This window comes from Typopeltis vanoorti, chromosome 25, assembly GCF_054136105.1.
Source record: "Typopeltis vanoorti isolate ZY-2024b chromosome 25, IOZ_Tvanoo_1.0, whole genome shotgun sequence".
NCBI classification, from domain to species: Eukaryota; Metazoa; Arthropoda; class Arachnida; order Uropygi; family Thelyphonidae; genus Typopeltis; species Typopeltis vanoorti.
In genome coordinates, this window is record NC_143573.1 from 3,900,457 (window position 1) to 4,742,162 (window position 841,706).

At 36.0% G+C, this 841,706-nt stretch overlaps 4 protein-coding genes across 10 annotated transcripts; 1 reads left to right on the forward strand and 3 right to left on the reverse strand.

Moving 5' to 3' along the window:
- Positions 1-71,749: 71,749 nt before the first annotated feature.
- LOC150092487 (leucine-rich repeat-containing protein 42-like) lies at positions 71,750-212,830 on the reverse strand. Of its 2 annotated transcripts, none has more exons than XM_090414440.1 (7): positions 212,800-212,830; positions 193,343-193,512; positions 150,942-151,670; positions 123,791-123,909; positions 104,640-104,728; positions 93,138-93,303; positions 71,750-72,118 (listed from the first exon to the last, which is right to left on the reverse strand). In XM_090414440.1, exons 3-7 carry the CDS (start codon positions 151,526-151,528, stop codon positions 71,892-71,894), a joined length of 1,188 nt encoding a protein of 395 aa, XP_090270566.1. In that variant the 5' UTR covers positions 151,529-151,670; positions 193,343-193,512; positions 212,800-212,830; the 3' UTR covers positions 71,750-71,891. The 2 variants fall into 2 exon arrangements, with proteins under 2 accessions (XP_090270566.1, XP_090270565.1); XM_090414439.1 differs by having other exon boundaries at positions 193,395-193,512; positions 212,800-212,816.
- A 3-nt stretch (positions 212,831-212,833) lies between these two features.
- Positions 212,834-213,151, reverse strand: EMC5 (ER membrane protein complex subunit 5). The gene has a single exon (XM_090414216.1). It carries the CDS (start codon positions 213,149-213,151, stop codon positions 212,834-212,836), a length of 318 nt encoding a protein of 105 aa, XP_090270342.1.
- Positions 213,152-261,674: 48,523 nt separating this feature from the next.
- On the forward strand, positions 261,675-433,126 carry LOC150092489 (uncharacterized). Of its 4 annotated transcripts, none has more exons than XM_090414775.1 (4): positions 261,675-261,839; positions 305,720-305,826; positions 314,361-314,429; positions 432,483-433,126. In XM_090414775.1, the coding sequence occupies exons 1-4, from the start codon at positions 261,748-261,750 to the stop codon at positions 432,560-432,562; spliced, it is 348 nt and encodes a 115-aa protein (XP_090270901.1). In that variant the 5' UTR covers positions 261,675-261,747; the 3' UTR covers positions 432,563-433,126. The 4 variants fall into 4 exon arrangements, with proteins under 4 accessions (XP_090270901.1, XP_090270900.1, XP_090270903.1 ...); XM_090414774.1 differs by lacking the exon at positions 432,483-433,126 and adding an exon at positions 362,617-363,224; XM_090414777.1 differs by lacking the exon at positions 432,483-433,126 and adding an exon at positions 354,710-354,845.
- LOC150092490 (uncharacterized) lies at positions 419,278-796,250 on the reverse strand. 3 transcript variants are annotated; one of them, XM_090414771.1, is made up of 13 exons: positions 796,140-796,250; positions 738,414-738,515; positions 694,025-694,498; positions 646,540-646,712; positions 613,038-613,121; positions 606,707-606,929; positions 593,653-593,810; positions 557,703-557,884; positions 548,428-548,571; positions 526,998-532,470; positions 492,067-492,123; positions 455,626-455,754; positions 419,278-420,363 (listed from the first exon to the last, which is right to left on the reverse strand). In XM_090414771.1, exons 3-13 carry the CDS (start codon positions 694,437-694,439, stop codon positions 420,235-420,237), a joined length of 7,167 nt encoding a protein of 2,388 aa, XP_090270897.1. In that variant the 5' UTR covers positions 694,440-694,498; positions 738,414-738,515; positions 796,140-796,250; the 3' UTR covers positions 419,278-420,234. The 3 variants fall into 3 exon arrangements, with proteins under 3 accessions (XP_090270897.1, XP_090270898.1, XP_090270899.1); XM_090414772.1 differs by having other exon boundaries at positions 795,934-796,222; XM_090414773.1 differs by lacking the exon at positions 492,067-492,123.
- Between the last annotated feature and the right edge of the window lie 45,456 nt (positions 796,251-841,706).

An 841,706-nucleotide genomic window follows, 5' to 3' on the forward strand; every position in this document is an offset into this window, starting at 1 on the left:
CCCAGAACGACCAACTAGCTATGATATTTAGGTATGTTGCCGCAAATTCTGACATTACAGAAACATTTATCGGGTTCATCAGAATTACACAACATAATTCCTTATATTTAGAAGAGGTAGTATTAAAAAAATTAGAAGAATTATCTTTGGATATAAAAATGTGCAGACGGCAAAGCTATGATAACGCTGCCAATATGAAAGGTATCTATACAGGTTTACAAGCTAGGCTGAAAAAACGTGGTCCCTCTGCACATTATATACCGTGATCTGGTCATTCCTTAAATTTAATTGGCAACTATGACGCGGAATCTTGTCTGGAAGCAGTGCAATATTTTGTTTTATTCAAAATGTATAAAACTACTTTTTATCTTCAACAAGAAGATGGGGAATACTCCTTAAACATTTAGAAAAAAAAATCTTTAACAGATAAAGGACTAAGTGAAACGAGGTGGTCCGCAAGAGCTGACGCTATATTGGCTTTGAAACGTGGATATAAACAAATTAAAGACGTATTACTTGAACTGTCCATTTCTCCTCATGAAAAACCTATTTCTAAATTAGAGATCTCATCATTGGCTGAACAAACCAGAAACAGCAATTTTAACAGTTGTGTGGGACAAATTTTCCAACGAATAAATGCTACTAGTAAATCTCTACAAGATATGGATTTGTTTTTTGCTAATAATTTGTTACACTCTTTAGTTGGTTTTATTTTAGATATAAGAAATAGTTTTGCTGCTGTAAATGAAGAAGCGACTTTATTAACAGATGAGACAAAATTTAAAGATGAAAAGGAAAGAGTTACAAAACGAAAAAAAAATGTGTGACGAAGTTTCACAATCTAACAGTGAGATTATATTACATGGAAAGAAAATTTCGCTGTGAACACTTTTAATGTCATTTGCGATAAGATAATTTTGGAAATTAATGAAAGAACAAAAAGCTATTTTGACATATCTAATATGTTTGACATTTTTGGAAGGAAGATATAGATCAAGACAAGTACAAGGTTAGTATTGATAAAATTTTACAAACTTATGGGACTGATATTGATCCAGAAAAATTTACTGATGAAGTTAAGCAATTTTTAATAATGATAAAGGAAGAAAATTCTTCAATTAAAAATATGTACAAATTTATAAACGATAGCTTAAGGTCTACTTTTCCGAACGTAGAAACAATTTAAAAAATATTTTTGACTATGCCTATTTCAAATGCAAGTGCTGAACGATCATTTTCAGTGTTGAAACGAATAAAAAAATTATTTTAGAAGCAACTTGCACCAAAATAAAACAAGTGACCTGTCGTTATTATGCATTGAATCATATATAATGGACTCGATCAATTATGATGACATTATAGATATATTTACTAAAACCAACGCCAGAAAAAAAAACGTTTTAGTTATCAGCTAAAAAAAAATCAGCTAACGCCTTTTTATTTCCGTATACGAGGAGTAGGCGAGGCCATTTAGCCCTATCTAACTTTTGGAGACTGAGTGGGCAGTTCAATCTCCACTGGTACCAATCAGAGATAGATGGCCCAAGGCTATCACTAATTAAGCGGTGCTCAGTGAAGAGAGACGGCTCAAATGTGCCGCCATCTCGTGGTCCCTAACACTAACATAATATATTTAATGTCTGAAAATAATGTGGGTTCTACGGTCGATATTCTTGAGTTTACAGGACGAAAAACCCAAGTTTCCGGGAGGAAAAACCTGCTTGCCCGTGCCAGAGATCGACTAACTCGGGATACGGTCGAAAAAAAGGCTTAGAAAAATTTCCTCTAGTCGCCGACTAGACTCGAAACCAAGTCTTCCTTCGTGCGATTAAGCGCCGTGGTTGGCAAACGCCACATCCACTGAGCAGGACCACGAGACGGCACATTTGAGCCGTCTCTCTTCACTGGGTACCGCTTAATTAGTGATAGCCTTGGGCCATCTATCTCTGATTGGTACCAGTGGAGATTGAACTGCCCACTCAGTCTCTAAAAGTTAGATAGGGCTAAATGGCCTCGCCTACTCCCCGTTTTAGTTATTAATTTTTTTATTTAAATTGAACTGATTTATTTTTATACTTGTTTTAAATGCAAATATATGTATACCAAAGTAGTATTGTGTTACTAAAATGAGTTATTATGGAAATGATGACTTTTATTTTCAATAAACTAAAAAAAATGCTTATATTTGAAGGCCTGATATTGATGTTGCGCCTCAGGTCTCCAAAAGTATAAATGCGGCCCTGCGTCAGCAAAGCTGTGATTAGCCAAAGTTCAGAGTTAATTTATATACAATGGCCTGTGTAGCTCAGTGGAAGTAGCGTTTGCCGGTAGCCAGTAAGCTATTATTGATTGGATACCAGAGGAGACTGAACTTCCCACTGAGTCTTTGAAAGCTACATAGTTTTAAAAAACATCGGCTACTCACTTATAAAGGAATAAAAGGCTTTAGCTGATTATTTATTTAAATTTATGTACAGAAAGGAGAAGTGATAGAACAAATCCCACAGGCATTATAATATTGAAGGTAAGCCTTAAAAAAAGAGCCTTCCAGTATGATATGCTGTGAACGAGCACAGATAAAAGCTTGCTATCCAATGACAGAGGATGTGGGTGGACCAAAGGATGATAGATTATTAAGCAACCCTCGATGACAGGTGTAGTGTCAAGATCAACAGCACATCTGGCAGTCGGCTTCTGATACGACAATTTTGATTTATGTAAATACAAACTGAAGGAAATTTTAGGTCTAGTTATATTTGGTTTCGATTAAAGGGTATTGCTCACACTCGATGTAGAAATGATGCTATATAAGTCTGAACACCTGCCTTGTATACAGACCACTTCAGTCTTTGAATAGGCTAGGTGGCAGTATTTCACTTGGAGGAAATCTAACATCTGATGAATTTAGTTGGCATTTTTTTCCAACCGAGATGGTACCAGAAAAAGGAGCACTTGCTAGGGTTGCTCCTTTTTCTGAAGACAGGCACGTATAGGTGAGCTTGATTAGACAGAGGGAGATAGAACATTGCACTTCGCTTGTTCCAGTTGAGGTCCAGTAGTTTAGTTAGATAGATTTCGTTATTAAAGTGTCACAACATACCTAAGCTGCGACAAACAAACAAACAAACAAAAAAAAAAAAAAAAAAGAGGCTCACAATTGGTTTCATTCTAATCAACAAATATAGGAACTTTCTCTAGGCATTTTCAGTTTTTTCTTTTCTTTTTTTTTTTCCCCGAGTTAAATGCTTTGGTTTATGCAACAGAGTTTCTTTCTCATGGGAACTTGGTTTTAATTTCAACAAATCAGCAAAATCGGTTAAGCACTGATAATATTTTGGACTAATACCATTTATGATTACAAAAAAAAGAGATGAGGACAATCTACTGTACTCTCAACTTCTTTGAGTCAAAATACGGTATTGCATCCACCATTTCACAGGCAACCAAGTGTTGGTACTGATTATCCACTGGTTTCTAAAAAAGTTTAATATAATAATAATAACAATAATAATTTTTTTTTATTGATCTGTTAAAATATTTACACGGACAATAAGCATCTTGAATGACATTGCAACTTTTAGTTTTACAGAATTCAGCACTAAGTGCTGCATTTTCTACATTGGATTTCAATTAAAATTTTAAAAAATACTTTTTGCCTCTGTATTATGTATTTACAACACATGTTCTTCTAATATTTACAATTCAAAAATTCTGAATAACAGAATTTTTGAATTTAGAATATAAATAATAATAATAATAAAAATGATAATAATTTATTTATTTATTTTATTTATTTATTGTTTTTTATGTGTCAGATAAATTGCATACATAGATGCTTTAATAATTATATATATATATATATATATGTGTATAATATTTATAACACATTAGAATTGTGTATAACGGATACTTGCAAGTTAATAATTTTCTTCCTTGAAGCTTAGCAGAGCTTATCTGAGGAAGATAATAGATGATAGATGGGTGGTGGTTTCATGGTTATGTTCCTATACTGGTCACAAGCCAGGTGTTGATTTGTTGGTACGTGCTTGGAAGACTTCAACTGCTATTACAGTTTAACTTTTTTTTTTTTTTTTGTGCAGGTAGGGTTGGATTTAGACATGGCATGTTTGTTTCTTTGTGTTCTTGTAGTGATGGTTTTTTGAGAGGGGCTTTGTCATAAGTTTGTGGGGGGGAGAAAAACAGGAATTGCTCTAATTTTCTTTCTCGCTATAATATTTATATAGCGCCTGTTTCAGCTCTCTATATGTTCCTAGGTTTCTGTTGTCGAACGGCAGTTTGTTTATCATGTCAGGCACGTAGAAGTTTCGGGTGGCTTTGCCGTAATGATTGTTGTACTTATATGTTATGTAGTTTGTTGACTGTGGTCTTGTTATTTGATACGTTGTTCTGGTTACTCTATATGTTGGGCTGTAGTAATGTTTTAACATGACTGTGTAGTGACATAAGTGTTTCACCTTAAATATTTTGTGTTTTGTCCGTGCTTTCTGCATAAGAGTGGGTTGTTCCCAGAATATCAGTTTTATCAATTTATCTTGCAACCATTGTAGCCTGTGAAGTCTGTAGTCTGCGCAGAATGCGTATGATGTGATTGCATATCTTAAAATGTTTTCACATAATGCTTTATAGATTAATATTTTTATGTGGGTTGGGGCAGTGTCTTTTAATCTGTATAGTTTGCTTGCTATTATCCTAAGCTTGGTATGTAGGTAATTTGTATGGCTATTCCAACTTTGATCAGCATCGAAGTGAAGACAGAGATAGCGTGTTGTTTTCACCTGCGTGATGATTGTGGTTTTAGGTTCTGCACTTTGTGTATAGGAGGATGAATGTCGGATAGTGAGATATTTAGTTTCTATGGGCAGGGTTTGGGGGTTTTTGAATATCATTAGCTTTGTTTTTCCAGGGTTTATATATATGCCGTTTTCGGTTAACCAGTTAGTGATTTGATTGATGTCGTGTTGCATATTTGTGTAAGCGATATTTGCATTGTTGTGAATGGATACTATGGCCGTGTCGTCTGCGTACTGAAAGATTTTACTTTTTAGGGGGAGTTGGCTTATGTCGTGTGTGTGTATGTTAAATAGAATGGGAGATAGGACAGCTCCTTGCGGTACTCCACAGGTTACATGTACCTCTTTGCTGTATGCTGATCCTATACGTGTGATGTGCTTTCTGTTTTTCGTGTATGCTTTAAACCACTGGCATAGACGACCTCCAATTCCGATATGGGTTAGTTTCGTTAACAAGGTTTTGTGTGTTAGTGTGTCAAATGCTTTTGTTAGGTCAATGAATACCACTAATGTTATTCTGTTTTTATCCAATGCAGCATTTATTAGGTCTGTGAAATCTTCCAGGAGTGTTGCTGTTCCTTTATTTTTTTGAAAGCCATACTGTATTTTGGGTATGATTTGAAATTTTTCAACGTATGTGGAGAGTTTCTGATGCACGATGCACTCCATGATTTGGTTGATTACAGACAGCGTGGCGATGGGTCTGTAATTACTTATAATGTTTCTTTTTCCCTGTTTGTGTATGGGTGTAATTAATGCAGTCTTCAGTGTTTCAGGTATGTGTCCCGTTTCTAAGATTTTATTTAACAGTTTTTGTATAACTCGAAGTAGGTTGGTTGAGTGTTTCTCGATGTCTTTTGGTCTGATTCCGTCTATCCCCGGTCCTTTGTTAGGGTTAATTTGTTGAATTGCCAGTGTTAGTTCTTCTTTTGTTACTGTGGGGAACCATATCGACTGGGTTGCTCGTGGACCTAGTGGAGAATGTTCGTTTGTGTGAGGAAAGGTTGTTTCTTGTAGCTTTTGGACAGAGTTCACAAAATGGTGATTAAAGTTGTTTGCCAACTGTTTGAGGGATTTGAGGTCGCAGGCAAAGCTGTGTTTTATTGTTTCTGAGGCAGTGGTTCTGTGTATATTGTCCAGCATTTCATTAATCAGGTGCCAGGTTTCCTTTATGTCATTCTGAGCTGTTGTTAATTTGTTGCTGTAATAGTTTCTTTTTGCATTCTAATCTGTGTTGTTAGGAGATTCTGTTTTCTTTTGTATTCAGCTTTTAAAACGATATTGTTGGGCGATTTCTTAAGTTGTTTCCATAGGCATATTTTCTTTGTATGTCTGTTAGTATGTTGTCTGTTATCCATGGATTTTGATTCGTTTGGGAGCGTATTTTTATTTTTGTTAATGCTTTGTTATATACAGGGTGTTTGGGATAAATTTGACATATTTATAATTAATTATATTTTTCCGTAAGTTACATGTATTAACACACACTTCTCTTCATTTAAAAGTTTGGACCCTTCTTCATTCATATACAAGATGTCAGAAAGGATGGATAGCTGGAACCCACCTGAATCATGGAAGAGAATAACTTGTATCATGATGATTCGTGCCCGCCATCAAAATAAGGATATTACGACTGCTGCCCAATGCTCCCTGAATACAGTAAAAACAATCAGGCATGAACTAGAGACTTGCAATGGTGACTACGAGGATGTAGCAAGAAGAAAGATCCCTAGCAGACGATTTGATTGCGTTCGTACAGCAGAATTCCTCGCAAATCTGCAGGAACAGGTGTTGAAGAACCCTGGCATTGGAATTCAGGCTTTGTTCGTGGAGTTGCTAACTGTAGTCAAGCCCTGGATAACAAGGGTAGCCAATGGTAGGCCGTATGTATGGCAGCAGGATTCGGCCCCTTGCCACACCTCTGGGAAAAGTCAAAAATGGTTGTCTGAAAATTTCTACGACTTCACCAGTCCAAATGTTTGGCCTCCAAACTCCCCAGACTTTAACCCCATGGATTATTTTGTATGGGGCGCAGTTGAAAAAGACACCAATCGCACTTCCAGTAATACAAAAGCCCAGTTAATGGATAAAATTAAAACAGTTTTTGCGGCCCTTCCCAGGGAGACTGTAGCATCAGCTTGTTCGAGGTTCCGAAGCAGAATTGAAGCTGTGATCGATGCTAATGGTGGTTATTTTGAGTAAATCTTGTTGATAGTATTGTAATTAACTCTGCGTGTAATGTTTTTTTGTCAATTCATTAAATTTAATAGATACAAAGAAGATTTTCTTTTTCCTTACGAAACTGTCAAATTTATCCCGAACACCCTGTATTTTGTTAAATGCAAGTTTAAGATTATTATATACAGCTTTAGCAGAGTCTAAAGATGCTATCTGCATCCAATCTGTTTTTCTGATTTCATTGTTTACTATTGTTTCGTTTAGTTAATAATAATAATAATAATAATAATAATAATAATAATAATAATAATAATAATAATAATAATAATAATAATAATAATAATAATAATAATAATAATAATAATAATAATAATAATGCCTTTTATTCCCTCATAGGTAGTAGGCAAGGCCTTTTAACCGTATCTAGCATTTGGAGATTGAGTGGGCAGTGTAATCTCCGCTGGTACCCAATCAGAGAGCTGGCCCATGGCTATCACTAATTATAAGCAACAACTGATGAAGAGACAGGTAAACAAGTGGTTCTATCACTTATCATCTAAACCCAACAGGATATGTTTTCTGACCTAAATATTGTGAGTTCTATGGTAAATTTTCTTGAGTTTATGGGACGAAGAACCCGAGTTTCTGGGAACAAACTCCACTTGCCCATGCCAGAGATCGACTAACTCGGGATCTAGTCGAATACTAGACGTCCAGTCGACCACTAGACATCCGTCGTCCGATGATGACGTTAAGTCCATCATCGGACGACTTAGCGCAGAGGATGCAAGCGCCACTTCCACTGAGCTACATAGGACTTTATAGATATATTTCGAACTCTCAATCAGAAATGAGCCACTGCTTTGCTGTTGATAGTACTTTCCATTCGACCTTCGCATTTGCCAAACCATGCATTGTCATGTATTGCAAGCGCTACTTCTACTGAACTACACAGGCCTTTATTATTATATTCGCAAGTATCTCCCTGGAATAAAAGATTTATTGTGGAAGGTCCCAACCAACTATTATCCAAGCAATAACTATAATCATTTCATAACCAAGCAGGGTGGTCCATGCTGTGTCTTTTCATGGCCTTGTAAAATTGAGAATAACTCCTATCTCTCTCTAAATTAGTGTTGTCTTAACCACCTCTCCCTCTAAACTTGAAAACTTGTCCACCATTATTTCCAAGTCTCCAGATTCATGAAGCCATTGTAGCAAACACTGACTTGTAGCAAAGGTCCATTAATATAATACACAGTTTGCAATAACTTGATCTAAAAATCCATAACCTTGAATTTACAACATTTAATTGGCCCTCATTAATATTTGCCCATACCTCAATCTGTTCAAGCCAGACTGCAACGATTCTGTACCTGAAACGTCCCTTATTACCTTACGTAGCTTAGCATTGTCTGCATGTAACTGAATGTTTCCTTCAATAATAACCCCAATGTCATTACAATGTTAATTATTAACCAAGTAACCAATGTTAATACAAATTGAACAGTAGTGATCCAAGCACAAAACCCTGTTTTACTCACTGCATGTTATCTTTAGCTCCTCCATACATCACTATTTAATACCTGTATATTAGCTGATATTATCTCCATAAGACCGGAACAGGCCATGCTAGACCTAAATCCTTGAAACACATGTTGATGATGATGATGATATTATCTCATTCATCCCTGTCGTTCTCTCAAATGCCTTGGCAAATTCCAAATGAATCAACGTATATCCTTTCCCATTATCTTACTCTTCTGCATCTTTATTGTTAAATATGAAGAGTCGTGTAACAAGAACTACATTCACAAATCAATGCGGTCTTCAATTAATTCTTTATTTTAGAGAAACTTGTGCCATATTAGGTGAGGCCGTTTTAGCCTTATCTAAATTTGTGGACACTCAGGGATAATTTCATTCATCACCGACAGCTGGCCCAAGACCAGCATAATTATAAATGGCATCCAGTGAACAGACCGTTGACAAGTGTCAACATTGTGTGGTTCCTAATCCTAACACTATATTATTTCCTCTGAAATTTTGTGGGTCCCATGATCAATTTTCTTGAATTTACGGGACGAATAATCCGAGGTTCTGTGAGTAAAACCCAGTTTATCCAAGCCAGAAATCGAATAACTAGGGAACAGGTCGAAGAAAGAAACGTTCCTCCCATGGACAACTAGAATTGAACTAATGTCTTTCTTCTCGAGGCGTAGTACTTTTGGTACAAATACCTTTTCCAATGAGCTATAAGGTCCTTTCTGTAAAGTTCAAAGTATTATTTCCTCTCCTCCTGTGGATGAAATTCGTCAGGAACTTTTGTAATTCCTTCAATATTCCAAAGAGACATATTGCTCTATAATTATCTGCATCAGTTCTAATGCAACCCTTCTATATGGCATTATTTTACCCTCTTTCCAATAATCAGGTAGCGTGCTTGTGTTGACACTCAAATTAATCTGGTTAGGCTCATAGTTAATTCTCTAGAATATTTCATCAGCACACGTTCGGATATCGCATCCCACACCACTGCAGTTTTAGCATGAAGGACTTGCAATATTTTTAACACCCATACCTCTCCCACCTTTATAACTTCATGCAGATCCATTCTATCTTTTGCAGAATTTATGGGTCTATAAGGATTGTATCGCTTTAATGATGATTACTTAATAAGATGTATTGCAAGTGCATTCGAAAATTTCTCATTTGTATGTATCAAGATTACCTCACTATGATCATTCTTCCTTATAATCGTGACATACTGAACGAAATCCCATGAAATACATTTAACATGATCAGCTAGCTTTTTTTAACAGCCTGCCGCACTTCCCTCCCATTGCATGTGACTCACCTGGCAATCTCTTTCAATCATCATATTTCAAACGATATAGTTTCCATAATACTTACTTTAATCTAGCTAATTCTTCAAAGTTTTAGAAATTAAAATTTTAAAAAAATACCAAATTTCCTGGCATTTTTAGATTAGTTAGAGTTTCTTTCAAACACACCTCGGCAAATGTCCATGTAGCCAATTCTTCTATAGTTTACCACATTATAGCGTATCTACAAAAAATCCTCTAGTTCAGGCGTCTCAAACTCAATTGGACCGCGGGCCATTTGCTATAAACGTGTATCTCAAGTGGGCCGGAAAACAGTTTGGACTACCTGCACTAATTAGAATCGAAGGGAAGTGAAAACTTGAGTATAAATAAATTGGAAAATTAATAACAAAAATTTTATTTATTCTAAGTCATTACAAAACATCTAAAATAATGGTATAATGATTATGACAACTCAAAAAAAATAAAAATAAAAAGAATATTTTTATTATATTAATATTTACAACAGATAGCATTTAATCCAAATTAAACCGAAATTAAATTTTATTTGAATAAATCAAATATTTATATATTTATGCATTCTAAAAAAAGTATAACTCTCATTAATAACATCACAAAAATTTACAGAGCCTCCTGTCAGTCTGAAATTTTTTCTGTTTGTTGTGTTGAAATAAAATAGTTCTATGTTTTTTTTTTTGTTTTTTTTTGGGGGGGGTCTATATTTTGGGGATTTTTTTAAATGTTACTGAAAATATTTTGGGGAAAAATAATATGTTCGGGTTAATATATATATATATATATATATAGAAAGTATTTTACCTTGGGTATAATAAATATTAAGAATACCAAGCAATTTTTAAACCTGGTTTTACTCCATTTCCCAAGTAAGCAAACAGACAAATAAGTCAAGTTTGTGCCTGCAAGTGATGCAAGTCTAGCTGATCCTACAGGTAGTGCAAGAGCAAGGCAACTCGTGGTAAAGGGGGCATGAGCTCTGATCACTAATCTTTATATTTACCCTTCTTGGAGATGTGTTTTGGCATTAAGGGTAAATATAAAGATTAGTGATCAGAGCTCATACCACCTTTACCACGAGTTGCCTTGGTCTTGCACTACCTGTAGGATCAGCTAGACTTGCATCACTTGCAGGCGCAAACTTGACTTATTTGTCTGTTTGCTTACTTGGGAAATGGAGTAAAACCAGGTTTAAAAATTGCTTGGTATTCTTAACATTTATTATACCCAAGGTAAAATACTTTCTACATTTATATCTCCTCCAGAGATTTTTATTTAATAAGGTTAAAATAGCTTATGGCAACTGGTAAAATACTTATGAGCTCTGTATTACTAAATCTTGGTATTTCTAGCCTAGCTCCCACTGATGAGACCTTTTTCAGCGGCCCTGAGAGAAAGCTCCATGTTCCAGTCCTTCTTCAAACCTGTTCCAGCGGATTCCAGCAACAGTTTAGGAGAACCGAAAAGAGAGTTCCGATTGAAGTCCTGCCTTGGTAAGATTCCTTTGTTCTTTTTGTGGTTTTTTTTTTTTTAGGCCTATACACGGCATTCCGCTATTTTATAGGAATAGACTATCCTTGGAAAGTCTTCTTCCTTTCTTTCGTTAAATAATGTCTTCGGTTTTACCGAGGGTAAGAACCCTCGGGTTCGAAATAGATACAGAGATCGAGAAGAGGACGTTTGCTAGAACCATTATTGATAAAGTAGGGGCAGACAAAATTTCCGGTTTCACACCTTATGGGGGTGGAAGATTTCAGGTTGTATGCACGGACGTTGCAACACGGGAAAAACTGCTGAATGGAGTAGAATGCAAAGGGAAACTTTATCATTCTTTTGTGGTGGGAAGCGTTTCCAAAACAGTTAAAATTGATCGATTGCCGCTCGAATATTTATGTGCTGCTATAGACCAGGTGATGGAAAAGATGGTGGTGACAGTATGCACAAGCAAATAGAAGAAATGGGTGGAAGGAGGGTGATTATTATGGGAGATTTCAACTATGGTCGCATTGATTGGAGTGAGGAGAGGACACACGGGAGGAAGGAACTGAATTTTATCCGGTTATTAAGGGATAACTATCTGCGACAGCATGTAATGGAAAATACTAGGGGTCAGAGAGTGCTTGACCTAGTAATTACATCTGAGGATTTGGCTGTAACAAATATGACCACATTGCCACCAATCGGTGAGAGTGATCATAGGGTCTTAACTTGGGAGGTGGCTAAAGGTGTAGAATTTTCAATTAAGACAGGGTACATGTGGAATTATCGGGCTGGAAAGTATGACAAGCTTAGGAGTTTGATTGGTTCAGTGACATGGCATGTACAACTGCAAGGACTAGAAGTTGATAGTGCATGGGAGGTAGTTAAGAAGTGCTTGCATGAAGCAATGGCTGACTGTATACCTAGAGTCCGAATAATAAATCAAGTAGGGGTTAAATGGATGAATAACACCATTAAGTTTGAGTTGCAAAAAAAGAAACAACTATGGAGGGAATTTAAGGAGAAGGGTGACCGGCAGGCACATGAACGGTATAAAGCGCAGGCCAGAAGGGTGACGAGTGTGGTAAGAAAAGCAAAAAAGGATTACGAAAGAACATTGGCCATGCAGGCTAAAGAGAATTCTAAACAGTTTTTTAGATATGTAGCAAGTAAAAGGAAAAATGTACATGGCAGATTGATTTTAAAGAATGCCGATGGTAGGGAGGTAACTGAATCAGTTGAGATAGTTGAGTTACTGAGTGAGCACTTTGCAAAAGTATATCATCCAGGTGGTGACATTGCAGAAACGAATAAACCAGTAGATTATACGGGAATTGTGGTTAATGAAGTGGAGGTGAGTAGTCTATTGCATAACCTCAATGTCAATACATCTGTGGGATTGGATGGTATACCAGCTAGTGTTGTACGAGAAGCAGCTAAAGAATTGTCAGTACCCTTTACCATTTTGTTTAATTTGAGTCTCGGGTCTGGGTTAGTCCCGAGCGGGTGGAAAGAGGGGAAAATAGTTCCACTGCATAAAGGTGGTTCCAAGACTGCTGTTGTAAATTACCGACCGATTAGCATATCAGGAATCATTGTCAAGGTCTTAGAGAAATTAGTCAAGAGGAAAATACAAGATTGGATAGAAGATAATGGGATACTGTATCGGGGACAGCATGGTTTTGTGAAGGGTAGGTCATGCATCAGTAACTTGCTCACGTATTATAACACAGTGACGGCTGAACTGGATAAGGGTAATGGGTTTACGGTGATTCTACTGGACCTTGCCAAGGCCTTCGACAGGATTCCACATGGAATTCTAATCAGTAAATTGCAGCATATGGGAATGGACATAGGGTTGGTGAGATGGATAGGAGGGTGGTTGACGGAGAGATATCAGAGAGTGGTTTACTCGGGAGTAGAGTCCACAAGACGGCCTGTGACTAGTGGTGTGCCACAAGGATCTGTTCTTGGACCACTGCTGTTTAATTTGTTCATAAATGATATAGGAAAGGATCTGAGAGGAACAGTTCATTTGTTTGCGGATGATGTGAAGTTGGGTAGGGCAATAGTGAATGCAGATGACGTCAAAATTTTGCATAATGATTTGGATAGATTGGAGGTCTGGGCTAAGGAGAATGGATGTCAGTTTAATGTGGCAAAATGTAAGGTTATGCATTTTGGGGTGAAAAGATTGGCGGCAGTTTACTGCATTGGTGGAACCCTGCTCCAGGAAATTGATGAGGCACGAGATTTGGGAGTGTTGGTAGATAAGGAATTGAAATTTAGGGGACACATTGCAAAAGTGACCAAAACAGCTCATCAAATCACTTGGTTGCTGAAGAATACGTTGACAAGCAGAGACAAGCAGGTTATTGTTCCTCTCTATCGAGCCTTGATGAGACCCCATCTAGACTACTGTGCTCAGATTTGGTCACCTAGGTTTCTTCTTGATGGGGAGGAGGTGGGGAGGATCCAGAGGCGAGTGACCAAGATGATAGCAGGTCTGTGGAATGAACCGTATGAGAACAGGTTGAGGATTTGTGGGTTGCAAAAATTGGTTGATAGGCGGAGGAGGGGAGATATGATTGAGACATTCAAATTACTGAAGGGTTTCTATAAAATTAATTCAGAAGATATTTTTGAGAACAGGGCTGGTTGTGGGAGGACTAAGGGACATCCATGGAAACTGGGCAAAAGTGTGGTTAGTAAAGGTGTTAGAGCTGGGTTCTTTACTTTTAGAGTAGTGAATGAGTGGAATGCGCTCCCTGAGTCTGTGGTGAATGCTGTGACAGTGAATGAGTTTAAGGCGAGGTATGATAGATACTGTATGAATGTCAAATAGTTGTGATGAATATGATTTGGGGCCTCCCTCGATGAGTCTAATGACTCCCTGGAGTTGCCCGTAATAATAATAATAATAATACTAATAATAAAATAATAATAATATTTAGAAGACAGGGATGTAATAGTAAAAGTCTTCTCGAAATGAGGAGCCGTCCGGGATATAAAAATTGGCACGGACGCTGATTTTCCTCAGTGGAAGTCAGGAGAAGTTTCGTTCTCGATCATGATGAAGGTAGAAATCCCAAACTTTGTCATGATCGGGTCAGCCAGGGTAATGGTCAGTTACCCGGGCGTAAAAAGACAGTGCTTTCGGTGCGGATCACTGGAACATTTAGGCGCGGACTGTCCCAAGAACAAGTGCAGGAACTGCATGGGGGCAGGACATGCGCTAGCTCAGTGTGAAGCACCCTGTCTGAAATGCAAGGATACTACCCACAAAGTCAACGTTTGTCCTAGCAGGACACACGCCGAGAGAATAGGAGGCGCCATTTCGCCAATTCCAGCAAATATTTCAACCAAGAGCTCAGAGCCTACAAGTCATGACTACCTGACTGCAGATAAGACAGTGACAGAAATTACCACTATAGATCCTGACGTTTTCCCAGCACTTACAACCCCAGTTATGGTGATAACAAATGACAAAATTCAACCACCTACTGGCAACAAGACAGAAAGAAAAACAGAGAATAAAGAAAAACGAAATGCTAGAAAAATCATCGAAACCGAGGATGAAATGGAAACGAAGAATAACATCAATGCCACCAAACGACCTATCACACCAGAAGAAGAAGAAAATAAAAGAACCAAACCAAATTATGACAGCCCAGTAGAAACGTCAAGTTTAGAGGAGGAGGAAGAAAAAGGAAATAAAACAGACACCCATTTAGAAACAGATGAACAGGAACAAAGAGACGATCTAAGACCCATAGGAGAATCCCACAATCCTGGAAAAAAATCTCATAGAGGAATTCCAGGCAAAGCTGAAACAAAGGCAATATCAGAACCGACAAAGTTCCCTCACGCAAAGGCCAATGCACCTATATTGCATCTCTTAAAAGATTTCCCCGAGGAGGAGGCGAGACTACGAAAAGCAATAGAAGCATTCGGAGACATTCAACTGATACTCACAGGACAAAACGGGCCAAGAGTCGTCAGTGCAGAATGGAACGACGTGTTTGTCGATAATATAGATGAAATCACTCCTGAAAAGATCATTGGTCTTATCGATGCAGAGGACGACGTGGGACCAGCACTGCACAGAGGCCTCTACATGCTAAACCACGTCCGTGAAGACAAATTAGCAGATCTCATCATCAAAACCCGCAACAATAGACAGCAGGAGAATTTAAACCTCTCCTAACAAGTCAGTCGACTCCTAGTATCGATCTGCCAGAGGGAAAAAAAAAAAAAAAAATTATGGTTTGTTTTTTCTTCTTTTTGTCCTCTTTCAGATTAGAATTTTTGTTGTAAAAAAGGTCTATGTCTATTCCACACAGGAGGGGGTATCCTGAGAACCTGGGCTGCGAAGGCTTACACCGAGGCGGTGCAGCTCTTGTGGGCTGCATCACCCAGGCCAGGCTCTGCTCCCGCTCTTCTCTTCTCAGTATTAAACTGGTCATTCAGGTTGAAATTTCAGAATTTACCTAGTTTCTTACAAATTGTTATATGTAATGTTTAATGTTATTTACTAGTTGCTCTTTTTCATGTGGTGCTTCTTCCATTTGTTTTTCCCCACTTTCCTCGGGCAGACACCTGAAGAGGTGACTGACCGGGAAAAGCTGAAAAGAACGGATGGAGGGAGATAATTTCGGAGATCTGCTTGGTGCTGACATTTAAGTCAGGCGAAGTAGATCGACTGAGGCCTCTTTTAACTATCTACTACTATCCACTCTATCTTTTCTCCTCCTCTCTCACTATCAAGCTGACTCTCAGCACAACTTTTTTTTAAATCTAAAGAGGCCAGTGATGAAAGGCATGAACTCCCATTCGACCTCAATAAAGGTCGAAACCGGTCTGGGTAGTGGCCTCTTGCTTTTAATACAAAAAACATCATGCATCTCCTTCTTGGAGATATGTTTTGGCATTAAGGGTAAATATAAAGATTAGTGATCAGAGCTCATGCCACCTTTACCACGAGTTGCTTGGTCTTGCACTACCTGTAGGATCAGCTAGACTTGCATCACTTGCAGGCGCAAACTTGATTTATTTGTCTGTTTGCTTACTTGGGAAATGGAGTAAAACCAGGTTTAAAAATTGCTTGGTATTCTTAACATATATATATATATATTATATATACATTTTTTCAAAATAATTCATTTTTACTCGGTTGGAATATTATTAAAAAAAAAAAAAAGGTTTAATGACTATTACTCGGTAATAGTCATTAAACCTTTATATATATAAAGGTGCTTCTTCTATATATATATATATATATATATATATTAACTGTTAACATACATATTTTTAAAAAAAACAGTTGAATGACTAGAACTGAGATTTAAGTAAAAAGGTTTTAATATAAAAACACGACTAGTTTCGGCTTGTAACAGCCTTCATGAGGTGACATTATAAAAGAAAGAAAAAAGAAAAAACACTAAAACACTGAAGCTTAAATAAACTATGAACATCATAGAGAGTATCTATACATAATTGACACTAAATCGTTGTGGCTGTATTTAAAGCTGTTCTTTCGTTCTGTTCTGAATGACTATCCGGGAGGTTGAACCTCAAGTTATTATTTAGATGAACAGGATTGAAGATGATTTCCCTAGATTCCACGGTTTTTCCCTCTAGTTCATCATTGCAGCGGAAGATGTTAGTAGATTTTGCCCAGCAGACTTTGTGACTTTGGCTTTCATCATTAGGATTAGCTCAGAAAAGGATATGACTCGATAATGCACTGGTTCGCTGTCTCTTGTAAGTGATGTCATGTCCCTCATGTGTTTTTCCATACGCAATTCAACAGATTTGTCTGTCTGACCAAAATAAGGAATATCACAATAACACAATATTTTATATACACCAGGGTATTTGAGATGATGATGACAAGGTTTTGGGAGGCTTATTAAAAAACTGATCTTTGGAAGTAGAGTGAACAAGGTTCTGATATTGTATTTTCTTAGAACTTTTCCTAATTTATGTGAGGCTGTACTTATGTAAGGAATAGATATATTGCCTTTGAATCTATTTGTTTCTTCTGAAAGATGTCTAGGAGGATTAAGAAGGAATCTTTCAATGATTCTCTTGGAATATCCATTAACTGAAAGAGGTTTATTTCTGTAAGAAGTTCATTTAGGTCATCCAGAAGAGAACGGGATCTATGTCCCAATGTGGAAATTATTCCAAGCTTATGAGGAAGGAAGTGATGGGACTAACTATGCAGATATCTATTGGCATGTGTGGGCTTTCTATATATCGATATTTTGAGTTTACTAGAAGAGCGGGTCAGTTTGACCCGCTCTTCTAGTAAATAGATTATCTGTTTCAAGCTCGGCAGTAAACTTAATACTGTGATGTCGGCTATTGAGATGTTCGAGGAAAACCACAAGGGAATCGTGTCCATGGCTCCAAATAATGAAGACATCATCAACATAGCGTTTCCAAACTTTAGGTGTTAAAATAAAGGAAGAGATAGCCTTGGTTTCAAAATCCTCTAAGTAAATATTTGCGAGTTATTTTGGGCAGACAGACAAATCGGTTGAATTGTGTATGGAAGAACACATGTGGGACATTACTTACAAGAGACAGCGAGACAGTGCATTATCAAGTCATATCCTTTTCTTGGCTAATCGTAGTGATGAAAGCCAAAGTCACAAAGTCTGCTGGAAAAATCTACTAACATCTTTCGTTGCAATGATGAACTACAGAGAAAAAGCGTGGAATCTAGAGAAATCATCTTCAATCCTGTTCATCTAAATAATAACTTGAGCTTCAACCTCCCAGATTGTCATTCAGCTGTAATCATGTACTGGCTTTCACGAGATGCTACTAGCACGTACTTTCCCAACAATACAACAAACGAAAGAACAGCTTTAAATACAACCACAACGATTTAATGTCAATTATGTATAGAGACCCCTCTATGATGTTCATAGTTTATTTAAGCTTCAGTGTTTTAGTGTTTTTTTTCTTTCTTTTATAATCTCACCTGATGAAGGCTGTTACAAGCCGAAAGTAGTCGTGTTTTTATATTAAAACATTTTGCTTAAATCTCGGTTCTAGTCATTCAATTCTTTTTAATATATATATATATATATATATATATACTTGCATAATATAATTATATTAATTTAGCCTGCCAAAATTTGGACTCAAAGATTGTGAACATACCACCTTCTTTATGGCAGAAAGGTTGACGTCGGTTAATATTGATCTGTGGGCTGTTTTGTGACCTTTCATACATGAGAATAATTGTTCACATAAATAGGTGCTTCCGAAATGACATAGAATATTTGCTGCAAACTTTTTTTATTTCCAGATATTTTTGAAGTAAATAACTGTATATTTTTGCTACACCAACTTCTTGGTATTTCGCTTTTAGAATGGAATCATCATTTTGGAAATCAATTAGTGCCATTTGAATACAAATAGGAGCTTTTCATAAATTAAAGGAAATAGGATTTGTATAAAGCGAAAAAACTTCTTGCTCCTTAAAATCGCCTATCAAATTCTACTTTTATCTTTTCTAGTTTGGGCAATTTTGAAAAAAAGTAAAACTTTGATTCTTATTGTTTAACTGTTCACACATAGGAAAGTAATTTAGAATATTATCTTTTAAATGATTTTGAAACAAAACTAACTTACATCTAAAACTTGCCAGTGCATCATACATGTGTGTTATTAACTGATCTTTCCCCTGAAGTTTGACATTCAAATCATTCAAATGTCCTGTAATATCAACTAAGAATGCTAGATCTTGTACCCATGTCTCATCATTAAGAAATGCAATATCATGATTTTTCATTTCTAGGAACAATTTGATCTTCTCTAAAAGTAAAAAAAAAAAAAAAGATTTTTAGAACCTTATGACAAGATAACCAACGAATCTCTGTGTAATAAGGTAGCCCTTCAAATTCACTCTCCAAGTATTTTAGAAATTGTGCAAACTGGCGGTGATTGAGGCCTCTGGATCGGATGAAGTTCACGGTATTTGTCACAGGCTTGAATACGCTGCTCATTTCCAACACTTTGGAGCACAGGACCTGCTGATGATTGATGCAGTTGAAAGATTGCAATTTTGGAATGTCTGGATACATTTCCTTTAACTTTGCTGCAAGTCTTGACACAAAATCTTTATTTTTGCCTGTCTTTGCTGGAGCACCATCGGTTGTTACTACTATGAGCCTGTTCAGAGGAAGTTGGTATTTTTCAAAAATGCTCCACCTGGTCAAAAATGTCTTCGTCTGTAGTGGTTCCATGGATGGGAATCATTTCCAAGAACTCTTCAGTAATATTCATATTGTCGTCGCAAGCCCGAAGGAACAAAGCAATTTGAGCCACGTCGTGAATATCGAAACTTTCGTCAAGTGCAATTGAAAAGCACTGCACGTTTGCTGATATTTCGTGCAACTGGTCATGCAGATTATCTGCCATTTCGGTTATTCTTTCCATCACAGTATTTCAGGACAAAGAAATATCGCGAAATACTTGCACATTTTTGGGACATACGTATTCGACTGCTTTTATCATACACTCCTTAACCAAGGAACTGTTACTAAAAGGTTTGGAATGTTTTGCCAATAAATAGCTGATTTCATAACTGGCTCTCACTGCTGATTCATTATCTTTCATAATTTTTGAAAATACTGTTGTTGACTTTGAAGTGAATTCTTCATACTTCTTAATTTTTCTCCTCTCAGTTTATCCTCAAAGCGTGAATATTGTTCTTTGTGAATTTTAACGTAGTGCCTTTTTATATTATATTGTTTGGCGACACTAATTGTTTCGTTACAAATAATGCACACAATTTTGTCGTTTGTTTCAGTGCAGAAGTAATTTAATTCCCATTTTTCTTGAAATTTTCTCCTCTCATCAGCAATTTTTCTTTTTCTTGTTGGCTTGGAAAGCGACATTGCCTCGGTGAATAAATATATTGTTAATATTATTAACAATTTTTATAAAAATGTTTGAATAAAAACGCACTAAACTGTAGACCAGTGCACGATACTATTGCAAATAAAAATAAAAAATAATAATAAAAGGGATTGTCTCACTGCTAGGTTGTCGTTGAATTGTGCACACTGAACTACAAATATCACTGATACAACTTATAACTTTTGTGGCTTGATGGACCCCAATCCCTTGGATTATAATCCCTTCATCTCTATGAAAAATGACTTAAATTAATGAGAATTTATCGAGCACCTGGCTCACCCATTTTAGGGCAGTGTGGGAGCGTCTGTACCGATGAGCAGAGCCGCTTTCGGACGCTTGTGTTTCCACCTATTGTTTTCCTCGTAGTTAGATGACTCTCGAATGAGTTGATTGGGATCACTAGCTGCTTTGATGAAATATGTAATGGCAGTATCACGGAGAAACATGTGAATATCAGGAATGTCAGCGTCTCGGTGGAGGACAGTATTCCTGACAAACCACGGAGCATTGAATATCATACGGAGACATTTGTTCTGGATGACCTGTAGCTTTTTGATTTTGCCAGTGGAGGTCTTACCCCAAGTCGGTGATCCATAAGTCAATGTGGGTCTAATGATTGCTTTGTAGATTCGTAGTTTGTTTTCGGTGCTGACACAGCTTCTTCGGTTAAGAAGAGAGTAAATTTGCATAATTGCGGAGTTTGACTTGTTGCAGGCATAATCGATGTGAGAGTTAAAGTTGAGGCGGTTGTTCAGTTGAATACCTAAATATTTGGTGCTGGATTTCCATGGGATAGCTGTGTTGAAAACTTTGACTTCTCCGTAGTGGGATGCCTTTCGTCTTGTGAAGAGAATGACAATACTTTTGTCGGCAATCACAGCTATTCTCCATTTCCTGAGCCATTTTTCTAGGTTTGTTGCTGCAGTTTGTAAGCGCTTGTGTAGCTAAGTTCGGCCTGAGAGCTCTACTCAGAATTTCCATGTCGTCCGCATAGCAAGCTGTGGTGTTTGATGTCGTGCTAGGGACGTCAGCAACGACGATGTTAAAAATCAGCGAGCCTTGAGGAACACCTGCAGTGATTCTTTTCGAAGAGGATATGAGTCCTCTCAACTTGACCTGAAATTTCCGGTTTTTTAGAAAGGAATCAATAAGTTTGGTAAGATAAAGTGGAACGTTGGCTGTAAACTATTTATAGATGAGGCCTTTGTGCCAAACCTTATCAAAGGATTTTGCAACATCTTGAAAAATAGTTCCTGTGTGTTGTTGCCAATTGAATCTAGTTGTGATCGATTCTATTGACCTGTGAACTTGTTGTGTAGTACTGTACCTGGTTCGAAACCCAAACTGCTCTTTCGGAATTGTGATGTTTTTGTTCACCACATCTTGAAGTCGATTGACGATGATTTTTTCTGAAATTTTCCCCACGCATGAAAGGAAACTGATGGGTCTGTAACTTTGCGGTAACTGAGGCACTTTTCCTGGCTTATGAATGAGGATTGCCTTCTTGTTTCCATCGTATTGGAAAATAATTTTATCTGAGTATTGCATTTATAATGGCTACCAAATTTATGACTGCTTTGTGCGGAAGGGCCTTGATTGTTTTGTTGTTAATTTCATCTGGGCCAGGGAGTTTTTTTGTTAAGCTTTCTAATGATTGAGTAGACCTCATTAGGCGAGATGGGACAGATATTTTCACGGTTACAAGGCTGCCGTAGCACAGTACGGACTCGACGGTAAATTTTCTCTATGAAGACAAATTCCGCATGCGCATAATTAGGACTGCACTGAAGTTGAAGAGCGTCAGCGAGAGCTTCTGCCTTTTCATCGTCCCTATAAACTATACCTCTTTCTCCATGAATGGGCTGGATATTGGAACGATCAGTACGGAGAGCTTTTGCCAATTTCCATAAAGAGTTATCATCAGCTTTGGGGAGAACTAAGTTTTCTTTCCCATTGCTGATTTCTGTAGTCTTTTAGTACATAACGAAGTAAGTTTGATGCTCTGTTCAGCTCTTGGCGGTCTTGAGGAGATAGCATGTTATGAAAGCGGCATCTGATTTTGTTTTTCTTTCTGATTAGAGCAAGGATTTCTTCTGGAAGTTTACTTGAGCTGGGGTGGAAACAGAAGAGGCTGTGGCTAAGCCAGTTTGAATTTTGCTTTCTAGGTTGTTGACTGCTGCGTCAATTTCTTCACAGGAGGAGATATTTGGACCTGAATCTATGATAGTGTTGAATTTTGTGAAATTAGTAAAGGATTGACTGGGAATAAGTTCCGGATTCTTTCCCAGTTTTAAAAGTGCTGGGTTGTGGACTGAACTGAGGTCGTTAACCACTTTCAGCTGGAATTGATGAGATATGTTTTTGAATATGGCTATATCTAATACATCGGGCCTGCCATGTGTTTCATAGTGTGTTGGTTCAATCGGGTCTGCGATGATAATATTTCTCAGCCTAGAAAAATTATGAAGGGGTTTTCCGTTGTAATTGTAACACCTGCTATTTCATAAGGGATGCTTTGAATTTAGATCTCCTGCCACTATTGTTGCTTCCGTAGTGTCAAGCAGCTGAGAAAGACCAGAGGATAGCAGAGTTCTGCTTAGAGTGTTATAAACAGAAAATATTTTCAAAATGCCTGCATTATTGGTGTAAATTTATATGCCAGTTTTTTTCCAGATTAATTGTAGGGATCTCTTTTATTTCACTGTAACGGATATTTTTCTTGAGAAAGATTGCAGTACCTCCACCACTGGCATTGGGCCTGTCATTTCTGATTAAAGAGTAATTCTTCAGCCTGGGATTATCACAGGGCCGTAGAATGGTCTCACTGATTAATAGGATATCAATTTTGAAATGATTAGCAAATTCTTGAAGTTCTATAATGTTGTTACTGAGCCCATTAGCATTCCAAAATGCGACCTGTATGGAATTTATTGTGATGGCTGGATTATCCATTAACACGTTCATTGCCAATCACGCGATATCGCGCGATGCGAGTTCTCACCAAACGGCCGATCACGCGTTATCGCGTGGACATCGCTAACTAAATGAAAAAGTAAAAAAAAAATTGGACCACCACACGAAATTCCAATTTTCAGCTTGGCAATGAAAGTGTTAATGATTGAGAATATGACTTGGGTATTTCTAAGAAATCTGTTTGTCAGCCTGGTTGGGTTATGATTTGCTAAAATCTGTTAGCATTTCTCCTAAAATGGCGGCAAGCATCGCAGCGGAGTTTTGACTGCTTGGTATAGTTTCTGTGATTTAGTGTGTAACGAAACCACTTAGGCGTACGATCTGTTACTTGTAGATGCTCCCAAAGGGTTTTCTGGTGTAAGAGGTGTAGCATGCTTCTGAGTTGATGGGACTCCTGTTTCTCTAGCTTTAGATATATTAAATGGATGGGATGAGCAATCTTTGTAAACCGCTGGTGCGACCCACCGCAATTTATGCATTTGGCGGGAGTAGTGCATTGTTTAGAACTTATATGAGAGGGGTGATTGCCTCCACATTTAAGGCACTTGTACTCTACTCTACAGAGCCTCTGCGCATGCCCATACTTCTGGCAGCGGTGGCATTGACCTGCAGATGTCTTCCTTCTCAGAGGCTCTGTCGTAATTATTATTATTATTATTCGTGACTCCTCCAAGGAGCAGGGCCGCATTTATACTTCGGGAGGTCCGAGGCGCAACATCAATATCAGTTGCTCAAAAATAAGCATTTTTTTTTTAGTTTGTTGAAAATTAAAATCATCATTTCCATAATAACTCATTTTAATAACGCAATACAACTTTGGTATACATATATTTGCATTTTAAAAAAAAGTATAAAAATAAATCAATTCAATTTAAATAAAAAAATTAATAACTAAAACGTTTATTTTCTGGCGTTAGTTTTAGTAAATATATCTGTAATGTCATCATAATTGATCGAGTCCATTATATCTGATTCAATGCATAATAACGACAGGTCACTTGCTTTATTTTGGCGCAAGTTGCTTCTTAAATAATTTTTTTATTCGTTTCAACTGAAAATGATCGTTCAGCACTTGCATTTGAAATAGGCATCGTCAAAAATATTTTTTAAATTGTTTCTACGTTCGGAAAAGTAGACCTTAACCCATCGTTTATAAATTTGTACATATTTTTAATTGAAGAATTTTCTTCCTTTATCATTATTAAAAATTGCTTAACTTCATCAGTAAATTTTTCTGGATCAATATCAGTCCCAGATTAAAGGTAAAATTTTATCAATACTAACCTTGTACTTGTCTTCCTTCAAAAAATGTCAAACTTATCTAATATGTCAAAATAGCTTTTTGTTCTTTCATTAATTTCGAAATTAGCTTATCGCAAATGACATTAAAAGTGTTCACAGCGAAATTTTCTTTCCATGTAATATAATCTCACTGTTAGATTGTGAAACTTCGTCACATATTTTTTTTCGTTTTTTAACTCTTTCCTTTTCATCTTCAAATTTTGTCTCATCTGTTAATAAAGTCGCTTCTTCATTTACAGCAGCAAAACCATTTCTTATATCTAAAATAAAACCAACTAAAGAGTGTAAAAATTATTAGCAAAAAACAACTGAAACCAGGGGCATGGGATGTTTGTCTGCACGGTACATGCGCGAAACTTTTATAGGTTTTATGCCTTGTGACTTGAGGTCAGCGGCTATCTCCTCTGATGATATTGTTTCCACTAGACCACTTATGACTACTTTTAAATTTTTTTCGCTTTTTAGCTGGAGTGTATGATATGGAATTTTCAGCTCGTCCATAAATTTAGTAAGCCGACGGTCGTCCGATGCTCCTTCTGGTTGAATGAGGACACCTTCATCTGAATTTTTAGCAGAGATGAACTTGATTTCAGTGGTCTTCATCATCTGCGCTACTGTCAACCATTTGTCTTTAGATCTTAGAATCTCTGGTGAAATTCTTTCTTTGGGCTGAGCCGCTGTGTTCCCTGGAGCTGCTCCGTCAACAGGCTGTACCGATGTGTCGATCGGTACTATGCTATCTTTGGGCTGAACCTCTTTTTCCACTGTTGTTTCAGGTTTTGTAGCTGGAGACTCCTTACACTTCTTTCTACTGACCACTTGATAGTCTGTAGAGTCATCTGAGTCCACTAGGGGATAGTCGATAGCTGGCGACATAATCTCCCTGGTGTTATCTTGAGAAGTGCTGGAAAGTGGATAAGGGGGTTGGTAGTCCTCTGATTCGACTTCAGTAATCTGGTGGATCTCTATCCTACTGGGCCATTTGGAGTTAAGGAGGTATCCAACATGCTTGAAAACTGCAAGGAGTTCCTTAAAGTTTAAGTCATCATATGGGGTATTCATGATTATGCCTAATCTGTAGTTTGAAGGGCATTTCACATGGAACTGGACCTGCCTTGTCCCTTCCTACCACCCAGTGTAGACTGACAGTGGAAATCTCAATTATAAAGGCAGGAGACTCTGTCGGGCACTGGGCAGAGAACAGGAGAGGCCCTGAGAAATTTTTAGTGAGATAAAATCTTATCTTGCGCAAAATATTACTGCAAGAACGCTGTATTCAAGATCACTCATCTGCCTGACATCTTGAAAAGCTCACTATCAATGCCGGTAATCTAATCAATATCACTGATTGACTGTAGCAGACAATTATAAATTCATAGCTGTATTTCAATGAGTGCATATGATGCGCGTCAAGTGAACAGTGGGTAGCCAATAGAATTCAACTTTTTCAGAACGCTACCAGCAGCGTGCTATAAATTAACAATGAAAGCATAAATACAGTTTACGATTGAATAGGATTGGATCTAACATTGAAATTGTGATATAAATTTTTATTACTGCAATTAGATTTTAGCAGGTCGTTGCATCCATATTGTAACTATAAATGTCGTATGAAAACGAATAAATCGATACCGTATTTATTCGAATATAACTCGCACTTTTCCCCCCAAAATTAAAGCTAAAAAATCACGGTGCGAGATATATGTGGGGATTTTTAGAAACTAAAGTTTTCAGAGAAAAAAAACTGAAAATGTGGATGACTTACCAAGAATCTCCGCTTCGTTATAACTACTTCCGGCCTCGAGTGCGGTTTCCTTGTGTGCATTATCATCTTCTTCCCCATTAATCCAAGTAAAATTTACAAGTAATTTACAAGATTTCAGATACGTAATGAACACCCTTCACGAATGTCTGAGAAGTGAAAGCAGAACGTAAAATAGACAGCAATGGTAGGCCAATAGAGATAGAACAGTTATGAAGATGTGGTTATGACTGCTGCGGTAATAACAAAACATCGCGTTACCAAAACACAAAGTCAAGCCGACATTTTTGAGCTGAAACGTTAATTCTCTTCAACCAAATTCCATATTATCTGAAACTGTCATAACAACATTTACTCTATATGTCTTAGTTTTAACACGTTTACGAATTTTATTGCAGCTTTGTGTTTGAGTTAGTGGGGCACTCACACACATCTAACTAAAAACAACAGATCTTAGTTAGATTCTATGTTTGCCGGTGAAACATATGGCTTAAGTCAAAACAGCATGGTTAGTGTGCCGTTTTTATACCAGTTGTCTCTAATCGCACGAAAGAAATATATCACACATGTTGAGAAATATATTACACAGACAGCAAATGTGGCTGTACTTTATTCAGTGGTACAATAAAACTACTCGTTTTTCTTGCATCTGCAGTATAATGGCAGTTGGGGAAGGTGTATTGTTTATTACCGCGGGGAGCGAGTTATTGTCCCGAAGTGAAAGTGGTTAAACATTATTTTCTTGTGCGATGTACAGTACATGCAAAACGTTTTAATTTCTTTTTTCATAAAGTAAAATCAGGGTACAGGGCTGTGAGTCATATGCGAGGGCAAGTTATATTCGAGTAAATACCATATTTCTATTTTATTATAAAAAGCAACCATCCTTTTTTTTCCCCTTGAGGCGTCAGGGGAAGCACGAACTTGCTTTAGGGGCGGTCCACGGGCCACCAGTTCGACACCCCTGCTCTAGTTTATCGTAATCACTTTCTTCATATTCCACATGTAAAATCAATAAAAAAATCAGCTAATGCCTTTTATTCCCTTATAGCAGTGTTTCTCAACCTGTGCTCTGTGCCAATAGGACAGGTGGTCTGCAGGGAGACTTAAATTAATTAAATAAATATATATTTTTAATTATCCAAACAAAACAAATTAAAATTGAATAAGTAAGTAAAAATTATTGAAATCAAATATAGACAAGAAAACAAGAAATATCATCAGAATGTTCAAAGGCGGAAGCAATAAAATTATATTGTTGTTCAATCACCCCTCTTTTATTATTCGTCATTCTGCCGCTAAATGACGAATAATAAAAGAGGGATGAAGTGAACAACAATATAGTTTTATTGCTTCCGCCTTCCCTTGCTGTTTTGTCAGATTTGAAGTGAACATGGGTTATCCACATTCCAACCAATTTCTTGTTGTTTATTGATTTTTATTACTGAAGGCTTCCCTCCTTCAACCAAGGCTCAGTATATCTTCAGAAGTGCTAAGTGATACTTGGACGAAGTACGTCGGGAGTTAACCCCAGTATTTATATATTTTTCGGAAACGTTTTTTAATAATGGAAAAGTGGCTTAGAACTAAGACTTTGGAAAGAAGGGCAAATGAAACAGGTGATGCTAACTCTAATTTCGATACATGTGTTGTAACGGCGAGTAAATCTGATACTATTAAAGTAGAGGGAGCAAGCAGTTCAAAGAAAAAATACAGTGGGAAATATAACACTTGATATTTGAAATTCGGGTTTACTTGGTGTGGAGATGAAAGTTAACACAAACCTCAATGTGTTTTGTATTATGAAGTGTTGTCGAACGAGTGCATGAAACCTGCGAAACTCCGACGACATTTAGAAACTAAACATTGTGATGTGAAAAATAAGCCAATTGAATTTTTTCAGCGACGCTTAGAGACATTAAATCATGGGAAAGATATAGTTTCGGCCATGGGTTCCATTAATAGCAAGGCACTGGAAGCATTCTATATCTTAAGTTTGTCCAAAGCAAAAACAGGGAAACCTTTCTATCGGGGAAAAGTTGCTACATCCAGCAAGTTATTAAAGAGTGGTAAAAACTATGTTTGGCAACAAGTTACTAAAAGATGTTTTTATCTGATTCCTCTTTGAAATGACACTGTCGGTCGCAGAATTAATGATATGGCAGGTGACGTAGAATTTCATTTAATCGAAAGAGTTAAGAAGAGCTCTTATTATGCGTTACAAATAGACGAACAACTGGAGAAGAAATATTTCACTCTCTCAATAATTACATAATACACAAAGGGATACAGTGGGAAAAATGTATGGGCTTCTGTTCTGGTGGAGCTCGCGCCCTTACAGGCAGGCATAGTGGGTGCTATGGTCAAGGAAGTAGCTCCGGATATGAATTGGGTACATTGTTTAATAGATAGGGAAGCGTCAGCCTCCAAAGGAATGCCTCCAGAACTTAAAACTGTGCTATACAACTGTAAAGCTAGTTAATTTTATTAAAGCTCGATCGTTAAATAACAGGTTACTTTCAGCACTCTGCGATGAAATGGGCAGTGAATATATACAACTCTTGCTTCATTTAGAAATTCGCTGGCTTTCCAGGGGAAAAGTACTAACAAGGCTATTTAAATTAAGGCACGAAATTGTATTATTTTTAAATTAACGTAATTCTGATTTTGCATGACTCCTTTTTGACGAAGCATGGTTATCAACATTATCCTATCTTTCAGACATTTTTTCAAAATTAAATGAACTAAACTCCCTTCAGGGAAATTCTTTAACTGTCCTTGATACCTACGACAAAAGGCATTCGAAAAAAATGGTCTTTTTTTTTAAAGACAGACAATTTGCACCTTCTCCAACATTGGAATCCGTTTTAGTAGAAAATTATATTTTTGTTAATTCTGAGTTTCTGGAAAAAGTTTGTGACCACCTCAAAAATCTAAAACGGAATTTTGAAACATATTTTCCGAATAACTTTTATAAGAAATTTCTGTGGGTTCGCGATCCATTTCAGGCTTACAGTCGCGAGGGAACGACCTTTCGTTACCGAAAAAAGAACAGTTAATTGAGCTTTCAAGTGACAGCGGACTTAAATGCAATTCTGTGATCTTGGTTTGGCTTCTTGCATTCTGGATCTTGCATTTAGTGAGAAGTGAATTTCCCGAATTATTTGAAGCATTGAAAATCGTCATGCAGTTTTCTACAACCTATCTTTGTGATAAAGGATTTTCATCGCTCCTTCAAATAAAAACAAAATACAAAATTCGACTTAGTGTGTGTGCCGATCTTCGACTGAAGTTGACCAATATTGGGCCAGATATCCAGAAACTCTGCAAGGGCCGAGAAGCTTAACCATCTCATTAAAAGTAAGTAGTAACATAATTATATCATATTATTTTTTCGTTTAATAAAAATTAAAACTTTGTTCAATGATGATACACTTTTAATCGTTTACTTCCAATTTAATTAATTATGTTTCCCTATGTATTCAAAACATACTTTTAGATTTATTATGTTATGAATGGCACAGTTTTTCTGAAATGTTGGTAATCCCTACATACGTTTTTAAAAATATTACAAAAATTCAAAACGACGTATAGGGAAATAAATAAAAAATAGAAGTAAAACTTTAATTCCGACATTCTAAAATGTTATTTTTCTTGCTTTTCTGTTCGCAAAATCGTCGATGACATTGTCGAAGTCTATTTCATCACTCTGGCAAGATTTCTTAAACGCCAAAAAAGTGTCGCCCTGGGCGGATACCCCCCTCCCCACCTCCACACGCCTCTCTAACTTAGTGGTCCGTAGAATTGTTTAGGCATTTTACTGGTCCTTAGGCTTAGAACGCTGCCTTATAGGGAGTAGGCAAGGCCTTTATACCCTATCCAGCTTTTGGAGACTGAGTGGGCAGTTCAATCTCTACCAGTAGCCAATCAGAGGTAGCTGGCCCATGTCTATCACTAATTATAGTAGTCACTGTTGAAAAGGTTGGCAAACAAGTGTTGCCATCTCTTGATACCTAACCCTAACAAGATATGTTACTGTTTGAAATAATGTGGGTACTACGGTCGATTATTTTGAGTTTATGGGATGAAAAACCGGAGTTTCCGGAAGGGAAAACCTGCTTGCCTGTGCCAGAGATCGACTAACTCAGGCACCGGTCGAAGAGAAGCTTAGAAAAAGTTCCTCCAGTCGGTGACTAGACTTGAACTTCAGTCTAACTTCGAGCGACCAAGCGCCACTTCCACTGAGCTTCGCAGGCCTCATATCCCACATGTATAACTTCCTATTTAATGGTTTTAAGTTGAGTTAACACTTTCCAACATTGAATTCTGTGATGATATTCGCCAATTGGTGGCAAAGAAATTATTTTATTGAAGGAAGATTGTCAGATGTTATTATCTAATCTAACATTCTTGAACCATGAGTCCCTTTCAGAATGTGTGCCTAAGGAACTTGACCTAGGCAATTCCATAAATCCTCTTTTCCTTCCTTTGCTTGCTTGCTTGCTTTCTCCACATCCAGTCTACATAACCATGTAGACTGGATGTAGAAATTACCCATAATGATAGATTTTATGCATCCACAAGATTAATTACTTGTGCCATTCCATCTCCTATTTACTTGACTGTGGTCTATAGCAGCATCCAACTGTGTCTTTTATCCCAATAGCTTCTACTTTTCAACATTTACATAAATAGCTTCTACTTTACAAACAGCTTTTAAAGCCTTTGGTTGAATTATTCATGTTATCAGAGGCAAACCCTATAATTAGCCGGATGCAATTCATCTACGGTGTGATCAAAATTAAAGTATTCCTGTTAAACCCTGCCTTTGAGAAATCCCCAGGGCCAGAAATCACAGACAGTGAGATTAGATGAACGAGATAGTGCTGTAGTGGCTAAACCACAGTCCAAAGCTGGCTTCCGTCAATTATTGACGTAAAACCTCCTGTACGGTTCGACTGATATGTGGAAGGATGACATCATGCATGAAAATGACTCATTCCATGCACACAGGCGCTGCTGTAGCTGTGGGACAATAAAATCGTTTATCATATCGCGATTCTTCTTAGCAGTAACTGAGCAGGTCAAACAACCCGACTGGCAAATGTCCTAAAAGGATGGTCTAATGATAAACGAAACTGTAAACCTGCATCTGATAGTAACTTTGGGTGAATGCAAAGGGATTCGTTGGATTACATGCGAGTTTCGCATCCGTTCCTGGAAATTGTGGGTATTCACAATTTGAAGCTCACTTTGAAGTGAAATTAAGCTTAATAATTCCACATAATCATTAATGGCCAAGCAACATCCATTTCTACTCGAGAAAGGAATGTTAAAGCAAATGCCATTCGACTTTCAAAGTCCTGTGGGTGCAAACCTTGTGTGAGGTAACGTTATCTCGGGTAGAAATACAGAATCGTCCATAGAATTTTTCAAATAGTTGTGTAAGGCATGTCCACATGTCTTGATGCAGCATGTGCACTATGGGAGTCAATAATGTTATTCCCGGCCTGCTACACAACGGCAGTAGCAACTTCATTTACTTGTGAGCTGATTGGTTTGCAGCCTCTACCAGTTATAACTCCCAACGATCCCATTTCTTCAAAAGGAGCAGCGCTTTTTTTATGGCGGTACGCAACGGTACGCAGTACTGGCACGTTTTTAAAAATTTGCGATATATTGACAGCAAAATGTATTATAAATATTCCGGTAGATGGTACTGTGTTCACGAATGAATTTTCAGTTTTGATTACTCATAAGTTGGTACCCTGCTTTCCTGTTTTATAGGTTGGTACGCAACTGGAAAGAGGAAGTTGTGTTCACTTCCGATTGCTTCCAATATCAGTTTATCAGTTCTATATTCACTCAGCAACAGGCAGGTTCACTTGAGTTTTGAATTAATCTAAGTTAAATCAGTGCAATCTTTGTTCAAAATGAGTAAAATAAGGAGTTACTTTATGCCAATGAAAAAAAAAAAAGAAGGCTGAAGAAGCAGAAATTGTTGAATCTACTTGTGATCTTGTAAAACAGAAAACTAGCACCGAAAATACACTCGGTGAAGAGGATCACAAAACTAAGACCGAAGATCCACGTGGTCAAAAGGAAGCAGCTCTGATAATGATTGGCCCGAATGTTGGAAACTTTTGCAGAAAAATGACTTCCGCGAGAAAAACGAGTGGCTGTATGTCAATAATAAAATGTTGGGCTGTAAAGTGTGTCGTGATGTCGGAAGTCTTGCCGTCGATAAACACGTGGGAACTAAAATTTCAGCGGAGTGGACAAATGGTAAAATCAGTCATTTTGGAGAACTCGCAAACAACAGTAAAGTCATTAAGAAAAATGATTTAAGATCATAAGGAGAGTGCAGCGCACAAAGCGTGCCAAAAAAAAAAAAATTCTGAAGCAAAAAACGAAACATTAGCGAAAGTTTTCCTAAATACTTTGTCTCATAATAAAGACATAACAGGAAAACTGCTTCGAACCGCTTAGAATGTTGCGAGGAGAAATCAATCATTTAACAACTTTGAAGAAGAAATAAATTTACAGGAACTTAATGGCCTAGACATGGGATATGTCTAGGCCATTAAGATTCTGCAAATGCTTGTTAAGGCAAGATTCATAAGATTAAGATTCATATCCCAAGATTCTGCAAATGCTTGTTAAGGCAAGCATTTGCAGAATCTTCATTCTGCAAATGCTTGCCTTAACATTGTGAACAATATCGCAAATGAAATGAAAAAACATAAATAAACAATATAGTGAACTACAAGAACAAAATATCGTTACTTATCGACAACTGTGATTAACACAACATTGATTGTTATTGTTCGTGTAGTTCTTCCTGAACTTTCGGCTCCTGTGAGTCTTTTCCTGGATTTGATCGAATTATCAGATATAACTGCTAGAGGAATTCTAAACTCTTTAATTAGTTATAGTGAGTGTTTAGGATTATCTGAAGATTACTTAAAGGAGTAAATAAATAAATAAGTAAATAAATAAACAAACTTAAAGGAGTATTTATTGTCTGTAACTTGTGATGGTGCAGCCATGTTGTTTGGTGTGCGTAATGATGTAAGGAGGCTAATGCAAGAGAAGTTTCCTAATGTTATTTTCTGGCATTGTGGTAGCCATATCTTTGAATTGTCTGTTAGTGACACAGTTGAACAATGTGCCAGGAATGAAATGCTTTAAGAGTTTCATGGAGAAACTTTATGTGCCTTATCATGCTTCACCTAAGAATGCTAGGGAACTACAGGATTGTGCAGCGACTCAAGAACTTCAACTTCTTAAAATTGGCAGAATTTTAAGCACTCGCTGGGTTGCATGTAGCTTTTGCACTGTTTCTGCAGTGTGGCAAGACTTTGTCCATCACTTTCTGGAGGTAAAAGAAGACAGCAGAAGAGGTAAAACAGATCGCTTTCTTTATGAGTTCCTTTTATGAAAAATAAAGTCATGCGAGTTTGTTCTTGATTTGGGCCTTATGTGTGATGCTCACAGAACTTAGTGAACTAAGACTAGATTTACAAGAGAGAAATATAGACTTGTACAAAGTAGACAGGAAGATAAAGAATACAGTTCAATTCTTTGAAGAAAGAATTGAAAATCTTGGTCCGTGCGCATTTCTCTTCAAAGTCAGAAGAACATGAAGTTCAAAGGGATTGAGCTCCACATAAATGATAGATGCAGTCCTCTAATAAGTTCATCTACTTTCTATAAAAGTCTGAAAGCTGCTGGAAAGCATCTACTTGAAGATGATGCTGATTTACCTGAATGTGCTAAGATTTTAGATTCGAAGTATTGTCCAGAAAATTACGGGAAGCATCGGACATTTGGTGAAGATGAAATTAAAAGGTTAGCACGCAAATTTCGCTTAAACGAAAGAGAAAATGTTCGTGGTTTCAGTGAATATCTTCAAGAAAATAAAGTCCCGGACATAGTACTTCCTCTAAAGCACACTTTGGGCACAATTGCAATATCTTCCAATGAATGTGAAAGGGGGTTTCTCTCAGATGAATATTATAGTAACTTCATGTAGGTCATCTAATAGTTGGAAGGGGACCGATCGTTCGATGCTGTTGGCACACTCTCCTTCGATGAGTCTTTGGACTCCCTAGAGGTGTCTAATAATAATAATAATAATCTCGGCCTGTACGGAACAGCTTCTGCACTGATGTTCATCAGGATATTAGGACCTCCTCTCAGTCAGTTCAACACTAGCAAATACGTGGACTCATCACTGCTCCGTGGTCGTCTGCAGTTGATACCAAAAGCAAGAAGCGATCTAGAGTCGACGAGGGTATATTAGAGGATATGATAAAAGTGTGCAAGTTGCTGTAATAACATCTTCATGGTGAGTACCGGAACCTTTTTTTCAGGGAAAAAAGCACTGAAAAGGAGTAATCATTTGTTGCAGAGCACATGGAGATAGTGGACATCGTTGACATTTGTTCAAGCCACGAACTTCGGGGAGTGCAGCATCAGGATTGCAATTGTCTAGGTAGTACAGCTTCATGAGCAAAAGCACACTGGGACAAGGTCAGTGCTATTGCTGTGAATGGCATTAACAACTAATATGAAGACAAATGCATAAATGCATTTTTTTTAAAACCCAAAATTTTGCCACGTGCTGAGTTACATGAGATTTAAATTCCATGCATTGTGTTTAGCTCTGCCTGATGGCAAATTTCGCAACTAATATTTTTTCAGATATCATTTCCACATGGTGCACAATGGATTCCTGCAGTTTTACAACAACAGTTCTCATTCTGTTCATCTTCATTTGAAATGAGATATCCGTCACATTCTATCTTCTAAGGATATTCTTTTCCGTTCACAAGTTGTCACTAATGCAAATAATTTTGGTACCTTTGCGTTTATTAGCAAAAACAATTCCTATCATTTATATCTGATATTTCTGGCATTGGAGAACAGGTATTATAACCAGTTACCAGTTTGATGAAAATTGAAACAATTCCTACAACTGACCTTACTACCCATCTTAATGAGCATACTCAAATCCTCATTAATACTTCTTCTCGTCACTGAATATCTGACATAGTCGTAAGCTTCATCCCCTAACAGATCCTTCGAGAACATCTCTAAAGTCCATTATCCATCTTGCCATCCTACATCACACATATAGTGAGAGCCCAAACTTTTTTTCTTGTTCTGATTTCCTTGCCTAGACACTCTTATTCATCCAACAGCAACCTATAAAACTTCTCACTACCAATCGCGCTCATATTATTATTATTATTATTCATGCCTCAATGGAGCCAAGAGACTCATCGCTGGAGGTCCTTCTTAGGAAACACAAAGTCTATCATACCACTCCTTGAACTCATTACCATTCTTGCTCTAACCACTCTCTCAGGCAATGCTTTCCATGGTTCAACTATCCTCCATGCAAAGAAACCACACCTCACCCTCTTGCTCACAGCTTCCTTTTGTAACTTCCAGGGATGGCCCCTTTTATGAAAAGCATCTTCAACACATAGCTCTCTCTCTCTTACCTTTATATATATATATATATATATAAAATAGATCAGCAGACACAAGATTTCTCTCCATACATATCCTTGCTTTCATAGCATTTTAAATCGTCATCCTTTTTCTCAACTTGGCCAATATACTAAGAACTCTAACCAAACAGCATTTACGTTTTAGTCTCTCATGACACTCTTTGAAATTTTGTGTTATCTCATTTAGACTACCCTGAAAATCATTCGATTCAATTTGCACAGTCAATTCATCTGCACTTCCTTCTCTGTTCAGGGAGTCTGCCACCTTATTAACTCTGCCTATCATTCAAATTTTCAGCTCTCGTTTTCACATATAGATCCTTGAATATTGAATTCCACACAACACTATTTTCTCTCCCCACTGTTCCATATTCTGGTAGAAATTATCACGTATAACTACTCATTTGGTGGAATCTTTCCATTTTTGAGAAATCTCTGTCGTCCAATCTCAGTCCACCAAGCTGCATGGAAGGCAACGGAGAACCACCATGCATACTTTTTCTTTTTCTACAAGTAATGATGAACAAATCAATACGGAAGAATGAATTATTCACAAGAACAGATGGGACCCCTCGGTCTGATCTTGTGCAGTATGTTACCAGGGAGGGGATTTGTAGATCTATGTTGGAGACCCAGGAGGATAAGACCTCAAATGATGCTGCAGGATCAAAGCCTCCGGGAAGTTCTGGAGCTAATGTAAGGACACAACATAAGAAAATGAACCTCAAATAAAATACAAATATGGGTACCTGGAATGTTAATTCAATGTATCAAGCAGGAAAGATAGCCAATATGATCAGAGAAATGAAAATAATGAAGATATCATTTCTTGGACTTTCAGAGGTTAGATGGAAAGGGAAAGGAGATATAAGAACAGACGATGGATTTAGATTTATTTACTCGGGAGGAGAACATCAAAGGGGTGTTGGAATAATGTTGGAAAAAAGGGTAGTCAATATGGTGGAAGGATATTGGCAGAGATATGAAAGAGTGATTGCTTTGAAAATAAAGGCCAAGAAATATACCTAGAAATATATTCTCATAATTCAAGTATACTTACCAACAACAGATCATACAGATGAAGAAGTTGAAGAAATCTATCAATAAATAGATGAATGTTTACATTTGAAAAATATCAGATATACTGATAGTAATGGGAGATATGAATGTGAAGATAAGGAAAGGAAGAGAGGATAGTCTGATGGGCCCTTGGGAAAAAGAAATGAAAGAGGAGACAGACTGGTGGAGTTTTGCAGAAAACACAAATTGATAGTGACTAACACCTGGTTTCAACAACATAAGAGTTGTATATTTGGAGAGCACCTGGACAGAGAGGTGAAGAAATCAGAAATCACATTGATTATATATTATCGTATTTTCCGGTGTATAAGACGCTCCTATGTATAAGATGCACCCAAGAAATTTAATACAATTTTCTGGAAAAAACCTAAAAAAAACTTTTTCTGTAGGCGGAGGTCCAAAATGTCTTTCAGCTTCCCTATTCCAGTGTTCTTCCGCATATTTTACAACCTGCAATTTGTAACTTGAAGAATATGAATGTAGCCTATTTTTTTCCATCACTAAAATCTACGGGGAAATATCAAACTGAACACAAAATATCTCAACACATCAACTCAATACTGATAAACATCGGTAACTGATTACTCGGATAAGATATTATGAAACTTGAATAGGGACTCCCCGTTCTTAGCCAATGACACGCTAGAAGTCACGTGAAGGTCACGCATCAATTTGATTGCACCATTAACCGCATACAAAGATAAAAAAGGGGTTTTACTGTAATTTTAAATGGTCAGTAATTCATTATTCCGCTAATCAGACTTCAATCACACCTCTCACTCCCTGAATGATAACAAGAGCAAGCGTGAATTTCAAGACAACCATTCGCCCCTGATGATTGGTACAATGGATGGTGTAAACAGAGGAAGATAGCCAAAGTGAGAGTAAGCAGATCATGTGAAGAAGCAGTGTATGGAAAGAGTATGCAGAATTTGAGTCAAATAGCAGCAGACAGAGAGAAATGCCAAAGATGGTGAAACAAGCCCAATGTAATGGGTTTGTCAAGTTAAAATGCCCCAAACTGTGACCTCATCACTGTATTTCAATGAAGTGAGGATAACCTCAATGCTAAAGCAGTTCTGTCTAATTTCTCACAAGGAAGATCTCATGTCACCTCCCTTAACTTTCATAATACCCAGATATAAAAACTTTATCAAATCTCTCTTCTTGGCTTGCCCCACACCTCCAGTCTTTCCTGGCACAAACATCTTAATTAGAGCTTTTGAGGCCAGCAAAAAATTGCACACTCTGATTTTAGACTCGAGGCAGGGCATCACAATGTTGTGAGACTTCATATCTTTAGCTACTTTCAGAGATCCTTTAATATAAGGAAGAGGAGTTCAATAGATTTTGAGACTGGGAGCCTAAAGCTATTAAATGCTTTGTTGAGAAAGGACTCATTTAAGCCATTTCTTAGAAAGGTAGATTTGTGAGGAAGACCAAAGCTGATACGCTAACCACTCGGCCAACCTGGCTGGCCGAGTGGTTAAAATGGTCAAGCTATAATACAAACCCTGTGGTTAGCAGATACGGTAACCACAGGGTTGTATTATAAAAAGCTTCAAAGAGGGGACCGCGCGGTTAGCCTAGTGGCTTTGCGCTTCGCAACCATATGCCTGGGGAAGGAGTGTCCCAGGTTCGATTCCCGTTGTAGACGTGAGGAATTTGAGGATCTTCCTCAGGCATAGCCAAGTTAGCCGGTCTTGGGCGCGGTCAGTAGGGTTTTTTCCGCCAGTTTATCTGGCGTTTTTCATCCCGCAAACAGGCAAACCGGCCCCGTGAACATACGCCTCTACAGTCAAAAATATATCCCCCCCCCCAGCGGCAGACCAGGCGACGGGTCGGTTGGGAGTAGTACTAACAAGAAGTCGCATCTAAGTAACACGCGGACCCTGCATAGGAAGCGGGAATAACGCGTAGAAGAAGATTAACCGCATACAAAGATCTTGGCACATAAAAGGGAGTGCATATGACTTTGTAAAGAGGAAACAATCTTTACCTTCATTATATAAGACGCACCTCATTTTAAGATGAATTGTTAAGGTAAAAAAGTGCGTCTTATACACCGGAAAATACGGTAATTAACTCAAGATATAGAAATGTAATAAAAAATGCAAAAACTTATCCTGGAGCAGACTGCAATAGTGACCATAACCTGCTCATAATTAAAATAAAAATCAGACTAAAACGCATAAATAAAGAAAATGCAACTAGAAAAATAAGAACTGATGGACTAAAAAGAAGAGATATCAGAGAGAAATATCAAGCTGAACTAGAAATTAAGATCAGCAGTATTGATACTGATAGACCCCTAGAAGTAATCTGGACTGATCTTAGAGAGAAAAATCAAGGAATGTGCTAAAGGTCTTCTGGGTGAGGCAGACAGGAGAGGAAGGAAACCCTGGATTTCTGAGGAGGTGATAGAAAAAATGGACGAAAGAAGAAAATGTAAGAATAAGAACAAAGATGAAGCCCAAGTCAGGTATAAAGAGATCAAAAAACAAGTAAAAATCCTGGCTAAAAAGGCAAAGGAAGACTGGCCTGAATCAGGTCTGCAAGGAAATAGAGGAAAATGATAGAGCAAAGGATACGAGAAAGGTCTATGAAGGCTTGAACTTGATTTCAGGGAAGAAGAGAAGGATAAAAAAACAGTGATTTGAAGGATGAAAGAGGAAAGATTTTGTTGGAAAAAAATGATAAGATGGAAAGAGTATGTTACAGAACTTTATGGAGATGCAGATAATCTGGAATGTGATCAGATAGAAAATGGTGATGCCCCAGAAATTAAGGAATGGGAAACCGAAGCAGCCATTAAAAGAATAAAGAATAGGAAAGTTCCAGGAGTGGATGATATTCAAGGAGAGTTACTGAAGGCATTGGGAAAGGAAGGAATAAAACTTCTATCCATCATCTTTAATAGAAGTCTGGAGGAGGATATAATACCTAGACTTCGTCAGATTTATTTTTATTCCTATTCCGAAGACTACAGGAACAATGGATTGCAACAAGCACAGAACTATCAGCTTGATTAGCCATGTTGCAAAAGTCCTAATCAACATAATGTATAGAAGAATGGAACAGACGATAGAGAGTGAATCAAATGAAGCACAGTTTAGTTTCAGGAGAAACAGGGTAACAAAGGAAGCTATCACAACACTATGGATATTGGGAGAAATAATGGTCGAGTGCAATAAAGATTTATATTTATGCTTTGTGGACTATGCATAGATATAACGTTGCATAGATATTCTAACTAACGTTATCGAAAAAGCTTTCGATAACGTTAATCACTCTGTTTTATTTGATATTTTGCATAAAATAGGAATAGATAAAAATATTCAGAATTTTGTTCAGAATATACGAAACTCAAGAAGCCAGGTTCAGATTTGAAGGAGGGGATATTGAATGGATCCCCATAAGAAAGGGTGTGGGTTGTCCCCACTCCTTTTTAATGTCTATAGTGAATGGATGATGAGGGAGGCCTTGGAAAATCTGAAGGATGGAATAAGGATAAACAGACACCTGATAAATAATATAAGCTATTCAGATGACATTGTACTTATGAGAAAACAGAAGATGGCTTGCAAAGAATTTTGAACAGACTGAACAGGGTTGGAAATGAGAGATATAAAATGAAAATAAACATTCAGAAGATAAAAGTGATGAAGATTTCAAGGAAAGGAAATGATGGGATGGAAATTACTTCCCATCATTCGTATGGACAAAGAATAGAAAATGTAAAAAGTTTTGAATACCTTGGCAGTTGGATAGCAGAAGACAGTAGATCTAATTATGAAATTAAGAACAGAATTAAAAAAGCAAAAGCAGCATTTTTCCAAATATACCACATATTAGGAAACATAAATCTGAACAAACAGCTAAAAGTAAGAATCCTCAAGGCAATGATCTGGAGCGTGGGGATGTATGGATGTGAGTCCTGGACGATCAATAAGGAGATGAGTGACCGATTGAATGCATTTGAAATGTGGTGCTTTAAAAAAAATGGATCGTATCAGCTGGACTGAAAACGTGAGCAATAAAGAGGTTCTTAAAAGATTCAAAATGAAAAGAGAGTATATGGCTAGTATTCAAAAAAGAAAAATAGCATTTGCAGGACATTTGATGAGGGCGGTTGTTCTGGAGAGCTTCCCAGAATAGTATTGCAGGGAATGGTTGATGGAAAGAGGAAGAGGAATACCCCCACTTCAATGGAAAGACAACATCAAAGATTGGACGGGCAAGAATCTTACAGAAGCAGGAGATAGAGAGGCATGGAAGAGGACTGTTCATCTGCTGCAACCTCTTAAAGAGGAGGCCACAGGATTAGCTTAGAATCTCTGTCCTAATTAGCTTAACTTATTGGCCATTTATTCATTGGAGCTTATTCTCCATGTTTTATCTACTGATGAAGTTTTTAACTTTACATTACAATCATTTGATTATTTTCAAAGAACACTGGAAGAGACCTGGATATATGTTCTACCAATTTTGCCTCTTGATTAGAATCTGAATGTGGAGGCAAATAAAACGATTTCAATCCTGAAAGTGATTTTAAGTGCAAATTGTTAAAGTCTCAACCAGAAAGATGCACTTCTTCAATTCCCTATCTGATACATGCTTATCTTTATGGTGGTTCAGGTAGGCTTTGGTGGTACAGCACCTACCAGACCCCATGATGAAATTATAAGGATCTCCAAAGATGAAGAAAGTACCATTGCAATGGCTCCTGAGCAACATTCACACTGTGCAGTTGAGTTACTGGTAATGTAATTCACCATTACTTGGCCTAAAAAACACTATGTACTGCAGATGTTTGTGGTGTGGTAATATTATTACATTGATTTGATAGTTCAGCAAAATGTGAAAGAGGAGTTGATTCTAATAGACTGGGAGGCAAAGTCATGAATAATACTATTAGCAATTTGAGTGGACGCGAAAGACTTCTGAACCATTCCATCATTGGTTTGATATTACTGTTATTTTATCATGTCAAAAACCTCAATTTTTATAACAATTAATAAAAATTTATGATTGTAGCATTTCATATGCACCCTTTGTTGAGCATGAGAAAGCCCTTAAACCCAAAATATCAATATATTTAGGTCTCATAAAAGTTATAGCTACCACTTTCAGTTGGCTCATCCTATATTATCTGATGTAAAAATTAAATAACATTGGCCTAAACACATAACCCTAGAATCAATTCACCAACCCTATTTGACCTAATCACCTGAGAGTGAATGTGTACATGCAGATGGAATATATATTGCGATGTGGTTGGAGAAGTTGAGACTGAGCAGATGTATGTGGTAAGCGGTGCTAAAGGTAATTTAGCAGGTGTAGTGTAGGGTTCCCATTCGTCCCGTTTTTTATAAAAAATGTCTCGAGTTAATTCCAAAAGTCCCGCTTTTTTAAGTATCCTTCGGGAAAAAATGGATAAACGGATTTTATCTCGTTTTTAGTACCAATTTCTATTACAATGTTGATAATAATAAATTTTATTTATTTATAATAATAATAATTAGTATTATAAATAATATAACTAACAGTAACTAATGGCGATGTTCTTTTTCCCCATGCTTCTGTTATAATAGTATCTTATTTGGTCAATACTTTGCATGTTATAATTTTTATCGTTTTCTCCCCTATAATAATGCCGGAACGTAAGTGCAGTATTAATGATGATATTGGAAGAGAATTTCCTTTCATCAAAGGTGTAGATGAAAATGTGGAATGTACTTTATGTAACTGTATATTTTGCATTTCGCATTGTGGTCGGTCAGACGCACTCAACCACGTGAAAACGAAAAAACATAAAGCTGCTGTTCGAAGTAAGGCTTCCAACTGCAGTATAAGTAATTTTTTAAGTGTGAATACCAAGAGTGAAAGAGAAAAAGAGTTATCACTGGCAGCGCAGGAAGCAATCTTCGCGTATCACACAGCAGTGCATAACCACAGCATTAACTCCATGGACTGCACAACCATCGTGAAAAAACATTTTCAACGATAAATTCAGGTGTTCGCAAACAAAGTGCTAGGCAGTAATAACCAATGTTATCGCAGATTGAAGAAGAGCTAAAAGAAGTTCATTTTATATCAGTACTAATCGATTCATCAAATCACTTTGACATGAAATTAGTGCCTCTGGTCATTAGATACTATCATCCAGAAAAAGGCGTGAAGGTTAATGTGTTGGAGTTAGTTAATTTAGGTGGTGAAACTTCAGAACTTTTTTCTTATGTGTTGGAAGTGTTACAGAAGTTATATCTCCTGAAAAAGGTTATTGCTATATTATCAGATAATACAAATACAAACTTGGATGGAAAGAAGAGAAATGGAAAGGATAATCTGTACTTCAAAATGCAAGAAAACACTGTGAACAATTTAAATGGAATTGGTTGCCCTGCACATATGATACATAATGCTACGCAGACTGCTTCAGATTTCTTACCTATCAATCTTCAGTTAATAATTAACAAGATTTACTAACATTTCCACATATATTGTGTACGAGTTGAGGAACTTAAATTTTGTGAATTCACAAACACAGAGGAGTATAAATCTGCTTTGGGTAGCAGCAAGACAAGATGGCTGTCTCTTTTGCTTGGGTGGAAATCCAGAGGGTTATTGACATGTTTTCCTTCATTGAAGTCATATCCAGTTAAAAACCTTTTATGATACCATTAAATCTATTGAAAAGCAAGATATAACAGTAATTGAAGTGAAGGATGAAACAAACTGATGGAAAGATTAAATCGTAGGAAGGCAGAAAAGTTTCTTACAACTACTGTGAGAAAACAGTTGAAAGAATTAGAAAAAGAAGGATACATAATAGTTAAAAAGTTTCAAAGCTATGCAGTATATTTCTACTGCACCTGTATTAAATATATTCGGGAGTGGTGTACACCATCTCTCACACCTCTTCAGTCTATGGATTGGATTAATTTGAAGGGAAAGGATTCTGTGACTTGGAAGAACGGCCAGGGGAGACAGACCGAGTGACCGGCAAGTGATATTTGTTGTAAATGTGTCCTGAATATCACACCATTATATATCAGTGCTCTTACCCAAAAAATGCAGTCCTGCATAAGTGCCGGTAAGTTTTTTTTTTTCCCAACTTTAGATACTTCACATTGATAGTCATGGAAAAACATCTAAATGAGACAATATTCGAAGAGGTATATAGAGAATTCATAAGACTAGGTGAACTACTTAACAACTGGCCGGGAAAAGTGAAACTTTATAACATGTTTCCCCTGGGAAGAGTCACAGACGTTGTCGCAGATCAGTTAGAATCGGTGCCTTCTTCACCTTCAGACTTTGTAGAAGTGCACGCACGCAAAAAGCGAAGAACAACAGAAGAACCGCACAAAGACAACGAAATGGAACAGGATGCTCAGGGTTCGGACGCCGGTATTTCTCCCAAAGAAAAGGTGCCTCCAATCATCATTAGAGAAAAGCAGAGATGGGTAGCTTTAAGATCCACAATGTCCAATCTGCACATTGGCTTCTTTAAGGCCAAAAATATGGATGAAGGCATAAAGATACAGCCAGCAACAGTGACAGACTACAGAAGGTTGACCAAAGAACTGGACGACAGAGGCATCCAGTATCATACCTTTGCGCTCAGCTCCGAAAAATACTTAAAAGTAGTCCTTCGTGGTGTCTGTGAAGACATTGACACAGCAGAAATAGCTGCTGACCTTAATTCTCAGGATCTGCCTCCAGTCAAGGTCAGCAGAATGTACAAAGCAGACAAGACTCCCATGCCATTAGTCCTAGTAGAGATTCATAAAATTTACAAAAATATTTACAACTTAAAAACAGTCTGTGGACTCATTGTCACACCAGAACCACTCTGGAAAAGATCATCTTCTGAGCAGTGCCACAGGTGCCAGAAGTTTGGCCATGCCCAGAATCTATGTAGAGAGGAATATAGATGTTTCAAATGTGGGGACAGCCACCCAACCAATACCGAGGACTACCTTGGCCAAATGTGCCAACTGCGGTGGCCTCATCTTGCGAACTACAAAGGATGTACTCAGCACCCAAAGAACAGACGGATGGAAGCAGTCAATCAGCCCTCCTCCTACAGTATAAGAACAGCAGAGGCCCAGGCATCAAAACCGGAGACTCAGTGGCCACAGTCGGAGACCTCCAAAAATAGAGACACCCAAAAGCAAACAAGAAGTTATGTCGATGTGACCTGTACAGATAGACCAATACCAGAAAAAAATCAACCAATAGCACCTAAAAATCTAACAGCTGTTAAGGTCTCAATAGCAAACATGCTACAAGAGCATGTTTGCTATTTCAACCTGTCAAACCCTACTGCAACCTCCACTAAAAGATTTCTCTGTGAAACACAGGTCATCCTCACAGCTCTCATAAATAAATAGTAACAAACTCATTCCAGCATCTCTTCAAATCGTTGCATGGAACACAAATGGCCTCAAAAACAAAATTCTGGAAATCCGAGATTTCACATATAGGTATCAACCAGATGTTATATTAATCACTGAAACTCATTTAAGATCCTCAGACAATCCTAAAATAAGGGGTTATCGCCTATACAAAAACGATAGATTACTCTACAGAGGCGGCTGCACTGCCATCTTCATTGAAAATTATATTAAGCACCACTCTGTGAGCAACCCTTCAACTACTAACCTTGAGATCACAGGCGTGGAAGTAGTCACCAGCTCCACTGGCAAACTGAAAATCTACTCAGCTTACAACCCTTCCCAAAATCTCTACTTCACTCTGACCTAAATGCCATCTTATGTGTCAGAGAGCCCACCATTATAGACAGGAATCTGCATTCCAAGTACTCTGCATGGAATTGCACAACCATCAACAAGAATGGTTGCATCCTTTCCAATTACTTAGGATCAAGCAATGCTTTTGTGGCAGGCACCACCGAACCAACTCATCTCAGTATGTTTGGCACTGCTGACATCCTGGAGGATATCAAACTTCAGTACAGCATCATATCTATAGATGAACTATCATCCAATCCAATTCTACTACAGCTGGGAAAACAAGAATACCTGTCTCCTCCTTCTCACTCCTACACAGCATGGGGAAAGACTGTCAACAGCACTCAAGGATTATATTGGACCTGTTCCTCACATATGCACAAAAGAAGAAGTAGAAACTGCAGTTACTAATCTCACACAAATTAATTCTGTTATAATGGTAGCTACCTCCTACAAATTTGCCCACAAGCCAGATTATTTGCTTGAAGATATCATGAACTTGATCAGAGACAAAAACAGTTAGGAAAAGATTCCGTAACACGTGTGCACCACAAGATAACAACAGCTCTAAACAGGCTAAATGGGGCAGTAAGAGATGCACTCAAAGCTCATAGAGACTAAGTATGGGAAGAAAAGTTAGCCTCTATTTTACTTACTGATCACTCCATCTGGGAAGACTACTGAAAAATATCAGAAACAAAGACAGATCCCTTCCTCCAATATTCTCTGACCAGGGCCTTGCTCACACAGATGTAGACAAAGCAGAAGTTATAGCAAACAATTTGGAGGAGCAATGCAGGCCTTCATGTGAAAACCTTGACTTTGATCACATATATAAGATTCACAGCAAGGTCAGACACTCACTCAAACTTCCTGACACCAACACGGACCATATTGCACCAACATCACCTGCTGAGATATATGACATTATTATAAAATTAAAGAAAAAAAAAGCTCCTGGGACAGACGGCATTACGAATCGGGTGATCAAACTTCTGCTCCGAAAAGCAGTAGTGTACCTGACCATAATTATAAATGCAATCCTAAGTCTTCACTATTTTCCTTCCACCTGGAAACTGGCTGATGTAATTCCTATACATAAGCCAGGCAAGGATCCTCACCTGCCTCAAAATTATCGTCCAATCAGTCTCATCTCCAACCTAGGCAAGATTGCGGAGGTCATCCTCGCACGTCTTCAAGGCTCAATAAATGAACTAGACATCCTTCCTAAAGAGCAGTTCGGTTTTCGGCAATACCACAGTACTACTCACCAAATCCACAGAATAGTGGAATACGTTACTACCAGCTACAACCGGCATCAATACACAGGAGCTGTTTTCCTTGGCCTACCCAAAGCATTTGACAAAATATGGCATCTTGGATTGTTACATAAATTGATCTCAGCTGGTATCTTAATGAAATTGACACATTTATGTTAAAGATACCAAGCAATTTTAAACTTGGTTTTACTCCATTTTTCCCAAGTGAGCAAACAGACAAATTGTCAAGTTTGCGCCTGCAATTGATGCAAGACTTGACAATTTGTCTGTTTGCTCACTTTGGAAAAATGGAGTAAAACCAAGTTTAAAATTGCTTGGTATCTTTAACATAATTATACCCAAGTTAAAAATACTTATTGACACATTTAGTTAGTTCATATCTGCAAAACAGGACCATGCAAGTCAAGATTAACGGCACTACCTCATCTCAGCGACCCATCTTGGCCGGAGTGCCACAGGGATCGCTACTGGCTCCATTGCTGTTCTCTGTATACATGTCTGATATCCTGCACAACCCAATGTCATCCATCATGGCCCTGTATGCAGATGACACAGCATTATTAGTCAGATCTCTCCGACCACATTTCGTTATTACTAGAAAACCTTCTAAAATTAGAAAGATGGTTCTCCAAATGGAGATTGCAAGTAAATCCCCTAAAAAGTTCAACAATTCTCTTCACAAAAAGATCGATATCTCCTGTAGGAGACATTTTATTATTCAATGCCAAAATTCCCTGGCAGACGGAAACAAAATACTTAGGTGTAGTCCTCAACAAAAAATTAACTTTTAACCAACACATCAAGGCTACATGTACAAAGGCATCTAAAGCCATCGCTCAGATCTACCCCCTAATAAACAGAAGCAGCAAGCTAAATATCAGAATCAAACTGCTTTTATACCAGCTGACAATTCGTCCTATAGTTACTTATGCTTCTCCAGCCTGGAGCCACACCTCTACTACAAATATTATCAAATTGCAACATGTTCAGAACAAATGCTTGAGAATGATCCTAAACGCCCCATGATTCATCAGAAATCATCAACTTCACCAAGATACAAATATTCCTTATGCTATTTTAAGGATACTTGTGACATAAGACTGAATGATATATGCACGTAAACACAAGAAAGATATTTAATTAACCAAATATTTCCAGACCAAAATATTTGGTTAATTAAATATCTTTCTTGTGTTTACGTGCATATATCATTCAAATATTCCTTATATCTTCTCCTTCCTACAAACTTTAGCTGCAAAGTTCTTCCTAAAGACATCCACTCATCCCAATGATCTAGTTGAGCAAGCTGTTGCCTATGAGCCTACGGATACATTCAAACAAAAAAGACCAAAAGCCATTTCAACTTCCTTCAGTGATGTATAATCTCCATGCCCATTCTAGGCAAGCAAACTGCTCATAATATTTTCCCTCACTGTGACCATAACAGACAACAGGGAATATGAAAAGCTTTTCGCTTCACCCCTTAAGTCATAAATGTCAATTGTCCTGGAAGAACATACAAGAAAGCTACATATTTGTGCAGACTGTGTCACCAAGTTTTACTGTGAATGAAGAGGACTTATTTGATGAGTTTGTATGTGAAAAAATATTGTGAAAGCAAATTTGAAGTGTGGAGTGAACAGAAGGATCAAAGTGTCGGTAATAAATGGTGTGAAATGTTTGCTCATTTTACAAAGCAGGGTATAAATTCTGGGAGTATTAAATGCCTAGTTAGTTTTTGTTCAGCACTGCCAGGAACTAATGCCGCTGTTGAATGTTTTTTTTTTTTTTTTTTCATTAATAAATACACTCTGGACAGATGAAAAAAACAAACTTAAAATTGAGACAGTAAAAGCTTTAATCACTGTAGACATTTTAAGAATTTCTCCTGTGCTGAGCTCTATGATCAAAATTCAAAAGAAAAAAAAAAAAATTCTTGAACAGGTCCATAAATCTGATAAATATTTTTCTAATGCGCTTCGCAACCATATGCCTGGGGAAGGAGTGTCCTAGGTTCGATTCCCGTCAGTGACGTGAGGAGCTTGAAGGATCTTCCTCAGCCATAGCCAAGTTAGCCAGTCTTGGGCGTGGACAGCAGAATTTTTTCCCCAGTTTATTCTGGGGTTTTTCATCCCGCAAAGCAGGCAAAACTGGCCTTGAAAACTCAACACTACAGGCCATAGGATACACCGGGGCATAAGGCTGACCACCTTATCCTGTAAACGGAGTGAGGTCCGATGATCAATGGACCCTCGACACCGCAAGGTAAAAGAGGGTATAAGGAAGATGATGAATATGTTTGCGATTAATAATCCTTTTTTAAAGTGGATTTAATGTTAATGTATGTTTATAGCAGTATTTAATTTACAGTGCAACATATATAATAGTTTTATTTTTAGTTTTCTTAATTTTTAACATATCCCATTTTTTTACAAAATGTCCCGGGTTTTTTTAAGTAAAAATTTCAGAATGCCCCAGATTTTAATAAAACATCATGGGAACCCTAGTGTAGTGGGGAAATCACAACCAACACTTCGGTAGGACTGGCTATATACCTAAGAACAAACTGCTGTCTCTGTTTACAAATGCCAGAAGTATCAGAAATAAAGGGGATGAAATGGTTTTAGTGATAGAGTTTATTCGCCCCCAAATCATTGGAATAAGTGAAACATGGTTGAATAAAGATAATATCGTAATGGGAATAGAAAGGGAAGGGTACAGTATTTTTTTGCGAGGATAGAAAGGGGAAGGAAGGGGGAATGCTGCTGATGATAGCAAGGGGATAAAGTCCACATAAGGTAGATATGAAAGGGGGAAATATTGGCAATGGTTATAAGGCAGTGTGGTGTAATGTGGAGGTTGAGAAGAAGTATTTAGTTGGATGTTGCTATAGGCCTGGGGATGTGGAAGGTGGTGATGAAGAAATGTATAAACAACTTGGATTAGTGAACAAAGGAAGTAATTATTATGGGTGATTTTAATTATGGTGGTATAGATTGGAATGAAGAGATTACATTTAGGAATAAGGAAAATGAAAATCTGGAGTTTTTGAGAGATAACTATCTCAGGCAGCATATAAAGAAGGGCATGCAAGGATCAAGAGTTCTAGATCTCATTTCATCAGAGGATGTGATTGTTAGAGGGGTTTCACATTTTCCTCCAGTTGGTGGGAGTGATCATGAAATAATCACCTGTGCCGTGGCTAGTCATATGCAGACTTTTGTGAGGAAAGGATATATGTGGAATTATAAGGCTAGTTATTATGACAAGCTTAGGAGACAGCTTGGAGCTATAATGTGGAATGAGGAGTTGAGTGGTAAGGCAATAAATGCTGCATGGGAACTGACAAAGAAATACATAACAGCATCAATGTATGAATGTATTCCGAAGGCCAAAAAATTGAATAAGGTAATGTAAAAATGGATGAATGTGGAGCTTAAACATGAAATCTGGAAAAAGAAGGTACATTGGAGGAAGTACAAGATGACTAACAGTGATAATGTCACGTGAAGAGTATAAAGAACAAGCCAGGAGAGTGACTCAGTTAGTTAGGAAAACAAAAGAAGAGTATGAGCAGAAATTGGCAAATCAGGCAAAGAAAAACCCTAGATAGTTTTTTTAGATATGTGGCAAGTAGAAGGAAGAATGATCATGGTAAAATGAAGTCAAAGGATAAAAGTGGTACAATGGTAACTGCAGAAGGCATTGTTGAGGTATTCAGTAATCAATTTATAAGGGTATTTCATCCTGATCAGGGTGGAATCATGAGGAACTTAAGTGTAGAGGACATAGGAGAGGATGACTTACTTGTGAGTGAGCAAGAGGTATTTGAGAAAATAAACTTGATGTTAATAAGGCAATAGGATTTGATGACATATCACCATGTATCTTAAGGGAATGGCAATTGGCAGCAGCATTGGCATGCCTGTTTAATAAGAGTCTTATAACAGCACAAGTTCCAAGGGAGTGGAAGGAGGGTAAAATTGTTCCACTGCATAAAGGTCGTGATAAGGCTGTAGCTTCAAATTACAGACCGGTTTGATATATCTGGAGTTGTGGTGAAGGTTCTGGAGAGAAGCAGGATACAGAAATAGGTTGATAACAGCAGTATTCTCTGTGGTTATCAGCATGGGTTTGTTAAGGGGGGGGAGATCATGTTTCACTCTAACTTGCTTATGTACTATAACAGGGTGACAAATACCTTGGACAGGGGAGATGCATATACAGTGGTGTACTTAGATTTTGCAAAGCTGTTTGATAGACTGCCACACGATTAGCTCTTAAATAAATTGAAACAGATGGGATTGGATAACAGACTTCTGAGTTGGATCAGTGACTGGCTGTCAGATAGCTACCAGAAAGTTGTATATGGGGGTGCAGTATCCCGTAAAAGAAAGTTAACTAGTGTTGTGCCACAGGGGTCAGTTTTGGGGACATTGTTGTTCAATTTGTATGTTAATGATATTGGGTTGGGCTTAACTAGTGATATCCAGCTGTTTGCAGAAGATGCAAAACTGGGGAGAGCAATGCAGAGTCAAGCAGATGTTATTGCCTTACAAGAGAACTTGAATAGTTTGCATGATTGGGCATGTAAGTGGAACTATCAGTTCAATGTTGCAAAGTGTAAGGTTTTGAAATTTGGTAAGCAACGATGGGATGGAAAGTATACACTTGGTGGGGAAACTTTAACGGAAGTAGAGGAGATGAGAGATCTAGGAGTGATGGTGGACGAGTACCTTAAATTCATGGGCCACATTGCACAAATTGTGAAGACATCACATCGGATAATGGCAATAATGCAGAGGACCCTGACATGCAGAAATAGAGCTTATGAGTCAGTCATACCTTAGCTGCATTGGATAAAGGGAATGACACTGCTGGATTTTGCAAAGTCGTTTGACAGGATACCATATAGAACTCTGTTATGCAAACTGCATAACAAATTGGGATGGACATGTATCTAGTGATATGGATAAAAGGTTGGCTGATGGAGATATACCAAAAAGTAGTATACAGAGGATGAGAATCCAGAAGGTAGATGACAAGTGGTGTGGTGCAAGGCTCTATGATTGGACCACTGCTGTTTAATTGGAACATAAATGATATAGGAAATAATCTGAGGGGAGAGATTCAGTTGTTTGTGGATGATGCAAAGTTGGGTAGGATAATAGTTAATCAAGGTGATGTACACAGCTTGCAGGAAATGATTGAAATAGGATGACAATATGAACAGAACATAATGGATGTCAACTTAATGTTGAAAAACATGGAAATGTGATAAATTTATGCATTTTGGGATACAAATATTATAAGCTGTGAACCACATTGAGAGAACTGTACTCCAGAAAACTGATGAAGTCAGAGATTTGCAGGTAGTAGTAGATAGAAAGTTTAGAGGACATATTGCAAAAGTAGGAGGGGGGGGATAGCTCACAGTTTCAATAACAATTACTTGGTTATTGAAAAAAGGGGTGCTTAAGGGTCAAAGCTGTATAACTGAGAGGAGACCTCCACATAGCCTTTAAAGGAATGCGAAGAACCGACCAGGGCTTCTGACCTAATGTCCAATCCTCACCTTCTCGTGGTGCACCCTGTTGGGTATCTACTTTGATACTGAACGAACGAGGATGGGCTGGCAATTTGGGATTTAGCCGACCAAATTGTATTCTTATTGGTTAAACCAAAATAAAAAATGATGGTACAATATGACAAAATTTCATGCCGGCTGGGGCGTCGCCCGGTTAAACAAGGCCCCCGTTGTTTTCGCCAGAGAACCAGGGCGAACAGCGAAAAGTCAGCTACTGGAACAAATCTGAAAACAAACACCAACTCAACATCACCAGAGTTAAAGATCGGTACTATCAACGTAAGAAGCCTGAATGGCAAAGAAATGGAGCTAGCTGAGGAATTAGATAAGTACCGACATAATAGGGGTGACTGAAACAAAAAAGACCAAAACTGGTGAGATCTTTCTGAGCAATAAATACAAAATGTTATATTCAGGCAATAACAATCAAGGAAAAGAAGGAGTAGCCATAGTATTCAACACAAAATACGAGGCTAATCTTCTTGAATGGCAGTCAGTCTCAAGTAGAGTAATGTGGGCAAATATGAGAATGGGGAACTGGACAATGAGACTTATTTGTGCCTATGGTCCCACAGAAGGTTCTACTAAGGTAGAAGTGGAGGAATTTTTTGAGGCTTTAGAAAAAGCAACTGACACAATGAAAAAGTAAAAGTTGGTCCTTGTTGGGGATCTAAATAGTAGAGTAGGAAATGATTGTGAGACATACAAAAATATTTTGGGAAAATTTGGAGAAAAGAGCAAAGCTAATAATAATGGCAAATATCTGTTGGATTTCTGCTCAGGACATGGACTGGTTATTACTAACACCATGTTCCAACATAAAAATGTGCACAAATTCACATGGAGAGAAGAGGCTAGGAATAAGAAAAGTCTCATTGACTATGTTATTGTTGATAGTGATGTTTTCTCCCTGGTGCAGGACACCAGAGTGTACAGAGGATTTGAAATTGGAAGTGATCACTATTTAGTCTTGAGCAGGATAAAATTGAATTTCATATTGAAAAGAATAACATGTAAGAAAGTTTTAAAGTGAATAAAAGTTGAGCAGCTCTCAGATGTAAACTGTAGACTAAAATACAGAAATATTATTGAAAAGAAAATGAAAGAGTTTGAGAACAGGAATCAAACCTTGGAGATTCAGTGGCAAACTCTGAAGGAAACATTGATTGATTCTGCCAGAGAGGCATGTGGTGAGGTTGTGTGCAAAGATAAAAAAATCAGAACTCCCTGGTGGACACAGGAAGTTAAAGAGGCAGTGAAGGAAAAGAAGAAAGCATATCAAAAGTTCCTGGCAAATAAGTCAGCTTTTACTCTTACAGAATATAGAGACAAATGTAAGAAAGCTAAACAGTGTGTAAAACTAGCTAAACAAGTCATGGGAGGACTTTGGCAAGAATATAGAAAATAAATATCAAGAAGGTGGCAAAATATTCTGGAGGTTGTTGAAGAAGCTTAGGAATGGAGGAAAGAGTGCTGTAAAAGGAATTAGAGATGATAATAAAGGTGAAATGAAAACAGGAGAAAAAGATATCCTTGAAGTATGGAGTAATTACTTTGAAAAACTGCTAAATGAAACAAGCAGTGATGACAGCACAGTGATAAAAAACACTGACCAGGCATGCAGTCAGGAATACATATCCATACTTGAAGTAGAAAAAGCCATCAAAGGCTTGAAATGTGGAAAGGCAGCAGGAGTAGATGATATTCGACCAGAAATGCTGAAGTATGGTGATATAAGAGTCTTACAGTGGCTGCACTGCATAGTTCAGAAAGCCTGGACAGAGGGACGAATTCCCGATGATTGGAGTAGAGCTCTCATAGTACCCATATATAAAAAGGGAAATAAAACTGAATGTGAGAATTACAGAGGTATTTCCCTACTGAGTGTTCCTGGCAAGATCTATGCAAGTATACTTGAGAAATGGTTGAGAAGAATTGTGGAAGAAAAGCTTGGTGAAGAACAAACTGGATTCAGGCCAAATAGAGGCTGTCAGGATCAGATCTTCATTTTACGACAAATAGTCGAGAAAGCATGGGAATATAACAAAGATCTGTATTTAAGTTTTGTCGATTTGGAAAAGGCATATGACAAGGTGCCAAGAGAGAAGCTATTCAATACGCTGCAGTTATATGGTGTCAATGGGGCATTATATCAAGCAATACTTAGTCTTTATTTGAGTTGTGAGTCAGCAGTTAGAATTGAAGGAAGTACAGGAAGATGGTTTAATGTTAAATCTGGTGTGAGACAAGGATGTACATTATCCCCTCTGTTATTCATTATCTATATGGATCACATTATGAAGGAATGTGGTATTAAACCTGATATCAAAATTGGAGATGTTAATGTCAGCTCTTTGCTTTATGCGGATGATGTTATACTTCTAAATAAATCTGCTGCAAGTCTGCAAGATTCTCTGACTAAATTGAATAGCTGTTGTAATAGATATGGTATGAAGGTCAGCAATAAAAAGACAAAGACAATGAAAATAGGCAGAATCATTGAAAATGTCAACTGTGTTGTGAATGGAGAACCTGTGGAACAAGTAAAACATTTCAGCTACTTAGGCACAATTTTTACTGAAGATGGTAAACTAAATATAGAAATAGACAACAGAATCAGCAAAGCTGGTATCGTGGGAAGTCAATTGAATAAATTCATATGGAATAAGAAAGAAATTAGTCGGAACACTAAATTAGCTGTATACAAGACTGTGTTCAAACCAATTTTAACTTATGGATCTGAGAGCTGGGTCAGAAGTAAAACACTTGACCAAAGACTAGAGACCGCAGATATGAGAGTCCTAAGAAAGATTAGAGGCGTGAACAGATGGCATCAATGGCAATATCATATTAAAAATGAGGATATTAGGAAAGAACTTGACATTGTCAGCATCCAGGAATGCGTTAGCAGAGCTAATCTCAGATGGTATGGTCACTTAAATAGAATGGGAGAGGAAAGATTAGCAAAACAAGTGTTCTCTGCCAGGTTGGCAGGAAAACGACCCAGAGGAAGACCAAGATATAGGTGGATTGATACGGTACAAAGTGCCTTAGACGATAGAAATATAAGATCTGATAATGTTGGAGTCTTGACAAGTAACAGACTTATTTGGAGGAAAATTGTAGATAGGAAGTTAGTAATGACATAATTTTTTCATGTAGTACTGTCATATCCTGTACACCCCTTGAGGGTACATGGCAGGAATTTGATGATGATGATGATGGTTATTGAAAAATACACACTAAGAAATAGAGAGAAAGGGAGTTTTCATTCCTCTTTATAAAGCTTTGATATGATTCATCTGGATTACTGTGTTATGTCTGGTCACCTGGAGTTCTTATACTGAAAAAGTGGTGGAGAGGATCCAGAGGAGAGTGATGAAGATGGTGAATGGTTTGTGGAATGCTCCCTATTAGAGAGAGATTGAGGGTTGTAAAAGTTGGTTGGTAAGCAAAAAAAAAAAAAGTATACACTTAAATGTTTCTATCATATAATTGATATGATAAAAACATTAAAGTTACTTAAGGGATTTTATATGATTAATACAAAGGAAATATTTCAGCACTTGGGTAGAGAGGACAGGTCAACAGTCAACCCTGGAAGTTGGGTAAGAGTGTGGTTAAAAAGGGTGTGAGGACTAGATTTTTTTTTGCTTGGAGATTGGTGAATGAATGGAATAGTTAGTCTGAGTCAGTTGTGAGTGAATTGTTAATGGTTTCAGGGAGAGGTAAGATAGTGTCGATTTGGTTCTCTCATGACAAGTGTTAGGGACGCCACAGAGATGACTGTGGAATAATAATAACAGTTATCCTCAAACCTCCATGAAGTTAAAGATTAATTGTGGGAGTCATACATTCAGATTCTATGCAGATATCACCTTCTCTTCAGTCATTACTTTCCTATCATTCATCACTCTCCATACAATATACTCTCACTCTTCATCTTCCAGGAATGACCTTGTTCCCCCCCCCCCCATCCCAAACTATTCTATGAAAAATTTTAAAATTAACCTAAGAACCTCAAACCATATGTCTCTAACATATTGCTCCTCCTCATCCTATATGCTAGACTATGTAATTCAAACTTCTCAACCTTTCTTCATACGTAATATTGCAGACCAGAAACGAATTTAGTCAACTGCCTCTGAACCCTTTCCAATACCTCCTAATCCTTTTGAAAACCAGGTTATGAAATCTGTTTACAGTCATCCAAATGCAGCATAATCAGTATGCCACATTTGGATGACTGTAAGGTTTATATAACCTTATAGAACCAGTCTCCATACTTCAACAAGCCTGTGTCCTGCACATCACTGCTAGAATTCATTCCTTTGTCCTCACAATTTTACAAATGTCCCTAAATTTTATCTCCCCATCCACATCTATTTCCTCCACCTCCTCCAATATATTCCCACCAAGTGATACTCCATATCCCTTCTTTGTTTACCAAAACTTTAAACCTTATACTTTGCATCATTCAGCTGGTAACCACATGCCCTTTCGCTCAGTCTATTCAACTCCTCTTTTAAAGTGATATCGGCTGTACTTCTCATAGCTCTTCCAAACTTTGCACCACCTGCAAACAACTGAACATCCCCATTCAAACCTACCCCAATATCGATAACATACAGGTTAAACTGTAATGGTCAAAAAACAAACCCTAAGGCACAAAAGTGACTATCCTCTTCTAGGATATGGTTCCCCTATACACATAAACATGCAGATATCATAGCCAATTTTCAATCTATTGCACTAATCTAATATTCAATAAATCAATTCTAGTTTACATAGCAATTTATCATTTGGCAACCTATCAAAAACCTGTTGATAGATTGCCTAAATCAATCAAAAGATTTAGTAAACATCTTTTGATAGATGTAAAATCTAAGTACACTACTGCATATCCATTTTCCTTGTCCAATGCACTTGTCAGCTTATTGTAATGAGTAAGCAAATTACTAAAACAACTTTTCTTGAGCAAATCCATGCTGTCCACTAAATAGAATACAACTGTTGCCAACCAAATTTTAGATCGTGGTTCTCACTAGTCTCTCCAACACTTTAACCATGACATACAGATTAGTCCATAATTTGAAGCTCGAGTTCTTTCACCCCTTGCTTATATGGCCAAGTAGTTAGCATCTGCTTTCCACCCAACAGGCTGCAGGTTTGAATCCCCAATGGTCATGGATGTTTGTGACTATCTTTAGATGCAAGATGAATTTCATCATCTGTGTGAGACCACTTCTCTGCTTATTGGAGGCCTAAGTGGCTTGAAAAGTTCCATATTTGGTCTCTACAGCAGAATTTCCAGAATACATAAATAAAAATTAATTATAAGTACAATATATGATATGTGTGTGTGTGTAAAATTGATAAAAATAAAAAAAAAAGAAAGAAATCCTCAGACCATCCAGGGTACAAAATGTACTATAGGTTTGCAAATAACTTTTCTTGGGTGGAAAGCAACATAAAAAAACTCCTCTGGTACTCGACTCAATGTAAAACTCATTAAGTATGCAAAGGCAGATGTCAATTACTAGTACATTCTCTCAAAACATGTGGTGATATATCATCAAGTCACACAGCCTTATTAACAAGTTTACTCAATTCTCCATATAGCTCTTGATCACTCACAGCCAATCTGATCTCCCTTTTTCATTGTTCTCAAGCTCTGCATGTTGTCATATTCACAATGAATGTGACATTATCTTTATGAACTGCTCATTTAATATCTTAACTATAGCCATGGCAGCACTCACCTTTTTATTATTTTCTTCGATGTCGTCCTTCCATCACATTCTTTTTTCTGCTAGCTACATGTAGAATTTTTTTTTTTTTTGCCAGCCTGGTTGGCCGAGTGGTTAGCGTATCCGCTCTCCAGCGGAAAGGCTGCGGGTTTGAATCCCGCCGTGGGCATGGATGTTTGCGATTGTCTTTGAAAGTACTAGTGGTGGCGGGCAATATGAGTCTTTGGACTCCTTGGAGGTGTCATGCAATAACAATAATTAGCTAACTGCTACTTACACTACTCGAAAGAAGTCAATGAATACCATAGTGTGAGGAAAAAACAGCCATGGCACCCACCTTAATAATATGTAATACCTCCTTTCACTGCAACGACTGCAACAATCCTATGAGACATACTTTTCCCAAGCATACGATAGCAATCAATGGAAATTTTGGATCATTCTTCCTGTAGACATGTAATGAGGTCCTGGACTCTTGCACGGTGGACATCCCTTGACCTTACCCATTTCTCCAAATGGCTTTTTCCTTGAATATAGTGACTTTTTTTCCCCCATAAAAGTAGTAGCTATTTATAATCTATACAGTCACTGAGCAGTTTGCTATTTTGTATCACTCATTTAGAAAATCACAAAGCACATTAAAGAGACCAATCTGCAGTCATGGGTAGCAAACTTATATGTCCACTTTTCACCTACTACCCTGTGGGTTCGAATCTAGCCAAAACAACGTGCATATTTTTTGTGAATGCTTTTAGGTATTGATAACTCTCACCACTCCGTGAAACACCACCGCCATCACTATTCTTTATTGAAGGTCTGAAATGGCTTAAAAATGTACCATGTTTAGTCTTTTGAGCATTCTCTTATTGGTTTATGATCTTTCATTGGTGAATTGCAATAAAGAATAATAAAAATTGAAAAAATTTAAATCACATTTACACAAAAGGACTGCTAGCTATAATGGCAACACTTAATAACTTAACTCAGAATGAAGTAATACAACAATTACTAGTAAAAGTAAGTTATACTGGTAGCTAAAGGCACTCCTCTGCAGACAGTACAGAAACCTTTAGATAGCAACTCTTATGTTGACATCAGATTACTCATGTTTCAGAAACAAGAATCCAAGAGAATGAACATTTATTCTGAGTTATTTACACGGTTTAGTGATTATTTATTCACTTACTAAATAATTATAATATATGTAAAAATCCCATCCACATTGTGTATACATATATTGGTGGGCTAAGTGTAAAATAATCCTGAAACCATGCCATAGAGATCAGACTTGGAACTTTTTCTAAGATCCTTCAGTCTTTCTTATAAACAGAGTAATAGAATGATGGTTTTAAACTGGGGAATAAGATTCATCTACCACCTAAAAACAATCACAAACATTTATGTCCACAGAGGGATTTTAACCAAACACCACTGCCAATTGGTTGGAGAATGGATATGCTAACCACTTAGCCAATCAGCCTGGGTAATTCTTTTAAACTTATACACTGGTTACACATGACTAAATTTTTCAGGAAATGACAATGTATACTAAAATATTAATTAAAAAAAGACTGGGTAATATATATATATATATATTTGTAGATTAACACACTGATTGTCACTGGCATATAGTGCAAGCTTGCTGCAGGTGCCAATATGTTATGTTGCCAGTACGATACGAAATGACTCATAGTTGGCATCCTAATACAGACTGCCAACTATGATTTATCACATCAGCAGTCAATGTGGTAATTAATTGTATTAATAATTATAGAAAAATAATTATGTAGAAATAATTGTGGTGAAAGAAATACATGGCTGTGTTTCCCCACCTGGAAACACTTTTTTTTTTTTTTAATTCACCTTTCATGGGTAAGAATTATAATCAAATTATAAATACATACACATCAGGGTGTGCAGTGCACATCCACAGAATAACAATATCACTGATATCATATTTTTGCATTTATTTTTTATTCCTGTTAAAGACTCGTTTGTTTCCTGGCTTTGCACGATTCCTAAAATGAAATACAATATACTAATGCTTCACGAAGAGGACACTTTGATGTGTAAACATTGCATCGCTTTCGTGTTAATAGCCAGGTGTGCAGTCACAATTACATATACCTTTGAGCTGTTTGAAGAGACATAGAGATGGCACAATGAGTCAAATTTGCCTTCTGGTTTTAAACTGCCCAGAAGGCGAGGCAAGGTGAGCACTGAGACAATAGCACCTAGAAATCAGTGGCCATGGTTGGTTATTGTGTCAACCAATCCAATTGAATGTTGTCATTTGTCACAAGTTGCTGTTTTTGTTTTCTGAGTTTCATCTGTTTTACCTGTGTGAAGTGTGAACTGACGTGTTTAGGACACCAACATAGACAAGTAATTTTCTATAAATAATTTATAACTTTTTTACTCATATTTACAATGGGAAACAGTGTTGACAATCTACTGAATGTCCTATTTTCTGCCAGAGCTTTTGCAGATTTGTATGATTGATTATATTCGAAGGAGGTTGGAACTTGTGTAAAAACAAGTAAAATTTTTAGCTTTTCTTTGGTTCAATCTGGAAAAATAATTTCTCAAGTGATTACTTTTTCCTGATTTCTGTGAGTATTATACGGATATATTTAAAAATCGTATCAAAATTCATATTATCCTTATCTCACTCTAGTATTTGGCAATGTATGGCAATGGAATATATCCACAAAGTGTAAACCCTTTGTTGTGCTTCTCAAATAAATGGTGGGTGTGAAGAATAGCTATTGTTCATTTGACCTTTATGCTTTCCATATTTAAAATTATATTAATTGATAAATTAAAGTATTCCAAGTTATACTACAGTTAAATGCATTGGACCAATTCAGATGAACACTGATGTGTATGCACTCTTAAAGCTTTCGTAAATCAATAAAATGCAATCATACGGCCAAATCGACATGAATTTTGTAGTGCGAGTTGCATAAGCCACCAGACAGTACACCCAACCTAAATGGACACAGGATGCCACTGATATATATATATATATATCATGCATTTCAAGGGAAGGATCTTCATTAAAAAGTAAAATAAAATTATATTTTCATTCAAGTGATATAGCTCAGTTGATAAGGATGATGCCCTTCATTGAAAGAGAGTTTTTAACAATAAACAGAAAAAGCAGAGTGAAGAGACCAGAGAATCAATGCACTTTCAAAGAATTACTACAGTGTGGAATGACCACACAAGGTAGTGCAATTAGGAGCAGCCTCCTTCTGTAAGTATAAGATAGTTTAATTTTAAGAAATACAAAATGTTCTAGTTGCATTTGAAAAAAACTTTTCATATTAATTACTATACATTTTACTGTAAATTTAGAATAAATATAGATTGAGTTAATGACTAAGCAGAGAATTGCATTCTGAAGCTTTTTGTTCAGAAGTTGAACTTTTGTTCAACAATGGTATCAGAAAAATACTTCAGCAAAAGCATTTTTTATTTTGTTATTTTTTATATAGCATGTCTTGTACCATTTCCATTTATGGTTGGTGGCCATCACACCTCCATTTACTAATGTGTTGTCAGCCAACTATCATTTAAATTACATTTTCTACAATATCAAACAATGTAGCATTGTGCACCTGCAGATTGTAGGCTTCTCATAAAAGTTGAAAATGTGGCAGGAGATGGGAGGTGTGTATGTCTGTATGAAATGCACCCAGTAGGAAGAGCAGGGTGATTTCGAAATGAGTATCTGGTTTTAGTAATGACAGAAGTGGTAACGGAAACAAGCACGTACCAACAGAGAGAAATGAACAGTATGATCAAGGCTAAGGAAGGCAAGCATGAGATAGTGATGGATTTGACATTAAATGATCTATGTTCGTGAATGCTGAGTGAGGGCAAGATGCTTAGTAAGGAGAGAGAGAAAATAGAAGACATGACAGGTTAACTGATGTATGAGACAAACAAGAGCAGTGGTGAGAAAAAGATATGAAAGGGGAGAGGAGAGTGGAAGAATCAGAGAGAGAATACTGAAGCAAGGGATAGAGATGAGAGGAAGGCAAGTAAGTAAGAAAATAAAGAGGCAAAGTGTTTGAGGAGAAAGAGAGAGGTATGCAGGGGAGCAAGGAATAAATGGATCTGTGAGTGGCATGATGTATGGAGATTCAATGATTCGTGGTGTGCAAAACAGAATGTTAGAGAAGTGAATGAATGGAGGAAAAACAAAGTGTGACTATGGCAATGAAGTGAGATGAGGATATGAATGAAATGATAATCAGTACAAATAATCCAAAGGAAAGCATAAACTGGCTGGTGTGAAAGAGAGAGAAACCTGAAGTTAATGTTTGAGATTGTGCAGCAGAAAAGTGTGAAAGGAAAAATTGGGAGCATACTGCCCAGATATTATTATTATTATTATTATTATTATTGTTGTTCCGGGAAACTCCAAGGAGTCGACAGACTCATCGAGGGAGGCCCTAACATCATGTCAAGAACTATTCAACATTCACACAGTATCTATCATACCTTGCCTTGAACTCATTCACGGTCGTAGCACCCACAACAGACTCTGGAAGCTTATTCCACTCATTTACCACTCTCCAAGTAAAGAACCTAGCTCTAACACTCTTGTCAACCACGCTCTTGCCCAGCTTCCATGCATGGCCCCTAGTCCTCCCACCACCAGTCATATTTTCAAAAATATCTTCTGGATCAATCTTATAAAAACCCTTCAGTAATTTGAATGTCTCAATCATATCACCCCTCCTTCGCCTATCGTCCAATTTCTGCAACCCACAAATCTTCAACCTATTCTCATAAGGTTCATTCCACAGACCTGCTATCATCTTGGTCACTCGACTCTGGACCCTCTCCACTTCCTCCCCATCACGAAGAAACCCTGGTGCCCATAGCTGGGCACAGAAGTCCAGATGGGGTCTTATCAAGGCTCGATACAGAGGAACAACAACTTGTTCGTCTCTGCATGTTAAAGTATTTTTCAGAAGCCAAGTGATTTGGTGAGCTGTTTTAGTTACTTTTGCAATGTGCCCCCTAAACTTCAATTCCCTATCCACCAACACTCCCAAATCCCTGGCCTCATCAATCTCCTGGAGTATGATTCCACCAATGCGATATACTGCTGCTATTCTTTTCACCCCAAAGTGCATAACCTCACACTTTGCCACATTAAATTGACATCCATTTTTCCTAGCCCAGTCCTCCAAACTATCCAAATCATCCTGTAAAATTTTGACATCTTGTGCACTCACAATTGCTCTACCCAACTTTGCATCATCAGCAAACAAGTGAACACTTCCTCTCAGATCCTTTCCAATATCATTGATGAACAAATTGAAAAGCAGTGGTCCAAGAACAGAGCCCTGTGGCACTCCACTAGTCACAAGACATCTTTTAGACTCCACTCCTGAATAAACCACTCTTTGATATCTCTCATTCAACCACCCTCTTATCCATCTCACCAACCCTATATCTATACCCATCTGCTCCAGTTTACTGATTAGGGTTCCATGTGGTATCCTATCAAAGGCCTTGGCAAGGTCCAGTAGTATCACTGTAAACCCATTACCCCTATCCAGTTCAGCCATCACTGTGTTATAAAACATGAGCAAGTTACTGAGGCATGATCTACCCTTCACAAAACCATGTTGTCCCCCATACAATATCCCATTTTCATCTATCCGATCCTGTATTCTTTTCTTGACTAATTTCTCTAAGACCTTGACAATGATTCCTGATATGCTAATCGGTCGGTAATTTACAACAGCAGTCTTGGAACCACCTTTATGCAGTGGAACTATTTTCCCCTCTTTCCACCCGCTCGGGACTAACCCAGACCCGAGACTCAAATTAAACAAAATGGTCAAGGGTACTGACAATTCATTAGCTGTTTCTCGTACAACACGAGCTGGTATACCATCCAATCCCACAGATGTATTGACATTGAGGTTATGCAATAGACTACTCACCTCCACTTCATTAACCACAATTCCCGTATAATCTACTGGTTTATTCGTTTCTGCAATGTCACCACCTGGATGATATACTTTTGCAAAGTGCTCACTCAGTAACTCAACTATCTCAACTGATTCAGTTACCTCCCTACCATCGGCATTCTTTAAAATCAATCTGCCATGTACATTTTTCCTTTTACTTGCTACATATCTAAAAAACTGTTTAGGATTCTCTTTAGCCTGCATGGCCAATGTTCTTTCGTAATCCTTTTTTGCTTTTCTTACCACACTCGTCACCCTTCTGGCCTGCGCTTTATACCGTTCATGTGCCTGCCGGTCACCCTTCTCCTTAAATTCCCTCCATAGTTGTTTCTTTTTTTGCAACTCAAGCTTAATGGTGTTATTCATCCATTTAACCCCTACCTGATTTATTATTCGGACTCTAGGTATACAGTCAGCCATTGCTTCATGCAAGCACTTCTTAACTACCTCCCATGCACTATCAACTTCTAGTCCTTGCAGTTGTACATGCCATGGCACTGAACCAATCAAACTCCTAAGCTTGTCATACTTTCCAGCCCGATAATTCCACATGTACCCTGTCTTAATTGAAAATTCTACACCTTTAGCCACCTCCCAAGTTAAGACCCTATGATCACTCTCACCGATTGGTGGCAATGTGGTCATATTTGTTACAGCCAAATCCTCAGATGTAATTACTAGGTCAAGCACTCTCTGACCCCTAGTATTTTCCATTACATGCTGTCGCATATAGTTATCCCTTAATAACCGCATAAAATCCAGTTCCTTCCTCCCGTGTGTCCTCCTATCACTCCAATCAATGCGACCATTGTTGAAATCTCCCATAATAATCACCCTCCTTCCACCCATTTCTTCTATTTGCTTGTGCATACTGTCACCACCATCTTTTCCATCACCTGGTCTATAGCAGCACCCAATTGTATATTTAGTTCTGCTAGCCACAATCTCACACCAAATGGCCTCAAATGTGCTCTTTTCTCTATCCTGCAATTCAACTTCTATTCTCCTTGGCTGGAGTTCATCAGCTATCATCAACAATACTCCTCCCCCTATTTTATTCTCTCTGTCATTCCTGAACACACTATACCCATCACATTCAATCCCACTAGTTATATCCTCTACAGTCAGCCATGTTTCACTAATACCTATAACCTGTGGTCTGGAAGTGCCAACCATAGCCAAAAACTCTTCCTTCTTGTTCCTAATACTCCTAGTATTAGTGTACATGAATTTAAGACCCCCATTAGCCCCAACCCTAACTTGATGCCTTATATTAACTATCCCCTCAGATTTGTTGTCCTTATTTGCTCTGGCATATTATATTCATTCTTACATTCAACTGCCTCCATAAGGACTGTATCTCTACTCCCCCCCCCTAACAAATCTAGTTTCCCTGAATTTGCACATCCACTACATTCAGCAACACTTTCTCAAGTCTTCTTACACCGTAACCATTCAAATGCAAGCCATCCATCTTATATAGATCCTTTCGCCCATCAAACTCACTCCACACATCCACAAATTCCACACCACTCGTCATACATAACCCACGCATAAAGTCATTCGCAATTATAGCCCTCCTTTTAAACATTTCACTGTCATACCGTGGCAAAAGACTAATCATTCTAACTCTCTCACTCTTTTCTTTTGCTACCTCAAACAATTCATTCAGGTCTTCTATCATTTCCATTTTATCTCCTTTCAAATCATTCGTACCTGCCACAATAATCATTTCTTTCACCCTTTCCTTTTGCTCTCTAATAGACGCAGTTACGTCCTTTATGGTCGCACCAGGTTGGTACGATTTTGTCAAATCCTCTACTAACACACCTCGTACTAACGAGTCTCCATACAGCACTCTATCCTTCATTTTGTTCATGTTCACATTCATACGTCTATTTTTCCTGTCATACCTTTTATTATTGGTTGGTTCATTCAGTCTACTTTTGTTCATGCACTCCAACTGCTGTTTTGCTCTTTCTATCGCACTATTCAACAACGCGATCTCACTCAATGCATCTATCTCATCTTTTTTGTTCTCTGAGAAACCATTTATACTATCATTCACACTCTCACAATTTTCATGTACAACCTTGCCGTTTCTTGTCATATCCCTATTTCCTTCATTCTGAAGGTTGACAAAAATATCACACTCACGATCCGAAATACACTTCAATTCCTCATTCTCCCTACACTTTCTACACACATTCAATCCTTTATTATCATCTAACCATACTCCGATCGCACTCCGTAAAGCGTACATTTCACAGCTAGTACACTGACTCATTTCTTTTATGCTACCGTTCTTTGATAACGATGGCGAACCTTCATTACTGGCCGCCATTTTCCTTCGCACAGATGCCATATTTATTTGCAACGTGTTTTGTCAAATTATACGTTATAACACACCAAAAATAGATGCACTAAAATACGCAAGGCAAACAAAACAAAACTACACAATATTAAGTAATTTGTATCGATAACTGAAAATGATACTTATCTTATCTGGAGCTTGCACGAACACTACACATTACGAATTCATCTAGCGGCGACTTCCCGACATAATTATGTTATAAAACACTTTAGTACACTAACTACGCTAATAAAGCTCCAATAATATACCAAAATTACACACTTAAGTCCATTAAATTGAATCCAAAACACCAATAAATCAACAAAAAACACAAATCTCTCAGGAGCTCTCCGGTAGCACATCCGTTCACCAGCTAGCCTCGACACCTCGATATGATAATGCAGAGTTGAGAAGAAGAGCAGTAGTAATGAATGATAAAGTGAGAATGTATTGAAAGAAAGGTCTGAAAAATGCAAATGCCTGGAGTGCATTTGATGATAGAAAAGAACTGTATATGAGATATGAGCTGCAATTGAACACAAGGATCAGTCATCTGGAGAGATTGTTGTTTATTGGGAAAGTGAAAGGCTTAAGGACAGGGAATTAGAGTTAGCCAGGTGGATGGTAACAAGGATAACCTCTTATGGGGAGAATGTATGGCATATTGCAAAGTCATAATGAAGTCTAGGAAGGAATAACTAAGTACAGGAAAAGTGATAATGAAATTACGTATCTCTATACAAATGCCAGGAGTATCAGGAATAAAGAGAATTAACTGGTGGCATTAATACTCTCAGGCTGACCAAAGACTTCTGGATTTAGTGAAACAGGGTTGACAGCAGATGTCTCAAGAAGAAACAGTTTCTGCACTCACTACATTCTTAGGTAATGCATTCCACTCAACTCTCCATGCAAAGAACACACTTCTCACTCCCTGATTGTGTCAGCCTGGTGGGCCAAAGGTCAGCATATCTGTTATCCAGCCAAGAGGTTGTGGGTTCGAATCCCACCAAGGGCATGGATGCTTAAGATTGTCTTACTGATTGTCTTATCCTATGTACTGCTGTGACCTGTAATATGATGATGTCTTTGCACTATTAAAAAAAAAAAACTCCCTGCTTGCACTCTCCTTATACAACTTCCAGGGATAGCCTCTTATTCTACTGTTGTCTGTCTACTATGAAACATCTCCACATTAATCTGGTAACAAACTAACTTATACAGGCATATCCCTGTCATATACCTGTATAAGTTAGTGAGATAAAACTCATATAGGCATATCCCAGTCATAGGACAAAGTAGGTTCCAGACAACTGTTATACAGTGAATTTAGTTGTATAGCAAATCCCTACTTTTTTTTATTATTTTATTTTATTTAGTTTCTCTTCATTTACAGATGTGCATGTAATGGTTTGTTTTAAAACAGTTATACATATGATTAACTGATATAAAACATTTTATGTCAGACACAAATGAAATTTTTAGAATAATTTTCATAAAGGAAAAAGTTACTCTGAAAAGTTCAGCTTAAGGAAACATGCCAACCAATTTGTTCATCAATCTACACAATTAAAAGTTTTTCCATTTCAAACAATAAGATTGTCATATTTATGAAGAACTGTATTGTAGCACTTTTCATTCAGAACTTTAACTTTGTTTTTAATAACTAAAACAAAGTAGTGAAAGGTAAGTTTAGTCTGCACCCACTCTCATTGTACGATATACCTTCATCACTAAATTTAATAATTTTACTCCTTAGCATGTAACATATTAGGTTCATACATCTTCTTTTCACTAGAAGCAACAACAACTTTACTTAGAATTTTATCTGCATTATTAACAACAATAAAATAATAGTTATAAACAGTTTATAATACACACCAAAACACAGATGTGTCAATAAACTGAGTCCAAGAATAAATTAAAGATGCCAAGAAATTTGATTCTTGGTTTCATCCAACAGATGGCAGGTATCTTAAAAAACCTTTATCCAAGTGTAAGCAAACAAAGCCTTGCACACTTCACGACTGGGCTATTTGTAGATAAAGGCTAATGACTTCACATATACTTATGGACATGTAAAATGATATCCATTTATGGGAAGGGCCACCACCCAGACCAATTTGAACCTTGATTGACATCCCATCAGTGAGAGCCAGATCCATAAGTGATACCAAGGTTGAAATAATGAAGAAGTCATATTTCCATATACAAGTAGTCAAAAGGTGGCACACCTTGTTATTAAAATACTCTGAATTAGAGATAGATGTTGTCAGTCTTTTCACTTGGATAACTTCCCATAATGTATGGCATCTTATAGTATTTTAAGATGTACACCCACACTTTGTAGAGCTCCGCTTGGCTTTCTGCCAAGAATAGTCGATACATGCTGAAGGGAAGAAAGAAAGGATGAACAAATTGGTCGCCAACATGCAAAATCAATTGCTTTCTTGTCTGTCGCTGTACTAGTTTAAAAACTACAATGTTCATAAAAGAAAAGCTAACTTTTCTGACCTCTAATAATAAACAGATCCCATAAGATGGATTGATTACCCTATTACTGGAATGGATTCTCTTTTTTGTGACATGCGCAGAAGTCTCAAGGGTCTCGAATCTGTGGGCATACTATACATGTTTGTAAGGATATGTGCATTGCATTATGGGATACTAAGGCAACTGATGTGAAGTCATTAGCCTCCATATACAAGTAGTCATGGTGTGAAGTGACTTCACATGCAAACTTTGTTTGCTTACACTTGGATAAAGGATGAAACCAAGAACATAATTTCCTGGAATCTTTAATTTATAGTATAACCAAGTGAAAAAAAATGCAACATCTGTGACTGAAACAAAAAAGCCAAAAACTGGTGAGATCTTTCCGAGCAATAAATACAAAATGTTATATTCAGGCAATGACAATCAAGGAAAAGAAGGAGTAACCATAGTATTCAACACAAAATATGAGGCTAATCATCTTGAATGGCAGGCAGTTTAAAGTAGAGTAATGTGGGCAAATATGAGAATGGGGAACTGGACAATGAGACTTATTTGTGCCTATGGTCCCACAGAAGGTTCTACTAAGGTAGAAGTGGAGGAATTTTTTGAGGCTTTAGAAAAAGCAACTGACACAATGAAAAAGGAAAAGTTGGTCCTTGTTGGGGATCTAAATAGCAGAGTAGACATACAAAAATATTTTGGGAAAATTTGGAGAAAAGAGCAAAGCTAATAATAATGGCAAATATCTGTTGGATTTCTGCTCAGGACATGGACTGGTTATTACTAACATGTTCCAACATAAAAATGTGCACAAATTCACATGGAGAGAAGAGGCAAGGAATAAGAAAAGTCTCATTGACTATGTTATTGTTGATAGTGATGTTTTCTCCCTGGTGCAGGACACCAGAGTGTACAGAGGATTTGAAATTGGAAGTGATCACTATTCAGTCTTGAGCAGGATAAAATTGAATTTCATATTGAAAAGATTGACATGTAAGAAAGTTTTAAAGCAAATAAAAGTTGAGCAGCTTTCAGATGTGAACTAAAATACACAATGATTATCGAAGAAAAATGAAGGAGTTTGAGAACCTTGGAGATTCAGTGGCAAGCCTTGAAGAAAACCCTGATTGATTCAGCTAGAGAGGCATTTGGTGAAGTTGTCTGCAAGGATAGAAAAATTAGAACTCCATCAGTGAGTAGCTACTCACTAATGAAGCCTCAAAAAAGGCTGAAACCAGTCTGGGTAGTGAAGTCCCACCATAATGTAATAACAGCATACATTTCCTAGTAAATGTGTTTTTACATTATGGAAAATACTAAGATTAGCGATCAGAACTTCCCCCACCTTTGCAACGAGTTGCCTGAGATTGTACTACGTACTAGGACTACTTGTATTAGCTCACGCTAGTGGCCACTGATACTTTTATAGTTTACTATATTCGGCATGAAACTCTCTGATTCCTATCTTTGAGTTTCTTATTTGGTTTTAAAGCAATGTGGGATTTAATATCCCCTTAATTTGAATAATGTTTATATCGCGAAATGAAGCCTATTGGCTCTTTATATTTAAATAAGTCTTTATACATATTAATTAACAAGTATTAGAGACATAAATTGAATAATAAACAAATATTGACAATAAAAATGCTTTATTTATCTTGGGCTTGTAGATGCTAAGTGAGGCGAGAAGGAAAAGGATTAGTATAGGGAAGCCTAATGAGAGTGACGTGTGACAATAAATTGAGTAGGTGATAAAGAATGAATGCATATAGGCCAATGAAAGCTTTGACACCAAACGAAAAGATGTAAACTGAGGTTCGACTGTACTTAATAAATACATTCTGATACTTGAATTCGAATTAATACTTTTGAAATTAAAAAAAAAAAAAAAAACCTCTAATGATTTTTCATTTTCTAAAGACAATGGAAGAGCTTGTTTATTATTATTATTAAGGCCTCCATGGAGTCAAAAGATTCATCGTGGGAGGTCCTTCCTAAGAAACAAAGTCTATCAAGACTCATCGAGGGGACCTCCCCTCGATGAAATGGGAAGTACATTTTATTTTATTTTATTCTAAATCAATTGCTCTACTGAATGGCAACCATCATTCATCCACTTTCTGTTGGTCCTGTTTAAACCCGTTTTTCTTCTTCTTTTATTTCGCTTACCTCTGTCCTCTGGAAGAGACTTCCACATGAAGTATTCCTGAACAACTATAACTTGCAACTCTTCAAGAAAAATGTCAATGAACATCTCAATCCTCACCTTCACCCCACACATGGCACTGATGTGCTTACAGATTCTTCAACTTCTCATGTATGCAATATTTTACCGACACACACACAAAGAATCAAATTTTAAAGGTGAATTACTGATTCAGAGAAACAATTTCGTACTGAGTAATCAAACAAAAGATAATTTTAAAAAATAACACTAAATAAGAGATACATAAAAGAACAGTTAATGACTCAGTACATTTTTCACAATGATATTCTAATATGTACACTTAAATCTGCTGAGTGTAAGTAAATGCAAAATCCTTAGATAAGCAAGGAGCCATGTGTCTGTATTATTAGTTGCTGTGATAACTGTCAGCAGTATGAAAACAGTATTTTTTTTTTTAATCTAAAAATTTTATTCACACTACAGATAAAGAAAAATTATACTGATATATCACTGAGGTATGTATGTGTATAATTTATCTTGTCAGTATAATTTTTTTGGAAGTAGTATAAAAGAATCCAATGACAAAGCAATTTTCATAAATACTGAAAGAACAATTCATCTTCCATCAGTTTTAATTTTTTACCATTAGTCTCTTTATATAATGATATCGTTGATGGTGTATGCTTTCCATCATTTACACTTTTAATATACCCACTCTTTTTAAATGGCTTCTTCTTAAGAATTAATGAAGAAATATCATTTTCTTTGCTTAAGGAATTAAAGTGGTAGCTTCTTTTTTGCTGTGAATTCTTGAAGAAAACTATAAAGTAAAATAATTAAAAAAAAACTTAATTCTGTAAAATAAATGAGTGTAGAAGATAAAAAATATTATATCATAATAAAATTTTTATCCATTGTTTAACTTAGATATTGGATATATCATTTCTCATATATAATATATATATATATATATATATATATATATATATTTTTGTCCAAGTATTCACTTAAAATTCTGAACTCAAAATGGAGATAAGGGGTGCTTAAGGGTCAAAGCTGTATAACTGAGAAGAGACCTCCACATAGCCTTTTAGGAATGCGGAGAACCAACCAGGGCTTCTGACCTAATGTCCAATCCTCACCTTCTCGTGGTGCACCCTGTTTGGTATCTGCTTGGATACTGAACGGACGAGGATGGGCTAGCTATTTGGGATTTAGCCGACCAAATTGTATTCTTATTGGTTAAACCAAAATAAAAAATGATGGTACAACATGACAAAATTTCATTCCGGCTGGGGCGTCGCCCGGTTAAACAAGGCCCCGTTATTTTCGCCAGGGACCCAGGGCGAACAGCGAAAAGTTAGCTACTGGAACAAATCTGAAAACAAACCCCAACTCAACATTACCAGAGTTAAAGATTGGTACTATCAACGTAAGAAGCATGAATGGCAAAGAAATGGAGCTAGCTGAGGAATTAGATAAGTACCAGATCGACATAATAGGGGTGACTGAAACAAAAAAGACCAAAACTGGTGAGATCTTTCTGAGCAATAAATACAAAATGTTATATTCAGGCAATGACAATCAAGGAAAAGAAGGAGTAGCCATAGTATTCAACACAAAATACGAGGCTAATCTTCTTGAATGACAGTCAGTCTCAAGTAGAGTAATGACTTCTTGAATGACAGTCAGTCTCAAGTAGAGTAATGTGGGCAAATATGAGAATGGCGAACTGGACAATGAGACTTATTTGTGCCTATGGTTCCACAGAAGGTTCTACTAAGATAGAAGTGGACGAATTTTTTGAGGCTTTAGAAAAAGCAACTGACACAATGAAAAAGGAAAAGTTGGTCCTTGTTGGGGATCTAAATAGCAGAGTAGACATACAAAAATATTTTGGGAAAATTTGGAGAAAAGAGCAAAGCTAATAATAATGGCAAATATCTGTTGGATTTCTGCTCAGGATATGGACTGGTTATTACTAACACCATGTTCCAACATAAAAATGTGCACAAATTCACATGGAGAGAAGAGGCTAGGAATAAGAAAAGTCTCATTGACTATGTTATTGTTGATAGCAATGTTTTCTCCCTGGTGCAGGACACCAGAGTGTACAGAGGATTTGAAATTGGAAGTGATCACTATTTAGTCTTGAGCAGGATAAAATCGAATTTCATATTGAAAATAATAACGTGTAAGAAAGTTTTCAAGTGAATAAAAGTTGAGCAGCTCTCAGATGTGAACTGTAGACTAAAATACAAAAAGATTATTGAAGAAAAAATGAAAGAGTTTGAGAACAGGAACCAAACCTTGGAGATTCAGTGGCAAGCCTTCAAGAAAACATTGATTGATTCAGCAAGAGAGGCGTGTGGTGAGGTTGTCTGCAAGGATAGAAAAATCAGAACTCCCTGGTGGACACAGGAAGTTAAAGAGGCAGTGAAGGAAAAGAAGAAAGCATATCAAAAGTTCCTGGCAAATAAGTCAGCTTGTGCTCTTAGAGACAAATGCAGAAATACTAAACACTGTGTAAAACTAGCTAAACAAACGTCATGGGAGGACTTTGGCAAGAATATAGAAAATAAATATCAAGAAGGTGGCAAAATATTTTGGCGGTTGTTGAAGAAGCTTAGGAATGGAGGAAAGAGTGCTGTAAAAGGAGTTAGAGATGATAAAGGTGACATGAAAACTGGAATAAAAGATATCCTTGAAGTATGGAGTAATTACTTTGAAAAACTGCTAAATGAAACAAGCAGTGATGATAGCACAGTGGTAAAAAACACTGACCAGGCATGCAGGCAGGAATACATATCCATACTTGAGGTAAAAAAAGCCATCAAAGGCTTGAAATGTAGAAAGGCAGCAGGAGTAGATGATATTCGACCAGAAATGCTGAAGTATGGTGGTATAAGAGTCTTACAGTGGCTGCACTGCATAGTTCAGAAAGCCTGGACAGAGGGACGAATTCCCGATGATTGGAGTAGAGCTCTCATAGTACCCATATATAAAAAGGGAAATAAAACTGAATGTGAGAATTACAGAGGTATTTCCCTACAGAGTGTTCCTGGCAAAATCTATGCAAGTATACTTGAGAAACGGTTGAGAAGAATTGTGGAAGAAAAGCTTGGTGAAGAACAAGCTGGATTCAGGCCAAACAGAGGCTGTCAGGATCAGATCTTCACTTTACGACAAATAGTCGAGAAAGCATGGGAATATAACAAAGATCTGTATTTAAGCTTTGTTGATTTGGAAAAGGCATATGATAAGGTGCCAAGAGAGAAGCTATTCAATACGCTGCAGTTATATGGTGTCAATGGGGCATTATATCAAGCAATACTTAGTCTTTATTTGAGTTGTAATTCAGCAGTTAGAATTGAAGGAAGTACAGGAAGATGGTTTAATGTTAAATCTGGTGTGAGACAAGGATGTACATTATCCCCTCTGTTATTCATTATCTATATGGATCACATTATGAAGGAAAGTGGTATTACACATGATATCAAAATTGGAGATGTTAATGTCAGCTCTTTGCTTTATGCGGATGATGTTATACTTCTAAATAAATCCGCTACAAGTCTGCAAGATTCTCTGACTAAATTGAATAGCTGTTGTAATAGATATGGTATGAAGGTCAGCAATAAAAAGACAAAGACAATGAAAATAGGCAGAATCATTGAAAATGTCAACTGTGTTGTGAATGGAGAACCTGTGGAACAAGTAAAATATTTCAGCTACTTAGGCACGATTTTTACTGAAGATGGTAAATTAAATATAGAAATAGACAAAAGAATCAGTAAAGCTGGTATGGTGGGAAGTCAATTGAATAAATTCATATGGAATAAGAGAGAAATTAGCTGTATACAAGACAGTGTTCAAACCAGTTTTAACTTATGGATCTGAGAGCTGGGTCAGAAGTAAAACACTTGACCAAAGACTAGAGACCGCAGATATGAGAGTCTTGAGAAAGATTATAGGCGTGAACAGATGGCATCAATGGCAATATCATGTTAAAAATGAAGATATTAGGAAAGAACTTGACATTGTCTGCATCCAGGAATGCGTTAGCAGAGCTAATCTCAGGTAGTATGGTCACCTAAACAGAATGGGCAAGGAAAGATTAGCAAAACAAGTGTTCTCTGCCAGGTTGGCAGCAAAACGACCCATAGGAAGACCAAGGTATAGGTGGATTGATAGGGTACAAAGTGCCTTAGACGATAGAAATATAAGATCTGATAATGTTGGAGTCTTGACAAGTAACAGACTGATTTGGAAGAAAATTGTAGATAGGAAGTTAGTAAAGATATAATTTTTTCATGTAGTACTATCATATCCTGTACACCCCTTGTGGGTACATGGCAGGAATTTGATGATGATGATGAAATGGAGATAATTACTATTCAAATATGAAGAAATATCATTTGCTTTGCTTAAGGAATTAAGGTGGTAGCTTCTTTTCTGCTGTAAATTCTTGAAGAAAACTATAAAGTAAATTAATTAAAAAAAACTTAATTCTGTAAAATAAATGGGTGTAGAAGATAAAAAATATTGTATCATAATAAAATTTTTATCCATTGTTTAACTTAGATTTCTCATATATAGTATATGTATATATATATATTTTTGTCCAAGTATTCACTTAAAATTCTGAACTCAAAATGGAGATAATTACTATTCATACATTGGGAACTCTATTGCTTTAGACATCTAATAAGTACTTTAGTTGATAAAGGAAATAAACTGACATTTATAGTGGCCAGGTTTTGTAAACTACTCTATTGATAAATGGGATTATTCTCATTCCACAAGATGTTGGAGGCTTAATGGATTTTTTACAACACTCAAAAAGAATTAAAACAGAATTTAATACTTCTTATATTTTGTCCTAGTTACTAGGACATCTACGGGGATTACAAAAACAATTAATGTAACATGCACACAAATATCATACAATACTAAGTCCAACCACGTGGGTGACACTAAAGTCCTATCTAGGTGGAGCGCCCTCTAAGGGTGGTAGTAGGTGGCCTGGAATGTAAGGTGGGACCTCTGGTGATAAGTGTTTCCCAAATCTTCGGAAGCTTAATTTTGCATTAAGGTTGCATAAGGTTGCATTAAGCTTCCGAAGATTTGGGAAACACTCATCACCAGAGGTCCCACCTTACATTCCAGGCCACCTACTACCGCCCTTAGAGGGTGCTCGACCTAGATAGGACTTTAGTGTCACCCACGTGGTTGGGCTTAGTATTGTATGATATTTGTGTGCATGTTACATTAATTGTTTTTGTAATCCCCGTAGATGTCCTAGTAACTAGGACAAAATATAAGAAGTATTAAATTCTATTTTAATTCTTTTTGAGTGTTGTAAAAAATCCATTAAGCCTCCAACATGATGTCCTCACAGCACTTAAGCCTCTACACACGAAGTCATTCCACAAGAGTTAAAGTGTACAGCAATTGCAGTGGTAAACTTATGAGTAAATTCTTTATCTTCTTGACCTGCAAGAAGTCACAACACAGCCTACCACTCTCCAAGCACAAAAAAAAAAAAAAAAAAAAAAAAAAAAAAAAAAAAAAAAAAAAAAAAGAGAGCAAGATATTTTTATTAATTTTATATATATATTTATTTATATTTTTATTTTATTTTTACATAGTCCAGAAACCCTGCTCTAAAGACCAACTTTTTCAGGCCTCCAACAAGTGGGGTGGTGGTTTCACAACAGGGGATTAAATTCATCTCCCATTTAAAGACAATAACAAATATTCATGCCTGTGGTGGGATTCAAACCTACAGCCAGTTGGTTCGAGAGTGGGTACATTAACCACCAGGCCTTTTACTCACTACTTCCTTTTATAACTTCCAGGGATGGCACCTTGTCGATGTTCCTTCTCCTCATTTTACCATTAGAAAAATCTCCTCAGTGTTAATAAAATAATAACTTCTCAACAGCTTATATGTCTGAATCATAGTCTTCTAATCACCAAACTCTGCAGTCTTCATGACTTCAGACTATCCTCATAATCAACATTGTAGAGTACTGATATCATTTTTGCTATTTATCTATCTCTGTATCTTCTCCAAGGTTGCTTAACCACCTAACCAGCCAAGATGTATATATACATCCAGGTTACCATGAATGCAAAGTGCATATTAAAATTGTAATACCACTGATATTACATTGAAATATTTGATGGATACGAAGTGTAGAGGAGTGATGTATTTTATCCATATTGACAGTGACGTGGTTAATCCCCTTCAAATTCTAGTTACTAGATCTGAGCACAGAATTCCAGAGTCTGATCAAAGTTTTATACAATGGGACCACCACACTTATCTCTCGTGGTCAATGTTCTCAAGATTGCAGCAATTCTCAGAATTTGTCTATACAATCTTTGCAATATGCCGTCTGAACTTCATGACTTATTTTTCACGGTATTAATAACACCACACAATTTTATCAAAGAAATGTTTTATTAACGCTTATATTTCACTGATTTTCAACTCAGCATCATCAGAGCACAACACACTTGTACACGCGACAGTGAGTGAGTGAAACAATATAATTGCAAAAGACAAAAGATCTAAAGTCCTATTTTTGGCACCCTCTAAGTAGGAGTTTTTCTTAGGATAACAGTCTCCCAAATTTTTGGCAAATTAATGCAACCATATTTGTTAAGGTTGGGAGAATTCTTCAAGGCCATTGCTGACTCAAAAATAATCTTTCAGATCTAACGACTTCAAAATGGACTGTCTTACATCTCCGAAGTTGCAGCAAAAAAAAAAAAAAAAAAAAAAAAAAGAATTCACAAAAGTAAAAAGCAGACACCTAAAGAAATATGAACTCCTACAACAGCGCCAACATATGAAGGCCCGACCGCAACTTCGACGAGACCATGTGGTTGTAAACCTATCGTCGGAAACACTCACTGAAGAAGCCAATAATGCTCTCAGTCTAGGGCATAACTTTGCCGTCACACCCAAACAAATTCCTTAACTAGAAATTATGATGAAAGTAGAACGGGGTATCCATGATCTTCTGCCGGCAATGGCCAATAACGTGCGACTAGATATAGCAAGCATTCTAAACAACACTAAGCCTCCAAAAAGCAATATGCTATGTAAGCAAATAACTGCCCTAAAATGGTTATATAATAATAAAAATATTATTATTACAAAAGCCGATAAAGGAAATGCAAAGGTTATCACAAATCAAGAAGAAAAATGCAAGATCTCCTAATTGGCAGTTCCACGTATCAAATTATACGTTGAGACCCTACAATGTCTCAAAAGAAAAAAGTCCGAAAATTACTGAAAAAAGTAACACCATGGCCCAAAGAAATCATCAGGAAAATAAAACCAATTCATGTTAAACCACCCCGTATTTATGGATTACCCCTATGCCCCATAGTCGATAGCATAGATGGTCCCACTTATAAACTGGCCCGGCATTTAGCCAAGTCTCTGGTAATTATCCCTTAGTAACAGCATAAATTCCATTCCCTTCCTTCGTGTCCTCCTCTTCTTCTTCTTCCAATCTATGTTCCCATAGTTGAAATCTCCCATAATATTTACCTGCCCTCTACTCATTGAGTTTATTTGCTAATGCATACTATCCTCATCATCCTTTCCATCCCCTGGTCTACAGAAGCATCCAACTGTATATTTTGTTCTACTGGCATCTATCTCACACCAGATGGTCTTTCTCAAATATACTATTTTCACTGCTTGCAGTTAAAATTCTGCTATCTTTGGTTGCAGTTTATTAGCTATTGACAATAACACTCCTCTCCCCATTTCTTTGCTCTCCATCTGAACATACTATACCCTTCACATTCTATCCCACAAACTATATCACCTTCTGTCAGCCATGTCTCACTAATGCCAATAACCTTTGGCCAGGATGAAAAACCAATGCTAAAACCCCCCAACGTACACTAATGCTCCTGGCATTAGTGTACATAAAGTGCAAAAGTCCCTTAGGTTCATGCTATCTTGACACTTCATACTAACTATCCCATTCTGGTTTGTTAGCATTGGTACAAACTTAAACATTTTATGTGCATTCTTACACTGAATTGACATTGCATACTCACTCAACAGCTTCCTTCCTAAAAGCTCTAATTTGCCTGATTTTGCCTATCCCCTTTCACTTTATTCAGCAACACTTTTTCTAGACTCTGAACACCAAATCTATTCAAATACAAAAACCATACTCACTCTTTTCTTTTGCTACTTCCAGTAATTCTTTCATGTCCTTCCTCAGGCTGCTTTTCTCCTTTCAAATCATTTGTTCCAGCCAAAACAATGAATTCTTTCACTTTACCCTTTTGCACTCTAATAACCTAGCTAACATCATTAATTTCAGGTAGTTAACCCAGTTTTACTGATACTAACAATCTCCAGAGAGACTGAGTCAATCAATGCCACAAACTCGTTTTCTTTATTTCTAAGGCTCCTAGCATTTGTACACAGAAAACCCAGTGCACTGGCAGTATTGTTATAGTTACTCCCCTCATACTTCACCAGGCTCTGTAATATAGCATACAGACTCTCATTTCTTAAGCTAATATCCTCACACGAGGCCATCTCTGCTATATTCCACTCTTGCAATTCTAGTTTCCTTGCCATGACATACCTTCCCAGAAAACAACAGTCTTTCCAAATGCTTGCACCCTTCTGCATTCAAATGTAATCCATCTCTTGCATACAGTTGTCTTCTATCTTCAAATGTACTTCTCACATCCACATATTCTAGAACTCTCTTCCTACACATCCTCACTATCATCTCATTCCTCTACATTTTCACCCGCCTTCATTGCCACTCTTTACTGTTCCACTAGGCAAACACTCCTCTGGCAGCACTTTACTCTGCACACTCCAAATCATCGAATCTCTATACATGACACTCCGAACAGATTCTCACACATCTTTTTTCACTAGCATTCCTGACTCATCCTGATTCCAATCTCTCTCTCTGTTTTCTTCCCCTTTCCCTTCTCCTCCTCTGTCTGTCCATCCCTTGCTTCCATCCTCTCTTGACTTTTTACAATTTCCTCTCTTGCAATCTCTCCCATCCTCTCACTCTCTGACCTTTCTTTCCAAGCCACCTCTCCAGCCTCCTAATATCACCATTCACCCTCCTCAATTCAGTCTTCATTCATTTCATCCATCCCCTTTCTCAGAAGTTTTGTTTCTCTCTCTACACATCCTACTTTCAACTGACATCTGCATGCACGCACACACACACACACGCGCACTTATGGCCATCAGATAAACCATTTCCCTCTGCCCAACTTTCACATTCTCTCCATCCTTCAACACACTACTGGTATACACAAACTGAATTTCACCCATTTTTGAAGCACTATCTCAACTGCTGCTAAATCCCGAAATTGAGATACTTGACTCCTAATGCCTCCCGCTGCCTATATTTCATGTGCACATACACGTTCCCATCATGCCACATTTTTAAACAATGGGATACATAAATGCTGCATGTGTAACAAGCTACAAAATTTGATAGGGATTTTAATGCAACTAAATATAGGGTTTTAAAATTTGGGATCCATATACATACATGCTGCATGTGTAACAAGCTACAAAATCAATTATGCTATGAATAACACAGTCTTTAAATGGCATCAGGTCAGGTGATGTGTTAGAGGTGGAGGCTGCCATGTTGAATACTGATTGATAGAATTGGATACAATACTGAGACAATAAAATCCCAACAAAAGACTGTACAATCATACAAAAATTATCAATTTCAATAGCCCAACTTTAAAAGTCAGTATTGGTAATGAAATAAACACAATAATATCCTTCCTTACTACTAATACTTATCTTTTTTTTTTTTTTTTTTTTAACGGTTCACATCACCAAATGGTTTCAATATGTAAAATGAGTGAAAACGATAACACAAGATATGCTAAGACTGAAGAGCTAACGAAGAGAAGAATAGCTTGGTTTCAAATTAGAAGATTGCATGTTTGAGTTAAATTCTACTTGCAGTTTAATTTTCTTCAGTAATAAGTTGGTCAAGTATCTCTCCCTTCCCCCATTTTTTTAAGGTTTTCCCTTGAGTCTTTGGGCTCCCTGGATTAGCCTGCACAAGAATAATAAGTAAAGCAGACCTAGTTCTCTGTATAATTATTATTAACACTAGATCCCCATGGACTCAAAAAGTCACTGCAGGAGATCCCCTTGTCATGTACACAGCTCTAACCATGCCTTAAATGCATTCAAATTCCCTGGACACAACACACTCTCAAGTAATATATTCCATTTATTCCCAACTCTCCATGCAAAAAATCTGCTTCACTTTTGATACAGCTTCCAGGGATGACCTCTTGTTCAAACCCATCTCCCACCATTTTATGAAAAAACTCTTCAATGTTAATCTTATAACAACCCCTTACCAATAAATAATTATAAATAATAAATTACATGATGACCACAGTAATTAACTTTAATGAAATGAAAGTATAGATGTTTCATACTGAAAATAACAGTACATCATCAGTGTGCAGAAACAAACAATCAAAGGAATCGGATTACAAAGTACATGCAGCAGTCGGGTGGTTTGCCAAATAAAATTATTGCCACGTGCTAGAAATAAGACTTAATAAATAATATTATTAAACAACCATTTTTTGATGGCGACATAAGATAAGAAATTTAATAAGTTAAGAAAAGTTAATTACTGTGGTCATCATGTAATTTATTATTTATAATCATGCCACAGTACCTTTAAAGATTAGACTAAACCCCTTACCAAATTGTAAGAACTAGAAACAACATCATCCAGAAATTATGTGGCACTTCTTGGGGGTGCAGCAGCAACCACATTAAAAACATCCTCACTCGGATTGGTTTTTTCGGTGACAGAGTACTGCGCTCCTGTTTGGCTCACCAGCTGCCACACCAAACTAACTGACTGCCAGCTTAACACCACAATGCGACTTATCACTGGAACCATAAAAACAACTCCTATTTATTGGCTCCCAATGCTGAGTAACATAATACCACCAAACCTATGAAGAGATGATGCTCTGCTACGTGAATATGATAAAATACTCAGAAATACTGAATTGCCTATACACAATGACACAATAACAGACTGAAATCAAAAAATCCCCCTCTCTGTGAAGCTAAACACCTGAGAACGACCAACTACAATACCAAAGAACAATGGAAACGAACGTGGAGCATAAATACCAATGCTCAACTCCACACTTGGTTTGATAGGCATTGTCTCAACATCCCGGATGCCTAAGACCAACACCAGTCAACAAGCTATATCCCTTAGCAGGCATAGTGCCACCAGGCATAAGACGTTAAGTGGCCAGTGAGATGGAGAAAAAAAAGCAGATGACGGACGAAAGACATCCAATGTATGGCCATATCATCACGGCTTCTCGACTCAAATCGAGGCATAGTTTTATGCAAAGAACTAAACCATTGATCCATAAACCTGAGGAGCGACACCTTGTTCTATGGAGGGAATCGGTTCAACTTCAAGAAGCCCCCATAATTAAGGAAGAGTTAACCAAGGGATATCACCTATCCTGTAGCACCTGGAGGACTCTGAACTGTCTTAGAGTGGGAGTGTCCAGATGCAAAAGTAACCTGATGAATTGGGGTTATGCAGATGATGACAGCGGTGACTGCGAAGACATCCAAACTGACTAACATCTTTTATGTTGCCCAGATCTAATTGATGTGTGCTCCATGGATGACATTCCAACGAGGCGATACAAGCCACTGTTCTTGCATGGAGAGGATATGATCGGTGTTCCGGACTCGGAAAGTAAAGTAAGTAACATCCAGGGTATGGAACTGAGCCGAAAGACATGGATAACACTGAACAGGATTCGCACCGGACATGGAAGATGTGCAAGCTCTCTGTACAACTGGGGCAAAATTCCCTCACCGGAATGTGACTGCGGGCACCTCAAACCACCACATCTCTACTGAGTGCAGTCTTCGTGCATACACAGGCCAGAGAAACGACTTTCTGGAGGTGACACCGCCTGTTATAGACTGGATCAGATAACTTGATCTTAACCTATAAGTGTTTTGTTTGTTGAAAATATAAGTGTCTTTGTTTTATTCTAATTGTTTTGTCACTTACTTTCTATATATTTATTTTGACTTATGTACCTTTATAACTGCATGTAGATTGCCATATGCTAAATAAATAAAATAACCAAATTGTACATCTCTATCATATCACTCCTGTTCCTCCTATCCACTAGACTCTGCAAATTGCATCTTCTCAACTTTTCTTCATATTCAATCTTCCAGAGATCAGAAACTACCTTAGTCACTCACCTCTGGACCATCTCTAATATCTCTTCTTTTGAAAACCAGGTGACCAAATCTGTGCACAGTAGTCCATATGTAGCCTAATCAAGGTCACATATAATGGAACCAGAATCTCCCTACTTTTGTTTGTTCTGTTTTTAATTCTACTTGCACTTTTTTCCAACACTTTCTTATTTTACAGAAGACCTATCCACATGGGTAGATATATACACAAACATTATCATTATACCTCTCTCCTACCAAAAATACAGTACCATAAAAATCATTAACTGAGTCTCCAGCTTCTGTTCCTACCAGGCTTCCCCCACAACTGAACTCTCCTTTATTTGCAATACACTGAATGCATTTGGAGTATAACATCCAAAAAGACAGCTGAGATGGGTATCCAGGACTGGAATGAAAGAGCTCAAGACAGAATGGAAGAAGCTGGTGCATGCAGCAGAGAATCTTAGATGGTCAAAAGTTTGAAAAGTTGTATATTTACTTCTGCTTTATTTATATTTTGCTTTGTTTTTTAAGAATTTTTTTCTATTCACTGATGAGTATGCACTTTTTATATAGTAAATATGTAAATAAATAATTTCCTATCATTATCAGAATTATCTGCTCTTTTTGTGAATTCTACATTTATTACCTAAACTTTTCATTATAAGTTTCTTTCTTTTTGTCAGTGGCTTTTCTGTCTTATCAAAAATAGACATCTTGTATGCTAGTATTTTGTTGGCAATCCACTTCTTACAATACAAAGGATTCATTTTTATTCAAGAATAGATGAATTTTTACTCACTATGTCTATTCTTTCTGAAGACTAGAATGAAAATGTTACTATGGTGTTAAAAACATCCCATCTTCAACAGACACTATAATGCAGAAGTCAGAAAAACAAGTAATTTTTATTGTATCAATAAATACAGTGGAGAGACATCTCCAGTCTGTGTACTGCATTTAGCAACAGAACGTGTAATTAGAAACAACTAGATTAAAATGATCTTACATAATGAAAAACACCCCCCCCCTCCCACATATACAATGCTGCATACACACAAGCAAAAGTTGTAGCAGCAAACAACTAAGTATATTTGTCCTAATGTCCATGATATTATTATGGAATTAAAGGGAGATATTCAGTTCTTTGCAGATGATGTGAAGCTTGGAAAGACTGTGCTCATGTTTTGGCTCTTTAAGAGGATTTCAATAAGCTTGAAAGATGGACAAATGGATGGGGATTTTAATGCAACTTAATGTAAGGTTTTAAAATTTGGGATCCATCCCACAGAAGTGATGCTTCATACTCACTTGGAGTTATACTGGAAGAAGCAAAAGAAGCAAGGGATCTTAGAGTAACTGTAGATAGAAAGTTGAAGTTCAGAAGATATATTGCAAAGGTTGTGAAGATATCTGAGAATTGATGCAATACTGAGAAGTACAATGACCACAACAGATAAGAGGGTGGTTGTCCCATTGTATAAAGCTTTAATCAGATCACATCTGGATTTCTATGATCAGATCTGGTCATCGGGGTTTGAAGTGGATGGTGAAATTTAATAAATAATTATTTTTTTAAATTTTTTATAAGAAACCAGAATTATAAAATGGCACTAATAACAAAAATGATATTAGTACTGTACAATTTTGATTGTGAGGATAGACTGATGAGATTTTTTAAACTGTAGAATGAGGGGAAGGACCATCCATGGAAGATGCAAAAGGAAATAGTGAGAAAAAGGGTAAGAAGTAAGTTTTCTGCATAGGAGCACAAAACTGATTACTTGAGAGGGTGGTGAAAGTGTAAATGGTGGATGAGTTTAAGGTGTGGTGTGATAGACTTTGTATTGACTAGTGTTGACTTCCCATAATCAGCATTGTGACTTCTTGGTGGTCAAGAAAATAAATGTGTTCTTTTAGAGAAACTTGTCATAGTCATATTACTTGTATACATGACAAAACAAGGCATAGGAATAAGTATTTATTTGATTAGAAGGTTAAATATTTTGGTCTGAAACTTACAGACCATTTCCAGTGGCAGTAACAATTGATTACAAGGTAGAATGCAAACAATGGATTGATTTGAAACAGAAAGAGCCGCACAATGTTATACTTACAACAGTGTAATGTTATTATAACTGAGGAAAAGATTAATCATAACTAAAAATAAAAAAATAAAATAAATAAATACATAATAATAATGTGTTACTCTAATCGAACTTTCCCATATTTTTGATAAAGATAAGCAGTCATTTCGATTCAAGTTCAGGCAGTGAAGGAAGGCTTCAGCACTCTCTTTAAATGCTCAAATTTGTACTGACAACAATGTGATGTTTTTCAGACCAAAGAAATTTGGTCTGAATCAAACAAATAGTATTACCTATACCTTGTGTTTTCATGTAAATAAGTAAAGAAAATAAATAATTTTCAGTTGCCCAAAATACCTGTTTATAATGCAGTTCATTGGCAAATGAACTATGTGAAGCAAATTTTCTAAAACAAATAAAGATGTACACACACACTTGAAATCAGTTTGAACTACATTTGTGATTTTCAATATATGATTAAAATAGTTCACAAATGCTGTTTGCAAATGAAATGGCACTAAAGCAAAGAAAGGAAATGGTGTCCCAAATAGCAGTATTTGTTTCAAGAATTTAACCAAAGGGAATTCGTCCAGTGTAAAGTCTGTGGAATGTATGCTTTGCCGAGAGTGGCTGGAATTTGGTTTGAGAGCAATAGTAGTGGGAAAGTGTGCCGAAAGTGTCATGAAAGCAAGGATGTGAAGTGAGTTTCAGGTTGTGAGATTGTTGTGGTGGATGAAAGTCAGAATGCAATAGAAAATTGTGAATGTGTGATAGAAAATTGTGATGTAACACCAGATAGCATAGAGAGCAAGTTTAACAGTGATACAGTTGATGGTGAAAGTAAAAGTACAGGGCGAGAGAATAGTTTGACTGATAAAATAAATGAAGAGTTAGCTGCAATGAGGGAGATAGCTCGGTTGCACGGAGTGATACATTGGGCGAAGCTGCAGCTGGAGCAATTCCAAAAATGTCCACCAAGTGAATAAGCCAAAAAAAAGATGCAAGTGCGTGATAAGATAAATGAGAACATGATCGGCAGTGAAAGAAAAATTAAGGAGTGAGTGTTATATGGTGATTTAGTAGTAAAAGGTGTAATAGTTGAGAGTTTGACAAAATCTTGCTTTCTGGGAGTGAAAATTAATAATGTGAGGCTATTAGAGCACAGAAGCATAAGGCATAAGGTGAAAGAAATTATAGCAGTGGCTGGAACAAATGATTTAAAAGGTGAAAAACTTGCTATGAGAGAGGACTTGAAAGAATTACTAGCGGTAGCAAAAGAAAAGAGTGAGAGAGTTAAGATAGTTAGTCTGTTGCAGCGGTATGACAGAGTAGAGTTGAGAAAGAGAGCCATAATTGCGAATGACTATGCGTAGGTTATGCAGGAGGAGCGGTGTGGAGTTTGTGGAGGGAGTTTGATGGGCAAAAGGACTTATACAAGAAGGATGGTTTGCATCTGAATAGATTTGGTGTTTGGTGACTAGAAAAATTGTTGCTGAATGAAGTGAAAGTGGATGTGCAGAATCAGGGAAACTAGAGCTTTTAGGGAAGGTGGAGATTCTGTTAAGTGGACATGCAGACATCAGTGAAGCAATTGAGTGTAAGAATATAATATATGTATAATATGCGTATAATATGTATAATATGCCTGAGTTAAGACAAAAGATAACAAACAAAAATGGGATAGTTAGTATAGGTGTCAAAATAGGGTTGGCGGTAGGAGACTTCTGCACTTTATGTACACTAATGCCAGGAGTATTCGGAATAAGGAGGAATTTTTGGCCTTGGTTAGTTTTTCCTGGCCACAGGTTATGGGCATTAGCGAGACACGCTAACAGAAGATGATATAGTTAGTGGGATAGAATGTGAGTTGTATAGTGTATTCAGGAAAGACAGAGAGAAAAGAATGGGGGGAGGAGTGTTATTGATGATGGCTGATGAACTGCAGCCAAAGAGAATAGAAGTTCAATTTCAGGATAGTGAAAATAACACATTTGAAGCTATCTGGTGTGAAATTGTAGTCAGCAGAACAAAATTTACAGTTGGGTGCTACTATAGACCAGGCGATATAATAGATGATGGAGACAATATGCATAGACTCAATGATTGGAGGACAGGTAATTATCATGGAGGATTTCAACTATAATAACATTGATTGGAGGGAGGAGAGGACAAATGGGAGGAAGGAAATGAATTTTATGCAGTTACTAAGGGATAATAAGGTCTTTCGATTAAGACAGGGTATATGTGGAATTACCATGCTGGAAAGTATGACAAGCTTAGGAGATTGCTTGGATCAGTGCCATGGCATGTAAAACTGCAAGGGCTGGATGTCGATAGAGCATGGGAAGTGGTCAAGGAGCATGCTGATTGTATACCTAGGATCTGAATCGTAAAACAAGTAGGGGTTAAATGGATGAATAACACCATTAAGCTTGAGCTGCAAAAAAAGAAACAACTGTGGAGGGAATTTAAAGAGAAAGGTGATCTGCAGACACAAGAAAGGTATAAAGCGCAGGCCAGAAGAGTAACGAGTGTGATAAAAAAAGCAAAAGTGGATTATGAAAGCTAAAGAGAATCCCAAACAGTTCTTTCAATATGCTGCAAGCAAAAAAAACTGTACACAGCAGAATGATTTTAAGGAATGACGATGGTAAGGAGGTCACTGAATCAGTCGTTATAGTGGAATTACTGAGTGAGCACTTTGCAAGAGTATATCATCCAGGTGGTGACATTGAAAAAATGAAGGAACCATTAGTTTATACGGGAATTGTGATGAATGAAGTGGAGGTGAATAGTCTATTACAGAACCTTAATGTGAATACATCTGTGGGATTGGATGGTATACCAGCACTGGTCTTACGTGAAGCGGCTAAAGAATTATCATTGCCCTTGACCATGTTGTTTAATCTGAGTCTCGGGTCTGGTTTAGTCCCGAAGGTGTGGAAAGAGGGGAAAATAGTTCCATTGCATAAAGGAGGATCCAGGACTACTGTTGCAAATTACAGACCGATCAGCATATCAGGAGTCGTTGTCAAGGTCTTAGAGAAAGTAGTCAAGGGAAAAATACAGGAATGGATTGTTGATAATGAGATACTGTACGGAGGACAGCATGGCTTTGTGAAGGGTAGATCATGCCTCAGTAACTTGCTGAAGTTTTATAACACAGTGAGGGCTGAACTGGATAAGGGTAATGGGTTTACAGTGATACTGCTGGACCTGGCTAAGGCATTTGACAGGATACCATATGGAATTCCAATCCGTAAACTACAACATATGGGAATGGATATAGGGTTGGTGAAATGGATAGGTGGGTGGTTGATGGAGAGATATCAGAGAGTAGTTTATTCAGGAGTAGAGTCCAAAAGAGGGCCTGTGACTAGTAGCGTGCCACAGGGCTCTGTTCTTGGACCACTGCTGTTTAATTTGTTCATTAACGATATAGGAAAGGATCTAAGAGGAACAGTTCATTTGTTCGCTGATGATTCAAAGTTGGGTAGGGCAATAGTGAATGCAGAAGATGTCAAAATCTTGCAGGACGACTTGGATAGATTGGAGTTCTGGGATAAGGAAAATGGATGTCAATTTAATGTGACAAAATGTAAGGTTATGCACTTTGGGGTGAAAAGATTAGCAGCAATACACCACAGTGGAACTGTACTCCAGGAGATTGATGAGGCCAGGGACTTGGGAGTGTTGGTGGATAGGAAGATGAAGTTTAGGGGGACCATTGCAAAAGTGGCTAAATCAGCTCATCAACTCACTTGGTTGTTGAAAAATACTTTGACGAGCAGAGACAAACAAGTTATTGTACCTCTGTACTGAGCCTTGATAAGACCTCATCTCGACTACCGTGCCCAGATTTGGTCACCTAGGTTTCTTCTTGATGGGGAGGAGGTGGAGAGGATCCAGAGGCGAGTGACCAAGATGATAGCAGGTCTATGGAATGAACCTTATGAGAACAGGTTGAAGATTTGTGGGTTGCAGAAATTAGTCAATAGGTGGAAAAGGCTAGATATGATTGAGACATTCAAATTGCTAAAGGGTTTCTAAAGGATTAATTCAGAGGATATTTCTGAGGTCAGGACTGGTGGTGGGAGAACTAGGGGTCACCTATGGAAGCTGGGCAAGAGCGTGGTTAGCAAGGGTGTTAGAGCTGGGTTCTTTACTTTTAGAGTGGTAAATGAGTGGGATAAGCTGCTGGAGTCTGTTGTGGGTGCTATGACGGTGAGTGAGTTCAAGGCAAGGTATGATAGATACTGTAAGAATGTCATATAGTTGTGTGGACATGATGTTTAGGGCCTTCCTCGATAAGTCTAAGGACTCACTGGAATCGCCCATAATAATAATAACTATCTGAGACAGCATGTAATGCAATATACTAGGGGTTCGAGAGGGCTTGACGTAGTAATTGCATCTGAGAAATTAACTATTATGAATATGACCATATTGCCACCAATTGGTGAGAGTGATCATAAGGTCTTGACCTGGGAAGTGGCAAAATGTGTGGAATTTTCAATTAAGACAGGGTACATGTAGAATTACCAGGCTGGTAAGTATGACGAGCTTAGGAGATTGCTTTGATCAGTGCATTGGCATGTTAAACTGCAAGAGCTGGATGTTGATAGTGCATGGGAAGTGGTTAAGGAGTGTTTGAGGGAAGTAATGGCTGACTGTATACCTAGAGTCCGGAGAGTAAATCAAGTGGGAGTTAAATGGATGAATAACGCCATTAAGCTTGAGCTGCAAAAATAAGAAACAATTATGGATAAAATTTAAGGAGAAAGGTGACTTGCAGGCACACGAACAGCACGAAGCACAGGCCAGAAGGGTAACTAGTGTGGTAAGAAAAGCTAAAGCAGATTATGAAAGTAAATTAGCAATGCAAGCTAAAGTGAATCCCAAACAGTTCTTTCGATATGCTGCAAGTAAAAGAAAAAATGTATACGGCAAAATGATTCTAAGGAATGCCAATGGCAGGGAGGTAACTGAATCAGGTGAAATAGTAGAATTACTAAGCGAACACTCTGCAAGAGTATATGATCCAGGCTGTGATATTATAGGAATGAGAGAATGAATGGCTGATACAGGAATTGAAGTGAATGAAATGGAGGTGAATAGCATATTACAGAACCTTAATGTAAATAACATCTGTGGGATTGGATGGTATACCAGCTCGAGTCTTATGTGAAGCGACAAAGGAATTGTCAGTTCCTTTGACCATATTGTTTAATTTAAGTCTAAGTTCTGGGTTAGTCCTGAGGGGGTGGAAAAAGTGGAAAACAATTCCATTGCATAAAGGAGGTTCCAAGACTGCTGTTGCAAATTACCGACCGATCAGCATATCAGGAATCATTGTCAAGTTTTGGAGATATTAGTCAAGAGAAAAATACAGGAATGGATAGGTGAAAATGGAATACTGTATGGAGGACAGCATGGTTTTGTGAAGGATAGATCATGCCTCAGTAACTTGCTCACTTTTTATAATACAGTGATGGCTGAACTGGATAAGGGTAATGGATTTACAGTGATACTGCTGGACTTTGCTAAGGCCTTTGACAGGATACCACATGGAATTCTAATCAGTAAACTGCAGCACATGGGGATGGATATAGGTTTGGTGAGATGGATAGGAGGGTGGTTGATGGAGAGATATCAGAGAGTAGTTTATTCAGGAGCAGAGTCCTAAAGAAGGCCTGTTACTAGTGGTGTGCCACAGGGTTCTGTTCTTGGACCACTGCTATTTAATTTGTTCATTAATGATATGGGAAAGGATCTGAGAGGAACTGTTCATTTATTTGCTGATGATGCAAAGTTGGGTAGAGCAATAGTGAATGCACATGATGTCAACATTTTGCAGGATGATTTGGATTGATTGGTAGTCTGGGCTAATGAGAATGGATGTCAGTTTAATGTAGCAAAGTGTAAGGTTATGCATTTTGGGGTGAAAAAATCGTATTGGTGGAACTGTACTCCAGGAGGTTGACGAAGCCAGAGATTTGGTTGTGTTGGTGGATAGGGAGTTGAAGTTTAGGGAGCACATAGCAAAAGTGGCTAAATCGGCTCATCAGATCACTTGGTTACTGAAAAATACTTTGACGAGCAGAGGATGAGTAAGTTATTGTTCCTTCTTTATTGTGCCTTGATAAGACCCCATCTTGACTACTGTGCACAGATCTGGGACTCCTAGGCACAGTAGTCAAGATGGGTAAGAAATTGGTTGATATACGGAAAAGGGGTGATATGATTGAGACATTCAAATTAATGAAGGGTTTTTAGAAGATTAATTCAGAGGAAATTTTTCAGAATAGGTCTGGTGATGGGAGAGCTAGGGGCCATCCATGGAAACAAGAGTGTAGTTAGCAAGGGTTAGTTAGAACTAGGTTTTTTACTCGGAGAGTGGTGAATGAGTGGAATAAGCTGCCAGAGTTTGTTGTGGGTGCCATGACTGTAAATGAGTTCCAAGCAAAGTATGATAGATACTGTGCGAATGCGGAATAGTTGTTCTTGATATGATGTTCAGGGCATCCCTCAATGAGTCTAAAGACTCCTTGAAGTTGCCCGTAATAATAATAATAATAAAATTATACCAAAAAAAAAAAATTGCAACTAACATGCAGTATGATTGTTGCAACAATGCACCTGCCCAACATGGAAGGAATACACATACAGAAAATGAGTTCCCACAGTGAGAGCAACATGTGCAGAATGCTTGGGCATGAACATGTTAAAGTGAAAATTGATCATGACAACCTCTATTTGGCAGGAGCCCAGCTTGTAGTTCCCCAAGTTTCTCTTCAACAATTTTTCTTCGCCTCTTCTCAAGTATACTTCTCTTGACCAACCTTCAAAATGATGCCGTGTGGCAAACTGTGAAATTTACCTACTTAGAACTAGTGGCTGCCATGTTGGATACAATACTGATACAAGAATATTCTAACAAAATACCACACAAATCATACAATTTTAATAGTGCAAACTTAACCAGTTGGTAATGAGATAAACACAATAAAATCCTGCTTTACTACTATTAATTCTCTTTTTAACAGTTAACATTGAACAACTACATGTCTTTGCATGCTAGCACTAGAATTAGAAACAATCTGATTTGTTTCAACAACATTCTGATTGTTCTCAAAAAATAGCCTTTTGCTGGCAAAATATTAATTTCACTATATTTTTTTTTCTTTGTGTTGTTCATAATCATGAAGCATTACAATGAATTTGTTCATCTTCATTTGTTATGAATCCAGTAAATACCTTTTAATGCACCACATCACAAAAAGGTGAAGACTAGACATCAGGTTAGAAGTTCATGTTCTCCACATTTCTTAAAAGGATATGTGAAAGTCTCCTAGTTATCTAGATTAAAATCTTAAGTCACTGGCATGTGGAGGAGAACTGTGCGAAAAATAAATAAAAAAATAGATCAGAAAACCATTACTCACATAATCGAGACGGCCTCTTTTCCTTTTTGTCTTTTCTATGTTCACAAAAGTTTATCCACTGTTGAATTACATATGCAGCCCATCCGAGAGTTTTCACGGTAAAAATCTCACAGTCTCGAGACATTATTAAATCATGTGTTGTTTGAAAAACATGGAGAGATTCTTCCTAAATTATCAAAGAATAAAAGTTCATTTTTTGAAAAATGAAGCATTTACTGAAACAAAACTTTTCAAATGATTATATAAGCACACAGAAAACTTCACAATAAGACAGAAATGATATTTCTGGTATAATTATTGGCTATGACATGAAAATGAATAAAGTGAAATGAGTATATATTGAACTCGTTTACTATAACAAACTACTAAACCACTGAAAAGTTCCATCAATGCTATAGTGAATTTCATTTATGATACTATTTTAAAGAACATACACTACAATAACTTATAGTGGAGACTAAGTTACTGTAATGGAAAACTATAATGAGAGTTTACTGCACAATAATTTTTTTTTCTTTTTTATGGCTTCTGCAACTGGAACAGGTCATAATTTGCCTAAATCCTTGAAGCGCATGATGAACCTTTGCAATCAATATTGTACTGTATCACTCTAACACACAATGTATCTTTTGAAATTCACTGCAGTTATTTTACCTGAACTATCTGATCACTGATGATCAATTACAGTGCTCTCCCAAGTTATCTGTAGTTTCCTTGTTGCCTGTTTATTCTTTAGATGGAAAATGTAGACTTGGGTTTTTAGGGGATTAGGTTGTTTCAACTGGTTTTCACTATAGTAATGGCTAAGTTCTACACTCTCCAAATGATCTGCCTGAGTGGCAATGGCACGATCATCAGCATAGATAAAACTTTTTGTATCTTTGGAGAGGGGCTGATCATTTCTATAGATGTTAAAAAGCATCAGTGCGAGGACAATGCCTTGAGGGAGGCCATTCTTTTGATTCCTCCGACTAGTCCTTGAAATTCAACAAAATATCTTCAATTCTGAAGGAGGCATCTAACTAGTTGACCTTATAATCTTTCATCATTTTGTACATTTTACTCAAGATGCAGTGGTTTACTGCATCTTGTTAAGTAATTGCTGCTTACTGTGTCGTAAGCAGCAAGTAAGTCCATGAAAACTACTCCTGTTATTTTCCAGTTCTCAAAACCATCCTCAACCATATTGTGTTAGGTGAATATAATTACTGCATTCCAGTGAAATCTGGCTGCATACAATGTCATAATGAAAAAAACAACAGCATAATCAATGGAGGTCTCAAATCTCAAACCCCAGAATAAACGGGTAAGGAAGTAAATGGCTGTGCTCTGTAAGCATTAAACAGTTGCAGGCAGACTTATAATGGAGTATTTGATTTTCTTAGCTGGCACAGCGACAGACTGCATAATGTAGTGCAAACCTGCAATGAAGGGATACTGTTAATTTTATTCTTTTTATATATATTCCCTCTTTTTTTATATATATATATATAATATATTAACTATTTAGTATACCGGCTGTGCCTTTGTTAATAATTATACTATATACTTATGAGGTGATTTATTATATAAATCTCTTTTACTAACAATTATTTTTATTTTGACTCCGAGTGTCCCTATATGTTATTGTATTGCACAAAAGTTCACTCCAATTGGTGCAATGACTTTAACTCTCTCTTTCAGAATCCAACTAATCATTGACTCAAAACCAAGTACAAAATAAACACATTTAATAAAACTAAAACAATATATATATATACACTTCTAGCAATAATACATAACTATAACTACATATAATATGGATCCAAGGCCTTATTTAAAAATATAAACTTACTCTTAAGACTAAACACTTTCTTTCACAATCACAAAAAAATGTTTATAGTCTTTTTCTCTTTCTGTTAAGGTTCTTTTCCAGAAGTTATACAGCTCTGTACTTCATTTTCAGGATCCTTTTCATCAATCAATGTAACACAAATAAAAGTCTTCTTGGCTATCTTGTTTCCTTTTAGTAGCAATACTCATCAGATCAGGTATCCTTAATACCTATAAATCTTCTTAATCAATATATTTTCTAAACATTCACTTTCAGGCATCCTTAATACTTATAGAACTTCCTTATCAATATTTTCTCTAAGAAAAACATTCACTTTAGAATGTAAGCAACAAGTTCTTCTTTCATTCACAATACTAAATGACAGTCTTAACTTTTTCCACTTTAAAAAAACTTACAGTTTCAAGATTCCCTTTTATTCATTACTTATTCCTCCTTGAAACCTATTATTTTCACTATTCCCTTTTCGGAATACACTATGAAATTTCTTCCGACTGACACACACAAAAAAATTCAAGTTCCTTCCAACTTGAATATTTACCGGCCAGTGTTCTAAAAACTTCCGAACGCTCTCTTGTTTACAACCGTTACTTGGATACACAAAGCTTTCCTTGTCAGCTGTCAATCACACATCAAATCCTCTCCGGGAGCATGCGCACTCCACAAATGTCAGAAACTACGCACTGCAATAAAATGGCTGACTCGCTGTATCCATTAGCGCTAAGAGAAAGTCTTTCACAAAACACAAAATTCAACATTTTTAAACCACAATAAACTTTTTTTATAAGTAACACAAATATTCAGTTTAGTAAGTATATCAATTTTTTTACTTCTTTACATGTTACTTCTAATATAACATTTTCATAACGAGCACAACACAATTGCAAACACTGCGTGTATGAAAACAAAACTAACAAGCATAATTAATACGTAAAAATATTCAGAATTTTTAATATGATTATTTTTACAATACTATTATTGCAGTGCATGTCGTCAACATTCATGCAAATAGATTGTATAATTTCTTTCACATACATACCAAACAGGAAATGGTGGTCTGATGATTGTAATATTGAACTTTCCGAAGTATGGAAAAAAATATTAGTCAACATACAAATGTGTAGGAAGTGACTATATTTAGAGTGTAGTTTCCAAAGTGGCAGAGAAGATTCATTTGCTTTGGCATAAAAACTTTGACAAGGCAATGAGCAAAATGCACCAAAATCTATTCATATACCCTAATGATGGATAGGATCCAACAATAGCTGGGTACTCTCTCTCTCTCTCTCTCTCTCTCTCACAGAACTGTAGACAAACGAGTGCATGATGAAGTCGAAGTAAGGAAAATCAATTTGTGTCCCATCCCACAGAAGACAGAGTGTGAAGGATAGTGAAGGATATTCAATTTTCTTCTGTACTTTTCTCCTAGTTGATGAGCATGTGCAAGAAATACATGTCAAAAATGACAAAATTTCCCAGCGACTATCCCAGTAGCAACAGAAACAACGTCTTAAACGTCATTTCTGTTGCTACTGGGATAATAATTTGCCGACCTTGTTGGCTGAGTAGTTACCATATTCACTCTCCAGCCAAAAGGCTGCAGGTTCAAATCCCACCATGGGCATGTTTGTTTGTCATTGTCTGTGAAAATACTGGTGGTGGTCGGCGATCGATGCCGTTGGTGTAGATGAAGAAAGTAGTTGCGGTTTGTTGTAGTTGGTCAATTGAGTGGTGGAGATGGAGAGCTGTGGAGCGATGAGTCATGTAATAATAATAATAATTTGTTTCGTTCTTAACTCTGGGTCTGGATGAACAGCATTTCTGGAAAAGGGAGAAAAAAGTGTACACTTTTTCCTGCTGAAAACCTGAACTCATTACCAAGAACCTATGATCAGATAGGATTGAGTGCTTGTTAAACTTGCGTTTCAGTGACCCTCATATTACAAGAATGACAGTAAATTTTGAAGAACATACTGAGCATTAATTACTACAGGAAAAGTTGTGCAGTGACTGAGTTTACTTTGATGGCAAAGAGTGTCAACATCATGCTTAAGAAAGAGACCTAAGGAAGACCCTCTTCTTGGTGGTATGAGAAGGATAATGTGCTTCTCACTCAGATTTGGAAGATTCAGCTGGAGAGAAAGTTTTTAATAAAAACTGGAAGATGCCTCCTGTGAGATGAGAACTAGATTATAGAGGCCTTTTAACATGCCATATCTAGGTTGTGGCATAAGCTTTGTTCATGTCAAAGAAAATTGAAACCAGGTGTTCTTGTTTTAGGGATACGTCTATACATGTTTCTAAATGAACCAAATCGTCCAATGTCGAATGATTGTATGTTGGAGAGAATATTACTTTCTAAATACCAGTATAGCCTGATATTTACCATTTTATCCAATAACAAAGACAACTGTTATTACTATGTTTTACCGGCTACATAAGTTAATTGAAAGGGAGATGGTAAATCCCATTTTATTTTACAGCCGGGTACGAAACTTGGATCGAAATCTTAGAGTTTCATGCCGAAAAAACTATCAGCGAGCCCAAGAGTAAGTAATCCCTTGGGTAGTACAACACCAGGGCAACTCCATGCAAAGGCGGAGCAAGCTCCGTCACTAACCTTAATATTCTCTCAATGTAAAACACAGCTCCTAAGATATGTATACTGTTTTACATTATGAGAAGAAGTCACTACCCAGACCAGTTTCAACCTTTTTTTAAGGTCTCATCAGTGAGTAGGTAGACCTGGAATATCAAGGTTTTAAGTGAACTGAACTTACATACCTCTACTATCGAATTGCCAAAATGGTGTACTTATATATTGTTATTACTATGTTTTAGCGGCTACTTAAATTAATTGAAAGGGAGATGGTAAATCCCGTTTTATTTTATAGCCGGGTACGAAACTCAGATCGAAATCCTAGAGTTTCATGCCAAAAAAACTATCAGCGTTTTTTCACATACCCAAGGGATTACTTACTCTTGGGCTCGCCGATAGTTTTTTCAGCATGAAATTCTAGGACTTCGATGGATTTCGATCCGAGTTTCGTAACCGGCTATAAAATAAAACAGGATTTACCATCTCCCTTTCAATTAACTTAAGTAGCCGCTAAAACATAGTAATAACAATATATAAGTACACCATTTTGGCAATTCGATAGTAGAGGTATGTAAGTTCAGTTCACTTAAAACCTTGATATTCCAGGTCTACCTACTCACTGATGAGACCTTAAAAAAAGGTTGAAACTGGTCTGGGTAGTGACCTCTTCTCATAATGTAAAACAGTATACATATCTTAGGAGCTGTGTTTTACATTATGAGAGAATATTAAGGTTAGTGACGGAGTTTGCTCTGCCTTTGCATGGAGTTGCCCTGGTGTTGTACTACCCAAGGGATTACTTACTCTTGGGCTCGCCGATAGTTTTTTTCGGCATGAAACTCTAGGACTTCAATGGATTTCGATCCGAGTTTCGTACCCGGCTATAAAATAAAATGGGATTTACCATCTCCCTTTCAATTAACAAAGACAACTGTTCAGAGTGACAGTTCAATAATTGTTTGGTTGTGTTGGATCTTTTCCTGGTTTTGGAATGGCAATGACAATTGACTTATTTCATGAATCTGGAAGATCTTCCTCAGTAAGTAGTTTCCACAGTCTGCTGTGTAGCAAGAGAAGGAAATCCACAGAAGATGTTTTATCATCTTACAATGGACATCATAAGGCTCTACTCCACTTGCACGAGAGAATAAAAGTGCTCTTTTCAGTTCCTCCTTAACAATTGAATGACTGTGTGGCTCTAGCCCATTTGTAAAAAAAAAAAAAAAGAAAAAAAGTTGCTGTTACTCTTATTGTTCTTTCAATATCAAAAATTCAAGAAGATGGGAAGCTACTGCTGACATTTTAGCAAAGCTTTCTCCTAAAGTTTCTGTAATTGATTTAGGTTAAGAACACATCCATAATGTTCCACAGTAGATAAATTCACAGTGTTCTCTACTTACTCTTTCCCAGATTTTATCCCATACAATTTTTGCACTGATCGTATGATTGATAGATCACGTAAATTGGATCCAAGATTATTTTTAGCTCTAACATAATGTGCTTTGGTCTAAGCAAGTTTAAAATATAAGATATAGGGCAGTAGGCTATTTATGAAATATACTCCATGCTATGTCTTGATCTTTTTTGGTTGCTTAGCACTCAAGATTTGACCATTGCTTTGGATATTACGGAAACTTTTTTTTGAAATTGCAGTTGTTGCTGCTGCCTGGACAATACAATCTGCTAAATACATCACTGCTTCAATAATAGTGTTTGGCTGACTGTTTCAGCATTAAATAATGTAAGATGGGACAATGTATTTCAGTTAGTCATCTTTTTTTCACCTGGGAGTCTGTATTAGAAAACATGGTTCATATGAAGACATTCTGTTGTTGTCTCTCACTATAGAAAATACTTCTATAACAAACTACTGAAGAGTCCCTACCAAAGCTCTAACAAGTACAATGTTCTGCTAAAAGAAATTCACTATATCAAACCTGCACTACTCCATGAACAGGCCCATCTCTAGTTCTGTAGTTATGAATAATAGTGAAATATCTCTACATATTGTGAAATATAACAAACCATTTTTCAAGTCCCAACAGTTTGCTATAGTGAGGGTTGGACATAGTGCTAAACATAGGAAGAATGGAAGTACATATTGTGCCCATTATTAAGAAGAGAGGTCATTACTGTCAAGCATATACTCAATCTTGTCTGCACACACATGTTGGCACTACTCAACAAAGTGTTGTCCATTAAAGTTATCCAAAAGAAATATGGGCTGAGACAGTTGCAATATGATATTATCAAAGCAGTCAATTAGTGTTAAAAGAGAATCTGGTGAAAGAACATATTGTAATAAGAAATCCCACTGAGAGGCACACTGCTACTATTTCCAAAGCAATGTTAGGCTGGATACACTAAAAAAGAATATGACAACTTGCTAGGATAGTAATTCTCCATGAACAGGCCTATCTCTAGTTTTGCAGTTATAAATACATTATCTGATCAAAAGTATCCAGACAACCCTCTGTAATTCGTAATCTGATGTCTAGATGTAACTATGACCTCACTTACCAGTATAAAAGGAGTTATGGAGCTGTGTGTTGTTCAGTGATAAGAAATATGAGCAGAATGGGTAGATCAAGGGAGCTCAATGACTTTGAACATGAACTAGTGATTGGACATTTCAACCCTCCTCAAGTTTTCCAAGTCAATAGTCTGTGACATGATTGCCACAACAAAGCCACAGTGGGGTAGGCCATGTTTAATGACAGACGGGGACCGTTGAGCATTGAAGAAGGTGGTTTGTAGAAATTGCAAGAGATCGAATGAAACAATCACCCAGGAGTTCTGCAGTGCTACTAACTGCCCATAAACCAAACATTTCTCCTGTAAATGCTAAGTGCCACCTGCAGTGATGTAAAGAGTGATGACAGTGGACAACTGGAAATGTATAATTTGGAATGATGAATCGTACTTTACCATGTGGCAGTCCAATGTGAGGCTCTGGGTGTAGCAAATGAGTGGAGGCGTGTGTAGTGCCAACAGTGATATTTGGAGGTGGCAGCATTACAGTCTGGGGGTGTTTCTCATGGAATGAACTTGGCCCTCTTGTAACACTACACAGAAATCTCAATGCAGAAGGGTACAAGGACATTTTGACCAGTTGCGTATAGTCTACGGTAGAAGATCAATTGTGATGACATATCAGTATGACAATGCTACCTGCCATAAAGCAAGGTCTGTGAAGCAATGGTTTGTGGACAATAATGTTCCAGAAATGGACTGACCCAGAGCCCTGACCTGAAACCCACAGATCATCTTTGGGATGAATTAGAATGCCAACTTTGCTCCAGATCCCAATGACCCACATCACGAACTGCTCTGGCTACAGCTCTTCGGGAAGAATGGGCTGCCATTCCTCCAGACATTCTGACATCTGGTAGAAAGTCTCCCTGGCAGAGTTAGAGCAGTCATAGAAGCAAAGGGTGGACCCACCCCATATTAATGTCCACAACTGGAAAGTGCGTCACAGGGAAAATCTGATTACAGCTTCGAGTACGTGTCTGGATATTTTTGGTCAGATAGTGTAATTGTGAAATGCCTTAAGATGGGAGTCCTCACTTTGTTGTTTTAAATGTTTACATACAGAAACAGATAGGTATCTGTATCTACAAAAGACCCTTGATATCATTATTTTGGTGGAATCCACAAATAATCAGATGCATTAAATCTTAAATGTATGTGTGTTGGGGAGGTCACTCTTACCACTGTCTTGACAAGTGGGTTCTCAATGAGGAGGATTATTTCAGGAGTGAGAGCATAACAGAATGCAACTCAGTTATACAGTAGACACTCGACTATCTGGCCTAATGTGGCTGAAGGGCAGGCCGGATAGGGCAGAGTTCTAGGCCTACCTTCTCCAACTGTACTTTTCTTGACTCCTACCTTCGAAGCAATAGTTTTTGCGTTACCCCCAGAGTCTAGTTGCTTTATAGCACGTAGTTTCTCCTTCATAGTCACTACAACCTTTTTTCATTTATCACCTATTTCATAATCTTTAATAAAAAAACAACGAAGCACACCAAACAACAATTTACTAACGTAACTAGGAACAGTGGCAAATGTATTCCGTACTTGTGGACATCCAATACACAGCTGACGAAGCGGGGAAATCTGCACTTTGCATGTCTCAACTTGTGTTATGTACACAGCACGTAGGAGGATTGTAGCAGACGCCTGCTTGCAATGCCTTGGCAAAGTAAATTACAGTACGTATTCCTCATTTTATCACGGAGAATTACTGTATTATTATAATTCTCCGTGATAAAATCCGAGCTCCGGATAGTCAAGAGTCTACTGTACTCATCACAGGAGGTCCCACCCTAACATGCACAGCTCATCATGTCTTGATTTAAATGCATTCACTGTCTCTGAGGTCACCACACTCTCAGGCAATGCATTTCAATCACTCATCACTCTCCATGCAAAAAATTTATTCTCCCACAGCTTATGCAGCTTCAAGAGATGGCCTCTCATTCTTCCTGTCTCCAGATATTTTATGAAAAATCTCCTCCACATTAATCTGGTAATTACTTCCATGAGGACATCCTATACCAACTTATACATCTCAATCATGTCTCCCCTCTTCCTTCTATCCACTACGCTGTGTAATTTTCATTCTCAATCTGTCCTCATCTTTCACATTCCAGAGACTGGAAACCGACTTAGTCAATTGTCTCTGAACCAGCTCCAACAACTCATCCTTTTGATGAGTCAACCAAATCTGTGCACAGTAATCTATATGTGGCCTGATCAAAATCTTGTACAATGGAATCATAACATCCTTACTTCTATATGTCACTGTTCTCTGCATCATTCCCATAATTTGCTGTGATGTCCTCACAATTTTAGCAAAATTGTCCACAAAATTTCAAGTCCCTATCCACCATCACCTCCAGATCTTTCATCTCTCCACTTCCCTTAAAATATCCCCCAATCCTATACTCTGCATTCAATCTTTGCTTGCCAAATTTTAAAACCTTCTACTTTGCTACATTAAACTGACATCCCCCATACACTAGTCCATTCAGACAGTCTAATTAGGTCCTCTTGCAGAGCTACAAAATGTTCTACTTCTCATAACTCTCCTCAACTTTGCATCATCTGCAAACAATTATATAGGGCTCACCACTTAAGCCCTTTCCACTGTAATTTGCATACAAATTAAACAACAATGACCCCAAAACAGATCCATGGGGCACCAATAGTGATAATTATTTCCAAACTTGATAAAATTTAATGAAATTTATATTTAGAGATAGTAATAAAATTTTTTTCTTTTAAGGTTACACGGTGATCAGCATTCATATTTATGAATTTAGGGACACAAAATACACATGTTGAAAAGATTATTTTACTGATTAATAATAAAATAATAACTTGACGTTTCGATCCCTGTCTTGAGGTCATCATCGGAAGGATACATGTGTATAAGAACCAAGCTACATGCTGTTGCACTCTATACAGGTAAATTATATCTATGTTGTTAACTAATCTTTTTTCGCAGCCTGCCCTCTAGTGATTAAAAAAAAAAAAAAAAACTACAATAAACTCTGCTAAAGTCCTTGCGTACTAGGATTCTTCTGGAATTATACAGTTCATATTGTTATATTACAATTATCTTCTGGAAGGAAGACGTGTGACAAGAGCCACCTGAACAAACAACACAAACGCATCCAATTCACCATTGAAATAGAAAAAAAACAACTCTTCCGTTCCTAGACACACTTGTCACACGTCTTCCTTCAGGCTGTCTCTCATTCTCAGTTTACCGCAAACCTACACATACAGGTCAGTACATACACAAAACTTCTTATCACCACCCAACACAAAAACTAGGAGTCATAAGCACCCTTAAACACAGAGCTCAAACTATTTGTTCAAATGAACAAGCTCTTAACCATGAATATGAGGCCATCAAACATACCTTTATAAAAAATGGATACAGTAAAAAAACCATTCACAAGATCCTCCACAAAGATACCAATAATAACAAAAAAGATTTCAAGAATGCTATTGTTATATCGTATGTTAGAGGTATATCCGAAAAAATAGACAGAACACTACATAAATACAATATCAAAACCACCTTTAAACCCCCGACAAAATTAAGACACTTACTCAGTTCTTCCAAGGATCCTCTGCCACACCTAGCCCACCCAAAGGGGTTTACAAAATACAATGCACATGTAACATACCATACATAGTGGAAACAGGGCGAACCATCCCAATCAGGAAGGATGAACACAAACGACACATAAAATACCTCCATTTTGGAAAAACCAGCCTTTCTGACTCCAAACATACCACAGAATTGACTGGAAAGGTACCAAGTCCCTACACTGCACCAAAACCTGGTTCTAGCAGAAATTCAAGGATGCATGTGAAATGCTCAAACATGATTCTGAATCTGAATAAAAATGATAGTCTAACCATTCCAAGAATGTGGAGGACCCATCTACAACATTCATAGCAACCACAAAGAAAAATCTCAATACAAGAAGACTTGTGAAGTGTTTTTTTTTCCCCCCAGAACATTCAATAGCTACCTTACTGTACAAATCCAGAAGATAATCATAATATAACAATATGAACTGTATAATTCCAGAAGAATCCTAATACGTGAGGACTTTAGCAGAGTTTATTGTAGGTTTTTTTTTTTTTTTTTTTTTTTTTTTTAAATCACTAGAGGGGCTAAGAAAAAAGATTAGTTAACAATGTAGATGTAATTTACCTGTATAGAGTGCAACAGATTGTAGCTTGGTTATTATACACATGCATCCTTCTGATGATGACCTCAATACAGGGGTCGAAACGTCAAGTTATTATTTTATTATTAATCAGTAAAATAATCTTTTCAACACGTGTGTTTTGTGTCCCTAAATTCATAAATATGAGTAGTAAAATTTGTCTTCTAAAATCTAAAGTTGGCTCTAGAGTCAAATATGGCTCTAGGGCCAACTGTTTTGACAAAAGTTCTAACTATGCAATTACAGGACACCATTTTATGATCTGCTATCACTTTCTTAGGTGTTCTTAATGATTAAGTTTTGTTTTCACTTACTGTGATTTGGGTACCAGTCAGATTAAGGAATGCTAATTTGTTGAACTTTGAAATCCATGGAACAACTGCATCAGACAGTTTAGGATTATCTGGGTGAGAACAAATAAATAAATAATAAAATTAAAATAAATAAATAAAATATATATAACGGAAATATAATTTTTTTTAAATCAAGTGAAAGAAATATATATATTGAAGAAATTAATACAAATTATAAATTTTAAGATTATCATACTGTGAATGCATATTCAGCAACTGGATGGATCAGTCACCTACAGAAGATATATAAAAGCCAGATCTTACTGAATGCCAAGCATGGACAATAGCGATGCTGGATGATTATAATTTTTCCAATTAAAATAACAGTATAAAACTCTTGAAGCAAATGGATCCAAAAGACCTGTCGAATTTTCCTTATAAGCCAAATAACTTATTTCAGCACCAAGTGGGGGAGCATCAGGTGAGTCAGATGCGTTAACATGGTGTTGGAGAAAAATAGGTTTCAATATATTATTACAGTATGTGTTCTAAATTTACAAGGAGCTTTCCCTATTATATCGTAATTGATTGCAGATGCTTTTCATTTTGAAGTTTTTTGTAATTTAGAGTATATTTTTAGCATATCATGTCTTTGTACTGTGCTACAATAATGGTGGTCATTGTAAGTCCTTTTGCCAATACGTTGTTGCGCAACATATCACCATTCAGTGACTAAATTTTACAATGCATATCAAAGAATTTTGTGGCATGTGGTGCTTTTCAGCATGTTTGCGTCTTGACAGTTAGAAATGTGTCAGGTACATACATGTAGGAATTGGGAAGAGCTTGGTGACCTTGATATTAGCTTAGATTTAAATAGATGCAGTAGCAGTGTGTTAGAAATGAGTGAATTCCAACACACAGAGAGAGACAAGTAGTGTGAAGTGAGGGTGAGGAAGATGAGCATCATGTGGAAATGAATGTAGTAGATTTAGATGATGACAACAATTGAGTGGGTGAATGTTGAGTGAGAGTAGGTTGTTTGGAGAGAGAGCGAGAGAGAGAGAGAGAGAGGGGGGGGGTGAACGAGTTCAGAAGAATGAGTTCAACAGCATGAAAGAGGATATTAGGGCACTGAAAAGACTGACTGACATGAGACAAACAAGAGAAAGAGTGAGAGAGGGTTATGGGAATGATAGAGAGAGAGAGAACAGAGTACCAGAGAATATGAGAAATTGAGAAGAAGGCAAGATAGTGCAAGAGCTAGGGATGGAGATATGATGAAAAGACAGGTAAGCAGAAATGGAAGGAGAGAAAGAGAGGGATGCAGGTGAACAAGACATGAAAAGAGAAGTGGGAGGTGGGAGGTCTTGAGATTTAATGATTTTTAAAGTGCAAGACAGAATTCTAGAGGAGTGCTTGCCTGGAGAAAGATAGGGTTATGGCAATTAAGAAAGGTGAAAGAGTGAATGATATGATTGTGATGATGGGTATAAATGGCCTGAGAGGTAATGTAAATTGAGTAGCGAGAGATTTGAGGTTTATGATTGAGGATGTACAATACAAGTGTTACCTAGATATGATAACGCAGAGATGAGGAGAGAAGCATCAATAATGAATGGAAAGACAGCGAGAAGGTGTCAAAAGAAAGGATTGGGCTTATCTCGATGCTTGGGGAGCATTTGAGGATAGAAGAGAGCTGTGTGCAAGGGATAGACTGTATTTGAATGAGGAAAGATGTAGGCATCTGGAGATGAATGTTATTCTCAGGGTAAGTGAGAGAATCATAGTACAGAGAAACTAGAGTTGTCAAGGTGGATGGAAGCAGGGGTAGCCTCTTGTCATTATTTATAGCACTTGGATATGAAGGAATGTATGGTGTTATGCAGAGTCAAATGGAGTCTGAAGGGAATAATAATAGGTACAGAAATAGTGACAATTCATTGATACTTCTTTATACAAATGCCAGGAGTATCAGGCATAAAGGAGATGAATTTGTGGCATTAATAGCCTCAGCCAATCCAAAGATCAGGATTAGTGAAACATGGTGACAGGAATAGAAATACCAAGGTATTTCTATTCCTGTATATAGTGTATTTCAGCAGGATATGGAGAGCAAACATGGTGGAGAGTATTGCTTATCATAAGTGACGAGTTGTCCTCTCAGAGCGGAGGAGTTGAAAGGGAATGGTACAAACGGTTTGAAAGTATATAGTGTGAGGTAGGGGTGGACAGGATAGGATATTTAGTGGGATGTAGGCTAGGGAATACAGAGTGTGAGTAATGAGGAATGTTTAGAGAGCTGAGTTTAGAAAGTGCAAAATGAGTGATCATTATGGGAAATTTTAACTACAGCAGTATAAATTGGGAAGGGGAAACAGCATGTAGTAGTAAGGAAATGGAATTTCTGGAATTCTTGAGGGACAAATGCAACATGCAGTACAAAAAAAAAACAATTGGCTCAAGGTTTTTAGATCTGATCCTGGCATCAGGGGACATGATTGTAACCAAGGAGAGAGTGACCATGTGGTCGTGACTTGAGGGATGAGTAGACATGCAGAGGTGTCGAGAAGAAAAGAATTTATGTGGAATTATAAGGCAAGTGATTATAATCATGTTAGAAATCAGCTTGGGGCAGTTAAGTGGATGGAAGAATTGGGAGAGATGTCACAGTGTACAGGAACTAGTGAAGAAATATGTATTAGCAACAATGGCAAATGGTATACTGTTAGTGAAAAAACAGAACAAGATTTAGTGTAAAGTGGATGACTAACAATATCAAAGAGGAACTGCAGATGAAAAGGAAGCTATGGAAAAGATATAAAGGAGGGTTGGAAAGCAGTTGCATCAGGGATTTATGACTCAGGCTGGGAAAGTGACAAGAGTAGTAAGGAAAGCAAAATTTGAATATGAGGAGAGATTACATTAGCCCTGAGATCCAAGGAAAATCTGAAAGAATTCTCTCTCGTTATGTGTTAGTAGAAGGTGAAATGATTGTGAAAGAATGAAAATGGAAGTATAGTGACTGATGCAGAAGACAGTTGAGTTTAGTGATCACTTTATTGGGGTATTTCATCTTTGAAAAATGGTTTTTATTGTAAGAGAGATGGAAAGGCTTCGAGGTTTGGAAGGTGCAAGAAGAGAGTGTGTGTTACAAATACTAAGTTCTCTGGAAGCCAATAAGGCAATGGGACTGGATGGTATTTCACCATATGATTTAAGAGAATGTACTAAGGAACTAACAGCTCTAATGACTTGGTTTTTTGATGAGGGTCTGGGTATGGGAAGGTGCCCAAGGAATGGAAGGAGGGTAAGATTTTCCCATTTCATAAGGTTGGTGGTAGAATGGAAGTGTCAAACTATAGATCAGTTTGTATTTCTTCTATAGTTAAGATTTTGGAGACATTATTGGGCCGATATGGGTAATATTATCTGTGAGAGTTGACATGGATTTGTTAAGGTGTGCTCTTGTTATCGCCTTTTATTAATAAAGTAAAGAGCAGTTGAGGAGGGAAGGCATATACTGCCATTTATTTGGATTTTATTATTATTATGGGCAACTCCAGGGAGTCCTTAGACTCATCGAGGGAGGCTCCAAATCATGTTCATCACAACTATTCGACATTCATACAGTATCTATCATACCTTGCCTTAAACTCATTCACTGTCACAGCACCCACCACAGACTCTGGCAGCCCATTCCACTCATTCACCACTCTAAAAGTAAAGAACCCAGCTCTAACACCCTTACTAACCACACTCTTGCCCAGCTTCCATGGATGTCCCCTAGTCCTTCACAACCAGCCCTGTTCTCAAAATTATCTTCTGAATTAATTTTATAGAAAATCCTATCTCCCCTGCTCCACCTATCAACCAATTTTTGCAACCCACAAATCCTCAACCTGTTCTCATTAGGTTCATTCCACAGACCTACTATCATCTTGGTCACTTGCCTCTGGATCCTCTCAACCTCCTCCCCATCAAGAAGAAACCTAGGTGACCAAATCTGGGCACAGTAGTCGAGATGAGGTCTTATCAAGGTTCGATACAGAGGAAAAATAACATGCTTGTCAACATATTCTTCAGCGACCAAGTGATTTGATGAGCTGATTTGGCCACTTCTTTTGCAATGTGCCCCCTAAAACTTCAACTCCTTATCCACCAACACTCCTAAATCTCATATCTCATCAATTTCCTGGAGTACAGTTCCACCAATGTAGTAACTGCTGCTAATCTTTCCACCCCAAAATGTATAACCTTACATTTTGCCACATTAAATTGACATCTATTCTCCTTAGCCCAGACCTCCAATCTATCCAAATCATCCTGCAAAATTCTGACATCATCGGCATTCACTATTGCCCTACCCAACTTTGCATCATCTGCAAACAAATGAACTGTTCCTCTCAGATCCTTTCCTATATCATTAATGAACAAATTAAACAACAGTGGTCCAAGAACAGATCCTTGTGGCACACCACTAGTCACAGGCCATCTTATGGACTCTACTCCTGAATAAACAACTCTCTGATATCTCTCTGTCAACCACTCTCCTATCCATCTCACCAGCCCTATATCCATTCCCATATGTTGTAGTTTACTGATTAGAATTCCATCCTGTCAAAGGCCTTAGCAAGGTCCAGTAGAATCACTGTAAACCCATTACCCTTATCCAGTTCAGCCGTCACTGTGTTATAATACGTGAGCAAGTTACTGAGGCATGACCTACCCTTCACAAAACCATGCTGTCCCCGATACAGTATCCCATTTTCATCTATCCAATCTTGTATTTTCCTCTTGACTATTTTCTCCAAGACCTTGATAACGATTCCTGTTATGTTGATTGGCTGGTAATTTTCAACAGCAGCCTTGGAAGCACCTTTATGCAGCGGAACTATTTTCCCCCCTCTTTCCACCCCCTAGGGACTGACCCAGACCCGAGGCTCAAATTAAACAAAATGGTCAAGGGCACTGACAATTCTTTAGTCGCTTCACATATGACACGAGCTGGTATACCATCCAATCCCACAGATGTATTGACATTGAGGTTCTGTAATAGACTATTTACTTCTACTTTATTCATCACAATTCAGTATAAGCTGTTGGTTCTTCCGTTTCTGCAATGCCACCACCTGGATGATATACTCTTGCAAAGTGCTCACTCAGTAATTCCACTATATCGACTGATTCGGTTACCTCCCTACCCTCAGCATTTTTTAAAATCATTCTGCCATGAACATTTTTCCTTTTACTTGCAATATATTGAAAAAACTGTTTGGGATTCTCTTTAGCCTGCATGGCAAATTTTCTTTCATAATCTGCTTTTGCTTTTCTTACCACCCTTGTTACCTTCCTGGCCTGAGCTTTACACTGTTCCTGCACCTGCTGGTCACCTTTCTCCATAAATTCCCTCCACAATTGTTTCTTTTTTTGCAGCTCAAGCTTAATAGTGTTATTCATCCATTTAACCCCTACTTGATTTATTATTCAAACTCTTGGTATACAGTCAACCATTGCCTCCTGCAAACACTTATTAACCACCTCCCATGCACTATCAACATCCAGCCCTTGCAGTTTTACGTGCCATGGCACTGAGCCAAGCACACTCCTAAGCTTGTCATACTTACCAGCCTGGTAATTCCACATGTACCCTAAACGTGTGGACAGACATGTGTTCATTGAACATGTTGTTTATTTTTTTAACGGTATATATATTAGTACACAGAAACTAAGTAAATAATTCATTTATTAACTTATTGCTGATATTTCGCTGGTGTTATAACCAGCATCTTCAGAGCACAAAAACACAGTTTGTCACAATACGCAAGACTATAACAACATGGTGTAATCAACGGACTAGTTAAAATTGTAGCAGCAACACAAAGACTAGAGTCCTGATTTTTGGCCCTCTATCTGAAAAAAAAAAAAAAAAACCTGTAGCTATCACATAAGACTAGAGTCCTAAAAAACATTAGTTTTTTCTTAAGATGACTGTCTCCCAGATCTTAGGCAGCTTAATACAGCCATATTTGTTGAGATTTGGAGTATGTTTCAGGGCTTCTGTCGCCTCTAAGAACAATCTCTCTGACTTGTAAGAGCTTCTGTGTAGTACTTTTGTGTTTTTCCAGTTGATCCTGTGTGCAGGGGGTATCGAGAGCATGGTCTGCTAGGCCCGACTTGCCATAGTGATAATTCCAGATGTATCTTTTGTGTTTGCTGATGCGGATGTTCACAGTTCTTCCTGTTTGACCTTAGTAGGCTTGATTATAAGAGCAGGGTACTTGGTAGCCTCCTGGATGTGATCAAGGGGGAATGCTGTCCTTGGGTGAGCGGATAAAGGTTGCTAATTTGCTACATGGTCTGAATGTAGTGCGTAGTTTATATTCATTAAGAATGCTTGAAATCTTATCGGATGTGCCTTTAATGTATGGGATGGTGACTGCTTTGTTGTAGTTCTCTGTGGTGGATGATGGGAGGGGTTTCTTAGGAGCGTTTAGTATTTTGTTTATCTTATGTGGATTATAGCCATTGGCCAAGAAGGTGTGGCATAAGTGAGCTAGTTCAGCAGCAAGAGCATTGTCACTGGAACAGATTGCTCTCGCTCTATGGGTTAGCATTTTTAAAATGCCATATTGTTGAGAAGGATGATGGTGTGATTGTTTGTGTAAGTATCTCCCTGTATGTGTGGTTTTCTAAAAACTGAAAATGATAAGGAACCATCTGGAAGACGTGTGATAAGTGTATCCAGGAAGGGCAGACAGTTATTAGCTTCCAGTTCCATTGTAAAGTGGTTTGGATGTTGGTTTTTAAATGCGCTAAGAATGTTTCCAATGTCTCTGGGCCATGTGGTCAAATAGCAAGCACATCGTCAACATAGCGTAGCCAAAGTGTTGGTTTGAGAGTGGCTGTATTGATTGCTAGTTTTTCCAGGTGTTCCATGTGAAAGTTGGCTAGAGGGGGGAAAAGTGGGGAGCCCATGGCTGTCCCATCTGTTTGTTTGTATATTTTCCCTTTCCATGTGAACTATCCTGCATGTATTGTGAATTTGAATAGTTCAAATATATCAGGGGGAAGTGTGACTTCAGTAGATTGAGGGTTTCTATTAGTGGTACATTTGTGAATAGTGAGGTGATATCAAAGCTTACTATTAAGTCTGAGCTTTTTAGGGTAAGGTGTTGTAAGATGCTTTTTAGGTGGGCTGAATTTTTGACAGAGGAGGGAGAATTGTTTGTGAGAGTGGCTAGTAGCTTTGCTAAATGTCTAGCCAGTTTGTATGTGGGACTATTTATACTGTCCACAATTGGGCGTAAGGGTGTATCTTGTTTGTGAATTTTTGGTGCTCCATAGATCCTAGGTGTTTTAACATGGAAGGGCTCGAGTTTGTTAACTGTGTCTTTGGACCAGGAAGTGACTTTTTTTTAATAATTTTCGTGCCTTATTCTTTTGTGTGTTGGTGGGATTGCGATCTATAATTTTGTATGTTGAGTGATCTTGTAACAGTGTGTGCATTTTGTTTTCATATGCTGTTGTGTCCATCACCACGGTAGCATTTCTTTTGTCTGCTTTTGTTATGATAATCTGGCTGTTGTTCTGTAGCTCTTTTATAGCAATGATTTCCTTATGTGGGATATTAATTTTGGGAGGCTTGGACTTGATTAGGATGTTGGCCACATCTAAACGCATGTTGTTGGCTATTGTTGGAGGCAGGTCGTATATTCCTCGTTCGATGGACGCCATTATTTCGGCTTTTGGAACTTGTTTGGGAGTCACGGCAAAATTGTGCCCTCGACTTAAAGCACTAGTGGCTTCTTTGCTTAAGGTGAACAATGATAAATTCATGACAACGAGGTCTTGTTGTAATTGTGGTTGTTGTATAGCGTTGTTGGAGATTTTCAAACTTATTTTGGTGCCGGTTTTTGACTCACGGCTAAAAAAAGAATTCAACAGAGTCAAAAACCGGCACCAAAATAAGTTTGAAAATCTCCAACAACGCAATGCTATACAACGACTGCAATTACAACAAGATCTCATTGTCGTGAATTTATCGTTGCTCACCTTAAGCAAAGAAGCCACTAGTGCTTTAAGTCGAGGGCACAATTTTGCCGTGACTCCCAAACAAGTTCCAAAAGCCAAAATAATGGCGTCAATCAAACGAGGAATATACAACCTACCTCCAACAATAGCCAACAACATACGTTTAGATGTGGCCAACATCCTAATCAAGTCCAAGCCTCCCAAAAATAATATTCCACATAAGGAAATCATTGCTATAAAAGAGCTACAAAACAACAGCCAGATTATCATTACAAAAGCAGACAAAGGAAATGCTACCATGGTGATGGACACAACAGCATATGAAAACAAAATGCACACGCTGTTACAAGATCACTCAACATACAAAATTATAGATCGCAATCCCACCAACACACAAAAGAATAAGGCACGAAAATTATTAAAAAAAGTCACTTCCTGGTCCAAAGACACAGTTAACAAACTCAAGCCCTTCCATGTTAAAACACCTAGGATCTATGGAGCACCAAAAATTCACAAACAAGATACACCCTTACGCCCAATTGTGGACAGTATAAATAGTCCCACATACAAACTGGCTAGACATTTAGCAAAGCTACTAGCCACTCTCACAAACAATTCTCCCTCCTCTGTCAAAAATTCAGCCCACCTAAAAAGCATCTTACAACACCTTACCCTAAAAAGCTCAGACTTAATAGTAAGCTTGATATCACCTCACTATTCACAAATGTACCACTAATAGAAACCCTCAATTTACTGAAGTCACACTTCCCCCTGATATATTTGAACTATTCAAATTCACAATACATGCAGGATAGTTCACATGGAAAGGGAAAATATACAAACAAACAGATGGGACAGCCATGGGCTCCCCACTTTTCTCCCCTCTAGCCAACTTTTACATGGAACACCTGGAAAAAGTAGCAATCAATACAGCCACTCTCAAACCAACACTTTGGCTACGCTATGTTGACGATGTGCTTGCTATTTGGCCACATGGCCCAGAGACATTGGAAACATTCTTAGCGCATTTAAATAGCCAACATCCAAACCACTTTACAATGGAACTGGAAGCTAATAACTGTCTGCCCTTCCTGGATACACTTATCACACGTCTTCCAGATGGTTCCTTATCATTTTCAGTTTTTAGAAAACCACACATACAGGGAGATACTTACACAAACAATCACACCATCATCCTTCTCAACAATATGGCATTTTAAAAATGCTAACCCATAGAGCGAGAGCAATCTGTTCCAATGACAATGCTCTTGCTGCTGAACTGGCTCACTTATGCCACACCTTCTTGGCCAATGGCTATAATCCACATCCCTTATCCGCTCACCCAAGGACAGCATTCCCCCCTTTATCACATCCAGGAGGCTACCAAGTACCCTGCTCTTATAATCAAGCCTACTAAGGTCAAACAGGAAGAACTGTGAACATCCGCATCAGCAAACACAAAAGATACGTCCGGAATTATCACTATGGCAAGTCGGGCCTAGCAGACCATGCTCTCGATACCCCCTGCACACAGGATCAACTGGAAAAACACAAAAGTACTACACAGAAGCTCTTACAAGTCAGAGAGATTGTTCTTAGAGGCGACAGAACCCTGAAACACACTCCAAATCTCAACAAATATGGTTGTATTAAGTTGCCTAAGATTTGGGAGACAGTCATCTTAAGAAAAAACTAAGTGTTTTATTTTTTTTTAGGACTCTAGTCTTATGTGATAGCTACAGTTTTGTTTTTTTTTCAGATAGAGGGCGCCAAAAATCAGGACTCTAGTCTTTGTGTTGCTGCTACAATTTTGTTTAACTAGTCCGTTGATTACACCATGTTGTTATAGTCTTGCATATTGTGACAAACCACATGTACCCTGTCTTAATTGTAAATTCCACTCCTTGAGCCACCTCCCAAGTCATGACCTAATGATCACTCTCACCAATTGGTGGCAACATGGTCATGTTCATTACAGCCACATTCTCAGATGCTATTACCAGGTCAAGCACTGTCAAACCCCCTAGTATTTTTTATTACATGCTGTCTCAGATAGTTATCCCTTAATAACTGCATAAAATCCAATTCCTTCCTCCCATGTGCCCTCTCCTCCTTCAAGTCAATGTTACCATAATTGAAATCACCCATAATAATTACCCTCCTTCCACTCATTTCTTATATTTGTCTATGCATACTATCCCCACCATCTATTCCATCACCTGGTCTATAGCAGCACCCAATTGTATATTTTGTTCTGCTAGCCTCTATCTCACACCAAATAGCCTCCAATGTGCTCTTTTCTCTATCCTGCAGTTCAACTTCTATACTCCTTGGCTGCAACTCATCAGCTATCATCAATAACACTCCTCCCCCTTTTTATTCTCCCTGTCACTCCTGAACATGCTATACCCATCACATTCAATCCCACTAGCTTTATCATCTTCTGTCAGCCATGTTTCACTAATACCAACAACCTGTGGCCTGGAAGTGCCAACCAAGGCCAAAAACTCCTCCTTCGTTCCTAATACTTCTGGCATTAGTGTACATGAATTGCAGAAGCCCGTTAGTCCCATCCCTACTTTGATGCCTTATACTAACTATCCCATTCTGATTTGTTGTCCTTCGTACTCGCTCGGGCATATTATACTCATTCATACACTCAACTGCCTCCCTAAAGTCTGCATATCTACTCCCCCCACCTTAATAAATCTAGTTTCCCTGAGTCTGTACATCCACTTCATTCATCAACACTTTTTCAAGCCTCCGTACACCAAATCCATTCAAATGTAACCCATCCATCTTATATAAATCCTTTCGCCCATCGTACTCACTGCACACATCCACAAATTCCACACCACTCTCCATGCATAACCCACGCATAAAGTCATTGGCAATTATGGCCCTCCTAAACACTTCACTGTCATACCACGGCAAAATACTCACCATCCTAACCTCTCACTCTTCTCTTTTGCTACCTCAAGTAATTCCCTCACATCCTCTATCATTTCCATTTTGTCTTCTTTCAAATCATTTGTGCCTGCCACGATTATCATTTCTTTCACCTTCTGTTTTTGCACTCGAATAGACTTGCTGACGTCCTTTATGTTCGCACCCGGTTGGTACGATTTCATCAAACTCTCAACTATCACACCTATTAATAACGAATCTCCGTACAGCACTCACTCCTTCATTTTATTTACGTTTACGAACATTCTCTTATTTTTCGTATCAGACTTTCGCCGTTTATTAGTTGGTACGTTCGGTACACATTTTTGCATACGCTCCAGTTGCTGCTTTGCTCTGTGTATCGCTCCGCTCAACCATGCGATTTCACTACTTGCCTCTATCTCACCATTTTCATTATCATTTAAATCATCCATTCGTTCTGTATTTCTACCTTCATTTACACTTTCAACAATGCTCTCACACCTATCTGGTACTACCTCGCAATTCCTTATCACATCACTATTTTCTAACTTTCTTTAACGATATCACTCTCGCCACCCGAAACACGCTTTAGATCCTCATTCTCCTTACACTTTCTGCACATATTAACTCCACTATCACCATCTAACCAGACTCCAACCACTCTTCGCAAAGCATACATCTCACAGACAGCACATTGCATAAACTCTTTTATATCAAAACTCTTAAACATGGTGACCTGGCCGCCATTTGTTTTTTTATCGGTGCCATATGGATGCCATCTTATCTTAAAAATAATAATTAAAATAACACAGAAAACACAAAAATCGCACAGACACACTAAGAAACGAAAAGCAAACAATACTATGTAAAAGTCTAGTAAAATTGCCAATGATAACATAAAATACTATTGATCTTTTCAGGAGCTCTTGACAAGCCGACGATCACATCAGTGCGACACCTACCGACCCAATTATGAAAGCATTTGACATGGTGCAACATAAGCTGATAATTAAGTTATAGCATATGGGTTTGGATATCATCTAAATGATATACCCATCAGGTTAATGATTTATATTAGGGATTGGCTGCCTGATAGATATGCCAGAAAGTTGTGTATGAAAGGTACAGAACTGAGATCCATATTGTTTAACCTTTATTTAAAGATTTTGTCAATAGAGTGCAAGGAGATATTCAGTTATTTGCAGATGATATGAAGCTAGTAAGGATTATTAGGAATAGTACTGATGTAGTAGCCCCTCAGGAATAAGCTAAACAGATGGGAAAATGAATGAGCTATCAGTTTAATGCAACTAAAGGTAAGGTCTTGAAGTTTGGCATAGATGGGGAAGCTGCATATTTTGCTGGAAGAACTATAACAGAGGAAGGGAAGGAAGCAGAACATGAGGTGATGATTGATATGAACCTGAAGTTTAGAGGATATACCTTTGTGGTATGTCCTCTAAACTTCAGGTGGTGAATGTGGTAACGCAGAGGACTGCTGCAATACTGAGAAGGACATTGACCATCAGAGATAGAAGAGATGTGGCTCCATTGTATAAGGTCCTAATCACACTACAGATGGATTATTGTTCTCAGATTTGGTTTCCAAGATTTGAAGGGGATAAGTTAACCTTGGAGTACTTGAAACTTGAACAAGGGTAATTTATCCCCTTCAAATCTTGGGTGCAAAGACATCATCATCAAATTCCTGCCATGTACCCTCAAGGGGTGTACAGGATATGATAGTACTACATGAAAAATTTATATCTTTACTAACTTCCTATCTACAATTTTCTTCCAAATCAGTCTGTTACTTGTCAAGACTCCAACATTATCAGATCTTATATTTCTATCGTCTAAGGCACTTTGTACCGTATCAATCCACCTATATCTTGGTCTTCCTCTGGGTCGTTTTGCTGCCAACCTGGCAGAGAACACTTGCTTTGCTAATATTTCCTCGCTCATTCTGTTTAAGTGACCATACCACCTGAGATTAGCTCTGCTAACGCATTCCTGGATGCTGACAATGTCAAGTTCTTTCCTAATATCCTCGTTTTTAATATGATATTGCCATTGATGCCATTTGTTCACGCCTCTAATCTTTCTCAGGACTCTGATATCTGCGGTCTCTAGTCTTTGGTCGAGTGTTTTACTTCCGACCCAGCTCTCAGATTCATAAGTTAAAACTAGTTTGAACACTGTCTTGTGTACAGCTAATTTAGTGTTCCGACTAATTTCTCTCTTATTCCATATGAATTTATTCAATTGACTTCCCACCATACCAGCTTTGCTGATTCTGTTGTCTATTTCTATATTTAATTTACCATCTTCAGTAAAAATCGTGCCTAAGTAGCTGAAATGTTTTACTTGTTCCACAGGTTCTCCATTCACAACACAGTGGACATTTTCAATGAGTCTGCCTATTTTCATTGTCTTTGTCTATTTATTGCTGACCTTCATACCATATCTATTACAACAACTATTCAATTTAGTCAGAGAATCTTGCAGACTTGTAGCGGATTTATTTAGAAGTATAACATCATCCGCATAAAGCAAAGAGCTGACATTAACATCTCCAATTTTGATATCATGTTTAATACCACTTTCCTTCGTAATGTGATCCATATAGATAATGAATAACAGAGGGGATAATGTACATCCTTGTCTCACACCAGATTTAACATTAAACCATCTTCCTGTACTTCCTTCAATTCTAACTGCTGATTTACAACTCAAATAAAGACTAAGTATTGCTTGATACAATGCCCCATTGACATCATATAACTGCAGCGTATTGAATAGCTTCTCTCTTGGCACCTTGTCATATGCCTTTTCCAAATCGACAAAACTTAAATACAGATCTTTGTTATATTCCCATGCTTTCTCGACTATTTGTCGTAAAGTGAAGATCTGATCCTGACAGCCTCTATTTGGCCTGAATCCAGCTTGTTCTTCACCAAGCTTTTCTTCCACAATTCTTCACCAAGCTTTTCTTCCACAATTCTTCTCAACTATTTCTCAAGTATACTTGCATAGATCTTACCAGGAACACTCAGTAGGGAAATACCTCTGTAATTCTCACATTCATTTTATTTCCCTTTTTATATATGGGTACCATAAGAGCTCTACTGCAATCATCGGGAATTCGTCCCTCTGTCCAGGCTTTCTGAACTATGCAGTGCAGCCACTGTAAGACTTTTATACCACCATACTTCAGCATTTCTGGTCGAATATCATCTACTCCTGCTGCCTTTCCACATTTCAAGCCTTTGATGGCTTTTTCTACTTCAAGTATGAATATGTATTCCTGACTGCATGCCTGGTCAGTGGTTTTTATCACTATGCTGTCATCACTGCTTGTTTCATTTAGCAGTTTTTCAAAGTAATTACTCCATACTTCGAGGATATCTTTTTCTCTTGTTTTCATGTCACCTTTATCATCTCTAACTCCTTTTACAGCACTCTTTCCTCCATTCCTAAGCTTCTTCAACAACCTCCAGAATATTTTGCCACCTTCTTGATATTTATTTTCTATATTCTTGCCAAAGTCCTCCCATGACTTTTGTTTAGCTAGTTTTACACAGTGTTTCGCTTTCTTACATTTGTCTCTGTATTCTCTAAGAGCCAAAGCTGACTTATTTGCCAGGAACTTTTGATATGATTTCTTCTTTTCCTTCACTGCCTCTTTAACTTCCTGTGTCCATCATGTTGTTCTGATTTTTCTATCCTTGCAGACCACCTCACTACATGCCTCTCTGGCTGAATCAATCAGGGTTTTCTTCAAAGCTGGCCACTGAATCTCCAAGGTTTGGTTCCTGTTCTCAAACTCTTTCATTGTTTCTTCAATAATCTTTGTATATGTTAGTCTACAGTTCACATCTGAGAGATATTTATCCACAATCGAGTAATAAAAGATGGTTGTTATACATATCGTTTTTAGTAGATTTCTGTATGAAATTAAGCAATTTAAATTTAATTGATATTTTAAGTTCAATAAAAACTTTCCAACAATACTTACTTTTATTAAAGAAATAAAATGACTGCGAATTTAGACATCTCCCATATTTATTAAAATTTTTTGAACAAAATCAAGAAATGCTTCGCTATGATTTAAAAGAATTTATTCGTGAAATAGAATTAGTTGAAGAAATAAATTCAAGATTTAAAGATTTTAATAAAACTGAAATGATTGTATCTTTTATAAATAATCCAATTCAAGAAAACTTGAATATCACAGAAATTTTAAATAAAATTAGTGGACTGTTTGATATAAACCAAGCTGAAGTAGAACTTGAGATATAAACATTCAGAATAGTTTACATTTAAAGTCAATAAACAGTGAAGTCATTTGGAAGTATGCACATGAAAAATTCCTAATATTAACTGATATTGCGTGAAAAATTCTGTCGTGTTTCGGATCGACATACTTGTTAGAATCCGGTTTTTCAAATATGACGTCATAAAAAATCAATTAAGAAACCAAATTACAAATGATCATTTGGATGATTGTCTGCGATTGGCCACTTCTTCATATCAACTTGACTATGAAAATATTGCAAGTCCATCCTATGCCAAATTTCACATTAACTTTTTTTTTTTTTTTTTTTTTTTTTTTTTTTTTTTTTTTAATCAACCAGCATTTCCTGTAACTTTGTGAATTTGTATTCAATCGTTGTTTTTCCTAACTTTGGTTTTCCAAAATAGAGAAATAAATATTTTATTCCAATATATATATATATATATATTTTTTTTTTTTGTTGTATTAAAATAATTAAAAGTGATAAATAAATTTTTAAATACAATTAAAGTTAAAGTTAAAATTAAAGCAATAAAGTTTTTAGTTGTGTATTTTTTTTAGTTGTTTATTTGTGCGTAATCAAATACCAGGTTGGGGGAACGTAATCTATATAAGAGAATAGATCACCGAATAACTTATAAGAGAGTAGATCGCCGAATAACTTTTTATAGAAAAGTAGCTCGCATAGTAAAAAAGGTTGAACACCCCTGCACTATGGTATAATCATAAAAGGAAACTATCATTAGATAGATACAGTAAAACCCCTTTTTTACACTTTTCAGGGGACTGATGGAAAAAAGTGTAAATAGCAGGAAATGTAAAAAAACATTAAAAAAAAAGGCTAAAAGATGACTTACTGCTAGTATGCGAGTCTATATACCCAATTACAAAATTTAATAACTGAAAATAAATGAATTTACAATTACTTACATTTATCTATTTAAAAAAAATCTTTAATTGTTGATTGGTTTTGCTTTTCGTTTTTTTTTTTTGACATAGAGCCAGATTGCTTTGCATTGAGTTCAATGCTTGACCTGTTTTTTACTATCGTGTTCAAAGTGGACACGGAGAGTCCAAGATCCTTTGCTAAATGCACACGTGTTCTGGCATGGCAATCTACACGTCGCAGAATTGCCATCTTTTCTTCTATAGAAATACATTTTCTGTCTTTTTTCTCCATGTTACTAACATGGATAATCCCCTACCGCAACTTGAAAGCAACTTTCACATGCTAAATTACATAGTATGAATTGATATTGCAGAATTTCTGCTATGATTGAAAAATCACGGTATTGCTCATCACTACATTACTGCTGCAAGCATGCAGGTCACTGTGATGGCGGAAACGAAACTACAGCTGAAAGCAACAGTATCTGGGAACAGAAATGCGCAGATTTCTGCAGAAATCGATTCGAAAATCAGTATTGCCACCTGAAAAAAAAAACGCAAATCACGTCTACATCAAGTTGTTAATGGTGGGAAAACAATATATCACAGGAAAATGTAAATTGCGGGAACGTACAAAACGAGGCTTTACTGTATATACTTGAAAGTTCAAAGATACTTGGCACAGAAACCAACCTGTTTATGTAATGTATAATATTTTTAAGGAAAAATGTTACATATATACAAATAAGCAGTCCTTGACTTATGTAAATTCGGACGTGTGCATATTATCCTGAAAGAACTAGAAAAAAAAAAAAAATCGAGTTATAAATTTTACCATGCATATATACCTCACACACCACCCAATAGATACTATGTGTTGCACGTGTGCACCTTCCTTACTGTTGAAAGCAAATGTACTGTGATAAGTACCCTACCTCAACATATATCTGATAATTATTTTTACCTACACAGAAGTATAATTTTTGAAAAATTGTACTAGGTATATAATGTGTCCTGTTGTATATTTAGAAGTTTTCAAAGGTAAATTGTATGCAGGCAGGTGTTAAAAGGGCCTTTACCATAAATTCCATTAGCTATGTGCTCACATAGCTAAAGGAATTTAGCTATGTGAGAACACTCTTAAATGTGACACTTTGATAACTTAATGCTTTTTCATAATAAAAATTTCTGGATAACATCAATAGAAAGACGGACAAAACAACTGCATGATGGATCCTAATGCCTTGTGGTTGTTGCAAAAATAAAAAGAGAAATATATGACACTTTCAGCCTGCTATCGAACTTTATGAAGAGAAGAAAGCAGTTACTGTTCAGTCCTCTCTTGACAATTTCATAAGGAAGGTTGAATAGTAAAATTAAACAATTTATTTTCTATTTTCTCATACTATTCATACTTTATTATTTTGCATTAATAATTACATACTGAATACTAACTTGTGCATACAGTCTGTGAATGAAACTAACAGAAATAACCCTTAAAACATGTTAATGCACTACTGCATACACATACTGTAAGCAATAGCGTGTGAGTGAGGAATTTAAATCTGACTTACGTAAAATTCGAGCTATGTAAAGTTTGCAGAATGTAACTCTTATGTAAGTCAGTAACTGGCTGTATTTATAAACTCGAAAACCCCAAATAAGAAAACATTATTTATGATATTTTCTATACCATGAAGAGAAGAAAGCATTTAGAAAGCATGAAGAGAAGAAAGCATTTCTAAACCAAGAAATTTATATAAAAGACACAAATCTATGCCAGTTGCTTACATGAAAGATCTAACATCTCCAAATATTTTGGTCCTTTATCAAACATTCTTCCGGGAAGAGTCAATCTGCGAATCCCCCAACAAGAAGACAATTCATAAATGTCAAATGAAAATTCTACCAAAAAAAATTGCCATGCCAAATATACACGAGGGCGGTATGAAAAGTTCTTGGCCTCGACCATAGATGGCAACCCAATCGGCACAATTTTTTTTTTCCTAAGTTGGTACATCTATCATAAGTATCCATGTGAAATTGCAAGTCATTCTATCAAGTAGTTTGTTTTATACAGCTGTCTGAAGCAAAGGTGTTGTCTGTAACCCTTGAAATGGATAAAATTAAGTATTGTGCGGTTATAAAATTCTTTGTAAAAGATTTGAAGAATGGCAAAAGAAATTCATTCGAAGTTCATAAAAGTTTATGAGCACTCTTCTCCTTCATTTTCAACAATTAAGAAATGGGCTGCTGAGTTTAAATGTGGCAGTACCAGCCTTGAAGATGATTCACATAAAGGATGTCCAAAAAGTGTAACCATACCAGAAATCATTGATCAAGTGCACGATATAGTATTGGATGACCGGCGAGTCAAAGTGCATGAAATTGCTGAGACTATTTCTTCTAATCAAGAGGTGATTGCAGCTGTAGAAGGATATTTTGCAGATCTTACTGAGAACCACTACAGGGATGGGATAATGGCACTGGAACATCACTGGAATAAACGTATTAGTCTTAAGGGAGATTAGGTTGAAAAATATAAATTATTTTGAAATTATAAATTTGTTTTTTCATTGTAAGGCCGAGAACTTTTCAGACCACCTTCGTTTATTGATGAATGTGTAACAATGTGCATGGTCGACCATGTAAAGTCCTTCAAGTGAGTACATAACAGACTTGACGCATACGCGAAAAGTCCAGTGTGAATGCATTAAAGAACTGGCGGCAACAGTGCTTGGAGAACACTACACGAGGAAAAGGATGTTACACAGAGCAGAAGTACAGGGAGTAAAAGGTGGAAGAAAAGAAGGCAGTTCAGGAGGTCTAAATAGGACTGTGAATTCTGACTAGCAATTGTTTGTGTAGCATCCACTCATAAGTTAAAAATAAAGATTTTTTTATTGTGATAGTTTGACTCTCACAAATATCAACCCTTCATTTCAATCACATTGAGCTTATATTTTAAACTGATCAAGTTATACAAAATTTATATAAAAGACACAAATCTATGCCAGTTGCTTACATGAAAGATCTAACATCTCCAAATATTTTGGTCCTTTATCAAACATTCTTCTGGGAAGAGTCAATCTGCGAATCCCCCAATTAGAAAGTGAATTTCTCCTTAGACTTAGTTGCTTTAGGCTATAATAAAAGAATTGCAATAAACATGAGACTTGACATCAATACAAATTTATCAACTGTGAAACAAAGATGACTGCCTCCTAGGAAAGGTTGTCAACTTATTATCCATTAAGGCTGAAGTAATGAAGAAGGGATTTTTGATTATTTTTTACTTATTATAATAGATGAGAACTCGAGGTGGTCAGGGACTCATCATGAGAGACCACATATTACTGATTGACACCTGTCATACCCTTATAAAATTCGATGTAGCTTAGAATTAATTAAAATGAAAAGCCAAACAGCTAGTTTTCTGGCAACTTAATAGCTATTAAAGGGAAAATCCTATGTTTTTATATAGCCAGTAAGTGAAACTCAAGATCGAGAACTACGATCTATGAGTTTCAATGCCGAAACCTATCGGCGAAGGCAATTCGAAGCAAAGGTGGAGCAAGCTCCCTCATTATTCTTGATATTCTCTCATAATGTAAAACACAGCTCCTAGGAGATGTAATACTGTCATTACATTATGAGGAGAGGTCACTACCCAGACCAGTTTCAACCTTTTTTGAGATCTCATCAGTGAGTAGGTAGACCTGGAAAATATCAAAGCTTAGTGAAAAGAACTTACATACCTTCACTATACGAATGCCATAAAGGTGTGCTTATATTTTGTAATTAAAATGAAAAGCCAAACGGCTAGTTTTCTGGCAACTTAATAGTTATTAAAGGGATAAAAATCCTATGTTTTTATATAGCCAGTAAGTGAACTCAAGATTGAGAACTACGATCTATGAGTTTCAATGCCGAAAAACTATTGGCGAAGGCAATTCAAAGCAAAGGTGGAGCAAGATCCCTCATTATTCTTGATAATGTAATGACAGTATTACATCTCCTAGGAGCTGTGTTTTACATTATGAGAGAATATCAAGAATAGTGATGGAGCTTGCTCCACTTTTGCTTCGAATCGCCTTCACCGATAATTTTTCGGCATTGAAACTCATAGATCGTATGACCATGGCTGACCATAAGCACCCCACATCTTGCTCTGACCAAGTCGTCCGGCCATCACAATTTGGCATTTGTCAAACTCACTTAAATCAACCGTCTTTCCCATCTGAAGAACAAGAATAACACTGATTAAAAGAGCGCAGCATCAGGTGTTATTTTATTTATAGTGTGTGTGTATGTATATATATATAAATGTTTTTTTTTGCATAATCTGGAAACTTGATTTTGATACCAAATGTGGAACTTTTGGTATCAAAACAGTGCTTTATTTTAAATTAAATTTAAAAAAAAAAAAATATGTAGAAAATATAGTATAACACCATTACATGAAAATACGAATATACATTCCTGGAGATGGAGAAACTACTCGTTGCAATGTTTCCTTTTAATGTTGATAATTCACTATGGCAGGAGTGTTCAACCTGTCGATCGAGCAATTTTTGGTCGATCTCTTGTGTATTCCTCCTTACTTACAAATTTAATTAAAATTGAAAACATAATATATTTAGTTATCATTATTTTGTACTATTTTTAAATCGCTTTAAGTGTATTGCTATTGTTTATTTATTTTTCATTAAAATTGTCAAGTCGGTAATTTTCTTATAAGTCCGGGTAAACGAATTAATTTGGATCACTGGAAATCAAACAGCGAGCCGAGTGAATACGATTATAAGCAAAGTGGAAAAACTTAATTGTAGCTTAAATATTAAATATTCCAAAGCACATTACACTGATTTTTTACTTAGGTTAAGTCCCATGTGAATATTGTAAAAAAATAAACTTTGTTTATCTTTTTAAAACAACTTTCTGATAGACTTCAGAGAGTTGTATATTGGGGAGAAGCATCAGGGAATAGGTTGCAAGTGGAGTCCTACAGGGTTCAGTACCTGGGAAGTTGCTGTTCAATCTTGGTCAGTTATACTGTCTACAGGAATATCTTCCTGACTACAGGAAGATATTCTGTTATTTACAGACGATATAAAGTTTGGGAGGATTGTTAGTAATAGTGCTATGTTTTGGCTCTTCAAGAGGATTTAAATAATTTTCAAAGGGTGGGAAAATGAATTTGGATGTTAGTTTAATGCAACTAAATGTAAAGTTTTGAAATTTAGCACTCACAGATTAGATGCATCATACTCAGTTGGATGATTACAGATAGAAATTTGAAGTTCAGGGGACATATTTCCAAGGTTGTGAAGACATCTCAGAGGATTGCTGCAATATTAGTGAGGACATTGACCCTTAGAGATAAAAGGGTGGTGGTCTCATTGTCTAAAGCTTTGAGCAGACCACATCTGGATTTCTCCGCTGAGATCTGGTCAGTAGGGATTGAAGGGGATAAAGTAATTTTGGAGAGAATACAGAGAAAGATAACAAAAATGATATCAGGATTATACAGTGTTGGTTATGAAGAGACTAAAGGCATGCAAACTATATTGTTTGTATACCTTTTAGATGGATTTGAATGAGCCATTCAAACTGTTGAAAGGCTATTATTGGATTAACACTTCAGAGATTTTTCATGTAGCAAACTTAGAGGAAGGAACAAAACAAGGGTCATCCCTGAAAGTTGCAAAGGAAGTAGTGAGTAAAAAGATAAGAAGTAAATTTTCTGCATGGAGTGTTAAGAACATGGAATGCATTGCTGAAAAGTTTAAGGAATGGTACGATAGACTAACTGGCATTGGCCTTCCACAATGAGTCTTGTGACCCCCATAGATTTGTAGATGATGATAATAAAATTTTTGAATATCAGTATATACTGAACTGAAAGACAAGCACAAACAAATACAACTGAAAATTAAAGATTGTTAAAGAGAAATCATGAGTTTGACTAAAATGATTTCTCTTTAACAATCTTGATTATATGAATATTTAAAAATTTGAACTCCAAGAATTTATTGCCGAGATTAATTAGAAAAATTTTATAATACAGTTTACATTATAAACAAAAGAAAATGGCAATACTCTTTATCTTCTCATTCTTTGACAACCAAGTGCATGGATGTTTGTGATTGTCCTACTAACCAATTACCATATCTACTTCTGTGTCCTGGTACAGTATGACCCTTGATGATTTTGTGCCATAAAAAAAATAATAAAAATAAAATCTCTGAATTGGATGAGAGTTGATGAATGAGAAGAAAATAATTTTTATTGACTATACTCTTGTCTATTACAACTTAATTACATTATCAGTAAAAGAAGAGCATTCTTTTAACGATGCTTTAGGAATGTAAAGTATCCCTAATTCACATTATTTCATTTTTCTGAGTGATAAGTTATTTTTAAGAGCCACAAAACCCAACACATTTATCCATAAAATATAATTTCCTATTAGTGTTCTGGCTTTGTATGGCTTAGTTGTTAACATACCTGCTCTCCAATCAGCAGGCTATAGTTTTAAATCCAATCATAGGCATGAGATGTTTGTGCTTGTGAATTTCAACATCCAGTGTGAGACCACTAACCCAATTACTGAAAGTTAGGCTAAAGTGATTCTTCTAGAGACCAAAAGTTCCACATTTGGTATCAAAATCAAGTTTCCAGATTATGCAAAACACACACACACACACACACACACATACTATAAATAACACCTGATGCTGCGCTCTTTTAATCAGTGTTATTCTTGTTCTTCAGATGGGAAAGACAGTGGATTTAAGCGAGTTTGACAAATGCCAAATTGTGATGGCCGGACAACTTGGTCAGAGTATTTCCAAGACAGCAAGATGTGGGGTGCTTATGGTCAGCCATGGTGAGTTCCTTTAAAAAAGTTGTCCAAGGAGGGGAAAAACCATGAACTGCCAGCAAGGTGTGGGCCAACTATGGCTCATCTCATCAATGCTCTAGGTGAACAAAGGCTCTCCCAGATGGTACGAGCCAACAGGATGGTTCATCTCATCATTTGGGTTTAGTTTAGTTCATGTGATTATTATATTTTAATAATAAAAAAATTATAGTCATACATACTAAAATGAAACATTTTAGAATCCACTTATTAGATCAGTGTTTCTACAAAGTGTGGTACGCATATCCCCAGTGGTACATGAAAGGTCTTCAGTGAGTATGTGGCAATTTTAGGCTATGCATCATTAACGTATGGAATCATTAAGAAAAATTAATTTAAACTCCTACTCAAATTGCGAGTTACTATCACCCTCTGCAACAATTACTACACTGCAGATGCACGAAAAACAAATAGTTTTTTGTGCTTTTCGCGTTTTTCTAAAACAAATAGTTTTATTATGTCACTGAATAAGGTACAAAGATATTTGCAAGCTCTGTAATATATTTCTCAACAAATAGTGCAATTAGAGACAACTGGGATAAAAACAGCACTAACTAATGAATCACATGTGACATATGCCCTCCCACAGAAACTACTGTATAGACTCAAGCAAAACCATATTTTGCACTGGCAACATATCATTTTGTTGGACACCACCGTATCGTGAATGTGTTAAAACTAAAAAATATATAGTGAATTTGTTTCAGATTCTTCTTACATTTTTTTCAGCGTCATTTCAATTTTGAATGTGAAACATATTGAGTGTATTGTGTATTCTGTGTTTAAGTGAATTTGGATAATTTTTGACTTTGATTTTAATTGTGTACTTATTTTTGGATTTTTGATAGACAAATAAAATTTTAAAAGTAAGTACTTTGTAATATTTGGATTTTTATATAATATAAATAATTTACATAACTGGAGTTCGGACGAAATATTAAACATTGTAAAGACTTTGAAATTGCTTAGAGCAGCGGCAAAACATCTGATGTAAATGCAATAGATTTTATTTGTAGAATTAAAAATTCTATCAAAAATAATATACAAGAGAAAAGTGGTCCTGAGTATATGATATATACATATATAAAGTATATGATATATACTTTATCATACAGGGTGTTCGGGATAAATTTGACATATTTATAATTAATTATATTTTTCCGTAAGTTACATGTATTAACACACACTTCTCTTCATTTAAAAGTTTGGACCCTTCTTCATTCTTATACAAGATGTCAGAAAGGATGGATAGCTGGAACCCACCTGAATCATGGAAGAGAATAACTTGTATCATGATGATTCGTGCCCGCCATCAAAATAAGGATATTACGACTGCTGCCCAATGCTCCCTGAATACAGTAAAAACAATCAGGCATGAACTAGAGACTTGCAATGGTGATTACGAGGATGTAGCAAGAAGAAAGATCCCTAGCAGACGATCTGATTGCGTTCGTACAGCAGAATTCCTCGCGAATCTGCAGGAACAGGTGTTGAAGAACCCTGGCATTGGAATTCGGGCTTTGTTCGTGGAGTTGCTAACTGTAGTCAAGCCCTGGATAACAAGGGTAGCCAATGGTAGGCCGTATGTATGGCAGCAGGATTCGGCCCCTTGCCACACCTCTGGGAAAAGTCAAAAATGGTTGTCTGAAAATTTCTACGACTTCACCAGTCCAAATGTTTGGCCTCCAAACTCCCCAGACCTTAACCCCATGGATTATTTTGTATGGGGCGCAGTTGAAAAAGACACCAATCGCACTTCCAGTAATACAAAAGCCCAGTTAATGGATAAAATTAAAACAGTTTTTGCGGCCCTTCCCAGGGAGACTGTAGCATCAGCTTGTTCGAGGTTCCGAAGCAGAATTGAAGCTGTGATCGATGCTAATGGTGGTTATTTTGAGTAAATCTTGTTGATAGTATTGTAATTAACTCTGCCTGTAATGTTTTTTTGTCAATTCATTAAATTTAATAGATACAAAGAAGATTTTCTTTTTCCTTACGAAACTGTCAAATTTATCCCGAACACCCTGTATATATATAATTATATATATATATATATTCCTGTTAGTGTAGCAGTGAGGAAAGAAGTTTTTCCAAGCTTAAACTGATTAAAAATTATTTGCGAACAGCAATGACCCAAGAAAGATTGGTTGGTCTAGCAAGTATATCAATAGAGGCAGACATAGCATATAATTTAAATTTAGAAGAGCTTACTGTTCTAAATTTTTATTGTAATATCCCCATAGAGCAAATATTTAATTATTATTATTATTATGTAATTGTTTTGCATTCATGTTTCTCTTGTAATAAACCCAAAATAGAAATTGGAGATTTTCTTATATTTTTGTCTTGGATGATATTTAATTGTTTGCCTCAGGGCATGATCTAATCTGGCAATGGCCCTGTTTAAATTAGTTATCATTTCCAATAAATAAATTTTATAATAAAATCAATGCATTCATTTAGTACTATTAGTTTTATATGTATATGTGCACACTATATGTAATACATATTCTATTATTAAAATAATTGTGTTTTTCTGAAAATATAATTTCATTAACAAAATAAACTGATAATTATAAACACAAACTATAATTAGCATAATCTAATCAAATACTGTAGTAGATTTATACATCTTATTCTTCCAACACCTTTAACCCATAAGTAGATGCACAATTGAAATATGGTATTATCCCAAACTTGTTTTCACAGCTCATAGCATCAATTAGCTACTTGTAAATAAATACTTAAACATTTTACATAATGAAAATGATTTTTATTACTGTTATTGGCATTCACCCATTTCTAAAGAATTTTAGAAATAATTTTTCCTGCTAAATGCTATGCATTATTTTTTAACCATATTTTTATTCTCATCTTTCTTAACAGGTATCAAAATATTTCTTTTGCATCAATCTTATCAAATACATTTAGCAATTTACATTTTTTTTTCCAATGCCATCTTTTTCATACTTTGTAACTTACAAAAGTCTACTCTCAGTAAACATTCCACAGATCTCAAACCTATTTTAATTACCTGCCTCTGAACTATCTTCTTCATTCCTGCACAACTCAGTGAACAAATGCAAGGCAGTACAAATGTGGCTGAACCAAAGCCAGTTACTGAGGCACAATAACTTCTATATCAACATTTGGCAGTGCATTTGTCAACAGTTAAATCTCTTTGTCTCAAACTATGAAGTTTGTTACCACTCTCCTAATGCTGTCCAACATTCTGAATTGTTGGATTTTCTTTAAAATGCTGATTTCCTCTGGTCTAATTTTCCTATTAGCAAAGTCATCTTCCTCACATATATTAGCATTTGCAATTCCAACTGACTTTCCTTTTTCAACTGTATTGATCCAACAGGTATAGAGGCTAATACATTTGTTATCATCAACTATTTCATACAAAGTGTTCATATGCTTACTAGAATACTAGGTAATACTCATTGGGATTCTAATCCCCATATTGTGAGGAATTTCTTTTTTTTTCTTTTTTTTTGAAGAATTTTATATGTTTTGGTTCTCAGGAAAAATTATGGAAAATTGAAACTGAATGGTTTGCGTAGGAAGACTGTTCTAAAGTAGAGAGGTAAATGGAACGAAAGAGGAGGAAGAGAAGTTGCTGGAGCTGGACAGTGAATGGATACTGATTTACTGCTGGTATATTCAGACTTGAGGGAATGGTGCTTGCCAATTCAGCATTCATGAAAATACCAGTAGAAGCACAAGGCAGAAATTTACTTGAAAAAGTACTTGCTGTCTCATAGCAAGTACAGCAAGTCTGTGAGCAAGGGATTACCAATTAATCAGAATGCCCTCTTCTAAATGGCATCAAGCATTATTAGAGAAATTATACAGGCAAAGTGGATACTAGATTCAACATTATTTCAAAGCCCAATGTTTGTAAAAACTATGAAAGTTTGGTAAGTTGACCTGAGATCCTACTGGAATACAACCATTGGCATCTCAGAGTTGCCTTGGCTTGCACTACTTAAAAGAAATGAGTTAAAATGCTTGGGCAGCACTGATGTCTTTTAAGTAGTGCAAGCTAAGGCAACTCAGGGATGCTGAGGATTGTATTCTCAAAAGCTCACAGGTCAACTTACCAAACTTTCATAGTTTCTACAAACATTCGGCTTTGAAATAATTTTGGATTTAGTATGCCTTTTGCCTATATAATTCACTCAATGTAATTTAACATTGCCAAAATGAAGCCTTATGGCTCTTTCTTTTAGTAATTATTATTAGAGAAATATTTGATGCACCATCCAATAAGTGAGAACAATAACCTAATGCACTGTGGATTTGGGATTTGCATAGGGAGAAACAATGACTGATGGAAAAGGGCCATTGTTTTTGGAGGAAGAGAAAGTCTAGTAGAAAGAAGTGTGCTCCTTCTTGAGTGAAATAAAGAGGATTGTATTTGATGAAGTCCACATGATTCCCTCTCTCCCACTGAAATACAGCATGGTGGTGAGTATGTAAGGTAATGATTATGGAAGATTTTGTAGTTTGGGATATGCGAGCATTACTATTATTAACATCAGACCACAGAGAAAAATACTAAGGAAAGTGATCAGAGCTTAATCCACCTTTACCACGAGTTGCACTACCATGAGTTGCCTCAGACTTACGCTACGTGCAAGCGCAAACTTGACGTACTTGTCTGTTTGCTCACTTGGGAAATAGGATTAAAAACCAAGTTCATATAAAATTACTTGGTATCTTGAATACACACACATAGCTCATCAAACTGTGCTTTAAATTCAAAGTCTCTGCACTCACCACACTGTCAGGCAATGCATTCTCACTCACTCCTTACGCCTTCCTTATACAGCTCTCAGGGATGACCACTTGTTCTCCCCCTCCTTCCATTCTATGAAAATATTTTGTGCATTGCCCAGGTAACAACCCTTACAAATTTAACATCCCCTCTTCTCTTCAAGAGGTTTTGCAAATTGCATTCACTCAATGTCTTCATACCCATATTGTACACTACTTATAACCTTAGTCAATCTTCGCTGATCCTTTCTAATATAAAATCCCCATTGTCATGTCATACTGAAATAAAAAGAATTGCAATGAGAAGGAATGCCATGACATTTAAAAATGATACTAAAAGATAGAAATATTTCTAGCTACCAAATATAAACTAGTGAATACCCTTGTTTTCTCAATTGTTCTCTATGGTGCAGAATCATGGATAGTTGGTAAGAAAGACAAAGAGTCACTTGACAGTTTTGAAATGTAGTGCTGGAGAAGGATGTCGAATGTCTCATGGATGGATAAAAGAACCAATGTCAGTATTCTCAATCAATTAACTATCAAAAAGAGATTGAGTGGCATAGTCATCAAGAAGATACTTTAATATTTTAGTCATATAACATGACGAGATGGTGATAACATTGAGAAGAAAATCATGCAAAAAAAAAAAAAAAAGTAGGAGGTAAATGCAGGAAAGGAAGACCAAGATAGATAGATCAAAATCCAAAGGATCTCGAGACTTTCCTTGGAAGAAGCAACTGCTATGGCAAGAGATAGAAGTATGGAGAAACATTGTTGCCAAGGTCACGAGTCCTCAGGCATGAGGAAATCAATGAAGAAGAAATCATATAAACCAGGTGGCCAAATCTGTGCACAATAATCCATTTTAAGCCTGATCAAAGCCTTATACAATGGAATCATGACCTCTTTATTTTTGCACATTAAGGTCCTCCACATCATTCCCATAACCTTATGTGATGCACAAGTTGTGAACTTTTGCAACATAACCCCTGAACTTCAGGTCATCATCCTGTAAAATTCGATGCGGTGAAATTTAAAATAAATAATTTCCGACATCGATTTTACAGAGATCATAAATCATACGGAAAGAACAAAATTGTACATTACTGTATTTTAACGGACAAATACTGATTGTAAACTTGTAAAGGTAACTGACTAAAAGAATGACATAGAATTGTTCATAAGTTATAAAATATTGTGAAGGTTAAAATTGTACATTACTTTGATTTAATATTAAGTTCTGAAGTAAAATTGTAAGAGTAACAGAATGTTAAAAGTATTTCTGCCTCAAGTTAAGAGGATTAGACAAGATTATGTTGGAGACTTGATAGTGAACAAAAGTATTGATTGTCATTCAGATGTGGAGATTTTGCCTTCAAAACTGAAGGTCAAGACAATGGTGACGTCAGTTATTTATAGAAGATTTGGGGGTCTCCGACCCTAAAAGGAACTTCGGAATCATATAAAAGAGGTATTGAGAACCTGTAAAGGGAGAGACCTGGAGTTTTTTTTGTCTTGCTGCAGTTCGTTGACCCTCTCGGACTTCTGAGATTTCGTAGGAACATGACCCCCCCTAGGCACGGAAAAACCAGGAGAGGCAGATCATTCTACAGAGATGTATTTTCAGTAATGGAATGTGCCATGTGCGACCAGATACGTGGCACCTACAGTAGATCCAGAACCAACAGTGAGCTATGCCACAATTCCCAGAAGAGGACTACATCAGGACGACCGCAAAAAGCCATTCAGTGAAGGATAGTATATAGGAGAGGACAGCAGTCAGCAGGACCGCCACAAATCTTCAAAGCTGGTAGGACTGAATATGTTTCTACGAATTTGTGAGTAGATTCTATTGTATTAACGCTGAGGTAGTGATTAAGAATTGTATGTCCACTGAACGTAGCTTTGTTAAAATAGTTAAAATAGAAATAACTGAGGCTGAGAATTAGCTAGTATATATTTTGAGAAGAATGTTAGCCAAAGATGTAGATTGTAACAGCCAGTAATTGGCTAGATTTTGTAAAGCAAGTCATTTAAGAATTGTGAATAGCAGGTGTAAATTGCAAGGTTACGATTTGAGTTCAAGATAGGCATCAGAAAGAAATTGTTCAATTGTATAGTTGCTTAAGGCAAAATAAACATGCCTTGTTTAAAACTATCGCCTGATCTTTGAGCAATGCACTGTCTCATAAAAATAAGTGAACCTATGTGCTTAAATTAGAGAAATTGCCATGATTGATTAATTAGGAATTATTTTAGCAAGTAATCTATTCTATAAATGTTATAACAAATCTTCTCATGCTATAAAATTAATTCAGGGTGGCGCAGTCGAAAAATAAAAATTTCTCTCAATTACATAGTGTGGGAGATTGTTAACTGTAACCATGAATTGCCTATTTCAGAGGCCTCTTCACTAACAGTGCTCACACTTGTAGGACATATAAAGGATTACAAACAGGGACTAAATTAATCGGCTTCAATTAGAATAAGGTAAAGAGTACTTAACAGAGAGTTTGAAGTTAAAGTAGACATAGGAAGGATAAAGACAAAAAAGTAAAAATAATACAAAGGCGCAGCCGACATAGATATTGAAGAAAATAATTAACATAACAACATAAATAACACAAAGGACATATTTTACAGTCCACCACACATTTTACAGTGTTTAAAACTATCGCCTGATCTTTGAGCAATGCACTGTCTCATAAAAATAAGTGAACCTATGTGCTTAAATTAGAGAAATTGCCATGATTGATTAATTAGGAATTATTTTAGCAAGTAATCTATTCTATAAATGTTATAACAAATCTTCTCATGCTATAAAATTAATTCAGGGTGGCGCAGTCGAAAAATAAAAATTTCTCTCAATTACATAGTGTGGGAGATTGTTAACTGTAACCATGAATTGCCTATTTCAGAGGCCTCTTCACTAACAGTGCTCACACTTGTAGGACATATAAAGGATTACAAACAGGGACTAAATTAATCGGCTTCAATTAGAATAAGGTAAAGAGTACTTAACAGAGAGTTTGAAGTTAAAGTAGACATAGGAAGGATAAAGACAAAAAAGTAAAAATAATACAAAGGCGCAGCCGACATAGATATTGAAGAAAATAATTAACATAACAACATAAATAACACAAAGGACATATTTTACAGTCCACCACACATTTTACAGTGTTTAAAACTATCGCCTGATCTTTGAGCAATGCACTGTCTCATAAAAATAAGTGAACCTATGTGCTTAAATTAGAGAAATTGCCATGATTGATTAATTAGGAATTATTTTAGCAAGTAATCTATTCTATAAATGTTATAACAAATCTTCTCATGCTATAAAATTAATTCAGGGTGGCGCAGTCGAAAAATAAAAATTTCTCTCAATTACATAGTGTGGGAGATTGTTAACTGTAACCATGAATTGCCTATTTCAGAGGCCTCTTCACTAACAGTGCTCACACTTGTAGGACATATAAAGGATTACAAACAGGGACTAAATTAATCGGCTTCAATTAGAATAAGGTAAAGAGTACTTAACAGAGAGTTTGAAGTTAAAGTAGACATAGGAAGGATAAAGACAAAAAAGTAAAAATAATACAAAGGCGCAGCCGACATAGATATTGAAGAAAATAATTAACATAACAACATAAATAACACAAAGGACATATTTTACAGTCCACCACACATTTTACAGTGTTTAAAACTATCGCCTGATCTTTGAGCAATGCACTGTCTCATAAAAATAAGTGAACCTATGTGCTTAAATTAGAGAAATTGCCATGATTGATTAATTAGGAATTATTTTAGCAAGTAATCTATTCTATAAATGTTATAACAAATCTTCTCATGCTATAAAATTAATTCAGGGTGGCGCAGTCGAAAAATAAAAATTTCTCTCAATTACATAGTGTGGGAGATTGTTAACTGTAACCATGAATTGCCTATTTCAGAGGCCTCTTCACTAACAGTGCTCACACTTGTAGGACATATAAAGGATTACAAACAGGGACTAAATTAATCGGCTTCAATTAGAATAAGGTAAAGAGTACTTAACAGAGAGTTTGAAGTTAAAGTAGACATAGGAAGGATAAAGACAAAAAAGTAAAAATAATACAAAGGCGCAGCCGACATAGATATTGAAGAAAATAATTAACATAACAACATAAATAACACAAAGGACATATTTTACAGTCCACCGCAACTCCTAGATCTCATCTCAACTCCCTAAGGTTGAAGGAATGCAGAAATCATATTTTCATATATGAGTTGCCAAAAGGTGTCACATATTATTAAAATACTCTGGATTAGAGATAGTTGTTGGAAGTTTCTTCACTTGGTTATACTATAAATTAAACATACCAAAGAATTATATACTTGGCTTAATCCTTCATCCAAGTGTAAGCAAACAAGTTTTCACCTGAACTATTTTCAGCACTTATATGAAAATACGACTTCTGCATTACTTCAACCTTGGTATCACCTCTGGGTCTGGCTCCCACTGATGAGACCTCAATAAAGGTCAAAACCAGTCTGGGTAGTGACCCTTCCCATAATGCATGCCATCATACATACCGGGAAGGATACATGCTTTGCATTATGGGATACTAAGGCAAGTGATGTGTAGTCATAAGCCTCTATATACGAGTTGTCCCAGTCCAGAAAATAGTTCAGATGTCGGATTAAACCAAGTATATAATTTCTTGGTATGTTTATTTTATAGTACAACCAAGTGAAAAAACTTCCAACAACTATCTCTAATCCAGAGTATTTTAATAATATGTGACACCTTTTGGCAACTTCTATATGAAAATATGACTTCTGCATTACTTCAAACTTGGTATCACCTCTGGGTCTGGCTTCCACTGATGAGACTTCAATAAAGGTCAAAACCGGTCTGGGTAGTGACCCTTCCCCTAATGCATAGCATCATACATACCCGTAAGGATATGTGCTCTACATTATGGGATACTAAGGCAAGTGATGTGAAGTCATAAGCTTCTATATACAAGTTGCCCCAGTCCTGAAAATAGTTCAGGCAAAAGCAGTGAAGGATAGACTGCCTGTCTATCCTTCATTGTTTACTGCCATATACACATGCTAACTCAATATCGCCACCTTTCGCAAAACTTTGAAGTCATTAACACATTCAAAAACAGAGCTATAACAATTTGCTCTAATGAACAAGCTCTTAAACAAGAATTAAAAATTATTAGCAATAAATTTATAAATAATGATTACATAAAGAAATCTGTGGAGAATTCATGACTAAATAAACACATGTAAAACCACAGTAATAGATCACTCAAAAAGACAGCTCAAGAAACTGAACAAGTTACTTGATGAAACAACTTCTTTAGATGAAGAAACTGTAAAAAAAAAACTCAAGACATACCATGGTAGACCTCCTAGAATATACGGTTTACCCAAACTTCACAAGAACAACGTCCCACTCAGACCCGTCATTGATTCTATTAACAGCCTGACTTACAAGTCAGCAAAATTCTTATCTAACCTCCTCCATCCCCACATTGGCCACTCAGCTTCATCAATTAAAAATTAAACAGAGTTTCATGCTAAAATAAAAGACACACTGTCGGAAACTGACATGCTAATTAGCTTCAACATTGTTTCCCTCTTCACTAATATCCCCCATAAGGAAACAGTGGACCTGTTAACTCAAAAATTTCCATCTGATATTGTTGAACTATTCAAATTTACAATTACTTCCAGTTACTTATCTTGGAAAGAAAAAATCTACAAGCAAGAGGAGGGAACAGCTATGGGGGTCCCCCTTATCACCTAACTTAGCAGACCTGTTTATAAAAGATCTCGAGGAAAATATTTTTGCGTTTCAACCCAAACCAAAAATCTGGTTATGTTATGTCGATGATGTCTTTGCAGTCTGGGGTCATTCCGAACAAGAGCTACATCTGTTTCTAGATAAAATAAACCTTCACCTCCGCATCAAATTTACGTTAGAAAAAAATCTCCACGGGGTCTCTTTCTCCTGGATTTACACATCCAAAGAAAAGAAGACTGTTCTATCTCCCCTTCTGTCTATCGAAAGCCGACCTTTTCAGGTCGCTATATCCACAACTCTTCTGCTCATCATCCTTCTCAAAAATTTGGCATCATCAAATCACTGGTAACCAGAGCACACAGATTTTGCTCCTCTGAGGAATCTCTAAAACAAGAATTGGAAATAATCAAAAACACAGCCATTCTAAATGAATACAATCCTAAAACTACTCAAAAAATCATCAGCCACTTCTCCACACATCAATAGACAAGAACAAGCCCATAGGATTCCCATACCTTATGTCAAAGGAATCTCAGAGCGACTTTCAAAAATTATGAAAAAATACAATCTTGCTGACCTACAAACCCATCAACCAGATCTACAACTTGTTACCTTTACCTAAAGACAAACTCCCACCTCCGTTACTACCTGGCGTGTAAGAGGTACCATGCCCCTGTAAAGTGTCGTACTTTGGGCAGACAGGCACATCTGTCTCATCAAGCTGCAGAAATCCGGCCTCTCCCAAAATGGAGTTGAAAACCCAAACCATAGGATCCACTGGGAAAAGACCAAACTTCTACACAGATCTTCATACAAACATGAACGTTTATATAAAGAAAGTGCTGAAGCCCTATTTCACAGGCCCAATCTAAACTGCAATGATGTTCTTGCCATTCCTAAAGCATGGGAAATTGTCATAAAATTGTGTAAAATAATTCAATTTTAATTTAATCTAAATAATCTAATGTTTTTTTTTTTTTTTTTTTAAACAGTAGAAAGCACTGCTGCACGCATTTGGATTCCATTGTATTCATGCACCCTATCTGTATGTTATTCCTAGTATTGTTCTCAACTGTACTGATAATGTCCTAAGACACTTAGGACGAAATATTTATGTATTAAAAAAACCTATTACTGTGGTTTTACGTGTGTTTATTTAGTCATTTATAAATAATGGTTGTAGCAAAAATACTATTAATAAAGTTATTCATAAAACTTCATAAAAAAAAATATAGATTACAGTAAAACCATAGCTATCCCATACATTAAAGAGTTATCAGAAAAAAATCAATAGAATCCTACACTATTAAAATCTTAATGCTACTTTTAAACCATCTTTAAAATTAAAAAAACATATTCGACTCTTCTAAGGATCCTCTCCCCCAAATGGCACATCCTGGAGTTTATTTTGCATCTATTGCACCTGTAACTTACCTTATATTGGGGAAACTGAATGTACAATCCCTATCTGTAAAAAGAACACAAATGACAGATTAAATTTAACAATTTTGGTGAAGCAGGCCTCTCAGATCATGCTCTTAACACCCTACACCAAATTAATTGGAAAAGTACTTGTTCTTTACATCGTAAAAACCTGGTATGAACGGAAATTTAAAGAAGCCTGTGAAATTTTGAGTAACCACTATAATCTTAACAGTAATGGTGACATAAAAATCCCAAGATGGCATACATTCAGCCCACTTAATTTTCCAGCAAACCCTGACTCTAGGACTAAGCAATTTTTCAGCTTTTATTGGCCACTTATTATCCGTAACAGTTTGTTGTAATTTATATGTATACTTATATAAGTAATTACTTTATTTTATTTTATTTGTGAATGTGCTTGCTCTCTAGCTTAATTTAATTTTGTAACCTAATAGATAATAATAATAATGGGACTCTAGCTTTGATGTAGTAACGTTTTTTTTTTTTCCCCACCAGGTCAGGCCAATAATTGTTGTAATGGTTGGTCGGTAACTTTAGCAAACCATGTAGATTGTAGTGCAGCTTGTTCCTTTGTATATATGTGTATACTCCATATGATGACCTTAATGTGAAGGTCGAAACGTCGAGTGTTTATTTTGGTTTATATTTGGGAGTCAACTGCAAGCTACCTGTAGTGAACAACCTACTACACTCACTGCATGTGATCATAGGGTGATACAAAGGATAATACATAAAAACCATTGTCAGACAACACGTTGAATGTGGAGTTCCAGGTATTGACTGGAACACAAATCAGCACAAAAACATTCAGAACCGAGGCTCACAACATGGATTTCCATGGTAGGAAGGACTGCAATATGCAACTCCCACATTACCTGGACTCACATGCAGTATCATCTTCAGTGGTGCAAAGAGTGTGCATAGAAGGACATGGAATTTTGGAAAACTGTTATGGAGTGGTAAATCATGTTACACCTTCTACTGAACAGATGGACAGGTGTGGATGTGGTGGATGCCTGGTGAATTTTTTTTTTTTATCATCACCATGGTATTATTACACCAGATCATAGAGGTCAAGTTCATGTATTTTATACAGCACCTTTTCTGAGTTGTTATAGAGTTCACATTTGGAAATATTCGTACAGTTTAGCAAATGCATTGGTGATGCTTCCTCGATGTTACAGATTTTGCAGGTGGGGAAGACTTATGCCATTGCTAAACTTGATTGGTCTTGTGTGGCCGGTCTTGAGGCGAGAGATCATGGTAGTGGCACTGCGATTAAACTTGGAGTTGATGGTAGCTCCTGGATTTTCTGCTGAGTACCAGTGGTAAGTCATGTCCTGAAGAATTGTTCTTTTTATGTTTTCTTTTTGGGTGGTTTTAAAAAGATCGAAATCTGTGGTATCACTTGATGTTGTGGCCATTTTTGCTACTTCATCTGCAGTTTCGTTTCCCTTTAATCCCACATGGGATAGGATCCATTGGAAGATTATTTTGGAATCCTTATGTAGTTTGTTTATGTTTTTTGCTATCTGTGAATATTTTTATAAGGAATATTTTAATAAGAATATAAGGAATCTGTGAAAAATATAAACTCCTTCAGGTTTTGTTTGTCCAAATATTGCAGTGCTGTGCTAATAGCTATTAATTCTGCATGGTATGAGTTGCATCCAATACTGTTAGTTGTTTTAAGTTCTATATTACGAGAGCTATAGATCAGTACGCCACTCCCAGAATTGCCATTTGGATTTCTGGAGCCATCTGTGTAGATCTTTATTGAGTCAGGTCCATATTCCATTATGTCTCTTACCAGAGTGCACTGCCCCAACTATGAAATTTGGAAGTGGCAGAGTGATGGTATGGTCCCGATCTCAACACTACCAAACATCTGTGGAATGAAATGGAGCAGTGGGTGAGATCAAGGAATGTCCACCCCAAGAGTCCAGGACATCACTATATACCTACAGGAAGAATGGTCCAAGATTACCATTGATTACTATCATAGACTTGTGGAAAGTATGTCCCATAAGATTGTTCCAGTTATCACAGCAAATGGAGGTCCAACATCTTATTAAGGTGATCACCATAGGTGTTTGATCCTCACACTATGATATCCTTTGATTTCTTTCCAAGCAGTGTAATTCCTATGCTCTCATCAACTGAACTCACTTCTTGTGTTTTCTATCCTCACAAAAAGTGTCATACCCTTTCATTTCTATTCCCATCAGGATATCATTCTCATTCAACCATGTTTTACTTATTCCAATTTTTGGGTGTATAAACTCAGTGAAATAATTTCATGTCCCATTGTGACACTTCTGGTATTTATAAATAAACTCAGTAATTTGCTTTTAGATCAATAACTAGTCCAACCCATGCACCCCCTTTAGTCATGATTTCCTCACCCCTACCTATGTTCAAGTGCCTTTATCACCACTTACCCCCATATATCTATTCTGACCCAACTACCCCTATTATATTCAAGGCCATCTCATTCCTGTGCTGATCATTCTCATACAGTTACTATATTACTGTTCTCCTTATGTCCTGTCTCCCTGTTCACCTCAACTTCTCCCATTTCCTTGTCCCTCTTGCATTTCCATTATCATATCGCACACTACTAGTACTTCTATTAACAAGCCCTTCAGTCTCATTCCCTTCTGATGTTTCACTTCATCTTTTACTTCCTTTGTTCTCCCACTGACATCACTAACTAAGTTTTTCCTGGCAACTGGGCATTAAATCCTTTTATTTCCATTCTGTTTAAACAATCACATCATTCAAGATTAGCTCTGTTTCAACATTCCAAAACGCTGAACAGTAACAAGTTTATTCCTAATACCATAGCCCCCACCCCACCCCTATCCGTGGGTTTACTTTCCCCAGTTCAGCTATCCACGGTCAACCCCGGTTCGAAAATATTAAATGAAAAATTCCAGAAATAAAGAAGTTTTAAATTTCACACCATTCTGAGTAATGTGATGAAATCTCACGCCATCCCTCCAGGGACGTGAATCACCCCTTTGTCTAGCATATCCATGCTGTAATGTATATGCTACTCATCTATTAGTCACTTAGTAGCCGGCTGAAAATATTAAATAGAAAATTCCAGAAATCAACATTTCATAAGTTTTAAATTGCGTGCCATTCCAAGTAGTTCTCAGTTATCAGATCAACTGCCACGATATTGCAGTGCTTGTGTTCAAGAGACCCTTATTTTATTTAATAATGGCCTCCAAGCACAAGAATAGTGATGTTGGCAATTTGGATACCAAAGAGAAGCCGTAAATTGCTTCCTTTTAAGTGAAAAGGTGAATGTTCTCAACTTCATAAAATAATAAAAAAAAATGTATTCTGAGGTTTCTAAGATTCCATATAACTTTTATTGCAGTATATTGTGATAACTTCTCTATTTTTATTATTTGTCACCTCCAGGGAGTCCAAAGACTCATCGAGGGAGGGAATCCACTCTACAACTCTGCTTCCACCACTCACAATTCACCAACAAATTTTATTATTAGTTATTGTTGTTAATCTCCTACGGTTCGTAAGTTATAAATTAAACTTTATTAAACTTAGATATACTGTGTTATTCTAGGAAAAACACAGTATCTAAGGTTTGGTACTATCCACCGGGGGGGAGGGTCTTGGAACATATCCCCCCACAGATAAAGGGGGGACTTACTGTATCTTCATTTCTAACATGGTTATACAATTGTAGACAGTTTTTTCACTTGGATACAAAACTTGTCAAGAAATTATATTCTTGTTTAAGTCATTAGCCTCTCTATACAAGTAGCCTAGTCGTGAATATACTTCACATGCAAACTTTGTTTGCTTACCACTTAGATAAAATATTAAAGACGAACATAATTTTTTTTGGCAAGCTTAATTTAATTTAATTGTTTAGGAGAGACTCATGGTCTGCATTGCCTACATAGGTATTGTTCGGCAACACTGTATTTTAATCTCCTGATTGCAACATATTGTCTCATATTGCATCAGCCAATCATACACAGCATCACCAGGAGCTATTGCATCATTGGCTGGTACAATGCAGTCGAGTCATGCAATCACTGTCATAAGATGATACAATTATTAATATAAAGTGAAGTCTTGTGGGATGAGCAAGTGTTTGTGCGACTTCCTGGGCTATACTCCCATTTACACCTGCATCAAAAGCGATACACAAATGATCCCTGCAGTGTAAATCCAGTAGTAGTAATACCTTGTACTGGTGTTAATAGTGCAAATAACTTTTGTTATATTTGCGGGGAAGTGACGTTTGCAAGCCAGAAAAAGTCGTATCAACTTTATTTCAGATGTAAGATCGGGGACCAGGACAAGGCCTGGGCCCCCATACATATACTGCAGAACGTATGCTAGAAATCTTCCCAAGTGGCTGAAAGGCAGTAAAGTGTCGATGCTGTTCCTATGGTTTTGAGGAAGCCAAGCAATCATGCAAATGACTGCTACTTTTGCATGGTACCACCTGTTTTGGGAGGCATCACAAGGAAAAGAAGTGGACAATAGCATACCTGAATATACCATCTGCTCTCCAACCAGTTCCACACAGCAAAGGACTTCCTGTCCCTGAACCTCTGAAAAACTTTTCCATCGATTCAGAGAATGAAGGCGAACCGACGTCAGGTTCTCCTGAGCCTTCAGCATCTAATGATGATCCATATGTCAGCCATGGTGCATCATCTGCAGCACACATTCTCGCACAAGAAGAACTAACGATCTTGTTCAAGATCCAGTTGTCCAAGGCCAAAGCGAAGTTACTGGAATCAAGACTTCTACAATGGAATCTTAAGGAAAATGATCAAGTGACTTCCTTTTGCACACGTCACAAGCAGTTTGTGCCTTACTTCCTAAAGGAAAATGATCTTGTGTTCTGCTATGATGTAGATGGCCTGATGAATGCCCTTCGAATCAAACATGACTTGCACGAATAGCGACTATTCATAGTCGTTGAAATTGAATCTTAAGGCAGTGTTGCTGCATAATGGAAACCAGCTTCCATCCATTCAAGTTGGACATGCTGTCTACATGAAAGAGACTTACGACAATCTAAAACAGCTGTTGGACTGTCTTCAATACAGCAAGTATGGCTGGCATCTGTGTGGTGACTTGATGGTAGTGTCGGTGTTGATGGGTCTGCAGCTGGGATATATGAAGTACTGCTGTTTTTTGTGTGAATGGGACAGTCGAGCAAGGACTTTGCAATATGTGAAGAGAGACTGGCCTGTGAGGAAATCTCTGGAGATTGGAGAGAAGAATGTGCAACACCCAGCACCAACAAAAAAGCACAAAAGAATATAATCTATCATATAAGAAACTATTGCGGATCTCTCACAAATCATAGCCAATTTTACATTTTCATATTTGTTTTCATCACCTCAAAATCTATAAGAAATGACTAAATTAATCTGTGGGCATGACTTTCGTAAAATTTTGTTGTCCAGTGTTATTTATCATTATAAGATTCATTCGGTTGCTTGTTATTCCATCTCTGGGGGGAGACCCAAGCTTGTTTGTGGATACTTCTGGACAAGTGAGTACTATTAACTGTAAAGCCCTCTAGAGGGATGCAAAATTAATAGCTCCTAATCCCATTGTTATTACTAATGTTGTGCAGACTATCTGAACCAATTGCTGGTCTGTATCTTGTTTTCTATTTTAGCATTAAAATCACCCATGATTAATTTTATACCAGGTAAAGAATCATATCTTCTCTAGTTCCTCATAAAATTTATCTTTGACATCATTATCCTTATATCCTGTTGGTGCATAAATGTTGATGATTGCAACATCAAACAGATGATCAGAAACAGATATAACAGCCGATCATCTACTGGTGTGAAAGTTTTTACACAAGGCAAGATGTTATTGGGCACCATAAAATCTACAATATTTCATGTCCATCATTAGATAGTCCATGTCATGGCCATTTGGTTTCTTGTATAGCTAAGATCTGAATATTATAATTTTCTATTGCATCAATAGCACATTGAAGAGATCCTAATTTAAAAAAAAAAAAAAATTATATTCTATGTTCCAACTCTAAATCTGTTAGTCAGTTTCATTCAGTTGCCATTTTGAACAATCTGGTTTGTAAACCTAGCGCCTGATTTTGTGACTCATGGATTTTTTACATTAGAAGAGTAGTGAGCCTGTTATGATAGGCCGACTACCCACCTAAGGCATCTCTCATAGTCAGGTCCCTATACTTTGTCATGTTCAGCATGGGAGAGATCATACTACTCTAGGTCAATGAGGCACATAAGCAGTCAGTGATGTAAAGAGGGTATGAAGCGCCTGTGGCAAGTAACTTGTGCCCCCCCCCCCAACCTAACCCAAAAATGTTATGTTTTGTGCCCCAAACCTAGTTGCACTAGTGCCGGGTACCTCTTTTGCCATGCTCTTGTTACGGCACTGTAAGCAGTCCACTATGACAAAGTGGAGACACTACTGGAGAGGACGTGCCTTTAGTCTGCATGGACAATTTCTTTTCATACAACACTACTAACTTTTCTGGTTTTGTGCTTTATATATTTTACAACTCCTCTCACTCTTTCAGAGCTTCCCATGCATTGTTAATATCCTTCTCATTCAGTAATAGATAGCATGGAACAATGATAATTTCCAACTTTATAGTTCAGCATGTAACCTGTCTTAATTGGAACATTATAGCTAGCTACTTCCAAGGACAGCAATCACAATCACTCTCACCAACTGATAGTAAAACAGACACATTCTTAACTGAGTTCCCTTCTGATACTAGGATGAAATCTAATACTCAGCTATGTTAGAAACAACAGACAAGATATTTCTGGCCTTTCTTCCCACTTCTCTACAACCAACCACATTATTGAATGGAATAAAAGTCTTATGCCATATATAGAAGAAAACTACCATTCCAGAATCTTTAAAGAAGCTGCTACAGTTGCCTGTTCCACAAATAACCTCAACAGGAACCAAGGTTTAATCCTACCAGACATACGGAAGACTTTAATTAGAACAATAAACACACAAGAAATGAACTTCAGTGCAAACTACAAAATGCATCTCAACAAGTAACTCATCATTACTTTGAATCTGCACTCTGATTTTTAATTTTATGAATAGTCAGATGGCCACAACTGTTTAGTGTGAACTATTACTAATAATTTCTCTTCTCTTTGTGTTTTAACTTTAAGTTACCTCTTTCCCCGGAAGATGTAAGTCAAACGACTTACGAAACTTGTCGGGTCTTTTATCAATTCATTGTGTTTGATATAGCTTATTATATAAAAAAATACAATCCAATTTCTGGAATACACCATGTGAAGTAAATCATATATACGTGACATGCGTATTGTTTCACGCGAACTATTTTGTTATTGAAATAGAATTGCCAGTTAACATTTAGCTTGTAATTTTCGTTTTCTTTGCTTTCCTGATTGTACCCTGATGAAGCCGACAGCATAAGCCGGCGAAACTAGTTGGTAATTAAAATAGTTATTCACCTACACTTGACCAATATCTAAATAATAGTTTATTCTCATTAATCCTTGTGGTCAAGAATCAACAATTTTGAAATCTAATACTCTTTGACCTTGAGTTCCTTCTACCACATACTGCTTGAGAAAGTCTTGCAACAGCTCAATAAATTCCCCTTCATTCTTATCATGAGATTTCTCTACTACCCAATTTCTGTTAGGATAATTTAAGTCACCCACAATTATTCATTAAACACCCATTAGGGTAATTTGGCCATGTATTTATTCATCCCGGCAACTATCAGATCAGTTGCAACACTCCACCACATGTTTCATCATATTAGCTTAACTTCAGACTAGATAGCTTCAATCCCACTGCTACAAGAGACATTGCTATTACTGCTTTCATGAGTTTCTACCCTGCTAACCAGATTCAAATCAATAAATATCATTAATAGTATCCCTTCCTATCTCTTTAGTCTTTCCTAAAAAAATTGTGGAATTACTGCAATTTGCCTTCTCTTTACACTATCATTCGAGTTACGAAATCTCTAACAGCCAGGTTTCACTAATGATCTTAGGCCAAAGTGTATTCACCAAAGCAAGAAACTCACCTTTGTTCATGATATAGCTGCCATTTGTGTGTAGACATCAGAAGTACAAGTTACCTCCTGCATTTTTTGTATGCTTACATCTATAGTCTGCTTGGCTTGGTTGAGCAACTTCCTCTTTTCCATCCTCAGACACACTCAAAACATTTGTATTAAAAACATACCTTTTCACAGGTATTACTTCTGGGAAAATTTCCATTCTGTCATCTTCGGGACTCATGGGGTAAGTGGATGTCATGTCGGTTACGTGTTTCTGTCTTTGGTGTACTTGTGTTGTCTTGTATCGATCGAAGTCATGACCTAATTTTTTGTTATGGAGCTTCCAACTCTCGGAGATTATGTTGGGTCGGTGGACATTTGAGTTTGTCACATTTTATGGCTATCGTTTCCGATATTCTAAGCACTGTTTCATTGTCTTTTATGTCTAATATTATGGCTTTGTCGATTTGTGGCGTATGTTTTTTTGTTCAAGGGCATGGACTGCTATTTCAGTTTTTCCTGTACTTTGTATCCTGTTTTTCCTTTTGTTGTTGCATTTTTTATTGTTTAAATGTTTTGGAATAGGGATGGACGCAACTTCGTTATACACCAACGTGGACGTCCCCAGAACACTAGACATCGTACACACACACTACTCACAGAAGACCACACACTGCATTCACGAACAAAATTAACACCCAGTGATATCATAAACCTAATCAAAATAGTAATCTCAAACTTTTTCAACTCTAACAACAACATGTACATCAAAATTTTCGGACTCCCACTGGGATAAAACATCAGCAGACATTTAGCTGAATTGTTCCTAACACACACACACACACACACACACACACACACACACACACAGAATCACTCCTACTCAAACCCCCCCCCCCGGCATCACGTTTTATGGTCGATACATGGACGATATTCTATGCATTAGAGAACCAACATGCATCACCACCTTACAGGCATCCCTTAACGATTACAACAGACTAAAATTCACCATAGAAACCAAAATATCAGTCATCTTAACACAATCCTATATAATGCTTACAAGATTTCAACAAATCATAATTATCTCAACACAGAAATAAAGAAGTTAACAAAAATTTTTCAAAATCGGAATTACCCAACACAACTTATAAATTATGCCAACAAAACAGCAAAAACCAGGCAAAAACAACCCGACAACCAACACAAAAAATTATCAAACTGCCATACATCCAGAACACATACAAAGCCTATATACATTTTCAAACACACTGGTATTCACCTAATATACACACCTAATATTTTGGTATTCACCAAAAACCAAAAATCAGCAACACTTCTAAAACCTACAAAATCGTACACACAAAGAAATATCAGAACACCATGTTGTTTACAAATTTTCCTGTCAAAAAGACTGATGTCACTTACACAGGTTCTACCATCAGGTCTTTATGAACAAGATTACAAGAACACTTCCGTGACTGTAACATCCCTATTACAGAACATTTAAACAATAAAAAACAAACCAACAAAAAGAAAAACAGGATACAAAGTACAAGAAAAACTGAAATAGCAGTCCACGCCCTTGAACAAAAACATACTCTGCAATCGACAAGGCCATATTAGACATACAAGACAACGAAACAATGCTTAGAATATCGGAAACGATAGCCATAAAATGTGACGAAACTCAATAAACATCTACTGATCCTACATAATCTCTGAGTTGAAAGCTCCCTAACATAAAAATTAGGGCACGACTCCAGCCAATAGGAGACAACACAAGAACACCAAAGATAGAAATACCTACTGACATGACATAGCATCCATGGCCCCCATAAGTCCCGAAGACGATGCTTGTCGAAACGGCTCACGTCCCGTTACTCCCACCCGACTTTTTCCCTTAAATCTCTCCTTCCCCCCAAATATAATTTCTATCTCCCAAACGCTCTCTATCCACCCTTAATAATATTATACATATATTAAAAAACCCAGGTTTTTTTAAACAATTCCCCACATTCCCCCACAATAACCACTTGGCAGGCCTTGCTGGCCGAGTGGTTAGCATATCCGCTCTCCAGCCAAAAGGCTGTAGGTTCGAATTCTGCTGTGGGCATGGATGTTTGTGATTGTCTGTGGAAAAACTAGTGGTGATGGTCAGTGGTAGATGGCGTTGATGTAGCTGTGATCAGTTGGTGGAGACAGTTGTAGAGCAGGTGCCCCCTCTCGATAAATCTTCGGACTCCCTGGAGGTGTCAAATAATAATAATTACTTTACCCCCACTTTCTCCTTCCTTTAACAGCTTAACAATATATGAAGGCACATCACCGGGATAAGGAGACAGAAAACAACATCCACAAAGGTATGTTCAAATTTTCCTCCTATTCTATTTTATTCTTGATATATTAGTTTTATATACTTTGGTAATGCCCCAGAATTTGGGTAAAGAGCCAATGACATTGTATAAAAAAAGGGCCACTCCTAAACAAAAGTAGGCTATATTAACCATTAAAATAATACCTTTTCACCCCTTCAGATTCATAACCATGCTCAATGACATTCATATCAACATTGTTTGCATACCACAGCTGAATTTACACACACACACACACACATTCTCACTGTTCCTCCCATGATGATCTAGTTTCTCTGACTCTGTACTGAATCTCTTCTCAGTAAATAATTTCTCCATGCTCCAGATGCCACCATTCAAGTGCAGGCCAACCCTCTTAGACAAATATCTTTTCTACTATCAAATTTCACTTCACACCTCTAAAAACTCACACCCATTTCTACAACATAGCTTGCACATTGAATTATTTGCTATTATAGCTCAGTTTTCTCAAATTATATAATAAGTCAATAATTTTCACTCTCACTTTTCTTTCTCGAAGCAATTCTATCATATTCTCTCTCAAGCACTATGTTCTTGTTTACTTCTCTTTTCTGTTTTTCCATTAAATTTTGCAATATTTTGTTAAGTTATTTTCAACCAATTTCCAAATTTATGTTATGCAATTCTGCTAACTTGTAAGAGATTTCATAATTTCAAAAAATAACTATTTTTTGGCATATAAACTATTTTTTTAAATTAACGAATAAAATCAAACTTCAAATTAATAAAGTAACATAATTCATAACTTACAGTTTTAATTCACTAATACAAGTTATCATGTCATGGTCATCTCCAAGATAACAATTACTCAAATCAAGAGCAGAAATATAGCAACAGAGTTTCATTAGTGGATCACAGAACTCATTAATCAACAACAAATGATTATTAAGACAAAGTGAGGATAAAATTGCACTCTTATAAGCTTCAACAAATATACCTAATATCTGGACAACAATATCATGGTGGGACAGAAGAAAAGTACCATTTTGCACTGCTGCATCAAATATCTGTTTCCCAACTATGCCTGGAAAATCAATCAAGGATACTATTTTATGAGTATTTTTTGCTAAAAACTGTAGGGTAAGATTAAACAGAGTGGCTGGTGTTCTGCAATCAATGATAGACTGATCATGATGAAGTACATCACAGGACAAAATGGAATTGCTGGAATTTGCCTTAATGGTCTCCGAATTACTGCATGATTCTGCAAAATGCTTTAAATCGAATGCACAGTTTGATGTGTAGTTCCTTTTAGTGTCATAAATCTTTTTACTATGAATGTCCTCTTTATCTATATATGATGAGTTATTCCAACTTTCCTTTAGCATTTCAAACATTAACAATGATTTTCTTATCCTCAAGATTAGAAAGCACTTCTTTAATGTTGTGTAGAAAATTTTAATAAAATTAAACTTCTCCAGAAGTCTTTTTTCATTTTTTTAAAATTTTCACTGATTATAGACAGATAATCCCAAGTTTCTGTAAAGAAAAATAAATACAACTATAAGCAAAGGAGCATCACATATAATATCAAAAAGCAAACTAGATTATATAAATATTTTTTATTTATAAATGATATAATCATAATAATAGCAATTATAGTGCCTCCAGCTGGGAGGAGTGATCATGAAGTCTTGACTTGGAAGGTTGTCAAATGTAGAATTCTTGGTGAAGAATTATTATTATTATTATTCCTGATACCTCCAAGGAGTCCAAAGACTCATCGCGGGAGGACACTTACAACTGTCTCAAGAATGAGTGCATGTGGATTACAAAAGCAGGTGATTACGACAAACAAGTGACTAGCTTAAATCAGTGCAATGAGTATCGATCTTGAGTAAGATTATAGAAGATAAGAAATGTGGCAACTATTCTTGAAGCTATTGAAAAAAACTATAGAAATGGAGGAAAAAGAGTACTTTAAAAATATTCGTAGATGATAAAGGTGATGTGAAAATTGAAGATATTCTAGATTTAGATATCCGAGATGTCTATTTTGAAAGACAAAGGAAACAAAAACTGACAGATGGTGGCATGAAGTATTCAAGAGGAATGCAATCAGAAGTATATATCACAGTACTAGAAGTAGAAAAAGTAAAAAAACTTGAAATGTAAAAGGAATAGATGACATCTGACAAAAAATGCTCAAGTATAGAGGTATAAAAGTTTTACACTAGCTGTACTGCAATAATTCAAAAGATTGAATTTCAAATGACTGGGGTAGAGCAATCATAGTACTATATAATAAATACAAACTGTATTAACTGTAGTATTTTTCGTGTGAGTTCTCGTCAGTTTGCCTGTATTGCAGAATAAAAAGGCAAAGTTCCTCGGGGGGGGGCTTTCATATTAGCCAGAAAAATCAGGTCTTTTCAAGGGTGCACATCTCATCATTTTTTAACCATGTTATGGAAATAACATTACTAGGCAAGACCTGATATGAACTCTTGGTATTGCATGTAATTCCATATTCTTCCAAGCAAAGACTAACTTGTTTTCTTGACTGTCCACAGTGTAAAATCACAACTGTACATAACAGACTACCTGTGTCAGGAAGCTGCCTCTTTGTAGTACACAGGTCACTAATAATTAGAAGGAGGCTTACAAATTTATAGTCTTGGTTTCTGTTGATTGAAGACAGTAAGCTACCATATGGCTAATGTAATCTTTCATAGAAAAAGTAGAAGGAAGACAAAAGGAAATTAATATATGTATTTTAACCCTTTCTGCCCTAGTGATTCCAATTGGAATCACTAACTTTCTTGGCCTTCATAGCCCATATTACGTGGCGAATGATTCCAATTCTGAAATGATTCATTGAAAATGAAATTTCCATGAATCACTGAAAAAAAATACATTTTCATTTTCTGAAAAATGAAAATGTATTTTTCAGAAAAATACTTGATATCCTTGCTTTTTTAGACCTAAAGACAAAATAAATAGAAAGAAAAATTTTTTTCACTTGTAAAAAAAAAAATTCAGATCAGAAATGGTTAAACATGCACAAACATTAAATTATAACCACTATTACTAGACAGACTAGCATACAATCAAACGAAGTCACTTCGTTAAAAATTAATGCTCCATGTAAACAACATATTAACAATGTATTACTATACAAATGAAATTACAAAACTGTGCTTTTCTCACAATTTAAATACTGTAGAACTTCAAAAAAGCCTTAGACTCCATTAATAGAGAAGCAATGTTTAAAATACTCAGCTTCTATGGCCTACCCTCAAAACTCATACAAGCAATCTCAGCGCCTTATAAAGATTACAGTGTTCCAGTAATCTTTACAACAGAAACATCTGAATCTTTTCCGGTGACAACAGTTGTTTTTAGTATGCTTGGACTACATCTTCTGAACCATCAACACAGAAGATCTTGGTTTTAACATTAAAACATCCACCCGCACCATGCAAATAACTGATCTTAGCTTTGCCGACGATGTTGTACTTATTGATACAGAACCAACAAATGCACAAAAACATCTCACTCTACTAGAGGCACAGGCTAAACTTATTGGTTTGCAGATCAACATCCAAAAATCCAAAGTATTCTCAATAGGTTGTGAAAACTTTATACTTCATATCAACAATAAATCCTTAGAAAGAGTAAAGGACTTTCAATACTACCTTGGATCGTACATCAGCAATAGAGAAAATATTAGAAAACTTAAACAGTTGGCTTTAGTCATCCATAACAAACTCCGCCCAATCTGGAAATCATCATTAAAGACAAAAGTAAGACTATACCATGCAACCAGTGTATGGATCTCAAACCTGGACAATAAGCACAAAAAAAAAAAAACTACAGATCTAATTAACTCCTTTGGAACCATATGTCTCACACTGATCCTTGGATGGACTGTGTCACTATCTCTCTGTTGTGCTAAATCTGGCTAAGCAAGAACCGCTTGTCAATATAGTCAAAAAACTACAACTCAGACATCATGAAGTATCACCTTTTTTGGAATCCCTCATCCTGTACAAACCAGAAGATGGCAATCGCAGTAGAGCAGAGTTTCTCAACGTGGGGCATATGCCCCACAGGAGGCAATTTGAATATTTTGGGGGGAATTTGAAAATGTACATGTACATATTTACATTATACTTTTTCAGAACTTGGCCAACTATTATGCTAGGGGGGGGGGCATCAAAATCTTTGAGATGTTGAGGTGGGACATGATCCAAAAAACATTGAGAAACACTGCAGTAGCAGAAGACCATGCAAACAATTTTGGCAATACATATGTGAAACCATCAGTAGGCTGAACTGTAAAACTCCATCTGACATCTGCCAGTTAGCTCAAGATAGAGAGACTTGGAAGACCATAATTTGCAATATTTAATTTTTAATATAAATCTCTCTTCTCTTTTCACATTGTATCATATTGTGAATAAACTATGATGACTATAGAACATCTGTATACATATACTGATGGTCTACAACTCCAAAAGTAAGAGCAATATTCTAAGGCAGGTAGATTTGGGATTTATATGGTTTGGAGTTGTACAGGTGAGAAATCATGTCTTGAATGGAAACACACACCTAATTTTTTGGATGCAGAGGTGGCTATGGATGTGATGTGTTTGGACCATGAGATGTGCACGTTAGTCCAAGATATGGTATCATTAAAGGTTAGGTAAGCCGAAGATTAGTCTTTCTTGCATGTAATAAGGCAAGATTGTGTTTTGGTTGCAAAGTTGACAGGGTTGTCCTCAGCCCACATGGAAATACAGCAAGGTGATTTGTGTTTAAGGCAATAATTATAGAAGATCTACAAGCATGCAAGAAATGTTGAAAAAAAAAAGACGGATGGAAAATATAGTTATCAAAGCAATCGACAGGATTTGAGGTTAGTGACAGGTCATTTATGAATAGGAGAAGGAACGTGGGGAAAAGGACAGAGTTATGCACTCTTGCATTAGGAAGGAAATCTGAAGAAAGGAAGCCCTCCTAGTAAAGGAACTAAATATAAAAATGTAAGCAGATGACATAATAAAAATCAGAAACCAGATTGATACATAAGGAAAAACTAGTATTTATTGCTTGCAGAATTTTCTTCAATGCATACAGATGACATGAGATAAACAAAAGAGAGCTACACAATGTAAGCAGCACATGTGAAAATGTTATTAACAAGATGCACAGCTCCATCCACGACTATTAGAATTCAAAGAATAAATAATTATTAATACATGAAACACAGGAATGAGGAGTGTTATTCAGAATAACTTCCCAAAATTGTGAAAGTTGTAGGCAGCCTGTTGTAATTAGCATATATTGCCATATGTGCAAACAATAAATGACCAGACAGAAAATTGGCAATTCAATAACAAAGGATGGATGGTAGACTATACAATGATAATTAGGAAAGTTGGTCTCTATGCCAGCCTTGGAAACATCTAGAGTGACCACATTTGTCCCCAAACTTTTCCAAAGCTTGAATCTACAGGTGAATGATGTTGGCAAGGAAATCTTCTATGGACCAAGAATGGCAAAATCCATATTGGTGGTCAAATGCTCAACTGGTGGTGAAGGGTTGACTGTTGATGACTTTCTCCATTATTTTTGATACAACTGAGGTGAGTGCAATGGGATGATAGTTGTTGTTGCCTAGCTTTTATTTCCTTTCATTGGAAGTGGTTGAATATAGGATTAATTTCAAAAGTGAACAAATGCCAAATAAGTATGAAAATATGTAAAGATGACACAGAATGGGTATTAGTTTGGGAGTAGAAGTTTTAAGTACAACTGTGGATATCATCAGAACCAGAAGACTTGCTGCTGTGTACAGTTCTTGGACATGAGTACTTTGCTTTGATTATCAAATAGAAAAGAAGAATGATGTTCATTATTATTTTATTAAATGAAACCTCCAAGGACTTATAGGATTCTACTACGCTACTACAATTCACTGTCTTCTTTACTTTATTCTCCAACTACATGATACAGTTCGCCCACCGTTTGTAGATTTCTGCTTGGCGTCTTGCCAAGAATAGTCGATTCATGCTGAAAGGGAGAAAGAAATGAAGGACGTACGAATTGATCGTCAACACGCGAAATCACGTGCTTTATAGGTAAAATTTTTTCAACTGTTATACAAGCAACATAGTTAACTACAATGATCATAAAAGAGAAGTTAATTTTCCATTGTAATAATAAACAACTCATCCCACAATATGGACTGATTACCCTATTATCAGAATGGATTCTCCTTTTTTCTGACGTGCGCAGAAGTGTTGAAGGATCTCTGATCGGTGGGCGAACTATATTATGTAAAATTACGTGCAAGACAAAAGGTGCTGGCCATCACCTGTGGCATCCACTGCACACAGATCTGGCAGCTTGTTGTGGGAGGAGGATCCAGAGGTGAATGACCAAGATTGTGGATGATCTATGGAAGGTTCCATAGATCATCCACAATAAGTATAGACCTTCCATATGAACATGATAGAAACATATACATTACTAAAGGGGTTTTATAAGAATGACTCCAAAGGTTTCTTTTTTTTTTCTCTTCAAAATGTGGCAAGAAGGGAAAGAACAAGGGGGGGATACCCCTGGAATTTATATGTGAGGACTAGATTTTTTCCCTTGGAGAGCAGTGAACAACTGGAACAGATTGCAATAAGTTGTAAGTGCTCTGATTAAATGAATTTAAGAAGCATTATTGTTATTATATAACACCTCAAAGGACTCAATGCAAAAAGCCACTCTACTCCACTATACACAACTCACCATCAACTACTGCTACTACCACAACACCAACTGCTTACCACCACCACAAACAGTGCTTTTTTGTCTGTAAATTGTGTGTTCTCATGGCAGATTTGTCTGTGTGTAGGATGAAAAACCCTTCTACATCTGTATGCTAACTATGATAAGCATTGCATAAATAATGGTTATTCCAGGCCTCTCATGATGACTGACTTCAGAGATGCTAGAAAAAAATATATATATACTGAAATGCAATTATGAAGAACAGGTCTAGCATCAGTAATTTACTGTTTTTAATAACATGATTAAATTACTCATTTATCTTCTCCTAAGTCAATAATGACAATGGAGCCATTTCCTTTATCAAAATGGCTAGCTGATCATACAGATGGATTTTACAAAGACAGAATAATACAACTTGGAACTGAGTTACATTAGCTGGACCAAATGGTAAGTGGATATAAAGGTGGTTGTTAGACAGTGCCAGAGCAACACATCGAGAAGTGCCAGGAGCATGTAGATCTTAGCAGTATGCCACAGCACATCAATTACTGCTATTTAATTGGCACATCAATGATACAGGATCATTCACAGTAGTTGCATTTTGATTTTGATAAAAGCAAGTTATGTTGTCACTATCCTTCAGATTTTCCGTCTGAAGGATAGTGACAATGTAACTTGCTTTTTTTGAAATTTTTTTTTTAAGATTTTTCCTGGCATCCTATTAATTATGGAGGTTGGTTTTTTTTTTTTTTTTTTGGATGCTTTTAATATTAAATTACAGATTATTATTAACCCGGCATTAGTAAGGTGGGTGTCACAGACCCCAGATTTTAAATTGACTAACTTTTTAACAATGTGTGGCAGTGAGTCATGCCTCAGTGTATAGCTTCCCCTCCCATAACCCACTACTCGACAGGCTGTTGCACGCAAGCAAGTTTAGTGTGGGACCCCACCTTACCACTTTTGTTACATTTTCCCGCCTTACTAACACTGAGTTAACATCTGACCTACATGGAGTCAGAGACTGATCACACACAAAGCTCATCCACTGTACCTTAATTTAGTTCAATGTGTATGCATTAAAAACTTGCTCAGGGAATGCATTCTGCTCACCAACTACTCTTCACACAAAGAACCTACTCTTCAATCCTTTGCTCATACCCTTCTTATACATTTTCCAAGGATGGCCTCTTGTTCTACTCATGATCCCATTCCATAAAATATTTCTTCCATGTCAACCTGGTAACAACTGACCAACTTATATTTCAAATCATATTACCCGCCTCTTCCTATTCATAAGGCTTTGTAAATTATATTCTTTCAATCTGTCTTCATATGCCACATTCCCAAGACCAGTTACCACCTATGTGAATCTTCTCTAGATCCTATCTAACATATCCTCGTCACTATGAAAACCCAGTGACCTAATCTGTGCACAATAATCCATATCAGGCCTGATCAAGGTCGTATAATGGAATCATGACCTCTTTATTTCTGCACATAAATGTCCTCTGCATCATTGCCAATATCCAATGTCAAGGTCCTTATCCACCATCTCATTTCTTCTACCTCCTCCAAAGTTTCACCTTTAAGTGCATACTTTGCATGCCATTGTTGTTAACCAAATTTCAAAACTTTACACTTTGTAAAATTGAACTGACAGTTCCACTTACTTGCCCGTTCAAGCTATCTATTCAAATCCTACTGTAAGGCCATATCATCTGCTTGACTGCATTGTTCTCTCTAATTATGCATTATCTGCAAACAAACAGCTGCATATCACCAGTTAACCTCATCCCAATATCATTCATATACAAAGTGAACAACAATGGACCCATTGCCCCCACCACCAGCGATTTTCCTATTTTGAGATACTGCACTCCCATATACAACTTTCTGATACCTATATGATAGCCAGTCATCAATCCTTTTATGTAGCTGCTTGTGTGGTATTGATCAAAAGCTTTTGCAAAATCTAAGTATGCCAGATGCATCTCCTTTATCCAATACGTTTGTCAACTTGTTACAGTACATAAGTTGGTAAAATGCGATCTTCCTTTAGGAAGATCCCAACTTTCTGATACCTATCTGACAGCCAGTCATCAATACTTTTATGTAGCAGCTTGTGTGACAGCGATCAAAAGTTTTTGCAAAATCTAAGTTATCCAATACGTTTGTCAACTTGTTACAGTACATAAGTTGGTAAAATGTGATCTTCCTTTAGGAAGATCACATTTTACCAAACCCATACAGACAATCACAAAGAATGCTGCTGTTATCAACCCATTTTTTTATCCTAGTTCTTATTAATCTCTCTAATACCTTAACTGCAATTCCAGATATACAAATTGGTCTATAATTTGTAGCCACAGCTTTATCACTACCTTTATGCAGTGGAACAATTTTACCTTCTTTTCACTCCCTTGGGACCCATGCTATTGTAATATTCCTATTAAACAGACATGCCAGTACTGCCAACTGCCTGAAACATTCTCTTAGGACAGGTGGTGGTATGTCATGAAATTCAATTGTGTAACTGACATAAAAATTCTTTATTTCCTCTTATACGTACTCACAATTTAGCCACCCTCTCCAATTTTCTCCACACCTGAGCTTCTTATGATTTTACACTGATGAAGAGGAAAGACTGAAATTGTTCAATAAATACCTCAACTATGTCCTCTGCAGCAGCTACTATTATCACCATCTTACCATAATCATTCGTCCTTTTACTTGCATATATCTGAAAAACTGGGGTTTTACTTGGCCTGATTTGCTAATTTCTGCTCATACTGCACTTAGCAACTGAGTCACATTCCTGGCCTGCTCGTTATATTCCTATGCAAATGAGTGCTACTACTATTCATCTTGTGCTACCTTTACAAGGACTTCATTCATCCATTTAACACATACTTCAGTCTTTTGCCTTTCGGAATACATTCACCCACTGATGTCGTTAAATATACGACAAATGGCATGCAAGGATTGAGTTTTGAATCTGATCATTTCATAAGTAGGGTTTTGGCACTTTCCTCCAATACAGTTTCAATGTATGTGAAACTGAAGACTGGTGATTATGACAAGCTTAGGAGACAGCTTGCAGCTATAGCATGGAATGAGGAGCTGAGCAGTAAGGAAATAAATGCTGCTTGAGAACTGACAAAGCAATACATAAGCATCGATCTGTGAATGTATTCCAAAAGTCAAAAGGATGAATGTGTAAAATGGATGAATGACGAGATTAAGCATGAAATCTTGAAGAAAGCACTTTGGAGGCAGTAGAAGTTGAATAATAGTAATAATCAATAACACAAAGAATATAAAGAGCAAGCCAGGAGCGTGACTCAGTAAGGACAACAAAAGAACAGTATAAGCAGAAATTAGCAAATCAGGCAAAGAAATACCCTACAGTTTTTTTGTTTTTTTTTTAGATATGTGGCAAATAGAAAGAAGAATATGGTAAGATGATGTTAATGGATGAAAAATGGCAGAATGGTAACTGCAGCAGAAGACATTGTTGAGGTATTCAGTGATCGGTTTAGGGTGAAATCATGTGAAACTTAAGTGTATACGACATAGGAGAGGACGGCTTAATTGTGAATGAGCAGAAGGTATTTGAGAAAATAACCTTAAGTCAATAAGGTGATAAGATTTGATGACATATCATCACCACGAATCTCAAGGAACGTTCAGGGAGTTGGCAGTAGCATTAGTATATATATCTCTGTTTAATAAGTCTTACAACTGAACAGGTCCAAAGAGAGTGGAAAGAAGGTAAAATTGTTCCACTGCATAAAGATAATGATAAGGCTGTGACTACAAATTACTGGCTAACCTGTACATCCAGAGTTGTGGCTGAAGTACTGGAGAGATTGGTGAAAACTAGGATTCAGATCAATCCATTTCTAGGATACAGAAATGGATTAATAGCAGAATTCTCTGTAGTTATCAACATGGGTTTGTTAAAGGAAGATCATGTTTTACTTATGTACTATAACAAGATGACAAATGTCTTGGACAAGGGAGATGCATTATATAGTGGTATATTTAGATTTTGCAAAAGCTTTTGATGCACTGCCACACAAGCTGTTAAATTGAAACAGATGGGACTGAATAACAGACTTCTGAGTTGGATCAATGACTGGCTGTCAGATAGGTACCTAATAGTTGTATATGGAGGTGCAGTATCCCAAAAGAGAAAGGTCACTAGTGGTGTGCTGCAGGGGTCAGTTTTGGGATCATTGTTATTTGATTTGTATATTAATGCTATTGAGATGGGTTTAAGTGGTGATATGCAGCTGTTAGCAGATGATGCAAAACTGGGGGAAAGCAATACACAGTCAAGCAACGTTATGGCCTTATAGGAAGACTTGATGGGCAGTTAAGTGACCTTTGCAACAATGAACTATCAGTTCAATGTTGCAAAGTGTGTTTTAAAATTTGGTAGGCAATAATGGGATGCAAAGTATACCTATGGTGGGGAAACTTTAAAAGAGATGAGAGATGTGTGAGTGGTGGACAATGACCTTAAATTCAGGGACTACACTGCACAAGTTGTGAAGAGTCACACCGGATAATGGCAATGATGTGGAGGACCCTGACAAGCAGAAATAGAGGTTATGCCATTGCATAAGGCCTTGATAAGTTCTGATATGGATTATTGTGCACAAATTTGGTTACTGGTTTTCATGGTGATGAGGATGTGTTAGGAAGGATCCAGAGAAGCACAAAAGTGGTCAGTGATCTTTGGAATGTGAAATATGAAGACAAATTGAGAGAATGTAAATAGCAAAGACTCGTGAATAGGAGGAGATATGATTAAGACATATGTTAGTCAGTTCTTTACATGGAGAGTGTTGGTGAGTGGAATACATTTACTAAGTGTGTTGTGAATGTAGATGCGTTGAATCAGTTTAAGGAACTTTGTGTGTGTGATGGTGTGGACCTCCCACAATGAGTAACTCCATGGAGGTCAGGTATTAATATCTTTTAGTCAGTTCACATGTAGCCTCCTGCTTAACACCTCATTCCATGCTATAATCACCAGCCTTGTAATTCCACACACACACACACACATATATATATATATATATATATATATATGAGTGGCTAGCAGCAACACACGTGATCTTCATGATCACTTGCACCAACTGGAGGGAAGTGTGAAACTCCACTCACAATCGCATCCTCTGATGAAATTATCAGACCTAAAACTCTTGATCCTTGTGTGCTCTCCTTTACATACTGCTTAAAATAGTTGACTCTCAAGAAATGCATTTTCCTTATTCCCAAATATTACATCTTCATTCCAATCTATACTGCCATTATTAAATTCACCCATAATAAGCACCCTTCTCTTGTTAACTGATCCAAGTTGCTTATACTTTTTCTTCATCGAAACTCTCCACCCTGGCTATAGCATTATCTGACTAAATATCTCTTCCTGTCAAACTCCAACTCACAGCATACTGACTTAGAACCATTGCCACTATTTACATCGTCCATCATTTTGTACAGACATAATTTGCCTGCTATCAACTGCACTTATCGTCCTTTCTATCCTCATGAAAAACATCATACCCTTCCATTTCTATTCTTGTTCAGATATCATTTTTATCCAACCATGTTTCACTTACTCCAACAATATTTGGGTGAATAAACTCAATTCATCTTCCTTGTTTCTAATGCTCCTAGTTAAAAAAAAGAAAAAACAATTCATTTTAGGTGTATAACCAGTCCTGCACATGCCACTTAATTGCGATTTCTCCACACCTAACCATTCGCAATTACCTTTATCACCACTCAACCTATCTATAATAAATAAGTTTAATCCTTTATCCAAGTGTAAGCAAACAAAGTTTGCACCTGAAAATATCTTCGGGACTGAGGTAAGGTGGTGCAACACCAGGCAACTCCGAGCAAAGGTGGACCAATCTCTAATCACTCCTTGTCTCAGTATCTCCCATAATGCAAAGCACATTTCCTTGCGGACATGTATACTGCTATGCATTAAGGGAAGGGCCACTACCCAGACTAGTTTCGACCTTTACTGAGGTCTCGTTAGTGTGAGCCAGACCCAAACGTGGAGATACTAAAGCAGAAGCAATAGGAGAGATCATATTTACCCATACGAGTTGCCAACAGGTGTACCATCTTATTATTGAATTACTCTGGATTTACAGAAAGATGTTGGAAGTTTATTTTGCACTTGGTTAGACTATAATAAATTTAGTTTAATCCTTTATCCAAGTGTAAGCAAACAAAGTTTGCACCTATCTATCTTTTCAGAGTCAACTACATCCAGTACATCATAGGCCATCTCATTTCCATACTGGCCATCCTCATACACAAGTTCATCACTACTTTCAACATCCACTCTCCTTATACTTCTCCCTATGCACTGTCTTACTTCCTCCCATTTCCCTATACATCTTGTATTTTTTTCTCTCATTATCTTTCAAGCTACTGCTATTCTCTATAAATTATATATTTAGTTTAATCCTTTATCCATGTGTAAGCAAACAAGTTTGCACCTGGAGTATCTTCAGGACTGGGGCAACTCGTAGCAAAGGTGGACTGAGTTCTCATTACTTTCCTTAGTATTCCACAATGCAAAGCACATCTCACTGCGGGTATGCATAATGCTATGCATTATGGAGAGGGCCAACACCCAGACTGGTCTCGACCTCTATTGAGGTCTCTTCAGTGGGAGCCAGACCCAGAGGTGATACCAAGGTTGAAGCATTGCAGACGTCATATTTCCATATGCCAGTTGCATAAAGGATTAAACTAAATATATAATTTATAGTCTAACCAAGTGAAAAAAAACTTCCAACATCTTTCTCTAATCCAGAGTAATTTAATAATAAGGTGTGACACCTTTTTCGGCAAGTACCGCCAGTAGTGCAAGCTAAGACAACTCCATTGACGAGGATTGTATTCTCATAAGCTCACTAGTCATACCTATATTCAGCTTTGAAATAATGTTGGATCTTTAATATCCACTATTTATATAATAATATATTTATTTAATAATGTATTACACCTAATATCAAAATTGGAAATGTGAAACAACTTTATGCATATGATGCTAAACTTCTAAATAAATGCAGTGCAAATTTTCAGAACTCTAAATTGAATTACTAACCTAAAATTTTCTATGAAAAGTGAAAATAAAAAGATGGACACTATGAAAATAGGCATGAACATGGAAAACCCCAACTGCATTTTGAATGGTTAAATTACAGCAGAAGCAAATTATTTCAACTATTTAGACAAAATCTTTACAAATGGAATGGAGTGAAAAAGCTTAGGTAAGAATTGATGAAATTGAAAAGTGAAATGAAGCAACTGAAAGATGAGATTAAGCAGCTGCAGGAGAGGTTGGCTGATGTGAATGAAAATGAGGGAATTAGTAGTATGAAGAAAGAATCAAAGGAAAATCATACAGCATAGTATGCAAACTAATCATTAGAGGTGTGGTGAATAACAAAGTACACAAAAAACATTTTTATGGTGGACATTTTTCTGGAAACAAATAATGGCGGGGGGGAAAAAAGGAATGTTGATAGGGACTTGCAGTGGTACACTTAGGATTTAATCTTGGGATGGGGGAGCACTCAAGATTTAATCTTGGGGGGGGGGGGGGGGGGGGGCAGTTGAGTAGACAATTTGAGAATAGACACTATGCATTCCATAAGACCTATGACTGAGCATCTGCAGTGATTGCCAATACATGAAACCCATGATCTCCTCTGGCACGGCTCAGGCAAATGAAGTAGCTCTCAGTCTGCCTGAGCACTACCTCGTTCACCTTGCGTTCACAGTGGCCACGATTCCTGAGCGGTATTGGGTATTCCCACTTTATGTGATCACATCACTAATTCATAAGTAGTATAGAAATAGAAGACACATCACAACATAAGCAAAAATAATTAAATAATTAATTTTAATTAGAAAAAGATTTTTGGAAAATTTTCTAGTGTTTTTTCCCTTGGGGGGGAGGAAGGCCCCTGGTCCCTCCCTGGGTGCACCACTGGGAACTTGAAGCTGTTGCAGGAGGTAAAGGATAACAGCGTAGGAAAGTCATCAGCATATTGTCCAGATATAATAGTGAGTTGAGGAGGAGAGCTGAGATAATGAATAGGAAGATGGCTGAGTCGTGCAAGGCAAAGAGCATTCACAGTTGGAGTGAATTTGAAGGGAAAATGGAATAATTAGGTTGATAGATTACATTTAAATGGGTCTGGTGCTAGATACTGAGAAAAGCTAATGTTTGCTGAGAAGGCACAGAATCAGAAGTTGGTGTAGCTAATGATCAAAGGGTGATTGTGAAGCAGGACAGCACACCCAAATGGGTTGCAAGGCAGGAGGAAGATGGATATAAGGTTTAAAATGTGATTGTGGTAGGACAAGGAGGATAGAATGCATAAAGGTGGGGATGAGACAGTTAAAAATGCTAATCAGAGTCAAGATTAGGGAAATGGGAGTGGTCATACTGAAAAGTAATGGTACAGCAGCGAGAGTAAAGAATGTTGGTGTTGGTGGGATGACCTCAATGACAGGAGGAGTGTTATGTTTGTATACAAATGTAAGAAGTATTCGAAGTAAAGGAGCTGAGTTGGTTGCACTGATTGAGTCAGTACACTCAAAGATAATTGCTGTATGTGAAACATTGGGAATAGAAATGGAAAAATATACAATTTTCTGGAAGGGTAGGATGGCGAAAAGAGGAAGGGAAATAAGTTAATGATTGCAGAGGAATTGTTGACAAAGAGTAGAGGTTGAAAATGTTAGTACATGTGAAGATTCTGAATGTGTGATGTGAAGTTCAAATTAACAGACTAATAATAAAATGTTACAGTACGGGGAATGAAGAGAATACTGACTGAAATGTTTAGGCAATCTGGTTGGGCATGTAAAAAAAGTGATTCTAATGGGGGACTTAATTACATTAATATGACTAAGGAGATAGCGTATGGGAACAAGTAGTGTGAATTTTTGTTGGATCTCTGAGATTTGAATATCTTAAACAGCAAGTGACAGAAGTGACTAGCAGTTTTAGAAAAGTTGGATTTGATGATATCTTCACAAGATGTGGTTAATGAGAAATTAACACTGTTGCTGGTTGGTGAAAGTGATCTTTAAATAGTTTTTGTAAATGTGGTGAAACAAGAAAAGGTTACTGAGGTTAACTGCAGGAATGTGACTAGAAGGAGATAGTATATGGGAACAAGTAATGTGAAATTTAGTGTGCATAAGGAAACTGATGTAATCACAAGAAAGAACATATTAGAAGCAGAGTTATGAAGGTAACTTATATTGTTATATCCTCGTATAGTCTTTCATTTGCTTTAATATTATTTTTGTTGTAAGTGTTTATCAAAACCTTTCAGTTCCCCCACCCCTTGTATATGTGGAATTATAAGGTGAGTGATTATGGGAAGCTTGGTAGTCAAATGGCATCAATATGTAGATGAGCTGTGCAGAAAAGAGATTGAAAGTGCAATGGAATTGTAAGGCAGTGTCTGATACTAGCAATGTATAACTGCATAAAATGAGTTAGGTATAGAGGTATGGATGTACAGTGAAATCAAGCAAGCAGTAATGGAAAAGAAGATGTTATGGAGGAAGTACAAGATGGTCAGTGGCAACAGACATGAGTATAAAGTGCAGGCTAGGAAGATGAAAAGCATGGTAAAGAAAGAAAAGGTGATATATGAGAAGAGATTAGCTAGTCTGGCCAAGGATAATTCAAGAGAATTCTTCTGCTATATGGCAAGCAAGAGGAAGAATAATTACAGCATGACTATCCACTGGTGTCAACCTGTGGAATAGTCATGGTAGCAGAGTGACTATTGCAAAGGATATATTGGAATTATTAAACGAGAACTTCATCAACATATATCATACTGGTGTAGATGATATGATACTGTGTAATATGTAGATTGGAGGCAAGTATTAGAATTGAAAGTGAAAGAATCAGGTGAATTAGGTATGTGTTGATTGGATTAGATGTTAATAAGGCTGAGAGATTGGATGATATATCATCATTTATTTTTAAGTAATGTGCAAAACAGTTCTTTGACCTGGTTATTTGATGACCCTAAGTGGGTGGGTGTGAGGAAATAGTACCACTCCACAGCACTGTTCTAGGCCTTATGAATAGAATACAGGATTGGGGTAACAGACAGAATTCTTTATGATGTCAGGTCAGCATGAATTTGTAAAAGGAAGGTCTTGTTTCAGCATGTTATGACAAGGCAACAAGCATGTTGGATAAGAGAATATACAGTGATATTCTTAGAAGTTAAAAAATATTTGATGGATTACCTCATACGTTTTGTGTACAAGCTACAGAGGATGGGAATGGATAGTACATTGGTTTGATGGATTGAAGATTGGCACTCCGAATGATACTAGCAAGTTGTACACGATGCAGAGTCTCAAAGAAAAAAAGGGTAACCAGTGGTGACCTAGGGTTCTGTTCTTGGGGCCCTGCTGTTTAACTTGTTCTTAATGATATTTCATGTGGATTAACCTGTGATCTTCAGTTGTTGACCGATGCAAATTTGGGGAGAATTACCTGGTATACTGCAGGTTGGTCTAGGGAAAGTGGCTCCACCTTATCCACTCCAAAGACCAGCCACTTTCCCTATTAATTCAGTTCCTAAAGAAAACAAACTCCTTACTCCTGTATCAAGTTCATTATTGAACACAAGTCCAATAATCAACTATCCTTTTTAAATACTTTAATTATTCATAATTCCACAGGTCATGTTGAATTTTCATTTTATACCTGGAGTATATCAGGTCCCTTGTAGCTGTAAACTGTCCTACTTTGGTCAAACAGGTAGGACAGCAAATGTCAGGATATCAGAACACAAAGACTACATCTGGTTTCACCATTACAGCCACTCTGGGATTGCAGACCATGCTCTGGATACCTGCCACAGAATACAATGGAAGAAAGCCACATTATTACACTGCAGCAAGTTTAAATATGAAAGATTGTTCATGAAATTAGCCTCAGTGCTAAAAACCTTTCCAAATCTCAACAAAGTTAGATGCATGAGACCTCCCCAAATTTAGAAGGTGTGCATCTTGAGAACTTCAGCCAAACAGCCAAGACAACCCAATATAGCCCGCTAGAAGGCACCTTTAGGCCTCTAGGAACATCAGTTTTCTCTCTTCTGCCTCATTTGCAATTTGCAGTGTCTGTGTGCACATGTCACAGTTGTATGTTCCCATGAAGATGGCGATGTGACACTGCCGAAATATAGGAAATATTTATTAAAGTTTCTTTTAATTAATATTCCAGTATACGTTGTAAATTCCTTAAATAATTTAATAGTCGTAAGCTATAGTAGTACGCCATTTAAACAGAATGACATAGGAAAGCTAGCAAAAGAGATGTTGGGGCCAGGACAGGAAAAGACCCAAAGGCAACCTTATCTAATTGTATTGACATGATTAGTGCTTTAGAAGATCAAAATGTCTGATGTAAATATAACCAATATTGGAGACCTGACAAGTAACAGTTCAATTTAGAAGAAAACAGTTGGTAGACAGTTAGTAGTAATGCAAACTAATCATCTAGTACTATTATTGTATCCTATGATACTCTGCAATATACACATAATTTAATAATGAAGCAGTGTAGATTAATTTCTGAATTAGATGTATCTCTTGCTTACACTGATGATCTTTTATTGTTAGTTCACACTGTAAATGTGCCTCTGAAAAACAAATGATTTCTGGCCTGGTGAACTGTGATTTTTTTGCCACCAGTTTTGAAGTCGATGGTTGATATATTTGTCAATAAATTGATGGGTTTCTTATAAACTATATGTAACCAATGAACAGGTGTCATATATAGGATAGAACAGTTTATCTTCTGGCTGTTGAATTAATGGTTAAAGAAATAGTAGCTCAATTTTTTTTTTTTTTTTTTTTGAGTGAATTTGTGTCTCTGATGCTGACTATTGATATAAAACAAAAAAGTAGCCAAGTTCTTAAATGTCCCACACAAGAGGTCAGAAAACTTAAGTGCTGCATTATATCCAAAAGATGGAATCTGGTGGTGTTCTTAACTGTCAGAGGTAAAAAAACTGCATATGAAAGAGTGTTTCAAAGAACAGATTCATAAAATGAAAAAGTTGGTTTGATATATTCAATGGAGAACTATGTGGTAGCTATTGACTAACAGCTACTGTTTTTACATGCTAACAGGAAAGCGGAGTAGTGGACATTTCAGCAGAATATCATCTATGAAAATATCTATAGAACAGAAAAAAAGCAGAAACATTATCTATGAAAAATTGATTGCCATAAGTCTGTGAGAAGAGAGGAACTGTTCATTGACAAGCTCTCTTCTGGATAATATCAAGCATTTTTGGGAGCTATTTAGCATACCACTTCAAATGTTAAAGCAATATTGTAAGATTGGATGGAAATGGGATTCATATAGTGTTATCTGTCACACTTCTAAAAAAACTTATATATGGAGTATAGCACTTTATGGCAGCGAAACATGGATAATGGGAACAGGAGATATTAGAAGACTGGAGGCATTTGAAATGTGGTGTTGGAGATGAATGCAAAAGATGAAATGGACAGACAAAAAACTAATGAAGAAGTGCTTAAGTAAATGAACCCACTGATATAGGAGGAGATGCAGTGTCTCAAAGAGAAGAGAAGACCAAGAGTTTGAGGAATCAGGAGACTATGGGATGTGTTTGCAGCAGGAAATGATACAAGTTTAAGTCAGCCCAAGAAATGTGATCTTGGAAACCCTAAATATTATTAAAGGTAAGGGGAGGGGAGGTGAAGCGAGATCATACCCAACCTCCTACCAAAAATAAGACAGAACTACACTTTGGTAACAATGAAGTTCACCAGTCTGATATTGCCCACTGGAGAATGCAAAGGAGATCTAATACATGTTACGGAAGGTCCTGAATCTTCAAGAAGTTTCATAACAAAAGTCAGAGACAAAGGCATACAATGGATTGTTTGATATAATGTGAAGTGATTTGTCTTGGTTGTCTATTCAAAAGTTAGAGAAGAATGATACCGAAAGGTCAGCCTTTTAGCACCATCAGAATATGAGAGATGAAAATATGTTAGAGCAAAAGTTGAACTCTAGATTTAAAAGTACTGTTCAAAACAGAAAATATAATTATGTTAGTGAGAATGAATGACTTGAAAGGAGATAAATATTGATATGAGAGAGAGAGAGAGAGAGAGAGAGAGAGTAAATGGTGGAAAAACAGGGGAATACAAAATTGTCAAAACTGTTAGTTTGTTGCCAAGCATGATGTTCATGAGCTGAGATGGAGAGCTTTAACTGCAAATAATTCATTGCCTACACAGCATATGCACTGCAAGTGATTCAGTGCATACTCTGCAAGAGAAATAGTGTAGTATGTTGATATATGGGATGATTCTGATGACCAAAAGGATTTGTACTTACATTTCACTTAAATGGATAATTTATTTACACTAAAAAGAATTTGGCATTAAGAGAAATCATTGATCAGTGAAAAATATAGTTCAAAGAAAGTGGATATTTCAGTGGTTTCATGAAAGATTGGATATACACATTAAGGCAAGAGGTCAAAATTATAACTGTAATGATCGAGGGTGAAAGTGACGACTATGGTAGCAAGGAGTTTCTGGCATTGGAAAGTGGAGACCAAAAATAGATAGCAAAATCCTAATTAACAGAAGAGAATATCCATCACAGGTACAGTGTATTAAGGGAGGATAAAATAAGGACATGGGGATGATGCTAATGATTGTAGAGGAATTGAATCTAATCAGAATAGAAATCTCGAATGGCAGCAGAAGTACAATACAGATAATGTGTCTGAGGGTATTTGGTGTGAAATACATAACTGGGCACTGCTATTAGGTTTAGCTTTCTATGTGAATGGATACAAAGAAACCATATGGATATAAGAACCATCATTATTGGTGGCTGGTGACTATATTGACTGAGAGGAAAAAGCATGCAAGACAACATAAAGACAGGTCATAGTTACTGTAGAATAGTTATATTAAAGAGCATGGCTCATATGTACAAGAATATCAAGCATCTAGCAATAGCATTTTGATAAGAACACATCTATAAAGACAGTGACTTATGCATTAACTTTTGTGCTTTAATTAAGAACTTGAATTTGAAGCACAAGCTAATGCATAACAGAAGAGCAACATAAATGAAACTATAAGGTGGGCGAGGTGGGCGATTATAATAAATTGAGATGGCAGCATCATGAACTTGAAATGCAAAGGAATCAACAGCACATCTGACATAGTCAGTGTCAGAAAGAAACTATATCTCACTACATCTCCAGCACTAGGAGAATATATTGCATGGTAATTAAATGGAAAAATAAATTTTTAAAGTAAAAGTGACAAAAAAAAAAAAAATCTTGTGCATCTAGTATTGGAAGATGAACAATATGCAGCAGTATAAAAAAGCAGGCCAACTAATGAAAGAATCTGATTACAAAAATTTAGCCAAATAATGTATCCATATCTTTTTTACATTATTCAAGATGTAATCTGTGTACAATACGGGACTTCCTACAATGGAAGTCCCACATTCTTCCTTCCTTTTACTAGCCTTCTTCCATCTTCCATCACCAATGCCATAATGTGATAAAAGGATCTCCCAGATGAGTATTCGACTCCATGAGGTCTTGGGGTAATAATAATAATAAACTGTAATCTTCTTGCTCTCCTTTGATGATGTGGTAATCACCTTATGAACTTCAAATGCTACCGAAACACAGTCCAGTCTTTTTTTTTTTTTTTTTTTTTTCGGAGACAAAAATCTCACATTTTTCCTTACTCTTCATGATACCTAGATCTCTAAACCTGATCAGATTTATCTTCTTGAGAGCTGACTAGCTTCTTAGCCATAGCTTCTTCATTCTCAAAAAATCTGGTGTACTTTTCCACTCAAAACACTACTTCTCAACTGCTGATATTGTATAAATCACTGTACAGCTGCTTTACATGGGGATTTTTCAAAGGACAGAAAGTATAGCACAACATCCACCTTGGAAACTAAGTAGAGGAATGAGAAATAAGCATTTTGCATGGAGTGGCAGGCAAATGGAAAGCAGTGTCTACCAATTTCTTTGCATCTATGGGTGTCTGTCAAGAGCATGAGAACTGCGAATGATATCTTAAGCATTGTGGCATTTCGAGAGTGAACACTCTTGAAATGAAGTCCTATCACAACGGATATATTATATATCAATGGAAACGTGATTAATATAACATACATATTGTCAGCCAGATATAAATAATATGGATGCATAACAATCATAACATATATATTCTCAGGTATCGTCTGTGATGTCCAATTTGTAAATCACACCCATTCCTCCTAATAAAAACTATTAGTTTCTTCACTTGCTACTAATTTTCACTTTTTTCAATTACATCACTCACTTCTAGTCAAACATGTTCATAAACATGAACATGTGCACAAAGGCAGCTTTTGTGCATAGATTCACTGTGGTATCATATAACAAAGTCCTTTTTTTCCCTGATTGCCATCCCCTTTTTAATTGTCTTGGAATAAAAATCTTTTTACCACATACTATCAAATGTTGTCTATTGCTTACCTAATTTTTTCCCTTTGAAGATTGAACTTTCCTCAACTTGCCAAATCATCTAAAACAAATTGTTCACATATCTCTCAGAATACCAACAACCCTAACCACTCTTTAAAGTCCTGATCTCTTCCTCACCAACAAAATTTATCTAAATATACCACATATGCTAGATAACCTCACAAAAACATCTTCATAACTTCTGTTCATATACATCTTTGAGTGAGGAAGAGAAATTCTGTAAACAGTGTTTGGTTGTACTACTTTGAATTATAGTCAAAGCAACTAAAGATTATTAGGCCATGTAAGTAGTGATGGGAGAATTTATCTAAGGACCGTTTTTAGTTTTCTGATTCACATTTGCACAGAACATAGCCACTGAAGCAAATCTTATATGTATGGAGACTCTACATTCCACTTTAAATTCTCATCTAAGCCTTGGTTCTCAAGAAATGTGTCAAGGCACAATAATTAAACATATTGCAAATGATTTTAATAGAAAGCACCAGCTTACTTTTCTGCCTATGCTAACATTTGCAATAGTTGTAAACAAATTATTACTGCATGAAAAACTAATTTTAAAATGACAAATGCCTAAATCTTTCATTACACTCAATGGTGGCCATGAAGGATCTTAGTCCTTTTCCAAAGTACTCTATGTTCAGTGGAGATGAGTATATAATTGCAGTATATATTACATATTCAAGTATATAATTACACTAAGCTAATTCTTGCTGTGAATTGTGAAATAAGCTTATACCAATATTACTTTATAACTGCATAACTATTTAAGAATTAAAGATGGTACAGGAAAAATTACAGTTGGCAGAAAAACAGGTAAAAATCAGTCTTGTTAAAGTGATTTGTTTGTTGGTATCTCTGATTTTTAAAAGAATGGTGATGACTTGCAAAGTATGCAAAATGAAATGATTCAGAATAGTTGTCTATTTGTTTTAAAATTAATCTGCAGACACAGGGTAGGCTTTAGTTTATAAGAGGGTGAAAGACAAATAGTGCCACCTCTTGTCAGATAGGAATTACTTCACATTAAGGACACAGCAGAAAGTTATCTTTGAGAGTATCTCTGTGCAAGCTAACTTTTGGAAGGGACAAACCGATTATAAAAGAATTAACTTAGTATGTACCTTATGTAATTAATTTAATATCTCCTGGTTGAAAATGGAGAGTGCACGTGATCAAATAACTGGATAATGAATGAGGCTCTTTCCCCCCATCCCCCCATTTTAAAATGTCTAAATTATATGAAAAAAATATGCCAATCTGATATTGCATTATTTAAGTATTTTTTTAAATGCTTCTCAAGCACTGTCAATTCCATTGAACTCAGTACACCTCAGTTGGTCATAATTTCCAGCTTTGTAGTTAACTAACCTTTTCTGAATGGAACTTCATAAACTTAGTCACTTCGCAAGTGAGTATCGCATGACCACTGTCACTAACCATATGCCGAATAGTTACATCTTTAACTGAAACATCCTCTGAACCTATAATCAAATCTAACACTCTTTGACCTCGAGTTCTTTCTGTCACATGCTGCTTGAGGTCTCGCAGCACCTGAAATTCATTTTCATTCTTCTCATGAGATTTTACTGCTACCCAATCAATATTTAGATAAAGTCTCCATTATGATTACTCCTTTTGCACCTATCTTTTCTATTTGGCGATGCATTTCTTCATCACTAGCAACTGATCCACCAGGTCTGTAATAATACCCCACTATGTAATCGATCTTATATTCTGCCTCACACCAGATGGATTCAAACTCACTGCTACATGAAATACTGTTAGTAATGTACACCCACAGATGTGAGACCCTTTGACACTAATGCGCATGTCAAAAGAAGGAGAATCCATTCTGATATTAGGGTAATCAATGAGTTTTGTGGGATGAGTGTTTATTATATGTTGGAATATTGGCTTTTCTTTTATGAAAATTCTAGTTCTTAAAGTAGTAACTATTTTGCTTGTACAACACTTGGAAAATTTATATATAAAGCACGTGATTTTGCATGTTGCTGACCAGTTCGTACATCCTTCTTTCTCCCCCTTCAGCATGAATCAACTTTTCTTGGCACAAAGCTAAGATCTGTTCTAAGAAGTTTGGACATACTATAATCATAGGTCTCAACTCTAACTGGATTCAAGTCACCCAATATCATTAGCAGCAGCACCTCCCCCCCCCCTTCCTCCTCTCCTATGCTGTCCATCCTTCCTAAAAATATGGTTGGTCCCTTTACACACGTGATACTAGTTAGTATGGATGATTCTGATAGCCAGGTCTCACTAAAACTTACAATCTGAGGTCCCAACATATTGACTATGCCAACAAACTCTACCCCTTTGTTTCTGATACTCCTAGCATTTGTGTATAGACATAATAATCTACCTGCATGTTCTTTTGTATACTCTTGTCTGCAGTCTGTGTTGCACAGTTGGACAACTTGCAGATCTCTATTCTACTCTAGTGCCTTATACACGTACACATCTTTGCACACGTTTAATGGTCCGAACCTGACGAACACAAAGTCTAAATCGTTGTCTCCTCAGTCATTTCCATGATAATGCCCATTCCCATCATTAACAGTCATATAACACTGTCACTCTTACACTCACATTCTCACCATTCCTTCCTTTATAATTTAGTTTCTCTAACTCTCTGCATTAGGTCTCATACCAGTTATTACTTTTTTTAGACTCCTGATACCAAACAGATTCAGATGTAGGCCATCCCTCTTATACAAATCCAATCCTCCCTCAAACTCACTCCACACATCCAAAAACTCACATCCATTCCTTCTACACAGCCTACACATTGATTGGTTTGTCATCGTAGCCCTTCTTAATTCATTTTTGTCATATCAAGGTAAAATACTGACTATTTTCACTTTCTCACTCTTGCCTCTTTCAACAACCCTTTCATGTCCTCTCTCATACTGAACTTATCGCTAGTTAAGTCATTAGTACCTACTACAATTATCATTGTTTAATTTTCTGTTTCTGAATTGCTTCCTTTATATTCTTAATTTTCAATAGCATGTTTCATTATAGCGTCACCATACCAAATAACACCTTTCTTTTTACAAAAAATCACTTACCTGATTTCCATTACTTCCTGACTTACCTCTTTCCTGCTTTGTTTCTTATTTTGCTGCTAAATTTTCTTTTTCTTCCTATGTTCATTTAAAAGCCTCTTGACTTTTTGTAATTCCCATGTCGTCTCTCTGACGATCTGCTTTAATTTTGCAATTTTAGAGGTTAATTTATTTTCATTAATCTCTTCCATATCTCCAATAATCTTGTTAGGACTAGCCTTCTTGTTCTCGCCTGCAATGCTTTTCTTAGCATTATGCTTCTTGTGTGCTTTTGGTACCATTTTAAACTTATACTTATTATTGAAATATCTTAATAAAAATGTTATAAAATTTTAAATATACTAAAATCTACTCTAATATACTATAAAACACTAATTTTTTTAATGGAAAAACACAATAAAACAAACAAAAATCACTAATTTTACCCAAGCACTAAATTTACCTACCAACTACAATGTATCCTCGAACCAATCCATCGCCATCCCAAGATCTATTTACTCCACCTCCAACATTAACATATCTTACCAAACATAAATTCTATATTCCATCTTTGTTTTCGAAATTTTAAAACCTTACATTTCTCAACATTGATCTGAAATCCCAACTCCAATGCGCATTCACTAGCCAAGTCTTCTTGTAAGGCCACAACATCTGCTCTACTCCTAATAGTTCTTCCCAACTTTGCATCATTTGCAAACTCCTGAATATTCCCATTCAAATATTTCCCATTATTAGCATACAGGTTAAACGGGAATAGCTCTACAATGGACTGCTGGGACACACCACTATTGACTTTACTTTTTTGCAATATTGCTCCCACATACACAACTTACTGATATCATACATCCAATCTCCAATCGAATGCACTAGTCTAATATCCAGCCACTACTATTCATTCTAGTTTGACTATCAACTTATCATTTGATAATCTATCAAATTTTTGCAAAATCTAAGTATACTACTGTATATCCATCTCCCTCGCTCAATGCAGCTATCTGTCTTATCAAACCACAGAAATCTGGCCTCGCACAACATGGAGTTAAAAACCATAGGATCCACTGGGAAAAGACCAAACTTCTACATAGATCTTTATATAAACATGAACATTTATATAAAGAAAGTGCTGAAGCCCTACTTCACAGACCAAATCTAAACTGTAATGATGTTCTTGCTATTCCTAAAGTATGGGAATTGTCATAACAAGTTGTGTAAAATAATTTTTATATGTTATCTTATTTTAATGTAATTTTTTTCCCCTCCAGATATATTTTAATTTAGTTCTATAACATGCTACTGCATGCATATTGGGATTCCACTGTAATCATGAGCCCTAACTGTATGTTATTTCTAATATTGTTTGAATTAATTGTACTGACGATGTCCTAAGATACTTAGGATGAAATATTTACTTATTACTGTGATTATTACATGTGTTTGTTTAGTTATGAATTCTCCACAGGTTTCATTGTACAATAAACACCGACAATTATGTGTGTGTGTAGTTATGGAGTAAGATCATGATAGTCTTACTGCCTTATTAACATCAAGTGTACTTCAACCATCTCCGGCTCATTTTATATACAGGGTGTTCGGGATAAATTTGACAGTTTCGTAAGGAAAAAGAAAATCTTCTTTGTATCTATTAAATTTAATGAATTGACAAAAAAACATTACAGGCAGAGTTAATTACAATACTATCAACAAGATTTACTCAAAATAACCACCATTAGCATCGATCACAGCTTCAATTCTGCTTCGGAACCTCGAACAAGCTGATGCTACAGTCTCCCTGGGAAGGGCCGCAAAAACTGTTTTAATTTTATCCATTAACTGGGCTTTTGTATTACTGGAAGTGCGATTGGTGTCTTTTTCAACTGCGCCCCATACAAAATAATCCATGGGGTTAAGGTCTGGGGAGTTTGGAGGCCAAACATTTGGACTGGTGAAGTCGTAGAAATTTTCAGACAACCATTTTTGACTTTTCCCAGAGGTGTGGCAAGGGGCCGAATCCTGCTGCCATACATACGGCCTACCATTGGCTACCCTTGTTATCCAGGGCTTGACTACAGTTAGCAACTCCACGAACAAAGCCCGAATTCCAATGCCAGGGTTCTTCAACACCTGTTCCTGCAGATTCGCGAGGAATTCTGCTGTACGAACGCAATCAGATCGTCTGCTAGGGATCTTTCTTCTTACTACATCCTCGTAGTCACCATTGCAAGTCTCTAGTTCATGCCTGATTGTTTTTACTGTATTCAGGGAGCATTGGGCAGCAGTCGTAATATCCTTATTTTGATGGCGGGCACGAATCATCATGATACAAGTTATTCTCTTCCATGATTCAGGTGGGTTCCAGCTATCCATCCTTTCTGACATCTTGTATATGAATGAAGAAGGGTCCAAACTTTTAAATGAAGAGAAGTGTGTTAATACATGTAACTTACGGAAAAATATAATTAATTATAAATATGTCAAATTTATCCCGAACACCCTGTATATATATATAACTTAAATAAAAATAAATAATAACTAATTCATAAGGCTTCCGAAGCCACTTAATTATTCTTTAATGTTAATTTAAATTCTGAAGTTTATTTGAAGCGGCTGAAGCATTATTTTTACCGTGTTAAATCTAATATGCAGCATTTATTTGTCCTTAGGTACTTATGCTACTATCTATGGAACAATCACTTGAAACACAAACCACCCCTGAAGAATATTGACTGCTTGAAGTGCAATACTTACTAATGACAATGGCTTCATGTCTAAAGAGTGACAGATCAATCATGCGGATGGATATAACCAGTGACAAAGTTTTGAAAACTCACTGACACTAATATGTTTTGGCAGTGGATTCCACTCACTTCATCACTTTTCATGTAAAAAAAAAAATCCTCACTGTCTTGCTCAGCAAACCTGATGCTTCTTGCAGTGATGGTCTCCCATTGTTTCACTCGCTCCTTCCGCTATGTGGAAAAGTTCAAATTAAAACATTTGTATCATGTAATCTCACCTCACCTATCCAAACTTGGGGGAATTTACGTTCCTTGGCTTCTCTAAGAAGTAACAATCCAGTCCTGGTGCATTTATCCCCCTTTTCATCTCTCAAAATTCTAGTTTTCTCCTCACCACAATAACTTAGTGACTAAATTCGTGCAGTGCTTCAGACATGTGTTCCTTTCACCCAGGAACAACTTGTCAGTATTCTTCCTAGCAATGAAAGGATTTGGGGAAACTTGTATCAAGTATTTCAAGCTGGCATAGAAGCTTCCTTGCTATGTTGCTATCTTATGGTCTATCCTCCCCAGTTTTCTGAATACATCAGTTTTCTTTCTGGTCTTCAATATTTGCTATTGAATAGTTTTTTTTCTCTTCAAATTTCTCTATCAAACTACAAGTATTGAACAGCTCTCTGTACTGTCCACATGTTCTCCCTAATTATAATATATTCTCATCATCAAATTCCTGACATGAACCCTCAAGGGGTGTACAGGATAAGATAGTATTACATGAAAATTTACATCATTATTAACTTCCTATCTACAATTTTCCTCCAAATCAGTCTGTTACTTGTCAAGACTCCAACATTATCAGATCTTATATTTCTATTGTCTAAGGACTTTATACCGTATCAATCCACCTATATCTTGGTCTTCCTCTGGGTCGATTTCCTGCCAACCTAGCAGAGAACACTTGTTTTGCTAATTTTTCTTCGCCCATTCTGTTTAAGTGACCATACTACCTGAGATTAGCTCTGCTAACGCATTCCTAGATGCTGACAATGTCAAGGTCTTTCCTAATATCCTCGTTTTTAATATGATATTGCCATCGATGCCATCTGTTCATGTCTCTAATCTTTCTCAGGACTCTCATATCTGTGGTCTCTAGTCTTTGGTCAAGTGTTTTATTTCTAACCCAGCTCTCAGATCCATAAGTTAAAATTGGTTTGAACACTGTCTTGTATACAGCTCATTTAGTATTTTGGCTAATTTCTCTTTTATTCCATATAAATTTATTCAGTTGACTTCCTACCATACCAGCTTTGTTGATTCTGTTGTCTATTTCCATATTTAACTTACCATCTTCACTAAAAAATCGTGCCTAAGTTGCTGAAATATTTTATTTGTTTTATAAGTTCTCATTTCACAATGCAGTTCATATTTACAATGTTTCTGCCTATTTTCATTGTCTTTGTTTTTTTAATGCTGACCTTCATACCAAATCTCTTACAACAGTTATTCAATTTAGTCAGGAAATCTTGCAGACTTGTAGCGGATTTATTTAGAAGTATAACATCATCTGCATAAAGCAAAGAGCTGATATTAACATCTCCAATTTTGATATCAGGTTTAATACCACTTTCCTTCATAATGTGATCCATATAGATAATGAACAACAGGGATAACGTACATCCTTGTCTGACACCAGATTTAACATTTAACCACCTCTCTATACTTCAATTCTAACTGCTGACTTACAGCTCAAATAAAGACTAAGTATTGTTTGATATAATGCTCCATTTACACCATATAACTGTAGCATTTTGAATAGCTTCTCTCTTGGCACCTTGTCATATGCCTTTTACAGATCGACAAAACTTAAATACAGATCTCTGTTATATTCCCATGCTTTCTCAACTATTTGTCGTAAAGTGAAGAACTGATCCTGACAGCCTCTATTTGGTCTGAATCCAGCTTGTTTTTCACCAAGCTTTTCTTCCACAATTCTTCTCAACCGTTTCTAAAGTATATACTTACATAGATCTTGCCAGGAACACTAAGTAGGGAGATACCTCTATAATTCTCACATTCAGTTTTATTTCCCATTTTATATATGGGTATTATGAGAGCTCTACTCCAATCATCTGGAATTCGTCCCTCTGTCCACGGCTTCTGAACTATGCAGCCACTGTAAGAGTTTTATACCTCCACATGTGAGCATTTCTGGTCGAATATCATTTATTCCTGCTGCCTTTCCACATTTCAAGCTCAGGCTTTTGATGGCTTTTTCTACTTCAAGTATTGATATGTATTCCTGACTGCATGTCTGGTTAGGGTTTTTTACCACTGTGCTGTCATCACTGCTTGTTTCATTTAGCAATTTTTCAAAGTAATTACTCCATACCTCAAGGATATCTTTTTCTCCTGTTTTCATGTCACTTTTATCATCTCTAATTCCTTTTAACAGCATACTTTCCTCCATTTCTGAGCTTCTTCAACAACCTTCAGAATATCTTGCCACCTTCTTGATATTTATTTTCTGTTCTTACCAAAGTCCTCCCATGACTTTTGCTTAGCCAGTTTTACACAGTGTTTCGCTTTCTTACATTTGTCTCCGTATTCTCTAAGAGCAAAAGCTGACTTATTTGCCATGAACTTTTGATATGCTTTCTTCTTTTCCTTCACTGCCTCTTTAACTTTCTGTGTCCACCATGGAGTTCTGATTTTTCTATCCTTGCAGACAACCTCACCACATGCCTCTCTGGCTGAATCAATCAGTGTTTTCTTCAGGGCTTGCCACTGAATCTCCAAGGTTTGGTTCCTGTTCTCAAACTCTTTTATTTTTTCTTGAACAACATTTGTGTATTTTAGTCTACAGTTCGCATCTGACAGCTGCTCAAATTTTATTTGCTTTAAAACTTTCGTACATGTTCTTCTTTTCAATATGGAATTCAGTGTTATCTGACTCAAGACTGAATGGTGATCACTTCCAATTTCAAATCTTCTGTACCCTCTGGTATCCTGCACCAGGGAGAAAACATCACTATCAACAATAACATAGTCAATGAGACTCTTCTCTCCATGTGGATTTGTGCACATTTTTATGTTGGAACATGGTGTTAGTAATAATCAGTCCATGTCCTGAGCAGAAATCCAACAGGTATTTGCCATTATTATTAGCTTTGCTCTTTTATCCAAATTTTCCCAAAACATTTTTGTATGTCTGACAATCATTTCCTACTCTGCTATTTAGATCCCCAAAAAGGACCAACTTTTCCTTTTTCATTGTGTCAGTTGCTTTTTCTAAAGCCTCAAAAAATTCGTCCACCTCTACCTTAGTAGAACCTTCTGTGGGACCATATGCACAAATAAGTCTCATTGTCCAGTTCCTCATTCTCATATTTGCCCACATTACTCTACTTTAAACTGCCTGCCATTCAAGATGATTAGCCTCGTATTTTGTGTTGAATACTATGGCTACTCCTCTTCCTTGATTGTCATTGCCTGAATATAACATTTTTTATTTATCGCTCAGAAAGATCTCACCAGTTTTTGTCTTTTTTGTTTCAGTCACCCCTATTATGTAGATCTGGTACTTATCTAATTCTTCAGCTAGCTCCATTTCTTTGCCATTCAGGCTTGTTATGTTGATAGTACCAATCTTGAACTCTGGTGATGTTGAGTTGGGGTGTGCTTTCAGTTTGTTCCAGTAGCTGACTTTTCGCTGTTCGTCCTGGTTCCCCTGACGAAAACAACGGGGGTGTTGTTTAACCGGGTGACTCTCCAGCCAGCATGAAATTTTGTAATGTTGTACAATCATTTTCTACATTGGTTTAAGCCAATAATAATACAATTTCGTGAGCTAAATCCCAAATTGCCAGCCCATCCTCGTTCATTCAGTATCCAGGTAGATACCCAACAGGGTGCACCACGAGAAGGTAAGGATTGGACATTAGGTCAGAAGCCCTGGTTGGTTCTACGCATTCCTTTAAAGGCTATGTGGAGGTCTCCTCTCAGCTATACAGCTTTGACCCTTATGCAATTCTAACCATAGTTTCATGGATGACAGTGCATCCTGTTGCTCTTCATTCAATAGACTATACAATACTCAAATAATTCAAGCTCTCAGATCTTCGATAATAGAACAATGTTTTAAACAGTCTTCTTACCATTCTTAAATGGAGTGAGAATAAGGAAGGGTGATAGGAAATGAAATGCAAATTTCCAATGTTAGTAGGTTTGTGGTATGCGATGATGAGATCTAATGAAAAATTTTAATGTGTGGCTAAACATGTTGAAAGAAGAACAAGCCTACCAACACTGAGAATTATTTTCATTTCAAATCTTTCAAAGTCCTGTTATTTAGTGTGTTAATGACACCTAGTTTTGTATTGTTGGGTAGGAGTTTGTGTATATTGAAAAAGTTTTTTTCCACTTGGTTAGACTATAATAAATTTAGTTTAATCCTTTATCCAAGTGTAACCTGAAGTATCTTCTGGATTGAGGCAACTCTTATCCAAGTGTAAGCAAACAAAGTTTGCTTACACTTGGATAAAGTATTAAACTAAATTCATTATAGTCTAACCAAGTGAAAAAAAACTTCCAACATCTTTCTCTAAATCCAGAGTAATTTAATAATAAGGTGAGAAAAATTTTGGCAACTCTTATAGGTAAATATGACTTCTCCATTTCTTCTGCCTTGGTATCACCACCTCTGGGTCTGGCTCCCACTGATGAGACCTCAATAAAGGTCGAAACCGGTCAAGGTAGTGGCCCCTCCCTTAATGCATAGCATTATGCATGTCCACAAGGAGATGTGCTTTGCATTATGGGAGATACTAATACAAGGAGTGAGGAGAGCTTGGTCCACCTTTACTACAAGTTGCCTCAGTCCTGAAGATACTTCAGTCGCAAACTTTGTTTGCTTACACTTAGATAAAGGATTGAACTAAATTTATTCAAGTTTGTGTATATGTTGGACATGTCAAGAAATGCACGTGTTTTGATTGTCAATTTCAATTGTGAATTGTATTTGTTTAGGTGGCTGAGCAGCAAAGTGTCTAACGCCTGTTGACAATGGGGCCAGATAACACTGTCAACATATGTAAACCAGACCTAGGGTCTTAAAGTAAAGGAATCTAAAGCACATTGCACAAAAATTGCCATATAAAATTTAGCAATGGGAGGGGGGGGGAATAATGGCAATTCCATGGTTGTGCCTTCTTTTGCAGGTAAAAAAAAAAAAGTATTTTGCCACACAAAATTAACCAGAACACAGTACATGGGCAAAGAGAACTATGATATTAGGCTGTTTTTGTCTTGTAAAAGAAGAATTAACATTAATCAGGACATTTGTGAAAAGGGCAGAGACATCGAAACGGAGTAATAAATCATTTTTATCATGTGAGATTCATAATTTTGATTACAAAATGATGTCTTTTTTATATAGGAGGGAATGACCTACGCCTGGATTAATAGTGCTAATTATAATTTAAAATGAACTCTTTAAAACATTTAACGATTTGCTGAAATGAGCACTTAAGCATGAATTAAATGCATGAATTAAAGGGGTGCTTAAGGGTCAAAGCTATATAACTGAGAGGAGACCTCCACATAGCTTTAAAGGAATGCAAAAAACCGACCAGGGTTTCTGACCTAATACCCAATCCTCACCTTCTCGTGGTGCACCCTATTAGGTATCTACCTGGATACTGAACAGACGAGGATGGTCTGGCAATTTGGGATTTAGTTGACCAAATTGTATTCTTATTGGCTTAAACCAAAATACCAAAATTTCAAATGATGGTACAACATGATAGAATTTCATGCTAGCTGGGGCGTTGCCCGGTTAAACAAGGCCCCCCGTTGTTTTCACCAGTGGAACTAGGGCAAACAGCGAAAAGTCAGGTACTGGAACAAATCCTAACACCCTCCCAAACTCAACATCACCAGAGTTCAAGATCGGTACTATCAACATAAGAAGCCTGAATGGCAAAGAAATGGAGCTAGCCGAGGAACTGGATAAGTACCAGATCGGCATAATAGGTGTGACTGAAACAAAAAAGGTATACACTGGTGAGATCTTTCTGAGCAATAAATACAAAATGTTATATTCAGGCAATGACAATCAAGGAAAAGAAGGAGTAGCCATAGTATACATAATACTAAATAGGAGGCTAAGCTTCTTGAATGGCAGGCAGTCTCAAGTAGAGTGATGTGGGGCAAATATGAGAATGGTGAACTGGACAATGCGACTTATTTGTAATAAGTCTCATTGTCCAGTACTAAAATTTTAGTCTACGAACTGTAGACTAAAATACATGGTCCCACATAAGGTAGAAGTGGAGGAATTTTTTGAGGCTTTAGAGAAAGCAACAGACAGAATTAAAAGGAAAAGTAGGTCCTTGTTGGGGATATAAATAACAAAGTAGGAAATGACTGTCAGACATACAAAAATATTTTGGGAAAATTTGGAGAAAAGAGCAAAGCTAATAATAATGACAAATACCTGTTGGATTTCTGCTCAGGACATGGACTGGTTATTACTAACACCATGTTCCAACATAAAAATGTGCACAAATTCACATGGAGAGAAGAGTCAAGGAATAAGAAAAGTCTCATTCACTATGTTATTGTTGATAGTGATGTTTTCTCCCTGGTGCAGGACACCAGAGGGTACAGAAGATTTGAAATTGGAAGTGATCACCATTCAGTCTTGAGTCAGATAACACTGAATTCCATATTGAAAAGAAGAACATGTACGAAAGTTTTAAAGCAAATAAAATTTAAGCAGCTGTCAGATGCGAACTGTAGACTAAAATACACAAATGTTGTTCAAGAAAAAATGAAAGAGTTTGAGAACAGGAACCAAACCTTGGAGATTCAGTCGCAAGCCCTGAAGAAAACACTGATTGATTCAGCCAGAGAGGCATGTGGTGAGGCTGTCTGCAAGGATAGAAAAATCAGAACTCCATGGTGGACACAGGAAGTTAAAGAGGCAATGAAGGAAAAGAAGAAAGCATATCAAAAGTTCATGGCAAATAAGTCAGCTTTTGCTCTTAGAGAATACGGAGACAAATGTAAGAAAGCGAAACACTGTGTAAAACTGGCTAAGCAAACGTCATGGGAGGACTTTGGTAAGAACAGAAAATAAATATCAAGAAGGTGGCAAGATATTCTGAAGGTTGTTGAAGAAGCTCAGAAATGGAGGAAAGTATGCTGTTAAAAGGAATTAGAGATGATAAAAGTGACATGAAAACAGGAGAAAAAGATATCCTTGAGGTATGGAGTAATTACTTTGAAAAATTGCTAAATGAAACAAGCAGTGATGACAGCACAGTGGTAAAAAACCCTAACCAGACATGCAGTCAGGAATACATATCAATACTTGAAGTAGAAAAAGCCATCAAAAGCCTGAGCTTGAAATGTGGAAAGGCAGCAGGAATAAATGATATTCGACCAGAAATGCTCACATGTGGAGGTATAAAACTCTTACAGTGGCTGCATAGTTCAGAAGCCGTGGACAGAGGGACGAATTCCAGATGATTGGAGTAGAGCTCTCATAATACCCATATATAAAATGGGAAATAAAACTGAACGTGAGAATTACAGAGGTATCTCCCTACTAAGTGTTCCTGGCAAGATCTATGCAAGTATACTTGAGAAACGGTTGAGAATTGTGGAAGAAAAGCTTGGTGGAGAACAAGCTGGATTCAGGCCAAATAGAGGCTGTCGGGATCAGATCTTCACTTTACAACAAATAGTTAAGAAAGCATGGGAATATAACAGAGATCTGTAAATAATATTTTTTGGTTTACCGATCAAGTGTTGATCAATATTATTAACTGAACCAACTAGTTTTGCCACACTTATCTGTTGGCATCTTCAGGGATTACATATAGGTTTAAACAATCTCACAATTATGCATAACTGCAAACTGACTAGAATAATTGCAAATAAAATAGTATCGAACGTGAGTGAAACACGTATCGCGTGTACAAGATCAGCTAGCTGTTGCTGAGGAACTTTCTGTAGTTTGTATTAAAGTTCATTTCTTCCGTTTTTAAGGTTCTGATTAGGGTTTTCCATATCTCTGGGAGTATTAGGCCTCGATTTCTGTTAGGGTTGACAGTAGAACGGGTGACTGTGGCTGCCTCTTTGAAAATTCTTGAATGGTAATCTTCCTCTATGTAAGGGGAACAGCTTTTGTCCCACTCGATGACATGGTTAGTTGTAGAGAAATGAGACGATAGGCCAGAAATGTCCTGTCTGTTGTTTTTGACATAGCCAATGTGCTCCTTTTTCCTGATTTCGAGGCTTCTCGAAGTCTGTCCGATGTAACTAGAGCCACATGAGCATGGAATATTATAAACTCCAGCATATTTGTAGAAAGGATGGTTGTCTTTTGGAGATCTTAGTAGTTTACTAATAGATTCTATTGGTTTGAATGTTACTCTTATTTTATGTTGTTTGAGGAGATTGGCGAGCTTGTTGGAGATGTGCCACTTACAAACGGAATTGCAATCGTTTTTATATATTGAATATCTTCTTGTTCTCTTTGTGGTGGTTCAGAGAAAAGGATTTTATTGACTAATCTTCTTGGATATCCGTTCAAGTACAAATTGTTGGAAATAAATTTTAACTCATCTTGAAGGGTCTTGTTGTCCGTTGTGATGCGAATCGCTCTTTTCTTTAACATGTGTACAATGCTAAGTTTACGTGAGATGTGGTGGGAGGAGTTGAAATGTAGGTAGCGACCTGTATTGGTCGGTTTTCTGTACATGATAGATTTATACTATTTTATTTGTAATTATTCTAGTCAGTTTTTTACAGTTATTCTTGTCGGTTTGCAGTTACGCATAATTGTTAGATTGTTTAAACCTCTATGTAAGCCCTGAAGATGCCAACAGATAAGTGTGGCGAAACTAGTTGGTTCAGTTAATAAAATCGATCAACACTTGATCGGTAAACCAAAAAATATTATTATTTACTAATTTATGATCAAGAAAATAACCTTCATGATAACAGAGATCTGTATTTAAGTTTTGTCGATCTGTAAAAGGCATATGACAAGGTGCCAAGAGAGAAGCTATTCAAAATGCTACAGTTATATGGTGTTAATGGAGCATTATATCAAGCAATAATTAGTCTTTATTTGAGCTGTAAGTCAGCAGTTAGAATTGAAGTACAGAGAGGTGGTTAAATGTTAAATCTGGTGTCAGACAAGGATGTACATTATCCCTGTTATTCATTATCTATATGGATCACATTATGAAGGAAAGTGGTATTAAACCTGATATCAAAATTGGAGATGTTAATATCAGCTCTTTGCTTTATGCAGATGTTATACGTCTAAATAAATCCGCTACAAGTCTGCAAGATTTCCTGACTAAATTGAACAACTGTTTAAGAGATTTGGTATGAAAGTCAGCATTAAAAAAACAAAGACAATGAAAATAGGCAGAAACATTGAAAATATCAATATCAACTGCATTGTGAATGGAGAACTTATAAAACAAGTAAAATATTTCAGGTACTTAGGCATGATTTTTTAGTGAAGATGGCAAGTTAAATATGGAAATAGACAACAGAATCAACAAAGCTGGTATGGTAGGAAGTCAACTGAATAAATTTATATGGAATAAAAGAGAAATTAGCCAAAATACTAAATGAGCTGTATACAAGACAGTGTTCAAACCAATTTTAACTTATGGATCTGAGAGCTGGGTTAGAAATAAAACACTTGACCAAAGACTAGAGACTGCAGATATGAGAGTCCTGAGAAAGATTAGAGACATGAACAGATGGCATCAATGGCAATATCATATTAAAAACGAGGATATTAGGAAAGAACTTGACATTGTCAGCTCCAGGAATGCATTAGCAGAGCTAATCTCCAGTGGCATGGTCACTTAAACAGAATGAGAGAGGAAAGATTAGCAAAACAAGTGTTCTCTGCCAAGTTGGCAGGAAAAAGACCCAGGGGAAGACAAAGATATAGGTGGATTGATACAGTAAAATGTACCTTAGAAGACAGAAATATAAGACCTGATAATATTGGAATCTTGACAGGTAACAGACTGATTTAAAGGAAAATTATAGACTGGAAGTTAGTAATGATGTAAATTTTTCATGTAGCACTATCATATCCTGTGCATACACATCCCTTGAGGGTATATATCAGGAATTTGATGCTGATGAGCATGAATTGAAAATTATCAGCAATCTTCTTCTTATTGTGCTATCTTCTATCGAAGGTCAGCGACCATCTTGGCGAACAAACTGCGCTCTTGTGCTAATCTGAGCAGTTGTGCACTGCTCTTTCCTGTCCACGTCTTGATGTTGTCAAACCATGATATTCTTTTTCTTCCTCTAGTTCCTTTGCCACCAATTCTTCCTATCAAAATAGTTTGTAGAAGTTGGTATTTGCTGTTTCTCATGATGTGGCCAAGAAATGATGTTTTTTGTTTCTTGATTATATGTACAAGATGTTTAGCTTTGCCAATGGATTTTAAGACATCTTCATTGGTAATTTTTTCTGTCCATGATATCTTTAGCATTCTTCTGTATAGCCACATCTCAAAGGCTTCGATTTTCTTGATGGTTGTCGCCTTCAATGTCCATGTTTCAACTCCATAGAGCAGAATAGACCACACGTAACATTTCAGCATTCGGCATCTGACTTCCATGTTTAGGTCTTTATTGCAGAATAGTGTTCTCATTTTCATGAAGGGCTGCCGTGCAACTTCAATCCTTGTCTTTATATCTATTTCTGGATCCCACCGTTCATTAAGCCAGCAACCAAGATATTTATATCTTGACACTTGATCAATATTTTTCCCATCGAGTGTCAGTTTCATTGATGAGGCCGGATGTTTGCTGATGAGCATGTATTTTGTCTTGTTGATGTTTATATTTATTCCCATTCTTTGGCTTTCTATGTATACTCTGTCAATGAGTTTTTGGAGATCCATAATATTATCTGCAATTAGCACGGTGTCATCTGCATATCGAAGGTTGTTAACAATCTTTCCATTTATTGCGATTCCCTCTGAACATTCTTCCAATGCTTTTTTAAAGATTACCTCTGCATACATGTTGAACAGGAGTGGTGAGAGCACACATCCTTGTCTCACTCCTCTTTTGATGTTAATATCACTGGTGGTAATGTTGTCTAATTGAACGGTAGCTGACTGATTCCAATACAGATTTGTTATTAGTCTTATGTCTTGTTCGTCTAGCCTTATTTGTTGAAGGACTTCTATTAAGTTAGTGTGTCTGACTTTGTCGAATGCTTTTTCAAAATCTATGAAACACATAAAGACAGATTTCTGTTTTTCTATGCATTTTTGTATCAATATTTGGGTACAGAAAAGGGCCTCTCTAGTACCAAAACTATTCCGAAAGCCGAATTGTGTTTCACTTAGAGTTTCTTCACGTTTTCTATAAATACAATTCTGAATTACTTTCAAAAATATTTTTAATGTTTGGCTCATTAGACTAATAAGTCGGAAGTCACCACAGGAATTTGCTTTGGGACAGTGATAAATGTAGATTGGAGCCAATCTGATGGAAATTCATCACTTTCATATATTTTATTAAATAGTTTTTCAAGAAGTTTGATGTTATCTGGTTCTATTAATTTTAAAAATTCTGTTTGCACACCATCTGGTCCACTGGCTTTTCCTGTTTTACTTGTTCGTATAGCATTCTCTATTTCGCATTTCATGATTGCTGGTCCTTGAATGTTATCTTTTATATTTATAGGCTTCTGTCTAGTATCATTGAAAAGTTCTGTTACATATTTTATCCAAATCTGTGCTTTATTCTCTTCTTCTAGAACTATTTTTCCATTTTCGTCTCTTAGAGACACTATTTGCTTTTTCCTCAGTTTTCCAGAAATTTCGTTGATTTTCTTATACAGATTGAAATTATCATGTTTCTTCTGAAGCAGTTCAATTTCAGTACATAAATTTTTCATCCAATTTTCCTTGGCTTCTTTTATTTTTTTCTTGATGTTATGTGTTTCTGTATACCTGGTAAGGTCTTTGTTTTTGTACATTCTTCTTGTATCAATAAGAGAAAGAATCTCATCTGTCATCCATTCCCATTGTTTTATATTATTCACATAACCTACTTCTTCAATACTTGTTGTTACGATGGCATTCTTTAAGCTATTCCAAAGAGATTCTACACTTTTATTTTCTTCTATGTTAATCTGTTGTAATCGCAGGTTAAGCTGTGTCTTGGCACTTTTATTTATGTTCGGGTCTTTCAGTTTTTCTACATCAATTTTCTTTTTTTCTTTTGTGATTTTTTAGCTGATTTTAATCTAAGACGTACTTCTGCAACTATGGGATTGTGGTCTGATGAGATATCTGCTCCAGGATAAGTCTTTGCACTCTTTATACTACTGTGGAATCTTTTATTTATCGGTATATAATCAATTTGATTTCTGACAATGTTATGTTGGTTATCTTGAGGCGATTTCCAAGTGTACAGTCTTCTGGGTGGAAGTTTAAACCAGGTATTTGCTATTGTTAGATCTTCTTCCTGACAGAACTGGACTAGGCGATCTCGTCTGTCGTTTCTGGTGCCTAAGCCATGTTCGCCAACAATTTCTCCATCACTCCCTCTCCCCACTTTTGCATTGAAGTCACCCATCACTATGTTTATATCATGTTTCTTTGTTAGGTTTTTAATCTCTTTTAGGTGTTCATAAAACTCTTCAACATCTTCACTTTTGTCAGATGTGGGTGCATAAGCTTGGATGATATTTATGTTAACAGGGTTTCCCTTAAGTTCCCATTTAGAAAATGGAATCCAATTTATTACTGATTTATTGATATCTTCATCTACTATTACAGCTACACCATGTCGATGTTTGTTCTCATCATTCCCAGAGTAATACATTGTCGTATTATCTTGTTGACACTTCCCAGATCCTGGCCATCTTGTCTCGCACATTCCCATAATCCGGATGCCCAGCCTCTTCATTTCTCTTGTGGCATTTCTTAATTTGCCAGCTTCATACAGAGTTCTGACATTCCAAGTTGCAATTTTAAAAGTGGACACCATTTTGAGCCCGGAGATTCTTCGCACCCGTCCCATTTAAGGGACGCCAGGAACTTGGGGCCAACTGTAAGGGTTTGCTCGCCATGGTGGTTGTTCTGGAGATAAGGAAGAGCAGTAGTTTCTCCGTTTGCTTTCTGCTCTGCAGTATTACAGACGTACACAATATAATCATATTGCCATCTGCAAATCTCTGATCACAAGCTTTTCCGTCATCATTTGGCTTCAACCTTGTGTCAGTACTGACAATGCTGCTTCCCAATGTCAGGGGCAGTGACCCCAGCAGGTGCTTATTTAATGGCGGCACTACTCGCCATGTCACCGAGTTGTCATTGGGCTTTGTGAGGTTTTAAGTGAAAGAGTTGCCACTTCTGCTCCCCCACGCCCTGATAGCTTAGTCGCTGTTGGTCCACGGCTGCTTATTCGCCAGATTGCTCTGCTTATATCACAGCTAGCCTCCATATCTGAAGGCTGTTCCCCGATCCGCCACCTGGGGACGCACCCGGTAGTAGTCAGCTCTGCCCCAGTTATCAGCAATAACTTCCTAAAAAATGACTACAGCAAAAATATCAAAGTTCTTCACAAGAATCCCTAATAAAAATAGACTAGATCACAATAAATCTGTAGACCATATATTGAAAGGATATCAGATAAAATATAACAGAATTGTACAGAAATACAACCTTAATGCCATCTTCAAAACTTCCTGCCAAATTAAAGAACTTATTCAGCTACTCTAAAGATCTACTTCCTTTACAGGCTCACCCTGGAACATACTGTATTCAGCATACCTGTATCGTGCTTTATACACGTGAAACTGGAGGCACTATTCCTATCAGTAAAAATGGACATGAACGACACATTAAATTTAGTAACTAGTGGAAATCTGGCCTTTCTGATCACTCTGAATACTCTACACAGATCCAACTGGAAGCCACCTGTCCTTTATATCACACCTAAATATGTTAGAGATGCAAATTTAAAGAGGTCTGTGAAATTCTTATCAACCACCCTAATCTTAACAAAAATGATGGCTTAAAAATTCCAAGAATATATAGATGGCCCATATTCTCAACACAACTTTTTGTTTCAATTAGGACTATTAATCCAGGATCTTAGCCTTAACACTGATGTTAAATTACCGATTATGACACAGCTAATGCTGTATTAAAAGTATCAATATAAATTTGGGTGTCTGAAGATGTTATAAATAGGATATAGCTTTGATGTAGTTTTTTTTTCTGCTAGAGGGGTAAGACCAGTAGAATAACGGTTGATCAAATTGTCACTGTATATATATATGTATACTCCAGATGACCTTAATATGAAGATCAAAACATTGGGAAATTAAAGTAATTATTCTTAACACAGTTGTAGTCTCCATAATTTTATAGAAATGAATATTGATCACTAACATTAAAGGAAAAATAACATGTTGCGAATATGTTCATTCTTAAAAAAATAATAATAGCAAAGATCACATTTTGTAAAATAATGTAACATTAACATAAGCAAACTGACCAAGCTGATTAACTTTTGCACTGATTTTCCTTTAGTGTTTCCTGCTCCTTCTCCTTTCTCTTAGTATCCAAATAGTCAGTTTCATCTGTTTTGCTTGATATATATCAGGAATATATGGTAAGAACTGACAAGAAGAAGGCTATGTACATATCTGTACAGAAACAATTGCAAGTTTTGAACATAATCAGCTAACATTTATGGTTACAACCCCCCCCCCCCAATTACTTTCTTCTGTTCTGCAGTGATGGATTATAGATGTGTTGGCATGCTGCTGTGTTATGAAATTAAGGATCTTATGAGGGCAACGTGTCTTTTTTTTTTTTTTTAAACTGTAAAATATAATAAATACAAAGAACTACCTTTACCCGAAAATTTGTGATTATATTTTATTTATCAGCAGAATTAATAAGCAATTACATTAGGATTTCCATCTCTGGTAGCTGAAGATAAGTACTGGTTACTCTTTTCCTTCTTTTATAGTGTTACTTAAAATTATCTGCTTTCGAATGACTGGCAAGTAAACCAATTTCCAAACCTGGATAAATGAGAGATTATTGTATATTAATTATTTCATAGTGCAGCATTTACTTGCATTTCTATAATAAAATTGAATTATGCAACAGGGTATTAAATAAGAGTAAGTTACTGATTCACAAACTAGTTCAATTAACAGGCTCCAGAATCAGTTTTTAAGCCAAACTTGCAGAAGTTACTATCATTTTTTAAAGAAGAAATAATGTAATTAGAATTAGGTAAGTACCTAATTTATGAACATAGCCTTAATGAACCTATAAAGTATATTTTAGTTTGTAGACAAAAATTGTATTCAATGAGTGACAGACATACGTTTTGATTTGAAGAGGAGCAGACAGATGCCATCTCAGACCTCATGCTAGTCACATTGCCATTAGAACATGATAATCATGAGATTAATGGTTAATTAACACATGGTTATCAGCTGTAATGGAAGCTTCAGAAGTGACAGCAGAAGCAAATTGCATTGCTTCCTCTTCTTAAGTTCAATAAAAATACAAAGTTTGCTCAGCTGCCTTTTTTTTTTGTCTGATAAATTTTGTTGCATATTACATGTGATGTGTCCCTAGAGAACTGATATAGTACAAGTAATTCCTGCCTTTACGATTTAATTGGTTCCTGGTGACCATTCGTAAATTACGAATTCATACAGCAGGAGTTTATTTGCCTTAGAAATAATGCTATAAGTGAGAGTTACATTCGTAAGAAGAAATATATCAAATATTAAATGATAAGAAAAGATTTAACTGACCAAAGATTTACATATTTAAAAAATAAGAAAAATTTTAAATAAAAAAAATCTTTGAAAAAAAATTAGCTCATTTCTATATCACTGGTTGAATTGGCAATCGTCGAGATATATTAGGAAGATATATACGTAGGAGATATATTAGGAAGCTTTGGTGCATCCTTTTTTTTTTTTTTTTCAAAGAAGGCCTCGATTGTCATCTGCTTCGTTGACTTTTGCTTCTTTTCATTTAAAATAGCTCAATAGCAAGCAGAAGCATTATTCATTTCGAGGGAAAATTTACTAAATTGTTCCAAGTCTGAATCTTGTGATTCAAAGATTGCTTAAGCTTTTTCGAGAAGTCTAAATACTTCTTTTAGGTCTTCTAAAGTGAAAACTGAGTTGGAGCTTCACATTCGTTATCTTCTGTCTTTTTCTTCCTTTCTTTCCTGTTCCTCTAATTCAAGGAGATTGGGTGAGAGTTCCATAGTGTGAGACTGAAACAGCTCATTAACATCACTTTCCGAAACTTCCATCTGCAACTGGTTAGCTATACTGAAGATCGAATTCACAATCTTTGTTGGGTCTTCAAAGCCTTCAAAATTATCACTAAACTGAGGATAAAGTTTATTCCATACTCCTTCCATAGTTTTTTCAGAAACTTTATGCCAGGCACTCTGCATTACTTGAACTGCATCTAAAATGTTGAATCTCTTTTGAAACTCTGATAGACAAGTTTCCATCTTTATCAGTTGCTTCTATTAACATTCTTTAATAGCATTTTTTATATTTTTAATTATTATTTATTATTATTTAATAGTATATTTTTAATAGTATTTGGAGGTAAAAAGACTATTTTTACATTAGAGTAAATGTAAGCTACTGATGAGGGATGGCTAGATGCACTGTCAATTATCAAAAGCACTTTAAATGGAATTTGTTTTTTCTCACAATAAAGTTTCACTTCAAGAACAAAGTAATGCATAAGCCAATCTTCGAATTGGGAAACTGTAAGCCAAGCCCTATTTGCCTTCCATATTACTGGGGAGAGTATCTTTATTAATTCCTTTTAAGCTTCTTGGATTTTCTGATCTATGCACAAATAAGAGTTTTAACTTGCAATCGCCAGCAGCAGCATTTCCTCCTAATAGTAGAGTGATGTGATCTTTTGATACTTTAAAACCTGGCATTGAGGATTCTTCTTTTGCAATGTAAGTTCTTGCAGGCATCCATTTCCAAGAAAGGCCCATCTCATCAATATTAAAAACCTGCAATGGCAAGTAATTTCCTTCTTTAATTATTTCTTCTAATTTTTCTGGAAAAGATTTTGCAGCCTCATTATCGGCTCTTGCAGTTTCACCTTGTACATTAATGTCATGCTAACCAGTTCACTATTTATAGCAATCAAATCACCCATTACTTGCAGCAAAAGCTTCTTTGCAGTCATCCCCTTTTTTGGTTTTTCAGCATTTTAAAAATGGCTAATGCTTTAGTACAAATTGTTGCATTGTTTAATTGTTGAGTTTGGTTGCTTATCCCAGCAGTTAATTTTTCCATATGAGGAATTATACTGCCTGTCTTTATTACGCAACCATGTAGACTGCATAGATTGTGCATTTTTTACTTTCAAATATTTTTCTTTATCCTTTAAAATGATGCAAATTTTAAAAGCGGCAAGAGAAAATTTCTCAGAAAGTTTTAACAGTGCTACCCGCTTGATGGCTGGTAATAATTTTGTTTCTTTTGCTCATTTTCTGGTTTTGCACTGTTGCTTCTTTTTGACATTGTTGGAAATGTGAAAGGGTTATAGTTAAAAATAAAAAAAATAAAAAAAAATCAGGTGTAACTGAAGAAAACTACGAATAACACACTTGCATCACCAAGACTCATTCTAACTGATCCTTATGTCATTATATACTGTGTAATTCCCCATACACACCCCTAATTGCCTTTGCGGCTCACAATTTGAAATAAAAATTCCGATCCAAAAAATTTATAAAGTAGGAATTTGTAATGTGAGAACTACCTGTACTAAGATCCTGCCTTTCAAACAGCTAAAACTCTTGATAAATTTCCTGAAATGTATGCAATTAATTTGGTGAATTCTTCTGTGTAGGCTCAGGCAGTTCCTCTAAAATTTCTTTCACTATTAAAATCGCAATCCACATTCATTATGGCAAAATTATGGAACTACCGTGTTGAAGTAATAACTAATTTAAAAGACAAAATTTATAAGGAATATTCTGGATAATGAAATTAGATTTACTACTAAGAAACCCAAAGTTTGGTTTAGATATGTTGGCAATATATTCAACCATTTGGTCTCACCAACTTTGAACACTTTCCTAAGCCACTTAAATAACATGAACACATACCATTTACCAATGAAACTGAAAAAGATAATGTACTCAAGATTTCTGATTTTCTATATCTTTCACTGTTTACCCTAAAACCTATGCAACACCAGCCAATACACAGATTCCTAATTGTCATTAGCAACCTCAAAAACAGAACATTCACCATTTGTACTGATGAGCAAGCATTAAAGATAAATTTCAAATAAGTGAAACATTTATAAGGTGGACAGCAGGAAAATAATTAACAGAATTCAAAAAATTAAGGACATAGCCATTGCACATTAAAGATATATCTTAAAAACTACATGAACAGAACATCTGTTACACCATCCACAAAATTATAGTTCACTTGGTGTCTCCAAGAATCCTTCCTACCAAGGCATATACCAAGGATTTGGATCCAGTGATCATGTAACATAATAACATACATATGTTACGTTATACATATATTAAAACAGGATGCAAAATTCCAGTAAAAAATGACATCAAATTCACTAATTATGGGAAACTGAAACATTCTGCTGAACTGACATAAGGCACCCATACCTTATATCACACTAAAACTTGGTTTATGAACAGAAACTGAAAGAAGCTTGAGATGTTAAGCAATTACCAAAATCTCAACAAGAATGATTTGAAACCTCCAGGGTGTGAATGGCTTATCTGGGTGAAAGAACAAACACCTCTTAAATCAAACAGATCCTTACCACATGTGCATTTCCTTCATGTGTGGATCCACAACAATTCTAATTTCAATGCTGAGCTTCAAAGAGGTGCTAGTAAATAAGAGTAGAAAATTTTTATAGAATACTAAAAGAAAAAGGTACATGCTGGAATGTATGACTATCACAGTGGAAGTGTGTTTGGTGGTGTCCAAGCTATGTTGTCTGCTGGAATCTCCAGAGCTTGTAGCAGACAACATAGCTTGGACAACTGATAGTGATGTTCTAGTTGGAGCAGTGGTCAAGATGAAGACCACACATGGGGGGAAAAAGTAAACACACACACTGTTTTCTGCTGTGGAAATCTGAACCCATTTGCAAGTGTCCATTTTGGGAGGTCAACTTGCTGCAGCTGTCTTTCTATAACTCTCATATTACATGAATGACAGAGGATGGTGAAGTCATTACATATTTGAATTAAATTTGACTGCAAAACACAGCACTTAAAAATGAGCCTTATGGGACTCCTCCTGTTGGTTACACTCAGGAGCGAAACCAGTTCCCACTTAAACTTGGAAGATTCAGTTAAATAAGTTTTTAATAAAAAAAAATAAAAAATAAAAAAATGGGGAGATTTTTTCAGACATCAAAATTATATAGGTCTTTCAGTATTCCAGGTCTCCTCCTGTTGGTTACACTCAGGAGCGAAACCAGTTCCCACTTAAACTTGGAAGATTCAGTTAAATAAGTTTTTAATAAAAAAAAATAAAAAATAAAAAAATGGGGAGATTTTTTCAGACATCAAAATTATATAGGTCTTTCAGTATTCCAGGTCTCCAAGTGTCATATGCTTTTTCCCATATTAAAATATTAGATGCTCAAATTTTAAGAAGGCATCTCTAAGAGATGCCACCAGCCAGACTAGATGTTCACTAGTAGAATGAAATTTTCAGAAGTCAGATTGTGTTCTGGAAAAAAGGTTTTTCTCTAGAAACCATAAAGGAATTTTTCTGGAATCTTACACAAGAAGCTGGTCAGAGCAATTGGACAGTAGTTATTTGGTGATTTGATCCTTCTCTGGCTTATGAAAGACAATAACTGCCTTCTGCCAAATATTCAGAAATATGCTCTCATAGAAATTTGTTATAAAAGTGCAAAAGTTGATCATAGGCAATGCTTACAGATGTTTTACCATCTCATGATGGATATTGTCTGGCCCAACAGCTTGGATGACACTTAAAAGTTGCTTTTTCTTATTTAGTAAATCACTTTGTATTTTTCTGTGCTGTTTGAAGAAAACTGGATTTGTTTTTCTTCTGCTTTGCTTTTTGGCAGCAAGGTCTTGGGTCTAAACATCGACGGCATAAGATGCCGCCGATATTTTTGCAAAACTCTCACCAAGTGTGTTGGCCGAATGCAACCATTATATTCTAGAATGGAGATCTGGCGAGTGATATAGCTATCCTTCATTTTCCAGATTTTTTTCTCCCATATTTCTTTGCTGTTGGTGGATCTTGATATATTGAATGTAGAATTTCTTCTGGGTCTGACAATGGATGTATCTTGCTCAGGCTCGAGAACATTTGAAAGCAATCAGTCCTTTTGTTGTGGAGTATCTGCAGAAACTACCCCCAAGCTTTCTTCAGAGCTTCTTAGGCTGCTCATGCAATTGCCCTTTCCCCAAGGCTTAGGGAAATGTGGAAACCAACTATAAAGTTGGTTTCCACATTTCCCAGAAACCAACATGGCTGCAATTCCTAAGAGGAATTGCAGCCATGGCAGCATGTGCAATAATACAGTGTTATATGATTCACTGCATCACATGAAAAAAGAGCTGATCATTGCAGAATCAAATGTTCTCGAGCACCACCACAGCGTATTGTGTCCATTTAAATTCCTCATTAAAAGTAAGGTCAGATGGTAACTGTAATATGACATCAAGGTCATCGAGGGATATCTGCAGGAGCAGGGATGTGGATGCAGCATACTGTAGAGTTCAGATAGCAACTGCTTTTACGTTCATATTGAGTGAGACTTGCTGGAAGTGGGGGTGGGATGTGGTTGCTCACAAGGACGCCAACACCTCATTGAGCAGGTACATCCCTATTTTGTCCTTACAGATGTAGCATTCTGTAGTGTAGGCTCATCTCTTGGCTTTAGGTATGTTTCCTGCAGGCAGAAACACTGATTTATACTTCTGCAAAAGGATTTTGATGTCAACAATAATGGAATCCACAATTCCATTGTAGGAATATTTTCATTATTCCTTTTTGGTAATATCAGGCATCCTGTGATGAGTTGTTTCGTTTTCAATAGCCTTGGAGTTTTTCTTTTATGAAGAATTGAGATGGCCATAATTTCTTCATCAGCAGAAATATTCATGACATTGTCATATTGTATACCTTCTAGGACACTAGGTACATCAATTATTTCATCTTCTTTGAGGGCACAGATGTATTCATGCTATCTGAAAAGGTTCTCAATGCATGTCTTTGATCCTCTATGGTGCACATTCCAATATCTTAATTAGTGAATTTTCGTGTAGCAGGAGACCATCTTTGGCATGTCCTCAGGAGTGAGTCGATACTGATTGGTGTCCTTCACACTCAAAGGAGATGGAAAGCAGGTCACATTCTGGATGTTATAATTGTTTGAAGGTGGGACTGACATATGGGTTTGGAACCCTATTGACATTTTTTTTACAGCTACCTTCTTGGCATAAGAGGATGCTGTTGCTGCTTTTGTGGCATATTGTCTCTTTGCTTTCTGAAAAGTGATACATTGCACTGTTCTAATTTTTTGGATCTTCTCATCCTTCCACCACCATTAGCATGTTCAGAAGTATGCTAGATGGCTCCCTCACAAAATATTTTGCTCTTACAGTCCCTATCATGATCTTTATTACCACATCACACACACATGCCAGAGCCACAACAGGCAATTGGGAATGACAATATTTCTGGCATTTAAAGCAATGTAAGGACTTGGGGATATAGAGCATTATTAAACAGTTCAGATATCCTTCTTTGATGGTTTGGATTTATTTAAGGTAAGGATGAGGTTTCTGGTTAGAAGAACCAAAAACCATCCTTATGCATCAGGATTCTTCTTATGGCTGGCACTCCTTGGTCCATGGGTTTGGAGCATATCTTTTCATCAGAAATATGGAGAAGGTTCCACACTAAACTTTTCTGGAGATGTAATATCAAACTTTTGTGAGAGAAATAACTGTAATCTTTAACTAATATTCTCCTGATAGATGTTGCATGTGGTAATTTTTCTGTGTTGTTGTAGCTACTTCAATAAGGATATCTCCTAAATGCAGCTTCTTTAGATTTGAGATCCTGCCAACTCTAAAACCCTTTTGGATGAAGAAGGGTGGCATTTTTCAAAATGGGCATTCACCTGCTGAGTGTAAGATTAAGAACATTAGTATATTTATTGCAGCTTTTGATGGTTTTTTTTGTTTCTTTCTTTGGTTTTCTGTTGATGATAATATGGTTTCTGAACCTGTTTGGGGAGTGTTGCAGGGCCCTGACAAGAGAAGTATTCATTCTCAGGAGGAGTTTAGTTTGGCAGCAGAGTTCTCCACCCACCACAGGGCTACACATGGATGCCCACTTTCTGGCAAGCAATGACTGCACTCAAGGGTGGAATGCCTCAGCTAATAACATCCAGGTGCTATATGGACACCCCAGCAAGCCTTGTACTCTGTACCCAGACCATGGAGAAGAAGACCCACTGCATTACCACTGATCTTTACAGGTAAGCCCACTGGCCAATTGATCCTGAACTGGAGATATGGTTATTTGCAGATGATGCAAACCTGGAGTAAACTACAACTAAAAAAAAAACAGAATGTTGTGGCTTACAAGAAAATTTGAAGTAAATTGAAGTGCATAATTGGTGGGAAAATTTTGAAAAAAGTGGAGAAAAAGGATCTGGGAGTGACAGTGGATGGGGAACTGAATTTAGGGATTACATTGCTAAAACTGTGAGGGCATCACAATGGATTACAATAGTGAGGAGAATTTTACATGTAAGAAAAAAAAAGTTATGTATTGTATAAGGCCTTTTTCAGACCCCAATGTGTGGATAAATAAGTGACCAGATCTGTGCACAGATTGGTCATTTATCAGTATTCAAGGGTTAGACATGAAGAAAGACTGAGGAAATGTAATTGCAAAGGCCTAAGAATAGGAGGATATGAGAGAGGCATACAATTTGGTAAGGGATTTGTTACTAGGAAATGTAGAAAAGATTTTTCAGAGAATTCAGGGAGATATGGACAAAATGAAACCATCCCTGATAACAATGTAATGAAGGTGAAAGGAAGTTCTTTGAACGAAGAGCAACTGACAAGTGGAATACAATGTATGAGATAGTGGTGAGTGCAGAAATGGCAAATGAGTATATGACATGATTTGATGAGATTTGTTTGACAATGTGGACCTCCTGCAAAGTTCTGATTCCATGGATGTGTAATGTTAATAATAAACTAGTTAACATATTTTGCTGAAAGTATCATTGAACAGTGTTTTTTTAAACACCACTAATGTTCTGTGGTATATATTAAAGATATTAATTAAACTGTTATATTCTATGGTATATATTAAATATATTAATTAAACCCACAGTTTAATATATATATTAAACTGTGGGTCACGATTTCACTGGGTTGTGCAATAAGCCTAGTGTTTATAGTGTATCTTGCAAACCTGGAGTAAACTATGACTAAAAAAAACAGAATGTTGTGCCTTACAAGAAAATTTGAAGTAAATTGAAGTGCATAATTGGTGGGAAAATTTTGAAGAAAGTGAAGGAGAAAAAGGATCTGGGAGTGATAGTGGATGGGGAACTGAATTTAGGATTACATTGCTAAAACTGTGAGGGCAATCATAATGGATTACAGTAGTGAGGAGAATTTTACACGTAAGAAAATTTTACAGATTTCGTAGTTTTAATATATTCATGCAGAGAAGCGATATTCCACATATTTCACTTCAGCTGGAGGAACTCACTTGACAGCATAAAACAGTGGCCAAATCCAAGCTTGCAAGGCAATTTTGTTTTTTTATTGTTTTCATGATTATATTAAATATTATTAAATATACATGTATATTTAATATATTATTTTATATAGTTTTATATTTAAATATAATCTCATCATCAATTCAATGATATGAGTCCTCAAGTAGAGTTCAGGCTACTATGATAGCACCATATGATTAAACTTACATTATTAATAATCTATCACCAATTTTCCTCTAAATTAGTCTGACAGATGTTGTCACTTGTCAGCACTCCAATAATGTGGTATAGTTCGCCCACCGATTTGAGGTCCCTCGAAACTACTGCGCATGTCAGAAAAAGGAGAATCCATTCCGATAATAGGGTAATCAGTCTGTCTTCTGGGAGGTAATAATAAACAAACTGAGTTTGTTTATTATTACAGGTCGGAAAATTTAGCTTTTCTTTTACGAACATTGTTGTTTTTAAAGTGTAACTATTTTGCTTGTATAACAGTTGGAAAAATGTACGTAGAGTGTTAATACGTGCAAATACTACGTTCTACATAAAACAATGTCACTTCGCTCTATGATAAGTTTCCTTTTATTCTGGGACTTTTTAAAACAAAATCCGATTTCATGAAGTATTTTCCTTAAAGTTTCTCTTTTCCAAGGAAAATTAATTTTTTCTTTAAGCACAGGAATCAATTTCGGAACAGTTGGCACTCTTTTCTCGAATACGTAAAATTCATGAATAGCTCTTCTTATAACGTCTACATCAAAATCATTCAAAGCTACGGTTTCGATGGTTTTACTCTGGCGCTTTTTTTTTTTTTTTTAGGAGATTTAAATTTTGGCTTACCTTCACCTTTTGATTCCCTACGAATTCTTTTAACAGTCGACCCCGATATGCCCGCAATTGCACTTGCACGTTTTATGACTTGAGAAAGGGGAACAAGAAGACGGCCTTCTGACGATTCTTTTTCGCAGAATGTCAGCACATTATTCAATATTCTTTTGCAAGAGCTACTGAAACGTGTAACAATAGAACTTGTTGACTGTACTGGATCCATCATACAAATTAATAATAAAAAAATAATGCAAAAAGAGAACAACAAAAATCAAGCTAGTACTAGTACAGCGACAGACAAGAAAGCACGTGATTTCGCATGTTTGCGACCAATTCGTATATCCTTCATTTCTTTCTCCCCTTCAGCATGAATCGACTATTCTTGGCACAAATCCAACAAGGGATCTAGAAATGGTGGGCGAACTATATCTAACATCATCTAAAGCACTTCTGACTGAATCAATTAATCTTGATCGCTCTTTGGATCTTTTTCCTGCCATCTTAGAATTAAACACTTGTTTTGAAACCTTTCTTCTCCAATTCTACTTAAGTGACCATGCCACCTTAGTTAACCTTGCTCACACATTCTTGAAGGAAAACAATGTCAAGTTCTTTCCTAATGCCTTTATTTTTAACGTGATTGTGCCATTCATGCCATATGTTCAGGTCCCTCATTTTTCTAAGAACTCATATCTGTGACCTATAATATTTTATCAGTTTATTTCTAACCCAGCCTTAAAATCCATAACTAGTTTGAACACTGCAAGTTTAATGTTTTGGCTAATTTATCTCTAATTCCATCTGTCTGGCTCCCCACCACACATACTAGTTTTGCTTATTCTTTGTCTATTTCCAGATTTAACTTGCCATCCTCACTAAAAACTGTGTCTAAAGAAGCTCAGAAAACAAAAAGCTGAAGTTTATGTTCCTGCCTATTTTCATAATTTTGGTCTTTTTATTGCAGATTTTCTGCCAAATCTGTTAGATGTTTTTCAATTTAGTTATCTTAGAGACTTGCACTGGATGTGTTTAGAAGTACATCATCTGCATAAAACAAAGTGCTAAGTTTGATATCTCCAATTCTAATATCAGGTTTAATGCCACTTTCTTTCATAATGCGATCCATATAGATGATGAATAAGAGTGGAGATAATATGCATCCTTGTCTTATCCCAGATTTTACATCAAGCCATCTTACTGTATTCTCTTCAATTCCAAATGCTGACCTACAACTTAAATATAGACTAGGAATTGCCCTATATAATGTTCCATTCACCCTATATAATTATAGGTCTTGTTTTGAAAGGTTTTTCCCTGATCAACAAAACTTAAATACAAATCCTTGTCATATAAGGATTTGTCATTTCTCAACTATTTGTTGAAAAGCGAAAACTGATTCTAACAACTCTGAATCTTCTTCTAGTTCTTCTCCAAGTTCCCTTCAACAATTTTTCTTACCATTTCTCAAGTATACTTCCATAAATATTACCAGGAACACTCCGAAAATGATGAAAAATGGTGGCACACCGTTTGGCAACTCCTATAAGTAGAGATGACCTTTGCTAATGCTTCTGCCTGGTTCCCACTGAAGAGACCTCAATAAAGGTCAAAACTAGTCTGGGTAGTGGCCCTTCCCTTAATGCATAACATTAGACATATCCGCAAGGAGATGGGTTTTGCATTATGAGATACTGAGATAGGAGTGATGTTAGCTTGATCCACCTTTGCAACGAGTTTCCCGGTGTTGTACCACCTTACCCCAGTCCTGAAGATACTTTCAGGCGCAAACTTTGTTTGCTCACACTTGGATAAAGGATTAAACTAAATTTATTATAACACTCAGAAAAATTATGTAATTCTCATGATGAAGGATGAACAGCCTATTTTTCTACCCACTGCAGGGCGAAGGCCTCTCCCATTGAGGGAGGCTTGGGTCTACTACTCCCATGGTGACCCAGGCCATATTTGGAGAGTGTATCTATACTTGGGTGAATGAATGTATGAAGGTGGAAGACGATTATAAACATCCATGCCTACGCAGGATTCAAACCCACAGCCTCTTGGTTGGAGAGTGGAAATGCTAATCACTCGGCCAACCAGGCTGGTTTAATTCTCATATTAAACTTTATTCCCTTTTTCACTGATGGGAACTATGAGAACTCTAGTCTAATCATTAGGAATTCAACCCCATATGACCTGAATTATGCAGTGTAGTCACTGCAACTTTTATATCTCCATATTTAAGCATTTCTGGTCAAATATCATCTACTTCAGTTGCCTTTCCACATTTGCAGTTTTTCACAGGAGTGCATATCAAATCTCAATTTGATATGCACTCCTGTTTGCTTGTCTCTTGAAAATTTACTACTATGGTTCTGTCACTGCTTTTTTCATTAACAGCCTTTCAAAGTAATTTTTTTTTTTATGTTGGGTCCATATAAGAGAGGTTGGCTGTTCAACCTATAGTACTTTAGTACCGTATATGGGTAGCAGGATGGGAGAGGAGGAACTTGTTAACATTCAATTTAAAAGCCTGTATATTGTATTCCTGGGGAAATACAATTCAGGGGGAAGATTGTTCCACAGTAGAGCAGTAGCAGGGATGAAGGAGGAGGAAAAGAAACTTGTTCTGTGGGTTTCGAGGTGTACTGTGAAGGAGTGTTGGGAGGTGGCTGTACGTGTTCCAATGGGTTTAGTAGAGTGGGGGAATTATTGATGTTGTTTCAGATGAGCATTTTCCATGAAAATATTTGTAGAATATACAAATTGCAGAGACTAAATGTCTATGTGAAAGTGGGAAGAGTGAGTCAGTAAGAGATGGATCATTTATCAGTCTAATTGCTCTCCTCTGTATTGGGTCAAGCATTTTGAGGGAGCTTTTAGGAGCCCCACTCCAAATGTGAGAACAATATTCGATTGCTAGGAGGATTTGCGATTTGTATAGGGTTAACAGTTGTTTTGAAGTGAAGTAGCATCTTGAGCGAAATAGAAAGCCTAGTTTTTTGGAAGCTGAGGATGCAATGGTTTGATGTGTTTATACCAGGAGAGGCCTGATGTCAAGGTAATTCCGAGAAGAGAGATTTCATCTTGTCTGAGAATTTGAGCGTTATCGAAAATAATACTGGGGGGAAAAAGGTTCTTTTTTGTGTGAAATAAGACAGAACTGGGTTTTACTAGCGTTGAAGTTGACAAGGTTATCTGAGCCCCATCGGAGGATGTTTTGGAGGTCTGCGTTAAGGGAAGTTGTGGTTGATATTCTGTGGGTTGAAGCGAGTTGTACAGGGTGAGGGTTATCAAATGTAAGGGAGGAGTGCAATGTGCTGTCATCTGCAAAACTGTGTATTGGGTTGGAGGTCAACTGAAGTAGGTCATTGATATATAGAAGGAAGAGGGTCGGTGAGAGAACTGAACCTTGTGGGACTCCTGCATTTGTTGGATAGTGGGAGGATAGGGAGCCATCTACCATCACACATAGTGTGCATCCAGACAGGAAGTTGACAATCCATCTGCAGAAGTCCTGAGACAGTCCAAATGATGGGAGTTTGCTTAATAAGCCTTTCTGCAATAACCGGGTCAAAGGAGATGTCAAGTGCGACTACTTGGGATTTGCCAAATTTTTTGCATGGCATATGTCCAGAGATGGGTGACAGCAGGTCACCAGTTGATCGGCATCGGTGGAATCCATACTGGTGGTATGGATTCCACCGATAGGATTGAGGTGAGTGAGATAGGGTGGTAGTTAGATGGCAGCGATTTGTCACCCTTTTTGGGAATGGGTTGAATACAGGCCAATTTCCAGGCTTTGGGATATATACCGGTGGAGTAGGAGAGTGTGCATAGATGGCATAGAATAGGAGTCAGTTCTGCTGCATAGACTTTCAGGACAAAATTACAAAATTACTCCAAGCATCTAGGATATACTTACGTTAAGTTTTCATGTCACCTTTATCGTCTATGATTCCATTTCTCAATAGCCTCCAGAACATTTTGCCACCTTCCCAATATTCTTAGTGAAGTAATCCCATGACTTCTGTTTAATTAGTTTCATACAGATGAGCTCACTTATATTTTCTCTGTGTTCTTTTAGAGCATCTGCTAAGAACTTTTGTTATGTTTTCTTCTTTTCCAGGACTGCTTCTTTAACTTCTTGTTTTTCCACCATGGTGTTCTTATTTTCCTATTCTTGCAGACAACTTCACTACATTCCTCCCTTTTTTATTGAATCAATGTCTTTTTAAGGTTTGCCACAGAGACTCCAAAGTCTGATTCTTGTTTTTGAATTGTTTCATTTTTTCTTCAATAATGTTTGTATACTTGAATCTACAGTTTACCTGTAATAGCTGTTCAACTCTTTCTTTTTAAAACTTTTTTATATATCATCCTTTTCAATGGGATATTCAGTTTTATCCTACTTAAAACTAAGTGATGATCACTTCCAATTTTAATTCCTCCTCTGTACACTTTGTATCCTGGATGAGGATGAAAATATCACTATTATCAATAACATAGTCAATGAGGGCTTTTCATATTTCTTGTGTCTTTTCTCCATGTGAACTTGCAGATATGTTTGTTGGAACATGGTGTTAATAATGATTAGAATATCCTGAGCAGAAATCCAGCAGATATCATTATTAGCCTTGCTGTTTTCTACAAATCCTGAGCAGAAATCCAGTAGACACTTACAATTAGATTAGCTTTTATTCCATTAAACCTTATAATGAATTCTAGCCAGTAGGTAAATAGTTGATTATTCGCCTTGCTGTTTTCTCCAAATTTTCCCAAAATATTTCTATATGCCTGGTGGGATTCACTTCCTACTCTGCTGTTTAGATCCCCAACAAATGCCACTACTTTTCTTTTTTTTTTTTTTTTTTTTCTTCTTGATGTAACTGCTTGATCTAGTGACTCAAAAAATTCTTCCACTTCTTCCTTAGGAGAACCTTCTGTGGGACCATAGGCACAAATAAGTTCATTGTCCATTTCCAAGTTTGCCCACATAAGTATATGAAATTCCCTTCCAATCAAGAAGTTCATCCTCATTGTTTGGTATTGAATGCTATCACTACTCTTTCTTTTCCCTGATCATTGTGTGTGTGCGTGCGCACAAGTGCACACACATTTTTTTTTATTGTGGGTCACATTCAGAGGAATTTAAAAAAACACTGCATTAATGTATAAAACTAAGACAACTGAAAGTTTAAATCTGAGAAATGTTACATCAAATGAGTTATATTTGTAATACAGCAGTCTGTGTGTGTACTACGTTAATCTACCATTTATCTATCCTTCAAAACAATGACCCTTACATGTGAACTGACTTCTAGTAGAGTGCCATGTAATTTTACTTCAATTATCCAATCCTTCCATTATCAGGACTTGCTGTTCTGATAATGGAAGTGTCAGATAAACGGTAGATTACAGAATATTATTATTATAATACAGATATTCCCAAGGAGCCAAAGATTCACTGTAGGAGACCTATTATTCATGCAATGCCTGTCATTCCTCCCCTTACTCATTCGCTCATTAAGCATCAACCACATCTGGCAATCTATTCACAACCTAAGCAAAAAATCTAGTTCTAATATCCTTGTTAACCACTCATATGAAATTTCAATAGGTGATCCCTTGTTCTCTTCCTTCATGCAGCATAGTGAGAAAAGTCTTCATTATCAATCTGAAGAATTCCTTTAATAACTTAAATGCTTCTTCCATCATATTTCCAGATTTCTGTCTATCAGCTTGTTTTTGAACCCTACAAACCCATCAATCTATTATCATAAGGAGCATTCAACAGAACTGTCACAATCTTTGTTACTTGCCTCTGGATCCTCTCCACGGAATCTGGGACTCCAGATCTGTACATAGTAATCCAGATGTGGCGTTAATAAAGCCACATCTGGATTACTATGTACAGATCTGGATGTACAAATGTATGTACAAATCCTGTTTCACCTATATAGGGCAAATTACAGGTACAATGAATACGGTATACTCCAGGGTGGGCAGTCCTCAAAATCGTCCGTGTTGATTAATTTTTAACCGTATAGATGACAACACAGACAGATAAGAAAATAACTATTTATTAACTTATTGCTGAATAGCAAAATATCAGCAATAAGTTAATAAATAGTTATTTTCTTCTTATTTATTATTATTATTCAGGCCTCCATGGAGTCAAGAGACTCATCATGAGAGGTCCTTCCTGGGAAACACAGTCTCTATCATACCACTCCTTGAACTCATTGACTGTTCTTGCTCTCACTACTCTATCAAGCAATGCATTCCACGTTTCAACCACCCTCCACGTAAAGAAACCACTCCTTATCTTCTTGCTCACAGCCTCCAAGGATGGCCATTTGTCATCGCTCCTTCCCTCCCACTGTTCCACCAAACAAAAGAACTGCCCAATGTCCACCCTGTAACTGCCCCTCAACAGTTTAAAAGTCTCGATCATATCACGTCTCCTATCCACCAAACTCTGCAGTCTGCATTCTCATAGCTGATCCTCATAACTAACAGTGTACAGTCCTGAAACCATCCATCTGTTATCTGTCTCTGTACCCTTTCCACAGTTAATTTATCCCCTTCAAATCCCGGAGACCAAAAAGGGACCAAATTTGAGAAAAATAGTCTACGTGTGGTCTGATCAGGGTCTTATACAATGGAATGATAACTTATCTCTGCAGGTCAGCATCCTTCTCATTATTGCAGCAATCCTCTGGGTTACCTTCACCACCTTTGCTCCCTGAATTTCACTTTTCTATCAATCATCACCCCAGATCTCTTGTCTCCCCTACTCCCTCCAGTACAGCTGCCCCAATTGAGTATGCAGCCTCTCCTCGATATATCCCAAACTTAAAGACTTAACATTTTGCTGCATTAAACTGGCACCCCCATTCATTTTCCCATCTGTCTAGTTTATTCAAATCCTCTTGCAGGGCCGCCACATCTGCATTATTACTAATAACTCTTCCCAGCTACACATCATCTGCAAACAACTGAATATCCCCTTGCAATTCATTAACAATGTCATTGATATACAGGTTAAATAATATAGGTCCCAATACTGAGTCCTGTGGAATCCCACTTGTAACCTTCTATCTCCTTGATATTTCCCTACCATATACAACTCTCTGATAGCTATCAGACAGTCAATCCTGAATCCAGTTGACTAACTCAACATCTAAACCCATGTGCTGCAACTTAAATATCAGCTTATCGTGTGACACCCTGGCAAATGCCTTTGCAAAAAAAAAAAAAAAAGGCAGTACAGTATATGTCTTTTCCTCATCAACTGCTCTTGCTACTTTATTATAAAAGGCAATCATATTACTATCTTAGGATTTTTCATTTTTTTTTTTTTTTTTTTTATGAAAAGGCATACATCCCTAAGTCTTGCAAGATTTTATCATTAAAGTCAGTCCCTGATTCATAACAGGGTTCCATTCCAATGATCTTATTTCAAGTTAGAAATCACTATGTGAGCCATAACAATATGTCAACAATTAACATGCCTGAATAATAAATTTGCAAGTCTGTTTTTGTTCGTTTTTTAAATAATTTCATTCTTTATAACAATGAAATAATATGATTTAAAAATTCTAACAAAATTACTGTATATAGTACAATAAATATACTGGTAAGCACACAGAAGCTCTGTGTGCTTACCAGTAAAATAAATCTTAGGAATGCATGGAACAAAAGTAATTCTTCAAAGCTGCTGCTTTACTAATTGGATGATTCATCAGAGTTGGAGGAAAGGTCATCAATAACAAATTCTTCAAATTAAAGGAATTGCAATAAAAGATCCTGATGGTGGTTTGCCATATACATAACTTCTGGAAGGTTCGGACTCATCTTCACAGGGTGATCGAGCAGTGGTGAGCAGTTTGAATTTTTTTTTTTTCAAACAGAAATTTCTCTATTGTAAGCAACTGCAGCTTGCATCATTCTAACTACTACTATTCTTCATGTTGCATCCACTGCCTCAATCAAAATAGACTTAACAGAGGCATTTTTGCTGTAAACATTTCTCCACTTCTTCATCAACTTTTTGCACACTCAGCCACATGAGATGTTCATTTGAGACCTTTCATAGCTTCCAACAAATGCTCTACATCTTTGTCAAACTTCTCCTTTATGCACCACTATCAGTAAAACTTGAAAGGAAACAAATACACCTATATATAATGTAACTTACGTTTCATTCCTACCTTCTGGTGATGTCACATCCGGTTGCAAATGGAGATGAGGTGCCCGCTCACATAGTGATGTATGAGCAGGCACATCACTGTGTGTGGGCTCCCATAGACTATGATATTAACAAAATGATCACTAGCAAGGAAAGAGTCTGATTTTCGAAATGTAATGAATTAGTGAAAAGTTTCACTATTCTTATAATGTAAATTTTTAAAATACTCGTGGATAGCATAAAGGGAATACTATGAAACAGCATGTTGAAAGTGGGTAAAGAATACAGTCAATTCCTTGATTTATGACTCCACTGAATTAACATATTCACCAAATAATGCCTCATTACTACAATCTATGGACCAGGTGCTATTGCTATCTTTACGGCAAATTATTTAGGAAATACTTTTGCTCAGACTACTGCTACTACAAAATACCTGTCGGATGCTTAGAAGGAATATAATATTTTGCATGTAGCATAAAGTGAGACAATAGTGAATGGCCTTCGAAAGAAGCTGCTGAAAGTATGTTCATACATTCCAAAGATTTGACCATGCCTTAAGAGATAGTGACAAGATATAGTACTGCATAAAGGTTTAACACGTTCGGTTCTTCAAAGAAGCCTGAAGTTGGGTTCTCATATCTGCATTTATGTAGAGAAGAATATAAATCTATTTGAAACATTAAATCCAAAAACTAGATATGAAAGTGATTATCAAGCATCCTTGCCATTTCAGAAGGCTTTTTGCATCAGAAAATTCTAGTTGGACAGATACAAAATACAGCCAGACTGTTAAAATAAATACTTTATGATTAAACTAATCAGCACTTGTTTGTTTGGTATACAAAATGTAAAAGATTCTGAAGCTGCTAATGTAATATTTGTCCACTAACAGTTCTCTATAATGAATTACTTAACAAACTTAACAATAATGAATAAATTAACAAACTCTCTATAATGAATAACCTCACTCTGTAATGAATTAGTTCAGAGAAAAAATCTTTGCAATCCTAATTGGACTGAAAAAAGATACAGAAAATGTTGACGCGAAGCCAAAATTTAAGAAATTGGTAGTTATCTGCATGAATTCAAGATGCCACAAGCTAATAAAGAACACAAATAAAGTACTTGAGGTAAAAAGAAGTATATTCCTTACTGAGACTAGTGACCAAGTGAATTTCGGACTGAGTGATACAGCTAAAGTACTCAAAAAGTTGGGCTGCAGAAAGAGAAGTCGTAACAATTTTCTTGTAAGCTATATTGTACAGGATTGTTTGAGGCAAGCTATTTTGTTTCTAATTACATTTTAATTAGAATCCTTTATCTTGTTCTGCAGCAATTTATATACAAAGCAACAATTTGGCCAATTCTTGGGCTATTTTACCTATTAATTTGGCCATAAACATCTCCAGCTATCCAGCAACTCTACCATTATGACCTGACGAACGCACAGAACTATCTACTCTACGAAATATATTTTTGGTCTTACCTTATCACAAATTTATTCCCATTATGGTAATATATTACATATAATCTTCTGAAAACACCTGCCCACGATGGTTAAACATATAAAAACATGGTCTATTTCCTAACGTTTCAAATGACATGTTTTCCAACTCAACCGTAGCTCGAATTTCTTTAAAATCACCGGCTACATACATTACGCCATAAATAGTACCCAAGAGGCTAAAAAGGGCTTGAACCACAATATCAAATGGCAGATGAGTAAACTGTTGTTCTGTTAGTCTTAGATATGAACGATGTTGAGCAGCCGAATACGCAGCATGAATAAGAGAAATCAAACTAACACTAACAAGAAATTTGTACACACTACCAGCCATTATCCCTAACTACATTTCATGTACAGAAATCGAATGCGAGGCCACCTGATGATAATTTCTGACACGAAAACATATAGTGAGAAAGAGAAAAACATACATACATATAAAGAGATACATATAGATACTGAAATGATTTTTCTCTTTATAATAAAGAGAAAACATATAAAGAAAAAAATCTTTTTTTTTTCTTTATATGTAGATACATATAAAGAGAAATGATTTATCTCTTTATGCCGGCAAAGGTCGGTCGATTGATAGAGCCTCTGCTACTAATGGCTCAGTTAAGTAAGTTTCAGCGCGGTTAGTAGTTGGAAGGCACGCCAGTCGTTCGATGCTGTTGGCGCTCTCCCTAGATGAGTCTTTTGACTCCCTGGAGGTGTCAAATCATAATAATATGTTCATTTCTTTGAAATGATTTTTCTCTTAAAAATAATTTTTACCATAATCATTTCTTCTGATCAGTCGAGAAAACCTCCACCTGCCTGTATTGGCTAACTCGGATGGTTGAAAAATGGCCAAAAAAAAAGGGCCTGTAGTAGGCAGCTAGAATATAACCTAAAATAGGCCTTCTACTCACGTTTAGAACAATAAACGTCAAGGGCTCACTTTAGTGAGCCCTTGACGTTTATTGTTCTAAAGGTTTATTGTTCTCACTTTAGTGAGTATCGGCATGGCAAACCCGATGCTGGACCATGCCTTACTTCATATAATATATATCTGTTATATTATTCTGTAGACTGGTCCATTTGCTTCTTTCTCCTCTCCTTGCTCTTTCCCCCTGATGCTATTAGAGTATTCGAGTGCTAGGGATGAGTCTTTCCTATCTTGCTAAGTCATTTCGTCTTATGCAGCCACCGAAGGAGGCAAGCTAGCCTCAATAGGTGCCGGTCCCAAGCCCGGATAAATGCGAGGGTTGATGTCAGGAAGGGCATCTAGTCGGAAAACTTCAATGCCAGCTCAAACTATGATATGAGTCAAAGAGAAAATGATATAAGGGCTAGGGCGTACCCCTCAAGCGATGCACAGCCACATCGCCATACAGCTGCGAGAAGTGGACAAGGACTACCGCATCAAGGACGGGTGTGGTTAAAGAAGCGAGCCCAGCAGGTAGAGAGGATGTTGCGAGGGGAAACACTGAATGTTGGAAGCATGACTGGAAGGGAAAGAGAGGTGGCAGACATGATGAGGAAGAGGAAGTTGGACATTTTATATGTGCAGGAGACAAGGTGGAAGGGGGAAAGGCAAAGGAACAGGGAGATGGATATAAATTGTTCTACTCTGGAGCGAATAACGAGGGAAGAAATGGTGTAGGAATTGTGGTGTGTGGCAGAATGAAGGGCGAAGTACTGGAAGTGGGCAGAAGGAACGACAGGATCATGCGAATGAAATTGGGTCTAGGAGAAGAGCAGGGGGTCGTATTATGTGTATGTGCCCCGCAAGTTGGTTGTACAGCAGAGGAGAAGAGTTCTGGAACGTGATAGATGAAGAAATGAGGAATTGGAAGAAAATGAGATGGTGATTGTCGGAGGAGACTTGAACGGACACATAGGAAGACAGAATAGAGACTGTGAAAGGGTGCATGGTGGACACGGAGTGGGAATGATGAACCAGAAAGGAGAGAGAGAGAGAGAGAGAGGGTTGTGGACTTTGCAGAAGCGTTTGATCTGGCAATTGTGAACTCGTTTTTCTACAAGAGGGAAGAACATTTGATAACATTTAGGAGTGGTAACAACAGTTCACAAATTGACTACGTTTTGACTAGAAGAAAACATCTTAAGGTTGTGACAAATTGTAAAGTAATTCCAACAGATCAAGTAGCACAGCAACACCGACTGCTGTGCGCAGACTTTAAAATAAGATCGAAGATAAGAACCTCTGGATGCCATGGGATGAAGACAGTTAAGTGGTTTCACTTAAAAGAGGAGAGTGTGAGGAATCGTTTTAGGGAGAGGGTATTAGAGAGGATTTCGGATGGACCGGAAAGTGTACAAGATTGGTGGAAACATAATTCAAAAGTAATCCTGAGCTGTGCAATCGAGGTGTTTGGGGAGACATCTGGAAAGATTAGAGAGCAGAAGGAGGATTGGTGGTGGAATAATAATGTTCAAGTGGCAGTGACAGCTAAGAGGAAGGCAAAGCAGAAGTGGGATGAGTCAAGAGTGGAAGAGGACAGAGAGGTGTACAGAGAGAGAAAGCAAGAAGCCAAGAGAGTTGTGGCACAGGCGAAGGCCATGGCATATCAAGATCTGTATGATCAATTAGAAACAAAGGAAGGATAGAGAAAAATTTACCAACTAGCGAAATGTTGAAATAAAGCAGCAAAGGACATCTTACATCTGAGGCAGATCAAAGCCGCTGAAGGAAGAGTATTATGGAGGGATGTGGACATAAGAAACAGATGGAAAATATACTTTGAGGGATTTTTGAATGAGGAAAATGCAAGGACTCACAGAGGAGATGGGAAGCCTTCTGAGGGGATGGTGCAGAACATCAGTAGAGTGGAAGTGACGGAGGCCATGAAGAGGATGAGGAATGGAAAATCGGTGGACCCCGACAGAATTCCAGTGGAGGCATGGAAGGCACTGGGGAAAGAGGGAAGTGACCTGCTGTGGGACCTGTTCATGAAAGTTTTCCAACAGGAAAATATACCCGAGGAATGGAGGGAGAGTACTCTTGTCCCCATCAACAAGGGTAAAGGGGATGCACAAGACTGTAAAAATTACAGAGGAATAAAGTTGATGTCCCACACAATGAAAATCCTAGAAAGGGTTCTTGATTGCAAAGGAACAATTTGGCTTCATGCCTAGTAGATCAACAACAGATGCTATCTTTGGATTATGGCAGATGAGAGAAACAAAGGGAGCTACATCTGGCATTTATTGATCTGGAGAAAACATACGATAGAGTGCCAAGGCAAGAAGTCTGGCGGTGTCTGAGGGAGAAGAAGGTGCCAGAGAAATATGTCAGGTTGGTGCGGGAGATGTACAGAAATGTGAAGACAGGTGTTCGGACCTGTCCCAGAAAGTTTTTAAGTAACAATTGGCTTGCATCAAGGGTCAGCATTAAGTCTTTCTGTTTAATATTATGATGGAGGTGGTAACAGAGGAGGTGAGAGAAGATGCGCCTTGGACAATGTTGTATGCAGATGACATCTTGCTGTGTGCAGATTCAAGAGAAGAAGCGGGAACTAAACTGGAAAAATGGAGAAAAGTACTGGAAGAGACAGGTATGAGACTGAGCAGAAGTAAGACAGAGTATACGTGTTGCACAGTGTAAGGCGGCCAGGATACAGATCTGCAGCTGGAAGGAAATGTCATTAGGAAGGTGAGAGACTTTAGATACTTAGGTTCAACAGTGGAAGAAGATGGAGGAGCTGAGAAGGAAGTGAGATGCAGGATACAAGAGGGTTGGAGGAACTGGAGGGAGATGACTGGAGTGTTATGCGATAAGAGGGTGCCGATCAATCTGAAAGGCAAAATCTATAGGACAGTAGTGAGGCCAGCTATGACGTAGGCTATAGATACGAACTGTGGCCCTGAGGGAAAATAACATCAGCAGGATGGGAGTAGCAGAGATGAGAATGCTTAGGTGGACGTGCGGTGTGACCAGAAAGGATCGTCTGAGAAACGACTATGTGAGGGGAACAGTGAAAGTTACGAACTTAGGAGTGAAAATACAGGAGGCAAGGTTGAGATGGTTTGGTCATGTGATGAGGAGGTAAAACGAATATGTGGGAAGAAGGGTCATACAGATGGATGTGCAAGGAAGGCGGAAGCGTGGGCTGCCAAAAAAGAGATGGAGGGAGCTGGTAGAAGAGGACTTGAGGATGAAGAACTTGGATGTGGTGACAGCCCAAGACAGGAAGGTGTGGAAGAGACTCATTATCACCAGTGACCCCACTTAAGTGGGAGAAGCTGCAGAAGAAGACTCACGTTTAGAACAATGTATCAGAGACATTTATGCAAAGTATACATAGTCACGTTATTATCATCTTCATTGTAATCTGAAACCTTGCTCGGTAACAGTTCCAAATTACTGCATGCTGTTGGCGGTTACATGATGAACACTCATGTAAAACCGTTAAATTAACACATGTACAACAAATATGAAAAGAAAAAAGGTCAAACTCACCTCACTATAGTCATCTATGAGTCCAAGAGCTGTATTCCTCAATCATCATAACAGAAGTCCCAATTGTAACTCTAGCACTTAACGTGTGTATTAATTTACCATATAATTATTCTTATTATTATTAATTCATGACACCTCCAGGGAATCCAAAGACTCACCGAGGGTTGGCACATACTCTGCAACTCTTTTAGTGTTTAAAATAACGTAACATTAAATTTTCTGTTATTTAATATGCTATTTAGATATATACAGGGGTTTCCACTCACAAGAAAAACACAGGAAGTATTTATTCATTATTTTTAGCAGAGTTTGCTAAATTAATTACCTCTTCAGAAATAATAAAATCTGTAGCTGATGAATGTTTCAATTTTCTTTTGTCAAAAGGAGTCCATTCATCAAGGGAGTTTGTAGTTGATTTCTTATTTTATTCTTTTTTATTATCACTGCCGAAAATTCCGTTGCTACTGATGAATGAGGAAGGCACAGTACACCTTTAACTAATGTTGCTAAATTAGAAATCATTTGTTTTCCTACAGCATTTTTCATTTCAAAACTTTATTACAAACCACCATGAATTTTTCTCAATGCTTCTACAGTCTTCAATAGTTGTCATTCTCTATCAAGCTCAAGCTCTTCATAACGCTCTAGATATACATTTTCTACGTCTAAAAACTGATCATTGTCGGCTGTATTTATCTTTTCAATGGGCTCCAAATTATGCAGTGCATCAAGAAAAAGTGTTTACTCATATTAAAATATTTAATTTTTTCACTTGTTTTAATTGTTGTCATGATCTTGTATCGCACGAGAAGTGTTTGAATAGCGAAGAATATATTTTCATTGGCTAATTCCAGTCGGATTGTGTGAGATCAGGGGGAAGAGAAAGTTAGCGAACAGTGAGAGGGGTAGAGAAAAAAGAGAAATCATGCTTGTGTCACTGAATGTGACACATAGGGAAGTGGGAGAAAAGAAAAATATTAAATTCAAATGTCTAACTCTCATGTTGTTATTATTATTATTCGGAAGGAAGGAAGTACTAGATCTATCGGTGAACGTACTAGAACACTAAAAATTTATAAAAAGTAAAAGATCTAGTAGTGGGCGGATATTAGTATGTATAGAGCAAGGTAATAGCTACGGTAGTTTTATTCTAATGCGTGATAACAATGAATTAACAGATTAGCTACATTGAACTTTGAATAGGCTGACAATATTTCGTTAAGACAAAAACGGGACAGGGATTATGTAATAATAATTTTTTTTTCTTTTTCAACTGAATAATTTATTGATCTCTCAAATATTTACATATATACAATGATCGTCTTGAGTAACATTCAGTATATTATTCTCCAAGGTTCAGCACTAAGTGCTACATCGATACAAAATTAATAACAGAAAAAACTCATACAAAGATTATTTAATAGTATAATTTTCGCCTGTGTGTCAAAGGCATCTTCAGTACATATTAAGCTCAAATTAAATAATAACTGACATTGACAATTACAATTGACATTTATGACTTAAGGGGTGAAGCAAGATGCTTTTCATATTTCCAGCTATCTGTTGTGGTTACAGTGAAGGTAAAATTTATGAGCAGATTGCTCGCCCTGAAAGGGCATGGAGATTATGCATCACTAAAGGAGGCTAAAATAGCTTTTGGTCTTCTGTATTTGAATATGTCCGTTGGATCGTATGCTGCAGCTTGCTGAACCAAATCGTTGGGATGTGTGGACGTCTTTAGGGAAAACTTGGATGCTAAGGATTGCAGAAAAGAGAAAAAATAGGGAATATTTGTGTCTCTGTGGAGTTGGTTGTTTCTAACATACCACGGGGCATTCAGAATCATTCTCAAGCACTTGTTCTGCACTCGCTGTATTTTGATAATGTTAGCATTAGAGGTGTGGCTCCAGGCCAGAGAGGCATAGGTGGTTATAGGACGAATTGTCATCTGGTATAGTTGCAATTTGATTCTGTTGCTGAGCTTGCTATTTCTATTAATTAGCGGATAGATCTGAGCTATGGCTTTAGATGCCTTTGTGCATGCAGACTTAGTGTGCTGATAGAAAGATAGCTTTTTGTCGAGAATCACACCAGGTAATTTGTTTCTGTCTGCCAGGGAATTTTAGTATTGAATAGTAACACATCTCCTACAGGAGACATTGGCCTTTTTCAGAAAAGAACGGCTGAGCTTTTCTGGGGGTTGACTTCCAATCTCCACTTAGAAAACCAACCCTCCAGCTTTAGAATGTTTTCTTGAAGCTTTCTGGTAATGAAATGGGGTTTGAGAGATCTGATTAGTATTGCCGTATCGTCCGCATACAGGGCCAAAATGGAAATCATCGGATTGTGTGGGATGTCTGACATGTATATAGATAACAGCAATGGAGCCAGTAGAGATCCCTGCGGCACTCCAGCAAAGATGTGGCGCTGGGAGGATGTAGAACCGTTGATTTTTACTTGCATTGATCTATTCTGAAGATATGAATGGATTAAGTGAACCATTTTTAGTGAGGTACCGGCTGAGATAAGTTTTTGCAGGAGTCCAAAATGCCAGATTTTGTCAAATGCTTTGGATAAGTCTAGGAAAACAGCACCTCTGCACTGGTGCCAGTTGTAGCTAGTGGTGATGTATTCCACAAATTCTGTGGATTTGCTGTGGTGTTGCCTAAAACCAAACTGTTCTTTAGGGAGGATGTTTAGGTCATTTGCTGAGGTTTGGAGTCGTGACAGGATGACCTTCTCTGCAACCTTACGCAGATTTGAGATAAGACTGATTGGACGATAATTTTGCGGTAGGTGTGGGTCTTTGCCTGGCTTATGTATAAGAATTACGTCAGCCAGTTTCCAGGTGGAAGGAAAATAGTGAAATCTTTAAATTGCATTTATTATACGGGTCAGGTGCACTACTGCTTTTCGGGGCAGAAGTTTAATCACCCGATTAGTAATGCCGTCTGGCTCAGGAGCTTTTTTCTTCTTTAATTTTTTAATAATGTCATATAACTCAGCAGGTGATGTTGGTGCAATATGGTCAGTGCTGGAGATAGGAAGTTCCAGTGAGTGTCTGACCTTGCTGTGAATCTTATATATGTGGTCAAAGTCAAGGTTTCCATACGAAGGCCTGCATTGCTCCTCTAAGTTGTGTGCTATAACTTCTGCTTTATCTACATCTGTGTGAGCAAGGCCCTGGTCAGAGAATATTGGGGGAAGGGATCTGTCTTTGTTTTTGATATTTTTCAGTAGTCCCCAGATGGAGTGATCAGTAGGTGATATGGAGGATACCTTTTCATCCCATACTTGGTCTCTATGGGGTTTGAGTGCATCTCTTACTGCCCCATATAATCTGTTTAGATTTATTTTATCTTGTGGTGCACACGTGTTACGATATCTTTTCCTAGCTCTGTTTTTGTCTCTGATCAAGTTCATGATGTCTTCAGACAAACGATCTGACTTGCGGGCAGATTTGTAGGAGGAAGCTACCTTTATAGCAGAATTAATTTGTTTTGTGAGATTTGTAACTGCAGTTTCTACTTCTTCTTTTGTGCGTATGTGAGGAACAGGTCCAATATAATCCTTGAGTGCTGTTGACAGTCTTTCCCCATGCTGTGTAGGAGTGAGAAGGAGGAGACAGGTATTCTTGTTTTCCCAGCTGTAGTAGAATTGGATTGGATGATAGTTCATCCATAGATATGATGCTGAATTGAAGTTTAATATCCTGAAGGATAGCTATATCCAGGATGTCAGCAGTGCCAAACATACTGAGATGAGTTGGTTCGGTGGGGCCTGCCACAACAGCGTTGCTTGATCCTAAGTAATTGTAAAGGATGCAACCATTCTTGTTTGTGGATGTACAATTCCACGCAGGATGTTGGAATTCAGATCCCCGGCAATAATGGTGGGCTCTCTGGTGCATAAGATGGCATTTAGATCAGAGTGAAGTAGAGATTTTTGGGGAGGGTTGAAAGCTGAGTAGATTTTCAGTTTGCCAGTGGAGCTGGTGACTACTTCCACTCCTGTGATCTCAAGGTTAGTGGTTGAAGGAATGCTCACAGAGTGGTGCTTAATGTAGTTTTTAATGAAGATGGCAGTGCCGCCGCCTCTGTAGAGTAGTCTGTCATTTCTGTATAGGTGATAGCCCCTTATTGTAGGATTGTCTGAGGGTTTTAAATGAGTTTCACTTATTAAAATTACATCTGGTTGATACCTAGATGTGAAGTATTAGAGTTCCAGAATTTTGTTTTTAAGGCCATTTGCGTTCCAAGCAACTATCTGAAGAGATGCATGCTGGAATGAGTTTGTTGCTATTCATTTATGAGAGCTGTGAGGATGACCTGTGTTTCACGAAGAAATCTTATAGTGGTGGTTTCAGTATAGGCTGAAATTTTTTAGCATGTTTGCTAGTGAGGCCGTAATAACAGCTGTTAGGTGCTGTTGGTTGATTTTGTTCTGGAATTGGTCTAGTCGTACGGGTCACATCGGCATAGCTTCTTGTTTGCTTTCGGGTGTCTCTATTATTGGAGGTCTCCGACTGTGGTCGCTGAGTCTCCGGTTTTGATGTCTGGGCCTCTGGTGTTCTTGTACTGAAGGAGGAGGACTGATCGACTGCCTCCATCCGTCTGTTCTTTGGGTGCTGAGTACATCCTTTGTAGTTCGCAGGATGAGGGCCATTGCAGTTGGCACATTTGGCCGAGGTAGTCCTCGGCTTTGTGCAGGTATTGGTTGGGTGGCTGTCTCCACATTTTAAACATCTATATTCCGCTCTGCATAGATTCTGGGCATGGGCAAACTTCTGGCACCTGTGGCACTGCCCAGAAGATGATCTTTTAAGGAGTGGTTCCGGTGTGACGATGAGACCACAGACTGTTTTTAAATTGTAAATATTCTTGTATATTTTATGAATCTCAACAAGCACTAATGGCATGAAAGTCTTCTCTGCTTTGTACATTCTGCTGACTTTGACTGGAGGCAGATCCTGAGAATTTAGGTCAGCAGCTATTTCTGCTGTGTCAATGTCTTCACAGACACCACGAAGGACTACTTTTAAGTATTTTTCGGAGCTGAGCGCAAAGGTATGATACTGGATGCCTCTGTCGTCCAGTTCTTTGGTCAACCTTCTATAATCTGTCACTGTTGGTGGCTGGATTTTTATGCCTTCATCCATGTTATTGGCCTTAATGAAGCCAATATGCAAATTGGACATTGTGGATCTTAAAGCTGCCCACTTATGCTTTTCTCTAAGGATGATCGGAGGCACCTTTTCTTTGGGAGAAATAGCGGCGTCCGAACCCTGAGAATCATGTTCCATTTCAGTATTGTCAATGTGCGGTTCATCTGTTGTTCTTTGCTTTTTGCTTGTAACTGATATTTCCAAAAAGCGCCACCTAAGTAGCTGGTGTATTGATTTTTTTTTTAATAAATTTATTGACCTAAAAAGGTCAATAAATTTATTATTATTATTATTATTATTATTATTCCTGATACCTCCAAGGAGTCCGAAGACTCATCGCGGGAGGACATCTTCAACTGTCTCTACACCTTACCTCTACTACGAATCAACGCCATCTACCGCCCACCTCCAACACCACCACAACTTAGTAATTTTTGTCTGTAAATTGCGTGTGTTCTGAAGGGCCGATTTGTATGTATGCGGGATGAAAAACCCGAGTTTCCGGGAGAAAAAACCCTGCTACCTCCGTATGAGATCGGCTAACTCACCATCGATTGAAATCGACCAGATAAAGATTCCTCCCGTCGCGACGAGAATCGAACTTAGGCCTATTCCAATCGAAGGGCGCAATGTACCGTCGTTCTTCCAATTGCGCTACGGAGGCGCTACTAAATTACTAAATTTACTAAATTTAGTAATTAAATTTACTAAATTTACTAAAAAAAATCAATACAATGAAAAGTTAGGAAAGATTAACTGATTTGTAAAGTACTATCTCCCATAAACGGGATACGTAAGCCGTCGGATCTGTTTAAGTTATGAGAATGAAGTAGAGTTTCACATGTTTCTTTATAAAGGCGTTCCATGAGGAACTGACTTTTGTGAAGAACACTTGTCTTTCTTCAGTGATATGTCTAGTGAAGATAGCATGTTGTGCAAGTCCTGGCTTTTCAGGTTTAGATTCAATATAAGATTGGTGTTCTTCTTGCCGAATAGAGGCAGATCTTCCCGTTTGTCCGAAATAAGATAATCCACAAGGGCAGGGAATCTGGTACACACCTGGATTATTAAGATGTGGAAGCTTGTCCTTAGGAGAAGTGAGAAAGGTGGAGATTTTTCTAAACGGCCGAAAGACAACAAAAATATTCAGTGGCTTTAAAACTTTTGCTATATGTTCACTGATGCCGTGTACATAAGGGATAGGAATGTGCGTTATTTCTTCTGTGTTTGAAGAGAAAGACATATTAAAACTACTCAAAGTTCTTTTAATGAAGCAATTCTTATAACCATTAGATAGAAAGGAAGAAGTTATATATTGTAGTTCTTTCTGTGAAACATCGTCGGAAGAACAAAAGGAGTGGGCCTGATGAACCAGTGTTTTAATAGGAAGGAATATGAAAGAAAAATGTTACTTTTACTTCGCGACTGTTCAACGTATAGGCCTCTTACATCGGATCCTACCAGGAGTCAATTGAAGAGACTTAATTCTCTTATAGATAATGTATCTACATGGAATGAAGATCAAAAGAAAAAACTTAAAACCTTCTTCTGTCGTCCACCTAGATTCTAAGGTCTTCCAAAATTTCATAAACCAGGCATTCCGTTAAGACCAGTCGTATATTGTATAGGTTGCCCCACTTAAAAAAATCTCAAAATTTTTATCAAATTTACTCTCCTCTTTAACTAGAAGAACTGATACTTATATAAAAAAATACTTTGGATTTCAAAAATAAAATTTCAGATCTTTATTTGGACGTTTCTGATATCATGATCAGTTTAGATGTTGTTTTAGCCTTTGTTGATCTTCTAATTCTTCGCCAATCAGATGGTAACCTACATTTCTCAGTTAATAGAAAGAAGACATCATATCCATGCGGAATCTCATCACCATCCCAGCCAAAAGACAGGAACTATTAAAACACCGGTTCATAGGGCAAACTCGTTTTGTTCTTCAGACGATGTTTTACAGAAAGAACTACAATATATAACTTCTTCCTTTCTATCTAATGGTTATAAGAATTGCTTCATTAAAAGAAATTTGAGTAGTTTTAATATGTCTTCCTCTTCAAACACAGAAGAAATAATGCGCATTTCTATCTCATATGTACAAGGCATCAGTGAGCATATAGCAAAAGTTTTAAAACCACTGAATATTTTTGTTGTCTTTTGACGATTTAGAAAAATCTCTACCTTTCTCACTTCTCCTAAGGACAAGCTTCCAAATCGTAATCATCCAGGTGTGTACCAGATTCCGTGCCTTTGTGGATTATCTTATTTCAGACAAACGGGAAGATCTGCCTCTATTCCGCTAGAAGAACACCAATCTTATATTGAATACTGTAAACCTGAAAAGTCTGGACTTGCAGAACATGCCATCTTCACTAGACATAGAGTTCATTGGAGAAAGACAAGAGTTCTTCACAAAAGTCAGTTCCTCGTGGAACGCCTTTATCCGACGGCTTACGTCTATCCCCTTTATGGGGGTATCTATGGGAAAAAAAATGTCTCGATTGGAAAATTTGTAAAATGCATGACACATAATCCCTTACCTGCGGATTGTCACAGTGCAACCAACCGGAAATACGGATAATCATTAGTTTTTGAATTGGTCCATTTTAGAAGGGACTCAACGGTCTATTTTTTAACATTGAATTCTATGGGAGACCGCTATTATTCAGACTCTAGGTATACAGTCAGCCATTACTTCATGCAAACACTTCTTAACTGCCTCCCATGCACTATCAACATCCAGCCCTTGCAGTTTTACATGCCATGGCAATCAGCCAAGGACACTCCTAAGCTTGTCATACTTACCAGCCCGGTAATTTCACATGTACCGTGTCTTAATTATAAATTCCACACCTTTAGCCAACCCCCAAGTCATGACCTTATGATCACTCTCCCCAATTGGTGGAAACATGGTCATGTTTGTTACAGCCACATTCTCAGATGCAATTACTAGATCAAGCACTCTACTACTACTACTACTACTACTACTACTACTACTACTACTACTACTACTACTACTACTACCACTACTGTAAATCAGCAACTATGTTGTTGCTGATTTAAACGTTCGTATTGTAGTTTTAGAGAATGAAGTTCTTGACGGAGTTCGGATGTCTCTTTCATCAAATTGTGTTGCCTGTCTTTAAGTGCTTTAATGCCCATTTTAATGTCTTTTACCGTTTGCAACACTTCTATAACTGCTAAATTATTACGTTTTACCAAATCTTCATATTCGCTAGATTTTTTTGTTATTTGTTCGTTCTGTTTCTTAAAGAGTTCTTGCACAAGATCTACTAAGCTGGCTTTTATAGTCACTAGACCGTTTTCTATTAGTATACTTAAAGAATTTAAATGATAGGACTCACCCGCATTTTTTTGTCTGTTCAGTTCGTCATCTGATTTTGCCTCCAGTATAATCGGCTGCATCGTAGGTGGCTGCCTTACGTGCGTTTCTTTGTTCCTCATGCAGATTACACACTTCCATTCCTCACGTGTTACATCGGGTTCATATTTATGTTGCCCGGTTGTTTCTGAAAAGCTGGCACATTTTAAGTGTAGAATCCTACTGCATTTCGTACAAGTTATATTATTTCCGTTGGACGATAACTCCTCCAGGCATTTGATACACTTCATGACTCACCTTTCTTCCCTTAGGCAGTGAGGCATGATTATAAAGATGGCGACGTCCTTTGTTCTTCGCTGGTTGTTGACCACGGTCCTCTCTGTTCCCTTTTCAACACTTCAAAATTTGGTTTCTTCTTAGCCGATCTCGTTGAATTTTATATCACTGTCTGCGGCGTGATAAGTAGGGTTACATGGGAGCACTTTCAACTTAAAACAGGAGTTGGAACCACTTTAAAACTATAAAAAACTGGAGCAGCGATATCACCGTGCGACCGTTCGTATGCCTACACAGCGCCCTCAATTAATAATAATAATAATAATAATAATAATAAATTTTTTTTATTGTTCTGTCAAATATTTACATATGTACAATGATCATCTATTCAGTATATTATTTTACAAGGTTCAGCACTTTGTGCTATATATAATGAGATATAAATAGTAATGATGATAACAGTTTTTTTTTTATATAACAATCATAATAATAATTTACAATTATATTGTTCAGAGTTACATAAGTTGTATAATATTACATGTTGTGGTTTACTTTTTTTTTTTTCAAGTTTGAAAAGGTGTGAACAGTATTTACACATATGCAATCTGAATATTATGTGTCCTTATTTTCACAAACATACAGTGTAAACTCATGATTTACTTTTAAAATAATTTTTTTTTTACATTACATACATTTGTTACAATTATTATATACATTACATTCATTTGTTTACATATGATACATTACTTATATTTGGTTACATGTGATATTTACATTACGTACATTGGTTTACATATAATACATACATTGATTTTCTTGTGATACGTACATTACATGCATTTGGTTACATATGATACATCTTGGATGAGAACTAATTTTTTTTCCTTTCATCCGCGAAGCTTAAATGTAAGCTTATCTGAGGATGACACCAGTTGGTTATTATGTATTTTTTTTTTTTTTTTTGCTGTGTTAGGATGGTACGGAATCTATGATTGAGAAATTCACGCGTGCGTACTCACACGCGCGCACCCCCCACCCCCACAATAAATTGGAATGTACTGAGGCGTCGCTGAACTGGAAGCCTCAGCGAATATATTGTGTTTCATTAAGTTTGTATGGTATTTTGGGTGCGTGTTTCTTGTTCGTAGTATGTCCTTAGAACTCTTTTCAGGCTATTGTAGTTTGTAAGGTTTCTGTATTCAAAAGGTAATTTGTTTATCATGTCTGGGATGTAGAAGTTTCGTGTGGCCTTTCCGTAGTGATTATTGTATTTATATGTGATATAATTAGTAGTCTGAGGTCTTGTTATATGGTATGTATTTCTAACTGTCCTGAGTTGGCATCGAAATAATGTTTTAGCAAGGCTGCATAGTGACATAAATGTTTTGCTGTCAGTATTTTATGTTCTGCCATTGCAATGTTTATAAGGTCGTGATTTTCTCTTTGTTCCCAAAAGATCAGTTTTGTCATTCTGTACTGTAGCGACATTAATCTATTTAATTTGTAGGGCCCACAGAAAGCATATGTTGTTATAGCGTATCTTAGTATATTTTGGCATAGTGCTTTGTATATTAGTGTTTTTAGGCGTATGGGAACTGTCTTTTAATCTGTAGAGTTTGCCATTTATTGTTTGGAGTTTGTTATGTATATGTTTTATATGGCTATTCCAGTTCATATCTGCATCGAGGTAAATTCCAAGGTATCGTATTGTTTCAACCGGAGTGATTGTAGTGGTTTTGCTGTTCTTCGTCTATTATTGTTTTCTGTCGTTTTTCTTCTGTGGGACATTGCATGGATATTGTCTTGGTGTGCAGATTTAGAGCGGTGAAGTAATGGTGTGCTACTTTGCACTTTATGACTGATGCAGTGTAACTATTTGGTGATGTTCGGACGTTTATATGGTCTAGACAGGAGGCAGTGATAGTATTTCCGAATATTTCTTCTCTAGTACATGATGTTATTGTTGCTATTAGATTGTACATGGATGGTGTGTCTAGGTATTGTACAGTGTTGTTCTGGTTTTAATTTGCAATATTTATGTTTATGTCGCCAATTATCATTAGATGTTCGGTTGAGCACATTTCTTGGCTTGAAAGCCAGCAATTGAGTTCTTGTAAGAATTTTATCATGCTTAGGTTTAGTGACCTGTAAATAGCATTTAGTATTATGGGATGCTGTGTATTCGTGGTATTAATGATTTCGAGGCAGAGGGTTTCAGCATGCTCAAACTGATAGGCCATTTCTTTTGCTATTAATTTTTGTTTCATAAATATTAGTATTCCACCCCCTCTTCTTGTTTGGCGGCATGATCTATGTTGTTGGAAGCCTGGAATTTGGAAAGCAGTCGCTTCGTCATTAGTCATGGATACTTCTGTAAGAATCATATATCAATAATATCAGTGTAGTTCCTCAGATAAGCCTGAAATAATAACCAATGTTTTCGGATGCTTCTGATGTTAATATGCAAGATTGAGAGACCTCTCGCTTGTACTGTGTTTTGTTTCCATGCAATAAGAGATTCGAAAGTAGAATTACTGATGTATTCTGGTGTGATTACATCTATCTGATGGTTCACATTCATTTTTGTTGTGTTGAGATCTTATTGAACTAAGTTAGAGTTTTTGTTTCACTCTGGCAACCTGTCTATATCTTCCGAGCTTTTTATTTGTATAGACTTTGAAGTCTGTGACTTTCTCAAGAATATTTTGCCGTCTTTGATCCATAAAAATTGATACTTTTTTTCTGTTTTTTCCTTTCTTGCTTGGTACAAAAGATTCTAATTGAAAGGTGTTAAATACTCAGATAGAAAGAGTGGCGTATTGTCTTGCGATGCATTTAAATCCTTGACTACTGGTTTTTTCAGTCTGCTGGCTTTTATGAGATTGTCTCTTGTAGTCTTGCTTGTCAGACGAACTATGACTAGTGCCAGTCGTGGCGAACCTTGTTTTCTGTTCTTCCTGGGAAACCGATTTATGATCTGAATATCATTATGCTGTAGGGGGATGTCAATTGCATGGCCTAACTTTAGAACGTCTCTGAGATTTTCTGTGGATTCAGTTTCTGGAAGACCGTTTATGACAAGGTCTTCTTTATGTTGTTGTTGGTTTAAAATTTCGTATTGTTGTTTCAGGGAATTAAATTCTTGACGGAGTTCCGATGTGTCTTTTATCAATTTGTTCTGCCTCTCAGTTAATGCATTAATGCTGGTTTTAATGTCTTTTACCGTTTGTAAACGACTTCTTCGACTTTTGAATTATTAAATTTAACAAACTCTTCATATTCGCTAATTGTTTTTGTTATTTCTTTATTCTGTTTATCAAATAGTTCTTGGACAAGATCTACCAAGCTGGCTTTTATATTTTCTAAACCTTTTTCTAGTAATAAATTAACGGAACTCAAATTATAAGACTCACCGGTGTTTTGTTGTCTGTTCAGTTCATCGTCCGATTCTGCCTCCGGCGTAATCAGTTGCGTCGTGGGTGGTGGCGTTTCTTTGTTCTCTCTCTCTACAGTTTAGGCACTTCCGTTCTTCTCGTTTGGCATTGGATTTGCGTTGCCAGGTTGTTTCAGAAAGTCCGGAACATGTAAAGTGAAGATTCCTATGGCATTTCCTGCAGGTTATGTAACATCCGTCGGACGGCAATTCCTTCTGACACTTGTTGCACTTCATGACTCTTGTTTCTTCCTCTGGACAGCTGCAAAGATGGCGACGTCCTTTGTTCTGTACTCGTTAGCAATTTTTCGGTATACGCTTCAATTTTTTTAGCACACTCAGATTTTGGATTCCATTTGGCCGATTTCGATGAATTATATGTCACTGTCTTCAGCGTGACAAGTAGAGTTTCTTTATGGCACTTTTAAATTAAAAAAAGGAGTTGGAACCACATTAAAACTATAAAAACAGGACGAGTGATACGACTATGCAACCGTTCGTATGCCTACACAGCGCCCTCTCTATAATAATAATAATAATAATAATAATAATAATAATAATAATAATAATAATATTATTATTATTATTATTATTATTATTATTATTATTATTATTTAAGGAAAAGTGTGATAGGTATTGTGTAAATAATGGTTAGTCTGTCAATGTGGGGTCTCCCGCGATGAGTCTTTTGACTAAGCTGACCATATTTCCTTGAGACTAAAACGGGACGGGGTTATGTAATATTCTGTATACATGAAAAGGTAAGACGGTAAAAAAAAAAAAAAAAAAAAACAGTTTTATTACATATTTTATTACAACAAAAACATGTTGAGTTCAACATTATTCTTCGGTGGCAGAACCCATACAAACCTTTCGGTAGACATAGAGTGGGGGTGGGGGGTAGTATTTCACCAGGACTATGAATATTCTTTCATTTGGTCTTTCAACGCCTTATTATAAAACTTCCCACACTCCATCACACAATTTTTCTCTTACAACTAACATACCCTCATTGTCCTAACACTTATTCCTTTGACTTTAGAAATCATTAGTTTTTCCCTTGCCCACATACTGTTCATAACAGAAAATATTCTCTCAAAAGGTGCTGTACTTCCTGGGAGATAAAGAATAAATTCTACAATATTACAAAAGTAAATTTAGTTTAATCCTTTATCTAAGTGTAAGCAAACAAAGTTTGCGCCTGAAGTATCTTCAGGACTGAGGCAACTCGTGGGAAAGGTGGACCAAGCTCTCATCACTCCTTGTCTCAGTATCTCTCATAATGCAAAGCACATCTCCTTGCAGACATGTGTAATGCTATGCATTAATGGAAGGGCCACTATCCAGACCGGTTTCGACGTTTATTGAGGTCTCGTCAGGGGGTGCCAGACCCAGAAGTGGTGATACTAGGGCAGAAGCAATGGAAAAGTCATATTAACCTGTACGAGTTGCCAAAAGGTGTACGACCTTATTATTAAATTACTCTGGATTTAGTGAAAAATGGAAGTTTTTTTCACTTGGTTAGACTATAACAAATTTAGTTTAATCCTTTATCCAAGTGTAAGCAAACAAACTTTGCACCTGAAGTATCTTCAGGACTGAGGCAACTCGTGGTAAAGGTGGACCAAGCTCTCATCACTCCTTGTCTCAGTATCTCCCATAATGCAAAGCACATTTCCTTGCGGACATGTATAATGCAACTACCCAGACCAGTTTCGACCTCTATTGAGGTCTCGTCGGTGGGAGTCATACCCAGAAGTGGTGATACTAAGGCAGAAGCAGTGGAGAAGTCATATTTACCTATACGCGTTGCAAGGAAATGTGCTTTGCAGTATGGGAGATACTGAGACAAGGAGTGATGAGAGTTTGGTCCACTTTTACTAGTTACCTCAGTCCTGAGATACTTCAGGTGCAAACTTTGTTTGCTTACACTTGGATAAAGGATTAAACTAAATTTATTATAGTCTAACCAAGTGAAAAAAACTTCCAAAATAGTCAAGGCGTTTTTCGCTCATTTCAAAAAAAATCTGTACCCATCTATCTCATGCAGGAATGTTTTCTTTATTCCATGTATACTACTGCTTCACAATTATAGTTTTTATGAGGGTACACTGACCCACGAACGATTATAGGTTATGAATAATAATTTATGATTAACCAATATTAAAGTATATTTATAATTTTCATTGAAAACGGGACAAAATTTACATTTTTATTAAAACGACGGGACGGCCGGGAAATGTGAAAAAAACGGTATGCATGGTCAGCGTACTTTTGGCTCCATTCAGACACCGTATAACAATAATATTATTATTATATAATTATTATTATTATTTGTGACATTTCCAAGGAATCCGAAGACTCATCTCGGGAGGTCACCTACTATACAACTGTCTCCATCACCACACCGAACCTCTACTACCAATCATCTCCATCCAACGCCCACCACAACAACTAGTATTTTTGTCTGTAAATGCGTGTATTCTGAAGGCCCGATTTGTCTGTATGCGGTATGAAAAACCCGAGTTTTCGGGAGAAAAATCCTGCTACCTCTGCAGGAGATCACTAACTCACCTTCGATTAAAAAAGTCCACATAAAGATTCCTCCCATCACAACGAGAATAGAACTTAGGCCTGTTCCAATCGAAGGTCGCAATTTACCATAATAATAATAATAATAATAATAATATTATTATTATTATTAGTAGTAGTAGTAGTAGTAGTAGTTTTTTTTTTTTCAATAATAATAATAATAATAATTTATTTTTATTTTTATTTTTATTTTTTTTTACATTTTATTATGTCTCAGTATAAGTTACATACAATAATAATATTTACAGAATTACAATAAGGATTGTAAAGAATTTTTTTTTTTTTTTTTTTTTTTATGTCTCAGATGAATTGCATACATAGTTGCTGTAGTAATTATATGTATATAATATTTATAATGCATTACAAGTGTGTATAGCAGATACTTGCAAGTTAGTAATTTTCTTCCTCGAAGCTTAGCAGAGCTTATCTGAGGAAGATAATAGATGATAGAGGGTGGTGGTTTCATGGTTGTGTTCCTATAGTGGTCACAAGCCAGGTGTTGATTTTACTGTTTGTTGGTACGTGCTTGAAAGACTTCGACTGCTATTACAGTTTAACTTTTTTTTTTTTTTTTGTGCAAATAGGGTTGGATTTAGACATGGTGTGTTTGTTTCTTTGTGTTCTTGTAGTGATAGTTTTTGAGAGGGGGGTTGTCATAGGTTTGTGTGTATGTGTATGTGTGGTTGGGGAGAGAGAAATAGGAATTGCTCTAATTTTCATTCTCGCTATAATATTTATATAGTGCCTGTTTCAGCTCTCTGAATGTTCCTAGGTTTCTGTTGTCGAACGGCAGTTTGTTTATCATGTCAGGTATGTAGAAGTTTCGTGTGGCTTTGCCGTGCTGATTGTTGTACTTATATGTTATGTAGTTTGTTGACTGTGGTCTTGTTATTTGATATGTTGTTCTGGTTACTCTATATGTTGGGCTGTAGTAGTGTTTTAACATGACTGTGTAGTGGCGTAAGTGTTTCACCTTAAAAGAGTGGGTTGTTCCCAGAATATCAGTTTTATCATTTTATCTTGCAACCATTGTAGCCTGTTAAGTCTGTAGTCTGCGCAGAATGCATATGATGTGATTGCATATCTTAAGATGTTTTCACATAATGCTTTATAGATTAATATTTTTATGTGGGTTGGGGCAATGTCTTTTAATCTGTATAGTTTGCTTGCTATTATCCCAAGCTTGGTATGCAGGTAGTTTGTATGGCTATTCCAACTTTGATCTGCATCGAAGTGAAGTCCAAGGTAGCGTGTTGTTTTCACCTGTGTGATGGTTGTGATTTTAGGTTCTGCACTTTGTGTATAGGAGGATGAGTGTTTGATAGTGAGATATTTAGTTTCTATGGGCAGGGTTTGGGGGTTTTTGAATATCATTAGCTTTGTTTTTCCCAGGGTTTATATATATGCCGTTTTCGGTTAACCAGTTAGTGATTTGAGTGATGTCGTGTTGCATATTTTTGTAAGCGATTTTTGCAGTGTTGTGAATGGATACTATGGCAGTGTCGTCTGCATACCGGAAGATTTTACTTTTTAGTGGGAGTTGGCTTATGTCGTGTGTGTATATGTTAAATAGAATGGGAGATAGGACAGCTCCTTGCGGTACTCCACAGGTTACATGTACCTCTTTGCTGTGTGCTGATCCTATACGTGTGATGTGCTTTCTGTTTATCGTGTATGCTTTAAACCACTGGAGGAGGCGACCTCCAATTCAGATATGGGTAAGTTTCGTTAACAAGGTTTTATGTGTTAGTGTGTCAAATGCTTTTATTAGGTCAATGAATACCACTAATGTTATTCTGTTTTTGTCCAATGCAGAGTTTATTAGATCTGTGAAATCTTCCAGGAGTGTTACTGTTCCTTTATTTTTTTGAAAGCCACATTGTGTTTTGGGTATGATTTGAAATTTTTCAACGTATGTGGAGAGTTTCTGATGTACAATGCGCTCCATGATTTGGTTGATTACAGGCAGCGTGGAGATAGGTCTGTAATTACTTATTATGTTTCTTTTTCCCTGTTTGTGTATGGGTGTGATTAATGCAGTCTTCAGTGTTTCAGGTATGTGTCCCGTTTCGAAGATTTTATTTAACAGTTTTTGTATAACTGGAAGTAGGTCGGTTGAGTGTTTCTTGATGTCTTTTGGTCTGATTCCGTCTATCCCCGGTCCTTTGTTAGGATTAATTTGTTGAAATGCCAGTGATAGTTCTTCTTTTGTTACTGTGGGGAACCACATCGACTGGGTTGCTCCTGGGCCTAGTGGAGAATGTTCGTATGTGTGAGGAAAGGTTGTTTCTTGTAGCTTTTGGACAGAGTTCACGAAGTGCTGATTAAAGTTGTTTGCCAACTGTTTGAGGGATTTGTGGTCGCAGGCAAAGCTGTGTGTTTTATTGTTTCTGTGGCAGTGGTTCTGTGTATATTGTCCAGCATTTCATTAATCAGGTGCCAGGTTTCCTTTATGTCGTTCTGTGCTGTTGTTAATTTGTTGCTGTAATAGTTTCTTTTTGCCGTTCGAATCTGGGTTGTTAGGAGATTCCGTTTTCTTTTGTATTCAGCTTTTAAAGCGATATTGTTCGGTGACTTCTTAAGTTGTTTCCATAGGGCATCTTTTCTTTGTATGTCTGTTAGTATGGTGTCTGTTATCCATGGATTTTGTTTCGTTTGGGGGCGTATTTTTATTTTTGTTAATGCTTTGTTGTATATTTTGTTAAATGCAAGTTTAAGATTATTATATACAGCTTCAGCAGAGTCTAAAGATGCTATCTGCATCCAGTCTGTTTTTCTGATTTCATCGTTCACTATTGCTTCGTTTACAATGCTATGATACTGTTTTGTAGTCTCAGTGATTTTTATGGGTTCTGGTTCAGTGTGTAACTGCAATGCTGTGAAATAATGGTCTGCTAGTTTGCATGTTATGACGGCTGCTGTGTGGCTGTTTGGAGGGGCCCTTATATTTATATGATCAATGCAGGTTGAGGTTGTTGTGTTTTCCGACTATCTCTTCTCGTGTATACGACTGTATGGATGGGGTTATGTTATATGCCGATAATAGGTCTAGGTATTGTTCTGTGTTGTTATTTATGTTCCTAATGTTTATATTAATGTCTCCTATTATTATCAAGTATTTTGAAGTGCCTACTTCCGTGGCTGAAAGCCATCTGTTTAGTTCTTCTAGGAATTTTGTGGTGCTTAAGTTGGGTGGTCTGTATGTTGCGTTTAATATCATTTTCTTTTTTGATGTTTTTAATTTTGATGCATATGTTTTCTGCGTATTCTAATTTATAGTTTATTTCTGTTACTTCTAGTTTATGTTTGGTAAATATTATTATACCACCGCCTCGTTTTGTTTGTCTGCAGTGTTTGTGTTGTTGGAAGTGTGGCATTTGGTAGGAGGATGCCTCTTCGTTTGTGGTAGATACTTCAGTCAGTATTAAAATGTCTATTTCATCTATATCTTCCTTCAGATAAACTTGCAGGGTCAGCCAGTATTTTTGAATGCTTCTGATGTTGATGTGGAGAATAGATAGTCCTCTTTTGGGGGTTGTCAGTTGTTTCCATTCTGATATTGATTTCAGAATATGGCAATTATCATGTTCCGGGGTGATTACGTCTGCTTGATGGTGTGCATTCATGTTGGTTGGGGTGCTGGTCCTTCTTTACGAGTTGTCAATATTCCTTTCAATGTGACAGCCTGTTGAGGTCATCTACGGATTTTATTTCGATTGGTTGTGAGTCTTGTGTCTTTCTAAGGAATATTTTGCTGTCTCTTATCCATATAAACTGGTAATTGTTTTCTGTTTTTACTTTCCTTGCTTGGTAGAATATTTTCTGATAGTGTGGAGTAAGGTATTCAGACAAGTATATTGGGGTGTTGTCGTGGTCTCCTTTCAGATCCTTTACTACTGGATTTTGAATCCTGCTAGCTTTTATGAGTGTAGTTTTTGTTAGGCTGTTGGCGAGTCGCACTACGACGGGAGAAGGACGGGTATTATTTTCTCTTTTCCTTTTTTGTGTTAACCGATGCACTGACTGGATGTCTCTTGGTTCAATGGGGGAGCCGATTTTTTGGCTTAGTTGTATTACAGTGTCTCTTAGAGGTTCCGTAGCTATTTCTGGGAGACCATTTATGAGGAGGTCATTTTTGTGCTGCTGTTGGTTTGAGAGCTCGTACTGTTGCTTTAGAGAGTTTAGTTCTTGCCGTAGGTCCGTTGTCTCTTTAATTAAATTATGCTGTCTTTCAGTTAGCTCTTTGACGCAGTTTTTAATTTCTCTAACGGTCTGTAACATATCTTCTATCGAGTTATTATTAAATTTAATAAATGCCTCGTATTGGTTAAATTTTTCTGTAATTTGTGCGGTATGTTTTTTAAATAGTTCTCCAACAAAATCGATTAAACAGTCTTTTAGGTTTTGTAATCTATTTTCAAGTAATGCATTTAAAGATGGCTCACCTGGGTTTCCGTTGTTGTTTTCTTTGTTTTAATTCCCTCTGTTGTTGATAGCTGTTTACTGCCTGCGGTTGTTTTCTGCGTTGGCTGTTTTCCGCCTGCGGTCGAAGGCGACGTTCCTTTGTTATCTCTGCAATGGGGACACTTCCACTCGTCACGATTCTTGTTTGATTTTCACTGCCAGGTAGTCTCGGACAATCCTGAACATAAAAAATGCGTTTCTTTGGCAGTTCCTACATGTTACGTGGTTTTCTTCCCCCGTTAGGTCTTCTTGGCATTTGTAGCACTTCATACTTCTTGTTTGACGATCTTGCTGTATTTTCTAATATGGCGTCTTCCTTTGTTCTCTTCTTGCGTAGTTGACCAACGTATACTTCGAACTTTGAATACTTATATTTTACTTATTACTTAACAGATACTTACAGTTTTTACATCTATATGTTCGTCTTGATGAACGGAGTTCACTGATGTACTTTAAATTTTAATTCACAAGAAAAGATCTACTTTGCAACTTAAAATATGGGAGCATCGAAATAGCGTGCTTGCGACTGCTTGCTGGAGATTTCCTAAATAATAATAATTATAATTATTATTATTATTTCGTGACACCTACAGGGAGTCCATAGATTCATCAAGAGAGGGCACTTGCTCTACAACTTTCTGTTTTCACCACTCAATCCACCGACTACAACGAACCGCAAGTACACCAATGCCATCTGCCACCCATCTCCACCACCACTAGTATTTTCACAGATAATCACACACATCCATGCCCACAGCAGGATTCGAACCCGCAACCTTTTGGCTGGAGAGCGGATACGCTGACCAATCGGTCAGACAGGTACGGGAGTTATGTAATATTCTATATTCATGAAAAAGTATGGAAAAAGTTTTATTACACAAAGATATTAAGAGCCTGTGTAGCTCAGTGGATGTGGCGTTTGCACACCACTGCGCTAGGCCGCACGAAGGAAGTCTTGGTTTCGAGTCTAGTCGGCGACTAGAGGAAATTTTTCTAAGCCTTTTTTTGACCGGTTCCCGAGTTAGTCGATCTCTGGCACGGGCAAGCAGGTTTTTCCTCCCGGAAACTCGGGTTTTTCGTCCTGTAAACTCAAGAAAATCGACCGTAGAACCCACATTATTTCAGACATTAAATATATTGTGTTAGGGTTAGAGACCACGAGATGGCGGCACATTTGAGCCGTCTCTCTTCACTGCGTACCGCTTAATTAGTGATAGCCTTGGGCCATCTGTCTCTGATTGGGTAACAGTGGAGATTGAACTGCCCACTCAGTCTCCAAAAGTTAGATAGGGCTAAATGGCCTCGCCTACTCCTGTATATACGGGAATAAAAAGGCGTTAGCTGATTTTTTTTTTTTTTTAAAGATATTAAGCTTACCATTATTCTTTAGTGAACAGAACCCATACAAAAATTTATGTAGACGTAGAGGGCGACTATATTTCACCATGATCGCACCATAAATATTTCTCTGATGAAGTGATCTTACACAGCAAATTTCGGTCTTTCAACACCTTCTCATAAAACTTCTCATACTGCATGACACAATTTTGTCTTACAACTAACATACCCCTTATTGCCTCAACACTAAATCTAGATTTCTCACTTGACCGCACACTGTTCATAACAAAATAGTTTCTCAACAGGTGCGGTTGAGATAATCTTCCTGGAAGACAAAGAATAAACTACAATATTGCAAAAACCTTAAAAATCAAGGCGTTTTTCGCTCATTGCAGAAAAAAATCTGTACCCATCTATTAGATACAGGAATGCTTTCTTTATTCCATGTATCTAACTGCCTCACAATTATAGATTGCATGAGGATCCAATGATCGACTATACGAGTTTCTTCTGTTTCTGTGCATGTGATGAGTTCCTCGTTTAAGCTGTTCTATATTTCTTTCCATCAGGTGCCTTCCTTACTAGTATCCACTTGAAATTCTCAATGTTTACTAAACTGCACTTCCACTTGTTAATATATTCTAAGCTGGTTTCATACAAATTCTCAACTACCTCAAAAAACTTAGCGTCATTAATTTCTTCTTAATCTACTAACATTTGCAGTTGTTTTTTGACATTAGTATTTAGAAACACTTCACTTTTTCTGAACTTTAAATTGTTTACAAGATTTTCAATCTTCAATACTACTTCTGTAGATGAAATATTATCTTTATCAATTAAGCTAATGAGCTATTTTGTGTCTACGTTCTAAAGCTAATTTAGAACGTAGACACTTGATCTCGTGCAAATAACAACCATAATTTCAAACAGGGATCTTCAAACAATTTTCGCACAGGGTATTTTTCTTCAGAAAGAAAATAAGAACGAAGCCCATGAAACATGCTTAAAAATGGTGGACCCAAGGACAAAAATGTTGTATTTCCACGATATAATAGTTTAACGGAACTGTTTCCTGCAAAGTCACAAACGTTTTTCAGTTTTTCAACTCTGACTGTCTATATATTGAAGTATTTGTACACTTTCACTGCAGAACATTCATTATCAATTGGTGAACACTCGACAGCACAACAGAAACAGCTGTGTGTAAAATTGTGCCTTACAACCAATACCGAAAATCTGTCTCTTCAGTTCAGTTTCAAGTTTTTGCCACTCATTATTTTTGCCAAGTCTTTTGCAACCACCAAATTTGGTATTCGAGTTATTTGCACACAAAGGTAAAATTTTGTTTTGTAAGGAAAATTTGTCCCTTACTTCCTTCAACATAACACACTCTAGGTCAGATATTTCACCAGGTAAAGAAATAAAGTCTATAATTTTGTGTTGAACACCACAATTTGACAAAACGTACCGCAAAACGATTTGAAAAAGATTTTATTTGAATTGAACAAAATAACATTACAGTCAGTTTAGATACATTAAACAAAAAAGACTGTAATGTTTTTTGTTTTATTCAAATCCTCTATTACGTCGCCCAATATGTATGGTGATAAAACATGGGTATTTATTGCTTCTGGTTTGGTACGTGCAGAAGAAAAGTTTGGTTCATGAATTTTATATATAAACGTCGAGATGTCATTTGGTCCTAAAGCACAGTATGATAAGCAACAAGAGCTTCATTTGTTGCAATTTTATCCCTTTCACTCTCACCATCACGTCTCACCATAAACCAGCTGATGTTTTTAACTAAAACCAGTGTCTTTTCAGCATCCTTCTGTTTCTGGCTACGTAGATGTTGGTTGATGTTGCTTCTGTCCCCATGAGCAACAGAAAAATGGACATTACAACATTACAATTTGGCATACCACATCCAGTTTAATAAATTTGAATTCTTTCTAGAGATCGTCAATAAAATTGCAGTTTCGCCTCTTTGACATTGCAAGGATAGACTTAATGCATTAAAAAATAAGACGTAAAACTTAGAAAATAACGAAGCCACCGGCTAGCATACACGCAAAGGAAAAACTAGCGCTACAGCAGAACAGACGTCGGGTCTGAGAATTGTTATTTTTATTAAAACGACGGGATGGACGGGATATATGAAAAAAACGGTACTGTCTCATTCAAAACGGTACGTATGGTCAGCCTAACATTGAACCATTTAATTTTGACAAATTTCATTTGATACATATTCAGAAAATAAAAACGGAAAGAATAAATGCTCTCATCTCTGATCTCACACAAAAAACACAGACTACTCAAGACTTAGTTCTTTAAACTTTGACAAACCAATTCCAAATAACTCAAGTGCACGAAGTAAAAAACAAAACAACAACAACAAAAAAAAAAAACTACATGCTTAATCTACGCTGCTGTAATCAATATCTGAAAAAACACTCATAAACGGCATATCAGATTTTGAATAGAATAAATACAAACCACTCACTCGATTAAGCGGATACAAACGTCAAAGTATTCTGATTCATTATTAAGGCTACTGAGTCCAACATTTGTCATTCTTTACTACAACACCTCTCACATCCAGATATCACCATAGTAAAGTCACTGAAACGTAAGCAGAAACTCTTAATATCAACTTTCTACTACAATTCACCTAATGATTCCACTACACCAAAAAGATTTCATAGCAGGCTTTTCTCACTCACCATAAAAAACAAACTGAAAATTCAGAAACTCCAAACATGACCCCCAAATTGCAATCTCATCCATAGTTTTACTTGTATAATACAGTCATCATGTGACAGTTCTTGCAGAACATGCGTAAATCACACATTATCATATTCTGTTATCCATTTACAGAAGTACTGTTTTTGGTGATGATGGGTAGTAGATTGCATTTATGGTAGTAGTGTCGTAGTTGGAGAATTAACTAGAAGTGGAAAGGGTGAGGTGTATTTAGTAAAGTAGAGTAGATTGCCCTCCAACGATCACTCCTTGGATTCTTTGCAGGTGTCACATAATAATAATAATAAAGAAATGTTTTAAACACTGATCTCTTTGCCGTTCTCGAAAGATAAGAATAACCAAGTGAATATCAGTGTTACGAAAAACATAATCCTGTTTTTCCTCTTGTTGATAAAATGCAATCTCAATTCAAGATTAGGATTCTCTTCTTAGACCGAATTACAACTTATACTTTCCTACCACAAAAAAGAGAACAAATTTATTAACTCCTCAGTCCGCGGAAAACTCCTTGTCTTCTTTATTCAAAATACTTTTTCTCATCTTAACAACTCCTGATCTGAAATAAAGCCCAACCACTATATAAATCTCAACTGTAGAAAACTCTAGTGACATTTCAGATGGTGCATCAAAAACTTCTCTTACAATGTTTGCCTTGACTCTATCCAAAAAAAGAATAAATTGTATAACGATTAGCAGATAACCCTTCTCAGAAAAATTACATTCAGTTCTGCACTGTGCATAAGTATAAGCAATTTAATACGAGCATCTGCAATGAAATGGTCACATCACCATTCTTTCTGTTTTCTTGGAGAATGTAAAAATTAATATTATTATTGTTATTATCATTATTTGACACCTTGAGGGAGTCCAAAGACTCATCGAGGGAGCGTGTGCCAACAGCATCGAACGATTGGTTCCCCTTCCAACTACTAACCGCGTTCAAACTTACTTAACTGAGCCATTAGTAGCAGAGGCTCTACAAATCGACCAACCTTTGCCGGAAAATGCATTGGTTTCCATAAATTGAGAAAGAAAGTAAATCGATAACTCGAAAATTATATGATTAATTTTTATGCAATTCAGTGAAATGCAATGAGATGTGATATGGGATCGAATCGGAACACATAAAAATTGAAAGTAAATAATTTAATTTAGTAATAAATGGGTATACAAACACAAAGGTCAAAAACGAGATGTCAAAACCAGATTGTCAATGTGCATCAATAAGGGAAGTGGTCAACGCACACCACGAACGGCGCTTATAACGATGTTTGATGCTATTTACAATAATTTGGTTATAAAATTTATCGCTCATGTAAATCTCTCCAAAGTCGATGACGGTTTTGAATTTTAGCTATTATTTTACTAGAACATCCTGGACATCCTAGAGAACAGTTCATATATAGCCACTGTGGCATTATAGAGCAGTTGGAAGAACAGCAGAACATTGAGCTCTTCGATTTGAAAAGACCTGGATTCAATTTTCGTCGTCACAAGGGGAATCTTTATATGGCCTTTTACAATTGAAGGTGAGTTAGCCGATTTTACACGGGGCTAACAGGGTTTTTTCTCCTGGACGCGGGATTTTCATCACACGTACAGAGAAATCTGCCTTCAGAACACACGCAATTTACTGAAAAAATGCTATTGTTGGTGGTGATGATGGGTGGTAGATAGCAAGGATGTAGTACTGTCATAGGAGGAGAATTAAGCAGTACTGGAGAGGGTGAGATGTATTTACTGAAGTAGAGTGCACACCCAGGATGAGTCCTTGGACTTCCTGAAGGTGTCACGTAACAACAGCAACATTGAGGTGACTTATCTATTCTTTATCTTAGCACTTACTCCTCTAACATTAATTGTAAAGTAAACTAACATTGGTTATAAAACATCAAAGCAAGCAGTAGGAAAAATATCTCATTTGTTGTACATGAGTGACCTTAAACAATACTGAAAATCATCCAGAGAAATCGAGTACCTGCTCAGAATAGTCCAAATCTTCTGTGATAGCATTTTTATGCACTTTATACTCCAGAAATGTGCAACATTCTCTGTAATTCTTGCGGAAATAATAGGATACAAAGCAATCATATTTGCAGATGGAAAAAAATTAAAAGCTTGCCACAACACGAATCATATAAATATCAAGAAATTCTTGCGAAGTTATCGATAACATGTTTGATATAGCCAATGGACCAAGGAGTCATTTCTGCATTCAAGGCTTACTATATTAGAACTTTCGCCCAGACAATTCAAGTTACAACTGGAGATGATCCAATTACTCTACAGGAATTTTGGAAAAAACACGATATTAAACAAGCGGTTATAAACCACTTCTTTCTTGCTTCACTCACGAGTCTTGGGAAGAAGTGACAGCCAACTGCATGAGAGCAGTCTGGAAAATTCTTTTGGCTGAATCTGCAAATAATTTTGGTAGTTCTATTAATCCCGTCAACGAAGTTATCGATAATTAGAAATATATACAGGTTAATACAAGAATAATGATTAATTTGCCAAATATTTCGGTCTGAATATTACAGACCATTTTCAATGGCTACATAGGAATAGTTTTAAAAAACAAAGTGGAATACGAACAATTGATCAGTCACACATAGAACGAGCCGCGTGATATCATATCGCTAAGTATTAGAAGGGTAAACATTTTTAAAGTCATAATTAAATATATTAATTCAGAAATGCATATAGCAATCTTAAGTAACATTAGACTAATATAGGGGAAAAAAATTAATGTGTTATCCTGATTAAACTTTCCCAAATTTTTGATATAGATATACAGTCATTATGATTAAACTTAAGCCGTTGAAGTAAGGCCTGCACACTTTCTTTAAATAAACGTTCAAATTTGTAGCGACATCTGTATAGGAGGAGAGTCTTGGACCAAAGGATGTTGTGGCTTGTTTCTAATCCATGCTGAGCTAATCCAGATGTCTCAGGTTTGTTGTGTTGAATTGATGACTGATGCTCTTGAATTCGATTTTCTATAGAACGTGCAGTTTGTCCAAAGTAGGAAAGATTACAATTACAAGGAACTTGATACACATCAGGTAAAGACAAGGTTGAGCGTTTATCTTTAGATGAAGGAAAATAGATGGATAATTTGTTAATAGGAGTATAAGTGGCTGATAAATCATATTTCTTCAGAATTCTTGAAATTGGTTCTCAAATCCCTGAAATGTAAGGAATTGGAATTCTGCGTATTGACTCTTTGCTGTTCTGTGTTGGATTGTAAGAGTCGAAAAGAAGTTGTGTACTCTTTTCGGAGAAGCCATTTAGCTTCATGTGATGTTTGATAGTCGAGAGTTCTTCCTGTAATAAATGAGAAGTAAACAGTTAGTTTTGGCTCGTCAGATGAAACATTTTATGATTCCTGTTTTTTGACAAGGACGATCAGCAGATTGAGAATATAACGACCTGTGAAAGCTGGTTTTCTGTAAACTGTTGTTTTAACAATACCCGAAGGTGAACGGATGAGAAGGACGTCTAAAAAGATAACTATTTTCTTTTTCAATCTCTATGGTAAACATTATACGACGATGTAAGGAATTGATACTGCTTAAAAAGGAAGGTAATTAGTCTCTGTTGTGAGGCCACACAGCAAAGATCTCGTAATATATCTAACCCAAAAGGATGGGTGAAGGAATACAGATGAGAACAGGACTTCTTCTAGATGTTCTAAATAAAGGTTGGCAAGAGCAGGAGAAAGTGGACTTCCCATGGCTGTTCCTTCCACTTGGTTGTAAAATTTGGATTGACATAAGAAATATCCAGAATGCATTAGGAAACCAAATAACTTTATAATATCTTGTGGGAAGATGTGAGCAAGTAATTCTAAAGTCTCTTTGAGAGGTAGTATATAAAGATTCTATATTAACCATAAGATCTGTAGGTTGTAAAGTGATGTTTTTCAATTTATTTAAGAAATCAGACGAGTTTTTCAAAAACGAGCGTGAGTTGCCAATGTGTGATTTCAATAATTTAGCTAGATATTTGGCTATGCGGAAAGTAGGAGAAGAATACAATCCACTATAGGGCGAAGAGGAATAACTGTACTGTGTATTTTTCGTAGACCATAAAACCTTGGAGGCTTTGCAAAATGAGTTTTTTGTCTTTCAGTAGTGTCTGCATCCAAACTTATGACCTCATCTAGTAGGGAATTTAATTTTTTCAGCTGTCTGTTGGTTGGATTGCAATTGAGTTCTTGGTATGTTGAGCGATCTCGAAGTAAAAGGGAAAGTTTCCTTCTATAGTTTGAAGAGTCCCTAATTACTGTCATTTTTCCCCTTATCAGCTTTGGCAATGATGAGGTGACTGTTGTTTCTTAAGGGATGTATAGCTTTCTTTTCAGAAGGAGATATGTTCGAAGGAGGAAGCTTGGCTTTAAGTAGCGAAGAAGCAACTTCTAGACGGAGAGCATTAGCTTTTTCACTTGACAGATGAGAGAGGTTCCGTTTAATATTAACTAGAAAATCTAGATATGGAATCTTTTTACGGACTATAGAGAAATCATGTTCTCTTGAGAGGATGACTGTTTCATTATTAGTTAAAGGCCGACCGGATACGTTGACGATCCAGTTATCTGGAACTCGGAACGGCTTGGTTTGTTTAAAACAAGAACATCACATTTGTGGTTGAATTTTGATTCTGGTTTTTATACGAACGTTGTAAAGAGCGTTTTGCTACATTCAGGACTATGTTTGAAAGATGTTGTTCTACGTTTGGGAGATATAGGTGCGGAGATCAGAAACTTGATGAATGTTAATAGCCAGATCATGTTTAGCTGCTCTGAGTTGATTAAGGATTAAAGATAAACTGGTATTCCTCTAAATATTATGAGCTCCAGGAGATTTAATGGTTTCTATAATCTTAGCAAAATTAGGAATTATCATGTTGTCGCAGCATTTTTTTAAAAAGATGATCCTCGCTCATAACTTACCTTGAGTTACCGATAGTTTGCCTAATTTACCGGGTTTTTTTGGTGATATTTTCCCCACGAAGGAATAAAATTTGATTTTTTTAACGATACTTGTGACATAATGATTAGAAATATATACACTTAACACAAGAATAATGTTTAATTTGCCAAATATTTCGGTCTGAATATTACAGACCATCTTCAGTGGCTACATAGGAATAGTTTTAAAAAACAAAGTGGAATACGAACAATTGATCAGTCACACATAGAACGAGCCGCGTAATATCATATCGCTAAGTATTAGAAGAGTAAACATTTTTAAAGTCATAATTAAATATATTAATTCAGAAATGCATATAGCAATCTTAAGTAACATTAGACTAATATAGGGGAAAAAAAAATTAATGTGTTATCCTGATTAAACTTTCCCAAATTTTTGATATAGATATACAGTCATTATGATTAAAGTTAAGCCGTTGAAGTAAGGCCTGCACACTTTCTTTAAATGAACGTTCAAATTTGTAGCGACATCTGTATAGGAGGAGAGTCTTGGACCAAAGGATGTTGTGGCTTGTTTCTAATCCATGCTGAGCTAATCCAGATGTCTCAGGTTTATTGTGTTGAATTGATGACTGATGCTCTTGAATTGGATTTTCTATAGAACGTGCAGTTTGTCCAAAGTAGGAAAGATTACAATTACAAGGAACTTGATACACACCAGGTAAAGACAAGGTTAGAACGTTTATCTTTAAATGAAGGAAAATATGTGGATAATTTGTTAATAGGAGTATAAGTGGCTGATAAATCATATTTCTTCAGAATTCTTGAAACTGGTTCTCAAATCCCTGAAATGTAAGGAATTGGAATTCTGCGTATTGAATCTTTGCTGTTCTGTGTTGGATTGTTAGAGTCGAAAAGATGTTGTGTATTCTTTACAGAGAAGCGATTTAGTTTCATGTGATGTTTGATAGTCGAGAGTTCTTCCTGTAATAAGTGAGAAGTTGAACAGTTAGTTTTGGCTCGTCGGATTAAACATTTTATGATTCCTGTTTTTTGACAAGGATGATGAGCAGATTGTGAATATAACGACCTGTGAAAGTTGGTTTTCTGTGAACTGTTGTTTTAACAATACCCGAAGGTGAAAGAAAATGAGAAGGACGTCAAAAAAAGATAACTTGTTTTCTTTTTCAATCTGCATGGTAAATTTTATACGATGATGTAAGGAATTGATACTGCTTAAAAAGGAAGATAAGGAGTCCTTGTTGTGAGGCCATACAGCAAAGATGTCGTCAATATATCTTCAACGTATCCGATCGGCCTTTAACTAATAATGAAACACTCATCCTCTGAAAAGGGCATGGTTTCTTCATAGTCCCTAAATTGATTCCATATCTAGATTTTCTAGTAAATATCAAACGGAATCTCTCTCATCTGTCAAGTGAAAAAGCTAATGCTCTCCGTCTAGAAGTTGCTTCTTCGCTACTTAAAGCCAAGCTTCCTCCTTCGAACATATCTCCTTCTGAAAAGAAAGCTATACATTCCTTAAGAAACAACAGCCACCTCATCATTGCCAAAGCTGATAAGGAGAAAACGACAGTGATTAGGGACTCTTCAAACTATGGAAGAAAACTTTCCCTTTTACTTCGAGATCGCTCAACATACCAAGAACTCAATAACAATCCAACCAACAGGCATCTGAAGAAATTAAATTCCGTACTAGATGAGGTCATAGGTTTGGATGTAGACACTACTGAAAGACAAAAAACTAATTTTGCAAGGCCTCCAAGGTTTTATGGTCTACGAAAAATACACAGTACAGTTATTCCTCTTCGCCCTGTAGTGGATTGTATTGATTCTCCCACTTCTATTTAAATTATTGAAATCACACATTGGCAACTCACGCTCGGTTTTGAAAACCTCGTCTGATTTCTTAAATAAATTGAAAAACATCACTTTACAACCTACTGATCTTATGGATATCTAATATAGAATCTTTATACAGGAATGTACCTCTCATAGAGACTTTACTTGCTGACATCTTCCCACAAGATATTATAAAGTTATTTGATTTCCTAATGCATTCTGGATATTTCTTATGTCAAAACAAATTTTACAACCAAGTGGAAGGAACAGCCATGGGAAGTCCACTTTCTCCTGCTCTTGCCAACTTTTATTTAGGACATCTAGAAGAAGTCCTGTTCTCATCTATTCCCTTACCCATCCTTTTGGGTTAGATATATTACGACATCTTTGCTGTATGTCCTCACAACACAGACTCCTTACCTTCCTTTTTAAGCAGTATCAATTTCTTACATCATCGTATAAAGTTTACCATGGAGATTGAAAAAGACAACAACAAGTTATCTTTCTTAGACGTCTTTCTCCTCCGTTCACCTTCTGGTATTGTTACATCAACAGTTTATAGAAAACCAACCTGCACAGGTCGTTATATTCTCAAAGAATCTGCTCGTCATCCTTGTCAAAAAACAGGAATCATAAAATGTTAATCCTACGAGCCAAAACTAACTGTTCAACCTCTCATTTATTACAGGAAGAACTCTCGACTATAAAACATCACATGAAACTAAATGGCTTCTCCGAAAAGAGTACACAACTTCTTTTCGACTCTTACAATCCAACACAGAACAGCAAAGATTCAATACGCCGAATTGCAATTCCTTATATTTCAGGGATTTGAGAACCAATTTCAAGAATTCTGAAGTAATATGATTTATCAGGCACTTATTCTCCTATTAACGAATTATCCATCTATTTTCCTTCATCTAAAGATAAACGTTCAACCTTGTCTTTACCTGGTGTGTATCAAGTTCCTTGTAATTGTAATCTTTCCTACTTTGGACAAACTGGACGTTCTATAGAAAAAAAGAATTCAAGAGCATCAGCCATCAATTATTCACAGCAAACCTGAGAAATCTGGATTAGCTCAGCATGGATTAGAAACAAGCCACAACATCCTTTGGTCCAAGACTCTCCTCCTACACAGATGTCGCTACAAATTCTCTATGTTCACTGGGTATCTACAGATGCTGTATGGTCATTCCGATTATCGATGATGTTCCACACCAGGCCTCGCCATGTAGTCCTGTTGTTTGCTTTTCTGGCAGTCTCAACTCTCTGAAGATCAGTCATTCCACACTCGCCATGCATCAATCTCATTGATGGTCTATCCCTGCCTCGTTTTCCAGGAACTTTACCTTCTATTACTGTTCTGAGAAGTCCTCCTTCAATCCATGTGTCCAAAATATTTTAACTTTCTTCTGTCTATATCCTTAAGGAGCCTTAAAGTTCTACTAATCTTTTCAAACACTCATTCATTTGTACGCCTTTCAGTATATGATATCCTCAACAGCCTTCTGTGACACCACATATCTGAACGTTTATATAAAGAAAGTGTGGAGGCGTTACTTCAACGTCCTAACTTGAATCGTAATGACTGTATATCTATATAAAAAATTTGGGAAAGTTTAATCAGGATAACACATTCAATTTTTTTTCCCTATATTAGTCTAATGTTACTTAAGATTATTATATGCATTTCTGAATTAATATCTTTAATTATGACTTTAAAAATGTTTACTCTTCTAATACTTAGCGATATGACATCACGCAGCTCGTTCTATGTGTGAATGATCAATTGTTCGTATTCCACTTTGTTTTTTAAAACTATTCCTATGTTGCTATTGAAAATGGTCTGTAACATTCAGACCGAAATATTTGCCAAAATAAACATTATTCTTGTGTTAACGTGTATATATTTCTAATTATTATTATTATTATTATTATTATTATTATTATTATTATTATTATTATTATTATTATTATTATTATTATTATTATTATTATTATTGTTGTTGTTGTTGTTGTTGTAACATTATACGAGAATTTTCAACTAAAGTTCACAGAAATATACAAAAAAGCAACAAAACCTACACAAACAAACGAGGTGACAAACAGACAACACTCCATGGATAAATGACGACATACTAAATACTATTACTGAAAAAGAAAATCTGTGGAAAATACTTAAAACGTCACCCAGTAACACACATTTACAAAACCTTATACAAAAACACAAGAAATAAACTAACAACAAAAATTCGTAGGGCAAAAAGACGCTACTACTTCCAAAAATTCATAGAATATAACGACAACATTAAGCAAACATGGGCTGCACGCAACGAATTAGTAACCCGAAAAAAGAAAACTTCAGCACAAGATTGTATTGCAAAAAGCTTCGGTCAGGACACAAACCAAGAGGAACTTGCAGACTCATTCAACCATGCTTTCACAAACAACATCACACAACTCAAAAAAGACAAACTACCAACGATCAACAAAAAACTACCAACACAAAGTCAACAACAAACGATGTATTTTCCACCCATAACAAAACAGGAACTGAAAGAAGCACTCCTAAAACTAAAACCAATGACCACTCCAGGAATAGACAAAATAAGACTCACAGACCTTATAACACACTTTGAACAAATAAATCCAATACTTTTGAAACTCGTGAACATAATATTCGACACAGGCATTATTCCACAACAACTAAATACTGCAGTAATTACGCCAATATACAAAAACGGCAAAATAAACGATACTCAGAACTACAGACCAATAGCTACACTACCAGTCATCTCAAAAATCCTAGAAAAAATAACATACACACCAGACTACAGAACTATTTAGAGAAGTACAACATCATGTCACAAAACCAATACGGCTTTCAGAAATCAAAAAGCACCATTACTTTATTAGAAGACATCGCCGACACAATAAACAAAGCTCTCGACAAAAACAGGTACGCCGTCCTTATACTGCTGGACCTAACCAAAGCATTTGCCATACTTGAACATGACATAGTACTCACCAAACTATACTCAATAGGTATAAGAGGAACACTGCATACATGGTTCAAGAACTACCTCTCAAACAGAACACAAGTAACAAAAATAGCTACATGTCACAGTAGGAGTACACAAGTTAAACACGGTGTACCTCAAGGTGCCATATTATCACCCACTCTATTCAACATATACATTAGCGATGTTCATAACATATCCATAAGAAGTCAAATATTTCAATACGAAGATGACACTGCACTACTAGCAATCCACACAGACATTAACACAGCACTCTGCAAAGCACAACAAGACCTAAACGAAATCACAACATATTTCCACCAAAATGCAATTCTAATCAACGGCACGAAAACACAGATGCTGATAATATACAACCCAAGAATCATACGCCCCGCATCACTATCGATATATTGTCACACATACCGCTGCATTAACATCAAAAATACCAGCCAATGTTCCGAAACGAAACCTGTAACACACGCAAAATACCTCGGTCTGGATATAGATTCCCACCTTAAATGGACAAAACATATAGAATACCTACACACCAAACTCCGGATTATCGCAGCAAAACTCTTCCAAGTTAAAGACATTATTCCACCCAACATAAAACACTTCTATATCACGGTATCTGCGAATCCTTATTCAGATACGGAATAACAGTCTATGCAAATACATCAACCAGACACCTAACAAAATTAGAAACACTACACAGGAAAATCGTGTCAACAGTGATCTGGACGCCTTACACGCAACAACCAATATCCGACAAGCACATGGCGATACACAGAATTCTGAGCATTAAAAACCTGAAACACTACATGATATTAACAAGGAATTACTTCAACGTCATCTATCGAAACAACAGAGACACATATCGTATAATACGACCTACAACAACTCTCTACATTCCCACACCCTTCAACAACTCATACGGTTCTTTTGTGAGATCATATCAGATACCCACGGAACTCAACACCCTACCAAGAAAGTTAAAACACGTAGATGACTACAGAACATTAAAAAACGAACTCTGGAAAATATACCAACAAAGTTAAGAAACCATTAACACTAATATACACATCACAAATCACTAGCATCCAATGCCTACATCCCATACATAAACAGTAGCAACAACACAAATAGTGAAGGCTAAATCCCACCCTCTTCATAAAAGCTAACCCAAGCTTCGAAGTAGGAGGGATTAACTTGCCTGACTCATCTACAAGTAATCCTTATAAGCAAATGAAGAAATTTGTATGTATAATCATTCTCTTTCAAACTTAAAAAAAAAATTATTATTACCACTCCAAGACCTCATGGTTTCAAAGACACATCTGGGAGGTTCTTTTATCACACACACAGCTCATCGTACCGTGTTTTAAACACATTCAAACTCTTTGTAGACACCACATTCTCAGGCAAGGCATTCCCAACATTCACAACTCTGCACGAAAAAACCTGCCTCTCACTCCCCAATTCACACCCTCTTTATACAGTTTCCAGGGATGACCCCTTGTTCTCACCTGATCTCCCACTATTCTCTGTAAAACCTCTCCAGCATTGATCCTATAACAACCCCTTACCAATTTGTTGGTCTCTATCATATCTCTGCTCTTTCTTCTGTCCACCAGACTCTGCAAATTACATCTTCTCAATCTTTCCTCATACTCGACATTCCAGAGGTCAGAAACTACCTTAGTCAGTCTCCTTTGGACCCTTTTCAACATCTCTTCATCCTTCTGAAAACCCGGTGACCAAATCTGGGCACAATAGTCCATGTATTGTTATTATCACAAGTATCGTTAAAAATCAGTTATCGATAATATTGTTTTGATTGTAAGTGCTGTTGGCTTTGAGAATGTCGATTCAGAAAATATTTGGGAATGATTGGTATCCCATTCGAAAGACCTAAGTAACGAAGATATTCTTGGAATCGAACAACAGGCATGCGAAGAGGAAGAAGAAAAGGAAACTGACTAAGGTAGTATCTGACCTCTTACAATTGTACAATTGAGAAGGCAAAATAACTTATACTAGAGATAGATCCAAATGTAGAGAGAGGCATGAACGTTAGTCACGGTTTAGATAAACAAATTGATTGTTATTGCAAAATCATGGAGGAGAAAAAAAAAGGCTACCACTGTTCAATTTATGTTAGATAAGTTTTTTAATAAAAAAAATAAATATTTAGATAAGTTTTTATGTAACAAATATGTATAAATAAAATGTATGAATAGATGTCACCTTAAAAAGTAAATGATGTGGAAATTTTTATATTTTGCAGGATTCGTTATAATTATTCCCATTAATTATTAACACTGAATAATGCGGTTTTGATATATGCGGTGTCCATCGAGGATTAATTAACTGCATATATCAAGGGATCTTTGTATCTGGAAATTTGAGCCTCCCGTATATAACACCATCTCATCTTCAGAAACCTGCAATTTTAGGGATATGTCATATTTTCGGATTATATCTAATCGATTCTTAGGCCTTTGGATAAGGTTGAATTGGAGTCATATGCCGGTCAAAATTTCATTATTCTATTTTTTGTTTCTTTTCACTTATTGATTCTGAACTCTGCTAATTGAATAATGTTGAAAACATTCTGATAACATCAACATCAACAAAGAACTGAAAAAAATCGTCAAATTTTGAGATCTGACAATCGAAGTTAGTTTGAACACACTTAAGTCATCACTACTGAATGCTCCATACGGGATTAGATTGAAGGTGTATGGATTGCAGATGAGGGGATGTAATAGAAACATTTAAGTTGCTTAAAGGGTTTTATAGGATATATGTAGACGAAATGTTTCAGCACTTGACTAGAGGGACCAGAACAACAGATCCCTGGAAGTTGAATAAAGGTGTGGTTACTAGATGTGTGAGGACAAGAGTTTTTGCTTGGAGAGTTGTGAATAAGTGGAATGGGTTGCCAGAGTCATTTGTGAGTGCTTTGACTGTTAATGAATTTAAGGAGAGGCATAATAGATTATGTGAATAGATTGGGACTCTTGCAATGAGTCTTCGAACTCCATGGAAGTGTCCGTATAATAATAATAATAATGATTAGTCTTTGGACTCCCTGGAGGTGGCACATAATAATAATAATAATAATAATAATAATAATAATAATAATAATAATAATAATAATAATAATAATAATAATTTTTTTTAAACATTTTATTATGTCTCAGTATAAATTACATACAATAATAATATTTACAATATTTACAATAAGGTTTATACAGAATTTTTGAATTTAGAATATAATAATAATAATAATAATAATAATTTTTTTTTTTATAAACGACTTATTTGTTTTTACAATGAAAATGATAAGGTTTACTATCACACAGAGTATCTGCACACACACAATGAAAAACATATTATCTTTTCTGTACAGTACGAAAATTCGATATACGAAATGCAGAGTACATTTTATAAATATGAATATACATTTTTTTAAACTAGCTAAATATGGATTGGCACCAATGTGCACACAATTCACGATACAATGCAGTAATGCAGCATACACACACAGTTCAATAATAATAATAATAATTTTTTTTTTTTACATTTTATTATGTCTCAGTAAAAAATAAAAAAATAAAATAAATAAAAATTCTGTATAATCCTCATTGTAAATACTGTAAATATTATTATTATTATTATTATTATTATTATTATTATTATTCCTGATACCTCCAATTGTACATTGTACAATTAATTATTATTATTATTGTACATACAATAATAATAATAATATTTACAGTATTTACAATAAGGATTATACAGAATTTTTTATTTTTTTATTTTTTACTGAGACATAATAAAATGTAAAAAAAAAAAATTATTATTATTATTATTGAACTGTGTGTGTATGCTGCATTACTGCATTGTATCGTGAATTGTGTGCACATTGGTGCCAATCCATATTTAGCTAGTTTAAAAAAATGTATATTCATATTTTACTGTAAATATTATTATTGTATGTACAATAACAATATTTACAGTATTTACAATAAGGATTATACAGAATTTTTTTTTTTTTTTTTTTTTTTTTTTTATGTCTCAGATGAATTGCATACATAGTTGCTGTAGTAATTATATGTATATAATATTTATAACGCATTACAAGTGTGTATAGCAGATACTTGCAAGTTAGTAATTTTCTTCCTCGAAGCTTAGCAGAGCTTATCTGAGGAAGATAATAGATGACAGAGGGTGGTGGTTTCATGGTTGTGTTCCTATAGTGGTCACAAGCCAGGTGTTGATTTTACTGTTTGTTGGTACATGCTTGAAAGACTTCGACTGCTATTACAGTTTAACTTTTTTTTTTTTTTGTGCAAATAGGGTTGGATTTAGACATGATGTGTTTGTTTCTTTGTGTTCTTGTAGTGGTGGTTTTTTGAGAGGGGGGGGGATTGTCGTGGTTTGTGTGTGTGTGTGTGTATGTGTGGTGGGGGAGAGAGAAACAGGAATTGCTCTAATTTTCATTCTCGCTATAATATTTATATAGTGCCTGTTTCAGCTCTCTGTATGTTCCTAGGTTTCTGTTGTGGAACGGCAGTTTGTTTATCATGTCAGGTACGTAGAAGTTTCGGGTGGCTTTGCCGTATTGATTGTTGTACTTATATGTTATGTAGTTTGTTGACTGTGGTCTTGTTATTTGATATGTTGTTCTGGTTACTCTATATGTTGGGCTGTAGTAGTGTTTTAACATGACTGTGTAGTGGCGTAAGTGTTACACCTTAAATATTTTGTGTTTTGTCCATGCTTCCTGCATAAGAGTGGGTTGTTCCCAGAATATCAGTTTTATCATTTTATCTTGCAACCATTGTAGCCTGTTAAGTCTGTAGTCTGCACAGAATGCGTATGATGTGATTGCATATCTTAAAATGTTTTCACATAATGCTTTATAGATTAGTATTTTTATGTGGGTTGGGGCAATGTCTTTTAATCTGTATAGTTTGCTTGCTATTATCCTAAGCTTGGTATGTAGGTAGTTTGTATGGCTATTCCAACTTTGATCTGCATCGAAGTGAAGTCCAAGGTAGCGTGTTGTTTTCACCTGTGTGATGGTTGTGATTTTAGGTTCTGCACTTTGTGTATAGGAGGATGAATGTTTGATAGTGAGATATTTAGTTTCTATGGGCAGGGTTTGGGGGTTTTTGAATATCATTAGCTTTGTTTTTCCCAGGGTTTATATATATGCCGTTTTCGGTTAACCAGTTAGTGATTTGATTGATATCGTGTTGCATATTTTTGTAAGCGATTTTTGCAGTGTTGTGAATGGATACTATGGCAGTGTCGTCTGCATACTGGAAGATTTTACTTTTTAGTGGGAGTTGGCTTATGTCGTGTGTGTATATGTTAAATAGAATGGGAGATAGGACAGCTCCTTGCGGTACTCCACAGGTTACATGTACCTCTTTGCTGTGTGCTGATCCTATACGTGTGATGTGCTTTCTGTTTTTCGTGTATGCTTTAAACCACTGGAGTAGACGACCTCCAATTCCGATATGGGTAAGTTTCGTTAACAAGGTTTTATGTGTTAGTGTGTCAAATGCTTTTGTTAGGTCAATGAATACCACTAATGTTATTCTGTTTTTATCCAATGCAGCGTTTATTAGATAATAACAATAATAATAATGTTTTTTTTTTTTTTGTTTTTGTTTGTTTTTTTGTGAGCCTGTGTAGCTCAGTGGATGTGGCGTTTGCCAACCACGGCACTTGGCCGCACGAAGGAAGACTTGGTTTCGAGTCTAGTCGGCGACTAGAGGAAATTTTTCTAAGCCTTTTTTTCGACCGGTTCCCGAGTTAGTCGATCTCTGGCACGGGCAAGCAGGTTTTTCCTCCCGGAAACTAGGGTTTTTCGTCCTGTAAACTGAAGAAAATCGACCGTAGACCCCACATTATTTCAGACATTAAATATATTGTGTTAGGGTTAGGGACCACGAGATGGCGGCACATTTGAGCCGTCTCTCTTCACTGAGTACCGCTTAATTAGTGATAGCCTTGGGCCATTATCTCTGATTGGTACCAGTGGAGATTGAACTGCCCACTCAGTCTCCAAAAGTTAGATAGGGCTAAATGGCCTCGCCTACTCCCCGTATACGGGAATAAAAAGGCGTTAGCTGATTTTATGATTGTTTTGTTCAAGGTTCAGTTCGTGCAATATCAAAGAAGCTATAAAACAACTATTTACAAGAATTGAATATCAACGAAATGGCCACACATGACTTACAAATAGCGGCATTACTCGAAACAATAAGACTCTTCAAAGCACAAGACAACAACAACAACTGATAACAGTCTACGCTACCTGATAGACTACAGTATTCTTAGTCTTGGGTAGAATTTCTATAATGAATTAACAATAGAGTTGGATAAAGGAAATCATTTTTCAGTGATCTTCTTGGACTTTGCAAAGGCATTTAACAAGATTCCACATGGAACTCTGTTGTATAAATTGGATCAAATGAGTATGGATCCGAGAATAGTGATTTGGATTAGAGGGTGGCTAATGGATAGATATCAAAGAGTGGTTTATGGTGGAGCAGAGGCCAGTAGAAGGCAGGTGACTAGTGGTGTCCTCAGGGCTCAGTGCTTGGTCCTCTGTTATTTAATTTGTACATCAATGATATTGGGAATAGTTTGAAAGGAGATATCCACTTGTTTGCTGATGATGCAAAACTGGGAAGTGCGATAGTTAATTCAGATGATGTGGATATCTTACAGGATGAATTAAATAGGCTGATGGTTTGGGCTAAACTAAATGGTTGCCAGTTTAATGTGGCCAAGTGTAAGGTGATGCACTTCGAAAGGATGAGATCACATGCTGTTTACTATACTGATGGAACTGAACTGCAGGAGGTTGATGAGGTTAGGGACTTGGTAGTTATTGTGGACAGAGAAGTAAGTTTCGAGGGCATATTGCAAAGGTTGCCAAAACTTCACATCAGATTACATGGTTAATGAGGAACACACTGACAAGCAGGGATAAGGGAGTGATTATCTCACTTTACAAAGCATTAATAAGACCTCATTTGATTTGTGCACAGATATGGTCACCTGGATTTCTTGGTGATGTGGAATGGTGGAAAGGATTCAGAGTTGGGTTACAAAACTTGTTGCAAGCCTGTGAGATATCTCATACGAGGATAGATTGAAGGTCTGTGGGCTTCAAAAACAAGGGTTTTATAGCAGTGATACTGATAACCTTTTTAAGACCAGTGAAGGAAGGAAGAGAGGGAGGGGTCATCCCTGGAGATTGTGTAAGAGTGTGGTTAATCTAGTCCAACAAGGGTGTTAGGACTAGATTTTTTGCTTGGAGGGTTGTAAATGGGTGAAATGGTTTGCCAGAGGTGGTTGTGAATGCTTCATCTGTGAATGAGTTTAAGGGCAAGTATGACAGGTATTGTGTGAATAACAGTTAGTATGTCACTGTTGGGTTTGACTTTTGACTCCGTGGAGGCACCTTACATAATAATAATAATAATAATAATAATAATAATAATAATAATAATAATAATAATAATAATAATAATAATAATAATAATAATAATAATAATAATAATAATTGCTCTGTGGTCAAATTATTGTTAGAATAATATATTTTGTTTTGACGTGTTTTAACTTTGTGAATATAGTAACAACAACAACAACAATAATAAGTTAAGGGGATAATAAATCCCTCGTTATTTTAAAGCCGGATACGAAACTCGGAGATAGAAATCTATCGAAATCTAAGAGTTTCATGCTGAAGAACTATTGGCGAGTCCAAGCGTAAGTCATCACTTGGGTAGTACAACACTATAGAAACTCGTGTCAAAGGTGGAGCAAGATCTGTCAGTATCCTTACTATTTTCTCATAATTATTATTATTATTATTATTTCGGGCGACTCCAGGAGTCCTTAGACTCATCGAAGGAGGCGCTAAACATTATGTCCACACAACTGTGCGATTACATTCTCACAGTATCTATCATACCTTGCCTTGAACTCGTTCACCGTCATAGCACCCACAACAGACTCTGGCAGCTTATTCCACTCATTTACCACTCTAAAAGTAAAGAACCCAGCTCTAAAACCCCTGCTAACCACACTCTTGCCCAGTTTCCATAAGTATTCCCTAGTTCTCCCACCACCAGTCCTGATCTCAAAAATATCCTCTGAATTAATCCTATAGAATCCCTTTAGCAGTTTGAATGTCTCAATCATATCTCCCCTCCTCCGCCTATCAACTAGTTTCTGCAACCCACAAATCTTCAACCTGTTCTCATATGGTTCATTCCATAGACCTGTTATCATCTTAGTCACTCGCCTCTGGATCCTCTCCACCTCCTCCCCATCAAGAAGGAACAGAGGTGACCAAATCTGGGCACAGTAGTCGAGATGAGGTCTTATCAAGGCTCGGTACAGAGGTACAATAACTTGCTTGTCTCTGCTCGTCAAGGTATTTTTCAACAACCAAGTGAGTTGATGAGCTGATTTAGCTACTTTTGCAATGTGCCCCTAAACTTCATCTCCCTATCCACCAACACTCCCAAGTTCCTGGCCTCATCAATCTCTAGGAGTACAGTTCCACCAATGTGGTATACTGCTGCTAATCTTTTCACCCCAAAATGCATAACCTTACATTTTGTTACATTAAATTGACATCCATTCTCCTTAGCCCAGAACTCCAATCTATCTAAGTCATCCTGCAAGACTTTGACATCTTCTGCATTCACTATTGCCCTATGCAACTTTGCATCATCAGCGAACAAATGAATTGTTCCACTTAGATCCTTCCCTATATCATTAATGAACAGTGGTCCAAGAACAGAACCCTGTGGCACACCACTAGTCACAGGCCGTCTTTTGGACTCTACTCCTGAATAAACTACCCTTTGATATCTCTCCATCAACGAACGACCTATCCATCTCACCAACCCTATATCCATTCCCATATGTTGTAGTTTACGGATTAGTATTCCATGTGGTATCCTGTCAAACGCCTTTGCCAAGTCCAGCAGTATCACTGTAAACCCATTTCCCTTATCCAGTTCAGCTGTCACCTTGTTATAAAACTTGAGCAAGTTACTGAAGCATGATCTACCTTTCACAAAGCCATGCTGTCCCCTGTACAGTATCTCGTTTTCATCAATCCATTCCTGTATTTTCCCCTTGACTACTTTCTCCAAGACCTTGACAACGACTCCTGATATGCTGATCGGTCGGTAAGTTGCAACCATAGTCTTGGATCCTCCTTTATGCAGTGAAACTATTTTCCCCTCTTTCCACACCTTCGGGACTAAACCAGACCTGAGACTCAGATTAAACAACATGGTCAAGGGCACTGATAATTCTTTAGCCACTTCACGCAAGACCCATGCGGTATACCATCCAATCCCACAGATGTGTTCACATTAAGGTTCTGTAATAGACTAGTCACCTCCACTTCATTCATCACTATTCCCGTATAAACTAATGGTTCCTTCATTTTTTCAATGTCACCACCTGGATGATAAGCTTTTGCAGTGCATGCTCAGTAACTCCACTATATCGACTGATTCAGTGACCTCCTTACCATCGTCATTCCTTAAAATCATTTTGCCATGTACAGTTTTTTTCTTGCTTGCAGCATATTGAAAGAACTGTTTGGGATTCTCTTTTGCTTGCAAGGCTAGTTTCCTTTCATAATCCGATTTTGCTTTTTTTTACCACACTCGTTACCTTTCTGGCCTGCACTTTATACCATTCATGTGCCTGCAGGTCACCCCTTTCTTTAAATTCCCTCCACAGTTGTTTCTTTTTTTGCAGCTCAAGCTTAATAGTGTTATTCATCCATTTAACCCCTACTTGTTTTACTATTCGGACCCTAGGTATAATGTAAAACGCAGCTCCTAGGTGCAGTGGCGGATTAAGGATAGTTTAGTTCCCTAGGCAAATTATATTTGGGGCTCCCAAAAAATAATAATAAAAAAATTTTTTTAAAAAAAATAACAGTTAGGTGGCAAATAAATGAAATTTTGTACTTTTGAATTTTTTAAACTTCTGGATTTTCTGCCTGTTAAAGAGTAAAGGATGATAAGTAATAAAACTTTTTATTTATTTTTTATTTTAAAAAAAATTTATCAGTTTTTTTACAATTTTACAAAGTTTATTTTTACTTGCACTACACTCAAATAATGAAAACACGAAAAGTCACACTAAAAAGTTATTTTTGAAACAAACACCTCACTCTTACATGATTCAATAACCAATGAAGTTAAGGAGCAACCAGGCGAAACTTCCTATCTCGGCAATGCAATCAGTTTTCGTGACCTCTAAGCTGTCAACAGCGCCGTGCGCCGACATTGGTAATGCGGTTTAATTTAAAGCGTAGATAGCGCGCGCTGTTCAAAATACAAAATACGAAGCTTGTCAACTAGCGCCGACATTGGTATTGCGGCATTATTTAAAGTGTAGATAGTGCGCGCTGTTCAAAATACGTATTAAAACTTAATACTGTAATTGTTTTGAATAAAAATTTTCGCTTAAAATAATCAAGATTTTTGTGATGTTTACTGAAAACATTAATCTATTTTAAAACACTATAGGAAAATGTCTTGGCATGCCCCCCCCCCCCCCACAAGCCTGAGACCCCTAGGCACGTGTCTCATTGCCTTAATGGGTAATCCGCCATTGCCTAGGAGATGTGTTACTGTTTTACATTATGAGGAGAGGTCACTACCCAAACTGGCTTCGACCTTTTATTGAGGTCTCATCAGTGAGTAGGTAGACCTGGAATACCAAGGTTTAAGTGAAACGAATTTACATATATCCCCACTAACGAATTGCCAGACCGGTGTATCCATATATTATTATTACTACGATAATGAGGGATTAATTATCCCCATAACTTAATTTACGCCGCCGGAAAAATAGCCTCTTGGCTCTTTATCGAACAACAACAATAATAATGTTTTTTTCGTTTGGTTGTTGAGAAGATATTATAATTATTAAATGGATCAAATTGGTTTGCAAGCTGTAGTTTTTGCATCCCTAATTATTTTTTTTTCGCTAAATATTTTTTTGTGTGACGTTACTGTTTGTAGCCATGGTGATATAGCCATGGTGATATATATATATATATATATATATATATATTTTTTTTTTTTGGTACTGTGCTTTTCATATTGCGCAGGAGTACGAAGTATGTGTGATTCTCTTATCTGTGTATGTTTTTACTGTTCGTGCATTAACATCCAAACGCGTTGCTTTAAATGGATAATCTTAACACAATCAAAAGCGGAATGCAGATTGCTGTAGCCACATCTTACGATGAGAGATATCCTCCAGAAAATATGTTAGATGGGTAAGAAAGCGCTGTTTCGTGGCGATTAGGGGATTGTAGATTGCATTACTTTCTTGGGATATTGGTTGTCATAAAAGAAAAAGTGAAGTTTTTCTGTTACGTAATAGAAAGTTATTCTCATTTTCCTCAAAATTTCTCTAATTTGTTATTCATGGGACAATATATGAATCTGCATGGAAGCAATATATAATACAAGTAAATATTACAGGTCTGTAATCCAGGAATTCAAGAATGAAAGAACCCAAAAGTTGGGGAGAGCCGAAGTATTGTATAAATGCCACTGTAATAAATTTGGCTCCATTAGTATGTTTCACTCCGAAAATTCCTCTACTTTTTACCCTTTATTCATGCCTATGGCCCCACAGAGGTTCTAGTTTACTATTTTGAAATGTCCTGACATCACTTTACTTGAAATGCCTGCTGAATTATAAATGTAGTATTGAATACCATAGCTTCTCTCTTTTTCTCTGATCGTTGCTCTTGAATATAGCATCGGCCTGGTTGGACGAGTGGTTAGCATATCTGCTCTCCAGCCAAAAGGCTGCTAGTTCGAATCCTGCCATGGGCATGGATGTTCGTGATTGTCTGTGAAAATACTAGTGGTGGGTGGTAGATAGCATTGGTGTAGATGATGATGGTAGTTGCGGTTCATTGTATAGTTGGTGGATTGAGTGGAAACAGAGAGTTGTAGAGTAGGTGCCCTCCCTCGATGAGTCTTTGGACTACCCGAAGGTGTCATGTAATAATAATAACATCTTGTATTTATTATTTGGCTGTATGTTTCTTGTTTTAATCTTCTTTGTGTTAGTAATACCCAATTTCCTTTCTCTTATTACTTCTCTAATTGATTTCTGCTGTTTGAATTTGTTCCATTAGTGTTCCACTAGTAGTGCATGTCTTCATTTTATTGAGTTTGAATTTGTTTCATTCACTGACTTCATGTTCTGTTTGATTCACTGATGAAAATTGGTGTCTTGTTTAACCAATCAATGTCCCATCAAGTATGGTATTTTCATCATGTTGAGCCATCATTTTTGTTTGTGATTTAAGCCAGCACTAAATATTTTGGTCAACTAACTCTCCTCAGATTGCCATCCCATCCTTGTTTGCCCAGGTGGATTCCCACAAGAAGGTGAAATTGGCTGTCCACATTCCTTCCAGGTTATTATTATTATTGTAATAATAATAATTGTAATAATAATAATAGCCTGTAAGGAACAGGTTGGACAGCCAACAAGGACTCCTTGACCAGTACCATTGTACTGGCTTACAGGTTATTTGAAGGATTCCACTAAGATATCCTGTGTTGACACTTATTCACCCTTTTAAACAGTAAATTTATTAAATTTCGAAATAGTCAGTATCTGGAGTACTTCTGAAAATGCAGCTTAGATAGCATATAAATGTGGTCTCGATCACTATACATCACACAAGCAACTGGCAACCTTTATGTGTTAACCTAAGGATAAACTTTGCCATTTGACAATATACCTGTTATCTGTACAAGGTGGTGGTGAACTGGAATGTTCTGATAAACACCTAGAACAAAAATGATATTAAAGCAACTGATATAACCACAAGAAAGAACATACTAGTAGCAAAATTATGAAGGTAACTTATGTTCTTATATCCTCATATGTTCTTTCTTGTGGGTATATCAGTTACCTTAATATCATTATCTATTTATCTGACTATATATATAAACCGGGCCATCGCCAGATTAGATCGTGCCCTGAGGCAAACAAATATCGCCCCTGATGGATTATGACAAAAATATAAGAAAATCTCCAATTGCTATTTTGTTTTTATTACAAGGGAAACGTTAATGCAAAATGATTACATAATAATATTAATTAAATGTTTGCTCTATGGGGATATTGCACAATAAAATTGTTTATGAGCTCGTCTAAATTTAAATTATAAGCTATGTTTGCCTCTATCAATATAGTTGCTAGACCAACCAATCTTTCTTGGGTTATTGCTGTTTGCAAGCAATTTTTAATCAGTTTAAGCTTGGAAAAACTTCTTTCCACACTTGCTACGCTAACAGGAATAGTTAGCGGAGTGACGCCGCCTACTGCAATATGGCTGAACGAGCGTCCTTATTAAGCCACGCCGTGAAGCAGGCTGCCTCTATGCTACACCCTATCGATGGTACTATATATATATATATATATATATATACACACACACTAAAACTTTATGCTAAAAATCACAAATTGAAGTTTAAATTGTATCTGATCCATTGGATTGCGTCTGGGGTAGCCTGGAGGTCCATCAGTGTGCCCTGAAAACTCCATGGTGGACAGTCCTGAATAAAATGATTGACGGTCTGTTGATCAGCACCACAGTCACATGTTGGAGATTGACACAGGCTCCACTTATACATCATAGTAGCACATCTGCCATGGCATGTCCACAGGCAGTCGAGTGTGCTCCATTGTCATCTGGGCAGGTCAAAACGAAGGGGCTCTATTATGGGATCTGTAATGAGGTGTCCATTTTTTATTGTTGAAGTAAGCCGGCGATTCTTTCATTCAGTTTCAGGAGAATATGTATATGGTTGCTGATTTTTACAGATTGTGTCGTGGGATTTTAAGTGAATAGGTGGTAGATTTTAGAGGTCCTCATGAATGGGTAAGTTGTTATTTCCCATACATTTTATCCCCTCTTTGTTAGTGGCATCTTTCCTCCTCATATGTCTGGTGGTATGATGTTAGAGTGTTGGTAGCCACTCAACAGGTGTAGTAGATTTTATGCAATCTGTGATGATTCTCATGTTATAGTTAAGTTGCATGTCGACCTTGCTGAAATGATGACTCAGATAGTACACTGGAGCACAGTATTTTGCACAAGAGTACACTGAGGCATGGGTGGCAGTTTTCAAAGTGTTAAAGTTTCAAAGAATAAGTAAGTGAGTAACTTTATTGGGTCAGATGGCACATTACAGAAGGTCCACATTGATCTTTATACATACCATATATCTGTCATACCTCCTTAAACTCTTTCACTAATTCTGGCAATCCATTCCACTCACTCACCACCCTCAAAGCAAAAAAATCTAGTCTGTACACCTTCCATTGGTGACCAGATACTTCTCCGTCTCTATTCATCATCTATAGAAAAAATTTCTTGTGTTGATCTTATAGAAAACTTTTAATGACTTACGTTTCTGCCTATGAACTATGGGTTGCAAAGCTTGCAACCCATATGCCTGCAACCTGCCCTTGTAGGGAGCATTCTGTAGACCTGCCACCAGCTCTAAATTCTTTCCACCACTTCCTGATCTTCTAGAAACCCAGATGACCAAATCTGTGCACAATAGTTAAGATTCAGCTGAATCATAGCCTTATAAAGAGAGATAAAAACCTCCGGTCTTTACTTATTAATGTGTTTTTCAACATACAAGTAAACCTTTAAGCTATTTTACCAACTTTTGCCATATGCCCTTTGAACTTCAACTCTCTGTTTACTCCCAAGATCCATCGATGTAATGTACAGTATGTAAGCTTTAATCATTGTCCTTTGCTCAGAGAGTGGCAATTTATTTAAACCATCCCGCATGACCTTTATCAACAATTGCCCTCCCCAATTTTGAATTATCAGCAAATAACTGAATATTCTATGGGCTCTTCCATGGAGTCCAAAGACTTGCCACAGGAAAAACAATCTATCATACCTCCCCTTGAGCCCATTAACAAATAAAGCACTCACAGCTGACTCTGTCAACCCATTCCACTCATTCACAACTCTCCGAGCAAAGAATCTAGTCCCCACGCCCCTACTAACCACACCTTTAATCAACTTCCACAGTTAACTCCTTGTTCTGACCCCTCCAGCCAAGTGCTGAAACATTTTCTCTATATCAATCCTATAAAATCCTCTAAACAATTGAAATGTTTCTATCATATCCCCTCTCTTTCTCCTATCAACCAACTTCTGCAAACCACACATCCCCAATCTATCTTCATTTCACAGACCACTCATGATCTTCATCGCTTGCCTCTGAATTTTCTCCACCACTTCCTCATCCTCAAGAAACCCAGGATACCAGACTTGAGCACAGTAATCCAGATGTGGAAGTATCAAGGCCTTATAAAGAGGAATAACAACTTCTTTATCTCTACTTGTTAATGTGCAAATAAGAAAAGGGTGATCATTATGGGTGATTTTTATTATGGCAATATAGACTGGAATGATGAGATAGCAACTGGAAGTAAAGAAAATGAGTTTCTTGAGTTTTTGAGGGATAACTACCTCAGACAGTATGTAACAGAGGGCACACGAGGATTAAGGGTCTTGGATTTGGTCATCTCATCAGAGGATGTAATTATAAATGAGGTGTCAAATCATCCACCAATTGGTGAGAGTGATCATGAGGTGATTACCTGGGTGATTGCCAGGAGTGCGAGGACCCCTGTGAGAAAAGGGTATATGTGGAACTATAAGGGGGGGGGGTGATTACGAAGAGTTCAGGAGAGAGCTTGCGGGTGTAGCGTGGAATAAGGAGTTAGCTGGAAAAGAGATCAATGCAGCTTGGGGGATTTTCAAAACTATCTAGTAGATGCAATGTCTAAATGTATTCCAAGGGTGAGAAGGTTAAATAAGTTAGGTGTGAGATGGAAATAAAGAGATTAAGCATGCAATACAGAGAAAAAGGGCATTGTGGAGGAAGCATAAGAGAAGTGGAAGTAACCAATTTCATGAGGTCTACAAAGACCAGACAAGGAGTGTGACTTGGTTGGTGAGAGAGTAGCTAAAGAGAAGTATGAACAGCAGTTAGCTAAAGCCAAAAAGAATCCTAGGGAGTTCTTTCGATATGTAGCCAGCAAAAGAAAGAATGATTATGGAAGGATGACATTGATTGGAGAAAATGGTATAAAGACAGCTTTTGCAGAATGTGTAGTGAAGATACTTAATGAGCAGTTCATAAAGATCTTTCAATCTTGTGAATGTGACTTCATGGAGAGATTGAGAGCAGTTGATGATGGGGAGGAGAGACTGACTGTAAGTGAGCAAGAGGTGTTTGGGGAGTTGAGTAAACTAGATGTAAATAAGTCTGTGGGATTTGATAATGTATCACCACGTATTCTGAAGGAATGTGCCAGGGAGTTGACACCTGACATATTTTTTAATACGAGTCTTGCACTTGGTCAAGTTCCTAAGGAGTGGAAGTAGGGCAAGATTGTGCCACTTCATAAAGGAGGTGATCAAACTCAAGCATCAAACTATAGGTGAGTCAGGTGTTGTGGTTAAGTTGTTTGAGAAGCTTGTGAGAACTAGGATCCAGAGTTGGGTTGACAACAATGGTATTATCTTTGATGGACAGCATGGATTTACTAAAAGGGATGTCATGTTTTAGTAATCTACTTATTACAATAAAGTGACTGCTTCCTTGGACAGAGCAGAAGGATACACAGTAATATACTTGGATTTCGCAAAGGCTTTTGATAGAGTACCTCATGATAAGTTGACAGTCAAACTAGAGCAGATGGGGTTGGCTATCTGATAGGTATCAACAAGTTGTGTATGGGAGTGCGATATCCAGGAAAAGGAAAGTCACTAGTGGAGTGCCTCAGGGATCTGTTTTAGGGCCATTACTGTTTAACTTGTATATTAATGATATTGGCAAAGATTTGGATGGAGATATTCAGTTGTTTGCAGATGATGCAAAGTTGGGACGAACCATAAAGAGTAGTGAAGATGTTGTGGCCTTAGAAGAAGACTTGAATAAATTGAGTGATTGGGCATGGAAATGGGGACGTGAGTTCAATGTTACAAAATGTAAGGTTTTAAAATTTGGAAAACAAAGATGGGATGCAGAATTTATGCTTGCTGAGAATATATCGTTGGAGGTAGAGGAAATAAGAGATCTGGGGGTGATAGTGGATAAGGATCTAAAATTTAGGAGACACATTGCCAAAATTGTGAAGACAACACAAAGGCTTCTGGGAATGATGCGGAGGGCACTGACGTGTAGAAGTAGGGAGATTCTTGTTCCGTTGTATAAGGCTTTGATTAGGCATACATGGACTATTGTGCCCAGATTTGGTCACCGGGTTTTCAGAAGGGATGAAGAGATGTTGGAAAGGGTCCAAAGGCAACTGACTAAGGTTGTTTCTGACCTCTGGAATGTCGAGTATGAGGAAAGATTGAGAAGATGTAATTTGCAGTGTCTGGTGCACAGGAGGAAGAGGGGGAGATATGATAGAGACCTACAAGTTGGTAAGGGGCTGTTATAGGATCAATGGTGGAGAAGTTCTACAGAGAATAGTGAGAGATCAGGGGAGAACCAGAGGTCATCCCTGGAAACTGTATAAAGAGAGTGTGAATTGGGGAGTGAGAGGCAGGTTTTTTTCGTGCAGAGTTGTGAATGATTTGAATGCCTTGCCTCAGAGTGTGGTGTCTGCAAGGAGTTTGAGTGTGTTTGAGACACGGTATGATGAGATGTGTGTGTGATAAAAGGACCTTCCAGATGAGTCTTTGACTCCATGAGATCTTGGGGTAATAATAATAATAATGTGTTCTTCAATAGCCAAGTAATCTTATGGGCTACCTTAGCAATATGTCCTCTAAACTTTAACTCTCTATCTATTACCATTCCTAAATCTCTAACTTCATCTATTTTCTAGAGTACAGTGCTATCAATGTGATATACAGCTTGTAATCTATTTATCCCAAAATGCATAACTTTACATTTCTCCATTAAACTGACACACATTATCTTTTGTCCATACTGACAGCCTAATTAAATCGTCCTGCAAATGCTCCACATTACCTTGATTAACTATTACTTTCTCTAATTTCACATCATCGGAAAACACTGAATATTTTTGTTTGAGTTATTTCCTATATATCATTTATGAAAAAATTAAATGGTTGTGGTTCCTGCTCTGAACCTTGCAGCACACCACTAGTTACCTGTGTTTGCCTTGATTCAGTCCCTCCATATACCATGTTTTGATATCTCTGCAGCCACTCACTTATCCACACATCATATCCATCCTCATTTGTTCTTATTTGCATAACAGAGTTCCATATGGTATTCTGTCAGATTCCTTTGCAAGATCTAGCAGAATCATCTTGTAGTTATTTCCTTTATCCAACTCTGCTGTTACTCTATTATAAAAGATAGTAAATTACTTAAGGCATGACTGACCCTTCAGAAAGCCATGTTGCCCCTCATACAGTATCATATTTTTATCCACCCATTCTCGAATTCTCTTTTTGACCAATTTTTCCAGTTCTTTTACCACCACACCTGAGATACTTATTGGTCTGTAATTTGCTATTGCATTCTTTAAACCTCCCTTATTCAAGGGAATTAGTTTGCTCTCTTTCCACTCTCTTAGAACTCTACCAGATTTGTAACTTAAAGAGCCTAGTCAGAGGCTTTGCCAGTTCCCTTTCACGTTCTCGCAAAACCCGAGCTGATGTCCCATCTAATCCCACAGCTGTACTTACATTAATTTCATTTTAGACAAATTATGGACTATGTAACTGTGTTAGAAATAATTATTTTAATTTCCTGACATTTCAATCTTCATATTAAGGTCATCATCTGGAGTACACACACACACATGTATATATGTGGTATAAAAACAGCTGTTTTTATACCTCATGGTATAAAAACAGATGTTGCAGAATGTGTGGTGGAGATACTTAATGAGCAGTTCATAAAGATCTTTCAATCTTGTGATTGTGACTTCATGGAGAGATTAAGAGCAGTTGATGATGGGGAGGAGAGACTGACTGTAAGTGAGCAAGAGGTGTTTGGGGAGTTGAGTAAACTAGATGTAAATAAGGCTGTGGGACTTGATAATATATCACCGCGTATTCTGAAGGAATGTGCCAGAGAGTTGACACCTGCCTTGACATATTTTTTTAATACGAGTCTTGCACTTGGTCAAATCCCTAAAGAGTAGAAGGAGGGCAAGATTGTGCCACTTCATAAAGGAGGTGATCGAACTCAAGCATCAAACTATAGGCCTATCTGTGTGTCAGGTGTTGTGGTTAAGTTGTTGGAGAAGCTTGTGAGAACTAGGATCCAGAGTTGGGTTGACAACAATGGTATAATCTTTGATGGACAGCATGGATTTGCTAAAGGGAGGTCGTGTTTTAGTAATCTACTTACTTATTACAATAAAGTGACTGCTTCCTTGGACAGAGGAGAAGCATACACAGTAATATATTTGGATTTTGCAAAAGCTTTTGATAGAGTACCTCATGATAAGTTGACAGTCAAACTAGAGCAGATGGGGTTGGATATTAGATTAGTGCATTGGATTGGAGACTGGCTATCTGATAGGTATCAACAAGTTGTGTATGGGGGTGCAATATCCAGGAAAAGGAAAGTCACTAGTGGAGTGCCTCAGGGATCTGTTTTAGGGCCATTACTATTTAACTTGTATATTAATGATATTGGCGAAGATTTGGATGGAGATATTCAGTTGTTTGCAGATGATGCAAAGTTGGGACGAACCATAAAGAGTAGTGAAGATGTTGTGGCCTTGCAAGAAGACTTGAATAAATTGAGTGATTGGGCAAGCAAATGGGGATGTGAGTTCAATGTTGCAAAATGTACGGTTTTAAAATTTGGAAAACAAAGATGGGATGCAGAATTTATGCTTGGTGAGAATATATTGTTGGAAGTAGAGGAAATAAGAGATCTGGGAGTGATAGTGGATAAGGATCTAAAATTTAGGGGACACATCGCCAAAATTGTGAAGACAACACAAAGACTTCTGGTAATGATGAGGAGGACACTGACGTGTAGAAGTAGGGAGATTCTTGTTCCATTGTATAAGGCTTTGATTAGGCCACACATGGACTATTGTGCCCAGATTTGGTCACCTGGTTTTCAGAAGGATGAAGAGATGTTGGAAAGGGTCCAAAGGCGACTGACTAAGGTAGTTTATGACCGCTGGAATGTCGAGTATGAGGAAAGATTGAAAAGATGTAATTTGCAGAGTCTAGTGGAGAGAAGGAAGAGGGGAGATATGATAGAGACCTACAAGTTGGTAAGGGGTTGTTATAGGATCAATGGTGGAGAGGTTCTACAGAGAATAGTGGGAGATCAGGGGAGAACCAGAGGTCATCCCTGGAAACTGTATAAAGAGGGTGTGAGTAGGGGAGTGAGAGGCAGGTTTTTTTCGTGCAGAGTTGTGAATGATTGGAATGCCTTGCCTGAGAGTGTGGTGTCTGCAGGGAGTTTGAATGTGTTTAAGACCCGGTATGATGAGATGTGGGTGAGATAAAAGGACCTCCTAGATGAGTCTTTGACTCCATGAGGTCTTGTTTAATAATAATAATAATATATATATATGTGTGTGTGTGTGTGTGTGTGTACACACACATATATGTGTGTGTGTGTGTGTGTGTGTGTGTGTGTGTGTGTGTGTACACACACATATATGTGTGTGTACACACACATATATGTGTGTATACACACACACTTAGTATTGTTTGTTATTTGTGCATATGTTACATTAATTGTTTTTGTAATCCCCGTAGATGTCCTAGTGACTAGGACGAAATATAGGAAGTATTAAATTCTATTTTAATTCTTTTTCAGTGTTGTAAAAAATCCATTAAGCCTCCAACATGATGTCCTCACAGCACTTAAGCCTCTACACACGTAGTGTAATATAGCTTGTCTCTGTGTGTGTGTGCACACACACACACACACACACACACACACACACACACACACACACACACACACACACACACACACACACACACACACACACATATATGTGTGTATACACACACACACACACACACACACACGTGTGTGTGTGTGTGTGTGTGTGTGTGTATGTGTGTATACACACATGTGTGTGTGTGTGTGTGTGTGTGCGTGCACACACACACACGATCGCGCTACCTACATCCCGCTAGAACACGACCCCACAAAAACACAAGTTAAGAAACTTAAAATTTTACTCAAAAAAGTATCTTCCTGGCCCCCTGATGTCACGAAAAAACTTAAACCTTTCCGCTCCCGTCCCCCCCGAATATACGGTTTACCAAAAATCCACAAACCCAATTCCCCACTCAGGCCTATAGTAGATGCTACCAATGCACCTTGCTATAGACTATCTAAACAGCTGGCCAACTCTCTGATCCCCCTCACCGGAAGGTCCCCTTCCTATATAAAACACTCTACAAACTTTAAAGCCCTCACAGAAAAGTTAACCTTGAAGAAGACAGACATATTGGTAAGCTTTGATATCTCCTCTTTGTTTATCAATATTCCCTTAATTGACACCTTATCTCTCTTAGAAAACGTTTTTCCCTCTGACATCTTAGATCTCTTTTCCTTTGCCATTAACTCTGGGTATTTCTCTTGGAACAACAAAATCTACAAGCAGATAGAGGGAACTGCCATGGGTTCCCCCCCTCTCACCTCCCCTTGCCAATTTCTATATGGAAGATTTTGAAAAACGAGCCATAGACTCAGCCCCACTCAAACCTTCTATCTGGCTAAGATATGTAGATGATGTGTTCCCTATTTGGCCTCATGGCCCAGACACGTTAGACTCCTTCCTCAGTCATCTCAATAGTCTACATCCAAGAATCCAGTTCACTATGGAAAAGGAAAAGAACAATTGTTTACCCTTCCTAGACACCTTAGTCACACGCCTACCCACACACACAGGCAGATACATTCACAAACTCTCCCACCACCACCCCTCTCAACAATATGGCATTATTAAAACTCTTACCAAGAGAGCCGACAATCTTTGTTCCAGTGGAACCGCCCTCACTAATGAGCTTAACCACATACACAGCACTTTCCTCTCCAATGGCTACAGCGATCACAGTATCAAAAAAATAATCAACTCCTCCCCCCATTCCCCTTCCTTCTCATCAACAAGATTTTAAAAATGCCATCACCATACCCTACATCCGTGGCACATCTGAAAAAATAGCCAAGATACTAAAACAGTACAATCTACACACAGCACATAAGCCCCACCGCAAACTGGCTACCCTTATCCGTTCTACGAAAGATCAGCTCCCTCCTCTCTCTCTGCCTGGAGTTTACAAAGTATCCTGTTCCTGTAAGCTGGCGTACTTTGGACAGACAGGCAGATCAGCATCCATCCGTCTAGAGGAACACAAGTCTTACATCTTCAAACACAACTATGGCCATTCAGGCTTGGCTGACCATGTTTTGGACACCACCCACAGAGTATCATGGAAGAAAACCACCATGCTCCACCACAGCAAATTCAAGAAAGAGAGACTTTTCTTAGAAGCAGCAGCAGCTCTCAAAAACCAACCAAATCTCAATAAATATGGTTGCATTAAGCTTCCGAAGATTTGGGAAACACTCATCACCAGAGTTCCCACCTTACATTCCAGGACACCTACTACTGCCCTTAGAGGGCACTCTACCTAGATAGGACTTTAGTGTCACCCACGTGGTTGGGCTTAGTATTGTTTGTTATTTGTGCATATGTTACATTAATTGTTTTTGTAATCCCCGTAGATGTCCTAGTGACTAGGACGAAATATAGGAAGTATTAAATTCTATTTTAATTCTTTTTGAGTGTTGTAAAAAATCCATTAAGCCTCCAACATGAAGCTATATTACATTTCACACAGTATGCTAAAGAGATAATGATTTGATCAACAGTTATTCTACTGGCCTGACCACTAGTGAAAATAAAATTAAAATAAATAAATGAAATAAAATTACTGCATCAAAGCTATATTCTATTTAAGACAACATTGGGGAAAATTTTTTTTTTTTTCCCATACAGATAGTTTTATTACAGCAAAAGTGATGTCCTAATTTAATATGAGAATTGTTATACAGTACTAGATTTAAAATCCTGGATTACCTATAGTCCTATTTATAATTAAATCTTTGGGAGAACGGTTATGTGGGTAGAATATGTGCCTTCCATATTCTTGGGATTTTTAGACCATCATCATTATTGTTAAGATTAGGGTGGTTGATAGGAATTTCACAGTCCCCCTTAAATTTACATTCATACCATGTTTTGGTATGATGTAATTAGGCAGGTGCTTTTCCAGTCAGTTCTATGTAAAGTGTTCAGGGCATGATCAGAAAGGCCAGCTTTACCATAGTTATTAAATTTAATGTGTTGTTTATGTTCCTTTTTTGATAGGAATTGTGCGTCCTGTTTCTCTTATATATGGCAAATTACAGGTGCAGTGAATACTGAATACTCCAGGGTGGGCCAGCAGAGGGAGTAGATCCTTGGATGAGTTGAGTAAGTTCTTTAATTTTGCTGGAGGTTTAAAGGTGGCTTTAAGATTGTATTTCTGTAGTATTCTGTTTATTTTATCTGATATCCCTTTAATGTATGGAAGGGTTACAGTTTTATTGTAGTCTAGTTTATTTTTGTTTTTAAGTGTAGTCTTGTGAAGAATTTTGTTGATAGTCTTTTGGCTGTAGCCATTTTTCAGGAAGGTATTGCTGATAATTTTTAATTCATCTTTAAGTACTTGTTCATTGGAGGAAATCTTCAAAGCCCTCTTTCTTAGTGTGTTAATGACACCTAATTTTTGTGTTGGATGGTGGTGGGAGTTTGTGTATATATTTGCCAGTATGTGTAGGTTTCTGGTAAACAGTGAAGGGAAGACTGCTAGAAGGAAGATGTGTGATGCATCTAGAAACTGAAGTGTGTTCTGCTTTTCAATCTCAATCGTGAATTGTATGTGTTTGGAAGGGATGTATTTACATTGAGATTCTGCAATAGCCTAAGAACCTCCAATTCATCCACCTCTGTTCCCACATTAGTGTCTGTCACATATGTTAAAGCAGTTACCTCACTTAGATGATATATCCTTGCAAAGTGGTCACTCAGTAACTCGGATATTTTATCTGCTTCTGTCAGTTCGTGACCATCATAACTCATTAAGGTTAATCTTCTGTAGTCATTCTTCCTCTTACTACCAATATTCTCACCCTGCCATATTTTATGCCATGGCAGAGATTTAAGCTTCTTCCTAAGCTTGTCATAATCACCTGTCATGTAGTTCCACATATATCCCTTCTTGACAGAATATTCCTGGTGTCATACAATCTCCCAAGTCAAGACTACGTGGTCACTTTCAGTAATCAGAGGCAGTTTGGTCATCTTGGTTATGGATAGCTCTTCTGCTCCTATAACCAGATCCAGTATTCTCATACCCCTAGTCTCCCTTCATCATATGCTGCTTCAAGTAATTATCTCTTAGTACATGTATAAATTCCATTTCCTTCCTGCATGTGATCTTTCTTCCTTCTAGTCTATATCTCCATAGTTGAAGTCCCCCATAATAATCACTCGATGTCGTACTTTTGAATTTCCCTTTCCATCTCTGACACCCATAGTCACAGTAGAGTTATGTTGCAAAAGACTTAGGTGTCATTGATGATTCATAATAATATTTTATGGTATAAGCAACAACAAGAGAGTATAAAAAATATATTTATTAAACTCAGTAATATTTTGATGGTTTTCTATTTAGCATCAGAACACACTTATAACTGTGACAGCTACTCAGTACTGTGTTATTGAGAAAAGCAGTTTAAATTTTTTTTTTATATGTTTGAATTTTTGTTTAAATGTCTCAGTGACTGAGATGGATTGGAAAATATTTTAATCCTTTCTCAATGCTCCATTAAGCTTCTAACATGAGTTTCTCTCAGCACTTCAGTTTTAACACATAGAACATAAGTTTAAATTCTAATTACCATCTATGTAAATGTTGCTAGTAAAGAATTTGAAAAAGTTAATAATTGCTATCTGAAAAACTTTGTAGCTCGTCAACAGCAAAGCTATTCCTGACTGCAGGTATGACAAGAATGCATAGTGGTGAACTCTGTCATTGCAAATACTCTCAGGGCAGTGGTCACCAAAGTGGTCGATATCGACCCCCAGGGGTCGATATAACATTGTTAGGGGTTGATAGAAAAATATAAGACATCATTGTACGGGTAATATTTAATTTGGTTAACTTGGATTACCTCCATCCTGAATGGCAACGCAATTAAGAGTGATTCGTGGGAACAGTGACATGAATAGGACCTGTAAGATGAAGCTGAAGCAAGGTCATGAAAATAGTTACGGAGATCAATCAAGTAGGCCAAAATGACATATTTACCAATAAATGGATGTCGGTGGTTCCCACCCGGCCGGCACGGCGGGAGCGAGATTTCAACACGTGCACGGTTGCTTATTTACTTATACTTACATGTATTCGATCTGTCTCATTTTTGCACATCGACATACAAGTGAGCGTTAATGTTCTAAAATTCATCAACATATTATAATTCAATCGTTATTCATTCACGAACTAAACTTCTCTATGTTGAAGAGTTGAGCAAGGCTGGTAGTTTTGTACATCCTATAGAAATACGTGAGTAGGTATATTATTTAGACTTATTACTTTTGCTTACTGACTTCAGTTTTAATTATTTTGTTACAACCTCAGTAGCCACAGTGGCAGCTTCAGATTCTAAAAAGACAATATTCGTTAGAATATTTGAAACTTGGGTTTATTGCTTCATTAAGAAACGAAACGAGGCCTATGTGTCTTCTTTGTGAAAAAACTTTTAGTAACGGTGCAATGAAACCAGCAAAAATGAAAGATCATCTTCAAAGACTCCATTCTGATAAGAAAGATAAAGATCTTGACTTTTTAAAGAACTGAAAGAGAAATACACACATCAACCAACTGTAAAGTCATGTATGAAAGCACCTGCCAAAGCTGACAATAAACAAGGATTAACAGCCTCCTACAATATTTCTTTTAATATATCAAAAAAAGGAAAACCATATACAATTGCAGAGGACATTGTTATACCCGCAATCAAAGAGGTAATTGAAACCATAATGAAAAATATTCTTTTTCATTAGGGTTATATTTAATTTTAAATTGCTCTTTGCAGATTTTGAAAACATGCACATTCCAGATTGGGTTATCACGCCATTTTCTGCAGATATTGAAAATATCAAATGTAACTTACAAGATGAACTTATTGAATTGTCAGTTGATCTTGAAGCTAAGATGCTTTTTAAAAATAGGACTTTAAGTTACTTTTGGATGAATATAAATGTTGTAGAAAAATATCCAAAACTTCCTGCAGTGGTACTCCCCTATTTGCTTGCATTTCCAAGCTCGTACATGGTTGAAGCTGGTTTCAGTCATGTTAATTCCATTTTAACAAAACAAAGAAAGCTAGATATAGAATTCCATGGCGATTTAAGGCTGAAACTTACTAATTTTGAACCCAACATTGCTAATCTTGTCAAGAGTCATGAAGCACACTGTTAGGTCGTGAATGAGGCCTGCCTCTGCTAGACAGACCCTCATTCAGGATCTAACAAGAACGGAGCCTAAATAAAGAAAATACCTGTACTGCTGGTGAAAACTGTACTAGAACGAAATAAAGGGGGTGAAGTGTATCATATAATTGTCTATTAAGTGTATATCTATTCACCCAATGGAGAGGAAACATTGTAAAATATTAATATGTGTGAATTAAAAGGAAAATATATGTGTGTAAATTGGAAGTGGAAAATAATATATGTAAACAGAAACAGAAGAATAATATGTGTAAGTTGCAACAAACAAAAAAAAAAAGGGAAATGTTGACAATCAACCCAAGGACAGATGCTATGAAACTGTGCATGCTACAGTGATGACTAAGAGCTATAAGGTCTCGATAAACCCATTGTTGAACCTTACAAACAAGATTTCGCAAATTCTCTGGGAGGAGCTCTCCTCACAGGTTCGAGATGAAAGTCTTCGATCCGACCGTGACTGTAAGCTGCAGGAGAAAAAGGGAGTTGATGGTCAGAAAATCGAGAGAGTTGGGAAGAGGGTGAAAGAGGTATGAAGTGAGAAGGAGGTCCAACAAAAAAAGACCTCCAAGTGCAGACCGATGGGGTAAAAGGCTCGGATCCAAAATGAAACCCGAACCGTGATGTCCCTCCTGTAGGGTACAGAAGTTCCAGACAAGCACCTCAGATGTTTCCCAACGACGGTGAAAATCCAGTGCACGTCAATCCATGAGATGGGAAAGCAATCTGCAGAGTGAACAAAGGTCCAACCAGGATATGCACGTGACTCGCACATGGTGATTGAGTGAGACTGTATGCTGCAAGAAATGGTAAGGTAATTTTGACCTATCTAAAGTTCAAGAGGGAGCGTTGAATGAAAAATTCGGTTTAAGCACATTTGCAGAAAGGAAGACTGAGACTATATGGAACTTTTAAGGACATTGGACTGGTAGTCCGAAGAGCCATGTTATGTGATCCTTGCAAAAGAATTTGTATGTGTATGTTACCTTAGCTGTCTCTCTAAAGATACATGTCTAGACAATTCTTAGTATATACCTATGTGCATGCCCTCTTTTAGATGATAATAGATATGTCATATTCTGAAATTGTCATGTAATGCTACGTAAAGTGTTTAATCTAATTTAAGGGAATTAACGAATTGATTGATTTATGTTTCATGTATACTGATAGTATAAAATAAAACTTTATGTTTATAGTTGAATCCTGGTCATCGAATTGTGTTTGAGAACGACATTACCACTCACCAGAATACGGACCGTGACAAAAAGGGGAAAGAGTGATTAAGTAATACTAAGGCTAGAAAAGGGCACGACTGCAATCTCCAAAAAAATCCGGACACCATCCTGCCTGATTAGAGTCAAGCAGGATAGTTTTCTAGATCAGGGTAAGGGCCCACAGTTTATTAAGATAGACAACTCTAACTGGCGCAGAACAAATAAATTTTTTAGAGTCCATGACCCAGGTAGAAATTTAGGATCCCTGGCCTCAAGGAAGCAATTGATAAGTCATATTCAAAAGAAGCACCAGTCTAACAATGGCGTAGCTGACAGGATGTTACTAGGTCCAAAGAAAAATGCACAATAATTTTGATCTATCACAGTGAGTAGATCTCGATCTCAAACACAAAAACCAGGCAGTGCAAAAATAATAGATAGAGTAAGCCAAGAGTACAGGTAGTACTACACCATCGAGTTCAGAACTGAGTTACCCCGATTTCTTAAAAAGCATAAACCCAAACAGATCATTCTCCAGGGATGATACTGATGATATTAGCGCATTTTTTTGACTATGTAGAGAAAAATAGGACGTTGGAGTGACTTTCAGCTACTCGTTCTCCTTCGCAGCAAACTAGTTGATAGGGCAAAATCCCTTTTCTACTCATTGCCCATACTAAAGCAAACACTAGAATACCAAAGATTTAAAGAAGCCCTAATCTCCCAGTTTTCAAAAACAAAAAATGTTGGACCCAACCGGTAGTCCAGAAAGAAAAAGAAGGAGTTAATGAATTTTACAACAGGCTAATCACTCTGGCGAACACCTTAAGTGTACCCGACGAGGAAAGATGTCACCTCGATTGGGCCGTTTTTCAACACTTCCGAATCGGGCTAAAGCAAGATCTGAAAGAAATAGCATTTGGGAAAAAGAAAAAGTAATCTGAAAAGCTGCTATGATGTAGTATTAGAGAGAGAACAGTTGCTTGGAGATATTCGCCTGCAACTGCCATAGGCTCTGTCAACGTGATCAGAGACAACAGGGATACTAATAAGGACCACGCACCAAACAAAACAGAGATAGATAGGAAGGAGAGACAAAGATGCCAAAGAAATGAAGAGAAACTCGAGACAGAATCAATCTGTAGCATTAACCTTAAACCCCGTGATGCCAACGAGGTTCGTTCTATTGTCAAACAGGAGATCGAGAAAATGCAACAACCTCTTATTGAGCAGCTTGACACTGCACTCAATAAGTTAAAGATGATCCCTACTGAGAATCAGGAGAACATCCCAGGCCAAGAGGAGACGATCATAAGTATGGTGAAAAGGGAAGCTGAAAGGCTGCAAACACCTTTGTTTGTAAAAATACTTATATTTAGTTAGTGTTTAGTTGTAATAGTTCCTCGATACTATTTTGAATAATGGCGGCAACGGCAATTAAAATTACAAATGGCATATCACCAAGTCCTCCCCCATTTAAGGATTTTATTTTGCATGATATAATGCGAGATTTTGTAGCATGCGGGACTTGTGGAATGTATGCGTCTTGGCGGTTGTATATGTGGCAGGTGAGAGAAGGGGAAATATGTATATGTGCAAAATGCAGGCAATGGGAGGAACTTGGTGAGTTAGAGATGAATATAACTGACCTTATTGAGTCAGAGATGGGAGATTCTCCATGTAGAGAGATGAGTGGTATGACAGGGCGAGAATAGCAAGAGAAATATGAATAAAATAATGAGAGCGAGGAGTATGGAAAGGTTAGGTTAGGGTTAGAGTTATGGGAATTCGACATCAGAAGAGAAATTATTGAGGGACCGTATCCAGCATTGGGCTGATGAGGGTAATGTTATCTGTGAGAGTCAACATGGATTTGTTAAGGGGTGCTTTGTTTTAGTAATATGCTAATTTGGAAGAGAGAATGAGAGAGAGTTATGGGAATAATAGAAGAGAAGAGAGGGAATGAGAAGAATGCAAGGGAGGCAGGTAAGTAGGGGAACACAGAGAGAAAGTGTTAGAGGAGAGAGAGTGAGAGATGCATGTGAGCAATCAAGGAACACAGTGGTAAGAGGTGTAATGTATGGGTACTCAATGTTCTGTGGTATGCAAAATAGGATGTGTGAGGAGTGTTTGCCTGGAGGAACGATAGAAACTGTGGCTATGGCAATTAAGAGGGGTGAAAGGGTGGATGAGATGATTGTGATGGTAGGAACAAATGACTTGAGAGGTAATGTAAATTGGGCAGCTAGAGATATGAGATTGTTGCTTGTGGTTGTACGAAAGAAGATGCAGAGAGGAAAGATAGTGTGCGTGTTGCCTAAGTATGATTGTGACGAGCTGAGTAGAAGAGCAGAAATATTGAATAACATAATAGCTAGAATGTGTCAGAAGAGAGGATTGGAATATGTGGATGCTTAGAGGGTGTTTGAGGACAGAAAGGAATTGTATGTGAGAGACCGCTTGCATTTGAATGAGGAAGGATGTATGTGAGAGATTGCTGTTCTGAACGAGTCAGTGTGTCAATGCAGGGAAACTAGAATGCCCAGGGTGAATGGTAGCAGGGGTGGCCTCTTGTGGAAATGGTACTTGGGAGAAGGGGGACGACATCAGGTAACACTGAGCCCAGTGGAGTCTAGAGGGGATAATGTTGGATATAGAAACAAAGGCATTTTTATGCTTTACACTAATGCCAGGAGTATCCAGAATAAAGGAGAGGAATTGGTGGTGCTGATTACATCAGCCTGGCCAAAGATTATTGGGATCACAGAGATGTGGTTGATAGAAGAGGATATAATAACAGGAATAGAAGTAGCAGGGTACAGCATTTTTTGGCAGGATAGGAAGGGAAAGCGTGGTGGTGGTGGAGTACTGCTTATGTTAAATGACGACATGTCTTCTAAGAGTGGAGGCTTTGGAAGGCAGTGACAATAATGATTTTGAAAGTATATGGTGTGAGGTAGAGGTGGGCAAGACAGGATATTTAATGGAGTGTTGCTACAAACCAAGGAGCACAGAGGGTGGGGATCAGGAGATGTTTAGACAGTTGAGCTTGGCAAGTGCAAGAAGAATGATTGTTATGGGAGATTTTAACTACAGCAGTATAAATTGGAGAGAGAGGAAGATGCATGTAGCAATAAGGGAATGGAATTTCTAGAATTCTTGAGGGACAAATGTCTTAGACAAAATGAAATAGAGGGAACAAGAGGTTCAAGAGTTTTGAATTTGTTCATAGTATCAGAAGAGTTGTAATAACTGAGATGACATCTCTCCCACCAGTTGGAGAGAGTGATCATGTGGTTTTGACCTGGAAGATGAATAGAAATGCAGGAGTATCAAAGAGATGGGAACTTATGTGGAATTATAAGGCAGGTGAGTATAATAGTCTTAGACATCAACTTTGGGAAGTTTCGGGGAGGGAGGAATTGGAAGGAATCGGGATATCATTAGTGCTTGGGAAATTGTGAAGGAATATTTGTTAGCAGCAACAGTAAACTGTATTCCACAAGTGAAGAAGAGGACACAATTTGGAGTAAAGTGGATGACAAACAATATTAAACAGGAACTGCATGTGAAGAAGAAGCTATGGAAGAGATATAAGGTGACAGGTGAAGAGCAGATGTATGAAGAATATAACACACAGGTCAGAAGAGTGACTAGTATGATAAGGAAGGTGAAACTGGAATATGAGAACAGATTGGCCCTAAGATCCAAAGAAAATCCCAGCGAATATTTTATCTATGTGGCCAGCAGGAGGAGAAATGATTATGGAAAAATGACATTGTGGGATAAAAATGGGAATGGAGTGACTGATGCAGAGGACATAGTGGAGTTGCTCAGTGAACACTTTAGTGGAGTATTTCATCCTGGAGGATTAAATTTTAATACCAGAGGGATAGGGCAGGTTTGAGGTTTAGAGTTGCAGGAGGAGAGTGTGTTCCAAATACTGAGTACTCTGAATGTCAGTAAATGTGCTAAAGAACTGACAGCTCCTTTGACCTGGCTTTTCAATGAGTCTGGCTATAGGAAGAGTACCCAGGGAATGGAAGGAAGGTAAGATAGTGCCATTGCATAAGGATGGTAGCAGACTGGAAGTGTCTAATTATAGGCCAGTTTGTGTGTCATCAGTAGTTGTTAAGATCTTGGAGAAATCAGTGAGGGACCATATACAGCATTGGGCAGATGAGGGTAATGTTATCTGTGAGAGTCAACATGGATTTGTGAAGGACGCTCTTGTTTTAGTAATATACTAGCCTTTTATAATAAAGTTACAAGAGCAGTAGATGAGGAAAAGCATAACTGCCATTTTCTTGGACTTAACAAAGGCATTTGACAGGGTGCCACATGATAAGCTGATAGTTAAGTTGCAGCATATGGGTTTGGATGTCAGGTTGGTTAACTGGATAGGATTGACTGTTGATAGGTATCAGAGAGTTGTGTATGGTGGGGCAGTTTCAAGGAGGCAGAGGGTTACAAGTGGGGTCCCACAGGGCTCAGTACTGGTGTAAAGTGATGTGGTTTTGAGCCATTTGTATCTTACACTTTTACTTACTCTTCCTTTTACTTTAATTTCTCTATATATCTTTACCTTCTCCTTGTTTTACGTTATGCTCTACCTTTATGCTCTATACTCAAATTTCTCTCTATATTCTATGTTTATATTTTACTTCATCTTTATATTCTATTCCTTACTTTCCTTTCTCTTTATTACTCTATACTCCTATTTATTTCTTACGCATTACACTTTTACTTAAGTTACCACAGGTTATCTGATACCTCGAGAATCTTCCAAAATTTATTTAATGTTACGACTGCGCCACCAAGATTCTCCTTTATGGGTATTAAATATAATTAAGATCACCTGCATTATCTCTCTAAATCTATCTCAGGCTTTGTCAGTCATGGCTACACTTATTTAACTTTGCACACAGGTTTGCATTTTACTTAGGAGCAGTGCATTGGATTAAGGATCAGTAAATACACATTCTTTAGCATAACAAACATATTTATTAAACTAGGATACATAAATACAGTTTCTTAAATGAATTGGCTCTTCCGAAAATTAAAAGCTAAGAATTATAATCGCTTGCAATATACACACATTAAAATGCACAGCAATACTATCAAATGCCAATCTATAACCTCATTCATTCTGCTGCTAAGAATTATAATCTCATTTAATATACACATTAAAATGTATAGCAATGCTATCAAATACCAATCTATAATCTCACTCACTCTGCTGCTAAGAATTATAATCTTATACATTGTACATACATAATGAACATGCAGCAATACATTCCAATCTATAATTTCATTCATTCTGCCGCTAAGAATTATTATCTCATACATTGTACATACATAATAAACATGCAGCAATGCTATCATATAAGAATCTATGTTCGCATTCTAGAACTAATCTGTTCAAGCAATATGCACATATCTCAAACAACAAGTTAACCTATCTAAAATATCTCAACTATTCTTTAGCCTCTTAGGCGGAGACAAATCATCACAATTTAACTTTTATATATATGTCCCGCCGAATATATATATTTCAAACAACAAGTAAGCAATATCTAAATCACTACTACCAGTATTTCTTTAACCTCATAGTCTGGGACAAATTATCACAATTTAACTTTTTATATGTCCTGCTGAATATATAAATACTTCAAGGTTGTACTCACAGTTCTTCTCATGACACAATTATCTGAACTGGCTCTTTCGTCTCTTATCTGGTTCTACTGGCTTCTTTTCCAGCCTAGGCCTCATCATTCATGCAGGTTTCCTTTTTGTTAGCTCCATCGCATCGTAGAAGATTTTTTGAGAATTGGATCATGTCTTACCGTTACTGCTTTTCCGTCCTGGGCTTTTAACATTCGTGCAGGCTTCTTTCCTTTAGCGCCGTCGCATCTCGAAGAATTCTCAGAGCTTGATGCATATTATTACGGTTCTGCTTCTCCTTCGACATTTCCCTACTTCTCTCCAGACATCCAACGGATCTGCACTGCTGGATTCCGAGACACTACACGAGAAGACTGCTTTTCCTTCTGCGTTTCTGCATACTTGCTTCTTTCTCCGTTTCTACCTATGCGTACTGGCATACAGCCGCCGCACCTCTGCATACTGCCTCCACTTGCTACATTGTCATTCTCTTGCGTCTGGATACCTTGATAAAGAGCCCCACTGGATACTTCTGGGTCCTTTCTTATACTCCCTCTTGTGGTCCCTGGAATAAGGGTTGAGAACTCCAAGCATTCCTGCGCAAAAAGGGGGGGGGGAATGTGACCTTCGAGTTGTTGTTTACTTTTTGTTTCCCCAGAATACACACACAAGCAATGTTATTCACTATATGTGGGAGATCCTTTGGTTGTTCACTGCCTGTTGTTGCACTGTCCTTGGGACATGCATTAAGTTAAGCTTTGAACAATTGAAGGCACTTTACAATTTCCAAATAAGGCTTCTAAGCTCTTTCTTTCAAATTGGAACCACTAAAATGACAGGCCGCTTTCTAAGGCATTGGACTTGAAATACACAGTTTAACATTCCTATCATTTCAATACATGTATGGTTTTTCAAATCACAAAAAAAATTAACTACAGTTAATATAACCCTTATATACAAAATTCATAATTACAAAATTCCACAATCAGCATTAAAATTACAATCTCCTTCTATATACAATGTTTGTGACCTCTGTAAAAGTCGATGCAAAGTTAATAAAAAAATTCTTACTACATCGAATTTTACACTGGGACCTATATTGTTTAACCTTTATATCAATGACATTGTCAGTGGATTGCAGGGGGATATTCAGTTGTTTGCAGATGATGTGAAGCTGGGAAGGGTTATTATTAGTAATAGTGCAGATGTGGTAGCCCTGCAAGAGGATTTGAATAAGCTAGACAGATGGGCAGTTTTCAAGTAACACTTGGCTTGCATCAAGGGTCAGCATTAAGTCCGTTTCTGTTTAATATTGTGATGGAGGTGGTAACAGAGAAGGTGAGAGAAGATGCGCCTTGGACAATGTTGTATGCAGATGACATCTTGCTATGTGCAGATTCAAGAGAAGAAGCGGGAACTAAACTGGAAAGATGGAAAAAAGTACTAGAAGAGAGAGATATGAGAGTAGGCAGAAGTAAGACAGAGTATAAGTGTTGCACAGTGGGCGGCAGACAGGAGACAGATCTGGAGCTGGAAGGAAATGTCATCAGGAAGGTGAGAGACTTTAGATACTTAGGTTCAACAGTGGAAGAAGATGGAGGAGCTGAGAAGGAAGTGGGTTGGAGGAACTGGAGGAAGATGGATGGAGTGTTATGCGATAAGAGGGTGCCGATCAATCTGAAAGGCAAAATCTATAAGACAGTAGTGAGGCCAGCTATGGCGTATGCTATAGATAGGAACTGCGGCTCTGAGGAAAAATAACATCAGCAGGATGGAAGCAGCAGAGATGAGAATGCTTAGGTGGATGTGCGGTGTGACCAGAAAGGATCGTCTGAGAAACGACTATGTGAGGAGAACAGTGAAAGTTACGAACTTCGGAGCGAAAATACAGGAGGCAAGGTTGAGATGGTTTGGTCATGTGATGAGGAGGGAGGACAAATATGTGGGAAGAAGGGTCATGCAGATGGATGTGAAAGGAAGGAGGAAGTGTGGGTGGCCAAAGAAGAGATGGAGAGAGCTGGTAGAAGAGGATTTGAGAATGAAGAACTTGGGTGTGGTGACAGCCCAAGACAGGAAGGTGTGGAGGAGACTCATTATCAACAGTGACCCCACTTAAGTGGGAGAAGCTGCAGAAGAAGAAAATGGGCAAATGACTGGGGGTGTCGGTTTAATGCAGCAAAATGCAAACTTGCTACCCTTCAGGGACACATCGATGGGATGCTGCATACTCTATTGGAGGAGCTATACTGGAGGAAGTAGAGGAGATAAGAGATCTTGGGTTGATGATTGATAGAAACCTGAGAGAATGTGGATTGCAGAGTTTGGTGGATAGAAGAAGGAGAAGTGATATGATTGAGACTTTTAAACTGTTCAGAGGTGGTTACAGGGTGGACACTGGGAAGTTCTTTCGCTTGGTTGAACAGCAGGAAGGAGTGATGACAAGGAGCCATTCCTGGAAGTTACATAAGGAAACTGTGAGTAAGAGGGTGAGGAGTGGTTTCTTTGCATGGAGGGTGGTTGAACCATGGAATGCATTGCCTGATAGAGTGGTGAGAGCGAGAACAGTCAATGAGTTTAAGGAGTGTTATGATAGACTTTGTGTTTCCTAGAAGGGACCTCCTGCGATGAGTCTTCTTAAGGGGGACCTCCCCTCGATATGTCTTGATAGACTTGTGTTTCTTAGGAAGGACCTCCCACGATGAGTTTTGACTCCATGGAGGCCTGAATAATAATAATAATAATTATGGTATTCTCAAGACACTTACTCACCAAGCCTATTTGGTCAAATGACACAGTTTAAAAATGATATCAGGGATCTTTGCAACACCTTTTTAGTCAGTGGTTACAGTCCATATAAAATAGATAAAATATTGTATACATCTCTCCCATACCTCCTACACTGAACACACAAGATCACAGCCAAGCCATTCCCATACCATATGTTAAGGGTACATCAGAAATTATGGCTAGTTCTCTGAAGATATGATCTCCATGCCACTTTTAAACCTTTCATTCATCTAGCTACCTTCATACATTCTTCTAAAGATCAGCTGCATCTTCTTGAACATCCTAGAGTGTATAAAGTTCCATGTGCCTACAGTTTGTCCTAGTTTAGACAGACTGGTAGATTAATTAACATCAGTCTTGAAGAGCACAAAAATTACATCCACGATAATCTGTATGGCTTGATTGGTAGACCATGTTCTGGATTCTCCTTCACCTAAGATTAGTTGGAGGAAAACATCTTTATTACGTAGAAGCCATTATAGGTCTTAGAGAACTATTTTAGAATCAACATCAGTTATGAAGCGCTCTATCTATCTATATGCATATCAATTCCAAAGAAAATTAATGCACAAAATTGTGAGGATTACAGAACTGTGAGCCTAATATCCCATGCATCTAAAATTATTTTAAACATTGTTAACAAAGAAATTAAAGAGCCCTTAATCACTGAATTGAGTGAACAACAGAAAGACTTCAGAAGTGGAATGGGAACCATTAATGCTATCCTGGAACTAAAAATACTAATAGAAAGATCATTTGAAAGAAATAGGAACATATACATATGCTTTATAGACTTTCAGAAGACTGAAAGTCTATAAAGGGTAAAACATTTTCTGGGTAAAACATAAAATGTTCACTATATTAGACATAGAAGATCATGTTCTTAAGATTATAAAAATGATTTACATCAAACATTAAATGTAGCTGTTTAACTCTGAGACTTCTGAAGTGAAAATATAAAGAGGAGCTAGATAAGGTTGTAGCCTTTCACCAAATTTATTTAATATCTATAGTGAGACAGTGATGAAAAATATTGAAAAACAAAAAATAGGAATTAGTATCAATTGTATAAAATACAACAATTTAAGATATGCTGATGATACCATTCTAATAGCAGAAACAAATTAATCAAATTACTGTAGCTACTAACTGAAGATGGTAAAGAGTGCAGAAAAGACTAAATTTATGAAAATCTCAAAAGAAAACAGATCTGAGCCAGAAATATTGATTAACAATATGAAAACTGAACATACAACAGAATACAAATATTTAAGCACCTACTTTACTGCAAAAAAATAAGAACAGCCATAGCTAAAGATGTCTTCTGGAATAATAGAGATCTCAGAAGTTCTGTGGGTATCAAAACAAAGAAAAGAATAAGAATATTAGTGTGACCAGTTTTTACATATGGAAGTGAGACCTGGGTATTCAAGAAAAGAGTAAGACAACAGATAATGGCCTTTGAAATGTGGTGCTATAGGAGAGCTCTGCAAATCTCATGGACAGATTATGCGACAAATACAGATGTCCTACAGAGAATGAGAACACATAGATCCTTATTACAGGAAATGACCCAGAGAAAGATGAGATTGGCAGGACATGTACTGAGAAGTTCAGCAGGACAAAGGATACTAACAGTTTTAGAATGAAAAATTATGGAAAATGGATCATGAGATAAAAAATGAAGGACATGGTTTGAAGATATAAGATCATGGATGAGATCACATGGCTATGCAGAAACAAAAAGGAAAGCCACCAACAGAGAGAACTGGACTGACATGGTGCTTCACCCTCTCACTGAGGAAGCTACATGATGATGATGATATGAAGCACTCTGCTAACCTCAACAAGTATGGTTTGATTTATTTACCAAAGATCTGGGAGACTGTCATTTTAAGACTTGATAGCCTGCCTTCTCTAAATTAACTTTATGGGTATCCGATCCATGGAGGGCATCATGTAAGGACATTAGATCTCTTGTCATTACAGTTGAAACTGTAATGACAAGAGACCTCAATTACATTCTTTTTTGCTGCGTGATTGTCATATCATAGTTATAATTGTGTACTGATGCTGGTTTGAAAACCAGTGAAATATAAATGAGTTTAATAGATATATTTTTTCCTCTCTTGGTATAGGGTACCTTCCCTAGATGAGTCCTAGGACTCCATGGACTTGTCACTTATTATTATTAACACCAGACCTCCATGGGGTCAAAAGACTCATCATAGGATGTACACACTGTTATGCACAACGCTCATCAAACCATGCTTTAAACTCATTCAATGTATCCACATTCACCACAATGTCAGGCAATTCATTCCACTTACCAACCACTCTCCATGCAAAGAACCTGCTCCTTTGCTGCTATTCACACCCTCCTTATATAGTTTCTAGGGATGTCCCCTTATTCTGGCCCTTCTCCCATTCTATGAAAAATTTCTTCCACATTAACCTGTTAAACTACATTAAACATCTCAATGACATCCCCTCTCCTCTTTCTCTTATTCTCAAAGCTTTTCCAATTGCATATTCCATGTTCTAACTACAGTGGTAAAGACCATTTACCACTTTACTCAGCCTTCTCTGAATCCTTTCTAATATATCTTCATTGCTATGAAAACCTGGCAACAAAAGCTGTGCAGTAATCCATATGAGGCTTAATCAAGGCCTTATACAATGGAATCATAATATCTGTATTTTTGCATGTTAAGGTCCTCTGCATCTTTTACATAATCAGATTTGATGACTTCATAACTTCTGCAATGTGATCCCTCAACTTCAGATCCTTGTCCACTGCCATTCCAATGTCTCTTGTCTTCTTATCTTTCTCCAGAATTTCTCCACCAAGTGTATATTTTGCATCCTATCAGATTTCAGAGCCTTACTCTTTGCAACATTGAACTGACAGTTCCATACTGTTGCTCACTCATACAATCTATTCAAGTCCTCCTGTAAGGCTGCAACATCTACTTGATTCCTCATCAGTCTTTCCAGTTTTGCATCATCACCAGCTAAACCCATCCCAATATCATTAATACACAAATTAAATAACAGTGGTCCAAACAGATTACTGTCCCACACCACTAGTCACTTTCCTCTTCCTTGATACTGCACCTCATACATAACTTGCTGATACCTATCTGAGAGCCAGTTGCTTATCCAACTCATAATTTATCATCCAATCCCATTTGCTTCAGTTTAGTGACCAACTTATGATGCAATCTATCAAAAGCCTATATGCATCTCCCTTGTCCAGTACGTTTGTCTACTTGTTATAATACTCAAGCAAGTTGGTAAAACATGACCTTCCTTTAAGAAACCCATGCAGAGAATACTGCTGTTATCAACCCATCATGTTGGAGGCTTAATGGATTTTTTACAACACTCAAAAAGAATTAAAATAGAATTTAATACTTCCTATATTTTGTCCTAGTCACTAGGACATCTACGGGGATTACAAAAACAATTAATGTAACATGCACACACAAATCTTACAATACTAAGCCCAACCACGTGGGTGACACTAAAGTCCTATCTAGGTGGAGTGCCTTCTAAGGGCGGTAGTAAGTGGCCTGGAATATAAGGTGGGATCTCTGGTGATGAGTGTTTCCCAAATCTTCGGAAGCTTAATACAACCGTATTTATTAAGATTTGGTTGGTTTCTGAGAGCTGCTGCTTCTAAGAAAAGTCTCTCTTTCTTGAATTTGCTGTTGTGGAGCATGGTGGTTTTCTTCCATGATACTCTGTGGGTGGTGTCCAAAACATGGTCAGCCAAGCCTGAATGGCCATAGTTGTGCTTACAGATGTAAGACTTGTGTTCCTCCAGGTGGATGGATGCTGATCTGCCTGTCTGTTCAAAGTACGCCAGCTTACAGGAACAGGATACTTTGTAAACTCCAGGCAGCGAGAGAGGAGGGAGCTGATCTTTCGTAGAACGGATAAGGGTAGCAAGTTTGCGGTAGGGCTTATATGCTGTGTGTAGGTTGTACTTTTTTAGTATCTTGGCTATTTTTTCAGATGTGCTATGGATGTAGGGTATGTTGATGGCATTTTTAAAATCTTGTTGATGAGAAGGATGGGGAATGGGGGAGGAACTGATTATTTTTTTGATACTGCGTTCGCTGTAGCCATTGGAGAGGAAAGTGTTGTGTATGTAGTTAAGCTCAGTAGTAAGGGCGGTTCCACTGGAACAAAGATTGTGGGCTCTCTTAGTAAGAGTTTTGATGATGCCATATTGTTGTGAGGGTGGCGGTGGGAGAGTTTGTGAATGTATCTGCCTGTGTGTGTGGGTTTTCTGTATACAGTGAAGGCAAGTGTATCGTTAGGCAGGTGTGTGACTAAGGTGTCTAGGAAGGGTAAACAGTTGTTCTTTTCCTTTTCCATAGTAAACTGTTATCAACCCAATTTTGAATCTTAGCTCTCACCAACCTTTCCAATACCTTAACCACAATTACAGATATATTGATCAACCTACAATTTGTAGCCTTATCCTTATCACTGCCTTTTGAAGTGAATCAATTTTACCTTCCTTCCACTTCTTTGATACTCGTGCTGTTGCAAGACTTGTTAAACTGATAGGCCAAGGCTGATTCCAACTTCTTGGAACATTTCCTTAAGATGCATAGTGATATGTCATCAAGGCCTGTTGCTTGCCTTATTGACATCTAGCTTACTTAATTCTTCATGAATGTACTTGTTGCTCACTTATCAGTAAGTCTTCTCTCATTTCATTCTCTGCAGTTTGCTTGAGCTTTTGATTTGACACTGAGTATGAGATACCATAATGAATGGTTCACTAAATACCTCAACTATGTTCTTTGCAGCAGTTACCAATCCACCACTCCCATCCATTGACATCATCCTGCCATAATCATTCTTCTCTTATGTTTAATCTAAACTGGACGTTTACCTACGATTAATGCACATAAATATTAGGGAAACTGATGACATCTATGTACAATATTTAGCCAGCAAAGTTTGGTCAATTGATAGAGTCTCTGCTACTAATGGCTCACAAAAAAAGATAAGCAAATTCAAGCGTGGTTAGTAGTTGGAAGGGGTTCAATCATTCGATGCTGTTGGTACACCCTCCCTCAATGAGTCTTTGAACTCCCTGGAAGTGTCACAATAATAATCTTTTTTTTTTTTTTTTTTTTTAATAAATAATATTTTTATTCATTGCTAAAATATGTACACATATGTATACAATAGTTATCTTGAGTATAATTTTACAAAATTTTTCTACATTGGATTTCAGTTAATAATTTTAATAATACTCTTTGCCTCTGTATTATGCATTTACAACACATGTTCTAATATTAACAGTGATGGTTATACAGGATTTTTTTTTTTTTTTTAGTGAATAACTAATATAATAATAATAATAATTTTGGAGGCATTTCTGATTTCTTCCTCGAAGCTTTGCAGAGTTTATCTGAGGAAGATAATAGATGGCAGTGATTTCATGGTTATGTTTCTATACTGGTCGCAAGCCAGGTGTTGGTTTTACTGTTTGTTGGTGCGTGCTTGGAAGAATTCAACTGCTATTACACAGTTTAACTTTATTTTTTTTTTTGCAAGTAGGATTTGATTTGGACATGGTGTGTTTGTTTGTGACCTTGTAGTGGTGATTTTTGAGAGGGGTTTGTCATAGGTTTGTGTGTGTGTGTGAGGGAGAGAGAAACAGGAATTTCTCTAATTTTCATTCTCGCCATAATATTTATATAGTGCCTGTTTCAGCTCTCTGTATGTCCCAAGGTTTCTATTGTCGAATAGCAGTTTGTTTATCATGTCAGGTACGTAGAAGTTTCAGGTGGCTTTGCCATAGTGATTGTTGTACTTATATGTTATGTAGTTTGTTGACTGTGGTCTTGTTATCTAATATGTTGTTCTGGTTACTCTATAGGTTGGGCTGTAGTAATGTTTTAACATGACTGTGTAGTGGCATAAGTGTCTCACCTTACATATTTTGTTCTGTCCGTGCTGCCTGCATAAGTGTGGGTTGTTCCCAGAAAATCAGTTTTACCATTTTATCTTGCAACTGTTGTAACCTGTTAAGTCTGTAGTCTGTGCAGGCATATGATGTGATTGTGTATCTTAAAATGTTTTCACATAATGCTTTATAGATTAGTATTTTTATGTGTCGGGGTAGTGTCTTTTAATTGGTATAGTTTGCTTGCTATTATCCTAAGCTTGGTGTGTAGGTAGTTTATATGGCTATTTCAACTTTGATCAGCATCAAAGTGAAGTCTGAGATAACGTGTTGTTTTCACCTGTGTGATGGTTGTGGTTTTAGGTTCAGCGCTTTGTGTATAGGAGGGTGAATGTCGGATAGTGAGATATTTAGTTTCTATGGGCAGGGTTTGGGGATTTTTGAATATCATTAGCTTTGTTTTCCCAGGGTTTATATATATATGCTGTTTTATTATTATTATATAATAATAATAATATCAAAAAAAAAAAAAAAAAAACTTCGTAGAGTTTTTCTTGGCCTCATTTGCTAATTTCTGCTTGTACTGCACTTTTGCTGTTCTTACAAACTCAGTAACTCTCCTGGCCTGCTCTTTATACTTTTCATACAAGTGATTATTACCATTATTCTTGTGCTGCATCCAAAGTGACTTTTTGTTGTTGAAAGTTTTTTCTCTTTGTTATACTCAAAGATGCCAGAAAATCTATTGTTGTTTAATACTTTATATAAGTGTGTTTGTGTGTGAAGTATCTTCATAACTAGGCTTCTTGTATATAGCAGCTAATGATTTTACATTGATTGCCTTAGTATCCTATAATGCAGACACATCCTTTCAGGTGTGTATAATGCTATGCATTATTGTAAGGGCCACTTCCCAGACTGGTTTTGATCTTTGTATAAGGTAAAGGGTCTTCTCCAAAAACTAGGCAATCCCTCAAATCATTTGAATCGCAGTGAGCAACCTGAAGGTTAATTTTAACTCATAACTCCTGATCACTCAAAGATACTCGGCAATGGTTCTACTCAGTGACAGACACCTCCTACTACTGAGCAGAACCACTCATTTCCCAGGGAAAGGCACTCGCTGACATGGCCCCTAAAGAGGCTGTACCAGTAGACCCGTCACCATTGGTAAGCATACAGTGGAATGCAGTGATTGCAACCGCTTCAGCATTCCTATAAATGTGGTACCATGTCGGTGGGAGCCAGATCCAAAAGGTATACCAAGGTTGAAGTATATACTAGTATTTGCATATACTAGTAGTGAAAAGGTTTAACACCTTACTCTTAAAATACTCTGGATTAGAGCCAGTAGTTGAAAGTTTTTTCGCATGGGTATAACTTAAAGAATGCAAGAAATTATATTGTTTAATCCTTTATCCAAGTGTAAGCAAACAATGTTGGAAGTTTTTTCCACTTGGTTAGACTATAATAAATTTAGTTTAATCCTTTATCCAAGTGTAAGCAAACAAAGTTTGCACCTGAAGTATCTTCAGGACTGAGGCAACTCGTGTTTGGGTGGACCAAGTTAAGGTGGACCGAGTTCTCATCACTTCTTGTCTTAATATCTCCCAGAATGCAAAGCACATCTCCTTCAAGATATGTATAATGCTATGCATTAAGGGAAGGGCCACTACCCAGACCGGTTTCGACCTTTATTGAGGTCTCATCAGTGGGAGCCAGACGCAGAGGTGGTGATACCAAGGCAGAAGCAATGGAGAAGTCGTATTTACCTATACGAGTTGCCAAAAGGTGTCTCACCTTATTATTAAATTACTCTGGATTTAGAGAAAGATGTTGGAAGTTTTTTCTTGGTTAGACTATAATAAATTTAATTTAATCCTTTATCCAAGTGTAAGCAAACAAAGTTTGCTTACACTTCTTAAGCTATTTGTATAACCTACTTGTGTAGCTACTTATTATAGCCTTGAAATCACATTAATTGCCTTAGTATCTGGCTTCCACCGATGAGACCTTAATAAAGATCAAATAGTGGTATTCTCATAATGCAATGCATTATAGGATAATGTGCACACTTAGAGATATGGGCCTGTACATGCTTCATTAGTATATTACAGTTATTTGAACAGGAAAGAAATAGGGAATACTTTGTGCAGGTTATGGTGATGGGGTATAATGATTTATCATTATCATCATTATTATAATTAACTGTATTTTTTAAGAAAATTACAACATAGACTAATATTAACTAAAATACATTTAATTAATACTTCCAATATAAGTTAAATTGGCATTGTCAAGGAAAAAATATAAGATACATGCACGCAGGCAGTACACTATGTAATGAAGATGAATCATGGCAACTAAGAGCAGGCCTAAAGTTCTAAATAGTGTCTTCCTAGTGAGTTAAATTGTGCATTCTTGGCTGTTGAGCTGAAGTACAGAGGATGACAGTTTCAAAAATTTGGGGCATTTTCATGCAACCAAATTTGTTAAGGTTAGGATATTTTCTTAAGGCAGGGAAAAGTCTTTTGCATTTATATTTGCTGTGATGGAGTAAAGTTGTTTTCTTCCAGTGTATTCTATGACAGGTGTCCAAAGCATGGTCAGTAAATCCTGAGCGGTTGCTGTGATTGAAACAGATATAGTCCTTATACTCAACAATTCTGATGTTTGCTGTTTAGCCATAGTAGTATAGCTTATGACTACAAAGGACCTAATAAACACCCAGCATGTCTAGATGCTCTGGCTGGTCTTTGGTGGAATGGATAAGGGGGCTAATTTTTTATATGGTCTGTAAGTGGTTGAAAGGTTTTATTTTTTTTAAATTGTTGTGTTAGTTTTTCAGATGTGCCTTGGATACATGGAATAGTGATAGCTTTGGTGTAGTGTCTGTTCTGGGAGAAGTGGGGGGGGGATGAGGGTGTGGCAGTTTGGGGTTTTAATATTATTTGGATATGGTAGGAATTGTAACCATTGACTAAGAAGGTTTCATGAAGGTGGTCAAGTTCAGCAGAGATGACTCTGTTATCTGAAGTAATTAATTTAGCCTTGTTATATAAAGTTTTAATAATTCCATAGTGTTGAGATGGGGGGGGGGATGATGTGACTGTTTGTAAATGTATTTATCGCTGTGTGTGTGTGTGTGGGTTTTCTGTAAACAGAGAATGCCAGGGATCCCTCAGGCAATGTTCAGGGAAGGGGTGACTGTTGTCATTTTCTTTTTATAATGTGATCTGGATCCTTGAATGTTGACTGTTTAGGTGGGTTAAAAAATGTTGAGAACATCCAGGCCATGTGACCAAATGGAGAATACATCAACAAAGCATACCCAAACAATGGGTTTATATGGGGCAGAGTTTAGAGCTTTCTCTTCAAATGTTTCCATGAAGAAATTTGCCAGGGGAGATAAAACAGAGCCCATGGCTGTCCCTTCTATTTGTTTGAATTTTTTTTGTCAAACAAAATAGCCAGAGTTAGCCTTTAAACAAAGCTGAAATATTGGGAGGAAATTCAGTTTGAATAACATCTAAAGTGTCTTTAATTATTATTATTATTATTATGTGACACCTCCAGGGAGTCCACTGACTCATCAAGGGGAAGGCACCTACTCTTCAACTCTATGTCTCCACACTCAATCCACCATCTACCACCCACCACCACTAGTATTTCGCAGACAATCACAAACATCCATGCCCATGGCGGGATTTGAACTCGCAGCCTTTTGGGTGGAGAGCGGATATGCTAACCACTCGGCCAACCAGGTTGGCAGTGGGACATTGGTGAACAAAGAGGAGACGTTGAAACTGACCTTAATGGCAGTGTGTTGGTGTGAAGTTTTCTATACTGGCTTTAAAATGGGCTGAGTTTTGTGTGTGTGAAGGAGTGTTGCCAGTTATATTGTGAGAGCAATTTGGTTAGATGTTTGGCTAATTTAGTATATGGGTGAATCAGTGGCATCTATAATTGGGCCTAATGGCACATTCTGTTTATGAATTTTAGGTAGTCCATATATACAGCTGTGACGTCTTCACAACTTGTGCAATGTGGCCCTTGAATTTCAGGTCCTTGTTCACCACCACTCCCAGATCTATCATCTCCTCTACCTCGTTTAAAGTTTTCCCACAAACTGTATACTTTGTATTCCATTGTTGCTTACCAAATTTCAAAACCTTACACTTTGCAACATTGAACTGATCATTTCAGTCACCTGTCCATTTATGCAAGAGCAATATATTAAAATCCTCTTGTAAGGCCATAACATCTGCTTGACTCTGCATTGCTTTCCCCAATTTTGCATCATCTGCAACCAGCCACATATCACTAGTTAAACCCATCAGAATATCATTAATATACAAATTGAGCAACAATGGTCCCAAAACTTAACTCCTGCAGTACACACTACTAGTGATCTTCCTCTTTTGGGATACTGCATCCTCATATACAACTTTCTGATACCTATCTGACAGCCAGTCACTGATCCAACTCCGAAGTCTGTTATCTATTCCCATCCATTTCAGTTTATTTAACAGCTTGCCATGTGGCAGTCTATGTACGAGAGTGGCGAGATGAGGTGGAGAGCAAGGATTATGAATGATATGTTAGCGGAAATGTGCGAGGAGAAAGGAGTGCAGTTTGTTAATGTGTGTAATGAGTTTGAAGGATGAAGTGAACTGTATGACTGCATTTGAATGGTTTTGGTGTGAGTCGCTTGGAGGGACTGCTGCTGGAAGGTAGAGAATGAATCTGATCAAGTGGGAAGTGATGTGGGAGAGCAGGAGAATAAGGCAGGAGAGATTGAAGAGGTGGTTATGAATGAAGAAGTGAGCAGCATGAGAATAGAGAATGAGAGAACAGTTGTTCAAGATGGACAGGAAATGGGAAGGCTCTGAGTGGACAGGAGAACACAGCGTGAGAAAGGTGGATGCTCCAAGAGGATGTGAATGCATGTGTAGACAGGAAAGGAAGTGGATGACCTGGGATAAAGAGAAAACAGTTGGATTTGAAGAGGGTTCTAAGATGAATAAGGAGAAATGACTTGAGTTGAGCATGGAGAGAAATCACATCGAATGAGTGGCATCAGTGGAACTAGCTATATATTCAGGAATGAGCTGCTGTATTTCTATACAAATGCTAGAAGTGTAAGAAAAGGCAAATGAAATGGTTGCATCAATTGAGTGTTCATCCAAAAATTGTTGGAATAAGTGAGATATGGTTGGATGAGGATGACATCCTGACAGGGATAGAGATGGAAGGGTATGATGTGTTTTGTGAGGATAGAAAGGGTAAAAAGGGAGGGGGGGGAGTGCTATTGATGATAGAGAAAGAGTTATGTCCATACAAAGTAGAGATGCAAAAGGGAAATAGTGCCTGTGGTTTTGAGGCAGTATGGTGTGAGATAGAGGTGAATAGAATGAAATACTTGGATGTTGTTATAGACCTGGTAATGTTGGTAGTGATTATGAAATGTATAATCAAATTAGCCAAGCAAATAAGAAAAGGGTGATTGTTATGAGTTACTTTAATTATGACAATATAGACTAGGAAGATGAGATAGCAACTGGAGCTAAAGAAAACGAGTTTTTTGAGGTTTTGAGGGACAACTACCTCAGACAGTATGCAACAGAGGGCACATGAGGATTGGGGGTCTTGGATTGATTATCTCATCAGAGGATGTAATTATAAATGAGGTGTCAAATCAACCTCCAATTGGTGAGAGTGACCATGAAATGATTACCTGGGTGATTTCCAGCAGTGCGAGGACCTCTGTGAGAAAAAGGTATATGTGCAACTACAAGGGTGATGATTATGAAGAGTTCAGGAGACAGTTTATAGGTGTAGCATGGAATGAGGAGTTAGCTGGAAAAGAGATCAATGCAGCTTGGGGGATATTTAAGAACTATGTAGTAGAAGCAATGTCTAAATGTATTCCAAGGGTCAGAAGGTTAAATTATATTGGTATGAAATGGATGAATGAAGGGATTAAGCATGCGATACAGGGAAAAAGGGCATTATGGAGGCAGCATAAGAGAAGTAGTAATAATCAATTCCATGAGGATTACAAAGACCAGCAAGGCAGGTGACTTGGTTGTTATGGGTAGCAAAAGTGAGGTATGATCAGCAGTTAGCTAATGAAGCCAAAAAGAATCCTAGGGAGTTGTTCTTTCGATATGTAGCCAGTAAAAAAAAAAAAAATAATAATAATAATTATGAAAGGATGACACTGATTAGAAAAAATGGTATAAGGACAACTGTTGTGAAAGATATTGGGGAGATACTTAATGAGCAGTTCATAAAGGTCTTTCATTCTTGTGAATGTGACTTCATGGGGAGACAGACTGAGAGCAGTTGATGATGGGAAGGAGAGACTGACTGTAAGTGAGCAAGATGTGTATGGGGAGTTGAGCAAACTTGATGTTGATAAGGCTGTGGGACTTGATAATATATCACCACATATTCTGAAGGAATGTGTCAGGGAGTTGACATCTGACATATTTTTTTAATATGAGTCTTGCACTGGGTTAAGTTCAGAAGGAGGACAAGATTGTGCTGCTTCACAAGGGAAGTGATAGAACTCAAGCATCAAATTATAGGCCTATCTGTGTGTCAGATGTTGTGGTTAAGTTGTTGGAGAAGCTGATGAGAACCTAGGATCCAGAAGTGGGTTGACAGCAGTGGAATTATCTTTGATTGATGGACAGCATGGATTTGCTAAGGGGAGGTCACGTTTTAGTAATCTACTTACTTATTATATTACAATAAAGTGACTGCTTCCTTGGACAGAGGAGAAGGATACATAGTAATATACTTGGATTTCGCAAAGGCTTTTGATGAAGTATCTTATGATAAGTTGACAGTCAAACTAGAGCAGATGGGGTTGGATATTAGATTAGTGCATTGGATTGGAGACAGCTATCTGATAGGTATCAACAAGTTGTGTATGGGGGTGCGATATCCAGGAAAAGGAAAGTCACTAGTGGAGTGCCTCAGGGGTCTGTTTTAGGGCCATTACTGTTTAACTTGTGTGTTAATGATATTGGCAAAGATTTGGATGGAGATATTCAGTTGTTTGCAGATGACGCAAAGTTGAGACAAACTATGAAGAGCAGAGAAGATGTTGTGGCCTTACAAGAAGACTTGAATAAATTGAGTGAATGGGCACAGGAATTGGGATGCAAGTTCAATGTTGCAAAATGTAAGGTTTTAAAATTTAGGAAACAAAGATGGGATGTATTCTTGCTGGGGGATATATTGTTGGAAGTGGAGTACATAAGAGATCTTGGAGTGATGGTGGATAGTTATTTGAAATTTAGGGGACACATTTCCAAAATTGTGACGAGAATTCTGGGAATGATGCAGAGGATACTAACTTGTAGAAGTAGGGAGATTCTTGTTCCATTGTATAAGGCTTTGATTAGGCCACACATGGACTACTGTGCACAGATATTCACCTGGTTTTCAAAAGGACAAAGAAATGTTGAAAAGGGTCCAGAGGTGACTGACTAAGGTAGTTTCTGACCTCTGGAATGTCGAATATGAGGAAAGGTTGAGAAGATGCAGTTTACAGCATCTGGGAGATCAGGGGAGAACCAGAGGTCATCCCTGGAAGCTGTATAAAGAGGGTGTGAGCAGGGAGTGAGAAGCAGGTTTTTTGCATGCAGAGTTGTGAATGATTGGAATGCCTTGTCTGAGAGTGTGGTGTGTGCAGAGAATTTGAGTGTGTTTATGGTGCAGTATGATGAGCTGTGTGTATGATAAAAGGACCTTCTAGATGAGTCTTTGACTCCATGGGGTCTTGGGGTAATAATAAAATGCATCTCCCTTGTCCAAGACATTTGTCACCTTGTTATAGTACATAAGTAAGTTAGTAAAATATGATCTCCCTTTACTTCTCACCAATCTCTAGTACCTTCACCACAACATTTATATAAAGTGTTAAGAGTTGTGCAAGAGAGCAGTAGTGTTTTGAACAATAAAGGATCCTAACTTATTTTGGAGGCTGAGAAGGTGATGTGTTTGTGCTGGGTTAGGCTAGATGTGAATGTCTCCTGCATATTAGAATACAGTATTATCAAAAATAAGGGAAGTGAAGCATGAGCTCTCATATATCTCTTCTGATATATATGTATATATCTACATATTACTATAGAGATTTTATAGGATAGACTCAGGAGAAATTTTTTTAGTATATGCCAGGAAGGAAACAGATCAAGTTATCCCTGAAATAGTGTGTGTGGTAAATGAGGTTGTGAGTATTAGATTTTTCACTTGCCAAGTGAATGAATAGTAGGTTTGACCTGAAGGATCAATTAATTCATGAGTAAATTAATTACAAGCAATAGTAATAATTTATTCTTGTTTTAGGGCAAAAGTTTCACACCAAAATAGACAGCATAATTTGGGAAGTATTTATTTATTTTTAATGTTTATTTGGCAGGTACAAATGATTTAGTACATGACAAGTGTGGTATGTGAGATATGAAAGCATTGCTAGTGCATGCCAAAAAGAAGAATCTAATCTTTAAAGGTACCTGTGGCATGACTGTAAATAATAAATCACATGATAACCACAGTAATTAACTTTAATGAAATCAATCTTCTCTTTTTAAAAGCAAATTACCACCATGTAACTTATCGAGTGCTGAAACCCAGGTGCTAGTTTCATTAAGAAAAAATAGCAAAATATCTATTTCAAAAGCAGATAAAAGAAAAGCGGTAATCGTAATGGAAAAGGCTGACTATGAGAGAAAAATAAATTGCCTTTTACAGGATACCTCAACCTATCAAGAAACACTCTCCTCCTGTACCTCTAAACCTTGAACCTGCCCAATCCCTCTAGCATTAAAACTGACTCTTCCAGGATGAAATACTCCAATAAAGTGTTAAATGAACAATTCCACTATATCCTCTGCATTAGTCACTCTATTCCCATTTTTATCCCACAATATCATTCTTCCACAGTCATTTCTTCTCCTGCTGACCACATATCTAAAAAATTCCCTAGGATTTTAGGATCTTTGGATCTTAGGGCCAATCTCCTCTCATATTCCAGTTTCATCTTCTTTACCATACTAGTCACTCTTCTGGCCTGTGTCTTATACGCTTCATGCATCTTCTCTTCACCTGTCTCCTTATGTCTCTTCCATAGCCTCTTTTTCGCATACAATTCCTGTTTAATATTGTTTGTCATCCACTTTACTCCAAATTGTGTCCTCTTCTTCACTCGTGGTACACAACTTACCATTGCTGCTGACAAATATTCTTTCATAATTTCCCATGCATTAATGATATCCCGGCCTTGCAATTCCTCCCTCCATGAAACTTCTCCAAGTTGACGTCTTAGACTATTATAATCACCTGCCTTATAATTCCACATACGTTCCCGTCTCTTTGATACTCCTGCATGTCTGTTCATTTTCCAAGTCAAAACCATATGGTCACTCTCTCTAACTGGTGGGAGAGATGTCATCTCAGTTATTATCAAGTCTTCTGATGCTAAAACTAAATCCAAAACTCTTGAATCTCTTGTTCCCTCTATTACATGTTGCCTAAGACATTTGTCCCTCAAGAATTCTAGAAATTCCATTCCCTTATTGCTACATGCATCTTCCTCTCTCCAATTTATACTACTGTAGTTAAAATCTCCCATAACAATCGTTCTTCTTGCACTTGCCAAACTCAACTGTCTAAACATTTCCTGGTCCCCACCCTCCGTGCTCCTGGGTCTGTAGCAACAGCCCACTAAATATCCTGTCTTGCCTACCTCTACCTCACACCATATGCTTTCAAAATCATTAGTGCCACTGCCTTCTAAAGTCTCCACTCTTAGAGGACATAGGTCGTCACTTATCATAAGCAGTACTCCACCACCACCTTTCCCTTCCTATCCTGCCGAAAAATGCTGTACCGAGCGACTTCTATTCCTGTTATTATATCCTCTTCTGTCAACCACGTCTCAGTGATCCCAATAATTTTTGGCATTCTACAATTGGTATGCCTCAAAATTAGCTGATAGGCAAAAAAGAGGAAACATGATAGAATCATTTAAGTTATTAAAGGGTTTTTATAGAACTTATACTGAAAACCTTTTTTGGTACATGGCTAGAAGGAAGAGAACAAGGGGTCACTATTGGAAGTTCTGTAAGAGGTGGTTAGCAAAGGTGTTAGAGCTAGATTTTTTTGCTTGGAGGGTGGAATGGGTTGCCAGAGGTGGTTGTGGGTGCTTCATCAGTGAGTAAGTTTAAGTAGGGGTGTGATAGGTAGAGTGTGAATGATGGTAGTGTATGAATAATGGATCTCCCACAATGAGTCTTCTGACTCCATAGAGATGATAACCTGTATAATAATAATATTCATCACAGAAACATCTTTGAATATATTCTTAGGCAGACAAGTGTAGGATCTTGAGTGAAGTAAGATAATTTAGCAGAGACAATCTATGTATGTTGTTATGAAAATAATGCACTTAATATAAAATTATGTGGCAGTAAAAATATTTTTAAATTATTTTCAAATAATGCAATATAAGTAACACTTCTAAAGACTTGCATACATTTTCAGAAACTTTAAGAAAGAAACTGTGTGTGAACAGAAAAAAAGAAATTTACCTGACACTATGAAGATTTAATGGTATAGCTAATAACTCTGAAAAGGAACAGAATAAAATCATCATCTTCAAATTCCTGCCATGTACCCTCAAGGAGTGTACAGGATATGATAGTACTACATGAAAAATTTACATCATGACTAACTCCCTATATACAATTTTCCTACAAATCAGTCTGTTACTTGTCGACTCCCAACATTATCAGATCTTATATTTCTATCGTCTAAGGCACTTTGTACCGTATCAATCCACCTATATCTTGGTCTTCCTCTGGGTCATTTTGCTGCTGACCAGGCAGAGAACACTTATTTTGCTAATCTTTCATTGCCCATTCTGTTTAAGTGACCATACCACCTGAGATTAGCTCTGCTAACGCATTCCTGGATGCTGACAATGTCAAGTTCTTTCCTAATATTCTCGTTTTTAATATGATATTGCCATTGATTCCATCTGTTCACTCCTCTAATCTTTCTCAGGGCTCTCATATCTGTGGTCTCTAGTCTTTGGTCAAGTGTTTTACTTCTGACCCAGCTCTCAGATCCATAAGTTAAAACTGGTTTGAACACTGTCTTCTATACAGCTAATTTAGTGTTCTGACTAATTTCTCTCTTATTCCATATGAATTTATTCAATTGACTTCCTACCCTACCAGCTCTATTGATTCTGTTGTCTATTTCTGTATTTAATTTCCCATCTTCATTAAAAATCGTGCCTAAGTAGCTGAAATGTTTTACTTGTTCCACAAGTTCACCATTCACAATGCAGTTCACATTTTCAACGATTCTGCCTATTTTCATTGTCTTTGTGTTTTTATTGCTGACCTTCATACCATATCTATTACAACAGTTATTCAATTTAGTCAGGGAATCTTGCAGACTTGTAGCAGATTTATTTAGAAGTATAACATCGTCTGCATAAAGCAAAGAGCTGACATTAACATCTCCAATTTTCACTTTCCTTCATAATATGATTCATATAGATAATGAATAAAAGAGGGGATAATGTACATCCTTATCTCACACCGGATTTAACATTAAACCATCTTCCTGTACTTCCTTCAATCCTAACTGCTTATTTACAACTCAAATAAAGACTAAGTATTGCTTGATATAATGCCCCATTGACACCATATAAGTGTAGCATATTGAATAGCTTCTCTCTTGGCACCTTGTCATATGCCTTTTCCAGATCGAAAAAACTTAAATACAGATCTTTGTTATATTCCCATTTTCTTCCACAATTCTTCTCATCTGTTTCTCAAGTATATAAATATCTTACCAGGAACACTCGGTAAGGAAATACCTCTGTAATTCTCACATTCAGTTTTATTTCCCTTTTTATATATGGGTACTATGAGAGCTCTTCTCCAATCATCGGGAATTCGTCCCTTTCTTCACGCCTTCTGAAATATGCAGTGCAGCAAAGCATTTCTGGTCGAATATCATCTACTCCTGCTGCATTTCCACATTTCAAGCCTTTGATGGCTTTTTCTACTTCAAGTATGGATATGTATTCCTGACTGTATGCCTGTTGAGGGTTTTTTACCACTGTGCTATCACTGCTTGTTTCATTTAGCAATTTTTCGAAGTAATTACTCCATACTTCAAGGATATCTCTTTCTCCTATTTTCATGTCACATTTATTATCTCTAATTCCTTTTACAGCACTCTTTCCTCCATTTCTGAGCCTCTTCAACAACCTCCAGAATATTTTAAATAAAAACATATTTTAATTATATCCCAGATTTTGTTCAAGTTAAAGTGACATCGTATCTGCAGAAAATATATCGATGACACCATTCTGCATTATGGTAAAGTGGTATCTTGCAGATGTTCCTTTCCAAGCACAAGATTCGGTGGAAGAAAACCACCATTCACTAATGAGCAGATTTGTAGCTGGATGGTGTTTTAATGAATCTACTGCCTACTCTAACCATTACACTGCCCAAATTTGTTAAAGATTAGGAATTGTTCTGTTTTGACCTACAAAGATAAAGATAGAGCATCCATAATGTGCTCCAAATGGAGCATCAGGACATCATATCCAGTTTGATTTGCACTGTCCATATCACATACTGTTGCTCTTATGTTCATCTGTAATCAAAGCAGATGATCTGTGATCATGAATGAGTACTGATATACTTTAACTTTTGTTTTAATTCTGTTATTGGTAATACCATTTAATCACAGAAAATAGGACATCAACATATATTTACATATCTGCTTGTTTTAAATATATATATATATATATATATATATATATACATACATATATATATATACATATATCCATGTGAGCTACCATTGTCTTTGATTAATCCATTATATTCTGCATTTTTTCAGGAAACCAAATACTTATTGGACAACAACAGGCATGTATCCACAGAGTTTTATCTTGTCTCTACCTTCGCTGTCAGAAGTAGAAAGCATCACACTTCTCAGCTATAATGGTATATTTATAAACTAAATATATCTAAAGCTAAAAATCATTAAAATCATAAATAAGTTTTAAAAACTAAAATTAAAAATATAAAAAATCTGGGAGTTCAATATGAGATGCACCATGTATGTGGTGTATTTGCTATCAAAAATAAGTGGTGATAAGTGAAAATGGATTGAGTGCATCAGAAATGTTACGAAAGGAAATGTCAGAATTGTATGTGTCAAAAGTGACATGGTGATGTGATGAATGCTTACGGGGGGGGGGCACTAAATGGGGAGGGAGCAATTGCAGCGAACAAAGAGAATAAAGGTGAATGAAGCACAAATGATGAAATGGGTCAGAAAAAAAAAGATAACGTGGAGGAAGTGGGTGAAAAATAGGGCAAAGTATGAGCAAGTGATAGAACAGAGAAGAGTAAGACAGATTGGGGGCAGGTAGAGGAAGAGTGAGGAGAGTATTAATAAGCAAAAGAGAGAGAGTAATGAGGGTAGAAAGGTTTGTGTTGGCAACTCATGTTTAGTTTATTAAACAGTTTTTGATTCACAACACAAAATAAGAAAATAATTAAGATTACCTTGGACCTGTGATTTCAGTCAGGATTTCTCCATGACTGCAGGTCGTAAAGAGTCCAGCTATTCCTGTTTTGGGCCTTTCTTCTCCATTTTCTTCCGACTTTCTTAATCATTGGGTCTTCCCACCTTAAGGCTGGTCTTCCAGGTTTGGTTTTCTTTTGGTATCTCTCGGATACCGGTTTGTAACTCTGACTGTCCATCTGTTGTCTCTCATTCTGGCGAGATGTCCTGCCCATCTTCTTTTACTGTTGTAGATTGCTTTTATTATGCCCGTGAGTCCAGACTTCTTCCTGATTTCTGTGTGTCTTACGTGGTCTATTTTGTTTATATTGCACGTTGAGTTGTTATTAAACTTTGTTCTTCTTTTAAAGTTGTGTTCCATGTTTCACTGCCATAAGTTAATACTGGTAAGATGTGACTATGAAAAGATGGGCTCTTATTTCTATATCTATGTTTTGGTTGGTAATTGTTGATTTTATTTTGTTGAAGGCTATCCAAGCAGCTCTTTTTCTCCTCGCTATTTCATTTGATATATCATTATTCATTTTTATGGACTGGCCGAGGTAGATGTATTCTTGAACTTTTTCAATGGTGTGATTCTAGAGTGATTGTATGATCTTTACAGTATTTGTTTTTCATCCATCTTGTTTTGTTCGGGTTTATTTCCAATCCAATTTTTTTGGCAGTTTTGGCTTATGTTATTCAGCATTGATTCTAAAAGTTTGGGTGAGTGAGATATTAATACCACATCATCGGTGAATAATAGGATATTTAACATTTCACCATTAGTTTTTAATAATTTTAAGTTTAGAAAAGGACCGTTCCGCAGATACTACAGATACCGGTAATGACAAAAGAATCTGAAGAGCAATTGTAAAGTTTGGATAAACTGTGATTAAGTCGTTTGAATAAATATACTGAATTATCTGATTTATATTGTTTTTAAAATTAGAAATAAATGGTTGACAGTGTAAAATTTCTTTGCATAAATCGTCTGCGTCAATGTCTGAATGATTCTCGTGTGTTAATTTTTATCGTAACTTTTTACAAGATAATAAATATTCTTTATTTTGTGAAGTACTTAACAAATAAAAAACTGAAATGAATTCATATGTTCTTTTAATAAAGTAAATCTTTCCTGCAAAGTTTGTAATGGTTGATCTATTATGCAGAGAAAAAAAATTACTTTAAATGAAAAGGATCTACTATATTTTCATGTTCGTAATCAAATTGTGTTGTCTTTTTTATGTTGCCTTAGTGGTCTACTACTACAAAATATAGATTCTGTGTCAAATTTTGCTGCAATTAATTTTGAGCTTTCTACAATTTCTTGGAAAGTTTCATCAGACCTATAATCATTTAAAAATTGATTTAGATCATTCAATGCATCTAAAGCAATTTGGAGATTCATAGATGAAGACTGAAGTATTTTGCTGACAAAATTTATTTAAAATATCATACCAAATCTTTGGCGCCTTTACTATCCTGGCACCTGTGTGCATCGCACACATTGCACATATGGCCGCCGCGCCCCTGCTGAGAGAGTGGTTAGAGCAGGAACGGTCAGTGGGTTCAAGGAGTGGTATGATAAACTTCGTATTTCTTAAAAACGACCTCCCACCATGGAGCCCTGAATAATAATAATAATTGGCATTCCATGATGTTGATCACATGTCTTCCGCCTATGGTCTATTCTACTTTGCACAGTCTGGATGAACTGCTGTCATGAGAAATGTAAAAATTACTGAAACAGTCTAATGTGCTATCACTTACAAGAACAAGGTTTTTTGCTGAAAATGTAAATATAAAATTCAAGATTTTATATTTACATTTTCATTACTAATTTTTATAATAGTTATATATATGTGTGTGTTTTGCCAGCCTTCCTCCCTTTTTTTTTTTTTTTTTAAATAAGTATCTGTCATTATCCATCACAAGAGGAGTCTGACAAGGATGTGCATTATCTCTGTCCTTCTCAGAAAGGATCATGTAAGAAATAGAAAAACACAAAATGACATCTCATTTGGTAGGATAAACATAAATAACCTAAGATATTTAGACAATACAGTACTAATCACTGAGAATGAAGAGAATCTATGAAGGTTATTTAATAAACTAACAGAGAGCAGGGATAAATTTGGTCTAAAAATAAATATTAAAAAAAAAAAAACTGATAATCACAGATGGATGAAACCCCATAGAATAAGTAGAAAGATTTATATATGTGGGAGATCTAATCGCTTGTGACTGAAATGTGAACAAGAAATTAAAAATAGCTTCCTTTGGTATCTCCACTTTGATGCGGTAAGGAGGCTTGCATGCACCAATGGCCACAAGAGCTATGTCAGCAGTAGCTAAGCTACTGGTAAGGCCTTCCTAGCTGAATGAGTCAAGAGGTTGCCAGCCTAAGAGAGAGATAACCTCAGCCTCCAGGTTGGGAGTTTTGCATAAGGCTGGTTACCTTACCATGTAAAAAATTTCTACAACTCGGGTGCTTCAACTGGAAAATTCATCGGACAGAAACAATGGGTTACAACCATGAAAGGATAAAAGGTAAAAGATTAGAAATCTTGGACATTTTAAAAGTAGCCATGTGGAAAGAAAGAAGTATAGCAACAAAGAAATTGGACTTAGTAAAACAACTAAAAGCTAAAAATATTAATTTATCATGGCTATATTAATATTTTTATTATGGCTATATTAATATTTTATAATATTATTAGAACTTCTAGTGGAATGGCCATTTGGATCAATAATAAATGGAAAACAAAAGTACAACTTTGTAAATTATCATGTTATAACAGTTAAGTTAAAAACAAATAGAGGTTACTTAAATATCATAGAAGTATATGAAAGAAAGAATGCAAAAAATGCAAAGTGAACGAACCAAAGAAAAAATGAATATGGAAGAATAACTTTATTGAATACAGATGGTACTCTAGTATCAGAAGCTAAAGACATTGTTCAATTAACGAGTCCACACTTTGCTAAGATATATCAACCAGGTGTATGTAACATAATGCACAGTGCTACTGCTACATTGGGTGAAGAGTTAGAGGTCCATGAAAATGAGGTTGAAGAGCTGATGCAGAAGAATTGTTCAGCAGAATTGGCTAGGTCCTTCACATGTTTGTATAACTTGAGTCTCAGCTCAGGAATGATACCGTAAGAATGGAAGGAATGTATGATATTTCCATTATACAAGAGTGGTGCAAAAACCGATGTATGTAACTACTGACCTATCAGTATCTCTGATGTGATAGTGAAGATTTTGGAGAAGTTGGTAAGAACTCACATACAGAAATGGCTAGACAAACAATCTATACTCTGCAAGGAGCAGCGTGGGTTTACTAAAGGAAGGTCATGCTTTAGCAATTTGCTCACATTTTATAACAACATTATGACTGAGATGGATAAAGTGAATCGATACACTATGATAATGTTGGATTTTGCTAAGGCACACTGCATAAACTGGAGAATATGGGATTGGAATATAAACTCTTCACTTGGATCAGTGGATGGTTGACAGACAGATATCAGAAAGGAGTATAAGGTGGATGTGAATCTGACCGATTTAAGGTGACCAGTAGTGTACCTCAGGGTTCATTCCTTGGGCCATTGTTGTTGTTCATTCTATACATAAATGACATTACGAAGAGTCTAACTGGAGATGTGCAATTGTTGCCAATGATGTGAAGTTGGTCAGGGCATTCAGGGATTCTACTGATATCCAACACTTACAAAATGATTGGAATAGGCTGGAAATTTGGGCAAATGAAAATGGCTGTCAGTTTAATGTTATTAAGTGTAAAGTTATGCGCTTTGGCATGATGAGATTTCCAGCAGCATATTATATTAGTGGGGTTATACTACATAAATCTAATGAGGCTAGGGATCTTCTTGGCTTAATGGTGGATAGGAATTTGAAGTTCGTAGGTCACATAGCAAAAGTTGCAAATACAACTTAGAGGATAATTGCAATGTTGAAGCGAACCTTGACATGTAGGGATAAGGAAGTCATTTTGCTTCTTTATAAGACTGCACCTGGATTGTTGTGTGCAGATTTGGTTTCCCAGGTTCCAAGGGGATAAAGAAGCTGTGGGAGGAAGCAAAGAAGATTATAAAAATTATATTGCGATTATGGGATTTAGATTATGCGGAAAGATTGCAAATATGTGGATTACAGAATCTGGTTAGCAGGAGAAAGAGGGGTGATATGACAGAGGTCTATAAACTTCTGAATGAGTGTTATAAGATATTGTCTGATAAAATTTTTTATTATATGGAAGGTGGGGAGAGAACATGGGATCATCCATGGAAATTGAGTTTGTTCACAATCAAAAAGGGATAAGACCTAGGTTTTTCTCTCACAGAGCAGTGAGTGGAATAGTTTGCCTTTAGGGATAGTGAGTGCATCTAATATGAATGAATTTAAGAGAAGGTATGATTATGAAGTATGTTTTATAGCCTCCCTCGATGAGTCCTTGACTCCCTTGAGGTCTCAGATAATATGCCTCTGAAGAAAGTAGAAAAGAAGACTGAACAATTTTATGAACTACAAAAACAGTTAAATAAATGTAATAAAAATGACTATGTATTAATAGCAGAAGATCTTAATGCTAGAATTGGAAATGATAGTACTACATGAAAAATTTAGATCATTACTAACTTTCAATCTACAATTTTCCTCCAAATCAATCTGTTATCTGCCAAGACTTCAACATTATCAGATCTTGTATTTATATCTTCTAAGGCACTTTTTACCGTATCAATCCACTTATATCTTGGTCTCCCTCTGGGTCTTTTTTCCTGCCAACCTGACAGAGAACACTTATTTTGCTATTCTTTCCTCTTCCATTTTATTTAAGTGACCATACCACTTGAGATTAGCTTTGCTAACACATTCCTTGATGCTGATAATGTCAAGTTCTTTCCTAATATCCTCGTTTTTAATATGATATTGCCATTGATGCTATTTGTTCACTCACCTACTATTTCTCAGGACTCTCATATCTGCAGTCTGTAGTCTTTGGTCAAGTGTTTTACTTCTAACCCAGCTCTCAGATCTATAAGTTAAAATTGGTTTAAACACTGTCTTGTATACAGCTAATTTAGTGTTTTGACTAATTTCTCTCTTACTACACATAAATTTATTCAGTTGACTTCCTACCATATCCAGCTTTGTTGATTCTGTTGTCTATTTCCATATTTAATGTACCATCTTCACTAAAAATCGTGCTTAAGTAGCTGAAATGTTTTTCTTGTTAGGTTCTCCATTCACGGTGAAGTTGATATTTTCAATGTTGAAAGTTTATTTTTCACTTGGTTAGAGTATAATAAATTTAGTTTAATCCTTTATCCAAGTGTTAGCAAACAAAGTTTGCTCCTGAAAGTATCTTCAGGACTGGGGTAAGGTGGTACAACGCCAGGGCACTCCTTGCAAAGGTGGAGCAAGGTTATAACATCATTAAGGGAAGGGCCACAACCCAGACTAGTTTCGACCTTTATTGAGGTCTCTTCAGTGGGAGCCAGGCCCAAGTGGAGATACCAGGCAAAAGCATTAGCAGGTCATCTCTACCTATAGGAGTTGCCAAATGGTGTGCCACCCTTTTTTAATAAATTACTCTGGATTTAGAGAAAGATGTTGAAAGTTTATTTTTCACTTGGTTAGAGTATAATAAATTTAGTTTAATCCTTTATCCAAGTGTGAGCAAACAAAGTTTGCACCTGAAAGTATCTTCAGGACTGGGGTAAGGTGGTACAACAGGGCTTCAGGACTGGGGTAAGGTGGCCCTTGCCTCAATGCATAACATTAGACATATCCACAAAAGGAGATGTGTTTTGCATTATGGGAGATACTGAGATAGGAGTGTTGGTAGCTTGCTCCACCTTTGCAAGGAGTGCCCTGGTGTTGTACTACCTTACCCCAGTCCTGAAGATACTTTCAGACGCAAACTTTGTTTGCTCACACTTGGATAAAGGATTAAATTAAATTTATTATTGATATTTTCAATGCTTCTGCCTATTTTCATTGTCTTTGTCTTGTTGTTGCTGACCTTCATACCAAATCTTTTATAACAGTTATTCAATCTAGTCAGAGAATCTTGCAGACTTGTAGCGGATTTAATTAGGAAGTATAACATCATTCTCGTAAAGCAAAGAGCTGACATTAACATCATTGCCAGTTTTGATATCAGGTTCAATACCACTTTCCTTCATAATGTAATCCATATAGATAATGAATGATGAATTCATATAGATAATGAATGTATTGTACCACAATACACAATGATGGTACAACATGAAAGAACTGGAAATAATCCAATCCTAAATGTTTTAGGCAAATATGGAAAAAAGTTGCATGAATAATAATGGTCAAGAACTATCAGTTTTGTATTTTGAATAATTTTAAAATTACTCATACTTTTTTTTTTTTCCAAAAAAAAAATAATAATAATACTTGGAATGGCATGAAAATCACGATGTCCTTGAAACTGAGATCGGAGATCTTTGCAACACCTTTTTAGCCAGTGGTTCATATAAAATAGATAAAATACTACATGTACCTCCATTCCTCCTACATACAGGATATCACAGAAAAACTATTCCCATTCCATATATTAAGGGTACTAAGGATATATTAAGGATCTCTCATTCCATATGAGAGATCATAAAAAAAATAGGCAAAGCTCTCTGCAAATATGAACTCCATGCCACTTTCAAACCTTTCATTCAGCTTAGGTATTTTCATATGTTCTTCTAATCAACTGCATCTTCTTGAACATCCTGGAGTATATAAAGTTTCTTGTGCCTGCAGTTCAGCCTACTTTGGACAGACTGGTAGGTCAGTTAACATCTGTCTTAAGGAACACAGAATATCTGCTATCATCTGTATGGCAAGTTGGGATTGGCAGACCATACTCTGGATACTCCTTCACATTGGATCAGATGGAGTTTCCTCCATCGAAACAACTATATTACATTATATGCTGTTATAGGTCTGAGAGACTATTTTTAGAATCAGCATCGGTTATGAAGTATTTTCCTAGCCAAGTATGGTTGCATTAATTTACCAAAGATGTGGGAGACTATTATTTTAAGATCTGATAGCCTGACTTCTCTAAATTAGCTTTATGGTTATCTGACTCATAGAGGGCAGAGCCATGTAAGAATGTTCCATTTGTAGTCATAATTTTCACTTCCACAATTACTTAGTTAGAGCCTCCATATAAACGAATAACCTGGGTTCGATTCCCATCCAAGACATTTTCATGTCTTGGATGGGAATCGAAAGTTAGTTAGCTGGTCTCATATGGAGGTAGGAGATTTTTTAACCCAGAAACTCGGGTTTTTCATCGCCTAGAACAGGCAAATCAGCCCCATGAACACACGTATCTACTGACATAGGACATACTGGGAGGCATAGGGCCAACCACCTTATCCTCAAGATGGTTGCAGTTGTGAATTCCACAGCTAAAGAACCTCAATGGTTTGTGACAAGCTTAAGACAAGACAATTACTTAGTTGAACTCTGTGCCTGTCAGAGTAATAATTGTTCTCTGGTGATGCTGGGTAGGAAACCAGCAAAATACTAGTGAGTTTAATAAATGTGTTTTTCTTGGTATTGTTTATACTGTGAAGCATTATTATAAATAATCAACCACACCTAAACTTTTCTGTATGTATTAAAAAATTCTCATAGTCGCTAGAAGGCATATCAAGAGCTTGTTACTGGTGGAAGTGAATTGTAATTATGACATTATATTTGAAACCCTTACTGTCACAAATTAAAAACCTAATTTCAGTATGAAGATGCACAGGTGATGTGGTTATTTAAAAATGACACTATATATATATGTGTGTGTGTGCATGTGTGTATATTATATAAATTGAAGATGAAAAGATTTCAGGATGAGGAAATCCCATTTTATTACGAAGTTTGTTATTTGGTGTTTGATTTTTATTCTAGTGAAGAAACTTTGTCTTCAAAAAAGTATTAATCCTGAACCTGTAGAATTTTTAAATATACTTGAGATAGGTAAGTAAATTTGCTGCTTTTATATAAATGTAATGAAGTTTTATTCAAGTATTAACTTTGAAAGTAACCAATCATGGTTATTTCTTTTAATCTTGTTATTATTATTATCATTAAAGAAATGAATGTTCGTAATACAGATGGTGATTGTTTTTTTGTTTTCAGCCTGTTATAGTACAGATAGCATTCCAAAAATAAAATGGGTAATAAGACATAATTTCATCTGCTTGTCTGTTAAGTCTGCCATTTATTATGATTAAAATGCTGTCTTTCCTGTAATTGAACTTAATTTCATTTCTTATTGTTTTTCATTAGTAATTAAATACTTGGGATGAGTAGATGCTTGCTATGAGGAATTTATGGCAAAAAGAAGACTACCCCCCCTCATGTGCTGACAGAATAAATTTATAGTAAAGACATTGAAATAAATATTATTCGTAATAAAGTAGATATATTCAAAATCAAAGTCATGCTATTTAAAGGCTGAGACCCAATTAGAAACAAAATTTGCATCAATAATGATATTATAGAACAGGTTAATACATTCAAATATCTAGGCTACTACTTATCTTATGAAAGACACAAAGATATGCAACATAAAATAAGCACTTATATAGGAATAGCAAAATCTATTAATCAGATATTCAATCAAAATTTAATAAGCAAGAAAACAAGAATAAGAATCCGTAATTCAATAGCAAAACCCATTAAACCCATTCTAATATATGGTGTTAATTATCTTAAAGGAACTTGAGGTGATACCTGCCTTAGATTACATTGATCTTTATAGAAAGAGATGGAGACAACATACAGAAAGAATAAGTGAAGGAAGATTTCTCAAAGAGATAGAGATATCGGCCTCAAGGAAAGAATAGATAATGGCTTTTGAAAAATGGAAGAGACCATAACAGGCCACTAGGCCTATTACTGGAAAGGAAGAAGTAGATACTTACTAATGAAAATAATAAGGAATGAAAGTAAGTTAAATGACATCCAGCCACCTTGTGCTATGGCAAAATCTAACTTTATTATTTGGGTATTTCCATAAAGTTATGAGACTCATCATGGAAGGCCTACAACAATTGTTTGCACAATTATTATACTACCTCTTTAAACTCAGTCACTGACAGTATACATTCACAGCAACCCATTCCAGTTGGCCACCACTCTCCAACCACAAAATCTAGTTCTTGCATCCTTACTAACCATATTCTTGCTCAACTTTCAGGAGTAATCCCTGGATTCTTCCTTTGTACTGTGTAGTGAAAAATTTCTTCTGCATCTATTCTACAACCCCCCCCCCCCCTCTCTCTCTTAGTAACTTGCATGTTTCTATCATATCTAGTTTATTTCTACTTGCATCACAGAAAACAGGACTATGATAGAAGTATATTAGCAAACAGCAGCTAAATTTTGCAATCCACAAACTAACCTTCAATCTGTTCTCATATTGAGCATCCCACAGAACTCTCACTATCTTAGTTCACCCACCAGAACTTTTCATTTTCATCTCTTCCTCATTCCCTTCCCATCCATTCTGTTCATTCTCTCTGTAACCCATCCATCCCCCAGTGAATTTCCTGTAGTGAAATCTCATTGGTATAATACATAACTTCGGCCCATAGTAATTTTGTACCAAGTAGTTTTTGCCTAGCTTGAATCTTTTTACCTTATGCTGCATTGAATTGGCAATACGATTATCTTTACAGTGTTAATCTATTCACTTCTTCTGCATGCTCTCCATATTACCTTTATTGCTTTCTCTAATTTAATGCCATCAGCAAACAATTTTCCCTCTCCCCATAGAAAAAATTCATAATATCATTAGCCAGAAATTAAACAGCAGACTTGCACTACTGTCACATGTCATCATTTTGATTCTGTTCCACTTACACTACTCCATTATCTGTCTATCAGGTATCTGGAGAGTTCACTGAAAATGTTTTAATGAACAACCATTTACGTAAAGATAATTTATCAAAAAAAAACAATCAGAAAGCAGTTAATCAAAAAAGCAATTCACTGATCTGCAGTTAATCAAAAACACAATTTATCGAAACGCAGTTGATTGAAAAACAATAATTCGGCAAAAATGCAAATCATCAATTGAACATTTCGCCGAAAAATTAATTATAAGGCATGCGGAGTGAAGATGTGTGGGGCAATTTTTTTGTTTTGTTTTGAGAGGGATATTCCTTTCAGGTCACTTATATACAGTATCTACTTTATCTGATCTCATTCAGAAAGTGATTTTTTTGTGGTTTTTTGAGCATAACCACTGAGGCAGATATAATAGAGATGTTAAATGAACATTTCATAATTCTAGTGGAAAGGCTTAGACGTTGGTTATGCATTATTACTAAATAGCTTAGGGAAATAACAACGTAGACTAGGATATACATTAAAATACATTTTTAATACAAATCCAATATTTCGGCAACGTCATGTTGCCATTTTCAGCAGGAACTTGTGAGCAAGACACGTGCACGCAGGCACAGCAAATAGTAAATGAGGACGAAGCAGGAAGCTATTCTTTCTCCTAAAGTCCTACTGGTGCCCCCTAGCAGGCAATGTTGGTATTCTTGGGCGATTGGACTGAGGTCTTCTGATGTAGGTTTCCCAAATTTGAGGCAGTCTCATGCAGCCGAAATACATTGCTGAAATATTGGATTTGTATTAAAAATTTATTTTAATGTATATCCTAGTCTACGTTGTTATTTCCCTAAGCTATTTAGTAATAGAACATTTCATAAAGGTATTTCATCCTCGTGCAAATAACATCCTGCAGAACTTGAGGTCAGTGGGAAGGGAGGAGGAACACTGATCGTGAGGGAGTTGGAGGTATACATGAGGAATTGAGTAAACTCGATGTCAATCAGGTTGTAGGACTTGCCAGCAAAGGTTGGTCAATTGGTAGAGCCTCTGCTACTAATGGCTCACGCAAAAAGTCAAGGAAGTTTGAGCACGGTTAGTAGTTGGAAGGGGAACTAATTGTTCGATGCTGTTGGCACACTCTCCCTCGATGAGTCTTTGGACTCCCTGGAGGTATGACATAATTTTTTTATTTTATTTATTTTTTAATAAAAAATATATTTTATTGATTGCTAAAATATTTATACATACAATAAACATCTTGTGTGAGATTGCACCTTATAATTTTACAGAGTTCAGCGCTAAGTGCTGCAATTCCTACATTGGATTTTAATTAAAATTTTTAATAATACTTTTTTGCCTTTATATTATGTATTTACAACACATGTTCTTCTAATATTAACAATGAAGATTATACAGAATTTTTTATATAATTTATTTTATTTTATTTTATATTTATTTTATTTTTTTAAAGTTTGAGAAAGAGTGATTATACGTACAAATTTCTGCATTTGCTTATAAGAATTACTTGTAGATGAGTGAAGCAAGTTAATCCCACCTACTTCGAAGCTTGGGTTAGCTTTTGTGAAGAGAGTGGGATTTAGCCTTCACATATTAGTGTTAATGGTTTCTTAACTTTGTTGGTATATTTTCCAGAGTTCGTTTTATAATGTTCTGTAGTTATCTACATGTTTTAACTTTCTTGGTAGGTTGTTGAGTTGCGTGGGTATCTGATGTGATCTCAAAAAAGAACCGTATGAGTTGTTGAAGGGGTGTGGGGATGTAGAGAGTTGTTGTAAGTCGTGTTATACGATATGTGTCTCTGTTGTTTCGATAGGTGATGTTGAAGTAATTCCTTGTTAATGTCATGTAGTGTTTCAGGTTTTTAATGCTCAGAATTCTGTGTATCGCCATGTGCTTGTCAGATATTGGTTGTTGTGTGTAAGGTGTCCAGATCACTGTTGACACGATTTTCCTGTGTAGTGTTTCTAATTTTGTTAGGTGGCTGTTTGATGTATTTGCATAGACTGTTATTCCGTATCTGAGTAGGGATTCGCAGATACTGTGATATAGGAGTTTTTTTATGTTGGGTGGAATAATAATAATAATAATAATATATCACCATGCATCTTGAGGGAATGTTTCAAGGAGTTCACAACAGCTTTAATTTACCTCTTTAACATGAGTCTTAGATTTTCCCAAGTTCCAAAGGAGTGGAAAAAAGAGAAAATTGCTTTTCATAAAGTGGGCAATAAGACTATGGCTTTGAATTACAGGCTCATCTGTTTTTCTGTGGTTGTGGTTAATTTATTAGAGAGGCTAGTGAGGGCCAGAGTGATGATAACAATATTCTCTTTGATGAACAGCATGGGTTTACTATAAGAAAATCATGTTTTAGCAATCTGCTTATAACAGGGAGACAGGTTAATTTGGAAAATGAGATGTGTACACAGTGGCATATTTAGATTTTGCTAAATCCTTTGATAGAGTACCACATAACAAGCTGGTAATTAAAATGGAACAGATGGGATTGGATAATACATTAGTCCACTCCATTGGAGATTGGCTGATTGATACATATCAGCAAGTTGGGTATTGGAGCACGATATCCCAGAAGAGGAAGTCACTAGTGGTGTGCCCCAAGGGTCTGTTTTGGGCCATTTCTGTTTAAGGAAAAACTATTAGAAGTAGAATGGATGTGTAGTCTTGCAAGTGGATTTCAATATTTGAGAATGCATTGTGGGGGGGGGGCTACCAGTTGAACATAAGGTGTTGAGGGGGGGGGGGGACCTGAAAAGTTCTGATAAACACCCAGAACAAAAATGATATTAAAGCACCTGATATAAACCACAAGGAAGACCATATCTTAAAACCCTCTAACACCCATGTTTCTTCAAATGGTAATAATTTGTTCTTTTTCATTTAGGATATATAAGAAGACATGTCAGTGGTTTTGAAGAAATTCAAAGACACAGAGATGCAGGTCATCATCAAGTTTTTCATTCTGCAAGAAAAGTCCACAACTGAGATTCACAAACTTTGTGTGAGACTTTAGAAGACTGTCCCCCAGCATAACCAACAGTTGCTAGATGGGTGGCCAAGTTTAAAACTGAGCATCCTGAGACAACAGATGCTCCTAGGTCAGGAAGACCTTCCACAGTGATTACACCTGAAAACCTCAATGCAGTGCATGCCATGATCCTTGATGATAGATGAATACCAGCTAAAAAACATTATATCCAGGGAACGAGTTGGGTCATTATCCACCAAACATCTGGACATACAGAAGCTCTCAGCAAAGTGGGTCCTCCAAATGTTTGAATACCAACCAAAAGAGAGAGAATGTGTGCTGTCATCTCAAAGGATTTTGGGTCATTTTAAAAAATGAGGTACAAATTTTTTGGCTTGTATTGTGACTGTTGATAAAAACATGGCTTCATCACTATGACCTAGAGAACATACAACAGTGAATAGAGTGGAGATACAAAGGTTCTCCACAGCCAAAGAAGTTCTGAACCCAAAAGTCATCAGGGAAGGTTCTTGCCATTGTCTTTTAATATATGGATGGTGTAATCCTTACCAAGTACCTCAAAAAAGGTGAAACTCTTACAGCATCAGTTTATACAACAGCTCTGAAGGAACTGAAGGAGGTACCGAGGAAAAACTCTGCAGGAAACTGAGCAGAGGATTGTTGTTTTAGCAGGACAACACACCTGCTCACACTATTCATTGAAACCCAACAGACAATACACAACTTGGGCTTTCAATGTCTGCCTCACCTACCCTGTTTGCCAGACCTGGTCCCATCTGACTATTTCCTATTTTCAAATTTAAAGAAACACTTGAAAGGAATAAACTTTACCACAGATGTTTAAGTCATATCTGCAACTGAGGATTGGATGTGCAACAAGGGAATGACTTTTTCAAGAGGATCGCAAATGATTCAGCAGTGTTGTAACAAGTATATAATTGTGGAAGTATACACTTGTTATATAACATTATATATAACTTGTTATGTAATTGTGGAATTATATACTTGTTATGTAACAAGTGTATAATTGTGTATAATATCTTTGTGGAGAATATGTAGAATAATGTGTGAAGTTATGTGGTTCTACTCCCTGGTGATTATCACATGGTGGAGTGATATCTTAGAGGAAGTAGAGGAGATGAGGGATCTGTGATGTTGGTGGATAAGGACCTGAAATTTCAAAGATATTTTGCTAAAACTCTGAGAACAGCACAGTGCATTATGGGAATGATGCCGAGAACACTGGTATGTAAGTGTAAAGACGTAATTGCTCCATTGTATAAGGCTTTATTCAGACTGCATATGAGTTACCGGGTTTTCAAAAGGATGAAGATATGTTGTAAAGGATTCAGTGACGTTTGACTAAGGTGATTTCTAGTCTCTGGATTGTTGAGCATTCCAGAGGTAATGCCATTATAGAGTCTAGTGGATAGAAGGACGAGGGATGTGATCGCGACATGTTATTAAGGATTAATTATCGGATTAATGAGTATCACATTTTTCATAGAATGGTTGGAGACGGGAGAACAAAAGCAATGGATGCTGTATAAAAAGGTCGTGAGCAAATAGTAAAGGCTGTTTTTTTTCTGTGGTGAGTTGAGGGTGGTTGGAATGCAATGCCTGAAAGTGTAGTGGGTGTGGAGATAGTGAATGCATTCAAGCCATGGTGTGTAATGGAGGGCTTCCTGATATGAGTTATTGACTCCAGGGTGGTCTAATAATAATAATAATAATACATGCATACCGTTCGTATGATACGTTAGATTCCAGACCACTACCTTATAGCGAATTTCATCATCATATAGTAAATCATTGCCTTTTTTATCATTTGCAGAATGCATGTAATGCATAAACGTTTTAAGTAGTCATATATGTGTGTAAGAATAATAGAATAATTTTCGGAAACGTAAAAATTATTAAAGATTATCATTATAATATCATCATCATCGAATTCCTGCCATGTACCTTCAAGGGGTGTACACGATATGATAGTACTACATGAAAAAAACTACATTATTACTAACTTCCTATCTACAATTTTCCTCCAAATCAGTCTGCTACTTGTCAAGACTTCAACATTACCAGATCTTATATTTCTATCGTCTAAGGCACTTTGTACCATATCAATCCACCTATATCTTGGTCTTCCTCTGGGTTGTTTTGCTGCCAACCTGGCAGAGAACACTTGTTTTGCTAATCTTTCCTCGCCCATTCTGTTTAAGTGACCATACTACCTGAGATTAGCTCTGCTAACACATTCCTGGATGCTGACAATGTCAAGTTCTTTCCTAATACCCTCGTTTTTAATATGATTTAATTTTAATTTAATTTTAATTTAATATGACAATATTATAACGTAATATTGTCTAAATTTGGTAACTTGTTGTGTCTGTGTGATTTTGGTGTAAATTCCATTAATTAATTTAGTATTTAACGATACGTTTCAAAGATTTGAATATGGCGCCAATGCGACATAAGATAATGGCGTCCAAAAATACGACGGCATTGTTCAAAAACTATAATGTGAGAGAATTTGTCCAATGTGATGTGTGTGGAATGTATGCATTCCCGAATGAGGCTGGAGTTTGGATTGAAAGTGATAGTGGTGGGAGAATGTGTAGAAAGTGTATGCAAAGTGAGGAGTCGAAGTATGTGTCAGGTTGTGAGACAGTTATGGTTGAAGAAAGCCAGAATGCGAGTAAAAATAGTGGCTCGATAGGGAATTGCGGTGTACAAGATGGCAATGTGAGTGGTGATCTAAGAAAGAGTGAGAGCAATTATACAGAAAGAGAAAATGGTTTGAATGATAAAAAAAATGAGGAATTATTTGTAGGAAGTGAGATCGCTAGGCTGCGCACAGTGATACAAAATGCACAGCGGCAATTAGAGCACCTGCAAAACTCTTTCCAGAGTGATTCGGCTAACGTAAATAAACAGCGTGGGAGAGTTTCCGAAATGAAGGAAAGAGTGTTGTATGGTGACTCGTTATTAAGAGGAGTAATAGATGGGAGTGTAACTAAATCGTACTTACCGGGTGCGAAATTTAAGGATGTAAGTGAGAGTATTAGAGTGCAAAAACAGAGGGTGAAAGAATTAACAATTGTGGCGGGTACGAATGAATTGAAAGGTGATAAATTTTTTATGAGAGAGGACTTGAAAGTATTGTTAAAGGTAGCGAAAGAAAAGAGTGACAGAGTTAGAATGGTGAGTCTGTTACCGCGGTATGACAGAGAGGAGTTTAGAAGGAGGGCCATAATCGCAAATGACATTATGCGCAGGTTATGCGGACGGTGTGGTGTGGAATTTGTGGACGTGTGGAATGAGTTTGATGGGCGAAAGGACTTATACAAGATGGATGGCCTGCATTTGAATGGACTTGGTGTGCGGAGACATGGAAAAAGTGTTGCTGAATGAAGTGAAAATGGATGTGCAGAACCAGGGAAACTAGAACTACCAAGGAGGGGGGGGGGGAGTGGATATCCAGACATCAGTGAGACAGTTGAGTGTAAAAATGTATATAATGTACCTGAGCCAGCACTAAGGACAAAAAATGGGAATGGGACATTTAGAATAACGCATCAAGATAGGGGTGGGACAAAGAGATCACTGCAATTCATGTATACTAATGCCAGGAGTATTAGGAACAAGAAGGAAGAATTTTTGGCCTTGATTGGCTCTTCCTGGCCACAGGTTATTGGCATTAGTGAAACATGGCTGACGGAAGATGATATAGTTAGTGGGATAGAATGTGTAGGTTATAGTATGTTTAGGAGGGACAGAGAGAATAAAATTGGGGGAGGGGTGTTATTGATGATAGTTGATGAACTGCAGCCAAGGAGAATTGAAGTATTGCAGGATAGTGAAAGGAGCTCATTTGAGGCTATTTGGTGTGAGATTGACACTGGCAGAATAAAATATACAGTTGGGTGCTGCTATAGACCAGGTGATGGAATAGATGGTGGAGATGGTATGCATAAACAAATTGATGAAATGAGTGGAAGGAAGGTAATTATTATGGGGGATTTCAACTATGGTAACAGTGATTGGAAGGAGGAGAGGACACATGTGAGGAAGGAAATGGATTTATTCAATTATTAAGGGATAACTATCTGAAACAGCATGTAATTGAAAATACTAGGGGTGTGAGAGTGCTTGACCTGGTAATAGTATCTGAGAATTTGACTGTAATGAATATGAGCATGTTGCCACCTATTGGTGAGAGTGATCATAAGGTCTTGACCTGGGAGGTGGCTAAAAGTGTGCAATTTGTGATTAAGACAGGGTATATGTGGAATTACCGTGCTGGCAAGTATGACAAGCTTAGGAGATTGCTTGGATCAGTGCCATGGCATGTACAACTGCAAAGGGCTGGACGTCGATAGAGCATGGGAAGTGGTCAAAGAGCATTTACAGGAGGTTATGGCTGATTGTATACCTAAGGTCCGAATAGTGAAACAAGGAGGGGTTAAATGGATGAATAACACCATTAAGCTTGAGCTGCAAAAAAAGAAACAACTATGGAGGGTATTTAAAGAAAGGGGTGACCTGCAGGCACACGAATGGTATAAAGTGCAGGCCAGAAGGGTAACGAGTGTGGTAAAAACAGCAAAAGCCGGTTATGAAAGGAAACTAGCTATGCAAGCAAAAGAGAATCCCAAACAGTTCTTTCAATATGCTGCAAGCAAGAAAAAAACTGTACATGGCAAAATGATTTTAAGGAATGACGATGGTAAAGAGTTCACTGAACCAGTCGATATAGTGGAGTTACTGAGCACGCACTTTGCAAAAGTATATCGTCCAGGTGGTGACGTTGAAAAAATGAAGGAACCATTAGTTTATACAGGAATTGTGATGAATGAAGTGGAGGTGAATAGTCTATTACAGAACCTTAATGTGAATACATCTGTGGGATTGGATGGTATACCGGCACGGGTCTTGCATGAAGCGGCTAATGAATTATCAGTGCCCTTGACCATGTTGTTTAATCTGAGTCTTGGGTCTGGCTTAATCCCGAAGGCATGGAAAGAGGGGAAAATAGTTTCACTGCATAAAGGAGGATCCAAGACTATGGTTGCAAATCAGGAGTCGTTGTGAAGGTCTTGGAGAAAGTAGTCAAGGGAAAAATACAGGAATGGATTGATGAAAATGAGATACTGTACAGGGGACAGCATGGCTTTGTGAAGGGTACATCATGCTTCAGTAACTTGCTCAAGTTTTATAACAAGGTGACGGCTGAACTGGAAAAGGGAAGTGGGTTTACAGTGATACTGCTGGACCTGGCAAAGGCGTTTGACAGGATACCACATGGAATACTAATCCGTAAACTACAACATATGGGAATGGATATAGGGTTGGTGAGATGGATAGCTGGGTGGTTGATGGAGAGATATCAAAGAGTAGTTTATTCAGGAGTAGAGTCCAAAAGACGGCCTGTGACTAGTGGTGTGCCACAGGGTTCTGTTCTTGGACCACTGCTGTTTAATCTGTTCATTAACGATATAGGGAAGGGTCTAAGTGGGACAGTTCATTTGTTCGCTGATGATGCAAAGTTGGGTAGGGCGATAGTGAACGCAGAAGATGTCAAAGTCTTGCAAGATGACTTAGATAGATTGGAGTTCTGGAGTAAGGAGAATGGATGTCAATTTAATGTGACAAAATGTAAGGTTATGCATTTCGGAGTGAAAAGATTAGCAGCAGTATACCACATTGGTGGAACTGTACTCCAAGAGATTGATGAGGCCAGGAACTTGGGAGTGTTGGTGGATAGGGAGATGAAGTTTAGGGGGCACATTGCAAAAGTAGCTAAATCAGCTCATCAACTCACTTGGTTGTTGAAAAATACCTTGACGAGCAGAGACAAGCAAGTTATTGTACCTCTGTACCGAGCCCTGATAAGACCTCATCTCGACTACTGTGCCCAGATTTGGTCACCTCGGTTCCTTCTTGATGGGGAGGAGGTGGAGAGGATCCAGAGGTGAGTGACTAAGATGATAGCAGGTCTATGGAATGAACCATATGAGAACAGGTTGAAGATTTGTGGGTTGCAGAAACTAGTTGATAGGCGGAAAAGGGGAGATATGATTGAGACATTCAAATTGCTAAAAGGATTCTATAGGACTAATTCAGATGATATTTTTGAGTTCAGGACTGGTGGTGGGAGAACTAGGGTCACCCATGGAAGCTGGGCAAGAGCGTGGTTAGCAGGGGTGTTAGAGCTGGGTTCTTTACTTTTAGAGTGGTAAATGAGTGGAATAAGCTGCCAGAGTCTGTTGTGGGTGCTATGACGGTGAACGAGTTCAAGGCAAGGTATGATAGATACTGTGAGAATGTTGAACAGTTGTGTGAACATGATGTTTAGGGCCTCCCTCGATGAGTCTAAGGACTCCTGGAGTAGCCCGTAGTAATAATAATAATAATGATATTGCCATTGATGCCATCTGTTCATGCCTATAATCTTTCTCAGGACTCTCATATCTGCGGTCTCTAGTCTTTGGTCAAGTGTTTTACTTCTGACCCAGCTCTCAGATCCATAAGTTAAAACTGGTTTGAACACTGTCTTGTATACAGCTAATTTAGTGTTCCGACTAATTTTTCTCTTATTCCATATGAATTTATTCAATTGACTTCCCATACCGGCTTTGCTGATTCTGTTGTCTATTTCTATATTTAATTTACCATCTTCAGTAAAAATCGTGCCTAAGTAGCTGAAATGTGTTACTTGTTCCACAGGTTCTCCATTCACAAACAGTTGACATTTTCAATGATTCTGCCTATTTTCATTGTCTTTGTGTTTTTATTGCTGACCTTCATACCATATCTATTACAACAGCTATTCAATTTAGTCAGAGAATCTTGCAGACTTGTAGCGGATTTATTTAGAAGTATAACATTAGAAGTATAGCATAAAGCAAAGAGCTGACATTAACATCTCCAATTTTGATATCATGTTTAATACCACTTTCCTTCATAATGTGATCTATATAGATAATGAATAGATGCGATAATGTACATCCTTGTCTCATACCAGATTTAACATTAAACCATCTTCCTGTACTTCCTTCAATTCTAACTGCTGACTTACAACTCAAATGAAGACTAAGTATTGCTTGATATAATGCCCCATTGACACCATATAACTGCAGCGTATTGAATAGCTTCTCTCTCTTGGCACCTTGTCATATGCCTTTTCCAAATCGACAAAACTTAAATACAGATCTTTGTTATATTCCCATGCTTTCTCGACTATTTGTCGTAAAGTGAAGATCTGATCCTGACAGCCTCTATTTGGCTTGAATCCAGCTTGTTCTTCACCGAGCTTTTCTTCCACAATTCTTCTCAACCGTTTCTCAAGTATACTTGCATAGATCTTGCCAGGAACAATCAGTAGGGAAATACCTCTGTAATTATATAATATTATTATTACGATTATTATTAAACTTAAAGATTGTTACATTTTGCGAATCACTGTAGTATTAACTAGTGTACAGGAGCACTTTTCACTTGACCAAGAACTTTATCTTTGTTTTTAACACATGTAACAACAATAGTGTGAGGTAAGTTTAGCCTGCAGCATCTCTGCGATGCACCTTTGTGATGAAATTTAATAATTTTATTCTTAGTAGGTAATCTAATAGGTTATGTGTCTTCTTTTTGCTGGAAGCAACAGCAATCTTACTTGGAATTTTATCAAAGCTATGACATTATTAGCAACTATAAAAGAAAATAATAGGTATAAACAGTTTACAATTCACAGCCAAAGAAACACAAAGAGATGTAACGAGCAGCTAACGTTGTAACTAAACAGCCACGGAAACGCGATGCGATTAATTCACGGGAGCCACTAGTTGCTAAAACCTTTGTATGAGTTGACTCATACAATTGTTGACTGCTCCATTGTACAATAAGGAGGCCAGACTGTTCTGATAAACATCTAGAACAAAAATGATATTAAAGCAATTGATATAACCACAAGAAAGAATATATCTTAAAACCCTTTAACTCCCTTGTTTCATCAAATTATAATAATTTGTTCGTTTAGGATATATAAGAAGACATAAAATTAATTTTTGTTCTGGATGTTAATCAGAACTTTCCATTCCCCACCCTTGTATAAATGGGTGCTGGTTATAATTGAAAAGCGTCATATAAGTGGATCGTTGTAAAGCGAAGCGTTATAAGACTGGTATTGATATAATGACTTGAAGGATTATTGACCTAAAGCACTAGTCTCGGGGCCTATAAATGTTTCTTGCATTATTGTTAAATTAAAATGTAATCACTAAAGCATTTTGGTTACATCAGTTTAAAAATAAATAAATAAAAATAATAACATTTTCATCATAATGTCTTTCTCACAAGCAGACAAAAGAAGTTAGCTGTTAGAAGATTCCCAAAGCATAAAGAAATATTTATCAGAACAGTAAACAAAAACAGTAGTTTGACTTGCTGTATTTAGTCTGCTTCTAAAAAAATATAAAACAAAAAATAATTTTTAGCACTGTTTCAGAATAAAAAGAAATAAATTTTAAAAGGTAATGCAATTCAAAATGGTTATAATTAAAATACGTGTATATACTGTGTGTGTGTGTGTGTGTAGTAAGCAAATGATAATGCCCACTCTGCAATGAAAATTTCACTAAAATTTTCTCTGACTCTTTAGAACCTAGCAGATAAGTTAGAGGAAAAAGTCACAGATATTCTGATAATTTTAAAGGTAACTAAAATGATAAATTATGGTAAACAAATCACAGCAGTATCGGCAGTTGTTACATTAGAGCTACCTAACTTCGTGCTCACTTTATTTTTGTGATGTTTTCTTTTTTCTGGTTATCACATCAAGCAATTACTTGGTGATCTTTTTGCTCTCAATCTTTCTCTCTCCCTCTCAGTGTAAACTAATATGCTTATTTATTTATTATTTTTTTTAGCATTCCACTTTTATAAAAGCACCATGTCACTTTAAATTATAAAACCAAACTTCCTTCACATTGGTTATTCATTTTGCTGCAGTGTATTATTATATATATAAGGTGCCTCCATGGAGTCAAAAGACTCATCGCAGAAAAATTCACTACAGGTAGCTATTAGCTACCTTCCTGAAACGACTTAAGTCCACTAGATTTTTTCCCAGTATTCACTATGCTGACTTAGCAGAGTTCCTTACCGATTTCTTTTTATAAACGAAGTGCTAGTTTAACAATAAATAAACCATGTTTGTTATTAATATCTCGTGCACAGTTTAACTATGTATAAACTTTTTTAAGTCAAGTTATTGCAAACGAAAGTTGCTTGGCAAATAAATCAATGTTCATCCTTCCTGATCAAATTATTTTGTTAACTTGTGTTATATTATTATTATTATTATTATTATCAAACAAGACCTCATGGAGTCAAAGACTCATCTAGGAGGTCCTTTTATCTTACACACACATCTCATCATACCGTGTCTTAAACACATTCAAACTACTTGCAGACACCACGCTCTCAGGCAAGGCATTCCAATCACTCACAACTCTGCACGAAAAAAAACCTACCTCTCAATCCCTTACTCACACCCTCCTTATACAGTTTCCAGGGATGACCTCTGGTTCTCCCCTGATCTCCCACTATTCTCTGTAGAACTTCTCCACCATTGATCCTATAAAACCCCTTACCAACTTGTAGGTCTCTATCATATCTCCCCTCTTCCTTCTCTCCACGAGACTCTGCAAATTACATCTTTTCAATCTTTCCTCATACTCAACATTCCAGAGGTCAGAAACTACCTTAGTCAGTCGCCTTTGGACCCTTTCCAACATCTCTTCATCCTTCTGAAAACCCGGTGACCAAATCTGGGCACAATAGTCCAAGTGTGGCCTAATCAAAGCCTTATACATTGGAACAAGTATCTCCCTACTTCTACATGTCAGTGTCCTCCGCATCATTCCCAGAAGTCTTTGTGTTGTCTTCACAATTTTGGCGATGTGTCCCCTAAATTTTAGATCCTTATCCACTATCACCCCCAGATCTCTTATTTCCTCTACTTCCAACAATATATTCTCACCAAGCATAAATTCTGCATCCCATCTTTGTTTTCCAAATTTTAAAACTTTACATTTTGCAACATTGAACTCACATCCCCATTTGCTTGCCCAATCACTCAATTTATTCAAGTCTTCTTGCAAGGCCACAACATCTCCACTACTCTTTATGGTTCGTCCCAACTTTGCATCATCTGCAAACAACTGAATATCTCCATCCAAATCTTCACCAATATCATTAATATATAAGTTAAATAGTAATGGCCCTAAAACAGACCCCTGAGGCACTCCACTAGTGACTTTCCTTTTCCTGGATATTGCACCCCCATACACAACTTGTTGATACCTATCAGATAGCTAGTCTCCAATCCAATGCACTAATCTAACATCCAACCCCATCTGCTCTAGTTTGACTGTCAACTTATCATGAGGTACTCTATCAAAAGCCTTTGCGAAATCCAAGTATATTACTGTGTATCCTTCTCCTCTGTCCAAGGAAGCAGTCACTTTATTGTAATAAGTAAGTAGATTACTAAAACATGACCTCCCTTTAGCAAATCCATGCTGTCCATCAAAGATTATACCATTGTTGTCAACCCAACTCTGGATCCTAGTTCTCACAAGCTTCTCCAACAACTTAACCACAACACCTGACACACAGATAGGCCTATAGTTTGATGCTTGAGTTCGATCACCTCCTTTATGAAGTGGCACAATCTTGCCCTCCTTCCACTCTTTAGGAACTTGACCAAGTGCAAGACTCGTATTAAAAAAATATGTCAAGGCAGGTGTCAACTCTCTGGCACACTCCTTCAGAATACGTGGTGATATATTGTCAAGTCCCACAGCCTTATTTACATCTAGTTTACTCAACTCCCCAAACACCTCTTGCTCACTTACAGTCAGTCTCTCCTCCCCATCATCAACTGCTCTTAATCTCTCCATGAAGTCACATTCACAAGATTGAAAGATCTTTATGAATTGCTCATTAAGTATCTCCACAACACATTCTGCAACAGCTGTCTTTATACCATTTCCTCCAATCAGTGTCATCCTTCCATAATCATTCTTTCTTTTGCTGGCTACATATCGAAAGAACTCCCTAGGATTCAATTATATCACACATAATATCATGAAAAACTTCAACTGTTATAATAAAAATGTTTTCCCATCAAGGCTAAGATATATCATTATGCAGAGGCAGGAACGCTATGGTTGGGCCATCGTAAGAAGGGTGCAAGTAACATTTTATTGAAAATGGAGCACTAAAAGAAAGCGCGTAGCTATGAATTTGTCAAGAGTGCCAATAACCAAGTTATGCTACCGGCCACCAATGTACTTCGTTTCTAAAATATCTTAATTTTTATAATCCCTATATATCATAACAAATGAAAAAATGGCTCATCAAAAAGTGCTTATTTTTAAGGTGTACTGCTTAAATTAAGCATGCCGATGTCACAAGCCAAGAAATTATATAATAAATTACGTAGAAATAGCTGATATTAAAGATCCAACATTATTTCAAGCCGAATGTTCGTAGAAACTATGATTGAAAGTTTCCTAAATTTGACCTGAGAGCTTTTGAGAATACAAATCCTCATAAGCTTTCAGGTTATTTTAACCCTGCGGAGGTCGTGGTTGAAAAATTGCAGCGTAGGTCGCGTGTATCTGAGAGATACATTCATTACTAGTATGTGCTAAAATGCAATAAAACTTAAAAAAAAAAAACACTGAAAATATAACGCATGGTTTATTTATTTTCCGTTACAATCTAGAAATTATTGAACAAAGAAACAAAGAAAAAAAAATAAACCAATACTATACTGACATCAGAGTTCGCAGTATCTCTCAGATACAATTTACTATCAAATATCACTTTCAACTCTATCATTCTTATCATCGGGCTAACAAAATCGCTGAATCCCTTCAACTTCTGATGGATTATCCGATCGATATAGTTTTCCGGCCATTTTCAACAGTAAATATAAAAAAACAACAACAAAACCAATACTATACTGACATCGGAGGTCGCGGTATCTCTCAGATACAAATTTACTATGAAATATCACACACCTTTACATAACGTGTGTTAAACCAAAACCGACCACATAAACAGTGTGGAATATCACTCATAATACATGCATGTGTAGCTACTCATGACCTCCAAGCTATACACTGGATATGTGTAAGAATATTTATATTAAACAATTTGTTTGTATGTCTCAAATCAGCTCCGACCTCTGCAGGGTTAAGTAGTGCAAGCTAAGGCATCGGAGTTGACTTAGCTTCCACTGCTTAAAATAACGTGTTTATATATTCGCCTTTTATTAGAGCATCTGATAAAGGTTTCACTGGCCTGACAGTTGTTTCAAACTGATTGATGGATTGGCTGATTCTTTGTCTCCTCAGAGACAAAGCAATTCAGTTTGTTCAAAAAAAAAACACATGTCTAAACTGAGACCTCAGTTATGAAGTATAAGTCATAGGTTCATTCCAACTTCTTGATATCTGAATTGCCATGATCTGCATAGTGCTCCTGAAAACCTGAAGGAAAGAGGGAAGGACGTGGGTGAAGTCCATATCTGGGTGGGAGCCCCCTCAAGGCTGACCAGCTTTGTGTTGACCTTCTCAGGATTTTATGACTCCCTGCCCCCCTCTAGGGACATTACTCATTCGATCTGAATTTACACGACTAAAGGTAAATGGAAGAGTCAGATAAATTTGAATTTTGGCATTTTTTAACCTGCATAGTATTGATGGCATGTACTAATGCTTTATGAACCGAGAGTTCCCCAAAATTTACTGTCTTAAAGACAGAAATTTCAAGATAGAGCTGTAGAAAGCTTCAGTTATTGTAGAGTATAACTTGCTTGCTGGATTTTTGTGCATCCCTCTTCTGGATTCTCCATAAATTATTATTATGTGACACCTCCACGAAGTCCAAAGGCTCATCGAGGGAGGGCACCTACTCTACAACTCTCCATCACCATCACTCATTGCACCAACTACAACGAACCTCAACTACTATCATCATCAACACCAATGCCATTTACCGCCAACCACCAGTAGTATTTTTGCAGACAATCACAAACATCCATGCCTACAGCAGGATTCAAATCTGCAGCCTTTTGGCTGGAAAGCAGATACACTAACCATTTGGCCAACTAGGCTAGTGATGGTACTTGAATTCAGCAATTAGAAAGATGATTTTGCTAGTGATTGGTGGTTGGGGAAACTGAAGAAATGCCACTTCCTTTACTGTCAACATGGGAACACGCAGGCCATACTAATACAAAACCAAATACATTTTATTAGAGGGCAATAACAAAACGAGTGATTAACTGTTCTAAGCTTCCATATATACAAGTTGTGCTGTCAGTGTGAAATTTCCAGAACAGGTCTTTCCTGGAAGGATGGCTACTTGAAAAAATTCCTATATCCATATTCAAATTCCATGCTAGGTGATTGAAATTGGAAGATTTTTTGAGTACAACTGTTTGGATTTTAGAGATAACAGATTTATTCCTTTGACTAATGTTTGTCTAATAAGATGACTTGTAGTCTGATACTATCTGGGAATCATTTACTAATGGTATTAATAAAGAAGCGATATAAGAAACTGGGAGGTTAAATCTGCCTTGTAAAGTGATGGAGAAGATGATGCTGAAGCTCCACCCTCTTGCTTGCGATGATTCCAAAAGAAATGGAGTAAGGGTTTATACAGATCAACTTCTGTATTTTCCCTGATATCTGTAAGATGGATTACGTGTCATAGTGCAGAGATGACCAAGTTTTGATGATAGTGGCTCTTGCTGAAAAGGAGAGAAGATCGATGTGTCTTGCTGGTCAAGTCTTCTGTTGTCAGTGTTTGAGCTTCTGGGAATGGAACTTCTAGGATATTTTTAGGAGCTGTTGTTCGGATTAATAACTTGATTTTATTAGGGTTGTCCTCAAGTCCACATTTTCTCCTAACGGATGGAGTATGTTAAAGAATGTGCTCATAGAACTATTATCTTTGAAGGTACAGATTAAATCATCCGCATAGTCGATGGTTTTCCACTCTTGGGATGGCTGATGGTAGTGGTATTCCTCATATCATGGTGGTATTGTTCACCCCATCTCAGAAACAGTTCTAATACCAGAGAGAAAAGTAATGGACTCGAAGGACAACCCTAACGTACTACTTTGCAAAGGGACATGGGATCTGATATGTAGCCATTTACTATCAAACTGGTTTTGGCTTCAAAATAAATTCCTCTGATTGCCCAGCATAAACTTTTGCCAAACCCTCCAAGATATAAAATGTGGAAGAGAAATTCGCGTTGGACTTCATCAAACGCTTTTATAAGTCTATGCTGAGTACCGCCAAGAAATACTGTTTATTCTTGGAAAGCTGTATAATATCTCGTAGCAGGAAGAGATTTAGTCCCATCTCCCGGCTTTGGACTAAGTCTGCACTGCTTTAGCCACTTTTTTGATTTCACCTGCTGTTATAGGGCTGTTGTGGATCATCTGAAGATCAGTCAGCAACCTTAGTATATGCCACATACCTGGAGCTACCGCTGCTTGCTTATCCGAGGAGGCTTCTTAGTGGTCAGTAAAAGCTTCCATAATTCTCTGAGTGTTGCTTACTGTGTTTCCTTGTAATGTGATTTCCTTGATGGTTTGTTTTCTTCTCTTTGTCTAAAAGAGAAGAAAACCACTTGATTCGCATCCTTACTTTAAAGTTTTCTTCTTCTGGAGAAGAATTCTCTGAGACCACTGTATAAGTAAAGGATCTAATCCAAAAACTAGGCGATCCCTGAGATCACTCTAACCTCAGCGGTGGTTCTATTCAGTTACAGGTTCACCATACCACTGAGAAGAACTGCTCATATCCTAGAGAATGGCATTCACCAAAGAGACCACCCTGGAGAAAATATCCCCAAAAGCTCTGTTATGTGCATGGTTGCCTCTCCAAAAAATCGGGCGATCCTTCGGATCACTCAACAGTGAGTGACACGAAGAATTATTTAACTCAGCAGTAGTTGTGCTCAGTGGTAGGATGAGCCTGTCATTGAGTAGAACCACCACTGAGTAGTGAGTTAAATGATCTTTCAGGTTACTCGTTGAGTTTAGAGTATCTGGAAAAGGGGGGGGGAAATCGCCTAGTATTTGGATAAGACTCTTTATTTATACAGCAGTCTCTGAGGAGAACCAACTGGTTCGTAACAGCTGTCAGGCCAGTGAAACCTTTTCAAATGCACTAATAAATGGGAAAATATATCGATGCTTGAGTAGCTGTCGTGTTCTTTTAAGTAGTGCAAGCTAAGGCAACTCCGATGCCACAGATCGTATTCTCGTAAGCTCTCTGTATAAAAAATGTTTATTACTATTAGTCACTTTTGCATATAGCAGAGTCAACTTGTGAAACCTATTATACTGTCCTAAAACAACTGTGTTTTGTAGTTGAATTTAGCAAACTGTTAACCACTACCCCCCACCTCCCATTCTCTTCAACTATTAATAACAATACCTAGCACAGCTGAGATTACTGCTCATTCTGAATGAATCATTCCAATAGTTGTGATATTAGATGGTCTGAGTGTGTGGAATACTCAGCAGTTTAGCTAGACTTTTACCTCTCTAGACAAATTCGTAACAAAGCGCCTTTTATAGTTTGACAGTTGCAAAACTTGGTAACACATATTGCAAGCGGCGTACGAACACTTGCATTGGGGCAGTTGCCAAGGGCATCGTCAGTGGTGAGACTTAATCGGTCACGGATGACATAGACCAAGTTTTAAAAGATTAAAAAAGTCTTTTACTGCAAAATATTTTATTTTTATTTTTAATTCAGTGCATTGGGAAAAATCTCATTCTTGATTTCTGTTAAACAAAGAAATTCTCAAAAAAGTTTTCTTTTTTTATATTTACATTTATTAATTTATGAAATGTATAAATACATTTATACATTTCATTTGTTTACTACAAAATTCTATTGTAAATATATATTTTTTCTTTTTTTTTATATTTAAATTTAGGTATATTTATTTACATATTCATTTTATTTTTTACTACAAAATTCTGTTGTAAATATATATACATAGATCACATCGACTACATCTGTTGGACTCAACCTGGCTGCAGTAGCTAAGCTTCCAGGAAATTAATAGTTTAAAAAGGACAATGCGAAATGTGCTCAGCAAACAGAATTTTGATGTAAATGTGCCAACTCATCGAAAAAATATTTCCAGACATTTTGAGGCAAACAACAAAAGGAGAAGAATATTTTAGTTTGACTGTGGACCTGCATCCAATCGCATTGTTATTTTTAGCACCTAAAGAAATCTGCAGCTTCTAGCACGATCTGAGCACTAGTACGCTACAAATACTACTAGTACATACAAATATTCTGAACAGTGTTGCCAAACATACAATATAAACAGGAATGCTAGATTAAATACGGAGAATTTTTTTGCTTTAATTATATTAGCAGTAGTATAATAATACTTACTGCCCCCCCCCCCACCTCTTAGCATTCACAGCACTCCAAGGGGGTAGCTACCGCCCAGGTTAAGAACCACAGAGCCTTTGAATAGCAAATTTCTGCCAGTCATCCTACTATATGGAAATTTGTGGAGGCAATAAGGAGAGGGCAAAATCTTAGTGAACTGCGCATCGAATAATACTTAAGTGACCAAGAAGTTCCTGTTGGACGGAAATTATTGAGTATGTACAGACAAAATAAGACTAGTTAGCAATTTTGCACCAACTAACAGCATTTATGATTGTTTATGTGGTATTGCATACAATTTCATGTTTTACTCGAGCATGCAACTTTTTATGGTTTATCCAAAGGTGTGTTTATTATTATTATTCTCTTACACCACTGTTATAACATTTATTATACTATCAAATTGATAACATTATGCATATATAACAACGATCTTTGTCAAAACTTTTCAATTTTAAGGTTACAAAAACCAAAACAAAGACCTTATGTTATAATCTCTTTGTTAATAAAAAGTTCTAATATCATAATGAAGTTGTTGTCACATTATTTAATTACTCCAGTTATGGAATCTTTGTGCATATGAAACCATTCTAAAATTTATAAGGGCATAATTTGGATTTATTGCATGTCATTCCAAATTTCTCTCTTTCTCTTTTCCCCCATTTTTACACCTCTTTTTTCGGTCACTGAGTATGTGAAGCTTTATTTATGAACAAGCAAAAATACCACTGATGTTTTTAAAATGTTAGAATTTTATGGTCACCATAGTGCTAAGCATTACAACGATAATGTAAACAGGAATATGGACGTCAATAATTATTCATGTTGCAGAAAAGTAGATCATAAATTTATATAAAGTTATAAATTCATGGACTCTGATTTGTGTTTCTTTTCTGGTTTGCCTTCTAAAGTTCTTATAGTATCGTACATGTTTTTGAAATCTGTTTTTTCCACCCATATCAGTTTCATTATTGAATGTAAACTTGCATCTTAAACAAAATTGTAGCTTTTGTGTTGTGTGTGTGTGTGTATTCGATAATGAAGGGGCACTTCGCTTATGACATAACCAAATGCTTTCAGTAACTGCAGAGAAAACACATGCACATAGTATTTTGAAATTGCCTTATTTCAAACGTCGAGAGTAGCAGTGGGAAACCATGAGCATGATGCTTTTCCACAATTAAGAAAGAAATGTAATCAGAAATCATGAAATTAGCTGCAGATTTTTAATGAAATATATGTACATGTCCTATTCCCTGTGGTTAAAAGAAATTGTAACGAGAAACCTGAAGTTACCACAGAGATATTTAATTTTATTTTCACCTCATAATGGAGTATCAGTGTTGAAGTTATTTCCATTGTCGAAGCTGCTTCAGAATTTTTGTAGAACACACTTAGAGCTTCCACTAGAAAGCTAGAAGCACCACAACTGCAAATTCTCGAGATTCCCTAGTGCGTTAAAATAATACATTACTTGGAATCGCCTATATATCGATGATCACAGAAAGCCTATATGAACGTGCCATTTTTTTTACTCCCGAAAAATCTTATTTCTTCTATCAAAAGCAAGCAGGCCAGAAGAACATATTCAATTAGACATATTACACTGGCCTCGAAGCCTTAGTCCATTCAGCCGAAGCATATTTACGCGGCAGATATTTACATATGGAAAGACATTAGTGTGAGACCTATAAAATTCAAATGAGCAAATTATACATATGGCATTCCCCAAAATACATTTAGGTATATGTTCTAAGACAACAGGGTTTTTCAAAACTTTTTTTTTGCCAGTGACAAACAAACAAAACATTTCACATTGCGACGCCACACACACACACATACACGCGTATACTAAACAGAAACACAAAATAATGCGTGTACTTACTACATATAATAAATTAAAGAAACACGCAACAAAATATCAAATATGATTTTATTAATATTTAAATACAATACAGACAAAAATAAACTCAATATAATCACACAAAAACAGAAATCGTGACTATTATGTTTAATGTGACAGATGTCATTGGTTTGTATCTTCTTATAGCTTGATTTCATTTTGTAAAAGTATTCAAATCTAAGTGTCTTAAAACTAGGAATCGGTGAGATCCACTCTGATAATAAAAAAAAAAAATGCTGGTCGTGACTCATTATTTCACAACCTGCCATTGGATCGTGCCCTGAACGCTGCTCTATAATATTCTCAGCTTAATCCATTCCTTGTCAACTCCACTTTCCACTTGTTATGGAGGATATTCAACAGCTGTTTGAATTAATTGGAATTATAAAGGAAGCAGCTAAGGCTCTGATGCCACTATATTATATCTGGAAATTGTGTATCCTGATCAAACGGTTAACAGCTAAATAAAGCGCCACTGTCCCTTGATGCATTGCTTCCTCTGATCTTTAAATTCATCAGCTTTATTAACAGTTTAGGTGTAAAACCGAACTTAATGGCTTCAGTAAATCGCCCAGTTATATTTGACTGTAACAAAATGATACAATTATTAATCTTTTTTTTTTTCCACTCAATGCCCGCAGAGATGTCATTTGACTGTTCTGTTACCGACACGATTTCATATTACCATACACATCAGTTTTCTTTTATTTTATTGAAATCAAGGTTAATATAAAATACGGCAATCAAATACGTAGAACAAATGAAATTTTCATCCAATCACAGGGCAATGTACACATTGAAAATCCAGCTATAATTATAATGAATAATTATAATTATTCAGCTGATCTATTATTTTGAAGTGCTTTTGAAGGAATGCAGTGAAATATACTGTGTATATCAGTGGCATCGCGTGCCTATTTTGGTTGGGTGTGCTGTCGCTTATGCAATGGCTTAATGGCTTATGCAACCCGTGATATAAAATTCAATTTCACTTCATTTTTATTGATGTATGAATGTTAAGAGTACATAGCGCATCTTAATTGGTCCAGTGCAATTAATTGTAGGATAACTTTGAATAATTTAATTTATCAGTTAATTGTAACCAAATCTGCATAGAGTGGGGCGAATACAGTGTATTTGCTTTAAGATAGATTATGAGTTATGTTATAGATAAGTTATGTGCACTCGGGTTTTTCATCCCGCATACAGACAAATCGGCTCTTCAGCACACACGCAATTTACAGACAAAAAATACTAGCTGTGGTGGTGATTGTGGGCAGTAGATGGTGTTGATGTAGGTGATTGATAGTAGAAGTTCTGTGTAGTAGTGGAGATGGAGAGCTGTGCAGTAGGTGTCCTCCCACGATGAGTCTTCAGACTCCTTGGAGATGTCATGAATAATAATAGTATTTCGCTTCGTTTTCTAAGATTTTTTTTTTTACTATTAATAAAATTCTATCGAAATAGTTGCAACTAACATGCCCTATAAGCATTTGTGAAAATGCAGCTGCTCAACGCGGAAGCCGCATACATATGCTTAAAGCTAGTACCTGCCAATTTGCAAATATTATTTATTATTACATAACACCTCCAGAGAGTCCGAAGACTCATTGAGGGAGGGCACCGACTCTACAACTCTGTGTCCGCTAAGACTATTTAGAGCCTTACTCTCCACTAATCACAACTACCTTCATCATCTACACCAATGCCACCGACCACCACCACTAATATTTTCACAGACAATCACAAACATCCATGCCCACAGTGGGATTCAAACCCGCAGCCTTTTGGGTAGAGAGCAGATACACTAACCACTTGGCCAAACAGGCGTGTTAATATGATTTTAAACATGGAAAGCATAAAGTGTCAAACGAACAATAGCTATGCTTCACATGTGCCATTTATGTGAGAAACACAAAGGGTTTACGCTTCATGGTGAGATTAGATTAGATTACTTATCATTGGCAAATAGTAGAGTGAGACACGGACAATTTGAATTTTGATATGATTTTTAAATATGCACAGAAATCAGAAAAAGCAGTCACTGGGGAAATTATCATTTTTCCAGAATGAATCAAAGAAAGGCTGAAATAACTTGTTTTACTTACTTTCAATAGCGATTAAGCTTAGGCTGCACAGCTTTTCCTGTATTCGTGTTCCTCTTTAACACGTATGTATTCTCTTCATAGCCGAAAAAGAACGCTTGACTGTAGCAATAGAACTGGGAATCGACATGTTGACAAGTTCTGCTAACTTATAAATTTCCTTGAATCCAACCTGAAGTTGATTTTCTTGCAAGAATTTTAATAGATGATGCACTGGTTTCCTGGCAAATTCATCAGAAGAAAAGAACATTTTCAGATCATTTTTCAGTTCTATTTCCTTGACATCCTTTAAATTACTGTTTTAAAAGAGGATCATCCTCACGGAGTAAATTTCAAAATTCTATATAATTTCCTTGATTAGCTGAATCTACAGACTCATCATGACCTCTCAAAGGAAGCTCTTGCTTAGCCAAATAACATTCAGCATCAATTAATCTTTTTAAAATGTCTATATTTTTCTGTACCTGTTCATTATAGGTTAAAAAAAAAAACAAATTTTTCTTTGTTTTTCAATGAGAGTGTCAATTCTTTGTTTTGTAAACAACTTGAAATTTAAAAATGACTAAACACGTGATTGAGCGCTCATGTTTTTGCATTGCTGCTGCTGTTAAATGATTCAGGTCGAAATATCCATGCTTATTCCAAACGCCTTTCTTTCTAGAGAATAATAAACAAGGCCAACAAAAGTCTTGACCGTACTTCACATCCAGTAATTCCATTCTACTGCATTGTATTGTGAAATAGAGAAATGTCTCATGTACTCAATTTTTGCATCTTTGTGCTTGTTCAGTAAATTTGGAAGAGGATAATGAGGCTTGCCTCCTTCGACTACAGTCATACAAGCCTCAAATGTTCTGGCAGAAAATGGGACATTCAATAGAATGTCAACACTGTTTCCCATTGTGAATATGGGCAAAAAAGTTATAAATTACAGTAAAACCTCCTTATAAGAACAAAGCGTCTTACGAATGCACCGACGCTCGTGAGCTGGCGATATCTCCGCAGTTGTTGATCGGTTTGCGTCATTGTGTTTGGTGCTATTCAGGTGCTGTGAATTTGCTCTTTAGTGTGATCGTAATTTTTATAAATTTACTCTCTAATTGAAATTTTTTTTTTTTTAAGTTGTGTTGGAGTGTTTATTTAATAATTAGTTAATATGGCTCCTAAAAAGTGCAGTGATGAAAATAAACAGAAAAAGAGAGCACGGAGACCATCTGTTGAACTCAAGAAAGAACTTATAGCTAAATGGAACTCGTATTTCTGAACTTTCTAAAGATAACATGGCAAAATCGACAATCTGTGCTATTATTAAAAATAGAGATGCGATTAAAAAAAAAGGCTGATGTGGCGAAAGGTGAAAACTTTGTATCCTAAAAGAGATCAGGATGTTGAGGAAATGGAAAATGTTAGTGTGGATTAATGATACACAAATGGCCGGTGACCAGTACAGTTGACAGGGTGTAGCATAGAGGCAGCCTGCCTCACGGCGCGGCTTAATAAGGGTGCTTGTTCAGCCATATTGCGGTAGGCAGCGTCGCTACATTAGCATAGCAAGTGCAGAAAGAAGTTTTTCCAAGCTTAAACTGATTAAAAATTATTTGCAATCAGCAATGACCCAAGAAAGATTGGTTGGTCTAGCAACTATATTGATAGTCGGATAGCTTATAATTTAAATTTAGAAGAGCTTATAAAGAGTTTTATTGTGCAATATCCCCATAGAGCAATCATTTCATTAATATTATGTAATTGTTTTGCACTAATGTTTCTCTTGTAATGAAAACAAAACAGCAATTGGAGATTTTCTTATATTTTTGTCTTATAATCCATCAGGGGCAATATTTAATCGTTTGCCTCAGGACGTGATCTAATCTGGCGATGGCCCTGCCGGTGACTGTATTTCAGAGGCAATAAATTGCAAAAAAAGCTAAGCAACTACATAGTTGTCCCTGGGATCTAGAGTGCTGACAGTGATGATTTGAACAATAGTAGGGGGATGATTTGAGCATTTTAAAAAGAGAACTGGGACCCATGGTGTAATAAGGAATGGAGAGGCTGCTAATCAATTTGTGGATGAATTTAAAACTTATGTAGGAAAGGAGGAATTTATTCCTCAGCAAATGTTTAATTGTGACGAGATGAGACGTTATTATCCCTCTTTAATAAAGCTATGATTCAGCTATGGTCACCTGGTTTCTTTGGGATTATGAGGTGGTCAAGAAGATTCAGTGATGAGCAGTGGTGGCTTGTACATAAGCACTGCGACACTGCAGCACCCAAGGAAAAAATGAAAAAATTAAATTTTGTGTGTGTTTATAAATAACAACAATGCTTACATTATATAAATGGAATACAACATGTTAAAAACTACAGCTTATGTTTTGACATAGCTTGAATAGTTAATAATTGGAATTGTTCAATCAACACTTTAGATTAAGAAACAAATGTTTCATAATCTAAAGTGTCACGTTCGGTCACTTCCGGCTAGACTCGCCAATATTCGTTTGCACTTGTCACTGCACGTAAGAAGTGAATCTGACACTGTGCATTGAGCAGTGTCACTACAGATAAATTGTATGATTGCACGCACTATTTCTGTGAGATATGAAACTTTTATTATTGGTGTGTGTTCGTGGTGATGGTGAAATATTTTTGGTAAATCTTATTTTATGCTGTTAAAATAACATAATTATTTATTTATTTATTATAAATACAAGGCTGAATTATGAGAGTGTCACTGTTAAAATATGAAAAGAATTATATTTTCTCAGTTATCGTTACATGAAACAAATGCATTACGATCTAATGTAGTTGGAATGTCAAAACCAACACTGATCGTTGAGCAGTATTGCTACAGGTATATTGTATGCTTGTGCACGTTATTTCTGTGTATGAAACTTTTATTATTGGTATGTGTTCGTAGTGAGGGTGAAATATTTTCAATAAAGCAATTTTTGTAATATGTAAATTTAATTATTAATAAATTGGTTACTGATTAAGAAATAAGAAAAAATGAATTATTTTTTCTTATTTTGTATATGCAGAACCCCAACTTAAAATTTTCACTGGCTGCCACTGGTGATGAGTGATGAAGATGGGTCTGTGGGATATTCCCTACGAGGATAGGATGAGGGTTTGTGGGTTACAAAGTTTAATTGATAGGTGGAAAAGATGGGACATGATAGAAACTTTTAAGATATTAAAGGGGTTTTGTAAAATTGATGCAAGTGAAATTTTTTAATATATGACAAACAGAGAACTAGGAGCCATCTGTGGAAGTCGTATAAGAGTATGGTTAGTAGGGGTATGTGGACCAGATTTTTTGTATGGAGAGTGGTGAATGTGTGGAATGGATTGCCAGAATTGGTTGCGAGTTCCCTGACAGTGAATGGATTCAAGGAGAGGTATGATAGAATTTTTGCATATAATGGTTAATTTTGGTTTCCCATGATGAGTCGGAGAACTTCATGGAGATGCCATAAAATCAGATCGATGCATGTAAGAACTGTAATGCACGAGTTGAAGAATGAAATAATTAAGATGAGTAATGTAATAAAATAAATATTCTACAAGTCTGCAAGATTCCCTGACTAAAGTGAATAACTGTTGTAATAGATATGTATGAAGGTCAGCATTAAAAAGACAAAGACAATGAAAATAGGCAGAAACATTGAACATATCAAATGCATTGTGAATGGAGACCCTATAAAACAAGTAAAACATTTCAGCTACTTAGGCATGAATTTTAGTAAAGATGGTAAATTAAATATAGAAATAGACAATGCAATCAACAAAGCTGGTATGATAGGAAGTCAATTGAATAAATTTATATAGAATAAGAGAGAAATTAGCCAAAACACTAAATTAGCTCTATACAAGACAGTATTCAAGCCAATTTTAACTTATGGATCTGATAGCTGGATCAGAAGTAAAAGAAGAAAAAAAAAAAAAGAAAAAAAAAAAAAGATAGCTGGATCACGACCAAAGACTAGAGACTGCAGATATAGGAGTCCTGAGAAAGATTAGGGGCATTAGCAGATGGCATCAATGGCAATATCATATTAAAAATGAGGATATTAGGAAAGACATTGTCAGCATCCAGGAATGCACTAGCAGAGCTAATTTCAGGTGGTATGGTCACTTAAGCAGAATAGGAGAGGAAAGATTAGCAAAACAAGTGTTCTCTGTCAAGTTGGCAGGAAAAAAGACCCAGAGGAAGACCAAGACATAGGTGGATTGATACAGTAAAAAGTGCATTAGAAGATAGAAATATGAGATCTGATAACATTGGAGTCTTGACAGGTAACAGACTGATTTGGAGGAAAATTGTAGATAGGAAATTAGTAATGATGTAATTTTTCAGATAGTACTATCATATCCTGTACACCAATTGAGGGTATATATCAGGAATTTGATGATGATGAGGTGTGAAAAGAATGAAATTAGATGTATGGTCGATATGAATAGAAGAGTGCGAAAGAATAAAAAGAAAGATAGTGGAGGGAAAGTAGTAACGAATGACTCAAGAATAGCACTATATGGAGATTCTATCATAAAAGGTGTAATGGATAAGAGGGTGCACAAGGTATGGTTTCTAGGAGGAAGAATGAACAGAGTGATTGAGGTACTAGATAAGAGAAGTAAGTGTGCCAGGTAGTTAGAGATTGTGGTTGGTACCAGTGATTTGGTTGGGCATAGGAAGAGTGAAATTGGAGTAGATTATTAAGGAGAGTGAAGGATAACAGTATGGAAGGAAGGATAGTTTGTGTGCTGCCAGGTATGATAATGATGAGTTGCAGTGGAGAACAAAAATCTTGAGTGGAATGCAAGTAGAAATGCGCAAAGAGAAAGTTTGTGAACATGTGGGACGAGTTTGAGGGAACAAATGGAGCTGCACAAGAGTGATGGACTGCATCTGAATAGTTTTAGAGTGTCATTTGAGAAGGTTGCTGCTGGAGGGGAGTGTAATGAGTGATGCAAGCAAGGTATGAGAGGAAGTCAAAGATGATGTGAATGAACAGGAGAATGGACTATGTGAGACTGATGTGGTTGTGAATGTATAAAAGAATGTGAGAACAGGAAAGCAAGTTGGATAGGGAAATAGGGTGGGCCAGGGAAGTCAGTGAGACAAGGTGTAAAGAGACATGGAATGGCCAGGAATACATGGGATTTACTAGTATGTTTCAACATAGCCTCAATTTTTACTAATGTTCCTCTATCTGACAGCTTAAAATTTTTATCCTCAAAATTTTCATCAGATATTTTAAACTGTTTTAAGTTTGTCATAAATTCTGGTTATTTTAGCTAGAATAGAAAGCTTTATCGACTAGTTTAAAGAATATCTATGGGCTCACCAGTTTTCACTTGGAACAACTGAAAGAAAGACTATTTACTTTTGATCCAAAACCTCTGTATAGCTTTGGCATATAAATAATATTTTTGCTACTTGGAATAGTTTACATCAACAAGATGCTTTCTAAAACAATTAACCTTCATCACAGAATCAAATTCAGTATGGAACTTGAATGAAATGGAATTATATCCATCTTATGTGCTTATAAAAAGGAATAAACAACACCAAGAGAGGAAAATATTAAACTTACTAATATTTCACTAGTTTTCTACCCAACATCATAACTAGGAAGACAGACACACAGTACTGAACTAAGGAATGGTATAAAATAATAAAACTGTAACAGAACTAAAGTGCCCTCTATAGGCAAGATATCCATAAAGTTAATTTAGAGAAGGCTATCAGGTCTCAAAATGATAGTTTTCCTGATCTTTGGTGAATAAATGCATACAATGATTGTTGAGGTTGTGAGAGTTCTTCATACCTGATGATGATTCTAAAAATAGTCTTTTGAACCTATACTAACTGTGTGTAAAACTGATTCCTTCTTCCATTTAATCCGATGTGAAATAGTATCCAGTGCATGGTCTGCCAATCTTGACTTGCCATACAGATGATTGCAGATGTAATTACTGTGTTCTTCAAGGCAGATGATAACTCATCTGATCTGTCCAAAGTAGACTAAACTGGGCACAAGGTATTTTATACACTACATTATGTTCAAGATGCAGTTGATCTTTAGGAGAACATATGAAAGTGGCATGAAGATCATATTTGCAGAGAACACTGCTATTTTTTCTGATGTACTCTTAAAATATGGAATGGGAATGGTTTTGGTGCTGTTGTAGGATATCAAATTTCTTCAAGTGCCTACTTTCCACTTTTGTGAATATTTATTTTTTTTTTGTTGAAACTTGAAGATGTGATATAGGACAGTTACACAGTTCAAGATAAGATTTAAAATTAAATAGTTTTTCATGAAGAGCCGTTATAGTGCTGTGCCAATATACCATGCTCTGGCTGCAACTTTGATGAGATCATGTGGTCATAAATTTGTCACAAGTACTTACAGAAGAAGCTAAGAATGCTCTCAGTTGTGGTCATAACTTCACCATTACACCTAAACAAGTTCCAAAACTAGAAATTATGATGAATATAGAACATATACAATCTTCAATAGCACCACCCAAAAGCATTATACCACAGAATGAAATAGCTGCTTTAAAAAGGTTATATAAAAATAAAAATATTGTGATTACTATAAAGAACAAAAATTACATGATAACTATTGTAATAAACTTTAATCAAAGTATAAGTATGGATTAAAGATTGTGATTACTAAAGTTGATAAGGGTAATGCCATAATTATCATGAATGAAGACAACAACAAAAAGCAAGAACTTGTAATGACAGTTCTACTTACCAAATTGTTGATTGAGACTCCACTATGTCTCAAAAGAATAAAACCCATAAATTGTTGAAAAAAGTGACTTCTTGGCCCAAAGAAATCATCAACAAAATCTTTTCATGTTAAGCCACCCTGTATTTATGGGGTACCTAATATTCTCCTATGCCCTATGATTGATAGCACAGACACACCTACTTATAACTTTACTCGTTGTTAAAAGTTTTTCCACTTGGTTATACTATAAATTAAAGATACCAAGAAATTATATACTGTATTTGGTTTAATCCTTTATCCAAGTGTAAGCAAACAAAGTTTGCGACTGAAGTATTTTCAGGACTGAGGCAACTCGTGGTAAAGGTGGTATGACTTTACATCACTTGCCTTAGTATCCCATAATGCAAAGTCGACCTTTATTGAGGTCTCATCAGTGGGAGCCAGACCCAGAGGTGATACCGAAGTTGAAGTAATGCTGAAGTCATATTTTTATATAAAATTACCAAAAGGTATCACACCTTATTAATAAAATACTCTGGATTAGAGATAGTTAGTTGTTGAAAGTTTTTCCACTTGGTTATACTATAAATTAAAGATACCAAGAAATTATATACTTGGTTTAATCCTTTGTCCAAGTGTAAGCAAACAAAGTTTGCATCTGAACCAGTTAGCGCATGCAGGTAAAACTCGTGGTAAAGATGGTATGAGTTCACATCACTTGCCTTAGTATCCCATGAGCTTTCCCAGTCCTGAAAGTACTCCAGGTGCAAACTTTATTTGCATACACTTGGATAAAGGATTAAACCAAGTATATAATTTCTTGGTATCTTTAATTGAAACGTGCTCAACAGTTAGCTAAGTAGCTTGCCTCCCTTATTGGTAATTCCTTTACTTTTGTAAAAAAATTCTGTCCATTTGAAATTACTAGTTCAAAATTCTATCCTTAAAAATACAGACATAATGGTTGACGTCACATATTTATTTACTAATGTACCACTAACAGACACTCTAGAATTAAGAAAGTCTAATTTCCCCCTTGATATCTGCAAATTTTTCAAATTTAGTATGCATTCAGATTACGTGGCAAAGAAATATCTACAAACAGACTAATGGTATTGCTATGGGTCCCCCCCCCCCCCAGCTAACTTTTACATGGAACACTTTGAAAATAAAATACTTACCACAGCTACATATAAATCCTTAGTGTAGTTACTTTATTGATGATGTGTTTGCCCTTTGGCCCTATGGACAAGATACTTTTGAATTATTTTGTTACCTATTAGAAATATATACACGTTAGCACAAGAATAATGTTTAATTTGCCAAATATGACATCATGCGGCGCGTTCTATGTATGAATGATCAATTGTTCGTATTCCACTTTTGTTTTTTAAAACTATTCCTATATAGCCACTGAAGATGGTCTGTAATATTCAGACCGAAATATTTGGCAAATTAAACATTATTCTTGTGCTAACGTGTATATATTTCTAATCATTATGTCACAAGTATCATTAAAAAATCTTTTGTTTAAACAGCGAACATTCCAAAATTCACTTCACAATTGAAAAAGAATCTAATAACTGTTTGCTTTTTCTTGATCTTTGTACACTTTTGGCCGCTTGAGCCTTGTTTCCTGCATAGCCTTTGCTAACGGTTGTTTCTTTTTTTTTGGTCATGGGCAGTCCTCTGTGCTTCCAACAATCTTTGACAGACTGTCATGTCAGAAACATTAATCCTACTAGCTAGTAAATGATCTTGACTAAGTGTTTCCTTTTTTGCCTGCATTTTCCTTTTCCCTAAACCTTTTTAAAATCGCATTAGCAAAATCCAAACCAACACCACACTCATTGGCAATCTGTCTTTGAGTAATGGATGTGTGCTGAGAAGGAGTACATATTTTTTAACTCTTTCTTGGAGATGTGTCCATTTTAAATCTACACAAAACGAATAAAACACTATGAATGTCAACTTGTTTACACAATTAAAAATGCACAACAGTTTTTTCTTTTTTGCCAACAGTTGTTTCTATCAATAAACATTGTTAAAACAGTTAAACATGTAACTAAATCTAAAATCAAAAATAGTAAACTGTAAAAAAACCCAAAAACTTAATGAAAATTCGGCTTCTTCAGATTAAAATTGTTTGCTACTGTAGAATTCCTTTAGTAACTTATAAGTTTCTGTCATATCCCCTCTCTTCCACCTGTCAGCTAAACTCTGCAACCCACAAAACCCGAATCTGTCATAGAGAACATTTTACAGACCTGTCAGCAGCTTGGTCACTTGTCTCTTAATCCTCTCCACCACCTCCCACTCCTCAAGAAACACAGGTGACCAAATCTGTTAACAGTAGCCAACATGTGGCGCCAAATCATAGCCTTATAAAGAGGTTTAATAATCTCCCTATATTTATTTACTTGTCAATGTGTTTTTCAGCATCCAAGTAATGCTGTGAGCTATTTTGCCAACTCTTGCAATATGTTCACTGAATTTCAATTTTCTATCCACTATCACACCCAGATTCTAGCCTTATTACCGTATTTTTTGATAGATAACGCACGTGTTATCTATACAAAAAAGACTAAATTTGTTAAAAATGAACATGTGCAGTATACATTTGAAAAGTATGAGAGGTAAATCAAATGTAATAACAAAACTAAGGTAGAAGTATTACTTAATATTTATTGAACATTACACTATTCAAATCCAAAAAATTCTTCATCAGACTCAATATTGAAAGAATCAATTCCATTAAAAATTTCGTTTGGTATTTCTTCAGCTTCCACTGCATTCCCTTGTATGTTAATGAAACCATTTCTAACACAGTTTTCACTTACAGCAGTCCAACTTTCTACAATATCCACGTAACTATATCTTTATATGACGTTCTTTTCATCTGCCTAGTTTTGTTATATTCATGGATGCCATTCATCATCCAATCTTCCCACTTAGCCTGCAAATTGCCTTTGAATGGTTTATATTTACTGCAAGATCAAGGGGTTGGAGTTGTTTTGTTAAACCACCTGGAATGATGGCAATTTGGAATACTTATCCTTTCTTTTAAGCTTGCACGGTGATCCGAATACATTTTTGAAAATTATGGAGACAACTACCGTGTTTGAATAAAAACTTTAGTTTAATATAACTAAATCTACATTCAACGTTTCGACCTTTATGTCAAGGTCATCTTCTGGAGCTTACACATTATATACAGAGAACAATCTACACTAAAATCAAAATGGTTCGTTAAAGTTACTGACCAACCGCTACAACAATTGTTGGCCTGACCTCTGGCGAAAAAAAAAAGAGAAAGATTTTTACATCAACACTAGAGTCCTATTATATTATTAGTATTATCTGTTGGCTGTAGAATTACAATGGGTGCAACAACAAGTCTATGTATCTATCTATCTATATACATATATTAACATCATGAATATATGTGTACATTTCAGCCAGTTGGTATGGAATGGTTTCTAATACTAGCTGAAGGTTGGCTAGGGTCCTGACTTATGCTGGATCTTATATATTAGGTAGGCTGAATGTGTGCCATTCAGATTCTTGGAATTTTCATGCCATCTTTGTTGTTGATATTTGGGTGGTTTATCAGAATTTCACAGGCTTCCTTAAATTTCCTTTCATACCAGGTTTTTGTATGGTGTAAAGAGCGGGTGCTTTTCCAGTTGATTTGGTGTCAGGTGTTGAGTGCATGATCTGAGAGGCCTGCTTTACCATAATGGTTATATTTAATGTGTCTTATGTGTTCTTTCTTACGTATAGGGATTGTACGTCCTGTTTCACAATGTACGGTAGGTTACAGGTGCAGCGAATGCAATAGACTCCAGGATGTGTCAATGGGAGGAGAGGATCCTTAGAGGAGTTAATATGGTTTTAAGTTTAGTGGGTGGTTTAAAGATGGCATTGAGGTTATAATGTTGTAGGATTCTGTTGATTTTTTCTGATAACCCTTTAATATATGGGATGGCTATGGTTTTACTGTAATCTAGATTCGTTTTTGTTGTTGTTTTATGGAGTATTTTATTAATAGTATTTTTGTTATAGCCATTATTTATGAATGCGTCGCTGATGGTTTTTAGTTCTTGTTTCAGGGCTTGCTGGTTAGAGCAAATTGTTGTAGCTCTGTTTTTAAGGGTGTTAATGACTCCATATTTTTGTGATGGGTGGTGGTATGAATTAGCATGTATGCATTGGCCCGTGTGTGTGTGTGTCAGTTCAAGCAGCTCTTCAAGCAAAATGTGAACAGACTCCACCTCTCCTCTATTCCTCTTGCCCACTCACGGCACTAGCGTGCTATAGGTCTTTTGGCCTTTCATGAATGGATCAGATATATATCTATAAAAAGATTGATCTTCTGATGCTATTACCAGATCCAACACTCAAACCCCTGGTCCCTTCCATCACATGCTGTTTCAGGTAATTATCCCTTAGTAACAGTATAAATTTTGGCAGGTGCCCTTTCCTCTTTCCAGTCTATATCACCATAGATGAAGTCTCCCATGATAATTGCTTGGTCTGCACTCATTGTGCTAATCTTCTGATGCATGTCGTCCACATCATCTTCTGGACCCCGAAGTCTGTAGCAGTAACAACCAACAATATATTTTGTCCTATTGGCCTCTATCTCACTAGTCAGCCTCAAATGAACCATTTCCATCAGATCTACAATCTTCCTTAACTTCTCTTTTTGTTGGTTGAAGTTTTTCAGCTATCATTAATAATACCCCTCCTGTCCTATTTCTTCTATCTTTTCTGAAAACACAATATCCATTATATTCTATCCCTGTAACTGCATCAATCTCTGACAACCAAGTCTTGCTGATGTCAATAATTTTTGGCCAAGTTGAACTGACCATCTCTTCTCCTTTATTTCTGATACTTCAGGCATTCGTGTACTTGCATTTCAACATCCCCTTGGTCCCATAGTTTCCCTTACATAATATCATTACCAGCCCATTCAGATTCAAAACCTGGGAAACTGCATCCAGCTCTTCACAATCATTCTTGCACTCATACTTATCTATTGCATGCTAGACACATGCTTGATTGCTTCTCCCCCCCCCCATATCTAGTTTCTCTGGTTTTGCATGTCCAAACTCTCACTAAATAACACTTTCTCCAAGCACCTAACTCCAAAACCATTTAAGTGGAGCCCATCAGCCATATATAGGTCCTTACTTCCATCAAATTCACTCCACACATCTATAACCTGCACATTCCTCCTGCACATTATCATTGACAACCATGGCCCGTCTCAATTCTGTCCTATCACACTGAGGCAGTAGATTCATAATCTTTACTTTCTTACTTTTCATTTTTTATTCTTCTAACAACTCTTTCATATCTTCTCTAATAACGATATTTCCTATGTCTGCCTATGCTGTGGTTTAATTTCAGATTCTTCAAGACGGCTTTCTCTCTCTATTGTTTATTTGGAAGGCTTGCATTAATGAGCAGGACAGAGGTTTCCAGCCTAATGACATCTGCTTTGTCTTGTGTTAGTCTTATGATGTAGAATTCAATATTTGCAATGATCTGAGTGCATGAGATTTTTTTACCATAGTTGCAGAATTTAAACCTTTACTTATAATTTTGGTTTCATTGTCTGAAAGTTAAAATCTGACAAGTTGTGGAGCACTTTGTCTGCTATGATTTGCTTTATATTTTTCTTTTTTGCAAGGTTGTTTGACTTCCTGATTAAGCTTCCTAATTTGAAAACTTGAGTTTCCAGGACAGAGTGAATTTTCTACTCAGGACCAGCAATGCATCTGAAACAACAGGCTCTTCCTACATCACTTTGTTCCAATGTTCTAACAGGCTCTTCTGCCATCAAACAAAATGGACACACCAGAAAACCACAGCAGTAATGCACTATGAAGTCTTTGCAGCACTTGCAGTATGTGCTTTGAATTTCAGGCATTGTCAAACATCACCCCAGATCACGAATCTCATTCCTCGTCCTGAACATTTCCACCAATAGAGTACATAGTACCTCTGCATTCAGAAGTGAAACACCTCACACTTCTTATCATGCCAAATGTACCCTATTCATTCATTCAAACTAAAAGTTTACTTAAATATTCCTGAAGGAAGACAACATCAGCATCATTGCTTATAAGTCTCTCCAATTTTGCTTATCAGTAGACAACTGACATCATATATATTAATCATTCTGCACAAAATATCAGTAGGGACCCAAGAACCAAATCCAATGGCACACAATTACTACCTTTCTTTTGGGACACTGCCCTTTCCCTGCCATATACAACTTTCTGCATGATTCAGAGAGTCAAACTTTAATCTATCTAACCAATATGTTACTCATGTGGCAATCTATCAAATGCTTTTGCAAAGTCCAAGGATGCTAAACCATTTGATAGATTGCCATGTTGATCCATCATCACTATGCAGATCTACTTTATGTTGAGTCATGGTAGTAGTAGTGTCGTCAACTTTCTTAACAGAAATCCAGGAAGTACTCTAGTTATTATTAGTTTTCCTGTTTTCTCCAAATAGTTTTTATATGGCCAGATTTCACATGCTATTATGCTATTTAGATGTTTCACTGAAATCGGTTTATTTTTTTTCTTTATTCCAGTTTCCTTTACCAGTGGCTTTTTTTTTTTCTTTAACATCTTCCATCTCCAATGAAAACATTCCTCCACTTCTTCCTTTCTAAAATCTTTTGGATAATAGGCATGAATAAGTTTCGTTGTCCAGGTTCTCATTTTAAATTTGCCCACATTACTATGTACTGAAGAAGCCATCTTGAATGTGTTTGGCATTGAATACCAATAGTTCTGTCTTCTTTTCCCTGATCTTTACTGCTCAGATATAAACATCTTATAGTTATTATTGAAAAGAATCATGCTGTTTCATTCAGTTTTTTTATATTTTTTTTTATCAAAGTATCGGTCATGTTGACATGGTACTTCTCTTCTAGCTTTATCTCTCTTCTGTTGATGCTTCTTGTCATTAGTTATGGTAAGTTAGAAGCTGTTCTGGTTGCTGACTTTTTGCTGTTCTTTCTGGTTATGCTGTACTATCATATTTGATTTATAATACAGAATACAGTTTGGTTAGCTAAGTCCAAGATTTTTATCCTAACCCTCTTTGTTTAATATACACCTCGATATACCTGGATTTCAAAGTGTATCAGTCATGCTGTGTAATCAGAATATCAAATAATATGCATCCCAAGAATGTGAGAATTGGACTTTTGGTCAGAAGCCCTGAGTGTATCTCTTCCCAGTGATGTAGCTAAAATCCTTAAGCAACTTGCATGAAGAAAATTTAAAACTAGATTTACAAATTATTATATTTGGGAATTTATATATAACTAATCATGTAGAATCATGAAGTATATGCCATGATGATATCACCTGTCTGCTTGCTCAGTAGGTAAGTTGAGAGAGGCTGTATATTTATTATTATTATTTGACACCTCCAGGGAGTCCAAAGACTCATTGAGAGAGGGCACCCACTCTACAACTCTGTCTCCACCAACCACAACAAACTGCAACTACACCAATGCCATCTACGGCCCACCACCACTAGTATTTTCACAGACAATCACAAACATCCATGCCCACGGTAGGATTCGAACCCACAGCCTTTTGGCTGAAGAGGGGATACGCTAACTACTTGGTGTTAGCGTATCCCCTCTTCAGCTAAGAGGGGATACGCTAACACCACATTGCATCTAGAATATGTTAATGCCAACCAGGCTGGCATTAACATATTCTAGATGCAATGTGCGAGAAAGTCTACAACAAAAGGCATTTGCTGTCATGATGAATGAAAAATATGGTTTACACTTACATTACCGATAGCAATTTTTTATAAAAAAGTGTTTCCTAGTGAATATCTACATCCTTCCAGGAGTGTTCAACCTGTCGATCGCGGAGCAATTTTTGATTGATGTCTTGTGTATTCCTCCTTACTTACAAATTTAATTAAAACTGAAAACATAATCTTTTATTTATCATTATTTTGTATTATTTTTAATTCGCTTTAAGTGAATTGCTATTGTTTATTTATTTTTTGTTAAAACTGTCAAATCAGTAATTTTCTTATATGTCCAGGTAAATGAATTAATTTGGATCAGTGGAAGTCAAACAGCAAGCCCAGTGAATACGATTATAAGCAAAGTGTAAAATCTCGCAAAGTGTAAAATCTTGATTGTTGCTTAAATATTCCAAAGCACATTACATCGATTTTTTACTTAGGTTAAGTCCCATGTGAATATTGTAAAAAAATAAACTTTGTTTGTCTTGGTATAGCTTGTATTAGATGTTTTTGTAAATAACTCTTTCGAAGCTAACTGTATATACTGCTTTAATAAGAATATGTTAGAGTGTTAAAAACAAAGGCAATGTTTTTGTCTCTGAAGCTGTACATGGTGCATTAGAAAGATTGTTATTGAAACTTGTATGTATGAGAAAGGCTTGCAGGCGCTAAGTGTAAACATCTCCAAAGTCAGTCAGGAAAGAATTCAAACAACTTTCGGATGGCTGGCAACTTACAATCAAAAGAAAGCGGAGGAGAACAAAAGGCATGCCGAACTTGAAACTTAAGATGAAAGACTCATACTGATTCTTTGGGGTTGCCAAACTTCATGCGAGGTCTCAGAGGAGGCCTAATAAAAAAGGGACTGAAGCAAGCAGAAGGGGTCTTGGTTTCAGAATTGCTGTCAGAGAGGAGGCCGCCCAGTCCAGAGTCGCCGTCAGAGAGACTGCCCGGATCCACGTTGCTTGAGAGAAGAGTTTCCCGCTTCCAGAAAGGAGCTTCTTGGTTCGAGGCGTTGCTAGAGAGAGACTACTTCTAGGCCGCAGACACGGTTTCAAATTGCCGAAAGGAAAAGTTCCAATTGCCGGAGAAAAGTTTCCAGGCCAGGTTAATGTCAGACATTCACCAGTGTGTTGCATTTTCATTACATTTTGATGAATAAAATGACTTCACTGATATTGTTCAGTTAATGTTATTTCAAGATTATTCAAGTAAAGAAGAACTTTTGAAAATTATACCATTATTGGGAAGGACTAGGGGAGAAGACATTTTTTCGGTATTTGATGAATTTGTGAAACAACACAAACTTCCGCGTTTTAAACTTGTGTCTATTACTTCTGATGGTGCTCCTGCAATGATAGGTAATAAATCAGGCTTCATTTCGTTTATGTAAAAACAATGTCAAATATCCAGATTTTTTAACGTACCACCGTATTATTCACCAACAAGTACTGTGTAGTAAAAGATTAAACACAAAAGATGTTTTCGATATTACATTTAAAATTGTAAATTCTGTTCGAGGGAAAAGCTCTGCAATGGCGGTTATTTAAATTACAGGCAGATGATGATAGGAAACTTCTGTTGTACAATAATGTTTGCTGGCTCAGCAGAAGTCAATTTTTAGAAAGATTTCTTGTATTAATTAACGATATAAAAAATTTTCTTGATGAAAAAGGAGATATTTATCCACAATTGAGTGATAAAAGATGGTTGGTTGTTACACTTATCATTTTTAGTAAATTTCTGTACGAAATTAAGCAATTTAAATTTAGATTTACAAGGTAGAGATAAAAATTTAAGTGACATGTTAAGTTCAATAAAAACTTTCAAACAATACTTTTATTAGGAAGAGGAGGAGCACGGACTGTGATGAGAACGGACGTGTTACTTTAGACTGAGCCTTATTACATTGCATACAAGTTTCTCAGTAATCTCACATTGCACTGGTGCCAACACAGTATGATTCCTACTGTCTTCCCCTCTGCACGAAATGTGCAAGAGGTCAAATGGCCAGCAGGCCCCACCTGCAAAGAGGACCAGTGGTGGTATTAAGGTTTTATAGGGAGGTAGGTTTCTAAACTGTGGCCAAGTGAGATATTGATACTCCTTTTCCCCAATTTGTAGGTTCTAAGAAGACGTTGCTAGTAGACCAACTCAGTCTACAGGACATTTGCTGGCAGGCTTCAAGCCCTGTGGGATTATACACTGCTAGTAGTCCATCAAGGTCTACAGGATACTTTGCTGGCAGGCCCCTGGCCCTGCGGGATTATTATACTGCTATTAACCAATTTCTGCTGGCAGGAAATCGCCAATTTGACATGGACAACATCAAAGATCAGATCCTTAACAAGGAGCAGTCTCTAGAGGTATTCAAATTAATAATAAGCAAGTTAGAATCTGACTAGCCAGGATTTATAAAAGAATATATTCACTCTAATGATCAGGATGGAGAGGAGGAGGAGGAGAATGAGATCTCACAAGAGGAACTCATTGCTGCTCTGTCACCAAAATCCCACTGTCAAAACATCTCTCAAGGGGGCAGTACTCTAACAAAAGAAGAAGAACCATAGAAGACCAGATGGATGAAGACATACCAACATTAGAAGTCTCAAGGAACACCAAAAAGGTTCCACCAGTAATACTAAGGGACAAGGACAAATGGACCACTATCACAACAGTCCTTAGGGAACACAAAATTGCATATTCCTGGGCTAAAAATCAAGATTAAGGAGTCAAAATCCAGCCAGCCTCAGTCACTGAATACAGACAGCTGACAAGATTAATGGATAACAAGAGTCTTCCATATCACACTTTTGCTTTACCCAGTGAGAAGAATCTCAAGGTGGTGCTTCGAGGAGTGACCGAGGGTATCACCGGTGAAGAAATCACCACTGATCTTATGAGTCGGAGCCTAACACCAGTGAAAGTGAGCAGGATGCTCAGGGCAGATAAACGGCCAATGCCACTGGTACTCGTAGAAATTGATAAGACACAGAAAGAGATTTACGAACTGACAACGATATGTGGCCTCAGAATTTCTACTGAACCACTAAGGAAGAAGTCGACAGCTGGGCAGTGCCATAAGTGCCAAAGGTTTGGCCATGCCCAAAAACTTTGTAAGGCAAATTACAGGTGTTTAAAATGTGGCGAGGGCCACCAGACAGTTTTGTACACATGACTGTCTGGTGGCCCAAGATCCACTCCAGCTAAATGCGGCAATTGTGGAGGACCTCATGCCACAAACTACAAGGGATGCATTACACACCCAAATAGCCGAGGATTAGGAAAAACTACCCTTCCAACACATTTCAGCGATGCTCAAGTCAACCGTGCTAGTCACACCCCAGTCCAAACTATCTCTAGCTCGACAACTCAAGAAAGGAAACAAATGCCTAAAACTTATGCAGAGGCAGCACGAACAAAGGCTACTCCATCTCATGACCATATAGGCTCAAATCTAACATCAGTACTAACTGCCTCACTAGCTACCATGTTACAAGAATTCAGTATGACGAATCCTTCGCCGTCCTCCACGAAAAGATTCCTACAAGGCACCCGCTCAATTCTGACAGCCCTCAACAATGAATAAAAGAAAATTCCATCCTAACTCTCTCATGATCACTGCATGGAATGCCAATGGACTCAATAACAAAATTCTAGAACTACAAGAGTTCTCTCACAGGCATAATCCTGACATAATACTGGTAAATGAAACACATATCAGGCCAGCTAATAATCCCAAATTACGGAACTATACTATGTACAAAACAGATAGACTCACCAGCAGCGGAGGAGGAACAGCTACATACATTAAAAACTACCTAAGCCACAAAGTTCTGACCAATCTCCAAACCAAGAACCTAGAGATAACAGGCATCGAAGTTCATACAAACAATGCTGGCAATATCAAAATCTATGCTGTATATAACTCACCCAGCATTCCATTGCTGGTATCTGACTTGGACTCCATTCTCGGCTTCACAGACTCCATCATCATGGCTGGTGACTTTAATGCCAAACATACAGCCTGGCATAGCTCCACAATCAACGACAAAAGTCGAACTCTAAACCATTACTCAATGCAACATTCTATTGTTGTAACTGGACCCACAGAGCCCACCCATCACTGCTCAACTGGAAGTTCAGATGTACTGGACATAGTCGTCCTCAAAAACATCAGATACTAATATCTGGAAACAATAAATGAACTTTCGTCTGATAACAACCCTATTCTGCTTCAACTTGGTACACAAGAACAATTCTCCCCTCCCCACTCTTTTATATCTTGGGACAAACTCTCCAGAATCCTACCTGATCGCATTGGCCCAGTCCCTACTATTCACACTAAAGAGGAGATAGAAATGGCTGCAAACAACTTTACCAGTCAAATCAAAAATGCAATCAAGTCAATTACCCAAACTACAGTCTTTCACCCTAGTGGTCAGATCCCTGAGGAAATCATGGATTTAATTAGACTGAAAAACAAAACCAGAAAGAGGTATCATAACACAAGAGCCCCTCAAGATAAAGCAAATTTGAATAAATTAAACAGACAAGTCCGTGAAGCCCTCCAAAAACATCAAAACCAAGAATGGGAATCTAAGCTAATGAAATTAAACCCAGAAGACAACTCCATATGGAAGTTTCTGAGAACCTTCTGCACTAAAAGACAACTTTTACCCCCAATTCAAACCACGAAAGGAATAGCTCATACTACTGACAAGTAAAAGGCAGAGGCTCTGGCCGACAGCTTGGAAACTCAATGCAACCCCTCATATGAAAATTTGAACATCAATCTCATCTACTATATTCACCGCCGAGTTAGGCAGGCCATAACACAACAAAAAGATGATCTAGAACCTCTCACACCCACTTCTCCAACAGAAGTTATAAACATTATAACCCACCATTAAACTACTCCCCAGAAAAGCCATTGTACATCTAAGTCAACATAATTAATGCCATCCGAAGACTCAAGTATTTCCCTTTAACATGGAAAATAGCAGATGTCACACCAATCAAAAAGATGGGAAAAACGCTCAACTCCCTGAAAGCTACAGACCTATCAGTCTTCTGTCTAACTTTGGAAAGATCGCGGAGAAAGTAGTCCTTACTAGGCTTCAATCACAAACGGACCAATTACGTATAATCCCAAATAAGCAATTTGGATTCAGGAAAAAACCACCGTTCAGCAGATCCACAGGCTGATTGAATACATCTCCGAAGGCTTCAACCGGAACCTTCATACAGCTGCAGTCTTTTTCGATGCTGCAAAGGCTTTTGATAAGGTGTGGCATCAGGGTCTCCTCTACAAGCTCATCACATTCAATATGCCTACTAATCTAATTCACTAAATAATTCACTCTTACCTCAGAGACAGATACATGCAAGTCAAAATAAATGAAACTGTATCAGCCAGATGCAAGGTTCTGGTGGGAGTGCCGCAAGGCTCACTCTTGGCCCCCTTGCTGTTTTCTATCTATATTGCTGATATCCCTCAAAACCCAAGCTCAACAATCACTGCATTATATGCTGATGACGCTGCATTATTAGCAAGATCTCTCAGCCCCAAACTAGTTATCAAGAGACTCCAAAACAGTATTCACACATTACAAAAATGGTTGATGGACTGGAGAATTCAATCCAATCCACAGAAGAGCTCAGCCATACTGTTCACTAGAAAAAAGCCTCAAATCAAGGAAGATATACATTTACTAGGTGTTAACCTGGCAGAATACAGTCAAATATCTCGGAGTAATTCTGGATAAAAAACTCCAATTCACCAATCATATAGAACACATAAGTTCAAAGACATCCAAAGTAATAGCGCAGCTCTACCCCATGATCAACAGAAAAAGTAAATTCGATACTCAGAACAAACTGCTCATATACAAGATGGTAATACGCCCAGTCATAACTTATGCATCTCCCTCGTGGAGTCATACTTCGAAAACAAATATTCAAAAGCTGCAGAGAATACAAAACAAATGTCTGAGAATGAGTTTGGATGCTTCGTGGTTTATCAGAAACTCCCAAATTCACAGAAACGTCAACATTCCCTACATCACATCTCTCCTTCATGACCTAGCTGAAAAGTTCTTCATCAAGACAATTAATCATCCGAACCCACTGATCAAGCAAGCTTCAGACTATAATGAAGCAGATTTCTGCAAATACAAGAGACCCAAATCAATTCTATGCTCAGCTGAATACAGTTAATCTCACTGCCCTTTCAGGGCAAGCTTAAAGCTCAATAATTCTCCACCCAAAGACCTTTCCTTTTCAGATGGAGGGGAATATGAAAAGCATTTATGCTTCACCCATCAAAACAGTATCGTTCTGCGTTACTTTTATTAAAGAAAAATATAAATGACCGCGAATTTAGACATCTCCCATATTTATTAAAATTTTTTGAACAAAATCAAGAAATGCTTCACTATGATTTAAAAGAATTTATTCGTGAAATAGAATTAGTTGAGGAAGAAATAAATTCAAGATTTAAAGATTTTAATGAAACTGAAATGATTGTATCTTTTATCAATAATCCATTTCAAGAAAACTTGAACATCACAGAAATTTCAAATAAAATTAGTGGGCTGTTTGATATAAACCAAGCTGAAGTAGAACTTGAGATAATAAACATTCAGAATAGTTTACATTTAAAATCAATAAACAATGAAGTCATTTGGAAGTATGCACATGAAAAATTCCCAATATTAACTGATATTGCGTGAAAAATTCTGTCGTGTTTCGGATCGACATACTTGTCAGTATCCGCTTTTTCAAATATGACCGTCATAAAAAATCAATTAAGAAACCAAATTACAAATGATCATTTGGATGATTGTCTGCAATTGGCCACTTCTTCATATCAACTTGACTATGAAAATGTTGCGAGGTCCAAACAATGCCAAATTTCACATAACGTTTTTTTTTTTTTTAATCAACCAGCATTTCCTGTAACTTGTGAGTTTGTAATCAATCTGTTGTTTTTTCTAACTTTGGTTTACCAAAATAGAGAAATATTTTATTCCAATATATATATATATATATATATTTTTTTTTTTTTTTTGTTGTTGTATGAAAATAATTAAAAGTGATAAATTTTTAAATACACAAATAAAATTTTTAGTTGTTTATTTGTGCGTAATCAGATATCAATTTGGGGGAACCTGATCTATATAAGAGAGTAGATCGGCGAATAACATATATAAGAGTAGATCGCCGAATAACTTTTTATAGAAAAGTAGCTCGCGTAGTAAAAAAGTTGAACACCACTCTTCTACATGATGGTTCTAGGTCAGCATATTTTTTGAAGTTGCTCCTCTGTAAGGAATGATAAAAGAATGGATTTGCTAACTTGCAGTGATGTCTCAAGTATTAATAAATAAAACTTGGCATGAAGGGTAAAAAGAAAAATCTGGAACCTATCTCACTCGTAATTATTTATAAAGTCGATGACTATGATGCTTTGTAATACACTAAACTCATGTTGTTTTGAAGCAAATGAAAGATTTAAGTAAAAGAATTATTTGCACAATAACAGAGTAGTAATGAAAAGCTAGTATTAGGGTAAGGAATGCACAGTGAGTTATGCTGCTGCATTCCTCATTGTTTACCTGGAAGTCCCTCCCCTCCTGGTTATCTTAGTTTGTCCTTAAGTGACTATGTTTATAAACCTAAATAGTTGAATATTTTATATTCAACCCATTAAATGCACTCTGTATTCCTCTTTACTTAAGACGATGGTGAATTGCATGCTAATGAGACTTCTGAATCAGCATACTTTGAGGCATGCCATTCGTAACCTACTTACCAACTGATAACAATGACATACACTAATAGGACTGATAATCTCTGTGGAAAGGATTAAAGGAAAAATTGAAAACCTACCTTGCTGTAATATTCATCTATTTGATGACTGTGCAAGAGGCTAGAAAACAAAAAAATACTTGAGCACATTAGCTAGATACTATCTGAAAGTACTAGGAGTCTCAACTAACAGACTTAAACAACTTCCAAAAAAAGTGTTCTTTTTTAAACTTTCATTTTTTTATTAATGAAAATTAATATGAAAATACAAGGAGTTAATTTATTCCTTGTATTTTCACATATTTTAATTCAAGGATAATTCATGTAAAAAGTGATTTATTCTTTTGTGTGCATTGTAATTGTGATTCAGTAATAAAATTACTTTTCTTAGATCTAGAAGCAACGGAAGGAACAGTCCAACAGAAAACAATTTCAGTTGCTCCGTGCGAAGCAAAATATCTACGGTTTCATATAAAAAGTGGTTATGATCATTTTTGTGCGATTTATAAAGTGCAAGTCAATGCCTGACTGGGTGCTTAATTATGTCAGAAAGCATTAACTTTCATTGTATTATTTTGATGTAGAAATACTGAGGTTATTACCGCTTACAAAACTCAGCATATGGATCAACTAACTAAGGAAAGCTTAATAATATATTAATAAAAAGATCGGCATATAATTGTTTCTTTCTTTCTTTCATGTCTAGCTAAATAGTTGAATTAAATATTCAGTTAAACGAAATTTCATGGTAGTTTGATTTTGCTGGTGGACTGTTTGAAGAGATGTGAAGTGTTAATGAATTTTGGAGTACATGATGTTTTCATCTCTTGGTTTTGAAAATATACATAATACAAAATTAGCTGAGCATAGTAAGTAGTTTTCCTTTACAAAAGTTATAGTGCATTTGATTAATCGTTTTCCTTGTTAAATTTATGTATCATGTAAAATCTCACATAAATGTTTTGCTTAGTAGGTTCGTTTTTTTTTTTTTTTTTTGTATAATCTGAGTGAAAAATTTCATTAATAAAGAATGTTTTTTATATAATAAAGTATTCTAAAATTATATATGCAATCTGTTTGTATTTAGTAATGCAATTATATATCATTTGTGAAGAAGAGGACATTATAATTTGTGACACCTCCAAGGAGTCCGAAGACTCATCGCGGGAGGACACCCATTGTACAACTCCCCGTCTCCACTACTATACCAAACTTCTACTGCCAAGCATCTACACCAACGCCATCTACCACCCACAACCACCACCACAGCTAGTATTTTTTGTCTGTAAATTGCGTGTTCTGAAGGACAATTTTGTCTGTATGCGGGATGAAAAACCAGAGTTTCCAGGAGAAAAAACTCTATATGAGATCAGCTAACTCACCTTCAATTGAAAAAGTCCATATAAAGATTCCTCCCATCACGACGGGAATCGAACTTAGGCCTTTTCTAATTGAAGGGCGCAACATATCGTCGTTCTGTATCACCTCTCCGTCTAATACCTCTAATAAACTTCTCATTGTTGGCCTTCTTCCATCATCTAACAGAAAATGCTACTCTTCTAAGTCTCCCATATTCCCTTCCTTTGTTTTCCTTCTGGAAATGTTTATTGAGGCGTTTCTTTGTGGTGTGAAATTCGACTTCTGTTCTGTGTTCTAGACGTAATTGGCATCATTTTTTTGGCGATGGATGGTAGATGGCAGTTGTGTGTAGTAAGAGAATTAAGTAGTAGGGGAAACGGTTAGATTATGTGTAGCGGAGAGGAATAGTGCCCTCCCGCTATGAGTCCTTGAAGGCGTCATGTAATAATAATAATACTGTTGTGCCCCCTATCCACGGTCAACCCCTGTTCGAAAATATTAAATGGCAAATTCCAGAAATAAACAATTTATAATTACGTAGTCAAAGTGGATATTAGATTCAACGTTATTTCAAAGCCGAATGTTTGTAGAAACTCTGAAAGTTTTGTAAGTTGACCTGAGAGCGTACGAGAATACAATCCTTGGCATCCCCGAGGATTGTATTCAAGTAGTGCAAGCTAAGGCAATTTGGATTGGAGGTATCAGGAATAATAATAATAATCTAATATCCACCTTGCCTACGTAATTTTACATCGCAGAAATGGAGCCATGTGACTCTTTTCTTTTAGTAATAGACAATTCATAAGTTTTAAATTGTGCGCTGTTCTGAGTAGTGTTCGGTTATCAGATTGACTATCGCAGTGCTTGTGTTCAAGTAACCCTTATTTTACTTAATAATGCCCCAAAGCGTAAGAGTAGTGATGCTGGCAATTCGGATATGCCCAAGAGAAGCCGTTAAATGCTTCCTTTTAAGTGAAAAAGGTGAAAGTTCTTGACTTCATAAAATAATAAATAAAAAAAAAAAATCGTATGCTGAGGTTGCTAAGATTCCACTCACATAACTTTTATTACAGTATGGTGTTATAATTGTGCTATTTTTTTTAAATCTCATACCATGCCTAATTTATAAATTAAAATTTATCATAGGTATGTATGTATAGGAAAAAACATAGTATATACTGTATAGTGTTCGGTACTAACCGCAGATGTCTTGGAACATATCCCTCACAGATAAGGTGGGACTACTGTACATAATATAATATGCTTAAGTAGTAAACTTGCTTACCGTATGTTGCAATTCTTGAGGAGTTACATGAAAATAACGCTGTATTATCGTATATTTGTTTACAGTAGTGTTCGTATGTCACTATTATTAGCATGCGACAGTGCAGTGACAGCAACTTGTCACTTGAGTTTCACTTTGAATCTCATTAACAGACATGCGCGTTAGTTGTTGCTTTTAGAACAACTGTCTCTTGGATATCAGGAGCTCTAGGAAGCAAGGAAGAAGAGCTGAAAAGATCTAATAAACCACCGAGCTAAGTTCTCTAATCTCGGTGTTTTTATATGCATCTTTATAATTACTAAAAATGAAATTAATGAAAGCAGGTTATGTTGCAAAGAGCAATATGGAAGCTGTGCTTTTTATTGTATTTGGAACTGCTTAATTAAATGTATTCCTATCATCTAAGCAATTATTTGTCATGCCTACTTCAGAAAAGCGAGGGAAAGATGTACTAGTTAAGTGAGGCCTTTAGCTTTATATTCTAAGTAATTTTAGAGATAAAGCAGAGTGAATGAATGAACAAAAAAGAAGTGCTACTGAGGAAGTTCTCATATGGCCAAGTGAAACTACAGAATTTTCAACTGAATGCTGTGTTCAGTTTATTGTGTAAAGCCTTTCTTTTAGTGTTACACGGTGATGATCAGCATTCATATTTGAAGTTATGGATTCTACAACCATGTTAAAATAACTCTTTTTATTATCCCGACATTTCGATCTTCATATCATTAGATCTTCATTTGATCTTGATATGAAGATCGAAACGTCGGGATAATAAAAAGAGTTATTTTAACAGGTTGTAGAATCCATAATTTCAAATATGATTGTTGTGTAAAATGTTTAATATTATCTCTCAGTATTGAACTGTGAGAGTCAGAGTAAGAGAAATTATTAATGAACTCATATTGAGTGATTCTTAGAATAACCACGTAATTATTTGCATGTCTGAAGAAGTTAGAAATTAATTTTATAAGGAATGTCAGATCTCCTTTAGAGAGATAGAGTGAAGTACTAAGAATTTGTATCTGTGTATATATATATATATATATATACAGGGTGTTCGGGATAAATTTGACAGTTTCGTAAGGAAAAAGAAAATCTTCTTTGTATCTATTAAATTTAATGAATTGACAAAAAAACATTACAGGCAGAGTTAATTACAATACTATCAACAAGATTTACTCAAAATAACCACCATTAGCATCGATCACAGCTTCAATTCTGCTTCGGAACCTCGAACAAGCTGATGCTACAGTCTCCCTGGGAAGGGCCGCAAAAACTGTTTTAATTTTATCCATTAACTGGGCTTTTGTATTACTGGAAGTGCGATTGGTGTCTTTTTCAACTGCGCCCCATACAAAATAATCCACGGGGTTAAGGTCTGGGGAGTTTGGAGGCCAAACATTTGGACTGGTGAAGTCGTAGAAATTTTCAGACAACCATTTTTGACTTTTCCCAGAGGTGTGGCAAGGGGCCGAATCCTGCTGCCATACATACGGCCTACCATTGGCTACCCTTGTTATCCAGGGCTTGACTACAGTTAGCAACTCCACGAACAAAGCCCGAATTCCAATGCCAGGGTTCTTCAACACCTGTTCCTGCAGATTTGCGAGGAATTCTGCTGTACGAACGCAATCAGATCGTCTGCTAGGGATCTTTCTTCTTGCTACATCCTCGTAGTCACAATTGCAAGTCTCTAGTTCATGCCTGATTGTTTTTACTGTATTCAGGGAGCATTGGGCAGCAGTCGTAATATCCTTATTTTGATGGCGGGCACGAATCATCATGATACAAGTTATTCTCCTCCATGATTCAGGTGGGTTCCAGCTATCCATCCTTTCTGACATCTTGTATATGAATGAAGAAGGGTCCAAACTTTTAAATGAAGAGAAGTGTGTGTTAATACATGTAACTTACGGAAAAATATAATCAATTATAAATATGTCAAATTTATCCCGAACACCCTGTATATATATATATATATATATATATATATATATATATATATATATATGTTTACAGTAAATAGTTTAATTGTTTTTATATATCAGAGCTTCATTCGTTAGAATACACAACATGTTGATCATTGAAGTCAATGCACCATCAGAGATGTGAATCTGAAACAGTCTAGCCAACTAAGATAAAAATATATATTATAATGTTTCAGATTTGTATACTGTTATTATATTACTCCACACCTGACTATTAATATATAGGTGTATAGGTGGGAATAACATAGTCGGACCAATCAACCTCTCTCTCTTTTGAATATAACAAATTAGCATAGTCAACAGGATTGGTTTTAACTTCAATATGTAATGTGGTATTAAAGTTTATATTTATCCTTTCTGGTAAATCAAATAATGGATTCTAAAAATGGAAATGAAGCCGTTGATTTAAATGTCATTAAAGGTAGTGAGATTTTTGAAACATTTAATCCTAATCTTGTTATTCCCGCTTTTCAATAGATGATAATGCAAGTATTGAGTCATACACTCACTGGACAAAATAAGAGAAAGGGATGATGGGAAGTTGACATTGGCATTCCTCACACAGAGTGAAACATACCCAAACTGAATGCAAAAGGTAAATAGGCAGACATCGGGGATTCCCAATAGTATACTGCAATCAACAAACATGGGTAAATGTGGCAATCTTAGCGATTTTGATCATCAATTTATTAATCGGTGCAGGGCAGATGGGTCAGTCTATCACCCAAGTGTTAAGAACCTTAGTGTTCTTGAGGGCTACCGTATCAAGGATCTATCGTGAGTATACATCAACGGACATACCAAATTTTCTTTAGTCTGTGCCTGTAGATTATCCAGGCTCATACAGATCAACTGCAGGGCAACAGCAGCACAAATCACATCGTTTCAATATCAGAGTTCCAAACAGCACCAGTGAGTGAAGGTATACATACTCTGCATACTATGGGAGCCGATGCCCTAATCATGTCACACTCTTAACAGCTCATCATCAGGCATTACGCCTCACTTGGTGTTGGGACCATCAAAACTGGACCTCTGCAGAGTGGACCAGAGTCGTGTGGTCTGATGAATCCCATTATTAGTTGTACCAAGCTGACAGGAGGTGTGGGTGTGCTGTTGACAGCATGAGGCCATGTCCAGGTTGGCTGTTCTATGAGGTTGTGACTCTGTGATGGTTTGGGGAGCCTTCTCATGTGACACAATAGGTCCCTTGGTGTGTCTGGATAGGTTCTTAAATGATGCGAAGTACTAGCATGTGCTGGCTCATCACGTACACACTTTCATGGCCTTTGCATCCTGCAGCCAATGGTCTCTTTCAGCAGGACAATGCACCATGTCACAACCACCCAGGCATGGCTTGAGGAACACTCACCTGAGTTTGGGACCATCCAGTGGCCCTCAAGGTCCATAGATTTAAATCTGATTGAATTACACTACAGTGCTGTAGAGTGAGACACCTGATCAATGTATGTGGGACCAATGCTAAGGCACAGTTGTGGACAATGCTGCAACAGGCATGGGTGGAATTACCTCTGGCATCTGGTAGAGTCAATGCCTTGGAAAGTACAGGCTGTTATTCGCGATAGAGGCAACCAACACGCATTAGGTAGGTATCACTAATGTTTTTCCACTGAGTTAACAAATTTCATTTGTTAATTATTCTTAGAAATATGTTAGTAGCAAAAAAAAAACATTTCTGAACAAGCTTCTGTGTTAAGAGTTACAACAGATTATAGTACATTTAAGAATTTATTAATCTCGGAGAATTTTCATGTTAGAAATGCAAGTCCAAATCTGTGGAAATTACAGCAGTGCATCCAGGGTACTAAAGAAACAGTTTCAGAGTATTATAATAGATTGTTGTCTATAACTCATAAGTAGTGTCTCAGCTGAAGAAAGATCACATTTAAAATCATCTATGTTTCCTTAGTTTAGAGTGGGACTTAGATGAATTAAAGGAAGTAGCTTATAAGAAAAAAATTAAAAATTTACAAAAATGTTATAAAGAGAAAGAGAGAAAAGATTTAGAGACATATACCAATCCTCTAATTCTCTGGAACAAAAAGGTAACATTACAAATAATGTGGCATGTAATATTCAAAAGGAAAGTCAGAAACCTAGTTTAATTAAAAATGAGAGAAATGTTAGATTAAGTTCTTCCAATTGCGCTACAGAGGCGCAATTGGAAGAACAACAGTGCATTGCACCCTTCGATTAGAAAAGGCCAAAGTTTGATTCTCTTCGTGACGGGAGGAATCTTTATATGGACTTTTTCAATTGAAGGTGAGTTAGCCGATCTCATATGGAGGTAGCAGGGTTTTTTCCTCCGGAAACCCGGGTTTTTCATCCTGCATACAGACAAATTGGCACTTCAGAACATACGCAATTTACAGACAAAAACTACTAGTGGGAAGTAGATGGCGTTGATGTAGGTGATTGGTAGTAGAGGTTCTGTGTAATAGTGGAGACGGAGAGTTGTACAATAGGTGTCCTCCTGCGATGAGTCTTCAGACTCCTTGGAGGTGTCATGAATAATAATAATAATTTCAAGGATATAAATCAAACTGTGTGTGACAATTCAGAAAATAGCTCTAAAACAAATCCATAGAGTCAAATTAATTAGAAACCCTTAAAGCTTTTAAAGAAAAAAATAGAAAGACAGCAAAAAAAATCTACGTTTGAAAGTCAAGAAAAGTTATTTAAAATGATAGCTGATAATAAGATAAGATAGAAGTGTAAGCAAACAAAGTTTGCACCTGAAGTGTTTTCAGGATTGGGGCAAAGGTTGGTCGATTGGTAGAGCCTCTGCTACTAATGGCTCACGCAAAAATTAAGGAAGTTTGAGTGCGGTTAGTAGTTGGAAGTCAAGAAAAGTTATTTAAAATGATAGCTGATAATAAGATAAGATAGAAGTGTAAGCAAACAAAGTTTGCACCTGAAGTGTTTTCAGGACTGGGGCAAAGGTTGGTCGATTGGTAGAGCCTCTGCTACTAATGGCTCACGCAAAAATTAAGGAAGTTTGAGTGCGGTTAGTAGTTGGAAGGGGGTCAATCGTTCTATGCTGTTGACACGCTCTCCCTTGATGAGTTGGAAGTTTTTTCCTACTTGGTTAGACTATAATAAATTTAGTTTAATCCTTTATCCAAGTGTAAGCAAACAAAGTTTGTACCTGAAGTATCTTCAAGACAGGCAACTCATGGTAAAGGTGGACCAAGCTCTAATCACTCCTTGTCTTAGTATTTCCCATATGATGAGAGCTTGGTTCACCTTAGTTGCCTCAGTCCTGAAGATACTTCAGGCACAAACTTTGTTTGCTTACACTTGGATAAAGGATTAAACTAAATTTATTATAGTCTAACCAAGTGGGAAAAAACTTCCAACATCTTTCTCTAAATCCAGAGTAATTTAACAATAAGGTGGTACACCTTTTGGCAACTCGTATAGGTAAATATGACTTCTCCATTGCTTCTGCCTTAGTATCACCACTTCTGTGTCTGGCTTCCACTGACGAGACCTCAATAAAAGTTGAAACTGATCTGGGTAGTGGCCCTTCCCTTAATGCATAGCAACATGCATGTCTGCAAGGAGATGTGCTTTGCATTACGGGAGATACTAAGACAAAGAGTGATGAGAGCTTGGTCCACCTTTACAAGTTGCCTCAGTCCTGACGATACTTCAGGTGTAAACTTTGTTTACTTACACTTGGATAAAGGATTAAACTAAATTTATTATACTCCCTCGATGTGTCTTTGGATTCTCTGGAGGTGTCAAATAATAATAATAGAAGCTAAAGACTTCACATCACTTGTCTTAGTATCCCATAATGCTATGCATTATGGGAAGGGTCACTAGCCAGACCACTTTCGACCATTATTGAGGTCTCTTCACTGGGAGCCAGACACAAAAGTGATACTTTTGTGTCTGGTCATGAAAATCTGGTCGTAAAATCGACCAAAGTGAAACTTTGGTCGATTTTACATGACGTCTCATGTACCGCTGCCGAAAAAGAATTTAAAAAAATACGAGGCCGACAGATAAAAAAGTTCGAAAAATTAAAAAAGAACTCTACCGTCTTTCCAAAACCTGCTACCAACACGGTAATCAACCTTTCTTCAGTCACCCTGAAGCCTGAAGCACTCAACGCGCTGTCACGTGGACACAACTTTGCCATTGCTCCCAATAAAATACCTAGTGAGGATATTATGATCCAGATCGAGCGCGGAATCCGCCACCTTCCACATCAAGTCGCCAACAGTGTAAGACTGGATGTAGCCTGTGTCCTTTCCAAAGCAAGACCACCAAAAACCAACATATCAAACAAGGAATATAAAGCTCTACAGGAAATGAAGAATAACAAAGAATTAGTTATCACCAAAGCAGATAAGGGAAATGCAACTGTGGTACTTAACCAAAAGGACTACACAGGTAAGCTGAATGCTCTTCTATTAGATCGGGCCACTTACCTCCCTATCAATTACAATCCCACCAACTCTCAAATTAGAAAACTTCACAGGCTCCTTAAGAGAGTCACCTCTTGGCCTGTAGAAGTTACCAATAGATTAAAGCCGTTTAACTCTATACCCCCCCCCCCCCGTGTTTACGGACTCCCAAAAATACACAAAGAAAATGTGCCATTACGTCCCATAGTGGATGGCATTGATTCCCCCACATACAAATTAGCTAAACATTTGGCCAAAGAGCTCACACACTATACTGGCAACACACCATCACACATAAAAAAACTCAGCCCACTTCAAAGCCAGCATAGAAAACCTTACACTCCAACATACTGACATAATGGTCAGCTTTGATGTGTCCTCTTTATTTACAAATGTCCCACTCAAGGAAACTTTAGAGCTAATCCAAGCTAAATTTTCTCCCGATATCTCAGCCTTATTTCAGTCAGTTCACAATGAACTCAGGCTATTTCGTTTGGCAGGGAAAATTCTACAAACAAATAGAGGGGACAGCCATGGGTTCACCACTCTCCCCACCCTTGGCCAATTTCTTTATGGAGACCTTTGAAGAAAAAGCCTTAGCCTCTGCCCCACAAAAACCAACCATATGGCTTCGCTACGTTGATGATGTGTTCGCTATTTGGCCACATGGCTCTGAAACACTTCTCTCCTTCTTAACACACTTAAACAACCAACACCCCAGAATCAAATTCACTCTGGAAAAAGAGGAAAACAACAGCCTCCCTTTCCTAGACACACTAGTCACCCGCCAGCCTAATGGATCCTTGGTTTTCTCAGTTTACAGAAAACCCACCCATACAGCCAGATACATTCACCAACAATCCCCCCCCCCCCCCCCACAACAATATGGAGTAGTGAAAACACTATACAACAGGGCTAAACTAATCTGTTCAAACGACTTGGCCCTAAACACTGAACTAAATCACATCCTCAACACTTTCTCAGCCAATGGCTACCCCCCCCCCCCCCCAAAAAAAAATCCCAAAAATATTAGAACCTACAAACCACAGATCCCCCCCCCCCACCCACAACAAGGATTACTCTAAATCCATCACCATTCCCTACATCCAAGGCACCTCGGAAAAGATTACCAAAATCTTAAAAAAACATGACCTGACCTCCTGTTACAAACCTTACAGAAAACTGGCATCCCTTATCCGCTCCACTAAAGACCAACCACTTCCCCTAGACCTACCTGGTGTTTACCAGGTCCCTTGCAGTACTGTCTTACTTTGGCCAAACAGGCAGGACAGCGAATATCAGAATTTCGGAACACAAGGACTACATCCATTTTCACAAATACAGTCATTCTGGGCTTGCGGACCATGCTCTGGATACACGCCACAGAATACGGTGGAAGAAAGCTACAGTGATACACCGTAGCAAATCCAAATTTGAAAGACTCTTTATGGAATCAGCCTCAGCACTAAGAAATTCTCCAAACCTCAACAAATTTGGTTGTATGCGACTGCCCCAAATTTGGGAGGCCTGCATCTGCAGACCTTCAGCCCAACGGCCAAGAACACCTACTTAGCCCGCTAGAGGGCACCATCAGGACTGTTAGGAGAACAATAGCTTCATCTCTTCATTCCCAGTTTCTGTGTTGTAGTGCCTACATGCACGTAACATTTTTGTAAGTTCCTTTAGAAAATGGCAATGTGACATTGCCGAAATATCGGAAAATATTTATTAAAGTTTAACTTAATTTATATCCTTAACTACGTTGTTCTATTCCTTAAGTGTTTTAATAATAACAAAAGTGATGCTAAGGTTGAAGTAATGCAGAAGTCATATTTTCATATATGATTTGCCAAAAGATGTCACACCTTATTATTAAATTATTCTGGATTAAAGAAAGTTGTTGGAAGTTTTTTCACTTGGTTATACTATAAATTAAAGATACCAAGAAATTATATACTTGGTTTAATCCTTTATCAAAGTGTAAGCCAACAAAGTTTGCACCTGAAGTATTTTTCAGGACTGGGGCAACTCGTATATAGAAGCTAAGGACTTCACATCACTTACCTTCATCATCAGTTGCATCAGTCTTGGGACTGGTAGCTCAGCAGGAATTTCCTCCATTTCATCCTGCCATTGGCTTTCTTCTTAATCTCCTGGTAGTTCCTCAGGTCCATGCTTTCTTTCAATTGGTCAACAGAGCTTTTCTTTGGTCTACCTCTTCTTCTTCTCCCTGCCATTTTGCCTTCAGTTATTCTTTTCACAAGTCCATCATGCTGAAATATATGTCCATACCACCTATTCCTTCTAATTTTGATTGATCTAATTAGACTTCTTGTTTCACTTATGTCTCTCAGGACTTATTTGATTTTTTTTCTGTCCATATGATTTTTATTCTGTTCATGCGATGCCAGCACCACATTTCAAGAGCCTCCAATCTTCTTATGTCTTCTCTGCCTAGAATCTAGGTTTCACATCCATACAGTGCGATGCATCATATCAGTGTCTTTATTAATTTTTTTTTTTTTCAATTATAGGTTGATGTTTCCTGTTAAAATGTTTTTCATCTTAGAGAATTGGGCTTTTGCGTTGTTTATTCATGATCTTATGTATTTTCTTGTTCTGCCATCTTCTGTTATTAGGCTTCCTAAGTATTTAAAGTTTTTTACTTGTTTTGTTTCCCATTTGTATTTATATGCTCTATATTGATAAGGATTTTGCCTGTAACAAGGATTTTAGTCTTATTTGAGTTGATTTTCATTTTATATTTTTCGAGGTTATTATTTAGTAATTCTAGTATTGTTTTTAACGTTCTTCTGTTTTCTGCTAAAAGGGCTATGTCATCAGCAAATCTCATACATATGACTTGCTCACCATTTTTGTTTATGCCACTATTTATTTTATCTTTAGTTTCCTGAATAGCATTTTCAATATATAAATTAAATAAAAATGGTGAAAGTATACATCCTCGTCTTACTCCACTCCTTATATTTATTATTTTCTCCTTATCATTGATTTTAATCAGTCCATTTTAATTTTTATAAATTTGATAAATTATTTTCCTGTCCATCAAGTCTATGTCGATATTATTTAAACAATTTAAGAGTATTTGCTGGTTTACTTTATCAAATGCTCTCTCTAAATGAAGCAAATGTAAGTGTTTTTACTAAGATCCATTCTTCTCTCTATTACTGTTCATAAACAGAGTATTGCCTCTCTTGTTCCTTTATTCTTTCTGAATCCAAATTGGTCTTCATCCAGTAGACAGTCTATTTTTGAATCAATTCTAATTTGAATAATTTTTAGTAGAATTTTGCTAACACGGGGGATTAAAGCTATTGTTCTGAATTGGCTGCATTTATTAGAATTATTTTTTTTGGTATTATAGTTGATTTCACGAACTTCTTTGGTATTTCTACTCTATCAGAGATTTGGGCTATTAATTGACAGAGTAAGGTTTTTGTCTCATGACCTAGATTTTGTAGTAGTTCTACAAAATCTAGGTCATGATATTGTCTACACCTGGACTTTTTCTCTTACTCATTTTGGATAGTGCTTTATCAAATTCTTCTCGCATTATTGGGGGCCCTAGATTTGTTTCATTTTGATTTTCTATGCTAATATCACTTGCCTTAGTATCCCATAATGCAAAGCACATATCCTTACGGGTATGTATAATGCTATGCATTATGGGAAGGGTCACTACCCAGACCAATTTTGACCTTGTCCTGAAAATACTTCAGGTGCAAACTTTGTTTGCTTACACTTGGATAAAGGATTAAACCAAGTATATAATTTCTTGGTATCTTTAATTTATGAACCAATTGATATTGCTGCAATGTCTCATATCGGTAATGACAAACCTTGGACAGTTTTACAGGAGCATATATTTCTATTATTTCTTGGTCACTCATTAATAAAATTAAAGATCTGATTCCTAATGATATTACTAGATTGAGATATCCAATTAAGTTAACAGGTTTCTTTGAAACTGAAATTTCTACTTCTAAAAAGATAAACATATTTTTTCATATTCCATGTTTTTCTCTAAAAGTTTCTCGTGAATTGATTGTTCTTCCAGAGACTTCTAATTCAGTTATACAGGTTATTCTTGGTTTTGATTTCCAGAAGAGATATCAGTTTTCCTGTAATTTCTCAGATGGCACTATTTCTCTGTGTGTGTGTGCAATGGAATATAGTCTTAATAAGCAATCTGTTCATAAGATGCAAGATTTAGATGTATACCATGAAGTTTCTGAAGGCAAACAAGACAAAATGCTTGAAATTGAAGCAATAAAATGGATGGGAAACATGAAACTAGGAACTCAGGCATGTCTTTTCAGTCACTAATGACTTCTGTCTTGTCAGATGTTAGGTAAAGGAGTAATTTGTTACCAAGATCCCAAAGGACCTAACATCTTATAGAAATACCTTAATGAAAGTTTTTTTTTCCTCAATTAGATGAAGCTAATTTATCCTTGTAGTGTTCAAAATGTCTGTTCTTTTTAAAGGAGATTGAATGTTCAGGTTACAATTTAGAGGAAATTGTAACATCAACATATCATTACATAGGAAATAGATGTAAAGTAGGAATAATTCCTACTAAATTGCCGGCAAAGGTTGATCGATTGGTAGAGCCTCTGCTACTAATGGCTCAGTTAAGTAAGTTTGAGCGCAGTTAGTAGTTGGAACACTCTCCCTCAATGAGTCTTTGGACTCCCTGGAGGTGTCAAATAATAATAATAATAATAAATCTCAGGATAATTTTAAGAATAAGGATTTTCAAAGTAACAAGATAGCTGAATTGTATAAGATTGAGGGTAAATCACCCAACTGTCAAAAATCTCTTATAGTTGAAGCTCAGAAGGAAGATCCCATTTTGAAAAATCTATATGAAAGAGTTCAAAGAGGCAAAGCTGTTCCTAAGGAATTTTCTTTGCCTCTATCAAGATTAATGGATGGGGGTGAGAATTATAGTTCCAGTTATAATGAAATTTTGGATTCTGCATACTTTTCATCATTCTGATCTAGCTGGTCATATCGAGAACCTGGCACAGAATTAAGAGCAGATATCATTTCATATGTGAAATCCTGTCATTTATGCCAAACCAAACTAAGTCTACCTTTAGAGGCTTTCCAATTCCAGTTAGACCATTTCCAGCTGTAGCTATTGATGTAATTGGATCCTTAACCACTGCAAAGCAAGGAAATAAATATATCCTTGTAGCCATTGATATGTTATCACATTTTCCACCTATGAAGGATCAGAATGCTAAAACAAACTGTAGCTAATAAATTTTTAAAGCTGATAATATAAGGGTATTGTACACTTCAAACAGTTTTACCTGATCAAGGAGCAAACTTTACAGCAGAACTAATGTTGCAGTTAAGCCAGCCATCATGTGGCTATGCCTCATGATGCCAGTTTCAAGCCCATGTAAATAGGTGAGGGTTTGAGTGAAGGGCTAGCAACCCATCCTCATAAAAAAGTGCTTTGCTATGGAAACCAGGACCACAGAAATATCTGACCAATATGTAATACTAAATGAAGACAAACTTTAAGAATGACATCCCCGAACAAAAGCTCTTATGGAGAAACTAGAAAATTGAGGAAAGCAATGGAAAATTTGGATAAGACACGCAAACCAAAAGAGACATATAAATAAACTATTTGGAGCCAAAAAAAAAAAAGAAGAAAAAAAAGCCAATGTAGCCAAAGAAATGAAAGACTACAAAATTGAAATATTGTAGGGATTGATCCAATTGAGTTCAGGAGAAACAATAATATATGCTGGCAACAAAGATGAAGATAGTACACATGCAAAAGGAGTGGCAATAATGATGTCCAATAAAGCAAGAGCTGCAATTATAGAATGGGAACCAATTACAGAAAGATGCATAAGAGCAAGAAACTGAAGATTCTATAAAATTACAATTTTAATGTATATGCACCAACTAATAATGCAGATGAAAAAGAACAATGTGAATTTTATGATATATTACAAAAAAACAATAGATGGCACAAATCCAAGAGATATAGTTATAGTAATGGGGGATCTAAATGCTAAAATGATAATAATAATATTATTATTGCATTTGTTGAGCCCTCCTGATGAGAGATTAAGTATATATCTGTATACATATTTTTTATGTATACAGATATATACTGTAGATTCATGTGTGTTCACAGGGCCGGTTTGCCTATTTTTAGGGATGAAAAACCCTCTACTTCCGTACGAGACAGGATAAAGGTTCCTCACGTCATGGATGGGAATCGAACCCAGGTCTTTCTAACCAAAGGGCTTTGCCTATACTGACTGAGCTATGGAGTCTCTAAAGCTAAAATAAGAAATGAAAATAGAGAGATGCTACTGGATTTCTGCATGGCGAATGCAGAAATCCAGTAGTCCAGAAAATCAGAAATCCTCCTATTAATCTTATTAAAATAAGATTAATAGGAGGATCCATCTTTAAGCATAAAAATATACATAAAGTAACATGGAGAGCACCAGATGGAAAAATATAACCAAATTGACCATATAATAATACAAAGAATATGGAAAGTATCTCTTATAAATGTGAGATCAATGAGGGGTGCAGATGCTTATACAGATCATTTTTTAGTAACAGGAGAAATTAAAATAAGATTAATGAACATAAAGTAAAAGCAAAAATAGAATATACTACATAAACAAACTAACAAACATGGAAACAAAGAAAATATGCAGTAGAGGTTAAAAATAGATATGAAGTTCTTACTCAGACCAGACAGAACAAACATGAAGAATTCTGAAGCATAGAAGAAATATGGACAGGTATTAAAAACATATACCACTGAAAAATCTTATATAGACAGAATTTTTAGATTAGATTCTTCCTATACCGATTTTACTTAGAAAATTAATTTAACATACTCGTAGTTTTGGTTAATATTTAACTAATGACTTTCTGTACAACAACAAAGGACAAAGAAAAAAATGTCTGAATGAATTGTAACAATAGACTGCTAAGAAAAAAAAAATTATATCCCAGACAGGATTAAGAATAAGACCTAAGGCCATCACCCATTCTTGAAGGTCAAGAATGTACGAAGTTTCCCGCCTTAACTCAGCGACCTAAAAGGTGGGGGGGGGGGGGAAAGACCTCTATGAATACCCAGGGGAATAAAGAAGTAGCAAGAACCAAGGTCGATTGAGCAAGATAAAAGGGGGAGACATCGACGGAGACAGGAAGTTTTTATTTCGAGGAAGGTCAGTCGTCATGAAGAGGGTTTGTTTCAGAGGTGAGTCGAGTTAGCTAGAAGATTGTTAAGGAGGAGAGGTCGTTTCGATGGTTGTCGCTGGTTAAGTTCATTTTCGCCCAGTTTCTGTTCCAGCTCCTAGTTCGAGTATGTCCTGCCGATTCTAGGTCAAGGGACCCCGTTCCAGCCAACAGATGCCTGAAGATGCTAGATGGGTCATTTATGCAGCGTAGAAAGTAAGTTCCAGGTTTCCAGCCGCCAAGGTTCCTGATGATCTCCGCCTGCGGAAGTGCTCTCGCTGATATTAGAAAATGGTGCCCGTGTGTAAGCAAGAATCAGAAGGAAGAAGATAACTATCTCAAGGGTCTACTGATACTATATACCAAGTAAGGTCTATTATATGTGATTTAACTAGAGGCAGAAATTGTAGCAGAGATTGCTCTAGCTGTTTTTTTTTTTTTGTTAGTATTACTTCAGGACTGAAGGCATTTAGCTAACCATTGAGAAATAACTTGCTTAGTTGTGTGAAATAAGATAGTGGTTACAAGGTGAAAGTTAATGTGCATAATGCTATTTATTGTTCCAGCTTGCCTGTGGTATAGTATGTGTAGGTCTGTTATGCTGTATGACTTAAGTATAGGCACAAATATTACACTAGATTGGATAATTTAAGATCTAAGTTAATATTGCTGAGAAGTATAGAGTCGGGAAAAAGATTGTGGGCTTAGTGTTAGCTTTATTGTAATCTAATTAGCATGAATAAATTGTTTTGCTTGTGAAATAACTTGCCTGATTCCTATATACCAATGCACTTCTCATAAAAAGACCGAACCTGTGTGACCTAGGGAGATAAGTAGTCATGACTGAAGAATAGAGTATTGCGTTGCTTGATATAGTGATAAGTAAGAGATATTTCCGTGCCTTGCTGAGTGTTTTTTTTTTTTTTTTGGAAGAATATTTAAGTCTTATCTGCGATTTCTGATGGCACAGTCATAATCAATAAATAAATTTTTCAGAAATTCGGTCAGAGGCAATTCCTACGTTTTAGAATTTCATGAACGTGATTAAACATAGTTACGACATTGAGAATAGGGGGGGTCTAATTGAAAGAAAGGATTAACTGTAGTAGACTAAATCAAACAACGGATTAAGAGCGACGGAGTCACGACTGTTAAATATAAGTTAAGTGAGTCAATATAAACAAGATAAATAAGTATATATTTCAAACAAAGTATAGAATCAAAACTTAAAGAAATCAAGTATCACATATATTACAAATGCAGCAGACACATGATATAATTTTACAATGCCGCAGTCGACAGGATTTAATTCATGCATTTAATCAATCACAAATTGTGAATTAAAGTGAGAAAGTTTTGGTACTGAATCAGGTAGTTATTAAATAGAAAAATTCTCCTTGAGAAATTTAATTTTTTCAGTTAAATGGAAAGTGAAATTACAAGTAATAGTGCAACTATGGATAATATTGAGTTCTTTAGAACCATAAATCCTCAACTGGTCATTCCGCAATTCTCTGGTGAGGAAAATGACGATGTTTTAGCTTTGTTGAGGAACTGAGGAAGGTTAGAAGATGGACTGACTTCCAACTACTTATCTTGCCCAGGAGTAAATTGGGCAGAAAGGCCAAAAGCTTCTTGTACTCGTTCCCAATTTTGAAAGTTACCTTGGAGTACTCGAGGTTTAAGGATACCTTGATTTCCCAGTTCTCCAGAGTAAGACGTCTAGGCCCAAACCTCTGGAAGTTGCAGAGATGTGCACAAGAAAAAGGAGAATGTGACAGAGTATTATAACAAATTACTGATGGTTGCCAACAGTCTGAATGTTCCAATAGAGGATAAACCTCACCTCGACTGGCCAGTAGTGTTCCACCAAATTAGATTACGGGTTAAAGAAGAACTGAGGGAGACTGCCTACAAAAAGAGACATTCGTCCTGCCTTTACGAGTAGCCATATTAATATTATTAAACCTGTTAATGATTCCTCTTGTGAAGGAAAGAGAAAAAGTTCTGATACATGTAAGGGAAAATCTAATAATGATCAAAATGTAAGAGAGGAAGAAAGAAAGATTTCAGTCAGCGTTAATGAAGTGTATGACAATACTATGAAAACAGGAAGTAGCACCTACAGATATGGGGGAACTACGTGCTATAATAAGAAAGGAAGTAGAACGGCTACAACAGCCTGTGATGGACCGTCTTGATGCTGTGCTAAAGCAGCTGGCAGCAACAAGGACAGAAAAGTCCTTGGAGTTAACTTTGCCTCAAACAGAGAGGACTCATGAAATAAGAGACAGGAAGGAGCCTCCCAGATGCTTCGTTTGCAATAAAATTGGGCACATGGCTTGCAACTGTTTTAAAAACAAGAGACTAGCCAAGAGAAATATTCTTCTTATTGTGCTATCTTCTATCGAAGGTCAGCGACCATCTTGGCGAACAAACTGCGCTCTTGTGCTAATCTGAGCAGTTGTGCACTGCTCTTTCCTGTGCACGTCTTGATGTTGTCAAACCATGATATTCTTTTTCTTCCTCTAGTTCCTTTGCCATCAATTCTTCCTACCAAAATAGTTTGTAGAAGTTGGTATTTGCTGTTTCTCATGATGTGTCCAAGATATGATGTTTTTCGTTTCTTGATTATTTGTACAAGATGTTTAGCTTTGCCAATGGATTTTAAGACATCTTCATTGGTAATTTTTTCTGTCTATGATATCTTTAGCATTCTTCTGTATAGCCACATCTCAAAGGCTTCGATTTTCTTGATGGTTGTCGCCTTCAATGTCCATGTTTCAACTCCATAGAGCAGAATAGACCACACGTAACATTTCAGCATTCGGCATCTGACTTCCATGTTTAGGTCTTTATTGCAGAATAGTGTTCTCATTTTCATGAAGGACTGCCGTGCAACTTCAATCCTTGTCTTTATATCTATTTCTGGATCCCACCGTTCATTAAGCCAGCAACCAAGATATTTATATCTTGACACTTGATCAATATTTTTCCCATCGAGTGTCAGTTTCATTGATGAGGCTGGATGTTTTCTGATGATCATGTATTTTGTCTTGTTGATGTTTATATTTATTCCCATTCTTTGGCTTTCTATGTATACTCTGTCAACGAGTTTTTGGAGATCCATAATGTTATCTGCAATTAGCACGGTGTCATCTGCATATCGTAGGTTGTTAACAATCTTTCCATTTATTGTGATTCCCTCTGGACATTCTTCCAATGCTTTTTTAAAGATTACCTCTGCATATATGTTGAACAGGAGTGGTGAGAGCACACATCCTTGTCTCACTCCTCTTTTGATGTTAATATCACTGGTGGTAATGTTGTCTAATTGAACGGTAGCTGACTGATTCCAATACAGATTTGTTATTAGTCTTATGTCTTGTTCGTCTAGCCTTATTTGTTGAAGGATTTCTATTAAGTTGGTGTGTCTGACTTTGTCGAATGCTTTTTCAAAATCTATGAAACACATAAAGACAGATTTCTGTTTTTCTATGCATTTTTGTATCAATATTTGGGTACAGAAAAGGGCCTCTCTAGTACCAAAACCATTCCGAAAGCCGAATTGTGTTTCACTTAGAGTTTCTTCACTTTTTCTATAAATGCGATTCTGAATTACTTTGAAAAATATTTTTAATGTTTGGCTCATTAGACTAATAAGTCTGAAGTCACCACAGGAATTCGCTTTGGGTTTCTTTGGGATAGTGATAAATGTAGATTTGAGCCAATCTGATGGAAATTCATCACTTTCATATATTTTATTAAATAGTTTTTCAAGAAGTTTGATGTTATCTGGTTCGATTAATTTTAAAAATTCTGTTTGCACACCATCTGGTCCACTGGCTTTTCCTGTTTTACTTGTTTGTATAGCATTCTCTATTTCGCATTTCATGATTGCTGGTCCTTGAATGTTATCTTTTATATTTATAGGCTTCTGTCTAGTATCATTGAAAAGTTCTGTTACATATTTTATCCAAATCTGTGCTTTATTCTCTTCTTCTAGAACTATTTTTCCATTTTCGTCTCTTAGAGACGCTATTTGCTTTTTCCTCAGTTTTCCGGAAATTTCGTTGATTTTCTTATACAGATTGAAATTATCATGTTGTTTCTGAAGCAGTTCAATTTCAGTACATAAATTTTTCATCCAATTTTCCTTGGCTTCTTTTATTTTTTTCTTGATGATGTTATGTGTTTCTGTATACCTGGCTAGGTCTTTGTTTTTATACATTCTTCTTGTATCAATAAGAGAAAGAATCTCATCTGTCATCCATTCCTGTTGTTTTATATTATTCACATAACCTACTTCTTCAATACTTGTTGTTACGATGGCATTCTTTAAGCTATTCCAAAGAGATTCCACACTTTTATTTTCTTCTATGTTAATCTGTTGTAATCGCAGGTTAAGCTGTGTCTTGGCACTTTTATTTATGTTCGGGTCTTTCAGTTTTTCTACATCAATTTTCTTTTTCTTCTTTTGTGATTTTTTTAGCTGATTTTAATCTAAGACGTACTTCTGCAACTATGGGATTGTGGTCTGATGAGATATCTGCTCCAGGATAAGTCTTTGCACTCTTTATACTACTGTGGAATTTTTTATTTATCAGTATATAATCAATTTGATTTCTGACAATATTATGTTGGTTATCTTGAGGCGATTTCCAAGTGTACAGTCTTCTGGGTGGAAGTTTAAACCAGGTATTTGCTATTGTTAGATCTTCTTCCTGACAGAATTGGAATAGGCGATCTCCTCTGTCATTTCTGGTGCCTAAGCCATGTTCGCCAACAATTTCTCCATCACCCCGTCTTCCCACTTTTGCATTGAAGTCACCCATCACTATGTTTATATCATGTTTCTTTGTTAGGTTTTTAATCTCTTTTAGGTGTTCATAAAACTCTTCAACATCTTCACTTTTGTCAGATGTGGGTGCATAAGCTTGGATGATATTTATGTTAACAGGGTTTCCCTTAAGTTGTAACAGCATTATCCTTTCAGAAAATGGAATCCAATTTATTACTGATTTATTGATTTCTTCATCTACTATTACAGCTACACCATGTCGATGTTTGTTCTCATCATTCCCAGAGTAATACATTGTCATATTATCTTGTTGACACTTTCCAGATCCTGGCCATCTTGTCTCGCAAATTCCCAAAATCCAGATGCCCAGCCTCTTCATTTCTCTTGTGGCATTTCTTAATTTGCCAGCTTCATACAGAGTTCTGACATTCCAAGTTGCAATTTTAAAAGTGGACACCATTTTGAGCCTGGAGATTCTTCGCACCCCTGTCCCATTTAAGGGATGCCGGGAACTTGGGGCCAATTGTAAGGGTTTGCTCGCCATGGTGGTTGTTCTAGAGATAAGGTAGAGCAGTAGTTTCTCCGTTTGCTTTCTGCTCCGCAGTATTACAGACGTACACAATATAATCATATTGCCATCTGCAAATCTCTGATCACAAGCTTTTCCGTCATCATTTGGCTTCAACCTTGTGTCAGTACTGACAATGCTGCTTCCCAATGTCAGGGGCGGTGACCCCAGCAGGTACTTATTTAATGGCGGCACTACTCGCCATGTCACCATGTCTTTGGGCTTTGTGAGGTTTTAAGTGAGACAGAGTTGCCACTTCTGCTCCCCCACTCCCTGATAGCTCAGTCGCTGTTGGTCCACGGCTGCTTATTCGCCAGATTGCTCTGCTTATATCGCAGCTAACCTCCATATCTGAAGGCTGTTCCCCGATCCGCCACCTGGGGACGCACCCGGTAGTAGTCAGCTCTGCCCCGGGACAGAAATATTAGGTATGAATCAAAACACTCCTCATAAGTATGCAAATAAACCATGCAGGAGAGGGCAGAGGAACCTAGAACACCTGAGGAAGTCGAGTATGATCATTAAGGGAGAGATATAAGGATTATTATTATTATTATTATTTTGGGCGACTCCAGGAGTCCTTAGACTCATCGAGGGAGGCCCTAAACATCATGTCCACACAACTATGCGATTACATTCTCACAGTATCTATCATACCTTGCCTTGAACTCGTTCACCGTCATAGCACCCACAACAGACTCTGGCAGCTTATTCCACTCATTTACCACTCTAATAGTAAAGAACCCAGCTCTAACACCCCTGCTAACCACACTCTTGCCCAGCTTCCGTAGGTGTCCCCTAGTTCTCCCACCACCAGTCCTGATCTCAAAAATATCCTCTGAATTAATCCTATAGAATCCCTTTAGCAATTTGAATGTCTCAATTATATCTCCCCTTTTCTGCCTATCAACTAGTTTCTGCAACCCACAAATCTTCAACCTGTTCTCATATGGTTCATTCCATAGACCTGCTATCATCTTAGTCACTCGCCTCTGGATCCTCTCCACCTCCTCCCCATCAAGAAGGAACTGAGGCGTCCAAATCTGGGCACAGTAGTCGAGATGAGGTCTTATCAAGGCTCGGTACAGAGGTACAATAACTTGCTTGTCAAGGTATTTTTCAACAACCAAGTGAGTTGATGAGCTGATTTAGCTACATTTGCAATGTGCCCCCTAAACTTCATCTCCCTATCCACCAACACTCCCAAGTCCCTCGCCTCATCAATCTCTTGGAGTACAGTTCCACCAATGTGGTATACTGCTGCTAATCTTTTTACCCCAAAATGCATAACCTTACATTTTGTCACATTAAATTGACATCCATTCTCCTTAGCCCAGAACTCCAATCTATCTAAGTCATCCTGCAAGACTTTGACATCTTCTGCATTCACTATTGCCCTACCCAGCTTTGCATCATCATCAGCGAACAAATGAATTGTTCCACTTAGATCCTTCCCTATATTGTTAATGAACAGATTAAACAGCAGTGGTCCAAGAACAGAACCCTGCGGCACACCACTAGTCACAGGCCGTCTTTTGGACTCTACTCCTGAATAAACTACTCTTTGATATCTCTCCATCAACCAACCACCTATCCATCTCACCAACCCTATATCCATTCCCATATGTTGTAGTTTACGGATTAGTATTCCATGTGGTATCCTGTCAAACGCCTTTGCCAGGTCCAGCAGTATCACTGTAAACCCACTTCCCTTTTCCAGTTCAGCCGTCACCTTGTTATAAAACTTGAGCAAGTTACTGAAGCATGATCTACCCTTCACAAAGCCATGCTGTCCCCTGTACAGTATCTAATTTTCATCAATCCATTCCTGTATTTTTCCCTTGACTACTTTCTCCAAGACCTTGACAATGACTCCTGATATGCTGATCGGTCGGTAATTTGCAACCGTAGTCTTGGATCCGCCTTTATGCAGTGAAACCATTTTCCCCTCTTTCCACACCTTCGGGACTAAACCAGACCTGAGGCTCAGATTAAACAACATGGTCAAGGGCACTGATAATTCCTTAGCCGCTTCACACAAGACCGTGCCGGTATACCATCCAATCCCACAGATGTGTTCACATTAAGGTTCTGTAATAGACTAGTCACCTCCACTTCATTCATCACTATTCCCGTATAAACTAATGGGTCCATTTTTTCAATGTCACAACCTGTATGATATGCTTTTGCAAAGTGCGCACTCAGTAACTCCACTATATTGACTGATTCAGTGACCTCCTTACCATCGTCATTCCTTAAAATCATTTTGCCGTGTACAGTTTTTTTCTTGCTTGCAGCATATTGAAAGAACTCTTTCTTTTAAGGTTACACGGTGATCAGCATTCATATTAATTAAATTAGGGAAACAAAACACACGTGTTAAAAAGATTATTTTACTGATTACAAATAAAATAATAACTTTACGTTTCGACCTCTGTATTGAGGTCATCTTCAGAAGGATACATTCAGAAGTATAAGAACAAGCTACATGCTGTTGCACACTACACAAGTAAATTACATCTACGTTGTTAACTAATCTTTTTTTCTTAGCCTGCCCTCTAGTGGAAAAAAAAAAACTTCAATAAACTCTGCCAAAGACCTCATGCACTAGGATTCTTCTGGAATTATACAGTTATATTACGATTATCTTCTGGATTTGTACAGGTTGCTATTGAATGTTCAAGGGGAAAAAAAAACAAAACACTTCACTGGGTCTTGTATTGAGATTTTTCTTTGTGGTTGCTATGAAGGTTGTAGATGGGTCCTCCACATTCTTGGAATTGTTAGACCATCATTTTTATTCAGATTTGGATCATGTTTGAGCATTTCACATGCTTCCTTGAATTTACGCTCAAACCAGGTTTTGGTGCGGTGTAGGGACTTGGTACCTTTCCAGTCAATTCTGTGATATGTTTGGAGTGCATGGTCAGAAAGGCCGGTTTTTCCAAAATGGAGGTATTTTATGTGACGCTTGTGTTCATCCTTTCTGATTGGGATGGTTCGTCCTGTTTCCTCTATGTACGGTATGTTACAAGTGCAATCTATTTTGTAAACCCCCGGGTGGGCTAAGTGTGGCAGGGGATCCTTGGAAGAATTGAGTAGGTGCCTTAATTTTGTCGGGGGTTTGAAGGTGGTTTTGATGTTGTATTTGTGTAGTGTTCTGTCTATTTTTTCTGAACTGCCTCTAACATATGGTATAGCAATAGCATTCTTGAAATCTTTTTTTGTTATTAGTGGTATCTTTGTGGAGGATCTTGTGAATGGTTTTTATACTGTATCCATTTTTTATAAAGGTATGTTTGATGGTCTCATATTCATGGTTAAGAGCTTATTCAGTTGAACAAATGGTTTGAGCTCTGTGTTTAAGGGTGCTTATAACCCCTAGTTTTTGTGTTGGGTGGTGATAGGAAGTTTTGTGTATGTATTGGCCTGTGTGTGTAGGTTTGCGGTAAACTGAGAAGGAGAGACAGCCTGAAGGAAGACGTGTGACAAGTGTGTCTAGGAACGGAAGAGAGTTGTTTTTTTCTATTTCAATGGTGAATTGGATGCGTTTGTGTTGTTTGTTCAGGTGGCTAAGGAATGTATCTAGTGCTTGGCGGCTGTGGGGCCAAATGGCGAAAATATCGTCGACGTATCTGAGCCAAATTTTGGGCTTTAGGCATGCCGATTCTAGAGCTCGTTGCTCAAAATCTTCCATATAAAAGTTCGCTATTGGGGGGGAGAGTGGAGAGCCCATGCCGGTACCTTCTTTTTGAAGGTAAAAATTGTTTTGCCACACGAAATATCCGGAGTGGAGTATGTGGGCAAAGAGGGCCATGATGTCGTGTGGAAATATGTTCTGTAAGAGTAGGATAGTATCATTGATTGGGACATTGGTGAAAAGGGAAGTTATGTCAAAGCTAATAGATCTTGGTCGTTGAGTGTAATATTTTAAATTTTGTTTATGAATTGTTGTGTATTTTTTATGTAGGAAGGGGAATGACCAACCAATTCCTTGAGTGTGGCAGCTAATTTTTTGGCTAAGTAGTAATTCGGACTGTCAATTCCTTCCACAATAGGACGTAATGGCGTGTTTGTTTTGTGTACTTTTTATACTGCAGTATGCCCGCACACCCAGAATTTATGGCCTACCAAAAGTACACAAAACAAACACGTCATTACGTATTTGTTTTGTGTACTTATTTGTTTTTGTTACGTCATTGAGCGTAAATTCAAGGAAGCATGTGAAATGCTCAAACATGATCCGAATCTGAATAAAAATGGTCTAACAATTCCAAGAATGTGGAGGACCCATCTACAACCTTCATAGCAACCACAAAGAAAAATCTCAATACAAGACCCAGTGAAGTGTTTTTTTTTTTTTACTTCATAATCATACCTTCTCTTAAATTCAACCACACTAGATGCACTATCCCTAAAGGCAAACTATTCCACTCACTCACTGCTCTATGAGAGACAAACCCAACTCTTACTCCCTTCTTGACTGCAAACAAACTTAACTTCCATGGATGTCCCTATGTTCTCTCCCCATCTTTCATATAATGAAAAATTTCATCAGACAATGTCCCATAACACTCATTCAAAAAGTTTATAGACCTCTTATCATATCTCTGTTTCTCCCGTTAATCAGGGTCTATAATCCACATACAACCTGTCCTCATAATCTAAATCACATAATCTGGATATAACCACTCGGCCAGCCTGGCTGGCCGAGTGGTTAGTGTATTCGCTCTCCAGCCAAAGGCTGTGGGTTGGAATCCCCCCATGGGCATGGATGTTTGTGATTGTCGTGAAAATACGAGCGATGGTGGTTGGCTGTAGATGGCACTGGTGTAGTTGCGATCAGTTGGTGGATTGAATGGTGGAGACAGAGTTGTAGAGCAGGCACCCTCCCTCGATGAGTCCTTGGACTCCCTGGAGGTGTCAGATAATAATAATAATCTTGGTAGATCTTCTTTGCACCTTTTCCACAGCTTCTTTGACCCTTGGAACCCTGGAGACGAAATCTCTGCATAATATTTGAGGTGTAGTCTTATCAAGGTCTAAAGAGGCAAAATGATGTCCTTATCTTTATATGTCAAGGTTCGCTTCAACATTGCAATTATCCTCTGAATTTTATTTGCAACTTTTGTTATGTGACCTTTGAACTTCAAATTCATATCCACCATTATACTGAGATCCCTAGCCTCATCAGTTTCTTGTAGCATAATCCTGCTAAAATATAATATATGCTGCTGGAAATCTCATCATGCCATTGGAGGTCTGGAGATTAGTAATATCTGGACTTTGGAATGTTGGTTAGGAGAGGTTGAGGGAATGTTAAATTGCAGAGTTTGGTGGACAGATGGGAAAGAGGTGATAAGACTGATATTTAAGTTATTGATGGGATTTTATTTGTTAAACAGCAAGGATTACAAAAAGAGTAGAAGGTTAGAGGGATAGAGAAGGCATGAGGAATAAATCTTTTATGTGGGGTGTGGGTGAGTAAAACGCATTACGAGAATCTGTTGTGAATACTGGGAGTGTTAAAGTGTTTAAGGTCAATATGATAAATATGTTGTTAGTAAAGCTGACCTTCCATGATGAGTGAGACTCCATAGAGGCTGATATGATGATGATAATAACAATAATTGTGCTTTTTAATTAACTGAATTCATTTTAAGTGTCAAAGAATTTAGTTGTTTGCTTTGTGGTTTACTGGCACAAGGACAGCAAAGATCATATAGCACAATTAAAAAGGTTACAACAATACATAATGTAGCAGTTTTGATTTAGAAGTGAATAATGAGAAATCAGTACATACCTTTATATCACCTAGTAACCCATTACGTACCAATTTTTCCCTAAATTACAAATGTATAGACAGTGTCAGAAACAAAAATTGTACCCATTTTTGTACATAAATATTCTGTTATATTAAAGAACAATGTTGAAGAGCTAATTCTTCTATGGTATAGTGAGTTACAAGACAAACAACTTCTTACCAGCCGACCTTCGGAATTGGGTTTAGTGACATTGTTACATAAATTTATTTTTTAATATGTTTCACTTTTTAATTTTTCCATTTTGAAAGGCTTTCCTTATTCAAAGTTTTAAAAAAGGTTAAATGAAATTCTTTGTTTGTGGTGGTTGACAAATTACCAGTATCACATGGTGAAAAGGCATACTCCTGTAATCAAAAAATTGAACGATTTAACCCCTTCCAACTATTAACCACGCTCAAACTTGCTTAACTTTTTGTGAGCCATTAGTAGCAGAGGCTCTACCAATCGACCAACTTTTGCTGGCAAATATGGATAACACACTCACAGAGGGAGAGAAAGATACACTTATACTTTTATACATTAAGCTGTTAAATACTTAATAATTTATGTAATAAAAAGTATTGAAGTTCTTAACAAGCTGTGTTGAAATTAAGAATTATGATAGTCTGTCATTCAGTGAACACAGCTGCAGTGTGTGTTACTGAAAGAATGAATGACAATAAGCATAAGTATGATATTTTGCCTGTTAATTGCTTATGGTTAATGGCTGAACCATTGGTTTATAGAAGGGAAATGCTGCTACTTCAGTGAGATAAGTTATCTCACTTTGCATTGAGATGTCCATTCGAGGTTTCGTGGGATGTAGTACCAAGGAACTGTAGTAACAAGATTAATTCCCTTTAATAATATTCATCTGGAGGACTTAAAGATATTGTCCTTTTTTGTTTTTTTGGAAAATAAAAACAGGTGTAAGAAAACACATCCAGTGTAATTTGCATTATAAAAATATGATCCAATGAATAACTAAATAAATCAATAAATGTTCTATGAATTCTAGCGAAGAATTTTAATTCTTAGAATGGATCACTGTGTAAGAGAAGAAAATAAACAGTTCCTTTCCAATTTCAAAAAATGCTTGTTTCTTCAATTTAGAGCAAAATTAAGAAATTTCTCTGAAAATTAATTTGCTGCGTAAATTTTGATTTTTGTGCTATTTTGTCTTTTTTGAATACAGTAAATAATATTCTTGTTTTCATCCTTTACCCATGTGTAATTTGCATGTGAAGTGAAATGCACAGCCTAACAGATAAGCTTAGGTGTTGATATCATGACTTATTTTTTAACGGTATTAACAACACCAACAACAATTAGTGTTTTATTAACTGCTTATATTTTGCTGATTTTCAACTCAGCATCATCAGAGCACGACACACTTGTACACGCGACAGTGAGTGAGTGAAACAATATAATTGCAATGGACAAAAGCTCTAAATTCCTATTTTTGGCACCCTCTAACGGAAAAAAAAAACAAAACAAAAAAAAAACACCAGCTATGCAGGAGTTTCTCTAAGGATAATTTCCCCAAAATTTGGGAAATTATCCTTATGAAAAAATTAATGGTTGCATTAATTTCCTAAACTTTTGGCAAATTAATGCAACCATATTTGTTAAGGTTGGGAGAATTCTTCAAAGTCATTTAAGCCTCAGAAACGGATAAACTTTCTGATCTGTAACGACGCCTAAATAGCATTCGTTTTCTTCCATCTAATCCTGTGTGAAGAAGTGTCCAAAGCGTGGTCTGCCAATCCTGACTTGCCATAGTAATAGTAGCGAATGTATTTTTCATGTTCTTCCAGGTGGATGTTGATCTTCTCGCCTAAGGATAAACTTCAGCCTTTAGCACACCCAGGAGCGTATGAAGTTCCCTGTGACTTGGCCTATTATGGGCAAACAGGATGATCAGTTAACATTCGCCTGGAAGAATATGAAAAATACATTCGCTACTATGGCAAGTCAGGACTGGCAGACCACGCTTTGGACACTCCTTCACACAGGATTAGATGGAAGAAAACGAATGTGGTATTTAGGAGTCACTACAGATTGGAAAGATTATTTTTTGAGTCAGCAATGGCTTTGAAGAATTCTCCCAACCTTAACAAATATGGTTGCATTAATTTGCCAAAAATTTGGGAGACTGTTATCCTTAAAGAAACTCCTGCATAGCTGGTGTTTTTTATTTTTCTTTTTTCATTAGAGGGCGTCAAAAATAGGACTTGAGATCTTTTGTCCATTGCAATTATATTGTTTCACTCACTCACTGTCACGTGTACAAGTGTGTCGTGCTCTGATGATGCCGAGTTGAAATTCAGCGAAATATAAGCAGTTAATAAAACGTTGCTGTTAATACCGTTAAAAAATAAGTCATGAAATGCACAGCACTTCGTTTTGGATATGCATTATTCCATGCCTTATGGGAAGAGTCACTAAATGGATTATCCTTTTTTTTTTTTAGTGTTACACAGTAATCAGCATTCATTTTAGAAATGATGGACTTTATTAGAACGTTGCAGATAGCGAAAACAACTGTGTTATAAATAACTATTTTAATTTCCCGACGTTTCAGCTTTCATATTAAGGTCATCATCTGGAGTATACACAAATATACAAGGAAAAGCTGAGTTACATTTCACACAGTATGCTAAAGAGACAATGATTTGATCAACGGTTATTCTACTGGCATGTCCTCTAGTGAAAATGTAATAAATATATATATATATGAATAAATATTAAATAAAAATACAAATAAAATTAATGAATTAATTAGAAACTACATCAAAGCTATATTTAAGATAACATTCTTTCACAGAGAAACATTCTTTCATATAGATAGTTTTCTTACAGTAACAATGATGTCCTAATTTAACATGACAATTGTTATATTAGATTTAAGATTCTGGATTATCTACAGTCCTTCTTATAGTTAGCGCTTAGGGAGAAAGGTTCCGTGGGTAGAATATGTGCCTTCCATATACTTGGGATTTTTAGACCGTCATTATTGTTAAGATTAGGGAAGTTGATAAAAATCTCACAGGCTTCCTAAAATTTATGTTCATACCATGTTTTGGTGTGATGTAAACAATTGGTGCTTTTCCAGTCAATTCTATGTAAAGTGTTTAGGGCATGATCAGAAAGGCCAGCTTCACCATAGTTATTATATTTAATGTGTCGTTATGTTCATTTTGTGTGATAGGAATTGTGCATCCTGTTTTCCCTATATATAGTAGATTACAGGTGCAATAAATACTGTATACTTCAGGGTGGGCCAGCAGAGGGAGTGGGTCTTTGGATGAGTTGGGTAAGCTTTTTAATTTTGCAGGAGGTTTGAAGGTGGCTTTAAAGTTGCATTTCTGTAGTATTCTGTTTATTTTATCTGATGTCCCTTTAATGTATGGAAGGGTTATAGTTTTATTGTAGTCTAGCTTATCTTTGTTTTTTAGTGAAGCCTTGTAGATAGCATTTTGGCTGTAACCATTTTTTAGGAAAGTATTGCTGATAACTTTAAATTCATCTTTAAGCACTTGTTCATTGGAGGAAATCTTCAAAGCTCTGTTTTTTAGAGTATTAATGACACCTAGTTTTTGTGTTGGGTGGTGGTAGGAGTTTGTGTGTGTGTGTGTATATATATATATACAGGCCAGTATGTGTCGGTTTCTGGTAAACAGTGAAGGAAAGACTGCCAGAAGGAAGATGTGTGACAAGTGTATTCTGCTTTTCAATCTCAATTGTTAACTGTATGCGTTTGTGTTGTTTGTTTAGATGGCTGAGGAAAGTGTCTGATGTCTGGCGGCCATGGGGCCAGATAGCGAAAACATTGTCAAAACATATCTAAGCCAGACTTTGGGTTTTAAAGGAGAGGAATCTAGAGCACGTTGCTGAAAATATTCCATTATCTCCCCCCCCCCATTGGACTAGTTTTGACCTTTATTGATCTCATCAGTGGGAGCTAGAGGCCTGTGGAGACAGTGAGAGCTGAATGAATGGTAGAAGTCATATTTAAATCCATATACAAGTGGCAAAATGGTGTATAATCATATTATTAACATACTTAATTAAAGATAGCTTTTTTTTTTTTTTTTACTTGGCTACAAAGTAAACTATAATAACACATCAGAATTGATATTCTTTACTCCTTTACCAAAGGATAAGTATTCTCTCTCTCTCTCTCCTACAGAGAATTTTAATAATGTGCAGTTTTGCTACTTGTATATGGAAATATGATTTCAGCATCTCCGTAGTTCAAGTTTCCACTGACAACACCTCAGTAAAGGTCAAAAGCAATATAGGTAGTGACCATCCCCATAATGCATGTGGCCACATACTGCAGTTTGATGTGAACTCAACTACATACAGGCAATCTAGTCCTGAAATACTTTATGTGCAAGCAAGAGTTGGCACATAAAGTATCCCAGGACTTTATTGATTACATTGGGATCATTCGCTGGTTGAATAACTGAAAGCACAGTTAACTGAAGATGTTATATATACAGTAAGGAACAAATTAACCTGAACAAGCTGAATTTTCATCAAGTTTTTGGTTGTTTTTTGTTTCAGTTCAAAATAATTTTGATTTTGGCTTACTATTTTTAGTTCTGTTTTTACTTCACTATTTTGGATGAATGATGCATATTTCAACTCTCTCTACGATGTTTATTGATAGTGTTGTGCATTTTTAATAGTGTAAACAAGTTGACATTCATAGTGTTTTATTCATTTTGTGTATCTATAAAATTTATACACCCCCAAGAAAGAGTTCAAAAATATGTACACTTTCTCAACACACATCCATGACACAAAGACAAATTGCCAAAGAGTGTGGTGTTGGTTTCGGTACTGTTTATATGATTTTAAAGAGGTTTAGGGAAACAGATACCTTTTCTCCTGACAGAAAAGGAAAATGTGGGCAAAAAAGGAAAACTACACTCACTCAAGATCATTTATTAGTTAGGGAAAGCAAAATGAATCAAAGATAGCCTGCTGTAGACTTGAATGGAGATTTGGCAGCTAGTGGGATTAATATTTCTGACATGACAGTCGAAGATTGTTCGAAGCACGGAGAACTGCCACAGACCAAAAAAAAGAAACAACTATTGACAAAGGCTATGCAGAAAAAGAGGCTCAAGTGGGCAAAAGTGTACAACGATGAGAAGAAGGTCATATTCTTAGATGAGAGCCATTTCCTTGTCCAAGGAGGGTGAGTACCCTATGTTTGCAAATCAGCAGATGAGAAGACTTCTCCCACCCACCTTCTACAAGGTCCTAAATATCTAGCTAAAAAAATGTCCTGTGATTGTTTTACACATGACGGATCAGGATCACTTGTGCCTGTTGACAGTATGATGAAAAGTAACCAATACATAAAAATATCGAAGAGTGATCCCACAGATCTAGAAAGACAAAGAGCTCATCTTCCAACAGGATGAACCAGCTCCATACCACACTTCAAAAAAGTGAAAGAGTTCCTCAAAAATCACAACATCTAATTTCTTCTGGTGCTCTACCAGAAGCTGGTTGTCACACTAACCCCTTCAAGGGGTGGTTAAATGGGAGTTTGGTTACCTGAGACAGTAAACTGAGAGATCATTGTATTATCTTCTCAACATTTCTGTTTGATTACAAAATTCTGTTATATTATCAGAGTTTATGACTGTTTTGCTTGATTAATTTTGAAAAGGATGTTACATTGATTCACAACTTGTACTTGAATAACTTATTTATTTTGTATGAGGTTTCCCCTTCCCTTAGGACGGGTTGAGCCCTCCTAATAAGGGATTAAGTATGTATTTTATGACTGTAGATTCATGTGTGTGTTCATGGGATCTGGTTTGCCTGTTTTGAGGGATGAAAAATCTGAGTTTCCAGGTAAAAAAACCCTCTATATGAGATCAGCTAACTCATCTTTAGTCGAAAGTGACCAGATCTACACATCATGGATGGGAATTGACCCAGATCTTTCTGACCAATGGGCGTTGTCTATACCGACTGAGCTATGGAGGCTCGGTTTTGCTACATTAAATTGTTCAGTAATGATGATGCAATTTGGTTAGAAAAATCTAGGTTCTGGTAATGGTTCCAAGGAGATGAGACAGCTGAAAAGATTCAGGCAACCAAGATAATTGCGTATATAAGGACAGACTGAGGGAACATGATCTTCAAGGCTCGAGGAATAGACAGATGAGAGGAGATGCATACAAATCAGCAAGGATTACTTATAGCATAAATGTTAAGTGAGATACTGCAGATTATGAATGGTGCAGGCAGAACTCAGGACATCCCTGAAAACTGGCTAAGGGATATGGCTATGAATCATGTGGAATTTACTTTAGATGTGAATGCATTCAAATAATGGCATGATAGAGTTATCTGAGCATGAGTATCTAAAATGAACATCCCTTAAACCCTTGGGCTCCATGAGGGAGTATAATATTATTATTACATGACACTTCCATGGAGTCCAAATCCATATTCCCCTTTTTATTTTGTTATATAAGGATTTTTCATAAACTAGCAATCTGATTTATGAAATTTTGTTATATCTATCAGATATAAAATGCATTTGGCCTATTTACATGTGCTTGATGACATAATGTATGATTAAAAATTAAATAAAAAATAAGATAAAAACAAACACAAAAGAGTATTCGGAATGACACATCTTAGCAATATTGAACAAATTCTATCTAACAAGTATCCAGCATTGAATAAATACATGACCTTGTCTGATACCCTCATAATACATGATTCTCAAATTTATCACACATACACAATATTAATTTTTTAATGATTTTATTCAAATACAGGTAGTACTTACTTTGCAGTTCCAATATGCATGAACTTCGTTTGTCATGCTTTAGTTAAATAACACCAGGCCCCAACAACACAGTTCAAATTTTAGTTACCATGGTATATTAATTGTAATTGCATAAAGTACAAACTTCACTGCTAGCTCTTTATGTTCAATGACCAATCGTGTCATTTCTTTCAAAATCTGTTGGTGATCATGAACTGATTAATGTTGAGCTATCTGGTGAAGCTGCTAGCACAGATAATGATTCAGCTGTGAAATTTGTACCCAGATTCCAAGGAACAGTTAAGGCAAGTGGTTATGATGATAATAAAATATTTAATGTTAATGAGATAGGTCTTTTTTGGAAGGCAACTTCATCAAGAACCTATGCAACAAAAGATGTATAACTATGAAGTGGCCATAAAAGAGTTAAGGATTTTATTAGATCAGGGGATCTCAAACGCAGCAAAGGTCCAGTCAATTAGATGTATATCAGATGCTGGCCGTATTCAATATTATTCTGTGAACCAAAACATAAACTAAAAAAAGAAAGGCTCTAACAAAGGTCCTTTTGTTGCCAGAACTTTACGGCTTATGTCAACAGTTACACCAACATTTAAATTTTAAATTTTATTTTTACATTTTAAAAATATAACAAGCTTAGAAAATATAAGTTCAATTATATTTTATTCATACTTATACTTTAAGAAAATTATTTAAATACATAATTTGACTTACAAAAATAAAGATTTTTATGAGTCCTTTTTTTAATTTGATTTAGATCCTGAAACCTGACATCATTTCCTCTGTACTAACATGTCAGTATCTGCTTTTTCGTTTTGTGTTGCAATATGAAGTATTGCATTTAATCTAGAATCTTTTATCCGTGAGCAGAATGACTTATTAAGTTTCATAATTGAAAATAATTGCTCACATACATAGGTGCTTCCATAGATTGACAACATTTTTTCACAACGAATTTTATATTTGAGATATTTCCTGCTGTGGTATTTATAAAAATTTAGTATGCCAACATTGTTATATTTATTTTTTAGTTCAGTATTGCACTGGAGTTCAATTACTTCCATTTGTAATTCTTCGTCAACATTTTCAATATTAATTAAAAAAAGGTGAATTGAATAATAATAATTCATTTTCAAACTGGTTGTAATCAGAAAATCTTTTTTCAATTCTTCAATTTGAGGGATGTACTTTTCAGCATCATTATTATTTCGAGAAATTGATTTAAGTGTAGGAAAGTGGGCTAAATTATTCTTTGCCAACTAGGTTTGCCAGAAATGACTTAATTGAATCATACATATGACATATCAACGTGGCTTAAAATGGCTGCATGACAAGTAACTTCCATTCAGTGTTGCCAACATTTGATAATAGAAACATGGTACAAAGAATTGTAGTAATAAATTTTGCCTTTTGTTTAAAGCTGTCATAAAACATTTAGAAGTTTAAATTTTTTCTGTTTTAATCCCTGCAGGATATTAGAAACATTGATTTTTAAAAAAGAAATCAAGGTCATGGGCCGTATCCAGCTGTGGGTGCAGTTTGCAACCCCTGTATTAGATCAACTCTTTTACTAGGAGACAGTTCAGAGGGTGACTTTAAATTAAAACACCTATTCTATTGCCCGGAGCATTAACAATCATAACATATCATCTCTACCAGTAATTTGGCATGCAAATAAAAGGTCATGGGTTACAATAGCATTGTTTCAACACTAATTTCAATCATATTTTTGTCCAGCAGTAGAGAGATACTACAGACATAATAATTTAACTTTAAAAGCACTACTACTGTTGGATAATGCTCCAGGTCACCCTGATTCTCTTGGGGATTCGAATGAAAATGTGAAAAATTTTCTTTTTACCATAATACAACTTCATTAATATAGCCAATGGACCAAGGAGTTATTTCAACTTTTAAAGCCTATTATCTTAAATGGACTTTTGGACAGGCTATTGACGCTACGACTGGAGATCATGCAATTTCTCTAGCTGAGTTTTGGAAGAAATATGACATAAAGAATGCAGCGGAAACACATTCAAACACCAAGCAAAATGTAATAGCAAATAATGTGTGCACCAGGGCAGAAACTTTTACTACACTGTGCAAATAACTTTGCAGGATTTGAATTGAATGCAAACAGAGTTATAGAAGAAATAGCTGACCATGGGAATATTGACATTGCTGCCATTCGAGAAACTAGATATAGAGCCAGAAGAATTTAATGAAGGCAAACTTATCGGCATAAATGTGGAATGAAAGTAGTTGCGATGAAAATGATGTCCTAGCAGAAGTGATGTATGCTGGCAAAAAAACTCATATTAAAGGAACTCTTAGAGATGTTTCACGATATTGAAAGCACAAAGGATAAAATATTGAAAATGGATCCAAACTTAGAAAGTATGACAATTTGAAAAGGAAAAAATGCTTGCTCCATATCATAGTGTATATGATGAGAAGAAAAAGGCACACTGTTCAAACTACTATTGATACGTTTTTTACAACAAAATAAAACACTTTAATTTAAAACATTTAAAATTTTATAGAATATACAATATTCTATAAAGAATCTTTATGTGAGTGGGAACAAGTTATTTTTAATTTGAAACGTTTTTATATGTCACGTTATTTGTTATCTATTCTATATAAAATAAAAAGGTGTTAGAAGATTTATTTAGTTTATTTATGATTATGCAGGATTATAAATATCTACTCTACATATTCATGAAATTATTTTTTTCTTTCTTTATTTATCTGGAAACCTCTAATTAAAGTTCCTTTAATTAGAGGTTTCCAGGAATTTAAGATAAGCCAAAATTTGAAACATTTTTATGTCACGGATGCGACATAAAATTCGAAACAGATGTGACGTCTTGCATGATGCTTACTCCACCTTTGCTGCTAGTCGCCCTTGTGTTGCACTACCATTGGGTAAGTCTCTCTCCTAAAGGTAGTGCAACCGCATATAATCAGTCATGACCTACCAGCCCGGAAATCCAGGGGTTGGGTGCTGTAGGCACCAGGGGGGCATAGCCCCTAGTTTATCAATACATTTATAACCAACATTAAGAGAGTTTTTCAAGTTTTGACAGATTTTTTTAAAGGTCATGGAATAATAGCATGCTATCATTTTTACAGTCCCATATTAACATGCAAAGCAAAGACTGCCTGTATATAAAATAGCATACAATATTCTATAAAGAATCTTTGTGAGTGGGAACAAGTTATTTTAATTTGTTTAGTGTCGGCTCAAAACATGAGAGATCGCAAAATGGATAGCACATCCACATTATGTGTAAGCAAGAGGCTGAGGAGAAAGTAGGCATCTGCTGATGAGTTTCTTGAACAATTGGAGGTTGTAGTCTTTGTAGGAAAACAGCATAAGGAAAAAGAAAACTGTTTCAAATAACAGATGCACAAGGAGAAGAATAAGATCATTTACTAGTGATGAAGCTTGATAGCAGATACAGCTTTAATGGAAAGTGGAATAATGATGGTGGAAATGATTTCTTTCCCTTTCTCTCTCTTCTTATAGTGGAAATCATTTCTCTCTCTTTTTATCAAAATATGCATGCACAATATCCATTTAGTTTATGTGCTTCAGAGAAATTATTTTTATATGAAATGAAAAGAATCCATAATAAATTTTATGCTAATTACTATGAGTTGTTGCTCTAATTTTATTCTATGTAATCATGTTCAACATAACAACCATCATCATCAAATTCCTGATATATACCCTGCAGGGTGTACAGCAGGGGTTCCCAACCTTTTCGTTTCCTAGAGCACATTTTAAAATACAGGTAGGGTGACGGACACCATCTATTTTTTCAAGAAAATTTTTTGAATTCTTTTGTTAAATGAATACATACAAAGTTTACATTATAATCAAATGTTTTATTACTTAAAAATTTAAATGTATATATGTAAGTTAGTGTGATCTTTGGCATTGCATTTCATTGGCCAGTGCTTCATAATTAGGAGAATATGACGATATTCCAGTTCTTAAACAGGAATGAACAACTTCTAATGCGTGTCTACTTTACATTGTATGCTTTTAATACTCGTCATGTGTCATTAAATCATGCGTCTGGCATGTGGTGAGGTTGTCTGTAAGGATAGAAAAATCAGAACTCCTGGTGGACACAGAAAGTTAAATTAAATCATAGCATGCCATGAATTGTTGCCTGATTATTTCAAACTATACGGCACACGGTTGAACAGCAGCGGGCACACACAAATTGGTCGACGGGTGCCATGGTGCCTGTGGGCATAGGATTGGGAACCCCTGGTGTACAGGATATGACAGTACTACATGGAAAATTTACATCATTACTAAGTTCCTATCTATAATTTTCCTTCAAATCAGTCTGTTAAATGTCAAGACTCCAATATTATCAGGTCTTATATTTCTGTCTTCTAAGGCACTTTTTACTGTATCGATCCAACTATATCTTGGTCTTCCTCTGAGTCTTTTTGTGCCAACCTGGCAGAGAATACTAGTTTTGCTAATCTTTCCTCTCCCGTTCTGCTTAAGTGACCATACCACTTGAGATTAGCTCTGCTAATGCATTCTTCGATGCTGACAATACCAAGTTCTTTCATAATATCCTCGTTTTTAATATGATAATGCCATTGATGCCATCTGTTCATGCCTTTAATCTTTCTCAGGACTCTCATATCTGCAGTCTCTGGTCAAGTGTTTTACTTCTAACTCAGCTCTCAAACACATAAGTTAAAATTGGTTTACATATTGTCTTGTATACAGCTAATTTCTATCTTATTCCATATAAATTTATTCAGTTGACTTCCTACCATACTAGCTTTGTTGATTCTGTTGTCTATTTCAATATTTAACTTACCATCTTCACTAAAAATCATGCCTAAGTAGCTGAAATGTTTTACTTCTTCTATAGGTTCTCCATTCACAATGCAGTTGATATTTTCAATGTTTCTGCCTATTTTCATTGTCTTTGTCTTTTTAATGCTGACCTTCATACCACATCTATTACAACAGTTATTCAATTTAGTCAGGGAATCTTGCAGACTTGTAGTGGATTTATTTAGAAGTATAACATCATCTGCATAAAGCAAAGATTAACACCTCCAATTTTGATATCAGGTTTAATACCACTTTCTTTCATAATGTTATCCATATAGATAATCAATAAGAGAGGGGGATAATGTACATCCTTGTCTGACACCAGATTTAACATTAAACCATCTTCCTATACTTCCTTCAATTTTAACTGCTGACTTACAACTCAAATGAAGGCTTATGTATTGCTTGATATAATGTCCCATCAACACCATATAACTGTAGCGTTTGGAATAGCTTCTGTCTTGGCACCCTGTCATATGCCTTTTCCAGAACTACAAAACTTAAATACAGATGTTTGTTATATTCCCATGAATTCCCAACTATCTATCGTAAAGTGAAAATCTGATCATGAGAGCCTCTATTTGGCCTGAATCCTGCTTGTTCTTCACCAAGCTTCTCTCCCCAATCCTTCTCAACGGTTTCTCAAATATACTTGCATATATCTTATCAGGAACACTCAATAATGAAATGCCTCTGTAATTCTCACATTCAGTTTTATTTCCCTTTTTATATATGGGTACTATGAGAGCTCTACTCCAATCATCAGGAATTCGTCCCTCTGTCCAAGCCTTCTGAACTATGTAGTGCAGCCACTGTACGGCTTTTATACCTCCATACTTGACCATTTCTGGTCGAATATCATCTACTCCTGCTGCCTTTCCACATTTCAGGCTTTTGATGGCTTTTTCTACTTCAAGTATGGATATATATTCCTGACTTCATTCCTGTCAGTGTTTCTTAGCACTGTGCTGTCATCACTGCTTGTTTCATTTAGCAGTTTTTCAAAGTAATTACTCCATACTCCAAGGATATCTTTTTCTCCAGTTTTTCATGTCACCTTTATCATCTCTAATTCCTTTTACAGCACTCTTTCCTCCATTTCTGAGCTTCTTCAACAACCTCCAGAATATCTTGCCACCTTCTTGATATTTATTTTCTATGTTTTTGCCAAAGTCCTTCCATGACTTTTGTTTAGCCAGTTTTACACAGATTTTAGCTTTCTTACATTTGTCTCTGTATTCTCTAAGAGCACAAGCCGACTTATTTTCCAGGAACTTTTGATATGCTTTCTTCATTTCCTTCACTGCCTCTTTAACTTTCTGTGTCCACCAGGAGTTCTGATTTTTCTATCCTTACAGACAACCTCACCACATACCACTCTGGCTGAATCAATCAGTGTTTTCTTCAAGGCTTGCCACTGAATCTCCAAAGTTTTGTTCCTGCTCTCAAACTCTTTCATTTTTTCTTGAATAATATTTGTGTATTTTAGTCTACAGTTCACATCTGAGAGCAGCTCAACTTTTATTCTCTTTAAAACTTTCTTACATGTTCTTCTTTTCAATATGAAATTTAATTTTATCCTGCTCAAGACTAAATGGTGATCACTTCTAATTTCAAATGCTCTGTACACTCTGGTGTCCTGTACCAGTGAGAAAACATCACTTTCAACAATAACATAGTCATTGAGACTTTTCTTATTCCTTGCCTTTCTCTCCATGTGAATTTGTGCACATTTTTATGTTGGAACATTGTGTTAGTAATAACCAGTCCATGTCCTGAGCAAAAATCCAATGGGTAGCTTTGCTCTTTTCTCCAAATTTTTCCAAAATATTTTTGTATATCTGACAATCATTTCCTACTCTGCTGTTTAGATCCCCAACAAAGACCAACTTTTTCTTTTTCATTGTGTCAGTTGCTTTCTCTAAAGCCTCAAAAAATTCCTCCACTTCTACCTTAGTAGAACCTTCTGTGAGCCCATAGGCACAAATAAGTCTCATTGTCCAGTTCACCATTCTCATATTTGCCCACTTCACTCTACTTGAGACTGCCTGCCATTCAAGAAGATTCGCCTTGTATTTAGTGTTGAATACTATGGCTACTCTTTTTCCTTGATTGTCATTGCCTGAATATAACATTTTGTATTTATTGCTCAGAAAGATCTCAGTGGTTTTTGTCTTTTTTGTTTCAGTCACCCCTATTATGTTGATCTGGTACTTATCCAATTCCTCAGCTAGCTCTATTTCTTTGCCATTCAGGCTTCTTATGTTGATAGTACCGATCTTGAAATCTGGTGATGTTGATGTTGAATTGGGGTAAGTTTTAGGATTTGTACATAACAACCAATGATACCTTAACTAAACTTCATTAAGTAAACTGACTACTTTATAAAAAGTAAGAGGAATGTAAGGACTGGACGTAAGATTGTTGGAAATTCCGAAAATAAGTTTCTCTTATAATTTTTTGAAATAAGTTGGGACACCATACTGTATTTACTTATTATTCTATGTCATGTTTCCTGGCATTCCAGTTATTGACAAATGAAATAAAAGGGAGGATACAAAATTATAGTTGCAATAATCAATGATAAAGTTAATAAAATCCATATACTAACAGAAATTAAAATAACATCTGGTAAAGTTATAGTTTCTTTTTTAGTACCTAAATCCCCAACCCCTTTTAATATGCTCACTGCATCTCAGGTGGGAAAATTTTTAAAAAATTTTCAATATATATCTATAGGATGGAATATGAGTTGAGCTCTTTAAATATGCAGACAATAGCTTAAAAGAAAACCTACTTAAACTCTTCAATAATATCTGGAAATATCAAAAGATCCCAAAAGAATGGGAAACTGGAGCAGTAATAAATATTAGCAAAAAAGGGTCCCAAGGACAAATGTGGAAATTACAGAGGCATTACTCTCTTAATGATAGCATCTAAACTATATGCAAACATTTTAAAGAACAGACTAATTAAATATACAGAAAATTATTTAGAAGAAGAACAGTGTGATTTAGAAAAGAGAGAGAGAGAGAGAGAGGATGCCCAGATGTCTCTTTCACAATGCAACAGATCATAGAAAAAAGAAAAGAATTTAATCAGCCACTTTTCTTCTATTTATTGACTACGAAAAGACGTATGATAACTTGAACAGAAATCTACTCTGGAAAAGATTACAAGGTCATAAAATAACTCTCAATTAATTAATGCAATAAAAAGTCTGTACAGAGAAACAAAAATTTGCAGATGGAGCATCATCAGAACCTATAACTATAAATAAAGGAGTAAGACATGCAGTGGTATAACTAGAGCTTTTGCTGTCCGTGGCAGTCCCTGAGTTTGCCGCCCCTCTCAATACACACCAAAAATACTACAAAAAGTCAAAACAATGTATATGGAAATAAATTAAAACACTATGTTTATTTTTGAAGTAAAACTTTATAATTTTAATAATTTCAACATTCTAAAATGTTATTTTTCTTGCTTTTCTGTTAGCAAAATCGATGACATTGGCAAAGTCCAATGTTCCCTCTAAGCTGTGCACATGTGCATGCGCACACGTTTTACAAGTAGCACACAAAGCAAAAAATATGCGCACACTAGATTTTCAAGATGAAATTAAAATTTATTAATTAAAGAAGTTCCACCTAAAAATTAACCTATAAATTCTTTAACAAATATTGTAACTCGGCAACGCTCAAGCCTATAACCTCACATTTTTTATTATTTTCTTGAAGTTGCACAAAACTTATAAATTATTAACAGTAACCCTATTTGAGGTTAGCGATTTGATGCCAAAGTGAAAGGGGTGTGGCTTAAATGTGTAATTTTTAAGTAGCATAGAGAATGGCATGCGGTTTATTTACATCTCAGGTTCATGGTTAATTATTGTCACAATAAATTAACCAATGTGACATTCAAAGTAGCTGTTAATGTTTTAAGTGATGTTTTTGAAGAAATGGCTTCCCTGTGCAAAATCTTACAAAGGAGTAACCTTACACCACTAGACAGTCATCATTTTGCTAGAGGGAAGATTAACAAAATCAGGAATCAGTATTTAGAAGGTGATGCTTGCTGGAGTGACAGAGTAAATGCTTTACTTAAACAAGAAGAGACTGAACCAGTAGATACTAGGCCCCTGTTAAATTTTATAAATTTTTTATGTGCACATTTAGAGGACAGATTCCCTGAGAATGAGAATGGTCAGTGTTTGATCTCCTCTATTTCACATTGTGATTTCTCATTTGGTAGTGAACATGTTAATACCCTTTGTCTTAAATATCATGATTTTCTGGATGATACTACAGAAATAATTAGTCAGTTTAATGATTTCAAATTTTCTGTACAAGAAAAAATTAAATGCAAAATGATATAAAATTTTACACAAATGGTTGTATTTGCTCTTCAAAATGAGCAGTTTTGTGATTTGGCAAAGTTGATGGATATTGGAGGAACCTTCCTTGCATCTAGTGCAGACTGTGAGCGAGGTTTTAGTCTAATGAATCAAATAAAAAACCAACTTAGAAACAGTTTAGGAGAATGACATTTGGATATGCTAATGAGAGTGAAAAGTTACCAATTATATGGAAATTCAATTAATTTAGATAGTGTGTATAAAGAGCGGGTGAATGCCAAAGACAGAAGCGAGAAAAAATAAAGAGATAGAAGCTAGAACTAAACAAGATGAGAATTAGTAACGGACTTATTATGAATGCTTAGAGTTATTTGCAAAGTTAGAAAATTTAATTAAAGGCAATCAGTCACTAGTGTTATCTTTTTTTTTTTTACTTCTAATCAGATCAATATTAAATACATATAAAATATTTATGTTAGCTCTGTGATTGATGTCACACAACTTACTTGGTGATGGTAATAATACACACACTTAGAATCCTATCTAGTACAGTCTGTATTGTGTTGGCCTCGCATCGAGTCCTGCCCAAGGCTTGTGAATTGTGATTTCTGACTGCTTACTGAGGAGGCTACTGCCATGTGTGGGAACACGGTGGGGAGTTGGGGTGACCTGGCTGATGTCCTATTGACACCAGAAGGTAAAGAGTGAACTAAAATCTTTTAACCTTTTTGCTTAAATGATCAGTATGGTGACTCGTATGGGTGCGCACATACTTTTCAAAAGAAGGCAAATTTTGCGCGCACACACAAATTTCTGCACACACTCACAGCAAAAAAATTAGGGGGAAACATTGGTGAAGTCTATTTCATAATAATATAGGTAAGTCTTAATCTATTTTATTTATTTATTTTTTTTTTTTTTGAAATTATGGATTCTACAACCGTGTTAAAATAACTCTTTTTATTATCCCGACATTTCAATCTTCATATCAAGATCATCATCTGGAGCATACATAAATATACAAGACAAGCTGCATTACATTTCAAACCGTAAGCTAGAGAAACAATGATTTGATCACATGCTACTCACTGGCATGACCTCTAGTGAAAAAAAAAAAAAAAAAATTACATCAAGCTAATTTAATTTTTGATTACATGAATAACCATTCTTGCTTGCAGATGGTTTTCCTTCCAGTAACAGTGATGTCTTATTTCTATTATTACAATTGTTATTTTTGATTTAAAAAAAAAAAAAATTATAAATTACAACATGAATAAACTTTCTTATAGATTTTTTTCCCTAACAGCGATGTCCTATTTTTCAGTATTAGTTACTTTAGATTTAGGATCCTGGATTTTCTAGAGTCCTATTTATAGTTGTTCTTAGAGAGGAAGGTTTCATGGGACGAATATATGCCTTCCATATGTATGGGATTTTTAGACCATCATTATTGTTTAGATTGGGGTGGTCGATAATGATCTCACAAACAAGCTTCCTTACATTTGCGTTCATACCATGTTTTGGTGTGATGTAGACAACTAGTGCTTTTCCAGTCAATTCTATGTAAGGTGTTCAGAGCATGATAGAAAGGCCAGCTTCACCATAATTATTATATTTCATGTGTCGTTTATGTTCATTTTGTCTGATCAGAATTGTGCATCCTGTTTCTCCTATGTATGGTATGTTGCGGGTGCAGTAAATACGATATACTCCAGGGTCGGCCAGCAGAGGGAGTGGGTCTTTGGATGAGTTGAGTAAGCTTTTTAGTTTTGTAGGAGGTTTAAAGGTGGCTTTGAGGTTGTATTTTTGTAGTACTCTGTTTATTTTGTCTGATGTCCCTTTAATGTAGGGAATGGTTATAGTTTTACTGTAGTCTGGTTTGTCTTTGTTTTTTTATTGAGGTCTTGTAGAGAATTTTGTTAATAGTGTTTTGGCTGTATCCATTTTTTTGAAAAGTATTACTGATCACTTTAAATTTGTTTTTCAGTGCCTGTTCACTGGAGCAGATCTTCAGAGCCCTGTTTTTTAGGATAATTATGACACCTAGTTTTTGTGTTGGGTGGTGGTAGGAGTTTATGTGTATATATTGGCCAGTATGTGTCAGTTTCCAGTAAACAGTGAAGGAAAGATTGCCTGAGGGAAGACGTGTGACAAGTGTATCTAGAAATGGCAGTGTGTTATGTTTTTCAATCTCAATTGTGAACTGTATACGTTTATGTTGCTTGTTTAGGTGGCTAAGGAAAGTATCTAGCGGCCATGAGACCAAATTGCGAAAACATCGTCAACATATCTGAGCCAAACTTTGGGTTTTAAAGGGGAGGAACCTAGAGCAAGTTGTTCAAAATGTTCCATATAAAAGTTAGCAATCGGGGGGGGGGGGGGGGGGGAGATAATGGCAAGCTCATGGCTGTGCCTTCTTTTTGTAGGTAGAAAGCATTTTGCCATACAAAATAACCAGAATGTAATACATGCGCAAAGAGTGCCGTGATATCTGGAGGAAATTTGTTCTGTAAAAGAAGAATTGTGTCATTGATTGGGACATTCGTAAAGAGGGCAGAGATGTCAAAACTGACCAATAGATCATCTTTTTCTAATATAATGTCTTTGATGATGTTTATGAAGTGTTGTGTGTTTTTGATATAGGAGGGGGAATGCCCTACCAACTCCTTGAGTGTTGCTACTAATTTTTTGGCTAAGTGATAAGTCGGGCTATCAATCCCTTCGATCATAGGCTGTAACAGTGTGTTTTCTTTGTGAATTTTCAGTAGCCCGTAAATTCTCGGGGAACGAGGGTAGTGTGGAAATAGTTTTTTGACAGTATCTTCGGGCCATGTGGTAATTGACTTAAGTAGATTCTCTGTTTTCTTTTTGATTCTATTAGTTGGGTTATAGTTAACTAATTTGTATGTGTTATTGTCCGAGACCAGCAGATTCATTTTTTCCACATAAGTGGTTCGGTTTAAGATAATGGTGGCACTTCCTTTATCTGCTCTGGTTATTAAGATGTTCGGATTTGACTTTAGTGATTTTATCGCTGTTATTTCGTGTTGAGTTAGGTTGCTTGTTATTGTTTTGTTATGAGTTAAAATGCTGGCAGTTTCTAAATGTATTTTTTCTGCTATGTTATTTGGGATGAATCTTAGGCCTCTTTCAATATTACAAATAAATTCAAGTTTGTTTATCGATTTGGGTGCTATGGCATAATTTAAACCTTTGTTAAGTATCGAGATTTCATCTTTGTTTAAAGTGTGGTTGGATAGGTTAACTATATTATTGTTACCTGTCGGTGATTGGTGGCTCCTGTTGTTTTCACTAGAGGTCATGCCAGTGAGTAGCATGTGATCAAATCATTGTTTCTCTAGCTTACGGTTTGAAATGTAACGCAGCTTGTCTTGTATATTTATGTATGCTCCAGATGATGATCTTGATATGAAGACCGAAACGTTGGGATAATAAAGGAGTTATTTTAACATGGTTGTAGAATCCATAATTTCAAAAATGAATGCTGATCACCGTGTAACACTAAAAGAAAGGCTTAATCTATTTTATTTAGAAAAACTCCTCTCACAACTAGCAACACCTACAGCAATTGTGAGGAAAATTCGCAGTAGTATTACAATAATTGGAAATGAGTTCTCAAGACTGTACTTGAATTAACTGCAAAAGTTCAAAAAGGTTCAAAGTGCCACCTGATGCAGAACACCCCTCCTAGCTACACCTCTGAAGACATGGTTGTGGCTTATCTCCAATCCTATTCAATATTTATATAAACAGAATCCTAAAAGAATGGAAAACAACTGTCAAAGATGGAGTTAAACTAGTAAATAATATACAGCTAAATACAATACTTTATGCAGACGATAAAGTACTAATTTCAAATTCTGAAGATAAACTCCAAATTGCAACTAATCATCTAAATGAAAATCTCTGAAACAAAAACTATGGCAATGTGTGGAAACACCATTCAAAAAGTCAAAATTATGCTTAACAATAAAATAATAAAACAAGTTACAGAATTCAAATACTTGGGAAATATAATCTCACAATACAATACCGATTCACAACTGAAAGCAAGACTACAAATTTACAATAGAATGAATGGCATAATTAAAAGACATTTTAGAAAACAAATGACTAAAGAAACTCAATTAAGATTACATAACATGACCTTTAAACCATTTCTCAAATTTGGAAGTGAAACTTGGATTCTAAAACAAAGACTAGATGCAGCACAGATGAAGTTTCTAAGACCTCTCCTGGGACTCACTAGCTTAGATAAAAAGAAAAACACAGAAATAAGAGAAATTAGATACAAAAAACATCATACAAGAAATAGAAGAAAATCAGCAAAATTGGCTACACCACATAGAAAGGATGAATAACAATAGGATCCCCAAATTAGCATATAAATATAAGCCTACAGGAAGAAGAGACTGTGGACGTCCAAGATTGAGGTAGAAAGATCAACTTTATCTGCAGAACAGGAACAGGACATAAAAAGTCTACACCTGAATTGCTCAGACGATGATGATCTATATATATCAGATGTTGTTTGGGTACAAATTTTATATGTAAAATTAGTATTTGTGAGCTGTCTTAATGTATAATTCAAGCCATTAAAAAAAAAAGTGCTTTTCAAAATTCGTATAGTACGTGAAATATATATGAATGCCTAGCGATATTTCAGTTTTATGATTTTATCGTTCTATGTTATCTGCAAAAATAACCAAAGAAAACAAGGCAATCATTAAAATCAATTGAATTCTTCCCCCTTTCCCTTAAAACTCTAGTCATATAGGGTTAAACCGCGCATTATGAATGAGCATGATATCTTATACTACTGAATTTTTAAAAAAAAATTAATAAAACGTTGGCTTCGGAAAGGGAATGGAAGATACAACATTTCACATTATCAGTTCATTACAGTGAACTGATAATACGAAATACAATGATTTTATATAGTGATAGTGAATACAATGTTAAAATTAAGGATACAATTTCCATTCTTATCTCCCAGCCATCAAAAATACAATCATTGTGTGATGAACACACAATACCACAGTCATTGTTACTTTTATAAAATAAAAATATAATACTGTGAGACCACAGATACGAGACAGACCTCTCAACACCTCTGTGCATGTCAGAAGAAGGCCAATCTATTCCAATAATAGGGTAATCAATGTGGTTCACGGGATGAGCGTTTATTATTGGAAAATTAGCTTTTCTTTTATGAAAATTCTATTTCTTAAAGTTATAACTATTTTGCTTGTAGAACAATTGGAAAATTTTGCGTATAAAGCACGTGATTTGGCATGTTGGTAAAGAATTAGTACATCGCTTTATTCCTTTCTGCCCTTCAACATGAATTGACTCTTCTTGGCACATTGCCAACAACGGCCCTTTCTTCTATGGCCGGACAGTAGTACCTTTTTGATTTTCTTTACAAAACAAAATTCAAGATTCTGTAATATAATATAATATAATATTACATTTCACATAATTTCTTGATCAAATAGAGTTTCTGGCATATATTAGCAAGTTTCAAAATACAAATTTTACATAAAGCTTCACAATTTTTATTTTCACCTTTATTACCCCACACCTTTTTTTTTTTTTTTAGTTTTCTCAGAAATAAACTAAAAAAAAACTAAAGTCCTTTCTTTCTTGGGTTAGAGGAATAAAAGGACTGAACGTAAGATTATTGGATATTCCTCAAATAAATTTCTCATAAATTTTTTGAAATAGGTTGTAGTGGTTGAAAGTTTCTTTCACTTGGTTATACCATTAATTAAAGATGCCAAGAAATTATATTCTTTGTTTAATCCTCTATCCAAGTGTAAGCAAACGAAGTTTGCATGTGAAGTCACTTCACAACTAACTTGTATGTAGAGGCTAATGACTTTACATCAATTGCCTTAGTATCTCATAATGCAATGATGCATATACCCTTATGGACATTTATAATGCTATTCATTATGGGAAAGGCCACCACCTAGAAGTGATACCAAGGTTGAAATAATGCAGAAATCATATTTCCACATACAAGTCAAATGGTGTCACACCTTTTCACTTGTATATGACTTTTGAGTATTACTAAAATACTTTAGATTAGAGACAGATGTTGAAAGTTTTTTCACTCGGTTCATCATTGTGTGATGAACACACAATACCACAGGCATTGTTACTTTTATAAAATAAAAATATAATACTGTGCGACCACAGATATGAGACCCCTCGACACTTCTGCACATGTCAGAAGAAGGCCAATCCATTCCGATGATAGGGTAATCAATGTGTTTTGCAGGATGAGTGTTTATTATTATACATGGGAAAATTAGTTTTTCAGTTATATTATAAATTAAAGATGCCAAGAAATTATATTTTTAGTTTCATCCTTTATCCAAGTGTAAGCAAACAAAGTTTGCATGCGAAGTCACTTCACGACTGGGCTACTTCTATTTAGAGGCTATTTTAGTAATAAGGTGTGACACCTTTTCACTGCTTGTATATGGAAATATGACTTTTGCATTACTTCAACGTTGGTATCACTTCTGGGTCTGGCTCCCACTGATGAGGCCTCAATAAATGTCAAAACCAGTCTGGGTAGTGGCCCTTCCCATAATACATAGCAGTGTACATATCCATAAAGATATGTGCATTGCATTATGGGATACTAAGGCAATCGATGTTAAGTCAGTTAGCCTCTATATACAAGTAGCCCAGTTGTGAAGTGACTTTGCAAGCAATCTTTGTTTGCTTACACATGTATAAAGGATGAAACCAAGAATATAATTTCTTGGCATCTTTATGTATTTAGTGGTACAGTAACACTTCTTTGTTTTGCAGAATGGGGGGAGAGTATGATGGTTTTCACTACAAGGCCACTTTCATTCTAGTCTTCTTGAAAGCAGAAATGTAATTGAGTCAAAATCCATAAAGATGAATCCTGTGTTTTACAAGAAGAGTACTGCATTTGGTGATCTCCAACAAAATATTTATGTTCAGGTTGATTTGCTCAGTTAGCATTCCATCAACACCCACATAATTCAGGTATGAAGTAAGTGTATGTTGATGGATATGCCTCTTTATGTCATTTACTAAGCTACCAATATATATATATATATTTTTTTTTTTTTTCAAAATTCATTTTTACTTGGTTGGAATATTATAAAAGAAGATTTAATGACTATTACCGAGAGAAAAGATGACAAGATATATTTTAAAAAGATACTACTAGTTTACTAGTTTCATTACATGAACATCCTCAGGTATCACAATCAAAGAAGCATATAAAAAATTACAGAGACTTAAAATTTTACTAACAGAACAAGTATAATTTTTTATATACTTCTTTGATTGTGATACCTGAGGATGTTCATGTAACGAAACTAGTAAATTAGTAGTATCTTTTTAAAATATATCTTGTCATCTTTTCTCTCGGTAATAGTCATTAAACCTTTTATTATATATATATATATATATATATATTTAGAAAGATATTTAATGGAACTATGAAGTTTTAAAGTGGAATAAGTATTGATAAATAAAAGGGACATATTGTTATAGACGTTTTAAAAGGAATATTGGAGGAAATGCTAATTGGAAGATTTATAGGAGGTTCCAAAAAGGGAATCGTAGAACTGTAAATTCTTTTAAAGTGGAAGAGTTAAGGCTGTCAATAAACATTAGTGAATATAAGAAGTAGTTGCTATTTAAGGAATGTTCAAGAAAACTCTGATTAGGAAGTTTCATCTGTCTTAAAGACACTGGATCCAACTATTATTTCAATTGAAAAGGAGACAGAATTGAGTCAGGAAGAATTAATGTGTGCTACATGAGTGATGAGAAAGAATCCTGTGAAAATGAAGAATAAAGTCATGTGTCTTTGGAAAAGGGCCTTGCCAGAGAGAGAAACTGGCTATGAACACTTTGTCATTGTGAAAACGAAGTGTTTAGTCTAGTCTTAAGTGTAAATTTATTTTTAAAAAGGCCTTGGATCCAATTAATTCTGTAGTTAGTTATAGTTTTGTAAATTTGTTTGAAGTGTATATATATATATATATTGTTTTTGTTTTATTAAATGTGTTTATTTTGGTCTTGAGTTAGTGATTTAATTGGATTCTGAAAGCAATAGTAAAAAGAGGTCATTGCACCACTCGGAGTGAACCCTTGTGCATATAGGTACACTCGGAAATAAATTAAAAATAATTGTTGAACAGAGATCATTTCTATATACAGGATTAAATTAATAAAAATCCTATATTTAAACAATGGTGCAGCCGGTAGGATTAATAATATAAAAATTCTCTATATAAATAAAAGTAAATCTCTAATTATTAACAAACAGCACCTATATATACATATATAGGTGCTGTTTATTATTGGTTCATTATATTTTGCAACAAACATCTCTTCCTTTCTTCAGTTGTCCCTCCCCCATAATTTCTTATCTTGTTAAAAAAAAAATATGTATATAATGAATGTGGACATGCACGTCTAGAGATTATAGGATGATGTGCAATTCATTCTGTCCCAGAACACCCTTACTGGATAGACCTAATATTACAAAAGTAAATTCATTTGTCTGTGACAGATATATTTCTATGCACACCTTGATTTCTTTTTTGAATATGCCAATCCTTCATGCATGGTTCATTTCACATTAATCTCACTTCAAATATAATTCCTTACACCTTTTATTAATTTCAATATACGAAACAAATAAAGAATTTCTATTAGTTATTGGTTTCTAATATATTCTGAAACAAACTGATATTGTTTTCCACTTCTACATTGCTTTTGTTTTGAATGGAAACACATTCACCCTGATTTTGGCATGCCCACCACTCAATGCAGAACAGAAACAAGATGAACAAATTGTCCCTGCCCAGCATTTAGTTATTATATTTTATTAAATAACGTGCAATTAATAGATCTATAATATTTCTTAATTACAAAACAACTGGCATTTTTTTGTGCTTATTTACTTCTGCAAACCCAACAGATTTACTAATAGAGGAATGTCAGATGTCAAGTGATCTGCTGTAATTCTTATCACATTAAAATTTATAAACACACACATTAAATATTGTACTACTATGGGGTGCTTAAGGGTTAAAGCTGTATAACTGGGAGGAGACCTCCATGTAACCTTTTAAGGAATGTGGAGAACCGACTGGGGCTTCTGACCTAATGTCCCATCCTCACCTTCTCGTAGTGCACTGTTAGGTATCTACCAGGATACAGTAGGAATGAGGATGGAATGGCAATTTGGGATTTAGCCAATCAAATTGTATTCCTATTAGCTTAGACCACAATGTAAAATGATGGTACAACATGACAGAATTTCATGCCAGTTGGGACATCGCTTAGTTCAACAAGCCCCCCGTTGTTTTCATTATTGAACTATGGCAAACAGTGAAAAGTCAGTAACTAGAACAAATCCTGAAACACATCCCAACTCAACTTCACCAGAGTTCAAGATCAGTACTATCAACATAAGAGGCCTGAATGGCAAAGACATGGAACTAGCAGAAGAATTGGATAAGTACCAGATCATAATAGGGGTGACTGAAACAAAAAAGACAAAAAAACTAGTGAGATCTTTCTAAGCAATAAATACAAACTATTATAATCAGGGAAAAGAAGGAGTAGCTATAGTATTCAATACAAGGCTAATCTTCTTGAATGACAGGCAATATCAAGTAGTGATGCAAATAAATATCAAAATGAGGAACTGGACAATGAGACTTATTTGTGCCCATGATCTATGAAAAAGGAAAAGTAGGTCCTTGTTGGCGCTCTAAACAGCAGAGTAGGAAATGATTACCAGACATATAGGAAAAGTTTCGGGGAAATTTGGAGAAAGGTGCAAAGGTAATAATAAAGGTAAATGCCTGCTGGATTTCTGTTCAGGACATGGGTTAGTTATTACTAACACCATGTTCCAACATAAAAATGCGCACAAATTGGCATGGAGAGAAGAAATAAGAAAAGACTCATTGATAGCTGATAGTGATATTTTCACACTTGTTCAGGGCAAAAAAGTATAGAGAAGATTTGAAATAGGAAGTGATCACTATTTAGTTTTGATCAGGATAAAACTGAATTTCATATCGAAAAAGAGTGCGTTTAAGAAAGTTTTAAAAGAAGTCAAGGTTGAGTAGCTTTCAGACATGAATTGTAGACTGAAATACACAAACATCATTGAAGAAAACATTGATTGATTCAGCCAGAGAGGCATGTGGTGAGATTGTCTGTAAGGAGAGAAAAATGAGAACTCCATGGTGGACTCAGAAAGTTAAAGAGGCAGTGAAGGAAAAGAAGAAAGCATATCAAAACTTCCTGGCAAGTAAGTCAGCTGGCTCTTAGAAAACACAGAGAAAAATGTAAGAAAGAAAAACACTGTGTAAAACTAGCTAAACAAAAGTCATGGGAAGACCACAGACAATAAATATCAGGCAGGTTGTAGGCTACTGAAAAAGCTTAGAAATGTTGGAAAAAGTACTGTAAAAGGATTCAGAGATGATAAAGGTGACATGAAAACTAAAGATAAAGGTATTCTAGATGTTTGGAGTAATTACCTGGAAAGACTGATAATTAAACAAGTAGTGCTGGCATGATGGTAGAATACTTCCATCAGAAATACTTATCCATACTTGAAGCAGAAATCAAAAACCTGAAATGTGTAAAGGCAGCTGGAGTAGATGAAATTTGGCCAGAAATGCAATATGGAGGTATAAACATTTTCCAGTAGCTACATTACATAATTCAGAAGGCCTGGTAAGAGAGTCGAATTCCAGATGATTGGAGTACAGCTCTCAGAGGTCCCATATATAAAAAAAAGGGAATAAAGCTGAATGTGAAAATTGCATAGACATTTCTCTACTGATTTCTACTGAGTGTAAGATTTATGCAAGTATACTTGAGAAACAGCTAAGAAAAATTGTGACAGAAAAACTGGAAGAAGCAGCTAGATTCAGGTCAAATAGAGGTTGTCAGAATCAGTTTTTCACTTTAAGAGAAATGTCGGGAATTTAACAAGGATTTGTATTTAAGTTTTGTTGTTCTGTAAAAGGCATACGACAAGGGGGGCAAGAGGAAAGCACTTCAAAACACTACAGTTATATGGTGTAAACGAGATAATATATCAAGCAACACAATCTCTATTGGAGTTGTAAATCAGCAGTTAGAATTGAAGGAGGCACAGGAAGATGGTTTGATATTATGTCAGGTGTGTGACAAGGGTGTACATTATTTTCATTGTTATTCATCATCTATATAGATCACATTTTAAAGGAAAGCGATATTAAACTTGATATCAAAATTGGAGATATTAATCTCAGCTTCTTACTTTATGCAGATGATGTTATACTCCTAAATAAATCCAGATGAAGTCTGCAGGATTCCCTGACCAAATTTAATAGCTGCTGTAATAAATTTGGTATGAAAATCAGCATTAAAAAGACAAAGACAATGAAAATAGGCAAACACATTCAAAACATCAACTGCATCCTGAATGGAGAACCTATAGAACAAGTAAAACATTTCAGCTATTCAGGCACAATTTTAGTGAAGATGGCAAATTAAATTTGGAAATAGACAGCAGAATTAACAAAGCCGGTATGGTAGGAAGTCAACTGAATAAATTAGCCAAAAGACTAAATTAGCTGTAGAACAGACAATGTTCAAACCAATTTTAACTTATGGATTTGAAAGCTGGGTCAGAAATATAACACTTGACTAAAGACCTCTGATATAAGAGTTCCAAGAAATATTAGTGCAGTGAACAGATGGCATCAATAGCAGTATCACATTAAAACTTATGATATTAAGAAAGAACTTGTCATTGTTATCATTCAGGAATGTTAGTAGAGCTAATCTCAGGTGGTATGGTCACTTAAACAGAATGGGAGAGGAAAAATTAGCGAAACAAGTATTCTTTGTCAGTTTGGCAGGGAAAATACCCAGAGGAAGACCAAGATGTTGATGGCCAAGAATTGATACAGTAAAACTGCCTTAAAAGACAGAAATATAAGATCTGATAATGTTGGAGTCTTGACAGGTAACAGACTGATTTTGAGGAAAATTGTTGATTGGTAGTTAGTAATGGTGTAAATTTTTCATGTAGTGCTATCATAATTATCTTGTACACCTCCTGAGGATACATAACAGAGATTTGAAGATGATGATGATGATATTATACTGTTATTTATAAACTTGATATACCTATTTTTTTTAAAACAAAATGGAAGCTAAATTTCAATGCATCTTGAATTATATTTTACAGTGATGCTTAAGCACTGATGACAGAAAAATAATTCAAGCGTTTTTTTTTTTTAATTATAACATACTTTATATTAATATATAATTTGCTATAATGGAATGGGATAGTTAAGAAACATATAATATTTTTAATGTTAGATAAAAAAAGGCATTTATTAAACAAAAATATACACATAATCGAGTATTCTTTGTGATGGGTCACAAATCACTAAACATACTATTTCAACATAAAACATTATACAAAACACTTTATAATATTGAATTTTACAATAAATAAACAGAAATATCACTACACATAATTCACAGATTGACCTGCTTCAAACATGCTACATAAAAATTCCATATGCTGCATTTATTTTTTATAATTTATGTTTTCCATTTTTCTACATGTGAATATCAAATTCATTAAGTGGAGGTGGGGGCTGAAAATTTCAGCTTTTCAGTTCAACCAAATGTGATTCATTGTGAATCTTAAGTTCTAATAATTTGACCAAGATTTATTTATTTATTTTTTTTAAATAATTTAAAATTTCTATGAGAAAATTAGAATTATGACAGGCTTAAATCAAATCGCCATCAAAAATTTTGTAACAGAATAATGACTGTGTTTGTATAAAATAGGGATTCCTAATTTGTTTTCTATTGATAGTTGAACCATATTTTATGCCAATTATTTTAAATATCAGTAATATTTTTTTTAAAAAATATCACTACTTGCTAAGTAATCTACCTAAACAAAAAACAGCAGACTGACTTCAATGATAATGATGATAGCAATAATGAAACCTTGTCACTGTCAAGAATAATCAGGACTATTTATTAATTAATATATTCAACGTCTTGTATAAATCTGATTTTTTTAAACATTTAGTCATATTGGTAGCAATATTATAAAATGGAAATGCTGCAAGTACTTTACTTATTACCATAGCTTAAAATATATTATTGAACAAAGACTTGCATAGATTTTCAGTAGCAAGACAGCGGATAACATCAATACTGAATAATAGCAGAAACCTTTTTTTTTAAAAAAAAAAAATGTAGTTCAGATAAAATTTTAATAAAACAGATTAATGCATTTGAATTTTCTGCATAAATTTATGGACTTAAAATGTTCTGTATATTGTGTTACATTTTTTTTTCACAATAATTTTGTCTCATGAAGTAAAAATATGTGCAAAAGTAACATACTTCAAATTACCAAGAGGAAATTGTCACCACAATTTATTACCAGAAGAGCAATAAAACATTACAAAACAGGAGGACTGTGGAATAAAGTCAATAACCAAGACCATGCTCATTTTCACATTTTGGAAATCCTATTACATGCAGCTGCATGATGATAAGCATGCTGTAACTTAGTATTGCTAATAACAGAAAAATTATCTTAATAAAATGTTATAACTACAAGCTCATGATTTACATGTGAAATGAGTGCCTGCACCATCTTGACTTCTCTTATAATAGTCCCCTCCCCAATAAAGATGAATCCTAAAATCCAGTTCAGCACCACAATTTGTCTCTTTGGTTTTTCCACTGCAGAAATTAGAAGTTCACTGAAAATTGTTTTAACAATGCCATCCTAACTAGGGATTGTTGTGGTGACAAATAATAATGCCTTCTCTTTTCTTTTAAAGTGACAGTAGAATTAAATTTTCAGTCATTCATTCAGTATTATATAAGCCTTACACTGCAAAATGATAGAGGTGAAGGTGACAACAGATGTTTGCCCTTTTACAGATCTGTTGCAAAGTGATGACTGTGACAACACACGAATCAGTTTGTGTTTGCAGAATGTAACAAGTTTATATAAAGAAACTGCTTTATATACAATGCCAGGAATGGCAACAGGGAGTTAAACAGTTTCCAATTTCAACTTCCATCTGTGTGTAAAAATTAAAAACCATTCCACAGAATCGCTTCTCTGGGCAGCTTGGTTTTGCCTGCTTGCATGCCTGCTGGCCTTTTTATTTTTTAATTAATTAATTTTTTTCTTACACTGATCACTAAAGATATTGGAGAACTGTCTCCATCTGTATAGCTGCTGGTTTTCCTTTACAAACCATACACAATATGTGAGGAAACAAACAAGAAGGAATTCAAGAGTTCTCCATCATTTTTGTGAAATCAAAAATACTACATCACATGTGAATACGTATCATGATGTTTTTCCTGTCTTCTGTCCTTTCATTGCTTTTTTGCGAACATATTTGCATTTCTTGATATATCCTTCAACTAAAGATTTGATCTTTACAGGATTAATTTCTCCTGATTTATTATGGCAGATCTATAAAAAGAAATTATAATAAATTTTTTTTATAAAAAAACTTAATATGCAACTATTCTTTAACAGATAACAGACAGAAAATGCTCTGATTAAAGTAGGCTTCCATTTCATAGTGGTTTTAATTATCAGCTTTAATTAAATTATATTTTTAAAAATTACTCTACAGTTCACTCCTTGACTTACGATGGAATTCTGTTATCCCATAGTAAGTCGAAAAGGATATAAGCTGGAATCACTACATGAACCTTTAAGGATATGTTAAAAATTAACCATGCCTGAATGCTAAAGCATGTAGGTCTGTTTGTTATATTTTTAAACTCATTTTACTCTGTTTATAGTGAAATAATACAATATACAAATTATAACATAATTACTGTATATAGCACTGTGCTGTCATAAATAATGAAATCTGAGTATATAGTGCTTCTGTGCTCTTAACAGTAAAATAATCAGCTGGAAACATGGAGTAAGACTGCTTGATTATTGGATGATTCATTGGTGAAGGCAAGGTCATCCAGCAACAAATTATTTCAATTCAGGAACTGCAATTGCAACAAAGCATTCAGAGGATGGTTCAGGGAGTGAGGTGACAGCAGCAGCAGTGGATTTCTTTAAAAATATGTATGTTTCATCCAACTTAGTCTGTACAGTTTGCCTTTGCTTTTTTTTGCATCATCATTGTGTCAATTTGCTAAATCTCTCCATGTTAAGATCTATTCCTTCAAAATGCATATGATAATTTTTTCACTACAAACTTTGAGGTGAAAAATATAATTTGAGAGCTTGGCTTCTTTTCTAGTTTTGTTTTTCTCTTCTTCTACAACTTTCTGTGCTTCTAGTTGTACAAGGTCTTCATTTCAGAGCTCTAATTTCACAGCTTCCATCAACTATTCTACATTTTCATTGTCAACTGCCAACTCTTCAGCTATCAGCATTATCTTGTTACTCAGTCTGCTGTAAGGCTTTGTCTTTGTTGAATCCATCAAATCTATGAAGATATATTTTCAGCAGTTTCTTCCAAACTGCATTTATACACTCTGCTGTCACCTCATTCCATGCTGCATCTACATTCTTTGTACAATACAAAATCTTACATTCCTTCCAAAAGTTTGTTAAAGTTTTTCACCCTCGGTATTAGCAATAGCCTGGTTGCAGGAGTGGTATTTGGTGAATGTATCAATGGGACAGTCACCCCAAGTATGAGTAATTATAAGCTGCCCATATTGTATGTTGAGGATTGATTGTCATAGCCATTTGGATCTTTAATGATCCAAATGGCTACGAGGGATGAAATATATCAATTATCTTATGCTCTGTGCTATTTCTATAATAGGACTAGATATTTTGTTTGGAGAGTTGTGAATGGGATGCCAATGTCAGTTGTGAATTCTTCAGGAAAGTGGTAAAATGTTCTGGAAGCTGTTGAAAAAACATAAACATGAAAAGTACTTACTGTAAAAGGAATCAAAGATGATAAAGGTGACATGAAAACTTGAAGATAAGGGTATCTTAATTGTCTGAAGTAATTACTTTCAAAATCTCTTAAATGAAACAAGGAGCAACAGAACTGTAGTAAAAAATTTTCAAGAAAAGTGCAAACAAGAGTACATATCAATACTTCAGGTAGAAAAAGCTATCAAAAACATGAAATCTGGAAAGACAGCTGGAGTAGATGATATCCGACCATAAATGCTCAAATATGGAGGTATAAAAGTTTTGCAGTGGCTAAGCTGCATAACTCAGAGGACTTGGTCAGAGAGTTGGATTCCAGACGATTGGTCCCATCTATTAAAAAAAAAGAATAAAGCTGAATGTGAGAATTATACAGGAATTTCTCTACTGATTTCTACTGAGTGTAAGATTTATGAAAATATAATTGAGAAATAGCTAAGAAAGGTTTTGGAGGAGAAACTGAGAGAACAAGCTGGATTCAGGCCAAATAGAGGTTGTCAGGATCAGAGCTTTTCACTTTATAACAAATTGTTCTCTATTTGTTATAAATTTGTTAAGGATCTGTGCTTAGTTTTGTAGATCTGAAAGGACAAGATGCCTAGAAAAAAAAAGTTTTAATGAAACATTTTACAGAAAAATACATAATTTCTAAGTAAGTTGGCAGTCAGCAGTGAGAATTGAAGAAAATATAGGAAGATGGTCTGATGTAAAATCAGGGTTAAGAAAAGGATGGACATTATCTCTACTCTTATTCATCATCTATATCGCAATAAGAAAAAAAGTGGCATTAAACCTAATATTAGGATCGAAGATAAGCTCTTTGCTTTATGCAGATGATCTTGTACTCCTAAATACATCCAGTACAAGTCTCCAGGATTCTCTAAGTTGCATAACAACTGTAACAAATTCGGCATGAAAATTAGTAATAAAAAGAGCAAAACAATGAAAATAGACAGAAATTTTAAACTGCATTCTGAAAGGAGAGCCTATAGAACAAGTAAAATATTTCAGATATTTAGGCATGGTTTTTGGTGAAGATATTAAATTGGAAATAAACAACAGAATAAGCAAAGCTAGTGTAGTGGTGAGCCAGATTAAATAAATTTATATGGAACTAGCCCCCCCCCCCCCGAGTTCTGGACTGGTAGGCCGGTTCTCCTTGAATTCTGATGACTCGACACTCAGGGTAGCCTGAGTTTCAAAACGTTTCAAAAAACGTGACATAAAAACTCTTATCATTTTATATATATAGGGTAGATAAGAGCGAAATCAGCCAAAATATGAAACTAGCAGTATACAAGAGACTGTTTTCAAACAAGATTTAAGTTAAGTTCAAACCAGGTCTGAGGATTGAGCTAGAAATAAAATACTTGATCAAAAATTAGAGTGAACAGATGACAGCAATGGCAGAATCATATTAAAAATGGGGATATTAGAAAGGAACTTGATGACATTGTTAGCATTCAAGATTGTGTGAGCAGAGCTAATATAAGGTAGTGCAGCCATTTAAACAGAATGGGAAAGGAAAGGTTAGCAAATAGCAAAGTAGGTCTTTGATGCCAAGATGGCAGATAAGAGATCCTAAGTGAGACCCAGATCTAGGTAGATTCATTCACTCAGAAGTACCTTACAAGAATAAAATATTAGATACAACAATGATGAAGAGCTGACAAGTGTCAGACTAATTTCGAGGCAAGTTTGTTGATAGGACAATTTAATAATAATAATGTAAACTTATTCAGTTACTGCTGCCTTAGTAACCTGAACACCTCTTAAGGCTACATATCACGAAATTGAAGATGATGATTATTAGGAAAAGTGGTTTCATGTTGGAAGCTTAATGGATTGTATACAGCACTCAGAAAGGATTAAAAACAGAATTTAATTCTTCCTATATTTCGTCTCAATCAATGAGGCATCTTCAGGGATTATAAAAAAACTAATGTAACAAAAAAAAAAACAAAAAACAAACAATACTAAGCCCAACCACGTGGGTGACAACGTCCTATCTAGGTGGGACCTCTGGTGATAAGCATTTCCCAAATCTCAGGAAGCTTAATGCAACCATATTTGTTATTTGGTTGATTCCTGAGAGCTGCTGCTGATTCTAAGAATAGTCTTTCTCTTTTGAATTTACTGTGGTGGAGCATGGTGGTTTTTTTTTCCCATGAGATCCTGTGGGTTGTATCCAAGACATGGTCAGCCAGGCCTGACTAACCATAGTCATGATTGCAGATGTATGACTTATGTTCCTCCAGGCGGATAGTAGCTGATCTGCCTGTCTGTCCAAAGTATGCCAGTTTACAGGAACAGGGTACTTTATAGACTCCAGGCACTGAGAGAGAGTAGGGAGCTGATCTTTTGTAGAGCGGATAAGGGTAGCAAGTTTGTGGTGGAGCTTAAATGCTGTGTGTAGGTTGTACTTTTTTAAAATCTTGGCTATTTTTTCAGATGTGCCACGGATGTAGGGTATGGTGGCAGCATTTCTAAACTCTTTTTGAAGAGAAGACTGGGAAATGGGGGAGGACCTGATTATTTTTTTAATGCTGTGATTGCTGTAGCCATTGGAGAGGAAAGTGTTGTGTATGTGGTCAAGCTTAGTTGTAAGGGCAGTTCCACTGGAACAAAGATTGTGGGCTCTCTTGGTAAGAGTTTTAATAATGCCATATTGTTGAGCAGGGTGGTGGTGGGAGTGTTAGTGGATGTATCTGCCTGTGTGCGTGGATTTTCTATATACTGTGAAGGAAAGTGTACCGTTGGGAAGGTGTGTAACTAAGGTGTCTAGGAAGGGTAAGCAATTGTTCTTTTCCTTTTCCATCATGAACTGGATTCTTGGATGTAGGCTGTTGAGGTGACTGAGGAAGGCGTCTAATGTGTCTGGGCCATGAGGCCAAATAGAGAACACATCATCTACATATCTTAGCCAGATGGAAGGTTTGAGAGGGGCTGAGTCTATGGCTCATTTTTCAAAATCTTCCATATAAAAATTGGTGAGAAGGGGGAACCCATAGCAGTTCCTTCTATCTGCTTATAGATTTTTGTTCTTCCAAGACAAATAACCAGAATAGATGGCAAAGGAAAAGAGATCTAAGATGTCAGAAGGAAAAACGTTTTTAAGAGTGTTAAGGTGTCAATTAAGGGAATATTGGTAAACAATGAGGAGATGTCAAAGCTTACCAGTATGTCTGTGTTATTTAAAGTTACAGTTTCTATGAGGGTTTTGAAATGGGTAGAGTTTTTTATATAGGATATGGAAAGTCCAGTGAGGGGGGTCAGAGAGTTGGCCAGCTGTTTTGTTAGTGGCATCTACTATAGGTCTTAATGGGGAATTGGGTTTGTGGAACACGACCCCACAAAAACACATGTTAAAAAACTTACTTAAAAAAGTGTCTTCCTGGTCCCCGGAAAGTCCAGTGAGGGGGGGGGCGGTCAGAGAGTTGGCCAGCTTTTTTGACAGTTTATAGCAAGGTGAGTTAGTGTCACCTACTATAGGTCTTAGTAGGGAATTGGGTTTGTGGATTTTTGGTAAACTGTCCCCACCCCCCACCCCCAGAATATACAGTTTACCAAACATCCACAAACCCAATTCCCTACTAAGACCTATAGTAGGTGACACTAACTCACCTTGCTACAAACTGTCAAAAAAGCTGGCCAACTCTCTGACCTCCCCCCCCTTACTGGACTTTCCGGGCACCTATCTAGTCCTATCTAGGCACTCCACCTAGATAGGACTTTAGTATCACCCACATGGTTGGGCTTAGTATTGTTTGTTATTTGTTTTTATGTTACATTAGTTTTTTGTAATCCCTGAAGATGTCTCATTGACTAAGACGAAATATAGGAAGAATTAAATTCTGTTTTTAATCCTTTCTGAGTGCTGTATACAATCCATTAAGCCGCCAACATGATGTCCTCACAGCACTTAAGCCTCTACACAAGGGTATTAAACCTAATATCAAAATTGCAGATGTTAGTCTCAATTCTTTACTTTATGCAGATGATATTATACTTATAAATAAATTCAATACAAATCTATAGGATTCCCTAACTAAGTTGAATAACTGGTGTGATAAATTTGATATGAAAATCCTCAATAAAAAGAAAATGAAATTAGGTAGAAACATTGAAAACATTAACTGCATCTGAATGAAGAACCTATAAAACAAGTAAAACATTTCAGCTATTTAGGCAAAATATTTAGTGATGATAGCAAATTAAATATGGAAATAGACAACAAAATTGGCAAACCTGATGTTGTAGGAAGTCAATTGAACACATTTATATGGAATAAGAAACAAAGTAGTCAAAACTCTCTACTCACTATAAGGAAGACGGTGTTCAAACCAATTTTACCTTATGGATCTGAGAACTGGTAAGAAATAAAACACCTGATCAAAGACTGGAGACCTCTGATATGAGAGTTCTGAGAAAGATTCGAGGGAATAAACAGCATCGATGGCACTATCATATTAAAAATGAGGATATAAGGAAAGAACTTGACACTGTTAGCAGATCTAATCTCAGGTGATATGGTCACTTAAAGAGAATGAGAGATCAAAGGTTAGCAAAACAAATGTTCTTTGCTAGGATGGTAGGAAATATAAGATATGATAATATTGGAGTCTTGACAAATAACAGATTAATTTGGAGGAAAATTCTTGGTAAGAAGTTAGCAATGATATAACCTTTTCATGCAATACTATGATAATATCCTGTATCCACCCCTCATGTACATATCACGAATTTGATAATAATTTCCCTTCTGCTATGCGTGTGAAAAAAAAAAAAAAAAGCATACCTTAGTTATAGTTTTTTTTTTTTTTTTGGATAATGTTCAAAATAAAATCACTTTAAAAGAAACAAGATGTGTTATATAATTTAATTTTAAAGATAACTAGGGACTGAATCAGGTGTGGTTTGATAAATGTATATTATATTATTATATATATGCAATGCAACTTGAAATTATAAAAATAATAATAATAAATGAAATACAGTAAGACATGCAAAATTCAAACATTTGGGAAGGTGTGTTAATAAAATGGCATGATTTGGGTTTTCATATATTTTGTAACCTGTAATTGGGGGACACCAGTGGCACCCCCTGCGCCAAAGAAAAAGGAAAAAACACTAGAAAATTTTCCAAAAATCTTTTCCTAATTAATAAAATTCATTTTTTTAAAAAATGTATGTTGTATCGTGTCTTCTATTTCTATACCACTTATGAATTAGCGATCACTGCAGATCCTCAGTCATAGGTCGTATGCAATGCGTAATGTGTATTCTCAAATCGTCTACTCAATTCTCCACACACACCAAGATTAAACCTTAAGTGTGCTACTGGGAGGCACATATATTGATTCTTATTTGATTGCTGATAACTGTGAACAGATCAAAAATTTTAATTTTTGTCATATTTTGTTAACATTCATTATTTGTGTTCATAAAAATTAGCTTCCTTTTTATGATGTGCTGGATGCTTTTAATATCATTGTACATGTTTCTAGTTGTTTTTAGTTAATTGTTGTTAATGCTATCTTATATGCACAAAAAAAAAATATTGGCAGCTGAAGTTGTTTACTTCAAATGCATAATATGAGAGGGATGAATCCATCCCCCAGTCTCAGGAAAGTTAGAGCATTGACACACTTGCCCAAGATTATGGATATCCATTATCTACTATAGAAGCTATTCTATATTGATTGCAGCAGCTATATCAGGAAAATCAGAGACATGCCGTGTGTCATTTGAGATAGAAGGATGAGTGATGCTATCAGAGATAGAGATAATATGGTATGATTTAATAATAACTTAATTACAACTTTACAGAACATTACTGTTTCTCACAGTAACAAGCATCCATATTGTGTGTGAACACACATGGACAGAAAGTATTGCAGCGAATTGATTCTGATTATCTTTTATCACTTTACAAAGTTTTACTAAAAGAGGAAGGCCAGGTCTTGTGCAACTTATTGTAATTAGTTTTTACACAAAAGAAAAAAAAAATTCTGGTATATGATTTAATCACTCATGTACATGTTTCTAGTTGTTTTTAGTTAATTGTTGTTAATGCTATCTTATATGCACAAAAAAAAATATTGGCAGCTGAAGTTGTTTTCTTCAAATGCATAATATGAGAGAGATGAATCCATCCCCCAGTTCTCAGGAAAGTTAGAGCACAGGATATGACAGTACTACATGAAAAATTTACATCACTACTAACTTCCTATATACAATTTTCCTCCATATCAGTTGACACACTTGTTCTAAACATGGATATGAAAATTATTATTTTATTTGACACACTTATTATTTTATTATTATTATTACGTAGGCATCTCCATGAAGTCCGAAGACTCATTGTGAGAGACCCAATCACCCGTGATAATTGGAGCATTGTCAGCTGTTAGAGAGAGAGAGAGAGAGAAAGGAAAAGAGAACATGGTTGTTTCTATATCTTCAATATATGGAGAATGAGCAAAATTGCAAAAAAAGTCGAAAAGGGATTCCAAATACAGGATTTTTTTTTTTTTAGTGGTTAGAAAACGAACAAAAAAATGGAAGAATATTCTGATAACATGAAGCAATGAAAGACTGAATAAGTTCTGTCCATACAGAACTTATTCAGATGATATGAAGTGAAAGAAACTTTACTGTTTTCCAATTCAAATAATTAGGCCCAGTGAAGTTTTGTTGATGTTTTATTTGAGATACTCATATTCTTATATCCTGAAAAGTGATTGAAACTGTTGACACGACTCAAATTATTTCTTCAGAAGTTTGAAACGAACCTACTTAAATGAATGAAACTGTCTGATATGGTTTTGTTTCTTCAAGGAAGTTTATAGAATATTTCATACAGGAAGTGAATTCAATTACTGAAGTGGTTTGGATGATCAAAATGTGATTAAAGATGCAGAAAGAATTTCTTTGATCTATGTTGCTGTTATACAGGTGAAATTCTACTGGTTACAAGATATTAAAACTGCAGATTTTTTTCCCCCCATAAAATATGAAAACAGACTACAAAATTGAAAGTGATTTGCATGTGGTTCTTGTTGTGAATTGATGTATATATTCTGCTTGCATAGATATATTCCAATTATTTTATTAGAATATATTAATTTATTTTATTTTATTTTAATTTATTATTTTAAGTAATTAATTTAAAAAACACATTTGTGTGTTTTTTAAATTAAAGACAATTGTTTGTATGTCTGAAGGCTCTATCTCTTAACAGATTAAATAGCTCATTAAGTGAATATATCATCATCATCAAATTCCTGCCATGTACCCTCAAGGGATGCACAGGACATAACAGTACTACATGAAAAATTTACATCACTACTAACTTCCTATATACAATTTTCCACCATATCAGTCAAGCCAAATCAATTCCAACATTATCGGGTCTTATATTTCTGTCTTCTAAGGCACTTTTAACCATATCAATCCATCTATATCTTGGTCTTCCTCTGGGTCTTTTTCCTGCCAACTTGGCAGAGAACACTTGTTTTGCTAATCTTTCCTCTCCCATTCTGTTTAAGTGAATATACCACCTGAGATTAGCTCTGCTAATGCATTCCTGGATGCTGACAATGTCAAGTTCTTTCCTAATATCGTTTTTAATATAACAATGCCCTTGATGCCATCTGTTCATGCCCCCTAATCTTTCTGAGGACTCTCATATCTATGGGCTCTAGTCTTTGGTCAAGTGTTTTACTTCTGACCCAGCTCTCAGATCCATAAGTTAAAATTGGTTTGAACACTGTCTTGAATACAGCTAATTTAGTGTTTCGATTAATTTCTCTCTTATTCCATATAAATTTATTCAATTGACTTCTTACCATACCAGCTTTGTTGATTCTGTTGTCTATTTCAATATTAAATTTACGATCTTCACTAAAAATCATGCCTAAGTAGCTGAAATGTTTTACTTGTTCTATATGTTCTCCATCCACACTGCAGTTGATATTTTAATAAATTTAGTTTAATCCTTTATCCAAGTGTGAGCAAACAAAGTTTGCACCTGAAAATATCTTCAAGACTGAGAAAAGGTAGTGCAACAACAGGCAACTCAGAGCAAAGGTGGACCAAGCTATCATCACTCCTACCTCAGTATCTTCCATAATGCAAAACACATCTCGTGGCAGATATGTATAATGTTATGCATGAAGGGAAGGGCCACTACCCAGACTGGTTTTGACTTTTATTGAGGTCTCGTCAGTGGGAGCCAGGCCCAGAGGTGGAGATACCAAAAGGGGTGCCATCTTATTATTAAATTACTCTGGATTTAGAGAAAGATGTTGCAAATTTATTTTGCACTTGGTTAGACTATAATAAATTTAGTTTAATCCTTTATCCAAGTGGAAGCAAACAAAGTTTGCACCTGAAAATATCTTCATGATTGAGGAAAGGTAGTGCAACACCAGGCAACTTGAGTTGCACTACCTTTCCTCAGTCCTGAAGATATTTTCAGGCACAAACTTTGTTTGCTCACACTTGGATAAAGGATTAAACTAAATTTATTATAGTCTAACCAAGTGCAAAATAAACTTTCAACAGTTGATATTTTCAATGCTACTGCCTATTGTCATTGCCAACCTTCATATCATATTTATTAAAACAGTTATTCAATTTAGTCAGGGTATCTTGCCGACTTCTAGTGGATTTATTTAGAAGTATAACATCATCCGCATAAAGCAAAGATTAACACCTCCAATTTTGATATCAGGTTTAATACCACTTTCTTTCATAATGTTATCCATATAGATAATCAATAAGAGAGGGGGATAATGTACATCCTTGTCTGACACCAGATTTAACATATAAGCATCTTCCTGTACTTCTTTCAATTCTAACTGCTGACGTACTACTCAAATAAAGACTAAGTATTGCTTGATATAATGTCCCATTGACAGCTTATAGCTGTAGCATTTTGAATAGCTTCTCTCTTTGGCATTTTGATATGCCTTTTCCAGATCTACGAAACTTAAATACAAATTTTTGTTATAATCCCATGATTTCTCAACTATCTGTTGTAAATTGAAAATCTGATCCTGACAGCCTCTATTTGGCCTGAATCCAGCTTGTTCTTTACCAAGTTTTCTTCCATAATCCTTCTCAACCGTTTCTCAAGTATACTTGTGTAAATCTCACCTGAAACACTCAGCAGAGAAATACCTCTGTAATCCTCACATTCAGTTTTATTTCCCTTTTTATATATGGGTACTATGAGAGTTCTCCAATCATCCAGAATTCATCCCTCTCTCCTGGCCTTCTAACTTACGCAGTGCAGCCACTGTAAGACTTTTACACCTCCATAATTGAGCATTTCTGGTCAAATATCATCTACTTCTGCTGCCTTTCCCCAAAATTCAGGCCTTTGATGGCTTTTTCTACTTCAAGTATGGATATATATATTCCTGACTGCATCCTTGTTGAGTTTTTTTTTTTACCAATGTGCTATCTTTGCTTGTTTCATTTAGCAATTTTTTGAAGTAATTACTCCATACTTCATGGATATCTTTTTCTCCAGTTTTCATGTCATTTGTATCATCTCTAATTCCTTTTTCAGCACTCTTTCCTCCATTTCCGAGCTTCTTCAAGAATCTCCAGAATAGGTTGCCACCTTCTTGATATTTATTTTCTATGACCAAAGTCTTCCCATGAATTTTGTTCAGCTAGTTTTACACAGTGTTTAGCTTTCTTACATTTGTCTCTGTATTCTCTAAGAGCAAAAGCTGACTTATTTGCAAGCAAATTTTGACATGATTTCTTCTTTTCCTTCACTGCCTCTTTAACTTCCTGTGTCCACCATGGACACAGACAACCTCACCATATGCCTCTCTGGCTGAATCAATCAGTGTTTTCTTCAGGACTTGCCACTGAATCTCCAAAGTTTGGTTCCTGCTATCAAACTCTTTCAATAATACACAAATATTATTCATTTTCTTGAATAATATTTGTGTATTTTAGTTTACAGTTCACATCTGAGAGCAACTTAACTTTTATTCTCTTTAAAACTGTCTTACATATTCTTCTTTTCAATATGAAATTTAATTTTATCCTGCTCAAGACTAAATGGTGTTCACTTCCAATTTCAAATGCTCTGTACACTCTGGTGTCCTGCACCATTGGGAAAACATCACTTTCAACAATAACATAGTCAATGAGACTTTTCTTATTCCTTGCCTTTCTCTCCATGTGAATTTGTGCACATTTTTATGTTGGAACATGGTGTCAGTAATAACCAGCACATATCCTTAGCAGAAATCCAACAGATATTTGCCATTATTATTAGCTTTGCTCTTTTCTCCAAATTTTCCCAAAATATTTTTGTATGTCTGACAATCATTTCCAACTTTTCCTTTTTCATTGTGTCAGTTGCTTTCTCTAAAGTCTCAAAAAATTCCTCCACTTCTACCTTAGTAGAACCTTCTGTGGGACCATAGGCACAGTAAGTCTCATTGTCCAATTCCCCATTCTGATATTTGGGCACATCACTCTACTTGAGACTGCCTTCCATTCAAGAAGATCAACCTCATATTTAGTGTTGAATACTATGGCTACTCCTTCTTTTCCTTGACTGACATTGCCTGAATATAACATTTTGTATTTATTGCTCAGAAAGATCTCACCAGTTTTTGTCTTTTTTATTTCAGTCACTCCTATTATGTCGACTTGTACTCATCCAATTCCTCAGCTAGCTCCACTTCTTTGCCATTCAGGCTTCTTATGTTGATAGGAATGCTCCTAACATCTAAATGCTCCTAAGAAACCCTTCCCACTATCCACCATGGAGAACTACAACAAAACAGTCACCATCCCATACGTTAAAGGCACATTGGAAAAGATATCTAGAATTCTCAATAAACATCAATTACGTACTGTATTCAGACTGTGTGTCAAATTAGCAACTCTCATCCGTTCACCTAGCAGACCATGCTTTGGATACCTGTGCACACAGGTTCAACTGGAAGAAAACAAAAGTACTGCACAGAAGCTTTTACAAGTCAGGAAGATTGTTCTTAGAAGCAACAGAAGCCTTGAAACAAACTCAGAATCTCAACAAATATGGCTGTATAAATTTGCCTAAGATTTGGGAGACAGTCATCTTAAGACATAACAAGTACCTGCTTTCTCTCGTTTTTTTTTTAGATAGAGGGAGCCTAATTAGGACTTTAGTCTTTGTGTTGTTACTACAATTTTGTTAAACTAGTCTGTTTGTTACACCATGTTGTTGTAGTCTCGCGTACTGTGACAAACTGTGTTTTTGTGATCTGAAGATGCTGGTTATAACACCAGCAAAATATCAGCAATAAGCCAATAAATAATTATTTACTTATAATTCTGTGTTCTGATATATGCCATCAAAATTAAACATGAATGACGAACACATAAGCTTATAGTACTGATCTTGAACTCTAATGACGTTGAATTGGGGTGTGTTTCGGGATTTGTTCCAGTAGTTGACTTTTCGCTGTTTGCCCTGGTCCCCTGGCAAAAACAACAGGGGCCTTGTTTCACCAGGCGATGGATGGCCCAGCATGCATGAAATTTTGTCATGTTGTACCATCATTTTATATCTTGGTTTAAGCCAATAAGAAAACTATTTGGTCGGCTAAATCCCAAATTGCTAGCCCATCCTCGTTCATTCAGTATCCAGGTAGATGCCTAACAGCAACTTGGATAGGTGAGTGGGAATTGTGAATATGAGTGGTGAATGATGCCCCCTCCCCCAAAGGGTAATTTCAATAACTCACTTAAGTTGTAAATTATGTAATAGTTCATGGGTGAATTAACACGTTCGCTGCCAACTACGAGTATACTCGTAGTTCATATATGAGCTTCACAAGCCAACTACGAGTATACTCATATGTCGATTTACCGACCTCCTATGCCAAACACGAATTAACCCTTAGTATAATTACGTTAATTTGGAACCTTGGATTCTGAATAAAGCAGAGAGCATGTCTGGGGGCTTGATAGAAGCGAAATAATTTCAACTAAAATATAGTATATTATATATGTGCCTCAGAAGCCAACTACTAATATACTCGTATGTCGATTACCAACCTCCTATGCCAAGCGCGAGCTAATCCGTAGTAAACACGTAATTTGTAAATCAATTTAAAACTGATAAAATCAATAAAAATTATAAAATGAAATCAATAAAATAAAAACCAATTTATTCAAATTACGAACGATACACTTCAAAACAATTTTCCACGCACAATGGTGGTTTTTCCTGGGAAAACTGGACAATAATTACGTGTTTTGAGTCGTTTTTTCTTTCGTGTACATACTCGGCATGGCTTTGTCGGCGAATATTTTTTTCTGTAGGTGGTAAAATTTCCAAATAATGAAGATCCCGAATCCTGCTGATATTCTGTGATGCTGTAAGCTCATCCATTCCAACAAAAACTGAGATAAATTGATCTCTAAATTTTAACGCAGTCATTGCGTTTCCAGTAATTATATTATAAAATTTATGCGAATTTTGAATGTATATATTAAAAATGCGTATTGCCAGTTTCTTTGGCCATCTAACTGTCTTTCGTAAGGGGGAATAGTAAGAAAGTGTGATCAGAAAGATCGATGCCTGACATACCCAAATTATAGTCCCTAACGATATTTGGTTTAAACTGAATTTTACCATTCCGATTTTTTGCTTCAACCATTTCAAATTTGTGCATATTTGAAATGGAAAGAACTTCCCTCTTATCCTTCCATTTACAATGATGAATTCATTAAATTCATCATCGCTCATATTAGCATAAATTCATTATCAGTAAGTTTTCTTTTACTGGTCCTGGCGAAACTGAAGGTTTTTAGAGACTAGACGCAATAAGCACATTCTTCAATGCATGTAATACATGGTTGGGCGTGATACGTAGTTGGCATATGAAACAAAATTCTGTCTGATAAGCCGGCTACGAGATTACTCGTAGTGACCTTGAAGACGCAAAAGTGCTTGGCGTGCGGGAACAAACTATGCCCAAGTAGCGTGGCAGCGAACGTGTTAAGGATCTCCTCTCATTTTAATAATTTTATATTTTGTTGTATTGTTATTTATTTTTTCCATAATCTAGAAACTGTTGTAGAGATCAAACATGGAACTTTTTCAAGCCACTGTACCACTAATAAGTGGGGCAGTGGTCGCAAATGGGACAATCAAATTCATCTCCTACCTAAAAACAATCACAAACATTCATGCCCATGGCAGGATACAAACCTGCTTCCTGTTGGTTGGACAGCAGATAAGCTACCCACTCAGCCAACCATAGCTGACACTGGGGGGAATTATTTAGATCAAAAAGATTAAAACTAGTAGTCTGATCATGGAATGGAAGAAAGGTTCTCCCAGAAGCCCTCTTGGCACTGTTGCAGGGCAAAAGATAGAAGATCAAGAATCACCGAGGCTCCGACATTTTGCAGAAGACGCCATTTGTATAACACTGTGTGATCTGGGTTGCTGAGAGATAACCTCTTCAATTCATTTTGAAGGAGAAATAGTAAGTACAGATCAATGGGTTTGGAAGAGAGGAGCATTAGTATTCTGGTTGGTAGCTGACTGATTTACTTGAGATCAGTACTTACAGCAGCAGCAGCTGGATTTGAATCCCATCTGGTAACCATAACAAGAACTAATTAGCCAGTCTTATATATATGGAGCTCGTAGGTTTTCCCCTACTGAAAATTTTGTCTGTACTCAAAAATCTCTCCGCAAAACAAATCCTTATGAGAAACATAGAAGAATATGTGGATTTGAACAACAACCCTATAACTATAAAAAGGACTTAAAAAACAACAATAATGTATTTAGTTTGTTTTTTAAAAGAAACAAGCTGGAATATTACAAATGAGTAATAATCATGGATTACTTACATAAATATATTTGGAAACCTCATTAGCCAAGGGGATAGCACTTTCACTTTCCAACCAGTAGGGCTTGGCTTCAAATCCCACTACAGGCATGGAGGCTTATGAATGCAATTAGGTGGTAGATACATTTCAATGCCTGGTGATGAATTGCATCTACCACATAAGATGACTGCCACCACTCCAATAAGACCAGACTGAAGTGGCATGAAAAGGTTCCATATTTGATCTCTAGAGCAGGATTTCCAGATTAACCCTTAGCCCACCCGCAGTACTACTGTACAATAGGTTTACAACCTTTTCTGAGTGTGTCATAACAGGCCATTGATCTAACAGGTAAAAAAGACGAAATGGGATTACAAAAGATAATATAATCTATTATTTATTGTAGAATTTAATAAAGATAATCTGTTTTCATATTGACCAAAAATGTTTTTAATATAATTTTTTCCTTATTTATTACTGTATTACAGCTAACATAAATTAAAACTAATTAAATTAATAAAATAAACTTTATTAGTACATATCAGAAATACTGCATTGCATGCTTCCTGTGATCTTTCACTAGAAAGACAGAATTTTGAGTGACTTAGATATCAAGAAGTCTTCTGTTCTTGCTTTCCAATTATACTCTAATATTGTGCCCCTCAGTCTCCAAAAGTTAGATAGGGCTAAAGCATTCATGGCAGCTCCCTTTGGGGAATAAAAGGCATTAGCAGATTTATTTATATTTTCTGTATTTATTGTGCTCTTTCACACATAGCTGGTAAACAACAAATTACATGATAACCACGGTAATAAGTTTAATGAAAGGACAGATATTTCATACTGAAAATAATAGCATATCACAAGTGTTTAGAAACAAGCAAACCAAAGAACAGGAATATAAGGTATATACAATCAGTCTACTGGTAAAACGGTTGCCACAAGCTAGAAATGAATATATTAATAAATAATATTAAAACTAAATTAAATAATATTAAATAGTATGAATGAGAACAAGAACACGTGACATTGTCCAGTATTGTTCAACGTCAATAACATTATATATCTGCATTCTGTTATTTGAGTTTTATGAATAGCCAGACAGTTATGATTTGTATTTATTAATTCTCTTGTTTAAACTTTAAGTTATACTATTTACCCCCTGAAGATGTAAATCCTACGATTTACGAAACTTGTCGGGAACTATTATTTCAGTGTTTTATATAACTGAATAATAAAAAAATGTAGTGTAATCACCGAAATATATCTTTTGAACCAATTAGCCACAGAAGTCTACGCCTGCAATATTAAAACTATTTTTGATGTTTACATAAACAAAAATAAACATGTAAACATCAAAAATTTTAATATTATTAAAAAACTATTTTTAATAATATTAAAAATAATTTTAATATTATAATTAATATATTAATTTCTAGCTCGCAACAAGTGTTTTAACTGATAAACTGATTGTTGTATATACCCTGTATCCCTGTTTTTTTATTTGTTTGTTTCTACATACTGATGATATACTGTTATTTTCAGTATGAAATATGTGTACTTTCATTAAAGTTATTACTATGGTTATCATGTAATTTGTTGTTTATAGTTAAGCCACAAATACTTTTAAAGATTAGACACTTAGCTGGTATCTACTTAAGAGAATAAAAGCAACTGATATTCAACCAACTGAGAGAGAGAGAGAAAGGGGAGGGTCTACCATATAACTACTGAACCAGTGCCTGAACTACAGAATCTCACCTTAATCCTCTCTAAAATAACAAACTGTTTCACCAACTCAAGCGTCCATATATTTGCCTTTTATTAGTCCATTTGATAAAGGTTTCACTGGCCTGACAGCTGTTTCGAACTGGTTGGTTCTCTTCAGAGATCAGGCAGAAACCTTAAGAGAGCAAAAACTCTTGTTCAGTACTAAGGAAATTGAAATGTCAGAGAAATATATTTTTTATATGTTAACTCTTGGTCGGTGCATAAAAGTGATTATTAAAAGAAAGAGCCAAAAGGCTTTAGTTCGGCGACGTAAAGTTACACAGACAAAGTAAGTACTAAAGGTTATACTAAAAAAAAAATTCTTTTGATATTTAGTTCAACTTTATAGTCTTAAATAACACACACAGATCTCATACAGCCTTTAGTACTTAATTTTGCACTGCAAATCGCTTATGCATACAGTATTATCACAAATTTTAGGTATTAAAATACAGAAACTACATCATCAGTAACTAAACGCAAGAAAAAATATATTTTTGTCTGTCTTTTATAAAATCCTCTTCTAAAATAACTCAAAATTTTCACTTAGTCATTTGTTCACTTATGCCTGATGATGGTAATCCTTTTCAAGTATTTTAAGAAAACCTTTTAAATATTCTATATGTCTTTCTTTTGATAAGCACTTAAAAAAAAAAAAAAAAAGAAGCATACATGTTGTAGAATCAGTTCAACTTTCATTCTTTTTTAACCTTCAAATCTTGCTCATACTCTGTTCACTGGAAGGGGGGGGGGGGGAATGTATGCAAATTTCCTACATGTGATGCTTCTTTGACAAGGGTATTCAAAACACCGTTATGGTTTTCTATTATCCAAGGTGATGATGATGAAAGAATACAAAAACATACTACTGAATGACTTGCAATTAACCGTATACACATGGAAAGTGATGAATATCCTCAAATACTTAATCCCTATTTTCTACACAAAGATAATTGCCAACATATATGTTGGCAATTTTCATATGCACATACATATGATAGCTATGATCCTTGTAATCTCAGAAATGAGAGAGAGAGTAATATGAGTATAATTTAAGTGTAATATGCCAATCTCTTTGCGTTATTTTCAAGCCTACCTAAAGTTAGGTTTTACAATATATTGAGATAAAGTAAGGTGGGAAAAAAAATCTGAATATTCTAGCTTCTGTACTGTAGTTATTACTATTATTACGGGCAACTCCAGGGAGTCATTAGACTCATCGAGGGAGGCCCCAAATCATATTCATCACAACTATTCAACATTCATACAGTATCTATCATACCTCGCCTTAAACTCATTCACTGTCACAGCATCCACCACAGACTCAGGGAGCGCATTCCACTCATTCACTACTCTAAAAGTAAAGAATCCAGCTCTAACACCTTTACTAACCACACTTTTGCCCAGTTTCCATGGATGTCCCCTAGTCCTTCCACAACCAGCCCTGTTCTCAAAAATATCTTCTGAATTAATTTTATAGAAACCATTCAGTAATTTGAATGTCTCAGTCATATCTCCCCTCCTCTGCCTATCAACCAATTTTTGCAACCCACAAATCCTCAACCTGTTCTCATAAGGTTCATTCCACAGACCTGCTATCATCTTGGTCACTCGCCTCTGTATCCTCTCCACCTCCTCCCCATCAAGAAGAAACCTAGGTGACCAAATCTGAGCACAGTAGTCGAGATGAAGTTTTATCAAGGCTCGATACAGAGGAACAATAACCTGCTTGTCTCTGCTTATCAATGTATTCTTCAGCAACCAAGTGATTTGATGAGCTGATTTGGCCACTTTTGCAATGTGTCCCCTAAATTTCAATTCCTTATCCACCAACACTCCTATATCTTGTGCCTCATCAATTTCCTGGAGCACAGTTCCACCAATGCAGTAAACTGCCGCCAATCTTTTCACCCCAAAATGCATAACCTTACATTTTGCCACATTAAATTGACATCCATTCTCCTTAGCCCAGCCCTCCAATCTATCCAAATCATCCTGCAAAATTTTGACATCATCTGCATTCACTATTACCCTACCCAACTTCGCATCATCCGCAAACAAATTAACTGTTCCTCTCAGATCCTTTCCTATATCATTAATGAACAAATTAAACAGCAGTGGTCCAAGAACAGATCCTTGTGGCACACCACTAGTCACAGGCCGTCTTGTGGACTCTACTCCTGAGTAAACCACTCTCTGATATCTCTCCATCAACCACCCTCCTATCCATCTCACCAACTCTATGTCCATTCCCATATGCTGCAATTTACTGATTAGAATTCCATGTGGTATCCTGTCAAAGGCCTTAGCAAGGTCCAGTAGAATCACTGTAAACCCATTACCCTTATCCAGTTCAGCCGTCACTGTGTTATAATACGTGAGCAAGTTACCAAGGCATGACCTACCCTTCACAAAACCATGCTGTCCCCGATACAGTATCCCATTTTCTTCTATCCAATCTTGTATTTTCCTCGACTATTTTCTCTAAGACCTTGATAATGATTCCTGTTATGCTGATTGGCCGGTAATTTTCAACAGCAGCCTTGGAACCACCTTTGTGCAGCGGAACTAATTTCCCCTCTTTCCACCCCCTTGGGGGTGGAAAGAGGGGAAAATAGTTCCTCTGCACAAAGCTTCACGTACGACACGAGCTGGTATACCATCCAATTCCACAGATGTAATGACATTGAGGTTCTGTAATAGACTAGTTACCTCTACTTCATTCATCACAATTCCAGTATAAGCTGTTGGTTCTTCCATTCCTGCAAAGTCACCACCTGGATGATATACTCTTGCAAAGTGCTCGAAGTTATCACCAAGAATATAAACACACACAAACACACATTAACTAAAAGTGACTGTAGTTTAGACTACATAAATACACTCACAGACAGAGTAGATTTTGTTAACTGCAGACTGGACAAAACAGAATATTTTTTATTTAATAAAAAATAAATATTTAAAAAATGTTTTTAACTTTAAGAAAACACAGATGCAGCACAACTGTTCACTTTATAGAATTTGTACTGACTCATGGTGACATTAAAGGGATAAAAAATGGGATGGGGGGGTATTGGGTAAGTATATTTGCGTGTGGTAAGTAGGATTTTGCATAATTTGTCAAGTACAGTACTGGTCATTTCCATATATGGTCAACTCCATTAGATGACTTTCATTGGCTCCCACAGCCACCTTCACATATATAAATTTAAGTGTTATTAACAGCCAGACAAAGACAATAAAACTATTCACTGTGCAGCAAATTCCTGTGGATGAACTTAAAAACATTAGTAATAACACTAATAATGATAATGAATCCCTAAATAATGTCTAATCAGCTCTCTATGTACCATATGCATATCACAGAAATGACAGAAATTAAAATTGCATCACTAGAATTCTAGTATGAAAGAAAATTTAAGGAATCACTACATGCTGATACTATAGCTATGATATTCAACAATAAACCAAAAGATTAGACAAACGACCCAGGAATTACAGAAAGCTGAGAGGTGTTTAAAGGAACAAGGAGAACAAGAAAATTAAGCAGTAAAATAAGAAATAATAAAGCACAGAATCAAGTAACTTACTGCATAACAAAAATCAGGTAAGTAAAGCTGATTATAAAAAAAGAAGGATGTTGTTGGTATGATGACTCTATCATAAAACATGCCACTGATAACTGGGTTATAACTGGAAATTTTCCTGAAACAAAAATTAAAAATATAGCATTTGCAATTGATAAACAGAAAAGCAAAGCAAAAGAGATCATAATTTTGAGTGCAAATGACTTAACTAGTGATAAGTTCAGTATGAGAGAGAGGTTATGAAAGGATTGTTGGAAGAAGTGAGAGTGAAAAAGTGAATATCATAAAGTACATTACTTACATGAAGAAGGACTATGATGACAAACAATTCGATGCATAGGCTGTGTGGAATAAGTTTGAAGGAAGAAAGGATTTGTACAAGAGAGACAGCCTACACTCAAATGAGTTTGGTATCAGGAGTCTTGAGAAATTATTACTTGCTATGAGATCTAACACAGAGAATCAGGAAAACTAGATTATGATGGGAGGAATGGTAAAAATCTGTGTGTAAGAGCAACAATGTTATGCAATTGTTTTAATGATGGAATGTGCAATATCATGAAAATGATTATGAGGAGAGAAAGATTTTGTGTTTGTTCAGTTCAGACTTATCAAGCATGTGCAAGGATGTCTGCATGAGTAAGGCACTAAATATGAACACAAATCTGCAAGTTATCCAACTGTATCATGCAGATCTTATTATGTCTGTGCACGAATGCTAGAAGTATAAGAAACAAAGGAGGAGGGTAGAATTTCTTGCATTGATGAATGTGATGGGATTTCATTTTAGGCATTAGTGTGATTGGGCTGTCAGATACACACACACATACTAACAGGTATTGAGTGTAAATGATACAGTATTTCTAGGAAGGATACACAGGATAGGAGGGAATGTGCTGCTAATGATAATGGATGATTTGAATCTAGTTCAAGTTGAGGTCTATGACAGCAGTAATAGTAAGTTATCCATGTGGCAGTCAGTTTGAAGCCATCTGGTGTGAGATTGAGTCTAACAAGATCAAATACATAATGGGGTGCTGTTCCAGACCTAATGGATCAGTTGCCAGACAACTTCCTCAAGCAGCATATGATAGAAATAACTCAAGGTCAAAGAGTCTTAGAACTGATTATAGACTTCAGTAAAAGACATAACTATTCTGCCTATAGTTGGTGACAGTGATCACGTGGTAATGACTTGCGAAGTGACTAAGTTTATGAATGTTCCACTCAGAAAAGGCTATATATGCTGAACTACAAAGCAAGAAATTATAACTAAATGAGGACTATGCTGGACTCTGTGCTATGGTATCAGTTGTTGGATGGGAAGGATATTGATAGTACATGGGAACTGTTTAAACAATACTTGAATAATGCAATACTAATGTGTTCCTAGAATTCAAAGAATGAATAGGGTAGGAATGAAATGAATATAATCATGTAAAGCAAGATCCGTAAAACAAAGATGATGTGGAAGGAATACTGTGTCCATAAGGATGATGTCAGTTATAAAAATTATAAGGTGCAGGCCAAAAGAGTTATAACTATTGTATGGAAAGCAAAGTCTGAGTACGAAGAAGGAGTGAATAAGAAAGGATAACTCTATTTAATGCAGGTGATGTGCAAAAGAGATTGCTGAACTAATGAGTGTCCATTTTGCTAAAGCTATCAACCTATTGAATGTGACATTGAACTCACTGCTACCTCTTCACAGGATGAAGAAACTGAAATGTATGAAGAGGTACTAGAGCTGTTGCACAAACTCAATACGAATTTGGCAACAGCAACTGATGGGATATTAGCATGAATGCTAAAAGAGTGTTTAGCTGAACTAGCGACAGCTTATATTATATAAACTTTGACCAGGCTATATAATTGAGTTTTAGAACAGGGAAGATTCCACAGGAATGTAAAGAATGTATGGTAATTCCATTGCATAAGGATGGTACAAAGGCTGTATAACAAACTATTGCCTTCTGAGTATATCTGGAGTGGTGGTGAATATTTTGGAAAAGTTTGTTTGGGCTAGCATACAAAAATAGTTTGGGAGAGAATCTATACTTTGTAATGAACAACATGAGTTTACCAGAGAAGGCCATTTTCAGCAACTTGCTAACATTCTACAACAAAGTTACCATTGGGTTAGGTAAGGGAAAATGGATACACCATGAACTTTTGGACTTTGTTAAGGCTTTTGACCAAATACACCATAGAAGATTGTTGCATAAACTGGAGAACATGGGATTGCATTATAAAAATAAGAGGATGACTGACAGATATCAGAAAGTGGTATATGTGTGATGAGAGTGTAGAAGATTTAGAGTAACCAGTGGTGTACAAATTTGATCAATCCATGGTCCACTGTTATTCAATCTTTACATTAATGACACTGGGAAAGATTTGACAGGTGACATACAGCTATTTGCTGATGATGCAAAGATAAACAGGGTAATCAGGAATATTGGCTGATATGAAATAATTGCAGAATGATTTGAATAGGTGGGAATTGTGGGCATGTGAAAACGGCTGCCAACTGTTAGTAAATCATAATAAAGTAGAGTAAATACGATGGTGGTCTGAAAAGTTCTCGGCCTAACAATGATAAAACAAATTTATAATTTCAAAATTATTTTTATTTTTCAACATAATCTCCCTTAAGACTAATACATTTATCAGCGATGCTCCAGCACCATTATGTCATCCCTGTAGTGGTTCTCAGTAAGATTTGCAAAATACCACTCTACAGCTGCAATCACTTCTTGATTCGAAGAAAAACACTGACCAGCGAGGAAGAGTTTCAGTCTTGGGAAGAGACAGAAGTCAGAGGGAGCCAATCTGGGGAATAGGGTGGATGTTCCAAAAATTCATAGTGCAGATCCCTTAATTTTCCCATTGCCAAAACACCTTTGTGGGCAGGTGCATTGTCCTGATGAAAGATGATTTTTTTCTTTTGCAAACCAGGTCTTTTCTCACAAATTTTTTCATCTAGCCTGGTTAAACAATCAGAATAATATTCCCTGGTTATTGTTTTACCCTTTTCAAGATAATTAATAAACCAAATACCTTCAGCATCCTAAAACACCAATGCCATGACCTTTCCTGCTGATGGAACCGACTTTCCCTTCTTTGGCGCTGAACAACCAGTTTCTGTCCACTTTTTTGATGGCTGTTTAGATTCTGGTGTGTAATGGTGAATCCAAGTCTCATCCATAGTAATAAATCGATGCACAAAACCAGTTTTATTCTTGTTAAAATGCTCCAAGCACTGTTCAGAGATTTTCATGTGAATGCGTTTTTGATCTGCTGTGAGCAAGTGCAGGCACCCATCTTGCACAAAGCTTTTTCATTTGCAGTTCTTCATGCAAAATATATCCTACATGTTCTTTTGAAATGTCTATATTCTCAGCAATTTCATGCATTTTGACTCACCGGTCATCCAAAACCATATTGTGCACTTGATCAATGATTTTTGGTGTTGTTACACTTTTTGGACATCCTTCATGTGGATCATCTTCAAGGCTGGTACGGCCAAGTTTAAACTTGGCATCCCATTTCTTAATTGTCAAAAATGAAGGAGAAGAGTGCCCATAAACTTTTATGAACTTCAAATGAATTTCTTTTGGCGTTAAAGCTTTTTTTACAAAGAATTTTATAACCGCAGGATATTCAATTTTATCCATTTCAAGGGATACAGACAACACTTTTGCTTCAGACAGCTGTATAAAACTACTTGATAGAATGACCTGCAATTTCACATGGATGCTTATGACAGATGTACCAGCTTAGAAAAAAAAAAATCTTGCCGATAGTGTTGCCATCTATGGTCGAGGCCAAGAACTTTTCAGACCACCCTCATAATTTCAATGTTAGTCAATGAACAGTCAGGCACTTGGGTGTGATTAGATATCCAATGTCATTATTATATTGGTGGCATTATGAAAGTGTTTGGTGTTTTGGTAGATGAGAAGTTGAAGTTCAAGGGTCATATAGCAAAGATTGCAAACACAACTCAGAGGACAATTGAAAATCTAAAATGATCACGGACATGTAAAAATAAGTCATTTTGCCCGTTAGTAAGGTCTTGATAAGACCTTATTTGGAGTACTGTGTGCAGGTGTGGTCTCCTGGTTTCCATGGTGATTCTGATATAGTGGAGAGAGTGCAAAGGAGAGTGGTAAAAATTATATTAGGTTTGTGGAATACAGATTAAAAATTTGTCGACTGAAAACATTTTTATAGAGGAGCGATATGACTGAGACTGAAAATTTTCTGTAAGGGTCATAAGGATATTAGTAGATGAAAATTTTCATTTTATGGAGGGTGGGGAAAGGATGAGAGGGCATCCTTGGAAGTTGAGAATGAATGGTGTCAAGAAGGGTGTGATTTTTCACGTATAGAGCGGTGACTGATTGCCACTGGAGGCTGTAAGTGCAGTTAGTGTGAATGAATTCAAGAAGAGGTATGACAGCTGGTGTGGGTAATATGTGGTCTCTCTTAATAATAAATATTATTAAGTAGTATCATGGTATATCCATCCACCTTATTCAATTCTACTGTCACTCTATTACAAAACATGAGCAGATTGTTCATACCAGGCATACCTTTAACAACATCATGCCATTATCTTGCTTTCCTTTTAGTCATTAGGAATCTTGCATATTCTGAGACACAAGATGAACAACCTGGTCAAAGGGCAATACCAGCTGTCTGGCACATTCTTTCAACATCACTGATGTTATCTCATCCAATCCAACTGCTGTGTCTGAGTCAAACCCTTGTAACAGCTTTAATACTTTGTTTTTTCATCCAGTTTGACCCAGTATATCCAGAGAACTAACAGATCTGCCAGAATATACACCTAATTAAACTGATCACCTAACAACTTACTTATTTTTTGTGCATCTGACAATTTTCTGCCATCACATTCACCAAGATTATTCTTCCATGAGAGATAAAATTCTTTTAATTTCCTTTGGCCTGTTTGGCTGACTTCTTTACATAATCCGATTTCACCTTTCTCCCCATAGTTATCAATCTCTTAGCCTGCTTTTTTATAGCACTCCAGTCTCGTCATCATTCTTCTTATCATGATATCAGATTTATAATATCCTCCTTTTATGTAGCTATTGCTTTCAAAGTGTTATTCATCTTTTCAATTCCCATGTATTTAATTCTCCTAACTCTGGATATGTAATCATACACAGCTTCCTTTATGCACCCTTTGATTAATTCCCATGCACTGCTGATTCCCCTAACATGCAGTTTTTCATACCAGGGTACACTGCATCAAGTGTCTATTCAGTTTATTATAATCACCTGCTTTATTATTATTATTATTATTATTATTGTTCCGGGAAACTCCAAGGAGTCGACAGACTCTTCGAGGGAGGCCCTAACATCATGTCAAGAACAACTATTCAACATTCACACAGTATCTATCATACCTTGCCTTGAACTCATTCACGGTCGTAGCACCCACAACAGACTCTGGAAGCTTATTCCACTCATTTACCACTCTCCAAGTAAAGAACCTAGCTCTAACACCCTTGTCAACCACGCTCTTGCCCAGCTTCCATGCATGGCCCCTAGTCCTCCCACCACCAGTCATATTTTCAAAAATATCTTCTGGATCAATCTTATAAAAACCCTTCAGTAATTTGAATGTCTCAATCATATCACCCCTCCTTCGCCTATCGTCCAATTTCTGCAACCCACAAATCTTCAACCTATTCTCATAAGGTTCATTCCACAGACCTGCTATCATCTTGGTCACTCGTCTCTGGACCCTCTCCACTTCCTCCCCATCACGAAGAAACCCTGGTGCCCATAGCTGGGCACAGAAGTCCAGATGGGGTCTTATCAAGGCTCGATACAGAGGAACAACAACTTGTTCGTCTCTGCATGTTAAAGTATTTTTCAGAAGCCAAGTGATTTGGTGAGCTGTTTTAGTTACTTTTGCAATGTGCCCCCTAAACTTCAACTCCCTATCCACCAACACTCCAAAATCCCTGGCCTCATCAATCTCCTGGAGTATGATTCCACCAATGCGATATACTGCTGCTATTCTTTTCACCCCAAAGTGCATAACCTTACACTTTGCCACATTAAATTGACATCCATTTTTCCTAGCCCAGTCCTCCAAACTATCCAAATCATCCTGTAAAATTTTGACATCTTGTGCACTCACAATTGCTCTACCCAACTTTGCATCATCAGCAAACAAGTGAACACTTCCTCTCAGATCCTTTCCAATATCATTGATGAACAAATTGAAAAGCAGTGGTCCAAGAACAGAGCCCTGTGGCACTCCACTTGTCACAAGACGTCTTTTAGACTCCACTCCTGAATAAACCACTCTTTGATATCTCTCCTTCAAGCACCCTCTTATCCATCTCACCAACCCTATATCTATACCCATCTGCTCCAGTTTACTGATTAGGGTTCCATGTGGTATCCTATCAAAGGCCTTGGCAAGGTCCAGTAGTATCACTGTAAACCCATTACCCCTATCCAGTTCAGCCGTCACTGTGTTATAAAACGTGAGCAAGTTACTGAGGCATGATCTACCCTTCACAAAACCATGTTGTCCCCCATACAATATCCCATTTTCATCTATCCAATCCTGTATTCTTTTCTTGACTAATTTCTCTAAGACCTTGACAATGATTCCTGATATGCTAATCGGTCGGTAATTTACAACAGCAGTCTTGGAACCACCTTTATGCAGTGGAACTATTTTCCCCTCTATCCACCCGCTCGGGACTAACCCAGACCCGAGACTCAAATTAAACAAAATGGTCAAGGGTACTGACAATTCTTTAGCTGCTTCTCGTACAACACGAGCTGGTATACCATCCAATCCCACAGATGTATTGACATTGAGGTTATGCAATAGACTACTCACCTCCACTTCATTAACCACAATTCCCGTATAATCTACTGGTTTATTCGTTTCTGCAATGTCACCACCTGGATGATATACTTTTGCAAAGTGCTCACTCAGTAACTCAACTATCTCAACTGATTCAGTTACCTCCCTACCATCGGCATTCTTTAAAATCAATCTGCCATGTACATTTTTCCTTTTACTTGCTACATATCTAAAAAACTGTTTAGGATTCTCTTTAGCCTGCATGGCCAATGTTCTTTCGTAATCCTTTTTTGCTTTTCTTACCACACTCGTCACCCTTCTGGCCTGCGCTTTATACCGTTCATGTGCCTGCCGGTCACCCTTCTCCTTAAATTCCCTCCATAGTTGTTTCTTTTTTTGCAACTCAAGCTTAATGGTGTTATTCATCCATTTAACCCCTACTTGATTTATTATTCGGACTCTAGGTATACAGTCAGCCATTGCTTCATGCAAGCACTTCTTAACTACCTCCCATGCACTATCAACTTCTAGTCCTTGCAGTTGTACATGCCATGGCACTGAACCAATCAAACTCCTAAGCTTGTCATACTTTCCAGCCCGATAATTCCACATGTACCATGTCTTAATTGAAAATTCTACACCTTTAGCCACCTCTCAAGTTAAGACCCTATGATCACTCTCACCGATTGGTGGCAATGTGGTCATATTTGTTACAGCCAAATCCTCAGATGTAAATACTAGGTCAAGCACTCTCTGACCCCTAGTATTTTCCATTACATGCTGTCGCAGATAGTTATCCCTTAATAACCGCATAAAATCCAGTTCCTTCCTCCCGTGTGTCCTCTCCTCACTCCAATCAATGCGACCATAGTTGAAATCTCCCATAATAATCACCCTCCTTCCACCCATTTCTTCTATTTGCTTGTGCATACTGTCACCACTATCTTTTCCATCACCTGGTCTATAGCAGTACCCAATTGTATATTTAGTTCTGCTAGCCACAATCTCACACCAAATGGCCTCAAATGTGCTCTTTTCTCTATCCTGCAATTCAACTTCTATTCTCCTTGGCTGGAGTTCATCAGCTATCATCAACAATACTCCTCCCCCCATTTTATTCTCTCTGTCATTCCTGAACACACTATACCCATCACATTCAATCCCACTAGTTATATCATCTACAGTCAGCCATGTTTCACTAATACCTATAACCTGTGGTTTGGAAGTGCCAACCATGGCCAAAAACTCTTCCTTCTTGTTTCTAATACTCCTAGTATTAGTATACATGAATTTAAGACCCCCCATTAGCCCCAACCCTACCTTGATGCCTTATATTAACTATCCCACTCAGATTTGTTGTCCTTATTTGCTCTGGCATATTATATTCATTCTTACATTCAACTGCCTCCATAAGGACTGTATCTCTCCCCCCCCCCTAACAAATCTAGTTTCCCTGAATTTGCACATCCATCCACTACATTCAGCAACACTTTCTCAAGTCTTCTTACACCGTAACCATTCAAATGCAAGCCATCCATCTTATATAGATCCTTTCGCCAATCAAACTCACTCCACACATCCACAAATTCCACACCACTCGTCATACATAACCCACGCATATAGCCCTCCTTTTAAACATTTCACTGTCATACCGTGGCAAAAGACTAATCATTCTAACTCTCTCACTCTTTTCTTTTGCTACCTCAAACAATTCATTCAGGTCTTCTATCATTTCCATTTTATCTCCTTTCAAATCATTCATACCTGCCACAACAATAATTTCTTTCACCCTTTCCTTTTGCTCTCTAATAGACGCAGCTACGTCCTTTATGGTCGCACCAGGTTGGTACGATTTTGTCAAATCCTCTACTAACACACCTCGTACTAACAAGTCTCCATACAGCACTCTATCCTTCATTTTGTTCATGTTCACATTCATACGTCTATTTTTCCTGTCATACCTTTTATTATTGGTTGGTTCATTCAGTCTACTTTTGTTCATGCACTCCAACTGCTGTTTTGCTCTTTCTATCGCACTATTCAACAACGCGATCTCACTCAATGCATCTATCTCATCTTTTTTGTTCTCTGAGAAACCATTTATACTATCATTCACACTTTCTACATTCACACTCTCACAATTTTCATGTACAACCTTGCCGTTTCTTGTCATATCCCTATTTCCTTCATTCTGAAGGTTGACAAAATTCATTAGTGTAATTCATTAGTCCTCATTAGTGTAATATTTTAGCCTTATAATAGCTTTTAAGCAAGATTTAAAAAGGTTAGGGAAGTGTAGCTATAGCTAATTGTTGTTTCAACTGTACTTTATAGTTCCACATATGCCCATTCTTAGGTGATCAGTCTCACCATGCTCGATTAGACATAACATTTGCACATTGGAAACAAGGGTGCTGTAAAATCTCATACGATAAGTAATTCTATAACCTATCATGCTCAGTTTTACAAGGATCTTAAGTCAGGAAAATGTGTAAAGTGTAATATAAAATTGATGTAAAGTGTATATGTGATAATAGTTTATAATAAATAATACATGTATGGCTTTAATATTACTTGTAAAACAGTTGTGCTCAACACAAAAGAAAAAGAATCATTCTTTGTTAAGTAATGAGTCAGCAGAAAGGTTGCCTGGATTAGTGAAGAACAAAAGGAAAGTCCTGAAGGGAAAAGTCGCAGAGACTTGCAAAGGTTAGAGAGCATCAAGAACAAAGACTTCGGACAAGGTGTGTGAAAGTGACGTTGACATGCCTGAGGGTAAGCACAAAAAATGGGAAAGTGAAGACAAAGAAAGGAAAATGATTTTAAGCGACTTGGTAAGTAGAAAGGGGGGTTCCCGTGTGTTCGGAAGTTGCTGGGTTCTCAGCGACCACTGGCACCTGTGGCCAGGAACCAAAGGAGAGGCCTCACTGATGTAGTCCAGATCTCCTCAGGAATTATCCTGATAGAAAGGCTTCCAGTCGTCAACTACCAAGAAAAAGGAAAAAGTTGACATCGCTTGTAATTCGCATCAAACCACCATAAAGGATGAAATGCATTGCTGCGACGTCCTAGTGAGTAAGAGAAATGTTATAATCAAGACAGAAGAACAAGATATCCTAACAGAACTTTCACGGAGTACAAAGGACTGTTTGTGAAGGAAGATCTGTAAGTAACTGTGATAAGTTGGTACTCTTGTAATATGGATATAAGTAACTGTGAGAAGGTATGCAACAAGTTGTAATCTTAGTAGTGTATAATATGTCAAAAGGTTAGCCTCGAATTGTCTGAGAGCGGCCTTCATTCCTCATTAGTGTAATATTTTAGCCTTATAATAGCTTTTAATCAAGATTTAAAAAGGTCAGGGAAGCGTAGCTATAGCTAATTGTTGTTTCAACTGTACGTGCATTTCTTAGTTATAATAAATGATTGTAAACAACACGTTGATCTGATACCTGTCAATGCAGTATCTCCAAAAAAAAAATGCAGACCTGTGTGCTAATTAGAAAATTGCCAGGAATAACCTAATGTTGAATAAGATAATTAGAAATTTCGGTTAAGGGTAAGAGTCCCTGCATTGCTATTAATCAACATTCCAATCCTTCACTCTCGGAAGTGCAGTCTGGCTGGTGCAATCAGAAAAAAAAAAAAAGACACTGTAGAGCGTAAGCGACTGGATAAGTCGTAGACATATGGCGGCAAAAAGAATTAAAGCCGGCCATACGTGCGATAAAGATTAAGGCAAGGCAGAAAAGGGGTAGAAGTTGATAGAGCATAAGTGAGTAAAGACATAAAGGTAAAAACCTTGGTTCTACATAGACTTACAATTACATACTATGTGTAAACAATAAAAAAAAAAAGTTTTAAAAATAAATTAAAATAAAAAAAAGGAACAAAACTTCACAATGCCATCTTTGAAGAGAACGTGCAGAAAAATATCAAAATGGAGACACCAGTTGGATCATCGACTACAAGCAAATTAAATTGGTGCAAAAATCAAGTGATGCCAGCAGTACCCACCATGGAAAACCAGTATGCAGGCACTGCATAGGAAATGTGCAAGACCCTTGTGATCAAATACATGCATCACAGAACTTGCATATCCACTTCACCAACATCAGTGGCCTAAACTCCAACCTTAATAATGTCCACTACCACCTTCAGTCTACAACCCCACCTACTCTTGCTGCCAAAAAACTCAATCTCACCTCCCCCACCCCCCAGCACTATTTATCTCAACCTTTCAAACTACACACTTTTTAATTTCTTTCGACCCAAGGGTGGCATCTGCGCACTGTTATACCTTGCCAGAGAGCACCTAACCTAGAATTGCCCAACTTTCTTGGTTGAAAATATCCCTTCCTCACTCGGTCAAATTCATATGCTGTCTATCGCTCATCCAACCACTCTGAACTCTAATTTCCTCTCCTCCAGTTCCACTTTCCCAACAGCGAAATTATCCTCCTAGGAGATTTTAATATCCACAACACCAGTTGTACAGATATTGCAGGCAGATGCTGAAACATTTGCTATCACTAACGCCATTACACAACTCGTTCCCAAGCCAACCAGAATACCAGATAACCCGAACCACTCTCCAAACAACCTAGATCTCTTCCTCACCAATGAACCTTTCAAATACACATTGAAACAATGTGTATTTGAAAGGTTCAAATACACATTGTTTATACTTTGTGTATAAACAATGTGTATTTGAACATTGTTTATACACAATGTTCAAATGTGTATAAACATTTGAACATTGTGCATGCAACAATGTTTATACTTTTCTTCAATGCAACAATGTACTTTTTTCTTCTGGCATTCCAACCCAAACATACGCACCGAACTTATCACCAAAGTAATCTTCACCAGCATGGAAACATACATTCCCCACACTACTCTGAACTGCCACTCCCAAACTAAACCCTGATTCTCCAAAAGATGTGCCAAGGCTGTACAAATAAAAAACCAAACATACTGTAACTGGCTCAAACCAAGAACCCCATCCTCCTTTAGGGCATATACTGAAGCCCGAAATAGATGAAAAAAAAAAAAAAATCAATACTTCCAAAACAGGGTTCGAAAGAGCAAAAAGCAGAAAACTAACAGCCTGTCCAAACAGTAGCCAAACCTTTTGGTCTCTCACCAAAGCAATTGGCCGTAACTTCTGCCCAACACTATTCCCATCCCTATCATACCCAGATGGCTCTATTGTATCATCACCAAATATTGTATCAGCAAAAACCAATCTTCTGGCTTCATACTTTGCTTCCAATGGTAAATGTCCCCCCCCCCCCAACCATTCCAGATGCCCAACATACAATGTCTCCATATCCTTTTATCAGGAAGAGATCAGAAAAATATTGTCCAAATTAGACACAAAAAAAGTCTCCTGGCCCTGATGGGCATTTCTGCAATTGTCCTGAAAGTTTGTGCACCAGAACTGACTCCTATGTTCTATATTAACTATATATACTCTCTTACTCCACTGGTATCTATCCCACAACCTGTAAATTGGCCTATATTCAACACATTCCTAAGAAGGGCAACAAGTCACTGCCATCCGCCTACGCCCTATCTCATTCACCTCAGTCCTGTCTAAAGTAATGGAGAAAATCATCAATTCCCAAATCCTACACTACCTTGAAGGCACCCACCTAATAAACGACTGCCAGTATGGATTCTATCGCTGCCGATCAACAGGAGATCTGCTTACATATGTCACCCATCTCTGAACAAATGCCATGCAGAAGTTTGGCGAATCTCAAGTGATTGCACTTGATAACTCCAAAGCTTTTGACTGGGTCTGGCACAAAGTCTTACTAAGCAAACTACCATCATTTGGTCTGTCTCAGGACTTCTGTAGTTGGATTTCCACCACTGCCCTCAATTCTGATCTCTGAGCCATCCTCCTATGGGGTTCAGATAACCTCATCAATTTAATGCTAATAAAACCCAGTTCTGTCCTATTTCTCATAAAAAAGAACCATTTTTTTCCAGTATTCTTTTTGATGATACCCAAATTTCCAGACAATCTGAGATTTCTCGTCTTGGAATTACCCTGACATCAAACCTCTCCTGGCATAAACACATCACAACCATTGCATCCTTAATTCGAAAAAACTAGGATTTCTCTTTCGCTCAAGACGTTACTTCACCCCCGAACAGCTGGTAATTATACAAATCACAAATCTGCCCAGCTATTGAATACTGCTCTCACATATGGGGTGGGGCCCCCTAAAAGCTCCCTCAAAATGCTTGACTCAAAATGCTTGACTCTACAGAGGAGAGCAATTAGACTTCACACAGATGTTTGGTTTCTGCAATATGTATATTCTACAAATATTTCCATGGGAAATGCTCACTGAAATGACATCAATAATTCCCCCACTTAGAACTAAGCTCATTGGAATATGTGCAGCTGCTGCTCAACAATCTATTAACAGTGCACCACGAAACAAACAGAAGAAGTTTCTTTTCCTCTTCCTTCATCTCTGCAACTGCTGTACTGTGGAACAGCCTTCCCCCTGTTGTGTTTCCCAAGGAATACAATATACAGTCTTTCAAATCAAATGTAAACAAGTTCCTCCTTTCCTGACCCACTACCCATATACAGTACTAATATACTATAGGTTGATCATCCAACCTCTCGTATATGGGCACAACATATATATTTAAAAAAATAATAATAAAAAAATAAACAATTGGAAGTATAATGGTCAGTCCATTTATATAGAGATTCTCAGATGCTGTTTCTAGATTCAATGTTATTGTAGTGTGAGTCTCTTCCATCATATGCTGCTTAAGGATTAAGTAATTCTATAAATTGATTTTCATTCATCCTGCATTCTTTCTCTACCTACAGTCTGTATCCTCATAGATGAAATCATCCATAATGATAGTCCTCCTTGTACCTATAAGATTTTTTATGCTTATGCAGTTCATAATCCCCTTCATACAATCCAAATTATGTTGAAAGATTGTTAAGTGACTCAACAAGAAGCGGAATAATGGTAGTACAAATATCTAGGCAGAATATAATGTGGAGTATATATCAATATTTGAGATAGAAAAAAGCTACCAAATCGTAGTAGCTTTTCCACGTGAAACAAAAGGCAGCTAGATTAGATGATATTTAACCCAAATTTCTCAAATATGGGGTATAAAAGTTTTACAGTGACTGCAATGTGTAATTCAAAAACAGTCAAAAGGTTGAATGCCAAATAATTAGAGTAAAACTGTGATATAAAGAGAGGAATAAAACTGAATGTAAAAATTAGAGGAATATTTTAAATGAATGTTCTAGGTAAGCCGACTTGCATAAATATGAAAAATGCAGTTTTATGCCATTTTGCAGACAAAAGTACAGACTATTTTTTCAATGTCATAGAAATGTTAAAGTGACACAGTTGTTTTCTTTCTATCACCTCTAAAAGTTTGTCAGGCCGGAAACTTATGTAACCACTCTTGTATCTGAAAGAGTAGCTAACTTGAAAACTGACCTCTCAACCTAGTGACAATTTCTGCTTTTGACTTACCTGTGTTAGCTATCTCTTATGTGAGGGGAAGGGGGAATATCTTTAATGTATCCATTTTAAAGCATATACTTCTTAGATGGCAAAAATGTGCAATATTGTATGGACTATGGATATTATAATAATGCAAAAAATATTTTTGACTAGTTTTATTCTAAGTATAATTAAAACAACATACCTTTGGAACAGATTTTCTTAATATTTCCTTATATTCATCTTTATTTATATCCCGCTTTGTGTAATATGGCTTCAGTGCCAACTTGACTTCTTCTACAACACGTTCCTGGCGGTTCAGTTTTTTCAAAAACTAAACATGCAATAATAAAGAATTTAATGCATCCTCAAAACAATTTACATATTCAGAGTTTCAGTCAAAATAAACATCAGTATAGTAATTTTACAAAATAATCTGAGTATATTTTCAATTTAAAAATTATTTTATAAAGTAAGGTGTAAAGTGGCCAATTTATCTGGGGTCGGATTAACCACGGTCCTCTGTAGTACATAAAAATTTCTTTTTTTTTTTTTTTTAATTCCCTATGCAAGTGGATTCGTAAAATAACACAAATCATTACTGCACATTTTAAATGACACTGCATCATAATTAAACAATACTGTATTATCCTTCTAGCCAAACTTATCTGTCATTCCTGTTAGTTTCCCATTCTGCTTCCAGAATGCAGAGTCAAGTGTATTATGAATTATATCTGTTTTTTGTCAATTTTTGTCAGGTTAATGTCAGACATTCACCAGTGTGTTGCGTTTTCATTACAATTTGATGAATCAAACGACTTCACTGATATTGCTCAGTGAATGGTATTTATTCGCATGGTATTTCAAGATTATTCAAGTAAAGAAGAATTTTTGAAAATTATACCATTATTGGGAAGGACTAGGGGAGAAGACATTTTTTCGGCATTTGATGAATTTGTAAAACAACACAAACTTCCACTTTTTAAACTTGTGTCTATTACTACTAATGGTGCTCCTGCAATGATAGGTAATAAATCAGGCTTCATTTCATTATGTAAAAACGATGACAAATATCCAGATTTTTTAACATACCACTGTATTATTCACCAACAAGTACTGTGTAGTAAAAGATTAAACACAAAAGATGTCTTGGATATTACATTTAAAATTGTAAATTCTGTTCGAGGAAAAGCCCTGCAGCGGCGGTTATTTAAATTACAGGCAGATGATGATAGGGAACTTCTGTTGTACAATAATGTTCGCTGGCTCAGCAGAAGTCAATTTTTAGATAGATTTCTTGTATTAATTAACGATATAAAAATTTTTCTTGATGAAAAAGAAGATATTTATCCACAATTGACTGATAAAAGATGATTGTTACACTTATCGTTTTTAGTAGATTTCTGTACGAAATTAAGCAATTTAAATTTAGAGTTACAAGGTAGAGATAAAAATTTAATTGACATGTTAAGTTCAATAAAAACTTTCCAACAATACTTACTTTTATTAAAGAAAAATATAAAACCACGACATCTCCCATATTTATTAAAATATTTTGAACAAAATCAAGAATGCTTCGCTATGATTTAAAAGAATTTATTCGTGAAATAGAATTAGTTGAGGAAGAAATAAATTCAAGATTTAAAGATTTTAATAAAACTGAAATGATTGTATCTTTTATCAATAATCCATTTCAAGAAAACTTGAACATCGCAGAAATTTCAAATAAAATTAGTGGGCTGTTTGATATAAACCAAGCTGAAGTAGAACTTGATATAATAAACATTCAGAATAGTTTACATTTAAAATCAATAAACAATGAAGTCATTTGGAAGTATGCACACTGGTGTTCAAAACTTAATGACAAACAATATTTCTGAAGATTACAACTGCAAATTCAAACAAATCAGCTCGTGGCAATTTGTATAACTGATTTTGAATAGATAGCAGGTACACATTCAAATTGCATATAAAAAGGTCATGTGTAGCACTCTAAAGGATAAAAGGCTGCGGCAAGCAAATTGTGTTTGAAGAAAGCTCTTTTTTGTGATGGAATGAAGTTGCAAACTTGGATGTCTTGTAATGTCTGAAAGGCATGATCATGAACACAGCGAGCTACAAGTGCTGGAAAAAGAGACTGACTGGTGAACGATATTCCAACGAAGTTCTTCAACATCATGTTTGATTGTTCAATGGTGCTGTAGGCAAAGAATTAATTTTTATGGATGACAATGGCACACCACATCGTACAATAGCAGTGGAGATACATCTGGAGACCAAGGATATTAATTGAAACGAGTGGCCAGACCACTCCCTAGATCTCAACCCCCATAGAACACATTTGGACATGCAATAGGGAGATGCACTGTTGCTCGAAATTCCCTTTCAGAAAACAAACAAGGCCTTATTATTAGGAGTAATCCAGTTCACCTCAAGAATTCCTGAATAACTTGGTGCTAAGCATGGTACAATGTTGTGTGAGGTGCATCGCAGTTCGGGGGAACAAATTAAATACTGAAATGTCTCTGTAAACACTGTACATTAATTCCTTAACTACACCCCCAGGAAATTTTTAAATTTTGCCAAAAACGTATTGCAATTTAATTTGTTCAAAATATATATATTTTTCTTGTATTATAATTTATTAGTATATGATAGTTTATGTTCACATTTAGCTGTAGCCATGAAAATTTTTTCATATACAGGTAAAAATATAGTTTGTCCTTATTTTGGGACACCAGTGTAGAATTAATGGGTGTTGCTTCCTGGATAATACAATCTGTAACATACTTCACTGCTTCTTTGATTGACTGATTCAGCATTAAACTTTGCAAGTTGGCATAAGAATGGTTAATTTTGCACATGGTTCTTAGGATGATATAGTACAAATGAGAGAAAAATGACTGCTTCCATAGATGTTCTGTTTGACATCTGACAGGAGCAGTGGACATGATGGGAAGAAGTATGATTTCCCACTAGGATAGTTACTCCACCATATACAGAGGAAGATCTCCAGTTCTGTCCTCACTGCATTTTAAATAAGTTTCCTGCAGACAGAATTGCATTTCTATAGGAGAGTTATGATATCATTGATATTTTGACGAAACCCACAACAGTTCCTTATAAAAAATTTTCCTATTGTTTTAGCTTTGTACACGTGTCCAATTCCTGAGAGGTTGAGGGCTTACCTTTGTCAGGTTTATATTCATTAATTGATTTTGGGAAGTATGGATGGCTAGTGCCCATCTGTTCCTCTGGAAAAATGTTCAATACATGATCTGGTATGTAGGGATCATTTGATCAGCTTCATTTATTTCCATTCGGTTTTTGATGGGTTCTCAACTAATAAGACTTTGGAGTTGTTTCTGGAGTGATACCATTGGTTGTGCAACTGATGTGCTCCATAGTGAAGCACTCATAATCATAAAGTGCAGGTATGGTGAAATTATAAGATCATGGAATAGATACACGAGTTTGAGTTGCTGTTGACATTTTCATAAATGCTACCTTCTCATCATAAGAAGATCTCAGGACAGGTGTGGTGGTAGTTAACTTCCTCTTCGCATCTTGATATAATATATTTTGTTCTGTTTTAATCTTTGGTATTTTTCATCCTTCTGCTTCTGACATGCACATGAGTAAGCCGGATGATTTCCCTGACAGTTGGCACATTTAGCTTTCTTTTCAGTGAAAGATTTGGTCTTTACTACTAGATCAGACACAAATGGACTGGCCATGACTAGCAGTTTGGGTATGCCTGTATTTCTGACACTTAAAGCATCTCAGTGGATTAGGAATGTACAGCCTAACAGGACAGTTGAGATCCCTTGCTATTACAGATGTTGAAGGCGTTGAAGATGTGTATCAAAAGTAAGGATGAAGATTCTGGTTGCAACTAGATAACTATCACGATGTGCCTCACTCCTGTCACTACCTGATCTTTTAGCTCTGTACATATCTTCTCATCTGGAACATCATTCTGATATCACTCCTCTAGAAGAGTTCAGCATTTCAGAGTAATTGGTAATCCATCCATTCATGTAGCCTTAAGTAATTTTTCTGAATGTTGCTGAAGTTTCCATAAGGATATCACCAGAACGTAGTTTCTTGACTAATTTGGAAGATCCTGCCAGTCCTAAACCCTTTTGAATAAAGAAGAGTTTAGGACTGGCAGGTCCTAAATGAGCATTGAGAAAAAACATTTTCTCTATGCTCATTTATACTTTATCATGCCTTTTGTTTTCTACTGTGTTATCAAATGACATATCTACACGATAGCAGAACTTGGTTGTGGCCTTGTGTGGGCCCCTGAAATATTTTAGAATGAAGGATTCATGCTCAAGGGATTTTTGTTTGGTGCCAGAGCTCCCCACCCACCATGGAGGCACACATGGACACCCACTGATTGGCAAGCAATGACTGTGCTCAGGAGTGGAATGCCAGGGCATCTTCATAGCAAGCCTTGAGCTCATACGTGGACCATAGAGTAGCAGACTTATTGTAGCAGCCTTACTGTAATTGTACACACTCTTGCAGGCAAAGCCCACTATCTGATTTATTCTGGCTGAGTCATCTGGCCAAAGCAGAAAGAAAGTAGAGAAGGTGATGAAATCATTGCTTTCAGGTGGGAAATTCATCTCTGCTTAAAGACAATCACAAACATCCATCCCCGAGGCAGGATTCGAATCCACAACCTCTTCATTAAAGAGCAGGTCCACAAACCACTCAGCTAACCAGGCTGGCAAGTCAAAATGATGAAACTAATACACAACAGTATGTACATAAATTACATAAAAGATTAATGCTCTGTAGAAATTTAAAAATGGAAATAATATAATACTTGATGAATCTGATAAAATATGCCTGAGTGTACAGGGCTCAGAGAGATTATGTATGTGACTAAAATAATGAGGAGCAGTCAATTAAAATATGAATGGTGTTATGCAACTCATACACAGGCATGTTACCCTCTCAATAGGAAGGAGTATGTAAGATGGATATGACCTATTATGTTGGAGGTTTAATGGATTTTTTACAACACTCAAAAAGAATTAAAATAGAATTTAATACTTCCTATATTTCGTCCTAGTCACTAGGACATCTACGGGGATTACAAAGACAATTAATGTAACATGCACACAAAAACTTACAATACTAAGCCCAACCACGTGGGTGACACTAAAGTCCTATCTAGGTGGAGCGCCCTCTAAGGGCAGTAGTAGGTGGCCTGGAATGTAAGGTGGGACCTCTGGTGATGACTGTTTCCCAAATCTTCGGAAGCTTAATGCAACCGTATTTGTTAAGATTTGGTTGGTTTCTGAGAGCTGCTGCTGCTTCTAAGAAAAGTCTCTCTTTCTTGAATTTGCTGTGGTGGAGCATGGTGGTTTTCTTCCCTGATACTCTGTGGGTGGTGTCCAAAACATGGTCAGCCAAGCCTGAATGGCCATAGTTGTGTTTAACAATGTACGACTTGTGTTCCTCCAGGCGGATGGATGCTGATCTGCCTGTCTGTCCAAAGTACGCAAGCTTACAGGAACAGGGTACTTTGTAAACTCCAGGCATAGAGAGAGGAGGGAGCTGATCTTTCGTAGAACGGATAAGGGTAGCCAGTTTGCGGTAGGGCTTATATGCTGTGTGTAGGTTATACTTTTTTAGTATCTTGGCTATTTTTTCCGAAGTGCCACGGATGTAGGGTATGGTGATGGCATTTTTAAATTCTTGTTGACGAGAGGGACGGGGAATGGGGGAGGAATTGATTATTTTTTTGATGCTGTGTTCGCTGTAGCCATTGGAGAGGAAAGTTCTGTGTATGTGGTTAAGCTCAGTAGTGAGGGCGGTTCCACTGGAACAAAGATTGTGAGCTCTCTTGGTAAGGGTTTTAATGATGCCATATTGTTGTGAGGGGTGGTGGTGGGAGAGTTTGTGAATGTATCTGCCTGTGTGTGTGGGTTTTCTGTATACAGTGAAGGCAAGTGTATCATTAGGCAGGCGCGTGACTAAGGTGTCTAGGAAGGGTAAACAATTGTTCTTTTCCTTTTCCATAGTAAACTGGATTCTTGGATGTAGGCTATTGAGATGACCGAGGAAGGAGTCTAACGTGTCTGGGCCATGAGGCCAAATAGAGAACACATCATCTACATATCTTAGCCAGATAGAAGGTTTGAGTGGGGCTGAGTCTATGGCTCGTTTTTCGAAATCTTCCATATAGAAATTGGCAAGGGGGGGTGAGAGGGGGGAGCCCATGACGGTTCCCTCTATCTGCTTGTAGATTTTGTTATTCCAAGCGAAATACCCAGAGTTGATGGCGAAGGAAAAGAGATCTAAGATGTCAGAGGGAAAAACGTTTTCTAAGAGAAATAAAGTATCAGTTAAGGGAATATTGGTAAACAAGGAGGAGATATCAAAGCTTACTAATATGTCTGTATTATTCAAGGTTAAATTTTCTGTGAGGGCTTTAAAGTGGGTCGAGTTTTTTATATAGGAAGCTGAATTTCCGGTGAGGGGGGACAGAGAGTTGGCCAGCTGTTTAGACAGTCTGTAACAAGGTGCATTGGTGGCATCTACTATAGGCCTGAGTGGGGAATTAGGTTTGTGGATTTTTGGTAAACCGTATATTCGGGGGGGACGGGAGTGGAAAGGTTTAAGTTTTTTCGTGACGTCGGGGGGCCAGGAGGTTACTTTTTTAAGTAAGATTTTTAATTTCTTAACTTGCGTTTTTGTGGGGTCGTGTTCTAGCGGGATGTAGGTAGTGCGATCGCAGAGGATAATGTTCATTTTACGATTGTATTCGCTGGTATTAAGGACAACTGTGGCATTACCTTTATCCGCTCTGGTGATGACGATACTTTTTTCTTTGCGTAGTTTCTGGAGAGCCATGCGTTGGGAATAAGATAAGTTACTTTTTGGAGGCGAAGAGTGAACGAGGATGATGGCTACGTCGAGTCTGATGTTGTTGGCTACCTCCGACGGTAAGCGACCGATCCCCCATTCGACGTTAACCATTACATCGAGCACCGGCACTTCTTTCGGGGCGACGGCAAAATTTTGGACGAGAGGTTTATTACTGTCTGGAGCGGTTGAATTTGTGGTTGTGGTTTGTCTTTAACCAGGTTGTTGTATTTCTTGACTTGTTTGTTTTTTATTTTCTGAAATTCTCTCTGTGCGGAAGTTTCCGAAATGTCAGAGAGAATCGACCAAAGTTCAGGGTTAAGAAATTAAATTATATTTTAATTCTTTTTGAGTGTTGTAAAAAATCCATTAAACCTCCAACATAATGTCCTCACAGCACTTAAGCCTCTACACAATGATATGACCTATGTGGAGCCAAACAAGAACAAATTCGAATCTCTTTATTGTCCTTGCAAAGACTAGACTCTGACAACTGATTTCATGCTTAATTTGATGGAGCTTGTTTGTCTATTCCAAAATGACTGCCACTGAGATAAAGATTATGTCTGATGATCTGCCAGTAAATCAGTATATGGAAGAGGCAGACGGTAAATATCAGCTTGAGAAACAACCTGACCTAGCTGCAGTATCTACAGCCTCGTTTCCTTAATCCCAATGTGGTTTGGAATCTAAAAGAAGCATACATTCAAGTGCAGCTTCTATAACTGAGAGGTGATATGGTGGATTCAAGAGGCCCTTAATGACTTACTGCCTGCAGAGAACTTTGTGAATCTGTATATACAATGCACCTCTGGTAGCAATGCAACGTTTTGTATTTTAATGCAAGGAATATTAGATACCACCCAGCAGTACAGGTGCTACATTCTAGTGGGATCTGAGAAGATATTATACCATCTGGGAAGACAGCAGAAGTAAAAAATTTGTGTGGTTTATAGAAAGAAAAACTAAGTGATGATATGTATGAATGCCATAGTGGCAGTTGTGCAATGTTTAATCTTTAAAGGTACCTGTGGCATGACTATAAATCAGGCCTGCACAACATGAGGCCCACAATGCTATTTATTTTGGCCAGTCTGCCTGATTGAAATTAATTAATCATATGGGGAAATATGAAATTAGATGATTTGGATTAAATTTTTATTAAGACTTGCATGAACATAAACATGTTCATGCGATTAATGTCACAATCATGTTTCTTTCAACTCAATAATAAATTGCATTTGGAGTTATTCCCACTGTCGTATTTAATAACAAATTATTACAATCACTTTGAGGTTTTGTTAGTGCTAGTGTCGCTGCAGGGAAATTCAAAGATACATCTCCGTGATAATGACTTGATGTCTACAAACGAGGACGAATCGTATTACACAAAATTCGCTGTGCCTTGACTGGCTTTGGCAATGTAGTGGTTGGTTGTAGCTGGAGCAATACGTTACATAACTGTTATCATAACCTGCATTACTGTGAGTTTTTCATCATTAGTTTTTTGTAATTAATATTGTCAATCGCGACACAATGAGCTTAAGTAAAAAGCGTACAACAGATTCGGTACATCTAGTGTTTAACCCTGAGTGGACAAACAAATTTTTTTACGTTGTTTAAGGACAAAATAGTGTGCATTGTTTGCCGGGAATCTATCGCTGTGCCAAAACAGTGCAATCTGAGACGTCATTTTGAATCGAAACATCCTAACCTTGGCAAGTTGGATACAAGTGAAAAGCAAATAAAAGCAGCAAAGTTATTGAAAGTCCTTAGCGGTGAGCAACAAGCCTTTAAAAAAATGACATCTGCAAATGAAGTTGCCACAGAGGTAAGCTTAAAAATATCACAAGAAATAATTTGTGCTGGCAAATCATTTACTGAGGGAGAGGTGATAAAAAGGTGTCTGATGATTGCCGTTTCTGAATTGTATCCTGATAAGAAAAATAATTTTGAAAATATCAGTTTGTCCTGTATGACTGTTCAGAGCAGGGTGGCTGATATTTTCGAGGATCTTAAAGATAACCTGCAAAAATCAGCTAGTGAATTTGTCTATTATTCGCTTGCTATGGATGAAAGTACTGACGTGAAAGAGGCGTTTGCTGGTTTGTGTTCAATGAAAGGAAGAACAACAGGAAAGGAGATCGCAGAAAATGTAAAGATGTGTGTAACCGAAAAACTATCCTTAAATTTCGAGAATTTAGTAGCAGTTTGCACTGATGGTGCTCCATCCATGTGTGGAAAAAATGTTGGTGCTGTAACATCGACAAAATTTCACTGCCTAATTCTTCAGCAGGTGTTATGTTCAAATGTTTTACAGTTTGATCATATGATTAAAGTAGTATTTGCTCTGGTCAACTATATTATATTCGAGCTCGGGGTTTGAAACACAGAATGTTTCAGGCATTTCTAGAAGAAAATGATGCCAAGTATAGGGATCTACCATACCACACTGATGTACATTGGTTGAGCCACGGTAAAGTTTTGTCACACTTTGTCGCTCTAAAAAATGAACTAGTTGAATTTTTGAAATCTCAAGAAGATATGGAAAAATTCCCAGAAATAATGGATGAAGAATGGAATCAAGATTTATTTTTCTTGTGTGACATTTTGGGTCACTTGAATGACCTTAACTTACAGCTTCAAGGAAAAAATAAGTTTGTTTTTCAGTTAATGTCTCTTATAAAGGCATTCAAAATGAAATTAAGTTTGTTTGAAAATCAACTTGCTAAGGGGGATATGTCACATTTCTTAACTTGTTGACAGAATATTCCATCAGAATATCGTTCAATGGTGGGTGGAAAATATAAGAAGCACATATCACTTCCAAGTGAGGAGTTTCAGAAAAGAATGGTATTGAGTAATGAAGACAAAGTCCGCATAAAAGTGACCGAGGATCCATTTTCTGTCGAAGCAGGAAATCTACCTGTTGAACTCCAGATGGAAGTTATTGATCTCCAGTATTCTGAAAACTATTGGGTCAAGCATATGGATACTGCCTACCAGGTATTTCGTATGTTTGGGAGCACATATACTTGTGAACAAACATTTTCGGTCATGAACTTGAACAAAACCAAACAGCATTCATCTTTAAGTGATATCAATTTAGAGACCATATTAAGAATGGCCACTTCAAACATGACACCAAACTCTGATAAAATAGTGGCAACAAAGAAATGCAACGTGTCACATTTTGACATTCTGAATGTCAGAATGTGACAATCAGTCACTGATATATCACTGAGAATAAGTGTGATATTCTCAGTGAAATTATTAGTAAACTTTGTGTTTATGTTTAAGTGGTTTTTGTTGAGAAATTTTGCAGCTATATCTGTTTGTAAATAATTTTGATTATAATTTTAATTGTAACTCTAAAAAATTTAAATATGCATATTAATTAGTATTTACTGTAGACCTACTAACAAATTTACTTAAGTTTAGCTGCAGCGGACTAGTCTAAGATTCAAGGTCCGAAGTGATCTTTGACCAAGTGGACTAGTCCACTTGGTCAAAGATCACTTTGATCACTAGTCCACTGATGGGTTTGGCCCTCAAAGACAATCAAGTTGTGCAGGCTGGCTATAAACAATAAATTAAAGAATGAAATAAATTCATTTCATTAAGTTAATTACGGTGGTTGTCGTGTCATTTATTGTTTATCTGTGCTATGTTGTTTACCCCAATATTATTATTATTATTACATGACACCCTACAACTCTCCGTCTCCACCAACTATAGCAAACCGCATCATCTACACCGCTGTTTCTCAAAGTGTAGTACGCGTACCTCCGGGGATATGCGAAAGGTCGTTAGGGGGTACGTGGCAATTTTTGGCTATGCATAATTAAAGGAGTCAAACTAAGAAATATATATTGAATGTGTTTCAGATATTATGGATTTCGGTTGAAGGGAATAGCATTTCAACTCAACTGTTGAAATGCTAATTTGTCTTTGGTTCGCGCGATCTTTTGTTAATTCCGCACCAATCATATGCAGTTCTTCACTGCTCTACGTATCTCAAGTCTTGTAAATTACTGGTAATTTTTGCTTGAAATAATGGGAAAGAAGACGATGCTATTTGGGTAGATGACTTTGATGATGCACACAAAGAAACTGTTCTCGATGCCAAAAGTAGTGATAGCGAGTAGGAGCTTCTAGGTAAGTCGCACCATTTTCAGTTTTTTTCTGAAAACTTTAATTTCCGAAAATTCCCGCACATATCTTGCAACGATTTTTTAGCTTTAATTTTGTGAAAAATGTTAGAGTTGTATTCGAGTAAATAGAGTATTATTTTTTTTTAGCTTTCAAATTCTTACGTATGGATCATTGGTTAAAGATTGGATTTATAAAACCCCCAAAAGAGAGTAATATAGCAAATACAAGTAGCTGTAAGCAACAAGGAAACGTTGATATTGCACCTGGATCAAATGAAATTGTGTGTCGTCTAACATCTCTAGAGAACCAAAATTTAAAAATAAATCATATTTTTTGTTTACATGAACATATAAATTCAAATAAAATAGATATTCAATTTTAATTAATATTTTAAATTAATTTATTAATTTTAATTAATGAATTTATTTTATAATTAATTAATTAGAGGTACTTGGTAATAATGAAAATTTAAGAAGGGGTATGCGGATATCTGAAATTTGAGAAACACTGATTTACACCAACGGCATCTATTGCCCACCACCGCTACTATTTTCACAGACAATCACAAACATCCATGCCCACAGCAGGATTTGAACTGGTAGCCTTTTGGCTGGAGAGTGGATACTCTAACAACTCAGCCAACCAGGTCGGCTTGGTATATCTAGAGCATGTAAGAGAGAATTTTTTCCAAACCTATATTTCCACATAATTCCCTAAGTACTTGAGAGTAACACTTGACTGTTCTCTCAGTTTCAGGCAACATCTTTCAAACTTGGCTAAGGACTAATATATAAAAATAGAATATAAACTAAGGACATGTAATAATATTCTACAAAGACTCTGTGGCACTACTTGGGGTTCAAAAGCCATTGCTCTGGTATTCTCAAGTGCTGAATACCGTGCTCCTGTGGGCTAAATAGCCCTCACACAAGGATTATCGATTCTCAATTGAATAATACCTTAAGACTAATTACAGGCTCTATTAGATCAACTCCAACTTATTGGTTACCTCTTTTAGCAGGCATTATTCCTACAGAATTACGCAGATTGAATTCTCTGTTTGTAAATTAAAAAAAATTTCTGGTAATCTAAACCTACCTATTCATCAGGACCTCCCAACTCTTCACGTCAACAGATTGAAATCTCGCTACACATCACTATGTGTAGCAGAAGAACTAGTCCTAAATAACTTTAATTCTCTATCAAAATGGGAAGAAATATGGAAGGAAAATATGAATGAATATTTGTATAACATCTTTAAAGGTGATCAAATCATAACAGAATCGGATCTACCGCAAAATCTGAACAATACTAAATAGGATTTGGACAAACCATGACCTATGTGGAGATACTCTCTACAAATGGAACAGACAATCATCTCCAATATGTGATGTGGTGCTAGTAGACAGACTGTGCAACATATTGTAAAAGAATGCACCTTACATGCTTATCAGAATGACTAGAATGACTTTTTACAAGCGGCTTCTGAAGCTGTGACCTACATTACATATTTAGATCTGAATTTATAATGTTATATATACTTTTTATTATAACATATCAAGATTTTTATTTTAATTTTTTTAATTCCTTGGATTTTTCTTTAAAGTTTTAAACTTAAAATATTTTAAACTCTTCAACCCTGCTATATATAATGACATCATGTTTTTGCCATGAGCTATGTATGTACGTATTCCAAACCAAACGATCATGTGGCAGTACCTGGGATCAGTGATTTAAAATGCTTTAGTTACAATTCTTATGGCTGGTTGGGTTCAGCCATTACAGAGTATTCTCGCTGTCAGAAACACAGACTTGGAATCCATTAGCAAGCTTTGATCTAATCGGACCTCAACAATTAAAGCAAACATCTGTCACCACCCCAAGAAGATTGAAAAATGTTCATTACTTAAAAAAAAAAAAAAAAAAAAAAAACCCATATAAACTCGTGGAGCTATACAAACTTGTCCACAGCAGGCTTTAACAAACACCCATGCCCACAATGGGACTCGAACTCAAGACTGATTGGTTGGCTGAGTAGGTATGCTACTCAGTCAGCCAACCAGGGGCAGGATGAAAACCAGAACTCAATTTTATAGCACTCACCTTGCAACTGATGTATCTCAAGGAGGAAATTGAGTTTCTTATCAAATACGAGTCCTAAGATCTTGGCTTCTGGTGCAACTGGGATTAAAGTTTATCCTCGTCCGAGTTCTGGATCAGGATGAGGATATGTCAGCAATAAAACTACACAAAAAGTGTCTTCTGCTGGGAAAATCTGAACCCAGCAGAAGCACCCATTTTGAAAGATGGTCAATAGCTTGCTGCAGCTGTATTTCTATGACCCTAATGTTACATGAATGACAGAAGATCGCCAAGTCATCCACATAGAGGGTATTAATTATAGTTGGAAGATTGGGTTAATCTGGATTGCAAACAGTATGATGACACAAAAAAACTGAACCTTGTGGAACTTCCTGCTCTTGGGTATTGAGTAGAGAGTAGTTCCCACTCAAAACTGGAAGATTTGATTGGATAAAAAAATTCTCAATAAAAAGAGGGAGATTACCTATGATATTGGTATTTCAATATTTTAAATATCCAAGCAGTTGTATACTTTTTCCATATCAAGGAAAACTGATACTGAGTGCTTGCATTCTAGGAAAGCATCTATAATGGATGCTTTCAGTCAGACCACATGGTCAACTGGTAATTAGTTCGGAATTAACAACGCATATAAAGTATATTAATTAAAGGTAACTTTAATGAATAACTTCTATATTTCGGCAACGTCACATTGCCATCTTCAGGAACATAAAGATATGGTATGTGCACTCAGGAACTAACACAAAGCAAATGAGGAAGAAAGCAAGAAACTAATATTGTTCCTAAAGTCCTAATGGTGCCCTCTTGCGGGCTAATTTGGTAGTCTTGGCAGTTGGGCTGAAGTTCTCATAATGCAAGTCTCCCAAATTTGGGGCAGTTTCATGCACCCAAATTTGTTGAGGTTAGGAACGTTTTTTAGAGCTGCTGAAGATTCTTTGAATAATCTTTCGTATTTAAACTTGCTGCGATGAATTATTTTTGTTTTCTTCCAACGAATTTTATGGTGGGTATGTCTGCCAGCCCAGAGCGGCTGTACTGGTGAAACCAGATGTAGTCTTGGTGTTCTGAAATCCTGATATTTGTTGTTCTGCCTGTTTGGCCAAAGTAGGACAATTTGCAGCTGCAAGGGACCTGGTATACACCAGGTAGGTCTAGGGGAAGTGGTTGGTCTTTGGTAGAGCGGATAAGGGATGCCAACTTTTTATATGGTCTGTAACAGGAAGTAAGGTCATATTTTTTGAGGATATTGGTTATTTTCTCAGAGGTGCCCTGGATGTAGGGGATGGTGATAGACTTGGTGTAATCTTTATTGTGGAGGGGGGGGGAGGGGGGGGTTGTGGTTTACGGGTTTTAGTATTTTTTTGGATTTTTTTGGGGTTATAGCCATTGGCTAAGAAAGTGTTGAGGATGTGGTTTAGTTCAATAGTCAGGGCCTTGTCATCTGAGCAGATTAATTTTGCCCTGTTATATAGTGTTTTTATCACCCCATATTGTTGTGAGGGGGGGGGGGATTGCTGGTGAATGTATCTGCCAGTGTGGGTGGGTTTTCTGTAAACAGAGAAAACCAAAGATCCATCAAGCTGGCGGGTGATTAAAGTGTCTAGGAAGGGGACTTTCATTATGAGAACTTCAGCCCAACTGCCAAGACTACCAAATTAGCCCGCAAGAGGGCACCATTAGGACTTTAGGAACAATATTAGTTTCTTGCTTTCTTCCTCGTTTGCTTTGTGTTAGTTCCTGAGTGCACATACCATATCTTTATGTTCCTGAAGATGGCAATGTGACGTTGCCGAAATATAGAAGTTATTCATTAAAGTTACCTTTAATTAATATACTTTATATGCATTGTTAATTCCGTAAACTAATTACCAGTTATGTCTAACCAACGTATAAGTCTTGCTACTAGAACACATGGTCAACTGCTGAATATGTGGGGAAGCCAGATTGGGTTCTGGAAACCATAAAAGATGAGAGTTAGCCATTTTTTTACAGAATAATGCAACAGAATAACAGAATGTTGGCTAGATTTCTTGTTGGATTTTTAGTGGACTTAGGTATGTTTCAGGTGGGCAAAAACAGATAGTTTTATACTTCAGCAAGAGAGCCTTGACATCCTCAACGTTATGACAGTTCCACTGTAGAAATGTTATCATTATTTGTTTTTGGTGGTATCACTGGCCTTGATTTTTTTTTTCTTTTTCTTTGAGGAAAACTCTGTGGACTGCCAGTCTCCATCATTTCTTCTTCATCAGGAAAAATATCCAAAACATTATCATCAAATTGGATTCTGTCTAGGCACTATGCATATAATTTTATCTTCTTCAGGAGATAAGATGGATATTTTATCTATTAATAGATCAGGAGGAATATCCTTGATTCTCTGGAGTGCACATTCCATAATTTTTTTAATGTTTTATGGAGTGCCCATTCCATAATTTTTCTGATGATAATCCAAGCTATATTTGGATTATCATCAAAAGTGAGCTCATATTGATATTCTGTAAAGAGACAGCATTAAAATCACATAATTCAGGAATGCAGTTTGTAAGGCAGGACTGAACCTGCCTTAAGGTCCTTACTAACACTTTCTTTACAGTTGCCTTCTCAGCTAAGAGGGTTTACTACTAAATGTGGCTGCTTTTGTTTGCCTCTAGTAATTTGAATTTGGTGGTATTTTGTAGTATTGTATATTGTCTCTTCATTCTTGGTATAGGATACTCTGCTCCATTTATTTTTTGGATCTCCTTTTCAACCTTTCATCTTTGGTATACCCAGGAGTAAACTGAATGATAACATCATAATCAGAGCATTTGGATGTATTGCTCTTATAGACTTTGTTCTTACTACCACAATGGCCATAGATGACAAAGCCATGATAGGCAGTTTGAGAATGGCTATACATCTGACATTTCAAGCAGCACAAAGGATTTAGGACATAGAGTCTGAATGTTATCGTTATTTCTTGCAGTTGAGGTATCCAACTTTCAGAGATGTTGGTAGTTTAGTTTACAACTCACCACATGGTAGTAATTGTGATTGTTCTTCTCAATGATGGATGTTACACAAGGGAGTTGTTCTGATTGTTACTCTGAATTGAGTTTCTTCACTGATTGTGGATATCCTGCTAACCCTTCTACATGATTCTGGATGAAGAAGGGTGACATTTTCCCAAGTGGGCATTTGCCAGTTGAATACAATATATGTAATTAATGCTAATAGGATGGTTTATCCTATCTGTTATGTCATCTTTCAACTGTATGTATTCTGGCTTTGGAGGAAGGGGGGGGGGGATAACCCAGTTTCCAGGAAGAAAAAACCTGGCACCTGTGTTTGAGTACATTTAGCACACATTCTTTTGATAAGTATTTATAAAAGTTAGACTTTTAATACCAATAGCATCCAAACTTTGATATTATGTTGGAGATCCACATAGCCTTTAAAGGAATGCAGAGAATCAAGCAGGGCTTCTGATCTAATGTAAAATCCTCACCTTTTTGTAGTGCACCCTGTTAGGTATCTGCCTGGATACTGAAAGGGATGGGCTGGCGGTTTGGGATTTAGCTGAACAAATAGTTTTGATTGGCATGCTTATTGCTGCCTGTGTTGTTTTTTGTTTCTTGATTTTGTTTTTAGTTGATGTTGCAATGGTTTCTGGATATGGCTGATGCTTGTTGAGGGCCTGTGATAAACTTGAGGATGAAAAATTATTCATACTCAAAGCAAGCACATTTCAGCCCCAGAGCTTCCAACTCACCACAGAATATACACTACTCAAAACAAGGAATATTTTAGTTTCTGTCAGATAATTATAAATTTCTGCAAATAATTATTATAACTATTGGGTACTGTATACATGAATAAATATTTCTTATTTATGGATAGTGTGTAATTGATGAGATATTGTTTAAATAATCGATATTTATTACAAATTGTGTTACATTTGTAAATTATTTTTATAACTTTATAATTTACAAGGAAACCAAAATATCTCCTAATTGTTTTGAGCAATATACATGGATGCCCACTCTCTGGCAAGTGATAACTTCGCTTGGGAGTAGAACACAAGGGTTACCCCAGACGCCACTCAGCACTACAGCATGCCAGACCATAGTGAAGGAGGCTTAAAGAAACACCACTGATCCTTGCAGACAAGCCCACTAGCCAACAAATACTGGCCAGACTGGCCAAAATACTGCAAAACTACCAAGATTCCCTTTCCATATGTCCAGAGATTGTGCTGCATAACAAACACAGCAGCAGCAAAGGGAATTAAATCCTAGTGATGGTGGTCTAAAGGATAGGATAGTAAAAAAGACTCAGAATAATAGTGAAGAATATGGGAAGAAACACACAGAAAGGAGGAAGAAAAAATGAGCCAGTACCATCACTGGGAGGTGAGAAAATTTTTATGAAGCTCAAGTTGTTGCTCTTGATCAGGTCCAATACAAAAGCCTATTATGCAAGTTTTTTCTTTGCAATCACCTTCTGACTTCTGCAGTTAGGTTGCTAGTTTTTTCTCTCTCTCTGGTGACATACTATATATGTTTTGGTAGTGGGTGAATCTAATCTTCAAACGTTGAAACTAATGTTGGGGTACTATAGGACTTTTCAGTGCCTGATCTTCTCCACTTAACTACCTCCACCCTTCCACAGTTTTATTGGTAAAAGTACATTGCAGTTTGTAATATGACAAACTTTGTAATATGACCTACCAAACTGAATGAGTGTACAAAGGACAGCAAAGGTCACACTGCACCAAGACACAGGTTACAGAAGTACATAGGATATTAGGAAATAGTCAAAAGAAAATAAACCAGTGAATACGATAAAATGCATGTATAATGTGTTATATATCTGCATGTCAAGGGTATTAATACGAGGGTGGTCTGAAAAGTTCTCGGCCTCGACCATAGATGGCAAAACTATTGGCAAGATTTTTTTTTTCTAAGTTGGTACATCAGTCATAAGCATCCATGCGAAATTGCAAGGCATTCTATCAAGTAGTTTGTTTTATACAGCTGTGTGAAGCAAAAGTGTTGTCCGTATCCCTTGAAATGGATAAAATTGATTATTGTGCGGTTATAAAATTCTTTGTAAAAGAAGCTTTAACGGCAAAAGAAATTCATTCAAGGTTCATAAAAGTTTATGGGCACTCCTCTCCTTCATTTTCGACAAATAAGAAATGGGCTGCTGAGTTTAAACATGGCCATACCAGCCTTGAAAATGATCCATGCGAAAGACGCCCCAAAAGTGTAACAACACCAGAAATCATTGATCAAGTGCATGATATGGTATTGGATGACCGGCGAATCAAAGAAATTGATTCTTTGATTCGCCGGCATGAAATTGTCGAGACTATAGGCATTTCAAAAGAACATGTAGGATAAATTTTGCATCTTGCGCAAGATGGGTGCCGCACTTACTCACAGCAGATCAAAAACACACTCGCATGAAAATCTCTGAACAGTGCTTGGAGCATTTGAACAAGAATAAAACTGATTTTGTGCATCAATTTATTACTATGGATGAGACTTGGATTCACCATTACACACCAGAATGCAAACAGCAGCCAAAACAGTAGACAGAAGCCGGTTATATATATATAATATATAATAATAAAAAGTGACATTCCCTCTTCTTGATTATAGGAGTGGGAGAGGGCAGCCTCCACTCGGACTAGGAAGATTCAGTTAGATAAAGAAGTTTTTGATTAAAAGAGGGTGATTCCCTCTAAGTCTGAAATTATGTAAAGCATTCAGTATTCCAAGTCCCTAAGTAGTGTCAAATGCTTTTTTTGATATTAAAAAAAAAAAACTATACTAGATGTTTGCATTTTAGGAAGACATCTCTAATGGATGCTTCCAGCCAGACAAAATAATCAGTAGTAGAATATTTTCAGAAGCCAGTTGTGTTCTGGTGAAAGGTTGTTTCTCTCCAGAAACCATACTAGATGAGAATTAACCATTTTTTCCAGAATCTTGCACCAGCAGCTGGTAAGCAAGTTCATTGTGAAGCTGCAATAAAATTGAAATTATTTGGGAATTTTGGATCCTTCACCAGCTTAGAAATGCAATTATAATCACCTTTTGTCAGGTATCTCAGAGAAACTTCTGTTATAAAGGTGTAACAGTTGATCCATGGCCAATGTTGAAGGATGGTTTATCATCATCATGTAATGGATATTATCAAGTCCAACAGCAGTTGGACGACATTTAAGTAAAACAGCTTTCAGTTTTTCTTTGGTAAGTGGCCTATTGTATTCTTCTGTGGCATTTGAAGAAAACTGGATTTGTTGTTTTCTGCTTTGCTGTTTTGGGCAAGGAAGTCAAATAGATAAGAAGATATTGTTGGTGTTTTTGCAGAAGTCTCCCCGAGTGTGTCAGCTATCGTTGATGGATTAGCAACTGTGCAATCACTGTGCTCAAGGACAGAGAGCTGGTGGGTAGTATTCTGACTTTCATTTTCAAAAGTCAGAGGCAATGCTAATTCTCTTATCCATTCACATAGTACACAGGCTGATATGCCATCCAGTCCCACTGCTGTGTTCACATTCATATATTTTAATATGCTGAACACTTCCTGTTCCTCTACCTCAACGTTGATATGCATCTCTCTAACATCTGTAACATCAGCAACTGTAAAATCGCCACCTAGATGATACACCTTTGCAAAATGTTCACTCAGCAACTCAACTATTTCTTTTGGTTCAGTTACCCTCCTACCACACGCACTGTTTAAAATCCAGAAAAGGAATATTTCAACTGTTGTAACCATGGATAAATTTCATCTGAATGCAATTCATTTGTTTTCGTTAATACCACCCATAGTATTAACGAAAACGAATGAATTGCATTCAGATGCAATTTATCCATGGTTACAACAGTTGAAATATAATATTAACGAAAACAAATGAATTGCATTCGGATACAATTTATCCAAGGTTACAACAGTTGAAAAAATTCCTTTTCTGAATTACATGCCTCAGAGTTATGTTTGTGAAGCTGCAATGAATTTCATGCGGATATAATTCGTGGCTGTTTGCAGTTGTAGACTTCGATGACTGTTTTCTTTTTACTGTTTAAAGTCCTTCTATCACAGTCATTTTTCATCTTACTTGCTACATAATGAAAAAACTCTTCTGGGTTTACTGTGGCCTGTTTAGCTAATTCTCTTTCATAGTTCGATCTGGCTTTCCTTACCATACTAGTCACCCTTCTTGTTGGTACTTTGTAGTGCTCATGAATATGCTGATCACTTTTTTCTTTATATTTCCTCCACAATATGTTTTTTTTTTTTTTTTTTTTTTTTTTTTTTTTTTTTTTTTTGCAGCTTTTCTTTTTATCCCTACTCATCCACTTAATTTCTTCTTGGTTTATCCTCCTGACCTTGGGTATATAGTCTGATACTGCTACCCTCAAGCAATCTGTGACCACTTGCCATGCATTCCTGACATTCTTTCCTTGTAGCTTTCTCCAGCCATGCAATGCTCCAAGATGCCTCATAAATCTGTTTTAATTACCAATTTTATAGTTCAACATAAACCCTTTCTTCACAGAATTCCACATGTTTGCAACTTCCCAGAACAAGACCACATGATCACTCTCCCCGATTGGAAGCAGAGTGTCTACCTTGGTTATGGATACATCTTCTGATGCTGTTATCAGATCCAACATCCTCAAATAAACCCCTTGTCCCCTCTATAACATGTTGTTTCATGTAATTATCCCTTAGCAACTGTATAAATCCCACTCACACCTTGCTATGCCCCCTTTCCTCCCTCCAATCAATGTCTCCATAGTTAAAGTCTTCCATATCAATTGTTCAGCCTACACTCATTGTGCTGATACATGGTATCTACATCTTCTTGTGGACCCCCCCCCTCAGTCTACAGCAGCACCCAACATCATATTCTGTCCTATTTACCTCTATCTCACACCAGACTGTCTCAAATGAACCATCTCCCTCAGACCTAATATCCTCTTTAACTTCTAATTTTGTTCATTGTAATTCTGCAGCTATCATCAGCAATATCCCCCCCACCACTTGTCCTGTTCCTTCTATCCTCCCTGAAAATACAATACCCTTTACATTCTATCCCTGTATATTATTTTCAGTCAAGCAGGTCTCAGTGATGCCTATATAATAAACAGATCACAGATATGAGAATTCTGAGAAAGATTAGGGTAGTGAACAGATGGTACCAATGGCAGTATCACTTTAAAAATTAGGATATCAGGAAAGAAATTGGCATTGTTAGCATTCAGGAATATGTTAGCAGAGCTAGTCTCATATGGTATGGTCACTTAACAGAATGAAAGAGTAGAGATTAGCAAAGCAAGTGTTATTTTCAAGATTGGCAGGTGAAAGACCCAGAGGAAGACCTAGATCTAGGCGGATTGATATAGATACTCCAAACAGATTAACTTGGAAGAAAATGTTGAAAAGAAGTCAGTACTGATGTAACTCTTTCATCTGGCACTATCATAATATCCTGTACATCCCCTGAGGATACACATCAGGAATTTGCTGATGAAATTTCCTGTTACATTTCTCTATATGAAACAAATTTTGACATTTATGTCATAAAAATGTTCATTTTGAGTATTACTTTTTTTGCCCTTACAACTTCCAGGCTGAAAGATATGTAAGATTACTAATCACAACAGAGAAGCAAAAGAAAAGAAAGACAACATCAATACATCAGAAATTATTGATTGGATTTCCATTCTTTTGAATGATTCTCAAATGATTTTTTTTCCCCATTCAAAATGCATAATGTTATGTATTATGTATCATTAATATTATGTACGTTAATATTATGTATCATTAATATTATGTACGTTAACATTATGTATCATTATTTCATAAATGATATATAATATCAAAACTATCAGTATATGTCTTTCTACAAATATGCAGTATTTTCTTTTTCATAGTCTTTTCACCCATGATCTTTTCAGAATCAATTTTTATTCACAGCTGCCTTTCTTGGCTCAAAATAAAGTGCATATTATTTTTTGCTATTACAGCAGCTGAACAATGAAAATAATTATAAGAACATTATTAATATTGCTTTAGTTGAATATCATGCGAGGGCTTAGTCAATACATAACAATGGTTCGTAACCTCTTATTTCAATTCTTAAGGGCAATTCTGTAAAGGTGGAAGGGGAGGATTGCAAATAACAAATTATAAATGTTTTGGTGTGTAAAAATTTATTTTTTCCAGAGAAAAACCTTAAGTGCAGAAAATGAGCATTCATCCTAGAAAAGACTCTGACTTCTAAGATTATGAATCTAGAATAAAGAAAACAATTCAGAAAAGCAGAGATCATTAAAACTCAGACATATGCAATTCTTCAAAAGTGCACTGTCAGCTAAGCATTATTAGGTAAAATTAGCATAAGGAAATAGATTCTGACATTGCTTTTCAATCAAATCAAGTGCACTAAATTTACAGCTACAACAATTTTCCATACCAAACAATGGTCAATTTTTTCCTTAATATTAATAAAAAGAAAACACATATTACAACATGAAAGTTTCTCTTATTTTGTCCTACTATTAACAACAAACTCTAATTATGTAATAAAAGGACTAGAAATATAAAAATATACTGTGCACGTTTGAACTATCTACTATCACACAAACGAAAGCAATGAACTATGTGTTTCTTGCATTTAGATGGGATGAGTGTGGACAGAGAGTTGAAGTTTAGAGTGCATATCGCAAAGGGAGCCAAAAGAGCCCATCAATTGACGTGGTTGTTGAAGAACACACTAACAAGCCAAGATACGAATATTACTGTTCCTCTTTATAAGGCTTTAATAAGGCTACATCTGGATTACTTCTGTCAGAAGTAGAGTAACATGAATTCTGTGGAGATGAAGAAGTGGAAGGGAACCATAACCAAGTAACAAAGATTGTGGTGGGTCTACAGAATGCTCTAAGAATATATTGAATATCTGGGCTTCCAAAACTAGCTGAAAAGCAATAAAGAAGAGACATGATAGAATCATATAAGTTATTAAAATGTTCATGTTGGGAAGTGTTTCGCACATTTATTGTACCCACAGAACTTCTCATTATCTTTTGTATGATGCTTCTGCATTGGACAGGCTCACTAATAAAAAGTATACATACATGGCATGTTCGTTGCAACTCTTTCTGTAGAATTTTATTTGAAGTTAGTATTTATGATCTGTCTTAATGACATCAAAAATTTCAAATGCAATTGAATAAACGCTTATTTCATGTAACTGAAAATTTGGACAAATGTCAGGACAATTGTTTTTAGTTAGATACTGTATTTGGCAGTACAACAAATGGTTTTGCTCAAGTCTATGCAGCATAGTTTCTGTGGGTGGGGACATGTGTTTCATTAGGTAGTGCCGTTTTTATCTTGTTGTCTCTAATTGCACTATTTGTTGAGAAATATATTATACAGATTGCAAATGTCTCTGTACCTTATTCAGTGATACAATAAAACTACTCGTTTTTCTTGCATCTGCAGTATAGTGGCTGTTGGGAAGGGCATTGTTGTTCACTATACAGGGGACAGCTGCTTCCAGTCTTTGGGCAGTATACAAGTGGGGAATAAAAATTTAAAGTGTTACTTGGTTAAAATTTAAAAATAAAAAATATATATATAGGATCACATTTCGATCCATTCATAAGTTTTTATTTTTATTTTTTTTTAATTATGCCTATCATACATGTGAATATGAAAGTCGTCTCAAGATTATAGGATCACATATTCTTCACTCCACCCCAAGATACTTATAACACAAGCACACATATAATATCACAGATGTAAATTATTCATAATCCATTTTACAGTACTGAAAGTATTTTTATTCATGCCTATTTTTTCTCATCCTTATATCTGCTATTCTTTAATTTTTTAATAAATCAAGTATAGTAAATAACAATCAAATATATCATTCTCTTTAATTATTATTTTTTTTAATATATTACCCTCTACTCCTGCTATGCGGATTAGTAACAACTGAAGAAACAGTCAAGAAAAGTAGTGCATCTGATTACACATCAGAACGAAATTGCTGGTTGCCATGGTAATTCCGCTTGCTTTGCCAGATGATTAGATTCATGGCGAGAGAGAGAGCTACGATCACCCTGGAGTGAATGTGTTAAAGGGGTTGTATAGGATTGACAATGGAGATTTTTTTTTTTTTTTTTTTTAAATAGTATGTGGCAAGAAGGAAGAGAACAAGGGATCACTTGTGGAAATTGTGTAAGAGTTTGGTAAGCAAGGATTTTTTGCTTGGGGGGGGGGGTAGTGAATGGGTTGCCAAAGGCAGTTATAAGTTATTAAACTCTTATTTTTTACACTAAAAACCTGTAGGTATGCACTAATTTGCCTACTTTACTTAAAGTAAATAGAACTATTTAGTGCAAAAATGTTATTCATTCTTTGTCAATTTTTTAAGGTAACAAGCTGAAAAAAAATCGCTTCCCATAAGAACTGTTTTTTGTAATTTCCAAAATGTTATGTAAAAAAGCACAATATACTATTTTTTGTAAAATTTGTCTGAATTTACTTTTGAAGGTTAGACTGAAAATGGGCTACTTTTACACAGTAAAAAAAATTTGATAGATATGATGATCAGAATTTGAAAAGTGAAGTGGAAAAAATATTTTTTAGTGTGATTCCTACCCACCCATTAAAAAAAGATTTTTGTAATCTTGCCCATCCATGTATCATGGGATGGGTTAAGGATATTTTTTCTATTTTTTTTTATTAATTATATATGTGTGTATATATATATATATATTGAATTTTTATTTATTTTTTACAGTCTGGAAACCATGCTCTGGAGATCAAACAGAAATTTTCAAAGCACTTCAGGCCTCCAGTGAGTGGGGCAGTTGTCTCTTATCAGGTGATGAAATTGATCTCTTACCTAAAGACTATAATCACAAACATCTATGCCTATGAATAATTCATAACTTAGATATCTATCAGATCTATGCCTGCAGTGGGATTTGTCTGCAGCTTAGTGGTCAAAGAGTGGGTAGACTAACCACTTGACCAACGAGGCTGGCAATTCTTTGAAAACCAAGTGGTCAGTAAGCCTATCTTTGAATTAGGTTATCATGGTAGCATCTATATGTGAGAGATCAGGAATCAGAGAAGGACAGAAGTTGTACCCCATAATCTTGGTGATGGACCTGAAGAATCATTTATAGTGCTGCCATTTGTACCAGAAGCAAGCTTTGTTCATTTAATCTTTTCGAAAGTCTGATTTGACATGCATATTTTTAAACTTAAATGGTGGTTGGGAGTTTTGGTCTTGGTCCAACAACAACAAAAACCAATACTTTGTTTTGTTATTATTGTTGTTAGAGCAGATATTTGAATTAGGAGAGCAGAAACAGGATTCAGCGTATGGAAAAGAGGAATAGAAATCATGGAAGTCATTCCACTAGATACCATTGCAATGGCAAAGGACATGAGACTAAGAATTAAGTCAAGACTGTTCTAAAAAAAAAGGAGGGGCCATAACAAATTTATGGTTTGGGTTACCGTGAAAAGAATTCAAATGTATAATATATTTGAAAATAGAGATGGTTAAGAGAAAAATACTGTAATTGAGAGAATGAAGAAGTGTTTCTGAAATTCTGGTAGGCAAATGGAGACAAACTGTGTTAGAACATTACTAATAGTGAATAATTTGGCATATTTTCCAAACATATTCTGTTTGGAAGAGATGCCACAGAAGTGAAGCCAGTTTGAGTTTTGGTCAGTGATCTTGCTGACTATGTAATTAGATGGAGGCTAAAAAATCAACCTACACAAATAAATAACATAAGTCAGAGAGTGTTCACAATTTGGAGCTGCCAAGACTTCTCTGACTTCATTCCTTTTGAATATTTCTGGCCACTGTTTAACTTATTTAACAATCTGAGTAATTACTCAAGACAACCAAACTATTTATATCTTCAGTTTTCATATCACCTTAATCATCTCTAATTCTGTCTACAGTACTTTTTCTCCCATATCATTCCATCATGATATTTTTCTTCTCTTTCTATCCAAGTGAACTCATGACTAGTATCTAGTATAACATAGCTGAGGTTAGGTTTTTTGAATGATAAATACTAGGTTTACTTGCATACATTTTTTAAATTTATACTAGATATATTTCTTCTACATATTCCACTATCTATACGGCTAACAGCATTATCATGAAAGTATTTAACATAAGTAAAAATCAATAAAAATATTTAACATTTTCCAACAGCAGTTAATATCTATAAGTTGAAAAGAATGGAATGATAGTTTAATCATAAGTATCATTAGGCATCTCACTTGCAGTGTCTACATTGTTGTGTAAACTCTGTATGTAACTGCTGGCATAGGATTGCTCTTTAATGTTATGATATCTGGAAGTTATTAATTAACATGTGTAACATGTTAATTAATTAATAATGCACAATCTTCAAGGCTGGTACAGCCATGTTTAAACTTGGCATCCCATTTCTTAATTGTTGAAAACGAAGGAGAAGAGTGCCCATAAACTTTTATGAACTTCGAATGCATTTCTTTTGGCGTTAAAGCTTCTTTTACAAAGAATTTTATAACTGTACGATACCCAATTTTATCCATTTCAAGGGATACAGACAACACTTTTGCTTCAGACAGCAGTATAAAACAAACTACTTAACAGAATGACTTTGCAATTTTACATGGATGCTTATGACAGATGTACCAACTTAGGAAAAAAAATCTTGCCATCTATGGTCGAGGCCGAGAACTTTTCAGACCACCTTCGTATACCCAGATATTTATATAATGAAACCTGGAAAAATAGAGCTTTAAACATACTAAAAATGGCAAAATCAAATGAAAATAAGAACTTCAAATCCTGTTTAAATCATTCCCTCCAAAATGGATACTCAAAAAAAAAAAAAGGTACCAAAGAAACTTTTATTTTCTGATGTTGATTATTCAGAAAATATACATCTTCCAGGATGTATATTTATATGTATATTACAAATGCATAGTATCTGTTCCATACATTGGCAATGCATCAAGAAAAATAACTAAAACATTAAAGGCAATCAACATCAGAACAGCTTTCAAACTAGTCAACACCTTATGAAGCTTTCTATGCTCCCCTAAAGACAAAGTTCTCTTTTATAAATATTCCAGTGTATACAAGATTCATGTCTTTAATGTTACAATTAACATGTGTAACATTAAAGACCTCTCCCTTGTCAGCAGTCACATACAGAGTTTACACAACAACGTAGAGACTGCATGTGAGATGTCTAATGATATTTGTGATTAAACTATCATTCCATTCTTTTCAACTTATAAATATTACTTGCTGATGGAAAATGTTTAATTTTTTTGTTGGTTTTTACTTATGTTAAATAACCTCATGATGCTGTTAGTCAAATAGACAGCAAAACACATAGCAGAAATATATCTCATATACAGGGTGATTATAATTAAAGTTCACATTTTAAAAGGCAGTAACTAGGTAATTACTTGGTGGAATGATTTAATATTTAACATGATGATATGTATGGCAATGGAATTTTATTTTGCGTAAAAACCAACATTATTTCTAAAAGTTGCCACTAGGGTGATACATGGTGCTGCAATACATGCAAATTGCATATGATACTCATGGAATGAATTGAAACGATGCAACTGTACCATTTATACAAAATGACAAATGTCCCCAATGACATATGCTTTGAAAGAAACCTCTATGAATGCAGGTGAGCTGCAGAATGCATCAGTTCACTGACTCTCAGCAGATGTGTTAAAGCACAATTTCAACATCAACAAAGGATCGGCACTCCTTGTGAAGTTGTTTTACCAAAATAACAGCTGTGCCTTGACAGCATCGTGAAAGTTCAGAAGATCAGAGGGATTAAAAACAGGTCCTATGATTGCAAAAGGTTTATGCAAAATGATTCAGAAATATGAAGAGACAGGTTCCTTAGATGTGAAACCTGGCAGAGGACGGAAGCACAGCATTAGAGGAAGAAAGGATTGCAAATGTTATAGGAAGCAACAGTGCACGGCACATTTCACGGTCTTTCCACAAACCTGTAAGCATGGTTCACAAAGTTGTAAGGGAAATTCTGTGCTGTTATCCTTACAAGATTTCTCACATTCAGCAATTGCTTAATCCTGACCTGACCAGGGTGCACGAGAAATATTTGTCTTGCAGTTCCTTTCTCGAACTGAACTGGATAATAACTGCCCATGGAACATTTTCTGTACTGATGAAGCACCCTTCCATTTGGACAGTGCTGTGAATATGCACAACTTCAGAAACTGGGCAACCGCAAACCCACACATCGTGTGACAGATTCCACTTCATTCCCTGAAGGTCACCGTTTGGTGTGGTTTACAATGGAATTCATTTTCAGGCCTTTCTTTTTCGAAGAGCTCGGTCTTGCTGGTTTCATTACCAGCACTGTTAATGGCCAGCGATATGTATCTCTCTAAGCCAATCAGGTGATTCCAACAATTCAACAATTTTTATGCAGGATGGTGCCCCTCCTCACATCACCATCCCTGTCAAGCAGTTGCTTCAGACACATTTTACTGAGGACAGAATCATCAGCCACCATTTTTGTACAATGTAGCCAGAACACTCACTTGATCTGAACTCTGGCAGCTTATGTCAGTGGAGACCTCAAAGACACTGTCTATTGTAGACACATAGCCAACTTAGTGAACCTTAAGACCAGCATTACATGACATATCTATAACATTTCAAGTGAAACTCTATGTTCTGTGGTTGAGTATGTGATTTTGCAATTTCAGCAATTGCTGACCTAAAGAGCAACGGAGGACAGCATATCGAATTTGTTGTTGTGTAACCATACAACATTCAGCGTGTACCCTACATTTTGATTTGCCTGCTATGGTATTATGTCTCGCCCTAGTGACTTCTAGAACTAATGTTGATTTTTGCAAAATAAAATTCCACTGCAGCATACATCATCACGTTGAATATTAAATCGTTCCGCTGAGTAGTTACCCATTTAAAGCCTTTAGAAATGTGAACTTTAATTATAATAAATCTGTAAATAAAAAAAAATAAAAATTTATATAAGTTAAAACCTGGTATTTATCATTCAAGCAAACCTACTTTTAGTGAATGAACAGCATAAAATTTGGTTAAAGTTCTTACTGACTTACTTTTCAGGAACTCTGAATATGATTTTGCTATTCCAGGACTACCTCTTTAACCTCTTGAGTTCATTATGAAGCTTGAATTTTTCTATTCTCATAAACAACTTCCCATTCTTTCCTCCTTGGCTAATTCCATTAATCTTTTTTTGAGTTCCTACTGACTTTTGAAGACTGGATGCTTGTTTTTGAACTCTTTCATTTTAAATCTAATAATCTTCGTATATTTGAGTTGACAGAAAACCTCTTGACTTCGATTCTTTTTTTTTTCTTTCACAATGTGATTCATATAGATGATGAAGAACAGTGAAGACAGCATTAATCCTTACCTTATACTTAATTTTACAACCAACTATCTTAGTGTACCAACTTCTAACTGCTGACTTACAACTCAATTGTAGCTTTTTGAACAGCTTTTCTCTTGGCTTTGTCATAGGCCTTTTTCAGATGCATGTTATACCCTCAGCATTTGTCAACTTTTTGTCTTAGAGTAAAATTCTGATCCTTGCAATTCTTATTCTGCCTGAAATCAGTTTTTTTTAAATTTTCCATTCTGCAATTTTTTTTCTTAGACTTTTTTCTAGTGTACTTGCATGAATCATACAATGAATGTTTAGCAGGGAAATTCCTCTATTTTTATTTTATTTTTACTTTCATGTTTCCACACTTTTTTTTTTTTTTTTTGTTGTTGTTGTGGTGGTGATCTTTTGTCACTTATATGAGGTATTCTAGGAATCTGAAGATGTGCTTTTTGTCAGGGTTGTACAGTGTCCAAAACTTGAAATATTTTAGCCCACCATTTTTGTTTAAATCCAATTTTTTAAAAATGACAGGCTAAAAATACAAGTTTTGTACAGTATGCACAGAACTCTGACCAAAAAATATTTTTAAAAAAGTCCATCCTCAAACTGAAGTATCTTCAGGACTGGGGCAACTCATGGTAAAGGTGGTATAAGTTCTCATCACTTGCCTTAGAATACCTCACATAAATGATACTGATCCAAAAGAATAATCTTGAAAAATTAACATCAGATAATGGCAACTTAAAAGTACAAATAACTTAAAAGCCAACAGGAAATCTCAGTACCTCCTGTTTTAAATAACTACACACACACACACAAAGGACTCCGGCCAAAACACACGAAAGAATATTTTGGAAATTTTTTTCATTTGGTTAGACTATAAATTATATATTTAGTTTAATCCTTTATCCAAGTGTAAGCAAACAAAGTTCACACCTGAAGTATCTTCAGGACTGGGGCAACTCGTGGTAAAGGTGGTATAAGTTCTCGTCATTTGCCTTAGTATCTCCCATAATGCAAAGCACATCTCCTTGCAGACATGTATAATGCTTTGCATTAGGGGAAGGGCCACTACCCAGACTGGTTTCCCTGTAATAAGTGCAGGGTTACCTCTCCAAAAACTCGCAAGATTCCCCGGATCACCCAACAATGAGCGACCTAAAAGATCAAAACTCAGCGTTGTTCCTCTCAGTAACAGGCTCACCGTGTCACTGAGAAGAACATTCAGCATTTGGCTCTACTCACTGGAAGGCTCACCCCACAGTCGTGGTTCAGTTAACTTCATGGACTACAGCATTGCCATCCATTACCCCTCTACCTGGATAATAGCAACAGCCTAGCCTCAGTTAAAACTTCATTGGCTACAACATTGCCATCCAGCCGGTTTCGACCTTCATTGAGGTCTCATCAGTGGGAGTCAGACCCAGTGGTGGTGATACCAGGGTGGAAGTAATGGAGAAGTCATATTTACCTATACGAGTTGCCAAAAGGTGTCACACTTATTATTAATAAATTTAGTTTAATCCTTTATCCTAGTGAGAGCAAACAAAGTTTGCGCCTGAAAATATCTTCAGGACTGAATATAGTGTTGGATCCTACTTCTCTGTATAGGATTATAATGGTTGGAATAATCTTACCGATAATCTTCTATCTTCATCTACTTATACACATATACACTTTTTATAACCGTAAACACTTTAAACAGTAAACGGCACTCGTTAAGATAAATCTTCTAAGCAATAACTGAATTAATCATCAGTCACAATACACATAAACAAACGTTGTTGCATAAAGTAATTCTGATCTCTCATGAAATAAGGCAACACAATAATTTTTAACTTTAGGTATTATATGCACAGTTGTTCATTCCTCCGGCATTCAATTAATTCTTTAGGCACTATAATTCTAACACAACTAACAGTAAATTTCACTTTTACAGCCACTACTATTCTCCCGTAATTTCGTGCTTTGCTTCAAGATTCTATGTGTCCTTGAAAGGTCGGCCCTGAAATTAAATCTCAACTCAAGTATTGCTAGTCTATTTAGTAGTCTCTCAGCTGTTTTCATAGCTATAATTGTTATACTACAACTTATTAGCTAACTGCTTCTCGACTAGTAGACTTAAATTAGCTGCTTGAGTAACTCGCCGACTCACTATTATCGCACTATGATTTCCGAATGCTGAATGCCCGATTCCAACCTAATGCCAATCTCTCTCTAATAAATCTCTAATGCTCTTCCCTTTTTTACCAGCGTTCCTTGCTTTTTATATCCGTTTTTCCCGCCTAAATTGTTCTCGAGATCACTTTAACTCTTTTCAATAAACCTTCCCCTCACGTTGTGTTCCAATTCTCGCGCTCGCTTACTTCATGCGTCTCCATGACAACCAAACAAAATATAATAAATCTGAGCTATTACATAACGTTAAACTTTACAAACAGGAATAAATAGAGAATATTTACATTTCAAATAATGCGCAGTTAAATTATTATATACAGATTCTTATAATATTAACATAGTAATAAATAAAATAGCTTAATAATATTTAATACACAGTCTTTTCATTATTAATACATATATCTTGATTAAATAATTAAATATTAAATAAGTTAAAGGTAGTTATATGAATATTAATTTGTAAAATAAGTTGTTTACATTAAATAATATTTACAAGTCTAGCCTTTGTGATGGAAGATCATGTTGGATTCTGAAGCAAGTAATAATTACTTTAATCTCTACATAATCAGAATCCAACAATAGTGTTGTACTATATTCAGTCCTGTAAGATATTTAAGATAGTACAACACTATATTCAGTCCTGGAGATATTTTCAGGCGCAAACTTTGTTTGCTCTCACTGGGATAAAGGATTAAACTAAATTTATTATAGTCTAACCTAGTGAAAAATAAACTTTCAACATCTTTCTCTAAATCCAGAGTAATTTAATAAAAAAAAGGTGGCAAACCTTTTGGCAACTCCTATAGGTAAGGATGACCTGCTAATGCTTCTGCCTGGTATCTCCAACTGTGGGCCTGGCTCCCACCGAAGAGACCTCAATAAAGGTCGAAATTAGTCTGGATAGTGGCCAATCTCTTAATGCATAACAGTATACATATCCACAAGGAGATGTGTTTTGCATTTTGGGAGATACTGGGATAGGAGTGTTGGTAGCTTGCTCCACCTTTGCTACGAGTTGCCTGGTGTTGTACTACTTACCCAGGTAAGATAGTACAACACTGTATTCAGTCCTGAAGATATTTTCAGGCACAAACTTTGTTTGCTCTCACTGGGATAAAGGATTAAACTAAATTTATTATAGTCCAACCTAGTGAAAAATAAACTTTCAACACCTTATTATTAAATTACTCTGGATTAGAGAAAGATTTTGGAAGTTTTTTTGACTTGGTTAGACTATAAATTATATATTTAGTTTAATTCTTCATCCAAGTGTAAGCAAACAAAGTTTGCACCTGAAGTATCTTCAGGACTGGGGCAACTCGTGGTAAAGGTGGTATACGTTCTCATCACTTGCCTTAGTATACATGTCAGCAAGGAAATGTGCTTTGCATTATCGGAGATACTAAGGCAAGTGATCAGAAGTTATACCGCCTTTACCACGAGTTGGCCCAGCCCTGAAGATACTTCAGTTGCAAACTTTGTTTGCTTACACTTGGATAAAGGATTAAACTAAATATATAATTTATGAAAGAATATACTAATTTAATTTAAAATGTCAAGAATAAAAGCATGATATAAGCAAGCATAAGATGCCATAAATAAGAACATTCTGAATGGATGATGTAATTAATTATTAATCTTACTTGGATTTTTTTTAAACAAATTTTATGTTAACTATTATTCTTTCAATTTAATTTTATTTATTTATTTACCATGTTAGGCAGGTTAAGTAGCTTTATATGTGATTTTATGGTATATTATTGTAACTTTATGGTATGTTGTTTGGAATGTAGCAGTTGCATATATTCCTGAGGATGACCGTAATGCGAAGGTTGAATGTAAAATTTTATTATTAAAGTTTTTATCTCAAATTGTAGTTGACTCCATAAATCGTATATAATGAGTGCTGCTCACTGCTTAACTTCACTGAATGAAAGAATCATGAAGGGTATCTCACTGCATGTGAGCGAAGATAGCAATGGGATGTCATTTGATGCAGAATGGAAAAGAAAATAAAGATTACAAAGTGCATTCTTTTTATCCGTCTGAGGCCAGCAGTATAATACCATTAAGAAACTAAGGAGCAATGTAAACCTACATCCCTTTAATTCAAGTGTCAAATTTATGTGTATAGTCTTTTTTTTCTTGAGAGCTCTATTCGAATCATGAAATCCTCACAGTGAAATGCAAAATCTGGCACAAAGTGCATCTCACTGTGAAAATAATTCAGTTAAATGCTAGATGAAAGTCTATATTTGACTGATATTCATATTTTAGCAAATCCAAAATGAGGAATAATCTTGTAAGTTTTACTGTCTCTTAGTTCCAAATCACCAATTTCCAAAATGTTGACATGTTTAAACTATTGTTGCAATTCAAATCTCAAACTTTTGTGTATAATTATTTGTTATGAGAGCGCTACTCCAATCATATGAAATTTGACCTGAAAAGGCTTTCTGCATTATGAAGTTCCTTTCTAATATCTTCTAAAATGAAGATATTAGAAAGGAACTTCATGTTGCTAGTATGGTCACTTAAGTGAAGACTAAATATAAGAAAAACTGATGTTTGATGCTGGAATGGCAGGAAGAAGTCCCAGCGGATGACAATGAGTTCTGACAATTGACACTAAGTAGTGCCTTAGAAGATCAAAATGCAGAGCATAATGTTTTAAATAATGGCTTCACACATGTAAGAGAAAACTAATTCGAATTTATTACTGCTATATCTTTTGTTCAACATGTCAAAATTCATTCAGGAACGAATAGAGAAGACTTGGCTACAACATTTAAATGATAAACACAAGAACGAGTTGTGCAGCATGCGTATACTATCAGGTGTGGTGTCTCGGTGACAGATGTACAAATAGGAGGAAACACCAATAGAGTCACAAAAGTAAGTACAGATGTATAGTTACTTATACATACATACATACATAAATCTTCAAGGCCCACTCTTCCTAATTGGGTTGTGGGGGTAACAGCTGCAAGAGGAACTTCCAATGGTCACGATCCTCTGCCACCAAGCTCAGGTGTTCTGGTGGGATTCCCAAACGTGTCCACCCAAGGTTTTGGATATAATCTATCCAGTGAGTCCTTGGCCTCCCACCCTCTGGCTTGGCAAAGAGGGCCTGCTGAGGGAGCCTCTCTTGTGGCATTCTGACCAGGTGCCCATACCAGCGTAACTGTGATCTCTCAACACGGAGAAGCAGCGGTTGAGTATTGAGGGTTTCCTGAATTGCAGAGCTTCTGACTCTGTCGAGTTTTGTCAGCCCCACAGCCCCTCGAAGGAACCTCATTTCAGCCACTTGGATTCGTGTCCACATTCTTTCGGTCATTACCCAACTCTCATGACCATAGATGAGGATGGGGACATAGACTGTATTGAAGACAGCCAACTTTGCCTTCTGGCTTAGTTAATTATAATATATATAATTATATATTAAAATATATATTATAAATATATTATAAATTTTGGGAAGCAATTGTTAAATGTTTATTTATTTTATTTATTATTATTATTTTTTAAATTAACATAGATTTACTTATCTGAACTCTAAAGTGTTTCTTCCCACTTGTACAGCTGCAACCAAGAAGTGATAGTATACTCATGCTGCATGATTTGTTATTGTGTTCATAATTTAAATGTTGTAGCCAAGTCTTCTGAGTTCTTCCAGAATGAAGTTCATGACATATTGAATGAAATATATGAGTAATAAATTCCATTTAGTTTTCTCTTACATGTGTAGCCATTATTTAAAACATTGAACTGTCTAACACAAGTGTCTATTAAATACCTAGTAAGAACAAAATGCAGATCTAATAATATCAAAGTTATGAGAAATAACAGATTAACTTGGAGTAAAACAGCTGATAAAAAGCTGGTGATGTAAGTAGAACTATGACAGTATTCTGTGCATCCCTTGAGGATAAATAGTAGGAATATGATAATAAGTACAGCAGAGAATGCAACAAAATGTGACAAGAAAATTTTTAGTAAGGGCAGTTAAGAAAGAGTGGAATTCCAAATATAGAAATCTCTGACAATGGTATGTCCAATCTGTCAAAACATATGTGCTGTCCTTGAAAAAATCATGTAGAGCATAATTGTAAATTTGTGCTGGAAAGAAGTTGGTGAAGTTGCCAGATGTGGGTTCTCTGAGAAATAAGTTATCAGATCTTCATGCATGTGATGGTGCATGTCAAATTGTGTTTTTGTTAAGGCAAAGATACTAGTGAAATAGATAATAAAGAATTTCTCCCTCCCCTTGGATTCTTGGTGTTATTATTATTATTTTTTTCTGGGGGGGGGGGGGTTATCAACAATGTCGCTGTTCTTTTTGAAGGCACATTTCCTTGTTCCTGATATCAGAAATTTAAAGAGACTGAACAGAGGGATAAGTATGGGGTGAAGGTACACACAAAGGAATTACCAAGTCTCCTGTTCGTGCACTGCTTCAACATATTACTATAATTATTCTGCATCTATTTTTTTCTTCCTACTGTAGCCTCTGATTATTCTTAGCTTCTGACTTTGTTGTGACCCAGGGCAGCCTAAAATCACTCTAGCATGGGTAATCTTCCACCAGAAAAAAAAAAAAAAAAATCATTATATGAGTAGTAAGGTTTTAATTAAAGAGCTCCTCTGTTTTATTTTAGCCCACTCTATCTGAACCATACTTTTTTTTTTTTTGCTAGTTACATAAAGGAATATACATATGGGAAATACTAGTAAAAATAATAAAAATAACAGAATATATTAATAGAAAAAAAAAATAAAGTTTAGGATAAAATAACACGAACAAAGTAAGAATGAAAGCAGTAATTAAGTAAGCTTACCAGGTCAGTGTTTTTTCTTGAGGGGATGGATATTGCCCTTTCGAGATGTTGTAGAGCCTTCAGGGGTCATGAGGAGTGCCAAACAAAGGAAGATAAAAGGATGAGGAGAGCCCATGGAAATGAAAGTATAGATTAGATAGTGCATAGGAGTGAAGAGGGATATGATTATATCAAGATTTTAAAGGAACAGAAATCAAAGACTAAATGAAATAAAATGAAATAATTGAAGATTAAGACATGCCCTCCTAGTGTCTGCCTAACAAGGAAGCTGTTAATTGCTTTGATCCAATGTTATATTCAGATGAAAACTGGACAAGGAATGCCACACACACACACACACACACACACTGCAACCACCAGTTTTATTGTGAGATGATGCTATTCATTAAGGACTAATGAAACAGATTTATGTGTGACACTATGAAGTGATCATATGTAAAACACTGGAAAGATGCATCATATACTGACTGCAGATTTTTGTTGGTTCCTATTTCTATGTTTCTATGTAGGATAACATTTTTTTTTTTTTTTTTGTGATTTGATTTGATATCAATAATCTATACATTGATTATTTCAGACGTTTTTAGTTGGGATTTCAAGTTTTATTTGCATTTCCACAGGCTTCCTTGTCCCTTTCTCTTCCTTGTTTTAAAGTAGGATAATTTAAATTAAATTTAATTCACTGTAAAATTTTTAGCTATGTTTCATGGTAAAGTAGAGCCAGTGGCATAACTAGTAGAGTGCAGGGGAGGGGAGGGGAAGAGGGATCTGGTAGTGTGGTCACACAGTGCACCACAATGCAGAAGGCAGCAAAACTAAGAATTTATTTAAATTACATTACTTGTGCAGTGAATCAGTTACGAATAATTGAAATATTTAATCAATCTCATTCTCTAGTAAAACAAGTTTGTATGAGAAAATAATGCTCCACAGATGGGTCGGGGGACAGTAACAGCCCCTAGTAACAAATTACCTAGTTAAGCCACTGAATCAAACACAGTAATAAGTAAAATATCATCCATAACAAAGAAGTGCATGCTGAAAAGCATGATAAGAGCTTCATCTATATTATCATTAGAATTCAGAAGAATTAAAGGTAAGGTTCAAAGATTAGGCAACTGTGATCCCTATCTTCAATCTTCGCAGGAGGATATTCTTAAATATTTCATTCCATATATGAAAAGTTTATTAAACTATGTCAAGGCTTTTAAGTTCTGTAAATCAAAAAGTCTTCTTCCATCCAGTTTGCCAGATATAAACTTTCTGGAGCCCTCCAAATGATCAACTTAATCCAATATATCATTCAGGAACCTATTGGGTTCCTTGCTATTGTGTTCTTTCATATCAGTAGTCGCAAAAAATTTAGTCTTGCTACTCACTGTTTCTTCCAGACACAGGATCGACTTAAAGCTAAGTTATACCTAAAACTATTTTCTACTTTTTTATTTTTTAAATATCAATCCTGACAATAAGTTTGCAAGTTGCATTGCACGCCAGGGTTAGGACAATAGGAACCTACTGATAATTTTTTAAACAAGTAGAAATTACAGTCATTGGGGAAAACCAATGTGAAGAAGACTGTTCCGCAGCGAGAGAGGGAATGACACCAGAGGACAAGAAGATAGTTTTGGGCTGGAATCCAAAAAGTAAATAGATACTGACTGGCATTGTTTATTTGTTTACAGGCATAAGGGAAAGTGGAAGAATGACAGTAGCTAGTTAAGCAGAACAATACCCGAAAAAATAGTTACAGATACAGCATAAGATGGAAATCATAATATAATGAGAGGGTAACTGGAGTGAATCTGAGAGAGAGAAGTCATCAGTTAACTGGAATGCTCTCTTCTTGAAGCCAAAATTTGGGATATGACATTAGAAGTCATACAGGAGTCCTTTTCCATTCCCAAGAAAAACTAGGAATAAAAGTCAGTACACAAAAACATCTAATTTGGCATGTTGAAAGAAGCAAGAGTGTGATCATTCTTGTGCAAAACAAGACATGACTGAGGTATTGCCCTTGTCCTGCTGGAATATGGGAATTAGGTTAAGGCACTGGTCAAATATAGAGGATCTGGATTTGGAAATTTGAGTGCTGGAATTTTTCTAATGAAGAAAGAGGAATGAAGGTGTACTGTGAAGATTGGAGTTCAGGTTAGTAAGAGGTCATTTTTGAAAAGGAGAAGGAACACAGATAAAGAGCAGAGCTCTACAATACTTTACTACTGGTGAGAAAATATGAAGAAAGTAAGCCTTCTATAATGAGAGGTAATAAATGATGTCTACTAAACTTCTGTCTTATAGTAGCATAAGACAGAAGTTTAGTAGTAGACTTTCATGTCACATCTGATTTATATATTAAAAAGTAAGGATCAGTGTTGTCAGAATTTGGAGTGCAGCAGAGACAATAAATACAAATTAACAAGGCAAGGAAATTTTGAATCAGGACAAATTGAAAACAGGAGATTTTGAGTTTGGCATCTTCTGAGATGGGGATATGAATCTAGTACAAGAGTCTCACCCTTTCCTGCAGTAGAAATCACGAAGAATGTGGTTTAGAAAGTTGAGGTGGACAGTAGTTGTGGCCACCAGTTGATGTTCTGTCAGATATTGAGGTCACGAATGTTGGTGAAGTGGATGTGGAAGTTTCTGAGTGAGTTTTATTTTATTTAATTATTATTTTTTTTGGTTGAATTTTTGCAGGGTTTGAGCATATTTTTTTATTTTTGGTATTGTTTTCTGAAGGAGATTTATTTTAATTTACAGTGTTATTTTTAATAACCAGCATTTTTGAGTGTCAGAAAGAAGTTAAAGAGATGATAGGAGATGCATTGAGGGATGATAGACATAAAATTATAGCATAATTTTTTTGCTAACTGATCAAGAAATCCTGAGCTACACTATATCAGGTTATTATTCCACATATTATTTTAGCAGTCAGCTTGAAGAACCATTTTAATTACATATTCCTTAAAAAATACGTAAAGTTCAGAGCCCTTATAATGTGTTTGGTATGCCTTGAAGAATTACATGTAGAGAAAGGACAGAAAGCAGAGACCCTGCCCTGGACAACTACAAATATAGCAATAGCCACTTCAGGCCTTCAATAAGTAAGGTTTGAAAGTAACCTGATTAGGTTTTTAGCTGGTATTTCCTTCAACTAGAGAAGCTATGCTTTTATGATGGCAATATCTAGCAAAGTCCAGTATGAGAAGGTGGTTCACTTTGATAAGGAGAGGCTATGAGATACACACCAGCAGCCTATTAGTGGCCATACCAGAAAGCTTATTAAAGAAAGTTGTTAAGATCTGATTTATCAAATAAAGATAAATAAGAAAGAATGCATCAAACTGACCAATAACCCCACATACTTATAATAGCTGTTTAATTTGTTTAATAGATATATTATACACCATACAGTAGACCACCACTTTTATAACCTAACTGGTTCCTGGAAAACTATCAACCGGCTGCAAATCATAACCGGAAAATTAAGCATCCGGCTGCAAATCATAAGCTATGATTTGCATATCCAGGTTATATTCTTGAAAATACAATAAATAAAGAACACCACACTGAAGTGACACTTGAATAATGAAATAATAAACAAACATGCTTATTTAATCATGTAAAATGTGAAAATGTTACCAGATTTACTGTTTAGTTTCTTAAAATAAAAATCTATATGTAGTTTCTTCTAAAATGAACCCCGCCCCCCTTCCTCCTTCCATCAAATAAATTTCACTATAACATTTTTAAAGCAATCTGATATTGTGGCAAAGGCTTTCCAGCTCGGTTTTATTGTTTTTAAGAGCCTCTATTAGTAATGTAAAGGTTAGGGTACAATTAGGTGTTCAATATCTTCTTCTTTGGTAGGATCTTCAAAGGTAGACAAGCCTCCATTTCATGTAAATTTGGTTTCATTTATATATTCATCTGAAGCCAACTGATTTGTTATCTCAACAACAGATGTTTTCCAAAAGAATATTCAAAACCTAAAAAGTCTTCAATTAACTGTAGAAGAGTTTCCTTCAAACTCTCTTCAGATTAGATTTGGTGAGGTCATTCTAGGCATCTTAACATTAACAATTTTAACGGCATCCATGAACTGAATTTTCATCAAAACTCTTGATCGTTGGATTATCTTCCTGATACTGCCCTTATTCAGGTAGAATGAATCACAAAGACAGTAAAAAGTGTACAATATCTTGTGGCATAAAATCAGTTATTGGATAAAAAATAAACATTGTTAATTCAGTTATTAGAAATCATTTATACTAGTCATATTTTATTCTCAGTTGCACATTGTAGTTGTTGGTTGTCTCAGCCAGGTGCAACTGGATGTTGAAGGAGGCAGATCTCACCTTGCTTCTGACCCAGCATTTATAGTTATAATAGACAATTAAAACCAGTTGTAAAAGTGGGAGGGATATAAAGTGGTGATCTACTGTATATATATTCTTTCTTTTTAAGAGAAAGAAATCACTTGCTTAATGTTAAGAAAAGTAATATTCTAACGCATGTGTTGTGTCTCAATAAATTCTTCATTATGAATATCGTATATATAATTAACTAATTTTTTCCTTTGCTAACAAAGCTCAAGCTCTTCTCATTTTATGGCATGCACATGTTTGTTTCTAATGTTATTTTAACTACCATGACGTCTCCAATTATCTCACTTTCAAATAACTAAATCTTGAATATGTTAGGGTGCTAACTGATTTCTTGTACAGTCATATAACAGTACCATTAATCTGACTAGCAAATTGATTTTTTGTTGTGATCAGACAGAGGGATTTCTGAATTACTCTGTACTATTTGACTGTAACCTACCCTGAAACTGTTCATGAAACATGATTTGAAAATTTTACTATAAACAATATTATATCTTTTTTTTACATACATCTTCCCTTTTTACTTCTTGCCACCTGTCTCAACGAGGTTGGTTATACATAATTTAGAAAAGGCAATATCAACACCTCAAGATAAACCTGCTTAATTACTGCTTTTATTCTTACCTGTATCTTTGTCTTATATTATTGAACATTTTAAATGTTTAAACTATTTTAAACTTTTATTTCTATTGTTATTATATTGTTTTTATTTTTATTATTCTAATCCCTATTTCCTACATGAAATCTCCCTTTACACAATTAACAACAAAAAAACAAGAACGTAGAAACATAATAACAAAACAGAGGAGCTCTCAAATTTAGTATGCATTCAATAGTTATTATTTAAGCAACAAGCAATAACCCTGACTACTATAGAATCTTTAAAATTTCCTTGTTTACTAAACTTAGTAACAATGCATAGAAAGAGTTGACATAACTCTCACAGTTCATTGTGTAAGCTTCAAAATAAGATTCAAGTTACAAATGAACTTTGCACATTAAAATTTCTGGTGCTCCATATTCATTCTCTATAACTCCTAGCAAAAGTCATTATTGTTCAGGTATTTGCTCTTTCACTGAGTATGTCTGAACTATCACCACGTTACACTGAAGAAAATATAGGGGCGTACAGATTACAGCAAAGATAATTTAACAGTTTGTAATATTCTTTGTTAACGATATTACACTATAAAAAGTTCTGTTTATATGGCTGATTAAAACTCAGCAGATTATGTTTTGGAGAAAAGCAAACAAACAAAAACTGATAACAGACTGCACTTCTGAAAGAAACACTACTGATATTTACAATTCTCAATTTATATAAACCAACCAAAGGCAAATTTGAGTTACAAATTTTAAAGATGCTGTAATTCAAATTAAAACAAAGTTTTTGAAATCTTTCCAAAAAAACTATTTATTTTCTCATGAGCTTTCACATTCTTCAAAGCTTATATACTTAAGAATTTCAAGATTACAGTGCTATTTACCAATATGCATGTGCACTCACATCTGCATGCACATTGGTAAATAGCACTGTAATAACACTGTAGATCTCTCACTCACTCACTCACACACACACAGAGATATATATATATATATATATATATATATATATATATATATATATATATCTCTTCAGAAATTCACTCACCACAGTCAAATAAAAAATGATGGTACAACATGATAGAATTTCACACCGGCTGGGGTGTCACCCGGTTAAACAAGGCTGCTGTTGTTTTTGCCAGGGAAACAGGGCAAACAGCAAAAAGTCAGCTACTGGGACAAATCCTAAAACACACCCAACTCAATATCACCAGAGTTCAAGATTGGTACTATCAACATAAGAAGTCTGAATGGCAAAGAAATGGAGCTAGCTGAGAAATTGGATAAGTGCAGATCGATATAATAGGGGTGACTGAAACAAAAAACGCAAAAACTGGCGAGATCTTTCTGAGCAATAAATACAAAATGTTATATTCAGGCAATGACAATCAAGGAAAAGAAGGCATAGCCATATTATTCAATACTAAATATGAGGAAAATCTTCTCGAATGGCAGGCAAATATCAGAATGGGGAAACTGGACAATGAGACTTATTTTTGCCTATGGTCCCACAGAAGGTTCTGCTAAGATAGAAGTGAAGGAATTTTTTGAGACTTTAGAGAAAGCAACTGACACAATGAAAAAAGAAAAGTTGGTCCTTGTTGAGGATCTAAATAGCAGAGTAGGAAATGATTGTGAGACATATAAAAATATATTGGGAAAATTTAGAGAAAAGAGCAAAGCAAATAATAAGGAACAAAAAGGAATAAGAAAAGTCTCATTGACTATGTTATTGTTGATAGTGATGTTTTCTCCCTGGTGCAGGACACCAGAGTGTACAGAGGATTTGAAATCAGAAGTGATCACCATTTTGTCTTAAGCAGGATAAAACTGAATTTCATACTGAAAAGAAGAACATGTCCGAAAGTTTCAAAGTGAATAAAAGTTGAGCAGCTCTCAGATGTGAACTGTAGACTAAAATACACACCAACATGATTGAAGAAAAAATGAAAGAGTTTGAGAACTGGAACCAAACCTTGGAGTTTCAGTGGAAAGCCCTGAAGAAAAAACTGATTGATTCAGCCAGAGAGGCATGTGGTGAGGTTGTCTGTAAGGATAGAAAATTCAGAACTCCATGGTGGACACAGGAAGTTAAGGAGGCAGTGAAAGAAAAGAAAAAAGCATATCAAAAGTTCCTGGCAAATAAGTCAGCTTGTGCTCTTAGAAAATACAGAGACAAATGTAAGAAAGCTAAACACTATGTAAAACTAGCTAAACAAAAGTCATGGGAGGACTTTGGTAAGAACATAGAAAATAAATATCGAGAAGGTGACAAGATATTCTGGAGGTTGTTGAAGAAGCTCAAAAATGAAGGAATGAGTGCTAAAAGGAATTAGAGATGATAAAGATGACATGAAAACTGGAGAAAAAGATATCCTTGAAGTATGGGGTAATTACTTCAAAAAATTGCTAAATGAAACAAGAAGTGATGACAGCAAACGTGGTAAAAAACACTCAACAGACATACAGTCAGGAATACATATCCATACTTGAAGTAGAAAAAGCCATCAAAGGCTTGAAATGTGGAAAGGCAGCAGGAGTAGATGATATTCGACCAGAAATGCTGAAGTATGGTGGTATGAAAGTCTTACAGTGGCTGCACTGCATAGTTCAGTAGGCCTGGACAAAGGGACGAATTCCAGATGATTGGAGTAGAGCTCTCATAGTACCATTTATAAAAAGGGAAATAAAACTGAATGTGAGAATTACAGAGGTATTTCAATACTGAGTGTTCCTGGTAAGATATATGCAAGTATACTTGAGACACTGTTGAGAAGGATTGTGGAAGAGAAGCTTGGTGAAGAACAAGCTGGATTCAGGCCAAATAGAAGCTGTCAGGATGAGATTTTCACTTTACGACAGATAGTTGAGAAATCATGGTAATATAACAAAGACCTGTATTTAAGTTTTGTAGATCTGGAAAAGGCATATGCCAAAGTGTCAACAGAAAATCTATTTGAAACACTATCAATGGGGCATTATATCAAGCAATACTTAGTCTTTATTTGAGTTGTAAGTCAGCAGTTAGAACTGAAGGAAGTACAGGAAGGTGGTTTAATGTTAAATCTGGTGTCAAACAAGGATGTACTTTATCCCCTCTGTTATTCATTATCTATATGGATCACATTATGATGGAAAGTGGTATTAAACCTGATATCAAAATTGGAGATGTTAATCTCAGCTCTCTCTTTGCTTTCGTACATCAGATTATTTCTTTTTCCCCTTCAACAAGAATTAACTCTTCTTGGCAGGTTGCCAGACTAGGATCTCAGATCTGTGGTCAGACATTACATTCATTAATACTCACTATACATTACACATAATTATACAGAAATATGCTTTCCTTTAATGTGGATTTAAATTGGTCGTTGTTTATTTGACTTTCATCATCATCATCATCATCATCATCATCATATTCCTGATATATACCCTCAAGGGGTGTATAGGATAAGATACTACTACATGAAAAATTACATCATTACTACCTTCCTATTCAAATTTTCCTCCAAATAAGTCTGTTACCTATCAAGACTCCAACATTATCAGATCTTATATTTCTATTGTCTAAGCACTTTTTACTCTATCACTCCACCTATATCTTGGTTTTCCTCTGGGTCTTTTTCCTGCCAACCTGGCAGAGAACACTTATTTTGCTAATCTTTCCTATTCCATTCTGTTTAAGTGACTATACCAATTGAGATTAGCTCTGCTAATGCATTCCTGGATGCTGACAATGTCAAGTTCTTTCCTAATATCCTCGTTTTTAATATGATAAATTCATTGATGCCATCTGTTCATGCCCCTAATCTTTCTCAGGACTCTCATGCAAATTAAATTTGTATTCATACTAGGTTTTTGTATGATGTAAAGAACAGGTACTTTTCCAATCAATGTGGTGTAGGGTGTTAAGAGCATGATCTGAGAGGCCTGCTTCACCAAAAATTTAAAGAAGCCTGTGAATTTTTGATTAACCATCCTAATCTTAACAATAATGGTGGAATTAAAATCCAAAGAATTTTGATGGCACACATTCAGCCAAGTTCGTTCTTCAATTTTTCCAGCAAACCCTGACTTTAAGACTCTAAGCAATTATTTCAGCTTTTATTGGCTGCTATCCATACTGTTCTGTTTTAATTCGTAAGTATACTTATATGAATGTATCATGTTAGAGAGCAACATGTTAACTTTGTGTTAACATGTTGCTCTCTAACTTAATTTATTTATGTAACCAAGTAGATAATAATAACAACAGGACTCTGGCATTGATGTAGTAAGGTTTTTTTCCCCCTTCACCAGAGGTCAGACTAGTAGTTTTAATGGTTGACCAAATCAATTTAACTTTAAATGAATGGATAGGCTTATGTTTTTGTCACACATGTTGAACTGGATTAAACGGTACTGATGCAAACACCGATTGATAAGAAAATAACTATTTATTAACTGAAAAGCTAATATTTCACTGGTATTATATCCAGCATCTTCAGAACACACTAACAAAGTTTGTTACAAATGCGAGATAACCACAATCTGGTGTAACAGTGGGGCTAGTATAAGTAATTGCAGCGTGCAACACAAAACTAAAGTCCTAATACGGCGCCATCTAAGTTAAAAAAAAAACAAAAAAAAAAAAAAACAGTAGTCTAAAGTTTTGAAAAAAATATAGTAGTCCTTGAAAGTTTTGAAAAAAATAAAAATAAATAAATATTAATTTGGTCTTGGGATGACTGTTTCCCATATCAATTCAACAATTTAACTTTAGCATACCATGTAGATTGTAGTGCAGTTTGTTTCTTTGTATATATGTGTATACTCCACACGATGACCTTAATGTGAAGGCCAAAACATCGAATGATTATTTTGTTTTATATTAAACTGAAGTTTTACTCTAATACGGTAGTTGTTTCCATAATTTTTATAACGAATTCATACAAGTATAAAAATGCTTGACTAAGGCAGCAACACAAAATAAATCACAGTTAATATATACAAATGTGGATTAACACATCTGTACAAAACCTAATCAGAAACAAATTATTTTTAAAAAACAAAAACACATTATAAGAATATAAAGAGATAATGTCTTTAATCTCCTTAATGCTGTTATATAATGTCTTTAATCCTTTATACCTAAAGTATAAAGGAAAGGAAAACTGGCCTAATGGAGGTGCAGATACAAGAGGGGCTACTTTTTTCAGGGTGTCCATTACACAGAGGACTGGTAAAGCAAAAATCACCTCCAATTTAGGGGTTAGTAATCATGGTACTAACAAAACATGGTAGTAATCAAAAGTACAGAATTTAGCAAAAACTATTATTATTATTATTATTATTCAGGCCCCCATGGAGTCAAAAGACTCATCGTGGGAGGTCCTTCCTAAGAAATACAAAGTCTATCAAGACTCATCGAGGGGAGGTCCCCCCCTAAGAAACACAAAGTCTATCATACTACTCCTTGAACTCGTTGACCGTTCTCGCTCTCACCACTCCATCAGGCAATGCATTCCATGGTTCAACCATCCCCTATGCAAAGAAACCACTCCTCACCCTCTTTCTCACAGTTTCCTTTCGTAACTTCCAGGGATGGCCTCTTGTCATCACTCCTTCCCGCTGTTCAACCAAGCGAAAGAACTCCCCAGTGTCAACCCTGTAACCACCTCTCAACAGTTTAAAAGTCTCAATCATATCACCTCTCCTTCTTCTATCCACCAAACTCTGCAGTCCACATTCCCTCAGCCGATCCTCATAACTATCATTGTATACAGTCCTGAAACCATCTTTGTTATCTGCCTTTGTACCATTTCCACAGTTAATTTATCCCCTTCAAATCCTGGGGACTAAATCTGAGAACAATAGTCCAAGTGTGGTCTGATCAGGGTCTTATACAACGGAATGATAATTGTTTTATCTCTGCAGGTCAGTGTCCTCATTATTGCAGCAATCCTCTGTGTTACCTTCACCACCGTTGCAATATGTCCCTTAAATTTCAGGTTTCTATCAATCATCAATCCCAGATCTCTTGTCTCCCCTACTTCCTCCAGTATAACTCCTCCCATAGAGTATGCAGTGTCCCATCAATGTTTCCCAAACCTCAAGACCTTACATTTTGCTGAATTAAACCGACACCCCCATTCATTTGCCTATCTATCTAACTTATTCAAATATTCTTGCAGGGCTGCTGCATCTGCACTATTACTAATAATCCTTCCAAGCTTTGCAAACAACTGAACATCCCCCTGCAATCCACTGACAATGTCATTGATATAAAGGTTAAACAATATAGGTCCCAGCACTGAGCCCTGTGGGACCCAACTTGTAACCCTCTGCATCCTTGAAACTGCCCCACAATACACCACTTTCTGATACCTATCGGACAGCCAATCCTGAATCCAGTTGACCAATCTGACATCCAGGCCCATGTGCTGCAACTTAAATATCAGCTTATCATGTGGCACCCTGTCAATTGCCTTCACTAAGCATAAGAAAATGGCAGTATATGCCTTTCCCTCATCTAACGCTCTTGTAACTTTATCATAAAAGGCTAGCATATTGCTAAAACAAACAGCGCCCCTTCACAAATCCATGTTGACTATCACAAATAACATTACCCACATCTGTCCAATGCTGTAAACGGTCCTTCACTACTTTCTCCAAGATCTTACTAACTACTGATGACACACAAACTGGTCTATAATTAGACACTTCTAGTCTGCTACCGTCCTTATGCAATGGCACTATCTTACCTTTCTTCCATTCCATGGGCACCTTTCTAGTAGCCAGAATTTCATTGAAAGCCAGATCAAAGGCACTATCAGTTCCCTAGCACATTCTCTCAAAACTTGTGGTGAAATACCATCCAGTCCCACAGCTTTACTGACATCCAGAGTACTCAGTATTTGAAACACACTCTCCTCCTGTACCTCTAAACCTTGTACCTGCCCTATCCCTCTAGCATTAAAACTGACTCCTCCAAGATGAAATACTCCAATAAAGTGTTCATTGAACAATTCTGCTATGTCCTCTGCATCAGTCATTCCCATTTTTATCCCAATATCATTCTTCCACAGTCATTTCTCCTCCTACTGGCTACATATCTAAAAAATTCCCTTGGATTTTCTTTGAATCTTAGGGCTAATCTCCTCTCATATTCCGGTTTCATCTTCCTTACCATACTAGTCACTCTTCTGGCCTGTGTCTTATACTCTTCATGCATCTTCTCTTCTCCTGTCTCCTTATATCTCTTCCACAGCCTCTTTTTCGCTTGCAATTCCTGTTTAATATTGTTTGTCACCAACTTTACTCCAAATTGTGTCCTCTTGTTCACTCGTGGTATACAACTTACCACTGCTGCTAACAAATATTCTTTCATAATTTCTCACACACTAATGATATCCCGGCCTTCCAATTCCTCCCTCCATGAAACTTCCCCAAGTTGACGTCTCAGACTATTATAATCACCTGCCTTATAATTCCACATATGTTCCCGTCTCTTTGATACTCCTGCATGTCTATTCATTTTCCAAGTCAAAACCATATGGTCACTCTCTCCAACTGGTGGGAGAGATGTCATCTCAGTTGTTATCAACTCTTCTGATGCTAGAACCAAATCCAAAACTCTTGTTCCCTCTATTACATGTTGCCTAAGACATTTGTCCCTCAAGAATTCTAGAAATTCCATTCCCTTATTGCTACTTGCATCTTCCTCTCCCCAATTTATACTACTGTAGTTAAAATCTCCCATAACAATCATTCCTCTTGCACTTACCAAACTCAACTGTCTAAACATTTCCTGGTCACCACTCTCTGTACTCCTGGGTCTGTAGCAACACTCCACTAAATATCCTGTCTTGCCTACCTCTACCTCACACCATATGCTTTCAAAATCATTAGTGTCACTGTCTTCCAAAGTCTCCACTCTTAGAGGACATAGGTCGTCACTTATCATAAGCAGTACTCCACCACCACCACTCTTTCCCTTCCTATCCTGCTGAAAAATGCTGTACCCAGCGACTTCTATTCCTGTTATTATATCCTCTTCTGTCAACCACGTCTCAGTGATCCCAATAATTTTTGCCCAGACTGATGCTATCCGCACCACCAATTCCTCTCCCTTATTCCGGATACTCCTGGCATTAGTATATAGCATATAAATGCCATTGTTTCTATACCCAGCATTATCCCCTCTAGACTCCAATGAGCTCAGTGTTACCTGATGTCGTCCCCCCTTCTCCCACATACCCATTCCCACAAGAGGCGACCCCCACCATCCTCCCTGAGACTCACTGACTTTTTCAGAACAGCAATCTATCCAGATGCCTACGTCCTTCCTCATTCAAATGTAAGTGGTCTCTTGCATACAATTCCTCTCTGTCCTCAAATGCTCTCCAAGCATCTACATATTCCACTCCTCTCTTATCACACATTCTAGCTATTATGTCATTCAATATTATTGCTCTTCTGTTCAGTTCGTCATTATCATACCTAGGCAACACACACACACTATCTTTCCTCTCTGTGTCTTCTTTCGTACCACCTCAAGAATCTCATATCTCTCACTGCCCTATTTACACCTCCACTCAAGTCATTTGTTCACACAATCACAATCATCTCATCCACCCTTTCACCTCTCTTAACTGCCAAAGCCACCCTTTCTATCGTTCCTCCTGGCAAACACTCCTCATGCATCCTATCTTGAACACCACGGATCATTGGGTCCCCATACATTATATCTCTTACCATTCCCTCTCTCCTATTGTTTCCATTTTCTCCTCTTCTTTCATTCCCATACCCCTCTCTCATTCCCTTTCTCCTACTGTTTTCATTCTCTCCTCTTCTAGCACTGCCATACCTCTCTCTCATTCTGTCTCTCCTACTGTTTCCATTCTCTCCTCCTCTAGCACTCCCATACCTCTCTCACATTCCGTCTCTCCTACTGTTTCCATTTTCTCCTCTTCTAGCACTCCCATACCTCTCTCTCATTCCATTCTCTCCTCTTCTAGCACTGCCATACCTCTCTTTCATTCCGGCTCTCCCACTGTTTCCATTCTTTCCTCCTCTAGCACTCCCCTGCCTCTCTCTCATTCTGTCTCTCCTCTTCTAGCATTCCCATACCTCTCTCTCATTCCGTCTCTCCTACTGTTTCCATTCTCTCCTTTTCTAGCACTTCCATACCTCTCTCTCCTGTTTCCATTCTCTCCTCTTTTATCATTCACAAATTTCTCTCCTCTCCTATCATTGTCACTAAAGATTTAAATATATCGCATGACAGAGGTGAGTGGCTGATAGCGTTAATAACGCTGAATATTAAAATACATTCATTTTATAAATGTGAGCAATTATAAATTATAATGAATACGGAGAATTTAATTATAAACATCAATTTAATTTTTTCCTGAAATACTTGAGTTTCCAAAAATCCTTGCATATATCTTGCACCACAATTTTTTAACTTTAATTTTTGGGAAAAAGTGCAAGTTATATTTGAGTAAATATGGTAATACTAAGCTATAATTCTGAGTGTTTTTGATTAGTATTTCAACCCCTATTTTGTAACTCTGTTTTTGATTTTGCTATGAACACCAAATCATCATCAAATCTAATATTGTTAATTCTACTGCCAATTATTTTTATTCCCATTTCAATTTCTTCATATTCTTTCATTATCCTTTTACTGAATATTCTGAAAAGTACAGAGGCTAACATAACCCTTGTCTCGCCCCTCTTTTGATCCTATTGTTACATTATGAATTTCCTTTATAATTTGTCTTCTGATTCCAGTATAATCCTATTATTATTATTATTCGAAGGTCTTTTGTATCCATTTGAATGTCTTTTAATATTATTATTAATTTTTGATGGCTTACTGTGTTAAATGTATTATGAGAGTCTATAAAGCATAGATATACGTTATTATTTATTTCTATGGATCTTTCAATAATAGTTTTGAATTCATAAATTACATTCATTGTACTTTTTCCTTGCATGAATCATTTTTGCTGTTCACTTATATGGCATTAATTTCTAGAAAATATTCTATTTTTTATTATTTTTAATAGTATTTTTGAAGCATGGATATGATACTAATTGTTCTAAAATCTTTATATTCTGCTGCATTATTCTTTTTTTGTATTGGAATGCAAATAGATTTTATGAAGTCTTCTGGTAGTATGCCTGTATGATATATATTCTGTATTATTTCTATTAAAAAATCTGTTCCTTTTCCCCCCATCTCTTTTATTAACTCAGCTGATATTCCATCACATCCTATCATTTTACCATTAGTTAGTTCTTTTATTGTGCTTTCTATTTCTTCTTTAAGTATACCTAGACTATTTAAGTTAGCACTCATACCCTACACTATGTATTAATAATATCTCTAAGTGGTTAGTGCTAAATTATTTAGTGCTGGATTTTGTTTTCTAAAAATAGACTGACTCTTAGTTACTGTTCTTGCACTTACTCTGAAATTAAACTAGCACACAGGTTAGCATTATTTTGATGTTGTTGCCATGCCAAACAATACAATTCTAACTAATTAATTTAATGAAATGGAAAGAAGTAGTTAAAAAACCAGACAACAGTGATGCAGAATTTTCAAAAAAAATTTATGCCAAAAAAAAAAAATAGACTAGGGAACTGTTGATGGACTTACAACTCAAATATATACTGCTTAGTGATAGATATAATGTCCCATTTATGCCATAACTGTAGTGTTTTGAACAGCTTTTTTCTTGGCACCTTGTCTCATGCTTTTTCAAGCTCTACAAAACTTAAATGCAGACCCTCATTATATTTCTTTGATTTCTCAACTATGTCTTAAAGTGAAAATCAGATCATGACAACCTATTTTTTTTATTATTATTATTATTATTCCTGATACCTCCAAGGAATCCGAAGACTCATCGCGGGAGGACACCTACAAGTGTCTCAACCACTACACCGAGCCTCTACTACGAATCATCTCCATCAACGCCCACCTCCACCACAACTAGTATTTTTTGTCTGTAAATTGCATGTGTTCTTAAGGGCCGATTTGTCTGTATGTGGGATGAAAAAACCCGAGTTTCCGGGAGAAAAAACCCTGCTACCTCTGTATGAGATCGGCTAACCCACCTTCGATTGAAATCATCAGATAAAGATTCCTCCCGTTCGCGATGAGAATTGAACTAAGGCCTATTCCAATCGAAAGGGTGCAATGTACCGTCGTTCTTCCAATTTTAGCTTGAATCCAGCTTGTTCTTCTCCAAGCTTCCTTTCCACAATTTTTCTTACTTTTTGAATCCATTTCTAAGCTTTTCAACAGCGTCAGAATATTTTTTTACTTTTGTTTAGCTAGTTTTACATATGCTTTGCTTACTAACATTTGTCCCTATATTCTTTAAGAGCAAAAGCTGAGTTACTTGTCATGAACTTTCAACGTGCTTTCTTCTTTTCCTTGCCTTCCTCTTTAACTTCCTGAGTCCATCATTCCATCTCTTATTTTTCTATCCTTGCAGACAACCTCAATATATGCCTCTATGGCCAAATCAATCAATGTTTTCTTTAGGGTTTGCCGATGAATCGCAAAGGCTTGGTTCTTGTTTATTTTTGCTGAATAATGTTTGTGTATATTAAGTCTACAGCTAACCTCTGAAAGTTGCTCAAATTTGATTAGTTTAAAACACTTTTTACACACTATCTTTTCAATATGAAATTCAATTTTATCCTGCTCACTACTAAATGGTGATTGATCACTTTCAATTTCATATCCTGACTTTTCTTATTAGGTATCTACTGGGATAGTGAATGAAGGATGACCCTGGAGTTTTGGATGTAGCCAACCAAATTGTATTCTTTCTGGATTAAACCATAATACAAAATGGTGATACAACATGATAGGAGGGATCTTGACATTGCTAATATTCAATAATGCATAAGAAAAGCTAATATAAGATGGTCAGATCACTTAAACAGAAGCAGAGAACATGCTATGAAAACTGGTATTTGATATTTTGTGCACATCATGATACATCATGAAAATTATGGAAACAATTAACGTGTTAGAGTTCATATAAACCAAAATAAACACTTTTTTTTGTGAACATGTTGCTCTCCAGCATAATTTAATTTAATTCTGTAACCTAATAGATAATAATAATAACAGGACTCTAGCTTTGATGTAGTAAGTTTTTTTTTTTTTTTCCCCAACAAGTTAGGCTAATAGTTTTAATGGTTGATCAAATTTTGTTTTAACAACTAAATTAGCCTGAACATGTGATGAAACTGAACAATTTAATTATATCAGTAGGGAAAGCTTGTGACATGAAGAGCAACTTAGGAGCTTCAGAAAGGTGGAACATTAGTAAATGAGGACAATGTCGAAACTGACCATGATATTCATAAGGTGTAAAGGACAAGTTTATTTTTGCAAAGAAATCTGCAGATTTTTTTTTTTATAAATGCCCAGTGAAGGAGCTTCTTTAAGGTCTTAACAAAAATTTACCAAGAAATTGAACATAACCCCACAAAGGACAAAATCAAAAAACTGAAAACTCATTTTGGCAGAGTCACTCATTTCTATGGTCTACAAAAAATGCATAAAGGTGTATCTGCTAAAACAACTGTAGACTGTATTGACACTCCCACCTCTTATTCATCAGATTTCTTGATAAAAATAAAAAAACTTGTTCTTATCAAACAGTAATATCATGGTCAACTTTGATATTCTCTCCTTGTTTACTAATGTCCCACTTTCTAAATATCAAACAAATTTGATTAAACAATATTAAACAATTGATATTGTTTAATCGAATAATTAAACTATTTGATTTTGTCATAAATCCAAACTGTAAAAGAAAAAAAAAATTACAAGCAGATCAAGACCATGGGGGAGCCTACTCTTTGTTTAACTCCACAAAACCACAAACTCCTTTACTGGGTACACTAAGATATTTTTGCAATATGGCTACATTCTTCATTCCTAAACATGATCAACAGTCTACATCCACCAATCATATTTCCTAAAATGCAGTGGAAATTAGCTTTCCTTGACATCCATCTTTCTTTCCTGCTCTCCATCCAGCATGCTGACAACTTCAGTATATGGTACTGAAGTTGTCAGTATGCTGGATGGAGACTGATTTTACTGGCTATCAACATAATTTGGCATATCAACCTTCGAAGAAAACTGCACCACTGATTTACTTTTCCTAAGAACTCTAATCCAGTACACAGAGTTTCTATTCTGTAAATACCATCATCTCTAAACCAATTGCAAGGATCCTTAACAGGTGTAACTGTGCCTTTCTTCCTTGTCAATAAATCTGTCTCTATATTACCTTCTACCAAGAATATGCAGTCTTTTCTCTCATTCTCTCCCAGGTGTTTACCAGGTCCCTTGTGATTATCTTATGTCATATTTTGGATAAACATGATGTTCTGTTGGGAAGAAACTGCAAAAAGATCAGCCCTACGACCTCTATTAGAAAACCCCATAAGTATAATCTAGCTTAGTATGAAGTTGACATTGACCACAAAAATTTCTGGACCTACCTTTTACACAGATGCCATTTCAAATTTGAGCATTTTTCCAAAGAGAGTGAAGAGCTTCTACATTGCCTCAACTTGAACTGTAACAACTCTGTTTTTGCATTAAAAATGGGAAATTCTTATTCTTATTAACTGCAAACAATACATATATTATTATTATTATTACATGACACTTCCAGGGAGTATTTCCATAGATAATCACAAACATCCATGCCCATGGCAGGATTCGAACCTGCAGCCTGGAAAGCAGATACACTAAGCACTTGGCCAACCAGGCGGCAATGCAATGCAATGCATGTATGCATGTATGTATACAGTAAAACCCCGTTTTTACGTTCCCGCAATTTACGTCATTTTCCATTGTCCCGTCTTAAGGCCTATTCTTACGATATATTGTTTTCCGGCCATTAACAACTTGATGTGGGCGTTATTTCCTGTGATTTGTGTTTTTTTCTCGGGTGGCAATACTGATTTTCAAATCGATTTCTGCAGAAATCTGCGCATTTCTGTTCCCAGATGGCATTGCTTTCAGTTGTAGTTTCGCTTCCGCCATCACAGTGACTGCATGCTTGCAGCAGTAATGTAGTGATGAACGATACCGTGATTTTTCAATCACAGTACGAATTGATATTGCAGGAGTTCTGCTACGTAATTGAGCGTGTAAAAGTTGCTTCCAAGTTGCGGTTGTTTATTATCCATGTTAGTAACATGGAGAAAAAAGACAGAAAATGTATTTCGGTAGAAGAAAAGATGGCAATTCTGCGACGTGTAGATTGGCATGCCAGAACACGTGCATTTAGCAAAAGATCTTGAACTCCCATGTCCAGTTTGAACACGATAGTAAAAAACAGGTCAAGCAATCTGGCGCTATGTCAATAAAAATAAAAAATGAAAAGCAAGAACAATCAACAATTAAAGATTTTTTTAAATAGATAAATGTAAGTACTGTAATTGTAAATTCATTTATTTTCAGTTATTAAATTTTGTAATCGAGTAGGTAGACTCACATACTAGTAGCAAGTCATATTTTAGCCTTTTTTAATGTTTTTTTTTACATTTCCTGCTATTTACACTTTTTTCCATCAGTCCCCTGAAAAGTGTAAAAAAGGGGTTTTACTGTATATGTATATTTATTTATTATTATTTTTTTTTTTTTTGGGGGGGGGGGTTATTTATTGACTTCATATCTACTATACTGTGACCACTCTGGCATGTGGCTCATTTCTAAGAAAACCTCATTTCTAGGAAATCTATTGTTTTACCTTTTGAAATGTTAGTTATTACATAGAAGATGATCTTTAAGTTTCATATTAAAATTTTTGTTTATTTAGATCAGTAATAAATTTTCTTGTGTCTATGTGTTCACATATTCAATAACTTCAATTACGATCAAGATTCAGCATAATAAAAATAAGGAGTCCACAAAAGTCAATAATTGCGGCACTCATCGCGCACACAGCTTTTTCATATGCAATTTTTCGTGCAGGATATTATACACCCATTCAGATTGTAGGCAGTTCAGTTGAGATGCCTACAATCTCAGCAATCTCACGCACTTTCACTCGGTGGTCTTCCATAATGATACCATGGATTTTGTCAAAGATTTTCTTTATAGTGACCTCTGTCGGGCGTCCAGAGTGCACTTCATTTTCGATGGACTTAAGACCACATTTAAACTCATTTATGCAAAAATAAATAGTATTTAATTCTGCTGCAGAGTCCCCATGAACTGCATCTAACTCAGCTTTGATCTGCATGGCTGTCCACTTCTTCAAATAAAAGTGCGTTATCATGTAGAATAATATGTGGAACTACAAGGGTGGTGATTATGAAGAGCTCAGGAGACAGCTTGCGGGTGTAGCATGGAATGAGGAGTTAGCTGGAAAAGAGATCAATGCAGCTTGGGGGATTTTCAAAAACTATCTAGTAGATGCAATGTCTAAATGTATTCCAAGGGTGACAAGGTTAAATAAGATAGGTGTGAGATGGATGAATAAAGAGATTAAGCATGCAATACAGATAAAAAGGGCATTGTGGAGGCAGCATAAGAGAAGTGGAAATAACCAATTTCATGAGGTCTACAAAGACCAGGCAAGGAGGGTGACTTGGTTGGTGAGAGTAGCTAAAGAGAGGTATGAACAGCAGTTAGCTAATGAAGCCAAAAAGAATCCTAGGGAGTTCTTTCGATGTGTAGCCAGCAAATGAAAGAATGATTATGGAAGGATGACATAGATTGGAGAAAATGGTATGAAGACAGCTGTTGCAGAATGTGTAGTGGAGATACTTAATGAGTAGTTCATAAAGATCTTTCAATCTTGTGAATGTGACTTCATGGAGAGATTGAGAGCAGTTGATAATGGGGAGGAGAGACTGACTATAAGTGAGTAAGAGGTGCTTGGGGAGTTGAGTAAACTAGATGTAAATAAAGCTGTGGGACTTGATAATATATCACCGCGTATTCTGAAGGAATGTGCCAGGGAGTTGACACCTGCCTTGACATATTTTTTTAATACGAGTCTTGCACTTGGTCAAGTTCCTAAGGAGTGGAAGGAGGGCAAGATTGTGCCACTTCATAAAGGAGGTGATCGAACTCAAGCATCAAACTATAGGCCTATCTGTGTGTCAGGTGTTGTGGTTAAGTTGTTGGAGAAGCTTGTGAGAACTAGGATCCAGAGTTGGGTTGACAACAATGGTATTATCTTTGATGGACAGCATGGATTTGCTAAAGGGAGGTCATGTTTTAGTAATCTACTTACTTATTACAATAAAGTGACTGCTTCCTTGGACAGAGGAGAAGGATACATAATAATATACTTGGATTTCGCAAAGGCTTTTGATAAAGTATTTCATGATAAGTTGACAGTCAAACTAGAGCAGATGGGGTTGGATATTAGATTAGTGCATTGGATTGGAGACAGCCATCTGATAGGTATCAATAAGTTGTGTATGGGGGGGGGGGGCAATATCCAGGAAAAGGAAAGTCACTAGGGAAGTGCCTCAGGGGTCTGTTTTAGGGCCATTACTGTTTAACTTATATTAATGATATTGGCGAAGATTTGGATGGAGATATTCAGTTGTTTGCAGGTGATGCAAAGTTGAGACCAACCATAAAGAGTAGTGAAGATGTTGTGGCCTTACAAGAAGACTTGAATAAATTGAGTGATTGGGCACGGAAATGGGGATGTGTGTTCAATGTTGCAAAATGTAAGGTTTTAAAATTTGGAAAACAAAGATGGGATGCAGAATTTATGCTTGGCGAAAATATATTGTTGGAGGTAGAGAAAATAAGAGATCTGGGGTGATAGTGGATAAGGATCTAAAATTTAGGGGACAGATCGCCAAAATTGTGAAGACAACACAAAGGCTTCTGGGAATGATGCGGAGGACACTGACGTGTAAAAGTAGGGAGATTCTTGTTCCGTTGTATAAGGCTTTGATTAGGCCACACATGGACTATTGTGCCCAGATTTGGTCACCGGGTTTTCAGAAGGATGAAGAGATGTTGGAAAGGATCCAAAGGCGACTGACTAAGGTAGTTTCTGACCTCTGGAATGCCGAGTATGATGAAAGATTGAGAAGATGTAATTTGCAGAGTCTGGTGGACAGGAGAAAGAGGGGAGATATGATAGAGATCTACAAGTTGGTAAGGGGTTGTTATAGGATCAATGGTGAAGAAGTTCTACAGAGAATAGTGGGAGATCAGGGGAGAACCAGAGGTCATCCCTGGAAACTGTATAAAGAGGGTGTGATAAGGGAGTGAGAGGCAGGTTTTTTTTCGTGCAGAGTTGTGAATGATTGGAATGCCTTGCCTGAGAGTGTGGTGTCTGCAAGGAGTTTGAGTGTGTTTAAGACACGGTATGATGAGATGTGTGTGTGTGTGTGTGATAAAAGGACCTCCCAGATGAGTCTTTGACTCTATGAGGTCTTGGGGTGGTAATAATAATAATAATTATCGCTGCACAAAACTTGTTTTTCTCCATTTTTATGAAAAATGCGAACACAGTCATTTTAAATGTTTGCCAAATGAGAACTACATGTCGCAAGTAACTAAAATTTTGCCAGAGGTCATGAAAAATATGATAAGTGCCGACACTGGTATGAATGAATGGTGTCACCATCTATTGGAAATTTACCAAACTTTTCAAACAATCTTCGTATTATTTGAGCACACAACTAGTTTCATTTTGGAAAACTTCATCGGGTGCATAACATAAGAAGAGAAATAGAAAAATATACATTACAAGAGGCAGTTATAAATTAACTTGAAAATGAATTGCTGACATTCGAAACTGTTCTAGATGCCACAGTATTGTTGGGCACATTCATGCAGGCATGATCTCATGTACGCCAAAGTTGGATAGCTGAAAAGTGATAATCAGATAGGTTATAGCTAAGGTTATTATTAAGATGGACCAGATCGAGGGCAGTTTCTGGTGATTTCACAATTCTTCTCTCCAGTTGATCATAGCATGTAAAAATGTTTTCTGATATGTTCAGATCACTGGATGAATGACAGAATCTTCCATTAAGGTGAGCAGCATTAAGAACATGATTAGATAGCATGGCTCTAGTTCTGTCATATGTAACATCTCTCACATGTTCTTCCATACAAACTCAGTGGATTTCTCCGTTTGACCAAAATTGGGCACACTGCAGTTACACCAAAGACAATAAACTGCTGGATACCTGAGGCTGTCGTGTTCCAGTTTAGGAGTACCAAGAGGAACAGAGTTTGGTAAGAGGAGTAAAAGAAGTACTGATTTGAAATTTCTTGAGAATTTTAGCTAACTTTGGTGAAACGAAGCTGATATATGGTAAAGATATAAAGACTTTCACATTTATACTATCTTCAGTATGGTGAGCAGGTAGATTAAAAAGAAGTAGCTCACAAACAGTCTGTTTAGGATAGGCCTTTTGCTGAAAGGTAGTAAGAAGGAACTGTAGTTCTTTGGTGATCTCTTCTTCACTGAGGAGTGTGCGAGCATGTTTATCCAAAGTAGAAATGATGTCAAGCTTCTGGGGGGGGGAGAATAATATGATGAATCTCTGACTCCATGGAGGTCAAATGTTAATGTTAATAAGGATGTGACTGAGCATGAAGGTATCTGTTGGTGCGTGTGTGTGGGGGGGGGGGGATTTTTATAAATAGCGATCATCAGTTTTTCTGACAGACAAGTGAGTTTTACATCACGTGTGTTGCTGACATTTGAAGCCATTCTTGATGCCATATTATTTTTGGACATGTTCAAGGCATGATCTCGTGTACACCAAAGTTGGATAGCTGAAGAGTGACAATCAATTAACGTTTTTATGGCACGTTTTTTGTCTTGCCAGCCCGGAACTCGGGGGGGTGGGTGTGGGGGGGGAGTACTGGAGAGAAGGGTTCCAAATAAGATTCATGACATAAATTCAATTATTTCATTGTAAAAAACAATGAAATAATTTTTTTTTCTCCATTTGTTTTTCTGAAGAATTATATAACAATGAAAAATCAACAGTGAATCTCATCAAATATGAGAAATATGAAATGATTCTATATGAAAATATTTCATTATTGTGCATACTAAAGTAATAACATTATCATGGCTGCATTGCAAAGCATTTTGTTCAACTTTTGTTCTCTTCATGATGATAATCAAGTCAGTGTGTTAGCCTCAATAAATTCAGTAAAATCGTTGTCAGTTTTTTTTTTTTTTTTTTTAAATGTCACCTCCATGAAATGAAATATTTCTTTCAGCTCTGATAAATGCAAGTTTAAACTTCTCAATCCACTCTCAAGTATCAAATCAAGAAAACAAGAAAACATTCATCTTCATGTTAACAAAGATGAATATTTTGAGATGATTCGAGCTACGAGCTCTAAATTCAGCAAGCGTAAAGCTCGAAGTCTGGCTGAGGTATGTTGATATTTTCACTATTTGGTCCCATGGCTGCAATACATTCCTAAGCCACCTAAACAAACAACATAAATTTATACAATTTACCAACGAGATTGAAAACAATAACTCTCTTCCTTTTCTAAGATACACTTGCCACATACCCTCAAACTGCATTTCCTTCACAGTCTACTGCAAACCTACACATAGGCCAATATATACATAAAAATTTATACTACCACCTAACACAAAAATTAGGGGTCATCAGCATCCTCAAACTACAAACTAAAGAATTTGCTCCACTGAACTTGCGCAAATCAAAGAACATGAAATCATTAGTCAAACACTTATAAAAAAATGGCTAAAATAAAAAATAAAAAAATCACAAGATCCTTCACAAAAAATACCATTAAAGCAAAAAAAATATTACAAGAATGCCATACCATACATTAGAAGCAAATCAGAAAAAACTAGACAGAAGGATAATCTGAAAAGTTCTCGGCCTAACAATGAAAAAACGAATTTATAATTTCAAAATTATTTTTATTTTTCAACATAATCTCCCTTAAGACTAATACATTATTCCAGCGATGCTCCAGTGCCATTATCCTGTCCCTGTAGTGGTTATCAGTAAGATCTGCAAAATATCCCTCTACAGCTGCAATCACCTCTTGATTCGAAGAAAAACACTGACCAGCAAGGAAGAGTTTCAATTTTGGGAAGAGACAGAAGTCAGAGGGAGCCAAATCTGGGGAATAGGGTGTATGATTCAACAATTCATAGTGCAGATCCCTTAATTTTCCCATTGCCAAAACACCTTTGTGGGCAGGATCATCTTCAATGCTAGTACGGCCACGTTTAAACTCCTAAGCCCATTTTTTAATTGTCAAAAAACGAAGGATAAGAGTGCCCATAAACTTTTCTTTTGGTGTTAAACATTCTTTTACCAAGCATTTTATAACTGCATGATACTCAATTTTATCCATTTCAAGGGATACAGACAAAACTTTTGCTTCAGAGAGCTGTATAAAACAAACTACTTGATAGAATGACTTACAATTTCACATGGATGCTTATGACAGATGTACCAACTTAGAAAAAAAAAATCTTGCTGATAGTGTTGCCATCTATGGTCGAGGCAGAGAACTTTTCAGACCACCCTTGTAAATACAATATTAAGATAACCTTCAAATCTGCAAAATTAAGAAATTTACTCAGCACATCCAAGATCCTCTTCCATACCTTGCCCACCCAGGGATTTACAAAATTTAGTGCACCTGCACTTAATCTTACATAGGTGAAACAGGGTGTACCATCCCAATTAGAAAAAATGAACACAAACACCATATTAAATTCCACCAATATAGTAAAACCGACCTATCAGACCTACACTCCAAACATATCACAGAATCAACTGGAAAGGCACCAAGTCCCTACACCGCACCAAAACCTGGTTTTAAAGAAAGTTCAAAGACACCTGTCAGATGCTGAAACATCAACCAAATCTTAAACCCAAATAGCATCCAGAACAACCCCAAACAGAAGAAAACCTTAATATGAGAGTACTATAGAAATTGTTTAATGTAGTTCTGCTATAAAACCGTTTTTTTTTCTTTCAAATATATCATCTTTATATTATAATATTGAATACAGTAGACTCTAGACTATCTGGCCTACGTACTATCAGGAGCCCGGATTTTATCACAGAGAATTATAATAATACAGTAATTCTCCGTGATAAAATGAGGAATATGTACTGTCATTTACTTTGCCAAGGCGCTGCAAGCAGGCATCTGCTACAATCCTCCTACGTGCCGTGTGCATAACACAAGTTGAGACATGCAAAGCGCAGATTTCCCCGCTTCATAAGTTGTGTATCGAATGTCCACAAGTGCGGAATACGTTTGCCACTGTTCCTGGTTACGTTAGTAAACTGTTGTTTGGTGTGTTTCGTTGTTTTTTTTTATTAAAGATTACAAAATGGGTGATAAACAAAAAAAGGTTGTAGTGACTATGAAGGAGAAACTACGCGCTATAAGGCGACTAGACTCTTGGGTAATGGCAAAAACTATTGCTTCGGAGGTAGGAGTCGGGAAAAGTACAGTTGGAGACTGGAAGAAAAATCGAGCAAAAATTGAAAAGTGGTGTGCTGCCCAAGCTAGTGGAAGTGGAATGAAAGTAAGAAAAATGATGCTGAAAGGTAAGCATAAAGAAGTTGAGGAAGCTTTATTTTTGTGGCATGAACACTTAAGAGGAAAAGGCTTGCCTGTTACTGGGCCAATATTGCAGGAAAAAGCATTGCAATTTAAGCAACAAATACATGTAGAAGGAGAAGATTCAGAATTTAATGCCAGTGATGGATGGTTAGATCGGTGGAAAAAACGATTCAGTATTCGAGAGATTACCATAAGTGGGGAGGCTTTATCCGCTGATAAAGAGGCTGTACCTTTCTTCAAAGACTATCTTTTTAAGCTTATTGAAAAGGAGGGAATTTCTGGGGAGCAGTTGTACAACTGCAATGAGACTGGTTTAAATTATAAGATGCTCCCTACAAAAACGCTTGCATCAAAAAAAGAAGCCGCTGCACCAGGATACAAGAAAAGCAAGGAACGAGTCACCATCTTGGCTTGCAGTAATGCAACCGGCAACCACAAGCTTAGGCTTACGTTAATAGGAAAATCAAAGAAACCTAGAGCTTTTAAAAAACTGAAAAATCAGGAATCACTACCCCTATATTACACACATCAAATGAATTCATACTGACTGTAGAAAAAACATTTGAAAGACAACAATTTGCCTAGAAAAGCCGTGCTACTTCTTGACAACGCACCTATGCATCCTGCCAATGACAAACTCACAGATGGAGACACCACAGCTTTATTTTTACCACCCAATGTGACTGCTGTTTGTCAGCCAATGGACCAGGGCGTCCTTGAAATGCTAAAGAAAAAGTATCATCGGTGTCTTCTCAGTTCGTTGATATCAGCGATTGATAATAATGAAGACTGCGTAACCACTCTGAAAAAGATTGACTTGCTAGATGTCATAAGGTGGTTGGCCGAATCATGGGAAGAGATTCGAAACATATCACTTATAAAGTCTTGGAAAATTCTTTTGGACCATGAAGGTGGACATTTCAACCTTGAAACCATGTGTGAAACCGAAGTGGAAGATGAAAACGATAAACTTGTTTCGTTGCTCAAAAATGTACCAAGCTGTGACGATGTCAATACAGAGGACATTACAGAATGGATGTCAAACGACGAAGTTGATGAAATAACTGACAATGATATTGTGGAAATGGTGACACAGGGGGAAGAAGAACAGGAGGAGGAGGCATCCTTAAATGACAGGAAAAATCTCATCCCACATTCGGAAGGGTTCAAGACAATTGAGGCAGCACTGCAGTACATTAGTGAGCAGGAGGAAGCGACGCCAGCTGATATCATCTGCTTGCGTAAGTGGAGGGACATTGCATCACGGAAGAGGACTAAAAGGGTGAAGCAGTCATCTATCAAGGACTTTTTCAAAAACTAAAAACTGTAAGTTTTGACTTTTTCATCTTAGGCGTACCTTTTGACATTTATGTGAAACGGTAGGCCTAGAACTCCGGCCTATCTGGCTTTTGTGTTATCCGGCCTGCCCTTCCACCACATTAGGCTGGATAGTCGAGAGTCTACTGTATGTATAAAAAGTTTATTTTATTTTGTGAATTAATTTTCATTTTTGTATATATTTTATTTAATTTATTTCCCACTAGAGGTCAGGCTAGGGTAGACGATTAACAAAGCATTTAGATTTATCTTACTTTTGTGTAGTGTCACATAACTTGTGTCTTGTACATACAAAGGTGGTCTGAAAGTTCTCAGCCTCGACCACAGATGGCAACACTATCAGCAAGATTTTTTTTTTTTTAAGCTGGTACATCTGTCATAAGCATCCATGTGACACCGCAAGTAATTCCATCAAGTAGCTTGTTTTATGCAGCTGTCTGAAGCAAAAGTGTTGTCTGTATCCCTTGAAATGGATAAAACTGAATTTTAAAACAAATGGTTATAAAATTCTTTGTAAAAGAAGCTTTAACGGCAAAAGAAATTCATTCAAAGTTCATAAACATTTATGGGCACTCTTCTGCTTCGTTTTCAAGAAGTAAGAAATGGGCTGCCAAGTTTAAATGTAGCCGTACCAGCCTTGAAGATAATCACATGGATTACCTTCATGTAACAACACCAGAAATCATTGATCAAGTGCACGATATGGTATTGGATGACAGATGAGTCAAAGTGCATGAAATTGCTGAGACTATAGGCATTTCAAAAGAACGTGTAGTATTTTTTGCACGAAGAATTGCAAATGAGAAAGCTTTGCGCAAGATGGGTGCTGCACTTGCTCACAGCAGATCAAAAACGATCAAGTCAAGTGCACGATATGGTACTGGATAACAGGTGAGTCAAAGTGCATGAAATTGCTGAGACTATAGGCATTTCAAAAGAACGTGTAGTATTTTTTGCACGAAGAATTGCAAATGAAAAAGCTTTGCGCAAGATGGGTGCTGCACTTGCTCACAGCAGATCAAAAATGCACTCGCATGAAAATCTCTGATTGGAGCTTTTTAACAAGAATAAAACTGATTTTGTGTCTCTATTTATTAGTATGAATGAGACTTGGATTCACCATTACACACCAGAATCCAAACAGCAGTCAAAACAGTGGGAAGAAGCCAGTTGTACAGCACCAAAGAAGACAAAGTTGGTTCCATCAGCAGGAAAGGTCATGACATTGGTGTTTTGGGATGCTAAAGATATTTTGTTTATTAATTATCTTGAAAAGGGTAAAACAATAACCGGGGAATATTATTCTGATCTTTTAATCAGACTAGACGAAAAATTCGTGAGAAAAGACCAGGTTTGCGGAAGAATAAAAATCATCTTTCATCAGGATAATGCACCTGCCTACAAATGTTTTGGCAATGGGAAAATTAAGGGATCTGCACTATGAATTGTTGGAACGTTATTATTACGGGCAACTCCAAGGAGTCCTTAGACTCATCGAGGTAAGTCCTAAACATCATATCAAGAACAACTATTCAACATCCACACAGTATCTATCATACTTTGCCTTGAACACATTCACAGTCATGGCACCCACAACAGACTCTGGCAGCTTATTCCACTTGTTAATATAGGAGATTTTTATTTAAAGGATATTATCATAATATTAATCCTACCGGCTGTGCCATTATTTAAATATAGGATTTTTATTAATTTAATCCTGTATATAGAAATGATCTCTGTTCAACGATTATTATTATTTTTTATTTCCGAGTGTACCGATATATTACATTTATTTATTGCACAAGGGTTCACTCCGATTGGTGCAATGCCCTCTTTTTTACTATTTCTTTCAGAATCCAAATAATCACTGACTCAAGACCAAAATACAAAATAAACACATTTAATATAACAAAAACAATATATATATATATATATATACACTTCAAACAAATATTACATAACTAACTACACATTTAATTGAATCCAAGGCCTTTTAAAATTAATCTTACATTTAAGACTAGACAAAACACTTTGTTTTCACAATGACAAAATGTTCATAGCCAGTTTCTCTCTCTCTGTCAAGGCCTTCTTCCGAAGATTATTCTTCATTTTCATAGGATCCTTTCTCATCACTTATGTAGCACACATTAATTCTTTCTGACTCAATTCTGTCTCCTTTTTAGTAGAAATAACAGTTAGATTCGGCGTCCTTAATACAGATGAAACTTCATAATCAGAGTTTTCTCGAACATTCCTTTAGAATGTAAATAGCAATTTCTTCTTTTATTCACTAATACTTATTGACAGACTTAATTCTTCCACTTCAAAAAATTCACATTCTACGATTCCTTTTTCGGAAACTACTATAAATCTTCCAATTAGCATTTCCTCGAATATTCCTTTTAAAACGATCTATAGCAATATTTTCTTTTATTTGTTAATACTTATTCCACTTTGAAACTTCATAGTTTCACGATTCCTTTTTCGGAATATACTATTCATTTTCCTCCGACTGTCACATAAAAAAACTCAATTTCCTCCAAATCTAAATATCTGCCGGCTTGTGTTCTAAATTCCTTCCGAATGCTCCTCTTGTTTACACTGTTACTCTGATATTAAACGCTGTTCTTGTCAGCTGTCAATCACACATCAAACTTCTCGGCGAGCATGCGCACTCATTGAAACCGGTAAGCAAGCAGTTAGGTATAATGGCTGACACGTTGTCTCCGTTAGCGACGAGAATGTCTTCAAAAAACACAACTTAATATTTTAAACTAAAATAAAATTGTTTAAAGTAACAACTATCAAATCTAGTAAGTACATCAATTTTTTAAATGCTTTACATATCACTTTGGCAAAATAATTTCAATAATGGGCACATCGCAAGTGCCGACAATGCGGATTATGAAACTAAAACTAATAAACTTACTAACATAAACAATACGTAAAAATATTCAGAATTTTAAATTATGATTATTTTTACACTCATTCACCACTCTCAAAGTAAAAAACCTAGTTCTAACACCTTTGCTAACCACGCTCTTGCTAAGTTTCCATGGATGGCCCCTAGTCCTCCCACCATCAGTCCTGTTCTGAAAAATATCCTCTGAATTAATCTTATAGAAACCCTTCAGTAATTTGAATGTCTCAATCATATCACCCCTTATCTGCCTATCAACCAATTTCTGTAACCCACAGATCTTCAACCTGTTCTCATAAGGTTCATTCCACAGACCTGCTATCATCTTGGTCACTTGCCTCTCGATCCTCTCCACCTCCTCCCCATCAAGAAGAAACCATGCCGCCCACATCTGGGCACAGTAGTCAAGATGGTGTCTTATCAAGACTCGATACAGAGGAACAATAACTTGCTAGTCTCTGCTCGTCAAAGTATTCTTCAGTAACCAAATGATTTGATGAGCGGATTTAGTCACTTTTGCAATGTGTCCCCTAAACTTCAACTCCCTATCCACCAACACTCCCAAATCCCTGGCCTCATTAATCTCCTGGAGTACAGTTCCAGCAACGTGGTATACTGCTGCTAATCTTTTCATCCCAAAATGCATAACCTTACACTTTGCCACATTAAATTGACATCCATTCTTCTTAGCCCAGTCCTCCAATCTATTGAAATCATCCTGAAATTTTGACATCATGTGCATTCACCATTGCTCTATACAACTTTGCATCATCAACAAACAAATGAACAGTTCTTCTCAGATCCTTTCCTATATCGTTAATGAACAAATTAAATAGTAGTGGTCGAAGAACAGAACCCTGCGGCACACCACTAGTCATAGGCCGTCTTTTGGACTCTACTCCTAAATAAACTATTCTCTGATATCTCTCCATCAACCACCCTCCTATCCATCCCCATATGCTGCAGTTTACTGATTAGAATTCCATGTGGTATCCTGTCAAAGGCCTTAGCAAGGTCCAGCAGTATCACTGTGAACTCATTACCCTTATCCAGTTCAGTTGTCACTGTGTTATAAAACGTGAGCAATTTACTGAGGCATGATCTACCCTTCACAAAACCATGTTGTCCCCCATACAGTATCCCATTTTCATCTATCCATTCCTGTATTTTTCTCTTGACTCCTTTCTCCTAAACCTTGACGACTCCTGATATGCTGATCGGTTGGTAATTTTAAACAGTAGTCTTGGAACCTCCTTTATGCAGTGAAACTATTTTCCCCTCTTTCCACCCCCTCGGGACTAACCCAGACCCGAGACTCAAATTAAACAAAATGGTCAAGGGCACTGACAATTGTTTAGCTGCTTCACGTAAGATCCGAGCTGGTATACCATCCAATCCCACAGATATTCACATTAAGGTTTTGTAACAGACTATTCACCTCCATTTCATTCACCACAATTCCCGTATAAGCTATTGGTTCCTTCATTCCTGCAATATCACCACCTGGAAGATATATTCTTGCAAAGTGCTCGCTCAGTAATTCCACTATATCAACTGATTCAGTTACCTCCCTACCATCGGCATTCCTTGAAATCATTCTGCCGTATACATTTTTTCTTTTACTTGCAGCACATCGAAAAAACTGTTTGGGATTCTCTTTAGCTTGCATGGCTAATTTTCTTTCATAATCCACTTTTGCTTTTCTTACCACACTCGTTACTCTTCTGGCCTGTGCTTTATACTGTTCATGTCCCTGCAGGTCACCTTTCTCCTTAAATTCCCTCCACAGTTGTTTCTATTTTTGCAGATCAAGCTTAATGGTGTTATTCATCCATTTAACCCTTACTTGATTTACTATCTGGCCTCTAGCTATACAGTCAGCCATTACCTCCTTCAAACAATCCTTTACTGCTTCCCATGCAGTTTTACAGGCCATGGCACTGAGCCAAGCACACTCCTAAGCTTGTCATACTTACCAGCCTGGTAATTCCACATGTACCCTGTCTTAATTGTAAATTCCTTGAGCCACCTCCCAAGTCATGACCTTATGATCACTCTCACCATTTGGTGGCAACATGGTCATGTTCGTTACAGCCACATTCTCAGATGCTATTACCAGTTCAAGCACTGTCAAACCCCTAGTATTTTCTATTACATACTGTCTCAGGTAGTTATCCCTTAATAACTGCATAAAATCCAATTCCTTCCTCCCATGTGTCCTCTCCTCCTTCCAATCAATGTTACCATAGCTGAAATCCCCCATAAATAATTACCCTTCTTCCATTCATTGCATCTATTTGCTTATGCATACTATCCCCACCATCTATTCCATCACCCGGTCTATAGCAGCACCCAACTGTATATTTTGTTCTGCTGGTCTCAATCTCACACCAAATAACCTCAAATGTGCTCTTTTCACTAAATTTGTTATTGCTAAATGTTATTAGTAAACATTTGCTAATATTTGTGCAACTGTCATGTGATATCATGCAGTTCAATTTCTATTCTCCTTGGCTGCAGTTCATCAACTATCATCAATAACACTCCTGCCCCCATTTTTTTCTCTCTGTCCCTCCTGAACACACTATACCCTTCACATTCTATCCCATTAGCTATATCATCTTCTGTCAGCCATGTCTCACTAATGCCAATAACCTGTGGCCAGGAAGAGCCAACCAAGGCAAAAAATTCTTCCTTCTTGTTCCTAATACTCCTGGCATTAGTATACATGAAGTGCAGAAGCCCGTTAGTCCCACCCCTATCTTTACGCCTTATACTAACTATCCCATTCTGATGTGTTGTCCTTTGTACTAGCACGGGCATATTATATACATTCTTACACTCAACTGCCTCACTGATGTCTGCATATCCACTCCCCCTCTACACACACACACACACCTAATTGCTCCAGTTTCCCTAATTCTGCACATCCACTTTCACTTCATTCAGCAACACTTTTTCCAGTCTCTGCACACCAAATCCATTCAGATGCAAACCATCCATCTTGTATAAACATCCACCCTATTCTCCAGATTTGGCTCCCTCTGACTTCTATCTTTTCCCAAAACTCTTCCTCACTGGTCAGCGTTTTTTTTTTCGAATCAAGAGGTGATAGCAGTTGTAGAGGGGGTGTTTTGTAGATCTTACTGAGAACCATTACAGGAACGGGATAATGGCACTGGAGCATCGTTGGAATAAATGCATTAGTTTTAAGGGAGATTATGTTAAAAAATAAAAATAATTTTTAAATTATAAATTCGTTTTTTCATTGTTAGGCAAAGAACTTTTCAGATCACCCTCCTATGTACGTTTTCCTGACGATGACCTCAATACAGAGGTCAAAATGTCGTGTTCTTTTCCTCTACAACTGCTATCAAGAGGTGATAGCAGTTGTAGAGGGGGTGTTTTGTAGATCTTACTGAGAACCATTACAGGAACGGGATAATGGCACTGGAGCATCGTTGGAATAAATGCATTAGTTTTAAGGGAGATTATGTTAAAAAATAAAAATAATTTTTAAATTATAAATTCGTTTTTTCATTGTTAGGCAAAGAACTTTTCAGATCACCCTCCTATGTACGTTTTCCTGACGATGACCTCAATACAGAGGTCAAAATGTCGTGTTCTTTTCTTAATTATAAGTAAAGTAATTAATCCAACATGTGTATTTTTTTCCCCATAAATTCTTCACTATGAATGATGAACATCATGTAACCTTAAAAGAAAGAATTTCATGTTCATGGTTTTGTATGTTCAGTATCAGATTTAACTGGATTTAAATATTTTTTTGGTTTTAGATTTTTAATTTTTTTAAGCCCAAGAAAGTCACCACTCATTGATTAGCGAAATTACTTGTTTAGTGTATTTCTCCCATCACTATTATAAAAATTAAAATGACTAATAAATTTTAGCATTTGGATAAAATAGCTAATAGAAATACCTTTCGTCTATGTTAATGTTATACACAGTAATTAAGAATTTGCTTAATTCAGATTAGGATTTACAATAATCTAAAATTTAATATTTTATATGAAAATATAATAGATGAATACATTTACTGTACCTTTTCTTTCACTTGCATTTCTACAGCTGAACTTGGTAAATCATCAAGAATTTTCAACTGGCTCTCATCAAGTCTTATAATAACTTCTCTCTTTTCTGATGATTTGGATTCCTTTTTAGATGCTGCGGTTTTTGATTTTTCTGTGGTTTCCAGTCTTATACTATGCTTGTTTTTATTTGTTTCCAATCTAGACTCCAATTTTTGTCTTTTGGCACCAGATGTCATATTTTCCGTAGTTTTTTCCCTATCAATGGATGCTACAGAAACTGAATTTTTAGTTTGCTGGATTTCACCAACTGAAGCACGAGTCTTTGATGCATTTTTATCTGTCTGAGGTTTTGTAGCTGAAAGGTCTTGATTACGTTTATCTGCAGTTCCTTGTCTTGTGCCAGCTAAAAGTGCATCAAAACTGTCTTTACAACTATTGGTTTTTGGTGCTGGAAACTGTGAAACTTTTTCATCTAATATACTATCCAAGGAGGGGGAATCACCTGGTGAGTAAGGTGAATCTACATCCATGTCTACTACTTCAGTTACATCTTGAGGAGCAGGTTTAAGTGTATTACCATCAGAAACAGCTGGAGCTGTGGGAGGAACAGTGACAGGATGTGTTGGTGGTGGCAACTGGTTAGGAATAGATATTGGTAAATGTGGTGGTGGCTGGCTTAGATTAGGGAGAGGAATGTGAGGAGGAAGTGGTATGTTTGGAGGTGGCACATTTGCAATTATCTGATTTGATGGCATTGGTGAAGGTGTCCCCATAGGAAGAGGCGGTGGAGGTGGTGGTGGTGGAGGTGGAGGAGGACGAATCTGTGAGAGAATGGCCATGGGAGTAGGTGGTGGCATTAATGTGTTTATCTGAGACACAACAGATGGACTAGGTGCTGAAAAGGCTTGTGTTTGTATCTGTGATGGAACAAAACTTCCTCTTATCATAGATGGGACTTGAGATGTAGGAAACATAAGAGGCGGAGGATTGCCAACAGCCCAATTAAGAGCTCTGATTCCTGTGACAGCATTTCTCTGTATTGACTGTGGAATAAAATTTGGTGGAGGGACTCTAATATTTGGCAGTGAAATAGAAGGTACTCCAGGAGCTTGGCTGACAAATGTCATTGTTTGTGGCATCACGGAACTGCCACTAGATGAAATACAAAAGTCAGGTGGGCACAAACTAATCTGTGAACCTGAAGGAGGAAATGCATTATGGACTGTGCCTTCTGATGACTGAGCAATTTCTGGTTCAGGTTCAGGTGGCAGAGGAGGTAATTCAGGTGAAGGTGGAGGTTTTGGTTTTTCTTGGCTATTTCCCGATATACATGAAGCAACAGGAAGAGAAGAGTGTGTTAAAGGTGATGGACTCATTGTAGGTTCACAAGGATCATAACTGTCATTATCTGGGGGTGATGGAGGTGAAGGTGAACGTGGAGTTCTTCTTAATTTGGAAAACGAGCCAACCTCTTTGGATACACTGTTTTCATTTTCTAATGTAGAAATATTTCTGTCTGATATTTGATGTTTTTCCTGTGACTCCTCTTCCTTATGCAGATTTACATTCTGCTGAGATTCATCAAGATCACTATCCGATGAGATGCAGTCATCTGCACCAAATATATCCATTGGCTGATCATCATCACCATCATCACTGAGATCTTTTCCTGCTTTTTCATCACTGGTCTGTGACTTAATATCGCTTTCCTGCCAATAGCTTTCACCTACACATAATTTTTGTCCTAATTTTTGTTTTTCTTGTCTATCAAAAGGTGGAGATGCAGGTCTTTTAGAACTCATAAGTTCCAATTTTTCAGTTTCTTTTGGATATTTCTTCTTATCAGAATTTCTTGGATCATTTTTTTCTTCTAATTTATATTCTGTACTGGATTTTTCTCTTAATCTATTAGGTTTATTTTCTCTTGGAAATGATTTTGGATCATCTGGGCTAACCGCATCCTTGGATGAACTTCGATTAAAATTTACATTTATTATAATGCTGTCTCCTTTTGTAAATATTTCTTTTGATTCTACGGCTCCAACTTCAGCATAAGGACTTGATGGCAAGTCTTTTCTTCTATGTTCATGATGACGATGAACATCATCACGATGTTTTTTTTCATGCTTTATGTCTCTTCTTTCTTGATATTTTTCTTGCTTTTCCTTAGCTCTGTCTTTGTGTTCAACTACAATTTTTAACTTGTCATCTATCTTTCTAACTTCTCTTTCTTTCTGTTTATCAGAATAACTATGGTCACGGGAATGACTATGCCTGTGCTTATCCTTCTCTTGTCCTCTTTCTTTACTACTACTGCTATCACTTTTATATTCTTTGCTATCTTTGTGCTTGTATTTGCTATCTTTATAAGATTCTTTATACTGTCGATCATATTTTTCTTTCTCTCTTTTTTCATGCATCACTTTATCAAAGTTCCACTCCTTTAATTTTTCTGGTCTTTCATATGCTGTTTCTTTGGATTTTTCATTTCTCTTTTCTCTATTCCTTTCATAATCAATTTTATCTTTTGCTTTTTCAATTTCACGCCTTCTCAAATCATCTTTTCTTTTATCAGATTCTATTCTCCTTGGATCATTCTCAACTCTCCTTGTCCTTTCATCCTTTTTATCTTTACGAAATTCTCTTTCACGGAATAAGACACGATCATCTTTTGGCTTTCCATCACGATAACTTCTTTCTCTTGTACTTTTAGAAAGTTTTTTCCAACTAATTTCTGATCCATTTCCTAGGTCGACTCTACCTAAAACACTAGTCCTTTTGGCTTCCAATGGAAGTTCTTCAGCTGATTCTGTTTTTGATTTATCCCTCTTAATTTTAGGTATTCGAGGCAAATCTGAAATATTTATTCTTGGAGTTAAATCTATATAATCATCTGGTTCATCTTGGGTGATCTGTTCAGGTTTATGGACTTTATCTTTTCGTTTCATTAGTGGAATATCTTCCACAATTTCACCCTCTTCTCTATCATCATCACGTTCAGTTTCTTTAGATGTATCAATTTTATTTACATCTCTGATAGTTTTATGCTGTGTTTCCTTAGTCATCTTAGAGTCCAGTTCATATACTTTTGACTCTTTTGATTCACCAAATAATTTGGCAATTTTCTTTTCAACTTCATCCATAGTATGATCCGTATTGCTAAATTTTCCTCCTTGCTTGGATGAGTCTTCCCTGCATGTCAATCCCTCTTGGATATCAACATCCATATCTTCGCTTCTTTCAATATGCTTCAAGTCTTCACTGCCAGCTTCAGATATGTCTTCAATATCAAGGTTTGATGTCTGTTCCTGATCGTCATTTGCCATACATTCATCACTTGTATGAACAAATACATCTTGGTTCTTTATTTTACTTTGGTTGGCATGATTCCTTTGGTTAGAGCAACTTTCAAAGTCACTGTTCTCAACATTTGATCCAGCATCATAAGATTCAAGGTGATGCTCATTTATATTTTGTGTTTTTTCTAATTCTTCTTCACTCTGGGCCTGAATTATAACTTTGTCCTGTTTTACCAGATGCTCTTCGGCTTGACTCTTTCCAATAATAACCTGGACTTCTATGGTTTGCTCTTCAGCAATGTTTCTATCTTGCTGATCTAAATCACTTTTATTAAGCTCTTCATCTACATCTGTGTCATCCTCTTTTTCTAAATCTTCACTATCATTATCAACATTGTTGTCATCATCATCATCATCATCAGCATTATAATCATCATCACTTGGTTCTTCAGCAATATCTCTGTCTACATTTCTTGGATTTTCATCACTTTGATTTCCCATATATTCTTTATCACTGCTCTTCATATGCTCACTCTGTTCATTTGGCATATCATGCAACTCCGATTGTTTATTATTATGATCGTTTGCAACACTGTCATCATAATTGTCTTCTTCTTCTTCACAGTACTCCACTTCCTTTTGCTTTCCTACAGCTACATTATTCTGATGATTTCGAAGATCCATATTATTGGTAACATGCTTAGAATGGTTACTAAACAGGTCATCTAAGTCAATTCCTGACGGTTCATTTCCACAATCATTATCATCATCATCATCATCTTCTTCTTCTTCTTCTTCATCATCATAGTCACTTTGTTGTTTCATAGCAGGTTCCTCTGGTTCACTATCATCCAAGTCATCTTTGTTATCTGTGTCATCATCATAATCCAATTTCTCTTGGATTTCATCATCGCGACATTCGACTCCAAATTCTACATCATACTCTTCTACTTCTTCAACTTGCCTTCCATCATTAAGAACTTTTATTTCTTTTGAGTGTTCTTCAGAATCTTCCATGGCCTGAGGTTGTTGATATTCAATATCATTATACGGGCTGCATTTAGTAATTTTATCTTTCAGATAATTTTCATCATCGTCCTCCTCTTCTTCTTCTTCTTCCTCCTCCTCCTCTTCATCCTCTTCTTCTTCTTCTGATTCACTGTTTACTTCTGGCTGTTTTACTATATCAAGAGTTCTATCAACACTGTCATCTTCAATACTAGTATCCCCATCATCATTGTCTTCGCATAACTTATCGTTGTTCATATTCTGTCCTTCAGCATTTCTCTCAACACTATTTTCTTCTTCTACAGCCCCATAACTAAATCTATCTTCACTATCCAATGACTCCTGAAGACCATATTTGGAAAAGTTCTCAGATATTTCCTTATTAACTGGTAGTTCATTGTCACTACTTCTGTCAGTATCATCATCATCATCTTCATCCTCATCATCAGCAGCATTATCATCATCTGTACTACTGTTCTCTTTCTGTACTTTGGTACATGTTACTAGTACTTTAGTTTTAAACTTTTCAGTGTTTTTCTTGTTATCATCATCATCTTCCTCAGCTTTAGCATCTTCATCAATTACTAATTCATTATCACTTGAATCACTACCATCATCAAGATTATTAATGGGTGATCCACATTTGAATATTTCCTTAGCTGCTTCATCTGGTGTGTCATCATCAGCAGCATCTGGAACAGACTCAATATCACTATATATGTCCACCTCATCTTCGCTATGACTTTTTTTAGTTTCTTTATTTGAAGTACCATGATTATTCTTTTTATTAAAATCACTAAAAGAAACACTACAGTGGTTTTCAGACTGTACAGCAGAATTATGACCACAATCATCTCCACTACTACTATTAACAGTGCATGGAGTATAAGTACCATAGTTATGTCCTGGACTATTCTGTCCAGAACTACCTGCAGCTCCTTCTGAATACGATGAACTTTGAGTTGGAATGTCTGTTCTGTTTTCTTGAGATGATGATGATGGATTTTGTGGCCGCTGCTGAATCCCAGACTGTGTCTTTAAACCAAGAGAACCATCTCGATGGATAACAATATCTTGTGAATCAGAGTGCAAAATAGTTTGTGTTTCTAAAATGCTACCAAGAAGGTCATAACCTTCTGGTAATGATGCTGCTGGTGCTGATATAGGCAATCTAACCCTAAGGTGATAAGAATGGGATAAAAAAAAAAAAAAAAATATATATATATATATATATATATATATTAAATAGATGAACTATTATATGAGTAAGACAGTTTCCAATATTGTTATTCAAAATTAGCATTACATAATATATTAATGCAACAAGAGAATTTTATTTTATTTAATTTCATAACCATGCAAATTACTAAATACATTGCAAGGAAACAAAGCTTATACAGCAAAGATGCCATAATGTGAACAGAATGACCTTCATATCTCTTACCACTATTCAACCACAAATGTACTGTACATGATTTTTTTTATTTATTCGTATGGGGTTCCCCTCCATTCCTTGACCATACCCTTAGAATTGGTTGAGCCTTCCTATGAAGGATCAAGTATGTATTTATGACTGTAAATGTGTGTGTTTATGGGATGATTTGCCTGTTCTGAGGAACAAAAACCATGAATTTTTGGGTGAAAAAAAATCCCATACCTCCGTATGAGACCAGCTAACTTGCCTTTAGTCAAGAGACTAGATAAGGTTCTCACGTCATGGATGGGAATCGAACCCCAGGTCTTTCTGACCAAAGGGCTTCATCTAAACCAACTGAGCTATGGAGACTCTATTGTACATAATTATAAACCAGTCAGTAATACAAATTTAATTATCAGTTATACAGGAAAACCTCACTTAACGTGATTAATTAATCATTAATTAATGCACGCTAAGTGAATACAATAAACAATAGGAATATATAATTCATCCATCAGTTAGAGTAAATTTGAAAAAAAAAATTATAAGCTATATTAGAGGATAAAATCATCAAAGTTAATATAACTCAATTGCTTACATTTTTATTTAAATGATTGAGTTACTTTTTTATGAAAAAAATTAAGTAAAGATGTTTGATATCTTTACTTTTTCATCTTGTCATGAAATTTGCGATAGCTGGCGATCGCTTTATCAAGATTTTGGTGGACTTCGAAGCTTCCTTCCATATCAGGATCAGCATCGAGCAAATTTCCTTAGCATGCTCAATGTGATTGAAAACTAGCTCAAGTTCTTTTGCAGTTAGCTTCTTAGTCATAACATTCTCTTCTTGTTCGCACTCCTTATCTTCTTCTTCATATGCGTGCTATTCTTCTAGATGAAGGAGATCATTTTCGCTTAATTGATCTGAATGGGAATCGAGCAAGTTTCTCACATCTTTATTATCCAGTTCATTACATCCAAGTTCTTTTCTATTTGTGCTAATTACTTCAATAACATTATCAGATTAGTTATTAAAGCCAATGAAACCAATGAAATTTCACATAACGTAAAAAATTTGCGTTAACTGATTAATCACTCACATAAAGCGGGAAATAGTATCATTTCTCTCAATTGCGCATATCGAATTTGCATTAAGCGAGGTTTTCCTGTATAGACTATTTCTTATGGTTATACATAATTATAAACATAAGAAATAGTCTGTATAACTGACACTTAAATTTGTATTACTGACTTCTTTAAAACTGATTTTCTTTGCTAAGTACTATATTCCTCCAGCACCCAAACATTCATCGACAATCGTTTCTTACTCTTTCCTACCTCTGTTAACTGAGCATAGCAGCACTCTATTTCATACCTTCACTTCCCCCATGCAAAGTTTCCTGTTTCTATTATATGTAATAATTTGGGCCCCTTTTCTGTTCAAATATAGATTACTGTTAGTTATTAGCTCACTTCTCCTAAAAAATGGATTTTATTCTCGAAGCAGTTCTATACAGTATTTTAAGCACAATCTTTCTAGTAATAAATCAACATACAAGACCTTTGTAAGTTTCTTCCCCAGTATCATATTTAGCTAAAATATTACATAGTTTGATATATCAATCAAGCTCTGTACTCTTTTTAATGAATAGAACATAACTATTCAGTTACAGACATAGAGATAACTAAGAGGTATTAAAGTTATTACAAGTTCTTGACTTGAAAAATAGATGGAATATTGGCATACATACTCTAGAAATTTACTAGAGAGCAGCATGGTTTTGTTAAATATGGGTCTTGCTTCAGAAATCTGCTCATATTCTACACATACCGGCTATCGAATTAGAAACCTTTATGCAGATGTACACAAACATCATTTATGCAGTATTATACACAAAATACTTAGTCTCGTGCATCACCATATGTTCTAGGCAACTATTTTAATTGCTGCTGGTCATTAATTGTCAACAGTGTTGATCACAATGCGAAAAAAAAAAGCTCTTCCGGAGTTCGATACAGGGCTTATTGTGGGTGCCCATCTGGCTGGAATCACAATTTTGACAACAGCATAGCTGACTGGTTTCTCAAAAGGTGAGATATCATGGGTGTTTAATGAGCAGAAAAATAACCCATATTGCTTGTCTAAGAGACATAACTGTGGTCCTAAGATAGTCTGTTTGGAACAAGATGCCAATATTTAAGAAGGTTTATGGGCAAACAGAGCTTCCTATGTCCAGAAATTGACTTATGCATTTAATGAAGGCTGTTCCGACCCATATCTCACTGAACCATGTGCAAGGAACTGAAGAGGATTGGTAGTGGCAGTGCATGGCTATACAGAAACCACTGATATCTGCAAGGTATCTAATTCAGTGGCCGGTATGTGTATAATAGTGACAGCAGCAGCAGAATAAGGGGAGTAGATAGTCCACAATATTTTTGGATTCTGGAAGTTCTGAGAGGATTCAACATTGGAGGATGTTATACATATTCAAAAGGATAGCAATGCAAATATACTTGTGGCATATGAGGGGGGTAAGGGTACCCAAAAATTACCAGATATTTTTTTTAGAAAAAAAAAATTATAAGAAGTTTATATTATAATATTCTAATTGGCATCAAAGTACTCTCTATGTGAGTCAATGCACTTGCTCCAATGTTTTCCCACTGCTGGAACTGTTCAATGGAATACTGTTTATGGCCTCCAGCACCTTTTCTTTCACGTTTTTCACATCAAAGAATTGCTACCCTTTAATGGTTTTCTTTATTTGTGGGAATAAAAAAAAAAAAAAAAAAAAGTCACATGGAGAGAGATTGGGCAAGTGGAGGGAGAGGGGAAGGAAGGAAAAACAACTGGCTTGTTGTTTTTCATTAAGAACTGCACCACAACAAGGGCATTGTTGTGGTGCAGCAACCAATTGACTACTCCACATTTCTGGCCGTTTTTGTCACACACTATCACGCAGTCTTCCCAAAACATTGAGATAAAAATGTTGGTTCATTGTTTGTCCTGGAGGAACAAATTCTTTGTGTACAATTCCATACACATCAAAAAAAAAAAAAAAAAAAAAAAAAAAAAAAAAAAAAAAAAAAAACACTGTCTTGATGTTTGATCAAACTTGATGTGTCTTCTTGGGTCTCAGTGAATTTGCATATTTCCAATTGCTCGATGCTTGTTTTGTTTCTGGATCATATCCACAGACCAAGACCCATCCCCAGTCAGAACTTTTGCAAGAAAGTTCTGATCATTATGAACTTGCTCCCTCAAATCGTGGCAAACATTCACACAATTTTTTTTCTTCCTCAGTGAGAAAAAAGAGAGACAAATATAGCAGACACACATTTCATCTCCAAATCTTCTGTTAAAATTTGCTGGCACAAACTACATGACAAATTCATCTATTTAGAAAATTGCTCAATAGTCTTTCAACGATCTTCAATGATTGCCTGGCAAACCTTTTCGATTTTTCCATAATTTCTGCTTCTTGAAGGTCAGCCAGATCATTGTTGGTCTTCAACTGACATGTCCCCATTTTTGAAATAGGAAAACCACTCGTAGACCTGCATTTTAATCTAAAGTGTCATCCTTAAAGGCTTGCCGAAGCATAACAGTAGTTTCAGCTGCAGTTTTACCCAAAAGAAAACAAAATTTCATCCACTCTCTGGTCCTTGTGATCAGTCATCACAAAATCGCCAAACTTGCTTGTGAGCACTAACAAAAAAGCAGCCAGAACAATGAATCAGTTCACACAGGATGATACCACTTGCCTGACTGGTGCAGAAAACTGCTCATGCATGATGCCTAGCAGCTTCATCTGTAACTAGAAATTGTGTGTGCAGATTGAGATAAAAATGTTGGTTCATTGTTTGTCCTGGAGGAACAAATCCCCCCCCCCCCCCCACACACACACTTACATGGATGAGAGAAGTGCTGTCTGACAGGTAACAAAGCAATGCATGAAACTGCTGAGTCTAAGAGAAAGGTGACTAGTGATGTGGCAAGCTGTTCAGTACTTGGGCTATAAATATTTCATTTATATATTTGATAGTAACGGCCTTAGAGACAGACTCCGAAGAAAGCATTGGTTGAGTAAGCCTGCTGAAAGGCATGTAAAAGTTAATTGCCTTTTTGGCTACAAGGACAGAAAAATCAGAAATGACCTCCATGGCAGATTTAGGAAGTTCAAGAAGCAGTCACAGACAAGAAGAAAGCATATCCTATATTCCTAGCAAGTAAGTCAGCATGTGCTCTCTTTCTCTCTGGAAAGTTTGGTGTGTTTGCAGTTGCACAGTAAAGGGGTGCTGGGCAGGTGCTGTGATGGTATTAACAGGTCAAAAAAAAAAAAAAAAAAAAGGAATGATTGTTGCCAGTTCAAGAATGACAGAATAAGTTTCTCCAAACTTTTCCATGGCATATGTCCATTAGTAGGCTGATAGACTAAGGATGGGTAGAGTAATAGACTTTTATCTTCTTCTCTCTCTCTCTCTCTTTTTTTGAAAAAAGGCTGGATATGTGATTGCTACTTCCATGTATTGGAATAAGTACTACCAGCTATGTATAACAGATTTCAAAAATGATACAGAACAAATCAAACCTTATGCTCTGGAGCATAATGTTTGAGAACAACTGGAGAGATTCCACCAGGACATGAAGACGTTTTAGTGTTCAAGTTATTTAGTAATCTTCTAATGTATTTTTTGTTGAAAAACTCCAGGAGGCATATTGTGTTCAGATTACAGTATGATAAAAGGTGATTTCCCTTGGTCATCTATGCAAGGGGTTTGAGGAAAAGAGTGATCCTAGGTTGGTTTGAGTAAAGTAACAGTGGTGCCATCAAGATTAGAGAGAGAGAGAGAGAGAGAGAGAGAGGCAGAAGTTGCATCCAATGACCTTAGCAAGGGACCAGAAGACAAGATGCACTGTGTTCTTAAAACTTTCATACATCAATAAAAATGCAATCATATGGTCAAATTGACATGAATTGTAGTTTGGCTTCTAAACTTTTAATACCACTGTTTGCAATTTCTACAAATATTTCTATCCGTACTTTTCATCAGAACTGGATTTGGTAATATGCCTGCTATCCTCTAAATCTGCTAAAACATATATAGCAAACTATTCAAAGCTCTTTTAAGGTTCAACTTCCAAACTCAGAGAATAAATTTTTCCTCCTTCTACTGCTTTCTTTTGGAAATAGTCATCCCTCTTATGTTTTCCACAGAGTCAAACTAAGAGGTTTTCAATTCCAACGTTAACAAGGTTCTTCTTTCTTCTCACTTTGTGACCATCCATAGTACTAATTAGTAGAGATTGAACAAACTCTGCTGCATGACATTATCATAAGAAAAACTTACTATACTTCGCTAAAAGTAATACACACACACAATTTTTTTTTTGTGTGTGTGTATTTATTTTCAGTGGTGAAGGAGATAACAAAACACTGGCTGTGTGTCTGCTGACATAGCTCATAAATTCAAATAGACAGGCTGTTATCTTCACTGGACCAGAAAGTCGTGTTCCTCAGCCTGAAGGATGGTTTATGGGTGGTAGCTAAGAACACTTTGCTTACAAACTTCTCTATAACACATACTACAAGAAAAGCTGGCCTCACAGAGGTGACTTCTATTAGTTAGTAGAAAGCAGATGAAATTACATGCACATACTGCAAATTAGAATAATTGAAAAATAGCAGAAGGGCAACCTTTAAATAAATTTATAGTATTTGCTAAAGGGATATCTATAAAAAGTGAAACCACAACACAGCTATATTTATTGCAGGTTTTGAATGAAATTATTATTACTGTTTTTAAAGACCTGTGAATTTCTTAACATATGATTATGTTTAACCTATAAGAAAGCCATGACAGTATATAAATGCTTAGCTAATCTTAAAGTTTTTATTATTTTTTTATTTTTTAATGACAATCTTGACCATGAGTGGTTGTTTAACCTAATGAAAATTAGTACTGTAGATAGACAGATAGGTGAAAAGCACTGTGAAGGAGTGTTGAATAGTAGCAACATGTGTCTTAAGAGATTTAGAAAAGAGTGAAGAAATTACTGCCAATTGTAATGAATAGTATCTATGAAAATATTTGTAGAAATATTTTTGTGTAGGCAAGTGATTAAGTAGAAAATGTAGCCCGTTGATGTTTCTTACAGAGTGGGAGTTGTATTCAGTGGGAAAAACAGTATAGGAAAGATTGTTCCAAAGAGTAGAGGTGGATGGAATGAAGGAAGTTGATGAGAAGTTAGTTCTGTGTGTGTTCGAAGCATGACAGTTTAAGGTTGTTGGCCATTGGCTGTTCTAGTTCTTACATGGTTAAAAGAAAGTGGAGGAATGATAGCAGCCAATGCAGAAGAGCAATGTCCAGGAAAGTACCCGTAGAAAAGACACAGTGCTGAAAGCACCTGTGAAAAAGTGACTGAAGGGAGTCTGTGAGGGAAGTGTTGTCTATTAAGCAGATTGCTCTCTTCTGAATATCATCAAGAATTCTTAGAGGTCTTGGGTGTGCTCCATCCCAAATGTGGGAACAGTATCCAAAGTTGGATGGAGCTGAGACTTACAGAGTGTTAGGAGTTGAGAGGAAGAGAAGTAATGTTTAGAACGAAAAACAACATCAAGCTTTTTAGAGGCTAAGGAGGTTATGTGAGTGATGTGTTTGGGTCAGGATAAACTGGATGTGACAGTCAACCCAAGAGAAAGTTGATCTTGAAAGGAAATCACCAAAATGTTATCAAAAAATTGAGAGGGGATTAGGTAGGATTTTTCTAGCAGACAATAAAGGCAGGCTCAAATTTTTTTGGCATTAAAAATTATGTTCACCCCATTTCAGGATGTTGAGAAGGTCAGTGTTCAAGTCACTGATTATGGAAGATCTTGAGACATCTAACATTAGGGTACTGCAGGGTTTATCAAATGAAGAGGAATGAAGAGTACCGTGATTAGCAAAGCTGTGAATAGGATTTGAAATCAGAGAAAGGAGGTCACTAATGTAAAGGAAGAAGAGTGCAGGTGAGAGCACAGGAACCTGAGGCACTCCAGCAGTGATGGGGAAATCTGATGAGAGGAGGCCATCCACTATAACACAATAAATGACCAGTGTGGAAGCTAGTAATTCAATCACAAGAGTGTAGAAGGGAAGCCATAAGATGGCAACTTGTTCGGTAAGCCTCAGTGCCAAACATGAGTTTTTCCAAATTTTTTCCATGGCCTGAGTCCTAAGGTGGGTGAGATTAGCTAGGAGGGCAGCTGTAGAATGAGATTAGCAGAATCCATATGTGTGATTGCTAATTAACTGACGAGTCTCCAGGTAATGAAGAAACTGATTGTTGATAACCTTCTCCATCCCTTTTGAAAGTACTGAGGTGAGAGTAATGGGATGATATTTAGATGGCTGACTTTTGTCTTCCTTTTTTGGGTACAGGCTGGATGTGGGTTTGTTTTCATGCTGTTGGGTAGATGCCAGTAGAATATGAAAGTTCATGTATGGTATAGTACAAAAAAACAATTGAAGCACTAAATGTTGTGGGTTAAGAACAGCAGGAGGACATTTATCAAGATCACCTATGCAAGAATTACAGAAAATTAGAAGCTAGCACATTCTAATTTTTTTCTATGGGTAAGATACAATGGAGCATCAAAGTGCAAAAGGGATGGAACCATTCAATGCAAAAAGAGCACAGTTGGATAAGAGTTACAGCCAACAGCTTTGGTAAAGACAAGAAAGCATGATTGCTATTTGGACATGAAGCATGTTTACTGCTTTGAACTTCAGTCCGTACTGCAGAGCATGGACTGAAGGGATATATCAAAAAGTTACACTCCATCAAAGTATTGATTCGATAAGGTCAAATTTTCAGCTTATGCCTCTAAAAGATAATAAAAGAATCATTCAATCAAGAAGTCACAGCTCTATGAAGAAATCATCCAGCTTGTTAAAAAGATCATACCATCACAACCGTATTATTCTACTTTGCATGGGCATTAATTACAGCCTGTTTATGAATATAAATAAAGCTGTAATGTATGTATAATATCTATATGTTGCAATGTTCAAATCAAAAATCATATATATATGCAGATTTGAGAATTACCCCATGGTAATTTAATCTATTAAATAAGAAGTGCTAGATAAAGCCATATTCATATCAAAATATAGGAGTGAGGGTTATAATTAAATGAGTTTATTCAATTCTTGAACAATAGTTCTAACATAGCAAAATTCAAAATGAAGTTAGAATATATAATGATATTACAATTCTTTGAGGAACTGATAAAAAATAACATTATGTTTGATGCATGATTTTTAGAGAAAATAAACTATTACAATATGATATTTTCATGCCAAATTGAACATTTTTGATAGCAAAAATTAAGGGACATACAGAACCAAAACACAAAACAGAATTGAATTAATCATTGCAGATTCCATATAGAATAAAATAAATTGTTGCAAAATGGATTCAAAATATACAAAACATAAGGAAGCAGAATGTTGTCGTCTGTGGTTATTCTTATAAATACAACATACAAATGGCATATACAGTAGCGAACAAATTAATCCAAACACTCACATTTTAAAGAAAACTTTTAATTTCACAACAAAATAAGGACAAAAATTAAACTCCAACTTTACTTAATAATTTACATGCACACCTCTGTTCCTAATAAATTTGTTAATTTGCTTAGGCATGGACTCTACTAACAGAGAACACATTTAATAAATTTAGTTTAATCTTTATCCAAGTGTAAGCAAACAAAGTTTGCACCTGAAGTATCTTCAGGACTGAGGCAACTCGTGGTAAAGGTGGATCAAGCTCTCATCACTTCTTTTCTTAGTATCTCCCATAATGCAAAGTACATCTCCTTGCAGGCATGTATAATGCTATGCATTAAGGGAAGGGTCACTACCCAGACCAGTTTTGACCTTTATTGAGGTCTCGTCAGTGGGAGTCAGACCCAGAGGTAGTGATACTAAGGTGGAAGCAATGCGGAAGCCATATTTACCTATACAAGTTGCCAAAAGGTGTCTCACCTTATTATTAAATTATTCTGGATTTAGAGAAAGATGTTGGAAGTTTTTTTCACTTGGTTAGACTATAATAAATTTAGTTTAATCTTTTATCCAAGTGTAAGCAAACCAAGTTTGCGCCTGAGGTAACTCGTGGCAACTCGCTCTCATCACATCTCATCAGTATAGGTAAATATGACTTCTCCAGTGCTTCCACCTTGGTATTACCATCCCTGGGTCTGGCTCCCACTAACGAGACCTCAATAAAGGTCGAAACTGGTCTGGGTAGTGACCCTTCCCTTAATGCATAGCATTATAGATGTCTGCAAGGAGATGTGCTTTGTATTATGGGAGATACTAAGACAAGGAGTGATGAGAGCTTGGTCCACCTTTACCACGAGTTGCCTCAGTCCTGAAGATACTTCAGGTGCAAACTTTGTTTGCTTACACTTGGATAAAGGATTAAACTAAATTTATTATAGTCTAACCAAGTGGGAGGAAAAAAAACTTCCAACAGAGAACACATTTTTCTTATTTCTGCATCTAAAAACCATACTTTTTATAATGGATTGTATTAAATTATCCTTTGTATCACAATTTAATTTTTCAGGTCTGATTTTCACTATGGCCCACAAATTTTCTATTGGATTAATGCCAGGAGAGTTATTACTTGGCAATTGGATGTTGTGATTTTGGAAGATGTGTTTTTTGTCTTTCTGGATCTGTGGGACCACTCTTCTCTCCAATATTTTTATGTGTTGGTCACTTTTCATCATACCGTCAATAGGCAAAAGTGATCATGGACCATCATGTAAAACAACCCCAGAACATCTTTTTAGATGGGTGTTTAGAAGCTTGATGAAGGTGGGTGGGAAAAGTCTTCTCAGCTGCTGATTTGTGAACATAGGGTACTCACTCTCCTTGTAAAAAGAAATGGCTGGTTGAAAAAAAAAATATGATCAAAAAAAAAAAAGAAAAAGAAAAGAAAGAAAAACTGTTGATGAAGGCTATGCAGAAAAAGAGGCTGAAGTGAGAAAAAGTGTACAAAGATTGGACTGTTGAGATGTGAAAGAAGGTCATATTCTCAGATGTTTCTTTTTTGATCTATAGACAGTCCTCCCTGCTTCCAACAAGCTATGATGCAAACATTAATCCCACTAGCTGCAAAGTCTCTATTTAAGTCTACAGCAGACAATCTTGGATTCAATTTGCTTTAACTAAGGATCTTCAGTAAGTGTAGTTTTCCTTTTCTATCAGGAGAAAAGGTACCTGTCTCCCTAAACCTCTTTAAAATCACATAAACAGTACCCAAACTAAGACAAATTGCCAATGAGTAGTGTCATGGATGTGTGTTGAGAAAGAATATATATTTTTGTACTTTTTCTTGGGATGTATCCATTTTATAGATACACAAAATGAATAAAACACTATGAATGTCAACTTGTTTACACTATTAAAAATGCAAAACACTATTAATAAACATCGTAGAGACAGTTAAAACTGCAGCACTCAACCAAAATAGTGAACTAATGCCAAAACTGAAATTATTATGAACTGAAACCAAAAATTTGACAAAAATTCGGCTTGTTCAGATTAATTTGTTCCTTACTGTATATATAATGATCACAACAGCACTTCCTTTGATTAAACAATATTTGAAACATGGAATAGGGAACAGAAGCATATAGGACTAAATAACTTCCTGGCAGTATAAAGCATAGCAAGAGCATGAAATTAATTAACTGGAAAGGGCTATTATACTGCAATTTAAGTGTCTATCTTTTACCAACTGAGAGGCTTTGAACAAGGCAGATTAAAATCCTGATTTGATGCACATATTTTACAGACTTATAAAAATAAAGAGAAATTAGTTGGGCTTATATGGAAGATGTAGAGATTTCCTTTTAAATAATATAAGTCTCCCTACCTATCACAAAAAAATTGAAATGACAAAAGATTTGGTTATTTTAGAGTTAATGCCAAAGCAACTAAGATCATGAGTCAAGAATATTTTTGTGTCTTCCTTGGCTAATTAGTCTTGCCAGACAGAAAAACCCAAATTTAGCTAGTCTTATACCACTTGGGTATAAGACTAGCTAATCAGCCAGCTTGAGCTAAACAGTCCTTATAAAATGTTTCTTGTGTCTCAAGAGATTCAAACCCAGGCCTTCCTAGCAAAACAGCAGACTTCATCTGACTGTTTAGCTGAAGCTGGCTGATTAGCTAGTCTTATACCCAAGTGGCCAGTTTGCTTTTAACAATTACATATATAACACATGCTTTTTCAATCGTTAATCTGTTCTCTTTTCAATTGTATTATGTATTGACAGTGTCCAGGAATATTAGCTGAAAATTATTCTTTTAATGAGTTTTATGTAAATTTTTGTACTGCTATTAAATTTTTATTCTAAAAACTTCACATAAAATGCAATATTCTAACACTCTGCTGTTAAGAAAAACAAAGAAACAAAAATTGCAATCGTTCACATCTTCACGCAATAAAGTTTTAACTTACAACATCTGATATAGATGTACAGGTAATGCTTGCTATACGTGGAAGTTTGCATTCTTGAAAATGCATAAAACAGGAGACTTATAACATGGGGATAATAAGGGTTAGGTTGAATGAGTGAGATTCGATCTTTTAAGATTAATTTAATCAAAAACAAACCTATTTTGCATATATATTAAAGGCACAAGAGAAGTAAATAAATATTTGGTACATATAAAAAAATCTATTAAAACAGTTCTTTATTTTCAAGATTAATAGAATGTAACCAAATCTTAATCATTGCTTTAGCTGGAACGCTGAAGTTGAAGGCTTGTAGGAGGTTGGGGTCTGCATTTTCAAGAATCTCTCAATGAAAATCTGACTTACAGTTTTTAACTCCTGATTATAGATATCTCTGAAGCATTTAAGGACATTTTCAATCTCCCTTTACACTTCAGTACTCCTCATATAGTCAGAGTCATGTTCTTCAAAGAGTCATGGTACAGTATCAATTTAAAAGCTTGAGACATGACCTTTGTTGTGAGAGTTGAAACAGGCTCAACCTCCACAGGACTTGACTCAGATTCCTTACTGATGTTTTTTTCCATAGCCAAAAGATTTTTAATGCTCAGGTCCTCCTGATGCTATTCAAGCAACTCTTAGACATTTTCTTCATCGATCTCCTCAAATCCGATCTCACGAGCCATCTTAGCTACAGTTTCTTTGCATCGGTAACATCATTCTCCAACATTAAATCTTTGACAACAATTACAGCCTCAGACCAAACTTTCTTCCATACAATGAAGAGGGCGTTCATTCCAGGCATCATGAATGATTCCATCTTGATGTTAAATTACCATTAGAATTCTTTGATGTTAAGCTTGTCATATGCATCACATTCACTGATAAGCCTGGAGGAGGTTTGTCACAGATAACAAGCTTTAAAAGTTGCGATGACACCTTGATCCATGGATTGGAGAAGCAAAATATAACAATGAAATCAGTAACATTTCACAGGTGACCAGGTGTATTATCCAGAATAACAAGGAGTTTGAAGAGAATTTTCTCATTTTCACAATAGGCTTTCAATTCTTCATGCAACTCTCATTAAAAATATTTACTGAAAATCTGATGTTATCCAGTCCTCCTTAATCGCTCTCGATGCAACAGACAATCTTGCCTTTATGAATCCCCATGGTTTTCTGAAGGATACACTATGAGAGGTCTTATTTTGTAGTTGCCAAAAGCAATGTGCAGCGGTTGTTCACAACTTTAAACCCAGACGGCATCTTCTTTTTGATGGATATGTAGGTACGACTGCGCATACACTTCCAAAACAGGCCTGCTACAGACCGAAATAGGTGTTAAACACCTGTTTTGGTGTGTAATCTCTTTCTGCTATCTTTTGATTTGAGAAGATCATGAAATTCTGCAGTTACAGTCATGTTGAGATTGCGGAATACAAAGTGACTGTTAAAGTGGTCGAATTACCTACAACTTGCAGCAAAAGGTGTCAATTGCTTTTCATCCAATGTCAGATGTTCATACAAATTCTTCGCCTTCTCTTGCATGAATGCCCCACATAAAGGCATAATCTGTTGATTCTGATGCTTGATCCATATAGCCAGCATCCTTTCACATTTTCTTAATTGCATGAGATCAAGATTTCATTACTCTGGTCATGCTGAAATTTGTGGACTGAACTGTATCAGCACTATCACGAATGGCTCTCACTGTAGAATTACTCAGTTCTGTAGCTCTTTGAATGTTTGTGCTATGTTCACCTCTATCAAACCAATTCAGAACTTCCAACTTCACCTCTAAAGAATGGGATTTCCTAAGTTTTTCCTTCACTTGGTCTTCATTTACATTCTTCTTTTCACTCTTAGTTGCTGTTGTTTTTCTCTGGCCAGACATCTTGCACAAAGAGCACTGACACTATTTACAATAAATATTTGTAAATAATGAAATGAAACAGCAGATAGAGGTGTTGTATCCTGAATAAGCATTAAAAAGGTTTATATAAAAATATTCAGGTCACAACATTAATTCTACTCAGGCAGAGAACATGGAACATTGGCAATAGAAAAAATAAGTTGTTTGTGAATACAAGTCAAGATAAAGTTTAAGGAATTGTATAAAATTGTATAAAGTGTTTAAATATAATCTGTATTAAGTGTGGGCCTGATAATAGAAATCCATGTAAGCTGGCAAAATCCATTTGTAAAAACCAGCCAGCCTCTTGCACTGAAACAGTAAAGCCTGTGAGTCAGGGTTCAAAGGTCACTTTACCGTCCTGCATTATGAAAGTACTGGAAAGGGAAACCTAAGCGTCTTCCAGGAATAGGAGGCAGACACACGTGTGAAAAAAATAATAGAGGGAGCTAATGAGATTGACGTGGACACACGTGACCGAGTTGGCACGTATCGCAAATATCAAGATTTAACGAGAGGAGAAAATTGAACAAAAAAGGCCTTGCATGAAGATTCAAGAGCTCTTATCTTTTTTCTTCCTGGATTCCTGATCTCTCGGAGTGGTCCTGCTTGTCGTAGGAGGGAAGTCCCTGGCCAGTCGCGGAAGGCACTTAGTTCGTCCGTCGTAGCATTCGTATTGGGCCAAGCTATGTCCGTGTTCTAGGATAGCTGTGATGTTGTCGTATGACGGAGGGACTAAATTGAGCCATCCATTTAAGGCGACGTTACCGTGCCACCTCCCATGTTTCCCTCAGAGATGCTACTCGCACAGATCTACGGAAGATATCCTCCAAAGCGATTACATTTGAAGGCCTTGATGATCAGCCAAGGCGGGAACAAGTTTTAAGAGTTCAAGGACAGAAATGGTAATGTAGACTTTTGAAATACTAATTCCAGTTGTAAGAAGAGAGTGAATTTCCTGTGTGAACATTTAAATTGGACTGAACTTAAAGAACTGTAAGAGTGGCCTACAATTAGATATGTGTCCGAGACAGTGTTAAGAATTGTTTGCCCAAGAGGCCGAATAGATACAAGATTATGTTAAACTAACAGTGTAATTGTGCTGATGTGTTTACTGAATAGCCACGTGTATCCGAATGGCTTAATGATAATCTATGAATTGTATTTTATGATTGTATTTAAGGTTATTAAGATTTAGTATGTGTGATAAGTACAAGTTAATTAGAGCTTTTGATTTGAGTTGAGTGCAACCATATTATCCTGTTTTGAAATGTATTATAGTGTATCACCTTAAAGCTCATTAAATTGTTTCATTCATGTACTTGCCTGATCTGCCTATATTATATGAATTCAAGACTACTGCTCATAAAAATAACAACGAACCAAGCGGGATAAACCCATGAATACTAGTGTAATAAGTAAGCCGCGACTGTAAGAAAGAAAAGGACAAGCGAGGGGGAGATAAATTTATGCTTGATCAAATAATCATTAACTCTCTAAAGGGGTCACCCTGAACAAGAATCCTTTCTACCTAGGTATTAGCTGGCACAGCATAAATATAAATGTGTTAATACTTATAGGGTGGACTTCTTCAGATTGTTTGTTTAGGACATAGAGAGGCCAACAGGACTGCAAAGCACTGAAGGAGAGAATATTTATTGTAGAGTTTAAATTATAAGGGATAAATGTGTATAAGTAAGGCACAGTGTTAGACGAGTTTTGAAATTAAGAAAGATAGAATATTGGATTAGTTAAGAAAGGGTAGATAAAGAGTAAATAACTAATTAAGTAAAGAAAAGGCAAACAAGATAAGAAAAGGGCAATAACATAAATGACGGAGTCGAGAGGATAATAAAGACAAAGGATAAGAAAAAATCACAACATAAATGGCGAAGCTGGTAGGATAAAGGAAAGATATAAAACAATAGAAGTTAATCTAAACGATTAGAGTACAAACGTATTATAACAAGCAAGAAGAGAGATAAATATTATAAGAAAAAGTACTAACAGAGGCATGAAACAAGGTGTATGCACTAAAGCTCTGGCGACCTTGATAGAAAGCAGCTTATGCACCCAAATGAAACCACATATATGTAAAACAAATGTGCATATAAGAAGAATTACCTGTATATACTTTATATAACACACACTGTGTGTTTCTTCAATTTTACACATTAATATTTGGAGCACAGGGATAATAAAAATAACATTTTACACCTGGCTGTCCTAAATTGTGTTTAAGTCATTAAATTGGAATTCTGCTACTAACTCATTACCTGCTGTTTACTGATGTTCTTGAAGTGATATTATTAGAATGGTTAGTAGAGAAAAGAAATTCTTTGTTGTTATGAGCAGTCATTCTAGGTGGTAAAGTTGCTGTTCTCACTGTTGATACTTCATTGCCACTGTCTTCTTCATAACTAAAAATAATAATAATAGTAAAATAAATAAAATAAATGCTATTTTTTAGAAATAAAGGACCAATTTAAAACTGTCCACCTGTAATGCTAAAAATTTCTTTTATAACTATATCATTATCAGTGCAAAGAAAAATCATAAATCACTGTTACAATTTTAGTAATTTCGTGGAAGTGGTGCATTTGATGGAAGATAGAATTTTCTCATTGAGACATTATGAAATAATCTATAGGCATTTTGTTTACTTTTTTATGAATGTCTTGTGAATTGACAAAAAGAAATATGATACAAAGAACAAAACATCTATTCCTGATTCAGTCTGTGTGCTGGCTATTCGACATCATGTGATTATCTTGAAATGAGGATGAAGTCCACAAAGTAAGTTAAAAATGTTTATCACACTTTCTGGATACTCCTTCAAATGTCCCTATGTCTCAAGTTTCATCTGTGAATTATTATAGTTCTATGGCAATGAATCTTATGTTCCTTCAGAATAGTCTACCCTTTGAGACTAGACATGTCACTGTAGGAATCTGATGTTTTTACTGGTAATCTCATACACAAGAGGTTATACATAGAGGCTGGTGACCTTCAATCAACTGCCTTATTATCTCATAATGCAGTGATTCTCAACCTATGCCCCCCCCTCTTTGGGGGGATGCGAAATACCTAAAGGGGGCATGAAAAAAGCGAAGAAGGTGGAAATCAAAGGAAAAACTGAAAAACTACTTTATTGAAATAAAAGCATTTACTGAAACTATTTATTGACACAAAAACATAAAATACACTCTGAAAATAAAATAATAAAATGTATAAAATCCACTGTATGGAATAAACTAGTTATGCTTATGAGAACATAGCAATATTGCAAAACATACCAGGCAACTAATTAAAACTAACCAATAACAATGAATCTAAAAATTACTTGCTTCCTTGGGCCTGCATTGTGGAGCAAAACTTTTCATATGATGGTGATACACTGGAAAATGACATTCTTAGTTCTCTTTATATATTTAACTGAAATCTATATTTTGCTTTTAAGGCAGTCACTGCAGAAAACCCGATTTCACAAAGATAAGATGTTGGAAATGGCAAAAGTGCACGAAAAGCTCTTGAATTTTTGTCCAGAAAATTCATCATCAACAGAGGCCCAAAATTCAAACAGCAATTTAGATGCGAATTATCTTTTGATTTCACCACTTGATGAGAAGTCTATAAATTGTTCTCTTCTTCAATTGGGAAACCTTTAGGGGTAATTTGAAATGGGTTGCTAATTCATTCGTACATTGCCATTATGTTATTGTCAGTTAAAAAATAATTTCTAAAATTCTTCTTCAGCACTGTTAAATGATTTTCAATAGTTGCAAATAAAACTTTGATGTGTTGCTCTTCTGCCTTGTAGGTATTGATAAATTCATCCACATTTGCAAACATTTCTAATTTTTGTTGCTTTATCTTTTTGTTCCATAACTCTAGTTTTTTCTAAAAAAAGCATTAACTTTGTCACTAATCTCTAAGATATGCATATTTTTTCCTTGGAGTTGCAGGTTTAATATATTTATAAATTAAAAACACCAAGAAATTATATACTTTAATATATTTAGTATCTTGAATATGTACAAGTAGCTCAAGTTCATCACAAATAAGTGGTCTTTAAACTTCTCTGCTTCTTCGTGATTTTCCTCTTCCAAGAAGATTGCTATTTCATCTCTTAATTCGTAAGCACATTGTAAACATTTTCCCTGTGATAACCATCTTGTCTCGCAGTAAAATAGTAACGCTGAATGTTCCACTCCAGGCCATGTCTTTGCAAAGTTCAGAAAACAGTCTTGATTTTAAGGGTCTCATTTTTATATAATTCGCCACGGTTATAACTGTTGTTAACACAACATATGAATCATGCACAATGATTCATGCATATGAATCATTGTGAGGATTTTTCCCTCACACGGGCTCATCGACTTTTAAACCTTTCAGACATAACTCGAGCACCATCAGTGCAAATTCCAACATAATTTTTCCACTGTATGTTTCCCTTGCATATAAAATTGTCCAATATTTTGAACAATTCAGGTGCTGTGGCTCTTCTTTCTATTAATTTACAAAACAATAACTCTTCAACTGCTGATAACCCATCGCAAAATCGAAAATAAGCAATTAAATGACCATCCTTGTTGCTATCTGTTGCCTCGTCAAGCTGAATTGAGAATAATTGGTCACAAAGCTTCGACAAAAGTTATTGCTGCATATCTTCACATATGTTACCAATTCACCAAGCAACAGTATTATTTGATAGAGGTATACACTGTAGTTGTTTAGTAAAACTTTCTCCAAGCATAGTTTCCACAATATCAATTGCAGCTGGAAGAATTAGGTCTTCTCCGATAGTGTGGGTCATTTTTTGCACCTGGCTATTTTATGTGCAACCTTGTAAGAAGTTAGTAAAGATTTTTCATTTACAGACAAAGTTTTCTTAATGCGAGATTTTTGCCTTTCAAAACATTTCAGTTTGGCAGCAAAGACCTCTCGAGATTTGTTAACATACTCCTTATGAAGTGTTTCCAAATTTTTTTTAAGTTTATTTGGTTTCATGCTATCAGCTGCCAAAATTTTCGAACAAATAAAATGATGAAGAAAATCCACACAGTGGTTTTTCTTCATCATTTACTTCAGTCTCTGTAAAACCGAAATCTAAATATTCTGCTGCATATTTGCTTGATTTTACTTTTGGAGTGATATTCTGTGAACCTGAATTTGTTGATAAAATAAATAAATTCCATGTGATGGTGCAACGACTGTGAGTCCCCTTTTACGAGGAGGTACGGCACCATCTAGTCCCCCCCCCCCAAATTTATCCGGGCACCCGAACCAGCATAGCTGACGAATCAGGCCTATGGCTGGGTCAGTATTCTTGACTGTAATCCGTGTGTGTTCATGGGACAAGTTTGCCTGCTTGCGGGATGAAAAACCCCAGATAAACTGGCAGAAAAAACCCTGCTGTCCACACCCAAGACTGGCTAACTTGGCTATGGCTGAGGAAGATCCATAAGCTCCTCGCATCGTCAACGGGAATCGAACCTAGGACACTCCTTATCCAGGCATATGGTTGCGAAGCGCAAAGCCACTAAGCTAACTGCGCAGACAATTTGTTGATGTCGATGTTCCACAGTCATCAGATGCCCGTTTACGTCCAATTAAAAATGTATCCATTTTTTTACACTAGAAAAGATTGTTTTTATACCGTGTATCACAGTCATTGTGAATAGGAGTAAAATAATGTCGACCACTGACTTCTCACTGTTGGTCACTGTTGCAGTGTTACTGCTGTCTTGCAATTTCAAGCCTTATTTACACTCGTAGAAACACTTCCAAAACATCTGAAACTTCCCCATGATGAAATTGTGAATGTTTCTGAAAGACCGATACGATTCAACTGTCTGTGCAGTGATGCCAGATCAATACAATTTTCGAAAGATTTGATGACGTATTGAAATTTGTATGAATATTTTAAATTTTTAATTAATTCCTAGTTTTTTTTTTGTTTTGTTTTGCTAACTTTTATGGGTTTTGTCAGTGTCTTCAACACAAGAATTGCAAGGGAGGAAGGTGGGGCACCACAAAAACTAATATTAAAAAATGGGGCACAGATGAAAGAAGGTTGAGAAACACTGCCATTCCAGGTTGCTGGAACAACCTGGGGTTGTGGTGCAGAAGTCCTAAGGTTGTCTGCACTAGCCCTCGCATTCTCTGCAGCAGAATATTGTGCCCCTGTCTAGGAAAGAAGTACACACACTAACATTATAGACACCCAGCTGAACTCTACCATGCGCACAATTAGTGGGACAGTGAGAAGTACCCCTCTCTCCTGGCTGCCTGTTCTATCTAACATTGCTCCACCCCCACATACGAAGAAGACAAGCCTCGATTAAGGAATTTAATAAAGCAATGAGCAACCCACTCCTACCACCTACACCAGACTCTCATAAACCCACCTAATCTTCGCCTCAAATCTAGAAAGCCTCTCTGGTCCATGGACGAACTCTCTTCAGCTGCGCTGCCATCAATATCTGACATATGGAGAGAATACTGGTCCAACAATCTCCCAACAAATGACTTCCTGGTAGAAGATCTCTGTGCTCCGCAGCCTGGTTTTGATCTTCCTAGGAAGATTTGGTCATCCATAAACAGGATCAGAACTAGTCAAGGCAGATGTGGCTATCTTCTATAAATGGGGCTGTCAGATCACCCTTATTGTGATTGTTCTCCCATGGCTCAGACGATTACTCATATTGTGTACAACTGCCCAAGGTGCCAATTTCACGGTGGTGGCCTGCAGGACATCCACAAGGTGACGGATGAGGCCTTGAATTGGCTTTCGAGCCTGGGCCTTGACCTGTAGTTGGTATGGTGGTGGCAGTGGCTATGGAGGAAACAGAAGATCACGGTCCCGTCTCACCACGAAGACGTTATTCTCGTAGTCCTCGTCATAGTATCAGCAGAACTCCTCTTCATTAGAAGATGATGATACAGTGTGAAATGGGCCTCCTCTAATGGATCAAGTTTTTTCACACAAGACACAACTGCTCTCTACTTAAACCTCGGATACAGCTACTTTTATGTTGTGAAGTGTTATGAGAACATGCAGCCTTGTCATACTTGTTGCAGCAGGACGATAATTGTCACTGGCTTGATTATGACAAGTTACTTCTGCTTTATATTTTTTAAAAAAAGGAAAGACTTAGAAAGCAGGTTGTGCCTTTTATATGTTAAGATTTTCATCATTTGTTTCTGGAAATTGTGATTGTACTTTTCACTTACAGGGTGTTCGGGATAAATTTGACATATTTATAATTAATTATATTTTTCCGTAAGTTACATGTATTAACACACACTTCTCTTCATTTAAAAGTTTGGACCCTTCTTCATTCATATACAAGATGTCAGAAAGGATGGATAGCTGGAACCCACCTGAATCATGGAAGAGAATAACTTGTATCATGATGATTCGTGCCCGCCATCAAAATAAGGATATTACGACTGCTGCCCAATGCTCCCTGAATACAGTAAAAACAATCAGGCATGAACTAGAGACTTGCAATGGTGACTACGAGGATGTAGCAAGAAGAAAGATCCCTAGCAGATGATCTGATTGCGTTCGTACAGCAGAATTCCTCGCAAATCTGCAGGAACAGGTGTTGAAGAACCCTGGCATTGGAATTCGGGCTTTGTTCGTGGAGTTGCTAACTGTAGTCAAGCCCTGGATAACAAGGGTAGCCAATGGTAGGCCGTATGTATGGCAGCAGGATTCGGCCCCTTGCCACACCTCTGGGAAAAGTCAAAAATGGTTGTCTGAAAATTTCTACGACTTCACCAGTCCAAATGTTTGGCCTCCAAACTCCCCAGACCTTAACCCCATGGATTATTTTGTATGGGGTGCAGTTGAAAAAGACACCAATCGCACTTCCACTAATACAAAAGCCCAGTTAATGGATAAAATTAAAACAGTTTTTGCGGCCCTTCCCAGGGAGACTGTAGCATCAGCTTGTTCGAGGTTCCGAAGCAGAATTGAAGCTGTGATCGATGCTAATGGTGGTTATTTTGAGTAAATCTTGTTGATAGTATTGTAATTAACTCTGCCTGTAATGTTTTTTTGTCAATTCATTAAATTTAATAGATACAAAGAAGATTTTCTTTTTCCTTACGAAACTGTCAAATTTATCCCGAACACCCTGTACCAGTTTTCATATAGCCATAAGCATAAATAAGTAAATTATACTGATTAGGAAAATATTAATATCAAAATGACTACTAAAACATTAACAAGTGCTGAGGGTGGGGGGTGGTTCTGTAGCAATTTTAGTACTTACTTTTACTAATAATAATGGCATTCTTAGGTCATAATTTATATGGATATATATTTTATTTTCTTGAAATGTGTTAATGGAGTGTTAAAGCAGTTAAATAAAATGTGTCTCTTTAAATATACTTCTGAATTCATCCTAAACTCATTCTCAGAGTTTATAGTGACTACAATACTTCATAATTCAGAAACAGAAAAAGTTATAGAAGTTCTTCAACAATTAAAATTATAACCCATTGCAGAAAAACAAAATGTGCAAATTAAAATTTAATGCAATTTTTATTGTTGAAATTTATGATAAGGTATATTAGAGATATATTTCAAAAAATAAAAAATAAATTAAAAAAATAATAATAAGTAAGCACTCCACCACCCCTCCAGTTAAGCAAAAGGCCATTAAATGGCTTTAGAGCCATATTTTTAAAAACAAGGATAAATATTATCATTATTTGATAAATAAATATTATTTTTGTTGATAAATAAGCAAATAATGTTGGCAATTATCCCTTATCTTTTCTTCACTTTTAGCACAAAAATAAAAAATACTGTAATTATGTCTGGATAAATAGCATGTTGCTTTTTTGTATTTTTTTAATGTCTATATCGCATTAGTGAGCATGGTTCTATTAATAAGAATAAATAATGCAAAAAAAAAAAAAATGTCAGGAAAAAATGTGCCTGAATTTTACTATGTGAAATGAATTTCAATGTGAAATATTATCTTCTTAAAATTAATACAAAAATGCTATTAATACAGAAATACAAAAGTACAACATCAAATGAATATGCATATAGAAAGGAAACTGTAGTTAAGTTGCATGTGGTTAAAAATATATTTACTCTTTCATAAGTTTCTGTCAACTGCATGAACTAACCGTTTTTTTGCAAATATAAATTAAATGTAAACAAATACAGCAAGTTGCCAGCAACAGCTGTCATTTGTGCACCGTATAAAAGCTTCCCATTTCACAGTGTAAACTTTGGTTTCTTGTTACTTCACTAAATGCAAGTAGATGGAAGTGATATGTTTTTGCATTACAGTTTCCATAAATATTTTTCCTCTTTACAAGGCCTTGTGTAAAATCTCTCATAAGACTTCACTTGGACTATTATGTGCAGGTCTGGTCTCCAGGTGATTTTGATACAGAGGACAGAATGCAAAGGATGGTGTTAAAAATGATATCAGAATCGTAGAATACTGATTATGAAGACATTGAGAATTTGTAGACTGCAGACACTAGCAAGCATGAGAAAGAGGCATGATATGATCTAGTCTCACAAACTTCTGAAAGGGTGCGTAAAATCTCTCATGGTATGTAACTATGTAATTTATCATGTTTGTTTTTACATGTTTTTCTAAGGAGATTGCATTTAAAGAAATGTCAATTTTGTCAGTAATAATCTTGTAATGATAATAACTTAACCATGAGCTTTTGTTAAAATAATGTAGCACATGACGTCATTATGAAATGCTGTTAACTCATGTCCATATATGGCAATTTCAAAAGATGTGCGAAGTTTGACATTATCATGTTCGGATGTCAATACGTGACCATACATGGAAGTTTCGAGTCGTATGCATGTGTACAATGAAAGTCCGAGTGAAAGTCCTTTATAAGTGAAAACGTCAAGAAGGATTTTATCTTAGGTTTCTCAATCTTCTCTTATCTGGATCTAGCAAGACGTGAGGTTCACTGTCAGTAATCGAAAGAGAAGCATCATATGTCTTAGGTTTCTCAATCCTCTCTGACCTGGGTCCACCGCGACGTGAGGTCTGCTGTTGGTGTAATCGAAAGAGAAGCATTGTAGGTCTTAGGTTTCTCAATCTTCTCTTACCTGGGTCCACTGCCACATGAAGTCCGCTGTCAGTAATCAAAAGAGAAGGGTCATAGGTCTTAGGTTTCTCGATCTTCTCTTACCTGTGTCCGCCACCATGAGAGGTTTTATGTCGATCAAGACGTCTTGCTAGGAAAGAAATGCACATTGCTGCCATGTTAAGTGTCCTAAAGGGCAGAGAATAATCAACGACTCAGACAAAGAAGAAACTGGGCGGAAAATCAAGAACAAGCCAGCAGGAAAAAAAAGGACAAAAAGGAGCACTTTCGTGTGAAACATAAGATTCATGTAAACGGCAGTGCTGAACGAGAATTGTAAATACTTATATATGTGATAATTCCGAACAAGAATGTACATCAAGCGTATCTGTTTATGGGTACAATAAGATAATGTAAATTGATATTGAATTAAGCTTACCCAAGGTATGTTTTATTTTTAGTTTATATATACGTGACTAGCAGGATATTCCAGATTGTGACTTAACTTTAAGGGAAGAAACATAGAACTAAGTCTGATTCAGGAAGAATTGAAATTGACTAAGAGTTGTAATGCAATTGTGTGTGTGTGTTAATGTGGATCAGACTGTGTAAATATTCCTTTTTGATTTAATTAAATAGTTTGAGAACATGGATTGTTTCTGTCAATGCACTATCCTGAAAATTTTGAACCTGCATAAAATAAAGTTTAAGTGATCAATAATCAAGCCGCAACTAATTAAAGGTAAAGATTAACATAAGCAGGGAATGCTAACAATATCTGCTTTGTCTTTAGTTTAAAATCTTATAATCTTGAACTCAATACATAGTCTAACTTGCACAGTTGTAAAACAACAGCAGGGTAACAGAAATGCAGAGCATTTAAACAGGGTCTATAAGTAAATGGAATTTTACATTTTATGGAGAGTGGGGATAAGACAAGAAGCCATCCTTGGAAGTTGAGAATGAATGCTGTCAAGAAAAAGGTGACAGTTGGTTTTTCTCTCCAAGTATGATGTTTACCTTGGAATGGATTGCAATGGGACGTTGTATGTGCAGGTAGTGTGTTGCCTCCCTTGATAAGTCCCTGAAGGAGGTTTCTCTTAATAACAATAATAAACATCACACTTGGAGAGAAATTAACCTTTTATAATAAAAATATAAAAGATTAATTAAAAGTTATGTAAATGCATGTAATATATACAATGAATGCAAAGATAGAACATAACCCCTTCCCCAGTATAGCTGGGAGGAGGAAAAAGGGTATATACACATTGTTTCTGAGAGGCAGTCATGTGGCCTACATCAGCTATTTATACCCGATACATAACACATGTTGTTAGCTGCATTCAACTTGCAAATTTTATTTAGCATAGAGGTATCTATAATATCTTATCTGTGATGGTATTTAGTTTTATCACTGATATTTAGCCTAGAAAATTATAGAACGTAATAGCCTTACCTATCATATAATGGATGTGATGAGCTGCTATACGTAGATAACTGTGTTACTGGGACATTCATATAATCATGCCCAAGAGATGGTTGTCCACCTGTATCATGCGATACAGAAACTCTACAAGGAGACATCTGAAACCTTTCAGCTAGCTGCTTTTTTTCAGCTACACAAATTCTTTCTCTAACCTAGGGGAAAGAAGAAGAAAACTACTATTATTATTATTTCAACTTTACATCAAATAACAGTTCAGGTAGAATGCAAAAATGAACACAAATTACTCAATTCCTACTGTGCACATAATACAATACTACAATAATGTATTCAAGTGTATTTCAGAAGAATGCCAGACCACCTGGAAAATCAATCTGAAAAGTAGAAAGTTTCAGTAGAAAGGCACTTTAAAAAGTGCAATCTAAAGAAACAGTTTGCATTTTTTCCCTTTTCTTCACTAGAAGAAAAGGGGAAAAAAATGCAAACTGTTTCTTTAGATTGCTACTATAAAGCTATACAGATGTTGTGTTAATAAAGGATATCTAAAAATAGATGTGTTCATGATAATTCAAGAAAGCGTGCATCCAAAAATAAACACAAATGTGACTTACACTTTAATGAAAAGTTTTAAAATTTAACAAAAATTTAAATTTAAATGAAGTTATACAAGTAAAGTGAATATTAGATCCAGCATTATTTCTTTCCAAGTATTTATGAAGTTTTATTTTTTTTTTTGAAGCCAGATAAAAAAAAAAGAACTATCACAAATGCAATTATTCATTGCATTTTAATTTAAAAATACTTGAAAATTATAACAAAAATGTAAGTGGGAAAAATAAATAAAAGAAGTTAAATTGGTGTGCAAAACATTCACCTATTTCAAGCTTGTTAATGATACAAAGTTGGTATTCAACAAATCAGTAAACATTTTAGATTCACAAATTTTGCTTTTGTTTAACACAAATTCAGTAGCATCACTTTTCTTTTTTTTTCGTGGATGCCTAATAACTAGGTACACAATTCGTCAATTCAAGAATATTACATTACACGGAATCACCCCAAATTCACTCTTGATAAAAAAAAAAAAAAAAAAAAACCTCAAACATTCTGGAATCCTAAAAAGGCAAAGCATGAATGTTTATATATGTACTCTTTGTATACCATCTCTGGACTGAGAGTATCATGAATGATACTTGAGCATAGGTCTTTTTACATATCTATTTTTCACTGTGGCATGACTTGCAGGATATATCTTACTATCCAGCATCAGAAAAGATGAAAAGTTGAAAATTTACTCCCTTTTTTTGGCTAACTGGAAACAAAAATTAATTTAATACATAAATATGCAAAAAGTAAAAATTTTGTGGTCATGAAAAAAAATCCACTGAGTGCACATTGTTCTTTAAAATGATGATTTTTTTTAATGTATTCCTAAAGAAAGAAAAATAATGGTAATGCAGAATTCATTATAAGTATATGCCCATTGTATCCATTGAAATTTTTACATAAGATTCTACTTGATAAGGTTTGGTGACCTCCTAAAATTTAGGCTATATACTTGAAAAGCTAATAAGCAGACCCACTGATAAAATCAGCAAATAGGCAAATTAGGCTATCTTCCTTATGTAGCTTGGGACTTTCCTAATGTGTTCTTATTTAATTTTTCCTCAGTTCATCTGACCAAGGTACTATATAGTTTGTGAGACAATTTAAGGTGCATTTTCCACATAGAATCTGTTTTCATCCTCCTGAAAGGTGTCATAAGCATATAATAGTACATTAGTACTGTGCATGTACCACTGATTAGATAACTTGGCAACTTTCTCTAAAAGTCAAGCATGGTACTTTTCTGAGCCACTTCTTGTTTCCAATAAATAACTGTGGTAGTCTCACTAGGAAGTGAAATTCATCTACAACTTATAAAGCAAACAATGGTAGATGAATTTCAATGGCACCAATATTAAAATCATCCATTAATTCTACTTACTTCATCATGAAGAACATCACCATCAAGAGAAGTTTCAGAAATTTCTATAATACATCAATCTAGCATTTATCTGTTCATGTTGGGAAACTATATCTACTCTGATGAATCTTCACATAGGATCAGATGGAGAAAAACATTTTTATTACATAGAAGTAGTTACAGGTCTCAGAGGCTATTCTTAACATCAGCATCAGCTATGATGCACTCTCCTAACCTCAACAAGTATGGTTACATTAATTTACCAAAGATCTGGGAAACTATCATTTTAAGACTAAACTAATAGCTGGAGTTCTTAAATTTAAATTATTTCTACAATTACTTGATTTAGTGCTGTGTGCCTGTCACAGTTTCATTGTGTTCTCATGATGCTCGATAGAAAACCAGCGAAATATTAGTGAGTTTAATAAATGTATTTTTTCCCTCTTGGTGTCAGTTACACCGTTAAGCTTTATTATGGATAACCTCTATTGCACACAGCTTAGTAGTGAAGTAGTTACATTCCACTGAAATCTGATGAGATATTATACAGAAGATCCCACCAGATCCCCTGATTTTGAACCATCTGTGTAGACAGGCAGAAAATCAGAGCATTCACTTTCATCTGCATGAAAAAGCTGCTGGTAGAGGTACTATCTGGGTGGCTGCAGGTCACCCAAACATTCCCTCCACCTTAAAATGCCCCAGTTGTAGTTCTTATGGCTTGATGGTGGATAGAGCCTAACCATCATTTATTGACAATTCGGCTGTTCCAGTTACCGTATTTTTCGGACCATAAGACACACCTTTTTACATAGAAAAATCTACTTAAAATTGGGGTGCGTCTTATGGTCTGAAGGTAACATTAAAATATGAATCTTTACACTGTACCGAAGCTGTTAGCAAAGTTCAACTACTGGTGCAATATGTTAATAAAATTAGTAAGTACGCCACTGAAGGTAGGTACCTAAGTTATCTCGCTGCATGTGGGTGAATCACCGATTTAGAGCGTCAATAGTCATTAGTGAGTAAACATATGCACTTTTGTACGGTTCATTTTTATAAGTTGTTAAAAGTTTTATCTTAAAATTAGAAAAAATGAGTGTAAAACAAAAAAGACTTTCATATAACGTGAGTTATAAATTAAATGTGATAAATTATGCAAAACAATATGGAAAAAGAGCAGCATAAAGACATTTTGGTCCACCACCAACAGAAAAAATGGTTCGTGAGTGGAGAAAACAAGAGGAACAATTAAAACTGCTATGTAAAAACAAGAAAACATTCCATTCGCATCTAGAAAAATGGCCAGAATTAGAAGTACAAATGAAAAATTGGGTAGCAAATCATCGAAACATGGGAATATATGTTTCTATGAAAATTATAATTTTTGAAGCGAAACGATGGGCAACTGCTAATGGAATTTTGGATTTTACTGGATCACCATCTTGGTGCTTTAGATTTATGAAAAGACACGGGTTAAGCATGCGTACAAAAACCACTCTAGCCCAAAAAATGCTGGCTGACTATGAAGCTAAAATTATAGAATTCCATAGATTTGTCATATCAGTGAGAAGGAAATTTAACTTTGAGCTTAATCAAATTGCGAACATGGATGAAGTGCCTCTAACTTTTGATGTTCCTTCAAATCGGACAAACTCACTACACTGTAGTTTTAGCTTGTTGCGCGGATGGAACAAAACTACAAGAGAAAAACATTACCGAGAGATTGAAATTCCTCGTGGTATTATTATCCACGTTCAAGATAAAGGCTGGATGGATGAAACAGGAATGAAATTATGGATACAAAAGATATGGGCAAAACGTCCAGGTGTGTTGTTTAAAAAGTGTGATGTTAGTGGTATCAATTCAGAGTGCATAAAACAGAATCAGCCAAGAAGCTTCTAAAAGAAATGAATACCGAATTAGCTGTCATTCCTGGAGGCCATACAAGTCAATTACAACCAGTGGTGAGCTATGGGAATTTTAACAAAGGGCTTGCATCGTTGAGAAAAAAAAAAAAAAGGAAGAAGGGTAAAAATAGTGCATGTGCTTATTTTATTTTCAAACTTGAGGCATTTGTCATAGAGGAGTCGAAACAATAATTCCAAATAATCTATACACTGCAGAATAGACTAATTTTTGTTAGGTTACCATATGAGTTTGTCGCTTAATATGTTTAAAAAAAAATTTTTTTTTTTTGAAAAAATAAAAAATAAACAAGAACAAGGGGCTCGCAAATTTGAGAAAAATTTAACAAAGGGTTCGCGCGAGCCCCTTATAGCTCACGACTGATTACAACCCTTGGATGGATCTATTAATAAACCATTCAAAATTTTATGTGGGAAGAGTGGAACAAATGGATGGCAAAGCCAAATCACGATGTTACAGCAACAGGACGTATGAAACGGCCAACAATTTCATAAGTATGTACCTGGGTGAAAAATTCATGGGAAGCTGTGAAAGAAGAGAAGATTATAAAGTCATTTAAGAAATTCGGGATAAGTAATGCGATGGATGGTACCGAAGATGATGCAGTTTTTGAAGGGAGTGACAACAATAGTTCAGACGAAAGTAATACGAACGGTGACATTAACGAGCGAGTGATAGTATCGAGAGTGAAGATGAACTGAACATTGCTAATACAAATTATTGTAACAATATATAAAAATTAAGTAAGAATTTGTAAATATCTTTATATAAGAAAATTTTTTTTTTCTAAAAATCGTCTCATAAATTTGGGATGCGTCTTATTGTCCAAAAAATACGGTATTTTAAAAAAATCTGTCAGCTGTGCCATTTATGTTATATCTCTGTAAAGAGATTGTTTTTACACTGAATATTAAGTAATTATACAAGAGTAAGAGTTTAATCCGAATGGTGCAATGACCTTTAACTCTATTTCTTTTAGAATCAGTAAAATTATTGACTCGAAACCAAATAAAAGAATATACACATTTAATGAAACTTAAAAGACTATATACATTATAAATAAAATTAAATAACTATAAAAATAATTGGAACCAAGTCCGTCTGAAATAAGTCCACACTTGAGATATTTCCTTATCTTAAATCATTGGTTCCCAACTGGTGGTATGCATATCCCCAGGGAGTATGTGCTGGGTGGGACATTCAGGGGTACACGAAAAATAATCAGTAATGGCGGAAAAACCTTATTTCCACTATTTTACATTAAGACAGGAGCTGAACAAAAGTGTCAGTATTTAAAAACAGCTATTTTAAAAACAAGGGGTACAATTTATAGAAATGGGTTTAAAAGAGGTACACGAGTGGGAAAAAGTTAAGAACCACTGTCTTAAAAGAATAAAATCATTCTCTTTGACTCATTTAATAACTGGTTTATTTAGCATTTACTTAATCATGTCTACCAGACATGATTAAGTAAATAAGTGCAAACAATAAGTGTTCATTAGAGTCAGTTTCTTTGTTGGACCTTTTCTGAAAATATAAAACTACCTCTTCCCCTCCATGGGATTTTTTTTGTTTTTTAATTTTCTTACTTGGCATACATTTTTTTTATCATTCATCCTCGTATTTCACTGGAGTATAATTAATCTTAGCTCCCACAGTTCAACATGATGCAGAAATCATCAAATATTTTTTACAAGAGAAAGAAGTTTCTTTTACTATTTCATAAATAAAAGTATCAAGATATAGCTTTTAATGTTAAGCCACTTTACAGTTTCAGATTTTACTAATTTCATTGTTTTTTCCAACAGAATAATAAATAGATCCAGTGTCCTTTAGACAGAAGATAAAAGTTTCATATAGTTTCTTCAAATGTCGAATTAGAACAGCTACTCAAATGTCTTCTTTTATTTGCTAATCACTTGTTGACAGTCTCACCTCTTCTAGTTTAAAGATTTATAATGCTATGATTCCTTTTCAGAATCTTCTATTAATATTTTCTCGACTGTCACCTTTTCTTAAAAACTTTCCTAAAAACAAAATTCTCTGGTAGCTATTCTCAAATTTCCAATTTCCCTTCTTGTTTTCTACTCCATTACCATGGTGCCGAACACGCTCTTTGTCAGCTGTAAATCATCCATCAAATTCCTCGGTGAGCTTGTGCACTTAACATAAATGGGAAGAGAGAAGTTGGGTAATAATGGCTGACACGTTGTCGTCATTAGCAAAAAAGAGAATGTCTTTACGAAGAACAACAAACATCTCAACACTTAACAATTTTGATTACAATAAAGAAGATTGAAACCATTACAGTTATCAGAATCTAGTAAGTATATCAATTTCAAATGCTTTACATTTCATTTTAGCATTTCAATATTGAGCACATTGCAAGTGTTGATCATATGTGTTACAAAAACAAAACTAATAATATGCTAGCATAAATAATTGTAAAAGAGATTCATAATTTTAAATTATGATTATTTTTACAATATGTCTTAAGCACCAGAGGATGCTATCTCTGGCAAAGTCACAGACTTAGGATCCATAATCAAGTTCTGATCGGATCGGTACCCAGTACAATCAAAGCAAAGAACATCTGTCAGCACCTCAATAGATGGAAGGCAGGATGAGAAGGATGTTTGCTGCTTTATGGTACTTTCTCGCAAATGGCATGCATGAGTTTCAAGAACTTCTGGTGCAACTGGGATTAGAGTTTATCCTGATTTCTGGATTAGGGTGAGGTCACACCTGTGGCAAAACTGCACACAAGGTGTTCTTCTGCTGGCAAAATCTGAACCTATTTTGAAAGATGGTCAATAGCTTTCTGCAGCTGTGTTTCTCATCTGCAAACAGGGCATTCTTCACAGTTGTCTGGGTGTCAAGCTAACTCTGATTGCAAAAAGGTTGACACTTAAAACTGAACCTTGTGAGTCTCTGCCCTCTTGAGTATAGTCGGGGGAGAGAGGTTTCCATTCTGACTTGAAAAATTCAGTTGTATAAAATATTCATGATGAAGAGAGGGAGATTCCCTCTGAGATGAAAAGTTGTGTAGGTCTTTCAATATTCCGTATATTGAAGTAGTATCATAGTTCCAAGTAGTCATATAAGTTTTCCATACCAAAGAAAACTGATACTAAGTGCTTGCATTTTAGCAAGGCATCTCTAATGAATGCTGCCAATCAGACTAGATGGTCATCGGTTAAATGATATTTGTGCAACCAGATTGGAGAAAACATTATTTATCTCCAGAAACTATAAAAGACAAGAATTAATCATTTTTTCTAGAATCTTGCACAAGCAGCTGGTCAGAGCAATTAGCTGATAGATTGATTTGGAATGGCTTAGAAAAGACTGTAGGATATGCTGGGCAATCAGCATTCCACAATGGTTTATGGAAATTGACTAATGTTTTGGGAATTGCAGTTGTGGCAGATTATATAATACACTGTTACATGATTTACAGCATTGCGATAGGAATGGAGTTAGAGCTGACTGTTGAAGAATTGAATTCTGCTAGGTAGAAGAGGGTTAGCCAGTCAGCTTGCTCAATTTTTATTTTTCATCGTGACATCAGTGGTTTAGTACATGGCTGCCTATGCAAATCAAATCAAACCTATGGATATCAATGGAAAATTATCACTCCCAAATAAGTACTCATCAGTTTCCCACTTAAAGAATGGGAAAAGGGAGAGTAAGCAGACAGTTAAGTCGATGGAAGTGAATGTTTGAAAAAGCATATGAAAGAAGGCAATACCTCCTATGTTTAAGAGGTACAGGTCATTATTGTCGAGCATGCACTCAACTCCTGCTAATGTCAATTCATGCACTATTCGATAGTGTGTACATTTAAATCTCCCATTAAAAGTAAATGGAACGATAACTGCAATATGACATCACCATCATGGTCATCCTGAGATATTATTATTATTATTATTATTATTCAGGTCTCCATGGAGTCAAAAGACTCATCGTTGGAGGTCCCTCCTAGGAAACACAAAGTCTATCATACCACTCCTTGACCTCATTGACCGTTCTCGCTCTCACCACTTTATCAGGCAATGCACTCCATGGTTCAACCACCCTCCATGCAAAGAAACCACTCCTCACCCTCTTGCTCACAGCTTCCCTTTAGAACTTCCAGGGATGGCCCCTTGTCATCACTCCTTCCCACTGTTCAACCAGTGAAAGAACTCCCCAGTGTCAACCCTGTAACTGCCTCTCAACAGTTTAAAAGTCTCAATCATATCACCTCTCCTGCTTCTATCTACCAAACTCTGCAGTCCACATTCCCTCAGCCGTTCCTCATAACTAACATTGTACAGTCCTGAAATCATGTTTGTTATCTGCCTCTGTATCCTTTCCACAGTTAATTTATCCCCTTCAAATCCTGGGGACCAAATTTGAGAACAACAATCTTAAGTGTGATCTGATCAGGGTCTTGAACGGAATGATAACTCTCTTATCTCTGCAGGTCAGCATCCTTCTCAGTAATGCAGCAATCCTCTGTGTTACCTTCACCACCTTTGCAATATGTCCCCTGAATTTCAGGTTTCTATCAATCATCAACCCCAGATCTCTTGTCTCCCCTACTTTCTCCAGTGCAACTCCTCCAATAGAGTATGAATTGTCCCGTTGATGTGTCCAAAACCTCAAGGCCTTACATTTTGCTGCATTAAGCTGACACCCCCCCCCATTTATTTGCCCATCTGTCTAGTTTATTCAAATCCTCTTGCAGGGCTCCCGCATCTGCATTATTACTAATAATCCTTCCCAGCTACACATCATCTGCAAACAACTGAATATCCCCTTGCAATCCATTAACAATGTCATTGATATACAGGTTAAATAATATAGGTCCCAGTACTGAGCCCTGTGGAACCCCACTTGTAATCTTCCACCTCCTCGATATTGCCCCACCATACACAACTCTCTGATACCTATGAGACAGCCAATCCTGAATCCAGCTGACCAACCTCATATCCAAACCCATGCGCTGCAACTTAAACATCAGCTAATCATGTGGCACCCTGTCAAATGCCTTTGCTAAATTCAAGAAAATGGCAGTGTATGCTGTTTCCCTCATCAACTGCTCTTCTAACTTTATTTTAAAAGGCTAGCATATTACTAAAACAAGAACGCCCCTTAACAAATCCATGTTGACTCTTACAGATAACATTACCCTCATCTTCCCAATGCTAATACAGTGCTTCACTAATTTCTCCAAGATTTCAACAACTACTAATGACACACAAACTGGCCTATAATTAGACACTTCCAGTCTGCTACCGCTCTTATACAATGCCATTATCTTACCTTCCATCCATTCCCTGGGCACCTATCCCGTAGCCACACTTTCATTGAAAAGCCAAGTCAAAGTAGGGATCCCATTTTTTGAAAGTAAAAAACCAGGACACAATAAATTTTGTAGAATTAAGGGTTAAGAGAAATAAATTTTATTTGATAACATTATGTATTTTAAAATAAAAAAATTAAATATTCATTTGAATTTGATTTATTAACGTAGATAACATAAATGTTTATACAGTCAAACATACAAACAATTTAGCGCCTAATGCGTGAAGCTTAGTTCACATAGTGTACGATATCTGACAGTCCGAAATGTTTCTCATTGGCTGAAAGAAAATGAACTATCGTGGTGTGTTAATATTCAAAAACATGTCAACCAATGAGAAACATTTCGGACTGTCGGATATCGTACAATATGCGAACTAAGCTTGAGACAAAAGATTGCTAAAAATTAATGGCCAACCAAACGAATGAAATAGATACCGTGGTTGTGATTAGTTAAACATACAGTTGGGCTACTGTCTCCCTCATTCTGACATTCTTTTCTCTGGCTGAATGAAATGAATGGAACTAAATTGTTTTCCCAAAATTCTAACATTCTGGTAATTCACCGAACTACAAAATAAATATATCTCTGCTTTTTTGTTTTGTAAACATACATTTTTAAAACACCCAAAAATATTAAGATTTGTACTTATTCTTATTAGAAATGTTAATATTTTTATATTCTAAAAAATCTGAGCCATTTAGTGTCGGGAACTAAACATATCAGGACGTCGGGACAGAAGTAATAAAACCGGGACGTATGGGATCCCTAAGTCAAAGGAGCTGTCAGTTCTTTAGCACATTCTCTCAAAACTCTTGGTGAAATACCATCCAGAGTACTCAGTATTTGAAAGTATTCTGGATGTCAATAAAGATGTGAAACACATTCACCTCTAAATCTCGAACCTGCCCTATCCCTCTAGTATTAAAATTTACTCCTAGGATGAAATACTCCAATAAAGTGTTCATTGAACAATTTCACTATGTCCTCTGCATCAGTCACTCTATTCCCATTTTTGTCCCACAATGTCATTCTTCCACAATCATTTCTCCTCCTACTGGTCACATAGCTAAAAAAATTCCCTAGGATTTTCTTTGGATCTTAGGACCAGTCTCTTCTCATATTCCAGTTTTGCTTTCCTTATCATACTAGTCACTCTCCTAGCCTAAGTTTTATATTCTTCATGCATCTGCTCTCCACCTTTCTCCTTATATCTCTTCCATAACCTCTTTTTAACCTTTTTTGAAGTGGATGACAAACAATATCAAACAGTTCCTGTTTGATATTGTTTGTCATCCACTTTACACCAAATTATGCCCTCTTCTTCACTTGTGGAATATAGTTTACTATTGCTGCTAACAAATATTCCTTCATAATTTCTCAAGCACCAATGATGTCTCACCCTTCCAATTCCTCCTGCCTTGGAACTGCCCCAAATTGATATCTATTATAATCACCTTTCTTATACGAGGGTGGTCTGAAATGTTCTTGGCCTCGACCATAGATGGCAACACTATCGGCAAGAGAATGACTTGCAATTTCACATGGATGCTTTTCTAAGTTGGTACATCTGTCATAAGCATCCATGTGAAATTGCAAGTCATTCTATCAAGTAGTTTTTTTATACAGCTGTCTGAAGCAAGAGTTGTCTGTATCACTTGAAATGGATAAAATTGATGTATTGTGCGGTTATAAAATTCTTTGGTAAAAGAAGGTTTAATGCCAAAAGAAATTCATTCGACGTCGCTGATATCTAAGACTATTATAATCACCTGCCTTATAATTCCACATCATGTTCCCGTCTCTTTGATACTCCTGCATGTCTATTCATCTTCCAAGTCAAAACCACATGATCACTCTCTCCAACTGGTGGGAGAAATGTCATCTCAGTTATTATCAACTCTTCTGATGCTATGACCAAATCCAAAACTCTTGAACCTCTTGTTCCCTCTATTACATGTTTGCCTAAGACCTTTGTCACTCAAAAATTCTAGAAATTCCATTTCCTTACTGCTACATGCATCTTCCTCTCCCCAATTTATACTGCTATAGTTAAAATCTCCCATAGCAATCATTCTTCTTCCACATGCCAATCTCAACTGTCTAAACATCTTCTAGTCCCCACCCTCTGTGCTCCTTGGTTTGTATTAACACCCACTAAATATCCCATCTTGCCCACCTCTGCAGGAGGTAAGTAGATGTGGCATACTGTTACTGGAGATCCAACTGAAAGTTGGATGGAAATTGCCTCTACATCTATATTAAGTGAAACTTGTTTGAAGAGGGGGGGGGGGATTTGCCCACAAGGACGGTGACTACCCCCTGGTCAGGTCTATCCCATGTCCCATCCTTACAAATGATAGCTACATTTCATAATGCTGGATTGTTGCTGGGCTTCAAGTATATTTCCCTGCAGGTAAAAGCATATCAGTTTATACTTCTGTAAGAAGGCTTTGATGTCATCGATGTTTTGATGGAATCCATGACAATTCCATTGTAGAAATGCTTTCATTATTTCTTTTTGGTAGTATCATCTGACTTCCTATGTCGAGAGGTTTGTTTTCATTAGCCTTGGATTTTTTTCTTTTTGGAGAACTGAAGACAGGGTTAGTGGACACTGTAGACAGTGTCCACTAATTCTTCATCATCATCAGGAAAAATATCTAAGACATTGTCAAACTGGACTCCTTCTAGAGCACTAGGTATATTCATTGTTTCATCTTCCTTGTGGGAGAATGGAGGTGTCCATGCTATCTGTTAAAAGGCCATCTAATAAAGGATACAAAGGCATGCTTTTGATCCTCTGTTGTGTAGGTTCCATTCTTTTTTTTTTAATTAGTGAATTCTCATGTAGTGGAGCCATTTATGGCATGACCTCTAGCCATATTGATTTTTTATCTTTTATGTGTACTAGAGACACAGCAAACAAATCATATTTTCAGGGATATAGTAGTTATGAGAAGGCAGGTTGACATATGTGGTAAGATCCCAACTGACACTTTCTTTACAGATGCTTTCTAAGCACAGAAGAATTTACTATTAAATGCTACTATATTGCTTCCTTACTTCCTGATAGGAAATGCTTGCTCTGCTCAGTTTTTATTTTTTGGACCTTCTTTTCAATTTTCTACATTTGGCCTACTTGAGTAATTTGGTATGCTGGAGTATGCTAGGTGATCTCTCTCTCACACTCACACACAATTTGTGCATTTTGATGTTTTGCACTTAGTTTTTATTCTCATGAACTTTATGCCACATCGGACACGAATGGCAGAGCCTTGACTAGCAATTTGAGAATTACCATACATTTAACATTTAGAGTAGCACAAAGGGATTCAGGAAGTAAATGCTAAATGGGCAATTTAGGTTTTAGAATAGTGTTTTAGGTGTGTTGAAAGTAAAGATGATATTCCTAGTGGGTACCAGGTAATCATCCCTATGTATAAGTATTCTCCTCATGGCTGTCACTCCTTGGCCTTTCATGGGCAGATCTACTTATCCAGAGCATCGAAGAGATCCCAATTTCAACATTACTCCTTGAGAGTGGTTCAAAGTTTTGTAAGGTGCAATGTCATCGGTATATCTTCAACAGATGCTGCATGAAGGGATTGCTCTGATTGAGTCTGAGTTTTGCTTTATGCAAAAATGTTCGCTGAACAGAGATTTAGAGGATGGAGGTGTTACAAACAGTTCTGGATGAAGAAGAGTAATATTTTCCTGTGTGCAAGTTATTTAAGTGTCATATTAAAAAGTTGGTATGTTTGTTGTTGCCTCAGATGTTTTTTGCTCTTTACTTTGCTTTCACATGATGTTTCAATGGTTACTGGACATGGCTGGGGGTTGTTGAAGGCTTCTGATAAACAAGAACATACATATGAAATATTTATATGTGCTATCCTTAATTGCTAAAGCTCCCCACTCTCATGAAGCCACAAATGGATGACCAGTCTTCAGCAAGCAATGACTGTGCTCTGGAGAGGTTATGTCAAGGCTACCTCAGTTGCTATACCAGCACCATAATAAGTCTTAAGCCCTGTCACCAGACCATGGGGGAAGGAGACTTACTGCAACTCTGTTGATACTTGCAGGCAAGCTCACTTAGCTGACTGATCCTGACCAGGTCATCCATGACCACAAGTCATGCTGAAACAGAGGCCAAATTAGTGTGAAACTACCGGATCCCTTCCCCTTTTCTAGATGTCCACAGGGTGCAATGCATGGCAAACATAGTAGCAAGGTGCTGGATCCCAGTGATGGTGGTCTGAAAGACAGGATAATAAAAAAAAAGACAGGAGAAGAAGGGCGAAGAAATCATGTAATGAGCAAACTATTGCTATATTGTGATTTTACATTCTATAAATGAATAATAATTCTTTAAGAATCCTCAGTAGTTTTATATTGATTATAAATAAATAAATAAACAAGACACATAACACAGACATAAAAAAATTAATTAAAAAAAAAATCAGCTAACACCTTTATATTCCCGCATATATAGGGAGTAGATGAGGCCGTTTTTAGCCCTATCTAACTTTTGGAGACTGAGTGGGCAGTTCAATCTCCACTGGTACCCAATCAGCAGTAGCTGGCCCAAGGCTATCACTAATTAAGAGGCACGCAGTAAAGAGTGATGGCACAACAAGTGCCGCCATCTCATGGTCCCTAACACTCGTATTTAATGTCTGAAATAATGTGGGTTCTACGGTCGATTTTCTTGAGTTTACGGGACGAAAAACCCGAGTTTCCAGGAGAAAAAAACCGCTTGCCCGTGCCAGAGATCGACTAACTTGGGAACCGGTCGAAAAAAGGCTTAGAAAAATTTCCTCTAGTTGCCGACTAGACTCGAAATCGCCTTCCTTCGTGCGGCCAAGTGCCGTGGTGTGCAAACAACACATCCACTGAGCTACACAGGCTCTCTAAAAAACTAATTAAAAAAATTAATTAGCTTTTCAAAATATCACTGTTCCATGGAGTGGGCAAGATTTTCTTTTGGAAGTTAGAAGATCATATTTGATATGAATGAAACCATAATTAATATTAACAGTTTGTAGGGATCTGCATCAATTGTCATAGATACATTTCTGCAGATTTTGTAGGTTGATCTTAATTAATAATCACATCTATAATCTTGAATTCAGAGTAATTATCTGCATGTGAAATCTCCCTGTGCAGTTTTAGCTGAATATACCACAGATGACATATTTCATGGGCAAAGGATTAAAATAAGATTCTGCCCATGAAAGGTTGCAAAGCTAAATGACAGTCATACAATAGGTAGGTTAAGGTTCTCCCTCTCTTTCTCACACACACACCTTATTTTATTTCTTTATTTAAAATAACCCAGAACAACTCTTCTTCACAGACCAAAACATGTAACTTTTTTTCAAGCAATTTCAAGCTTCCAATAAGAGGGACAGCGATACCTTACAATGGGAAATGAGATTCATCTCTCAATTAAAGACATTTAGCAAACATTTCCACAGCATAATTCAAATCTGCAGCCTGCTGGTTGGAGAGTGGGCTTGCTAAATGTTCAGCAAACATGATTGGCATATAATTCAATGTCAATTTCAGAAATCAGATTGAACCAAGAAATCTTGAATGCATTTCAAGTTATAAAAGCAAATGACTCTGAATCTACCAAAGCTTCCCCAGTTCCAGAAGAATTAAGTGCACAGATATGTAAGTCACAGATTCTTGATGATTAAAGACATTCTTTGTTTCTGCACAATTAACAAAAAGTTCTATTTAGTCATGTGCTTTTTCCCAAATTAGTTTTGTCTACTATTTCTTTATTCTCCTGTTTTTATCTTTCTCCACTGTGCTGATAGATTGATGCTATATTCATTTGTCAATGGGATCAATAACGCCACAATACAATGCCTCTGGAGCTCATCATTATCCAATTTTTAACATGCACCCTTGGAGGATGTACAGGATATTATGATAGCACTACATGAAAATGTTACATCATTACTAACTTCCTATCAACAATTTTCCTCCAAACTGATCTGCAATCTGTCAAGGCTCCAAGTATTATCAGATCACATATTTCTGTCTTGTAAGGCACTTTTTACTGTATAACTCCACCCACATCTTGTTCTTCCTCTAGGTCTTTTTCCTGCCATCCAGACAAAGAACATTTGCTTTGCTAACCTTTCCTCTTACATTCTGTTTCAGTAACCATACCACCTGCAATTAGCTCTGCTAATGCATTTCTAAACAATAACAGTGTTGTCAAGTTCTTTCCTAATATCCTCCATTTTAATATGATAATTCCATTGATGCATCTGTTCACTCCTCTAATCTTTTTCAGAACTCTCATATCTATCTCCAGTCTCATCATGTGTTTTATTTCAAACCCAGTTCTTAGATCCATAAGTTAAAATTGATTTGAATACTGTCTTGTAAACAGCTAGTTTAGTGTTTTGACAAATTTCTCTCATATTCCATATAAATTTATTCAGTTGGCTTCCTACCACACCAGCTTTAATAATTGTGGCAAAGAACACATGATTTTTTAACCTTTCCTCTCCTATTCTATTCCATTTACCATCTTCACTAAAAAATTTGTACTTAAATAGCTGAAATGTTTTACTTGTTCTATAAGTTCTCCATTCAGGAAGCAGTTCATTTTCAATGTCTCTGCCTATTTTCATTATCTTTTTATTGCTGATTTCATACCAGATTTATCACAACAGTTATTCAATTTAGTAAGGGAATCCTGCGGACTTGTACAGGATTTATTTAGAAGTATGACATCCATCTGCATAAAGTAAAGAGCTGAGATTAATATCTCCAATTTTGATATCTGATTTAATATCACTTTTCTTAATAATGTAATTGACACAGATGATGAAAACAGTGGAGATAATATACACCCTTTTCTCACATCTGATTTATCATCAAAGCATATTCCTGTACCTACTTCAATTCTGCTGACTTATAACTTAAATATAGACTATGTATTGCTTGATATCATGTCTTATTTATTTCATATAACTGTAGTGTTTTAAACAGCTTTTCTCTTGGCACCTTGTTATATGCCTTTTTCAGATGTTGTTGTTATTGTTATGTGCCATCCAGTCGATCTTGAATCTTGGTGATCCTGTGAACAAAGACTCTCCATCCCAGTTGGTCTCTTGTCCTTTCTTTATGTAATTATAAGTTCAAGTTGGTAAGTTCTTTTATGTTATCCATCCAACTCTGTTGTGGTCTTCCTCTTCTTCTCATTCCCTCAATCTTCCCCAACATAACTACCTTTTCCAATGATTCATCAGCTTGCATAATATGTCAAAAGTACATCAACTTCTGTTTAGCAATCATCTTCAAGGAGCATTCTGTCTTTATATTCTCTAAAACTTCTTATTGATTATTCTTGCAGTCCATGGTATTCTTAACAGTCTCCTCCACACCCATAATCCAAATGAATCAATTCGATTTCTGTCTTCCTTCTTAAGCTTTCACACTACTGGAAATATCACTGCTTTCACAATTCTAACTTTCATGGCCTTACTCACACCTCTACCTTTTAATTTTTGTCATTTTTAACATTGCTTTCTTTCTATGATTATCCTTTTAATTTCATCTTCACATTTAACATCATTTCCAATTCTGGACTTCAGTAAATCATAACCCTCAATGATTTCTATTTATCTGCCACTTTTATAAATTCATTTAAATTGTCAGAAGTCACCACTTTTGTTTTGCTGATGTTTAAAATTAAGCCCAGCTTTGTTACTTTCCCTCTTAACCACTAGAATCAACCACTCCTGATCTTTCTTAATTTCTGCTCTGAGAGTTGTATCATCTGCATATCTTAAATTATTCATTTTTCTGCCACCTATCTTAAATCCAGCTGGATCTTTGTCTAAATCAGCGATTCTTATAATATATTCCCTATAAATATTAAAAAAGGTAGGGTGACAACATAAACCCTGCTGCACTACTTTTTCCACTAGAATGCTAACTGTTTCTCCATTACTGAAGCTTCTTGGTTGTCATACAGCTCTCTTATCAAGAGAATTAGATGTTCAGATATTCCTACTGATCGCATTACAATCCACAGTCTGTTGTAATCCATGCAGTCAAAAGCTTTCTTATAATCAACAAAACAGATGAATATTTCCTTCTGAAATTCTCTTGTTCTTTCCATAATCCACCTCATGTTTGCTATTTGATCTCTAGTTTCTCTCTCTTCCTAAAGCAAATCTGTTCTTGTGGCATTTCTCTATTCACATATGGCTCCTACCTTTGTTGGATCACTTTCAGCATAGCTTTACTTGCATGTGAAATTAAAGTGATGGTTCTATAATTCTCATAATCTCTAGGTTTTTTTTTTTTTTGAAATGGGATGAATACTGATGTTTTCCAATCTCTAGACTAGTATATTTTCTTTTAAACCTGTTGACAAATTTCAGTCAATATATTTACTACTTCATCGCCAGAATTCCAGTGACACTCCATCAGCTTTTCCATTGCTGATATCACTCCACTTTTCATTATCATAGGTTCCTCAACAAATTGTCCTTCAATATCTTTATCTTTCTTGTACAAATCCTCTACATACTCTTTCCTTCTTTTTTTTCACTGCTTATTCGTCCATCAGACATTTTCTCCGAGTTATTTTTTATAACTCCTAAACTAGGAATAAACTTTCCCGTAATATCATTTATTTTTCTAAACAGATCTCTTGTTCTCCCCCTAATATTGCTTTCTTCAATTTCCTTGCACCTTTTGTTTAGATGTTTTTCCTATCTTTCCTAGCCTGTCTTTGGAAATCTGCACTCAGTTGTCTAACCCTTTCTTTGTTTCTCTGAAGTTTAATTTTTTCTTCTTTCCTCTGCTATTTGAATAACTTCTTCTGACAACAATTTACAATTTTTCTCTCTTGTTGCTTTAGTTAGAGTCTTCTTTGCTGCTTCATGACTATGCATTTTGTTTCTTCTCATAGATTTTCTAATTCTCTCCCTGTCTTCTTCAATCTTTTTAAAATCTTTCTGACTTCTCATTCACTTTTCTTCATTTCTCATTCTCATGCTTCATTTAAAGGATTTAAATCAAATTTGTTACTATCCTTTTGTTTCTTTTTAGCCTTTAATTTCAATTTAACTTCAGTTATCAATAATTCAATCTCTCCCACAGTCTGCACCAGGTAGTGTTTTTACTGCTTGGATAGCACTCCTCCATCTTCTGCTGGCAACAATATAATCTATCTGATTTCTGTATTCTCCATTAGGTGAAGTCCATGTGTACAATCTGCTTTTATGTTGTTGAAAGCAAGTGTTTGCAATAAAGCAACTTTTCTCAACACAAAGCACCAACATCCTTTCTCTGGCTTCATTCCTCAGTCTTAAACCAAATTTTCCAGTGATGCCTTGTTTTTCTTTTTCTCCCCTTTTGCATTCCAATTACTTAATATCAAGAGAAAATATGTTTTATCAATAGTGTATACTACTTATTTCAAACTTGTTTCCAGATCTACAAAACTTAAATACAAATCCTTGTCATATTCCCAAGATTTATCAACTATTTGTTATCATTATCAAGTGAAAATCTGATTCTGACAACCACTATTTGGCCTGAATCCAGATTATTCTTCTCAAAGCTTCCCTTCTCCCAATTTTTTTTAGCTGTTTTTCAAATATACTTGCATAAATTTTACCTGAAGCTTTATCCTCTTGATGTAGTCAAGCAACTCATTTGATCATTTCATTGAAAGAATTGAAATTCAAAAGAGACACTTCTGTGTGAGCTAAATGTCTTAGCTAAATGATGGCAACTGCATGTTTGTGCTATGAAATGGCTGGAAATTCTGAAGGGCAAAATTGAGAAGTCTGAGGCTTCATCACAATCAAGTTCCTGATATTTAACACAAAGAGTTTTGCAGGATCCTATAATGGCATATATATTCATAAATTTGAATTGATTTCACAAAATGTAACTCGAGTTTTTGAAATTTTATTTTATTGTTGACTGCTATATTAAACATTAAATCAAAATTACCCAGAAGAAAAAGTGCAGAAAATATAGTTTACAAAAAAAAAATGTTTTAACTGCAACGCCACGATTTTTCTCTTGTTATATTACATATTCAAGTTATTTTACAGTTTAACATGTTTATTTAGTATAAAGAAGTGAGCACCAATATAAAAAAGAAATAGCCATTAATAACTCTGGCTCCAAGAAATATTTGTAGAACAATAAGCAAAATTCAAGTGTTTGATACATTAATGCATAGAAGCACTTGACTGTTGTGAGCACTTCAGCATTACATCCATTAAAATGTAATTCTGTAGAAAAGATGATTTTTTTAATGTGCTATAAGGTGGGTGCTTAAGGGTCAAAGTTGTATAATTAAGAGGAGACCCACACATAGCCTCTAAAAGAATGCAGTGAACCGACTAGGGCTTCTGACCTAATGTCCAATCCTCACCTTCTTGTAGTGCAAGCTGTTAGATATCTATCTAGATATTGAACAAATGAGGGTGGACTGACAATTCGGGATTTAGCAAACCAAATTGTATTCTTATTGGCTTAAACAACAATACAAAATGATGGTACAACATGACAAAATATCATGCCAGCTAGGGCATTGCCCAGTTAAACAAGACCCCATTGTTTTAGCCAGGGCACACAGCGAAAAGTCAGCTACTGGAACAAATCCTAAAACACACCCCAACTCAACATCATCAGAGTTAGAGATCAGTACTATCAACATAAGAAGCTCAATGGCAAAGAAATGAAGCTAGCTGAGGAATTAGATAAGTACCAGATCGACATAATAGGGTTGACTGAAACAGAAAAGACAAAAACTGATGATATCTTTCTGAGCAATAAATACAAAATGTTATATTCAGGCAATGACAATCAAGGAAAAGAAGGGGTAACCATTGCATTCAACACTAAATACAAGGCTAATCTTCTTGAAAGGCAGGCGATTTCAAGTAGAATGATGTAGGCAAATATCAGAATAGGGAGCCGGACAATGAGACTTATTGTGCCTATGGTCCAAAAGAAGGTTCTACTAAGATAGAAGTAGAGGAATTTTTTGAAGCTTCAGAGCAAGCAACTGACACAATGAAAAACTGGTCTGTATTAGGGATCTAAATAGCAGAGTAGGAAATGATTGTTAGACATACAAAAATATTTTGGGAAAATTTGGAGAAAAGAGCAAAGCTAATAATAATGGCAAATATCTGTTGGATTTCTGCTCAGGGCATGGATTGGTTATCACTAACACCATGTTCCAACATAAAAATGTGCACAAATTCACATGGAGAGAAGAGGCAAGGAATAAGAAAAGTCTCATGACTATGTTATTGTTGATAGTGATGTTTTCTCATTGGTGAAGGACACTAGAGTGTACAGAGGATTTGAAATCGGAAGTGATCACCATTTAGTCTTTAGCAGGATAAAATTGAATTACATATGGAAAAGAAGAAATTGTGAGAAAGTTTAAAAGCAAATAAAAGTTGATCAGCTCTCAGATGTGAACTGTAGACTAAAATACACAAATATTATTCAAGAAAAAATGAAAGAGTTTGAGAACAGGAACCAAACCTTGGACATTCAGTGGCAAGCTCTGAAGAAAACACTGATTGATTCAGCCAGAGAGGCATGCGATGAAGTTGTCTACAAGGATAGAAAAATCAGAACACCATGGTGGACACAGGAAGTTAAAAAGGCAGTAAACGAAAAGAAGAAAGCATATCAATAGTTCCTGGCAAATAAGTCAGCTTGTGCTATTAGAGAATACAGAAACAAATGTAAGAAAGCTAAACACTGTGTAAAACTAGCTCAACAAAAGTCATGGGAAGACTTTGGTAAGAACATAGAAAATAAATATCAAGAAGGTGGCAAGACATTCTGGAGGTTGCTGAAGAAGCTCAGAAATGGAGGAAAGAGTGCTGTAAAAGGAATTACAGATGATACAAGTGTCATGAAAACTGGAGATAAAGATATCCTTGAAGAATAGAGTAATTACTTCAAAGAATTGCTAAATGAAACAATCAGTGACAGCACAGTAGTAAAAACACTGACCAGGCATGCAGTCAGGAATACACATCCATACCTGAAGTAGAAAAAGCCATCAAAAGCCTGAAATGTGGAAAGGCAGCTGAAGTAGATGATATTCCACAAGAAATGCTCAAGTATGGAGGTATAAAAGTCTTACAGTGGCTGCAGTGCATAGTTCAGAAGGCCTGGGCAGAGGGACAAATTCCAGATGGGTGGAGTAGGGTCCTCAAAGTACCATTATATAAAAAGGGAAATAAAACTGAATGAGAGAATTATAGAGTTATTTCAATACTGAGTGTTCCTATTAAGATATATGCAAGTATACTTGAGAAACAGTTGAGAAGGATTGTGGAAGAGATGCTTGGTGAAGAACAAGCTGGATTCAGGCCAAATAGAGGTTGTCAGGATGAGATTTTCACTTTACTACAGATAGTTGAGAAATCATGGTAATATAACAAAGACCTCTGTTTAAGTTTTGTAGATCTGGAAAGGCATATCACAAGGTGCCAAGAGAGAAGCTATTCAAAATGCTACAGTTCTATGGTGTCAATGGAGTATTATACCAAGCAATACTTAGTCTTTATCTGAGTTGTAATCTGAGTTGTAACTGCTGATTTACAACTCAGATAAAGACTAAGTAGTGCACCTCTTGGCACCTTTGATATGCCTTTTCCAGATCTACAAAACTAAGTATTTATAAAGACAAAGTATTTATTTGAGTTGTAAATCAGCAGTTAGAATTGAAGAAAGTACAGGAAGATGGTTTGATATTAAATCTAGTATCAAACTAGGATGTACATTATCCCCCCTGTTATTCATTATCTATATGGATCACATTATGAAGGAAAGTGGTATTAAACCTGATATCAAAATTGGAGATGTTAATAGCTCTTTGCTTTATGAGAATGATGTTATAGTTCTAAATAAATCCGCTACAAGTCTGCAAGATTCCCTGAGTAAATTGAATGACTGTCGTAATAGACAGGGTATGAAGGTCAGCAATAACAAGACAAAGACAATGAAAATAGGTAGAAGCACTGAAAATATCAGCTTCATTGTGGAGGCTCACTTTAATGAGTACAGGCATGGCAAACCCAAGGTACCAGATGCTGGACCATGCCTTACTTCATGTAATATACATCTGTTATATTATTCTGTAGACTGGTCCTCCTCTTCTTTCTTTGCTTCTTTCTCCTCTCCTTGCTCCTTCTCCCTGATGCTATCAGAGTATTTGAGGGCTAGGAGTGAGTCTTTCCTATCTTGCTAAGTCATTTCGTCTAATGCAGCCACCGAAGGAGGCAAGCGAGCCTCAATAGGTGCCGGTCACAAGCCCGGATAAATGGCGAAGGTTGATGTCAGGAAGGGCATCCGGTCGGAAAACTTCAATGCCAGCTCAAACTATGATATGAATCAAAGAGAAAATGATATAAGGGCTAGGGCATACCCCTTAAGCGATGTGCAGCCACATCGCCCTACAGCTGCGAGAAGTGGAGGAGGGCTATTGCATCAAGGGCGCGTGCGGTTAAAGAAGCGAGCCCAGCAGGTGGAGAGGATGTTGCGAGTGGGAACACTGAATGTTGGAAGCATGACTGGAAGGGAAAGAGAGGTGGCAGACATGATGAGGAAGAGGAAGTTGGACATTTTATATGTGCAGGAGACAAGGTGGAAGGGGGGAAAGGCAAAGGAACTGGGAGATGGATATAAATTGTTCTACTCTGGAGCGAATAACGAGGGAAGAAATGGTGTAGGAATTGTGGTGTGTGGCAGAATGAAGGGCGAAGTACTGGAAGTGGGCAGAAGGAACGACAGGATCATGCGAATGAAGTTAGGTCTTGGAGAAGAGGTGGTGGTCGTATTATGTGTATATGCCCTGCAAGTTGGTTGTACAGTAGAGGAGAAAGATGAGTTCTGGAACATGTAGATGAAGAAATGAGGGAACTGGAAGAAAATGAGATACTGATTGTCGGAGGAGACTTGAACGGATACATAGGGAGACAGAATAGAGACTGTGAAAGGGTGCATGGCGGCCACGGAGTGGGAATGATGAACCAGGAAGGAGAGAGGGTTGTGGACTTTGCAGTAGCGTTTGATCTGGCAATTGTGAACTCATTTTTCTACAAGAGGGAAGAACATTTGATAACATTTAGGAGTGGTAACAACAGTTCACAAATTGACTACATTTTGACTAGAAGAAAACATTTTAAGGTTGTGACAAATTGTAAAGTAATTCCAACAGATCAAGTAGCACAGTAACACCGAACTGCTGTGCACAGACTTTAAAATAAGATCGAAGATAAGAACCTCTGGATGCCATGGGATGAAGACAATTAAGTGGTTTTGCTTAAAAGAAGAGAGTGTGAGGAATCGTTTTAGGGAGAGGGTGTTAGAGAGGATTTCGGATGGACTGGAAAGTGTACAAGATTGGTGGAAACATAATTCATAAGTAATCCTGAGCTGTGCAATCGAGGTGCTTGGTGAGACATCTGGAAAGATTAGAGAGCAGAAGGAGGGTTGGTGGTGGAATAATAATGTACAAGTGGCAGTGACAGCTAAGAGGAAGGCAAAGCAGAAGTGGGATGAGTCAAGAGTGGAAGAGAACAGAGAGGTGTACAGAGAGAGAAAGCAAGAAGCCAAGAGAGTTGTGGCACAGGCGAAGGCCATGGCATATCAAGATCTGTATGATCAATTAGAAACAAAGGAAGGACAGAGAAATATTTACCCAACTAGTGAAATGTAGAAATAAAGCAGCAAAGGACATCTTACATGTGAGGCAGATCAAAGACGCTGAAGAAAGAGTATTATGGAGGCATGTGGACATAAGAAACAGATGGAAAATATACTTTGAGGGACTTTTGAATGAGGAAAATGCAAGGACTCACAGAGAAGATGGGCAGCCTTCTGAGGGGATGGTGCAGAACATCAGTAGAGTGCAAGTGACGGAGGCCACAAAGAGGATGAGGAATGGAAAATCGGTGGGCCCCCGATAGGATTCCAGTGGAGGCATGGAAGGCACTGGGGAAGAGGGAATTGACCTGCTGTGGGACCTGTTCATGAAAGTTTGCCAACAGGAAAATATACCCGAGGAATGGAGGGAGAGTACTCTTGTCCCCCATCTACAAGGGTAAAGGGGATGCACAAGACTGTAAAAATTACAGAGGAATAAAGTTGATGTCCCACACAATGAAAATCCTAGAAAGGGTTCTTGATAGTAGATTGAGGAAGGAGGTGGAGATTACAAAGGAACAATTTGGCTTTATGCCTGGTAGATCAACAACAGATGCTATCTTTGGGTTACAGCAGATGATGGAAAAGTATCGAGAGAAACAATGGGAGCTACATCTGGCATTTATTGATCTGGAGAAAGCATACGATAGAGTGCCAAGGCAAGAAGTCTGGAGGTGTCTGAGGGAGAAGAAGGTTCCGGAGAAATATGTCAGGTTGGTGTGGGAAATGTACAGAAATGTGAAGACAAGTGTTCGGACCTGTCTGGGACAGACAGAAAGTTTTCAAGCAACAGTTGGCTTGCATCAAGGGTCAGCATAAAGTCCGTTTCTGTTTAATATTGTGGTGGTAACAGAGGAGGTGAGAGAAGATGCGCCTTGGACAATGTTGTATGCAGATGACATCTTGCTGTGTGCAGATTCAAGAGAAGAAGCGGGAACTAAACTGGAAAAATGGAGAAAAGTACTGGAAGAGAGAAGTATGAGAGTGAGCAGAAGTAAGACAGAGTATATGTGCTGCACAGTGGGGGGCAGCCAGGAGACAGATCTGGAGCTGGAAGGAAATGTCATCAGGAAGGTGAGAGATTTTAGATACTTAGGTTCAACAGTGGAAGAAGATGGAGGAGCTGAGAAGGAAGCGGGATGCAGGATACAAGCAGGCTGGAGGAACTGGAGGGAGATGGCTGGAGTGTTATGCGATAAGAGGGTTGCGAATCAATCTGAAAGGCAAAATCTATAGGACAGTAGTGAGGCCAGCTATGGCATATGCTACAGAAACTGTGGCCCTGAGGAAAAATAACATCAGCAGGATGGAAGTAGAAGAGATGAGAATGCTTAGGTGGATGTGCGGATCATCTGAGAAATGACTATGTCAGAGGAACAGTGAAAGTTATGAACTAAGGAGTGAAAATACAGGAGGCAAGGTTGAGAGGGTTTGGTCATGTGATGAGGAGGGAGGACGAATATGTGGGAATAAGAGATGGAGGGAGCTGGTAGAAGAGGACTTGAGGATGAAGAACTTGGATGTGGTGACAGCCCAAGACAGGAAGGTGTGGAGGAGACTCATCATCAACAGTGACCCCACTTAAGTGGGAGAAGCTGCAAAAGAAGAAGAAGAAGATTGTGGATGGAAAACATATAGAACAAATAAAAGATTTCAGCTACTTGGGCACAATTTTTAGTGAAGATGGTAAACTAAATATAGAAATAGGCAACAGTTTAATAAAGCTGGTTAGTCAAAACACTAAATTAGCTGTATACAAGACAGTGTTCAAACCAATTTTAACTTATGGGTCAGAAGTAAAACACTTGATGAAAGACTAGAGACAGCAGATACGAGAATCCTAAGAAAGATTAGGGGCGTAAACAGATGGCATCAATGGCAGTATCATATTAAAAATGGGGATATTAGGAAAGAACTTGACATTCTTAGCATCCAGGAATGTATTAGCAGAGCTTATCTTAGGTAGTATGGTCACCTAAACAGAATGGGAAAGGAAAGATTAGCAAAACAAGTGTTCTCTGCCAGGTTGGCAGGAAAAAGACCCACAGGAAGACCAAGATATAGGTGTACTGGTACAGTTAAAGGTGCCTTAGAAGATATATATAAGATCTGATAATGTTGGAGTCTTGACAGGTAAGAAATTGATTTGGAGGAAAATTGTAGATAGGAAGTTAGTAATGATGTAAATTTTTTATGTAGTACTATCATATCCTGTACACCCCTTGAGGGTACATTACAGGAATTTGATGATGTGCTATAAGTTGTCTTTAAGTGTTTATACAGTTTAGCATACTTCTACATATATAAAGAAGTGATAGTGTTTATCTCTGTTAACAGACTATGCTAATTTGTTTAAATTACTCATGTTTGTTTTTGTGCATATTGTAGACTTCTTTCGATGTATCCTTACTGATGCACCTGACTGTTTTAACATGGAGTGTTAAGTAAATTTCCAAGTTCAATCTGATTGGTGCAATGACTTTTTAATTCATTATTTTTAGAATTCAGGAAATGACTGACTCAAGACCAAATAAAAAAAAAACAATATTTTTAATGAAACTAAAAACTATATACATGGCAAATAAAATTAAATTAACATTAAACAAGTGGAAATGCTTATATGTTGGAAGCACATATTAGTTTATTTTAATGGTACTGATTACAACACGAATGATAAGAGAATAATTAATATTTATTAACTTATTAGCTGATATTTTACAGGTATTATATCCAACATCTTCAGAGCACAAGAATAGTTTGACACAGTACATAAAAAAAAAAAAAGCCAATTTGGTATAACAGTGGGACTAGTTTAAAAAAATTGTAGTGGGCAATACAAGTAACTAAAGTCCTAATTGGCACCATCTATGTTGGAAAAAGCGAGAAAAAAGTATTAATTAGTAATTATATGAAGAGTATTAATTAGTAATTATATATTAGTAATTATACTAATTATATTAATTAGTAATCATATAATTACTAATTAATACTTTTATTTCATTATTAATTCAATTCATTATTAATTATATTAATATTAAGTATTAATTAGATCTTAAAATGACTGTCTCCCAAGTTTTTGGTAAATCATTCTGTGTTGTAATCAGTACCATTAAAATAAAACTAACAAATTAAAATTAATAACTATAAAATTAATTGGATCTAAGGGCTTCTAAATAAAAACTATATTTTAGAGATCTTTATTTTAAAAGTATAAAGTCGTTCACTCACCGATTCATTCTGTTATTTGTTTAACATGTACTTAATCAGTCAACTAGAATGACCTTTTTTTTTTCTCACAACAAATGTTCATTAGATAGTGTTTTATTAGACCTTTTCTTAAAATGGAAAACTTTTTAACTGCCACGAGACTACGTAGTGTTTCTCTATTTAATATATATTGTTGTGATCATTCCCACTGTTACACTGAGTTTTATAAATGTTCTTACCTCAGGCAATTTAATTATAAGAAGCATAAATGACAAAGTCTTTATTAGAGAAAAAAAAACAGTTTCTTTCACAACCTTATAAACAAAACATATCAAAGTAGAACTCTTCATTAATGCCATTTACAGTTTTAGATTTCTCCAATTCCAAGAAAATAATTGATATCACCTTGAGACAGAAGATGAAACTTTCAATTGAGCATTTCTTCAAATGGTGAAACAGAAAGTATACTTAATATCTCCTTTTATTATTATTCACTTGTTGAACAGTATCAACTTTTCCAGTCAAATTGCTAAAATTCCCTTTTCAGAATTCTCTATTAATACATTATGACTATCACGTTTTTCAGAAACTTCCTGAAAACAAAATTCTTTGGTCTGCATTCTCAAACTTCCATTCTCTTTCTTTCTTTCTCTCTCTCTATTACCCTAGTACCGAGTGCTGTCTCTGTCAGCTGTCAACCCATCGACCTCCTTCATGAGAATGTATACTTATTCAAAAGTAAGTAGCATGCAAGAAGTCAGTAATGGTTGACATGTTATCATCGTTAGCTAAAAGAGAATTACTTTATGACAAACACCAGATATTACTGTACACTTAACTGTGAAACATAACAAGGAACCATTGAAAATATTACAATTATCAGATATCTTGTGAGTACAATTCATCTCAAATATCTTACTTTTTTTTTTTTTTAATCAAATATTGGGCACACCGCAAGTGCTGATCGTTTATTATTACGAAACTGAAACTAATAAAAATTCTAATTTAGAGAAGCAATTGTAAAAAAGATTCATAATGTAAATTATGATTATTTTTACAATAGCCAATGTTAAGGAAATAAAGAATTCAGTCTGCCTGGACAAGAGTGCATCGGGAAGAAGGTCAGCTGCGTCAAGTTTTGAAATCAAGGTTTTCATGGTAGATAAAGTTTCATGTCTTCAGTTAGTAATTTAAATCCCTAAAGCTTACTTTTTTTTTTAAAACTGTGTATATTAGGATACAGTCTTTTTAAACAATTTTGATATGCATAAAAGGTTGGCTGAAAGTAAAGTGTGATTTCCTTACCATTCATTTCCTTTACCAGCCTTTGATTCATTCCTTTCCATTCTCTTTCATGACTATCCTCTGCATCCAAACATTATTGCCATTCTCACCTTGCTCTGTACTGAGATATGTGCAGTCACCATAAATTAGATATTATTCCAAAATAAATTGCATAAGCTGAGGAATCGTGATCTGCAGCATACAGTGTGCTACATTAAAAAAAACAACTTGTGGCTCTCTCGGTACTGGTGAGCAGGTTTTTGTCAGGTAGTCTAAAAAGTGATGCATTGCATATCTTGGGGAGTTTTTCCACAACCATATTTATGAGAAGAAAGTTTTCATTTATCTTTTTTTGATGCCACAAGTCTATTATTTCAGTAAAAAGACAATTATTATTAGGTCCCCTTTTTTTCTTCTGTAATGTTTATTTTATTCAGTCTAGTATTGCATTTTTTGGTTTTTAACAAAATTCTTATATGTTGTGAAGAGTTCAGGCTCCCATTTTATAATTTTTTCATGAAACACATTTTGTGTGTTGGAGTCTTTTAATTTTGAGGTGTCAAGTGATAGTGGTCTTTTCCTATTGATGGTTGTTATTGTTACACCCTGATACCTTAAGAATGTAGAATTCCCAGCTATCATGGTGTAACATGACGAAAAAATAAAATAAAACCCCTGCATAAAAGCTAATAGATGAATTATTCAGAAGAAAGAAAGAAAAATATTCTTGCATCCAAGTAAAATATATAACAAAAAAAGTGTTTGAAGAACTAAATAATAAAAGAATTACAGTTGTGATATAAAACAATTAGCTAAGTAAAACAGAAAAGATTAGTAATAAGAAATTGTATGTGAGAGGCTAGAGATTAAAATATTAAGTAAATTCTTAAAAATTTGGAAAGGGGATTAATTTAGAGGCTAGCAAAAGAAAAACAATAGACTATCGCTCAGGGTCAATTCCCGGATTTAAGACATTGTCACGGGCTCGCCGACCAAAGGATGTTTGGCAGAAAAACGCCACCCTAATTGGTCGGTGAGGTCTAATGAAGTAAGGGGCGGAGAAAAGAAATTAAAGCGAGTGCCGTTAGGAGTTAAGGTATAAAAGGGTTAGAAACGCCCCCCACAAGGCTTTTTTCCCAGATAGTTTCTTCACGAGCTCCTTCGTATAGGTTTCACGTGGTTTTCCTGAGTGGCGGGATTGGAGTTATCTCCGTCGTCACAACAAGGAAACAAAAGTGAGCGGGATTTCGATTCCGTATTTCCTATGGTAAGAAACGAGGAATGCCATTTAGCTAAAGGAAAGACGGTATTATCTATGTGTTTCATAATCCAGTGACAACTACGAAAAAAGGAAATCTGTAAAAGAAGTCTGTGTCCACGTGGTGAGTTTCACAGCCATTGTATAGATGATTCAGAGTGCATCCTTAATTCAAGAATGAAAAGTAAAGATCACATAAGCACAGTTTAATGCAAAAAGAACTTAGGAGTGAACGATTATAGGAGAGATCATACCAGGATAGTTCAATCGGAAAAAGATAGAGGCCAATATAGAAAACTCAAGAGAAAAAGGTACTGTAAAAATCTCGTGTTAACTGAAAATCATCTGTAATTGTAATTATTATTCTATTACTGAACTCTTGAAGAGACTAAGGAAATTTATACTAGGACTTTAGTACATGACTGACTATAATGAGAGTATGCTTGTTAATATTAATATGATAAAAGCAATTATGTGTCTTGAGAATTATGCATGTGTATTGTAACGTATAGGAAAGTTTAAATGTCAAAGTCATGTGTTAGTACAGTGAAAGGATAAGTTAATCTACATAGTTTTGGATAGTTAAATAGAGTGAATTGATCACACATGTCCATGTGCTACAACATATAGCGTATATTCCGATTAATATAGGGTTAACTAAGGTGTTAATTAGATCTGGGATTATACATATGATTGTATGTGTTGAATTTGTTGTGGCAGCATGATTTCAATACCCATATAGGATCATAGCCAAATACTTGTGATTAGTAATGTTATTTTGTAAATGTTTTCTTAGTATTGAATTGAGCTATATATATTAATTGAATTGTACCATGCTAATGAGTTTAATAAACCTATGTTCATTGATAATACAGTTGTCTGAAATTGCTGCCCAATGCACCACTTGAAAAACGTACGAAATTGTTAAAAAAACGAGATAAAGTGTCACGACTGCAATATTGTTTCACATTCAGACATATTTCAGTAATTGCTCCTTGTTTTTGTATTTAATATCTCAAACTAAATGTCCCAAAAGGTGCAGTATAATATAAATGTTAGGGACACTAAGGGGAGAAATAACTTAAATATTTGTATTTTTGGGTGATTTCTCATGCACAGATAATAGTTGAACATAGATAAGCATAATTTCACTAGATAGGATAATAATCGTAAATTGGGACACAACATTATGAATTTAAGCTTTATTTTTGCTGATAGAATTTTATGATCGGAATCCATATATAGATTTTTAAAGTTTTTACCATTTTGAAATGTCTTCCATTTTTTGTTGATTAAGATAAAATCAGTACAGTTTTTAGTTTTCCTCTCAAGTGAGGACCATGTGTATTTATGAAATGAAGAAATAAAGTGTTCACAATTCTGTCATCTTGCAAAATTCAAAGAATCTATTGCCTCTTTCATTAATTCCAAATTTTTCCTTTCATTTCCATTCTAAACTAATCTCTAATCCATCACACCTTAAAATGCATATTGGGGTGGTATACCACATCTCCCTTACAATGCTTGACTGTATCCAGAAGAGAGCTTATTTACTTACCGATGCTTTTTTAATGACTCCCTCCAATATCTTTTTCATAAATGTTTTGTTTCTGTATTATGTCTTTTCTGTAGGTATTTATATGAAGGCTGCTCCAATGAATTAGCTGCCACCATTCTTCTTGACTTTTCATACACATCGGTCTGCACTTAAACCAAATATAGTGTTATTTATTAATCTGATAAGTAGGTTACTCTCAGTAATTTCCCTCTAAAGTTTATAATTGTGATGCTGCACAACTACAGACATACCAGTTGTGATATGTATTATTTGTTTTTCAATTCCACAATTTCCAAACATTGGTCAGAGACCAAGCTAATATTTTTTCCCCCCTATTTTTGTCATTAAACTTTCAATGATCAACTTGAAAAACAGCATATGGTAACTATCACATTTCTTCTAGTCTGATCTCCAAGCCTTCAGAGCAACCAACTGGGAAAAAACAGGCAGTAATATTTAGCTAAAAATAAAGAAGATTTGGAAATTGGATAACATTTTGACTTCTCCATCTTCATTATCATGATGGGAGGTGAGGACTTTCTAGCCAGTATGAATATAAACTAAAGATGACATGAGAATACAACAAACTATCACCACCATTCGTGCTCCTGTATCTACAGGTACACAACTGATTTTCCAGCAACAGATAGTCTAGCACATCCTTTAGTCCAGACAAAATTACATGAGAGCAACTGAAATTTTCCCTAGACCACCACAGGTGGCATTGCATGTGGCACATGCTGTCTTAATATTTGATATCTGCAGATGATGGTGATATCTTGATTTTGAGTGATTCTTACATTATTTTCCTTATATCTATCCCCAAAAAGGACTTCTAAATAAGATCCAGCTCACAGTCATGGTGTCAAGCTTAAGCACAGGGCTGTTTCAAATACAAGTAAGGTAGAAGGGTCAAAACAACTAGACAGTGGTATTTTGGCAGAAGCCATGTTATACATAAGATATTGGTTCATCAACTGCTTATCACACAAGAAGCAAAAAGAAAAATTCTGAAATTCTCTGCAGACAGCTAAGAAGCAAATGAGCATCAGAAAAAACTATGAAAAATGGCAAGAGTACTGAGTCTGATCAAGTGATGATGGAATGGTTTCGATAATCTTGGAGTGATGGAGGTGAACTTGTCAGATAGTATGTTAATTGAACAGGCTAAGTTATTCCATAACAAACTTAACAGAAGTATTATGGAATTTTTATGCATAAAGAGTGAGTGCCTGTGTGCACATGTTGAAAAATTGTCCCCACAAAGGGGCTATCGCGTTTGTACAAATTGCTAAACTTGTAGCTGATGAACTCTGTATTCTCAGGTAGTTGTACAATGCTAATGAAACTGCATTATATTGGCAAAACACACCACAAAGGACATTAGCAGCAGAGGATGAAGAAGGGCCAACATGATTCACACAATCTAAGGATAGAGTTACTATCCTAGGGTGCTGAAATGACACAACAGGCACATACAGATGTACACTGCTGGTGACAGGAAAAGTAAATGTCCTAAGGTCTTGAAAGTTGTTCAAATTTACTCCATAACATATTGTGCAAATAAAAATAGCTTGATTACCATCAAAATAATGTTAGAATGGTTTGAAAAGGTTTGTGTTTGAAGCCGAGCACACCACACATTAAGCCTAGTAAAAGATTGCAAAATTATTTTCATTCTGCAAAATGTTCAGTTAACCCTAGAGCTGAACTCCTCTGTAAGAATAATGTTTCTACAGTGTATTTACTGCCAACTATACAACTCTTATTCAACCCCAAGACTGGGGAACATCATATTGTATGAAAGCTAAGCATCACTCACTTTTCTTTAAAGGTTTGTTAGATGCTGACAAGGCTGTAGTGACATTTATTAAAGAATTTAACATGAAAGAAGTCTCTGGTTCATTGCTAGTGCCTGGCAGAAGGTACAGGCATCAACTCTTGTACTGTCTTCAAAGCACACTAAAAAAATCATGGCATAAGTTGTGCCCCATCTTGATGTTTGATAAATCTCCTGATGAAAATGTTATCAATGATTTTATACGATGTAATATATCAAAGGAGAAAGATGTTGTTAGTGAGTTGCTTGAGTATGCAAAAAAAAAAATATATATATATATATATTGAAAACTGCCAAGGGTATAGCTGGTAGGCCAAGTGAAGAAAATCTGGCTGAATGGAGATGAACACAGACAAGAAAACATCTGTTGTTCATCACTATACTGAGTCTGAAATTACATATATTGATTTGAATCCTAACAAAATCAGTGAAAGTCATGAGGATAACAGTGATGAAAACTTACTATTAACAAGTTAATTGTGTTGATGGGCGAATTAATCAAAGTGATAGGGCAGTTTTATTAGTAATTCAATTTAATTCTTCAAATATGGCAAGGTGTGTCCTCTTCAACACACTCTCCTGAATTCAAGTAGCAGAACCATAATATTTAACATACAAAGCGAGGGGCTGAAAAGTTCTGATAAACACTAGAACAAAAATGACATTAAAGCAACTGATATAACGACAAGAAAGAATATATCTCAAAACCCTTTAACTCCCATTCTTCAAATTGTAATAATTTGTTCTTTTTTCTTTTAGAATATATAAGAGTGTAGCGTTTGCACACCATGGCGCTTGACCACACGAAGGAAGACTTCTTGTTTTCGAATCTAGTCGGCGACTAGAAGAAATTTATATAAGCCTTTTTTCACCCGGTTCCTGAGTTAGTCTATCTCTGGCACGGGCTAGCAGGTTTTTTTCTCACGGAAATTCGGGTTTTTTGCCCCGTAAACTCAAGAAAATCGACCGTAGAACCCACAGTATTTCAGACATTAAATACGAGTGTTAGGGTTAGGAACCATGAGATGGTGGCACTTGTCGAGCCGTCTCTCTTCACTGCGTACCGCTTAATTAGTGATAGCCTTGGGCCAGCTATCTCTGATTGGGTACCAGTGGACATTAAACTGCCCACTCAGTCTCCAAAACGTTAGATAGGGCTAAAACGGCCTCACCTACTCCCTATATACAGGAATAAAAAGGCATTAGCTGATTTTTTTCTTTTTTTTTTTCCCTGAATATATAAGAAGACATGTCAGAGGAAATTTTTTGAATTTTGAAGAAATTCAAAGACACAGAGGTGCAGGCTATCATCAAGTTTTTCATGCTGCAAGAAAAATTCGAAACTAAAATTCACCAAACTTTGTGTGAGACTTTAGGAGACTGTGCCCTAAAAGTAGCCAAGCGGAATTTTATGAGCAACTATTCCAAGCGGAATGGTTCCTCATAAAATTGACGGAATCCTGTTTCCTACCTTCATGCATAAACTTTACTTACACTTGGATAAAGGATGAAACCAAGAATATAATTTCTTGACATATTTAATTTATAGTATAACCAAGTGAAAAAAACTCTCAACCTTTGGCTACGTGTATATGGAAATGTGACCTCTGATGCATTATGTCAACATTGGTATCTTCTGGCTCCCACTCATGAGATCTTAAAAAGAGAGAGAGAGAGAGAGAGAGAGAGAGAGAGAGAGAGAGAGAGAAGAAAATTTGGTATAAAGAAATCTTTAATCCCTTTCACTGCAAAACTTACACAGTTGGGTACTGACAACAACACTTTGTTTCATAATTTACTGAAGTTCCAAGGATACCCTAACAGGAGAGATCTTGCTTGGAGAATTGCATATGGTTGCCTTCCAGTCAATACCATCAAATGAAGGTACTTTACCATCAGAGATCCAATCTGTTACCGACTGGAAACAGTAGAACATGCATTCTACAGCTGCCCTCTTGCCCTACGTATCTGGAACAGATTAAGTAATGTTTTGGGTATTCCATTACTTACAACATTATATTACTCGACCTGTTCAACTAGGGAAGTCCTACCAGTAGCTTAGCTATTGCTGGCATAGCTCTTGAAGGCACTGATATGTGTGTGTGTGTGCAAGTCTCCTTATTGTGGCAAGGTAGAGATACCATTAAGGAGGGCTTCAAATATAACAAATATGCACAAAAAATAGGCAACTCAAAGAATTATTTTATAGTGAATAAATAAGATTAACTGAAAACAGGCAGTGGAACAGATGTAATAATGAAGACTTAGAATGATTTCAAGGAAATAATGCTCAAAACATTCAGAAGACCTAATACCTATAAAGAACATAAAAAAAAATCACTAATGAAATTATGAAATTAATTGAAAATGAAAGAGAAAGGTAGAGATCTAAGTAAATACTAAAAATTAAATAAATAAATCAGAAATATAAGACTGCAAAGGAAATATGGTTCAATAGCAAGTGTCAAGAAACTGTAAAGTGCCTTTTTATATATTTTGTAAAATCATGAAGGCTTCATGATTTTACAAAATACAACAGGATAAAAGAACTTACAGGGAGAAAAAATCATTCAGCTAACAAAAAAATTTTAATTTAATATACAATTAGGATATACTGCCTAAAATTAGGGAAAAATCAATAATTATCCCAATACTAAAAGAGCCAACTTCACCAAGATGTGCTAATTACTGAACAATTAGCTTATTCAGCAATGCCTTGAAATTATTTCTTAAAATAATATTAGATTAGTGTCAAAAATAGAAAAAGGAGTCACCAATGCTGTTTAGGAATTTCTTAGAAACAGTCATACAAGAATTTGATTACTCACATTTGTAATCTCTGATCGTGCTGCTCTGTGTCGCTGTATTCTACATCTGACCATTTCACTTGCATGTGTGCGTGCAAAACTCCTACGGTGTGCTCCTGGTCTAAAACGTGTCCTAAGTAGTTCCCGAAATTCTGCAAGTACATCCACAGCTAAGTACCCTGAAAAAAATAAATAAATAAATATAAAAAAAAATATATGTATATATATATTAGCTTCTCCCTTCCTCTCACCTGAAGTCTTAAAAAAATGCATCTGCATATAAATATATCCTGTGTGAAAAATGAACAAAAAAAATCATAAAAAAATTTTTTAAATCTGATACGGAAATTTAAATGTCTTGTCTTTTTCGTTACATTTTACAACAGCTGTTATCACTGTTATTTTCATGCAAGCATCTTCTGTAAAAAGGACAGAACACATGCTTTTGTTAAGTCTAATATGCTATATCAAAGATTATGAGACCTGGAATCCTCTTTAAATAATTTGCTCTGGTTAAGACTTCCTTGTCTCGCTTTGTTCTACTTCTTCTGATGATTATTACCAACTTTTTTTTTAAATCTCACACACACACCTGAGAGAAGATCACATACAATTTCATTACCCAAATGTGGAGAGTTCAATGTCCATAATGCAACCTGGCATCCCTTTCTTTAATTTCACAGACCAAGAAAACAAATCTAACACAAATCATTCATGTACCTACCAGAATATCATCTAGTCCTGATCATTCTCCCAACACTGGACCTTTCCTTAATCAGCTCTTCCTCAAAATACGCCATCATTGTTTGCTCTTCTCTTGGCTGACCATCCTTCTTATCCATTTGTTTCTCTTTTTCATAGAGATCATCCTTCTCCCTGCCAATCTCAAGCCCTGTATTCTAAGAACTATCAAAGTGCCAACTGTGATGACCTCTGGGATTTCTATGCATCTTTTCCATTTTATTATTATTATTGTTTCTGCTCTCCTGATCCAAACACTTGCTTTGATCAAATAACCAAACTTATCCTTGCCAGATGGTGTCTTTATTTCTCATTCCACTCAAAATCCCAGATCCTAAGCAATGGTTTTCTAACAAATGTGCCAAACCAAGGGCAAAAACTCAGCAAACATTGAATGGTCCAAGTTAAAAACTCCAGCTTTTCTCTCAACCTACACACTACAGCCGACTGGAAACATAAAAAGAAATTAACAGGTCAAAAGTTGACTTTTTAAGGACAAAATGCATTAAGTTTGCCTCTTGCTCAAATGGAAGCTGAGCCCTCTGGTCCCATCTCTTACCAAGGCTGTTAGTAAAACAAAAGTTTTACTATGTTTCCACCTTTCTGTCATTCTCATGGAACAATGGTAATCTCCTGAAGATAATGCACATCCTCTCAGTATGTCTTTTCCTCAAACTCTTGTTTAGATGACCAAAGAAAATCCCCCCCCCCCTATTCCATAAACTATGCACAACATGCCGCCTCTGATCTTTTGTCAGAAGGATATCAGAAAATTATTCATGGTCCAGTCAGTATCCCTCCAGTTGTAACAGAAAATTATGCTCCAGAATTAATTAACACCTATTCTGTGTCACCTTTACAAACTATCACATTTATCTATGTAATGGAATGCAAGCAAACTTTTATCCAGCCTGTTCCTACAAAGGGAGATAAAAGTCAACCATCTAACTACCATTCTATTGTTCTCCTTTCGATACTCTGTAAAATAATGAAAAGGTCATTAATGGCTAATTATTTCACTGCTTTGAGACCCAATTAATGATAACCAATATGGATTCCACAGCTCTCACTGCACAGCAGTTCTCCTCCTCCTCAACACTTAATGAACTATTTAGGTATAATTCTGCCATCACCAGGTGTTTTTTTTTTTATTTTAAATCTGTCTCTGTCATATCCTGCATCCAGTGTATGTTCATTCAGCTGTCTTAGGTCTTTCATTACTGTATCCATCCATCAGGTTATGGGTCTTCCTGCAGGTCTTTTCTTGTAAATTTTATTTGTAAACACTAATTTGATTGACTGATCATGTGCTCTCCAAGCAGACTGAACTGATCAATTTTCTTCATTTTAACAATAGAATATTGAGGGTTTGAAACAGGTTTCATGGCAGATCTCCCACCAAACCTTTAGACATAAGCCATAGAAATATTTGGAGAAGCTCACTTCAATGCTCTTGATCTTTTCCAGACATATGATTAAGTCTGGTCTGGTGGCCCTCTTACCAAGCTATCATCCTGCTTACAATTAGATTACCAGTTTCCTCTCTGGACATTCATTGCATAGCATGATGGATGGTTTCCACTCATTAGATTTTTTCCATCGATGCAGGAGTCTCCTGGGGCTCTGTGCTTTCACGTACACTCTTTCTTCTATACATCAGTGTTCTCTAACTAATACCCAATTTTATTTATAGCAAAATGATGAAAATACACTCCATTTCCTTACTTCATTACAAAACCATGCAGTTCTCAAATTACTACTTCATTAATTATGTCTAACAAATTCCCATTAATATAATTAACTGCAATATCCATCATCCAAAATGCATAACTTTATGTTTTCTGAACTGACATTTGTTATTTGCCCATATACTGTTAGGTTTAATATTGATGTTTGAAGACACAAACTGGATCAATCCACCTGAAACTTAGTGCTAATAAAGTTAAAGTTATTAAAAAAAGGAACTTAAAAATGTTAGCATTCATGTGTGTGACACAGCAAATTTAAGGTGTATGATTACTTAAACAGAATGGCAGGAGAAAGGTTAGAAAAAAAAGTATTTCATGCAAGAATAGCTCAAATACCTTTACTTTTTAATGATTCTGCACTGATAAAATCTACTAATTTCTAAACTTTTTCAAAACTCATCGTCATCAAATTCCTGCCATGTATCCTCAAGGAGTGTATAGGATATGATAGTACTAGATGAAAAATTTACATCATTACTAACTTCCTATCTACAATTTTCCTCCAAATCAATTTCTTACCTGTCAAGACTCCAACATTATCAGATCTTATATTTATATCTTCTAAGGCACTTTTTACTGTATCAGTACACCTATATCTTGGTCTTCCTGTGGGTCTTTTTCCTGCCAACCTGGCAGAGAACATCTGTTTTGCTAATCTTTCCTCGCCCATTCTGTTTAAATGACCATACCACCTGAGATTAGCACTGCTAACACATTCCTGGATGATGACAATATCAAGTTCTTTCCTAATATACTAGTTTTTAATATGATACTGCCATTGATGCCATCTGTTCATGCCCCTAATCTTTCTCAGGACTCTCACATCTGTGGTCTCTAGTCATTGCTCAAGTGTTTTACTTCTTCTAACCCATCTCTCAGATCCATAAGTTAAAAATGGTTTAAACACTGTCTTGTATACAGCTAATTTAGTGTTTTGGCTAATTTCTCTCTTACTCCATATAAATTTATTCAGTTGACTTCCTACCATACCAGCTTTATTAATCTGTTGTCTATTTCCATATTTAGTTTACCATCTTCACTAAAAATCATGCCTAAGTAGCTGAAATATTTCACTTGTTCTATAGGTTCTCCATTCACAATGCAGGTGATATTTTCAATGCTTCTGCCTATTTTCATTGTCTTTGTCTTGTTATTGCTGACCTTCATACCATGTCTGTTACAACAGTTATTCAATTTAGTCAGGGAATCTTGCAGACTTGTAGTGGAGATATTTACAAGTATAACATCATCCGCATAAAAAACTGACATTAACATCTCCAATTTTGATATCAGGTTTAATACCACTTTCCTTCATAATGTGATCCATATAGATAATGAATAACAGAGGGGATAATGCACATCCTTGTTTGACACTAGATATAATATCAAACCATCTTCCTGTACTTTCTTCAATTCTAACTGTTGATTTACAACTCAGATAAAGACTAAGTATTGCTTGGTATAATGCCCCATTAACACCATAGAACTGCAGCATTTTGAATATCTCCTCTCTTGGCACCTTGTGATATGCCTTTTCCAGATCTACAAAACTTAAATACAGGTCTTTGTTATATTACATGATTTCTCAACTATTTGTCGTAAAGTGAAAATTTGATCCTGACAGCCTGTATTTGGCTTGAATCCAATTTGCTCTTCAACAAGCTTCTCTTCCACAATCCTTCTCAACTGTTTCTCAAGTATACTTGAATAGATCTTACTAGGAACACTCAGTAGAGAAATACCTCTATAATTCTCACATTCAGTTTTATTTCCCTTTCTATATATGGGTATTATGAGCGCCCTATTCCAATCATCTGGAATTCATCCCTCTACCCAGGCCTTCTGAACTATGCAGTGCAGCAAGTGTAAGGCTTTTATACATCCATACTTGAGCATTTCTGGTTGAATATCATCTACTCCACCTGTCTTTCCACATTTCAGGCTTTTGATGGCTTTTTCTACTTCAAATATGGATATGTATTCCTGACTGCATGCCTGGTCAGTGTTTTTTACCTCTGTACTGTTACTGATTGTTTCATTTAGCAGTTCTTCGAAGTAATTACTCCATACTTCAAGGATATCTTTATCTCCAGTTTTAATGTCACTTTACCATCTTTAATTCCTTTTATAGCACTCTTTCCTCCATCTCTGAGCTTCTTCAGCAATCTCCAGAATATCTTGTCACCGTCTTGATATTTATTTTCTATGTTCTTACCAAAGTTTTCCCATGACTTTTGTTTAGCTAGTTTTACAGAATTTTTTTTTTCAAAACTTACCTATCTATAGTCTGTGATCTTTGATCAAATGTTTAATTTCTAACCCCAGCTCTCAGATTCCTAAGTAAAAATTATCTGAAGACTCTCTTGAGTACCACTAGTTTTGTGTTTTAGCTTATTTCTCTTATATTCCAAAGATATTTCTATGGAATACATTTATTAAATTAAATGTTTAATTTAATTTTCTAACATACCAACTTTATTTATTCTATTATCTATTTCCAAATTTAATTTACCATTCTTCACTAAAAATTGTACCGACACAACTGAAGTATTTTACTTATATAAACTTTTCACTGAGATTGCAGATGATGTTTACTAAGTTCTTGCCTATTTCCATAGTTTTTGTCTTTTTACTGCTGATTTTCATACCCAACTTTTTAAAGGTATTCCATTTAGTTAAGGATTCCTGAACACTTGCAGTGAATTTACTTAGAAATGACATAATCTGCATGAAGTGAAGAGCTGATATCAATATTTCCAATTCTGATATCAGATTTAAGGCAACTACTACATGGATCACAAATGATATTTCAGAGTGTGATCCATGTTGATAATGATTAACAGTAGGGATGGCATGCATCCTTGTGTTACACTTGATTTTACTTCAAACCATGTTTGTGTACCACCTTAGATTCTAAAAGATGATTTCCCAATGTTCCATTTACATTCTATAAATGGCGAGTTTTGAATCACTTTACTTGGTGCTTATCCCAAGCTTTATCCAGGTCTACAAAACTTATATACAGATCAATTGTTATACTCCTATGATTTCTGAGCTATTTGTCAAAGTGAAAATCTAATCATCCCTATTTGGTCCAACCCAGGCTTGCTCTTCTTAAAGTTTCTCTTTAACAATTTTTTTAATCTCTTCAGGTATGCTTGCATAGATGTTTCTTGAAATACTCAGCAGGAGATTCTTCTGTAATTTTCAAATTCTGTTTTATTTCTTTTTTTTTGAAGATCGACACTATGATAGCTCATTTATTAAAATGAGTCATATAGAATTTGACCTTGTAAATTATGTGGGGTAGCCACTGAAAAAGTTTAATATTTCCATATTTAAATATTTTTGGTCAAAGATGATCTACGATAGCTGCTTTCCATATTTCAGGTTTTTGAAATATGGAAAACGTGATCATACATCACAATTGTCTTATATTTTTCTCTGTATTATCAGGGCACCTTCCAACTTATCTGCAAGAATCTCTTGATATGACCTATTCTTATCACGACTGCCTCTAACTTCTCAAGTTCTGATTTTTCCATCTTTACAGTGAACTTGACAATGATTTCTTGGCCGAATCTATCAATCAACATTCTCATCAGATTCCAGCTAGTGAATATCCACAGTTTGGTTCCTATTTTCAAATGCTTTCATTTTTTCTTCAACAATGTTTATATACATGAGTCTACACATCACCTCTGAAAGCTGCTTGACACTGATTCTTTTTGAAAACATTTATGTATTTTTCTTTTCAATATGAAATTCATTTATATTTTGCTCTAAAAAACAAAATGATGACCATTTTCTATTCAAATCTACTATATACTCTTATCATATCATGAGTGAGTGTGAACATATCATTTTCAACAATAACACAGTCAATGAGACTATTATTATTTCTAGTGTCTTCTCTCCATGTGAATTTGTGTACATATTTATGTTGGAGGGATGCTTAGGGATCAAAAGTGTATTACTGGGAGGAGACCTCCACATAGTCTTTTAAGGAATGTGGAGAACTAACTGGGACTGCTGACCTAATTTCCAATCCTCACCTTTTTGCGGTGCACCCTGTTAGGTATCAATTTGGAATTTAGCTGACCAAATTGTATTCTTATTGGCTTAAACCACAATGTAAAATAATGATACAACATAACAGAATTTTATGTTGGCTGGAGCATCACCTGGTTAAACAAGGGTCCCCATTGTTTTTGTCAAGAAACCAGGTGAACAGCATTGAGTCAGCTACTGGAACAGATCCCAGAACACATCCCAACTCAATATCAGCAGAGTTCAAGATTGGGCACTATCAAAGTAAGAAGCATCAACAGAAAAGAAATGGAACTAGAAGAAGACAAAAACAGGTGAGATCTTTTTAAGCAACAAATACAAAATGTTATATTCAGGCAATAACAACCAAGGAAAAGGAGGAGTAGATATACTATTCAATACTAAATACAAGTATAATCTTCTTAAATAGCAGGTAGGTAAGATCAAATAGACTGATGTGGGCAAATATCAGAATGGGTAACTGGACAATGAAACTTATTTGTGCTTATGATCCCACAGAAGGTTCTATTAAGAAAGAAATGTACGATTATTATTATTATTTTTTATTTATTTATTTATTTATTTTTTGTGAGGCATCAGATACAATGAAAAAGGAAAAGCCAGTCTTTGTTGGAGATCTAAACAGCAGAGCAGGAAATGATCACTAGACATATAATAATGTTTTGTTTAAATTTGGAGAAAAGAGAAAAGCTAATAATGGTAAATGCCTACTGGCTTTCTCTTCATGACATGGATTAGTTATTACTAACACCATGTTTCCACATAAAAATGTGAGCAAATTCACATGGAGAAAAGATGGAAGAAATAAGAAAAGTCTCACTGAGTATATTATAGTTGATAGTAACATTTACCCATTGGTTCAGGACTCTTCTTTTCAACATGAAATTCATACTGAAAAGAGAGTGTGTGTAAGAAAGTTTTAAAACAAATAAAAGTTGAGCAGCTTTCAGAGGTAAACTGTAGACTCAAATAAGAAACATCATTCAAGAAAAAATGAAAGAGTTTAAACAATAAGAGCCAAACCTTGGAGATTCAGCGGCAAAACCTAAAGTTAACATTGAATGGTTCAGCCAGAGGCATGTGGTGATGTTGTCCACAAGGACAGAAAAATGAGAACTCCATGGTGGCCTCAAGATGTTTAAGGGACAGTCAAGGAAAAGAAGAAAGCATATCAAAAGTTTCTGGTAAGTAAATCAACTTGTGCTCTAAGAGAACACACAGAAAAATGTAATAAAACGATGCACTATGTAAATTTAGCTATGTAAAACAAGTCATGGGAAAACTTTACTAAGAACATAGAAAATAATATCAGGAATGTGGCAAAATGTTTTGGAGGCTATTGAAAAAGATTAAACATGGATGAAAGAGCACTTACTATAAAAGGAATCAAAAATGCTGCAGGCGACATTAAAATTGAAGATAAAGATATTCTAGATGTCTGGAGCAATTGCTTTGAAAGATGGCTAAATGAAAGAAGTAGTGTCAGCATGGTGGTAGAAAACTCCCAAGAGGAATGCAGTCAGAAATACACATCCATACTTGAAGTAGAAAAAGTCATTAAAATCTGAAATGTGGAAAGGCAGCTGGAGTAGATAAAATTGAACCAGAAATGGTCAAACAAGGAGGTATAAAATTTTACAGTGGATGCTCTGCATAATTCAGAAGGCCTGGTCAGAATATCAAATTCCATATGTTTGTAGCAGAGCTTTCATAGTAACAATCTATAAAAAAAAAAGAATAAAACTGAATGCAAAATTTAAGAATTTCCTCTAAGAGTTCTGGGTGCTTAAAGGTCAAAGCTGTATACCTGAGAGGAAACCTCCACATAGACTTTAAAGGAATGCAGAGAACCAACCAGGTCTTCTGACCTAATGCCCAATCCTCACCTTCTCGTGGTGTACCCTGTTGGGTATCTACGTGGATACTGAACGAAAGAGGATGGGCTGGCAATTTGGGATTTAGCCGACCAAATTGTATTCTTATTGGCTTAAACCAAAATACCAAATGATGGTACAACATGACAAAATTTCATGCCGGCTGGGGTGTCGCCTGGTTAAACAAGGCCCCCGTTGTTTTCACCAGGGAACCAGGGCAAACAGCGAAAAGTCAGCGACTGGAACAAATCTGAAAACACACCCCAACTCAAAATCACCAGAATTAAAGATCGGTACTTTTAACATAAGAAGCCTCAATGGCAAAGAAATGGAGCTAGCTGGGGAATTAGATAAGTACCAGATCGACATAATAGGGGTGACTGAAACAAAAAAGACAAAAACTGGTGAGATCTTTCTGAGCAATAAATACAAAATGTTATATTTAGGCAATGGCAGTCAAGGAAAAGAAGGTGTAGCTATAATATTCAAAACTAAATACAAGGCTAATCTTCATGAATGGCAGGGCGTCTCAAGTAGAGTGATGTGAGCAAATATCAGAATAGGGAATTGGACAATGAGACTTATTTGTGCCTATGGTCCCACAGAAGGTTCTACTAAGGTAGAAGTGGAGGAATTTTTTGAGGCTTTAGAGAAAGCAACTGACACAATGAAAAAGGAAAAGTTGGTCCTTGTTGAGGATCCAAATAGCAGAGGAGGAAATGATTGTCAGACATACAAAAATATTTTTGGAAAATTTGGAGAAAAGAGCAAAGCTAATAATCATGGCAAATACCTGTTAGATTTCTGCTCAGGACATGGACTGGTTATTACTAACACCCTGTTCTAACATAAAAAATGTGCACAAATTCACATGGAGAGAAGAGGCAAGGAATAAGAAAAGTCTCATTGACTATGTTATTGTTGATAGTGATGTTTTCTCATTGGTGCAGGACACCAGAGTGTACAGAGGATTTGAAATTGGAAGCGATCACTATTTAGTCTTGAGCAGGATAAAATTTAATTTCATATTGAAAAGAATAACATGTAAGAAAGTTTTAAAGTGAATAAAAGTTGAGCAGCTCTCAGATGTGAACTGTAGACTAAAATACACAAAGATTATTTAAGGAAAAATGAAAGAGTTTGAGAACAGGAACCATACCTTGGAGATTCAGTGGCAAGCCTTGAAGAAAATCCTGATTGATTCAGCCAGAGAGGCATGTGGTGAATTTGTCTGCAGGGACAGAAAAATCAGCACTCCATGGCGAAAACAGGAAGTTAAAGAGGCAGTGAAGAAAAAGAAGAAAACATATCAAAAGTTCCTGGCAAATAAGTCAGTTTGTGCTCTTAAAGAATACAGAGACAAATTAAGAAAGCTAAATACTGTGTAAAACTAGCTAAACAAAAGTCATGGGAGGACTTTGACAAGAACATAGAAAATAAATATCAAGAAGGTGGCAAAATATTCTGGACATTGTTGAAGAAGCTTAGATGTGGAGGAAAGTGTGCTGTAAAAGGAGTTAGAGATGATAAAGGTGACATGAAAACGGGAGAAAAAGATATCCTTGAAGTATGGAGTAATTACTTCGAAAAATTGCTAAATGAAACAAGCAGTGATGACAGCACAGTGCTAAAAAACACTGACCAGGCATGAAGTCAGGAATACATATCCATACTTGAAGTAGAAAAAGCCATGAAAGGCTTGAAATGTGGAAAGGCAGCAGGAGTAGATTATATTCGACCAGAAATGCTGAAGTATGGTGGTATGAAAGTCTTACAGTAGCTGCACTGCATAGTTCAGTAGGCCTGGACAGAGGGACGAATTCCGGATGATTGGAGTAGAGCTCTCATACCACCCATATATAAAAAGGGAAATAAAACTAAATGTGAGAATTACAGAGGTATTTCCCTACTGAGTGTTCCTGGTAAGATTTATGCAAGTATACTTGAGAAACGGTTGCGAAGGATTGTGGAAGAAAAGCTTGGTGAAGAACAAGCTGAATTCAGGTCAAATAGAGGCTGTCAGGATCAGATCTTCACTTTACGACAAATAGTTGAAAAATCATGGGAATATAACAAACATTAAGTTTTATCGATCTGGAAAAGGCATATGACAAGGTGCCAAGAGTGAAGCTATTCAATATGCTACAGTATGGTGTCAATGGGGCATTATATCAAGCAATACTTAGTCTTTATTTGAGTTGTAAGTCAGCAGTTAGAATTGAAGGAAGTACAGGAAGATGGTTTAATGTTAAATCTGGTGTCAGAGAAGGATGTATGTTATCCCTTCTGTTATTCATTATCTATATGGATTACATTATGAAATTGCATTATGAGATGTTAATGTCAGTTGTTTGCTTTATGCAGACAATGTTACACTTCTAAATAAATCCGCTACAGGTCTGCAAGATTCCCTGACTAAAATGAATAACTGTTCTAATAGATATGGTATGAAGGTCAGCAATAAAAAGCCAATGAAAATAGGCAGAATCGTTGAAAATGTCAACTGTGTTGTGAACTGAGAACCTGTGGAACAAGTAAAACATTTCAGCTACTTAGGTACGATTTTTAGTGAAGATGGTAAATTAAATATGGAAATAGACAACAGAAAATCAATAAAGCTGGTATGGTAGGAAGTCAATTGAATAAACATATAGAATAAGAGAGAAATTAGTCGGAACACTAAATTAGCTGTATACAAGACAGTGTTCAAACCAGTTTTAACTTATGGAGCTGAGAGCTGGGTTAGAAGTAAAACATTTGACCAAAGACTAGAGACCTGAGAGGTGTGAACAGATGGCATCAATGGCAATATCATATTAAAAACGAGGATATTAGGAAAGAACTTGACATTGTCAGCATCCAGGAATGCGTTAGCAGACTAATCTCAGGTGGTATGGTCACTTAAATAGAATGGGCGAGGAAAGATTAGCAAAACAAGTGTTTTCTGCCAGGTTGGCAGGAAAACAACCCAGAGGAAGACCAAGATATAGGTGGATTGATATGGTACAAAGTGCCTTAGACGATAGAAATATAAGAGCTGATAATGTTGGTGTCTTGACAAGTAACAGACTGATTTGGAAGAAAATTGTAGATAGGAAATTAGCATGATGTAAATTTTTCATGCAGTACTATCATATCCTGTACATCCCTTGAGGGTACATGGCAGGAATTTGATGATGATGCATTCTGGGTAATATTTATGCAAGCATACTTGAGAAGATACTGAAAAATTGTGAAAGAGATACCTAGAGAACAATAAGGCATGTTCAGGAAAAACAGAAGTTTTCAGGTTCAGATTTTCATATCAAGGGAATGAGGTGAAACTCATGAGAATATAACAAGATTCTTTTTATCTAATTTTTTTGATCTCATGGATATGTCATGTTATTTGTATATAACTGTCCATAAACAGTACACACGAAAAGGGACATGACAAATTACCATGAGAAAAATGTTTAAAACTACAATTATTTGGTGTAAATGGGACATTAACCTGAGCAATATGTTGTCTATATTTGAATTGTAAATCAGTAGCTGAAGTAGGTACAGGATGATGGTTTGATCAGGAGTGAGACAGAGATGCACATTATTGTCACAATTATTCATTATCTATATGGATCACAATATGAAGGAAAGTGGCATTAAACCTGATGTTGAAAGAAGATATTCAAATCAGCTCTTTACTTATAGATAATGATGATGTACACCTAAAAAAATCCAGGGCAAGTCAGCAAGGAGTCCCTGACTAAATTATATAGAATAATTGTTGTAATAAATTTGGCATGAAAACCACCAGTAATCACACAAGAACTATGAAATTATGTAACAACATTGATCATCAAATGAATAATGAATATAGAACAAGCACAACACTTCAGCTATTTAGGCACAATTTGTGAAGATGGCAAATTAAATAAGAAATAGATAATAGAATTAGCAAAACTGGTATGGTGGGGAAATCAATTGAATAAACGTATATAGAATAAGAGAGAAAATAATCAAAACACTAAACTATATCTATATAAGACAATGTTCAATTTTAATGTATGAATATGAGAGCTAGATTAGAAATAACATACTTAATCAATGGATGGAGACAACACACACACACACACACACACACACACACACACACACACACACACACACACACACACACACACACACACACACAAAGTTCTGAGAAAGATTAGGGCAGTGAAAAAATGGCATCGATAAGGGAAAAAAAAAAAACATAATAAAAATGAGGATATTAGGAAAGACCTTGACATTGCTATTTTTCAGAAATATGTTAGCAAAGTTAATCTCGGGCAAATATGGTCACTTAACCAAAATGGGAGGTGACAGGAAAACAACCAAGAAAAAGACTACAATCTAGATAGATTGATGCCTTAGAAGAATGAAATATAAATTCTGACTATATTGAAGGCGTGGCAAATAACAGATTAATTTGAAAGAAAACTATCAGTAGGAAGTTAATAATGATTAACTTTTTCCATGCAGTACTATTATAATATCCTATACATCTCCCAAGGATATATATCTGGTATTTGATGATTACGATGATGTTTTACCATTGCATGAAAAATGAGTTATTTCTACTGTATAACTATATATCAGATTTAAATAGACATTACTTACTTTCCCTTCTCATGCTATCAGAACAATCTGGGCAATACCATTCATTTAATGGAACAACATCAGGTGGTGGATCAAGACATTCATAATGGTAACCCAAGTCACAAGCATCACAAAGAAGGAGATGGTCTTCTCGATCACTACGACCACAAATTTCGCAGTATGTAGGATTTTCTTCATCATCTTGAAAAGCAACTTCTTTGCTCTTACATTTTTCTACAGGAATCTAATAAAGAAGCAGCAAGTATAATATTATCATACACTTTTCTGATGTGAACTATTCTTAAAGTGATACTAGAACAATACATATTGAGAAGAATTATTAACAAAAATTCAAATTTTTCAAATATAACATTTTTTTCAATTTTGTTATTAAAAGTTCTTAAAGAGGGAGGGAGGGGAGAGAGAATTACATGATAACGTACTCAAATGGAACTCATATTTCTTCCAATATATGCACTATTTCATCAACAACACAATACAAAGTGCAGGACATTTAGAATCAGTCTAGTAACAAAAACTACAAATGAATAAGCATCACGTTCTCATTTAAGAACTATTCCTTTCTTGAAAATTTTCATTAATATGCATATGTCATGTTATTCATATATAATTGTCCATAAACAGCGCACAAAAACTAGAAATTGCATGATAAACATAGTCAAATGGCTTTGATATATATTATCATATAACACTTCTTTGTAAACAACTTCAGAAGTTTCATCATCCTACAAAAATAATTAAATTCTCAGGATAGCTAACTCGAGAGCATGCTACATATTACTGCCCGTGTCCAAAACATTGAGCTCTTAAATCTAAACATGCATATCTATGGGTCTGTCCTTGGGCTTTATTAATCGTCATTGCAAAACAAACTCTTATTGGAAATTGTAACCATTTGAATCCAAATGGATGAGGGGAATCCGAGGAATGAAGACAATTTCTCCAATACCAGGATCTGTAAATATCACAGCTTCTATCATATTTGATTTCAACAATTTTACTTGAAGCCTAGTTCCATTGCAAAGATTTGGAGGCTGCAAATTTCAGAGCAACATAATAGGAACACTTATTTTCAATATAATTTCATGACCAGGCAATCCAGGTGGTTAAGCAAATCTAAAAATTCCACATGAAGATGAACTGCATCACCTACATCCACAAGATTATCTACTGATTTATAAACACTAACAGATCCATTAACACTATTAAGAAATTGTTTATTATTGAATGAGGTGCGAGGATTAACTCTCTCCTTGAATCAAGAAGATGACTTTTCTGTTATGTTTTCAATAGATGGGTAGACACTGCACAACAATAATTCAAAAACCAACATTGCCAATTTTAACAATTTTGAGGAGAAGAAATGTGCATTAGCCTCCATGTAAGTGAACATGAATGTTGGTTTTTGAGAGAAAAATTCTCTGTATCATGCCATAGTGATGATTTCTTAAAGCAGGCATTCACTTCATCTGCCCAATTTCAGCGGGATACAATGGGCAGTATTTGTCGAAAACCACTGGCAAATTAAATAGTTATTCCACCCATTTTTTGATCGTCTGATCTGATATCCCTCAGTGTCTTGTCGACCACTTCAACAGATATTATTATTATTATTGTTGTTGTTCCGGGCAACTCTAAGGAGTCGACAGACTCATCGAGGGAGGCCCTAACATCATGTCAAGAACAACTATTCAACAATGACACAGTATCTATCATACCTTGCCTTGAACTCATTCATGGTCGTAGCACCCACAACAGACTCTTGAAGCTGATTCCACTCATTCACCACTCTTCAAGTAAAAAACCTAGCTCTAACACCCTTGTCAACCACGCTCTTACCCAGCTTCCATGCATGGCCCCTAGTCCTCCCACCACCAGTCATATTTTCAAAAATATCTTCTGGATCAATCTTATAGAAACCCTTCAGCAATTTGAATGTCTCAATCATATCACCCCTCCATATTTTATGTGATATTGTACATTCATCCCAAACAATCAAAGAAACCTTTTGTAATAATTTTGAAAAATTACTTTGTTTTGGTATATTCCACATAGGTGTATCATTAATGACATTTGTAAGTGGTATTCTGAAAGTAGAATCAGCAGTTCGACCACCTTGCAATAGAGCAGCCAGAGTGATTTTACCTTGGCTTCTCAACTTAGCTAATAATAAATTTAGTAAAAATGTTTTCCCAGTACCACTGGAGCATTCAAGAAAAACAGTTTCCCTGATTGATTTTCACAGCTTGTTAAAACGTTATGAAAAACTTCAGCTTTATCTGAAGTTAATGATTGTTCGTGCCGACTTAATAAAAATTCGTTGAAATTGTATGAGGTTTCCTGGATTAAATCTGTATCTAGAGGCAAAGGTTTGTTCAGCATTGGAAGACCAAAATCTTTAGCACTTTTGTCACTTATTGACTTAACAACTGATTCAAGTCTCAATTATGCCTCATCATATACTGCTTCATTAAACTGAGCCTGAGAATGAGTAGAACAATCTTGGTGTAAGACATCTAAAATATGATTTTTGTAAGTTGACTGCAGTGACAGAGGGTCAGTCATGTTGCAGTGAACCAACATTACAGCAAACTAAAGGTGCAAAAAATGACAGCGAGTTTGAAATTATTGCATCACTGAGACAATTGAACCAGTGAGAATTATCTTCTATCAAATTCAAAGCCATACATGCATCCTGGTATGTCAGGTGTACTACACCTTTTACTATAATAAATTTAGTTTAATCATTTATCCAAGTGTAAGCAAACAAAGTTTGCACCTGAAAATATCTTCAGGACTGAGGTAAGGTGGTACATCCCTTGGCAACTCGTAACAAAGGTTGACCAAGCTCACATCACTCCTTGTCTCAGTATCTCCCATAATACAAAGCACATCTCCTTGCGGACATGTATATTGATATGCATTAAGGGAAGGGCCACTACCCAGACCGGTTTCGACCTTTATTGAGGTCTCATCAGTGGGAGGCAGACCCAGAGTGGTGATACTAAGGCAGAAGCAAGAGAGGTCATGTTTAGCTACACAAGTTGCCAACTGGTGTACCACCTTTATCAAGGGATGTACCACCTTACCTCAGTCCTGAAGATATTTTCAGGTGCAAACTTTGTTTGCTTACACTTGGATAAAGGATTAAACTAAATTTATTACACCTTTTACTGTTCTTAGGTCGCTGAATGATTTTGGTCCTTTCACATGCATCAAGAGCATATCATTCTTAAATAAAAGCATTCAGCATTATTGGGATGTACACTATAAATACTACCTAGAGCACTGCTCTTTTTCACACCAGGATAACCATCCACGTTGGCATCCTGTCTTCTTCCTTGAAATCTGTTTTGAAGCCAGGTGTAGTATAGTAGGTACCTCGTTATAGGTCAGTATTTGGGCAAAATTATCTTTGATGCATAGCTTAAAAAAGACTGTTAATATTGTGTCCCTTGGTGACTCCACTTTGCTGAGTGTATTACTTTCTGTGAAGTATACTCTTTGACCATTTTTGAGATGAACTATGGTTGGATGGTGCTCATGAATATCAAAAGATAAAATCTGCCAAACAGCTTCAGAGGTGCAGATGTATCATCCAGTTTGGTACAGATCTACTTTGCTACATTCATTTTGCAAACAAAACGTAGCTTGATCTGAGCCCTTGTTGATATACTTGCATACATATTTGACGGATTTCATGGAACTGCAAATTTCAACATTTATGTATGCATTAAAGGTTCGCGACAACTTTCAAAAGTTCCTTGGCAATTATGTACGGTAGCAATTCGGCCACCATCTGAAGGAGCACATCAACAAAATTGTGGATATTCATCCTCACCTGTTTGAGTTTCATTGATAAATGATCTTGGATATCTCTTCGTGCACTTTCCCGACTTCATGCACGGTGAGTTTGGATTAACCAATCTGCATGGACTGCGCACCATGTTTTGTTATGATATCAAACAGTTCAATGTCACATTAAGGAGAAGGTATCTCAATGCTTATAATGGAATCGATTTCATGACTCCTGATTTTATCTTTGAGCCAAATCAATAAGTGAGTGTGTGGCAATCCCCTCTTTTGCCACCGAATACATATAGCACCACCACGCTCCAAAAATCTTGTGCTTTGTGATGAGATTCATCAATTTTTTCAGCTTGCCGTGAAAAACTCCTGCAATGATATCATGTCTGTCATAAGTCTTATTACCGGATAACAGATTTTCCAAAAAAATCTGGCAAATTACTGTTGCACATAAAGATAATTAAGAGGTCAGCACCACCATATGCTCTAACACAGACCAGTGCATCCTGAGTCTTTCCGTGGAAATAATGGAGGCTTCCCAAGAAAGAAGAAGGCAATGTTTGAATTTGGCCAATGTTTGAATCAGCACGCAATGATTGTGGAGATGTAGATAAACCCAAAGTTTACTTTGGTTTAAATATGTATGTGAGATGCTCGGACTCAATTTTAGCATACATGTCAACCCAGTATTGATTGATGAGTTGCCCATATCTATGTAGTGGATTTAAATTTTCCATCTGCACTATCATGTGATATGCATAAAAATTCATTGCTGAAACAGTTTCCCACTTCCTGGATTCGTTTATGGTAAATCAATGCAATATTCATCCTCTCCTCTGCAAAATAAACATGGATATTGAAGTGCATCATAGGCTCTATGTGTCTCACATATCTACTTCAGTCTATCGTCGTGACCATGTAAGATTATGTCTCTGTGGTAAAATTCTTGCCCAGTAATGACAATCGTTACTTCATTAGCTGTGGGCAAATTGAATCTGCCTGTGTGATATCCAGTAGTTAAAGTTTTTGTGTGTGTGTGTGTGTGTGTGTGTGTGTGTGTATCTATATATATATATATATATATATATATATATATATATATATATATATATATATATATATATATATCACTTGCAATCATCTAAACTACTGATCTATTTATTATTCTTAACAGAACTGCCCCTGCTGTTCACCTCACCTCAACTTTCCAAACTATACTCTGCATGTTTCTACCATCACAAGGGTGAAACCTGAGAATTTATTAAATATGACATCCTTTGACAGAAAATGGCAAATCTTAAATAACTTCTGTGCAATTTTGCTCTGGTACAAATTTCCTCATCAACGCCCCCCCCCCACACACACACACACCCCTCATATTGTTCTTTGACCTTTATTTATCAGCTAAGCATTATCATTTACAGTCCAATTAAAACTGAGGCTGAAGTTCTCTTATTATCCAATTCCATCAATCAAGCAAAAAAGAGGTGCTGAAACACAAACCTAATATAAGCCAGCTGTCGACAAGAGAAAAGGAAGATGACAGAAAATAATTCTGATATTTGATATTTTGAATTGAAAATATGATAATGGATGTGAACCAGACTGTAAAGTAAGGTGAACACTAAATTGAAATTTCATCTTTGTCTGTGCACGTGCACACACACAAATAAATCTAAGTAGTGCCCACTGCTCTTTACTTGCTGTTGTCCAACAATTAAGTTTACAAGAATAAAGAATATGTTCTGGCTGATGAAATTTATCAGCCAAGCATTTAATCTTAGACAGCAAAACTGACTGCCAGAGTTTGACTGTAAACAGACTACTTGAATGAGTGGAACTGACTATCCTTTTTATACCAAATAACTGCTCAACTGTGTTTTATGAAAGCTTCATGAGAAAATAAAGAAAATAAGTCTAACTTACTTACAGTACTTCAAGAAAGTAAGGCTTGAGATGAGCAACCTGATCTAAGAAATAGTTGCTTTGCAGGGGATTTTATAAAAAAAAATTACATCTGTGTGTAATATTAAGTGTGCAATGGCTTAATTTCAGTGAGAAAAGAAACTAGTCATCCATAAAAATATTCTTGTCAAACAGTATTTTTATTGCCCTATCCCTTTTGTCATTAGTTCTTAAAGTTCAGTGATTATGAACCACAAGATATAAGGGATATTATTCAAATTGAAAATATATCATGAAACGAGACTAAAATAACACTATGTTCAATAATAGCAGAAACATCAATGATAAGTGAAGTAAGATATGCATATGAGGATGCAATCATACAATGAGGATAACCACATTTAAAATTCATGTGACTGTCACTTGTAGACAGTTTAATCTTCAACACATTGTACAATCCAAAACATTTTTCTTATAATTAAGTTCACGCATATTAAAAAAATAATAATAAAAAAAAAACATACCACATTTTCATGCTAATTGAGGATTACCTGTTTTTTTGAATTAGGGAGTATTTTATATAGCAATTATATTTAAATTTTCATAAAAAAATGCTTACCCTATATATGATCTTGCCTTCTAATTCCTGTCGAACCATAATTAAATTAAATACTAGCCTGTCTACTGGACATGTGTTTACTTTCTGCAAAGCAAAAACAAAATAATGTATATTTTTATGTAACTTCCAGTAAAATTTGCTAATGATATTACTAATTAAGTCTTACCTGAAAAGAACTACATACCCAGAATTAACATTCCTTTATGCAAATAAACAAACTCACAACTATCTAACATTACATTCCCATGCTCCCAACTTCTGCTCATTAAATAAGCATGAGCTGAACTGTTTATGGATGTTGACAAACAATTTCTTTTATTTTTACAAGAAAGTGAAAAGATGATAGCACCAGATTATCAGAATAGCAACAATGAAAATATTTATAGAAAAAGTGTAAGGCAGAAAAAAAAAATCTATTAACCAGATCGCCCATGTTTACTGGTGCATCACTCCAATTTTGTTAGAGAATGACATTCTAATATTGGACAAATCTGGAATGTATATAAGGTTATAAGCTGTGCAGGTATAAAGAAAAAAAGTGTCAATGAGTGGAAAAAGTCATCAAGATGTTTAGAGACTGAGGAGACATGGATGAGATGTATTCGTGATAAGAAAGATGGCCAAGAAGAGAAATCCAATATTGACTGAAGATCTGAGTATTATATTAGGTAAGAGTAAGTGAAGTAAAATCCTTGTTAGGAAAAACAAAACAGGGCTGTGTTGTTTAACTCCATGTAACCTAGAAATATCAAAAAAATGAAGAAAAAGTGAGGTATGTCATAAATGCATAAAATATATGTAGATACTAGTCTATTTCATCATTTACTACCATAAAATATATACAAATCTATTACAAAAAGTTAAAATTTATCAAAACTAATGCACACAATCACTTACAGCTGTACATGGCACCATTCACAGTCGAGAGAAATGTAAACAAATGTAAAGATGCAGTATTAAATCATAACTGCATAAAATTAACTGTTATTAATTAGTCAAATTTTTAATTAATTAGCACAAAAAATTATAATGATTCATTCATTAATATATGGGCTAGCATTAAGCAATAGTATCAATTATACCAGGCTACCATTAAGGAATCATACTGCTGCTTCTTCGTTATCAATCCATGCATTGTTATACCTGTAAATATGAATTTCTTTTTCACGTTATCTTTTCATTGTTGAAGACTAGTGTTAGTAATGCGTATAACATCTGCAGTGTTTTCTATCATATAAAAATATGATACACAATATTGATGTAGGTGCTGAGAGACAGACAATTTATCTTGTAAACAGACGACGTAAACTTAGGGTATCGATAAATACAGTACGTTACTGTAAATTTATTTTCTCTTCCTTATGATTTTCTAAAGAAGATTTTCTTTTCTCTAGCTTACTTCATTGTAAGAATACATTATATAATACATATAACATATAAACTATGTGTTAATCGACCGTTTATGTTATCGGTAAGCCAATTATTATTTTTATTATTACTATTAAGAGAGACCTCCAGGGAGTCAGGGACTCATCAAGGGAGGCCACATACTACATGCACCAGCCATCATACTTGTTCTTGAATTCATTCACACTGCTTGTACTCACAACATCCAATGGAAATCCATTCCAATCATGCACCACCCAAATAGAAAAAAATCTTGCCCTCACCTCTAGCGGCATTCAATCTCAGCTTCCAAGGATGCCCTCTAGTCCTTTCCCAACCCTCCATAAATTGAAAAATCCCATCAATTGAAATCTTGTATGACCCTTTCAGAAGTTTGTAAGTCTCAATCACATCACCCCCTCTTTCTCCTGTTTGCTAGTGTTTGCAGTCTACAAATTCTCAATCTCTCTTCATAATCATTCATTCAATAATAGAATAATCCTGATATAATTTTTAACACTTTCCTTTGCGCTCTCTCCAATACATCAGAATCCCAACGGAAACCAGGAGACCAGACCTGTGCACAATAGTCCAAGTGAGGTCTTATCAGCGCCTTGTAAAGAGGCAAAATAACATCCTTGTCTTTACATGTGAACATCTGTTTCAGCATTTAAATTATCTTTTGAGTTGTATTTGCAATCTTTGCTACATTGCCCTTGAACTTCAACTTCCTATCTACTAACACTCCAAGATCCCTAATCTCATCAGTTTCTTCAAGCACAATCCCACCAATATAATACGACAGTGGATATCTAATCATGCCAGAGTGCATGACTTCACATTCACTGACATTGAACTGACATCCATTTTCCCATGCCCACAATTCCAGCCTACTCAAATCATTCTGCAAATATTGCGTATCAGCAGCATTCCTGATTACCTATCTTTCCATCATTAGCAAATAGCTGTATGTCACTTGTCAAATCCTTCCCAAAATCATTATGTATAGATTGAATGACAGTAGTCCAAGCACTGATCCTTGTGGTGCACCACTGGTTACCTTAATATTGCTAAAACAATCTTCCAGACTCACATCCCCCATATACTACTTTTTGATATTTGTCAGTCAGCCATCCTCTTATCCATGCTAATATTCTATAATTCAAACCCATATTCTGCAATTTATGCAACAGTCTACCATGCTGTATTCTGTCAAAAGCCTTAGCAAAATCCAAAAGTATCACAGTGTACCCATTCCTCTTGTCTAGTTCAATGGTAACATTGTTATAGAATGTGATCAAGTTGCTAAACATGACCTTCCCTTAGTAAAATGTTGCTCATTGCAAAGTAGAGATTCACAGTCAACCCATTTCTGAATGCAAGCCCTAGCCAATTTTTCCAAAATCTTCACCACCACTCCTGAGATACTAATTTGTCAATAGCTGGATACATCGGTCTTTGCACCACCCTTATACAATGGAATTAACATACATTCTTTCCATTCCTGTGGAATCTTTCCTGTTCCGAGACTCATATTAAACAGTCTAGTCAAAGGAATAGCCAGTTCAGCTGAACACTTTTAGCACACGTGCTGATATCCCATCAGTCCCTATTGCTGAATTCTTATTCAATTTGTGCAACAGCTCTAATACCTTGTCCTCATACACCTGAATTTCTTCATCCAGTGAAAAGGTAGCAGTGAGCTCAATGTCACATACACCAGGCTGATAGCTTTTAACAAAATGGGCACTCATTGGTTGAATGAGTGCGTGCCCATTCAACTCATTCAAAATGGGCACTCTTCTGCATCTGTAACCCTCATGCCATTTGCATTTAGAAGCTATTCTTTCATATTCATTCTTTCTTTTATTTGCAGGATATTGATAGAATTCTCGTGGGTTGTCTTTAGCATGCAGAGCCAGTTTCTTTTCATACTCAGACTTTGCTTTCTGTACCACAGCTGTGACTATTCTAGCCTGCTGCTTATAACATTCATAATGGACGCCATCCTTATGTAAACGGTATTCCTTCCACAACGTCCTTTTCATACGAATCTTTTGCTTAATAAGATTACACATCCATTTGACTCCTACCCAATTTATTTTTCAAACCCTCGGGGGATACACTGACATCGCATCATTTAAGTATTTTTTAAATGCTTCCCATAAAGTGTTGATATTCTTCTCATCCATCAACCGATCCCATTCCAATGAACTCAGTATACTCCTCAGTTGGTCATAATTTCCTGCTTGGTAGTTCAGCATGTAACTTTATAAACTTGGTCACTTCCCAAGTGAGTACCACATGATCACTGTCACCAACTGGAGGTAGAATAGTTACATGTTTAACTTAAACGCCCTCTGACACTATAATCAAATCTAACACTCTTTGACCTCGAGTTCCTTCTGTCACATGCTGCTTGAGGAATTTGTCTCGCAACAGCTCAATAAATGCATTTTCATTCTTCCCATGAGATTCTACTGCTACCCAATCAATATTTGGATAATAAAGTCTCCCATGATGATTACTCTTTTCCTGCTCATCTTTTTATTTTGTGATGCATTTCTTCATCACGAGCAACCAATCCACCAGGTCTGTAACAACACTCCACTATGTAATTGATCTTATTAGATTTCACCTCACACCAAATGACTTCAAACTCACTGCCACATGAAATATTGTTAGTAGTATTACTACAATCATAGGTCTCAACTCTAACTGGATGCAAGTCATCCAATATCATTAGCAGCATGCCCCCTCCTCTCCTATCCTCTCTTTCCTTCCTAAAAATACTGTACCCTTGACACTTGATATTAGTTAGTATGTCTGAGTATTAGTAAAGCTATTAGTAATTTTTTAGGTAAAAGTTATAGGTGGATTTTCAACTGCGTAGGGATTGGCACCTCTAATCCCCATGTTGTTCAAGGGTCAACTGTTCTTGTTTTTCTTGCTTCTACAGTATAGTGTCTGTTGGGGATGGAATGTTTTTCACCTCATAGGAACAATTTCATTCCAGTCTTCGAAAAGAACAGATGTAGCATGTAAAAATTCATTTATTCCTGAATAAAAATGAATCCTATGTATTATAAGAACTGGACTGCATCCACTGATCTTCAACATAATACTAGCATATGGAAGACACCTATTACTGATAAGAGAGAAGAGCTGCTGACAAAAAAGGAAAATAGAAAAAATAATGAACATAAGATTTGCCAAAGGATGGATAATTCCGATTATGTAAAATTAGTTATGTATAAATTACTATGGGTAAAAAGTGTATACTGATCATCAGCGAATACAAGAAAAAGAGGTGAAATATAAATAAAAGAAAAATAAATACATATAACAAGCACAACAAATTGTACAAGATGATTTGTTGCTCAATCTATTCACTTGTTCCTGCCATGCCTAGATGAATCACCTAATCAACATCAGCCCCTCCCTATAGTTATTTACATTTTGCAAACAAAATTCTTTCCCTCTCCTCATTCCTCATAAGTATTATTTTTTTAAAAAAATTATGTCCATCATTAATGCAAACATGCATTTCTAGAATTTATAGAATCAGATGTAATTTGCTTTACCACAGCAAATTGTGATAAAGCAAAAAACTCAACTTACTGCAGGTGGACTGTATCAAGAATCCAAGCTTAATATTCAGCCTATGCAGAAGCATGCAACAAATATAAATCAACTATCAGCAATCCAAATCTAACTTTATAAAAGCCACTTGCAGAAAAGTTGTCTCTTGTCCATGCCTTCTGGTCTCTTGCAAAAGCCATTGGATGTAACTTATGCTCACTTGTGCTCCCACCCAGATGGCACAATTGTTACAGCATCCAGAGTAAAAGCTGACTTCTAGCATCACTCTTCTCCTCCTCTAATTCCTGCAAATCAGAGTGATCAGACAATATGAAAACTGTTTCTATTTGCACCTTTTTTTTTTTATATGATTTCTCTCGTCCTCACAACTGCCATTCTCACATGGCTCATTAATGTTGGTTCATATATTTACACCTTTTAGTAATTCAAATACACTAACCACATACAGCAATGTTCTTATTGTTTTTCTAATACATCCTAAAACAACCCTCCCCCATGTGGATTTAGTTACAATCAAAGAATCTATCATGATACGTAGTGTGTCCACCGATATGTTAACATAAAATTATGGCAAGTCAAGGTATTTTATCTCTTACCTCCCACCAGAAGGTCAAAGTGGCAATAAGGAATTTTTGATCATTCTGACTTGCAGGAATTAGAGGAGGAGAAGATTGATGCTAGAAGATCAGCTTTTTCTCTGGATGCTGTAACAGTGGTGCCATCTGGATGGGGAGAGAGAGAGGTGGGAGCACAAGTGAGCATAACTTACGTCCAATGGCTTTTGCGAGAGACCAGAAGGCATGGCTATTTGGACAAGAGACAAGTTTTCTGCTAGTGGCTTCTATGAAGTTAGATTTGGATTTGCTGATAGTTGATTTATATTTGTTGCATGCTTCTGCATAGGCTGAATATTAAGCTTGGATTCTTGATGCAATCCACCTGCAGTAAGTTGAGTTTTTTTCTTCGACTACTTTCATACCACTGAGGATGATTTCTGTAACTCACTCAGTGCAGGTCTGAGTCAGAAGAACGGAAGCAATAGTCATGTCATGAGAAAGAAGAGTAGTAATTCCACAGATCATCCCATATTGTACCTTTGTAGTGCTAGAGAACATGAGGTTGGGTGTGGTCAGGGTGTTCTGTGAGATGGAAACTTGCACTAGACTGTGGTCTGAGTTGCCGAGAGAAGAGGTAACCTCTATAGTCTGGAAGGAGAACTAATTAAAAAAAAAGATCAAGAGTATTGGAAGAGTGCGGGGGATTATCTGGAATTTGTAATTCGAAATTATACTATCTAAGAAATTATATCCATCCTTTACACACACACACACACACACACACACACACACACACACGAGGGGAGGGGGGCTGGAAATTTCTGATAAACACCTAGAACAAAAATGATATTAAAGCAACTGATATAACCACAAGAAAGAAAATATCCAAGTATATAAAAATATAAAAACATAAGTTACCTTTATAACTCTGCTACTAGTATGTTCTTTCTTATGGTTATATCAGTTGCTTTAATATCATTTTTGTTCTAGGCGTTTAACAGAACTTTTCAGAACCCCTTCCCCATATTAGAGAAATCATATATATCCTTTACCCAAGCAGACACAAACAATGTTTGTGTGTGAAGTGCCTCAAGAAAGATTAAAACTAGTCTAGGCAGTGATCCTTCTCATAATGAATAGCAATATACACATCCAAAAGAAAGTGTGATGTGCTTTGCATTTGGGATAGTGAGACAATTAAGTGAAGACAACCTCTATATAGACTAGTCAGAAAAATATTTCCATTGCAAACGCTGTTTGCTTATGCTTGGGTAAAGGATTAAGACAATAATATAATTTTTTGTCTAGTATATAATTAATTCTGTAAACAATTGGAAAAACTTTCTACATTATTCTCTAATTTCTAAAAAAATATCTAATTGGTGATACACCATTTTATTACTTTTCTATGAAAAATATATGATTTCTGCATTTATTTAAAATCAGTGCCTTTGAGTGTAGTTCCCAATGATAAAATTTAACTAAAGATCTGGTTTGTGATCCCATAATGCATAGCAATCTAAAAGGAAACATTGCATTATGGGCCATTCAGGCAATTAATGTGAAGTCATATTAAGCTTTAATAATAAATTTAGTTTAATCCTTTATCCAAGTGTGAGCAAACAAAGTTTGCGCCTGAAAGTATCTTCAGGACTGGGGTAAGGTGGTACAACACCGGGCTACTCACTGCAAAGGTGGAGCAAGCTAACATCATTCCTATCTCAGTATCGCCCATAATGCAAAACACATCTCCTTGCGGATATGTATAATGTTATGCATTAAGGGAGATGTCTTTTGCATTATGGGAGATATAGATACTGAGATAGGAATGATGTTAGCTTGCTAAACTAAATTTATTATAGTCTAACCAAGTGAAAAATAAACTTTAAACATCTTTCTCTAAATCCAGAGTAATTTAATAAAAAGGTGGCACACCGTTTGGCAACTCCTATACGTAGAGATGACCTTGCTAATGCTTCTGCCTGGTATCTATCTCCACTTGGGCCTGGCTCCCACTGAAGAGACCTCAATAAAGGTCGAAACTAGTCTGGGTAGTGGCCCTTCCCTTAATGCATAACATTATTCATATCCACAAGGAGATGTGTTTTGCATTATGGGAGCTACCGAGATAGGAATGGTGTTAGCTTGCTCCACCTTTGCAACGAGTTGCCCGGTGTTGTACCACCTTACCCCAGTCCTGAAGATACTTTCAGGCGCAAACTTTGTTTGCTCACACTTGGATAAAGGATTAAACTAAATTTATTATAGTCTAACCAAGTGAAAAATAAACTTGAAGCATCATATTAAGCTTGGGTTAAGGATTAAAATAAGAATATAATTTTTGTCTAGTATAATTTACTTTAATGTCTATATTTAAGTTTTGCCAATCTGGAAATGGCATATAATAAGGCAAAAAGAGAAAAGTTGTCAAAATACAATGCAATTATATGGTTTAAAAGTGGGGCATTATACAGAGCAATATTTAGCCTATTAAATTGCCCATGTAGTCAGTCCCATGGTAACACTCTTGCCCCAGTCAGAAGACAGTTTACTTCTCCTGCCAACAAGAAAAACTTTTACTAGGCTGTCCCCCTTTTTTCCCCTCCTGAAGTTAGTCAATCTTCAGAACAGGCAAGTAGAATTTCCCATCTCAGAAAGCCAATTTTTCAATTCTGCAACTCAGAAAAATTTACTATATGACAAATAGTATTTCAGATAATAATGTCAGTTGGGGTTTAAGAACATGAGATGAGCAGATATTCATCATACTCTTATAGTGAAAGCCATCTTATCATCATCTATGAGCTCTCAACTTTCTTTGATGGTCAAGAGTGGAAATCAGCTGCACACACATTTCCAGTGATGGCTAAAAAGAGTTCTGCTGCTTACTCTTTAGAATTACAATTAGTATTCCTTGTAATTCCTCTTCAAGAGTAAATTTAATCCCAGGAGTTCAGTAAATAAATAATCCTCTAAACCTTTTATTCCTAATTTACTAAAGTCTTGGGATTAAATTTACTCTTGAGAGGAATTACAAGGAATATTATCCTTTCTACATAGTTATCTCTAATGGTAAAGAACCTAGTCTCTTTCCACATTGGCATATAGCTGATTTTTCCCTTTCAGTTGTTTCCGACTGTAGGTGACTTTGTAGGCTTTGTCCACAAAGTATTCCTGGTGAGATTTTTATAGGGTAGTTCACCATTGCTTTCCCCAACCCCCCAATTTTAGCCAGGCTTGGGAACGGCATATGGCTGGGACGCATTCATGACTGTAATCCATGTGTGTTCATGGGGCCAGTTTGCCTGTTCTGGGAGATGAAAAACCTGAATTTCTGGGTGAAAAAAAAACCCTACCTCCGTATGAGACAGACTAACTCACCTTTAGTTGAAAGAAACCAGATAAAGGTTCCTCACATGACTGACGAGGAATCGAACCCAGGTCCTTCCGACCAAAGGGCTTCGTCTATACTGACTGAGCTACGGAGGCTCTAAGTCATCTGCACATCATCCTTTCAAAAATACAGTGTAATCAAATCTCTATTAACATGAGTAGATAATATGTATTCCTATAAACTAATTCACAAACTGGAAATTAAATTTCACTTATTAAGGAAATAATGCCCCTAAATGGCTCAAAGATGAATCAAAAAAATCGTCCATTTTTCTCTACAGATGAAAAAAGCTTGCAGGAACTCTATTCCATTTAGAGAGAGAGATGTCTCTGGATGTTGAAGATTCTCAGGAAGTTACAACTCTTAGCCACCCTTTAAACTTACCAACAAAATTCACCAAATATTGCCTTCTCTGAAAGACAGGGTTGTCTCCTGTCTGATAAATAAATATGCTGCAAGAATTTATCAAATCTCATGCCTGGAACCTATCTGACTTTGGTCAATGGGCTGTTCTGCTGAAAAGGAAATCACCGGGAGAAAACATGATGTTTGGCAGATACTGCTTCATTTAAAAATCTTTAAATATGAATATATGTTCATAGAAAAGTATGAAGTATTATAATGCTGTTGAAATCTTAATCACATTGATGGAATTACTATTCCTGAAGTTTGGGTGATTGCAATTACAACTGTGTACTCACCCCCCCCCCCACCTCCCTGCCATTAGATTTTTAACAGTGTTACATTTGAACCTAGTACACATGCGGCTGAATTAAAGAGATAACTATTATGGGAGTCAATTATAATCAACTGTTTATAAACTGCCCATCATTCTCATAGTTTAATACACCGGTGATGTCTTGTACTACTCATACTGTACGATATACCTGTTATGCTAATTAAATATGGTGTTAATCAAATACTCTATATTTTCACTGTGGTTTCATGTTCTTCTTTCTTCAGACATGGAAAATCTGTAGGATCTTTGTGAATAAGTACTGCCACTAGACTGGCAGTAGTTGCTAACATTTTGCAGTGGTTCTCAATTAATGGGTTTCATACTGATGTTTTTTTTTTAAATGTTTAGTTACATTAAAAACTAGAAGCTCAAAACTATATTTCAAGATCACAGCAATACCTAGTAAGAATTTATAGTGTCCACTGGTAAAATCCCAAACCTGAAATATAAATTCTAATCTTTGATATTTTTTGAAAATATATTGTATTACAGCAAAAAATCAAACATTCACCATAAGTAGTAGATTATAACCAGTAAAAAACTAGAAGCTCCAAACTGTACTTGACAAAATTAGCACTGCTGAATATTCTTCATCAAATGACTGACATGACCTGCAAAGGATGTACAGGATACTATGATAGCACGGCATGAAAAGTTTACATTATACTTCCTATCAACAATTTTTCTCAATAATTAGTCCATTATTTCTCAGGATTTCAATATTGTCAGATCTTAGAATTCAGATTGATGCAGTCAAGTAGTATCTTCTAAGATACTACTCGAATGCATCAATCCACCTAGATTTTTGTCTTCCTGTATGTTTTTTTTTTTTCCCTGACATCAAACATTTCTTTTTCTAATCTTTCCTTTCCCATTCTGTTTAACCTCCACAGCAGCCAGAACACATATATATGTCCAGAAAAAACTGAATGTGATGCATACCATCTATTGAAAGAACACGGATAAGAAATGTTAGTAGGCCGTCATCTCCATTATAAGGTGTGATAATCCTTCATGCTGAGGAGAACACTTAACCAAATTAACTCACAGTCATAGCAGCATTTTAGTTACATTACATACTATAAATGCCAGCCTTGTTGGGCGAATGGTTAGTGCATCCACTCTCCAGTCAAGAGAATGTGGTTCCTGCCTGGGCATGGTCATTTATAATTGTCTTCCACCTTCGTCTCACACAAGGACACATCCCCCCCACCAACACCAGAATATCTGCAACAAGCCAGTTGGGGTCTCTTGAAAAGTCACAACAAGGAAAAATAGTGGATCCTGCACACACATAAAAAAAAAAAAAAAAAAATTGCTAAAAAGAAGAATATACTATAAATACCTACTTTTTTATTTCTACTTCTTTTATCATATAAATATAGTTTTTAATGCCAGGAGAAAATAAGAAATACCTTCATACTTTCTTTACTTAAATATTGCATCATCTTGGAAAAGCAATATCATTATAAATTTTATGCTAATTGTGACTAATCGCTTAGTTGACAATATTCAGAAAATCATTTTATAAATTAATGTTCCAAATTAAGTTTTTGTTTGTTTTTTATTCATAATCACAGTGCAAAAAATACTTGACACATTGCATTAAAGTCTGCATTTTTATGCTTTTGCTTTACAAAAAACAATACAAAAATCTTTAATCATATTTTATTATGTGACACCTCCAGGAATTCCAAAGATTCATCGAGGGAGAGTGTGCCAACAGCATCGAATGATTGATCTCCTTCCAACTACTAACTGCGCTCAAACTTGCATAACTCTTTGCATGAGCCATTAGTAGCAGAGGCTCTACCAATCGACAAACCTGGTGATGGAACCTCACTAGCTATCTCAAAGCAATGGATTCCCAATCTTTATAATGTAACCTGCAGTTCTTTGCCCTTTTTTAATTTCCCAGAATCTCACGCACTACAAATTGGAATACACAGTCATGAAGTAAATTGTTATGCATATATTTTCCATTAGTTTAGATATTATGCAGTAATTCTGAAGTATCAATACTTTCGCTATAGTTTATCATTCAATATATGTATAGGCACATGCATCAAATGTTAAATTCCATTTCCAAATTTTTCGTAATAGATTTAAAATTGTCACCTATGATGCCCCCCCCCACCCCTCACTGACCTTCACATCTAGCTTTCATGATGAGACTTTCTAAGTATGGCCAATAACAGGTAATCTATTTGCAAAACTTACAATAATTTTAGATGATTGGTATTCCCTAAACAAATGAATACTGGGAATGAGAAAGAAAAGAAGGTAGCGGTTGGAATAATTAAATCGCAAAGAAATAGTATGGATATAGATAACAGAATGATTATTTCATTTTAGGCCATCATAATAGACAGACAAGACAATGAAACAATGTTTAGAATATCGGAAACGATAGCCACAAAATGTGACGAGAACTCGATCAACGTCCACCGACCCTACATAATCTCTGAGTATTGGAAGCTCCAATAACATAAATATCAGGTCACAACTCCAACCAATAGGCGATAATTCAAGCACTTCAAAGGCAGAAATACCAAGCCGACATGACATAGCATCCACTTCCTCCATGAGTTCAGACGACGACACACACTATTGAAACGGCTCAGATCCCGTTAACCCTCTCCCCGGTTCCCTTTTCCCATAAACCCTTCCCCTTCCTCAAAAAAAGTTTCTATTTTCAGCCCCTCTTTCATCTTTTTCCCACCCTACAAAAAAAAAAAAAAAAAAATGCTCAGCCCCCCCCCCCCCTTTAAAAATAATATATTTATATTTTACATAAAAAAACATGGGTTTTTTCAAATTCATTTTCCCACATTGCCTAACCACCCCCACTTCCCTTTTAACACCATAACAGCAGAAGCAAGCACATCACAGAAAGAAGACAGGCAACAACATCCAAGAAATGGTATGTGCGAATTTTCTTCTAAAATGTTACATATATTTGTCTCTAAAATACATCTGCAATGCCCTAAAAATTCTTGAGTAAAAAGCCAATGACATTAAAAAGGGGGCACTCCTAAACGAAAGCAGGCAAAATAGCTGTTAAAATAATATTTCATTTTATTTCTCGATGGGCAAAATGGGGGTATAGATTTTGGATACTGAAATGTGAAATTACAAAAAAGTAGATAATTTATAATTCAGTTACTGTGATATTTTAAAATTAGCCTTAAAATAACAATATAATACAATTTAACATAATTTCTTGTTCATAAAAGCAGAAAGAGTTGCTCACAAACAACAACAGCATATCTAAATCTGTAAACATAATGACATGACATGCATATGTCCATATATGGGAATAATGCAAAAAAAAAAAAAAAAAAAAGCAATGTCAAAACCATATTCATTCCCATAAATGTTGCTTGATAACAATTTTTTCTACCCCAGAGCATTTTAAAATAATTGCTCAACACAAGCTTTGGAAATTAGTGTGCAAATAATTTCCACAATATTTTCAGTAACATATCATCCAGACTGAATATATCTCTTGGAAACGACCAACATGTTTAACACAGTTCTCTCTTCTAAGTCAAAAGGTCATGAAACAGATAATGTCACTAATTCTTAAAATTATTTCTGATGTTCAGTTGGCAAAAATAGCAAGAAAATAATCATGTGTACTTGTTTTTGAAAAAAACATAGAATGAAATAGAAAAATGAAGTTTTCATTTTTCTTTTCATTTTTTATTAGCATAAATTGGCAAAAATTCAATGAAAGAGAAAATACTACATATTTTCTTATTATTATTATCATTATTATCTGATATTTACTTGAGTACAAAGAAGAAATCACTGCACATTTTAAAAATACATTCACTGCTAGTTTAGATATGTGACATTTTTAAACTAGCTATGCTTTTTACTACTATTTACACTAAAATGTATGAGCATGCTCCCCATAAATTTAATATGCATAAATTTTGATTTATGTTGTGTGACAATTGTTGTGTGAACAGTTTTGAAAATATATTATTTTGAAATATTTGTAGGTTGAATAGATGGGTAAACAGCACATCCCCCCCCCCTCCTCAAAAGAAGTTGAATATATATGCGCTGTTAATAAGTTTAGTTTAATCCTTTATCCAAGTGTGAGCAAACAAAGTTTGCGCCTGAAAGTATCTTCAGGACTGGGGTAAGGTAGTCCAACACCAGGCAACTCGTTGCAAAGGTGGAGAAAGCTCTCATCACTCCTATCTCAGTATCTCCCATAGTGCAAAGCACATCTCCTTGCTTAATGCTATGCATTATGTGTAATGCTATGCATTAAGGCAAGGGCCACTATCCATACCGGTTTCGACATTTATTGAGGTCTCGTCAGTGGGAGCCGCAAACTTTGTTTGCTCACACTTGGATAAAGGATTAAACTAAACTTATTAATGTCTAACCAAGTGAAAAATAAACTCTCAACATCTTTCTCTGAATCTGGAGTAATTTAATAATAAGGTTGCACACACTTTGGCAACTCCTATAGGTTAGGATGACCTCTCATTGCTTCTGCCTTTGTATCTCCACTACTGGGCCTGGCTCCCACTGACGAGACCTCAATAAAGGTCGAAACCGGTATGGGTAGTGGCCCTTGCCTTAATGCACAGCATTACACATATCTGCAAGGAGATGTGCTTTGCATTATGGGAGATACTGAGATAGGAGTAATGAGAGCTTTCTCCACCTTTGCAATGAGTTGCCTGGTGTTGCACTACCTTACCCCAGTCCTGAAGATACTTTCAGACGCAAACTTTGTTTGCTCACACTTATTATTATTATTATTATTATTATTATTATTATTCCTGATACCTCCAAGGAGTCAGAAGACTCATCGCGGGAGGACATCTTCAACTATCTCTACACCTTACCTCTACTACGAATCAACGCCATCTACCGCCCACCTCCAACACCACCACAACTAGTAATTTTTGTCTGTAAATTGCGTGTGTTCTGAAGGGCCGATTTGTATGTATGCGGGATGAAAAACCCGAGTTTCCGGGAGAAAAAACCCTGCTACCTCCGTATGAGATCGGCTAACTCACCATCGATTGAAATCGACCAGATAAAGATTCCTCCCGTCGCGACGAGAATCGAACTTAGGCCTATTCCAATCGAAGGGCGCAATGTACCGTCGTTCTTCCAATTGCGCTACGGAGGCGCGATTGGAAGAACGTGAATAAAGGATTAAACTAAACTTATTAATGTCTAACCAAGTGAAAAATAAACTCTCAATATATGCGCTGTTTTTTAAAAAACATTCAAATCCTTCTTTCTTTTGAAGATAATTGTATCAAATAATTCATAATTTTTGATACTAAAAATGAAACTGTGATTATTATAAATTAAGAAATTATCAGCCTGTAAATGAAATATCAGTATTTCTGTTTAGCGAATGTCTGCTAATCAATTGAAAACAAAACCTTACTGATGTATTTTGTTCTGCTGCTTGAAGCTCTTTAGTATAACATCTTGGGAAGCATATCTTCTTTCTAAATAGCAGTAAGAGTAATCTAAGCTTTCAGCCTTTTCCTCCAAGCAGAAATTAGGAAGAAAACAATTTCCACAATTATTTTCAAATTATGAGAAAATTATTATTCTCTAGTACTTCTAAGACACAGCTTGTTTCAGAGATGATAACTAGCAGCAGTAAAAGTAACACCAATTGGAATTATTTCAAAAAAAAAAAAAAAAAAGAATACTACTGAACTCTCTTTTTTGTGGCATAACATATAAACAGTTTTCATATGATGAAAATATAGCACAGTATTTCTAATCCTTTCCTTTAGTGTTACATGGTGATCAGCACTCATTTCAGAGAAATTATGAAGACTGCAACTGTGTGTAGAATTAATTATTTTAATTTACCGACGTTTCGACCTTCGTATTAAGATCATCATCTGGAGTATATATATTATACAGAGACAATGATTAGATGAACAGTTATTCTACTGGCTTCACCTCTAGTGAAAAATATAAATAAATAAATAAAAATAAAATAAAATAACTACATTAAAGCTGTATTCTATTTATGACAACATCAGAGAACAATTTCATATAGATAGTTTTATTACAGCAAAAGTGATGTCCTAATTTAACATGAGAGTTGTTATATTAGAGTTATGATCCTGGATTACCTATAGTCCTATTTATAATTAACTCTTAAGCAGAAAGGTTATGTGGGTAACATAAGTACCTTCCACATCCTTGGGGTTTTTAGACCATCATTATTGTTAAGATTAGGGTGGTTGATAAGAATTTCACAGGCCTCCTTAAATTTATGTTCATACCATGTTTTGGTGTGATGTAAACAACAGATGCCTTTCCAGTCAATTCTGAGATCAGATCAGATAGGCCAGCTTTCTGATCTGATCGTGCCCTGAATTACGTTTATAATTATATTTCAAAAAAAAAAGGAACAAAAATGGCACATAATTTTTTTTCAGATAGGAATTGCGCATCCTGTTTCCCCTATATAGGGCAAGTTACAAGTGCAATGAATATGGTATTACCCAGGGTCGGCCAGCAGAGGAAGTGGATCCTTGGATGAGTTGAGTAAGTTCTTTAATTTTGCAGGCTTTTTAAAAATTGGCTTTTAAGGTTGTACTTCTGTAGCAGTCTATTTTATCTGATATCCCTTTAATGTATGGAATGGTAACAGTTTTATTGTAATCTAGTTTATTTTTGTTTTTAAGTGAGGTCTTGTGAAAAATTTTGTTGATAGCATTTTGGGTGTAGCCATTTTTTATGTAGGTATTGCTAATAACTTTTAATTGATCTTTAAGCACTTGTTTATTAGAGCAAATCTTCAAAGCCTTGTTTTTAGTGTATTAATAAACACCTAGTTTTTGTGTTGGGTGGTGGTAGGAGTTTATGTGTATAAATTAGCCAGTATGTGTAAGCTTTCAGTAAATAGTGAAGGAAAGACTGCCAGAAGGAAGATGTGTGACAAGTGTATCTAATAAAGGAAGCGTACTCTGCCTTTCAATCTCATTGTGAAATGTATGCATTTGTGTTGTTTGCTTAGGTGGCTAAGGAAAGTGTCTAATGTCTGGCAGCCATGGGACCAGATACTGAAAATATCGTCAACATACATAAGCCAGACTTTGGGTTTAAAGAAGAGGAATCTAGAACACATTGCTCAAAAGCTTCCATATAAAAGTTAGCAATCGGGTGATGGGAGAATAATGGTGAGCCCATGGTTGTGCCTTCTTTTTTGCAAGAAAGTGTTTTGCCATACAAAATAGCCAGAACGTAGTACGAGGGTGGTCTGAAAAGTTCTCAACCTTGACCACAGATGGCGACACTAGTGGCAAAAATTTTTTTTCTACGTTGGTACATCTGTCATAAGCATCCATGTGAAATAGTAATTTATTCTATCAAGTTGTTTGTTTTTATACAGCTGTCTGAAGTGCAAAAGTGTTGTCTGTATCCCTTGAAATGGATAAAATTGAGTATCATGCGGTTGTAAAAGAAGATGTAACGCCAAAAGAAATTCATTCGAAGTTCATAAAAGTTTGTGGGCACTCTTCTCCTTCGTTATCAACACTTAAGAAATGGGCTGCCGAGTTTAAAACGTGACCATACCAGTCTTGAAGATGATCCACGTGAAGGATGTTCAAAAAGTGTAACAACACCAGAAATCATTGATCAAGTGCATGACATGGTATTGGATGACTGGTGAGTCAAAGTGCATGAAATTGCTGAGACTACAGGCATTTCAAAAGAACATGTAGGATATATTTCGAATTAAAGAATTGCATACGAAAAAGCTTTGTGCAAGATGGGTACCAAGCTTTCTCACAGAAGATCAAAAATGCACTTGCATGAAAATCTCTGAACAGTGTTTGGAGTGTTTTAACAAGAATAAAACTGATTTTGTGCATCGATTTATTACTATGGATGAGACTTGGATTCACCATTACACACCAGAATCCAAACAGCAGTCAAAACAGTCGACAGAAGCCGGTTGTTCAGCGCCAAAGAAGACAAAGTTGGTTCCATCAGCAGGAAAGGTGGCAGCATGGCATCGGTGTTTTGGGATGCTAAAGGCATTTTGTTTATTAATTATCTTGAAAAGGGTAAAACAATAACCAGGGAATATTATTCCGATCTTTTAACCAGACTAGATGAAAAAATTCGTGAGAAAAGATTCGGTTTGCAGAAGGGAAAAAATCACCTTTCATCAGGACAATGTCCACAAAGGTGTTTTTGGCAATGGGAAAATTAAGAGATCTGCACTATGAATTGTTAGAACATCGACCCTATTCCCCAGATTTGGCTCCCTCTGACTTTTATCTCTTCCCAAAACTAAAACTCTTCCTTGGTGGTCAGCGTTTTTCTTCGAATGAAGAGATGATTGAAGTTGTAGAGGAGTATTTTGCAGATCTTACTGAGAACCACTGCAAGGACAGGATAATGGCACTAGAGAATCGCTGGAATAAATGTATCAGTCTTAGGAGAGATTATGTTGCAAAATAAAAATAATTTTGAAATTATAAATTCATTTTTTCATTGATAAACCGAGAAATTTTCAGACGACCACCCTCGTAAATCTACAAATATTATTATTGGGATGGAATTTGTCCTGTAAAAGAATAATTGTGTCATTGATTGGGACATTTATGAAGAGTGCAAAGATGTCAAAACTGACTAATAAATCACTTTTTTCCAGTCTGATGTCTTTGATTTTGTTCCAAAGTGTTGGACTCCTTGAGTGTTGATGCAAGTTTCTTGGCTAAATGATAAAAGAGGTGGTAACAGAGGAGTTGAGAGAAGATGCACCTTGGACAATGTTGTATGCAGATGACATCTTGCTGTGTGCAGATTCAAGAGAAGATGCGGGAACTAAACTGGAAAAATGGAGAAAGTACTGGAAGAGAGAGGTATGAGACTGAGCAGAAGTAAGACAGAGTATATGTGTTGCACAGTGGGGGGCAGCCAGGAGACAGATCTGGAGCTGGAAGGAAATGTCATCAGGAAGGTGAGAGACTTTAGATACTTAGGTTCAACAGTGAAAGAAGATGGAGGAGCTGAGAAGGAAGCGGGATGCAGGATACAAGCGGGTTGGAGGAACTGGAGGGAGATGGCTGGAATGTTATGCGATAAGAGGGTGCCGATCAATCTGAAAGGCAAAATCTATAGGACAGTAGTGAGGCCAGCTATGACGTATGCTATAGATAGGAACTGTGGCCCTGAGGAAAAATAACATCAGCAGGATGGAAGTAGCAGAGATGAGAATGCTTAGGTGGATGTGCGGTGTGACCAGAAAGGATTGTCTGAGAAATGACTATGTCAGGGGAACAGTGAAAGTTACGAACTTAGGAGCGAAAATACAGGAGGCAAGGTTGAGATGGTTTGGTCATGTGATGAGGAGGGAGGACGAATATGTGCGAAGAAGGGTCATGCAGATGGATGTGCAAGGAAGGCGGAAGCGTGGGCGGCGGCCAAAGAAGAGATGGAGGGAGCTGGTAGAAGAGGACTTGAGGATGAAGAACTTGGATGTGGTGACAGCCCAAGACAGGAAGGTGTGGAGGAGACTCATTATCAACAGTGACCCCACTTAAGTGGGAGAAGCTGCAGAAGAAGAAGAGATAGAATGACCTACTGACTCCTTGAGTGTTGATACAAGTTTCTTGGCTAAATGATAATTGGGGCTGTCTATGCCTTCAACTATCAGCCAGAGCCATAAGTTCTGTTTGTGAATTTTGGGTAAACTGTAAATTCTTGTGGAACGAGCGTAGTGCTGAACTAATTTTTTAACTGCATCTTTGTGCCAAGAAGTGGCTGATTTAAGTAGCTTTTCCGTTTTGATTTTTTTCCGATCGTTTGGGTTAAGTTAAAAAGTTGATAAGTGCTGTTGTCTGAGACTATCAGATTCATTTTTTTCCAGTTTTTTGGTTCAATTTAAAATAACTGTGGCACTGCCTTTATTGGCTCTAGTAATTGCAATGTCCGGATTTAATTTTAGCGATTTTACTACTGCCAGTTCAGATTTCATTAGGTTGCTAGTTATTGTTTTTGTATTATTTAAATTTAAAATGGTCGAGGTTTTCCAATGTATTTTATCAGCTTTGGTGGTTGGGAGAAATCTTAAGCTTCATTCAATATGGTATATAAAATCTAATTTGTTAATTGTCCTGGTTGCCACACCACAGTTTAAGCCTTTGCTAAGTAGCAAGAGTTCATCATTGTTCAGGGTGTGGTTAGATAGGTTGATCACATGACTGTTCACTAAAGGAAGTTGGTGGCTTCAGTTATCACTTACTTCTGGTTGGTTGTTGTTATCACTGGCTTGTGGTTGGCTGTTTTCATTCACTGCAGAGAAATTCATATTTGTCCATTGGCTTTCTGAATATTGTCGATCTTGAAGTTTATGAAATTTGGATATTAGTTTTACTTTTTTTGTTTCAAGGATATGATTAGCAGAGTTGTCTGTAATCCTCTCAAGAATATCCCAAATATCTGGATTTAAACAACTTAAAAGTTCCCGATTTAAATTTCGAACCTGATTCTGAGCAAAGGCTAAGTTTTTGCAAGTAGTTTGAATCTGCTCTCTGAGCATCACTTTTTTCATACGGTGATATATTCTTAGTGCCTCCTTTGCCGAGGTGAATTTTCTTTTCAGCTTGATGCAATTGGGAATAAGATTGCTGTCTCTACAACGTTTTAAAAATGCCAGTCGATTAATTAAAACAGAAACTTGCATCTTTAGATTACCATGGTGATTGCATCGCTTGGGCATAAAACCTCCATGAATTATCAGAATCCCTTCCTTTAGTGTTACATGGTGATCAGCATTCATTTCAGACAAATTATAAAGACTACAACAGTATTAGAAATAAGTATTTGATTTCCAATGTGTCGACCTTCATATTGAGGTCATCATCTGGAGTATACAGATACAATCTATATTACATTTCACACAGTATGCCAAAGAGACAATGATTTGATCAATGGTTATTCTACTGCCCTGGCTTCTAGTAAAAAATAAATAATTAAATAAATAAAATAAAACTGTAACCATTCCATACATTAAAGGGACATTAGAGAAAATAAACAACATTTACTACAATGACCAAGCACTTAAAGATGAATTAAAAGTTATCAGCAATACAGTCCTAAAAAATGGCTACAGCCCAAAATACTATCAATAAAATTCTTCACAAGATCTCACTTCTTCTTCTTCTTCCTAACATGGAATTTAGGCCAAGTGGCCTGTTCCGGTCTCATGCCATCTCTTTCTTGGTCTTCTGATTCTGCTTTTTCCACTTATTTTGTATCTGTATAATATTTTTGGTAGTCTGCTGTTGTCCATTCTATTTAAATGTTCTAGTCATTTTTGTTTATACTGTCTTATGTAGTAATTAATTGGTTTTATTTTCAGGGATTGTAAGATTTCTTCATTTGTTTTGTGGTCCCACTTGGTATATCCAGCTGTTTTTCTGAGGAACTTCATTTCTGCTGTTTGAATTCGTTTTTCATCTTTCCTTTTCATGGTCCATGTTTCACTTCCGTATAGTAGAGTTGGTTTTGACAAGACATTATATAGTCTGATTCTGGTGTGTTGTACTAGGGATGGCTTAAATATATTATTTATTATGCCATTTACTTTGACAAAGTTTGATATTTTAGTGTCTATGTCTTTTTCTTCTTTGTATGATAGATCACATCCCAAGTATCTGAAAGTATTTACTTATTCTAATATTTTATCATCTATCACTATTTTACTTCTTATTGGGTTTTCTCCTTTGAATGCCATTATTTTTGTTTTTTCTTTAGATATTGTCATATTATATTGCTTTGAGATATCCTTTAACGATTTTAATGATCTTTGTAAGTCATCTTCTGATGTAGCTAATACTATTTGATCATCTGCAAATAGTAGTGTATCTATCTTCATTTGCAGGGTCATTTGCATACCAAATGGGTTATGCTGTTTCCAGATTGTTATAATTTTATTTATATATATATTGAAAAGAAGAGGTGAGAGGGTACATCCTTGTCGTACTCCTCTTGATATATCTTTCCATTCTGAGATGTGTTCTAATTTAGCTGCTATTTTATTTCCTATATATATTTCTTGAATAGATTGTAAAAGTTGGTTTGGTATGTTTAAATCGGTTAATATTTTAATAATTTTTGTCTACTAATTTTGTCAAAGGCTTTTTCATAATCAATAAAGGCCATGTGTGTTTCTTTTTGAAATTCTCTTCTTTATTAATAATTTTAAAGTAAAAATTGGATCTATGCAGGATCGGCCTTTTCAGAAACCATTTTGTTCTTCTAGTAATTTGTTTTCTACAGTGCTGCTTATTGAAATTGTCTTTATTTCCTTTTTTATAGATTGGGATAACCAGTGCTTTTTTCCAAGAGTTAGGGGTTTTTCCAGACATCCAAACCATATTAAAAAATTTCAGAAGTCTTTCATTAAATTTTTCACCTGCATTTTTGTATAGTTCTATATTTATATTGTTTTCTCCTGGTGTTTTCCTATTTTTCATCTTCTTTATTATATTTTTCAGTTCTAACATTGTGATATTTTCTATTAGGTCATTCTTTGTCTTATAAAATTTTATTTCATTGTTCTCATCTGTCCAGAGATTTTGGAAATAGGTCACCCATTTTTCTAAATCTATTGTTTGTATTTTTATCTTTTCTTTTATTTTTTTATTCATGTATTTTATTACTTTATAGGTTTGGGGTTGTGGCTTAAATAAATCCTTTTCTAGTTCTGTTACGAAATTGTTCCATCTTTCTCTATGTTTTTTTCCTTACTTCTCGTTTTGCAATTGCACTATTTCTTTTATACTCTATTTCTGCTTCTATTGTTTTGGAATTTAGCCATTTCTGGCAACTGTCCTTTTTGATTTTTATTATATTTTCTATTTCTTTGTTCTAGTCTCGTAGTCCTCTTTTTCTAATCCATTTGTGCTTTATTCCTAAGGTTTCTGTTGCTGCTTTTGTGAGAATTTGTTTCAAATTTTCCCATTCATCTTCTATGTCACTTGATTCATGTGTGGTTTCTGTTTTTAAGTTTGTGCATTTTTGATATTGTTGTCTAACTTGAGGATCCCGTAATGAAGAAATTTTGTAGCTTGGCTGGTAATAATTTTCAATTCTATGTGTTTTTTAGCCACTTTGGTTTAAAACGAATTTTTGCTGATACCATATAATGATCAGAGTTCATTTCAAAGATCAATTCAAAGCCTCGATATGCTCTTACGTCTAAAATTAACTAATAGAAATTTAATTTCTATTAGTTAATTTTAAAATTTGTGATAATGTAGTCAATTACTGATTTGTATCCTCTGTCTGGCCAAGTACATTTATGTATTTCCTTGTGTTTAAACATTAATTCATTATTCTCATATTATTATAAATGACAAATCGCGCAATCTGCGACCATTTTGATTACATGTATCTTCGCCAAATTTACCTGTTTGTTTTGTATTTTTTGTTTCCTATTCTGGCATTTAAATCTCCTGCTAGCAGTAAATAGTCAGTTTTTTTTGTTTTATCTATGGCATTCTGTAATTCTTTATAAAATATATTACTGTTTTCTTCTTTTCCCTCTTCTGGTGCATATGCACCAATTATTGTTATGTGGCCTCTTAATGTCTTGAGTCTAATTTCTATTAGTCTTTCATTCAAATAGTTTTAATATACAATATTGTTCTTTAGGGATTTATGTACCATAATCATTATACCTGCTTTTGCTCTTTCTTCTTTTTTTACCCCACTGTAGATTTGTAAATAGTTGTTTGTTTCTTTTGCACCTTTTTGCTTTTTCTTTGTTTCTGTTACTATACATATCTTTATGTTAGCTTGGTTTAGTTGTTTATCAAGTTCTTCTTCTTTGTGTGCAATGCTTCTCACATTCCATGTTGCAATCTTCATTATGTGTTCCTTTTCCAATTTCGTTTACCATTTCCTGGGTTGTGGTCTTTTCCCTGACAGTCCATCCGGCTTTTCTTTGCATGAAACTTGAAAGTATTTTGAATTTCCCCGGGGCAGGTTACTAATCTGTCGCTGGGTAAGTCCAGTGCTAATAAATTATTAATTATATGAAGAGCCAAAGGCTTCAATTCGGCAACATAAACTTATTTAAGTTAAGGGATATTACATCCCATATTGTTTCATAGCCGAATAAGAAACTCAAAGAGTTTCACGCCAAATATATATGAAGTAGGGCTGCTACCTAACGCCTCTGGACAGGCAGATCTAACAGCATTTACCCTGTTAGGGTGTTAAGGTTATACCGCCCATACTCGATCTCACTTAAAAACAAAAATAAACTAGATTATAATAAAACTGCAACTATTCCATACATTGAAGGGATATCAGATAAAATAAATAGAATACTATAGAAATACAACCTTAAAGCCACTTTTAAACAGCGTACAAAATTAAAGAACTTAATCAACTCCTCCAAGGATCCACTTCTTCGCTGGCACACTCTGGGGTATGCCGTATCCATTGCACCTGTAATTTGTCCTATATAGGGGAAACAGATGCACAATTCTTATCCGAAAAAAGGAACATAAACGACACATTAAATTTAATAACTATGGTAAAGCTGGCATTTCTGATCATGCCCTGAATACTCTACACAGAATTGAATGGAGAGGCACCTATTGTTTACATCACACCAAAACGTGGTATGAACATACATTTAAGGAGGCCTGTGAAATTCTTATCAACCACCCTAATCTTAACAATAATGATGGTCTAAAAATCCCAAGAATATGGAAGGCACATATTCTACCCACATACCCCTTTTGGCCTAAGAGTTAATTATAAATAGAACTATAAGAAATAATAAATTTAGTTTAATCCTTTATCCAAGTGTAAGCAAACAAAGTTTGACCCTGAAGTATCTTCATGACTGAGGCAACTTGTGGTAAGGATGGACTAAGCTCTCATCACTTGTCTTAGCATCTCCCATAATGCAAAGCACATCACCTTGCAGACATGTATAATATTATGCATTAAGGGAAGGGCCACTACCTAGACCGGTTTCGACCTTTACTGAGGTCTCACCAGTGGGAGCCAGACCCAGAGGTGGTAATACTAAGGTTGAAGTAATGAAGAAGTCATATTTACTTATTGAGTTGCCAAAAGGTATCTCACCTACCTTATTATTAAGTTACTCTGGATTAGAGAAAGATGTTGGAAGTTTTTCCCCACTTGGTTAGACTATAATAAATTTACTTTAATCCTTTATCCAGGCACAAACTTTGTTTGCTTACACTTAGATAAAGGATTAAATTAAGTTTATTATAGTTTATTATAGTGACTTCTCCATTACTTCCACCTTAGTATCACCTCTGGGTCTGGCTCCCACTGACGAGACCTCAATAAAGATCGAAACCGGTCTGGGTAGTGGCCCTTCCCTTAATGCATAGCATTATACATGTCCGCAAGTAGATGTACTTTGCATTATGGTAGATAGTAAGACAAGTGATGAGAGCTTAGTCCACCTTAACCACAAGTTGCCTCAGTCCTGAAGATACTTCAGGCGCAAAATATGTTTGCTTACACTTATATAAAGAATTAAACTAAATTTATTATAGTCTAACCAAGTGGGAAAAAACTTCCAAGAACTATACATAATCCAAGATCTTAACTCTAATATAACAACTGTCATGTTAAATTAGGACATCACCTTTGATGTAATAAAACTATTGATGTAGTTATTTTAGTTATAGCTTTGATGTAGTTATTTTATTTTATTTTTATTTATTTATTTTTTCACTATAGGTCAGGCCTGTAGAATAAATGTTGATCAAATCATTGTCAGGAAATTTAAATAATTATTTCTAACACGTTTGTAGTCTCCATAATTTGTCTGAAATGAAATACTATTTCTAAAACTTAAAATGTCGGCAAATAGCTGAACAGCTAATTGTATATTGTAAAGAAATAGTCTGAACTTAGAAGTACCTGCTTTGACAGATACAACAATATACTGCCTTATTTCTTCTGTCAAAACAGTAAAACGAAATAACTGATTTTGAATATTGTCTATGAAAACTTTCAAACCAGTAGAAAATTAGACAATAGTTATTTATAAGACAGTTCCAAGGAGCAGAGAGGGAGTGGGGAAGCAATTTGATATCTTCAAAATTAGCATAAATTTGAATCAGTCTGTATAGGTTACCTTTCATATATTTTTGAAATGTGAAAAGTAAAAAAACACCTGTTGCAATTTCCAGTGAAAGACGAAGACAAATAAATTCCCGCTGAAATATAATAATATAATTTTTTTAATATTAAAAAGTCTTACAATTGGAAAGCAACTAATGCAATTAAACATCATTTGTTGTTCATAAAATTATTATTATGATGATGATTATTAAGAGAAACCTCCAGGAAGTCAGACTCATCGAGGGAGGCCACATACTACACACACCAGCTATCATACTTATTCTTGAATTCATTCACACTGCTTGCACTCACAACATCCAATAGCAATCCATTCCAATCAAGCACCACCCTATGAGAGAAAATCTAGTCCTCACCCCCTTCTCAGCTTCCAAGAATGCCCTCTCGTCCTTTCCCCTCCATAAATTGAAATCCTGTATGACCCTTTTAGAAGTTTGTAAGTCTCAATCATATCACCCCTCTTTCTCCTGTTTGCTAGTGTCTGCAGTCTACAAATTTTCAATCTGTCTTCATAATCAGTATTCCACAATCTTGATATCATTTTTAACACTCTCCTTTGTACTATATCCAATATATCAGAATCACAACGAAAACCAGGAGACCAGTGTTATGTCGTGACATTTCTTTAATTTATTCTTTATTGTGTTCTTTTTGTATCACTTATCTTAGATTGTCACTGTGTAGTGTTATTACTTTAACTATATATTTCTATGCTCTATACACACGAGATTATCGGAACTCTATGTGGTGATTGATTCATTCAATCCAATACCCTTGGAGGGTAATGGATGGCAATGCTGTAGCCAATGAAGTTCTAACTGAGGCTCGGCTACTGCTGTTACCCTCTTGCCTTAATTAAATTAACAAAGGGTAGACTTCTGAATAGAGTCCGATCCTCAGCAATAACGGTCTGGAATTACCTCCTAATCAGGTTCTGGCAATATTTATTTGATCAAGCTGCGCCAGCCAGATTGCTAGGTTATAAATTCCTCTTAACCAACAAGTAACCCTCAGAAAATATACTAAGTAAATCAATCTATTAATTACTCTTTATCTCAATTTTATCCCTCTCTTAAAATACTTTAGTTTGCAGCCGTGGTCTCTGTCAAATAATTCTTTCCCGCTCAGATTCAAATGTTAGCAAGCGGTGCATTGAATTCAAATCAAGGCACAAAACAGGTTAAGATAATCAAGATACATTTATTAGATTCCTAAGATTACACATTTACAAAAAACACTCAATAGGAATAGAGTTATCCCAAGTTGTAAGGTTAGACATAGCAACTGTAATTCACACATCATATCCAAGCATAGGCTAATTTCACTACACAAAATTCTTGCTAGCATCTTCTTACACATATTCTTAAAACATTCACATCGATAACTCTATAGATCATTACTTACAGCAAATTAACTACTGCTCATTCACATAAATACTAAGGAAACAGCCTTTAGATTCTAGACACTGCTATCTATATCTCACTATAGTCCTTACAAGTTTAGAGTTCTATAACATAACATCTCTTTTCTTTCATAACACAATATTCCGTTCTTTCGTAACAAAAGAAATATAAAAGGGTTTTACATTACTAAATTCCTGGAACTCATTCAGTCTGTCATTTTTTTATATTTTCCCTCCGAATGTTTGATCTCGTCCTTGGTGATTGACTCACAGGCTAGATTTGGACTTCATTGTTCTGTCCGCCCATTGCATTCTCGACTAGAAATAGCATGGCTTGGATCGATCCACGTGGATGTATGTGGCGGCCAGTTTCTTCAAGCTTACTTGGAAGAGTACCAAATATTTCTTGGTCTGTTCTTTCCATACAACATCGCGAAACGATAGCAGCGAATAGCTACACGCTATCGATACGATCCCGAATTCCTCCCGACTCCACAAGATATTCTCCAGCAACTCCAGATCAAAAAACCTAAAGAGCCCTAACAGAGGGGACAAACCCATTTTGTCCCTCCGTTCAGGACTGTGCTAGAGGTACCTCGTACTTCTAGCACCCTCTTCACTACCAAACCTTTCTGCCAGGCACCTTCTTTTTCACACGTCTCCTATTTTTATTTCTATCTTCCTGGAGTACTACCATACTCGTGTCGCATCTTCCTGGAAAAAAAAAAAAGCACGTGACTTCACAAGAAATTCTCCAGCAACTCCAGATCAAAAAACCTAAAGAGCCCTAACGGAGGGGACAAACCCATTTTGTCCCTCCGTTCAGGACCGTGCTAGAGGTACCTCGTACTTCTAGCACCCTCTTCACTACCAAACCTTTCTGCCAGGCACCTTCTTTTTCGCACGTCTCCTATTTTCATTTCTATCTTCCTGGAATACTACCATACTCATGTCGCATCTTCCTGGGGAAAAAAAAAAGCGTGTGCCGTTCCGCACGTAAACAATTTGCCGTCGGCTACACAAATTATCCGAAGTTGTTGTTAGTGGATTTTTAACCTCCGTTACTATGCTCTAACATACATCTTATACAGAATACTTCTTCCATTATAATCTCTTACAAATAAATGACATCGTTCACCTTTAATTAATATTTCAAAATTTGTATTAGTATAATTCTTTAAACAAATTAGTATCTTTACTTATTTACAAGCATTTTCGTTATTGTTTTAGCTAAACTTGTTGAATCTTGAAACAAAATATTTTTCCAAGGAAATCCTTTCATTCAAGATCCAACACCAAATCTGCACACAATAGTCCAAGTGAGGTCTTATGAAGGCCTTGTAAAGAGGCAAAATAACATCCTTATCTTTACATGTGAACATTCGTTTCAGCATTGCAATTATCTTTTGAATTGTATTTGCAATCTTTGCCGCATGGTCCCTGAACTTCAACTTCCTATCTATTAACACTCCAAGATCCCTAGCCTCATCAGCTTCTTCTAGCCTAATCCCACCAATATAATACGACATTGGATATCTAATCATACTGAAGTGAATGACTTTACATTTACTGACATTGAACTGACACTGGTTTTCCCATGCCCACAATTCCAGCCTATTCAAATCATTCTGCAAAGACTGCATATCAGCAGCATTCCTGATTACCCTACCTATCTTTGCATCATCAGCAAATAGTTGTATGTTGCTTGTCAAATCCTTCCCAATATCAATAATGTATAGGCTGAATAACAGTGGACCAAGCACTGATCCTTGTGGTACACCACTTGTTACCTTAAATCTTGAAGGCTCACCCCCCCCCATATACCACTTTCTGGTATCTGTCAATCAGCCATCCTCTTATCCATGCTAATATTGTATAACCCAAACCCATTTTCTCCAATTTATGCAAGAGTCTACCATGCTGTATCCTATCAAAAGTCTTAACAAAATCCAAAGTATCATGGTGTATCCATTCCGCTTGTCTAGTTCAATGTAATAATTATAGAATGTGAGCAAGTTGCTAAAACATGACCTTCCCTTAGTAAACCCATGTTGTTCATTGCAAAGTAGAGATTTGCTGTTAACCCATTTCTGAATGCAGGCCCTAACCTTTTTCCAAAATCTTCACCAACACTCCTGAGATAGGGAAACTAGATTTATTAAGAGGGGGGGGAGTAGATATGCAGACTTTAGGGGGGCAGTTAAGTGTATGAATGAGTATATTATGCCCGAGCAAGCGACAGACAACAAATCAGAATGGGATAGTTAGTATAAGGCATCAAAGTAGGGATGGGACAAATGGGCTTCTGCGATTCATGTACACTAATGCCAGGAGTATTAGGAACAAGAAGGAAGAGTTTTTGGCCATGGTTGGCACTTCCAGGCCACAGGTTGTCTACATCAGTCCTTGCAACACCTTTGTGCAATGGAATTGCCATACAATCCTTCCATTCCTGGTCAAAGGAATGGATAGTTCAGCTGAACACTCTTTTAGAATACATGCTGATATTCCATCAGTCCCTATTGCTGAATTCTTATTCAGTTTGTGCAACAGCTCTAATACCTTGGCCTCACACACCTGCGTTTCTTCATCTAGTGAAGAAGTAACAGTGAGCTGAATGTTGTGTTCACCAGGTTGATAGCTTTTAACAAAATGGGCACTGATTAACCGAACCTCTTCTACATCTGTAACCCTCACACCATCTGGATTTAGAAGAGTTATTCTTTCATATTCATTCATTCTTTCTTTTACTTGCAACATATCGATAGAATTCTTGAGCATGCAGAACCAGTTTCTTTTCATACTCAGACTTTGCTTTCTGTACCACAGTTGTGACTATTATAGCCAGCTGCTTATAACGTTCATGATGGACGTCATCCTTATACAAACGGTATTCCTTTCACATAGTCTTTTTCTTACGAATCTTGCTTAATAAGATTACACATCCATTTGACTCCTACTCTATTTATTCTTCGAACTCTCAGGACTCATTCTGATATCGCATCATTTAAGTATTGTTTAAACGCTTCCATGCACTGTTGATATTCTTTCCATCCAGCAACCTATCCCATTCCACTGAACTCATTGTACTCCTCACTTGGTCATAATTTTCTGCTTTGTAGTTCAGCAGCATGTAATCTTTTCTGAATGGAACATTCATAAGCTTAGTCACTTCCCAAGTGAGTAGCATGATCACTGTCACAAACTGGAGGCAGAATAGTTACGTCTTTAACTGAAACGCCCTCTGACACTATAATCAAATATAACACTCTTAGACCTCAAGTTCCTTCTGTCACATGCTACTTGAGGAAGTTGTCCTGCAACAGCTTAATAAATGCATTTTCATTCTTCTCATTATATTCTACTGCTATCCAATCAATATTTGGATAATTAAAGTCTCCCATTATGATTACCCTTTTCATGTTCATCTTTTCTATTTGGTGATGCATTTCTTCATCACGAGCAACCGATCCACCAGGTCTGTAACAACACCCTACTATGTAATTAGTCTTGTTAGATTTCACCTCACACCAGATGGCTTCAAACTCACTGCCACATGAAATATTGTTAGTAGTATTACTACAATCATAGGTCTCAACTTTAACTGGATTTAAGTCATCCGATATCATTAGCAGCCCACCCCTTCCCCCTCTCCTATCCTTCCTAAAAATACTGTACCCATGACACTCGATACCAGTTAGTAGATAGCCAGGTCTCACTAATACCTACAATCTGAGGTTGCAACATATGACTAAGGCAACAAACTCTATCCCTTTGTATCTGATACTCCTAGCATTCATGTATAGGCATAATAATATACCTGCTGGTTCTTTTGTCTGCAATCTGGCTGACACAGTTGGACAATTTGCAGATCTTTATTACTCTCTAATGCCTTACACATGCAGACATCTTTGCACACATATGATGGGTCCGAACTGGACAAACAAATCCTCGTCAATATTTCCATGACAAAGCCCATTCCCGTCATTAACACAGTTATATATCATTGTCACTCTTACACTTACATTCATACCATTCCTCCCTTTAAATTATGTTATTCAGAAAAATTTGTTTCTAAAATTGAAGCATGATGATCCATATAATGGTATTTTCAGGGAAATAAAATTAAAGAACACATTTATAAATCAATAAATGTTATCTGAAAAAAATTTTAAAATATTCAACATAATAATTTTTAATGTGAGCATTTGAAAATTGCACAAAAACAGTTACTTCTATATTGTCAGTAAAATGAAAGACCATAAACTGGTCTTTCATTTCATTTTCCTGATTTGAAGAATAAAAGACAACAAATTTACTATTACTAAATAAAATCATTGCAAAGCCTGTTGATCTGTGGTTATTTCAGAAGTGAAATCAAAAAGGCCAAATATCAAAGGACAATGAAGGAAATTCCAAGTAACAGTATAATTTAAGTAAAGTAACACAAATATTGCTCTGTGACAGTTATCCATTAATGGTTCTACAATTGCTAGTAAAGAATTAATGCCAGAAGAAGATGATTGCATGATAAAAGGCAGAATGCCAATAATGTTTTGATCCATGAAAAATCCTAAGGTTGTCTGATTATTTCGTCCACATAGGCTGGTTTGGAGGTTAAGTGACTAAGTCATCTGAGATTAGTTATGCTCACACACTCTTTAATCTTGAGCAGTGAAGCCAACTCAAGGTTCCTAACTTAGTACAGGTTAAACCACCTGAGTATCAGTTCATCCTAGATTTTAGTTATAAATGGTCTTTACGTCATTCAGTTGCATGGCCCTGCTAAATCTGGAAAAAAAGCCTTTGATAACATGATATACAGAAGCTGAGGTCTATTTCTCTACCTCTCCTAGAATCACCTGTTTCTTTTTTTCTCCTAATGTTATCAAGGTTCCCATATCCTCATATATTACTTTAAGTCATAATGATGAACACTCCTTTGCTTTTTTACATCATTATAAACTGAAAACGGTCTGGGTGTTTACCAGGCTCGTAAGGCATAGCAATATACACATTGTGATGGGGGGGGGGGGGGAGCTGTGAATTACAGGATAATAGTATGAAAACTTTTATTTGCTTATACTGAGGTAAAGGATTCAAGCCATATTTACATACGTTTCCCAGACATAACATCACGCTGACTGAACAAGCAGTTGACTTTGGGACAACATGCTTTTGATCAATATTAGGATATGTATGGGAAGATCACATTCATAATACTTATTCTTCAAGAATGACAGCAAAGACCACTAATAGATACAATTCAGAAAAGTCAACTGAGGTGTTTGGGACACCAACTAATAGACACAGAAGAAAACCAAGAAAACAGTTTGGGAAATTCAAAAGCAAACTTCTTTTTGAAGATAAGATTCAAGATGGTTCTTGAGTCATATCTTCATAATAATTATCTACATCATAATACATGTAAATAATTAACATTTACCATTTGGCATATAAACATAGCAACAGATTTTATATGCATATATCTCTATATATTTCCCTATTCATATATCAATAAATGATGACGATGATGAATTTAAAAACTGCATAGTTTTTAAATTATACTTGAGACCAAGAAACTTTTAACCGGATGTGTGTGTGGGGGGGAGAGAATACACTACACTGCTCAAAACAATTAGGGGATATTTTAGTTTCTGTCGGATAATTATAAATTTCTGCAAATAATTATAACTATTGGGTACTTTATGCATGAATAAATATTTCTTACTTATGGATAAGGTGTAATTGGTGAGATATTGATATTGGTGAGATTATTGTTTAAATAATCAATAATTTATTGATTATTTAAACAATAATCATAAATTATAAAGTTATAATTTACAAGAAAAGCAAAATATCCCCAAATTGTTTTGAGCAGTATAAATATATCAGTATATATTTCCCAATTCACATATGAATAAATAATGATGAATTTAATTATACTTGAAACCAAAAAAAACTTTAATCCAAAGAGCAGGAATTTAAGAAATTATGAGGCTAATATTATTGAACTGCTCATTACCAATACTTAATTTTTCCACACAGATAAATATCATCCCACAAAGTAATATTTCTCAACAATGCCTATTTGCAAATGGTAGAAAATAATTTATTTTACTAATGTTATTTAAATGGAACTCAAATTACTGACTGCATTTAAATGTTGTTTAGGACAATGTCAAGCTAAAGTAGTGCAACCAGATATCATGGTCAAACACACATTAACTAGATATTCAAAATACACTCACCTGTGCCCACTCTTGAAGACATTCAAGACAAAATGCATGATCACAGCTTTCTGGAGTTGCAATGTCCTGCCCTAAAAATTTACTTAAGCAGATAGGACACTTCTCACAACTATTACTGCTGTTATCACTTTCTGTATCTATATTTCTATTTTCTGCTGTATTTGGGCACTTTCCTGTTTAATAAAAAATAAATAATTAAAAAAAAAAAGAGAGAAACACGATACAAATAAGAAGCAACTATAGTATCTTAAGTGTACCCATGAATGAATGTGATTAATGCTTTCTAGGATACTGCTGTGTTCTTCAAATATATATAAATTTCTGCTTGCAAATATTACTGTAATAAAGGTAAACTAGGAGTGTTTTCTACAATACAACACCCAATATTTTGTCAAAATTTTATATAAAAAAAAAGACAGAATTATAACTGCTAATAAAATGTATGAGGGTGGTCTGAAAAGTCCTCGACCATAGATGGCAACACTATCGGCAAGATTTTTTTTTTTTTTTTTTTGTAAGTTGGTACATCTGTCATAAGCATCCATGTGAAATTGCAAGTCATTCTATCAAGTAATTTGTTTTATACAACTGTCTGAAGAAAGAGTGTTATCTGTATCCCTTGAAATGGATAAAATTGAGTATCATACGGTTGTAAAAGGTTTAATGCCAAAAGAAATTCATTTGAAGTTCATAAAAGCTTATGGGCACTCTTCTTCTTCATTAACAACAATTAAGAAATAGGCTGCCAAGTTTAAACATGGCCATACCAGCCTTGAATATGATCCACATGAGGGACGTTCAAAAAGTATAACACCACCAGAAATCATTGATCAAGTGCACAATATGGTATTGGATAACTGCCGAGTCAAAGGGCGTGGAATTGCTGAGATTATAGGAATTTCAAAAGAACATGTAGGATATATTTTGCATGAAGAATTGCAAATGAAAAATATTTGCACAAGATGTGTGCCATGCTTGCTCACAGCAGATCAAAAATGCACTCGCATGAAAATCTCTGAACAGTGCTTGGAGCGTTTTAACAAGAATAAAACTGATGTTGTGATAAAACAGAATCCAAAAAGCAGTCAAAAACAGTCTACAGAAGATGGCGATTGTTCAGCACCAAAGAAGACAAAATCGGTTCCATCAGCAGGAAAAGTCATGGCATCAGTGTTTTGGGATGCTAAAGGCATTTTGTTTATTAATTATCCTGAAAAGGGTAAAACAATAACTGGGGAATATTATTCCGATCTTTTAACCAGACTAGAAGAAAAAATTCGCGAGAAAAGACCCAGTTTGCAGAAGAAAAAAAAAATCATCTTTCATCAGGACAATGCACCTGCCCATAAAGGTGTTTTGGCAATGAGAAAATTAAGGGATCTGCACTATGAATTCTTGGAATCCACCCTATTCCCCAGATTTGGCTCCCTCTGACTTCTATCTCTTCCCAAAACTAAAACTCTTCCTCTCTGGTCAGTGTTTTTCTTCGAATCAAGAGGTGATTGCAGCTGTAGAAGGGTATTTTGCAGATCTTACTGAGAACCACTACAGGGATGGGATAATGGTTCTGGAGAATCGCTGGAATAAATGTATTAGCCTTAAGGGAGATTATATTGAAAAATAAAAATAATTTTGAAATTATAAATTCGTTTTTTTTCACTGTTAGGCTGAGACCTTTTCAGACCACCCTTGTATGGGTAAATTGTCAGAGGATATGATGCAGAACTGGGTTGAAAACAGCAGCATTCTCTTTGGTGGATGGCATATGTCTGCTAAGAAGACTGCTGTAGCAATCAACTTATTTATTATAACAAAGTGACAGATGCAATGGACAAAGGAGATGCATATACAGTAATATGTTTAGACATTACCATGCCTTTGATAGATTGCCACTTGACAAGCTGTTAATTAAATTTGAACAGATGGGGTTAGATTAGTTCAATGGAAACAGAGAATGGCCACCTTATAGGTATCAAGAAGCTCTATCAAGGAGCAATATTCCAGAAGCAGAAAGCCACTAGTGTATTTACTGAAACAGTGAGATAACATCTGTGCAAATTACTTGGAGACTGCAATGTTGATGATTCAAACTGACTCACTTTGATGGGTAGTGGTGGTGGTGGTGGTGAATTATCTGTTGTTCTATTATGTATCAGAACAATAGATAGTCCTCACCATTCTCCTAACACCCTGGAGCTTTTCTTAACCAGCTCACTCCCTTCTTGCCAAGAGCTGAGTAACATATCACAACATCACAGGATCCAATGGAAGAAAATATTCTATTCTACAGAAGTAAATATACATCTGAAAGACTGCTACTGGAATGTACAACAGTGCTTCAACATTTTCCAAATTTAATAAGTATGGCTGCCTCACATAACTGAAAATCAAGGAGATGATTAGTGGGTAGGATCAATAATGAGTGTATAAATTTAATTACTGCTCCATAGATAGCATCAGCTAAGACTTTGGGATTCGATCTTTACACTCAGTCTCTGTTTGCCTTTCAAATGGTGGGTAAAATATATTATACCTTTGCGTCCGTGAAAATGCCTTAGTGACAAAGATGAAATATTATTGGTCTAATAATTTAATAAATAAATAAATTTACTTAGTTACTTATTATCTTGTGTGTTTTCTCCTCTAAACAAAAATGCAAATGATAATCAACATAGAGGCAGCCATGTGGATTAGTGGTAATACATCAAAGTGATTCAGCATGCAAAACATGCCAATTTGGTTAAGGGTAAACTGAGATTAATGAGACTTTTGAATAGGCTATCATTCGTTAGAATCTGCCATGATTACCATTATTCCCATATGCATTAAAATTAAGGCCAAATTTAAGTATCTAATATCTCTTTATATGCATCGTTGTACTAGTTTTGCAATTTTACAGGAACAAATCAATCCAATGCATGCCATGTTTGCCAACACTAAGAACACTAGTGATGTTTTAAATAACAGTTTGACACATGTAAGAGAAAACTAAATAGAATTTATTACTCCTATACAATATATCAGTAATACAATGCAATAAATCATAAGCTTCATTCAGGGAGAAGAAGTGGTAACAACATTTCAATTATGAATACAAGAATAAGCCATACAGCATACGTATAATATCACGTGTCTCGGTCGCAGCTGTACAGTAGGAGTGATGGTGGCAGAGGGCTTCATGTGATTCAAAAAATACATGATCAAATTTTAACCTACTGTAGTGTAGCATCTTGGTATGGTTCCAGTGAACTTTATGTCTGCTGTCGATGGCATGAGAAGTAAAGCCTGAACCTTCAGACTGTTAAAAAAAACTTATATGATCATGATAAAAACTAATATTAGCAGACAGCTAGTCTGTCCAAAGTAGCAAAGATAACAAGAACAGAATATTTGATAAATAACAGGTAAGGATAGAGGTCCTTATTGTATCCATTAAGTAACAGAATCAGTTTTATTAATTCTTTTAATAGAAGAGACTCAGAAGAACAAATTGTGCATGCTAGGTGTACAAGGCTTTTGATAATAGCTGTTTTTGTGAAGGATGCTGATGTGAAGATGTGTAGATATATGTAGATATATCTGCCTGTAAAGGATGGATTTTCTGTAAACAGAAAATTCATATTACTAGTAGAGTTAACGATGTATTAAAGTATCCAAAAAAGGGGAGACTGTTCTTAGATTCATGTGCAATAGTGAACTTGATGCAAGTATAAAAGGAGTTAATTTTATCGAGAAATGTAAGTAATTCTGTTTCAAAGTGAGATGATATTGCAAAGATGTCATTCACAAAACGTAACCAAATGTGAAGCCAAGGAGAAATGGTGTTAGAAATCTGATCCTCTAAATGCTCCATAAAATAATCAGCCAAAGCAAGTGATATAGGACTACATATCACAGCACCGTTGATCTGCTGAAATAATTTTTTACTTTCGTTCTCTTCTTCTCTTTAATCCTGAAGATGGGTTGATTTCATGTGGATAAGAGCCTTCAACCATTCTCTGTCCAATGCAGTTCTAAAGACATTATGCCATGTTAATCTTGGTCTTCCCCTATGTCTTGTACCCTCCATAGTGCCTTCAAATACCAGGTTAGGAAATCTGTCCGGTTCCCCTTGCACAATGTGACAAAACCAATGGAGTTGATGCTTTTTAACTGTTAAGAATTGTTGAGTTAGGGATATTCAAATCTTGCAGCACTCATGTATTTGTCTTATGTTCTGTCCAATGAGTTCTGCTGATTTTCCTGAAGCATTTCATTTCAAAAGCCAACAGTTTCCTTTCTGCTTCTTTTTTAAAAGCCCAAGTTTCTTCCCCAGAGAGAGCTGTTGGCAGTATTATACTTTTTGTATAATTTCATTTTTAAAGTTGCAGGAATTTTGTTGTTTTTCCAAATTTGATTCAGTTTAATCATCATTGACCATGATTTTATATCAAATATGCTCTTAGGTAATTAAAACCATTAACATGTTCTATGGTTTCCTGATTAAGTGTTATCTATATATCTTCTGGGTGTCACCCAATTTTCATTATCTTAATTTTACTTGCATTTATAATCATACTATAATTTCTGCAAGTTTCTTGTAATTCTGCAAGCTGGTATTGGAGATTTGATTTGTTATCTGTTATAATTACTACATCATCTGTATATATGATATGTGTGATTGGTCTTCCATTGACTTTTACGCCTTTTGTTGAAGCCAATGCTTCTTTAATGAGTTCTTGGATGAAAATGTTAAAAAGGCATCTATGTATAAATGCCTCATCTGATTTCAAGTACTGCACTTGTATTCTGATAATAGTTTGAAACAACTCTTAGCATTCAAAGTCTATGGTTTTTCTTGGTTAATATTTGAATAATTTTTCATCTACTGACAGAATCAAATGCTTGTTTAAAACCCACAAAACAAAATAAAGGTCATCTCTTTATTTTGTTTTGTGCAATTTTGGCCAGAGTAAAGGTCAGAGTACAGATATGGTCAATTGGTGACCTGTTTTTGATAAAACTAGTTTGTTCTTCTTCTATTAGCTGTCTGAAAATGTTTTTAGAAAATTCTGGCAAAAAAAGAAGTGTGACTGGTCTATAGTTGTTACATTTTTCATCACTTTTTTTTTTTTTATGTATACGCAAGATTTTGCCTATTTTCCAATCATTTGGGATAGACCAATTAAAAGAATAAAAAGCATTGATAGTAAACTTGAATAATCTGATGATGTCATCAGAGAAGTCTAGTTATAAAAGCTACAGAGTTTGTTGAAGTGTTATATTTGTAAACAATTGAACTACATCAAAGGAAACCATCATTTCAGATTCTTGAAGATCTGTAATTTTTTACTTTGAAGTCAAAACTACTTTTGATATCAGAGGTCATTCTTTCCCCTAAATAATAAACCCTATGCAATCAACTATTGGACATGGTACATAACCAGATTTCTGCAAATTTTCAATAATATTAGCATCTAAGGAATATGTTTGATCTAATAATTTATTCAATTTGTTTAAATAGCATTACATAGAATCTCTGTCAATTATACTATAAGTAGTTCTATCCTGCAGTAAAACATAAAGTTTGTGATTATAGTCAGTGGTATCCATCAGAACTGTTGCATTGCTTTTGTAAGACTTTGTTATTACATAGTTACTATTCCGCTGTAAAGATCAGAGAGCTTGTAATTCAGGTAAAAAAATAATCAGAGGAGGAGGTCTGGCCTTATACAAAATGTGTGCAATTTCAAACCTTGGGTTGTTAGTGTCATCTGTACGTAAATAAAGTCTAAATGTGGCAAATGATAAGGTGTTACAGCAAAATCTGGACCTTTTGATAATACACTTAGTTCAGAAATTTTATTATTAGAAAAGAAGAGCTTCTTAACATAATAAAAACTTTTCTGACAATAGGGCCTTGCTACTCTTTGGTAAATATTATGAGCAGAGTAAGATTTGATAGACTCTTTCATTTTGATCAAGTTGGGAATTAAACCAGCATTACAACATCATTTTAGATACACAAGTTGGTTATGCAAGAATGAAAATTCTTTAGATGTAGCTTACCAAAATTTCTGACAGACCTCTAGTAATTTTCACCATGAGAACAAGTTACTAGATGCTTATTAGAGATGTCCATTAGACATAGTATAATGTTTTAAATAATGGCTTCACACATGTAAAAGAAAACTAATAAAATAGAGAAACTGGAAAATTAGGGAAAACTATGTTCTGTGCTTCATTCAGGCAGAAGGAAGAACTGGATACAACATTTAAATTATGAACACAAGAACGAGTCATAGAGCATGCATATGCTATCAAGTGTCTCAATCACAGCTGTACAAGCAAGAGGACGCTATTAGTACTGAAATGCACTGAATTGATTGATTCAAGTGACTGATAGGCAATCAATCGATTGCCCCATTTAGACTTTATGCGGGTATGGAAAAATGGCATTAAGAAATTACATACAGGGTGATGCTAACTTGCTACATTTGTGATTGCACTGATTTTTTATAAAGCTAAACCTCCACTTGTCAATATTTCTTTACCTGAATAACAAGTTCTGATCTTTATGCCATAATAGTAACACTAAATAACAAAGTCTGACAAAGAAAATGCAAAGTTTCTGATGGATAAAACATAGATCTACTTATAGTACAAATGACAGAGATCTTACAGAAAGCAAACTAAACAAATTGAATAAATTATTAGATCAAACACATTAATTAGATTATAATATTATTGAAAAGTTACAGATTCACCATGCTCAACACCCACATATTTATGGCTTTTCTAAAGTGCAGAAATCTGGTTATCCATTAGGTCCAACAGCTGAATGCAAAGGATTTCAGATTTATTATTTGGCAAAATACCTTTCACAACTTCTACGAAACTTTTCTGGAAAAACCACCGCTTATATCAAAAAGAGTTTTGACTTCAAAGAAAAAAAATTAAAGATCTTCAAGAGTCTGAAATGATGGACTTATTTGATGCAGTTTCACTGTTTACAGATATACCACTTCAACAAACTCTATAGCTTATATACAAGTAGTGTTCTTCTTCTTCTTTTTTTTTTTTTTTTTTTTTTAATATTGATCCCATACACGAGGGACTTATAGCCACATCAGTGCCATATATGAAGTATAGATTAGGATTGAGATAGAAGTTTATTGATGATTTATTTTTTTTTTTTTTTTCAAGAATTGCTGGTTATACTTGTTTAGGAATACTTCTTTAGGAAGGCTGTTCCAGAAGGCAAAGGTGGACAGGATAAAAGAGGATGAACAGAAGTAGGTACAGTGTGTTTGCAGTTGCACAGTAAAGGGATGAAGGCAGCTGCAGCTCTTGTATTAACAGATGCAACCAGAAAGTGGAGAAATGATGGTTGCCAATTCACTGGAGCAGTAACCATGTTAGTATTTGTTGAATAGACACAGTGATGAAACACTGCACCTGTGAGAGAGAGGTTGAAATGAGTCTGTAAGAGAGATATAATCTATGAGCCTAATTGCAAGTCTTTGGATGGCAACAAGGATTTTAAGGAAAGTTTTAGGTGCACCATGCACTACACCAAACATGTGAGCAGTATTCTAAACATGGATGGATTGGATTTGTATGTAGTATTGGAATTTTTTTCCTACTTGGTTAGACTATAATAAATTTAGTTTAATCTTTTATTCAATTGTAAGCAATTCAGATACTTTACCATAAGTTGCCTCAGTCCTGAAGATACTTCAGATACTTTACAACTGAAGCGCTTCAGATACGTTACCATAAGTTGTCTCAGTCCTGAAGAGCTTCAGGTGTAAAAAAAGTTTGAGCCTGAAGTATTTTCAGGACCGAGGAAACTTATGGTAAAGGTGAACCAAGCTCTCATCACTACATGTCTTAGTCTTTCCCATAATGCAAAGCACATCTCCTTGCAAACATGTATAATGCTATGCATTAAGGGAAGGGCCACTACCCAGATCGATTTCGACCTTTATTGAGGTCTCGTCAGTGGGAGCCAGACCCAGAGGCGGTGATACTAAGGTGGAAGCAATGGAGAAGTCATATTTACCTATACGAGTTGCCAAAAGGTGTCTCACCTTATTATTAAATTACTCTGGATTTAGAGAAAGATGTTGGAAGTTTTTTCCACTTGGTTAGACTATAATAAATTTTCTTTAGTCCTTTATCCAAGTGTAAGCAAACAAAGTTTGCAGCTGAAGTATCTTCAGGACTGAGGCTAAATCCAGAGTAATTTAATAATAAGGTGAGACAACTTTTGGCAACTCATATAGATAAATATGACTTCTCAATTGCTTCCACCTTAGTATCACCACCTCTGGGTCTGGTTCCCACTGACAAGACCTCAATAAAGGTCGAAACTGGTCTGGGTGGTGACCCTTCCCTTAATGCATAGCATTATACATGTCCACAAGGAGATCTGCTTTGCATTATGGGAGATACTAAGACAAATAGTGATGAGAGCTTGGTCCACTTTTACCACGAGTTGCCTCAGTTCTGAAGATACTTCAGGTACAAACTTTGTTTGCTTACACTTGGATAAAGGATTAAACTAAATTTATGCATGTGGTATATTCCTGATGGCATCCTTAGATTCAAGTTTACTATCAATGCTGTTATTTTACTTGGTATAATAAATTATTTCAGCAGGTTGAGGATACCTCAATGGGTAGTCCTATATCACCTGCTTTGCCTGATATGGAGCATTTAGCTCCATATCAGGCAAAGACATTCTTGTCACCTGTTCTCACTTTGAAACAGAACTACTTCAATTTCAATAAAATTAACTCCTTATATACTAACAGCCAGATAGGGTTTGAAGGACTCAGCTACTCCCTATAAAGGAATAAAAGGTGTTAGCTGACTTTTTACAAAAAAGGTCTGTGTAACTCAGTGGAAGCGATGCTTGCTTCCTCTGCACTAGGTCACCTGAAGTTAGGCGACTAGATTTAAGTTCAAGTCTAATAGCCGACTGGAGGATACATTTTCTAAGCCTATCTTCTACTGGTTTCTGAGTTGGTCGATCTCTGGCACAGGCAAGCAGGTTTTTTCTCCCAGAAACTTGGGTTTTTCATCCCGCAAACTTAAAAAATAATCGACCCTAGAACCAAAATTATTTCAAAATTATATCCTGTTAGGATTAGGTACCAAGAGATGGCAGCACTTATTTGCCCATCTCTTCTTCGGTACCTATAATTTGTGATAGACATGAGCCAGCTATTTCTGATTGGACTCAGTCTCCAAAACCTAGATAGCATTTAAAGGCCTTGCCTACTTCCTATAAGGGAATAAAAGGTGTCAGCTGATTTTTTTTTTAATATTAACATCGCATTCACTATTGAACATGAATCTAACAACAGTGTCCCCTTTTTGGATAATTGAATACATCATAACTCTACTGGCAATACCGAATTTTCTGTTTACAGAAAACCATCCTTTACAAGCAGATATAGTCACATATCTTCACATTAGCATCCTTCACGAAAGTAGCTATTATCAAAAGCTTTGTGCACCTAGCATGCACAATTTTTTCTTCTGAGTCTCTTCTATTGGAAGAATTAAATAAAATAAAACTTACCCTATTACTTAATGCAGTGTTTCTCAAAGTGTGGTACGTGCCTGAAAGGTCTTCGGGGGTAGGTGGCAATTTTCGGCTATGCATCATTAATGCATGGAATCATTATTTAAAAAAAAAGGATTATTTTAAACGTATATATTTCTCAATAAATTATTATCTCCTACTGAAATTCTACTGGATTTATAAAATGCAAAAAACAGAGCAATATGCCAATACAAGCAAACAAATACTTGTTACTTACAAGTAGCTGTAAGCAACAAGAAAATATTGATATTGTATATGGATCAAATGAAATTGATAAGGGTGTGTTGTCTGACATCTCTAGAAAACCAACTAGGAAGAAGATGAAAAATCTTTGTAAGTATGATATGAATTAACTGAAATGTGGATTTTCATAAACGGGAAATGAAGAGAAACCTATTCCAAATTTTGTGCTATTAAAAACAAATCATATTTTTTGTTTACATAAACAAATAAATTCAAATAAAATAGACATTTACAATGAAATATACTTCATTTATTTATTATTATTTTGATAAGGGAGTACTTGGTAATAATGAAAATTTAAGAAGGAGTACGCAGATATCTGAAGTTTGAGAAACACTGACTTAATGAATACAGTGAGACCCTGATACAGAAAATACTTGATAATTTTCATCCCTCTTCCAGATTGCACTCTGATGTTTAACATCAAAGTGCAATCAAGGATCAGTATACCCAATGGTGAGCTATAAGAGGCTCGCATGAGCCCTTTGTTAAATTTTCGTCAAATTTGCAAGCCCCTTGTTCTTCTTTAGTTTTTATTAAAAAAAAAACAAAAAAAAACATAATTTTTTGAAATATATTAAGCCACAAACTCGTTCGGTAACCTAACAAAAATTAGTCTATTCGGCAGTGTATAGATTATTTGGAATTATTGTTTCAACTTCTCTATAACGAAAGTTTAAAAATAAATATGCAATCATATGGTTAAACCACTAGCCAATCAGATGTTCGTAAAACTGTCATCAGCGGGTTGTTCCATGGGACATTAGTTCTGTGTTCATCAGTACACTGATGTATAACAGTTCTTTGTGTTTAAAATTTTAAAATAATAATAAATTTAAAAACTATAGATTCAACAAATTTTATTTTTATAATTGTAAAAGTATTTTTACCCGTGAAACATGAAAAGACAGTGTAATTTATTATATTAAATTTTTTTGGGAAAAAAATAATGAAAAATGATTCTGCTGATTCTAATACTGTTGAAAATGAAGTCGAAGATGAAGATAATATGCACATTGATTCAATGAATATGCAACAAGTTGGAGGAGAAAAATAAAATAATTTACCTGATTGCTGGAACGAGAAGCAAGCATAGCATTTCTAAATGTAGTATGTATAAGTGGTTAGAAGTTAAAAATGGTAAATTAGGATGTCGTGTTTGCTCAAAATATAAAAACTTAAGTGTTGAAGGAGAAAAAAGTTGTTTTATCATCAAAGGAATGGATAGAAATGAAAATGGAACCGAATGGAAACACTACAGACTCAAGAACCACATGTTTGCGTAAAAAGTTATCCAAACATAATGAATCATTTGCTCATAATAAAATCATAAAAATGAATGAAGAATGTAGCAAATCTATATTACCAAATTTAATTGACAAATGAAAAAGAAATTTTGATAACTTCAAAAATGTTTAATTCTGTTTATAATTTGGCAAAGAGAATCTGACCTATGTTTAATTTGCCAGATTTAATTGAGCTCCAAATTAAAAATGGTATTGTTCTAGGATTATCATTGCATTCTAGATTCTCATGAATTAGAATAGTTGAACATATTTCTAAACAAATAAAATTAGAAATATTCTCCAAAATAACACAAAAAAAAATGCAAAATTTCTATAATAGCAGACGAATTGATAATGTTGTCAATTCGCCTGCTATTATAGGAAAAAAAGTGTTTTAGTTATTTACATACAAGTTGAGCACATTGCACCATGTATGATTTTTGTAGATCTTGCAGAACTAGAAATACCACCGCAGAATGTATACATACTACTTTAAATTCATATGGATTTTCTGATAACAATTTAAAAAATCATCTTATTGCAGTTGGTTCTGATGGAGCTAGTGTAATGCCAGAAAACAAATCAGGTGTTGCAATCAAACCCCTACAAAAATTTCCCAACATTGTGATTTGGCATTGCGTAGCTCATCGTTTACAAATAGCATTAGATGATTCAATAAAAAACATTAAAGAAATAAATCATTTTGATATTTATGGATAAATTATATGCTTTTCATCATCAATCACCAAAACATCAATGAGAATTAAATACGATTGCAAAAGACCTTGGTATCGAAATTTTGAAGATCGGCCGTGTGTTTGGACCACGATGGGCAGCTTGCAGTTTACGAATGGCTCTTGCTGTGTGGAGAAATTACCCAGCTTTATGCAAGCATTTTGAATCGAACGATAAATATAAGGGCTTTTTAAACCAACTTCTCAATTTGAATTTTAAAAAGATCTAGCATTAACGATTGATATCCTACAGGAATTATCATATCTGTCAGAAGCTCTACAAAGTCGCAATATAAGTATTATAAGGGCTAACTCCTTAATCATGCGAACAATTAATGCAATTAATGATTTTAAAAATTCTGTAGGTTCTTGTGAATCTAAAATTGATACCATGTTAAAATCAAAACAATTTGAAGGAATAGCAATTGAAAGCAAAATCAGATTTCACAAACTACTGCGAGAAACATTACTAAACTCTCTTATGTCTTTAAAGGATAGATTAATGCAGCAAAGAAATCTTAAACTTAAAAATGAAAATGAGGATTTGGAAGATGAAGAACTCAAAAACATCTTAAATGTATGTTATCCTGAAAATGGAGTATGGAAGAAGTTACCTGTCCATGGTTAGAAGGGAAAAAAAGATAAGATCTTTAAATTTTATTTTGAAATATGAAATTAAAATTAATGATTTTAGAGATTTAGTGAAAATGGCTTTGACTGGAAAGTTACAAAATGAAATTCCCAGCAATGCAAAAAAAGTCAAAGCGATTATGGCAACAAATGCAGTTTACAGCACTGAAGCCGAATGAGCTTTTAGTGTGATGAATAACATCGTAACGACGAAGAGATCTTCTCTCACTATAACATATTTTGGATTTAATGACAATATGTATAAATGGGAAACACTTGAATGAATTTAATCTGAATCCCTATGTCAAATCTTTTCTAGAAAATCATCGCTCAGCTATAGATCCTCCTAGAAGAACACAAGACGTGAAGGAGGAAATAAGGTGTAGCAGCTGCTGTCATAAGTATTTCCTTAAAGTAATTGTTTGTAAATGTTAACCTGTAAAGAAGAGTTTTTTTCTGGGTAAATGTGCACCAGAGAGTGAGGTTTTTTTTTGTTTTTTTCATGTAAAATCGTCTCATAGTTTTGAAAGTGATTTTATTAAATAAAATATTAGTTACTGTTACTACCATTTTACCAATAAGAATTCACTTTTGTTAGTTTCATATAAATAAATAGGAACTATAAAATAATGCCTCTTGATTGGTACTGTTGATTATCACTTGAAGTATAAAAACAAAAGAGAAATATAACATATTTCAATATTATTGTGTTTAGATAATATTTATGTATTATTTATAGATTGTTTGTCATAAAAACTTAACAAATTTATTTTGTTTATAAATATCCCGCGAATATCCATTAGTGTTCACAAACATCCCGCCATGGGAATGGATGTTTGTGATTGTCTCTGGAAATACTAGTGGTGGCAGTCGGCGATAGATGGGTGTAGTTTTTTTTTTTCTTTTTTGCTCGACGATGCGAGCCCTTTGTTAAACTTTCCATAGCTCACCACTGAGCATACCCCTACCTTAAAGGAACATACCAACAAATAGCAAGGACCTATCGCAGATATAATTTGTATACCACCTTCAAACTAGCCAGGAAACTGTCTTCTTTGGAGTTGGTTTGAAGGTAGTATAAGGAGCTCTGTCTGGTGCTAATCAAATACACCGTTCTTGTCATCTTTGCTACATTGGACAGACTGGCCATTCTGCTACTATTAGAATCCAAGAACATCTAGATTATATAAGATTTTTGAAATCTGATGGTTCAGGTCTTGCTTCTCATGCCATCAACACTACATATAGAGTTCGAAACTATACTAAGGCGCAACACTACAGTAGGTTCAAATATGATCATGTGAAGCCCTATGCTACCATCCTAATCTTAAGGATGGTGGCATAGGGCTATCTCTAAGTTTTAGGAAGTGATTGCTGTTAATTGTTTATAATTTATTGAATTAATTATACATTTACACACACATTTCTAAACTCTAATAGTCTTTCCTCCTACTGTACAACTGCAACTAAGAAATTATATTATGTGTATACTACACGACCCTCTTGTATTCATAATTTAAATGTTACCAGTTCTTCTGGCTTCTCCCTGAATGAAGCTCAAGACATATTGAGTGAAATATATAAGAGTAATAAATTCTATTTAGTTTTCTCTAACACATGTCTATTAAATGTCTACAGCACTAACCAAGCAATACAAGACGAGATCATCAATATGCTGAACACAGAGCTCTGGGTGATTTTCTTACTCTTAAAGATCTTGAATGTATCAGTACAAATAGAATTTTGAAGAACACATGAAAAATAAGCAGCATATACAGGTCTAAAATCTGTATATAAAAATAAATGAAGCATTTCTTATAAATAAATAAAGTAATAAATATGTATGAGGGTGGTATAAAAAGATCTCGGACTAGCAACGAAAAAACAAATTTATAACATCAAAATTATTTTTATTTTTCAACATAATCTCCCTTAAGACTAATACATTTATTCCAGTGATGCTCCAGCACATAATCCCTGTAGTGGTTCTCAGTAAGATCTGCAAAATACCCTTCTAAGCTGCAATCACCTCTTGATTCGAAGAAAAACACTGACCAGAGAGGAAGAGTTTTAGTTTTGGGAAGAGATAGAAGTCAGAGGGAGCCAAATCTGGGGAATAGGGTGGAAGTTCCAACAATTCATAGTGCAGATCCTTTAATTTTCCCATTGCAAAACACCTTTGTAGGCAGGTGCATTGTCCTGATGAAAGATGATTTTTTTCTTCTCCACACCAGGTTTTTTTTTTCTCACGAATTTTTTCGTCTAGTCTAGTTAAAAGATCGGAATAATATTTCCCGGTTATTGTTTTACCCTTTTCAAAATAATTAATAAACAAAATGCCGTTAGCATCCCAAAACACAGATGCCATGACCTTTCAGTGTCAGAGTTGTTCAGTGCCAGAGAAGAAAAAGTCTTCTCTGGCACTGAACAACCAGCTTCTGTCCACTTGTAATGGTACAATAGTAATAAATCGATGCACAAAATCAGTTTTATTCTTGTTAAAACGCTCCAAGCACTGTTCAGAGATTTTCATGCGTGTGTGTTTTTGATGTGCTGTGAGCAAGCGCAGCACCCATTTTGCATAAAGCTTTTTCATTTGCAATTCTTCATGCAAATTATATTCTACACATTCTTTTGAAATGCCTATAGTCTCAGCAATTTCATGCACTTTGATTCGCCGGTCATCCAATACCATACCATACCATGCACTTGATCAATGATTTCTGGTGTTGTAACAATTTTTGGACGTCCTTCATGTGGATCATCTTCAAAGCTGGCACGACCACGTTTAAACTTGGCAGTCCATTTCTTAATTGTTGAAAACGAACGAGAAGAGTACCCATAAACGTTTATGAACTTTGGATGAATTTCTTTTGGCGTTAAACCTTCTTTTACAAAGAATTTTATAAAATTTTATAACCACACGATATTAAATTTTATTCATTTCAAGGGATGCAGACAACTCTTTTGTTTCAGACAGCTGTATAAAACAAACTACTTGATAGAATGATTTGCAATTTCACATGGATGCTTATGACAGATGTACCAACTTAAAAAAAGAAATCTTGTCAATAGTGTTACCATCTATGGCCAAGGACAAGAACTTTTCTGACCAACTTCGTAAAATGGCATAAGCAGATGAAAAAGGTTATACAAAAGTAATGTATAAAGAGGTATAAAAAGTATTAGAATTTATAAAATGTCCATAAAAAACAGGTTTTGAAAAGCATATATACAATAAATTAAATTAATAAAACTAATTTGTATAGAATTTATAAGTGACGGTAAACATTAATACTCTCTCAAAAATTTAAAAACCAGGGCAATACTTGATGAATCTGATAAAATATGCTTGAGAATATAGGACTCAGAGAGATTATAGAATTGACTAAAATAATGACTGTGCACTGGAGAAATGAGGGTAGTAAAAAATATGAATGATAGATAGTCCAGTTTAACAACACTTGCATATAGGCATGTTGTCACCACTCAACAGGAAAGAGTATGTGAGGTGCCTATGATCTACATGGAGCTGAGCAAGAACAACTTCCTCTTTATGGTCCATGTGTAGAATAGAGTGCCACAATTTAATTTCAGGCTTAATTCAATAGAGCTTATTTTTAGTCCCTCCATTCCATGATGACTGCCACCAGAATAAAAGTTTGTGTCTGATGATCGGACTGTAATCTACACCGATTACTGAGTTTGCTTTCAAATATGAGTCCCCAGAACTTGGCTTCTTGTGCAACTGGGATTAACGTTTGTTAGGAAGGTAGAGAGATACAGGTTAGGAAGAGATCTAAAAATAAGAGTTGATCACACCAGAGACAGACCTGACAAATAATAAATCAATTTGGTTAAGTGGATCCCAAGGATAGATATAACATTTCCATGCTTATTATATATATATATATATTTTTTTTTTCAAAAATAGATTTAATGACTTAAAAACCGAGATTACTTATAAAGATTTAATAAGAATAATACAACTAGTTTCGGCTTATAAAAGCCTTCATCAGGTATTCTTAAAGGAAGAGAATAGTAATAAACATTGAAGTATCTAAAAACTGGAAAATACAGGTAAAAAATTTTGTAGTTCATCTTGTTCATTCAAGAGAGAGCGTGCTCTGTGTCCTAAGGTAGATATAGTTCCAAGTTTTTGTGGTGGAAAATGATGAGAAAGATTATGCAGATATCTATTGGTATGAGTAGGTTTTCTGTATATAGAAAAAAAAAAAAAAAAAAAGAAATAAATCAACTCTCTCTTATCTTTAAACAAAATGGTTACTCTGAAAAAACGATTAAGAAATTTCTTCTGGATCCTCCTAGACAGTGCACCACAGGAACTATTAATTTTAAAGGCAGCATCTCCATCCCATACATTAGCACAGTCTCTAACAAATTAGCAAAAGTCCTTAAAAAATATAACATCAAGACGTTCTTCACCACACTTCCTAAAATCCGTTCTCTAATCAGCCATCCAAAACCTCCTCATCACAACCTAAAATATCCAGATGTATATAAATTATGGTGCGATTGCAATATCCCTTATTTTGGACAAACTAACAAATCTGTTCAGCAATGTATAGAAGAGCATAAAAGAGACATCTCTTACAAAAGATCACATGCAACTGCGTTATCCAGTCATGTTCTTTGTTCAAATAATCCTAATGATGATCAACAAAGCCACTCCGTTTGCTGGGATAGATCAGAAAATATTTTTCGCTGTGATGATGAGTTTGAGAGAAAAATTATAGAATCAAGGGAAATCCTTCTGAATCCTGTCCATTTAAACAACAATTTGAGTTATAACATCCCAGATAGCCATGCTGCAGTTATTCAATATTGGCGTTCACGTGAGTCTGCACGCACACTTGCAATAAACAATGGCACGCCTGTTAGAACAACTTGAAAAATTACGTTTTTTATGTATCAATTATGTCTGGCGATTTTTTACCTGTATTTTCCAGTTTTTAGATACTTCAATGTTTATTACTATTCTCTTCCTTTAAGAATACCTGATGAAGGCTGTTATAAGCCGAAACTAGTTGTATTATTCTTATTAAATCTTTATAAGTAATCTCGGTTTTTAAGTAATTAAATCTATTTTTGAAAATGTATCACAACAACCGAGTTGAAGCATATAATCATATATATATATATATATATATATATATATACATACACACAAGGCATATTCAAAAAAAGAGTGAACTTTTGCTATAAAGACTTTATTGCTCATTTTACATTTGAAGCACTGTCTCCTTCAAAGTAGTCCCCTCTAATGGTGATATACTGTTCCTGACGTTTCGTGCTTTGTTGGAATGCACTTTCTGTGATGGCAAGCAGTTCTCTTATCACATTTTCTTGAATCTCCTCTATGGTTTGGAAACAATGTCCTTTCAAAGTGGTTTTAAGTTTTGGAAACAAGAAAAATTCTTCTGGGGTTCAGTCCAGATAATAGGGTGGATGAGGCACAACAGATGTCTGGTGTTTTGCCATGTAACTGTGGATAAGGAGTGACGTGTAAGATGTGTGCAATATCAAAGTCTGGTTTTCCCACAATTCAGGCCTCTTACTGCACACAGCAACCCCTCAAACACTAAAACTTCCTGGTACAACTCTTTGTTTACAATCTAACTACATGGTACAAATTCATAATGGACAATGCGTTTCCAATCAAAAAACATAACCAACACCACCTTGATCTTTGACCAACTCATCCATCTACACTTAAAGAATTCATAGCACTGCGTTTGGCTCATACGGTCCTCCCCATATGCTTGGTTAAGCAATTGAAATAGTCTCTGTAAAATTTTTACCAAGTTTGCTGCAAAATTTCACACACACACGTTGTTCTTCAAGCTCTTTCATAGTCACCTTGTCAATAATCCAATGAACAGCTTGTGCACGTGCTCACTTCAGTGGATGTAACTCGATGACTGATGCTCATAGCAGAATGGGGCAAATGTCAGTTTGTCATTAAAACCTTGCACTAGGGGAGCTCAGCAGCCACAGTGCACTCTCTATGCAGGTTGGCACACTATTTAAAAAGTTCAGCCTTTTTTGAATATGTCTCATATACATATAATTTAAAAAAAAAAACAGATTAAATGACTATAAGCCAATAGAGATAAAAAATAGAAACAGATACTATTTTAATTTAAATAAACTACACAACTCGTTTCGTCTTCTTAGAAGACTTCTTCGGATGTATAATATGAGGGAACTACCAACAAACACTGCGAGAGCAAATCTATACATAAAGTGTTAATGTATTAATGTTTAAAGTCGTTCTGTGTATCTCTACATTGTTGGGCTTGACAACGTGTTCTAGGTCTCGTGAATGCCAAAGTTGGATAGCAGAACAATGACAGTCTGTTATAGCTGAGGTTAGTGTTGAGATGTATGTACTGGATGGAGGACGATTTCTTTAGATTCTACAATTCTTCTTTCCAGTTCATCATGGCATCGAAAGTTATTTTCCGATTTGTCCCATGACTGGATAAATGATACAGTTTTTGTCATTAGCAGCAGAATTCAGGATATGGTTTGACAGAGCACTTGTTCTGGTTTTGCCATATGTGATGTCTCTTTTATGTTCCTCTAGACATAATTCGATGGATTTTTCGGTCTGGCCAAAATAAGGCATGTTGCAGTTGCACCAAATAGAGTAAATGCTGGGATATTTCAGGTTGTTATGTTTTTGCTTGGGCATAATGAGCAAGGAATGGAGTTTAAGTAGAGGAGTGAAAGAAGTCTGGATGTTATATTTTTTGAGAACTTTGGCAAAATGGAACAGATATATGGTAGAGATATGTAGTCTTTTTTTCACTATTCCTATCTTCAATATGGTGAGGAGATGGATTGAATAGTAGCTTATTAACCCCCCCCCCCCCCCCAACTGGCCATGACATCTATAGATGTCCAGCTAAATCTGGACACAATTCTGTCACACCAGTTGAATAACATGGATAAGTGCAATTTGGTCTATTTCATCCACCTGGGTTAACTGTTTGTTTTGAATAACAATTTTGCTGAAAGGTTGTAAGAAGAAATTGAAGTTTTTTGTTAACATCTTCACAGAGGAGAGAGCGGGCATGTTTATCTAGTGTAGAAATAATGCCAAGTTTTTGAAGCAGATAGTGATGGGATTGTGCATGGAGATATCTATTGGTATGAGTGGGTTTTTTGTAAATAGAGATTTTTAATTTCTTTGTTGGTAGTTCCTTCATGTTATGCACCCGAAGAAGTCTTATAAGAAGATGAAACTAGTTGTGCAATTTATTTAAATTAAAATAGTGTTTCTATTTTTTTTTTATCTCTCAGTTTATAGTCATTTAATCTGTTTCAAAAATGTCTCTCAGCCAAGTAAATCAATTACATCATATATATATATATATAATGTTAAAACACTTAAAAAATATTGCTTTGCTGAACACTGGCTATATGGAAGCCTATGGTACAATCAATCAATGATCAGCCACTATAGAATGGAGAATTTTGTACAATAAATAGTTTTTCACATGAAAAGAAAAATTTGGTGTATAAAAGTATTTTTTAATACTTTTAACTCTTTCCCACCTTTGAAATATAAGATCACTTTTCTATTTTGAAATTTCGTAATCCTGACAGTGTAAACTTGGCCAATGATTTTAAAAAAGTTATTTCTTAGTATAAGCAATTTGATCCTCACTGATTTGCCTTAACCACTCAAACATACATCAAAATTATACATTTTGTATCCATATTATTGCAATAATATTCAAAGGTTATATTTACTTTAATGGACACTTTGAATCCATGCAATTGTGGATGCATATGTATGTAAGGGAAGTACGGTGGCTAGTCTAGTGTTTAATCTTTAGCTTTTTTAAATGACAAATGAACCTAATAGTCTTTCTTCATTTCTGTAATATGAGTCTACATTAGTGCAAGCACACTGTTACATCTCCCCACCTCTCTGTCAACCACATACTTATAATTTTCAAAATCCAGGCAACCAAATCTGAGCACAGTACTGGTCTTATAGAGCTCTTATTAATATACTATATTAATAAGAAGCTAATAATATAATACCTTCTTTATCCTCCTTACCAGTGACCACTTCAACACCATTGTTCTTTGAGATCAATATTTATAACTTTTGCAATACTACCTTAGTCATATGACACGAATTACTGTCTTCCCCCCCACTTATAGATGCATGTAATGGTTTAATGTTTTGAAGCAGTCATATATGTGTGAAATGATGTAAATAAAGCATTAATTTATGTCAGTTACACATACAAAAAATTTGAAATAATTTTCGCATATGTGGAAGTTATTCTGAATATCCTAGCTTAAGAGAACACAGCAACCAGTTTGATCATCTACCCATTAAATGTTTTACCATTTCAACAATAAGAATATCACATTTAGAAATAACTGCAGTTATCTGGATGGCTAGTTAAAAAACCAACATAGCACTTTTGGTTTCATCACTGTTTTTAACAACTGTGACAACATTAAGTTTAGCATACTGCAATCTCAATGTTTGATACACCATTGTTACGAAATTTAATAATTTTAATCTTAATATGTAACACGAAAAGGAGTGTATGCATCTTCTTTTCACTGGGAGGAAAAGCACCCTTACTTTGAATTTTATCTTTCATTTGTAACAAAAATAAAATAATAGTTATAAACAGTTTATAATTCACAGTGACACACAGAAAGATGCAGCAAGTACTGACATGGTAAACAAACAGTTCACGAAAACTGTGCACCAGTTGATTTATGGGGGCATTGTTGCTAAATTCATCATACGAGTGAATGCAAGTTGTATAAATGGGCATTCATCATAACTGAAAAGTATTGTATGAGTGGAACGTTGTGAAGCAAAACACAGTAAGGCGGAGTATTACTGCATGTCCCCAAATTTCAAATTCCATCAACATCCATGCCTAAACTCATTCCCTCTTTAATTTTCAGGAGTGCAGTTCTATGAAGACAATAAAATACAGAGCATGCCATTTCCTTAAAAACCCACATGCAAAAATCGCATAATTACAAAAATCAGAAAACAACTGTATTTCCCTCATCCACCCATTCCCAAAATCAATGATATAAATTGAAGAGGATGCATACAGTCCTATGACAATAACGTTAATTATTTTCATTGTTAGACACCCATTGTTCTTATCAATGCTATGAGTTAGTGTCCATGTCCAACTATGAAATTTATGCAAACATCATCAAGTAATCTCACAAACTGCATTTAACTCGTTAAGTAATAGAATATTACTTAACGAGTATCACTATACAATATTCATCATCATCAAATTCTTAGTATAAGCAATTCGATCTTCACCGATTTGCCTTAACCACCCAAACAGATAAAATATATCAAAATTATACATTTCTTATCCATATTATTACAATAATAATTGCAAAACTGTTTAGTGTCCTGGTCCAAAAATTTAATTGATGCAATAATCTTCAAGTATTCTGTCAAATTGCTTTTAACTTGTCAAGTAATAGCACTATACAATATTCATCATCATCATCAAATTCCTGACATGTACTCTCAAGGAGGTGTACAGGATATGATAGTACCACATGAAAAACTTACATCATTACTAACTTCCTATCTACAATTTTTCTCCAAATCAATCTGTTACCTGTCAAGACTCCAGCATTATCAAATCTTATATTTCTATCTTCTAAGGCACTTTTTATTATATCAATCCACCTATACCTTGGTCTTTCTCTGGGTCTTTTTCCTGCCAACCTGGCAGAGAACACTTGTTTTGTTAATCTTTAGTCTCTCATTCTGTTTAAGTAACCATACCATCTGAGATTAGCTCTGCTAACACATTCCTAGATGCTAACAATGTCAAATTCTTTCCTAATATCCTCATTTTTAAAATTATATTGCTGTCGATGCAATCTGTTCATACTCCTAATCTTTCTCAGGACTCTCATATCTGTGGTCTCTAGTCTTTGGTCAAGTGTTTTACTTCTAACCCAGCTCTCATATCCATAAGTAAAAATTGGCTTGAACACTGTCTTGTATACAGCTCACTTAGTGTTTTGACTAATTTCTGATTCCACATAAATTTATTCAGTTAACTTCCTACCATATCAGCTTTGTTGATTCTGTTTTCTATTTCCATATTTAATTTACCATCTTCACTGAAAATTGTGCCTAAGTAGCTGAAATGTTTTACGTGTTCTATAGGTTCTCAATTCATGATGCAGTTGATATTTTCAATGATTCTGCCTATTTTCATTGTCTTTGTCTTGTTACTGCTGATCTTCATATCATGTCTATTACAACAGTTATTCAATTTAGTCAGGGAATCTTGCAGATTTGTAGCAGATTTATTTAGAAGTATAACATCATTTGCATAAAGTAAAGAGCTGAGATTTAAATCTCCAATTCTGATATCATGTTTAATAATGCTTTTTTTCATAATGTGATCTATATACGAGGGTGGTCTAAAAGGTTCTCGGCCTAACAATGAAAAAACAAATTTATAATTTCAAAATTATTTTTAATTTGCAACATAATCTCCCTTAAGACTAATATATTTATTCCAGCAATGCTCCAGCACCATTATTCCATCCCTGTATTGGTTCTCAGTAAGTTCTGCAAAATACCCCTCTACAGCCGCAATCACTTCTTGATTCGAAGAAAAATGCTGACCAGCAAGGAAGAGTTTTAGTTTTGAGAAGAGACAGAAGTCAGAGAGAGACAAATCTGGGGAATAGGGTGGATGTTCCAACAATTCATAGTGCAGATTTTTAATTGTCCTGATGGAAGATGATTTTTTTCTTCTGCAAACCGAGTTTTTCTCACAAATTTTTATGTCTAGTCTCGTTAAAAGATCGGAATAATATTCCCCAGTTATTGTTTTACCCTTTTCAAAATAATTAATAAACAAAATGCCTTTAGCATCCCAAAACACCGATGGCATGACCTTTCCTGCTAATGGAACCGGCATTGTCTTCTTCGGCACTGAACAACCAGCTTCTGTCCACTGTTTTGACTGTTGTGTAATGGCGAATCCAAGTCTCATCCATAGTAATAAATAGAGACACAAAATCAGTTTTATTCTTGTTAAAATGCTCCGAACACCTTTCAGAGATTTTCATGCGAGTGCGTTTTTGATCTGCTGTGAGCAAGTGTAGCACCCATCTTGTGCAAAGCTTTTTCTTTTGCAATTTTTCATGCAAAATATAACCTACACGTTCTTTTGAAATGCCTATAGTCTTAGCAATTTCACACGTTTGGACTCGCCGGTCATCTAATAACATATCGTGCACTTGATCAATGATTTCGTTTGTTGTTACACTTTTTGGAGGTCCTTCACATGGATCATCTTCAAGGCTGGTACAGCCATTTAAACTTGGCAGCCCATTTCTTAATTATCAAAAACGAAGGAGAAGAGTGCCCATAAATTTTTATGAACTTCGAATGAATTTCTTTTGGCATGAAACCTTCTTTTAAAAAGAATTTTATAACTGCACGAAATTAAATTTTATCAATTTCAAGGGATACAGACAACACTTTTGCTTCAGACAGCTGTATAAAACAAACTACTTGATAGAATGACTTGCAATTTCACATGGATGCTTATGACAGATGTATCAACTTAGAAAAAAAAATCTTATGATAGTGTTGTCATCTATGGTCGAGGTCAAAAACTTTTCAGACCACCCTCATAGATAAAGAACAACAAAGAGGAAATAATGTACATCTTTGTCTGACACTAGATTTAATATCAGACCATCTTCCTGTACTTCCTTCAAGTCTAACTGCTGACTTGCAACTCAAATAAAGGCTAAATATTGCTTCATATAATTCCACATTGACACCATACAACTGTAACATTTTGAATAGCTTTTCTCTTGGCACCTTGTCATATGCCTTTTCCAGATCTACAGAACTATAGATCTTCATTATATTCCCATGTTTTCTCAACTATTTGTTGTAAAGTGAGAATCTGATCCTAACAGCCTCTATTTGACATGAATGCAGCTTCACTAAGAAGCTTCACACCAGAAGTGTTCTTCACCGAGCTTCCCTTCCACAATCCTTCTCACTGTTTCTCAAGTATACGAGTATAAATCTTACCAGGAACACTCAGTAGGTAATACCTCACATTCAGTACCTCGGTAATTTTCACATTCAGTTCTATTTCCCTTTTTACATATACAGGTACTATGAGAGTTATACTCCAATCATCTGAAATTTATCCCTCTGTTAAGGCCTTCTGAACTATGCAGTGCAGCCACTGTACCTCCATACTTGAGCATTTCTCATCAAATATCATCTACTCCAACTGCCTTTCCACGTTTTAGGCTTTTGATGGCTTTTTCTAATTCAAGTATGGATATATATTCCTGATTGCATGTCTGTGGAGTGTTTTTTACCACTGTGCTGTCATCACTGCTTGTTTCATTTAGCAATTTTTCAAATTACTCCATACATCAAGGATATATTTTTTTTCTAGTTTTCTTGTTACCTTTATCATCTAATTCCTTTTACAGAACTCTTTCCTCCATTTCTGAGCTTTTTCAACAATCTCCAGAATATCTTGCCATCTTCATGATATTTATTTTCCATGTTCTTACCATGACTTTTGTTTAGCTAGTTTTACACAGTGTTAACTTTCTTACATTTGTCTCTGTATTCTCTAAGAGCACAAGATGACTTATACAATATTCCCTCTAATTTTTTGCCAGACATGTGCTCATAATAGTGAAAGTCACAAGACACAAACTGTAAATCTGACAGCAATGTTGGCAATGCCATTTAAATACATTTGTCTAGCCATTCAAATTTAAATAAACTTGAGGTTCTTCTCTGCATTAACTATGATCGTGATATTTTGAGCGTTTAACACATGAAAATCACTAATGTAACATTTCTGTTGCCCTTTTTTCTCATCTAGCTATAACCTGTAAAATTGCAAGGATTAAATTAATTCACTTAAATCCACATAACAATAATCCAGGGTTGTGGAGTCGGAGTTGGAGTCAGAAGCAATTCTTGGTTTACTGGAGTCGGAGTCGTTAAAAATGTACCAACTCCAACTCCTAATGAATTTAAATTGTAATATAAATAATGTTAAAATTTCCTATATTATTAGAGATAATAATTTGATTAACCTATTTTTTTTAGGTTATATTTTAATTTCAAAATGAAACATAAATTTATATATTATATTAGTGAAAGCATCAGCCCATGAAAAATTCAAAATGGCAAAAAAAAGTGTCAATAAAGTCCTCTGTTTTTGAACTTTACAATAACAACAGATGGGAAATATTATGTGTCAATGTATTATAGAAGATGATTACTGAAATAAAGAGCCAAAAGGCTTCATTTCAGCAATGTGAAATTATTTAAAATAAGGGGATATTGAATCCCACATTATTTCAAATCCAAATAAGAAACTCTAAGATAGGAATCAAAGAGTTTCATGCCGAATATAGTAAACTATAAAAGTTCAGCGAATCCAAGAGTAAGCCAACACCTGATAGTACAAACTAGGGCAACTTGTTGCAAAGGCGAAGTAAGCTCCAATCACTTTCCTTGGTATTCCATAATGTAAAACACAACTCCTAGGAGATGCATGCTGTTATACATTATGGAAGGAGGTCACTATCCAGACCGGTTTCGACCATTATTGAGGTCTCATCAGTGAATAGGCAGACCTGGATAATACTCAGGTTATAATGATGAGAACTTATACACTTTACAATATGAGTTGTCTAAAAAGTTGTCCAATAAATTACTGAAATAAAGAGCCAAAAGGCTTCATTTCAGCGATGTGAAATTATTTCAATTAAGGGGATATTGAATCCCACATTATTTCAAATCCAAATAAGAAACTCTAAGATAGGAATCAAAAAGTTTCATGCCGAATATAGTAAACTATAAAAGTTCGGCAAATCCAAGCGTAAGCCAACAACTGGTAGTACAAACTTTTATAGTTTACTATATTCGGCATAAAACTCTTTGATTCCTATCTTAGAGTTTCTTATTTGGCTTTGAAATAATGTGGGATTCAATATCCCCTTAATTTAAATAATAGAAGATGAAGTTTGTGAAAAAGAATGTGATACTAAAATTAGTAGTTTTTGTGGTTCTGATAAAAATGCACCTACAAGAGCATCAAATTTAAAAAGACACATGCAGCATTTCATCCTAAAGTATTAGAGGCTGTAAATGAGAAAGAGCAATAAAAACATTCCGTCTACTTCAGGGCTAAAGAAAGATCAGAAATCTACTAGAGGACAAACACAACTATCAAGATTCTTTACATCTGATAAAGTTACCATAACAATGACACCAGAAAAGTTTAAAAACCACATCATTGAAATGCAGTGAAGAATAGAGTGCCTCTATCCTTTTTTTCATAACCAGCCTTTTTAGGCTTAAATGGAGAAATGGCTAGAAAACTTGGAGTTTCTCTGGAAAGAGAAAGTAAGAAGACTGATAAATGAAGAGGTCAAATGTAAGAAAGCACTTTGAAAAAGTCTGAAGGGACACTTTGTCTTTATTAAAATGGATACATGTCACAGAATCAATTATTTTGCTATTAATGTTAGATTTGTTGATGAAAACAATAAAATGATAACTCAGACATTGGGAGTAAAGGACACCCAGGCACATCAAAACATCAAATATCTTCAAAAGTTAGTGGAAGATATTTTAGAAGAATTTGAAATTAAAAAGGAGCAGGTTCTATGTATTGTAACAGATAATGCTTTAAATATGATAAGCACAATTGAGAAAACAAATAAATCTGATGAAGAATTCACACAAACATTAGAAGATGAAGATGCTGTTTCTGCAAGTAATTCACAAACAGCATAAACAGAAGAGGGCATTAGAATTTTAGATTATCGCTTAGGAAGCATCTAAGCTAATTGCAGTTTCAACATATGTGTTGTGCTGTGCATACTCTGCAATTAGCAATAAGAGTTGGATTGAAAGATAGTCATGCTGCTACTCTCATTGGCAAGTTAAGGCAAGTAGCTGTTGCAAGTAGGGCCACTAAAACAGATGACATTCTGCAGAGAAGTGCTGGAAAATGAGCCATTCTGGATCAGGTAACTTTTTTTTTATATTTTTTTTAATTTATTTATTTTTTTTAAAGAAAACAAATTACTAAAGAAAATCATCAAATAAACGCTGGGGAAGCATTTATTTGATGATAAGGCATTTGGTTGAGCTAAAAGAATTCTTGAAAATCTAGACAACATAAATGTTTCACTAACTGAAAGCCAGTGGGCACAACAGACAGAGTTAGAAAGTTTACTTTCTCACCCTTTTACTGTCACCAATGTGAAGTTGTAATGTGAGGATTTAACACCTGGTAAATTCTTGTTGGAGTGGAAGAGCTTGATGTCACCTGAACAAAAGTGGATAATTAATTGCTGATAGCATTGTATCTTTAATGAAGAAAAGAGAGTATCACTTGTTGGATAATCAAATCCTGTTAGCTGCTATTTACACTGATTCAATGAACCGTATTTTGTTCAGTAATGACCAAATTACTAAAGAAAACAGGAACTCTATGAAGTACCAGTTAGTATGAAAGGTTTACGAGTACAGTATCCCTTGCTTATCGTGGTTTTGCTTAAAGTGGGATTTGATTAACGCAGCTGAATTAATTGCGACAATCCCTTTATATATGCGGAAAGTTTTAATTAACGTGCCTTTAAATTTACCATGCAAGCCTCGAGGAGTGTTTCCTGGCCAAGAGAAAGAACGTCGTGAGCATGATGACATTGATGATAACAGACCTGGTCATCCAAATTCTCTTAATGATACATGTGAGAATGTGAGTTTTATTTTCTCCACCAAATACAACATCATTGCTATAATCCATGGACATGGGCGTCATTGCAACTTTAAAAGCCTATTTTCTTAAAAAGACATTCTCAAAGGCAGTAGAAACAACAACGGAGGGAAATGAGATTACACTAAAAGAATTTTGGAAAAATGTTAACATTAAACACGCAATTGAAAACATTAATGACTCATGAGAACAAGTGTCTTCGAGCTGTTTGGAAAAACCTTTTGTCAGAATGCGCTAATGACTTAGGTGGTTTTCAAAATCCAGTGAACAACATGGTTGAAGAAATTGTTGCATTTGGTGAAGACCTTGGTTTTGATGGTGTTGATGTAGAAGATGTTAAAGAATTATTGGATTCAAATTCAAAAGATTTCAGTGACAATGATCTTGAAATTGAACAAAAACGTGCATATGAAGACAATGAATAAATGGAATGTGAAAATGAGGTTCCACAGGAGATAACAATCAAAGAACTGGGTGGAATATTTTGCATTTTCTAATCACTTAAGAAGCAAGTAATGGATATGGAATGCTTGTTTGCAGAGGTCTAGAGAGTCATTTTGCTTGTTATTGTAGAATTTATGCTGATAAGAAAAAAATTAACCGTTCAAATGACTCTTGATAACTTTTCTGATAAAAAATTGCACTATCTGATGTAGGTACAAGCATTCATTAAACATTTACCTTGCATTCATTTTCCATCTTTCCTAAAAGAGTACCATATAAAACAAATTATTAATACAGTAACTGATCATGGACGAATTTTAATTTTTACCATTGATTAGTATATTTGATTAGCACGATTTTGATATATGCAGTAATAACATCGAGGGATTAATTAATTGCATTAATCAAGGGATATCTGTACTACTGGATGAAGCTAGAGACATTGGTAACTAAGGATCATCCTCATTGAGTTCAAATGAAGAATTAGACTTTGAAGCCAACTTGAACAAAATGGAATGTTCAAAAAGTAAAGTGATGTTACTTATGCATGGAAAAACCAGTAAATGTCAAAATAAAGGAATTTCAGCAAGAGTTTTTTAAAGGATTAAAAGAAGTGGAAAAGTATGACTGCTCATCGAAACTGACTATAAAAGAAGCCATCCCTGTTTATTCAGAGGTTATTAGTAATGCAGCTAGAACTGTAACAGCAGTGCACCCACCCAAATCAGTGCTGAAAGACTGTTTTTGGCACTGAAAATAGCCAAATCAGATTTAAGGGCTTCCATGAGAGAGGATCTGACAGAAGCAATTCTGTTTCTAAGAACAATTTGTTAGTGCATTTTGGATTTCATTTTTGAATTAATCCCTATTCTGCAGATAGATGCTAAGTTTCTTTAAAAATCTTGTAGGGAACAATTTTTTTAATCTTCTACAATATAATTTTTATTTCATTTAATGTAATATTTCATGTTCAATTCACTTAAATTTTATATCCAAGAGAACTAGTAGAGAAAGATGCTCCTTATTTTCTTTTATAGTTTCTTTGTTTTATATCCTATATTCCTATTACTTTATTATTTGTAGATGTTTGATAAAAATATGAACCCAATTGACCAATGTTTTCATTTTCTAAGTTTTGTCTTTTGTTTAAAATTTAAGGTTACCGAATGTTTGTAATTTCTTTAATAAATAGAATTAAAAAGCCAAAGTGGCATAGCTATAGCTGTTAGACCCACATTTTAACAGGTTAGAGAAGGTTCAACGCTGTATAACTGAGAGAAGACCTCCACATAGCCTTTAAAGGAATGCAGAGAACTGACCAAGGCTTCTGACCTAATGTCCAATCCTCACCTTCTCATGGTGCACCCTGTTGGGTATCTACCTGGATACTGAAAGTACGAGGATGGGTTGGCAATTTGGAATTTAGCTGACCAAATTGTATTCTTATTGGTTAAACCAAAATAGAAAATGATGGTACAACATGACAAAATTTCATGCCGGCTGGGGTGTCGCCTGGTTAAACAAAGCCCCTATTGTTTATGCCAGGGAACCAGAGCGAACAGCTAAAAGTCAGCAACTGGAACAAATCTGAAAACACACCATAACTCAACATCACCAGAGTGACAGATCGGTACTATTAACAAAAGAAGCCTGAATGGCAAAGCAATGGAGCTAGCTGAGGAATTAGATAAGTACCAGATCGACATAATAGGGGTGATTGAAACAAAAAAGACAAAAACTGGTGAGATCTTTCTGAGCAATAAGTACAAAATGTTATATTCAGGCAATGGCAGTCAAGGAAAAGAAGGTGTAGCCATAATATTCAAAACTAAATATGAGGCTGATGTTCTTGAATGGAAGGCAGTCTCAACTAGAGTGATGTGTACAAATATCAGAATGGGGAATTGGACAATAAGACTTACTTGTGATTATGGTCCCACAGAAGGTTCTACTAAGGTAGTAGTGGAGGAATTTTTTGAGACTTAGGAGAACGCAACTGACACAATGAAAAAGGAAAAGTTGGTCCTTGTTGGGGATCTAAATAGCAGAGTAGGAAATGATTGTGAGACATAAAAAAATATTTTGGGAAAATTTGGAGAAAAGAACAAACCTAATAATAATGACAAATACCTGTTGGATTTCTGCTCAGGACATGGACTGGTTATTACTAACACCATATTCCAACATAAAAATGTACACAAATTCACATGGAGAGAAGAGGCAAGGAATAAGAAAAGTCTCATTGACTATGTTATTGTTGATAGTGATGTTTTCTCCCTGCTGCAGGACATCAGAGTGGACAGAGGATTTGAAATTGGAAGTGATCACTATTTAGTCTTGAGCAGGATAAAATTGAATTTCATACTGAAAAGAATAACATGTAAGAAAGTTTTAAAGCGAATAAAAGTTGAGCAGCTCTCAGATGTGAACTGTAGACTAAAATACACAAAGATTATTGAAGAAAAAATGAAAGAATTTGAGAACAGTAACCAAACCTTGGAGATTCAGTGGCAAGCCTTGAAGAAAACCCTGATTGATTCAGCCAGAGAGTCATGTGGTGAAGTTGACTGCAATGATAGAAAAATTAGAACTCCATGGTGGACACAGAAAGTTAAAGAGGCAGTGAAGGAAATGAAGAAAGCATATCAAAAGTTCCTGGCAAATAAGTCAGCTTGTGCTCTTAGAGAATACAGAGACAAATGTAAGAAAGCTAAACACTGTGTATAACTAGTTAAACAAAAGTCATGTGAGGACTTTGGCAAGAACATAGAAAATAAATATCAAGAAGGTGGCAAAATATTCTGGACGTTGTTGAAGAAGCTTAGGAATGGAGGAAAGAGTGCTGTAAAAGGAGTTAGAGATGATAAAGGTGACATGAAAACGGGAGAAAAAGGTATCCTTGAAGTATGGAGTAATTACTTTGAAAAACTGCTAAATGAAACAAGCAGTGATGACAGCACAGTGGAAAAAAACACTGACCAGGCATGCAGTCAGGAATACATATCCATACGTGAAGTAGAAAAAGCCATGAAAGGCTTGAAATGTGGAAAGGCAGCAGGAGTAGATGATATTCGACCAGAAATGCTGAAGTATGGTGGTATAAAAGTCTTACAGTGGCTGCACTGCATAGTTAAGAATGCCTGGACAGAGGGATGAATTCCCGATGATTGGAGTAGAGCTCTCATAGTACCCATATATAAAAAGGGAAAGAAAACTGAATGTGAGAATTACAGAGATATTTCCCTACTGAGTGTTCCTGATAAGATATATGCAAGTATACTTGAGAAACGGGTCAGAAGTATTGTGGAAGAAAAGCTTGGTGAAGAACAAGCTGGAAGAAAACTGAATGTGAGAATTACAGAGATATTTCCCTACTGAGTGTTCCTGATAAGATACATGCAAGTATACTTGAGAAACGATTGAGAAGTATTGTGGAAGAAAAGCTTGGTGAAGAACAAGCTGGATTCAGGTCAAATAGAGGCTGTAGGATCAGATCTTCACTTTACAACAAATAGTGGAGAAATCATGGGAATATAATAAAGATCTGTATTTAACTTTTGTCGATTTGGAGAAGGCATATGACAAGGTTCCAAGAGAGAAGCTATTAAATACGCTACAGTTATATAGTGTCAATGGGGCATTATATCAAACAATACTTAGTCTTTATTTAAGTTGTAAGTCAGCAGTTAGAATTGAAGGAAATACAGGAAGATGGTTTAATGTGAAATCTGGTGTGAGACAAGGATGTACGTTATTCCCACTCTTATTCATTATCTATATGGATCACATTATGAAGGAAAGTAGTATTAAACATGATATCAAAATTGGAGATGTTAATGTAGCTGTTTGCTTTATGCGGACGATGTTATACTTCTAAATAAATCCGCTACAAGTCTGCATGATTCACTGACTAAATTGAATAACTGTTGTAATAGATATGGTATGACGGTCAGCAATAAAAAGGCAAAGACAATGAAAATAAGCAGAATCACTGAAAATGTCAACTGTGTTGTGAATGGAGAACCTGTGGAACAAGTAAAACATTTCAGCAACTTAGGCACGATTTTTAGTGAAGATGGTAAATAGATGGAAATAGACAACAGAATTAACAAAGCTGGTATGGCAAGAAGTCAACTGAATAAATTCATATGGAGTAATAGAGAAATTAGTTGGAACACCAAATTAGCTATATACAAGACAGTGTTCAAACCAGTTTTAACTTATGGATCTGAGAGCTGGGTCAGAAGTAAAACACTTGACCAAAGACTATAGATCACAGATATGAGAGTCCTGAGAAAGATTAGAGGCATGAACAGATGGAATCAATGGCAGTCATATTAAAAACGAGGATATTAGGAAAGAACTTGACATTGTCAGCATCCAGGAATGCGTTAGCAGAGTTAATCTCAGGTGGTATGGTCACTTAAACAGAATGGGCAAGGAAAGATTGCCAAAACAAGTGTTCTCTGCCAGGAAAATGACCCAGAGGAAGACCAAGATATAGGTGGATTGATATGGCAAAGTGCCTTAGATGATAGAAATATAAGATCTGATAATGTTGGAGTCTTGACAAGTAACAGACTGATTTGGAGGAAAATTGTAAATAGGAAGTTAGTAATGAGGTAAATTTTTCATGTAGTACTATCATATCCTGTACACCCCTTGAGGGTACTTGGCAGGAATTTGATAATGATGATGAGCTCTAAAAAGTAGCATGATGATTCACATTGGCAACAATGAAATGCCTTTTATGTTGAGTGCTTTTTCATCAATATAGGAAAAAAATAATTAGCATATTTATTTCCCTAATAAATAAAGAGTCAGAGTTGAAGTTACCATAAATTGAGCAGTTGGAGCCGGAATAGCAGTCGAAGGTTTTATGTACTGACTTCACAGCTCTGCAAAAATCCATCACTATTTGCATGAGTTCAAGTGAATGCACTGTCTAGACAGTAGACATTCTAAACAAATACCCTCTGTGACATGCTGACATCAGTATCAGTTTGCCCACACAGTACAGACTAAAACTAAGTAATCAGACAAGGTGGAATGAGTTAGAGTAATATTGGAGTGAAGATATTGTAAAAATCTAAATAAAATAAGTGAAAAGTATGATTTATCATACAATTCATTTTTAGAGTGCATTCAAAAATTAAGTGTAAATTAGAAATTATGACATAAAAATTTAGTGTGCATAGTTATTTGGCTTGTGCACTTCCTTTCTGACTGCTGTGCATGCACACAGGTTAGAAGGAACATTGGCACTATGTGGCCACTGCTTTTATTTGGTTCAATTGACACTATTATTAAAAAAACATTGATTACTAAGACAAGGCCTTTCACATAAAGAGCCATGCCATCTCTCATCAAATTTCATATTGCTCAATCTACTGAATTTTGAATTCTATCTCTAACCAACTTCTCCAAGTCTTTAAATCATCAAAAACAGTGACTAACCTATAATTCATTACTGGTTTTGGTACTCCTTGTGCAATGCTACTATGATGACTTCTTTCTACTCCTGTGGAACCATGCCAGAGTTAAGCCTTGAACAATCATGTTAAAGGTCCTACTAATGTCTTAATGTAATCTTTTAACTACTGATGTATTACCATCACTATCTCCTTTATTTCTTTCTATAGGATCATATATATTGTCATTTTCATGTGTATAATACACACTAATGTGGACCATCAGAAGAATGTTGAAAATACCATGGACAGAGAAAATGAAAAACAAAGATGTTTTGAAGAAAGCAAAAATGAAAAGAACATTAATGAAACCTTTCTTTTAGGCTTGCATGGTGATCCGAATGCATTTTTGAAAATTATGGAGACAACTACCGTGTTTGAATAAAAACTTTAGTTTAATATAACTAAAATCTACAATTCGACGTTTAGACCTTTATGTCAAGGTCATCTTCTGGAGCCGTACAAATATACACAAGAAACAAGCTATACTACAATCAAACTGGTTCATTAAAGACACTGACCAACTGCTACCACAATTGTTGGCCTGACCTCTGGTGGAAAAAATTAAAAAAATTAAAAAAAATTATACATCAACGCTATAGTCCTATTATTTGTGTTGTCTACTATATACATATATTAACATTATTCCAGCCAGTTGGAGTGGAATGGTTTCTAATACTAGAGGATTGGCTAGAGTCCTGATTTATGTTGAATCTTTCATATTAGGTTGGCTGAATGTATGCCATCCAGATCCTTGGAATTTTCATACCATCTTTGTTATTGATATTTGGGTGGTTTATCAGGATTTCGCAGGATTCCTTAAATTTTCTTTCGTACCAGGTTTTTGTGCAGTGTAAGGAGCAGGTGCTTTTCCAGTTGATTTGGTGTAAGGTGTTAAGTGCGTGGTCTGAGAGGCCTGCTTCACCATAATGGTTATATTTAATGTGTCTAATGTGTTCTTTCTTGCGTATAGGGATTGTCTGTCCTGTTTCACCAATGTACGGTAAGTTACAGGTGCAGCGGATGCAATAGACTCCAGGATGTGCTAATGGGAGGAGAGGATATTAGAGGAGCTGAATATGGTTTTAAGTTTAGTGGGTGGTTTAAAGGTGGCATTGAGGTTATAATGTTGTAGGATTCTGTTGATTTTTTCTGATAACCCTTTAATGTATGGGATGGCTATGGTTTTACTGTAATCTAGATTCGTTTTTGTTGTGGTTTTATAGAGTATTTTATTGACAGTAATTTTGTTACAGCCATTATTTATGAATGTGTCACTAATGATTTTTAGTTCTTGTTTCAGGGCTTGCTGGTTAGAGCAAATAGTTGTGACTCTGTTTTTAAGGGTGTTAATGACTCCATATTTTTGTGCTGGGTGGTGGTATGAATTCGCATGTATGTATTGGCCCGTGTGTGTCGGTTTTCGGTAGACAGTGAAGGATAGACTGCCTGAAGGAAGACGTGTAACTAGTGTGTCTAGGAACAGGAGCGAATTTTGGTTTTCGATTTCGATGGTAAATTGTATGCGTTCGTGTTGTTTGTTTAGGTGGCTGAGGAATGTGTTTAGCGTTGGTCGTCCGTGCAGCCAGATCGCGAACACGTCGTCGACGTATCTGAGCCAGACTGTCGGTCGTAGTGTGGCGGAATCAAGAGCCCTTTGCTCAAAGGTTTCCATGTAGAAGTTAGCGATTGTGGGGGGGGTTAATGGTGAGCCCATGGCTGTACCTTCCTTTTGTAGGTAGAATTTGTTTTGCCACATGAAGTAACTGGTACGTGGGCAAAGAGGGCCGTAATGTCGGGCGGAAATTTGTTCTGTAGTAGGAGAATTGTGTCATTGATGGGGACATTAGTGAAAAGAGCAGAAATGTCAAAACTGACTAATAAGTCATCTTTGTCGAGTGTTATGTTTTTGATTTTGTTTATAAAGTGTTGTGTGTTTTTTATGTAGGAGGAGGAATGACCTACCAACTCCTTGAGTGTTGCCGCTATTTTCTTGGCTAGGTGGCAATTGGGACTGTCTATTCCTTCCACGATTGGTCGAAGGGACACATTTTGTTTGTGTATTTTCGGATATTATAACCCAACAAAAAGGATAAAGGATAAAACAGAAAAACTACTAAAGTCCGTCACTTCTTGGCTACAAGACACGGTTAAAACACTCAAACCCCACTATGCCCGATCCCCCAGAATATATGGGGTTCCGAAAATACACAAACAAAATGTGCCCCTTCGACCAATCGTGGAAGGAATAGACAGTCTCAATTACCACGTAGCCAAGAAATTAACGGCAACACTCAAGGAGTTGGTAGGTCATTCCTCCTCCTACATAAAAAACACACAACACTTTATAAACAAAATCAAAAACATAACACTCGACAAAGATGACTTATTAGTCAGTTTTGACGTTTCTGCCCTTTTCACTAATGCCCCATCAATGACACAATTCTCCTATTACAGAACAAATTTCCGCCCGACATTACGGCCCTCTTTGCCCACGTACTAAAGTCCGGTTACTTCATGTGGCAAAACAAATTCTACCTACAAAAGGAAGGTACAGCCATGGGCTCGCCATTAACCCCCCCATAATTGCTAACTTCTACATGGAAACCTTTGAGCAAAGGGCTCTTGATTCCGCCACGCTACGACCAACAGTCTGGCTCAGATACGTCGACGACATGTTCGCGATCTGGCCGCACGGGCGACAAACGCTAAACACATTCCTCAGCCACCTAAACAAACAACACGAACGCATACAATTTACCATCGAAATCGAAAACCAAAATTCGCTCCCGTTCCTAGACACACTAGTTACACGTCTTCCTTCAGGCAGTCTATCCTTCACTGTCTACCGAAAACCGACACACATGGGCCAATACATACATGCGAATTCATATCACCACCCAGCACAAAAATATGGAGTCATTAATACCCTTAAAAACAGAGCCACAACTATTTGCTCTAACCAGCAAGCCCTGAAACAAGAACTAAAAATCATTAGTGACACATTCATAAATAATGGCTATAACAAAATTACTGTCAATAAAATACTCTATAAAACCACAACAAAAACGAATCTAGATTACAGTAAAACCATAGCCTTCCCATACATTAAAGGGTTATCAGAAAAAATCAACAGAATCCTACAACATTATAACCTCAATGCCACCTTTAAACCACCCACTAAACTTAAAACCATATTCAGCTCCTCTAAGGATCCTCTCCTCCCATTAGCACATCCTGGAGTCTATTGCATCCGCTGCACCTGTAACTTACCGTACATTGGTGAAACAGGACAGACAATCCCTATATGCAAGAAAGAACACATTAGACACATTAAATATAACCATTATGGTGAAGCAGGCCTCTCAGACCACGCACTTAACACCTTACACCAAATCAACTGGAAAAGCACCTGCTCCTTACACTGCACAAAAACCTGGTACGAAAGAAAATTTAAGGAATCCTGCGAAATCCTGATAAGCCACCCAAATATCAATAACAAAGATGGTATGAAAATTCCAAGGATCTGGATGGCACACATTCAGCCAACCTAATATGAAAGATTCAACATAAATCAGGACTCTAGCCAATCCGCTAGTATTAGAAACCATTCCACTCCAACTGGCTGGAATAATGTTAATATATGTATATAGTAGACAACACAAATAATAGGACTCTAGCGTTGATGTATAATTTTTTTTTTTTTTTCCTACCAGAGGTCAGGCCAACAATTGTGGTAGCGGTTGGTCAGTGTCTTTAAAGAACCAGTTTGATTGTAGTATAGTTTGTTTCTTGTGTATATTTGTACACTCCAGAATATGACCTTGACATAAAGGTTGAAATGTCGAATTGTAGATTTTAGTTATATTTTTTAATTAAACTAAAGTTTTTATTCAAACACAGTAGTTGTCTCCATAATTTTCAAAAAAACATTAATGAAAAGAATTAAAGAGTGAAAACTTAAATATTTTGGACATCTAACTAAGAAGGCATTCAGAAATTAATATTAGAAGGGAAATTGGATGGAAAAAAGAGGGAGAGGTAGACCCATGAGAATGTGGTTTGAAGACATTAAGGACTGGACTGGCTTGAATTTCCATAAATGTTGCAGAGCAGCAAAAGAAAGAAAAAGGTTCCGTGACATGGCTGCCAACTTCCTTCTAGGGAATGACACTTGAAGAAGAATACACACTAAAATATTGACTTTCAATAATTCAACTGCAGTCACCATTTGCATTTCATCAAGTCATTAATCCTTCTATATGTTTCTTGACAAGCTAAGGATTGTAAGTGCTGGAGAAAACAATATGGGCAGAATGTTTCAAATTTTTATCGTTCTTCCAGTCGACACCTTGAGTCTGCTAATGTACCTCTATGTAGGTTTCTATCCTTCCACGACATTTTTTTTTGTATGTTCTTGATTAACCATGCCATTTATTCACTTAATTTATCATTTTCAGAATACAATCTGAAACTCTTTTATCTAACACCCTTAATGATTCCCAAGTACATAACTGCTTTCTTCCCTTGCAGTTTTTGATTCCATAGTGCTGATGTAAGTTAGTGTCTAGGTTATCTCTCCATAACTGAAATTTGCTTAGGCCATCTTATAGATCAGTATTACATGCCACTCACCAGAATGAGAGATAAAGTGGACACTTATTTACATTATGTTCTCTGAAGTTATCAAATCCAAGTCTTATGACTCTTCAATTCCCCTAATATACTCTCAAAGTCTATGAATTCTTTTTCCTTATTCTAGGTGTTATTTTCTTCTTTCAATTTATGCCCCATAGCAAAATCCCCATAATCATTACTTACCTTTTATCACTAATCTAAACAGCTTTGAACCTGCAACTATCACAGCCCTTGTCTTAAATCAACCACCCTTGTTGGACTCAACTTTTTTTCTGCTGTCATTAGCAACTCCACTTTCTCTATTCCTTTATCTATCCTTAAAATACAATACCCTTAACTAAATAATATAAATTCATACATATCCCACAAATGGCAGGGAACTTCAGCTAATCTGTACTGATTACTGCTGCAAAATCTCCCATCTTTATTCTTGATATTTCTGGTATTAGTGTATAATAGCAATCCCCCCCAATCCTTAAGGCTTACAGGTAAACTTGTATTTCTTATTATAGTCACATTCCAAACAGTGGCCGCCAATGATATTTTATCCCTTTTTCTCCAGTAACAGCCATCTCCACCTACAAAATTCTATTATCCAACTGGACTATGTTCTCGATCAATCCTTCTGAACATTTGCCCTTCTTATCATTACCGACATGGGTCACTAATGGACAGGGGTACGCAATATACAGCCTATCCTTGTCAAGTCAACTCCATCTTCCTATGGTGTGGCCTATTTCTACAAAAGGGGCTCTAACACAAAAAGTAAGCATTACCACTGCAATTGGATATCTTCCTAGTTTGAGAAAATGCCAACTATACCCATTACATGACAGATGATGTCCATTGCCTAGTGAAACAGCACCAACCAGCTTATTGGGCGAATGAAGAGATGAAGGCGATGTTTGGTCTTTAGGGCAGAGGTTCTAGTTCTCTGTTCTACCCTCTCTCTTCCATGCAGTGTGAATGATACCCTTCAAGAACAAGCCTAATATACTGAGAGATCTAGTATACTAGGCTTGGATACATCAGTTAAAAAGATGGTACCACATTTCAGCCATCAGATAGCACATAGACCCAAACCTATCAGAAAAGAATCTGGAGACTTCCCAGCCAATGGTCACATAATCCTGTAGCTACATACTCTGCGAAGTCGTGCCTGGAGAGGGAGTCTGAGTAGTGGTTATGGGAGACACTGTCAAAGCAATGGAAAGGCAAAGAGACTGGTTGCTCTCTGTATGGGTGTCATATTCATGAGTCTATCTGCTCCCACTGCATGTCCTCACTCTTTCCTTTCATCTAAAAATAAAACAGACAAATAATGACAGTAATACTGTGATCAAAATAAACCTCTCTTGACAACCAATTCATCCAAACAAATCAAGCCAAGCACAATATTCTAAACATACCAGAATCCCTACCAAAAAATTTCACATCCACTTTACAAACATCCATGGCATAAATTCCAACATAAACAACGTTCATCACCATTTACAAACATCCAAACCAGACCACTTCTCCTAAGAGAAACTTAAATCGCAGCTACATCAACTACTTAGTTCACCTTTAACATCCATATTACACTCTTTATGATTTGTTTTGCCACAAAAGTGTCTTTTTGTGATTTGACACTGCTGCCAGAGAATGTTAATTTTAGAATCCCTTGCTTTTGACCTTCTCTGGCACAAGGTTTCATTACACCAATTAGTAACATTCATCTGCTGCAATTAACAGTCTCCAAACTCTGAAAACCACTCAGACCTTTTTCACCTTCCTCTCCATGAAGCTCAACCAACTTCTGCATTATGTCCAGCTTTAATCAGTAGTGTTGGAGAAAGGGAGCCAATGGGAGTTGTGGAAATTCAGGTCACTAAGGAAGAAGTTAATCTTGGATAGCTTAAAGCAATTAACTAATACAAATAATATACCTACCCACCCAAATTCTCAATAATCATATGCAATTTCCCAATACCTTGATCTTTTGTTAACTAGATCTCCTTCCAGATACACTGTAAAGGTCACCTCTCCACTCGGCAACTCAGACCCTAATATTGTGCAAATTTCCAGTCACTCAGAATGCCTTTCTTTTGGCCACACTCAACTTTGTGTCCTTTGGCACTACAAAGGTATCAAGTGGGATGACCTACAGTACTACCACTCTTCCTTTCCATAGCATGACTACTGCTTCTGCTCTTCTAACTCAGACACTTGCACTGAGCAAATCACAGAAATCACCCAACTGGCATAAAGACTTCATTCTCTGCAAATCCCCATTAACTTTCCATGCTCTAGTTCTTCAGAAGATGTAAAAAAGCAGTTGAATAAAAAAACTCAGCTTATTGAAGACAGCTTGCATCAAAAGTCTCAGCTTCATACTAAGCCTATACTGAAGCACGCAATAAATGTAAAACAACTACCAGCAAACCCAAATGCAACAAAAATTGGTCTCTCCTCTATAGGTATTTCCATGGTTATTGCTCCAGTGAATTGGCAAACATCAGTCCTCCACTTACAGTTGGACCTGTTAAAAACAAGAATATGCTTGATATCCCTTTTCAGTACAATTGAAAAAACATTGAATCTGCTTCTCCACCTACCTTGATCCTCTGGAATAGCCTTCCTCATAAGGTGTTTCCTAACAACTTCAAACTCTAAAATGCAATGTCTCTAGTATCTGCGTTTTAGAAAAACATCAACAGATTTCTTCTTTATCCATCCTTTATCTGCACCTTATACACGGCACTGATGCGCTGTGGATTCTTGTATACCTCTCGTGTGTGGAATAAATATTTATCAAAAAATAAATAAAAAATCCTTTGTTGTCATTCACATCAATGCTGTCAACACATCTCTCCACTTTCCACCCTAGCAACTACCTGTTTTCCTGATATTACACATTCTCTATCTCACAGACCAACAATTTTTTCACTCATTATCATAAATGTTGGAGACAATACCATGCTACAGTAATGACTTCAATTTAATATACACCAAAATAATTACTCCACATTTTGACCTTTATAGTAGTCTCAAGATCATCATCTGGAATATACATATATACAGGGTGTTTCAAAAGAATGTACACAACTTTGCAGGAGAACAGAGAATAACTCGTACAAAAGCTGAGCGTCATAACTCAGCGAAGCATCAATTTTAGTCACAAAACTTTATTACCAAAATGACAACACTAGATGGCTTGATATGTCAAACCATTTGAAAATGGCAACTTTCAATGGTGCAGAGCGAGCACTGTAAAATAAAATTTCTTCTATCAGAGATGAAATTCGGACTTTGACATCTTTATTTGGTTAGTGACAAGATGAAACCACTTTTTAACGAATACATAAAATGCAATGTCTCTAGTACCCACAGAATATTAAGAGATTGGTTTTAAAGTAATAGTTTTATTCTAACATATTTAATACAAGTATGCTACACTTAAATATCTTAAAAATTCAAATGCTGTTGTGTTAATAAACTAATTTATTAATTAGTGTTGTGTTTAATTAAAAACAGCACTAAGATCCATCTTGTCTCCATTGCCAGCCCTTACTCTGCCCACTTCTCTCTTTATAATCGTGTCCTGACCACTTTTCCAACCCGAGTTAAACACTCTGATATTTGTCTTTGACACGTAGAGGCCAACACATCTTCCTATCAACACGTAACATTGCAACAGGAAATGTTAGTCAGGTGCTGCAACACAAGTTCAGAGGAATTTCCGCATGCAACATGCAAAGAACCTCCTAGCAGATGAACAATCTAGACATGGTGCAAGAATTTTGTGGAAGCAGGCTGTTCTGTGAATCGTCCAAGGTCAATGGTAAGGCCGTGTGTTGCTGATGCTGTTTTGGAAAGGTTCAAGATAATCCCTGGAAAGTCAACCAGATGGGCGTCTTGTCAAATTGGAATTCCACATTAGAATGTATGGCATGTTTTACAACAGTGTCTATATTTAAGGCCCTACAAATTAAACCTCATACAAACATTTGAAGAAAGACAATAAGAAGATACACAGGATTTCTCTGAATGGAAATTATGTAGGATAGAACAAAATAAGGACTTTTTGGACATGATCGTTTTCGGTGATGAGTGCACTTTTCATGTAAGTAAACACTCACAACTGCAGAATTTGGGAAGGCGAAAATCCACACGCCATTGTAGAACATGTTCGTGGTTCCCCAAAGGCTAACGTTTTTTGTGCCATAAACAAGAAGAAAGGGTATGACCCCTTCTTTTTTAGGAGTTTACCATTACTGGTGGTGTGTAACTGTGTAAAAATATTTATGTAGCTCCAAAAAGTCTAAATATTTTTACATAAATTTTACCAAGGTCAAGCCCAGTAAAAATTGTAACTTGTACATAGATGTTTGTTTAAATGTAAATAATCCCAATGGGAATTGTATATGCGCTCTGCCAAATAAGGGAATTTTCTACAAGGTGTAGCATTAAGGCAATACCTTGCCACTAGTAAACAGTATATTTTTAGCTCTTTGTAAAGACATCAAATTTTGTGTGTGTTCTGCATGGAAATGCTCAAGGTCGGTGCTAGGTGGACCGACAAAAGCTTCAAGCGAATGTCCACTGCCAGAACGAATAGGATTTAGGGTGTACTGGAGAAAAACAAAGGAAGGGTCAGTCTGAGAAAAGGATCAAGGGATTTCACCAAAATGTTCGAGGGTCACATATCTTCCGTGCAAGGATTGGCAAGTGACCGAATAAAAGGCGTTGGCGAAAAGATCGCAATATCTGTTCCAGAAATTTTCATCAATGATCCAGAGGTCATCGGTCAGTTGTCAAGAAGTCATCGGCAGTTATCCGTCAGATGTACGTCATCGGGATCACGACTTCAGGAGAAATCATGCCAGTGATCTAAAAGAAAGATGACGAGGAGCCGATCCGCCAGGCAAAGCAGATATTTGATGATGAATTGACGCGTCTTCGCCGGGAGCTGTTAACCAGAGGGAAGAAATTGCTCCGTTAGTCCAATGTGCATGCAAGCATTCCACAAGCCAATAATCTTTGTCTGAAGTGCAGCGAGTACAGCATCCCAGAAGCGTCAGTAAATCTATCGCCGGCGTAAAGAGGGAGAGAAAAACCTGACATGGAAGAAAAAGGGAACAGAAGTCCAGTTCGAAGCCAAGTGCACAGTGGGTAGCAGCTATAAAGTGAGTTGACCCGTTTGTGTTCAATTTTTCTTGAGCTTTTAAGAGAACTTATTAGTGGACTGTAAAATAGAGGCTGATCTAAATAGGCATATTTAACAGTTCAAGATTATAAAGTAATTAATTGTCAGGAATTTGTAGTTGAATTAAGTTATAATGTAACTGTTTGCTGAAACTTACCTATAGAATATTCCAAGCATAGAAAGGAAAGAGCAATTGTGGGTAAAAGATATTGTTTATGTGTTCGATGAATAAGAGTTAACAATTAAGTAATAAGTACCATTGCTCAGTATAAATGATTTATGTTATATTAAGAAAATTAGTTAAATATGTGATATGATTTTGTATGCAGGAACTTAACTAATTTATTTATGCAGATTTGAATTAAGATGTTTTTTTTTTATTACTGCATATGCAATGTAAATTTGTCTTATGTGAATTAAATTTTGTTGTTTAAATATTAAATAAGTGTCGCCTGATTCTTAATTATTTGATGCACTGTTCTGAAAAAATATCAGAGCCTATTAGCGGGAACCCAAGAGAAAAGATAGTAAAGAATAGATAGTAGACCACGACTGCAGATACTAATTAAATTAGAGATATTCTGACGGTAAATAGAAAACTACTGGACGCATTTTACACTTCTTGTTAATAGAAAACAAACATCAGTGGTGCAGCTTTTAAACAAATAAATTTTCTGGTGTTCGAAGAATAAGAAGGTAAGTGCGGAAGGCAGTTTAGCATAAGGAGATATTAAAGATATACCAGAGAGTGATAAGGAAGAATAGTTAGAAGTACATAACAAAAGCTGTATATAAACATATAAAGATAATAAGACATAAAGAGAGATATAAAGAGATCCGACAGAATTAAACCCACTTAATTATTACAATGCCGCAGCCGGTAGGATTAAACCCACCTTTTTTTTTTTTTAATTATAACTGGACATGCTACAAAGGTATCTAATATCACAATTAGATAGCAATGACCACAATGCTTTCATTTCCATCTAGACAGAGCACCTCCTAATTACCTGACCGTAAGGTCATACCTCGACACCTGCTTTCTAGGCAGATGGATTGGTAGAGAGGTGCCTGTAGCATGGCCACTGCATTCCCCGATGTTACAGAGTAAGATTATTTACTTGTGGGGCTTTGCAAAAGATTGAGTGTCTGTACCACCACTACAAGCCAATTTGGATGAGCTGCATTTCAGAATTACTGCTGCCATTGCTGAAGTTGCGCCAGATGGGACATCTGCAGAATTACTGGAGGCAGTCATATCGAACTTGAACTGTCTGTGATGAAACTTCAAATGTTATGCCACATTTGCATGGTAATAAAAAGTGTTCATCTATTGCTATTTACCTTCTATTGTCATTAAAAGTTGTACACCCTGTATAGAAAGAGAAAAATTACATCACAATACACATAGTATGCTGAAGTAACACTAATTTGGTCAATTGTCAACACTATTGACCTCTGGTAAAAAAAAAAAAAAAAAAAATGATGACCTTGATATTAAGGTCAATTTGGTTTATATTAAATTGAATTTATTACCACAATAGCTGTATCCATAATTTATTATAAAATTCTTGAAATGCCTCACTCCAAATCCACTCAAATGCCACCCAGGTGACAAGAAATCCTCTTCCATCAAAATCATTCTATACATCAAATTCTAGTTAAGGGCTAGAATCCTGAATACAATCACTCTAGAGGCCAAACATAGTATCTTTTCAAACTAACCTGCAATACATAGGTTGGCAGCCTCACGCTGGGCAATTAATTATCATCTACACCTAGTAACTCCCTAAATGGCTGGAGATTGTTACACTTTTCCCTCCCCTGTTTCTTTCAACGATTTTCGACAACCTTTTTTCACTTCATTCTTTTTGATTTCAAGTCATTTATTATGACTAATGCAACTATTTCTTACAAACTCTTTTTTTCTGCTTCCTGATAGCTTGAGTCACATCTTTGCAACCAGTTTTTTCACTACCCTGTTTTATCAACAATATTTTGAATCAAAGAATCTCTGTACAAAATCAACCCCATTTTCTTTCAATTCTCTCATGACTTCCATTCATTATTACCTTATTCCCCAGTTCCTTTTTCACCTGTTCTCACCTCTTTCATCTCACTTTTATTCTTATCTAGCTTTTTTCATATTGAATTCACCCACATATACTTTCACTATATAAACTGTATAATTATAATGATAGATATAAAAGAACTACTGAAATTTCTTTCAGCTTCATGTGTGTACGGTTGAAAGCCTAAAACCTATGATCCCAAAATATAGGACAAAAGCTGTCAAAACCTATGGAATGAAAGCAGCAAAGAAAAGAAAAGAAAGGAATTTGTTCATGTGTTTCTTCAAGAGCTGAGGGTAATAATCATCGAGGGAAACATTATGGAGAAGACTGTTCTAAAGAACAAAGATACATAGGATGGAAGATGAGAAGTTGATTTGACAAATCTGGATCTCAGCTGTTATATGGGTGTTGAGTAGCAATTGTTCATGTTCATACATGATTAGAAAAAAGTGGAGGAATGCTAGTTCAGTTCAGTGGAGTAGCAGCAATACAGCATCTATGAGAAAGTAACTGGACGAAGACAGTGAGGGGGTATCTATTAAGTGAATCGTTCTCTCCTAAATACAATACAATCATGCATTCAGAGGGAAATTTTAGGTGCATCAATACAAATGTGAGAACAGTATTATAAAGTTGGGTGGCTTTGAGGTTTATAAAGTGTCCAGAGTTGAGTAGAATAGATGTCTTGTTTCAAACAAAAACAAATAAAGCTTTTTTGGAAAATTAAGAGGCTATGCACATGATATGTTTGTCCAAGGATAGGCTAGATGTGAATATCAACCCGAGAAAAGAAAACTGATTTTGTTTGGCAAGCAGAACACTGTAAAAAAGTAAGGGAGAATAAAGCAATGTCTTTCTTCTGAAAGATGAAAAACTGTGTTTTGGTGACATTAATGCTCGCAAGGTTATCCTCATCCCACTTGATAATGGAAAGAAGATTGGCATTTTTAAGACCCTGGTTAAAGAAGATCTTGAAGCTTGAATCACCTGATCACTGCAATTATGGAAGGATTAAGGATTATGGAAAAGCAGTTGATGCCAGTGAAGGCAAGCACATTATGTCTCAATTGTATGCTCTCTCTGTCTGTTTTTATGAGATAATGGTCGCTATGAGATCAGCTTAACTAGCTTCAGTTAAAAGGTCCTTATATTATTGTTACTCACATCTTAGACGAAATTTAAACTCAAAGAAGAAATTAAAAATTTATAAAAAGTGTTTATAAGCCTGAAGAAATGGCAAAAAGGACATTAGTTTTAAATAACATAAGAATTCAGTAACAGATTACTAATTATATTTAAACAAAGTATTAATACTTTAAGTTACCTTCCAGAAAGTGTCCCAAAAGATTCCTTTCATTACTGCTTGTGCCATATGTAATATCTCTGCCAACACCAGCAACATTTAAACAGTTTTTATTCTCTGAGCTGGATGATTCTGTATCACTCTCTTTTAGTGGTTGTGCAATTTTTTTTTTCCTCTGCTGTATTTCCTGCTCACTGCTACTGCCATTATTACTCCTATCTGAATCAGAATTAATAACACGGTTTGAACTTTTTCTATGTCTACCAACAGCCCGTATGTCTTCTTCTGATGATGAATGAAATCTATTTGTACTGATACAAGCTGCTCTTCCTCCAGACCTTATGTCTCTTAATCTTCTATGCCTCTGTCTATTTCTCTGTCTATGTGGGGTAAGAGGAAAATCTGAAGAGTCTTCATCTGAACTCATTGTAGACATTATACCATTAATCTTCAGATAATATTCATATATGCATAAATGCCTCTCATTTACTTTTTCTATACAAAAAATAAATATAAAAAATTTATTTACATTAAACAATCACAAAAAAAGAAGTAGTATTTCTAAATGTATAAGTCACTATCAATTCTTATAAACATTAGCTTATAAGAGTTTGATAATGATCATGAGATTAAAATGATATGAGGATTATCAATACGTATTATAATTACAAAGAAAAAACTACATTTAACAAAAACAATAACTGTGTACAAAAGAATTAGCAATTCTGTATGGCTGATAATGGTATAATGGTCAAGACTATAACAATCAACTTTGTGCATTTTGTGCTAATTCATTTCAGAAAATTTTATACTATACTTATCTGGCCATAAACACTGTTACAACTTGGACAGTGAATAACCCTTTAATTATCAGTAAATCATTTACAGCTTTCAGCACATACAAACCACATGTATAATGTGCATGTAGTGGCACTCAATGTTCAATGTTGATGGCGGCATGCACAACATCCAACGGAAATGCTGCCAATGCTTCCTCCAAATCCACTTTTAGAATGGTGATGCTAGGAAGTCATTTCTTGCGGGTTACTCTCTCAAACTCCGACCATAATTTGAAGTCCATTGGATTCAGATCAGGATTTCCAGATGGCCAATCAGATGGTGATATGTGGTTGGGCACATTCATTTCCAACCATTGTTGTGTGGTCCTCACCTGTGCAGGGGCTGAGTCCTGTTGGAAGGTCCAATGCCTACCGTGAAACAATGTATTATTCAGAGGCAGTACCACAGGTTCATTCCATACAGTGTCTTGATACACTTTAGCAGAGGTTTTTTCCCATTTAACAGAAATGCAGCTTGGATACCCCCCCCCTGATACGCTGCCATCCACCAAACCATCATCACTGATGCCGGGTGATAACCTCCCTGAATCCGGGGCTCTATGGCATGTGCTATGCAACCAACCAGGGCACATAGACGATCTTTTTTTGGTGACTAAATGACTCTTCAATGGCGAAAATCTTCTGATCTATGAAGAGGATATCTTTGTGTGTGCTGTTCGTGTACTATCGGAGAAGTGCCTTTGATTTTATCACTCTCTGCCACATAAGTTGTAGTATTAGGAAGTGTCCAGTAAAATAACAATAGGCTCTAACCTCCAGGTCATCAGTTAGTACATGAAACACCATTCCCTACAAAACATTCATCTCTTGTGAAAAAAAAACATTCATCTCAGATTGTGAGGGCTATGAAGGCAAACCTCTGCCATAATCACGAGAAAGTAGTTTGCCTTCATAGCCCTCACAATCTGAGTCCTAAAGCAGCATGGTCGACCTGTTCTTTGGCAGTCAATACATCTTCTGTATCATTATAACGGCAAATAGTCCGATACACAAACATCCCACTGATTCTAAAAACACTTGGAATTAGGTTAGTACAGGGTGATTATAAAGTCCTTGTGCAATTTTAATATTTAGATATACATAGCACATCCAAAGTATTAAATTTCAGATGATTATTCACATGATGTGTGACCAAATGATTCATTTTTATAGAATTATGTCAAAATAGTTGTCATCTACTCATCAAAATCACATTCTTAGAGGTACTTAAGGTCAGGATAAGAGAAGAAATTCTTTAAATCACTGAGTAGCAATTCATTTCTCAATTGCTACTCAGTGATTTGGCAGCCCGTACAGTGCTGGAGCACTGCGACACTGCAGCACCCCAAAGGAAAAAATGACAAAATTAAAATTTGTGTCTATAAATAATAACAATGCTTACAACATTATATAAATGCAGTACAACATGTTAAAGGTTACAGCTTATGTTTTGACATTGACTGAATAGTTAATAATTGAAATTGTTCGATTAACGCTTTAGATTACGAAACAAATGCACTGCGATCTAACGCCGATATTCGTTTGTTCTTGTCATTGCACGTTACGTCATTCCCAACTGTAACTGCTCAAACAGCAGTGTATTTTTAGTAAGCTTACGCGCCTTATTTCTGTGAGATATGAAATGTTTATTATTGGTGTGTGTGCCTGGTGAACTATTTTTTGTAAATCTTATTTTATTTTTTTAAGATAACATATAATTATTTATTTATTATAGATACAAGGCTGAATTATGACGAGTGTCACTGTTGAAAATATGAAAAGAATAATATTTTTTCAATTATCGTTACACGAAACAAATGCACTGTGATCTAACGCCGATATTAGTTTGCTGTCGTTGCACGTTACGTCATTAGATACACTGCCGCTTGGGCAGTGTATCTTATGCCTGTGCTCGTTATTTCTGTGAGACATGAAATGTTTATTATTGGCGCATGTTCGTGGTGAACTATTTTTTTTTGTAAATTTTATTTTATTTTGTTAAAATAACATATAATTATTTATTTATTATAGATACAAGGCTGAATTATGACGAGTGTCACTGTTGAAAAGAATTATATTTTTTCAATTATCGTTACACGAAACAAATGCACTGCGATCTAACGCAGATATTTGTTTGCACTTGTCATTGCTATTGATACGAATATTATATTATTGATGTTTGTTCGTGGTGAGGATGAAATATTTTTAATAAAGCAATTTTTAATATGTAAATTTATTTATTAATTAATTCGTTACTGATTAAGGAAAAAAAAAATTTTTTTTTTTTTTTTTTTTTTTTTTGTATACGTAGCACCCTCACTTAAAATTTTCACCGGCCGCCACTGGAGGAATGACTTCAACAAGTTAGTGATGGGCAGTAGATGGAATTTATGGTAGTTGTGCATAGCAGGAGAATTAAGCAGTAGTGGAGACAGTCAGATGTGTGTGTAGTGGAATGGAGTAGAGTGCCCTCCCACAATGAATCTTTGGAGGTGTAACATAATAATAAAAGATTAAAAACTAGTTTGCATGATAACTCAAGAAAGATGGTGGTTATGTTGAAGGTTAAAAATTTGAACTACATTGCAATAAAACTCCAAGAATTAAGCTTTTATATGCCATTTGCAGTGTAATTTTATCATATGTACATCCAATGATTCATATTTAAGTTTTTACAAGCTGACATTTTGTAAAAACTATTTTTTGTTTTGCTAAAACAAGTGGATGTTTTAGCAAAACATCCACTTGTAAATGTTCCAAAAAGATCAACATGAATTATTGCATTAGCTTTGGAAATATCCCAAGTTAATAAACTTTAAATTTGCACAAGGACTTTTATAATCACAGTGTATTTCATCCATGAAATATGCCTTTACTGCCCCTTTTAGTACCTTCATATAAAGAAGTCATTGTGTAAACTGCAAATATTAACAAAAAGCAGGTGATGCACAATGCATATGCATTAGTTAATCGCACACTACCAACCAAAACACTTCTGGAACCTCTTCACCCACTCTCTACCCAAAAATTTCACCTCGTATATACTATACTGAACAAAGTTGCTTATTAAAAATTCTTTAAACAATGGTGCCTTGTTTACATACCGCATTATGTAAGGGTGAAATTATGATTAACTACAACTACTATTATAAAAATTATATATTTATGTATTATATTATATAAATATATATAAATATTTAATCACAGTTTGAGCCACCAAGGATGTCTTTTATTTTTTTATCAGTTTAAATACATGTACAAAACTACACATATATATATATGTGTATATATATATATATAGCCAGCCTGGTTAGCCAAGTGGTTAGCATATCTACTCTCCAGCCAAAAGGTTGCGGGTTCGAATCCTGCCGTGGATATGGATGTTTGTGATTGTCTGTGGTGGTGGTGGTGGCGGGCAGTAGATGGCATTGATGTAGTTGCGGTTAGTGTTGCAGTTGGTGATTTGAGTGGTGGAGACAGAGATATAGAGTAGGTGTCCTCCCTCAATGAGTCTTTGGACTCCTTGGAGGTTACATAATAATGATATATTAATTCTGCAGATGACATGGTTTTAAAACCTATAACGCATTAATGCCATGTGTAGTAGGTTAGGAGAAAAGAAACCTATTGAAAATATCCTTAAACTGCTTCAGGAAGAAGGCTTCCAGAAAATAGATAGATGGAATGAAAGATGAAGACAAGCAGGTTTGGTGGATTTGCAGCTGTATTGAATAATCTGCAGCTTGTGTTATAATAGGCTTTACGAAAAGCGGAGGAACGATAGATTCCACTTCCACGAATGTTGTTCCACTGCATTCATGGAAGTGTATCTATGCATCCAATGAATTCAGTAGATCAGCACTCATGGAAGTACATATAGAAAAGACATAAGGCAGAAACAAATCATTTGTGAGACAATGTTAAGATGAATCTGCAAGAAGGGAATCACTGATTAGCCAAATCTTCTGGACAACATCAAGAATTTTGAGGGATTTTTGGTGCATGATCCCAAACATGAAAACAGTATTATAAGGTTGGGAGAATTTGGATTTTGCAGAGTTGGTAACAAGTAGGTGAAAAGTAACACATTGAGCAGGCTAAGAAAACTATAGATGTAATGTGTTTGCATCAGGAAATGTAAGACGTAAATGTCAGTCTAAGAAGGAAGAGAGAGATAGACTGAGAGATCTGGTTTTACGCAGCAATCTTGATATTATCAAATGTTAGGAGAGGAGAATTGAGATCTTTTTTAAAGAAAGAAGGGTTGGATCAAATGGTTGATTTCCCCCTCCTTCCACAATCACAATGAAATTCTTGTGAATTTTACTAGCTCCCTCTTATCATTAATTCAAACTTTTTCAATAACTTTTCTATTAAGCCTTTTTTTCTTCACAGAAAAATGAATTTCGAAAAGTATCATTAAGTATGCAGATTTTCTCATCTGTAATTTGCTCCTACCAATTCCATTGGTTTTACTAATTTTCCATGTTGCTTTTATTTTATTTTTTATTTTTTTAAATTCATCAACATATCCTCAAACAATAATGACATTTATATATTAATTACGAGTAATCATTAAGGCATCTTGTTGCACTGCTACTCTCCTATGGCCTAATTTTGGCTAAATTTGTGTTAATTGTAAACATTGTGATATATATATATTTTTTTAATTGTACTCTTTTTTTTGGTTTTTTTGGAAGAGCTTTTATACTTGGATTGCTTTTTGAAGAAAGTATGGTCAACAGAAACATACAGGAAAATAAATAAATAAACAAAAATAAAGTCTCCCATGTCATAAACTTGTAATTCACCTTCTATCTGGGCATAAACTCAAAAAGGCCACTGCTGTTGAAATTTAAGTTTTTTTTTATGCTTGGGGGAGGGGGGGCATAGAGAGAATGTGCATGTAGAGTTCCTTGACTAAAATGTCCCCCCCCCCCCAAAAAAAAATTTAATTGGCCACATTATTTTATTAGTTCTGTCCATGTGTGGCACTGATGCCTATATGTTTTGCAACTTCTTTAGTGTCAGATTGATAAAAAAAAGAAGTTAACACAACCTGAAAAACTAGTTCAATATGTAAAATAATTAGTAGGAAACACTTCTGGTACCAAATAACAATCAGTCTTCATTTTCAGATTAGCAGAAATTGGTCAATTCATGACTGATTAGGTAAAAGCCTATGTTCAAACACCACATACTGTATCAGAGAATAAATTTCTTAGCACATCATTAATGAATCTAGTGGAAGTAAACTATTCACACTGAGACCTATAATAGAAACTGGGTCAGATTTTACATGTGGAAATTAATTAGGTCCTGTACTTTTTTGGAGCTGCAATAATCAGCAAGGCAAGCAATGCAAGACAACATATGTTGCAGATGTATGACATAAGAAAGAACTTATTCTAAGACAGGAAGAATATTGTTAATCCATTGTTATCATAGTCAGATAAAACAAACTTAAAAAGTTTCAGAACTTACCAAGGAATTTATGAAAATATACCTTCAGTATTGGAGTTGCTTTAGACTGTACTACTTAAAAGACAAAGACTCTGTCCAGAAGCCTACATGTATTTTGCCTTTTGTTGGCTTTTAAGATGCCAGCCTGACACGTTTTGAATTATTGGTTCTCATCAAAGATTATGCACAGTTAAGAGTGCAAACCATAAAAATCCAATATCAGAAAGTTGTCTGTAAATGCACTCTTGATATGTAAATAATTATAACATTAGACCACAGAAACTGAAAGGCTTCAATCTGACAATTTAATTAACGACATGAAGGATATTATTAAATCATTGTTGCTATTGCTAGATTTTATATTCCATTGCGAAGTACTGTATCTTTTAAACTAATCTTCAATGCATTTATTTATTAAGTTTTTGCCCCTACTTATATCCTAACTTTACTACTTCAAAAAAGCTAGATGATGTCTTATGGGATAGTAATATATACTTTTAATATGTGACAAAAAAGAAAGTTTCTCAAATTAAGTGGATATTGAATCCAACATTATTTCAAAGCCGAATAGAGAAACTACAAGTTTCATGCCGAATATAGAGACTATAATAGTTTCAGCAGATACAAGCATAAGCTGACCTTTCATGAGAGAGAAACTCATAGTAAAGGTGGAGTAAGCTCCGATCACTCTCCTTAGTATTTTCCCATAACGTAAGGCTCCCACTGATGAGACCTCAAAAAAGGTCAAAACTGGTCTGGGTAGTGTTAGATCTTGAATGGGAGAATTTATTGAAAAATTCATTCATTCAAGATTTAACAAGTCTAACATATCAACAAGGAGAAACTTGTACTTAAGCAAACAAAAGGATTGTAAATAGGGCTATAAATACCTTTAAAATTATTTAAATGTAGAATTATAAAAGAAAACTTGTTTATTTAAATCTAAGTAAAGATTTCCAGTTTGTAAAATGTAACTATAAAAGGGTATTCTATGTGAAATGAAATGTTTATCAAGATGTAAACAAAAGTCCAAAGTTCGCGGGTGAATGTTTGGCTTGAGGCATAAGCATTTACATGGAAAGTGGCGCTAGCTCGTTTTCCCAGAAGACGCTACACAAGGAGACGCGGTATATCAGATCATCTTGCGGGCAAAGGAGACGAGTGCCGTGCGGAAGAACGTGGCAGTAAAGAGGGCGCAGAATAAAAGGGGTTTGCTCCCCTCTCTCGAGGCTTTTTGGTTCTTTTCTCCTAACCTTTCACGGATGTTTTACGTGGTTGGACATTGGGCCTCTCTCTCTCGCCTCCTGATGGATTCCGGATTGCCGAGATATTAGATGTCAGCACCCGCAGTTCCAGTGCCCTGACTAGCTATCTCCTTAAGACAGAATGGCTGAACCGGCAGCTCTGACAAGGACAAGCGGCATCAGAACCAGGCATTTGGCAGAGCCAAGTAGGATGACCTCTATGAGTAACCATGTAGATAAAGGCCAAGCGGAGATGTTCTGACCCCAATTCAAGGAAGAAGGATCGGGCTGTGTAAAATGAAAATGTGAATTAAGTGAAGGAGGATCTGTTAATCTTCCCAAGAGCTGGTAACGTACAGAATTTTGTTATTCCTTTCCCACTTAGAGTGAAGAAATGTTATATAGTTAGGAAGGACTCTTAGAACTCTTATGTGATTATCGATGATAGCAGTGGCTTAACTCCACTGAGCATTTGGTTAGAGAAAGTTTATAGATGAATTGTGACAAGTATTTTATGTGAATAACTAACGTAATTTAGAAGAGAACTGAATGGATGAAATTTAAGACTTGTGAAATGTGTAGTTTAATGCTTAATCTTATAAAAGGAGCTAATGATTGTATCCATTTGTGTTTTAGTTGGTTTAACTACTTCTTTACTTTAGAATGACATAAAACTGACTGAGTGCATGAATGTAAATATATAACCTTAAATCTCAATAAATGTGCTTTATGTTTTGTACCTGACATTGGCCTGAGAATGAATTCAAATTACCACTCATAAAAATGGAACCTAAGCAGAGTAGAATAGATGTTTAAAAGCCACGACTACAAACGATATTAAACATAGTTGTTATTGAGAATTTCGGTACCAAGAATAAGTATCCATCAATTGGTGGATCTCCAGATGGCAAAGAAGATGACTTCCACTCATTATTTTTGAGAGAAGTTCAGTACAATGAAACAAGTGTGATGCATGGTCTATCTCCCTTTATTCCAAACTGGACTGAATATAGCTTTACATCTATGCTTAAGAGTAGATGCTAGATGATACGATAGACTGCGAAGCTAATTAGTTAAACTAATTAGCTTGCCGGCTACATTTTCTTGAATACAAAGACAAGTGGAGTTGCCATAATTAAACATTCACACGTGTGCAACAGTAAAAAATAATATTTATGTTACAAATATTTCATCATTACCATTTTACATAGACATCAGTAAGAGTGAAGAGAACAACAGTAAGGAATATGAACAATAAACAGTACAGTGCATTTGCCAAATTTGAATTCCTCTGTACAAGCAGCTGCAAGTTTTTTATTTATTTATTCATTTTTTTTTAATAATATATGTGGGACCTATTCATGAGTTTGGCCAATCTACAGTATCCTAGTACTGTGGATAGATAATAAGGAACTTGCCCAAGAAGGAACATAGGAGAAGAGATCAGCATGAGATTGTGGTCTGAGCAGTGCCGGCACTAGGGTATTTGCCGCCTGCATGCAATTTCTATCTATGCACCCCTGTAATGATCCGGGCGTGTAAATTATTTGAAATTTCTTAAATAAATTTTGACAGAACAGCTATACGTTGGTTTGCTAAATGAAATGAACCAGGGTGTTGACTAGGCAGGATAACCGTTAAAAACCCGAATATTCAAAAAATTCTCAAAAGTTAAAGCAAATTTTGATAAGCCACTTCACTTTAATCGCTAAATATAATGATACAGAGATTATAGCCTTCTCACCGACTCGAATCGCTAACAAAATTAAAATGATTTTTAATTAAAGTTAAAAATTATTTGAACTAAAGTTTAAAAAATTCTTGCATTTTACAAGTTATTAAATTCTTAGTAACTTGTAAAAATTTTTTAATAATTTTTATAAGTGGAACTATCTTTAAGGAAAATAAAAGAAACTCAAGATAGATGAGAAAATAATAAAATAATTCAGAAATAATTTGAACATTTAATATAAGTATTCAAAATATAACATCTTTACAGTATTCTGTAAAGATGTTATTTTTTGAATACTTATATTAACATACTTATAATAACAGAAAATAAATTAAATTACATAAATATACTTGAAAACTGTTTTATTAAAATTTTAGGATTTTTGATTTCATATTCACAAAATTAGATATATAATGGTCTTAACGTCTAATTCCGCACATATCATTTTCAATAGCTATTAACACCAAACTAACAAGCCTTTTTTTTGTGACATCCTTGTTCTTAAGTAGGTTTTAATCAATTTCAACTTTGAAAAGGAACGTTCACCACTCGCCACACTAACAGGTAAGGTTAATAGTATTTTTAAAGCAATTGAAAAATTAGGGAAAGGTAAGTTATTGGACACAATAAAATTAAGAATATCGAAAGGGTTTTGAATATTTAAATTATCCTTCCGAAAAATATCCCGGAAAGCACAATTCGTCATATAGTTCTATTGCATTTACGTCTTTATTGTTGCGTCCTTCAAGAGAATCTCTAAATCGTCACAATTTTTTCGTAAATCTTCGTTATTAATTTGTAGTAATCTATACAAGAAATTGAAATTATCATAATATGTTTTTAGTTGTTCAAAACGTTCTATTAACGAACACATTACAACGTCTAGAAATGTATAAAACACATTCATTCTAAATTTATCTTCTGGCAATTGTGTCGTTTCGTTATGATGCTTGTAGTCAAATTGTCGTGTCTTCTTTCGTCGTCGAACTTCCGTACCAGTTTTAAATTCTTGTTCTCCATCCACCTCTTCTCTGTTCTTTTGCCGTTTTTAGAACTCCTTTAAAATTTGTATCTGATCGATACTCTTTTAAGAATATTTTTAAGTTTTCGATAGATTCTAAAGCAAGTGTAATGTTACTAAGATGAAAAGCCAAACAGCTATTTTTCTGGCGACCTTAATTAAAATTAAGGGGATAAAAATCCCTTTTTCAAGTGTAATGTTCATATTTTTGTCTTGAAGCATTTTACTCACAGGGTTTATTTTATTCACAGGGTTAAGTAAATCATGCCAAGCTATAAGAGAGCAAATAAATTTGTAGTTCTTTATTTTAGCACATAATGTTTGTGCTTCATGCTGAGTTTCTTTATTAAAATTTTCATTATTTAAAATTTCAAAAAGTGCATCATAAATTTCTCCTAGCTGATATCGTAGAGGGCGGATTGCATTAATTTTACTTTCCCATCGCTTTTCTGATAGCTGTCTCAATGCTAAATTTTTTAAGAACTTTAAAAGGACTGCCCAACATTTGTGAGAGAATGAAAAGAAATTGTATATTTCTTGAATAATTACAAAGAAACTAATTGTATCTGCATTCACTTTGGCTGCATCGTTAATGATTAAATTTAGAGTATGAGCAGCACATGGCACGTAAAAAGCTCGAGGATTTTTGTTCAAAAGTCAGTTTTGGAGCCAATATTTTTTTCAATATTTCACTTTCAATATTTTGTCCAATTGTCATACCCTTGACCTCGCATGTCTCCAATGATAATGTTCCATTTTTCCAGTTGTTCCATTATTGTTGCACATAAACCACGTCCTGTGGAATCTGATATATCTGCAAAACCAAAAACGTTTTCCCTGATCTTAACAATTCCATTGTCACAGGAAACAAAGCGAATAATAATAATGGTCATTTGTTCTGTTTTACTTGAATCAGTTGTGCAGTCTAAAATTATGGAATAATATTTAGATTTTTGAATTGATAATAAAATTGTATCCCTGATTCCGTTACTTAAAGTTTCCAATATTTCATTTTGACTGTCTTTACTCAAATAGCGTACTCTATTGTTTCGTTGTAGGACCCTTTCAACATGATTTTCCACAATGGGATCAAACTTCGCAAACAGTTCGACTAATTTTAAAAAATTGCCGTTATTCCTTTCGTATAATTTATCAGATGATCTGCTAAAAGCTAAATTTTGGCTACCATAGAATTTTATAAGTTCAATCAAGCGTTCTAAAACACTCGTCCAATGTTTCTTTTCCATTTCATACATGCTTTGAGTCTGGCAATCTATAGTAGTTTTTTTTTTTTTTTTAATTTTATCAAGTTCCTTCCATTTTAAGAAATTTTTTATGTAAGTTAAACTAGTCTCATGTCTATGTAAAGTTGTATTTACATTTCTCCAATCATTATAATCTTCTACAAGACTACTTAATTCAGTAGGTGTGAAAAGTTTGCAACAAAAGCAAAAAACAGAATTTAAAGTTTCCAAATAAATAAGCCATGTTCTTGGCACGAGCTCCCCGTTTTCCATTTTGCTATTATAATATGTGTCGCCAAATTTACGACCATATGTATCTCTGGGATATATTATATTTTTCTTTTGAACAGGCCCCATTTCAATTAAAACAACTCGTAATTTTTCATCAATATTTCCCCATTCACCTGGATCTTCTAAATTTACAGACTAACAATGTGTTAGTTTCGCAATCAACTACAACTAAATCTTCTCCTAACTGTTTTTCACTTAAATCATGCGTCTTGTTATCTTGTTCAATAGTTGCTATAGTATTTTCTTGAAAACTGGATGATGTGCACGGTCCTTCAACTCTGATTTCTGATGTATCGAGTTGGTTACAATCTGCATCAGAATATTTTAACAAATTTATTAAGAGCCCCAGTTTGTTTCTTAATATCTGCTTCATTCGCATCATGATGCTTACGATTTTGTGCGCGGGATAACTTTTTTTTAATTTTTGATTCCATTTCTATTTTATACCCACAAGAAATTATTACACAACACGACACAGAGACAAAATAATAGTCCGCACTGCGCTACTGTCAGTAGCCTACTGAAATGCGTATCATATGACTGGTTAACTAGAACAAATGTTTTGTACGAAAATTCATTTCTTCGCATAAAAACCGTTCACCATTTCACTTTAGATAGACTGCAGTAGACACAACATTCTACAAGCAAGCATTTAGCCTGCTCTTGCTGCAAAATTGTAAACAGCCGGTTAATCAAAGAGGCGGCAATATACAATTTTTTTTAAATTTTATTCGGTGTATCCGGCCTTATTTATTTTAATATTGATCATTCTAAGAATTTTTTGTTTTTATGATAAAAATTTTTTTTCTTAAAAATTAACTTATGAACCGTGCCCCAGCGCCGGCACCCCCTTCGTAGCAGCGCCCGCATCCACTGGCCCTGGGTCTGAGCCTAGGAGACAGACTACATTAATGGTGTTCTTGAATGGGTCAAAAGTGAGGAAGAGATCCAAGATATTTCAAGAGTGATTGGGGCTGTCTGATATTCGGGTAGGCATGTGTACTATTTGTGTAAAGTTACTGGCCATGGCAAATGACAGCCTATCTACCTGCTCTTGATCTGTGTAACTCGAGTAGGAGAGTAAGATGATGTTGTGAACATTAAAGTCTCAAAGGAAAATAACTTCACTGTAAGGAAAGGTGGATTGAAGAATACTGACTTTCAAGGAAAGGAAATCAAAAAGTTCAGAATGGTTTGTTGAATTACAGAAACGGTAAAGACTGAAAATGAATTTGATAGAATGGGGTACAGACATTTTCAGCCAGAGAAGGTCAAAATCAGGAGAGTCTAGATTGGGAACTCCTCGACATGGCATGTCAGAATGGGCATATGCACAAACCCCACCTGTGGAGTGAAAAGAGTGTGTAACCAGGAAGGTTGAGGTGAGTAGTGCTTGGAGGAGTAGAAATATGGGTTTCTGTCAGGAAAGGTAAGTAGGGTTTTGTAGACTGGAGATGGAAATGGACATCATTGAGGTGTGAACAGAAGCGACACACACATATTGGTATAGTGTATTAGGAGGGTTCTGCAAGGTTTGCTGTTGACTGTATTGGTCACACGTTCCTTATTCAGCGATAGGGTTAGAGTTTCCAAGGTGGATCGGATTTTTGCATTAGTATGCCCTTTTTCATAGTTAATTGTCAATGTGTCATCTCAACTCTGTTATTTTTCTTCCCGTGTGTTAGCACATATGTTAAATTAAAACTGATGGCCTGAAATGATAATTATTTATTATAATACAATATATTTAACACAACTGAGCATAACAATTTCCCAAACTGTTGGAATGGTAAGGCAGTTGTTATGTTTAAGGTTTGGTCTATGAAATAGAGCTTCAGTACTTTCTTTGAAGAGTCTTTCATATCTATACACAAGCAGGGGTGCTTAAGGGTCAAAGCAGTATAACTGAGAGGAGACCACCACATAGTCATTAAAGGAATGCAGAGAACCGACCAAGCCTTCTGACCTAATGTCCAATCCTCACCTTCTCGTGGTGCACCCTGTTAGGCATCTACCTGGATACTGAATGAACAAGTACACGCTGGCAATTTGAGATTTAACCGATCAAATTGTATTCTTATTGACTTAAACCACAAATAAAATGATGCTATAACATGATAGAATTTCATGCTGGTTTTATGTGATAATAATTTCATGAAAAATTATTATCACATAAAAACAAAGTAATATAGTTTATGCATCACAATATGTGTGTCTCCTTGCTTAATGTGACTTTTGTTATTGTTTTCCCTTAGCCAAATTATCTACATCCACTTTACAACCTGAGGTGCAAATTTGAATCAAAGCATGCAAAGTTCATCAGTCAAGTCGAGAAGAAAATTTATTTTTTCTAAAACTCATGCCAGAAAATGCTTATTCACAAATGTATGTGCTTCCAAATGCACCTATCATCTTCTTCGCAAAACTGAATACTTCAAATTTTTTTTGTAAGCATCGATAAAATATTTGGATATTTTCTAATGAAAATGCATTCTTTAATGTTTCATTGTGCTGTAATTCCAGAACTTCCATCTGTAGTTGGTTTCGTACGTCATCAATGTCGACATTAAAAATGTTCAAAAATAATCGCATTTCGATGCTATTTTTGTGAAAATCAACAAATCTTGTTGAAACTTCCGTTTGTAAATGTTCAATAATACCAACAAAAGTTTCCTTTTGTTTGTATTTCCAAGTTGCACAGGTGATATCACGAAGTATAGGTATAAAATTATTTTTAATTTATTATTCATATTATAAAATGTATTTTTTAAATAATTCAACATACGGGCCACATGCCATCTAATTATTAAATAAACCTTTAAAGATAATTAATTTTTAGTGCTGGTTAGATAAAATAATAAAAGTCTCCAAGATTTTTGAGAGAGAGAGAGAGAGAGTCATTTCGATTTAAATTCGGCCGATGTAAAATAGCTTCACAACTTTCTTTAAAAAGGCAGTCATATTTGAACCTGCATCTATGGAGGAGAAGAGCTTTATCCCACTGGATATTATGAGTAGTGTCAATGCTGTGTTGTGCTAGACCAGACTTATGAGGGTTCGTGTATTCAATATAATATTGATGTTCCTTAATTATTTTTTCCACAGAACGGCCTGTTTGTCCAAAATAAGATGCATTGCATTCACACGGTATTTGGTAAAAGCCAGCCAAAGATAGAGGTGACAGTTTATCTTTTGTAGATGGCAATAAAGAAGATATTTTGTTGATAGGAATATATGTGGGAATCAGATGATACTTCTTCAAAATTCTGCCTATCGGTTCTGAGATGCCTGGAATGTAAGGGATTGGAACTCTGCAGTCTGTTGAAGAAACCTCAGGTATTGGAACATAGGGCTCAATTAACTGCTGGATTTGATTGGGGTAGTAACCATTTGATTCTATTAACTTTTTTATAGTGGAAAGTTCATGTTGTAAGATTACTGGAGAGGAGCACACTTTATGTGCTCTATTAATTAAGGATTTGATAATGCCAACTTTTTGAGATGTGTGATGAGCAGATTTTTGATGAATGTATCTGCCAGTAAATATAGGTTTTCGATAAAATATGCAAGGTTAGGTGATAGTGGTGAACTCATAGCAGTTATTTGCACTTGATATGATTGTAAATTTGAATAGGTCTACTATGTCTGCTGGAAATTCTTGGGTAGAATGTCTATGGTTTCGGTATGAGGAATATTCATAAAGAAGGACATGATGTCAAAGATCACCATCATCGTCAGTTTAATGTCTTGTGTTCTTGTGCAAAATTCTGTGGAATGTTTTTATTGCAGAAGCTGAGTGGCAAATAAGAGGACACAGAAGGTTTGATAAGAATCTTGAGACCTTGTACATGGGGCTGCCTATGGAATCCATAATAGGCCTAAGCAGACAATTACTTTTGTGTAGTTTTGGTGCTCCCATATATTCGAGGGAGGGGGTCATTTGCATAAGTTCTGAGTGTTTTAACAATTTTTTGGTCTTGGGATGTTGTTTTGTCCAATAACTTATTAGCTTATTAAATTGAGTTTTGGTAGGATCTTTATTAATATTAGAATATTCCAATCATGTAGGAGCAATTCCATTTTCCACTTACAAGATTTGGTATCTAGCAGTACTATGATGTTTCCCTTGTAAGCCTTTGTAATGGCCATATTATTATTGCATTTTAAAGACTTTAGGGTTTTCAACTAAGAAAGTTGTATATTCAGTTCCAGTGGTTTCACACCATGAATGAGTTCTGTGACCTCAAAGCAAAATCTATTAGCTTGATCACTGAAGAGATGACCGATGTTCTTTTCAATGTTGTGCATGATTAAATGTTTGGTTGAAATGGCAAACTTATGGCCCAGTGCTAGGAAATTAAGTTCATTTTCTGTTAGTGAGTGGCGAAACAGATTAACGCTACCCACTTGTGTGCAAGTAATTTTTTTTTTTTTTTTTGAAATTGATTCAATTGCACTGCATATTACTTGGATTTATGGTACTTTTTTGAGGGCTCTTTTGCCTGCATTTTTTTGAGATATTAATAACAGCATTAAGCAAGTCAATACTTAAAGTGATCTGTTTCCAATTTTGATATTTTTATAATATTTAAAGCTAATTCCTTTTTTTTTTTTTTTTGAAATTCACAGCTAGTTAAGTAATACAGAATAGCTGGCTTTGATATAATAATTTCTTCTATCTTAGCAAACAATGGCATTAGTTTCGTGCATCTACATTTCATTAAAAATGAGATTCCAGCATGTAGCTCATTGGCCACTCAACTTCAGTAATAAACAATTCCACAAAATTCTGTACAAGAATACAAAACATTAAACTGACATCTTCAAATATAATGGTGAGCATTGATATCATGTCCCTCTTTATGAATATTCCACATACTGAAACAACAGACATTCTAGCCCAAGAATTTTCAGTAGACACATTGGACATATTCAATTTCACAATCACATCAGGATACTTTACATGGAAAGAACTGCTATACCAACAAGTGGAAGGAACTGCTACGGGTTCATTGCTATCACCTAACTTAGAAAATTTTATCTGGACCATCTGAAAGTAAGAAATTTTGAATTTGACCCAAAACCATCTGTCTGGTTACAATACATGGATGACGACATATTTGCAGTATGGATCACACAGAGCCAGAACTCCATTCATTTTTATAAAAATTCAAAATATACATCTCCATATTAAATTTATATCAGAAAAAGAAACATCAAGTGGAATTTCCTTTTTGGACATTAATATCCAGCATAACCCTGATGTTTCGATATGTGGAATATTCATAAACAGGGACATGATGTCAAAACTCACCATCATATTTGAAGATGTCAGTTTAATGTCTTGTATTCGTGTGCAAAATTTTGTGAAATTTTTTTATTGCAGAAACTTGGTGGCCAATGACAGGATGCAGAAGGTTTGACAGGAATCTTGAGATCTTGTGGGTGGGGCTGCCTATAAAATCCACAATAGGCTAAGTTGACAATTACTTTTCTGTAGCTTTAGTGCTACATATATTCGGGGGTCTTGCATAGTAAGCCTGGATTATTTTTAACAATTTCTTGGTTTTTAGGATGCTATACTCACAATACATCAGCACACCACCCATCTCATAAATATATCATCATAAAAGCCTTCATTGACCAGAGAACACAGGATTTGTTCTTCCAAAGGACTGCTCAAAACAGGAATTAGAAACCATTAAATACAGCACTACTAAATGGATTCAACTTAAGAGGAACAACACAAATACTTTTTTAGGTGTTGGCAGCATCCAAGAGAAGAAATATAACTAAACAATAAATAACGGAAAAAACTCAAGTAGAAAGATTATTTATTAGTATAATTTTCGCCTATGTGTCACAGGCATCCTCAGTACATTAAGCTCAAAATTAAACACTAACTGACAATTCCAAAAAGCGCCACCTAAGTAGCTGGTGTAAGATAACTAAAAAGGTCAATAACTTTCCTAAAAAAAAAAAAAAATTAATATAATAAAAAGTTAGGAAAGATTAGCTGATTTGTAAAATACTATCTCCCATAAAGGGGTCAGACGTAAGCCGTCGGATCTGTTTAAGTTAGGAGAATGAAGTAGAGTTTCACATGTTTCTTTATAAAGGCGTTCCATGAGAAACTGACTTTTGTGAAGAACTCTTGTCTTTCTCCAATGAACTCTGTGTCTAGTGAAGATGGCATGTTCAGAAAGTCCAGACTTTTCAGGTTTAAAGTATTCAATATAAGATTGGTGTTCTTCTAGCCGAATAGAGGCAGATCTTCCCGTTTGTCCGAAATAAGATAATCCACAAGAGCACGGAATCTGGTAGACACCTGGATGATTAAGATGTGGAAGCTTGTCCTTAGGAGAAGTGAGAAAGGTGGAGATTTTTCTAAACGGTCGAAAGGCAACAAAAATATTCAGTGGTTTTAAAACTTTTGCTATACGTTCACTGATACCTTGTACATAAGGGATAGTAATGCGCGTTATTTCCTCTGTGTTTGAAGAGGAAGACATATTAAAACTATTCAAAGTTCTTTCAATGAAGCAATTCTTATAACCATTAGATAGAAAGGAAGAAGTTATGTATTGTAGTTCTTTCTGTAAAAGATCGTCTGTAGAACAAAAGGAGTGGGCCCGATGAACCAGTGTTTTAATAGTTCCTGCCTTTTGACTGGGATGGTGATGAGATTCCGCATGGATATAATGGTCTGTATGAGTCTTCTTTCTATAAACTGAGAAATGTAGGTTACCATCTGGTTGGCGAAGAATTAGAAGATCTAAAAAGGCTAACTGCTTATTTGATTCTATTTCTAGGGTAAACTTGATCCTAGGATGAAATGCATTTAACTTAGTGAGAAATTGTTGAAGTTCATCAGAAGAGCCATTCCATACAGCAAAAATGTCATCAACATATCTGAACCAATGCGTAGGTCTGGGAGAAATATTGTCAAAGATACGTTGTTCAAAATGTTCCATAAAGAAATTGGAGATAGCAGGAGAAAGAACTACAATACATAACTTCTTCCTTTCTATCTAATGGTTATAAGAATTGCTTCATTGAAAGAACTTTGAATAGTTTTAATATGTCTTCCTCTTCAAACACAGAGGAAATTTTAGCACAACAGTTTAAATTTAACAAACATGCACCTATTTGTACAGAGGGATTCAAATTTGGCACATATACTGTTCATCATCATCAAATTCCTGATATATACCTGCAAGGAGTGCACAGGATATGATAGTACTACATGAAAAATTTACATCATTACTAACTTCCTATCTACAATACAATTTTCTTCCAAATCAGTCTGTTAAATGTCAAGACTCCATATTATTATTAGGGCTTATATTTCTGTTTTATAAGGCACTTTTTACTGTATCAATCCACCTATATCTTGGTCTTCCTCTGGGTCTTTTTCCTGTGTGAAAAACTGCTAAATGAAACAAGCAGCGGTGACAACTGTGTTGTCACCACTGCTTGTTTCATTTAGCAGTTTTTCAAAGTAATTACTCCATACTTAAAGGATATCTTTTTCTCCTGTTTTCATGTCACCTTTATCATCTCTAACTCCTTTTACAGCACTCTTTCCTCCATTTCTAAGCTTCAACAACCTCCAGAATATCTTACCACCTTCTTGATATTTATTTTCTATGTTCTTGGAAAAATCCTCCCATTTTTTAGCCAGTTTTACTCAGTGTTTAGCTTTCTTACATTTGTCTCTGTATTCTCTAAGCGCAAAAGCTGACTTATTTGCCAGGAACTTTTGATATGCTTTCTTCTTTTCCTTCGCTGCCTCTTTAACTTCCTGTGTCCACCATGGAGTTCTAATTTTTCTATCCTTGCAGACAACCTCACCACATGCCTCTCTGGCTGAATCAATCAATGTTTTCTTCAGGGCTTGCCATTAATCTCCAAGGTTTGGTTCCTGCTCTCAAACTCTTTCATTTTTTCTTAAATAATATTTGTGTATTTTAGTCTACAATTCACATCAGAGCTGCTCAACTTTTATTCTCTTTAAAACCTTCTTACATGTTCTTCTTTTCAATATGAAATTTAATTTTATCCTGCTCAAGACTAAATGGTGATCACTTCCAATTTCAAATCCTCTGTACACTCTGGTGTCCTGCCCAGTGGGAAAACATCACTATAACATAGTCAATAAGACTTTTCTTATTCCTTGCCTCTTCTCTCCATGTGAATTTGTGCACATCTTTATGTTGGAACATGGTGTTAGTAATAACAAGTCCATGTCCTGACCAGAAATCCAACAGGTATTTGTCATTATTATTAGCTTTGCTCTTTTCTCCAAATTTTCCCAAAATATTTTTGTATGTCTAACAATCATTTCCTACTCTGCTATTTAGATCCCCAACAAGGACCAACTTTTCCTTTTTCATTGTGTCAGTTGCTTTCTCTAAAGCCTCAAAAAATTCCTCCACTTCTAACTTAGTAGAACCTTCTGTGGGACCATAGGCACAAGTAAGTCTCATTGTCCAATTAGCCATTCTGATATTTGCCCACATCACTCTACTTGAGACTGCCTTCCATTCAAGAAGATCAGCATCATATTTAGTGTTGAATACTATGGCTACTCCTTCTTTTCCTTGACAGCCATTGCCTGAATATAACATTTCGTATTTATTGCTCAGAAAGATCTCACCAGTTTTTGTCTTTTTTGTTTCAGTCACCCCTATTATGTCGATCTTGTACTTATCTAATTCCTCAGCTAGCTCCATTTCTTTGTCATTGAGGCTTCTTATGTTAATAGTACCGATCTTGAACTCTGGTGATGTTGAGTTGGGATGTGTTTTCAGATTTGTTCCAGTTGCTGACTTTTCGCTGTTCGTCCTGGTTCCCTGGCGAAAACATCGGGGGCCTGGTTTAACCAGGCGACGCCCAGCCGGCATGAAATTTTGTCATTTTGTACCATCATTTTGTATTTTGGTTTAAGCCAATAAGAATACAATTTGGTCGGCTAAATCCCAAATTGCCAGCCCATCCTCATCCGTTCAGTATCCAGGTAGATACCTAACAGGGTGCACCACGAGAAGGTGAGGATTGGACATTGTCAGAAGCCCTGGTCGTTTCTCCGCATTCCTTTGAAGGCAATGTAAAAGTCTCCTCTCAGTTATATAGGTTTGACCCTTAAGCACCCTACACATACTGTTTTATTGTTTAAATTCTTTACTGTTGTTCATCACTCTAACTGATGATGTTTTGCAATATGTACAATAAAATATTTGTAAAATAAATATTATTTTTTTTATTGTGGCACATGCATTAATGTTTAAAAATGTTGGCTAAGTTAGCAAGGTTAGGCAGTGTATCCACTATCTAACTGGCAGATAATGAATTACATTGCCCAAACCTTCTTAGTGAAGCCATTAAGTAAAGTGGATTGGCACGTCAGCCATCAACTTGCAAACAGAAAACAGTCTAAAATCAAGGTAAGTAAAGTTAATGAATTACCATCGATTACATGTTAATTAATCCCATCCAAGAAAGGTCGGAAACCTACTTTAATTATTATTAGTACTATATGTATGCTAACAGTTAAATAATCTAGAAACCTCACTCTATAAACAAAACATGGAACTATCCTCATGAAACATGAGTTTCTAAATTACTGTTAGTATACTTACAGTACCAATAATAATTTATGTATATAACAGGTTTACAGTCTTTTATAATAGGGTGGTGTGATTAACATTAAAAACTTAAGTCTCTTAGTTGTTGTTCAAATTAAAGGGTAAAGAATATCTATATAGTCCCTGTTGTTCACCTACATGTAAAGCATTTTCTATTCAGAAGATGGCTGAGGAATTGAGGGCACTGCACTGAAAATGGAAAATAAAACCACCAATTGTAGTTTATGGAATGTTTTTTTTTTTGAGTATGTTCTTTGATTTGTTTCCCCACCACACACACACACACACACACACACACACACACACACACACACACACACACACAAAAAAAAAAAACCTTTATGGTACAATGAAAGCAAATTTAAAATACAGCATCCATTAGTTAATAGTTCAGAATCCAAACAAATGAGACATCTCCATTTGTTGATCACATTGCCAACCATTGATTTTCGATACTCCAGTTGAGCAGCAATGGCACGTATGAAATGCTGCCAATGTGACAGCCCAGAATGACACCTCCTAGAAGTCACTGAATTCATGTCGTGTTGCCATACTACCTGTATTAAATTGTCACGATGAAATACTGCTTCCTACTATCTGCATGCAGGCTTTTATGTTCCATAACTTCAAATAAAAGGGGTGTCTGTACAATTAGTAGTAGATAGTGTGTATGATAGTTGCTGTTCAGTAATGGATTTTAAAAGCTTTTGTTATGCTATGGCTTTACCCTGTTTAACTACCAATGATGAAGCAGATAAGTCACTTACTTAGAGAATTCATATAAACTTACACATTTTATTGTGATACATGATTATTTTCACATATCTTTTCAGTTCTAATACTTGCAGTATGTCCTGAATCACTTCTATGGAAGAAAAATTAAAAAAAAAAAAAACATCACCCTAGTCTTTCCAAAAGAATATGTATCCACATTTCAATAGAAGCTAACCAAACAATAAATAAATAAACAAATAAGGTATTTACTCGAGTTTGTGCATTGTGGCAATTTCTTGTGACATCATGAACAAATATTAAGGGTAAACATTTAAAATGAACACAGCTGTGAAATGAAAAATGAAAGAAAGTTCTTAGATGCAGACATATTTAGCTATGCTAGTGAGGTTTCTAAATTATGATTGATGATGTCACATGACATGGCAACAAATGATAAACATTCAAAAAACATTTAGGTTATGTTTTTAGAATCAATATAAAGAAATTATGTAGATTGGAAAAATATTAAAAATAATTGTAATACTTCATTATCATCTTTCCAAGTTTTAGAATCGACTATTAATGGTTATAATTTTGTATACTTCACCAACAGGTACAAAATAAGCCACTTATACCACTATTATATTTTACGTTAGTTAAATAGTAATAAATAAACATTTCCAATAGTGATGGAATAAAATATACTCTGAGTTCTCAATAAAGATTTTTATGATGACTCTATAAATTCTCTTATTGACTGCATGCTTATTATAATAAAATTAGTCATAATCAACAAACAGTCTGTAATGACCAGCTTACCTCAAGAAGCATGATAAGCTACATAGAAGTTACACAATGGATGGTAAGAACATAAGAATGTGCAAAAAATGCCTAAGTTAATATCCACTTTGCCTATGTAATTTCACATGCCAAAATGAAGCGTTTTGGCTTTTTCTTTAGTAATTACTTTTATGCATTGATCGCCAGTTCATTTACAAAAAACGCAATCCTATGATATTTCAATTTCCTTAGTACTGAATGAGAGTTTTTGCTCTCCTAAGGTTTCTGCCTGGTTTCAGAAGAGAACCAACCAGTTCGAAACTGGCCACAGAATTACATTGATTTGCCTTTCTTCGAGCCATTTAGCAGTGTTCTTGGAAGAATGACAAGAAGCTGAATCTTGTTGAAAAAGGAAATCACCATCACATAAATCTTCGATGCCAGTAACATAAAGTCAAGACGGCTTGGGAAGTAGCAAAATGTGTGAAATTTTCAGTAAAAGTGGGTATATGTGGAATTACATGGCTGGTATGATAAACTTAGGAGATTGATTGAAGCAAAGTCATGGAATCAGAAATTGCAAGGGCTGGATGTTGATAACGCATGGGAGGTGGTAAAGGAATGTTTGAGGGAAGTAATAACAGATTGCATACCTAGAGTTAGGAAGATAAATCAAGTGGGAGTTAAATAGATGAATAGCATCATTAAGCAGGGACCACATAAAAAAAAAAAAGAAAAAAGAAAAGAAAAGAAAAGAAAAAGAAAGAAAGAAAGAAAAAGGGAGAAAAAAAAGAAAATTTGTGGAGGAAATTCAAAGAGAAAGGTGACCAGCAAGTACATGAGCAGTACAGAGCACAGGCCAGAAGGGTGACCAAGTATAAGCAGAAAGGCAAAATCAGAGTATGAGAGGAAATTAGCAGTACAAGCCAAAGGTAATCCCAAAGAGTTCTTTGAAGGCAGACAAAACAGTTGAATTAGTAAGTGAACACTTTGCAAGAGTATATAATCCAGGTGGAGATATTGCAGTAACAAGAGAGGCAAGGACTTACATGAAAATACAGATAGGTGAACTGGATCAGCATAGGATATTATAGAACCTTGATGTGAATGCAGTTATGGGATTAGACAGCGTACCATCTCTAGTTTCATGAGAAAATGCTAGGGAAATGGTAATTCCTTTGACCACATTGTTTAATTTAAGTCTCAGTTCTGGGTTGGTCCCAAAAGGATGGAAAGAGGGGGGGGGGGGATAGTTCTATTGTAGAAAGGAGACTCCAAGACTTAGGTAGCAAATTACCAAGAGATCAGCATCTCACAAGTTGTGAACAAGGTATTGGAGAAGTTGTTAAGATCAAAATACAGGAATAGCTAGAGAGGAACAGGCTACTGGGGGGGGAACAACATGGTTTTACAAAGGTAGGTCATGCCTCAGTAACTTACTCACCTTTAAAAACACAGTGACAGCTGGGATGGATAAAGGTAATGGGTTTACAGTGATATTGCTTGGCGTTGCAAAGGCTACAGGATACTGCATGGAATTCTAATCAGTAAATTGCAGCACACAGGAATGAATCTAAAGCTGATGAAGTGGATAAGAGGGTGGTTGATGGAGAGATAACAAACAGTAGTTTATTCAGAAGTAGAGTCCAGCAGGCCTGTGACTAGTGATGTGCTGCAGGACTCTGTTCTTAGGCCACTACTATCTATTTTATACACAATACATGTGTTCCTCACTTTATGCGATTAATTGGTTCTATGAAATAATCACGTAACGTGAAATCGAGTAAAGTGAGTTGAATTTAGCATGGGTGACATTGGGATAGGGGTTTCTTCAGGAGGATAAAAAAAATGAAAACTTTACACCTGTGAGCAAAAGAAATTTTAATGAATGAATTATTTAAACTTATAAACAAAACGCACAAATTTTAATGAATGAATTTAATTAATACAATGTCATAAACTCCTAAACACTACATACTTCTGACAGTCTTCAATCGGATAATGAATGGACTGGGTCTGGTGAGTCTGGATTATCAATCTCTTGAAGTCCCTAGGATGATAGGCTGATAATCTTCAACTTTTTTTAATGAAACAGTCGAGACTCAGCTGACAGGCAGCATTCTTCCTCTCTATATAAAGTTCTTTGTAGCAAGTCAAAGAATTCTGAATTTCTCTTGGAACTTTGGCGCTTCTAATCTCATTAGGATCATTTTCTTCAATTATTCTGGTGGCACTGTCAATGTGTTTAAAAAATTCAGTCATTTGTTTTTTGAAAGCTGTTTGATGGGCTCAGCAACAAAGGGCTCCTGACTTTCATCATTCATGTTGCTTTCAATTTCCAGAAGATCTTCATTAGTGAGCTCTGATGAGTGGGACTTGAGCAGTTCATCCACATTTGTCTCATCTACATCCTCAAATCCAACAGATTTTGCCATTTTAACTATGTCATGTCTTGAGTTGGCAAGCTCAATTTCAGAATCAAAAGCATTAGAATCAGAAACTCCAGGCCAAATTTTCTTCCAAACTCCCTTCATGCAGGAATGCTTAACTTCTGCCCATGCCTCTCCAATGTTGTCAATTACCATTTTTATATCATATTTCTTCCAAAATTTTTTTCACTGAAATTTTATCTTCACTGTCGGTACATGTAGCTTGAACTAGCTGCGAAAATGTTCTGCAGAGATAATAACTCTTGCAAGTTGCAATAACACACTGATCAATGGGTTGAATGAGGGATGTTGTGTTTGGTGGCAGAAAAATAACTTTGATATTCTCATCAATTTCAGTGATGCTTGGAGGATGTCCTAGTGCATTGTCCAGAAGCAGAAGAATTTTGAAGGGCACATTTATTATGTCACAATAAGCCTTCAATTCACGACGCAGTTCATTGAAAAAGTAGGACTCAAACACAGCTCCAGTAATCCATGCTTTTTTATTTGACCGCCACACAACAGGCAAATTCTCCTTTGAGTAGCTCTTAAGTGCATGTGGTTTTTCGGAGTGATAAATCATCAGTGGTTTAGTTTTATGATCTCCAGATGCATTTCTTCCTAACAGCAAAGTGAGACGGTCCTTGGGAGCTTTAAAACCTGGGGGCCCCTCTTTTCTTGCACCGATAGAAATGTTCTACTAGGCATACGCTTCCAGAACAACCCTGTTTCATTGAGATTGAACGCTTACTGAGGCAAATAACCATGTTCCTGAATTACACTTAGAAATTTTGCTGGAAAGTTCTCAGCAGCAACAACATCCACTCCCGCAGCCTCGCCAGTCAGCTTGAGATTATGGAATCCATGTCGCACCTTGCACCGATAGAAATGTTCTACTAGGCATACGCTTCCAGAACAATCCTGTTTCATTGAGATTGAACGCTTACTGAGGCAAATAACCATGTTCCTGAATTACACTTAGAAATTTTGCTGGAAAGTTCTCAGCAGCAACAACATCCACTCCCGCAGCCTCGCCAGTCAGCTTGAGATTATGGAATCCATGTCGCACCTTGAAACGTTCAAACCACCCAGCACTTGTAGCAAAAGATGGCACTTTAGGATCAGGATCTATAGCATTCAAATCATCAAACAAACTTTTTGCTTTAGCCTGGATAATCAAGGTGGATAACAGAACAACACGTTAATTTTCATGTTCAATCCATTGGGCCAACATCCTTTCCAATTTCTCCAAAATTGGTGCCCTTATCTTATTGTTCTTAAAGTTGACTTTGAAATTCCTGTAGCTCTATGTCGACTGTGCACTCATTACGTTCATACCTCTTTATAACTTCTAATTTTTCCTCCAGTGTTATAGCTTTTCTCTGTTTTTTAGTCTTGGAAGTATTTTGATCACAATTACCTCTTTTTTCCATAATGTTTGTGTTGCACAAGACTCCAACAATGGAGCCTACTAGTTCTACACCTTCTGTGAGACTGACATGCAGCACGATGCCACCGTGCCAAAGCAATGCACACACATATGCACAGGGTGACTGTGAAATTGCTACTGGTTACAATTTTTTTAATTAACTTTTTAAAATCGCGAAAATGCGTAAAGTGAGATCGCGTATAACGAAGGATACCAGTATAAGAAATGATCTGACCAAGATGGCGGAACTATTCAGCTGCTTTCTAATGATGTAAAACTGGGTGGAGCAACAGTTAATAAAGATTATGTTAAAATTTTGCAGGATGATTTAAAGGGGCTAGCGGTATGGATGTCAGTTGAACGTAGCAAAGTGTAAGGGTATGCATTTTGGAGTGAAAAGATTACAAGCTGTATGCCATACTGATGGAACTGTCCTCCAGAAAATTGATGAAATCAGGGATTTAGGAGTGTTAGTGGATAGGGCATTGAAGTTTAGAGGGCATATTGCAAAAGTGGCTAAAAAGTTCATTTGATTACTGAAGAACACCCTGACAAGCAGAGATAAACAGGTTATTATATCTATTTATAGGGCATTGGTAAGACCCAATCTTGACTACTATGCACAGATCTAGTCACCTGGGTTTCTTGGGGTTGAGAAGGAGGTGAAGAAGAAGATCTAGAGACTAGTGACCAAGATGGTGGCAGGTCTATGGAATGCACCTTATGAGGATAAGATTGTGGAGATTTGTAGGTTACAGAAAGTGGATGACAGGCAGAAACGGGTTGATATGATTGAGACATAGAAATTACTCAAGAGTTTTTACAGGATTAACAATCCCAAGAGGCTCTGAACTTAAATGAATCTCTTTCTTCTGGCTTACATCTAGACTGGCAAAGATAGAAGACACTGACTAGACTTCGTTCCGGAATGGGCAGATAAAAGCAGAATATGGTCAGATGGGGCTACATAGACAATGACAGCTGCTCATGTGATGAAACACAAACAATGGAACATCTTCTGCAATGTTGCCTAATAGACATTAATAATATATGTACCTGAGAAGACTTAATGCAGCGTAATGAAACAGCTATATTAGTCACTGGATGAGTGAAATTTGACATTTTATGTTTTAGCTTAATATTTTATGCAAGCAGCATTTTTATATCACCCTCTTTTTTTTTAATGTCTATTCTTTTAAATGTATGTTTTTAATCATTTATATAGATGCTTTTATGTTTTCTTTAATTCACACATGAAATAAATAAATAAAAAAACGATTAATACAGGAAAGTTTTCAGAAGAGGTCTGGTGGTGGGAGAATTAGGGGCCATCCTATATTGAGTAAGAGTGTAGTTAGCAAGGACTAGATTTTTTGCTTGGAGAGTAATGAGTGGAATAGGTTGCCAGAGACTGTTGTTGGTGCCATGATTGTGAATGAATTCAAAGCAAAGTATGATAGATATTGTGCAAATGTTGGCTTGGCATAATGTTTAGGGAATCCCTTAATGAGTCTATGGGCTCTATGGAATTGTCCATATTATTATTATTATTATTATTATACAGACAACTCCATGGAGCCCATAAGACTCTATCCACCATCACCCCAAAATCCCTGGCCTCATCAATTTCCTGTAAATTAATACCATCAATATGATATGAAGTATGAAATCTTTTCATCCCAAAGTGCATCACAAGTTTACTAAGAGGGAAGAAGAGAGAGTGAGAGAGATACATAGAGAGCAAGTCAACTGTATAAGAATGGTCCTTCACAAACTACACAGAACACAAATCATGCTATAAAGTGAATGTATGCAAACGTGAGAGTTTAGCAGCTAAATAAAGGACTGTTGTGATGATCTTAGTACTTTAACTCGAATGTAAAACTGAGAAAAATGCCAAAGGCAGAGTCTAGCCTAAGCTCAACTTATGAAACATATAATACAGCCTTAAATCAAAGGCCAAACTGAGCTCTATCAGACAGCTGGAAACCTGATGGGTAACTCACTGTTACTCTAAGCTTGAGTTAAATAAAAAATATAGAGTAATTCAGCATTTTGCATTCGAGTTCATTCAAAAGTATCTTCCAAGGGTTTAGTTAATCACTGATAGAGACCCCAATAAAGACAGAGACCAATAAATTGTAATCCCTCTTAATGATGTATGGCAATAAGTATCCTACATCCTGGAAGGGAACATCTTCTGCATTCAATACTTTAGCAACTTTATATGAACATTATATGAAAAACCAGTCTCTGGCTAAAAATACATAAGCAGAGATTTGTTTGAATTTGAAACAAAAAAAAAAAAAAACTAATATGAAAACTATTTTAATTATGTAACATATCTGCCTGAGTACCAAAGGCATCAGTATAATAATAACGGAACACAACTGAAATACAATGAACAGAAACATTTTAAAAAATGTGCTATCGTAGTATAAGTAAAACAACAACTAGTCAATAAAATTCCTAATAAAAAAATAAATAAAAAAAATTGCGTGTGTCTAGCCATAATACTGTTACAACACATAAACCTTTAATCTATCATTAAATCATTTACGGCTTTCAGCATATACAAACCACATATATTATCGTATATTCCGGCGTACAAGTCGACCTGGCGTATAAGTCGATATTGGAATTTTTTGAGTTTATTTGAGTTTTTATAGTATACTCATCGTATAAGTCGAGTCGAAAAATTTCTTCAAAAATAAAAATTATGACAGATTTTAAGTAAAATTTTTATACAGGCGTCAACCACTAGAATCATAACTGCCTTTTTAGTCCTTCCATTCTTTGTTTTAGCAAAAGATATAAAATACCTAGTTGATAAAAGAAATTTTATTTCGTATTGACCAGTTGACCAATAGTGAACTAAAGGGCGATGGCTCCTTTTAAGAATGAAATATGATGCAAGTTTTAAGTGCAAAGTGATTAAATTTGCAAAAGAAAATACTGTGTTACTGCATGTCAGTTCGGAGTAAACGAAAAACTAGTTCGCGATTGGAGAAAAAATGAAACTTTAATAATGAAAATGCCAAAAAATAAGTGCGCATTACGGAAAGGAATTTGTAAGTGGCCTATTCTGGAAAATAATGTTGTGGATTGGGTTCGAGAAAATCGCCAAAATGGACTCATTATAACGAGAAATAATATTCGTTTATTTGTTTTGAAGTGGGGCAAAGCAAATAAAAAGGACAGCAAAAACTTCAAAGCTACAGTGAGTTGGTGTAGCCGGTTTATGGAAAGAAAAAATTTAGTGCTTCGACTAAAAACGCAAATCGCACAGAAGCTGTCAAAGGATTTGGATGATAAGTTATTAAGTTTTCAAGGATTTATAATTGCTAAAAGAAAGCAAAAAAATTATTTATTGTCTCAAATCGGAAATATGGATGAAACTCCTGTTATGTTTGACATGATCGGGAATAGAATAGTAGAATTGAAAGGAAGAAAAACTATTTCTTTAAAAACAACTGGACATGAAAAAAGCCGTTTCACAGTTGTACTTGCTTGTATGGCTGATGGTACTAAATTAAAACCTATGATAATTTTAAAACAATGCCAAAGATCAAAATTACAAGAAACGTTTTTGTCCATGTTCATGAGAATGGTTGGATGGACGAAGCAGGAGTTAAGCTGTGGATAAAAAAATATTTGGAATACACGACAAGGTGCATTAAAAAATCCAAAGTCTTTTAGTGTGAGACATGTTCAAATCCCATTTAACGGAGAGCACAAAATCTTTATTAAGAGAGAATAATACCAATATGGCAGTGATTCCAAGTGGGTTAACTTCACTAGTGCAACCGTTGGATGTTTGTATAAACAAGCCATTTAAAGACAGTTTATGAAAACAATGGAATGCATGGATGCAAGAAGGAGAGAAAAGTTACACAAAAGGAGGACAAATGCAACATGCATCTTTGGTAACTATGTGTGAATGGGTAGCGAAAGCATGGGATGAAATAAAACCAGATACAGTAATAAAATCTTTTAAAAAATGTGCTATATCTAACAAATTAGATTGCTCGGAAGATGATTTTGTTTACATGATGACGAAATTGATGCTAAATCTGATGGAGAAAAACCGAATACAATTTATATGACGATATACCGGAAGAAATTACAGAACCAGAGTATAATGAACTTTTCATACATTCAGACAGTGAAAATTAAATTTTAATTATGTAGTCACCTATCTATTTTCTTTTGTAAATAAATAATTATATAACTGTAAATAATTTTTTCTGTAAATAAATTTGATATAAGTTGAAATATTTTTACTTATTTACCCATTTTGTATATTGCTAATAAATTTAACAGAGTATGAAAAGTACTAGTTTTTTTTTGGAAAGCAATCAATTTTTGACCCTGCGTATAAGTTGACCTAAAAAATTTAGTACTTTTTTTTTCAATGCTGAAAAGTTGACTTATACGCCAGAATATACGGTATATAGCAGCACTCAATTTTCAAAATGTGCCACTTTTGCCTTCATGCATGCTCAAAGTCATGAGGTCAAATCCACTTTCAGCTGGCAATGATGGGGTGTTGTTTCTTGCAGCCTATTCTCTCAAGCTCTGACCACAATTTGAAGTCCAACAAATTCAGATCGAGAATTCCAGACAGCCAATCAGATGGTGATATGTGGTCGGGTACATTCACCTCAAACCACCATTGTGTGGTCTGAGTGTACAGGGTGTACAGGGGCTGAGTCCTGATGGAAGGTCCATTACCTACTGTGAAACAAGGTGTTGTTTGGGGGTCATACCACAGGTTCCAGCACGGTGTCTTGATATACGTTGGCAGAGGTTTTGACCCCTTCCTTGTAGAATGCAACTTGGATCCCCCCGATAAGTCATCCCCACCAAACCATCACTGAAGCAGGGCGATGATCTCTCTGAATCCTGATTGCTATGTGACCATCCATGTCATATACCCAATCATTTCAGCAGTTAAACAACTCTTCAATGGTGAAAAGCTTCTCATCTGTCAATAGGATATCTGTGTCTGTTGTTCAGCCGGAAAAGTGCCTTTGATTTTATCACCCTATGCTGCATAAGTTGTGGTGTTACAAAGTTTTCAGTAGAATGGTGATAGGCTTTTACCCCAGGTCATCAGTTAGTACACATGATATCGTTCTCTACAAAACATTCATCTCTTGTGATATCACTTTCTGCATTCTCACAGGATTATGGTGGAGGAATGCCTTCACAGCCCTCACAAGCTATTGAATTCTAACACAGCATGGTCGACTTGTTCTTTGGCCATCAGATACATCTTCTATGTTGTTATATGTTATAACAGTCGATAGTCAGATACACAAATATCCTACTGATCCTGAGTGTTTTTAGCATGTTGAAAATGATTTTAGCATGATGGCTGCATGTGAAGTGCTATTACACGGTTCTCTCCCTCATAATCTCCCCAATGCATGTTAATCCATAGAGCTAGACAACTCTCTCTCTCACACGCTACTGATGAACATGCGACTGTTGGCTGTGCAGAGTGACACTAACAGAACTGGGCTAACACAATTCAGTAGGCAGTGCAGGGGGGGTGGGGGGTGCAGAAGTTGTAACAGTATTTATGGCAAGACTGTATGTCTATATAATAAGAAAATAATAAATTAGGCATTAATAGAAGATTTATACAATAATATTTTCCATAGAGCAGGGATAACTAAAGGCCTTCAGATCCATTTAAATTGAGATTAAGTAAAAAAGGACTCAAAATCCTCTCTCTTTATATAAATTATCTTTATACAAAAGCACCATCATGAATCTACTCTTGTGTAAAATCACAGTTTTCTTCCAAAACGCCTGGGTAAGTAGTAGTAGTAGATTTATGTTCTTCATCATAGACAGCAGTAGTTCTACCCAAATGTCTCAGGTGTGACAAGGCTCAGAAGCAAGTGATCTGGTACACCTGAAAAGTTAGTGGAGGAAGCTTGTAATCATCCTTACAGGACAAAAGGACACCACAATGTTGAGATGCCTCAAAGCTTCAGCAATAAATTTAGATATTCCTTAAACATAAGGAAGAGGAATTCAAGAGATTTCTGCCTCAGACAAAGACACTTGGAACGAAAAATTGTTTAATTCTTTATTGATAAATGACTCAACGAAAGATTTGATAGAATTCAATTCTGGGTGTCTGAGCACATTATAACAAGGCCTTGAAGGTTCCAGTTTTTTTACTTGAATGATGGTGTGAAGTAGCATGGATATAACAATCAGCATGCCTTTCTTTTTGAAAAACTAAGAAACGCAAACTATCATCAGTCTGAAAAACAGTCAATAAATCTAGAAAGGCTAGTTTTTTTTTTTTTCCCTCCTCTAGAGTGAACTGAATTCTAAGATAAATGCCATTTACTTTTGAGAGAAAAATTCAATACAATGGTATAAATGAATGTTTCAAAGGCCTTTGATAGAATGCCACATGACAGATTTAATGAATGAGAAAATGAACCATGAAGAAGATCAATCCACTGAAAAGTTATTGTTAACTTATTCTTCACATATCACTTCAAAAGGTGAACAGAATATTTTATCTAAAGGCTTCAATTTTGCTACAGCACCAGGGTAGACATCATGATAAACATAGAAAAAAAGTTTCCATAGAATTCCAAGAAATAGATCTAATATGAAGGCAGCAACGTTAAATCATTCAAAACCGCCAAACAGAAATGCAGAAGTCAAAGCTCTCGATGAAATTCGTAATAATGATGATATTTTAGCACTGAAAATGGACAAAAGCAAAAAGATAATAGTCCTATTAAATGATAACAACACTTACAAACATTTAGAAGATAATCCATGTGAAGCACTCATAATAGACAACTTGATCAAGAGCCTTTACAAACTATATGCTAGACCAGTGGTGGTCAGCCTTTTACATTCCATGCGCCAATTTTTTCACGTATGAGTTCAGATGTGTCACATAGCTCTTGTACCCTTAAAAACTCCCTGTAAAAATATGCTAATATAGACATGATATATTGATTTAATATAAAACAAGATAAACATTACATACTTTAATGAGACCTTTGAGTTTGTTTTGATTTTGGCAAGCTTTTAATGTTTGGAGTTAAGTTAGTTACTGAGAGCAGCAGAAAATTCTTCAAATTTGAATCAGTCAATCACAACCTCATTTTGTTTTTAATCAATTCATGACTGGAAATGTTTGTTTACATCTCTACATCATTCCGAAATTCTGTGCTAATTTTCTTAATTCTGGAAAATGCTCACAGGGTAATGATCACTAGAAATTAATCATGTCAGAAGCATTTGGGATTGAGAGAAGCTCATCAAATTTCATGTTCAATAATGAATTTGTTTTCAGGTCAGTAAGTTCCATTTGTATGTTACTAGGCATCTTCATGATTTTTTGTTCATTAAGTGAAAATGGGTTTATAAATGAAAGTATGAAGTCCTCTTCTTTAGCAAAATCAAGAAAATGACTTCCAACTGACTGTTGCAATAACCTGATTTTTTCAATATTTTGTAAAAAAATTGCCATTATCTTTGCTCTTTTAAGTGCAGAAACTGGCTCAAATCCTCATTTTTCTAACTGAGAGGTGAACAATTTTAACTTCATCTTGAAGGCACTGATATCATTTAGTAAATGATACTAAGCTGCAGTTTCAACTTTAGATCAAGAGATGGCTGGTAACATCAACTAAAATGCTAAATCAAATAGCCAACTGTTATCACATAAAAGTGCTCTTTCCTCAGGAAGCTCTCATTTTTCTCTTCTAGAAAATTATGAACTGTATTTTCAGTTTCCAAAATCTACTCAGAACCTGTCCTCCAAAAAGCGCCAGCACCTCACAATGAAAAACAAGATCACCATATATCAAATCTAACATTTCATAATATTCTCTGAATTCTCTTCTGTTTAACCCTCTTGCTCTAATTTTATTCATGCATTTCACAACCAGTAATATAACAAGCTGCAAATTTAACATTTTTCTACACAGTGACTCTTGGTGTATAATGCGGTGATATTTTAGTAAAGGACAACACAAAATGTTTTCAAGCACAGTTGTAGTCCCAGCACCATTACCTATCATCAGTGGTGAGCTATAAGGGGCTAGCACGAGCCCTTTGTTAATTTTTTCTCAAATTTGCGAGCCCCTTGTTCTTCTTCTTTACTTTTTATTAAAAAAAAAACATAATTTTTTGAAATATATTAAGCCACAAACTCGTTTGGTAACCTAACAAAAATTAGTCTATTCGGCAGTGTATAGATTATTTGGAATTATTGTTTCAACTCCTCTATAACTAAAGTTTGAAAATAAATATGCAATCGTATGGTAACACCACTCGACAATCAGATGCTCACAAAACTGTCATCAGCGAGTTGTTCCACTGGACATTAGGTCTGTGTTCGTCAGTACACTGATGTATACCAGTTGTTTGTGTTTAAAATTTAAAAATAATAATAAATTTAAAAACTGTAGATTCAGCAAATTTTATTTTTATAATTGTAAACGTATTTTTAACCGTGAAACATGAAAAGACAGTGTAATTTATTATATTAAATTTTTTTGGGGAAAAAAAAAATAATGAAAAGTGATTCTGCTGATTCTACTGCTTATGAAAATGAAGTTGAAGATGAAGTTTGAAGATAATACGCACATTCAATCAATGAATATGCAACAAGTCAGAGGAGAAAATGAAAATAATTTACCTGATTGCTGGAACGAGAAGCAAGCATTACATTTCTAAACGTAGTATGTATAAGTGGTTAGAAGTTAAAAATGGTAAATTAGGATGTTGTGTTTGCTCAAAATATAAAAACTTAAGTGTTGAAGGAGAAAAAAAAAAGTTGTTTTATCATCAAAAGAATGGATAGAAATGAAAATGGAACCGAATGGAAACACTACAGACTCAAGAACCACATGTTTGCGTAAAAAGTTATCCAAACATAATGAATCATTTGCTCATAATAAAATCATAAAAATGAATGAAGAATGTAGCAAATCTATATTACCAAATTTAATTGACAAATGAAAAAGAAATTTTGATAACTTCAAAAATGTTTAATTCTGTTTATAGTTTGTTGAAGAGAAACCGACCTATGTCTGATTTGCTAGATTTAATCGAGCTCCAAATTAAAAATGGAATTGTTCTAGGATTATCATTGCATTCTAGATTCGCATGAATTAGAATATTGAACATATTTCTAAACAAATAAAATTAGAAATATTCTCCAAAATAATAGAAAAAAAAATGCAAAATTTCTATAATAGCAGACGAATTGATAATGTTGTCAATTCGTCTGCTATTATAGGAAAAAAAGTGTTTTAGTTATTTACATACAAGTTGAGCACATTGCACCTGATTTTTGTAGATCTTGCAGAACTAGAAATACCACCGCAGAATGTATACATACTACTTTAAATTCATATGGATTTTCTGATAACAATTTAAAAAATCATCTTATTGCAGTTGGTTCTGATGGAGCTAATGTAATGCCAGAAAACAAATCAGGTGTTGCAATCAAACCCCTACAAAAATTTCCCAACATTGTGATTTGGCATTGCGTAGCTCATCGTTTACAAATAGCATTAGATGATTCGATAAAAAACATTAAAGAAATAAATCATTTTGATATTTATGGATAAATTATATGCTTTTCATCATCAATCACCAAAACATCAATGAGAATTAAATACGATTGCAAAAGACCTTGGTATGAAAATTTTAAAGATCGGCCATGTGTTTGGACCACGATGGGCAGCTTGCAGTTTACGAATGGCTCTTGCTGTGTGGAGAAATTACCCAGCTTTATGCAAGCATTTTGCATCGAACGATAAATATAAGGGCTTTTTAAACCAACTTCTCAATTTGAATTTTAAAAAGATCTAGCATTAACGATTGATATCCTACAGGAATTATCATATCTGTCAGAAGCTCTACAAAGTCGCAATATAAGTATTATAAGGGCTAACTCCTTAATCATGCGAACAATTAATGCAAGTAATGATTTTAAAAATTCTGTAGGTTCTTGTGAATCTAAAATTGATACCATGTTAAAATTGAAACAATTTGAAGGAATAGCAATTGAAAGCAAAATCAGATTTCACAAACTACCGTGAGAAACATTACTAAAATCTCTTATAATGTCTTTAAAGGACAGATTAATGCAGCAAAGAAATTTTAAATTTAAAAATGAAAATTATGAGGATTTGGAAGATGAAGAACTCAAAAACATTTCAAATGTATGTTATTATCCTGAAACATGGAGTATGGAAGAAGTTACGTGTCCATGGTTAGAAGGGAAAAAAAGATAAGATCTTTAAATTTTATTTGGAAATATGAAATTAAAATTAATGATTTTAGAGAATTAGTGGAAATGGCTTTGAATGGAAAGTTACAAAACGAAATTCCCAGCAACGCGAAAAAAGCCAAAGCGATTATGGCAACAATTGCAGTTTACAGCGCTGAAGCCGAACGAGCTTTTAGTGTGATGAATAACATCGTAACAACAAAGAGGTCTTCTCTCACTATAACATATTTTGGATTTAATGACAATATGTATAAATGGGAAACCCTTGAATGAATTTAATCCGACTCCCTATGTCAAATCTTTTCTAGAAAATCAGCGCTTGGCTATAGATCCTCCTAGAAGAACATGAGACGTGAAGGACGAAACAAGGTGTGGCAGCTGTTGTCATAAGTATTTCCTTAAAGTAATTGTTTGTAAATGTTAACCTGTAAAGGAGAGAGTTTTTTCTGGGTAAATGTGCACCAGACAGTGAGTTTTTTTTTTCATGTAAAATCATCTAATAGTTTCGAAAGTGATTTTATTAAATAAAATATTATAGTTACTGTTACTACCATTTTACAAATAAGAATTCACTTTTGGTAGTCTCATATAAATAAATAGGACTAAAAAATAATGTCCCTTGATTGGTACCGTTGATTATCACTTGAAGTATAAAAACAAAAGAGAAATATAATGTTTTTTAATATTATTGTGTTTAGATCATATTCATGTATTATTTATTGATTGTTTGTCATAAAAACTTCTATCGCAAACAAAACAAATTTATTTTGTTTATAAACATCCCGCGGACATCCATTAGCATTCACAAACATCCCGCCATGGGAACAGATGTTTGTGATTGTCTCTGGAAACACTAGTGGTGACGGTCAACGATAGATGGTGTAGTCTTTTTTTTTTTTTCCTTTTTTTTTTTTTTGCTCGATGATGCAAGCCCTTTGTTAAAATTTCCATAGCTCACCACTGCCTATCACTGATGGTACTCCATCAGTATGCACACTGATGAGTTTACTAGAATATACTTGTAGATTTTCTAGGCATAAATTTAATTTCTCAAATATGTCTGATCATCTTGTTTTTCCATGAAGAGATTCAAGACAGATAAGTTCTTCAAAAACATTAAAATTATGATCAATTCCTCTTATAAAAATGCTTAACTGGGCTACATCACATATGTCAGCAGATCTGTCCAAAGCTAAAGAAAAGAAAGCACAAGCATAGACGTCTTTCAGTTGCTTAGATACATCGTGAGAGAGTTCTTCGGTGCATCTTGTTTACTTTGAAAGAGCAATTTAGTCTACTTTCCTTTCGATATTTTTATTACCAAGACATCTTACAAATAATTGGAGACAAAGCTTAAGAATTTCTTCTCCATCAGAAAAGGACTTCTGTTTTATGGCCAATGCTAAAGCAATTGCATAGGATGATTCTGTCATCACCAAACTTTCATATCTTCTTTTAACAAACATATTTCATCTTCTTTTGATTTAATTCTTCCTTTTCTTAATCGCATATTCTCTTCATAACTTAGACCCAAGCATTAGCTTCAGTTTTCCATCTATTTCAGTCTGATGTTGTGTTTTATAGTCTGTATAATATCATATCTTTTATTATACGAGAAAGTGTTTTCACAAAGAATGCACAATGGTTTTCCTGATGGATTCACTACAAATAAGAACTCCACTGTTCATTGAATTCACACTTATTATCACCTTCTGTTTTTCTTTTGTTCATTTTCTTTTGCATTTTGATGGGTAACTGAATGTAAAAACAAGGCTTAATCTTCGAAAAAAGTACAAAATTGCAAATGTTCACAAAGGGCAAACAAAGCAAAACTCTGTAGTGCAGGTGTATCAATTGTAAATTGACTGACAAAAACCTGCGACATGCTGCTGTTCCTAATGCTTGGCACCTCAGGATCAAACAAGTGAATGTGCAAAAGATGTGCATGAAACAATAAAATTGCTAAATATATTTATTAAGATTTAGCTTTTTTCTCTAGATATCAATTTTTGGTTAATACTTTTTGCATAAATAGGCTTACTTTTTTTCTTATAATTGGGGTCAAATGCGCCACTTTTGGCACATGCACCATAGGCTGGCCATCCCTGTGTTAGACATTCTCCAACATAAAACCCAACCCAACAATGTATTATCCATATACATTGCTATTACTGGAACAGTTATTTCTACTGGATATCATCAACCTTTTAAACTTTTTATAGACACCTTCTTCCAATTTGAAGACACTCACATTATAAGCAGAAAGGAGATCTAGTAATGGCAGAGTCAATTTCACAACTATTTCACAGATATGTAGAATCTTTTGAAAATATGGCCATTGAAAAATATCATACAAAGGCACAAATATGGCTACATTGTGTTCGTAATATTGGCCTCATCTGCTTGGGTTTAATTGAAACTCCAGTTTTAACAACTTTCCAAACAGCTTAAACCCTAAAATTCATTTCATGGCAGAAACTGAAGAAAGCAAAACATTTCTTTTCCTGGACATGCTAATCTGTCACCGAACAAAACAGACCAGCTTTCTCAGTATATGGGAAAAAATCCAACGGTGGCAAATATTTACATGCTACTTCTTCCCTTCACCTCACCAAGAAGAGTTGTCATAAAAGCACTTAAAGATACAGAGAATGTACCATAGCTATTGACGACAACAACAACAAAAAGGGACAAGAAATAGTTTAATTACTTCAGAGAAGTGCTTGTAAAGAATGGCTACAATATAAAATCTATCAATAACATTTTATTAAAAAAACACCAAATGTCTCCGTGTGTAGAGGCTTAAGTGCTGTGAGGCCATCATGTTGGAGGCTTAATGGATTTTTTACAACACTCAAAAAGAATTAAAATAGAATTTAATACTTCCTATATTTCATCCTAGTCACTAGAACATCTACGGGGATTACAAAAACAATTAATGTAACATATACACAAATAACAAACAATACTAAGCCCAACCACGTGGGTGACACTAAAGTCCTATCTAGGTAGAGCGCCCTCTAAGGGCAGTAGTAGGTGGCCTGGAATGTAAGGTGGGAACTCTGGTGATGAGTGTTTCCCAAATCTTCAGAAGCTTAATGCAACCGTATTTATTGAGATTTGGTTGGTTTTTGAGAGCTGCTGCTGCTTCTAAGAAAAGTCTCTCTTTCTTGAATTTGCTGTGGTGGAGCATGGTGGTTTTCTTCCATGATACCCTGTAGGTGGTGTCCAAAACATGGTCAGCCAAGCCTGAATGGCCATAGTTGTGTTTGAAGATGTAAGACTTGTGTTCCTCTAGACGGATGGATGCTGACCTGCCTGTCTGTCCAAAGTACCCCAGCTTACAGGAACAGGGTACTTTGTAAACTCCAGGCAGAGAGAGAGGAGGGAGCTGATCTTTCGTAGAACGGATAAGGGTAGTAAGTTTGCGGTGGGGCTTATATGCTGTGTGTAGGTTGTACTGTTTTAGTATCTTGGCTATTTTTTCGGATGTGCCATAGATGTAGGGTATGGTGATGGCATTTTTAAAATCTTGTTGACGAGAAGGACGGGGAATGGGGGAGGAGTTGATTATTTTTTTGATACTGTGATCGCTGTAGCCATTGGAGAGGAAAGTGCTGTGTATGTGGTTAAGCTCAGTAGTGAGGGCGGTTCCACTGGAACAAAGATTGTGGGCTCTCTTGGTAAGAGTTTTAATAATGCCATATTGTTGAGAGGGGTGGTGGTGGGAGAGGTTGTGAATGTATCTGCCTGTGTGTGTGTGGGTTTTCTGTATACGGCGAAGGTAAGTGTATCATTAGGCAGGCGTGTGACTAAGGTGTCTAGGAAGGGTAAACAATTGTTCTTTTCCTTTTCCATAGTAAACTGGATTCTTGGATGTAGACTATTGAGATGACTGAGGAAGGAGTCTAACATGTCTGGGACATGAGGCCAAATAGAGAACACATCATCTACATATCTTAGCCAGATAGAAGGTTTGAGTGGGGCTGAGTCTATGGCTCGTTTTTCGAAATCTTCCATATAGAAATTGGCAGGGGGGGTGAGAGGGGGGGAACCCATGGCAGTTCCCTCTATCTGCTTGTAGATTTTGTTGTTCCAAGAGAAATATCCAGAGTTAATGGCAAAGGAAAAGAGATCTAAGTTGTCAGAGGGAAAAACGCTTTCTAAGAGAGATAAGGTGTCAATTAAGGGAATATTGGTAAACAAAGAGGAGATATCAAAGCTTACCAATATGCCTGTCTTATTCAAGGTTAAATTTTCTGTGAGGGCTTTAAAGTGGGTCGAGTTTTTTATATAGGAAGGGGACCTTCCGGTGATGGGGATCAGAGAGTTGGCCAGCTGTTTAGATAGTCTATAGCAAGGTGCATTGGTGGCATCTACTATAGGCCTGGGTGGGGGAATTGGGTTTGTGGATTTTTGGTAAACCGTATATTCGGGGGGGATGGGAGCGGAAAGGTTTAAGTTTTTTCGTGACGTCAGGGGGCCAGGAAGATACTTTTTTGAGTAAGATTTTTAGTTTCTTAACTTATGTTTTTGTGGGGTCGTGTTCTAGCGGGATGTAGGTAGCGCAATCACGGAGGATAATATTCATTTTACGATTGTATTCACTGGTATTAAGAACGACTGTGGCATTACCCTTATCTGCTCTGGTGATGACGATACTTTTTTCTTTACGTAGTTTCAGGAGAGCCATGCGTTGGGCATATGATAAATTACTTTTTGGCGGTGAAGAATGCACGAGGATGTTGGCTACGTCAAGTCTGATGTTGTTAGCTATCTCCGATGGTAAGCGACTTATTCCACGTTCGATGTTCACCATTATATCAAGCACCGGCACTTCCTTCGGAGCGACGGCAAAATTACGGCCGAGGCAAAAGGTGCTGATGGCATCGTCGTTGAGCCTTTTGGAAGAGAGGTTTATTACTGTCTGGAGCGGTTGAATTTGTGGTTGTGGTTTGTTTTTCACAAGGTTGCTATATTTCTTGATGTGTTTATCTCACCCCTCTTGCCAATTTCTATATAGAAGATTTCGAAAAACGAGCCATAGACTCAGCTCCACTCAAACCTATCTGGCTAAGATATGTAGATGATGTGTTCTCTATTTGGCCTCATGTCCCAGCCATGTTAGACTCCTTCCTCAGTCATCTCAATAGTCTACATCCAAGAATCCAGTTCACTATGGAAAAGGAAAAGAACAATTGTTTACCCTTCCTAGACACCTTAGTCACACGCCTGCCTAATGATACACTTACCTTCGCCATATACAGAAAACCCACACACACAGGCAGATACATTCACAAACTCTCCCACCACCACCCCTCTCAACAATATGGCATTATTAAAACTCTTACCAAGAGAGCCCACAATCTTTGTTCAGTGGAACCGCCCTCACTACTGAGCTTAACCACATACACAGCACTTTCCTCTCCAATGGCTACAGCGATCACAGTATCAAAAAAATAATCAACTCCTCCCCAATTCCCCATCCTTCTCGTCAACAAGATTTTAAAAATGCCATCACCATACCCTACATCCATGGCACATCCGAAAAAATAGCCAAGATACTAAAACAGTACAACCTACACACAGCATATAAGCCCCACCGCAAACTTACTACCCTTATCCGTTCTACGAAAGATCAGCTCCCTCCTCTCTCTCTGCCTGGAGTTTACAAAGTACCCTGTTCCTGTAAGCTGGGGTACTTTGGACAGACAGGCAGGTCAGCATCCATCCGTCTAGAGGAACACAAGTCTTACATCTTCAAACACAACTATGGCCATTCAGGCTTGGCTGACCATGTTTTGGACACCACCTACAGGGTATCATGGAAGAAAACCACCATGCTCCACCACAGCAAATTCAAGAAAGAGAGACTTTTCTTAGAAGCAGCAGCAGCTCTCAAAAACCAACCAAATCTCAATAAATATGGTTGCATTAAGCTTCCGAAGATTTGGGAAACACTCATCACCAGAGTTCCCACCTTACATTCCAGGCCACCTACTACTGCCCTTAGAAGGCGCTCTACCTAGATAGGACTTTAGTGTCACTCACGTGGTTGGGCTTAGTATTTGTTGTTATTTGTGTATATGTTACATTAATTGTTTTTGTAATCCCCGTAGATGTCCTAGTGACTAGGACGAAATATAGGAAGTATTAAATTCTATTTTAATTCTTTTTGAGTGTTGTAAAAAATCCATTAAACCAAATGTCTCAGCAAACCAGTAAGAAAACATGAACTATGAATTTAGATGCAGTAGCTTTACCGTACATCAAAAAACATTAAGTGAAATAGCTAGTCTCGAAACAGCACAATATCAAGGTTACCTTCATAGTGTGACAAAAATCTCCATGATACTTAGGTCACCAAACTACTTCATTAAGATCAACTGTATATGGTAAACATTATCTAACATATAACCTAGGTACTTAACAAAACTTCTAACCCCTATGTCAGAAAAACATCTTCTTGCATCAGGAGATTAAAAGATCATCATCAAGTTAAAGTATAGCTTTTTTGGATCTGACAGAGTTAATCTTTATCAGCCATTTCAATCCAGATAAAAGCCTTTCCCAATGTCCTCCATTCTATCCTGTCTTGACTTTTTCTGAGAAATATATCAGTGAGTTTAGACATAACAAGCATTTTATTATAACCTTTACTATTAAAAGAGTAAGTGCTTATAAAAAATATTCTGCATATGTGGCATCTGTTAAGTCCAACAAACAAGCCAATTGGGAGAAATTCACATGAATAAACTTATCAAATACAAAAAGAGAGTTCATAAATCAGACTTGGTTTTTCATACTATAAGCAAAAAACATCAGTGATTTGGGAACAGACATGAATGGCACATACTGAATTTAGCAGCTATATTCGTGAGTTTAAAAAATACGCTAAAATAATATGTCCAACAAAGCAGAATAAAAATCAAGGTCTTATCCTAAACCAAATATAATTGGCCTATATAAAGAACCTAAGATACTCAAAATTAGATTAAGATAATTACACAACATAGATCGACAATGAAACACGTTTATGACATCCCAACATGATATACACTATCCATTTAACAACAATTCTATCACGTGACTCCAGTTTTTGTATTAAAAATATTACTGCTGCTATACGTTTTCACATTAAAAATACCTTGACAAAGGATGCTACAATGCATAAGAAACCATTAGAATTTCAAGCATTTTTTAAATTCTTAAGTTTTATTTCAGTTATATATTATTGCAATGAACAATTACTAAATTTCTGTTACATACATAGTTAACCTTACCTGTACATTTGTGTTGTCTCTTTCTTTTTTAAGTTAAGTCATCTCTGGTATGAAATTTTAAAGAGATCCAAAAACTGGCTAGAAAATGTCTCACATGGTTATCTAGAAAATATTTGATGCTGTATGAGTAACTAGGAAAATGCAAAATAAGCATGAAAACTAATATTAGCACAGGTATTCATTAATGAGCACTTTAATTCCCCCCTCCCATGTGTATTCAGCAAAAGAAAAATCTAGACAAGTTATTTTTAATTAGTCATATGATTTCAGGTGCACTCCTCAGGTAAACCAACAATGTAATACTCAAAGCTTGTTTAGAGATACCAAAACATTTGACAAATTCAATTATTAGCAGGCTACCATCAGATGTATAGCCTTTACACAGAAAATGTTGTTAAACTGTTATCCTAAAAATGAAAGGTTGCACTACTTATAGTACAACAGCAGAATAGATGAGTGGAAATTAGAGAAGGAAGAAACTTGTTAACAGAATCTGAATTTCCTACCATATACTGTATATTTCCTACAATTGAAAACTTGCAAATGTACCGCAAGTTTTCAATGTAGGAAATACAGTAATCCTCAATTCACACAGGTTCAAATGATGTACAGTAGACCCTCGATTTAACGGATAAAATTTCTGGTCCTTATGTCACGTGAAAATTAACACTCTGTTAATTTTAAAATGCTTTTAACCAAGATTTGCTTATAATTAAATTAACAGGTTATTTTTTGTTCTTAATTTCCTGTTATTTTTAACAAATTTTGGTGAATAGGCCATCATATGTTGGAAAAACACTGTAGTAATTTAGCTGACATAAATGAGTCACCATTTATAAAACATGTTCGGCAAATGATTAGGACGTGATCACAACAATCGCATTATAATTGGTTCTTTTGTCGCGTGGCGTGACTTTCTGTGGCAGTTTTATTACACATATTTTCGTAATTTTAGGAAGTTAACTATAAAAATACAGCAGAATTCAAAAGTTCAAAAAAAACTTAACAGTTTTTTCAAAGCAGAATTACCTAAACCAAGCACCTCAACATCAAACATTAACTTATCTAAAAGTGTGAAAATTGCGTGTCAAACAATTTTTTTGTTATTACAGTGCTAATATTGATAAAATTGCAGTATAATGTTAGATATTTTTATTTTAAAAAATTCATGATTTAACGGACACCACTTAGTCCCTATTAGTCCATTAAATCGAGGGTTTACTGTACTTCTCAAATTAACGGGAAACGGAAGTGGTCAGACCGAAGAGAAAGGTGTAGTATAGCAGCTAAAATGGAAAATGCTGGTGCTGGCAGAATAGCCTCAAACATATGGCGATTGTTACGTTTATACACAAATGTAAGGAGCATTCAAAACAAGAGAACTGAGTTTGTTGCAGTCATTGAGACGGTATGCCCAAAAATAATTGAAATAAGCGAAACTTGATTGTCTGAGGAGGATGTGATGTTGAGAATAGAACTAGAAAGATATATATACTTTTCTGGAAGGATAGAAATGTGAAAAGAGAAGAGAAGAAAAGAGAAACAGATTAATGATTGCAGATGAATTGTGTCCACAAAGTGTAGAAGTTGATAGTGCATGCACAGATTTTGAATCTGTGTGATGTGAAGTTGAAATAAACAGGTTAGTATACATGGCAGGATGCTGTTATAGGCTGGGAATGTAGAGAATACTGACTGTGAAATATTTAGGCAAATTAGTTGGGCATGTAAAAAGAAGGTGATCCTGTTGTAAGGAGCATTCAAAACAAGAGAGCTGAGTTTGTTGCACTGGTTGAGACGGTATGCCCAAAAATAATTGGAATAAGCGAAACTTGGTTGTCTGAAGAGGATGTGATGTTGGAAATAGAACTAGGAGGATATATAATTTCTGGAAGGATAGAAATGTGAAAAGAGAAGCAGGAATGCTGTTAATGATTGCAGATGAATTGTGTCCACAAATTGTGGAAGTTGATAGGGCATGCACAGATTTTGAATCTGTGTGGTGTGAAGTTGAAATAAACAGGTTAGTATACCTGACAGGATGCTGTTATAGGCTGTGAAATGTTTAGGCAAATTTGTTGGGCATGTAAAAAGAAGGTGATCCTGCTGGGAGACTTTAATTACAGGAATATAGACTGGAAGGAGGAGGTTGCATATGGGGCACAAGGATAGCAAGTCTGTGGAATTTCTGAGAGATAAGTATCTTAAGCAGCATGTGATTGAAGAAACTAGAGGCTTTAATGATTTGGATTTGGTGATAACTTCACAAGATGTACAAGGGTGGACTGAAAAGTTCTCAGTCTAACAATGAAAAAATGAATTTATAATTTCAAAATTATTTTTATTTTTCAACATAATCTAAAAAAAATACATTTATTCCAGCAATGTTCCAGAGCCATTATCCCTGTTGTGACTCTCAATAAGATCTGCAATCACTTCTTGATTCAAAGAAAAATGCTGACCAGCAAAGAAGAGTTTTAATTTTGGGAAGAGACAGAAGTCAGAGAGAGCCAAATCTGGAGAATAGGGTGGATGTTCCAACAATTCATAGTGCAGATCCCTTAATTTTCCCATTGCCAAAACACCTTTGTGGGCAAGTGCATTGTCCTGATGAAAGATGATTTTTTTCTTCTACAAACTGGGTCTTTTCTCATGAATTTTTTCATCTAGTCTGGTTAAAAGATCGGAATAATATTCTCCGGTTATTGTTTTACCCTCTTCAAGATAATTAATAAACAAAATGCTTTTAGCATCCCAAAACACCGACACCATGACCTTTTCTGCTGATGGAACCGACTTTGTCTTCTTCAAAGTCAGTTCCACTGAACAATCGACTTCTGTCCACTGTTTTGACTGCTGTTTGGATTCTGATGTGTAATGGTGAATCCAAGTCTCATCCATAGTAACAAATTGACACACAAAACCAGTTTTATTCTTGTTAAAACACTCCAAGCACTGTTCAGAGATTTTCATGCGAGTGCGTTTTTGATCTGGTGTGAGCAAGCACGGCACCCATCTTGCGCAAAGCTTTTTTCACTTGCAATTCTTCATGCAAAATATATCCTACATGTTCTTTTGAAATGCCTATAGTCTCAGCAACTTCACACACTTTGACTTGCCGGTCATCCAATAGCATATTGTGAACTTGATCAATTTCTGGTGTTGTTACACTTTTTAGATGTCCTTCATGTGAATCATCTTCAAGGCTGGTAAGGCCACATTTAAACTCGGCAGCCCATTTCTTACTTGTTGAAAACGAATTTCTTTTGATGTTAAACCTTCTTTTACAAATAATTTTATAACTGCATGATACTCAATTTTATCCAATTAAATGAATACAGACAACACTTTTACTTCAGACAGCTGTATAAAACAAACTATTTGATAGAATGACTTGCAATTTCACATGGATGCTTATGACAGATGTACCAACTCAGAAAAAAAAATCTTCCCGATAATGTTGTCATCTATGATCGAGCCCGAGAAATTTTCAGACCACCCTCGTGGTTGTTAATGAAGTGTTGACACTGCTGCTGGTTTGCTGAGAGTGATCATAACGTACTTGTTTAGGAAGTAATGAAACAAAAAAAAGGTCACTGCCAAAAATGGATACATGGTGAAGTATAAAACAGGTGATTATAGAAAGCTCTGTAGTCAGTTAGCATCAGTACGTTGGGCAGATGATCTGAGCAGAAAAGATGTTGCAAATAAATAGAGTAGGAGTGAAATGGATGAACACTGAAATTAAGCAAGCTGTGCTAGAAAAGAAAATGTTATGGAGGAGGCACAAGGCAGTTGGTGGTGGTGATAAGACCCATGAAGAGTATAAAGTGCAGGCTAGAAAGGTGACGAGCATGGTAAAGAAAGAAAAGGTGCGGTATGAGAGGAGAGTGGCTGGTCAGACCAAGGTTAACTCAAGGGAATTTTTCTGCTACATAGCAAGCAAGAGGAAGAATAGTTTTGGCAACAGACTAACAGCTGCAAAGGATATAGTGGAATTATTGAACGAGCACTTTATCAGAGTGTATCATACCGGTGTAACTGATGCAGTGGAATATATAGAAGAGAGGCAAGTATTAGGAGAATTGGAAGTGAAAGAAACAGAGGTGTATGAGATGTTGGTTGGGTTAGATGTGAATAAAGCTGTGGGAATGGATGACATATCACTATGTATTCTTAAGGAATGTGCACCACAGTTGGCTATGGCATGGTTATTTAATGAAGGTTTTCCAGTGGGTAGGGTTCCTAAGGAGTGGAAAGAAGGCAAAATAGTACCACTCCACAAGCATGGTTCTAAGACAGAAGTCTCCACTTATAGCCAGTCTGTATAACTGCAGTCATAACAACCTGCTTTGTAATTCCACATATATCCCTTCTTAATAGAAAATTCTGCATGTCTTGCAATCTTCCTAGTCAAGATTACATATGACCATGCAGTCTTGACCAATCTGGCTATGATTCCTCCAAGCATAGCACAACTGGTTAGTGTTAAGTCCTCTGATGCAATGATTAGATCCAGCACTCTTGAACCCCATGTCTCCTCCATTACCAAACAGCAGCTGTATAAATTCCATTTTTCTTCCCTGCCTATGACCATTCCTCCTCCCAATCTATGTCCTCATAGCTGAAATCCTCTATAATTACTCAACCTGTAATCATCATGCTTTACGAGTGCATGTCATCTACTTTCTCCATTATACTCTCTGGATTATTGCAACAACCAATTACATAATTAGCCCTTTTGGCCTCTATCTCACACCAGATAGCCTCAAATGAACTGCCCTCTGAATCACTGTCCCCATGATGCACTTCTACTCTTTTTAGCTTTAATTCCTCTGCTATCATTAGTAAAACCTCTCACCCTGTCCTCTCTGAAGACACTAAATCCCTTGCATTCCATTCCTATGACCCATATCATCCTCAGTTCAACCACATCTCACTAATGCCTATAACTTCTGGCCAAATTGTGCTAGTCAATACCAAAAACTCAACTTTATTTCAAATACTTCTGGTATTAGTATACATAAGCTGTGATACACCCTTCATCTCACAACCTCCCTTACACATTGTGTTACCTAGCCAACTAAAATTAACTTAGGGTGTTACATTTTGCATCATGTGATCACTTTTCCACTCGCTAACTTCTAGGTTGCCTGGACCCACTCTCGCCTGCATCCTCCCTAAATCTTTTACTTTCTTTGATTTTGTACTTCCAAACATTCCCTGAACAACACTTTCTCAAGCCTCCTGACACCAAAACCATTTGGATGCAAGCCACATCTCATATAAATCCTTCCTTCCATCAAACTCACTCCAGAAGTCCACAAATTTCACACCATTCCTCCTGAACAATTTGCATACTAACTCATTTGCAATCATAGCTCCATCTCAGCTCACCTCAATCATACCTTCGCAACAGACTCACAAGTTTAACTTTCTCATTCTTCTTTTTAAATAATAAATTACACGATAACTGCAGTAATTAACTTTAATGAAATCAAAGTACAGATATTTTGTATGGAAAATAATAGTACATCCAGTGTGGACAGTTAATAAACGTGATAGAAATTTAGCAATTTTAGAGGTGGGAGAGTCAATACAATTCACAATGGGTCTTACTGGATAGCTTGCAATTGTCTAATTTGCATTTTTGTAGGATTATAATTAGTTTCTTGATAGGTGGAAGTATCCTGTAAAAGGCAGTCTATTTTTCTCTCATAGTCAGCCTTATCCATTACCACTACTGCTTTTCCTTTATCTGCTTTTGAAATAAATATATTGCTATTTTTTCTTAATGAAACTAGCGCCCGGGTTTCAGCACTCAATAAGTTACATGGTGGTGATTTGCTTTTAAAAAGCAAAGATTCATTTCATTAAAGTTAATTACTGTGGTTATCATGTAATTTATTATTTACAGTCATGCCACAGGAACCTTTAAAGATTAGATTCTTCTGTTTCATTTTTCCCAAATGAAAATTCGGGGAATAAGTTCTTTACAGAAGTGTTAAGATTAATGAACTTTCTTTCATATCTCTCACATACCACACTTGTCATGTGTTAAATCATTTGTACCAGCCAAATAAACATTTAAAAAAAAAAAAAAAAAAAAAAAAAGATAGTACATCCCAAATTATGCTGTCTATTCAGGTGCGAAACTTTTGCCCTAAAACAAGAATAAATTATTACTATTACCTGTAATTAATTTACTCATAAATTAATTGATCCTTCAGGTCAAACCTACTATTCATTCACTTGGCAAGTGAAAAATTTAATACTCACAACCTTATTTACCACGCACACTATTTCAGGGATAACTTGATCTGTTTCCCTCTTGGCATATACTAAAAAAATTTCTCCTGAGTCTATCCTATAAAATCCCTATAGTAATATGTATATATATATATATATCAGAAGAGATATATGAGAGATCATGATTCACTTCCCTTATTTTTGATAATACTGTATTCTAATATGCAGGAGACTTTCACATCTAGCCTATCCCAGCACAAACACATCACCTTCTCAGCCTCCAAAATAAGTTAGGATCCTTTACTGTTCAAAACACTACTGCTTTCTTGCAGAACTCCTAACACTTCATATAAAGATTGTGGTGAAGGTACTAGAGATTCGAGAGAAAGACACCACACTCTCATGCAAGACATTCCAATCATTCACAACTCTGCGAGCAAAAAACCTGCTTCTCACTCCCCTGCTCACACTCTCCTTACACAGCTTCTAGGGATAACCTCTGGTTCTCCCCTGATCTCAAACTGTTTTCTGTAGAACCTCTCCAGCCTTGATCCTATAACAACCCCTTACTAACTTGTAGGTCTCTATGATATCTCCTCTTTACAGAGTCGAACCACTAGACTCTGTAAATTGCATCGCCTCAACCTTTCCTCATATTCAACATTCCAGAGGTCAGAAACTACCTTAGTCAGTCGTCTCTGGCCCCTTTCCAACATCTCTTCATCCTTTTGAAAACCACGTAACCAAATATGTGCACAGTAGTCCATGTGTGGCCTAATCAAAGCCTTATACAATGGAACAAGAATCTCCTTACTTCAACAAGTCAGTGTCCTCTGCATCATTCCCAGAAGTCTTTGTGTTGTCCTCACAATTTTGGAAATGTGTCCCCTAAATTTCAGATCCTTATCCACTATCACCCAAAGATCTCTTATTTCCTCACTCTACAACAATATATCCCCACCAAGCATAAATTCTACATCCCATCTTCGTTTCCCAAAATTTAAAAACTTACATTTTGCAACAATCAACTTGCATCCCCTTTCCCATGTCCATTCACTCAGTTTATTCAAGTCTTCTTGTAAGGCCACCAGTGCCGTAAAGAGGGTGTGGCGAAAGAGGCACCCACCACAGGCGCAAAACATAACAAATGTAAAAAAAATAAAACTAAATAAATAGATATAAAAGTCCGCTATTTTATATTGTATTTTTAAATTTCGGCAATACGTCGCTTTAGACATGCAAATTCTGCAACACACTGCAACTCATTTTGATGGGGTTAATAGTAAAATTTAACTTGTTACATTTAAATTTTTCAAAATTTTTGTCATTTTTGGGTTAGGGGGTACAAGTTAGATACTTGCCACAGGCGCTTCATACCCTCATTACTATACTGAAGGCCCAACATCTTCTCTACTCTTCATAGTTTGCCCCAACTTTGCATCATCTGCACACAACTAAATATCTCCATCCAAATCTTCACCAATGTCATTAACATATAAGTTAAACAGTAATGTCCCTAAAACAGACCACTGAGATACACCGCTAGTGCCTTTCCTCTTTCTTGGAGTACATTTCCATCAATATTGAGCATATGTAATCTATTTATTGCAAAATGCATTAACTTTAAATTTCTCTACATTAAAGTGACATCCATTATATTCAGGCTATACTGACAGCCTATTTAAATCATCCTGCAAGCTCTTCACATTCTTTGATTAACTATTACTCTACTCAATTTTATGTCATCAGCATCTGCATATAATAAAACAACTGCATATTTCCTTTCAGCAAAATATATTTCCTATTACTTCCTATATCATGTATCTACAAACTAAACAGTAGTGGTTCTAGCACAGAATCCGCAGCACTCCATCTGCTTTCCCTGATTCTTCATATACACCCATATCAGCCACTGAATTAGAAACTTTTATTTAATACCATGATGAACCCCTTTAACCCAAATTACAGCATATGCAGTTTGGCATAGATTCCACAAGGTGTTGGATTACATCAATGTCTATAACACACCAGGCATTTAACAAACAGTCCATTACTGGCTCAGATTTGAGGAAAGAAGATTTTGCTCCTGGATTTCTTTTTCTAATTTTTAATATTATTATTATTATTTCAGGCAACTCCAAGGAGTCGACAGACTCATCGAAGGAGGCCCTAACATCATGTCAAGAACAACTATTCGACATTCACACAGTATCTATCATACCTCGCCTTGAACTCATTCACAGTCACAGCAACCACAACAGACTCTGGCAGCTTATTCCACTCATTCATCACTCTCCAAGTAAAAAAGCTAGCTCTAACACCCTTGCTAACCACATTCTTGACCAGCTTCCATATATGGCCCTTGTCCAAACACCACCAGTCCTATTCTCAAAAATATCTTCCAGATTAATCTTATAGAAACCCTTCAGTAATTTGATTGTCTCAACCATATAACCCCTTTTCCGCCTATCAACCAATTTTTGCAACCCACAAATCTTCAACCTGTTCTCATAACGTTCATTCCATAGACCTGCTATCATCTTGGTCACTCGTCTCTGGATCCTCCCAATCAAGAAGAAACCCTAGCGCCCATATCGGCACAGTAGTCTAGATGGGGTCCTATCAAGGCTCGATACAGAGGAACAATAACTTGTTTGTCTCTGCTTGTTAAAGTATTTCAGAAGCCAAGTGATTTGATGAGCTGATTTAGCCACTTTTGCGATGTGCCCCCTAAACTTCAACTTCCTATCCACCAACACTCCCAAATCCATGGAATCATCAATCTCTTGCAGTACGGTTCCACCAATGTGATATAATGCTGCTAATCTTTTCACCTCAAAATGCATAACCTTACATTTTGCCACATTAAATCGACATCCATTTTCCTTAGCCCAGTCCTCCAAACTATCCAAATCATCTTGAAAAATTTTGACATCCTGTGCATTCACTATTTCTCTACCCAATTTTATGTCATCAGAAATTTTACAAGTGAACACTTCCTCTCAGATCCTTTCCTATATCGTTAATGAACAAATTGAAAAGCAGTGGTCCAAGCACAGAGCCCTGTGGCACTCCTCTAGTCACAAGCCGCCGTTTGGACTCTACTCCTGAATAAACCACTCTCTGATATTTCTCCATCAACCACCATCCTATCCAGCTCACCAACCCTATATCCATCCCCATATGCTGCAGTTTACTGATTAAATTTCCATGTGGTATCCTGTCAAAGGCCTTAGCAATGTTCAGTAGAATCACTGTAAACCCATTACCCTTATCCAGTTCAGCTGTCACTGTGTTATAAAACGTGAGCAAGTTACTGAGGTATGATCTGCCCTTCACAAAACCATGTTGTCCCCCATACAGTATCCCATTTTCATCTATCCAATCCAGTATTTTTCTCTTGACTAATTTCTCCAAGACCTTGACAACGATTCCTGATATGCTAATCGGTCAGTAATTTACAACAGCAGTCTTGGAACCTCCTTTATGCAGTGGAACTATTTTCACCTCTTTCCATCCCCTCGGTACTAACCCAGACCCGAGACTCAAATTAAACAAAATGGTCAAGGATACTGACAATTTTTGACAATTACTGACTTTAGCCGCTTCACATACGACATGAGCTAGTATACCATCCAATCCCACAGATGTATTGACATTGAGGTTTTGTAATAGACTACTCACCTCCACTTCATTCATAACAATTCCCGAATAATCTATTGGTTCATTCTTTCCTGAAATGTCACCACATGGATGATATATTCTTGCAAAGTGCTCACTCAGTAATTCAACTATATCAACTGATTCGGTTACCTCCCTACCATCAGCATTCTTTAAAATCATTTTGTCATATACATTTTTTCTTTTACTTGCAACATATCGAAAAAACTATTTGGGATTCTCTTTAGCCTGCATGGCTGATGTTCTTTCATAATCCGTTTTTGCTTTTCTTACCAAACTCGTTACCCTTCTGGCCTGTGCTTTATACCGTCCATGTGCCGGCCGGTCACCATTCTCCTTAAATTCCCTCCATAGTTGTTTCTTTTTTTGCAGCTCATGCTTAATGGTGTTATTCATCCATTTAACGCATACTTGATTTATTATTCGGACTCTAGGTATACAGTCAGCCATTACCTCCTGCAAACACTTCCTAACCGCCTCCCATGCACTATCAACATCTAGCCCTTGCAGTTTTACAAGCCATGGCACTGAACCAATCAAACTCCTAAGCATGTCATACTTAACAGCCTGATAATTCAACAAGTACCCTGTCTTAATTGTAAATTCCAAACAATCAGCCACCTCCCAAGTCAAGACCCTAAGATCAATCTCAGCAATTGGTGGCAACGTAGTCATATTCATTACAGCCAAATTCTCAGATGTAATTACTAGGTCAAATACTCTCTGACCCCTAGTATTTTCAATTACATGCTGTCTCAGATAGTTATCCCTTAATAATCGCATAAAATCCAATTCCTTCCTCCCATGTGTCCTCTCTTCCTTCCAATCAATGTTACTATAGTTGAAATCACCCATAATAATTACCCTCCTTCCACTCATGTCTTCTATTTGCTTATGCATACTATCTCCACCATCTATTCCATCACCCACAGTCTATAGCAGCAACCAACTGTATATTTTATTCTGCTAGTTTCAATCTCACACCAAATAGCCCCAAATGTGCTCTTTTCTCTATCCCACAGTTCCACTTCTATTCTTCTTGGCTGTAGCTCATCAGCCATCATCAATAACACTCCTCCCACCATTTTATTCTTCCTGTCACTCCTGAACACACCACACTCCTTACATTCAATCCCACTAGCTATATCATCTTCTGTCAGCCATATTTCACTAATGTGAATAACCTGTGGCCTGGAAGTGCCAATCAAGGCCAAAAAATTCTTCCTTCTTGTTCCTAATACTTCTGGCATTAGTATACATGAATTGCAGAAGCCGATTTGTCCCATCTCTAATTTGATGCCTTATACTAACTATCCCATTCTGATTCATAGTCATTCATACTTGCTTGAGCATATTACACACATTCATACTCTCAACTGTATCCCTAAAGTCTGCATATCTACTTTCCCCCCCTCTTAATAACTCTAGTTTCCCTGATTCTGCACATCCACTTCCACTACATTCGACAACACCTTTTCAAGTCTCCATACCAAATCTATTCAAATGTAAACCATCCACCTTATATAAATCCTTTCGCCCATCGAACTCACTCCACACATCCACAAATTCCACACCACTTGTCCTGCATAATTCACGCATAAAGTCATTTGCAATTATGGTCCTCCTTCTATACTCTTCACTGTCATAGCGCAGAAACAGACTCACCATCCTAACTATTTATTTGTTAGTTTCTAAGTTTCTGAGTTTAATTTACATTCTGGCAGAAGCAGTGGGAGAGGAGGAGAAAGATGGAATTATCAAAAATCTTATTGGAATTAACAAAAATTACAAATTCTACAGCATCCAGCTTGTTTGGAAAGAGACAAATCAATACAAACACTCCGAAATAAATATATTTTAATATCCAAGATATGCACACATTCCAAATGAATTGTTATAAATAAATAATCATAATTATTATTATTATTATTCAACCACTAACACATATCTTGATATACTAAGTTAGTACAACATAAATGCAGCATTAACTCCCAAACAAGAAAAGAAATACTCAACAATTCATTAACACAAGCATTGTATTGATCATATCAACATACAGGGCTCCCAATCATACATACACATCATGAATAATTAACATCAAAATTGCCAATCACTACTTTGTCTCAACTTCGTTTTATTACATTACCTACCCCCTCCCACCACCACAAAAGTCGACAAAACTCGATCACATTAAAGAGCATTGTCGATAACCATGTAAAAAATACAGACTGGAATTGCCTAATTAAAATAAATAATCCTGTAACATTATATGAGAATATTCAACTAAAGTTTACAGAAATATACAAAGAAGCAACAAAGCCTACACAAACGAGGCAATAAACGGACAACAATCCATGGATAAATGGCATCATACTAAATAGTATTACTGTAAAAGAAAATCTATGGAAAAAACTAAAAAGTCTCCCAGTAACAGACATTTACAAACCTTACACAAAAACACAAGAAATCAATAACAACAAAAATTCGTAGTGCAAAAAGACACTACTACTTCCAAAAATTCATAAAATGTAACGACAACATGAAGCAAACATGGGCTACACTCAACAAATTAGTAACTCGAAAAAAGAAAACTTAAGCACAACATTTTACTGCAAAAAGTTTCGGTCAGGACACAAACCAAGAGGAACTAGCAGACTCATTCAACCCATGCCATCACAAACAATATCACACAACTCAAAAAAGAAAATCTACCAAGGATCAACAAAAAAAAAACTACTTACACAAAGTCAACAACAAACAATGTATTTTCCACCCATAACAAAACAGGAACTGAAAGAAGCACTCTTACAACTAAAACTAAAGACCAGGAATAGACAAAATAAGACTCACAGATCTTTTAACACACTTTGAACAAATAAATCCAATACTTCTCAGACTCGTGAACATAATATTTGACACTGGCATTATTCCACAACAACTAAAAACTGCAATAATTACTCCAATTTACAAACACGGTAAAAGAAACGATACTCAGAACTACAGACCAGTAGCTACCCTACCAGTCATTTCAAAAATTCTAGAAAAAATAACACATACCAGACTACAGAACTATTTACAGAAGTACAACATCGTCTCACAAAACCAATACAGCTTTCAAAAAACAAAAAGCACCATCACATTATTAGAAGACATCGCTGACGCAATAAACAAAGATCTCGGCAAAAACAAGTACGCCGTCCTTATATTGCTTGATTTAACCAAAGCATTTGATACACTTGAACATGACATACTACTCACCAAACTATACTTAATAGGTATAAGAGGAACACTGCATACATGGTTCAGGAACTACCTCTCAAACAGAACACAAGTAACAAAAAATAGGTACATGGCACAGCCAGGGTATATAAATAAAATATGGCGTCCCTCAAGGTGCCATATTATCACCCACTTTATTCAACATATACATTAACGATGTTCATAACATGGCCATAAGAAGTCAAATATTTCAGTACGCAGATGACACCGCACTACTAGCAATCCACACAGACATCAACACGGCTCTCTCCAAAGCTCAACAAGACCTAAATGAAATCACAACATACTTCTACCAAGACGCACTTGTAATCAACGGCACCAAAACTCAGATGTTGATAATAAACAACCCAAGAATCATGCGTCCCGCACCACTATCGATACACTGTCACACATACTGCTGCATTAACAACAAAAAAAACCTGCCAATGTCCCAAAATCAAACCGGTAACACATGCAAAATACCTTGGTTTCTACATAGATTGCCATCTTAAATGGACAAAACATATAGAATACCTACGCACCAAACTCCAGATCATTGCAGCAAAACTCTTCCAAGTAAAAGACATTATTCCATCTAACATAAAAAACTCTTATATCACGGTATCTGCAAATCCCTACTCAGATACAGTATAACAGTCTATGCAAACACATCACACAGCCACCTAACAAAATTAGAAATATTACATAGGAAAATTGTTTCAACAGTGATTTGGACACCTTATACGCAACAACCAATATCCGATCAGCACATGGCAATACACAGAATCCTGAGCATTAAAAATCTGAAACACTATATAACTTTAAAAACGAATTATTTCAACATCATCTATCGAAACGACAGAGACACATATCGTATAACATGACCTACAACAACTCTCTGCATCCCTATACCCTCAACAACTTATACTGTTCTTTTGTGAGATCACATCAGATACCCACTACTCAACAACCTACCAAGAAATTTAAAACACGTAGATAACTACAGAACATTAAAACACGAACTCTGGAAAATATACCAGCAAAGTTAATATACCATTAACACTAATATACACATCACAAATCAGCAGCATCCAAAGCCTATATCCCATTCATTAACAGTAACAACAAACAATGACTTGGACTTATACGCAACAACCAATATCCGATCAGCACATGGCAATACACAGAATCCTGAGCATTAAAAATCTGAAACACTACATAATTTTAATAAGGAATTATTTCAACATCACCTATCAAAACGACAGAGACACATATCATATAACACGACCTACAACAACTCTCTACATTCTTCAACAACTCAAACAACTCATACTTAGACAAGGTGTCCAACTGGTTAAGGCGATGGAGTGCTAATCCATTGGGCTCTGCCCGCGTGGGTTCAAATCCCATCCTCATCGTTAAGTTTTGATGAGCCCACTAGAGGGCTACATGGTGTGTAGTGTTTGTGGATAGCTCCTGAACAGATAAGTGATATTTTGAGTAATAAATGGTGAATTTGCATAGTATTTACATAGTATTGTTTACTTTTAGTATTTTAGCGTATCTGGGTGATTATTGTATGTTTTTTGAGAATTTTAATAGTAAATTGATAGATACGATTATCTGTGCACATGGTTCCCATAAAAAGGAATACAAAGATGGCGTTCAGGTCGCTATATTTGTCTAAAAATTTTAACTCCAAGGATTTGATTCAGTGTACCATTTGCAAAATGTATGCATTGAGGAGAGTGGTTGGAGTTGGGTTAAACAACAATAGTGGAGTGAATGTGTACAAAAAGTGTAAAGAATGTGAGGATTTAAAGAGTGTTTCAGGTCGTGTGAGTGATATCGTTGTTGAAAGTGAGAATCTAGATAACAGTGATATGCGAGGTATGAATGTTGATATTTGCGAGGTAGTACCTGATAGCTGTGAGAGTGGCATTGAAAGTGAGAATGAAGGTAAACATACAGAACGATTGAATGAATCATCGGAGAATAAAAATGATGACACTGACGCAATGAGTGAGATTGCTCTATTATGCAGAGCGATACATAGGGCAAACCGGAAGCTGGAGCATTGGCAAAAATGTTTACCAAGTGTATCATAAAAGTATGATAGAAAAAATAAGGATATCATAGTGAGTGTAAACAAAATGAAAGAGTGAGTGTTGTATGGAGATTCCTCAGTAAGAGGTGTGTTAGTTGAGAGTTTAACAAAATCATACCAACCTGGTGCAAACGTTAAGAATGTAAGCGAGTCAATTAGAATGCAAAAGCAGCGGGTGAAAGAACTGATAGCGGTAGCAGGTACAAATGATTTGAAAAGAAACAAAATGGCTATGAGTGAGGATGTGAAGGAATTGCTTGAGGTAGCAAAAGAGAATAGTGAAAGAGTTAGGATGGTGAGTCTGTTTCCACGGTATGACACTGAAGAGTATAGAAGGAGGGCCATAACTGCTAATGACTTTATGAGTGAATTATGCAGTACGAGTGGTGTGGAATTTGTGGATATGTGGAACGAGTTCGATGGGCGAAAAGATTTATATAAAATGGATGGTTTACATTTGAAGTGACTTGGTGTACTGAGACTTGAAAAGGTGTTGTCGAATGTAGTGGAAGTGAATGTGCAGAATCAGAAAACCTAGAGTTATTAGGGGGGGGGGAATAGATATGCAGACTTTATGGAAACAGTTGAGTGTGTGAATGTGTGTAATATGCCCAAGTGAGTAGGAAAGACCATGAATCAGAATGGGATAGCTAGTATAAGGCATCAAAATAGAGATGGGACAAATCGGCTTCTGCAATTCATGTATACTAATGCCAGAAATATTAGGAAAAAGATGGAAGAATTTTTGGCCTTGATTGGCACTTCCAGGCCAAAAGTTATTGGCATTAGTGAAACATGGCTGACAGAAGATAATATAGCTAGTGGGATTGAATGTGAGGGGTATGGTGTGTTCAGGAGTGACAGCGAGAATAAAATGAGGGGAGGAGTGTTATTGATGATAGCTGATGAGCTACAGCCAAGGAGAATAGAAGTGGAACTGCAGGATAGAGAAAAGAGCACATTTGAGGCTATTTGTCGTGAGATTGAAACTAGCAGAATAAAATATACAGTTGGGTGCTGCTATAGACCAAGTGATGGAATAGATGGTAGAGATAGCATGCATAAGCAAATAAAAGAAATGAGTAAGCGGAGAGTAATTATTATGGGAGATTTCAACTATGGTAACATTGATTGGAAGGAGGAGAGGACATATGGGAGGAAGGAATTGGATTTTATTCAATTATTAAGGGATAACTATCTGAGACAGCATGTAATTGAAAATACTAGGGGTTTGAGAGTGCTTGCTCTGGTAATAGCATCTGAGAATTTGTCTGTAACGAATGACCATGTTGCAACGTATTGGTGAGAGTGACCATTAGGTCTTGATCTGGGAGGTGGCTAAAGGTGTGGAATTTTCGATAAAGATAGGGTATATGTGGAATTACTGTATTGGCAAGTATGGCAAACTTAGGAGATTGCTTGGATCAGTGCCATGGCATGTAAAACTGCAGGGGCTGGATGTCGATAGAGCATGGGAAGTGGTCAAGGAGCATTTACAGGACTTATGGTTGATTGTATACCTAGGGTCCGAATAGTAAAACAAGTAAGGGTTAAATGGATGAATAACACTATTAAGCTTGAGCTGCAAAAAAAGAAACAACTATGGAGGGAATTTAAGGAGAAAGGTGACCGACAGGCACATGGATGGTATAAAGTGCAGGCCAGGAGGATAACGAGTGTGGTAAGAAAAGCAAAAAAGGATTATGAAAGAACATTGGCCATGCAAGCTAAAGAAAATCCCAAACAGTTTTTTCAATATGTTGCAAGTAAAAGAAAAAATGTATATGTCAGAAGGATTTTAAAGAATGCCGATGGTAGGGAGATAACCGAATCAGTTGATATAGTTGAATTACTGAGCAAGCACTTTGCAAGAATATATCATCCAGGTGGTGACATTGCCGAAATGAATGAACCAATAGATTATGAATTACTGAGCAAGCACTTTGCAAGAATATATCATCCAGGTGGTGACATTGCCGAAATGTATGAACCAATAGATTATGAATTACTGAGAGAGCACTTTACAAGAATATATCATCCAGGTGGTGACATTGCAGAAATGAATGAACCAATAGATTATATGGGAACTGTGGTGAATGAAGTGGAGGTCAGTAGTCTATTTCAAAACCTCAATGTCAATACATCTGTGGGATTGGATGGTATACCAGCTCGTGTCGTACGTGAAGCGGTTAAAGAATTGTCAGTATTCTTGACCATTTTGTTTAATTTGATTCTCGGGTCTGGGTGGAAAGAGGGGAAAATAGTTTCACTGCATAAAGGAGGTTCCGAGACCGCTGTTTTAATTTACTGACCGATTAGCATATCAGGAATTGTTGTCAAGGTCTTGGAGAAATTAGTCAAGAGAAAAATACTGGATTGGATAGATGAAAATGGGATACTGTATGGGGGACAACATGGTTTTGTGAAGGGTAGATCATGCCTCAGTAGCTTGCTCACGTTTTATAACACAGTGATGGCTGAACTGGATAAGGGTAATGGGTTTACAGTGATTCTACTGGACCTTGCTAAGGCCTTTGACAGGATACCACATGGAATTTTAATCAGTAAACTGCAGCATATGGTGATGGATATAGGGTTGTGAGATGGATAGGATGGTGGTTGATGGAGAGATATCAGAGAGTGGTTTATTCAGGAGTAGAGTCCAAAAGATGGCTTGTGACTAGTGGTGTGCTGCAGGGTTCTGTTCTTGGACCACTACCTTTCAATTTGTTAATTAGCGATATAGGAAAGGATCTGAGAGGAAGTGTTCACTTGTTTGCTGATGATGCAAAACTCAGTAGAGCAATAGTGAGTGCACAGAATGTCAAAATTTTGCAAGATGATTTGGATAGTTTGGAGGACTGGGATAAGGAAAATGGATGTCGATTTAATGTGGCAAAATGTAAGGTTTTGCATTTTGGGGGGCAAAGATTAGCAGCAGTATATCACATTTGTGGAACCATACACCAGGAGATTGATGAGGCCAAGGATTTGGGAGTGTTGGTGAATAGGGAGTTGAAGTTTAGGGGGCACATCGCAAAAGTGGCTAAATCAGCTCATCAAATCACTTGGCTTCTGAAAAATACTTTAACAAGCAGAGACAAACAAGTTATTGTTCCTCTGTATCGAGCCTTGATAAGATCCCATCTAGACAACTGTGCCCAGATATGGGTGCCAGGTTTTCTTCTTGATGGGGAGGAGGTGAAGAGAATCCAGAGACGAGTGACCAAGATGATAGCAGGTCTGTGGAATGAACCTTATGAGAATAGGTTGAAGATTTGTGAGTTGCAAAAATTTGTTGATAGGAGGAAAAGGGGTGCGGTGATTGAGACATTCAAATTACTGAAGGGTTTCTATAAGATTAACCTCGAAGATATTTTTGAGAATAGGACTGGTGGTGGGAGGACTATGGGCCATACATGGAAGCTGGGCAAGAATGTAGTTAACAGGGGCATTAGAGCTAGGTTTTTTACTTGGAGAGTGGTGAATGAGTGGAATAAGCTGCCAGTCTGTTGTGGGTGCAATGACCGTGAATGAGTTTAAGGCGAGGTATGATAGATACTGTGTGAATGTCGAATAGTTGTTCTTGACATGATGTTAGGGCCTCCCTCGATGTATCTATCGACTCCTTGGAGTTGCCCAAAATAATAATAATAATAAATAGAGAAGGCTAATCCCACTCTCTTCATAAAAGCTAATCCAAGCTTCGAAGCAGATGGGATTAATCTGCCTCACTCATCCACACATAATCCTAAATATGTTACAAAACAGTCAGTACACTGTATAATAATAATGAAGATTCAAATATTAAAAAAAAAAAAGTATATGAATCAGTATCCAAAGGGGAAAAAAGCATCAGTTGTCATCATCATCATTAAATTCCTGCTATGTACCCTCAAGGGGTGTACAGGATATGATAGCTACATGAAAAATTTACATCATTAATTTCCTATCTACAATTTTCCTCAAAATCAGTCTGTTACTTGTCAAGACTCCAACATTATCAGATCTAATACTTCTATCGTCTATGGCACTTTGGACCGTATCAATCCACCTATATCTTGGTCTTCCTCTGGGTCGGTTCCCTGCCAACCTGGCAGAGAACACTAGTTTTGCTAATCTTTCCTTTCCCATTATGTTTAAGTGACCATACCACCTGAGATTAGCTCTGCTAACGCATTCCTGGATGCTGACAATGTCAAGTTCTTTCCTAATATCCTCGTTTTTAATATGATATTGCCATTGATGCCATCTGTTCACGCCTATAATCTTTCTCAGGACTCTCATATCTGTGGTCTCTAGTCTTTGGTCAAGTGTATTACTTCTGACCGAGCTCTCAGATCCATAAGTTAAAACTGGTTTGAACACTGTCTTGTATACAGCTAATTTAGTGTTCCGACTAATTTCTTTCTTATTCCATATGAATTTATTCAATTGACTTCCCAACATACGAGCTTTGCTGATTCTACTGTCTATTTCTATATTTAATTTACCATCTTCAGTAAAAATCGTGCCTAAATAGCTGAAATGTTTTACTTGTTCCACAGGTTCTCCATTCACAACACAGTTGACACATTTTCAATGATTCTGCCTATTTTCATTGTCTTTGTCTTTTTATTGCTGACCTTCATACCATATCTATTACAACAGCTATTCAATTTAGTCAGAGAATCTTGCAGACTTGTTGCAGATTTATTTAGAAGTATAACATCATCCGCATAAAGCAAAGAGCTGATATTAACATCTCCAATTTTGATATCATGTTTAATACCACTTTCCTTCATAATGTGATCCATATAGATAATGAATAACAGAGGGGATAATGTACATCCTTGTCTCACACCAGATTTAACATTAAACCATCTTCCTATACTTCCTTCAATTCTAACTGCTAACTTACAACTCAAATAAAGACTACGTATTGCTTGATATAATGCCCCATTGACACCATATAACTGCAGCGTATTGAATAGCTTCTCTCTTGGTACCTCGTCATACGCCTTTTCCAAATCGACAAAACTTAAATACAGATCTTTGTTATATTCCCATGCTTTCTCAACTATTTGTCGTAAGTGAAGATCTGATCCTGACGGCCTCTATTTGGCCTGAATCCAGCTTGTTCTTCACCAAGCTTTTCTTCCACAATTCTTCTAAACCGTTTCTCAAGTATACTTGCATAGATTTTGCCAGGAACACTCAGTAGGGAAATACCTCTGTAATTCTCACATTCAGTTTTATTTCCCTTTTTATATATGGGTACTATGAGAGCTCTACTCCAATCATCAGGAATTTGTCCCTCTGTCCAGGCTTTCTGAACCATGCAGTGCAGCTACTGTAAGACTTTTATACCACCATACTTCAGCATTTCTGGTCGAATATCATCTACTCCTGCTGCCTTTCCACATTTCAAGCCTTTGATGGCTTTTTTCTGCTTCAAGTATAGATATGTATTCCTGACTGCATGCCTGGTCAGTGTTTTTTATCACTGTGCTGTCATCACTGCTTGTTTCATTTAGCAGTTTTTCAAAGTAATTACTCCATACTTCAAGGATATCTTTTTCTCCTGTTTTCATGTCACCTTTATCATCTCTAACTCCTTTTACTGCACACTTTCCTCCATTCCTAAGCTTCTTCAACAACCTCCAGAATATTTTGCCACCTTCTTGATATTTATTTTCTATATTCTTGCCAAAGTCCTCCCATGACTTTTGTTTAGCTAATTTTACACAGTGTTTAGCATTCTTGCATTTGTCTCTATATTCTCAACGAGCACAGGCTGACTTATTTGACAGGAACTTTTGATATGCTTTCTTTTTTTCCTTCACTGCCTCTTTAACTTCCTGTGTCCACCAGGGAGTTCTGATTTTTTTATCCTTGCACACAACCTCACCACATGCCTCTCTGGCAGAATCAATCAATGTTTTCTTCAGAGTTTGCCAATGAATCTCCAAGGTTTGATTCCTGTTCTCAAACTCTTTCATTTTTTCTTCAATAATCTTTGTGTATTTTAGTCTACAGTTCACATCTGAGAGCTGCTCAACTTTTATTCGCTTTAAAACTTTCTTACATGTTATTCTTTTCGATATGAAATTCAATTTTATCTTGCTCAAGACTAGATAGTGATCACTTCCAATTTCAAATCCTCTGTACAATCTGGTGTCCTGCACCAGGGAGAAAACATCACTATCAACAATAACATAGTCAATGAGACTTTTCTTATTCCTAGCCTCTTCTCTCCATGTGAATTTGTGCACATGTTTATGTTGGAACATGGTGTTAGTAATAACCAGTCCATGTCCTGAGCAGAAATCCAACAGATATTTGCCATTATTATTAGCTTTGCTCTTTTCTCCAAATTTTCCCAAAATATTTTTGTATGTCTCACAATCATTTCCTACTCTGCTATTTAGATCCCCAACAAGGACCAATCCTCCACTTCTACCTTAGTAGAACCTTCTGTGGGACCATAGGCACAAGTAAGTCTCATTGTCCAATTCCCCATTCTCATATTTGCCCACATTACTCTACTTGAGACTGACTGCCATTCAAGAAGATTAGCCTCGTATTTTGTGTTGAATACTATGGCTACTCCTTCTTTTCCTTGATTGTCATTGCCTGAATATTACATTTTGTATTTATTGCTCAGAAAGATCTCACCAGTTTTTGTCTTTTTTGTTTCACTCACCCCGATTATGTCGATCTGGTACTTATCTAATTCCTCAGCTAGCTCCATTTCTTTGCCAATCAGGCTTCTTACTTTGATAGTACCGATCTTTAACTCTGGTGATGTTGAGTTGGGGTTTGTTTTCAGATTTGTTCCAGTAGCTGACTTTTTGCTGTTCGCCCTGGCGAAAACAACGGGGGGCCTTGTTTAACCGGGCGACGCCCCAGCCGGCATGAAATTTTGTCGTGCTGTACCATCATTTTTAATTTTGGTTTAACCAATAAGAATACAATTTGGTTGGCTAAATCCCAAATTGCCAGCCCATCCTCGTTCGTTCAGTATCCAATTAGATACCCAACAGGGTGCACCACGAGAAGGTGAGGATTGGACATTAGGTCAGAAGCCCTGGTCGTTTCTCCGCATTCCTTTAAAGGCTATGTGGAGGTCTCCTCTCAGTTATACAGCTTTGACCCTTAAGCACCCCCTTAAGCATCAATTGTATTATTCATTAATTGTAAATATTCTAGACAAACATGATGAAAATAGAAAAATTGTTAATTTATACATAATGCGTAAATATGCAAAAAAAATATCTCTAATAATCATAGGTATGTAATTTATCTGAGACATTATCATATTATTATTATTATCCATTATTCAAAAATAACGTGTGATATTCATTGTTAATATTAGAAGAACATGTGTTGTAAATATATATGCAAAAAAAGTATTATTATTATTATAATTTTAATTGAAATGCATTGTAGAAAATGAATCACATATGCAGCACTCAGCGCTCAATTTTCTAAAAATTACAAACTGGAATGTCATTAAAGACGAGTATTGTAATTGTGTAAAAAATATTTCAGAAATCAATGTAATTTTTAAAATCTTTAAATTTTGTAATTTCTCTAATTTATAATGTAATTATTATATGTATGCAAACTAAAAATAAATAAATTATTATTATTATTATATTCCAAAGCCTCATCGAGGGAGGGCACCTGCTTTACAACTCTCCGTCTCAACCACTCAATTCACCAACTACAGCAAACCGCATTATCTATACCAATGCCATCTACTGCCCACCCACCATTAGTATTTTCGCAGACAATCACAAACATCCATGCCCACGGCAGGATTCGAACCCGCAGCCCTTTTTGGCTGGAGAGCGGATACACTAACAACTCAGCCAAAGTGGTCAGGATGATTACAGATAATATTTGTAATTGCAAAATCAAAGTTAAGCGATCCTAAAGAAATTTGACAGTGATGGCATTTATTAAAACCAATTCATTTACATGCTGGCCTAGTTAGCACATCAGTTCTCCAACCAACAGGCTACGGATTGAAAAGATTCCATGTTTGGTCTCTAGAGTATAGTTTCTCGACTATGTAAAAAATAAATAAAAATACAAAATATATAAATATATAACATTTATTAAAACCAATTTATTTACATGCTGGCCTAGTTAGCACATCAGTTCTCCAACCAACAGGCTACGGATTGAAAAGATTCCATGTTTGGTCTCTAGAGTATAGTTTCTCGACTATGTAAAAAATAAATAAAAATACAAAATATATAAATATATAACAAGACAAACAAATAAATAAATAAACAAACAAACAAAAATGTTAGCTTGCCAATGGTATGAATGTACATAGATTTCCCTTATGATATACTGGGACACCAGCAATTTATAGACTATGACTATCTTAGATACAATATAGGAGAAGAAAAACTTGTGCAGGAAGGCTTAGGCAATGACAATAATGCATCTTAGATTTAGTGATATTAAACACACCATAGGAACAAAATAATAAGATATTTATGTACTAATATTTTTCTGGGTTTTTAACCAGCACCTTTATAACAAAAACATCCTGTTACACTGCATGAGCATCATCTATCAAGTAGTAAACTAACATTTTGAATTTTAGACATTCTCTAATGGTGGATAAAAAGCAGTTTACAACTTGAGTTGGAGGAGTTGGACTTAAAATGACTTTCAGATTTCTGGTAAATGAATGCAGCCATACTTCTTGAGGTACAGGAATACTTCATTGCTACTACTGACCAGAAGTAGTCTCTGACTTGTAATAACATCTTGGTAAGACTGTAGTTTTCATGTATCTAATCCTGTGTGATGGATATCCAAAACATGACCACATCCACGAGTGAATTTCCCTGTACCTACAGATGGCCCACTACAGGCAGACAAAAAGATGTTAACATTCATCTCAGCAAATATAAGAAATACAATTGCAACAACTGTGTGTGTTATACAGTTTTGCTGACAGTGATGAAATATACACATGCTCTTTTTTTAAAAAAAGTGCCAAAATGTACTAGTGTAGTAATGCAATGTTGATAATTAAATAAATGCTATAGTAAAGACTGCATATATTGCTGAATTAAATTAATTTAAATTTATTAAACAGCTAACTAGTTTCAGGTATCCTTTAATATTAAATTAATACCATGATCCTCTTAAAAACAGAGAAGAATACATATCAAAATTTTGATGTGTGTACTGTCAAGGGGTGTACAGGATACTTCAGGGTACTACAAAAAGCTTACATTATTACTAACTTACTACTGACAATTTTCTGCTAAATCACTCTGTTATTGGCCAGGACTCTAAATATTATCAAATCTTATATTTTGGTCTTCTGAGGCACTTCTAACTTCGGCATTTCACCTGTATCTTAATGTTTTCTGAATCTTTTCCCTTCCATCTGGACATTGTACACTCATTTACTATTTTTTTCTCACCCATTGTGTTTACAGGACTATACCACCTGAAATTAGTTCTACTCATACATTCCAGAATGCTAACAATGTCAAGTTCCTAATATTTTCATTTAAGATATGATTCTACCAATGATGCCATCTGTTTACTCTCTAAATTGTTTCAGAACTTTCGTATAAGTGGGTCTCCAATCTTTGATCAATTGTTTCACTTTCAACCAGCTCTCAAATCCATACGTTAAAAGTGGCTTCACCTGCTAGTTTAAGTGTTCAGCCTAATTTCTATCTTATTCCATATGAATTTATTCAATTGACTCCAACTAAGCTTTGCTAATTCTATTGTCTATTTCCATACTTAATTTGCCACCCTGTCATTTGTCATAATATGGTGGGAGAGCAAAAGAGATCATCCCTGGAAACTATTAAGGAGGGTGTGAGCAAGGGAGTGAGAAGCAAGTTTTTTTGCATAGAACCTACACTGCAGATATGTGCATAGTCACTAAAGATTCCGAAGACCACCCTCTTCCATCAACCAGAACCATCCTTAACAGATTCCCTAATAGTCAACATCGTCCTACATTAATAGAGATAGGAACATCAATCCCAGTCATCAGTGGAACATCAATCGTCAGATGGAATCTCCACAGGTCCAACTGGACTGCATTTCAGAAACAAATTGAGCAAACCATTAGAGCAATTCCACCCACTCCTAATTGCTATCCTAGATTTGTTCAACTATTCAAATCTGCAGTAAAAGCCTCTATCCCTAGAGGCTACAGAAAACAATATATCCCATGTTGGAGTAGAGAAAGTGAGGAACTCCTAGCGAAATATGAGGAAACTGAAGACTATTGCTAAGGAGCTCATATCAACCCTGGATAAAAACAGAAAGGAAAGATGGATCTCAACCATCAATGAACTCGATTTCGCCACATCTAGTTAGAAAAGCTGGTCACTTCTGAGAAAATTATGTGGAGCAGAGCCAACGACACTCAAAACAACAGAGTTTCTCCTGATCAAATGGCTAACCATTTATTGAAAACCTCCAAGATTCATCCCAGCTCTACCAGGAAAATTGCTGTACAAGCTTCCATCAGACAAATCCTGAAGATGGAACCCGAGCTTCCTTAACTCGTACACCCAGTATCTCAGGAAGAGGTACAAATAGCCTTAAAACTTACCAAGAATGGCAAAGCTGCAGGAGTGGATGGTATACTCTCTGAGTTACTAAAACATCTTGGTTAACATGGCTGGCTGCCCTTTCCTCAGAAATCATCATGACTGGTAAATTACCAAAGCTGTGGCGGGAAGCCAAAATAATTGCCGTGCCTAAACCAGGGAAAGATCCAAATGATGTGAAAAAAACCTACAACCTATCTCCTTACTTTGTACCATCTTTAAGCTCTTTGAAAGAATTCTCCTTAAAAGAATTTCACCACTCATCGAAAGAGCACTCCCGACTGAACAAGCTGGCTTCAGGAAAGGAAGATGTTGCTGTGACCAGGTCCTGGCCCTGACAACTCAAATTGAAGCAGGCTTCCAGAAGAAACTTAAATCTGGAGCCACTTTCATTGACCTAACATCTGCTTATGACACTGTCTGGATCAGGGCCTCCTCCTAAAACTAGGAAATATTATAAAGTGTAAAAAAACTTTACAATTTTTTGAATCTATTCTCTCCAACAGAAAGATCCAGGTCCATATTGGCAGAAAAAAGCAGTGCCCAGATTCCTTCACAACGGTCTTACTCAGGGCTCTGTGTTATTCCTATACTTTTTAACATCTATGTGTATGATCTACCTCATACCAGATCAAGCAATATATGTACGCCGATGACCTAGCGATCTTACATCAATCCACCTCCTTTACCAACCTAGAATCAACCTTGAATACAGACTTGAACACCCTGGTAGAGTACTTCAAGCAGTGGTACTTGAAGCCAAATCCAACGAAAACAGTGTCCTCAGTATTTCACCTGTACAATGCAGAGGTGAATCGACAACTCAACCTTTCTTTCGGTGGAAAAATGGTAGAACACGAGCCTCACCCAAAATACCTTGGAGTTAGCCTGGACAGAAGCCTAACCTATAAAAGGCACATCACCAACCTTTTCAATAAAATTAAAACCAGAAATAATATCATTTCAAGGCTTGCTGGAACAACCTGGGGTTGAGGTGCAGAAGTCCTAAGGTCATTTGAATTAGCCCTCGCATTCTCTGCAGCAGAATATTGTGCCCCTGTCTGAGAAAGAAGTACACACACTAACATTATAGACACCCAGCTAAACTCTACCATGCACACAATTAGTGGGACAGTGAGAAACACCCCTCTCTCCTGGCTGCCTGTTCTATCTAACATTGCTCCACCACACATACGGAGACGACAAGCCTCGATTAAGGAATTTAATAAAGCAATGAGCAACCCACTCCTACCCCTACACCAGACTCTCATAAACCCACCTAATCTTCGCCTCAAATCTAGAAAGCCTCTCTGGTCCATGGGCAAACTCTCTTCAGCTGTGCTGCCATCAATATCTGACATACGAGAGAATACTGGTCCAACAATCTCCCAACAAACGGCTTCCTGATAGAAGATCCCTGTGCTCTGCAGACTGGTTTTGATCTTCTTAGGAAGATTTGGTCATCAATAAACAGGATCAGAACTAGTCAGGGCAGATGTGGCTACCTTCAGCATAAATGGGGGCTGTAAGATCACCCTTATTGTGATTGTTCTCCTGTGGCTCAGACAATTACTCATATTGTGTACGACTGCCCAAGGCGCCAATTTCACAGTGGTGGCCTACAGGACATCCACAAGGTCTCGGATGAGGCCTTGAATTGGCTTTCCAGCCTGGAATTTGACCTATAGTTGGTATTGTGGTGGCAATAGTTATGGAGGAAACAGAAGATCACGGTCCCGTCTCACCACGAAGACGTTATTCTCGTAGTCCTCGTCATAGTATCAGCAGAACTCCTCTTCGTGTTAGAAGATGATGATACAATGTGAAATGGGCCTCCTCTAATGGATCAAGTTTTCTCACACAAGACACAACTGCTCTCTACTTAAACCTTGGATACAGCTACATTTATGTTGCGTAGTGTTGTGAGAACATGCAGCCTTGTAATACTTGTTGCAGCAGGACGATAATTGTCCCTGGCTTGATTATGACAAGTTAATTTTGCTTTATTTTTTAAAAAAAAAGGAAAGACTTAGAAAGCAGGTTGTGCCTTTTATGTAATGAACTTTTATATGTTAAGACTTTCTCATTTGTTTCTGGAAATTGTGATTGTACTCTTCACTTACCTGTTTCATGTAGCCATAAGCCTGAATAAATAAATACTGCCTGAGAGCATAATGTCTACATAGAATTTGAGTGTGTTAAGGTGGTATGATGAGCTGTGTGTGTGATAAAAGGGACCTCCTACATGAGTCTGTGACTCAATGGGGTCTTAGGATGATGATAATAATCTTCCCTAAAAATTATGGCTAAATAACTGAAACATTTTATTCTTGTATAGGTTTGCCCAAGAAGAATGCAGTTAAAGTTCTCTATTTTTTTTATGTTGGACCCATGCATGGTAGGTTGGTTAATCAACCTATAGTAAATTAGTACCGTATATGGTTAGTGGTTAGGAAAGGAGAAACTTGTTTACACTTGATTTAAAAGTCCATATATTGTATTCCTTGGGAAATTTTTTGTGAGAATGATAATTTTCAGTTTCATCTTTTTATTGCTCAATTTTCATGCCAAAAGTTTATTTTTCACTTGGTTAGAGTATAATAAATTTAGTTTAATCCTTTATCCAAGTGTGAGCAAACAAAGTTTGTGCCTGAAAGTATCTTCAGGACTGGGGTAAGGTGGTACAACACCAGTAAAACTCGTTGCAAAGGTGGAGCAAGCTACTAACACTCCTGTCTCAGTATCTCCTATAATGCAAAACACATCTCCTTGCGGATATGTCTAATGTTATGCATTAAGGGAAGGGCCACTACCCAGACTAGTTTCGACCTTTATTGAGGTCTCTTCAGTGGGAGCCAGGCCCAAGCTGAGATACCAGGCAGAAGCATTCGCAGGTCATCTCTAACTATAGGAGTTGCCAAGTTGTCGATTTGTCGACAAATCGACAAATCTTCTTTGTCGATTTGTCGACAAAGAAGATTTGTCTTCTTTGTCGACAAATCTTCGACAAAGAAGATTTGTCGCTCTTCTTGGTTCCTAACCAAGAAGAGCGACGAATCTTTTTCATCTAATTAGCTTCACTTTCACTCATTTCAGCTCTTTCTAAAGTAATGGAGAAAACTAACCATTAACACTCACTCCAATGCTACCTTGAATCCTTTCAGCTAATTAATGCCAGTATAGATTTTGCCACTGTTAATCAATGGATGGTCTTCTTGCTAATGTTACTGAAATATGGACAAATACCCTGGAAAAGTTTGGGAAATCCCAAGTGGTTCCTGTTGATATCACTATGGCATTTGATTGAGTTTGACATGAGAGTCAATTAAATAAGATTTCATCACATGGGATGTTTTCTCAATCCTACAAGTGGGTTGCCAGCTTTCTCTCTGAATATGCATTACAAATAGATCTTGATCCTCAAACTCTGCAATAAATGAGAGTTACAAAGGCACTGTTCTTTCATGTACTCTTTCCTTCTACATATCAATGACCTTCTCCAGTTACTGCAAATCCAATATACATGTTTGCTGCATTGTGCAAATCATCAAAACCTACACTATATCAATTCCTGTCATCTTAAATTCTAATCTCCAAACCCTTTAATTTCAATGGTAATAAAATTAATCCTGTTTTGTCTCTTACAAAAATAATAATTTTCTTGTAGTCTCAATTTTGACCTAAATCTCTAGACAAGATAAAATGTCTCATCTTGGGATTACAGCATAATATGCTTATACATACCAAGAGATTTGAATTATTAAACCAATACTGCCTCCTCGGCACCCAAAAAATTTGGTTTCCTCATTGCTCAAGACAATACTTTGCTTTTGAACAGCTATTATCTCACAAATTAAATCACAAATCCATTCACCTATCGATTACTGTTCTCACATACAGGACAGCAACCATTAGAGCTCCCTATAAATATTTGACTCAGTACAGAAGAGCAATTAGGATGATTAATAATCTCTCACTAATTCATTACATTCTGTTTTGCAGAGAGATTCAGTTTCTGCTGTTTGTATGTTATAAATATTTCAATGGACACAGTTCATCAGAATAGGTATCAATAATTCCCAACTCTCTTCTAAACCTTTCAAAATGGATGCAACAGCTAATCAATAACCCTTCAGTTAAACTGCAAATTCATAATTTGGAAGTCTTCCTTCTTCTTAAAATTATTATCAATAGTCTTCCACGGAGTCAAGAGACTCATTGTGGGATGTCCCACTCTCGCATGCACAGCTCATCATACATTTATGCATTTCCTAAAGAGTATATAATATATAGGTCTTCGAATCCTACATCCTTTCTCATCACCAAGATTCTTCCCATCCAACAGTACTTATCCTTTTCTAAAAAAATAATAATAAATATAACAATAAATGAAAATTTAAATAGAATCTGAAGATGAGTTAAATATTATTATTATTTGACACCTCCAGGGAGTCCAAGTACTCATCGAGGGAGAGCACCTACTCTACAACTCAGTCTCCACTCAATCACCAACTGACCGCAACTACACCAATGCCATCTACTGCCGACTACCAATGTTATTTCCACAGACAATCACAAACATCCATGTCCACAGTGGGATTCGAACCCACGGCCTTTTAGCTGGAGAGCGGATACGCTATCCACTCGGCCAACCAGGCCGGCAATATGCTAATAAAAATGCATGCATGCATGTGATTACTGCAATGGAATAAGTGCCACAAGATGTTTCATTTGCTTAAACATGGAATATTCATTCAGCTGTGGCTAAATGAAATCTGTCTTGCTGCTAATCTTGCAATTTACCATTGCAAGTGTGTTTTGAAAGAATGCTCACAACCTATCAGGTTTGCATCGACCATCTGTATGCATATAACAATACTACTTTGGGAGGATTTGGACAAAATTAGGTATCAGACATCTTTATCAAACAACTCAAATATTCCTTCAGCACAGCTCAATGAACAATGTAAGTACAAAAATGAGAGACTGACTTGCTTGGCAGCGGATCTTAAAAACTAACCCAACAATAATATCATGGTTGTGTGATCCCCCCCCCCCCTCCAAAGAGATGGAAAACTAATTCTTAGACAAAATTAGTATTAATACAGCAGATCAGTAGTGGGTGATTTTTGCAAGTTTTAAATTGACACTGCCAAGATGTCAAAGCAAACAGTATAATATTCAGAAACTTAAAGCTGAAGGATGTTTTTAAGATACTGTAGTTAAATCAATTAGTTAAAACTGAGACTATGATATGTATACATGTATTTTATGAACAATTATATTTTCAGCTGAACAAAAATATGCAACATTCAATTTTTTTATAACTTTTGGAGCTTATATACAGAAAGTACATCATGCACTTTTTTCAGAAATCACTCTTTCGCCCACCCTACCCAAACCAACCCAAATACTGCTGAAGACAGCTGCCCTGGCTTAGAGGGAAAATGTACAGTCCTATATGCTCTCTTGCAACATATTTTATAGTTCATGATACCCATCTATAATAAATGTAGTTTAATCCTTTATCCAAGTGTGAGCAAACAAAGTTTGCACCTGAAAATAACTTCAGGACTGAATATGGTGTTGTACTACCTTACTGGGGTAAGGTAGTACAACACCATATTCAAATACCGGGCAAACTCATAGCAAAGGTGGACCAAACTAACAACACTCCTATCCCAGTATCTCCCATAATACAAAACACATCTCCTTGCAGATATGTATAATGTTATGCATTAAGGGATTGGCCACTACCCAGACTAGTTTCAACCTTTATTGAGGTCTCTTCAGTGGGAGCCAGGCCTAGAGGTGGAGATACCAGGCAGAAGCAATAGCAAGGTCATCTTTACCTATAAGAGTTGCCAAAAGGTGCACCACCTTTTTTTATTAAATTACTCTGGATTTAGAGAAAGATGTTGAAAGTTTATTTTTCACTTGGTTAGACTATAATAAATGTAGTTTGATCCTTTATCCAAGTGTGAGCAAACAAAGTTTGCGTCAGAAATTTTCAGGCACAAACTTTGTTTGCTCACACTTGGATAAAGGATCAAACTACATTTATTATAGTCTAACCAAGTGAAAAATAAACTTTCAACATGATACCCATCTGTTGAAACAAGATTAGTTTTCTTCTCTTGGGCTGAAGTATACATTAACTCCGTACAAATCTCATACCTGTGCAACCTTAGAATTCTATTCTTGTGTTTGGTAAAATGCACCGCAAATCTCCAAAAATCCTTCATGCTATCCCTCTCTCTATATATATATAGAGAGAGAGAGGTGACAATTTTTTAATTAAATTTTTTACACAAACAAACAAACAAAAAAAGAATGATGTAAAAAAACAAAATTACAATGTGTGTGATGCATGCAGTATTCTCAATAAGCCCAGTTAAGTGATGTAAGATTTAGATGTTGCAATGTCATGACTTATGGTACATGCATTATGTTTGTCATGTTTGGGGTTTTCAAAATTTATTATTATTAATTAAGTATAGTTTCTGGGAAAATTCCCATGCAACTCCTCTTAAACACTATTATTATAATTACGGGTTATGGGGAAACTGGGGCCCCAGTTTCCCCATAAGTAAACCCGTCCACTCCCCCACCCCCAAATATGCCCCTAAACATAATAATATATATATATATATATATTTATATTATTAATACATAACCCGGGTTTCCAAATTTATTTTTCCTGCGTCAAAACACACACCCCCAAGCTCCCTTCCCACCCACCCCTCATTTATAAACAACCTTCAGCAGGATCATGAAATTGGAAGACATCCTAGAATCAAAACAAGGTATGTACAAAATTTTTCCACCTCTTTTATTCTGTTATAATTGCCTTCTATACTCACCCATAATGCCTTAAAATATATATACCCATTTTTTGAGTAATAATAGCCAATGTATTTAAAATAAGGGACACTCCTTAACAAAACACAAGCTATAATAGCCGTAATTATAATAATTATTACTAATATTATTATTGTATGCCTATCAAACTTAATGGCTATCATGCTCTTCTTGAACATACTCACCAAAGACAGATTCACAATATCAAACAGAATCCCATTCCACACAAACACCACCCTCCATAAAAAGATCTAAATCTGACATTTCCTAACCACACTGTTAACCAGTTTTAGGTATAACTCCAAGTTCTCCCTGAACCAGTCATAAGCTGCAAAATCCCACTATCTATATTACAAGCTCCGCCTTATTAATGTGCATATTTCTATCATATCTCCTCCATCAAATTTTGATTACCATTTTCCCTCAATCTGTCCTCATGATGAATTCAGTAGACCAGTTATCTTGATCACTTTTGAGGCAGTTAAGATCCATCTTTGGATCTTAACTGCCTCCCATCTCAAAATCCAGGTGACATAGTAGTCCTGATGTGGTCATCTTATCAAATCCTTGAAGAGGGAGAATAACTTCCTTTTCCAACAAGTACATGTTCTCATCAACTGTGCAATAATTCAATGCAATGCCTTAACTATCTTATAAATGTGGCATGAGATTTTAACTCAGTGTCCACTATAACCCCAAATTCTCTCTCTATTACCAAACCCACTTACGTTGATGTGTTTACACATCAATAATTACATGGCTACAAAGCACACACACACACACACACACATATATACATGTATGTAATTAATTTTTTAACTTGGGCATATTGTATATTAGGGTTACCAAGTAATTTTATAAGCTTGGTTATTTAACTCCTAATCCCAAGTATGCAAACAATTAAGTTTGCGCCTGAAACATAGTTCAAGTCTAGAGATGCAACACCAGGGCAACTCATTGTAAAGGTGGGTAAAGCTCTGATCACTATTCTTAGTATTTTCTCATAATGTAAAGCTCATCTCACTAAACAATGTATACTGCAATACATTATGGGTGGGGTCACTACCCAGGCTGGTTTCAACCTTTTTTGAGGTCTCCTCAGTGAGTAGCTAGATCCTAAATACCAAGGTTTAGTAATACAGAGCCTTATCAACTTTACCTATAGAAGTTGCTACAAGGTGTTTTTATTTTTAATAAGAATCTCTGGAGGAGATATAGATGTAATTAATTTTAGAACATCTTTAGACTTGAACTATGTTTCAGGTGCAAACTTAATTGTTTGCATACTTGGGATAAGGAGTTAAATAACCAAGCTTATAAAATTACTTGGTAAACCCAATATATAGTATCCCCAAGTTAAAAAATTACTTGGTAACCCTAATATACAGTATCCCCAAGTTAAAATATTAATTACATCTATATCTCCTCCAGAGATTCTTATTAAAAATAAAAACACCTTGTAGTAACTTCTATAGGTAAAGTTGATAAGGCTCTGTATTACTAAACCTTGGTATTTAGGGTCTAGTTACTCACTGAAGAGACCTCAAAAAAGGTTGAAATCGGTCCGGGTAGTGACCCCACCCATAATGTATATTGCAGTATACATATACATCTTTCAGTGAGATGTACTTTACATTATGGGAAAATACTAAGAATAGTGATCAGAGCTTTACCCACCTTTATAATGAGTTACCCTGGTGTTGTACCATCTTTAGACTTGAACTATGTTTCAGGTGCAAACTTAATTGTTTGCATACTTGGGATTAGGAGTTAAATAACCAAGCTTATAAAATTACTTGGTAACCCTAATATACAGTATCCCCAAGTTAAAAAATTGATTACATCTATATCTCCTCCAGAGATTCTTATTAAAAATAAAAACACCTTGTAGCAACTTCTATAGGTAAAGTTGATAAGGCTCTGTATTACTAAACCTTGGTATTTAGAGTCTAGCTACTCACTGAGGATACCTCAAAAAAGTTTGAAACCAGTCTGGGTAGTGACCCGATCCATAATGTATTGCAGTATACATCTTTTAGTGAGATGTGCTTTACATTATGGAAAAATACTAAGAATAGTGATCAGAGCTTTACCCACCTTTACAATGAGTTGCCTTGGTGTTGTACCATCTTTAGACTCGAACTATGTTTCAGGCGCAAACTTAATTGTTTACATACTCGGGATTAGGAGTTAAATAACAAAGCTTATAAAATTACTTGGTAACCCTAATATATATATATATATATATAAATATTAGGGTTACCAAGTACTTTTATATATATATATATATATATATATATATATATATAAAAGTACTTGGTAACCCTAATATATACAGGGTGTTCGGGATAAATTTGACATATTTATAATTAATTATATTTTTCCGTAAGTTACATGTATTAACACACACTTCTCTTCATTTAAAAGTTTGGACCCTTCTTCATTCATATACAAGATGTCAGAAAGGATGGATAGCTGGAACCCACCTGAATCATGGAAGAGAATAACTTGTATCATGATGATTCGTGCCCGCCATCAAAATAAGGATATTACGACTGCTGCCCAATGCTCCCTGAATACAGTAAAAACAATCAGGCATGAACTAGAGACTTGCAATGGTGACTACGAGGATGTAGCAAGAAGAAAGATCCCTAGCAGACGATCTGATTGCGTTCGTACAGCAGAATTCCTCGCAAATCTGCAGGAACAGGTGTTGAAGAACCCTGGCATTGGAATTCGGGCTTTGTTCGTGGAGTTGCTAACTGTAGTCAAGCCCTGGATAACAAGGGTAGCCAATGGTAGGCCGTATGTATGGCAGCAGGATTCGGCCCCTTGCCACACCTCTGGGAAAAGTCAAAAATGGTTGTCTGAAAATTTCTACGACTTCACCAGTCCAAATGTTTGGCCTCCAAACTCCCCAGACCTTAACCCCATGGATTATTTTGTATGGGGCGCAGTTGAAAAAGACACCAATCGCACTTCCACTAATACAAAAGCCCAGTTAATGGATAAAATTAAAACAGTTTTTGCGGCCCTTCCCAGGGAGACTGTAGCATCAGCTTGTTCGAGGTTCCGAAGCAGAATTGAAGCTGTGATCGATGCTAATGGTGGTTATTTTGAGTAAATCTTGTTGATAGTATTGTAATTAACTCTGCCTGTAATGTTTTTTTGTCAATTCATTAAATTTAATAGATACAAAGAAGATTTTCTTTTTCCTTACGAAACTGTCAAATTTATCCCGAACACCCTGTATGTATATATATATATATATATATATATATGAAAAAGCTTTAAGGACTGATACCGAGAGAAAAAAAGATGACATGGTATATTTGAAAAGATACTACTAGTTTACTAGTTTCATTGAATAGATTAACATCTTCAGGTATCACAATCAAAGAAATATATAAAGAATTACAGAGACTTGAAATTGTAATAACAGAACAAGTACTAAAAAGGCAGTAGCATGTTTGAAAACAAAAAAGCGAGCGTGAGTTCCAAACAAACGTACACTAAGCGCTGTCGCGAGTGCACTAATATTGAACAGAGATAACGTGTGCGTTAGAGAGATTGAAACTTAGGCTGTTATAGATATGAGAAGAATCTAAGAAATTTTTCTAGATTTGACAATCTTTCTCTCGAGTTCATCATAGCACACATGGATGTCAGAAGTTTGAGTCCGGTTCACAATGTGTTGGTGGCCTTCATCTGAGTTAACTGAAAAGAGAACGTGGTTAGAGAAAGCGCTGGCTCTAGTCCTGTTACAGGAGATATCTCTACAGTGTTCTTTCACACGTAGAAGGATGGATTCAGCAGTCTGGCCATAGTATGGCTTTCCACAATCACACAAAAACTTGTACACTCCTGGAAACTGAGTTGGAAGATGTTTCTCTTTAGGTTTACTAAGTACTGAACGAAATTTTGGGAATGTAGTGGAAGCAAGTTCTGAAGTTAAACTTCTTGAGAATTTTTGCAAGTTATGTAAACTTAAAGAGAAACATTTCAAGTAGTCTCGGGAAGTCTCAAGTAGAGTGATATGGGCAAATATGAGAATGGGGAACTGGACAATGAGACTTATTTGTGCCTATGGTCCCACAGAAGGTTCTACTAAGGTAGAAGTGGAGGAATTTTTTGATGTTTTAGAAAAAGCAACTGACACAATGAAAAAGGAAAAGTTGGTCCTTGCTGGGGATCTAAATAGCACAGTAGGAAATGATTGTCAGACATACAAAAATATTTTGGGAAAATTTAGAGAAAAGTTAATAATAATGAAGAGGTAAGGAATAAGAAAAGTCTCATTGACTATGTTATTGTTGATAGTGATGTTTTCTCCCTGGTGCAGGACACCAGAGTGTACAGAGGATTTGAAATTGGAAGCGATCACTATTTAGTCTTGAGCAGGATAAAATTTAATTTCATATCGAAAAGAATAACATGTAAGAAAGTTTTAAAGCGAATAAAAGTTGAGCAGCTTTCAGATGTGAACTGTAGACTAAAATACACAAAGATTATTGAAGAAAAAATGAAAGAGTTTGAGAACAGGAACCAAACCTTGGAGATTCAGTGGCAAGCCTTGAAAAAAACCCTGATCGATTCAGCCAGAGGCATGTGGCAAGGTTGTCTGCAAGGATAGAAAAATCACAACTCCATGGTGGACACAGGAAGTTAAAGAGGCAGTGAAGGAAATGAAGAAAGCATATCAAAAGTTCCTGGCAAATAAGTCAGCTTTTGCTCTTAGAGAATACAGAGACAAATGTAAGAAAGCAAAACACTGTGTAAAACTAGCTAAGCAAAATCATGGGAGGATTTGGGCAAGAACACAGAAAATAAATATCAAGAAGATGGTAAGATATTCAGGAGGTTGTTGAAGAAGCTTAGAAATGGATGAAAGAGTGCTATAAAAGGAATTAGAGATGATAAAGGTGATATGAAAACAGGAGAAAAAGATATCCTTGAAGTATGGAGTAATTACTTCGAAAAATTGCTAAATGAAACAAGCAGTGATAGCACAGTGGTGAAAAACACTCAACAGGCATACAGTCAGGAATACATATCCATACTTGAAGTACAAAAAGCCATCGAAGGCTTGAAATGTGGAAAGTCAGCAGTAGATGATATTCGACCAAAAATGCTAAAGTATGGTGGTATAAAAGTCTTACAGTGGCTGCACTGCATAGTTCAGAAGGCCTGGACAGAGGGACGAATTCCCGATGATTGGAGTAGACCTCTAATAGTACCCATATATAAAAAAGGGAAATAAAACTGAATGTGAGAATTACAGAGGAATTTCCCTACTGAGTGTTCCTGGCAAGATCTAGGCAAGTATACTTGAGAAACGGTTGAGAAGAATTGTGGAAGAAAAGCTTGGTGAAGAACAAGCTGGATTCAAGCCAAATAGAGACCGTCAGGATCAGATCTTCACTTTACGACAAATAGTTGAGAAAGCATGGGAATATAACAAAGATCTGTATTTAAGTTTTGTCGATTTGGAAAAGGCATATGACAAGGTGCCAAGAGAGAAGCTATTCAATACGCTGCAGTTATATGGTGTCAATGGGGCATTATATCAAGCAATACTTAGTCTTTATTTGAGTTGTGAGTCAGCAGTTAGAATTGAAGGAAGTACAGGAAGATGGTTTAATGTTAAATCTGGTGTGAGAAAAGGATGTACATTATCCCCTCTGTTATTCATTATCTATATGGATCACATTATGAAAGAAAGTGATATTAAACATGATATCAGAATTGGAGAAGTTAATGTCAGCCCTTTGCTTTATGCAGACGATGTTATACTTCTAAATAAATCTGCTACAAGTTTGCTAGATTCCCTGACTAAATTGAATAACTGTTGTAATAGATATGGTATGAAGATCAGCATTAAAAAGACAAAGACAATGAAAATAGGTAAAATTGTTGAAAATATCAACTGTGTTGTGAATGGGGAACCTGTGGAACAAGTAAAACATTTCAGCTACTTAGGCACGATTTTTACTGAAGATGGTAAATCAAATGTGGAAATAGACAACAGAATCAACAAAGCTGGTATGGTAGGCAGTCAACTGAATAAATTCATATGGAATAAGAAAGAAATTAGTCTGAACATTAATTAGCTGTATACAAGACAGTGTTCAAACCAGTTTTAACTTATGGATCTGAGAGCTGGGTCAGAAGTAAAACACTTGACCAAAAACTAGAGACCGCAGATATGAGAGTATTGAGAAAGATTAGAGGCGTGAACAGATGGCATCAATGGCAATATCATATCAAAAACGAGGATATTAGGAAAGAACTTGACATTGTCAGCATCCAGGAATGCGTTAGCAGAGCTAATCTCAGGTGGTATGATCACTTAAATAGAATGGGCGAGGAAAGATTAGCAAAACAAGTGTTTTCTGCCAGGTTTGCAGTAAAACGACCCAGAGGAAGACCAAGATATAGGTGGAGTGATACGGTACAAAGTGCCTTAGACCAGCGCTTCCCAAACTGTGGGCCGCGGCCCCCTTGAGGGAGGGGGCGTAGGTTTTGTTGAGGGGGCCGTGAAATAATGAAAACAAATTTAAAACGTTTTAAGACTAAGTAGTTTTTTTAATTTTAAAAGAAACATATTTAACTTTTATTTATTATTTCTTTTTTGTTATTTTTTATATTTTAATGGAAAAATTCACACATTGGTGTTGGTTCACAAACTGCGTATTTTAGTGTTAATGAATGTTACTAAATGTATGCTTATTCATATGTTTCATTTCAAAGCAGTGGTTAATTGTATTTATTTCGAATGCTCTCCAGGGAAGTTCCAAATTATCCTGTCCCTTTCATCACGGGTTCGTAATCAGGGACTGTTGATATTGACTTTATATTCATATCAAAACTTGTTTTATATTATCACTCTCATCCGAGCTAGTTTTCTGTTACCAATAAAAGTTTCGTATATACTTCACACATGAAAAAAAGCTTAAACAAGTTCATGTGGGGCAATATTAACTCGCTTGCAGTAGTAAACAACACGCCCTCCCTAACAGTCACTATACTGCAGAGGCAATAAAAACAAGTACTTTTATTATGCCAGTGAATAAGATATGAGGAGTCTGTGTAATATATTTCTCAACAAATACTGCAATTAGAGACAACTGGGATAAAAACGAACACTAATTAATGAATCACATGTCCCCCTCATACAGAAATTATGCTGTATAGACTGAAACAAAACCATATGTTGCATGGGCAAACACAGTATCTAACTAAAAACTATTGTTATTAGTTAGATGTGTGTGAGTTCGATTTCCCAAGGCAGCAATAAAATTCAACCGAACGTATTAAAATTCGTAAAAGTGTTAAAACTAAGTAATATATATATATATATATATAATGATCTTGTGTTGTGTACAAGTTATGGCAGTTTCACATATGGAATTCGGTTGAAGAGAGTTAGCATTTCAACTCAATTGTCAGCTATGCTTTTATCTTTCGGTTGCGCAATCTTTTGATAATACCGCAGCAATCATATGCATGTTTTAATAACCTGCCTTTGCTGTCTGTTTCGCGTTAGGCTTAATTACCTTAAAGGGAGAAAAGTCACAAAAGAGAAAAATGTTCCTGGTCTGGGGGATTCCCTTATTCAGGTAATATTGACTAATTTCATGTTATCAGTCTGCGGTGTGCCAGTATCGGTAAGTGGAGATATTATTTGATCTATTCTACGTTAAAAAATTTAACTCTGAGATGGATAAGTGACTGATAAAAAATAAAAAAAAATTCCCACGAACAATCAGAAGAAGCAGAAACAGACTCAAAAAAAAGGACAGTATTTCATATTTTACCAGAACAGCCCGCATCGTCTTCAGAACCAAACGGTAAGAGGCAAAATATGTAATATATGCATTTGATTTTTGCAATATTCGCTGTGTACGTTTTGTATTGAATATAAATACAATAAATATTATAATAATATATCTCTCTATTACGATTTTTTTTCAAGGGGGGGGGGGGCGTGAAATATTTTAATTTTTGCAAAGGGGGCCCCTGACATACAGAAGTTTGGGAAGACGATAGAAATATAAGATCTGATAATGTTGGAGTCTAGACAAGTAACAGACTGATTTGAAGGAAAATTGTAGATAGCAAGTTAGTAATGATGTAAATCTTTCATGTAGTACTATCATATCCTGTACACCCCTTGAGGGTACATGTCAGGAATTTCATGATGATGATGTATTTTACAGTGGCATCGCATTCCCATTTCGGTAGGGTGTGCTGTCATGTGGCTTATACAACCTGAGCTACAAATTTGTATCAATTTGACTGTATTATTGCATTTTTATCAATGTATGAACATTTTAAGAGTGCATAGTGCATCAGTGCTTATCTTAACTGCTCCAATACAATTAACTATAAAATAATTTTGAATACTGTAAGTTATCAATTAATTGTAACCAAATCTGCATAGAGTGAGGGGCAATGTGTTTATTTTTAAATATATTAGAAAACAATAATGAAGGAGAATGCTACATCTGGTTGGTATATTTGAATTACTCAAAAGTGTAATTTGGAAGAGGAGGATGTGGTTTACCTCCTTTGATTGCAATCATACAATCCATAAAAGTTCTGGCAGAAAATGAGCCATTCAATAGATCGTCAACACTGTTTCCCATTGTAAATAAGAGCAAAAAAAAGTTATAAATTATTTATAGAAAATTATATATTAAACTTGTCTGTATCAGCATCCTAGACACATCAGCTCACACTTCATGCATGCAAAACAGACGAAACTCAGAAAATAAAAACAGTAACTCATGACAAATTACAACGTTCAGCTGTGATTGGTTATTGTGTCAACCAATCCATTTGAATAGATTTCTGGGTGCTAGTGTCTCAGCGCACACCCTCCCTCGCCTTTTGGGTCGTTTAAAACCACTGGACTGCTAAAAATTTAACTTGCTGAGCAATCTGTACATCTGTTGAAAGTACTCAAAGGTGTCCATATTTGTGACTGCACATCCAGGTTATTAATGCAAATGTGATGCAATGTTTGCATGTCGAAAAGTGTCCAACATGAAGTTTTCGGCATTAGGATATTGCGTTTAATTTTAGGAATCATGCTAAGCCAGGAAACAATCAAGGGTCTTTAACTGAAATAAGTGCAAAAATATAATATTGGTAATGTTGATATTCCGTGGATGTTCACCACACTCCTATCACACCTTGAATATATGCCCCTCAAATTTTATGTCACGCTCACACAAGAGGCCACAAGGACTATAACATATGAATGACATGTGGGCTGGGGTCAAGAGCAAAATATTGATATTCTTTATAGGAAAAGCTTTCTGCAGAACTGAGGTAGATGGAATGAAAGATGAATGGGAGTAGAAGATTTGGTGAGTCAGCAGTTCAACTATAAAGAATGTTGCAGATGTTGCCTGTGTTACATGTTGGTTTACAGAAATGGGATGCATTATGACAGCAGTTAGCTTAACAGCAACCATGGAAATATCTGTTGAAGAGACAGTGGCTAAAGAGTCAGTGAGAACATATTAAACAACCAAACTGTCTTCTTCTGAACAGCATCAAGAAGTTTTTGAAGTTTTAGATGTGTTGCAACAAATGTGACAGCTGTATTCCAGGAATGAAAAAGGATGCCAAGATTTTTAGAAGCTGAGGACACTACAGAAGTGATAAGATTATGCCAGGAAAGGCTAAACACAAGTCAGTCTGAAGAGAGATCTGGTCTTGACTGTTGAGTATTATCAAAGTTAACGGATGAAGAACTAATTTCTTTTTTGCAAGAAAAAAAGACAAAACTGTTTTGGAAGCACTGAAGGTGACCAAGTTGTTATCACCCTATGGAAGAATGATGTAAATATCAGTGTTTAGGACACTAAATGTAGATGATCTGGGGCTTGTGATGTTTGAGCACTGCAGAAATACTCAAACTAAACCCTCTCGTTTTCTTCTTCCTATCATGAATTTTAGATGATGGCCTACAACACTTGTAAACCCAATGATGGGTTTACAAGTGTTGTAGGCCTCAATGCAGAATACAATCTACACATGAATGTATTCTATTCCTATTAGTGCATCATTTTTCATTAGCCCAAGATGTATGGACTAATTAAAGCAAGTCTTGATTGAAGCCACAAACAAGCTTTTTTTTTTTTTTGCTAATATTGACATAACGTTTGCCTAGCCTCCTTTTCTTCCCTCACAGTTTCATCACTCCACAAATCATAAATATTATTATTATTATGTGACCCCCTCCAACTCTAAAGACTCATCGAAGGAGAGCATCTACTCTTCAGCAGTCTCCACCACTCAATCCAGCAACTACACTAATGCCCACAACCGCCACTAGTATTTTCAGAGACAATCACAAACATCATGCCCATGGCGGGATTTGAACCCACAGCATTTTGGTTGGAGAGCAGATACGCTAACAACTCAGTCAACTTAAAACAAGCAAAAAAAAAAAATTTTTTTTAATTGAAAACTGAAAGATAATAATCTTAATAATTGCTGTGAAGCATGTTTCTTTTTGCAACAGTCAGGGCACTAGTTACAGTCATGGAGATATGTTCTGAATACTTTCTTTCATGTCAATTTTTCCATGAAAGGTTTTAGTATGGATAGGTTAGGGATTATATCATCCTTAACTCTAGAGACCGAATATGAAACATATGCAAGCAAACTGCTGTGAAGTTTCTTCAATAAACAAAGTGGGTGTCTTACACCAGGCAAAAAAATTCACCTACCACTTATCCAGGTAATGTCTGGAACTAATTTCCTTCTTTGTTTATTACCATCCATAAGATATTAATACATCTAGGATTAGTTTCCATTTTATTATATTCCATTTTTTATCCCTAGTTAACACATCCCAAGCTAATCCTCTACTGCTTTTACTCCCTGATAAAGACAGCAGAGTAAATTTCTTTCTTTCTTATTTCTTTCTCCTTGACATTAGGAAAAGAGAATAACGAGATAAACATGACTACTGATAATACAGTACATTATTCTGTGGTGACAGAAAAACTGGAAACAAATCCATGCAGATGAAAACAGATCCTTGTTCAATTTATTTTAAATGAAACAGCAAGGTTTTTTTTTCTTTTTATTTTTTTTTTGCATGTTTCAAATGCTCAAGAATTGTATGTAAAAATTTTGTACAGTATCTATAAGTCAATTTATAAAGATCTGACCCTTATCTGGCCCTTTATCAAACTGGCAATTATTTAATTTTCCTCTAAATCCATAAAAGGAGGAAATATATATATAGATATACCACCAATTTTCCTGCACCATTAGTTCCAGATCCTGGATGGATTGGATGTTTTGAGAGATCAGTCGAGATCATCATCATCATGCATATCAAGGATTTAGACCTTGTATGGCCTGTTCCAGCCTTAGAAGTCATCATTGAATCGTTTAAGAGGACGTCCTGGTTTTCTTTTTCCTAATGGCTTGTTTTGGTAATCTTTCTGTTTTCATTCTTTGAACGTGTTCCATCCATTTATGTTTATATTTTTTAATTTTTTCTATTACTGGTTCTTGGTTTAATTCTTTCATAATTTCTTCGTTTCTTTTGTGATCAAATAGGGTATACTTTGCAGTTTTTCTCATAAACTTCATTTCTGCTGTTGTTAATCTTTGTTTGTCTTTTTGTTTTATTGTCCAGATTTCGCTTCCATACATTAATACTGGTAGGGCTAATGTATTGTATACTAAACGTATACAATACATTAGTTTGTTTTTGAACTAGGTTTGGTTTAAATATAGAGTTAATTATACCTGTTATTTTTAAATATTTTGCAATTTTTACGTTTATATCTTTTTCATTTTCATATGTGATCATACATCCTAGGTAATTAAATGAATTCACCTGTTCTAAGATCTTGTTATCTATTACTATTTTTGTTCTTGCTGGATCTTGTCCTTTAAAGGCCATAGTTTTTGATTTTTCTGTTTATATTATCATACCATAATCTTTGGATATCTGATCATCATTATCATCATCAAATTCCTGCAATGTACCCTCAAGGGGTGTACAGGATATGATAGTACTTTTTCTTCTTCTTCTCTTCCGTCTAAGACGGGTTGAGTCTTCTCTTGAGCATGATCTTCCAGTCGTCTCTATTCCTTGCTGTTCGAAAAAGTTCCTTATATGTTCTGCATCCTGAGATGTTCTTTATTAATTTCAGCCAGGTAATTCTTGGTCTTCCAGGTCTTCTTTTTTCAGTTGGAAAAGTATTGATTAGGACGTTAGGAAGTCTGTCTGCATCCATGCGTACAGTGTGTCCAAACCATCTCAGTTGTTGTTTTCTAATTTTTTCTATTATTGTCTTTTTATACAATAGTTCTTGTCTGATTGTGATGTTTGTTTTCTTTTCTATCCAACTTGTTCTATTTATTTTTCTTAAGCATTTCATTTCAAATGTCAGCAGTTTTTTCTCCTCTCTTTTTTTAACTGTCCACACTTCTGCTCCATAGATGACTGTTGGTATAATTATTGCTTCATATAATTTGATTTTGGCTTGTTTAGATATCTTGTTTGTTTTCCAGATTTTCTGTAATTTTCCCATGGTGGTCCATCCTATCGCTATTCTGTGTTTGATTGTTTTGAGTTCATCTATTGTTTCTGTTAGTTTTGATCCAAGGTATATGAAGTTGTCTACTTGTTCTATTTGTTCTCCGTTTAGGGTGGCTGAGATGGTAGTTTTGTTCCTCCCTATTTTCATCACTTTTGTCTTTTGTATATTTATTGACATGTCATATGCTTTACAGGTTTCGTTTAGCTTGTTGATCAGCTTTTGTAGTTCATTTGGGGTTCTTGCAAGAAGGACGAGATCATCTGCATATTTGATATTATTTATGTTTAAACCATTGACATTGATTCCAGGCTCATTGTCTATTGCTTTCTTTACAACTTCTTCTAGATATATGTTGAATAGGCATGGAGATAATGGGCATTCTTGCATTACTCCTTTTTGGATCTCTATGGGTTCTGTTGTGTGTCCTTTTTAATTATTGCATTTGTCTTAGAGTAATATTTTATCAGAAACTGTATTATATATTTGTCTATTGCATTTTCTAGTAGAATTTTAAGAAGGATTTCTCTGTTGAATTGTTATTGAAAGCTTGTTTAAAGTCCACAAAACAACAATATAGTTCTTTATGGTCTTCCCAGCTGAGCTCTGCTAGTTGGTGCAATGTGAAAATTTGGTCTATTGTTGAATAGTTTCCTTGGAAACCAGCTTGTTCTATGCCTATCATTTCTTCGTAGGTGTTTTTTAATCTATTTTGTATAATTCTTATGAATATTTTATAGGTGTGAGAGAGTAAATTGATTGGTCGGTAATTTCTGCAGTCTCTTTTGTCTCCTTTCTTGTATATTGGGATGATCTTTCCAGTTCTCCAGTCATCTGGGATCTCTCCTGTTTGTAGTATTTTATTGAATAGGGTTGTTAAATATTCTATTGATATACTGCCTCCATATGACCACAGTTCAGTAGGGATAGTATCAATGCCTGGTGCTTTATTGTTTTTCATCTGTTTTATTGCGTATCTAACTTCTTCTTGTAAAATTTTTGGGTGATCATTATTTTCTTCTATTGTTGGCATTGTAGTTTTGTTTCCTTGGTGGAAGATAGTCTTAAAATGGTTTGACCAGATTTTTCTTATATGTTCAATATTCCCGGTTTCAGTCATCTTGTTGTTTATAGTACTACATGAAAAAATTACATCATTACTAACTTCCTATCTACAATTTTCCTCCAAATCAGTCTGTTACTTGTCAAGACTCCAACATTATCAGATCTTATATTTCTATCGTCTAAGGCACTTTGTACCGTATCAATCCACCTATATCTTAGTCTTCCTCTGGGTCGTTTTCCTGCCAACCTGGCAGAGAACACTTGTTTTGCTAATCTTTCTTTACCCATTCTGTTTAAGTGACCATACTACCTGAGATTAGCTCTGCTAACGCATTCCTGGATGCTGACAATGTTAAGTTCTTTCATAATATCCTCGTTTTTAATATGATATTGCCATTGATATCTGAGTTAGATCTAAAATAGCTTTCTGTAAGTTATCTTCAGAATTTGTAATTATTATTTGGTCGTCGGCAAAGAGGAGAGTGTTTAAGTTTACTGTAGAAGAAAGTTTAATTCCTTGATGTAAATTTTTATTCCATTTTATTATTATTTCATTTAAGTAGATATTAAAAAGAGTTACTGAGAGGGGACATCCCTGTCAGACCCCTTGGTTTCTCTCTCTTGTATATGATAGCTCGTGATTTAATTTTATTTGTATTTGATTATTTTCATATATACTTGTGATAGCTTTTAGGATATTATTTGGTATTTGTCTTTCTTTTAATATGTTAAATAATATGTTTCTTTTAACTTTATCAAATGCTTTTTCAAAGTCAATAAATGCAATAAGTGTTTCTAAATTGTATTCTCTTCTTTTCTCTATTATTCATTTTAGGCAAAAAGCCGGGTCTGTACATGATTGTCCTTTTCTAAATCCATTCTGTACTTCTAAAATAAAGTTTTCAGAATATTTCATTAGCTTGCTATTTAAGATTCTGCTATATATTTTGTAACAGGAATTTAGTATACTGATACCTCTATAGTTTTTAGGGTCATCTCTATTACCTTTTTTAAAGATAGGAATCACAATTACTTTTTTCCATTCTATTGGGGGAATACCAGTTGAATAAATTTTATTTAAAAATAATAAGAGTCTTTCTTTGAATCTAGTTCCTGCATATTTATATAGTTCTGAACCTAGTTTATCTTCTCCAGATGATTTTCCATTCCGTTTCTTTCAGGCTTATTTCTAATTCTTCTTTAGTTATTTCCTTTTCATTTTCGTTAATTGTTGCCAATTGTCTTTTTTCAAATATTTGTCTGTCCACAATTCTGTGTAGTAATTTAGAAATTCTTCTAATTTCAATTCAGTGTTTAATTTTATGTTTTCTTTGGTATCTGCATTTAAGTGTTTCAAAATTATATATACATTGGGTCTTGTTTTATATAAATCAGTTTTAAATTAGAAATTTGTTCCATGATTCTCTATGTCTTTTTCTGACTTTTCTTTTAGCTATAGCTCTTATTCTTTTATATTCTATTTCATCTTCTAATCTTTTACTGCTTAACCATTTGTGATAGGCTTCTTTTTTCTTTTTGATTATTACTTTCATTGTATCATCCCAGATCTTCAGTTTTTTCCTTTTATTGAATTTTTTGGTCTTTCCTAAGCTTTCATTTGCTGCTGCATTTAGTATCGTTTTTATATTAAGCCATTCTATTTCTACATTTTGTTTTATTTTGTCTAGATATTGGTTTTATAAACAAATGTTTCAATTTTTCTTTCTGTTCTTGTTACTTGTAGCCATTTTTTTCCACCATTAATTCCAGATCCTCGCTGAATTGGATGTTTTGAGAAATCAGTCGAGATCATGTAACAGTAATTCATCACTAAAGCTTCTGACCCACTAATAACTCTCCCATGTTTCTAAGCCACATTATTTAAAAAATAAAATAAAAAAAAAGGAAGATATGAAGGTTAAATTGATGCAAAAATCATATATTTTCCATATACAAGTAGTAAAATGGTGTATTGCAATATTCTTAAAATACCCTGGATCAAAGAAGGTTTTTTGATTAGATTCATTTTGCATTATGAGATACTGAGGCGATTTACGTGAAGTCAACAGCCTCTATATACAAATAGACTAGTTATGAAGATATTTCATGTGCAAACTTTGTTTTCTTATGCTTGGATAAAGGATTAAAACAAAGATATAATTTCTTGTCAAGTATAATTTCTTCTTCATCAGCTTAATGGACCATTTAGGTCTAATGCTGCCATCAGTCTCTGTCATAAGTTACATCTGGTGTAAAGTGTTCATCCAGCTGTCTGAAGTCTCTCATTACCATATCTATTCATCATGTTCAGGAGTCTTCCTGTGGGTCTCTTCTTGTCAATTTTAGTTGTAAGTACTTGTTTGATTAGCTGGTCATCTCCTCTCCAAACATGACTAAACTATTCAATTCTCTTGCTTCTTATAAATGATAGGATGTTGGGTCTTTGAAACAGGATTCATAGTTCCTCATTATGTCTTCATTCATACAGTCCAGTATTTTGATTGTAAGATGGTCCAAAAATTTTTCTCGGTACTTTTCATTCAAATGCAATAAAGTTTCTATTATCTGTCTTTGTTGCTGATTATGTTTCATAAGCATAGGTTAATTCTGGTCATAGATAGCTTAAACAGAATTTTTTTTTGGTTTTTCTTGATAATATTCTAGACTTTAGGAGTTGTAAAATATCTATGAGTGGCCTTCTCAATTCTCTCCTTGATGCATATCACTCTAGTTGTTAATGGTGACTCTTAGAAAGTGAAATTATCCACTTGCTCAAAGATATAATTATCAACTAAGTTGAAATGATCTTGACAGGTCCTTGAAATGCATATGTACACTGGTGTCCAAAACCTAAGGACAACAAACTATTTCTGAAGATTACAACCACAAATTCAGATGAATCAACTTTTAGCAATTTGTATAACTGATAATTTCAAGAGACGCATTCAAATTTTTGAATTATGTGCAAAGGGGTCATGTGGTAGCACTCAACAGGATAAAAGGTAAAAGGCTAAGATAAGTGAATTGTGTTTCAAGAAAACTCTTTTCATGAAGGAATAAAGTTGGAAACTTGGATGTCTTATAATATCTCAAACACATTGTCTAGATGATTTCACATGGGGAAGAATTATTGGAAGGCTTGAAAAAGGCCACATAATTAGTGATATTGCCAGAGTTTGTAATCTTATATAGCGTTGTATCCAGGATCTTTTTGGCATTTCAAACCAATGACATGTATTCCAGATGTTTGCTAAGAGGTCACCCTCACTCTATCACAGAGCATGAAGACAGATTTTTGATCATAACAGCAAAACGTAATCAACACACACACACACACACCACAGCAGGTCAGCTCCATTTAAGCAAAAGAATGAAGAATGCAGCAGATATGTTGAAAAACTGTGGCAAGAGGCCTGCAACAAGTAGGGCTATATGCCCAAAGGCATGTAGTCTATGTCACTTTATCCACAGTTCACCATAAAAATTGGACAAGACACTAATAGGCTAATGTACTCTTTAGAGATGAGAGTCGGTTTAGTCTTTCCTCCAATTCTAGATGACAGTGGATCTGACCTGAAAGTGGTGCTGCTTACCATTGTCAGAATATTCTTGAAAAGGACAGATATGGCAGAGCTGGGATCATGGTGTGGGGAGTCATTATGCTTAATGGATAAACTGAGCTACCAGTGCTGGAAAAAGGGACTATGACTGGTGAATGAAGTTCTTCAACATCATGTTCAATTGTTCTTTGGTGCTGTAGGTGAAGAATTTTTTTAATGGATGACAATGCCACACTACACCAGCAACGAAGATACTTCTGGAGACCGAAGCTAATAATTGAATTGAGTGGTCAGCACACTCTCCAGATCTCAATCCCATAGAATACATTTGGGATGCAATAGGGAGATGCATTGCTGCTCGAAATTCCCCTCCAGAAAACAAACAAGGCCTTATCCTTGTTCCAAAGAAGTGGGCCTCAAGAACACCTGAATCATTTGCTAAGCATGGTATGACACTGTGAGAGCTGAATCGCAGTTCAGGGTGGACATATTCCATACTGAATTGTCTCTCTGCATACTTTTCTGTAACCACTGTACATTAATTTCTTAACAATGTCCTTAGGAAATTTGTAACTTTTGACAAAAACATATTGCAATTTGTACAACACATTTTTTGTGTAATTTGTGTAATATAATTTATTAGTATGCTGGCAATAAATTTATGCCCACATATGGTTGTAGTCATGAAAATTTTTTCATATACAGGTAAAATTGTAGTTTGTCCTTAGCTTTTGGACACCAGTATTTAATCTTTTCCTCATTTATGACAAGACCCATGGGCTTAATTGGCTTGATTCAATTAGATGTAATGTGTATAACATCCTCACAAGAATCTCCAAGGATAACAATGTCATTAGCATAAGCCAATAGTATACTCCCATTTCATTTAGTTCTCTAATGACATTTTCGAGTGCTAGACGTTCAATTTTATTTAAAATGTCATTAGACATTTTAAATAAAATTGAACATCTGAAATAAAATCTGGATTCCGTGGTGGAGTCCAGATTTTATTTCAAAACTTGACAAATGTTCCTGGAGAAAAGATACCTTACAGAGTATAAATATAATATACTATATTACATATATCCTATATTATATTATATAATATATATATATATATATATAATACATAATATATGATACTATAATATAATCTTATATATATGTATAATATAACAGTCAAGTATAATATATTCGCTAAAAATGCTTGATGGTATCTAGGAGAGGACAATCTGCTTTATAGATGACTCCAATCAGTATTTCTGCATTATGTTTTTTCTATAAGTATTTTTCATATGCACTTATACCATCCTCCACTTTCCAGTAAACATTTAAAAGTACAAGCAGCTGCTCATCAGCATTTATAAACAGTTCAGCTTCAGGATCAAAAATAGTCGCAGAAATCAGATATAGTTTTTACCTTTGTTGATGATATCTTCAGTTCTCATCCTCCTCTTTCATTCCATTTTTCTCTGTTCCTTGGAGCCTTCCATATACTGATTCCTTCTCTCCTTCTTGTCCATATATAATAGTATTGTGTTACAGGTTTTGCAACCTCTCATGCATGGAGCTCATTAAAAAAAAAAAAAAAAAAAAAAAAAAAAGAACAGGATTGAAATACAGGATAAATATATATATATATATATACAGGTAACCCTCGTATAACGCAGATGTTAGGTTCCACAGAAATGCCGCATTATATAAATCGCATTATGCGAGACTTAGATCACACAGAAAAAGTAGGGTTAGGTTCCAAAATCTTTTTTTTTTTAATTATATAAACAGCAATGACATATCCAACAAAAACAATATTTTTATTTAATTCATATAATTCATGTAAGTTAAGAAAACATAAGCTATGAGACAAATACATAGTATAAAATTATAAAAATTACAAATTGTACATAAATTTCATTGCACATAATGCATAAATGTTTTAGACACAATAAAATAAAGCACGTATTTTAATCATCATCATTATTATTATTATTATTATTTTGACACCTCCAGGGAGTCCAAAGACTCATCGAGGGAGAGTGTGCCGACAGCATCGAACGATTGGCCCCCTTCCAACTACTAACCGCGCTCAAACTTACTTAACTGAGCCATTATTAGCAGAGGCTCTACCAATCGACCAACCTTTGCCACTGTCTTCAGAAATAACATTTCATAGATGTTCTTTAAGTGGCCGGAGATCGTCACCACTTGAACTCTCTTGGACATCATTTGTTATAGTTCTCATTGTATACTTCGGCTGGTTTAGTTATCAAGAAGTCATCAATAAGACTTTGCTTACCACTATGCTGCAATTTTTTATTAAGTTCATAATATGGCGCTAAACAAATATCCAATTGTCGCATGAATTTTCCCGAGCGCTCCATTCAGGGATCATTATCCATAAAATAACTTCCTAACTTTCTTGCCAAGTCCAATCCTTCTGTTTTTTTTTTTTTAACTGAATTCTTTAACGGATTCAACACAATTAAAATTCTTCTGCAGAACTTTCCCCGCCATTTGGTTCGACGCTATCTATTAATTGTACCAGTTCCTCCTCATTTAAATCTGTTTCTCCGTCAATTAATTCACTAATTTCATTTTCAATCATATCGCAAAAGCCCTCTCCACTAAAAATGTGTGCAACGTTTACTATATGACTTACTCAGCATCCACTGGAGGTACGAAATTTTGTTCCAGAACAGCTTCAGGTCATATTTTTTTCCAGCAAGCATTCAGCGTAGAGGGGTTGTAATTCTTTAATGGACAGAGAAATAATTTTCACACAATTCAATATTGAAAACTCTTTCCACGCTTGAGGCAGTGTCATGTTTGAATTAGATTCCATTTTTTCTAAAATTAATTGGAATGTGTGCCGAATATAATATGACTTAAATGTTGATATTATTCCTTGGTTGAATGGCTGAATAAGTGAAGTAGTATTAGGCGGCAAAAAAGTCATTTTAATATTCAGATGGCTTAAATTTGTTGGGTGGTCTGGTGCGTTATCTAAAATTAGTAGAATGTTGAAGTCCATATTCCTTTTCTTTGCGTAACTTTCTACATCGGGTACAAAACACTTGAAAAAGCAATTTTCAAACATGCTAGCTGTAATCCATGCCTTTTTTTTTGTTGGCCCGCCAATAAATAGGTATGGTGGACTTGTCGGGCCCTTTCATCACACGAGGATTTGCGGATTGGTTAATAAACATTGGTTTTGTCATGTAATCAACTGATGCATTACTACAAAGCAGTAGAGTAATTCTATCTTTGGAAACTTTGAATCCAGGAGCTGATCTTTCATTTTTTGAAATATAGGTACATTTTGGCATTTTTTTCCAATATAACCCAGATTCATCTGCATTGAACACCTGGTCTGTACTATAACCACCTTCTTCAATGATTTTTAAAAGTTCTGATGGGTATTTCCAGGCAGCTTCAACATCTGCTGATGCTGATTCTCCTTGGATTTTAAGATTATACAAAGAAAACCGCTTTTTAAAGTTTTCAAACCACCTTCTGGCACAAAATCCATGCTGAGAGATTTCTTCTGAAGAATCTTGATCAAGTTCTTTTAAATGTTTATAAACTTCGAGAGCTTTCTGCTTAATAAGGTGTCCATTCCAAAGGAATTTTCTTTTGAGTGCAATCTTCTATCCAAACCATTAGAGATTTTTCCATTTTTTCTATTAGAATATCGAGTACACGAGCAACGCGCTTGGCGCAGCAATAACACTTTCTTGGATTTTATGTTCATTTTGTTTGATTGTTCGAATTGTTGATTCATTTAAATTCAGAATCCTTGCAACAACTCCTGGTTTTTCTCCAATTTTCAACCGATCCAAGATTTTAATATTTTATTCGAGAGAATTTGAATATCCTCTTCAATGTTGATTTTTTCCCTTTCATTGCAGTTTTAGTGGCCATTACAATAAAAATAAACTTTTACATAAAAATAAAGCATTACATGTGTGTGTAACTCACCAGAAAATAAACTACTCAACTTGAGAATAACACACTTATGATTTTAATGTGCTTTCTTGACAGAAAACTAAGACAATTTTCAACAATAAACACTTTATACAGTAAACCCTAGTGGCGAACCTATGGCACTCATGCCAGAGGTGGCACGTCTGAGAATTTTGCTGGCACATCAACGATTTACAGGTGATATCCATTTATACGCTTATAAATTATTCAACATTTTTTTTTTAATTATTACAATACGTACAAGTTGAATTTTGTTTTACATGAAAGAGCAGCTATAAAGACGTGCATATGATTGGTACGATATTAACAAAAGATCGCGCGACCCAAAGACAAAGGCATCGGATAAGTGTTAAGTTCAAATGCTAATTTTCTTCAATCGAATTCCATAACATCTGAAACTGTCATAACAACATTCACTATTAGTTTTAACACATTCACAACAGTGTGTCATTTATCGTTCCAACAGAACTTCTCATTACCGACTGGCTCAACTCACACAAAGTTTCAACCCTTGGTGGAATTTTATGGCTGCTTGTTTACATTTGAGGTGGCAGGCAAACTCATACACAAATTATATGGCATGTTTCAATTCTTGGTAGAATTTTATTTTAAGTTAGCAGCCTTTGTGATCTGCCATAATGACCGAGAATTTCAAATGCAATAAAACAAACACTTATTTCATGTAATTGAAAAATTGGACAATAGTTTTTAGTTAGATACTGTGTTTCAGTGCAACATATGGTTTTTCTTGAGTCTATACAGTATAGTTTCTGTGAGAGGGGACACGTGATTCATTAGTTAGTATCGTTTTTATTCCAGCTGTCTCTAATTGCATTATTTGTTGAGAATTACACAGACTGCAAAAGCCTCTGTACAGTACCTTATTCAGGGATACAATAAAACAAAATTTGATACTAATAACTACTTGTGCGATACGGGCAGACACAAATTTAACGAAGATGAAATTTGATTTTTAAGTCCTGCGGTGAAAAATATATGAAAAAAAATAATAAAGGGTTACTAGAAATTGCAGACTGCATTATATCAAAACCGCATTATACGAGGGTTACCTGTATGTGTGTGTGTGTGTGTGTGTGTGTATATATATAATTGACCTCTTCTATAATTTTAGTATATTTAAATGCCAGGGTAATATTTTTATACTACTTTTAATGAAAAATTTATTTGACCTGAGAGTTTGTAAACTACTAGCTCTCATCAGAATGAATCGAAGAATACCGCAGCAGCCTCATGTTTGGAAGTTGCCCATTTTTCAGAACCAAATATTCTGAAAGTTGTCATTAAAAGAAAAGGAGTCTGAAAATATTTCAAAACAGTATGGCTAGTTCAAGAAAGGATAAAAAAATATTCATTGTTATTTTAAGATCGAGTAGGCAAATGATGTTTCACCACCTGATACTGGACTGCCTGTAAAGGTCGAATCCCATCTGAAATATACACAACTCTACATATAAGCTGCAAACATTTCTGTCTACTTGTAATATTTATAATCCTTCCTTAAAATAGATTTCCAGTGTTGAGTGAAAGGTGAAAGATACTAAAAAATACCCTTGCATTTAAATGTACTAAAATTATAGAGGAGATCCATTGTGTGTGTGTGGAGAGATAGATTTATTTATTTTCTACTATATTTCAATCCTTACTTAAAAAAAAAAACAGTTTCGGAATCAAGAACCTATCCAAGTTTATAAATATCAATCTTTATTCTTCTCCAAATCCAAACCAATTGACTCCAGTCAACTGGACTGCACAACTATCTAGTGATAAGAAAAGGCATGACAGAGGGCAAAATGTTTGCATAATATGCAGGATGGACTAGAATTTACCAACTCAGGCTAGTTTAGATTGCTTGCAGTGTGAAACATCACACTGCCCCGATAGTTAACCAAAGCAGGCTGATCTTAGAGTGGCACAACCCGTGGAAGCTGTGCCAGGTCATCCCTATAATCATCTCACAAAAAGGGAGAGAGCAGAAGAGGTTAATGGTTGAAGGCTACTCTATTCAGTCCTGTCATCAAGCAATTCATTAAATTTTGTTAACCACTTTTGGATTGTGTAATCACTCACTATCTTCACCAAATGACATGGATATCTTTCCAGTTAACTATATAACATTTGCACCAGTTTATGCTCATTAAGTAAAATGCTCAAAATGCTCGCACACCATCAATCTGCTACAAGTTCTACAACTCCTCATGTGTAAGAGTAATAAAAAAAAAACACAAAAAATAAAAATTGAAGTATATATTTTTGTTGCATTTTCACTATTTTACCAGGCCACACTTTAAGCTAGGTATCAACTAACTCTGCCTCACTTCAAAAAAAAAAGCACACACTTTTTTTTTTTTTGGTCACTTGATTCCACTAGTGTAGAGGTGTAGCAAATCCCTAATATTGACTATATTACTGGATGCTCTTAATAAGTGAATTTATTAGGATGGAGAGAAGCCATTCCAAATTCCCAGAGCTATGAACTGTTTCCCTAAGGTAGCACATATGCAATAATAATAAAGTATTTTATTACTCATGAAAACAAAGGATTCCTGAGAGTACATTTAATGAATAATAAACAGAACATGAGAATCCTGTTCTAGTATATCAACTTAGTCTATAAGGTCTTAATTATTTTGATAACCAAATTGTTCAAAATCCTTAGTGCCAATTTTTGTTGGATAATGAACGTGATCTATTCAGTATTATGTTTTACTCGTGAATGGTAGAGTATGACTGAGTCTTAATGCATAAGAATAAACTGGAGAAACTGATGATCCATCAGTTTCTCCAGCTGTGTACATCTCAATATTCACTTGTCTCTTTTAAGCTAATTAATGTTTGCAAAAAGCCTTCATTATATTGTGATCTGCAATTCATTATCATGATATTTTTATGATCTACAATTTTATAAATGAAGAATCTGAAAATAGCAAGGTAGTTTATAAGTTCAAGAAGGCTTTCAATTACTTCATAATTATTTCAATACCTAATAGTATTAAATTAAAAATTAAATACTTTTAAAGAGATGGTCAAAGTTTGAATTCATGAGTTTGTTTACACATGTGGTTCAGTAATTTCTGTTTAAGTCGATAAATGAACAAGTGTACTTATTTATTTATATGTGAACACATGTTTACAAAGCTGATTATAACAAGTGATTTCATAACCGATTACACAAAAAATTTCAAGTAATAAACTATTTCAAAAATTTTGTGTAAATACCAACGGAAAGAATTTCAAAAATGTCAATAGAATTTTAGCAGCGAAAAGTACAAATGTTTTGTACAATCCTTCATTTACAAGCTGAATCATGAAAGCGAACAGCTGTGTGAAGCATCAAAATCTTCAAACATAAAATATCATCATATGACCAGCATGAATGGAATCAAAAAAAAAAACATGAACGAAAGCAAAATATATCCTTTCTTAAAATCAGCACGTAAATTACCACAAACATAATAAATTTAAATTCCTCAAGATTCGTTCATACACAGCATCTCGCACCGGTCATCCAGTCTCTCATATCTTCGACTAATAAACAAAAACACAACGTGGTATTATACTCACTGTTGAAATGGGATGCTTGAGTAACTTGTTCTAATCGGAATACCTATAGTTAAAATGCGTGTTGTGACAAAAACATGCCAGTATTTTAATACGTTCAAAGGAAACCGGCGATTTCCAACTCTAATATTTAAAACCACTTCTTGATAAATATCTACGTCGTAAGTTGCGAATCGAAATTTTTCTTGAATTTACACCTGTATTCTTACCTCAATACTTAAAATCTCAACATTTATTGTAATCTTCACCAAACGTCCTCACATGCTTATAAATCTTTAGAACCCTTCACTTCACCATTTCAATAATGCCCCTTGTTCATTGACTTTTCTCCACCATTTTGGTCTGTATACCAAACTCCCAGGTTGCTCTCTGAAGAGTCCCGGATGAAATGGTTATTTTGCATTTTAACCGCTAGATGGCACGTTATATCCACATGTATATATTGATTTCTTCTTACTATCATGGATTTAGACAGAGTGGCCTATTACAGTCTCATTCCACTGCTTTAGTGGTCTTTGGCGCGGGCAGTAGGGTTTTTTCCGCCAGTTTATCTGGCGTTTTTCATCCCGCAAGCAGGCAAACCGGCCCGTGAACACATACACACACGGATCTACAGCCATAAATACTTAACCCACCATGAGGGGGCTCAACTCGCCCCAATAGGGACGGGAGAGAAAAAAAAAAGGAAACTCCATACGAATAAATAAAGTGGTCTTGTAGTTCTTTCCTCATTTATTTTCAGGGCCGTATTTATCATAAGGTGGAAGCTGGGTTCTCACTCTCTATGGGGCCACATTTTAAAATCTTACATTCGAAAATTCGCGAAAAAAAAATTTCTATATTGTCAGTAAAGTGAAAGAACATAAAGTTGTCTTGTTCCATTGCACTGGTTTGAAGAATAAAATACAGCAAATTTACTATTACTAAATAGATTCATTGCAAAGGTGGGGGGGTGGGGTTTTTTTTGCATGATAAAAGGTAGAATGCCGATGAAGTTTTAATCCATGAAAAATGCTAGAGTGGTCTGGCTATTTCATCCACCTCGGCAGGTAGGGAGGTTAAGTGCCGTTCGTACGCACGCATAACAACTGATAGTTTAGTTACCGTTATTTGGCGAGTATTTGTAAAGCAGTATACAAGTGAGTACACCTAATTATATTATCATTATTGTTATTATTTTATTCACATAATTGATACACAGTCAAAACAAGATATCATATAAATAAAAATATGACTGGTGATTCAGAACAATTCAGATTCTACACAAGAATCTAAGAATAGTCCGTCAGGTAGTGTCGTAAAATACGGACTGTTCCAAGTAATGCTGTATTTTGTAGGTCATATGGGGTCACTTCATTGATTTTTAATTGCTGTAAATAGTTAGACAGCTTCTTTGAAGTTGCACCAAGTGCATCGATAACTATTGGAATAACTTCGGTGTGTTTAAGCCACAGTCGGCCAACTTCGATTACCAAACTCGATATTTAGTAATTTTTTCCAGTTCTATGTTTTTGATGTTGTTATCACTGGGTACTGCAATATCGATAATCCAAACCTGTCGATGTTCGATAATTGTGATGTCAGGTCAATTGTGTTCCAAATGCCGATCAGCTTGTATTTGAAGTTCCAGAGAATTTTTGCTGTTTCGTTTTCCAATACAGTCTCTATTTTATGCTCTCACCAGTTATCAGAAGTAGGAAAGCCATATTTTTTGCATATATGCCAATGAACTATTTTGGCCACTTGATCATGGCGGTATTTATAGTCAGTTTGAGCTATTTTGCTACAGGCACTGATTAGATGTTCTACAGTTTCATCTTTCTGATCGCATAATCTGCATTTGCTGTTATTATTGATGTTGAAAATTTTTACTTTGATTGCATTAGTTTGTAATGCCTGTTCTTGAACTGCTAGAATAAATCCTTCTGTTTCTTTTTTAATGTATCCGTGTTGTAGCCGTTTCCATGTCTTGTTCACGCCAATTTTGCCCTCAGTATCTCGAAGAAATTGGCCATGCATGGGTTTATTTTTCCAGCGGACATATCGGATATTTTGTTGTTCCTTTTTGTAATCGGATTTGTTTCCTGTTGCTTTTAGAAGGCCCTCTTGTGTAATTGCTTGAAGTATTGGCTCAGAGCTATTGTCGATGTAATTTCTTAAACCAATTTTTTCTTCTTCCACAGTGTGTTTCACTTGCAGCAGATCCCGTCCACCTATTCTCCTCGGTAGGTACAATCGGTCAACATCATTTCGTGGATGTAATGCATGATGCATAGTCATTAGTTTTCTAGTTTTGCGGTCTAGTTTGTCCAGGTCTTATTTTGTCCAATTTATTAGGCTAGTTGTGTATGGGATCACTGAAATAGCTCAAGAATTCATTGCTCTAATTGTGTTTAATCCATTTAGTCTTGTTTTCAGAATATTTCTAACTCTTTTGATGCTGCCTGTTCTTTAACTTTCGAGTGGAGAATATCATTGGTTTATAATAATAATAATAATAATAATAATTATTATTATTATTATTATTATTATTATTAAAAAAAAAAAAAATCAGCTAACGCCTTTTTATTCCCGTATATACGGGAGTAGGCGAGGCCATTTAGCCCTATCTAACTTTTGGAGACTGAGTGGGCAGTTCAATCTCCACTGGTACCCAATCAGAGACAGATGGCCCAAGGCTATCACTAATTAAGCGGTACGCAGTGAAGAGAGACGGCTCAAATGTGCCGCCATCTCGTGGTGCCTAACCCTAACACAATATATTTAATGTCTGAAATAATGTGGGTTCTACGGTCGATTTTCTTGAGTTTACAGGACGAAAAACCCGAGTTTCCGGGAGGAAAAACCTGCTTGCCCGTGCCAGAGATCGACTAACTCGGGAACCGGTCGAAAAAAGGCTTAGAAAAATTTCCTCTAGTCGCTGACTAGACTCGAAACCAAGACTTCCTTCGTGCGGCCTAGCGCGATGGTGTGCAAACGCCACATCCACTGAGCTACACAGGCTCTTATTATTATTATTATTATTATTATTATTATTATTATTATTATTATTATTATTATTATTATTATTATTATTATTATTATTATTATTATTATTATTATTATTATTATTATTATTATTATTATTATTATTATTATTATTATTATTATTATTATTATTATTATTCACTACACAACACTTGCCAGCAGTGTCTTCTCCGGATGCTTTAAAATTTAAAATAGCAGTCGTAAGCACGTTATTTCGATGCTCCCATATTTTAAGTTGCAAAGTAGATCTTTTCTTGTGAATTAAAATTTAAAGCACATCAGTGAACGCCGTTCTTCAAGACGAACATATAGATGTAAAAACTGTAAGTATCTGTTAAGTAATAAGTAAAATATAAGTATTCAAAGTTCGAAGTATACGTTGGTCAACTACGCGAGAAGAGAACAAAGGAGGACGCCATATTAGAAAATACAGCAAGTCGTCAAACAAGAAGTATGAAGTGCTACAAATGCCAAGAAGACCTAACGGGCGAAGAAAACCACGTAACATGTAGGAACTGCCAAAGAAACATGCATTTTTTATGTTCAGGATTGTCCGAGACTACCTGGCAGCGAAAATCAAACAAGAATCGTGACGAGTGGAAGTGTCCCCATTGCAGAGATAACAAAGGAACCTCGCCTTCGACCGCAGGCGGAAAACAGCCAACGCAGAAAACAACCGCAGGCAGTAAACAGCTATCAACAACAGAGGGAATTAAAAACAAAGAAATCAACAACGGAAACCCAGGTGAGCCATCTTTAAATGCATTACTCGAAAATAGATTACAAAACCTAAAAGACTGTTTAATCGATTTTGTTGGAGAACTATTTAAAAAACATACCGCGCAAATTACAGAAAAATTTAACCAATACGAGGCATTTATTAAATTTAATAATAACTCGATAGAAGATATGTTACAGACCGTTAGAGAAACTAAAAACTGCATCAAAGAGCTAACTGAAAGACAGCATAATTTAATTAAAGAAACAACGGACCTACGGCAAGAACTAAACTCTCTAAAGCAACAGTACGAGCTCTCAAACCAACAGCAGCACAAAAATGACCTCCTCATAAATGGTCTCCCAGAAATAGCTACGGAACCTCTAAGAGACACTGTAATACAACTAAGCCAAAAAATCGGCTCCCCCATTGAACCAAGAGACATCCAGTCAGTGCATCGGTTACCACAAAAAAGGAAAAGAGAAAATAATACCCGTCCACCTCCCGTCGTAGTGCGACTCACCAACAGCCTAACAAAAACTACGCTTATAAAAGCTAGCAAGATTAAAAATCCAGTAGTAAAGGATCTGAAAGGAGACCACGACAACACCCCAATATACTTGTCTGAATACCTTACTCCACACTATCAGAAAATATTCTACCAAGCAAGGAAAGTAAAAACAGAAAACAATTACCAGTTTATATGGATAAGAGACAGCAAAATATTCCTTAGAAAGACACAAGACTCAAAACCAAACGAAATAAAATCCGTAGATGACCTCAACAGGCTGTCACATTGAAAGGAATATTGACAACTCGTAAAGAAGGACCAGCACCCCAACCAACATGGAAGCACACCATCAGGCAGACGTAATCACCCCGGAACATGATAATTGCCACATTCTGAAATCAATATCAGAATGGAAACAACTGACAATCCCCAAAAAAGGACTATCTATTCTCCACATCAACATCAGAAGCATTCGAAAATACTGGCTGACCCTGCAAGCTTATCTGAAGGAAGATATAGACGAAATAGACATTTTAATACTGACTGAAGTATCTACGACAAACGAAGAGGCATCCTCCTACCAAATGCCACACTTCCAACAACACAAACACTGCAGACAAACAAAACGAGGCGGTGGTATAATAATATTTACCAAACATAAACTAAAAGTAACAGAAATAAACTATAAATTAGAATACGCAGAAAACATATGCATCGAAATTAAAAACATCAAACAAGAAAACTCCGTGATATTAAACCCAATATACAGACCACCCAACTTAAGCACCACAAAATTCCTAGAAGAACTAAACAGATGGCTTTCAGCCACGAAAGTAGGCATCTCAAAATATTTGATAATAATAGGAGACATTAATATAAACATTAGGAACATAAATAACAACACAGAACAATACCTAGACCTATTATCGGCATACAACATAACCCCATCCATACAGTCGTATACACGAGAAGAGATAGTCGGAAACACAACAACCTCAACCTGCATTGATCATATAAATATAAGGGCCCCTCCAAACAGCCACACAGCAGCCGTCATAACATGCAAACTAGCAGACCATTATTTCACAGCATTGCAGTTACACACTGAACCAGAACCCATAAAAATCACTGAGACTACAAAACAGTATCATAGCATTGTAAACGAAGCAATAGTGAACGATGAAATCAGAAAAACAGACTGGATGCAGATAGCATCTTTAGACTCTGCTGAAGCTGTATATAATAATCTTAAACTTGCATTTAACAAAATATACAACAAAGCATTAACAAAAATAAAAATACGCCCCCAAACGAAACAAAATCCATGGATAACAGACAACATACTAACAGACATACAAAGAAAAGATGCCCTATGGAAACAACTTAAGAAGTCACCGAACAATATCGCTTTAAAAACTGAATACAAAAGAAAACGGAATCTCCTAACAACCCAGATTCGAACGGCAAAAAGAAACTATTACAGCAACAAATTAACAACAGCACAGAACGACATAAAGGAAACCTGGCACCTGATTAATGAAATGCTGGACAATATACACAGAACCACTGCCACAGAAACAATAAAACACAGCTTTGCCTGCGACCCCAAATCCCTCAAACAGTTGGCAAACAACTTTAATCAGCACTTCGTGAACTCTGTCCAAAAGCTACAAGAAACAACCTTTCCTCACACACACGAACATTCTCCACTAGGTCCACGAGCAACCCAGTCGATGTGCTTCCCCACAGTAACAAAAGAAGAACTATCACTGGCAATTCAACAAATTAATCCTAACAAAGGACCGGGGATAGACGGAATCAGACCAAAAGACATCAAGAAACACTCAACCGACCTACTCCCAGTTATACAAAAACTGTTAAATAAAATCTTCGAAACGGGACACATACCTGAAACACTGAAGACTGCACTAATCACACCCATACACAAACAGGGAAAAAGAAACATAATAAGTAATTACAGACCTATCGCCACGCTGCCTGTAATCAACCAAATCATGGAGCGCATTGTACATCAGAAACTCTCCACATACGTAGAAAAATTTCAAATCATACCCAAAACACAATATGGCTTTCAAAAAAATAAAGGAACAGCAACACTCCTGGAAGATTTCACAGATCTAATAAACTCTGCATTGGATAAAAACAGAATAACATTAGTGGTATTCATTGACCTAACAAAAGCATTTGACACACTAACACATAAAACCTTGTTAACGAAACTTACCCATATCGGAATTGGAGGTCGTCTACTCCAGTGGTTTAAAGCATACACGAAAAACAGAAAGCACATCACACGTATAGGATGAGCACACAGCAAAGAGGTACAAGTAACCTGTGGAGTACCGCAAGGAGCTGTCCTATCTCCCATTCTATTTAACATATACACACACGACATAAGCCAACTCCCCCTAAAAAGTAAAATCTTCCAGTATGCAGACGACACTGCCATAGTATCCATTCACAACACTGCAAATATCGCTTACAAAAATATGCAACACGACATCAATCAAATCACTAACTGGTTAACCGAAAACGGCATATATATAAACCCTGGAAAAACAAAGCTAATGATATTCAAAAACCCCCAAACCCTGCCCATAGAAACAAAATATCTCACTATCAAACATTCATCCTCCTATACACAAAGTGCAGAACCTAAAATCACAACCATCACACAGGTGAAAACAACACGCTACCTTGGACTTCACTTCGATGCAGATCAAAGTTGGAATAGCCATACAAACTACCTACATACCAAGCTTAGGATAATAGCAAGCAAACTATACAGATTAAAAGACATTGCCCCAACCCACATAAAAATACTAATCTATAAAGCATTATGTGAAAACATTTTAAGATATGCAATCACATCATACGCATTCTGCGCAGACTACAGACTTAACAGGCTACAATGGTTGCAAGATAAAATGATAAAACTGATATTCTGGGAACAACCCACTCTTATGCACGAAGCACGGACAAAACACAAAATATTTAAGGTGAAACAATTACGCCACTACACAGTCATGTTAAAACACTACTACAGTCCAACATATAGAGTAACCAGAACAACATATCAAATAACAAGACCACAGTCAACAAACTACTTAACATATAAGTACAACAATCACCACGGCAAAGCCACCCGAAACTTCTACGTACCTGACATGATAAACAAACTGCCATTCGACAACAGAAACCTAGGAACATACAGAGAGCTGAAACAGGCACTATATAAATATTATAGTGAGAATGAAAATTAGAGCAATTCCTGTTTCTCTCTCCCCCACCACACACACACACACACACACACACACACACACACACACACAAAAAAAAACCTATGACAACCCCCCCTCTCCAAAAACTATCACTACAAGAACACAAAGCAACAAACACACCATGTCTAAATCCAACCCTATTTTCACAAAAAAAAAAAAAAAAGTTAAACTGTAATAGCAGTCGAAGTCTTAAGCATGTACCAACAAACAGTAAAATCAACACCTGGCTTGTGACCACTATAGGAACACAACCATAAAAGCACCACCCTCTGTCATCTATTATCTTCCTCAGATAAGCTCTGCTAAGCTTCGAGGAAGAAAATTACTAACTTGCAAGTATCTGTTATACACTTGTAATGCGTTATAAATATTATATACATATAATTACTACAGCAACTATGTATGCAATTCATCTGAGACATAAAAAAAAAAAAAAAAAAAAAAAATGTATATAATCCATATTGTAAATACTGTAAATATTATTATTGTATGTAACTTATACTGAGACATAATGAAATGTAAAAAAAAAAAAGTATTATTATTACTATTGAATTGTGAGTGTACGCTGCATTACTGCATTGTATCGTGAATTGAGTGCACATTGATGCCAATCCATATTTAGCTAGTTTAAAAAAAAAAAAAATGTATACTCATATTTATAAAATGTACACTGCATTTTGTATATCAAATTTTCGTACAGTACAAAAAAGATAATATGTTTTTCATTGTGTGTGTGCAGATACTCTGTGTGATAGTAAACCTTATCACTTTCATTGTAAAAACAAAAACAAATAAGTCGTTTATAAAAAAAAAAAAAAAAATTTATTATTATTATATTCTAAATTCAAAAATTCTGTATAAACCTTATTTTAAATATTGTAAATATTATTATTGTATGTAAATTTATACTGAGACATAATAAAATGTTTAAAAAATAAATTAAAAAAAAAAAAAAAAAAAAAAAATATTATTATTATTATTATTAGACACCTCCAGGGAGTCCAAAGACTCATCGAGGGAGAATATGCCAACAGCATCGAATAATTGGCCCCCTTCCAACTACTAACCACGTTAAAGTAGTTGTCGCAGTCGGTAAGATTATATTTTTCAATGAATTTATTATTCTTATTTTACTGTTACTCATTTATTTTAATAAAACCAAGATACTACAGCATTTTTTTTTAACTTTAACGTAATTATTTATTTATATGTTTATTTTGAATTTAATAAATATTTATTTCGCTTTTGATAATATAATACACATTATTATTATTATTATTATTATTATTATTATTATTATTATTATTATTATTATTATTATTATTATTATTTCGGGCGACTCCAGGGAGTCCTTAGACTCATCGAGGGAGGCCCTAAACATCATGTCCACACAACTATACGACATTCTCACAGTAACTATCATACCTTGCCTTGAACTCGTTCACCGTCATAGCACCCACAACAGACTCTGGCAGCTTATTCTACTCATTTACCACTCTAAAAGTAAAGAACCCAGCTCTAACACCCCTGCTAACCACACTCTTGCCCAGCTTCCATAGGTGTCCCCCTAGTTCTCCCACCACCAGTCCTGATCTCAAAAATATCCTCTGAATTAATCCTATAGAATCCCTTTAGTAATTTGAAAGTCTCAATCATATCTCCCCTTTTCTGCCTATCAACTAGTTTCTGCAACCCAAAAATCTTCAACCTGTTCTCATATGGTTCATTCCATACCCTGCTATCATCTTAGTCACTCGCCTCTGGATCCTCTCCACCGCCTCCCCATCAAGAAGGAACAGAGGTGACCAAATCTGTGCACAGTAGTCGAGATGAGGGCTTATCAAGGCGCGGTACAGAGGTACAATAACTTGCTTGTCTCTGCTCGTCAAGGTATTTATCAACAACCATGTGAGTTGATGAGCTTGGAATAATAATTCCAAGAAAGTTTGAATCCGAGATAGTAAAAGAAATCAACTCAGAGAAAAAAAAAAGCTAAATAATTAAAAGGGAGCAATTTGTTTTTTCTTACGTTCTTCTGAAAATGAAGGAAGTGAAGAATTTCATGGAACTAAAATTCTGCCATAAACTTCTCGGAATGAATGTGAAACATTTTTATCAGTATTAGAGATGAAAGTGAAAATGAAGGACATCAAAATAATGTGAAAACACAGAAAATAAGTAAATGAAACAAATCAAGGAAGTTTTGAGAAAATTTTCAATCGAAATATGTACTTACAAGGAAGCAAGCTAGATTATAGCTTACCGATATAGCAGTGTGGCCAATTAGTATCAATGAACAATTTATCGAACATATTTTAATAAATATACCTCAGAATGTTGGTAAAATCGAAAACTAATAAAAAAAAAAAATACACAGACGCAGTACAATATACAGTATGTCAGAAATGCAAATGAATCACATTTTTATTGTAAAAAAGGCGAATGGAACAAAGGAGAAACGAGAGTGGCTAATTTTTTTTCAGAAACCAGCAAAGCAATTTACTGCTTTCTTTGTAAATTGTTTTCTAAATCAAATAATATCTAAATGAAGGGTTTTAATGACTGGAGAAATATAACACAAACCTTATGTGCTCAAGAGCGTTCTATTAAGCATATCCGAGCGATGTGCACATATCGCACAAGAAAATTAAGTTCTGCAAATAGTCGAATTGATGAAACAAAAACTAAAGAAAATTATTGGAGAGAGGTTTTAAAAAGAATAATAGCTACCAATAAGTTACAGAGTAAACGAGGGCTATCATTTAGAGGAAATAAAATGATATTTTTTCTGATTCTTGACGAAATTATTTATCGTGCTTACATTATTAAAGTGATTCTGATCATTTTTTTAAAGCATCACCTGAAAATGCACACCAACTGTGGTTCTGGGAGATCATATTATCTTTCTTCCCACACTTGTGATTAATTCATAGCGTTAATAGCCAATAAAACAGAAGAAATATTAATATCAGAAATAAAGGAAGCTGATGATTTTGCCCTAATACTCGATTCAACGCCAGACGTTGCCCCTAATGGCCAATTAGCTATTATATTTAGGTACGGTACTGCAAATTCTGATCAGAGAAACATTTATCGGGTTCATCAGTATGCACAACATAATTCCTTGTATTTAAAAGAAGTAGTATTAAAAAAAAATTAGAAGAATTTTCTTTGGAGATAAAAATGTGCAGAGGGCAAAGCTACGATAACGCTGCCAATATGAAAGGTGTCTATACAGATTTACAAGCTAGGCTGAAAAAACATATTCCCTCTGCACATCATATATCATGCTCCAGCCATTCCTTAAATTTATTTGCCAAACTATGCCACGGAATCTTGTCCGGAAGCAGGGTAATAATTTAGTTTTATTCAAAATGTATATGCACAAAATGTATCAACACTTACTTTTCATCTTCAACAAGATGAGGTATATCCCTTAAACATTTAGAAAAAAATCTTTAGCAGTTAAAAGACTAAAGTGAAAGAGGATGGTCGGCAAGAGATCTCTGGCACGGGCTAACTGGTATTTTCTCCCGGACACTCGGGTTTTTCGTCTCGTAAACTCAAGAAAATCGGCCGTCGAACCCACACTATTTTCAGACATTAAAAATGTGTTAGGGTTAGGGAACACCAGATGGTGGTCCTTACTTAATTAGTGATAGCTTAATTAGATTGGCTACCAGTGGAGATTGAACTGAGCACTCAGTCTCCTAAAGTTAGATAGGGCTAAAAAACGGCCTCGCCTACTCCCTATATGGGAACAAAAAGGCGTTAGCTGATTTTTTTTTTTTTTATTTGTTAAAATATACATTAGACGATAGGTAACGAGGACGTTTTACATATTATAAGTATATAAGTATATATATATTACAGAGAGAGAAACATTTTCCTTTCGGTTATACAATAGAGAATGCAATAAATGAATTCAAATTTCAGTTCAGTTTCAGTCTGAATTATCTTTCAGATGAAGGTATTCTCAGCGTCAATCCAGAAGAGGGTACCAGTTGGATTCCATTCCTCTATGAATTTCGCGACAATTCTTGTTTCTTTGAAGTACTTAAGTTCCAGTGAAAGCCTGCTTTTTAGTTTCCGACGGAGGATATACATGAAGTTTTGTGCAGTTTCAGTAATGGATGGGTGTTGGTTATTTTATTATTATTATTATTATTATTATTATTTTAACGGTGTCTCCATGGAGTCAAAAGACTCATCGCGGGAGACCCGACATTGACACACTAACCATTATTTACACAATACCTGTCATACCTCTCCTTAAATTCATTCACAGTTGAAGCATTCACAACCAGTTCTGGCAAAGCATTCCACCCATTCACAACCCTCCAAGTAAAAAATCTAGTCCTAACACCCTTGTTAACCACACTCTTACACAATCTCCAGGGATGACCCCTCGTTCTCTCACATCCTGCATTGGTCTTAAGAATATCATCAGTATCAATCCTGTAAAATCCCTTTAACAATTTAAATACCTCTATCATATCTCCTCTCCTACGTCTATCAGCTAGTTTTTGGAGCCCACAGATCATCAATCTATCCTCATAGGGAACATCCCACAGACCTGCAACAATCTTCGTAACCCTCCTCTGAATCCTTTCTACCACTTCCGCATCACCAAGAAATCCTGGCGACCAGATCTGTGCACAATAGTCCAAATGCGGCCTTATTAATGCCTTATAGAGTGGAATAATAACTTCCCTATCCCTGCTTGTTAGTGTGTTCCTCAACAACCATGAAATTTGATGTGATGTTTTGGCAATCTTAGCAATATGCCCTTTAAACTTAAGTTCTCTGTCCACAATAACTCCCAAGTCTCTTATCTCATCAACTTCCTGCAGTTCAGTTCCGTTAATATAGTAAACAGCATGCGATTTCATCCTCCCGAAGTGCATCACCTTACGCTTAGCCACGTTGAACTGACAGCCATTTACCTCAGTCCATAGCGTCAGCCTATTTAAGTCATCCTGTAAAATATCCACATCATTTGAATTGATTATCGCTCTTCCCAATTTTGCATCATCAGCAAACAAGTGGATATTTCCATTCAAGGTATTTCCAATATCATTGATGTACAAATTAAACAATAGAGGACCAAGAACTGAGCCCTGAGGTACACCACTAGTCACTTGCCTTTTCCTGGACTCAGCTCCTCCGTAAACCACTCTTTGATATCTGTCCGCCAGCCATCCTTTAATCCAAATCACCATCTTCGGATCCAAACCCATTTGCTCTAATTTATGTAACAGAGTTCCATGTGGAATCCTGTCAAAAGCCTTTGCAAAGTCAAGCAGTATCACTGAGTAAGGATTTCCTTTATCCAACTCCACTGTTACTTTATTATAGAACGTAAGCAAATTACTCAGGCAAGACCTACCTTTCACAAAACCATGTTGCCCCTTATAAAGTATCATATTGCTGTCCACCCAGTCCTGAATTCTAATTTTAACTAATTTCTCCAAAATCTTAACCACCACTCCAGATATATTGATTGGTCTATAATTAGCAACATCAGTCTTAGAGCCTCCCTTGTGCAATGGAACTATTTTCCCCTCTTTCCACTCTATTGGCACTTTACCAGAACTGAGGCTTAAATTAAACATCCTGGTTAGAGGAGTTGCTAATTCTCTTGCACATTCTCGTAACACATGGGCCGATATGCCATCTAACCCAATGGCAGTGTTAGCATTAAGGTTCTTTAATATATTAAGCACCTCAATTTCATCTATCTCTATACTCTCATCTGTCAATGGCACATCTGACACTGCACTATCACTACGAAGATGATACACTTTTGCGAAATGATCACTAAGCAACTCAACTATTTGATTAGCTTCAGTAATTTCCTTACCATCAACACTTTTTAAAGTAATCTTTCCATGGATATTCTTCCTTTTACTAGCCACATAGCGAAAGAACTCTTTAGGGTTTCTTTTGGATTCATCAGCTAGTTTCCTCTCATAATTAGCTTTGGATTTCCTTACCATATAGGTTACTCTCTTTGCCTGTACCTTATATTGCTCATTGGAACGCTCATCACCTTTTTCTTTATATGTCTTCCACAACCTTTTCTTTATCTGCAACTCTTGTTTAATAGTATTAGTCATCCATTTTACTCCTACTTGATTTCTACTTCTGACTCTGGGAATACAGTCTGATACAGCTTTCTTCAAATACTCCTTGAGAATCTCCCACGCACCATCAACATCTCTCCCCTTGAATTTCTCATGCCATAATACAGCTGAAAGCTGACTTCTCAGCTTGCCATAATCACCAGCCTTGTAATTCCACATATACCCATTCTTATTAGAATATTCAGTACGTCTTTCAATCTCCCAGGTCAAGACCACATGATCGCTTTCCCCAAGTGGAGACATTGTAACTAAATTACTTATTGATATGTTCTCCGATGTTATGACCAGATCTAACACTCTAGAATCTCTTGTCCCTTCCATCACATGCTGTCTCAGGTAATTATCTCTTAACAAATGTATAAACTCCATTTCCGTTGTTCCTTGTGACCATTCCTTCCCCCAATCTATGTCCCCAAAGTTAAAATCCCCCATAATAATTACCTGACCTTTACTCATCGTGCTAATTTGCCAATACATGCTATGTACATTCTCCCTTATTCCCCTTGGATTATAGCAACAACCAATTACATATTTCGCCTTGTTAATCTCTATCTCACACCAAACAGCCTCTAATGAACTACCCTCTACATACCTGTCACAGTGAGGTACTTCTATCTTTTTTGGCTTTAATGTTTCATCTATCATTAATAAAACCCCTCCCCCCATTCTGTCATCTCTGTCCTGCCTGAAAATACTGTACCCCTTACATTCAATCCCAATAACTATATCATTTTTGGTTAACCAAGTTTCGCTAATTCCTATAATTTCTTGTCTGTTTTTAGCTAGAAGTTGAAGAAGACCGCCTTAGCGCAGATGAAGAAGAAATTTAATGTTCTGTGTCTATTTTCTTCTGTGTGGACTAAATTCCAGTAGTCTTCTTGGCTGTGTGCTGAGTTACAGGTACTAGAGGCAGTATTAAGGGCATATGTGATGATCACTTTGTTTGCAGGACAGGTTAGATATGTGTGTTCCAAGGTACCTGAAACGTCACAGAATAGACACAGATCCGTTTCTCTTAGCTGAAATTTGTAGAGCTTAGAAGGAGTTGGCAAGATGTCATGCCATAATCTCCACTGTATGTCGGAATCTGATTTGACACACTCAGTTTTCTGTGGGATCTGCCATATAAATCGAAGTGTGTCAAATTAGATTCTGACATACAGTGGAGATTATGACATGATATCTTGCTAACTTGCAAGAGGGTTAAGGATGAATATAAGGGTGAGGTTGGAGAAAAGACATGAGGAACTGGCATATTTTCTTGTAGTTGGAGGGAAGAATTGGAAGTGAGGCTTCAGATTGTAAAAGATGAAATATTGGCCCCGAGCAATTTCTAGAAGGAATACGAATTTCCTGAAGTGTAGTAATATCTGGATAGGCTTTTATAATGGACGCTTGAAGCTATTGATATTGCTTTTCAGTTTTGGGGTTCTTCATTGGTAGGCATGTGAATGTTTTCCACTTTAGGGTCTGGGTTATTAGGTCCCCTATGACTCTTATTCCTGCCCATTTCTATGTAGGGAAAAGAAAGGGCTGGCCAGTTGTGAGACTTGTTATGTTTCTGTTCGCAAATAATGGTTCTATAAGTACAGCTGACTCTGTTGATCCTGTAAGTGTGTGACGAAGTTCTGTCTTTTTCCACCGCTGTAGAGCATCTCTGTAAAAATGAGGTAGCTTAAGAGGAGATGGTGCATAACTGGCCAATCGGAGGATTGTGGAAATTGTAAGTCCTGTGGCGGATGATTTCTTGATGTAATCGAAGGTGGTTACATAAGTATGCTTGCAATGAAGTGTCTTTAGGAGGAGGATTATCCTTTAGGATCTAATCTTGTTTTTAAGGGAAATCAGGCTTTGACCTCCCTTGCTGAGTGGCTTGCAGAGTTGAGAGTATGTTGTCCAGTGAGTTTTGTTCCAGAGGAAACGCTTGATTTCCATTTGAATGTAGTACAGAAATCCTTCAGGAGGTGTGAATACATTGACAGTAGACCATAGGACACTCGCAGCCATCTGGTTAATTCTTAGTACTCTTCCCCTAAGTGAAGACATGGAAGGAACGCTGTTCCATTTACCAAGCACCTGTTTAAAACGGTTGTGCAGCTGTGTCCAGTGTGTTATATATTTTGGCGTTGCCACAGTGCACACCTAAGTATCTTTGTCCTTGGCTTGACCAGGTACCTTCGATCGGAGAATCATTTCTAGACTTCCATCTGCCTGACCACAAGCCTGTGGTTTTTGCAGAATTTAATTTGGCCCCTGAGTCTTGTGCATATAGTGTTTGTACTTCCTCGGTTACTGTCATTTCTTCTTCTTCATTTCGGACTATTACAGTGACGTCATCGGCATATGCTGATAGGGTCATTTTTTGATGTGGCTATATTATGCTGGTTCGTTTAGAAACGATAGTGTTGTGTACTCTTTTTAAGAACGGTTCTATGACCAGTGTGTATAATTGTCCGGAGAGGGGACATTCTTGCTTGATCCCTCGAGAGTATGACAAAGTGCGAGTAAGCCTGTTGTTAATTTTTAAACAGAAGTGTGCATCTCTGTAAAGCAATTGCACCGTTTCAATGATCAGAGGACCATAGCCAAATGCCTTTAGAACTTCATAAAGTTACTCGTGCTCAACCCTGCCGAAAACCTTCTCCTGATCAAGGCTGACGAGTGCTAGGTTTTCATGTTGGCTGTTTGCGATGTGGATGAGCTCTCTTATTAAATGAGGGTTATCATGTATTGATCTTCCTGGGTCAGAGTACGTTTGATGTTGGCCAATAACTTCAGGCAGTGTTGGCTTTATTCGGTTTGCTTATAATTTGGAAATGATTTTACAATCGGTATTAATTAGGGAGATTGGACGCTAGTTTCGGATTTCCGTGTGGTCTCCCTTCTTTGGTAACAATCGTGCTAGTGACGTCTTGACATATTGTGGGAGACCATTGACTTAGCTTTCTTGCAGTGTTTTGAGGAGAAGTGGTCCAAGTTGATTGCAGAAGACTTGGAAAAACTCTGAAGTGAGGCCATCAAGGCAAGGAGATTGGTTCTTTGTTAAAGATATGCAAGTGGTTTTCAGTTCATCTAGCGTGATTTTGTTTTCTCCGTGGTTCCGATCTGTTGCAGAGATTTTTTTTTTGTGTCTTTCAATATTTCGTGAATGGCATTATGGGATGTTCCTGCGGTGCTGTATGCATTCTTTAGTATTGTAGGATTTCAGAGGTGATTTTACTTGGATCTTCTCTGATGCTGTCATCTTGAAGTCTGATAGCAGAGATGGAGTTTGCTGCCTGGCATTTTTTTCCCACAGAGAAAAAATATTTTCTGGGACCATCTGAATGATTTATTTGTGTATGCCGCGATCTAAGTAGGGCTCCTTTTGCCGATAATTCTGCCTGTCTTTGCATGGCTTAGAAGGCTGAATTATATTCATGGCTTTCTTCTGGGAGATAATTGAGCTGTTCTTCAAATTGTCGGATTCTAAAGTTCCTCTGTTGATTTTTCTGGTGACTGTAGATCTACGTGAAGTTTTTTATTTGTGATTTTAGGTGGAGCAACCATGTTTTCATTGGTTCTGTATACCATTTCGAGTGAGTGTGATTGGTTATTAACACCTGAGTGTTTTTATGTAATCTGTATCTTTCAGGAAGGTATTGTTGAAGATCCAATAGGCACTTTCTGGTTTGGATGTTCCAAAGTTAATGAAAATTTCAGCTTGACGAAGCAATGATCTGAGATGTAGGAAAGAATGTGTGAGATGTTTCTAACTAGAGAAACAATGTGTTTGGTAATGTAGTATCTTTCCAGTCCTGCTTGGTGGAGTGGTCTGTAAGTTGATGTGATTGCTGACCTCCATGTGTAGAACATTTTATCTCGATTGATGCTGAAAGGCGTCAATGAGTTCATTATTGTTTTTAAGTGTTTGAAGTTGGTTTATTAATGAGCTACAGTACATTGATGTCTGCCTTTTTCTTGGACAAGGGTACAATTAAATTCCCCAGCTATTATGATATGTTCTTGGTTAATGCTGGAAATATGGTTTTGAATGAAATCCAAGATTTGTGATGCCATAGAATCCTGCTATAGTATGCAGATATTGAACACATGGTTGGGTGCTTTTATGTTAGCATACCAGGCATATCCTGGTATATCAGCAATCACTTTTAGTTTGTAGGGAGATTGATGACATACTCCTAAGCTGACTCCTGCTCCATGATGTTGTTGGGTTGCAGAATGATGTAGGCCATAAGACCACTCTGCCCATCTTCTAGATAATTTGGATGAGGAGTTTATATTTGTTTCCTGCAGACGTAATAGACCTATATGATGTTTTTGTAACTGGTCAAGGACTGTTCTGTTGCGTAAAGCAGAGGCACATCCTCTGGCATTGAGAGAAAAAAGGCTCAAAGATATCATGTTTATGAAAGTTTGATTGTAGGTTGAGCCTAATATTGGTCCTGATATTGTGTTTATAGTCCATTAATTAGGTAGTAAATTCGCATACTCCTGTTAACCTCTGCGATGCCCTTTTTACATTTTAATGTCGAGTGTAGATCCTGAAGTTAAGATATTAGTTCCATAATTCTTGTGGTGTATTTAAGGGCTATAGTTAATTTGTGAGAGGAGCCTTGCACTTTCTGTATGAAGGATGACAGCTGCTTCATGGTTAGGGTACCCTCAGTGTGGGGAAGGTTCCACTCAGCTTCTTCCTCTTCTAAGTCATCATGTGGGAGTACAGTTTCATCATTGTCTGGGAATTCTGTTTCTCCTTGGCTGACTGTAGGTGATGGAAGGCCGTTTTGAGTAGTTTCTTCTATTGGATGAGGTTTTGAATTGGTGGGAGGCTGGGTTGGTGATTCTGGTTGTTGTGTCTGGAAATTCCTTTTAATTTCGTCATCCGAGTCATCTCTATTGGGAGGATCCGTGATTTTATGCTCTTTGTGCTGTGAGACTTCGTTATCAGAGCTTTGGATCTCATTAGTTGATTGAACCTTGACTTTTCCAGATAAGGATTTTCTTGGTTCTGAAATTCGTGATTGGGAGAGAATTTTTGGTTTACTTTTTCATATGCTTGGATTTTCTTCGCGTACGATGTTGTTCTGTTCAACTGATTTCATATTCTGGGCTGGGATATTTGTTGATGAACCCTTGGTAATATAGGGACATTGTTTCCAAATGTGAACATCTTCATGACAGAAGAAGCACTGTGATGAGGAAGATAAGTAGAAAGTGTAGGTTATAAGGATTACGTCTGGTGAGTGAGGCGAGTTAATCCCACTTACTTCGAAGCTTGGGTTAGCTTTTGGGAAGAGAATGGGATTTAGGCATCAGTATTTATGTGTTGCAACTGTTTATGTATGGGATGTAGGCATTGGATGCTGGTGATTTGTGATGTGTATATTAGTGTTAATGGTATACTAACTTTATTGTTATATTTTCCAGAGTTTGTGTTTTAATGTTGTGCAGTTTTAAATTTCTTGGTAGGTTGTTGAGATACGTTGGTATCTGAAGTGATCTCGCAAAACAACCGTATGAATTGTTGAAGGATGTAACGATGTAGAGAGTTGTCGTGGGTCGTCTTATACGATATGTGTCTCTGTTATTTCGATAGTTGATGGTGAAATAATTTCTTGTTAATGTCATGTAGTGTTTCAGGTTTTTAATGCTCAGGATTCTGTGTGTCGCCATGTGCTTGTCGGATATTGGTTGTTTCCTGTAAGGTGTCTAAATCACCGTTGACACGATTTTCCTGTGTAATGTTTCTAATTTTGTTGGGTGACTGTTTGATGTGTTTGCATAGACTGCTATTCCATATCTGAGTAGGGATTCTCAGATACCGTGATATAGGAATTTTTTTTATGTTGGATGGAATAATGTCTTTAACTTGGAACAGTTTTGCTGCAATGATCCGAAGTTTGGTGTGTAGGTATTCTATATGTTTTGTCCATTTAAGGTGGGAATCTATATAGAGACCGAGGTATTTTGCGTGTGTTACAGGTTTGATTTCGAACATTGGCAGGTATTTTTGTTGCTAATGCAGTGGTATGTGTGACAATGTATCGAAAGTGATGCGGTATGATTCTTGGGTTGTGTATTAGCAACATCTATGTTTTAGTGCCATCAATTAGAATTGCGTTTTGGTGGAAATATATTGTGATTTCATTCAGGTCTTGTTGTGCTTTGCAGAGAGTCGTGTTGATGTCTGTGTGGATCGCTAGTAGTGCAGTGTCATCTGCGTACTGAAATATTTGACTTCTTATGGATATGTTATGAACATCGTTAATGTATATATATAATATATAATAATGTGTAACGTATAATAATAATTTTATTTTAAAATAATAATAATAAAAAAAAATAATTTATTACATATGATACAAACATTACATAGTTTTGATTACGTATGATACAACATTACATACATTTGATACATTCATGCATTCTGATAATAATAATAATAATTTGTTTTTCGCAATAATAATTATAATAATTTATAACATATGATACGTACATTACATACTTATCATTACATGTGTTTTACATGTGAAACGTACATTACATACATACATTTACATATATACATTTATTATTTTATTTTTTTTATTTTTATTTTTATCTTGGATGAGATGAGATGTATTTTCTCAGCTTTCATCCTCAAAGCTTATTTGTGAGCTTATCTGTGGATGACACCAGTTATTATTTATTGGTTTATTTGCTGTGGTGGAAGCTATGAAATAAAATCTATGTTTAATTGCCTTGATTTCCACTGCAGCCGTTGTTGAGAAATGCGCACGCACGCACACACAATAACTTGGAATGTATTGATGCGTTGCTGAACTCGAAGCCTGAACGAATATATTGTGTTTTATTGTGTTCGTATGGTATTTTGGGTGCGTGTTTCTTGTTCATAGTATGTCCTTAGAGCTCTTTTCAGGCTATTGTAGTTTGTAAGGTTTCTGTATTCAGAAGGAAATTTGTTTATCATGTCTGGGATGTAGAAGTTTCGCGTGGCCCTTCCATAGTGATTATTGTATTTATACGTGATATAATTAGTTGTCTGAGGTATTGTTATATGGTATGTATTTCGACTGTCGTGTAGTTGCCATCGAAATAATGTTTTAGCAAAGCTGCATAGTGACATAAATGCTTTGCTGTCAGTATTTTGTGTTCTGACATTGCAGTGTATATAGAGTCGTTATTGTCTCTTTGTTCCGAAAAGATCAGTTTTATCATTTTGTACTGTAGTGATAGCGAACTAAAACCTACAAACTAAATAGACATTAATCTATTTAGTTTGTAGGGTGCACAGAAAGCATACATTGTTATAGCACATCTTAGTATACAGTATATAACATTTACTATACCCAAGGTAAAATACCTTCTACATATATATATATATATATATATATATATATATATATATATATATATATATATATATATATATATATATATATATATATATATATATATATATATATATATATATATATATATATATATATATATATATGTGTGTGTGTGTGTGTGTGTGTGTGTTTTAAAAATACCAAGCTATTTTATACCTGGTTTTTCTCCATTTCCCAAGTAAGCAAACAGATAAACAAGTCAAGTTTGCACCTGCAAGTGTTGCAAGTCTAGCTGATCCTGCATGTAATGCAAGAACAAGGCAAGTCATGGTAAAAGTAGAATAAGCTCTGATCACTAATCTTAATATTTATGTATATTAATGCAAAGCATCACACATCTCCTGGAGGAGATGTGTGATGCTTTGTATTAAAGGCAAGGGGCCACTACCCAGAACAGTTACGACCTTTATTGAGGTCTCCTCAGTGGGAGCCAGGCTAGAAACACCAAGATTTTAGTAATACAGAGCTTTTAAGTATTTTACCAGAACAAGTTACCATAAGGTGTTTCAACCTTATTAAATAAAAATCTCAGGTGGACATATAAATCCAGGTTTAAAAATGGCTTGGTATTTTTAACATTTATTATACCCAAGATAAAATACTTTCTATATATATATAAATAAAAAAAAAATCAAAATCAACTAATGCCTTTTATTCCCTAATAGGGAGTAGGCGAGGCCTTTATACCCTATCTAGCTTTTGGAGTCTGAGTGGGCAGTTCAATATCCACCGGTAGCCAATCAGAGATAGCTAGCCCATGTCTATCACTAATTATAGCAGCCACCGGTGAAGAGGCTATATATAAAATAAAATTATTATTATTATTTAAAAATATTAATATTTTTAAATAATAATAATAATTTTATTTTTATTTTATTTTAATTTTTAATAAATAATATTTTTATTCATTGCTAAAATATTCACACATATATATGCAATAGTTACCTTGACTATAATTTTACAAAATTTTTCTACATTTGATTTCAGTTAAGAATTTTAATAACACTCTTTGCCTATGTATTGTGCATTTACAGTGCATATTCTAATATTAACAGTGATATTATACAGATTTTTTTTTTGAATGAATAACTAATATGATACTAATGGTTTGGAAGGCATTTCTGATTTCTTCCTCGAAGCTTTGCAGAGCTTATCTGAGGAAGTTAATAGATGGTGGCGGTTATGTTTCTATACTGGTCGCGAGTTAGGTGTTGATTTTACTATTTGTTGGTATGTGCTTGGAAGGCTTCAACTGTTACAATTTAACTTTTTTTTTTTTGCAAGTAGGGTTGGGTTTGGACATGGTGTATTTGTTTATGTCTTTGTAGTGATGGTTTTTGAGAGGGGGTTTGTCATAGGTTGTGTGTATGTGTAAGGGAGGGAGAAAGCTAGAGAGTGAGAAACAGAAATTTCTCTAATTTTCATTCTCGCTATAATATTTATATAGCATCTGTTTCAGCTCTCTGTATGTCCCAGGGTTTCTGTCGTCGAACGGCAGTTTGTTTATCATATCAGGTACGTAGAAGGTTTGGGTGGTTTTGCCATTGTGATTGTTGTACTTTTATGTTATGTAGTTTGTTGTGGTCTTGTTAACTGATATGTTGTTCTGATTACTCTATAGTAATGTTTTGACATGACTATGTAGTGGGATAAGTGTTTCACCTTTAATGTTTTGTGTTGTTTCAATGCTGCCTGCATAAATGTGGGTTGTTCCCAGAATATCAGTTTTTTCATTTTATCTTGCAATTGTTGTAACCTGTTAAGTCTGTAGTCTGCGCAGAATGCATATGATGTGATTGCGTATCTTAAAATGTTTTCACATAATGCTTTATAGATTTGTATTTTAATGTGTGTCGGGCTATGTCTTTTAGTCGGTATAGTTTGTTTACTATTATTCTAAGCTTGGTGTGTAGGTAGTTTGTATGGCTATTCCAACTTTGATCAGCATCGAAGTGAAGTCCAAGATAGCGTGTTGTTTTCACCTGTGTAATAGTTGTGGTTTTAGGTTCAGCGCTTTGTGTATAGGTGGGTGAATGTCGTATAGTGAGATATTTTGTTTCTATGGGTAGGGTTTGGGGGTTTTTGAATACCATTGGCTTTGTTTATCTGGGGTTTATATATATATGCTGTTTTCGGTTAACCAGTTAGTGAGTCGATTGATGTCGTGTTACATGTTTGTGTAAGCGATATTTGAGTTGTTGTGAATGGGTACTATGGCTGTGTCGTCTGCGTACTGGAAGATTTTACTTTTTAAGGGAAGATGGCTCATGCCGTGTATATATATGTTAAGAATGGGAGATAGGACAGCTCCTTGCGGTACTCCACAGGTTACTGGTACCTCTTTGCTGTATGCTGATCCTATATATGTGATGTCCTTCCTGTTTTCCATGTATGTTTCAAACCACTGGAGTAGACGACCTCCGATTCCAATATGCTTTAGTTTCGTTAATAAGGTTTTCTGGGTGATTGTTTCAAACTATTTTGTTAGGTCAATGAATACGACTGATGTTATTCTGTTTTTAACCAATGCAGCGTTTATCAGGTCTGTGAAATCTTCCAGGAGTGTTGCCGTTCCTTTTTTTTTTGAAAGTCATATTGTGTTTTGGGTATGATTTGAAAATTTTCAACATATGTGAAGAGTTTGCAGTGCACGATGCGCTCCATGATTTGGTTGATTACAGACAACGTGGCGATGAGTGTAATTACTTATAAGGTTTCTTTTTCTGTGTTTGTGTATGGGTGTGATTAATGCAGTCTTTAGTGTTTCAGGTATGTGTTTTCAAAGATTTTATTTAACAGTTTTTGTATAACTGGACATAGATTGCTTGAGTGTTTCTTGATGTCTTTAGGTCTGATTCCGTCTATCCCTGGTCCTTTGTTAGGGTAAATTTGTTTAATTGCCAGTGATAGGTCTTCTTTTGTTACTATGGGGAACCACGTCGACTGGGTTGCTCGTGGACCTAGTGGAGAATGTTCGTTTGTGTGAGGAAAGGTTGTTTCATGTAGTTTTTGGATAGAATTCACTAAGTGCTGATTAAAATTGTTTGGCAGCTGTTCGAGGGATTTGGGGTCGCCAGAAAAGCTGTGTTTTATTGTTTCTGAGGCAGTGGTTCTGTATATATTGTCCAGCATTTCATTAATCAGGTGCCAGGTTTCCTTTATGTCGTTCTGAGCTGTTGTTAATTTGTTGCTGTAATAGTTTCTTTTTGCCGTTCTAATCTGTGTTATTAGGATATTCTGTTTCCTTTTGTATTCCGCTTTTAAAGAGATACTGATCTTGAGTTGTTTCCGTAGGGCATCTTTTCTTTGTATGTCTGTTAATATGTTGTCTATTATGCATGAATTTTGTTTCGTTTGGAGGCGTATTTTTATTTTTGTTAATGCTTTGTTATATATTTTGTTAAATGCAAGTTTAAGATTATTATATACAGCTTCAGCAGAGTCTAAAGATGCCATCTGCATCCAGTCTGTTTTTCTGATTTCACCGTTTACTATTGTTTCAGTTAGAATGTTACAATACTGTTTTGTAGTATCAGTGAGTTTTATGGGTTCTGGTTCAGTGTGTAACTGTAATGCTGTGAAGTAGTGGCCTGCCGGTTTGCATGTTATGATGGCTGTTTGGAGGGGCTCGTATATTTATGTGGTCAATACAGGATGAGATTGTTGTATTTCCGACTATCTCTTCTCGTGTGTACGACTGTATGGATGGGATTACGTTATATGCTGATAAGAGGTCTAGGTATTGTTCTGTGTTGTTTTTTAAGTTCCTAATGTTTATATTCATGTCTCCTATTATAATCAAGTATTCTGAGGAATCTCCTTTCGTGGCTGAGAGCTACCTGTTTAGTTCGTCTAGGAAATTTTGGTGCTTAAGTTGGGTGGTCTGTATATTGTGTGCCAGCAAAGGTTGGTCAATTGGTAGACCCTTTGCTACTAATGGCTCAGTTAAGTAAGTTTGAGCGCGGTTAGTATTTGGAAGGGGACCAATCTTTCGCTGTTGGCACACTCTCTCTCAATGAGCCTTTGGACTCCCTGGAGGTGTCAAAAAATAATAATATGTCAATGAGTTTTTTTTTTTTTTGATGTTTTTAATTTCGATGCATATGTTCTCTGCGTATTCTAGTTTATAGTTTTTTTTCCGTTATTACACCACCTCCTCGTTTAGTTTGTCTACAGTGTTTGTGTTGTTGGAAGTGTGGCATTTGTTAGATGGTTGCCTCTTCGGTTGTTGTAGATACTTCAGTCAGTATTAAAATGTCTATGTTGTCTACATCTTCCTTCAGATAAGCTTGGAGGGTCAGTAAGTATTTTTGAATGCTTCTGATGTTGATGTGGAGAATAGATATTCCTTTTTTGGGGATAGGCACTTGTTTCCATTCTGTTATTGATTTCAGAATGTGGAAATTATCATGTTCCGGGGTGATTACATCTGCTTGATGGTCTTCATTCATGTAGGTTGGTTTGCTGTTCCCGTTTTTACAAGTCGTCAATATCTTTTAATGTGGCAGCCTGTTGAGGATTTCTATGGATTCTATTTGGATTGGTTTTGCATCTTTTAAAGGAATATTTTGCTGTCTCTTATCCATATAAACTGGTAATTGTTTTCTGTTTTTACTTTCCTTGTTTGGTAGAATAGAGTCTGGTAATAAGGCGTTAAGTATTCGGAGAAGTATATTGGGATATTGTCGTGGGCTCCTTTCAGATCCTTGACTGTTGGTTTTTTAATCCTGATAGCTTTTATTAAGGTAACTTGTGGAGGGCTATGAGTGAGTCGCACCACGACAGGTTGGGAAGGGGATTACTTTTCCTTTTCCTTTTTTTGTGGTAACCGAAGTTCTGATTGGATATCTTTTGATTCAATGGGAGCGCCAATTTTTTGGCTTAGTTGTATTACGGTTTCTTTTAGATGTTCCGTTGTAATTTCCGGAAAACCATCTATCAGGAGATCATTTCATACTGCTGTTGATTTGAGAGTTCGTACTGTTGCTTTAAATAGTTTAGTTCTTGTAGTAGTTCCGTTGTCTCTTTGACTAGAATATTATGTCTTTCCGTTAGCTCTTTAACGCAGTTTTTAATTTCTCTGACGGTCTTTAATACATCTTCTACCGAGTTATTATTAAATTTAATAAATTCCTCAAATTCGTTGAATTTTTCGGTAATCTGTATGGTATGTTTTTCAAATAGTTCTCCCCCAAAGTCGACTAAACAGCCTTTTAGGTTTTTTAATCTATTTTCAAGTAATTTCAAATAATGAATTCAAAGTTGGCTCACCTGGGTTTCCCTTGTTCTTTATCGTTCCCTCTGCTGTTGATTGCTGCGTTATCTATTTACCGCCTGCGGTTGTTTTCAGTGTTGGTTGTTTACAGCCTACAGTTGAAGGTGACATTACTTTGTTTTCTCGACACTGGGGACATTTATACTCGTCACGTTTCGCATTTGATTTTCGCTGCCAAGTCGCCTCCGACAGTCCCAAACATCGAAAATCCCGGTTTCTCTGGCAGTTTCTACATGTTACTTGGTTTTCTTCCCCCATTAAGTCTTCTTGGCATTTGCAGCCCTTCGTATTTCTCGTTTGACGATCTTGCTGTAATTTGTAATATGGGGACTTCCTTTGTTCTCTTCTCAAATAGTTGTCCGACGTATACTTCTAACTTTGAATACTTATAATTTACTTATTACTTAACTGATACTTACAGTTTGTACGTCAATATGTTCAGCTTGAAGAATTGAATTCAACGATACAGTTTAAATTTTAATTCACCACAAAATAATATACTTTGCAACTTAAAATATGGGTGCATCATAATAGCGTGCCTGCAACTGGTTGCTGCTAAAGCGCCCTCTTATTAATAAAAAAAAAATCAGCTAACGCTTTTTATTCCCGTATAGAGAGTAGGCGAGGCCGTTTAGCCCTATCTAACTTTTGGAGACTGAGTGGGCGGTTCAATCTCCAATGGTAGCCAATCAGAGATAGCTCGCCCAAGGCTATCACTAATTAGGCAGCACGCAGTGAAGAGAGACGGCTCAATAAGTGCTGTCATCTCATGGTCCCTAACTCTAACACAATATATTTAATGTCTGAAATAATGTGGGTTCTACAGTCGATTTTCCTGAGTTTATGGGACTAAAAACCCGAGTTTCCAGGAGAAAAAACCCCCTTGCCCATGCCAGAGATCGACTAACTCGGCAACCGGTCGAAAAAAGGCTTAGAAAAATTTCCTCTAGTCGACGACTAGATTCGAAACCAAGTCTACATTTCGTGCGGTGAAGCGCCGTGGTGTGTAAACGCCACATTCCACTACGATACACAGGCTTTCTTAATAATAATAATAATATTAATAATAATAATTTTTTTTTGATTGCTAAAATATTTATACATACAATAAACATCTGGTGTGACATTGCACCTTATAATTTTACAGAGTTCAGCACTTAGTGCTGCAATTCCTACATATAATTTCAATTAAAATTTTTAATAATACTTTTTTGCCTTTATATTATATATTTACAACAAATGCTCTTCTAATATTAACAATGAAGATTATACGCCTCCGTAGCGCAATTGGAAGAACGACGGTACATTGCGCCCTTCGATTGGAATAGGCCTAAGTTCGATTCTCGTCGCGACGGGAGGAATCTTTATCTGGTCGATTTCAATCGATGGTGAGTTAGCCGATCTCATACGGAGGTAGCAGGGTTTTTTCTCCCGGAAACTCGGGTTTTTCATCCCGCATACATACAAATCGGCCCTTCAGAACACACGCAATTTACAGACAAAAATTACTAGTTGTGGTGGTGTTGGAGGTGGGCGGTAGATGGCGTTGATTCGTAGTAGAGGTAAGGTGTAGAGACAGTTGAAGATGTCCTCCCGCGATGAGTCTTCGGACTCCTTGGAGGCATCAGGAATAATAATAATAATAATAAAATAATAATACATAGTTTTTTGTATAATTTTTTATTTTTTATTTTTTATTTTAATTTAATTCAATTTTTTTTTAAGTTTGAGAAAGAATGATTATACATACAAATTTCTGCATTTGCTTATAAGGATTAATTGTAGATGAGTGAGGCAAGTTAATCCCACCTACTTCGAAGCTTGAGTTAGCTTTTATGAAGACAGTGGGATTTAGCATTCACTATTTGTGTTGTTGCTACTGTTCATGTATGGGATGTAGGCATTGGAAGCTAATGATTTGTGATGTGTATATTTGTGTTAATGGTTTATTAACTTTGTTGGTTTATTTTCCAGAGTTCGTTTTTTAATGTTCTGTACTTATCTACGTGTTTTAACTTTCTTGGTAGGTTGTTGAATTGCCTGGATATCTGATGTGATCTCAAAAAAGAACCGTATTAGTTGTTGAAGGGTGTAGGGATGTACCGAGTTGTTGTACGTCGTGTTATACGATATGTGTCTCTGTTGTTTCGATAGGTGATGTTGAAGTAATTCCTTGATAATATCATGTAGTGTTTCAGGTTTATAATGCTCAGAATTCTGTGTATCGCCATGTTCTTGTCGGATATTGGTTGTTGCGTGTAAGGTGTCCAGATCACTGTTGACACGATTTTCCTGTGTAGTGTTTTTAATTTTGTTAGGTGGCAGTTTTATGTGTGTTTACATAGACTGTTATCCTATATCTGAGTAGGGATTCGCAGATACCGTAATATAGGAGTTTTTTTATGTTGGGTGGAATAATGTCTTTAACTTGGAAGAGTTTTGCTGCGATGATCCGGAGTTTGGTGTGTAGGTATTCTATATGTTTTGTCCATTTAAGGTGGGAATCTATATAGAAACCGAGGTATTTTGCGTGTGCTACAGGTTTGATTTCGGAACATTGGCAGTTGTTAGTGCAGCGATATGTGTGACAATGTATCGATAGTGATGCGGGGCGTATGATTCTTGGGTTGTGTACTATCAACATCTGTGTGTTTGGTGCCGTTGATTAGAATTGCGTTTTGGTAGAAGTATGTTGTGATTTCGTTTAGGTCTTGTTGTGCTTTGCAGAGAGCTCTGTTAATATCTGTGTAGATTACTAGTAGTGCAATGTCATCTGCGTATTGAAATATTTGACTTCTTAAGGATATGTTATGAACATCGTTAATGTATATGTTGAATAAAGTGGGTGATAATATGGCACCTTGAGGTACACCGTATTTTACTTGTACACTCCGACTGTGACATGTGCCTATTTTTGTTACTTTTGTTCTGTTTGAGAGGTACTTCTTGAGCTATGTATGCAGTGTTCCTCTTATACCTATTGAGTATAGTTTGTTGAGTAGTATGTCGTGTTCAAGTGTGTCAAATGCTTTGGTTAGGTCCAGCAGTATAAGGACGCCGTACTTGTTTTTGTCGAGAGCTTTGTTTACTGTGTCGGCGGTGTGTCTTCTAATAAAGTAATGATGCTTTTTGTTTTCTGAAAGCCATATTGGTTTTGTTAGATGATGTTGTACTTCTGTAAATAGTTCTGTAGTCTGGTGTGTGTTAGTTTTTCAAGAATTTTTCAGATGACTGGTAGTGCTGCTATTCGTCTGTAGTTCTGAGTATCGTTTCTTTTGCCGTGTTTGTATATTGGCATAATTACTGCAGTTTTTAGTTGTTGTGGAATAATGTCTGTGTCGAATATTATGTTCACAAGTCTCAAAAGTATTGGATTTATTTGTTCAACGTGTGTTATAAGGTCTGTGAGTCTTATTTTGTCTATTCCTGGAGTGGTCTTTAGTTTAAGTTGTAAGAGTGCTTCTTTCAGTTCCTGTTTGGTTACGGGTGGAAAATACATTGTTTGTTGTTGACTTTGTGTCAGTAGTTTTTTGTTGATCATTGGTAGTTTGTCTTTCTTGAGGTGTGTGATATTGTTTGTGAAGGCATGGTTGAATGAGTTTGCTAGTTCCTCTTGGTCTCTGTCCTGACCGAAGCTTTTTGCAATAAAATCTTGTGCTGACGTTTTCTTTTTTTCGAGTTACTAATTCGTTGAGTGTAGCTCATGTTTCCTTCATGTTGTCATTGTATTCCATGAATTTTTGGAAGTAGTAGTGTCTTTTGACCTACGAATTTTTGTTCTTAGTTGATTTCTTGTGTTTTTGTATAAGGTTTGTAAATGTGTGTTACTGGGTGAACTTTTGAGTTTATTTTCATAGAATTTCTATTACAATAATAGTATTTAATATGTCGTCATTTATCCATGGATTGTTGTCTGTTTGTCGCCTCGTTTGTGTAGGTTTTTTTGCTTTTTTGTATCTTTCTGTGAACTTTACTTGAAAATTCTCGTATAATGTTACAGGATCATTTATTTTAAGTACGGAATTCCAGACTGTATTTTTTACTTTGTTATTGACAATGCCCTTTAGTATGATCGAGTTTTGTGGTGGTGGGAGGTAGGAAACGTAATAAAACGAAGTTGAGACAAAGTAGTGATCGGCAATTTTTACGTTAATTACTGACGATGTATATGTAAGGATGGGATCCCGTATGTCGATATGATCGTGTAACACAATCACTATCATGATTGTGTTAGTGAGTTATTCAGTATTTCTTCTCTTGTTGGGGAGTTAATGGTAGGGTTTATGTTGTAAAGATATCTGTTAGTGATTGAAGAAGCGTGGTCAAGAGTATTTATGTTAATGTCTACTATTAGGATGAGGCTGTGTGTTATATGAGGTTCGATATCGCTTAGCCATGTTTCTAACTCGTGAAGAAAACTGAGTAGATTATTATCTGGGGGTCTGTTTATTGTGTTTATTGTGTATTTGATATTATTGTGGCTATTTGTGATTTGCAAAATTAGTGTTTTCGCATGTTCGAAGTGAGTTTGTTTTTAGTTATATTGTATTTTTCTTTGATAAATGCCACAATGCCACCTCCTCTTTTGTTTCTTCTATATAAGTTGTAGGTTTGATAATTATTTATGTTGTATGCGTAAATTTCTGTGTCGTTTATTGCATCGTCGGTCAGTATTAGCGCATGTATGTTTATCATGGTATAATGGAGCTGTGTTATCAATGTAAGCCAGTGTTTTTTTATACTTCTTATGTTTGTGTGTATGGTAGTGAAATTGGTGTTGGTGGAAATGTTGTCTGACCATTTCTTCAAAGAGTCAAATACCTTGAAGTTTATGTTGTCTGACTGGAATGTTCGTCTATGTTTGAGATCTCTATTATATAGTTGTTAAATGACTTCTAATCTTATTCTTAAGGATGTGAAAAGTTAGTGTTTTATATTAGTAGGCTGTGTAAGTCGGATTCACTTTTAATTATGAATACTCGAGTGTTTTCATTCTTCCTCAAAAATATCTGGGAATTCTTTGTCCACAGGAACTTGTGGTTCTTCTCTGTGTTTGTCTACCTTGCTTGGTATAGAAAATTTTTGAAGTATGGAGTCCAGTGTTTCGTTATATAGATTGGTTTTGGGAGTTTCTTATCAGATAAGATCGTTCTTGTCGGCCTTGTTTTCTTGCTTGCTGTAAGAATGGAGTCTCTCAGATTTCTGTTGGTAAAACGAGCGATGATTGGTTGCGGTTTCCCTTTATTTTTTATGTGGGCCTCGGTTGATATAGGTGATATCTGTGGTTGCGATTTGAATTCCAATTTTGCTGCCCATCAGTTGCATTATGTTGCTTACGTCTTCTGTATTTTCTTTCGTTATTCCCTCAATTTGAAGTTCTTTTTTTCTTTCTTTTTGTATCATTGGTTCCATTTGACACTTGAGTGTGTTTACTTCTTTCCGCAATTCTTGATTTTCGCGTTGGAGTGTTTCTTGCGTTTCTATCGCCACCCTTAATTTCGTCTTTATTTCTCGCACGGTTCCTTACATTTTTTCAGAGGTCTCGTTATTGAACTGTATGTAATGCTCATATACTCCCCGAATTTTTTGTTAATTTGTTCCATGTGTGCATTAAATATGTCTTTGACCATGAGTTTTAATGAATAAGTTATCTGTAATTTTAGGATCCGGAAGCGGGTTACCTTGATGTGCGTCGTTACTTTTCTTTGATGTGTGGTCTTTGTTCTCTCTTTTCTCACGGCACTGTTGACATCGCCGTTCTGTCCGTTTCACGGCTCCTTTTGCTTTCCACGTGCTTTCTAAGATGCCTGAACAGTCGAAGTGTTGTTTTTTGTTTCATCCGGAACAATGCGGTCGGTCCCCTTCATCTTTTAATAGCTTATTGCATTTCTTACAGCTCATTTTGCTTGAACTTGGCTGTCTCGGTGATCTTTAGCCTTTCTTCCCCTTAGTGTCTATAGTGCGACGTCCTTTGTTCTTCGTTGGCTGGTGACTGCAGTACACTCTATGAACTTTCAATACTGAAAATTTGAATCTTACTTATCCGATTTTGGTAATTTGAACTTCCGTGTCTTAGAGTGACTAGTAGAATTAAATAGTAACACTTTCTAGTTAGAAACATGAGTTAAATAACACTTTAAACCTATAAAACCACGAGCAACGATACACCGTACGTGCATCCGTCGTTCAAGTGTGTCAAATGCTTTGGTTAGGTCCAGCAGTATAAGGACAGCGTACTTGTTTTTGTCGAGAGCTTTGTTTATTGTGTCGGCGATGACTTCTAATAAATATATTTTTTTTAACATTTTATTATTTCTCAGCTAAATTACATATATTATATGGACACAATTATGCATAACAAATAATTTCTCGTACATAAAGTTTTTTTAAATAATAATAATAACAATAACTGTTTACAACGTGTATTATTATAATATTCATAATGATGATTATTACAGATGTTTTTTTAATTATTAATTAACATTTTTTAAACATTTTATTATTTTATTTATTTATTTTTTACCCACATTATGTCAGACAGTAACATATCTTGTTAGGGTTAGGTACCAAGAGATGGCAGCACTTGTTTGCCAGCCTCTTCATCGGTGGCTGCTATAATTAGTGATAGACATGGGCCAGCTATCTCTGATTGGCTACCGGTGAAGATTGAACTGCCCACTCAGTCTCCAAAAGCTAGATGGGTTAAAAGGCCTCGCCTACTCCCTATAAGGGAATAAAAGGCATTAGCTTATTTTTTATTTTTATTTATTTATTTATTATTATTTTTTTAAGTTTGAGAAAGAATGATTATACATACAAATTTCTGCATTTGCTTATAAGGATTACTTGTAGATGAGTGAGGCAAGTCAATCCCACCTACTTTGAAGCTTGGGTTAGCTTTTATGAAGAGAGTGGGATTTAGCCTTCACTGTTTGTGTTGTTTCTACTGTTTATGTATGAGATGTAGTCATTGGATGCTAGTGATTTGTGATGTGTATATTAGTGTTAATGGTTTATTAACTTTGTTGGTATTTTTCCAGAGTTCGGTTTTTAATGTTCTGTAGTTATCTACGGGTTTTAACTTTCTTGGTAGGTTGTTGAGTTGCGTGGGTATCTGATGTGATCTCACAAAAGAACCGTATGAGTTATTGAAGGGTGTGGGGATGTAGAGAGTTGCTCAGTCGTGTTATACGATATGTGTCTCTGTTGTTTCGATAGATGATGTTGAAGTAATTCCTTGTTAATGTCATGTAGTGTTTCAGGTTGTTAATGCTCAGAATTCTGTGTATCGCCATGTGCTTGTCCGATTTTCCTGTGTAGTGTTTCTAATTTTGTTAATTGTCTGTTTGATGTATTTGCATAGACTGTTATTCCGTATCTGAGTAGGGATTCGCAGATACCGTGATATAGGAGTTTTTTTATGTTGGGTGGAATAATGTCTTTAACTTGGAAGAGTTTTGCTGCGATGATCCGGAGTTTGGTGTGTAGGTATTCTATATGTTTTGTCCATTTAAGGTGGGAATCTATATAGAGACCGAGGTATTTTGCGTGTGTTACAGGTTTGATTTCGAACATTGGCAGGTATTTTTGTTGTTAATGCAGCGGTATGTGTGTCATATCGATAGTGATGTGGGGCGTATGATTCTTGGGTTGTGTATTATCAGCATCTGTGTTTTGGTGCTGTTGATTAGAATTGCGTTTTGGTGGAAGTATGTTGTGATTTTGTTTAGGTCTTGTTGTGCTTTGCAGAGAGCTCTGTTAATGTCTATGTGGATTGCTAGCAGTGCAGTGTCATATGCGTATTGAAATATTTGATTTCTTATGGATATGTTATGAACATCGTTAATGTATATGTTGAATAGAGTGCGTGATAATATGGCACCTTGAGGCACCGTGTTTTACTTGTATACTACGACTGTGAAATGCACCTATTTTTGTTACTTGTGTTATTTGAGGGGTAGATCTTGAGCCATGTATGCAGTGTTCCTCTTATACCTATTGAGTATAGTCTGGTGAGTAGTATGTCGTGTTCAAGTGTGTCAAATGCTTTTGTTAGATCCAGCAGTATAAGGACGGCATACTTGTTTTTGTCGAGAGCTTTGTTTATTGTGTTGGCGATGTCTTCTAATAAAGTGATGGTCCTTTTTGTTTTCTGAAAGCCGTATTGGTTTTGTGAGATGATGTTGTACTTCTGTAAATAGTTCTGTAAATAGTACTTTTGTAAATATTTCTAATATTAATAATCTTAATAATCTTCTAATAATAAATTATAATAATAATAATTTATTGATATCTCAAATATTTACATATATATAATTATCATCTTGAGTAACATTCAGTATATTATTTTACAAGGTTCAGCACTAAGTGCTAAATATAATAAAATTTCAATAATAATGATAATAACATAGTTTTTTTGCAATCCTTTAAAATATCAATCACAGTAATAATTTACAATTAGGTAGTTCAGAGTTACTCAAGTTATATAATATTACATGAAGTTTACTATTTTTTTTCTTTCAAAGTTTGAGAAAGAGTGATTATACAACAGTATTTACACATGCGCAATTAAAATATTATATTTCCTATTTCTCACAAACATACAATGTAAACTCATTATTTACATATTTTTCAATAATAAGAATAATTTATTACATTATTTTTTTCATGTTACATAGTAATATTATATTAGTGACATTATCACATAATCAGTATCTTCTTTATTGTTATGTAATTTACTGACTGTTTTGTTACATTTCTGCATTTGATTATAAAGATTACGTGCAGATGTGTGAGGCAAGTTAATCCCACCTATTTCGAAGCTTGGATTAGCTTTTACGAAGATAGCGGGATTTTGCCTTAACTATTTATGTTGTTTTTACTGTTTATGCATGGGCTGTGGGCATTAGATGCTGGTGATTTGTGATGTGTATGTTATAGTTAATGGGGTATTAACTTTGTTGGTATATTTTCGAGAGTTCGTTTTTTAATGTTCTGTAGTTATTTATGTGTTTTAAATTTCTTGGTAGGTTGTTGAGTTGCGTTGGTATCTGATGTGATCTCACAGAAGAACCGTGAATTGTTGAAGGGTGTAGGGATGTAGAGAGTTGTTGTAGGTCGTGTTATACGATATGTGTCTCTGTTGTTTCGATAGGTGATGATGAAGTAATTCCTTGTTAATGTCATGTTGTGTTTCAGGTTTTTAATGCTCAGGATTCTATGTGTCGCCATATGCTCATCAGTTATTGGTTGTTGAGTGTAAGGTGTACAAATCACTGTTGACACAATTTTCCTGTGTAATGTTTCTAATATTGTTAGGTGGCTGTTTACATAGACTGTTATACCATATCTGAGTAGGGATTTGCAGATACCGTGATATAGGAGTTTTTTAATATTGGTGGAATAATGTATTTTACTTGGAAGTGTTTTGCTGCGATGACCCGGAGTTTGGTGTGTAGGTATTCTATATGTTTTGTCCATTTAAGGTGGGAATCAATATAGAGACCAAGGTATTCTGCTGTGCTACAGGTTTGATTTCGGGACATTTGCAGGTATTTTTGTTGTTGATGCAGAGGTATGTGTGACAGTGTATCGATAGTGGTGCGGGGCGCATGATTCTTGGGTTGTGTATTATCAACATCTGTGTTTTGGTGCCATTGATTAGAATTGCGTTTTGGAGGAAGTATGTTGTGATTTCATTTAGGACTTGTGCTTTGCAGAGAGCCCTGTTGATGTCTGTATGGATTGCTAGTAGCGCGGTGTAATCTCTGTACTGTAATATTTGACTTCTTTTGGCCATGTTATGAACATCATTAATGTATATGTTGAATAATGTGGGTGATAATATGGTGCCTTGAGGAACACCGTGTTTCATTTGTATACTCCGGCTGTGACATGTACCTAGTTTTGTTACTTGTGTTCTGTTTGAGAGGTAGTTTCTGTATCATGTATGCATGTTCCTCTTATACCTATGGAGTATAGTTTGGCGAGTAGTATGTCATGTTGAATTGTATCAAATGCTTTGGTTAAGTCAAGCAGTATAAGGACTGCATACTTGTTTTTACCGAGAGCTTTGTCTATTGTGTCGGCGATGTCTTCTAATAAAGTGATGATGCTTTTTGTTTTCTTAAAGCCATATTAATTTTGTGAGATGATATACTTTTGTAAATAGTTCTGTAGCCTCGTGTGCGTTATTTTTTTCTAGAATTTTTGAGATGACTGGTAAGATAGCTATTCGTCTGTACTTCTGAGAATCGTTTCTTTTACCGTATTTGTATATTGGCATAATTACTGCAGTTTTTAGTTGTTGTTGAATAATGCCTGTGTCGAATATAATGTTCACAAGTCTCAGAAGTTTTGGATTTATTTGTTCAAAGTGTGTTATAAGGTCTCTGTGAGTCTTATTTTATCTATTCCTGGAGTGGTCTTTAGTTTTCGTTTTAGGAGTGCTTCTTTCAGTTCCTGTTTTGTTACGGGTGGAAAATACATTGTTTGTTGTTGACTTTGTGTCAGTAGTTTTTTGTTGATCATTGGTAGTTTGTCTTTTTTGAGTTGTGTGATATTGTTTGTGAAGGCATGGTTGAATGAGTTTGCTAGTTCCTCTTGGTTTGTGTCCTGACCGAAGCTTTTTGCAATAAAATCTTGTGCTGAAGTTTTATTTTTTCGAGTTACTAATTCGTTGAGCGTAGCCCATGTTTCCTCCATGTTGTCATTGTATTCCATGAATTTTTTGGAAGTAGTAGTGTCTTTTGACCTACGAATTTTTGTTCTTAGTTGATTTCTTGTGTTTTTGTATAATGTTTGTAAATGTGTGTTACTGGGTGAACTTTTTGAGTTTTTTTTCATAGAATTTCTTTTACAGTAATAGCATTTAATGTCGTCATTTATCCTTGGATTGTTGTCTTTTTGTCGCCTCGTTTATGTAGGGTTTGTTGCTTTTTTTTATATTTCTGCGAACTTTTGTTGAAAATTCTCGTATAATGTTACAGGATCGTTTATTTTAAGTAGTCAATTCCAGTCTGTATTTTTTTCCTTTGTTATCGACTTTTTCCTTGGTTATCGACAATACTCTTTAGTATGATCGAGTTTTGTCGACTTTGTGGTGGTGGGAAGGGGGGGGGGGTAGATAACCTAATAAAACTAAGTAGAGACAAAGTAGTGATCTGCAATTTTGACATTAATAACTGATGATGTATATGTATGGATGGGAGTTCGTATCTTGATATGATCAATGCATGATTGTGTTAGTGAATTGTTGAGTATTTTTTCTCTTGTTGGGGAGTTAATCGTGGGATTTATGTTGTACTGACTTAGTATATCAAGATATGTGTTCGTGGTTGAAGAAGCGTGGTCAAGACTATTTATGTTAATGTCTCCTATTAGGACGAGCCTCTGAGTTGTACGAGGTTCGATGCCGCTTAGCCATGTTTCTAACTCGTGAAGAAAACTGAGTGGATTATTATCTGGGGGTCTGTATGTTGTGTTTATTGTGTATTTGATACTGTTGTGGCTATTTGTGATTTCCAAAATTAGTGTTTCCGCATGTTCGAAAGGAGTTTGTTTTTCAGTCACATTGTATTTTTCTTTGATAAATGCCACGATGACACCTCCTCTTTTGTTTCTTCTATATAAGTTGTAGGTTTAGTAATTATTTTATTTAATTTCGGTGTCGTTTATTGCAACTTCCGTCCCTATTAGCGCATCTATGTTTATCATGGTGTAGTTGAACTGTGTTATCAATGTAGGCCAGTGTTTTATATAATAATAATAATAATAATAATAATAATAATAATAATTTTTTTTTTTTTAAAACATTTTATTATGTCTCAGTATAAATTACATACAATAATAGTATTTACAATAAGGTTTATACAGAATTTTTGAATTTAGAATATAATAATAATAATAATTTTTTTTTTTTTTTTTTATAAACGACTTATTTGTTTTTACAATGAAAATGTTAAGGTTTACTATCACACAGAGTATCTACACACACACAATGAAAAACATATTATCTTTTCTGTACAGTACGAAAATTCGATATACAAAATGCAGAGTACATTTTATAAATATGAATATACATTTTTTTAAAACTAGCTAAATATGGATTGGCACCAATGTGCACACAATTCACGATACAATGCAGTAATGCAGCATACACACACAATTCAATAATAATAATAATAATAATTTTTTTTTTTTTTTTACATTTTTTTATGTCTCAGTATAAGTTACATACAATAATAATATTTACAGTATTTACAATAAGGATTATACAGAATTTTTTTTTTTTTTTTTATGTCTCAGATGAATTGCATACATATTTGCTGCAGTAATTATATGCATATAATATTTATAACGCATTACAAGTGTGTATAACAGATACTTGCAAGTTAGTAATTTTCTTCCTCGAAGCTTAGCAGAGCTTATCTGAGGAAGATAATAGATGACAGAGGGTGGTGGTTTCTTGGTTGTGTTCCTATAGTGGTCACAAGCCAGGAGTTGATTTTACTGTTTGTTGGTACGTGCTTGAAAGACTTCGACTGCTATTACAGTTTAACTTTTTTTTTTTTTTTGTGCAAATAGGGTTGGATTTAGACATGTTGTGTTTGTTTCTTTGTGTTCTTGTAGTGGTAGTTTTTTGAGAGGGGGGGTTGTCGTAGGTTTGTGTGTGTGTGTGTATGTGTGGTGGGGGAGAGAGAAACAGGAATTGCTCTCATTTTCGTTCTCGCTATAATATTTATATAGTGCCTGTTTCAGCTCTCTGTATGTTCCTAGGTTTCTGTTGTCGAACGGCAGTTTGTTTATCATGTCAGGTACGTAGAAGTTTCGGGTGGCTTTGCCGTTGTGATTATTGTACTTATATGGTATGTAGTTTGTTGACTGTGGTCTTGTTATTTGATATGTTGTTCTGGTTACTCTATATGTTGGGCTGTAGTAGTGTTTTAACATGACTATGTAGTGGCGTAAGTGTTTCACCTTAAATATTTTGTGTTTTGTCCATGCTTCCTGCATAAGAGTGGGTTGTTCCCAGAATATCAGTTTTATCATTTTATCTTGCAACCATTGTAGCCTGTTAAGTCTGTAGTCTGCGCAGAATGCGTATGATGTGATTGCATATCTTAAAATGTTTTCACATAATGCTTTATAGATTAGTATTTTTATGTGGGTTGGTGCAATGTCTTTTAATCTGTATAGTTTGCTTGCTATTATCCTAAGCTTGGTATGTAGGTAGTTTGTATGGCTATTCCAACTTTGATCTGCATCGAAGTGAAGTCCAAGATAGCGTGTTGTTTTCACCTGTGTGATGGTTGTGATTTTAGGTTCTGCACTTTGTGTATAGGAGGATGAATGTTTGATAGTGAGATATTTAGTTTCTATGGGTTTGGGGGTTTTTGAATATCATTAGCTTTGTTTTTCCAGGGTTTATATATATGCCGTTTTTGGTTAACCAGTTAGTGATTTGATTGATGTCGTGTTGCATATTTTTGTAAGCGATTTTTGCAGTGTTGTGAATGGATACTATGGCAGTGTCGTCTGCATACTGGAAGATTTTACTTTTTAGGGGGAGTTGGCTTATGTCGTGTGTGTATATGTTAAATAGAATGGGAGATAGGACAGCTCCTTGCAGTACTCCACAGGTTACATGTACCTCTTTGCTGTGTGCTGATCCTATACGTGTGATGTGCTTTCTGTTTTTCGTGAATGCTTTAAACCACTGGAGTAGACGACCTCCAATTCCGATATGGGTAAGTTTCGTTAACAAGGTTTTATATGTTAGTGTGTCAAATGCTTTTGTTAGGTCAATGAATACCACTAATGTTATTCGGTTTTTATCCAATGCAGCGTTCATTAGATCTGTGAAATCTTCCAGGAGTGTTGCTGTTCCTTTATTTTTTTGAAAGCCATATTGTGTTTTGGGTATGATTTGAAATTTTTCAACGTATGTGGAGAGTTTCTGATGTACAATGCGCTCCATGATTTAGTTGATTACAGGCAGCGTTGCGATAGGTCTGTAATTACTTATTATGTTTCTTTTTCCCTGTTTGTGTATGGGTGTGATTAATGCAGTCTTCAGTGTTTCAGGTATGTGTCCCGTTTCGAAGATTTTATTTAACAGTTTTTGTATAACTGGAAGTAGGTCGGTTTAGTGTTTCTTGATGACTTTTGGTGTGATTCCGTCTATCCCCGGTCCTTTGTTTGGATTAATTTGTTGAATTGCCAGTGATAGTTCTTCTTTTGTTACTGTGGGGAACCACATCGACTGGGTTGCTCGTGGACCTAGTGGAGAATGTTCGTATGTGTGAGGAAAGGTTGTTTCTTGTAGCTTTTGGACAGAGTTCACGAAGTGCTGATTAAAGTTGTTTGCCAACTGTTTGAGGGATTTGGGGTCGCAGGCAAAGCTGTGTTTTATTGTTTCTGTGGCAGTGGTTCTGTGTATATTGTCCAGCATTTCATTAATCAGGTGCCAGGTTTCCTTTATGTCATTCTGTGCTGTTGTTTATTTGTTGCTGTAATAGTTTCTTTTTGCCGTTCGAATCTGGGTTGTCAGGAGATTCCGTTTTCTTTTGTATTCAGCTTTTAAAGCGATATTGTTCGGTGACTTTTTAAGTTGTTTCCATAGGGCATCTTTTCTTTGTATGTCTGTTAGTATGTTGTCTGTTATCCATGGATTTTGTTTTGTTTGGGGGCGTATTTTTATTTTTGTTAATGCTTTGTTGTATTTTTTGTTAAATGCAAGTTTAAGATTATTATATACAGCTTCAGCAGAGTCTAAAGATGCTATCTGCAACCAGTCTGTTTTTCTGATTTCATCGTTCACTATTGCTTCGTTTACAATGCTATGATACTGTTTTGTAGTCTCAGTGATTTTTATGGGTTCTGGTTCAGTGTGTAACTGCAATGCTGTGAAATAATGGTCTGCTAGTTTGCATGTTATGACGGCTGCTGTGTGGCTGTTTGGAGGAGCCCTTATATTTATATGATCAATGCAGGTTGAGGTTGTTGTGTTTCCGACTATCTCTTCTCGTGTATACGACTGTATGGATGGGGTTATGTTATATGCCGATAATAGGTCTAGGTATTGTTCTGTGTTGTTATTTATGTTCCTAATGTTTATATTAATGTCTCCTATTATTATCAATTATTTTGAGGTGCTTACTTTCGTGGCTGAAAGCCATCTGTTTAGTTCTTCTAGGAATTTTGTGGTGCTTAAGTTGGGTGGTCTGTATATTGCGTTTAATATCACGGAGTTTTCTTGTTTGATGTTTTTAATTTCGATGCATATGTTTTCTGCGTATTCTAATTTATAGTTTATTTCTGTTACTTTTAGTTTATGTTTGGTAAATATTATTATACCACCGCCTCGTTTTGTTTGTCTGCAGTGTTTGTGTTGTTGGAAGTGTGGCATTTGGTAGGAGGATGCCTCTTCGTTTGTCGTAGATACTTCAGTCAGTATTAAAATGTCTATTTCGTCTATATCTTCCTTCAGATAAGCTTGCAGAGTCAGCCAGTATTTTTGAATGCTTCTGATGTTGATGTGGAGAATAGATAGTCCTTTTTTGGGGATTGTCATTTGTTTCCATTCTGATATTGATTTCAGAATGTGGCAATTATCATGTTCCGGGGTGATTACGTCTGCTTGATGGTGTGCATTCATGTTGGTTGGGGTGCTGGTCCTTCTTTACGAGTTGTCAATATTCCTTTCAATGTGACAGCCTGTTGAGGTCATTTACGGATTTTATTTCGTTTGGTTTTGAGTCTTGTGTCTTTCTAAGGAATATTTTGCTGTCTCTTATCCATATAAACTGGTAATTGTTTTCTGTTTTTACTTTCCTTGCTTGGTAGAATATTTTCTGATAGTGTGGAGTAAGGTATTCAGACAGGTATATTGGGGTGTTGTCGTGGTCTCCTTTCAGATCCTTTACTACTGGATTTTTAATCCTGCTAGCTTTTATAAGTGTAGTTTTTGTTAGGCTGTTGGTGAGTCGCACTACGACGAGAGAAGGACGGGTATTATTTTCTCTTTTCCTTTTTTGTGGTAACCGATGCACTGACTGGATGTCTCTTGGTTCAATGGGGGAGCCGATTTTTTGGCTTAGTTGTATTACAGTGTCTCTTAGAGGTTCCGTAGCTATTTCTGGGAGACCATTTATGAGGAGGTCATTTTTGTGCTGCTGTTGGTTTGAGAGCTCGTACTGTTGCTTTAGAGAGTTTAGTTCTTGCCGTAGGTCCGTTGTATATATAACGAATAATAATAATAATAATAATAATAATAATAATAATAATAATAATAATAATAATAATAATAATAATAATAATAATAACTGTTATTTCAATATTGTTCTTTCAAATATTTACATATGTACAAAGATCATCTATTGAGTAAATTATTTTACAAGGTTCAGCACTTTGTGCTACATATAATGAGATTTAAATAGTAATGGTGATAACATGTTTTTTTTATATATAACAATCATAATAATAATTTACAATTATATTGTTTAGAGTCACATAAGTTGTATAATATTAAATGTTGTAGTTTACTATTTTTTTTTTTTTTTCAAGTTTGAAATGGTGTGATTATACAACAGTATTTACACATATTCAATCTAAATATTATATTTCCTATTATAATTACGGCTATTTTGCCTGCTTCAGTTTAGGAATGCCTCTGTTTAAATGTCATTGGCTATTTACTTATGGATTCTTAGGGCATTGTAGATCTAAATTTACCAAAAAGTATATGTAGCATAAGGAAGAGAAATTTACACATACCTTTTTCTGGGTGTTGAGGCTTTTCTTCTTTCTGCGATATCCAAAAATTACTGAGTGTGTGGAGGAGGGGTGGTAAGCAATTTGGAAGAATTAAATTAGAAAAACACAGGTTTTTTTTCTCTTCCTTTATAATTCCTTATTCTCACAAACATACAGAGTAAACTCATGATTTACATTTAAAAGATTTTTTTTTTTTTTGTACATTGCATACATTTGTTACAGTTATTATATACATTACATACATTTGTTTACATGTGATATTTACATTATGTACATTGGTTTACATATAATACATACATTACATACATTGGTTTCATGTGATACGTATATTACATGCATTTGGTTACATATGATACATCTTGAATGAGGACTAATTTCTTTGCCTTCATCCTCGAAGCTTATATGTAAGCTTATCTGAGGATGACACCAGTTGGTTATATTATTATTTTTTTTTTTTTTTTGCTGTGTTGGGAAGCTATGAAATCTATGATTGAGAAATTCGCGCGCGCGCGCACACACACACACACACACACACACACACACACACACACACACACACACACACACACACACACACACACACACACACACACACACACACACACACACACACACACACACATGCACGCACCCCCACCCCCACCCACCCACCCACACGCGCACGCACACACACACACACACACACAGATTTAAATTTACTGCACCTGAAAATTTCTGTGAAGAATCTGATCTAGAATTAAAAAATAATTAGATAAAACCTTCTGCATCACAGTATGTGCTATTTATCTTGATTGCCCATTATCAGTGAAATTTTAGAAATTTCTGAGCCTTTGAAATGAAATAGTTTGTAAATCAAAGTGAAGGACAGCAATAATACTGAACTTTATTTTAAAGAAATGATACTTTTTTTGCATTTTATCAAAAAATCAGTTCAAATATTTAATCATACCATTAAATGAATAAAATTCAAATCAAATTCAATGAAAACAATGATTGTCTACTGGAAAACATTGATATTTGTTCCCACAAAAGGAAGAGAAGAACTGAACAAATTAAGCGATGAGAACTCAATTGATGTACGAGATTTAAATTAGCAAATTTTGACCACCCACAGAAAGACTAAGGTCAATCTTGTCGCCGACTAGAGTAACATTTTCTAAGCCTTTTTTTCCTACCTATTTCTGACTTTGTCAATCTCTGGAATGGGCAAGCTAGTTTTTTCTCCAGGAAAATAGTTTTTTTTTTTCATAAAGAAAATCGGCGGTAAAACCCTCTCTATTTCAGACCTTGATATACAGGATGTTTCAAAATGAATGACCTGATTTCTAATAATCATATTTAATAACGAAAATGTGGTACAGTTACAAAATAAATTACCAAGTATGAAGTAAGGCCTAAATTTTCACTCACCATAATTACAAATGTTCAATGTTCCCTCCACCCGCTGCATGGATAACATCAGCCGATGGCTGAATTCATCCCAAATGCATCTGAGAGTCTTCTGTCACAGAATTTACTGCAGCTGTGATTCGCTCTGAGCTCATCCAAGTCAGTGGGTAATGGAGGAACATAAGACAGTCTTTTACGTACCCCCATAAAAAGAAGTGACAAGGCGTGATGTTTGGAGATCTTGGAGGCCAAGAGTGGAGTGCCAAGTCGTGGTCTCCATCCGTGCAATCCAACGCTGACGCAAAGTTTCGTTTAGAAACTGACGAACTTGGAAGTTCCAATTTGGCCGAGCTCCGTCTTGCTGAAAAACGTAATCTTCAGATTCTTCATTTGTGGTTCGTGGTTGCAGAGATATACAATTTTCAAATCGGGACATTCCTTTTGAAACACCATGTAATTTGTTTGTGTTAGAGAACAATAGCGCTAACGCACTATGTAGAGATGGCAATACTTCTTTGCCATCTCTTCAGAGGATGCTCCTTAAAATTAGTTCAAGGTTGAGATTGACAGCCCACCCATTCTCCAAAAGCAATATATGATTTAAATACCCTCACTTGCTCCATGTTAGGGAATTTTTAAATAATTTTTTTATAATTGCATTTTTGTATATCTTGGTTTGTGGGAAGTGTCTTTTGACTAACCTCTCTTTTGGATAAATTTATATTTTTAAGATTGAGTGGGTAGTTGATTGAACTTTCACCTCAGTGCCCAAACGTTAGGTGACTTTCACCTACTCTATAATGTATTAGAAATAGCAATTGGCTGATTTTTCAATAATATATATTCCATATTGGAATGGAATGAAATTGAGAAGGGCCTATAATTATTCGGTGGTCACTCAAAGATGCTCAGTAGTGGTTCTATTAAGTACAGGGTCACCCTTGTACTGATTAGAAAAGCTTGTCCCACGAAAAAGCACCTACCGAAGTCCCCCGATAAAGGTTTTTTCTGAGTCGTTTTTCGAGCACTTGCCGAGTTTGTCGGTCTCTGCATGGCAAACGACTCTAGAACCCACCCTACATCAGACAATAGTTACAGTGTTAGGATTTGGAACCATGAACTGTCTATACTTGTTAGACGCCTCTCTTCACCGAATGCCATGTATAATTATTTCTCTGACTGGCTACCATGGCAATTGAATTTCTCTCAATCTCCAATAGTTAGATATGGTTAAT

Excerpts from the sequence above, each read along its gene's own strand:
- LOC150092489 (XM_090414774.1), top strand. The coding sequence starts at position 261,748 with ATGGATAATCTTAACACAATCAAAAGCGGAATGCAGATTGCTGTAGCC. Across the intron at positions 305,827-314,360 it reads CACACTTCTCAGCTATAATG|TGAAGAAACTTTGTCTTCAA; the intron begins GTATATTTATAA and ends TTTTTATTCTAG. Across the intron at positions 314,430-362,616 it reads TTTAAATATACTTGAGATAG|ATCTAGAAGCAACGGAAGGA; the intron begins GTAAGTAAATTT and ends TACTTTTCTTAG.
- LOC150092490 (XM_090414771.1), bottom strand. The coding sequence starts at position 694,439 with ATGTCTACAATGAGTTCAGATGAAGACTCTTCAGATTTTCCTCTTACC. Across the intron at positions 455,755-492,066 it reads CAAGAAAAAACACTGACCTG|TTTTTGAAAAAACTGAACCG; the intron begins GTAAGCTTACTT and ends TTGCATGTTTAG. Across the intron at positions 420,364-455,625 it reads TAAGAAAATCTGTTCCAAAG|ATCTGCCATAATAAATCAGG; the intron begins GTATGTTGTTTT and ends TTCTTTTTATAG.
- LOC150092487 (XM_090414440.1), bottom strand. The coding sequence starts at position 151,528 with ATGTTTGAAATGCTAAAGGAAAGTTGGAATAACTCATCATATATAGAT. Across the intron at positions 93,304-104,639 it reads TGACTGGTACCCAAATCACA|GAAGAATCTCTCCATGTTTT; the intron begins GTAAGTGAAAAC and ends TTGATAATTTAG. Across the intron at positions 72,119-93,137 it reads AAAGAGGCCGTCTCGATTAT|TTTTCTTCAAGAATTCACAG; the intron begins GTGAGTAATGGT and ends TTTACTTTATAG.
- EMC5 (XM_090414216.1), bottom strand. The coding sequence starts at position 213,151 with ATGGCTGGTAGTGTGTACAAATTTCTTGTTAGTGTTAGTTTGATTTCT.